The 1,153,433-nt window shown below is 42.2% G+C and overlaps 4 protein-coding genes, 4 long non-coding RNA genes and 1 other non-coding gene across 11 annotated transcripts; 3 read left to right on the top strand and 6 right to left on the bottom strand.

The window, feature by feature from the left end:
• Positions 1-45,465: 45,465 nt before the first annotated feature.
• On the bottom strand, positions 45,466-59,071 carry LOC143836813 (uncharacterized). Its single transcript, XR_013230760.1, has 3 exons — positions 58,976-59,071; positions 49,120-49,221; positions 45,466-45,494 (listed from the first exon to the last, which is right to left on the bottom strand). It is a non-coding gene; the product is annotated as an uncharacterized LOC143836813 (long non-coding RNA).
• A 106,691-nt stretch (positions 59,072-165,762) lies between these two features.
• Positions 165,763-187,486, bottom strand: PTGER3 (prostaglandin E receptor 3). The gene is made up of 2 exons (XM_077333341.1): positions 186,311-187,486; positions 165,763-166,861 (listed from the first exon to the last, which is right to left on the bottom strand). Exons 1-2 carry the CDS (start codon positions 187,211-187,213, stop codon positions 166,577-166,579), a joined length of 1,188 nt encoding a protein of 395 aa, XP_077189456.1. The 5' UTR covers positions 187,214-187,486; the 3' UTR covers positions 165,763-166,576.
• LOC143835540 (uncharacterized) lies at positions 166,721-172,196 on the top strand. Its single transcript, XR_013230194.1, has 3 exons — positions 166,721-166,841; positions 169,951-170,086; positions 172,076-172,196. It is a non-coding gene; the product is annotated as an uncharacterized LOC143835540 (long non-coding RNA).
• Positions 187,487-198,032: 10,546 nt separating the features above from the next.
• Positions 198,033-213,124, bottom strand: ZRANB2 (zinc finger RANBP2-type containing 2). The gene is made up of 10 exons (XM_077333340.1): positions 212,931-213,124; positions 209,665-209,717; positions 209,449-209,557; positions 208,286-208,368; positions 205,965-206,041; positions 204,771-204,908; positions 204,397-204,572; positions 202,759-202,839; positions 200,346-200,507; positions 198,033-199,917 (listed from the first exon to the last, which is right to left on the bottom strand). The coding sequence occupies exons 1-10, from the start codon at positions 212,984-212,986 to the stop codon at positions 199,854-199,856; spliced, it is 999 nt and encodes a 332-aa protein (XP_077189455.1). The 5' UTR covers positions 212,987-213,124; the 3' UTR covers positions 198,033-199,853.
• A 43,443-nt stretch (positions 213,125-256,567) lies between these two features.
• LOC143836812 (uncharacterized) lies at positions 256,568-259,612 on the top strand. The gene is made up of 3 exons (XR_013230759.1): positions 256,568-256,663; positions 259,316-259,397; positions 259,481-259,612. It is a non-coding gene; the product is annotated as an uncharacterized LOC143836812 (long non-coding RNA).
• A 103,442-nt stretch (positions 259,613-363,054) lies between these two features.
• On the bottom strand, positions 363,055-1,082,213 carry NEGR1 (neuronal growth regulator 1). Of its 3 annotated transcripts, none has more exons than XM_077333337.1 (8): positions 1,081,685-1,082,213; positions 858,098-858,330; positions 614,900-615,025; positions 575,304-575,435; positions 525,609-525,729; positions 515,278-515,429; positions 470,603-470,644; positions 363,055-367,069 (listed from the first exon to the last, which is right to left on the bottom strand). In XM_077333337.1, the coding sequence occupies exons 1-8, from the start codon at positions 1,081,858-1,081,860 to the stop codon at positions 366,939-366,941; spliced, it is 1,113 nt and encodes a 370-aa protein (XP_077189452.1). In that variant the 5' UTR covers positions 1,081,861-1,082,213; the 3' UTR covers positions 363,055-366,938. The 3 variants fall into 3 exon arrangements, with proteins under 3 accessions (XP_077189452.1, XP_077189453.1, XP_077189454.1); XM_077333338.1 differs by lacking the exon at positions 470,603-470,644 and adding an exon at positions 463,771-463,794; XM_077333339.1 differs by lacking the exon at positions 470,603-470,644 and having other exon boundaries at positions 1,081,685-1,082,209.
• On the bottom strand, positions 551,716-551,820 carry LOC143836932 (U6 spliceosomal RNA). Its single transcript, XR_013230845.1, has one exon. It is a non-coding gene; the product is annotated as a U6 spliceosomal RNA (small nuclear RNA).
• On the bottom strand, positions 902,467-926,929 carry LOC143835537 (uncharacterized). Its single transcript, XR_013230193.1, has 3 exons — positions 926,716-926,929; positions 905,240-905,333; positions 902,467-903,128 (listed from the first exon to the last, which is right to left on the bottom strand). It is a non-coding gene; the product is annotated as an uncharacterized LOC143835537 (long non-coding RNA).
• Positions 1,082,214-1,103,698: 21,485 nt separating the features above from the next.
• LOC143835533 (uncharacterized) lies at positions 1,103,699-1,107,113 on the top strand. The gene is made up of 4 exons (XM_077333336.1): positions 1,103,699-1,105,449; positions 1,105,919-1,106,002; positions 1,106,182-1,106,265; positions 1,106,545-1,107,113. The coding sequence occupies exons 1-4, from the start codon at positions 1,104,828-1,104,830 to the stop codon at positions 1,107,042-1,107,044; spliced, it is 1,290 nt and encodes a 429-aa protein (XP_077189451.1). The 5' UTR covers positions 1,103,699-1,104,827; the 3' UTR covers positions 1,107,045-1,107,113.
• The last annotated feature ends 46,320 nt before the right edge of the window (positions 1,107,114-1,153,433 follow it).

Genomic DNA, 1,153,433 nt, shown 5'->3' with positions numbered 1-1,153,433 from the left:
GCTTTTGCCGGACCTGGGCGCACCTCCGCAGCCGCGGAGGAGCGCCCCAGGCCGGCAGAAGCCGGAAAAAGGCGGCGGTGGGTGGGGGAAGCTTTTGCCGGACCTGGGCGCTCCTCCGCAGCCGCGGAGGAGCGCCCCAGGCCGGCAGAAGCCGGAAAAAGGCGGCGGTGGGTGGGGGAAGCTTTTGCCGGACCTGGGCGCTCCTCCGCAGCCGCGGAGGAGCGCCCCAGGCCGGCAGAAGCCGGAAAAAGGCGGCGGTGGGTGGGGGAAGCTTTTGCCGGACCTGGGCGCTCCTCCGCAGCCGCGGAGGAGCGCCCCAAGCCGGCAGAAGCCGGAAAAAGGCGGCGGTGGGCGGGGGAGGCTTCTGCTGGACCTGGGCGCTCCTCCGCAGCCACGGAGGAGCGCCCAGGTCCAGCAGAAGCCGGAAAAAGGCAGCGGTGGGCGGGGGAGGCTTCTGCTGGACCTGGGCGCTCCTCCGCAGCCACGGAGGAGCGCCCAGGTCCAGCAGAAGCCGGAAAACGGCAGCGGTGGGCGGGAAAGGCTTCTGCCGGACCTGGGCGCACCTCCGCGGCTGCGGAGGAGCGCCCGAGTCCGGCAGAAGCCGAAAAAAGGCGGCGGTGGGCGGGGGAAGCTTCTGCCGGACCTGGGCGCTCCCCGGCAGCCACGGAGGAGTGCCCAGGTCCCGCAGAAGCCGGAAAACGGCGGCGGTGGGCGTGGGAGGCTTCTGCTGGACCTGGGCGCTCCTTCGCGGCTGCGAAGGAGCGCCCGGGTCCGGCAGAAGCCGCAAAACGGCGGCAGTGGGCGTGGGAGGCTTCTGCCGGACCTGGGCGCTCCTCCAAGGCTGCGAAGGAGCGCCCGGGTCCGGCAGAAGCCAGAAAATGGCGGCGGTGGGCGGAAAATGGCGGCGGTGGGAAAGGCGGCTAGTGGCAGGAGGGCGGCTGGAGGACTCACCAGGCAGGCAGCGTCTTCTGTCTGTCTGGTGACTCTCCAGCCAGGGCAAGCGAGGCTCGGGCAAGCGGCCAATGGGGAGCCGCGCTTTGCGCGGCTCCCCATTGGGCGGTTGGCCTTGGATGGACACTCGGGGGGCCCAATCAGGAGCCGCTTCGCGGCTCCTGATTGGCCCCCCCCCGAGTTTTTATCCCGGACCGGGCCCGCCCTAACTCCTCCCCACATGCCCTTACTCTTTTATTCCTCCCGCTCCTTTGGAGCGGGGGGAGGGGTTTAAAGATGATTATGAGGGTTTCTTGGGTTGGTCTTATTCTGTGATTATTTTTTGTCTCTTGAACATTACCTTAGTCCTTGGGTTGGAAGACTAAAAAGTCCAGAAGAATAAATTGAGTTAAGTCATGCCTGTGTGGCATAGTTTGTCTCATTCGCAGGGATCATTTGTAAATGTGGGGGGAAGAACCAAGGCTGCTTGATTAAAACTTGGCACACTTGGAAAAATTTATGTTCACAAGGATCCAGTATATTCCCTACAGAAGGATTCTTTCAAATTCATGTCCCAAGCAAAAAAAAAGTTTGTCTTCAGCACAAGAACAGTGGTGTGTTTAGTGTATCTTCCAAATGCTTTGTAGTAGGCTTCCAAATTTTTCATATGACAGCTACTGTCCAATCTGGTTTGTTCTGCTTATTATCTGTTCTTTATTAAAGGCAGGGCCTGTCTCATTACAAAGAGGTGGCACTAATTCAACTATTTTCAGAGGGTGCAAGTTCTCGGAACGAACCCATCAAATAATACATTAGAAGGACGATATGAACCTCTTGTGGTGCAGAGTGGTAAGGCAGCAGAGATGCAGTCTGAAATCTCTGCTCATGAGGCTGGGAGTTCAATCCCAGCAGCCGGCTCAAGGTTGACTCAGCCTTCCATCCTTCCGAGGTCGGTAAAATGAGTACCCAGCTTGCTGGGGGGGGGGTAAATAGTAATGACTGGGGAAAGCACTGGCAAACCACCCCGTATTGAGTCTGCCAAGAAAATGCTGGAGGGCGTCACTCCAAGGGTCAGACATGACCCAGTGCTTGCACAGGGGATACCTTTAGAAGGAAGATGGAAGAGGCAGAACAAAACCTAAAAACTAAATTAATGCAAACTGAACTATGGAAAATTTAAAAAGCAATATCAACATTTTATTTATTATTTGATTTATATACGGCTAGTCTGGAGATGAGCAGCAATTCCAGGAGATCTCCAGGCCCCATTTGGAGGCTGTCCCTCCCTGGTCTGAACATTTCATCAACCATAAAAAAATTAATTTAACTTGAGTTCTTTGAGAATATCTTGAGACATTCAGAAGAAGAAGCAATTGGAAATATTGTTGAATTTCATATTCTTTTCAAAACTTCGTATTTTACTGTACTACAAAATTATCTGAACAAGGAAGCCTCAAATAACTAGTTAGAAAATGAAGGAGTTTTTAATATTTGATTAATTTGGGGTTATCTAGCTTTTTTATTCAGACACCAGCACAGATATGATATTCATGAAGAGTACCTTGTGCATTTCTTAAAATTAGCTACACTAGTTATCAGAGATTTTATTGTACTGGCTCTGTACTTTTACAGCACAATCCTAAAGGTGTGTGCGTGTGTGAAAACACTCATGGAGCTGACTGACACATATGCCTGTGTATCTCCAAGAAAGGGCCAGTTACAACAGTAAATCCCCAATACCTCTCTGTCGCTCTTGAGCAGTACCCTGTGGCAGAAGCCTTTGGCAGCTGCTCATTTGTACAACGAAGGAATAGACCCCTGTGCCAGCATGCTTATGGGCAGTTTCAGGGACACAGCAGGAGCTAGTTGGCTCCCTGCGTCCTTTCAGTCCAAGAATGTCCCGTCAGAACAAGAAAGTTATACCAGCAAAACACACTGCATGGCCCATGGGCAGCAACTGAACTGAAAATCAAGTGCTCTCCCTAAACTTCTGTGGCCATGCTCATTGGGCCCAGAGGAGCTCAGGGTGCCTACTATAGACTCAGCCAATCACCTCTCTCCCCAGGGGTGACCAAGCCCCCTCCCTGGCACTCATTCATGGCTCCCTCCACTCTACAAAATCTCAGCCAAGATATCTTACAACTTAGGGCACATGGTATGGGACTCCAACTCAGAGCAAGCAGAAAGTTGCTTTGGTGGTAGAAAAAGCACAGAGAAGGCATTTAGCACTAGAGGGTGGGCACTTTGTGCTAACACCCATGAAAGAGAGCAACATCCATATACTGTAGCTGACCTCTTCCATTTCAGAATCCTGACAGGTACTCCATCTTTGGAGGTTCAACCTAAAGGGGGCAACTGAATACTGGCGAACAAGGGCAAGGATCCCAAAGTGCTCCCCCATTTCCCTCACTTGAGGTCAGGTGCCGTGATGACACCTCCTGCACTCAAGCCCTGCACTGATTTCATGCTGGGTGACACAAGCAATGGTCTTGCAGCACCATGACCTCTGACATGCCATGTTCTCCCCTGATCCTTCTGTACACTTCAGAGTAATCCAAGCTTGTGGTTCCAGTACTTTATCTTTAGGGAAAGGATCAATGAGCTTCTGGGGAGTTTTCTGCTTAACTTGTGGCCTTTCCATACTTACCAAGTACATCCCTATAAGTCTAGATTCAAGATGTTAGCCGTGCTGGTCTGAAGTAGCACAACAAAAATAGAGTCCAGTAGCACCTTTAAGACCAACAAAGATTTATTCCAGGCGTGAGCCTTCGAGTGCAAGCACTCTTCCTCAGACTAGTTCATGCATTCGAAAGCTCACGCTTCTAACAAAACTTTGTTGGTCTTAAAGGTGCTATTAAACTCTATTTTTGTTGCATCCCTACAAATCATCATCAGTCTGACAGATCAGAAAAGTATGTAGAGTGGCCAAATTTTCATGATAGTTACACAGTCATGGCTAGCTCCATTTCCCCATGGCAACTACTTCTTCCTTATAACTTTCAAATATTTCTTGCACAGGATATTTTTCTCAGACTGCATATAACATGCTGCTTGAGAATTGCACTCTAGCATTTGCTATGGCATGGTTGGAGATCATGGAGTATCCTTCTTGGTTTGCACAGGATTTCTTCACTGACACCACTGAAAGTATTGCCCTTTAACACCCCTATTCCAGTAATCATTTGGTCATTTGGAGAGCCAGTTGGGTGTAGTGGTTAGGAGTGCGGACTTCTAATCTGGCATGCCGGGTTCGATTCTGCGCTCCCCCACATGCAGCCAGCTGGGTGACCTTGGGCTCGCCACGGCACTGATAAAGCTGTTCTGACCGGGCAGTGATATCAGGGCTCTCTCAGCCTCACCCACCTCACAGGGTGTCTGTTGTGGGGAGAGGAATGGGAAGGTGACTGTAAGCCGCTTTGAGCCTCCTTCGGGTAGGGAAAAGCGGCATATAAGAACCAACTCTTCTTCTTCTTCTTTTCAATCAGGCTTGTCCTCTGCTAAGATTGATATGCAAGTTAAACATTGAAACTGCAGATTGGTATTCACAGAAATGGCAAGTCACTAATACCATATTTCTCTTTCTGAGAATGCTGACATGGGGTATCTTTGCCTACACTAAATCCATGTGTAAGGTGACCAGATTATCCCACTTTTGGAGGGACATCTGAGGGTACTCGGCAAATTGTACTTATGTTGAAATTTAAAAATATATATTACAATACTATTTTTGCGTCCTATGCATTCTATGAAACTTTTTGTTGCTCCATATAGACCAAATTTTAATCAAGAACGGTGTGGGGGGGGGGGGTCAATGGTGTCCCGTTTTACCAGTGTTAAAATCTGGTCACCTTATCCATGTGGCACGAAAAACTTGTAATTGGATTGGGGCAAGAATATTCTGGCTCACCATATAATTGGATATAGTTCAGAGTAAAATGAAAGAAGATCAGATGACGCTGATTTCATTAAAATGCTAACTGAAAATGCTAAAACAATCAAACTATTCCATATAAATTTTTTTAAAATGCAGATTACAAATCTTGGTGTGAAAGCTAAACAGAGGTTCATTATAATCATATTTCTAAACTTTTTTTTGCTTTGCTGTAAACAAGATTTAGTCTGGCGTGACATTTTCTAAAAGGTTGATTTCCATAAAAATAGCACTCTATAACTGCATGCAAATGAGAGCTACTTTCACTTGCCATTTTTTCATTGAAGACGTTTCTGTCATTCAGTAAATGGGCAGAAACCATGTAATGTTGTATCCACCAGTCATGCTGCCTGCCATGAGACTGACAATGCTCTTGTTACTATAGACATAAGCAAGAAGCAAAAGCGGGAAATTTATCAAGCCTTAAATTCTGCAATCAAGCCTCAAATCTGGCAATCTGTTTGCTGTCTGAATCATAATGTTTGACACTATTTCACACGTTACACACTAGGAAACCTGAATTCCCCATACAACAAGAGTGTTAATCTAGGGGCTTTTTGCACGCCTTCAAAATAGCACAATGGTTGCCAATTGAAAACGCTACTGATTTGCTGTTTTGCACAACGTCGTCGACAATCTGCCACACACCTGAAACCAATCTGCAAAAAGCGCTTCCTTGTAGCGCTTTCAGGGAAATCCCCAAAAGTGGATTCACCCTCCGGAAAGCGATACACTCCTGCAACCAATCTGCAACACTAGCGAAAAAGACCTGTGCGTTAACATTGTTGCGGTTTCTACAAAGTCCCTCCCCCTGGCTCTCTTCTCTGATCTTCCGGCGAAGCGATCGCCATTTTTTTTTCTCCGAGCGAGCGGGGATAAACGCACCAGCGAGCCTCTTTCTGTTTAGAGGCTTCCCTGACTTCAGTCCCTCCCCTTTAGTCACTAAGCACAAACCACAGAAAAGCCCGTTTGCTGATGTATTTTCCCTTTAATTTTTACACATTCATTCAGCCGAAAATCGGGCCCGTGAGAGGGGGGGGGATTTTTTTTTTTCACTCGGAGGAAGCGTGGCAATGATCAAACGACAGCTCAAACACATTAGGCAGCTGGATGGGTCTCTCCGTTGCAACGAATCTACACAGATTCGTTGCAATGGGTCTGTTTTTTTTTTAAAAAAAACCTTTCTTAAAGGGAAAGGGGCTGTTTGGGAGCATGCTAACGGCTGACCATTGGCTGCTTGACGGCCAGGGGCGGGACGAGCTTGGCAATAGCGCTTCCTTTCTAGCGATTTCTGCCGAGACCGGAAGCCTGTGGGAAACGCTACAAAACGCAACTGGATTCCACTACAAAGGCAGGTATGCATAACGATGAATTCCACTATTTTAAATGGCGATTTTTCATTCAGTGACCAATTTGCTACAAAGATCCCGGTGCGTAAAGCCCCCTAGAGTTAATTATGATGTTCTTTATGATATGTGCATTTTTGAATATCATTTGTTGTATTTATAATTTACATTTTCATCAGTACATTTAAAAAAAGGACTAAGGCTCTTAGTACTGAGAATCCCAATAATTCAAGGCACAGATTATCACAGATTCATTATTTTAGCCTTCCTGTTACAATGATGAATAGGAAGTACTCCTCATTCGGTGTGTGCTGGTATACAGATGACAAGCCCTTTTAATAAGTTAGGCATTTTGTTATGTTAGTTCAGAAAGCCATGTTATATGAGAAAATCCTGAGAGTATCAGCTTTTGTTGAAGTACAAAAATCAAACAAAGCAAGGCCACATATAGAAGGAAAGTATAAAAAATGCAAAACTGAAATAAAATGAAATATTAGTAACATCTGCTTCTGTAATAAATTCAATATATTCAGTCAGTGTTTGTAACATGAGTGAAATCTGATGCTGATGGAAATTTAGGCTACACATTATATAGGCAGATTAATTCATTAATGCATATAGGCTGAAAATATATGTGATTTCAAAACAAGTACTGAATTATGTTTCCATTATTTCATAGGAATCCAACATTCATAGGAATCATTTAAAGATTGATTTAGGTGGGTAGACATGTTGGTCTGAAACAACAGATCAAAGTCTGACTCCAGGGGTACCTATAAGACCAACAAAGTTTAATATTTATTATTTATTTTTAAATTTGTATACCACCACTCCCGAGAACACCAGCTCATGATGGTTTACAGAAATCTAAAAACCCATAAAACAATAAAATCCCAATAAAACCCCAAGATGGTGGTAAAAACAACAACAGGATGAAACCATGACATCGTACCCGCTCCTAGCCCCCTCATTTAACAGTCACAAGGAGCGGCACGGACTTACCCGTGCCGTTTTTGGCGGCGTGGAGGGCGGGGAGGGAGACAGCGGCACAAGTGGCCGCAGCACTGGTCTCCTCGGCGGGCCGCGCTGTTGCGGCGCGTCAGAGGAGGCGGGGCTTAGGCGTCTAAAGGACGCTGCCCTCTCTCTTCCCGCCTCTTCGCCTGAGCGCGGGCAAGCAACCCACCCTCCCTCCCTGTTGTTTTGAGGTAAGGGTTTAATGTTTGTGTATTTTCGTCACAGCGGAATGTGCACAAGAGTATGAGCTCAATGGGATGAGTGCCGGTGAGCGATCGGCATCTCTGCGAAAATTGGGGCCTCCTTAAAGGAGGTTGGTGGTAACGAGCCGCACGCAAATCCAATAGGGTGGGCTTGTGAGCTCGTTCCATGACCAGATGACTCTGGGAGGTAGCCAAGGAGGTCTGCGCCCTTTGGCCCTCCACCGGAGTTGTCTCCATAGGTATAGGATTACCCAGGGAAGAGATCCGTAGCCCAGCGGGGTATTGATGGGTTTTCTTTATCATGGGTAAGTCTTATGTTTCTGCAGTCAGCGGACTGCCATATTTTGGGCTCATACCCTTGTTGCCCCAACCCTATGCGTTTGGTTGAGTTAATAAAGCTGTGGCCAATTTTTATCCAAAGTATTTTGTGTCGCGTCTTCCTTCTCTAAAACTGACCTCCTACCTGCCAAATTCCCCAGCGTGCAGCTACAGATATGCCCTGATGGCTATATGAGCCCACAGAGGGAGGGAACAGTTCTACCTAGCCCAGCATTAACCGAACACCTGGCGGAAGAGCTCCACCTTGCAGGCCCTGCAGAATGTTGAAAGCACCAACAGGGCCCATAGGACTTCCAGGAACTCATTCCACCAGGTTGTGGCCTGGAACAAAAAGGCCCTAGTCCTGGTCAAGGCCAGGTGCACCTCTGGAGGGCTGGGGACAACAAGCAAATTCCTACCCACAGAGCAAAGAGCCCAGTGAGGAGCATAAGGAGTCCCTTGGATAAGTGGGAAATATAAATGACAAAACTTCCATTAACTTAAATGGAAAACATGCTGGCCTCTGAACTCAATTGCCCCCACAACCGTAAAAAAAATTACAGTCAGTCTTTGCAAACTTAATATATAAACAATAGGCAGGAAATCTGTGTTTTGGAGCATGCAGGGGGGCATTTTGGAGAAGAGAGTTCTGCTCAAAAAGGAGCAATTTTGTCCAAATAACAATTTTGTCAAAAAAGGACCAAATTTGTCCAGACTCTCACCTAATGGGGACCCTTGTTTTTGTAATAGTTGATCCCCACTATGCACATCTGAGCATTGGGCCTAGAAATGATAGGTGGAATCTATATTGAACTCTGGCAGTGAGTCATACTAAGGGTGTAAAGGAATGCACTAAAGTTCCTCTATCAATCATGCAAAGCCTATTCAAAGAGGATTCAGTTCAAGGCCATTTTTTACAAGGACCTCAGAATCTCCTTCCAAATAATTTGATCTAAACTTATGACCCAGATATCCAAAAGAATGAGCAATGGGCTGATTCCAGCTAGTTCCTTGATAAACTAACAACTGTGCATGATAATTTGCAAACTAAAAAAACAAAACATAAACCTTAACTCAAAACAGTGGAATCACTGGTCCTCGACATTGGTTTCTTACCTTACTACATATGCTAATCTCATTCAACCCTTATTCCTAAAAATCCCCCATGAGGGCCAGATGTCCTCTTCATTTTATTTTATTTCTTATTATATGGGATGGTGCAATTGAATAGTGAATTGTAATGTAATTAATAGCAGAGTGTAATTTAGAATGGGAGATTAGAATTTAATTCTCTGATCTGAGGACGGGGAACATAACTCTGCATGGCAGGTCACTTATGGGGATGCTTCTTTGCTTGGAGGAAAATGGATGGAAGCTAGTGACAAGGTCTCAGTTAATTACTCTTAGGTGTTCCACATTTGGGAATGTATCTGTCCATTAGTCTCCAATCTTGACATATTTCCTTCTTTCATTATGTTTTCCCCCAAATTTGAACCCAAATAAAGGATAACCTTATTAACATAGCTTCTTATTTCTGTAAGTCCCCTAAATCTGTTAACATCTCCATGATTCTGTGTACTAATGTATGGCTCACCCTCTGCCTATATGTGTGGACTTGTAATTCCCATTTCATTGTGTCTGAGGAAGTTTGCTCTGCACATGAAAGCTTACACTTTGAGTAAAATTTTGGTTGGTCTTAAAGGTGCCACTGAAAGAGCCTCTTGTGGCGCAGAGTGGTAAGGCAGCAGACATGCAGTCTGAAAGCTCTGCCCATGAGGCTGGGAGTTCAATCCCAGCAGCCGGCTCAAGGTTGACTCAGCCTTCCATCCTTCTGAGGTCGGTAAAATGAGTACCCAGCTTGCTGGTGGGTAAACGGTAATGACTGGGGAAGGCACTGGCAAACCACCCTGTATTGAGTCTGCCATGAAAACGCTAGAGGGCGTCACCCCAAGGATCAGACATGACCTGGTGCTTGCACAGGGGATACCTTTACCTTTTTAAAGGTGCCACTGAACTCAGGCTAGCTTAATAGTTATTGAAGGCTAACTCATTTTCTTAGAATACTTGCCAACAATTTGCCTCAGGAATCCAGGTATAAACAACAGGAATCTTTACTCCCATTCTTCCAACTGGACTATAAGAACAATACACGACCGTGCAGTTGAACCAATTTATATTTCCTGCCTCAAAAATTACGTTTGATAACCTGTTCTGTGTCATTCTCCTACCCTGAAAACCCCACTAATGGTTCTTTTTGCTACCTATCCATCTTTCCTGTTTTTATCCCAGGGCAGTATTCATGGTCCCCCACTCTCCCTTCCTGGGATGGAAGAGATTCTGCTGCCAGTTTGACCAGTACTGAGCACCTTTTGGGGTGGCTTTTTTGAGACTTCCTTTTTCCAGATCAGTGCTGGCCAAGACAATAACATCAGTGACTGCAGGTTGCTGCTGAATGCTGAGATTTCTAGATTTTAGCTCAAGTGTGCAGGGTGCATGAAATAGATACTCAAAAATACGTTTTTCTAATTTATAAACACAAACCGATTATATTTTCATCCAAGCTGTTAACTCAGTACTATAGCTAATACAAAGAAGCAACACAATAGAGCAGCTCTGGTATTTTCTCTATTACAAGCAGTATTTATTTATCATATATCCAGGAGAACCTAAGATTGTCTGGGTGCCTGACAAAAGACACTTGGAGATGGTTTGCCATTGCATGCTACAGCCCTGTATTCCTTAGAGCAGGGGTAGTCAACCTGTGGTCCTCCAGATGTTCATGGACTACAATTCCCATGAACCCCTACCAGCAAATGCTGGCAGGGGCTCATGGGAATTGTAGTCCATGGACATCTGGAGGACCACAGGTTGACTACCCCTGCCTTAGAGGTTGTCCTTCCAAGAGCTAGCCAAGGTCAACCCTGCTTAGCTCCTGAGATCTGATGGGACCAGGCTTGCCTGGACTAAGCAGGACTGTTTCTGTACTAAGGTTTTGGCTTGGAATTCCATTTGCACAGTGTTGAGATATTCCTCCATTTCTGCATTGAAATTGCCCTTTTCAGGTGCAGACCTGACTTGCCCCCTCAGTTGTTCTGCAACAAGGAAATCCTCAGAAATCTGGTTCTAACTTTTTGAACTGGGAGCTAAACATTGTTCCTATTCCCCTGTAGTGTCACTTCCTTCAGCAGCCACCCCAACCTCCCTCACCCCCTTTTGTTTCCCATTTGTTTATCCTGATTAAAATAGCCAATAATCTGCCACCACCATTTTGCCCCTGCCATGTCTGACATCTTGTTGCCTTTTTTTGAAACACAACTACAATGCATTGTAATGTGATTCCACTATCACACTTCTCCCCCCCCCCCGCCGCCCACACACACACCTGCTGCCACGGACCCCCATTTCACCAACTGTGCAGATGAGGCTCCGCTGTGATATTACAGGAAACAGCAGTTTCCCTTTCACTCTTCACAGCAAAAAATGCTCAGCATTTCCCAGCTGGAATTGGGTCCAGACAGAGTCTCTGCCTATTCTACATGGTGACCCCATTTGTAGTCCCTGGGGATGGCCTGAGTAGGGGATGTGGAGGGCAGCATACTTGTGGGGGGGAATCAGTTCCCTGTCGGCCAAGAGGAAATGTAGTCCCAGCTGGCCTGGCTGCTCCGATTTTGGTCTCAGCAGCTAAGTAGGGTCAGCACTGGTTAATACTGCAAGATCACAGCAGAGCATTGCCTGCACAGCTTGCTTCTACTTTGTTGACCTGCAGCTCTTGCAGCTTGTATCTTGAACTGATTCTCCCATCATGGATTTTGACCTGTGTTTTGGAAATCTTTTTTTGGATCTCCCCTCAGATTTGATGCTGTGAGATTGGTCTAACCGATATTTGGACTTTGGACTGGCATTCTGACAAGTTCTGACAGCTAGTTACTCCCTTTGTTTGTGTGCTGTGTCTTTAGCAGAACACTGGACTTGGTCCAGTGACTGACTCTATGCAACTAGGTCCAACTCTGTGGCTGTTGTGGGAGATACAGTTTGATGGCTTCAGTTGACTCCCTTTAACTGAAGTGGACAAATTGCTAGGCTCAGTGAAGGCAACCATCTGCCCCTTAGACGCCTGCCTATCATGGCTGCTGAAGGGCGGCGATGAGTGGGTAGGAGGCACTTTGAGGGAGATTGTGAACCTCTCCCTTTAATTGGGAGAATTTCCTCAGGGGCTTAAGGTGGCGGTGGTCCGCCTTTTACTCAAGAAACCATTGCTGGACCTGTGGGACCCTGCCAACTACCACCTGGTATCACATTTTGCTTTCCGGGGCAAGGTGGTTTAGAGGACCACGGCTGACCAGCTCCTGGCATTTCTGGATGAAACTTCAGCCCTAGACCCATACTAGTCTGGCTTCCATCCTGGCTGTGGCATGGAGACTGTGCTGGTCACTCTGATAGATCACCTTTGACGCCGACTGGACAGGGGCGGATCAGCCACTCTTATTCTGATAGATTTATCAGCTATGTTTTATGTGGTCAATCATGAGATTTTGGTACACTGCCTAGGGGACATAGGGATCAGAGGAACAGCCTTGAAGGGGCTGACCTCTTTTCTTATACCAATGACCAGGAACTTGGGTGTGATTTTTGATGTCTCCTTATCTATGGAGGCTCAGATCACAAAGGTAGTCCAGATGGTCTTTTCCCACCTGCGCTAAGCATGGCTATTAGTGTCCTTGGAACACTTGGCCACACTGATCCATACAACGATCACTTCCAGACTAGACTTCTGTAACTCTCCTACCCGTGACCCTGACTCAGAAATTGCAGCAGGTACAAAATGCAGCTGCACAGGTCCTTACTAGGTCATCTTGGAGGACCCATGTCCAGCTTTTGCTGTGACAGCTGCATTGACTGACTGTCTGCTTCCAAATCAGATTCAAGGTACTGTTTTTGACCTTCAAGGCTATAAACAGTCTGGGTCCTACCTATCTGAGGGACTGCTTATGCCCCCTGCAGGGCACTTTGCTCTGTGGGTGGGAATCTATTGAGTGTCCCGGGTCCCCAGGAAGCATGCCTGGCCTCGACCAGGGCCAGGGCCTTTTCAGTCCTGGCTCCTGCCTGGTGGAATGAGCTTCCAGAAGAGCTGAGGGCCCTGTGGAACTGTCAGCTTTCTGCAGGGCCTACAAGATGGAGCTCTTCAGGCTTTTGGTTGAGGCTGGGCTGCATAGAGGGTAATAAGATTGGGTCCTCCTCCATGCTTGTACGGTCTGGACCCCCAGGAGAGGGCCCACCATCACCCCCCAAACTTACATCAGATGGACACAGATGGGAATAGAAGGAATTGGAGGAATAGGGGTTTAGGATTATCTGACCGCCATCTTTTGGATTACTGTTTGTTCTTCTGTTTTATCTCGTTTTTAGCTTATATTTATGAGGTTATTTTTATAACATTGTAAGTTGCCGCAAGCCAGCTTGTCTGGGAATGGCGGGATAAAAATTTAATAAATAATAATAAAAACAATAATGACAGCAGGCACTGTGAAATGGGGCTGTCCTGTTGATTAACACCATAAGCCATAGTTTTTGCAAGGAGAGGGATAGAGGTCATATTTATATTTATATTTATATTTATATTTATATTTATATTTATATTTATATTTATATTTATATTTATATTTATATTTATAGTTATATTTATAGTTATATTTATATTTATAGTTATATTTATAGTTATATTTATATTTATATTTATATTTATATTTATATTTATATTTATATTTATATTTATATTTATATTTATATTTATATTTATATTTATATTTATATACCGCCGCTCTCACATGTCTCGCGGTGGTTTACAAAGATTCATCAGTACAATTAAATCCTGTAAAAACCCATTAAAACATAATTAAAACACAATATCACGATGGCGGATAATACATATATAACCCACTCCTCTCCCCCCCATTTAGCAAAGGTCTATTACTCTCTGAGAGTGAGGGAATTAGTTGGTTTCAGCTAGAGATCCACAGCTGACAGTGCCAGGAGCCACTCCGGCCTCAACCATATGCCTGGCTCTGTCTTGCAGGCCTTGAGGAAAGATGACAAATCCCGCAGGGGCCATAGCTCTTCCAGGAGCTCATTCCACCAGGTTAGGGCCAGGGCCGAAAAAGCCTTAGCCCAGGTCAAGGCCAGGCGTATGTTCCGGGGGCCCGGGACGACCAGTAAATTCATACTAGCAGAGCGAAGAGCCCTGTGGGGGACATAAGCAGATAAGCGGTCCCGCAGATAAGTAGGAATCAGGCCACATATAGTTAAAACCAAAACCTTAAACTTGATCCGGAAGCAGGTGGGTAACCCGTGCAGATGGTGTAGCACTGGCTGAATATGGGCCCTCCAAGATGTGAGGACCCTTGCAGCCACATTTGGTATCAGCTGCAATTTCTGGGTCAGAGCCAAGGGTAGGCACACATAGAGCGAGTTACAGTAGTCTAGTCTGGAAGTGACCGTTGCATGGATGTGGGGGTCTTCCTTGCCCCTTCACGGGGTTTGACCCTTCTCAGCCGTGGCATCCCCTTTTTCTTCCGGCCAAGAACCACAAACATAGGCTGGATTTTCCAATCACCGTTCTTTATTCTCTCCTCCCCGTACACTCGCAACGTCCTTCTCTCTCATCCACACCAACCCCAACCCATGTGCACACCTCACCTTATATTCCCCACCTTGGGCCCCACCCTACTACATAACCCGTCTTCCCGCCGCCGCCCTTCCGTCCTATTCACTCTTCAGCGTCCAGAAGTTCCCGTCTACTCCCAGGTAAGTGTTTCTTTCTAGGTTCCAGCGCCGGCGACTCCTCGGGCGGGCCCTTCCTCGGGGCGTGCGAGTGGGGAGGTACAGCTGACCACAACTCCCTTTCTCCACGCCCCCTTCCCGGGCTGCCTGGGCACTCACCGCGAGGGCCGGTTCTATGCTGACTGCTCTCAGTCCAGTGCTTTTGGCGTCTTCCTCCCAGGTTTGAAGTCAGGGCGTATCTCTACCGTCTCCCTCTCTGTGTTTGTATCCTTTGGTTCCTAACCCTCCATTCTCGCCCGGACAATGGATTACTGTCGCCAAGTGTTTGGAGGGCAGGTAGCTTGTCTGATGTGGGAAGAAGAAAGAGAAGCAGGAAAGGGGGAGAGGCTCTGAGGGCTTTCAGGCGGACAGAAAGAGGAAATAGTACTGGAAGGGAATATGAGATGACTCCCAGAAGCCTTTGCAGGTCCCCTTCTTGTACATATATATTTACATGCATAAACACTAAATAGGAAAAAAGAAACTTTCACTTTTCCCTGCTTGCAAAATATTTTATCCTACTGTTCCATTCTAAGAAGAAGATGGTAAAATATAAATTTCACTGTTTTTATCCTTCCTGAAGTAATGCATTACATTTTAACTGGATAGGCTGTTCTGATGATTTGCTATATTTATATATTTTTTCCTGCTCTGTTTCATTCTTTATGCTTCTGTTTTTTATTTGTTTTACTGCATTTTATTGTTGCATTGTTGTAAAGCTACCTCATGAATTTTATATGGAGAGTTTGGAAATTAAGCTGTATGCCAACTCTTCACTACATTTTTAAAGGAATGAGAAATGAGAACATTCTGGCTGTTTCTGACGATGACTGGGCATGTCATGTATATTTCCATTCATTTTTATGTAGTGGGGTTGGCAAAAGCTAAGCTGTACATTACTTGTGAGTAACAAAAGGGAAAATATCTCTTCTTCTCTCTCCCGATGACTGCATTGATGGAAATTGGAAGGATCACTGCTAACAAGGCTAATGGGGAAACAGTTTATAGGAAAACAAGGAAAATTAAAGACACTTGCGATTTGCCTCAGCTGTGATATTTTGAGGAGTGCAATTAGTATCCCACTGACTGCCTTGTGGCTGTTTCATTGAGCATGGCAGCTCCCACTGGGCTGGGTTGTTTCTCTTGTCACTGTGTACCCCATAGCACGAAGCTTGTTGCAACCTGGTTTTGTCTATCCAGCCAAACTATGGTGTGAGGGGGAATTTTCATTTGCCTCTCCCTGCTTCACAGCCAGATGTTTTGAATGCCTACCCAGAAGAAAGATTCAGGCAGGTAGCCCTGTTGGTCTAAAACAGCAGATCAATGTTTGAGTCCAGTGGCACCTTTCAGAAGAAGAGTGCATGCACGTGAAAGTTTAAACCCAGTATAAAATTTTGTTGGCCTTAAAGGTGCCCCTGGACTCTCTGGAAGAAAGTCTCAGTGAATTCAATTGAATGTACTCCAAAGTAAGAATGCATTTGGATCAGTGCCTCATTCTATTCCTTCATTCTATTCCAAGTTCCACAGATGACAGGCACTCATTAATAAATGCAAGCAGATTATGAAGTCCAGCAGATTATGAAGTCCAGTCTTCTTTTCTACAGTCTAAATCTTTGTCAACAAAATAACAGGTATCACTTTGATAAGATGTTGATAGAAATATGTTAAAGTGCTATTTTTTCAGTTTTCCTTAAGGACTAAGGGAGAATAATATTAAAATGGCACATTGGAGCCTGATTTTTCCATGTGAAAGAGCAAAGCAGGAGCAACAATATTTCTAAATTTCTAAATTTGACACACATATGATAAATATATAATTTTTTGTTCAGATTATGACTATTTGGACTTTGGTTCACCATAGTAAATTTATCTATTCATTAAAATATGGAGAGCCATTTTGGTGTAATGGTCTCTAATCTGGAGACTGGGGTTTGATTCCCCATGCCTTCCCATGTGGCCAGTTGGTTGACCTTGCATCAGTCACAGTTCTCAGAGCTCTCTCATCTACCTCACAGGGTGTCTGTTGTGAAGAGAGGAAGGGTAAGTTATTGTCAACTGCACTGAGACTCCTTTGGGTGGTTAAAACTGGGGTACAAAAACCAGCTTCTCTCATCTTGGCTCAAGTTTGAGTCAATTGAACATCCAAAAATAGTGAGCTTTTGAGTTCTACAGAGTTCTTACTCAAGGTGGACATGGAACAAAATAGAGGGGCAGGGAAAGAAAGGAGAGAAAAGGTATTGACAGATCATGGTGAAGGGCCTGCAGTACAATCTATTATTCATCAAATAGATAATGTGTCACTACACAGTTCTCTGTCCAGCAATATCTTCTCTCAATATTTTTAATTTTAACATCTAGCCCGAACAAAAATTCCGTGAAATACAAGTGCTAGCTTACTGTTATCTGACTTTCGCCTGGTCCTGATAGATTGGGACTTAAGTTCCACAATTTCATTCTTTGATTAATGTAATGAATTGACATGGATCTCCCTCCTTCGTGGACCCTGGATTTCCTACCCCTCTAGACTCCCTGTCCTAGCAGTCTTGAACCTAATAAAGCAACGTTGTTTATCACTGCAACCATTTGTAGATCTGATGGTCTAAAGAGTGTCAAATACAGGTGGAAGATGTAGAAACAGTAGTAGGGTCACTTTCCTTCCCTCCAATTCTGGACAAAAACCATTGGTGAAGACAGCTAAAATGATTTCAGTCCAGAATTTGTGTTAAACCAAGCCTGGTAAGGAGCCAGAAAATAAACTTATTAAAATAAATTATTACAACTAGATAAAACAAATATGGCACTTTCTCTAAAGCCAGATCCTCTTTGGATCAGAAGCAAGGAAATAAACAAAAGAGCTTTTAAACTGATTACAGATCATAAGAAAATATAAGGTCCCTAATACGTTTTGAAAAGAGCCTCTTGTGGCTCAGGATGGTAAGGCAGCGGACATGTTGTCTGAAGCTGTCTGCCCATGAGGCTGGGAGTTCGATCCTAGCAGCCGGCTCAAGGTTGACTCAGCCTTCTATCCTTCTGAGATCGGTAAAATGAGTACCCAGCTAGCTGGGGGGTAAACGGTAATGACTGGGGAAGGCACTGGCAAACCACTCCGTATTGAGTTTGCCATGAAAACGTTGGAGGGTCAGACATGACCCAGTGCTTGCACAGGGGATACCTTTACCTTTAATACGTTTTGAAGGCTTTTGTTTACTACTTTGCTTCAGCTTCAAGGAGCTTGAGGCTTTAGAACAAGACTTAGGCCTGTACAGTTTGTGGCCTACCAAACTGAATACTGTTTGTCAGACATACACTGCAGCCTGCAGGATGTTTGGGAACATTAGTTTTGTAACCTGTGACACACAGCAAAACCTGTGACACACAGCAAAATTGAATCTTTCATGCTGCATTCAGTTTGGTTAGTCACAAATTGTGCAATCCTGTCCTAAGCGTCAGCATTTCAGAATCATGATAGAAGCCTCAAGAGGGAATTCATCTGTGGCTACTACCATTAAACTTTTGAAGTTACATGTCTGGGCTATTAGTTACAAGTTCAAATAAGATGGCAAGGAGATTTAAATTGCCAGACTTTCCAACACTGGGAAAGGAATGGACTTTCTGGGTGCATCTTCCACTCAGTCTCTTATTTTGCATTCAGACATGTACTTACTCGTAAGAAGCAGTGGGCCCAAAATGCCGTTGTTCACAGGAGATTCTTCCCTGTTGACAGTACCAATAAGGCACAGTCTTTGACAAGTCTGATATTAGGTATCTAGATTGTGACTGTTTCTGCACTAGCGATATAATTTGGATTTTTGAATGGTCAACCTTTTTCATCCATTTCCACACTAAAATTTGCTTCTTCAGGTGTAGTTCCAAATTGCCCCCTCACTTGCTCCACTGCAAAGGAATCCCCCAAAACTGTATTTCATATTTTCAAGGGGTGTCCAATTCAGGGCTGCCCAATGTAGAAATGTGTGCAATTGGGGTTTTCCCCATGCCCACGTTTTGAGTTGTTTTGGCATGCCACTTTCCTTGTCACTGTCTTCCCATGTCACTGTCCTCCCTCCCCCTCCCTTCTTCATCCTCCCTGCATTCCTAAACACCTGCCTGAATAATAAGGAGTGATAGTGTTACAACGCTGTTTAGAGCACAGAATGGTGGGATTAAGGGGCACAACAAAAACAAGATTCAAGCAGGAACCATTTTGCAAAAAAACACATTTTTTGAAAAGGGGAAGGGAGCAAAGCATGTTGGGAGACTGCTTCCATCAGACTCAGTGCAGAAAGCATGTCACACATTTCAGCCTGAGAAATAAGGGGTGGAAAGCCCAAATGAAGAAATGCTAGAGTCAAATTACAGCATCCAATGGAAATCCAAAGCAAGGCTAAAACAAGATTTGTCTCCTAATGCAGAAACAGGCTATGACTCATTATGCATGGGCCAGAATGCCCACGCTGGCGGCAGCAGGGCATCGGGTAGAATCCCCGATTATGCAAGCCCCCACTGCCAGCGTGGGCATGGCCCGGCGCAGAGCCACAGAAGGCCTGCATTATAGAAATGCAGAAATTTCTGCAGTTTCCTGGATGCTGCAGGCTCCTGCAGGGGCTGGGGTGGGCTGGCACTGTACATAATTGCCAGTGCTGGGCCTTTCGGCCCACCTGGCCTCAACCTACAGTGTCCCTGTAGGGACACCGCATGCCCCTGCAGGCTCCGCAGATCCACAGAGCTGACAGGGGCACCCCCCTGCCTTCGCCAAAATGTGTAAGGAGGGCCCAGCCCCCCCACTCCACCCGGGCCCTCCCCAACTCCCCCCCCGGCCGCTGCCGCTTACCCTGCTGGCCCTGGCACAAAGTGCTTGTGTCTAAGACCTGGCCCCGGCTTGTCAAGAGGAGGAAGTATAGCAATTTTGAAATATAAATAAAAATGAATAACTTGCTGATCTACCTTGCATGGTTATGAGGGGAAAAATGACCGAGTGGTGCAAGCTGAGCTGGGACTCCATTGTGAAGCAAGGTGGGATATCTCGGGAGTAAATAAGTAGCAAACAAAGTTGAAGATTGAGGGACAGATAAAAGAAAGTTTGGTTGGTAAATAGGAAGGAGAGCTTGGAGCAGGAAAATGAAAAAGGGATATGGGGACTGTCCAAAGGAGACAAAGAGAAAATAATGTGAGGAAGGGAATACAGCGGAAAATGAAGTAACTCCTTGCAAACCTTTGGGGGTTCCCCATTTTTGTGTATAAAATATATATATTATGTAGAGGGGAGAAATTCTGTTTTTCTCTTCATAACACCGAGGAAAGCAAAAATGCCAGTAGCTGTGAATGACCCTGGTTATAATTATTTATAAAACAGTACATTAAATATTGTGTTGCCATTGGTTCTTCTAAGGACGCTTGCCAAACTTCCTAGGGATGACAGATCACTTCCAGGCCCCTAGAATGTGTTTTATGTCCACTAAGTACATGTAATAGTAACAAAGTGACTGATTCTCAATTTGCCAGATGTTGTTCTTTGTTGATATGCAGAGGGGATTCCTAAAATAGAAAAGAATGCTTTTTTTCTTTCTCAAGATTGGTGATGAGAAGATCAGTCTTGGCACAACTTTCAGATAAACTAAAATCTAGACACTAATTGCATTGTGTTGACTAACCCAGCTTGGTGTAGTGGTTAGGAGTGCTGACTTTTAATCTGGCAATCTGGGTTTGATTCCCTGCTCCCCCACATGCAGCCAGCTGGGTGACCTTGGGCTCACCACAGTGCTGATAAAGCAGTTCTGACAAATCAGTAATATCAGGGCTCTCTCAGCTTCACCCACCTCACAGGGCGTCTGTTGTGGGGAGAAGAAGGGAAGGTGATTGTAAGCCGCTTTGAGACCAACTCTTCTTCTTTTATATCCCATAATTTGCCTTAATTATCAGTGAGTAAGGCAAACTATAAATAAAGAGTAATACAATTCAGTAAAATATCTTTGGATCCCACTTCAAACCCCACGTGTGGTGAGCTGCCACAGAGCACTCAGTCCCAGGCCCAGCTGAAATTTTGCATTGTGTCAGACCCAGTCACTTAGGTTGGGCTATCCATGCTGACCGACTACCTCGGAGTCCTGTCATTTTGAACAGGAGCTTCCTAAGTAGCTGTCCTTATGCATCAAGATTCATTATTACTTCAACAAATGCTATGTAATGAATCCCCTCACTTGTCAGACATATAAGGCAGGAAAAAAACAGTAAATAAACAGCAGGCAATGCAGACTTCTGTTTATTATTATGCTGCATATTGCTATTGGTGCCAGCAACCCTTGTTCTCTATTTCCTCACCCTCTCTTGGGCCTGTGTGGTTTATCACAACAACTGTCATCAGGGAGATGGTAAATCTAGAAGGCATACAAATATATTGCCAAATATATTATTCCTTTGTCTGCTTGTGCTATTATATTCCAGCACTGGGAACTGGAATCATTTGAGGAATTAGCCATTAATATGTGTTTTAAATAGGAGTGGAAGACAGCTATTTTACATAAATTGATTAAATTAACTGATTAAATTCAACAGTCAAAGAAAAGGATAATTGATCTTATAAACGTTCAGACAGTGGCCCTCAACTACCATTGGAATCTAAAATCTCTGAAGTGATAACATGTTGATTTATAGTTATGACAGGAACCCAAAACTTGAGCTGCAAAACAATATTAAAAATCATTAAAATATTTATTAAATAAAGTGCACCAATAATATATTTAAAACGTAAAAACAACACATATGTAACTGCACATGACAGAATAGACCAAACACATTTTGACCCACAGGGGTCTTCCTCAATGGTCAGTATATTGTGTGAAATGCTCTCTTGTATAAGAACAAATTCTAAAGGCTTGCTGGGTGGCAAAAAGAAAAAGATCTGTTAGGTGTAGCTCCAGCTAGTGTTAAGTATCTGGTTTGAAGCCCACCTTCTAAAATATGTATTATCTGAGGCCACCACTCTCAGCTTTTGCCTAACTCTACATCAAGAGTGCATTTCCATGTGTGTCAGAAAAAGCTTTGACCACTGAAGACCTCCTGTGGGTCAAAACTTGGGTTGGCCACTTCAGCAGCTGGTGTCTCCTCACAACTTCACCCCCCCCCCCCCGTGGCGTGGCGCTCGCTGCACCAGGAGATACCAGCCAGATCAAGTGCGGCAGGTGGGGGCTGGGCAGCTCGTTAACAGGGGTGACAGAGCTCCTTAGAAGTCAGCTAGACAGCTCCTTAATGGTCCTTAAGGAGCAGTCATCAGGCCTAGCCTAGCAGGCCAAGAGGCCCTCGTTAGGAGGCCCTCCACCATGATACTTTGCCCAGGGCCTCTCCCCTTACCTGCTGCTGGCTCCAGGCACTGAGGTGTTTGAGAGCAAAGAGGCTAGAGTTCAGGGACGGAGGGCGGGAGCCGCAAGGGCAGGGCCAATCAGGGCAAAGTTGGCTGCACCCTGATTGGCCCTATTCCAACTTGGACAGCCGGACACGTCCCACCCCCTAGGCTGTTTCAGAAATAGATAGAGGAACAACGATGGATAAGGATGATTTTTTGCAGCTCAACTTTTGGGTTCCTGATTTCTGTTCAGGTTGGGTTTCGGTTCCATTTTTGGTTTTGCATTGTGATGTATAGTTATGTACAATGCACTTTTGTACCAAGCCATGTTGTAAAATATTTTATGGATATCTTACTTGACTTATGTGCATCTCTTATCCCTGTTGGCATCTCACTAGGTATTCTGTTTTCTTCATGTAATCTTCCATTCAAATAAGCATACTTTTAAAAAGAGAAATACATTAGCATTGTCCTGCAGCTTGTCTTGCCTAAGAAGTTGCAATGATCTGTCTTTTTTAAATTCACCTCTAGAGCTTACCAACTGTGTTGTCTTTGCTCATTCTGGTTCTGTTTGTTCTGGTTCTGTTTGTACAGTGAACTGTAGAGAGAAAAGTCTCTTGTGCTTTTAAGTGGATATTTTCAAAGCACCAAGTGTACATGTGAACGTAGCTGCTCTATTGATGATTATAATGACCTGCATTACTCATTAGCACCTTGCTATCAGCTCATTGACATCTGGCAGTTACAAGTGGGAAACTGCTCCAGAGTAATAACTTAACAGAAGCTGCAGTTGGAAGCCAACCTTTCAAACAGACAACTTATCTTCAGTGCCATATTACTGAGCAGTCCTGTTCCCATTGCCCTGCCATGTGTGTGACAAAAGCAGTTGTGCTTTTCATCTTTATCCACTGTTGTTCCTCTATATATTTGTGAAAGCCTAGGGGGTGGGATGAGGGCCCTGGGCAAAAGGTCGTGGTAGAAGGCTTCCTATTGAGGGCCCCTTGGCCTGCTAAGCGGGGCCTTCTAACGAGGGCCTCTTGGCCTGTTACGCTGGGCCTACTGACGAGGGCCTCCTGGCCTGCTGTCTGCCTGCTAAGGAGCTCTGTCCCGGCCCTGCTAACAAGCTGGCCAGCCCCCGCCCGCCCCACTTGATCTGGTTGTGTGCTGTGGCCCAAAGCCACCTTACGCTGCCTGGCCAGGGGAGGGAACCCTTTCAAGGCTTGTTCTTAGGAACAGGCTTTGAAGCTAGTAAGGACATAAATAGTTCAGGCGCATAATAAGCTACTAAGAGTCAGTGGCATTCTGTGGGTTTCTATTATTTTTCTTTTAAATTAATTAATTTATTTTACTGGCTTAATAGACTTATACACTGACTTTTGAGGAATCTGAAGACATCCCACTTAAAATAGTGAAAATTTGATTCATTCTAGGATATGCTACAACCCAATAAATAATCAGACTAGTAACACTGTAGCTGCTCCTAATTAACTGTAATAGCCTGCTAGCTACCAGTGTCTGGTTACAGCATCTTTCACTGTTCTCCAGAGAGAACACAGCCAAGGGAGGTTTCCAAAATGCAGAATTGTTCCAGTCTAAAGGCAGATTTTCAGAAGTAAATCTAAGTAAGGTCATCTCGTCCAAAGGTCAGAATACTAATTATCAGGCTAGGCAGTGCTGGTGATTCAGCATCTGCTGTACACTTTGTGTCCATGCCCTACAGCATCTCTTGGGAAACTGCATAACTCTATGCCAGGCACAGTCCTCATTGCTTTTGGCAGGTAACTGGCATCAAGCCAGGAGGTGTGCTCTTTGCCTCTGAGCTTGTAGTTCTGTTCGGAGCTTTCCTCTGAATCTCTCTACAGGTACAGGTGATTTCGGGGGGCTGGGCACAGGCTACTGGTTTTCATCTGTTGGGGTTAATTTTATATCCACTGTCAGCTGCAAGTCTTGACATGCCTGCACCTCATCCTTCTGTTGGCTAGTTTCTGGTAGCTCTGTTGCAGCTACACTGAGCCCCTCTTCCTCTGAGGAGTCCTTCCCATCTTTGAGTCATAGCTGACCCATGACATTAACATCATGACAGCCAGTTTGGTGTAGTGGTTAAGAGCAGCGGCCTCTATTCTGGAGAACAGTGGATTTGATTCCGCACTCCTCCACATGCAGCCAACTGGGTGACCTTGGGCCAGCCACAGTTCTCAGAGCTCTCTCAGTCTCACCTATTTTGCAGCATGTCTATGGTGAGGAGAGGAAGGGAAAGTGATTGTAAGCTGCTCTGAGGCTTCTTTGGGTGGAGTACAAAAATCCAATTCTTCTGCATTTGCCAAAGAACATCAGTCCCTCGGATGACAGCAGAATTTGAATGCCTTTCTGCATAACAATTCTTCCACCATCATCTGAAGGCCAGTAAAATCATCTTTCTAAAGATAATTCCATAATCCTATAGTAACTATCCAGAAGACCCTGATCCTTATCACAGATGCTCTGGTTACCCTCATTGTAGATATCTGTCCCATGAACCTGTTCCAACAGGACTTGTAATCATCAATGTAGATACCAGCTTGGTGTAGTGGTTAAGAGTAGTAAACTCTAACCTGGAGAACTGGGGGCCATTTCGCACGGCTTCAAAATAGCACAATGGTTGCTAATTGAAAACGCTACTAATTTGCCTTAACGCACGACGTCGCAGACAATCTGCAACACTCCTGAAACCAATCAGCAAAAAGCGCTTCGTTGTAGCGCTTTCAGGGGAATCCAGAAAAGTGGATTCACCCTCCGGATAGCGATACACTCCTGCAACCAATCTGCAACACTAGCGCTAAAGACCTGTGCGTTACCATTGTTGCTGGTTCTTCAAAGTCCCTCCCCCTGGCTCTCTCCTCCGATCTTCCGGCGAAGCGATCGCCATTTTTTTTTCTCCGAGCGAGCGGGGATAAATGCACCAGCGAGCCTCTTTCTGTTTAGAGGCTTCCCTGGCTTCAGTCCTTCACCTTTAGTCACTAAGCACAAACCACATAAAAGCCCGTTTGCTGAAATAAAGTCCCTTTATTTTTTACACATTAATTCAGCCGAAAATCGGGCCCGTGAGAGGGGGGGGGGATTCTTTTTTTATCACTCGAGGCAGCGTGCCAACGATCATACAAGCAAACGACAGCTCACATTAGGCAGCTGGATGGGTCTCTCCGTTGCATCTACCTAGATTCGTTGCTATGGGTCTGTTTTTTTTTTTAAACCTTTCTTAAAGGGAAAGGGGCTGTTTGGGAGCATGCTAACGGCTGCCCATTGGCTGCTTGACGGCCAGGGGCGGGACGAGCTTGGCAATAGCGCTTCCTTTCTAGCGATTTCTGCCGAGACCGGAAGCCTGTGGGAAACGCTAAAAAACGCAACTGATTCCACTACAAAGGCAGGTATGCATAACGACGAATTCCACTATTTTAAATGGCGATTTTTCATTCCGCAAACAATTTGCAACAAAGATCCCCGTGCGAAAAGGCCCTGGGTTTGATTTCTCACACTTCTACATGCAGCCGGCTGGGTAACCTTGGGCTACCCACAGTGCTCTCAGCTCCACAGACCACACAGAGTGTCTGTTTTGGGGAGAGGAAGGACTGGAAACTGCTTTGAGACTCCTTCAGGTAGTAAAATACAGGGTACAAAAAACAGCTTTTTTTCATCTGCTGCTAATGATGTTCTCCTGGTTTGAATTGTCTGCTTGACCCTGGGAAAGGGACATGTCTTCCCTCATTTATCCATCATATGAAGGACCCCAAGTGGAGTAGGAAGGGGGCAGCAATGTCAGGGCTGGCACTTTCCACCTTAAGGCTTTTGGGCCTTTAACAGTGGAATGACAGATGAAAATGACACTTCATGAAGTTGTGTTGTCATGCTGCTGTTACTAGAACAGGAGCCATGTCAGAATAAAAACAGCCGCGCTAAGAATTAAGTGAAAGAGAAAAGTTAACTGAATTACGCTTTTAGATTGTGCTTGAGTGTAGAAGCTGAGCAGAGGTACAGGAGGATGGCACTCCAGTGTAAAAGAGGGAAGTGTTGCAGGTGCAGCCATTCTCATCACTATTTGACAAGCCAAACCCTCTGAAATCCCATGACCTGTGCAACTATTTCAAGTTCTGGAGCAACACAGTTCCCTTTGCATGTAGTTTACATCTGGTTACCCATAGAAGGCACATGTAATCCAGTACAAGAATGACATGTCATGAGCAAAGGCCCCTGATGGCTTTGATCATATAAGCACTGACACTGAACAGATCTCCTCCTCTCTCTCTCTCTGTGCTGCAAACACAAAAGAAAAAATCAAATATAATTGGATAATGAAATTAGCAAAGGAAAATAACATTAATGAAATAACAAGCATGAAGCAGAAGGCAGGTCATATTAACAGCTCAGAGGCAAAGGAGCTGCTTCACTTTTCATCCAGTTGACACCCACACATGGCAGGGCAATGGGAACAGGCTTGCTCAGTGCTCAAGCACTGGAGTTAAGTTCATATGATTTCCCTCATGGATAGATTTGTTGTGAAGTGGGAGAGATCAACCAAAGAGTCATTTTATTGAATGACAGACTGTTCTGTCCCCTTCAACCATTTCTACTTCCTGTTTGCTAAGCCTGCTTTGGTGAAGGGAACTGGGTAATGCACTGCCACTTTTGAAAGTTTTGAACTTTTGTCTTTACCTAATAGGCTCTTCTCCATGGCCTGCCACCATCCCATGGATACACAGTGACTGACTATGCACTGCAGTGGCCACACCAGGCCGCTGCTGGTTTCTTGCAGTGGAGCAGCAGCATGCCCTGCCACTTCCTGTGTACTCACCAAGGACACCCCCCCCCCCGGTGCACACAGTCCACCCGGGAGTTGTACACACAACTCCAGGGCTGGAAGTTTCCACTACATCTTGCAGCAGTGGCAGCAGCATGGGAGGGGGGGGTGAGGGGCAAATGGGTCCCACTGCAGGATGGCATGCCACTATCCCACCATCATGGGGAGTGTAGAAATGCCCCATTCAGCTCCACAGTGCCACAAAGCCGAACGGGGAATTTTGTGGAGACACCGTGGGGGGGGGAGAATTTTCTCAATTACCTTACTAATCCTAGCACAGAAGACCCACACATGCGTGTTAAGAAGTTTTAAGACAGCCCCATGGTTGTCAGGGAAGAAAAGAGAGCTTTGCTATAAACATTGGTCCTTGAGAACTAAGACCTTGAATATTGGTCTTATGAATATTGCTACTTGAGAACTAAATATTTCATGGCCTAAACACAACTTCTGCAACCACTTCCCATACACACAAGCCAGGCCTGGCTGAGCCTCTGATGGCCACTGCAGCAAGAAAGGGAACACAGAATAACCAGCATTCCCTTGCCACAGGCCATCAGAGGCCCTAAAGCAGGTCAGGGCCAGTAGGGGGATTGGATGGCTCAAGCATCGTGCATAAGCAGGGATTACTCCCGCTGTCATGCAGGCAACATCTGCCTTTCCCTGCCCGTGCATAATTGATCCACAAGATCCTGTGGTCTTATATGAGAAGAATATATCCAAATCTCTTTTGGTCTTAGATACCTTAAGTACAGGGGGAAACTTCAAGTACGATAAAACTGGTTTCTTAATCAAAGAATGATATAGGCTGATTCTGCACTTTGCCTTGCTACGAGGCACAGTTAATTCGCAAAAAGCAGAAATCTGCACGCTTACTGATGATGATTTTTCAAATATTGAGGTTTATATCCACTTCTGGATATCGTGGGGGAAAGGTAGGGTCACTCTGGATCAATCATGCGTTGCAGAGGGAAAATTTAAAGTTCCTCAAATCAAAATGAAAATTGAATTCAGTGTAGACGGGATGGATTTATTCAAGCTGGGAGTGGGTAAAAAGCCCCGTGCAGACTACATCCTATGAAAAGCATTTCCAGCAGGACGCAGGATAATAAAGCTGTTTGAACCTCCAGAGTTGCTTACCTCTTTTTCTTTGGACTATAAATAAAAGTTCTAGTCTGCAGGGTAATAAACAAAGCTCTTGAATTCGATTCTATTAACATAATTACTGGATGATCACCTTTGGCAGATATGTCAAGAATGCTGCCTTGTCTAAACACAGTCACCTTCATATCAGTTTTAGGTATTCAGGTTCCCCTTCTACCATAGGTTAGTTACTCCATCCTTTTGTAGCCCAGATCTTAAACTGGCAACAATGCAGTCCTGGATCCTAAAAAATAATGATCATAACAGAGCCCAAAGTCTACCATTGGGCAGCCAGTTTCTGAAGTTTTGGGCCAATGCCAGGTCAGATCTGAATTCTGCACCACACCACATCCTAATTCTGCACCAAAGCTGACTTTATCCATTGGTAACTAGATAAATTCAGGTGTATAATAATGGTATCCCAGCCCTTCATTTTTGTAGCCAATTCCTTTCCAGAACCATCTGCCATTATGATGAAATTAACACATCCTGTCAACACATCCCATCAACACAACCCAGCCAATATGTTGACTGATTCCAGAGAAATGCATAACTGACTTCTTAAGAAGGTGAGATTTGTAAAGCTTGTTAAAGACCAAGGATGGCCTTCCTGTTAGGTGAACATAGGTGATTGCCTTAGTGCCATAGGGCAAGGGTACTATCAAGCATCAACCTCAGTAGTCCTGAAGTCCCACTTACTCTCTCCACCTTCTCCTGTGAAGGAGAGATGGAGAGTAGGTGGCTGCCAGATCTACTGTCCCATGTTCTGCTCCTTCTACCTGGCTTTGTGGTAGTTGGCTTAGAATGCAGTGGCTCACCTAGCCTGTCTGTCCCTTCTCCATGAAGGATGGATGGAGGAATGTAGGTGGCCACCACCTCCACTGTTCCCACCATCTCCACTGCCCTCTTTCCATCTAGCTTTATGTCAGATTTGGGGCTCAGAGTGTGCCCAGGGTACAGCATGTCTATGTACTTGGGCTGCAGTGTGTCTCCATGCTTTCAGGCAGGCATTGCTGGTGGCTGGCCTAGCATGCCAAGAGCCCCATTCTCCTTTGCCAACTGCTCTGGCCAGAAGCCAATCCAGAGCTGGATTTTACCTGGGGACTGGGAACAGGATTAACCTTCTAAAATCTTAATTGAGCACATGATTCTTTGAAGATAGTTCACATATCAGACAGGGATGTTTTGAGCATCTAAGAAGGTCATTTTACTTAGAAAAAGTCATAAAAGTCCAGGAAATTCAGTGAAAGATTGAAAGAAATTATGATAGATCATTGGCATTTATCCCCATGATCCATGACAGGTTTGCTAGATTTTTCCCCCTGAAGAAAACTTCTCTGAGTTCAGCATCCACCAAAGATAGAAATTGAACCACAATGGTCCTCTTCTTATCATTTCATATCCTTCCTGGGAAAATCACTGGTATCTGCCATTTCTCCCTCCCCCCATTACTAGTATTCTGTTTGCTGGCTTTAAGGTATATTGTATCATAACACTATACAATTATCTACTATAATCCCCTCCCCACACACACACACTCAAATAAGTCTTGTCAACAAGCTCTGTGATGTCAAGGGGACAAATGGTAGGTATGAAGGTATACCACAGAGAATACCTCCCATGTGAATACTCTGTTGCCATTGTGAAAATGGAGCAATGAGGCTACAACAGGGAACCACTCTCATGTGAAAGCAGCACTAGCGGGGTTGAACTGTGCTTTTCTAGAAGCTTTAAAATGTAAGAAGCACTACATGAAGTGGGGAAGAAAGCAAGGCTGTATAATTTGGATGAGTTATACTTTGCTTCTAACTGAAATAATGTATTTAGTTACCAAAGCAACAAGATTCTATTATCAAGATATTGAAGGCTAAAGGAATTTTCACTGTTCCTAAGTTCACCTTTAACTAAATTTGGAGAGAACGGTAATGTAAAATGATTAGCTGAAGAAGCATATCGCGAAACCCATTTTTTAGAGACTGGCCATGCTGCAGTTTTCAACTTTCCAAGGTAAGTCAGTGAAATATTCCATTGTTCACTATCCCTGTGTTATTTTGGAAGGCAAGTGATTTACTTTTTAAGATTACCGTTTTCGCACTATGGAGTCACAACCCCCAGTAGTGTGCTTCATCACTCACCAGCACTCAATAGGGTGGTAGTGGGGGAATGGTGGGGGAAACAGCATAATGCAATGCTGCAACATCATTTCCATCAGAAAAACAGGAAGGGATATCATCCCAGAATCTGTCCAATGGGTTTTTAGTTAGAAATGAAAAGCATCATGCTCCCCCAGTCCTCCTACCAATTGCCAGTCAAAGGCAACTCAATATCTCTTCATTGGATATCGATGTGTATACATGATTGCATTATGTTTCCTGACTGCATTGTGTTTGTTTCCCTTGAGAAATGAGGGGCCTGATAAAAAGCATGCTGTCATAGGACCCTTTCAGAACACAAAAGTTAGAATATGCGAGATCTGTAGCATGCATCATACAGGAGGAATATCCTATAGGTAACATTGGAGGAGATGTTCAGTTAGCATATTTAGATCAGGTATTTGCTGAAGTTTTTCAAATAACCTCCTTGGAAACTTCCAGCTTCTTTTAGCACACTTCCTTCCTGATTGCCTCCAAACGAACAGTTAGACAGTTTGGAATCTTTCTCTACTCTTTTACATGTAAAGTTGATTCAGTTCTTATTCTTTTAGCAGCTGGTGCTTAAAATTTCGAAATACATTCATTTTCTGGGCATTGATATGAGAACTTAAAATTATTTTTTATTTTAAAATGATGCTTACTATAACAAAGAGTTGGGGTCAGGTTTTGGAAAAATGTCTATGATAATTAGAATTTGTAGTCATATTTTAGGCTTGTTTCCTTCCTGGTGAAATCCCAAGCCAGACTCATTATTACAATAAGTAAAAGTATTACAAAGGCATCAGTGCTGTCCTAGCCCAGAGAAACAGAGATGCAACATCCAACTGGCAATTTCCTGCAGGCAACATAGCCCAGAAAGGCAGGAAACGCACCTTTTCATGTGTCATAGTTATGATTCAGTGAGAAAAAAGAAATGTCCACTCCATTAAATCTGATTTTCCTGGTCAATGGGTCATGAAAGAAGTGGGGGGGGGGGAGCCCAAGCCTACTTTTGTTTTGTTTTGGAGATAATATTATCCATGCTTTTGAATATGTGGTCAATGTACTCAAAATATCTCATCTGTACCTCATAGTCCAATTTATCAACTCATCTCAAATTCAGAACACTGCTGGTTTGGACAGTGTGTACCAATTCTGTGATACTTTCAACCAGTCCCACTTCCCATTACCCTCATAGTGATGTCCTTAAGTTCAATTGGAACTTCCATGTTCAGACACTGAATATCAGTGTCTGGGAAATAACAGGGGGAATTTCTCCTCTGTGCCTTGTTTAAGTTGTAGGCCTTCTAAGGGCATCTGGTTGGCCACTGTGTGAAACAGGGGCTCTCATTTGTTCCAACATAGCTGTTCTTATGTTGGGTGGGGCTGTTATTTACAAATGTTCCAGACAGGAGGTTGATGTGCCCTTTGAAGTCTATGATATCCCTATATTTGCCATTTCAAATTGCTCTTAATAGCAGACAGCTCTTACAGTTTATATTTATGAATTACAAATGATGAACATTCAAGGCAGCTGGAAGTCCAGATGGTGAGGTTCTTTGTGTTTTGATACCTTTCTTTTAAGTCTCAGGAAGAAGCATATCACTCTGCAGAGATGAAGTCTTTTAAACCATTCTGTGTTAACATTTCTTTCCAGCTATTAACAAACAGGCTAATGTTTCACGCATGACATTATCAATTCTCAGGGTAATGTATTCCATTTTAAGTCTGCAGTTTTATTTAAAAGATTTGTCTTGCTCTCAGCCATGGAACTAAATATGTGCATCTCACTATCATTGCTTTCTCTGGTATCTTCTAAGAACAATTCATTTGATCTAGAGCAAGGATCTTCAGCCCTTATACATTCTAGCTGGTATTTGGAAGATCCCTAAAATTCGATCGCTTTCAATGATATTTGTTTAATCGTATTCATTTATCATTGAAGGGGGAAAAATTATCAGCAAGTTTAAACTGGTATAAAGAATTAATGAATTAATGCTTTAGAAAGCATGAGAAGAGGCAAGGTTGCCAGATTGGCGTAGGTTCATGCCTGGAATTCCACACTACCTAGGTGTGCATACATCTGACTAGGGTCAAGACTGCTATGCACAGAGAGACCTCCTCTTAGAGTTGCCAACTTCAAAGTGAGGCACTAAACCTACACCAAACCATGCTCTCATGGGGAGTCTGTTATGGGGAGAGGAAAGGAAGGTGATTGTAAACTGCTTAGAGACAACTGAGGCCTGATGGGTTACTGTGGACCATTCCCAGTTCTCACAAAGCTCTCTCAGCTCCACCTCACTCACAGGGTATCTGTTATGGGGAGAGAAAGGGAAGGTAATTGGAAACTGCTTTGAGACACCTGAGGCTTGCTGGGTGACTGGGGCCCATTCCTAGTTCTCTCAGACCTCTTACAGCCCCACATCCCTCACAGGTTGTCTATTGTAGGGTGACAAAGAGAAAAGGTCTTTGTAAACCGCTTTGAGACTCCTTTGGGTAGTAAACAATAGGGTATAAAAACCCAGTTCTTCTTCTAAGGAGCAACCATGAAAGAAGCACATAACATTTTATCAACCTGTGTTCTGTGACTATTCCATGTGTATTAGGGCAGGGGGACATTTCGGTGTCTGTGGCCTAATTCACACAAGAAGGGAAATTAGGTTGAATGTAGATCTGGGAGGAATTGTTTGCCATGTAATCTCCCCCTAAGAAGAGTCTCCAGTCTGATTTTCCCTTCACATATCTGAAGACATGGCTCTGGAAAGCTCATCTGTAACCACTATGCCACAATTCCCAAAGGTCAGTCCTCTCCCACACTCAACGAACATTCCAAACCACAGATTCTTGACATCCATCTTTCCACACCCATGCCCTCATTTGTCACCATGCCACCACAACCTCCCACACAACACACACATTCAACCCCATGCCCTTACAGACTGGACTACCCCTCCCCTTGCTCTTCCCAATGCCAAGCTCTCTCTATCTTCATCATTCTCTTCCTTTCTACCTCCGTGTCTTTTTGCTATTTTTCTTCCTCTCCCCAGCTAGCACCTGTTGTATCAGCTACAACGGACTTTAATTCTATTTTTTTTAAATATAAAAACTGTATAAAAACTATATCCTAACCCTACAGTGGGTTAGGAAAGGTACAGATAGGTATTTAAAAAGGCCTATATGGTTAATGAACAAAGTAATGGAGGTAGCAAAAGGTAAGAAGGATTCTTTTAGGTGGTCAAAGGCTAGTCTGAGTGAAGTAAATACAAGGGAGCACAGGCTTTGGTGCATAAAATGCACAGGTGCATAAAATGCACATTGGTGATCAGACAGGCATATAGGGACTATGAGGAACATATTGCAAAAACGATAAAGACCAAGAATACAAAATTCTTCAAATATATTAGAAGCAGAAAACTAGGCCCTTGGATGACCAAGGGAGCATAAAGATTCCTAAGGATAATGGAAATGGCAGTGAAGCTGAATGCAGTTTTGCCTCTGTCTTTACAATTTATGTATGTATTTATTTATATTTATTTCCATTTATAATTCACCACTCCCACATAGTGGATCATGGCAGGTAACAATGATGGGAAGTGATTGTCCACTTCAGTACCACTAATTTCAGGAGAGTTGTTGAAAGACCTTAGTTGGATTGAGGTAATGGACAACTGATGGACAAATTAAAAACTGACCAATCATGAGGCTCAGATGGCATGCATTCAAGACTTCTGAAAGAGTCAGAAACTTGTGAAACTTGTGGAACTCATGACAAAAACATGCAATCTATCACTAACATCTGCCACCGTTCCCAAGAACTGGAAGGTAGCTAATATAACCCACATCTTTTTTTTTTTAAAGGCTCCAAAAGAAATCTGGGAAGTTACAGGCTGGTCAGTCCAAAGTTGATAACAGGTAAGTTGGTGGAATTGGCTATTAAAGTTAGAATTAGCAGGCACACTGATGAACAAATGATTTTAATATATATATTAAATTTGTTAAATATTTATCTGGTGATATGACCATAAATGCTCATGTTGACCCACTCCCCCTTCCAAAATGGCCAATGATGGGCCAAGAGAGGTTGGGAAGGGGAAGTACCCCAGGTGTGCATATACGCAATTATGCTTCCCAACCATGTTCTGCATGATCATGCCACTTCTGGGGTTTCTCAAAGCCTGAAGAATGTTTTGGGGGCTTCTCAATGGTTAAAAAAAATTGAGGAAGGCTCTATTAGGGTCTATTTGTTTCTGCACATCAGTCTTCTCAAAATGTGTAGACCAGAAGTTTAGGATTAATATTGATTTCCTGTTACCTCACTTATTTCCTCATAATAAGCCTAAACAGTTTCAAAAGTGCAGCCACCTTACTTCCAGATTCTCAGGATTCAAGGATTAAACATTTCAATTTCATATGTTGTAAAAAGGCTGAGTGTCCATTTTGTAAGGATCTGGCAATTGTCTGTGTTGACAAAAATGACACTGAAAATAATCAACTAACCCACCTGGATTTCAAACTACAGCCAACATACTCTGAATAAAATCTTTTAGAATTTCTTTTTTGGGTCTGGTAATGTTTAAATTCCATTAAAAATGGTGACTGGAGGGAAGGGAGGAAGCTCTAAGGAATGGCAGTAGAAAGGAAATATGATTCCTTCACTTGCGGGTCCAGCTCATATTGCCTTTCCTCCATTTCTGTCAGCTGCACATGTGTCTCCCTCACCCAGCATGTGTCCAATTTTTTCTCCTCTTGCTGTCTCACCCAACAATGGACACAAATATGACATCAACAATTACAAAACTGAGAAACTTGGAGGAGAACATTTAAACTTCCCAGGGTACTCACAGTGGGGACCTCAAGGTAGCTGTTTTATTACAAAGGAATTCATAAGCAGACTGGAATGGGAGACTGCTGAATTATAACAATACTCAGGACAATGGAACCCCTTGAGCTTAACATTGATAGAAACTTCTTATCCCACTACATATGCTAAGTCACTCAGTTTTCACTTATATCCTAAAATTTAACTTGTTGGTCTTTGTGGGGGAGGGTACTAGACTCTCACATATGTTGTTAATTCTTTTATCATCTGTTTGCCAATTTGCTGTTATTTACCAAGTGTACTATTCCAATCTTAGTTGTATTTATTGCTCAGTTATTTTATTGTTGTGTTGTAAAATACAAAAAGGTTTTTCTTTCAGTGAGATTAACTGGGGCTGGGCAAAAGAATCCTTATTTGGCCATTTAACTGTTACTCTCCCCACAACAGACAGCCTTGAATAAAATGTTGTTGGTCTTCAAGTCATCTCTCCCTGCACTGCCACCAAGGGAGGTTTTCTAAGGTTTTTTAAATAGTATATTGGTATGGTAATCATGGAATTTAAAAATGCTTCTCAGTGGTATAGAGGAGGGGCTTTGCAAGGACTGAGAAAGGGAAATGGCTGCAATGTGGGCAGGACCAAACAAAACCACCTTCTCCTGTCCATACAGCAGCCACCCCAGCCTTGCTGCTATATTTCCCAAAATATCATAGTAAAGCAGGTTTCGGAAAGATGCTAAAAAAGATGAGGAAAACCAGGGTGGTGCATGAAAGCACTATGATTCTGTCATCAAGAGACTGCTTCCCAGTAGCATACAAAGCTGGACCACATAAGACATCTGTAAGTGACCTTAGAGACATGCCATGTTGGGCAATTGCAAATAATTTTTTGGAAATTGATTTACCAAACAGAGCTAATCTAATCCAAATGGAGAGGGTTGTCCTGTCCCTGAAGCAAAAATATTTGCTAAACAGGCATCTCCATTTTCACGTCTGTTGTAAATGGTGTGAATAAGGAGAAAGAGGGGGGTAGAGGGGATGAAGACAATAAGAAGATCCACACACAATGCTCTAAAAGTCCTTGACTTTAGAACATAACAAAATTGTTATGAATATATTTCCTCATCAAGGCTGTATGATTAACCGTTCAATGAAATAAGCCGTTAAAAGACCTCTTTCTTCTTTTTATTTAAAAGACACACTCCCTTAATAGACCTAAATTATTTTGAAAGGATCCCAAGGCTTATAAAGGGCAAAGAATTTAAATTGATTCCTCTCCCACGAGAATCCCTTTACTGATCCTTTCTAACAAGCAATACCTAAAATCTAACAGAGTTTTCTACGCTTCCGCATCTATCTGAAAGGAAAAATTTCTCCTAGTTGAGCGTGGACCATAGATGAATAGAGGTTGGCAATGACGAGAGTATTTTATTGAAAAAAACTGATAATCTGGCACATCAACATGTTGCAGATAATGAGCCATTTCTAGGGGCTTTTCGCACACCTTCAAAATTGCACAATGGTTGTCAATTGAAAACGCTACTGATTTGCCATTATGCACAACGTCGTTGACAATCTGCCACACACCTGAAACCGATCCGCAAAAAGCGCTTCCTTGTAGCGCTTTCAGGGAAATCCCCAAAAGTGGATTCACCCTCCGGAAAGCGCTACACTCCTGCAACCAATCTGCAACACTAGCGGGAAAGTTCTGTGCGTTACCATTGTTGTGGTTTCTACAAAGTCCCTCCCCCTGGCTCTCTCCTCTGATCTTCCAGCGAAGCGATCGCCATTTTTTTTTCTCCGAGCGAGCGAAGTTCAACCCACCAGCAAGCCTGTTTAGAGGCTTCCCCGGCTTCAGTCCCTCCCCAGAGCTGTTTAGTCACTAAGCACAAACAACACAGAAGCCCGTTTGCTGATGTATTTTCCCTTTATTTTTTACACTGTTTTCGGCCGAAAGTCGGGCCCGTGAGGGGGGGGATTTTTTTTTTCACTTGGGGGGAGCGTGGCAACGATGAAACGACAGCTCAAACACACCTGCCAGCTGATGGGTCTCTCCGTTGCAACGAATCAACACATATTCGTTGCAATGGGTGTGTTTTTTTTAAAAAAACAAAAACCTTTCTTAAAGGGAAAGGGGCTGTTTGGAAGCATGCTAACGGCTGCCCATTGGCTGCTTGACGGCCAGGGGCGGGACGAGCTTGGCAATAGCGCTTCCTGTCTAGCGATTTTTGCTGAGACCGGAAGCTTGTGGGAAACGATAGAAACGCAACTGGATTCCACTACAAAGTCAGGTATGCATAATGACGAATTGCACTATTTTAAATGGCGATTTTTCGTTCAGCAAACAATTTGCTACAAGGATCCCGGGGCAGAAAGCCCCCCAGATCTTACTATCCCCTCCAAAGGGAGTAAGAAGCCAGACAAGTTCACAGTAAGAAATCAAATGAATATCCTTTCCTTCTTGAGGGGTAGTATAAATATAATGCCTTTGAAGAGGATTTACTTGCTTCTTTTGGAGTATTTCCCATTCATAGGCAAGGTAAAAATTCTTATGAGGTCACTGCTCAACTGGTTGGTTTAACTAGCTCAGAGTCATTTAACCCCACTGCTTTCTGCTCCCTGTGAAAAGTGGTGATGAGAAGAAAGCAGGAGTTGAAATGACTCTGAACCATTGAACCTCCAGCTTTCTGCTTGCTGCAAAAAGCAGGGGGTCAAATTCCTCCCAACAATTTCACCCCTGCGTTTTGCTCACTGCCAAAAGTTGTGGCAAGCAAAATGGAAGGGGTGAAATGGCTAGCAGACATCTGCTTTCTGCTTGCTGCAAAAAGCCCTGTTTCTGCTTGTCACAAAAGGTACCACTTAAACCACTACTTTCTGCTCCTTGTCACTTTTTGAAGAGAGCAGAAAGCAGGGGTTTAAATGTCTCAAGAACCAAAATGAGCCAGTTCAGTTTGCAAACCAACATATCTCTTCATGGTTTGGTTCATAGTTCAGCCCATCCCTAGAAATGTTTAATTCCAAAGGGGGCAGACGCGTACCTTGAACTCTTTAGGGTTGTTTTTTGCCAAGGTTGTTTTCCTTGTTCTCTTTGGCATTACAATTTGGATATAGTTACAGAGAAAATTGACATTCCACTCTTCCAGTGTCTGAGAAGACTAATTAATATGCCCTATTGTGTTTCCAATGTTGCCTTGTGGGCAAAATTTGGACAGAAGTCATTAGAGGCTAGAGCATGGCTATTTGCTTTTAAGCTGAGGATACAATTTTGTGAGGACTTGCTCTTCTGAAAATGGTGGACAATAAATTAGGAAAAACATGATTCTGTTATCTTGATTAGGAAACATGGGGCCGTTCCGCATTCGTCCAAAATAGCACAATGGTTACTAATTGAAATCACTACAGTTTTGCCGTTATGCACAACGTCGTTGACAATCTGCAACAATCCTGTAACCGATCCGCAAAAAGCGCTTCGTTGTAGCGCTTTCAGGGAAATCCCAAAAAGTGGATTCACCCTCCGGAAAGCGCTACACTCCTGCAACCAATCTGCAACACTAGTGGGAAAGTTCTGTGCGTTACCATTGTTGCGGTTTCTGCAAAGTCCCTCCCCCTGGCTCTCTCCTCTGATCTTCCGGCGAAGCGATCGCCATTTTTTTTTCTCCGAGCGAGCGGAGATCAACGCACCGGCAAGCCTTCGTTTACCCAGTGAGGCTTCCCCGGCTGCAGTCCCTCTGTTTAAAGTCACTAAGCACAAACAACATAGAAGCCCGTTTGCTGGTTTATTTTCCCTTTATTTTTCACACTGTTTTCAGCCGAAAATCGCGCCCGTGAGGGGGGGGTTTCACTCGGGGGGAGCGTTGCAACGATGAAACGGCAACTCAAACACCACCTGCTAGCTGGATGGGTCTCTCCGTTGCAACGAATCAACGCAGATTCGTTGCAACGGGTGTTTTTTTTTTTTTTTAAACCTTCCTTAAAGGGAAAGGGGCTGTTTGGGAGCATGATAACGGCTGCCCATTGGCTGCTTGACGGCCAGGGGCGAGACGAGCTCGGCAATAGCGCTTCCTGGCTAGCGATTTTTGCCGAGACCAGAACCCTGTGGGAAACGATAGAAACGCAACTGGATTCCACTACAAAGGCAGGTATGCATAACGACGAATTCCACTATTCCACTATTTTTCGTTCAGCAAACAATTTGCTACATGGATCCCGGTGCGGAATGGCCCATGTAATTGAAATTGATAATTGCAGAACCTTGTTTATTGTTTGTTTTATGGCATCCCCCTTTCAATAATTACTCTTCAGGTGAAGAAGTACTTTAATATGTGGAATTTATTGCTGCAGGATGTGGTGATGGCTACAAGCTTAGAGAGCTTCAAGAATGGACTGGATCAACATGGCGCATAGTTCCATCAGTGGCTATTAGCCACAATGAATAAATGGAACACTGTATCTGGGGCAGTGATGATTTGTATTCCTGGTGCTTGGTGGGCAGCAATGAGAGTGCTTCTGCAATTCTGGTTCACCCTGCTGGTGAGTCTCCTGATATGCCTGGATTTTGGGCAACTGTGTGATACCAAGTGTTGGACTGAATGGGTCATTGGCTAGCTCTAATATGGCGTCTGTGATATTCTTAATGACTTACCATCTTATTTTTAGTACCTCTCAGTTTCATTGCTTGTAAAGCATATTTGTCTGGGCCCAACATATCTGAGGGAACACCTGTTGCCCTAAGTCCCCCCCCCCCGGACATTACATTCTGTGGGCATTAGCCTATTGGTCGTTCCCGGTCCAGGGAGGCATGCCTGGCCTCAATCAGGGCCAGAGCCTTTTCAATCCTTGCACCAACCTGGTGGAATGAGCTCCTGGAGGAACTATGGGCTCTGCAGAAGTTTTTGGCTTTTCACAGGGCCCATAAAATGGAGCTCTTCTACCAGGTTATTGGTTGAGGCCAGGCAGCAAGGAAAATCAGGGCCCCCCTATAGGAGTGAATGGAGTAGCAGTAGGAATGCCAACATCACCTTCTATCTCCCTCCCCTCTAGAATGGTTTCTTCGGCGTGGGCTGTAGTTAGTTATTGTTCTTACCGCCACATCTTACCCCCAAATCGGGTTCATGTATATTTGAATTGTGTTTTATTGTGCATAGAGTTTTTATTGGGGTTTTAAGCATTGTAACTCACCTCGAGCCTCCGGGATGATGCGAGTAGTAGTAGTAGTAGTAGTAGTAGTAGTAGTAGTAGTAGTAATAATAATAATAATAATAATTCTTGCCACGGTTTTATACGGCAAGTTTGCTGACAAGGTATATTCTCACTGAATCTGTCCTAGTGGTCTGGAAATGATTGATACACCTTTCTACATTTTGTTCAAGTGTTCTATATCCAAGAATCATTATATTATGCCCCTATTAAACAAATGCCTCTCTGCTCTTCAGTAACTGTTCTCTTCCTACTCAAAGAAAGTTACCCTGAAAGTTACATTGTAAGTAGCTAACTATGTATAAGCTTCTTGGTTCCAAATAAAATATCTAGACATTTTCTGTTGCTCAAAATTATATGTTTATGAACTTCAAGGGTTGAAAGGAATGCAGAGGAGAGTCGGATAGGGGAACTGGTTTGATGCTTAATGTAGGGTGTTTAAAAGGCAATTAATTTTATTTATTGGCAGTTTAAATTACACAATGATAACCATAAAGTGAATTTGATATTACTACTGAAAGATTAATCTAGGACTGGGATAGGATTGTGAACAAGTTAAATTCTAGATCCCTGCTTTCTTGTCATATTTTTGCTGAATGTTGTGAGGAACATTTTGTGGCTTTATTTGCTACATCATTTGCTGGTAGTGCCACAGTTCACTCATTGCTTTCCACAGAAATAATAATAATGACAGCAACTTTATATCCTGCCCTTCCCAGTTGGCTCAGGGTGGGTATATACAGTTCTAAAGTTACAGAAACAGTTATTATATTTTAAACTAAAATATATTAATTAAATTATATTATTAATCTGCCCCATCAAACCTTATAAAGGGGAACTTTGCGGTTGGTGCTTTGTGGATGCATATTGTTGGTTTGTGAGGAGGCAGGTCAGCATTTTCTTGGTGTTAATTGTTTTGGCCTCAACTGTAGGCCTGATGGAACAGCTCTGTCTTGCAGGTCCTCCAGAATGTTTGACAGTCTCAGAGAGCCCTGATCTCATCAGGAAGAATATTCTATCAGGTTGGAGCCAGGATTGTAAAATTCTTGGCTCTGGCTGAGCCCAGTTTAGTGGATGAGGTGCTCCTGCAAATACAGCGGTCCCAGATCATTAAGGGCTTTGAAGGTTAGCACGAAAACTTTGAACCTGATTTGGCCTCAGATCTGGAGCCAGTGCAGGTTAAGAGAGCAAGGGTATGATATGGTAAAGACTCATGCTACCATGTTCTGGACCAGCTGGAGCATCAAGCTTCAAGGGCAGCCCTACATACAGCAAATTACAGAAATTTAGTTTGGAGGTTACCATTACTTGGATGACGCTGGCTAGGTTGGATGCCGATAGATATGGTGCAAGCTGTCATGCCTGGTGAAGATGGTAGAAAGCCTGGTGGGAGACCTTTGTGATCTGGAAATCCATAGATGGGGAGCCATCCAGAATCATGCCCAGACTCCTGATGTTGGTCATAGGAAGATCTAGTGCTGGGAGTTGCACTGTACCTCCTCCAGTGTGCTGGCCTAGTCAGAGGACCTCCATCTTCACTGGATTTAATTTCAGCCAACTCTTCTTGAGCCAATCCACCACTGCCTCCAGAAAGTCTGGGGGTGTTGATAGCTGGCCATCCTTCAACAGAAATAGCTGGGTGTCATCAGCATACTGGTGACATCCCAGCCTGAAATCATGGACCAGTTGGACAAGGGGGGCATGTAGATATTGAATAACATCATGGAGAGGATAGCTCCCTGTGGGACTCAGCATATTAGGGCTTGCCACTGGGATATTCTTTCCCCTAATGCCACCCTTTGTCCCCAACTTTGGAAGAATGGCCTCCAGTTGCAGTTATCTGGTAACTCTGGAGCTATTTAAAGTAAACATCAACTGGTGGGCCAAGATTTTGGCATCTTCTTTTACTTAGATATGATATCTGTCTCATTAGCTTATCTGTTGGTGACATGCAATGGCAGTCCCCATTTTCATATAACTATTGTCTAATAAGTCTCCTGCTAGTGGTGACCAAGTTACATGCTTCCTAGCTTTATAAGATATTATCATGGGTGGAGGAGAAAGTTTTTTTGGGATGGGAACAATCTGGATTTTGCAAAGGTGTTACTACAGTTGACCATTGACATACTTTTCAGTTTACTGCAGATAAATATACCAGTTTAAATTTGGGCTGTGGCCTTTATGGATCTTAGAGTTGCTTTTGACTCAGTGCCCAAGCAGAGATTATAGGATAAAGAAATAATCTATTATCAAATGTCTACAATATTTGATTCTACAACTATATTATCAGCCTACAGCTCTAGTAAGATGTGGTATACCTGGTGAACTGACTAAAACTGTTATTTTGAGGAAAGGAGTGAAGAAGGGATATATTTTTGCTCCTCTGTTATATAATTTATATATCAATAATTTAAGCTGTTATATCTTCAGAGAAGATATCTTCAGAAATGGTAATGACTGGGGAAGGCACTGGCAAACCACCCCGTATTGAGCCTGCCATGAAAACACTAGAGGACATCACCCCAAGGGTCAGACATGACTCAATACTTGCACCTTTATCTTCAGAGATGAATTCCAGCTGCTTGATCTTACTCCTGTAAAGCTACTATGTCTTTTGTTTGATATAGCTCTTCTCTCAAAATTTGTGTCTGGCTTACATAAATTTATAGCCTCCTTCTCATCGTATTGCTCCAAAGAGGGCTTAAACATTAGTGTTTCTGAGTCAAAGATACTTTTCAGTAAAAATCTACAGACAAGAGAATACAAGTGGGCATTAGTAGGTCAGTCAATGGAGCAAGTAGAGCAATTCAATACTTAGGAGTTATATTACAAATGAATCTTTTTTGGAAGGTGTATTTGAACTTATAAGAACAGACATGAGTGCTGGGAAGGCTATTTTGAGATTTTATTATTATGATGGGCAATATGTTCCTGCAGCAATTAAAGCTTTTAATGCCAACGTTTCTGGACAGTTATTGTATGTTGTAGGAGTTTAGATCAGTGTGGTAACAGATATCATTGATGGACCATTTCTAAGATTTTTACACAATATTCTGGGAACTCTGAGATGTGTGGCAGGAATAGCTTTGAAAGTTGAGGTTGGGGAAATGTCTTTTGAAGAAAATGTTTGGTAGAGAATGTTTAACCTTAAAATTAGGATGCTGAAATCAAATCAAGAATCAGGTCTTCTTGGTTTAGTTTTATCTGGGCATTACATATTATATGAATAGTTGTGATTTGAGTTAGTCAGTTAAAGGACATTTGTGGGGTCTTGGTTACAAGAGTATTGTAGGCAGAGAGTACAGAGTATGTTCACCCTTTTCAGTTGGTATTCACATTAACATGCCAAACTACCTATTTGCATTTGCTACTGACAGTGTTGTTAGGAAGATTTAATGGTATTCCATATTAACCAAATTGACTCTATAGATCATCTTTTTTGGATTGTCATGAATTTGCAGAGTTGAGAGCTGAACTGACTTTCTGTTTACTTAAGAAGGACTCTGTCTCTTTAGAAGCGAAGTCCTCTTGGTTACTAAGCTATGAAAATAAACAAGTAATTCATGTGTGACTAAATTTTTGGTGGCTGTAATAAAATCATGTTGTAACTCTGGTAGCAAATCTTAGGCTTCCCCTTTAGTGCATGATGGCTTACTGTTGATGGTTTAATGTTTGTCATGGAGGCAATAATTAAAAAGAGTTGGCAACAGTGAAACTTCTTGTCAGTGGAATGTACCATGTGCCACCGGAACACTTATCAGATTAAGGAAGTTAGATACAACCCTATGTAATCAACCCATCTAGTGGTTTATATATAGCCTGATTCCTATTGGAAATGTAGCACATGGAGTTCTTTCCATCCATTATTTTATTTTCCCTTGCATCTCTGTTGGTAGGGACAAACTATGTGACTAAAGAGAGGTTGTTAACTGAAAAATTACCTGGATTTTCTGCTATGATTGAAATAAAACAATTTCATAGCTTTTATGGGGAAAAACAAGTAACTGCTCAGTACACTGCTATCCTAGCAGTTACCAGAAATGTAGTCATTTTTAATATCACAAAATGATTTCGTATGACTAGTCTTTTTGTGATGCTTATGTCTCAGTTCCTAAGTATGGTTATAAAACAAACTCTGAACAGGAAAAACAGCATATTTTAAAAGCAAAGGATTTAATATATTGTCATAGACTGGCTCATTTAACAGGGTACTTTGCCTGAGATGTCATATTTTCCGTAGCAATTAAGTTTTGTGTACTAGATTTCTTTTAGACATATAGCTTTCAAAACAGACTTCTATCTTTATTTTCAAATCTTTTGATTATGCTTGACTTCTTGTTTCTTATAATTAATCTAGTCGCATGGAACAATTCTTGCCAATGGAATACATCATGTATTGTTCCTTTCACCCTCAATGTATAGCTTGCATTGCATCTCCAGTGTAACCCCTGTCTCAATTCCTTCATTTTGTCATTCCAATGGCTCCAGCTTGCAGCTGCTGCTAGAATCTGCTGGTTAACCATTTCTATTTGGTGTGGAAATGTGATGGCTCTTGTTTCAAAAGGTCTCTTCCTCCACCAAAGTTTATTATATGCCACAGGCAAACTAAAGGGATGTATCCTGGCTAGATCATTGCAGCATAACCAGAGTCTTGCTTTCTGACAAGCTGAAGGATATTAGTAAACATCTTCCACTTAATGTTGTACAAGATAAAGTTGTAACAAGAACAAGTATTGGCAATTATAACTAATGAGCCTCCTCAGAAACAATACTGAACACTGTACACATTCAAAGAACAAATAAAATACATAATCATATATATGCAAAACATTTAAACATTCTCTGAGTGCCTAGATCCAAACACTTTTCCATTGGTGAAAAGGGGACAGTAGGCCCCTTTGCCCTGACCTAGATGGCCCAGGCTAGCCCAGATCTTAGAAGCTAAGCTACAAAAGGTCACAGGAGAGGCCTGCTTAGCACTTTTAATCACCAAGCCAAATGAAGTCCAGCAACCACATATGATACCAAACACAAGGTTTGGAAAACACAGTTTTATTGCGGACAGTGACATTGAGACTAGACAGTTGTAATGCACTTCATATAAGTCTCCCCTCAAAGTCAATTTAGAGACACCACTTGATGCAGAATGGCACAGCTTGGTTACTATCAAGAACTAGGTGGACCATAGATATTAGCACCATTCTGCAATCATTCCATTGGCTGTCCATCAGTTACCAGGTTCAATTGAAAGCATTGGCTTACATACAAAGCCCTTCATGGCCTTGGACTCTCATATCCATGGGACTTCTTTCCCCCATGTTCTGCTATGGCAGCTTTGCTTATCTGAGCAGGATCTTCTGCAAGTGCCACATTGCCAATAGGAAATATCTACAACTGCCCATACATACGCATTCACTATTGTGACTCCCAGCCTGTGGAATTACCTGCTTGATGAGGTCAGGAAGGCTTCCAGTCTTCTGACATGCTGCAAAGTATGAAAAACAGAATTATTCAGGAAAATATTTTTACAAAGGTAATAGGGCTTCATTCAACCCTTCATGTTTGGAATGTGTAAATTGAGGTAGATTGACCATTAATGCCACTGGGAGGTATCCTATGGGCCAGTTCCTTCCACTGGTGCTACCTCAACCCAAGAGCCATCCCAATTCAAATAGTGGGGTGGGTGTGAGTAGAGGGCATGATAAGGGACATGTCAGAGTGGACCATGGCATGATGAGGGTTGGGATGAGACCAGTCTCATCCACTGAGCTGTCCAGTTCTGCTGGGCATCTCCTGCTTGATGCTGGCATGGCAGGCTCTTTTCCCTCCTGGGGGGGGGCAAAGGGGAATGGAGGCAGTGCTCCTTTTCAGGGCCTTTTTTCCCCCTCCCTCTGTCCCTGGTTTGAATGCATGGTGTGGGGGTATATTGTACCTACTGTCATCTACGAATGGACTCTGTATGTGCAGTGGGGATCTTTCAGAAGTCAGGACCCTGGACTGTATGAAAAAGAATCTGCAGCACATGCAACTTGTATATGGTTAGACTCTGTTTATCAAGAACTGATAACTCTGTAGCAGGTAAGAGGCAGGGACAGCAGGTGTGCTCCTAATCCCCTCTCCTGCAAGTTCATTTTACTCACATTCCAAATGTATACACTGAGGATTATAGATACAAATGAATTCATAAGCATTTTAGCCTTGAAATAAAGAGCAGAACCTCTAGCTTCTACCTTGGAGATTGCATTGAAATTTTATGATCTCTGCGGAAGAATTCGGTTACCAGAAGCTGAGGGGCACTAACAGCTGGCTGTGGAAACAAAGATGCTAAAGGATTAAAATGAGAGAATAGCGGAGAGAGCTACTGAATTTTAGATATTTTTTCATATAATCTCCTGAGGCAAGAGAATCAGGGTAGAGATTTTCAAAAGAGCTCTGCCCTTCCCTATGACATGCCACTGAGAAATGACTCAGAGTTGAACAATCCTGAATAAGCCAGTCTAGTAGGCAAGGCTCATGGGGTTAAAAGGCTTACCAGCCTCATCATTTTCTTCTGAAATGTCTTGCATATATGCATCTCAAACAGCAAGCCATCCTTTTAACCTGTTTTCTGTCACCAGAAGCCTGTCTGTATGACCTTGAAGGGCCAAAAGAGACAACCTATGGCAGAGATCCCCAACCTTTTTGAGCCTGCAGGCACATTTGGAATTTTTTTTAACTGAGCTGAATGGACTTCAAAAATCCAGGGTTATAGAAGCATGCTTCAGGTTGAAGGATGGGTGTCTCTCTGCACTCCCAGCCTTGAGGAAGTATGCTTCTTTGTAGGCTTTTCCCCCCAGTTTTCTATCAACTTTGACTGAGTGGAAGGAGGTACTATTGATCTTGGCTTTGTAGGACTTATCTTATGCCTGTGAGGTATGACTTATTTTTATGCCTGTAACTAAGAAGTAGTATCGAGTAGTTAGATGTTTTTATTTTCCATGTGCCTTGGAAACTTGAACCTGTACCGATACTTGTATTTTTACTGTTTCTTTTCTTTTAATTGTCTGGTTTTAAAAAGACAGTGGCCATTTGCTGTGTTGCCTGGAAAAGAACTCACAGTACTGGTATAGCCAGGGTCTCACAGTATATTACAAGAAGCAACATTTTTGCTTACAGCACCCTCCTGCAAGCCTCTTGTCCCTGGTTTGGGTAGAGGGTCTGGAGTGTGCATCAAAGTTACATATAAATTTATGAGGGAAATAAATCCTCTATGTTGCAAAGCTTGTTGTTCTTGTGGTCAGCCATTCAGTAATGTTCGACTCTTGGCGATCCTATGGCACAGCTATCACCACGATCCACGATCCCGCACTGGGATCAGCTGCACCACCTCAGCTGTACCCCCCACTATACTGTGCTTTTTAAAGGAAAGATTCAATTATTTGTAATTCTAATAATTTATTATTGTTTGTTGTGATGGATAATAATAGACATGTATATAGTGCTTTTGATATCCAAAGTGCTTTACAGGCACTATTTCAGCCTTGCAAGGTAGGCTAGTGGGATTATCCTTATGACTTGGATGAATAATTGAGGCTGATACATAGTGATTTGTCTATGGCAGCCTAGTTTGTGGGAGAGATGAGATCTTTGTAAATCAGGTTCTAAATTGTCCTAATGAACAACACTAACCGGATCTACAATTTGAACATGGAAAAGCCTGGCTTCTCCTCATAGCGAGTACACCAACCCCCCAGGGAACAGAAATGACAGTTTCAACAACTTTCCCATGGCATATTTTATGCTGAAAATTAAGGCCACAGTTCCATCTACTTGAATATGCCTCCTTGGTTTCAACAAAACTGACATCTGTGTGATTATGAGAAGAATCTCAGCCTTTGATACAGCACAATATGCATTTGTTGTCCTGACAGATACCATCAAACATTATTTTAGAAAAGAAAAACACTGAGTCTGCAGAGTTTCCTTTTGGGTGTATGCACACTTTTAATCCTGTTCACACAAATCTGGTAAAGCATGAGAAGACATGCCAAGGTCTGACTCAGCTTGGATCCAGTCACTTTATGTCATGGGGCTGAAGCCCTAGAGCTTATGAAGGTTCTGGCAGGCTGATATGCTTTGTTTCATTTGAACATTTAGCAGCTGAACTGTGGCCGTTTGTTGGGTGATTCTTTTTGTTGGAAACTGAATGCTGAACAAGAGCATCCTCCAGCTGTCTGGATGGTCAGTAACCTGTTTTTCTGTCTGTACTAGAGTTCTGCTAGGGTTTATAGGCAACTTCTCTTTGCCTTTAAAAATGGTGAATTGGTAACTTCAAAAAGTGTTTGGTCATTAGGAGTGTTGTTGAGAAACTGGTAGCCAAAGGACTGGGAAGGTACTGAAGACTTAAAGATGGCCCTACAAAAGTGTGGACTAGCTACGGAAATGAGTTAGAGAGCAGCAGTTTTGGAGTGGAGTAGATATGAGGCAACTTTGCTCCTATAAGTAGTGTTGCTCCCAGACTCACCACTCCACTAACACAATCCCTTGCAGCTTCTCCAATCTCCTCATATAAAACCCTAGTCAAAGCCATAATACCTAAGTAGAATCTTTACTTTAATGATACTGCTTCTTCAGCCTACAGATTTTGAGCAATGCCATACTAGATACAAAAAATAAATAACCAACCAGTTGCCACTTGAAGTCCTTTGAATTTTATTATGTGAAAAGAAAAAAGAAGAGTCTACAGCCAATGTAACTCCTATGCCTGCCAAGAGTTTGTTAACCTTACATAGTGATGACAGACCCTCATTCTCATGTATCTGAGTCTGCCCGAAAAGTGGCTACAGCAGATTTAAGATTCTTCATCACATACCAAATGCACTGAAAGTCTTTCATGGTAAGCTGGTGCCACAGCTCATGTATGATTCACATATGTGTCTGTACAATGATTACTGTAAACTAGATGAAATCCAATTCAGTTCCTCAGATTCTTTTTTGGAGTTCCTCACTGCATACTTCAGCTGAAAGCAGGTTGGTTCTACTTGGTTGGCTCCCTGGATTAACTTTATTAATCCTCTCAGTTTTAACTGAGGGTGGGTGAGAGCCATAGGGAACAAATCGTAACTACTTACTGCTTCTTAGGACCTCAGGAGCCAGAGCACTAATCAGAGTCTATGGGTCACTGCTCTTCTTGTTGACAGATTATGGACTCACTCTGCCCTAGCAGTGGGGAACTGTAACAAAAAGTTTATTCCATCAAATTAACTTTATACATTAGAATTCCCCAAACACCGCAAAGCTTTCACTCTAGCCCATTTTGATGTCCTCCTATCTGCTCTTCTTGAAGGAAGATATGCATGTATATGGACACTTTCTCAGCCGATTACAGTCAGGAATGGTAGAAACAATCACACATTTCCTCTTACATTGCTGATTTTACCAGGACATTCTAAAACTGTACATTACCACACTCTGTCCAAACATCCAAGGAGACCAAATGACCATTTTCTTGCTGACCATTCTAAAGAAACTACCCTTAAGGGAGCAAGAATCTATGTTATATGTTCTGACATAGTCAAAAAGGTAGAAGAACCTGGTCTAGTAATTTAATAATTTTATTATTACTACTGTTCACTTTCTATACAGAATATCTACTTTATGCATTCAACATGTATCATGTATTGTTGATATTCTTGACTGCTGATCTTGAATCATAATAATAAGCTGAAATTGACAGCCCCTCATTATTGAAGAAAACAGGAAGAATCCACAAATTCCTAATGCTTTTAAAAGTAATGCATTCAAGTAGGCAATGCCCCAAAGTTTCTATTTGTCCAAAATCACAGTGGTTAAGTCTATCAGAGTATGCTATCTTTTGCATTCAACTTTGCATTACTTGAGAAGGGACAGAGTTTCATCTTGTAAGAATATATGCTCTCTCATATCGAGAAACAGTTACAAAATCTAAATACAGTGAGGACATCTTTAGGTACAATCCTAAGTATAAAGGGTACTTTGTAATGATCATAAAGTCTAATAAGTATAAACACTTATTCCACCTTTAAAGAGACATTAGCCACACAACTTGGCATCCCTGTGATCTGCAAAAATAATGACAAAGGGGAGTCTCATGGTTACCCCAGTTGCTAGATAAATTCCCCATCCCAATACCTAATTTGGATAACAAAGGGGGTAATCATGAAGGATTGTTTCCAAATTATTAGGGACTACTGATAAAAAATAAACTTTGGAAAAGTGGAGGTTCCCTTGACTATTAGGGGTTATTACAGCTTCTCTATGAAGGTCCTGCAACTATAAGAGGACATCTCAACCTCTCCTTGGGATTACAATGAGATCCACCAGTGCATACCAAGGTTATTCCCTTAGAAACTCTTGAAGAATCCAGTACAAAATACTGGAATGTTGTCTTATTGAGAAGTTAAAGTACAAGCACACAAAAACCACATAAAACACACACTCAAGAAGTCTAAGGAAAACAAGGGTGAAAAGGGATAGTGTTTTGGGGAAAGGCAATATTTACCTATCATGACATGGAGAGGTCCAAGGAAAGAGGACAAACCATCAACTTTTGTCTTCACTGACAAGCACCACCAAATTGGTCTCACCGTCAAACTAGCTTACATAAATAAAATATCCTGCTCAAGAGCTAAAGATGAGACTAAGCCCTCCTTAACAGTGAGGACTGCAGGCAAATGATCACTACCGAAGAAAGGCTCTACTTGCCAACTCTCACCCAAGGTAATGGAACCTTTAAATGAGGCTAATATATATAATATATATAATATAATATATATAATATATATAATATATAATATATAATATATATATATATTATAATCCCCTGTGGTAATGGTATTTGTTTAAAGGGTTTTTGAAAGGATCAGACTTATTCACAATGGAGACGTCTATCAACAACTATTAGTCATGACAGCTATAGCTGCCTAATCTTAGGATACCTCTCTGAAAACCAGGTGCTGGCAGAAATAAAAAAAGAATTGTTGTTTGTTCGCATTCTGCTTGTAAGTTTCCCAGAGGCATTTGATAGACTACATTTAAAAAGAGAATGAGAGGAACTAGATGGAGAAGTGAATGGCTTCAGAACACAACCTGAATACAGTCAGAATCCCCAACCCCCAATCATTTTCTCTGCCCCAACAACCAGTCCAGATCTGATATTTGCTGAAATGCCTGACTTCCAGTTTTTCAGAGAAAAGGAAACATAAATCCAGGGAGCCTCACAAAACAGGGCTGCACACCTTAATACTTCAGACTATGCATAGTCAAGTTATAATCCCCTGTGGTAATGGTATTTGTTTAAAGGGTTTTTGAAAGGATCAGACTTATTCACAATGGAGACATCTATCAACAACTATTAGTCATGACAGCTATAGCTGCCTAATCTTAGGATACCCCTATGCTAGAGGGAAGGCTTTCGAGTTTATGGCCTGTTTGTGAGCTTCCATAGATGACTGGCTATCAGTTATTGAACAGAATGGTGGACTAGATGAACCTTGGTCTCATCCTTCTTGCATTTAAATGAAGCAGCCAACCTCTGCATTACTACTCTTGATCTCTACATGGGCTGAAAAATAGTTTCTCTTTCTTCAGATTCAGTTCCAACACAGATTTCCCATGAACCTCCCAAGCATTTTCTTCAGTTAATTTTTCTTCAATACAGTAATTTCCTTCCCAAACTGTACCCACCCCCCACACAGGGAATTCACATGCCCAATTTTCTGACGGCCTCCATCATGCCACATCTCTGTGGGTGTTATCTGTGTGTGTATGGGACTGCAAAGGAGCTTTCCATTGGAGGGCATTGCAACAGGCATGACCCTAAATGCCAGTACTCCCCCTGTTTGACAAATCCTTCTCAACTTTACACCAAAGAGTCAGACAATGCAAAGTGCCCAGTTTAAAAGAAATAGTTGCTGTCTTATCAGCAACAGCCATGTGAAGAGTCAGTCTGCCTTCACTCTTTTCCTTCTGTTATCAGTCCAGAAACTAGGGTATAATCTGCACATGGATTTTTACCCAGTCCCCATTCGAATGAATCCCATCTACACTGAATTTGATTTGCATTTTGATTTTGGACACTTTAAATTTTCCCTCTTCAACAAGCATGATTGATTCATAAGGCCCTACCATTCCTCCACGATATTCTGGAGTGGATATATGCTTTGATACTTGAAAAACCAGCATCAGGAAGAGTGCAGCTCTTGGCGAATTAACTTGCTGCTATGAGGCTGTAGCAAAGAAGTCTTCCCTGATTGGCAAGGGTGTCAGTTCAAAGTCTTCCTGGTCCCCGGTTTCAAGGCTTGTCTTACAGTGACTGTGCTTCAGAAGCCCTAACATCTCTCAGCAGAGATTTGCCTCGTGGTCCCCCCCACCACTCTGCTATCGCAAATCCTCTCCACACACACACCTCGTTCAAGAAAAGAGACTCCTGCAGTGCTTGGCTCCCCCACCAAGGTTCTAAGTTTCCCCAATCGAGTGCAGAACCTTTCTGTTTCAATGGGGGGGGGTAGAGGAAAGTTCAAATCAATCTGAATTCAGCAGGATTCACAATGGAATAAACAAAGTAAGTGCAGAATCAGCCCAGGTCTCTGTTAATTTATTTCATAGAATCATAGAATCATAGAGTTGGAAGGGGCCATACAGGCCATCTAGTCCAACCCTCTGCTCAACGCAGGATCAGCCCTAACCATCCTAAAGCATCCAAGAAAAGTGTGTATCCAGCCTTTGCTTGAAGACTACCAGTGAGGGGGAGTTCACCACCTCCTTAGGCAGCCTATTCCACTGCGGAAATATTCTGACTGTGAAAATCTTTTTCCTGATATCTAGCCTATATCGTTGTACTTGAAGTTTAGACCCATTACTGCATGTCCTCTCCTCTGCAGCCAACAGAAACAGCATCCTGCCCTCCTCCAAGTGACAACCTGTCAAATACTTAAAGAGGGCTATCATGTCCCCTCTCAACCTCCTTTTCTCCAGGCTGAACATTCCCAAGTCCCTCAACCTGTCTTCATAGGGCTTGGTCCCTTGGCCCCAGATCATCTTCGTCGCTCTCCTCTGTACCCTTTCAATTTTATCTACGTCCTTCTTGAAGTGAGGCCTCTATAACTGCACACAGTACTTTGGCCTTTCTGATGATTTATCTACAGTGCCTAGTAACCTGTAGGTACTCTTCTTTAGAGCTCTGTCCTTCCCTCCATTTCCTGAACATCTCCCTTTTCTTTCTTAGTTCCTCTTGAAGTTCTCTGTTCATCCAAATAGGCTTCTTAGAGCTCCTGCAGTGTTTTCGTCTTTCTGGGATAGTCATTGATTGAGCATGCAATAGCTCTTGTTTGAGTAGCGCCTACCCTTCACATTCTCCCTTCCCTTCCAGCATTCTCGTCCATGGTATGACACTCATCATGTCTCTGAGTTTATTAAAGTTTGCCCTACGAAAATCCAACATCCGCGTCTGGCTACAAGCTTCCTTGGCTCCCCATCTCAAAAGGAATTCTATGAGGACATGGTCACTTTCCCCTAGGGTCCCCACCTCCTTCACCTCATCCACCAACTCTTGCCTGTTGGTCAGTAATAAGTCCAGTATGGCTGAACCTCTTGTGGGTTCATCTACCATTTGATAAATGAAATTGTCAGCCAGGCAGGTCAGAAAGTTGTATGACTGAGGATGTTTCGCAGAGTTTGTTTGCCAGCACACATCTGGGAAATTGAAGTCACCCATGATGACAAGGTCCTGCCACTTGGATATTTTCTCAAGCTGCTCACAAAGTGCAGCATCCACATCCTCTCGTTGGTCAGGCGGTCGGTAGCAGACACCAACCACCACACAGCTTGTTTTCCCCTTGCTTATTTTCACCCAGATGCCTTCCACTGTAGATATACTTTCCTTCACTAGAGTTTCCTGACAGGTAAGCCCTTTCCTCACATACAGTGCCACTCCTCCACCTCTTCGATCTATTCTGTTTTTTCTGAACAGTTCATATCCATCCACATTACATTCCAGTCATGAGAATCATTCCACCAAGTTTCTGTGATGCCTACTAGATCATACCTTTCCATCAGCATGAGAAGTTCCAGTTCTTCCTTCTTTTTGCCTATGCTTCAGGCGTTAGTATAAAGACATCTGAATCCTTTTACTTTTGGTTCCCTATGAGCTGGCCTTGCCGGTTGGGCTGCCCCCAATCGTTCTCCTTCCTTACACTCTCTATGTTGATCGTCTCCTTCTCCTTGTGGCTTCAGTTTAAAGCTCTCCTGATGAATCTCCCCAGGTTCCTGCCAAACACATTCTTCCCCAGTTTCGATAAGTGCAGTCCATCAGGTGCTAGTAGGCCTTCCTCAAGAAAGCCTATTCCATGGTCCCAGAAACCAAATCTCTCCTGCCGGCACCAACTACGCAGCCAGTGATTCACCTCCATTATCTTCCTCTCCCGACGCATTCCTCTTCCCTTGACAGGCAAGATTGAAGAGAATACCACTTGTGCCCCCATTTTCTTGAGCTTCCTCCCCAGATCTTGATAGTCTTTTTTAATAGGAGCGATGGTATTCAGGGACATGTCTTTCGTTCCCACATGGACCATCACAAATGGATAGCGATCCGTAGATTTGCGGAGTTTGGGCAGCCGTTCTGAAACGTCTTTAATTTTCGCCCCTGGCAAGCAACACACCTCTCGGGTTAGGGGGTCGTGCCCAACCCCATGGCGATCCATTCCTCTTAGCAGGGAGTCTCCAATTACCAGTACTCTCCTTTTTTTTTCTTCTCAACTCCATTTCCTTCTATCCCCGTGGCCTCTTCAATTTGTCTTAGACTTTGTTTTGGGACCTCTTCCCTTGTTGTCCCTTGCACCTCCTCTGCAAGGGCCTGAAATCTATTCGGGAGCTGTAAAGGCCCCGAGAACCGTCGCGCTCTATGCCGTTGAGTCTTTTTCCGAAATGTCTGCAGAGGCTCCGTAGTGAGGTCAATCTCCTTATCCTCTTCAGGACTGGTTGTATCCTCTTTATTCCGAGTTGCACGGCTGTGATCTATAAACCCCTCCCCTTTCTTACTTTGGGTCAGAGTAATAATTTTGTTGTTGTTGTTACGTGCGAAGTCGTGTCCGACCCATCGCGACCCCATGGACAATGATCCTCCAGGCCTTCCTGTCCTCTACCATTCCCCGGAGTCCATTTAAGTTTGCACCTACTGCTTCAGTGACTCCATCCAGCCACCTCATTCTCTGTCGTCCCCTTCTTCTTTTGCCCTCGATCGCTCCCAGCATTAGGCTCTTCTCCAGGGAGTCCTTCCTTCTCATGAGGTGGCCAAAGTATTTGAGTATTTGAGAGTAATAATACTGTCTTCTAATCCCCTAATCCTTTCCTCCAAAAGTCATACCAGCTTACACTTGGGGCAGATGTAGTCCATCTTGTCTTCTGGGAGGAAGGCAATCATGTCACACTCACTGCAGATGGTGGGATGAGTGTCCTGGAGGTCCATTGTAAGTTCTAGGCAGTGCAAGTACTAGGGAAATATAATCTACTGATTCTAATTACTCGGCCTAGAACCCCTTCGGCTCGCGCCAAAGACTCGCGCCTCCGGCGAGGAGCAGCCCTTTTTAAACCTCCCAGCAATCACCCAGCAATCACCTCACCCAGTCAGCACAATAGCCTCACCCAGTCAGCAGCAACACTCCCCAGTAGCTCTCTCCATGTGCTCTCAGTTGCCTCAGCTCCTACTACCTAATTTCAATAGGTAGTAGACCTGGTATCCTGAAATCAGGCCTGTCCCTACTGACACCTAATGCTCATGAAATCAAACTGATATTTTTGAAAAAAATTCACAAACTAATAGCCACACTACCAAAATGCCATAAAGATGTTATGCCTTTTCTGAAATTATAAAACAAAATGATAAAATCACATATCTAAAGTGGAGGGGTCTGTTTTCATGAAAATGTTGCCTGGTGTTAATTGTTCTGCCAATGTTCCTGCACTTGGGGATTTTTCAGTCTGCAGCCACCTGGATTACGGCAATAAAAATATCAAAGGAGATTTCGTTAACAAAGCAAATGAGATATTAGATGCCTTTTTGGAATTCTGTAATAAATTGTATGAGGCAAAAAATAACCCACACTGATTAATGGACACTGCAGTATGGCAAATATTCCTCAATTAGAGACATGCTAGGTAGATTGATAACATTGGAAGATATTAAACCAGCAGTTGACCAAAAGTAGGAGCACCTCCTGGATTAAATGGATATACAGGGGTATTCTATAAACAACATAAAGATATTTTAAGTCTTCTGCTTTCTCTTTATGATATTATGAAGGGAATGTCTCTTCTTTGTTCTTGGCTGGAAGCCAAATTAGTTCTGATTCCAAAACCAAATAAGGATCCTACATCCAGAGAGACATATCATCTTATATTGCAAATGAATAAAGATCATAATTTTTAAACTAAAATTTTGGCCTCTAGATTAAAAATATAATTTATACTTTAATAAACATAGATTAACTAGAGGCAAAGCCCATTATATCCAGGAATACAACTGGCGCTAGAGCTTGGCAGTGGGAAGACAAAGGGGAGGAGTTGTCCAGTCTGTAAGGGCATGGGGTTGAATGTGTGTTGTGGTGGCATGGAGACAAATGAGGGCATGGGTGTGGAGAGATGGGTGTCAAGAACCTGTGGTCTGAAATGTTCGTTGAGTGACCTTTGGAAATTGTGGCATAGAGGTTACAGATGAGCTGTCCAGAGCCATGTCTTCAGATATGTGAAGGGGAAATCAGACTGGAGACTCTTCTTAGGAGGAAATTACCTGGCAACCAATTCCTCCCAATTCTGTATTCAACATAATTTTCCTTCTTGTCCCCCTGCCCTGATACACATGGGGTAATCACAGTACACAGGTGTCTACCCTGCTTCTTCTGTCTCCATTTTTTTTACTGTTCATAAAATGTTATGTGGCCAAATGCTTCTTTCACGGCTGCTCCTTAGAAAAAGAAAAGCTGGATTTTTGTATCCTGCTGTTTAGGAGTCTCAAAGTGATTTACAAACACCTTTTCCCTTTGTCTCCCCACAATAGACATCCTGTGAGGGATGTGGGGTTGTGAGAGTTCTGAGAGAACTGGGAATGGGCCACAGTGACCCAGCAGGCTTCAGGTGTCTCAAAGCAGTTTCCACTCGCCTTCCCTTCCTCTCCCCATAGCAGACTCTCTGTGAGGGTGGTGGGGTAGAGAGCATCACTTGGAAGATGGCAACCCTAAGAGGAGGTCCCTCTGTGCACAGCAGTCTTGACCTTAGTCAGGTTTATGCACACCTGGGTAGTGTGGAATTCCAGAAGGTGAATCTACACCAATATGGCAACCTTACCTCATCTCTGCAATGTTTTCTTGACCTAAAATAGGTCAGGGGGTGCTAGGTAGCAGACTTCAAGGAATATATTCAGACCAGGTACAGCCAACCTCCAGTTGGGGCCTAGAATTTCTGTTCATTTCCAGACTATACAGACCAGCTCTGCAGGCAAAAATGGCTACTTTGGAGGGGTTGACTGTGTAGCCTTGTATCCTCCTGAGTTTTAGGGAAGCCAGCCTCCAGGTGGAGTCCGAGAATCCCCTGGAAGTACAGCTTATCTCTAGGCAGTTAGGATGAAGGGAAAGCGCTCTCCCCTCTCATGCACCCCTTCAAAAGAATGCACATGGCCCCAGAATCCATTTGGTTGCTTGGCTGGTGTTGTCTGCCCTTCTGAAGCCTGAGACCTACTGCTGGCAACTGCAGTCCCTGTTGTTGTCTGCAAGGCCAAGTCATTGCCTAATAAAAGTGGATCACCTAGTTTCCCCCAAAGTCTCACTGTCCACTTTCCTGTAAAGCTAACTCCTCTTGAAATTTTGGCCCACTTATGTCTTTGAGTTCATAGGAGTTTTTATTTACCAGGCCAAGCTTGAAAAAAGTCACTAGTTCCCATGTCTCTCTAGCCATTTACTTGTTCACTATTTACAGGCTGAAAATATTCTTTATTTAGATCTTCCTGAACATTCCAGACTCGCAGGATTGATATTGTTCTATTTGTCTGTACCCCAAAAGACAAACAGTTGCTGGTAAGGGCTGGCCACAGCCCATAGCCCAGGAGGGACACACCCACAACCACTCCACCCTAACCACAGTCTGTGAGCCTCCACCATCCTCTCTAGATCGCTGCTCATCTCTAGATTATAATGATCAGCTCTGCAGGCAAAAATGGCTACTTTGGAGGTCGGACTCTGAGGCATTGTACGATTTTCTGGCCCTTCTCCAAACCTCCAGGAATATCTCCAACCCAGGGATAGCCAATCTCCAGGTGGGGCCTGGAGAGCTCCTGGAATTACAGCTCATCTGCCGAGTATAAAGATCAGCTGCCCAGGAAGAAAGGGCTCCTATGGAGTTTGGACTTGGTTGAGGAGAAGAAACATTTAAGATCTCCCATGCAGGTTGTTGTCGAGTTGAAACACTTGAGGCCTACTGCACAGGGTTGTTGTGCAGATGAAACAGGATGCAAAAGAACTTCTGCAACAGCTTCCAGTTTCACCTGCACAACAACCCTGTGCGGTAGGTTTCAAATCTGCAGACAGTTGCTTGGCTGTTTCTTCCCTCCTGCAGCATGGCCAGCCACAGCAGTATTTTAAGTGAGAACGGGCTTTTCTGTAGCCTCCCTCTCAGCCAACTGTTTGGCAGAAGGGGAAATTCCCCCCCCCCTCAAAAGGAAGGCCCTCAGGCTCCCCTGCATCGCTCTTGGAAAGGCCTCCTTTCCTCAGTCAGGGCCTGTCAGAGGCTCCTTCACAAAGGGCCTCAGGGGGGGGGGGGAGCACTCTGCAGCCTCTGCCAGCTCTGTCAGGGTTCTGAGGCAATTTACAGTTGGGCATGACAGTTAGGACAGCCTTGGGGCAAAAAGGGCTGGCACAGCCTGTCCAAGCCTCTGTTCTCATCCCCCTTGGCAGCCCTACTGACCTCCTCTCCTTGTGGTAGTAAGGAGCAGACTGGCAGTGATGTCTCCAGATTGCCCCTGGCTGGGCTAGATGGGTGGGTCAAGAGGCGCTTTGCGCCTGCCGACTGAATGGAACTCTGGTCTGTCCTGGTGAGGGCCCAATCGGATTGGCCCTTTGGCCCTTGGTTGCGCGCACCTCCAGATTGTCCCCCCCCATCCTGGACTGAGCCCACCCCCACACCCCTTTTTGTTGTTATGTGCGAAGTCGTGTCCGACCCATCGCGACCCCATGGACAATGATCCTCCAGGCCTTCCTGTCCTCTACCATTCCCCGGAGTCCATTTAAGTTTGCACCTACTGCTTCAGTGACTCCATCCAGCCACCTCATTCTCTGTCGTCCCCTTCTTCTTTTGCCCTCGATCGCTCCCAGCATTAGGCTCTTCTCCAGGGAGTCCTTCCTTCTCATGAGGTGGCCAAAGTATTTGAGTTTCATCTTCCGGATCTGGCCTTCTAAAGAGCAGTCAGGGTTGATCTCCTCTAGGATTGACCGGTTTGTTCGCCTTGCAGCCCAAGGGACTCGCAAGAGTCTTCTCCAGCACCAGAGTTCAAAAGCCTCAATTCTTTCACGCTCGGCCTTCCTTATGGTCCAACTTTCGCAGCCATACATTGCAACTGGGAAGACCATAGCCTTGACTAAACGCACTTTTGTTGGCAGGGTGATGTCTCTGCTTTTTAGGATGCTGTCTAGATTTGCCATAGCTTTCCTCCCCAGGAGCAAGCGTCTTTTAATTTCTTTGCTGCAGTCCCCATCTGCAGTGATCTTGGAGCCCAGGAAAATAAAATCTGTCACTATCTCCATTTCTTCCCCATCTATTTGCCAGGAATTGAGAGGGCCGGATGCCATGATCTTTGTTTTCTTGATGTTGAGTTTCAAGCCAACTTTTGCACTCTCCTCCTTCACCCGCATCAACAGGCTCTTTAGTTCCTCAACACCCCTTAGCCTTTTATTTATACTGCAGAACATGGTTTATAGATATGGCTTTGTCCCTAAATGATATATTGCAGATGCTATTATGAAAGTGATGTTATATTATTCAAAAAGATTATGACTATTATATTTTTATTAGATTTGTATACTGCCCTCCCACAATGGCTTAGTGCAGTGAACATCATCATATATCATCATCATCATCAAATATAAAATAATCATATTCAAACATAACATACAAAATGCAAAATCACAGATACTAAAAATTATTCTAATTAAAATTTTAACCTGCATTAAACACCATTATTAAAAATATTTAAAATAATAATTCTGGCTCACTCCAGGTGTTTTTGTTGGGCATTTCTGATGAGGATTCTGGAAGGGGCCCAGTAGATATTGCCCATTCCCTGACCCCAACCAAATACTTGGTGGAAGAGCTCCATTTTTCAGACCTTGCAGAACTCTGCTAGTATCTAAAACTTAAACCTGATCCAGAATTCAATTGGGAACCAGTTCAGTTGCTGAAGTACAGGCCAGATATGGGCCCTCTAAGGCTGCTGCATTCTGGACCAGCTGCAGTTTCTGGGGCAGGGATAAGACTCAAAAGAATAACTCAGGAAGCACACACTAAGCCAAATTTTGAAAAATTTCAGCTCATGAACTGGTTTGTGCGTTTCCCTACTCATGTCCAAATCTTTTAGAAGGTCATTTCTCTCATAGTAGTTTATAATGCTTTGGCTTTGAAGGGCAGCTGCTTGGATTTTTAAAAAATTATTATCACTATTTTAAGGTCTAATTTTATATGTTTGCAATGTATTGGTTTTATTGCTGTTAGCCACTTTGGTCCACTAGTATATTTGTAAATGTTTTAATAAATAAGTTTAAATAAAATAATCATGCACAGATCCTATTGTAGGCTTAGATTTAGTAGTGCTAAATGGCCAGGTTATGGCATGCCTCCTGTGACCTGGTGATGGAGCTTTCTACTGATAATTTTGGGAAATATATAAACAAAACTGAAAAAAATAACCCATCACCAACAATAACAGCAAAAGGATTGTGAGAACAGCTCCCCACTTGTTTGTCCACCTAATAAGTATATTATTTTAGTAAGCTCTTTAAAATGAATGGTAGATTTAACAGCCCCCTTCAAGGATCGCTGCCTTGTTGTGGCAAGGGGGCTTGCGTAGTTCAATGAAGCTATGAGCTATACCATGCAGGGCCACCCAAGACGGGCAAGTCATAGCTGAGAGCTCTGACAAAAGGTGATCCACTGGAGAAGGAAATGGCAAACCACTCCACTCCAGTATCTTTGCCATGAAAACTCTATGGACAGTTCCAATAGGCATAACGATATGACGCTGGAAGATGAGCCCCTCAGGTCGGAAGGTGTCCAATATGCTACTGGGGATGAGCAGACGGCTAGTACGAGTAGCGCCAGAATGAATGAAGCGACTGGGCCAAAGCCGAAAGGACGCTCAGTTGTGGAAGTAACTGGTGGCGAAAAGACAGTCCGATGCTGTAAAGATTTTTATTCCATAGGAACCTGGAACGTCAGATCCATGAATCAAGGCAAGCTGGACGTGGTCAAACAAGAAATGACAAGACTGACTCCCTGGAGAAGAGCCTAATGCTGGGAGCGATCAAGGGCAAAAGAAGAAGGGGACGACAGAGAATGAGGTGGCTGGATGGAGTCACTGAAGCAGTAGGTGCAAACTTAAATGGACTCCGGGGAATGGTAGAGGACAGGAAGGCCTGGAGGATCATTGTCCATGGGGTCGCGATGGGTCGGACGCGACTTCACACATAACAACAACAACAAAGATTTAACAGCCAGTCTAACATGCTCTCAGGATTCCTGCCAATTTTGTCACATAGCACATAGCAGAGTCACAATGTCCTCTTTCCATATATATATATATATTTTAAATTAGCAAATGCTGGGTCTAACTCTACAACTCTATAAGATGTTGCTGTGACTTTCTTTATTCATTCACTCCTCTTTAACCTCTCATTTATCCCCATCAGAACAAATGACTCATCACAAGCTTTAAAGCATTTCTCTTTATGTTATCTTTTATATGTTGTAAAGTCATCAGCCAACATCTGGGTTTTATGCTCTTCCTTTGCTGTCTTTTGGACTGATTTCAGAAGCATCCGTGGAGATGCACAGTCATAGCAATATCACAAAATCACACAACTGATAGTTCTGGTATAAGACATCAGGAATTGCTAAGCAATCCTGGCATTAAAACCAGCCACTTACATCAGGCCAAGGCAAGAAAAAGAGCAAGACAAAATTCAGTGGAAGTGCAGAGGTACACCATATTCAGGACTCCTGGACCATGTCCAAGATGGGCCTAGGTACCAGACAGTTATGGGAGGAATCCCAAGTATAGGTGTGTGAATGTTTTGCACTTTGAAACAAGATCACTAAAATGACTCTGGTCAACTGGCCACCTCCACATTCTAGTAATGTTTGTCACCCATGAACACATGATGCTGCCTTATACTGAAGCAGACCACTGGTCTATCAAGATGTCAGAACCAGTGTGGGGTACTGGCTAGAATGTTGGAAGGCCCAGGTGCAAAGCCTCGCTCTGCCATAGAACCTTGCTGGGTGATCTTGGGTCAGTCAAACATAACCTATTTCTCTGGAGTGTTGTTATGATTAAATGGAGGAGATGAGAAAGATGTAAATCACTTTCAGTCCCCATGGGGGAAAAGATGAGGTATGAATGAGGTAAATAGTAAGAATAGTATTGAATACTCAGGGGCTTTTTGCACGCCTTCAAAATAGCACAATGGTTGCCAATTGAAAACGCTACTGATTTGCTGTTTTGCACAACATCGTCGACAATCTGCCACACACCTGAAACCAATCTGCAAAAAGCGCTTCCTTGTAGCGCTTTCAGGGAAATCCCCAAAAGTGGATTCACCCTCCGGAAAGCGATACAGTCCTGCAACCAATCTGCAACACTAGCGAAAAAGACCTGTGCGTTAACATTGTTGCGGTTTCTACAAAGTCCCTCCCCCTGGCTCTCTTCTCTGATCTTCCAGCGAAGCGATTGCCATTTTTTTTTTCTCCGAGCGAGCGGGGATAAACGCACCAGCGAGCCTCTTTCAGTTTAGAGGCTTCCCCGGCTTCAGTCCCTCCCCTTCAGTCACTAAGCACAAAGAACAGAGAAGCCCGTTTGCTGATGTATTTTCCCTTTATTTTTGACACATTCAATTAGCCGAAAATCGGGCCCGTGAGAGGGGGGGGGATTTTTTTTTTCACTCGGAGGGAGCGTGGCAACAATCAAACGACAGCTCAAACACACCAGGCAGCTGGATGGGTCTCTCCGTTGCAACGAATTAACACAGATTCGTTGCAATGGGTCTGTTTTTTTTTTAAAAAAACCTTTCTTAAAGGGAAAGGGGCTGTTTGGGAGCATGCTAACGGCTGCCCATTGGCTGCTTGACGGCCAGGGGCGGGATGAGCTCGGCAATAGCGCTTCCTTTCTAGCGATTTCTGCCGAGACCGGAAGCCTGTGGGAAACGCTACAAAACGCAACTGGATTCCACTACAAAGGCAGGTATGCATAACGACGAATTCCACTATTTTAAGTGGCGATTTTTCATTCAGTGACCAATTTGCTACAAAGATCCCGGTGCGTAAAGCCCCTCAGACTGGCAGTGGCTTCCCAGACTCGCAGGTGGAGGTCTTTCACATCACCAGCTACCTAACTCTTTTAGCAGGAAATGCTGGGGCTTCAACTTGAGACCTTGTGCAGGCCAAGTGGATGCTTTCCTGTGGAGCCACAGCCCCTCCAAGGCCTCCAAGAACTACCCTCCAGGCAGGAAATTCTTTGCTCTTTTCCTTGGTTGTGCATGCAAAATATTTATTTTGGGGGGAACAAAATGCCCTATCTAAGATTCCTATAACTAGAGTACCCATAGGTGTGCTGGATATAAGGCCATAGTTCCAAGATGCTCATGTTATCATCTAAGCTATCAATGTTCTGGCTGAGATTTACATAGTGCTTGGGAGAATTCTAATTAGTTGCTGGCTAAACTAGTATCTTAAGCTGTGCTGTGACTTGGAAATGTGGCAGAAGGCCAGGGAGGCAATTGTGTATTCACTAACTATAGGTTTTCTAGGTAATTGTCCAAGTACACCACCATAATGTTATGCTCGGGTAGAACCAAGGCTAAAAATCTTGAGATCCATTTAGTGCTTTTGGTCATAAACCCACATGTTGTTGTTTTTTTCAACGTGATAGATAATTAAAAAGAGAATCAAAATCATTAGTGATTTAACAAATATTGTGAAGGCTTTTTTGAAATCAGCTATTAAAATTTCTCCATAATATACCATGCATTTATTACTAGAATAAATAGGCTATACCAGGATTTAATGTTTTTGCAGCTTAAATCATTGGGATAATGGGATTTAATAAAAACTGCAGCAGACTTCAAATTTAATGATCTTGCTTTAAAATTCAATCATTTAAATTCCTCCTAAAATAGAGTCAGTTCCCTTGGCTGATCCCAGTGATATTCTAGAGACTAATAAAGCATGTTGAATTGGAATTGGCAGAAGAATTTTTCAACTAATGAAATTAATAGAACTCCATGGGAAAGTTACACGTAAAGCAAAGTAGGGAATAATTATTCACCACTGAATAATGGATGTTCTAACCCCTATTGATGATCCGTTCATAATAAATATTTACATCAATCTCTTGCCTTCTTTGTGTGCTTTTTCTGGTACAGCTGTGTGCAGATTTTTGTGGGTGTTTTGATCTGAGGCAACTTCATCATTTTAATTTGTTCTGCTCATCCTACAATGCAGGTGAAATTATAGCAGGTATACTGCCAATTCCACATTATCTTTAGGCTCTGTGTGTGATCTCAGCGTGTGCCCTATGTTGACCTCGACTGTACACAGAAGAAGAGTGCCTTTTTGTAGGCCCTTTGGAACTTTGACAGCTCTGAAAGGTCCCATATCTCTGCTGGCAGCTCTGGTTGGAACCAGGACTCAGAAATGCCTGATACACAGCCTCACTTACCCAAGATGGTTAAGGAAATCCACAGCAGGGGCCAAGAATTCAAGCAGATAGGAAAAGGAATAGATAGTACATTATATTGTCCAGTCTCATGCTGTATAGAGATTCAGAGATCAGTTCCTAACACTTTAAATTAGGAAACAGCCAACCATTATCTTCAGCAATGCTAACCTGAATCATAACCAGAACTCAGTATCCCTAAACTTCATAAACCTAACTTGAAACACCCAGCCATAACTCTTTATCTTCATTTTGACTGATCTACTTTGTTCTACTTTCACAATACAGTGGAGAGTTCTAACAAGATTAATGGCGCAGTATGCTAATCTGCAGCTTTTATTGTTACCTTTTGGTAATTGATCCATCTTCTTTCAAATTAATGAACAGCAGAGAAACCCCATGATGGTAATGACAATGAGTGTGAAAACAACCAATGAATAATAGTGCAGTCTTAGACAGAATTGCTCCTGTCTCAGTCCATTGAAGCCAATGGGCTGAGCAGGCTGTAACTGCTTCGGAGTGCACTGTTTTTGTCCTTTATTTGTGATAACTGCATATAAAATGTAATCCTTTCTTTTAATTATTTGAAATTTGGCAGGAAGGATCTTTTTGGTGACGAAAATCTCTGAAAATTCTATGCAAAATCTGACAAAGACAAAGAAGGATATATTGCCAAGAAAACCATTAGAAACAAACCAAATCATATTATAAGAGCAAACATGTATAATAATTTAATTATGATCATGAACTGAAATTTGACAGTACGACAAACTTTTTGAAAATATTCATGACAACCCTAGCTAATTCCTATTTCCTCCATTCCTAAGCAACACTTCTAATGTGTGTAAATTACCTGGCTTTTCTCTTGTTAATGTGGGGAAGTTCATTTCTACTGTAATTTATGAATTTCTATGGCAATAATGGTGGAAGGGAATTAGCAATCTGGCTTGATTAAATCACAACCATTCAGTAGTGACACAAAAAAGTTCCCAGGATAAAAATTAAATGCAAAAACTATCTGCCCTGAAGTGATTTAACAACTGAATCCCACACTGCATTCATAATTAAAGGTAAAGGTAAAGGTATCTCCTGTGCAAGCACCGGGTTATGTCTGACCCTTGGGGTGACGCCCTCTAGAGTTTTCATGGGTGGTTTGCCAGTGCCTTCCCCAGTCATTACGCATTCATAATTATTACAGTCCTATTTACAAGCTTGCAGATAATGCCAAGGGTGCTTTTAGTGCCACAGGTGAAAATAAGAGTTCAACTGAGTAATTTTTTGCTCATTTTGAAATTTAGTCCATAGCTAAAAAGGCTAGAAATAACCCTTTGAAATAACATCCAGATTATGAGCCTACATGGGAGGGTGGTATGCAAATTAAATTAATAATAATAATTCCTTGAATTCTGGAGACAAGAAGATCTTTGCCTTATGACTTTGGTCTGTGATTTTAAGAACATAAGATCAGATCAATGAGGAAGCTATGCCGCACTTCCACCTTGTTTTTGTTATGGGGCTAGTTGCCTCAAATTGTCCCACTGGCACACTTCCCTCCTGTCTATCCCAGATTTTCACTGCCACTCAAGATTGCCAGTGGACAGGAAGTATAAACTTTCTGCTGTTCATCTAAATCGTCAATCATTATGGTGTGGCAAGAATTCCCCAATCACCTTCCAGTACCAACTGAGCACTCCCCCCTCTAAGTTCAAAATATATATATTTAAAAATACCAGGATTGCACTGTAATGCCAAACCATTACTATACACACAAGGCAATTTTTAAAATGGTTCTGTTTCATCATGCATCAATACTGGAAGTATCTGCATGTGCACACAGTAATTACTTTATAGTTGTGGCAAATATATATATTCCTTGTATGCCCAGAGGCACTCTTATCTGATGTGATTCATTCCCATATCCTAAAAATGACGCTCTGGATTTCAGCTTGTAGATGTTAAAATTAAATTCTCTTCCCTATTTACTGAATTGACCAATGGTTATTTCCCTATTAATGAAGGATCTCTTATATAAGTAGCACTTAGCCTCATATTTAAATTACTTTGAATTGGAATCAAATATCTTGCTATGCAAGCAAAAAGTCCTTTCCCCATTTCCCCTCAAACGATTCTAATCTATAGGAGTGCAAATTCTAGCCTGAAAAATGCATAGAGATGTGGAGCTGGTGCCTTGGAGTGGGGCCTTTGGGAAGGGATTTCACCTAAAATCTATGATATAACCTAGAGTCCACCCTCCAAAGCTACTATTTTCTCTAAGGAAACTTATCTCCAGAGTCTGGAGATACTTGGGGCCATTCCGCACAATTACCAATGTTGCTAAATGTTTGCAGTATGCAGAAACGCTATATTTAATAGTGGAATTTCATCATTCCACATACCTTCAATTCTAGTGAAATATTGAAATCCCAGTAGCGGTCTATTCATTCCCCACAGGTTTCTGGTCTCGCTGGAATTGCACCAAAGGAAGCCATATTTTTCCGCGCTTCTTCCTGCCCCTGGCCGTCAATCCAACAGAACAGCCAATTAACTGTTGTGTTTGTGCTCCCGAAAAGCCCCTTTCCCTTTAAAAACTGTTTTTTAAAAACCCAAACACACCAGTCATAATGAATATTTATTCAATCATTGTCTCAGAAAGACCTTTTTGCTGGCATAGGAGCTGGCGCTTAATCATTTCCACACTCTTCAGGTAAAAAAAAAATCCCCCCCCCATGGGCGCGATTTGTGGCCAAAATTATGGGCAGTGTCAAACAGGGGGCTCTATTGTGCTTGGAAACTTTAAAGACAATTGCAAAAGGGAGCTTTGTTTTACTGTTAAGCACTTCTGTGGAGGGACTTCAGCCAGAGAAGCCTCGCTTGTTGCTTTCGCCAGTTTAAGGGGGGGAAATGGCGATCGCGTCTCTGGAAGCTCGGGGCGAGAGCGAGGGAGGGACATTCTTTCTACCACTATTTTGATAACGCACATGTCTTTCACTGATGTGTTGCGGCTTGTGCTCAGAAGTGTAGCAGTTTTTTCAGGGGGAATCCACTTTTCTGGGGGCCATTCCACACAAGGACCAATGTTGCCAATTGCTTTCACAAAGCAGAAATGCTATTTTGGATAGTGGAATCTCAGTGTTCCGCATACCTTCATTTGTAGTGGAATCCAGTAGCGTTTCATTCGTTCCCCACAGGTTTCCTGTCTCGCAGGAATCGCTAGAAAGGAAGCAATTTTTTTCTGTGCTTGTTCCCACCCCTGGCCGTCAATCAAACTCTCGAAAAGCTCCCGAAAAGCCCCTTTCCCTTTAAGCCCAGTTTTTTTTAAAAAAACACACACATTGCAACAAATATGTGTTGATTTGTTGCAACGGAGAGACCTATCTAGCTGGCGTGTGAGCTGGCGATTCATCGTTACCACGCTCCCCCGAGTGGAAAAAAAATCTCCCCCTGCACGGGCGTGATTTTTGGACAAAATTAAAGGGAACTGGTGAACAGGGGGCTGTGTTGTGCTTGGGGACTTAGGGAAGATTTAAAGCACTTCTGTGGAGGGACTGTAGCCGGAGAAGCCTCGCTGGGTAAATGAAGCCTCGCTGGTTCGTTGCTTTCTCCGCTCTGATCGCTTTGCCGGAAGTTCGGAGGAGAAAGCCAGGGGGAGGGACTTTGTTGCAACCGCTACATTGAGAACACACATGTCTTTTTCACAAGTATGGCAGGTTGCTGGCAAAAGTGTAGTGATTGTCTGAGGGTGAATCCACTTTTCCCGATTCCCCAAAAATTGCTACAACGAAGCGATTTTGGCACTAGTGTTGCAGGAGTGTTGCAGATTGCTCACGACGTCAAACGTAATGCGGCTTTAGTGGCGAAAACAAAATGTAAGACTAGTGCTATATTAAAGTTGTGCGGAATGGCCCTGGATTTCCCCTAAGCGCAATAAAATTTTGATTGTTCCTGGAGTTCGGCAGGAGTTTTGTGATTTGTTTACAACATCATGCGAAACGTTGAATTAATAGCATTTACAAAAGGTAAGACTTTGGCTACATTTAAGTTGTGTGGAATGGCCCTTGTAGTTCTAATAGAACTCCAAGCTCTGCATGGGGATGGAGAAATCTAAGGGCCTTTTCGCACAGGGATCTTTGTTGCAAATTGTTTGCGGAATGAAAAATCGCCATTTAAAATAGTGGAATTCGTCGTTATGCATACCTGCCTTTGTAGTGGAATCAGTTGCGTTTTTTAGCGTTTCCCACAGGCTTCCGGTCTCGGCAGAAATCGCTAGAAAGGAAGCGCTATTGCCAAGCTCGTCCCGCCCCTGGCCGTCAAGCAGCCAATGGGCAGCCGTTAGCATGCTCCCAAACAGCCCCTTTCCCTTTAAGAAAGGTTTTTTTAAAAAAAAAACGACCCATAGCAACGAATCTAGGTAGATTCGTTGCTACGGAGAGACCCATCCAGCTGCCTAATGTGAGCTGTCGTTTGATTGTATGATCGTTTGCACGCTGCCTCGAGTGATAAAAAAAAAAATCCCCCCCCCCTCTCACGGGCCCGATTTTCGGCTGAATTTATTTGTAAAAAATAAAGGGACTTTATTTCAGCAAACGGGCTTTTCAGTGGTTTGTGCTTAGTGACTAAAGGTGAAGGACTGAAGCCAGGGAAGCCTCTAAACAGAAAGAGGCTCGCCGGTGCGTTTATCCCCGCTCGCTCGGAGAAAAAAAAATGGCGATCGCTTCGCCGGAAGTTTGGAGGAGAGAGCCAGGGGGAGGGACTTTGAAGAACCAGCAACAATGGTAACGCACAGGTCTTTAGCGCTACTGTTGCAGATTGGTTGCAGGAGTGTATCGCTATCCGGAGGGTGAATCCACTTTTCTGGATTCCCCTGAAAGCGCCACAACGAAGCGCTTTTTGCTGATTGGTTTCAGGATTGTTGCAGATTGTCTACGACGTCGTGGGTTATGGCAAATTAGTAGCGTTTCCAAATAGCAACCATTGTGCTACTTTGAAGCCGTGCGAAATGGCCCTAAGTGTTGGCACCCCTCCATAACAGCAGTTCAGGAGATATGAGGCTGCAGATGAAGGAGATCAGTATTTCCCACTTGTGCAACAGGATCTTTAGTTGCAAACCTTCTTTTATAAAATTAGCTTATAGTCCAATACTCCAATTATGACATTACTAATACTGTATGTCTGCTGCTTGCTCATTGCAGTTCTGGCATCATTAAAGAATGGAGATTGACATACATTGCGAAAGGACAATCAACCAATAAAATAATCCTGATTACAGAGTTAGGAGGGTAATTTAAATATTGTTCTGTCTTATCTTGCATTTCAAACTATTCAGTCCAAATAACCTAAAAGTCTCATAAACTATTTGTTAGCTTCATAAATATGTCCGATAACTTAGCTTCTTTCTGTTATTTACTATTCTGTTAATTTAGCTTCATAAATATGTCATTAACTATGACATTAAGGTTCCCTCATCTGCAGCCTGAAATATGTAAATATGTCATTAAATCAATCACCTGTCTTCTGGGTCTTTTCATTTCAAAGGGCAGGAAATATACTTTCCATGTCAAATCTCCAGAAAGGGAGATTTCAGTTTGGTCTGGTGCTGTTTTCCCTTTTCTTCAGGTGTCTGTGCATGACACTTCAGTCTTTCAGACTTAGACTTCGCACCTACCAGGAAGCTATTTCCTAATCAGCCAGCATTACAAAAACATCAGCTGATTATTTGGAATTATTATGCTAGAAAAGAAAGGGTCAGCTAGCAGCCAAAGCAATATCTGTTAATTTTTAATTGATTTTCAAACAAAAACATCATCCAGAAGTCATTAACTGTGAAGCACATCAGTATGCATAGTGTGAGATGCTAGAATGTATATGCCTGTTATAATTCAGAACACCAGTTAGTGCAGCCGTTTCAGGTAATTGTCTGCTTTTGGAGCAGTACAAAATACAGTGGTGAAACAAATATGTTATGGGTATATGTTATGGGATATATTCATCTATTGACATTGTCATCTCGGTAACAAAAACAAAGTTAATATTGGTGCATCTTTAGAGTACTGAATCTGAAGAGAGTAATCAATCAAAGATGTCCACCCAGTTTGCAGCTTGAGAAAGGAATTTTTGTTTGGTTCCTTGTTTATGCAGTAAGCTCTGATCTTGCGGTTGTTGCTAAAGCTTCCTACGTTAAGCCTTCCTGGTTGGGCTGCCCCCGATCGATCTCCTTCCTTAAACTCCCTATGCTGAACATCTCCTTCCCCTTGTGGCTTCAGTTTAAAGCTTAATAAACCACCTCTGCTTAATCACTAGTCTTAAAAACCCTATCAGGTCACCATAAATGACCTGTGACTTGATGGCATTTTACACATATACACCACTATGGAATGGGTTGCCTGATACTATTCCATCTGCAGAAGTCCACCCCTTCCCTAGGGATGACATAAAGACCTGCAATGTGGGACTAGAGGCTGCTGTTACCTTCACCTGCAGACTTCAAGCCATTCTAATTTTTGTCCTGGTTGGGGATTTTTTGAATGTATTGAAATAAGATTTTGGCATCTGAAATATATCAGCAAATGGGAAGAAATTTGAGCTTTGTAGCAACAGATGTAGGAGTAACCAGGGATGGATTCTAGGGGCTTTGGCTGGATGTCCCACCTCATTTGTATTCATTTTTAATATAACAAAAACAGGAGAAGAAAATGTAGACAAAATTGGTGGGAAAAACAATAGAGTACCATTCATAAGGTTTCCATTATGTCATAACTAGATTCAAAGCCTCAGCAAGGAGGCGGGCATGCTCAGCAGGCCCAGGCGAAGCCATCCCTGGCTACCCCCCCGCTGATGGAGGAGCTTCCCCTGCCCCCCCTCACCCTGCTGATGGCGCGGCTTCCCCTGGGCCCTCCGAGCAGGCCAGCCGCCTCTGTGTGAGGAAAGCCATCCCTGGCTGCCCCCCCACAGATGGCGCGGCTTCCCCTGGGTGCTCCGAGCAGGCCCAGGGGAAGCCATCCCCGGCCCCCTTCCCTGGTGGCAAGGCCAGCGGCCGGACTGACCACCTACTCATGAGATGTTGCCATTACAAAAGAGTAATATCAGGCTGGAGGCCTTGTGAGGGGAAATTTATATAGGTAATAAAAGACTTCCAGATAGTGGGATAGGAGTTTGATTTTTTTAGGCTCCTGAATATTCATGCTCACTTAATTTTTAATTTTCTCAGCAAAAACAGATGTATGGCTATTGTGCCCCAAATCTGTCCCCATGCCTAGCCTGTCACATACAGAACCTTACATATATTTGGTGGTAATTATTTGTAACCATTTCATTCTAATGTCTACATCAGGCTTTCTCAACTAGGGTTTCATGAAACCTTGGGGTTTCTTGACAGCCTCAGAAGGGTTTTTCAAATGGGTGGGAGTTAATTAATTTTTTATATATATTTAAGATTTGTAAAACATTTATTGGGTGATATGACCATATATGGTCATGTTGACTCCCCCCCTCCCAAAATGGCCAATGATGGGCCAGGAGGGTGGCCATATTCTGCACAATCATGCCATTTCTTGGTTCCTTGAAGCCTGAAGAATCTTTCTCAATGGTGTTTCTCAATGGTAAAAATGCTGAGAAAAATACTTTTAGAAAGGTGATATGGAGAGTCTGATTAGACAAAATATTAAATGTGATTCATGATGGGGTTTACTCCAACCCAATTTATGTTTAATGTGTGACTGGCATTCATCTTCAAAATAGCATGTGTGGGGAAATGGGCTCTGGAGAGCACCTTGCATGGCAGGAGCAGCTTCTTCATCCCCTCCTTTCCACCCAGTGCACTTTCTCTGGTAGTAAAAACAGTCCGTTCAGGAGCCAACTCCCACCATTTTGAATGTGAGTGCCAGTCACACATTAAATGTAATGGTGGTCTTTAAGCAGCAATTGGACAGATACTTATAATGGATGGTTTAGGCTGAAGCTGCATTGAGCAGGGGGTTGGACTAGATGGGCTGTATGGCTCCTTCCAACTCTATGATTCTATGTAACAGAACCAAATTAGAGTCCAGTGGCACCTTTAAGGCCAACAAAGTTTTATTCAAGGTTTAAGCTTTCATGTGCATGCACACTTCTGCAGAGCAGGGAGAACTCTTTCTGAAAGTGCAATCCCATGCAGAATTATTTTAATCTAAACCCATTAATTAAGTGGACTTACACTGGAGCTAATACGCATAGGAATGCGGATATTGCCCCAAGCTATTTATTTAGAGTCCCTACAAATAGGCTCAGCTCTGTAACATTTCAGAAACTTGGTGGGATTAGTATCATCAATGGGATACAATGATTCCTGGATGTAAATTATATTGGAACGATAGGGAGGGAAGGGTTGGAGGTGGAGTGGCTCTGTGTGTCAGAGAGAGTAAAATTGTAAAATTGAGAATCTAAGAGAACTAGGTTCATTTACATAAACACTATAGGTGGAAATAGTGAACACAAAAGGAAACTTAAATCTGGAAGTTACTTATCAGCCACCAGATCCAAAGTTAGAGGATGGTTTAAAAACAACAAAAGAATTGAGGAAAGCAGGTGAAATAATTATGGCATAATAGGTGACTGTGCTATGCAGCAGATGGTCGCAGACCCAGTCATGGGGGAGGCAATCCTGGATTTGATCCTAAGTAATGCTCAAGACCTTGTGAGAGAGGTGAATGTGATAGCACACTTGGGAATGTTGACCGTGATGCAATTAAATATAGTATTTATGTAAATAGGAAGTCGCCCTAAAAGGCTAACACAACTGCATTTCACTTCAGAACAGGTACCTGCTGTCAAATGAGGGGGATTGTTTAGGCCAGGCAGCAGGAGAAGGCAGCCCAGCCAGATAGCTGTGTCTGTGGGGAACCAATAGTTCCCTACAGATGCAGTTCTGTGCTGCCTTCTCCTGTTGCCCAGTTTTTAATGATTTTTATGCTTCATCAGTTGTTTTGATGCAGGCCTAATTATCCTCCATTTAGTAATGGCAAAATTTAATTAAAGTGCATGTAAATGATTTGTATCATGCACGGTTAATTTCTAGAAATGCGTGGTTTATGAATATTCATCTTCACATTAGACATCTGATATCTAAGAGTCAATTATAGAAAAAGTAGTCAGCTGTTCAATTAGAATGCACAAATGTCTCTGTGGTGCATTCTCAGCATGAGTGCTCTCCCTGATAGCACAGGGACAAGTGTACTTACAAGACAAGGACTCTGAGAAATATTTTGGAAGTTGTGAGTTACTGCATGACCCTGATGTCTTCCACACAAGGAATTTGCAGAGGCTCACTGCTTGTCTGGTTACAGGACTAATTCCTGCTTCCTGATAGAAGCAAGTACGTACCAGGACTGGCGTGATTCTGGCCATCAGTTGCCCCACAGGAAGGGAATATGGAAAAATCAGGGGCTTTACGCACCGGGATCTTTGTTGCAAATTGGTCACTGAATGAAAAATCGCCATTTAAAATAGTGGAATTCGTCGTTATGCATACCTGCCTTTGTAGTGGAATCCAGTTGCGTTTTGTAGCGTTTCCCACAGCTTCCGGTCTCGGCAGAAAAGGAAGCGCTATTGCCAAGCTCGTCCCGCCCCTGGCCGTCAAGCAGCCAATGGGCAGCCATTAGCATGCTCCCAAACAGCCCCTTTCCCTTTAAGAAAGGTTTTTTTTTTTTAAAAAAACAGACCCATTGTAACGAATCTGTGTAGATTCGTTGCAACGGAGAGACCCATCCAGCTGCCTAATGTGAGCTGTCGTTTGATCGTATGATCGTTGCCACGCTGCCTCGAGTGAAAAAAAAAAATCCCCCCCCCTCTCACGGGCCCGATTTTCGGCTGAATTAATGTGTAAAAAATAAAGGGACTTTATTTCAGCAAACGGGCTTTTCTGTGGTTTGTGCTTAGTGACTAAAGGTGAAGGACTGAAGCCAGGGAAGCCTCTAAACAGAAAGAGGCTCGCTGGTGCGTTTATCCCCGCTCGCTCGGAGAAAAAAAATGGCGATCGCTTCGCCAGAAGTTTGGAGGACAGGCTCAGGAGGAGGGACTTTGAAGAAACCGCAACAATGTTAACGCACAGGTCTTTTTCGCTAGTGTTGCAGATTGGTTGCAAGAGTGTAGCGCTTTCCGGAGGGTGAATCCACTTTTTGGGATTCCCCTGAAAGCGCTACAAGGAAGCGCTTTTTGCAGATTGTTTTCAGGTGTGTGGCAGATTGTCTACGACGTCGTGCGTTATGGCAAATCAATAGTGTTTCCAATTGGCAACCATTGTGCGATTTTGAAGGCGTGCAAAAAGCCCCTCAATGTTCCCTTTTTTGGCCTGGGATCCAATGGTATGTATGTATGCTGGGGCTGGACCATCAGGAAGCAGAAAATCTGGGCTGTCCCTAGTCTGGGCACCACTTCTACACTTCCCCCTGAGCGATACTTCAATCATCTACCCTTGCAACTTAAAATTTAAAAAGTCTGATCATGTTACAACATGATTCCAAAGTAACGACATAGCAAATCCTCCCCCACATTTGGTTTTCTTAGATTTAGTGAGATCAGGGACAGTGTGTGTTTGTGGGGGGGGGAGGTTTTGCATGATAAAACAGCCCATTTTAAAAATTGCCTTGTGTGTGTTGTAATAGTTTTGTAATAGATTACAGTGCAATCCTGGTATTTAAAAATAAATCGGACAGAGGGGGGAGTACTCAGTTGCCGCTAGAAGGTGATTGGGGAGTTCTTGCCACACCACAATGATTGACAATTTAAATGAACAGCAGAAAGTTTTTACCTCCTGTCCACTGGCAACCTTGAGCAGCAGTGAAAATCTGGGATGGACTGGAGGGAAGTGGACCAGAGGCTCCCATGCAGTAGTGGGACACCTTGGGGCAACTAGCCCCAGACCAAAAACCAGGTGGAAGTGCGGCATAGCATCCCCCTCTCTTTACATCTGTTAGCCAACCCATCACCCTTTTGCACTATGGGATACCATGTGAATACCAGAGTTTTCCAGTTTAATCATGAGTACATTTTCCAGAAACAAATATCACTGAGTACATATGAAGGTGTCTTCTGCCAAGTCAGACTATTGATCCATTATTGTTTACTCTGCTCCTGTGCTTACAATTTTCCTTTCCCCGCCCCTGGAAAAGAAAATGCAGAGAAAACCTCCTCCCCTACCTTCTCCTATAAATTCAAAATGTCTGCATTCTGGAATGTTTATATCTGTAACCTGAGCTTTTTTTTAACCCAACAATTTCTTGCAGTAAAATAAACTGGCTTTACTCTATGATCTCTCCTGGAGCTTTAAACCTAGCACCACTTTTATGGTATTCTTAGGAAAATATCTCTCTTCAGTGTTGTGATAGCAGTATATAACTGGAGGGTAGCTATTAGGAGCCACATAAAACCCCCACACGCAATCCGTCTCTGTCTTCAGGCTCTTACTCTTAAACACATTTGAGTTGCAATAACTATTTTTCTATCTTTAAATGGAAATACTGATCCAGTTTCTGAAGAGTGAAAGTGTAAATGCATCAAATTGCCGTTTCACAGGGTTTTAATTTCCAAAAAGTTGCTTTAACATAAAAGCACCTATTGGAATGTAGTGAAAATGAGATGAAATGGAGCTAGTTGATCTTCTGGCCTCTTTAGCAACTACATTTCAGGCATCTATGATACTGATTTGTATTAGGGCTACGGAGGCAGAGGGATTTTAATCCTTCCACCTATGCATGGGTTTGCTACCAATCTCCCTTGAATCTCCTCAAAAGGGAAAAACAGATACACTTTCTTTGTATGTCTCCCCCCCACCCCCAAGGTTAACTGTAGGGGCCTGCAGAACAACAGCAATGGTATTTGACAGGTTCTGGTATATTGAACATGAAAAATATTGGTATTTCCTGATATCCCTGAACTTGATTCTGAGTTTTAAATGCATTCAACATTTTACTTTGTATTTCTTGTTCTGGTCTAAGTGGCCTGAATCAGTATGGTATTTGCATTTGGTAATTATTTAGGTATTCAATAAGTATTCAAATACTTTGGCCACCTCATGAGAAGGAAGGACTCCCTGGAGAAGAGCCTAACTCTGGGAGCGATCGAGGGCAAAAGAAGAAGGGGACGACAGAGAATGAGGTGGCTGGATGGAGTCACTGAAGGAGTCGGTGCAAATGGACTTGGAGGAATGATAGAGGAGATGAAGGCCTGGAGGATCGTGATGGGGTCCATGGGGTCGTGATGGGTGGGACACTATTTCGCACCTAACAACAACAAATTATTTAGGAATCCCATTTTATTTGGCAGCTCCATTATACCTCGTGGCAAGCTTTCTCAACCAGGGCTTTGTGAAAACCTGAGGTTTCTAGATGGCCCTGAATGGGTGAGAGTTAATTAATTTTATTTTTTATCAGGTGATATGGCCATTTATGGTCATAATGGCCCATCCTCTCCTCCCAAAATGGGCTTGGAGGGGGTGGGATGGGGAAGGCTCCTGGGTGAGTATGTAAACAGTTATGCTTCTCAACCATATTCTGCATGATCGTGCTACAGGTGTTTCTTGAAGCCAGAAGAATGTTTCAGGGATTTCTCAATGGTAAAAAAGTTGAGAAAGGCTACCTTATGGTGACCTTTATAGTCAATGGCCCCCATAAGGTATAATGGAGAATTGGTATGGGGTATCTGGGGCTCTGAGGGTGTTTTTAAAAAAATCCTTATCCATTGTTGTTCCTCTATATATTTCTGAAATAGCTTAGGGAGTGGGACATGTCCAGCTGTCCAAGTTGGAATAGGGCCAATCAGGGTGCAGCCAGCTTTGCCCTGATTGGCCCTGCCCCTGCGGCTCCTGCACTCCTTTCTTGGACTCTAGCCTCTTTGCTCTCAGACGCCTCAGTGCCTGGAGTCAGCAGCAGGTAAGGGGAGAGGTCCTGGGCAAAGGGTCATGGTGGAGGGCTTGCTAACGAGGGCCTCTTGGCCTGCTAGGCTGGGCCTGCTGATGAGGGTCTCCTGGCCTGCTGACTGCCTTCTAAGGAGCTCTGTCCTGGCCCTGCTAACGAGCTGCCCAGCCCCTGCCTGTCCCACTTGATCTGGCTGCGAACTGCGGCCCAAAGCCACCTTAAGTTGCCTGGCCAGGGGCCAGGGGAGGGTACCCTTTCAAGGCCCATTCTTGGGAACGGGCTTTGAGGCTAGTAATAATAATCAGAGTTGGTTCTTATATGCTGCTTTTCTCTCCCTGAAGGAGTCTCAAAGTGGCTTACATTCGCCTTCCCTTTCCTCTCCCCACAACAGACATCCTGTGAAGTGGGTGAGGCTGAGAGAGCCCTGATATCACTGCTCGGGTCAGAACAGTTTTACCAGTGCCGTGGGGAGCCCAAGGTCACCTAGCTGGCTGCATGTGGGGGAGTGCAGAATCAAACCCAGCTCACCGGATTAGAAGTCCGCACTCCTAACCACTACACCAAGCTGGCTCACTACAACAAATTTATTGCTTAGCTGCTGGTGCCTCTTTTCAACAACCCCAAGTTTGAAAAAGATTGGATCAGGGGGTCCAATTCTATGGGTCCCCAAAGAAGGTGCCCCTACCCCCCATTATTTTCAATGAAAGGGGGGGAAAGGCATTTAAATGAAATGTGGTCCCTGTAAATACCTTTTGCAAGCTGAAAGTGAACTCTGAAGGTGTTTTAAGAGCTCGCCGTGCTTTTAAATGCCTTCTGCAAATAGTGAGTTCATCCGGAATGCATTTAAAGTTTCTGCAATCCATTTAAATGCCCTTTAAATTTGACTATCCAGTCATTCCAAACCCCTGGTATGTGATTGCAACTGACTTGAACTCTTGGTAGGGAAGATTTGCTTGGCCTCTGAAGTTTTTGTGGCTGTGTCAGTGTATGTCACTCTGTTGCTCATTGCTGTGGATGAATCTTGTATTAGGAACGAAGTCTCACATGTCCATCCAGAGATAATGTCTGATCATTATTTCGTGGTAGACCAATATAAATGGGGGGTGGGGAGCCATCCAGGTCATTAATTACGTGAGAGAAAATGACATTATTACTTACGTGATTTATATCTCTTTTAATTAGTTTTAACTGTGGTTTAAATTGTATATTTGCTTTGGAAGCTGCCGTGAAAAAGTATGAAAAGACTTTGCAGAATATAAATGTTTTCTATAAATAGGGAAGCAATGCATAGCACCCATTTAAAATGTTATGATCAATGAATATGTAAAACTGATGTGACTGGTTTCTTTCGGGCCTTAGTATGCATACACAATTTTAAAAGGCATGAAATATTGTTTGGAAGGCAAACTTGGTGTATGGGGGGATGAGAAAGATGACTTTCGCCCTCTTTTTTCCTGGCAACAGTAGTTCTTCAAGGAAAACGAAATCCAGCCCTGCTGGTTTTCCTTCTGATTTTGTTGGTAGCCCTTCCTTATATACATGAGCCTAACAGTGTGCAGTTGGACCTTTGCACATAGAGGGCCATCTAACTTCCCTTCCTTGAATGAGGGTATGCCTGAGGAACACGCACAATTTATTCTGCCAAATAAAACAGACAGCTCCCCTATGTGTAGAGCGCTCTGTGTATACTGAAACTCCAGAGGAGCTTTGGATAGTACAAAATGTGTGTTCCAGAGATAAGCATCGGAAAACATGATGCATTGATGACTGGACAATGTTCTGGCCCTTGGCTTATGTAGAAGCAAATGTTAGGAAGTTATAAAGATTGTTTCAAAATTCAATTGCTAATTCAGTTGTGTATTATTTAAATTGATTTGCCAGTTTGTAGGGTTTCTCACTTGAAGGACTGATTTTGGTATATTTTTGTGACCAATTGCAGCATACCTATTAAACTTGAACTATTGGATGAAACAAAATGCCTGAATTCATTAATATACAGTAATTAAAAGGAGACATAATTAACTAGAGGCTGTGCTTTGGATGGAGTGATTTGGCACATTAGTTGCTGAGTCACAAGTTATTAGTCAATGGCCATAATTTAGAAGTGTGGTCTGTGGTAGATAGCACAGAAGTGAAGGTGGGATTCCTTCCATCTTGCCCACAAGTAAAGCATATTAGTAGAGAAAAATAATATCTAAGAATAGGTGATAAGGAGGATGCAAGTGGCCTTCAGTTTAATTTTGCTGCAACAGCTAATGCAACTACCCCTTTTGAATTGAGATTGTGTTTCTGATTCTCATTTAAAATATTTATTAACTTGCATTTCTCCTGAGTACCTCGGGACCCAGTTTAATTAGTGCCAGCATTTTATATTGTTAATAAGTCTGATTTTGATTTGTGGACAGTGCTGAGAACCTTTTGGTTCAAGTATGGTATAAAATACTGCTTGGTTTCCTGCTTTGAGAGAAGGGTGGAATATGTTTAAATGTATGCATATTGATGGAAACCCCAATTCAGGTGGGTGACTGGGCCCATGAAACTCCTCCCATTTGCAATTCCACCAGTATTCTAGATATTGCAAGGTTCACAAGGTTCATTGCAAGGATGATTAACTGCCCACATAACAAATGCCAAATTGTTGGGCTTTGTAAGTATCCCTCCTGTCATGAAAGGGTTAAGTTGAAGTATCTATAAACTAGATAGCAAATCAATATATTGGAGATGGCACATGCTACTCAGCACATACACAAGGGGTGGAATTTGTGGAGGTCAGAGAGAGAGAGCTGTGAGAACAAAGAAAAAGGATGGAGTAGGTCAAGACTAGAGACATGAATTAGACCAGGCTTTCTCAAACAGGGTTTCATGAAACCCTGGGGTTAATTGATGGGTTTCCTGAATGGTGGGAGTTAATTGATTTTTAATATACCGTATATACTTGCATATAAGCCAACCCGCATATAAGTCGAGGCACCTAATTATACCACAAAATGCTGGAAAACCTCATTGACTCACATATAAGCCGAGGGTGGTCTTTGGATAGTGGCTCTTTCTCCTTTTCTTCCCTCCCCCTGTTTTGGGCAGGACCACCCCCCCTTTTCTTCCCATCTCCTCTTTCCCTCTGACTGCTCTTGCCTTTATTCCTTCCTCTAGGGGCGTTTCCTCCTTCTGCTCTCCTTCTGAGACAGAGGCTTCAGAGCTTCCTGCAGAGCTTCCTGCAACACGTGCCAGCCCTGTGCTAGCCTAGTTAAGGCAGTGGGGGGGGGGGGGAGGCGGAGACTGTTCTTTCCTTCCCAGGCTTGCTGTGTCTCTGTTGTTCCTGCCTCTGTTTGTTCAGGCAAGTATACTTGTCTCCCACTCCTACCCTCCAGTCTTGTCTGGAAGCTGTGTTTTTAAATACCCGCATATATGCCAAGGGGGACTTTTCCAGCTTAAAAAAAGGACTGAAAAACTCTGCTTATATGCGAGTATATACAGTATATATTTTAAATTTGTTAAACATTTATTGGGTGATATTTGTCAGGTTTGATAGAAAACCCTGTCATAAATTAGCCTGAGTTCCTCCATGACAGTTAGATTGCTTGGTGCCTAGGAGCCCCAGGTCCTATATCATGCATGTTAGTTAAAAGTGAAACTATGTTATTATAGCCATTATCTCTGAATGTACTTTTCTGTGAGGCCTCTCGGCTGGGTCTGGTTCTGCTAACCATAACATCTTATCTCAGCTTGAAGACAGCCAAGGACATGTGAAAGTAACACTGTTTTTAATTGCATTTGTCTCCTCTTTCTTCCTCCCCTCCCTTGGGAACTTTCAAGTTTTGGGCGGGAGAATTGTATTGATAAGGAGAAGCAAATCTGTCCTCAGGCAGATTTGACTTCTCTAGTCTAGGTGTATGAAGTACTTCTCATTAAACTTTCTATTTCTAAGAAGTTGTTTGTGAGTCCTTGCAACGTCTGACATTATTACCATATATAGTTATGTTAGAATCATAGAATCATAGAGTTGGAAGGGGCCATACAGGCCATCCATACAGGCCCCTGCTCAACGCAGGATCAGCCCAAAGCATCCTAAAGCATCCAAGAAAAGTGTGTATCCAACCTTTGCTTGAAGACTGTCAGTAAGGGGGAGCTCACAACCTCCTTAGGCAGCCTATTCCACTGCTGAACTACTCTGACTGTGAAAAAACTACTCTGTGATGTTGACCTGTCCCCCCTCCCAAAATGGCCAATGATGGGGTGGGAAAGGTACATAGGTGGATATGGGTGGGTATCTACATAGCTATACTTCGCAACCATATTCTGCCCAGTCCCGCCACTTCTGGGGCTTCTTGAAACCTGAAGTATGTTTCAGGTGTTTCACAATGGTAAAAAGGCTGAGAAAGGTTGAGTTAGACTGTTTTCTTTTCATGTACCCCTTTCCCTAATTGTGTAGTAAACTTTCCTTTGAAATTAAGCACACATGTCTCTGTGCTACTTTATTTCCACTGAGCTATATTTGCTCTGCTGAACTTTTCCAGCACAAATACATGTGCTTCAGTGGGTAGTTTGTTGATGGAGGTCTAAATTCAAGTTATAACCAACTCATGGCCATACTAGGTGGTCTTTTGCCATTTCCTACATCTCAGCTTCATTATAAATATACAGAGAGTGAATAAGAGAAGACTGAAAAAACGATGGTGTATATATACAACACTATATATGGAACAGACAGGAATATTAATGTATATTTTGACCACTTTTCAGCCAGAGCTATTTAAAAAAGAAATCCCACAACATTTTCCTATTTTGGTCCTTTGTTGATCATTTCACTTAGTCATTTCCAGAGTAACTGTGAAGTGCTTTATTTGTATGCCAAAATGAAGTCCCTTTGTTTGGATGGAGATATGACTTTACAGGGATGCTATGAGATTAATCTTCAAGAAACCGAGTGGCTGAATTACAATTTTCCCTCCTTGTCAGTGCTTCTGCTTTTACATTTCTATGTGTAGAGAATGACCCTGGCAAGTTTATTGTATTGTATTGTATTGTATTGTATTGTATTGTATTGTATTGCAAAGGTTGGATGCACATTTTTCTTGGATGCTTTAGGATGCTTAGGGCTAATCCTGCGTTGAGCAGGGGGTTGGACTAGATGGCCTGTATGGCCCCTTCCAACTCTATGATTCTATGATTCTATTTATATACCGCCCTCCCCGAAGGCTCAGGGCAGTTTACATGAAACAACAAAATAGTACAGGTAACATCATTCAAGTAACAGTAATGTGGTAACAACAACAATAACATTTACATAATAACAATAACAACAATAACATTAAAGGAAGGTGAAACTGCAAGAGCCATAGCTCAACTCGTACTGAGACCCAGGGGTTGGGTAGATTTGGTAACAGTCATGGTAGGAGGGGAGGGCTTGGGGGCCAATTGGAAGCGATGGACAGGTCGACCTCAACCAAATGAAGGAATCCAGTTGGAGCTGGAATAGTTTAGTGAAAAGGAAGATAATGAGAGCCAGGTTTGTAATGGTGCTGATTAATATACTAGGTAGCAGGGGACAGCTGCAGAGTTGGGAGTAGCTGGGGCACAATTCAGTGACTTGAACAAGGACTATGTTGTTGATGGAGTTTTGGATATTGGATGAGGAGGTATCTCAGATATTTCTGTTTACAGAGCCAGACAGGATAGGAGCTACTATCAAGTAGGATCGCCAGCCACAACTTGGGAAATTTCTGGAAATATGGGGATGGTACTAGGGAAGATCAAATTTAGGGAAGAGAAGGAGCTCATCAGGATCATATATTGCACTCTCTGAAGCTTCTATTTCCTCCTGGCAAATGATTTGGAGATCAGTTGTAATTCCAGTAGGTAATACCTACTTATAAGACTGATGGTGGTACAGAAGAATACTTATTATTATTATTATTATTATTATTATTATTATTATTATTATTATTATTATTATTATTATTAATACTGCCTTTCTCCAATAGTGGGCTTGGGGAGGTTTACAACATTGTTAAAATACATAAAACAGTTTAATTTATTTAATAACTAGCAAGAAAGCCCATTGCAACCAGGAATGCAATGGGCACTAAGACCCAGGGTACACTGGGAGGTGCAGCTCTCTCTCTCTGTGTCTTTCTCTCTCCCTCTCACTGCTGCATGTCTCGATGTGCCTTGGAGCAGACGGCATAGCAGGTAATTAGGGCTGGTCTGTAGGAGGGAAGCGGGGCTGGTGTGCAGTTTGGGGCAGCTTTCTGTCTCTGTCTCTCTCTCCTTTGGTCGCAGCAGGGGCGGCTCTCTCTGTGTCTCTGCCTCCCTCGCAGCAGGAGCGATAGGAGGGAATGAGGGCTTGTATTTTGTCTGTCAGGGCTCTGTGTCTCTCTCTCTGTCTCTGGTGGGTCTGAGAGGAACGTGGCTAGCATCCAGGGAGGGAGGGCGGGAGCTGTAGGGGCAGCGTTGCTGGCTGCACCCTGATTGGCCCTATTCCAACTTGGACAGCCGGATATGTTCCACACCCTATGCTGTTGCACAAATATATAGAGGAACCATGGATAAGGATTAAAATGATGAATAAAAAATTAAACATCAACTCATTAACAACTACCCACCTCCCATTATTCAGATAATCTCACTAACCACAGTTAGTGATTTAAGGCACAATGTAAGAACTGAGCCTAAGTCTTGTTCTTAGAATACCAGTCATTTAAGAAAACATTTTGAACAAAACTAACTTTTTTGACAGTATTTTGATAGTTATGGTTTGAGGATCAATAGTGTTGATTGTTGTGACTCAAGCAGTCCTGTGTTGAAAAATATTGAATGTTTATTTCCTTCTCTTAGAATGGTGCAACCTGGAAAATTATAATTCCATAATAGGACTTGTATATGATGTGGGGGAGGGCAGTTTATATATAAAATAAAATGACCTTGTTTAAATGAAATTGAGATGCTTCTGAATGAGAGAGCCCTTGATGAATCTTTTATGTGTTTTATGTCCTTGCAATGCATACAGGGACAACTATATTCTGTTCACATTACAACCACCAACAGCCAACATTGGAAGGGAGCAAATTAAATATTTGCAAATTAAATATTAAATATTCACTTCAATGCACTAGTCTGATATCATGAGTAGTCTGTTAAAGTTTATGATGTTTGCTTTGACTCAGTAGGAATAACACTTTGTTCAGATTGACCACATGTTTAAAAAACAGACTCTGGACCATTTGTTGGCATTTTTGTATATCCTCCTGGATTCCTAGTGTCTCGTCTCAAATCAGCAAAACGAGTTGTAGCTCTGACTCAAAGTTTCACACACAAATTATACAGGAAGATACATTAGTTTACTTTTGGGCAGCTTTTCGGAAGTAGAGCAAAGAGCTTTCATAAGATCTCTGGCTTGCTAGTTCACTGATAAACAGATAAGATGATTGCAGGGGAGGTTTAATAGTTCTGTGCACCAGAGGAATGCAAGGTAAGCATGTATCCAGTCTGTATATACACACAAACACACAAAATGTCTCACTGGTATTTTCTAGGTATATTCAGGTCCCCAAATGGCATCTAGGATTTTCTGGGATGGCAGGAATTGGATCCAGCACAAACCTAGAAACATTTGGGGTTAGCTACAAACATCAGGAACCAGCATTTCAGGCTCTATGGACTGCTTTTGCCTTTGCTTTTCTGTCTGTATCTTCCTAGATTTGGTTTTGGCTTGAACCTGTCCTTTTAAATTGATTTTGTTGGCTTTGAAACATCGTATTATTTGCACGTTGGTTTGTGTCAGGCTTGGAATTTGCTGTGAATTCTTGGGTTTGGCTTTGCCTTCAGTTCTTGAGTTCTAGGTGTAAACTGCACGGAGCTTTTATTCCAACCCCAGATCGATTCAGTCCCTGCCCTCTACACAGAATGCGAGTTCCGTTTGGATTATGGGCGATTTAAATTTTCCTTCTGCAGCAAGAAGGATTGATCCGGAGTGACCCTACCTTTATTGTGCGATATCTCAGAGTGCTGTTAATCCTCAATATCCATTTGGGAAAGAATGCTCAGTGGTAGAGAACCTCTGATAGGCTACACCTGGTCATGTGACACGCTTGCCTTAAAGGAGAAGCCCCTAATTTCTCTCAACTTCTGTTGGTCTTGGATTTTTTTTCTGCCTTCTTCGATCCTCTTATCCCCCACTTCAAGAAAAGAAAGGATTTTTCCCTCCCTCCTCTGACTTCTTGGATTCTCTCCCCCCTTCAAGAAAACAAAGAGTCTCCATTTGCCTCCCCCCCCTCTTCTGAGCCTCCCTAACCATGTGCAGAACACTTTCCTGTTTCAATGGGGGGGGGGGAGAAGAAGACCCGAGTTCAAAGCGATCTGAATTCAACAGGATTTACAATGGAATAAAGAAAGTAAGCGCAGACTCTGCCCTAGATTAGTACAGATCGCCTGAGTTTACATTTATTAGGCTTGCAACAGTGTTCTTATTTGGTTTGTCCTGGATGATTTCCTGGTTTGCCATTTGGTTGTACATTTGTTGAGTTAGGCTTGCATCAGTGTCCTAGGGTTCTGCACATTGAAAGTGCATTATTAAATGTGTGTGGGTGTATGGATTGATCTTGTGTCTGCTTTGAGAGGTATTTGACCAGGGGTTGCTTTGCTTGTTCTTTTGGTTGTGGTTATTCTTTGCTCTGGAGAAAGTGTGGAACCTCTTCTCTGATAGTAAGCAATGGAGGATGGCTGGAATTGGAACTCTTGGTCCAGCTCATCTGAGATGTGTGGGTAATTAGCTCTGTCACAATTTTGGTGATAATTGCTCTAAAAACGGCTGCTCCAGCCCTTCTAAAATATTTCTCACAGGGAATAATGGGGGGCGAATAATAGAATAATATCAGAATCTGCCTACCCCAAACCAGTATTTAGAACCTGGCATACCAATATTTTTCAGCTCTCTGATATCCAGCTCTAAAATATGATTTTTTGTTTTTAAATTGGACATCCCTACGTTCTAAGTCTAGTTGGAGGTAACTGGATGCTGCTTCAACTGCTTTGATTCTTCCACATAATATAATTTATGCAAAATTTGTTGTTGGAATACTCTTAAATCCTGTAGGAATGTTGTGATGTAATATCAAAATGAAATTCCTCATAGCCCCTCAGCCGAAACAAATCTAGCTGTCTAGTGCTTTCCATGCTTTCTCCAAGAAGGTCAGAGCAGCATACATCTGGGTATTCTTTTCCCACTGTTATCCCCCAAACCAGTGGTCCCCAACCGTCGAAGCCGGCAAGCTTCTTGTTTCAGGCGGGGGAGGGAAGAGAAGCTTGCCGAGCCGCAAGCTAATCGGCCGCTTTGGTGGCCGATTTGCTGGCGGACCGGACGGGCCAGGAGGCGAAGCCGCGGCCGCCGGCATGGCGGCGGCGCAAACGCGCGTGCGCAGACTGCCGCGCATGCGTGTTTGCGTCCCTGCCATACTGGGGTACATACTGCTTACCTTCAGTCACATAGTGAAGATGCTTGTGCTGTCATGGCAGCAGCTGCTGAAGTAACTTAAAAAATTTTTTCCCTGCCAATCAGATCACCAATGGCCACTCAGAAGTTCTGCTGGACAAAGCCCTTTCTGGCTCCACTAATTTTTTAAAGACAGTTGGTGGGCACCATGTTGGGGACTCCTGCCTTAAACAGGAGCATGTAATTACTTTTACTGTCACACGGTCCTTTTCCGAGTAATTATTCAATGTTTTAAATATGTGCTCTTTGACTTTTATCCCTGAAGAACCCATTATATTCTGATCCTCAAAAATAAACAACCCAGTAGAAGAGGAGCTGAAGTTTTTGATTGGCTACCCAAAGACCAATTCTTTCTTTTGTCACATATTAGGCATGTGAAGTGTTTAGGATGCTGCATATTTGGAGACAGCATTGAACTGTAAATTTCAGGGAGCTGAGATATATGATGTGTATCTTGGCAAATGACTTATGAGAACATAACCTGGCTTGTTACCAGTGTGGAAAAAAAAACTTTGCTTATGTTTAAACAACTCTTTGCTTGACTATATTCCAGTAAATTGTATTGCTCGCTGCTCATACACAAAAGGGATTGTGTCCTTGAGGGGTTTTTGTGTGTGTTCAAAATGGAAAGAAACTCAACTGAATGCTAATTTGAAATGCCTTTTCTTTTAATCCAGTTTCTGTTGTACTTTGCTGCCTAAATCCTGGGAAATGACTTTCCTTTGTTCCCCACATTCAAAAACCAGGCATCCTCTGGTACCCTTTAAACATCAGTGTGATAGATATAAGGCTGTCCTGCCCCTGAAGGGAGAAACAGCCACTCACTGGAGTCTACAGGAGTCCTGCTTGAGCATCCCGTCACCCTTGAGAAGGGGAATGGAATGTTAGAGGAAACACAGCAGGAGCTAGTTCAGTTCTGCCTCAGGGAGAAAGCAGTGAGAGCTCAAGTCTGGCTCAGGGAAAGAACAGATGGAGTGAAGGGTAGCTATGCCTGGTAGTGTGGCAGGGTGGTTAGGCTGCACTTCTGACAGTGTATAGGATACCCAATTGTTAAGCCTGTCTCTGGCAGTGAGCAGACCTTGTGCCACCCTTGGGAAAAGGCAGGCTGGTGTAGGTAGAATCCTGTGGGTGCTATGATCCAACCTAGTGAAGACTATTTGGGCCTCCCTCCTTCTCCTTGGCTGCCCCCCTTTATTTTAGACCACCCCTATTTGGTTAGCCTTGTGAACTTAGATGGACTCCGGGGACTGGTAGAGGACAGAAAGGCCTGGAGGATCATTGTCCATTGGGTCGCAATGGATCAGATACAACTTAGCACCTAACAACAACAATCTGGTTTAGCCTAGTATTTAAAAGAATGGGGGGAGGGATGCTTGTTTTAACTGTGTTTATAGTCTCAAAAACTGCCCCAGCCTGCCTATGTATACAAATTCAATATGAATAAATGAACAAACAAATTAATGAATTAATAAATAAAAGCCTACTTATTCTTGAAAATATCAAAGGGAATTGAAACTACTCCCTAAACTGATGTGCCTCAGCCAGGTTTCTCTTTTGTTTATTTGGAGTCCTGTGCTGCTGATTTGTTTCTGGAAACCAATCTTTAAATAAATAAATCTTCTTTGGGGTTAATATACAGTTTCTGCCTCAATGACCTCCATATTCTACTCATGCACCACAAAACTGACTTCACAGCAGCAAACCCAAAGTTTATATGGTCACTGCCTTTAGAACACCTGGTAACTGAAGGGAAGTTCTTTGGTTTAAAATAAACCAGCTTTTCTCAAAACCACAGAAGGCTGTGTGGGCCCCCTCAGTTGATAGAAACGGCATGTCACAGTTGGTAGGTAGCAACTGCTCTGCTGTTTTTTTTGTTTTTTTGTTTTTGTTCTGCTGTAATTTCTCAGGGGTCACAAGTGGGGGAAAAGAGTCTCCTCCTTGACATGGAAGTAAAATTATATGCACCTGGATCTCATCAACTTTTCACTCAGGCATTTTCCACCTTTTTGGTTTTTATGGGTGTTGTAGTGGTTCTGATGATTGTACTATCTGTGTGATTAGTTCACACCTACATGTTTCCACCCCCCCCCCATTTCCCCCCTCAGCACAATTCCATCTGTTCATCTCAATATGGAGGGTTGGTTTTTCACGGGGGAGGGGGGAGGTTCTAGGATTTTTTTGTGCATGCCTTGAAGATTTGCAGTATTTCTGCAGACTCAAGGGGGCTGTGTTAAAGTACATTTCCTGCCCATTACACACTTCCAGGAGCCTGCCCAAATATACCTACTCTTACCTATCTGAGGTTCCAAGTAATACCTACTGTAGTCTGCAGGGGCAGATCTCTTCAGTCCCCTGTTTCAGACTGGCTTTGTTTCTGTGGCAATATGGCAATTGAGAACCCCATATGCCATGTCCTGGACTGTCTTCTCGATGATGACCTGAGAAACAAATTTATTCGGAAACTAGTGCCCTGGAGCACTACAGAAACTGAGAACTTGACCTTTCTGTCAAACAAAGATCCTTATATCTCCACTAGAGTGGCACTTTTTGCACTGGCTGCCAGGAAAACTAGGGCCAGTTTATGCAAACAGCACTTCTAATGTCTGATGGTCTTCTATTAAAATGCCAATCTAATTTCTGTATTTTATTGATCACACTAATTTAGATTTGATCATTTAATGCATACTGTTACATACCATTTGTTTGGTCATATCCTTTTTGTATGATTCTGTTTTCATATGATTGTGACAGCCAGTGGCCAATGAAATAAAATTTTAAGTAACACCGATGAGCCTGCACCGAACATGCACAAGACTCAATCCCCTTACATGAGAGTAATCCCATTTATTTCAGTGCATCTACTGTGGTGTAAAATGATGGATGGGGATGAGATCTGGGCCATTAAAAGTAGCCAGAATATTGCTCTTCTTTCCCCCACTGAGGCTTATGACTAAAATGAGTATCAGCACTGGCAAATTCATTCCACAATGAAGACACATTATGGGGGAAACTAGTTTAGGGGGAAAAGGGGGGGGGTGAGGAAAGACTGGGACAGCACGGGGGTGTTTAACAAAGTTGTCTGGACACAAGAAAAAAAAAGATGGCATGTAGCTTTTGTCCATGCAGTTCTCATGATTCCCAAGATATCCTTTTGTATGCCGTCCTCGGATTTTTACACGCAGAAAAGCTCAGTGGATTCAGTCCAACATTAATTTTACATGCTGGGCAGTCTGTAGTCAATACAAAGCTACCAACTGTGTAGTCCTAAGTAGAATCACATCCTTCCAGATCCATAGATTTAGAAGGATGCAACACTGTTTGTACTGTAAATTTACTTGGGATAAGGAGTAACTGGTTGAAAACAGCTTTGCTTAATATGGCAATCAGGATAATAGTCTTTTTTTATAAAAAGGTAAGCCATGTTTATTGCCTGGCTTGTTTATTCCATTGGGCTTTTATTGAAAATGGAACATCAGGTAGGTGGATAAGTATGATAATTATTCTACTCTTGTTTTAAGCATAATAGGACATCTTGCTTGGTCACTGTCAATCAATCAATATTTATTTTCTGTCATTCAGACCAAAATTAAAATATATGTAATTAAAAACTAAGACAATTTAAAAAGAGAGAAAACAATAATAATACTATAATTTTTTTTAAAGTCTGACAACATAGAAACTTTAAGATGTTAGATTCAATATCTAAAACTTTAAGTTACCAGTGACAATTGTCTCTTTGTTCTTTTGAAATTGGATCAGATAGAAATTTTCTGATCCACATACAGCTTGGTCATACAGCAAGTCTTGAGATAGAGAAAGAGGGAGCATCTGAATCCAGGTCCTCCTGCTCTTATTCCAACACTAGCAGAAAAGCCCATTGTATAACAAATACAATGGGCTCTAACTCCCCCCAATCCGAGCCGGTTCTGTCGAGGCCTTGCAAGGCCATGGTGGGGCTGCTTGGGGCTAGGAGAGCATGGACAGTGCATTCTCACCTCCCCCCTCAACCTGGGCTGGCTCCACCAAGGCCTTGCAAGGCCACTGCAGGGCTGCTTGGAGCCAGGGGAAATGCTGGTGGGGCAATCTAGCCTCCCCCCATGGTGCTGAGGCCAGGACCCATTCTCCCAAGTCCTGCCCACCCACTGGCCACCCAACCACATGGCAGGAGGCAAGCCCCCCGCCAACTGCACAGCCACCCTAACATGCGACTTGCAGGTGAGCACAGCCCACGTGCAGGTGAACAGGGAGACAGTGGCGATGTCTTGCATCATGGCATCCCCCTCCCTCCCTCCCTGAAGTAGCTGTCCTCCCAGAGCACTGAGGCTGGGACTCACTCCCCCTTACTCCCCCTCCCTTCCAGTTCCTGTCTGTTAGCCACCCAATCCCTCCTCATGGCAGGAAGGACAGAACTGCCCCCTCCCTTCCAGGCCCCAGTTGCTGGCTGTGTGACCATCCTTCCCCAACTACAGACCAAGGCCCCCCCTTCCCTCCCTCCCAGCTTCTGCCTGTTAGCCACCCAACCCCTCCCACATGGTGGCAAAGACAGAATTGGCCCCCCTCCCTTCCAGGCCCCAGTTGCTGGCTGTGTGACCACCTTTCCCCAACTACAGACCCAGGCCCCCCTTCCCTCCCTCCCAGCTCACGCCCACTGGCTGGCTTACCTTTCACCATCAGTCCAGTAGAGTGGCCTGGCATGTCTTCCAGTTGGAAGACGTTGGAGAGGGATGTGACTAGGGATGGGACAGCTCACCTGTTTGGCTGTTCACTGGACAGATGGCCAATCAGGTAGGTGATGAGTACCAACTCCTCCTAGCACCCCAGTCCCATTTTATTTATGTTACAGCTGTTATCACACTGCTGCTGAGCTTGCTGATTCATGAGGGTCATTTATTATTCTGCAATTGATCAGATTTTTTTGGAGGGGATGTAAATCCAACATCAGTATAACACTTTCTTTTAGAATAAAACTCTTTCTGAAAAGCTTTTAGGAAATATCTACTGTATTTCTTACATAGTTTGAATTTAGATGTTGTTTTGATCTTGAGAAACTTTGCTAAAACTGTCCTGATTTACAGCCACATATATGCACTGTTCCATCATCCATAACGTAAAGCATGTCCTGTACAACTGAGCTTTATGGCATTGTTAAAGGACTTTAATAGCACTGTATGAATGTTGTCAGATCAAGTCCTGAGCAGACCATGCTTTGGCAAAAGGGAAAAAACAGAGCAATTAATTTTAATTGCATTCTTCATTTTGCAACGATGACTTTATAAAATTAGCTTGCCTTGGGGAAGAGATGGCATTTCTTCAGTGTTTTTGGAAGTCTCTCAGAAGGCTTTAGTCTGATATCCTAATTCAGTCTCACTATTTGGGCTGGATTTTGATAAAGATACTAATAGTAACTCCATGTTTTGTTTTGTCTCGCTGCATTCACAATCATTCCTGTGCACAGTTTTGGGCATTTTGCATCTAAATTTTTAAACCAGAGTCAAGAAGGAAATGTGGTAGGGTGGTACATGCAGTTTCAAAGGTGGCTATTTGTGAGTACCTCCTGTAGTCAGCTTGCCTCTCTTGTCCTACACTGTGGTGTGCCACCCATCTGGGTCTCCCCAGGCCTCAGAACCAGGGATGTGTGGTGAGATTTATGACATCTCAGCCCCCTTTGGTTTCCTGGAAACATTATCCTTCACTTCAGGCTCCACATCTCATCTCTTCCTTCTCAGCCTGTTTGTTGAATCCTTCCTTTTATACTCTTTCCTCATGCTCAAGCTGTGCTTTGTTGTGGTCCCACCAAGAACTCTGCCTTCTGGGGGCTCTTCTGTATACCCATTCTTCCCTGAACCAGGGTTTGGCCCAGCTGGCCTCCATCTTACCTGTGATAAGCTTACCTCATATGCTCTTGAATCATGTACACAACAGATCTTGCATATTCTAACAGTCGTGTCATAAATAGGGTTGCTTTGATTATCAGTAGTACTAAATGACCTCATGAGAATGTTAAGAGTTTAATCATTTCCATGGCAGATAATTCAATCAAACATCACTTCTTAAAAAGAATGTCAATGAACATTGTATTTTTCCTGGTAAATGGGAGACCAAATTGTGACCAAAATGGCTTACAACATTCTCCCCTTCCATACATTAAAGTGAGGGCATGGGAATCAGCAATGGGGGAGATACCCCTATATGTCTGCAATTTGTGGCATCTTTTATACTGACTGAAAATTTTAGGTTAGTTACTTTATAATGTATTTTAATTGTTACTTTGTAATCAAAATTAATGACAAAAATGTGTGGGGTTTTCAGCCCTTTTAATGTGGTTTCCTGAAAACTCATTAGTGATTGTGAGACAATCTGACAATGGTAATAATGTGATTGTGAGACAATCAGACAATGGTAATAATGTGATTGTGAGACAATCAGACAATGGTAATAATGTGATTGTGAGACAATCAGACAATGATAATAATACATTCTGTTAACTAAATTAGTGTAAAAGGATGTATTTTTTTAAAAGCTCATTCATACAGTGCTATTAAAGTCCTTTAACAATGCCATAAACCTGCAGGATTTACCAGCTTTCCGCAGGGCCTGCAAGACGGAGCTCTTCCGCCAGGTTTTTGGTTGAGGCCGGGGTCAGCGAATGAGTGCCAACATTCCCCCCCCCCCGGACCTAGTAAGTTAGATCTCCTCCCCACCCTCCCTGCCGCTCTGATAGCAGGGAGTAGGAATAATGAGAGCTTCCGCCATGTTGGGATTGTTTTTAAAGTCTTTTAATGGGTATTTTAAAGGGGATAGGACTGTTGTGACCCGCCACGAGCCTACGGGGAGTGGCGGGAAATAAATCTAAATAATAATAATAATAATAATAATAATAATAATAATAATAATAATAATAATAATAATAAAATATAGTTATTTAAATCCTTTGTGGCCCTCTAACAGTAGGCTTCAGATGGTTTTTTCTTTTAGGAAATGTTTGATTTATCTGTCATAGTTATGATTAAATTCCTGCTTAAAATTCTCTCAACCAGAAGAGGCCATTTTCTACTATTGATGAACAATACATCATTCACAACTGATGACATGGTGTCACCCACAGTAATAAACCTACAAGGCTAAAGACAATGACCAGAGAAGACTCAAGTCCCATGAAAGAGAATTTCAAATCCATTTTAAATTGAAAGAAGAAATAAAGCACTTTTAGTTTTCAAGATGATTGTATACAGTATGTTATGAGCATAAGTAATTTAATTTATTGAGTAAATTTGGCCATTTATTCTGCTAGATGTAGAACTGCTATTTATCAAAATGTATTATGTTTATGTCATTGGATTGAAGAAAGGCAAGAAATTAAATTTTAAAAATGATGTATAATTGCTGATCTCTCTGATCATAAACCAACAGCATTGAGGCAGTGTTACATCTTTTTTTAGACCATCTTGGTACAGAAGACAAGTGAGCTTATTGAACTCTATTATGTAAGTTGTTTCTTACTTTTGAGTCTGAGGGCTGCTTAACAGTACTATTTTTCTCCTTGACCTGTCTACATGTCCATAAGATGTACATACTGTATCATTTAAAGAACAGCATGAATACAAAGCTGGAGAACTTATAGGAAACAAACATGAGTTGTTGCATGGAGGGAGGTAATTAGAAGGCCTCTATCTGTTTGTACAACCAGTGTGAACTAAAAAGTAACTACTGTTAATGGCAGTTTTTATGGTCGTCCAACTTGAATGTTTATAAAGATTAGAGTGAGAACTATATAATGACAGCAGATATATAAATGACAGATATTTTCCAATCATCAGAATTACACAGCGATCTTGCCATTGGCTAGTTCTTCATGTCTATTTTATTATCCTTGCCCCCTCTTTGCCCTCTGGGATTGCCAACCACTTCTTTATTCTCCCTTTGGAATGTAGATTTTCAATTGCTTTTAAAATGGGAGTGTTTCCCCGTATATATAAGAAATTTTGCAGAGCAGATCTCTTGGGTATAGGATACAACCCAAAACAAACTATACATGAAACACGGGCTTCCCCTTGAAACAAAATTCAAAGCAAATACCTAAAATGAAGAGCTTCAGTAACTAATCTAATAAAGTGAGATTTAAAAAAAAAGAAAATGCCCCTCCAATTGTTACCATCCCTAGAATAGAGAAATAATAGTTTTGCCATGGAAGTACTGATTAATCCATCCTATTGTGCCACATTGGAGCCTCACAACACAACACATCTTTTTAAGTTTTCTTTGAAACATGTGCTCTGAACCCAAAAGGGACAAAAAGTTGAAACATATTAGAAGGGTTTTGTTTGGTCCTGTTGGCAAACACATGACATTGCATTATTACTGACCAATAGCATTAATTTGCAATTGGAAAATCCTGCATGAACTGGACAGTCCAGTGCAACAATAGCACAATATCCAACAATTTGTGAATGTAAGCCTTATGAATGAGGTTTGAACATATGAAGCTGGTTTGAACATTTGAATGAGGTTTGAACATTTGAACAGATATGAGGTTTCAACATATAAAGCTGCCCTCATACTGAATCAGACCACTGATCCATCACAGTCAGCATTGTCTACTCAGACTGGCAGTGGATCATGGGAAGAGCTTTTTTACAACATCTATTATCAGTCCCTTTAAATGGAGATGTCGGGGACTGAACCTGGAACCTGGAACCTTATGCATGCTCTATTGCTGAGAAACAGCCTCTACCCCTAAAGCAGTGGCAGGGTGTACAGATTTTGTCTGAGTTTTGTTTACCTTGAAGACCAGTTGATATGAGTTGTTGTTTCCCATTCCTTGGAAATAAAGAAAGTTCATCTCTTTTGTCCACAGTGCTATCAAAATAGGACTGATGGGAAGAACTGTGTGTTTTGTCTATGTGTGTTTGTAGTTACCACCATACTGCTGATGATGTATCTTGGCACAAGCCACAGATGGTACCATTTTGTGAGAAGTACTCTGTACTTCCAGGTATTACTAGTAGTTTTTAAACAATTGATGACTCCTGTGACAGAGTGTATTGCATCACATGTGTATTGTGACAGAGTGTATTGTAGGCTTTCTCTAATGGTGACAGAATTAAAGATCTGGCTTTCCCTAGTGAATAATAAGTGACAATATAGCCCAAGTGATTATCAAATTAACAGCTTAGCAACTATTTATTTTATTTGTTGCTATGTCTCCCCTCTTTCCCAAAAAAACATACATTGATTAAAACATATATAAATATAACCAGTGACCATCTGGCACAGTCATTGAGAGTATCTAGAAACCCAATTTTTTTCTAATTATTTTCTAATTATTTGAACACCCAATCAATATTTGGGTAGTTTACAGCACCTATTATGACAGTTATTTAGTGTAACTGTTTTTCTTGGTTCTTTTGCTGAGTTTAAATCATCCTCTAACTTTTGATTTCATAGGTAATAACAAACTCCCAGAGTTAAGCTTCCTTTGGGGTAAAATATTTCCACCCATGGTTTTCCTGTAAGTAAATCTATTTCTCATAGGTTCTTAGTTTTATTGGTCTACTTGGGGCCAAGCCCATTGCATTCAGGAATACAACGGGCACTAGATTAGGGGGGTGGAGTGGAAGAATTTTGTGGACAGTCTCCCCCTCCCCTCGAGGACCTGGAAAGGCTGCAGGCAGCTGTTATGGAACTCACTGGCAGGGGCAGCTCTCACAGGACAGGGATCTGCGGCCTCCAAGCCTCAGAGAAAGTGGAAGGAGGATGGAATGTGATTGCCTGGCTACTGGACAGACAGGCAAGCTGGTTGGAGGAGGAGGCACTCAGGGGTGGGACAGCTGCCCTGAGTAGGTGATAAGTGCTGAGACATGCTTCTCCTCCAAGGCCTTACAAGAAATATTGTGAAACAGATATACCTTCTCTGACATATACACCACACTACCTCCAACATTTCCCTTCCCATCCTTATGATCCTCATCCCATCACATTTCTGAAATGCCCACCATGTTTATGTTCTCCATTGACACTAAGCATTCCAGGTCTCCCATTTTACCTTGGATACTTCTAGCATTTGCATATAAACATGTATAATTGTCAGACATATTAGGCCCACAACCTTCTTCCTGTGGCCTCTAAACTTTGTCAGGCAGTCAATATTGTTTGCCCAGCTCTCAGTGGCCAGTCCTAATTTATCTACTCAGTTTACTCAGAAATAAGAGATGAGGAAACTGCTAATTATTTTCTTTTTAAAGAAAGTTATGGACTCAAAGCAGAACAAAGCAGGAAGTCTTTTAAATAAATTAAAAGAAACTGGGAAAATGTAGGCACAGCTAAGTTGTGCACAGTTAAGCAATTAATTGGTCTGGACCAGTTTTATTTAAACAGTTCTCTCACAGTTAAGATGGTACACTAGAAATAAACAATCAAAACTGCAGATGAGGCTGCCATTTTATTAGAGGATCTCTTTTCCAACCTATCATAAAGAAAACAAGTTTGGGACTGCTTAGCTAAGAACAATATAAAGGGATATCCTATGAGGGGGTGCGAAATCATTATAGAAACAAAAAGAATTCAGAGTAAGAATTTATATTAAGCATCTAATCCAGTTTAAAATGTACCTAGATCACTAAAGGCCACTATCCATGATGACTTTGGGAAAAGAAAAGTGGCCTGCTCATAAGAGCAGTATATTATGCGAGGCTGGGACTCTTGGAATGAGCTTTTGCTGACATCTGTTCTCTGCTAGATACACTTTCTCTTTATCCATCTATACCCTTTTATCCCACTCTTCCTTCAAGGAGGTCAAAATTGCAATATCTTTTGCAGCTCATCATGAATCACAATCCAATATTTCCTAGAAGCTATAAACCATCTAAGATACATTTTATACCAATCTTATTTTAGCATTTGACATTCAGTAAATTTCAGCTTATTAACCCACAATACCTCCCATTGTACTAGATCCAGAATATGTATTATTAAATATGGTACCAAATAATATTAGAACATACAGTGAGCTTGTTAAATATATGATAACAGCTGCCAGGAGTTTAAATGCATCAAGCTGGAAAAAAGAAACATTACCAGATCAAACAAAATGACTGAATATATGAAAATTGCAAAACGTACATATTTGGTGCACAACTGACTAATGTCAGACTTCAGAAGAAAATGGAGTCCTCTCTTAGACTATATTGATCAGTAAAAATGAGATGGAAATAAATAATAAATAATAGATTTATAGGTAAAGGTAAAGGTATCCCCTGTGCAAGCACCGAGTCATGTCTGACCCTTGGGGTGACGCCCTCCAGCGTTTTCATGGCAGACTCAATACGGGGTGGTTTGCCCGTGCCTTCCCCAGTCATTACCGTTTACCCCCCAGCAAGCTGGGTACTCATTTTACCGACCTCGGAAGGATGGAAGGCTGAGTCAACCTTGAGCCGGCTGCTGGGATCGAACTCCCAACCTCATGGGCAAAGCTTTCAGGCGGCTGCCTTACCACTCTGCGCCACAAGAGGCTCAATTAATAGATTTATAAATTGTATATTAATATTTTAGAAAACATATACGTGCTTACAGGGTAATCTCACAAGCCAGTGAGGAGGTGGCACCAAGATGCCAGGTCAACAATGCTGGCAAACAGCCAAGTCTTCACAATATCTAAAGAATGCCTTGAATTCCGACCAAGAAGAAGGTTGGTTTATATATCCTGCTTTTCACTACCTGAAGGAGTCTCAAAGTGGCTTATAATCACCTTCCCTTCCTCTATCCACAACAGACACCCTGTGAGGTAGGTGGGGCTGAAGAACTGTGACTGGCCCAAGGTCACCCAGCTGGCTGCAAATGGAGGAGTGAGGAATCAAACCTCACTATCTAAATTAGAGGCCATCGCTTTTAACCAGTACACCACACTGATTGTCATGTGATATGATGATGATGATGATGATGATGCAATATTATAAGTCTTTTTCTGTTCTATTTCACTGGAGCATGTCTCCCTGAACAAGATTTGTTTTTCCTTTTTATAAATGTAAGAATGCAATTTAACAACTTGAAAAAATTATATTTCTGTAATATATAGTGTATGGTTTTTAAATAAAATTTTAAAATTAAAAGAAATTGCACACATGATTCTCACTCTCTTCTAACAAATATCCTGTAGGATAAATTAGACAGACAGAGAAAGAGAGAGAGAGGGAGAGAGAGAGAATGGCAGGCCCAAAGGCACTCAGTGGGATTCATGTCTGATTGCAGATTTGAACAGGGGTCTTCCGTAATTGGGATGCTAACCAGTACGCTAAATTGACCTTCAATGTACTTCGGTATTTTTATGGCTCTGTAAGCTGTGATGGCTAAAATACTTGATTTATGGATTCAGATTTCATTTACAAAGAGGTAAAAGTAACATGGAACTTGAAAATACTTTATACTCTTTGATAACTACCATTAATTATATAACAATGTCAGAACAAACTTCCATTTTTGTACAAAATGCCTTGGAAAATGCCAACATGTTGAAACATTCGTGATTCTGTAATCCTGTCATTACGCATGGGTTTGTTGAAGTGCCCTATCAGTCTGAGCTTTTCTTGCTGTTATAGTGGAGTACATAATTCAAGAGTGATTGTTTAAATCGCACAGATACTAAATCCCTCATATAATTGGGCAAATGTTGGGTTGGTTTATTTGTACTGTTGTAATAATTATTTCTCTCCTGAATGTCCTGTATACAGCCCGGCTAGTATTGACTCTCCCCCTGCCCCCATTTTGGAGGGTATTAGAAAATCCTCCTTCAAAACTCTCTTCAGTGCTAAAACAGAAACAGTAATCATTAGGTTATTTTGAGTCTTCATCCCCTCATTACAATTTTAATCCTGCTAGTGCTGCCTTTTGATGTGTTCACGGGGACTGCCTTTTATAGGCACTTAGGCTATGCATTCATCCTGTTTAATATGCAATGGTTTCAAACTTATTTGTCTACTGTCAGTATCATTTGACCAGAGCAGGAAATGCCAATCTCTGACATGAAAGTGTCCAAAAGACAGCTGCAGCCTGTGTATATCTTCCTTGGAGTAAGCCCAATAGAACACAGTGGGATTTACTCCTGTGTAGATAAGTACATTATAGATGCAATAGGGAACTTGATCTTAAGTCCTCATTGGCTGGTGGGGTGTCCTTTGTCAATGCTGACTCAGCAGCACCTTGATTTTGAACAGCTGAACTAGGGCATGTGCCTCCTTAGGTGAAAGTTTCTTCTTGCTAAGTCCCTAGCTTCTATTTCCTTCACTTGACAGGTGTCATGCAATCGACAAGACCGCAGCTTAGTACAATAAATATCTGGGTAGAATTGTTTGCAACTTTGGCTTCAGGGACTACTTAAATGGAACAACAGTGTTTGGGTAATTTCACCTGTTGCTCACTTTCACAATAATGTAATGATTGTTGTGTTGCAGTGTTGGTTACAGCTAGCAATTAGGCTCAATGTAATTACAGCTGAAGAAGATCATAATCTCAGTTTTCTTTGTTTCACAAAAGGCAAATCGTACTAAAAGGAAAACAAATGATCCAGCTGCTTTTTCTAAATGTGCTTTGTCTCTGTGCAGGAGGTAAACTTATGTCTGTGTGCAGGGCAAGAGAGGGTCTCTACAGAAGGTAGAGTGCCCCAGCCTTATGGGAAAATATAGTACATGATTTTAACTCTTTTCTGCTACCTGTCCCCTCCCCAAGATTCTATGAAGAATATGGCTGTGCTGTATCAGTGTCTGGGGTGAGGGACTGGCTTTTCCTAGGGAAGAGCATCTTGAATGGTAGCATAGTTGTTCAGGAATACAGGGAACAGTTACCTCTCTTTCCCAGTAAATGCTATTAGAATAAATTGCTTTTTTTTGTTATGATCTCAGATCCATGCAAGAGTAAGCCTTTTGCCCTTGCTGTAAATATCAGCCTTCTCACACTGAAACGACTTGAACCTGATCCAATAACCTTAAATTGCACCTTGCTACTTGAAAACAGGTATGAAGTTCAGTAACTGGTAGGAGGAGGTATGAGAAAACAGATGATATATAAAAGGTGACAAGTTTTACTTGCTATCCAAACTGCCTTGCTGATTTCTTGCTCAATAAAAAAGGTAAATGAAATGTCTTCCTGAATTTTAAAGGCTTCATAGGACTGCTCAGGAATACTTTAACTATAATGGATGTTTAAGAAATTAACAACCTGCAGCTACAGACTTCAGGACTTTTACAAGAGCAATCTGGCAGATTTTCAATTACTCAGTTTTTATGTTGTGAAAAACCTGGCTGGGAAATAAAAGACATTTTAATCTTAAATGATAAACCAAAGAAGTTTAATTGCTAGTTACAAATGAACACATTCCCTTTCTTTTTTGTTATTTGTGTTGATTTCCTCCTTAGCCTACTTGGCTAAAGTGATTATATTCTGTGGATTTTAATGTAAGTGCAAAGCAATCAGAAGCTGTATATAAATTTACAGTTCATTTCTTGTCTAGAATTTCACGTGAATGTAAAGGTTAGCTGAAGGTAGAAGTAACTTTAAGGTCAGTCACATTCCGGTAGTGTATGTAGTGATAAGAACTGAATACCTAGTGTGTACATAGTGTGTTGGGAGTTCAATCCCAGCAGCTGGCTCAAGGTTGACTCAGCCTTCCATCCTTCCAAGGTCAGTAAAATGAGTACCCAGCTTGCTGGGGGGTAAACGGTCATGACTGGGGAAGGCACTGGCAAACCACCCCGTATTGAGTCTGCCATGAAAACGCTGGAGGGCGTCACCCCAAGGGTCAGGCATGACTCGGTGCTTGCACAGGGGATACCTTTACCTTTTACATAGTGTGTACAGATAACTTGGTAAAGATCCTTTGACTCAGGGACAGTCATATGAATATACAAAAGCCTTTTCAGGGAATCATGTGGAATGTTAGTTCTGTAACACATTTAAATTTTGGAGGTTTGGAGTGGGTTGTCATCAATACGTGGATGATTTCCAGACCTGTCTTTCTGGTGGATCCCAGGGAGTCTATAGAAATCTTGACATCATCTCTTGAGACAGTTTGAAGGTAGAGGTGGACTAATTCATGGAAACTGAGTCTGGACAAGATGATGAGTGGGAGGTCTGACCTGAGATTTAATCTGTTCTGGATGGGACTGTACTTCCCTTGAAGAAATAAATCCACAGTTTGAGGGTGTTCCTTGACCCAGGCCTACTGCTGAATTGCCTTTTATCACTTTTGACTGGTTAGTCAACCAGCTGCAGCCTTCTCTGAGCACAAAGGATCTGCCCATTGTTGTGCCCTGGTTACATCTATTTTAGATTACTGCAGTGTACTTTATAAGGGCAGCCCTTGTATCATGTTCAGAAACTTCAGCTGGTGCAGAATACAGCAGCCAGGATGCTGAGTAGAATGGGTCATATCATCCCATTTCTGGCCCATTTATACTGGGTCCCCATTTCCAGGCCAATTTAAGGCGCTGGTGAAAAACTGGATTGGGACTAGCATACATGAAGAACTGTGTACTCTTATATTAACCTAACCAACTGCTACAGCCATCTTCCAACGCCCTGCTTCAGGTGGCTCTACCTCTTGAGATTAGGTAGGTCGAGAGAGGGCCTTCTCAGTCATAACACCAAAACTATGGGCCTCTACCCCCAGTAATATTTATCTGTTTCCTTCTGTCATGGTCTTCTGCCAACAGAAGGAAAAGGTTTTGTTTTGTCTAGTGTTTCCTCAATGATTCTTCCTTCTTGTGTATGTAAAGAGCCTTCAAGTCACAGATTACTTATAATGACCTCAATAATGGGTTTTCAAGGCAAGTGGGATGCAGTGGTTAGCTATTGTCTTCCTCTGCAGACTCTTTTTTGGTGGTCTCCCTTACAAATACCAACCCAGTTTAGCTTCTGAGATCCAATGAAATTGGGCTATAACATGCTGCATTCCCTACCACCTTCCTTCCTGCCCTTTAATTGTCTTTTCCCCCTGTGTTTTGGATTGCATTTTAATTTTTATGATGTATTTTTATAATGCTTGTTTTAAATGGGAACTACCTTGGAGACCCTCATGGGGCAAAAATGTAGAATGCAAATTTTGTGAACAAATAAATAAATAGCGCCTAATGCCTTTGGTTACATTTCTGTCTTCAGACTTACCAATGTAAGTTTCTCATGGATGATTAAAATACCATTTAAATAGGAAGGAACATGAGAATCGTCATCTATCTGCAACTATCATCCACATCGTAGGATGAAATGTAATCTTCCTTTTTCCAGAGTCCAGATTATTGATTCATTTCTCTGTTACATGAACAGTGCTCACTGTCTGGAAGGGCTAGGGTTTTAAGGTATAAATTGTTTTATTGTGAGGTTTTACTCTCTGTAACCCACCGTAAGCCAGCTTGCTGGGATCGGTGGGTAAGAAATCAAATCAATCAATCAATCAATCAATAATGTGAATATTATTCTTTTAGGGAAAGCTACATCTTTAATACAATTAAATTTTATTTCAGTCACTTAAAATATCTCTGACATATGTAAATACTTATATAATGTAATTTGAATCAGCTGATTGGAAAGAATTTTTGTAAAGAGCATAGGGTAAATTCATTTTACTGCAGGTGCATTGCATTAAGGGAGATCACTTCCTTTGTTTTTTTAGACCAATCTAAAACAAGTTAAATTTAAAAACTCATTTTAATGTTAGTTTATATCCAGACATCATGACTTTAAGGAACTAAGGTTAAAGAACAAGACTGTTTTGGTTGCTTCATAACTTGTTTCCTATGACAAATTATTTTCTTTAATGGACTGTAACACCTGATGTTCAGAAAAATCCAGTTTTTAACTAGATAAAACTTTTCCATAGCTTGATCTATACTGCTTAACCATTTCCACACTTGGAATATGTTCCTGGACAGCCTTCAAATGTTTCTGGCTTTTAGAGCCCCCTCCATGTGACATCACCTGCATCCTGAGGCTGTCTAGTAGATGGGTCGAGATTTGGCCATTTTTAAATCACGATTAGGGGAATCGCCAAAGCTGGATTCACCACCCAAAATAGCACATACTATCAGTGAGCAACCAGGTATAAGACTGAATAGAGGGGGAAACCTGCAACAGTCTTTGCAGCTTTGTCTTGCTCTTGCACTCACTCTCCCCTCTCCATTTCCTGCTCCGAGTAACTTTTTAAAAACGGCATGGTCCGTGTTGCAATGCAACTGCAAGCCTACATTATCAACGGTGAAATAAAGCATCTTTAAAGAGTCCACAATCTTTTTTGGAATCAGGCAGGCAAAACACAAGCGCTTTTCTGTTTTCTGGAGCGGGGGGGGGGGGGGTGACCCAGCAATCTTCTCCCAATCATACAGGGGTCTGAGCACCATGTTTCTCATATTCCCACACATATGATGCTGGAAAAGCTCTCCTTTTGACAGCAACCTGAATGTGAACTAAATGTACCTGAATAAATGTAAGCTTACCTTTTTTGCAATATACTTCTTGGGAGATTTATTTACTGCACTCAGTATCATGCTTGTATGACTGGGCAAAATTCTGCTATATTAACCAAATATCCCAGTAGCAATCTCATTTGCTTTTATGAAAATGAAGGTCTCACTCCTTGGGTTTCCTGAAAAACTTTCCCTGAAAAACTGAGTTGCTGCTGTTATGATCAATGATGGGCCATATGACTGATGTTTACTGCTTGAGTATAATTATGATATAACAGTGTGTGGTTCAGACTCCCAAGTTGGTAAGAATTCACTGCGAGACCTTACCATTTTTATGTTCACTGTCACTATCTGTAGACTAAAGATGATATATATGTCTGGCTCTTTCCAGTTTGCTTTCACTCTTTCTTTGCCTGGAATCTACAGATACTTTTAAGCTATTAATTGTTGTGAAAGAGATGTAACTGAGCTCATTTTTTCTATTGTTTCTTAAGGTTTGATACACAGGTTTACATGGCTACACTATTTACATTCAATCACACCCTTTCTATATCAATGTGCAATAAAAAGAGCTGCCTAATAAAAAACTTAGTCATGTATGTGATGAATCCTAATCCCAGCAGCTTTTAATATTTAGTTTTATGATAACTGGCAAAGTCTTCCAACAGTAACGTTGCATGTTTTGTACTATATAAAGAAACAGGTATCTCACATAGGAAAACATGTTGTTTGGTTCAGTATGGACTGGGAGGGGAAAATGCCCCTGGAAAGGGGCCCTCCTGATGGAAAGGGTTTCTGCAAACCTTATATTTGGTGGGTGCCATGAGCTTGCAATGTTAAACTCAACAATGGCCACAGGATTGGAAAAGGTCAGTTTACATTCCAATCCCAAAGAAGGGCAATGCCAAAGAATGTTCAAACTACCGCACCATTGCACTAATTTCTCATGCTAGCAAAGTTATGCTCAAAATCCTACAAGCTAGGCTCCAGCAATATGTGGAACGAGAACTTCCAGAAGTACAGGCAGGATTTCGAAGAGGCAGAGGAACTAGAGATCAAATTGCCAACATACGCTGGATCATGGAGAAAGCTAGGGAGTACCAGAAGAACGTCTACTTCTGCTTCATTGACTATGCTAAAGCCTTTGATTGTGTGGAGCACAACAAATTGTGGCAAGTTCTTAAAGAGATGGGAATACCAGAGCATCTTATTTGTCTCTTGAGAAATTTATATGCAGGTCAAGAAGAAACAGTGAGAACTGAACATGGAATCACTGACTGGTTCAAAATTGAGAAAGGAGTTCGGCAAGGCTGTATACTGTCGCCTTGCCTATTTAACTTGTATGCAGAGCACATCATGAGAAATGTGGGATTAGAGGAGTCACAAATTGGGATCAAGATTGCAGGGAGAAATATCAACAACCTCAGATATGCAGATGATACCACTCTAATGGCAGAAAGTGAAGAGGAACTAAAGAGCCTGTTGATGCGGGTGAAGGAGGAGAGTGCAAAAGTTGGCTTGAAACTCAACATCAAGAAAACAAAGATCATGGCATCCGGCCCTCTCAATTCCTGGCAAATAGAAGGGGAAGAAATGGAGATAGTGACAGATTTTATTTTCCTGGGCTCCAAGATCACTGCAGATGGGGACTGCAGCAAAGAAATTAAAAGACGCTTGCTCCTGGGGAGGAAAGCTATGGCAAATCTAGACAGCATCCTAAAAAGCAGAGACATCACCCTGCCAACAAAAGTGCGTTTAGTCAAGGCTATGGTATTCCCAGTTGCAATGTATGGCTGCGAGAGTTGGACCATAAGGAAGGCCGAGCGTCAAAGAATTGAGGCTTTTGAACTCTGGTGCTGGAGAAGACTCTTGCGAGTCCCTTGGACTGCAAGGCGAACAAACCGGTCAGTCCTAGAGGAGATCAACCCTGACTGCTCTTTAGAAGGCCAGATCCTGAAGATGAAACTCAAATACTTTGGCCACCTCATGAGAAGGAAGGACTCCCTGGAGAAGAGCCTAATGCTGGGAGCGATCGAGGGCAAAAGAAGAAGGGGACGACAGAGAATGAGGTGGCTGGATGGAGTCACTGAAGCAGTAGGTGCAAACTTAAATGGACTCCGGGGAATGGTAGAGGACAGGAAGGCCTGGAGGATCATTGTCCATGGGGTCGCGATGGGTCGGACACGACTTCGCACATAACAACAACAATGAGCTTGCAGCAGTAGTTAAGAACATAAAAAGAGACCTGCTGGATCAGAACAGTGGTCCATCTAGTTCAGCATTCTGTCTCACATAGTGGCCACATACTGGCCTCTCACTTAGAGGCTAAGATCTTCCCCTGATGTTGCTACCTGACACTGGGATTCAGAGGTTTAGAGTTATCATGGCTAGTAGTCACTAATAGGCTCCATGAATCAATCTAATCTCCTTTTAAAGTTGCCTGTTCCAGTGGTATTGCTACATCCTCTGGCAGTGAATTTCATATTTTAATCACTCTCTGTGTAAAGAAGCATTTTCTTTCCCCATCCTGAGTCTACTTTCATCAGCTTCATTGAATGCTCTTGAGTTCCCATACCTTTGGAGAAGGAGAAAAAAATCTCTTTGTAAACTCCACCCTTTGCATCTGTACCATATAAATAAAATGACAAGGGGGTGGTGAGAGAAGTTGGGCCTCACCATTATGTATGTATGTATGTATGTATGTATGTATGTATGTATGTATGTATGTATGTATGTATGTATGTATGTATGTATGTATGTATGTATTTATACCACCCTTCCCTACGGCTCTGGGCAGTTTACATAAAGCATTGAAGAACATTTACATAGAACAATATCAATATAACAAATAACAATAGCATCTCAACTAGAACAGCATTCCAACAAACAACACTGACTACCACTCGGTAGGTTCAACCTCTCAGTCTGGGGGGGGGGGGGGGGCTGTAGGTATTTTAAGTCAGTCGGCCTCAAGCAAATGCCTGGTGGAAGAGCTCCCTTTTGCAGGCCCTGTGGAATTGTAGAAGTTCAGGCACGGCCCTGATCATGTCGGAGAGCTCTTTACACTAGGCAGGGGCCAGGACTGAAAAGGGCCTGGCACTTGTTGAAGCCTGACATGCCTCTTTAGGGCCAGGGATCCGCAACCAGTTGGAGGAGGCAAAGTGTAGAGCTCTTCTGGGAGTATAGGCAGGGAGGCGATCTCTCAGATACATTAGTGCCAGACCGCATATTGCCTTAAGGGTGATTACCAAAACCTTAAGCTTAATCCAGGATTCAACTGGGTGCCAGCGAAGTTCTTGGAGTACTGTCCGGATGTGTGATCTCCATGATGTCTTAGTGAGAATCCTGGCTACAGCGTTCTGCACCAGTTGTAGTTTCCGGATCAAGGATAGGGGTAGGCCTGCATCGAATGAGTTGCAGAAGTCCAGTCTAGAGGTTACTGTCTCATGGATCACTGTGGCTAGGTGCTCTGGGTCCAGGTAGGACGCTAGTAGTTTGTGACCTGGGCTTCCATTTTAAGGGAACCATACAGGATCACGGCCAGGTTCCTGGCAGAGTGAGTCACCAGGGTGCAGGGTGGGCAGGCGTTCTTCCTTCCCTGGTCCCTTCCTACCCAACCATACGACCTCCATCATTACAGGGTTGAGCTTAAGACGGCTCTGCTTGATCCATTTTGTCACTGCTTCCTGTCATCTGGCTAATGCTTCTGGGGGAGTGTCAGGGTGGTCATCCATCAGCTGGGTATCATCTGCATATTGGTAGCAACCCAGCCCAAACCTCCGCACCAGCTGAGCAAGAGGGCACATGAAGATAGGAGGAGAGAGGACTGCTCCTTGTGGGACTCCGCATGTGATGGCTAGATTCCCTCTTATTGCTACTCTCCGTCCACAACCCTGGAGGAAGGAGATCTGCCATTTGGTACAATGCCTCAGAGTCCACCCTCCAAAGCAGCCGGTTTTGCCTGGGCCCACAATCTTTAGCAACCCCCACCTCTCTACACAGTCTCTGCCTCTTATTCCAGAACCTAGGCAGCAGCTGGGAGGAGAGCAAGCTGGCTTCAGATAATAGAGAATAACATCACTACAACCATTACCACAGCAGACTCCCAAGAGCAAGCTGATGCCAGTGAGGTGGCTACGTTTTTTCTCCATGGTCAACTGTTTCTTCTTCGAGTGGTTGGCACGCTCAATCTTTTGCTTTAACTCTGTGTTTCATGCTGAAGAAGGAGCTGGAAGGCAAAAGGAAAATCCTTCACTCAAGAAACACAAGGGGTATAGCAATATATTCAACAGTGGTCAGGAGAGTCAACTCTGTATGTGTAGATAGGGTTGCCAGATCTGGGGGCAGGGCCTGTAGAGGAGAATTTGGAAAAGGGTTTCCTTTGAAATCTGTGATATACTGTAGAGCAGGCTTTCTCAACCAAGGTTTCATAAAACCCTGTTGTTGTTGTTTTTTTTTTTTTGACAGTTCTGTTTTTCTTGAATGAGTGGGAATTAATTAAGGTTTTATATATTTAAAAAAACTGTAAAACATTTATCTAATAATATGACCATATATGGTCTTGTCAACCTGGCCAATGATAGTTCTGGAGGGGGTGGAGATCAATTGTAATTTCAGAAGAAATCCAGGTGCCATCTGGATTTACCAGAAATATATTATGTGGAACAGATTGTTGCATATGTGGTGGTATGGGGTTCACTGCATATATTAGTCATGCAGCTCTTTTGGTTGATGGTAATTGAGGCTCTTTACAAGGGGCTACAGTAAGAAAGAGAAGGGGGACCTGTTCGTGTTATTGTTTGTAGAATAATGGTCAATATACTACAAACAGAGCATCTTGTGGCGCAGATTGGTAAGGCAGCAGACATGCAGTCTGAAGCTCTGTCCATGAGGCTGGGAGTTCAATCTCAGCAGCTGGTTCAAGGTTGACTCAGCTTTCCATCCTTCCGAGGTTGGTAAAATGAGTACCCAGCTTGCTGGGGGGTGAACAGTAATGATTGGGGAAACCACCCCGTATTGAGTCTGCTATGAAAACACTAGAGGGCGTCACCCCAAGGGTCAGACATGACCCGGTGCTTGCACAGGGGATATCTTTACCTTTACCTTTATACTACAAACACACACTGTACATACTGACATTTCCAGCATTGTTATGCATGTACAAACCACCAATACTTGGCAATATTGCCTAACAAGAACTGTTGCCCAGAAAGGCTGGCAAATTAAACAATCCTTTGTTTTCCATACTTAGTCACTTTAGTTTTACTAGTTAAGTACTTCCTCCAGCTGCTGGTTTTCAAAACATCTCTGAGTGGCTGATGCATTGTGACTGAGGATGAAAGGAGGTTTCTATCGTTCAATTTTTCTGAAGAAATGAGATTTGTCTGTATTCATTGATATTTTGAGCATCAATATCAGGATGACAATATGAACACTATAAAATATTGAATTAAAAGAAAAGGAGGTGGATTTTGTTTATAGAAATGATGGATTACTGAATCAGCATCTTGAAATATCTATACTTGTAATTCCATTTTCCTTCCTATGCATGAAAAAAAATGGATTCTGCATCACACCTGGGTAAAGATATGGAATGAGAGAAATAGTTTATCCATCCTGGCTAGAAAGTATGGATGTAATGTGTACATAAAAATATAATAAAGCTGCATCATATCATCATATTCATCTCATGACTCTTCTTGGTATAAAAAGGTAAGGTACTCAAAAATGCCACGACAAAATCTGAGTCCACAGCAAGCCATCACAAATCAGATTCTTCATCTAATAAGGGTGAGGTGGAGGTGATTCTAATTACTTTAAATGATTGCTTAAATATATTTGTAGGCAAAAAACATTTACTTTCCTGTTGCAATTTATGGAATTAAATTGTTCCACAATCACAGACTGGGGGCGGTATCTGTTAAGAAGTTCTGAACTCATTTTCAGCCACATTGTCTGTCTTTCTGTTTTCTGTCTTTCTATTTTATTTCATTTCATTTAATTTTATGATTTTATTTTATTTTATTTTATACTGTCCTCCCCTGAGGCTCAGGGTGGTTCACATGGAACATAACACATGGAACATTGTTTCTTCATAACATAACATACGTGGATATAACATAATATCATTATTATATCACATAATATAATGTGATGTTCACAAACTAATCAGATACATCTAACACACATACAGGTAGAAAAAAATGAATTATTTGCATAATTAACTAATGCCATTTGCTGCTATAGAACTTGTCTCTATGGTTTGCCCACCATTGGTTGTGTCCCTGTAATGCTTTGGCTTATCCTCTTTTTTATGCACACATTTTTGTAACTTTAGGTTTTGCTTTATTCCCCCCCCCCCCATTTTTTCCTCAGGCTTTTTTAGAACACTTTTATCCCAATCATTCTAGAATCCAAATTTGAGTTGCCTTTTTCCTCATGTGTAATATGTCTGCTGGTTTTCAATGACTTGACTGTTGTCATTGTCAAACTTCTCCCTACCCCCACCAGGCTGGTTTATCAGTGTACAATATGTAGCACATACCATGGGTCCTGTGCTTCCAGGGGCCCTGCATGCGGCCTCCCCCCCCACTTCCCCTCTGCCCTTCCCCCTCTTCAAGGACACTTGGAGTGACACCCCTTTCCACTGTGGGAGGCCTTTTTGCCCCAGTCTGGCTGCTCCCACCACAACTGTTCTTTGCTAGGGCCTAGCAAATCCTTAATCTGGCTCTGGTGCTATTGTCCCTGAAAATCCTGTTCCCCCCCCTCCAAAAAAAGACAAGAGGTGTTGTTTTGGGTTTAAAAAAAAAACACCATTCATAGATTCATCTTTAAACGTCCCACGGCGTGGGGCGCCGCGGACTAAATAAAGTGGTAAGGGCTGGTGGGGAGGAGTTAGGGCGGGACCCGTCCGGGATAAAAACTCGGAGAGGGCCAATTAGGAGCCGTGAAGCGGCTCCTGATTGGGCCCCTCCGAGTGCCACTCAGGGGCCAAGTGGCCAATTGGGAGGCGTGCATAGCACGCCTTCCAATTGGCCACTTGGCCCGCCCCGAACTCGCTGCCCACACTCTGTCCCCACATGGTTCGCTGCCGGGAAAGGAGAATCACAGAATCCTTTTCCGACAACGGACCATCGCCCTTACCTCCTAAGAAGGCGCCCACACTCACAGCAGGCCTGCTGCGTCGCCAACGCCCAGGCCCTGCTCCTTCGCACCAGGCCAGCTGCGAGCCTCGCAGGTGGTGCCTGCCCAGCTTTCTCCACCCTCCCAACAAGCCCCCTCCCCGGGACATGCTTGACCATTGCCCGCCGAGCACCGCGAGCTGCATCCTCCAACCGTGGACTACCAGCCCTCACGGACACCCGCCAGTGACGGTCAGCCTCCCCGCCACATGCCAGCACTCTTCTACTCCCTACCTCAATCCCCCAAACCCATGTCCCCGACGCGCCAACTCCCTGACCGACACTTTCTCCTGGGACAGAAACCCTCCACCCACTCCCACGACTCCCCACTGCTCACCCCCTCGCCGTCTCCTCACCACCCCCTTGGACGTCACCACACCCCAATCCCCACCACCATGCCCTCACCCAACTTACCCTTTCCCGTTCGCCACCCATTCGTCCCCTGCAACGGCCCCTGCTATACATGCCCGTGGACAGCCGCTGCGCGACCCGCATGGCCAACGCCAAACACAGACACTGAACCACGCATGCGTGGACGTCCGTGCATGCCTGGTTCTCCTTGCCATGCCTGCCCCTCTACCCCGCCCCGCCCCGCGCCTCCAAGATGCCTGCGCATCCTGCCACGTCGTTGCACCTTTCCTCCTCGTCCTCCCTACCCGTACCCGCACCCCCACCCCGCGCTCCCCGCGACCATGCACGACAGCCGCCAACCTTTGCGCCCGTGGACACTACAGCCCCAACCTCCCTTGCCTCAAGACCTCCAGAAACCATGGGAGCGCTGGCCCGCCGCCGCCAAACACTATCCTGCTCCACTGCCCTGCAGGGCCATGCCGACCCGGTAAGCGTTCCCTCCACACTCTGTCCCACACCTAGCGCCCGCTGTATTCATCACACAGCGGGCTTAATTTCTAGTAGAATCATAAAGTTGGAAGAGACCTCCTGGGTCATCTAGTCCAACCTGTTGCTGGACAATCACAACCTTATAGCTCATCCATTGTAACTTGCCAACTCCTTGAACCTTCACAGAATCAGCCTCTCCGACTCCATCAGATGGATGATATCAGTATGTCAATATAAGCATATACAAAAATGGGAGTTGGGTGCTTTGACACTACCAATGACGCCACGGATGGCAACGTCCTCCCTTCAAAATCCTTATTATTTCAGGTAAATGCAGAAGAAAATAAACTGACTGAAAATAAACTGTGAAAATACAGATGGAGAGCAGATGCTCAGAAGTACTATGCCCAACTTGATCCAAGCATTTATGGATGGATTGCTAAGAAAATCAGGAGTCAGTCAAGTGTGAGGGAAAGCCCATAGTGATGGTGATGACCACAGGCGTCCAAAATAGACATTCCACATATCTGCATGTAACTCCCTCTCTTCTTTATTAGCAGCAGCCGCTTCAGGCAGCTACAAGTTTATATTGAGGTGGGAGACACACAGAGACTATTTACATTCTTACCATGTTCCCCCTCAAAATCACCCCTATAGCTTATGTTCTGCACAATTCTAATGGAAAAATGGCTGGAGGAGAAAAGAAGGCTAACTGCCAACAGATATTTATCATAATAGCTGAGGAAATCTCCATGTTCACACACATTCTTCTCATTTTCTATTTATTGACTTTCTGCTCATACACTGTATATGGATTTCCCAGAAGCATCTCACAGACTGTTGCTGCAAAATCCAGTGCCAAATTTAGATCCAGGGTTTGATCCAAGTATTACGTTCATCCATGGAAGCAATATTTTGGTTATTTGATTATAACCATTTGATTCAGAATTTATATAGCATTATTTAGTAAGCAATGTTGTAAAGGTTTATTGTGGTGGTTCTTTGTTGGTATGCTATGAACTTTGACATTAATATGATCACCAGGGAAAGTTTCTCAGCTCAAAATTATGTGGCTCAAACATAAGATGAGCTACTGATCAGAATGTCTCAATGTTTACTGGCAGCATTAATCCAGCATATAGCACTATACTGAACAAGCAGTGTTCAGCCTGCACAGTAGCTGTAAACTCTGTAGGCCCAGGCCTTGTAGCTGGTGGTTGTTTTTGCTCAGTAATTGAAATAATTTAGAAAAGATATATATTCCTGTGGGCTTTTGGATGAGTCATTAAATTGTCTGATTTGCAGTGGTAAAGCATGGCATCTCTTGCTGTTCATGCCCTCTTTGCACCTGCACAGTTAGATGCATCCTTTAAGTAACCAGCATCAGATAGATTTTATTCCCTGCTATTTTCAGCTGTGCAGTTCCTATCATCTGTTCAAGACATTGTCACAAGAACTGTTCACTGTCAGGATTGTTAGAAACCCTGCCATAAATTAGCCTGAGTTCTTCCATGACAGTTATATTGCTTGGCGCCTGGTTGCTCCAGGTCCTGTAATCACGCTAACAAGTAGAAAGTGAAATGTATGTTGTTGTAACCCTTATCACTTGCTGGGGCCTCTCGGCTGGGCCTGGTTTCACTATCAACTGTGGAAGTCAAGCCAGATTTGACTTCGCCAGTCTAGATGTATGTAGTGCTTCTCAATAAAGCTTTCTTATTATTAAGAAGCTAGTTGTGAGTTCTTTCAACGTCTGACATTCACAAGATGTGCTAACTTCATGAGCAGACACTAAAAGTGCACTGAGTTACCCAGGCAGTAATTCTTATAGTGGAAAATGTAAACAGTTTTTTTCTTTTCTTTAGGTATGTGTCTTTGAAAAATTGAGGGGAATAGTGACAGCAGATTTGTGAAAGTATTGATAGCTTCAAAAAAGCACTGAACTTATACATATCAAACATATCCAAAATTGTTCCAAGCAGCTGACCAAATGATCTGCTCTTTGCCAAAGACCAGTAAGCAAGGTGTTAACTGTACCAGCAGGTGATGGAGTAGGAGTTTCTGTTAGAGTCCACTGCAAGGAGGACTCCAACAGAAACTCCTACTCCATCAACTGCTGGTTCAGTTAACACCCTACTAACTGTAAGGAGGGGGTTGAAGAAAAGGCCTTTTTTTCTAGCAGAACTGATTTAGGCTATGTGTAACTCTGAAGGGCTTCAATAGTTACATTACTGGGACAGTTCAGAAGGTATCCCATCTGGGATGTGTAAGAGATTGCTTATATTATTTGAAAACTGCCACATGCATACAAATTGCCTTTGCTGTGTGGCCATGTTAGTGAAGGCACAGAGTAGTCTTCAAATAGGAGGCTGCTTGACATGAATGTTCTACTTTGTATAACAATTCTGCAGTACGATATATTTTTAAAGAAAACAGTGTCCCTAATGAACTCTAGTACAGCCCAGCAGTGTAACCTTTGGTCCTTTTCTGTTGAAAAACCAAACATTACACTGTAATAAATGTATACTCCTTTGTTTCTTCCTGTTTCCACATCTTTCATCAACCATTGAAAGAGGTGGTTGTGAAGGTTCCTGAGGAAGGCATCCCCATCCCCAAATGAACTAAACTACTTCTTCCCAGTAGCTACTATTTCATTCTTGGTCATGTCTGGATTTTCAGATAGTTAGGTGGATAGGGAATTGGTTAGAGAACCGCACTCAAAGAGTTGTTGTCAATGGTGTTTCATCAGACTGGAGAGAGGTGAGTAGCGGGGTACCTCAGGGCTCGGTGCTCGGCCCGGTACTTTTTAACATATTTATTAATGATCTAGATGAGGGGGTGGAGGGACTACTCATCAAGTTTGCAGATGACACCAAATTGGGAGGACTGGCAAATACTCCGGAAGATAGAGACAGAGTTCAACGAGATCTGAACACAATGGGAAAATGGGCAAATGAGAACAAGATGCAATTTAATAAAGATAAGTGTAAAGTTCTGCATCTGGGTCAGAAAAATGAAAAGCATGCCTACTGGATGGGGGATACGCTTCTAGGTAACACTGTATGTGAACGAGACCTTGGGGTACTTGTGGATTGTAAACTAAACATGAGCAGGCAGTGTGATGCAGCGGTTAAAAAGGCAAATGCCATTTTGGGCTGTATCAACAGAGGCATCACATCAAAATCACAAGATGTCATAGCCCCATTGTATACGGCACTGGTCAGACCACACCTGGAGTACTGTGTGCAGTTCTGGAGGCCTCACTTCAAGAAGGACGTAGATAAAATTGAAAGGGTACAGAGGAGAGTGACGAGGATGTTATGGGGCCAAGGGACTAAGCCCTATGAAAATAGGTTGAGGGACTTGGGAATGTTCAGCCTGGAGAAAAGGAGGTTGAGAGGGGACATGATAGCCCTCTTTAAGTATTTGAAAGGTTGTCACTTGGAGGAAGGCAGGATGCTGTTTCTGTTGGCTGCAGAGGAGAGGACACGCAGTAATGGGTTTAAACTTCAAGTACAACGATATAGGCTAGATATCAGGAAAATATTTTTCACAGTCAGAGTAGTTCAGCAGTGGAATAGGCTGCCTAAGGAGGTGGTGAGCTCCCCCTCACTGGCAGTCTTCAAGCAAAGGTTGGATACACACTTTTCTTGGATGTTTTAGGATGCTTAGGGCTGATCCTGCGTTGAGCAGGGGGTTGGACTAGATGGCCTGTATGGCCCCTTCCAACTCTATGATTCTATGTTCCTTGAGCAGGTGTTGGCTACACAGCTTCAGGGAGTTCTGAAGGAGATGGATTGCTGAGGCTCATTTCAATCAGGATTCAGGCCTGCCTTTGGAACAAAAATAGCATTGCTTGCCCTGACTGATGCCCTTCACTGGATTGTGTCAGATTTTAGAACATGGACCTGTCCTCTGATAAACAAATTAATCCCACAAACCAGTCCATCACCAATGAAATAACCTCTGTCAACACAGGTGCTCCAGTGGTTCCCTCCTGTCCCGGGTTGCATCTAATACCCTGCCAAGCAGTGTCATTAAGGATTCATACTTTAAGATGAGCCATCAATTCAGTCTCTGTGCAATACCGCAGGGGCCTTCTGGCTCTGTCATAGTGGCATGGTTGCCAGTAATCATAAGGGTCTTAGGACCAAGCTATACATGATGAGGGACATCAGTGATTAGGATCTCTCATGGTTTACTAAAAAAGCAAAAAAGGAGATGAACCCAATTCAGATGGGCAGGGAAATTTTAATCTTATCTTTAAATACCTGCCACCCGCTGATATTTGCCTTTATATTTATTTTTCTCTTGTACCTATCCGATTCCCTTACCCAGGGTAGTTTCTGTGACACTGGAAGGCTGCCTCTTTTAGAGAAAGGATACTGGAAATTCAGCAGTTGCTAAGTCTCTGTTTCAGCTGTGACAGCTGCTGCTGCTGCTGCTGCTGGATAGAATCAAGGTGTTAATGACTGTGACCTGGGTTACTTACAGTAGGGCTCAGGCTATATCCAAATTAATAATTAACAGTATTCCAAGAAGAAAAGGTGCAGGGAAATATGCTTACTTTACAAACAGGAGCTTGTTAGCAGAGAATTTCTTCTGGGTTTTGCCTGTTGGCAAGGATGTCTCATACACAAAGACACACTCTCCTCTTAATACTTTTCTCTGCTTTCTTTTCCAAGACTTCTCCCCAGCTCATATTACTGACTAATATGCTGCCAAAAGGCCCTGCTAGTCTTGCTGGTAATTGTTTATATAGTTTTGAAGAGTAGACCTCCATAATGTGCATAGCATTCTGTGAGATATGTGTAAGCCAGATGGAACGATAAAGCAATGCTCCAAGTGGGATCCCTGGAGCATGTTGACATTCTCCATATTTTAGCATTTTGGTGTGGATGAACAGATCCTGGAGCATTTGAAGATAACATCAAGATGACATAAGGGAACACATGTTGTTTTAGGCTCTAACTAGTGCTTGAATACATTGCTTAATCTTATTGGGTATTCATTGTGTTTTATGGATAGTCGGCCAGGGCAAGGATTAATTGTTTTGCTTGTCTGTTTAGATTCAGCAGTGCAAAACAGATAGAAAAGAAGACATTTCTATGTCAAATTAATCTTTCTATAACTCCACTGGTTTAAATTTAATAATGAATAGAGTTTATAAGGATCTCTATTAGGTTACAAGGAATTAACTGTCTCACCACTGATCTGTCTGTCTAGACCAGTTACTCTGTCTACTGTTGACTTTGACTAGGAGTGGATGATTGATTTTTCCCAAACTGAAACAGGGGAGGCTAAGGATGGAGCTTGAGAATTTCTAAGGGAGTTTCAGTACAGACATCATTCAGAAAAACTAATACAATTAGGTCCATTTAAACTACAAGCACACAGTTGTTAAATGTGTGAGAGTTTGAGCTATGGCCCATTTTACAGAACAGAATGTGGCAAGTTTTATGACATTCATGCTGAATAGATTATACCCATGAATAAATCATGGGTACAGCCAGCTTGGTATAGTGGTTAAGAGTGGTAGCCTCTAATCTGGAAAGCCAGGTTTTATTCACTGCTCCTCCCCATGCAGCCAGCTGGGTGACCTTGGGCTAGTCACAGTCCTGATAGTGCTGTTTTCATAGAGCAGTTCTGTCAGACTTCTCTCAGCCTCACCTATCTCACAGTGTCTGTCATGGGGAGAGGAAGGGAAGGTGATTGTAAGCTGCTTTGGGTATTGAAAAGCAGGGTAAAACCAAGTCTTCTGTATGTTATCAATTACTATATATTTCTCAATCATACATTATACATCCTGTAATACTATTACAATGTAGTCTAAGTAATTTAATTTGAAGACAGGGTATTTTCTTTAATCTTCTCTTTGAACTTAGCTCATTAATCTTCCTATTTTCCCTTGCCTCTCACTATCTGCTGCATGCCCTCTACTCCAGTTCCCAGCATATAGTTTCCATTGATGTTACTTCCCTCTTAGTTGCCTGTTATTGGGAGAGGGGCTGCCATTGCTGTTCCAGTGATCCATCCAATCAGCTAATCATCATCGTCAAGCTGGCCTTATTTCCTGCACTCTGTTCCACTCGGGACTTTGGCCTATACATATCAGTTGATGCAACACAACAAGGGATGATCTCCTAGAAACTGGCAATCACCTCCTGTTGATTTGATTTTTATTCTCCCTTTCCTCAAAGGAGCTCAGAGTAGAGTAACTTATTCTTCTTTTCTCCGTGTTATCCTTATGTGATGGCAGGGAGCAAGTGACTGGCCCAAGGTCATTCAACATCAAGCTTTATGGTTGAATGGAAATTTGAACCCAAGTCTTATTCCAAATGAATTCTGTGTTGGAGAAAGAAAGTCTCTCACCTTTCTAGATTGAGATGGAAGCATCTTGTCATCCTGTTAAGTCATATGGTTTGCTGATTTCTCAAGTTCTCATTCAACAGTAATAGAACATTTATCATTTCTGAAAACATGACACTGTGCTTTTGTTCATATTTACAATACAAAGCAGTGCCTGTAAATGAAAACAGCTGTCTTCTGCTTTGTGTCAGGTTTCATTTATAAGTTTAGAGTCATTACAATCATGCACAGTGCAAAATTTTGCTCCATGTGAAACTCAGTAGGGGTATGGAAGAATCATTGTTGCCCATGCTATCTCCACTGCTGTCTCTAGTCAATAGGTTTCATTGATATATTTATGGTACTCCAAAAATCTGAAAAACCTTTATGATCAGAGACAAGTAGGATAAACAACAATAACTGTCACATTTCCTTCAATTCTCTTAAAAGCTAACACATACACTTGGGTCTACCAATGAAATAGATGGTCTGTAGATTGAGGAAAGGCCTAGAAAAGTATTTATGTACCTAACAAACCATTACCTCATGAAATTTACTGCCACAATATAAGTTGAAGGCCCTAGCATAGATGACCCCTTGTTTTAGAAAGGATTAGTGAAATTCAGGGTGAGATAATCCAGATCCAGAGGCAGAGTAGTTGCTAGGGGATAAATAACATAGAAAAGTTGTGGTTTTAATGCCCTCCTTGAGGACTTCTGAGAAACCTCTGGCTGGCTACTGTTAGGAACAGCCATGCTACTGCACCTGGCAATATGCCAGAAAGGATTTGGAGGACAGGAAAGGCACAGCCGAGTGCAATATTTTGTCAGATTTTGACATATCATTTACTAGGGCAGGCAGTATGATTCTGAGGTCCTATACATGTATCGGGTAACAGAAGATCTCTTGGAGTACCAATGATCTTGGAAAGGACATTTCCACTGAACACCAAATCTTGACAGCAGATACTGCTTTCACGTCTGTCTGATGAAGCAAAGACTTTTGGTATAAAGCAGAAGGCTTCTGAATAATTCAGAAACTATGAAAAAATAAACTTTGTTATCTGAACTTGGTAAATAAAGTCATTTCCAAGCATCCTTTACCTCCTGGGAGCCATGGCTACTTTTGCTGGAACTCAAGGTCATTTTTTGGTTAAGCACATAATTTTTATATTACAAATGAAAAAAAAAACAGATTTGTGTTGGATTGTGAAGTCACTTAGTAAAGTCTGGCAAATGGAACTGGCTTATTTTCCATTCAGGGCTAGTAACTTTGTATTGTAAAATGTATATAGTATCTTTCCCCATGTCAAGGTGATAACAAAGTTAATTTAAAATGCAAACTATATCCACAAAACATTCAAAGTGAAATTAATCAGGGACATCACCCACCCTGGGAGCTGGGAGCTAGAAGTTACATCGTTCCCCTCCATCTTCCTGTATTGTTAGTGGGGGAGGGAGAGGGATGGGATTCTTTTCTTTCTGCCATCATGTTGGTATTTTTATTGTTTTTTAATGTAGATTTTAATGGGATTGAGACTATTGTGACCCGCCTCGAGCCTACAGGGAGAGGCGGGAAATAAATATAATAATAATAATAATAATAATAATGATGATGATGATGATGATGATGTATAACTTTTATTCCACCACTCCCAGACAAGCCAGCTTGTGGCAGCGCACAACATAATAAAACATAAAAACCCATAAAATACAGCATAAAACAGATAAGAACAATACAGATGGTGATCACACAATCCCTAATTAGGCCCATAATCTTCAATCATCTGTTCCTGGCTGTGGCAACTAGATGTAAATCTGAGGGCGATGGTAGGTGCCCTCCCGGGGGGTCTAGATTGTACAAGGATGGGGAAGGACCTGCTTTTATCACCCAGTATTCGTCTTGCAGGCCCTGTGGAACCCATAGAGCTCTGATAGGGCCCTCAACTCTTCGGGGAGCTCATTTCACCAGGTAGGGGCCAGGACCGAAAAAACCCTGGCCCTGGTTGAGGATAGATGTGCTTCACCCCCACAGAGTGAAGTGCCCTGAGGCACTCAACATCTGTGTGGAGATCTTGTTATTAGCCCTGATATTGGCCCTTCAAAGGAATTGGGGGTCACTGTGTGAGACAGGATGCTGGACTGGATAGACCATTGGTCTGATCTAGCAGGGCTCTTCTTATGTTCTTAAGGATTTGCTAGGCTAATCTTAATGATTGAGTGGGCTTGTATGGGGAGAGGTTTTTCTCTAGGAGTGTGGGTCCCATGTCATAAACGGCTTTAAAGATAATAACCCAAACTGTGAATTAAATGTGGAAGCAGAGCAGCAGCCAGTGGACAATAGGCTGTATACGTGATCATTTGAATAAATGTGATTTTCTATCAAGCATGTTGGCATAGCACTTCCTGATTTTATGGAAGTGATAAAGGAATCCATTCCATTAATATGAACTGTGGAAATGAAAAGGCTCTTGTTGAATGTTGTTCTGCTGCTCATGTCTTATGGTGATGCCAAGTCTATGAGAAGGGAAATTGGCCTATTATAATGTGGCTAAACAGATCTTATTAAATTACAGTCTGTCTCTGACAGTTTCCAGCTTCGCTATTATGGCACATATGCTGCAGTGCTATGGATGTTACTCAGGTCATATGGCTAGAACTCTTTATGCTGTTCTGAGCCACTGGCAGTCTCTTCTGCCAGCAATCTCCTTCAAATGTTAGTCATGCTCACATATTTCTCTTCCTCGGTGGCTTTTGCCAGATATTCTTCCTGTAAGTGAATGTGATACATTATCTAAAGTACATAATGAAGTGGCCATTAAAAATACTCTTCTAGAGTGTCTGACATCTCATCTTCCTTTGTGGTTTCACAATAACACATATGCAAAAAGAAGAGTGTAGATTTCTTACAGTTATGCATGAGCATTTCCCAAGAGTTCTACCATGTTCTATAAAAGAAAGATCCTAATATTACTCAAGCCAGAACTAGGAGCTTTGGCAATCCCACTGTATGTTGGCATATAGGTATGAGCACAAACCAGAAAATTCTGTTTGGGATTTGAGGCGTTCTCAAACCAAGCAACCAAATACCTAGCTCAAAGCCCCAAAACAAATTGGCTGGTTTGGGCTGGTTGGCTTCACTCCCCTCCCCCTTCCTAGGGAGGGGAAGTGAAAGGAACCACTAAAATGACTGCCAACTATTTCAGCTTGATAGCGGGCAGGAATGCCTGCCTATCCTGCTGTCAGACTAAAATGACTGCAAGCCATTTCAGCAATTGATTCCACTTCCTCCTACTTAGAATCAGGACCTGATTTTCAGTGTGGGGCTGAGTGTGCATCCGGTCATGGCTATTGCCATACCATGGTTGGACCACTATACCCTGAAGACCCGGCTTAGGCTGCCACCTCCCCCTCAATTGGGCGCTGAGCACATTTCAGCTCATCTGCAGAGACTTATGGATCCAACTGGATCCCTGAATGCTCTTTGGGATGCAATGTCTCCCAGCACTTCTCTAGATGGATTGGTCAGTGAACGGAATGACAGAATGTTGGCTGCCATTGATGAGATTGCAGGATGTTAGAATAGATGGACCTTTAATTTGGTCCAGCAGAGTTGTCTCTTGGGAAGCTGACCATAAATGAAGGACAATTACTGATGTGGCCTGTCTTTATGTCTTTGTTATCTGTGCCAGGTATAAAGACAGTATCATTAAGAGGCTGCCTTCGGGTAATATATGAAATTGTAATGGATGGGCACATGGGAGGAAAGTGGCCACTAAGGTAACCCCTACACTAAATAGGGTTATAATTGGTTAAAACCACCACTTTCAATTTAGATGTGGTTGTTGGACTCAGTATGCCCATGTTCTTCCATAATTTTCCAGAGCTTCTCTTCTATGTTTTCATGATAATTTTTACATACAATGCAAATGAACATTTATATTAGATTATGAGATGCTGTCATACTCAGAAAATGATGAACAACTTGTGAAACAGCTTTCTGACTCTTTTGTTTCCAGGGACATATGGCTGGTATCCTAATAATAAATGTTCTCAATAACACTGCAGGCCAATACTCTGGAGATGTCAAACTATATGACTGATGGCTTCTCTGAAAGACCTGTCCTAATCTATGGGCTCTAAAACTTTTTATCCTTTTCTGCCCTAATAGCTCCCAGAAATAGATCTGTGTCAAAATACCTTTCAACGTCTCCAGTAATTACTATGAAATGAAACATTAGTTGTTTCTTGAAACTGCATTTTATTTTCTTATAGTTGAAGTAGATGGGCATATTTATATTACTTGTGAAAGCTTATTCAGAACTGCTGTGAGCATCAGTAGTAACATTATAATAATGAAAACAAACTTCCTTTGCAAGATGGTGCTGTTCATTGCTTGGAGGGATATGAACTACGTTCAAGGGAAGCATGGGTATTGCTTTTCAGGGGGTAGCCTCGTCTGTCTGCAGTAGAACAGCTAGATTCAAGTTCACTAAGTTTTTTTAAGTATGAGCTTTGGAATGTCAAAGGTCCTTTCCTCCTTTTGAAAGATCCTACCACAAAAAAATCTTGTTGGCCTCTAAGGGACTACTAGACTTGGATCTAGCTCTCAGATAGTGAGATTCCCAAAAGCCTGAACAGTAATGATGTCTGGATACCTGGCTTGTGCTGTTGTAACTGAAGCCATTTCTGTTCCTGATAATAGAATCAGAATCCAGTAGCACCTTTAAGACCAGCAAAGATTTATTCAGGGCGTGAGCTTTCGAATGCAAGCACGCTTCGTCAGACTAAGAACTCCTTACAGACCACGGGACCATGGTCATGTAAGGAGTTTTTAGTCTGACAAAGAGTGCTTGCACTCGAAAGCTCATGTCCTGAATAAATCTTTGTTGGTCTTAAAGGTGCTACTGGACTCTAATTCTATTGTGCTACTTCAGACCGACACGGCTACCCATTTGAATCTATTGTTCCTGATAAGTAAGTTAAGCAGTCTGGTATCTTAATAGAGCATTTAATATTAAGGAAACAATATCCAACATTTTCTTTGAGCTCTTTGTGGGCTGGAATTGCTCATACAGGGTGTCATTTGATTTCTAGCAGTGAAAAGTCCCATATAAAGTTTTAAGTTCTAGCAAAAAGGGAAGGGATCTAATGCAGCAGTGAGGAAAAGAGTGGTGGTATATTGTGCTTTATTCCATATGGATAGGCAGTCAAGTACTGAAAACATAAGCAGTATCCACCTGTAAACATAGAATCATAGAATTATAAAGTTGGAAAGGACGTCCTGGGTCATCTAGTCCAAACCCATGCACTATGCAGGACACTCACATCCCTATTGCTCATCCATTGTAACCTGCCATCCCCTTCGTGCCTTCACAGAATCAGCCTCTACGTCAGATGGCTATCCAGCCTCTGTTTAAAACTTTCCAAATATGGAGAACCCACCACCTCATGAGGAAGCCTGTTCCACTGAGAAACTGCTCTGTCAGGAACTTTTTTCTGGATGTTTAGACAGAATTTCTTTTGAATTAATTTCATAGCATTGGTTCTGGCCTATCCCTCTGGGGCAAGATGCTGGTGTTCATGCTAATCAAATTGTGTACGTGTGTGTCTGTGTGTGTGTGTGGGGGGGGGAGGGGAATGAGAGCTGTACATGACCAAACGTACTTGAAGCAAGACAAGTCCTATTGAGGGATTCACCTTGAACTCAGCTGTTGGCTGTGAAGATTTAGAGGCAATGATGGGTTTTAGGTCATGCCTGTTACCTTCTCACACACTGTTGGCTTCAGGAGTGCTTCCTGAGCCTTGGTGTCAAGCAAAATGATCTGATGTACCAGAGGCTGTCTGCCCCTGACTATGGCATGAAGTGCTCAGTACAACACACAGGTCAGAACCTCTTGCCTAACTCCATGTTTCCATGTCATGAAGCAATGTCATGAATCACAACTATGATCAATGCTTGAACTTTTAAAAGTAAATGAACATCCCACAGCAATTTTAACCTACTCCCCAGTCCATGGTATGTCATGATTTTTATGATGCATTATACTTTCCTTCTTCTGGGGCAAAAGTCCAGTTTTAAGATGAATGCTTGTTAAGCCATTGAATCAAGAAGGGTACACAGGAGTCAAAATTCCTGAAGTTCAGAATACTCTTCTTTTAGCTGAACTCAAATTCTAAGAATTGTTGAAGGATACTAATAGACAAGGCTCTTTTTTCCAAAAAGGATTTGGTTACTTAAAAAAAAAAGATAATAGTTTCAAAATCAGGGAGCAAGGAGGGGCCCGTGGCTGACCAGCCATTTCCCCAGAGTAATTTTTAACTTCAACCTATCAGGCAGAATGAAATTCTTTACCATCTTTCTCTTTTGCGTCAATCTGGTTGCTAGTATCAGCCAAACCATGAACACCTTAGAGGCCAATAAGATGCCTGTTACCTTTTATTTCCAACATTACACCTGAAGATGTACATCTTGCCAGGATATAATCTGAGAAAAGCAAACCCAGGAAGACTAGAGGCAGGCAGACAAGAGCTAAGAATAAATTCAAGATCAGAAATTGTGCAGGGGTAAGCAGAAGAGAGTCTCAAGAGTGTCCTAGGGGACAGCTGGGAAATACATGATACAGCAATATTGCTGAAAATAAAGGCCCGGATGAGAGAAATGCAGCTCCCTCTGAGACACGCTGACTTGAGCAGCTTCTTTATTGACCAACAACATTGCAATCTTCGCTACCTTGAGCTTCATTTAATTGGACCTCATCTGTCCTATTACCGTCTTCAGGCACTTGTTCTCAACTTACACAGGCCCACCTGACTCAGCTGTTAAGAAGTACAGCTAGGCTTCATCAGCACATTGGTGATATTTCTCTCCAAATCCCTATATGACCTCTCCCAGCAGTTTCATGTGTATATTAAACAGGATGGGGAACATTAGAACTGTGAGGGATCTCATGATATAAATATCACAGGACTGAGCAATACTCCCACTTCTGGATTTGACAGTCTAGTATGACTGTTATCAGCGAAACACAGAGGCTCCTATTTCCAACCCAGCCAGTTTATCCAGAAAGATACCCTCACTGATGATAAAGTCATTAAAATGTTCCATCCCAATCCCAAATCTGAATCTGGATTGAAATGGGTCTAAATTTCATCCAAGACTGCTTGGAATGGTGTATTTATCAATCAACTGCTTGAGCACCTTGCTCACATATTCACCACTGAGCAATAATTATTTAGGTCATTGTGCTCAATGGATGCCTTTTACAGAAGGGATCTCCCAACTAGGGATGTTTCATTTGGTTTAATTTGACCCCACAGTCAATGCTTATTCTTCCCCCCTCACTTTTTGGGCATCCCATAAACCATACCACAATTCTCTCATTGATTCAGGAGCCAAATTGTTAAGCTCCAAATTGATCCTTCTTTCCATTCAGGTGATTCAGGTTTCTCAAATCAGTGTTCCCCTTTCTAGCAATCCTTTTTGGTTCTCTCCCTTTGGAAGGTGAGGGAAATGAAAGTGAGCCCTGAAATGACAGCCATTTAGCTTTATGGGTCCACTGGTCTGCTGTTAGGTTTAAATGGTTGGCAGCCATTTAAATCCTCCCTTTCATTTACCTCCTTCCAAATCCCAGCTGTTGGGATTTGTGGGGGGGGGGGGGAGGCAGTTCAAACAAGGCAATGAACCCATTTGCTAGGTATAATTGGTACGTTCTTCCACTGTTAAGGAAATGTCCTGATAAGTGACAGCTAATTTTCAAACGGATGCTTGATTAAATATTCATTATAATTTCATATAAAAGAGTTAACTTTAAAAACTTTAAAAAAACCTAATTTAAAAGGATAAAATTTAAATGGCCCATTGAATTCTGAGACTGTATTTTCACTGTCTGATAGATAGGATTAAATTATTAGTAAAGCTTGAATAATGACCAAATTGAATGATTTATTTTTTAAAGGAGATAATAACTTGAACTAAATATTGAAATTAGGTGTCATTGGTCTTGTGAGCATGGCTCAATGTACTCCACAAGCTTTCTCAACTGCAAAATATTTTATATTCACTAGAATGGCAGAAGCAATCTATCTCCTAGGAATTGCAGGGATCTAGATTGGAGCAACTTGTTACCTTATGAATAACAATATTTAATATTTTAATCATTAATCATTTAATATTTTGTTTTTGTGGGAAATTTTACAAATGTCATCATTTTGCATTGGTGGTATCTTCTGGTATGGTGAAACAATTTGGCTTCAGATTTAAAACAATGATTGATTGTATGGGCTATATTTATAGCAACCTTTCTCAACCTTTTTACCATTGAGAAATCCCAGAAGTAATGTCAGCAGGCCACATCTCCCTGCCACTTCCCAGATGTCACATGTCTCTAGAAGTTTCATCACCCAGACACTCCCATTGGATGTGACATCAACTTCCCCCCCCCCCCAACACCAGAAACAACCCAGGGGCACCAGCTGCTCTGAAGCTCCCTGCCACCCCCCCCGCCAACACAATTAAGTTAAAATGAAAGAACTAACCTCTCTGAACTCCACTTGCTACCATGTGCTACCCCTCCCCTTTCTGCCCTCTCCAGGCCCACAAATACACAACACGGCGGAAAATACCAGTCTCCCCTACCCGAACAAGGGCATTGGGGGATGGAAGGTGATGATGACTACTTCCAACCCCCCAGGGGGGCAATGTTCTTCCTTGCCAATCCCAGCCTCAACCATAGACCTGGTGGAAGAGCTCCGTTTTACAGGCCCTGTGGAATGCTGACAGCTCCCGCAGGGCCCGCAGCTCACCCGGGAGCTCATTCCACCAGGTGGGGGCTAGGACAGAGAAAGCCCTGGCCCTGGTTGAGGCTATGCGCACTTCTCTGGTGCCGGGAACGATCAGTAGGTTTTCTCCTGCAGAGCGTAGAGCCCTGCGGGGCACATAGGGCAACAGGCGGTCCCTCAGGTATGTGGGTCCCAACCCGCGTAAAACCAACCCGCGTAAAACCAAAACCTTGAATCGGATCCGGACAGCAATTGGCAACCACTGCAGCTGCCTCAGCACCGGCTGGATGTGGGCCCTCCAAGGTGTGGCAGTGAGGACCCTAGCAGCTGCATTTTGCACTAGCTGACGATTCCGGATCAGGGACAAGGGCAGGCCCGCGTAGAGCAAGTTACAGATATCTAATCTGGATCACTGTAGCCAGGTGGTCAGGGGACAGGTAGGGCACTAGTAGTCGGGCCTGGCGAAGATGGAAGAATGCCTGGCCCGCTACTCTCTTGACCTGCGCCTCCATAGTTTAGCTGCAGCAAAACAGTCACAGGGGGACTAAACATCCAAAACTCCTGTACAAAGAATAAAGGGTTACATAGGGTAACCCTAGAGACAAATGTGCACCCACAAAGGCCAGATTTGGAGCAGGCCCATGACTCAGATGAAAAAGCAAATGCTTAACAATCCAAACAGATGGTCTGATCCAATAACTGTTCAACAACAAAGATACAATAGCTGGCAACCTGTGTGTGTATGTGCCATGTCAGTGGTATGGTATTACTTTCTGCCAATGCTGTAAGTAATGCCTTGTCACTGGTGTGACTTGAGTTGACACTCTAGGATTTGGTAAAATCATAACATTTTGTCCAAATTCTAGTGTATTGCCTTGCCATTATGCCTGTGATATGATGACACTTATGGTATTTGATAGAAATGGGGTTGGATCACTAGAACAACATCATTGTTTTAAAATTCTGCCTGCCACATTCATTGCCACAATAGACAATGAAAAGTAGGAGCAGGAGGTCTGAAGTGGAAGACCTGATATCCTTGCCTGGAAGTGATGTTACTGCCCTCTGCAAAATGTTTTAGTAATCCGCCCAGCACTATGTTAAATGTGGGCCAATTCCTAGTGTGTCACAGTGTCTGTATATAAGTGGGTGTTATGTTCCTTCTGGGTGATTACCTGGAAGTGATAGCGCAGCACCATTTTTTTTCTCCCACTGCTCCCACTGTATTAAGCTCAGGCAATGGGAGGTGGGGGTTGACCCATTATCTATGGTACAGTGTTTGTAACTGATTACTCCAGTGCATGGAGTGTGGGGTTTTTTTTGCTGCATTCCCTCCTGTGACCTCCATTAAGGTGAGTCATGATGCTGTGGGAACTACATGAACTATGTGGGTCTGGACGGCTACACCGAGGAGTGGAAAGGAGGTGAAATTGCCCCTTCTCATTACCACAAGCATACCTCTTCTCACTGTAGTCCTAGAGTTCCACAAAGAGGCCTCAAACCCTAGAATCTGATTTTTCTTTGGTCAGGGGTGGTGGCAGAGAAACAGCCACAATGAGATAGAATATGCAATTTGTAATCAGTGAGTTAAAATATTAAGGAAATTGTAATAAAATCACCAGATTTTTCAGTGTCAACAATAGGCAATGTTCTGTGAATATGAAGTGAAAGTACAATAGGTTAGGTATTGATTTGCCTTTGAGATGGTTTTTCTGAGGTGTGAATGTATAAGTAATAATTTCTTTGAAAGGCAAGATCCATTTAGTGAAAGGCTTCCAGTACTGTCATTTAAGTCTTATATCTCAAGTTCAATGCATAAAATATTTTAGCAAAGACTAGAGTATGCATTATTAATATAGTATTGGACATTTCTCAAGCTAATACTGAGGAAATGGACCATAATGTCATTAAAACTGTTTCTCATGTTACTACAGGTTTCTTCTCAGAAAATGTCTATTTGGAGATAGGGACAGAATGTACTTTACTGACATCCTTTTTCATAGTCTGGGATTGAGTCTGTTGATGTACTTGGTCTCTGATATGATATAGTCATCCTTTTGTTTTAATGGAAAAATAAATAATTTATTATGCCATTTCAATGACCATTTCTGCATGAGGAATCTGCCCCTGGACAGCCTTTGAATGTTGGTTGCTTTTAGAGCTCCCCCCACATGATATCACCTGCATCCCAAGGCTATCCAGTAGCTGAGTTGAGGGGGAAAGTTTCAGTCCAGGACAGAACTGCTGTGCTGTGATTGGTGGCTTGTTGTGATCCACAAGCCAAGGAGCAAAGGGAGAAGTTAGTTTTGCTTTCCCTTGCATTCTTGTCAAGAGGCAAAAAGCCGTGATGGGGCAAAGGGAAAATGCAGGAGCAGTCATCCATGAGAAGGGCTGCAAACGTGAGATTTAACAATCCCATGTTTGCAAGCAGGAAGCCACACACATTTTAGCTCTCTGTGCAGAAACAGTAAATATTTTCCAAAGGTGCTAAAATACTTCAGGCACCCTGAATGCATTTTGCATTAAATATCCATAACTGTTTATGCATCACATGGTAAATATCACTTTATTTCCAAGTGATTTTCTGTCTCCTTCAACATTCACAAACTCCTGCTTGATGTACATTATCATGAGATAAGCATTTAGACTATCCAACAAAGGCACAGTAGCACATTTTTGTTTTTATTTTACAAAATATAATGCACTTTCACAAAGACCTCCAAGGCAGCTAATTAATTAAGACATACAGAGTGAATATTTTAAAACCTATAAAATCATGCCCCTTAACACGCATGATTAAAACAATTTAAACATACTAATATATAAAAATAGCAATTAAAATATTGCTCAGGAAGGAAGGATCATAAAGGGCACACTAATGCAACCTGCTGGCAGAAGGGCACACTAATGCAACCTGCTGACAACAGGGGACAGGAATCTCCCTGGGGAGTTGCTTATCACAACTCATTTTTTAGTAACAGATTAGTATGAGATGAGAAATTATTACGTGTTGCAATATTCATTCATTCATTCATTCATTCATTCATTCATTCATTCATTCATTCATTCATTCATTCATATTTATATACCGCCCTTCCCGAAGACTCATATCAGAAGAATGGGCAATTTAAAACATAATATCAACTGGTTCTCATTCTTTGAATGTGAAATAAAACCTGTGTTGTGTCTCCCCAAATAGAGCATTGAGAAGGAGCAAATAGGACCTGATACTTAAAAATATTAAGATGAACATTAAGTACTTCTTCAAAGATATCAGAAGCAGGAAATCTGCCAGGGAGGATGCTGGGCCATTGGATGACAAAGGAGTAGGAGGGTTTAAAAAAACAATTAAATATGGCATAATAAACATATCTGATACAAAATTACATTGTTAATTAAATACATTATTAAAATGTTATATCTTGCACATAAAATCAAAAACATTTTCAAACAATATTAAAACCATTTTAAGGTAAAACTAGATCCCTGTATGATAGGGGCAAAGTAGATGGGTCAACACAGATAGCAGTTTACTTTATTTTACTTTCACATGTAACTGACCTAAGGAGTGGGTGGGTTGTTTAGGGAACACAGAGAATTGTCAGAAAAATAGAATGAATCCTTTATATCTCTTTGTACCACAGAAGATGTAGAGCGGGTGCCCATACTGGACCCACTGTTGTTGGGAAGAGTATCTGAATCAAAGAGAAGTAATGAGTAGAGTTGCCAACTTCCAGATGGGACCTAGAGATCTCCCAGAAGTACACCTGATCTCCAGATAACAGAGATCAGTTCCCCTGGAGCAAACGGCTGCTTTGGACGGTGGACTCCATGGTATTATAACCCATTGGGGTCCCTCCACAAGTCACACCCTTCAAATCTCCAGGTATTACCCAACCAGATCTGACAACCCTAGTAATAAGAAATGCTTAATTACCAAATTTAGAAATGAATAGTTTCCAAGTTCAAATGAAATATCTTTAAGGATTCTTAAATAAAATGTAAAAGTGTGTTGATCTTCTAATCATCAACATATATAACTTCTTGGTAAAGATGGCAGAACACTTCTCCCTAGCAGAACACTGGAAATGTAACACAATTTTTTAAAATCCAGAAACAATACAAGAAATTACAGGACTGTTAGAAACTACTATTAAAAATAGAATTATTAAGCATGTAGAAGAACGAGTCTTGTTGATTAAAAAACAGCATGGCTTTTGCAAAGCGAAGTCCTCACCTTGATGATATTTGAGAGTGCTAGAAAGCTTGTAGACAAAGATTGAAATTGTATACTGGACTTTTAAAAAACTTTTGATCGTTGTTGTTAGGTGCAAAGTCGTGTCCAACCCATCGCGATCCCATGGACAATGATCCTCCAGGCCTTCCTGTCCTCTACCATTCCTCGAAGTCCATTTAAGTTTGCACCGACTGCTTCAGTAACTCCATCCAGCCACCTCATTCTCTGTTGTCTCCTTCTTCTTTTGCCCTCAATCGCTCCCAGCATTAGGCTCTTCTCCAGAGAGTCCTTCCTTCTCATGAGATCTTCTCTGATAGATTAAAAATTGCATCAGAACTATCATCTAGTAAGGTATAAAGCTTGGAGTTGATACTGCTTGATAATACTACAAACATTTTGTTTGGTATGATTCATAACATCAACCAGTAACACATGTAGAGCAGTAGCACATGTAATTTGTAAATAGGAAGAGATTTCTCAAAAGCCTCTTCCTTTTGTATAGCTTTTTCTTAACCAAGATGATCTCATCTATTTTAGCTGCCAAAATAATAGAGTTTGGATGAAAAGTTTTCAGAGAATGTTTAAAGTTCACCCATACCTGCTTGGTTTCATTGAATTGACTCACCATTTTATTTACTAATATAATAGTGCTTTCATTGTACAGCAACAAACCATTCTGTGTTCTTACAATGTTTTAGAAACCACTAGAGCTACATTATAGTCTTCAATCTCATAGACCATTTACGCACTGGGAACTTCAGTGCCCCAGCTCCCATGTAGGAGCATAAATTGGAGGCGGATGAGGTGCACCATGCCAAATGCTCCCTCGTGTGGGTGCAGGAAGAGGTGGGGCAACCTGACACGACTAAAACTCCAGCCTGCAGCCCGGCATGAAACCTCCAGTGCATAAACGGTCATAAACTCCCATGCTCAACTGCTACCTTAACCAAGCATTGATTTATAGTTTCTATAAAGTGTGATCCAATAAGCAAAAAATATATACCCAATAAATGTAAGTCTCTTGTTTCATTTGGGAAAGCTTCTTGTGTACTTAAATACACTGAAATACTGAAAATACTGAAAAAAATAAAGCATTGCTCACTTTACTCTGAATTTTAAAAAAATGTATTCTTGTTAAATTTCCTATTTATAATTCATTTCACTTACTTTCTTTTGCTTAACCACCCAAGTGAGAAAGTTATTTCTGCTATTCTGTCTTGACACTTAGAATTACTAACTGGCATAAAATACATAAAGTTCCAGGGCTAAGAAATTATAATGTACAGATCTGAAATATTTAAATGTTTCCCCTTCATTTCCTGGTAATGGTTATTCAAACTAGCTGGAATGTCAGCCTATCAAGATCAGGAATTGAATTTCTTCTAGAAGCAAGTCAAAATCAATATATATTTTTGCGGAAAAAAACCATTTGGATGAAATGATCACAATTGTTTTAGTATGTTTCCTCTATAGCTGAAGTTGTTTGGAGGACTTTTTTTCTTACTATAAATCTGTGCACTACTTTGTGCTTCTTACAAGCACTTACCAACTGTGCTACTCCGCACAACTGTATAATTGGTCCTGCCACAGGTGTTTTTCAGTCGTGACACCAGAACTGGTCCCCCAGTGGAAGTGAGCGGGGCTATTCATGGACATGGACTGGGGAAATGAGGTTCGGTTCATGGTGTATCCAGTTTGTGATGAAATAACCCAACCTGTGTGTTCAAGCTAGGAACCCAAAAGGTTGAGCAGCAGCAGAATATCAATTAAATATTAAAATGCAAATATTTATTTCAATACATGTGCACGTATAAAACTTAAAAATATTAACATATATCATGCACTATTGCACAAGTCCAAAACTTTTTCGGTGGTCTACTATTTAAATACACTCATGTGATGAAATAATGGGGACTATAAGGTGGTAAACAATATGAATGGAGAGGCTCCCACACTAATGAAAAGTATCCAAATATATCTCTTGGAGCCCCCCAATTATGTATCTCACTATATATTAAGCCCGCTGTGGCCAAAATACAGCGGGCCCTAGCACAATGGGTGGGTGAAGGGATGGGGCAAAGGAAGGAGGAAAAGGAGAAAGAGAGACAGAAAGACAGAAAGAAAGGGAGGAAGATAGAGACAGAAGAAGAGGGAGAGAAACAGGTAGCCAGAAAGAGGCAGATGGAAGAGAGGGAGGAAGGGAGGAAGGGAAGGACAAAGGGAATGCTGGGAGGAAGGGAAGGAAAAGGGAATGCTGGGAGGAAGGGAGGAACAGAGGAAGGTAGGTGGCCTTGGGACCTTCTGCTGGGGCCAGGGGCAGGCTCGGCTGCTCCAGGGCCCGGCAGAAGGCTCGGGAAGGCGGCGGCAGGCTTTGAAGCCTACTGCCGGGCCCAGGAGCAGTCTCGGCTGCTCCAGGGCCCAGCAGAAGGCTCGGGAAGGCGGCGGCAGGCTTTGAGGCCTACTGCCAGGCCGAGGAGCAGTCTCGGCTGCTCCAGGGCCCGGCAGAAGGCTCCAGACGGGGGCGGTGGGCTCTGTGGCCTACTGCCAGGCCGAGGAGCAGTCTCGGCTTCCCTAGGGCCCAGCAGAAGGCTCGGGACAGCGGGAGTGGGCTTTGTGGCCTTCTGGCGGGGCCAAGGGCAGGTGAGCCTGCCCCAGGGTCCGGCAGAAGGCTCCGTGGGCGAGGGGAAGCTGGCCGGAGGACTTACCGCTGGGGAAGGCTTCTTCTTCTGAGCGGTGACTCTCCGGCCGGGCCAGGCGAGGCTGGGCCAACCAGCCAATGGGAAGCCGCGCTTTGCGCGGCTCCCCATTGGCTGCTTGGCCCCTGAGTGACACTCGGAGGGCCCAATCAGGAGCCGCTTCGCGGCTCCTGATTGGGCCCTCCGAGTTTTTATCACGGACAGGGCCCGCCCTAACTCCTCCCCACTTGCCCTTACTCCTTTATTCTTCCTGCTCCATTGGAGCGGGGGGGGGGGGGAGGTTTAAAGATGGAGTCCCCCAATTAGAATATATATTCTTCTGCCACTCTTAAAGAAGTCCTCTCTGAGCCTGAGTGCATTCTCATGTAACTCATGGAATGTAGTCTCCAAGATATTTGGATATCCTTCATTAGTGTGGGAGCCTCTCCATTCAACAAAGAGAAGATTATTTATTCAGAGACAACTTTTTTTCCCGTTAGGCATTTGCTTCAAAGCTGCCATGCTGCCCATTCTTCAGAAAAACAGTCTGGGATTAGCCAGTTTCTTTTAGGTGAGGGAAATTGTGCTGGTTCAAAGAAGGTCTTTGTTTTAACCATTTTGTTTAGGACTAATTTGGTAATTATATTGTTCCAGTCTGGTGCAATTAAGTCCCTTACTGAGGAATTTGGAAGTATTTCTGCAGGCCATTTAGTTTATTGTCATTTGGTTAGCGCACTAGCTGATCAGAACAAGGAAGATAGGAAGGGAAATCCCTTGGTGATTGACATTGCCATTTTAACTCTTATACTGGTATGGGCAGATGGTGGTGATTTTGGGCACAGATCTCTGTATAGGGAAAGATAAGCAAGGCATAGCCGTTTTGAACTGGCACCAGAGTGGGATTGCTCAGTTATTGGCAACTCCATTGAGAAGCCTTTTAGGAAACCTGAACTAAAGAACTGGGAGAGTTTAATGAATTGACAAACCCTAATTTAACTCCTTTGATAAGTCCTGCATTTTTATTATGGGGTGAGGTAGCAATAATGTCTATGCAGAATCTCCATTGTCACTAACTGAAATTTAAAAAATTAAGATTATATATATGAAAAAAGTAAACCTGGTCCCTGTTTGCAGGCTAATGGCCTGTAATCTTAAAAAAATCAGACAATAATGGGACAGTAATGAGAGCACATTTCTTCCAAATTTTATATAGATAAGATTTGTACCTTCAGATCTTACCCATTATGAGAATGGTGCAGAGATTCATTCTGGCCATTTGTGTGTGTATGAAGGTCTTAAAGACAATCAGCATTGTCAGAACACTTAGTAATGATAGTGAGCCTGTGTGACTGAATGAGACATTATGATCCCTTTGAGGTTTTGACAATACTGATCATCTTCAGAAGGGCATGAATTCCAAATGCATGGAAGCAAATCCAGCAGGCTGGTCTTGCGTTGCTGTATTTTTTGTACAAACTATCTCTCTAATCTCTTCATTTTAGCAATCACCCTCAGCAGAGTAGTAGAAAAACGATTAAATATGCAGCCACTGTACTTACCTCTGTAAGTTTATGCAAATCTTGGATATCCATCTTTTTAAAATGGTCTACTTTATTTCTTCAAAGATAATTCCCGCTATAATAATGTCACAAGGGAATGCACATTGCTTATAGCACATATTTCATGCTCTAGTATGTCAAAAAGTGAGAGATTCACTTGCTGTTATTCTTAAAGCCTTTATAAGCTGTAGCAATTAGAAAAGTGGTAACACCTAGTCATGATCCAGGGGTTACATAGCTATAAATTGGTAAGTACAGCTTCTATATGTCATTTCTGTTCTTGAACAAAACAATTGCAAATAAAGCAAATAGTGGATGGGGCAAGTGTTACTCCAGATCAGCTTTTCTTATACTTCTTTGGGACTGCAATGGCCTTTGGATATAACATTAACCTTAATTGAATTCATTCTTTGGGATACCTGTTCCAGAGGAATTGGCTAAGACAGGCTTTCTTAAAAGTACAGTAATACATAATCCTAGACTAGGGATTATGTTTAGGACAGAATAGGGAGAAACAGAATGGTTTCAAATTATCAAAGGTTTCAGACAAAGATGCATTTTATCTCCCTGTCTCTTCAATCTATATGCAGAACATATCATAAGGAAAGCTGAATAAGATTTAGATGATAGTGGAGTGAACACTGATGGAAGGAACATTAACCATTTGAGGTATGCAGATGATACTATATTGCTGGCTGAAAACAGTATAGACTTGAAATGACTACTGATGAAAAAGCAGAAAGTACCAATGCTAGATTATTGATGAGCATCAAGAAAACAAAAAGTAATTACTACTAGGAAATTACATAACTTTAAGGTTGCTTATAAAGAGATTGAAAATGTTCAAGATTTTTGTTCCTTGACTCCATCACTAACCAAAAGGGATATTGAAACCAAGAAATCAGAAGAAGATTGAGACTGCGAAGGGTATCCAGGAAGGAACTAGAAAAGATTCTTAAGGGTAAGGATGTGCCACTGGAGAGCAAGTTCAAGATAATTCATATCATAGAATTCCCCTTTACTATGTTTGAGTATGAAAGTTAGACAGTGAGGAAAACCAACAGGAAGAAAGTTGATTCCTTTGAAATATGGAAATAGAGGAGAGTTTTATGGATACCACAGAGCACCCAAAAGACACACAAATGGGTTCTAGATCATAGAATCATAGAATCATAGAATCATAGAATCATAGAGTTGGAAGGGGCCATACAGGCCATCTAGTCCAACCCCCTGCTCAACGCAGGATTAGCCCTAAGCATCCTAAAGCATCCAAGAAAAGTGTGTATCCAACCTTTGCTTGAAGACTTCCAGTGAGGGGGCACTCACCACCTCCTTAGGCAGCCTATTCCACTGCTGAACGACTCTGACTGAGAAAAACTTTTTCCTGATATCTAGCCTATATCGTTGTACTTGAAGTTTAAACCCATTACTACGTGTCCTTTCCTCTGCAGCCAGCAGAAACAGCATCCTGCCCTCCTCCAAGTGACAACCTTTCAAATACTTAAAGAGGGCTATCATGTCCCCTCTCAACCTCCTTTTCTCCAGGCTGAACATTCCCAAGTCCCTCAACCTATCTTCATAGGGCTTGGTCCCTTGGCCCCAGATCATCTTCGTCGCTCTCCTCTGTACCCTTTCAATTTTATCGATGTCCTTCTTGAAGTGAGGCCTCCAGAACTGCACACAGTACTCCAGGTGTGGTCTGACCAGTGCCGTATACAATGGGACTATGACATCTTGTGATTTTGATGTGATGCCTCTGTTGATACAGCCCAAAATGGCATTTGCCTTTTTTACCGCTGCATCACACTGCCTGCTCATGTTTAGTTTACAATCCACAAGTACCCCAAGGTCTCGTTCACACACAGTGCTACCTAGAAGCGTATCCCCCATCCAGTAGGCATGCTTTTCATTTTTCTGACCCAGATGCAGAACTTTACACTTATCTTTATTAAATTGCATCATGTTCTCATTTGCCCATTTTTCCATTGTGTTCAGATCTCGTTGAACTCTGTCTCTATCTTCCGGAGTATTTGCCAGTCCTCCCAATTTGGTGTCATCTGCAAACTTGATGAGTAGTCCCTCCACCCCCTCATCTAGATCATTAATAAATATGTTAAAAAGTACCGGCCCGAGCACCGAACCCTGAGGTACCCCGCTACTCACCTCTCTCCAGTCTGTTGAAACACCATTGACAACAACTCTTTGAGTGCGGTTCTCTAACCAATTCCCTATCCACCTAACGATCTGAAAATCCAGATTGCAGTCCTTCAACTTATCCATCAGAACATCATGGGGAACCTTGTCAAAAGCTTTACTAAAATCCAAGTAAATGACATCAACCAAATTTCCCCGATCCAGCAAACCTGTTACTTGGTCAAAAAAGGAAACTAGGTTGGTCTGGCAGGACCTGTTGGAGACAAATCCATGCTGACTTCCTTGGATCACCAAATTGTCCTCCAGATGTTTGCAGATCGCTCCCTTTAATATCTGCTCCATTATCTTCCCCACAACAGAGGTCAGACTCACTGGTCTGTAGTTTCCCGGGTCATCCTTCCTCCCTTTTTTGAAGATCGGAATAACGTTTGCTCTTTTCCAGTCCTCCGGGACATCTCCAGTCCTTAAAGAGGTTCCGAAGATGATGGACAAGGGCTGTGCAAGTTCTCTGGAAAGTTCTTTGAGTACTCTCGGGTGCATTTCATCTGGACCAGGGGATTTGAACTCATCCAGTGCAGCTAAATGCCTCTCGACCACCTCTCTATCCATGTTAACCTGCCACCCAGACACTATCCTTTGGCTACAGCCATCTCTAGATGTGCCTAAACACTTAGACCTGTGGGAAAAAACAGATGTAAAATAGGCACTAAGCCTTTCTGCTTTCTCTGCATCTTTCGTTAGAGTTTGTCCATCCGCACCCAACAGCGGGCCTATTGCCTCCTTTACTTTACGTTTGCTCCTCACGTAACTGAAAAATCTTTTCTTGTTACAATGGGCTTCCCTGGCCAATTTTAGCTCACTCTCAGCTTTGGCCTTTCTGATGATTGATCTACAGTGCCTAGTAACCTGTAGGTACTCTTCTTTAGAGCTCTGTCCTTCCCTCCATTTCCTGAACATTTTCCTTTTCTTTCTTAGTTCCTCTTGAAGTTCTCTGTTCATCCAAATAGGCTTCTTAGAGCTCCTGCAGTGTTTTCGTATTTCTGGAATAGTCATTGATTGAGCATGCAATAGCTCTTGTTTGAGTAGCGCCCACCCTTTACATGCTCCCTTCCCTTCCAGCATTCTCGTCCATGGTATGACACTCATCATGTCTCTGAGTTTATTAAAGTTTGCCCTACGAAAATCCAACATCCGCGTCTGGCTACAAGCTTCCTTGGCTCCCCATCTCAAAAGGAATTCTATGAGGACATGGTCACTTCCCCCTAGGGTCCCCACCTCCTTCACCTCATCCACCAACTCTTGCCTGTTGGTCAGTATTAAGTCCAGTATGGCTGAACCTCTTGTGGGTTCATCTACCATTTGATAAATCAAAACAAACCTGAATTCTCCCTGTAAACTAAAATGACACAACTGAAGCTATCATACTTTGCTCAAACTATGAGAAGGCAAGAGTTACTGAAAAAGGCAATAATGCTAGGAAAATTCAAAAGCAGCAAGAAAAGATGAGGTTCCAACATCAGATGGATAGACTCAATAAAAGAAGCCACAGGTTTCAACAAGAAACTTGTTATGAAACTGACTGCATTCATTTTCTGTAGGAAACATCTGAAATCTGCAGATGAGACAAGAAGGAAAAACATAATGATTTTGAGCAACATTATAGCATACATTCCCCTCTGGCTGATCGTATCAGCAGCAGCATGTATTTGAGTTCTAGAAAAAGGATATTTGTTTCTTACTGTTCTTTCACATAAGAATGGTTCTGCATTGATCTGTTGTAAGTATACCTTCCATTTTTTAAAAGGTGATGGTCTATTTTTTCATTCCTTTATGTGAAGTACTAGACTGAAATTATTTGTGCTTAAAGTTAAATGGAGATTAAACAATTGCTGTTTCTCTTTACCTTAAATGTGTGCATCGAAGACTCTAACCATTCAGGCCCTCTTGCTCTGAGAGAAGAAGTCTGAACAACATTGCCTTGTTGAACAGTATCATCACTGTTGTTATTATCATCACCACCACCATCCTGAGTATATCTAAAGCTCAGCATGACCAAATTAGTGGATACTTCCTACGGTTGTTTTTTATTTGAGAGAGAACTCATGGGCCTGATCTTGTAGCAAGTACCAGACAACTTTCTGTCACACATATGACTCAATAAGGCCCGGCTGCTTGCTATTATTTGACAATAGCCATCCCATGAAAACCAGTGTGGTACAAGGGTTAGCATTGTGGACTAGGATCTGGGAGGACCAGGTTCAGATTTCCATTCTGCTTTGGAAGCACACTAGGTGACCTTGGGCCAATCAAATAATCCTGCTGAATCCAGATTGATTTGAACTCAGGTCTTTCTCTTTTCCCTCCTCTCCATTGAAACAGAAAAGTGTCCTGCACGTGGTTAGGGAAGCTCAGAAGGGGGGGGGGGTCCAAGCACAGCAGGAGCCTCTTTCTTTCTTTTCTTGAACAAGGAGGGGAGATTGGAGACAGTAGAGGAGGGAGAAAAACAAACAAGAGGCAAATCTCTACAAAGAGAAGTTAGGGCTTCTGGAGCTTGTGCCGAGAGAAGTTAGAGCTTCCCCTTTAAGGCAAGCTTGCAGCCTGGGAACGAGGAAGCCTTTGAACTGAAGCCTTGACCAATCAGGGCTTCTTTACCATGGAGGTTCAGCAGCAAGTTCATAACAGGCATGTTTTCTCATGCCAATTTTTCAAATATTGAGGGTTATATCCACTCTGGGATATCGCAGGGAAAAGGTAGGGTCACCCGGATCAATCATGCTTGTTGCAGAGGGAAAATTTAAATTAGGCAAAATCAAAATGGAAATTGCATTAAGTGGAGACAGCAGGGACTGAATCAACCTGGGATTGGAATAAAAGCTTTGTGCAGATTCAGCCTGGGCCTGACCCCCTAATTTGAGAAATGTGTTGCTTGCCACGAGCAACGATTAGAAGAAGAAGAAGAGTTGGTTCTTATATGCTGTTTTTCTCTACCTGAAGGAGGCTCAAAGTGGCTTACAGTTGCCTTCCCTTTCCTCTCCCCACAACAGACACCCTGTGAGCTGGGTGAGGCTGAGATATTGCTGCTCAGTCAGAACAGCTTTATCAGTGCTGTGGTGAGCCCAAGATCATCCAGCCGGCTGCATGTGGGAGAGTGCAGAATCAAATCCGGCAAGCCAGATTAGAAGTCCACACTCCTAATCACTACACCAAATTGTCTCTCTCTCTCTCTCTCTCTCTCTCTCTCTCTCTCTCTTTTAAATAAAGAATAAAAAACATTTATTAAGTCCAGGGAACACTGCTCAGGCCCATCAGAAGTAAACTTTTTTGTACTTTGTGGAAAAAAGTGCATGAGTTAGCATGAACTGCAATATGGAGGCATCCATTTTTCATCAATAAATATAAAAAATAAATTACACTTTCATTTTTAAAAGAATGAAATTGCGGCCGCGACTGAACACGGCCGTGGTTGATGCGGCGGGGGCGGCAGGAGCGGCGCGGACTCAGTCGCGTCATCCGGCCGTGCCGGGGCTCGCGGAGGAGAGGCGGGGCTGCTGGCCTTAAATAGGCCAGGAGCAGGCAGCCCGCCCTCTTTGCCGTGGACTCGCCGCCTGGACAGTCACCCTCCCTTACCCTCCCTGTTTTAAGTTTCCGTCGCAGCCGCGGGTAATGCCAGGAAAGGAGCCTTTTGGCGGGGAGCCCGTCTGCGCGCGGGACTCCCCGGAAAAGAGGGGGTCTCATTAAGGAGATCGGCCGTAACCGGGCGCGGCCTACCCAGCTGGGAGGCCAGGGGCCCGGGGCCAAGCGGGCAGGGGTCCCAATGGAGGCGGACGCCAGTTGGGGTCACTAAGGTCGCTTCCCAAGGTTACCGTGGCGGAAGGCGTCCCATCCTCCCGGCTGGGAGAGAGGCGTGGAGCCGGAGCGCCGCGGTTCAAGGTGGTCAGCCGGACGGCTGGCGTGGGGGAGGCTCCCTTTCCTGCATTAGGCCAACCCTCCGGTTGGAGGGGTCGAGGGTAATAAACGGCTGCGGCCAATTTTGTTGCCAAAAGCTGGGTCCGCGTCGTTACTGGTATAGTCGCCACCTGCCAGTCAATTCAAAACTGTCAACAGAACAGGAGTGCATCATGGGGCAGGCACAAGGGGAAAAGCAGCATCTGAAAAAAGGAACAGGCAGGAGGACAGGTGGTGGCAAGGCCTGGCCAAACTACTTCAAAACATCAACTCCTGCGGGCGGGGAAGCTGGACTCAGTCCCATAACTTGGAGCTGGAAGACAGAGGAAATGGCCCAGCTGCCCAGGCAGAGGATGCACGGCTCCCAGCCTTCCTTGCTGGGTTGGAACAAGCCAAGCCAGCGGTGGCCCAGCCTGACGGCCCATAGCGATGGCTGGCCAAGATTAACAGGTCGGTCACGCCCTCCCAAGCCCAGCCAGCCCCAGCCAGATCCAAGCTGGGAAAGAGGTGAAGGGTGAGCCCTGGTCCTGGACAGAGCAATGCCCAGTGGGCCAGGAGCATGGGGACTCAAGGGTGCCAGCAGCCCTCCGAGAATGGGAAGATTCAGGGGCCCAGCTACACTAAAGGAGGCCCCTTCTCCACTCTGTTCCAGAGCATGTGGCCGCATGCCTACTACAAGAAGGGCACTAAGCCTGTTATGTACTTCTGATGGCTGTCAGGAATAGTTTTGATGTGGAGAGGGCCTGACCAAGGACTGAGCCGTTGCACACTGCTTTGGGGCTCCTCGAGCTGGCAGCACCAGAGAGAGAAGTGGCCACTTTGGCCCACTCTATGGCTAGTTAATCACCAGGGAATGCAGTAGCACCCAGCCCTAACACCCACCTGGCAAGAGCAGATAGAAGGAGGGGCAATAAATATGAAACTTTGCTGCAGGAGGGATGGTGAGAAAGGCACTTGTTCGACTCCTTTTGGCACCTGCTGGGCAGCAGGACTGGCCAGAGGACACTCCACTTCAAGTATGTCCCAGGAAACAGGAGGTGCCATGGGGACACTCTCTCCCTCACAGGTGTGGAGCCACCCGCGGGAGGGGTCAGGCTCTTAACGACCAAAAATGGGAATGCCCAGAATGCTGACCTGCTCCCTCAGGCCCAGGAGGCTGTAGGCAATGCACTTCTGGTGCTCAGGGAGGTGCACCCCAATGTTCTTAATGTCCTCGTTGGTCATCTTGACTACCTTCTCAAGGACGTCATATCTGGCAGCCACAAAGTGCTCTGTATACTGGTGCATTTTGATTTGCATGCCAGCTGGGGACCATCTGGAATGGGATCCCCTTCTGAGCCACTGGTGCTGGGCAGGCGGATGGAGACCCGAAAAGGGAGCTGCACCAAGAAGAAGAATTGTTTTTTATACTCTGCTTTTCACTGCCCAAAGGAGTCTCAAAGCAGTTTACAATCACCTTCCCTTCTTCTCCCCACAACAGACACCATATGAGGTAAGTGTGGCTGAGAGTGATTCTGACAGGACTTCTTGCTCGAAACAGGACTATCAGGGTTGTGATGAGCCCAAGGTCACCCAACTGGCTGCATGTGGAAGAGTGGGGTATCAAAGCCGGATTGCCAAATTAGAAGCCTCTGCTCTTACCCATTCTACCATGCTGGAAAACAAAGAAGAAAAAACAAAATGGGGCAGAGGGAAATAGAATATTTAATGTATAAACCCTACATGTTTTGCATGCAGCTTCGTCAGAGGGGATCTCTTAGGTCCATTCCACACGACTTTAATGTCGCAGAAGGCTTGCAATTTGTAAATGCTTCTAATTTGCAGTTATGCACGACGTCGCACACAATCTGCAACACTCCTTAAACAGTCCCACAAAAAGCGATTCGTTGTAGCGCTTAAAGGGAAACCGGGAAAAGTGGATTCACCCTCCGAAAAGCGCTACACTCTTGCAAACAATCTGTAACACTAGCAAAAAGAACCTGTGCATTCCCATTGTTGCGGTTCCAACAAAGTCCCTCCCCTGGCTCTCTCCTCCAAACTTCCGGCGAAGCGATCACCATTTTTTTTTTCTCGGAGCGAGCAGAAAGCAACGAACCAGCGAGCCTTCATTCACCCAATGAGGCTTCTCCGGCTACAGTCCCTCCACAGAAGTGCTTTAAAGCTCCCCTAAGTCCCCAAGCACAACACAGCCCCGTTTGCAAGTTCCCTTTATTTTCGGCCAAAAATCACGCCCGTGCGGGGGGGGGGTTTCACTCAAGGGAGCGTGGTGACGATAACTCACCAGCTCACATGCCAACTAGATGGGTCTCTACGTTAGGAGCAATCAAGGTATATTCGTTGCAACGTGTTTTTCTTTTTTTAAAAAAAAAACCTGTTCTTAAAGGGAAAGGGGCTTTTCGGGAGCATGATAACAGCCGCCCATTAGCTGTTCGTTCGATTGACAGCCAGGGGTGGGACAAAGCACAGAAAAAATTGCTTCCTTTCTAGCGATTTTTGCGAGACCAGAATCCTGTGGGAAACGATTGAAACGCTACTGGGTTTCACTACAAAGGCAGGTATGCGTAACGCCAAGATTGCACTTTTAAAAATAGTGTTTCTGCTTTGTGGAACCAATTGGCAACATTGGTCCTTGTGCGGAAACACCCTTAGTTTCTTTTTCGATTCATTCACTTTACTCCAGTATTTGTATGAGAACAGATCAAAAAAGAATCTGAATGATTTCACTAATGATGCAGCATGCTAATGCCTAAGGGTTATATAATTATTAAATATCCAATTTTCTTCTGCACCATTTTGGTATCCCTCCTTCACTGAATATATGCCTGAGATCTGCTGATCTGAGGCATATATATACAAAACGTTGCCTAGTCTCGAGTCCTGTTTTTATTTGGGATGCACAAACATCTGCCAGTTGAGCTCCTCTTTGCTTGTAGGGAACAGATAACCAACTTTTTGACAATCCGTTCAGTACTAATTCGCTGATTTGTATGTGTGTGTTTGGCAGGTCATTTCACTGTATGCCTCACTAACCATATCATACATCAAAACTGGCTTTTTGTACACAGACATTCTCACAAAACCAGACTGGTTTCTATTACCTCCCCATCATTGCTGCATAACTGCTCTGTTCAGCATATAATTATTTGAACAGTTAGATTATGAATCCTGTAAATTAACCATCAGTGAATGCTGTTTCAACGAAATCCTACCCTTTAGTTTTTGTCTAGGTCGTGTGTTGTAACACCAATGTCTATTGGTCAATTTGAATTGGCACAAACGCAGTTTGGGGGAACCCTGATGCCAACTGGTTCAGCAAGCATCCATAGCTGCTCCAGCACAAACCAAATAGGCTGGGCAATTTGCACATATCTGATTGCCAGCTTCAAACACAGTATGTGCAACCATCAAATGTCTTGCACAACCCTTGTCCATCATCTTTGGGACCTCTTTAAGGACTGGAGATGTCCTGGAGGACTGGAGGAGAGCAAACGTTATTCCGATCCTCAAAAAAGGGAGGAAGGATGACCCGGGAAACTACAGACCAGTGAGTCTGACCTCTGTTGTGGGTAAGATAATGGAGCAGATATTAAAGGGAGTGATCTGCAAACATCTGGAGGACAATTTGGTGATCCAAGGAAGTCAGCATGGATTTGTCTCAGACCAACCTGGTTTCCTTTTTTGACCAAGTGACAGGTTTGCTGGATTGTGGAAATTCGGTTGATGTTGTTTAATTGGATTTTAGTAAAGCTTTAAATAAGGTTCCCTATGATGTTCTGATGGATAAATTGAAGGATTGCAATCTGGATATTCAGATAGTTAGGTGGATAGGGAATTGGTTAGAGAACCGCACTCAAAGAGTTGTTGTCCATCGTGTTTCATCAGACTGGAGGGAGGTGAGTAGCGGGGTACCTCAGGGCTCGGTGCTCGGTCCGGTACTTTTTAACATATTTATTAATGATCTAGATGAGGGAGTGGAAGGACTACTCATCAAGTTTGCAGATGACACCAAATTGGGAGGACTGGCAAATACTCCAGAAGACAGAGACAGAGTTCAACGATATCTGAACACAATGGAAAAATGGGCAAATGAGAACAAGATGCAATTTAATAAAGATAAGTGTAAAGTTCTGCATCTGGGTCAGAAAAATGAAAAGCATGCCTACTAGATGGGGGATATGCTTCTAGGTAACACTGTGTGTGAATGAGACCTTGAGGTACTTGTGGATTGTAAACTAAACATGAGCAGACAGTGTGATGCAGCGGTAAAAAAGGTGAATGCCATTTCGGGCTGTATCAACAGGGGCATCACATCAAAATCACAAGATGTCATAGTCCCATTGTATGCGGCACTTGTCAGACCACACCTGGAATACTGTGTGCAGTTCTGGAGGCCTCACTTCAAGAAGGACGTAGATAAAATTGAAAGGGTACAGAGGAGAGCGACGAGGATGATCTGGGGCCAAGGGACCAAGGCCTATGAAGATAGGTTGAGGGACTTGGGAATGTTCAGCCTGGAGAATAGGAGGTTGAGAGGGGACATGATAGCCCTCTTTAAGTATTTGAAAGGTTGTCACTTGGAGGAGGGCAGGATGCTGTTTCTGTTGGCTGCAGAGGAGAGGACACGCAGTAATGGGTTTAAACTTCAAGTACAACGATATAGGCTAGATATCAGGAAAAAAATTTCACAGTCAGAGTAGTTCAGCAGTGGAATAGGCTGCCTAAGGAGGTGGTGAACTCCCCCTCACTGGCAGTCTTCAAGCAAAGGCTGGATACACACTTTTCTTGGATGCTTTAGGATGCTTTGGGCTTATCCTGCGTTGAGCAGGGGGTTGGACTAGATGGCCTGCATGGCCCCTTCCAACTCTATGATTCTATGATTTAACTTTCTCCCCAAGGTCACGTGGAGGGCTGCTGTGCTGTGGTAGTTGATTTCATGAAATTACTTCAAGGGAAAGTCATATATCTGTGTTCTTCTGGCATGGCTGGCATTATTGTTTCATTGCCTGTTACTGGGGGAGGGAGTGTTAGATCCTTTCTGCAAATCATCTTGAGCTGCCGTGGTCAGTGAGAAAGGTGGCCTATAAATATTTAAACAAACAAACAAACAAATAAATAGAGGAAGCTATTCAGAAGGTTCTCGTAGAGAGTTTTAATTCAACTCTGTGGAACTTTACAGTGTAAATGCCAGAAAGGAACAGTGTTATAGCCCCTTTCCCTCAAGAGCACCATCTGGAACCTACCAGGCAGGTAAAATTGGAAGCAGTCAAGTGCGATGCCCTCTGTCATCCAGCATTGTTCCACGAAGGTATCAAGAGCTGCTGACAGACTGAGAAGAATAAACAAGATTGCACTCTTCCTGTCTCTCTTCTCTTATAAATGAGCAAAAACAATTAAAGCATTTTCTATACGAAATCCATGGAAACCCACAATTTCAGGTGAACAGGGCGAACAAACACTGGAAGTAAGGCCTACTCATATAGGCAGAAGTTCACAATGATGTTTTTAGAACTGGTAAGACAGGATGGAAAAGTTTAAGGCACATAAAAACCATGCACTATCTGTGAACCAGGCCTACATTATATCTGACCTTGGTGCATCTGCTACTACACTCTGTGTGAGATCTGTGTGTTTTAGAGCTGTTATTTATCATTTATGTCACACATGAATATCCTGCAACCTCAACAGTATGAAGAAGTATTCTCCAGTTAAATCCACTTATTAGTTGCCTTTCACTATTCAGCTGAAATACTAAGCACAAACACTATTAGCTGAAGTGCTGGTGGGCATAGCAACATGGCATAAAATAAATTAAGGCTTACACCACAGTGTTTGCATTCTACCGGTCAGAAGCTCTTATCTTTGAGTGTGTCATTAATGTTATTATTTATGAAGAGGCTTTTTGGTATATGATAGGATGAAGTGCCTAGAAGTGTCCCTCTGTTTATAGATGCTAAAGTAATGATAATAAGGGAGGACGAAATGAAACACTGCATGATGTAGAAAGGATAAGTATCATGTCCAGAGTGATAACAGGAGAAAAGGTGAGCCCTAATACCTACTGCTTAGATTAAATCTGTGTGTACTTCTGCAGAACTGAACAGCCTGATCAGCAAGCCAGATACCAACAATGAAATAGTCTTATAATCTCATCTGTAAGTCCAACTTCCATTTGAATCTGTCTCAAGACTGACCCAGGGTACCATGCTGACCATAAGCTTTTATTCTAAAGCATGCAACAGTGGTACAAAAGAAATGATATGACAAGTTGCCCACATCTTGTAAGAGGATTGTTATGCTTTAGTATATTTGGATTTTAGTAGTTGGGACAGTATTGGGATTTTCATCTTCTTGGCATCTGTGTGGTGGTTGAAACTGAGTGGAAATTAGAAGATCATCTTATATTAAATATCTTTTTACAGGTTTCTTGTGTTTGATGACATGGGCCACACAGGACCCCGTTTTACCAGTCTGGACGTTACTCAGCTGACCCGGGTCTTCTGCCCAGCAAGGCTTCTTTTCCTTCTCTCCATCAGTCTTCCTCTCAGGGAGCACTGCCAGCAACCAACCAAATCTAAGGAGCTGGTATTTATGCCTAGGCTCCTCTTTGTTTTAGGTCACTTAAGTATGAGAGTATGTCAAAAAGTATTGCCACTAGGATTCTAGTTTATACAGACACATGTTTATTCTAAATAAATTGTTTATTAAAAAATGTTCCAAACATAATTTTCTTAAAGGACACAGGATGATTATGGGGGCTTATTATGAAAAACTGAAAACTGCATTAGTGAGAAAAAGGCCAGGAAAGTTGCTTCAAGGAATTTCCCTCCCATCATGATAATGCACTTGCTCATTATTTAAGGGTAGCAAGGACAGTATGAAAATTCCATTGGGAAACCTTGTTCCATCCACCTTACAGCTCTGATCATGCCCCTTCAGACTTCTTTTGTTCCCTCAACTCAAAGAATATTTAAAGGAACACAATTTGAGTACTTTGAGGATGCCCAAGCTGCTGTTTTTGCATGATGTAAATCAAAGAATGCAAAATTCTTTGGGAAGAGTCAGAGAGATGAGATATTGAGAAAAAAGAGCTTCACATTTTGATATTTTTGTTTAATGAAAGTTTCTACACATAGTAGCAAGATTCTAACCCTTCTAGTACTGATTTTGAATCTCTCTCTCTCCCCCCCCCTCTCTCTCACACACACACATTCCCATTTCTAGTAAACATGGTTCAAACACTCAAGGTGTTTCACAGACAGTAAGAGAGTTAATATAAAAACAAAGTGTAAAATGAGCCTGTACAGGAACATTATGCACTATGTCTATCATTTTGTTCTGGAGTAGCCCTATACAACCAGTGCATATATGTAACAAACAAACAAAAAGCAGGGTAAAGTTTGCAAGGTTGAAACAAAAGCATAAGAACCATTGTTAGATAAAAACTAAACCTTAAAGTCCAAGTAAAAGCCTTAACTTGGTACCAAACATAAAGTTTCTTGGGAAAGATATTCCATAATATCAGGGAAGGCTCAGTCCCATATAGCTGAAGTCAACTGTCCTTAATATGAGTCTCCCTGGTAAGAAAGTATGTTTAAGCTCGCAGAGAGTAAGAAAACATGTTTTGTTCAGGCCTTTAACTATCAGAAAAGTGAAGTTAGATCAAATGACCTCCTAAAGTATCTCCCTCTAAGAAGCCAATGGAATTATCCATGAAGAGGGTTGGGCTTTTTCTACATAGTACTGTTCCATGTATTGGGATAAGGTTATAAAACCACTATATCTCTCCCTTTAAAAGCTCTTGTTCAGTTGAGGGAAAATGACTCAGCGTGAATACCTGTACTATCTTTTTTAGATGGTGAAAGAAAAATATACTTTGGTGCTGTGTTGTTTTGTAACCGATTGACCATAGTGCATCCCTCTCCTGAAAATAGCATTCAAAGGAAATGGAAGCTTGATTAGATGGTTTCCCTCTGTTATTGGCTATCCAACTTTGAAATGGAGGAAGATCAACAAGAATTCAGTATCTAATCACTGAAGTAACAATGGAAGGATGACCTCAAAACAGACAACTGTTCTGAGGTTTCTACCAAGGGCTGTTTGCTGATTGTTACGCCTAGTACTTGACACAGCAAAGTCAAAGAACAATTTGTTCAAAGGGGGGAAAGATTTTGTTCTGCTGCTCACTGTCTCAAATGGACAAAGAATCAAAGTTGAGCTGCAAGCCAACATAAAGTACAGTTGTGTATTATTTTTGTGCTTGTTGTTCTGTTGGGCATTCTGGTATGGAAGTAAAGCTGAAGAGAATGGTTGAGGTTAAAACTGTTCATGCTATTAGTGTACTGGCTTGTGAAATCCTTGCAGATAAATGATATGCGATTCCCCTGTCCGAATATGCTACTATAATCTTTAACCCGCTCCGCGGATTAAATAATTTGTTACGGGCCATGGCGGCGGACCCTGTCCATGATGAGGAAGGGTGCCCATAGGCCCTTTCCCCCGGACTGACACTTGGAGGGGCCAATCGCGCCTGCCGATTGGCCCCTCCGACTGTCAGTCCGCCGCCAAGGGACCAATCGCAAGCCGCATGCAGCGATTGGTCCCTTGCCGCCAGACTCACCAATGGGAGGCGCGAAGTACCTCCCGATCCGACCCCCCCTCGGCTGCTTGCGGCTGACCGCCATTCCCTCCTTAGCCCCGGCCACACTAGGTTGCACGCTGCCCCCGCCCACTGCCGCCAAGAACAAGTGGCCCATGACCCCGATGCCAACACCCCACCTCCCCACCGCCAGCACACACAACCCGCTGCCATGCCCGAGCCTCCACCCGCCCCGCCAGCACCCACCCACCCAGTGCTCCATTTCCCCGCACCTCTGCTCACCCCATGAACCGCCGCACACGCCTGCAGCCGCGCCACCGCCACCGCCTCCGCAGCTCCGGGACCGCTGCTGCCAGCCGCCGCCTCCTCACGCTCCAGCACCGCCACTGCCGCCCGCTCGCACTGCGCCTCGCCCACCGCCCCACCTTGCCACGAGCAGTCGGTGCCAACGTCTTAGCCACTGCCCGCGGTGCAGCTGGCGCCCGCTGCCCAAGCAACACAGGAGACGCCGGGAGGAGACTGGCGCAACTTGACTGAGGTAGCTGGTGAGCCGTGGGGGAGGGGGGGGGAAACATCTGTCAGTTTTGTAATTCTCATTTTCTGTTTGAACTTCCATAAGTTTTGATGGAGTGTTTTGAGGCCACTCCATGTCCATACATCTGGTTCACATAATTGTAATCCCTATCTGCTGTCTTTTGTCTATTGATATCCGCAAATGCATTTAAGCACCATTAGGATATTTATGTTATGTTACATTATATTACATCACAGACAATCCAGACTGAAATTGCACATGTTTATATCTATAATCATAATGATTTTGCAGTTACTGAAATTGAGTGTTTGGGCTCCATAGGATTGAATGCACTTAGATCTGTACTAAGATATGTCACAGAAATTTTCTGATTCCATAATAATTAGTGTTTGAGTTAAAATATAACTTTAAAAACATTTTAACCATTATTCAATCATGTACTTACTTCTAAAACCGAAGGCTGCCAGCCTACAACACATCAGCGCACTACCCTATGAGCAAAAATCAAAGGAAGCTTGTAAAATGTAAAAAACAATGAATGGAATCAAACAGCTATAAAACATTTTTAAAGCCACCATTCAAACAGCTAAGACATGATAAACTGTAAAATCCATGGCTAAGAGATCAATCAAGTTTGAAGCAAGGTCACCGAGGTCTAGTTTCCTTTAAAAAATTAATAGAAGTGAAACTGTATCATCTGCAGGTTAATTTTTTACAGTAAGACTTTGTTCTGTCAGGTAGTTGAGTTTGAAAGCTCCAAATCCTGCCAGGTTGTATCAGTGATCAAGCAGAGTCTCTCTGGAACTCATCAAGTTCTTCCCTGAATTCACATGTCGTCCATTGAATTCTGTTCCAGGTAACTGCCTGGACAACAATGTTCTGTTTGGGCTCTGTTCCAGCCCATCCCCATGCCTCTGACCCTGTCCAGGGAACAGTTGGGCTGGGGTTCGTGGACATTGGCCAGATTAACAAAGGTAGCCATCTGCTCACAGAGAAGTGAGAGAAGGTTCCTACCTTCACCATACCATTAAATAACATATTGTAACAACACTTCAGATGTAACCCATTTGCACAATGCCTGGATTCATGCCATCTCCCCCATCCTCTATTAATGGGAAAAATTAGGTGGTTGCACTTAGGTGTCTGTTTTATGCACAGGGTGGAGACAAGGGCTATGTATGTATGCATTCTCAGTGAAAATGGATTGTTGCTCAGATCATGACAAACTGGATCATATTTGTCATACATAACACTGAAAATATATTCATATCTCTTGAGCAGTTCAGGAAATGTGTGAATGTTGTTGATACACAAGGGAAAGTAGGAAAAAGCCATTTTTAAAATTAAGAGAACATGACATTACAAAAGTTTGTGTTGTAAAACAGTAGCTTAATGTTTTTAAGAAATAATAGTTCTGTGATATGCAATGTACTATTAAATAAAGAGCCTCTTGTGGCCCAGAGTGTTAAGGCAGCAGACATGCAGTCTGAAAGCTCTGCCCATGAGGCTGGGAGTTGAATCCCAGCAGCCGGCTCAGGGTCCATCCTCCGAGGTCGGTAAAATGAGTACCCAGCTTTCTGGGTGGTAAACGGTAATGATTGGGGAAGGTACTGGCAAACCTCCCTGTATTGAGTCTGCCATGAAAACGCTAGAGGGCATCACCCCAAGGGTCAGACATGACCCAGTGCTTGCACAGGGGATACCTTTACCTTTATTAAATAAAATGTATTTATTAAAAGAAGCTCTCCCCCCTCACATACTTAATAAGTCATGAAAGATTCTCATGTAGTTTTCATCATAGCACAAACAATGAGGGAGCTCTGCCTTTATCTTTGGTTGCAGATTTTTGATCTCCCTGAAGTAAACAACCAGGAGCCAAGAGAACATTGTGCTTCGTTAGATAGCATTTCTATATAAGTATTGTTGAGAGACAAGGCCAGTAGGCCTAAATTCTCTTCAGAGGTCACTCTGACATGTTAAACAGCTCATTGATTTTTTTAAAAAATTGCTAATGGACACTGATTAGATGAATGACTAAACCATTGCACTAAAAAATAGCTTTTAAAAAAATCACATGAAAGTTTGTGGTAACTTTTAAAAGAGACTAAAGGCACAATTTGGGCATTTCTTCTCAACATCTCATTCATCATAGAGGAAATAATTCCTGGTGATGAGTTACAGATAAGGTAGTTAGCACATGTATACACACAGAGAGACTCTCTTCACTTCCCCCTCCCCCTTCACCTGTTTGGTTCCCAGCCAGCTCCTTGGTTCCTCCCCTCCCTCTCTCGTAAATACACAAACACACAGAGAGACTCCCTTCCCTTCCATTGTCCCCTACAGGCACACACAGTCTCCGCTTCCTCCTTTCCATTTCCACCCTTACCTGTGGGTTTTCCAACCTCCTCAATTCTTCTCCCCTCCCTCTCTTGCAAACAAAAAGACACACACAGAGAGACTCCCTTCCCTTCCTCCCTCCCCCTTCCCATTTCCCTCCTTATCCTCAGGCCGCTGCCACTGCATTGGCCCCCACTGGTGACGTAGGAGCTGGTTAGGCCCCCAGAAGTGGCAAGGCTGGAGCTCTGGGAGCAGCACAACCACTGCCTTGGCCTCCAGGGGCAGCATGGCTCCTGGCTGGGCTCCCAGGGGCAGAAAAACCATTGCCTCCTCCTTCATGGGTGGTGCAGCCACTGCCTTGGCCTCCGGCTGTGGTGCAGCCACAGGCTGGGCCCACGTGGGCACTGCTTTAGCCTTTGGCTATAATGCGGCCATTGCCTCAGCCACCAGGGATGGCTCAGCCACTGACTGAGTCCCCGGGGACTGTGTGGCCACTGCCTCAGCTACCAGAAGTGGCATAGTCACTGCCTCAGACTCCAGCATGGCTGCTGGCCGGACCCCGTGGGCAAGGTAGCCACTGCCTCAGTCTCTGAGGGCAGTGCAGCGACTGCTTCAGACTCTGGTTCCGGTGCAGCCACTGGTTGGGCCTACAGTGTGGGGATGCCTCAGCCACCTCTGTCTCTGTCTCTTCTGATGTACTTCCTGGAGTGGGATTACAGACGTCCATAGTCACATCCATTTGTGGGGGCACACCAGAATATGTGTTCCAAGTAAAAAAACACTGGCCACGTCAAGCCAAATTCTAACTTTCATAGCCTGACAAACTTTAGAGACTCTGCATTTCTTACATTCAAGCTTCCTTTATATATATATTAGTTTGGTTGTGTAATAACAGAAAGGGAGAAGAAAAAGCAATTCAGTCTAGAGACAACACAATCTTAAAAACACTTTCCTGAGAATCAACCTCATCGACTATGTCAAGAATATTCTGAGTAGGCCTCCTTAGGATTCCACTGAAACATTTGACTTCTGTTAAATAACGCAATACTTATGTTCAAATCCGTATACAGCCAGCTATAGATATTTATATGCACCACCTGAACATTTAATTTCCCCCTTGTAATAGCAGTTTTAGAGCACCATAAATGGAGCATGGATTTCAAGAGGGACATCATAATACATAAAAAGTATATTAAGTACAATATACAGTTCTGGGGAGGGAGAGAATCCTAAATTTATTAGTTGCATAATTACCATTGTAAAGGATTTATATATGTGCCACACGGGGTTGCTATAATCCAGCTGGCACCTGGAGTTTTCCTCTTATTACAGTTGCTCATTGGTCAGCTAAGTTGTATAATTAAAAAGCAGCCTGATTTGGAGGGTACACTGTATGGCATTTGCTAAGTCCCTGATTGAGTCAGTCCATCATTTTCAGGGCCCTTTTCTTTCCTTACTGCCTTCAGTTTTTCCTTATAGAGGATTATCCTAAAGGCCGTTAAACAAACAACATTTTCTGTTTTTCAGTGACCTGCTATTAAAAATCCACATCTGTCTCAAAAAGCATTGGGATAAGAAAGATATTTGAACTCCCCAGTTATTGCCTCCCCAAGCCTAAGAGAAACTAGGGCAGAGTCTGCACTTACTTTGTTTATTCCATTGTCAGTCCTGTTGAATTCAGATCACTTTAAACTCTGACTTTCCTCTCCCCCCCTCCCCATTGAAACAGGAAAGTCTTCTGCACGTGGTTAGGGTAGTTCAGAAGGGGAGGGGGAGCCAAGCCTCTTTCTTTCTTTTCTTGAAGGGTGGGGGGAGAGGAGCCAAGCAGGGAGCCTCCTTCTTTTCTTGGAGGGGAGGGGGAGAAGATCAAAAAAGGCAGAGAAGGGAGCAAAAATCCAGGAACGACAGAAGTTGAGAAAAATTAGGGGCTTCTCCTTTAAGGCAAATTTGTCACATGACCACCTGTGGTCTAAGATATCGCACAATAAAGGTAGGGTCACTCGGATCAATCCTTCTTGCTGCAGAAGGAAATTTTAAATCGCCCCAAATCCAAAAGGAAATAGCATTCTGTGTAGAGGGCAGGGACTGAATCGATCTGGGGTTGGGGAAAAAGCTCCGTGCAGTTTACACCCAGAATCCTTCCTAAACAGCTACAATGCAGTAATGAAAGTGTGAGTCTAAAGAAGCAACTGCACCAATCGGAGGTCCCACATTCAGCCCATCCTCCAGCAGCTGTGCTGGCTTCCGGTTGAATTCCGGATCAGACTTAAAGTTCTGGTTATCATCTTTAAGTCTGGGCCCAGTGTACCTGAGGGATCGCCTCTCTGCTTACACCCCCCAAAGAGCGTTACTCAGGGTATACCTGCTTGAAAGAGGAAAATGATTTGCTCTGGACCCTGTACTGTAATTATGGTTAGCATTTTGCTAATTTCCCGAGAGAGGCAGTGCATGATATGCTTCTATAATAGATTAGTCCTAATAGCTTTCATGATAGTTAAGCAGCATGGGTTTTCTGGCTGTTGTCAGTTTTACAGGCTGTGTGGCCATGGGCTGGTGGATTTCTGTGGCTGTGTGGCCATGAACACCTTTGTCAATTCAGCTAGGGTTTTGTCAATCCCTTGACCTATAACTCATTGTGAAAAAAATTTCATGTGATGCTTGAATCCAGGAGCAAAGCTGCACTCAGGAGCAAAGCTGCACTCAGGAAAAAGAAACCAGGTCCAAGGGCAGATTTGCAAAAGGATATGGTAACAGCAGTCCCTTATAGACAAATATGAAAATCTCCAGCAAGAAATATGTGGCTTTATACCAGCCAATGAGGAACAGCAGAATCTCCAGAGGCGTAGAAGAGAGTTGGCGGTTCCAAGGCGCCATCTTCCATGGAAACCGCTATGCAGGACAGTCTCAACTGGCAACGCTCATGACTGTGAAAGGAGGTATGCACTGTAGTGTTGTGAACAACAGCCCACCAGCTGTGCTTCAGATAAAGGAAGGTTTGCATTTATCTCTCTGGCTGGGCCTCTGGGTCGGCTCGCTCGGCCACCAACAGTCAGTCGTACAGGAGCCCCTCACAAAAACTCTCTTGAACACACATAATAATTTAAATTGAAAGGTTAAACACATTCTATGTGGCTTGTGCTTTATCTTAGACACCAACTGTACAATGTTAAGCCTGTATACTGAGAAGTAAATTCCACTGAATTCAATGAGTAACTTAAATTACTTCTAGTACATGTGCATAGAGACTGCAGCCTTAGCTACTGATTCCATTCCCATATCTTAAATGATAATTTCTGCTGCTATGACTTTGTTAATTCCGCATGAGAGACTATATAGAAAGCAAGTACATTCCAGGATAAAGTTCACTGGAGTTTTGTAATTTTCTGCAGTTACTAATACAGCAGGAGTTATGCTAGCTTTCTTTTGAGTGCCATAACAAATCTTAAGATTTATAAAAGGAGTTAAAGAAGCACTTCATCTATTTGGAACATTTTATATGTCAGTTGATCCTTTAATATAGTTGCTAATCTCCAGCTGGTACTTGGAGATTATTGCTCTCCAGACAACTGAGACCAGTTCCCTTGAGGAAAATGGTTGCTTTGGAGGAAGGACTGTATGGTACTATACCCAACTGAAGTCCCTCTCTAGCTGCCACCTCCAAAATCTCCAAAAAACAGCACTATCATTGATAGATCAGAGAACTTTAAAATCACGTGTTAATGAAATCTGCTTCTAATTATTTCTGGCATGTAGGATTTAATGCTTGAAAAATACATATGTGGTATAGATGGTGGCTTAATTACATGACTATACAACTGAAGATTTCTAATGAAACAAAACTGTAGTCCAGTGACACCTTTGAGAACAACAAAGTTTTATTCAGTGTACTAGGTAAAAAGCCCACTGCATGATTCAATGCAGCAGATGCTAGCGGGGGTCTGTTTGAGGGGAGGTGGAGGGAGGCAGGTCTGGGAAAATGATGTGTGGAGTGGGCTCTCACTTACCTTCCCTCCAGAATGCGGCATGGGGAGGAGGTAGCAGCCCCGGGGCTGGCAGTCCTTGGGCGGGTGCTCCTTTGGTGGGCTGCTGGTGGCCTTGCAACTGCTATGCATGCGGTAGCAGGGCACATCTGGCAGCGGCAGTGTGGGACAGTGGCAGGTGGGTTGGGCTGCCGGTGGGTCGGGGCCACAGAAGCTGGCTGCTCCCCGGGGCTGGTGCCACTCACGAGGGGCTGCTGGCTCCTATTGGCCTCCACCCCTGACTCGGACCGCCTCCTTCAACATGGCTGCCACCAGCTTATTCTTGCAGCTGCGACTGCCTCCTCACTAGCACTGCCAATGCCTCAGGGCACCCCTCCTCATCACAGCTGCAGCCAGGTCATCCTGGCGGCTGCTCCTGCTGGCTCCTTGCGGCTGCAGTGACCGCCTCCTCGCAGCTGCCATCTCCTCCCCAGGGCTGTCTCCTCTTTGCAGCCACTGCCACCTCCTTGGGGCCGCCTCCTCCTCTGGGCCACTGCCTCCTCGGGGCTAGTGGTGGCACCTTGCCAGCTGGTTGAAGCAGCAGCCTGGGCAGTGCTCAGCAGCTGGCAGAAAGTATGTGGCTGCGAGGCAGTGCACGTCTCGAGGCTGGGCTTTGGGGCAGGCGCTGTGGGGGACAGCCTAATCTGGGTGCGGCCAGCTGTGCTGGCTGTGCCCGGATTGGCCTGCCGTGGTGGAAACAGAGTTTGGACACCGGATGTGTCCCGGACAGCGGACTGCCCCTAGTGCCGTTTCCAAAAAATATAAAGGGACTATGGTTACAGATAAGCTTTTGTGTTTAAGCACACTTTGTCAGATACAGATGTTAATGTTGTGGTGAGGTGCAATTCAGATATGGTGGATTTACAAGATTGGTTTGCCATGCCAAAAATACTCAATGAGTCTCAAACTGTTTGAGAGAAACAATTGGCTGTTTACCACATCTGTGTAGACAAAGCATCTTTTCATGTTTCTACATTGCTTGGTTTATTCATGTCAGAACATGACATGACTTTCTTTTAAAATGTCTTTTAAAAATATTGTAACCACCTATTTGCTTTATTAACTTATTATTATTTGTCTAAGGTTGCCAACTCCAGGGTAGGAAATTCCTGGAGATTTGGGAGCAGGGCCTGGAGAGAGCAGAGTTTGGAGAGGGGAGAAAGCTCAGCAGGGATATAATTGCATAGGGTCTATTCTTCAAAGCTGCCATTTTTTCCAAGGAAACTGATCTCTGTAGCCAGAGTTGAAATTCTGTGAGAACTCCATTCCCTACCTGGAGGCTTGTGATTCTAGATCTGAACTTGCCATGAAGTAAAAGATAGAACTGTTCTGTGAGCAATAGATTCCAAAAGGAGACTCATGTTCCTGCCTCCAATCTCCATTTCCACATGTCACTAAAGAACTCAGCTCCACAATAGGGATTATGGTGGTGCCATTTTTATTTTTTGCATCCAGTGCAAAATAGCAACCCTAATAGCCCATCTTAGCATGAGCTTGGGAACTGAGCAGAGTTGTCCATCAATACTTGGATGGGTGACTATGAAAGAATATCAGGGTTGCTATCCAGAGGAAGGCAAAAGCAAATAATCTCTGCTTGTGTCTTGCCAGGAACACCCTATAAATGTAGGTTTGGCACTCCACCCCAGTCACTCGTGGGGGATGGGGGAGTAAGGTTGCCAGATCCAGGTTGGGAAACTCCTGGAGATTTGGGGTTGTGACTTCACTAAGCTACAATGCCATAGAGTCCACCCTCCTAAACACCCATTTCCTCCAGTGGAATTGATCTCTGAACTGTAGTTCTGTGGGATTCCCAGGTTTTACCTGTAAATTGGCATTCCTACCATAGATCATTTGTGACTCAACAGCATGTTCTTATTCCAATGCAAAATGTTGAATGATTGTACTTCTAAAGTTCCGTTGTAATTTTTACTTTCACTTGTCCTCTCATCCAAATCTCCTGTGATTATAATGGAAGGAACATAAACTTTGTATGGACTGACTGAAAAATTCTTTTTGTATTTGTGCTCATCGGTAGAAGAATTATAGTTCCTTAATGTATCTCAACCTAATGGGAAAAACTTGGAAGCAAAGGTGGCTATTTATAAAATGGCAGAGAGATGATGATTTTACTTTATCATTTGAACTAATGAAAAGATGCCAGAGCAATGAGATTATATCTGCACCTCTGAAGTTTTGATGTACAATGGCACTGATGACTTAATATCTGTTATTTTCTTCCAGTAATGATGATGAGGGGTCTTCAACACAAGTTGCTTGATTTTTATGAAAAGTTCTAGGTAGAATTGTTCTTAGTAAATATATTCCACCTTTTTTCCATGGAACTCAAGAAAGTATACATAGGATTCTCAAGTGACATTGATCAGACCCAGACCTGCTTAGTTTCAGCTCCTGTACTGTGTACCTTTGGACCTTAGCATGGGGCTATTTCATGAATAGTGTCTAGCCACAGTGGCAAGTAAAAACTGGCTGTCTATTTGCTTCCAGACGCAATTCAAAGTGCTCCTTATTGTCTCTAAAGCCATTCAGGTCCCCAACCTTTTTATCACCGGGGACCACTCAACGCTGGGGACCACTCACCGGGGACCACTCAACGCCTTTTACTGAGGCCCGGTGGGGGGCGGGTAGTTTACTCCTCTACTCACAACCACTGCCCTAGCGCTCTCTGATCGCTATGGTAATGTTTAAACATCCCTTCAAAATAAGATGCAGACACGCCACAACAATGAAGTGTGTTGTAAAGCGCTGGGGGGGATGAAATAAAGGGCCGGGGGGGGGGAGAAGGCATCCTCCGGGGCCCACCTCCAATTAGTCAAAGGACCACATGTGGTCCGCGGCCCACAGGTTGGGGATCGCTAGTCTAAGGCAGTGGTCCCCAACCCCCGGTCCTGAGACCGGGACCGGTCCGTGGATCAGTCGGTACCGGGCCTCGGCTCCTCCTCATCTTCCTCCCCAGCTGCTGCCTCGGGGGCTGCCCTGCCGCTGTGCTGCCATCTCACCTTTCGTGCTTTCCAGCAGCCGCCATGGCTGGAGCTCCCCCTCGGCATGGCACTGCACAGCTGCTGCTGGCAGTGACCCCCACTGGGCAAAAGGAAGTCAGGGGCACCAGCAGGAAAGCCAGTAGAGCAGGGGCTCAGGCGGCAGTGATGGCGATGTCCATTGGCAAAAGACTACCCCCCCCCCCCGGGCCTCAATAAAATTGTCAAGCATTGACCAGTCCCCAGTGATAAAAAGGTTGGGGACCACTGGTCTAGAGGCCTCATATTTACCAAACTACATTTGCAAGGATACTCCTCTGGGCTATTTACACTATTCAGAGGGCCTCCTTTTTAAGGTGCCCTCCTTAAGGACTTCTGCAGAGCCAGCATGGTGTAGTGGTGAAGAGCAGTGGATTCTAATCTGGCAAGCATGGTTTGATTTCCTAGTCCTCCACATGCAGCCAGCTGAGTGACCTTGGGCTTGTCACAGTCCTAAGAGTGCCATTATGACCGAGCAGTGCTGTCAGAAGCTCTCTCAGCCCCACTCCTTCAGGTAGTGAAGATACTCCTTCAGGTAGTAAAAAGCAGGGTATGAAAACCAACACTTCTCCAAGCAGGAGTGCCAACATGCATAAGCAGAAACAAGCATTCTTGGGGTGGTGTGTGTGAGGGGGAATTTCAGTCCACAAGTGAAGTGCTGTGCTGTGACTGGTGGCTTGCTGTGATGGACAAGCCAAAGAGCAGAGGGAGAAGTTTGTTTTGCTTGAAGCCTCATCAGGAGGCAAAAAGCCATGACGGGGCAGAGGGAAAACATGAGAGGGGTCTCCCCATGAGGAGGGCTGCAAACACAAGATTTATCATCCTGCGTTTGCCAGCAGGAAGCCACTCGCGTTTTACCTCTCCATGTGGAAATGACCATGATGTTAAACCTCAGAACCACAACTCAGAACCACAGAACCACAACTTCTCCCTGCAGCAAAAGAAGCATTTCAGAAAGGGCTCAGGTAGTCTTATGCTACACCACTGTGACTATAGAAAAATAAGAACTTTTGTGGAGACTAAATAAATCCACACCAAGAATAACCTATTATATGAATGGATAGCAAACCCAATAGAAGAAGAAGAAGAAGAAGAAGAAGAGTTGGTTCTTATATGCCGCTTTTCCCTACCCGAAGGAGGCTCAAAGCGGCTTACAGTCGCCTTCCCATTCCTCTCCCCACAACAGACACCCTGTGGGGTGGGTGAGGCTGAGAGAGCCCTGATATCACTGCCCGGTCAGAACAGTTTTATCAGTGCCGTGGCGAGCCTAAGGTCACCCAGCTGGTTGCATGTGGGGGAGCACAGAATCGAACCCGGCATGCCAGATTAGAAGTCCGTACTCCTAACCACTACACCAAACTGGCTCTCTTACATATGTGAAGAATATTAACTCAATCCCTGTTTCTATAAATCCTTCCTCACTGCACTGTAAACATGCATATCTATCTACCAGATATCAAGGAACCTGCTTTGGGGTTAAATGCAGGTGAGAGCCAGTTTGGTGTAGTGGTTAGGAGTGCAGACTTCTAATCTGGCATGCCAGGTTCGATTCTGCACTCCCCCACATGCAGCCAGCTGGGTGACCTTGGGCTCGCCATAGCACTGATAAAGCTGTTCTGACCGAGCAGTGATATCAGGGCTATCTCAGCCTCACCCACCTCACAGGGTGTCTGTTGTGGGGAGAGGAATGGGAAGGCGATTGTAAGCCGCTTTGAGCCTCCTTCGGGTAGGGAAAAGCGGCATATAAGAACCAACTCTTCTTCTTCTTCTTCTAATTTAGAAACCTCCCATTGTGCTATTGACATACTGATCCACTACCACCTACCCCACCACTAAGTTATTTCCATCACAGTTTTTACTCTTACCCCCAAGCTTATTCAGTTGTGCTTGAGACAAGAACATAGCTGCATTGATTAAATCAACAAGGGACTCATATTATGATTATGAACAAACACTTGTCCCTGGATAAATGGTGTGTCATAATACTGAGAATAAAGAAAAAAAGTGGGCTGCACCCAGAAATCTGTCACAAAACAGTAAGGGAAAATGCCAGGTGATAAGAAATAGATTTATTTTACTAAGTCCCCGTGTGTTCTGCCGTGTACACTTTATTGGGGGAATCAGAACATGCACCTGGTGCTGGAACGATCCATAGCAAATAGCCTTTTGTTTGTGGAAATTACTGTATATATAAACTGGACAGAAGTCAATAAAATCTGGCTTCAGTTGCTTCCATGTTTTATTTTTGTTAAATTCTGCTAAGGTGCTCATCTTTTCAAACCTATATGATTATAACTACACAGAGACACCATACAGTATATAGTGGTTTGTGGAAATACTATTATTCATACTGCTATTCAGTGTCACATCACCAAATCCTACACATGGACCCCCATTTATGACATTATAACCTGTCCAATCAGAGTTTGAGACTGAGAAACCCTGTTTCCATATACCTGAAAAAGTAAGCAGTGTCTCACAAAAGCTCATACCCTGTCACAAGTTTTAGTCTTTAAGGTGCTACTGGACGCTTGCTCTTTTCCATTGCTACAGGTAGACCCACATGGCTACCCATCTTGATCTATTTCCATCCAACTGTGCAGCTATCAGATTCATTTCAAAGCACTTCTGATCACAGGAATGAGCAGTCTGAACATTGCAGCATAAGGTGGACTACATAGATACAAACTTGTCTTGTGTCCGATAGTAGGAGGTTTTAGAGAGGCTCTCTTTGGGCCAAACTAGACATGATGGCATCCTCATAACTACTGTGACAATAATGCTGCCATGTTAAAATTGTTTTAAAATGTTGTGAAGGAAGGCCTGATACTGATTGAACCTGCAGCATAACCAGGAGGTTAGTAACCTTTAGAAAGATGGTAGACAACACAAATATAATTTTCATCATTACTGAAGAAATAATACTGTAGAACATAATGACATTATCTGATAGAATTACAAAAACTATATAATGGTATGACATTTCAACATGCTTAAATAAATAGAGATCCCTCTCTTTCAATTCTTTCAGTATCAAAAACTGGATAAACAACAACAATACATGGTGGCACAATGTAGACTGAAACAGGGTTTGTAACAGAAATCAGTCAAGGTGGTAAAAGAATGCTATCCAGACAGTAGACTTTTCCAGATGTTCAAAGAATGAATGTGCTGGGCACGATTGAGCATGATTATAGCTGCAAGCTCTCCTCTGATCTACACACCTCCTTTGGAAACATACGCGGGGTTGTATTCTGTGCCTTGATTCTACATGTACTTCCTTTCCAGCCATCATGGAGGTGGCCCTCCAATGTGGAGCATACTCCTCTCACTCTAGGCCAGTGGTTCTCAACCTTCTTAATGCCACGACCCTTTAATACAGTTACTCATGTTGTGGTGACCAGCCATAAAATTATGCAAGTGTTCTTTCACAGAAATTAAACTCAAACTGACCAATTGTGTGAAGATCCATTGTTCATTATTGTATAAAAACTGTTTTTTTTCCCTGGGATTTCTCAGTTCAGTTTTGCCTCTTGTCCCACCATGCCGATCTCGCTCTTTTCTGCTGCTCCAGACAGACGAATGTTTTATCCCGATCTACCACACAAGGCTGTTGTGTGGATGATGCCCCCAGGCCAAGCTTCTTGCCCTGCCGCAACCTCTGTGAAAGGGTTGTTTGACCCCCAAAGGGGTCCCGACCCCCAGGTTGAGAACCACTTTGAAGCATTTTGAAAAACATTGCTCTTGTTCAAGCAGAAGTGCCTCCTAGATGACATGCTCTGAAGCAGAGGGCAGCCTTCACAATGACCAAAGAGATGCATCCCACAATGTTCCCATGTAAACCACCCTGGGCCATATGGGAGGGTGGTGTAAAAATCTAAGAAAATAAACAAATCTTTGGAATGAAGGCATTAAGTCCAAGCCACTGAGTCTATGCTTGTACGCTACAGTTTTTCCCATGACATTGGCTACTTTATTACTTCAGTGTTCCATCTCACGGAGGGAGCCCTAAACACATGCACTTGCATCAGTATAGAAATCTCAATACATACATATAGGTCAGGGGTGAAGCATCAACCTTATCACCTCATATATGGACATTTATCTCCCTTGGACCTTTTGAAAAGGCATATGAATGATTATTGAAAATTCAGTCTTAGAAGCATCAAATAAGATGTATTTTGGAAAATTAAGTTAAGATCTCAACATGATGAAAATTATTTTACAATTTTTGCTGGATGGCTTTTCACCATGGAACTTTAAAAAATCTATAAATTGGAAACCATCACTTCCAGTGATGTGGAGAAGAGAAAGGTACTATACTGTATATGTGGTAGTCTTATCTACATTAAAAAGTTGGGGGCATTTATTTTTCAGAAGCCACAAATTAGAGTTTTTGTGGGTTTGTGCAAGGAAATGGTTACTAAGAATAAAAATGAATTGATTTTTTCATCTAGTAATAGCAGCAAGGATTTTAATTGCAGAAGAAACACCATGAATTTCTTGTGCAGAAGTAGAATTCTAAAGAATTGTTCTCAATTCATCATTGCATTCATAAACATTGTGGTTGACCTACAAAGAACATGTTACATTAGCTACAAAAAAGCAATTTACCAACTGGTAAAATATTGAAAGTAATTTTGAAGTTGACTGAATACTGTGCGATTAATTGCTAATAATTTTCTTAGCTGGTGAGAATGATCTAATTGGCAATGATAGAATTTGTAGTAATTTTATTGATGAAAGGTTATTTTACAGATTGCTTCTTATTTACAAAGTTGCCTTGGTCCAAGTATTCAAACATGTTTTTGGGATACATGTGCTTGGGATAAATACTGTTCTTAGTTAATGCAATAAACCTGCAAATGAACCAATAATTGAGAGACGAATTAAGCATTTCACAGTAACAATAACAGTAATCTTTCACTTGTACAACAAGTGAGTCAATACCATGAGTTATCATCTGAAAATACCCTTAGTGATGAATAAATGGCGTGGCAACTCCATGCATTTCCCTGGTCTCTCACTAGAAAAAAAAAACAGCTAAGTTATTATTATTATGTACAACAGCATTTTCAGTTCTTCTTCCAAACCCTGGATCAACAAGTTCTTCTTTCCCTTTAAAAACAAAGGCTGGAAATAGAAGAAACCATCTGACCATTTTAAAACCAGTCATTTCAATAACTTATTTGGTCTTATTTGGCACTCAATCTACATTCAAAGTTCCATTTTAAGCATTGTACGTTTTTATCCCATGTTGCAGGAAAATCTCTGGATGTCTTTGGTACATGCACAAAAAAGTCGCATTCTGGGCTATGAATTACAAAAGACACATGACTTACATGTTGGTATTTATCATATTATCACTTCTTAATAATTTAATGATTTCCTTCAGACAAGGAAAAATATATGCAATTAAGAGACCACCAAATATATCACTTCCCTGTAATGTACACAGAGAGTATATCTCTGATGCCCTGATTCACAGTAAAATATGACGATGCGCCAAAAGTCGTTTACATGCAAGTTGCTTCAAGCTGTTGTGTGGCTGATTTTGTCTGACAATATGATGTGCTGCCCTTTCCATCCATCCTTAGAATGGCAAGAGATGGCATTTGCTACCTGGCAAGCCTTTTGCAGGAGGATCTTCCTAAACAGCAGATAAACCCAGGGATCCAAGATCTGATTCAGTGAGGCCAAGCGGATTGCTGTCAAGAAGAAATTGCACTCTTTGTGAAGTTCTGTGCTTGTCTGGTTGCAGGCTGTTTCGCATTGTTTCATAGACATGGGGCTGAAGGTGACTTTCAACATGATAATCTATGAAAATAAGAGAAAATATGTGATATAGACATATATTTCCTAATTTTGAGACTATTAAGGGAATCATTATTTGAAGGGGAAAAAAATCCTCCTGAATCCGAGAGAAGTACAAACAAGCCCAACTTTAGGTTATGTGTTTTCAATATTTGTTGTGAATCTCTTCATCCTTGTTCCTGAGTGATTGTTACTTTTACAGTATTTTTATAGCATTTTTGATACCAAGTATACATTATATAGGATTTCTACACAAAGATATTATAAAAGTAGCTAATTTAAGGACAAAATACAATGTGAGGAAACAACAAATGGTATCAAAAAAAGTTGAAACTGTACACTTCAAAGTTAGAGTTATATTAGGGTAGCCAGGCAAAGGTTGGGAGCCTGAAGTTTGGGGAGGGGAGGGTCCTCAGCTAAGTATAATGTCCACCTTCCAAAGCAGCCATTTTCTCCAGGGCAACTGATCTCTGCAGTCTAAAAATCCCTATCCCACTCCCTCCATCACTGGCCATTTTCAGAGGAGTGGGTGGGCTACATGACCATTTGTGGTCCTATCACCCAATAAACATTCAACACATTTTTTAAATGTAAAAAATTAATTAATTCATTCAGGAAATCCTTCTAGGGTCATCATGAAACCCCAGGGTTTCACGAAGCCCTGGATGAGAAAGCCTGCTCTAGGGCCTTGGAAGTGATATAAAGGTAGACTAGTTCAAACAACTCTTTAAAGTTGCTTCATTCATATCCTATTTCTGCAGTTTTCATGTGGGCATTTAAGATTTTTTCCAATCTTTAAAAAGATAAGCACATTTATGCCACATTTTGGACGGAGGAGGCTGAAGATTCAAAATCATTTGAAGAGGTTAAGAGTGTCAGAGGTTTTCTGAGTTTTTGGCACTAACATATATGTGTTATAAGGTTTTGCAGTAGTATAAAACCTTTTAAAATAGAAACAAACCTTGTGAATGGGGAGCAGTGTTTACATCATGGATTTCTATATCATACCACATCTGAAAAACATCTACTCTCTGTCTCCAGTCTGAACCACTAAACTAAGACATAATTCCTAGCCCTAGGCCCAAGCTCATGAGGTCATGATCTTAATCAAGAAATGGCAAAAAAACATGGTTTCTGTAAAATATTACTCATCTGAAGTCATCAGGGACTGCAGAACAGATAGAAGCATACTTATTCCTGTTTTTCCAAATCTATTTTCTCCATCTCATAAAAAGCTACCAATGCATATAGCCAAGCAACTCTGCATCACTATTTTATACTCCTCTGACAACCATGGGGCATATTTTACTGAAAAGCACAGGGGATCATAGGGTAATATTTTCCCATGGTTTGGTTGGCATTCATTTTCTGTTCCCTAAACTCCCTATAAAAGCACCATCTAAGATTTAGTACTACTCAGAACGGTTTGGTAAGCCTTGCCTTCATCAGCATTTACTTTTAATAGCTCTATTATGATAAAAATATATCTAATATCCATAATTGCATGGGAAAAATTGATTAGATATGGCACAGAATATTCTGAAATTGTGTTTGCCCAACATTTATTATGTCCAGGTCTTGTTCTGCTAGGAATGCCGGCTCCCATTTGGGAAATACCTGAAGATTTGGGGAGTGAAGCCTGAGAAGGCTGAGGTTCAGGCAGAGGAGGGACTTCAATGGGATGTAATGCCATAAAGTCTAGCTTCCAAAGAGGCCATTTTCTCCAGGTGAACTGATCTCTGTTACTTGGAAAATAGTTGTAATCCTAGGAGATTTCCAGCTATTTTACATGTAAAACTGTATGTGTTTGGAATGATAATAATGAACTGTGAATTAATGTTTTATGAAGAGCAAAACTAAGCAAGTGCCATTCCTTCAAGGATCATTGAGTTTGGCCAAAAACACAGAAAGACTCTTAAGAGCCTCTTTTGATGTCAAAAGTCGTTTTACTCTGTATTCCAGTCCTAGGGACCATTTCATAGATTTTGACTTTTTGTCTGCATTCCCTTAGCCAAAATGGGATTAGGGCAGGTTATTACAGAAGACAAATATGAAACATAACCTGTGCTGAGAAAGACCATAAGCGTATAACCTCAGAGGTACAAATCATCATTGTAATGTTACCCTGACATTTGGAGAGCTGCTCTGGAACAGTGTACTCTCTGCCACTAAAAAAATTCTCTGGAATCAGACTGAATGGGATGGTGGTGAGTCATACTCTTGCCTTGTGGTAAAGTGATGATGATGACTTTGTTGATGACTGAATTTTCACCATGTAGCAAATGACTCACCTTTCCCACACAGGGTTAGGTGATTGAAACTGACATGCCTTCTTTCTAAGCCCTATCAATGACTCCAGCTCTGGTGTAGTGGTTAGGAGTGCGGACTTCTAATCTGGCGGGCCGGGTTTGATTCTGCACTCCCCCACATACAGCCAGCTGGGTGACCTTGGGCTCGCCATGGCGCTGATAAAGCTGTTCTGACTGAGCAGTGATATCAGGGCTCTCTCAGCCTCACCCACTTCACAAGGTGTCTGTTGTGGGGAGAGGAAAGGGAAGGCGACTGTAAACCGCTTTGAGCCTCCTTCGGGGAGAGAAAAGCGGCATATAAGAACCAACTCTTCTTCTTCCCATTCTTCTTTTTCTTCCTATCTAAGAGTGGATTTTCATTATTTGTTGTGGTTTGGGAGTGGCTGCTTTGAGCACCACTAAGTTAATGTCACATGTCCTAGGGGACTTGGGGAGAAACTATGCTGCAGCCTTTTCTACTGCATGGGTCCTCTGGAAAGTTGGAAACAGACATGCACATTGGCCAGGGACATATTTTTATTGTATTTATCTAAACGTTTCTGTGCCACCTTTCCTCCCAAGTCAGCATCCCCAGGGTGAAAAATAGAAATTTAAAACATTAAAACAGTGCTGAAACTACATGCATATATAAAATATTTAAACAGTTCAATAAAACCTTTAAACAGGGAGAAGGTCTAGTAAGAATTAGTGAGGGAATGCCAAATAAACCCTTCTGCTAGAATTGTGGAGATGTTATATTATTAATCAAAGAAGTTTCTGTTTTCCATTCCAGTTCTCAAGCAGTTCTGGCCTCATCACTAGAGAAATGTCGAAACTGGGGCTGCAGAGAAAATGGTTGCTTTGGATGGACTCTATGGCATTATACCCTGCTGTCATCCCCTCCAGGCTCCACCCCCAACACAGAGTTGGCAACCCTAAGGTAACTACTAGGACACCAGATTTTTATGGATACTAAATTAAAGAGGAATCTCCTCTAACCTGGAAGTTGAAGGAGGCTGCCACCACTCTCTTTCCCTTCCTTCTAACCCTACCCAAGCACTGCTGTCTCCATTCTTCGCTGCTGTTTCACCATGACCATAATTGGGACTAGCCCAGGGTCAACCCGGTAGTCTTGTTTTAAATCTTATCTTTTTATTTTTAAGTATATAAAAAAAAGAAACACAACTGTGTTCATGTGAGGAGGAATGGGGAAATCAAACCCAGTTCTTCTGATTAGAGTCTGCCACTCTTGTTATGAATGTATCTCAATGTCGATTTCTATTTCATAGAATCATAGAATAATAGAGTTGAAAGGGACCTCATGGGCCATCTAGTCCAATAATTTAAAATTTGCAACATTTTAAAATTTTGTGTTAGGCTCTATCCATTTTCTTATGAGCTCTTAATCGTTACACCACAGTGGCTCAAGAGGAGAGATGGAAAGCTAGAGCATCAGTACTCATGAACAGTCAGGCTTAATGGCCAACTGTGTGTACCTACTCTTGGTAGACAGTAGTAGCATGAGCAGCCATTGTTTGCTTTAGCTGGACCCACCAGCAACAATGGAACATCCTGCACTGGACAAACTTAACTCCAGTCCCAGCCACCTTCTGTGGTGGCATGTTTGCCTGTGGCAGCCAAGCAAGGTGGTGTAGCTTGGGTCTTTGCCCTTTCCACCATCTCCTGTGCTCCCACAGGAAACCCTGCAAGATACTGGGACACTGTGGTCAAAGAAGAAATAGTAACATAAGTAATATATAAATTCTATGTTCTAAGAGGCCTTTTGTAGCTGTCCTAATACAGCATGGAGTGCCTTTGACGAACTTATTCATTTTTGTATTATTTTGAATGAACAATACATAAACAGTCATTCTACTCCATCACCACTTCTACGTTTTATGTTTTACACAGTGGTTGAACAAGTATATAAATTACCCAACAATGACATCTGAAAGCAGTGATAAAGTATGATAAATGATCACAAACGAAAACAGAGATCCCTGGGTGGCAATGTGGAGAAATATTATCTGTGCCAGTCAGCCAGATCATGTGGATAAGAGTGCTCTGAATCGGACAAGCAATAATTACCATAGCACAATGACTCTAAATATAAGATTCACTCTCTATGAACAGAGTTGAGTTAGCTCTTACTATAGTTGTGAAGTAAACAAGTCTGTTTGAGTGCTATGTCTTTAAATAGTATGCCTTGATAAAATTTCAAATATCCAACTGAAATCCATGAACACTGGATTCTGTCACATGGACACCTTCCTCCTGTTGGAGGCAAGCCCAGTGAGGAGGTGGGTGGGGATAAGCAGCATATCTATCCCCTTCCTCATAACATGCAGGAACAACAGCACATTGTTTGAAGTTTGACTCTCATTCTAGCAAAGGGCTGTGCATTCTAGAGAGATTAAGCCCAATTGAAACAAATGGATTTTAATAATATTTTCATTTATTTCATCACATCTTTTAAAGCTGTGCACATAATTCAGAAGTAATTTCTATTTATTTTCTTGGAGCATTCTTTGTGCATTGTAATCAGGGTCATGGTTTTCAACATGTCAAAGTCCTGGAATAAGAAAATAAAGGTTGTAGTTATGGAGAAAATAATATAACCAACCTACATCTATGGCTCCAAGTCAGAAGGCGGCAAAGAGACACACACTGGAGGATATCATCTATTACTATGATGTGTTCAGGTTATGGGAATTTTGGCTCATAAGACACCTGCATTTTCACCCTTGCAGTATGATATCAGCTTCTCTTCTTTTGTTTCTTGTTGCTATGTGCCTCAAACAGATTTCATCCTGGTGTTGATTAATATGGTTATGACTAGCACACTATTATCAGAAAAATATAGGAAACAGCAATCATATTGAATAAATAACAATTAATTTAGAAGGCTAAATTTAGGCTTTTTCCACAGATGATTTCTATGCCTATATGCCAAACTGCCACTGAGTTCTTGCGACAGAGAGCAAACAGATGCAAGACCCTGTCTTTATTTAATTTCATTTTAAAATTTGCATTGTGTATTTTCTTCCTAAAGCGGCTCACAACAATCTAAGATATAAACAATAAAAATGTCAAAAAATAACCCAAACCCCCTAGATTGCATGCTAGGGCTTCTAGCCCCCTCTACCAAGCATCTGACTGACATGGAGATTTAGGCCTTCCTACTACCCCTGACAAATCCCCCTCACTCACTGGTTATCGGGTTGCCAGGTCTGGGTTGGAAAATACCAGGAGACTTCGGGGGTAGACCCAGGAGTTGGTGGGATTTGGGCGTGGAGAGACTTCAATGGATTATAATGCTATGGAGTCAACCCTCCAAAGCAGTCATTTTCTTCAGGGGAACTGATCTCTGTCATCTGGAGATGAACTGGGGGATCTCCATGTTCCATTTTGAGATTGGCACCGCTAGACTGATTACCAGAAAGAATTTGGAAATTCTATTGCATATAATTTTAAAAACAAAGATGACTTTTTGACCTCCCCTGGGAGGCCATTTTACAGAGCATGAGACACAATGGGAAAATCTTATGATAAGGCCAAGGTCAATCTTCCTAGCCTGCACAAAATAATTTTGAGCAGAAACTTCTAGAAACACAAGTGTCACAGAAGTTGATATAGGAAAAGGTGATCCTTCCCAGGCCATAAAGGGCTTTAAGATAGGAACCGGAATCTTAAATTGAATTCAGAAACAATAGGGAGCCCATTAAGATGTTCTATGCTAGTGTTAAGTGTTCAGATCAATCAGTCTTGTCAGGAGTACAGCTACTATACTCTCCACTAATTACAGTATCTGAGTTGTCTTTACGTAAGAAGAATCTTGTTGGATCAAACAAAACACACATCAAGTCCAGCATTGTTCACAAAGTGGGCACCCAACTACCTCTAGATAGCTCACAAACAGGAATATCATAACTGCATTTATCCTGCCTGTCCCTCCAAACAACTCATTTAAAGAAGCATACTATGTCTGGTACTGAAGGAAGTAGATATCCATCATGATCATTAGTCATTCTTAGCCCACTAATAGGAGAATTTGTCCACATACTTTAAAGCCTTCCAAGTTGGCAGCCATGACTACATCTGGTGCCAGCAAGTTTCACAAATTAACCCCATGTTATGTAAAGAAATGCTTCCTTTTGTCTATCCTGAATCTGCTACCTGACAATTACAGCTGATGACCCTAGGTTCTGGTATTATGGAAGAGGGTGACAAGTTTCTCCCTGTCCATTCTATGCCATGCATAGTTTTATAAACCTCTATCATGTCTCTTGCCTCTTTTCTAGGCTAAACAGCCCTAAGTGTTTTAACTGATTCTCACAGAACAACAGCTCTTGTCTTGGTCCAAATAATTGTTACTTTATACTTGCTTACACTGAATTTCATTTTGACATTTTAACCCCCTCCCCCCATTTGAAGACATCCTTTTGGAAACTCATAGCTGACTCAAAATATTGGAGAAGTATAATTTCCTGAAATACAATGAAGCTTAGGTGAAGTATACGTTTTTGGTTTACCTTTACCTTTACTCCACAAGTGCTATCAAATAATGACTACTGAAATTGTTGTTTAGATCAACCTTTTTCAACCTTTTGACCATAGAGGAGCCCTTGAAATATTTTTCAGGCTTTGAGGTGCCCCAGAAGTGATATCAGCTGGCCCCTCGCCCTGCCATACCCCCAGAAGTGACATGCCACCGGAAATGACATCACTACTCATGTTAACAGGCACGCTCAAGACGGAATGAAGGGAGAGAGAGAGGGGGTGGTTTAAGATGGGAATAGATGTGCAGGCTTCATTCCCTCCCTGGTGTAGAAACCATGTGAAAATTCACTCATGTTTGGGAGGGACAGCAATGGAAGTTTCAAATATACAGTAATATTAGACAGAGAATCCGTGATATTGAGAGACAGACCATCGAAGCGGGAATCAATCGGACTTGTTCCCCCCGCTTCTTCGGCCTTGCTTCCAATACAGGTCAGGGAGCTACTTATATGCAAAGTCGTATTAACCCACTCCATCGTCGTGCTTTTATGCTTGCTAGATTAAACATCTTCCCATCAGCAGTCCTAGCAGGCAAATACAGCAATGTACCAATTGGGAACAGACTTTGTAAATTTTGCCAATTAGAGCCTGACTCAGTGCCACATATTCTATTCTATTGCCCATCACATTCTATGCTTACACAACGACTTGTTGTCCCTATCACGATGGACCTTTCTGGCCCTATGGACAGAATAACCAGACATTTGTTAGCTGATAGGTCCCCAGAAATAACGGAACTGGTGGCCGAATTCTTGGCTACTGTGATACAAAAGGACCGTCAGCTAGGCAAGAATCAGGTCTAGACCAGGGGCACCTACAATTGGTGGAAATTACTGATTGCTGGGCATTCTGGAGGAATCTACTGTTGGATACTGCTTATTTTCTTTTCTTTTATTGTTTATCTAGACTATGTAATTTTTATCAATTAATTATAATTATGAATTACCCTTGTTCTTATTGTGTTTTATATGCCATAAAAGATTTTTGAATTTGAATTTTGAATTTGCAATGGAAGTGGCTGGTTCCCTAGCTTGTGCCCAAGTCCATTAAGGCAGGAGGGGAAAGGCTGCAGACACCTTCCAGAGCTCCTATGGACCCCTGGTAGGGAATCCCTGGTTTAGATGATAGGTGCTGTAGAGCAGGTATGTACTTAAACAGTACCAACAACTGGAAAACAGACAACAAGGCAATTATAAAACACATGACGTTAGTCAAGGCACTACGGTCGCCAGCTCTGGGTTGTGAAATACTTGGAGAGTTGGGGGGTGGAGTCTGGGGAGGGCAGGTTTAGTGAGGGATCCCATCAGGGTATATTGCCATAGAGTCTATCCCCTAAAGCAGGGGTAGTCAACCTGTGGTCCTCCAGATGTCGATGGACTACAATTCCCTTGAGCCTGCCAGAGTTTGCTGGGAATTGTAGTCCATGAACATCTGGAGGACCACAGGTTGACTACCCCTGCTCTAGAAGCCACTCTCTACTAGTCAACAGACGTGCAGACAGGGGGAATACTTGAAAGAATGTTGTCAATTAAATAGTTTTAGGGAATATGAAAGGACATTATTGTTATGGGAGAAAAGCACTTTTAATACTAGGGGAGGAAGAAAAAACTTGGGAAAGTGAACAGCAATGATCTGTCTCTATCCTGGCCAATTTATATATCAACCTTCCCCCTCCTCATACTTGGCACATTGAGAGGCAACTTTCTGCACATTTATAATGTCATATAATTTCCCCTCCACTTTCAATCTCCATGAATGCAACAGAAAATAAATTTACTGAATGAACAGTCCCCCCCTTCTTCAGTATGGACAAAAGCAATTTCTTCTTCTCTTTTTTATGGCTTAGGGGAATTGTGTAAATTTGTCACAGCTACTGCTGCATACCGACAAGAAAACGCAGCATTAATTTATTTTTGAAATGGATCAAGTATCAGCTGAAGATATCTAAATGATGTACAAGAGATTGGAAGCAAAATGGAAAAGTCTGTCTGGTTATAATCATGTAAAAAGCATAAAGTAGCAAAATCTTTTGATTAATTTCTTTACATTTTACGGATGGGTAGATCCCATTTCATTGCAGGCTTCAGGCATAATCCAGCCGCATCAAAGGCCTTCTTCGGTGAAACACAATGCATACCCCAAAGTGCTCACCCTCATAGTCTGGGGTGGACCTATACATATAGTCAGAGCTTCCCAGTGGTAAGAATAGTTTCATAGTAATATCATCAACTGCTGCGAATAATACAGGAAGGGGAAATAATGTGGCAATAAGAAAAATTAACAATCAATAATGAAATGTAGTATATATAACAAAATAGTAGTTAAGGTGAACTAGAGCTGGGTGCCTTCTGCATATTGGTGGCACCTCATTCCAAATCCCCAGATGATCTCTTCTAGCAGTTTAATTTAGATGTTAAACATTATGGGGAACAAGACAGAATCCTATGGGACCATTTAGTACACATTTTATAGTGAAGCTGCAGTCCCTCCCTCAGCACCATCTTCTGAAATTGGTCAATCAAGTTAAAACTAGAAACACCAAAGCATAGTACCTCCAGTCTCAACTCATCCCTCCTCTCCAGAAGGATGCTCAAGAACACTGAATATTACTGCTTGGTCAGACCAGCTCTATTAGTGCTGTGGTGAGCCCAAGGTCACCCAGCTGGATGCATGTGGAGGAGCAGGGAATCAACCCTGGTTTGCCAGATTAGAAGCCGTTGCTCTTAACCACTACACCATGTCCAGGAAAATCAACAGGGACACTCAGTGTGTCATACCACACCAGGAGTACTGTGTGCAGTTCTGGAGGCCTCACTTCAAGAAGGATATGGATAAAACTGAAAGGGTACAGAGGAGAGTGACGGGGATGATCTGGGGCCAAGGGACCAAGCCCTGTGAAGATAGGTTGAGGGACTTGGGAATGTTCAGCCTGGAGAAAAGGAGGTTGAGAGGGGACATGGTAGCCCTCTTTAAGTATTTGAAAGGTTGTCACTTAGAGGAGGGCAGGATGCTGTTTCCGTTGGCTGCAGAGGAAAGGACACGCAGTAATGGGTTTAAACTGCACGTACAACGATATTGGCTAGATATCAGGAAAAAAATTTTCACAGTCAGAGTAGTTCAGCAGTGGAATATGCTGCCTAAGGAGGTGATGAGCTCCCCCTCACTGTCAGTCTTCAAACAAAGGTTGGATACACACTTTTCTTGGATGCTTTAGGATGCTATGGGCTGATCCTGTGTTGAGCAGGGGGTTGGACTAGATGGCCTGTGTGGCCCCTTCCAACTCTATGATTCTATGATTCATTCCCCCAGTCACTCTCCTGGTGAAAATATCTGTCAAGGCAACCAAGACTATTTTCATCTCAAACCCAGCCCTGAATCCAGACTGAAATGGGTTTAGAGAATCCATAACCAAGACCATTTGATGCTTGTTTGGCTACCACCTGCTTCAGCACCTTGCCCCTAAATAGAATGCTGGCCACCAGTGGCTACTTATTTAGATCCAGGGGTTGCATGACCATCTATCTTGGTGTAGTGGTTAGGAGTGTGGACTTCTAATTTGGCGAGCTGGGTTTGATTCCGCGCTCCACCACATGCAACTAGATGGGTGACCTTGGGCTCGCCACAGCACTGAGAAAGCTATTCTGACTGAGCAGTAATATCAGGGCTCTCTCAGCCTCACCTACCTCACAGGGTGTTTGTTGTGGGGGAAGGGAAGGCGACTGTAAGTCACTTTGAGACTCCGGGTAGAGAAAAGCGACATATAAGAACCAACTCTTCTTTTTCTTCTTCTTTAATCTTTTATACTACTACTAGCTTCAAAGCCCATTCCTAAGAACAGGCCTTGAAAGGGCCCCCTCGCCTGGCTCCTGGCCAGGCAGCTTAAGGTGGCTTTGGGCAGCAGCTCGCAGCCGGATTAAGTGGGGTGAGTGGGGGCTGGGCAGCTCGCTAGCAGGGCCAGGAAAGAGCTCCTTAGCAGGCAGTCAGCAGGCCCTCGTTAGCAAGCCCAGCATATCAGGCCAAGAGGCCCTCATTAGCAAGCCCTCCACCACAACCCTTTGCCCAGGGCCCTCTCCCCTTAACTGCTGCTGGCTCTAGGCACTGATGTGTCTGAGAGCAAAGAGGCTAGAGTCCAGGGATGGAGGGTGGGAGCTGCAGGGACAGGGCCAATCATGGCAAAGCTGGCTGCAACCTGATTGGCCCTATTCCAACTTGGACAGCCAGACACGTCCCACCCCCTAGGCTGTTTCATAAATATATAGAGGAACAACAATAGATAAGGATTATTATTGTTTACTCTCTTTTTGAACTGCTTGGTGTTCTGACTGAGCAGTAATATCAGGGCTCTCTCAGCCCCACCTACCTCATAGGGTGTCTGTTGTGGGAAGAGGAAAGGGAAGGCGAATGTAAGCCACTTTGAGACTCCTTCAGATAGAGAAAAGCGGCATATATGAACCAATTCTTCTTCTTCTCAGAACTGCACCCTCCAATGAAGAGTCATTTGTTCCTTCTGGAACCCAAATTACCAACCCACATCAGCTCAATCCCAATAGCTATGAAGGGCAAGGTTCAAGTCTAGACATGGCAGGCACCCACCTCTGATCAGCTTATCCACTTCATCAGGCTTCACCAACTGAAAATCATCCATACAACTGGACTGCACACCAAGGACATGCTAAGACTGAACAGTACCAAATGTGGAATCTAAGACATGGGAATGATTTTATTTTCTAAACTACCTTCAAAGCCCGTTCCTAAGAACGGGCCTCGAAAGCATCCCCTGTCATGGCCTCTGGCCAGGCAGCTTAAGGTGGCTTTGGGGCGGGTGGGGGCTGGCCAACTCGTTATAAGGGCCAGGACAGATCTCCTTAGCAGGCAGTCAGCAGGCCAGGAGGCCCTTGTTAGCAGGGCCAGCCTCGCAGGCCAAGAGGCTCTTGTAAGCAGGCCCTGCTTAGAAGGCTGGGAGGCCCTCATTAGTATTAGCAGGCCCTCCACCACCACTCTTTGCCCAGGTCCCTCTCCCCTTACCTGCTGCTGGCTCCAGGCACTGAGGTGCATCTGAGAACAAAGAGGCTAGAATCTAGGGACAGAGGGCGGGAGGTGCAGAGGCAGGGCCAATCAGGGTGCAGCTAGCTTTGCTTTGCTGGCTGCACCCTGATTGGCCCTATTTCAACTTGGGCAGCCGGACATGTTCCACTCCACAGGCTGTTTCACAAATATATAGAGGAATCACGGATAAGGAAAGGGTGTATGTTTTCTGGTTCTACATTTCACAAATTTGAAAAGTTTTGCTGGATGGCATTGCATGACACAAGAAGTAAGCTCACTGTTGATGTCTCTACCTCAGAGAAAGCATGATAATGTGCTCTCAACTGTACTTGGTCACATTCACTTTGAGCTTTCCCCCAATGGAGCTTTAACTATCTACCTAACTGCTTCATTGCTCCAAGCTCTTCAGTGAAGCAATTTGTGGCCCCAGCACTGCAGGAGGGGAGAGAGCAGTCCAGCTCAACCATGTCCACAACCCTAGTTGTCACCATAGTCTATAGCAGTGGTCCTCAACCCCCGGTCCGGGGACCAGTACTGGTCCATGGATCAGTCAGGACCGGGCCGTGGCTCCTCCTCATCCTCCTCTGCTGCAATGCCACTCTGCCGCAGGCTCACCTTTGGTGCTCTTCAGCAGCCGCCATGGCTGGGGCTCGCCCTCAGCGTGGCACTGCACAGCTGCTGCTAGCAGCAGCCCCCAGCAGGCGGCGGGAAGTAGGGGAGCCGGTGGGAAAGCAAGTGGAGCAGGGGCTCAGGTGGTGGCGGCGACATCCCTCGGCAAAAGCCTACCCCCCCCCCGGGGACTCAGTAAAATTGTCAAGCGTTGACCGGTCCCCGGTGATAAAAAGGTTGGGGACCACTGGTCTACAGATCTACCAGACCTGTGACAGAAGCACCAAAAGAAGCCATCTGCAGAAAGGGGGCAGAGGCCCATAGATCAGAGTGGTAAAAAAGAATATTACTGAACAATACCTTATACAGTCAGTAATATATTGTATACTGGGTGTGTGTTTTATATTTTGCTAATGATGCCCTAATTTTTCAACTTGAGGAAAGGAAAACATTTGGGGTTTATTTTTAAAAGGTTATGGAACAAAGCAAATGAAAATGAATGCCGACAGTTGATTTTACATGTTTTCCAGTTGGCAAGTTTTGCTTAATTTGATTGGGCAGCAGAGATTCCATATGGCAGAGGGTAATCTATTTTCCCCTTCTTGGGCTTCCTGTTCATACCAGATGCAGACTGCACACCTACCCTTGCTTGATATTGTCATACCACTATCAGAATTTTCCACCCACTTAAAAAAATTGGTACATTTGTAGTATTGTTCCAGAACATTACAATAATTGAATCCTTTGGTAAAGCTATTTCCTGGAAGGCATTAAGTATCTCTATGCAATCATTTATATTGAAAAGACTGGCATTTACTACTTGGAGAAAAGGAGAACTTAAAAAGTTCTTCAAATGCTGAGACAGAGAAAAACCGTTGCCACTTATCTTTATACAGCTTTTGCTGTATTCATATTTGGCTAAGGGCTAAGTGGGCGTAGAGTGGGCGGGGCCAGTCCAGGTGAGGGGCAAATTGGAAGACGTGAAGTGCCTTCTGATCAGCCCCTCACTAGAACAGACAGCAGTTCTAGCCAATCGGGTAAGGGCACAATCTAGGCCCTCACCAGCACAGGCTAGAAAGGCTTCGAGGCCCTCACCAGGACAGGCTTCGAGGCCCTCACCAAGACAGGTCAGAAAGCCATGGGGAAGCAGCAGGACACCGTGAGTAAAGATGGAGGCCTTCCCCTCGGGCCTAGAAGCACACCCGGGGCCTCAAAGAGGCCCTAGGTGTGCTTCTAGGCCTGAGTGGAAGGCCACGCCTATGCCGGGGGGGAGGGGGAAAGCAGGCCTTCCCCATAGGCCTAAAAGCACACGGTCGGGGCGTTCAAAGCCTGTTCTCACTAACAGGCTTTGAATCTAGTATTGTATAATGCAGTAATAGCTCTACAAGGTTACTTTGATCCTCTCCCTAAGTCTAAAAAGAAATTTCTGCAATGCAGGTCACTGAAAAGACAGAGGAAGTGAGAGATTCCTTGCATTCAGACACAAGGCATCCCTTCCTTTCTGGACATATGAAGAACAAGAAGAAGAGTTGGTTCTTATATGCCTCTTTTCTCTACCCGAAGGAGTCTCAAAGCGGCTTACGTTCACCTTCTCTTTCTTCTCCTCACAACAGACACCCTGTGAGGTGGGTGAGGCTGAGAGAGCCCTGATTTTACTGCTCTGTCAGAACAGCTTTATCAGTGCTGTGGCGAGCCCAAGGTCACCAAGCTGGCTGCATGTGGGGGAGTGCAGAATCGAACCCGGCATACCAGATTAGAAGTCCGCACTCCTAACCAGTACACCAAACTGGAACAAGTTCATGTCAGCAGTACCATGCTAGGAATACTCCCCCCCCCCCAAAAAAAAAACTGTTTGCTACTTGTGCAGGAGTGGAGGATGTATAACTAGAGTTGCTGAAACTGAGAAAATCCTCCATGTGGAATCACCCAGTAAGGGGTTACAGTAGCAATCCTAAGTACCTCTACTTGGCAGTAAGCCTCATTTTACTCAAAGGGTCTTACACATAGGAAAGTGTCACCAGAGCTGAATCTGTAATGGGTTTTTTATCCCCAGTGACCCTGAATTTTAAAAAGTGATCTACATTTTATTTGACTTCCATTTTGATATCTAGCACTTTAAATTTTCCCTCTGCGATATCTATGATTGGTCCGCGGTGACACTCCAAAAAGCCCTAGTATTAAGTGTAGATCTCTGCATTGGGGCGGATTAACTTCTTTCTCCTCACCCGAACCTCCAACACTGGTGTTGACGTATCACAGTAGCCTGTCGCTGACTGGTCAGGGCGTCAGTTCAGAAACCAGCCATTCCTTCCCAAGATTTATTTTGCCCTAATTTCTAAATGACTGTGTTCTTGTCCAAAAGCCCACACTTCTATGTGTCGAGATTTGCATTTTGGATTGTCTTTCCCCCCTCATTCTCCCCCCTCCCTTCAGTCAGGAAAAGAAAAATAAACAAGCTGTCTCATGCTCCATCCCCCCCCCCTGCTTTGGCTGTAGAGGAGACAAACGGCAGCAATTAAACACTTCTTCACCCCTGTGCTCCTTCAATGCCAGCTGGAGCTTTGCGACCACAGTTCCCCTCCCCTATCCTACCTCCCCTAATCAAGCGGGAAGGAGAGAGCAGCCAGACAATTAAGTGCAGAATGCAGCTTCTGTTTTGATTTGTGAAATACAAAGGCAAAAGACCTGGGTTCAGAGCGATCTGATTTCAGCAGGATCAACAACAAAACAAAAAATGAAAGTGCAGAACTAGCCCTGGATAATGCAGCAATCGACTCAACTCCAGATCTACCATGTAACTTCTCTTTCTTGGGCAATCTGCCAAAAAATTGCTTGGACATTTTCCCTTACACACTTGTAAGGGAAAGAGCTAGAGGCTGCAAATACAGAAGAGCAACATGAACTTCTCCCAAGGAGGCATGGGTCCCATATGCACCCTGTAGCTACAGGCCAAGATGGAAAGAATTGTCTTCACTTTTTGCAATTGCTGTAAGATGATCTGAGAATCTCACAAATCACAGCTTCCTTTGCTAAGAAATATGTAACCACAATATCCATTAACAATGCCCAGGAACAGGTGTTTTGTAGAACATTCTGGTAGCTTCCATGTGTTGTATAAAGGTTTTCAGGTTTGTCCTCCCTAATGATGCTACTTTTGGAAGATGCTGTCAGCAAGAAAGTAAGCACCAAGATACATGAAAGAATGCTAGATGCAGATGTATTTTTATATGGGTCAATTGACCGAATAAACTTACTGATGATGATGATGATGACGACGATGATGATAATGATAGATGCAGGTTTGTAGCCTTGTTGGTATGGAACAACAAAACAAAGTTAGAATCCAGTGGCACCTTTAAGACCGACAACATTCTGTTCAAGGTATAAGCTTCCACATGCATGCATGCTATAGGTCTTTAAAAGTTCCACTGGACTCAAATTTTGTTCCGCTGAAAATGTCAAGTAATAAGATGCCATTTTGATAAACTATTATCTGTGAGACAGACCATCATCCCTATTAAAACATATTTATTCATTGAACTTGACCAGTAAGAAAGTGGTGACTTGCTGAAAGTAAGGAGAGAGACCAATGTGCATGCAGTTCATTTCTCCTCACCATTATTATATGATAATAACTTGGATGCTAAACAGGACATCTTTAGAAGAAATGAAGTGATCTTTATAAGGGATTAATTTGAACCTCTTCTCAACTATCACATTTTTGGTTAAGGACTAGCTTGCAATTGTTCTCTTGCCTTCTCCCAGCCTCATGCTGCTGGCAGGTCTAAGATGGTTTGTAGAGGCAGCATGGGAGCAGGGCTTTTCAGACACACCCATGTAGCTGTGAGCAAGAGCTGAGGACTCTCTGGATCTCACCTTGGGTGCCTCCAGGAAGGAAAGTACATGAGTTGGCAAACTGATTTGAGCCAGCTCTGACCTGGTACCAAATATTTCCCTGGCCAAATGTTTGCTTGAGTACTTCAGAGCAGAGAGAGAGTAGCAGTATATTTTACACAGTTCTTTATCAGGTGGAACAGCTTTGGTTTGTGTTTTAAAAGCCCCATTTGTTGTTGTTTTTTTTTGCCAGAGCTGAAGAATTCCTCTTTGCTAAGGAGTGAAGCAAGGGCCATTAAAAAGGCAATTTTTAATAGGCTTAATTTTGTAGAATGAGCTTCAAGGAGCTGAGCAACCAAAATGGAGCTCGGATTTCACATTGTTGCTGTTTCCTTGCTTCTGTCATATAGAATAACAAATACAGTTAAACAGGTGCCTTTCTCCCCTCATTTCAAACTCAAGATTGGGTTGGGGGTGGGGAGGGAACTTTGCAGTAGTTAGCAAGAAGAACAAAAGGGCCACTTCCCACTAGGGTTGCCAAATCCAGCTCAGTAAATTCTGAAGATTTTGGAGTGGAGCCTGGGGAAGGCAGAGTTTGGTAAGGAGTACGGTTGCCAGCTCTGGGCTGGGAAATACCTGGAGATTTGGGCCTGAGGAGGACAAGGGTTTGGGGGAAGAGGTACTTCAAAGGAGTATAAGCTATAGAGTTTACTTCCAAAGTGGCCATTTTCTCCAGGTGAACTGATTTCTGTCGCCTGGAGGTCAGTTTCAATAGCGGGAGATCCCCAGCCAACCCCTGGAGGTTGACAACCCTAGTGAGGGGAGGGAGCTTGGTGAAAATGTGATTATTTATAGGGTGCCCTCCAAAACTGCTGGTTCCTCCAGAGAAACTGATCTTTGTGGCCTAGAGATTAGCTGTAATTCTGGGATAACTCGGTACCCCAATTTAAGGTTTAACTTAACTATATATATTATTCCTGTACAGCACTCATTGGCCACCACACAGAGGCTAGAGGTTTCCCTCTTAGTCAGCAAGTGTGAAATATATTATTTTCAGCCATCTTTGAAGCATGGCATGATAACCCTAGACCAAAGGGCAGGAATAGCTTTGCCAAATCTCTTGAGCCTGACACATTACCTTAAAGGGACACTGCTACACTAGTTGCTTCAAAAATTTCTAGTAGTTCATGATAGCAGACCCATCACAAACTTCAGTTTGCAAGTTACGAACACAGCCAAATCTGTGATTAATGTTGTTTTGTGGTTTTGTCTGTGCTTACCCCTACAGGGGTCCTCAACATGATGCCAATGGGTACCACGGAGCCTGCCAAAATCTTTCCTGGGACCCTACAAGCATTTTTAGAAAATGAGCAGGGACAGCAAGCTTTGCTCAGCATGGCTTCTGACTAGCTACTGGACTATGCCAAAAAAAATTTCAGACGGGGTAATACTGGCACTGGTAGGAGCAACTATCTCTGCAAAATTAGTCGGTCTAGAAGAAGCAAGATGTAGACTTAGAGATGGTAGCCAAGAAGTATAAACAGCTAATAAAAACACCGAAACGTCTTTAAATACAAAAAAGACAGGACTTTGGCAAAAGTGAGCTGACACTGGTCTTTTCTGAAGAAGGACATTACAGTACAACATGAGTGAGTGTTGACATTTAAGCCTGTCCCTGCCTATAATGCCTATCTTCTCCAGAGCCATTTGGTTTTTAGTAAGGCTCTGAAATCAGAAGCTACTACTGTTGAGGGGGAAGCAGGGGAGAAACCACGTATGTGTGCATTTGTTGGGAATGGGGAAATGCAGACGAGAGCCCAACACTTTGTTTTTTCATGCTGTCCTTTAAAATACTGCTGTTACTTTATGGGAAGCTACTACGTGACCTGCACTTTGGCCAGTGACAACATTAAGGTTCGCCCTGAAGATGCTGTTGCCTGAACTGGGTTGCTACCAGATACACTGAGTTTGATTCACAAGTGTCATTTTGCTTATGGAAGCAGTTCTTTCATGAATTGAAGGTTACTTTAGGATCCAACCCCTTGGTATGGATCCAAGCCCACGCCCCCACCCCTTTCTTCTAATAAACATGTCCAAAGAGCTGCTTGGCCTCATATCAGCTCACTAGGGGCCATATTATGGTGCCTGATGATCTCTTTTTTACTTGCATACAAAACCAGAAAGCATAAGAGATTCCTGCACCTGGCAGGGTCTTTTGAGGGCTTTCCTACAGCAAAGTAAAATGGATCTCAAACACCATGTCTTCTCTTTGCTCTCAGTACTTGCTGGATTAGAGAGAAAACTAGTTATGAGCCAAGGGCAATCACAGTTCTTAAGTAAAAAATAATTAAAAATAAATATATAACTCTCTCATTAGTTCTCCAGAGAAGACTTTTTGGAATGCAGATTCTAGGGTAGTTTTTATGGAGGCAGGCTAGAGAGATGAAGGCATGATTAGCTGCTTTTAGTGTACATTGTGTATTCCACAGTCCCTTGTGCTGAAAGAGTTTCCTTGTACTACTTTGAAAGCCTGTTACACCAGAAACAAGGAATGTGTGCAAACACCATGGGAAATCTCTATCAAGCCAATTTCAGCACTCTCAGAAGCCATATGTTATTCCCACCCATGTGCTGACGTATCCTGAAGCTGCAGAACACAACATCCCGTAATGGGCTCCTATTAAAACTTCCCAAGACTGCCATCTCTCTCGGACTATTCATTGTCATGAATACTTGTGAATGGCTGTGTGCAGCCAGCAGAAGATCAGCGCTCAATGCTTTGTTTCATTCTGCTCATGCCCTTCATTCCCTTCCTTGCCTATGTACCCTGGAATGAGCGGCTGTTCAAAGGAAGCCAGCCAGTCTAACAATGCAACCCCATGCAAAGTCACTCCAGTCTACACTCATTAATGTCATTGACGTTAGACTGAAATTGCACAGGAGAGTATTGGGAGTTACGCATTTAAAGTGGCAGGCAGATTTATGGTTTGCATACTTTGTTCCAAGTTCAGAACACAGGGCTAGTCTTAAAGAGAGAGAGAGAGAGAGAGAGACCCAGATGGGCACGAAGTCACAAATATCTACAGTGAAATCAGAGCAGAGTCAAGCAACCTACCAAAAGGGGGGACCAGCAGGCAAAGAGGACGCACATGATGCCCAGCAGCTGGATCAGAGTTTCCATGGTGATCCTGCCCCACTGCCTCCTGGACTGAGACCTGGAGCTTTTGGTTCGGCACCGACACACCAAGGCCACGATCGTTGCCATGTTGCACCCCACGGTGACAAGGAGGGAGAAGAGCCCCAAGAAAGCAAAAATAGAAGCAAAGACTGAGCTGCCCATCCCAGCACCGTTGTCGTCCCTGGTGCCAATGAAGCACCAGGTGCCCGGCCACTGGAGAGTGTACTTCCCCACACCGATGACGGGCAAGAGCGCAAAGGCCAGGGTGGCCAGCCACACGCAGAGAACGACAGATTTGGTCACCCTAGGCTTCATGTGGCCAGAGTACCAGTGCGGGGCTCGGATGGCCAAAGTCCTTTCGACGGCCATGGCGCTGGCGATGAAGAGCGGGCACAGCCCAAAGACCGTCATGCACACGCCGAAGAAGGTGCACAGCTTCAGCGACGGGTCCACCTCGCCCCAGTTGCGGTTTGCCAAGTACACCGAGATGACGATGGGGCTCGTCACCAGCTGCCCGGTGAGATCGGTCAGCGCCAGGGAGCCGATGCACAGCAAGAAAGACTTCTTCCGCTGGTTCTCCTTCTTGTGGTAGGCTCGGTACACCAACAGCATGGCCAGCCCGTTGCCCACTATGCCCGTGATCATCATGGTCAAGGGGAACACGATGGAGACGGAGCCGCACGGAGCCGTGGCGTTGCCCTGAAGAAGGGCCATGGCGCTGCCGTTCGGCCGCCCCGGGCACAGCCCCTGGCACAGAGTCATGTCGCCTGGCGGAGGAAAGGCGGCGGCGGCGGCGGTAGTAGCGGCCGCGGGAGCGGGCAGGCGGCGCCCGGTTCCCATCCCATGGCGGCGCGCCTCGTCTGGCTCCAGCCGTCGGGGCTCTCGGGCGAGCCGCCACTCTATAAGGCGCAGGGGGCGGAGCCTCGGGGTCGGGGCGCGTTCATTGATCTATTCGAGGCCAGGCGCAGATGCCGCTTTCCCGCCCGTTGCTTGCGCCAGACACGCGCAGCGAACAAGCCTGAGGGGGATGAGGCCAAGTTTGGAAGTTTCTTCACGTGGACGGAGGCAGCTGGAGTCCGCGCGACTCCAGCCTCGAGGCGGCAGCTGCGACTCTGGCAGGCACGCCCCCACCCCTCCCACTGGCCCCAACCAGGGGTTGACTGGCGCCTCTCCCCAGGTCAGCCTCCCCGGGGCTCCCAAGACCATCGCAGCGTTGTGCTGACATAGTCGACCCTGCTCGACTGGGCGCGCTGGCGGACGCGTCCCCCCGGTCTTCCCCACATTCCGCTGCCGCCCTGTCGCTCTTCCCCTTTGCAGAACGATGCCTACTTTCTAAGGGCAGTTTCAAAATCGGGAGCACAGCCCCCGCCCGCCCCGCGATTGAAGCGGAAAAACAACCAAGGTGGAATTCATTCACAGGCAATGAGGACCTCTAGCGGGGGAGGGGAGGCCGCGCCAAAAGGCAGCCAGGAGACTCTTGAGTTTAAATAAATAAACTCCCGAGCTTTCTTCCTCTTCTAAAAACCGGTTCTCAGAGCTTGCCTATGAGGGGAGCGCGAAGACCCGCCCTCTACGTACTGGGAATTCCTTACAAGGGACAGAACTGCATTTTTAAAGTAAAAAATACCTAGAATAATAGACTTTTAAAAAACGATGGTGCAGATTTATGAATAAGATGGAAACAGAAGTAGATAGCTCAATGAAAGTGTCAACCCAGTGTGCTGCAGTATTGATAAAGGGAAACTTTGTTAGGGATTATTAGGAAATAGAATAGGGGGTGGAAACAGAACAGTTGATACTGCAATGCCCTTGTATAAATCTATGACGGGGCCTCATTTGCACCATATGTGCAGTTCTGGTCACTGTATCTCATAAAGGATATTGCAGAGCTAGTAAAATACAGAAGAGGGCAACCCAGATGATTAGGGAGTTGGACCACTTTCCCTATGAGGAAAGCCTGGAGAGTCTGAGTTTTCCAGTTTAGAAAATAATCAACTGGGGGGAGGGAGGAGGAGACATGATAGAGGTTTATAAAATTATGCATGGGGTGGAAAGAGTTGCAAAGAGAAATTCTTCTAATATACTAGAACTCAAAGTCATCCAGAACAAGTTTAGAGTCTAGTGATACCTTTAAGACTAACATTTTTTTTATTCCAAAGGTGCAACTCGAGTCTAAATTTGTTCTTCCGCTTCAGACCAAAATGGCTACTCACTTGAATCAAAGTCATCCAAAGAAGCTGATGGGCAGTAGAATTCAGGATGGACAAAAGGCAATACTTCCTCACACAGAAAGTGCTTAGAAGGTGGAATTAACTGCTAGAGGATGTAGAGACGGTCACAAGCATGGACAGTTTTTAAAAGAGATTAGATAAATTCAGGTAAAGGTAAAGGTATCCCCTGTGCAAGCACCGGGTCATGTCTGACCCTTGGGGTGACGCCCTCCAGCGTTTTCATGGCAGACTCAATACGGGGTGGTTTGCCAGTGCCTTCCCCAGTCATTACCGTTTACCCCCCAGCAAGCTGGGTACTCATTTTACCGACCTCGGAAGGATGGAAGGCTGAGTCGACCTTGAGCCGGCTGCTGGGATCGAACTCCCAAACTCATGGGCAGACAGCTTCAGATAGCATGTCGCTGCCTTACCACTCTGCGCCACAAGGCTCTAGATAAATTCAGAGGGGTAGTTAAAAAAAACTGAAAAAGATAAAAGGAGTACCTGTAGCTTTAAGCAGCTGATTCCCTCATTGGTGGCTGCTATGCAACAACTTTATTCTAGGCTAGGTTTACCTGAGTAAAAAGGAAGGGGGAGAAGACAGAGCCTGTCAGGATATCTGAAAGGAAACTACCCCAGGGAGATAAAACATTTCATTGTAGCTTCATAAAATAATCAAACAACTGTAGTGGCTGGCAAGAAGAAACTGAAACCTAGGTATAAAATATAACCCATTTAAAAGGCTGAGCTGTACCAGCACCACCAAGTATGGCAAGCTAAAGAGGCCAATACAGTACACAGTCCTTTCCAGGTTTACATTGACCCTTGGGGAGGACTTACTGAAACCAAACCTAAACTAGATTGCCAACTCCAGGTTTGGAAATTCCCTGATATTTTATAGTGGAGTCTGAGGAAGGCAGTACTTGGGGGGGGGGGGGGCGCTCAGCTAAACATAATGCCACAGGCCGACCTTCCAAACCAGCCATTTTTTCCCAGAGGAACACGTCTGGGAGATCTTCAGGTCCCACCCACCTGGAGGTTCATAACCCTAAGCCTGGCAGCAACCTCTGGGTGACTTGATGCCACTCAAACTTGCATGACTCAGCTGTGCCCAGCTGCTTGCTACTATTCAACAACTGCCACCCTTTTAAAGCTAGTGTAGTAAAGCACTTCCAGCTTCAGAGTAAAGTTTGAGATCCAGGTTTGAATTTCCATCTTGAGCTCTTTGGGTGATTATGGACCAGTCACTTTCAGCCTATCTTCCCTCACAGGTTGTTGTGTGGATGAGGAGAAGGAAAAGGGAATAATGTAAGCTGCCTTGGTCCTCGCTGTGGAGAAAAATAATAAATGTTGCTGAAGATGGAAAGCAGATAAAATGATGGTGAATGGCTGTGAAGGAGACAATGAAGCAAGGAAAGAGGACAGGATATGGGGGTTGCCAGGAGAGAAAGAAGTGTGGGGAGGGAGACATAGGGGAAAGTGAGGTGCCACCAAACAAGTCCTTGAGGATTCCAGTGGCCAGCACCACACAACTGAGCACGTTTTCCTAGATAATGGCTGCTGGGTGTATGGGGGTGGGATTGAGACAAAGGATAAGGGTAGGCTGGCTGCTGGGTGGGAAGGAAATGTTTACCAACTCCAGGAGATTTGGTGGTGGAGTGTGGGGAAAGTGGGGTTTGACGAGGGGAGGATTCTCAGAAAGGAATGGTGCCATAGATTCTACCCTCCAAAGTAGCCATTTCCTCAATGAGAACTAGAATTGACAGCCTCTAGGTGGGAACTGGAGATTACCTGGAATTACAACGAATCTCCAGATGACTCCCCCGGTCAATGGTGTCCCGCTTTACCAATGTTAAAATCTGGTCCACCTTATCCCAGAAGACCTTTTGTGTTCTCATTTGTCAAATTCTACAATCCATCATCTATCAACTAATTATAATCTCAGAAAAGTAAATAGAAGCAGTAGTATGCAATAAAAATCCCAACACATGTAGCACAAGAACAAACAGTGCCACCATAAGGCAGTGCAAAAACAAAGGCCACCGACCTGTTTTTTGAACTCTAACATATCCGAGTTGCTACAAAACACTCCTGCTTCTTGAGGCTAGGCGAAGCTAGACTTGCCTCAGGAATGAAAATAAAGTACAGAGCCAGTTTAGTATAGTGGTTAGGAGTGTGGACTTTTAATCTGGCGAGCCAGGTTTGATTCTGTGCTCCCCCACATGCAGTCAGCTGGGTGACCTTGGGCTCACTACGGCACTGATAAAGCTGTTCTGACCGAGCAGTGAAGGGAAGGTAAATGTAAGCTGCTTTGAGACTCCTTCAGGGAGAGAAAAGCAGCATATAAGAACTTCTTCTGCCTCTCCACTACTCCCCTTCCCCCACTATTAAAAAGTGTAACCTACATTCATCCCTAGCTAGCCTTGGCATAAAACAGAATTTTTAGAACTGTCTGATTTATGGCTCTAATTGTCAGGAAGGTGGTTATCTGTAGTACATTATCTATATCCATTCTTGAGCAAACACACAATCTCTATGGTAAGGTACTGCATATTTGCACTCCCATCCCCGCCTGGCAATAGTCAGACAGAATTTTTTTTTAATTTATTCCCCACCACTCCCAAGGATGGCTTGTAGTGGGTTACAAGCCCCGATAAAACCCCATTAAAATGGACAACAATCACGAAGAAAAGCCCAAGCCACATGGCAAAAATAACTCTATAAAAACTTTCCCTACCCAGCCTCTCTCTGAGTCACAGAAAGTGGTTGCTGTTTCATAGAATTTGTACCTTGGAATTCCTTGCTCCCCGCCCCAATACTGGGAGATACCAGACATATTTGGAATGTATGTCAATGATACCAAACACAATTTTGCCTTTTAATAAAATCCATGCAAAGTGAAGACAGTACTTGACAGGAGTTTGTGGTTCAGCTTCAATTACAATGTGTTAGATCAGTGGTCCCCAACCCTCAGTTCGGAGACCGGTGCCGGTCCGTGGCTCAGTCGGTACCGGGCCGCAGCTCCTCCTCGTTCTCCTCCCCGGCTGCTGCCTCAGGGGCTGCCCTGCCACTCTGCCGCCGGCTCACCTTTGGTGCTCTCCAGCAGCTGCCATGGCTGGGGCTCCCCCTCAGCATGGCACTGCGCAACTGCTGCTGGCAGCACCCCTCAGAAGTCAGGAGTGCCGGCAGGAAAGCAAGTGGAGCAGGGGCTCAGGCAGCGGAGACATCCCTCGGCAAAAGACCCCCCCCCCCCCCGGGCCTCAGTAAAATTGTCATGCGTTGACCGGTCCACGGTGATAAAAAGGTTGGGGACCACTGTGTTAGATGATGGTGAACTGAAATTGAATCCAGACTTGACAGAGATACTTTGATGGATGGTTTGTCTGACAAGGAGGAATAAGCTGAGTCAGTTTTTTATTAGGAAAGTGTTTCCCCTTAAGAATCAGGCTCTTACGACTGAGGCTGATGTTAAATCCAGCCCTCATTTCAGATGCACAAGAGGCATGAAATACCACCTAGAAACTTAGATTAGTGCAGCTGCTGTAACTTTTTTGTGGGAAGGGATAATTTTGTCAGTTATCTATGCCTTAGTACCATCAAATACACTCTACAAAACTTTAATGACTACTCAAGCATGAGCTCATTTTGTATGTGCCAGTGATACAGTTGGGGGACCTATCCTACTAAAAATTTATAGAAGTTCTCATTTTGTTTCCAAGCATGACTCATTATCTATAAAGCTGTAAACATAAATACATTGGACATAGAAGATAATCAGAGGCTACATTAATTTCTCATATTGTGTTTTGAAGCTGTCTTCTAAGTACCCTCACATTCAGAAGTTAGGCAGGTGAGTACTAGGCAAAAGACCTTTTCTGTTTTATAAAATACCTCCTCAGAAATGCCTGCCTAGCCCTTTATAATTAAGTGGCTGTTTCTCTTTAAGGTATGTCAATGCTATCCTAAACAGAATACATCATTCTAAGGTCATTTATTATTATATTATTTATACTGCCCTCTCAGTGAACCGGCTCAGGGCAGTGTACAGCATTTAACCATATAAAACACAATCAAGTAACATTAAAACAATTTTAAAATAAAACACATTTAGACAGTCAGCATATAGCTTGATTGAATAAACAAACCCAGTGTGGGATCATCATGTGATTGCCTGGAGCTAGTCATCAGTGTGTGTGTGTGTGGGGGGGGATTCAGTAGGGGAGGCCTCATAGATTTATATCAATGCATCAAGAAGAGCAACTCTGAGGGTTGTACTATGTGTCCCTTCATTTATTTTTATTGCTATCTATTATAGTTGTTTCTTTTCTAAAGCAGCCAACTATTTTTGAAAGGCAGATAGTGCTTTAATAATAAAAAGGAAATGAAGACATAGTTGTTGAGCCACACAGTAATTTTATATCTTACAAGCTTTCAGATCATTTGCTTCTGTAGTTTCAACTAAAAGGCTTGTAAAGGCAGACCACCAGTCTAAAATAATGGCAGTTTTATTTGGTATGGCCTCCTCTAGTGCTAGAGTTATTACAAAAAGAACAGAAAGAGTTCTGTTCCATTAAACAGAGACATGAACCACTTTGTTTGGATCAAAGCAAATGCAACTTCCTGGTGGTAGACAACAAGAACATACTAGTCTCCACATACAATATGGAATAAGGGATTGGGGGTGGGTGGAAGTGGAGAGATACTGACATTAAGCATTTTAAAATAACAATCCCATTTCCCAGAATTGTACAGAACTGGGTCAGACCAGAGAGGGAAAAAGATTCAGGTCAAATATGACCTAACCTTCCAGTTTCAGTTTGACAGCTACCTTATTCAGCATAGATGCAGAGTTTCTGACATCTCTGACTTATATGTTTTCGCACTGGAAAGGACATTCAGTTATACTGGAGCTGCCAGCAACGGTTGTTGGCTGGTACTGTTTTAGTTGACCATCTAAGGCAGGGGTAGTCAACCTGTGGCTCCCTGGTGATGACCATGGACTACAATTCCCATGAGCCCCTGCCAGCAGTTGCTGGCAGGGGCTCATGGGAATTGTAGTCCATGGACATCTGGAGGGCCACAGGTTGACTACCCCTGATTTAAGGTTCTCAGCTGACAAGCTAATCATTCCATAGAACATTAAAACAAACTAATGTTATTCTGTAAGACTCTCAAAAGCATCCACATCATACCACTCTTAGAATAGTTCTGGGCATGACAGTTTGAGGAGGGGTAGTCAACATTTTCATCAGTTCTCAGCATTCTTCAAGAGTGCCACAGCAAGAGTTCTTTGGGTTCACAAAAACATTGGAGAAATAAAAATGTCAAGGTTAGTACTTAATAGCAAACACTTGTGAAAAGAACTGATTAGCATTTTGAGTAAAGAATTCACACAGCATAATTTGGATATTATGAGAAGAGTTTACTAATTTGCCACTTATTTATTTTTGCCTTATATCTGTACCGTCATGATCCCATTGTCTGAGGAAGAGTGCATGCACTTGAAAGCTCATGGACTGAATAAATATTTGCTGGACTTAAAGGTGCTATTGGACTCAAATTTTGTTGTAACAGCAAATCTGGTGAAAGATTAATATATTTCACCTGGGCAATTGTTCCATGGAGAAGAGTAGGAAGGGTATATTGTTTTTTGTTAGCCTTATACCAGGTGGAATGGATGGTTATGTGCTTTTTGTCCTGTCCATAAAGATGGTATCGGGACTTCTGTATATTGTTCAATGTACATCCATGATTTTGTGTCTCACTGCTTTTTGGTGTAGGTGGTTGGGGGGGGGGGATTGGGTAGAGAAGGGTGCAATTTTCAATAGGGTGGAGACAAGAGATATGGTGGTGGAGGGAAACACCATGTAAGGGGGAGAGATATCAGAAAGTTGTGAAGAATTGCCTCTTCTGGTTCTTTTTCCATCCAAAGTAACACCAGTAGCCATATCAACAATATATTGAGCTATAATGTGTTGCTGTTAAATTCTAGGTTTCTCATCAGTAAGACAGCAGCCATCAAGGATTTAATCCAGGGTGAGAAGGCTAACCTAGCATAGATCACCAAGCCCTAGTTGGAGGAGACAAGTGCAGTCAACCTCAGCAGTGTCTTCAGCATAGGCTTGGCAGGTGAGGGTGTGTATCAGGATTCTATCCCCCAGTGCAATGACATGGCCAGGACTTTTTGTTTAAACATGTGACTATTGTTGAAATTATGATTCTGTTGCTCTGCCACCCACCCCAGTCTAACCATTTCCCTATCTGATCTGGCAAACCATTCCCCTATCTTATCTGGTGTTCTTGGTGGTGGTGTTTAGAACCCCAGTGACAACTGTCCTGGGGACTTTCTATTTTTACATTAGTATTGCAGGATTTCATGGCACTTGTCTCAAGTAATAAACTGGCCTCACACACTGTGCTAAGGCACACCCATGATGTGGTATTTTACTTTGGGCACCAAGAAGGTGAGAGAACTGATGATAATCCCTTTGTCACAGATGGCTCATTACTTGCTACAATTCGTTCTTATAGGTATAACAAAACCCTGCAAAACAGATTATCTGTTCCCACAGTCAGGATTCAGGAGAAAGTAAATGTCTGAAGAGAGACAGAAGACACTTCAGTCTTTGAACAGGCAGTGGTCTGTCCTCTCCTAAAGAATTCTGCGCTGGACCCAAGAGACTGGAATAACAATAATCCAGTTTCCAATATATTATTGAATAAGATGAATGACTGGGTGTTGGTTGGGCAACTTCAAGCATTTTTGGATGCAACCAAAGGTCTGGATCCTTCCCAATCTGGCTTCAGGCCTGGTTATGGGAAATGGTGTTGGTTAGCTTGATGGATGACATCAGAAGATGGAGAAAGGGAATGCAACTAAATTCTCCTGGACTCCTCAGAAGCTTACCATACTATTGAACATAATATCCTTCTGGACTGCCTTTGGAAATCTGAGGCAAGTCCAAAGGGACTCAGTAAAGGCTATTTATATAACAAACTTTAGGAGATGTTTAATAGGAAGCACATTTTAACCCACTCAATGTATTTTTATCTTAAGCATCTATTCAAAAGAGATGAGGCCTCAAAAATATTGGAATTATATATGAAGATTATATATATATATATATATATATATATATATGTGTGTGTGTGTGTGTGTGTGTGTGTGTGTGTATGTGTGTATATATGTGTATGTATGTATGTATGTATGTGTGTGTGTGTGAATATAAAGATGTCATAAAGATGTCATAAATCAATATAAGAAAATCATACAAAGATCATATACAAACTGAAGAACATGAAAAAGTGAACCTTTATAATCACCAACTAGCAGTAAGGAATAATTTCCAAAAAAAGGAGGGCAGCAACCAAGATTACATACGAATTGTGAAAGAACAGTAAATAAAGAAAAATTAAACAGGGAATTCTCTTGGAGTAAGAAGGTATGATGACCAAGTCAACCAACAGGTAGCTGGCTCGTAATTCACCAGTTTCGCTAGGTGCTTTTTCAAGGTGCCAGAATCTTCAAACTTAATCTAATGTGATAGTAAAATGCCTCTGTCAGACTCAATGGATATTATTAGAAAGCCTTCAAAGCCCACAACATTAAGGGAATATTTATCGATCCATGCCTGAGAAATTCAAGCAGGAAAACCCCCAGTTAAAGCATTCACGCTATATTTCTTCAATTTCAATATTTTTGAGACATCAGCTCTTTTGAGTGGGTGCTTCTTTTCCTTGTTTTGCTTGAGGATCCCTTTCTCCCTGGTTTTGGTTCTATTTTTTATGTTAGCCACTCTGCCACCCAATGACTCTTTGAGTCCAGATTATAGGTAACAAAAACACAAATATTTCCTAGATTGTCAAATTGTGTTCCTTATTAATGGTATCAGCATTTTAATGGTATATTGATGTGATATGGAAGAAAAGGGAAAATATATTACTTTTAGTAGACTAGGAGGGCAATAAAGCAGTGTCAGCTGTTTCTTTAAAACTACGCTATCTAGAAACCTAACAAACCATGAATTTGGAACAGTCAGCTTTTAAGAAGACTCACACATCTGTGTATCCATTTCTATTAAAAAGTGCATTACAGAAAATGCTGTTCAAATTGTACAGGATGATCAATCCCAGCCTCACCCTAGAAACTTGGATATCCTTCAGCAATTTCTCAGAACTCTGTAAACTGTTAAGCAAGCAATTCTAATGCTGTGGAATCTTACAGAATTTAGGAAAATTAATCAATAGAAGACTTTTGCATAAGCATCTAAATGATACATTCTGAGAACATAATCTTATGAAATGATGAAATCAGGTTTTCTGGGGATTTCTTGGCTGTGGAGGACAAATGAAGAGGCAATTCTGGACTGCGCCTGAAGATATTTTAGTGTGGAAATAGACAAAAAAGTTGACCCTTTAAAATGTAAATCTGAACAATATTGCTAGTGCAGAAACAGTCTAAGAGAAACCATTCCTTTATCCAAAGTGCTCTCTATTCCACAGATAAAATTGTGTACAAGCTCCACAATTAAAGTCAAATATACCTTTCTGACCTATTGCTTACTTTAAATGAAATCCCGATGGCTGTGAAAAGCAAGCTAATTTCTACAGAAACTGTATTTTCACATTTACCAGAACATGCCCCTTTGCACATCAAGTCTCTGTGATCTACATGGTAGCTTAAAGGTGTAGAAAGATAAAAAAATGTGGCAAAAGGCACTTTCCCATTTCACAAGCTTATTAAGTTGTTAAACAAGAACTGAATGATTGGCTAAAAGTATTGGCTTTATTCTGGTAATACCAGCATAGCCCTGGAGGGATATTTGTCCCCAGGAGATCCATCTTAATTTTATGAATGAAATTTAAAAACAGCATTGTTTAAACTGATAATGTGCCAGTAAATCCACAGAGACTACTTAGCCCAAGGCGGCTTACTGTGCAGTCATGGAAACACTGGATGGCCACAGCCATCCATCATCTCTGTTAATCCATCACATATACTCAGAAGCCACACTTATTTCAAATATGGGACAATCCTGATAAAGCGCATCTAGGACTGCACCCTAATCCCAGTCTATATACGTGCATCTCAGCAGTCTAATCCTCAATGAGGCTGCACCAGCCATTATTAAAGTATTACTTTTGAAAGACCTAAAGAATTTCTGGCATACGATTTATATTTAAACTTTTTTTTCAGACATTTATTTTATGTGCCTGGAAACCGACTACTGTATTGCTGTTTAACCAATGCAAGAAATTGATTAAGAATATCACTGCATATATAACAGATTGCATTTCTATAATGCCCTTCTGAGAATAAAGTATAATTTGAACAAACCGTAGCTCTCAGCTATTATGTCTAAAATTCAAAGTATCTCTAGTTGCCATTATTTGTATTCATAGCTCTACAAGGTGTTCCAGTGGTGTGATTTAACAAATAAATCCATACATTTGATCTTTGATTTACATGCTTTATTTACATTTGTCTACAGAACTATTTTGTTATAGAACCAACCAGTACATTTTAATCCAAGCCAAATGAAACCATAATTTCCCCTTAAGTCCTCTCTAAGCTACCGCTTGCTAAAGTTAAAAACCATCTGTTACAATATTTAGGAATACAAAGCACAGGAATAACGAACTTTAACATGTAGCATCTAGCAAGTTAGATTTTCACAATTTAATAGAGAGACTTTCAAGAAGTCAGAGGCACAGTTACAGGAGACTATTTGTTCTTGTGCAATCTATGCTACATTAAGCAATGGGGAAAACAGATCGTTAAAGAGATAGCTAAAGAGAAAGCAATAAAGCAATTGCAGGGCACTTTTTTCTGCAAAATTTATCCAAAACACTTCTATAGGAAAAGAAATGTTTTACTTTTTCTTTGATCAGTCTGAAAGAGGTGTAGGATGTTCTCAGAAGGAAAATGTAAGAATAGAATGCTCCATTTGTCTTTTTACATCTTGCTTTAACAAAGCAATGCTCAAAATGAAAGTTGAAGACGCATTGCTTCTTTTCTAGAAACACTATTCTCCTTTCACATACTTACCTTGGGATGCCGCTGAAGAGGATACATTTCTCCAGAGCAAATGGAGCTTAAAAATGGCCAGTACTTAACAAATATTGCTAGTAAAACAAATTCTATGAAGCATTTTAAGCCACAAATTTGCATTAATATAATAAAATTACCTGCAGTGATTTGTGATTACAATTATGCTGAAGTACTCGTTTCTCTAAGAGTTACAAACCTGAAACAGAGTTCCCGGCAGTCTAAATTCAATTCCACTAATTGACACACAGAAAGTGATTTCAGTGTTACATTCCAATTCCTTTACAAAAAGGCTCCAGAAGATCTGAATAAAAACAAGTCTTGATCCAACTTTTAAGACTCCTTGTACTAGCTATTTAATTGTGGGTGGATCCAAAGTTTCTGCACACAAACTGAGAGTATTCCAATTTCCATTCTGACTGCAGCTGCTCACACCAAATTACTGAAAATACCACGTGACTCAAGGGGCCAACTAGAAAATGGTCATCTCAACACCACTGATGTGCACAGAATACCACATGCATTTCTTTGGATCCCAGCAATTACTAAATTCCAAAGAGACTATACAACTATGAATGTGGCAAGACCTAATTCACAGAGCTGAAGCTTATGCAAGTTTCTTCAAAACAATGCCATTAGAACTCAAAGATGTACTATTCAGCTCAAAATGGTACAGAAAGTTGTTTGTTTGCCAAATTTGCAAACAGCTGTGTAAGGCAGCATATCTAACTGCTGGTATCTTACTTATGGAGAAGAGGTATTTTTAAAATCAGTATATGAATGAAATCTTTTCTTACTGTTTCATATGTTTCTTGGAGGGATTAGGAATAAAGAATCAGTCCAACTTTGGTACAATTGATGTTTATACACATCCTAGCAAAACTTAAGGCTAAGCAACAAATCAGAAGGGACCATACAGAGGCTCTCAGAGATCAGGAATTAACAAAATATAACATTTTGATATCCATTCAAATAAAAAATGGAGCAGGCATACATTTTTTGAAAGAAAAGCAGAGTGATACTACTCACCTTTATTGGGACAATTTATGGCTTAAAATGTTTCATTATTTTTGTTTCATGAATTAAAATAGCTGAAGTTTTCCATTAACATGCACCTGTACTAGAAGATTTAGCACTTCTGACCAAGTAAGACACCAACTTCTTAAAAAAGGTCTCATGCACTGGACTAGATGGTTTATGTATGAGTATGAATCTGAATAGATTATTTCTTTTTAGAACTTGTACGGGATCCAGAATGAGAAGATCCAGATGAAGACCCGCGGTTCCTGTAAGATACAAAATGAGAAAAACCATGCAAACAAGTTTGAGTTATTATGACCTTTGCCCAAAACGGAAAAGAGGGGGAAATGGGGCAATATATAAACCATGGATATAATTATTTGGTCTATCTCTGTACTGCAAGTACTGAACAAACTTTTGTTATTACGAATATTTTAGTAAAAATGGCTACAGAATGAACATTCTACATAAAAAAAATAAACTTTTAAAGTAAATTCAGAATGGTTACAAATTACATATTTTAAAGCTATGATTTAGAAAACGATGGAGCCAAACAAATTGAAATTCATACAAATGGGAACAGTTTTCTTCAAACACTCAGTACCCAAATATTCAACTTTTCCTAGCTCTCACATATATTCATATCCAATCAACATATAAAAACCAACCATTCTTATTCTACAGAAACCCAAACCTTTCAGGTGACCGTGATCTCGTTCGCCTTTTTTTGCGATCACCAGATGAAGATCTAGATCGACTTCTCTTTCGGCTTCTCTCAGGGGAAGAGGATGAATGAGAGCTTGAGTAAGATCTTTTCCTTGGGGTTGATGAACCCCTGATGGACCTGGAGCTGGATCTTTATCAAGAGATAAGGAAGATTTAATCCTAGTACAAATAATAAGCAATAAATTTCTATATTATATATCACTTATATATAAAACAGATAACAAAGAATTAGACTGAGGCACAAATACTTACTGCTGTGCTAACAAGGAACTCAGTAGCCTCAGAAAATGTTTCTCAAGCATGGGCCTATGACTTAATTTTGGAATGCATAGGTTATTCAGCTTCAAAGGAACTTTGTTAATGATAATAATAAGGAATTCTTTAATGATACTTAATTTACAGCTTCAATCTCAACAGAAGACTGAAGCAAGAGCACAGTATATGCAAAATAAACTTTCTCTATATTAAAAGAAGAGTAGGAGAATCAGTTTAAATTTGGAAATTGTATGCAACCTACCACCACCTTTGAAAGAGTTTCTGGGGAAGTTGCTAGAAACGCACAGTGACCATGGCCCTTGGCATACATGCATATAAGCATACTGAACACAAGTACAAATATTTCTGGAGAAGCCATAAGTTTATCATAATAAAGACATGAAGTTAATTTGACCTGGGTATTCACAATATGAAGCAGGTAAAGTAATAACATTTTAAGAGCATCTTGCTTAGGAAAAAAAAAAAACTAGAGAGAGACTATATCACCTCCATGCCTGCAAACAGACAGAGGCATTGGGTGTGCTGCTATCAGGGGGGAAATATTGCTTGGGGTGGCCAAAAAGCCCCTGCAGTTATTCAGTGGTAAAGGACAGGAACACTGGATTTTCTCAGAGATACTTTTCGTATTCCAGGATTTAGTCCTGACATTGGAACACCGCCCCCTCCGTCAGATCCTGGCACTTTACTATTTGTTCTATAATGAAAACTGTGATATGGATACACAATGTTATTGGACTAGTCACTGTGCTTCAGAATTCTTCAACTGTATGCTTTTGGGCTTGGTAAATTTGTGTCTAGTGTGTATTAGTATTTGTCTGACTAAGCTGTTAAGCTGCAAGATTTGGCCCACAAACCTATCCGCTAACAGATGACTGGTTTTCATTTGTTATTAAGAATAATGTATTACAGCAATTTACAACTCTAGTTTAAAATATAGCAAAAGAAAAGTTGAATCAAAGTCACCATTTCCATGAATATTTAAGGCAGTGAATATTAGTCTACTAGCAGTGGTCCACCCTAGAGACACCAGGGTAGTATCTCTGGAAGGTTTAGAGGTGAGGTAAGAGGAAGAAATGATGTCACATGATACATGACATCACACATAGCCAAAAACAAAGATATGATACAAGTACCTCAGGCAACAGTTCAATTGTCACCCCAAACTCCATGGTAATTACCATGGAATTGTTGGGGATGTCCACAGTATCATTCAAGGTGCTTATGTCACACCTGGGTTCCTACTACAAATTAGTACGGAGCAACTCGAGAAAGGCTACCATGGCTGTGAGACTTGAGCTACTAGAAGATCACTTTGCCACCACACTAGGAAATATATGCTGTGTGCTAGCTTGTAGCTTCTGTTTGCCCAGTGTTTTGATCTGGACTAAAAATATTTATTCATACCCCACTTTTCTCCTCAACATGGAACCAAAGTGGCTTCTTCATTATTCCTCCTTCCATTTTATCCTCAGAACTGCCTTGGGAGTTAAGTTAGACTGAGTGTGTGCCTATCCGTTTCACTTTCCTTACACTTCGGTCCACTACTCTGTACCAACAAGCAAGCAGGAATAATGATTATACAAAAGCAACCTGTGAGTTCTTCTGCCAAGTTGTTAACTGAATACCAAGACACCAGGTTTCTGCTTCTCCACCATCCCTGTTGCCATACATACAAACAAGCAACGCACCAGGACAATCCAAAGAATGGCAGATATTTGTGTACCTTTTATATTCCCATTCAAACCACACACGGTTGAGAAGAGTTACATAAATTTCAGAGCAAATACAGACCTAGCCCACCCCCAATACAGTATTGGTGCACTGCCAGCTAGCAGGTGAAACTGGAGAAATAGGACTTTGCTGAATGCTGTGCGGGGGGGGGGGGGGGAGGAGACAGTATCTTTAAATGAACTAATATTGTCACTATTTTAGCCAGTAGTACTTTCAGCACAATTCCCTAGTCTGAGACAAAAGAATGCAACCCTAATAAAATTCACATGGGGGGAGGGGAGAAGAATTATTAAGATACCTAGGGTTGAATATAGCATATTACTCATTATCCTTTTACTTTCTCTGACAAGCAGCAAGGCTGCTACCTCATTCACCTTGATTTCGACCCACGAGATCTAGAATGTTCTCTGGAGGAAGAATGAGATCTTGACCTTGAACTGGAAGAGCTTCTTGACCTGAAACAACATGAAGGATTTTTGTTTTGGACTGAGCACTCACGACTGAGAACAAATATATATAAAAAATATTTTATCTTTTTGAGAGCAGCAAACAGGTTGAAGTTACGTTTAACCAAATAACAGGCCATTTTAAAATAGAGCATACATTTTAACAATGTTCCAGTGTACTGAAATTATATAGTTTCAGCTCTCTAATAAAATGGAGAAAATGCTTTTCAGTCAAGACTAAAATGCCAATGTGCAAATCACTATCCATGGGCTCAGAATAACAGTTTAAATCCAAATGTCTCAGGATTTATTTGAAATAATTTAAAGTAATTAAAAATAGTTAAATACTGGTAGTTTAAGATACAACTTATTACAATGAAGTGAAGCATGGGACAGGCTGATTGCTGAAATTCTCTTTAAGATACTTGAAACATTTTATTTTTCCTTCTGCATGTCTATTAATATTATGCAAACGACTCATCTTTCATAATTTCCACTTTCAACTGAGGTAGAGGATGCTCAAAAAAGGGTGAGCTTCCTCAACAACAGTATGTTTTTTCTGTTGCAGATGGCTGTAGTGCAAAATGGAAGGCAGCTGAGCAGTGTAAAGAAGCAATACACGTGGCTCCTGAATTCTACACATCAATTCTTATTTAAAAGACTAACCCTGGGGTAACAATTCTGTGACATAATGTCCAACTGGGAAACCTATGCCTATTGTCAGGGATTATTAATTACCTACTAAGGATATATTCTCAAAGATCTTGGGTATCCTGAACAGAGTGGAAATGAAAACTATTCAAAATTACATTTGTCGAATAAGTACCACTAGAAACATAAAAAAATCAAATACTAGGCAGCTATATAAAAGATGCCCTATGATAATAGTGCAGGAACACTAATGTATCTGTATAATATTCTCTGTATAAAGTGAACTGGCAATTGCTATCCAATGTAGCTTTGCTTGAAAAACCAATATAAGTCAGGACAACAGAAAGAAAGACCTTCCCTCAAATCAAGAATATTGTGAAAACCTGCCCAAAAATTACTAGGACTTTTGATGAGGAAAGGAGTTTTTAAAAACTGTCTTTATTTATACTTCATTCAAGTTTCATCAATAAAAGGGGATTTTCTATGCATAGAAAATTCAGTGGTGACTTAGAATCAGAAATGACGCGAAAGTTTTCTCCTCTCCAACTCAGTCTTTACAAGTTCTACTAAGAAGTCTTTGCTTAATAAGCAGGCTTCTAAACAGTAAGGCTAGTGCTTTACATTCAGCACACTACTGTCAAAGTCATTTGCTAAAGCACTTGATGTCATAAAGCCTATCAGGTACAATCAAGTATCAGGCCAAAACAACTGTAGCCTAAGAAAGTATTAAAAATCTACTGTCGAGCTGTTTGGTTACACTGCTATTAAGCAAGTATGTATTCTCAGTTGTATGACTACCTAAAATTTAATAGTTCAACTCAAACTGTGGAAAAAACCAGTCACAAAAAAGATGTAAATAAAGAAGTTAGATACTGACATTTTGTCTGGCGTTACCCTTGACCTGTACCCGTTTACCTGGACCTGGACCTTGAGCTTGAGTGGGAGGATGAGCGAGATGAAGATTGTGAATGGGTAGACCGTGATTTAGAACGGCTGCGTCTAGTCCGAGATTTCTTCTTCTTAGCAGAATCTTCCTCCTCACTGGCATCAAGATTATATTTTGAGAGATCAGCATCATCTTCATCCTCATCCTGGTTAGAAAGAATTTACACAAATAGCTTCAAAAGTAAATAGCTCTTTGTTCCATCTCTCATATACTGTGCCAAAAATATAACAGGTGGAAAGCAACACAGAACACAAATATTTACTACAGGCATTAATTGTCAGTTAAAACACTGGGACTTTGATCAGAAAGTACTGATTACACAAAATAAAATAAATAGTTTTACCTCATCCAATTTATATTTTGACAGATCTCCATCCTCATCCTCCTCTTCTTCCCCTTCTGATTCCTTATCTTCAACTTCCTTTAGGATAGATACAGGACCAACTGGCTTTCCTCTATATTTTTTCTTTTTGCGACCAAACTAAATAGAGATGCATTGTAAATGGCTAAAGCAATGACAGTCTCAAGCACTGATTTTAAATAAATACAATCTAATTTCATTATCTTTCATTTCATTGTTTCACTTTCATTTGCCCCCTCTTATTTTCTCATTAGTATTAGTACTTGAAAATAATATGGCTACAAACATATTTTTTACTCATCATTATCGACACATATAAACCATGGTTATTTAGAATGATAAAGTTTAAAAATTTATCTGGAAATCCAGAGAACTAACTGAAGAGAGTAACAAAAGCTGCATTGTAGTTTCAGCTATGGCTGTTACTGTTGAAGGAGAAATAATGTTATAGCTAGTTTAGAGTCCAGTAGAATGAGTATCTGAGGAAGGGTGCTTTGCCTATGGAAAGCTTGTAGCCTGAAAATCCTGCAGGCCTCCAAGGTGCTACTAGATTCGGACATAGCTGTTTTAGACCAACATGGCTATCCTCTGAGACAATACACCATATAAAACACTTATACTTTGGCATGTCCAGAAGGCCTTCAGAGACAATTCATATATTAGGGCTAGCTGTGGTCTACTTGAAGGCCAATTTACATTGTATATTTGGTCTACCTGGTGGCTACTTTTACAATCACTGTATCTATTTGTTTCCTTGCAAACAAGTAATACTTACTGGATCAGTGATTAATCCATGTGACCAATTTAAGGAAAGACTACAGTGGATATTTTCACACTGGAACCCTTAAGATTCCACCTATGAAAGGAAAATTCCTTCACAGGTCTTGCATAGTTACCAATTAGCCAATGGAAAGCTAATTTTTAAAGCAAAAGCAAACTGAACCTCAAAATTTAAATACTTAAAAAGTTATTCTTGTTTGTATTAAGGCTAACTAGCAGCTTGGTTTCCTTCAACCAATAAATCCCTTATCTTGATGCAAATATAGAGAGCGAAATACAAATTTACAGATTACTTTTATGGATTAGGACATAACCACCTGCCGAACTTAGATTTCACATTTGAATGGTAAGCCTATGTAAAAAGGTAAGCCTATGTATAATATATGCCCCACCTACCTCATCATATTCACCATCGGATTCTTCACGTTCTATATACTCAACATTCTCTCTTTCATTGAATCCCCCACCATATCCTGCAAAGACAAGTTTCCAAGAATGTCAGATATTATTTCAACAAAAGTGCTACATTTTTTCAAAAACTACCTAAAATCAACAATACAAAATATGTAGACCCTTGCCATTTGCAGGGGTTTTGATCTTGGGATCCTGGTCAATATTGGAAGAAGGGGGTCTGCAAGGATGAACTGGGTAGTTGAAATGGCCCTTAAAAATTCCCGATGGAGGAAAGCCAAATGTCACGTATGGCACCTAGCTTAGCTGCAGCATTGGCAAGTCAGGAATCCACAAATGATGGGGACCGAATCTACAGCACAGAATTCAGAGCATAACTACATGCACAATTAAATTTCAAGGTAGGAAGAACCGTTCTGTGGATAACATCTTTCTAAGATAAGCAGACTGAAACTTGTAAGCAGAATTTAAACTTATCTGATCGATGCTGTGGTTTGGATAGATTTTTAAAAAGTGTGTGTGTGTATGTGTGATTATCACATTAATAAAATTGCTCTGGAAGTATACAAACGCACCACATCTCAGGGCCGAATCAAAACACTTTTCAGCAGCACCAGAAATTAAATATATACACTTGGAAACATACATACACATTCAAAAGTGCTAGAAAGCAAATGCCTTTAAATAAAAAAGTTTTAATACATAAAAATGCTTGGAAGAGCTTCAAGTTTCTGGTTCACCATAACTGAATGTTGTTGAACACTGTTAATACTAATTATATCTTTGGTAGCATACACACAATGCTCATGCAACCTTGAATGCAATACTCATCACCCCAGTAGAATTTCACGATGAAATACAGGTTTCTCAAAAGTTTGACTATATTTCAGAATAGTTACTGATACAGTATAAAAAACTTAAATTAAACATAAGGCAAAGACTAGAATACAAAGAGACACAAAAGGCCATGCACAAATACACTTTTGATTTCAAAGTTATTAACAAAACCAGAAAGTACACCCAATACATCCAGTTGCTTGAGCATTTTCTACATATTCACTCCAGATGGAGTTGTGGGGCAAAACATCTATTTTTTGTCTCAACTATAAATTACGGGCTCTAAGCATCAAAACTGCATCAGCCCCGGGTTATCTGTATCACAACTGCCATATCAACACTGCACGTTTTTATAACAAGCAATTATGATCACAATCTTTACCTCTGAAAGATTGATGTCAAGAAACAAGACAATTGTTTCTATGTATAAAATACTGTAGTATTTTAGATGACAACCTTTTCAATGGGTATCCATTCGGCTTAAGTAGAATGATTCAATGTGAACAGTCACCATTTCTGGGTTTAGGGGCAATCTACTGGGCTTAGGGGCACTACTCTGTATTTCAACAAAATTTTATTTTGCTTCCTTAGTAAACCTTTATCCTTGTTTGCAAATCTATGTGTATGGTAATCTACACAGTTGCATTAGGTTTTCTGTACTAGAATACACAGAGTGCTTAACACAGGCTTTCTTAACCATGATATGGCAAAACCCTAGTGCTTCTTGACGGTCCTAGAAGGATTTCCTGAATGGGTGAAAGTTAATTAATCTTAATATATTTTAATTTGTTAAATATTTATTAGGTGAGATGATAATATATGGTCATATCAACCCCCACCCCTCCCAAAATGGCCGATGGGCCTGGAAGAGGGTGGGAAGGGTAGGGACCCCAGGTAGCCCTGTACACAGCTATGTTTCCCAACAATATTCTGCACAATCGTACCCATTCTGGAGTTTCTCAAAGCCCTAAGAATGGTTTAGTGGTTTCTCAATGGAAGAAAAAAATTGAGAAGGACTGGCTTAACACAAAAAATTATTATCACAAGTCACATGAATACCAGTTGGTGGCTGAAAACAAGAACAAGCAATCCCTCTCCAGAAGTTGTTTCCTATCTGAAGTTTCCTGGAAAATTCACCAAGTGCTAAAGTCATCTTTGAGATCTATACCATGGCCCACTGAGTTGTTACAGGATATTTCAATGGCTTCTATAATGTTTAAAGGATTCTCTTTGTGAATTTACTTACCAAACCTGGCCCATACCCCTCAGAAACCTGACTTTCAGTTACCCACAGACACAATGTTGAAACAAAAGCAAACTTGAATCAACTGTAACGGTTGCAACCGCTGAACCCCAGGTGAAGTTTCCAATACCAACAATGGCTTTAAAGCAATATAAAGCTTTGAAAAGAAAATATGGTTTGTGCATTACTTAAAAAACAGTTTTTAAAAATCAAATAATCATTCTACCTGTCCTTTCCTCAAGCTTGGCATATTTTGGAGTGTTGCACATATTGCATTCTGATCTCCTTGCCCAGTTTACATTACCACATCTTTTGGAGAGAGTGGAGGAAAAAAAATGCAGTTAGCAGTTGAAGCACAGGAAGCTGTACTGGCTCACACACAAACAGAACAGTAAAAAATTAAATACCAAAAATTCACAGAATTTACAATATACTAATCTCTTTTAACAAATAATTGATTCAGACTTTTTAGTATAATGTAAAATCGAGACAAGATCAGCAATAACTTTGTTGTGATGAGTAGTACTACTGAAAACGATTCAGGCAAAATATATACAATTAATAATGACCAAACAAAACCTAATATTTGGAGTTAGTAAAAGGCAAAGTAGATCTGTGAGGGTGGGGGGGGGGAGAAAGAAGGGTAAAGCTAAGTGACAAAAGCATACTCTTCAAACTGGTACAGATTTCAATATGATGACTTAGTTCCTACAGGATATCAATGAAAATAACTGAAACAAAGTTGATATTGACTGGCATTTTAAATCTCAACTGAAACAAGATTCCTGATACTAGAAACAGTTTGATGCTAAAAGTTGTCTGAATTGCTACACAGCAGCACTGTTATTCAATGCATTTTTATATCTTCCCAAAGGAAATTGTACCCCAAATGGTTTACATCATAAAACTAAAAAATAAAGCATACCTTACACTCTAAAGGAAATAAGACTGTGTGTAAATCTCCTGGTTTTCCATGCATTTAGGAATGCAAAAACAGAAGAATTAAGAGGAACAAATGGCACACTGGTGCAGTCAAGTAAGGATTTATAGCTGATTTAAGCATTATATTTTCTATGCAGTAGTGAAGAAAAAAACAGTAAATAATTTGCTACTCCACTAATCCAAATCTACTCAATTGACCTATTGAGCAGACTAATTTAGTCCTCCTAGAAAGTATGAGAATAGTACAAAATTAAGGCTGCACCCCTATTTGTCCTTATCTGGGAATAAACCCTACTGAATACAACAGAATTTACTTATGAATAAATATGCACAGGCTCAAATCATTGAAGGGAGCAAATAACACTGCAAATGAGTAATAATAAACAAAATATTTCATGAAAATTAGAAGTGAAGTGTTATATAACAAGAGTTTTAAAACTGACATACGTTTTGCACTGCCAATCATTAGCACTGAAGAGACCACGACTCTTTTCAGCAAGGGTCTTTCCTATTTCAGTCCCTCCTGCTTTCATCATCTTTGCCTCTGTAGTTTTTTCTGGGAAGAGGCAACAAAAAGAACATGTTTTAAATACCATCTTATAATTTTTTACTTGTACTTCCAATCAACTTCTCAAAAATGAAAATATCATTTTAGATAATTACCTCGGCCACATCTGTTACAACTGGTTCTTCTAGCAAAGTTAACATTTCCACATCTGCAAAATAAGAGACATCATTTAAATAACTTGTTTTTTACAACCTAAAGGCTTGGAAAACCTTCTAGATTCAATATAACTTATTTCCAGTAAGAATGCTTAAGTCTATATTCTCCCAATATATTTTATTCAAGGTATAAGCTTCTGTGTGGATGCACACATTGTCTTCTAAAGCAGGGGTCCCCAACCCCCGGTCCGTGGCCCGGTACCGGGCTGCCAGCGGCCGCGCCTGCCTCCCCCCCCTGCAGCGAGAGGGGGGGAAAGAGGCCGGCACGGCAGCCGGCACGGCAGCGACGCTAATGTGCACTCGCGGAACTGCCGCGCATGCGCGTTTGCGCCCCCTGGTGGCCAAAACGTGCATGCGCGGCACTGCGCATGCGTGTTAGCGCCACCTAGTTCCGCGCGTGCGCGTTTTTGAACAACTGCGGCAGCCAGGCCAATGGCTCTCCCCCACCCCCGGAGGCGGTCCCTGACCAGATGAAGGTTGGGGACCGCTGTTCTAAAGCATACAACTCCGAACCTTTCTGTGGTCAGGGACCGCCTCCGGGGGTGAGGGGAGAGCCGATGGTCCGGGTGCCGCGCATGTGCGGCAGCTGCATGCAAACGCGCATGCGCAGTTGCTGCGCATCCGCGTTTTCGCCACCAGAGGGCACAAACGTGCATGCGCGGCACGTCCGCGCATGCACGTTTGTGTCACCAGCATGTCGGCAGCCGCGCCTGCTAGCCAGGCCTGGCTTGTTTCTCGCTGTAGGGGGGGAGGCAGGTGCGGCTGCCGGCAGCCAGGTACTGTGGCCTTCGGGCTGCGGACCGGGGGTTGACGACCCCTGTCTTATACGACTACAATTGATTAAAAACACAATTTTTACCTGATGCATTTTAGCTGGTGAGTGGCTTGATTTTATGTTTTCATTTCAAACACTCTGTCAATAATTGATATTGCATGCATAAGCATGACTGCCCTACCTGGATGCAACAGTCAGTTGCACACTCAGCCAGGAACCTGGGTGTGATCTTCCGCACCTCTCTCTCCATGGAGGAACAAGTCACCAGAGTAGCTCGGCTAGTGTTCTTCCATCTGTGTCAAGCTAAGCTACTAATGTCATATCTGGCCCCAGAATGCCTAGCCCCTAGTGATCCAAGTAACAGTCTAGGCTACTTTTTTCCTGCAACTTCCTTTATGCGGGCATACACTTATCCCTGATCCAAAAACTTCAACTAGTGCAGAATGCAGCAGCCAAAGTTCTTATGGGAACCCCTTGGCGGGCCAACATCTGGCCCACACTCCAACAGCTGTGCTGGCTACCAGTTGACTACTGGATCAAGCTTAAGGTTCTGGTAATCACCTTCAAAGTGGTATGCAGTCTGGGCCCTGAGAAACTACCTCTCTACCAATTAAGGTTCTGTGTGGCGGCATCTGAATCGGCCGTTCTAGGCCGACACAGCCAATGCCATGCCGGGGGGGGGGGGGGAGGTAGGGGAGGCACAGGCTCTGGTGCGCAACTTGGCACACACACGCAGGCGCAGAGCTCAACCCTACTACCATTGTCCTCCAGAGATGTCCTTCCTGGCCCAGGGAAGCTCGTCTATCCTTGACTAGAACCAGGGCTTTCTCTGTCCTAGCCCTCACCTGGTGGATTGAGCTCCCAGGAGACATCAGGGCGCTGCCAGAGCTCAAACAATTTTGCAGATCTTGCAAAATGGAGCTCTTCCACCAGGCTTTTTGTTGAGACAAGTGATCCAATTACCAACCCAAGCCCAGAGGTCCTCTAACCATCAGCTGCACCCACAGAAGAAAGAACTGAAGCACAGAAAAACCAAGTTCAAACGTTCCATTGTTCAATGTGAAATTGCAAAGTTTTTATTTTAATACAAGTTCATATTGTTAAAAATCTTATCTGTTCAAATAAAGATTATTTTATTGTACTGTTTTAAGAACGTTTCCAATGTAAACTGCTCTGAGCTACAAGGGAGGGTGAAATATAAATATAATAACACAACCAGCTACTGGAGAAAGGTTTACAAATCCCCAAATGATAAAAGCAACACCCAAATTTTTAAGAAACATATGCCTTCAGTGGCTACTGAAAGCCAACCACAATCCTGCCAGCTTTCAAACATTACTGAAAGATGCTAGAAGACAGAGAAAGGGGCCAGGAAATTTTCCAGTGTTGTTTTGTTCGTTGAGAAAGGATTCACTGGGGGCAAACCTGGCAGCAACTACCAGAAGCCTTGCTGGACAGACCCAGCTTCAAAATCTCAATTTATCATGGAAGCTCACTGTGTGACTTTGGGCTAGCTATATATTCTCAGTCTAACCTCATGGAGTTGTTGCAAATATAAACTGAAGGGAAAGAAAAACTGGTGTGGGCTGCTCTGGACCCAAATTCTAGAGGAAAATGGAGGGTTAACCTGAGATAATTTAAATGTCACAACTGTAAAAACAAGAGAAAGAGGAAAGAGTGAGGGAAAAGAGATAGGGGGGAAATGAGGTCCCCCAGAGTACAACTGGTTCCAGTCCAATGGCCAGTACTGCACCTGAACCATAACTTTTCCAGGTAGAGGCTGCTAGATGGAGGGAAGGATGAACAGCTACAGAGGGGGGCGCAGATAATGGTAGACTGGCCGGTGGGTGGGAAAATGACAAGGAAGCAGGAGACGGGGTGAAGCTCTGGGGGGGGGGAGAAATAGTGGGAAAGGGGAGAAGAAAATGAGACGTTCCCCTCAAGTCCTTGTGGGTCCCTGCCTGTAACCATCAATATCGCAACACTTTAGAACTCAGTCTATTATAACCCCCAGAATTTTTGCACCACTATACGTGACCACAAGAAGTTGTACGGTTTGTGCGCAGTTGACTTCACTGGGATGACTCTTGAGAGAAGTATCAGACCCACTTGGGGAACAGAAGCCATAAGACGTCCAAGAAAAACAGAACAGAGCAAAGCTGAGATCTTTCACTGGGAGCTACAACACAGACCCCGCTCCTGCAGCGCAAACATGGAGGCTGACCAGTTGTTGAGCGACAGGCAAGCTCCCGGGGAAAAGCGGCCACAAGCAACTCGTCTCTCAGCCCCCAACCCTGGTCGGCGAAGGAGAAAGAGCCCCTCTCCCGCCCCCGCGGCACTCCGAGACAAGCCCTCCCGCCCGCCCAGGCCCCGCCGGAGCCCCTCGCAGGCCAAGGCCCGGGCGGCCTTCCCGGCCACACTCAGGACCCACTTTTTGTCCGGGCAAATCCAGTCCCCGTCGCTGACACGGAAATTCTTAGTCGACATTTCGGAAGCTCGGAACGGGCGCCGCCGCCGCCTCCCCCCTCGACGCGGCGCACCGCAAGGCAGCGAAGCGGCGAGAACGACGCCAGCAACAGCTCCTCGGCCGAGAGCGAGAAGGACCCCGGAGGACCTGTGCTCGGCATGTCTATCGCGGCGCCTGTTTCCACGTGCCCAATCCCGGCAGCATTCCTTCCGTGCCAAGAGTTAAACGCGTACAGCTTTGCACGTCCAACCCCAAAGATACCCGGACCTCCAAAACGGTTTTCTTTTGAGGGGGGGGGGGACGCAAATCTAATCAGGCATTCAGATAGACGACTCTCCAAGTACACTAGCAGCGAACGAGGGCGGCGCGAAAAGTGATCCGAGCGAGTTGAGGACCTTCCTGATCTCGCGGGTTCTGCGGCGAGATGGGTAGAGCGGGCGTGCATCGTGGGCGGGTGACGCTTCCTCCCTTCCCAAGGTCTCTTTTTGAGCCCGAGTTTGATTAAGCGTAGCGGGCGATTTTGAAAATGGGGTTACTCTAACAGGCAGATTTTGGTATTGCCTATGTTTTGAAGAGATTTCAGGTCCTAGTCTCTGGAGCAGGATCCCCCTTCCCCCAGCTCAAGTCGCCTATATTAGCTGCGGACTCCTATGTAGATAACCAAACAAAAATTGAGTCCCCTGGCGCCTTTAAGACCAACAAAGATTTATTCCAGGCGTGAGCTTTCGGACATGCACTCTTCCTCAGACATAATAGAACAAGGATTAGAAGAGTACAGATATAAGGCAAAGGTAAATTAGTGGCAAAAATATGCAATCTATTCTTTGCCAAAACACCTTTTGAGTTCAGTTTTAGTTCACAAAAACATTGGAGAAATAAAACTGCCCATGTTAGTAATTAATGGCAGACAGTTTCCCAGTTATGAAAAGAAATAATTAAAAGACTAGATGCTTGCCCCATCCGTCTCCACCCAAGCATGGCAAGCCGGGCTGAGATGTTATCTTGTCCTGAGACTGGAGAGTTAGATTCTGAATTACATTACATACTAACATCACATTACAGTCACATTGTCCCAAATAAAATAAAAATAAGATGGGATTGTAAGGAATGTAGATATAAGAATTGAATGAGGTTAACATATGCAGACAAGAGCCTCTTGTGGCGCAGAGTGGTGAGGCAGCAGTCATGCAGTCTGAAAGCTCTGCCTATGAGGCTGGGAGTTCGATCCCAGCAGCCGGCTCAGGGTCGACTCAGCCTTCCATCCTTCCGAGGTTGGTAAAATAAGTACCCAGCTTGCTGGGGGGGTAAACGGTAATGACTGGGGAAGGAACTGGCAAACCACCCCGTATTGAGTCTGCCATGAAAACGCTGGAGGGCATCACCCCAAGGATCAGACATGACTCGGTGCTTGCACAGGGGATACCTTTACCTTTAACATATGCAGTGAGATAAAAAAAATGTCCTTGTTGAGTTCTGGGTATTCCATTGTTCTGAGTGTTGTAATAACTTTCATTTCTGCAATCTCCCTTTCTAGTCTGTTCTTGAAGTTCCTTTACAACAAAACAGCTACTTTGAGGTCCCCTTTTGAATGTTCTGGAAGGTTGAAGTGTTCCCTACAGGTTTTTCAGTCTTGTGATTTTTTTTAATGTCAGACTCATGTCCACTAATTCTTTGGTGGAGGGTTTGACCTATTTGTCCCATGTAGAGAACAGAGGGGCATTGTTGACATTTAATGGCATATACACTGTTAGAAGATGAGCATGTGAATAAGCCTTTGATGGTGTAGTTCAGGGGTAGTCAACCTGTGGTCCTCCGATGTTCATGGACTACAATTCCCATGAGCCCCTGCCAGCATTCACTGGCAGGGGCTCATGGGAATTCTAGTCCATGAACATCTGGAGGACCACAGGTTGACTACTCCTGGTGTTGTTGATGTTGTTAGGTCCAATTATTGTGCTTTTGGAGTGTATGTGGCAGCAAAGTTGGCATCTGGGTTTGTTGGAAGCTCTGGTTACAGTATCCTTGTTCACATTAGATGTTACATTGTTGTGGGTGAGGAGTTGTTTGAGATTGGGGGGTTGTCTGTGCACAAGAAAAGGTTTCCCCCCAGTTCTTGGGAAACTGTCATTATCCATGAGAGGTTGTAAGTCACTGATGGTGCACTGAACTGTTTTGAGTGGAGAGCTATATGTACAAAAAGAGTTCGTTATTATAAGCTGCTTTTCTCTACCCGAAGGAGGCTTAAAGCAGCTTACAGTCGCCTTCTCTTTCTTCTCCCCACAACGGACACCCTGTGAGGTGGGTGAGGCTCAGAGAGCCCTGATATTACTGCTCGGTCAGAACAGCTTTATCAGTGCCTTGGCGAGCCCAAGGTCACCCAGCTGGCTGCCTGTGGGGAAGTGCAGAATCAACCCTGGCTTGCCAGATTATAAGTCTGCACTCCTAACCACTATACCAAGCTGGGTGTAGTGGTTATGAGCTAGGACATTTATTTATTTGATTTTTATACCGCCCTTCCATATGGCTCAGGGTGGTTTACATACAACATCACAGGGGGATACATGGAATGAATCAACATATAACATAGTCAAATAGAACAATAACAATCCAACAGTGGCTCTAAACAACACAACAGAAACTTAGCTAAAACCCCTAGAGAGTTCAGACTGGTTCAGGCCTTGGAGGGGATGTCTGAGGGGGACCTGTGGTCGGTCTCAAGCAAATACCTGGTGGAGGAGCTCCCTTTTGCAGACCCTGCAGAACTGTGGGAGTTCGGGCAGGGCCCTGATCTCTTCAGGGAGCTTGTTCCATCAGGTGGGGGCCAGGATGGAAAAAGCTCTGGCCCTTGTTGAGGACCGACATGCTTGTTTCGGGCCAGGGATCACCAGCCAGTTGGCAGTGGCGGAGCATGATGCTCTTTTGGGGGTATAGGCAGAGAGACGGTCTCTCGGGTACACTGAGCAGATGTGGTTGTAACATAAAGCCTGTCTGTATACAATGGATTGTTTGGTATGTTTAGGATGATAGCTAGAGTCACACAGGTCTGTTTGTTGGTCAGTAGGTTTTCGGTATAAGGTGGTTTCTATGTGTCCATTGTTTACTTTTACAGGAGTGTCCAAAAAATATTTTTCTTGCGTAGATTGGTTTACTGTAAGGTTGATGGTGTAGTGAAAGTCATTGTATGCCTGGTGGAAAGTATCATGGACTTCCTTATCACATGTCCAGATGATAAAAATGTCATCAATGAATCATGGGTATAAGAGATGTGTGAGCGGTTGGGCGTATCAAAGCGGTTGGGGAGAAGATGATTTATACCAGGAAACAGAATGTGTACATGGAAAAATTAATTTTTTTCATCCATTGCTGCAGTTCCAGTCAAAATCAGCCCCCCCCCTCCCCGCTTTTTAATATTAAGGTAAACATTCTGGAAATGTCCATCATGAATATTCCATATAAGGTGCTCTTAGTGTCTCATCTTGTTTCTGTTCTCTTCCCTATATTATTAGTAACTTCTTATTTTTGGCTTTTTACAGTCCAATGATATACAAAACCTTAAGCATTCCCCTGTGATTGCTCAAACTAAATTTTCTTTCAAGCATTCAAGTAATAATTTTACTGATTCTTAGTTTTTTCCCCACTTTTGCTTATTTGTTATAAAGAAACATTGCAGTAAAAGTCATGGAAGGGTTTTGTAATGCACCTGGTATCTAGCAGCAAGGCTGTTATGTCATCCTTTCCAAATACAAGGTAATCTGGTAGTATTGTGGTTATTATCCACTATATAAACTGAACAGAAATTTCTTAATGGGAGAGTGGATTATAAATGTTATATTTAGCTTTCTTTGACAAATATCTGTACAAAGTTGCCAATTTAGGCATTTTCACCCTCAAAGCTTTGTGTGTGTGTGTGTATGGAGTGGTTATGGGATGTTTGTTCTTGCTTTTGTTTTTTACTGTTGTCCCAAAAGAGAGTTTGAAGTATTTATGTGCACTATTTGGGGGCTCAATTATATGTACAGTTTTGAAGGCAAGAGATAGTGAAAAAACAGTGAAAATTAGCCCATGTAGCGTTCAGCTTGTTGGCTACACAGAGGTCACAGAATTACTTCACATTCATTTCTCTTATACTGGACTCCCCCCATCCGCAGACCTACACATTTCAAACTGTTTTGCTGAGCTGAGACTGGAATGTTGCATGGAACAAAACTGAACAAAATTACCTTGTTTCTGACCACACTTTCAGTGTACTTACCTATGAGCAAATGTTTGTTTCCAAAGCTAAACAATTTATTGTTTGCAGTTTTCTGCTGGTACAGTAGGTGGCACTTTAGCAACATGAAATTTTCAATATCCATTGTGATGGAATATTAATTTGGAGTGTTATCTTTTATTAAAGGTGTAAAAATAAATGTTTAAAATATAATTGTCAGGACTATCTTGGCAAAATATAAAATGTATTGTCTCCAGGCATGAATCATGCTGAGGTTTGAATGGCAAAATTAGCCATAATGATGGCATTTTAGAACAGACGGATAAAAAAATTTATCAGAGTACTGTGCTGGGTCCTGGTGTATTTGCCTGTTAGTGACATGCAGCATTGATATAACTCATGCAATGAAAGTGCCTTGAAATATATCACCAAAATGTAGTGATCAAAGCGATGGGAAATAACAAATGTCCCACAGAGCAGTCGTTACATTTACAATGTCAATTCATATTTATTTTTACAATAAATGGAAAGTTTAGGGTGACTAAAATGTATTCCAGGCTGCTATTAGGAAAGAATTTCAAACAGCTTGCAATCATGCATTATATATGGTAAGCAGTCACCATTTCATATCTCTTTCTTTCAGCATTTGGGCTTTTTTAATGCCCATAGAGAGAATAGGATGCTATAATATAGTTCATGAGAATCATATAGCTCTGAATCCTGTAGCTGTACCAGTATCTTAAAACAAAGCTTTTTAATTAAATGAGCTCATGCTTGTTTCACCAAAAGTTTGTTTTTGTGATCAGTTGTCTTGGAACAATAACCCTTGAGTACCTGAACATTCATCCAGATTGCAGCAGCAGATGATCTTGTATGTATGAACGAGGCATCGAAGATCAAACTACACACACAGAAGTTTTCACTCTCCTCTGACCTGATGCTGTAGTTACTGCTCTCATTTTCTTGCTCAATGAAATCTCAAATGTTAACATGTGTGGCTGGTTTTATCTTTCATCAGAAATATTTTGCTAGCCCCAAAGCAATGCCAGGAGCTCTACAAGAAATTAATGTTTTAAATCAGACATATTTGTTTTGAAAAAGTAATCACTTTTACTTTGAATATGTTTGATCCTCATGAGACTAACTTGTGCTTATTTCTCATATGGGAAAATCTGTGTTCCAATTGCAATAATCCGATTCTGACTAAAGGGACTAAAATTCTATTTGTGTGTGTGTGTATATGCGACACACATTCTTATCCTGGATTTAGATCTTTATTGAATTAACTGACAAATGTATAAACTTTAACTCATGCACCCATGATTAAATAGCACCATATCCATTAAGGATGCTACTGGTTAGTTTTGTACCCTGCTTGCACAAAATAATGGTTGGACTCAAGCAATTGGCACACTATTTAATTGCAGGAAAATAGAGCTGGTAATCGCACTAAAGTTCTCAACACCCTTGCTTTCTCCAAGCGTTGATCTATTTCAGGCCTTCTCAACCAGGGTTTCTTGACAGCCCTGGAAGGGTTTCCCTAATGGGTGGGAGTTAATTCTTTATATATTTTAAAAATGTGTTAAACATTTTATCAGGTGATATGACTATATAGGGCCATCACACCCATCCAAAATGGCCAATGATGGGCCTGGAGAGGGTAGGAAGGGGAGGGGCTCTGGGTAGGTGTGTATACAGCTATGCTTCCTAACCATATTATTCCTGATTGTGGCACTTGGGGGGTTTCTTGAAGCCCGAAAAAAGCCATTTAAACTTGATGACTTGCATGAATGGCATTCTTGCATTACTGCTCAATCATGGAAAGTGATAACAGAAACATAATAGGATGTTGGCATCCCCACTACAATATTTAAGTTGGCTTTAGACTCTTTAATAATGTTGCTTGGGATTTCATGGCCACCATGATAGTTATGAACTTCTCTCAGTTGAAATCCAGGGCTGCACAAAAAACAACTGGGGGACACATTAGCTGTGTATTGTAGATCTGACAAAAAGACTGATGTTGGCATATACTGCAGACAGAAATGTGACAAATTACATACACTACGTATTTGCCTGCTCTGTCTTGTGACCCTTTGCTTCCTCAGTGCCAGACTGTAGCATAGCAGGATCTTCTCCACTAAAAGACATTATATAAGACATATAAGCAAAACTAAACACTATTCTTAAAGCTGCCTTGCATTGTTTAGGTAAGAGAGAGAAAGAGAGAGCTCTTTAATATTTTTTTATTGAAAGAGAAAACAAACAGGGAACCCTGAAACAGCCCAGCAAACATTTCTTCAGTGCAACGCTAACTGATTCCACTTCAGTTTTTACAGGAGCTGTTTTCAAACTGTTACTTGGTGCATTGTTCCCAAACACTATTGTAAATGAGTAAACTGTATAAGCCATCTAGCAAAGCCCTCGTTTGATTATAGTTTGCTAAATATAATGGGACTAACTGTGTTGGTAGTGGGAAACATTTTTTCCTAAATACAAAGTCATCATAACATTTTAACTCTGTTGGTCTCCTGCAATGTTTGTTCCAATTTTTGTGTGACAGTCTTTCCATAATAGAATGTCTATAACAGTTGCTTAGAGAGGGGTGCTGAAATGTCACTCAAGCTGACACAGTTTGGAATACATTTTCTTCAACATGTAATTGTTATAAAAGATAAAAGATTAGCACTTCTCTGTAAATCTCTAGTTATATAGTTATATTAAATAAAAAGTTCATACCTTCCAAGAATGTGCCCGCCCAAGCTACAATCCAAAAGATATCAGAGTAGCTCTAATAAAAATGCTAATACATTTTAGCAGTAATGCAGTAGAATATCTGCATTAATTTTTATTTCCATATGTCAGTTTTGCCTCTGCTTTGTCATAAATCTCAAGACTTGGCTTTTTATTTTGTCTCATTTATTATGAATGTGTGTTTGTTTGTTTATTGACAGGGATCTTTGTCATTCAGATTCAGTATGAAATTATCCTATTGTCAAGCTTGCTGGTAAGGAGAAATATAATGTCTCAGAGGACACAGCTTTAGTCAAAACCTCAGGTCCTTTGACATCCAGTTACTTGGAGGCATCTTGTCACAGGCTGATGGCTTCTCTGTAATAGCTAAAGGCTATTCCCTGTTGACTTTCTGGGGGTGAAATTACATCAGCCCTGAGGTCTTGGTTCCAGTTCTGTGAGTAAGAAATGTCAGATAAAGGGTTCTCTGATGATCTTGTTTAGCAGGGACAGGTCCTGTTATCTATCTATGACCTATCTAGATCAGACATCGTTCAAATTTTGCCTTAGGGGAAATTATGGAGGGAGGGGGATTTTCAAGATTGTTCCTTAGCATGTACTAATTTGCATTAAGGTGATATAGATTTCAGGGCCATCTCTTGATCTTGCCAAGATCAAAGGGTGGGCCTGGATGAGAAGTAGATGTATCTTGATTCCAATACACATGTATGTAATATATTTACTTCATTAATGCCCCACCTTACCCCCCGGTGGAGACACAAAGTGGCTTATATTTTCTCCTCTGTTCCATTTCAACCTTCAGAACGCCCCTATGAGGTAGGTTAGGATGAAAAAGAGTTACTGACCCAGTATCCCCTAGTAAACTTCCATGGCAGCATGGGATCCAAACCTGGTGCTCCAAGATTCTAGTCTAACACTCTAATCCAGTGCTACTGCAATTCATTCACAATGTTCATATACCAAAAGCCACAAGATTATTGGATGTCCTATGCCTGCCAGATATCACTCATACAATAATATAACTATCAATAGTAAATCTGTATTGTAAATATAAATGTCAACTAACTAGAGTACTTGTGGACATATAGGGTTGTATACCCCCTTTTCTTACAAATGTACACCCAAAAGGACTTAAAACATTCTCCTTTCCCTCATTTTATCCTTTGGAAAATGTAGTGTGGATGATGCTCAGATCACCCAGCAAGCTTCCATGACGGGGAGATTCAAATCTAAATCCTAGTCTGACACTCTAGCCCTGTTCACAAGTTACAGTGAATGCGTGTACAATCTATGTACAATATATTCAAATCAAAGCAAATACCTTTATTGGCATAATCATAATAAAACATCTATATAAAAGAAAAGGTGGTTCAGATCCCAGATCACTTGGAGAAAATTCCGTGAAGGAATTTTGCAATGCCTTTGGTTATTTGAGGGTTATGATCCGATAAAAGAAAGTGCACTATTGTCACAGGACTGTGAATCTTGCTCGCCCCCATGAGAGGGAATATGTACCGTTCTCTGAGATGGTTATGTTGCTCACAAAAGAGGAGAACGTGTTCCACTGACTCAGGTTTCTTTGCAGGATATGGGCAGAGTCTGTTGTCATATTGGATTTTAGCGTTTGAACTTTTAGTCACTGCTGTTGGTAGGAGGTTCAGTCTTGCTAGCATAAAAAATCGCTTCAAGGAAGGCAATTTTAAAGATGTAAAGTACCTCGGGATCCTTCTTACTGGGGAATAGATTCCAAAAAAGATGGGAGAGCATGTTCTGCGTGCTCCAGCAATAGTGTTCTGATATCCAGAATACGTTGCCTGATGATATTGTACGCTTGGTCCTCTTCAAGGTTTCCCAAAAGCTCAATAGACAGGCATATAGACTTTAGTTTGTTATTAATCTTCATGAACCAGCGTGTACAATATATTCTTGAATTGGTTTTTGAGTAATTCTCATATTACATTTAATTTACGTATGCCTGAATGTGGGATTTAAAACCCACATTTATCCAAATACTGGTCTAGTTGTATTTATGAAATGTGCATTGCCTCTTTCTTATAAATAGGTGTACACATGTGCATACAGTTTGTACATGCATTCACACTAGAACATGTAAACAGATCTCCAGATTCAATGGGATGGAACCATACTAATTTTTCAATATGACCTCCATGTTACGGGGCTTTTAACATATTTCCCAGATTCTGTTACCAATTTCAAGGCTGTTTTGATTGACAACAACCTCTCATCCAATTAGTTTGGGCATGAATTTCACTTGTTAAACTGATCATTCAGTTGTAAGACTCCTGTTCAAAAATAAATAACTGACGATGCACTTGAGTTTCCTGTTCTGCCAGCAAAATCCAGGCCTTTATTTGCCAGCAATTTAGTTGACATTTATAATACAGATTTGGATTTTCTTTTATAACTGCCAGAGAGCCTGTTTAGTTTTCACATCATACGTATCCCACAGCAGGCACAGAGATATGGGGCTGACTTCTCTAGATCAAGCTGTCAAGATACTGCCATCCAGGCCCGCAAGCCGATTGTCATTCCACACTGGGTGTTCAGGTGTAGCTTCCTAAATACGGTGTATGTGTGTGCCTCTCTTCCTAAAGAGTGTTTTTTTGTAGTATGTGTCCTTAAAATCATCTAAAGTTGGCAACTAAAGGGGAAAAACCTGCTGTTGAGAACTGTAAAGGGATCCACTCACCACCTTTTGAGTGCATCATTGCTTTAGCTTTTCTGTAAATGGAGAGATTCAAGGACATGAATTCAGGCTCATAATCTGGTATACTAATCTCATGGGGGGGTTGCAGACACTTTTTAGAAAAGGGCTGAAACAAATAACCTTTTTGCTGATTATTGCTACTTAATTTAGCAGCTGGAATGGTCATACCTTGCCTGACTCCTTGGATTCAGCAGCAAGGGCCATTGGGGGTATGATCCAGTCTCAACATGCATGGAGGACCTGCATGTACATAAAGCCTAGCATGCCCGAAGACAGGGGATACATAAGCATGCAAGCAGAAATAGACAAGGCAGTTTACCCTTTCCAAGCTCTAGCTTTCACAGGTCTAGACATATGCATCAGGCCTCACTTAACCGGTGCAGGCTGGAAAGTGGCAACAGTAGAGTGAGAAGAACAGCCGTCTGTCCCCCAGGCTGCAGATTTCCTGGCCCAAACAAACAGCCACGAGGTCCCCCTCACCTCTAACCCTGCTCTCGCTCATAGGAAATTCTTTAGTCTTGGATAACTACATTTTCAAGCAAGCATTAGCACAGCCCTAGCAGGAGCATAATAGGACCTTTGTGGATTAGCAGATTCTTGGGGTCTGGGGTCCCAGATGAACTAATGGCCACGTGAGCTAGGGAAAGGCATGCAGCGGGAGCAGAGGCAAAACTGATTCTCCCCTTTTCAGAAATGTTTCTAATCCTTCTCCTGCTAGGATTGCATGAGAGAAGCTGCTGTGGGCTGAATGTCAGTGGGGGGAGAGGCTGTATTACTTGATGCCCTTCTTTCACTGCAGACCACTACTTTGCTCCCCATATGCTTTTTTTTTAAAGTTTCATGTCTCCTAGAAGCAGTATTTCCAGGCCATCAGTGGGCCGTAGTGTGAGGGAAGGTGGGAAAGTTCTCTTCTGGTGGTATAAGCACTTTTTGTTGGAAGAAAATGCTCTTTGGAATCAATGCATTGTAATTTGTGGTTGCTGTAATATGTGCTTTGAGTCTGTGCTGCTGTCTCCTAGTTTCCAGGTATAGCTAGTCACTGGATGTCGTGCTGACCTCTCCTCTGCTGTCTCTGTACTGCCTTGCACTCTATGGGCTGTGCACCTGCAGGGCTGAACATTTCCACTAAGACCATTTATGCACTGGGAATTTCACTGCCTCAGCTCTTGTGCAGGAGCACAAATCAGGGGCGGATGAGGAGCACTGGGCCAAATGCTCCCCCGTGTGGGTGCAGGAAGAGGTGGGGCAACTTGCCACCGCTAAAACTCCACCCTGCAGCCTGGCATGAAACCTCCAGTGTGTAAACGGTCTATGAGATCCCCTCTGCTTGGATCTGGGAATGTCATATGCTGCCTATGTGCTTTGCCCCTTTCTGTATTCTTGCAAACATCTCTCCACAGTTTGGGCTCTGTGTGCTAAAGTGGGTGGATGGTAGGGAGAAAGTGGATCATACGCAATATGCTTATTTCTCTACTACATATTTAAATAGAATTTCCCTTTTTAAAAAAGATTTGCATGCCATCCCAAAATATAAATATGGACAACCAACGCAGCAGGGGAGTAAGGAAACACATTAATAATAGATCTAAAAGCGATCAACATAATTCCAAAAGGATTCAAGTCTAAGTTTTAACCAAATCTAAAAGACTGTTGATTCAAGCCATCCTCACATGCAAGTGTGTGAGCGTGCTTTTGAAAGGAATTTTCACTGCAGGAGGAGAAATGAACTCCAAAGATCAAATTTATTTATTATTTTAATGATTATACATGCAAAACAAACACAACAAAGAGATTAAAGCAGCAGAATACAAAAGAAAAAGAACAAAATGGATCAAGTCAGATTTCATTATTTTAAGAAAAATAAGTATAACAAACACTTTTAAATTCAAGTTTAATTTTCATTGCCAAAACACTAAAACAATTTTCATGCTGAAATAAAGAGTAAAAAATGCACATTTGCATAGTTTTGAATATGCAGTACACTTGTTATTCCTTATTTCAAAATGTAAATGTACATCATAACGTGATGCTGGGATGTTTGTCATTTAAAGAAATGTAGCATTTTGGTTGTGCTCAAAGACAATAACAATCTTTTAAATCAATTCCCATAAATTTCTGTTTCCAGTGGACAATTTCTGGGGGAGGAGGCACTTGTAGATCATGAACTTTAATAGGCTGTGCCACTCTGAGGGACTTAAATTATATGATAACCCTCTGTGGTATTGTTTGGGTATCTTACTGAACCAAGCAAATGTAAGACTTTCAGTTTGCATTGAGAGCTGCAGCTGCTCCATAAGTTTTTGGCTCCGATCCGAAATCATGGACAACATCTGGCAAAGATGCACAGGCCTAAAACAGCTTGTGTCACTCCCTTGTGGGAAATGAGAGCCTTCAGACATTGCTTTCCACTGTTCATATGCTTCAGCTTCAAATATGCTATCGTTTCCCGGGAAGAGCTTGGCAGACAACCATTCCTGTCTTGCTGTGTGAGTGACTGTGTTGATAGCAGATTTTGGATAACAGGCAGCACCGTGTTCTGTTAAGAATGGAGGCATTCTGCTAAAAACTCTTCTGCTCTTGCATGGCTTTTCGCTCAAATCGCCCATGCATTCTAACTGTTGGATTGACTAGATGTTTTGGTGTTGCTCGTTCTGCTTTGAACAGGACTGGCAATATTAAATTTGGTTTGATTCATGGTTGCTGTGGAAAGATGACTCCATTTACTGTAGATTCCTGAAGATCTGAGTGTAAAGATGTCAAAAGACAATGTCCTCATGCTGCAGCTGTGCCTACTGTACTGGAAGAAAGCTAGGTGATCTCCCATAAGTTCAGTTGGCCATGTTGCAGTTATTATTCCATCCCCTCCCACGGAAACTTCAGGTGTCTTTTTATCTGTAGTCTTCTCAAGCTTTCATCATATTTTCTGGCAACCAGGTATGCTGTACCCACTGATGGGCATGCTAGGCTTTATGTACATGCAGGTCCTCCATGCATGTTGAAACTGGATCATACTGATGGGTACATCTCACATCCTGATGCTGTAGAGAGAAGAAATGTAGCAGCTTAATAATATTCTGTCCCACTTTATCACTCCCTTCAAAGCAGGCTAGAATATTGGAATATGTACTAAAACCTCTTCAAACAATTCAGTCACACCCAAGCTGTCAGTTAATCCCAAATTTTAAAAAATGGCCCAATAATACAAAGATCTGATGGCCACAAAGCCACCTCATCAGAACCCTCTTCTTAAAATAATAGTCTCTTTTAGCTTGTGAGAGTTTGTAAACAAGGCAATCAATGGAACCTCTCCACAAGACCATTCCCCATGGAAGGGAGCACTGAAAAAGGTTTTGATTCAAGTCCAGAGTTACTGAACTCAAGGCAGCACTAGTTCTGTTCGCATGTTACATATTTATTTTTCAACTGAAATCATGGATCAGTACCTGGATAAATGTGGAGTCTGTATTTCACATTCAGTTGAATGTAACATGAGCATTGTTTAACATATATATTTTGCTTAAAAAGCAACTGCACCTGGAAACCTTATGGCTCTGCATAGACATACCAGCAGCTGGCAGGATCCAGGAGGGCAAGGTCCATGCTGATGGTGGTGGCTGCAACATGGCAGAAACATGCAGCTCTTTCCTAGTATTAGGTCTACTGTAACTTCAAACTATTGCCTACACTTCTTTTGGTTGTTGTGCAATAGCCATGTTTTAGTCTGGGAAAAAATATATAAGTTTTTTTTTTGTAAAAGTCATTTGTAAAAGCCATTTGGGGTCCTCATTGGGGAGAATGGCAGATTGGGGTGGGGAGGGAGAGAGCAATGGAAAATCCCATGGCCAAGAGCAAACAGACAGGCAATGGCAAACTACCTTGGAACACTGGGAAAACTTAGCCACAGCAGGAAGAGTCAGACTGTTGCCCCCAAGTTCTTCACTGCCCTCCTACTGCCCCCAAATTCCTCACCACTCCCCTAGATCCTTCCAACCCTCCCCCAGGGGTGTATGCTGCCCAATTTGGAAACTCCTACTCTAGAGTAACTTTGTTAATGATGTGCAGCAGTAAGATCTTAAAAATGGTTAGTGTTCCGGTTTTTCAGTTGTAATACTGAAGCCACGAAGCAATGAACACATCACCAATGAATCCAAATCTCTCTCTTGTACTGGTCATTCAAAAGTTTCTTGAGACTTGAGACTTTCTTTGTTTTTACTGATTCTCCATCTGCAGCAACTTCTATGTTACCCAAATTGCGTGGACACGTGTCCTAAAAACACGTATCTTTGAGCTTGTGGGGAATATTAGCTCAAATGCTGCGAGAGGGGGTAACTTAGCGTTTATCGGATCGTTACCTATGTCTACGAGGGTTTATTACACCCGTGGCAACTCAAGGCAAACACAGATATTAATATAAGCTTTTATTGAAAGGAAAATAACAAAAGTACACACAAATAGCTAACACACATACAAGCAGTCATATAGAGAAGGGGGAGGAAGAGTGGAAGGCTTGATAGTTACCTGTCCGAGGAGTGGTGGGTCAGAGGAAGAAGCACGAACCAGCGTGGGAGGTCCCAGGTTGGAAGACACTCAGAGTGTCTGTGTGAAGCCACAGTTTTTATAGGATTTTGGGAAGGGGGCTACGTGACAAGGCTCAGGTAAGCATGTACTGGAAGTTTCCAGGGTCCCCGGAGATTAGGACAATACCTGGCCAAGTGGGGGTGATGGCCGTAAATGGATTTGGATAAAGGTATTAATGGCTCTGAGGAAGAGAGCCATCAGGTCTAGCTGGCAGGATGTGGGGAGGAGATACCCCCTGGCAGAGGGGCCAAGTGTGAAAAATGTTGCAAGACAAAGGATTTTCCTAGGAGCCCTTAGGCAAACAGGAGGAAGCCAGTCCACTCACTTAGAAATACAATTGGGGGGGGGGGTGAGCTGATGCAAGCTTGAGTCCAGAGGTACCTCTGGGCCAGGCAAAGGCTGTCATTCCCAACCTAAGGCAGAGAACAAGATTTCTAAGATGGAGTCTGGCCTGGCTTGGCTGACCCTAGCAGTGTTATGGCTTTAGCTTAAGCCTAGACTATTGTGGGGTGCCATTGGTTATAGAAGACAGTGTGCCAAGGCATAAGGCAGGGATCCTGCCATGCGTAACATCTATCCATTTCTTCACATTTGAACCACATATGTTCAAGTCCTTGTTCACTCCTTAAAAGAAACTTTTCATTATTTTTCACTGTGGTGGGGGAAAAAAGAGTACTCATAATGCAATTTGGCACTGCAATTCTCCAACTAATACATTTGTTATCTTCCATCTGGTTGCTGACACGGCCATCAATCTGAATAGTGAATATCAAACTCCCCCCGCCTCCATTTTTTATGTCTATAGCACTGATTAACTCCAGCAATTCTTACTAATAAACAGCATCTCTCTTGTGTCCATGAGAAACAGCAGGGGGAACTGCAGGTAGGTTAGCAAGCGGTTCTTCATCATGCCAGGGTCCGGATGGCTGGGTGTGAAATATGCAGGCATGCAGTAACAAAGGAAGCTGTTGCACCACTTGTAGGTGAATGGTTCCAGGCTCTTGACATTTTCTGCATTCTCTACCTTCAGTATTCTTTGCTGTGGATGCCTATCACAGTCTCTCTTGCACTGCAACTTTATTCTCTGCTGAACCTTAAAAGCTTTGTGAAGTTCAGGTTTAAAGTAATTTGCAATTCATTTTAAGTAATCTGCATCAGTTTACCTCTCTTGCAGCTGAACTTTCTCTAAGTACTTTTTGACATCAGTTTAAAATTAGGGATGAGAATGAAGCAGGAAAATTTGGTTTGTGGTTCGTAGCGGACCCATAAACCGAACTACGGATCACCATGAATTGAAAAGACTTCATACAAACTGAACTGTCTTGTGAAGTTCATGATGCAGTAAAATGCTCCCCCTGGTATGTTAGATCCATTACATTTCCAGGGGATCTCCAGCTGATTTTCATCTACCTTCTCTCCAAGTTTGGTGAGCATTTAATTTACGGAGTCTGACTTATGCCCCTCCCATGGAAGGTGCCTCCCAGAAAGTGCTTTATGGGGGAATGACAAGCACAAATTCAGCAGTATATAAAATGCCCTGTCCCTAGCATGCTAGAGACTTTAAATGCACAAGAGTTATCTGGCAGACTCTCCTCTTTCTGCTGTCCAAGTTTCATGATTAGATTTACAGGGTCCAAGTTATGGTCTCCCAAAGATGGTGCCCCCCATCTTCCAGCAAAAGTAGCAGGAACAAAACAAAGAGAGCAAAAAACCAGGGGCAATTGAAGCCCAGCAGGACAGAATCAAAGTCCCTGGCAATCTCTGCAGTAGAAACTGAAGATTGGGAGCATTTTTGCCAGCAGAAACAATGCAATCTGCACTGAGACCACCTGGAAATCCTTGGAAAATTTTAAACAGAGGCTAGATAGCCATCTGACGGAGAGGCTGATTCTGTGAAGGCTCAAGGGGGTGGCAGGTTACCATGGATGAGCGATAGGGATGTGAGTGTCCTGCATAGAGCAGAGGTTGGACTAGATGACCCATGAGGTTCCTTCCAACTATGATTCCAGGATTATATGATTCTATGATACCCAAAGCAGCATACAATGATGTATATAGAAATGGTAGCTCAAAGCCCTAAGACGTATGTAGATGTGGTGGCTCAAAGTCCTGCTGAGGCAACCTGAGACACAAACCTAAAAGCATGCAACAATGCATGTAGATGGGATGGCTTTAAGCTTTGAGTCTACCCTGACACAAACCACAGCCACTGTGCAGTGATGCATGTAAAGTTTAAACATAGTAGTTCAAAGCCCTGAGACATATGTAGACATGGTGGGCTGAAGTCCTGAATATAATCCAGACACCCAAGCCCCAAACGGTGTGATGGCATATGTAGATGTGGTGGCTTGAAGCCCTGAGCCATATGTAAACATGGTGGTTTGAAGCCCTGAGTCTAGCCCTGAATCCAGCTTTGCCACCTAAACCCCAAAGCATGCAATGGAATATGGAGATGTAGTAACTTGAAGTCCTGAATACAAACCTGACAGCCAACCCCCAAAGTATGTAATGAGATACGTAGACATGGTAGCTTGAAGTCCTGAGACATATCTAGACATGATGGCTTCAAGCCCGGAGTCCAATCCTTACTTCCTTGCATACTGAGAATTGGAGTATATAAGCCAACTCTTCTTCTGGTAGCCCAAATTCAAAGCATGGTCAGAGTGCTCTCAGCTCTCTCCCCCAGGCTGAAAAACACAACCACTATTTTGAGGTTCAAAGAAAAATAAAGGGAACAACAGCAATCCATAACAAAAATAAATTGCTGTAATCGTGTTACACAGAATGGCGAAAAGCAATTTTTAAACAATGCACACAAGAAGTGTCAAATGCAATATATTAACAAGTATGTAGTGTCAATAAAATCCAAGAGTACAGTAATCTTACAAAGGACTTGCATCTTTACCTAATAGCAAACTGCTAGCTTGAGCAGCAAAACAAAGACAAAAAGTCCTTGATAAAAGTCTTTCCAACCTCTGAACCATGCAGCCTTGAAGTTCTTAGATGTACTGCAGCCTTGAAACTCTACCTTGAAACTCTTGAAGGCAAGAAGCCAAAGGTGTGATGACAGACTTCCCAGGTATTATACTGTCTGTTTCAAATAGCTCTTCTCCATGAGATATCAGAAAGTCACAGCCTTCACTATCTTAAAGAACAGAATAAGATGCATGTATATCTCAACAGTCAAATTACATACACCCCTGCAAAGTTATAATATCTTTATGCTAAAAATAACCATAGACGGAATCCAGCCTTGCTTAAGTTGTTTCAAAGCATGCTAGTGGAGTCTTAATGATGGCCAAGCATAGTATAATTTGATTCCCTCAGCAGCTGTGTGAATGTAGCATTTAAAGGGGCCAGACTAATACATTCAAATAAATATATAGCATAGTAACAATACAACCAAATACAACTTAGTACCATGGCTTACTCAAATAACCTGGTCTTCTTCCTACGACCTCTTCCACCCAATTTCACCCTCATGATGTTTGCAAGCAGGTTGGGGGGTATAAATGGGGAGGCATATAATAACTAAGCCCCAGTGCTTAGGGTGAGTACAGACTGTGCCTCAGCTCCCTAAGTCCACCTACTTATGCCCAAACCTCAGTAGCAGAGAACAGATTATAAGGAAGAAAGGTAGGGGTATATAAATGTGGTTCCTCTAGGCTAAACCACAGTGCTCAGCATGAGTACAATGACTGGGTGGCTCAGATCCCTGAGTCTATTCCACACACCAGAGAGCAGATCAGAAGCAGGAAGCAAAGCAATGGCTCTACTACTAGCTCCATGACGGGCCTTTTCGCACAGGGATCTTTGTTGCAAATTGTTTGCGGAATGAAAAATCGCCATTTAAAATAGTGGAATTCGTCGTTATGCATACCTGCCTTTGTAGTGGAATCAGTTGCGTTTTTTAGCGTTTCCCACAGGCTTCCGGTCTCGGCAGAAATCGCTAGAAAGGAAGCGCTATTGCCAAGCTCGTCCCGCCCCTGGCCATCAAGCAGCCAATGGGCAGCCGTTAGCATGCTCCCAAACAGCCCCTTTCCCTTTAAGAAAGGTTTTAAAAAAAAAAACAACCCATAGCAACGAATCTAGGTAGATTCGTTGCTACGGAGAGACCCATCCAGCTGCCTAATGTGAGCTGTCGTTTGATTGTATGATCGTTTGCACGCTGCCTCGAGTGATAAAAAAAAAATCCCCCCCCCCTCTCACGGGCCTGATTTTCGGCTGAATTTATTTGTAAAAAATAAAGGGACTTTATTTCAGCAAACGGGCTTTTCAGTGGTTTGTGCTTAGTGACTAAAGGTGAAGGACTGAAGCCAGGGAAGCCTCTAAACAGAAAGAGGCTCGCCGGTGCGTTTATCCCCGCTCGCTCGGAGAAAAAAAAATGGCGATCGCTTCGCCGGAAGTTTGGAGGAGAGAGCCAGGGGGAGGGACTTTGAAGAACCAGCAACAATGGTAACGCACAGGTCTTTAGCGCTACTGTTGCAGATTGGTTGCAGGAGTGTATCGCTATCCGGAGGGTGAATCCACTTTTCTGGATTCCCCTGAAAGCGCCACAACGAAGCGCTTTTTGCTGATTGGTTTCAGGATTGTTGCAGATTGTCTACGACGTCGTGGGTTATGGCAAATTAGTAGCGTTTCCAAATAGCAACCATTGTGCTACTTTGAAGCCGTGCGAAATGGCCCTCTCTCTCACTGCACCAGCCAACAAACAAGAGGGAGGGAGCAGTGCTGATGAATATGCAGCCTTCTGAGCCCCTGGAATAGAATGGGAACTCTGTGGTTGGTGGCTGGCAGCTGGAAGTGCCTGTTAAGGTCTGGAGGGCTCATGTTAGTGTTGAATTGATCAATTCCTGTCTATTTTATGACAAACCAGCCAAGGTTTATCATAAAATTTAGTTCACGAGTCGATTCATGTCCATCCCTAATTGACTTCATCACCCCCAAGACTATGATTGTTCTGAGAAGGGGTGTAGAGCCAAGGGAATGCTGTTTGAAACTCTTTCTCAATGAACCACTTTAACAAGTTGAAATCCACTGTCCAAAGGTGCTCTTGGCTGGGTTGAACAATCTAGAAAGAAGGAATCCGGAGGTCTTATGTAATAGTTCTGTAGGACAGTGGAACAGCCAAAGGGGTTTCCAAGAATTAGGAAGGCTTAGGGACCAACAGCCTGAGGCAAACTGGCTGAAAGAAGAGTTCAGAACAGACAATGGCTTGGGAAATGGAAAAGACATGAAGGAAATTTGAGGTCAAGAGAAGAAACAAATGAAAAAGGGAAATCCAAAGTCTGTAGAATCATTGGAGTTGGCTATCTAGTCCAACCTCCTGCTCAATGCACGATCAGCCCAAAGCATCCATGTAAGGCAAAGAGTAACTACATATTGTGACAAGAAGGAAGTCTTACCAAAGTGGCTAAAGGAAACAGGAAATAGGGACAATAGGTTAAAAAATGGAACAGCTGGACTAAGCAGGACGGAAGGAGGTTTGATGTGGGTCCCAGAAAAAGGGATGGGAAGCTCAGGGAGAATGAAGCTGTTAAAAGTCTAGAGTATGCGTAAAGTGTGGAGCACATACCAAGTAGAAACTGAATGTTATGCCTTTTGTCATTGCAGAACTATGACCTAGAAATCCTAATTGGGTGAGAATACCAAGAAGTAGGAAATCTGAGTGATGTACAGTAGACCTCCAGCATTCATGAATTCATGACTCATAATTCCACTTATTTGTAGTCAAGCCACATGATATGTTCTCTGGCCTCTTTTTATTCCCATGACACACCATCATTATAATCATCACATTGTTCTATTCTGAGGGAAATTCAGCTGTTTTGCTACCAGGGAGCAGCAGACGCCCTGCTCCCCAATATTATCAGATCCCTATAACGGATTCCCCATGAATGGCAGTATCTTTTGTGTTTCACATATTGATTTGAATTTACCAGTCAGTATTTGGATTGAAAACTTCTAGTAGGTTTGCAGAAGTACAAAAAACCTGGAGGAAAATGCATAAAGGAGGCAAATATGACAATGTTTAGGGTGATGCTGGAAATACTGTTTTCACAGGTTGCCTTTATTAAAGCAGGACAAAGCAACAGGAATATCATCAATTTCCTGGCAAGAGATGGTCAGACTATGCCCCTTTGTTCAAAAAGGATCTTTTTGCCTTTGGCTAATGAGTATCTGAGCATGTGAATGGCCTAGAGTTTTGTTGCAGCTTTGGTGTTTATGGGGAACAATGGATCAGATTCTTTCTTGCCACCTGCCATGTCTCCATCAGCTTTTGTATGCGCCAGTCATGAAGTCACAAAACCAGGCAGGAAAGAGATGGGATAGCCAGTCCTGCCATGTCTGATGATATTCCACAGAAACAAAGGGGCTCTTGTACATCTAGAGAGGATCCTGCTTTTCTAGCTGCTCAATCCCCCTATCTCTGGGATCTCCATAGAAACAGACACCTTCAGTCTGTGGGTGACTATATACATATCACTAACTCAATTTTAATCTGATGTACTTTAATTGTTCTTATTCACATGTATTTTTAAATTTTCTTTTTAAAATGTATATGCCATTTCTCTAGAGACCTGCTTCAGGTGGCTCACAAAGTAAAACAATGCAATAAAATCAGTTTGTCCTTACCGTTCAGCTGATTCTCAGCTTTTAAATGTTATTTCTGGTAAAGATAGAAAGGTTACAGAAGCTGCTGTTAAATACATTTCAGCAGTTTGAACACTCATACCAAAGTACTGTCAGCTCTAGGATAGATTCACAGTTTTGATATACCAAAAGTTTAAAACATTATACGAGTTAATGCATAATGCATAGTTCTATATGCATTAAGTCTTTTTTATATCTGAACCTATATATCTAATATGCATATGTAACCCCTACCTGCAATTAGGTTACATTTAAATATGCAGATTAGGGGCCATATTGACAGAATTATTCCCAATCCTGGTTGCAGTTGTTATAGGGAGGTGAATTTTTCTGTAATGAACACACAACTTTCTGTTGTGATAATCAGGCCATTGTTAACATTATTAATCAGCAGTCTTCTCGCTCTGAGTGGGTTATTCAGCTAGGGTACAGGATTGTCCTGACCTGCCTGGTGGGGAATATCTCTTTTTCAGCATGATATGTTGCAGGTGCCAGCAACGACATTGCAGACCTATTATCTTGATTGTAGGAAGAGAGGTTGTGGACCATGGCCACCAGTGTACAGCTATACTTGGACCCATTCATGGAGAAACTCTGGAACCTTGGGAATGTGTGATTTTACAAGGAGCGTTTGCATCCATAGCCCCTTCAAGTTGAGTCCTATGACCATGATGTATCTTCCTTCATATCATTTCTAGGGTTTCATTCAGCATACCCAATCATGGAGTCACTCATACTCAGCTATGTGTCAAGGAACGTAACCTTTCACCTAGAATGATGGGCATACACCTCACAGCAATATCCATGGTCTGTACCCCATGGTTACCCTCCCCCCCAGCAGGCGGGAGAGGGGGTGCGTTCATCAGATTGCAGGTGGGCTGTTTGATGTTGGCTCCATACCCACGTTGTGTCAATGGTCCTTTGTTTGTACACAATAAAGTTGTGGCTATTTCCTTCTTCAAATTGTGGTTGTGTTTTACTTCTGCATGCTCACCCCTCAATAGGCATGACACTGCACTCTGGGACACCAAAGGTGTGAGTAACAACAGCACTGGGGTATTTTATAAATATCTGCAGGATGAAATATTGATTTTCTATCCATCTGTCCAAACTACTGTGCAACAACAAAGGAAAGTGCTATTTCCAGAATTATCATTATCAATATGTTCTTTAATTACCTGACAGGTGAAAACAGCTCCATTTCTCTCCAGAACTCAAATCATACCCACAGAATTCTGTGTTTCCTTCCATGTCCACAGGGACACAGGAGCCTGCATTTTTAAGCTTTCCAGCTAAAGAAAGAATCGCTGAGGCTTTGTAATGGTGATTGACAATTTCATTTTTAACCTGTTTATCAGTTTACACTCTGCCCATCAGGTACCAAAAGAACATGACAACTGTTGTCAGTTAAACAAAAGATCTGAATGACAGCATTTCAGTTGAAATTTTTTTGTCTCCCAGCACTTACTGCATCAATACTGATAAAACAATTCTATTCATTATTCCAAAAATAAAATAATATAAATCTGGATAGAATTCTGACAGGTTGGATGAATATTGAAAAAATAACAAAACAAACCTTAAAAATGCTCCTGATTTAACTTTTTTTGGGACTTTGGAAAATAACCTGTCGAGGTTCATTAGGAATCTATTTATTTGCTAAAGGTAATAGCCAAAGATGGTCATTCTGTCAAGGGAAATGAGTCACCCTCCTTCTGCCAGTCCTTCACATAAGACCATTCCTTTTCAGAATAGAAAATCAAGAAACTTATATGCAAAAGGCAAGAATTGACACCAATTTTGCTCTCATTTATAATCATAGAATAGAAAGGGGAAGGGTGTCCAGTTCAACCTTTTGCTCCAAAAACAGAGTCATCAACTCATTCATATCTGCAAAACAAGCAAGGGGCAGCCCAACCATACAAGCAGTCTCAGTTCCTGCCTACAGAGGCAGAATGAAGAGGCATACACCAAGCCTGATAACACCACAGAATGTTCAGTGACATCGCAATGAACAGGATAGTGCAGATTATATAGGAATGCCCCACCCTGCTGGAGGCAGCAAAATATACTGAGTCCCCCTGATCCAAACATCTTGTTTTTATTTCTTTAGATCGTCTGCTTTTCATTCCAATGGGGACCAAAAGTAGCTTAGAATATTGCTCTTCCCTCTTCCATGTTATGGAAGTGCTATCTTCTTATGGACAGCCACTAGGACTCCCCCCCCCCCTCGAACCATTCTCCAGATGTTTGGAAGCTGTAGTTGGATGGATCGAACAGGCCTGACCATTTCTCTGATCCGGAAATTACAGCTGATTCAAAATGCAGCCACTAGGGTCCTTACAAGAACATCTTGGAGGGCCCATATCTAGCCAGTGCTGAGGCAGCTGCATTGGTTACTGGTTGTGGCCCTGATTAGGTTCACGGTTCTGGTTTTGACCTTTAAAGGTCTTTGCAGTCTGGGACCCGCATATCTGAAGGACAACCTGTTGCTCTATACCCCCACAGGGTCTTATGCTATGCGGGTACCAATGTATTGGTCATTCCTGGCCCCAGGGAAGGTCACCTGGCATCAATTAGAAGAAGAAGAAGAAGAAGAGCTGGTTCTTATATGCCACTTTTCTCTATTCGAAGGAGGCTTAAAGCAGCTTACAATCGCCTTCCCATTCCTCTCCCCACAACAGACACCCTGTGATGTGGGTGAGACTGAGAGAGCCCTGATATCACTGCTCCGTCAGAACAGTTTTATCAGTGCCATGGCAAGCCCAAGGTCACCCAGCTGGTTGCATGTGGGGGAGTGCAGAATCAAACCTGGCATGCCAGATTAGAAGTCCATACTCCTACACCAAACTGGCTTTCACACCAAACTTTTCAGTGGAATGAGTTCCAAGAAGAACTGAGGGCCTTGCAGGAGCTTTCAGCATCCCACAGGGCCTGTAAAATAGAGCTCTTTGGCCAGGTATATGGTTGAGGTAAGGGCATGAAAGATTACTAGCAAGACACTGCCAACACATTCTTAGATCATCAGCATGGGTAGTTTGCATAGGTATCCCTCTGGCACCCTGAGTAGCTGCACCGGTTGGGAGAGAGGGTGTCCACTACCACCATGAATTGTAAACTGTATGGATGATGGTTTTATTGGGTTTTTAATAGGGATTGTATTTATGTGGGTTTATTATGTAATCTGCTCCAAAATGGCTTGCTGTGGGTGGCAGAATATAAATTGACTAATAATCCTTATCCGTTGTTACTCTTAATACTCTCTCAGATTCTTGCCTAACAGGCAAATGACCACTGGTTCCCTGAGTCACATAGAAGGTGCTAGGTTTGTAGAGTGGATATTTGTAGACTCTTTTTAGAAGATTATTGAACAAAAGGTGTTTTTTGGAGAATATATGCTTGTTTGAAATAAATCAGGCTTATGCAGATTCACTGATAAAAGATTCCAAAAGTGAGCATGATCGGTGCATGGTTGGCAAATAAAGCCATTTTGGAGGATGCCAACATCAGCTTGATATTTCTTGTCTCCCTGGTTCTACAGCTGATGGGTCTTCTTCGTTTCCTTTGACATTGCAACTGTGACATCACAGGCCCTTGGCTACAAACAGAATGCATCCTATAGGTTGGTATATTTAGAGGAAATATATTTAGAGGAAAGCCTAAATGATTCAAACTTCCGAACTTCACACTGTAAGGGGAAACACCCTTGGGTGATTTATTCAGTGAATAAAGTCCCTCCCTAACTCCATATATGTAGTTGGTGGTAACAGATTGAGGTTTATGTTTCCACAGTTAAAATAACAAAGGAATCTTGTGGCACTTTAAAGTTCAATGCATTTACTATAAATGAAGTAGTTTGGCTCATGACAGCTCATGCCCTAATACATTTGTGATTCTTTAAGGTGCCATGAGACTCTGGTTATTTTAGCTTGAGCCAACTGACATAGCTCCCCCTCTAGAAATATTGCTCATTAGCATTCTTACTCTCCCCTTACTTAGAGTCTAGTGGAGAACTCTGTAAGAGTACATTTTCTTTAATGCTGGAGAATAATATACAGGAAGCTCCTTTCATTTCAGTAAGGCTAGAGGGGAAGCTATTTTTAATGTAGGTGTCTTCAACACGGTAGCTCCTGAGCTACCAGTAGCTTGCTGGCTGCTATAGAACAGCTTCTCATCCCCTAGTAGCTCTAGGCTGCTTTGTTATTGTTGTTGCTTTTAAAGAAGGTTTTGTTTCTTAGTGATCGTTTGATATCAGGTCCTCTTCCTAGTCCACATTTGATTTCTTGGACACAACAAAATTTGGTAATGTGCCACAGGGTAGAGGGGGTTAGCTCTCACTTCATGACTCCTGTTCTAATGTTTGTGTTAGAAGGCTATATTTTAGCAGGATTTGTCCAGATACCATCTGTGATCCCAAGCTCCCCTGTACAAATGCAAATTACTTCAGTGAACCCCAGTGGGAGAGTTGTGGCTGCACCCATTCAGCTCTCCGGAGCTCTGTACCATGCACTTTTCATGAACCATGGGGATTTGTGGTGGGAAGGGATCCTAAAATCCCTACTCTGTGTGTGCAAAAGATTCTGTGCTTTCTCTTTAAACAGATTTGTTTTTCTTGAAACAAATGAAGGGCTATTCAGAGCCAAGCAAAATAAAAAGTTGTTTATATCCTATTACTACAGTGAAGTGAGCACATGATTATTTTACAAAGGCCTTTAAAATGTTTTTAATATATGTATACTGGCAGACAGCTAGGTTATGCAGTAAGAGGACTGAACAACCTGTTTTATTTTCTGCAGCTTTCTCTATATGTTTGGTGTAGCATTGATCTGTACAGAACACTTAACATATGCTTTCATTTAGAAGTAATTGGTATTCTGCACAGGCGGTCTACAAATAAATGTCTCCCAATGAATTGTTTACTAAACAAGGTTGAGCCCATTCATTCAATGCCATGACTAACAATGCTGATAACTACATGTCTCTTTCACTTCCTGGATGTTCCTGGATGTCACTCTCTATTACTATGATGACTACTAAAACTGTTTATGGTTCTTTAAATTCTTCCAAGATTCTTCACAGACAAAGTAAGCTAAAAAAATTAATTAATGAACAAAGCTGTACCACTGTTTTGATACTTATCAAAGTATAACTCCATGGGATCTTTATTCAGTCACAACAATAGTAACTAAGATTGTTAAAACGCTGCCCGATGTTTTGTACCCAGGAATTATTTACAACTATGTCCCTTATCTGTCTATGTAAGGGAAGACTGAGATTTGGAGGGAATGGAGAGTAAGGGCTCCTTTGCCACTATTATCTGTACCAGGCAGTCCCAGGGTAGTGGGCATCTATTCCCTTACTTGCCTCAGAGATATAGCAAAGATTCATCCCTTTTTGTCAGACATGAGTATCAGACTACCACAATATCCTTGGGCATGGTATACCTTGACGATACATAGTTTATTTTTATATTTTCAGGCAGGAGACTTTCTGCTCTGTACTGCTGTAAATTAGGACCATCTAGAAGCAATGGCATGAGCCTCTTGTGGCGCAGAGTGGTAAGGCAGCGATATGCTGTCTGGAACTGTCTGCCCATGAGGTTGGGAGTTCGATCCCAGCAGCCGGCTCAAGGTCAACTCAGCCTTCCATCCTTCCGAGGTCGGTAAAATGAGTACCCAGCTTGCTGGGGGGTAAGCGGTAATGACTGGGGAAGGCACTGGCAAACCACTCCATATTGAGTCTGCCATGAAAACGCTAGAGGGCGTCACCCCAAGGGTCAGACATGACTCGGTGCTTGCACAGGGGATACCTTTACCTTTACCTTTTAGAAGCAATGGCAGCCACATGGGAGCACATCTTCGCCCATTCCACACACATTGGATAATGTACTTTCAATGTGCTTTTGCAGATGGTTTTTACTGTCTGGAACAGGAAAATCTACTTCTAAAGTGCATTGAAACATCATTCTTTAAAGTGTGGAATGGGCCCCGGTTGCTCAAAGTGAATTCTGTGATTATTTTACTCATCCAGGCTCTGAGTAGTGAATGGAAGAATAACTGTCCATTTATGTTTATTGATTCAATACTTCTGTGGGAGGACTAAAGCTAAATGTTTCTAAGGACAGGAAACAGGAAGATAAGAAGGTTAGGAAGTAGAAAATACATATGGGATCTGGGGTGGTAGACAAGGCTTAGTGAGTTAGTAAACCTTATGGAATAAGCCTTTATACAAAAGCAACTCCTCCATACAGAAAGGCATTTTAATCTTCCTGGATCTAGTTTTCTACATGAAAGAACATTTTTGTATACAGGGATAATCAGTTTGCAGTTTGAAATAATATGAACAGAAGAAACCTCAGTCATCTTGAAAATGTTCCTTTCTCTTCCCTAAGGACTCCATATCTATTTCAGTAATTTTTAACAACTGCTGGTCAGTAATGAGGAAGGCTGAGGTTGGGAGATGGGACTTCACTAAGGCACTGTGATTAAAAAGAGAGACTTTCCATGTTAGTTTTTTCAGTTAATCCTTGTTACACCTGTTATCTATGGTGCAGATCTCTGTTTTCCATTTCAGGCTAGCAAGATCACCTGCTTTATTATCAACTGAATGATTTTATGTTATTTTGTGTCATTTTCCTAGAAGATACCTGGGACCAACTTTTTGGGGCTCCCCATAGACTGTTTTTTTAACTTCCTTTCACCTTTATGTTTTGTAGCATTTCTCTTTGGATCTTGTAATCATGGGTGACTTCAATTTCCCAGATGTGTGCTGGGAAACAAACTCTGTGAAGCGTCCTCAATCATGCAACTTTCTGACCTGCCTGGCTGACAATTTCATCTATCAAATGGTAGATGAACCCACAAGAGGTTCAGCCATACTGGACTTAATACTGACCAACAGGCAAAAGTTGGTGGATGGGGTGAAGGAGGTGGGGACCCTAGGGGGAAGTGACCATGTCCTCATAGAATTCCTTTTGAGATGGGGGGGGGGCAAGGAAGCTTGTAGCCAGACGCAGATGTTGGATTTTCATAGGGCAAACTTTAATAAACTCAGAGTGTCATACCATGGACGAGAATGCTGGAAGGGAAGGGAGCATGTGAAGGGTGGGTGCTACTCAAACAAGAGCTATTGCATGCTCAATCCATGACTATCCCAGAAAGACGAAAACACTGCAGGAGCTCTAAGAAGCCTATTAGGATGAACAGAGTACTTCAAGAGGAACTAAGAAAGAAAACGGAAATGTTCAGGAAATGGAGGGAAGGACAGAGCTCTAAAGAAGAGCATCTACAGGTTACTAGGCACTGTAGATCAATGGTCAGAAAGGCCAAAGCTGAGAGTGATCTAAGATTGGCCAGGGATGCCCATTGTAATAAGAAAAGATTTTTCAGTTATGTGAGGAGCAAATGTAAAGTAAAGGAGGCAATAGGCCCACTGTTGGGTGCAGATGGACAAACTCTAATGGAGGATGCAGAGAAAGCAGAAAGGTTCAGCGCCTATTTTACATCTGTTTTTTCCCACAGGTCAAAGGATTTAGGCACATCTAGAGTTGGCAGTAGCCAAGTGATAGCGTCTGGATGGCAGGTTGACACGGACAGAGAGGTTGTCAAGAGGCGTTTAGCTGCACTGGATAAGTTCAAATCCCCTGGGCCGGATGAAATGCACGTGAGAGTGCTCAAAGAACTTTCCAGAGAACTTACAGAACCCTTGTCCATTATCTTTGGGACCTCTTTAAGGAGATGTCCCTGACTGGAGGAGAGCAAGCGTTATTCCGATCTTCAAAAAAGGGAGGAAGAATGACCCGGGAAACTACAGACCAGTGAGTCTGACCTCTGTTGTGGGGAAGATAATGGAGCAGATATTAAAGGGAGCGACCTGCAAACATCTGGAGGACAATTTGGTGATCCAGGGAAGTCAGCGTGGATTTGTCTCCAACAGGTACTGTCAGACCAACTTGGTTTCCTTTTTTGACCAAGTAACAGGTTTGCTGGATCGTGGAAATTCGGTTGATGTCATTTACTTGGATTTTAGTAAAGCTTTTGATAAGGTTCCTCATGATGTTCTGATGGATAAATTGAAGGACTGCAATCTGGATTTTCAGATAGTTAGGTAGATAGGGAATTGGTTAGAGAACTGCACTCAAAAAGTTGTTGTCAATGGTGTTTCATCAGACTGGAGGGAGGTGAGTAGTGGGGTACCTCAGAGCTCGGTGCTCGGTCTGGTACTTTTTAACATACTTATTAATGATTTAGATGAGGGGGTGGAGGGAGTACTCATTAAGTTTGCAGATGACATCAAATTGGGAGGACTGGCAAATACTCCAGAAGATAGAGACAGAGTTCAACGAAATCTGAACACAATGGAAAAATGGGCAAATGTGAACAAGATGCAATTTAATAAAGATAAGTGTAAAGTTCTACATCTGGGTCAGAAAAATGAAAAGCATGCCTACCGGATGGGGGATACGCTTCTAGGTAACGCTGTGTGTGAACAAGACCTTGGGGTACTTGTGGATTGTAAGCAAAACATGAGCTGGCAGTGTGATGCAGCGGTAAAAAAGGCGGATGGCATTCTGGGCTGTATCAACAGGGGCATCACATCAAAATCACAAGATGTCATAGTCCCATTGTACACGGCACTGGTCAGACCACACCTGGAGTACTGTGTGCAGTTATAGAGGCCTCACTTCAAGAAGGACGTAGATAAAATTGAAAGGGTACAGAGGAGAGCGACGAAGATGAACTGGGGCCAAGGGACCAAGCCCTATGAAGATAGGTTGAGGGACTTGGGAATGTTCAGCCTGGAGAAAAGGAGGTTGAGAGGGGACATGATAGCCCTCTTTAAGTATTTGAAAGGTTGTCACTTGGAGGAGGGCAGGATGCTGTTTCTGTTGGCTGAAGAGGAGAGGACACACAGTAATGGGTTTAAACTTCAAGTACAACGATATAGGCTAGATATCAGGAAAAAGTTTTTTCACAGTCAGAGTAGTTCAGCAGTGGAATAGGCTGCCTAAGGAGGTGGTGAGCTCCCCCTCACTGGCAGTCTTCAAGCAAAGGTTGGATACACACTTTTCTTGGATGCTTTAGGATGCTTTGGGCTGATCCTGCGTTGAGCAGGGGGTTGGACTAGATGGCCTGTGTGTCCCCTTCCAACTCTATGATTCTATGATTCTATGATTCTTCCTATCACATAGCATATATTCCTCTTGTAAGCTTTTCATTGTTTCTTTATGTTAACATCTCTTATTAAATGCCTCTTACCTTAGTTGCCTCTTTCCCTGAAATGAGAATATTACAACATAAGAATATCTGTGCTAGTTCAGACCAGTGGTCCATCTTGTCCAGAAGAAGAAGAATAGTTGTTTTTTATACCCCGCTTTTCACTAACTGAAGGAGTCCTTAAGTAGCTTACAATTGCCTTCCCTTCCTTTTCCCACAACAGATACCCTGTGGGATAGTTGAGGCTGAAGGAGCTCTGAGAAAGACTGCTCTGTAAGAACAGCTCTAACTGGACTGGACTGTGCATCTAGAGCAGTGGGAAATCTAACCCAGCACTGCTCTTAACCAATACACCAATCAATTTGTCTCCCTCAGTGTCCAACCAGTTGCTCTTGAGATCCAACAGTCTACAGTAGAGACCAAGACCTTCCCCTGATGTTGCTTTCCTTTTGTCTGTCCTGAATATACTGTCCATCAATTTCACTGGATGTCCTCAAGTTCTAGTATTTTGAGAGGGGGAAAAGAGTTATCTTTGTCATCTCTCTCAACCCCATGCATAATTTTGTAAATGTATGTCATGTCTCCTCTAAGTTATCACTCTGTTGCAGACTCTTCAGCCTTCCTTCATAGGAAAGATGCTTCAGACTATCATCTCGATCTCCTTCTTCTGTACTTTTCCCAGTTCTGTAGTGTTCTTTTTGAGAAATGATGACTAGAATTGCACACTGCATTCCTGAAAAAGGTACACCATAGATCTATACTGGGACATTATAATATTATCCATTTTATTTTCAATCCCTTTCCTAATCATTCCTAACACAGAGTCTGCCTTTTTCCTTACCGCAGAATACTGGGTTGCTACTTTCATTGAGCTATCTTCTAGAACCCAAAGTTCTCTTTTTCAGTCTCAGCAAGTTTTGGCCATATTAGCAGATAACTGAAGGTGGTTTTTTTTTGGGGGGGGGGTTGTTATTCTAACATGAATCACCTTATACACATTGACCATTTACACACTGGAGTTTCCATGCTAAGCTGCAGGCTGGAGTTTTAGTCGTGGCAGGTTGCCCTACCTCTTCCTGCAACCACACAAGGGAGCATTTGGCCGGGTGCACCTCATCCACCCCTGATTTGTGCTCCTCCATGGGAGCTGGGACAGTGAAGTTCCCAGTGCATAAACGGTCATTAATATCAAACTTAATTTACCTCACTCACCCAATTTGCGGATATGCTCATGGAGCATTACATAATTGGCCTTGGTTTTGAGCATCCTAAATAATTTTGTAACATCTGCAAACTTGGCCACTATGCTGCTCATCCCTAGTTCCAGATCTTTTATGAAAAAATGAAGTAGCACTGGTCCTAATTCCTTTCTTTGTGGATTCCAACAGCTTCCTTCCCTCCATTTATTGCTACTCTTTGCTTCCTGTTGATCTATGAGAGAACCTATCCTCTTATACCAAGATAGCTAAGCTTACTCAGGAGTCTTTTGCAAAATATCTTTTCAAAAGCTTTTTAAAAGTTCAAGAATATAATCTCTACCAGATCACTATTATATACATAATTGTTCACTTTCATAAAGAACTCCAAAAGGTTGGTGAGGCAGGACTTCCCTTTGTTGAATCCATGCTGATTTTCCCTCAGCAAGCTTTGTTCCTCTATGTGCCTAATAATTCTATCTTTAATTACAGTTTTAGCTAATTTGCCTTAGACAGATGTTAAGGCTAAATGGTTTATAATTTCCAGGCTCCCCTCTGACCCCCCCTTTAAAAGTTATATATAACGTCTGCTACTTTTCTGATATTTCTGGTATAATGGCTGTATTTATTGATCAGCCACATATAATGGTTAGTAGATGAACAATTTCATATTTAAGTTCCATAAGAACTCCCTGATATATGCTCTCAGGACCTGGAGACTTGCTGGTTTTTAATTTTCTTAGCAGGCCTAGAATTCCATCTCTTGTCACCTCAGTTTGATTCAATAACTTTAATTCTCTGCTTGCTTTTCCTTAGATTTCTTTCCCTTAGTCCACCTTTTTTCTTTGCTCTATTTGTTTCCTAGAATTCCTGTCTCTCGGACCTCTTCCCACTCCCCAGTCCTTGCTCCCGTATGCTATTTTAATTCTAGCTGAACTGACATCATTCTGTTCTCTCACTGGAAACTGCTTTTTCTTCTGAATATTTTAAACTATTGCATGAGATTGTTCAGCTGATAGCAGGAGCATCATTCAAGAACTGCAGCACAATGTGCCCCAACACAGTAATGTGCAGCAGTCAATTGATTTATGATTCAGGGTAATTAATTAATTTAAGATGTTTTATTGATTTACAAGGTGCTTCTGATTAGTTGGACAGTTTTTAAAAGCTTTCAAACTTACAATAGTTGTGGTCATCAGATATTTATTTCAAACAAGGCATTGCTCTATTCTGTACCACCTCTGCTAAGGAAAGTGTACTCGTTTCATCAGGGAGTATTGTTTTATTCATCATCAGACCTAATGGATTGATCAAATACAACTTGTACCAGTTAATCGGTGAAGATCTCTGACATTGAATGAGAACTACAACATAAACAATGCCAATTCAGTTGTGGCAAAGTAGTGTTTGCCAGTAAAGTGTGCCCAGTAGGTGTCATCATTGGGCTATTACAACCCAAGAGAGACCCTCTACATTTCATTCGGAATGGACCATAAATATTCAGTAGGAAATATACTGAGATGTAAAATAGCAGGTGCAGCAAATTTGTAGTGAGGAAACAGTTAATGGGGGAAGGATTCAATATTCTATCTACTGAGCAAACAAATATATATAAAAACTCCATCTGTAGCTCTTTATATATTGCTGATTTTTTCAAGATACATGATTTATTTTAAAATACTGGTATCTTTGTTTTGAACAATGGTGTTACATGATTAAGTGGCAAAATGTTTGAAAGCCAGTGATAAAAATGTAAATATTAGATTTGAATAATGTTAGGTTCCATCTGCATATGATGAAACAAGAAAACTTATTTTCTGCAATTTCCTATCTTCTGTTCCCGAAACATCCCCATTCCAGCCAACAGTTTCATTGCTTTTTGTTCCTCTTCACTCTTCATATCATTGACTTCTATCCTATCCTTTCTTCCTTTTATATTATGGCATTGTAAAGAACAAACAACTTCAGTACTTAGCAAGGAATTCTTTACTGACAGCCAACTGGATGATTCAGGCAAAACTTAGATGGCAAAGAAATGACAACGCTTACCTGTTTCTGGTTTTGTGTGTGGGCCCGACTCACTCTTGGAGATGAAACAGCAACTTGCTACTGGCAAAAAATGATGTGTCACATGGTTACTCACACACTGTGAAACTGTAGTAAAGCTGCCATAAGGCTTACTAATGGAAAATGCAATGAGATCCAATAGAGATGGCTTTGCAAGCCTTTCAGTAATACTGTTTTTGGACAAATGCTCTTTCAGAAAGGCACAGCAATATATGACAATGTTGCTAGCAGGACCTATTTGTCTAAGGCATGGCTGTTTCTGCTTCGATCTATATTTAGATTGATACCTTGAACTTTTGACATTGGCATTAATGGCTGTCTACAGTGATGTCTAGACTCACAAGAGTTACAGCAACTTACAATCTTCTGCTCCTCATAGTATCATATGTGTCATTGCAGATCTCTATAGGATGGCATTATTTTATCGAACACACAAAGGAAGCTCCTATATGCACCCCTCTAGAAATCGAATTCTATTTTGTCCCTTAACCCCTCTCCCCTTCTAAAATTCTAGAAACCAATTCAATGCTGGCTCAAATACCCAGTTAGCATAAATAAAGTACGTTTGTTGAAATCAATGGCAAAACTATCCCGGGCATTTTAAATTAAAGATGTGTGTGTGTGTCTGCAACAAATTATACACATAAAACCATGTAGACAGGATGCCAGCAGAGAGCTGTCTCAACGTAATGTCTGGTAAGTCCTTAAACATGCCTCAGGCAGTGAGTGCCTGCATTGGTTCATTCACCAGTGACTCCAAGCTTTTCTCTTCTCCATGTGACATTATTAGAAAATCAATCCACTAATGCCTTACTTCTGCTGTATGTTGACTAACAACAAAATTCTGACTCTTGAAGGTTGTTGGGGTTTGTAACAAGTTATATTTTCATTACTTAAAAATGGCTCCCCCCCCAAAAAAAAAAAAGAAAAAAAGAAAAAAGGTTTGCTGCTAAGACACAGTTGGAAACGTGTTATTGGTAAAGGCCCTGGGAGTAGATGGAGGAAAATGGATTCCCAGAGGTGATCCATTGTATGCTGTTCTGTAACATCTAATACCATTAGGAGTGAAGGGGAACAGGCATGCAATGCTCACCTCCTTGGAGGTGGAGAACACCTGATAGTTGTTGAATCTCAAAAAGGGATGGCTTAATTCAGTTTTAGAAACATGGAGCAATGGAGTTTCAAGCACTGAAACATCCTATCCGTTTGGAATACAAATAAGGAACGGATTCTAGAAGTAGCATTGGTTTGTTAGAACGTATCAAAGCTGAGTGTAAAGCTGTTGAACATACAGCTTTCAATACAGGGGCTTTCATTAAAGCTCACCACTAAACTATGTTATTGTTTTTACTGCCCTTTCATGGCTAGTGCCATTTCCCCCTTTAATTTTGACTAAAAGAAAACAGAGTGGAGGCAGCAAACATTGCCCTCAGCCTGTTTGGGTTACAGACAGCGCAACATAGTCAAACTTTTGGGTTACTTACTGAGCAAAGTACAAATACAAGAAGATTTGGCTATGTTGCAATGTCTAGGGCCCGAAAGGCTGACAGCAGTGTTTCCTAACTTATGTATTTATTTTACACAATATATAGCCAAACTTTCACAAGGCAGCTAACAAATCAAAACATATATGAGCAAATAATATTTTAAAATCATCAATATCACCACCAACAGACATCATTAAAACAATTAAAAGCAGAGCTAAAATATGTACAAAGTCATACAAATAGCAATTAAAACATTGGTCAAGAAAGAGGAGTCACTTGAGGGGGATGTCAAACAAAACATTTAAAGAAGGGGATAGAAGAATTTCCCTGGGGAAAGATTTCCACTGTTTTGGTGCCATAACCAAGATAGCCCTTTCCTTGGTTGCCACCTGTCTGAGTTCAGAGAATTTGAGTACTCAAAACAGGGAGTACCTAAAGCAAGCAACCATGAAGGGGTAGTTACTGACCTGGAGCCAGACATTCTGGAATGTGAAGTCAAATGGGCCTTAGGAAGTCTGAGCAACAATAAAGCTAGTGGTGGTGACAGCATTCCAATTGAACTATTCTAAATCTTAAAAGACGATGCAGTAAAAGTGCTACACTCAATATGCCAGCAAATTTGGAAAACTCAACAATGGCCACAGGATTGGAAAAGGTCAGTTTACATTCCTATCCCAAAGAAGGGCAATGCCAAAGAATATTCAAACTACCGCACCTTTGCACTCATTTTTCATGCTAGCAAAGTTATGCTCAAAATCCTTCAAGCTAGGCTCCAGCAATATGTGGACCGAGAACTTCCAGAAGTACAGGCAGGATTTTGAAGAGGCAGAGGAACTAGAGATCAAATTGCTAACATATGCTGGATCATGGAGAAAGCTAGGGAGTACCAGAAAAACATCTACTTCTGCTTCATTGACTATGCTAAAGCCTTTGATTGTGTGGAGCACAACAAATTGTGGCAAGTTCTTAAAGAGATGGGAATACCAGAGCATCTTATTTGTCTCTTCAGAAACCTATATGCAGGTCAAGAAGCAACAGTGAGAACTGGGCATGGAATCACTGATTGGTTCAAAATTGAGAAAGGAGTTCGACAAGGCTGTATACTGTCGCCTTGCCTATTTAACTTGTATGCGGAGCGCATCATGAAAAAGGCAGGGTTAGATGAGTCACAAATTGGGATCAAGATTGCAAGGAGAAATATCAACAACCTCAAATATGCAGATGATACCACTCTAATGGCAGAAAGTGAAGAGGAACTCAAGAGCCTGTTGATGCGGGTGAAGGAGGAGAATGCAAAAGTTGGCTTGAAACTCAACATCAAGAAAACTAAGATCATGGCATCCGGCCCTTTGAATTCCTGGCAAATAGATGGGGAAGAAATGGAGGTAGTGACAGATTTTATTTTCCTGGGCTCCAAGATCACTGCAGATGGGGACTGCAGCAAAGAAATTAAAAGACGCTTGCTCCTGGGGAGGAAAGCTATGGAAAATCTAGACAGCATCCTCAAAAGCAGAGACATCACCCTGCCAACAAAAGTGCGTTTAGTCAAGGCTATGATATTCCCAGTTGCAATGTGTGGCTGTGAAAGTTGGACCATAAGGAAGGCCGAGTGTCAAAGAATTGAGGCTTTTGAACTCTGGTGCTGGAGAAGACTCTTGCGAGTCCCTTGGACTGCAAGGCGAACAAACCGGTCAGTCCTAGAGGAGATCAGCTTGCCTGCTCCTTAGAAAGCCACATCCTGAAGATGAAACTCAAATACTTTGGCCACCTCATGAGAAGGAAGGACTCCCTGGAGAAGAGCCTAATGCTGGGAGCGTTTGAGGGCAAAAGAAGAAGGGGACGACAGAGAATGAGGTGGCTGGATGGAGTCACTGAAGCAGTAGCTGCAAACTTAAATGGACTCCGGGGAATGGTAGAGGACAGGAAGGCCTAGAGGATCATTGTCCATGGGGTTGCGATGGGTCGGACACGACTTCACACCTAACAACAAAGCAAGAAAATGGGAGTACCCAAAGCATCTGAAGATGACTGCAGTGTTTATGTGGGTTCATAAGGGAGTAAGTGGTCCTTCAGGTATCTGGTTCCAAACCAGATAGAGCTTTGAAAGTCAAAAACAATACCTTGAAATTTGCCTGGAAACAAATTGGGAGCCAGTGTAGATGGACCAAAACTTGAGTGATATGGCCCCTACAACCTATTTAATATCCTGGATTCAGCATTCTGTACCAAATGAAGTTTATGAATAATACAAGGGCAAACCCATGTAGAGCACATTGCAGAAACCCAGTCTAGATGTAACCAAGTTATGTGCCACAATGGCCAGATTGTTTCTGCCCATTAAAGTCTGCAGTTGGCTAAATATTTGAAGTTCAAAGATGGTTCTTTTGACCACAACTGCCATCTGCTTGCCCAGCACAGGCCTGGGTCCAAGAGCACCCCAGACTATGGATCTGTCCCTCTTAAGTGGAGTGAAACCCCATCTAGAATGAGTGACACCTTAACTGTGGCATCTTTTAGTTAACTCATTGCTTTGAGGTAAATGGTAAAATGTTGCACCTTTTTGCCTTATGCCATGAAAAAATCTTTAAAAATTGGGTTCCATGTTCATATGCTAAGAAAAGAACACTGAATTGAGGAGAACATCTGGGATTTTCCTTAAAAGAGGGAATGATCCTAAAATGTGCCACAGAAAAGCCCTCCTGGGATGCTACAGAAAAAAATTAACCTACTCTCAGGTATCCTTTCGGCTTTATCATGGCAATGTTTATGACTGTGCATTTTGCAGCAGTTATCCTGCTAGCCCTTCTTATAATCATCTGTGTGCAGAGTTATGAAGCTGCATTCCCAAAGTCAAAAACAGTAAATGAGGTTCTGCATCTGCCCCGGCAGGTATTCCTTCGAATTTATTTTTAATGCCTTGATGTCCCCAGGCAGATGGTTTTGCCACTCCCATCCTGGCAAGGGGAGAGACAGTGGCTGAGAAGAGACATGTATGGTGCAAGGACCACACCAAATAGCCAAAATATGGGTTAATTAATAGAAATCCTTCTCAGTATGAAATGCGGTTTTGGATCTAAGCCTTTTGCATGGCCTCTGCTGGTCTATATTTAAGAATCCTGAGTCCAAGGTCATCTTTAGACATGGATAGTCTGCTTGATTACTAAGCCATTAAACTGCCTCCAAACACATTTTGCATTCTCTGCGATTTAGCACTGGGGTGTTTTTTTGTTTCCATTTAGCTTTATTCATCATTAAAATGAGAGTAATCTGCATACTTTTTAATCCAGGATTAGCCCTTTTTAGTTTATTTTCCCTGAAGACTGACTGTCAGTGCTTCAAAAACATCAACCATTGACGGATTTCTATACAGCTGCCTGCACATCTGTGGCAATAAAACATGAATGTGCTTTAACAATATCTGAAGTCTTCTGTTTGGGGGTTTTGCAGGGGGGGTTCTTTTTGAAAGCACCTGCATATTCTTCAGTTGTCGCTTGGAACACAAACAAAAACCCAGTCTAATCAGTGGGAGAATTTTCTTTTAAAGACGTGCCTATGGTAAATAATGCTTTAAGCTTTCTGAAAACAAATTTTAAAAAATCTCTCCAATATCATTTTCCAAAAAGAAAGTTCGCAAGCCAGTTCTATAGCAGTAAATCCAAATATGCCATTTAATCTAATGCTGGTCTTCCTATGTGGATGCTGCCATTATTTTATAAAGATAATCACAAAGAGACAAAGTAGGACAACACACTACTGATGCAGCACCATTATGGCATTTACTCTGTTCTTTTGAAGTCCCTTCTACTTTGTGTGAAAGTTGATTTAGTTATAGAGGTCAAGGTCATCTGAGTATCCTTGGGGCTCCAACAGAGTCAGTTCCTGATCTGCTGCTTACCCGTTTTCATCCAAGTGAATAAAACTGTAAGGAACTGCAAATGGTTTACAGCAGGGGTAGTCAACCTGTAGTCCTCCAGATGTTCATGGACTACAATTCCCATGAGCCCCTGCCAGCTCATGGGAATTGTAGTCCATGAACATCTGGAGGACCACAGGTTGACTACCCCTGGTTTACAGAACAGTCTTATAATCAACATGTAACTTGATAAACTTGAGCATTGGCCCAATCCGTCCCAGACCTGGGAGTATGGTGGCCTGGCATCATCATATAGACATAGGATTAGCTCTAGTTCCGTATAGACACCTCCCGGCCTTTACCGCCCATGCAGAATTGGCCCATGTTATGTTTTTCACTTTGGCTAATGTATAAACTATCTCCTAAACTGTGTTGAATGTCTTACTGTTGGCAAGTTAGAGATTATTTGGAAAGGGACTGAAGGGACTGAAAAGAAAATAGCCGGTTGTATGCTGTCTTTGCATAGATCTAAGGTGCAGCCACATTTGGAGGAAGGATTTTTAATTAATCTTCACTTTGAATTTAATCTGGAAACACACCAGCAATCAGTATAGCTGTTTCACTGTTTGTCTGATATTGCGGCCACCAACATCCCAAGGGGGCACATGCTTCCCAGTCTATCTGTAGGGCAGCCCAGGCCTGGGGAAGGTAGCTTACATCAGAAAATACAGGCCAGGTGTACAAGACTTGCAGGGGAACCATCAGAAGCCCAGAATAATGATCACAAGACTGGGAGAGGCAGGGCCACAGTAGACAGTGATTCAGAGTGGCAAGCCATATTCTGGTAACTTGAGAGATGGAGCAACATAAGGAGTCAGGGGCAAACAGGCTAGAAATTGCCTGGAAGTTTGGGTCTCAATTTTGGGAGTAGAGTGGGTTGTGCATGGTCCAGGGAATGAAACGAGAGCAGAAGAGGGGTGAACAGTGAAGTCTAGTCAGAGACAGGCTGGGATGCAAGCCAATGGAAAGACAGACTGGGGACAGAAAGGGATGGGCTGATAGGAAGGACCTGGGTATAAAAGGAGGCTCCTTTGTACAAGCCAAGGAGGAGAATGATTATAACAAACACTCTACCAGGGAGACAGAAGCACTGCCAGGCTTTCAGGAGAACTGAAATATCCTAACAGAAAATAAATATCCTAACAGAAAAAGCGAGAACCTGTCCCAGGCTATCAAAATCAGTTAACGATATATTTATACAATCTCTGTTTTAATGATAATGAAACAACCAGAACGGATTCTAGATTTTGTTCCGTTTTCAAAGTAGACCTTTCATTGGTGGTTGTTTCCTCCTATGATTTTGAGACTTATCCTAGAAGTTTTCAATATTTCAACCAACTCAAAGTTGTAATCAAATTCTATGCATATAGTACTGGCCCTTATATGCATAGAATTTGATTACAACTTTTAGTTGGCTGAAATACTGAAAACTTCTAGGATAAGTTTCAAAATCATAGGAGGAAACAACCACCCATGGAAGGTCATGAATGGTAAGTATGCAAGATAATCAACCTGTATCACATGTTAAAAATGGCAGCAAACAGAAAACATAGGAGGAAGCTGAAGGTCAGCAAGGACAGAGGGATTCTACAACAATTACACCCTCCTTTTATCTGTATAAATCATCCAGTGGATCCAAGCACATGGGTGGTTAATTTACCAGGAAAAATAATACACCTCCAAATATAATTGCTTAAGAATTCATGCTTTTACAATTATATTTCTAGTTCATTTAGTTTCACCTTGGAAACTGCTTTATTTGTAGGTGAGGTTACTAGCATAATGTATGTAATGAATGGTCAAAATGCTCACGTGTAGAAAATCACAAAAATACGGTCATTCACACACCTAGAGAATGGTTGAAGTTAACACAGTTATACCTATACATGTCTAGGTCAGGGGTCCCCAGTGTGGTGCCCATGGGGAACATGGCACCTGCCAACACCTTTCCTGGTACCTGCCAAGTATTTTTGAAACTAGACAGGGCTGAGTTGGGCTTATGCCCAGCAGGGGTTCTCATTGGTCACTGGAGATCTGATTGCTTGAGCACAGTTATTAAAATAACCAGATATTAAGCCCGCTGTGGCCAAAATACAGTGGGCCCTAGCATGATGGGTGGGTGGAGGGATGGGGCAAAGGAAGGAGGAAAAGGAGAGAGACAGAAAGACAGAAAGAAAGGGAAGAAGATAGAGACAAAAGAAGAGGGAGAGAAACAGGTAGCCAGAAAGAGGCAGATGGAAGAGAGGGAGGAAGGGAGAAAGAGAAAAACAAAGGGAATGCTAGGAGGAAGGGAAGGATAAAGGGAATGCTGGGAGGAAGGGAGGAACAGAGTAAGGTAGGTGGCCTTGGGACCTTCTGCCGGGCCCAGGGGCAGGCTTGGCTTCCCCAGGGCTCAGCAGAAGGCTCGGGACGGGGGCAGTGGGCTCTGCGGCCTACTGCCAGGCCCAGGAGCAGTCTCGGCTGCCCCAGGGCCTGGCAGAAGGCTCGGGACGGGGGCGGTGGGCTCTGCGGCCTACTGCCGGGCCCAGGAGCAGTCTCGGCTGCCCCAGGGCCTGGCAGAAGGCTCCGGACGGCGGGAGTGGGCTTTGTTGCCTTCTGCCGGGCCCAAGGGCAGGCGAGCCTGCCCAGGGCCCAGCAGAAGGCTCCATGGGCGAGGTGAAGCCGGCCAGAGGACTTACCGCTGGGGAAGGCTTCTTCCTCTGAGCGGTGACTCTCCGGCCGGGCCAGGCGATACTGGGCCAACCAGCCAATGGGGAGCCGTGCTTTGCGCGGCTCCCCATTGGCTGCTTGGCCACCGAGTGAGACTCGGAGGGCCCAATCAGGAGCCGCTTCGCAGCTCCTGATTGGGCCCTCTGAGTTTTTATCATGGACAGGGCCCGCCCTAACTCCTCCCCACTTGCCCTTACTCCTTTATTCCTCCCGCTGCTCCGGAGCGGGGGGGGGGGAGGTTTAAAGATTGCTTCAGCAGTAGCTGTCAGCACAGTACAATGATCATTATGATTCAAAGTAAGCTGTGTATATACTGGAGAAATTTAAACCACATTTTCATTTTAAAAGACTTCCAGTTAAAAAGAGTTTCTGCCTGAAATGTAAGAGAATTACTTTTAGAGTTATGCATCACTCCACTCCTGATATTTTGTAGTTGGTTCTGCCTCCTACAGCCGCCATTTTGTAGCTGTGCCAACCACTCTGTTTCAGAATTCCAAAGGCCCTCAAACTTTTTGAGCCATTGTGCCCAAAATAAACAAATAAATATCATGATTACCTGATTGTCCAAAATCTTTCTCTGTATTTTTAGATAATCACCAAGTGCATGAGGAGCAGTCAACATTAAGATATTTATTTATTTACTTATGTAATTTATAGTCTGCCTTTCTTCCTTGGATTCCACATGGACTACACAGAGTGAGTCATTACGATCAATGGGATGGGACATTCAAGAAACAATGCAGTAGGATTAGAAACCTGAAACTTGAACTGAAGTAAGCATAAACCATGACATTAAATTATACAAAAATTACACAATAGGTTCCTAGTAATATGATTGTCAATAGTCTCAGTATTTTAGGAAGTTATTGTAATTATTTATGCATTTCTACTAGTTTTGACTACTCCTATTGGGAAACAACAGGAGATCCCGAAACATCCAATTCTGGAACATTCTCTAGAAAGCAAACAAGTAAGCTCACTGTTGACACCCAGTTGGTTGAAAATCATTTCCAAATTTATCCTCCAATGCACTTTGGAACACCATGATTGAACAGCTGTTTTTAATAATGAAAGATATTTATAAATTGCCATAATAACATTGTTTACTGTTTGCATTGCCTCTCTCAGCCTGGTTCATTAGCTATCATTAAAAGCTTTTCACAACATGCTCTCTGCATATAGAAATACCAAGTATAGTTTGGATGCCACACTAAACATTCTTTTTTTAAAAAACCATGCACAGCATGACCAACAATATGAAGGGAAGGAAGTGTGAGGGAAGAGTAATTGCTCCCCTTTTTAAGATTACTCTACAAAATGACATGGCTGAATGCTTTCCAGGCATCACACATAGAAGAGGTTGAGAGTTTTCATTAAGAGTTAAGAAAAGCTCCATGGAAACTGAATAGCATTCTAGAATCATCCAACAGGCCTGAAAGACCAGCACATTGCAAACTGCAGCGTGTACTCTTGTTATACAAATAAGAGCATGTTTTTCCTCTTTAAGTATATAAGGCTTGCTTCACGTAATAAAGTTGCCTGTCTCCAGAAATGAACAGCCATATGTTATGGGAAGCTCACAGGAAGGTATTTTAGAATAGCCTTATTCTGTTTTCCCCCCATAATTAGAGGTAAATGCTAATAGAGATTCGGGGCCAGTTCAAGGCCTCAAGGTAATGGCATTTTTTATCCCCCAACCAGCCTTCATGGTTGCAATGAGCTTCCTGAGAATGGGAGATCTCCTGCCCTGAGCTTTCATATGATACTTTTTTGCACAAATCCTGCTACCATTTCTGGTTATCTGTTGCAACCCAAATGCTGTCTGAATTCTAATAGCAGGAAACAATCTTGTGAGAGTACAGGATGCTATATAGGGCTTGTTTTTTAATATACAAGAGCAGGGGCAGGAAAGAAATAAGTTGAATGTTTTCCTGTGGCATCTGGCCAAGAATGGTGGCAGCAGTGGTGAGGCACAAGTGCCGGAATGAGTGTCTGCAAGGTCACTGTTTGTTACCATAGCTACTTGGCTTATTGTGGTAGCCATCAATAGACCTATAGCTGCACACATCCCCTTGACAAGAAAGACCTCTAACTGCAACCACACAGTCACCTGCCACTTAGCGACCACATTGCAACATGGTTCAACCAACTGGAGAAGGGGACATCTAATACTGTCCAGTTACAGAGTAAGCAGTGTTTTGCTATATTCTAGGAAATATCCCACTTTCTCATGAAAATATACATTTTCATTTCCTCCTTCTAGACCAGTTAAGAAAGAAGCTTCTCTCTGCTACACTCCAAGAACATTAAACATTCAGAGCAGCATTTTTATCTTTATTCCTTCAAGTCTGTCACCAGTGCTGCCAGGAAAATCTTGATCTACTGGATATTAAGGAAAGAACTTGAAGTGGATATGTATGTATAAGACAAAGCCAGCCCTCCTCTTTCTCACCTTTTCATGAATTCAGCCTGTAGTGGCTTTTCAATGCAAACAGCTACAGCACTTTAATATAGATGTGGGCGATATTCAAGGCAAAGGCACTAAGAAAACTGGTTCAGCTGAGGAAGTTATATTTTTGAGGGTTTTTATTTTTAAAGCAACAAATAATAGCAATATATGTAAGGCAACCTAAGGGACATCCTAAATATTCAAAATAATTAGTTTCAGGAAGAAAAAGAATGTTTGGAGGTTTAGTACTCCTCTAACCATATGTCTTGATTCCTTCTGGGATCTGAGCTTGTTGTAGTGTAAGTGTTGCTGTACACACCAGGCACTTTTCTTTTTTTAATAAGCAGGTGTTCAGGAAATCTTGGTTACATTCAATCGTTTGCTAGCTCCATCGGTGCCTCTGGGCTACTGTCTGTTTTCTTTAGAATCTCTCCTAGCTTGCTAACCTTACAACACTCAACATAGCAGACAGCCTCAAGCAATGAGTCTCAAAACTATGTCACAGCATACAAAACCCAACTTTCCACACTCCATGTTCTATATCATAAACAAAATTACTGAGGCAGGATGGTTCCAAACAATTGTGGAAATAATTCAAAGCATTTCATATAATAAGCCACATAAGGTTTTAGCCTTATCAGAATTCAAGTATTTTTTGGGATAAACAACAAATGGCTTCTTGGCCAGCATTGATTCCCAGAGGGAAAGTGCCTGTTTCCCATCTAAGCACCAAGTGAGAGAAGGCAGCACAACAGCTGTGGCAACAGAACTTGGTTGCAAGATGGCTTGGTAATTCCAAAGGCATTTGAGGCATTTTTCAACAGTGAGTTGGAAAAGAAGCTGGTTTGCATCTTGATTTAACTCACATTATTGCTGGAATATGCAAGATCTGCAGTGTGCATATCGAGCAGAATTTAAAGGGTGTCCTGCAGGAGGCATCATGATTTTCAAATGATCTCCTCCAGTGTCCTGATTGGCTCAACCAACTTCCTGTTTTTTGAGCACACTTCTGTCCTGCCTACCTTCAGAACAGCAGTTGAACAAAATAATGACTTTCACCTAGATAAATAGCTAGGTCTCTCTCTTTTTCTATACATAATTGTTTCTCTTCATAAATAAAAGTATTCTATTATTTAAGCAGCCTGGTGCTTCATGCTCTCTGCATGTTGAAACTCTGTCAACAATTATTGGTATAGGTTTGCCGAAGGTCAGACATATCACAAGAACATAAGAACAGATATTCTGTCTGAGAGCCATGGTCCATGCAAGCCAGCATCCAGTTTCTATCTGCAGCCACAGAGAAGCCCACAAGCGGGGACAGCAGAGAACAGCTCTGTTCTGCAGATTTCTTCTCAGCATCTAACAATCACAGGCATTCTGGCGTTGGCACTCTGAGGTGCCATTCAGTTATCATCATAGTTAATAACCAATGATAGACCCATCCTCCACAAATCTGCCCAGTCTTCTTTTCAATCTATATAAGTCTTCTGGAGTACCTGCGAAAGGAATGGGAGTCTGTTAACTGCCCATTCAGTCCACACTTTATCTATGACAAACCACTGTGGCAGGCAGTTATGCTTGACACCCAAACTCTTCAGAGCACAGAATGGCTGCCAGGACAGAGTGTATCGTCAGAGCCCCAACGACTTCTGACATATTTCATAAGGGCCCTGTGCTAGTAGAAAACTTGTGCATGGAAGACGCTCCATTAATCCAAATTCTATTAGTCACTTTCAGCTGTACATATTCACTGTACAGTACTTCTCAAAGCTCTTTTATCTTATGTGTCTGTGCGGAGAACAGAGCACAAGACTTATAAAAATGAGTTGCTTACAATCTGCCAGGAATTATTATTCTGCTGCTGCACTAATACATTGTCTGACACATGCCAAGGCAAGGCAATAAGCTTTTTTGCTTGTTGAAGGTGAAGAGCTCTGCTCTGTCTTTTGATTTTGGAGCTGTATTGCAACTCTTAAATCATTGCTGTTTTAAATGAGGAGCAATGATGGGCATAGGAGACACTCTAGTGCTCCGCTCTGCTCCCCCCTCCTAGTCCCCTTGTAGTCAGCCCTATGTTCTTAAATCCATTTCCTAATTATTTCAAGAATTTGTTTCTTTGAACAAATTCTTTATAATGCCCAAACCCTATGATTCAGTGGGCCATCAGTAAATCATTCCCTGAAGAAGTGTCTTTCTTATATACTCTTCTGTGCACAGCATCAATCATCTTAGTATTTCATAGGAATAAAAACACACACACTTTCTTAACTCTGTCTTGCTTTATTGTCCACCATTACATAAACAGGATGATTTATGAAGCAGGAAAAGGAAAGAAATTGTAGTTTGCACATACTTCCTTCTCAGATCTGTGGTTGTGTTCTTGTTTCAGGGAATCATCCTTGCGCTAAGTTCATAGAGAGGCACATGGAGGAGAATCAATTTTGTTTCTGCATTTTCAAAGCATCCTTAAGGTTTGTAAAATGCCTGAACAATCATTTTTGATGAGACAATGCCAAAAATCCAACTGCCACTCATAAGTTTTACTCTTCCCCAGGATTTGTCTCATTTGAGCCGCAAGATTCCTATCAATGCAACTCAGCTGAATAGAAAACAATGGTCAGAGTATGGCTTTCCGTGCATCAGAAGTACGTTGTGTCTTTGCCATGGAAACCAAGTTATCAGCCATCAACCATACCTTGTATCTTTCTCTCCCTCTCTCTTGCATGTGTGTGTGCATAAGCACACACACAGTTGCTATGGTGGCACAAGATGAATGGTCTTCCCTGCAGTTTCATTGATGGCATAAAGTCAGGTAATGAACTGTCAATTTCTTTGTAAGGTTGGCTTTTGGAGATTCGTAGCTTCTACTGATTCAAGGCCAGCAAGATTTTTAAAAACACATTGTAGCTTCTGAAAAAAAAAAAACCCAGTTCATGGGCAGATGTAGCCTAAAATACATTCTTTCCAAATAAGCTAGAGATAGTTAGATAGAACAGACAGTGACAACATAGATGGAAGACTGCAGAATTCAGTTGTGGAGGGGTGTACTGGGCTTTGTATTGGTTGATACACTGATACTTGCAAACTGAAAGGCCTCTTACTGCCATTTTCACCTTGCCCCTCCCTCTCTGCCTTCTCTTTTCAGACCCACTATCTATGTCTGCTGCTGGGTGCCTCTTCTAAGCCTTTGTGATGTCTATGATGAGGGGCAGGGGGGCAAGCAATGCTTTGACATGGTGATGGAAAGCTAGGAAGAAGGGTAAAAGGTGCTCTTTGCTGCATATAGAGCATCTTTTCCCAACTAGGCGGGATAACACACTAGTTCTTTGATGTGCTAACACCTCTAAATTTGAGGGTCTCGATTTGATGGACTTCAGCCCCAAGATTTGCACCCAAATAGGCTGAAGGCCTCAGAGCACATGTGAAGTGGGGTCTGAAAAGAGGAGCTGTTCCTTTGTTTGGGCTTTTTGTTTGGAAAATCTTGGGAGCCTGTTTTTTCATGCAGAATGACAGAGGAGAATGACGCTAAAAGGTGTTACAGAGGCACCAGGGGCAGGGCATTCTGCAAGGAACAAAGATCAGTCGTAAATACTTTAGCTTGAAATTTTCTTTTTGTTAATTTTTCTCAGTGCACCTAGATTCTGCCCTTTGCAATACTGAGTTCATGCCTTGTAGAAATAAAGTATGTTTAACTTGAGAGAGTCTGCAAGAGTTTTTGTTCACCTGTCTTGTTCCTTGGCATGCTACTGAGAGACACCCCTCTGAGGCTGTCTTCAGGAAATCTATGGGAGACCGGGGGGAGGGCAGATTTTCCTGAAGAGGTGGCAACAGCAGCAGAGAGGGCAAAATAGTGGCTAGTCTTGTCCCACAATGTGACAGAAACCATGACAAGTTCCAATCTTACAACCCCTTAAATAAGGTATCCCCAGCTATGACCTCTGTGTAATGCAAAAGACAACACCAAAATGGCTACCAGTTTTCTGGAGCAGATATATTTTACCAAATTTACTAACTGCAGGTACTAGTAGTCTTTACAGAGTGCCTGCCTACTGAGGCAGCCTTCCATCTTGCTGGTTTCATTGCAGAGAAATAGGAATGATTTTTGATAGAGGCAAGCTCATGACCCATTTCAACCTGTTGGATGGGAGTGTGGGGGGGAAACCTTGCATCCATTGCTTGTAGAGCAATGGAAGGACAGCGGTGTTACCTTAGTGGCAAGAGTGAGATTTTTCAGCCAGGCTCATGTTGCGAAAGTTCACCATAACATAAAGGGTGTAATTGACTAGTGATAGGGGCAACTCTGGTGCACAAAGTGGTAAGGCAGCAGAAATGCAGTCTGAAAGCTCTGCCCATGAGGCTGGGAGTTCAATCCCAGCAGCCGGCTCAAGGTTGACTCAGCCTTCCATCCTTCCGAGGTCAGTAAAATGAGTACCCAGCTTGCTTGCTGGGGGGTAAACGGTAATGACTGGGGAAGGCACTGGCAAACCACCCCATATTGAGTCTGCCATGAAAACGCTAGAGGGCGTCACCCCAAGGGTCAGACATGACTCGGTGCTTGCACAGGGGATACCTTTAGGGGCAACAAAACCTCTTTTCATGATTCACCAGGACAGAAGCCTTGAAGATCTATTGTGGCGTAGAAAGGCAGACAAGCATTACAAAAACTACAAAAATGGGGACTGGAAGGAGGGATCATTCCAGTATTACAGCCATGTTCACCATTCTAGTTGGGGTTGCCTAGGAATCAGAAAGTCCTCCAGCAAAGGAAGGGTCTATGCAAATGAAGGGATGGGGAGAAATTAAGTCTTGGGCCTCGTGGAAGGAAATCCATTTTGTAGCAAGTCAGCCTTCAACCCCTGCAGATATAGAGGACTAAAGAACCTTCAAGAAAGCCTTGCAGAGATCTCACTGGTCTCATCACCACTTGTTATGATGGGAACATAGGAAGCCTACAGGTTCCCAACAGCCTCTATCCTGAAAACCTTGTTGGTCTCTTAAGTGTTAGTAGACTTGAATCTAGCTGCTGTATTGCAGACTAGCTGGGCAGCCCTCTGAAACAGTTCCCTAAGGAACTGGTTCTAACTGCAACAACTCCAGCAGCTATCTCAATAAGAACAATACAGCTTTTGCTTCCAAGATTCCACCAGAAGGCAGATACTCTCATCTCCAAACATTAACTCTTGCTTAACTGTAACATCCTCTGTAAATCTTTATCACATGACAACATTTCATCCATATATTCCCAAACTAAAATACTGACATTTGATAGTAAAATTGATGCTAAAAACTTATACCAGTTTTGTGTAAAATGGTAAAAAGCATAAAATATGACATAAATATGCCATGTGGTTAAAATGGTATAAATTAAACTAATCTGATAAAGTAACCAAGAAAATAGACACAAATGCTTACAACAGACATGTAATGACTCGTTGTTGTTATGTGCGAAGTCGTGTCCGACCCATCGCGACCCCATAGACAATGATCCTCCAGGCCTTCCTGTCCTCTACCATTCCCCGGAGTCCATTTAAGTTTGCACCTACTGCTTCAGTCACTCCATCCAGCCACCTCATTCTCTGTCGTCCCCTTCTTCTTTTGCCCTCAATCGCTCCCAGCATTAGGCTCTTCTCCAGGGAGTCCTTCCTTCTCATGAGGTGGCCAAAGTATTTGAGTTTCATCTTCAGGATCTGGCCTTCTAAAGAGCAGTCAGGGCTGATCTCCTCTAGGACTGACCGGTTTGTTCGCCTTGCAGTCCAAGGGTCTCGCAAGAGTCTTCTCCAGCACCAGAGTTCAAAAGCCTCAATTCTTTGACGCTCGGCCTTCCTTATGGTCCAACTTTCGCAGCCATACATTGCAACTGGGAATACCATAGCCTTGACTAAACGCACTTTTGTTGGCAGGGTGATGACTCGGTGCTTGCACAGGGGATACCTTTACCTTTTATGTAATGACTACCAAGGCAATATATACAAGGGCATATACAACCTTCACTTAAGTTAGTGATGTTTTCAAAGTTCAGAGAGTCCGTTTTGATCATGGCTTGATCAGTTATTCTGTGAACACACATCCCTAGGCCTGGAAATCATATCTCTATAGAGTCTGGAAGCCTTTTGATGCTTTCTTTATGTATATGCTGTATAGGGTTACCAAGTATGTTGGACCAGCCAGGAGAGTATGGGGGTGAACTTACTTGGAGCAGGCAGGAAAGAATCCAGAAATAAACACAACATACTTGTGTCACCCAGAAATGACATAAGAACATTGGAGACGTTGGTGGAGATGCTCTGTTTGTGGGTAGACTCTATGGTAGAATTGGCTTCTACCATATTTTTACCCCCAAACCAGAGTGTTGTCCTCTTATGTTACTGATATACCTGTGTCACTTCCTGATGATGTAGGCACATTGTGTTTATTTCCAGTTTCTTGCCTGTTTGGGGGTAATTCTCCTACTGGCCAGCTAACTAGCAGCAGAGAGGAGCACTCAAAACCAGGCAATCTCTGACCCCTCAGGGGGGCTGGTATTCTTAATGATGTATCGTTAATATTGAAATATGCATGTTTTTTTTTTCAGAACTGGACTTTCCAAGCTTCATATAGCCCCTTTGCAGGACTGGAACAAAAATCATAATGTACTGGCAAAGAATTGAAATATTGTATAAAATGGGAATCTAGCAAACTATATGCCTACACTACAAGTTATAAAGAAATAGTAGAGAATGGAACCTACTTATAACTCAGGTAGAGCTTTTTTTCCCCTTTTCATTAAAATTATTTGTTGATAACTAATGCATTAACATGCATTTTGGAGAAAAAAAACACCACCATCCTATCAAGGTTTCTGCATCTTTGCAAAGAAAACAATATAGTGGGAAACATTTCAAAAATGCCAGCAGCATCTTTTGCAGAAACTTGTTTAGAAAATAGGTTTGGCTAAACAAAAGCCTTGGAAGTAACATAATCAGGCTTGCCCTGTCTGGGCAAATGGGCTGAGGGAGGAACAATTTGTCAAAGATACACACTTGCAATGTTCAAAGAAACAATTTTCTAGCACACTGTTATCTCTTGCAACTCCCCTTCTACACCTATTGTTTGCTATATGTTTTTGTTCCACAGAAAAATTAGGCAGGCTCTGGAGTGTTTGCTTGGTTTGGAATTTTTTGTTTGTGCCAAGCCTTTTAATTTATGATGTCCTTCCATAAGTGAAAGGATCTTGTAGCAGTTGTACTCTGTAGCAGAATATCTACTTTATTTACACTCAAAGACTATCAAGACATGCATCATTTAAGACTCAAAGTATTAAACAGTTAATTGCTGCTGTCAGTCACCTTACTGATTAAAGAGAAATTGGAAAAGGTGGATTTTTAATTGGAAAAGATGGATTGGGCTCCTTTCTGCCCAATGGTTTCCAAGCCTAGAAACCATTTCCAAACCTAGAAACCAAAAAGAGTTTGCATTTCTTACTCTAGGCAATGGCTGGGGTACAAATAACTGAAAAAGTTGATTCAAATGCTTGGGCACACCCAGAAGCAATTGGGAGCAGGAGACTCCCAACCCAGATCATTGTCTGCTTTTGCAAATGAGGTTTGCCATGTGGCAAATAGGCAGGTGACAAAAACGTCCCCTAAATTGTGTAGAATGTGTGACACTATTCTTTGGATCCAGGTCAGAGAACTGGATACATTTTCTATCTGCTTATTGAAATATGCTACAAAGGATTTTTCAATTCTATATGTGATTGGTTCACTAGGGAAGAGAATATGCATAATTTACAAGAAGAGAACACTTAATCAGCATTGTAGGAGGGACTTCAGGCATGCAAACTCAAATCTGTCAATAAGAATGAATTCGCTACTACTTGCTGTAATAATGCATGACAATGTATAAAGAAGGAGAGCGATGCTGAGCCTTTAATAGCTGGGTTATGATCTCATTTACATTTGTTCACCCCACAACAATACCACAGGACAGGAAATTCATATTTTCAAACAGCAGATTAGTACTAAAGGAAGATCCTACAGTAGGTCTGCATCCCCAAGGAACTAGTATGAAAGGCGCAGCACAAAGGTTTCAGGATCCCGAGAGCATCAATTTCTCAAAAGAAAAAGACAGGAATGGTATTGGAAGGGCTGTAACACTTTCTTCTAAAAGACAGACCCTCCAAATACATTAGTTAATTACAATGTGCAAACAAAGAAGAAGTAGAATGGAACTGGATGTAATTGCTCTGGAGGAGAGGCAAGCATGAGAATACATTTACTAGTAACAATAGCGATTACAAATGAGGAAGTGGCAATTTGCCATCGTGAGCCATTTAACCATTTGGGATGCAAGCTATGTGCAGTGTCTGCCCATATGCTGAAGAGAATTCAGCTGCACACCTACAATTATTCAGGAAAATTATTGTCCAAAGCAGAAGTGATACATGATACACTTTTATAGATCTTCATCAATAGGCTACCCTGTAACCCTGAGTGAGTGAAAATAAGTCCATAGGGAAGCTGATAAAAACTGGAAACCCCATAAATGGGGAATTCCATCTTCTGTCTCTTCCTTAAGTGGAAAGGGAAGACCCAAGACAGGGGAGAAGGTCAACTCTCTCCCGGACTCAGCTTCACACACTCAGCAGGGGTTCAGCTTGGGTGTGGCTCATGATGTAACTTGGCAACTATTATGCACAAGGCACCGGTAATCCTACCCTGGCTTCTTGGCACCATTACCGGTAGTCATTTCCAAGTAAATCAGAGGCTCTATGCAGCCTCCTTATTCACGATTCCTCCAACTTCCAGGGCCGTTCCGCATTCGTCCAAAATAGCACAATGGTTACTAATTGAAATCGCTACAGTTTTGCCGTTATGCACAACGTCTTTGACAATCTGCAACACTCCTGAAACCGATCTGCAAAAAGCGCTTCATTGTAGCGCTTTCAGGGAAATCCCAAAAAGTGAATTCACCCTCCGGAAAGTGCTACACTCCTGCAACCAATCTGCAACACTAGTGGGAAAGTTCTGTGCGTTACCATTGTTGCGGTTTCTGCAAAGTCCCTCCCCCTGGCTCTCTCCTCTGATCTTCCGGCGAAGCGATCGTCATTTTTTTTCTCCGAGCGAGTGGAGATCAACACACCGGCAAGCCTTCGTTTACCCAGTGAGGCTTCCCCGGCTGCAGTCCCTCTGTTTAAAGTCACCAAGCACAAGCATCGCAGAAGCCCATTTGCTGGTTTATTTTCACTTTATTTTTCACACTGCTTCTGGCTGAAAATCGCGCCCGTGAGGGGGGGGGGGATTTTTTTTCACTCGGGGGGAGCATGGCAACGATGAAACGGCAGCTCAAACATCACCTGCTAGCTGGATGGGTCTCTCTGTTGCAATGAATCAACGCATATTCATTGCAACGGGTGTTTTTTTTTTTTAAACCTTCCTTAAAGGGAAAGGGGCTGTTTGGGAACATGATAACGGCCGCCCATTGGCTGCTTGACGGCCAGGGGCGAGACACAGCTCAGCAATAGCGCTTCCTTTCTAGCGATTTTTGCTGAGACCGGAACCCTGTGGGAAACGATAGAAACGCAACTGGATTCCACTACAAAGGCAGGTATGCGTTATGCCGAATTCCACTATTTAAAATGGCGATTTTTTGTTCAGCAAACAATTTGCTACATGGATCCCGGTGCGGAATGGCCACCAGTTTTGACCCACAATCCGCCATCTGGAGCTTCCCCATTTGTCTCTTTGCCAATTTGTTTTGAATTGGAATGAGACCCCTCCAGAGCCTGGGTTGATTTCGGAATTTTCCTTGTCACCCTCTTCCCTTTCTGAAACCTGGGCAGAGTCTGCACTTACTTTCTTTATTCCATTGTCAATTCTGTTGAATTCAGATTGCTTTGAACTCGGGTCTTCCTCTCCCCTCCCCTCCCTATTGAAACAGGACAGTCTTTTGCACTTGGTTAGGGAGGCTCAGAAGGGGGGGGGCTCTTTCTTTCTTTTCTTGAAGCCCCTTTCTTTCTTTTCTTGAAGGGGGGGGGAGAAGCCAAGCCGGGAGCCTCTTTCTTTTCTTGGAGGGGAGGGGGAGAGGATCAAAAAAGGCAGAGGAAGGAGGAAAAATCCAGGACCGACAGAAGCTGAGAGAAGTTAGGGACTTCTCCTTTAAGACAAGCATGTCACATGACCAGGTGTAGCCTATCAGAGGTTCTCTACCATGGAGCTTTCTTTATTCAGGATTAAAAGCAGTCTGAGATATCGCACAATAAAGGTAGGGTCACTCCAGATCAATCCTTCTTGCTGCAGAAGGAAAATTTAAATCGCCCAAAATCCAAACGGAAATCGCATTCTGTGTAGAGGGCAGGGACTGAATCAATCTGGGGCTGGAATAAAAGCTCCGTGCAGTTTACACCCTGGTAAGAGGAGAAAAGGCCATGTGGAAGATTCCAGCCAGTTTGGACCCTGTTAATGTATAGTTAGGAGTTTTGACTCCAATATGAATTATTTTGCACTTGCCAGTGTTGAACCTCACTGGCCATTTTGATGGCCATTTGACAGATTCCTCTGGAACTCCTCTTAGTCCTCTCTGATTCTCACTGCTCTGAACAACTTAGTGTCCTCCAAAAACTTAGTCACATCACTGCTTACTCCCAACCGCAAATCATTAATGAACAAGTTAAAAAGCACCGTACCTAGCTCTGTAGAACCCCAATGATTACCACCTTCTATTGCAAAAACTGCCCATTTATACTCACTCTCTAGTTCCTGTTAATTCTGTGGTCCCCAACCTTTGTATCAACAATTTTATTGAAGCATGAGGGAAGTCACCACTGCCACCTGAGCCCCTGCTCTGCTTGCTTTTCCGCCAGCGCCTCTAACTTCCTGCTGCCCGCTTGGGGAAGCTGCCAGCAGCAGCTGTGCAGTTTTACACCAAGAGGGATTTCCAGCCATGGCAGCCACCGGAGAGCACCAAAGGTGAGCCAGAGGCAAAGTGCCAGGGCAGTCCCTGAGGCAGCAGCCGGGGAGGAGGATGAGGAGGAGCTGCAGCCCGGTACTGACTGATCTTCGGACTGGTACCAGTCTGCAGACTGGGGGTTGGGGACAGCTGTGTTAATTAACAAGCTTTTAATCCATAACATGACTTGTCCTCTCATTCAATGACTGCTGAGTTTACTTAGGAACCTTTCATGAAGAACTTTATCAAAAGCTTTCTGGAAGCCTAAATAAACAACTACTGAGACACACTTGTCCACATGTTTGTTCACCCCCTCAAAGAACTCAAAGTTTAGCAAGGCAAGTTCAGGGTTGGTAAGATTGTTTCAGAGATGGAAACAGGAGCATTATGTTTTTTCTTTATTTGGGATCAGCCACCATTTTTGGTAGTAGTTGGCCAAACTTTTGAGGTCTGAAGTTATTTCTTCAGTCCTTTCAATTGATTTGTGTCTTACTGCAATCACCATATCACTGAATGGATAGCTGGATGGATGAAGAGCTCCCACCCACCCCCCCACTCCCAGGATCTCAGGCAGGCCTAGAGGCCAAGCTTGGTGTCCTGGGGCTGGATGGCAGCCTGAGCCTCTTCATTCCTACTAGCCCCCACTTTATAGCCCAGCTTACTTATGGGAAGTGGGCCAGCAGAGGGGGCTGACTTTTCTACCAGCAGGAAGTAGGAGGAGGAGAAGGTGGAAGCCAGCAGTGGGGCATATTATATTAGGTTATATTAGGTTATTAAGGTAATGGTTAATGGCTAAAATGGTTAATGGTTAATATTAAGTTTAATAATAATAATAATAGTTAATAATGAACATAAAGATATTTAAAGATAAAATTTATTATGGTTAAAGATGGCAGATGAACTGATCATTGGTTTTTCATTAAAGTAGAGGGAGCTTAACCAGTTATTGCAATGCATCTTTGCAAATGCAATACAATAAGTCCAACTTTGAGGGGAGGGGGAGGCTTTGGGGGTAGGTTTTAGCCAATAGGCAATTCTTTGGGGGGGGAGGAGGAACTGCCCTTGGCCAATCAGAGAGTGTATAAAAGAAAGATACTTACCTGGCTCCATTACTTGCTTGCTGAGCTGCTCTGGTGAAGAGGAGGCTTGCTGAGTCTGACTTCCAGACATTTGGCTTGTTGACTGGCTGAGGCTGACTGCTGCTGGAGGTTCCTTCTTGTCTGAATGGAATCCCATTGCTTTAGAGGCCTACACTGGCTTGGCTGAAGGGAATCTCTGAAAAACTACCTTTTCTTTAAAAAAAATACATATTTTCCTTTCTTTGTGCGGGTGGCTGTGGGGGATAGTGATTTTTAATTCTCTGCTAGGCTTTCTGGCTTTTTAATTATTTAATTTAAAAAAACCCTTAAAATTCTATTTTTATTTCCTCTTTAGGTTCAGCTGTCTTTTTGAGGAGACTGTGTTGGAGGTTTTTATATTTTTTATTCTTTATTCTTGTTTCTTTTTTTTCCAAAGGAATCGTTTGCTTTTTAAAGTTTTGCAATTTAGTTTGCTTGGGTTTGTGATTGTTTTGAGTGGTATAATTTATTGGGTGTTTTGGAAGTCCTGTGTGTGTGTAATTAGGAGATCTTACTTAACTTTTAAATTTGGGTTTGTTGGCTTTGGTGATCTCCTCCTACTTGTTGTTTTTGGTTTAGTGGATTGGTGCCTCTTTCATGTGTGTTTTGTTGAGTTTAACATTGTTTTCAGGTTTTAGGCTTGGTGAAGCAAGGACAGAAGGCTTCAGACCCAGGTGTAAACTGCACAGAGCTTTTATTCCAATCCCAGGTCGATTCAGTCCCTGCTGTCTGCACAGAATGTGATTTCCATTTTGATTTTGGGCGATTTAAATTTTCCTTCTGCAGCAAGAAGAATTAATCCAGAGTGACCCTACCTTTATTGTGCGATATCTTAGAGTGCTTTTAATGCTCAATATTTCAAGATTTGGATTAAAGAAAGCAGGCTGTTCTGAACCTCCGTGGTAGAGACACACTAATTGGTCAAAGGTGGCCATGTGACAAGCTTGCCTTAAAGGAGAAGCCCCTAATTTCTCTCAGCTTCTGTCTGTCTTGGATTTTTTCTCACTTCTCTGCCTTCTCCCCCCCCCCCCTCCAAGAAAAGAAAGAGGCTCCCTGCTTGGCTCCTCTCCCCCCACTTCAGGATAAGAAAGAAAGAGGCTTGGCTCCCCCCCCCCTGCTTCTGAACTACCCTAACCACGTGCAGAACACTTTCTGTTTCAATGTGGGGGGGGGGGAGAGGAAGACCCGAGTTCAAATCGATCTGAATTCAACAGGATTGACAATGGAATAAACAAAGTAAGTGCAGACTCTGCCCTGGTGTGTCTTGTCCAATTTGAAGCTGTTTGCAGTTGCAGCATCCTTGGCTTTTCCCCACTTTCTGTTGGCTATTTGTTGGTGCTTTTTTCCTTGCTTGTCTTAGCCCAGGTTTTTACAGTGGTTAGTGTCTTCAGTTTAGTGGTTAAATCTAAAATTTTAGTTTTCACCAAGACCAGGAAATGGGACGTACTTCAATGGTCAATTAATAGGTTCAATATTGAGCAGATTAAGACTTCTCCTATTTGGGGATTCTTTTCATGGCAAATTAAACTTGGACCTCTTTCCCCTTAACTTAGAGCAACATTCAAGAAAGCAAAGCCATGTTCAAATTTTATAATTTGGATCTTTCATAAAAGGGGGGGGGCATATTCCCAAAGTCATATTTGTTGGAAGGCTGGCTCAGTATATCTTTGTTATGGGCAAATCAAAAGTGTTTTCTTTGATCCAAAGGCATGTCCTAGACACTGATTGCAGTAGTTTGTTCTTAAGAGACTGTGTGTTTTCTCACCCTTGTCTTTTGGTCTTTCTTTTCCAAAATCTTTATCCCCCCGTATGTACTATCTTAAAGAGCCTCTTGTGGCACAGAGTGGTAAGAAAGCAGAAATGCTGTCTGAAGCTATCTGTCCATGAGGTTGGGAGTTTAATCCCAGCAGCCGGCTCAAGGTTGACTCAGCCTTCCATCCTTCCGAGGTCGGTAAAATGAGTACCCAGCTAGTTGGGGGGTAAACGGTAATGACTGGGGAAGGCACCGGCAGACCACCTCGTATTGAATCAGCCATGAAAACGCTGAAGGGCGTCACCCCAAGGGTCAGACATGACCCAGTGCTTGCACAGGGGATACCTTTTTATGTACTATCTTACTATCTCATGATATTGCAGAGCTTTCTTATTCACAAGATTGAATATTATACTCCCAGTTGGATCTAGAGGGAAGAATTCTGAATATACCTTATTCCAATAGAATTTACCCTTGTGGTCTAAATAGAATTCATACATCTTTCATGCTTTGCTTGAATGTGTGTGTGTGTGTTTTAGGATATAAGGGATTTATATTAAGCCTTTGTAATCCTATTAATTGATGAGTCATCCTCCTATGTCCTGGAAACTCTTTCTTCTTTGCTTAGTGATAATAGATGAAATACTGCAGAGCAATTTTTTAAAATAAAACTAGAAAGCAAATGAAGAGACCATGAAATGTATTATTGGTGATAGAATCATCTATGCAGCTGCTTGCTGAGTCTGACTTCCAGACATCTGTCCAAGTTGAGAAGAAGGGGGGTGACTTTCTGACTATGCAGAAATGGCAAAATTAACAATTTATTTGAGATCAATTTTTAAGTTCAAGGAGAGATGGAATGTTTATTATTTAAAAAGCAGGAGATACACCTAGAATGAAAAATGATAATAAGTTTTGAGTACAAAGATATCAGAAAAATAGATTTTGCACAAAAATATCCTTATTTTCAATATGTATTATTTCTCACCCCTACCACCCCACCATTGTGTATATTAGAAATTTGTAGGAAAAAGAAATATAGAATATGGAATGTATGTTAATGATGAAATTAATAATATAGCTGTAAAACATATTAATTATGAAATTAGAAGTTTGAAATTTAAAATGCCTGAAGTAAGAAATATTGTATTCATAAAGAATGTTTTAAGAATTATAATGAGGGAATGTTGGAAAGAAAACTCTCTTCCTGTTTTATATTTGACATGCGGAAATGCAACGGGCACTAGCTAGTGGTTTGGTAGAAGCTTGTGTGATTTGTGTATGACAGTGTTTGACTGTTATGGTCAGGATTCACGTTCTCTTGATTCCTGCCGAGAAGTATCTGTAGTGGTGAAGCAATGTCTCATCAGAAGTACTGTGTTCCTGTGAGGATAGATTTTCATGTTTTAGTTAGTTTTGGGATTAACTAGTGGGGTTAACTAGTTTAGTGGCAAGGAAACAGAAGTGAAGGGTAGGAGAAGGTAAGTATATTGAAGTTGCGGTTGTTTTCTGAGGACTCAGTGCTGTACTGTGTGAAGTCCTGCTGAGATTGTTCTTTCAATCATTTTTCTTTGCTTATTACTCTCCCATGTAGACATATTTATTGAGGCCAAGATGTTTGCTGTATCACTGAAATGCAATGGGCACTACCTAGTAGTTTGGGGTGGGTCAGCAAACCCTCCATTTAGAAAGATGGACTGGTGGATTGGCTGGGCTGGCATATAGTGTCAGAAGTCATAGGACTTCTGTGTTCTTGTGTGTAATGTGTCATACAATAAATCAAGAAGATAATGCTCCTAATTTTATCTCAACAACATCCTTGTTAGGTAGGTTAGGCTGAGCAATTGACTGACCTAAGGTCATGAGATCTCCAGGCTGTACCTGGAGGTTGATAGAATGGCTACAAATGTTTATTAAAAAGATTTTAATCTTTGTTCAAAAACTTGGGTTATGCAAAAATGAAGACTAGTTATTAAGCATTTTCAGTGATAAAACATAACATGTATAAAAATAACATGTATAAATTTCAAATAATATAAATTACAAAAAGCATTATTATGACATACTTACCGAAATCATTCCTCTACAAAATGATTTGCATAGCCGAGTATATTTCTGGACCAGTGTTTGAAATAATCTGTAACAGATAATCGAACCAGCTTGCCGTAGTAGTTAGGAGCGCCAACTTCTAATCTGGCGAGCTGGCCTTGATTCCCCACTCCCCCACATGCAACCAGCTGGATGGCCTTGGGCTCGCCACAGCACTGAGAAAGCTGTTCTCATTGAGCATGTAATATCAGGGCTATCTCAGCCTCACTCATCTCACATGGTGTCTGTTGTGGGGAGAGGAAAGAGAAAGCGAATGTAAGCTGCTTTGAGAATCCTTCGGGTAGAGAAAAGAGACATATAAGAACCAACTCTTTTAATTCTTTAAAATCTTTAACCGCTCCTATTAAATAAAAGGGTAAGTCCACCTGGGGAGGAGTTAGGGTGGGCCCTGTCCAGGATAAAAACTCAGAGGGCCCAATCAGGAGCCGCGAAGCAGCTCCTGATTGGGCCCTCCGAGTGTCCATCCAGGGCCAAGCAGCCAATGGGGCGGTGCGCAAAGCACCTTCCTATTGGCCCCTCACCAGGACAGACCAAAATTCCATTCACCCAGCCCAGTCTGGCTGCCAGTCTGCTCGTGACCACCGCAGGGAGAGGAGGTCAGTAGGGTTGCCAAGGGGGATGAGAACAGAGGCTTGGACAGGTTGCACCAGCCCTTTTTGCCCCAAGGCTGTCCTAACTGTAATGTCCAACTGTAAATTGCCTCAGAACTCTGACAGAGCTGGGATTTCTCCTTCTGCCAAGCGGCTGACAGGGAGGCCACAGAAAAGCCTCTTCTCACTTAAAATGCTGCTCTGCCTGGAGGTTAGACATAATCAAGCCATGTGTCTTTCTTCTTTGCAACTTTCTGCAGATTTGAGGCCACTGCACAGCGTTATTCTGCAGAGGAAACTGGCTCTTTTGTCTCCTGTTTCATCTGCACAACAACCCTGAGCAGTAGGCCTCAAGTCTTTCAATTCAACAACAACCTGTGTGGGAAGCCTTAAATGTTTCTTCTCTACCACAACCCTGTCCAAAGTAGCCCTTTCTGCCTGGGGAGCTGATCTTTATACTCTGCAGGTGAGCTGTAATTCCAGGAGCTCTCCAGGCCACACCTGTAGGTTGGTTACCCCTGGGTTGGAAAAATTCCTGGAGGTTTGGAGGTGGGACTTCAAAATCATACAATGCCCAGAGCCATTCAAGGGAGCCATTTTTGCCTGCAGTTGGTAGGGAGTGGTGCAGGAGTGTCCTTCCTGGCCTATGGATTATGGCCAGCCCTTACCAGCAACTGTTTGTATTCTGGGGCGCAGACAGGCAGACCAGCATCAGTCCTGTGAGTCTGGAAAGTGCAGGAAGATCTAAATAAATATTTACAGCCTGAAACTGTAAATAGAGAACAAGTAAATGTCTGGAGACACATAGTAACTGAAATTACTTATTGGCCTGGCAAATAACCTTGGCTTGGCAAATAAAAAATCAGTATAAAAAACCTTACTAAGGTCAAGACTGCTGTGCACAGGGAGTCTTCCTCTTAGGGTTGCCAGCTTTCCTGTGAGGCTCGCTACCCCACCTCCCTCATGGGAAGTCTGCTATGGGGAGAGAAGGGGAAGACGATTGGAAAATGCTTTGAGACGCCTGAGGCCTGCTGGGTCACTGCGGCCCATTCCCAGTTCTCGCAGATCTCTCACAACCCCACATACCTCACAGGTTGACTATTGTGGAGAGACGAATGGAAAAGGTGTTTGTAAACCGCTTTGAGACTCCTTTGGGTAGTAAGCAATAGGGTACAAAAATCCGTTCTTCTAAGGAGCAACCATGAAAGAAGCATGTGGGCACATAACATTTTACCAAACATGGGAGACAGAAGGAACAGGGTGGACACCTGTGTACTGTGACTACCCCATGTGTATTAGGGCTGAGGGGCATTTCGGTGAATGTGGCCTAATTCACACAAGAAGGGAAATGACGCAGAACTGGGAGGAATTGGTTGCCATGTAATCTTCCCCTAAGAAGAGTCTCCAGTCTGATTTTCCCTTCACATATCTGACATGGCTCTGGAAAGCTCATCTGTAACCACTATGCCACAATTCCCAAAGTCCTCTCCCACACTCGACGAACATTCCACACCACTGGTTCTTGACACCCATATTTCCACACCCATGCCCTCATTTGCCACCATGCCACCACAACCTCCCACACAACACACACATTCAACCCCATGCCCTTACAGACTGGACAACTCGTCCCCTTCCTCTTCCCACTGCCAAGCTCTAGCGCCCGTTGTATTCTTGGATACAATGGGCTTTGCCCCTAGTATAACCAATATTACAGATAAAATGGTTGTTATATTGTTGTTATATAATTAATAAAAATACAATAAAAACTGCAAAGCGCGCCTCCCCATTGCCTCCTTGGCCGCCATTGCCTCCACTTCGATGCGGGGAAAGGAGCAGGGATGCCGCGTCAAAGACGCGGCGGCCCTGCTCCTTTCCAGCTGCACACCCGCTCAACTTTGCCTTCTCCCGGCCGCTGGAGCGGCCTAGCCGCAGCGCAGAGAAGGCTGCTGCGAACTCCCGACCTTCTGCCGACGCTTCCACGCTTCCCGACCGCTGCGACAACTGACTTCGCCCGCCTGAAATGGCGGCGCCGACTCCGACATCGCCAGCCAGCCGAGGCACGCTCGCAGCCCCGCCAATGCCTTGCTACCGCTACAGGCTGCCGCACCATCGCCTCCTGCTCCAGAGCCTGTGCTGCCCGGCCATCGCGCCATGGCCAAAGGCCGAGGACACACCCGCCCCACCGCCGCGCCGTTGCCGCCGCCGCGCCTGACCCAACGCCGTCCCCAGCCACATTGCTGCCCTCCTTGGAGCAGCCTGCCATCCACCGGCACCTCACCAGCCACGGGCCGACACAGACGGTAGGCCCCCTTCCGGTCCTGAAACCCCGGCCCTGCCCAACGCTTCCCCAGTCCGGGGGTGGGAGCCACGCAACAACGCTTCTGCCGCCTCGCACACCCGCCCCAAGCCATCTAGCGCCCATTTTATTTTGAGATAAAATGGGCTTTAATTCTAGTGTAATCATAAAGTTGCAGGTCAGTCTCTTTAACTATAAATTTGGGAATTTCTAGCCCATAATCAGAGGTCAACAAGGCTTCTCCAGAATATTTTAGCTGTTGAAAAAACACAAGTAGAACTAAATTGAAGCATAGAGCAAAATGGGTGGTAAGGCAAGGAAGCTGCACTGACCTCTTTGAAAGTGCCAACAAATATAGGAGTCATTTCATGTAAAAGTTTGGATTTGTTTGCATTTCATATAAATCCGTTGACCTCGTCTCACCAATGCTGCCTTTCAAATTGTTATATTCATTTCATTCAGAGCTTATTTCTCCCACAATTGGTCTCAGAGGTTTTATTTGCTGGTTCATTTCTTTCAGCCCGCAGCGCACTCTGCTCTCTTCACCCACCCTGCTGTATGCAGTTCTTCTGGGTCTTCTGGTCTACAAAAGGTCAGGCTGTAGTGTTTATATATATATTTATATATATATTTGGGCATCATGATGCCTCCTCCTTGTCATATGCCAACTCGAGTCAAGCATTTCAGAAAACAAAACAAAACAAAACCCAACATTCTTTGCAGAAAGAAAAACATAGATAAGGAAGACTGAAAAACTCTTCATCAATCTTATCTAACAGAACTAACCTTACCTCTTAGAACAGATTTGCTAGCACTTAAAAATGTTCTTTGGTGGCTGTGGCTATGGTGGGTGTTGCTGAACACTGAACACTTTCTTGTTCTCCGAATTACTGAAGTTCTTCTTTTCCAGTGCAATATGTATTCATTAAACATAAGAGAAAGGGAATTCCATTTTGTTAAGGCAGCAGACAGTGCTCAACTACACCAATTAAATGATGCAATTAACTGAATAATTAGTTAATCAGGGATTAATTGCATTCAAAGGCTGTTCCTGGGCTTGCGGAAGCTAGGGGTAGAATCTTCACAATATTCTTAAATTAAGAGGTACATTGAGTACCCAGAGAAGGCATCCTCATTTAGTTTTGGATACAAGGTCTTATTTATGATTGCCAGATCTCAATCCAGGGCTTAATCTAATTGTTTACATAGATGGGATAACTGTGATACAGCTGCAAGAAGCTGCATCCCTGCATGTCTCTAATACTGAAAGGGAAGTATTAAATAACTCTCTTGCCCAGCACCAGAGCTGTGTCTAGATTGTGAATCTTTCATTTCTGGGCTCATCTAGTCCAACCCCCTGCATAATGCAGGAATATCACAATTACCTGCCCACCTACAGTGATCCCAATTCCATGCTCAGGTGCCCCCCCCCCCCAAATACAGAATTCCTAGCCAGTCTGGCCTGGAAGAAATTTGCCTCCCAACCTAATAGATATTTGTCCTTCCTTGTGACATACCTTGCCAAACTTGAAGTACTTAGTCATAGGAGGGACTTCACTTTAGCATGTTGTAATGTCCTCCCTTCAGCCGTAATAGGGTATTTTGCTATATCTTCCTTCTATCTCGAAAAGAATGGCCCTGTGGTTCTGGAAATATAGAAACCATGGAACATACTCTCCTTCCATGTCAATACTATAGTGACATCTGAACTAGTCTAATTCTACCACTGTTAGGCAGATTTCCAGGGTGTTCAGGACAATTTTGCATTGATAAGGTTAGTCTGACATGACTTGTTCTTCAGAAAACCATGCTGACTTAGTAATTACAGCCATTCACTCTAACTGCTCAAGGATCAACTGTTTGATTATTTATTTTAAAAATTTGCCAGCTATAGACATCAAGCTGATGGGTCATATTTACTCAGATACTCCATTTTTCTCTTCTTGAAGATGGGGACAACATTTGCCTGCTAACATGTCACCTGTTCTCCAAGAATTGTCAAATATAACGGACTTTGAATATAACTAAAGAATCATTTTTGTTGTTTTTAGCTTTTCTTGATAGCTTAAGCTGATACGGAACTTTAGCTTTTCTAACACTCTCCCTACATGCACTGGTTATTTGTTTATATTCCTCCCTGAATATAAGATCCTCCTTCCATTTTCTAAATGAGTCTTTTTAGTAATTCTTTTGAAAGCTCTTTTTGGAGCCACCTTAGTTTGTTTAGGTTCCTTCCACTTTTCCTCCTCAAGTGAATTGTCTGCGATTGTGCTTTCAGTATTTCACTTTTGAGAAACTCCCAACCTCCTTGGACTTCCATCTTCTTAAGTTTTTCTGACCACAGGATTCTACCCAATATAACTTTAAGTTTGATAAAATTTGCTCTCCTGAAGTCCAGCCTGCATGTACAGCTTTTCTCTCCCCCAAGATTATAAAGAATTGGTAGATGAGGTGGAAGTACACTTGGTAGCTTTTGGAATTTTCAATCGTGGGAAAGAGAAAACCTTTACGTAGTCATATGTATAGACTGGACTTCAGGAAAGCTGATTATCACAGACTTAAAGGTATGTTGCGTAGAGTCCCGTGGTCAGAAAGACAAAGAGATGGGAGTCCAAGAGGGGTGGGAGTTTCTTAAAATGAAATACTGAAGGCTCAATCACAAACAATTCCCTTGAGAAGAAAAGATGGAAGGAGCCTAAGGAAGCCAAGTTGGCTCCATAAGCAGTTGTCTAAAGATTTGAGGAGTAAAAAAGAGTCATTTAGGAAATGGAAGGAAGGCCTTATTATCAAGGATGAGTATAAACAAATAACCAATAATTGTAGGGGGAGTGTTAGAAAAGCTAAAGCTCAATATGAGCTTAGGCTAACAAGAAATGCTAAACATAACAAAAAAGGCTTCTTTAGTTATATTTCAAGCAAGAAAAAGAGGACAAGAAAGTGAAATTATAACAGATGATTAAGAGAAGGCTGAACTGCTTAACTCCCATTTCTCCTCCGTCTTCTCTTGTAAGGGAAATAGTGATCAATATGGCAAAAACGTAACACAACACGGGGTACGGGAATGGTGGCCTGGGATCACTGTTGGAGCAGTCCACAAGCACCTAGTTTCTTTAAATTAAACAAAGTCTTCTGGGTCAGATGAACTGCATCCAAGGGTACTAAAAGAACTTGCAGATGTCATCTCTGAACCTCTGTCCATTATGTTTGACACTTCTTGGAGACCAGGTGAGGTGCAAGATGATTGGAGGCGGGCAAATGTTGTCCCCATCTTCAAGACATGGAAAAAGGAAGATCCGGGTAATTATCGACCCGTCAGCTTGACATCTGTAGCTGGCAAAATTTTTGAACAAATAATCAAACACTTGATCCTTGAGCAGCTGGAACTGAGAGCTGTGATTTCTAAGACTCAGCATGGATTTTGCAAGATCAAGTCATGTCAGACCAACCTTATCTCTTTTTTCGAGAAAATGACTACCTTGCTGGATCAGGGGAATGCCGTGGACATAGTTTATCTAGATTTCAGTAAAGCTTTTGATAAGGTTCTACATGATATTCTTGTTCACAAGTTGGTAAAATGGATCCTAATTCTGTCAGGTGAATCAATAACTCGTTGACCGTATCCAGAGGGTACTTGTTAATGGTTCAGCATCTTCTTGGAAAGGGGTGACAAGTGGAGTACCCCAAGGATCTGTCCTGGGGCCTGTGTTGTTCAACATATTTATAAATGATTTCGATGAGGGATTAGAGGGGATACTTATTAAATTTGCAGATGATATTAAACTGGGAGGGGTAGCAAACACAACTGAAGAGAGCAACAGAATACAGGATGATCCTGATAGGCTCGAGAAGTAGGCTAAACTGAATAAAATGAAGTTCAATAGGGACAAATGTAAAGTTCTGCATTTAGGTAGGAAAAACCAAATACACCAATATAAGATGGGTGAGTCTTGTCTTGGCAGTAGCATGTGCAAAAAGGATCTAGGAGTCTTAGTAGACCATACATTGAACATGAGTCAGCAGTGTGATTCAGTGGCTAAAAAGGCAAATGGGATTTTGGGCTGTATCAAACGGATTTTCGTGTCCAGATCATGGGAGGTGATGGTACCGCTTTACTCTGCTCTGGTTCGGCCTCACTTGGAGTACTGTGTTCAGTTTTGGGCACCCCAATTGAAGAGGGATGTTGGCAAACTGGAGTGTGTCCAGAGGAGGGCAACAAAGATGGTGAGGGGTTTGGAGACCAAGACATATGAAGAAAGGTTGGGGGAGCTTGGCCTGTTTAGCCTAGAGAGGAGACGACTGAAAGGGGATCTGATAACCATCTTCAAGTATTTAAAAGGGTGCCATATGGAAGATGGAGCAGAATTATTCTCTCTTGCCCCAGAGGGACAAACCAGAATGAATGGAATGAAATTAATTCAAAAGAAATTCCATCTAAACATCCGGAAGAAGTTCCTGACAGTTAGAGTGGTTTCTCAGTGGAACAGGCTTCCTTGGGAGGTTGTAGGTTCCCCATTTTTGGAAATTTTAAAACAGAGGCTAGATAACCATCTGACGGAGAGGCTGATTCTGTGAAGGCTCAAGGGGGTGGCAGGTAACAGTAGATGAGCGATTGGGATGTGAGTGTCCTGCATAGTGCAGGGAGTTGGACTAGATGACCCATGAGGTCCCTTCCAACTCTATTATTCTATGATTCTATGAAGTAAAAAATCACATGCTCATTACTACCAAGCATGCCCATGACTTTTACCTCATCAACCAGTTCTTCCCTATTGGTGAGAATCAAGTCTAAAACAGCATACCCCCTGGTTGCTCCTTCCACTTTCTGGGAAATGAAGTTGTCAACAAGATAAGTCAAGAGTTTATTGGCCCTTATCTGATTTACCTAAAAGGGGATTGAAACGGGGTATCAAGTGTATCAAACGAAGAGCATAATCCTTTTCTTTCTGTATCAATAATGTAGATTACTTGTATTGTATTATCTTTAAATATTTTAAAAGGGGATTGAAACGGGGAACTAAATGTATCAAATGAAGAGCATAACCTTTTTTCTTCTGTACTAACAATGTAGATTGCCTGTATTTCATTATCTTTAATCCTGGAAAATAAAAATAAAAATCTTATTAAAAAAAAAGAGTTTATTGGACTTTTTATCTTTTTAGCAAAACTAGTCTTTCAACAGATATCAGGGTAATTGATATCTCCTATGGCCACTAGGTCCTGTCTCTCTGAGAACTTTTTAATCTGGTCTAGGAGCAACTCATCCAAGTCCTTTGCCTGGTGGTCTATAGTTGACCCCCCAGCATAATACCACTATGAGAACAGTTCTAAGAGAACTTTGAATAGCCAAAGATAACCCAGCTGCCTGCATGTGGAAGGGTGGGGGATCAAATTTGGTTCCCCAGATTACAGACTACCCTTTTCAGTGTAACCTTTCAGGTAATATGGTCCCCTCCTGAAACATCAACCCAGAAGGTCAGGGGTTGCCAAAAGATGAGAAACTCAGCAATTTTGTCGTCCATGCATACAGAGAAGCATTTTGTGTTCAAACATGGGCCCTCTATGGCAGTGGTAGTCAACCTGTGGTCCTCCAGATGTCCATAGACTACAATTCCCATGAGCCCCTGCCAGCAAACACTGGTAGGGGCTCATGGGAATTGTAGTCCATGAACATCTGGAGGATCACAGGTTGACTACACCTGCTCTATGGATCACAACCATTGTGTGGATCCCACTTATTTATTTGTTTAAAAGATTTCTCCTCCTAACCCCCTTCAACTTGCTAAATCCATAGAAATATAACAAATTAGCAACATAGACATAACTACTGGGGAGTGGGTGTTGGGGAAAAAGACTCTTTCACTGTGCTGTCATTACTCTGCATACCAGCTATTCCTTTCTGCATTTTGGTGGCCAAAATGCTTCTGAGGGAGGAAGATGTGCTTTCATTATCTTCTTCCTGGGGTTTAAGGCCCTCCTTCCACTGCTGCTACAAGTGTTGTTGATCTCTCCAGACGTAAGGGTTCTTCCTCCATGATGATGTCACTCCAACATAGCACCCAGCTGTTCCTTTCTTGATAGCAGCAGAGCAGGAGTGGTTTAAGGATTTGCGGGGTCCGTAGCACCAGAGCAAGTTAAAGGATTGGCGGTTCCCTGATAGAGTACAATTGCTACAGAAGCGGCCAGACTGGGGGCACAAGGGCTATCCACAGTGGAAATGGTGTCACTCTGAGTATCTTCAAAGAGGGGAAAGGGGGGGGGGAGAGAAGCTGCAACCTTCATCTGTTAGGGGAAGGCTCCTTGTGGGGCCCCTGGAATCAAGGGGCCCATAATACAAGTACTACATGGATATACAGGCCCTGAAGCAGAGGACGAGAGAAAAGAGGAGAAGATATTTCTAGACAGGCTTGAGCAGTCACTATCTACTCATGTTGTGATCACGTGTCACAATTGCCAGAGATTAATATGTAGTAGACTTTTTGGTCTATCTTGGAACTTGAACATGCTTCCTATAGCATTGTTTCCTCTGCACATGTGCAGAAATAATTAGCTGCATTAACCCGTTCACTGCTGCCGCACCCAGCCATTTTACTTTTAAAGGAAGAAGTTTTGGGATAAGATAGAAGGAAATAACTATAACTATTGGAGGTCTTGTTTTTTTTTTTGGGGGGGTGTCCATTTGAGTGCTTCTAATAGCTTGCTGAACAGTTCTTCAATAACCCTGAGATTGCTGGTAAGACATAAAGACTTTCAACTTATCTCCCATGGCCTTTGCATGACTGCAGAGCTGCCTGTCTCCATGTCTAAGTTGCGCAGAGAACAGTAAGGGCAAGAGGAATTGATCTGAAAATCAACTTGTAAGTTGTAGTGATCAATAAAGATGTTCCCCTAGCAAGCAGATTTTTCAAGAAGTTAACAGCATGCCTAATTGTTCCACTGTCCTTTCCCTGGTCCTCACAATTTTCCTGCCCCAGTTGCACTCTAGCTCATTGAGGAGTTCTTGAATTACAGAAAGTTGCCAGGAAATGTTTGTGATGACTCCTCTTATTTACTGTTCTCAAAGGCTCATAGACTCCTATCTCTATTTAAGAAACTGTTTGCCTGGATTATCTCTATTTCTGAGACTATAAATCTGCTTTAGGAGGGCAACCCGCTCTTCAGCTCTGCATTGCAGTTTCTGTCCTAATCTTACTATGATATGACCCCATATGGGATGTCTCACGAGCCTACTTGTTGCCTGCCTGCCTGCACCTTTCCTCCTGTACACAAGGTTTGGTCAGACATTCTATAAAGTCCAACATATCCTCTTGCCTCCTGGCAAATAGATGGGGAAGAAATGGAGGTAGTGAAGGATTTTATTTCCCTGGGCTCCAAGATCACTGCAGCAAAGAAATTAAAAGACGCTTGCTCCTGAGGAGGAAAGCTATGGCAAAATCTAGACAGCATCCTAAAAAGCAGAGACATCACCCTGCCAGCAAAAGTACGTCTAGTCAGGGCTATGGTCTTCCCAGTTGCAATGTATGGCTGTAAAAGTTGGACCATAAGGAAGTCCGAGCATCAAAGAATTGAGGCTTTTGAACTCTGGTGCTGGAGAAGACTCTTGCGAGTCCCTTAGACTGCAAGGCGAACAAACCGGTCAGTCCTAGAGGAGATCATCCCTGACTGCTCCTTAGAAGGCCAGATCCTGAAGATGAAACTCAAATACTTTGGCCACCTCACGAGAAGGAAGGACTCCCTGGAGAAGAGCCTAATGCTGGGAGCGATCGAGGGCAAAAGAAGAAGGGGACGACAGAGAATGAGGTGGCTAGATGGAGTCACTGAAGCAGTAGGTGTAAACTTAAATGGACTTCAGGGAATGGTAGAGGACAGGAAGGCCTGGAGGATCATTGTCCATGGGGTCGCGATGGGTCAGACACGACTTCGCACCTAACAACAACATCCTCTTGCCATACCCCAAGGGTCCCAGTTGCCTCTGCATTTATTGGCTGAGGGAACCATCCAGCCAAGTGGGAAGTGCCTTCTTTATTAAATTCTGAAATGTCCCTTCTGTCTTGTACAACATCAGGAGGATCTAAATGAAACTGATCCCAATGAATGAATTCCAAAAAAATCCCTTTTTGAAATGAAAAGAGTGGCAAATTGATAAGTTCTTCTATCCTGGAATGTCATGAGGCATCTGTTAATGCTATCTTGCCACAATGTGGAGAACAGAGGTTCCAGTGGGATCCACCCTATCTCTCAGTTAACTACACTTCCCCCAGGGGAAGTCTCTGTAGGGTACATATATCATTGGAACCTCTATCTTACAAGTATAATGAGAACATAAAGGGGGAAATGGTTAATGATGCAAGGGTTTTTTTTATTGTTTCAGAGTTCATTTGGGGGGGATAACAAGAATTAATAGTGCACATGAGGATACAGAGCTAAATCTCTCACTTCGAGGTTGTTAAGCAGAGATTGTTTGTCTTAGTATAATTTATAATTTTAACTGAAGAGTGTTTAAGACTTGTAAGCACTTTTCTGATTGATGCAAACTTGGCTCCCAGTAACCCCCAATTCTATAAATTGTATAAAACAGACCAGGGGAGGGGGAATGAGGATGGTGAGGGCCAGTAGGAGGGCATAAAATTGAGTACCATCTGGGTGTGATTTTGTACCCTTGCCTCACGAGTTCTGGGCTGGTACTGTAACCCCTATTCCACACTAGTTTTCTGTATGCCTAAGTTATTCATGTTGGGAAGGGAGCGTGTGAGTCCATTTTTCCCTGCATGTGACATGGCTGGTTGTGACTTCGAACACTGCAACTGCAAGGTCTTATTGGTTTTACAAAATACTCAAGAGCTTTATCACATAAATTCCTTAATAAACAGAATACATATGAAGGCAGCTTTGGTAAAATAAGACAAAGAGATGAAGCCTGACTCATGCTCCTGACTATAGACACATGCTGTTTTAAGCTTTATAAATCAGCTGAATTGTAAGGCAAAACATGCACACGTTTGTGTAGGGTAAAGAGAAATGGGGAAATAAACTTACGGAGGAAAAAAATCATAGGAAAATCCAAGTTATCAGATTTAATCGTCTCATTATGAAGACCTATATGAATCAAACTACTATTTCACCCGCATAAACCTGATCCAGCAATATGTCCCAATCCAATATCATCAATATTCTGGAAGTGAATAGCATGTGGTATATACATACTTGGATGCAGAAAGGACAGGATAACCTTTAGGCAAGCTTAAGCAAACTGCTGGGCTAGTGACCTTATCAAGCATATAAAGAAAACTTAAAACAAACACAAGACCTGAAGAGAATGCCTGCAAAAGAATTGTGTACAGCTTTATCTGTTTGAAAACTTGGTCCGCTTGAATTCTTTCGGAAACATGCCAAAATCTGGGCATCAAGAGGTTGCTTTCTCAAGGCGCATTTGTAGACAATGGGCTTCCAAATATGGATTTTTTTTATACTCTTGAAGCCTCCTAAATATTTACTATTGTCTTAGGGCAGCCAGAGCAGTGTCCTGTCCAATAGGATAAGCATTAAAGATAGTCCAGAGCAAATGTAGACTCTATGGGAGCAATTTTGGCTAAAACCAATATGACATTCACAGGGCTTTCAAATGTTGTGGACAAAGTATACTCTCTAGATTTATAAAACAGAATATGCACTGTGCAGATACATGATGTTTGTTCTTAAAAGTTGGCTAGATTATTACTTATTTAGCTTTGATATCCTCTGTTGGCTAGTCTGCAAGAGTCCGTAAGTCAATTGTATTCGAGCTCTCCAGATATTGTATCTTCCTACATTTTTCTATAGCATAGCTTTACATAGGTTTTGCAGAATTGTAAGAAAGCAAGATATATGCCACTTTCAGAAGAATTCAGTGATTTTTTTTCATCTAAAGGCCAAAGCACAAGTGAGAGACAAGATGTAATGATTTGAGTGTCTTGATGTTTAATGCACCAAAACAAGATCCAGGTTTTAACTTGGATTATAAGACAGGACCTGCTGAAGAAATGTCTAATATATCACGTGGTCTATTTGCATTGTAGTGATTAAGAATGGCAGACTCTAATCTGGAGCATTGGATTTGATTCCCCACTCCTTCATATGAAGCCTGCTGAGTGACCTTGGGCCAGTCACTATTCTCTCAGAACTCTCTCAGCCCCTCCTACCTCACAAGATGCCTGCTGTAGGGCGATGTCACATTCTGACATCTTCAAAGTGATTCAGCCATTAAAGTCAATGGTACCATTGAAGTCAAGGGCAATTTTCATGTTTTTGTCTTCTCTGTGGCCTGGGGTGGTGGTGGTAAGGATTTGAGTTAGAGGCTCCAACATTCAGTGTAGTGTCAATATCCTCTTCTTTGACTACCCCCGAAGTTTCAAGAAGATTGGAGTCGGTGGTCCAATTCTCGAGGCTACCAAAGAGGGTATCCCTATCCTACCACTGTTTCCTATGATGAGAAAAACTAGACTCTCTGTTCTGATCATACTTCTAACCATTCGAAGTAATGGACCATTATTTCCTATGGTGAGAATTTATGATCAGAACAGAGAATTTATTTTCCCCCATCATAGGAAATACTGGAGGTAGGATGGGGACATCCTCTTTGGGAGCCCCTAGAATTGGATCTCCTGGTGCAATCTTCTTGAAACTTGGAGTGGGGGTCAGAAAATAGGGTCCTGAAGCTACAGTGAAAGTTTGGAGCCTTTAACCCACCCACCCCCAGGCCAAGGAGAATATGGAAACCTGAAAATTGCTAAAGTAGGGAGGGGACTCTCTCTCACGCTTATATAGATCTAGCATGCAGATGCTACCCTCCAGACAGGAGATGATGAGAATAAACAGAAATTACAGCTCATCTTGACAGAGAGCAGTTCCCATCGCCTCCCCTGGAGAAAAAGCATACTGCATGTCAGAAATGCAGGGGAGAACTGTGACTGGCTACCCCAGCAATGCTTGGGTGCTATCTCTCCAGGTGAAAACTTGTGACTCACTGAAATCACTCCACAGTCCAGAGCTGACCTGAGTTCCCCTGGAGAAAAGCGGATGCCTGTCAAGATCCTGGTGGGGAAATCTTGCAGCACCACTAGGAGTCACAGGATGCCAGCTTACAGGAGGGACCTGGAGGCCCACCCAAAAACACAGCAGAGAGAGAGAGAGAGAGAGAGAGAGAGAGAGAGAGAGAGAGAGAGAGAGAGAGAGAGAGAGAAGGGGATTCCTGTTACTGGCAAGGTGTGTATTTATGGGAAATCTCGCAGTACCACTAGGAGTCAAGGGATGAAAGCCTTCAGAGGGGACCTGGAGACCTACTGAACTGACACCTCAGCAACAACAACAGAGGACAAATTTAAACTTTAACAATAGCAACCCAAGAAGAACCCAGCAGTGTCCAGGCCACAAGAGCAGCAACCAACAGTCAACAGACCACAGCAGTGGGCCGCCCAGGAAACAACTGTCCCCAAAGCAAGCAACCTCCACAGCAGCAAAACAGATTAAACAGGCAGAACAACCCCCCCCCCCAATATACAAAAGGAAAAAGAAGAAATAAACAACAGGAAAGAACACTGAGAATTTCAAACACCCACAGAAATCCTAAGAGTAGTTGAGTTTAAAAATAAGAAATAGAGTGTAATTAAAAGTCAGAAGAAGAAAAGTGAGAAAATAAGAGGAAAAAGAGGTTCAAAAGTAGTTCCTCAGGCAGATAGTTCAAAATCTTCTCCACTCCAGCAATGAAGATGGATCCTCCACAGTTCAGTGCAGCAGCAGCATCAAGCCAGCCAGCCAGCCAGAGCATATTCTCAGAGAAGAATTACCCAGAGCAGTAGCCAGCAGGTCAGCGAGGCAAAGAAGCAGCAATGGAGAGTTAGGTAAGACCTCCCACCCCCGCTTTATAACTCTTGGGCATGCACAGAAGTTTTTCAAAAAGGAAAATCTTTATTTGATTGGCCAAGAGCTGCCTCCCTGTAGGATTACCTCCCCCCCCCACACACACTTACCTTGTCTTACATTGCAGCAAGCAAGCTTAGTATGGTGCAAGACCTCATTGCAATGCATTTGCAAAGTGCATTTAAATGATTGGCTAGGCTCCCTAGGGGAGCCCAGTCATTGGTTAGCCTCCCCCACTCCCCTTTGCCCTGGGATCCCAGCAGAGGCGGGAAACAGAGTGGGGAAGATAAAGCAGTTCCTGCTTTGTGTATCTCCCTTTAGACCAGTGGTTCTCAACCTTGGGGTCACAACCCCATTTGAGGGCACATTGTCTCTTCCGTGGGGTCCCCAGTTTGCTTGCTGATGCCATGATGGTAGGCGGCGGGCGGAAGCGGCAGCGAGAAACAACTTTACCAGGTGGTGGCAGGTGGCAGGCAGGCAGCAGCGGCGGCGAGATGGCAATGGCCACCTCCACGCCACCCCAACTGTTGTGTTTCCGGCCGCCGTCACATTCCACTGAAGGTACTTCTCTGGGGGGGGGGGTAAGGGGCTTTCCCAGGGGCTTCCCCAGGCTGGAAGCAGCAGCAGATGGCAGGCAGCAGTGGTGGGTGGCCAGTGGCGGAGGAGCCATTGTAATGGCTGCCTCCATGCCACCCACACTGTTGTGCGCCCATGCGTGCGTGTGTGCACACACCTATCTCGCCGCTGCTGCTAGAGTCGCCATGGCCAAGTGGTTGAGAACTGCTGCTTTAGACTTTAAACAGATGTCTGAATTACCGAAGCTAGCCTAAGCACACTTTGGTGATTTAGACCATCTTCAGCCTATCTGTGTCCGAAGCGCACCTGCTTTGGACATTTTTTGGCCAAGGCAGTCCAAAGTGCCCGTGCCTAGTCCTGGCTTTCTGCAAACTGCACAAAGCTGAATTATGCAAGAGGGCTTTTAGCACCAAAAATAGGTCTGTATAAGTAACAAAAGTGTTCAGAAAAATGGGGTAAAGGGGATGTGGACTACAGCAATGTGTATAGTTTGTACTATCTGTTGAAGTAAGCAGGTTCCTGCAATGTAATTTTTGCATCATTTAACGCATCATGTTAATACTTGTGCTTTGCTTCACCTCCATTTCAAATTTCTCTTTGGTTCCAGAATTCTACAATTCAAATCCTATTGTTTATTGGATGTTCCATCCTGTTGATTGTATTGACTTATGAGTCACTCACCTTGTATTACAGCAAGAAAGGTGGACTATAAATAATGCAAATAAATAAATACATGTTCAAGTTTTGTGAATAAATATTTCTTCATTAAGCACAGAGACCTCCCAAACTGTGCCTGCTTCTCTCACAGTATTTCATCTGCAACCTCTGCAGGCTTGTATATTGATTGCCGGACTCTCTTTGCCTGGAGTGCATGGAACTTCCGTGGCTATTGATATTCTCAAGAAAATGCCACTGTATAGTCCACATTGGGAAATTTACTCCCAAACCATTTGGGGGCAGAGTTTAACCTTAATGTCTGTCAGTCTGTCAAATTAGCTTGTGAGCCAAGTTCATCTGCATACCCAAACTTCAGGGTGCCAAAATGTCAGAGAAACCCTATGAACAGCTATGTACCTACTTTGGTCTCAGTGCATAAAAAATCAATGAAATTAGACTGGAGTGATGGGAAAGGATTACCCTGAGTGTCACTTTGTGCATGGCTGGACATAAGTATCCTGATGCTGTTCTTTTGGCTCATGCACTGCACACGTACCTTTGACTGTTCTAATTTCACAATACTGTCTGATTTAGCTGCTATTCGCCATTTCCATATTTGTGCTTTCAAAATATGAATCTGCAGATGTGCCACTGAAAGTGAGCTTCACTTTCCATTAGAATGCCACATTCATTTATGCACATTCATTGGGGCCTACTTTGGAGGAACAAGCATAGGGTTGAGCTGGATGTGCCTTTAGGAGGACAGCTGAAGTGTGCAAGAGCTAAAGAGTGCTTTATTTATTTGGTGCTCAACTTTGAGGTCTCCTGAAATGTTAGGATAATTAGAGAGAGAATTTTCCAGTGTATAGTGTTGGGAAAATGCCAGAATAAAGAGCAGAACAGCTGGAATTATTAATGCTGTATATTAAAGTAATACATGGGAGAACATGCTGGTTATTGCTTGGGCCCTTTAGATAAATGTCACATGCTGAATGTTTGCATAAATTTGCTGCAAAGATTGTTTTGATACGTCACACTATGTGCAAACGGTAAGTGTAGTATCTCTTGTGGCATTTCAGAATCTCAGAAGGATGTGCTTCATGAAGTGCAGTTTGCCTCTTGCAGGATTCTTTCCCTGGAAATTGCAGAAGTTTATCTATTCTATGCAAGTTGTGATTTACATTTCCAAACAGTGGAAGAGGTAAAATGAGCTATACAAATCTGAGGTTAATTTCATTTTTGGATTGGATGCTTAGCAGGATGGCAACATGGGCCGAGAAGGAAGACGCACACACATAGCAAATAGATTTTAGTGATGAATTGGCCACAGCTTTATTTTACCAGCCAGAGTGCCGGCGTTGCCTGGGGAGACCCTGGGCTACCTCATAGTCAGCCAACCATGAAGAAGCCGAACCCCAGTGACAAGACCATGGTTGCTGAGCCCTCAACACCCCAGAGCCACTGGAATCAGCACAGGGAAAGCAGCCAACATATTGGGAGTTCTAATGGGCGTGAGCCTCTGATTGGATCCCCCCAGCTGCCCAGTGATGCGAACTTGCCCCCCCCCCCAGGCTCGGCAGCTCAGCATCAACCCTGCCTCTTACGGAGGCTCCCTCCCTCTGGTTGCTGAGTCTGGTTTGCAAACATGGACTGCTCCAAAAGACTTTTCCCAGGCCTAAACCGCTAGCTGTGACAACATATTGCAATAGAACAAAGAACTGAACATGGTACACATTTGAAAAATGAAGTGATAAGAACATCACTCACAAATAGCACTACATTTTCCTAACACCTATGTCTATACCTTAACTGTAAAACTAATTTTAAAAACCTTAAAACCAGGGCAGGTGAGTGGGCATTTGCAACCTTTCTGCTGGGCCTGTAATGGAGGCAAGAAACCAGTTAACGGCTGAGCCACCTCTATTAAGGGACGGCTCCACCCACGCACAGGATGATCGGAGCTGCTCAGAGTAAGCCACATGCAAGCCTGCGGCCCCTCATACTGCCTTCCAGCTTCCCGTATGTCTGAATCGGCAACTTGTGGCCGAGTGATAAAGGCACAGTTGCAATTAGAAAGATTAGAAATTATAGTTGTATTAGATTGAAAATGCAAGTTATTAAATATGGTACTAAATAATATTAGACTGTATAGTGAGCTTGTTAAGTATATGGTAATAGCTGCATGGATTCTATGTCCATCAAGAGTTTAAAAAGAAACCCCACCAATCATGTTGATTAGTCAAACAAAATGCTTGAATATATGGCAAATTTTACATATCTGATGCACAGCAGACTAACGTCAGACCTCATAAGAAAAAGGAGTCCTATCTTAGGCTATATTGATCAGTAAAATGAGATGAAAAGAAATAACTGATTTATAAAATGTAAATTATAAAATTATGGGTCTTTTCTTACCCTTTTCTTTCTTCTTAAAAGCTGCCTTCTAGAAAAAGATTTGTTTCTTTCCTTTGTTTCGAATTATAAAACAGTAGCTTAATGCTTTTAAGAAATAGCAGTTCTGTAATATCTGTAACTGCTTGGTGAGCAGTATTATATTTGGTTAAGGGCTTGGTGGGTGGGGCCGGGCCGGGTGAGGGCCCAATCGGAAGGTGTGAAGCGCCTTCCAATTGGGCCTTCACCAGGACAGGACAGAGTTTTAGGTAGTCAGGCAGTGCAAATTGCCTCCCTCCCCCCAAAGCAGGCCCCAGGGAAGCCAAAGCCTAGCCGGCAGGGAGAGAACCAGGGATGGCTTCTGTGGGGCCCACCCAGCACACCCACTGCCTCGCTGGGCTGCCGGGTGTGCTGGACAGCTGCAGTGGGAGAGGGGGCCTTTCAAAGCCTGTTCTGATGAATGGGCTTTGAACCTAGTATAGTATAAAAATCTTATCAAAAAAAAAGAGAGAGAGAGACAGAGAAAGACTCTTATATGTTTCAGACAGAATTTGCCTTTGGGGATTGCCAAAAATGAAAACATGGTACTTTCTTTTTTGCTGATCTATACAGCCTAGACTGGAATCCTGCATGTTTGGCTCATGGACAAATTGTAATAATTCAGAAACAATTAAATTGGTGGGAAAGAGAATATTCTTAGAACTGGGCTGATTCTGCACTTACTTTTTTTATTCTGTTGTGAATCCTGCTGAATTCAGATTGATTTGAATTCAAATCTTCCTCTATCTCCCCCCCCCCTTGTTCTGGACGTGATTAGGGAAGCTCAGAAGAGGAGGGAGGCAAGCACAGCTTTTCTTGAAGGGGGAAGGAGAGTATTGGAGACAGCAGAGGAGGGGGAATAAATCCAAGAGGCAAATCTCTGCCGAGAGAAGTTAGGGCTTCTGGAGCTTCTGCTGAGAGAAGTTAGGACTTCCCCTTTAAGGGAAGCCATGCAACCTGGGAACAAGGAAACCTTTGAACTGCCATCCTGGCCAATCAGGGCTTTTCTACAGCATCGAAGGCTCGGCAGCAAGTTAGTTTGGGAAAAGCAGAGAGCTGCACCTTTACTCTTGCTGATTTTTCAAATATCGAGGGTTATAAACACTCCAGAATATCACTGGGGGGGGGGAAGGTAGGGTCACACCGGATCAATCATGCTTGTTGCAGATGGAAAATTTAAATTGCCCCAAATCAAAATGGAAATTGCATTCAGTGTAGACGGCAGGAACCGAATTGACCTGAGATTGGAATAAAAGCTCTGTGCAGATTCAACCCTATTGTATTTATGGCAGGTTTATGCAACCAACTTGTAAGAGGAACAATTCTTTCCATTTTTCTCCTTTTTTGTCCTTTCTAAATTCAACACAATGCTTTGTTTGAGGAGGGAAGGGGAATCCCTTCCCTCCTCAAACCCTGCTTTCCTCAGGCTCCACTCCTCAAATCTCCAGTTGTTTTTTCCCCAATCCAGAGGTGGCAACCCTACCTTACATACAAATGCATAAACTGCACGTGGGAGTTCAGGGTATTTGAGACTGGGGGTGCAATTTTCAGCCATCTCTGCTTTCTGTGTTCATGACAAAACCTAATAACCCAAGAGGTCTCAGCTTTTTAAAATTTCCAGTGACTAATACTTTTACCTTGGTTTTTTTTCTTTCTTGAACTTATCCACGCAGTTTCCTTTAGGAGCAAGGCCTTTTTCATGGCAGAAAGTACTAAGCCCTACCTGCCAAGATGATATTCTTTATTTCAGCTGAACTGTGTTCAGGATTGGTACCTAAACCATAGTAATTGGATATCTTTAATGAGTAAAACAGTTTCTTGGTAAATAATTGGTGTTACAGGGGAGGGGGTGGTGGAATTAGACTGCTTGTGGGAGATGACAATGTGACAGACTAATTGGACAAGTTAGAAGTTCGAGGGATTTGTAAGAAGAACAGGTGGAAATGTTTCTGGTGATAATTGAATGCTAAATACCTCCAGCCTAGCAACTGTCTGCCAGGTGTTGTAAAAAACATAAAAGAAGAACAGAGACAGACACCAGCACCTTGTCAGCTTTTACTGGCAGGACAGCTGGAGTCAACAAGCACTTTAACTACACTTAGATACTCCGGTATGGTTGAATTTAATTTATTTCCCCCCCTTTACTTGCCCATTATTTTATTTTTTAAATCTTCATTTATTGATTATTTCCAAATAGTCCTTGCTTTTTAATCCAGATGGGTCTTCAAGGAAGTTTTCTGTCACATTTAATAAAATAGTTTAAAATCTTTTTGAAAAATAATGGAGAATAAAAATTCTAAAAATCACAATGCTACAAAACAATGGGAATAGCAGTATAAAAATAAATTCTCTCAGACACATCCTTTCCGTATCACAAAGGCTTTTCAAAATGGAAAAAAAGTATTTGTCAGCTTCCTAAAGATTAAGAGAAAAAAGCAAACCTTGCAGATCTCCTTATGGAAAGAGGGCAGCTCCTTAATGAGAGTGCCTACATGCAGAAAACAATGTTTCATATAGCCAGTACTTGCACAGTCCCAAGGCATCTTGAAGGTTACAGCAGAATAGTCCCTGGCTTCAAAACTAGCTGGGCTCGAAACTACTATAAGTAGGGATGGGCACAAACCAGCTCATAAACTCCTTGTTCCTGTGCCTTGTTCAATCTATACCTGAAGTATGCAAGATAAGGCATATCATAGAATCATAGAATCATAGAGTTGGAAGGAGCCATACAGGCCATCTAGTCCAACCCCCTGCTCAACGCAGGATCAGCCCAAAGCATCCTAAAGCATCCAAGAAAAGTGTGTATTGAACCTTTGCGAATCCCTCATCCAGTAGGCATGCTTTTCATTTTTCTGACATATACTGCTCTATCTCTCTGGGTGTGCTACAGAAGTGGAACCTTAAGCAGTGTATAGGTGCATTGCACCTCTTTCTATTCTTTGGTGACTTTTTCCAGTGCTTCCAGATGGGTTTGCAACATCTGGGCAAGTGCAAAAAGTTTATTGGAACCACAGTCAGATTTTCAACATTTTGGTAGCAGATAGTATGGTTTAATTCCCCCAACACTGGATGTCCGATTCTTCTACCCTGCGGAAGACATAGCTTCAACACCTGACTCTGTTATTCTGTCCCCTTGTGGAGGACCTTGAGCAAGGCAAAACCATGCATAGCAGACCTTTGGAGCAGCCAGCAGCGTGGCTACCTCTCCTACGCAGCCTACTAGTGGCAACTAGAGAGCCTGTCTATCTAGAGTACAAAACATTGCTACCATCATACAAAGTGGCCTGAAGGAGTGCGTAGGTGGTGACAACACTGTCTGTGTCTAAATGGTCATGAACACTTGCACCAACATGCTGGCAGTTGTGAAGACTGTACCACAATGCATTGTCTGCTTGGTGCACATGCTTTACCTGGTGGTGACATTTCCTTTCAAACGCCCAGGCATCAACTGTATACAAACCTGCGAATTGTGTATTTAATGACTATATTTAAAGGTGCACTAAGCTTATTCTATTTTTATTTAAATATATGAAGATATATCCCCAATGTGCAGGTATATCAGTACCAGTGAATACCAAAACCTGACTATGAAGCTACAATGAGGACCAGAGCTCCTCGGAGAAAACATAGGATTCAAACAAATGCCTATATGATAATTGATTAGTTTCATGTGAATTGCATGCCTTCTGTGGTCTAGGAATCTTTCTAATGTCATGTGTCACATTTGCATGTAAATAGATTCAAGTGGGTAGCCATGTTGGTCTGAAGCATTAGAGTCCAGTGGCACCTTTAAGACCAACACATTTTATTCAAGTTCCTCAAATACAATGACAATCATGTTGTTTGCATATTATGGACAGGTTCACCAACCTCCAGAGGAGTGACTGGAGATCTCCTATAATTAAAAAATAATCTCCAGGCAACAGAGATCTCTTCCCCTAGAAAAAATGGCTACTTTTTGCTTAAGCCTGATTTATAAACTGAATCATAAAAAGCATGGTAAACTTCAGAATGCCTAAAAGATTTCTGATATCAGGATTCTGAAGCAGCATGCCTGCAACTGTTGTCCAAGTATTTGTTATCCTTGTGACAAATCTTGGGCATCTTAAATTATTGTTTACTATAGCAACAACACAACATGGAAAGAGTTTTAATTCCAGAGGACTGAACTAATAAAATTTATTCCAGCATAAGCTTTTGCAAGCCTAACTTCACTTAATGACTAGCAAGGCTCTAATATCTTCTCAATAACCCTAATCATCCAAACCATTTCTAGTCTAACACACACAAAAAATGACATTCAGTGTGTGCCCAATCTTGTGTGCCAGATCACTTAAACAACAACTTCCTTGGTTATGTGACTAGGGCTGATTCTGCATTTACTTTGTTTTTTTCGGTATGGATCCTGCTGAATTCAGATCGATTTGAACTCGGGTCTTCCTCTTCCCCGGGGGGGGGGGGGGCTTGAAGACAACAGAGAAGGGAGGAAAAAAAAAAAACCCACGAGGCAAATATCTATCCACAGAAGTGAGGGCTTCTGCAGCTTCTACAGAAAGAAAATTAGGGCTTCCTGTTTAAGAAAAGCTAACAGTCTTGGCTGGCTTCGCAGGTTTGGCCAATCAGAGCTTCTGTATCACGGAGTCAGCTGGCCAATCAGAACTGCTCTACCACGGAGTCAGCTGGCCAATCAGAACAGCTCTACCATGGAGGGAGTGCTTTCTCATGCTTTCTGAACCACAATATTCCAATATCTAGGATTAAAAGGACTCCTGGATATGGCGAAGAAATTGTAGGGTGACTCCGGATCAATCCTCCTTGGTGCAGAGGGAAAATTAAAATCGCCCAAAATCAAAACAGAAATCGCATTCTGTGTAGAGGGCAGGGACTGAATCGATCTAGGGTTGGAATAAAAGCTCTGTGCAGTTTACACCTAGATCTTTCAGGGCTTAAGATGTGATTGGGTTATATCCTTTGGGGATAAAAGGACAGCCAAGAGTCTGAGTTGAGAAGTCTGTCCAAAAAAGGCTGGGCGAAGATGCAGTAAATCAGGCTGTAGAATGACAAGGAGGAGAAAAGAACATAGGCGTGGAGACCAGCCAAGCTAAGTAAAATGAATTGTTTTTTTTCACTCTGTAACCCCAAGTAAATCACCCAAAGGGAAATAACAATTGTGGTTTCACTAGAGCTGTGCTTTATGAGTCCCCTTGAGTGCCAGTTAAGCTCAGCCCTGCTGACCATGTTCCCACAGACTCCATTTGGAGACCACGAGACCCTATGCCTTCTCAATGATGGTTCTGTTTATTGAATGGGCTGCCTCAGGAGGTATTTAAGGCACTCTATAGACTAGGGCTAATTCTGCACTTACTTTGTTTTTTCCGTTGTGGATCATGCTGAATTCCGATCGATTTGAACTCAGATATTCCTCTATTCCCCCATTGAAAAAGAAAAGTGTTCTGCACATTATTAGGGAAGCTCAAAAGGGGGCGGGGAGCCAAGCGCAGCAGGAGCCTCTTTCTTTCTTTTCTTGAAGTGGGGAGAGAGGACTGGAGAGAGCAGAGGAGGGGGAATAAATCCAAGAAGCCAATTTAGTCTGAGAGAAGTTAGGGCTTCCCCTTTAAGGGAAGCCTTGCAACCTGGGAACCAGGAACTGATGCCCTGGCCAATCAGGGCTTTTCTACAGTGTTGGAGGCGTGGCAGCAATTTATTTCAGGGAAAGCAGACAGCTGCATGCTTTCTCATGCTGATTGTTCAAATATCGACGGTTATATCCACTCCTGGATATTGCAGGGAAAAGGTAGGGTCACTCCAGATCAATCATGCTTGTTGCAGATGAAAAATTTAAATTGCCCCAAATCAAAATGGGAATCGAATTCAGTGTAGACAGCAGGAATTGAATAGATTTGGGATTGAAATAAAAGCTTGCAGATTCAGCCTAGCTTTTATGGAGGGTAGAGTCTTTTTTCTTTGTCTTGTCTTCCTTTCAGCAGCATAGGGACTATGAATATTTCTTTGTTTTCAGAACGTCTTCTTGTTAAGTTATTGACCGGGAATGTTTTGATAGTGTCTTTTAGCTTGTTTGGCTTTCCTGGATCATGACCGTTATTTTATTTTGTATTAGGTTTGATGCTTTGACTGGTTTTATAGTTTTATGATAATTTTAAGAACTGTAAACTGCCTTGAAGAATAAAATGACATGATAAATGTTTCAAGAAATACATAAATAATCCCAGGTATTGTCTTCTGGAATATTATTCTTGGAATACTTTTTTCGCGTAAAGATAAATGTCCTCTGTTAAACCTTCATGCTTCTGCTGTTAAATCAAAGACCAGGGAAGAAATATTCTCTAAATAAAATTTAGGAATAAATGAGATGTTTGGAAAACTCATTTATTTATTTTATTATTTTATTTATCATACTTCTATACCCCCCTCCCCGGAGGCTCAGGGCGGTTTACATTATAACAGAGAACCATACATAAAACAGTCTGTAGAACATGTACATCGATAACCAACAATTGCAACCAAACACAACACAGTATAACAGTAAACAATCGTAATACAAACAGGTCCAGGGCTTGTTGATGGGATTCTGAGGGGGGTGGCTTATTGATTGAATTCTGAGGGGGGGGAGCAGGGGCCCTTGGTCGCTGTAGATTACGTCTGGTCTCGGACAAATGCCTGGTGCTGCCTCTTTAAAAAAATATTTGGAAGAAGGATGGAGGAGCCCATGTGGCCATAATTTGTTCGCCAACAGGATCAGTGATCCAAGCCACCCACCCTCAACAAAGTTGCTTTTGTTCCTTTCAAGGGAAGAAAAACAGGAATGAGGAGTAAAACTACCAATTGTGTTCTCGAATCAGAATGCAAATGGCTTGACAGGCTTCAGGCGGAGAAGGTGTGGCAGCTTGCTAACATTAAGTGTAAGCAAACTGCAGAAGAAATGGAAATGGCTTAACATGCTGAACTTGTGTCCCCTGGATTAAGCTGAAATCTTGCAGGCATCATGTTGGGAGTATTGAAAAGGGCTGTATGTAATTCTGCCAGTTTAAACTAGCAAATGACAGATCCATGCACACACACAGAAGCTGAACGGGGATATCTCCTCCCTTCCCAAAAATATTAGCAAAAGAGCTGAAACTGCCTTGCGCTGCAAGAGTGAAGGAGCAGAGAACACAAAATTGCCTGTTTCCTGGAAGAGGGCAATTGTGAAGGCTGCTGTTAGAAAATTGTTGCACCAGAAGAATAGTCGAATTGTTCCTATTCCCTTTACTTCTCCTGTGGATTAACTGACTCTACATTATTTCCCAGTGATACACGCTATATTATTTATTGCCATAATCAGTAAGAATCCAATGCCATAAATAACCCTGCTCACACTAGGTGACTTTGCTTTATGGACCCACATTAATGGTTTAAATTAAATTTCATAGGAAGTAGCTATTGCTTTGTGTCTTCCTTGAACTTGCTAGGAAAATGACAATGACTAGGATTTTCCTGTGTCTCAACTTTAGTCTTCCATCTGTAAAATTGTTTTTGTAGGTAAAGTGGCAAAGATCTTAAAGGTATTGACTCATGAATACATCCTGTTTGATTCATTAATACATTATGGGTTGTGCATGCATGTGTGAGGAAGTGCCAAAGGCATTTGTTGGGACAGTTATAGGAATGTACTTTCTGTCAGTATACCAATGGGCTATCTTTACTCAGTGGAGTATTAAAGGGTCATTTATGCAAGGCACAGGGAATTGGAACTGGAACTGCCCAATCCTATAAAAGGCTGCTTCAGCAGCAGCAGCAGCAGTGTGAAAACGGACTCTTGTTTTTTGTAGTTAGAAGTGGCATTTCATGTTATGCAAATGGTTCATAGTCATGCAAATATCTCCTACATGTACAATTAACTAGCACTAAAGCTCACAGCCCACTCATGACTGGATGTTGCTGGCACAACAATGTTCTGGAGCTAAGGAGGCAGTGCCTCTCCATCAGCTTTCAGAATACCGCACAAGGGACCTCTAACAGCCAAGGCTTAATTTCTACAAGAAGGAGATGCTGGCATTCAAGATCCATCAAGACTTCTACAAATGTGTACTAAATGGAGTCATCTTGACTGCTCGCTGCACATGTTTGGCAGCAAAACAATACAAAAAAGACTTCTTGTGAAACTTTTCTGGTGCCCACACAACAGATTCAGCAGCCCAAGACTTGTCCTTGCTTCATTTTTTAAAAAAGATGAGTTTCTGGGGTTCAGTTCATTCCTGGAAATGGAGGGTACTTTGGGTCAAATTAGAACCTGGCAATGACTTCACCTCAGTTCATCCAATGTCCTCCTTCCTGGGAAGGCATGTGAGACGGTGTAGAGCTCCTGTGCTGCAATGAAATATTCCCTTGTGCCCAAATCTTAGGAAATGTAGACTTGGGAGTTTTGTGCTACTTCCATACATATCGAAGCAAAAGCTCAGAGCCGACAAAACATTTTGACAGCACAGTGGGTGACAGAGGGAGACCACCACAGAATTTAAATTTGGACTGAGTGCACAGACCCACGTAAATCATGAGGACCCCTAGGCAGTGCAGAAATCACCATTTCCTCCCTTATCTCCCAAAGTGTTAACATTTCTGACGACACCTATTCTTCTACAGATTGAAGGAAGACAATTTTGTATTCTTTTGTGAAGTATGTACCCCCTCTGGTACTCTCACAGTGTGTGTCAGCCAATGAAAATATATAAAGCAGAAATGAAAAAGGAGCATGCCTGGAAAAGGTGATGCCGGCATCACAAGTGACTTCACCCTGCGGCATCTAGAAAGGTATAATGATCCGTAGATACGGCAAAGTATCATTTTATGCCTATTGTGATGATAGTAGGGTTTCTAGCCTACACTGGTATTACAAAGAACTTCTGCCATTATACTGTCTTAGGAAACCCAGTTGTCTAATAATGACCAAAAAAATCCCCCCCCTCTCTTTTAAGCTGAGAAAAGAATGTCTGTAAAGTCCTGGATCTACGGAGGCACAGAACTCTTCCTGCTAGCAGTGACTAAGCAGGGAAGCAGAAGGAAATAAACCAATATATCTTTAGGGCAAAAAGAAACCATGGGAAAGTATCTGCAGGAACTTTGACTATTAGACATAGGTTAGCAGGGCATTGTGGTGCAGGTAATAGTGATCTGGGCCCCAAGATCTTACAAAACAAGACATACAAGAGAAGTCTGATGCCATCGGGGAGCATTCTAAACAAATACCTTTCAAAATAATGACTACCTCTTAGAAGGACCTTATTCCAGATATTTAAGGAAACTAAATGTAAGTTATGAGCTACATCACAAATCAGCATCTGTTAGGACAAGTCAAACAGTACTTGCAGGTCCAAAGAGGAAATATGAATACAGGTGATTTGATGGCTAGTGTGGTAAGCTTGGATTTGAGAGACCCAGCTTCAGATTCCCAGTTAGTTACAGAAAGTAGCTGGGTGACCTTGGGCCTGTCACATACTCTCAGCCTAGCCTATTTCACACATTCATTCTGAGGATAAAACAGAGGAGAGGAGAACAATGGAAGCTGCCTCAGGTCCCCAGTGGGAAGAATGGCAGGGCATAAATAAAGAGAAAGACAGATTCCTAATTGCCAGAGAAGCTCCCTTGGTGACCTTTGGCCAGACACTCTGTCAGCCTAAGTATCACAGGATTGTTATGAGGATAGAATGGAGGAGGGGAGAACCATGTAAATAGTTCTGAGCTCCTCAGTGGGATAAAAATACTGCAGAGAGACAGAAAACATAGCACTACACTTTTTGCAGCTGTGAACAAACCAATGTCAGCCTAATTCAACAGATTATGGATCTCTCAGCATCTTGAAATGCTGAATTTCAAGCATGTAAGCCAGTTCAGTAGCAGACCATTATGGAAGGGTAAAGGGAATCAAATCCTTCCAACCCTGCTTGATTTCACCTGTCAAAATCACCTCCTTCCCATGCATCTATTATTTTTGGAAAGGAAAGAATTGGTCACTTGAGTATTTTATTATTTCCAGTACTATTTTAAGACACAAAATCATGCAGCAATGGAAAGCTTAACCCTTCTCTCCCATCAATATATCTAGTCTTCAACATTGTTAGATCTGTGGATACTTAAATCCAAAATATGGGGGGGGGGGAAACCTTTGTTTTCAGAAAAACATCTGAAATATTTTTTAAAAATCCTCAACAATATTGGTGATTAACCTTTTCCTCCAAATAATGGAAGCAATGCATGTAGCTTTAAGAAATGAATGCCTTTTGCAGTGCCCCTTATGAGGATCCCTTGACAACCTCAATAGTATTGCCAGCCTTCGAGCCTTGATTTAAGTCAAGAAAAAGCAAGGAGAAAAGGGACACTGCTGGGCTGGCAACTCTAATATAGTAATGGATCTTCCAGACTGCTGTCTGTTTTGAAGATGTTTATTTTTAAAAACATGCATATCAGACTGTTCCTCATTGTTCAAGACAGCTTATAATAATAGTTAAAAAACATTTTCAGTTTAAAAGCAAAAATAAAATAACAAACTCTACCCCCCCCCAAAATTGCTTGCCAATTCAGGCTCCCTTAAATGAAGATACAAAGTTATCATAGTACACAGGTATAACCTTGAATTTATTCAGGAACTGAACCTGAGATCTTCCTGAATCTTTCCCACTCCAGAAATTCCTTCCTGCCACTAAATTCTGAAATAGCACCCCTGGAGAAAAGTCATTCAGTTTTAGTTCTAGAATTTTTAGGGATAATGGTAGGTGGTCCTTTGAGCATACCTAGGAGCCTGTACTTTTCTGAGCCAGCAGCCGTGACTTGATGGTGGTTTTGGACCTGAATACAGAAACTTTTTTATTACCACTATCAATTAACTGGAAAAAAATGGCCTGCATAGAGATGGAATGTCTTCATACTGTGAGTTTTGAACCATGAAACTAAGTTAAACTCTGATATAATCTACTCATTTACATTTTGCTGGTGACTACAAAGGAACTGTGATTGACAGTGATTAGAATAGAAACTCTTTGATTTAAGCTCATCTTGTTGTTTTCTGTGACTTCTAAAAAGCCTCTGTTTAATAGGTAAAGGTGAACATACTTGGCAGAATAATGACAACAGTTGGGAGGAATGGCAACTTAGTGAAGGAGTCACCCAAGGGCTAGCAATATATGTGCATATGTATCTACTTAAACAGCTTGGGGAATAATATTGTCAAATATTTAAAAACATTTGATTTGTCAGAAAAAGCAAAGCCTAACGGTTTGCTGAATTCAATCTGATTAAAAAAAGAAGGTCCTTAAAAGTACAAGCCAAGCTGTGAACTGCTTAAGATAGCAACTACATTGCTGGAAGAAATATGCTGATATAACTTGCAACTGTACCAAAGTAATGGCCTTGCCAATGTCACATTGACAGCGCCAGAATGAGGCTTAGTAGCCCAACATCCTGCCACCAGTACAGTGTTACAACAGCGAAAATGCAGATATCAATGAATAAATTATCTCACTGAATTCCAAGGGAATGAATTACAGGGGGAGGTGAAGAAGGGAAAACACATGGAGTTGTGGCTCTAGCTCTTTTTCCTCTTAGGACATTGTCATCTGTACATTAGCAAACAATATCCCCTAGCAATTTGCCATCTTTAACCCCAAATCAATTTAACATATTGTGGTAAAAAATACTGTATCTATTAATGAGAAATCACTGATCCAGGCCCTGTTGATGCCTGAGGCAAAAAAGGGAATGCGGAATTATCCATGTTCCCTTCCCTCAGGGCAAATGAGGGCCTGAGTTGGCTCAGGCCTGGGATAGCCCCAGACCAGTGCCAACATTATAAGGAAGCAGGAATTTGGCCTGATCCAGAACGAGTGGTGAGATGGGCCAAATTCCGGGTGCAGAAATGGTCCTAGTGCTGCAAACTTTCCCCCCTCTCCAGTGTTGAATCTCTGTAAGCCTAAGAAGGAGAGAAATGGGAGCGACGAATCTTCTGAGTACAGGGTTACAGAGGCCCTGAATCTCTCAAGGCCAAATCCTGGAATTTGAGCCAATATCAGAGCAGATCCAGAATATCAGCCAATAACATTGCACTCCAATAGAAAATACCTTGATACAAATGGTTTAAGAATGGTGCTCTGAGATAGCAAATTCAATTCAGTGATTGTCAGATTGCCCCCTCGTGATGCAGGATGAGACATGCTTTGAGGTTCAGCCCCATCATCAAGATTGCTAGTTCAGCATTTCATCAGGGTAAAGATATTCCTACCAGGACAATTCCCTTGCCGCTTTGGTACTCCCAAGTACCTGAGCAGTTCAGATGATGCCTGCGACCTTCTGCCTTACTTCTTTTATCTGCTCTCTCTTCTCCCCAGTTTCTTTGCTCCAGCTGCACTCTTTTTCCAAGTCTTTCTCAGAGGAAATTTAACTCCCTACATTGTTCCCTTTTCAAACCTCTGTCTCCCCCCTCTTCTTTCTCTCTCCAACTCTGGATTTTGATGTCAGTCAAACATCTAATTCAAAAAGAATCTACTGCTGTTAGGAGTCATTTCCATTTCTTGTTGATTGTATATTCCCCAAATGTTTTGTGATGTAGGTCACATCTGGTTATTTTTAGTAAAATCAAATGTTCTGTATCACCTACTCTTCCTTGTTTTTCTTTATTTTAATAGTAAAAGGCGAAAGATTTATGCCACCTGAAAAGAAATATGATCTTTAATATGATCTATAGAGATTAAAATTCAGTTATTGGCATTGATCCAACCTTCCTTCAGTGATTTTACATTGGATGAAGAGTCACTTGAACTAGAAGAAGACTCCCAAGGCTGGAAGAAGGCTTCAAATTTTGTGCAGTGATAGAGGTAGGGGTAAAATCTGTCCCCCAATTCTACCTGGAATATCACTGTAAATTTAAACGTGTATGAAAGCAGACTCCAAGATCCCCAACCTTAGGGTTTGGAGGGGTATAGTTGTAAAGTCTATGTATGTAACATCTCCCCTCGTTTCCCTGCTAACAGACCTGAATTCTCTATTCCCTCAGCTGGAAATGCAAGGAAAATGCAGGTAATCAAGGTACCTCCCTCAAACTCTGGCAGCTGAAAGTGTCTTCCGACCCAATAAACAACATCTGCTGTGTAAAGCATGAACAACTCCTTCAACAGAGTTTCCTAAATGGGGAGGGTGTGTGGGAGCGTGCACATGGTATGTATATACAATGCAGAAAGGTCTCTGCTTTTAAAGATGCTGTAATAGAAAATCACAATTTATTTATTTTATATTTATATACTTCCCTCCCCGAAGGCTCAGGGACGTTTACATGAAATAGAAACGATACAGGTAACTTCGTTTGTAATGTGGTGATAACAATAACAACAATGAAGTGATAACAGTAAACAGCATTGTGGAACGGGAGAATACTAGAGCAGTGGTCCCCAACCTTTTTTTGGCTGGGGACCGGCAGGGCGACGGTCACACCCGCGCAGCGCGCATGCATGGCTGCGCCCACGCATCGCACATGCGCGGGCAAAATCGCGCATGCGCGGCCGAAATCGCGCATGCGCAAAAGTGCCACACATGTGCGATTTCGGCCGCGCAGCTAGCATGTGCGCATGCGCGGCCGGGCCGCGCATGCACAATGCGCGGTGCGGCCCTTATTCCCTCTCCCCCCCTCCCGCAGTAAGAAGCTTCCCGGGCCGCAAGCTTGCGGCCTGGGAAGTTTTTTACTGCGGGGGGGGGACAGGAAGAGGGAATCGCGGCCCGGCACCCTGGCCTTCGCGGCCTGGCACCGGGTCGCAGACCGCAGGTTGGGGACCACTGTACTAGAGAACATTAATCAACTCATACAGAGGCCCAGTGGGTTGGGCGGATTTGTAATTATTTGTAATGATTGTTGACAGAGGGAGGCTTGGGGGCCAATGGGAAACAGTGGTTCAGATCGACCTCAACCAAATACCTGGGGGAGGACCTCCCTTTTGCAGGCCATGTGGAACTGTTTGTGTTCCATCAGGGCTCTGAATTCCTCTGGGAACTCATTCCACCAGGTGGGAGCCAGGATGGAGAAAGCTCTGGCTCTAGTTCCATGGGGCAAGGGACCACCAGGAGGTTGGAGTGATAGAGTGCAAGGCTCTTTGAGAGGTGTAGGAAGAGAGGTGATCCCTCAGGTATATTGGGCCTAGACCACATGTGGCCTTAAAGGTGATAACCAAAAAGTTAAGACTGATCCAGAATTTGACTGGAAGCCAGCACAGCTGCTGGAGGATGAGCTGGAAGTGGGACCTCTGAGGTTTAGCTGTGAGGACACTGGCAGCTGTTGTCTGGACTAGTTGTAGTTTCCAGATCTAGGAAAAGGGCAGGCTAGTATAGAGCAAGTTGCAGAATTCCAGTCTAGATCCAGTCCAGATCCACCATCATGTGGATCACTGTGGCTAGGTGTTCCAGGGACAAGTAGGGCACTAGTAGGCTTGGTGAAGGTGGGAAAATGCCAGCCGTGCTACCAACATGATCTGAGCCTCCATTGAGAGGGAGGCATCAAAAATTACTCCCAGGTTCCTGGTGGAGTGGGCCGCTGATAGCTGCACTCCATCTAGGTTGGGTATACTTGCTTCCTTGCTTGGACCCTTCCTGCCCAGCCACAGGACCTCTGTCTTTGAAGGGTTCAGACAACTTTACTTGAGCCATCCTGTCACTGCTTCCAGGTAGCTGGCTAATGTTTCTGGGGGAGAGTCTGGGCGGCCATTCATCAGTAGGAAGAGCTGGATGTCTTCAACATATTGGTGGAAACCCAGCCTAAACCTCTGCACCAGTTGAGCAAGAGGGTGCATGAAGATGTTGAATAGAATTGGAGACAGCTGCCCCCTGGGGGACTCTGCAAGCCAGTTGCTGATGGCTTGATGAGCTCTCTCCTAATGCTACCCCCTGTCTGCGATTCTGGAGACAGGAGATCAGTCACTGAAGGGCAGTCCCTCTGATCCCGGCATCAGTGACGCAGTGAGCTAAAAGCTCATGGTTGACCATGTCGAACGCTGCTAAAAGGTCTAGTAATATAAGCAGTGCCGACCCACCCTGGTCCAACTGGTAATGGAGGTCATCCATCAGGGCAACTAGCACTGTCTCTACCCAATGGCCAGGCTGGAAACCTGACTGGGTTAGTGAATATCGTGTTAGTGGAGGAAACAGAAAACTACCACATTTCTTGGTGAGTGTAAACTCTCTGTAGTCTTTCCTGCTCAGATATCTGTCGCTGAGTTCAGCATCAGGACTAATGGGAGATTCTAAATGATGGGTCTTATTCCAGTGTGCTAGCAGGGTATGAGACAACAGAAATACTCTACAATGTGTCAGATCTGAGTTTGACTCCTGCTTCTTCCTCCTGTTTTTCTGCTGCATATTATTGCTGGCTAAAAGTTAAGGTTTGGCTTATTATCAGCTACCTTCCTGGTGTGATTCAAAATGTATTGAATGCTTTTCTGCAGTGAACTCCTGCAGGGATGCCATCTTTGAATGTTCTATTGTTATGTTTCTGTTTTATTTTCCCTTTTTACCGTAAGCTCCCTCCAGACCTGAACCTTTATCTGTATGAGATTGGGTCGGCTTCTTCTGCAAAGTGAGGAAGTATTTGGGTGATATAGTTGAAAGGCTATGCTTTCTTCTTTGCATGTCCCCCTTTCAAAAGGATATGTATTAGCAGGAGAGGATTAAAATGTCCATGTGACTGTGAAATGCCCAGGTGTCTCAAAGGACTGTGGTAGTTACCAGACTTCTAGTGACCACAGTTCTCCATTCAGTGGTGCATGCTGCGTTTCCAAAGATCCTTTCCATTATGTTTTGTGTAAGGATGGAAACAGGGTGACATCAAGGAAGTGAACTGGCATCATCATACATTTGTTGGCTGGAAGCTGCCATATATGGCTAACTTGGAGACATTGCTGGGGTGCTGCTCTGTGACTGGCTGGTGTTGACAGTGTTACTGTGGATTCCCATCCAGTTACTATGATCTTGCTTCTAGGAGTTAGGTCTTTTAACCATTTTTCCCCTTTCTGTTAAGAGATAATATGATACTTATGTCAGTACTATACTATCATCCATGATTTGGTATTAAATAGTTCATAATCTGCCTAATGTAAGAAGGGAAGGGGGGGGGGAGAAACAGAGCATGTACCAACACACAAACATTCCTCTCCTGACTCAGCTAATGTGAATCATGATCATAACATACTGAAAGACATTGGATTTGTTTGTTATTCCTTTGGCTTCAATGGAAATTAAGTTACTAACTTCAGATAGATCAGGACTAGTGCAGCTATTCATAGAAAATCTGTCTTACTAGTAGGACATTCCCTCTTCAGTCATTTTCTACATGTCTACAAGTTGACATGAAAACGAGAGCAACATTTGCACATCATTGTTCTCAAATGCTGTGATGACTTTGTCCAAACCACTTTATCATGCAGGGACACTTTTTGATGACATGATAATGGAGTGGCCCGGGAGTTGAGTTTTATATATATATATCTCATTTAATTTGGCACACAGGTAGGGGGCCAAGGCCAGATATGAAGGCTGCAGATAATTCTAGACTTCATTCAATTCTAGACTTCATTCACAGTAAAAGCCTAAGTAACTACTTGATGAGTTCACCCGTATAAAATCTGAAACTAGCAGAGTGGCTGTTTTTAAAAATATATCACACATAAGACTTTTCTGGGAATTTAGTTTCTGTTTCTCTAGATTCCCTCTGCTGTGTCAATTTATCAACTCAGACTCATTAAGAATACATCTGCTCTCAGTCTCCTGGGGACTGATACGTCTCAGCATGCTACCTCATTCCGAGGTCCCTAACATAAGCTCTTGCAAAAGCAGCATGCAATTATTAGGACTTTATTCATTTTATACCTCACACTGTTTTGCTTTAGTGTTGCTGTGAGCTTTTCAGTTGGCTACCATGTTTTGAAGTTCAGTGAGCGGATGAAATAATTCCTGTAAATACAAGTACCCCAATACCCTAGATCATACCCTCTGAGTCATGATCCACCATCTTTAAGACATTGCTTGATCATCCAGCTGCTAGAAGGCTATTCACAGAGAAAGCCTAGTGTTCTTGACAGAAAAAAGAGAGGAAATGTTGGCTTGTGTCTTCATTCTTCCAGTCCTATGGTTAGACAATTGCAATGCATTATTTGTGAGGTTACCAGAGGCTCGGCTTCTTCAGCTCACTTTCATTTAGAATATAGCTGCTTCTAATCTCATGGGACCGACTCCTTCACAGCAGGCTTCCCTTCATTTCTAAATCTCCCCACAGGCTCAGAACAGTTTTGATATTATGGTTTTGTTAATAAAACAAGAAACTTAGATTTACTGCTTTTTTGTTTTGAGAAACTTTTATTAACTTCCACTCGTTTTCTCACTTAGCACCACTGGAAGATATAGCTGGTCCAATCCCTTTAGTCCCCAGTAGTGCTCTTAAACTATTCAGTTTTCATGAAATGGAGGTCCAATTCTCTTATAGCGCTTTTTCTTTATAGGGGATTTATATGTGTTATAATCAAAACCCACATGAGTGTAGCATAAAACGGCAACAAACATAAACCCATTTCACATTGCCACTGTTAATTTTGGTACAGTAAAAATTTATCCAGAAAAGAAAAAGTATATGAATACCAACCTTTTCTTCGCACTGTTAAGTTATGCACTGTTGTCCTCTGGACTATTGGCTACTGCTTTATCCTCTTCCTGAATTAGTCACATGGGTGACGCACCCATTTAGCAAGCCAGTAGTGCATGGGATGGTGTTATGCTACTTCTACTGTAACAACATCACCAGCTGTCAGTAAGCAAAATCACGAGCCAGATATAATTATGTGATGGGGGCAGATATGAGAAACTGAAAATGAGGGCAAGTGGTAGCAATTGAAAGCAACCATTCTACAAGTTCCAGAGGAGTAGACATGTTTGCCACAAAGAGTGCGATTGAGAGCAGTGGTGTTTTAATTATTATATTACTGCTAGAGTAGGAAGTAAGTTTGAGTCTCGGTCGGCTGGGCTCAGAAAAGTAAATTTCCAACTCCCCCCCCATCATGTAATCTAAGATTACTAAGAATCATATAACCATAGATAACTATCTTGTCATCTTAACTCATTCTGCTGAGGTCAACAAAGCTATTTGCTGTGGCAGGCACAATGCATTGAAAACATGTATCAATATGTGTCCTGATGCTCAAAAATGCACTCTTTTACTCCCAACAAGAGCCAGGTGCTTGTCTTCCTGATGCATGTGAAATGCCTTGGTTTTTAGAGCATTTTGAATGAAATTGAACTTTCTGGCACTGTGGCATAAACTTTTGAACTGGTTGTTACTATTGTGTCAGAAAAACAAAAGTTAAGAACAATACAGCCAAAATGTTTTATTTGGGCAATACAAATACAATCAAATCAAAAATATCACAGATTTTCATACATTAGTAAGAAGTTACTGTACACTTGAACAGTTGCCATTTTATACAGCTAACAAAGCTTTACCTTTAATAAATGTATTTTCCTCTCACATAAAATATACACTTTTCACTGACGTATTTTACATCATACACCTCTCTTGGATAAGAAACATGTCACAAACAATGCACAACAGAGGCCATCTTTTCTAAACCCATACAAAATATTACACTGAAGCAAGAAACACTGTAATATCCTACTACAGGCTGCTGCCCTCATATTCTGCTGCTACTTAAAATACTACATGCATCATAAAATGCTGTACATGGATTGAATATTGGACACGTATTTGCTCAGCACTCTGCACAGCACTTTTAGGATGTGACATTTCTCATTAGGTTGATGGCACACTTGCATTTTGTTTTGTGTCCAAATCTGTGCAGTTCATATGATGGCCCAAGTATTGAATACCATCTTTCGGCAGCATAACACCCAAAATCATTTTTGTTTTGTACTTCCGTGTGCCTTGAAGTTGTGGAATTCATGTTACTCTCAAGGTCAAAGGCTGAGTTTTATTCACAGGCATCTGCACCAACCCAGGCATTACTCTATTAATGTATATTAGAGGGAGGGGGTCTTGTGCATCATAATGATTTGTGTGCATTGTAAATCCACAACACAGCCCATTGTTAAAGGTCGGAAAGGCAAATACTGTTCTACCCTCTGAGCATTCAAGTTGTTTCCAGATAGCACCCAGCTTGTTTGGACAACAGATGCTCCTTCTATGTATAGGGCAGTCAATTCCCTGGGGCTTAGTGCATCTATAGCATCCCACACAATGTTATAAGAATGCACATTTTCCTATCTCTTGATGTGAATGCAATCCAATATCTGCACTCCACCCCTCATGCTTTGTACTAAAAACAATGCTTAATTGAGCATGGGCATCTCTGGACCATGGCCATTCATCCATTTTCATGAAATGTACCTAATGCCAGTAACATTTTAATCTGAAAACAAACACTCTTTTGGGACTAAGATTCCCCTCCCCTTGCTGCAAACTATTCCATGCTGTGGAAAAAATACAGCCTTTACAGTGGTGTGTCACAGATCCATGGCATTGTCTTGATTTTCATTACTATCCATATAATAGGAAGAAGGGAAAGGTGCACTGAATTATTAGTAAACCTCTTTGTATGTCAGGGTTTTCACACAAGAGATGCCTATAAACCATCATCTTATTCGGAAAGCAGTCTATGGAAAGAAGTACCTTGAGCCCTACAGGAAGCCAGGAGCTAGAAAGTCACACAACATCCTGATCCTATGCATGCTGAAATGAATGGGACTTGCTTCCCACTAAGTATGCATAGGCTTAAATCATTTGGCCCAGATTGCATCCCGTTTGCTTAAACTGAAATCTTGCCAGCATATATAAAACAAAGTTTAGGGGGGCATGAATTTATAGCCAGAACATCAAGCAGATGTAGGGAAGTGGTCCTTGCCCAGTTCCTATGGCTTACCATTCTCAGCAGCTTCGCAACTAACCTCCTTTGCCCTACAATTTGCTTTTGATATCCCAAGTCATAACTGAAAAACTCTTGGGGAGGGGCCTGGAGGAAGGTAAGCTATAGAAGAGAAAGTTTCACCTCCCATCACCACTGCACCACTCTGGGTCTTAAAAGCATGCATCGTATTCTCCCCATTGTGTAGTATTTGAGTAGCCCCCATTTTGGGTTTACTTCAGTCTGCCTTGAAATTAATGAGCTCATACCAGAGTATCTCTTCATAGGTTTGCTCTATCAGACACTCACGGAACATGAATAAATGGAACATGTTGTATTGTCTAATTCAGCAAGTGACAGTAATTTTTTGCTCTACAAGCTATGAAATGAAATTTCTTTCCTATGCATTGTATGATAAATAAAGAACATTATATAGAAATTAACCGGAGTTTTCATAATTGCACTAAACATTGGTTAGGTAGTTTTTTTTTTTAAAAGATCAGAGATCTTACAGAAAAGTATCAGTTTAAACATATAGGTGCAATATGTACTGTTGTTTCATTTTCATAAGTTTTATCTGCAGTGACATTTTAGCTTTAACAACCTAAGTCACCCAGTACAGTAGTGTTGCTCCAATGATTTTTTGCAAGGCCTTTGTATTCAATGGAAATAAACCAGTGTATGTTGCATTTGAGACCCCCTGTTAGGAGTATTCCCTGGTCCATTTCTGTATATCAAAAGTTCCCAGCAATGTCGAAAGAGAGTAGGAAAACCACAGAACCTTCTCGGCTTGGGCCAAAATCAGGGTCTTAAATATTTCACATCAGATTTTTTTTTCTGAACAAGCGCTAATCTTAAATTCAAATATTAAGACTCTTTTCTGACCTCTGTTTCTTATTTTGCAGAGTTTCTTCCTATCTTACTATGAATTACCTAATAAAACCCTCTGCAATCTAACACTATTGCTAGGATGAAATTTTCCCAGCTAAGACTTCAGGTTCTTTTTTCCTGAAGTTACATCTGGAATCCCAAATAGTCTACATTCAGAAAATCTTGCAACCTCATTCAAATAAAGCATCCATTTATACTTACTTTACCATATTCAAAAGAAAAAAAATCTGTCACCTCGAGAGGATATATCTAGAGAAGAATAAAAAAGAGATCTATACATATGAAATGTCTTACTTAGGGCCTGACATTGTGTTCTAATTGAAACATAATCAAGAATCAAGGCAGAAAAGGCTGTCCTTAATAAGAAAGAATTGGAATGGAACAGAATAATATTATCACTGCTATTATAAAAATGAGGCATCTCTTGTCTGGTGGGGGTTTTATGATGTGTGTGACTAATGGATGCTCCAACACAGAAGACGCAAGCTGCTGTGATTACCTCCAATGTACAGCATCATCTAGCAATGACATAGGACTTCTTTTCGAGTGAAATTGTTAATTGACTCTAGATTCACCACAGTGGCTTTGTCAGACTATGAGGAATACAACATTCATAAACAGTAATGAGTCAATAAATGTAACAACGATTTCAGAACACTGACCCAAGTGGTTGTTTTTGTCAATGTAACCAATCTGGCTCCATTCGATCCTGTCTCAGCACAAGGTTGGACACAGCACATTCAGGTTGGTAACTGATGTTCAAGAGGGATTTGATGCTGTTAGATCCATTTTTATGGCACACATAGCCACTGAAGGGTGTTGTTTTAACTCGCTATACATGTACTTCACATTCTCTTTTGTCTGGCTCCTAATCAGCTGAAATGTGTTTGTGTATTTTCCATGGGATCTGGCTTTGGATTGATTTCAGGTGCACCATTCCCATCAGTATGTCTAACGGTTATTATGGTTGTTATTTAGTAGTATATTTCAGGAATATAACAAGCTGAAAACACACTGTATAAGATCCAAAGGATGAGAATGATCATCTCTTTCATGGGTCAGATCATTTCCACTACCACCTACCTTCTGCAGACCCCTGAAAAAATGGCTTTGGGGCATCAAGGACCTCTCAGGAACATTGTGGGGTGTGACCATCCAAATGGGAAATTGTCCAACTCTCACATGAGTGGAATTGGCCTTCTTGTTAAAGAGGGATTTTGTATCTAATCCACTGTTTTGCTTTGAAAAAAAGTCCTTTTTCACCATCATACCCTCTTATGGTATATATTTGGTGCCATGCAATGTCTACGTTTCTCATCCTTATTGTGAAAACAAATAAGGAACAAGATTGAATATTTACCATGTACCACTTGGACAGTTAAGTGACAAGATATAGATGGATTTGGTTCTTATTTTCACCAGTTTAACCCATGTGAATCAATGGATGAGAACAGAATGAGCTACGAAATAGTAGCCCACAGTTAATATAACCTCTGCTCGCATAGCCCAGACTACATCAAAGAACCTGTCAGGGATGCTCTGCCAACAGAATATTTGCTGCACAAATATATACACTGTCTCTTGGGACAAAGATGAAGATGTGGCATTTTATGACCATGTTTATGTTGATAGAAAAATAACTGAGCTTGCTTTCCCACTGAAAGTGCAGATTTCTATATACACTATATACAGATCTACAGAATACAACATTGACTGAGTGTCCATGCCTCAGTTTAAGCTTCATAAGTTTATAAAGCAGATTTGCTTCTTCTATTGCCTCCAGTCTCCCAAGAAAAGATATTCAACTTTCATTAAATCCAATTCTATTTTGTTTTGCCATTTGATGTAATAAACTAAAAATCTGTTTCCATTATGGGTCATTATTTCATAGCTGAGACACATCAACTCTGACAAGTTTCAAAAAAGAAATCTCTCTTTATATACCTAAGTGCAGACCTCTGGGTGCCTGTGAATGTAAGAGAAATGCAGATTGCTGCCTGATTGCTGCAGAGGCAAAGGATAAGAAATAACAGTAGGCTAGCACAGGCTAGAGACAATTCTGCTTCATTAAAAATGGGGAAACTAAGCCATTGAGAAAAGCTTTTGCTAAATTCTTACTTACTTACGTTGAAAGCTTTGCCATCCAAACATATATGATTTTTAAGGGTTATTTCCAAAATATGCTGATCTTTTTTATTTTGGATTGTGAAATATGGGTCTCTTTGGCACAAGTGCTAAAGAAACAGTACCTTTGAGAGCCTTCCTTTCAGTATGCCTGTGAACATCACCCAGGAAATACAAGAATTGTTTCCCAGCATTTTTGCTGCCAGTATTGGATTTTTGGCAGGGTCTGGGAGTGGCTAATAAATGTGAATATAAATAAATAAAAATAGAGGAACCTTGGATCCATCCCCTAGAAGCAACAGCAAAGTGTTCCCAAGAAGAGTCAAGGTGTTACCATAATTCCCATGTATCCCAAGTTTGGTTACCTGTTGTTCCACAAGGATCCAGCAAAAAAGATCCCCTAATGCTGTCTGAAGGGTGAACACTGGGTTTTATTCTTGAAAAGAAGGATGAATAATGTTGCACCTACTCTTCATTCTCCTTAATACTTTCAAACCTGATTTTGCTCTTAAGCAGCTTTGCCATCAAATGCTACTTCTGTGGAATGATTTTCCCAAAATGTGAGAAGAAGCCATACTGTGTAACACTTGCCAAATCTCACAGTGTGTGGCATTACATTGCAGGCAGGCTTCATTACTGACTGATTCCATTTTGCAGTCCAGCTAGTCCTGTCTCATAATTAAATAGCAAGGCTCATGCAGTGTAAAGGTCAAATTCTCGGAACGTGTCAAGAGGCATGCCGTATACGTTTATGACTCAACTTACTTTACAGTGGAGTCAGCATAAATATTGAGCCTGTCTGTTTAGCTAACAATGATGGCAACAGCTAATGATAAAGTATTAAAATGCACTGAAGTGTGGAAATCACTGCACAAGGCTTGCAAACACAACAGCTATAGCTTTTGACTGACATTTGCATTAGCTTTACAATCAGGGAACAGCAAGCACTTTTTATCTTCTTAAAACTTTACTTTCAGTGCCATTGATTTCATTCATACTTACCTTCCAAGATAGAAATTTAGTACTGAAGGCATCTTTATGGGTGAAGTGTGAATTCTAGCTTAGTGCCCAAGGAACTAGATGATTGTTTCCCCTACACACTATAGAGTTGGGTATATGTGTGTGTAGAGAGACAGAAAGAGAGAGGAATGGATCATGTCTGGTACTCACGAATACTAATTCATACTAGTATCTCACTTCCCTGCTCCTGCAGCAGCCTGAGATGCCATGAAGGGTCAGTAGGCTCCCAGGAAATGTGTGTGTTTGAACTGAGGGTCCTGCAGTGGGCCAGGAAGAATAATCAAAAAGTGAAAGTGCCTTGCATAACTGGAAAAGGAAGCTAGGATTAAAGCCACAATGCTTGAGTCCAGAGAAGATCCTAGCTATCATCACTGATTTTGAATTTACAAACAGATTTTTTTTAAAGTTATACCTACATCAACTTTTCCTATAAGTAATACATCCACCAAGCATTACAAAAATAAGCATATTACACAGTTTGGGTATCCAGTTTCTCAAGACTAGAATATAGCAGGTGATTCAGAGGGAACTGTTCTTGGTTAGGAAAGTAATTACTGTGTTCTCTTTCAAGAGCAGAGAGCTGTAACAGATTTTGAAAATTGCATTTTTAAAAAACTGTATTCCAAATCATTTCAATCCAAGACATCAGCTGGATGAAGGATTTGTAACATTCAGTTCCTGCTTCTAAATTAATTCAAATAACTACCTAGTCACAACCAAACAATTGCTTTTCTAAGTGGGCTGCACAAGAGGACAAAGGAGAGAAGTATCAAAAGTATACCCCAGAAGAGTATACAAAAGCAAGTTCAAATGAAGAGCCATTGGTATCTGGTAAGCAAAGTAACGGACTTGAATGTAAGGGGACTGTGACCAAGTTCTACTTGGGCAAGTCACAATTGCTCTGATGTAGGCCTCTATCTAAAAAGTAGATTCAGACTTGTGAAAATGAATGTGATGCTAAACTTTTACAAGTGATACATTTGGTAAATCAGAAGATTTTTTAAAAAGTAAATCTACTCATCTGGCATTTGGGAAAGTATACCTGGCTAGGGCCCAATTTGATTTTCTTTATTTTTATTTTCTTTATTTTTGGACTTGTATACCCCTGCTCTCAAAGAGACTCGCGGCAGTTACAGTAAAACAGTAAAAACAATACAGCCCCTAAAAAAACTCATAACACATTAAAAGATGGCAATACGATAGAGTTCTAACTCCCCACCCCCTGTCCAGCTTGCAGTCAACGAGCTCTTTCATTAAGAGTGAAGGTCCTGTTCTCACAAACACTATATAAGTAAGGTGTGGCTGCTTGCAGTTTTCTCTAAAGATAAATTTTCAAAACAAATCCAAAACTATAACATCTATCTCTTATTGACTGTCATCTTGAATGCAGCACAGTAGCAATTTCATATGTTTTACCAAATCAGCCACTTATTTCAAAGATGCCCCTTTGTTGAATTCAGGGAAAAATTAGTAACTAAATCCATGGAATCATTGTAACCTGTATATTGGGCTGTTCCTCTATATGTCTGTAATTTAATCTTAACGAGGGCAGGGGGTGCTAAAGCAGGACTGATCAAGATCTGAGATTTCATAGAGAGACAGAATAAAGCATGGTTTATTTAGCACTGCCTGGACATAAAAATAAAAATGTCAAAAATCACTGGCCTCAGCAATGAAGGCAATCAAGAATGAACATCAGTTGCATTTGAAAATGAAGAAATGGAAATAAAGTACCTAGCATGGTTTATTTAGCACTGTCTGGGCATAAAAATAAAAAAGTCAAAAATCATTGGCCTCAGCAATGAAGGCAATCGAGAATGAACAACAGTTGCATTTGAAAATGAAGGAATGCAAATTTTATGGCTGTTAGATCTGGTAAGAAAGAATCAGTGGATGATACAGTTGATTGGCCATTTACAATAAATGAAATCCACAAGGAAAGTGTTCTCCTTGAAGTCAGGATGGCCAATGTGGCTAAAGAAGATTTCATGTTGCCAACAGTAGAACACTCAAAATTGTTACTTTACAACCCCCAGTGTAGTAAATGAAAGCACACACCCAAAAGGTTTAATCTCTTCTAGCAAGGCTTCAAAAACGACTGTTACCTTTGGGTGTAATAAATGTAGGATAAGAACCCCTGGCCAGACTTGGAATAACCACAATTTGTTTTTGTCCAGCTTTCTGAGCTAAAACAGGAAGGATCATCTTCACGGTGATGGTATAAGGATAAAAATGATAATATCTGCAAAATAGTGTGAACAAAAATGTTACATAAAATATTACCTTGTTTACTTGGAAGGAAGATCACGGTTGTTGGGGTTTTTTTTTACATGAGTGTCATCAAGAAAAATAGGAGATTGTTTTAAATGGGCATATACTTTATAGGCATGAAACGTAAAAAAAAAAAAACGGTGACTGGCCCAAGGTCACCTAGTTGGCTTCATGTGGAGGACTGGCAAATCAAACCTAGTTCTTCAGATTAGAGGCCACCGTTCTTAACCAGTACACCACACTGGCTCTGAGACCCTTCTATGATTATCAAGGAACTATTTATCAACAAAGCAATCTCTCCCCCCACCCACTTACAGAGGACCCCATCTCCCTATGGAAAAGATTATTTATCAGAACTAATGTCTTTGGTGGTGACCGTTTGCCTATATTTTAGGAGGGTTTTATTAGCTGGTTGCCAGCTGGAGCTTGGAAAATACCTGTAGATTTTTGGGGGTAGGGCCTGAGGAGGGAGGGGTTTGGGGAGGGAGGAGATTTCAATGGAACAGTTCTATACTGTGACATACAGTTTGACCGAGGCATGCATAAGGGACAGTTGTTCAAGTTGGATAGCAGCCATCATAAGCTTACAAATGTATATGAATGTCACTATACTGTCCCTATTAGCTATGTGGAAAGGGTGTCAGGAGGAAATATCAACAGGAAGGTTTGGAATAAACAGGGAAATCACTGTAGTACACAGTTATGCTAGCCACATTCGGCCTTGTATTGGGAAAACCACTCCGCTGTTGTTTTGAAGGGTGAATAGAACGGAGGCAGCCATAAAGCTATAATGCAATGGAACATTTTTGCTTCTTATCACCATTGTCAACTGTAAATGTCAATATTTTTTTTCTCTTTAATTCAATAAAATAATATTTTTCTGTCAGTCTGATATGCATTTGGTACATTTTGCTGACTTAGAAATACTAGAAGGACATGTAATTAAATTTGATTTACTCAGGAAGAAAAACAAAAGTTCTTAATTAAGGGTAAGCAGGCTTGAACCAGTCAGAAAGTGTCATTATTTGGGCATTAGGCTTGAATCTCAGTAATATGGAATTGCTAGTGGCGACATTATAATGACTATAACTGGCTACAGTGTAACTTTCTTTCTGGAAGGTATTGAGCCGATTCATTAGAAGTTGTAAATTAGCTGGGCTCCATTACCTTACATTAAACTGGCCAAGTTACTTTGTCTGAGGATCAGTGGAAGAGGCCGTGAATATCAGACTTTCTGTGCTTTAATGGAGCATCCACAAGCCCAATGTCTGTTTTACAGAATTACAAACAATTATTCAGTTAAGAACCAGAAATTATGGAATCATTGCATCATCATGGGTTTTCTTTGCTAATTCTTGCCTGCTCAGATTACACTAGACTTTCTTCAATTGCTTTTCATATGGAAGACAGTGATTAATTTCACTGCTATATTTATTTATGGGTTTGGAGAGAGGCAGAATGAGTCTTGCAAGCAATTCAGTGTACTATGGCAGTGGTCCCCAACCCCTAATCTGGAGACCGGTACTGGTCTGTGGATCAGTTGGTACCGGGCTGCGCCTCCTCCTTCTCCACGGCTGTTGCCTTGGGGGCTGCCCTGCCACTCTGTCACTGGCTCACCTTTGGTGCTTTCCAGTGGCCTCCATGGCTGGGGCTCCCCCTCAGCGTGGCATTGCACAGCTGCTGCTGGCAGTGCCCCCAAGTGGGCAGCAGGAAGTCAGGGGTGCCAGCGGGAAAGCAAGTGGAACAGGGGATCAGGTGGCGGCAGCTATGGGATACAAGACATTTGACCACCTGGCTCAGATGGTAAATTACTAGCTCCTAATGAGGGTTTCACCTCTCCAGTTTATTTCCACAACCCACCAACAGACTTTAGATGCCTTTTATGGGTTGCTGCAAAACACTTACTGAAACATGTCAGCTTAACTCTCTGAAAAGTAGACCGCTTATCACTTTTTGTGCTTGAAAGACTGTACTTCAACGCAAGACCTTTAGGCTTTTGCTGGGCAGCAACATCAAAGGACATGGAAGACACTCTGGAAATTTCCCCTGTGAGAATCAAAATCATCACAGGAATCTCCTTAGAAGAAGAAGAGTTGGTTCTTATATGCCGCTTTCCCCTACCCGAAGGAGGCTCAACGGCTTACAGTCGCCTTCAAATTCCTCTCCCCACAACAGACACCCTGTGGGGTGGGTGAGGATGAGAGAGCCCTGATATTCCTGCTCGGTCAGAACAGTTTTATCAGCACCGTGGCGAGCCCAAGGTCACCCAGCTGGTTGCATGTGGGGGAGCGCAGAATCGAACCCGGCATGCCAGATTAGAAGTCCGCACTCCTAACCACTACACCAAACTGGCTCTCTTACTGTCCCTTTATACTCTGGTATGTGCAAGCTAGGTTAGGTTTTTATGTGGGAAAAGAAGAACCTCCACAGTTCCAAATACATCATCATTCCAAGTTTATAAAAAGAAAAAAAAAACTCATTACTTGTAATTAAAGTTATTTAGCAAAAAGGGCCACATTTATCTAACTATAGAGCAAATGAACACAACTCTTTCTAAATTAAGACCTCAGAAAAAATTACAATGATATCATACTTCTCTTTCATCCTTTTATGTTGGGCTTGTCACATGAAGCCATTTCTTCAGCTAGACATATCCAGAGCTCTCCTATTTCTGGCATTTCCCAGTCAAGGCCTCCCTCTCGCCACCCCACCTCCAGAGTGCTTTCATTTAAGCACCCCCTGTCCCTATGGAACACCCCCTCATCTAAACATATCTTTGGTGATGACCTTTTACCTACGTTTTAGGGGAGTTTGACTGGCTTTTCTGCTACCCTCCACTAATATATGGACTGGTACCCTCATTAACATAGGAACTGGAACACTAGCTGAAAAATCTGACGATCTCTTACCTACCTGGAAAGAAAAGCCTCTGAGCATTAACAGAGTATACATTAAAATTTATCATCCAAAATTGTAATTGTGCATGGATACCTTGGAAATGAGGAAGAAGTGCTCACCCTGGGATATCTAACTGCACATATACATTGAAAACTTTTAATATGTCATTCTTCCATTTACTTTGAACAACAAACACCACAGCTTAATTTAAATAGATGATGGCTCTTGATAAAAGACAGAGTACATTGATGTAGGGCTCCTTCAGCCAATATGTTTTAAGGTGCCATAATCCAATACTAGTTCCTTGGATGGGTCCAGTCTCAGAGAGAATTTATAAGTGGTGAGAATATTTGCAAAGATAGATTGATGCCAGGATACTAACAGTATGTATAGATTTAAAATTTGCATACTTGTTGAGGAGCACTTAAGGCTCTGCCATTTTTTCTCATCTGAATTACAGTGATTAGAAGAAGAAGAGTTGGGGTTTTTTCACTGTCTGAAGAAATCTCAAAGCAGCTTAGAATCGCCTTCCCTTCCTCTCCCCTCCCCACAACAGACACCTTGGTGAGGCAGAGAGAGCTCTGAGAGAAACTGCTCTGTAAGAACAGCTCTAACAGGACTGTGTCTAGCCCAAGGTCATGCAGTTGGTTGCATGTGGAGGAGCAGGGAATCAAACTTGATTAGAAGCAGCTGCTCTTAACCACTACATCATGACTGTTCTGTTATCACCATAATCCTGCAACTGTTTCTGAGATGCACTATTTGTGGCAAAAAACAAGAACAAAATTTTGCCACTAGCACACAACTGACTGATAAATCATCTAAGAGAACTCCATCCATTATTTATCTAGGAAATGCTTTCATTTTTTTCCCTTTAGCTATACTTAGCTCATGAATATATTGTTATTAATCAGTTTGTAATGTTGCAATGGCCTTTTAATTCCACACTGCATGGTGCAGGCGTTATTTATTGTTTTAATATGTCTCATCATATGATAATGCACTAAACCTTCTGCACAGGACCACTAATGAAAATATATCTGCAGAATGAGGAACAGATGGCTCACTAGCAAGACATTTTTTTCCAGGGCAATGCTTTTTGCTGCTCATCAAAATCCCAGTATATTAATGCAGTAATTAAAATATAAGCTTGAGGTATTAACACAAAGGGCATTTTGCAAGCAATATTTTATGCCTCTGCCTCCCTCTACATTTTCAGCCAAACTGCAATTTGGGGGGGGGGGGGGTGAGGAAAAACGGGATATATATTTTTGGCAGCAAGTACCATCCATTGCAAACATTTGTTCTTTCATATTACCACTCAGTACCTAGAGCTGAGCACAAATATCAAATACATCCAGATTCTGCATCGTGACAGCCACTGTGAAATCTTTAGCATTAAAATCCTTGCAAGAGAAATCTGCAATACAAAACAACCCTATATAAACTTTCCAGTGATTCAAATGGGAGGCTAAGTCCAAACTTGAACTGAAGGTGGCTCTATGAGAGAGAGGCAGATCCCTGGTTTGCAGTGTTAATACAGTTTAATTGAACATCCTGAATTTGTAATGAGAAGCAATCCATCTTATAACTGTTGATCTAACAGTGCTGTACAAACACTGAAAGTCAATCAGTCCACTGGGTGTGTAATATGAATGTCAATCCTGAGAAGCTATATTCATTTGGGCGCCTGGCAGGATGATGGGGTTGGTGGAATTAACATCAGCTCTGAAGAGCTTTTTCTCGGTGAAACAATGAAGCTGAAATCCTGCCTGTGAGTTAGGGAAGCAGGAATGGAGGAGGGGACAGATTTAGAGTCTTACTGCTACAGGAAGGTGCAGTGACCTCGCATATGCTGGGGACTTTGGAAAGCCTATGGCTGCTCTCAGAGCCAGAAAATCTGACAGTTGGCAGAGCTTCTCATATGCAGCCTGAGCCTGTGCATATTTACTCCGAAGTAAGTCCAACTGAGATGTGTACAGCCCCGCAAAGAGCAAAATATACAAAGGGCATGGAGAAATGAGAATGCTGTCTATAGGGAAGTGGTACATAAGCCTCTAGGGGGGATGATAATACTAAAGAAGCTCCTGTAACAATCAGAGACTTAAGTTACTACCACAGCTGTCAAGACCAGGATCAGGTACCAGCTAGCCAGTCTTGAGAGGCAGCCAACTCTTCTCTCTCTCCCATCTGCTATTAACAAAACAGTGATGAATCACTCAAATTATCATCTAAGAAACTATTATATGTGTTGCTGGTCCAGAGACTGTGTGATGCAGTGGTTAATGGCTCAATGCTATGAAGCCCACTGGGTAACACTGAGCTTATCCTACAGGCCTGTTCAGCAATGAGAAGAACTATGTGGCGTTCCTTGGAGGAAGTGTGGAATATACATGTAGCAGAGAGACAGGAAGAGCTGGTCCATGAGAAGATCCAAGGCTGCATCAGAATAGGGCCAACACTTAAAAAGAACCCATCATATGGGGATTTCCCAGAGGAACTTCAGTGACTGGAGTTTCTGGCCGGCTATAATGATGGGTGATTTTATGAAAAAGATCCAGGCAGTTGGCCCAGTTGACACTGGTTAAGGTGCAACATCCAGAAGCACAAAACATGCAGTTACATATAGGGGTATTTATATTTGGTGCATTCATATGGTTATATTTGACCATTGGCAGTTTAAGAAAAGATCTAGAAATAATTTCTAAACATCCCAGGATAAATACAGTGTTTCCTGTATACTTCCTGGACAGAAACAGATGGGCAGTATTTTCCAAATTCGGCCCAGAAAAATGGGGTAGCTCTTAATTTTCTTGTGAGGGGAGACAATTGTGTACACCCTAAAGCCTCTGTGTGCACAATGTTGATCCAAAGTATTTAATTGCTGAAGACAGGACTGAAAGAAATGATGAGCAATTGTTGAGGTTAATGTAGGAATGGAAAAATTATGATCAGATACACTCTTGTGACAAGAACTCATCACACCTGAAGCCAAAGTCTCCTTGGAACTTTGCTTGCTGTATTTGGAGATGTGAGACAAGTTCAGCAGAAAAACAATATTGTAACAACTAAGTGTGCCACCAGGGTTATCAAGGATCATTGCATACTCATAGACAAAGATTCTCTTTTAAACCCCCTGACCAATCCAATACCAAATAATAAGATTTGTGGTTAGTAGGGCTAATAATCATGCACGATACCGCCCCCCCCCTGTACTGCTAGTTTTTATACTATGTGCTTACTTCTGGTACAACATGGTACAACTCTATTTTAGCCTGATAATAATGCTTAGGGAGACTCACATCAATTCGCCTTTTCTCTTCTCTTCAAGAAAAGGGCACTGAATTTATAGCTGCCCTTCAATGGTGCCTTGACAAACCCCTTCTTGTGTTGCCTGTGTTTTCCTTTCTCTAGTCCTGCCCACTCAGCATTCCTGCAGTGAGCTGTAACACAATCAGTCTTGGAAATTATTCTAATCTGTGAAGAGCAACCCCGATAGATATTATTCAGATCTGGAGTGGTTTAAAATGGGAAGAAGACTTGGTCTTCAACTGGCCAACTGCGGAAATTTTAAGTGGATTTCAAGTTGACATAAAGACTCTGCTGAGGGAATACTAATGAGATGTACTCTTTTGTATCTTGTAACTTCTGGGAGAAATACAGCAGGAAATGTGTTGTCATAGGCTTGAATGCTAATTCTGAGCTGCCCTGGCCTTTCTTCCAGCTGATGCTGCCTACATGCCACACTGTGGCAACTTGCCAGTCATAAAAGGTACATAGAATTGGAGTCCTGAATTTCTGGGAGACCACCATTGTTACTTAAATTAAAGCAGTGTTTTTCAAACTGATAACAACTTTATCCCCCCCCCCCCGCTGAAACAGCAAAAACTATTATTAATTTATTGCAGAGGCAAATTTTATCTCTTTTGTAACTTGGTGTGGAGACGCAAAAAACATTTCAACAACAGAGGAACATGCACTTTAAATTAGCATTTGGCAAGAAAATGCATTCAGTAGCAGCCTGATGACCAGATAGAAAGTATAGCTGTGTCCATTAAGAAATAGTTCCGCTAATAGCAACAAAATCACAAATATTGCTTCAATTACAATACTGAGGAAATGGCCATGTTTTTCAACAAAACTGTGATTGTTAAACACATTCATATTTCAGATGCTAGAATTTCTCTTTTGGCAAATATTCCAGTGTTCAGTTTTAAACAAATTAACAGCTTTAGGTTTCTTTAGGGAAAAAATAGAGGTGACTTTCACTGCTCTGGGTGTTCTGTTTCTAGGATGTTAGTGCTGATAGAGGTCTATTTGCGTTGGGGTAAAAGACTTGCTTGAGTAAACGTCTTCTAAACCGGTATGTTAATACAAACGAACTCAGGACCAGTTCACACAGAAACCTGTGAATCAGACCCTGCATGTGCAGAAGCTGGCTATAGCAGCTGTCCCTCCTTAGATTTCTCATTGGGGTTCTACCCTTCACAGCAGTGATGCATCATGACCACCAGCACTGTTTGCCTACTTGCATTCCTTTGAAGCTGAGAGGACGAAGTAGCAGGAAAGCATCAGCTTTTTTGTCCCTTTTTTGGCCCTCTCCAAGGGTGAGAAAGCCAGAGATGGCAATACCTGGGATGGATGGAATTGGGCTGTCTTGATGCTCATAGCAGCTAACAGGAAAAAAAAATCTGCTATAGCCATCTGGAGGATTCCTTTCCATTGTAATTGTCCTGGATCACATAACCTGTGTTTATCATACATCATGAAGTCATACCATAAAGGGAAGGAGGCGCTGTGGTTCAGACAAAAAGCACGTAGAAGGTCCCAGGCTCAGTCCCTGGCATCTCCAGTGAAAAGGATCAAATTGGAGGTGATGTGAAAACTTCTTCCTGAGACTGTGGAGAGCCTCTGACAGTCTTTGTTAGGTTGACCTTGAGGTACTAGTGGTCTGATTCAGTATTAGGCTGCTTCGTCTGACTATTGCAATGCTCCTAATATGATTGTAGCTTTTTCTGTTAGCAATGCCCTCAAAAACACAGAGTGAGGATTTACAAACATTATAAACAAATTAGACCATGTGTTTTAACTATTCCTACTACTCTTCAAATGTAACCCTGTACACATGGCCACTTTGCACACTGAATGTGTAGAAAGAGAGAGAGCTGGCATGAGGGTGCTGCCTCCATGGCTGCAAGCTCAGGAGGCATAAAGGCAGTATCCATTATGTGTACACCCTTCCTGTCATCAGCAACGATAAGTGGCTGTGGGTGTGGTCTGGTAGTTTGAGTCCCTGATGTTTCACCACTAACCGTGGCTGGCATCTTCAGAGGTAGGACATGTGTTGTACTTCTGAAGATGCCAGCCACAATTACTGACAACAGCCATACAGTCCAGAAAAGCCACAACAGCCAGTTGACTCCAGCTGTGAAACCCTTCAACAGCACTTTATCCCTGATCATGGGAGGGAGTGCATTTGTAGACATGGCCTCTACATGTAGGCACTATACTCATGACTTGGCAAGCATGGAACGGTGGAGGGTGGGGCGAGGTCAGCAAAGTTGTGTCTGGAGGGGCTACATGTGAGGGCATTTAGAGAGATTGTACATCTCTTCTGATCCTCATTTTACCACCAAGTCCTTTTTCTACATTGATTCACTGCACTCTTCCTAACAGTAAATGTTTATAATGGAATTGGTCTGAAGTACATCTGAATAGCTCTTCCAGACTTGTCAAGTCTAAGATTTAGATGTTAGACAGAAGTATCAAGTGCTTCCATCACTTCTCTAGAAGCTTTACTCTTACTAGGTTATTGCAAAAACTCTGTCTTTTAATTAGCTAAATAGTTACCCTTTTAGGTATTGTGTCAGGCTGCATCCACCTATTACTGGATATTGCATTGTCACTGCATTATATCAATAACTAGGGGCAAAGCCCATTGTATCCAGGAATACAACGGGTGCTAAAACACGACGGTGGGAAGAGGAAGGGGAGGAGTTGCCAAGTCTGTAAGGACATGGGGTTGAATGTGTGTGTTGTGTGGAGGGTTATGGTGGCATGGTGACAAATGAAGGCATGGGTGTGGAGAGATGGGTGTCAAGAACCTGTGGTTTGGAATGTTCGTTGAGTGTGGGAGAGGACTGACCTTTGGGAATTGTGGCATAGTGGTTACAGATGAGCTTTCCATAGCCATGTCTTCAGATATGTGAAGAAAAAATCAGACTGAAGACTCTTCTTAGGGGGAGATTAAATGGCAGCCAATTCCTTCCAGTTCTGTGTTCAACCTCATTTCCCTTCTTGTGTGAATTAGGCCACGGACACCAAAATGTCCCCCTGCCCTAATCCACATGGGGTAGTCACAGCACACAGGTGTCTACCCTGCTCCTTCTGTCTCCATTTTTTTATTGTTGATAAAATGTTATGTGCCTACATGCTTCTTTCATGGTTGCTCCTGAGAATATTAGCTGGATTTTTGTACCTTTGCTGTTTACTACCCAAAGGAGTCTCAAAGCGGTTTACAAACACCTTTCCCCTTCCTCTCCTCACAGTAGACACCCAGCAGGCCTCAGGTGTCTCAAAGCAGTTTCCTCTCCCCATAGTAGACTCCCCGTGAGGGAGGTGGGGGAGAGAGCCTCACTTGGAAGTTGGCAACCCCAAGTGGAGGTCTCTCTGTGCACAGCAGTCTTGATCTCATTCAGGTTTATGCACACCTAGGTAGTATGGAATTTGGCAATTTGGCAACCTTACCTCTTCTCTGCAACATTTTTTTGACCGAAATAGGTCAGGGGGTGCTAGGTGGCTGCAGGGGCATTACATACTTTTGAGGCCCCACTTCCAGACTTCAAGGAATAAGTTTAGACCAGGGACAGGCTGGGACCTGGAGATCTCCAGAAATTGCTGCTCATGTCTAGACTTTAAAGATCAACTGCCCAGGCAAAAAATGCTGCTTTGGAGGCGTGACTGTGTAGCATTGTATTCCTCTGAAATTAAGGGATGCCAACCTCCAGGTGGGATCTGAGAATCCCCTGGAAGTACAGTTCATCTCCAGACAGTTAGGTTGAAGGGAAAGCTCTCTCCCCTCATATGCATCCCTTCTAAAGGAATGCATGTGGCCCCAGACACCCCTTGGTTAGCACAGTCTGTTGCTTGGCTGGTAATGTCTGCCCTTCTGAAGCTTGAGGCCTACTGCTGGCCTACTTCTGGCAACTGCAATCCCTGCTGTTGGCCACAAGGCCAAGTTGTTGCCTAATAAAAGTCGATCACCTAGATTCCCCTCACAAAAGTCTTACTGTCTACTTTCCTGTAAAGCTAACTCCACTTGAAATTCTGGGCCACTTATGCCTTTTATTTCTTAGGACCTTTCGGGCAAATTCTTTTTTTTTTTTGTTTTTACCAGGCCAAGCTTGAAAAAAGTCACCTCAGTTCCCATGTTTCTCCAGCCACTTATTTGTTCACTATTTACAGTTTCAGGCTGTAAATATTCTTTAGATCTTTCTGCACTTTCCAGACTCACAGGACCGATGCTGGTCTGTCTGTCTGCACCCCTAAATACAAACATTTGCTGGTAAGGGCTGACCAAAGCCCATAGCCCACGAGGGACACACCCGCACCTCTCAACCCCAACTGCAGTCTGCAAGCCTCTACCATCTAGATCGCTGGTCATCTCCAGATTATAATGATCAGCTCTGCAGGAAAAAAATGGCTACTTTGGAGGCTGGACTCTGAGGTCCAGTACCATTTTGTACCATTTTGAAGTCCCACCTCTAACCTCCAGGAATATTTTCAACCCAGGGGTAGTCAACCTCCAGGTGGGACCTGGAGAACTCATCTGCACAATAACCTGTGCAGTAGGCCTCCAATCTACAGAGAGTCATGCAGAAGAAATACACATGGCTTGGCTGTTTCTGGTGTTTTTTTCTATAAGTGATTAGAGGTGTTTTTCCACTTCCAGCTTAACTCAACGTCAAAAGGGAAATTAACACTTAGTTGCAATCATTAGGACTTTATTTACTTCATTCTTGTGATAAATTATATATTCTACTGTCTTTTTAAGAGATAAGTATGCCAACAACTAAATATTTATACAGAAATTTGAGCTATTTCTTGTCTATTTTTTAAAAAAGCAGAATTGAATAATATAGCTAAAACAGCTGTGGCCAAATCTGTTGGGGAAAAATAAGGAAACAGTTCACAGTTGTGATTTTCAATTCATTTCGTCCTGACCAGGGTATTATCATCACAAAGGTATTTTCATGCAAATAATAATTTAAAAACTTTTAACAATAATCAAGCAAAGCCTTTTCATAAGATTAATGGGTCCACAACATGCATATATTATTGTATTCAATGTATTATCACTTATTGCACTGAATTTTCTAAATGTGCTTAAGAAAAAGTCCTCATCAAAGGTGTTAAGATTTTACCAGAGTAAACTTTTTAATTCAACATGCATGCATTGACAAAGCAGCATACATTATTCTTCCTACATAGCAGTTGCTCCCATTCGAATCACCTACATATATTAAGTTATATGGTTGACAACTACAAATAAACATGACTTTTTTTGTGCAGAAATAATGCCACAATTCCAACAGTCATTTTTTTCAAAACAGAAATACAAGACATAAAGCAAGGGCTTGACAGAATCTAAAGAGTAGATTTGGCATGGGAGAGTTAATTTTATACCATTATTCTCCCCCTCCCTTGACTTTAATTTCTGTGATCTGGTTCCTTTTTATATAAATGGTGCACTCATAAGTCAAGAAGGCTACATAATCCTGCATGGTTTTGTAACTGTTTCTGTCAGGCTCTTCTCTTCCTTTGAACAACAGCAATGTTTAACCAGTGGGCTAGGGAACACTGTAATTTTCTCTCCCCATCAGCAGAATGATTTATTACTGCGGGTGTACAGTTTATGAACACCATGCTGCTGTTATAATGGTGTTTATGCCTTTGATGCTTTACACCTCCAAAGTTCCAGCTGAAGTTCAATAATGTGGGTATTGCAAGTATGACAACACCACACCATAATGAATAATGTTAATATAGGCTTGTCGGGTATTGATAAGGGCACACTCTCTGTGCATAACTAATAATCCATGAATTTTCACATTATTGTTAATGTATTTGTTTTAGCAGCTGCCCTAATCTTGGAACTGTAATATTGCTCAATGTGTCATAGGTAAAGGCAGGTGTGCAATATTTTTTCCCTTTCCCTTTGTTCTTGGAAGTTGTTTGATATCTCTTATGTGTTTTACAGCTATTTAGAATTTGTTGGTGACACAAAACCAGAGCTAACCCTGTGCCTGGCATAATTATTATCTACATGCTAACCTTTGGAGATCTTGCATGAGCTAGACAGTTTTGTTTTGGCAACTATCACTGTGACTGCTTTGTGCTAAAGGTCTCAGCTATAAATGAGAAGCAAGTGCTTTAATTCACAAAAAAAGTCCCTATCTTTTTGGAGCTATAAGGCATTTCATGGTATAGGCTATTGCAACAGCTGAAAACATCTTTTATGTTACAGCTATAATGTCAGATGTGGATGGCTATAGGAAGAGAAAGTGGCATAGGGAGGGATGGTGGAGCTAATGTGCAAGGCATTCTTTTATTTTCCCAGCACCATTTAGCACTGAATCATCTAGGAAGGCTCTCTGCAAGGTAAAATTATCCCTTCACTACAGTGGCTATATCTATATGGCTCACATGCCCTGCTAGCACACTTTTATGACATGACCAGGAGCTGCAGTGGCTTGTGGATACATCCTTTATTAAGAGCTCTGTACTTACTCTGCATCTATAAACTGAATTTATGGAGTTGAATGAGGAGAGCAGCTATGGGATAAGTAGTTTTGTTATTGAAACTGGAGACATTGTTGCTGGCAGCTAAGGGCTCTTTCATACCACATGTGTCTGTGCCTTCAAAGAGAAGATTCCCGTAAAAGTGCATTATGTTTGTGTTCTGCACTTAAGAAATGCAACTGCTACATGCAAAGCTTGCTGAATAAAGCTTTCTGATCTTATCGATAGAAATTGTGGATATGCTTCTTTTTTGTGGAAAGAAAAAGGAAAACTGGGGGAAAAATAGCAGCACTAAAAGTTATATAGTTCCTGGTGGGATGAAGTATGAAAAAAAATACTAATCCAAGCCAATCAAGGAACGCTGCATTTTATGGCATTGAATATCTAGAAGTGGGTGCCTTTCTGCTTTGACCAAGGGAACAATTCCACCAATGGTACAGGGATTCACCAGTTTTTTTTTTAAACTTAGTTTGAAGAAGCTCCATTGAAATTAGGTGAAGCTGCCTTCATATGCTTACAAGAGATCTCCTTTTTAAATGTCTTGCTGGGTGTGATGAGATTGCTCAGCAACTGACATGAAATGCTGTGTAGGCAGGCAGAGGAAAGCTGATTGACAAGAGCCAGGCTGCATTTTCAAAGCACATCTGCTCTGCTTATACACCAAAAGCCAAAGGCAGTTAGAATGCTGGAGATTTCATAGAAACAGATTTCACCGGAAAGGGATCATTGCTACATCTCTGAGTATGAGGATCTTTGTGGAAATATGCCATTGCCTCATTCCTTTGATTTGTCATCATCCCATCGCAGGGAAATTAAACCTGTCACAGCAATCTCTCCACTTTCTCCAGTGACATATAGGAAAGTTTAGCACCTACTCTAACTCACCTGATCTTGTTTGCAAATTGCAACAAGAAGCATGGGGAGGGGGCTTGAATGACTAGAGCCATAGAATCCATCAATTCCTTCTTTCTGCAGAGGGGAAAATATTAACTTGGTGGCGCAGGAATGTCATGAAATGGATCTCTGGGGCATGAATCTTGTACCTTTCCCTGTGATCCAACAGCCGCTAATGACCGCATGGCCTTGAGCAGGCTAGAAGCAGTCAAGAAGGGCTTGTTTCCTTTCTATTTGTATCAGAGCAGCTAAAGGAGGAGGAGTACTGGGCTGCCTGCCTGAGATGCAAGAAGGAGCCAAATGCAGATTTTTAAAAACAGAAATCATTAACTGGCTATTCCCAGAGCTGGAATTTTATAAAAACAAAACATTAAACACACATCCTCTGCCTTTTAAAATCCATCCCACCGTTCACTTAAAACACTAAAGCACATGTCATATAATGAAATACAATTAAATTTTATAGATCTAAAATTGTTTCAATAGGCCCATCAATTGCATCAGCTCAAACTAATAGCAGAGATTTAAGGGGCAGACACAGGCTTGTCTTGTAATTATCACCAGGGAACATTTTTCCTAAGCTCTAATTTGAATGGATATTGGTTTAATTCATCAGAATCCCCAATTATTGCAATGCAGGTAAAGCATTAAGGTATTATTCACTCACAATGCTGTCTGAAACAGTGAGCTGAAACAATATTGTTCCAGTTCTAATGAAAGCAACAGTGGCCCTTGTTTTTGTTGTTCTAATGGAATCTATGAGAAGCAGAAAGTGATGCACAAGCCACAACTCCTATTTGCATATTAATCACGCAAAAGGATACATTTATTAACTTTAATTTGTAAAAATACTGATACTGTGGACTCAGTACAGTTAATACAATGGGTGCAGTGAAACATTGAAAATCATCTACTTGATGCAGGAACCAATTAGACAGCTCTAAAATATATAACTGTGTATATGAACACTCATATACCCTCATTAGAAATTGGCAGAATTATATATTAAACATTTATCAAATATGTTTGACTACTCTGCCCTGTGCTCTGCTAAGTAATTCATTTCCAATGGAGCAACTCCTTCCATTCCAGATCTCTGGGTAGCTTCAAAGATCTGACGTTTTCAAAGAAGCCAGCTTTATGCTGAGTCACCTTTAACATTTCCTAATGGTAGACACACATATACACAAGTCCAGCTTTTCTCACGTGCTGGCCGAAGTACACTAATGAAATCAGTTGTGAATGATTCTCATACAAGCGAAACATTAAAGAGCCTAAGTGGGTCTGCTCAGTTATAGATTAAACAGGTGTTCCAACTGATACATTTAGTGTTTGATGTGAACAAAAGCAGCACTGAATAATGTTTTAGAAGCCCTGGCACTTAGGAAGTATATAGTCAATAGCAATGATATGGCGAGACATGATGCCTAGGTGCAGACTGTAAGGGCTCTTGGGCAGATGTCCATAAGCCCTTTTCTTGCAATTCCCCTCTCATTCCCACATGAAGCAACACTCACATATTCCTTATAAATCTGCCAGTACTGGTGGGTCTAGATATGTTAAAGAGCCAGGACTTGGCTTTTGTGAGCATTCCTTCTACTGGCAAGTGGGGTACCATATTGTCCCCTCAGTCCTTCAGTCTTATAGTCCTTAGAAGGCAACTTCCCATTCCCTGTGTTAGCTGCTGTTTCACCTCCATCTTACGACTGCAATGTTGTTTGCCTGGAGATCAGTATGTACAATCAACCATTTGCCCAAATGTCTGGCCCAGGCAGAATGCTATCTATCAGTAAAGGAAAGGGCATTTCCCCCTCATTTGTCATTTTCTCCCCAGTCTATTATGTTTTCTGGCTGGATGAAGCATGCACAGGAAAAGTGTTTGCTCCTGTGTCTAGCAGCTACAGCCCCAGAGAGAACAGACTAGCAAGCAAACACAGCACAGTACGCTTACATGGGATCCAATCAAATGCCTTTCCAGGCCAGTGAGCGAGCAGTGTGACTTGTGTAAACAACCCTTTGGAAGGCAGACTTTGCAATCCCTTTCATTGCGAGTTATGAGCATTACTCTACTGACTGAAATACCCCATCAATTACATATCTGCTGAGCTGCTCTTGATCTCCTTCTCCTCCCTTTCTCTGTCTTGAACCCTAAATCAGATTAACCAGGCACCATAATAAACGGCTGGATCAAAAGATTACAGACAGTTGATAGTTTTTTTCAATTCAAATTAGTTATAATAATTATATTACTGCATGGAGCATTAATACACCTCTCTTGTTCAATGGCACCAGTATAGGTTGTGCTCTTGGTATTCTAGATAGTTCTTGGTTAAGTACAGAGAAATTTCAAAATGTGCCTATTGTTCTCATAACACAATATCCTCTTTCAATTATCCTTATGATAAACAATGTTTTATATTGGATACAGCATGAGAATAACTGAAGAAGAAAATGGTAGATTTAAAGTGTCTTAAAGAAAGGCATAAAATATCTAGCATCCCAAAGAGAATTACAAAGCCTTCAATAGGAGATGAAATAAATATTTAGATTCCCCCTTAGGGCAGAAAATCTATCAAAGATAAAATAGCCTTAATCTTGATACATCTCTTTGGTTCTCATGTTGTTGCTTCAAACTACACAGGCTAAAATGTTATTCTGGACAAAATTTTGTAATAAAAACACGTTCATTACAATAATAATATGAGTTCATTGAACATATTCATACTAAATAAGTATGTATGCCCACAAGTTAACCAACATCAGGAAAATTTGAGATCTTAAGGTTTCAATGAGAATTCACTGGTCAGAATGGCCACAAAGCTTAACCATGAGACAAAAATCAAAGGAAGCACCATAATTGTCATCCCAAAATGTGAATTACAGCTATTCAGGAGAAGTAATTGAACCATGAAGTATGATGATTCATGGAACCTACACTAAAAAGGCTAACAAAACATTCTCCAAAGGCAAAACTTGTGATAGAATCACAAATTTACCAAGGATATGTGACAGGCACTGCCCCTGATAAATGCAGATAGAGTAGGTGAGGTTTCCCACAGCTTGAGTCTACAGTATCAAATAAACTCACATAAAAGAGCACAGTGAATTTGTTGTAGTCCAAAGGAATCTCAGTAATGTAAGTCCTTCATTTATTATTATTATTATTATTATTATTATTATTATTATTATTGGATTTATTACCCGCCACTCCCTTGCGGCTCGTGGCGGGTTACAACAGTATAAAACCCCATAAAATACATTAAAATCCCATTGACACATCTACAATTAAAAGCTGCCTGGCAAGAGCGGCTAATCGACTACCCATTCCCCCACTAGCGGGTGGAGAGGGGATACTGATGGTACCCGTCTCATTAATCCCAATCCTCAGGTCCCGGGGGGGCATAGATGTTAAGCCTGGTCTCAACCGTAAACCTGGCGGAAGAGCTCCGTCTTGCAAGCCCTGCGGAACGATGGAAGGTCCCGCAGGGCCCGCAGCTCTCCCGAGAGCTCATTCCACCAGACGGGGGCCAGGACCGAAAAGGCCCTGGCCCTGGTCGAGGCCAGGCGTGCTTCCCTAGGGCCGGGAACGACCAACAGGTTTTCTCCCGCAGAACATAAAGCTCTGCGGGGGGCATTGGGCGATAAGCGGTCCCTCAGGTATGTGGGTCCCAACTCGCGTAAAGCCTTGAAGGTTAAAACCAAAACCTTGAACCGGATCCGGGCAGCAATCGGCAACCAGTGCAGCTGCCTCAGCACTGGCTGGATATGGGCCCTCCAAGGTGTACCAGTTAGGACCCTAGCAGCTGCATTCTGCACTAGCTGAAGTTTCCGGATCAAGGACAAGGGAAGGCCTGCGTAGAGCGAGTTACAGAAATCTATTCTGGAGGTGACCGTTGCATGGATCACCGTGGCCAGGTGTTCGGGGGACAGGTAGGGCGCTAGTAGTCGGGCCTGGCGAAGTTAGAAAAATGCCTGGCCTGCTACTCTTTTGATCTGTGCCTCCAAAGTCAGGGAGGCATCAATGATCACACCCAAGTTCCTGGCCTGGGACGCGATGGTAAGATGCGCCCCTCCCAGGGTGGGCAAGCGCGCTTCCTGTTCCCGCCCCCTGCGTCCCAGCCACAGGACCTCCGTCTTGGAGGGGTTGAGTTTCAGGCGACTCTGCTCGAACCATTCTGTCACCCCTTCCAAACATCTGGCAAATGGTTCCGGAGGAGAGTCCGGGCGACCGTCCATGAGGAGATAGAGCTGGGTGTCATCAGCGTACTGGTGGCAACCCAGTCCAAAACTCCGCACCAGCTGGGCCAGAGGGCGCATAAAAATGTTAAATAATGTTAAATAATAAAAATAATTAATAAAAAATATATCAATTAAATTTTCCTAAAAGTTGAAACCAAATCTTGAGAAGTTAGAATACCTATCCTTTCTTTTGGACCTAGCTGTTTAAGTCATCAGTTTCCTTAAGTCATACAAACAGAACAAAAATAAAAAGCTTATTTACTTGCCCAGTCTAATAGCAAAGAATTTCCAGGGAAATCCAACAACCCTTTATAGTTGTGCAGAATCATTGTCTTTTTTTTTGGGGGGGGGTGTTCTTTGCTACCCTCTACTTGATGGAGCAGTATCATGTCCCTTTATTGCTCCTTGGATTGGCTATAATTCAGTTCTGCTTTTGACTGCAGAAACAACAACAACAAATACTCTCACTGCAGACCGCAAAACTACAGTATGTCCATGACCAAGATTCTGATGTCTTCTATATGCATAGTGACTGTGGTTATGTACCACCCTCATACAGTTATGATTTCTGGGCAATCGGGATAAAGTATATTTATGTTGTGTCTTATAACAACTGACATCCAGCCATTCCCAACCAGGGTTATGTGTAACCCCAGGGTTACTCCAGAGTTCCAATAGGGTTACTCTGTTTGGGGGAGATTTAATTGTTTTAAAATATATTTACTTTTTTTAATTACTGGGTTGGTTTTGACCTCTTTGGGCAGGTCAACTCGCCCCCTCCCAAAGTGGTCAATGACAGGTGGGGGTCTTTGGGGATTTCTGTTAAATTTACATACAATGGAAAAGGAGTGGGGGGAAAGAGCTGAATCTGCTGTACTTCCCCCCATTGGTTCCTCCCATTTCCCACCTCTCCGAATTTCTTCTTAGAGCTCTGCCAGCAGAAAATGACTGCAGGAAGGGTGTTGCAAGCAAAGGGATTCAGATATTCAAGCAGGAGAGGACTGTTTCCAATGCTACAGTCTACTCTCCAAAGCAGCCATTTTCTTCAGGGGAACTGATCTCTGTAGTCTGGAGATGAACTATAATTCCTGGGGATCCACAGGACCCACCTGAAAGCTGGCATCCCTAGCTAAGAGCTTGGATCTAGTGCACAACTTGCACAAGGATTTCTTTCTTCCCAGGTTTCCCCTATCCTGGAAGCCATTTCTGATCCTAGGAAAATCTATCCTCAGGGCTGGCTAGGATTGCCAACCTCCTGGGTGTGCCTGGATATCTCCCAAAGTTACAGGTAATCTCCAAACCACACAGACAGTTTCTGCTGAGGAAAATTGCTGCTTTGCATGGTGAGCTTTATGACAACTGAGATGAATGTATCTATGTTTTGATCAGGCAAGGTTTGCTATTTTTTATTAGTGATGCCATGCGCACGATAAACATGTGACTTCCGGGGGCATGGCAGGGAGGCATGGCCAGCTGACATCACTTCCAGGATTACTCAGTCTGAAGAATCTTTCAGAGGTTACTCCATAGTCAAAAGGTTGGAAAAGGCTGATATGACCAAGATACTGTTGTTATCCTAGATTTTTATCTTCCATAGAGATCATCCAGGTTAATGGGTGTTTGTTGGTATCCTAGGTAAATGGGGTGGTTGGCAGCTCTTGGAGAAAGCCTAGAGGAGGAGCTGCCAGGTTTAATATCTCTGCCTTGGCGAAAGGTACAGGACTGCCTCCATTAATATAAGAAGCTATAATTAATATCCTTTGCTGTAAACGTCCTTTAATAACATCTGGTCTGTTTAATGCATTTTTTTGCTTTCCTTTCGGATAATAAAACTGAATTTCATACTGAAATTGGTAAGAAAACTTATTTCAGCTATTGTTATGTCCAAAACCCTGATGTATAAGAAAGTATCCATATCTACACTCCTTGTAAATAGTAGAGGACTTGCTTCTTTATTAGTTTCCCATCAAAGAAACCAAATAGTGATTAAGATAGTATCTAACTTAAAGGGAAATTTAGCTGAGGTTCTGTTGTTACAATGGTGAAATATTCAGTATTCAGTAAAGTATTTAACCCTTTTGGATGCAGAGCAACTACAGAACAGAATAAACTTGTACTTTGATAAAGAAAAACTATGGAGGCTGTATTGCTAAACAATCTCTTCTAGCTAGAGACGAAATGAAACAGAATCCATATCCTATCATCCACACAGCCAATTGAAAATCAAAAGGACAGATTTTTATCAATTAAACTGAGCAGAAGGGATAGGCTAGCTTCCCTACACCCAACCCCAATTGAAACTAGTACCTCATGCTACAGTTTTTAGCTATTCAAAAACCTACAGGAGATCTTACCTACAGGAGGGACTACTCATCAAGTTTGCAGATGACACCAAATTGGGAGGACTGGCAAATACTCTGGAAGATAGAGACAGAGTTCAACGAGATCTGAACACAATGGAAAAATGGGCAAATGAGAACAAGATGCAATTTAATAAAGATAAGTGTAAAGTTCTGCATCTGGGTCAGAAAAATGAAAAGCATGCCTACTGGATGGGGGATATGCTTCTAGGTAACACTGTGTGTGAACGAGACCTTGGGGTACTTGTGGATTGTAAACTAAACATGAGCAGGCAGTGTGATGCAGCGGTAAAAAAGACGAATGCCATTTTGGGCTGTATCAACAGGGGCATCACATCAAAATCACAAGATGTCATAGTCCCATTGTATATGGCACTGGTCAGACCACACCTGGAGTACTGTGTGCAGTTCTGGAGGCCGCACTTCAAGAAGGATGTAGATAAAATTGAAAGGGTACAGAGGAGAGCGACGAAAATGATCTGGGGCCAAGGGACCAAGCCCTATGAAGATAGGTTGAGGGACTTGGGAATGTTCAGCCTGGAGAAAAGGAGGTTGAGAGGAGACACGATAGCCCTCTTTAAGTATTTGAAAGGTTGTCACTTGGAGGAGGGCCAGATGCTGTTTTCGTTGGCTGCAGAGGAGAGGACATGCAGTAATGGGTTTAAACTAAAAGTACAACGATACAGGCTAGATATCAGGAAAAAATGTTTCAGTCAGAGTAGTTCAGCAGTGGAATAGGCTAAGGAGGTGGTAAGCTCCCCCTCACTGGCAGTCTTCAAGCAAAGGTTGGATACACACTTTTTTTGGATGCTTTAGGATGCTTTGGGCTGATCCAGTGTTGAGCAGGGGGTTGGACTAGATGGCCTGTATGGCCCCTTCCAACTCTATGATTCTATGATTCTATCTTAATCATAGGCCTCCCAACTTTATCTAGTTTGGCTATCAGAGTTGCCTGTGGCATGAGGGAGCCACCACCATTGACTTGGAGGCTGGAATGCTGTGATCATCACTCTAAATAATTCACAAGCGCTCAGGCTGGGCATGTCATTGAAAGTGTGTTGACAAACACTACACCTTTTTGGCTGAAGCAGAGTTCAATTAAAAAGAAAACCTTCACAGTTGCTTGAGCTGGAAGTGGTTCTTCGTCCTGTTCTGTGGGGCTATAGACAAGTATGAAGGTTTTTAAATCTGGAAGATGATAGCCATGGGGAGGGAAATCAGAGATGCAGAGGCTGAACAGCTTTATCCAGGCAAATCTTTAGCTGCAGGTGATTTATTAAGAGACAGATTTGGAGAAGGGCTTCTGAAATGATGTGTAATTTGGCAGGGTGCTATGGGGAAAATATATGAGTTTCTGGGAAGTGAGATTCCACCAGCCTGTCTTTTATTCCTGCCTATGAATTCTGTCATTAATCTCACTTTTTAGCTGAAAGTGTTGGATCATTTTGAAAGGTACATCCAGTTGGAATGAAATGAGAACCTTCTGTCACTTCTTCCAGTCTACTGGCTCCTGTTAGGCATGAAGAAACACACTCTACAGTGCGAGAAAGATTTTAAAGAGCAGACTCTTTAACTCTGTATGTGTGAGAGCAGAGACACGCATGGGTATCAACTGGCACCATTCCATGGATGTCACAGGAGGTAGTCAATGAAGTACAGCATAAAAGCTATTAAAAGAGACAGGCCCTGGTCATTTTGGGAAAGGGCTTAGTCTCAGGCTTTATTTCAAACATAAATACCAAACACCCTGGAAGCAAAGAATACAATGTATTGTCTGTTTTACTGGAGCGGTGTTTTATCTTGGACATTTTCTCCAAGTGTACAAAATGATGCCATTGAAAAAACAGGAGCTCGAAGAAAAGAAGACAGCAGCTGACAGAGACTCAGTGCTTAGATGGGTGCACTTTTGCCACATACTTCAAGCGCAGAAAGATTTGCTGAGAAATAAGAAAAGCAATCTTGGCAGAGTGATTGCTTGTGTGCATCTCCAAAAAGATGGCCCAGATAAAATTTCTGGCAACCCATACATTTACTTATGTTTTCTTGATTAGACTGTACATTAATTCTGAACTAAAGATTAATGCTTTCCCCTCCCATTGTTTTGTCAGTTGTGGATCTTCACATCCACTCCTCTCCCAGCTTCTCCCAGCCACTATTTGCCCTCCTTGCTGATGGTAAACCCCATTTAATTCTAATGCAGAATGGTATTGAGGGAAGCTCTGAAAGCATCTCCAATGCATTAGCAAAAATAACTCAAATGATATTTATCCACAACTCATGCTGAATGGAGCACGCACCAAAGAGAAGAGCTATTCAGCCTTTAGCTTTGTGACTGTTAGCCCTGCAATTCAGTTTGTCCATCATGCACAGTTAACCACCAGTGGCCTTTAAACAAGAAAAGTGTCAAGAAGAAAGAGGAAAGCTCTTGGATAGAAACAATGGTGAAGGATATTATTTTGCTCTTCTTGAGCCCTCAACATGGAACCATGCCAGGGACAGTAGAAACATTAGTTTATTATTCTCAGCTCAAGAGCTGTCAGATGGCTCCCAACGGGCTGCAATAGCCTACCTCATTACTTATTTTGGAAATGACTTGAAATTCTGGTAATGGGTTTAATGCTGTGTAGTTTTCTGAAGGATGGCAATTACATATTTATGGCACTATTAACTGTGGGCTGATGATTTCTTTTTTTCTTCTGATGCACACCGCTGTGCACTTTCCTAAGCACGCAAAATGTTTATTTAGGGTTATATTAGGCAAGTAGAAAGACTGCTTGAATAGATTCTATACAGCTGAGTTATAGCTGACTTGCCTGTAGCCTGTATCAAAACAACTCCAAAATTTACAATAATCTAAATTCTACCAAAGGTAGGCAAAGTTTCAAAATGCTGAATAGCACAACCATTTAAAAGCAATCTCAAGGAAGCAAGAATGTTACAATGATTTGCAATACAATTATGATTTGCAATAATACAGCATGTACCCTAACAATACATGGGTCTCTTTAATGTATTACCAGAAATGGGTAATTCTAATCCTTTAGATTGAGGTGGCCAAACTGTGACCCCGGTTTGGCTACTCCTGCCTTAGGTCATAGATCCCCCCCACTCTAGTGTAATGATTGGAGAATACAGTTTGGATATTGTTCCTTCTGTGGCTGAGTCAGTTATCTAACATTTATCTGAGATTTATGTGATGCAAGTAAGCTCAGGGATTCCCTGACTGGATTTTTGCATCACATGTATGATTAGGACAATGACTATTCAAAGTGCTCTATTGTTTGTGGCAACTCACATACATTGCCACAAAGGGAATAGGGTCTTCAGCCTTACTTCCCACACACTATTTTCCAGAGAAGGAATGTCTGCTGGGTTGCTGAGTTTGCTCTGCTGCTGGGCTCCACCTCTCCTGAGCTCATGTGAGTTTGAGGGTAAGTGGAGCCTGACAATCGGATATCTCCTCCTGTAGCAGTGGCTGTTCTGCTTGAGAAAATAGCATGGCTGGAAAGGCCAAAAGCTCTCTTCCTCTTGTTTAATGTTCCCAAAGCACAGTATGCAGTAAAGCTCTTGAATTAGGGATGCCAGCCTCTTGTTGGGTCCTGAGGATCTCATGGAATTACAGCACATCTACAGAGATCAATTCCCCTAGAGAAAACGGAGGTTTTGGATGGTGGCTTCTATAGCATTGTATCCCACTGAGGTACCTGTCCTCCCCAGGCTCTATCTCCACATCTCTAGAAATTTTGCAACCTGAATGTGGAACCTTATTCTCCACCCTCTTCCTGTGACATGGTGGGGATGGGGGACAACACTAGTGGCAACACTATTTTGGATGCTTGTTTATTTGTTATTTAATTGCTAGACCACCTCTCCCTGCGAGTGGGCTTGGAAGAGTTTACAACCATCTGTACCTTAAAAAAGCTGGACAGAGATAGTGGGACTCATTGCATACCTGATTGGCTGCCCATCCAACAAATGGCCAATCAGGTAGGCTGTCCTGCCTCTGATTGGCTCTCCATCCAATGAGAGACCAATCAGGTAGGCTGTCCCACCCTGGCCATATCCCCTTCCACTGCCAGCCTGCTCCATTCAACTGCCTGCAAGAGGTAAGGCAGCCAGTGAGTGTGAGCTGGGATGAGAGGGAAGGGCCTGGGACTACAGCTGAGCCTGGGGCTTGGGGCCTGGGAGGGAAGGTAGGTGAGCCCTGGCCTTGCCAGTGCATTGGAGGGGACCAGGAAGGCCACAACCCCAGCCAGCACTCCCCCACCCTAAAAAGGCCCACGGCAGCCTCTCCAGACCTTGGCAGGCCTGCCTGAGCCGTGAGGGAGGGAGGAGATGTCCGCACCAGCGCTCCCCCCCCACCCTGAGAAGGCCCACCACAGAACTCCAGGCCTTGCTGTCCCATCTGACTATGAGAAAGCATAGAGTAACAGCAAAGTGAGATGGAAGAAGAAAGGGGTGAAATCACACCATCCTGCATCTTGCTGGGGCAAGAGAAGGACAATTCTACCCCTTCCACACCTGTACTGTAGCTTCCTGTCCTATATGCTGTTCCTCCATGCAAACCCAAAGAACACAGGAATAAATTTCCAGTCAGCAGAAATGGTTGCTAGGGAGGGAGGGGGACCAAGAAAATCTACAGTACTTTTTTTTTATGATCCTTCATCTGGATCCAGCCCCATGATTTGTTTGAACTGTGATTTGTCCACCAAAATCTAGTTAGTCTGTAAAATATAAGAAATATTGATTTATATATAAACCCAAAGAAGGTATACCAGCATGGTATAACCTGATCTTGTCAAGTCTTGTAAGCCAAGTATTGTCAGTGGAGGAAGATCCTCTACAGAAGAAGGCAATTGAACCCCTCCTTTGCTTCTCACTCGCCAGAAAAAGACCCTGCTGGGGTCATAATAAATTGGCTGCTACTTGATGGCACCTCTCTCTCTGTCTCTCTGCCTCACTCACTCACTCACTCACTCACTCACTCACTCACTCACTCACTCACTCACTCACTTCCCAACATGGAGACCATCTTGTTAGGGAGCTGTATGTGATGGTACTCCTCAAAAAAACAATTTTTTTCAAAAAATTATCAGTTGCTACAATAAATTACAACTAGTGCAAACCATGATTAACAAACCATCTGCAAATTCTCAATGGAAATCCTGGTTTGGTGCCAGTCAAAACCTGGTTTGCTGGACAGTCTGTATGGTTTTTTTTTTAAGTATTATTTATCGTTTATTGTGACATCTGAAAATATCCAGACACTAAATTTTTATAATAAGGCACAATAAAAGAGCTCAGACAGAGTTCTACCTTTCTTGCTGTTCTCTGACTTGGAAATATCACATTCTAAAATATTGTACCACCCTAAGAAAAGGTAGTCAATACATACAACTAAATAAAATATAAACAACAGATTTAAAAATGCAAACCAGAATAAGTAAAAATTCCAAATCTATAATCTTTTCTTTAAAAAACCCCAAACCTTAGTTAAGTAAAATAGTGACAATTTATATATTAGCTCAAACCCTCACTTGAAATATAGGTCCTTAACTGAAAATATTAAGCATACATCAGTAGGCAAGGCCTTCCATTGTAACTGTGTGAGGGGCGTTTGTTCCAGTCTACCTGATCTTGGACAGTGCAGGAATTGGAAGGCCCAGGCAGGCAATCCTGAAGCACCTAGAAGGCTCATATAGAAAAAGTCGTTCTTTTTAGGGTTGCCAGCTCTGGGTTGGGAAATACCTGGAGACTTTGGGAGCCAGGAGTGGGCGGGATTTGGGACAGGGAGTATAATGCTATGGAGTCCATCCTCCAAATAGACCATTTTCTTCAGCGGAACTGATCTCTGTTGCCTGGGGGGATTCCCAGGTCCTACCTGGAGACTAGCATCCCTAATTCTCTGTGATTTCTTAAGCCTCTTCTTTACTGATAAAATACAAAACTTAAAATTGTGCCTAGAAATGACTGTGTCCAGGCCTTTCAAAGTAGATTAAAGGACTTTAACTGGTTTCATAATTTGTTTTACTATTGTCTTGTGGCATTTGGTTTTTGTAGTTTCATGACGGTATTTTATGTCTTTTTAACTAATTAGGCTTGAGTGGTTCAGACTGAGAAATTAAGCAGTCATAAACTAAAATATAGGGCCACTGAAGACTTCTCAGTATTGCCACAGTATAGGCCTTCCCATTACACATCAATGAGGCCTGATTTACACATGCATGAGAATAAGGTGATATCTTTAAACCGCCCGTGGCGCCACGGGTGCCACGGACTAAATAATTCGTTAAGGGCTCTTGAGGTGGGATTTGTCCGTGATGAGGAAGGGTCCGGGTTGGACACTTCCTCAGGACAGACAATTGGAGGGACCAATCGGCAGGTGCTTCGCACCTGCTGATTGGTCCCTCCGATTCCCAGCCCCAGCAACTGCGAGCCGCGCGCAGCGCGGCTCGCAGTTGCTCCTGGCCTGACGCGGCCGGGGGCTCCCTGCCGGCGGCCTGACGCAGCGAGAGGCGCTTCACGCCTCTCGCTGCGTCAGCCCGCCGGGTGCTCCCTCGGCTAGCCGGCTGACTCTCAACGCATCGGGCCACGTCTTGCAGCATTGGGCCGCTGCAAAACACCCCGGCAGTCGTGTGGAGCGCGGCTGCCGGACCCTCCCTGCCTCCCCCGCCGCTGCTAGCAACACGGAGCCGACTACGAAAGCCGTCGCCGCGGGACAACACAGACTGTATGTATCTAGAGCCCGCTGTATCCCTTTTACAGTGGGCTATATTTCTAGTTATATTATAATGTGGTTTCGTAATGTCCAAGGGACCAAGCCCTATGAAGATAGGTTGAGGGACTTGGGAATGTTCAGCCTGGAGAAAAGGAGGTTTAGACGGGACATGATAGCCCTCTTTAAGTATTTGAAAGGTTGTCATTTGGAGGAGGGCAAGATGCTGTTTCTGTTGGCTGCAGAGGAGAGGACACGTAGTAATGGGTTTAAACTACAAGTACAATGATATAGGCTAGATATTAGGAAAAAGTTTTTCACAGTCAGAGTAATTCAGCAGTGGAATAGGCTGCCTAAGGAGGTGGTGAGCTCCCCCTCACTGGCAGTCTTCAAGCAAAGGTTGGATACACACTTTTCTTGGATGCTTTGGGCTGATCCTGCGTTGAGCAGGGGGTTGGACTAGATGGCCTATATGGCCCCTTCCAACTCTATGATTCTATGATTCTAATGTTCTGATGCCTTATTTGAAAGTTGATGTTACATACTGTTGTTACTATATATCGTTCCATGTAATTTGTATTATATAATGTTCAATGTAAACCGCCCAGAGCTGCAAAGAAATGGGAGGTATAGAAATCTAAATAAATAAAATAAATAAATAATAAAATGCTAAGTTGGTTTAACCACAGAGTTTTTGGTTTTGCTAGAGCATAAGTAATGTGATGACATCATCTACAGATCACCTCAGAAACTGCAGCATGAAACCACTCAGCTCCATAGTGCGTTGCTGCACCACAGGACCAAATGGGTCATTTATTATTTCTGCAGGAATCTCCCCTGCCGCCCCCTCATGTGACAGAAGCCAGCGAAATGTGTCCCCTATGGGGGAAGCAGAAAGCGGCAGACCAGCTCCACCACCAAAACGTGTCTCCATGGGTGGAGTATGCTGCTCTGCCGCAATGCATCGACACCCCACAGTAGCGCCACTGGTGTGGAATCACCCTAATGTAATTTGTATTAATTCATCTCATAACATGTTATATATGGGGCAGTGGAGTAAAAAATGCTTCCTTGTTTCTACCTGATGTCTGGGACAGGGGCACAGTCTCTGAGAGATGGGGATTTTTTGTATTGGACCTGTAGTACTGCTGTAGGCAGGGCTGAGCATCTGGCAAGAGTGAAAGCTGTTCTCTTTGTATTGTGCCCTAGGTTATACTGATAGGTGGCTGGACCTATTACAGATCTGTTCTTATCTGATGCCAGAAAACCATGTCCTCTTACTGGCCCATGTCTTTGATCTTTTGCCTTAAGATGTTTTTGGCTTGTTGTAAAGTTAGTTTAAGTACAAGATCCATTGGCATCTCCAACTTCCCTATGAAGACTCAAATTTATCTTTAGGAGTGAGTGATGTCAAAGTTGCAGGCTGTTGGCTTAACTTCAGCTACACTTGAATAGAGAGCATGGAAATTCTATCTTCAACTTTCAGCATCCCAGTTTCCAAGCACACCACGTTTGGTACACCACGGAGAAGCTGAAGGAAGACCTTGCTTCAGACTATGCCAGTTCTGGTCCTTTTGGTTTGGTTTCGTGGAAATCAGCTCAGGGATTGACACAGCTGCTGACTGATGAACAGGTTTCAGGAGTTCTCGTGCAGTGCACCTGACACTTGCAAAAGTGCCCTAAAGCGTCAGTTCTTATTTTCTGGTAACAAGACACAGTTTTCCCAGTGTGTGAGCTGTGATCTTGTTCTTTTCAAGTAAATGAAAAAATAAAATATTTTTAGAGATTTTAGGACTTTAACCGCAGGCATTTCTATTCAGTCTTCTTTTCTTTCACTGGGACTACTGTGCTGGGCTTTCTAAAGTTTATTTTCTTCTTGTGAATATATCTGGCCTTATCTATTTTATCTTTGCTCTTGCTATACTTCGTTGAAATCGTCAGCGGCATTTGCTTCCTTAGAACATAGATTTGCTTATTTCAAAATCTTTTAAAATATTGCTGCAATATTAAATCTTTGAAATATATATTTACCCTGGTTATCAAATACAATAGATCAATAAAAACTGGGCTCCTTTTAAATGGATTTGGGTGTTGCTGCCATTAAAAGGCAGCCAAGTGCAGATCACCCCATCCTTCAAAGTCCAGCTTCTCTACATAAAAGCAGCTTTGGTAAGAAGGCCAGGAAAAATCTGTGCTGAAGCTCTTGGAGAAATGCTTCCATTCTATATAGGTAGTTATTACTTAGATGGGCTACTTTTTACATTAATAATACATATATTCACAGGAGGGTTTGGGTTTGTGTGTGTACGTTTGTTTGTATGTATTCCTCATCAATTGGATACTGACCTTGGTGGTGGATGCCTTTTAAGTAATAAAAGTAGACAAACTGGAGTGTGTCCAGAGGAGGGCAACAAAGATGGTGAGGGTTCTCCATCTTTGGAAATTTTAAAAACAAGGCTGACGGAGAGTCTGATTCTGTGAAGGCTTAATAAGGGGGTGGCAGGTTACAGTAGATGAGCAATAGGATTGTGAGTGTCCTGCATAGTGCAGGGGGTTGGACTAGATGACCCAGGACGTCCCTTCCAACTCTATAATTCTATGAAATGTCCAGAGTAGCTTTCCATTTTAATTAAAGGCAATATTTTTAAAATGGCAAATCTCTAGCAAAGTTTCTACTAAGAACTTTGATGCAGCTCCTTGAAGACATTTAATTTTTTGTTAGATTTTCAGGAATCTACCATTCATATCCCACCCTTCCATGTAGGCTTTTATGGCCTACTGAAATATCTACAGAGTACCACCACCTCAAGTTTTCAGAACAGGTATTCCACAAGAAGGGAACAATTATGAATATCTCAGACTTTGGGCATCACCGGCCTAATGAAGAGGCTCACACTTGTTATTGATTTGGCATAACCAGGCCACACCTTTTTTATTAACACACACCAGGAGTGTTGGATAAGCATAGAGGGGATGCCTGTGGCAGTTTTCAGCTGACCACGCTCCACCCATATTAACTGATCCCAGTGGCCCATAAATGATACTCCCTCCCCATCTCCCAGCCAGGAGCATAGGCTTCTTTGCCAGCACTTCCCTTTCCCTGTAAGGGAAGTGTCCCACCCAAGGTACCTTTAGAGGCACACACAGCCATCAGTCCAGCCTGAGCCACCCGGCTGTATGGGCCTCCTAAGAGTCAGGCCCGCTCATACCCAGCCCCCTCATAGGAGGCCCCAAACGTGAGAGTCTGGGACACAGGCCAGATCACCCTACAAAAACACAGGCTCCCCCTATGCCATCCCCCTATGCCCCCTATGCAAAATTTCCATTCCAAGCATAACCATTCAACAATAAACATTTACAACCACAGAGTTGGCTCCTTCTAAGCCTAACTCCAGTATGGGTGGGCAGGAGAAACCATTCATCACAGCAGCCAGGGCAAAAAAAGCTGGACCAGCACATGTAGCACCATATGAAGAAGCCCAGTCTCTGCCCCACCCCTTAGCCTGACGCCCATGCATCATGCCACTCCTGACGTGCCTTGCACATCATCTCCCCGTGCCTTTTCTTCAGCCTGCGCTGCTGCCCATCGATCGGTGGCCCTGGTAAGTCAGGCCTTTCATTTCTCAGCTTCCCTAGTTGCTACCATATTGCCAAACATACAGCTATTTTTAATTTTAATGACCTGGTGTAATTTTTACTTAAACCAATCAATTCCTAATCATCTGTAGTAGGGAACTGTCATATTTTCATTCCTTGTAGACTTTAATCAATATTTCTCCAGTTGGTTGAATTCATTACAAGACTTCCATAGGGCTGTGGACATTGGGGAAACAAGTTAAGAACTTTTTTTGTCCAGACTGGAAATTGGAACCAAAACTTGCTTTTGTTCGCATCCTGGAGAAATATATGTTTCATTTTAAAAAGACTGTAACTGATAAACTTTCAGGAAGGAAGAGTATTTGGGGAGTTATATACGTACAAATCACAAGGCCAGAACTGTGGGCTGTGCCTTTAAATTCAAACTTTATTTTGAGAATTTCCTGGAGCTCATTAAGAACTACTTAAAATTTTAACTATGAAATATTCAAGAACACTTTCTTTTTTTAATTCAGGTTGTCTGAAATTTTAATATCTACTTAATTTTTAATGGCAGCCTTGACATGCTTAAGGAAATGCAAAATCTGTTCTTTTCACAAATATGCAAAGATGTAGATTTCATATAACAGGGTTCCTGATTCCCAAACACATCGCCTACAATTACAAGCAGATGCATGTCAGCCTTTGATTTCCTCTCTAAAGATTTTTTTTTAAGTATAGGTTGCATGCAATATTTTAAAGTGGTCCCATTCTGTCTCTTTTGTGATATATTGAGGTTGCAGTTATGGGGAAATACTGCTCTTGTATGCCTATGTATGTCAAATAATTTCCTTATTCTTATTTATTTTCATCATCTAATTAACAAGAAGCCTCATTTGATTAAAAAGCAACAACAACAACAAAACCTAGCAGACTCTATTTTGCAACTTCTGCATCATTACTCTCCAGTCTCAATCACAGTGGACCTGAATTACATTGTATTCAGCATTCATGAAATTTTCAGTTAGACTAAGCATTGCTTTATGGAATGTTCATAAGACCTACCCAGGATACAAAACATATCTAAATCCAGGGAATGAATTAGGCAGAAGTTCAATTATAGTGTCTATGCTAAAAACATACACAATTCTTGTGTCTTTTGCCTATTTAAGCAATACAAAATATAGTGTACTTTCAATCAACAGTATTCAAAATGAGGTTACTGAACAATCAGAACCCCTGCCACCATTTTTGGTAGTTTAAGAAGTTTCCAAAAAGATGAGTGATTGATTTTTCATTCCAGAAGGATATTTGTGTTTGTCTATTGCTGAAAAATTAAACAGATATCAAGCAGCACCTTAAAGACAAAATGTATTCTGCCATAAACTCTTGAGAGTCAGAATTTATGCTGCTTTTATGGAGTATTTATGGAGTAAATTTTGCTAGTCTTTAAAATACTGGTTAATTCCTGTTCACCCCAACAACCAACACGATGATGTTTAACTTTAGAAGGGGTAACTTCTCCTAAAATAAGGGGCTTGTGTTAAAGTGAATGAAAGATAAGGACCATTCCACATGAGGGATTTGGCTGGCCTCACCTCCTGTTTGTACATGGGGCTAATTCCTGATTCCTGACAGAATCAAGCCTAATCCAGGTCTGTCTGGAAAGACCATCCCCTAGACCATCCCCAGTCGGGGTATTGCTCCCTTCCTAAGCATCACTTCTGTCTTCACCCCCACCCCCCAAGGCTTTATTTTAAAGGCTGGACTTGCATTACAATGCAATTTCAGTGTAACAAAATTAACCCCCTCCTCCACAGGCTTGGATTGGTGAATGGGAGGGTGGGCTCACCTGCGTTTGCTGGAAGAGGTGAGTATTTATTTTTAACTGAATATTTTTAGCTGAAGATAATGAATTAGTACCAAGCATTTATTAATTTAGGGTCAGGGCTGAGCTGGGTGGGCAGGGGAACAATTTGGTTACACTGGAACATGATTCCAACTTTCAAAAAACAAAACAAAACAGAATGATTTCAGCCTTGGGGGTGCTCAAGTGTGACAAAATGCCGCTGGAAGATTATTTGTAATTTTAGCCACGTATCAATGATTGATGCATAAAACATATCAATAATTGATGCATAAAACATTTGACTTCCTGTCCCTCATCTCTCCTATGTATACAACTGCTGGGGGCAAATGGGGTGGACAATGGAGTAAGGGCTTCCCAGATGGTAGTGGAAAGAATTGGGGCAACTATCCCCAGGCCAAAAAACAAGGGGCAGTGCGGCATAACATAAGTGGTAGACACCAAGGAGGGTCAAATCCCTTCAGGAAGCTGGGAAACTATTTAAAACGACAATCCTAGATGCTGAGATAAAGTGTATACTACAGGTAAGGAAAGGTATATCTTATAGGGGAGTTTTGTCGGTTATCTATGCAGGTCTGGGACAATAACACTTTTACTCTAGAAATAACCTGGAACTTCTTTAAGGGGTTATGTATGGAAATATTTCAGAATGGAATGTCTGCAAGAGAAAGAATAAGAATTTAAAAAAGGATGGTCCACAGAATACCGAGCAGGCTTCATGGAATACACATACTCTATACAAAAATGTCAGTGCATGGTATGTATAAAGTACTATAAAACTGTACCCAACTTATTGTGACCCCAGGGGTGAGAAGCAGCAGTGATTTGTCACTGATTTCCTCTACAAAGTTCAACCATCCTTAGCTTCCTTGATTGAGATTGAACTATATCATGCTACCTTTCCTCCCTCTTTCAGTGTACTACTAGTACTGGTACTTTTGAGGAAGTACTTATATGTATGATGGCTGAAAATCATTTCTGCCCTCATAAGGTCTACAAGGTGGCTAGCAAACAGGGTTGCTTGCTCTGGGTTGACATATACCTGGTGACTTTGAGGGTGGAGCCAGAAGTGGGCAGAATTTGGGATGGGGAGGGACCTCATATATTGCTATGGACTCCACTCTCCAAAGTAGACATTTTCTCCAGAGGAACTGATGCCTGTAGTCTGGAGATGAGCTATAATTTCAGGGGATTCACAGGTAACACCTTGGGACTAACAAATCAAAAATGAAATAGTCCTCTAAGCTTAGCATGTACACAGTACACACAGAGAAGGATCAATTATCTTCATACCTAGGATATAAGTTTAGTACAGACAGTCCTGTTCCACATTACTTTTGATTTAGTGCAAAAGCTCCAAATAAAGGAACAAGTAGGGCTTCTCTACGACCCTCCCTAAGGGTGGACTGGTACAATAATATCTCGTGTCCTCAACCCAAAGAGCCATTACCCACATGTGCACATACTAAAGCACTTCCAATTTCCTCTTCTGAGCATTCTGCCGTATCCCCTGATTTTTTGAAGGCCCTTCAGATGCGATATAAGAGGAGCCCCTGATTCTAAGGAGCTCTGAAGTAAGTGGAGGCATCTTAACAACTTGAATTTACATAGTGCTTGTGAAAGTTGTCTTTTGGGAAAGAAAACTTCAGAAATGTTGATACTTCTATAGTTCACAAAATAATAGCTCCTTTATATTTAGTTTGTATCATCACTGATTAACAGCATACCAGGAGTTCCCTTGCACTTCTTTGAGAAGGGTGAAACCTGATTTAAATAGGTCACATAAACCCAAATCCTGGTGGCTCTGTGATCTGTATGTGTGAGAATGAGCAAGAGTCACAAACAGCAATGTATCCTCTCCCTTAAAAAATAATCACTTTCTCTTTTTAAATACTCTGACTTTGTTTCCATTTCATTTCTCACTGTTTGTCAGAGGGGTTATGACACTTCAGCAGGTATTCTTTGAAAAATGGTCTGGGCATTTATACTTTCACAGTAACTCCCTTTCCTCAAGGTAGATAAGGAAACAAAAGAGCTATTGTTGTTTCCAATCTCAAGGCAATGGAAAAATACATACAGGTTTAGACATTTGTTTTCTTTCTTGAAAAAGAAAATCTCATATCCCCTGTATATCATTGTTAGATTAGGAGAACAGAAATAATGGAGAAAGGCAGCATGAAAACCCAGGGAGCTTTGCAATAACCAGGGCTTGAAATGTTAGTGATTGTGTGTGAGTCATAATTTTTACATGCAGATTGAAAGGCCCAGATGCTTCGTGAGAATATCAGCTTTCACATACTTTGAAGGTGAATGCCACTTCAGATGATAAGCATATGGATTATAGTTTCAAATAAAACTGAAACTAGAATTTCTGCTTCTCACAGAATCACTGAAGAACATATGCAATAAAGATTCATTAACAAAAAGCAAAGAAAAACATGGGTTGCAACTTGCCACTGTGTTCAGCTCACTATAGAACCTTATTCTGGTGGAAATAGCCTTTTTCTGGTAGCAAAGACTCTGCCTCCAGAAGGTTGTCTCCACTGGAGGAAGACCATGAGCACAGTGGAAGAATACAACTCCATATCTTAGGGGCTATTCTTGGGGGCATTCTGCACCCAGAAAATGAAGTGAAAGGGTTACTTCTTGCAAACACTTTTTTTTTTGCGTTTTAAATGACGTCAACATCCAGCGTTCCAGCAGCAAATCAGCAGCTACATCCTCCATTTTAAAGTGGTAGTTGGGGAATCCACAAAACTGGATTCACCCAACTATGTTGTGTGAGTGGAAGGAGAGCAACCAGCAACCACTAGTGAAATAGCTGTGCATAACCAAAGTGACAAGAAGTAGCGTGATCTCTGTCTCCAGCACCCGCCCTCGTGCCTGCCTCCTTTTCCCTTCTCCCTGGAACAGGGCTTTCTTTTTTTCACAAGCTGCCTGGCACAACGAATACTTGATCCAGGCAGAGAAAAAACATTCCCCCCACTAGTTAGTGCACAAAGCATGCCTCTCAACCCCCCCCCAAATTGGGAAAATAATTACTTTTGTTGATCTTCAAGTCTTATAATTCCATAATGGGGTGTCATTAAAATATGTACTATGCATCTATGATTAGAAGCATAGGCATAGCAACGGAGAATTTTTACTTTAAAAAAATAGGTTGCTTGGATCGCTTTCCCTTTAAAACTGGGAAAAGGTGATTGCCCACTGCCATGACTGACAGGCGGGGGGGGGGGACTTGTGAGTATAGCAAGTCCCTAACCTCTGCCATTTTAATCAGCTGTGTGGAGTGCCAGAAAGCAGAAGGAAATCGAGAGTGCAAGGAGGTGGGAAATGGAGGGCTGCGCGATTTTTAGTAGCATTTGCATTGGCTTAACGCTATTTTCTTAGATGTGCGGAATGGCCCTTGATGTAAGAGTTGGGACTTTAAAAATCATTCTCTTCACAAAGCAGAAATTTAAATTTTCAGCATTTCAAGTCAACAACACTAAATAATACTAGCTACCTCTCCTAGTAGCTAACATATATGCCTGTATTGCTGGAGTAACATCCTTTCAATGCCAAAATAGCATGGGCAATACCATATTGGAATGCAGAGATTTCTGTGACTGTACCTGGAATAAACCTATTTTGTTTTCCAGGAATCTCATGCCATCTTATAACCTATTAGTTTCACCATTGCATCCAGTTTTGGATTCCTCAGCTCCGCCTTCAGCCACTAATACTCATAGAATGGGACGAAAGTGATTACAAAGAGACCAGTGAAGCTTGCATGCCTCATGTGGAATGAAAATGTGGGGGGTGAAATATCACACGGGAATGCCAGTGGTGGCTACTATGATGGGGCCTCATTTGGAAGAAATTCTTTTAGAAATGATTTCTTCACACTCAGAATAGAAATTGTATTCCATATCCTATGATCTGTTACTTTGGTCAAACGGGTTTCATATTTGTGCTCCTCTTCAGCTGAAACAGGATTTGGAATTTTTATCTCTCAACAAATGGTATTTGTGTTATCAAAAACTCAGGAATTCCCATCCATTACAGGGGTGAATGAATTTAGCATAACTAGTGAATGGACTCTGTATGTTTTTGATTAAATGTGCATTTTACATAAATTACATTTCCCCTGTACTTCCTGAATTTTGTGGCATAACTCTGTTTAGGATTGCAATGTAAATCTCAATTTAGGTAATATTTTTAAAATGTTCAATAATGGGTTTCGAAAAATACTGATCAGTAATTGGGGAAATATAAGTGCATACTACTGGAATCAATGGATGCTAAAGAGATAAAGCTATATCTATCCCCACATTCAGAGAAAATTCAAATAATATAAACCTTTTTTAAACAACCAAACCACAATTGAATCGTCAATGGGCTATGCTGTATATAAGTGATTGATATTCTTCAAAACTAAAAACAGAAAATATATTATATATGCAAATTGCCAAGTATATATGTTAGTATTTTTTACTAAAAAATGTATCTGGGAAACATTCTGTTCACTATCCCTAACCTTTCTCAAGTATTTAATTTGGTATCCAGTAACAGGTTCAACATCCCTTGCTTAAGCCAAGTTTCTTGCACTTCAAGCAAGCAATTATATTTACAAACTTTAGATACTGCAGATTTTGAAGGCAGAATGAATCTGTAGATTCCATCACCTGACAGGAGTTGCTCCAAATAAATGTTATGAGAGCTTGTCTCAAGGATGATATGAGACAGAACTGAACTGTGAACCTAGTGTACATCAATTCTCAAATGAATTTTAGCATTCATCCCTATGCAAGTGTTATAAACTTGCAGTCATTTCCCCCAACCCCGCACATTTAATAGCCATTAATTTCTTCTGAAAATTTCAATTAGCTAGTTTCATTTTTTAAGAGATATCTTAGCCTTCATTATTACATGGATAGTATCTAATGCACAGCATGCGCGGGCGGGCAGTTGCCCTGCCGGTCCCCAGCCTCAAAAAGGTTGGGGACCACTGTTCTATAGCATGAGGTTGGTTGCTTGGTTGCATGCCAATATATGTAACCAAATGACTTGAGTAATGGGTGCTAATATGATCAAGGCACTAATGCCTCCTCCAGCAGGGAAAATTATGCTATTACCCTGTGCAAAGAGAAGGGGTTTTTGGCTGTTGTTTCACTATTGAACATTTGCACACACATGCTTTTACCATTCATAGGTTCCCACTGGCAGCCCTTCTGGTGCTTCAGAAGACATTATTAATTGGGGGCATATCTATAAAATGTCACTGGGAAGAAACTGGGTCTTGTATAGGCAAGAATATTATTTGCATGGTGTTAGTGACAGGAAGATGCAGACTTAAGCTAAACATTACTTTTATATGACCTTGCCATGGGTATTTCCACATGTATTTCCAGCCATAGTGCAGCTTCAAGTCCCAAAGGCAACTTCTGTATAAATAGCACAGACCAGTTCTGGCCAGGACACCATTTTCACCTGCCAAAATGATCCAGAGGCTGCAGGGTTGAATATTATCCACCCCATTGTGAGGCTTGAAATCCAAACTTGCCTGAGGGAAATAACACATGTACAAACACAGGGCAGTTTAAAATTGTGGAGAAAAGGGGGGTTGTTCTGATTCCTCATTATTTTTTGCTAAGGGTCTCAACGTCCACTCTCCTTATCTTCTCCCTCCCCATTTGGGTCCCTATGATGCCAGCATTTATGGATTTTCTGCTTTACAAAGGGATGTTTTCAAAGTTAAACGTCTACTGTGGGTTATATAAGAATCAAGGCACTGATTTTAAAAACTCACAGCACAAGGTCAATAAATGAGTATGTATTCTCAGTATTACAAGCATTTGATCAGGGATGGGGGCATACTTGTTATTCAGATAAAAGGATGAAATAAATGAAGTTAGCATAAAGAAATATTGTTGAATGCAAAAGCTGTAGGATTGCCTCCTAAAAACTACCTGTAATAAAGCAAACTATTCAAATATTCCCTCTGTATTACTGAAATATAAACATATGCTGAGATAAAGGATAATATTTTAAAGCTATAACTTTTCCTCAGAGCAATTCAGTATTCACACACTGAGCTCCAGGAGAAAGGGCTTTGTAGAGTCACATAAACAATACAGGCTTTTCAAGCACTTCCAAGTCAAATCCTATGATCTTTCCATAGAACATCTGTATAGTATATATTTTAAAGAAACTTAAAATTTATGTTTTAACAAAGATAACTTGGAAGGGTAGGAGGATGAACATAAACATTCCAGTGCACTGCTACCTTTTTGCAAGGTGGGGGAAAGACCACTGTGGAGGCAAAACAGCAGCAAATAAACTAAGGAAATTCAGACTGTATGAGGGTTTCAATGTTCAACTTTAAATGAAAGCTTGGGCTAAAAACAGCCAGCTGGAGTTGGATGGTCTTTGATAGCACCATAAATCCTTGCTGGGGGAATGGAGTTGCTTGGAAAGACTTCAGGTCTGCTCCCAAATAAATGATCAGCACCGTTGCCAATTATCTCACTGACAATAGGAGTATGAGTCAAGGCTGTATCTGCTGACCAGGCCAGAAACCACCTGCACAGTACTCACTTGCATGTTCTCTTCCTGATCCAGCTAGGGGGTACACATGGAAGCCTGCTTACCTACATGAATTTCCCTAGCTAGATCCATGCTGGTATGGTTGACTTTTTAAAAACTTGCTTGTGGTTTAAACATGTGCCTGCTTGATTAACTGTGTGAAAAGATACTGCTTATGCAAATATCTCTGAACAAATGCTCAGATGAATGTTTCTGCTGTGTTTTTGTTTAAAAATTCTAAATTATCCAGAATTCCACATGGCTGGTTTTCAAGCTTATTTTCCAGATCACTGAGAGCAATGAGAGAATTTTTTGACAGGCACTGGCTAAAGCAGCTTAAAATCAGAGGTGTTGGTTTCTAAAGGAGTATCTCTCAAAGAGCCATTGACTACATTCTCTGTGGGTCATTGCTCAGCTATTTGTTAGGTAGCATGTTGGGATACAAAATTCACATAATGCAGTTGGGCTTTTTCCGTGGCACAAACAGGACAGGAAAGCCAATTGTATGTATCTTATTTAGCTTGACATTTAAAAGCTATGGATTTTAAAAAATGGTTCGTATTTGAAGTACACATTTCTATGGTTAATATTCTTTAAGGCAGCTACTTTGGGCTATTGTGTGCCCTATAACTTGGATCTTAAGCACTGCCAGTGGAAGGTGTTGAGGGAAACAAAGTTTTCTGTGGGTCTTCCTTCTGCTAAGAGGTGCCTGTCAGCCTCAAAAAGGCAAGAGAATGTATGTGGATGAAAAATCCTACAACATGGGCAGCTGTACTCAGGAAGAGAAAATGAGAAAAAACAATTGTCCTGCCTGCTCTGCCAACAGGACTTCCTGTGGTACTAGATGACCAGTTGGGGGTTGTTTGGTTTAATGTCTTCTCTTCAGTGTAGCTTCCTTTGTTGTGTGACTTTTCACCAATGATTGTCACTCATATCGTAACACAGGAAAGTCCATCTTTGCAGCCACTTCTACTGCAGATGTGTAGAATCAACCTTGTATATCTAGCTTTTCACCTGTATTGTGGGACTGCTTCTCCTATGCCCCTCCCCAAGAACATTAAGATTGAGTAATCAAAACCTGTTTAGGGTCCCTGGTCCTGGTGAGATCAGGGCCCTCCAGAACTTTAAATAGTTCTGGAGGGCATGTAAGACATCTCTTCTGCCAGGCTGAGGCCAGGAAATAATGCAATACAAATGCTGGTCTCCCCCCTTGAGAACCCAGTCACCCAATAAAATAAGCAGTGAAGTAAACATTATACCTCACTAGCAAGAAAGCCCATTGCAACCAGGAATACAGTGGGCGCTAGGACCAGGGGACACCGGCAGGTTCAGATCTCTCTCTCTTGCAGCAGGAGCCATAGCAGGTAATCAGGGGTTGTTTGCTGTTTGGCAGGGCTCTCTGTGTCTCTGTGTCTCTCTTGCTCAGGCGTCTGAGAGCAAAGTGTCTCGCGTCCAGGGAAGGAGAGTGGGAGCTGGAGAGGGAGGGCCAATCAGGGTGCAGCCAGCTCTGGCCACAACCTGATTGGCCCTATTCCATCTTGGACAGCCAGGACACTCTCCACCCCCAGGGCTGTTTCCCAGATATTAAGAGGAACTATGGATAAGGATGGGGGATAGTTTCATGGAATACTTGAAGATTTACATTTTGACTTCAGCAGTGCATTCCAGAGCAGATCATATGTTTTTGAGAGGCAAAGCTCCCTTCACCAGGTATCTGATGGAGATTTGAGTCTTGAAAGATTATACTTTGGAAATCTTGTTGGACTTTAAGGTCCTACTGGACTCACATCTTGCTATAGTACATTTGTACCTTGTTTGGAAGACAAGTATAATTTGCCTGAAATACAATGGTTTGGGTCAATGAGGAAGTAACTGGTTAGATCACAAAATGAAAAGGGAGGAGGGAAGAAAAGGGCTGTGGAAGTTTGAGAAGAATGTGAGAACACATGGCTCATTGACTTACAGCCATTTTATCCACATATGCATCCTCTAACATGCCTAGGAGAGACTTATTGGATCGTGGTTTATGGGTACGAAACTGCTGAACCTCACCTAATAATGTGCACAGTGGATTCTATTAATGCGATTAGCGTAAGTGTACCTTTTTGAGTTTCATCCTATGAACTGAGCTTTAACCTTCATTATACAGCAGGCTTTTAAATCACTATGAAGAAGGAAAGCTATTGAAGGTTTCCCCCTTAAAAGCTAACTTTTTCGGTAAATGTCAAAAGGTCAGAATTAATGAAGAAAAACAAAAATTCATAGTTCCACTTGAGAAATAAGCCAACGCTTTTAGCAATTTCTGTTAAAATGATGGAGGAAAAATCCAGTCCCTCTAACATTTTAAAGCTTTCATAGACTAATGAAGCATGTTACCTCCTGTAGTTCTTACCAACTTGAAATTTCTGCAAGGAACTGTCTCATTAGCATTAAGTGTAAGCAGGCCAGACAGCCATCTTTTCATGGTATCTTCCTGGAATGTTTTGCCTCTTACATTTGTGTTTCACTGATGAAGTTTCACTACCTTAAATTATATCCAAAATGATGGAAAATGTTAAGCACATCTAGAAGATTCTGTAACTTCCAAGTTAAATTAATATTTTCTCAAAGACTGTAAAAAAAAAAAAGGAAGGAAAGGAAAAAAGCATGAAGGGGAAAAAAAGATTTTGTCCATCTCTTCCCGCAGAATGAGAAACAAATACAAAAAGGCAAAATCCATGGTGTTACGTTAAATCCCTAGGAGTTGTTCTCACTTCAAATGAATGCTTCTAAGGCTGCTGTAAGGTCAATGGGAGCTCTGATATAAATGCAGTGGGTTTGAAGAACAAAAATCTTAGAGTATTGCACATAGAATAAAGGTTATCCTGTTTCTGGTTGAAAATTATTATTTGTGAGTGTGCATGAAGGGAAAATAGACTTATCTCCATGCACAGCCAAAGATAAGCCCTTTTAAGTAGCACTGATTTCAATAAGAGAGAATTAAACACGTATTAACTTTCTTGCTGAAATCAATGGATTTTGAAAATTACTTTGCTTTGGCTGAATTGAGCCTCCTAATAATATAGGAAAGAACACTGCTCATTCAGAGCGAATCCTTGGTACTATAGTGCTCTGTGCTGACAGCATTGTGGCTCTTTTCCTTGATATATTTTTTTAAAAAAATCAGATTTCAGGCATTTCCCAAGCAAGGAGAGTATGCTTTTCCATGGTTCAAAGGAATATGAGGGGGTTTGCAGGGAAATAAAATAATTAACAGCTGATGAAGAGTATGACTGCTGTGTTGCTATAATTTTCTACCTCAGAGTTGTTAGTAGTATAAGGACAGTTTTGGGAGATTGATCTGTTAACTTGATCAGCCATCTTGTGCTACAGGGAACTGTGATACAAGAAGTCCAAAGCTCATCCCAACATCACAGACTATAATAAGATGATTTCCTACATCACCCTTGATATGGTTGAAAGCTCCGACATTTGTAATGTGTTTACAAATCTTAATTTATTGCCAGACATGCTCAGATGGTGTCATCTTCAGTTTATGAAAGCCAATACCAATGTGCTAGTTTCATGACAGACAATTTTTAAGCTGGAAAGAGGCCTGAATACAAGTTATAATGCAAGCACAAAGGAATGTGTTAAGTAAAATGAAACGACACATGCTTAATAATCAGTGCCAAGCATAACAGAAAGGAATGGCCAGAAGAAAAATTCTACACACCCAAATCAAAATTACTTTTCAACCAACAGCAGTCCTCATTCAAAATCTCCTCAATATCTTTTTCTGCTCTACTTGTTAACACTGTCTCAATATGGCTATTTTTAGGCCTATCCAGAAGGCAGCATAAATTTCCTGCTTTTCCTCTAATGTTTAATATAGAGAACAAGAGAGAAAGAGATTAAATTGTTAACAGGAACAAACCCAATTAAAGTGCATTTAATGCTGTTATTCATGGATAATAATGAATATACCTAACCTAATCAAACTGAAAATGAAGTATTCTTCCTGAGTGTAAACATAATTGTATACAAAGTCTTCCTTCTCCCAGATGGATATAGCAAAGAAAGTAATGCAAAGTGAAGTTTGTATGCATTTTTAAGCATGCCTTGCTCACTGTTTACTTGTCATGCAAGCCAGTTCAAGTTTTTATGAATGTAAAAAGGCATACTACCCTACAGACCCTCAAATATAGTTGCTCGCTCACTAGGGTCTATGGAATTACAGTAACTATATATTTTCACAGGTAGTTACTTCCCAGCACATTGGTACTGAAATATCTGCACACAAAGACTTTTGTAGGAGTATGTGAGGGCCCTGCTATGCCCTTGTACAACTATATTTGTTAATACAGTCTCAGGATCCAAGGAGTACTTTTGAATAAAGTTAGTCATTGATAATTTTAATACATATATTTATTTGAACTTTAGGCCCCTATGCTACATGCAACTCAAAGGATTCTTGGGTTCACAGAATGAACTGGGGTGTCCTTTGGACTTTGGCCACGATAAACAACATAATAGTCTTGGACAATTAGCACTCTGTTCTATGGGAACACATGGGAAGAAAGAGCATGGAAGAAAAAGCTTCCTTCACTGATCTCCAGAGAGGTTTCCACATAAATGAATAAAGGAAAAATATTCAGTAGTGGAAAGAGTGGAATTTCCTCATTTCCTCATTGCCCTAGCACCCTCTTTAGAATGTAAAAACCACTTAACTGATGAGACAGACGTTGTGATCAATCCAGCCACCTCAATTTCCTGCCACCATGGGGTAGAGTTCAAGGCAATTGGTTTGGGAACATGTCTTCCAGAATCAGGTTGAGCACCATTTAGGCTAAAAACAGGCTTAAAACATTGCATGTATGACACATGAGAGTAAACACTTGTCTACTTTTCCCACCTAATTATTATGAGAAAGCATATGCTGCTTCTCAAAACCATCAGGTTGTATACACTTTTTGGAAATGTGGCATATATACTTTCACCAGCTTCTGCCTCAGATAAGTATATTCCCATCACATCTCCTTTATACAATCAGCATTCTGATTTACTGACTTTTGTGCTTCTGATGAAGCTAATGCCATAAATGGTTCAGTTCTCTTGGAATAGTTTCCTCACTCACATTTCAAGTCAGATGTTCATTGAAGTGAATCACTGGCTTGAAACTGATGCAGACACTGCATATTGGACATGTGAGTACAATGCAGAGAAGAGAGTGGTGGTCATGTGTTCCAAAGAGAAAATGGACACATGTGCTTTGAAAGGTCAGCAGAAAGACCAAGCAAAGAAAGGTTAGTTGTGGAGGAAAGGAGAGATTGTATTTGAAATGTGAACAGAGTGATCACCAATAAATTCTTTACAAATATTATTGAAATCTGTTTGCCTTACTTCCATATTCACAGTAGTTTCATTAGTAAGTACAGTAAATACAGGATATATTCCACTATGATGTCCACCAATTTTTTACTTACCAAGCCAAACGCAATGCCTCAGCCACGTATTGTGGCCCACCAGGTGCTTAACAATTCCTCCTCCCTGCCTGTGTAAGCATCAAATTCCAAGAAGATTTATTAAGCTCTTGGTGAGCTGCCATACGTGGTTGGTTGGCTGCGATGATCTTGGCGCTTCAACAGTTGCACAGGTATGGTTTACATCAAATGATTATCTAGCAGCAAGGATTAATGGTTTCATCTTGTAGTTCATGTCCTTTAGATACCATCCATAATCATACCTATTCCAGTGGACTCCAAAGGATCTGGATTGCAACATTAATAATTTCCTTAGATAATATTATTTTGCCTTCCTGGAAACTCAGGTTAGAGTTCTACCATGGCTTTAAATTTTAACACAGTTTACTTGGTGAAAGAATATTCAAAATGGTTGAATGCCCTTTTGAGGGTGAAAATTATTTTCAAAAACAAACTCTTCAACTGTAAGTTATGGAATATGGACTATTTTCCTCAGACTGGAAGAGGGTGGTCCAGTCCCTGAAAGTAAGTGCATACTGAAGCATTAAGGCATATTATTTATCCATGTAAATACATATTTTGGTATACACATTCTTAAGTGCACACAGTTGTGTGGGGTAAATGGGTATTTTGGTCAATATAATGTTGAGCATTGACTTGAAAATGTGCAAAATAACTTTACTGTTGGTGATTTTAACTTCTGTCTAAAATGGATCATAATTTTAAAGTGACAAGAGCAAACAAAGCTCTATATTTCAGTTGAATTTTGAATAATTAATTTTGGAGTTAGCTCCCTAAAACCCAGTGTTTGTAGATATATAGAAATATGCCAAACTCCAGTCTAGCATTACAACCTGCAATAGTGGAATCACAACCTTATTTCACAACCTTATGTCTGGCAACAATGTAAGGGTAGAGTCCTGATTTACTATACATATTGTCACAACCTGTTACTATTCAATGTTTGGAACAACTTGTGTGCATAATAAGTCCTCAGTTGTATCTCTTGGAGCTAATCCATTTATTTTTCATATTTGTTCATGACTGGGAGAAATATAACTGTGGCTGATTAAAAATATGAACAGCAATGATTTCAACTAGATGAGCACAGATTATCATGTCAGAAATAGAAGAAAGCAAACATACCCCACAATTTAAGGACTAATAAACTCTGTAAATGTTATTGTAATTTGCAACAATCAACACAATCCACATCAAGTCCCAATAAATCCCAAATTGTACAATGATTATATAGGGAAACAAAGTTTACCAACAAAGCATGGAACTTTTATCAGGGAGTAATCCTATGAATACATAGACACTTGCTAATTTCTTTCTTTTGTAAAAAAAAAATACTGGGACTAAACAGTACAGAAGAACTGTATGCATGTGCCAGTCTTGACAGAATTAGTCCCATAACTGACCACATTTTCAAAAGGAGCCTCTGTGGGGCTAATCCTGTAAGCACCTACTGCAAAGATCCCATTATCACTGTAGATACTTATAGGACTGAACCCATTTTTGTGCAGATGCTTCTTCTCTTCTGAACATACAGGCAGAAATTTGCATACCATTTCCATCTGCAACCATGGGATTAGACTGTTGAAAAGGAATTGTACCCAATAACTGCAAACAAACATTCAAAGGCTAAACTGAACATTGGGTTTATGTGTTTCCAACATTAATGTGGTAGGAGTTCCCCACACAAACAAACAAAAAGTACTAATCTTTTCACAGGTACTTCCATGTTCAATAATTTAAAAAATCACCCTGTTTTGCTGCTGGAATCATCAGACTCCATGTGCTGGGGGAGATCATGAAGGCAATTAACTTGACTATAGAGTTTGGATGAGCAATGAATTAAAACAGCTCTTGATGCATCTGAGAAGATGACATCAGAGTACACAGCGGTACTTTGTTTTGAACCATCTTTGACTTGTTCCTTTCTCCTTGAGAGAGTACTGCCACACAGATATACTTTCTGCAGCACTACTCTTTCAATTGATTGAACACATTCTAGAACTTTAAAGCTGCAATACAAGACAAAAGGGTGGTTCCACACATTCAGACATTTACCATAAGTACATGTATGTAGAATAGGAAGCAGAAGAGACTCACATGTGCTATTCGCTGTGCATCTTTGTACCATTCCATAGGGGATATGTCTATATCCTATTTTAAAGTTTCCAGTACAAAAGAAGCACAAAATCCACCAGTTGCAAATCACTTGTGCTTTCTTCTATCCTATAATGTCTGAATTGCCAGTCACCCAGAGTGTCAAGGTATTCTACCAGATCAATCAAGCTTTTAAAAAAATGCCTTAGTTATGTCATTGAAATCTATGCAATAGGATGGAGAAATAATAGCATTTTATCTTTGAATACAAACTGTATGATTAAATAATATTGTCCTGCCATATTCAAGTTTCAAAACAGAACATTCTAATGGTTTCTAAGAGCCATCTGCTACTTAAATTTGATTTATTTTCTAAACTGTGTACAATTTACTTATGGAGAAGAATATAAATGACCTAAAGGAATGTATAATTTAAGCCCTCGAAATCAGATGAGGGTATACTGAGTGTATTGAGTTTCAAGCCAGCAATAGCAATGCAGAACTCTGATAACAGACCCTGCTGAAAACTGTTGGACAATTCTGCAGCAGGATGCTCAAACTGCTGACAAGCCCTTTTTCAACAGAGTCTCCTTCTTTCCCTCCAGCTGTTGTAAGATGACACATGGGTAATGCACAGTGCAAGCCTAAGCATGTTTTACTTAGAAATAAGACTCAGTGAGATCAAGGAGGCTTACACTTTGGTAAACATGAGTAGCATTACAGCCTTAATTATTTAATAAGCCACATTTCTTTATCTGAATGCCAGTTTAAACTGAATTACATTTTAACTACTGCAGCTACTATATTTCCCTTATGCTCATGAGTATTTGTTTACATGAGCTCATTCTGGGCTGCAGCAGCTAACCTCTCTTTCTCTCTTTGAGACATGAACTAACTGCATTTTCGCATAGCTCCAACACCTCCAGTTAAAGGGGCAAGCCGTTTTATCTGACTCTGAACCAGTGAGAATAAATATCTCCTCAGTCAAGCAGCAAAGGGTAATTTCCCACCATTTTTTCTCAAATAGGAACCAGACTAAATCCAAATGAAAGTCTTTTATATGTACTTCAGTGTTTACTTATTTAACACTGGATTCAGTTGTAACCCCCACTCCCAGTTTTCAGGTGTTATTTTAAGACCTTTGTTGACTGCTACTGCAATATACAGTGAAGGCAAAGGCATCACCTATAAATATGGAGATGTTATTTTCACTTGCTTTGCTTTAAAGAATGCCTATTACAGCCATATAAATACAATGTTGGGTTTGCAAAATGAAGTTGTTTTGCTATTTACTTAATTATAATTTGCAATGTAAGAAGCAAGAAGTACAGAAGCAAGACCTGGAGAATTCAGAATAATAGTAGTCTTTTCTGAGGAGAAAATTAAACCATTTTCCTAACACAGGCATCCTATATTAACAAAATTTTGGCAAACTATCTAGTATGCAACAAATGAGGGGAAACCCCCTTTCCTTTACAAGTTGCACTATTAGGTTTGCCAGGCCCTCCAGCCACTGATATATAGTTGTATTCATTGGCATTTTCCTACAAACCCTAGCCTTACATGTGTAGTACAATGATGCCACCTCATTTACAGGACTTCCATTTACCCATCCCTTTCCTAGATGGGATATGAATGACATATGGCAGAGCAGATTTTTGAGAAAATTCCTGAGCCACTTGACTGGTTGGGAGACAAAGCATTTTTTTTATATTTTATTTTATTTGGGGGGGGGGGTAGAATTTTTAAATGGCTGTAATATGTTAGCACCTGTCCTATATTATAAAGTCAATTTATTGGAGTCATGATTATTTGTGTGTATGGGTTTTAGATGTATGTGTACGATGCAAATTCTGATGCTCCTAAAGATTTTGCAAGCCTAAGCACTATGAGCTGTAAGCGAAGCAACCTAATACTGTCTCAATTCAATAGAAAGAACAACCCTAATGTGTAGAATTAGCTTCTAATTAAAATAAAATAAGAGGGCGGTCGCTTCCTTTGCAGCCTTTTAAGAGTTCTTACTTGGAATGATTAAAGGAAAACCGTTACATTCACAAAAAAGTCTCAGAGGGAGATCTGCTAATTCTGTACAGGCTTGAGATATCTGTTGTATATGATAGTCTGCTAAAAAGTACTATCTACTTATTTTGCTGTGCTCAGTGTTTGGAGTAGTTCCTTTACCCCATTGGTAGTAGACATTTTACAGCCAATAGCACCTTTGTCCTTAAGAAGAAATTCTGTACCCTTGATCTTAGCATCTACCAAAAATATCCCGAGTTTCTCGGAGAGGAAGAGAAAAAGCAGTATCTTATGAAGGCACACCCATGCTGAACTGACAGGAAAATAAAAATTAAAGCAGAAATGCACACTGCAGTCATATTACAAGGCTCATTCTTGAAATCTGAATATCATGCTAGAAGAAAATCTAGATATGTATTCTATTTTTGAAGAAGTGAATCAAAGGCAATATTATTTAGCTTCTTTGTAAAAAAAAAGATTCCATGTAAATGCAGATAGAATCTTATTTAAAGAGGGGAATGAATGCTTGTATTGCAGCCTTAAAGATCATGTTTTAACTGCAATATTTGGGTTCTTTTTATGTAAACTACAATCTGCAAATCAGCAGACTATGACTGAATGCTTTTGAAAAGTTATAGATTACAAACATGAATTCACAATTAATATCCTCTAAAAGTAATTTCAGAGCTTTCACGTCTTAAAAAAAAAGGACAATGTGTACTGCTTCACAAGGTAATGCAGCTAATAAAAAGAGAGTAGAATTAAAGTATTTACATAATGAGCAATTCTACAGAAGGCGATCATCCCCATATAAGCACTGCTGATTATATCCCACGCCGCTTTTTAACACACTCTACCAGATTGGATCCAGTCATCAGCACTTTCAAAGAATCCTTAAAAGCCTTTCATGGTTCTTTACACTTGTTGTAGAACGATGTTCTTCAGGTACAGTATGCTGGTGTAAGAGGACAGTGTCAACACAAGGTACCAGCAGGACAATAGAACTTCAGCGCCCCCAGTGATTCCAAGCTGGGCCGTACTTGGTGCTGGAAAGAGAAGAATACAGTATTTTAAACCAATGGTCCTGCTGTTTTCCCCTCCCCTTTAAACTGTAATTTAGAATTATTATATCAACATATGTCAAAACTAGCAAATAGCAGAAAAGAACAATGGAAACAAAAAATGCATGGGGAAAACTATGCAGATAAAATACCTTATGAAGTAATGCAAAAATAGTGCGCTCCGGGCAGAGGCCCCTAACATACGTAGTCACTGAAGGGCTGGTTCACACATTTCATTTCTAGTGAGGGGACACATGCACTTTTAATACCTTTGTATGCCCCTTTTCAGACATTTGATGGGGGGATGGGGAGGGATACTGAAATTTTTAAGAAGGCAGTGGGACTGAAGTGGCAAACTCCACTTTGACACATATATGCACAAGGTTAACAATGAGTGATCAGGAAAAGTTTTCAGGTTTTCTAATAGCACAGGAAAGAGACACATCCTCATAGGTTCCATATAACATTCCAATGAGAAGTCATTTTTGTCAGAACTTTCTCATGTGATTCCAGTATTTCCCTCCTAAACAGACATGCACAAACAGTGTAGCAGTCTTCATAGTCTTCATCTGGGATATATCTCCCAAGGAATGAGGTGTTTTCTATTTGTCACTTCTTGTAGGCTACTGTTTCTGCTTTCCTATCGTATAATCTGATCTGACCCTTTGTGTTGAAATATGATCTATGTATTGATTTCATGCACCATGAACTATATCTTCTCTAGACTGATTGCTAACATTTTCTGCTAAGGTATGCTCAATCACATTTCTTTGCTTCTGATCAAGTTCCTCCTATGCAGTTACTTCTGCAGTCAGATTTACTATCATGCAGACTCCTGGGATGTTTCCAAATGTCTTCCAAACTCTTCAGCAACTGACATAATTCCACAAAGCCGGAAAATCAATTCATATTTGACCCATAGTGTATTAAAATTGAATAGGTTAGTAGGCTACTTAACTAGCCCAATAGGCAGTAGTTGTCTTTCACAATCAGAATAGTAACCAGCCCACCAACACTGAATATCTACTACTGTTGGGCTTGATTTCACATGGAGGCAGCTGTGCTGGGCCACTGGCACTGCGGTGCTGCAGAGCATAAAGCTCTGCAGTTTACTGTGTCACCACGGGGGATACATTTCAGCACTGGATCTGCTCCAGCACTGAAATGTTTTCCCCTAGGAAACAACACAGCAGTGGAATGCAGGGGAGGGAGCATATTTTTAATTTTGCAGGAAAGTGGGATTGCATCCACTCTATGGCATAGCAAAGCTCCGCAAAGCTGACTGGGCATTCCTTGCTCTCTCTGGGTCACAGTAGGGAAGGGTGGCACCCTGCCTGGATAGTCTGGCTCTTTCCCATCCACAAAGGCCTGCTTTGGGACAGCTCCTGTTGGCCCCTGTAGTGGGTTAAGGGTACTCAAAAGAATACGCTTTCCTTAGTCAAGGGATTCTTGGGCTTGATCCGCACCGGGCCCAGGAGGGCAGCAGCCTGGTAGTAGTGTCATATGGAAGCAGGGATTTGCCTCACTTCCATATGACCGCCCTCTTGGCCTTTTCCACCCATGCCGAATTGGCCTTGGAATGGAACACCATTGACTTGAATAAGTGCTTGGGGACTCAAGCAACTGTTGTTTTTTCTTTCAGAGATGTCCCAGCTATTAATCACCTTGGTTGTAACCATTGCTTTCAAAGCTTGAGTAAATTCAGTCTAGCCATCACTGAAAAGGATGTCTGTTTGCATCCTTGGATTACAGGGATGACTGCTGGGTCTATCAATAAGTGGTGCATCTCATGAAACTCCCCAAGACCTTTGCAAACTTCAGAACATTGTGCAATCAATTATTCTTTAACATGGGGTAGTTATGCTGCACATTAGGTATAGGAGTATGCCAACATCCTGGGCAAACAATTGCTTTTTTTCCTGCCTGTACTAGTTACTGATAAAATTACTCCCCCTTCATATTCTGTTCTGCAGGTATTGTAAGTGAAGTGGCAGACTTTTTTCTTTATGAGATCTGGTATTTTCTTTACAAAGTATACACACAAAATAGCAACTGCAGCTCCAAAGTTTTAATTTCATAGGAATATAATGGCTCAGAAGAATTAGTATTCTGACCCCATGATGATATTGCATGATGCATCTATGGAGAGAGACTGATTACTTTCTGCTTTAACCAGGATTTTTAGCTATATTTTCTGGCTTTGTGGGTTGTCCTGCATGCACAGGAAAAATGATTTAATTTTCTGTCTGTGTACCATATTAACCCCAAAACAGGACAAGCTGTTGATAGATGTGCAGTGCGAATAAAAAAACAAAAACAAACTTCTTTGTGGGAATGACCTACGTGGTAGTGCTGCTGCTACACTGTGGTGGTCTGGCTTTGAACCTGGTGTGGGGAGTTCTCTGCTGTGTTAGGGCCTGAAGAAATTTGTCACTCTGTGACCCAGCTGTGAACTCAATTTGTGCTTGCATGACTTCAGAGGCTCTGCAGATGGCTGTTGCTTTTGTAAACTCAGCTTGGATTCCTTCAGCAATTGCTATTTTAGTTTTTTAACAACCACACTAAAGAAAAATTTGGCCCTGAGCATATATGATTCTCAGTGTCTCCAAACTATAGTTCCTTGCCTTTGCCTCAGTTTTATAGCATTCACTAAATGAGATCAGAGTTGATCTCTCTCAAAAGAAAAATAATTTGTAAGATTACAATGATTCTGAAATATTTTTTTAAGCCAACATCATCTATATTAGGCCCCTTGGGCTATTATACTAGGTTTTTGTAAACCTCTTCCACAATACTGTTCAGCAAAATGACCATTCTGTACCTTTCTGCTTTTTTTCTATCTTTAAGGCTTTCTCTTAGATGAAGGAACACCATTCGTATCATCCCCAATTTCCAGAAAGATTGCCAATTAAGGGTAGAGGTCAAAGTGCTTTGTAGTCCTTTTTGTCTTCAAGGTTTTCTTTGGTTTTCTAGCTTTTCTATATATGGGGAGAATGGCATGGAAAACAAAGACCCCTAAACTTTTAAAATTTTCTCTTGAGTTGTGTGACTGTATTCTGAATCTGAAAAGTTTGACATTCTGACACCATGACCTATTTTGTACCTCTGTTTCTCAGCGAGTTGCATTACAACTGATTATCCAACTTTGTGGCACCCCTTCTGCAAAAGGCATTTATTTGGAGGATTTTTTTTCTTAAATTCAGATTCTACTCTCCCTGTCTCCCATTATTCTTTTGAAAAGGGATTGTGTGGCTGTGTCATCATGTACCTCCTCTTTTTTCTGTGCATATGCAGTAAAGTTATAACATCATAACATTTTTTTTAAAAAGCTTGATATATTGCAGGGAACGGCATGGTTGTCACCATTTCAAAGGTGCCTCCCTCTTCCTTAATCTCTAAGAAAATGGCTTGTGATCATCAAACTGGATACACCAATTCAAACTTTAAAGATTTAAGAATGCCAATGTGGAGGTTTGCACTTGTGTGGAAATGGTCCGTGTTGTGTTGTGAGGGTGGCATACTTCCTAGGATGGATTTGAATTCACTCTTTATTTGAGAATCAGGCCTGGAATCTAGGTTCTTCTCAGAGTTCTCATCACTTCTTTCCCAGCATTAGAAACTATTCGTATTACTGGTACTATACTTTGTTCATTACATCACAAACAGCAGCAAGTCTCTTTCTATTGAGCTTCTTTCCGGAAAGCATGAATTTCACTGGCAAGGTCATAGAATCATAGAATCATAGAGTTGGAAGGGGCCATACAGGCCATCTAGTCCAACCCCCTGCTCAACGCAGGATCAGCCCAAAGCATCCTAAAGCATCCAAGAAAAGTGTGTATCCAACCTTTGCTTGAAGACTGCCAGTGAGGGGGAGCTCACCACTTCCTTAGGCAGCCTATTCCACTGCTGAACTACTCTGACTGTGAAATTTCCCCCCCTGATATCTAGCCTATATCGTTGTACTTTTAGTTTAAACCCATTAATGCATGTCCTCTCCTCTGCAGCCAACGGAAACAGCATCCTGCCCTCCTCCAAGTGAGAACCTTTCAAATACTTAAAGAGGGCTATCATGTCCCCTCTCGACCTCCTTTTCTCCAGGCTGAACATTCCCAAGTCCCTCAACCTATCTTCATAGGGCTTGGTCCCTTGGCACCAGATCATCTTTGTCATTCTCCTCTGTACCCTTTCAATTTTATCTACATCCTTCTTGAAGTGAGGCCTCCAGAACTGCACACAGTACTCCATGTGTGGTCTGACCAGTGCCGTATACAATGGGACTATGACATCTTGTGATTTTGATGTGATGCCCCTGTTGATACAGCCCAAAATGGCATTCGCATTTTTACCGCTGCATCACACTGCCTGCTCATGTTTAGTTTACAATCTACAAGTGCCCCAAGGTCTCGTTCACACACAGTGTTACCTAGAAGCGTATTCGCCATCCAGTAGGTATGCTTTTCATTTTTCTGACCCAGATGCAGAACTTTACACTTATCTTTATTAAATTGCACCTTGTTCTCATTTGCCCATTTTTCCATTGTGTTCAGATCTCGTTGAACTCTGTCTTTATCTTCCAGAGTATTTGCCAGTCCTCCCAATTTGGTGTCATCTGCAAATTTGATGAGTAGTCCGTAAATCCCCCATTTAAATATGTTAAAAAGTACCGGACCAAGCAAAGAGCCCTGAGGTATCCCGCTACTCACCTCCCTCCAGTCTGATGAAACAGATCCAGAAAACAGATCTGTTTTCATTCCTACTCTGCGCGTTGCTGGATGAAATCTACAATAGTGGTCCTCAACCTTCTTGAGGCTGTGGACTGGCGGCAGCAGCAAGGGCGATCGCCCGGCGTGCCCATGTTGTGCATGCACGGGTCGCGCATGCGTGTTTGCTCCATGCGCAGACGCAAATGCTCATGCACGACAAGGCCGAGCATGCATGCATGCGCGGGAGTGCCACACATGGGCGACCCTGCTTCCCTCTTCCCCCCCACAAAAAGAAACTTGCCGGGCTGCAAGCTAATCGGCCGCTTTTGCGGCCGATTTGCTTGCGTCCTGGGAAGTTTCTTACCTGGGGGGGCGGGGAGAGGGAGCCGCGGCCTGGGACCACCGATCTACAGGACTCCTTCATTGGCCAAACTCTGTAAATTTGCACATTGTTGTTGTTGTTATGTGCGAAGTCGTGTCCGACCCATCGCGACCCCATGGACAATGATCCTCCAGGCCTTCCTGTCCTCTACCACTCCCCGGAGTCCATTTAAGTTTGCACCTACTGCTTCAGTGACTCCATCCAGCCACCTCATTCTCTGTCGTCCCCTTCTTCTTTTGCCCTCGATCGCTCCCAGCATTAGGCTCTTCTCCAGGGAGTCCTTCCTTCTCATGAGGTGGCCAAAGTATTTGAGTTTCATCTTCAGGATCTGGCCTTCTAAAGAGCAGTTGATCTCCTCTAGGACTGACCGGTTTGTTCGCCTTGCAGTCCAAGGGACTCGCAAGAGTCTTCTCCAGCACCAAAGCCTCAATTCTTTGACGCTCGGCCTTCCTTATGGTCCAACTTTTGCAGCCATACATTGCAACTGGGAATACCATAACCTTGACTAAACGCACTTTTGTTGGCAGGGTGATGTCTCTGCTTTTTAGGATGCTGTTTAGATTTGCCATAGCTTTCCTCCCCAGGAGCAAGCGTCTTTTAATTTCTTTGCTGCAGTCCCCATCTGCAGTGATCTTGGAGCCCAGGAAAATAAAATCTGTCACTATCTGCATTTCTCCCCCATCTATTTGCCAGGAATTGAGAGGGCCGGATGCCATGATCTTTGTTTTCTTGATGTTGAGTTTCAAGCCAACTTTTGCACTCTCCTCCTTCACCCGCATCAACAGGCTCTTTAGTTCCTCTTCACTTTCTGCCATTAGAGTGGTATCATCTGCATATCTGAGGTTGTTGATATTAAAATTTGCACATTGGTTCTATTCAAAATCAAATTTGCAGTAATTGTCTGCCAACAAATCAGTTAACGGTGGTTTTATATCAATTGTGGGTTTCTGTTATTATATTTTATTTTAATTACTAGGGGCAAAACCCGTTTTATCCAAAAATACAACGAGCGCCAGAGCTTGGCAGTGGGAAGAGGAAGGGGAGGAGTTGTCCAGTCTGTAAGTGCATGGGGTTGAATGTGTGTGTTGTGTGGGAGGTTGTGGTGGCGTGGTGGCAAATGAGGGCATGGGGGTCAATAAACTGTGGTTTGGAATGTTCATTGAGTGTGGGAGATGACTGACCTTTGGGAATTGTGGCATAGTGGTTACAGATGAGCTTTCCAGAGCCTGAGCCCCCCCCCCCCTGCATTGCTCTCTGAAGGAAAATACCTCCCTCCCCTCCGTCAGGGCCTTTCAGAAGCTCCTTCACAGCCAGCCTGAAGGGAGGGGGGAGGGAGGGAGCACACTCACCAGCCTCCTGCCAGCTCTGTCAATATTCTGAGTTAATTTACAGTTGGACCTGACAGTTAAGACAGCCTTGGGGCGAAAAGGGCTGGCGCAGCCTGTCCAAGCCTCTGTTCTCACCCCCCTTGGCAGCTCTACTGGCCTCCTCTCCCTGCAGTGGTCAGAAGGAGACTGGCAGCCATGTTTCCAGATTGCCTCTGGCTGGGCTGTCTGAATTGAATTTTGGTGTGTCGTGGTAAGGGGCCAATCGGAAGGCGCTTTGCGCCTTCCAGTTGGCCCCTATGCTTGTCAGTCCAGGGCCAAGGGGCCAATTGTTGGCCCCCACATCCCAGACTGAGTCCACCCCAACACCCCTCACTGTTTTATTAAGAGGGAAAAGATTAGTCTCTTTGAACAGCATTCATATCGAGTGGGATACTTTTAAATAAAAACATAACAGAGTTGGATGAAATATCAACAGCATTTCACAAGTCTCAAATGAAGTCTGGATTACAAATACAGTCCTGTGGTATCAATTTACATTAGATATCCTTGCCCACTAAAATACAATAGAGCCCTATAAATGGAGAAACAAAGGGTGGGCCTGATAGTTATTGCTTACATTCCAGAGTCCCTGACAAATCACAGCAAAAGTCCCCCTTGAGGGTCAGGAGACTGTCAGTAATGGAGTGAAAAAGCTGTGTGTTGAGGGGAGGGGATTTGTGGAAATTGCCGCCTTCCATTAAATGAACTAACATGCTATCTAGTCCAACAGTGGCTACACTGGAGCCTATTAGTTTGGATCCTATATTTTAATTTTGTTGCATAGTGTGGTATTCCATTATGGAGTGCATTCCTCTGGTACTAGATGCTTTCTAGAAGAAGAAAAAGAGTTTGTTCTTATATGCTGCTTATTTTGTACCCGAAGGAGTCTCAAAGCTGCTTACAGTCACCTTCCCTTTCCTCTCCCCACAACAGACATCCTGTGAGGTAGGGGAGGCTGAGAGAGCCCTGATACTCATTCAAGGCAATGTGGAATAAATATATAGGATCCAAGCAATGACTTCTGATGGAACATATTTTCAGGAGATTTCAAATTGGTACCTGAACTATTTACAATATCCACTTTCAGGGCACTGAGCAGTTATTACAGGTGTTTCTGTTTTGGGAAGTTACATCCAGTCTGGATCAGTAATCTCTTAATAAAATTATGAAGATATTGACTATCTGACAAAGGTATCTATAGAGCAAGTTGTTTTGGTAATCATATTACAAGCTAAATGACAGCAGCATTTAATTTAAGACACCCACAATTCCCATCAAGGGTAAAGGTAAAGAGAAGTAGAAATGCAAATAAAGGTCTGACCTCAATTTTACATGAAGCCCTGGATACAGTGCACGTGCAAAACAAGTGAATTAAATGAGGATGAAGTTGTTGAAGCAAATTAAATGAAGTCAAAGTTGTCAAAATGAATTAAACAATGTTGAAGTTGCTGATGCAAATTATTCCAAAGTAAAGTTTTCAAGTGGCCTAAGTCTGTGACTGTTCAACCAACAAAATTTGTGGATTTAAAAAGAAGTCTGTGTCACAACCGTATCAGATAGGTTCCTGCAACAAGAAGCCCAGTTGGCACTGCAGACTGCAATAGACTTAAACGTTCCCATCATATCCAAAGCAGGGAAGGGTGCTAGTCAAATTCATAGCTCCCGGGAGAACACTGCTGGCTTACTGAGGTGAATGTGGAATTCTAGAGAATAGGGCTACCAAGCATCTGGTTGAGGCAGGTGACCCTCCACTATGAGCTCCCTTTGTTTGCCACTAATCCAAGTGGAGGAGGAGAACACGATTAAGAACGATTATGCACGGGCAGAAAAGACCATGCAAGTGCCTGCATGACAGTGGGGCTAATCCCTGCTTATGCACGACATTGGCACTGGCCTGGCCCCCTCCCGGCCTTAACCTGCTGGGGCAAGGGAATGCTGATTTTCCAGCATTCCCTTTTTTGTCACGGCTGCACTTAGCGGCCAGGCCAGGCCAGGCACAAAGGCTGGGAGCTATGGTGACTGGGAAGGGACTGAAAATGCCCCACTTGGCTCTGCAGCGCTTCACAGTGGGGTTGAATAGGGGTTTTATGTCATTTTGCAGGAAGGTGGGATTGCGTTCTCACATAATCCCAACTTCCTGCAACCCCCCATCATTGCCTCCTGTATGCAGCAGAACCTTTCCACTGTGGCTGTGTTTCCCAGGGGGATGCATTTCAGCAGTGAAGTTTCTCCATTGCCAAAACACGTCCCCTGTGAGGACACAAGAAATGACAGGTCGTGCTGCTCCTCTGCAATGCATTGGCAGTGCCCTGGCGTGGCTGCTGCTGTGCATAATAAGTCTAAAAAATCATCAGAACCTCACCTGCATCACAAGTGAGATTATGTCATTAAGACCTTGATAGCTGAATGAAAGGAAGAGACGGGTGTTTAACCTCTAGCCACTTGGAGTGCAAAATGAGGGAGAAAGAAGAGACAGTGACCACAATCCTCTCCAGTATAAATAATAAGGTAAAGACCCTATGAGGCTAAGTGATAATCATGAGAAGAAGGCCCGACTCCTCACCCCTCCTGCAGCATGTCTGAAGGGACAAAAAATGCCCAAGCCAGCTCTGTGGCACTTCACAGTACCATGGGTCCAAATGGGGATATTTTTTTAGTTGCATGAAGGTGGGATTGTGTTGTAATGCAGTCCTGCCTTTGTACACATAACCCCCCCCCCCCCCGCAGCAGAACCTTTCTGCCTGTTGCATTGTGGGGATGGAGTAATACGGAGCAGCGTGTGCTGCAGAAATAGGTCCCCCGTGGGAACACAGGAAGTGGCAGAGCATGCTGCTCTACTGCAATGCAACAGCAGTGGCCCAGTGTGACATCACCGGTATATAATCGGTATATGTTAGGATCTTGCCTGTTATGTTGCAACCTTAGCCAAAATTCCACACAACATACAACCAGATCATCAGTATTAGGCAAGAATGCATATAAGCTGTACTCTGAGCGGCCAGCTAGCTTGCTACTTGCTTTCCTACTCCACCAAACAAATAGAGATTCTCTTGGCCCCTGTAGTGGCTTTCCTCTTAGAAGAGCCAATGCTTTTGTATTGCTTGGTTCCTCATGGCTATGTACTCCAATTAAGGAAGAAGTTCTGCAACTGTTGTAACCCACCCAGATCCCAAACAGGTTATTAGAGCCCTAACAGAACCTCAAGTAGAATAAATTTGTTTGTTTTAGACCCTGAAGAAATGAAGGGGAGAGGTGTTCAGTTCCTCCCTCCCCCAAGGAAGCCTGTCTCAAATTCTGTGAACATATGCATATATCTTTAAACCGCCCGCGGCGCCTCATGGGCGCTGCGGACTAAATAAAGTGGTAAGGGCTTGTGGGGAGGAGTTAGGGCGGGCTCTGTCTGAGATAAAAACTCGGAGGAGCGAATCAGGAGCCGCGAAACGGCTCCTGATTTGCTCCTCTGAGTGTCAATCCTGGACCGAGGAGGCAATGGGGAGGCACGCGAAGCATGCCTCCCCATTGCCTCCTTGGCTGCCATTGCCTTTCCACCTGCACAGCCACCCAACTCTGCCTTCTGCCGGGCGCCGGTGCAGCCTCGCCGCATCACAGACGCGGCGAGGCCGCTCCGGCGGCTGGGAGAAGACTGCCACTCACTCGCTGTTGATGCCACCCCATGCCGCCTTCTCCCGCCGGCTGCAACCGGCTCGCCGCCGCCGCTCCGGAGACCAGGAGAAGCCTTCAGAGCACTTGCCATCACCGCCGGGGCCCGCAGCCACGCCCACCCAACTCTGCCTTCTGCCGGCGACGCTGCCAGGCGAAGGCTCATTGCCACCGGCTCACGACGCACCGGAGCGCTTGAAGGACTGCCCTTCGCCCACCACATCGACAGCCGGAGCCTGTGAGCCTGCTGCCGAGCCGCCAACGGCCCGCGCCACCATCCAAAATGGCCACCAACCAGACCTCGCTGCCAACGAGCCCCCGGCCGCCCTCGACCCTCACCTGCCACGTTAGGACGCCCCCGCTGGACGCTGTCGCTGGTAGGCTGCCTTTACTCTCCTTACCCTCGCCTCTCCCTCTCCCTCTGAGATCCCTCCCATATAACCCGCCGCTGCCGCTGCCCCCAATCTACCTCCCCTCTCTCTTTCTCATCACTGCTAGCGCCCATTGTATTTTTACTACAATGGGCTTTATTCCTCGTCTATACATAACCCATCTGACAGCATTGTCTGCCTCAGTTTTCTAGGGACACCAGAAGAGAAAGTTCTTTCTTAAATGATGCTGAGATCCTTTAGCTGGATATGTTAGGAACTAGACTGGGGAATTTCTGCATGCTTTACCATGAAGTCATGGCCCATTGAGTTTGCATTCCTGTGGGGTTGCCTTTCTGCTATCACTGATAATTGGTCTGATTTTGACTGATCTGGCTGGCAGCAGTAGCATCTTTCTGGGAATTTCTTCATAGCTGTTACAACAACATATGTTTGAAAAAACCTTATTTATTTCTCTAACAATGTCAAATGCTATAGTCATAGTTGACACAAGCAAGATGCTGCATGTATTCCTGACCATTTCCATTAAGGTTTTTCCCCCTGCTGCCCACACACCAAAGGGGAGCACAACCAGGCAGTTCAAAATGATAACCACCACTGATGCACATTTTGAGTAGAAAACAGTAATTGAATTTCTCACAGCTGAGGGGATCTTGCCAACTGAGATTCACCACTGCATGATGAATGTATACAGCCCTCTCAACATGTTGTGAATGCTGGATACACTCTTTGAAAGGGGGGTGGGGAATGAGCTTAGAGCTAGACCTTACGGCAGCCAGCAGGAAAAACTATTAACAAAAAGAATGTACAGATGGCAACTGAAATGGTTTGCAAAGACTGACACCTCACATGGTCTTAGCTGAAAGGAAATCTCTGGGCCATTTAGTGTGCTATGCCAGCCACTAAGGCCATTTGCACAGAGTGCTGTGTGGCTAACAAAGAAGCATCACTCTTCCTTGAATTACACTGCGGTGAGGTTGTGGGTTGGTTGGGAAAGCGTCTGTCTGTTGAGGGGAACCAAGCAATACATGCCCATCCCCCAAAGTGACAGTTTTCTTCTTAGTACCATGAGGGAGGAATGGATGTTCCCCATTTCCTTTATCATTCTGGGCTTTGTCTCTGCTTTGCATCCCATTTTTTATTAATTTCTGTTTAACTAAGAAAATGAATAAAATAAAATAAAAACTAAGAAAATGATTAAAATAAAAATTCTGGAATTGGATCATGCTCAATTCATATATAATCTTTTCTGCATTTCTGATACACATGAATGTTGAAGAATGAATTGAAGAAACACTAAAAAAAACCCAACTTGAGATAGCATTCAGATTCTTTTTATAATGCACTTTATTTAGATGCACAAACACTTGATAAACCCCACACAAAAAGAATCTCAGTACAAATATACAATCCCATCAACTGATTCTTTGCTGTGCCTTAGCATCATATACCTTTTGAACTTGTCCATTGGGTTTTCACGGCAAAGATACTGGAGTGGTTGGCCATTTCCTTCTCCAGTGGATCACCTTTTGTCAGAGCTCTCTGCTATGATCTGTCCATCTTGGATGGCCCTGCATGGCATAGCTCATAGCTTCACTGAGCTACGCAAGCCCCCTTGCCACGGCAAGGCAGCGATCCTTGAAGGAGTTTAGTTACTACAGTGGGGTAGTTACTGACCCGGAGCCAGACACCCTTGAATGTGAAGTTAAATGGGCCTTAGGAAGTCTGAGCAACAATAAAGCTAGTGGTGGTGACAGCATTCCAGTTGAACTATTCAAAATCTTAAAAGTCGATGCAGTAAAAGTGCTTCACTCAATATGCCAGCAAATTTGGAAAACTCAACAATGGCCACAGGATTGGAAAAGGTCAGTTTACATTCCAATCCCAAAGAAGGGTAATGCCAAAAATGTTCAAACTACCGCACCATTGCACTCATTTCTCATGCTAGCAAAGTTATGCTCAAAATCCTACAAGCTAGGCTCCAGCAATACATGGACTGAGAACTTCCAGAAGTACAGGCAGGATCTCGAAGAGGCAGAGGAGCTAGAGATCAAATTGCCAACATACGCTGGAGAAAGCTAGGGAGTTCCAGAAAACATCTACTTCTGCTTCATTGACTATGCTAGAGCTTTTGATTGTGTGGAGCACAACAAATTGTGGCAAGTTCCTAAAGAGATGGGAATACCAGAGCATCTTATTTGTCTGTTGAGAAACTTATATGCAGGTCAAGAAGCAACAGTGAGAACTGAGCATGGAATCACTGATTGGTTCAAAATTGAGAAAGGAGTTCGGCAAGGCTGTATACTGTCGCCTTGCCTATTTAACTTGTATGTGGAGCACATCAGGAGAAAGGCGGGATTAGAGGAGTCACAAATTGGGATCAAGATTGCAGGGAGAAATATCAACAACCTCAGATATGCAGATGATACCACTCTAATGGTAGAAAGCGAAGAGGAACGAAAGAGCCTCTTGATACGGGTGAAAGAGGAGAGTGCAAAAGTTGGCTTGAAACTCAACATCAATTCCTCTCTCCGGCCCTCTCAATTCCTGGAAAATAGATGGGGAAGAAATGGAGGTAGTGACAGATTTTATTTTCCTGGGCTCCAAGATCACTGCAGATGGGGACTGCAGCAAAGAAATTAAAAGATGCTTGCTCCTGGGGAGGAAAGCTATGACAAATCTAGACAGCATCCTCAAAAGCAGAGTCATTACCCTGCCAACAAAAGTACGTCTAGTCAAGGCTATGGTATTCCCAGTTGCAATGTATGGTGGTGAAAGTTGGACCATAATGAAGGCTGAGCGTCAAAGTATTGAGGCTTTTGAACTATGGTGCTGGAGAAGACTCTTGTGAGTCCCTTGGACTGCAAGGTGAACAAACCGGTCAGTCCTAGAGATCAGCCCTGACTGCTCCTTAGAAGGCCAGATCCTGAAGATGAAACTTAAATACTTTGGCCACCTCATGAGAAGGAAGGACTCCCTGGAGAAGAGCCTAATCCTGGGAGCGATTGAGGGCAAAAGAAGAAGGGGACGACAGAGAATGAGGCGGCTGGAGGGAGTCACTGAAGCAGTGGGTGCAAACTTAAATGGACTCTGGGGAATGGTAGAGGACAGGAAGGCCTGGAGGATCATTGTCCATGTGGTTGCGATGGGTCGGACACGACTTCGCACCTAACAACAACAACAACAAATTTTGTTTAGGATTGCACTGTTAGTGATCTTAAAAAACATCAGTCTTTCTGAATACTGTTGGAGTGAGCGACCTTGCAGGCCTGGACACTGGGAATCACTACAACACTTTTAGATTCAAATGGGTAGCCGTGTTGGTCTGAAGTAGCACAATAGAATCAGAAAATAAATCTTTGTTGGTCTTAAATGTGTGACTTCGCACCTAACAATAACAACAAAGCATCATATATCTGCACACTTTGAACAAAGGTGTAGGTCTTCCTCATGACTGGTTTCCCCTCAGTTTCCTTGCTCCAATCCCGTGGAATTGATCACCCCTCTTTCCTCTGGGCCACAAGGGCTTTTGCAATCAAAATCAGCACTAGAATATTATTATATTGATATACCATTGTCACTATAGGTGCATCAGGCTCTCTGAATTTCCAGCTTTCATTTATTTTTAAGTGGGTCTCTCCTTGGAAATATATGGCTTTCCCCATATCTCTACGATTTCAGAATACGAGAAGAAATTTGAAGGAGAAAAGCAGAATTCCCTAATTTATTACACAATTCTGGGATCACCTGGAAGTATTGTTGTGAATGCTGAATGAAACATACCAATGCTGAAAATCCTGCCCATACCTGTAACAGGGAAACTCCTTAACTTTATATATACTATAATTTGAATAATTTTATACGCATAGTTATTATAAAAAGACTCATGTGCATTGCAGTTGCTGTTTCCTACCCAAAATGTTAGATTTAGTGGTTCTTCGCTATCCTGAATCTCTAAGATTTGAGTACATATTTTCCTTAACGTGCCATATAGATGAATCTGATGTACATACCCTGTCATCTCTACCGCCAAGCGTTATCATCTCTTGATAGAGGCCTGAACATGCCAATTTTCACAGGTGATGTTTCCTTGAGAATGCTTGTAATAAATTATATTTATCAAGGTATTAATGTAATTTGGAATTCATTCTAATTTACCAGGAAGGAGATAAAACTGTTAATTTAAAGTCTAATTAGGATTTGAAAGATAGCTAAATTAAAAAAAAGTTAAGATGAATCAAGCCAGACCATTTTGAATAGCTTTTCTGAATTTGTAATAATCAACTAAGACTGGAGGCAAGTGCTGAAAGCACATTAGGGCTGGCAACCTTTTCACAAACTTGATGGGTCCCATCAACTATAGTACCCTTAATTGTACAGAGCAGTGTAGGGTTGCCAGATCTGGATCGGGAAATACTTGGAGACTTTGGGGTGGAGCCAGGAGTGCCCAGGGTTTAGGGTGAGGAGGGACCTCAGCCATTTTCTGCAAGGAAACTGATCTCTTTAGTCTGGAGATGAACTATAATTCTGGGGGATCCCCAGGTCCCGTAGAACAGGAATGTTAGTGTAGAAGCAAATCCCTCAATAAAAATAAAATGTTCTCCTCTTTGTGCTTGGGAATTTCAGGATTGGGCACCCAAAACACATTACTGTGTGTTTTTCTGGTGGTGGGGTATTAATTGGGAAAGGGGTGTGTGTGTGTGTGTGTGTGTGTGTGTGATGAAGCAGTCCTCTCCCTATTAGCTTGGCATTTGTGCTGTTTGTTTTAAATCTTTACTGTGCACTGTGTACACAATCAGCAGGGTCCAGTTACCATGGCTAGCCTATCACAACTGTACCCGAAAATAGAGACCACAAAGAGATCAAAGGGAATGATGTTTCATTATTGTGGCATGATCCCACAGCAATGTGGAAGTGTAAATTTTATTTAAAAAATGTTTTGGTGTTGTGGTGTTTCCCCATAGCAATGTGGAAGTGCATTCTTTTAAAAAAAATTATTTTCAGGTGTTGGGTGGGAAGGAAGTTTGAGTCCCCAAAACAACAGCTGTGAAGGGATTTGAGGCTTGCCTTAATTAACAAGCTGAAGAGCGAGAAAAGACATTTGGGTTGTTCTCTCTTTTGGCTTCTTCACTGCCTCGTCAGGAGGAAAAAAGCCATGATGAGGGAAAATATGGGAGGTGTCTCCTATCAGGAAGCTTACAAATATGTGACTTCCAGTCCTGCGTTTGCAAACAGGAGGCAGAGCATGTTTTACACCTTCATGCGGAATCGGTCTAGGAATCCCCAAAGTTCTTTACTCCAATCCCTTGGTTCCCTTTTTCCAGCTTTGCACTAATCTGCTTTTCCTTGTCTGCTAGTTTCTCACTCCAGCCTGTGCACACCAACCTTCTCCTTCCTTACTGCTCCCCTCTTGAAATAGGAAGCCATTGTTTTTAGAGCTAGGACGACTAGATGATGTAGTCCCTCTGAAATTTCTATAATAAGCTTCATCCAGCAGCTATTATAAGCTTGATCTGGTCTACCATAGGCACAATACCCATTTCTTTTTCTGCAGCAAATAAGCATGGGTGTTTGAAAGCAGGCCATGACAGGAAATAGTAGGGCTGTAGATATCTCCCATATCCTGGTTCTCCAGCTCTCCTCTCTACTTCCAGTCGAGGAACACAAGCTCTATGCTTATGATCCTAACCTAAGTGGAGGAAAACTCATGGGAAAGGTTATAAGAAGTCTACACAGGTAGCACTGGAATTATAACTCATCTGGCAACTGAGATCAGTTATTCTGGTGAAAATGGCCACTTTGGAGGGTGGACTCCATAGCATTATACTTAGGGTTGCCAACTCTGGGTTAGGAAATATCTGGAGACTTTGGGGGTGGAGTTGGGAGTGTGTAGGATTTGGGGAAGGGAGAGACCTCATTGGAGTATGATGTTCCCACCTGGGGACTGGCATCCCTAATTACACTCCCCTGAAGTCCTTCCCCACCCTAAATCGTGCCTATTCCTGGCTCCACCCCCAAAGTCCCCAGGTATTTTCCAACCCAGAGCTGACAAGCCTAGCTGGTGTCAGCATGCTCTAAGATGGACCAGCAGCAGGACTAATGATATCTTCTCTGATTCCTGTACTCACACCCTTCCATTGCCTGTTTGTGAGTGCATTGTCACTTGTGCTACCAGCTGCATGTGCTGCTAGAACTGCTGGAGAAGGGCATAGAAGAGGGGCACAAAGCATCAGCGTTCCTGGCATCTCTGGCAGTGGCACTCCTAGCTGCACTCATCAGCCAGCACCATTAGGGGAAAGGGCATACAGTTAGTGTGGGCAGCTGTGGCTGCAGAAGGAAGGAGAGGCTGTGAAGGGGCAAAAGAAGGATCACAGGGAGATGGGGGCAAGCAGATGGGTAGGCAAAGTAGTGAGCATGGGGAGGGGCTGGACACTCTGCCCAGGGCCCCCAAAACCTGGAACTTGCCCCATGCTAGAGCAGAACAAGAGGTCTCCAAACAAAGCACTATGCCCACGTCCTGTTGCATTAATCATAATTTAAAAGAAGACCTTAATATTTTTTAATTAAAGGGCTCTACAAAGTTTATTGGAGTACAACACACAAGAGATGTAATATTATAAATGGAACAAATAGTAAAGGGTTTGCCACATTTTGTTTGCTTTGTGCCTCCCTCGAGTTGGCAATTTAATTGTGTTCTGAACAGCCGACCTAACATTTCCACTCATTTGCTTGTAAGAGAAGTCAGACACACAGCTGTCACGCTCTTGACAATTTTCAATTTATTATGAGTTATTTGCTTCTTATTATGCACAGAATATGACATGAACAAAACATCCCTAACTCCTCAAGGAAAAGCTTCACCTAATGCAATAAATGTGCAAAATCTAAAATGAGGCCCCAATTCCAAAATTTTAATTTGCATGAGCAATGCTTTCAGCTGAGAACCATTTGTAGACCTCACTAATCACCTGAATTCTCAATGATGCCGAAGCAAAAAGAGTTCTCTTTTACATTTTACTTCCTTTGATTACAGAGCAAAGTTAAATTAGAAATCAGTATGACAAACCAACCTTTCATTTATATCAAAAATCAAGCTAGGAAGATCAAGCGTACTGTAGGTGGCATTTCATCTTATCATATTAAAAACAGTTCCCTCAATGTAAGAGATAATCTGGACTGTTGTGACTTCTTAAATAAGCAGAAAATTATGCAAATCTGATTTCCTTTCTACAAACTGCAAGCTTAATAAATCATATCCAGATTGTACAAACACAAATGTGCCAGATCTACAATTCATTTCTTTTTGAAAAATGCGGAGTTGTTTCAGAAAGGTGGTGCGAGGTAAGTGAATGAAATATTCATGGGTCTTCTCATGCTGATAGCTCAGGCACATCTGAAACAATACCAGCAGTAGCATGTGGGTGGGGGTGGGAACTTCCATGGCCTGAAATTCACACACTGTTAACACAAGTGCATGCTTTCTAAATCACCAGAGTACTGTTTGGGAGTACTGTTGACAACCAGTCACACTTTTACTTTTATGGCTGATTGCCTAAATGGGTGATTTCAAATATAAGCCAAAGCCCTGCTGTCAGGCTTGTGCTCAACAACACCTCAGGGGACAGGGGCACCTGTCACACAGCTAACCGTTTTTGTCCACCCCCATCATCAGCTGCCCCAAGCCTGTTATTTATTCTCCTTTATACATAGCCAAGGAACACTGTTCCTTTGACTCTGCAGTGCCTTCCCTCAGTTTGGAGCCTGTCTATTGGCCCTTCTTCACCCAGGGAGCTGCTCTGTCTGGAGCTACTCTTTGCTGCCTGATCCTTGAATCCAGACAATTTCTTCCTTGGAAGCTGTCCCTGCTCCTGCTTCAAACTGCTCACAAGTGCATCTTCTCTTGGCCTGCCTTCTGCAGTCTCCTTTCCTTGGTGTCTTTCCTCCCCCCATTTTTATTTTTAATTGCCCGCCACTCTCAAGAAAGCCAGCTTGTGGTGGGTTACAAGATAAAAAGACAAGTACAATCCCCTAAACCCCCCCCCCTAAAAAAAAACCCCATTGTGGCACACGGCCCAAGCACCGCTCTGACAACCCTCCTCTCTCACAACAGTATTGCAGATTTTGGTATTAGCGCACCATGTGGTGATGGCTGGTTGCATTTGTAGAGTAGCTAGCATCAGGCCAGAATTTTTTTATTGTGGGGCAAATGACTACAGTAGTGGTAAGTGCATCATTATTTTATTTTATTACCAGGAGCAAAGCCCATTGCACCTAGGAATACAAAGAGCGCTAGCACATACACCTGCACTATGACCTTCCTGGGTTCTGGCCCTCCTCCCCCTGCTCCCCGCTCAATCTTGAGATCCAGTTTGTTGAAGTGGTTAAAAAGTAGCAGACTCTAATCTCAAGAGCTAGGTTTGATTCCTGACTCCACCTCCATATGCAGCCAGCTGGGTTGCCAAATTCCAGGTGGGGGCCTGGAAACCTTCAGGAAAATGAAAGAGAGAAAGAGTCAGACAAAGAAAGAGAGAAAGAGAGGGGTGGGAAGGGAGGGAGGGAGGAAGACATTCTTCTGAAGAAAGCAGCTGTGTTGGAGGGGAACTGGCCTACCTACCCCCACCACCATACAACAGTGTCTATATAGTTCACTACTGTCTCCACCTTCCCATCCAACCCCACATCTTCCAAAGGCCAACTGGGCAGGCTGTGGAGAGGTGGGCTACCACCTTTCCCAAATCTTCCAAAGGCTGGGCCAGAAAGGCTGCGGGGGGGGGGGGGGCTGCCACCTTCCTTCCCTCACATTCCCCAAAGGTTGGGCCAGGCAGAGAAGGCCACAGGGGGGCTGACTTCTTCCTGCCCCTTTCTCCAAATCTCCCAAAGGCCAGGCTGGGTGTGCAAGGCCATGGGGGAGGGTGCCTCATTCCCACAACAACTACCTCTCCTAAAAGCCAGAATGCTCTGGGAAGACCACAGGGGATAGGCTGACTTCTTCCCACCCATCCCCAGCTCTTAAAGGGCAGGCCAGGCTGAGTAGGGAATGCTCAGCCTCCTTCTCACCCTCATATCTCCCAAGGGCCAGGCTGTGTGGGGAAGGCTGCTGGATCCCAGCAGCCCCTCTGAGGAGACTGCGGGTAGGGGAAAGCAAAGAGCAGTCCATGGCCAGCTGCAGGCCACGTGGAGGTGTGGTGAGCCTAGGTCCTGTTAGGGAACACTTCTTTGAGAAAAAGCCTTGCCAGGAACTCCCAGCTTCACCTAAGTCTCAGCTGGATGAGAGCTTAGCCCAGCCAGATGTTCAAGAGGCAGAGAGCTCTGATTAGCAGGAGAGAATGGAGCTGCAGACAAACCACGCTTAGATTCCAAACACCAGGGCTGGAAAGCCCAGTATATTGCCTGGAGGCAGCAGCATCAGCAGGGGGAAAGCAGAGGGCACCACATGATGATAGGGAGCGGCATGCCACTCTCCCACCAAGGTGGGGGTGGGGGGACTCCCCAGCCAGCTCTGCAGAGCTGACAGAGGCGTGCCGTGTCCCTCTGCCTAGTATGCATGGTGCTGGCCTGACCTAGCCCCTGCTGGCACCCGTGGCATCCTAGGGAACGTGGAAGATTCTGTGTTTCCTTGCTGTGGAGCTTCTGGGGCACTGTGCCTGGCTAGGACTGGGATGGTGGCAGCATCTTGCACAATTGGGGCTGTCCTGCTGCCGCCACCCCAGATTTCCTGCCCGGTGCATAACTGGTCTCAAAGAGGCTAACACCTCTTCCACCCAACAAGCAGGAGGAATAAGACAGGTAAGCCTCATGATTGGCTTTCTCCCTATTGGCAGCACACCCCCAGGAAGGGCCAATGAGGCGGGGAGTGCATTGTCTGCATGCAATTTAAGCTAATTAGCCCTCATTGGCAGTTTTGAACTGATTGGCCGTCATTGGCAGAATGTTCTCGCCCAATTGGCTGCACACTCCCAGGTAGGGATTGAGTTGTCTGCATGCAATTTGAACTGATTGGCCCTCATTGACAGAGTGGTATCTCCCTATTGGCAGCACACCCCCAGGACCAATCATGTAGGGAGTGAGTTGCCTGCACACAAATTCAACTTCATGATGTTTAGTGATTGGAGGGGCATAATGAAACATATATGTTTCACTGTACATCTTCCTGTCTCTCACTTTATTTGCCATTAAAGGTAAAGATAAAGGTATCCCCTGTGCAAGCACCGAGTCATGTCTGACCCTTGGGGTGACGCCCTCTAGCGTTTTCATGGCAGACTCAATACGGGGTGGTTTGCCAGTGCCTTCCCCAGTCATGACCGTTTACCCCCCAGCAAGCTGGGTACTCATTTTACCGACCTCGGAAGGATGGAAGGCTGAGTCAACCTTGAGCCGGCTGCTGGGATTGAACTCCCAGCCTTATGGGCAAAGCTTTCAGACGGCTGCCTTACCACTCTGCGCCACAAGAGGCTCTTTAATCTGCCTTAAAAATATTGTTCTTTGCATGGTAGAAACTAATTTCTTCTGGCTGTAGCCCTCTTTAGGCAGGCATCAGAGCCCCTCAAGCTAAGGACTAAAGGAGAGCTGTGACCCTACTACAACAGCAACCCTCCTTGCCCCTCTCAAAAACCTATCCAAAGCAAGGGGTGTGGTGGTAAAAAAAGGAAGCTGCTGTCCCTAAAGAAAAAAACTTCCTTTTGGTTGTGAGTGCCTGGTCCATCACTGGGGAATGAATCTGGTTCAAAAATATGTTTTTCTGATGGTTTCATCCCATGTACAATGTTATGGTTGCCATATACATGTGTATGTGTGTGAAGGCATGTGTCCCTACTTCTTCCATTTGGATTACTTTGAATTATTTGCTGTCTAGATTCTTGCATCCTGCCTTGGTGTTTGGATATGCAATTATATGTATCTAAAATATTAATCCCTTAACTCTCTTGCTCTGGTCTCATGCCCCTCCTGAGAGCGATCATGGTATAGTGGTCAAGAGTATCATACTCTGATCTGAGGAATATGGTTTGATTCCCCACTTATCCACATGAAGCCTGCTAAGTGACTTTGGGCCAGTCACCGTGCTCTTATAACTCTTCCTCATAAGGTGCTTGTTGTGGGAAGAGGTAAGGAAGGCAATTGTAAGCTCCTCTGAAATTCCTTAGGGTCAAGTAAATTGGAGTATAAACATCAACTCTTCTTTTTCCCCTCCTCTTGAGTGGAGAAACTTCACAATCTTTGAATTCTTGCAGTGACTGATTTGTGATATGGGCCTCCATTCTGGAGCGCTGTCATGGAATGCTTGATATTGACTGCTGGAGTTTCTTAAACCAGATATTTGTATTACCTCCTTCAAGAAGACTTAGTGTTGATTTCACTTTCTTATTATTCCTTCAAATTTCATAGGGAAGTCTCACACTGAGTCAAAGATCCCATATTGCCAGTGGGCAGAGATTAGAGGTAAGCCTTAACCTGGATGTAGATCCTAAGTCAGTACAGATTTTCTAGACTCAGTGACAAGCATAAATGTAATTCCCACTTTCTCTTTGTCTCAATCATGGGAATTATGCATTGAAATCACATGGTCTGAAAACCATGTCATATGAACTATACACACCAGAAGACAATGCAATTCTGGTGTTACTCATTATTTGATTACACAGCAAAGGCCACAATCAAATACAAATTTAAATGCACACCACTGAGTTCAGTCAACAAGTCAGCGTTGATATTCAAAGGTGCAGCCTTACACTATCTTGGCCTGGGAACAGTGGAACAGTGGAAGAGTGATAACCATTCAGCATGAAACTCTACCCAATGTTATTCTTTATGCATAGTTGGTACAACAGGAAATAAGCTGTTGCGTTAAATTTACTACAGGGCCAAATGCTAATGTCAGGTTGATCACAGAAGTGACCAAATCTCTTGACAGTCCCAAAATAAACTATAAAATATTCACCTTTCAAGGTAGACATGAGGTTTTAGCGTGTCTGGCTGTAACCCAATGTTTTTAGTAGCTTAGTTCTTTGCACTTCTTTGCCCTTCCCTCTGAACCACTAAGGCTGAAATCCTAGGAACACTCTCCTAGGAAAAAGCTTCACTAAATGAAATGGGATTCACTTCTTAGTAGACCTACATAGGATTTCTCCCTGGTTAATTTCAATATTTAAATTTTGCCTTTTTGCTATCCAATATTCTGCTGACAAAAAAAATTTGTTTCCATTTATACAGCAGATTAAAACTGGTAAAAGGCAAAAGCAAAATGCAATGTACATGTAAAACAACCCCCCCCCCCGATTTTGCATAACATGACATTCAAAGTAAATTTGAAGAAGAAGAAGAAGAATATTTGGTTCTTATATGCCACTTTTCTCTACCCGAAGGAGTCTCAAAGCAGCTTACACTTTCCTCTCCCCCAACAGACACCCTATGAGGTGGGTGAGGCTGAGAGAGCCCTGATATCACTGCTCAGTCAGAATAGCTTTATCAGTGCCGTGGTGAACCCAGGTTCACCCAGCCCGCTGCATGTGGGGGGGATGCATAATCGACCCCGGCTTGCCAGATTAGAAGTCCGCACTCCTAACTATTATACCAAACTGCTCAATGTTGTTTGTAGGAAACCTGAGTCAACTTAACGTTAGAGAATGGAAAGTACATGTAGAGGACCCACTATTTCTTCTTTTCCTTTTCTGAAAGCCCCTATAGTGTCTCCTCTTTTCCAGCTTCCTTCTCTCTTTTTAACACAGCTGACCCCCTTTATGTGCCCCCTTGTTTTCTAATTTCCCTCCTTCCCTCCCCTGGCAGCCTCTACTTTAGAAAATTATGGTCCAGACCCAGTTATGTGGTAGTTACTGCCATCTGGCCCAGCTGTGTGGCAGCTGTGACTGCTGGGCTGGATCTAGGTGTACTGTGCAGGTTGTATAGTATCAGCCAGAACTAAATATGCAGAACCAGCTGGCCCAAAGTGTAGGGTGGGGAACCTTCAAGGACTTGAAGGAGACACCTCACTTTACCTTGGATCTCTCTCTTTCCACACACTTTCCCTTGGCAGCCCCCACCTTTCTCTGCTCACTTCTCTCCTTCCCAACCAAAATTTACCAAACTTAGCAGCCTCCTATCAGCAGATATATTTAATTACTTCATTTATAACCTGCCTTTCTCCAGAATGGGGATCTAAAGCAGCTGGCAGGTTCTTCATTTTATCCTAAAAACAATACTGTGAGGCAGGTCAGGCTGGTCCAATGTCATTAAGGAAGCTCTCACAGCAGACAGGGAATTGGAACCTGAATCTCATAGTCTGACACTCTAACCACTACACCCCCATGGTTCTTGTGCAGTGGCTACTGCTGATTAGTAGTGAGTAACTGTGACTAATAGTGGTTGCTGTGGAGCTTGGCCTCAACAGTTCCTCCATCAAAGACCAAAACAGGCTTGGAAAGTGCCATGCCCTTTCCCATTGAAACTTACTGATAGCAACCCCCACAATGGCCATAACTCAGGATATTAATTTCTTCTAGGTCCAGGCAATGATTCTATCTATTTTTAATGCATTTTATTTTTTTAGATTTCCTATTTTTCTGTAAATTGGGGTCTTTTCTCAGCTTTGCCGAAAGCTGTGTTTTGTCTTTTCAGGCTCCAGTCCCCAAATTTAAGTACCCACAGTTAGACTATGTTGAGTATTGCATATATTGAAGAACCTTCTTATGGCGTCATGACCTGCACAGTCAAGGCAATTCTGATCCTGTTGGATCCTGGAAGCTAAACAGGGCTGACCCTGGCTAGTATTTGGATAGGAGACTTTCAGGAATTTGGATGGAGTTACTCCAAGGAACACTAGGGGCCATGATGCAGAGGCTGGCAGTGGCAAATCACCTCTAAACAGCCCTTGCCTGCTTGCCAGATCTCCTGTCTACACTACACATTACATATGAAATAATGCCTTTAATGGAAAAATCTCAATTATGGAAAACTTATCTCAGTGTAACAAAATCTGAGCCCTAATTATGGGATGTTTATTCAAGATTGTTCATTTTGTAACTTTTGCATATGTGACCCACATTTGCAATTAGAGGAGTGAACCATTGCTTAAAACTATTAAATTAGAAACAGCTATGTTCTTTTTTCTTTACAGACCACTTCCAAATTGGATTATAAACATATTATTTTGAAAACCTGAAAATAGATTATAAATTAATGCCAACTTCCTGTTTATAAATATCTGCAAAACAGCTTCAAAAAATAATACTGCTTAACTAGAAGTTCTAATTGGAATGAGTGTTTACTATGAGTGTTAACAGCCTGGGCACGATCACCTTCAGGCTAAAGGATTCTTAAGAAAGTCTAGTTAGTAAGGAAAGAAAGGAAAACAAAGTAAATGGCCAGCTGCTGGTTCATTTTGGAGGCTGCCAAATCTCTGAGGCATAATGCATGGTGAGCTATTGGAATATGCTACCATCTGGTAGGTCCACCATGCACACACTTCTTGCCTCGATCTGCATGACCCTCCAGCTGTTCCTTGTTTTGCTGTCTGTACATATAAAATTAGACCCCTCCATCAACTTTTACTGCCAAACAAGAGGCACCAATGGTAGCCCTGGCAGATATGACACTTTGCTATGACTTTAAAATGGTGTAGCATTTATGCAAATTCTAGGAACTACCTGTCATAGACTTTGCATGATCTTTCTGCAAACATTCTCCTTTAGCATTATTAGTTCAGAAATGCCAAACATTTCCTATTTCGTAATCCTTCCCATACTCCCTCTTACTTTTGTTAGATGCTAAATGCTGTCACTTAGTATACAGCGTGCAGTAGTGACTTCTCAACAGCTGATCAAAGAAATTTTAAAAAACATATTATTTAAACAAAGAGAGATGGTTATTTGCTGTTCAACATGTAGGGTTACCACATAGGGTTGGGAAATATCTGAGTAGATCTTGGGAGTAGATCCTGGGGAGAGTGGAATTTGGGGAAGGGAAAGACCACAGAGGCGTCTCCAAAATAGTCCTTTTCTCAATGGGGATGGATCTTTGTTATCTGGAGATCAGCTGTAATTGCAGGAGATCTCCAGGGCCCACCTCAAGACTGGCAACCCTATTTACCCAAGAGAATAGTACTTCAGCATGAAGGTGTATTATCTCCTGTTATGGATATGGCCTTAGATGCCTGTTCAGAACAAGACTGGCCAAAAATGCATGTCATTCTAATACATCTTCTTGATGATCTATAGCAACCAGGTCTAGAATAAGCTTTTACTTAATAGCACAAAGAATACAGTAAATATTTTATTCATGAAATAAAATTGTTATATGCATATGACTGAACAATTATTTCCACTAAAATGAATATTTTGTGTCAGTTGCATCATAGGGGGGTATCTAACAATTACATAATCATATGTTTTTTAGGTAAAGAGACTTGCTGTTACAATATGGCCCAAGCACAGTGGGACTTTGTGCTAGCTGGTATTTTCCAGATAATAGTGAAAGACAAATAATACATAATAACCACTTAGATCTGTTTTGCTGCTAAAAGCAATACCTATATCTGCTGGATAGATCATGCAGTTTTAGAATTACAATGCAATTGGAGGTGATGAAGTACAGTGATTATATGCTGTGTTCACCAATGTCACATTACATTATTTAGTGGAGATATATAAATATAAAGATGAAATAAAATTCAGCCTGGACATATACTGCTGAGTCTACTAACACCATCTTTGCAAGAAAAAAACAAAAAAAGATGTTAAAATATTATTAATGTTAATACACCTTACAATAACATTGAAGCAAGTTCTTCCTAACAGATCTCAAATCTGAGCAAGTTACCTTTTCAGACACCAATTCTGAACAAGGAATCTACCCCTGGACAGCCTCTGATTGCTGGTGGGTTTTAGTGCAGTTTCCACAAGACATTGTCAGCAACCCAAGACTGTCCAGGGGCTGGCTCAAGTTTTGGTCAGATTTATCTCAAGATGAGGGAAATCGCCAAAACTAGATTTGCCACTTCTTTTCATGCTTCACATCAGGGAGCAACCAAGGGCAAGCCTGTGTGGAGGGAGAAATGTGCAACAGTCCCTGCAGTGTTTTGCCCACCCTTGCACTATCCTCCCCTCTCTATTTTCTGCTCAAGTTTTTTTTTAAACAAATGACATGGTCTGCATTGGGGGGAGGAAGTTTGACTTGTTTTCCCTTGCCGCCTCGTTGGGAAGCAAAATCCGCAACAAGGTGGCAGGAAAATGCAGGAGGGGGTCTCCCTTCAGGAATCATGCAAATGTGTGGCTTATAACCTCACATTTGCAAGCAGGTGGCAGTGTGCATTTTGTGCCTCTGTGCAGAATTGGTCAATGTTATCAAACAAGATAACTGCTTATGAAATTGATGAGCATCTTAAGAACTTTGACCATGTGTTCACTTGTGCTCTTTAAGAGCACATCTTGGTGTTTGTTTTCAGTAGTTGGACTCTCCCATTGGTAAAAATAGACCAAGTATATGCAATCATGCCACTTTTAATCTTTGAAAGGCATTTCCTTGTTTTGTTCATGGAAGCAGTTAACAATATTGGCTTCTTTAACTTCTTGGCCATCATGTTATTATTGACTAGCGACTGAATTTCTTCAGAAGAGTTCTGGCCAGCCATCTTTAGCACAGACTGTTCTGTGCTATTTTACAAGGAAATCAACACATTTTTTAAATCTGGTTTCAGCACTATGCTCTGTATTTTATGTCCATATGGAGAGGGACAATCGTAGTAATAGAATTTATATTAAATTATATTTTAAAGGACTGAGGAAAATGCAAATATTATTCATTGGGAGAGGAAAATGTCTAATCATGCAAGATTTAGCAGTTGTATTGAGAAAAACTGGACACATTTTTCTGCTTTTGTTACCATTACTTTAGTGATGGCCACAAAAATGACTTATTTATGCATATTGTAATTGTAAAAAGATTAACTCTACACCTTTTTGATGTTGTGGTTAAGAGTAGCAGACTCTAATCTGGAGGACCAGTTTTGATTCTCCACTCCTCCACAAGAAGCCAGCTGTGTGACCTTTACCCAATCACAGTTCTCTCAGAGCTCTCAGCCTCACCTATCTCACAGGGTGCTTGTTGTAGGAAAAGGAGGGATAGGTGACTGTATGGTGCTTTGAGACTCCTTTGGGTTGTAAAAAAGTGGGGCACAACAAAACAGCACTTCTCCTTCTTTTTAATGGATGCATCAGATTCGATAAAGTAGCACAAGTTGCAGTCCTGTCCTGACAAGGAACCTGTAGAAGATACAGCCCCCACGACTGTGCTTGATTACGTTATATAGATTTAAATCGTTTATGCAGAATTCTGATGAGAAAAAGGACATCTCCCCCAACATCTCCCCCTCCCCCAAAACTTGAATCAAGCATGTGATTTGAAATTAAAACTACAACGCTGGTCTTTGTACTACAGGTCTGGTAGTACTGCTAGGTGTATCATAAACATCACCACACTTTTGCAAACTGCCATAGCTGTTTTACCACAACATGATGAGCTTGGGACCCAGATAGCTTCATCATGCATTTTGGATTAAGTGACTGTTTGTCTGGACACTTCATTTCAGTCTGAGGATGTAGATTGGATTCTTGGAGGTCTGAGACCTACTACCTGATTGCCCCTAATGATTGCTTAATTTTGCCAGGAATGGGATGACTGGGTAACCGGGTCTGGGGGATAGCAAAAAGTAAAAATTAACGATGTGTAAATGTACTTATATGCTGTATGGACTGGAACTGAGGTTAAACTGTAATCCATTTCAGTAATAAACCACAGGCAATCATGAGGTTTGGCTTGGCAACTAGCAGGCGACCTGGGGTTAGGAGTGACATGGGACTGGGCCTTGGTGATAGCATAATGTCACTTACAGGAAAATCTATAATTGATATCAGCACGCCCAAGGAATTACTGAAAATTCTATACTTTTAACAACGTTTGGGCCAAATCCTAGAGAGACATGACATAACTGATGGGTTTTCCAAGTGACATTATGTTGTTGCACATTATATATTTTACTAGAGGTGAAGCTCGTTGCACCCACAGAAACAACAGGTGTTAGGATGCACACCTGCACTGTGGCCTTCCTGGGGGCTGGCTATATGGAAAAAGCTCCTGTGCACCCCTGGAGTCTTCAGGCCCCGCCTCCAAATCTCGAAAAACATTCCTGACACACCAACCTCCAGGTGTGGCCTGGAAATCTCCTGGAATTGGAGGTCATCTGCAGACTATAGAGATCAGATCCCCCGGGAAGAATGGCTGTTTTGGGGCTAAACTACCAGAGGGGGGGGGCTTTCCTCACTGATGGCCATCTCCTATTTGGGGAATATTTCTGGGGAGGGGGCAATCAAATACGGAGTTAGTTGTCTCCTTGCAATTTGAGCTGATTGGCCCTCATTGGCAGAGTTCAATTTGACCTGATTGGCACTCATTGGCAAAGTGTAATCTGAACTGATTAGCACTTATTGGCAGAGTGCGCTCTCTCTCTCTCTCTCTCTCTCTCTCTCTCTCTCTCTCTCTCTCTCTCTCCCTCTCTCTTGTTGGCACACCCCAGGAAGGGTCAAATCAGATAGGGAATGAGTTGTCAACTTGAGCTTTATTATATTTAGTGATAGTCATTTTTCTCCTGTCATTGCTTAGAGCTGGGGCTGACAATCCTAACATGTGCATGCACACACCCACACCCAAACGTAAGAGATGCAAGTAATGACTGACCAGGAAAGATCAGCCAGGGTTGCTCACTTCAGCCTAGGAAATTCCTGGAGACAAGAGTGGCAGTTGTTTCAGAGGTGAGGATTTTGGGAGGATTTTACCAAGACTCTATGGTATACCATAGACTTTGTCCTCTGAAGTGGTAACTTTTTTCCAGGGAAACTGATTTCTGTAGCATGGAGAACATTTGTAATTCCAAGACAATTTCAGGCCTCACGAATGACAATGCAACATCTGAGATTCCTCAACAGCTCAGATTTCACATAAATCCACCAAGCGGCAGATCCTTTTCACAATAGTTTCCCCCTTCCTGGCAGCTAATAGCTCCAGGAGGTGAAAAATATTAGGAAAAATGGTAATAAGCAGAGCAGAACAAGTTAACATGTTGTGGATGCAGCAGCTGGGGAAGAGACGGTTTAGATCTCCTTGTCCACACATCATTTTTGTAAAAACCCCAAGTCCTCCCCACATGAGGCTCCTGGGAAAGAAGAAATGTCACTGAAACACCACTTCACGCTTGCCTACACCCACTCCTGAAATGAGTATTAATTATCTTTAAAAAGGAAGATTTTCTCCTTTCTACCAGAAATTTGAGAGGGAGCTGCTCTTCAGGGAGGGATTCAGTCTCCTGAGAGTTTTATCCTACTTGGAGTTTGGGGGAGGGGGAGCTAAATGTGAAAATATATTCCATATGAAAACAACAGGTATGATTTTCAGATTTTATTAATACAACTAGCTTTCATTACAATATTAAAGAGTTCATCTGAAGTTGTACATTCAATGGCAGCATTCTGTTTTGCATGTTCTTGCCATCTAGTATGACGGGAAAGCTGGATTCATGTGGGTAGCCATGTTGATCTGAAGTAGCAGAAGAAAAATTGAGTTCAATAGCACATTTAACACCAACACAGATTCAAGATACGAGCTTTTGAGTGCATACACACAAAATATCACATCTTGAATAAATCTTTGTTGGTCTTAAAGGTGCTATTGCACTCAATTTTTGGCAGGAAAGCTGATCAGGCTGTTAATGATCTTCCTCTGTGGCAAAATTGCTAGTTGGGAATATGGTTTAAGTCCAGGATGCATCCAGAAAAATACTGGTAGGCTTTCAGATGGCAGATTTCTTAAGGAACATGAGCTGCCAGACTCAAAGGTTACTGCATCCTATTTATTAGCTATTTTCTATGATCATTTGTCACAGTCTGTTTGGACTAGGGCTAACCATTTCTTGTTAGGTGGCTCACAAAGAATCCTTATTATTATCAGACGATTTTCTGAAACATTAGATAAGCCCTTTTCAACCTTTTGACCAAAGAGGAGCCTCAGACTTTGAGGAGCCCTAGAAGTGATGTCAGCTGGCCACACCCTCAAAAGTGACATTATTACCTGTACCCTAAGCCCTCCTTTTGCACCCTTTCCCTGCCTTTACTGCTACAATGGCAACTCTGCCTCATGTAGGCTAGAAAGAAGAATAGGAACTGAGAAGGAATGGACTCAGTCTCCCCATACCACACCGCTTCAAAGCTCCTGCAGACTCCCTTCAGAGCTCCTGTGGACCCCAGGATGGCTATCCGTGCATTAGATTATCTGTATTTGTTGCAAGACACATCAAATTATTATTTTAAAAAATGCAAGAAGAATATTGAAACAGTGGTTCCTAACTGGAAATACTTTTAACATTTTATAACAGAAAGGGTAGAATCAAATGTATTTGAAAGCTCTTTTGTCAGAGAATAGTATGCATATTGAATCAAAATAAAAACCCAAACATGGCCATTGTTTTGAAGACAAAAAATGTCTTCTACATGAGTCTAGTGCAAACCTTTGGTGTTACAAATCTACCTAGTTTAGAACTGTACCATTTCTGCACAGGGAATCTGCCCCTGGACAGCCTCTGGTTGCTGGTGGGTTTCAGAGCCCCTTCCACATGATGTCACCTGCGTCCTGAGCCTGACCAGGGACTGGCTTGAGTTTTGCCCAGATTTGCCTTGGGACGAGGGGAAATTGCAAAAAGTGGATTTGCCACTTTTTATCTCGCACCCCACTGGGGAGCAAACAGAGGCAACCCCGTATGGAGGGTAAATGCAGTAGCATTGTCCTGCTCTCGCACCTGCCCTCCCCTCTCCATTTCCTGCTCCAAGTTTTTTTTAAATGGTAGAGTCTGCATTGCTGAGGGACTGCAAAGCTACATTGTCAAAGGTAAAATAAAACTTTCTTTAAAATGTCAATGGTCTTTTTGGGATCAGGCAGGCAAAATACAGTCCTGTTTGCATTTTCTGGAGGTGGGGAATGAATAGGGAAAGGGGTGGGGTGGCATGGATGAAGCAGCCCCCTCTCGACATCCAGGCATGCATACTCCTTGTTTTATACACACAATCGCTCATTGGGGTTCAGTTACCACGTCCAGCTTCTCACACATCTACCCATATGTAAACAGACTCTGAAACAGCACAAATCCCAAATCTGGTGTTTCTCCATAGCAATTTGGAAGTGTTAATTCTTTATTAAAATGCTTCTGTGTTGTGGTATTACCACATGGCAATGCGGAATTGCTTTAAAAATTAATTTGAGAGCTTGGGGGGGGGGAGAAAATTTCAGTCTACAAGAGAACTGCTGTGCTGTGATTGGTGGCTTGCTGTGATCGACAAGCCAAGGATTGATGGGAGGGGGGAGAGAAGTTCAGCTTGTTTTCCCTCGCAGCCTTGTTGGGAGGCAAAAAGCCATGATGGGGCAGAGGAAAAATGTGGGAGGGGTCTCCCATATGGAGGGCTGCAAATGCAATATTTACCATCCTGTATTTGCAAGCAGGAGGCCACATGTATTTTACCCCTCCATGTGGAAATGGTCATAGTATGTACTTATTCTGATTCACTTTTAAGTTATTTAAATAGGACTAAGGCCATTGAAAGACTGAGTTAAATGACATGAAATGTGCACAGGAGCAGGTTGTACCACCTACAATATATATAAATGCTGATGACATAGTTTTTAAAAAGTAATTCTTCACTAAACCCAAATGCATGAGAGGTTTCTCTTAAGTGTACTTGAACATATAGGAACACTTTAGCACAAATAACAGATCTAGTTTTGCTGTGCTAGGACCCCACTGGCTCTGGTGCTATGAGCCCCACAAATCCTTAAACCGGGCCTGCCACCAACTACTCTATTAGGAATAACCAAGGAAAAAAATTATGAAGCTGTTTGCATTCAGGAACCTCAAATGAGGTTTCTGAGAGAAGCAACTCAAGGTCAGATCATATTTTTAATAGCAAAAAAAGAAAAGAAGAAGGAAAGTCAATCTTGTAAAAAATGCTCTTTAAAAGTAAAAATTGAATGATAACAGCATTCTGTAGACTCAACAGAGTCCTACAGATAAAATCTCTTAATATTGTTATACTTTATTTTAGCTGAAGATTAATAACTTCAGAAAGTAGGATAGGATTCTTTAGAAAAGAATAGAATTAGAAAGTACTGACAAGACAGGACACCCAATCTGTTTGGAACCTGTCAAAATCAAATTACAAGTGTTTAGAACAGAGAAAAGTTTGTCAAAAAAGAAAAAAAAACTCAGAAATTTATGGCTTGAAGTCCAGAATGGAATAATTGAAACAATGACCTTGAGAGAACAACATCAGAAAGAACTTATAAAAATCTAAATTGTTGAAATTCCATTTAAAAGAATTATTTATATTCTTTCAAGAGTCTTAGCAGCAACTTCACTGTTCATGTTAAAGAGCAAATAATTCATAAAAAAGAAGTATCATCAAACAAACCCACACACACCACCAGAGACCAGATAAAATGTGATGATGAAATCCAATGATTTTTATAATAGGGATATGTGATATCTGCAGAATTTTAAACAATGCCCATATCTCCAGAATTTTGTGTGAAGGAAACTGTTGAACTATTATTATGAACATCTACATTCCATAAGTTCCTCCAAAAAGCATGTTTAGCTTTCAGAAACATATATGTCTATGTGATGGTTATTCAGTTGGTTAATTTTACTTTTGTTTGAATTACAAGTCTTGAACATATGTTGTGCCATGAAAAACAAAAGCCATTAGGTCATTGTCTTCATGTACTAGCAGTCAATTCTGTGAGCATTGTATCAGAGAGTTTGACCTTCATATTAGATTGGTTAAAGCATTGGGATTTAAGCCATTGTATGCACTGAAGTCAGTGAAATAAATTAGCTTAAATCCAAGCATATTAGATGGGTTGTGCATTGGACTATAAGGTGGCATCTCTACAATGTACAGCTCTAGAAACATGCTCTACAGTTTTGTAGAGATTTGTGTAATAGGAAAAGCAATGTAGTCAATTATAACTTTCCTTTCTGGTTTCAGGGATGCTGGCTAAAACCTCTGAGATTGATTATTAAAACCAATATCAAATAGTGAGTGACTGGTGGTAGTACACTGGAAAACATTGACAATGTGACAATGGTACAGACTAGTTTATGGATAGCATATATTAAATCCATGGGTTCAGTAGGACACGGACATTTCCCTTCAGCACTTTAATTTTCTTCACTGATTGGCTATGCCCTGAGATCTGACATATCCTAAACAACAGTTTTGAATCTCAGGCTCAGCTTCTAAGCTCTTAGTCTCTGAATGGCCACAGACACAACACCCCTCCCTGCTTATGTAAATACTTAAGCAACTGATATGTAATCAGTTGGCAAATGAAATCTTGCAAATACCACAGTTTTCAGTGTACTTGCTGCAGTTGGTGATACACTGACAGTGTTTTCAGCTGGGCTCTGGGCAACCTCAGGAGAGTCTGGTTCTACCTCAGGTTTGGCTGTCTCTGTGCTGCTCAGGCCCAACCCCTCATCTCAAGCATCAGCAGTCTTTATTGCAGATGGCTACCAATCTGGGTTGGCTGCTGAGACTGTCATAGGTTCAGACATCTTGGACAGATGCTGTCCCATTTGGTCCATGTGATGGCAGAAGGCATGTCTGTATGGTGATTGAACCAAGTATGGGAAGGGTTCTATTGCCTACATGACTACCTCCAGAATCCAGACCGGGCTGCTGCCATTGCTCCTTATGAAGACCTGGTCATTTGGTGCAAAGAACCTGGAGGTAGAGGGTGCCTCCCAACCTGGAGGCCAATCAGTCTTAAATTGAATCAGTCTAGGAGGGTTGTCAAAGAGCCTCTTGTGGCGCAGAGTGGTAAGGCAGCTGTCTGTAAGCTTTGCCCATGAGGCTGGGAGTTCAATCCCAGCAGCCGGCTCAAGCCGGCTCCATCCTTCCGAGGTCGGTAAAATGAGTACCCAGCTTGCTGGGGGGTAAACGGTAATGACTGGGGAAGGCACTGGCAAACCACCCCGTATTGAGTCTGCCATGAAAACGCTGGAGGGCGTCACCCCAAGGGTCAGACATGACTCGGTGCTTGCAGGAGAGTGACTCCTTGGTGGTCTGGAACAGTGGTCCGCAACCTTTGTCAGGCTGCGGACCACTGCGCCGGGGTGCAGGGAGAGGGCGACCCGGGGCCCCGCGTGTGCGCGGCAGCCCCGGCGCAAACGCGCATGCGTGGACTTGCCGTGCGTGCGTGTTTGTGCCCCAGCCGGACGCAAACGCGCGCGCAGCAAGTCTGCGCGTTTGTGCCGCCTGCATGCCGGCAGCCGCGGCTCCCTCTCCCCGCCCCTCCAGGCCACAAGGAAATCGGCCGCCGAAGTGGCCGATTAGCTTGCGTCCCAGCAAGCTTCTCTTCCCGCCCCCTCCCAAAGCAAGAAGCTTGCCGGGCCGCAAGCTGATCAGCCGCTTCGGCAGCCGATTTGCTCTCAGCCTGGCGAGCTTCTCACTGGGGGGGGCGGGAAGAGGGAGCCGCGGCCCAGCGCCGAGGCCTTCGCAGCCCAGCACCGGCCCACGGCCCGGGGGTTGGGGACGACTGGTCTGGACAATTTACTCCACCTGGCCATTGTTGCCGCCAATATTGGTAGCCTGAGGTAACACTTATCACACTTGACCTTATGCTCAGTGGATTGGAAATGCTGAAGAACCTCTCATAGCCATGCTTCAAGTTCACCGTCAGAGCTGCTAGACACCATAATTTCATCAAAATAGGAATGATACTCAGAAGACCTTTAAGAATATCTTTCATTTGTTTTTGAAAGATGCCTGAAGTGATATTTACACTGCATTGGAGACTTTGGATCCAGAAGGCTCCTCTTTGAGTGATGATGGCCTGTGCTTTAGTGGTGCATCTGTTGACTGGTATCTGTTGATAGTCCTGGGTCAGGGTGTTGAAGACTAATAGTCTACCAGCTAATGGTAGGAGGAGATGACTCACCACTGGCACTAGATATGTGTGTTGTTGCAGATCTTGGTTGAGCATTCACTTGTAGTTGGTGCAAATTCTGATATCCCCATCGGGGATAAGGAGAGTGAAAATTGGGGTCTCCCAGCATGCTTGAGGGACCAGTTTGAGCACCCCTTGATTGATGAGATGGTCCAGTTCTGCATTGATATTTGGTTTATGAAGGGAATAAATGTGGCCTTCAGGTCAAGAAAGTAGCTCACCAGGTGTTCTTCCACTTTCGTCTGGCAAGGCTACTATCCTCTGAGCACCTGGCTATGGTGATCCATGTGAGGGTAACTTCCAGATTAGACTTCTGTAACTCTATGTGGGCTGCCCTTGTCCCTGACCCAGAAATTGCAGCTGATATGGAATGCGGCCGCAAGGGTCCTCACAGGAACATCTTGGAGGGCCCATATCCAGCCTGTGCTGAGGCAGCTGCATTGGTTGCCAGTTGTGCCCCGGATCTGGTTCAAGGTTTTGGTTTTAACCTTCAAGGTCCTTTGTGGTCTGGGACCCACATATCTGAGGGACCATTTGTCACCCTTTGTCCTCTGTAGAGTTCTGCAGGTACCAACCTGCTGGTCATTCCTGGCCATGGGAAGTTTGCTTGGCCTTGACCTGGGCCAAGGCCTTTTTGGTCCTGGGCCCTACTAGGTGAAGTGAGCTCCCAAAAGAGCAACGGGCCCAGTAAGATTTGTCAGCTTTCTGGAGGGCATGTAAGACAGAGCTCTTCCATCAGGTTTATGGTTGAGGCTAATGTAGGAGGAAGATCAGGTTGGGCCTCCCCATCAGGAAGTATACTATTGAGATATCTGCCACCCTTGACCATTTTGGGTGATGTTTTTTTACCACAGCCCCCTGTTGCCAGGGTGGCAAGCATCCCGTGGGGAGTAGGATTATTTTTTCTGCCATTTGGGTGTTTTTTTGTACTATTTTGTGTGGTTTTAATGGGGGTTTTATTTGGGTTATTGTTATTGGAGTTTTTGTATTTAACCCATTACGAGCCAGTATGCAGAGAGTGATGAGTAAGAAATATAAATGTAAATGTAAATGTAAAGTAAATGTAAATGTAAATGTGAATGATAATTATGATTATGATTATGATTACGATAATAGTTATGATAATGATGATGATGCTAACAATAACAACAACAACAACAACAATAACAATCAGATGGGCAGACAGGCTGGATTGTGGGCCAGGGGCACCAACAGACTATTGTAGTGCCCTAGAGATTTGTTGAACACAGCGGCAAATTCTGTGCAGACCTTATCAAAAATGTTGCTACTGATGTGCTGAATTCTGGTGACACTGATGCCTAGTGGCTCAAACCAATCAAAGCCGAGGTGACTGGTATGATGGCCATTGACTAGGATCAACTTCAGTGTGCCTGAGAATTGTTTGAATTTTACTTGGAAGTTCCTGACCCAGTCAATGTACTGATAACCATCTTCAAGTATTTAAAAGGCTCTCGTGAAGAAGATGGAGCAGAGTTGTTCTTTCTTGCTCCAGAGGGACGGACCAGAACCAATGGGATGAAATTAATTCAAAAGAAATTCCATCTAAACATCCGGAAGAAGTTCCTGACAGTTAGAGTGGTTTCTCAGTGGAACTGACTTCCTCAGGAGGTGGTGGGTTCTCCATGTTTGTAAATTTTAAAACCGAGGCTGGATAGCCATCTGACGCTGATTCTGTGAAGGTTCAAGGGGGTCACAGGTTATAGTGGATAAGCGATAGGGTTGTGAGTGTTCTGCATAGTGCAGGGGGTTGGGCTAGATGATCCAAGAGGTCCCTTCCAACTCTATTATTCTATGAAAGTATGATCTATGATACTTTGAAGGGTGTTAAGTCTGCCAAGGATGGCAATGATAGATGATTTTCTTAACTCCAAACAAGAGTCAAAGGGATTAAAGTGTGATGATCCCTTGCTTATATGTAGCTGAATTATGCTGATTCCTCCCTCACCTATGATTTACTTGTCTGCAGTTGTTCACTCAGCACTCCTATTACATTGTATGGGCTTTGATACATATGAACAGTGACAGGAGACTACTTGCAAAGAGGTACTTTAGGAGGGTAAACTGTAGCCTTAGGAAAGGTTAGGACTCATTGGCTTCATCTTTCTTTTCTATTGAGATGAACAGGAGAGAATTTTATACCAACTGTCCAGCAATTCATTCTGCTTGGTTACAAGTAGCAATAATTCCTTCATCTTGATTATGTCTAAACTACAGACCATGATTGTATTAGGAATTATAGCCTTTCCCACAGAAAAATAGGTCTGTTATAGTAAGTACTGGTCTGATCAACTGAACTGAGAATGATCATGAGCCATAGGACAATTTCTGCTTTCAGATTTAAAGTGACTTGCTTCAGTACAATGCACATCAGTAGCATAAAAATGAAAATAATGAATAGTCAAATCCTTTCACTGTATAAAGGAGAATGTATTACACTAATAAATTCTGCAGCTAAAGTGTTACGTACATCACCTTTTTACTTGAAATTTTCTAAAGCTACACATTGTTCAGATACTGTACACTACATACTATACAGTAGATTTGACAGGATAACCACATTCTAAATTTCTTTGTCCACAAAGAAAATTTTCCTTATATCAACAAACCATTCATGGAATTATCTTGGAATCAGTGCCCCAACATGTAAATCAGAAAAAGTTTGTTACCAAGTTCTGATTAAAAATACCACATAAATGACTTCATGGAACTAGGAAAAGAGTTCAAGGAATAAAAAGGCATCTAAAAAAGCAGTATAGACTAATTTAGTATAGATTTTTGGATCTTCTACCCTTTAGATGGGTCCTCTGAAATACAATTTTCTGCCTTGGGAAACAGGATGGTCCTGGCAATATATGCCATAAACCCAATAAAGAGCGTCCGCGAATTACCGTGGCCGCCATTAATGAAGCGGCGAGGTAGGGCAGAGGGGGATGGTGCGCTTCCGTACGCGCTCCCCGGCAAGGCTGGGCATGTGTGGCACAGAGGTGCCACGTGGAAGAAAGGGAGGTGGTGGGGGGGAGCGAGGCGTGGCACTTATATAGCGCCACGTGCTCGAGAACGGCCTCTTTCCTCCCCAGTGGGCCAGCGAGCAGCATCCCGCCCTCCCACCCGATATATTGAGTCTTTGTTTGCTTTACTGTAAAAAAAAAGAAAGAAAGAAAGAAAGAAAAATGTTAATAGAGGGTTTGTCTCATGTCTGGGTATCGGTTTTGCATCATAGCTAGAATTGTCACAGCTGGGGCGGGGGACAAGGGAAAGGAGCCTAAACAGGAGGAAAGAAGGGAGAGTGATGGTACTCCCTCGATTGGGAGCCTCAGGAAGAGGCATCAGCCTTGAGGGCGGCCAACCCGGATGGGTAGGTCCAAAGCGCTCAAGCTCAGGCAGACTGGAATGGGCCGAGGGAGGTCCATGCCTCCTGAAGCATTCCAGCTACCTTAAGATAGGTATACTCTATGGCAAGGGATCCTGTGGCCCAGCGTGGGTATGGGACAGGATACCCAGGGCGCCATCAGAGTAGCTGAAGGGTCGGATGACCCAGGATAAGTTTAGGCTCCTGACCCTTGTTAGCCAACACACTGTTGATGTTAATTAATAAAGCTGTGGCCTGTTTGCCAATTACTTGTTGTGTAAGCGTCATCCCTAGCCCAACTGCCCGCCTGCAAGTTAATACCATTTGAGTATAATGTACATTGGCAGTCCCACCATAGCTAGGGCTCTTGTTATACAACAGGACCCACTGAGGTATAATTCACTCAATGATTTATTGCATCATTTCAGATATTCTGACTTACATGAAAACTGATAGTGCTAGAGTTGCCTGCTTCAGTTGGGAAATTCCTGAACATTTGGGAGTAGAATCTAGGGAGTCTGGGGTTTGGAACATCAGTGGAATGCAGCCCACAAAGCTTCTATTTTCTCCAGGGGAACCAGTATGTGTAGTGTGGTGATCAGCTGCAATTTTGGGAATTTCTCTTGGCCCCATGCAGAGGTTGACAACTTTATATCATACAACCCAAAATGGTTTGAAAGAACGTACGTATGTGTGGTTCTTAACTACATTATTCTTTTAAGCCTTGTTCATTAAAACAAAACAAATGATTTGTATGTTTGGTTAACAGTTATTTCAATATCTAGGAGCCAATTTGAATGGCTGTGGTGTTATGCATATTCTACTCTTTTGTGTCATTTAGTGGAATCCATGTAGTGAATGGTATCTAGCAATCTCTAGATCATCACTGGCAAATGTGAAGTTGGCAACATTTATATTCCTGTTCATCTATATCAGGGATAGTCAAACTGCAGCCCTCCAGATATCCGCTGGCAGGGGCTCATGGGAATTGTAGTCCATGGACATCTGCAGGGCCTCAGTTTGACTACCCCTGATCTATATTCCTCTGCTTCTTCTACTTAAATCCTCAGAGAAGATCCATCTGCACATTAGGCAAACCACATTAAATTCAAACTTAGAAGTAGTGAGCAGGAGAATTAAGTTGACCAACAAGGCAAAATGACAAATCACCCCTTTGTTACAATCCTCTAAACTCATAAATTTACATGCAGTTATAATTGGTGTACCTAATGAAATAGATCAGTATGAAGAACTGGTATTACTTCTTCAACATGCTATTTCTGAAATGTATAGAACACAAAACCGGAATGGGCAGAGTTCATGCAATGAAAACTATACTGAAACCTTACACCTGCATTCTCATCTATTGTTTATGTACAAAAAATGATTATGGCCCATATTAGTGGCGACACACAAATGGTCACTGCTATTGCTGAACTGGAAGGCAAATCTGGGTCCTTTATCAGATGGCATCTGCGGGAGCTATTAAGTAGCAAGCAGCATCCAGAGTAAATAATGATATCCTTGGTCTGTGCTGGGTGCCATTAGCCACTCAGCATCTGTATGATGTTCCAATAGCAGTGCTGATTACCTCTCCCCACACTTCCAGATGTCCTCTAGTAATGGTATAAGATCCCTTTCCCCACTCAATGGCTTGCAGTGGTTGTTAGTCCCTTGGTGAATGCCCTCAAGAATCAACCCTGGTCACAAGTTCTGATTTATATAGTGATTTGACGATATTCATAATATGTAGGCATCACAGGCATCACAGAAACTTGGTGGAATGATTCTCATGACTGGAATGTAATGGTGGATGGATATGAACTGTTCAGAAAAAACAGAATAGATCGAAGAGGTGGAGGAGTGGCACTGTAAGGAAAGGGCTTACCTGTCAGAAAATTCTAGTGAAGGAGAGCATATCTACAGTGGAAAGCATCTGGGTGAAAATAAGCGAGGGGAAAACAAACAGTGTGGTGGTTGGTGTCTGCTACCGACCGCCTGACCAACGAGAGGATGTGGATGCTGCACTTTGTGAGCAGCTTGAGAAAATATCCAAGCGGCAAGACCTTGTCATCATGGGTGACTTCAATTTCCCAGATGTGTGCTGGGAAACAAGCTCTGCGAAGCGTCCTCAGTCATGCAACTTTCTGACCTGCCTGGCTGACAATTTCATTTATCAAATGGTAGATGAACCCACAAGAGGTTCAGCCATACTGGACTTAATACTGACCAACAGGCAAGAGTTGGTGGATGAGGTGAAGGAGGTGGGGACCCTAGTGGGAAGTGACCATGTCCTCATAGAATTCCTTTTGAGATGGGGAGCCAAGGAAGCTTGTAGCCAGACGCGGATGTTGGATTTTCGTAGGGCAAACTTTAATAAACTCAGAGACATGATGAGTGTCATACCATGGATGAGAATGCTGGAAGGGAAGGGAGCATGTGAAGGGTGGGCGCTACTCAAACAAGAGCTATTGCATGCTCAATCCATGACTATCCCAGAAAGGCGAAAACACTGCAAGAGCTCTAAGAAGCCTATTTGGATGAACAGAGGAACTAAGAAAGAAAAGGAAAATATTCAGGAAATGGAGGGAAGGACAGAGCTCTAAAGAAGAGTACTTACAGGTTACTAGGCACTGTAGATCAATCATCAGAAAGGCCAAAGCTGAGAGTGAGCTAAGATTGGCCAGGGAAGCCCATTGTAACAAGAAAAGATTTTTCAGTTATGTGAGGAGCAAACGTAAAGTAAAGGAGGCAATAGGCCCACTGTTGGGTGCAGATGGACAAACTCTAACAGAAGATGCAGAGAAAGCAGAAAGGCTTAGTGCCTATTTTACATCTGTTTTTTCCCACAGATCAAAGTGTTTAGGCACATCTAGAGATGGCTGTAGCCAAAAGATAGTGTCTGGGTGGCAGATAACATGGATAGAGAGGTTGTTGAGAGGCATTTAGCTGCACTGGATGAGTTCAAATCCCCTGGTCCGGATGAAATGCACCCGAGAGTACTCAAAGAACTTTCCAGAGAACTTGCACAGCCCTTGTCCATCATCTTCGGAACCTCTTTAAGGACTGGAGATGTCCCAGAGGACTGGAAGAGAGCAAACGTTATTCCGATCTTCAAAAAAGGAAGGAAGGATGACCTGGGAAACTACAGACCAGTGAGTCTGACCTCTGTTGTGGGGAAGATAATGGAGCAGATATTAAAGGGAGCAATCTGCAAACATCTGGAGGACAATTTGGTGATCCAAGGAAGTCAGCATGGATTTGTCTCCAACAGGTCCTGCCAGACCAACCTGGTTTCTTTTTTTGACCAAGTTACAGGTTTGCTGGATCGGGGAAATTCGGTTGATGTCATTTACTTGGATTTTAGTAAAGCTTTTGACAAGGTTCCCCATGATGTTCTGATGGATAAGTTGAAGGACTGCAATCTGGATTTTCAGATAGTCAGGTGGATAGGGAATTGGTTAGAGAACCGCACTCAAAGAGTTGTTGTCAATGGTGTTTCATCAGACTGGAGAGAGGTGAGTAGCGGGGTACCTCAGGGCTCGGTGCTCGGCCCGGTACTTTTTAACATATTTATTAATGATCTAGATGAGGGGGTGGAGGGACTACTCATCAAGTTTGCAGATGACACCAAATTGGGAGGACTGGCAAATACCCCGGAAGATAGAGACAGAGTTCAACGAGATATGAACACAATGGAAAAATGGGCAAATGAGAACAAGATGCAATTTAATAAAGATAAATGTAAAGTTCTGTATCTGGGTCAGAAAAATGAAAAGCATGCCTACTGGATGGGGGATACGCTTCTAGGTAACACTGTGTGTGAACGAGACCTTGGGGTACTTGTGGATTGTAAACTAAACATGAGCAGGCAGTGTGATGCGATAAAAAAGGCAAATGCCCTTTTGGGCTGTATCAACAGGGGCATCACATCAAAATCACAAGATGTCATAGTCCCATTGTATACGGCACTGGTCAGACCATACCTAGAGTACTGTGTGCAGTTCTGGAGGCCTCACTTCAAGAAGGATGTAGATAAAATTGAAAAGGTACAGAGGAGAGCGACGAAGATGATCTGGGGTCAAGGGACCAAGCCCTATTAATATAGGTTGAGGGACTTGGGAATGTTCAGCCTGGAGAAAAGGAGGTTGAGAGGGGACGTGATAGCCCTCTTTAAGTATTTGAAAGGTTGTCACTTGGAGGAGGGCAGGATGCTGTTTCTGTTGGCTGCAGAGGAGAGGACACGCAGTAATGGGTTTAAACTTCAAGTACAACGATATAGGCTAGATATCAGGAAAAACTTTTTCACAGTCAGAGTAGTTCAGCAGTGGAATAGGCTGCTTAAGGAGGTGGTGAGCTCCCCTTCACTGGCAGTGTTCAAGCAAAGGTTGGATACACACTTTTCTTGGATGCTTTAGGATGCTTTGGGCTGATCCTGCATTGAGCAGTGGATTGGACTAGATGGCCTGTATGGCCCCTTCCAACTCTATGATTCTATGATTCTATGTAGTATAAAATATACTACATCATTATACTACATCATAGTATAAAATATACTACATCATACTACATATACTACATCATTCATAGTGCCTGAAATTCTTATAAATATGGGCTATGATTCATGTATGTTGTTCTTTTATTTCAGAAAACAGCTAAATCCTCTATATTATATCTGAACATGCTGAAGTCTAGAGCCAGCGGTATTACTTGTCAGACCAACACATTCTTGTAAAAAGAAGGCATATTTGTCACATTTCATGTCCTGCAATTAGGCAGAAAGCATAGTTTCTGATAGATTTTTGGCTTCTGACAAGTTAAGAACCTTCAGATCATCAAATTGGATTGACCTGGTTTGTCAGTATAAAAACGAGTGTTTCACTGTATTCCTATATGCTGCATCACAACAAAAATTTCCTTTGGCATAATTTGCTCTCTTGGTGAAATTTTAGTGGTGCCTTCAGGACAACATTGAAAGAATATTTGGAACTGAATCAAAATAGACCTGAATTTATATGTTTTTAATTCAATACTGTTGTTCAAGAAATAAAAACAATGTTTTCCAAGATTTCCAGTGATCTAGTAGTTCATACACATGATAAAGAAACTGATGGTTTCTCAGTCAAAATATTCTAGCAAATGTTTGTAACTAAGCAGATTACTTGTTCAATGATTCCTTATACTCCTCTGAAAGCCAGACCACTTTACTCCGTCAAAACATGTTTCAATGAAAAGGTTTTTATATGATGATATGTTTTCGGAGACAAAATGGAAGAATTATAGCACCCCAGCTCTTCTATTTATTTGGATTCATGATGCTTTCAACTTTAAATCAAGCCTCTAGCACTTGAAAGCAACAAGAGAGTTATCCCATTTTATTTCAAGTGGTATATTGGTAAGAACAAAGGTGGCTAATGGGAGTTATTGTCCAATAGGGAGAAAGGCCAGGAGGGAAGAAACAACATAACACTATATACTCCCATAAGAGCTTGTGCAACTATTAACTTGACAGCCAATATGTCAGCAATATGATCTGTGTTAGGAAAGAAAGATGGGAAAATGGGGAAGTAACTCCATTTTCTGTTACCCTATGGATTGGATTGTTGAAAACTACCTATATTCCACATTCTTCTAAATACAGAAACACTCAAGTATTGCCTTTCAAACCTCAAAGGCAGAACAAAATTGACCTCCATCATTGGAAATTCTGTGGTCACAGTGACTACCATTTTTGTTAGTATTTTTCACATAAATGTCAACTAATTCATTCAATCATTGTTTAATCTCAGACATAAATGTTGTAATATATTGCATTCTAAATTAAAAAAAAACATGGTTGCATTCATCGCCCTTTTTCAAAAACAAAAACTGATATATGTTTAGAAAGCTGATGGAGAAGAAACCAGTGCAATTTCAAGCATTTCTGCTGTTGGAGAGAAAACTCCCTGCTGGAGCACTTGCGCAATGAGTCCTGTTAATGCCTTTAATAGACGAAGCACTATCAGCAGACGCGTGTCAATGTTTTGTGGTGTATAATAAGGCATATCCAGTGATCTTGCAGTTGATGTCTGCTATCAAATAATGTTTTGTATTTTGTAGAAGTATTCATGAGGCAAATTATTCAGAACAGCTCAATGCAATTTGATTTTATGTAACATTTCCGGCCTATAGCAGTAAGTGTTCTGGCAGTTCACAGCCTTGTTCACTAACTCTTGTTTTTGTCAAAACAGGGAAAGTTGGCTAAAGTGAATTTCAAATAAAGATGACAGAAAAAGGTTTAACATGTACCGTTGGAAGCTACGGGGTAAGTATACATACTATTTCACTTCCTAACACATAAAAACAATTATTTTATGGTCTTTGAAGTGTTTATACACTTAAGAGCATTTGCACTGAGAGGAAAAGATGTTTATCTTCTTAACAGTACCTAGCAGAGTGACACTTCTAAATCCACTGATGTCAATAGGTTTAGAAACATGTAACTTTGTTTGGGATTGTAATTATATATTTTTTTTCAGTTTAAAGATGCAACTACAAGAATGATCGAAAATACCAAAATGAAATATGTTACAATGCTTTCAAAGAACATGTATCAGAAGATATTGTTCAGTTAACTTCATTTGGCTGACCAACTGGAGTGAACATTTAACCATTTACAAAATAACAAAACATTAAACAGAGTATAACAAAACACTCAACCTCTCTCAGCTTCTGGGGAGCAGTGGGGTATAAATCCAAAAATAAAATAGATAAAAATAAAACCACAGTAAACTTAAACACAATCAGGTCATCAGTTTGACAGTCAATCAAATGAACCTCCACAAATTCCTTCCTGAATTTTAGGGTCTAAACAGTAAATCTGGCTAAATGTATTATAAGATAGCTGGCATGCAGTAGTTGAGTGTCACACTAAGACTGGAGAGATCCAGTCCAAATCCCAACATTGCCTTGAAACCACAGGGTGACCTCGAGGCAATTTCTCTTCCTGAGCTGAACCACTTCATATGGTCTGGGGAGGATAAAAGAGTAATGTTATCATATTAGCATATCATACCATATATATAATTTGCTTGGCATGCTGGGGGAAAACTCACTTCTTAAAGCAGGAGATGACTGGTGAAAGCAAGGCCGACTGTTTGCAGAGGCCAGAAGATTTTGGAGGAGCCATGGCAGAAAGCATGGCCTTCTCTGCAGCTTCATGGTGGAAGGGGGTTGGTGCAGGGACATTTAAAGACCCCACCAAGCAGGAGATTTGAGAGTGGATCCTCAAAAGGGTACAAAGACCCATAGTCCACCATCCAAAGCAGTCATTTTCTCCAGAGGAACTGATCTATGTTGCCTGGAGATGAGCTGTGATTCTGGGGGATCCTCAGATCCCACCTGGAGGCTGGCATCCCTAAACTTCAGTGGGGCAGTCCCCCCTCCAGAGCAGTTGGTCCTGGCCTCATCTTCCCAGCCACAGGACCTCCATCTTGGAGGGGTTGAGTTTCAGGCAACTCTGCCTGAGCCATCCAACCACTGCTTCCAAACAGCTGGCAAATGTATCCAGGGTGTGTGTGTGTGTGTGGGGGGGGAGTCCGGCCATCCATCCATTAGAAAGTAGAGCTAGGTGTTGAAGGTTGAAAGCTAAAAGCAACCAAAAACAAGTACAATGTATTGATAATTTCTAGAATACTAACAGTTTACTCCTAAGCAGAGATACAGCCCATTGACCCAAGTGGAATTAGAATGGTGTAACTGTTTAGGCTTGCACTGTGACACTGCTGTTCTATGCATGCCTAATTATTGGATTTGCCTCTAAGAAAACATGCATTTGATCAGGTTGTACAGGTACAATCATATGCTTGCTTAACTAAGAGTAAGGTTGTCCCCAGAGTCACTGTTTTCCCACTATGAGTTCAGCTGAATTGGCTAAATTAAATTCAATAGAACCAAGTAAAAAATGCCCATGCTCTGTAAAAAATGAGCCATTTCATGGTTACTACTTTAAGCAGCCTGCTCTGTGTAGCTAGAAAAAAAAATTGAACAGTAATTTCAAGCATTTTTAAAAAATAATGTTTGTTTTAGTAAGAAACTTGTATCTTTTCTTGTTTATTGCTTTTTCCTTGCATTCTCATGATTTTTTGTATTAATTATATCATACACTAGTGAAAGATTTTCTCAACACAAGGGAGAAAACCCCTTGAGCTCTCCTACAAAGTAGAATGCAAATTGCCAGTTTTATATATGTACATATTTATTTATCTTCTGCCTACTAGCTTCAAATGATTTGCACATGCTACAAAGTATATAGAGATACACATACTTCTGTATTGTTTGCTAAAACATTTCTGAACTCTGAATTGTTAACATCGGATTAAAAACAAAATTAAATATTAAAGAAAACCCTTTAGATTTAAGTAAAGGCCTTTTTTTTTTTTTTTTTGCTAATCAACCTCCTGCTACCTCATTCATTCCAGAAAACAACAAAGTGATGATTTGGGCTTCTAAAAACAGCATTGAAGAGATTCAATCCAATGCTTTAAGCACCCCAATCAAGACAGATCAGATCAGGAGATGGGGGACAAAGTTCCGAGAAAATCAAATTGATTTATTACAGTCCAAGACCAGCAAACAAAAATGAATTCCAGAATACATGTTCCACAGTAATACAGCACTGAAATATCAAAAGTGACATACATATAATATAATATAAAATATATAAAACAACGTGAAATACATGGAATGCTATTAAAGGAGAACCTTCACACTGAGGCACAATGCCATTCTTGAAGGCAGATATAAAAAGATTTCATTTGAAGAATGCTTATTCCTCTGTTGTGATGGGAATGTCAGGACTCTAGAACATGTTATCTTTGATTGTAAAATCTATAAGCAGATTCATGATGATCTCATCATTCCTATAACTCAAAGCTCCCCTGGGAGCCAAAGAATGCACCACCACTCTAATATGTTATCTGATAGGAATAAAGAATTAACTTTTAAAGTAGCCAGGTTTGGATGGATGGCATCTAGGCTCAGAAGCCCTGAATTAATTGAGTTAAGGAATGATTTTATTCTGTAGTTTATGTATTTATCAAGATGTATAAGATAGTATATCCTCAAATCCTTAGTCAGGGTGGCTGCATCAAACATAACATTTTTGATTTTGTTTAAATCATGTTGTCTTTCAGTGAAGGCCCTGGGACTGGCCTCCGCAGGGCCGGGCCTGACCGCGCATGCACGTTTGAGCCATGCGCAGCCGCAAAAGCGCATGTGCAGCACTCCCGCGCATGCGTTCATGCACGGCCAGGTCGCACATGTGTGTTTGCGCCAGGTGATCACCCTCCCCGCCACTGCCGGTCTGCAGCCTGGAAAAGGTTGTGGACCACTGCTTTAGACCATTTTTTTTTGTATTTCCCTAGCATTTTCCTGAGCATAGAATCATAGAGTTGGAAGGGGCAATACAGGCCATCTAGTCCAACCCCCTGCTCAACACAAGATCAGCCCAAAGCATCCTAAAGCATCCAAGAAAAGTGTGTATCCAACCTTTGCTTGAAGACTGCCAGTGAGGGGGAGCTCACCACCTCCTTAGGCAGCCTATTCCACTACTGAACTACTCTGACTGTGAAAATTTTTTTTCCTGATATCTAGCCTATATCGTTGTACTTGTAGTTTAAACCATTTGAAGTTACATGAGTTATATGGGCATTCCTTAATCCTAATGGCTGAAAAAAACACCAAACTACTTAAAGTGAGAGACTTGCTTTGTCTTGACCAAATTCAAATACCATGCATATACTTAGGGTTTTTTTAAAGCAAAAAACATTGATATAAAAGTTAAATAGTAGTTAAATATGTCAGCAAATTTGGAAAACTCAACAATGGCCACAGGATTGGAAAAGATCAGTTTACATTCTAATCCCAAAGAACGGCAATGCCAAAGAATGTTCAAATTACCACACCATTGCACTCATTTCTCATGCTAGCAAAGTTATGCTCAAAATCCTACAAACTAGGCTCCAGCAATATGAGAACCAAGAACTTCCAGAAGTACAGGCGGGATTTCGAAGAGGCAGAGGAACTAGAGATCAAATTGCCAACATACGCTGGATTATGGAGAAAGCTAGGGAGTTCCAGAAGAACATCTACTTCTGCTTCATTGACTATGATAAAGCCTTTGATTGTGTGGAGCACAACAAATTGTGGCAAGTTCTTAAAGGGATGGGAATACCAGAGCATCTTATTTGTCTCTTATATGCAGGTCAAGAAGCAACAGTGAGAACTGAACATGGAATCACTGATTGGTTCAAAATTGAGAAAGAGTTCGGCAAGGCTGTATACTGTTGCCTTGCCTATTTAACTTGTATGCGGAGAACATCATGAGAAAGGTGGGATTAGAAGAGTCACAAATTGGGATCAAGATTGCAAGGAGAAATATCAACAACCTCAGATATGCAGATCATACCACTCTAATGGCAGAAAGTGAAGAGGAACTAAAGAGCCTGTTGATGCGGGTGAAGGAGGAGAGTGCAAAAGTTGGCTTGAAACTCAACATCAAGAAAACAAAGATCATGGCATCCGGCCCTCTCAATTCGTGGCAAATAGATGGGGAAGAAATGGAGATAGTGACAGATTTTATTTTCCTGGGCTCCAAGATCACTGCAGATGGGGACTGCAACAAAGAAATTAAAAGACGCTTGCTCCTGGGGAGGAAAGCTATGGAAAATCTAGACAGCATCCTAAAAAGCAGAGACATCACCCTGCCAACAAAAGTGCGTTTAGTCACGGCTATGGTATTCCCAGCTGCAATGTATGGCTGCAAAAGTTGGACCATAAAGAAGTCCGAGCGTCAAAGAATTGACGCTTTTGAACTCTGGTGCTGGAGAAGACTCTTGCAAGTCCCTTGGTCTGCAAGGCGGACAAACCGGTCAGTCCTAGAGGAAATCAGCCCTGACTGCTCCTTAGAAGGCCAGATCCTGAAGATGAAACTCAAATACTTTGGCCACCTCATGAGAAGGAAGGACTCCCTGGAGAAGAGCCTAATCCTGGGAGCGATTGAGGGCAAAAGAAGAAGGGGACGACAGAGAATGAGGCGGCTGGAGGGAGTCACTGAAGCAGTCGGTGCAAACTTAAATGGACTCCGGGGAATGGTAGAGGACAGGAAGGCCTGGAGGATCATTGTCCATGGGGTCGCGATTGGTCGGACACAACTTCACACCTAACAACAACAACAACAAATTTTGTTTAGGATTGCACTGTTAGTGATCTTAAAAAACATCAGTCTTTCTGAATACTGTTGGAGTGAGCGACCTTGCAGGCCTGGACACTGGGAATCACTACAACACTTTTAGATTCAAATGGGTAGCCGTGTTGGTCTGAAGTAGCACAATAGAATCAGAAAATAAATCTTTGTTGGTCTTAAATGTGCTACTGGACTCTGATTCTATTGTGTTACAACACTTTTAGTATGCTTTGATGTTATCTCCTTGCATGGGATGCCTCTCTTCATCTCAACTTGTGAACTGCCCTCTGACACCTTTCTTCTCTGTCTTTCCATATGGCCTCCCATGGAGACCCGTGTCTCTGCAGGTCTCTCCTGTAAATACAATGCCCTCATACTCCCATATACTCCTGAGAAGCTGGTCACTTGTGATTTGGAAAGTATGCTTCAGACTAGGCTTATCTCTCTTCTTTCAACTACAGCCAGAATGTAAACAGAATCTACTTGGATAAATGTAAACTTACCTTCATGGGAGGTGTATTTATTGCATTCAATATCACACTTCTATGACTGGGCAAACCCTGCTATAATAAACAAATATCCCAATAAAAGCAACTTCTGAATGAAATTTATCTACACTGTAAGACCTCTCATCTTGGCTCAGTTGCAAATTTTTTCCTAGTCCTGCTTCCCTAGGGTAGATTCTGAAGTGCTTTTGCTTGCAAACCATTTCTACTGATTTAAAGTGAACCTAGTTCATGGAAGTGTTTGGAGCTGACTTGTGTGCAAGCATGCTGATAATTGAGTTATAAGAGTCTGCTTGAATACCTTTTTCATTTCTGTTTACTGCTGCATTTAAATCCTAAGGCATTCCGTGCCACCAATAATTAATTTTCCCTCTCTGCAAAAGTAAGAAATTTTTAGACTCCCTCACCTTTTCCAATTTAAAAAACCTAGTATTTGACATGTTTTCATATGGTAGAGATATTAAAGAATATTATAAAAATTAAATTCTTTGAAGTCACATTGATTTAAAGAGGTAAACTAAAGGCATGCTTAATTTTCCCATTAAAAAAAGTAAGTTTTGTCTATGTGCCTGAAAATATGTGTAAATATGTGGATTTTATTATTCTTATCTTCCCTGATTAAGGGTCCAAAAAAGCTACCACACTGTGCCTTATCTTGTGTACTCTTTTGAGTCTGTTCTAGACTAGGATATGGATTCTAAAGTAAGGTGACCACATTGTCCCCCTTTTGGAAGGACATCTGGGGGCACCTGGCAAACTGTACTTATGTTGAAACTAATATATATATATATTACAATATTATTTTTGCATTCTATGTGTTCTATGAAAATTTGTGTTGCTCCATATAGACCAAATTTTTAATCAATAACCCCCCTGGTCAATGGTGTCCCACTTTACCAATGTTAAAATCTGGTCACCTTATTCTAAAGGCAGTCTCTGGACTGTTTTTTTTCTTTCTACTAGTGAGCTGAGTATCTACTAGTGAGCTGACATCAACACTATGTGGTGCACTTTTTCTGTTAATCATGGATAGTCTGGAGATAGAGTTACCAACTAGCAGTTGGCACCCAGAGGGAGAATGGGAAAAGGAGATGGGGGGGGGGGGAGGTACCATAATGTCAACTGAATGATGTCATTTCCTGGTTAAACCCAGAGGATTCAGAAGATTCTGAGGGCTATCCCCTGTCAGCATGACTTCTGCACTTCCCAGCCAATTAAATCTCTCATGGGAGGGACGACGACACGAAGATGGTTGATTGGATCTGAGAGACAGTTAATGCTTTGAGGGAGAGGGCAGTTGCCTCAGCTTAGAAATAGGTTGTTGTGTACCCACTGCTGGACCCAGGAGAACTCAATAAATATTGACCAGTCTCCAATCTTTCATTCTCAAGCAAGGTGATTGAACAGGTGGTAGCTGGTAAATTTCTCTCTTTCCTTGATGAGACAAATTGTTTAGATCCTTTTCAATCTGGTTTTAAGGATGATTACGGTTCTGAAACATCATTGGTTGCTCCTGGTGGATGTTTTGCATCAGAAGACAGAAAGAGTACATCTCTATGAAATTATCTTGGACCTCTCAGTGATTTTTGATAACATTAATCATGGTATGTTCTGGAACACCTTTACAGGCTAGGATTTAGAGGTACTATTCTGCAGTAGTTCCAGTCCTTCAAAGAAGGTAGTTTTCCAGAGGGTGATGCTGGATGGCTGTCCTCAAGTTCCCATCTTGTCTGCTATGCTTTTTAACATTTATATGAAAACACTGGATGAGGTCATCTGGAGATTTGGGCTTGGCTATCACTAAAACACAGATGTAATTCAGCTCTGTCTTGTGCTTCTGGATGATCCTGGGGAGGCTGTTGAAGCATTGAACTAGTGCCTGGAGGCAGTGTTGGAAGGGATGCAGCCAATAAAGTGGAGTTTAATCTGTACAAGATAGAAGTGCTACTGGTGAATGGAAGCACTCATTAAAGTCAGTATTGTCTACTCAGACTGATAGCAGCTTTCCAGGGTCTCAGACTCAACTCTTTCACATCACCTCCTACCTGATCCTTTTAACTGGAGATGCTGTGGATTGAACATGTGACCTTCTGCATGGCTAGCAGATGCTCTGCCACTGAGCCACAGCCCCTCTTCAAAGGAACAGGTCAAAAGTTGGAGGGTGCTCTTGGTCCCCTGTCTGTTTCTGGGTAAACTGTTGGCAGCTGTGGCTAGTAGTAGCTTTTATTAGACTGATTACTCAGTGAGGTCTTTCTGGGGCAGAAAAGAACAGAAGAAGAAGATTTGGTTCTTGCATGCCACTTTTCTCTACCAGAAGGAGTCTCAAAGCAGCTTACAATCACCTTTCCTTTCCTCTCCTCACAACGGGCACCCCTTGATATTACTGTTCAGTCAGAACTGCTCTATCAGGGCAGTGACAATCCCAAGGTCACCCAGCTGGCTGCTTGTGGAGGAGCAGGGAATCAAACCCAGCTCACCAGATTAGAAGCCATCACTCTTAACCACTATACCAAGCTGGCACCACAACTGGCGATTGTGGTACATGCCTTGGTTAAATCTAGATAAGATTACTGCAGTGCATTCTACATGGGACTTTCTTTGAAAAGTGTTCTGAATAGGAGCACCGAAATGATGGAACTCTTTCCCAGGGGAAGTTTATCTGTCCCTTTAAGCTGTTGCCTTCTGCTGTTGGGTGATTATATTTTTGTTTCACTTCCCTCAGTTATCCTTCATTCCTTCCCAATGTTTTAACTGTTTTTTAAAATCTTTTTTACTTATTTTAAACCCTAGCTTTTTTGTGTTCATTTGAATGGAATTTTAGATATGTTCATTTGTGTGGTTTAATTCATTAGGCTCCTTGGTAGAAGAAAGGTACAGTAAAATTTTGATAATAAATAAAATAAACATAATTAAAAAACAATATGATTTTAATTATTTCTTTATTTTTTATTCCCCCTAGCCTACTGAATGGCAGTGGAGGATGGAGGACTGATGGTGGAAGATTCACCAGCTTCACATTTACTAGTCGTCACAGCTGGAATCCTGAAAGAATAGTAGTCATAAAAGCATTGATAAGTACAGTGACTATTAATTGCATTTTAAATATTTTTCTAGTGGGAGGTGACCCTCATAGCCCTAACAGGGAGCCTCTCTGTAGGTATAAACTTTTACTAATTGTCACCAAGACAATAAGGCTTTGCATGCCTATCTTGCCTAGTCAATGGTTAGCCAATCACCTCTTTGTTAATATTTTTGTCATTGAATAATCATTTGAATTAATTAGTAAATTAAATTTGCATAACCTCAGATATTTGAATTTACATACATTATTTAATTAGCAGTGAGACAAAGAAATTATAAATGTAATACCAGTATGAAGTTCATCTCACCGTTACAGATCTGATCAGACTTTTATGTGTGATTCTGACTTGCAGTGACATAATGCCTCTGAACATGAATGTTCCATTCAAAAGTACTAAAAGTTAATTTTAAAAGTATTCTCTGAACAAATACTACCCTTAAAATGGAGGAGACTGGAACTGTTTCTGCATGGAGGACTCACCCTGCTGTGATGCTGTGCTGTCTCCTGTTTTTTTGCCTTGGAATAGCTCTCCCGATCTTTCCCCATGTCTACATGTGGGAGCCTTTGGCTCACCCGCACATCTGTGATAGCCAAGGGACAAGAAGTGAAAACTTCCTGCCCCCTTTTTTACTTGTCAATCATGGTGATGTGGTGACAACTGCCAATCATCTTCTATTGCCATTTTGTCGCATTTGAGCATCCCCACCTTCCAAGTCTGAAATTATTATCTGTGTTTTTAAAAATCTATCCCAATTGCATTATAATATAATTCCACTGTAACAACATTGTCCCCACCCACCCACCCGCTGCCATGAACCTCCTCTGCTGAAATGGGAGACTCAACTGGAAACCAAGAAACAGCAGCTCCGAGAGCAAGAGAAGACAGTGTTCATTATATACCATGATATTATACATAAGCAACATCAGCTTGAATCACTGGACCGACAATTCCGCTGCAAACAGGAGGTGTGTGTGCAGGTGAGCCCAAAGCCACAAAACTCCTTTGCTGGTGAATGGGAGTGGGTGCTGTGCAGCCTCATAGCTGTACTGGAGGCAGGCTGTGCAGCCTTGGGTCAGCAAATGGGAGGAATGCTGTGTGGGCAAGTACCAGCATCACTGGGACTCACCTGCATGCCTCCTATTCACTAGCAGAAGAGGGACATGGTGCTGGGACTCGCCCTCACAGCACGCCTCCTGTTCCCAGCAGAATTGTAAGTCCAGTGATTCAAGCTGATGTTGCTTACGTATAATATCATGGTGTAAAATGGACACTGTCTTCTCTTGCTCTTGGAGTTGCTGTTTCTTGGTTTCCGGTTGAGTCTCCTATTCCAGCAGAGGAGTCAACTATGACACACACATAAGCGCCCCCTGCACAGCATAGTGGCAGGTGTGTGTGAGGGGATTTCATTATACTAGAATTGCTGTGTAATGCAATCAGCCTTTTGGTTTTAAAAAGGGTGGGGGAAGTTGAAGAAGTTGACGATGGAAGTGATGCCCAGGGGTGGGGTGGGAGCAATCCATGGGAATGCCCAATTTGGGATGGCATGAGTTTTCCTGCATCTGCCTGGCCCAGTGCCGACATACACTCCATTGGATCCCACATCAAAGAATGGAACACAGATTTCTCCATGTTGGCTTGATGCTGGGCAACTGAGGTGCCAAGTCAGGCCAGCCCTCGGACACCACCAGAAGGGGCCCAATTCCATGGGGGGAAATCCCTGGCCATGCACAAATGGTAATTAGAGCCTAATCCGTCATGCAGAAACAGTCTGGATGGTACAAATACTACCCCTGGATGAGAAAGTCCATTAGTACAGCATCTTGTCTTAAACACTGGACAGCTATATGCTTCTGGGAATTCCAATTTAATGTGTGTCTGCCTGCCCTACAACCCTACAAATACTGTGTGGTCTGAGGGAACATTTATGCTTCCTCCCATCCAGCAAATCACATATTCCTCATATAAGCATATGAAGACTTAATTTTTAATTTTTAATAGCAGAACTCATATATAGGTTATATTATCAATTTCTGTATGTCGTTTGATACAGGAACTACCTGTATGCACAGATGCCTGATTGAAATGCTAAGCTCCTACACCGACGTCCAGATTGGATGGCAGATTAGGCACAACTTTCTTTCTCCCTATACACACATGAGTTTAGTATTGTATATTCAAACCCAAGGAAGTTGCAAAAAGCATTTTGGGGTTCAAGGGAAGATAAAGGGGGTAGAAATGAAAGGAATAAATATACAAAACAATTCTTTGCATGTTAGTTTATTAACTATGGCATAATACCAATCACACTAAAAATTCTTTGGTAAAAACATTACCACAGTTTATTTTGTTGAGTACAGATGAAGGCGCATTGGTGCAGCATGGTGCAGATCTAGAGCATTGGACAATACACCTGCATCCCAATGAACACCTAACCACGAAGTGGCAAGAACCCTGGACACATGTAGGCACCAGCTCTGCATGTTTCCCCAGCTGCGTGGTGGTAGAAGCCTGCCAGTATTCCCTGCTTAGGCATGCAACTGAGTGGCTCCATCCCCAAAGACCCTTAGGGGAGCCCTCAAAATGGGGGAAGGCAGGCATGCCGATGCAGCCTCAACCAGCAAGGATCCATCCCAATGCCCAAACTGCCTCAAATTTGACAGAAGAAAGCAAAATAAATGTATACAATGCAAATCATAATCATGACAAAGCATAAATACAAGGGAAGGTGAGTGGACAAGCTAGTGAGTGAGAAGCAGAGGCTGAATCGGCCTGTGTGGGTTGTTGCACTCATTTGCACTCATTTGTTTCTCTTGCAAAGTCCTAAACCATGGTGGCCTTTTCTTCCTTTATGTTACTGTGGCCAGCCTGTGCCACAACTTCCATTCATTACCAAAGAGTCTGAAAGGAAGTGAATGGAAATTGTGCGCTATCTTCCAGTGATATCTACATTCTAAAAGGTGTTGTGTATGCGAGGCAGCAGAGGGCTGAGCTTGGAGTCTGGAGCAGGATCCAAGTGTCAGGAATCAGGCTGAGCCCAGCCTGTGGAGTCCCAAGTGAAAGCACATCCGAAATCCAACAGTCGGTTGCAAATTTCAAAGAAGAGCTTTATTAGGCAAAGTCCACAGAAAGCTAAAGCAGGCCAAGATCTTCCTAAGCAAAGATCTTGATAATAACAAAGTACAAAAGAACAAACCAGGCAGTTATAGTGCTCACCAAATAAGGGAGGGGGGACAGGATGCATTTGGCGGGAAAGCGGGGAAGAAGCAGAGGGGGGTTGGTTTCCCAGGCGACAAAGATGGGATCCTAAAGGAAGCGAAGCTGCTCCTGCATGCATCTGGACAGAGCCCCGCCATCCAAGGGGGACCCTCTGCCAGCTAAAAGCATGAATCCAGCAGCACCCGACCTGTGTTGCGAGCCACTGGAGCAGAGCCCAGCCACCTGAAGTGGGTACCATCCGCCAGCTGAAATTGCTCGAGGTGGGCTGGCAAGCAGAGAGGATGCACACCACAGCCTGGCTACCTTGGGGCAGATTGAGCCATTCGACTCCAGCCGCCCCAACCGATGGTGAAGCTATGAGAAGCGCTTCCGCAACTTCTTCATGGCCAACGGTTTCACCGATGTAGCAAGAAGACGGGCAGTGTTCCTGAGCATGTGCGGGGACACCACGTTTGACTTAGTACAGGACCTCTTCGCACCCGACGACATGGACACTGTGAACCTGGATGAGATCCTCCGCTGTCTCCAAGAGCCTTACAACCCACAGCCAGGGGAGATTGTGTGCTGGCGTATCTTCTACCAGCGAGCACAGCGAGAAGGAGAGTCAATCGCTTACTTCACTGCCATGCTCCGCAACCTTGCCCGAGACTGCCAGTTCTCCAATCTCGAGGAGGTGTTCCGGGATTGTTTTGCGTGCGGCCTCCAGGACGAGGCCACCCAGAAAGAAGGGGCTGACCTTCAAAGAAGCGCTGGAAGACGCCGCCAATGCTGAGGCCACCAACCACAGTGCCAAGGCTGTCCGAGGCAACGAGGCATCCAGGTGCCCACCAGGATGGAATCCATGAGCAATGCTCAGCCTCACACAATTTCATAAACACTGGAATACATTTGAGCAATCTACCTCACTTCTGTTTTGATAAATATGCCTAATACAAAAATGTCAGGTTATAACAATAGCTACAAGGTGATAAATTAAAACTGGGACAAACACATTTCAGCCCTAATATGCGCAGCACATACTATCAAATGTTTATGCATATACTGCTGGCACTTTGCCTCTTCAAAAATAATCCCATCATTTGTTAATGTCGTGTTGGAGAAAAAGAAAGAGCATTTTAATGTGTGAGGATATTTTAACTGGGGTACTAATTACTCTAATTTGATAGAATTTTTGTCACATTTGCATCCCTGACAATTATTTATGACTTACTATAGGTAATTAGTGCTTGGGAGTTGCATTAGAATATTGAAAATAGCTTTACAGGCATTAGCTGAACTTCTAATTTTTAACGAAGATGAATTTATTAGTAGCATTCATACAAAGATTTAGACATTTGACCTTTCAGAAAACATTTCTTTCCATATCCTAAAAAAGAGGCTGCTTGAATAATTTCTCCTCAGAATAAAGTGTTACTTTGTAAATAATCCTTAAAATGTATATTAAAATCTATGAATTCAGTGAGAACTGCTGGTAGTTCTCATGTATCAAATTCATTCAGTGGGGTGGTTGCAATTAGGCAAGTACAATTTGTTTTAGGTAGCCCAAAAAGTACCAAATCGTGTTGGTTTGGACACTTTTTGGACAAATTGGATCCAAATTGCGCTTCCCCTTAACTTAAACTTGGTTGAATTGGTGAACAACAATCTGATGTGATTCGGCCATGCAGAGATCTGGCAATTTAAAGTTTAAATAGACCAAAAGTTTCCTTTTCCATCTATTTGATGGTCTGTGTGAGCAAGGGTTTGATGCACCGAATTTTTAGTGTAGCTGCGGGAGCCTGTCCTGAAAAGAACCCCCAAATTTCAAAAGCATTAGACTAGGGAGTTCTATTCTATGGACACCCAAACAATGTGCCTCCATCCAACCTCCATTGTTTCTGATGGTGGGAGAAAAAAGACAAAAGCAGTGAATCTTTCCTCCTTGCCTTTGGAAACAACAAAAGTGGGATGGGACACTCTCTTTGTGTACCTGTAGAATTGGACACCTAGATATAATCCTTTTGAAACTTGGGGGTTCTTTTGAGGATAGGGTCACACAGCTATACTGCAAATTTGGTGCCTCTATCTCAAATCCCCCCCCCCCGACCACATTATAGATTTAAAGGGAAAATTTCCCATTGAATGTAATGGTTATTATGGCTGAATCTGAGCCATGGAAGGGTGCTTTTGGATGCTTTAGATTTGGACCAAATTAATGTGGGCCAAATCCAAAATGGTCTGATTTTTTTTGCTCATGCCTAGTTGCAATCAAGTAGAATGCTGTATATTTATAAATGCTAATAATGATAACCTTTTTACCAGACTTTGCAGTGCCAGGACTGTTTAACCACTACTCTTGTTGAAGCAAAGGATTTGAAGTTGATTTTTTAATTTACTACCAATTACTAATTCTCCCCTGTGAAATTGTTGGCAGTGGTCAAGGTCTTACAGTAAACCTAGAATGCAGATGCACACTGGGCTGTTAATCATTCTTTTGTCCCAAGGAAGTCTCATAGCTCCTGTCTATATGAGTGCCAGGGAGCAATGATTTCTCACCAAATACAGTTCCCAGTATTCTTTGAAGAAGCCACACCCAGTCCAGATATCTTTAACCCGCTCCTAGTGGAGCGGATTAAATAATCGGTTAAGGGCTCCAAGGGTGGGCCCTGTCCATGATGTGGAAGGGTGCCCATAGGCCCCTTCCTCTGGACTGACACTCGGAGGGCCCAATCACTGTGTTCTTTTTCAATATGAAGAACAGTTGGTTCTTATATGCCGCTTTTCTTTACTAGAAGGAGTCTCAGAGCAGCTTACAAGCACCTTCTCTTTCCTTATGAGGATAACAGACATCCTGTGAGGTAGGTGGGCTGAGAGAGCCCTGATATTACTGCTTGGTCAGAACAGCTTCAGCAGTGCTGTGGCAAGCCCAAGGTCATCTAGCTGGCTGTATGTGGAGGAGGAATGGGGAATCAAACCCGGCTCAGCAGATTAGAAGATTATGGGTAAACTAGGAAATAAGCCCGCTGCAGGCTTAATGCAGCGGGCGCTAGCGGGGCTGGGGAGGCGTGTTGGGGCTGAGGCGGCTCAGGCTGGGCGGCATGGTCTGGCGGCGTGGGCGACCTTGTGTTGCTGGAGCCTGGGTGTGGGCGGCTGGGTCGGCAGCGAGGCGGTTGGTGTCGGCGGTGGAGGGTGGGCGGGGTACACGGCCGCGGGGCAGGGTCTGGCACTGGAGCAGCTTGCGCAGCAGCGGGGAGCGGCCAGTGCGGCAGGTGGGGTGGCGGTGCGCTGCCGTTGGTGCGGTGGATGGGCAGGGGTTGCGGAGGCTGCGGGCGGGCCGCGGCAGCTTGCGGCGGCAGGGCACGTCGGGAGGCAGCGGCCGGGCTTCGCGCCTCCCGATTGGTCAGTGCTCTGGCAAGGGGGACAGAGAGAAAGAAAAAATTGTACGATCCTTTTTTTCTTTTCTTTATTTAATTGCAATGATTCTGTCTTCTGTACCCATAGATTTCATCATGAGGATGTAGGAAGGATTGCAACATCTGCTTTGCCACCATGGTAACAAGCTCTTTGGACCAGTGAGTACAATATTTGGCTCCTGACATTTGCATTAGTATAAAATTAGTACATTTTGTGCTAGTACTTAGAATACCTGAATCATAACTGGAAGAGCCCATCTCCACCAATCATTATCCATACATGGTTTGGTTTACACAATTGAACACCACAATATTCCATAAACAAAAATCTAGTATACTACTGAAATGTGTTTAATAAAGAAGTCTAAAATTTACACTTCTTGTGGGCAGGTGAGCTTGTGTGGCCCAGCTTAAGGATTTGCAGGACCCATAGTACCAGAGCCATTTTAAGCCATTTGCAGAGCATAACTGGCACTGTGACTTGTGCTGCACAAGTAACAGCAGGTTCTGGAAGCAACTGACAGACTGACTAGTCTTATCATGAACTCAATGAGCAATGTGCATGTTCAGTTACTTAAAGAGCATGCATATTGTCCTTTTTTCATTTTTGCAGTCTGCAAACCATGTAAGTATGTAGGTCCCTAACCATACAGCACTATAGGTCCCCTGGAACCGAAGGACCCTTAGCACACGCTACACATATTCCTAGAATAAACCAGTTCTGGTGGGCACCATGTACCACAGCTATATCTAGAGTTTGCTGCACATGCTTCTCTGCAGAATACCGGGGGGGGGGGGGAGCAAAATCCACATACCAACCCTATACTTTTAGAGCCTAAATCTATCTTATAATTGTATAAATTATTCTAGATATTATGCCATGTTTCCTTTTGTGCTCCTTTGGTGAAACGTGCCTTACAGTGATTAAATAATAAATGTTTGAAATTTTGGTTTTCTGGGGGGAAATAGAGAATTCACTTGCCTGAATTCAGGACACTTAATCACCAGTCCCACTGGTGCACAGTTTACTTCTCTCACAGGACTGTTGTGTGGATAAAACAGAAGAGGATGTTGTTATTCAGTAATTATATATTGATATGCTGCACTTCCTTTTGACTCAGGGTGGCTCACAAGGTTTAAAATACATATACAGATAATATAAAATGTAAGATTTCAGTAAAATTAAAATAACTTTAAATGCCTGTTCTATCTGAATATCTTCTATATTGTGGGTGGGAGATGGAGATGTAGGTCAAAATGGTTGGGTTCAGGCACTGAGGCCCAACAGCTTCAAGATCCTACCAGAATGGGCTGTTGCTCTGAATTCATATGAGGAAGGGTCAGAAGGGTGAATTGATGGAGGCACAGAATTTAAAATTCTTGTAGGGAAACTACAAAATGTTATGCCAAACATTTTGCTCATAACCAGGAGGGTAAAAATAAATCTGTCACCTCTGAGACAGAGAGAACACTATGCTATCACCCTCTCAGTTTCAGCTGACATGATTTCTGTTAGGTGATGGGAATGGTAGGTCCTGGATAAAAAGAAAACATCACTGATTGTTCAAAAAGGTTTGAGAATCAATGCTTCTAATCACACTTACATTATTTTCAATGAAATTCAATGCCAAGCTAAAAACTACAGATTCATTTTGTGCTGTAAATCAGGTTAATGATATTCTTTGTTATGGGTTAGAATCAAAATAGGGCATTGGATAAGTCATAGACATAAAACAGATCTATAGCTTAAAGGCAGATGAAAATTCTTCTAATATATATATTTTATGAAACTACCAGCACATTATGGGTTTGATGGCATAAATAGTAAAACATGTTATTTGGGCAATTTTGCATTTACTGTAAGAGTTAGTAAAAGCAATGGCCACCCTTTTTCTTCTGCAATAAAACCTATCCAGCCTATTCATGAAAGACGATTGTAATTTCCACTGGCCTGTATATGTGATAAAAAACATAACTCATCAAATTTCAACTATTTGCTCTTAGGATACAAGAGTATTTTTCTTGAAGACTCTCTGTGACATTAACTGTTCCTGAGAATAGAGTGAATTCAAACACCACCAAAATAAGAGTATTACTATTATTCAACTTGACTGCAATGTTTTCTGAGTGGGACGTACACCACAGCTCACTGAGAGGCCTATTAAAGAAACAGGCTGTAGTGATATGCAGAATACATCCAGGTACTATAGCTGCTAGTGATCGATTTCTCTGAACAACCTTGTCCCTTCTCTGAAATTGATTCATGATAACGGCCTCCCTTTGGGTCAAACAGTATTTAACCGCTTGTAAATTTTAATTAAATGATTTGTCACTTTGAACATATAGTTTGTCATCTTGCAGCTAAGCAATGTGTCTTTATCAGAAAATGACTCAAGGGAAAGACATTCATCTACTTTGTCATTTCAATACCCATTAAGATAATTTGGTTGTCGCATAGAAACAAAGTTGGGGATTTGTAAAATGGGCTGTTCCACTGTATAGGAGTTGTATCACAGTGTCAAGTTTAAGTCTATAATTTGTTCTTTAATTGCATCCTAATAATTAGTTTAGCATGGTCATTTCTCATTAGCTCTTGCTTTGTTTCAATGTAGAACAAACTGTCCTCTAGCTTGTCTTTACAGGTCCTATTCTGAACCTTCTGGGGGCCTGCAAGTTGTTAGACTTCAAGTAATTATACTCATCAAGTGCATATCTGCACCTAGAATTAGTTTCTAATACAATTTTGATCAAAAGAATCTGAAGAAAGATGTTGTTGCTTCAAAGTCTAGGCTCAGGCACATCCACATAGATGGAACAGTTGGTAATGAACAAAGCTTTCTAGATCAAAAACTTCCTCATTTAAAGAAAAATCAGAGATGCTACAACACCCAGGGGCTTCTACAGCTCTTTTCAGGATTTACACATGATCACGGGAAAGAGGCATCTCTAGTTAAAAAAGACCAGGGAGTAACTGATAAGAAGAATTATTTTATAACCCCCTTTTCAATACTCAAAGTGGTCTCAAAGCGACTTACAAACACCTTTCTTTCTTCTCCCCACAACAGACACCTTGTGAGGTAGGTGGGGCTGAAAGAGCTCCAACAGGACTGTGACTAGCCCAAGGTCACCCAGCTGCCTGCAGGTGGAGGAGAGGGGAATCAAACTCGGCTCTTCAGATTAGAGGCTATCCTAACCACTACACCAAGCTGGCACTCTGATGTGAAAGACCTCTGAGGCCCATTATGCACGGCCGCCGAACCGGCGATTTCGGGTCACATGGAAAACGCGGAGGGAGAAGACGCGACGCACACCGGTTATGCACGGGACGGGGCGCAACGGCGGCAAAACCCAGAGTAACCAATTATGCACGCAGCGATCCTGGCGCCGCTTCTGGATGCGCCCCGGTCACCCGGAAGCTGCGCTTTCTTCCGCGTTTCGCTAACGCGGCTTTTTCGGCGGCTTGCACCGAAGCTGCGGCCGGTTGCAGCCGGAACCGTGCATTATCCGTGATTTTAGTCGCCACCATTCCACCCCGAATGTGCGTTATTCCCCCCGTGCATAATGGGTCTGACTGAGACCACAAAGAGCTCCTGCTAGTCTGAGTAGACATCACTGGCCTTGATGGACCAATAATCTGATTCAGAATAAGGCAGATTCACAAGTCAGGAAGACTTTTATAGCTAAAGTTTTGGTAAACCCAATTTATATTCCATCATAGCCAATATATTACTCTTCAAAAATGTTCTAAAAGGAGATCCAAGTAATCCATATCTATGTACTTTGTCCAACATATTTTTGGTAATTGGGCAAAATTTATGAAGAAAAATTAAGTCTTTTTTGCCTATTTATTTTCATATTTGGCAATTTTCCAGGGTCCCTGCATTTCTTTTACAGCAATCTCCCACATTCTTTAAAGCATTACACACAATTGTACTACCATTTTTTACCTTTAATAAGTTACTAGCTTCAAAGCCCATTCCTAAGAACAGGCTTTGAAAGGGTCCCCTCCCCTGGCCCCCGGCCAGTCTGCTTAAGGTTGCGGCCGGATCAAGTGGGGCGGGTGGGGGCTGGCCAGCTCATTAGCAGGTCTGGGACAGAGCTCCTTAGCAGGCAGTCAGCAGGCTGGGAGGCCCTCATTAGCAGCCCAGCCTAGCAGGCCTCCTTAGCAGGCCTTCCACCACGACAATTTGCCCAGTCCCTCTCCCCTTACCTGCTGCTGGCTCCAGGCACTGAGGCACATCTGAGAGCAAAGAGGCTAGAGTTCAGGGATGGAGGACGGGAGCTGCAGGGGCAAGACCAATCAGGGTACAGCCAGCTTTGCTTGGCCCTATTCCAACTATTCCAACAGCCAGACACGTTCCACCCCCCAGGCTGTTTCACAAATATATAGAGAAGCAATGGATAAGGATATGTGATACACAATGAGCAAACTAAAAAAATCAGATTATTAAGCTTGGAATTTAGGGACCAATTGCGCCTCAGAATTCTAATTACTAATGGGTATAATATATATTTTTCTTATAGTTAAAAATAAAAGCAAAAGCTCAATTATCATATTTTTGCAATATCTCAGGAAATGGATAATTTCAAAGATGAAAACAATGTTATAAAGTGAATCTTAAACACCTTCACAATTATGCCTAAATCATGTCTGGTCTTTTATCTGTCCCTTCTTAATAAAACAGTAAGGGGTGTTGGGGTGGGCTCAGTCCATGATGGGGGGGGCAACAATTGGCCCCTTGGCCCCGGACTGACAAGCAGAGGGGCCAATCGTAGGGCACAAAGTGCCTTCTGATTGGCCCCTCACCAGGACACACCAAAATTCCAGCCAGCCAGGGGCAATCTAGAGAAATGGCTGCCAGTCTGCTCCTGACCACCACAGGGAGAGGAAGGGCTGCCAAGGGGGATGAGAACAGAGGCTGTGCCAGCCCTTTTCGCCCCAAGGCTGTCCTAACTGTCAAGTCCAACTGTAAATTGACTCAGAACCCTGACAGAGCTGGCAGGAGGCTGCAGAGTGCGCTCCCTCCATCCCCCCTCCCTTCAGGCCTGCTGCGAAGGAGCCTCTGACAGACCCTGACTGAGGGGAGAGAGGCATTTCCAAGAGCAACGCAGGGGAGTCTGAGGGCCTTCCTTTTTTTGGGGGGGGAACTTTCCCCTTCTGCCAAACAGTTGCCTGGCAGGGAGGCCACAGAAAAGCCCCTTCTCACTTAAAATACTGCTCTGGCCGGGAGTTAGACACAGCCAAGCTATGTGTCTTTCTTCTTTGCAACTCTCTGCAGGTTTGCGGCCACTGCACAGTGTTATTCTGCAGATGAAACTGATTATTTGTCTCCTGTTACATCTGCACAACAACCCCGTGCAGTAGACCTCAAGTCTTTCAATTCAACAACAACCTGTGTGGGAGGCCTTAAATGTTTCTTCTCTACCACAATCCTGTCCAAAGTAGCCCTTTCTGCCTGGGGAGCTGATCTTTATACTCTGCAGGTGAGCTGTAATTCCAGGAGCTCTCCAGGCCCCACCTGGAGGTTGGCTACCCCTGGGTTGGAAATATTCCTGGAGGTTTGGAGGTGGGACTTCAAAATCGTACAATGCTTCAGAGTCCACCCTTCAAAGGAGCCATTTTTGCCTGCAGTTGGGAGGGAGTGGTGCAGGAGTATCCCTTCTGGCCTATGGGCTATGGCCAGCCCTTACCTGCAACTGTTTGTATTCTGGGGCGCAGACAGGCAGACCAGCACCAGTCCTGTGAGTCTGGAAAGTGCAGGAAGATCTAAATAAATATTTACAGCCTGAAACTGTAAATAGTGAACAAGTAAATGACTTTTTTCAACCTTGGCCTGGCAAATTAAAAATCAGTATAAAAAACCTTACTAAGGTCAAGACTGCTGTGCACAGAGAGTCTTCCTCTTAGGGTTGCCAGCTTCCCTGTGTGGCTCTCTACCCCACCTCCCTCATGGGGAGTCTGCTATGGGGAGAGAAGGGGAAGACGATTGGAAAATGCTTTGAGATACCTGAGGCCTGCTGGGTCACTGTGGCCCATTCCCAGTTCTCTCAGACCTCTCACAGCCCCACATACCTCACAGGTTGACTATTGTGGGGAGATGAATGGAAAAGCTATTTGCAAACCGTTTTGAGACTCCTTTGGGTAGTAAACAACAGAGTACAAAAATCCGTTCTTCTAAGGAGCAACCATGAAAGAAGCATGTGGGCACATAACATTTTATCAGCAGTGAAAATATGAAAAAGAAGGAACAGGGTGGACACCTATGTACTGTGACTACCCCATGTGTATTAGGGCAGAGGGGCATTTCAGTGTCTGTGGCCTAATTCACACAAGAAGGGAAATGACGCAGAACTGGGGGAAACTGGTTGCCATGTAATTTTCCCCTAAGAAGTCTCCAGTCTGATTTTCCCTTCACATATCTGAAGACATCTGGAAAGCTCATTTGTAACCACTATGCCACAATTCCCAAAGGTCAGTCCTCCCCACACTCAACACACATTCCAAACCACAGGTTCTTGACACCCATGCCCTCATTTGCCAGCACGCCACCACAACCTTCCACACAACACACACATTCAACCCCGTGCCCTTACAGACTGGACAACTCCTCCCCTTCCTCTTCCCACAGCCAAGCTCTAGCGCCCGTTGTATTTTTGGATACAACGGGCTTTGCCCCTAGTTCTAATATTTAAAAAAATAGCCATCTAGACTATGTGACAAGTAACTTTACTTTTCCAGGTATTTCTGAAGACAACACACAAGTGAAGAAACTAAATATATACCTAAAAGCATGACAATAAACATGAGTTGAGAAAATTGCATTGTTTTGAATCTGGCCTCTCCTCCGTGGTAGAGGACCCGTGATTGGCTACAGGTGGTCATGTGACAAGCATGCCTTAAAGGAGAAGCCCCAAGTTCTCTCAACTTCCGTCGGCCTTGGATTTTTTTATGTGCCTTCTTCGTTCCCCCCCCTCAAGAAAAGAAAAGATTTTTTCCTCCCTCCTCTGACTTCTTGGATCCTCTCCCCCCACCCTTCAAGAAAACAAAGAAAGAGTCTCCATTTGCCCCCCCTCTTCTGAGCCTCCCTAGCCACGTGCAAAAGACTTTCCTGTTTCAATGGGGAGGGGGGGGAAGACTCGAGTTCAAAGCGATCTGAATTCAACAGGATTGACAATGGAATAAAAAAAGGAAGTGCAGACTCTGCCAAGGATAAATAGGCAAACCTGTATACAAAAAAATTTCCATTTGCTCAAAGAGAGCTAAGATCCGGTATATTCTTCCAGGAGTCTTCCACAGAGAACTGTTGGTGCAGAGGAAGGTATGTTCTGAGCTAGATCAATATTAACAAAGAAGATTCCAAGAGTCTCCCCTGCTCAAAATAATTATAAAACTGTGTTAGTCCCATGCCATCCTGGCGATTTACCTCTCAAATGGAAGTCATCTGGAGCTATCACCCCCAGCCCTGGATGATATAGCTTCATATAGCTCCATTCCCTAATAAGATTCACTGCAGACATTTTTCAGTGGTATCATATAAGCATAACATGTTCACATGCTTTCTGCCATCTTGTTCACCCTCCTGGAATGCAACTTGACTCTCACATGTAGAAAACCAGATGGTGAAGTTACTTTAATCTTATCATTTAGTACTAAGAAAAAAAATCCCAAAATGGGCTGTTTTTTTTTTAACTGTTATAGCCTTCCGTATTTGTAAAGACTAAGAATACATATATATATTTGTACAGTGGCACAAAGAATAGATTCAAATGGTACAAAAAACAAAAGACCTGCATTTTATACCTGGCAGAAAACGGCTTGAATCTCAGAGGAGGAAACAATGTTCACTTACTGGTGACATAAATGCAGTGGTTCCAGATTTGTAGTTGTTCTTCTGTTTTGTCATTTTTCATCATTCTATTTCTGATGAAATTGCACAACTGTACTGTTATGTTTCCCTTCAAATAAATGTTCATTTTATTTCAGCTGAGGAGGCTTTTCTTCCTTATAAACAACTGTGCACTTCTTTAGGGCAATGAGTTGAAACGTGTTATAGTTTCTTTATTGAGTTTCTTGACATATATGTATGGAAGACCTCTTTTCCCCTTGCTCTCCCTCACCACTTTCAACAATAAACACTCAAATGATGAGGTCTCCTTTCTGTGCCATGTTACTAATTGTCTCCCTGGTGGCATTCAAGGCTTGGTGTGCAAATTCCCTCTCTACCTGACACTTGTACATCTCCAGTTCTGTGTTTTGCCTCCAGCTGTGCTGTATGCTTCAGCTTCTACTATGCAGCAACTTAAGGCTGTGTCATCCTCTACATAAACAATTGCTGATATTGATGGGAAAAGGTACAAATACCTTTTGGTAGTTGTGGATTGAACTACATGAATGGACAATTGGAAAAATATACTATCTCATTAAAAGGCCGATATTTAGGGCCATTTCGCACGGGGATCTTTGTTGCAAATTGGTCACTGAATGAAAAATCGCCATTTAAAATAGTGGAATTCGTCGTTTTGCATACCTGGCTTTGTAGTGGAATCAGTTGCGTTTTTTAGCGTTTCCCACAGGCTTCCGGTCTCGGCAGAAATCGCTAGAAAGGAAGCGCTATTGCCAAGCTCGTCCCGCCCCTGGCCGTCAAGCAGCCAATGGGCAGCCGTTAGCATGCTCCCAAACAGCCCCTTTCCCTTTAAGAAAGGTTTTTTAAAAAAAAAAACACACCCATTGTAACGAATCTGAGTAGATTCGTTGCAATGGAGAGACCCATCCAGCTGCCTGGGGTGTTTGAGCTGTAGTTTGATTGTTTGATCGTTAACACGCTGGCTCCGTTTGATTGTTTGATCGTTAACACGCTGGCTCCGAGTGAGAAAAAAAAAATCCCCCCCCCCTCTCACGGCCCGATTTTCGGCTGAATGGAATGTGTGAAACTGAAGGTCACTTAGTGACTGAAGGGGAGGGACTGAAGCCGGGGAAGCCTCTGTTTGAGCTGTCATTTGATCGTGGCCATGCTGCCTCCGAGTGGGAAAAAAAAATCCCCCCTCCCCCCCCCCCACGGGCGCGATTTTCAGCCGAAACAGTGTGAAAAATAAAGGGAAAATACATCAGCAAACGGGCTTCTGCGGGCTTCTTGTGCTTAGTGACTAAACTGCTCTGAGGAGGGACTGCAGCCTGGGAAGCCTCACTGGCTAAACCGAGGCTCGCCGGTGCGTTGATCTCCACTCGCTCGGGGAAAAAAAAATGGCGATCGCTTCGCCGGAAGTTTGGAGGACAGGCTCAGGAGGAGGGACTTTGAAGAACCCACAACAATGGTAACGCACAGGTCTTTATCGCTATTGTTGCAGATTGGTTGCAGGAGTGTATCGCTATCCGGAGGGTGAATCCACTTTTCTGGATTCCCCTGAAAGCGCCACAACGAAGCGCTTTTTGCTGATTGGTTTCAGGATTGTTGCAGATTGTCTACGACGTCGTGGGTTATGGCAAATTAGTAGCGTTTCCAATTAGCAACCATTGTGCTATTTTGAAGCCGTGCGAAATGGCCCTTAGATTCTACATGTTGTCTCCAAATGATATTCTGTTTTAGATGCAATGTGTTGGCTTTTATTCTTTAACCATTTTCTGAAATTCCATACTGAATCTCAATGTTTTTTTTTCAAGCCTTGAGATAGGCTAAATCTTAACGTTTCCATCTGTTGCAAAGCAGCATCTTTGTGTAATTTTAAAACTATCAATGGGATGTGAATACCCTGTTTGGTATGGTAGTGATAAATTACACTAGCTTTAGTTCAAGATTACTATTTCCATGTTAGCCATCTGATAGATATTTTAGATAGATATTTTATTAAGGTTTCTATACTTGAAACATTGTCTCTTTTTGACTGGAACCATATACTAAATGTGCAGCTGATACTGAAATAGTGTGTTTAATTTACCTAAAACAGTTCATTTAATTTACTTTTAAAAGACAAGTTACTGGTGGCCTGATGCCATGGACTACATTCATTGGAAGAAGGTTCTGTAGACTGAAAGAAGGCTTCAAACTTGGTGCATGGAAGCTACAGTATTGTGTATCCCTCTAGGTCAGTGGTTCTCAACTTTGGGGTCAGGACCCCATTTGGGGTTGTCTGGCCCCTTCCCCGGGGTCACCAGGTTGCCCACTGCTGCGGTGACAGGCAGCAGCATGTGGAGGTGTGTGGTGGTGGTGGTGAGCAGTGGGCAGCGGCAGTGGGTGGAAGTGGGTGGTGGCAGTGGAGGCGGCGGATGGTGGGCGGAGGCGGTGGAGCCATAGCAATGGCTGCCTTCACGCCACCTCGATTGTTGTGCACATGCATGCACACACACATTTCCAGTGCTCCACTGGCTCCTTCTGCAGATACCCAGCCTGCCCAGAGGTTCACGCTGGTGCTGAGGAATGTGCCAAAATGCTTTGCTCAGCTCTTTCAGAGCTGGAAAGCGACCCCCTCCCCCTGTGGGTCCAAAGTTGCCCCATCCCACCCAACTCTGTCAGACAAGCACCGCATGCTCTGCAGCAGGGCCACCATGGACCCTTCCCCCACGGTTAAAAGAAGGGAGAAAAGAGATAAGCGGGGAGCCAAGGGAGCAAGACACATGCCCAATCCCAGCAGGGCCCTCCCCCTCTCCAGTCACCTCCGGCAGGAGGTCGCCCATGGCCATGGCTGGGGGGGGGGCAGCAGAAGTGCCTCCACAGCGTTAGCTGGCAACTCCTACGGCTGGGTCCCTGCTGGGCTTCGGCGCCAAATTTGGGGTCATGGCAAAGAAAAGGTTGAGAACAACTGCTCTAGGTCATCTAACAATGTGTAGCAGGGAAGAAGAAATGCATTCCATCAGAACATCAGACACAGAAAGTTCTGTTTCATATAGTATGATAAAGAGTTGGCAGGTGTTTGAAAGGACTATACTACTTTAGATTGTAGGTACTGCATTCAGATTTGAATGCTGCTTTATTAAAAGACCTCCATGCAAACAGAAAACTAGTACAGCAAGGAGAAAGGCTCGTCACTTGCTTTGCTGATTACAGGACAATCTCAAGGAAGATGAAAATTCCAATATTATTATAACTATTATGATTTTCCACTGAAGTTTAGTCCATTCATTGTAACATTATTATTATTATCATTATTATTATTTATTGTATTTGTGGTCCGCCACTCCTGCAAAGGCTCGTGGCAGGTAACAATGACCATAAAAATCCCAATAAAATTCCTATAAAACAGTTTTAAAACCCAAGCACTAAAATACAACCATCTATACATAACTACCAATATGTTCCGCAGCGAAAAAGCAACCTAATCCTAAGCAATAATAGACCCAGGGGTGGACAGAGGGGTTGATCTTTACTCTTTAATCTGACGAAAATAGCCTAATGGAGGGGGGGGTCTATATCTTCCTCAGCGCTCCATCCTCAACCATAAGCTTGGCGGAAGAGCTCCGTCTTGCAGGCCCTGCGGAACGTGGGAAGCTCCCACAGGGCCTATAGCTCTTCCAGGAGCTCATTCCACCAGGCAGGAGCCAGGACTGAGAAGGCCCTGGCCCCGGTCGAGGCCAAGTGCGCTTCCTTGGGGCCGGAAATGACCAGCAAATTTGTATCCACAGAGCGTAGAGCACTGCGGGGGGCAAAGGGCAAAAGGCAGTCCCCTACTGTGTGTGTAGTCTAGATATTATTGAGGTGGTTTCTGGATTTATATGGTTTGTTTCTGATAGCAGACCTACATTTAATGTACTTTGTCTTCTATCAATGCCGTTACTGACAAATGTGACATTATTCATTTATGTTGTGTGTTTGCTGAATTCAAGCATAAATTGATTAATTTTCTATTCCCTTTGGTGAAGGAAAAGACAGGAATGATAATGGGAAACAGAGAAAGATAAGAAGGGTAATTTCTGTCAGGAAAACATCCTGGGATCAAAAGGATTAACCTCCATCCACTTCCCCAGTACTCAATTCTTGATCTATGTCAGGTGTTCTTGCGCATCTGCTTATGGCCCTGCAGGGCCCTCCGCTCCGTGGGTATGAATTTGCTGCTTGTCCCAGGTCCCGAGGTTTTCTGCCTAGCCTCGACCAGGGCCAGGGCCAAGGCCTTTTTGGCCTTGGCCCCAACGTGGTGGAATGAGCTCCCAGAAGAACTGAGGGCTCTGACGGAGCTCTGCCACCAGGCATTTGGTTGAGGCCAGGGTGGTGACCAGAGTTTTGATCTGTGGATCCCCCCCCCCGTTTTCTAACTTTTAATGATAAAGTTCCTTGGGTCATCTTGCCTAGGGTCCTCAGCTGAGTCCATCGGATGGAACAGCGAGGCTGGGTGTAGTTGGGTTTAGTTTTTAATTAAGCCACCATCTGTTGCCGTTATTGTATATGTAGTTGTATGGTGTTTTATGGACATTTTATATTATAATTTTAATGCTTGTTCCATGAACCACCATGAGACGACCGGTTATGAGTGGTGGTATACAAATAGAAACATAAATAAAAAAATAAATAAATAAATGGCAGGTTTTAAATTCATAGTTCACACCAAGAGATCATGGCTCTCAACCATAACACCAAGCATAGTTTGGCTATGGTGGTTGTACCAATTCAGCTGACTTCTTGGTGTCTGGAAGTCAAGCAAAGGGCAGGTAGGGCGAGTTGCCTACCATGTAATGTGCCCCTTTCTGTTCAACACGGCTGGTGTAACACTACAAGCAATGCCATGTTGATGCAACAATCCTATTACTGTTATATCTCAGAACATGCTATTACTGTATATCCCCTTCCTCAAGATTTTATAGCTGAATGTACTGGCGAGCTATATGATCCAAATGAATATGGAAAAATCAATTTTAAACAAACCCATTTCCAAATCTGCTAACTCCTGACAATCTGACCACTGTTTTTAGTAGAAACTTGCTTTTAAACTGGGATGGGAGACCTTTTTTATCTGGAAAGTGACATTTGACAACACTTTATAAAATTCATACCAGTCTAGGTGAATTATAGGTTCACTCTCTTTTTGTGTCATGTTATATTTATGTGTTCTAGTCAGACAAACTTTAAATCATTCATATTCCCCAGCTCATGAAAAAATAGCAGACTTCAGCTTCAAGAGAGTTCTCTTCGTCTGCTAGTACGCAATTAGTTTTTGCCATTGATTTTACCATCTATTTGGCAGTAACATAATTTTCTCTGTGCCCTTGACTATTCAGTACACTGCATGTCATGCAAATGAAGAATAATTGCCCTGCTGGTATACATGTAGATAGTGAGAAAGCATGCAAGTGCCTTCAAGTAATGGATATGCATTTTGTGCAACATATATATTTTCTTTACAGCTAGTGTAATGTCCTGAAGCAAGTGCAATAAGCAATAATTCAGTACAAACCAACATAGGTAAAATGACACTCACCGTTTTAAACAGACATTACTCAGATAATGTCTCAAGGCCATTCCTATATTATGATTTCATGGCCAATGGTTTGGTTCTTCATGTACTCAGAGTTGTATGTGTCTTGAACCAGTAGAGCTTCAATTCATATATCATTTATTCTGACGTAGACACAATCACACAAATGGGAGTACTGTGCAATAACTGATTTGTTGTGGATTGTAGCCAAATTATCCAAATATTAAACTTTTCTGTCCTCTCCTGAAAGCCAATTTACAGCAGTAAACCCAGATAAAGCAGGTTGGCTTGGTTCTTGGCCTTCGTCATTCCATACACTGAGCTATCCAAAGAAATTTATTTATTTATTTATTGCTATTAAATTTGTATCCTGCCTCTCTCGGCAACTGCCAACCTGAGGTGGCTCACAATAAAACAGTAGAAACAACAGTCTGAATGTATTAACAATTACTATACATCCTTACTATAGCCACAGGGCATGGTGGTCATATTCTATTTATGAGAATAGACTTTTGAGGGGAATAGGGGAAGGAAAGAGATTCTGACTATCTAAGTAGAGAGAGAGAGAGAGAGAGAGAGAGAAATGGACCCTGCACAAGAGGTAAGGAAAGGGGGAGGGGTCTAGTGAGGGGGGAAATTATTTTTCTTCCCTTTCAGGTCCTTCTGTAAAGACATAATACATACACAAATATGTTCTACAGTTTTGATTATATATTCACTGCCCTTATAAGACACAACTGTTCCATTAAATCCAAACCTTTCCATATGAGATCAGGAAAATGCTCTAGGCAGTGGTCTCTGATACAGAAACCTTGAGTTGCCAGGGACCATGGTTACAATACATTCCTGTGAAGCATTGTCCTTATTTGCTGCCAATGATTAAGATTAGTGAAAGACAAAATACCTAATAGAATAACGCTCTTAGGAAGCTCAGGCTGCAATATCTGATTAGTTAGATTATACAGTGATGTAGAACTTTAGTGAACAATGAATAATAAATTCACAGGGCTCTTTGCCCCAGCACTGTGCTGAGCACTTTCTGTCCTTTTTACATGTCAATATGCTATATTTGAAAAATTAGTTATCTGATCATCAAAGTCTATTCAGACAATTTCCCCTCTTATTATATTCTGTCCCCTTCTATTTGCCAGAATGGTTGATATTATCAAAATTTGCTATTCTTAGAAAAGCATATGCTAAAAGTTGTATGGTATAATACAGTACAAAAAGACAGGGGAGATAATGGGGAGTAACTCTTTTGAGCTCAGGAGCATTCTGACAAGTGAATAATAATTTTGACCTGAGGCTTTATAAAGCTGTTCTTAATTAAAATGCCCAGTTGCACAATACAGTAGGTACAAAATGGGAAGAAGAAAAGAAAGAAGTGCACATAAATAGCTCAGGTTAAATAGGCTACAATTTATTTCAGAAAAATAGTATAATATATGAAGACAAAGACTATAAAGCCATTCAATTGCTGTTTCAGCTGTTACAAGAACCCACAATGTGGATCTACTCATACTAGAGGCCTCATAACGCAGACTCCATGCTGGCCACATCTTTTTGCCTAGTCCCAGCAACCTCTTCTCTTTCCTCAGGAGCCAGCATGCCAAACAGTAGATGTCTTCTGGCATGTTAGGAAGACTTGCGTTGCAGGGGTCATTATATGTGTTTTCTTTGGAGACTTGTTTGGGAACTGTGGTTAGCTCAACTCTTCTTGAGCTATATATATAAATTAACATGGAAAACCAACTGAATGGTTTCTCTGGCTCAGCTCATCATATACTGTACTGTACTTCCCTAATTGCTAGTGGTTTTCTGCACATATGTTATTCCTTCTGCTATAGAAAATGGTTGTAGTGCCTTGCTCCTCTTCCTCCCTACCCCAACTGATTTTACTAATTCTAAAATACCAATTGTCCTATTCTTTTAAAAAGCACACCCATCATTGTTTTAAAGATGCAGTAAGTGGTGGTCTTGACAATTCTATTAATTTAATTCAGACCAGTGTTTTAGGCTGTCCTGGGCCCATTCCGCACACATTGGGTAATGCACTTTCAATGAACTTTAGATGCAGATTTTCCTGTTCTGCACAGGAAAATCCAGCTGCAAAAGCTGGATTCCAAAATTCCAACTATTCCTGGTAAGGGTAAAAGCAGTGGTTGTACTCTGCTAGGGCCCCTCAAATTCTTAAACTGAAGCTGTTTATGATATGGTGCAGATGGATGCTGCATAAAGGAGAGGTCACACAGATTCTGAAACTAAGAAAGGGGGGATGAGTTATCTCTTTTTAGCCACCTCTAGACTGAAAGCCAACATAAACCTGCTATGCTAGTAACAACTGGCTATTTTGCACACGCTGTACTTCAGTAAGAAGGAATTTCAAAAGGTTTAATTAATCTTCTCAGTGAGCTTCTGGGCCACACATTGTGGAAACCAAGACAATATAAATTAGCTTCATTGGTTAAAAGTGCAAATTTTTTACATTGGATAATTTACTGGTATCTTCAGTTCCCCAACTGGTGTACACCAAGACTCAAGCCTGGCAAAAACATAACCTCTCTTTATCCATAGACTTAGCTCTACTGAATGGGTAAGGAGGCTTTCTGTACACTAACTCTGCAAGTGTAAGAATATGGAACCAAGATTCTTTTGTATTCCTGTCCATTTCAGAACCCAAGGTTTCTGTCATGAGTTTGCAATGTATGGCTGTCCACAGTGTAACTATTTTGAAATGCTTTATTCTGTCTTTGAACCTCCCTGCTGCAGCTTGTATCGTTTGTAGAATTAGGTGCTGTACTCCAAGGTTGTTTCATTGAATTCTATCACTTCTGGCTGAACTCCCAGCTAGGCACCTGAGGTTGTGTCTGGCTGGTATGTGAATCTCAACAGGTATGGGGAAGGCGGGAAAATCTCAGGGGATAAGAACTGGTGTGCAACCTGTATTGCTCAGATTCAGCTTTGTAAATCCTGGGAGAACTGCTTCGAATAAACTTACAACATTTTCACATGTGAATTTTTATTTCAAGTCTGTCATCCTGACAGTATACTTCTGTAATTTTCTTCAGAGTTACTCCTAATCATAATGAGAACACCCAGCATTGTCTACCCAGTTACCATGAACACATGATTTCTTGCAGATCTTACTGTTTTTTTGTTCTTTCTGATTAAAAGAATTGAATTACTCATCTCTCTTTTTTAAAATAAGCATCCCAAAAATGGTGCCATTGCTTGGATGGTGAAAGAGAAAGAAAAGGAACATTAAAATATAGCACAGCTTTAAAAAATTAGTTATATGAAAAGGTTACCCTATACATAGAAGATGACTCTTCAAGATGTCTTGGTTTCTGCTATACTGTCCAAACAGAGAAATCTTTATCCCCAGATTGACACTTGAACATAGTCTCAAAAATCCCAAATAGTCTGGCCCGGAAGTAATTTTTTTCTACTCAAATCTGATCTAAGGTGACCAGATTTTAACATTGGTAAAGTGGGACACCATTGACTGGGGGGGGGGGGCTTGATTAAAAATTTGGCCTATACAGAGCAATAAAAATTTTCATAGAATGCATAAAACACAAATATAGTATTCTAATATATATTTTTTAATTTCAACATAAGTACAATTTGCCAGGTACCCCCAGATGTCCCTCCAAAAGTGGGACAATCTGGTCACCTTAATCTGATGGCAGGAAATGGTATTCTTGCAGCCACAACAACTACTATTCATTTAAAATATGTATAGTCTTTTTCACTTGAGGGGATCAACTCAACTTACAACAAATTTACTAATAAGCCATGCCTCAACAAAATACTCATAAGAGGTGAATTACATAAGGTTAGTTCCCAATGATGATGATTATAGGACAACCAAAACATCCAGGTTGCCCTGAGGGTACTTCTGCAGCTCTCGCTTGCTGCTGGCCTCTGTAAGACAATCTGAGTTAGCATCTGGGGCTGAAAGTTCTTACAGACTGAAATCATTACAAAACTAAGAGTCTCTGCCCAGACTCAAATTTAATGTCAAAAGAAGAGGAGGGGAAGAGAAATAAGCAATTATAATCATGGAGCGGCCTGCACAAACTCATATCTGCTTCTGTAATGTTTTAGAAATAAATATAAAGCCAAACCTGAGTAATTTGGAAGGTGGTTTATTTCTAAGAGATGTAAAGACAACCAAAATATTGCATTTTTATCTGAAAACCATATGCCCTGCTATAATTACAGGAATACCTGAGATTACTATAATTGAAAAAAAAATGATAACGTTTACCTATCTTCTCCTAGATTGCTTATTTACAGCATGTGACAACTGTTTCTGTTGAGCAATTTTCTCATTTCCTTTTCACAGACACTTATGAATATCAACAAGCATGCATGGGGGGAGGGAGAAGCTGCTTTTAATTTTTTTTTTAAAGTTCTGAGTTAAATGGGTTGATCATAACCACTTCATGGAACTGTTAATGGTGATGAATAGCAGAGGGTTCAGCCTGGCAGTGAGAAAAGTAGGGAAATTATACAGTCTTAGGTCACATTTCCCACAATGTGGATAAGTCAGTTATACAAACTGAAGTATACATTAGCTACAAATGGGTAGCTCATGCCCTGAATAAATCTTTGTTGGTCTTAAAGGTGCTACTAGACTATGATTTTATTGAAGTATACATTGTCAGCACGGCTATGGAACAGGGTCAAAGTAACTTTATAAGAGCAGCATTCAATAGTCTCTCCTTTCTGATTTTGGGAGAAGAGTTTTACATTCAAAACAAGCAAGTAAAATTGTAACTTCGGAAGGATTTAATGGATTAATTACCTAGCTATTCAAATTTTGATACTTGCCTAAACAATAGGATGACCATATGTCATTTTCAGTTGATACAGACTTTTGTCTAAAACCATATTTCATTAAAAACATGAATCTTAAGGAAAGCATTATGTGAAAACACTTGAAACCAACATTAGGTGTAGCATGCCTTTTGCTGTCACATTTTAAGGGAATATCAAACTGAAATATACAAAGAGCATTCTTTTCTTTCTAATACATAGAAATTCATCATTACATTAATCTGTTTTCAGGTCCTCTTAATGTCATAGACTCACATATATACTGAAAACACTATGGCATTTCCATATGTTGGCTACATTATTTCTGGTGACCATTGATGCTGGCAAATTGATACCAACATTTACCCGGAGAAATAATAGTGCCTCCTTTTGTAGATACCTGGGACTGCTTATGAGAACAATCCTCCCCCTGACTTTCTGCCCAGCACAGACATTGCCTTACGTCCATCAATACAGTGGTCCTCAACTCCCGGTCCGGGGACTGGGACCGGTCTGTAGATCAGTCGGTACTGGGCCACGGCTTCTACTCCCCAGTTGTTGCCTCGGGGTCTGCCCTGCCACTCTGCCGCTGGCTCACCTTTGGTGCTCTCCGGTGGCCACCATGCCTGGGGCTCCCCCTCGGCGTGGCACTGCATAGCTGCTGCTGGCAGCACCCCCCTGTGGGCAGCAGGAATTCAGGGGCGCTGGTGGGAAAGCAAGTGGAGCAGGGGCTCAGGCGGCAGTGACGTCCCTTGGCAAAAGAGTACCCCCCTGGGCCTCAGTAAAATCATCAAGTGTTGACTGGTCCCCGGTGATAAAAGGTTGGAGACCACTGCATCAGAAGACACAGTGGCATATCCTGTCCTTCCTACAAGAACTTCAGGGAAACATACATGATTCCCTATGAGGAACTTTAGGCTGGATAATTGGCCATGTCCATCATGTGAACAAAGCAGGTATTAGAACCCAGATCTCCCTTACTGAAGTCCAACTCTAGCCATGACAACAGTGGTCCACACTGGTCAGTGCTTTGCTTCAAATACTTCAAGACTCCTCAGCTCTCAGTCCGAGGGATAGAGGAGAAAGTCCTTGAAAAACAACAACTGTATGACCCTTTATGCACTGCGGCAGCTTCCCCACGCTGGCGCCGTGCCGTTGAGCACGAGCCCTTTACGCCAGGGCCAGGAGGGCCGGATCACTGCCAGCCGAGGTAAGTGAAGCAGCGGGGGTGGGGGAGATGGGAAGGGGCCAGGCCTCCTCCACACACAGTGGTGGGGCCAGGGGGTTGCCCATGCCAGCTCCGTGGCTCCACGGAGCCCGCATGGGCATGCAGTGTCCCTTAAAGGACACCGTAGGGTTGGGGCTAGGCAGCCCGACAGGCCTGGTGCTGGCGATTATGCACAGCACTGGCCCGCCGTAGCCCCTGCTTACTCAGGAAGCTACAGAAGATCCCGCGTTTGCTTAACGCAGGCCTTCCATATACCTGGGCCGGGAGGCACGCACGCTGGCGGCAGCAGCTAGCGTTATTGGGGATTTTCCCCGAAGTGCTGCTGCCGCCAATGTGGGCAGTACGGCCTGTGCATAATGGGCCTGAGTTAGGCATATTGTGGAGGTGTAGCTAAGAAACAGAGTTTTCTAATAGCATATAAGGAAAGATACATTCCTAGTATACATCACAATTATGGAAATGTGATAATAAAAGCCTCAATATAATAAGAGACTTCAAAATACAGCAGAGTCCTTTATATCCTTATCAAACCCTTACAGAGTCCAGAAGCATATTTACAAAAAACAGAAGGAATTGAAAAAACAGTTCAATCAAACATAATGCATAAGGTGCTTGAGATGGCTGGGTTATTCTAATTTCTCTTTGAAACACTGACTTTCATGTGTTGGATTATGAACAGCATAAGATTTCTGACTGAAACTGCTCAGATTTGCAGCAAAATTGATTCATGTTATAATTGTCCATTTTGCCTACAGAACTTTCTTTTGCCTTCTAGAAAATAGGGAATCAGTGAACTCAGGATGACCTGTTTTCAATCCTGTCATTTACCTGATAGGAAGTAGCTAATTTTATGGATGCCTTTATATGAGGAGCTGTGATTTTTGGTGTTCAAACAAATCTTCTGGAATAGTACAGTCTACTACACTGTGAATCTCCTTCTGTTGTATGGAAATATTTATATTTATTGCATAGGTTTTGTTTTCAATATTGTCCTTGATACTTTACAACCTTTTCTGAAACTTGCATTTGCTGCTACCACTGCCATCTATGATGTAGGAACAATGAATAAATTGCTTCAAAGAAAATATTTCCCCAACTATACAACTGCTTTTGTTATCCCTCTAAATACTACAGATTAATTATTTTTGTACATGACTTCTCAGCTCTTAAAGCAGGAAGTGCTACAAAGCAGACAAGTACATAATGAAACACATTTTTCTTTCATTCAGACCATGCTATCCTTAAGACTGTTCCAATGTCAATTCATTCCTACTAAAATAATTCACCCTTTTCTAGTGGCACAAGGGGCATTCTGCATTACTGAAATGAAGCAGAAGAAGGAGTTCCATATGTAAATCCAGGTTCCAAACTCCCTACAAGCAATATTACCATGACACAGAACCCATAAAAAGCAGCATTCTGGATTATGAGCCACATGTTTTGCATATTGTATATGTTTACACTGCTTTCTCTAGTCACCTCATGTAGAGGAGGAGAGCAATAGCACATAGGCAGGGGCCACCAGGATTTCTCCTGTCCCCCACCTGAGTGGCCCTGTTTGAGCCGTGCATGCGGAAGTCATGGCCGGGGTGGGCAGCAAACTGGCTCTTTTTCTCTGGCTCCTTTTGGTGGATAGGGGCCTTAACCAGGGTCAAGTTTCCCTCCTAATCTGTCCCAGTATGCAAACATGCTTATATCCTCTTTACTTCTATATACAATGATTTCTACACATGTAGTCTTAGAGCTGTATGGAATGGCTGAAACAAACAAACAAACAAATGTGTGCAAGGCTCTAGGCAATTCTGGTTTGGAACCAATGAAAGTATTTCAACACAGGTTACAAACTGCATGTTTTTAATATTGCACATTCTCATACTTCTTATCCATTTCCAATCTATAATTAATTGTATTAAAAATAAAAATGGGTGCTTCAACTCTTTGAGAAGCTGTCTCTATTCTAGTTTAGTCTGTTTTTCCCTGGATGACTTAATTGTTCCCAGGACTGGACTGTAAGTGCTTTGCTATGACTATCTTCCTTCTCATTTTTCCAATGTAGCTGACAACGAAACTACAGGTGATTTGTTTCAGTCCTGTTTTATACAGAAAGGTGTGTGCTTTGTCTTTTCTAGTGTTAAAGCCATGGCTATTATACCTCTCTAAGCCAAATGTATGCAAATACCTTAGTATTAATTGGATTTATACATTATTGCACTATTTGTAGGTTCTGAATAAGCACCAGTACATACAAGCACAAAAGCTACTTAGACATTCCATGTTGATTTTTTGGGGGGTGAGCAACCTGTTTATGGTGATCCTGCAGCATAACCAATGGAAACTCATAAATGCTGACCATGTGACTGCTACCCAGCCAGCTGCTATGTTGAATGTCATCACTATGAAGATGCAAAATGACTATTTTACGTTGAAAGGAAGCTACTGATATTAATTTAAATTGTATGAGACATTTGACCCAACACAGAATGGACATTACAAATACTGAAAGTTCAAATTGAAATCACATTTTGGTTGACATTCACAGAGTCATTGATAAGAACTGCTTTATCATGTGGACAGAAAACCACCACAGCATTGCTGGTGGATATAAGAAATTCTACCAGAATATATGAATAAAATGACAAGATTATATATACAAAACATTTTGTATGAAAGGGATTCTACTCCTAATTCTCTGGTAAAAACTTTCACCTCAGTTGTAGTGGTTTTCATAAGACAAGCAGATAACATCAGTGTGATGAAATGCTCTAGAGCTTGGTGAGCTTTACCTTCAGCAGAAGTGTGGAATCATGTGGGTGTGATCCAAACATTCTCAAGCCAGACTCACTAATTTGGATCTGATGAGAGACTTCTTGCTGTCCGTGCAGAACACTGTATCCCATGACAAGCTGTTCTTGCACTTTGGAGAAGCTCAAGAATAAATTAGGGAAGCAGTAGGAGGAAAGTGCAGCTTAAGAAAAAAATCATCTGAAATCATACTACTTTGCAAGAGTTCACCCTTGAGGAAGGGTGGAGAAGGTGTTCCCCTCCAATGCATTCTACTCTACTGTTGAGTGTCCTACAATATGTTCCATGAATTCCCCCCATTTGCAGCTGATAGGACCCAAATTAGAGTAACACTTTTGCTGTTTTATGGACATTTGTGCTTGTGATGGCATACTGAATTACTGTATTGCTTACTTGAAGATAGATTCAGATGGGTAGCCATGTTAGTCTGAAGCAGCAGAATGAAGCTTGAATTCAGTAGCACCTTTAAGGTCAACAAACTTTTGTTCAAGGTATATGCTTTTGTGTGTAAACATACTTCTGAAGAACAGTATTTGCACATGAAAGCTTATACCTTGAATGAACTTTTGTTGGTCTTAAAGATGCCACTGAACTCAAACTTTGTATTATTGACCTGGTGATGTTCTAATGTGGCTTTTTAGTATTTTTATAAGCGAATCTATGCAATGTGGTATATATCTTTTTAAAAAAATAATACAATAAAGAAAGACTGAGTGAAAATATAAGAAATGACTTATTTTCCAAGTTATTTACTGAAGACAGATTTCAGCTTAGCAAGTCTTAGTTTACAGAGGGGGGAAAAAGAGACAATCTGTGGTTGGAAACCCAAAGAAAATACCATGTGGTGATTTGTACAAATGATTTTCTGAAAAGGATAAGACAGAATGCAATTTTCCTTCACAAAAGAAATGGCCAAAAGGTGAGTTATTATACAAGAGACATTGACCAAAAGGATCAGTATGAAATAACCTTTTTATGCCTAAAAGTTCTTAGCTTGAGAGTGTAGGCCATAATTAAGCAAACAAAATGGACAATGATCAGACTAAGTTAATAGTTTCCTCTGTGGTTGTTTATCCTCTAAATATTTATTATTTTAGTATCCATGAATATTTTAAATATTATAAATAAATAACAATAACAAGTATATGAACTGGCTTTGTAGAAACTGGAATACTTACTAACTTAGTAACGGAAGGAAAGATAAACACTTCTCATAGAGAAACCTAATTTAAATTAAAATATTTGATGTAGTAAATCAATGAAGAAGATCACAAATTATTTCCCTTACACTGTTAACAGGATTTTCTTTTCCAATGCATTATTTCAACCCCTCCCTCCAACAATACTTATTTAAAAAAGAAGTTCCTGGTAATCAATGTCAAGGTTTTAACACAGGTAAATTATTAACTAGATAACACCAGCAGCCAGTTTTCAAATCTGTAAGCTTTGGAATCAATACCATATCTAATTATTAGTCAGGCTATAGAGTGTGGATCAATAGATCCACAAAATGGAGTTAGGAACAGATGGATGAATTTCTCTAGAAACCTGGAGAAGAGACCAAATTTGCGGAACAATCTTGAATCTAAAATATCCTTATCCATTATTCCTCTTAATATTTGTGAAACAGCCCTAGGGGTGGAGAGTATCCTGGCTGTCTGAGATGGAATAGGGCCTTCCCTCTCTAGCTCCTGCCCTCCTTCCCTTGACGCTAGCCACAGACGCCTGAGAGAGACACAGAGAGACACAGAAAGCCCTGCCAAACCGCAAACGACCCCTGATTACCTGCCTTGGCTCCTGCTGGGAGGGAGAGAGAGAGACAGACAGAGACAAACTGTAAACGAGCCCCAAACTGCAAACGACCCTTGCTTCCCTGCTAACCAGCCCTGATTACTTCCTATGGCTTCTGCTGTGTGAGAAAGAGATCTGCGCCTGCTGGTGTCCCCTGGCCCCTAGCACCTATTGCATTCCTGGTTGCAATGGACTTTCTTGCTAGTATCAAATAAATTGGAATTTAAAAAGAATGTCAAATAACTTGTAGCTCTAAGAATAAAATACCCACTGAGCTCTCAATCAACATTTTGGAAGGTTTTAGGCAACCACTACACAATTGCTGGGTATTCCAAACCTTGGTTTCTGTTCAGTAAAGCTGATAGAGGAGAAGTTTGGTGTTTCTAGCACACTGGGAGGCTGTGCTACTGCATCAGAACATTCACAAACTAGAATTAAAGCCCGTCGTAGCAGATACAACAGGCACTAGCAGGGGGAGAGGGGGGAAATAGCTAAGAGAGAAGGAAGTAAAAAGGAATAGAGTGATTAAGATAGTGAGAGCTTGGCATTGGGAAGAGTAAGGGGAGGGATTGTCCAGTCTGTAAGTGAATGAGGTTGAATGTGTTGGAGGGGGGGGGGGTTGTGGTGGCATGGTGACAAATGAGGGTGTGGGTGTAGAGATATGGGTGTCAAGAACCTGTTGTTTGGAATGCTAGTTGAGAGTGGGAGAGGACTGACCTTTGGGAATTGTGGCATAGTGGTTACAGGTGAGCTTTCAAGAACTTTCAAGCACCCAGTAGGCCTTAGTTGTCTCTAAGCAGTTTAAAATTATCTTTCCTTCCTCTCTCCATAAGAGTCATCCTGTCAGGTAAGTGGGGCTGAGAGCTTTGTTAAACCTGGGAATGGCCCACAGGTACCCAGCAGGCCTCAGGTGCCTTTCAGCAGGTTAAAATTGCTTTCCCTTCCTTTCCCCATAATAGGCACACTGTGAGGGAGGTGGGCAGCCCAATCAGGGTGCGGCCAGCTGTTCTGGCCGCACCAAGATTAGCCAGTATTCCCTCACAGGTGCCCGGGATACGCCCCTCCCATAGGGCTGTTTCACAAATATATAGAGAAACCATGGATATGATAGAAGCAGTTTGTCTAGCATCAAAAGGTTGTGTCATTCCATGGTTTGCAAGCCATTCCTGCCACAAACCATGAACTGAAATTTTGTTTTTCCAGTTGGTATCTATCTCTATTCGTATGGACATATAACAAGTAGTAAAAGAAGGTGACTGGTTGGATCTCTAAGACGAGCCATTTGGCAACTTGTTTCAAGATGGAAGATAGAAAGCTCTGGCAATCCTTATTTTCTCGAATACTGCCTATCCCTTCTGTTGCCTCAGTGTCCCAGTACTAGGAATAAAAGAGCTGGCAAATGGATTCTCAGCGATGATGTGGAAACATCTCACACAATGGCCAGAGCAGCAGCTGGCAAGTCCAGGTGCCAGGCCCTGCCCCAATATGCTGCCTCCACTGCTGCCTCCTTGACCCAGCCACACTCTAATGAGGACAGGATTGGGTTTGGAGGGCAGGTGGCAGTGGCCCAGAGAATGGGGCTGTGCTCTGGGGCTTTCCAGCTGCTGCCACTTGCTCTTCAAGGCTGCCTGAATTCTTCTGAGGGTGAGGACAGACTTGGAGAACAAGCGGTGGAAGCGGCTTGTGAGGCCCAGAGCCAAGCCCCATTCACTGCTACCGCTCATCTTCCAAGGCCTCCTGCACTCACCTGAGGGCATGGGCAGTCTTGGAGGACAGGCAGCAGCAGTGCGGTGAATGGGGCTCAGCTCTGAGCCTTGCCAGCCACTGCTGCTTGTTCTCCAAGGCTGCCTGCACTCTCCTGAGTGCAGAGGTGGCCTTGGATGATGAGCAGGGCTGGTGGCTGGTGAGGCTCAGAGCTGAGCCTTATTTGCTGCCATTGTCTGCTCTTCGAGGCAGCCCATGTTCTCCTGAGATTGTGGGCAGCCTTGGAGGACTGATGGCAACAGCACGGCGAATGTGGCTAGGCCCTAAGCCTTGCCAGCCACTGTCGCCATCACTTATTCTTTCAGGCTGCCTGCACTCTCCATCTACTGGGGGTGGGATTATGGACATAATCCATAATCCGCCCCCGTCCCTGGGGGCGGGATTATGGACATTGTGTCCATAGTTACATCCATTTGAGGGAACTGCACCAGTAGATGTTTCCACATCAAAAATTTTATTTCAGTGGCCCATTATGCACGGGGGGGATAGCGCACATTCAGGGTGGAATGGCGGCGACTAAAATCACCGATAATGCACGGTGCCTGCTGCAACCGGTTGCAGATTCGGTGCATGCCGCCGAAAAAGCCGTGTTAGCAAAATGCGGAAGAAAGCGCAGCTTCCAGATGACCGGGAAGCAACCAGAAGCAGCGCTGGGGTCGCCGCGTGCATAATCGGTTACTCTGGATTTTGCCACCGTTGCGTCCCGTCCCGTGCATAAGCGGTTTGCTTCGCTTCTTCCCCCTCTGCGTTTTCCATGTGACCCGAAATCGCCGTTTCAGCGGCCGTGCATAATGGGCCAGTTGGAAGATATAAACTTTACTCTGTTTATCACTTTAGATTTAGGGTTGACTAAGCTGTTACAAAGACAAATGTAGGTATGTTAAAAGCTGAAGATTTGACAAAGGGCAAATTATTTTGTCACTAATCTGTACACCGCTCGTGGCGCCGCGGGCACCACGGACTAAATAAAGCTGTAAGCCCTCCTGGGGCGGGATGTGTCCGGGATGAGGAAGGGTCCGGATTGGACCCTTCCTCATGACAGACAATCGGAGGGACCTCTGATTCCCAATTGGTCCCTCTGATTCCCAGCCCCAGCTTCGCACCTCTCACCGCGTCAGGCCGCCGCCGCTGCAGGACTGTTGGCGCCGGAAGAGCCGCCATCACTGGAGGAAGCGGCGCTGCGATCACAGGCGGTGCCCGCCCAGCGAATGGCGGTGCCTGGGCCGCGATTGGCCACGGGCCGCCGAGGAGCCGCAGCACGCCGAGAAGCCACCGAGGAGCCACTTCAGGACCCGACGAGGAGCAGCTGGCAGGAGCCGCGGAGGTGCCGCTGAGGAGACGCCGCAGCCCAGTGCGCCGAGGAGCTCAACCTGCCCAACCTGCAGCCCAACCCGCCGAGGAGCCACCGAGGAGCCGCCGCCCTCTTTCTGGTAGCCTTCCGTCCCTCGCTCTCGCCCCTGCCTGCTAGAGCCCATTGTATTCTTTATACAATGGGCTTTTTTACTAATAGAAAATAAAATCCCACTAATGAAATGAAGTGTTCTCCTTGTTTTCTTAATTTGCTAGTTTGCATTATAGCAAGCTGCTAAGTAGCCAAACTGCAAAATCACATAATGAGTAAGTAAATATGTGACATACATGCATTAATTTTAGCTACTGCCTCAACAGTCTATCCATTTATCTTTTTAATATAGCAAATGGGATAGGCTTCCTTGAATTTAAATAGATATACACATCTATGGTTTTCTTAGGGTTTTTGTTGTTGTTGATGTTGTTATTTTACTATGCTCCAGTGACAATTCAAGAAAGCCTTTGGCAGGCCAAATTTCTCATATTTGTCTGATAAATGGAAGTCATACAGTAATTATACAGTAATTATACAGTAATGTATAATTATACAGTAATGTTCCTAGGAAGCTTTTTACCTAGGGACTGGCCAGACTTGGTGTGCTTCAGTGAGTATGCTGCATACATGGGGGATATCCCACCAACTGGAAAAAGGCAGTTTGGTTTTTGTCAGTAGTTGCTGGGCAGATCCTTTGGACTGCCTTTTCCTGTTTCCTCAACAAGGGCCAGAGCCTTCTCGGTCCTGGCCCCCACCTGGTGGAACGAGCTCCCTGAGGAGATCAGAGCCCTGTCCGAACTTCCACAGTTCTGCAGGGCCTGCAAGAGGGAGCTCTTCCACCAGGCATTTGCTTGAGGTCGACCGACTCAGAACACCTGCTGGTCCCCCCCAGACGCCTGCCCATGACTCTCCCAAAGTTACTGTTAATTGTTATTATAATTGTGGTTTTGTAATCTTTTGATGTTTTTTAAAGTTGTTTTGATGTTATGTAATGTTCCATGTAAGTTATAATGTTCTGTGTAAACTGCCCAGAGCTGCAAAGAAATGGGCAGTATAGAAATCTAAATAAATAAATAAATATTGGTGGAATATCCATGACTGAGAGCCAGTTGCTTCCTGTTTTAAGAAGGGAGTCTTCGAGTAGTACACCTGAGATTTTATTGATGTAGAACATATCTTCTGGTGTGCTGGATGTGTTGTCCCTGAGTCCTGCCTTTCCAAGCATGCTAGAGGACCTACGGAGGTGATCAGCATGGCTGCAGTACCGCAGGAGCCCCAAAGGAGGGGCAGCCAGCTGAGGCGGCAGAGGACCACAGAACATGGTGGCCCTCCTGCCACAAGACTGTCAATACATATTTTTATAAAGAATGATGATGATATAGGATGATGATATGATGTACAATATTATTCACATTTGCACTACATGCATAGTTCTATTTTCCTTTCTTTTTCTTTGTTCCAAACTTTTTGGTTGTGCAAGATTGTCTGATTGTACTGATTCAGTATAAGGCAACTTCATAGATTCACAGATTCTAGTCCAGATATGTTAGGATAATGAAAACCCTTTGAGAGCAAAAGATGGGCTGACCCTGAGATGCATGAGTAACAATCCATATCAAATAGCTTCATTAAAAAAAAACTTTTCTAACAGAATAATGCAGTATATAGAATGTGCCCACCTATAGGTTTAAAAATCTTGATGAGATGCCTATGGAGATGGGGATGGAAATGTAAGTCTTTACCAGCATACAATAACCAGAACTATCATACTTTATTTGAGTCACTGAAAAAAATATTGCCAGCATATAGTCACTTGTTTTATTAATAGTATTTAGTTACCACAGGTGTATGATATAACACAAAATGTTGACCAGGTTTGCACCAAGAACAGTTTTGTAGCTTCAATGGAGATCTCACGTAAAACTCAAATCAGTTTCATGAAAGTACTTCACAAATGGTTTTAAAAGAATACAAGAAGACAAACATTCTCCAGTGTCTTACTAACAATCCAGAAGGTAGAACTATATTTGGAACTTCAGTGGTTTATATGTCTATGAACGCTTTCTTTAATTAATAGATGGTTTAAAAACAAAACAAAGGGAAGATGTATGTTTAGGTTAAAAGCAAAATGTATCTGTGTATATTACAAATATTTTTCCATCTTTTAACAGTAGAGTTGCCAGATTCAACACACAACCCCCCCCCCCTCCGAGGCACTCATAGGAAGGGAGGAAGGGCTGACAGATCCAGGTTGGAAAAATTGTGGAGATTTGGGGATGGACCTGAGGAACAGGGATCTCAAAAGGGACCATTATCTAACCTCATAAGTATCCATTTTCTCCAAGGGAACTAATCTCTGTAGTCTGGTGATTGAGTTGCAGGTCCCACTTGGAGGCTGGCATTCTTATGTAGCACTGGATTATGAGCTGAATTTCCAGTACCGGTGACATGGAAACAACATGGGCAAAAGAATAGTAGAGCTACTTTTGTTGCATTGGATAAAGCACCAGGAACTGCCAGTGGGACATGGGCTACTATCTGAATCTGAACCCCTAAATAAAATGTTAAGAAGGTGCTAGGAGGACTCATCACTTAACCACCAATCAGGTAGTCTCTTCCAGTTGTCCCATCCCTGATTGGCTGTCTGTCCAATGAATTACCAATCAGGAGAGCTATCCCGCCTCTGGCCACGTCCCTTCCAAATTCTTCCATATGGAAGAAGTGCCAGCCACCAGTAAGGTAGGCTGGCAGATGGAGCTGGGGGGGACACTGCTCCATCCTCTATATTAGCGATCCCCAACCTGTGGGCCACGGACCACGTGTGATCCGTCGACTAATTGGAGGTGGGCCGCAAAGGATGCCTTCTCTCTCCCCCCCCCCCGGCCCTTTACAACACACTTTGGGTGTCATTGTCTCCCATCACTCCCAGATGGGACTATCTCGTTGCAGAGAAACAAGCTCAGGGTTCCCTGATTGATTTGATTTGTCATTGTCATGAGTTAAAATTTCCATTAAAAAAAAATGTTCCTTATGTTCATTGTTGTCGCGTGTCTGTATCTTATTTTGAAGGGATGTTTAAACATTACCATAGCGATCAGAGAGTGTTAGGGCAGTGGTTGAGAGTAGAGGAGTAAACTACCCCTCACACCAGGCCTCAGTAAAATTGTAAAGCGTTGAGTGGTCCCCGGTGATAAAAAGGTTGGGGACCACTGCTCTATATGACATCCTTTCTAGTACTTGAAGATGACTATTAAATCACCTCTTAGTTGTCTTTCCTCCAGGATAAACAGACCTCAACCTTTCCTCATACAACTTGGTCTCCAAATCCCTCACAATTTTTGTTGCCTTCCTCTGGATATGCTTCTGTTTGTCTACGTCCTTCTTCAATAGTGGTGCCCAAAACTGAATAGAGTACCCTGAGGTCTGACCAGAGCAGAGAAAAGCAGCACCATCATCTTGCGCGATCTAGACACTATATTTTGGTACAGGCCAAAATCCCATTTGCCTTTTTAGCCACTGAGTTACACTGCTGACTCATGCTCAGTGTATAGTCTATTAGGACCACTAGATCCTTTTTGAACATTCTACTGCCAAGACAAATATTCTCCACCGATAAAGATGCATTTGTTTTTCCCTACCTAAATACAGAACTTTACATTTATCACCATTAAAATTCATTTTAGCCCAGTTTTCCAGCTTGTCAAAATGATCCTGTAGCCTGATTCTGTATTCTGCCATGTTTGGTATCTCTCCAGTATCATCTGCAAATTTAATATGTACCCCCTATATTTTTTATGCAAATCATTTATAAATATGTTGAACATAGGGCTGAGGACAAATCCCTGAGGCACTCTACTTGTCACTCATCTCCTGTCACTCCTCTCCAAGAAGATGACAAGCCATTGACAAGAAATCTTTGGGTGCAATCTGTCAACCAGTTATCAATCCATCTGACAGTAACAGGATCCATAAGACATTTTACCAACTTGTCAACAAGAATAACTATGTCCACAGCATTCCCCTGATCCAGCAAGGTAGTCACTTTCTCAAGATGGCTCAAGCAGAGTCATCCGAAGCTCAATCCTTCATAGTCAGAAGTCCTGTGGCTGGGTAGGAAGGTTCCATGAGAGGAAGCACGCCTGCCCACCCTGGATGGTGTACAGCTCTCAATGGCTCATTAAGTCAGGAACCTGGGCATGATCATGGATGCTTCCCTCACAATGGAAGCCCAGGTCACAAAAGTAGGGTGGCTGGTCTAGTGTACCTGAGGAACTGCCTCTCTGCCTATGCCCCTCAAAGAGCTTTACACTCTGCCACCACCAAGTGGCTAATGATCCCTGGCCCTAAAGAAGCCCACCTGGCCTCAACCAGGGCCAGAGCCTTCTCTGTCCTGGCCCCCACCTGGTGGCCCTGATGGAGCTAAACAATTCCACAGGGCCTGAAAAAGGGAGCTCTTCCGCCAGGCATTCGGTTGAGGCTGAGCAAAACCAGGAACATCTACAAGTCCCCTGTTCCTTCCCTCCCAGAAATCCACTCATGCGTTCTTCCCCTGGACCTGTTTGCATTGTTATAGTTACCTTTGTTACAGCTATTATTGTTCTGGTTATCTACATTATGGTTAAACTAAGTTCCTTGTATTGTTCTACATTCTATGTAAACCGCCCTGAGCCTCAGGGGAGGGCGGTATATAAATATAAATATGAACATGAACATGAACATGAACATGAACATGAACATGAACATGAACATATAAAGAGATAAAGTTAGTTATGAGGAAGTCATATTGAATATTAATAATCCCAGCTGTCTGCTCAAGGACTGTTTGATTATTTGTTGTAATTTTTTGCCACCTACAGACATCAAACTGATGGGTAATCTTCATGTTCTAATGATGCTGAAGACTGAACCAAAAGACTCATGTATTCAAAGCACACTCCACCACTTACATATGGTTCCTTCCCTGGCTTTCCAGTTGTACTGGCGTTCCTCCTGGAAATCAGCTACACAAGAATTAGATTGTGTTTGCTGTTCCTTGCTATGCTCTCTTTGCTTTCTTTACTTGCAAACTATCTGTTTCTGTTCCCTTTTCCTTTTTTTCATCTATAAATTTTTGCAATACTCGTCATTCTTCTATTGTCTATTCAATCATTGCATCGATAATGCTTGTGCAGAGTCTCTAGGAAATGTCAGCTTTGAGATGCACTGAAGTACTCGGCGCTGAAAGACATAGCCTTTGTCTCTCAAGCACTGCCAATACATTTGAATCATCCACAGTGCCTCCTTTCCAAAATGTCAACCATTTATGTATTTTTTTTCAAATGATATTTTCAGGGTTTGTTAAAGAAGTCTCCCCTCCAATTATTTTTGATGTTGACTGAAAGCAAACAATAGCTAATTAACAGTTTGCTTGGCAAGAAGCAATTTTCACTGTGAACAGCCAGTTGTGCAAGGTATGAACTAATGGCAAGATGGAAGTTTTGCCACTGATGTCAGCACAAGAAAAGGGAAACCAAGTGTTTACACGAAATAAAAAAACAATATATTCATGTCTAAAGCTGTAATTCTCCCCCATTATCAGTGATTCTGCTTCCCGTGAAAACTGCCTAATACAATATAACACAGATTTGTCCATAAACATTTTTGTTTGTGAAAGCACTTCATAAATCTTCATTATTTGCACTCTAATTTTATTTTCTAGCAAGAAATAAACAGCTATTAAAGTGGAAGATGTACAATCCCCGATTGCTACCCAAAATCTAGCAATTTAGTTGTGCATCTGAAAAATAAAATGGCATCAGCATTAAACACAAACAACTGACATTACCAGTCAGGCAATATGGAATGGGGGGGGGGGGAGTTCATATAACATTATTTGTTGAATCTAATGTTAAAATGCTTGCAACTCAGTTAAGCCCAGTGAAGTTTATTCTCTGTAGTGCACTGATTTTGTAAGGCTTCTGCTAACATTGTAAGCTTGTGATCTAATGTTGTAAAAAAGATTAATAGGATTGTGGTCCTAAACTCCATCCCCGCCCACCCTTTAATTGGCCCCACATCTTTGTGCATAACAACTGTGCACTTGTCACATTTATCTCCACAATTGCAAACTCCATAGTTCCAATGTTCCTGAATATGTTGTTATATCATATGTACAGAAACAGGAAGAATTCAAGGTGAACGTATCCCACGTATCTAGAAGAGCTGGTACTGGCCAAAGAAGTAATGGCTTACGTATCCCATGTATCTACATGTGTATGCACTACAAGCATGTATAAATGACTTTTCTAAGTTTATAAGTTTGCTCCAACAGAAAATGTCATGCAATAAGCTGCATTTGGTATATTTCGCATATTTGGGGTGACATTTTTGCCTTGTAAAGGGCCTCTTGTGGCGCAGAGTGGTAAGGCAGCAGACATGCAGTCTGAAAGCTCTGCCCATGAAGCTGGGAGTTCAATCCCAGCAGCCGGCTCAAGGTTGACTCAGACTTCCATCCTTCCGAGGTCGGTAAAATGAGTACCCAGCTTGCTGGTGGGTAAACGGTAATGACTGGGGAAGGCACTGGCAAACCACCCCGTATTGAGTCTGCCATGAAAATGCTAGAGGGCGTCACCCCAAGGGTCAGACATGACCTGATGCTTGCACAGGGGATACCTTTACCTTTACCTTTTTTTGCCTTGTAATGGATGATGCATCAGTAATAGAGCTCCAAATACAACCCCTGGATGTAGTTTCACCAGAACTCGTTTTAGGCAGTTTTAGTACAGAAAGAGACGTGAACATGCCTGTGGAAAGGCCCTATATTCCTATTTATTAATGCTCATTCAAGTCATGTGGATTGAACTGAACCCGGATTTCCCAAATATAAACTTAACTGGATCCCATTGTCTGAAATTCTCTGTTTCCAATTAAGATTGCAGTCTGTTCTCCTGCCAGCGCCCCTATTCCTAAGAGCCAAGAATTCAATAAGATATTTCCCCCTCTAAGTGTAAACTGTATCTTATTCCCCTCAAAGTAACACTGGATGAACTTTTAAAAGTATTATTATTAAATTTACTAGCTTCAAAGCCCGTTCTTAAGAATGGGCCTTGAAAGGGTCCCCTCCCCTGGCCCCTGGCCAGGCAGCTTAAGGTGGCTTTGGGCCGCAGCTTGCAACCGGACCAAGTGGGGTGGGCAGGCGGTGGCCAGACTGTTAGCAGGCCTGGGAAGGAGCTCCTTAGCAGGCAGTCAGCAGGCTGGGAGGCCATCATTAGCAGACCCTGCTTAGCAGAACAAGAGGCCCTTGTTAGCAGGCCCAGCGTAGCAGGTGAAGAAGCCCTCGTTAGCAGGCTCAGCCTAGCAGGCCAAGAGGCCCTCGTTAGCAGGCCTTCCACCATGACCCGTTGCCCAGGGCCCTCTCCCCTTACCTGCTGCTGGCCCCTGGCACTGAGACGCATCTGTGAGCAAAGAGTCTAGAGTCCAGAGAGGGAGAGCGGGAGCTGTAGGGGCAGGGCCAATCAGGGTGCAGGCAGCAATTCCACCTTGGACAGCAAGAAACATTCCACCCCCCCCCCCAGGCTGTTTCACAAATTTATAGAGGAACCATGGATAAGGATATGCTGCCTCTGGCAGTCTTGAGGCAGCTAACAACAGCTGAAATAGTAAGAGTTATCAATTAAAAATATAATGCACGGGTTGCCGGTTGCTGTCCGTATCTGGTTCAAGGTTTTGGTTCTAACCTTTAAGGCCTTACATGGGTTGGGCCCCGCATACCTGAGGGACCACCTATTGCCCTATGACCCCCGCAGGGCCTTGCGCTCTGTGGGTGAGAATTTATTGGTCATTCCCAGCCCCAGAGAGGCATGCCTGGCCTCAACCAGGAGCAGGGCCTTCTCGGTCCTGGCCCCGACCTAGTGGAATGAGGTCCCGGGTAAGCTGCGGGCCCTGCCCTTTCCATCTTCCACAGGGCCTGCAAAACGGAGCTCTTCCATCAGGTCTATGGTTGAGGCTGGGTTAGTGCAGGAACAGCAACTGGGGTCCCCTGATGCCAACAACGAATATCATTTCTGACTTGTCTCTCCTTTCTCCTCCCTCCCATAGAATGGTAGGGGAGGTTGAGGGTTACACCATTTTGCTTCTGTGATTGTTGTGTTGTGGATGTTGTGATAGTCCATTTTAATGGGGAGGGGTTAATGGGTTTTTAATGGGTTTTTAGCTGGACTTTTGTAAACCGCCACGAGCCACCCAGAAGTGGTGGTTAATAAATTGAATTAATGCTAATGCTAATAATATTAAAAGGCAGACATCATAAACAGAGCTGACTTTGCAGACACCATGGAATTTACATAAATCCCCACTTGTCAGCTGTTTCCACCACAAAGAAGGCCCACTTTCTGATAGATGGCAGGCAAACACCCCAGGGGCCAGGAACCATAAGTAGGTTGTGGGTCAAACAATCAAAATTTGGGGGCAGAATATGCTGGAAGAGTCAGCCCACCAATTATTAAACTTGTTAAAAGCCCAGAAGGCCCAGTCAGGAAAAAAAGAAGGAAACCACATTTGAAACCCACCCCCTCAACACATAATGCAGAGAACTGTGTGCAACAATCAGATGCCAGGTACGGCTTAAGCTATTAGTGTATACAGCAGTTCCTTTCTGATCAATAGGCAAAGCAAGCCAGACATGCTACCAGGAAGCCTGTCCCTATCCACCAACCAACCAAAATTAGAATAGAAAACTTTACTTCATTGTGCCCTGAACACAGAGGCCAGAAAGGGTGAGAAGAACATGTGAAAGAAGAAAAGCCCATTGGGGAGATAAGGCCAAAAAGAGGCACATAGACATAGAAGCACCCAATGCCTGCCAGCCAAGCTTACAAACAACACATCATGGGTACACCTACTTCCACCATCACACACACAAAGCAAAAGAAGGGGGGAAATTGATACCTTCTCAAAAGCAGCCAACTCTTAAAAGGAGGGAAGGTCATAGCTCACTGAAAGAGCTCATGCTTGGCATGCAGACAATCCCAAAGCTCAATTCCCAGCATCCCCAGTTAAAGAATCTCAGGCAAATGACGGGAAAGACCTTTCTTGCCCAAGACTCCAGATAGGTACACCAGTCAGAGCAGAGAATTCTGGTGTAAATGGGCTAATGGTCTGATAGCATTTGTTCAAATATATTTACCTCCCATCTACCCCACAGGAAATAAAAGGAAAAAAAGGGGGTACCTTGTTGTTGATGATTAAGGAATGCTAAATATTTGAGGAAGGGGAAGGAGATGCACAAGAATGGATTAATTGGATACAAGTAAATATTTTGCATTTGTAAAAATGAACAAATAATATATTGACTCATCATAAATTTGAAGTAAGGAAGAGAAGGCTGGTGAACTTATACTAGTTTGTGCCGGAAGGGAGAGAATAACTTAAGAATTCAGCCTTCTGTTTTTTGTTTGAGATCATTAGGAAAGAATCTATATATTAACAGTGACATTGACATGAAAACTATTTGGAAGATCAGTCCTGACAATGGAATCACTGGATATATTTCAGACTCAGCAAAATAATCGGAAGGTGGACAACAACCTACCTACTATATCCATCACCAAAGTCCCCAGGTTACCTGATGTCCCTAAGCCTGAGCCTTTTATAGCAGTAGCTAGCACACTTGCAAAGAAATGAGCTTAGCTGAGAAGGAAGAGGTAGACTGATACCTGATTTCTCTGGGAGAAGTATGGACTGCAGCAGATTATCAGTTCTTTTAGAAGGGGGTGGAAGTGAATGGGTACTTTTCCAGTGTGGAGGACTCTGTGTCCTTAGAGGCCCATTTCAAGTTCATAAAGCATTCCTTGCTTATATTTAACTAGGGACAAAGCACATTGTATCCAGGAATACAACAGGCGATAGAGCTTGGCGGTGGGAAGAGGAAGGGAAACAGTAGTCCATTCTGTAAGGGCATGGGGTTGAATGTGTGTGTTGTGTGGGAGGTTGTGGTGGCAAGGTGACAAATGAGGGCATGGGTGTGGAGAGATGGGTGTCAAGAACCTGTGGTTGGGAATGCTCGCTGAGTGTGGCAGAGGACTGACCTTTGGGAATTGTGGCATAGTGGTTACAGATGAGCTTTCCAGAGCCATGTCTTCAGATACGTGAAGGGGAAATCAGACTGGAGACTCTTCTTAGGGGGAGTTCTGCATTCAACCTTATTTTCTTTTTTGCATGAATTGAGATCACCAAAATGTCACCCTGCCCACATCCACATGTTGATATAATGTTGTGCCCACATTTTCTTTCCCTGTTGCCCCTTAGAAGGGCTATATTTTTGCTGTTTACTACCCAAAGAAGTCTCAAAGCGCTTTACAAACACCTTTTCCCTTCGTCTCCCCACAACAAACAACCTGTGAGGGATGTGGGGCTATGAGAGGTCTGAGAGAACTGGGAATGGGCTGCAGTGACCCAGCAGGCCTCAGGTGTCTCAAAGTTTAAAATTTCCTTCCCTTCCTCCGACACCGTGTTAGGAAGGTGGGGCTGAGAGCTCTGAGAGAACTGGGAATGGTCCACAGTCATCCAGCAGGCCTCAGGTGTCTCTAAGCAGTTTAAAATCACCTCCTCTTCCTTTCCACATTATAGGCAACCTGTGAGGGAAGCTGCTAGGGAGGGAAGCAAGCGCAGGGGCCGGCCCAATCAGGGTGCAGCCAGTGGTTAGGAGTGCAGACTTCTAATCTGGCATGCCGAGTTCAATTCTGCACTATCCCACATGCAACAAGCTGGGTGACCTTGGGCTTGCCACAGCACTGATAAAAACTGTTCTGACCGAGCAGTGATATCAGGGCTCTCTCAGCCTCACCCACCTCACAGGGTGTCTGTGGTGGGGGGAGGAAAGGGAAGGCAACTGTAAGCCGCTTTGAGCCTCCTTCGGGTAGAGAAAAGCAGCATATAAGAACCAACTCTTCTTCTACTACTACTATTCTATAGGTACCTCTGGAAGAGCCAAACCACAGTCTCTATACTGGCTTCTTGCAGAGAGAAGCTAGGCAAGAGACGCATGTAAAGTAGAATGCATGCCAGATAGCCTGGTTACATGTTATAATTGCCATGCTAAACAATATAGATGGAGTGGAGATTTATATGTGATGCCATGGTTAAAGCCTTTCCTCTCATTAATATTCCCCACTGCATTGATCCAGTCGCCTGTATTGTCAGCACACCAATGCTAGCCTGGGCAAGTATGTGTCTGATGTTGTATTGCTACATGATAATCTGCTGAAGCACATACTAAGTGCTTCAAATGTATCAGGAGACCAGTAAAAATTTAACCTGCAGCCCATATCACTGCCTGACTGCGGAGACTCTCTCTCTCTCTCTCTCTCTCTCTCTCTCTCTCTCTCTCAGCTGTCATTCACTGCTGATTTTCACTTCTCCCCCTTGTTTTTAAAATATACTTTTAAATGTACTAACTATGACCATTATCCCATTCACATGTAGCATCAACGTACTAGCACCCGGTAGCCTGGAAAGGCGTGCTGTTAATATGTTAACACTACAGGTAACAGACATGGCAAATACAATGGAACATAAAAGCACAAATATCATATCTGAAGTTCAGATATCAGATTTTGAAGTCCAGAAGAAAAAGCTGGAAGCTGCTGTTCAGTATCATCCACTCTCCCACCCTTTATGCATAAAAGTGGAGGTGAAGGCTCTCAACTTCCTTCCTATCCTCAAGGGAACTATCTGGGCCTTTTTGCACGGGGATCTTTGTTGCAAATTGGTCACTGAATGAAAAATCGCCATTTAAAATAGTGGAATTCGTCGTTATGCATACCTGCCTTTGTAGTGGAATCAGTTGCGTTTTTTAGCGTTTCCCACAGGCTTCCGGTCTCGGCAGAAATCGCTAGAAAGGAAGCGCTATTGCCAAGCTCGTCCTGCCCCTGGCCGTCAAGCAGCCAATGGGCAGCCGTTAGCATGCTCCCAAACAGCCCCTTTCCCTTTAAGGAAGGTTTTTTTTTAAAAAAAAAAACAGACCCATTGTAACGAATCTGGGTAGATTCGTTGCAATGGAGAGACCCATCCAGCTGCCTGGGGTGTTTGAGCTGTCGTTTGATCGTTTGATCGTTAACACGCTGCCTCAGAGTGAAAAAAAAAAATCCCCCCCCCTCTCACGGGCCCGATTTTCGGCTGAATGGAATGTGTGAAATGTGTGTGCTTAGTGACTGAAGGGGAGGGACTGAAGCCGGGAAGCCTCTGTTTGAGCTGTCATTTGATCGTGGCCACGCTGCCTCCGAGTGGGGAAAAAAAATCCCCCCCTCCCCCCCCCCTCACGGGCGCGATTTTCAGCCGAAACAGGGTGAAAAATAAAGGGAAAATACATCAGCAAACGGGCTTCTGCGGGCTTCTTGTGCTTAGTGACTGTAAACAGCTCTGAGGAGGGACTGCAGCCTGGGAAGCCTCACTGGCTAAACTGAGGCTCGCCGGTGCGTTGATCTCCACTCGCTCGGGGGAAAAAAAATGGCGGAAGTTTGGAGGACAGGCTCAGGAGGAGGGACTTTGAAGAAACCGCAACAATGTTAACGCACAGGTCTTTATCGCTATTGTTGCAGATTGGTTGCAGGAGTGTATCGCTTTCCGGAGGGTGAATCCACTTTTTGGGATTCCCCTGAAAGCGCTACAACGAAGCGCTTTTTGCGGGTCGGTTTCAGGAGTGTTGCAGATTGTCTACGAAGTCGTGGGTTATTCCAAATTAGTAGCGTTTTCAATTAGCAACCATTGTGCTATTTTGAAGCCGTGCGAAATGGCCCTCAGAATTCTCTCTAATTTGTCTGCCTTAAATTTGGCTGATAGAAAAAATTGAGGACACATGGCTATTGGTGATCTACTCCTAAACCACCAATGCTCTTCATTGCTCAGAAGGTAGGTCTTTCCCCAAGTTCTGTGAAATGTCCTGTTAGTACTATACAGTTTTGACCTTGTTGTGTCTCTGCATAAACAAACCGACCTACTGATGATGCTTAGGAAGCTACTGAAATACAAATCTGTAAAACTGTGAGAAGAACACAGACGCACAGTACATCGTTATCTGTGAACTGTTTTATGGGAACATGCAGTTCAGGTACACTTTCTTAACAAGAAAGAACAGCAACAGCAGTACAGAGAAAAAATTCTACGCACTCAATCTTTGTAATTGTTTTTTTTCAAGATGATTTTCACAGCTAGATGTTATTTTTGGCCCAATTTCAAGCAAAATGATAAAGTGATTGAGTGAATTTCCTTCCACTAATGAGCTGTCTCTGAAGTGCTATGGTCATTTCAAAAAGTGCCATTCCCTCCTGCCACCTGCCCTTTTCTGTCATGCAATCTTTCTTGGAGGTTTGTTTTTTTTTTTGTAATGTTTGAAGTTGAACGATATAGCGCTAACCAATATTTCAGTGTTATAGTGGCACCATTATGATTCACCATTGATTCAAGGTCCATGGAAGATCTGACAGCAAAAAAAAGGGGGGGGGAAACAACCTCATAGGAAGTGCTATAGACATTTTAAACAACACACCACAGCAATTCAGAAGTGCAACAGAGTAGGAAACTGAAGAAAGCCATTTCCCTCAAAAGTGGCTCAACCACGCTTAGCTAGCCCAACACAAGTGGGTTTGTTGTTGTTAGGTGCGAAGTTGTGTCCAACCCATCGTGACCCCATGGACAATGATCCTCCAGGCCTTCCTGTCCTCTACCATTCCCCAGAGTCCATTTAAGTTTGCACCTACTGCTTCAGTGACTCCATCCAGCCACCTCATTCTCTGTCATCCCCTTCTTCTTTTGCCCTCAATCGCTCCCAGCATTAGGCTCTTCTCCAGGGAGTCCTTCCTTCTCATGAGGTGGCCAAAGTATTTGAGTTTCATCTTCAGGATCTGGCCTTCTAAAGAGCAGTCAGAGCTGATCTCCTCTAGGACTGACCGGTTTGTTCACCTTGCAGTCCAAGGGACTCACAAGAGTCTTCTCCAGCACCAGAGTTCAAAAGCCTCAATACTTTGACGCTCAGCCTTCATTATGGTCCAACTTTCACCACCATACATTGCAACTGGGAATACCATAGCCTTGACTAGACGTACTTTTGTTGGCAGGGTAATGACTCTGCTTTTGAGGATGCTGTCTAGATTTGTCATAGCTTTCCTCCCCAGGAGCAAGCATCTTTTAATTTCTTTGCTGCAGTCCCCATCTGCAGTGATCTTGAAGCCCAGGAAAATAAAATCTGTCACTACCTCAATTTCTTCCCCATCTATTTTCCAGGAATTGAGAGGGCCGGAGAGAGGAATTGATGTTGAGTTTCAAGCCAACTTTTGCACTCTCCTCTTTCACCCGTATCAAGAGGCTCTTTCGTTCCTCTTCGCTTTCTACCATTAGAGTGGTATCATCTGCATATCTGAGGTTGTTGATATTTCTCCCTGCAATCTTGATTCCAATTTGTGACTCATCTAACCCCGCCTTTCTCCTGATGTGCTCCACATACAGGTTAAATAGGCAAGGTGACAGTATACAGGCAGGCAGTGAGGATGGCACTCTTCTGCAGAGTGCCAGAGGTGGGGAAGGCAAGCACAATGTGGATATGCCGCATCAGGGGGGAGGCATGGGCTCACAGCACCTTAAAGGGTGCCACATGCTTGAAGCCTGAACTCTTCTCCTGCAGCAGCCAAGCAAACGGCTTCCCACCCACACTATTATGCTGTTCTGATTAAAGCATTTGTGTGGCTTTTGTTAAAGGCTATCTTGTTACTTCATTGGAATGATTTGTCACAGCTGGTGAAAGTAGCAAGGCGGTGGAGGCTGCCTGTGGGAGTGGGAGTCCAAGTGAGGGCAATGGACTTCCCAAGTTAAGGAGCTGGCTAGGGCAGCACAGGAGCCTCCTCAAGGAGGCATCAGCTTTGAGTGGAGCCAAGCTGGCTGGGGATGGCTCAGGGGGCTCACTGAGCTGAGTGTCCTGAGGTGGGCCAAGGGAGATCTATGCCTCCTGTGGCACCCCAGGCATTCACTTGCATGGGTTAGAAATCCCAGCAACAAGGGGACTCATGGGCTCGGTAGGATACTGGGACGGGATCCCCAGGGTAAGGGTTTTAAGGGTTTAAGGACCGAGATACAGGCTCGCTCTCCTATTGCTGGCCAGCACATTGAGGTTGACTATTAATAAAGCTATGGCCCATTATTTCCAAAAGATTTATGTGTGAGCATCCTCCTTCGGCCCAAATGCCCACCTGCAAGTCAGAAATATGTGTTTGTTCAGGGTGGATCCATTTTCCTCAATTCTGATTTTGGGAGAGGACTTTTCAAAGTAGTTAGCAAGCATAAAATCATTTGCCTATATTGCTTAATCTAACACAGTTTCCTACCTCTGAAAATGTCTAAATATGCAAGTCTACATAAATTATAGGAATGAAATAAATAATGGATTATTCCCAGAAGGACCAATGGATGAAATATTTTCAAATGAACAGATAAAATGAAGGTACAGAAATAGTGCATTTCTCTCAGAAGGTTTAATACTGTAAGTAGAAATTCATAACAGTTCCTTACCTATCTTGTATTGTCTGTCTTGTAGGTTTCTCACATAAAAAGACAAACTCACAGAAAATATACTCCCTCATTAATACACCCCTGTATTTTGTCATAGAGAAATAACATTCACAAAAGAAGAGCTAAAACAAAATGCCTTGCTTCGAGAAAAACAACCAATAATCAATTTTCCACACATAATACCACAAAGGGAATAGAAAAGCAAAGGCATTTCATGACTAAACCAATGCTATGTACATCTGATGTGTGATCTTTGAAACAGAGAGAAATGGAGGCCTTGTCTTGAAAGAAATCTACCAAGACAAAACATCATTTGGCTGAAAAGCAGCACAGACGGTGAATGCACAAAGACAGGAAAGAGACAGTACAGCAGTATCACAAGTCATACTGCTCAACAATAATTGGAAGCTTCTGATATGACAACAGGTGTGTTGTCATTCCTGGGACAGAGATAGAGGGAGAAAGAGTACCCAAGCATACTTCGGGGATGTATGTGGATACTGACCTGGGCTTGAGACAGGACTAGTAGTAGTAGGCTCAATAATTTCTACAAAAAGGGAAAAGGGAAAAAAAGAACATTTGGATATTAATCACATATGGAAGACAAATACAAAATGAGACAGCAGTCATGGTCATGCAGCAACAGACATCCATGAGGCTATGAAAACAACCCCATGAGAACCATTCACGTCTGGTGAAAAATCATGCATTAATCCAGAGCTCTGTTCAAAGGACACACACAAATGTCTTTAGGCATGCATCACTAAGATGCAGAAATCAGAAAAAAAAAATCAGTCAAGTTGCCATTGCTGACCTACCCTCGAAGTTCTCTAAGATGGTGGAATATTGAACTGGCATACGAAATACACCTGATGCTCATCCTTTATCATGGCTGTGTGTGTTAAGTGCGATCACGTTACAGCCAATTTATGACAACCCCATAGGGTTTCCAAGGTAAATGACAAACAGTGGTGGACTGCCATTGCCTGCCTCTGCATAACAACCCAGGACTTCCTTAGTGGTTTCCCACCATGCTTAGCTTCAAAAATCTGATGAGATCAAGCTAGTTTATGCTATTCAGGCTAGACTGGGCCATCCATGACTACAGATGTTATCAGTTCATGTAAAAGTATGTCTATTTAAAAGTGCATCTGCCCATGAGATAGACAAGGTATCTTTTAGTGTTTTATAATCAAGGAGGAAAATGCTCCAAACAAACAAAAAGAAAAGGTATACCTTTTCCATTGGTAGCCTGCATCCTTAAACCAAGTTGTAAACTGTATCAAAAAGGTTCCACAAGTCATATAACAATCTATACATCTTAGGTCTTCTAACCAAGGACTATTTCATCTCACAGATTTTTAATAATGCTAAACAAAACCAAATGCTGACAGATTTTATTAATAAGTTCCAAGTGGAAACCCAAGCAATATTTTCAAATAGAAATATAATTGTCCTCCAACACAGTCATTTGGAACAATTCAAACTGATTTAATAGAATATTTTCAGGTGATCATACTTGGAATAGTACCACAGTATTTTCATTGTTGCATTTTTTCTCTCTCCTTGCAGTCCATATTCAACCCAATACCAAATTTATACACACCTCAAAGACAGAAATTCAAATGACCATTTCATTGAATGCTACTGTATTGAAAATGGTGAAAAAGCATACTAAAGTCATGCACTTTGAGCACTTAGTTTTTTTGTAAAACATTCTTTGAGACCTAAAAAAAAATTACCATCAACTTCTCCTATAAATTAGCACATTTTAAAAATGGAAAACCATTTTGGATTGGCACTTCTTTGATAATTATGCTACTTGAGGACCTTGACCTGAAATGTAGTAACTTCACAATTCCTTTGAGAAGCTAAAATCGTGTGCCCTTTGAAAGGCTATTATTTCCTATCATATACTGTCAATCATAACCAAGGATTGAAGCTACAGTATTAATTCTCCCTCAATTTTGCCCGGACAGCTCACAGGTGATTTTATGCTGTCTTTAAACACCATGGTATTACCTGAGATTAGAATTCAAGCATCGCTATTATAATGACCCCCCCCCCCAGAGGTGTTTAATGTTTATGCACGCTTAGGACACATTAAGTTAGGGGTGGGTGGGTTACACCTACATCTTACCACATTAGATTATGTATGAGTGCTGATACAAAGCAACATTTTGTCTACGTCTCAAGAGAAGAGATACCTTGTATATTAAGACATGCTTAAAGTATTCGGAAATTGTTAATTTCCTTAAAATACCAAAACACACATTCATAAAAAATGCTAGCTATTAGTGCTGTAATGTTTATACCCTAGAGATCATAACTTCCAAGGGGTGATTACTGCAGCAGACCCAATTACTACCACTTACAGACAAAAGTATGATGTGAGGAGGAACTTTGCAATTTCTTCCTGCCACAATCTAGGGTAGACTGAACTAAGAGCCAGCTTGGTGTAGTGATTAGGAGCACATACTTCTAATCTGGCAAGCTGGGTTTGATTCCGCGCTCCTGCACATGCAACCATCTGGGTGACCTTGGGCTCGCCACAGCACTGATAAAGCTGTTCTGACCAAACAGTAATATCAGGGCTCTCTCAGCCTCACCCTCCTCACAGCGTGTCTATTATGGGGGGAGAGAAAAGGGAAGGCAACTGTAAGCCACTCTGAGACTCTTTGGGGTAGAGAAAAGTGGCATATAAGAACCAACTTTTCTTCTTCTAAGTGGGGCATACTTCTGAGAAAAGAGGCACAGGATTGGGCTTTATGAAATTCTGGCATTTCAGAAACATTTATTATTATTATTCAATTTATTATTCAATTTATTCACTTTTTAAATTATATTGTCATACTTTTGGTATCTTATCTGAGTTTTCTGGGTAACCCAATTTAGATGAATTTACTAAGATACTGATCCTGTTCTTTTCCTTAATTGGCTTGGAAGGAATTTTGTTATAGTTAACTCCAGTTCCTAACTATCAAAAGAAAGAATCCTATCCCAAACAATATCTATTCAATGTCTATGTGATCTCATATCAACTGATGAGTTCTTGTGTACATATGACTGGATGAGATCTCAAGAAATAATCCCATCACCACTCATGTTTTAATAATCAGCTAAACTAATCAAACTGTGATCATTAATAAACTGTTCTTTAAAAAATCTAATTAATGGAAATTCTATTGCCATATAGAGGATTATATACCATCTATTAAGGTTAAGATATGAAGCAGCCTTATCCTGACTCAATTCTTTTGCTCTCAGTTATTTGCTTCAAGTTGCAATGGCTTTACAGGCCCTTCAGCACAGAAAGGTCTTTCCCAGTACTTGCTAAGCTACATTTCTTTAACTAGTGAGTTCAGGGACTGAACTTGGGATGCAAAGAAAGTGCCATGGCTTTGTGATTGCATAGAACAGTTAAATAAGGGGGAATATTTTAAATATATAAAAACTGAACACTAGGGATGCCAATCCTCAGGTGGGACCTGGAGATCCCCTGGATTTATAGCTCATCTCCCAGTGACAGAAATCAGTTCTCCTGGAGTCAAATTAACTGAATAAATTTACTACTACTACTACTACTACTACTACTACTACTACTACTACTACTACTACTACTACTACTATTACTACTACTACTACCATAGAGATAAAGGCTGCTTTGAAAGGTGGACTCCGTAGCATTATACTCCAATGATGCCCCCCCACCCCAAGTTCCACCCACTCCCAGCTCCACTCCCAGAGTCTCCAGGTATTTCCCAACCCAGACCTGGCAACCCTCACAAAAATAGACAATTGAAAAAATGTTATTTTATACTTTTAAATGACCATGGTGCTCAATCAACAGAAGCAAGATTAACCTGAGGAACAAAAGCAGTTTTATTACCAGAAGGAATCCAGACAATCAGCATTTTGTAGGCAAGAACTAGGGCTGAGTATTCTTGAAACACTATCTATTACTTATTGCTCTATTTTCTTGTAATTTGATTTGAGATCTATCAAATCTGCCCATCTTTTCCTGGTCATCTCTAGTTCCCCAGGAGGTATAGTTATTTTTATTTTAAAAGCATTATTCAGTGGTGATGACATGAATTATCTTTCTTGGGCTTCTGAGATAATATCATTTTGTTTTTGTGACATTGAAGAAGTTAATCTTTCTCCTTTGTTTGCTGTGGTTTTTATAGAAGTTATATGATCTGTTAAATAAAAATGTACCTTCCTTCAAATATTCAGGAAGGCAATTCAATTTGCCATCATAATCTATACAAAGCAAAGCAAAAATAATTAAAAACATATTCTTATAACAATATTCAGGGAAAGAAAACTCCTAACCTTTACTTGCAGCTGAAACCTGTGGCACATTCACATGTATTTGACCAAGTTACCAGGTCATAGCCATCCAGGGAACATTGTGACTGATTCTGAATTTTTATTCCTTTCAAACCCTGATATTCCTATACTGTCTCTATTTTTTTACCCTGTTTCTTCCCTGCTCCACAGAAATAGTATACCAACAACTACAACCAAAGTATTTTATGTATAGTAATAAAATAATAATAACTCCTTTTATAATGGCTAATAAAACAGTAAGTTCCATAATACTTTTGGTGGAATGTATATAGCACTTGTGTTGTAGTTGTTGGTTTTCTTACAGATTAACAAAGGCTGCATACTAGATATAATAAAGTTGTTCTGAAGAATAAAGTTGTATAATAAAGTTGTTCTGCAGACAGTTTGGAAAAAGACTCAACGGCGAAGAGTGAGACAGTTCTCGGGGCCTTTGGAGCTCTAGAATAGATTTCAGGCCCTTGCAGAGGAGGTGCAAGGGTCAACAAGGGAAGAGGTCCCAAAACGAAGTCCAAGACAAAGGGAAGAGGCCGCGAGGACAGAACGTAATGGAGTTGAGAAGAAAAAAAAAAAAGGAGAGTACTGGTAATTGGAGACTCCATGCTAAGAGGAACGGATCGCCATGTGGCTGGGCCCGAACCCCTAACCCGAGAGGTGTGTTGCTTGCCAGGGGCGAAAATTAAAGATGTTTCAGAACAGCTGCCCAAACTCCTCAAATCTACGGATCGCTACCCATTTGTGATGGTCCATGTGGGAACGAATGACATGTCCCTGAATACCATCGCTCCTATTTAAAAAGACTATCAAAATCTGGGGAGGAAGCTCAAGCAAATGGGGGCACAAGTGGTATTCTCTTCAGTCTTGCCTGTCAAGGGAAGAGGAATGCGTCGGGAGAGGAAGATAATGGAGGTGAATCACTGGCTGCGTAGTTGGTGCCGGCAGGAGAGATTTGGTTTCTGGGACCATGGGATAGGCTTTCTTGAGGAAGGCCTACTAGCACCTGATGGTCTGCACTTATCGAAACTGGGGAAGAATGTGTTTGGCAGGAACCTGGGGAGATTCATCAGGAGAGCTTTAAACTAAAGCCACTAGGGGAAGGAAATGATCAACATAGGGAGTGTATGGAAGGAAAATGATCGGAGGCAGCCCAACCGGCAAGGCCAGCTCATAGGGAACCAAAAGTAAAAGGATTCAGATGTCTTTATACTAACGCCCGAAGCATGGGCAATAAAAAGGAAGAGCTGGAACTTCTCATGCTGATGGAAAGGTATGATCTAGTAGGCATCACTTGGTGGAATGATTCTCATGACTGGAATGTAATGGTGGATGGATATGAACTGTTCAGAAAAAACAGAATAGATCGAAGACGTGGAGGAGTGGCACTGTATGTGAGGAAAGGGCTTACCTGTCAGGAAATTCTAGTGAAGGAGAGCATATCTACAGTGGAAAGCATCTGGGTGAAAATAAGCGAGGGGAAAACAAACAGTGTGGTGGTTGGTGTCTGCTACCGACCACCTGACCAACGAGAGGATGTGGATGCTGCACTTTGTGAGCAGCTTGAGAAAATATCCAAGCGGCAGGACCTTGTCATCATGGGTGACTTCAATTTCCCAGATGTGTGCTGGGAAACAAACTCTGCAAAGCGTCCTCAGTCATGCAACTTTCTGACCTGGCTGGCTGACAATTTCATTTATCAAATGGTAGATGAACCCACAAGAGGTTCAGCCATACTGGACTTAATACTGACCAACAGGCAAGAGTTGGTGGATGAGGTGAAGGAGGTGGGGACCCTAGGGGGAAGTGACCATGTCCTCATAGAATTCCTTTTGAGATGGGGAGCCAAGGAAGCTTGTAGCCAGACGCGGATGTTGGATTTTCGTAGGGCAAACTTTAATAAACTCAGAGACATGATGAGTGTCATACCATGGACGAGAATGCTGGAAGGGAAGGGAGCATGTGAAGGGTGGGCGCTACTCAAACAAGAGCTATTGCATACTCAATCAATGACTATCCCAGAAAGACGAAAACACTGCAGGAGCTCTAAGAAGCCTATTTGGATGAAAGAAAGAAAAGGAAAATGTTCAGGAAATGGAGGGAAGGACAGAGCTCTAAAGAAGAGTACCTACAGGTTACTAGGCACTGTAGATCAATCATAAGACAGGCCAAAGCTGAGAGTGAGCTAAGATTGGCCAGGGAAGCCCATTGTAACAAGAAAAGATTTTTCAGTTATGTGAGGAGCAAACGTAAAGTAAAGGAGGCAATAGGCCCACTGTTGGGTGCGGATGCACGAACTCTAACGGAAGATGCAGAGAAAGCAGAAAGACTTAGTGCCTATTTTACATCTGTTTTTTCCCACAGATCAAAGTGTTTAGGCACATCTAGAGATGGCCATAGCCAAAGGACAGTGTCTGGGTGGCAGGTTAACATGGATAGAGAGGTTGTCGAGAGGCATTTAGCTGCACTGGATGAGTTCAAATCCCCTGGTCCAGATGAAATGCACCCGAGAGTACTCAAAGAACTTTCCAGAGAACTTGCACAGCCCTTGTCCATCATCTTCGGAACCTCTTTAAGGACTGGAGATGTCCCGGAGGACTGGAAGAGAGCAAATGTTATTCCGATCTTCAACAAAGGGAGGAAGGATGACCCAGGAAACTACAGACCAGTGAGTCTGACCTCTGTTGTGGGGAAGATAATGGAGCAGATATTAAAGGGAGCGATCTGCAAACATCTGGAGGACAATTTGGTGATCCAAGGAAGTCAGCATGGATTTGTCTCCAACAGGTCCTGCCAGACCAACCTGGTTTCCTTTTTTGACCAAGTAACAGGTTTGCTGGATCAGGGAAATTCGGTTGATGTCATTTACTTGGATTTTAGTAAAGCTTTTGACAAGGTTCCCCATGATGTTCTGATGGATAAGTTGAAGGACTGCAATCTGGATTTTCCGATAGTCAGGTGGATAGGGAATTGGTTAGAGAACCGCACTCAAAGAGTTGTTGTCAATGGTGTTTCATCAGACTGGAGAGAGGTGAGTAGCGGGGTACCTCAGGGCTCGGTGCTTGGCCCGGTACTTTTTAACATATTTATTAATGATCTAGATGAGGGGGTGGAGGGACTACTCATCAAGTTTGCAGATGACACCAAATTGGGAGGACTGGCAAATACTCCGGAAGATAGAGACAGAGTTCAACGAGATTTGAACACAATGGAAAAATGGGCAAATGAGAACAAGATGCAATTTAATAAAGATAAGTGTAAAGTTCTGCATCTGGGTCAAAAAAATGAAAAGCATGCCTACTGGATGGGGGATACGCTTCTAGGTAACACTGTGTGTGAACGAGACCTTGGGGTACTTGTGGATTGTAAACTAAACATGAGCAGGCAGTGTGATGCAGCGGTAAAAAAGGCAAATGCCATTTTGGGCTGTATCAACAGAGGCATCACATCAAAATCACAAGATGTCATAGTCCCATTGTATACGGCACTGGTCAGACCACACTTGGAGTACTGTGTGCAGTTCTGGAGGCCTCACTTCAAGAAGGATGTGGATAAAATTGAAAGGGTACAGAGGAGAGCGACGAAGATGATCTGGGGCCAAGGGACCAAGCCCTATGAAGATAGGTTGAGGGACTTGGGAATGTTCAGCCTGGAGAAAAGGAGGTTGAGAGGGGACATGATAGCCCTCTTTAAGTATTTGAAAGGTTGTCACTTGGAGGAGGGCAGGATGCTGTTTCTGTCGGCTGCAGAGGAGAGGACACGCAGTAATGGGTTTAAACTTCAAGTACAACGATATAGGCTAGATATCAGGAAAAAAAATTTCACAGTCAGAGTAGTTCAGCAGTGGAATAGGCTGCCTAAGGAGGTGGTGAGCTCCCACTCACTGGCAGTCTTCAAGCAAAGGTTGGATACACACTTTTCTTGGATGCTTTAGAATGCTTAGGGCTAATCCTGCGTTGAGCAGGGGGTTGGACTAGATGGCCTGTATGGCCCCTTCCAACTCAATGATTCTATGATTCTATGATTCTATGATTCTAAGAAGAAGCTATCAAAATGGGACTGGACTCTAAATTTGTTCTGCTGCCTCAGACCAACATGGCTACCCACCTGAATCTATCAAAATAGAATAATCTGCCAGTGAACCATCACTGCTTATACTGGTTATACTGCTTATAGTGCTTATTCATTTAATGTTTTGGATTGCTTCATAGTTTATACAGACTTTGGGGATTTTTCACATAAGTTGTCTTTTGTTTACAAACTGATTGTTTGGATTTTTTGCAGTAATCTGTCATGGCCCCTTCTCCAGAGGGTGCCTCTGCACCGCTGCCTAAGCTCATTCTGCCAGCTCCCTCGGAGGAAGAAGTGGAGGAGCTGGAGCAAAGCAGCAGGGTGCTGCTTAGATAGGCAAGTCCCGATAGGGAGCCACAACCAGGTCCCACACAGACAAGCACCATGCCCTCTGCACCAGCATTATCTCAGCCTGCAGCAACACCCCTGAACAGCCCAGACTCATCTCCAGAGCGCAGGAGGGAATGCAGGAGGACAACGTTGGCAACACGCAGGAAAAGTGCTCGGCTTAGACTACAGCAACAGGCTAGGTTGGGCTCAGGTGGAAGGCTGAGTGCCAGGTGCAGCCACTTGGTGTGACAGCTCAGCTTGTTCTAAAGCACAGCCGAAGTGCTTCCCAGTGTGGCTGCAACTTTGTGCACATGTCCACCCGTTGCCTTGACTGGTTTCCGGCTCCCCGACGCTTCGGCAAAGCTCTGCTTGACTGATTCCCGGCTTGACCCTGCTTCACCCGACTAGACTACACTTTGATTGAATGCTCCACAGATTCCCGGCTTGACCTTGTTAAGATAAACAACAACTCTTTCGGTTCTCCTTTGGACTTCATCCACTAGCAATTCCTGATAAGACCCGGACTGGACTTTTGACTACTCTCTGGTACACGCTTTGAACTTGCTTGACTTTGTAACTGTGCTTGCCCTTGCACTAACCCTGCGTGTGCCAGGCTAGGGAAGCACATAATCATTATCAATACAAAAGGCTTTGTGCCTGTAATGTATTGGGGAGTTCTGCAGGCAAGTAAGAGTTAATTGTGCATGGGAGTTTTCGACAGGAAAACAGGCTACATAAGCTGTTGGTTGTTACTGAGTGGTGTATGTGCCTTTTTTAACCTTTCCCTTCTTCTTCCCTTTATCTTTATACAGCTGGGTGACCTTTATCTTTATACAGCTGTCGCTGTATAAACATAAAAGGCTAAGGGGTAAGTGGGCGGAGAGTAGGCGGGGCCGGTCTGGGTGAGGGACCAATCGGAAGGCATGATGCACCTTCCGATTGGTCCCTCACCAGGACAGACAACAGTTCTAGCCAGTCGGGTGAGGGCCCAATCATTGGGCCCTCACGAGCACAAGCCAGAGCTCTGCCCAGAAGCCATGCCGACCCGAGTGCCGTGAGTACACGGTCAGTCCAGCCGGGGGGTTTGCCAGTGGGGAGGGGGCTGGGGATAGCTTCCACAGAGGCGGCGGGTGTGCTCAGCAGCCCCAGCTGAAGCCACGACCTCACCGGCGGGGAAGGGGCTATGGATGAGGCAGAGAGTGTGCTCGGCGGGCCCCATGCAAGCCTCAGCCTCGCCGGGGGGAGGGGGCCGGGGATGGCTTCCCTGTGACCGCCCAGCACACCCGCCACCTCGCTGGGCTGCCGGGTGTGCTGGGAGGCCGTGGAGGGGGGCCCTTTCAAAGCCTGTTCTAAGAAACAGGCTTTGAATCTAGTGTTCCATAAATTATAAATAGTTTGTTCCCACACTGGCTCCCCTTTTCTGGTGACTTTTATCTGGAAAATCCTGCTGAGTCATTCAGGAACAACTCATCAACCTGCTGAGTCATCCGTCGGTAGTTGCCACTCATCAGTACCTGAGCAGCCTACAAGGCTGTTGGCCCTGATCCTGTGGTGACTCCAACCCACAAGCAGAAGGTGATCAGTGCTGGGCTGCATTCCTCCACTTCCCTTGAATACCACCTTTGGTGTTCCAAGTGCTCTGGAAACCCCATGGGTAAGGCTGGTAGCTGCAGTGCTTCTACTTCAGCTTTAGATCCTGGGCTGGGGGACCGAGTGCATGGTATGCTACCTGCAGCCTGAGATTCCCTGCCTGCACCCACTCTACCTCATATGGTATATCTTGTTGCACCATCTGAGGGCTAGGGTCAGCTTCCTCCATCTCTTCCTCAGCCAAGGAGGCATTGAGAAGCAGACTCATGATACAGGGATGGAAGTAAAATTGGCTATTTTGCTCAATAACAATTGCAAATGTGATTTCCCCCAAGCTGTGGGATGAGTATCACTAGTTTAAGGAATTATTTCCCCACCCCAATTGTCCAAGCGGCTCTCTCAAGCTGAAGTAGGATTGCCAGCCTCCAGGTGGGGACTGGATATCTCAAAGATTTACACATAGACAGAGTTATATGATGTAGACAAGAGACTGCAAAATATTGTACTGAAAGTTTTGAAAAAGGTAACAGGAGTGCTTTCAGTGGGATTATGCAGCAGATGGTGTATTGTATTGAGCAAACACCCACTATAGATATGCAAGCTAGGATCTCTTGTCCTTCATACAATCTGTATGCATGCATAGAGCCACATGTATCCACAGAGCCACATGTATCCTCAGGTGTACATTTCACAATTTTTTGTTCTGGGCAGTTCCAAAAACTACTGTGAGAAGTGGAAGTACATTTGTATAGGGTAAAAAGAAGCTAACACATCGATGATAGCTTCTAAATAAATTAAGTGAATAACAAAAAATGAAAACATAATGATCCCAATGAATAAAAACACCCATTAATATATAATTTCTCATCTTTCTTACTGAAGTAATACCAACAAAGTACAAATTTTAGAGCAGAGAACTAAACGGAGGCTCCTTTAAAGCCACATAAGAGTTCTCAAGAAGGAGGAAAACATTAGATGGATTAAGAATGGCAGATTTCTATGTTATGTTTGTACAAGTGTTCTCATGGGATCATCCTTTCTGATCCCAGATGGCTTTTGTGGTAGTAAACCCAGAAAGGAAGATCACGTCTATGAAAACAGAAAAATGCCATTGAAAAATAGACACTGAGAAATCATCACTTTCAAAATGCAGTGTTTCTTTCCAATATCATCAATCAGATATCAGCTTGAGAACACCAGCGTGAAAAGCTGCATTTTATATTCACCCTTAAGCTTTGTTGTCATGTGTAAACTTCCCTGGGATACTTGCCTAGTTGTTATCAGGAAGCGCTGAATGAGATGGACCTCTCATCAACTCCAGTGTAACAGCTATTGCATTTTATACACAAATTGGGCAACATGATGAAAATTAGCAGAGAATCAATATGCATTTTCTAAGTTCAAAGCAATGGCCCAGATGCTATTTAATACTTTTTTTAAAGTACCAGAAATAGAGTACTAAATGTAATATTTACTACCATATGCAGTAATATTCTGTTTTCATGTTTACCATGTGCCAAAATATTCTTAAAATCAACAACCGTCAAGTGGTCCAAACCTAAACTTTTTGGGTTCTCAGATCTATGGCTATTATGCATGGCAGGAAACCTTGTAAAAAGACTGCAAAAAAATATGTCTTCTTTTTTGATTCTGCAAATGATGCTAGTTTTGCCATGGAAAACCCACCATGGTATTTTTAATTCTGTATGGCATTCCCCCATCATAGCAGTGACTGCATCTTTTCTATGTAGTATTTAAAACTAGCTTCACAATGACTTTTCTTTTATGATGTTGTTGAATATGCCTGTTTTCACGTGTATAAATGTTAGCATATTTTTGGACTCCTCCCTTGTGCCACAATACACAAATGGGTGAAAGGACAGCCTCTAGTCCCTCATCCACAAATGGGAGATAGAGGCACCCCTTGTTCAGTACAGACCCTCTGACCTCTGCTATGACAGCATTACACCAGCAAAAATTAATTTATTCACTCCCCCAGAGATAACCATTTATTTATTTATTTATTTATTTATTTATTTATTTATTTATTTATTTATTTATTTATTTATTTATTTTTATACTACCCTTCCATACAGCTCTGGGCGGTTTACATATAACATCATGGGGTAATTGCATAGAACATTGCAACAAATATAACAATCATAACATGCCAACCAGAATAATATTTAAACAGGAACATTGACACATCTTTGGGCTGGTCAGATTCTTCAGTCATGGGAGGGGGTGTCTGGGCGGGCAGTGGATGTTTTTGGGCTGGTCGGCCTCAAGCAAATGCCTGGTGGAGTAGCTCCCTTCTGCAGGACCTGCAAAATTGTGAGAGTTTGGACAGGGCCCTCATCTCTTCAGGGAGCTCATTCCACCAGGTTGGCGCCAGGACCAAGAAGGCTCTAGCCTTTGTTGAAGTCTGATGTTCTTCTCTGGGGACAAGGATCTGCAGCCAGATGGAAGTGATAGAGCATAAGTCTCTTTGGGGGGTATAGTCAGGGATGCAGCCTCTCAGATACACTAAGCCCAGACCATGTATGGCCTTAAAGGTGATTACCAAAACCTTAAGCTTAATCCAGAATTCAACTGGGAGCCAGCCAAGTTGTTGGAGTATAGGCCGGATGTGGAATTTCCATGGTGTATTAGTGAGAAGCCTGGCTGCGGTGTCCTGCACCAGCTGTAGTTTCTGGATTGAAGATAAGGGTAGACGTGCATAGAGTGAGTTACAGAAGTCCAGTCTAGAGGTGACTATCGCATGAATCACTGTGGCTAGGTGTTCCAGGGCCAAGTAGAGTGCCAGTAACGGCTTGGCGAAGATGGTAAAATACCAGCCGTGCTACCTTTGTGAGGGAAGCATCCAGGATCATGCTCAGATTCCTGGCTGTTATGAGCTGTACTCCATCCAGGGTGGGCAGGCGCACCTCCTCCCATGGTCCCTTCCTGGACAGCCATAGGACCTCCATCTTTGCAAGGTTGAGCTTCAGACGACTCTGATTAAGCCATTTTGTCAATGCTTTCAGGCAGTTGGCTAATGCTTCTGGGGGAGAGTCAGGGCGGTCATCCATCAGGAGGAAGAGCTGAGTGTCATCTGCATAAGGCCTGCCAATGAGCATGTAGCACAGTGGAGTAAGTGCTCCCCCACTTAAGGATTTGCCGTCCTAAGTCTTGCAAATGTATAATCATTTGCAGAAAAAACCAATGCAATACCAGAGCACATGCATAAACATGACCATTAAAAAAATGATGATTTAAAAGGATCAATGTATTGCTTCGGTGAAAACCTGAATGTGCATAATAGCCCCTAGTTGCACAGCACAAGAAAACAATCCTTGTAAAATATACAGAGAATTTATTTGAATAATATCTCAGAAAAAAGATTTGTCCTTTGATTTATGTGCAACTCTAAAACCATACAGCAAGAAAACGTGGCACAATTTTACAGCTCAAGTGTTCTCTATATTGCTGTCCGTTACAATTTCAGGATATCAACATCTAGGCCTTTAGTCTATTAGAATAGAAGCTAACTTTTTCCCAGGCTCTTAGCTCAATTATATTTCTTGGCAGACCAGAGTCAGGTGATGAGAACAATCCAATCATGACATGTTCTTGCTGGAATCCTCAAGCACATTACCTCATTACTCCTGTCATCCCCCCTCCCATCCCATGGGCCGCATGTTCTCATATTGAGCCAATTACCCCAATCCTAACTTTTGCCTTAAAGACAATAAGGGCCAAATAGGCAGAAGGCCCAGATTAATACCACTTGCAAGATGGAATGAGCCTACTATTATACACATTAACCCTTGGCAAGAAACAGGAGTGTCTTGCCTCACAACAACCTACCTTATTTGTAAAGATAAGCAATATCAGTACTAAAAATCTTTATTCCTAAACTAGATTAGTTAGAAGGTACCATTGGTTGAAGTGTTATTTTTTAGTGCTGTTCAGTACAGAACAAAAAGAAAAAGTACTCATGGTTACTTATAGTTTATTCTTCCAGTAATATGTATAAATAGAAAGTTCATGAATAATGTAAGACAGAAGAAAAAAATGTTTGCGATTTTGCTCTTAAAAATCCATCTGATTAGCACTACTCCAAGTCCTAGTAATTATACAGCCTTGTTCTCAGAGGTCATTCTGTGAATCTGCATAAATAGTTATGTATAGGAATAATTCACGTTTTTAGAAATGCAAACATAGGAATTAGAATTGTGACAGAGTCAGTGCTTGCTACAAGGATGCCTTACTTTTGCACAAAATATTCTCATTTGTAACACAAATTAATCACTGCTCCATTCAAATGAGACTTTTTCTCATATGTTAAAGTAAGGTGGGAAAACAACAACAACAACAACAACACAACAACAACCAACCTGGAGTTCACACGTTTTGTAAACTCCAGGTTGTTGTTTACCACCTTATTTTAACATGCAGATCTACTACCAATTTGAAGTATTGAATTAGGAACAGTCACACATCTATTGTTGTGCTCTTTTAAAAGAGCATCTCTTCTAGCAAATAACCTAGAAAAAAAACCTTTGAGATTCATAATCAGGTCTGGAAGACATAGCTGTTATCAGTAAGGCCATCAGAGGAAAGAGCAAGCTAAGTACACAGTTTCATCTGATGGCCACTCCCTTCAGACTTTCAACTATGGCAGGAGAGGCCATAAAAAACAGTGAAGACCTAGATCCAGGAACCAGCTGCCTTTATGAAAATTACATATTTTGTTGGATGGTCTTGGATGGAAGGGAGCCCTTCCTTCTCATGAGGTGGCAAAGTATTTGAGTTTAATCTTCAGGATTTGGCCTTCTAAGGAGCAGTCAAGGCTGATCTCCTCTATGACTGACCTGTTTGTTTGCCTTGCAGTCAAAGGCACTTGCAAGAGTCTTCTACAGCAGTGGTCCCCAACCCCCGGTCCGGGGACCAGTACCGGTCCGTGGATCAGTCGGTTCTGGGCCGCAGCTCCTCCTCGTCCTCCTCCCCTGCTGCTGCCTCGGGGACAATTCTGCCACTCTGCCGCCGGCTCACCTTTGATGTTCTCCAGTGGCCGCCATGGCTGGGACTCCCCCTCGGTGTGGCACTGTGCAGCTGCTGCTAGAAGCACCCCCCAGCGGGCGGTGGGAAGTCAGGGGCACCGGCGGGAAAGCAAGTGGAGCAGGGGCTCAGGCAGCAAAAGACTACTCCCCCCCCCCCGGGCCTCAGTAAAATTGTCAAGCATTGACTGGTCCCCGGAGATAAATGGATTGGGGACCACTGTTCTACAGCACCAGAGTTCAAAAGCCTCAATTCTTTGACACTTGGCCTTCCCCATGGTCCAACTTTCACAGCCATATATTGCAACTGGGAAGACCATAGCCTTGACTAGATGCATTTTTGTTGGCAGGGTGATGTCTCTGATTTTAGGATGCTGCCTAGATTTTGCCATAGCTTTCCTCCCCAGGAGCAATTCTTTTGTGGTGCCCTTCTTTGGGATTGGAATGTAAACTGACCTTTTCCAATCCTGTAGCCATTGGAGTTTTCCAAATTTGCTGGCATATTGAGTGTAGCACTTTTACTGCATTGTCTTTTAAGATCGCTGTTTTGTCATGGCATAGCTCAGTGAAGCTATGAGCTATGCTGTGCAGGGCCACCCAAAACGGACAGGTCATAGCAAAGAGCTCTGACAAAAGGTGATCCACTGGAGAAGGAAATGGCAAACCACTCCGGTATCTGCCATGAAAACTCTATGGATAGTTCCAAATGGATAATACTAGGGTTTTAAAATTATTTACTCTTGTTTGTATAAACCACTTCTGGAACGCTTGTATTTAAAAGTCGTATATGAGTATCTTATACATAATTTTTGAGTCATACTTCTGAAGACATACTGAACATTCAAAAGGCTCCAGAGTGAGCGCTGCCCATCAGGAACCTTTAGAACACTCAAGATTCTCTACCCCCCCCCCCCCGCCAGCCTTCCCTGACATGCTCCTGCTCAGCCAGCAATCATTTGCTGCACACAAGCCACTTTGGCTGCATTTGCTCCTTACTCTTCACTTCTGCTTGCCTGGTGGTGACTTCTCAGGTAAAGACGGAGGATTTCAGGAGCTGCAGGGCCTGTTTGTCCCAGTGCACAGTGTGGAAACTGTGTCCTCCTGCACTGTCCCCCTACTCTGGGGAAGGTGCTCTGCTTCTGTCTGCCTGCACCAGCCATGAGAACTGCAGAAGCCTCCCAATCAATCACCAAGACTTGCCCCTTTAAAATATATATATTTTAGGCACATAGGCAAAAAGATTCATACAGTAACTTTCTAAGTTGTTCATTTTATTTATTTTATTACTTTAGATGCTTTGCCTTTCTCCCACATAGGGATACGAAAGTGCTTCCATTGCTTTCCTCTCTACCTTTTTACCCTCAACAATCCTGTCAGGGGTAAAACCAACTGAAGTTGTGGGAATGGGGAGAGAGAAGCCTCAATAACTCTGAAAAATCCAACATAGTCCAATCTAGGAGGCAGATGTCCCTTTTCCAATGCCGAAGACTCACTGCCCCCCCCTCAACTTTCCCAGCCATGCTCCTGCCCAGCTAGCAATGGTTTCCTGCTCAGGAGCTGCTTTAGCTCCCCCCACCCCCATCCAATTTCCATTCTGTCGTCTTCTGCCTCCAAAGTGGTGACTCCTCAGGTAAAGAAGGCTTTCAGAATTCTCTTGTCCCTCATATGTTCTCTTCTCCTGCCTCTCACCTTGTTCTCTCCCTCTGTCATTAGGTTCTTCTGTCTCCCAATCAAGTTTCTCTGGGGCTGCAGTGTAGACTGGACTGCTTTCCAAAAAAGGCAACAAGCTTCAAGAGCACATACATGGCCTGACAACATACTCTGCGTGCATCTGGCAACGTCAGCCCTGGGCAAGCTGCAGTAAGATGCAGAAACATTGCCATTGATCTACACAGCTCAAGGAGCAGGGATGGATTCTGCTCCCTTGGCATCCTCCTGCATCAATGGGGGGGGGGATCCCTCCACCAAAAAAAGCCTCTCCCCACCACGTAGTCAACCTCGCCAGGCACCCCACCCCCAACTGCCAATGGCAGCTCGAGAGCTTTAAGTACTGAAAAACAGGATGTAAAATCCAGCTCTTCTACAGAAACAGACTTGTCAACTTACACATTACCTTCAGTAATATCAGCAGCCAAGCATCCTACAGTAACCTTCTTAATTGTTTTTTAAAATTTATTTTACTTCTCTTGATTTCTATGAATTTCCATTCTTCCACATGGGACCAACTGAAGTGTGTGTGGGGGAAGCATAATAAAGTCAGATCTAGGAGGCAGAGGCTTCTCTCTGTACCCTGCCTGATCAGAGGGAGAGAGAGAAAGAGAGAAAGAGAGAAAGAGAGAGGAGTTAAAGAGCCAGTAAGCATCTCTCCCCATTGGGAAAGGCACTTGCAGCTCCCTGCTACCCATGCCAACCTTCCAGGCTGTAGAGAAATTCCTTGGTTCGCTTCTTTTTACACACTGCAGGGGGGGGGTTTAAAGACCAAGCAAGCATCTCCCCCCCCCCCAAGCACCTTGCCCAGGAGAGTGTGGACTGTAAAGACCCAGCAAGTGTCTCTCCCCATCAAGCGAGGTGTTCACTGGCTCCATCCCCCCCCCTCACCCCTTCAGGTTGCAGGGTAGCTGTCGAGTTAAAGAGCCAGTAGGCTGCTCTCCGCATTGGGAAAGGTGCTCAACAGTGTCTTTGCCCCCATGCTGCCCCTCCAGAATATAGACAACTTTCTGCTTGCCCCCTGCCCCAGCGAGGTATATGCGTGGACTTAAGGAGTTGGCAAGCATCTCTTCCCATTGTGAGAGGTACTCTCCAGTGCCTTTGTCCCTGCTCTCTGCACCCTGCCCGGGAAGGGTGTGTATCTGTAGCTAAGGAACTGGCAAGTGGAATAAGAATTGGTTCTAATTTGCTGCTTTTCTCTACCAGGAGGAGTCTCAAAGCAGCTTGCCTTCCCTTTCCTCTCCCCACATCAGACATCCAGTAAGATTGGTGAGGCTATGAGAACCCTGATATTACTGCTCGGTCAGAACAGCTTTATTAGTGCTGTGACGAAACCAAGGTCACCCAGCTGGCTGCATGTGGGGGAGCGGGGAACCAAACGCAGCTCGCCAGATTAGAAGTCAGCGCTCCTAACCACTACAACAAGCTGGCTCTCATCAAAAAGCCAAAAAGAGTGGAAGCAACATACCAGCCAATGCCATGATAGAAGCCATAACCCATAATACCAAAACCCCACAGACAACCACAAATTCATGGGGCAACATGTGGAAGGGTTTCCACATCTCTTGTCCTGAGAGGATTGCCATCCTGCTAACGCTTCTGCAAACATACACGTAACAACTGCATTATAGCATGATATAACATACAATCTATGTTAGTTAGTTGTCATAAATAAATTAATTAAATAAATAAATAAATCGAGACTTGGGATTGGGATTAGAGATGGGTACCACCAATACCCCCTCTCCACCTGCTAGTAGGGGAAAAGGGTAGTGGATTAGCCAATCTTGCCGGGTTAACTTGCTAACTAATAATTGCTGTACTGTAGTTGTTTTAACTGGATTTTAATGGATTTTATGGGGTTTTAGAATGTTGTAACCCGCCACGAGCCACAAGGGAGTGGCGGGCAATAAATAAATAAATAAATAAATAAACAAATAAATAAATAAATAAATAAATAAATAAATAAATCCAAACTCACAGCTAGTACTCTTTGTATTCCTGGACACAACTGGTTTTGCTGCTTGTGGAAAATAAAGTAAAACATAGCATTTTCATCTTTACTGAGTGATTTGGTTCCATGTGTTTGTTTTGAGGAGTGGTTTAGGATAAGAGGAGTCACCTAATTAAAAACAACTTAGGCAGAGAATTCTCAATGATTAAGCAATTTAATCTTTAAACATTTGCATGTGCATAAAATGTTGCTTGTTTTCAAGGTGATCCAGTTAGGCAGGTAGCATCTTTGAACAGATCAATTCTTCTTTGAATGTGGAGCCTACATTTTTTAAGTGGTTCTACTGAATAATTAAAAAATCTAAAGGCTTTAAAAAATCTTAAAGCATGCTGTTTGAATAACAGGATGCATATTCTTAATTAACCAAAAGATTTTTAACTTGATTCATCGAACCAAATAAATCAACGAAATAGTGCCTCTATAGCAAAAATGGAGACTAAAAAGAAAGTCACCAATTTCAGATCCATCTAATGATAGATCAAGTTTATTTAGCCCAACATATAACACTGCTCTTATTTGCAAGCATATTTGTCTGCTTTATGAGACCATCATTGCTATCTATGGCAAATGGTTATCAGCCTGGGTCCGAAATAAGTATATATGTTTCCCCTCACAATATTATTATTATTCTTTTAAGCAGTCTGGTGCTTCACACCTCTTCACATATCTAAACTCTACCAACAGTACTTCTGCATTATACAGGGGGGAAAAGGGATTTACATGCATTTTCTAATGAAGAAATCTGAATCAAAAGAAACTAATTTTAACATGCATACCTGGTTTAAAGTCTAATCCATTAGAAATTTACCATTAGAAATCTCCAAGCGAAGTAAGCATGCAACAGGAGAGGTTGGAAAAAAATTGGGGAAAATCCCACTGGAGATATACAGAGAAACTTTTGCTTTCTCTGTTTATAGCTACAGGCAGACTCCTACTGGACAAGCATAAAACAGAATACTATTATTTCTTTTATTTTTAAAACCTTAAGGGTTGTCTGCACTAGCTGTTCCTTGTACATGGGACCTACACAGCAACAACTGGGGAATCCCAAATTTGGGGTTCTTCTGGGAACTATTAAGGGCACACTTAGTAAATGTAGAAAGCAACTTGTCTGAGATCATATGTTAGTAAAGGAAACAGTAGACCAGCTCATATTAACCCATGGTACCTCTTTGGCACACAGTTGTTGGTTCAGTCTTGTGCCTGTTTATGAGAAGATTAAGCTCATTTACCAAGTGTGGCATTGCCCTGCAGTCAAGCAAGTGAATGGGAGTAATTGCCAATGACAATGTAGACACAGCTTTATCACGAAGACACCAAGTTGTGTCACAATGGCCTTAAGTTTGTGCCCAACTATATACGCTTGTCTTGCCTTCTAAGCAATAGAGTAAGTTAATCATCTTATTTACAGTGCCATCCTAAGCATAGTTATATCCAAACCCAATGATGTCAATGACTTTAGAAGGGTGTAACTCTGCTAAAGATATCCATAAACCCTTTAAAGGGCTAGACTGCATTACATGGCATCGCCTCCTACTATTACTCACACATATAACATTCTTTTTAATATCCTTTTTTTCTAATTGTGAGGGTTGAATTAAATGCATTTTAAATTTTATTAGCACCATTTAAGATACAATAAAATATGCATACATATGTTTAACAGTGCGCTTGCATTTCTGAAAACATTTTCCTACAACAGCCTAATGTTTCTTTATTGTATACTGATTATATCTGAAAATAAAAGTCTGTTGTGAATGAGATGTTATACAAAAGCAATTTACCTTTTCTCATGCTGTGCCTCTGTTTCTGCCACTATGAAAATTTGCACATAAGTTCTTTGCTAATTACTGTGTAATTACTGTGCCACTGATCCATGATGAATTGAAATCCACAGCCAATGTCCCGCAAATGAGTCGTTACAAATTTGTATAAATTGCATAGTGAAATGGGCTTCATGGTAAAATTCATAAACCAGATAAAATTCTGAGAAAAACAAATTCATTAAGCTAATATTATAGCTGTAAAATTATATCAACAGTGAAAGAGGAAACATGTGTATTCACTCAGTTTCAACTTCCTGTAAAACATTTTATGTTGTCATGAACTTTGCTCACAATTAGAGCAAGTAAGGATTTTGTGAAGTGCAAATTGATTCATAAAACAAAGACTGAGCCCAGAGCTACAGGAGGAAGTGAGCTGAGTTCCTCCTAATAAAATACAGAATCCTCTTATGATAAAAGTAATGACAAAATATATAAGTATTGATCACAGGTTAGTTTTAACTTGCAACCACTTTGTATCTGAGTTATTTATTGCTGCGCTTCTTTGCAATGGCATGCAGCAAATTACTGAGATCTTTTGTCTAACATCATGCCAAAGAAGTAGACAATGGCATTTAATTCCATTCCTTCTGATCCCTGAAGAATCTCCAAAGGAAGACATAAATTTTAGCCAAGAAATGTCCATTTTTATGTCCATTTTACAAAGGCAATAAACATTGCTCTAACTGTTAGGGCTTGTATTTATAGGATTTGTTTTTCTATAGGTAAGTTAACATTTAAATTATTCACTTGACATGCATGGGGTCCGTGTATAAGAAAGAATTCCTTACATCCCAAACCAGTTTTATAACATGATCTCTGTAGAATGTGATGACACATTATTCTTATTTGTTACTGTATATTATTATACATCCAGATCAGACTGTTATAATCCTAGTCATGGCTATTATATAATTACAAGTGGGATACCTTCAAAGATTTGGGTTCACTTCTTTCCCCCCTGTATCCCCTTTATCTCACCACCTGGCAGTGCCCATATCCTCTCCCCTTTCCCTGCTTCCTTCTCTCCCCACCACTTACCAAGCAACAATTCATTTGTCTGCTCTCTACCTAGTTAATTTGTTAATTATTAATTTATTTCATTAGCTTTATTAATTATTTATTTACTTCCTTTATACCTTTCTTCCCAGTGGGAATCCAAAACACATTACGTCATTGTCCTCTTCCACATTTTATTCCTGCAATAACCTTTTGAAATATATTAGGCTGACAAAGAGTGACTGGCCCAAGATCACCCAACAACCTTCTATGGTCAAGCTGGGATCTGAACCCAATTCTAGTTTAATATCCCAATAATCCTTCCTTCCTTCCTTCCTTCCTTCCTTCCTTCCTTCCTTCCTTCCTTCCTTCCTTCCTTCCTTCCTTCCTTCCTTCCTTCCTTCCTTCCTTCCTTCCTTCCCATTGGAATGTAGAAAGCATTCAAGAATCAGTTAAAGTAAAAATTGGGTGGGAGAGGAAATTAGCCTATCCTAAGGCACACAAAGAAACACGGGGAGGGAGACATTTATGGGTGGGATTTCAAATTTAACATATTTAACATATTTATTAATGATCTAGATGAGAGGGTGGACAGACTACTCATCAAGTTTGCAGATGACACCAAATTGGGAGGACTGGCAAATACTCCAGAAGATAGAGACAGAATTCAATGAGATCTGAACACAATGGGAAAATGGGAAAATGAGAACAAGATGCAATTTAATAAAGATAAGTGTAAAGTTCTGCATCTGGGTCAGAAAAATGAAAAGCATGCCTACTGGATGGGGGATACGCTTCTAGGTAACACTGTGTGTGTGAATGAGACCTTGGGGTACTTGTGGATTGTAAACTAAACATGAGCAGGCAGTGTGATGCAACAGTAAAAAAGGCAAATGCCATTTGGGGCTGTATCAACAGGGGCATCACATCAAAATCACAAGATGTCATAGTCCCATTGTATACGGCACCGGTCAGACCACACTTGGAATACTGTGTGCAGTTCTGGAGGTCTCACTTCAAGAAGGACATAGATAAAATTGAAAGGGTACAGAGGAGAGCAACGAGGATGATCTAGGGCCAAGGGACCAAGCCCTATGAAGATAGGTTGAGGGACTTGGGAATGTTCAGCCTGGAGAAAAGGAGGTTGAGAAGGGACATGATAATCCTCTTTAAGTATTTGAAAGGTTGTCACTTGGAGGAGGGCAGGATGCTGTTTCCGTTGGCTGCAGAGGAAAGGACATGCAGTAATGGGTTTAAACTACAAGTACAACGATATAGGCTAGATATCCGGAAAAAAATTTTCACAGTCAGAGTAGTTCAGCAGTGGAATAGGCTGCTTAAGGAGGTGGTGAGCTCCCCCTCACTGGCAGTCTTCAAACAAAGGTTGGATACACACTTTTTTTGGATGCTTTAGGATGCTTTCGGCTGATCCTGCGTTGAACAGGGGGTTGGACTAGATGGCCTGTATGGCCCCTTCCAACTCTATGATTCTATGATTTTAATTTTCTTCTCCCAGCCTGTAATAAATATTTTTCTTCTTTGGTTTGGATCTAGTGATATGTAAGCAGAAAGATGAAAGGACTTGCACAGTTCCACTCAAACAAGAAATACCTTGGTCTTTCCACTCTGTATATTTCAGTGCCATGAAATTGGTTGCACAATATTCCCACAACCAAGTGGGAATTCGGTTTGCTTGACTGAGCTCAAGTAGCTACTAGATTTCCTCTTGCACTGGAGCTCTAGTGCAAGTAGAAACTTTGTGTTGCATCCAATCCCTTATTCCACCTACTCTTCGTTAAAAACATCCAGTTTGGTGTAGTGGTTAAAGTGCTGGACTTCAATCCAGGTTCAAATGTTACCCTGCCACAGAAACTTACTCAGTGACCTTGGGGCAGATACATTCTCTTTCAACTTAACTGACCTCATATGGTTGTTACAAGGATTAAATTGAGAAAAAGAGAATTTTGTAAGACACTCTGGGTTTCCACTGGGAAATAAAGTGGGCCATAAAAAAGTAAATAAGTACAGTATTTGCCTGCGTATAAGACGACTGGGCGTATAAGACAACCCCCCAACATTTCCACTCAAAATATAGAGTTCGTTACATTACAGTACAGTACTATGGACCACTATGGGCAGCTATGTCTATCCCAACTGAAGTGCACCCGGCGTATAAGACGACCCCCCCACTTGGAGGCATGTTTTTCAGGGGGGAAAAGTAGTCTTACGCCAGCAAATACTGTAAATTTGATATGGCTTTCATAGAGAATCAAGATTCACTGGGCTTTCAGTGGAAGAAGAGACACCCACCTAAAACATTTCTCGATATCTTAATTGTCTGTACTAGATGAAAGGTGGGTCTTTGTTAATAGGCTGCTCCCAGTTGACAGTACGGATTGCAACATTGCAGTGTGAAGTATAAGACTACAAAGCTAATATTTCAAACCACCATTAAAATCATTTTTTAAATGTCTTAAGAAGGGTGCAGAGCTCTTAACTTTATAAAAGTAAATCTCAGACTTGTTCACTTAATTAGGGAGTGGAGAGAGAAATCCCCAGAAAATTAATTATGAGAAGATATTCTTAGGAAAAATTAAGACCAATTATTTTAATATCTATCCATAGTTTTCATGGCACAAGTCTCATATAGCAGACTTAAGACTTACAGGGAGGATGCAGTATCATTTTAAAATAACAAGGGGAGGGAGGCTTTAAAAAAACCCACCACCAGCAGCAAAATCATATAGCTCTCCTGCAAGCTGTTCATTAGATTTCCCAACCAACACAGTCTGTCTTGCCTTTCATCCCTTATCCTTAATCAGAACTCCTAACACTGCCTGTTTGGTCTTCCACTGTATCAGAATACTAAGCAAAAGAAGAAAACCACACTGCTGAGATTGTGGGAAATCCTAATTGCTCCCAGTGAAGACAACAAAGGCTATCAAAAAGCAATGTTACATTCAAAGCAGAAGAATAATATCTCAGGGTGAAATTCTATGTATGAAATAAGCATTTTCTTTTCCAAGTGTGTGTGCACGCTCAGACAATGTTACAGTGCAATCACACAGAATTAAATAGCCTCCTGGACCATCTATGATTGAAGAAAGATTGGACCCCCTAGTATATCTTGTCCAGTGCTTTAAAAAGCCAATGGAAACAACATGGAACATCAATAATACTATTGATATGATTGCTTTGAATTGTGATGAGAATGCCGGGTTTGCAGGTAGCATGAGTTCTACTATGCTGAGACTGTCAAATCAAATCAGAGCTTTTTTAACCATTAAAATGACACAGATAAAGACTGAAGATTGCTCTGCGAGTTATGGAAGAACAGGGAGAATGAAAGCATAGAGAAACTAGGGTTTGCATTCCCTTTAGACAGCAGCAATACAATTTTGGTGATATGTTTTTGAGTTGAAGGCATATTGCTCCTGTGTTGCATGTAGTGCATTCTACTAACTTAACTTTGAATCCAGTAGCACCTTGTAGAGCAAAAAGATGTTCAGGATTTCACCTTTCAGAAGTCAAAGCTCCCTTCTTTAGACACCATGGAAACTAGCTCCAGCTGGTTCACCAGTTATATCTTTAGATGCAGGGATTTATCTCAGTTATATCTGGTTACATCCAGGACAGACAACTGCAGTGCTGTTCTACGAAATATCTACAAAACAGTTTGAAGTTTTGTTTGGTTTCTAAAGTGGCAGCCAGGTTCCTAGCATTCCTTAACAGGAAACAAAGCTGCTTGCCTTGATGCCTATATTTGAGGGGTCCCTTCTGAATGGTCAGGAAGGGAACATTTTTCAACAATTTGACATTATTTTTGAGGGAGAGAGTTAATTAATTAATTAGATTCATATACTGCCCTTCTGGCAACCGGATAAGGAATAACAATATAAATTAAAAATTAATAACATTATAAAATTGTTTAAAGCCACATGCCATAATCAGCAACAGTATTAATACAGATATTGTTTCTAGCATAATTTCTACTTGGTGATGTTTTCATGAGGTATTATTTATGGGTAGGCCCATTTGATGTTATGAGGTAACTGCCCTCAACCAAAGCTTTGGTGGAAGAGCTCCATCTTACAGGCCATACAAAACTGTGCCATCTATGTCAGGGCCTTGATCTCCTGCGGGAGTTCATTCCACCAAGTAGGGGCCAGGACTGAAAATGTCCTGGCCCTAGTTGAGGCCAGACTTACTTCCTTGGGGCCAGGGATGACCAATCAGTTCGTATTTGCACAGCAAAGAACTCTTTAGATCAGTGGTCTCCAACCTCTGGTCTGGGGACCGGGACCAGTCCATGGATCAGTCGGTACCGGGCCGTGGCTCCTCCTCGTCCTCTTCCCCGGCTGCTGCCTCAGGGGCTGCCCTGCCAGTCTGCCACCGGCTCACCTTTGGTGCTCCCCAGCAACCACCATGGCTTGGGCTCCCCCTTGGCGTGGCACTGCACAGCTGCTGCTGGCAGCGCCCCCCCCAGCGTGTGGCGGAAAGTCAGGGGCGCCAGTGGGAAAGCAAATGGAGCAGGGGCTCAGGCGGCGGCGTCCCTTGGCAAAAGATTACCTCCCCCTGGGCCTCAGTAAAATTGTCAAGTGTGGACCGGTCCCCAGTGATAAAAAGGTTGGGACCACTGCTTTAGTGGATATTAATTAATTAAATACAAATGGAAGACACACAAGGACTTGCAGAGTCATTTCATTTCCCATCGCTCCCACTATTTCTTTCCTTTCCCTGACAGCCCTTACATTTTCTTACCTTCTTCTTTTCTTGCTGCCCAGCCTTTATCTACCCTCTGTCTTCAGTTTAGCCTTTTCTCCTCCCCCAGAAGCTTCTGGCCAACATGTGCAGTGCTGGCTGAGCCAGGCCATGTTGTACAGTGTGAAACCTGAAAGAAATTGCAGGGGTGCCTCACTTTCCCCTGTATCCTCCTCTCCACATTATTTCCTCTTTCCCACTTCTTGGCAGCCCCCACATCCTTGCCTTTCCCTGCATCCTTCTCTCCTTCACACCAAACACCCTATTTCTGTCAGCCCTCCTTCAATTGAACCCAGGTCTCCCAGATCCTAGTCTGAAGCTTTGACTACTTCACATACTGCCTTTGTAGAGTGGCTGCTGTTGAACAGTAGCAAACCGCCAGGCCTGAGTGAATCATGTAAGTCAGGTGGTTGCAAGTCATCTGGTGGTTATTGTGAGGCCTGGCTGAATTAATTCTCTCAAAGGCCAAAGCATCCCTATAAAGGGCCCTTCACCCTCCACCAGCCTTTCTCTGATGGAAGGGAAGGCTTGACAATATTCTTGGTGTTGCTTAGCAATGCCCTCTGAGGGCACTATTTTATCATATTTTTTTCCAGCTTCTTCGACAAATCTGGCTTGTCTATTCCTGGCCAGCTTGATGCAGTGGTTAAGAATGGTGCACTCTAATCTGGAAAGCAAAATTTGATTCCCCGCTCTTCCACATGCAGCCAGCTGAGTGACCTTGGGCTAGTCACAGTCCTGTTAGAGCATAGCTCAAAGAGCAGTCCTGTCAGAGGTCTCTCAGTCCCACTCACCTCACAGGTTGTATGTTGTGGGGAAAGGATGAGAAGGCGATTTATGCTGCTTTGAGACTCTTTTGAGTAGTGAAAAGTAAGGTATAAAACCCAACTCGTCCTCCTTTTTCTTGAATTTAAGTATTCACAGATTTTGCCACATTGAATATTAAATGTATTGATATATGCTCACTAGGGATTTGTTAGGTAATGGGGGGTTGAGACTACTTTGTAATATTTATATGGGTTTTTTAGTGAGGCTTTATGTTTTTATCTGTGTAACCCACTGCAAGATGGTTTGCCAATAGTAGCAGGAAATAAATAGAAAAACAAATAGGTCCAACTAAGGCTGGCAGGATAAGAGAGGGAACAAGATATTGTTAGACTTGCAAGCACTCTGTGGCATCCAAGGATGGGAGGAGGCTTTTGGAATATCAGGTCTCTGCTGAATAGTTGCATGACACAGCAATGTACTTTGGATAGAAGTAGTGGTGTCTTGGAGAGGGATACTTAACTTTGCCCCATATAATTTCTCCCTTTCATTCTACTCTTGCGATCACTTTTATTCTCAGCTCAGACAACTGAGAGCACGTGGAGAGAGCTACTGGGGAGAGTTGCTGCTGACCAGGTGAGGCTATTGTGCTGACTGGGTGAGGTGATTACTGGGTAATTGTTGGGAGGATTAAAAAGGGCTGCTCCTCACCAGAGGAGCGAGAGACAAAGGGCTCTTGGCCTGTGGCTCTTAGCCTGGGGTTCTTGGCCGAGCAATTAGAATCAGTAGATTATATTTCCCTAGTACTTGCACTGCCTAGACATTACAATGGACCTCCAGGACACTCATCCCATCATCTGCAGTGAGTGTGACATGATTGCCTTCCTCCCAGAAGACGAGATGGACTACAGCTGCCCCAAGTGTAAGCTGGTAATACTTTTGGAGGAAAGGAAATTTCAAAACAGCTGCCCAAACTCCTCAAATCTACGGATCGCTACCCATTTGTGATGGTCCATGTGGGAACGAATGACATGTCCCTGAATACCATCGCTACTATTAAAAAAGACTATCAAAATCTGGGGAGGAAGCTCAAGCAAATGGGGGCACAAGTGGTATTCTCTTCAGTCTTGCCTGTCAAGGGAAGAGGAATGCGTCAGGAGAGGAAGATAATGGAGGTGAATCACTGGCTGCGTAGTTGGTGCCGGCAGGAGAGATTTGGTTTCTGGGACCATGGGATAAGCTTTCTTGAGGAAGGCCTACTAGCACCTGGTGGTCTGCACTTATCGAAACTGGGGAAGAATGTGTTTAGCAGGAACCTGGGGAGATTCATCAGGAGAGCTTTAAACTAAAGCCACAAGGGGAAGGAGACTATCAACATAGGGAGTGTAAGGAAGGAGAACGATCGGGGGCAGCCCAACCTGCAAGACCATCTCATAGGGAACCAAAAGTAAAAGGATTCAGATGTCTTTATACTAACGCCCAAAGCATGGGCAATAAAAAGGAAGAGCTGGAACTTCTCATGCTGATGGAAAGGTATGATCTAGTAGGCATCGCAGAAACTTGGTGGAATGATTCTCATGACTGGAATGTAATGGTGGATGGATATGAACTGTTCAGAAAAAACAGAATAGATCGAAGACATGGAGTAGTGGCACTGTATGTGAGGAAAGGGCTTACCTGTCAGGAAATTCTAGTGAAGGAGAGCATATCTACAGTGGAAAGCATCTGGGTGAAAATAAGCGAGGGGAAAACAAACAGTGTGGTGGTTGGTGTCTGCTACCGACCACCAGACCAACGAGAGGATGTGGATGCTGCACTTTGTGAGCAGCTTGAGAAAATATCCAAGCGGCAGGACCTTGTCATCATGGGTGACTTCAATTTCCCAGATGTGTGCTGGGAAACAAACTCTGCAAAGCGTCCTCAGTCATGCAACTTTCTGACCTGGCTGGCTGACAATTTCATTTATCAAATGGTAGATGAACCCACAAGAGGTTCAGCCATACTGGACTTAATACTGACCAACAGGCAAGAGTTGGTGGATGAGGTGAAGGAGGTGGGGACCCTAGGGGGAAGTGACCATGTCCTCATAGAATTCCTTTTGAGATGGGGAGCCAAGGAAGCTTGTAGCCAGACGCGGATGTTGGATTTTCGTAGGGCAAACTTTAATAAACTCAGAGACATGATGAGTGTCATGCCATGGACGAGAATGCTGGAAGGGAAGGGAGCATGTGAAGGGTGGGTGCTACTCAAACAAGAGCTATTGCATGCTCAAACTTCAAGAGGAACTAAGAAAGAAAAGGAAAATGTTCAGGAAATGGAGGGAAGGACAGAGCTCTAAAGAAGAGTACCTACAGGTTACTAGGCACTATAGATCAATCATCAGAAAGGCCAAAGCTGAGAGTGAGCTAAGATTGGCCAGGGAAGCCCATTGTAAGACGAAAAGATTTTTCAGTTATGTGAGGAGCAAACGTAAAATAAAGAAGGCAATAGGCCCACTGTTGGGTGCGGATGAACAAACTCTAACGTAGGATGCAGAGAAAGCAGAAAGGCTTAGTGCCTATTTTACATCTGTTTTTTCCCCACAGGTCAAAGTTTTTAGGCACATCTAGAGATGGCCGTAGCCAAAGGATAGTGTCTTGGTGGCAGGTTAACATAGATAGAGAGGTTGTCGAGAGGCATTTAGCTGCAGACCACACCTGGAGTACTGTGTGCAGTTCTGGAGGCCTCACTTCAAGAAGGACGTAGATAAAATTGAAAGGGTACATAGGAGATCGACGAAGATGATCTGGGGCCAAGGGACCAAGCCCTATGAAGATAGGTTGAGGGACTTGGGAATGTTCAGCCTGGAGAAAAGGAGGTTGAGAGGGGACATGATAGCCCACTTTAAGTATTTGAAAGGTTGTCAGTTGGAGGAGGGCAGGATGCTGTTTCTGTTGGCTGCAGAGGAGAGGACACACAGTAATGGGTTTAAACTTCAAGTACAACGATATAGGCTATATATCAGGAAAAAATTTTTCACAGTCAGAGTAGTTCAGCAGTGGAATAGGCTGCTTAAGGAAGTGGTGAGCTCCCCCTCACTGGCAGTCTTCAAGCAAAGGTTGGATACACACTTTTCTTGGATGCTTTAGGATGCTTAGGGCTGATCCTGCGTTGAGCAGGGGGTTGGATTAGATGGCCTGTATGGCCCTTTCCAACTCTATGATTCTATGATTCTATGATTCAAGACATGGGGGAAATAGTGGGAAAAAGCAGGAGGGGATGTAAAGCAAAGGGTGGAAGAATTGTATGGGACAAACAATACAATCTACCTGTTACATGTCATCTAGAGTCACATGTTCCCTCTGCCACATTTCAGATACTCAATGGAAACTAGACTTGCTGCCCCCCTCACCCTCCACTGTTGTTTTCCATTGCTGGTCAGAGTGGCATCAAGAGAAAAAAAATGGGAAAATGGCTGTTGGGCTGATGGTGTGACATTACTTCTTAGAAAATCCAGAAGCAATGACATTCTTCTCTAGGAATCTCTGGAAATGTTATGGTAAAACTATGGCCATCCTTCTTATATTCCCCCTCATTCTCACATTGGTGGCCAGGACAAGACACACTGGCAACCCTAAGTCAGAACCATAGGTTACCAGATTGGTATCATTTGCTGAATAACTAGTTAAGCCCTTATTAACAACCAAAATTATCAGGCTCACAAGGCCAGGGGATGGTTCTCCATACAGGTATCCAATCATCTTCGGGCCTCATCAACAGCAGGCAGATTGGGGGGGGGGTGTCACAGTTACATTTCCAGTTTCTTCCACGATGGACAGCAGAAATAGCTACAGTTCTAGTTTCTACCATAAGTTTCTGGTTACATCTGGTTTGATGACAGGATTACAGCCTAGGCTTCTGCCTGTCCTTTACTGCATCAAGCTACTTCTGTCAAGGCCCTTATTCAGGGCTGATACTGCACTTACTGTGTTTATTCCGTTGTGGATCCTGCTGAACTCAGATCAATTTGAACTCGGGGCTTGTTCTATCTCCCCCTCATTGAAATAGAAAGTGTTCTGAACTTGATTGGGGAAGCTCAGAACGGGGGCGGAGAAGCCAAGCACAGCCGGAGTCTCGGGGGGGGGGGAGAGGATTGGAGAAGGCAGAGGAAGGGGAAAAAACAAAGAGGCAAATCTCTGCTGAGAGAAGTTAGAGCTTCTGGAGCGCATTCACTTTAAGGAAAGCCTTGCAACCAGGAACCAGGAAGACTTTGAACTGATGCCCTGGCCAATCAGGGGAGATTTCTTTGCTACAGGGTTGGAGGCACAAGGTAGCAGCAAGTTAATTCGCAAAGAGCAGAGAGCTGCACTCATGCCGGTTTTTGAAATACTGAGGCTTATATCCAGGATATTGCAGGAGAAAGGTAGGGTCATCATGAATCAATCATGGATGTTGCAGAGGGAAAATTTAAAGCAACCAAACTCAAAATGCAAATTAAATTAGGTGTAGATGGGAGGAATTCATTCAAACTGGGACTGGGTAAAAAGCCCCATGCAGACTATACCCAGCTCTCCAGCATGAGTTCCTGCCAAGGATTCCTACATCTAGCAGCTGCACCATTGTTACAGGGTTAGGCTATGAAATGGCCAGGTCCCTAGGGTGAAACCTAGGAGAAATTTACCACCCTAGTTCCCTCAAGCCTTGCCCACCATCTATGTCTCCACCACCTCTTCCTGATCTGGGATTTTATTCTCCTCCATTTTGACACAACCACTGCCATGTCTCTTTTAGCTTCCACTCAAGCAGACCATTATTCCTAAGAAGGTCCTGTCCTGTGACAACTTTCTGTGAGAGGGCTTATACTGCTACTCCTTACTTCAGCTTTCCCTTTAATTGAGCTGTGGGTCCAATCCTGCCTTTCCCTCCTTTTGGTAGCTAAAGGATAGCTGTTCTTACCTTGTACCCTTCTTGGGATACCATGGAGTAAGACATTCATAAACTGAATTAAAAATAATTTCTAACAGAAAATCCTTAACTTTTTCAGTTTAGACAATTAGCCCTGTGAAACATAATGTAAGAGTCTTAGTAAGCTGTCTCAGTTCGATACAAAAACATAAATATATAATTTAGTCTTTGAAACTTCCTGGTCTTTGCTAGCTGCAGATACATTTCTTGTTCCAACCAATATTAACTTTTGTAAACGTAACAGAACTTAAGTATAAACTTTAAAACAATTCACCACAATTTATCTTTACTAGCTTGGCAAGATTCTCAATGTTATCACAGCAGTCAATCCTCCACCCCAAATCAATGTTTTTCCTCTCTGTTGATTTTGTGGTCCTTGCGGGGTTGAAATCCATGCTCCCCACAGCTGCTTCAAGTACCCCCATCTTTTAGGTCTTAGTAAAGGTACATAGTACCAACTTGTCTCAGACAGCATCATGTTATCAAATCTGATTAATTACATAGTGTCTTCCCTTAACTCTAATTCCGCATGATCCCAAAGGAAAAGTGGTGCTAAGCAACAACAGCAGGAGAATTGTTGCCACCAATGTTGTGAGATGAACCTTTTATGCATTTGCAGTATCTACAATTGCCAAAGAGGGTCTCTTTGTGATCTGCAAAAAGGGCTATAAACTTAAAGAGGCATATTTTGATCCAGCCTAAGATTTTTCTCCTGCTACATCATTTTAACTGTACAGTGGTGGGTTACTTAATCAGTTCAGCTAAGTATCTCAAAGCCTGGTAGAGAAAGATATTTCCATTCTGCTTTTCATTCCTTGAGCATTTTAAATATGGATAGAAATATCTTGTGAATTACAAATATCTCCAGTTTGAATTTGTTCATTGAATGCAGTTCAGAAAGTCAACATATTACGAGGGATAGAATCTGGGGCACTAATTTTGTAAGACTATTGCATTTACATTTCTTTACTAGGTCAGCAGTGTCAGCTCTTCTTCAGAGGTTTCTATGGAAAAGCATTTTACAGCAAACTCTGAAACCTAAGCCCAGCTGCTTGTAATAGTAAATGTAACATGGAACTACATTATCAGAAAAATAAATTATATGCCTCTGCCTCTACATGTCTCAAGTGTAAATGCAAGTTGTTGGCATCTATTTCTAGCATACTCTTATTTTTTTCTGTTTCAGTTTGAAACGACTGGCTGCTATAAATCTTTTTTTTTTAACATTTTTTATTGAAAGTTTTACTTATTACAGAAATACTGTTGAATACACTCTTATGCTTTAGTACTCATTGGTTTGATAAGTTAACACTCTAGTCAAAGAGAAATGTTTACCCAGATTTCCACGTCAAAAAACCTAAATTTTGGAACCCGATCTTAAAGGCATGATCTTTTCCGTCCCCTATATGACTCCATATGGAGATGAATGTTTTGAACTGACTGTGGAGACAAGCCAGTGTGCTATATAGCAGTTAGTGTTGGACTGGGATTCAAGACACCCAGATTCAAATCCCCAAGTCTGCCAAGGAAGCTTGCTGGATGGCCCTTGCCTAGTCTTACACTCTCAGCCTAACATACATTTCAGATTGTTGTGAGAACAAAATGGAAGAGAGATTTACATAAGCCATCATGGGTCTCCACTGGGAAGGAAGGCAGGGAATAAATGAAGTCAACAAATAAATAACTTTTGAGAAAGTGAATAAGTTTTAGTATCAGGTAAAAGCATTTTCAGGTCATGGGAAAAGTTAATTTTATGTAAACATTAATGGTTCTCTCTCTCACACACACACACACAAATCTCCAGGAAGGTTGGCTGTCCCTGGTCTGTACATATTCCTTGAGGTTTGGCACTGGGGCCTTAAAAGTGTGTAAAGTGTGTAATACCTCCACAGCCATATAGCACTCCCTGACCTATTTCAGGTCAAGAAAACATTGTAGAGAGGAGGTAAGTTTGTGAGGTGTAGGTTCATGTTCTGGAATTCCACACTACCTAGATGGCATAAACCTGACTAGGGTCAAGACTGCTGTGCACAGAAAGAACCTCCTCTTAGGGTTGCCAGCTTCCAAATGAGGCACTAAACCCACACCAAACCATGGGCTAGCACCTGTTGTATTACAGAATGCAAAGGGCTTTACTATTACTACTTTACTATACTACTACTATAAACAAACAGGGTCAGTACTTGGATGAACACCAAGGAAGACAGAGGGGGACAATAGCAAACCACCTTTGGTTAATCACTTGCCTTGAAAATCCTATGGGTCACCATCAGTCAGTGGCAACCGGACAGCTCTTTACACACACAAACCACAAGGAAAAGATGAGGTATAAATATTTTCAATAGTACTTCCAAACATAAAGAAAAGAAGCAATGCTGTGTATATGTGACACAATTTCAGGTGACAATGCCTGTTTGAATGCTTCTTCCCTCAGAGTACTCTAAAACTGATTGAAAATGTCACTGACATTATTATGATCACACAATGAGGTCAGGAATTTACTTTCCAGAGAAATAAAACAAACAAGCCTGCAATAGCCTACAGCCAGAAACTGAAGCAGAATAAAGTAGCAGTCAGGTATCATTATTTGTTTTTAGGGTTAGTGTTTTATGAAATGAACAGTACTAGAAAAGAAGGCCTGGTTGGCTTTTTGTAAACTATTGGCTGACACAGAAGTGAAAACATGAACATAAACCAAATTTCCATGGAGAGCACCTGTCCTTTGCAGAGATGACAAAAGGGCTAGTTCTGTGGTGTTTCTGAGCTAAAACAGAGCAAAATCTGCCACATTAAAATGCAGTTTATCAGTCAATAAAGAAAACTTTGCAGTATTATTACAAGTCATAAAATATTAACAATATTTCCATTCAACCTGAGAAGGAAAATAAACATTTTAAAATAATTCTAAACATTATTGAATCTTGTAAAAAACAGTCACCTTTGGAACTTTTATCTCAATGTAGATGTAACACAAACATACATTCAAAACGAGCAATGATAGGGAACGTAATAACAGAGAGCACAATGGAGCAAGTGACACCATGTATGAGATACCAGCAAGGTATCAAAGCATGTAGTCTTTATTTTGTATAGGGATGCCAGCCTCCAAGTGGGACCAGGGGATCCCCCAGAATTATAGCTCATCTTCAAATTACAGACATCAGTTCTGCTAACAAAAATGGATGCCTTGGAGAGTGGCATTTATGACACAGTATGCAGTTGAGGTCCTCTCCAGGTTCCATCCCCAACCTGGATCTAGCAACCCTAACTCCCCATCCCCTGCTGATGGTATCATACTGAAGTGCCTAAAGTAGGACGTATTCATAGAACCAGTAGCCAGATCACTGCATGCACGTTCCGAGCCTAGTTCCTATATGGCTACATTCTTATGTCCACAGGGAGGCTCTGACCCCCCCCCCAAAAAAAAAGTGCCATCAGTTCATTAACCCTTTACATAGGCAGCCAGCTCAACAGTTGAAGAGTTAGCAATGACAGATTTCAGGCCGTCCTCAGCAGTAGCATCCGGAGAACCAGCAGGTCCACATATTATTGAGAGGAAATAACCTGTTCCTGCCTTTTACACATGAATGAGCACCAACAGCCATTTGTGCTGATGAATAATGCAGGAAGTGCTAAGTGTTCCGTCTGTGACTGTTCCTATACTGTTTAAAGAGACATTCAGACCAACAGAACCTTTTCCAGCCTGATATACAAATCTGGTTTGCAGTAACTCATTGAACAAGAAATCATAGAAGCCATGTTAAATGGATTATTGCTGACATGAACAAGACAAATACAAACAAGATTAAAAAATCCAATATACATTCTAATTCCGGTGTTTCATAGTGATAGCATTGGATCTTTAGAACAAGTTAAATCAACATAAATCAATGCATCAGAAAACCAAAACTCTAGTCTTTTGGGCATCATTAGATAGGCATTTTACCTGTATATCTGGTATTGTCTGGGGAATAAAAGATGTACTTTATTTTTAAATTTAAATTAAGTGGATGGTAAAAAATAAACATTGTTATATATGTGTATATGGTATCCAGACAGTAATCTTTTCTAACAAACTATACCCTCCTCAATACATTTAATGTTATGTATCTGTACTCTGTAATCTGTAACCATTAATAAAGCTGATAAGGAGTGCTGGGAGGAGCTGGGACTCATTGCCTAACCACCAATCAGGTCGGCTGCCCCATTCCTGATTGGCTGCCCATCTAATGAGTGGCCAATCAGGAAGGATGTCCCGCCCCTGGTTGCACCCTCCTTCAACCTCTTGGATTTGGAAGAAGTTCGAGCTTGGTAAGCAGGAGCTGGGAGGAAGGGTGGAGGGCCTGGGACTGTGGGCCAGCGGGGGGAGCCTCTGCCTGGGCGAGGGAGCCCCTGCCATTGCTTCCACCTCCCTGAGTAGCTCCATCCATGATCTTTCCAGGCCGTGGTAGAGCTGCTGGGGCAGCAGAAGGAGAAGTGGGCTACCCCTCCCAGCACTTCCCCCCACCCCGAAAAGATCCACCAAGGCCTCTCCAGGCCTTCTGGCCTGCCTGTGTGTGTGGCCTAGCGCCTGTTGTATTCAGAGATACAACTGGCTTTTCTGCTGGTTTCATAATATGTACCATTATATCACTGAAAGGTATTTATATTCTTCCACATTAATCTCATGTTTGTTTATCAATTAAGTAAATGTCAAAGGCACACTGATCATGTATAGGAAGCACTCATTATGTTGAACAGAACAATATTTATTCTATATGATGATGCTAAGTGCCCATTTGGAAATTTGAACCTCACATTAAAACTGTATGTGTAATTATACCAATAGATGTTGTGTTCTAATCACAGAGGCTTAATTAAGATGTTTATTTTAAGCAGTAAGTTTTTTTGTTTACAATACAGTTTAAGATCATTTCCAAAATCAGCTGTGCGTATTGGTGCCTCCATTACCAGATGTACCATTCAAATGAATGTTCTTCTGCAGAAAGAAATGAGAAAGGCCATATGGAATTGGGGGAAAACTGGGGATGTCTTTCCTGGAGATAACCCATCTACTCTAATGACTACTGAGTCAGCTAGGCTGATGTCATACTGAGCAATAAGTAGCGAATTAACATGCAGCATAATAGCATATAACTATAGCAATTGCTTCACAAAGGATATCACCGTGTTTGTGTCACTGAGACCTTTTCTGCACAGGAAATTAGGCCTGGGCCAGCACTAATCTGGTTGCGGGGCTAATCCCCACTTACAGATGACATCAGTGCCAGCAGGGCTTGGTCTGGCCCTGGCCCAATTCAGGCCCCCCTTTGCCCTACAGCATGGGAACACAGATATCTTTGCATTCCCTTTTTTGCACAGATCACCAATGGGGTCTAGGTTGGGGCAGGCCTGTGTAGAAAGTGAAGAGTCAGGCCATGCAAGTCCAGCTTCTCCCCTTACATTGCACTAGTGCTGTAGCACTCGATTTAGAACGTTTTTTTAAAGTGTGAGGAAGATTGTGCAGAAAAACGTGGGTAAAAATGCAGGACACAGTTGAAATGGCCACATCACTTCAGAGACGGTTCGTTAGCAATGACATTCACTGTAAGAAACCCCCATCCCTGTACCATTTTACTTGGCACTGGGCCAACAATGCAGTCATATGGATTAGAACAATAATGTGAAAGGGGCCTGCATACTTGAGGGACCGCCTATCTCCTTATGCCCCCCGCAGGGCACTTCGCTCTGCGGGTAAGAATCTGCTGATGATCCCAGGACCCCGGGAGGCACGCCTGGCCTCGACAAGGGCCAGGGCCTTTTCGGTCCTGGCCCCTACCTGGTGGAATGAGCTCCCTGAAGAGCTGCGGGCCCTGTCGGAGCTCTCTGAGTTCCGCAGAGCCTGCAAAACGGAGCTCTTCCGCCAGGCGTTTGTCTAAGGCCGGGTGATGGCCCGGGGCTAAGATCGGACCCCTCTCCCCGGAGGGGGGAGGCCAGTACTAAACTGACCTGGTTCCCTAGAGTGTTCCATCCTATGCCCAATTATCCTCCGTTCCCTTCTGCTCATCCAGTGGGCCTGTACGGGAATAGTTTTAATCGCCATCATTGTGACTTAGTCATTGTTTTAATGGGGTTTTAATGGGGTTTTAATGGGGAATTTTAATGGTTAATATATTGTATTTGTATTAAAATGTTGTGAACCGCTGCGAGCCGGTTTCCGAGAGCGGCGGTCATACAAATCAAATAAATAATAATAAATAATAAAATAATAATAATAATAATAATCACTAAATCTAGCACTGAAATATCCGAGCTCTTAACATTACATACTGATAGGAACTTTTGAACATGTAATAGATCTATTAAAGATAATTGGTGGCATCGGTATCTATTTTACATTACCATATTAAATCTAAACTATTACATGAAGAAGAAGAAGAAGAAGAAGAAGAAGAAGAAGAAGAAGAAGAAGAAGAAGAAGAAGAAGAAGAAGAAGAAGAAGAAGAAGAAGAGTTGGTTCTTTTATGCTGCTTTTCCCTGCCCGAAGGAGGCTCAAAGCGGCTTACAGTCGCCTTCCCATTCCTCTCCCCACAACAGACACCCTGTGGGGTGGGTGAGGCTGAGAGAGCCCTGATATCACCGCTCGGTCAGAACAGTTTTATCAGTGCCGTGGCAAGCCCAAGGTCACCCAGCTGGTTGCATGTGGGGGAGCGCAGAATCGAACCCGGCATGCCAGATTAGAAGTCCGTACTCCTAACCACTACACCAAACTGGCTCTCAATTATTAGTAAGTAAATTTAAGATGTCTGTGGTAAGTGCCAAAAAAACGTATGTGACAGCAATATCTATGACATTTGCTTGGATAACAAGGATTCTGAGACCTTTTGCGCATGAGGATTAAAGGCCGGGCTGGCACTTATCTGGAAGTGGGGCTAATCCCCACTTCCACATAATGTTGGCACCGATCTGGCCCTGGCCTGACCTAATTCAAGCCCTCTGTTTCCCCATGGCAAGGGAATGTGGATATTTCCATATTTCCTTTTTTGCCCCGGGTGCCAACGGGATCTATATCAGGCTAGCCTTGTGTGGAAGGGGAAAAGTTTGGTCTTCCAGGCCTGGCTCCTTAGCCACCTATGACATCCCAGAAGGGACGAAAAATGCCCCCGTCAGCTCTGTGGCACTTCTCTGTGGCGTGGACCCAACTGGGGCACTGAGAAAATATCCCCCCTTGCCACTGCAAAGCATGGTCCAGCAGGGAAAATCTTCCCCCAATTTGGACCCAGAAAGTGGTGGTGCTCTATCACAAAGAACCAGTGGCAGCCTGGAGTGGCAGCCTGTTTGTAATAGGCCCAAATGGAGCAAAAAAAACAAAACAAAACAAAAAACGGTAATTTGCTCATCCCTTTTTTCATCTGCATTTCTCCCAAAGAATTAGTCTTTAGGGAGAATCTTTATAATGATCTTGGGAATGATCTTCTTAAACACCTCCTTCACTACTGGCCTGCCTTGTTAATGCTGGTTCTACAGAAGGCCTGGCAACTCTGATTCCTATTGGACTACAACCAAGAATGTTCTGGTCATAGAATATGGCAATTAGGTTTTTTATACCCTTAGCTCCTGTGGTCTGAGGATAGATAAAATTCCACTTCATCACCCAGGACATTTCCTCAAAGGTTATCTCTTCCAAATGCAGTGCTTTTGAAAAGTGTTTTCCCCCCTGCTTAACACAGTATTGTGGGACATGTGTCCACATTCTGATATTTTTTGGCTTTTTTCTGACCTTTCTCAAACCTGCTTTACTCTGAGGTTTTGGGAAAGATCACAGTAAATCCTGGATGGCTACTGTGTGGGTGGGGAAATTTGGATTTTCTGACCCACCTGGCAGCCATTCTATTTCACACACACCAGGAGACTTGTCATGTTTTTTTTTTAATCAACCATAGAATATCATTATACCAATATTATGTTGTAACAACAGATGTTGCAGGTTCTCTGAATTTTCAGCTTTCATTATCCCTTTCCTTTGAAGACATAAAAGGAAAAAGATGTATCTTCACAAGGGAAGGAGCTAGAGACTACAGGAAACCTACCATGTGTAACTCCTGTTGCTGCTGTACTTTATTTGTACCCACATTTGCAATGGGAAAACCATAAAATACCATCCTCACATGGAAACTACTTACGATTTCTAGGAAAGAGCAAGGGCAGTGTTATTTGCTTCCTTAAGACCCCCTTCATTGCTGGCCTGCCTAGTTAATGCTGGTCATACAGAAGATGCAAGAAAAATTATCAGGTACAATTTGTCAACTACCCCAAAAATGGATTTTAGAAAATAATCCTTCTCAGCATTTCTTGGTGTTAGAGATTTCAGAATACTATACTTCTCTTGAAGCAGCTATTTCATTTGCCATCCTGCCAATATGAACACTGATTGTACAGCTCTTTTCATTGCTTGTTTTAGCAATAATATTTTTCTCCCTGGTTTTGTGGTTGGAAACAACTACAAAAACACACATTTGTCCAGATTTCAGGCAATCCCACAGACTCATGTTCAGAGAAGTGCTTTTGTTTTAAGTTGACATCAGACTAGTTTAGAAGCAGAGTCTGCATATTTAAAGGAACCTTAAGTCCTTCTTCCATTGTCTGTCTTTAGTTCCTCTGCAAACAGAGCCTTTTATCTCCAGTAGATACTTTGCTACTGCCTGCTCCATTGGGAGAATGGGTTTAATGAATCATAAAATGCTTGCTTTTACTTATAGCAATGACTGCAATTCCTCCTTTTCTGTGAAAAGCCAGCCAAATATGAAATTGCAACATGCTTGATGTGGACCCCTAGATGGCAGGATGGGACTATCCATTATATGTACCCCTATGGTGAAAGTGATATGTTGCTCACATGGTTTCCAGCCCATTCTGAGGACACAGAAAACAGACTAAAACAATATATTTGGAAGAGGTTAGAGGAAAGATTTAGACACAAATAATTAGAATATTGCAATTTCCTATTTTACTCTTGGCATCGTGAAACAATCTGTAGTATTTTGTTTTTCATTTCCACTGATCATGGTTTATGTCGCGGTCTGCCACAAATCGTTCATCAGTGTTCCAGGCAGTGTGATCGATCAACCAGAATGATTGAAAAAAGGCATCTGCAACATGTCTTCTAACATGCAGACTCTCCATTCTTTTGCCTTAAAGCAGATATTATTTGAATTGACTTCATCAATTCTTTTTTATCCTTTAGTCTGTATTCTTCCAGCTATATGTGGTTCTCAGTGAGCACTCATCTAGTCATTGATCACCTGTTAGTGCCAAAAATACTAGATCACTGAGTGATTTGTATCCTCCCACACTCAATGGCACTGCTATTGTGTGGTACTATAACTCCTCTGAGAAAAGAATTCCTTGCAATACTTTTTAAAATATTTCGCATTCCTTTTATACAAAGGAAAACATAGGACATGATTGTTTGTATTCTTTCTACTTGTTCCTGTAGTCTCTTTATAGTGTAATTTTGCACATTCTTGACATCCTATTTAGCAACCTTATGCTAAACATGTAATTAGATTTTTTAGATTGGCAATTATTTTGTGTTTGTTGCATGATCTGTTATCTTCTGCTAACAACACTTGAGCTCACTGAAAACTCTCTTTTGTTTATATGTTGATCCAGATTAAAGTGAACTGGTCAAGAGCTTTCAACTCCCTTTCCTTTATTCTAAGGGACTATGTGAACAGCTTCTCTCATACTTGAAGAGCACAGTTCCATATAGAAACACAATGAACTGTGAATGATTCAAGATAAGTCAAAAGAGTAGGAATACTCTGGGGTCCCTCATTCATGTAGATAAGAGAACTTAAAGGTAGACACATTTGCCTAAAGCTTTTGTGAGTAGAAACCACTAGGGATTAGCATGATCTGCTTCACAAGTCAAAATTTGGCATGAACTTTGTCCAGTTTGTATTCCTTAAGCGAATGTCTCAGGAAAACACCTTCCCTGCACATTTATCAGACTTTTGTTTAGTTTGGTTTAGCTGTTTGGGCCATTTAAACCAAACAGCTTAGCAGGACAATTCCATCCATCAGCTGTTAGGTTTAAATGCTATGAAAGAAAAAAAAGGGGAACAAAAACCCAAACTGAAAACTAAACTAGGAACAAAGCAGATGTGTTTAATGGCATTCAGCCATTTAAGGCAGGAACCCGAAAATTGAGCAAAAAAGAAAATAAAATACAACTACTTATTACCTAGTTTACATATTTAGGATTAAAAACTACATACAAAAATGTCATTAAAAACTTACAATCAAGTTTACAGTAACCAAGATGTTACACGTCCAATTCGAAAGAATCACATTAATGGTTACATCAAAACACCCCAAGTGTTATGACCCCGAAGGCCTTCATCAGTGGTCACAATGTATTTTTATCAGTTTCAGGACTCATATGCTAACTGTCTGGCCTTCATAGATATTTTTGCTAGCATAGTTATAGTTTATGCACGTGTAAGATAATTGTAACCACTGAAGAAGTCCCTCAGGTTGAAATATGTTGAATCTTTTGATGTAACGTGTAAACCTAAATGTGATTCTTTAAAATCAGTTGCTGGGTTAAAGTTTTTATTGATATTCATTTATTTAGTTTTAAATCCTAATTATGCACACTAGGTAATAAATAGTTGTATTTTATTCTATTTTTTGTTTGCTCATCCTTCAGGTTTCTGTTTTAAATGGCCGTGAGCCATTAAAAACATGTCTGTTTCACTCCCACCTGCTTCAAAGTGGGGGGAAAGCAAAGATTTAACCTTTTCTGGGTGATTCATCTCCCTTTCTCCCAGCTGCGGAGGAAGGGGGGATCTGAACTAGCCTGTTTTGTTTGGGGAAATTCCAACTCAGTACAGGGGCTGCCCCAAACCTCAAACTGACCTGGAATTTTTAGGTTTTTGCCCATCCCTAGAAACCACATTATCAGATGCATGAGATGAATCACATGTCAGCATATTGGTATATATGCATACAGAAACACACACACACACACATACAGAGAGAGAGGTAAAAAAATGTAAACAAGAACACCTGACTACTCTTTGTGGCAGTTATTCTCATCCACGAACATGAGGACATAGACCAACAGTCTCTGTCTCATCAAACATAAATAAAGTGCACCTGGGTGTCATATAACTATGAGATAAAGCGTGATGCAGGAATGACTTGCATCGGTGTTCAGCTGCCAAGCCAGCCATGCATACACTGGGAATGGCACATAAGGCTGTGTTTCTGGATATACAACTTGAACTTTTTGTCCTAGGAATGAGTTCACACTGAAAGCAGCCCTGGGGTGTCATTATCTGCACTGCCTAAAACCTTAGAATGATGAAAAAGACACAGTCTTCCTAATTTTTCCATATGTGGCTAAATCCTTCTCTGGAAATGCAGAGTGAGGCAGCTAATTAGCAAGGATGCTGAGACAGTGGGGATTTTGCCAACGCTGAGGTGTGTCATCTTTTCCACTCCTGGACTCAGTTGCTCTAGGGCTACAGCAGGGCTTTGTGACAGAATCATGATAAAATCACTTTGTCTTTATATAGCAACTGCAGCTCTGCAGGGGAATAAAGATAGCTGGCCAACAGAGGTTGTGTATCCTTAGTCAGTATTGGCAGCTTTTCTAATTACCCACCCCAACCGCTCAATTTTTTGTTGTATCTTCCAAATGCATTACCAACATTTTATTTATTCATGCACATTTTAATTAAAAAATCAAAGTCTAATTTTAAAAATATGGTGAGCAATATTTTTCATCAGATTCCATTTATTGTAACATTTGATAAAATATGTCAGTAGATTACTTATCCTCAGCTAATTGAATTATAAAAACAATTATGCGCGGAGGAGGATGTTGCAAACGGATACAGCTCCCAGAACACAGACACACATACCGCCGTGCAATCAATAACGGATTCCTGTTGGCAAACTCTTGCACACCTCACTTATCTACGGTGCACTTATTACTTAACTGTGCATACTGCGGTTGCTCATCCAAACAATATTGGCTTAGCAATCTCCAAAAGTTCATATCCAAAGTCCAACAAATGGTTAGGGAGGATACAGCCTAAGGCAACCTCACATCCCTTCCTGTATGCACCACACAGATTATATATATATCAGCAACGAATCACATGTTAAAGAACATTTCAGACAGGGACAACATACTTCTAACGTTCAGCTTTTGTAAGCTGGTACCATGAATTAATACCATTTATAAAAACAATGCATATTTATGCAGGATCTGTTTATAGAAATGGATGCCTGCTGAAAGCTTCAAAAAGGTGCTTTGCTTATCCATGTGCCCTGTACGTTCACTATACAGGGCACATTGATGAAAACTGTGTCATGGGTAAAGATCTGCCTCTCTGAAGTTCTTTGCTTTATTCATTGGTGGCATGGATGGTGGACAAGGGTAAGGCTTTGCACTGGAGAAACCATTCCCCAGAGGATGCTGTGGCTTATATCCTGGCTACCCTCAGCATGTTCAACCCACATTGCATGGTTATGTGTGAACCAGCCCTGAGACAGCCTTATTTTAATCATATTCACATTGCACTCTGGTTAATCCAACATGAAAAAGGTTTCAGCCAAATGGAGCCCAAAACAATGAACCAAATTTCTCAAGTGTCTACAACGCCATTTCCAGCAAGAGTCACAATTATTTTGAACAGCCCGCACCAGGAACACTGCTACGGTTTTGTGTTCTTCAGGACAAAGGCAAGAACGACAACCCAAACATAAGCATTTTTCACCATTTCTGTTGACTTACGGTTAAGAAGAAGGCTGGCATTGGTTGTGCCTAGTTTGTTGGCAGCGACACATGTATAGTTGCCAAAATGCTCCTCTGTCACATTGTTGACATTTAAAAGTGATCTTGAACTATAGCTTTTAATAGTAATCCCTTGTTGTCCATTGATCAGTCTGGAAGGGGAAACAAAAAGGAAGCCAGTTCCAGTTAGATGCCACACACCAAACTGTTTGCATTTGGGTCTGATCACCTTGCAAACTTGAATGAGATTTTACCAGAGTGGGAAGGAAAAATGCAGTGGTCGTAAAACCATTAAGTAGTGCTGGCAGTGTCTTACTTTGGAGAATATGTTACTGCCATACTGTCCCAATGGTTATAAGTAATGCTGCACATGTCTCTGATCACATACTGTCATTTCCTCTATACCAAATAACATTTGCAAACTGCTTTAAAATTCAGGGAAACATGAATAGTGGCTTGATGGAGAAAAAGTGCTTTAGAACAAGGGGCGTGAGAGATCCCACTGCCTTTGGGAGTATGATGCAGATGAAATGCTAGTTTGTGCCAATGTGCTGTGCAAAACTAGGCCTAAAATTAGATTAAATCCTTTCTTTCTTTCATTACCTAATGTCAGGGAGCAAACCAAGATGGGGGTGATATAGCTATATTTGGGGAACGTCTAGAGGTGGGGAAAAAGGCAGACCACAGACACGCAGACCAGGAAAGATTCCGGGAGAGGGATGCTTGAGCAAAACAACAAGCAGAGTCTTGGCAAAGAAAAGGAGCTCTAAGCAGGAGATGCTGAATTAGCCTGCAGCAGCAGAGTCTTTTGCTTCCTTTCATAGGAGGCTACACCCAAAGGAACTCATGGCTTCACATAGGGTAGAAAAGACATCCACATCCTTAAAACTGAACATGTTATTAATTACAATTTTTTTCATTCATCATCATAATCATCAGGAAACCAATTGACAGAGACTATGATCATTACTAAAAACCATATGGCACAGATGGGATTTAAACTTGATGTTCAGTCCAAGGTACTATAGACTTATGTTTTAGGTCAGTGATAAATGTCCTGTCTTCCATCACATAACTTTCTGTTTGGTTCTATTACAGAATCTTTTGTTTTGTTTTTCTTCTTTTGTGCAAAAATCAGCAATACTTACATCAACCCACATACCTATTTTGAATATACATGTTCGGCTTAAGATCAACATGCTTTTGCGTATCATTTCATGCTGATCCTATCACTGAACCTCTACTAATGCCAGTATTGATGCTAATTTTTCTTGCTTCCATGGCAAATCTTCACTTTTATCTAATGGCTCTTGTTCTTTCCATTAGTATCCCTTTGAGTTCACAAAAGGGGTGTATATTCAACATTTGTCCTATCTACATCCAAAATAATGTTTCAGTTTATAACAGGCACTCCTAATAGATGCAACTAATCCACAGTCTTTGGTTTCATCTTCAGTTTCCCTATCAAATTAGCAGCTAATGATACATCAAAGTTAAAGGAAAGAAAGCAGTTGGACACATTTCAATCTTTATAGAAATCCAAGGTATGTCCAAAACAGTATGACAAATGATGAACATCCCTCTCTTGTTCATTCAGAAGAAAGTCCCATTATATTAACCAGGTTCCTAGATGAGTGTGTATAGTATAGCTGAAAAGGTGAAGGATTATAGTATATTTGAGCAGGATGCCATCAACATATGATTTCCATAGAATGCTCACTTTTTCTCACCTTCTGGACTTAAGGAATATAAGTAAACTCATTTATACTATCCTTAAAAATGGCAAAGAAGAATGAAAAAGTCATTTTCTCTTATCACAGGGCAAAATATCTAGCAGGAATAAAGCAGTACTTTCTGCTTTAGCGGCTGCACCCATTCCCCACCCCCATTTCTTACAGGCGGCTTGTACCTCATCAAAATATAAATGTTAATAAAGTCAGCAGTTGCCTAGAATTGTGTCAGTAGGGATGTATCTTTCTAGAAGTAAAACTCTGGCCGATTCCACATGAGGTTATTTTCTCCCAATGGTAGTCATGCTGCTGGTATTCACACCTGAAACACAGATTTCAGATGGCACAGGTTAATTGAATTTCCCCACCCTTGCTAACCGTGGTTTTGGTTTCATACCAAATGTAGATTGCTTTGCTCTCCTCCTGCCACTATCACGCTGTCCTCATGATTCTTTCCTCACTTAAAAAAAATGTTTGCATGTGTAGGGCTGCTCAAAAATAGTATAATAGTGCTGCCAAGTTATCGCCACCTCATGGCAACCCCAGCAAGGGCTTTCAAAGCAAATGAGAAGCAGTGGTGCTTTGCCATTGCCTTTTTCTGAAGACTCTTCCTTGGTGGTCTGCCTTCCACATGCTGACCTTGATTAGCTAGAGAGACTCAAGGAGATGAAGCTATGCCATACTATCTTCCCTTCCACTTCAATATTACTCTTTAAAAAAACCCTGTAGATTTGCAAAGTGCTCCAGAATAGCACAATATTTGGATCTTTTGGTAATACTGACTCCTGCAAGGTGCCTACATTGAAAAGACTAAATAGTTTATTCTTTGGGGGAAGGTGTGTGTATGTGGGAGAGTGGGGGAGAGAGAGAGAAACAGAGAGACAGACAGAGACAGAGGGACTTTTCAAATGTTAATCTGGACAGTAGAGAAAAACACGTGCTACTCACATTGCCCTGTGTATGCCCTATCGTCGGATCTTGTAAGACCTTGGAAGCCATGACTGGCCCTGGTTAGTACTGGGACATGATCAACTAAGGAAGTTCCGGGTCTTGGTACAGAGGCAGGCAATAGCACACTATTTCTGAGCATCTCTTGCCTTAAAACCCCCAACAAATTGCCATAAGATAGCTATGATTTGATGGCAAATCAAACAAATACGACATTGCCCTGCCCCTCCCCCCATTTCAGAAGGAAGCAAAGGGGCTGTTTCTTTCCATTCCAACATACAATGTACCTTCCCTTAGACTGTTTATGCACTGGAGGTTTCATGCCGGTCTGCAGGCTGGAGTTTTAGTCGTGGCAGGTTGCCCCACCACTTCCTGCACCCACATGGGGGAGCATTTGGCCCGTTGAACCTCATCCATCCCCAATTTGTGTTCTTGCATGGAAGCTGGGGCAGTGAAGTTCCCAGTGCATAAATGGTCTTATAGGCACACAAAAAGGATCACTTCAACAATGTCACCCTGAAAAATATTTTTACAGGTTTTAGGAGAGCACAAATAGAGTTGCTGAAATGGGGGTGGGTCTTCTGTGTTGAAGCAGCCCATATTAGAAAACCGAGTGCACTGAAACCTGGGCCCTGGACCCCAGGGTAAATCACGGATGATAGAAGGGATTTCTGTTAGTGAAGTAGGACTTTCTTGCCTTGCCATCTCCTGCTACTGTCAAAAATGCCCCCAAATCCTGCTCCTGGAGGTCAGAGGACCTTGTTCCCAGAACAGCATAAGGGGGGAATTTGGAGATCTGCTGCAGAAGGAGTAACCGACAAAAGAAACAACATGAAAGAGTGACGTTAACTCACTTTGACTTGACATATACAAAGAAAGTAGTAAGTACAAAGAAAATAGTAAATATGAAGTAGAGTACAACATGGCACATGTAGCATGTGCTACAGGCTCCATGCTTTGAGGGGCCCTGCATATCGCCTCCCCCTCCACCTGCCATTTACCTCCCAGTACCAAGAGGAGGAATATAAAAGAAGCTGTGGAGTCCTCTCCAAACTAATTTCTATGGTGGCTGATACAGGTAGCTGATACTGCTTTAGGACCTTCAGCTTCTGATGGGATGTAGTGACTGGAGGGGGCCAGGGAGTCTCCACCTCCTTGTTGCTGAGTGCACAGGAGATTCATTCCTCAAATGCATGCTCTTTGCTCCTGCCTGCTTGGCACCAGAGTAGCATGCACACAGATATATTTATGTTTTGTGCGGTCCAGGGGAATAATAATAACAACAGCCCAAGCTGACCACCTGCATGCCAGATACCATCCTTGTGCTAGAAGCCAGGATGGCTTCTCATGAGCAAGTTTCTTCCTTCAGGTGCTGCTGTCTCTTCTTTCCTTGCTCTGCTCTCTCTTCCAGCAGTAAGTAATGGCTATATTGCAAGCAGTATGCTCAAGTGTGTGTGTGGGAGGGGGGAGAAAAATCCCTTCCCCAATTTTCTTTACAAGATCACTGTTTGTGTTGAAGGATTTGAGCCTATTTGTGTTGAAGGTTGAGCCTTCAGGGAGGGCGGTATATAAATGTGACTAAACAAACAAACAAACAAACAAATAAATAAATAAAATTTCCTTAAAGAGTTTTTTGCATCTCTCTGAAGCAGCAAAATAATTTAGCTTTAATCATGGCAAATTTGATGTCAAATTTCAAAATTAATCCTTTCCCCCCTGTATTAAACAAAGTGTGCAGGTACACGAAAGCTTCTACCTTGAATAAAATTTGGTTAATCTTAAAGGTGCTACTGGACTCAGGGTTTCTTTGAACTAGCTTGTTCTGACACATGGCTGTGTTGAAGGCAGTGTCATCCTAAGCACGTTTACCCATAAGTTCAGTGGTGCCGACTGCCAAGCTAATGTAGATAGGGTTCTTGGTCTTGAAGACATGTAGATTGACCATAACTAAGCTTTTGATGAACCGTTTGAAATCATCTAGATCCAAGGATCTCATGGGTATTTAGGCTCCAGCCCTCCTGGAAGGGGGCAGTCTCTCCTGGAAACTGCAAGGGGGAAGGCTTCAAGATCCCTTCTCCAGAGAGTGCCCTGGTTGCCCTAAGAAGAGGGACAGAGCCTGGCCTGGCCACAAGTGAAATTATGGGAGGCCAGAGAAGCAGCCAGCAAGGAGCCTCACCTCCTGAAGTGCAGGAGGCAGATGGTGAGATTCGGTTGTGACAAAGGGAATGTGTCCTCCTCTTCGGTAAGAGAGTGTAAGGAAAGAGGAATGATTTTTCACTTTTTTATTTTATGCCGTATGTGTTTAAAAGTGCTGTCGTTTTATTTCATGTCGTATGCTGGTAGGATTGTTAATTTAGAAATCTAAAAGTGTAAATAGTTCAATAAACTTGACTTTTTGGTATAAAAAAGTGACTTGTTTTCTGGAACACTTAGTCTCCCCCATTTGGGTAGTGCTGGCACATTGGCAGTGCCAAGGGAGGAAATCAAGGCAAAACTATTGCCAACTAACCAGGCAGGCTCCACAGATTTTAACCACAAAACTCTAGGAAACTTGCTGAGGGGGTCTCACTGTCCCTCAGGAAAAATGATTCAAGTCAGTGAGTGGTGGCAATGATGCAGAAGAAAAGATAGGCACCACCCAAGGAAGAGGGTGGAGGGCTGGAAAAGGGCCCACAGGCTTGGCATCAGTTGAGCAGGAGGCCCATTCCATCTCAGAACCTAACAAAACCAACTAACAAGGGCCCTGCTCTGGCTTTGGTGCTACAGGCCCCATGAATCCTTGAACTGGGCCTGGTGAAATGACGTCTATGGTAGATGGAGAAACTGCTAGGAAAAGTTAATATACTCTTTCATATCACTTCTCTGTTACAACTTGGATTGATCTAGGAGGTTTCCTTCCCCCCTTTTTTACGTAGACTTCCAGTCTTGTGAATATTTAAAATATACTGCCACTTAGCATCAGCTATGCCATCCTTTTGCGCCAGGCACCCATTCAAAGAAAACATGAGACAAGAGCTTGGCTTGCATGTGAATGATTCTTCTGCAAACCCATCCTTACTCCAAACACAACCAGCATCTCCTACCAGCTTTGTTTATCATTGCCAATATACAATGTGCCAAGAGATGCTCAAACCCATCTCCCTCACCTGGTGTGCTGCACAACCACCACCAGGTTTGGAAAGGTGTTGTTCAGCATCAAGGCCTACCCCTTCCCAGCCATACCCCAGTGATGCACACTCCTGGACATGCCCTCCAACACTTGGATGTGCTTGCTTGACCAGCCTGCCTGATCCCTGCCAAAATACTTGTGGCCTACACAATTCATGACCAGGCCTATTTAACTGGTCTTCACCCTGACAACATGAAGCAGGTGACAAAAGACACCTTCCATGGCTAATTAGAGGGAATCCCCCCCCACACACACACACACATACAAGTCCAGTGTGGCTTCCAGTGACGACTGGCTAATCCCATGTTTTCTGAAGGGAGGGCAGGTGAGAAGAAGCCAGCAGCAGAATCCAGCTCTGAAGAGGCACAGCTGAAACCAAAAGCGCCTCCCCATTGGCTGACAATCCATTTTAATTACCCAATGAAGCTTTGTGCCTTCTTTGACTCTTAGCGATCAGGGCAAATTGCTCCCCAGCAATAATGTCAGCAACTACTCAATTACTCAAACGTAAGGAGATTCCAGATGTATATTTCTTGATTGTTGGAAGATAGACACGACACCATTCAAGATTCCCTAGCACAAAGAGCTCTAGGCATAGATGAAGAAGAAGAAGAAGAAGAGTTGGTTCTTATATGCCGCTTTTCCCTACCCGAAGGAGGCTCAAAGCGGCTTACAGTCGCCTTCCCATTCCTCCCCCCACAACAGGAGCAGCATCTGATGCCTGTCTTGCCCAATCTGAACATTCCTCTTTTAGAACCATTATTACCAGGGCACGTTGTAACCATATGCAGATATAGGAGAAGTCTAGTTAAATGTGAAAATACTTAGCTATGCTTGATTACTCAGAGAATTGCTTATATTTCATCCTGAAAGCAGAACTCTTGCTTATATAAACAAGTTACCATTTAATTTTGATATATGGAGGCAGCACATCATAAATCCATGGGAGAGATGCATTTCCCCCCCAGCATTCAGCCTGAAAATTCACATCTATCAGTATTAATGGTATAGCTGCATATTGATGATTTAATATTTTACATTACATTAATACTTCCATTTTTTATTTAATCACTACACAGTTCTGCATGTAAAACAGATTTTCATATAAACATAGGTTCCTGAAGCAGTCAGCTGCACCCTAAAACACACACACACAGACACAAAATGAATCGTCCTTTTCAAAATCCAAAAAGAAATATGCTATTTCTGCATCTGGCAAGTGAACATTTGTACCCCTATGCATTTTAATTTTGAACAAGTTTTCTAACCTCTTCAACCCTGTTTAATCCACCATGTGATTCTCTTCAACTACTTCAGTTTCAGTGGTATCATTTTCATAATACCCATATTATGTAATTCACTAAGGTAGAAGCTATACTTCCCTGGGAGTAAGCAACATTGAATAAAATGGGGCTCATGGCCAACTAGATTTGCTTGCAGCTCTTCCCTACATGCATTTTATTTTCAGATCCAGTGTGGCATAGTGGTTAGAGTGATGGACTAGGATCTGGGAGATGAAAGTTTGGGAGACTCTGCCATGGAAGCTCACTGGGTTACCTTGGGACAGCCACATACTCTTTGCCTAACATACCTCCCAGGGTAGCTGTAAGGATACAATGAAAGAGAGGAAAACACTGTAAACTACTTAGGGTTCCCTTTAGGGAGAAAAGAACGGCATAAATGTAGGAAATAAATCATTTTTCATTACTGTTAAAATTTTAAATAAATTCACAAATTGTGAGTTGTAAACAATGAATTCAGGAGTTCTCCATTGCAAGCAGTGGATTTATGAATTATAATGAGGCAACAACAATAGAGAATGATGATTTGATTATATTTGGATTTATTATATACTTTTCCACTGTTGTTGGTTAAAGCTACTTCACAACACTAATGAACATGATCAGAAACATTTATGCATTTTAACCAGAATTATGACAGTAAGATAGCTCATACTTTTGTGCCAATCTATACACAGCTTGAAGTTAAGGTTTACAGATAGTATGCTGTATAGCTATGTATAGTTTATATGATATGTTGCTGTAAGTTCCAATCATATAATTTAGGGCCATTCTGCACAACTTAAATGTACCTTTTGTAAACACTATAAATTTAACTTTCCACATGACATAAACAAACCACAAAACTCACGGCAAACTCCAGCAACAATCAGAATTGTATGGTGCTTAAGGGGAAATCCAGAAAAGTAGATTTCCCCTGAAAAAAACGCTACACTTCTGAGCACAAACTGCAACATATCAGCGAAAGACATGTGCGTTCTCAAAATAGCGGTAGAAAGAATGTCCCTCCCTAGCTCTTGTCCCACAGCTTCCGTAGACGCGATTGCCATTCCCCCCCCCCTTAAACCGGCGAAAGCAACGAATAAGTGAGGCTTCTTCAGCTAAAGTCCCTCCACAGAAGTGCTTAACAGTAAAACAAAGCTCCCTTCTGCAATTGTCTTTAAAGTTTCCGAGCACAATACAGCCCCCTGTTTGACACTGTGCGTAATTTCGGCCAGAAATTGCTCCCATTGGGGAGGGGGGAATTTTTTTTTTTACTTGAAGACCATGTAAACGATTAAGTGCCAGCTCCTACACCAGCGAAAAAGGTCTTTCTGAGACACTGAATGAACAAAGATTCGTTGCTACTGGTGTTTTCGGGTTTAAAAAAAACAGTTTTTAAAAGGAAAGGGGCTTTTCGGGAGCATGAACACAACAGTTCATTGGCTATTCTGTTTGATTGATGGCCAGGGGCGGGAAGAAGCACGTAAAAACATTGCCTCCTTTGTTGTGATTCCAGCGAGACCGGAAACCTGTGGGGTATGAATAGACTGCTACTCGGACTTCAATATTCCGCTAGAATTGAAGGTGTGCGAAATGACCAAAATTCCTCTATTAAATATAGTGTTTCTACATACTGCAGACATTTCGCAACATTGGTCCTTGTGCGGAATGGCCCTTAATGTGCCATGTTTATACCCATGCTTTGCTTCACCATTGTTTTTGATCTTGGGTTGATCTTGAGTTGGTTCCCATTTTTGACAAGTCAACACCTGCATTGTCTAACGGTTGTCTCATCATGTTGATTATATTGACCTATTTTGTATAATTCACTTTGAGACCAAGACTATATATAGTGTAAATAAATAAATAAATAATGCAGAAGGACATTGTAAATGTTTATCCCTCAAAGTGCTAGTTTTCATGAAGTTGTTTTTAGTACAAGAAAGAGAATTCAAAAATTCAGTTTCTCTTCTTATAATCAGAAGACATACTCTCACACTGCACATTGTGTATAATGACTCTTTGCTGCTTTCAGATCACTGTGTATCTGCATTGAATTTGAACCTGTCCTCTATCGCAGGGATAGTCAACCTGTGGTCCTCCACATATTCATGTACTACAATTCCCTGCAAGCAATCATGTATCTGAAATAATAATCACCTAATTCAATAAAGTTTCTCATCCCAAAATAAAACTGTGGAAAGTCCCCAAAACCCTTAATTATACTCACTTTGTTTCACCTAGGCCTCTAATTTTTTTTAAAGTGCTTTCTGTATAGAATGCATGTGAGCTACAATATATGAACAAATTGTGTGTAAAACAGAAGTGCCACTCATTTTCCTGAATATATGCTTTTCCAAGTCACATTTAAGGAATTATTGACATTTCAGAGAAAACATTTTAAGTGTATGTGTTTGTGTGTATGGGTTTTTGGTCTCTCTACAGCAGCATTTACAGGAACAGAGGATTAAACTCTTATTCCAGAGATAATAGGCACGAGTGGTTAACATCATGCATCAGCTTGAGCCTGAAGGAACATCTATCTTTAGTCTGATATTGGAATTCATTAATGATATTATAATGTATTAGAACATTATCATGGTTTGAGTTTTTCACTCTCTTTGAAATGTACATCACGTTTGTTTTATAAGTTTTAATGGGATGAAGGGGGTTGGATCCTGCCACTCTGTTCAGCTAAGTGTGGAGAGTTCCTTTGATGAAAGAAGTTCTGGTGGGAAAGCTCTTGAGGTCTCTTAGCTTAGTGGAATGGGAAGGATCCGCCTCAACATTTTTAGTCAAGGCTTTTACAGAGCAGCTCACATGATGCCGAAAAAAAGCACATTGTCACTTAAATCTACGCTGTGCAGATTGTAAATATCATTTCTGCAGAATTATACCATATTATTTGATTAACCCAAATTAGTTTGAAATACCCAGATGACATGAGTTTCTGGACCAGATACATGCATTACAAGGGAGAACTGTTTTTTGTTTTTTTGTTTTTTTTACAGTTTCACAATATATATCAAGGTAGGTTTTGTAGAAATGGTATTTCTAGGCTAATATATTTGGAAAACAAGAGCAATGCAGGTCTGATTGGTTTGTTCCTGAGATAACAAAAAATATAAAATAACACTATGCAGACTCCAGAGAAAAGCTTCCAAATTTCAGAAAGAATGTGGATATGCTCTACAAACTTACTTTCTTTCTCCCTTGTACCATTCAAAGGCTGGAGAAGGAACACCTGCACTTTCACATCTGATGAACCCAGCCCCTCCAAGCGTCACACCGCTGGCTTTGATTTCCTGGATGGTTGGGGCAACTATAAAGACACATAAACATTGGTTAGTGAATATGATTTTATATGCATATATAATGCTTCTTAGTATCCAGAGCCAACTTTTAAATTAGAAAAAACCCTGAAAAGAAAGTCAATGTTATTTTCTATGGAAAAGCAAATGTTTTCTATTTTGCTGATTAAAACAAAAATAATATACATTTTTGATTCTTCAGTTTTTATTGTTGGTTTGTAGGAATATTTGACAAATGTACATGGTGTATGGCTATTGTATTCATTTGTTCAATATATGCCATGTATAGTATGTATGTGTGAGACAGAGCTTTTGTTTATGTAAGGTTGAGTTCTTGAAATACATATATTTTATGGACAAAACATGGAATGAGGAAGCAAAATGTTAAATAAATTTGCACAAAGGAAAAAAATTAATTTTCCAAGAGTCAGCTTGGTGTAGTGGTTAGATGCGCTGACTACTATTCTGACGAGCCAGGTTTGATTCCCCACTCCCCTACATGCAGCCAGCTGGGTGGCCTTGGGCTCGCCACAGCACTGATAAAGCTATTCTGACTAAGCAATAATATCAGGGCTCTCTCAGCCACCCCTACTTCACAGGATGCCTGTGGTGGGGAGAGGAAAGGGACGGTGATTGTAAGATGCTCCGAAACTCCTTTGGGTAGAGAAAAGTGGCATATAAGGACCAACTCTTCTTGTTCTAATTGTTCTAATAGTTTTAGTTCTTCTTTGTAACAAAGTAACAATCAAGTTTCAAAAGACTCTTCTGGACATAAAGAATTGTTCACCATAATGCAGTATCCATAAATTAACTTGCATAAAATAAGAGTAAATAAGCATTGCAACAGACTCAATGGTACAGACTTCAAGGAAGGGAGCTGCTGTGGGGGGGGGGGGGGGGAGCTAACCAAAGGAAAGGACTGTGATTTTTCCTGTAGTCTAATGATATCTCTTTTCATGAGAGGTGGAAACCAGTCCTCAGTGAGGGTTGATCCACCTAGCTCTAAACCAGTCAAAGTCAGGTTGGCGTTTTTTTGGAGGAACAAACTGAGTTTTAACTGGATGCCAAAGAAGAATCTATGCATCGACCCTGACTGACTCTTGGCCTGTATACCCACCCTTTGGCTGTTCCTTCTTTCAGATAAGGATTTTAAGTTCTGTTATTTGGAGGAAGATGGGCATGAACCTAAAAAAGGCAATTGAGGATTTGGGATGGCCCCTGGATTGAAACCAAATGGACTCGACCCAAACTAAATCAGTCCAGCAAATTTGGTTCCCCTTTCTCACAACTGGGAGAAAGGGGGCAAGGATCACCCTGGAAGGGAATTCTCCTGACCTTGGCTTGCCACTGCCAGGAGAAAGAGGATGGGGATCACTCAGGAAGGGGCTTCGTTTCATTTAACCCTTCGGTTTTGCTCCTCCCCTTCAAAGTAGCAGTTTTGCTCCTTGCTTCTTTGAAGGGAGGGGGAGCAAAATCAAAGAGCAGGAGAACAAAAGCAAAAAATTATCTGGCTATCAGTTATTTAAACCAACGAGTGAGTATTGGGCCCACACTATTCAGCTGTTAGGTTTAAATAGCTGGCCCCAAACAGCTTAAGTCAACTGTTCACGGAAGGTGCTTTCCTGAGCATTGGTTCTCAAGCTCCAAACCAAATTTTGGATGTTTGTGCCCATTCATACTATTAATTATTTTATTATTTCATTTGTTTCTCCTTTGGTTGAAATTCCAGTGTGGAACTGGGGAACAAAACACCAACCGGGATATAATTTGTAAGTGCCTGGAAAGGCCATTGTGGCTGAGATGAGAGAGCACCTTACTCGAGTGGAACTTTTGACTAAAGTTGCCAAATTATGATACATCCAGCAAAACACTAGGTGACTCAGATGAGAGGGGAGAATGCCCCCCGCCCCTGCTCTGTGGTGGGTTTCAGCATAGGATGAGTCGGTTTGGGGGAGACCAAGCCTGTGCACCGGTCTCCCAATTTTACAGGGACTCCATAAGATGCTGTGACAATACGGAACCCAGGTCATGGTGGTGGGTAGGGTTTGATGGCTGACTCACATTTCTGAGTAGCAGCAGAACTCAGCAAAGGCTAATGCCCAATGGGTTCCCAATCATCTGCCACCTCCTGTGGCTCAACAGGCTATGGGGGGGCAGGGATCCAGGCGGGCTTACCAGTGGAACCCTGTGGCAGTGGCAGTGGCCTGCTGACATAATGGGATGCCTTGTGTCTGGCAATCACAAGTAGGCAGGGTCCTTTTCCCATATTGTGTCCCACTCAATATGGGAATAATTTACTGGAATAAAGCTGTGGCCAAGTTTATGCCAAAAGAATACTGTTGCTGTGTCCTCCTTGGGGCTTGGCAAATGTCCCTTTGCAAAACAAACCCTTCTTATGTGCCTCTGAGAGCAAGGTAAATTTCTATGTGTAGCTCAGGGATGAGCTGTCTACTACCGCAACTGACCAATTTAGAATAGCTACAGATTAGAGTTTGATCCTCCTCGCTAATATAGGCTGATGAATCAAGCCATGCATATTCATTGTTGTGACCATTAAGTAGTACATCTCTGATTTCTTTCTCTTTTATAACTTATTGCATTTGTTGATGCTACTTAAGTGAGAAGAAAGTTAGTCCTTAGTGTTTTAACCTTATCATGGACAGAAAAAAAAGAGAGATTTGATGCTTTGGGCTGGTAACTGGTTAACCCAGATTGAATGGCGTTCATAAATGAATGTTCTGAAGTTTAATAGTATTTCTAACGACAAGTCACATTGTCCTAAAAATATAAATGCACACAACTTTCACAGCGGATTCAGTATCCCAAATATGCATTTACTAATTACTACCAAATCTCTTTCATAAAAGTATAAAGTAAAATTCTATATAACTAACAGAACAAATTACTGAAACATAGATGAAGTAATATTTTACCCCAATAAAATTGGTCAAGACAAAGTTACCTCAGTTTTTCAATCAATTTTTTCTAGGGTAAAATAAATCATAAATAAAACATAATTTAAGGATCTAAAAGTCTGCCAGTGAAAATGTCACAGAACAACAAAGTGTTATAGTCACTAAACCTTTTGGCTAAAAAAAAGCAAAAGGTGGGTAGTTATCCCTGATTCCAGGACAAGGCATCTAGAAAATGTTATCCTTAATAGTATTAAGTAGCATTAACCAACACAGAAAACAGAATGGCCAAGCAATTATAATATTCCATCCCAGATTTCTTGTATGTTTAATTTAAAAAATAATTTATGCCCAATGAAAAATAATTATGAGTAAGACTCAACTTATAAATATAAATTCATTTTCCAAGCCATTTTCAATTGTATCTAATGTTGTCACAGATGTGTTAACTTTTGGCTTCTTATCACTCCCATAATTTCATAATCACACACAGGGACCGTTTACGCACTGGAGGTTTCATGCCAGGCTGCAGGTTGAAGTTTTAGTCGTGGCAGGTTGCCCCACCTCTTCCTGCACCCACACGGGGAAGCATTTGGCCTGGTGCACCACATTTGCCCCCAATCTGTGCTCCTGCATGGGAGCTGGGGCAATGAAGTTCCCAGTGCATAAACGGTCAAGGTTCTGTTTGCCATGAAGAGAAGGTATCATATTTTGTTATCAACTTCCTGAAGAAGAAATAGTTTTATTACAAGGAGATGCTTAAAGAATCTTGGCCAGTGCCATGTACATTTTATATGCCTATTTGGAGCAAAGCAACATAGTTGCAAGATATTTAATTGGGTATGAGTAGAAACTGACACCAGTCCCCTCTGCCCCCAAAGCAGTATAACAATGGATTACCTATGGACGGATAACAGATATGTTCAGCTGTGACATAATCAATTGATTCAGAAAGATATGCAGAGCACCCATTTCAGAACATCCACATCCACCCAAATTTCAAAGATCCCAAGGAACAGGGGACAATTCAAATGTACAGGAATCCCTTCCTTTCTATTACAAATTTAGTGGACTTAAGCAACATGCTCAGTGGAAAGACTTAAGAGCCTCTTGTGGCGCAGAGTGTTAAGGCAGCCGTCTGAAAGCTTTGCCCATGAGGCTGGGAGTTCGATCCCAGCAGCCGGCTCAAGGTTGACTCAGCCTTCCATCCTTCCGAGGTCGGTAAAATGAGTACCCAGCTTGCTGGGGGGTAAACGGGAATGACTGGGGAAGGCACTGGCAAACCACCCCGTATTGAGTCTGCCATGAAAACGCTAGAGGGCGTCACCCCAAGGGTCAGACATGACTCAGTGCTTGCACAGGGGACCTTTACCTTTACCTTTACCTAAGCAACATAGGTATAGAAAGTACAGATAGCATCAATTCCTGTTTCGAGTAAGATTTTTAAAGGAGAAAATCACTTACTTCACATTCTGATTGATTTAGGTGTTTATTTTGAAGTTGTAAAGTCATAATATGTTCATTTCAAACTTCTAGCACAACAAAATGCCATCTGTTGAAAAAACCTTCCCATGAAAACATGAAATGTCTACATTCTACCATCATGTTCTTTTTACTTTCAAAGAGTTTTGAGTAGCATTAGTTGTTCTGTGAGAGAGAATGATTTATATCCATGGTGATGCTGCTGACCATAACAACATTCCACTGAGCATTAATATCTTGCTTTTAAATGCCAGGTCAGTATAGATGAATAGTCAGCTATCCATGGTTTCATTCTGGCATGTATCACTGAGACTTGGTGGAGAGAGGGGATGTTAATCTTTCCCAACAATGACTTTCAGGGTACTCAGTGATGTATCAGCATACTGCTGGTGGTAGGAAGAAGAAGAAGAAGAGTTGGTTCTTATATGCCGCTTTTCCCTACCCGAAGGAGGCTCAAAGCAGCTTACAGTTGCCTTCCCATTCCTCTCCCCACAACAGAAACCCTGTGGGGTGTGTGAGGCTGAGAGAGCCCTGATATCACTGCCCGGTCAGAACAGCTTTATCAGTGCCGTGGCGAGCCCAAGGTCACCCAGCTGGTTGCATGTGGGGGAGTGTGGAATCGAACCTGGCATGCCAGATTAGAAGTCTGCACTCCTAACCACTACACCAAACTGGCTCTCCTGGTGGTAGGGGAGGTGATGTCATTGTAACCCACTGAGACTCTATCCCCCTGGCTCAATACTCTCTCTGGGACTGTGCTCGGTTTGAGAATATGTATTTCAAAGTGTAAGAAAGCACTGAGATTCTGTTGGTATGATAGTAGTCTCTACACACCTCCCCACTATGTGGTAATTTTTCCATTCAAAAAGAAATGTTGCTCTCTCAGAGACTGAGTGCCTTAGTACCATCATTAACTTTGTTCATTGTTCCACCCTATATCAGTTAGATCTTTTTGACTTTGGGGGAATGTGTAGAGCTGTTGTTCAGAATGGTACTGAGCCATTTTTACCAAGCAACAACTTAAGGATTTTATTTACAAAGAGGGAAAGGGTAGTTGGAATTGAGGAATGAGTTTTCTTTATACAGATTAGTTATTTTACTCTCTCTCTCTCTCTCTCTCTCTCTCTCTCTCTCTCTCTCTCTCTCTCTCTCTCTCTCTCTCTCTCTCTCTCTCTCTAAGGATCAGAACTCTCTCAGACCAGTCTCAGGCTGAACTGTCTTCCCTCCAGCCCACAGCCTGTATAACAAATCCCACCCACCTGTGGCTGGCTACACAGGGCTCAGAGAGGCTTGCAGCCCTGGTTCTGTTTCCATAGTGAGGATATTAGACTCATCACTCACTGCTGCTGTTATTTCAGCACATATTTCCTAAGTGCTGCCCATCACAGTTGTGTTGCCTAAAGCAGGGGTAGTCAACCTGTGGTCCTCCAGATGTCCATGGACTACAATTCCCATGATCCCCTGCCAGCATTTGTCTTGGAGGCGGTGTTGAGTCTCCTAACTGGTGGTCTTGCTGAGGCTACCTTGTTGGGATTTCATAACCTCCATGACATCCATTGGTCTATTTCAGTAATAATAGGCTCAATACACTGTGCAAGCCACACTCTAGATCTAATGTTTTGTTCTGTGCAGGATTAAGATAATTAAAATGGAGGAATTGAAGATGGTCCTCCTGTCATGGTCAAATCACCAGTTGCTGGGTTTAGACATTACAGTGGTTCCAAGACTCCATTGGGCTGGGAGACTGATTAAAATCATCCACACATATATCCTGATTGAATAAGTTTTCAGATGGCATTGGGGGATTTTCCTTGGCATAGTGGTTAAGAATGAAGACTTCTAATCTGGTTAAAGGTAAAGGTATCCCCTGTGCAAGCACCAAGTCATGTCTGACCCTTAGGATGACGCCCTCCAGCGTTTTCATGGCAGACTCAATATGGGGTGGTTTGCCAGTGCCTTCCCCAGTCATTACCGTTTACCCCCCAGCAAGCTGGGTTCTCATTTTACCAACCTCGGAAGGATGGAAGGCTGAGTCAACCCTGAGCTGGCTGCTGGGATAGAACTCCCAGCCTCATGGGCAGAGCTTTCAGACTGCATGACTGCTGCCTTACCACTCTGTGCCAGAAGAGGCTCTATCTCTAATCTGGTTAGCCAGGTTTAATTCCCTACTACTCTACTTGCAGTCAGTTGGGTGACCTTGGGCTAGTCATAGTCCTGATAGTGCTGTTCTCACAAAGCGGTCTTGTCAGGCTGTCTCAGCACTACCTACACAGGGCATCTCTTGTGAGGCGAGGAAGGGAAGGTGATTGTATGCTGTTTTGAGACTCCTTCCGGTAACGAAAAGTCGGGTATAAAAACCAACTCTTCTCCATTTACTGAAAGATAGTAGATGACCAAAAGATAGGGAAATGGCTAGAGTGATAGTAAAGCAAGATTCAGAATGAATCTGGCAAGCCATGGAACAGAGCTCATTTGAAAAACTAAACCATGTCAGTAATGATGATAATTAAACAATACTTCCCCATCACCATTATATTTATATAGTGTAGACTTGCAAAACTCTTCTGGGTGGTCAGAAGTCAACTGGGTTCTAGCCAATGGAAGAAGGTGGACTGCTCTTTAGCCCACCATGATCATTTTGTTGGTAAAATCCACAAAAAACACTTTGTGGATAAAATCTCTCATATCTGTTCCAATTTGGACTCAATATTGCAGCAGTAGGGTCAGATAGATACAGGATGGCAATTGTTCCAGTTGTGTGGGATACCTTTTAGCTTGTGCAGTCTGAGGATATGGACAGACTTTGGAAATCTGGGGCCTGCACCTGCCTATAAGACCTCTGTCCCCCATGGCTGCTTACTTCTGCCAGTGAGGGGGCTTGTGGACTGGGTCTGAGAGACAGTAAATGAGATACATCGTGGTCATTCCTGCCTTGAATGGAATCACAGAAGGAACCATACAGGCCATGTAGTCCAACCCCCTGCTCAACGCAGGATCAGCCCAAAGCATCCTAAAGCATCCAAGAAAAATGTGTATCCAGCCTTTGCTTGAAGACTGCCAGTGAGGGGGAGCTCATAGAACCATAGAATCATAGAGTTGGAAGGGGCCATACAGGCCATCTAGTCCAACCCCCTGCTCAACGCAGGATCAGCCCAAAGCATCCCAAAGCATCCAAGAAAAGTGTGTATCCAACCTTTGCTTGAAGACTGCCAGTGAGGGGGAGCTCACCACCTCCTTAGGCAGCCTATTTCACTGCTGAACTACTCTGACTGTGAATTTTTTCCCCCTGATATCTAGCCTATATCGTTGTACTTGAAGTTTAAACCCATTACTGCGTGTCCTCTCCTCTGCAGCCAATGGGAATAGCATCCTGCTCTCCTCCAAATGACAACCTTTCAAATACTTAAAGAGGGCCATCATGTCCCCTCTGTGCAGTGATGTCCACTCCTAAAGAAACTTTCTCTGAACCCAGGAGAGTTAATATCTACCATCAGTCCCAAATGGTACTATTCTTGAGCAAGGTGACTGAATGGGTGGTAGCTGGTCAACTTTGGAGCTTCCTGTATGAAGTGGATTGTTCTATGCTGATTTCAGGTCTGGTTATAGACTTGAAATGGCTTTGGGCACCCTAATGGAACTAATTGCCTGGGGAGGTGGACAGCTTTAGCTCTCTGGAGACCATTAAGAGGATCTTAGAGACGATCACAAGGAGCTATGTTACGGATAGCTGCAGATAAGCTCTGTTCTGACTCATATCAATGTACAAAAGTTAGCAGTAGAATACCAATTATCAGTCCAGCTTACAAGGATTTTGAAGATATGAAACAGCTTAAGGAAAACATGAATATTGATTTTTGGAATGCAACTAGAGTTATCTTACAGATTTTTCTTGGAGTCCATAGTGAGGATAACGTGTAGCTCAGTTGCTTGTGAATTTTAGTCACAGGAAGATGCTTACTCTGTATATTTTAGCTTATTCCACATCTTTAAAGAGATGTAGTTGGACTTCAAATATGTTTTCAAGTTGTACTTTGGAGGTCCCTAGTTGTTTGAAGACAAAAGTTCACACAATTTATAAATAGCAGATCCATTTTGAAAATGTTATAGAAATGACTAGGGCTTTATGATGCAGAACTGTTAGAAGACACAGAAGAGCTAATATTGACTATTTACTTTAATGGCAAGTCATGAAAAGCTCACACAAAACTATATAAATATCTTTAGGAGTGCAGTTAAAATTGAGGCAAGATTATTGGTAATGTACCAGGCCAGCAATCTGGAGCTCCAGCTGCGTCTGCTGACATGGAAGGTTTGAGAAATTATATCTGAGAATTTTTGTGCCTTGTGGTTACCATTGTTTGTCTCATTTGAAGACTTTTTATATTAAAAAGGCAGGTATTCACTAGTCCTCCGATTACATCACAATTCCCTGTTTATTTTAAAGGAATGGTCGCTTTCTGTATGGTAATAACACAGGTGCTCTCTCTCTCTCTCTCTCTCTCTCTTGCTGAATTTGCAATTGTCAGCTTTTCTTTCAAGAGGGGTTTCAGTTCTTATAACAGTGGGTAATCAAAAGTAAACATTTTCCCAATAATGCTATTGCTCAGAAAAGCTTCACCTCGCAAATTTAACTAATCGTTTAGCTATTAAATGCCAAACTTCCTTTCCATTAAATCTGGTAATCCTCACATGGTCATGTTAAAAGGCAGCAGTATTTAAATGGCAGAGATTCACTGGGTAGTCTCACATTACAGTGTGTAGTGGTTAGGAGCAGTGTGGTGTAGGTTTTCATCTTCAGTTTTTAAAGATTATTTTCTTTAATAGGTTCAAAGGGATATCTTGTAAGGGCTGAGTGTACAGTATGCACTTTTCCACATGGGAAACCTATGCAGTTGAGGTGGATCCTCCCCCACATGCAGCCAGCTGGGTCAACTTGGGCTCATCACAGAACTGATACAGCTATTCTGTCAGAGCAGTAATATCAGGTCTCTATCAGCCTCACCTTCCTCACAGGGGAAGTGTTGTGGGGAGAAGGAAGGGAAGGTAATTGTAAACCTCTTTGAGACTCCTTCTCATAGAGAAAAGCAGCATATGAAAACCAATTCTTCTTCCTCATTGTCTACACATGTATTGAATACAGCCACGTACCATTCCTTTTATCTCTTAGCCAAAATTACCAGATAGGGCAACAAATATAGCCCTTTAAATGTAGATCTGTCTGCAATTCACTTGTAAACCTGGTGGTAAGATGGTACTCCCCCTTCAAAGATCGCTGCCTTGTTGTGGCAAGGGGGCTTGCGTAGTTCAGTGAAGCTATGAGCTATGCCATGCAGGGCCACCCAAGACGGACAGGTCATAGCTGAGAGCTCTGACAAAAGGTGATCCACTGGAGAAGGAAATGGCAAACCACTCCAGTATCTTTGCCATGAAAACTCTATGGACAGTTCCAAAAGGCAAAACAATATGACGCCAGAAGATGAGCCCCTCAGGTCGGAAGGTGTCCAATATGCTACTGGGGATGAGCAGACGGCTAGTACGAGTAGCGCCAGAATGAATGAAGCGGCTGGGCCAAAGCCGAAAGGACGCTCAGCTGTGGAAGTAACTGGTGGTGAAAAGACAGTCCGATGCTGTAAAGATTTTTATTCCATAGGAACCTGGAACATCAGATCCATGAATCAAGGCAAGCTGGATGTGGTTAAACAAGAAATGACAAGACTGAACATCGACATTTTAGGAATCAGTGAACTAAAATGGACAGGAATGGGTGAATTTAATTCAGATGACCATCAGGTATACTACTGTGGACAAGAATCTCGCAGAAGAAATGGAGTAGCCTTCATAATCAATAAGAGAGTAGGAAAAGCAGTCTTGGGATACAATCCCCAAAATGACAGAATGATCTCAGTTCGAATCCAAGGCAAACCATTCAACATCACAGTGATCCAGGTCTATGCCCCAACCACTGCTGCTGAAGAGGATGAAGTTGATCAGTTCTATGAAGCCCTACAACACCTTATAGAAGCAACGCCAAAAATGATGTGCTTATGATCATGGGGGATTGGAATGCTAAAGTAGGAAGCCAAAAGATAACCGGGATAACAGGCAAGTTTGGCCTTGGAGTACAAAATGAAGCAGGACACAGGCAGGTAGAATTTTGTCAAGAGAATACAATGGTCATAGCAAACACTCTTTTCCAACAACCCAAGAGACAACTCTACACATGGACATCACCAGACGGTCAACACAGAAATCAGATTGACTATGTGCTCTGCAGCCAAAGATGGAAAAGTTCTATACAGTCAATAAAAACCAGACCAGGAGCTGATTGTGGTTCAGATCATATCCCCGACGAATATACAGTAGAGATGACAAATAGATTTAAGGAATTAGATCTGATAGACAGAGTGCCTGAAGAACTATGGACGGAGGTTCGCGACATTGTACAAGAGGTAGCAACTAAAACCATCCCAAAGAAAAAGAAATGCAAGAAATCAAAATGGCTGTCTGAGGAAGCTTTACAAATAGCTAAGGAGAGAAGAGAAGTGAAAGGCAAAGGAGAACGAGAAAGATACACCCAATTGAATGCAGAATTCCAGAGAAAAGCTAGAAGAGATAAGAATGCATTCTTAAGTGAACAGTGCAAACAAATAGAAGAAAACAATAGAATGGGGAGGACCAGAGATCTTTTCAAGAAAATTGGAGATATGAAGAGAACGTTTCATGCAAAGATGGGTATGATAAGGGACCAAAATGGTAGGGACCTCACAGAAGCAGAAGAGATTAAACAAAGGTGGCAAAATTATACAGAAGAACTATACAAGAGCGAGCTTAACATCCCTGATGATCACAATGGGGTAGTTACTGACCTGGAGCCAGGCATCCTGGAATGTGAAGTCAAATCGGCCTTAGGAAGTCTGAGCAACAATAAAGCTAGTGGTGGTGACAGCATTCCAGTTGAATTCAAAATCTTAAAGGATGATGCAGTAAAAGTGCTACACTCAATATGCCAGCAAATTTGGAAAACTCAACAATGGCCACAGGATTGGAAAAGGTCAGTTTACATTCCAATCCCAAAGAAGGGCAATGCCAAAGAATGTTCAAACTACCGCACCATTGCACTCATTTCTCATGCTAGCAAAGTTATGCTCAAAATCCTACAAGCTAGGCTCCAGCAATATGTGGACCGAGAACTTCCAGAAGTACAGGCAGGATTTCGAAGAGGCAGAGGAACTAGAGATCAAATTGCCAACATACGCTGGATCATGGAGAAAGCTAGGGAGTTCCAGAAGAACATCTATTTCTGCTTCATTGACTATGCCAAAGACTTTGATTGTGTGGAGCACAACAAATTGTGGCAAGTTCTTAAAGAGATGGGAATACCAGAGCATCTTATTTGTCTCTTGAGAAATTTATATGCAGGTCAAGAAGCAACAGTGACAACTGAACATGGAATCACTGATTGGTTCAAAATTGAGAAAGGAGTTCGGCAAGGCTGTATACTGTCGCCTTGCCTATTTAACTTGTATGCGGAGCACATCATGAGAAAGGCGGGATTAGAGGAGTCACAAATTGGTATCAAGATTGCAGGGAGAAATATCAACAACCTCAGAAATGCAGATGATACCACTCTAATGGCAGAAAGTGAAGAGGAACTAAAGAACCTGTTGATGCGGGTGAAGGAGGAGAGCGCAAAAGTTGGCTTGAAACTCAACATCAAGAAAACAAAGATCATGGCATCTGGCCTTCTCAATTCCTGGCAAATAGATGGGGAAGAAATGGAGGTAGTGACAGATTTTATTTTCCTGGGCTCCAAGATCACTGCAGATGGGAACTGCAGGAAAGAAATTAAAAGACGCTTGCTCCTGGGGAGGAAAGCTATGGCGAATCTAGACAGCATCCTAAAAAGCAGAGATATCACCCTGCCAACAAAAGTGCGTTTAGTCAAGGCTATGGTATTCCCAGTTGCAATGTATGGCTGCAAAAGTTGGACCATAAGGAAGGCTGAGCGTCAAAGAATTGAGGCTTTTGAACTCTGGTGCTGGAGAAGACTCTTGCGAGTCCCTTGGACTGCAAGGCGAACAAACCGGTCAATCCTAGAGGAGATCAGCCCTGACTGCTCTTTAGAAGGCCAGATCCTGAAGATGAAACTCAAATACTTTGGCCACCTCATGAGAAGGAAGGACTCCCTGGAGAAGAGCCTAATGCTGGGAGCGATTGAGGGCAAAAGAAGAAGGGGACGACAGAGAATGAGGTGGATGGATGGAGTCACTGAAGCAGTAGGTGCAAACTTAAATGGACTCCGGGGAATGGTAGAGGACAGGAAGGCCTGGAGGATCATTGTCCATGGGGTCGCGATGGGTCGGACACGACTTCGCACATAACAACAACAAAGATGGTATTTGAAGATCTAATGAACAGGAAGCACTGAACCCTTCTCCTGCTGTGTTTCATTCATTTTGTAAGATAAAGTGCAGGATATAAAAATAAATAAGAAATTAGGTTTTCATCTTCAGTTTTTAAAGATTATATTCTTTAATAGGTTCAAAGGGATATCTTGTCAGGGCTGAGTGTACAGTATGCACTTTCCACATGGGAAACCTATGCAGTTGAGGTGGATCTTTTAAAAGAGCACCCCTGAGAAAGCAACTTATGTGAAGTTGCTTGGATAGACTCCCCCCCCCCCTCTGGAATGAGGTAACACCATCATGAAAGCTGCAACCAGAAGCCTTGAGTCTGCTAACATGTCAGTTATGTAAAAAAAGAATGGATTTAATCTTTGGTTTCAGTGGCTTGAAACCTGACAAATGCTTTCCAAGTGTTGTTGATTCTGTTAGTACATTTTTTTCTACAAGCCAGTAATATATTTGACATATCTAAGGTGACCAGATTTTAACATTGGTAAAGCGGGACACCACTGACCGGGGGGGGGGGGTGTTCTTGATTTAAAATTTGGTTTATACGGAGCAACAAAAAGTTTCATAGAATGCATAGAACGCAAAAACATTATTGTGATATATATATTTTAATTTCAATATAAGTACAATTTGCCAGGTACCCCCAGATGTCCCTCCAAAAGTGGGACAATCTGGTCACCTTAGACATATCTGCAGAATAGTCTAGGCACAAAACATTATCCCACTCAAATCTCAACATGGTTAAATGCAACCACTATGGGTGTGAATGCCATACAGGCCCTTGATGAAGCATGTTCATGATGGTTAGACCCAGGCCTAAGGCATGCAGACATAGTTCCAACCATGCATGCACTTGCACAAAGGCTCCAAAGAGCTTTCGAGGAATGCTTTGGGCTCCTCTGCAAGTCATGCTCATACAGGGTTACATCAAGGGTAGCAACCCAGAGAAGAAGAGCTTCTCAGAATGGTGTATGCTGGTCATTTGAAGAAAACTGCTGGATGTCCTAGGAGGTGTGGTTGGCACGTGTGTGTGTGTGTGAAACCAGCATGTCCACTGCTTCCCCCCCATTTGCCCTTGTGGCCAGCCCCTGCTCCAAGGATAGTCCCTTCAGTAGGCTTAAACAGGAGGACTTCTTGCTGGGGTTTCTGCAGCCCTCCTCTTCCTCTGGGGCTGGCAGGGATTTGAGAGATGACAGCACATCTGCGATGGTTGAGGGTTTACCTCAGATAGCCCCAGGAACCCCACAGCAGCTGTCTTATGAGGCCAGGCCACAGGCAGTCTGGCTGGCCTTCCCCGACATGGCCCAGGTCTTCCTTTCATGCCCTCCAATGAGTGTCCAGAGCGTGCAGGTATTTTCTCATGCAGGAGGCATTGTCTGTGCGTATTGCTCCCTCCTGGCACCTGAAAGAGTCCAGCAGTTGGCCTTTCTCAAGATCAACTTGCTGGCCTTTGGCTTCCCAGACATGGGCTTTGAGGAGGACTGGGGTGAGCACAGAATTGCTGTGACTGCATTCTCTCTGAGTCTGTTCTGGGTTGCGGTGTTGAAAAATGCACTCCCGGATTAAAATCCTATAGACAGAAGTGGCAGAGCCATCACTGCTCATTCTGATTGGCTAACTCCCCCCAATGCCACTGCCAATCTGGAAATGTCTTACTGCAGACAATGTACCAGAGGGCCCTAGAGATCAAATCTAGGCCTCTCAGTCACCAAAGGCTCAGTCACCACCCCAAAATGGGAAAAGCTCTCCTAAATCTGTGAACCTTAGAGCTCATGTAAAAAGCAAGAAAAAACCATCAGTTCTCAGGGGGTGCCCAGGAGTTCATACGTATGTTATTGGAGCTAGGGAGTGAAGACAATGGTTGAATGACAAGTACTTGTTTTAGTGGAAGGGTAATAAATCCAGGAGGAAAGAAGTTAGGGCTTCTGGAGCTTCTGCTGAGAGAAGTTAGGGCTTCCCCTTTAAGGGAAGCCTTGCTAACTGGGAACTGGTGCCCTGGCCAATCAGTGCTTTTCTACAGCGTTGGAGGCTTGAGGCAGCAAGTTAGTTTGGGAAAAACAGAGAGCTGCACCTTTACTCATGCCAATTTTTCAAATATCGAGGGCTATATCCATTCCAGGATATCACTGGGGAAAGGTAGGGTCACTCCAGATCAATCATGCATGCTGCAGATGAAAAATTTAGATCACCCAAAATCAAAAATAGAAATCACATTCAGTGTGGATGTGAGGGACTGAATCAACCTGGGATTGGAATAAAAGCTCCATGCAGATTCAGCTCCAGTCTTAAATATGGGGAAAGCACATATACAATGGTGTCATGTGAGCGCTTGTGGAACAGATGCAGTGGTAAGAGAAATAATTAAAAGTTCTCTCCCTCTTTGCATTGTTCTCACAGTTGTCTTGCCAAAGGTGGATTATTTTCATATGCACAAATATATTAGCATGTGTTCCTTTCATTTTCATGCAACATACAGCTTTGGCCTCAGATCCACAGACAGATAATCTAGAAAAAAGTTAAGAACTGCTTGAATTTATACTTGAAGAAAGGTTGTAGTATATTGGACCTCCTGGTTTGCCATACTAGGAAATACTGGAATTGAATCTCATAGCAAGAGGCTTCACTTTCTACTTGGTTCACTTTAGCTTTTGTTAGTACACAGCTCAGTTTAAAGTTTCCTCCTGACATGTTTTTGTGATTCCTGTGAAGATACCTCTTCATTTTTTATTATCTTTGTGGCTCCCTCTTCATAATATCTAATGCTAGTTTTGTTATTATGTGTCTGCAGTGGGCCAAGAAGAATAAGACCTTTAAATATGCTGGCAGAAGATGATTTAAATTCTACTCAATCAAACTAGCAATTATAATCCTTCTAATGTTCTTGGCAAATTTCCGGTGAGGCCATTAGACATGTTCTAATTGATATTAATATTCTTCTCAGGAAAGAAACACAGTTAAGTAATACTATATCATTCCAAACAATTTTTTCCATAGCCAATCAGACTCAAGTTGGCTCTTTATTATTGTTAATTACTGAAACGGTAGCAAAGCCCAATACATTTGATGTCAAATAAAATGTTCTTATTGGTACTATTATTAATGTAACTTTAATTCTATCTAAAAACATATTGTGTTAACATGATATTCATACTAAAGATAAGCAAATCATGATACAATCAAGCCTTTTTTAAAAAATGCACTGAGAAGGGAAAGTTTAAATAATCTACAGAGAATAATTGCTGGTGACAAAGAGAAGACCAAATGTACTAGTAAATGAAAAACATCAAATGCAAATTTGTTCTGACAAAAAAGTTAAAATGGGGGAAATGCAATGGAAAAAAATATGGATAGTGTTGGAAACGTCCTGTAGAATTCTTCTACAATTCTTTAACCCACAGTTAAATGCTGCATAAATATAGGTGTAAATATGCTCTTAGATACATTTGGCTATGGGTGCTATGCCTTTCATTCTATAGCATGCATTGTTCTATTCAAATGTGGGGAGAAAGAATAACGATCATCTATTGGCACATTTGATTTAAAATTATTAAGCTAATTGCTGGGCCACTCAAATGAATTTCTTCATCCTGATGGTCAGCTGTGAAGCAGATGATAAGGAGAGTTACATTAAAGAAGCCGTTTTTGACTGTTGAAATTTCAAAGGTTTGGTCAGAGACAGGCACATGAATCTTAAAGATACTATAACAGCCACACCTTTGGTTATCTCTTCTTATCTACCCTTAACATCTAATATACAATGATACGACTTGAAAGGGGCAAGTTAAGAATTGAGACAAGAATCAGTCTCATGTCCCTCTGTGCCTCAAAGTAAATCTCAGAGCCCAAGAGTTTCTTCCTCTTATCCTTTAAGAAGCTGGAGTAAAACACCAAGACCAAACTTACAAGGCTGGGCTTCTTTCCAAATGATCTACTCAGATTGGGTGAAGATCAGGCAAGACAAGTTCTTAGGCAAAAAATACAAGATATGGAAAGAAAAATGGACTTAGCAAATGCTCCAGCCTTTCTCTCATTGCCATCCATGAGATACATATTAAAACTATCTGTCTACCTCTCAGCAATTGAGTGCTAACATTAGCGAGATGTTCGCCCATGGCCATAGCACTTCTGGAGGGTAGATATAAAAGAATATCAGTCTCAGAGATATTGTGCACCTGTCCACTAATGGAGGTGGAATCTATGGAACATTTATTTATTTATTTATTTATTTATTTATTTATTTATTTATTTATTCATTCATTCATTCATTCATTCATTTATTTATTTATTTATTTATTTATTTATTTATTTGGATTTTTATACTGCCCATTTTTTACAGCTCTGGGCGGTTTACATGGAACATTATGAAATTTTACATGGAACATTATAATAATTTAATCTATAACATACAGTTTCAATACAACATCATAACAACCAAGTAACAATTTATAACACAACATAAATAACAATAATACTGGGGAGATCAAATTTGTTCAATCATGGAAGGGCGTCTGAGGGGGGCCCAGCAGGTGTTCTCAGTCAGTCGGCCTCAAGTGAATGCCTGGTGGAAAAGCTCCCTTTTGCAGGTCCTGTGGAACTGTGGAAGTTCAGGCAGGACTCTGATCTCTTCAGGGAGATAGTTCCACCAGTTGGAGGCCAGGACTGAACAGGCTTTGGCACTTGTTGAGGTCTGCCGTTCTTCTTTAGGGCCAGGGATCTGCAGCCACTTGGAGGTGGTGGAGCACAAGGCTCTTTTGGGGGTATAGGCAGAGAGGCAGTCTCTCAAGTAGACTGGGTCCAAACCACGTACGGCCTTAAAGGTGATTACCAAAACCTTAAGCTTAATCAAGAATTCAACTGGGAGCCAGCTGAGTTGTTGGAGTATCGGCCAGATGTGGGATCTCCATGATGTTTTGGTGAGGATCCTGACTGCAGCATTCTGTACCAGTTGTAGTTTCTAGATCAAGGATAAGGGTAGGCCTGCATAGATCGAGTTGCAGAAGTCTAGTCTAGAGGTGACCATCGCATGGATCACTGTGGCTAGGTGTTTTGGGTCCAGGTAGGGTGTTAGTAGCTTGGCTTGGCGGAGATGGTAAAATGCCAGCTGCGCTACCATTGTGACCTGGGCTTCCATTGTAAGAGAAGCATCCAGGATCATGCCCAGGTTCATGGCGGAGTGCGTTGCTGAAAGCTGCACACCGTCCAGAGTGGGCAGATGTGCTTCCTCCCATGGTTCTTTCCTACCCAACCACTGGACCTCTGTGTTTGCAGGCTTGAGCTTCAGATGACTCTGCTTGAGCTATTTCATCACTGCTTCCAGATATCTGGCTAAGGGTTCTGGAGGAGAGTCAGGGCGGTCATCCATCAGGAGGAAGAGCTGGGTGTCGTCCACATATTGGTGGCAACCCAGCCCAAACCTCCACACCAGCTGTCTTCCTTCATTGCCCACTGCCCCTTCTGGAAGGGAGGTTACATCAAACAGAAGTGGATTGGACCAAAGAGCTATGCATGGGTGACAAGCCTCAAGTCTCTTTGTGGACAGCAAAATTTTGTGCCTAAGTGATTCAAGTCTGACGGAAGGAAACAAATCACCTTAAACTTTTTTACAATGACTAATTTTATTCTCTGCACCCCCAAACATGTTTTAAAATCTTAATGTTTTACTATGTCTAATGTTTATATCCTTTCGTTGACCGTATAAATAAATAGCCACCACAAGTCCTTGGAGAAGTGGCAAGGTATAAATCCAACCATAAATAAATAAATAAAATACTGTAATATAGATTGAGATAGGACAAGCTAAATTAGCTGATGAATTAGCCACTAAAACTGACAGAGATAAATTCTGGATTAAAAAAAAAAGTAACCGGAAGGTCCTGCTTCCCTCCTTCTATGAGCATTCTGTGTTCTTCAAAGGAGAGTTAGTGTTCTGAAGCATGACTTGCATGTTGCTGCAATTCAGCTGTGCAGCCCATATTTTACAGGAAGAAGTGTCGAGTGCTTATTATTTTTAGTTAATAAATACTGAGTATATATTAGAAAATATATTTCTGTGTTTGTCCAGGGAGAACCATGTCTTGTCAGTGTAGACAGTTCTGATCTTGATCAACCTATATTGTTTGTTTGTTTGTTTATTTATACTGCAATTTGTATCCTGCCACTCCCTGGAGGTTCATGGTAGGTTACAGAGTCAGATAAAAACATCCAAAACCCCCATTAAATCCCCTGACATAAAACCATAAAATACAACAATATCAAACTATCCAATAAAATAAAATGCGACGAGAGCATTGTCCCATCCCTAGCCATCCCCAGCAATGGTCTAACTTAGTATAAGGCAGCTGCATGTGTTCATGGACACATTCACATGAGTCCCTGTGGATTCTGGATCTTGAACTAAGTTCAATATGAACTTTGAAGCTGTGTTTGATGTAAGTGGGAATGTATATGACTATAATTAGTACAAATAGGGCCAATCCAGCACAGCTCTCAATTGGATGCTAAGATGAAGAAGATGTATGTTATTTTTAAAAGCTTGGAGGCTCTTAATATTCACAGCTTTCGAGGACTAATATGGCTGCATACAAGCATAACAACTGAGTGTATATATTTCAGCAAATAAGTATAATTTAATTGTCTAAAAAGTGGGACAAAAAGCGAGATATCTGATTCCTATCCCAAATGTTTTAGGAATTTCCCCCTTTTTTCTTTTCTTTTTTTCAAATGTGCAATTCAGGAAAGCACACCTAATGCAGTGCAGGAGGTATACTGGCATTTAGATGAATTCAAATATATGCAAAAAAAACCCACCCCCTATCTATACCAGGTTTCATCTTTTTACATTTTAATGAGCATTGGGACTTTTATGCATATTAGTTATGTTGCCCTAATTACTCATTATAATTCTAATGTGCATTTTTATATTTAATTACAATGCTTATAAAGATTTGATATGGACAGTAAATTATTATAACTAGCATGTGCATAATGATTATGAGCTGAATTTATTAACTTTTACGCTAGCATTCAACAGTGATAACTTCCAATTTCACCTTTGTGATTAACCACATTGTCTGATTAAACAAACGTTTTATGTGATTAATTGTAAATGTCATTAAGAAATATCCCTTTTCATTTGACTGAGTTTCACTACATTGAATTTGTTTTACTTTGCTTTTGTTTAGCAAATTGTTTGCCAGTATACTGAAATATAGTTAATATTCTTAGACTAAAGGACATTTCTCTAGACACAAAGGAACAAATAATCTAAGATTACTGAGACTTATTGTGGTTTGAAATAATTTCCTTAAAACCAGACCAATAAGCATTCACAAATACAGTTTTGCCTATGAAATATGTTTTCTGTAGCTGTGTTACTATAGAAGGTAGCCCCATAATGGAAGGGAGCCTTACACAAAGACACTTACACGCACAGAAGTCCATGACTGGACTTTGAGAAAGTTGATGCACAGTAGCCTGGTGGAGGCTGACCCAGGAAGACCAGAACTGAATCTGCATGGAGCTTTTATTCCAATCCCAGGTTGATTCAGTCCCTGCCATCTCCACTGAATGCGATTTCCATTTTATTTTGACAGATTTAAATTTTCCTTCTGCAACAAACATGATTTCCCAGCAATATCCTAGAGTGGATATAACCCTCAATATTTGAAAAATGAATGTGAGAAAGCATGCAGAGCTCTGAGTGTTCTGAACTAGCTGCCGAGCTCTGTGGTAACTTCTCTCAGCAGAGGCCCCAGAAGCCCTAATTTCTCTCAGCAGAGGCCCCAGAAGCCCTAATTTCTCTCAGCAGAGGCCCCAGAAGCCCTAACTTCTCTCAGCAGAGGCCCCACCCCCTTCAAGAAAAGGAAGAGGCTCCTGCTGTGCTTGGCTCCCTCCTTCCCTTCTGAGCTTCCCTAACCATGTGCAGAACACTTTTCTGTTTCAATGGGGAAGGGGGGGAAGAGGAAGACCTGAGTTCAAATTGATCTGGATTCAGCAGGATCCACAATGGAATAAACAAAGTAAGTGCAGATTCATCCCAGGGCACTTTTCCATCTTGTTTGGCTTGACTAGCTTCTTTCCTCATCTCTTGCCTAGGAAAGCCAGGCCAGATCTTCATCTTGTTTAGCCTTGACTAGAAGCAAACATGTTACCCTAATGGTAGCTCTTAATGGAAGGGTGCCTCACACAGAGACACCTTCAGGCACAGAAGCCCATGAGTGGACTCTGAGCAGGTTGGTACAAACAGAAACCAGCCTGGCAGAGACTGACTATGGAGGCAGCAGTGTAATTTCTGCCTAGCAGCATCTCTTATCCCCAAACGTCTTCCCCCAGTCCTTCCTGATAAAACAAGGTATTGTTCTACTTTATGAGATTACTCCATACCTCCCACTCTAGTGACCTCACAGTTCAAAATCACCTATCAGGTACTCATAATATCAGAGACCAATCATCAATCACGAACCTCCTAGTGGGCAGTCACTGGGGCTGGCCCGGGAATTTCAAACATTATATCAAACCTTGTGCACACTCCAGGGGTGTGTGTGTGTGTGTGTATGCATGTTTCTGTTTCCTCCACACCCGGCATCCTGTCTACCCCTGATGTCGTCAACCCTATGTCTTGGCTGCTTGGATCCAAGAAAAGTGCAGTATCTTGAAGTTGTCCCCCTGTAGAACTTAGTGTATGTATGGGTGTGCTTCTGTGTGTGTTTTTGAGTGTACCCCAATATTTTCCCCAAATAAATCCCCTGAGTGTAAGCTTAATTGTCTTCTTCATTTAATAAGGATTTCTTCCAGGGAAAGGACCCCATAAAAATTGGTAGTAAAGATCTTGTGTTACCCCTGCCTCTTGCTATATTCAAGATTCCCCAGCAATTTGGGTAACAAACATATCTTCTTTTTTCTGTCTCTTACTTCCTGAAACTTGCCCAGCTGACTTAGCTAAATGTGCACATTATGGGAAAACACCCCTTCCAGCCACAATTATCAGACTGTCAATAGGGAAAGGAACATTCCCTCAGGAACTAAGTGGAGCTTCTTTTGTCTATCCAGTCTTCTTACCCCAAACTATCTATTTGTTCAGTGTAACTGCTGGCTAGAAGCATCTCTCTTGGTCAAAATAATTGTTTTTGATGTGGAACACATCTTCTGGTGTGCTCCCTGGGATGGAAATGGGTATGGACATGATGTCCATAGTCCTGACCCAGGGAGTGTGGCAGAAGAGGCAGGGTGGTGGCTGATGAAGGAGGCCAAGGCTGTGGCCAAAGCACTGGCTGAAAATGGACCAGAGGCTGAGGTGGCACCCATGAAGCCAGCAGAAGCTAAACTGCCAAAGGGGAGAAAGCAGAGGAGAGATGGTGGGTAACAGGGTCCTGGGTTGATGGGAAGTGCAACAGGCAGGGAGCGGTGGGTCTGAAACCACTTAGTGGGGCTCAAAAAAACAATTACAACTACAAATTTCACAATGGGAAGATTTTCATTTAATATTGCCAAGAGAAAACTACTTTTAGAATATATGTTTGTTTGTTTTTATTTATTTATTTATTATATTTATATACTGCCCTCCCCGGGGGCTCAGGGCGGTTTACTAAGTCCTTCACACTTAGCATAGGTTTTATCCAGTGTTTCTCGTCAACACAGATAAATCTCAATTTCTTCAATTAGGACAACAGTGCAGAACAAACTTAGGACATTTCAAGACTAATTAGTATAGTGTATCATGGACATTATACCCATGGAAACAATATCTCTCCTGAGAATGATTCTGGAAAAATCTACCCCAAGTTAGGTTGGAAGGAGAGATGTTAAGGCAAGCAAAAAGAAATGCTCTTGTAGACCGGTGTGCCTCCAGAGTTTGGAGATACATTGAGGAGAACATATGCTATGAATAGAAAAACCTAATGACTGAACATTCAAATCTTCTAATCTCTGAGAGATTGATTTAAGTATAACCTTTTCTTCTTGCACACTGAGAGCTGAGATGTCCAGACCCATAATTTGAAGTTTCTATGACACCGTACTTAACCAGTTAAGAGAGTAATTAACAAATTATTTGTTTGAGCATGAAAATGAAGTTTTAACCAGTATTTGAAGGACTGGATCCAAGCTCTGGCTTCTACACTCTGTTGGCCAAGTTTTACATGAGAAGCAAGCCAATATTAACATTTCATTAATCAAAGTCTCCTGCTCTAATATGGTTAGAGCCTCCGGGGAGGGCGGTAAATAAATAAATTAAATAAATAAATAAATAAATAAATAAATAAATAATATTCTAATTTTATCATGAGAACAATGAGTGTTTGGTCAGGACCATCAAAAAGCTCATATTCTCTGGTGCTACCTGTTGTTATTTTATGGCAGTAAAGGAAACTGAGCATAGGGAATCCCAGATATTTCTGAGATTTGAAAACCTAAGCGCAAATGTTGTGTGACAAACCACTAGTGCAGTCGCAACTACTAACAGAAAGGGCAAGATATTGAAAGTAGTGTTTGAATATGCAAGATCTGTAGTGTGTATGATTGAGCAGAATATAAACAGCATTCTGCAGGGGGCATTGGAGGAGATGTTTATTTAGCATTGTTAGGATAGGAAATTCCTCATGACTTTCAAATCCTCTCCTCCAGTGTTATGATTGGCTCAGTAGGGGATTTCCTGCTCCTTTGAGCACACTTCCTCCCTGCTTGCCTCCAGAACTGCACTTGAACAGACAGAATAATTGTAGACAACAGCTAGCTAGACAGGTCTGACTCACTCTCTCCTTTGTACACAAAGTTGTTTCTCTTCTGAATAAAACAAATTTATTCTTTAAGAAGCCTAGTGCTCTGCTCCTTTGCATATTCAAATACTGCCAACCAGTAGGTTGGCATATTATGACACGAGCTTTTGTCTATTTGCTGCAGGATGTTGAAGCCACACTCGTATATCACAACAATGCAGTTTGTGTAAGATAGCTGGGTCAGAAAACCCTACTGTTTGCCACAGCTGAACAGACAGGAAATATCAGCATAGGGTCCCTCAGATCATTTTTGCAGGAGGAATCTGCCTCTGGACAGCCTTTGAATGTTGGTAGCTTTTAGAGCCCCCTCCACATGATATCGCCTGTATCCCAAGGCTGTCAAGGAGCTGGGTCAAGATGAGGGTTGTGTGCTTTGGCCACTGAAGCACACAACCCTAGTCTAAGGTGACCAGATTGTCCCACTTTTGGAGGGACATCTGGGGGCACCTGGCAAATTGTACTTATGTCGAAATTTAAAAAATATATATTACAATACTAGTTTTGCATTCTATGAAAATTTTTGTTGCTCCATGTAGACCAAATTTTTAATCAAGAACCTCCCCGGTCAATGGTGTCCCGCTTTACCAATGTTAAAATCTGGTCACCTTAGTCGAGTTTTGGCCATTTTTAACTTGCGATGAGGGAAATCACCAAAACTGGATTTACCACCCTCAATCATTCATCCCATCAGTGAGCAACCAGAGGGAAGCCCATATGGAGGAAGGAAGGCGTGATAGTCTCTATAGCATTGCCCCATCCTCACACCCATCCTCCCCTCTCCATTTCTTGCTCCGACTATTTATTTATTTATTAAATGGCATGGTCCGCATTACATTGCAACTGCAACGCTAAAATATATTGTCAAAGGTAAAATAATATCTTCTTTAAAGATCAGGCAGGCAAAACATAGCTTCTTTTGTGTTTTCTGGAAGTGGGGAATGAGCTGGGAAATGGGGCAACTTTATCCCAATCATATAGGGGTCTGAACACTTTGTTTTTAAGCCAACCATTTACACAAAATGACTTTTTTGGGCTCCAGGAACCATGTCCAGCCTTCTCACAACTGAGGCAGGCAAAAACAGCCCTGTTTCTGTTTTATTTAGATGGGATATGAGCTGGGAAAGTAGGGGGGGGGGGCTGATCAAACATCCTTCTCCTGACGAGTGCTTTGTTCTTAAGCCAACAATTTACACAAAATGACCTTTTGGGCTCCAGGGACCATATTCAGTGTCTCAGAAATCCACCGGGGAGGGGGGGTGCTGTATTGTTCTGGCGTTTATCCATAGCAATGTAGCAGTGTTGATTTTTATTAAAAATGCATCTGTGTTGTGGCATTACTACATAGCAATGCAGAAGGGCCTTTAAAAATTAATTTTGGGGCTGGGAGGGGAAGAAAGTTTCAGTCCATGATATTACTGCTGTGCTGTGATTGATGGCTTGCTGTGATTGACAAGCTGAAGGAAGGAGAAGATCATTTTGCTTTCCCTTGAAGCCTTGTCAAGAGGCAAAAACCCATGATGGGGCAGAGAGAAAATGCGGGGAGGGTCTCCCATGAGGAGGGCTGCAAATGTGAGGTTTATTATCTTGTGTTTGCAAGCAGCAAGCCACTTGCATTTTACCGCTCCATGTGGAAATGGTCTCAGTGTTGCATTACTTCACTTCAGGCTTTTAGTGAATGAGAAAGCAATCATAAGGATGAGTCAAACCTTTGCTGTAGATTTCTGTATAATTCTTTTTCTCTGGAAACAACTGTTTCAAGCAGCTCATACATACTTAATCGCTATAATGTGATGAAGCAGAGGCACAATTATTCCTTCTAACAGATTATCAGTGTTTTTAATTATGCATCATTTAGATAATTTCTGATTCTGATAAAATGTGGATCTCCCACAGGTATGCCTAATGGATTGTTCTATAACTGGTTATAAAATCACTAATACACATTAAGTGATTCCCAGATTCAAAATATGCCAACACTAGATGGGATTATAACTTAAAATATAAAGTATAAACCAGCCAGCTGAAGTTAAACATTTTAAATTCCATTGACTGCAATTGAAGAATTAAACACAAAGTTGTCTCTCACTGAAATAAAGAGGACTTACTGCTTACATTTAGCGGAAACATAGTCTCAATACATTATAATTATTCAAAAAATTTAAAACTGCATTTCTAAGACAAATAAAACAAATGAAAAACTAGAGCCTTTAGATTTAAAAAGGGCATGGATTAAAAGTTTTAAAAAATTATATGCCTACGTAGAATTGTGTAAGGAACTAAAAGTCCTTTATCAGATGACTACATTTCATCAGTGCATAGAGAACTTACCAGCCCCTGCATGATAGGACTCTTGCAGAGTAGAACTTGCTAGGATTTAATTCTTAATAGATTACTTGGCCACTATGTTTTCCTAGTCCTTAGAAATGGAACGCTTCATGAATTTGCGTGTCATCCTTGCGCAGGGGTCATGCTAATCTTCTCTGTATCGTTCTAATTTTAGTACATGTGCTTGCCATGAGAAATCGTGAATGTATTATGTCTTACCCTAAAGCATGATCTTTGCCTTTGTTTTCACTAGCAGTGGATACTTTTGCACTTTCCCATCTTATATTGTATTTCATATGCTATTAAAGGCTTGTTATTGTTGACCCTTAGAAATCTGGGTACAATGAGCACCTTAAAATGTCTCAGTGCATATGGGATTCTGCTGTGAGATGATTCCACAATGAATAGTAGAAACTGTGGGTATCTGAATTTAGCCATTGAACACAACACTGGTTTTGCTTTATTGCACATTACAGGACTATATTATAATGGAAAGCATCTTTGTAGAGGGAATAGGACAGCAAACTATTCCACTGTGTATAGTATGTAATATCCCCTTGAGATATCTTTATCCTGCCATCACTGCAGTTTCCTGCACTGTTTAATGTATCACATCTACTATTTTATGCTTGCTTTATATTTCTGTCCTATTACACTGCTTATCTGTTTAAACTCATATTTCTGTCCTGTTACACTGCTTATCTGTTTAAACTTCACTGTGGAATCCGCTTTGAGTCTCAGTGAGAAAGATCGTCTATCTGTACATATATATATAAAGCCGAACATTGATAGTGGGAGGAGTTGGGACTCATTGTGTACCTGATTGGCCATCCATCCAACAAATGGACAATCAGGTAGGCTGTTCCATCCCTGATTGGCCAACCATCCAATGAACGGCCAATCAGGTAAGCTGTCCCGCCCCTACCCATATCCTCCTCCAAGAAGTGCCAGTTCAGTGAGTGGGAGCTGGAGGGAAGGCAGAGGGCCTGGGACTGCAGCTCCATGAGAGTGGCGCTAAGGAAGGATGGAGGGTACCTTCACCAGCAATCACCCCCACCCTATGTTTGTTGGGGTGGGTATAGTTCTTTGTAGAGTAAATTGTTGCTGCTATAATTTAATGTTTTTTTATTGTATTTTATGGGTTTTATTATTATTGTAAACCACCATAAGCTGGCTAGTCTGGGAGTGGCGGTAAATACATTAACAAAACAAACAAACATACCTTTAAACAAATGCATGTACAATAGATCTAATGATAGCTACTGGCCACAACAGTGAACAATCAGACCATCCTCCTCAGAAACAGTATGATTACTTGAATTCGAGCACAGACAATCTTCTCAACTCTCCAGAAATAAAAAAAATAGAACAAACAAAAGGCCAAGGGGTAACTCTACTGTATCATCTGTAGTAGCAGTACAGTAACAGTAACCTCCCTGGTTCTGGAGGGTAGCTATGTTGGTCCAAAGCAGCAGAACAAAGTCTGAATCTGGTAGCATCTTTAAGACTAATAAAGCTTATACCTTGAATAAAACTTTGTTGGTCTTAAAGGTGGCACTGGACTCAAATGTTCCCCCTGGTTCTGGTCTTGTTTGTTAATGTGTTTTTATTTAATTTTCTAATTTTACATGTTATTGCTAATTGTTTCATTGTTTTTAGGTATGCTGCCTTGGGCTCCTGGTCAGGAAGAAAGGCGGCATAAAGGAACCAGCGTGGTACATTTGTTAAAGATTGCTGGACTAGTGTCTGGAAGTGTCTGGAAGACTTGGGTTCAAATTCTCTCCTGTGCCATGCAAACTCACTGGGTGACTTTGGACCAGTTGTAATGTCTTATCCTACCTATCTCATAGAGTAGATTTGCAGGAGGGCATTTTGGGCTGGAATAAGACATAACGCAGTTATTGGGTATAAACATGGCCACAGCTTTATTACCTCCCCACAGGAGGGTTGGCACAGCATGGGAGAGGGAGCCTGACCTAGCAGTCAGCGGACTGCACCAAAACCTGCAGCTTCCAGAGGTGCCCTGGGGACCCACACCATTCCCAGCCAGGAGAGCAGATCCCCTTGCCTACTGAAGTCTGCCCTACAGGAGGTGACCTATGTGGGGGGGAGCCACCAGGTGCCCACCTGCTTTGGATGCCCCCTAAGCCACCGGGCAATGAGCCCCTTGCCTCCCAGAAGGGTAAGCTGCGCTCATTTACATGCCACTTCATATGGAGGCTCTGAAGCCCAGGGAGTCCTATCACCCATCAGACTCCCTACCAATGGACTCCATCCTGTGCAAAACCTGCAGCTGTGATGAAATATTAACCATGAAAAATCTACCACAGACATAGCCATCACATAGGGTGGGAAGGAGGGAAGCTGCTCTGCAGCATGCTGGGCGAAGAGGCCGGGACTCATGTGTGTGGTGCCTTTAAAGGCATTGTGGGTCCCGCCTGCCTCTTTACACTGTGTGTGCTGCATAAACGAAGCCCACACTGTGCACAGGCTGGAGGGTGGTCACATCTGTCTCCAGCCCGCTCTCAGCTGCATCAACCGGTGGCACAGATGATTCCTTGCTACACATTGTTTTGAAGAGATCATGGAAGAGAGGAGAATGATGAGGTAGGATACAAATGAATTAAATAAATAAATGTTTTAAATAAATAAATAATTTTAATAGTGTCTCTACACTTCAACTCCTGGATGCTAGTCCATTTCAGGTATAGTTAAAAAAATTTAAACTCAGAAAAACATATTTGGTTGTTGCTGCTGTTTGCCTATATACAGAATAAATAAATACAAATTTTCAGATCCATTCCTGGCTGCAAATGTATCATCATATATAACAGAGAGGAAATCATGCATCAAAGTTATGAAGAGAGATACAAATGTAACCAAATAAGACACCCTAAACTTGGTCATGCTGACAGTGGTCCTCTCTCAGGCCATCATTTGGTCTACAACTTGACCAGCTTCCAACTACCACCATATACTGGTGGTTAAATACAAAAAATGGCCTTTGCTTTTGTTACCCACTTTTTGCAATCAGAGTATTCTTTCTGGTTTACCAATATTAGTAGCCAATTATAAAGCTGCTGAGGAAGATTAAGGCTTGACCTGAATGATCTAGTATATCAATTATTCAGGTCCTAAAGGGGGTCCTTGGGCTTTTTCTATAACCAAGGACTGTAAAAAGTTTAGAAGACATGATTTTCATTACTGCTGCAGACTCTGACAGAATAATTCTTGCCTAAAAGCCTTCTAACTGCAGCTATTAAAGAAATTCTCTTTGCATCAGAAGTTGGAAGTGCTATAAAAACAGCTTCGACCCAGCTCATTGCAGGGTAGTTGAGTCCAAATTCCTGATATCTTTAAGGATACAGCAAGATGGTGACAGAGAGCTGGAGATGTGGTTAGTTGTAGGCATTTTCTTATTGAATAATTATGAGAAGAATCAAACATATGTTCTCTATTCTATTCAATGCAAATAAACACATGCAAAATTAGACAGAGAACATAGTTAATGCAAATATATGTCCTTAGTAACACAAACATCAATATAGTAAAAAAGCATCAACTTTTTATTTTAAAAAATTATTTGTAGAAAAGACAGTTTTGCTACTTGAAAGAAACAGATGTAGATTAAACTATAGAGAGACATACAAAGCCCCAGTTTTAGATTTCTGACATTTGAAGGGAATATTCAACAAGAGGGAGTACAGAAGTAAGAAGTTGTCTATGTCTTTCAAGAACTGGATATAATCTGTAGAAGGTATCATGACTGAAGCAACCAAGCTTCTTTGAATATGCCACAGGACAGACAACCAGCTTAAGGCAGTACATCTGTTCTTTCCTCTTTACAATGGCTACTGAGTTGAATGAAGACACAAGGATATTCATTCATCAGTTGTTCTTTGTTCTGGCAGAATAGTCTGCAAAATGACAGCAGATCTTAATCACCAAGAACTGTATTGATATGACACAAAGTGCTGAAATTCTCATGTGAACCCTGCAACAACATTGAGCATTATTATTTCAGCTTTGGGTCTAAAATATAAGAATGGGATCTGCCAAGAGAAACATACTGCACTTAATTAAAGAACCCAAGCACCATATGCAACAGAAATAGAAAGTTTAATTAAATTTGGAAGGACTTCATGATGCTATTTCGATAGGAGAAATGGTGCTTATCAAGCGGCTACTAAAGCAAGTGGGAAGAATTATGGTTTAAGAAAAACAGAGCTGTGTAAATCTAGAAAAAAGATCCCCCAAGAAACATTTAGTATACATGTCACCAAACCATCAGTAATTCAGAGTTGTGTCATATTTTATCAGTCCGATTTTTTAATTATGTTACTGTAAAAATAAATATACTAGACTATAATATACACAGAAAGCTTTGTAGTCATATAATAATTTTAATCTAATATTTTCCAAAGCATTTTCTTTAAAAAAATTAAAATATAGATACATGTTTTAATGCTGATTTAATATTGGAATGTACCAATGATTTAGGATAAACAGCCACATTAATCTTAAGGCAAATAGCTATTCTGTGTTTTTAACCTGGTTGAACTAGGGATCATTACAAAATTTTTATTAGATCCAGTTTCCCCGGATCAAATTCCATTCCAAGGGTTTTCTGATTAACAGTCTGACCAATTCTGAGACTTGATCCTGACATTAATGGATTTTTGAGAACACTTTTGACAGTCCTGAAATGCTCAAACCCTAAAATAAGGTTGGAGTCATAGAAATTGACTATTTGTAGTCTGAATGTTCCTGTCCTTGAACATCTGAAATACCAAGTTTTAGGCTATGAAAGAAATTGTAAACCTAAGATCGTACCACATGGTGGCCATTTCAGAAGTAATGATAATGTCGATCACTCAAAAGAAGAAGAAGAAGAAGAAGAAGAAGAAGAAGAAGAAGAAGAAGAAGAGTTGGTTCTTATAAGCCGCTTTTTGTTACCCGAAGGATTCACAAGCAGGCATAACCCCATTGCACTGTGGAAGCAGTAGACAATTTGAGGCACTGCTGTGCTTAATGAGAAGCTACTTGGAAGGCTGCTAAAATCAACAACAAAATTCATTCTACTTCTAGCATGACTTTTCAGCATAGCAACTTCTGTGTCCTTCAGATGAAAGCAGCAGTGACTAGCTGCAGCCTGAAGCAGCATGTATCTAGCACAGTGCATCAGAAATGCTATAACATTCTTTAAAATACAGTAAGACACAGAAACTCCACCCGGAGTTCAGATTCTTTGCCAGGTTCTCAATTGCAGAAGTCTATTTATATCCCTTGATTTGGTTGCAAGCAACTGTATAGCATGAGGCAACTTGTTGGTGTCTTTCCTCTTTGGGGATGTTTCATATTTGCAAGTGTATGTCTTAATCTATGCGCTTGCTGCACAGTAATTAATGTAGTTAAAGGCCATTCTAGTTAGGAGTTGTTTCTGGATTAGGGCAGTTTATACAAACTGATTCCCAAGTGACACAATTAACAAACTGATTTTGCAGAAAAGCAATATCCGGTTGTTTGCTTTTGAGTCTGTAGACTGTAAGTACATAGCAAAGCAGCCAACTTTGTCCAGTCAAATGATATTGCTGAGGGCACTGCTCATTACTGCCACATAATAAATGGGAGGGTTAAGTCAGTGTTAGCACAGAACAGATTGTCTGGGGTTGTGAAGACAGCAGCTGTCACAGCATGACAGCTTTCTTGTTAGTGAATCAGCTTAACTGACAGTCTTTTTGATTGAAAAACCGCTGTTCACTGACAGTGTGTTGCAGCTGATATACATATGGGTTTCATGAACAGGAGAATAGCCACGAAGGAGTGCAGAAGCTCCTGTTCCACATTAAAAATAAATTTTTCATTTGCAAAATACTTTTACGGTAATCTGCAAACAGACAGAAACAGATCGAAGCATATTAAATTGATGATTGGTAGATGGATACTTAAAAAAAATATGCCAGGACTAAAACCCTTTTCCAGAGAACACAGGAACTAGTACAAAATCCAGATACATCGGCTGGAAACTGCCATGAAGAAACAGGGCTATGAGCAGGAATGAGGGGCAATATTTAATTATTTGATGGTATCCACTGGGAGGGATCTTAAAAAGTTCACTCTATTTTTAGCAGGTCTGTGCAACAGAAAAATCAACCATAACATCACATGAATAGGCCGGATAATAATCACAGGTATTCTACTTGCCATGGTGCAATACTTAAAATTAAACTAGATAAATACAAAAAGTGCATAGTAAATTATACTGAAAGTAAGAGGGGGCCATAGTTCTGAATGAATCTCCAAAAATTTTACCTGTAGACAGATACTCTATTAGACCGTTTATTCACTGGGAACTTCAGTTCCCCAGCTCCCATGCAGGAGCACAAATTGGGAGTGAATGAGGCACAGCTTTGATTCAGGATTATATAGTTAAAATGGAATTGTAGCAAGGAACTACAAATTCCTGAGCCCCTGGGGAGGGTGGTATATAAATATAATAAATAAATAAAATAAATAAATTATCAATGCCATGCTTAGTGAGAAGGATTATGTTCTACTGTCCAAAGTTGCCAATGTACTCTGCTTGATATTAAGATTTAATACTCTCTACCTGTTAAAATTGTAAATTGTGCATTGGTACTTTTGTGTATATTTGTTTGAGCATTCATTTGAGCTGTGTTTATCTGTATGCATTTGCATTTTCTTTTATGCCATTAAAGGCCATCTGTATCTGTATGGCCTCGACCCATCTGGCCTCGACCAGTGCCATGACTTTTTCAGTCCTGGCCCCCACCTGGTAGAATGAGCTCCCAGAAGAGCTACAGGCCCTGCAGGAGCTTTCGGCATTCCATAGAGCTTGCAAGATGGAACTCTTCTATTAGGTTTATGAATGAGGCCAGTTTCAGGGCATAGTTCTGGTGCCCCCCTAGGACTGTTTATGCACTGGGAACTTCACTGCCCCAGCTTCCATGCAGGTGCATAAATCAGGGACAGATGAGGTGTACCAGGCCAAATGCTCCCCCATGTGGGTGCAGGAAGAGGTGGGGTAACCTGCCACGACTAAAACTCCAGCCTGCAGCCTGGCATGAAACCTCCAGTGCATAAACAGTCTAAGTAAGATATCCACTACCAATTTGTGACATCTTTGGTGGCAACCAGTTACTGCATTAACATCCTCCCCAGGTGGGTGCACTACCACAGGATAGGGTTATTTATACCACCATGTTGCTTATGTTGCTATATTGTGTTTTAAAAAGGTAAAGGTATCCCCTGTGCAAGCACCGAGTCATTTCTGACTCTTGGGGTGATGCCCTCTAGCGTTTTCATGGCAGACTCAATACGGGGTGGTTTGCCAGTGCCTTCCCCAGTCATTACCGTTTACCCCCCAGCAAGCTGGGTACTCATTTACCGCCCTCGGAAGGATGGAAGGTTGAGTCAACCTTGAGCCAGCTGCTGGGATTGAACTCCCAGCCTCATGGGCAGACAGCTTCAGACAGCATTTCTGCTGCCTTACCACCCCATGCCACAAGAGGCTCTATTATTGTGTTTTAATGGGGTTTTATTGGATGCTTTTATATTGGTACCTGTTTTGTAACCCTCCATGAGCCAGTTCACCGGAGTGGCGGGCAATAAGTCCAATAATAAGGTAGGATTCATGCATCATTGTTTATTACATTACTGTTATTGTTTATTTCTTGGATATTCCTCCCCACAACAAAATTATGATAGTATAAAATCCAGTGAACTGTGTCTTCTGGTTATATGTGTGTGTGTGTGTGTGTGTGTGTGACAAGCTTTTTAACTCTCTTGATGTGTTTTTTTCCCTAATATGCTTTTCTGCCTGTGTCCTTGCTCTGCAGAAATCCCCTGGTAGATTGTGGCCTCTGTGGCTCCATTTTGTTCAAAATAAGAAAACTAGCAGGCAGCATGAAGGGAGGTAGTCTGTTGTTGCTAGGTTTGTTTAGTGAGGAACTAGCACTGAAATCAAATGCAAGATCTTGTTTTACATTCATTAACTGATATGAGAAGAATAAATTTCTGGATTACTGAAGCATATAATGATAATGGTAAGGGTGCAGAAGGAATCACAGCTACAGGATGTATGAAAGAGCTGTTTAGAAGGAAATGAAATAAAAATAGCTTTCATGCGTTGTGAGTCCTAATTCTGGTCTTTGGAGACATCATTATGTCACCATAAACAAGAGAAAAATTTTACACAATTCAACAAACTTTGTGAACTGCAGTATATTATATATATGTGTACATTAATGTTGTGGTTTTAACACTTAGGGGATGGCTGACTGAATAGAAGAAGATGAAGAACCTACTGACAGACAGACCTACCAGTGGATTTCCACCATACAATTAATTGAATTGATAAAATAGCTGCATACAGATTATTTTAAAAAGGTGAGATAGAACATAAAATGCAGGTACAATGTATTGGCCAAATGCTCCCATGTCTTATTTTGTGTCTTTATCAATATATTTGAGCTTTACTAATTTTAGAAGTTAACTAGAAAACCATGTGCACCTGAGTTCAAAAGCCTGCAGCTAGGTTCAATGCCTTGTAGTTTACAGAGCCAAACTATCAAGCAGTAAGTACTTCAGTTCTTGTGTATGTTTTCCAATATTGCTAAATGTTTTGCTATGCATGTGCCTGCATTCCAATAGGAAGATCTATTTCATTCACAACTAACATGTACCTACTGGCATATTTTATTAACTGTTCAAGCACCCAGAACAAAAATGGGGACACAAACACACTATTTTATGAAATTACTGCTGTTGTAAAAATGAAACCCCAGTATTGCATTGATTGCTGCAGAAAGAAAACAACTTACTCTGTCGAGTTTTGGACAATGCAAATGTCTAGTGCAAACTAAAGGCAAAGTCTTTGACAGATTATCTGGTAAGGGGGGGAACTTATCATGGTCAGTCATCAAAGAAATAACTGGGAGTAAAAAAGTCTACAGGCAATGATTACTCCAATCCGTATTTCATAACCATTTGGGAAGTATTCTTTTATTGCATGGGTCAGAAATTCATTGATGTTTTCTGTTTGAAACGTAACATTGGACGAAGGCAATTAAAATAAGCCCTTTGAACATATTTTCAAAAATCCCAATAATTATTCAGTGTGACTGCTTGGTGCTCTGGCTGAAAAAATCCTTCTATTCGTCCTTTGGAGCTGGGAAAAGATCTTGTACTTGCTGGCAGCCTGATCGACTTGTACAGCTTGCCACTTGAACGGAATGCTATACGCCCTCCCTGACAACACCAGTGTTCTGCCATCAACAGCTCCTCTGCTCCAAGCAGGCGCCAAGCTGCATCTTTGTCCTACCAGCTTATGCAACTGATCAACTCAAGATATCCATGGAAGCGGAAGACAGCTCATTTTGACAGACTGTTGTCATCAAGTGACATACTCTACATGATAACGCATGATAACACATATTTCTGGGCATAAATATGTTGGTTGAATGGTGCAGGCTTCTCCCCACCACACACACAAAAAGAACACACTTTAAAAACTTTTTGTCATACTGTTTCCTTGAAATACTGGACAAGTATAGATGGCTATTTCAGAAAAATTAGAACCCCTGTGCACCCAGATAGCAGACAATAGTATTATTCACTGTGCTGTGCATGTTGTGCTTTTGCAAGCACAAAATTTAGAATCAAGTACAGAATTTTGCGAATACTCTCTTCTGTGATAAGTAGAAATAGCACACTTCTAGATCTTATGACAACCTAGAAGGGCTTGAAAACAAGTAAAGCCTGCTTAATTTAAATTATTTACAACTAGGGGGAAAGCCCATCTGTAAAAATGGGTGATATCAGGGGCCCATTTCCGGCATGCATGCGAGGGAGGGCATAGCAAATGGCGTTGTTGGGGGCAGAGGCACAGGCGGCCCTGGCCGGGTGTCTGGAACCCCCCTTGGGCGCGGTCTATCGCAGTAGCGGCAGGAAGCCTGGCCATGCCCCCCCGACGGAGCGTCAGATGCGCAAGGCGGTGGGAGAAGTGAGCAGCGGGTAGCATTCGGCCAGGCGGGCGTCCAGGCCCAGCTGGTGAAGGTAGGCGGCTTCCCGGTGCAGCGGGCTGCGCGCAGCAGAGTCCTGAGGGTTTGGAGAGCAGATGACGACGGGGGCTGTGACGGTGGACCTGCGGAGGGGTGGGAGGGGGGCAGGAATGTTTGCGGGTGGGTGGGTGGGTGGGCGGGTAGAAGGGTGCACTGGGCAGCAGGCATCATGGTCGGTCGTGGCCGTAGGGTATGGGAAATTAGCGGCGGAGTGGCGGTGTCTCAGCAGCATGGCGCGGGGGTCTTTGGGGGGTCTGAAGAGCGCGGCGGGTGGGGGGTGGGTTTGGGGGGGCAGGTGGGGCAGGCAGCCGGTTACCTGTGGCATCCAGTGGTGGAGTTCAGGTTGGGAGGGGCGCAAGGTGCCCCTCCACGGGCATGGGCAGCATTGGCTGCAGCTGGAGCAGGGTGGCGATGGCAGCCGGGTAGGGCGGCCCTGCTCCTTTCCCCCCGGTGAAGCCTTGTTGGGAGCGGCAGCACAGAGGTGAGGATGTGTGGCTCGCCGGAGTGCTGTGGCGAGGCTGAGCCAAGTAGCCAATGGTGGCCCCTTGGCCCCTGAGTGACACTCAGAGGGGCGAATCAGGAGCCGCAAAGCGGTTCCTGATTCCCCCTTCCGAGTTTTTATAATGGACAGAGCCTGCCCTATCTCCTCCCCACTTGCCCTTAGGTCTTTATTAATACCGCGGAGCAGTTACAGATATTTATTTGCTGCCTTTCTCCAATTGCAAAATGTAAGGTAGCATTTAATATTAATACAACCAAAGCATAAAACACAATAAAATGTATTATAAAACCCTAAGAATAAAAGCTAAATCAGTCAAAACATAGTCCTAAACAAAGAGTTTTCAACTGTTTTCTGAAGATTGACAAGGAAGGGGCCAGAAGTGCTTATCCGGGTCTAGCTCACTATTGTCCCTTCTCCAGGATCTCAGGCAATGAACTTGACCAGCACTGATCTCTGAGATTTGTTTTGTTAATTGGGAGGCTATTTGGAATTTGCAACCTCCCACATAAAAGCACATGCTCTGGCACTAAATCCAGGGCCAGTTTATGCATGTAGCACATGTAGCACATGCTATGGGCCCCACACTTCTAGGGATCCCACACAATGCCTTCCCCTCTATCAATCAGGGCCGTAGCTGCTCTCCTCTCCCCTTTTTCCTCTTTAAGGACACTTGGAGTGACACCCATTTCCACAGTGGGGGTGGGGCTTTGACTACAGCCTGGCTGCTCCTGTCAGAATTGAATCTATCAGGGCCACACAAATCCTTAAACTGGCTCTGGTGCTACAGGCCCTGTGAATCCTTAAACCTCACCTGGCTAAACCACATCTTCTTCTTAGATTTTGTCCAGAGTATTTACACACAGGGAGCATATTAATAATATTAAATATGTAGCAAAGTCAATACAACGGCTACGCAAGCAGAGTGGGCAATCCCCCTAACTAGAGTATCTATTGACTGAGTAGAGAATATCTTCCCAGGACATAACACATGCAACTTCATTCAGTTGTCAAAACAAAAACAAAAAACCCTCAGCATTATAATAAAGCTGTTCAAATATTCTAATAAAGCTGTTATAGCAATAGGTTGCAAGAAATGAATCAGTTGTTCTCAAACTTTAATCAAATGACACCCAGGAAGTAAGCATTGTCACTGAATGGGCATACAAAAGACTTGTCAAAAAAGGAATTTTTTAATATTATGCTATTATGATATATGCATGCAGTATCCAAAACAGCCAAACAGTCAGTGAGACACTGGTGCCTTATTGGCATCAGTCAACTCCTTAACATTAGTTTTAATACACTGTGTTTCACTTTTAAGAGAGAGAAGACCTGGGATCCCCTAGGTTCAGTTAACAATATCAAATAGTCCTCTTTCATTTGTTGTCAGAAGCTATTGCAAGTGGAGAACAGGACTGCCTAAAATCTTAATATGCTAACTACCTGCCATAGTCTTCCATGCCACCCAATACTTATTGATTGCCTCTAATAAGAATCTCTAAATTACCTTCCATTGTGATCATCAGGAGCCTTTTTGCACCAGGAATTTGTCCAAACTCTCTGCTCATTGTGGATCAGGCCAAACTTCCACTTTCACATGACATCAGTGCTCGGCCGGAGCCGTTCCAGGCCTAGCTGACACAGAACCTCATTTGCCCCATGGCATCAAAGGGGGTCTATATTGGGCCTGGGGAGTGTGACTGTGAGAGAACTGGGCCATCTTGGCATTGCTCCTCCCTACCTGTTCCCAAGTTCAGTGTCCCCAGCTGCCTGGGGCATAAAAAATATTTTAAAGAATGTAGTATTGCATTGGTAGGCAATACCATGGTCTTTTTCTTTTTTTAAAGGCTCACACTGCCCTGCAGTGCAGCAGAACCTTGCCACCCTGGCTGCTGTGAAGGAGCATAAATTTGGGATAGATGGGGTACAGAGGGCCCAATACTCCCCCATGTGGAGCCTGGAAGATGTGGGGCAACCTGCTGCAACACAAGAACCAGAAGGTGGTGCTGAGCCATGCCTCCTGTGTGGTAAAGGTTCAGATTTAATTCAAAGAATGCAGTCTGTGGACATTTATATGATGAACAGTGTGCATTTTGTGAGTATCCAGAACTTCCATGTAAGCACAGAATGTAGGAATTCTGCAGCTGATGAATCTCAGTTGTTGCTAGTGTGGTGGTTAAGAATGGCAGATTCTAACATTGAGAACTAGGTTTTATTCCCCACTTGTCCACATTTAGCCAGCTGGGTGACCTTGAGCTAGTCACATCTCTCTGAAAGCTGTTCTCATAAAGCAGTTCTCATAGTTCTCATAGAGCTCTCTCAGTCCCACCCACCTCACAGGGTGTCTGTTGTGGGGAGAGGAAAAGAAAGGTGTTTGTAAGGCACTTTGGATCTCCTTTGAGTAGTGAAGAGCAGGGTATAAAAACCAGCTCTTCTTCTATAATTGGAAACATATAAAAGCATGCAATAATACAAAAGTTTGCAGCCTTAGGTGGAACTTCAGTGTCCATACTGACACTGCCTTGTCAGATCTGGGGAGATTGGGCCCAGAAAAAAATCAGTATGCAATTTTGCAGCAAGATTCGGGAAAGCATAATTTGCAGTTTCAAGATAGTTAAAAAGGCCTAGATCAATTTTAATAGCTCAGACCCACAGAGTCAACCAAATGGCTGATCTTGTGAAGAGCCAGCTTGATGTAGTGATTAGGAGTGCCAACTTCTAATCTGGTGAGCTGGGTTTAATTCTACGCTCTCCCACATGCAACCAGTTGGGTGACCTTGGTCTTGACACAGCACTGATAAAGCTGTTCTGACTGAGCAGTAACATCAGGGCTCTTTCGGCCCCATCTACCCCACAGGGTTTCTGTTGTGGGAAGAGGAAAGGGAAGGCAAATGGAAGCTGCTTTGAGACTCCTTCGGATAAAGTGGCATATAAGAACCTCCTCCTCCTCTTCCTTCTACTTCTTGAACTTTTTCTATGGGATAGCTTGGGGATCTGCTTGAACCACTGTCATCCCACAACCTGACAACTGACTGATCCATGGAGAGAAACCTCTCTATGGATTGCTTGAGCTATGTGAGTAGGGCCTGTTTGAACTAACCCTCCTCCCACAGCCTGACAAACAGCTGATTCAGAGAGTGGCTTCTCTCCCTAGGGTCATCTTGGGCTGTGTGGGGAGGACCAGTTTGAACTGGCCTTCTCCCAGACAGCCCAACAAACAGCTGACCACTTGGGCTGTGCAAGGAGCCCAACAAACAGCTGATCTCATAGAGGTCTCTCCCTGGGATCAACGTGGGTTGTGCAACATGGTGATCATTTGAACCATACCCCCACCAAGCCTGTTGGCTGGTAGCTGGCCATTTAAACTTAACAGTCCCTTTGCTATCCTCCCTTTGGAAGGCAAGGAAAGAAAGTTTAAATGGCTGCTGGCCAAGAATCCGTTGCCACACTCCAAAGTTGGGAAGCTCTCTGATCCCTCTTGTACGCGGACGATGCGGTCCTCCTCTCTTGTACCAAGGTTGGCCTAAAAACCCTTCTCCAAGTCTTCTTAAACCATTGCAATCAAAATCAACTCCAGATCAACTTCACCAAATCTAAAATAGTTGTATTATCTAAATCCAGAAAGCTCATCAAGTGGAAAATAAATGAACATTTCATCAAGCAAGTGCACCACTTTAAATACTTAGGAGTCCATTTCTACCACTCTCTGAAATGGACCCTACATTGGAATCAAATATCAACCTGCACAAATTCCAAGACAAATGCAATAGCGAGAATCTATTTTTCTAAGGAAGGTCAAAACCTCCCTGTTGCTATTAAGATTTTTCAAACTATGCTGATTCCAAAACATTTCAATGGTATACCAGTATGGGGCATAGACCTCCCTGCAGGAGTAAAGAGGCTACAATCCGCCTTCCCCAAATGCATCTCTGCCCTCACAATATACTTGGAGACTGGCGTCACCCAATTGGCCTCTCTAGCCTGGCTCCGTATATTTAAATACTGGCTCTGCCTGAACTTTAGACCCCAATCTGGGAGCCTTGTCTACCTTATGCTGTCTTAAGTTTTTATCACCCTGGTTCATGAAGATTAACAACAAACTAAAGTCTATAGTCCTGTCTATTAAGCTTTTGGAAGACCTTGAAGAGGACCAAGCGTACAGTATCATCAGGCAACGAATTTTGGATATCAGCTATCAGAACACTATTGCTGGAGTACGCAGAACATGCTCACCCATCTTTTTTGGAATCTATCCCCCAGTAAGAAGGATCTCAGAGTACTTTACATCTTTAAAATCACCATCCCTGGAGTGATTTTTTATGCTAGCAAGGCTAAACCTCCTACCAACAGCAGTGACTAAAGGTCGATATGCTAAAATCCAATATGCCGACAGACTCTGCCCATGTTCTGCAAAGAAACCTGAGTCAGTGGAACACGTTCTCCTCTTTTGTGAGCAACATAACCATCTCAGAGAATGGTACATATTCCCTCTCTTGGGGGCGATCAAGATTCACAGTCCTATGACAATAGTGCACTTTCTTTTATTGGATCATAATCCTCAAGTAACTGAAGGCATTGCTAAATTCATCCACGGGATTTTCTCCAAGTGACCTGAGATCTGAATCGCCTTGTCTTTTATATAGATGTTCTGTTATGATTATGCCAATAAAGGTATTTGAATTTGGATTTGATAATACGCAGTTCTTAATCACCTTTGTGGGTGAGACACAGATCTGGACTCACAATGCTTTGGGGTTTAAAAAAGAAAGAATCTTTACTAGAAAGATTATACAGAATACATATCATATTTATCTGCTTCCTTCTTCTTACTGAAGCAGAATACAAAAAGATAGTTACAAAGAAAACACATTGCAAGCCCCTATGGCTGGTTTAAGCAGTCTACATGCCTACACATCAATAGATGAGAGAGCAGAGAGCCTAATGGAGTCTGCGCCTTGCTTCAGAGCGAACACTGATCTGCTCTTCCTGAAGAAAGAGGAAGTGCATGGAAGCCTATCTTTAAAAAAGGAATCCCCAGAGCACATTCTCAGAATTCACAACCTCTCCAATCATCACTTAATGCCACTAGAGAGCCCACAGGTACAGCTCAGCTGCTTAAATAGCTTATCAACAGCCCTTGAAGGCTTATTTCACCAAATTACTTGCTGATTGCAATTCTAACAACTTGCCATGCTAATTGACACAACAGTCACTTCAAGACTAGACTACTACAAGATGCTCTATGCAGGGTTACCTTTAGAGATGCTTCAGAAGGTAAAGTAGTCCAGAACTCATTTTCCAGTTTGCTAATAGGAGTGTCCTGGTCACTGCATACAACAATTCAAAGTGTTGCTACTTACCTTTAAAGACCCAAATGACTTGTGATCCTCATACCTTTTGAACCACCTCTCCTGGCATAATCTGGCCCATGAATTGTCATGAATTGGCATCAACAAGGGCCTTCTCAGTAGTGACCCCTGTCCTGTGGAATCAGCTCCTTGAAGAAGTGTGCGCCTTGTGAAACCTTCCTAGGTTCGACAGGGCTTTTTCAGGTAGTCTTTGGGCAATTGTAATCCACCAGGAAGCTTGTATACTTCAGCTGTTTTTTCAACATCTATGCATCCTAACCTGCTTGATAGTGGATATATTTTAACAGGGATTTTTTTTTAACCTTTCTATATTTTAAAGATTTATTATTGTTGTACTTTAAATGTTGTTAGCTGCTCCAAGTCTTGTTTAGGGGAGAGGAATTGGGATATTAATTTCACAACTAACGAAATAAATCATACTGGTGGTGATTCCCAGTGGCCCCAAACCTTTTTCAGGCCGGGGACTGGGAGGGGAGAGGGAGGCGCAGGCTCTGCTGCGCCAGCTCATTTGTTCCTGTCACCTCCCCCCTGCAGCATGGCTAGGCTTGAGCGCTGCGCGGCAGGGGGAGGGAGCGCTGCACAGTGTGGGGGGAGGGAGGCATGCCCTCTGGCGTGCCGGCGCCCACACCTCCCTCCCCCCCCACCGCGGCCCAGTACCGAGGGCTCCATGGCCCGGTACCAGGCCGCAGCCCAGGGGTTGGGGAACACGGCCCTAGTTAATTGGTGTGATACTAAGTTAGTTGGTGTAATATGGGGAATAATTATAGGACTAGCAATTCTTTAGTTGCCCAACATTTCAGTAGGGTTCCCTACTGAAAATACAATTCTTTTTTATGCTTTGTAACAGTAGTAAAGGGGCGTTCACACAGCTAAAATGAGCTATATGTCAACAGAAATTGGGGATTACATTTCATAACAATACTGCAAATATACAGCATGCTGAAAACTCAAATCTCACACTAAAGCATATAAATATTGTGTGATTCTGCCATTAGCAATAACCACATTCTTTGGCAATTTGATTATGAGATAAAACTACAAAAAGGAATGCAACATTTGCAGGAGACTTCATTTGTATATCTAGTTTGTTCCTTAAGTTTTCAAACTCAAACCACAATTTATTCTAGAACTTCAAATTGATCTGTGACAATTATTTACTGTAAAAGAAAACAAAAATGAACATTCTGCCAAGCAGCATCCCTTCTTAAAGATTAAAGCAAGAGTGATATGTCTTGACAGCAAAAGCCACAACAAACACCGCAGTCCCATAATTTCCTCCACATTAGGTTTAAGGGTACAAATATAATTAAGTTCTACCAGCTTGTATAGTATGTCTGAATTCAAAGTAAAATGAGCATTATGCATAATGTTATGCATAGTGCCATAGCAACCGTAACACAGACTTTTAACAAATGCTAATGAGTTCACTGTCTCTGCAAAAATCCAAAAGGGGGGAAATAAAACTCAAACATGTTGTTATTTTGAAAAGACTTCTCACTCTTTTCTGTGAAACAAAGACTACTGAAATCACCATAATGACTGTTACCCAACACTTTAATGAATTTTGTGAATCCGCCCCCAAGTGGTGAGATCTGAGATTTACTAGGTTTTGGATCATGCAACTTTTCTATCAACAGTGCTGTCATATGAATGAGCAAGCCTTTTCGTAATGAAGTGGAAGGCTCCTTGACTTAAAGAAAGTTTTGCCATTATTGAAACAAATCTATGGGATCAGACTCAGTGTGTTCTGTAAAGTATTGTTCATCTAGGAAATTAAACATCTTCTGGGGCATACGTAGAAAAATGTTCACTGGAGTACGGAAATGAACTCAGAAAAGAATGTAAGTATTCATCCTGTTCTCAGGATTACTTTTAATGATAATCTCATTTTAACATCAGAGTTTTAAAAACCATAACATGTTCTATTACTTTTTCTATATTTATTAAGTGATTATGATTGTTTAACAGTGCCAGCAAAATATTCAGTGGAGATATTAATATGTTTACAACATGTAGAACCCTGACAGAGATGTTCAGGAAAGATTTATTGCTTCAGGCTGCCTCAAGGGAGAAATGATACTTGTTTATTTCAATTTCTTCTGTAATGTAATGTGCAAGTAACACATCACAGCACTACCAGGATATCAGTGAAAAGAGAAGCATCAAGGTTCAACAGGGAACTCATTTTTGACTTTAAAAAATTCAAGTATAAACATCTTTAACCACTCCTGCAGAGCGGATAAAATAAAAGAGTAAGGGCGCTGAGGGTGGGTCCTGTCCAGGATGAGAAAGGATGCCCATTGGCCCTTTCCCCTGGACTGACAAGCAGAGGGTCCAATTGGGAGGCACAAAGTGCCTCCCGATTGGGCCCTCCGCTTGTCAGTCCTGCCCCAAACCACCAATCACACGCAGCACGGCTGCTGATTGGCTGTTTGGCCCAGCAAGCACCAATTGGCCCGGCAAGCACCAGCAAGCACCAACCCGCCCCCACCCCCCACGAGGGCAAACCTTCACTCCACAGCGGCCATTCCTCTGCTGGCTGCCAAAAGAGAAGTTAGACCCACAGCCCCCCATCACGGGGGGGGGGGGCTTCAAGCCTTCCCAGGGCCCGGGGAGTGTGATTGCACTCCCCGGGTCCTGGGAACACTTTCTCCCTGGGGGGGGGATAGCCCGGCACCTGGAAAGTATTTTTCCTCCCCCCTAGGGAAAAGCCCTGGGGACAGGTTCACCCTGAGGAGGGAGTTCAGGGGGCCCCAGCCCTTCCCAACCACCCGGGCAGCGCTTCCAGGCTGGTTGGGAATGGCTAGCGCCCACTGTATTTTTTTATAGCGGGCTTAATTTCTAGTATCTTATAAAGCACATCTTATGTATTTGTAATTTTGTTAAATTTGCAATGAAATGTCTTTCCTCTTGGTAGGAGACATTTTTCTAGTTAGGTTCAGATACTAGAGACACATAGATTTGTTGATGTAACTTTTAAGGACCCTAATCAATTCTTCCCTCATATTATATAAGTTTTACACTTATTTTAACTGTCCCTTTTTAGCCATCTAGTTAAAGACATCTGGGTTTAGCTGATTCAATTACAAAGCATTCTTTTATGCAGTGTTCTTCCTCACACCAAGCGTTATTTGTAATAGTAGACTGTATCCTATCATTTAGTTCAGCTAAATTTGGAGTGTTCTCCTGGCAAAAGAAACCTTCCTCCAGAGGAATAGTCTCCAACCTTTTGATGGAGAAGGTTCCAAACTTCAGTTAGCAATATTGTAGGATACAGTCTACGCCTGCCAATTGGCCCCTTCGATTGTCAGTCCAGGGAAAGGGGCCTATAGGCACCCTTCCTCATCCCGGACAGGGGCCGCCCTCGGGACCCTTACTGTTTTATTTAATCTGCTCCACTAGGAGCGGTTAAAGATGATTCTATGGAGAGGAGGTTGCCCTGCTCCTTAGCCATCAACCAGTCTTTCACACCTGAGCCTAAAGAACTGCTGTACAGCATCCAATCTCCTTCCAGAAGAGGAATGGAAGGGGAGTTGAGGGCTGCCAGAGGGAAAATACAGACAGGGGAGGCAAACTGTCTCAGTGACAAATAGCTCAAGCCGATCCAGAGCTGAATCAAAGAATCTGCGACAAGAGCCAATGGACAAATGCCTCACTGGCCCAATCACTACAACCTCATCTTGTGTTCTATTTTCTCTCCTACGTGCTTCTCTTCCTAAAGCCTGACTAGTATGGGTGTGGTGTCAGTGATAACCCTAGTTCTCCTCACAGGCACAGTCCAATTACTCTTGAACTTTGCACGTGTTTTTCTGGGGCGTAGGGTGATGGTCAAGAATTTCCATCCCATGTACGTCCTACCAGGGGTGATACCAAATCTGGATGCTGCCAACTGTCATGATTAGGCCATCCGGACACCTCTTTGGCATAGGGCCAGGTATGAAGGCCAAGGAGTCCTGATCAGAGATACTCATCATTCTATCTATCTTCCCTGTGGTTATATTACAAATCAGATACATTTAACTGTTTAATTTGTAACAAGCCAGCATGAGGATGCACATATGTGTCAAGGATCAATCTTTGCATAGAAAAGAATAATACAGACCAAGACCGTGATGACTCTGTAAATTGAATGGAAGAAGGGGGGACATTTGAAACAGCAGAAACAGCAACATAGATTAGGAGCATTGCAGGAGTTTGTTTTCAAACACACACATTCAATGATAATTAACATGTAGACGCACCCACAAATCATTTCTCTGACTCTGAGCTCCTTTCCTGTCTACAGCTGTTCTGCTAAATGCACATCTGGTGGGGTAATGGTAGCCCCACCCTGATGAGTTAACTCAGCTTGGCAGGCATACGCTCATTTGCATGATACAGAGATATAATGTCTCTCTTGCAGAAGTTGTTGTTGGAGGATGCTTCCTCTACTGAATCATGGCTAGCACGTACACCCTCAACCATCTATCAATATTTACAGCTATTTTAATTACAGTTGTAGAACCAAGGCCATTAGGACAAATCCGGCACAACACCATTGATTGCTGGCCAGGTACTTCGGATTTAAAACAGTGATGGAGAAATCTGAATCCTGTTCAGTAAATCCAAAGACAGCTGAGTAGTAAATTACACAATTTCTGCATCAAAAGGACAAGTAAGTAACTGTGATTTTCCTTCTTTCTTTCTTTCTTTCTTTCTTTCTTTCTTTCTTTCTTTCTTTCTTTCTTTCTTTCTTTCTTTCTTTCTTTCTTTCTTTCTTTCTTTCTTTCTTTCTTTCAGCTGCTAGATCTTTCTTCGAACTTTCCCTCCCCCAACATTAATACTGCAGTTTACACAAAATCTTTTCATCTAGCAGGCAAGGCAATAAAGTTTACTCTCCAGTGTCAGAGAACCAGAGGTATACGAATTGCAATATACTGTGCCAAAACCTGGATAAACAATATACTGTGCTGTTATGAGACTATTCTGCCATACTGGATGAAATTTTGCTTTCCAATACAAAACCAAAGTAGAAAATGGATGGAAGTCACTGGTCTATATTAGTAGCAATATTTAACAACTAAAACGGGGGGGGGGGCACTCAAATTTCTTTCATTGAGATGATTTTTCTCTACTAGTCATGGGTGAAGCTTTTAAAATGTGGTATTAGTTTGATACAATAACATACACAGAATCATAGATTAATAGAGTTGGAAGGGACCTCATGGGTCATCTAGTCCAACTCCCTGCACTATTCAGGACACTCACAACCCTATCGCTCAGTAGGGAAAAAAGATATAGAGGGTTTTTTAAAAAGGATTTAATATAATATGAAAATTTATTGAAATGAGGACTGCCTCAGTCCACTGTATCTCCCATGAGGTACTATGAATCTCCCCAGGTGTTCAAAGTTCCCTGACATCTCTGGAGTAGAATGTGGATCACTGTAAGCACAGTGACACACAAAATCAACAACACTACTATTACACAATGAATGACAATTCTCAGCATATTTGGAAACAAACAGGTAGCAGAAGGGGAACTATATGAGGTTTAATTCATGAAGAAAACAGGCATTTAGAACTCCACAGATTCTCACACTATGAGTGCCTTCTAGTGCAATCCTAAATGGACTCAATAGTCTTAGAAGAATCTAGCTCTGCTTTAGATTGCACTGTTACCCGTTTCCCCCCCTTTTAGCAATTTCTGTGCAGCTCACACCAAAGTCTGCCATAAATCAGCACTCCCAGCTATGTGTAATTTTACATTGAAAGTCCACTGAAAATCCAGTAGACCTAGCAGTTTGACAGCTGTAGGGGCATGTGTTCTCCTGCTGTAAGTAAATTTTAGCTTGAAATGTTGCAGAATATTATTCATCTGCCGAGACAGAATGAATAGATGCTTGTAGTAGGAAACAGATGTTGACAGTATTTCTGCATTTATCTCAAGGCTAGGTGATGCACTAATAGGTAGAAAAAGTTTTTTAAAAAACCTCATATATTAAACTGACTTTTGAAGAAAAAAAAACCTTTTGCCAAAAAACTCTCCTTAGCATAATGCGGTGTCAAATCATTTTCATCTTGGGATATTGGTCTCTTTCTGTGTAAGTCCTGAAATTGTACCATAGAATCATAAGCAGAAACCAAAATTAGGTTTCTCGTGACATCTACTATATAAGATCTTTTAACTGGAAAAGCTAGAGAATGAACTTGGGGCTTTCTGCATGTGAGGTGGGTGTTCTGCCACTGAGCTATGGACCCTCCTTTCAAAATAAACAGAGTCCAGTTTCCCCCAGTTAACCTGAAAGTCTAGATCTTCAGTAAATCTCATCCATCAGTCTGACTCTTGATTTATGAAACTACCTTATATTAAAATAGACCATTCGTCCGTATAGCTTAACATTATGTCCTTTACATGCAAAACATATGTCCTATACTGTTTGTTCCTGGCCAGCCATCTGGCAAATTCAAAGGCAGATACACTGAACAGTTATAAACATTCCCTCCTACAAGTGCATTACCCTTTTTGACTCTACTGTAAAGAGAATTAACTGTTCAGAAGAAGATGGGTATCAGGAGGAAGAGGCAGGAAACTGGACTGATGCTCCCTCAAAGGTCCTATCACACTTTATTCACTAGTTGAGGCAGAATGGGAGGCACACTGAATGTGCATCTCATTTAAGTGATACTTTGCAAACAAAAGTCATTAATTGTACATTCACGGTTCATTTTACTAGCATTCATTCTGTGCCCTTCCACTGCAACTAGCCATTTGATAGAGAGGACCTGGGATGGCAATCTAACTGTGCAACGATGGAAGGCAGTGAAACTGCCAAAACAGGCTGGTCAACTAGACAAGGATTACTGGTCTACTTTCATGGGTAAGAAGGATATATGCCAATTGGTTTCCCAAAACAGAAGCAGCATATTGAGGAAATAGTGGCTACAAAAAGGCATGGATATGCTTTTTTCATGTATTCTCCCCCAAAGCAGGAACTAAACTTTACAAAAATTCAGCATAGCAGAACTACTAGGGTGAACTTACTAATGATGACTTGAGTAAGAACCAAACCTACATTGTCATAGATGTCAGAGACTTTTGTGCTAGGCAACTTGTGCAGTAAGGCTGGGATGATTGTGAAATAAGGTCTCAGAAACCTACCCCGGCACAGAAAGGAATCAGGTAATACTTCACTGTCCACCACAACTGGCAGGTTGCATCAAGCTGAGGCTTCAACACAAACACATACTACCACAATCAAGCTGAGGCTTCAACACAAACACATACTACGACATACTACTATTATAGACTAGATCCTATGAACTGTGACTGGAAGGAACTAATTTCTCCCCTCCCCCATGAAACCTCCCTCAAAATTGTACCCAAGAGATCCAGCTTGAGGAGAAATCAACAGAAATCAGTCTGGTCTTCTTTTGGGTGAGCTTCTGCCAGTTGAGAAATAGCTCACACAAGGGTTGGGAGAGTTTCTGCTCATTTCTATTTTTCCTTGTAGCTCTCTCTTCTATAACGCATTCTGTTTCCAACCTTCTGGACTAGCTCATTGGGATGGGGGGGGGAGAGATTAACAGACTGCAAGGGAAAGGTAGAAGGAAAGGCTCCATGAACTCCTTCCATTTCCATGTAGGAAAGATACCTATTTTCTTCTGTATAAAACATATTTTAAAAAAATACAGCTAGTCTCAACATTCTTTCCATTATTATTATTTTCATTGAAATTCTCAACTTACAATTTACTGTGACTTTTACTTTTTTGACATCTGGAACAGAGACATCATTTTCAGCACTGCATTCATATTCTCCAGCTTGGTCTCTCGTAATTCCATAGATGTCCAGATACTGTCCACTTTCAAATGGTTTGGCTGAAATTAAGACAAACAAATGAGAGAAAGTTTACAGAAATTAAATTGGCATTGACTGGAATGCCATTTAGAGATAAACAGGCAGCTCATGACTTGCTGTTAGAAGGGAAACTGCTAACAGGACTATTCCAAAATAAAGGTAGAGAATGAATACATCTTTTTTCCCTCTCTGGGTTGAGGGAAACCAACTTCACATTGTACAGCCTCACTTAAATAGCAATACTATAACAATGACAATCGCAGGTAAGAATATACCCAATCTCTTTATAATTGATTAGAGTTACCTAACCTAGACATACATCAAATAAATCTATGCCCATTTTGGAATTGAACTGAACAGCCTTCTAGCCGAGTAGATGAAAATCTACCATTATGCCTCAGTTTATATTGACTTTTACAAAATAAAAGGTTCCATTTTAACCAGAAAAGCTGACACACATTTCAAATATTTGCAGTGGAAAGGCATTTCATTTTGACTAAAGCTTTTGAATCTCAATGTTCTGTTAACAGCTTCAGTATACATTGTGTTCTACTTCAGGCTTAAAGGCATATAAAATCTGGTACCAGATGTGCTCACTTTCCGAATCGAGAAACAAGCCAGGAAGCAAATGGAAGACTTGAATACCAAGGCTTTCTTGTTCACATCACTCACAAGTGAATTCCTGAACAGAGCTGAACTCATATGAAAGTGCCATATACTGAGACAAACCATCAGCTTATCAGTCAGAACTGTCAACTCTGACCAGCACCAGCTCTCCAGCATGTCCATCTTTCACATCACCTAATGCCTGATACTTTGAACTGGTGCTTCTATCAGCTGAACTCAAGACCTTCTACATGCAAAGCAGATGCTCTTCTACTCCAGTCCCCTTGTATATTTGCATGGCATAAGAAACAAATGAATTATGCCTTTGACACATAAAAAAAGGAATGACACCCAGGCTCTCACGGGTATGTGGGACACATACCTGCTCCAGAGCTCTTTAATCCATCCCTCCTCCTCTGCCGCTCTCTCTCTCTCTCTCTCTCTCTCTCTCTCTCTCTCTCTCACACACACACACACACACACACAACCAACAAGGCGATAAATAACTATCACCGTTCCCAAAAGACCGACACACCCACTATCGGAGAGGGGGCCTAGCTGGCAACAACATAGGTACAGGAGCTTTCGGAGTTCTGCAGTGCCTGCAAAACGGAGCTCTTCCGCCAGGTCTGTGGTTGAGGCTGGGGTCAGCGAGGTAGATCGACACCCCCCCACATACACCCAGGGTATGAGCAGTGCATTAACTTCTGACCTCCTTCCTTACCCCTCTGGATAGTGAGGGATGGGTGGGAGCTTCTGCCATGTTTGTGATTTTTATGTCTTTTAATGGGTTTTTATGAGATGACTTTGTAAACCACGATGAGCTGGTCTCAGAAGTGGCGGGAAATAAATATAATAATAATAATGATAATAATAATAACGATGATGATGATGATGATAAACACTAGCCCTGGCAGTGAGGGGAGTCATCTTCCTCAATGCCCTGGCCTCAACCAAAGACCTGGTGGAAGAACTCCGTTTTGCAGGGCCTGCAGAATGCATAAAGATCCTGCAGGGCTCGCAACTCACCTGGGAGCTCATTCCACCAGGTTGAAGCAGCTTTGTTCAATTAAGGCATTTAGTACAGGAAGGCAAATTATTTTTTTAAAATATTTATTAACTACCTTTCTAGCTTCCAGAAATCAAGACAGCTTTCAATATAAATAACATAATTGTAAAAAGATTGCATAAAAATGCATAAAAGATCACAACTTAAAATCTCACTTAGACTGCCATAATAAAAACAAAATTAGTCAAATGCAGCCCAGTCCCAGTAGTTGTTGTTCTTGATGCAATCGGTTGCCTTACTTCCAAGCGCCAAAGATTAGCACCCACAAAACAGAGATTATGTGACAGAATTTATTCCCAATTAGGGCAGTTCAGGTGCTTTTACCACATTTGGGAGACTTTCTAAGGATATCATTAGTTTTTCCAATGGCACATATTTGGTTTTTTTTTTAACACTTCTTTAGCTCTTCTGCCAGGCATTCTGTTGAGGCCAAGTGTAACCAGCAAAATCTACAGGGTTCCTGCACTCTCCCTCCCAGAAATCCCCTGGACCTGTTTGCACTATTATAGTTGAGGCTGGTAACTGTAACTGTAACTCTGTTACAGTTATTAATGTTAATATTATTATTGTGGTTATCTATACATTATGGAAAAACTAAGTTCCTTGTATTGTTCTACGTTCTATGTAAACCGCCCTTAGCCTCAAGGGAGGGTGGTATATAAATATGATATAATAAACAAATAAACAAACAAACAAATAAATATAAACAACACTCATAATTTGAGCACAATTCCAATTCTGTGACCATTTGAATAATTGTTCGTGTTGTTAGGTGCGAAGTGGTGTCTGACCCATCACGATCCCATGGACAATGATCCTCCAGGCCATCCTGTCCTCTACCATTCTTCGAAGTCCATTTAAGTTTGCACAGACTGCTTCAGTGACTCCATCCAGCCAGCTCATTCTCTGTCATCCCCTTCTTCTTTTGCCCTCAATCGCTCCCAGCATTAGGCTCTTCTCCAGGGAGTCCTTCCTTCTCATGAGGTGGCCAAAGTATTTGAGTTTCATCTTCAGGATCTGGCCTTCTAAGGAGCAGTCAGGGCTGGTCTCCTCTAGGACTGACCGGTTTGTTCGCCTTGCAGTCCAAGGGACTCGCAAGAGTCTTCTCCAGCACCAGAGTTCAAAAGCCTCAATTCTTTGACGCTCGGCCTTCCTTATGGTCCAACTTTCACAGCCATATATTGCAACTGGGAAGACCTTAGCCTTAAGAAGAAGAAGAAGAGTTGGTTCTTAACTAGATGCACTTTCGTTGGACTTGGAATGTGTAAGATGTTCAGAACTTCTGCTATGTTCAAGTTAGATCAGTCCTTCATATCCCTGCATGCTGGGTATACTCTGGATGACAATAAATATTGTTAAGTAATGGACTAGGTATGTATTCTTCAAAAGGACACGCTAATTGTCCCTTCAATTAGTATCTTAAGAAAAATATGGCAGCTGAAAAACTAATTTAAGGATATATCTGACCAAAATGTTGACTGTAATAGCCCATTATTTGATATTTTGGTGAGGAAACCTGAGGAAACAATCTTCTCCCATGGTTACCTGGCCACAGCTCTTTCTTTCTCAAATCAACACCAGTGCACCAAGCCATCCATAATGGTGGGACTGTGGACCCTACAAGTGTTCTGTGTAATTACTCTATGATGTGATATGTAAACCACCTAGAGCCATATGGAAGAGTGGTATAAAAATCTAAGTAAATAAATAAATCTTAATCATTCTCTCTGCTCTTCCCTAGACCACCTACCCAATCTGATCACCTTCATAGAACAGTACTATGGTCCACAGCAGGAATGATAGTGCTAATATACAAAGGAAAACATGCTTATGTAAATGACGAGAACAATTTAGAAAAGCAATTAATGAATGCAACAAATTGTAGCAGAATGATGCTCTCTCTCCACACCACCTTTCTGTTTTGCTTGAAAAGAATATATTCAAAAAGGTAAGCTTCCACTAAAGAGCCAGCTGTTCCTGTTTATGCGGTTGGCTGCTGTTACATTCCACTGTGACTAGACTGAATGAATTTTGAGGAAAATATTATTTGTTATCAATCTGCAATGAGGCATATGCTAGCAGCCAGAATGGAATGAAAACTATACTTTTCTTGAAAGTAGCATGGCCTAGTCAAGGTACTCAATTTTCTTACACTGTTGTGCACAACATTTGAATATGCTTTGATTTTATTTCTATTTTAGGGGCTAAATCAAAGAAGAGTCATAGCAATATATTTCATTGCAATGAATGTATGAGGAGAAATAAAAAACAAAAGTTGTAGCTAAATGAAGTGATCACTGAAAATGAGAAATCTTGAAATTCTGGAGCATCAGAATCAGCCACAAAGTATGGGAACTTCCTTTCTAAATATTGACTTAATATACTTGTAGGATAATTTAGTTGTAGCCTGGAAAGGCTCCCTTGTCCATCATGTGTCTCTTTGTTCAATTCTGCTGAAGATGACCTTGATCCAACAATCATATTTTAAATCCCAGTGTCTGAAGTTATACACATATAGAGCTGCTCCATCTTGCTCAGTATCATCTACCTTCACTGAAGAAAAGGAAAAAAAAACTCTTTGCAGGATCTCAGGCAGATGAATACATTCCCCAACAGTTGTTACTTCAGATCCTTTAGAAAGGCCAAAAGAGAGCAAGTGAGAGGGAAAGAAAGAGGGAGAGAGAGGGGCAGAAAGGAGAGAGAGAAAGGGAGGAAGGCAGTAAGGAAGGCAGTAAGGAAGGCAGCAAGGAAGGCAGTAAGGCAGGCAGGCAGGCAGGCAGGCAGGCAGGCAGGAAGGAAGGAAGGAAGGAAGGAAGGAAGGAAGGAAGGAAGGAAGGAAGGCTGGTAGGTGGAATGGGATGGGACAGGGGGGAAGGAGGGTGGTGCATGAAGGGTCCGCGGGGGGGTTGGGGGGAGTCGTGAGGGGGGCAAGTTGGGGTAGAAAGGGGTGGGTGTATGGGTGTTTGGGGTGGGGGAAACGGCCACGGTTTGCGGGGGCGACTCGTGGGGGGCTGGGCAGCGGAAGAGCACAGTAGGTGGGTGGCTGGGTGTGTGGGGTGGGGGAATGTGTGGCAGAGGCGAGGAGCATGGGGGCAACTTGTGGGGTGGCTGGCTGGCTGGCTCGGCATGTGGGGGGTGGGGAAGCGGCGGTGGAGTAGCAGCGGATTGCGGGGGCGCCTTGGGGGGGCAGTGGCAGAAGAGTGCAGTGGGTGGGTGGGTGGGTGTGGGGCAGGGGACACACAGAGCCCCCTCCCAAGGGGCGAATGGTTGGGTAGGCCACGCGTCGTCTTACGGAGGGTGTAGGGTGCTTGCTGGGTAGGGCTCCCCTGGGTCTTCACAGTGCTGGCTTGGGCTGGTGGTTTCCAGCCGGCTGGCAGGCTTTGTGGGCGGCAAAGGGACAGGGCCACCACATCAGTGATGCAGCGGGGCTGTCCCTTTGCTGGGGGTGAAGGCTCCCGGCCCTGGCCTGCCTCCAGGTGGGCAGGGAGGCTCATCAGGGATGCGAGTTCCCCCCCTGTCCACTGGCTTCACCCCCATAGTGGGCAGCTGGCTGTGGGAGCTGCAGCCAGCCTTGTAATGGCGGCGTAGGGGTAAGGTGGCACAGCACCTCCCGATTCCTCAGCTCGGTGGGTAGGGGTGGCTTTCAGCCACCCCCGGCCCAGGTCCTGGCTTCAGTGGTGGGAAATGAGCAGGGCCGCCACATCTTCGACATGGCGGCCCTGCTCCTTTCCTGGCAGCGAAGCGTCTTCTCTCGGCCCCCTCACTCTTCACGACGGGGTAAGTGGCCAATCAGGAGCTGTGTGCTGCTTGGCCCCAGAGTGACACTCGGAGGGGCCAATTGGGAGCCGCTTCTGAGTTTTTATCACGTACTTGCCTTGCCCCTTTCTTCGCCCACAATGCCCTTACTGATTTATTTATACCACTCTGCAGGAGCGGTTTACAGATAGGAACAGAATTGTGACAAATTCTCAAATTGATACAAAGTCCATTTTTGTAAGGACACTCTAAGTTCATTTCATGGACACAAGCACTCCACAAAATCACTCACAATAGTTTGCATTCCTATACATGTTTTCACTTGTAATCACAGCATCAGGTGATGGCTTTCATGTGCAAGCAAGCATATATATTTAATAATTCCCTCAACGTGATGCTGTTTCAGTGACGCTATTTTGCAGACGCCAATAACTCAGTGTTGAATAAGGAACCCAGTAATTTTACATGAGTGTTCCTGTTTTCACCCCAGGAAGGCCTATTCTCAATGATCTCTTGGTGTATTCTACAATGGCCTGTCCTGGGTCTTTTTTTCCGTGGCTGCCCTATGACATTGGAACAGCCTCCAGAAAAGATCCCTGGCTTTCCAGCAAGACTGTATGTCAGACCTGATCTGGATCAGCCTGAAAGTAGGCAATAGTATATACCTGGATGATGGGCAATGAGGTATTTTTAGTTTTACTGAATTGATTTAGTGTTGTTATTAACTGACCATGGATCCTGAGAAACTCAAGGGAAAGGTGGATGTATAAATATTTTAAATAATGTTAAATAAAAAAATCTTAGCTTTCTATATAACAATTTTCTAGTTCTCATTATTTTGTAAATAAGCTCAGAAATGCTTACTAGCTCCTAAAAGTTCAGTCACCTGCTAAGAGATACAGGAGCTAAGCAGAAGAATGCCTAAACACATATACATTCAACATCCAGAAAGAGATCACACAATATTCACCCCATGAAGTGCATTGATGAAGACAGATATTAATAATTAGCTCATTAAATTCCAGGGGCCACCTTCAAATGAGGCAAGTGCATAATGCACAAAGGGTTTTTCCCTCTGCAGTTCAGCTCTGAACACCATGCGTTCTTGTTTGGTTACAGCATGAGCCATTCCCAGGATTCACACAGGGCATTTGCTTTGCAATCTTGAAAGGAGTAACATTAAGCTTCAGCCAAGGTCAATATTGCTGCCACTCCATATTGACAGAAGTGACAGGCTTTAGCAGGCAGAGCCGCACTACCACACAAGTAGTGTAACTCGCCAGATCTAGGAAGCCATCACCAGCTCAGTTGAAAAATATCATTGGAAACAACAGCAGCAGAGGAAATGGACACGCACTGTGCAAAAGCCTGCTAACTGGAGCCTGTGCTAGAGGAATGAGATAGACAGAGAAACTTGACTAGGAAAAAACCTCCAGAAATAAAGTACAATTTTATATGTCGCAATTACAACATCCATCAAACAGAAACTTAGCTGGATGGTGGCTGAATGTGAGAACGTGATATGTTATATTTTTATCCCACCTAACCACCAAGGATTTCAAGAGTGGCATATAAAGTTTGTGCTTCTTCCATTTAAGTTAGGCTGAGGAAGAGTTATTATGCCAAAGCTACCCAGTGGACCCTATGGCTGAGTATGGAGTTGTCTTAGTCCAGCATCCCAACCATGACACTTCATTGGCCTTCACTAGTATTGCCCTGTAGGAAAGAAGTTATGTATGTTTGCTTTAGAATTATTGCCATATTATTTTTTTCCCTTCTTTCAGAGACATAGGCAAGCATCAAGTTGAGGAGCAAAGGGGCAGGCAAAGGGAATTTATTAAAAGACTGGATAGAAGAGAGCAAGTAAAGGTATATGAAAAAGAATAGCTCTAGGGAGAAATGTTTTCAGGTAGCAGGTTCCTTTTCTAATGTTACTTTAGAGAAAAAATAAGTTCCTCCCAAAGAGACGTTGAACTAGCAAAAGAATTGGCATAGTCCTTGAAGCAGGACGTTTTTTGAGGTCCCATGCCAACTAGGGGTCATCTAATATAGCCTTAGTATTCAAAAATAGAAATAAAGCAGCACAAATAAGTTACCACTAGCTGAAATACAATTTTGATGCTGTCATAATTTTTTTAAATATTAAGAACTGGCAAAACCTATACCTTCTGGAGCATTTTAAACATTAAAAACCCACATCAGGGCTGCCAAAAACAGTCTTACTGGAGCATGGTCTCGCATAGTGGGTCTAACATTTACATCTGTCTTATCCATGTATCAGCCAACATAGTGGCTCAATAACACATCCCTAGCAGGTGCCAGTATAAAAGCACCGCAGATTTTTGGCCCAGGCTTTGAAGAGTTACAACCCTAGTGTGAGATGCCATATGGTGAGGTGCTTTCAGCAATCTCTAGACTGTAGAGTCTCTAGCAATGCAATTCTAAACCCTTTGGCATCAATGGAGTTTATGTTAGGGATGGATCCTATGTTAGGTGACTACCAGCAAAGTGACTACCATGAATTGATCCTTAGGGTCAAGCTACGTGAAATGACATCGGGGTCCAGACCCCATTGCTTAAGATAAAAACTACGATAATAAGCATATGCTGGTCTGCATTTAAATTTCAACATGTCTGGCCAAAGACCTTGAAAACTGCCACTCTATAGAAAGACCAAGGACCTCTAAATTAAGAATTTTCATTACTTGTGAAAACTACAGTTATCAGTATTTTGGGGAGAAACTATTGCAATTAAATCAGTTAGAAAATCATGCCTTTTGAGCACAGATATGATATGGCTCATCATGGAATTCTAATACCAGATTATTTGCCTATTGCCTTTATGTCCAGTTCTTCCTTTAAGCAGCTCAGAGAAGCTTACATGGGGTTCACCCATGCAGAAACAAGTTGAAACTCCATAGTTAAAATGACTGCTTAACTCTACTGTATGTAGGGATCAAATCTTAAGGAGCTATAGAGCTTTTTTTTTTTTAATACCAAACCAAGTCCACAACTGGTGCAGATTATTCTGGGCTGTGGCTAAGATGCCATCTGCCCTTGAGTGGGCCCACACACAGTGAAATGGAGCCAGTGACACCTGCAGTAGCAATTTCTGTTGATCTTTGTTGCTATTGCCAATTGATCTAGTCATTCACTCACTTGGGCTGGCAAACGATGAATGAATGATTGTGGTGTGGCACCAAAGAGACAGCTAGCGTATAGGGTCTGTCTAATCCTCATTCAGAAAGAGACTAGGAGAAGGGAGAAAGTGTTGGCTGCTTCTCCTCTTCCGCAATGGTGGTAGGTCAAAAAGCCTTCCAAGGTACCAGAACACTATGAACAACTTGGGACTTGCACTGATTCCTGATGCTGGCCTTGCAGACAACGCTTTTTATGAAATCTGAGATTCTGAACTATGGTTGCCAGGAATTGTAGCATAAAACCAAAGTATGAACTCTGGTCCTGATTAAGGTTTAATCTAGGAAACCTTAAGGGCTGGTAGTGATTCTTAGGTCTATAAGGCTTAGAAATGACTTCTCTTTTTTAAAAAATTGGTCAGCTTTAAGTGCAATTTTACACATTCTTTAAAACAACCATGCATAAATGCAGGTGCACTATCAAACTTTTACAATCCAGAAAAGTACTTTGTCATAAAACAGTAGTCTGTCATTACATAGATGCATCATTAGAGCAACAAATCTTCTGAAAGTATTAAATTTATGCATTACTGTCAGTCATCAACATGGTGCTGATGTGGCGGCGTGAGAATGGGAAGCAGCAGTAATCCTGGCGTAAATCTGTCAGTTTCCAGAGAAATTCACTATCATGTCATCAATCACACTTTTATAGTAAACTGCATTGCAGTGTCCCTTTAAAATTAAGTACTAATCCTGAAACAATCCCATGCTGGAAAAAAAACCCTCCTATTTTTAATGTTCTATTCAGAGGCAAAATGACTCATGGGGGCTGCATATATTTCTACCAGTAAAATGTCCAGTTTGCTGTTGCTTTAAAATTGCTAGCTCTGAAGCTAGTATACAGAATTGGTTTTAAAATGGAAAAAAACCAAGTTTAAATCCCCCCCACTTTCAAAAGTTATATTAACTTTTTATTATTGAGTCAAACTGCTGTCAAGCTACATTATATATAACTGAGATCCATAAAGTCACCGTACGCTGAAGTAACTCTGAATTTTCCTTTCCCAGTCATTTCACCAAAGCATGCTTAACCAGCCCGTGTGCTGGGATACATTAGGGTATTGATTTTGCTCTCTTAGAGGTAAAATCTTGATAAAAGGATGGATACCTATCTACATTTTAATACACATGGTGAAGATAAAACCAACTGCTCCCTGTTGGAAAGTACATAACACACTTAAACAAATAGATTTGATGGATATCTGCATGCTGTATGGAAAGCCATATGATCAGACATCCTTTATAGTGAATGAAAATGGATGGTGTATCTGCACTGCAGATACAAAGGGTCAGTGTTCCATCAGTGATAGAAATAATAGCTGGGGATCAAGTTAAGAGTGTTCTTCTTCAAGGTTTTTTGTTCAGAATATTCCCATGTCTCAGCTGTGGAGAAGGCAGCAGGCTTTGGAGATTAGCACTCACATTTTGGTGTTTTGAAAGACAAAGCACAGAACTGAAGCCTATGTTATGTTCATCTTCTAGATCATATAACAGCTTGAACGACTATGGCACCACTGTACTAGTACAAGATTCAGTAGCTGTTAAGGGGATCCATGTTCATGCCTATTGCACAAAAAGTTATTTCAGACTGAGAGGCATTGTGGCTCAATCACAATGATTCCAGGGCCTCTATCAGAGTTCACCTAGACTTGTAAAGGTAGACTAACTAGAATTATCTCATGAAGGCCCATGACAAGTTTCAAACTCCAATTTTTGCAGCTCTCCAAACACATTTTAAAATTGCTTCATTACAGTCATGAATAATCTGCTTTGTGGATTTTTAGCTGGGAGCAAGAAAAGAAAAATGTTTTAAATATATGCAGATAGAATAATAAATCCTGGTAAGAAATGTTTTTTTGAGAAAGAGATGCAGCTGAGTGACAACAGTTGTAAATAAACAGTTGTAGTCATGTTATTGTGTTACAGTAAGAATAAAAGCGGTCCTATGGCACCCTTGAGCCTTTCTGTGCAGAAAAAGCTGTTAGACTAGAGGCCGTGTGATATATTTGATAAAATGGACTTTAGGCCACAAAAGATGCCTCTTGGAAAATAATGAAAATAATGAATATTTCTAGAGACACTTCAAAGTGTGAAGGTATTGGGAAGCCATACATGGGTCATACATGGAACAACAATGGGTCATAGGAATCCAAGAACAATGGGCCACTAAGAGTTCCTCAAATGTCACAACTCGCTCTGCTGCAGATTCCTTACATCAGCTCCTCTGTGCAAATAAAAACTAGGGACAGAAGGGGGCCTGCTTGTCCTGCTAAGGCCGATGCCTCAAAAAGGGGGAGGAAGAGGTATTCCTGCCTTATCTCCATCCTCCTGAGGGAGGGAGGGAGGGAGGGAAGGGCAGCCTACCCAGTTTCCCAGCACTTTCATTCTGGACTGTGTAAGGCTCAGTTGGGCCAAGCACCATCTCCTCTGCACAGGGCAAGGAACACACAGGCCAGGCACCACCTTTTTTGCTCTGTGCAGAGGCTGGGTGGGCTGGCCACCACCGTTCTAGTTTTGTACAGGGCTCAGGCAAACTCGGTGCTATCTTCCTCACTCTGCATGAGGCTCAGAGAGGCTTGGGTGGGTTGGGTGAGGCCCTTTTGTTAGTGAAATGGAGCAACAATGCTATAATGTGGCAGGGTACATTATGGCCAATCTGCCCTAATGTGAGGCAGGATGTAGCGCATAACACACTGAGACATATACGGACAAAGTGCCAGACATATTTATGGCAACTAAAAAAAAAAAGGTGGCTTGCACTAGTGAGCCAAGCAACATGATAGGTACAGGATTTCATAGTCACAAACCATTCTGGCCCGTAGATCAGATCCACATGCCAAAGGAAAAAGCAAAATCTTGAATTTAAAATAAAGCATGTAATATAACCAGGAATTATAACTATGCTCTTGAACAGCATAGGGGTTACTGTCAACCAAGTCCTCACCCTCCATCACTCACTACATAGAATTCTGTCATGTTTAGTCAGTAAAGAGTGCACCAACAATCCAGTCATTACTACTGGTATGTGGGAATATGTAAGATCTGCAGTGTGTATGATTGTACAAAATATGAAGAATAATATCCTACAAGGGGCATCAGAGGAGATGTTTTCAAATAATTTCCTCCAGTGTCCTGTTTGGCTCTTAGGAGACTTCCTGCTCCTTTGAGCACACTTCCTTCCTGCTTGCCTCCACAACAGAGTGAACAAAGAACAACAGACAGGCAATTTTATTCTGTCAAGCTTCCCAGTACTTGCCCCCTCTTTGCATATCTAAACCCTGCCAACATGGGATAAGACTGAAGACATATTGATGCATATTCTCATTTACTTACTTAGAAATGAACAGCGATATGCAGTGCAAGCTACAGATTGAGATTGAGATAAATTGCCTTCAACAGACTAAGGTAATTATTCATAATGGCCTAATGTTCAAATTTCGCTTTGCCTGCATGAGGAATGAGAGCCTTGGAGCTCTTGGCTATTCCCGGCCAAGTCACAGTTCATTCTTCCTGGTGTGGTTTGCCACTAAAGATTTTCTGGCTGGTCTCCAGACCAATTCTGATATAGCTACAGGGAACAGATGTTTCACCTCATTCCTCCATCTCTCACCTGGAACATAAGTACAGTGCTGGTGCCCATAATCAAGCTGTTGCCTGCCAGCAGAATAATGATGGCATAAGGGAGGTATGTCAGTGCTCATCAAATAAAATCACTGAATTGTTTTACATTGTTTCCCCTGAACATCTAAAAAAGATACAGTAAAACCCTGTAAAAAATCCTTTGTCCTCTAGAAAAATTCAAACATTTTCCTATCACCTGAACAGCGGCAGCTCTCAGAAAGCCAGCTATGGTTCCATTCTCCAGCACATTTCACCTGCAGCAATGTTATTCTTATGGTGGGGTGATGTCCTGTACATTAGAAACAGCTAGCATGTTTTCTCTCCTGTTCCTAACTCTTTCCGTTTGTTTTCTCAGTACAGCATCTTGGGTCACAGTATATCAAACCTCGCTCCTGTGCAGAAGAAACAAAGATTATATGAAGTGAAGACAGAAAGTGTTGCTCAGACTAACAAACAGTCTGGAATATCAGGGGCCATTCCGCATTCGTCCAAAATAGCACAATGGTTACTAATTGAAATCGCTACAGTTTTGCCGTTATGCACAACGTCGTTGACAATCTGCAACACTCCTGAAACCGATCCGCAAAAAGCGCTTCGTTGTAGCGCTTTCAGGGAAATCCCAAAAAGTGGATTCACCCTCCAGAAAGCGCTACACTCCTGCAACCAATCTGCAACACTAGCCAGAAAGTTCTGTGCGTTACCATTGTTGCGGTTTCTGCAAAGTCCCTCCCCCTGGCTCTCTCCTCTGATCTTCCGGCAAAGCGATCGCCATTTTTTTTTCTCCGAGTGAGCGGAGATCAACGCACCGGCAAGCCTTCGTTTACCCAGTGAGGCTTCCCCGGCTGCAGTCCCTCTGTTTAAAGTCACCAAGCACAAGCATCATAGAGGCCCGTTTGCTGGTTTATTTTCACTTTATTTTTCACACTGTTTTCGGCCGAAAATCGCGCCCGTGAGGGGGGAGGTTTCACTCGGGGGGAGCGTGGCAACAATGAAACGGCAGCTCAAACATCACCTGCTAGCTGGATGGGTCTCTCCGTTGCAACGAATCAACGCATATTCGTTGCAACGTGTGTGTTTTTTTTAAAAAACCTTCCTTAAAGGGAAAGGGACTGTTTGGGAGCATGATAACGGCCGCCCATTGGCTGCTTGACGGCCAAGGGCGGGACACAGCTCAGCAATAGCACTTCCTTTCTAGCGATTTTTGCCGAGACCGGAACCCTGTGGGAAACGATAGAAACGCAACTGGATTCCACTACAAAGGCAGGTATGCATAACAACGAATTCCACTATTTAAAATGGCGATTTTTTGTTCAGCAAACAATTTGCTATATGGATCCCAGTGCGGAATGGCCCCAGGTATATCCTGGCTTGCTCTAATCAAGGGGTGTGAGCCTGTGTTACAGGATGCATTCACACCTGGCATCTGTTAGGCCCCCAAGTCAGGACTTGTTGCAGCCTGGAATGCTGATATCATAGTCTGGACTTAAAGCTTTCTTCCCATTGGTGGAAGGCCAATTTCTCCTGATACTGCTTTCCCACTGCAGACCTCCACATTGTACCCAGACTTTCTCCTGAGAGTCTCCTGGCTGCAGACCCCTGGGCTACAACAGAAGAGCCAGGTGAGCAAGTTTTATTTTGCAAGCTCTTCTCTGCTTGCATTTCTTTTGATCAAACCCAGTGTTTGCCATACATTTCTACTTGACTAAGATAGTAACCATGCTGGGTTTTTTTCTTTTTTAAACACACACCACATTCTGTGTTTGCCAGTGTTTGTCGCTTGTGGCCCTTCCTTGCATATTCAGGGAACTGCTGATCACCACTGTGGGATAGTAGGTGAATTTCCTGCAAGCCAGGCTGAATTCTGGAGATTTTTGGTGTATGTGTGGGGAATCATTTTGGCATGACACTGGGGTCAATGCTGAGTTCCTGCATAGTGTAGTGGGCTTGACTAGATGACCCTGGAGGTACCTTCCAACTATATGATGCAGTAGAAGTGGAGCAAGAGTTTGCTGGTTAGTATCAGAACGTTTGCTAGATTCAGATCCTGTCTTCTCCAGTTTAAAGAATCAGGAGTTGGAAGACATCTGCTGGAGACCCTGAAGAACCACTTTAAATCAGAGTACAAATAATGGACAACCCAGTGGTCTGGCTACATATAGGAGAGCATCGTATATATGCATGTAGGTATTTATATGTTCTGGTTAACAAGACAATTTTTTTGTTTCATTTCTTTTTATTTTCAGATTATTTATTTACAGTATCTCTATATATTTTTTAAAAACGTATATGTTACTTTTCTGCCCTTGCAAGGGCCAAAGAAAATACAACATGTACATATCAGAAGTTGAGGTTTTCTTAGACAACCTAATTTCAACTTTACATCCATAAAATACAAGATGACAACATTCTTACTGCCTGTAGAAATGTTTTGTTACAGTATCTATAGAGGTACAGATGTGTGTGGAGACAGTATGGGGTGGTTACAGTACCAGACAAGGATCTGGGAGACCCAGGTTCAAATCTCTGCCATGGAAGCTTGCTAGGTAACCTTGGATCAGCCTTTCTCTTTATCGCAGACTAACCTACTTCACAGAATTGGGTAAGGATAAAATAGAAGAGAGGTGGACAATGTAAGCCACTTTGAGTCGCCATTGGGGAGAAAGGCAAAAAGTATTTTAATTTTAAAAAATTATTAAAAATCAATGAGATTTACCAATTTATGATGATATTCTGCCTAGCAGATACATTTGGTCAAACAATATGCACAGTCTGAAGCAGCCTTTCTCAATCTTTTTACCATTTACCGTGAAACATTCTTCAGCTTTGAGAAACCTCAAAAGTAATGTCAGCAGACCACACCTGTCTGCCACACCCACAGAAGTCACATGTCACCAGAAATGACATCAAAGGAAGGAAATAGACAAATTGATGATAGCCACCTTTCAGAGCCAAAACAAACCCCAGGTATTTAATGCTCATTTGCAACAAAATCCTCTTCTTTAGTGACTCCTTAATCAATTGTATGTCAACTCCAAAATATTCTGCACTGTTCTTATTATATACTCTGGTTTCTCTTCAGATCACATAAATCTTTCGCCTTTTTTATTATATGTATCGCTCTATTCAATATCACCTTGACCATATAGGTTCATCCAATTTTGCATTGGGGATCAAATGGCCAGAGCCTACAATGTTTTTTTCAAAAAACTCCTGTTGAGAAACTCTGGCCTAAGGGCCTCTTCCTGTTCCCCTGTAGCTATGTACAATTGGTCTAAATTCTTAATCTGTAGCATGCACAATATCTGAGAAAGGTTTTTGTTTGTTTATTTTACTTTCCAAAAATGTGAAGAATTATGCACATGAAGTAATGTGTGACTTTTATAAATAAAAGGACTAAATCCATGCCTGTGATTATACGCACTTTCACATTCACTTTAGCACGTTTTGGAGTCATCGTGATAGTTGGAACCAGAGCAATTTGGATTACTGGCATATGTGCATAAGCATTCACATCTGCTTCCCACAGATCTTCCATGTCATGATGTGCCCCTAATGCATGGAGGATGGGAGCAGTACACACAACTCCAGCCTACAAATGACAGCATTTTTTCCTCGCTAGACATGGTCTAGCAAGGCTTCTGCAGGAAGTATTCTCTTTCTTTCTCTATTCAGTGACTAGCAATGCCTTTTGTCCAGTAATTGAATTGAATCAACTTCTAGACAGCCCCATCATTTGAGTGCTCTGAAGATGTATTACACTAATATATCGTCAGAATGACAGTGCTATGATGATACATTAATGTAATACATCTTCAGAGCTTTAGCACTGTCCAGAAATAATAGGGATTGTATTGGATAGAGTTCAGTTATGGTGTACACACACATGCATGCTCGCACGCACGCACACATACACACACACACACTCATTATATAATTTCTAATAGGGAGGTGAAATTCTTTCAGGATGAAACTCAGCAAAGCTAACTCCTTATCACAAGCTGACAATATCATCAAACTACAAATGCTTCATTATAAAAAAATATATAATACTTTCCAATTATTCTCCCAACAATACCTGTCATTTTGACCCAGTTATTTTCAGCTCTGTGTTCTCACCATATCCATGTATGTTTTAATAACTTTAATTTACAAAGAGATGCTTTTTTCCTGACATTTCATTAATCAATTTTTATATTGCTGTTTCTCCAATAACCACACAGTAGTGTCCATTGCCTTCTCCCCATTTAGTTTTCACAACAGTACTGTGAAGTAGGCTAGGCAGAAATAGTGTGACTGTGTGAAGGTCACCTAATTGGCTTTTTGGTTGAATGGGACTGTTACAGATTGAACTTTTGTAATATTTGGAAGTATTACATAAACAGAAGAAGGATTGTGAAGGGTTAACTTTTCACAGAAATAGGGAACCTTGAGTGACAGGCAGCTCCAAGCGTTCTGAATGGTTAGTATCGGCTGAGTAGAGAAAGACTTAAGAGCTACATATTTAGGAAAGTCAGTCAAATTTCTGCCTTGACTGAGATCAGCATTGACAGTCTGATTTCAGCCTTAGCTGACAGCTGTTTAGCATAGACAGAGAATTGGGGAAAGATGGCAAGGAAGTTTGGGAAGTAGGCAAATGCTCCCATTCAGACAAAGGAAAGGAGATAGATCTTGTAGAGAGAGAAGGAATTTCCCTACTCAGTCTAAATGGGGTGAAGAGTGGAGAGATTCCTGGTCTGGTGTGGTTAGAAATATTCTTTAGAGACCCTAAGAGTCAGTTAAAAACTCAAGATGCATAGTACTGTTTGGAAATAAAGGGTTTTGGTCCTAGAAAGAGACTTCTGGAAACCAAAAGCATTCACCAAAAGAAAATATACTGGATAGTTTGGGGAAACACTGCAACAAAAGACTCTCAACATAAAGATTTAAGTAACTGTGAACAGCTTAAAAAAACTCTCATTAGCCTGAAATATAAGAACTAAATTCTGTGCATGTCTTGATTTTACCTCAGAGTTATATCAGAATTTTCAACCCTTGATTTCACCATCTATGTTGAATAAAATATTTTGTTTTTGTTTTTACTTTCAAAGCACCTTAAATACTATTTAAGTTAAGTTAAATGACAATCCTGACCCTTCCTTCAGGTTCTTGGGCTGAGCTAAGGTGGCTTAGTCAGTAAAAAGAAAGAAAAATTGAGGGAAAATCTTGCCCAGGTGGGAGGGGCGTTAAACAGGGACTTCATAAGGCCTATAAACTAATTTCCTAGCCTTTCTAACTACTACACACTGACACTGAAATAACTGAACTACCTTGGATAAGTAAAGAAAAATCATCTCTCAATAAGAGAAATAGTACAAAATATTTCTTGAAAACTCTTTTATGTTCACTTTGCAATCAGTGGGCTTATAGATGTCTGGACACCCAGAATATGTGTTCTTTCATTTAAATACACAATACTGTTTAAGGAGAAACGCATGGTCTTTTGCATTTCCTTTTGCGATTTGTATTTTGTGAGTCTATATTTTGTTCACTTTCATTGCTGGTGTTTAGGACTTTTGTTTGTTAGGATTTTTAAATCATTTTTACATTTGAATGATTAATTCATAAACAATGTTAAAATTGTTTTTTAATTGTTTAATGTTTAATATGTTTTCTCCATTATTTCTATACTCTTTCAGAAACCTGTTTTCCCGTATCTTTTTTTCTGAAATGGATTGATTTCAGGGGTTTTCCAGTTATCTGCCCACCTTGTCATTTTGGGTAAGACAGGCAGTGATTTTTTTTTAATTTGCATGCCAGCATTTCCACCATCCATACAGCATTAGACCACATATGCATTGAAATTCATAGCCAATCAGAAGGCCTGAAAGAAGCAGGAAATCATTGCCTTGCTACCTTATGGTACATCCCTAAAGCACATTTGAGCACAGCGACTGGATTGTTTTCAAATTCTATGTGTGTTGTGGGCAGTTAAGTGAAGGTAGCACCAAGACCTTTTCTGCATGGGGAATAAAGCCTGGGCTGGTGCTCCTCTGGCAGTGGGGCTAATCCCTGCTTCCACATGATGTCAGTGCCAGCCTGGGCCTGTCCCATGCATGTCCTGATTCAGGCCCTCCATTGCCTCATGGCAAGGGAACACGGTTATTTCCACAGTCCCTTTTCTGTCCTGGGCACCAATGGGGCCTATGCAGTCAGCTCCACTCCGGGCTGACTACGGTGTCCTGGAAGGGACATAAAAATGCTGCCAAGCCTCTTGGAGCATTTCTTTTTGTTTATGAGTGTGGTATTACTACAGTGTTTCTAAACAGAAAAAACATGTCATCCTCACAGTGGAACCTTTTCTTCCCAGCTGCCTCATGTGGAGGCAGAAATCCAGGGTGGATGGTGTGTGCCACCAAAAATAATTCCCCATGAGGACACTGGGAATGGCAGGGCAACCTCCCTCATTGGAAAGAACTGGCGGCACCCTGGTGCAACTGCTGCCATGTGGAATGGGAGCAAGAGAGCAGGTCCCTTGTGAGTGGTCAAGCCAAGTTAGAGGCAAGGCAACTGGCAGCCTGATGAGACCCTTGTGGGTGATCAAGTTGAGGTAGCTCCAAGAAACAAATAATCAACCTTCTCTTGCCTTTTCAAGTGGGACTTAAAATCCAACCCATCCCCTTTGAAACAACAACAACAACAACAAAAATGTGGGATGCTCTTTTAAACCAAGGGAGAATATTGAACTGTGCTCTTCTCCTAAAGCTTGTGATACTTGAGTTTTTCAAAATCATTTGAGTCAATCTGAGACATAAGCACAGAATAAAGGTAAAGGTAAAGGTATCCCCTGTGCAAGCACCGAGTCATGTCTGACCCTTGGGGTGACGCCCTCCAGCGTTTTCATGGCAGACTCAATACGGGGTGGTTTGCCAGTGCCTTCCCCAGTCATTACCGTTTACCCCCCAGCAGCAAGCTGGGTACTCATTTTACCGACCTCGGAAGGATGGAAGGCTGAGTCAACCTTGAGCCGGCTGCTGGGATCGAACTCCCAGCCTCATGGGCAAAGCTTTCAGACGGCTGCCTTACCACTCTGCGCCACAAGAGGCTCTTGTGCACAGAATAAACTTCAGTAAATAGCAAGTTCTGATACCTTCCCATACCAAAATGTTTGTAACACATTTAATAAACGGTCCATTCGGAGTTACATGGCACCTCCGGGTTTCTAAATCACTTTCAGAAGAAACTCAAGCTGAACAGAATCTGCAGACCTGTAAGGAGTAGGTGATCTTGTGAATGGATGGCTGGTCTTCCTCTCCCCTTTTTCATGTATTTAATAGTCTAGAAGAGAAACCTGTTCCCCCCCCCTTTTTTTTCCCCCTCTGCTTTTATATCTGTAAGAAACCAGCTATGGTCTGTGCAGCCAAACCACCCACCATTTCCCTCTTCATCTCACCATAATATGCAACACACACATCTACATCTCTCTCTCTTAAATTCCAAAGTGCAATTAACAACATTTTTACATGACTCTATTAGAGGGGAAAAATACACATCTTGAATTGTGGGATGGAGAGGTGGGCTAAGTAAGTGAGGTGGAAAGGTGAGCTTACCAACCTTGCTTTCTAGGAGTAATGCTTTTTAAGGTTGATATTCTTTTCTTTTTCCAGTGGGAAACTGAGACTCTCCAACAAACATAAGAACATAAAAACAACCATGTAGGATCAGGCCAACAGCCCATTCAGTCCAACACTTCAGGTGCCATTAGGAGGTCCAACACCAGGGCCAGAACTCCAGAAGACATCTCACTATTGGGCACCCCCCTCCCAGCGCCAAGGACAGAGAACATCACTGCAAATGACATTTACCCAGTTCAAACAACAAAGAACAATCAAAGAACATTTCTCCATATGCTCACCAAGAAACTCCTGCCATCTAACTTTGCAGCTGGCGAGTTGGCTTTTAAGACTTTATGGAAAAGGCAGAGCATTGAGGAGAGATGAAAAGTCCTGGTGCTCCAAGAATAGAAGATACTTCTGACTTGAAATGGGAAAAGAGGAAGGGTGATTTTTAAAACTACTTCCCATAGGTCAAATAGGGAAGCTAGGGCACTGCAGTCAATCAAAATACCGTATTTGTCGGTGTATAAGACGACTGGGTGTATAAGACAACCCCACAACATTTCCACTCAAAATATAGAGTTTGTTACATTACATTACAGTACTATGGGCCACTATGGGCAGCTATGTCTATCCTAACTGAAGTGCACCTGGCGTATAGGACGACCCCCCCACTTGGAGGCAAGTTTTTCAGGGGGAAAAAGTAGTCTTATACACCAGCAAATACTGTATGTAGTCTTATGAGAGAGAGCAGCTAACCAATCACACAGACAGGCAAGGTATAATTCACTGATCACATTTGGGGGTAATCCTTATCCATGGTTCCTCTATATATTTGTGAAACAGCCTGGGGGGTGGAACGTGTCCAGCTGTCCAAGTTGGAATAGGGCCAGTTAGCTTTGCTGGCTGCAACCTGATTGGCTCTGCCCCTGCAGCTCCCACCCTCCATTCCTGGACTCTAGCTTCTTTGCTCTCAGATGTGCCTCAGTGCCTGGAGCCAGCAGCAGGTGAGGGGATAGGGCCCTGGGCAAAGGGTCGTAGTGGAAGGCCTGGTAATGAGGGCCTCTTGGCCTGCTAGGCTGGGCCTAGCTGGGCCTACTAATGAGGGCCTCTTGGCCTGCTAGGCTGGGTCTACTAACAAGGGCTTCCCGGCTGGCTGCGATCTGCAACCCAAAGCCACCTTAAGCTGCCTGGCCGGGGGCTAGGGGAGAGGGCTCTTTCAAGGCCCGTTCTTAAGAACGGGCTTTGAAGCTAGTAACAACATAAGAAAATGGGGACCAATAGGAGTATTAAATTGTAACCGTGCAAATGCAAACCTACTCCCAGACTCTGCCAAATACTGAACAGTCTAGAAGAAGAAGAAGAAGAAGAAGAAGAAGAAGAAGAAGAAGAAGAAGAAGAAGAAGAAGAAGAAGAAGAAGGAGGAGTTGGTTCTTATATGCCACTTTTCTCTACCCAAAGGAGTTTCAAACGGCTTACAATCGCCTTCCCTTTCCTCTTCCCACAGCAGACACCCTGTGAGGTGGGTGAGGCTGAGAGAGCCCTGATATCACTGCTCGGTCAGAACAGCTTTCTCAGTGCTGTGATGAGCCCAAGGTCACCCAGCTGGTTACATGTGGGGGAGCGCGGAATCAAACCCAACTCGCCAGATTAGAAGTCCACGCTCCTAACAGAGCCCCAACCACCCCATGAGTAAATCCATCACCCCATGGCGTAGTATGAATCACTGTGTCAACACAGAACCATGATGATTTGGATCAGGGTTCTACAAGTGGACTGGACTATTAATCAGCTATAAAGACCAATTTCATGATCTGTCTGTCTGTCTGTCTACATCCTTCTCCATCTTTCTTCCTCATACAGCTCAAGGAGGCTTGCAACATAGATAAAATACATAAAAAACAAAATTTAAAATAGCAATTGAGGACTGATAGTAACCTTAACCAAATGCAGTCCTAAATAACACTACCTCCTAAAGGCTGTTCCATAATTGTGGCCCTTCCACTTTTTACCCACTGAACAAGCTTTCTTGAGTAATGCGACAGTCTGCAGGGTCTCTCACTGTGATTGCTGTTTCGTGGTAGTAATGCTAGTACACTACTGGCTTACATTAATTATGTTAATAAAAAGAAAACATGTTTTAAACTCAAAGATTTACATTTGCTATCCTGAGTGTTTCCTATCTTCCATTTTATCTAAGTTAATAATGCACATATGAAATCACTTAATTTCAAGTCACGAGACTCCTGCTTAATTTTGCTGCAACAGGCTATCAGATACTCTTACTTTACATCTGTTATTAATTTTGTATGTTTTTTAACTACTCGTGTCTTTCAAAATTGATTTTTTAAAGCAAATGTATAATGGTTACAAGAAACTCATATAGTGTACAATTTCAGGGAAGGGTAGCATAAAAATGTGAAAATAAATAAATATTTACACTTCTGGTGAAAAAATCCTTTTGACGAAGCCCAAACAAATTTGGGGTACTCCATAACTAGGGATACTCAAGCACCTGCCAGTTTGGCTCATGTTATGTTCACCACCAGGGAACAGACAACTGCTTTTTTAAAATGATTGATTTGACTCACATCCCATTTATGGCTGTTTGGCAGGTTGTTTCACTGTGTTTGTAGACATGCAAGAAAGCTGCACTCATGTTCTAATACAGCCTGACGGGGTCCTACTCCCCACCAACTCTTGCTGCCAGACTGTTCAATACAGCAGGCAACAGTTTAAAGAGACAATTTAATCAGTCACAAATCATATAAATAAATGCTGTGTTTTAATAAAAGCCTACCCTTTGGTGTTTGTCTAAGTAGTCTCTAGTGACTTGAATTGGCAGCATCTTTGTGCATGTGCAGTTTTGGAAAAAACCTAATGCAAAACATGTTTGACAAGAGTTTACAACTGTTCAGTTCAAACATACAGGCTGGGCTACTGGCTCATGTCTGATTGACATCTTGAAGTGTGATAAACTTGACTGTCAAACATGCTTGTGGCAAAATTCACACATCACTATCCATAATTGTACGTTTGAAGTGTTGGGTCCCCCCCCCAAAATCTGCATAATATTATACTGATTTTGAGATTGTTTTAAACACAGTGCATTTAATGTTTAAACTGCTGATACATTTCTTAGTTTAAATCCCTAGGCAAAATAATTTATTGCTGATGAGGACCACGGGTTTTCCAAGGACAAAAAGTTCTATGACACATAGTAGCGGATGGGCGTGGGGCACAATGTGATGGAGGTGAGTTCATAGAATCAACTTCTGGAGGCAAGCAGGAAGGGAGTGTGCTGAAGTGGGAAGTCTTCAGTTGAGCCAATAAGGGTACAGGAGGAAATAATTTGAAAAATATCAGGAAGTTCCTGTTCTAACTATGCTAAATACATATCCCCTTGCAGGATACTGTTCTTCTTATGTTGAATCATGCACACTACAGATCTAACATATTCAAACATCCCTTTCTCAAATGTGCATAGTCCTTTAAAGTTCATCTTCTTCCAAAGAGTCTTATGGAATTCTTTGAAAACCCATCTGCATCCTGCTGTTCTCTTGCCTGGAGGCAGGTCTGCCAATGTCAATAGTTGGCTGTTAATCAGAGGTTTAATTTTATCTTCTGCATCCTTCTTTCACTTTTCTGTTTGTTGGGTCTCTTTTCTATGTCTTCCCATATGGAAGATTCTGCCATAGCCTCTGATTTAGTTAAAACAGAGAGTAAACCTCTTAAAACAGCACTGCAGCAAATTCTTTCATCTTAAAAGTTACTGGACAGTAATCTCAGTTTTAATTCAGTCATCTGGATAAATTGTCAAAGTGCATAGAGGAATTATTACTGGGATATCCTTTGGCGAACGAAACCCCTTTAATTTGGACTTCTACAGTGATTGGTCAAAAATTAATTTCATTAAACACTTTGGCCCTGCACCCCAAATAGTGGTTGGCTTCAAGAAGGAACTCTGATGCTGGTGGAGAGTTAATCAGGGCAGCAGTTCTATGTCAAGGGCAGGTCCTGTCAAGCTGTGCCTAGATGCTCTATCTTGGACTTATTCCAGGTTTTCTTATACACCAGGGTGTTTTCCCATGGTAATTTGGTTGCCAATGTAATTCTGAGTCAAATCATCCTTGTAACAGAGATACCACTTTACTCAGAGACATCTGTTTTCACTCACATTATAGCCAAAGTTGCTTTTTCACACTGGATATGAACTGAACCCTCCCCTGCATGGGATGGGGGGAAGGATAAGAAGTCCCCATACTCACAATTCTTTTTCACACACACAAAACCACAACAATTTCTGGCTTGCAACAGGAACCAAGATCAAAATATCTCCTTCTGCAAGCAGTATCTCTTGAGAAGGTGGAGGCCTTGAAGGACATTATGATTCCCACTTTTGATAAGAATCAGCTGATCTTTGCTGCCTCAGTTGGAAACCTAGGGGTTATACTGGATCCAACATTACTGCTAGAGAAGCAAATTAATTTAATTGCAAAAAAACACCTTCTTCCAACTCAGCCTGGTCCAAAAGATGACCCCTACCACGGTATGGATGATTTGGCCACCAGGATCAATATCCCAGAAAGACGAAAACACTGCAGGAGCTATCCCAGAAAGACGAAAACACTGCAGGAGCTCTAAGAAGCCTATTTAGATGAACAGAGAACTTCAAGAGGAACTAAGAAAGAAAAGGAAAATGTTCAGGAAATGGAGGGAAGGACAGAGCTCTAAAGAAGAGTACCTACAGGTTACTAGGCACTGTAGATCAATCATCAGAAAGGCCAAAGCTGAGAGTGAGCTAAGATTGGCCAGGGAAGCCCATTGTAACAAGAAAAGATTTTTCAGTTATGTGAGGAGCAAACGTAAAGTAAAGGAGGCAATAGGCCCACTGTTGGGTGCGGATGGACAAACTCTAACAGAAGATGCAGAGAAAGCAGAAAGGCTTAGTGCCTATTTTACATCTGTTTTTCCCACAGGTCAAAGTGTTTAGGCACATCTAGAGATGGCCGTAGCCAAAGGATAGTGTCTGGGTGGCAGGTTAACATGGATAGAGAGGTTGTCGAGAGGCATTTAGCTGCACTGGATGAGTTCAAATCCCCTGGGCCGGATGAAATGCACCCGAGAGTGCTCAAAGAACTTTCCAGAGAACTTGCACAGCCCTTGTCCATCATCTTCGGAACCTCTTTAAGGACTGGAGATGTCCCGGAGGACTGGAAGAGAGCAAACGTTATTCCAATCTTCAAAAAAGGGAGGAAGGATGACCCGGGAAACTACAGACCAGTGAGTCTGATCTCTGTTGTGGGGAAGATAATGGAGCAGATATTAAAGGGAGTGATCTGCAAACATCTGGAGGACAATTTGGTGATCCAAGGAAGTCAGCATGGATTTGTCTCCAACAGGTCCTGCCAGACCAACCTGGTTTCCTTTTTTGACCAAATGACAGGTTTGCTGGATCGGGGAAATTCGGTTGATGTCATTTACTTGGATTTTAGTAAAGCTTTTGACAAGGTTCCCCATGCCGTTCTGATGGATAAGTTGAAGGTCTGCAATCTGGATTTTCAGATAGTTAGGTGAATAGGAAATTGGTTAGAGAACCGCACTCAAAGAGTTGTTGTCAATGGTGTTTCATCAGACTGGAGAGAGGTGAGTAGCGGGGTACCTTAGGGCTCGGTGCTCGGCCCAGTACTTTTTAACATATTTATTAATGATCTAGATGAGGGGGTGGAGGGACTACTCATCAGGTTTGCACCAAATTGGGAGGACTGGCAAATACTCCGGAAGATAGAGACAGAGTTCAACGAGATCTGAACACAATGGAAAAATGGGCAAATGAGAACAAGATGCAATTTAATAAAGATAAGTGTAAAGTTCTGCATCTGGGTCAGAAAAATGAAAAGCATGCCTACTGGATGGGGGATACGCTTCTATGTAGCACTGTGTGTGAACAAGACCTTGGGGTACTTGTGGATTGTAAACTAAACATGAGCAGGCAGTGTGATGTAGCGGTAAAAAAGGCAAATGCCATTTTGGGCTGTATCAACAGAGGCATCACATCAAAATCACAAGATGTCATAGTCCCATTGTATATGGCACTGGTCAGACCACACCTGGAGTACTGTGTGCAGTTCTGGAGGCCTCACTTCAAGAAGGACATAGAGAAAATTGAAAGGGTACATAGGAGAGCGACAAAGATGATCTGGGGCCAAGGGACCAAGCCCTATGAAGATAGGTTGAGGGACTTGGGAATGTTCAGCCTGGAGAAAAGGAGGTTGAGAGGGGACATGATAGCCCTCTTTAAGTATTTGAAAGGTTGTCGGAGGAGGGCAGGATGCTGTTTCTGTTGGCGCAGAGGAGAGGACACGCAGTAATAGGTTTAAACTTCAAGTACAACGATATAGGCTAGATATCAGGAAAAATTTTTTCACAGTCAGAGTAGTTCAGCAGTGGAATAGGCTGCCTAAGGAGGTGGTGAGCTCCCACTCACTGGCAGTCTTCAAGCAAAGGTTGGATACACACTTTACTTGGATGCTTTAGGATGCTTAGGGCTAATCCTGCGTTGAGCAGGGGGTTGGACTAGATGGCCTGTATGGCCCCTTTCAACTCTATGATTCTATGATTCTCTATAGAATATTGTTAGTCTACATAGGTGTCCCCTGAACTGAATCCAAAGACTCCAATTGATATCAGAAGCCAGACAGAGCATGGATATTCCTCCCATTCCCTGTCACTCTACTGGCTGCCCAACAATTACTGGCTCAGTGGAGGGTACTGACTATCACATATAAAACCCTCCATAGTCTTGATCCCTCATATCTACAGGACTGCTTTTCCCTCTACACTCCACCATGACAGCTTTGCTCATCTGAACACAGCCTTCTACAAGTGCCATCCCGCAACTGGGCAAAACCAATAACTAGCCATGCACATGCATTCTATGTTGTAGTCCTCAACTTGTAGAATTGTCTACCTGATGTGGTCGGGAAGGTTCCCACCTTCCTGGCTTCTGCAAGTCATGCAAACCTGAATTATACAAAAGGGCTGTTTGCACAAATATCACTGTAATAATGTGGCTCAGAGAGAGGCCTGGGGTGGAGGGATGGGGACTGTGGATATAGCTCTGTCTTCAGGTTGTACTGTCTGTTGTTGTAAGTAGGCTCCTACTATGTAATTTTTACTTTTGTTCAATGTGTTATATTAATACATATGCTATGTTTATTGCATTGTCTTCTGGATATCTCACTCTGTTGTTTGAACTGATTTAGCCTGTGTAATCCATCTGGAGTCCCATGTGAAAGGCGGAATATAAATAATGTAAAATAGAAATAAATTTAATTCCAGATAAAATATCTCAAAGAAAGGAGTGGGGAGAAGTTACTTGTTCTCTGGGAAGGTGTTAGAGTGGAGACAACAAGGGATGCTGAGAACCAAGGCAGGTTTGTGACCAAGGCCATTTCAAGAGGCATTTTTGCAATAAAAGTAAGACATAATTGCAAGAAGTGGCAGAATCTTCTTGCTTAGAGAAATTCAAAAACAGAGAAGCCTCCATCCTGGATGGGCCAATTAAAATCTCATCAGATCCTGAAAGCTAAGTAGGGCCTGCCTTCCAGTATTTGGATGGGAGATCAACAAAAGAAGTCCAGGGGCACTAGGCAAATTCAGGCAACAGCATCCACCACTACAGAATCAGTAGCCTTGAAAACCCTGTGGGAACAACATGATTTGACTGTGACTTGACACTTTTCATCACCTTCACCTTCCCTGCATTAGCGACTCCTCCTCTAGAATGGTTTTTACTTTCAAAATGGAAGCTGCAGTAAGCATGCTATGTATACAATCATTAGCAAGTAGTATTATGTTGCAGACAGCCACAAGATTTTATTTCATTCTTCAGCTATTGATGTTGCACTTTGCTCTTAAATGTCAGAACAAAATAACTAATACCTGCAATTTATTCAGATGACATTTCAACAATATAAGATTTTCAGATTACAAGCTTCTGTTCCATGTTCTTTCTAGTGTTACACTAAATGTGTAGATTTGGTGGATTTACATAATAGCTTTAGATAATGAATATTTATAATAATGAATGAATTTACATAATGACTGCAAGTTAAACATGCCCCATTAAAATGACATGTTCTAATTTATGTACTAAGTTAAAATAACTTCTAAATACATTTTATTTTCACTCATATTAGAATATCACTTTTCTATTTGAAAAGAAATGTACCAGTCTCTGCCAAGAAGAAGCTGTTGATGCAACCTTCATTTCCCCTCCTCAATTTAGGCTACATTGAATAATTTGTGTTCAGAGGTTTTATATTTGATTTCTCACTAAAAGCTTTGGAACACAATCCCAGTTCTGCTTTTATGCATAGAACCATGGTCAAGGAAGAACTGAGTTCTTGCATCATGAGCAGAGTTTTTATTTTTAGGATTATTATTCAGCCAATGATCTTGTCAATATGGTCTTGCTTTCAAGTCCTGCACTGTCAAACAGCTGTGTGTGACTCACTGTGTTGGTTGTCAGTCGCCTTGTTCAATAGCTCTCTCTCTTTTCTCCATGCCTACCATGCATGACAATCATTACTCTCTACCAGGAGAAACTCCAGGTATGGGTGTTTCTTTCTTTCTACATAATCCTTCATCACAGTGATTTAGCTGTCATTTTGTTAATAATATTTGATGCTATTGTTGTGCCCCCCTGTAAGGATCAATTGTGGTTCAACACACATGGATAGTTCTGTGTAAATGGAATAATCTGTTGGTTGCTGGACAACTTCTTGAACTAGGAATATAGATTATGCAGCATCCATTTGCCAGGATCTCCAGATCATACAAGCAAAAACAAAAAGAAAGGTGAGACTGATTTATTGCCTATCACAAAGGCACTAAAGCTTGTACACTTTTCTTGTACACAGTTTCCTACATTCCACCCCTTTTCATCTTCCTATTCACAATGCTCCGATAGGAGCAGGCAAGTCATTTTTGAAGGAGGAGATTAACAGATATGGAAGGACACAGAGGTACCCAATGTATGCTCACCAAGTAGTATGGCAACCTTATTTGTGAGTAGTTCTTATAATCAAACTAGAAGCAATGCCCGTTGCACCCAGGGAAACAACAGATGTAAGGATCCACACCTGCACTGTGGCCTTCTGGGGGGCTGGCTACATGGAAAAAGCTCCTGCATACCCCAGAACTCTTGAGGTCCTGCCTCATGGAACATTCCTGACCCATAGGTCACCAACCTCCTGGTATGGAATCTCCTGGAATTGGAGTTCATCTGCAGACTACAGAGATCAGCTCCCCAGGGAAAAATGGCTGTTTGAAGGGGGAGATTGCAATGACAACTTACAGGTGTCAGAACATGCTCTAAGGCCACCTCCTCTTCCAGCCAGCCAACTTCTGAAATCAGCAGGAAGTTGGAAGCGGAGAGATGATTCCTTATTAGCCCTTCCTGGGATGAGGGCTCCCTCCTGATTGGGGCTAAATTACTAGGGTGAGCCATTCCTGGCTGAGGGCCATCTCCCATTGGGGGAATATCTGGGGGGAAATCTGGTAGGGAGTGAGTTTTCTGCATGCAATTTGAGCTGATGCAACCCCATTGGCAGAGTGCAATTTGAATGGATTGGTACTCACTGACAGCGTGTTCTCTCTCTATTGGCAGCACACTGCCAGAGAGAGCCAATCAGGTAGGGAGTGTGTTGTCCACTTTAGATTTATTACATTTAGTGATTAAAATGGAACAACTAAGCAGGCCATTGCCCCTGAAACTGAAGTCTAACAGGAAGGTGAAACTGATTCAATGCCTAAGAGCAGTTAATCGATTGCATCACATGTACTGCTTCAGTTCAATCTTAAACCATTTGAAGAGGGTACTCTCAAGAAAAAAGAGGTTCTATGTATGTAAGGTAAAACTAGAAAATGCTGAGAGAGAGAGAGAGAGAGAGAGAGAGAGAGAGAGAGAGATGTATTGTAAGGGCTTACAATCCTCCATGGACAAAGTAAGTGTTTGCTTGCAAACCAGCCTTTATTGCCTGCCCTTTGTTAGCAAAGCATTGCTTAACCAGAAATGTAGTATGTCATGTCAATTTCACCTAGGAAGTTGGTATAACCATGTTTGCTCTCAAACATCAAACATTTTCTAGTTGAATGCCACATACCTCTGGGAGAACTCTGGTGTATGTAGAGCAATATTATTATTTTCATGAGGAGCCTTTTCCACTAACCTTGCCCTCACCCTATGTTAAAAAGGCTCATTGATAGATAATGGCATCTGGGACCTCAACCATCTTCTTTTCTGAATTACCAGAGTCAAATACCTGGTCAATCTTTCTAGCCACTCTCTTTGGTCTTCACTTGAGAAATGCATTAGCATCCATTCCGAAGCAATCATGGGTGTCATCCCTGACCTTGGAACAGCCAGTAACTTAATCAAAGGGTTCCTTCTCAACAATGACAGAGCCATTACATGGTCTCTGTTTCTTTACCTCACTTCAGTAAACACACTAGCTCCTTTGTTTTAGGAGCTAGGTGCCTCATTTTAGCTTCCAAGCATGTAATTGGGCATTTAAACAGAGTCACTTAGTCCATGAGTGTGTCATTTTTGGGTCCAAACCATACACCCACTTGTGGATTTTGTCACATCACAGAAGGTAGCTATTAACCTTTTTCTGACCCAAATTATTTATATTTTTTATTTTATATTATTTTATATATATATTATATATTTTATATTTTAGATTATTTATATTTTATATTTTAGATTATTTATATTTTATATTTATATATTTTATATTTAAATTTTATTATTTATATTTATATTTTATATCACGCCATCTCAAAAATTTTCAGTAAGGCTTTTAATGGGTTCTGATGGGTAAATTGGTGGACTGCAAACTGGATTTTCAGATGGTTAGGTGGATAGAGAATTGGTTAGAAAAATGTAACCAAGGAGTGATTATCATTGATATTTCATCAGATTTGAGGGAGGTGAGCAGTGGGGTCCCACAGGGCTCAGTATGATCTGGATGCGGGGTTAGAGGGATTACTCATTAAATCTGCAGATGGCACCAAATTGGGAGGAGTAGTGAATACCCCACAAGATAGAGTCCAATGACATCTGAATATCCAATAAAAGTGGGCAAATGAGAACAAGATACAATTCAAAAAGAAGTGTAGAGTTCTACATCTGGGTCACAAAATGAGAAGCATGCATACTGGATGGGAGATATACTTCTGAGTAGCACTGTGTGTGAACAAGTACATGCGGACTATAAGCTAAATATGAACAGACAATATGGTGCAGCAGTAAAGAAGGCTTGGGCTGTATCAACAAAGGTATCACATCAACATCGCAAGATACCATAGTCCTGCTGTATACTGCATGGGTCAGACTGCACCTTGAGTACTGTGTGCAATTCTGGAGGTCTCACTTCAAAAAGGACATGAAAAAAATTAAGGGGGTGCAGAGGAGAGCAATGCAGATGATTTGGGGCCAGGGAATCAAGCCCTATGAAGATAGGTTGAGGGACTTGGGAATATTCAGTCTGGAGAAGAGGAAGTTGAGGGAACATGATTTTTGTTTTTAGGTTGGACAGGTTCTTATAAAGAATTGTTTAGGTTGATTCTGCAGTGAACAGTGGGTTGGACTAGATTGCCTTTATGGTCCTTTTCAACTCTATGATTCTATTATTTACTTTCTTCTTAAGTGTGCTTACGTTAGTTTAAATGCTCTGAAAGTATATTAGGGATTTATTTTTATTTTTCAATACAATCATATTTTTCAATACAATCATATTTGTTTCATTTCAAATTTGGCCTCTGTCCAATGTTTCGAACATGGACACCCTAGTATACATAAGTATAAATCTCACTTATTAGTCTCCTAGCATTTGCTAATTTCTCCATCCAATATTTAGGAGATGAGTCTATTTTTGGCAAGAGTGTTAGTAGCCTGACTCTTCACATTGAGGGATAATTTGTAGGCAGCATACACAGAAATACATCTCCTTAACCCAGCATCAGATATTAATTTATAGCACACTGCCTAGCTGGAATGAACATTCGGAACAGATGTCAGATGCAACTCAAAGGGACAAAATACACTTTCTACTTCCAAGCAGGAATAGAAAACTTGAATGCCAGCCAAAAGTCAATCTCCAGGATATACCTGGACATTTAGATTAGGTTCTGTGGGAATGTAAGGGCTGACTTATTAATGGCTTTCTCTTCCCACTCAGAATAGATGCATACCTTTGGAAATAGATTCAGTAGAACAATGTTGAGTCCAGTGACATGTTTAAAACCAAAACTCTGTTTTTCAAGGTATAAATTTTCATGTCCGTGTATGAAGGGTACATGCACATAAAACTTATCTCTTAAACAAAACTCTGTTGGAGTTAAAGGTGCCACTGGACTCAAACTTTGGTTTGGGACAATACTTATCTCCAAGAACTGGTACTAATCTCATCAGCTTTCCAATTTCCCTTTCTCTCAAACCCACGGAAGTCAGTTAGCAACTCCTAATAGCTGCCCCACCTAGATAGTTTCCTGTCAGCAGTAAAGGGGTCATCGAGGAACATTAACATCTTTAGTTCTACCCAATCACTGTAATCACAGTTATTGTTTAACTTCCTAGGAACATATCAAGGATTTTCCCAGAACCTTGTCCACACCAAGACGAACCCTTCACATACTTCCTAGGCTCCTTGGCAAGTACAAACTATCTCATCAGAACATTGTTTTAGGGGCTATCCCATCATCCATAGCTCAAGATTACATTTTCTCAAAAAAAAAAAAAATAGAGGAACCAGCACCAATCAGTGTTTGTTAGTGTCCTACTCTCTGTAAATCCCCAATTGCATGGTGGCCTTCCTTCCTTTTCTGTGTGCTTTCTTAGATCTGAGTGTAGGTCTCTTTCTTCTTCCATGAAGTACTGGTTATTTTGCTGAATCCATGGACCTCCCTCTTCACATCATGATGGAAAGTATTATGCAGCCTTTTCCTAAATAGTATTCCCTTTCACCCCTGCCTTTCTGTTTGTGCTTTTTAGTGTGTGTTTGTACCACTTTAATTCTTTCTAATAAAAGCAAACTTCCAGTTTATTGATTTCTTTAGAATTTTTTAGGGGGGTAACCCAGTATACATAGGTGGAGATCACATGGTTACCCACCTCTTGCTAAATCTCCAAATTAGATTGGTAATTTCCCAAATGAAACTCAAGAGACCACTAATTTGTATAATGTAGAAAAGGCCAATCAAGAACCCAAAGGTTGAGCAAACAAATAAAATAATTTATTGTCTAGTGTGCATAATTAGAATAAAAAACTGCATACAAACATAAATCAATGTTTCCTGGAACCCTATAAAATGCTGCACATACAGTTCCCAAGAATAACATAAATGGTTACATATGCTAAGACCACATGCATTTTGACCCAGGAGCCTTCTTCAGTGGTCAGTGTAATGTTATATATACATAAACTATTACAATATTTTATTAAGGCCCAGCAAGTAGTGTAGGGATACTGAAATGGATCAAAATATTTATGTAAGAATTTCCAAAATATATTGATTTTTCTGAATAAATATTTTTGTAAAGACTATGCAGAATGCTATTTACTTGAATTAAAAGTGACATTCTAAACAATCTATGTAACTCAATTCTCATAAAGTATGGAGCTCACTGTCATAAATCACAGTGGCAAAGAACCACCAATCTGTAAATGAACTCAATGGTATAAAATTCATTAACTAAATGAGTGGTCCCTAATCTTTTTATCACCGGGGACCGGTCAACGCTTGACAATTTTACTGAGGCTCGGGGGGGGGGTAGTCTTTTGCCGAGGGACATCGCTGCCACTGCCACCTGACCCCTGCTCCACTTGCTTTCCTGCTGGTACCCCTGACTTCCCACCACCTGCTGGGGGGTGCTGCCACAGTGGCCACTGGACAGCACCAAAGGTGAGCTGGCAGCAGAGTGGCAGGGCAGCCCCCGAGGTGGCAGCTGGGGGGGAGGAGGAGGAGCTTCGGCCCGGTACTGACTGATCTACGGACCGGGACCAGTCTCTGGACCGGGGGTTGGGGACCACTGAACTAAATAACATCAAGTATGCCACAATAGAAGTCAGAAAGATTTCAGGAAATTTATGCATACAGACTAGTCCTAGGCTGAAGTTAAATTCGCAGTGTGTGTTCTTATGCACAAGTCAAAAGCCAAATTTTTCATAATAGTGGATTGTGATGTATTACATGGGAAAGAAGAAGAGTTGGTTCTTATATGACACTTTTATCTAGCTGGAGCCTCAAAGGGGCTTATCATCAGCTTCCCTTTCCTCCCCCCACCACAGACACCCTGTGAGGTGGGTGAGGTTGAGAGAGCCCTGATATTATTGCCCGGTAAGAACAGCATTATCAGTGCTGTGATGAGCCCAAGGTCACCCAGCTGGCTACATGTAGAGGAGGAGCAGGGAATCAAAACTGGCTCCTCAGATTAGTAGCTGGCACTCATAACCACTACACCAAGCTGGCTCCCAGCTAGATGAGGAGTGAGTCAGCAGGACTCTAAGTAACTTCCATTCCTTACAAAAACATTTTGTACAATTTGGGATATAACTATTTTTATCTATTTTGGGACTCCAACACTACTGCTGGGACAAGAAATCCATTTTACATGTAGACTCTTCACAGCCTTCAATTTGAAGAGTCTCTCTCCTGCACATTATACACTAACTAGTAAAAAAAGCCCATTTTATTTCTTAATAAAATGGGCGCTAGACTGACCTTGTGGCGGCTCCGCGGGAGTGGGAGCGGACGTCTTCTGGGCTTGTCGGGGTGAGGCGTCCACAGCATGCAGGAGAAAAAAAAGGCGACCAGGGAGGTTTCTCTTTAAAAAGAGAAGGTAGGTCGCTGGGGCGTCGGGCTGCCGGGCAGGGAATCGTCGGAGGACCGTTGGTGCCCGGGAGAAGGCTTCCAAGCCTCCCCGATCTCCCGATGCTCTCTCGAGCCGTCTCCCGAGCAGCGGAACGGCCTCGCTGCGTCTACGACGCTGCGAGGCCGCTCCGCCGGCCGACAGAAGGCTTCCCGACCCCCCCGAGGCTCTCTGGAGCCTTCTGCTGGCCGGCGGAGCGGCCTCGCAGCGTCCACGACGCTACGAGGCCGCTCCGCCGGCCGAGAGAAGGCTTCCCGGCCCACCCCCCAGCCGAGGCTCTCACCAGCCGCTCCGCCATTTTCCCTGAGCGAGTGAAGCAGGCAATGGGGAGCCGCGCGGGCGGGATTGACACTCGGAGGGGCCAATCAGGAGCCGCTTCGCGGCTCCTGATTGGCCCCTCCGAGTTTTTATCCCGGACCGGTCCCGCCCTAACTCCTCCCCACTACCCCTTACTCTTTTATTCAGTCCGTGGCGCCCGTAGCGCCACGGGCTGTGTACAGATATGTGTAATAGCAATATTCTAGGGTGAAGGGACATAAGATTGCAAAGCAGCCTGAGAAAAAGGGGTCTTTATGTGACAAACCATTTTCATCCCAAACCCCACTTTAAAGACCATATTGTGTGCATAGCATATAACATATAGTTAGCCACTAAATAATTTAGGGAGCAAAAGTTTTGTAACTGGTTTGGAAATCAGAGCTAATGCACTTCCCTTCTTAATCCCTTCCCTGTTATGCTATATAACTACTGTTCTACTCCTCACAAAACAAAAGAAAGAACGAAAACAACACCCACTTTTTTAATTAAGAAAACTCCAAGTAGAATAGAGATGTGCTGTGTTCTTCTAAACATCTGGAGGCAAAAGAAGCCAAACAATGGTACACAGAACAGAGAAATGCAGGATGGCAACAACTCAGTTGGAGAGTGGATTTCAGTGTGCCCACTAGTGCAATACAAATGACATTATATCAGCTTTACCAGTGAAGGGTAGAGTTCACAGAAGGGTGATTTAGCAACAACAAAGTCATGCAGGCATTGCAAACCTTCAATACACGGGGTCAAAACAAATGTGTTCCATGATGAGGCTTTCCCAACATCCTTTAAAACTAAACTACAGCCGCATGGGGCAACTACAGCCGCATGGGGCCTGGTTTTAATTACAGCCATACTGACAAGGTGTTTAACCATTCATACTGTGCATAGTGTCATGAAAGAAAAACTGCCCTTCCATGTCATTAGAGCCATTTAAAGGGTGTGGAGAGAGAAATAAGACAGCTGTCTTTTTCTCTTTAGATGGCTAACAGCAGCACAGTAGGTTTAATTTCTTCTAGACAGTTCATTTTCATTTATTTATAAATAGTTACAATTTATTAAATACATGGCATATAATTTGCTCAAAGTCTCCCATAATGTCCAGGAATGCACAATCAGTATGTACATGTTCACATAACTCTACTACCATACACTTGCCTATTTCTGCTTGGACAAACTCAGTTCCCATTCACAGTGGAAGGAACAAATCACTTCTCCTTTTATCAGATGGCCTGTATCCAAATCAGATCCTGACATGGCAGTAATTCAGCTATAAAAGATGCTGGGAGATTTCTTTGTTTTCTCCATTTTTGAACAATCATCTGTCTGGAATGCTTCAGAGAACAGGTATCAAACCCCAGGACAAGAGATTAAGCTTGGTGGCCTTGTGGCCCTTTCCATTTCTATAGTATTGTGACCAACACACAGTGAGCTTCTCTTGGAATTTTGCCTTTTGTTTGTCTAAATAATATTTTTTTTCTGCTTCCTTGCAAGCCACTGATTCCCTGGTGAAGAACTCCCTGCATGTTGAATGCTGGTATGCCAAAAAGAACTTAGAAACTTTTGTTCCAATGTCCTGCTATCTATGGTAAAGGAATAAAAAAAAAATTAATCATGCATATTCCACCCCACCCCCAAATCCTGAAACAATAGTTTCAGGACAAAGTTTCCCTTGAAAATTTTCACCTTTGTCTGGCACCATTCAGCACTAAAAATACCTTAACTTGCATTTTATGCCAATGACTCCATCCACTGGCTAATTCCAAAACAAAATGTTTTTGCTGTATTAACATCTGTTTCAGAATGTGAATCAAGTGCACTACTTGTGGAGGTTTCCTGAAAAACCCTCATGGATTGTGGATTCTGAACCTAACATTTGTACCTGTATTTTCCTCTACTGAATGGATCCTCTGTGGAACTAACCCTAATGCAGTGTGGATAAATTCAAACTGTGAATCGATTATCAAAGAATAATGCTTAATGGGAGTGAGACATATAAACTCTTGATTCAATGAGTTTGCAGTCACTTAATTGACTTTTATTGGGGAGAAAATCTTGAATACTGTACTGAAGTCATCATAGGATCAGCTATAGGAAGAAATTTCATCTTTCCCCTTTTGTACTGAAATTGCAAGGTGGCAGTAGGGTACTGTTGATGCCATTTTATCAATGAAACTCAAGTTTCTATGTTGCCATTAGGCAAGCACCTATCCTAGGCTCCACTTTGAAGACTCCCCAAGGTTCCTAACACAATTTTGTTTGACATTTAGTTAAAGAACACCTTTATGATATAACTGATTTTTCGACTCTCTGGGTGGTCACTTAAAAAGGTTTAATTGTTGCTCTTTTAAAGGTCACTATTAGTAATTCTTTCAAGTCTTTCTCTATAAAGCAAAGTGCTGATTAGCATCACTTTCAGGCATACTAGGTTGTGGTTCTCCCACCTACAAACTACATTTGGTTCATCTAAAAAATGTCCACACACCTGAATAGCAATAGGCAGTCCTGTACCTTAACACAGTAGAGATGAATGCAAAGGTAACTTGGTATTAACTGCCGCAATAGTAACAGATACAATATCAAAGCGCACAGATAGTCATATAGCAACATAAACCAAAAGGACAAGTCTCTGTCCTTAGAAGTTTTAACTCTAAATATCAAAGGAAACGAAGAAGACACAGATATTTTCAAGAAAAGGCAATAAGTAAAGAAGAGGAATGGCCAACAAGGATTTAGTGTGAAAATTCACCATTACATGAGCTTCTATTTCATTGGTATTTAGAGTCAAAACTTAGGAAATAATTACCCATTCCAAGTGTATCTTTTCTAAACAAAAGTAAACAGGCCAGAGGTCAGCATCCACATAGTCTGATATCTGCAGAATCTAGTGATGATGACAAGGAACAGCAATAGCACCATTATCCTCTCATCCTCCCAGTTCTGCCATGAGGTACCATAGAGCAACCATTCTCTGTCCTCCTGTTTCCTCCTTTCCAACATCTTTTCTTTCTCAACTTCAGCTATGAGATGGTAGCAGTGAAAGAGTGTTAAGGAATGGCCACAGCTGGCTGGGAAGAACCCAGTTTACAGAAAGGATGGAGGGAAACAATAATTTCTCATACAGTCCTAACTATGGTGGTAATTAAAAAATGCTTAATATTAACATTAGTATGCCTTTGTCACTTATGCCCTCAACTCCCATCCTAATGTCCTGTGCAACAGAGAAATGTGCCAAAGCGACAAGTCTGAGACTGACTGTCATGTTATTTCTGTCAACATGGTACGGCTGCATGTCCATTGTCACAGTGGCTGGGGATCCTGCCACCTCTTGTCCTGCTATTTGGACTTTTGTACTCCCTCTTAGCCAACAGAAGATCACAGGTAAACAAGGGATGACGGAGCAAGCAGTGAAGAACTGCTCTACGTATTTGCATATATGTGTGGGGAGATAATGTGCAAAAAAAGGGAACACTTCAGCTCTCTTGTCCAGGATTCACAAATTTGGAGCTTTTATTTAAAGCAGACTCAGTTCTTGTAGTCTTGTTTTCTGGGTTCATTTTTCTACTTGTGTCTATGTATTAAGTCATTTCCAACTTATGATAACCCTATGAAAGAATTACTTCTAAAATATCTTATCATTAACAGCCTCCCTCAGAACATACAAACTGAGGGCTGTGGCTTCCTTTAAGTCAATTCATCTCATGTTAAATCTAACATGCTGCCTTTTTCTGCTGCCTTCAACTTTTCTTAATGTTATTGTCTTTTCCAGAGAATCTTGTCTTTTCATAATGTGACTGAAGTACAATAGCCACTTTTTAGTAATTTTAGCTTTTTGGGAGAGTTCATGCTTGATTAGATTTATAACCCATTTATTTGTCTTTTGGGGAGCCTGTGGTATCTGTAAAACTGTTCTTCGTTATCACATTTCCAATGAATTAACTTTCTATCAGCTTCTTTCATTGTCTACCTTTTATACTCATACCTAGTAAATGGGAATGGTATATTATTAATAATCTTTAGACTTAAAGGTTCTTTCTGGCTCCTTGATGGCGCCCTTCCCAGTGTCAGTCTCCTTCTGATTTCCTGGTTGTAGATCTCTATTTTTGGCAGAAAATGTTTGGAACTCAAGACCAAATGTTATGATGAAAATCCTTTGAAGTATATTAAGAAGCCAAAGCCAATGGCTAATTTTTAGTCTAGTGACCTGACCCACCATCAATATACATTAAATATGATTCAATTACTAACTTTAATTAACTTCCAGAGAACATTTTAAACCTAGATGCCAGCATTATATTTCTTTTTAGTAAACTGGTCTTGGAATTTTACTAGACTTGTTTCTAAACACAATAACAAAAGTTCTGTTAAAGGTGAACAACATGATTAAACCTACCTGATGGAGAGATGTGTCTCCAAGAAATGGAAGGGTCTGGTTTCCCTGATGCCAAGCAAGCAAGTGTGACATTGCTTCCTTCATTCACCACAATGTCACTTGAGATATGAAATATTTTTGGAGAAACTGAAATAAAACAACAAGAAAGAGTTAAAACAGAGTCAGATGGGTAGCCATGTTGGTCAGATGCAGCAGAACAGAGTTTGAGTCCAATGGCACATTTAAGACCAACAAAGTTTATTCAAGGTATAAGCTGCCATGTGAATGCACACTTCTTATCTGAAGAAGTATGCATGCATATGAAAGCTTAGACCTTGAACAAAATGTTGTTGGTCTTTAAGGTGCCAGTGGACTCAAAGGGTTACAGATTTCCTCAATTCCACCAAGTTTGATTATCTCAGACGTAAATAGCACTGAATAATAGTTATGTTACTATGGCTTGGATCCAGCCTTACATGTCTATGGCAGCAAGGACCTCTGCTCACAGTCTGTAGTTTTGCCTCCCCTTTTAGAGAACATTTTGAGCTGCAGCAAAACATTTTGAGCTGGAAAAATCATGTGCCATGAACAGAAATCCTTGTGCCAGTGTAAACATTAGTCTGGATCCTATCCTTTGAATCAGCCATCAGAAAAGCCATTTCCAGATTAATCTCAAAGAACCATCCCAGTTCCCTAATCCTATTTGTTGTGAGTTTACATGAGCAATGCCACCCTGAGTTCTGAAATATGAGTTCTCTGTAATTCTTATAGTATCTCTACTTAGGCAAACAAAGTGCATTTCCTTAATAGTTATTTGCAGTATTATTTTTACTTGAACCCCATTCATAATGCACATTGTGTGGCCACCGAGACGGAAATTATAAAATTAGGCTTTTCCTCACTTTCACTACTCGGGTTGGTGTACAATCAGGCGAAAATTGTAGGGAAACAAAGGACTGAGGACACAGAGCATCAAACTGACCTTTCTCGCTCCCCTAGGTATGGTGCACCATTGTGTTCCAGATATATTCAAGCCTCTGCAGACTATCTCTCCTATTTGGAAACAAAATACTATAGGAGAGCATTCACACTAGCTAGATGCTCTACGTTACCTTCTGCCATGCTGGTGGGTCGCTTCAAGACTCTGGCCCTGTGATTCCGGGGAGATAGAGTCAATCAAACACGTCCTCTTAAGGTGCCCTACTTTTAGCTCTGGGAGAAATAAATTCATCCTCCCATTACTCAGGAATTCCTCCACCAGCTCAAACAAAGAAAAAGTAAAATTCCTCCTGTGGAATTGTAGGGGCCATATTATTAAGCAGGTTGCCAGATTTTGTGCGCATGTGCTTAGCACACGGGAAAGACAACTTAAGCTTAAGTGAAGATTTTTAGAGGAATTTTACTATGCATTTTTTATAATGTACCCATCAATTATACAATTTTATATATTTTAAATTTTGTACTGGCTCCCTGATTTTGCAATTTTCTACTCTGAAATGTTTTTTCTCGCTGTTTTATCTGGCTGCAGTGCTGTATTAAAATAAATTTAATTTAAATGCACATTGTGTTACTGACTAGCTTACTTCTGTAGAGTAACCATAAAACAACTCAGAAGAAGGTAATCAAACAGGATAAATAATTTAGTACATTAATACTCCAAGGAGTTTAGAGCTCTGTACATAGTCCCCTCCCTCCATACTGTCCTGACAAATAACTCATGCCACAGATTACATCATCAACCAGAAATATGGTAAGCTCAATGCTTAGACCAGGCCTCAGTCAGCTGTTCTATACCACATTGGTTACTTCTTCAGCCAAAAGACTACTTCTGTATGTCTGCAAATTTATTGGATTTAAACCTATTTATATCCTGCCTTCATATTATTTTGGACAGTTTTCAATACCTAGGGTAATAATAATCATAATAAAAACACCACTGCCACATTATACAAAATGGGCTACAAATCACAGATAAAATCTGTTGAGATGCAAATAGCAAAGCACAGAATAGCATCATACCACAACATAAACAGCAATGCACAATTAATGAAAATGCAAAGACATCCAAGAGTAAACTCATCTTTAAATTATGCTGGAAGACAAAAAAAGATATGATCAGCTGTGTGGCCAGGAAATGGGATTTCACTATTGGGGGGGAGGGGCAACATTTGAAATAATCTTCTCATGGGTGTTTGAAAACTTCACCTCTGACAATGAGGTTTCCAGGAGCATATACCACCTCCTAGAGAAGATCTGTGAATAGAAGAGGCAGTCTTTCAGGTACTTTGGTCCCAAATCATCAAGAGTTTTAAAGGGCAAAACCATCTTGGACAAAACAAACAAACAAAAAACTGGGAGCCAGGTAGTTGATACAGCACACTCAGATTTCAGAGGTCTCTATATTGTGTGCCAGTTCCTGGACAGTCATCAAAAACCCCATAAAGCATATTGTATTTTACCAAGGAATGTGGGGAGGAAATAGTCAGGTCCATCTTCCTCAGGAACAGCTATAACTGATGAATCATCCTGGACCACTAAGAGATTTGGGATAACCAACAGGATAGGTCTAGGATGGGCCTGGAAGATCTAGGAAAACCCTGACTCTTGTTGAGGGCCAAACTAGATGCTAGTTTTCTTGGCAAGTTCTGTTTGGGTTCCCCCAACTCAACTCATGTTTACTGTGATCACCTAGGCATGAATTTTCTTTCATCATTCTAATCATCATTCTGACTGCTTTACATCAACTGAAATCACTGAACTGATTATGGTCCCATATTTGGCAATCATACCACTGGAATTACTTTAAAGGTTATTCTAAGACGCATAGAATTGAGATATACCCTGTAATAGATTGTTGCTCCATTAATGTCTGTATTTACAGAACAAGCTATACATTATCTGAACCAATTTAAATCCAGTAAGATCAAGAGCCAACAAAAATATAGAGATAAGATTGCCTAAAATTTATTTACCAATTTGTACCCTTGCATGGTGCACTGGTTAAAAGCACCGACTTCTAATATGGCAAGCCGGGTTTGATTCCCCACTCTCCCACATGCAGCCAGTTGGGTGATCTTGGGCTTGCCACAGCACTAATAAAGCTGTTCTGACCGAGCAGTAATATCAGGGCTCTTTTAGCCTCACCTACCTCACAGGGGATCTGTTGTGGGGAGAAGAAAGGGAAGGCAATTGTAAGCCATTTTGAGACTCCTTCTGGTAGAGAAAAGCCACATATAAAAACCAACTCTTCTTAAAGTTTAGAGCAGCATACAAAAAATCCAGAATTACAATATGTAAAAAAACCCCTCACATCACAATTAAATTTGAAAACAACAAAAGAACAAGATAATTCTGCCATCACCACCAAATCAACGGATCCCCCAGCAATCACCAAAGAGTTCTATCCTGGATGACCCTGACAAAGCTTGATTCAGATCTAGAGGTGCACTTAAGCCTTAGGGATATAGTTAGCCTTCCTATGTGAGAGCATTCATCTCCTGGCAAGAGGCACACCTTGACAACATTTGTGTCAGTCCCTCATTGACTTTCTCAGGGAATACACCTGGCATTAACAGCAAAAGCAATATGAAACTCATGATTATTCATGCTGACACTAATTTGATAGGCAATACACTTGTCAATATAACCTCGAAACCCCACTTCCCAACAAGAGGCAGCTTCCCCCTGTTCCCAGGAAAAGAGTCCTGCACCCGGTTGCACATCATTTTTGCAAGGCTTACTCCAGGCCTCTCCCATAGTTTCATCTTCCCAAGAGAGAACTGGCAATTAATCTAAACAAACAAGCAAGCAATGCAAAGCAATAAAAACAGTTACAATCAGTTAACTTTCCCAAGCCTGCTCCCCAGTGACAGATGACAATATACAAAATGTCAAGGGCATTGATAGCATGGCAGGAGGCTAGCAACCAGATACAGCCTGACAAGTTGTGGTTCATTTGTAACAAGTGAAAAATATTAATAGAGGAGCTTGACTTCATTCTTAAATTAAAACAATTCTATACATTTTGATATGATACCATCCATTGATTTTACATAGGCAATTAAAATCCATTATTTGAGCCTATTAATTATCAAAAATGAGGATTATAGGTGAGAAATATCTTTGAAGAAGATGCTCCAGATCAATTCAGTTTCACATATTTATAGGTTTTAAAAATCATCTTCGTGTAATAGCTAGCTGTCTCACCTGAGCGGGCTTATATTCATGGCTAACTTCCAACACTTTACTTAGAATCATAGAGTTGGAAGGGCCATATAGTCCACCTAGTCCAACCTCCTGTTCAATGCAGGATCAGCCTAAAGCATCCAGGATAAGTATCTGTCCAGCCACTGTTTGAAGACTATCAGTGTGGGGGAGCTCACCACCTAGTCAGGCAGTCGATTCCACTGCTGAATTACTCTGAACTCCCCCCCCCCCAGATATCTAGCTGATATCATTCTCTATGTAGTTTAAACATATCCTCTGCTGCCAACAGGAAATTCTCCCTGCCCTCCTCTAAGTGACATCCTTTCGAATAAAATGGCAATCTTGTCCCCTCTCAAAATCCTCCTCTCCAGGCTGAACATTCCCAAGTCCCTCAGCTTTTCCACATAGCTTGATCCCCAGGCCCTGGATCATTCTCATTGTTCTCTTCTGAACCTTCTCAATTTTGTCCATGCCCTTTTTGAAGTGAGGCCTGCAGAACTGCACACAGCATTCCCAGTGGGGTTTGACCAATCTTGTATACAGTGGGACTATGACATCTTGTGATTTTGACGTGATGCCTCTGTTGATACAGCCCAAGACTGCATTTTCCTTCTTTACTGCTGCACCATATTCTTTGTTCATATTTAGCTTACAGTCCACATGTACCCCAAGATATTGTTCACACACCATGCTACCCAGAAGTGTATCTCCCATCCAGTATGCATGCTTCTCATTTTGTGACCCAGATGTAGAACTCTACATCTCCTTACTGAATTGCATCTTGTTCTTATTTGCCCACTTTTGCAGTGGGTTCAGATCTTATTGAACTCTATATCTTCTGGGGTATTTACTCCTCCTCCCTATTTAGTATCATCTGCAAATTTAATGAGGAGTCTCCCTCCCCCCTTGTCCAGGTCATTGATAAAAATGTTGAAAAGTACTGGACATAGTACCAAGCCCTGTGGCACTCCGCTGCTCACCTCCCTCCACTCTGATAAAATACCACTGACAACCACTCTCTGGGTGCAGTTATCCATATTGCAATGTCTTTTTGGAATATGTACAAGCTGTGTTAATTCAGTCTTGCTAGTTTTTACCATAACAAAGAATATAAAAAATAGGAATTACAAGTTTCTTATGCATAGGGCCATCTGCTTGTACTCAAACAATATATCCTATCCGCAAACTATATCTTTACTTCTATATACTTAGCTGGACATGGTGACATGGGATCCACATTTGCAGTACCTTTTATTCTTAAATGATCCTATTATTTCTATAAACCCCCTGGATAGGAGGAAACCATGTTCTATGCCTCGTACAGAGCCTTTACACTATTGGCACTGAACAATTTTTTTACTAATGATAGATAAGATGCTAGCCTTGAACCCTAATATTCCCAACAACTCAATTTCACAGTCTAGCAATCTGCCCAGAAATAATAAAAAAAATAGAGGAAGCACTTTGTCTTCTTAATCTACCAGCTGATAACTGTAGAGTTATAGATATCTTACTAAAACCACAAGAGTAGAACCAATCAAAACTCAAGTGGCTAATAATGTTGTTTTGGTTTGATTCTGATCTTTTACATCCACTTTCAGAGTTGTGGGAAAATATCTGTAATTATATGTATCGGGTCAGACTGGTCAAACAGTTCTATAAAAATTACATAGTGGCAGAATCGATAAAAATAATTCTGACCACCTTTCCTTTCTTTCACAAGACCTGCTGCAAGACTGCAGCGATACACACAAATCAATTCAAGGCAGCCTTTTAGGTGGGAAGGAGTGCATGGAATGTTTACTGAACCTGGCCTAGGGACCTCAGTCATAGTTCTGCATCCTTGAAAAGCTACACTTCAGCATATTTTTTTGTAAATCTGTAGTGTGTGTGTGTTTTTTTTTTAAACTGTTTCTCAGTAGATAGGAGGGGAATTGTTCCAGATTGTTTCTAGGATATGGGAGGAGAATTTGACAAACATTTCCTGTTTATTTCTACAAAACAAATTACTTACATGTGGGCACAATTTCAGTGATTGATTTTACCTGAGGAGACTAACATTTCATGAGAAGCATAACAGCAGATGACACAGTAAATACTCAGAAGAGCCAGCTGTGCAGCTCAACTTTTACTCCTCCTGCAGCCCTTAGGAGATCTGAGTTTTGATTGTTGCTAGGTTCAGGCATTTACATCAGCACTTTTAACATAAAGCAATGCAAGATGTGTTATTTACTCAGCTACTCTCTGTTAAACATATCTTCTGGTTGCTGGGGTGAAAGAAAGAAAGGAGGGCTTGCTACCTTCATGCCCAATGTGTGGCCTTCCCAGAACATCTGCTTGATAAATAGGGATGTGACATTGGCAATTTCTTAATCAAGGTGTCACTCAGACAACACTATTAAAAAAATACAGCAAATACTTTGGACCCGTAGAGCAAGCTTTCACAAATCTTTTTACTATCAAGAAACCCCTGAAACATTCTTCAGAATTTGAGAAACCCTGGAAGTGATGTCAGCAGGCCACCTCTTCCTGCCATGCCCCCGGAAGTCACCTGTTACCAGTTTCCCTCCCACCCACCCTATTATATTGGCTAATATGGTTTATGGTATGGAATAGGGCCACTGTCATTTGTCTTTGAATGCATTTTGTCACAGCTGGTGGTTTTGGCATGGGATGGAGCCTGTTTGGAGGGAGTTTGGTCTGTGCATCAGACTCCCCAGTTTAGAGGCCTCCATAAGAAGTGGCAGGTCTGTGAGCAGTGCTGATCTGGCAGGGAAGGCATGGGGCTCGCAGTGTGAGGTACCCTGGGGTGAGACCAAGGAAGAGGGGCATCTCTACTTGGCACCCCAGGGTCTACAATGCTGGGTGGCCTGCAAGGGAAGTGTGTGCTTCCTCTTCGCACCCCAGATGTGACACTTCCCTACAGTGGGAATCCAGTGACAAGGGACCCACGTTTCTAGTGGGGGAGCTGGGTGGGCCCCAGGGCACTTCTGGGTTCTGGGTTCTTGTGTTCAGCTGACTGCAAGTCAGGCTCCCTCACCCAGGCTACACCAAAACTCCTGCAGAGTTAATAACAAAGCTGTGGCCTTGTTTTAGCTGATGGAAATGTGTGCGCATCATCCTTAAGTCCAAGGTGCCCTTCTGCGTCCAAAGCATGCCACCTGTGGCAGTAAGTGATTTGCAAACTTTCATCCATTGGTGTGTAGAGTAGTGGGGTGACGTTTCATTTTTAAGCAAAACAGGAGTGTGGCGTCAATGTGGCCTATTATGCACGGCCGCTGAAACGGTGGCATGGAGAATGAGGAGGAGGAAGAAGTGAAGCAAACCGATTATGCACGGGACGGAACACAACGGCGGCAAAACCCAGAGTATCCGATTATGCACGCAGATACCCCGGAGCCGCTTCTGGTTGCGCCCTGGTCCCAGGAAGCTCCACTTTCTTCCGCATCTCGCTAATGAGGCTTTTTTGGTGGCATAAGTTGACTCTGCACCCAGTTGCCTCCTGCAGCGTGCATAATTGGTGATTTTAGCCGCTGCCATTCCACCCCGAATGCAGACTTTCCACTCCGTGCATAATGGGCGTGTGAGACAACCACACTCTCCTTCCTCTCTGCCTTACTTCACTGCATATTTTTTTCTTGGCCACAGCAAGGACAGGGAGAAAATATACAGAAGGAAACAGAATGAAGTAAGATAAAGCATAGAGGAGGGAAAGTTTTACATCCACTCATCTGCATATTTTAGTTTTTGTAGGCAAACAGACCTTTCACATTACCTCTTCCTTGAAGACCCTGAGGAAGGAGAGCAAAGGTTATTCACACACCCATTCCCAACTTCATGTGCTCACTCTTCAAGTGAAACTGTAACTGCTCCTAGAATGGGAAAACTTCCTCCTCACAACTTTGTATTTGAAAGATTAGATGACCACAAAATTTTGCAAGGGGTAGAAAAAATTGATACAAAGTACTTTTTCTCCCATTCCCATTATACTAGAAATCAGCAGCACACAATGAAGTTGATGAGCAACAGGAGGGGTGAGAATTGTCAAAAAACTAGATTTAAAGCCCACTGTATTCGTGAATACAATGGGTGCTAGAAGGGCTTCCCCCCACTCGGCTTGGTGTTTCCCCTGCCCCCCCTCCCCATGCAGAGATCTGTCAAGTGGCCATTGGAGTGGCTGTATTAGGGGGCATTCACGTACAGGGCAGAGGAACTGAGGCACACAGTGGAGCAAGTGTGGGTCCCCCCCCACCCTGGGACCGGAGAGGGGGCGGAAAAGTCCAAAGGCCACGAAACCCTCTCCCCAGCCCCCTCCCGCCCCAGGCTCCCTGTGTCAGGGATCAGGCTGAGCCCAGCCGGTGGAGTCCCAAGTGAAAGCGCATCAAGAATCCAACAGTCGGTTGCAAATTCTAAAGCAGAGCTTTATTAGGCAAAGTCCACAGTTAGCTAAGCATGCCAAGATCTTCCTAAGCAAAGATCTTGATAATAACAAAGTACAAGCGAAACGGGTGGGGCAGATATAGGGCCCACCAAATAAAGGAGGGGTGCTCAGAGGGTTTTGGCGGGAGAGTGGGTAGGAATGACAAAAGGGGTCCTGTTCCCAGGCTACCAGATGGCCAGGTGCCTTATCGGGGAGATGGCACATTGTTGAGACTTAGCTGTCTCCGCAAGGACACTTACAGTGAGATTGATACAGTTGTTGGGGCTCCTCGCCCGCTGGGAAAGGAAGGGAGGAAACTTCTCAGAGGACAGGTTTATTGCTTTATGGCCTTGGGCTGCCTCGGCCGGAGGAAGCCTGAGAAAGTGGGAATATGCAGGAACAGTGGGGAACAGGATGGCATGAACCAGGGGGGTCATGACACCCTGCTTCATGGCTGGGGAAGGAGCTGGGCCGGCACATCAGCTCCTTCTCCGGCTGCGAAGCCCTCTCTCCTACAGTCTAGGGCAGTCTGAGGCTCAGGGGGCCAATTGGGAGCTGCACTGTGGGCGGCTCCCGATTGGCCCCTTGGGCCAGGGCTGACAATCAGGTGGGGGGCAATCGGGAGGCACAAAGTGCACAAAGTGCCTCCCGATTGCCCCCCCCCCGATTGTCAGTCCTGGGCTGGGCGGGCAGTCCGGGGCTCAGGGGGCCAATGGGCTCCTTTCCTCATCCTGGATTGGGCCCACCCCAACCCCCCTTACTGCTTTATTTATACCGCCCCCAGAGTGGTGTAAAGATAATTAAATTGTGGAATTCAGAACCAGTGGATGTAGTTATGACTTCAAAAGGAGATTAGGAAGATTAAGGGAGAGGTCCATCAAAAGATATTAGGCAAGATGACTAAAATGAACAACCATATCTAAAGTCAGTAAATCTTCAAATACCAGTGCTGGCAAATGGCACCAGGGAAAGATCTTAGCCTTTGTGTCCTTCAGGACAACTAGTAGGCCACTGTATAAATATGGTTGCTGAAGTCGATGGACCACTAGTGGGCACTTCTTGCTGTAAGCATGACACTTCCAGTGATTTCTTATTTCCTTATCTGATAACTATTAAAATAACATGCATTATTTAAAAGCATTCAAGCTCTTCACTGCCCTTGTTGAATACAAAGAAGCTTGGAAAGTAATTATTTTAGTGATGGAAGAAAAAGAACTCCAATTCTCAGGAGATGCTAGTGCATGAATGATCGGTATAAAGGATGCCGTATATCCTTCAACACTGGTCCAGTCAGATTCTATACCAAGATGTCCAATTGATTTACTAGATTACTAAAATTAGTCGTGACATTTTTCTTATGTCACTTTATTAACAAGGAGTGCTTACCAAGCACTATTATTGAGCAGTTTAATATATACAGGATGTATATTAAATGCTCTGATGCTTGAAACCCAATCATTTCCTTTTTATTCTGCCCATGCTCTTCTTGCTCATCCTCTCATACTCAGAAGTACGATTTTGTGCCAGACTGACCTATTGATCTTGCAACCACCTTATTAAATTCAAAATTTCCTACAGAAGATGCTTATAACTGATTCACCTTGCTCTTTGCCATTGCATGCACAGCTCACTTTTCACCTGTTTGTGGCTGAGTTTCTCTGTGGTCTTTTGACACAGCCGTTGTCAACACCACTTGATTAAAATCACAGTTTTGCAATTAACAGTTATTATCTAAGCCATAGCTCAGAGCCTCCTTCATGCTGACTGATCCAGTGCTTCCTAGGTGGCATGTGTATTCTTTCTTGCTCTTTGTGGCCAACGGAATTACTTCTTTCTTGATGCTCCCTTGCAATTTCTCACTGAGTATCAAGCTAAACTTTACTAAGAATCTGAATAGAAGAATCTGAATAGAATCAAATACTTTTTGGATTAATAGGAGCCTAATAGATCTTTCATCTCTTGAACGTAAGAAGAACCCTGCCTCTCCTTTGCAGCCAGAAATTCACCAGGGGATGGAGGCACTTTGTCATCGAGCCACCACCGGTAAAGAGAAAGAGGGTGAGTACAGCCAATCCCAGATGGCAGCTTGGCACCCCAATCCATCATGTGCCATGCCTTCCCTTCAAGCCTGGTCATGGTGGTAAGGTTTGCCCTCCTCCATCTCGTCCTTCTAGCTGCAGCTCCTGCCTCAGGCCTCCACCCCACCTCTGTGACCAAAAAGCCATCAGTAGCTGGAGACGCTTCACCACTAAACCACTTCTAGTAAGAGGGAGATAGGGAAGAGGGTTGGACCCGGTTGGCAGCTTGGCACCCCAATCTAACCCACACCATGCCTTCCCTTTAGCCCTGGTTGTGGTGGTGGGGATTGTTTCAGGAGGAAGGGTTGCCAGCTCTCTGTTGGGAAATACCTACGGACTTTGGTGGTAGATCTGGGAATGGGTGGGATTTGGAGCAGGAAGGGACCTTGGTGGAGTCTAATGCTATGGAGTCTTGCCCGCAAGTAGCCATTTTATCCATGGGAACTGATCCCTTTATGCTGATGACCTATACTTCCAGGGGATCACCAGGCCCCACATGGTATCTGGCATTCCCATTCCAAACTCCAAACTTTGCTCTACAAAACTCACACAGACCTGATGGCTAGAGCCTGTTGCTTTTCAGAGTTTAATGGGCTTTGCCACCAGTCATTTTATAAACCTCTAGCATGTGTGTCCCCCTCCCCCCGGTCATCTCTTATGAACTCAAAAGTCCGAGGCTCTTCAGCCTTTCCTGATAGGAAAGGTGCTCCAAGACCTTAACCATCTTGGTTGCCCTCCTCTGTACTTTTACCATAGATTATATTTATATACAGTGGTTTTGCCTTCACTTTTCTTGTCCCATATACTGTGTAGCCCCTCTTTCTACTTACTTTTTCCAGTGATACTCAGAGTTGCCAGAGGCATGTCAATGCTTTTAAAACATCAATGTATCCACTGGCTCCTTTCCCCACAATCTCCCCAGTAAGCAGCTATTTCTGACACCCCTGCTAGAAGGAGAAATGGTAATGGGCAGAGGGACTGGTAAGGAGAGTGCTTTGGACATGTAAAGTAGTGTAAAATCTTCTAACCAACAAATAGCAAGCTTAATGATACCAGCCTGCCTTTTCCTTGAAAAAAATACCAAGGTGAGGATTCTGCAGCCTTTGCATATTCTCTGAGACAAAGGAAGGGGGAACCCTCTCCTGCATGTAGCTAATGAGCATATTGGAGAGAAAAATTTACCATGAATGAGTACTACATGTAGGGAGTGCAGTAGTTCAGAATGCACTATTAAGATGAAAACCTTCCCATCAATCCAAGATACAGGTATATATTATAGCACTATCAGCATCTTCCATGTACCTTTAACCTTTGTTCCTGGAATAACGTACTGTATGTTTTGTTTCTGATTGTACACTTTTGATGGTTTGCTGCTGTTCTAGCTCTTCTTTATGTACTTTATAGCTTCACATATTCTAGTGCCTGGAATGGTATTCTGGGTATTCTGAGATCTGCTATGTGTTGCCATTTTCCTGAGACATTGCATTTTTCCCCTTAGGATTTTGCATCACATTATTATTTACAATTGACCCACTGATATCTCAGCCTTCTTTATTGTATCACCATATTATACTTAAGTAAAGGAGAACTGAATGCACATCTTGAAGGACAACTTGAACAGGTGTTGCTTGTAACTTGCATAGCCCCCATGTTTCTTGGAACAGTACATTTGTAAAGACTGTTCAAATTATTATTTTTTTAAACTTGCCTGTGCTAGATCAAACAAAAAACAATAATCTAGCATCAAACAAAAAACAATAATCTCACACACACACAAAAAAAGGCTCAGCAGTTGACTAACATACAAATTTGGAGGCCAGCATTTCAATTATTATTGTGGAGAAGAAAATCCTATAGACTCATCTAGTACTACTTCAATGCTGTCTAAGCTAGAGGACATCACCATCTCTGGAGGCAATTAATTCTATGATCAGGATCCCATGGAAATCTATCTTAAATCAATTGCCCTTCCGTTACTGGAACATGCCTCTTTTGCTGAAGGAAGCTTCCCTGTGTCAGATTAAGTCCGTACCACCATTTGTGGAACAGACTTTTATCAAGGTTTATCAATGAGAGTCAACAGAAAGGGATGGCAATTGTAAGCCACTTTGAGACTCTTTTGGTTAGTGAAAAATGGGGTATAAAAACCAACTCTTCTTCGAATACACCCACAAAGGTTAAGTGTGTGTTGTATATAGTCTTTTTTTATTCCTAAACCTACTGCCAATCATTATTCTTAATGTGACAAAACATTTATCCACAATATCACTCTTAAGAAAGAGATTATGGTTTTTTTTTTTATAAAGATGCATTAAATTGGCATATTGTATTCCTTAAGTTTTTATGTGACATGGTAGCTATGGCTGGAAGTATGCTTTATTCCATAATCAAGATTCCATAATCCCATTGCTAACTAGTGCCAACTTCATTGCAGAACCTGACCACTGTGAGGAGACGAATTTGCATGGGGAAAAGGTCAGAGTTCCCAAGAATACAGAAACTGATCACTAAAAAACAGACAGGGATAATAAGAAAAGGACATCAGGCACGCAAATATAGGATATAGCACACAATGCATGGCAATGGAAGGCAAATCCAAAGTTTTGATTTAATACTGTTCAAAACATCTTTAAAACCTGGCAATATATTATTACTATTTTAGTACTATAATATATATATTTATTTACGAAATTTATATCTCACTCCCTCTCCCCTGAATGGGACACAGGGCAGTTACCAGCATATAAAATACACTCAATAATGCACTCAACTGAGACTCAACCCCTCAAAGATGGAGGCCCTGTGGCTAGGCAGGAAAAAGCCAAGAGAGGAAGCATGCTTGCCCATTCTAGACAGGGTGCAGCTTATGGCTGCACAGTCCACTACAAATTTGGGTGTGACAACTATGTTGTTAACCAACCCGAGCCAGCTTGCTGGGAGGGCCAGTCATATAAATCCAAATAAAAAATAAAAATACTTTAGAGCTCTTCGTATTCAAATCTGGGAACAGCAAAGGGGAAGAATTTCTATGCTCAGTTTTAAATGAGGATTGTTAGTTTAATGCCTAAGAATATTAAGTCTGCCTGAATTCCCCCCTTTTTCAGTTTTTTAAATTAACAACCTTTGTAACTAGTTTGGGGTGGCAGAAAAAAACTGAAAGAAAAATATCTGGCATTTCAATTTCCCAAAACAGCAAAGTATAATATTACTCTGTCTTGCAATTTGAAATGGATGCATACATATCTCCACCCCCCCCCCAGAAACATATTTCAAAATATGTCACAATCTTGGCCTCAAATGCAATAATCCAGCCTTAACACAACTCATTTAATGACCTCTAAAAGCTTGCATACATTATACAGCATTCTCAAAATTAGAAACTTACGGAAGAATTATTTTCACATAAAAGGATAATTTATTAATTAGATTCCTTGTGTAGATCCCTGAAATGAATCCATTACTCTAATTCACTCTGCAAAAATCTATTCTATAGCAAAGAAGAAAGTGAACAGCTGTGACCTATATAGCTCCAAATAAACCAAAATATATCAATTTTAAAGCTTTCATGTTCAAATAGAAAACCTTGAAATTCAATATAATTTACATAAGAAAACAAATTGCCAAACTACGGATTTTAGAAGGAGAGTTTTTAATAATTAACATTTGCATTTTAAAAGTCCTTTCAGGTCCTTAGACATGATCTTCAATGTATCAATGATGAATGAACTTTTCCTTGTAAGGCAGTTAAAAAAATCAGTTCCTACTCATATTAAAGAGAACTGATTCTGGATTTAAATCACTTTTTCCTGTGCTATTCCAACAATTTTGTGAATTTTTTCCCCCTAGGAATAATAAATGCATACTCTGTGGTTGTAAACTTATGTATTCAAGGATTCACAGAACAAGCAGTGTGATCCTAAGAAGAGTTACACCCTTCTACATTCCATTGAAGTCAGTAGACCAGGGGTAGTCAAACTGCGGCCCTCCATTGTCAGTGGACTACAATTCCCAGGAGCCCCTGCCAGCGAATCCTGGGAATTGTAGTCCACGGACATCTGGAGGGCTGCAGTTTGACTACCTCTGCAGTAAACAGTAGCAGGTTGTAGACATGGCAGCCCATTGGAATTCAGGATGCAGAATGATATATGAATGAACATACCTGTTAATGCCATCTCAGTGTCTCTCGATGTAGGTGTCAAAAGGGTATGCTAATTCTAACTTACAAAGCATCTGGAATTTCATGTTAGACTTTCACACTGGGAGACACTAAGATGGTCTCCATCTTTCTGTCACAAATCGCTGCAATGCTATTGTACATGCACATAAATCCCCCCTCCATTTTCTCTCATGTAGGATTTCCACTCCCCTCTTTACATTAATTGAAAGGTGTAAGCACAACTCTGGGGCAGCATTTGGCAGATTGTGCAGAGGGTATTTAATCTTTGCACGAGCACCATTTTAAAATTCAGGTGAAAAACAAAATAATGAGTTACTCTTGGGAAACTGGTCTCTCAGCAGCTGCACTCCCTCATCATCTTGCATTCCTGCCAGGTTAATGTTTGTGTGTCGTTCTCACTGTTAACAGTTAAGTATCAATGAAGGCAAGAGTGCAGAATCCAGAATTCAAAGTCTGGCTGCACAGCTTGCTGCAAGTTGACTTAATTGTTGTGTTCCAATGTCTAAGATACTGTTTGAAATTAGAGCAGTAACAATGGAGATATCCTAAGGCGGCTGCAGCAACAGGGAAAGGACTGCAGAGAAATAACAAACACAGCATCAAGGGGATGGAAGCGGTGGCGGGTGGGGAGGGGGAGGTCAGGGTCTGATATGACTCAGATTTCACTTTGGTTGAAACAAGTGAAAAATGTATGTGTTGCACAAAACACCAAACAAGTCTGAAAAGGCATATGGCTAGCCTCAGGCAAGAGTATATTGTGTTCCATAGAGCATCCAATAGCCTTAGCAGACTAGAGTGCCTTTGAATGCGGTTGGGAAACAAGGATAACCTCCTTTTCAGTATCTATTCCCTCCCCAGATTGTACAATAAGGTTCACTGGGCTGCACAGGAAAGGTCCTAGCTTTACCGCTGTGGGCCTAACCAAGTCAAGACATATCTGAGAGTGACTCTGAATCAGTCCAGAGCATTCTGTTAACTGCACAGCTGTGATCCGCACAGCATACTCATTATTCCCCATGCATGGTATGAAGGGGTTTCCCTGCTCCTTCATACAATATTTACTTCTTGTTGTTCTTGTTTCAAAAGGTCACTTTGCCTTCTCACATACTGGGAGCAAATAACTTGTTCCAATCCCCATGACACCTTTCCCTTTTTCTCAAGATGGGAGGTATGTGTCGATTTGCTCTTCCCTCAGGCCAGCTCAAGAAGACAGCTTCAATGGGAGGCAAATACAAAATAAGCAAGATACTTGAATGCACAAGACTCCGGATGTGCTCCAGCTGAGTTTATATTCTCTTGTAGGACCAGAAACATTATGCACATGTATAACATACAGTTGCACACTCCAAAGTTCACACCTGCAATGTAGCATTTACTTGGGGGTGGGGTATTTGATGTTGCCTTAGTTCAAATACTTGGTATAGATTGGGTCTAGATCCATCTCTATATTTGTTCTGTCAGATCCGTGTAAGAAAAGATTATCAATCTGTGAGGAAATCCTCTCACAACCCGAATTTCATTTGTTCTGATATCACTGTCCCAAGCAGGTATGAATCAGTGTTTACAGACCACTCTTCAAACATACGATTAACAATGCCTGACTGCTTTCCAGCTGTGGATCTCATATGATCGATTACCTTGCAGCCTGCTTGTAAATCAAAATAAGCAGTGTTTGGAGTAGCTTTGCATCTGCCTAGTACCAGTATTCCGGATGGTGCTTGGCTGTACAGCCGCTGTTGAGACATGTTCACAACTTACTCCCTTACTTGGTTTACCTATGCTCAGCCCCCCAGGGACAGCTAATGAACCATTTAAAATCAGCCGCTGGTAGATTAGAGACACTGTACCTTTGCAATTGGTGGCATTCCTCAATCGACTGCATATGCTAATGCATGATATCAGACAATACTGGATTGAAGTACTGTTCCCAGGCAAACAAGAATGTTTAAAGGTGTTCCAGTTAGCATAAATGAACACACTTGCCTTTGGGAGTTAGCTATGGAGGGGGACATGCAAAGGTGAGTAAATAAGAAAAGTGAACCATGCAGATGTACCCTCCCTTCAAGGAGTACTGGACAAGCAAGGAAAGTACATCTTTTCTAAGATTCCCCCCCCCCTCCCTCTCAGATACATTGAACAGATGGAGGAGAGAAGCTATGGGAAAAGCAGTGCAAGACAGTACATGCACAAAGCATTTGCAATCAGATCTGAAATTCCCCAGGAACAAACACAGAAGCAGCAGCAGCTTCTCCCCCCACACTGGCACCTGAAGGATCAGAATATCTCTTATTATTATTATTTTAAAAAATATGACATATATGTTATGGCATATATTAGAAACTGACATGTTGCCCCCACCCTGAGTTTTCCAGTGAATAATGAAATTCACCAGTGGAAGAATGGTTAACTCTTCCAGGCAAATTGCAACAGTCTCTAGTGTCTGATATAAATTACAAAATGTGTAGCACAAACTAGAGCAGAGCAAAAGAATTTATGGGGGTGGTCTATAGGTTTAGCACCCTGCAAAACACAATGCCTGACTTTTTGGTGATCACTTGGCAGAGCTCAAAAAAGGGTAAATATGTTAATAAACATTTTATCTTGAAAAACCACATTTACTATTTATTTAAGGAATTTATATGCTGCTTCCCCAGAATCCTTCCTAGCATTAATAGCATCCCTTCTAAAGAAAAAGTTCATTTTCCAACTCCATTAATTCTGGAATGGTGGTGGCAGGAAACCTCATGCCCTTGGATGATGCTGGTGTTTTAACAAAAAGTCAGTGAAAGCCACCATAAACATTTTTCTTTATTTTTTAAAAAGTCATTCTCCATTTAAATTGTCATGTAGCCAAATGAGTTTGTCTATTCACTGATGTTGCTGGGGGCAGAAGGAATCTAATGAAAGGGAGATACAACTTCATATTTTTCAGAAACAAAATATATAAAGATGGGAATATCATACCTTCAGGATCACCTCCCCTAGCATGACCCTCCCCGTCTGCTTTGATATTAATCATAGAGTTTGTTGAAGCTCTTTGGTCTGTGAACTGTCCACTTTTTGTCATCAAGGGTAAGAGCGTTCTCAGTAGAGGCCCCCAGCCTGTGGAACCAGCTACCCAAAGAAGTGTGGGACCACCCTAAGTTCTGCAGAGCATGCAAGGTCACTCTTTCTCAGGCAGCCATAAGGTGACTGTGAACTGTCAGACAACTGGTAAATTATACTTCAGCTGTATCTCCACCATTTTTGCAAGCTTCAGTCAACTTGTGAGCTTCCATGGCAGAATAATTCAGATATGGGCGTTCCAGATCCTAGTCCAAAGCTTTAACACTATGCCGTAGTTGCTTTTGTGGGGTGACTGTTTTTGAGCAATAACAAGCAGCTGGGCATGAATGAGTCACTCAAGTCAAGTGGTAGCAATTTGTCTGGTGATTGGGCACCAATGATCCTCCCTCAAATACCAGAATAACTCTAGAAATCCCTCCCCCCCTCCCCCAATTTACTGTTGGAAGCTAAAGCTGGAAGGCTGGCAATATTGTGTGCGTGCCTATCAATGGCCACTGAACACATTTGTTTCTTAAAGCTATGGATCTGTTTGCATGATTTGAAGAAGGTTAACATTCAAATGCTGTGGCTTTTTTTTAGATTTTACATTTTTACAAACACCTGGGACTTTTTTTTGGTATGTAGAAAGATCTAAGTTGTCTGCCCATGGCTCCAGTCTTTGGATTTACATATCCATAAATGGGGCCATGTGAAGAATTAGATATATTGATAATTCGTGTATATTGTAGGTATGTACAACATATTTTTCAAGGATATCTTTATTGTTTAAATGTGAATAAAGTTTGCAACAAAGTATGTTAGTGTATTTAATAATACTTTAAAGAGTTCAGAGTTCTCAATGTTATAAAGTTTAGGCTGATATTCAGATTTACTGGTAATTCTATTATGACTATATGAGACTGTTTCTGTTCAAATACAATTTATTTTGTTTACTACATTGTTGTTTTTTCAGATTTTCCAGCCTTCAGGTAGCAAAAATTAAGATAAGATATATTTAGCATAGGGGAAAGTCATTTGCATCTCTCCCTCTCTCTCCCTCCCCTCTCGAGTATTGGGTACATTTGCAATTTTGCTTGTAGAAAAACTAAGGCATTTATATTTTCAAATTCCATAAATATGCCAAATAGTTTAATTTTCTAAGATAACTTAGTTATTACTTATTTTATGTGGTTAACACATTCTTCCAGAATTTTTTTGTTTCTAATATTTATTTATTTATGTTTCTATTTATATACCACCACACACCAAAGCTGATGGTGAAGAACCTGCCTCCCATTTCTGGAGGTTTTATACTATTTGATATGGTTTCACAGAAAATCATGTCAGTGAGAAGGCTTGGCTTGAATTCTTCTCTCTGATATCTTGTTTTCTGTGATAATCAGAGTATATTAAAAAGCCTTTGAACATATGAGGCCTGTAGGGCCCTATGTTTATGGCTTGTCACCTGTGGTAGATGAGGGGTTGTGAGCAAAAAAGGGGCAAAAAAGCAAATAACACACTGACATTTGTGCATCAAAAAAAGACTGTCCTCAGTGATGTAACACAAGAAAAGTTACCTTAAAGCTAATTTCGGAAGCTTCACTGATAAAATGCTACCAGAACTGTGGGCAGTGTTTGCAATGCAAAAACTAAAATAACACGATGGTGCCACGTTAAGATTAAAAAATAACATGTATTTTGGGCAGTCTTTTTGTAAGTTTTCCATGATGCATAATACCCCCTAGAGTAAGAATGTGTTCAATGGCATTTTCCCCCTCTCCCTGGTTTAATTTCTGTCTACTGATTGTAACTATACTGTTCTAAATATCTACAGAGATCTAAATTTGATGATGAATTACTTTCACCATAAAATTTGGACATTTTTCAGTGTTAAAGATTTGAGGCTATTCATCCAGTTATGGAACTAAATGCACAAATTAATTAAATTCTAGTTTCCTGGCTTCCAATGTCATGAAGTACAAACCACAAAATATAAACATGTCAGAGGCTGCAGCACCAGTCCTTAGTTGAGACTTGGTTCTAGGTAAATCAACAAAGCTTTGAGCTGTATAGCTGCTTGTCTTATACATACATACTTGGGTCATAGCCATGTTAAATTCAGAGGGCCTGCAGCTATATATAATACTGTTGTAATTATTCACAACTTTTGTGAATGATAGACAAGCCAAGAAGTGAACAATTTCTACCGTAAAATATTCAACATTTTGTGGTTGTAACCTGGAACAATTATGAATTAATGGTATCTGGCTTTGTCTGGTTTCATTGGGTTTAGACAGGTTCATTTTGTTTAGAATGGAGTATCCTTTTGTCAAGCTTTCATCCAACATATATTTTTGTTAGTGAATTGGGACAACAGCCTCCAAGTGAAGCCTGTGGAGCCTCCAGAATCACAGTTCATCTCCAGACTACAGAAATCAGTTCCCCTGGGGGGGGAAATGGATGTTTTGGAGGGGGTACATAGTACCCCATTGAGTTCCCTGCCCTCCCCTGTCTTCACCCAAAAATCTCCAGGAGTTTCCCAACCTAGATCAGGCAACCCTACTGTCTTATTCTCTACCAGTGGCCAGGGAGTACCTATCAACTCTAATTTTCCTGAAGGTAAATGCTACTGAACATAGTAGGATCTACATTTGAGTAAACATTCAGATCTGTGTCTCTTGTACCTATTTTGCATAGCAGCAACCATGCCAGGCTCTTGCTGGGAGTTTGCAATGGGGCCATTTGCCTTGCTGGTTTTTGTATCCCCATGGGGGACTGTTTTTGGTAGTGGACCATGTCTGCACCAGATTTCTGCCTCCACATGAGGCAGCCAAGGTGGAAGGGTTCCACGATGTGGGGGGGGGGTGTCTGGGGTCATTGTTTTCTTGTTTAGGAAGGCAGTAGCAATATTGCATTCCCAGAAAAAAGAAAAGTGTCCCAGGCAGTTGGGTGGTGCTGTGTAGCACCATAGTTGGCCCAGGGCTGGTGGAAAAGCTGGGACTGGAAGGCCAGAGTCTTACTTGCCAGATGAGCCTGGACCAACATAGGCCCCAATGGCACCTGCAGCAGAACAGGGAAGGAGGGAAGAATCCTCATTTCCTTACCCTGGGCAAGCAAGGGCCTGATTCACACCCAGGCCAGCACTGACAGCACGTGAAGGTGAGGATTAGCCTCACTACCACGTAAGCGCCAACCTGGCCTTTTCCCCATTGTGCAGAAATGGTCATAGAGACCCACAGCTTTCCCAGTTGAGCCAACAGACTACTTAATCTGTAAACTGTTCAGAATATTGATATGTTGCATCTAGTATCTTGCTGACATAACTTTCTTCCATTCTTATATATAATCTATAAATTGGGTATAGATGCAACCTGTAATGGTAATCTTTGAACTGAGGCTAAACAGTATTCTTGAGAAGAGTGCAAGCATCAGGAGTACCTGGGGTCATTTCAGTCTGAGGCACCATCCCCACCCATCTTGAGCATATACACATTTTATATTACACACATTTTATATGTTTGTGTGTAATGTTTAGGTGTCATTTTAATGAAGATGTAATGAAGATGTCATTTTACCGCCTCACCACTGCATCAGATCACAATTCAATAACTTTTCTGAAGCATTTTTGTAGTTCTGTACTCTATAATTGAGCAACTGCTAATTTTTTCCTTTAAGTAGCATGGCCAGGAAATACAAACACATTTTTGTCTGAGCTTCAGAGCACAAGGATAAAACAAACATTGGGTTTTGTCTTTTTTCTCTCCCTGCTATTCTGATACGTTCTGTGTAAAATTTGCATTACTTATGCTTGTATTGTACTCTATCTTTGCTGCCTTCTCTAGATCCGCAGAATGTAAAAATCCTGGCTATTAAGAATTTGAATATAAATAAATCTACTGTTCTGTATATGTTGAAGGAAACTGTCATCAAAATCCCATATGCCAATGCTTTAAGCTTTAATAATAGCAGTCATGTGTATTATTAAATAGTTCAGCCTCCTCTAAAAAATGACTTCGGGACAGGTTCAGATAAGTTGAATGATTATCAAGGTCAGAAAAGCAAGGAGTTACAGGAAACTGTAGTTTAGACCAGGGGTCTTCAACCTTTCCAGCTCCAAGATCCACTAAGCAGATATAGTTAACAAGAAGTCATGTGACCTCAGAGTCATATAACAGGAAGAAGGGGAGCCAAAATTAGTGACACCAGAAAGCCAAATGCAGGTATAAAGCTATGTAGATCTGCTGCCTTCCCTCAAGTCATATAACATATTGCTGAGAGTAGCCACTGTAGGATTAGCATTTGCACAGCCCAGTAAGATTGACCAATGTATTAATCTGCCCACGGGGTCTGATGGAAGCAATCAATTCCAGGTTCCTTTTCTCATATTACAAAAATGGTTGGCCAGGCTGTTTGATGAACACTGTCATATAAAAATTAATTTTTAGTGTTAATAGATAATTTTGGAGAGTTTTGTTAAGTGGCTTTGCTTTTTCAAGCAGAACAAAGGGCATGCTTGAAGAATCAAGTTCACCTTGCTTTTTTTTTGTAGCCCATTTGCTGTGAGCTCCATTTTAATATTTGCTGGGGATTGCAGGGACCACAGACATCATTACACAAATTAATGCATTTTTTACAGAGCTTCAAAATCAACATACAGTGGCAAAGGGGGAACTTAAAATATTGTTATTTCTCCCCTAGGCAATTTAGTAAGTGGGAGTGTAATTTCCCTTTTGCTTCTAAAACTGATAAAAAAGGATTTGATAATGAAGGCCTACAGAGCACAAGTGAAACCCTCCCTTTCCAAATGCTCTCCAATGCGAGCAGGTGCAACAGAAATACAATAGCAGCAATTTGATTTTGATCTCAAGCCAAGGATTTAATGTTTGCCAGGCATAGTTAGGTCATATAAGGTCTTATAAAGAATAATATGACCGCCTCATCGGAACAGAAGTACTTTGTTTACCATTCAATAATAGTAAGGTGATTTGAAACATTTAACAAACACTATCCAAGATATTTTCACAACAGCCCTAAAAGGTAGCCTCATAATACTCTTTGCCTATTACAGACAGAATAGAACAGGTTGCAAGTGAGTGATATGCAGGAGATTGAGACTTTTTCTAGGGACACTGAAGCCCAGCACCAGGATGCAGATCTTCCTCCACATCTGAGCCCTCCCATGCATAGTTTACTTGATTTCTCCCCAATTAAACCCAATAGCCCATACCTTCAATTGTGATGGGTTATTAGGGTTGCCGGGACCGGCAGGAGATTGTGGGGAGGGGGGGACTTACCAGGAGCAGGAAGGGAAGAAGCCTGAACAAAATGCCATATCAGGATGTCAAGGATGTCAGGGGTGACACTGACTTTGAGGCATACCTCTATGGTAGAATTAGCTTCTTACCACAGAGTTTTGCCCCAAAACCAGTCACCAACTGTCACCAATGTCACCAACATCCCTATGTCATTTCCAAGCCAAAGAGAAAGGTTACTTTTTCAGGCTTCTTGTCTGTTTTGGTGGTGGTGGTTGGGGGGGGGGGTCACCCATTTTCTTAAACCACTGAAGGCCCCAAACCAGGAAGTCCCTGGGCCCTAATTGGGGGTCACCGCCCCTAGATGGCATAGTGTTTTATTGGAAGTATTTACAACGCACACCCCTCCACACAAGGGAGGTCTGAAGCTGCATGTTAATCTACGCCATAAAGCAATGGGTTAACTGAAGATACCGCACATCATATCCCAACTCTAAGCCTTTAGAGTTTAATAATGTCATTGTTTAAGAGCAGTGTTAATGAATTTATACCAGATTCATTTTAGCAAGAAGAAGAAGAAGAGTTGGTTCTTATATGCTGCTTTTCTCTACCCAAAGAAGTCTCAAAGCAGCTTACAGTCGCCTTCCCTTTCTTCTCCCCACAACAGACACCCTGTGAGTTAGGAGAGGCTAAGAGCCCAGATGTCATTGCTTGATCCGAACAGCTTTATCAGTGCTGTGGTGATCCCAAGAACTCCTAGATGGTTGCATGTGGGGGAGCACGGAATCAAACCCGGCTCGCCGGATTAGAAGTCCGCACTCCTAACCACTACACCAAGCTCGCCCTCAATTCCAACAATTTTTATAATAGGGTTACTCCATAATATCAATTGTAGATGTGAAAATAGTCACATTTCTCTTATCCCAATAAAAATATTATGACTGACTGACTGTCACATTTCTATGCTGTTTTTTCAAGGTTCTTCTGTTTACCTGAATTGTGGTATGGCATGCATTTGGATTCCATAGATGGTGTGAACCCAATGCTCCCTAGCCAGGGACAGAACAAAGTAACGCCTTTTCTATTTGCGCTCATGCAGTCAGTCAGATCTTTATTATGGTCATAGAGTGGCTCATGCCAGTATCTTTCTTCTTATATTTAAATGACATATACTAGGCCTTTCAATTAAGAAGTTCAAATGGTTCCTTTCAATTTCTGTAGCTGTAGCTATTTTGTAAATAATTCTAGGTGTTTCATTATCCATGACTGAAGGTTCAAAAATTGAGTCAGTTTTGAGAACAAGTATTGAGAATATCCAACTTACTTTAGAAAATACATTCCACTGGCTCTTTCCTTCTTCATTAACAATCTAGGTCCTTGTTTCCACAAGTAGTGTAAAATTCATCTCTTCTTATGGTTAAATGTTAAGTTTGATAGTTCCAAGCCTGACATCTTAGTCACTAGATAAGGTATTGCTTCATTGGGTTGCCCTGCCCTGAAGTTCACATCCTAGTAGAATTGAGCTGACAATCTGTTGCCACATTGCATGAGTGGGTGATTATTTATAGCTTACAAATCAGTTTATAAAGCACTTGGGGCCCCTTTGTGATAAAAGATGCCAGCTAAATGCAATTTGTTATCATTAGGAGGCAGGAAACTGTGCTTCATGAATTATATTACCAACTAAAGTCTAAGAGCAATATTGAAGCCATGACTTATATTTTCTATCTATCTTATTTTATTCTGACTCTGCTACAACTCTGAAGTTTTTTTTAAGGCATCATAAGAACCCATTAATCACATAGGAAACAATGGGCAACATACAGCCTCCACCTGCCATCTCCTTCCCCCATATTTCTTTACTGGAAAAATAGTTTAAATCCTCATTATTATGAGGGCTGAAGTTTGAAAATGTATATGTATTCAATTTTTACGTGTGGACTCACAAGAAATACATGGGGTGGGTACTGTTTTCCTCACAACTTTGCTTCTTCCCCTCTAGGCCTACTTCTTTCATTTTTTCCCCTTTTTGCCATCCCTTTTCTTACTCTGTCTTTTTTTCCATGTTACTTCCTCTCTTTCTGCCCCCTTATCACATTCTTTGCTTTTTCCCCTCCCCACTTTATTATTCCTCTCTTTCTGCAGATTGCAACAGTTGTCAACTGTTCTATCCATTTAAACCCACAAAGAGTTCACAGAAATTCACACTGAATCACTGAAAGGTGTAGAATGGGACATTTGATGTAGATTAGAAGACCATTGTTACTCAACCTCTTAAATTTGTTCAATTTAAACTGGCAAAGTTTGTCCCTTACAACATTTACAGAATTTTGATCTAGCCACTGATGAAAAACAAAAAATTGTCCAATCATCACAGATAGTAAAATATATTTATGAATTTTGGAAAATCTTCACAGCATTTGAATTTCCACTGAGAAATTTTCATTTCAAGAGCTTCTATACCAGTGGTCCCCAACCTTTCCGAGGCTGGGGACCGGCAGGCCATCGGGCCGCGCCCACACGGACCGGCCGTGCCCGCGCATCGGGCCACGCCCGCGGGCCGCGCCCGCACGGGCCGCGCATGCGCGATGCGCGGCCCGGCCCTGATTCCCTCTCCCCGCCCTCCCGCAGTAAGAAGCTTCCCGGGCCGCAAGCTTGCGGCCTGGGAAGTTTTTTACTGTGGGGAGGGCGGGGAGAGGGAGCTGCGGCCCGGCGCCATGGCCTTCGTGGCCCGGCACCGGGCTGCGGCCCGCAGGTTGGGGACCACTGTTCTATACCACTATGAGTTGCTAGTTTTGAAACATGTAGCCGGACTCTTGAAGTTATCATTTGAATGGCACAACTAACACAGGGTTTCCACAAATCTACTTGCCAGCAAGTGTCTCTAGCCCTCCAAGAGCCACTGCTGCCATAAGCGCGCGGGGGCCATTGCAGAGATGGAGGACCCAGAAGAACAAAAGAAGACACCGCGCCGTGCCGGCTCCGGGCAGGGGAATTCCCCACTTCCGGGCTCGGGCACGCAGCTCACCTGGAGAGGGGGCGTGGTCTGGCAGCGGACGGCAAATAAAAGGAGCCACGCTGCCCGCCCGGCTTCCCGCTTCTCCGCTCAACAGCGTCACCTTCCCTCCCTCCTGCCCTATATATATATTTTTGGGTAAGTGTTGCTTAGGCATATTGCATAATTTACTTGTCACAGCAGGCGGTATTCCTATAGGGCGGATCTGAGTGCCACAACCTGTGCATAGGAGCCAGGTTGAGGCCCATTTCACAGCGGGAAGCCGGCCTCTACCCATGGCGAGGCAACTGGGAAAGCTCCAATTGAGGTTGATGCCCGTGGGAACCGGTCAGTATTGCCTTCCCATGGGATAGCAGACCTGATGGTTAGGAGGCTGGACGAACAGTTGTTCAGCCCCCGCGGGCGGGCCTGCTATGGGGTTTTACCTCCCCTTCCCCTTGGGGCTGCTTTCAGCTGACGGCAGCAGGGAAGGAGAGGTCACGGATCCGCCTCCACCATGGGTGTGTCGACGCTCATGGATGTTTGTTACCTGTTTTAATAAAGCTGTGGCCCTGTTTTTGCCAAAGTACTTGTATGCGTGTTCATTGGGCGCTGCGCATTCACGCCTACCCCGCAATGAGCAGAATGCCCAGTAACTGAGAAATTACTCGGCAAAATGAAGGGAAGATAAGAGCAGCACGATTCTGTATGGGAGAGCATTTTTAAAAACATCATTTTAATTTGATTTTAGGACTTGCTATCCTATTATCAGTATTATTACTGATCCCATTTTGGAAATCAATTTCAAAGACATTTTTACAGGTTCAGAAATATAAACACCTGAAATCCATGCCCAAAAAAGTTATGAGAAACATGCTGTCCCATCTGGTGAGTGGCTTGGTGAGCTCTTTCCTGTCCATGCAGCCACTCTGAGACTGCATAGAACTTTCTCTTTGAAGCCACAGAAGACTTCATGGAGAAAGGGTTAAAGAGCTCTGCAAGCTGTTCTCCCATCAGCTGTAAACAGCTCAGTGAGCTCTTTCTTCTCAGCACAGGTCCACTCCTCCTCCCCACTTCCCCCAGCCTTCCTTCTCTTCAGAATGCCACATCACTTCCTCACTGGCCTTCACTTCCTCTAGGGTGCCATATAAGACGTTTTCACATCCAAAAGGGTTTTTTTTTTTTAGTGCACACAAGCCCCCAGACAACAGGAAAAGCATGAAAGAAGAGCAACAGTGTACCCAGTTGATTGCGGTGCTGATGTTGCTACAGCCCTTTGACTACTCTTGGAGGTTCTTGAGACATCTGAACATGTATTACTCCAATGTAGGCTATATGAGAGCCTCTTGTGGTGCAGAGTGGTAAGGCAGCCGTCTGAAAGCTTTGCCCATGGGGTTGGGAGTTCAATCCCAGCAGCCGGCTCAAGGTTGACTCAGCCTTCCATCCTTCCGAGGTCGGTAAAATGAGTACCCAGCTTGCTGGGGGGTAAACGGTCATGACTGGGGAAGGCACTGGCAAACCACCCCGTATTGAGTCTGCCATGAAAAAGCTAGAGGGCATCACCCCAAGGGTCAGACATGACTTGGTGCTTGCACAGGGGATACCTTTACCTTTACCTTTAGGCTATACGATCAGTTCAGGGGAGAACTTATACCTTCCCTACAGAATAAGCCCAACTCAGAGGCAATCAAAGACATGTAGTCAGACAGAAGCACAGAAATAACTTCTGTTATGGCCAGCTTTGCTTGGAGAGCTATCAAAACAAGGAAGAGCTGGGTGGATTCGGAGCAACTTAGGTAGAGATAGTCTCAGTTGCTTGAGATAATGCTTGTGAGTTTTAAAATTAGAATGATTCTTATAGCTGGAATGTGTTTAAATTTTATAATATTTTAGTTATCAATGATTCTTTTATGTACCTTGTTAATGCCAGATGTTTTTATGTATTTTGTAATTTGACTACTGGTCTAGTACCATAATAATAAAGACTTGACTTGAGTGGTAGACCTGGCCTTTGAATGTGGACACCAAGTCTACCACCCATTGAACTCAGTGGTTGTAAACTGGATTGCCCAGGCTAGCTCAAACTTGTTCGATGTTGGAAGCTAAGTAGGGTCAACCCTGACTACTATTTTAAAGTTTAAAGGGGTGCTTAAATAACTGTGACATCATCATGCCATGACTCAACTGGGCACCTTTGCTCAGTGACAGCACAGCTCTTTCTGCCTCTGCTTGTAAGGAAACAGGACTTCATAGCCAGGCTGGCTGCTATTGCAGTGCTTCAGGGTGCTCTCCACATTTTCCTACAGGCTCCCTGAAGCAGGGAGGGTTGAGAGAAAAAAGACACTGTGAAAGCTTGTCTAAATGCTGGTTTTCTACTCAGATAAACTGTATTTTGCTAAGCTTTTAAAAATTATATACTCCATGGATTCTCATTCTTTCAAACTTATTATGAGAACACATAAGTGAAAATCCGTTGCCTTTTCTTCGTTGCTTTTGCCTCTCATGCTCTGAGAATACAGGAAGCAGTACCCAGCAAAAGGTATGGCTGTTTAGTATCAAGTTCAGCAGCAGCTTTGATGGAGAGGGTGTAGGATGTAAATACAATGCAAGGTAGATTGTTGATGTAGGATGTTCTGTACCTGTTCACAGTTTTATTCAGTTTTAAGTGCAAATCTGGCAGGAGTTCATGAAATATTACAAGGGACATGCCAAAAATTGATAGTTACAACCAAGGAATATAACCACAATGTTTGTGTCAGCAGTTTCAGCCCATGGAGTGTGACATATTTACATCCTGTGTTGGGCTGTAATCAAGTATGATCTGAGGTTTATGGTGGTATTTTTTTAATTGGACTCTTGCCTAGTTCCTTCCTTCTCTAAATGACTTATAGGCTTATGGCAAAAATATACCAGACCTATTATTAGGCTGAACAGGAAAATAATTTTTTAATCCCTGTCCTCACATCATTTTGGAGCAAAGCTACATTTGATGGAATAGTTTGTGGCTGAAGCTCCTGACATGTTTCCCTGACTGAAATTTACTTTGTTCCAAGTCTGATTTGTCTCAGGAGAGGAAAATACAAGCATCCATAGACCACTACAATCCAAAGAAAACATAGAATATATATTATTTTATTTACTTATAACATTTTATGCCCCCTTCCACCAAATCAGGGATGACATATACATTTTATATATATACTCCACTTATGTACAAAATTAACACAAAATAACATTTAAAACTGCATAAATTTAATGAGAGAATTGTCATAAGAAATAGGATTTTGCACTAAAATAAAGACTGGCAGCCTTGATTTGCACAATGGTTATTTAAAATTAAATAGGGAGATTTTAAGTAGAAATGGCAGGTTTGTAAAATTTGGTAGCATTCTTATCTTTTATTCAAGAAATACTTTTTTGTTTTCAACTATTAGCGTAGCATTTAGTTAATATATTCTACTAGCACACTGCATACAAATGTATTATTTTACTTTAATGATAGAGCATTCTTTTAAGCTTGTATGAAGTAATAATAGATTCAACTGCATTCAAGTTTTTAATTTTGCCAAGCTTCTGTAATTTTGTATTTTGATAGACATAAAAGAATTTTACTGCTTAAACACACATACACGTGAGCGTGTGTGCGCACGCACACACACAAAATCGACCCCCCCCAGCTGCTTCATTAAATCCTCAAGTATGTATGGGAACCCTGCAAAAATGTCCTTTATCTTAATATCCTTTATCTCAATCCCCAAATGCCATTTTTCAAAAAAATGAATACCCTGACAAAAAATGGTGATTAGGAGGACAGATACATTCTGCAACTCAAGTAGGCCACTTAAATCATCCCGTGTAAAACAAAGGAAAAGACTTCCTTGGAATTGTTCAATAATTTCCAACCCATTCAAAGACAAATGTTCAGGCAAAACAATTCTACCCTTAATATACAAACTTGTTGACATGGAAGAGACACTGTTTGCCTACACAGGCCTTTGAGGTATTTAATAGATGAGCCTCTCTAGTTGAAGAAGCTCTCAGTGATTAGGTGAAAAACATAGACTACAAGGAAACACTGAAAGAATGGGCACTAGCTAAGGACAATTGACTCATCAAGAGATTGTGATTCATCTAATCACTCAGCTCTTCATCTTCTCAGGAAGCACATTAGTGCCACTGAAAGGCTCATATGAAACATGAAGATTTCTTTCCAGGAGATCTTGCAATACTGTACAACAAAACTCATTTCTTAACTTGCTTTCCAAGATCATGTGTATGCTTCACAGTAGTCACACTTAGGACTTCCAACTTCAGATTTTGAAATAATCGGAGATATAAGAGTGTAGCCTGGAAGGGTGGACTTTAGGGAGGGGAAGGACCTCAGTAGGGTATAGAGCCATATAATCCACCTTTTCAAACAGTCATTTTCCTCAGTAGTCATGGAATTAATTCTTCAAATAAATAAATAATAAACTATGTAGTCTAGAAATTAGTTGTAATTCCAGGGGATCTTCAGTCCCCACCTGCAGACTGGCAACTTTAGGTCCATAAAAATACAGTGTCAGAACAATAATACACAAGCAGCTTCAAGAGAATGTATTCCTACAAGTCATTTGTTTTCTCTCTGGGATTCAGATATTCCTCTCTGGATTTGGTCTTCATGAATCTCCAGATTTCTCTCCTTTATCTATTTAGAGGAGTACATGAGAACTGATTTTCTCACTATGAATTGAAATTAGAAGAAGAAGAGTTGGTTCTAATATGCTGCTTTTCTCTACCAGGAGGAGTCTCAAAGCAGCTTACAGTTGCCTTCCCTTTCCTCTCCCCACAACAGACACTCTATGAGGGAGGTGAGACTGAGAGAACCCTGATATTACTGCTTGGTCTGAGCAGCTTTATCAATGCAGTGGCGAGCCCAAGGTCACCTAGGTGGCTGCATGTGGAGGAGGGGGGAATCAAACTCGGCGCCTCAGATCAGAAGTCGGCACTCCTAACCACTACACCAAGCTGGATCTCTATATAGTTGTATATACATGTTATGCCTCCATGCCATAAATAATTTTCAGTTGACAGCCATCCATCAACACCTTCAGATAATTTGGCCAGCTGCTTCGAGTCTGTTATGGCTCAAGCAGAGTCAGTTGAAGCTGAATCCAGCAAAGACAGAGCTTCTTTGGCTGGGCCAGCATGCCAAAAGGCATATCATGAGGGTTTCAGCTCTTGATGGGGTTTAACTGACATCTGTGACTTCTGCCAGTAGCCTGGCCATGATTATTGACTCCTACTTATTAATGGAGACCAAGATAATGAATGTCACTCTCCTAGCATTCTTCTATCTATGCCAGGCCTGACAATCAGCATCCTACCTCTTGGCACCTGACCTAAGCATAGTGATCTGAAGAAAAAGAGTTGGTTTTTATACCTCACTTTTCACTGGCTGAAGGAGTCTCTAAGTGGCTTACAATTGCCTTGCCTTCCTCTCTGTACAACAGACATTCTTGAGGTACGTGGTGCTGTGAGTGCTCTGAGAGAAAGTGCTCTGTGAGAACTCTATCAGGACAAGCCCAAGGTCACCCAGTTGGCTGCATGTGAAGGAGCAGGGAATCAAATTCAGCTTTTGAGATTACAAGCCACCACATTTAACCTCTATACCGGAGCTTCTCCCAAATACTCATTGTTTTACTAAAACTTTAAATGTATTTTTATTTAATTTCATTATACTCCACTATTCTCTCCTAAAGCTGCTTACATTATTCTCCTATCCTCCATTTTATCCTCACAACAAACCTGTGAGGTAGGTTAGGCTTTGAGTGTTCTACAAGTGCAAAGTAACCCAACAAACCTCTATGTAGAGATCTCCATGTGGGGCCTAGAGATCTCCTAGAATTAGAACTGTCCTCCAGACTACTGATGCCCTGAAGAAAACGGATGCCTTGGAGGCTGGACTCTCTGACATTATACTCTGTTGAGAGCCTTCCTTTCCCTAAACCATACTTCTGAGGTACCATCCCCCAATCCCCAGGAATTTCCAAACCTGGAGTTGATAGCCCTACTTCCATGGTAGAGAGGCAATTCTAACCTTAGTCTCCCAGATGTTAATCTGATGTTATAATCACTGTACCATGCAGGCAGGTTTACTTACAAGATATTCTCCATATATTTTAGTGCTCAGATGACAAAGAGCCTTCATTAAATTTTATGCTCTCAGAATGCCTGTTTCCGAAAATAACTGGAGAGGCTATTAAGATACACAGCCTTTCTGGGAAATTAAAGATTTGGGGTAGTGATGACAGCTGATTTTAAACAGATATGAGATTTTAGCTGGATGGCTAATTTCCTTTTGTGGTCTGATATGTCAAACATAGAGGAGTCAGTCCTAGAGGAGATCAGCCCTGTCTGCTCTAGAAGGCCAGATCCTGAAGATGACACTCAAATACTTTGGCCACCTCATGAGAAGGAAGCACCCCTGGAGCCTAATGCTGGGAGCGATTGAGGGCAAAAGAATAAGGGAATGACAGAGAATGAGGTGGCTGGATGGAGTCACTGAAGCAGCCGGTGCAAGCTTAAATGGACTCCGGGAAATGGTAGAGGACAGGAAGGCCTGGAAGATTATTGTCCATGGGGTTGCGATGGGCCGGACATGACTTTGCAACTAACAACAACAATGTCAAACCCAGGTTCCTTGGTGGAAAGTGGAATAATTACTTTACCAGGACACTTAGGCCCATTCCGCACCAGGTTCAATGTGGCAAATTGATTTTGGAAAGAAAAAACTGAATTTAAAATAGTAGAATTCAGCGTAACGCATACCTGCCTTTGTAGTGGAATCCAGTTGCGTTTCAATTGTTTCCCACAGGTTTCCGGTCTCGGCAAAAATCGCTAGAAAGGAAGCGATTTTTGCCGTGCTTTGTCCTGCTCCTGGCCGTCAATCAAGCAAGCAGCCAATGGGCGGAAAAGCCCATTGCCTTTAAGAACATGTTTTTAAAAAAAGAAAAACACACGTTGCAATGACTATGCCTTGATTCCTTGATTCCTTGCTTCCTCCTAACGTAGAGACCCATCTAGCTGGCAGCTGGCCTGTGAGCTGCAGATTCATCATTGCCACACTCCCCCAAGTGAACCCCCCCCCCCGTGCACGGGTGCGATTTTCGGCCGAAAATAAAGGGAACTTGCAAACGGGGCTGTGTGGTGCTTGGTGACTTGAGGCGAGCTTTAAAGCAGCTCTGTGGAGAGACTGCAGCTGGAGAAGCCTCACTGGGTGAATGAAGGCTAGCCGGTTCGTTGCTCTCCGCTTGCTCCGAGAAAAAAAATGGCGATCGCTTCGCAGGAAGTTCAGAGGAGAGAGCCAGGGGGAGGGACTTTGCTGAAACCGCAACAATGGTAACGCACAGAACTTTTTCAAAACTGTTTCAGATTATTTGCAAGAGTGTAGCACTTTCCAGAGGGTGAATCCACTTTTTGGGATTTCCCTGGAAGCACTACAACGAAGCGCTTTTTGCTGATCGGTTTCAGGAGTGTGGCAGATTGTGTACGACATTGTGCATAACTACATATTAGTAGCGATTACAATTTGCCACACTCCTGCTACATTAAACCTGTGCGGAATGGACCATAGTTTTCTAACATATGGTACATATTTTCAAATTTTGTTCAAGATGATTAAAGATTTACCACATAATTTTATACCCAACTATCCCTTCCACTCCCAAATATCTCAGTTCCTCTAACTGAACAAAAATTTGTGGGCTACAGTTTTGCTTCCAGGACCCCACTTGAAGGGTAAGTGCCAATTAGCATAGTAATTACACCAATGCAATCTTGACCAATTTCTCCAGCCAGTCAAAATCATGTGAATTACATTAGAACCCTACTCCCTAAAAAAAATGAGGTAATTATTTGACACATGATCTCTTACTATGCAAAGGTATTCAAATACATGGTGAAAGCCTCTAGAATTATCTATACAGCAAAATGGAAAATAGATGTCCGTTCCCACTTAGAAGAATGGAAAAATAAACTTGCCAAACATACAGTTATGGCAATTACTAAATCTGAGGTGAGATGAAATGTTTCCTACGTGTATTATGCAAACAGGAGAATGAGAATGAGAAGCTTAAAATATTGTATATAGATGTATGGTTATATCAGCAGCAGAATGAGAATCAATTTTAAATGTAACATCCTGAATATGTAATCATAAGTAAAACCTTTTAATGTAACTTAGAAGACATTGGGGAGAAATATAATTCTGTCTTTTATAGTTAGTTATCTATTATATATTATATGTTATATTTTTTCTTTTTGTACTCTATATTATTTCTCTGTTTTTCCAAATGAGATAGATAGTCACATAGATATAGAATTCCTACACAACAGACACCCTGTGAGGTGGGTGAGGCTGAGAGAGCGCTGATATCACTGCTTGGTCAGAACAGTTTTATCAGTGCCGTGGCGAGCCCAAGGTCACCCAGCTAGTTGCATGTGGGGGAGTGCAGAATTGAACCTAGCATGCCAGATTAGAAGTCCGCACTCCTAACCACTACACCCAACTGGCTCTTGCCAAGAAAACATATTGGCCAAGAAATCATATTGGCTTTATTCCTCAGCATAAATAGCTGTGCAGTATTGTCCAGTGAATGTGTTTTGGATATGCTAAACATCATCAAATCATTTGCAGTCCCAATTATTGTTTCCTTCATTCTCCCTTTTTGACTGAGTCAAGCTACCTGGAGCCTTCGCAGAAGGGAAAGGTATAAAATAAATAAATAAATGTAATAGTTTAAGCCTGAGGTGAGGGCCTATGTCTTATTTTCATTTCTACATGGTGCTTGTCTCCATCACTGTTTATTTGCATGAGCCACTTTGGGAAACAATTGTGCCTGGGAAGTGAAGCAAAATACAATAAACAAACCAATAAAATATGTGCTTGTTCATCAAGGGCCAGTCTGTGTCCCTTAGCCCAAGTTACTCTGCAGACCTTGTGAAAGATAAATGAGAAAACAAATCAGAAAGGAAATCTTTTGGATATTGAACATTGCTTATGATGCTATGGGAATGGCAAGTACCAACATCATCCACTAAATCAGCTGAACAAACAAGAACATTTGAAAAAGCCATGGTGATGATTCAATTCTTTGCTGTTCTGCATTAAGAATTCTTTTAGTGCTGTCCGTTATATTCAGTAGGGTATAGAAAGCTCAGAAAGTAGACATACAATGCAACTGGTTTTATTGGCAGCGCAAGAGATACTGGCTTGAGCCTATAAACTGAGAAGAGAACCATCCAGACAAACTAGTTGAGATCAATGTAAAGACCCCAACTGTCCCTCATCAACCTTCTCCGAGCTGTACGCACTTAAGGGCCACTTGTATACACTGAAGAATGCCATATGCAACAGAATCAATCCCTACAGCATTTACACTTTTCAATGTACACAACTCTTTCAGAACTACTAAAATCATACACCCCCTTTTGTCATTGCCCTATTAGTCAGCATTTTGACAGAGGACCAGTAGCTCTGAAGTTCTCCATATAATTGCTTATTAAACACTTTGCGTTGTGTGTGAAAACAGCTGTAGCTCCAGGGCTGACACATAACTGATGGGTGTGTTGAAAAGAAACGTGGCCGGGCTTTGATTTATCATTTGTTTCCAATTTTTTGCTGAAGCAAAAAAAGCAGTCTCTCATAAGAAGCAGCGCTGTCCAGAGCTTTTGATTAACCTGTATCATCACACTCCTCCCTTGCCAGTGGTATTACATAAAGCACTGAGATAATCTAGTTTAACAAGCCCATGTATTTTAGCTGTAAACTTACTGTCATGTAAATTTAGTTATCTACAGCTGATGGATTCCTTGCAGACTGATTTCAGCATCAGCATTATGGAACAGGAAAATGAACTGTGTAGCGGTGAAGAAAATGTGCCAACACACAAAATATGCCACCAAAAGAAAGTTTTAGAATGTGCACTTTGGGTGCCGGTACTGTACTGCATAGATAGGGATGGCAACTCTGGGCTGGTAATCTCTGGAGATGTGAGGGATGAAGCTTGAGAAGGGCAGGGTTTGGGGAGAGGAGGGTCTTCAGTTGGGTATGCCATCGAGTCCACCTTCCAAAGTAGCCATTTTCTCCAGGTGAAGTGATCTCTGTTGCTCAGAGATCAACTGTAATAGCAGGAGATCTCTAGCCATCACCTGGAGGTTGGCAAACCTATTCATAGATCATAACACCTGTTCCACTTTAAAAAATAAAACACGTTACCTCCAGCAAGAGCTCTGTCTTTTAATAGTTTATTAACTATTATATAAATTATTATATTGTATAAATACAAAATGTCTTGTTAACTGTGACAAGGAGGACTTGTTTCTAACCTTTATCTCCTTAATACCTTTATCTCCTCCAAATAACAATGAATAATTGTTAATATCTGACAGTAGCTTTCACATGCTACTTATGTTGTAAACCTGGGCCATAACTCATACCAGCCTATATATTTATCTAGCTACCAACAGATAATAATTACTTCAAAGGGGTTTTTGCTCTCCTTTTTCACCTAACACATACTTCCCATTGTTTTTCCTGCATGAAGTAGATCAATGCTATGGAGCTCTTGACCACAGTGCAATATTCTAATGGAAACTAACAGGCAGCTTGAAACAGCCAAACAGCTCTATTAGTATCTATGGAGTTGTTGAAAAGCTTGCTTATGACAGACTAGGGAGATGCCAAAGCCCTCCAGCAAATTAAGCTAGTCCCATCAAATATCTTTTATCTTCCATTAAAATTCTCAGATAGTTCGGCCTCAGGGAGACTGTCCAAGCATGCCTTGAATTTCATTGCAAGTAAATGCTATGCTGACTTAGGGAAGTGCATCCCACCCATCTGATGAGATGTGCTGCTGGTTTTATCAGCTCTGATCAACAAACTGATTCTCTAGGAAGATTCCTGACTTTGAAGACAATTCTGGGCCTTAAGGATTCTCCCACTCATTTTGGGCTTGAACCAAGCATCACAACATGTAGAACATATCATGCAACCAGTTCTGGGTACTCAAGATTATTTCCTTCTCTTCTATAGACCTGGCCAGAATCACTATTAACCTGTATAAGAAATCTGACTGCCAGTTATTTCTCCTATAACTGATAATAATGAAATGTTCAGATCTGATGCTAATTCTTGTACCTGGACAGCTTCCTTCACAGTGATTGAAGACCAGCTATTCAGCTATAAGGGAAGTCACTTAGCTATTCTTACCAAGCAAAACTGTGACATTGTCAGTGCACAGAAGCTCTACTTTATACCTTTCATCAATTGTAATACTAAATCAGTATCTCTGGGAGAAATTTCTGATTCTATAAATTTGATATCCTTTTACTATGACTGATTTCATTCTTTGAGATGGCTGACACTAGGCAAGGGCAAAACTTGAGTGAACCTATAGGCCAGACTTTCTTAATGGCCCTATGACCATATATTTTTGTTGTCCTGCCTACCCCTCCAAAAATGGCCAATGAAGGGCTTGGAGGAAGGGGAGGGGCTTTGGGTAAGCATGTACACAGCTATGTTTCCCAACCATATTCTGCATGATTGTGCCACCTCTGTGGTTCCTTGAAGTCTGAATAATGTTTCAGGGGTTTCTCAATGGTAAAAAAAAATGAGAAAGGCTGCTATAGGCTTTCAGGCAAGAATGCATAGACTAGATGCAGAGAGATAGAGGGCATGCCTTTGTCCAGCTTGCTTGCTTTTCACACCAGGGTGCAACAACTACATTTTCATGCCCTAACTTTAAAAACATACATACACGATATACACACACATCCCTGAGATGTGAAAGATAAGAAGAAAAATAGATTATCCCTCAGTAAGAGGCACCAACTGATTTGATATCCCTCATTGTGTGTAATTTCAGGTAAAGGTATCCACAAATGCCTCTTAATACAAATTGCTCTCCAAGCTATTTAGCCCAAGTAGGGGAGAAATTCATTAAAAATGAAAACAAATAAAGCAAGCAGGTTAGGAAAACTGTCCACTGCCATTGGACAAAGTTGGAGTCCAGTGGCACTTTTAAAGACCAACAAAGTTTTAATTCTGGATGTAAGTTTTTGTGTGCATGCACACTTCTTCCAATATGTTTTACTCCAGTGTTGATGCTTTCATTCATTCATTTCCTAGTCAGCCTATTATAATAGAGGCTGACAGACAAAAATGTGTTAATCAGGGGGTGTATCAAGCATAGGGAATAGATTAACTTCCCTGTGCTGCACACTCCCCTGTCTATTCATAAATATGACACTGACAAGATAGGGCAAAGAAATATATTTTACAATGTGCACAAGTACCATTTAACATCCATCCTCAATATCTGTGATTCCTAAAGTTTCTGCTAAAGAAAACCTTAAATAGGTGCACTAATGATGTCTTATCTGTTTTCCTAAATCACTCTTGTTTTCAGACTGCAGGGTGGGAATCATTAGAAGTGGCAAAGATTGTATTGTTCCACTCAAATGAAAGTGTATATAAAAAAACCCTGACAGTCCAGCCTGTTTTTAATATGATCAAACAGCTGTTAACTAACACCTCTCCTCCAGACCTCTAAAAATACCACCTATTGAGGGTCAGTGTGATTCACTGAATGGTTTGAGGCATATTCTGTCTCTGCTTCAGTTACCCTGTCTATCAAATGGAGATGATAATGGCATACCTTTTGACAGGTGAAAATGAAGGAGATAAACATGGCAAAGAACATTGCTCAGTAAGTGGCAGTGCACCAACCCACCTCTTCAATGCAATAATTTATTTTTTGAAGATTTGTCTGAAAGCCCATTTTATAAATGGCTAAAAATCAAAGCTAGCTACCTGAACACAGAATGTTGTATGAAAGCCAGGCTTCTGCCAGAGTCATTCACAAAAGCTGGATTCAGGTATTCATGCCTAAAACTTGACTTGTGGTGTGAAAATGGCAATTTGATTTTACCTGAGGCTGTAATCTAGAAACCAGCTATGTGTGTATAAATCTCACTGACATCAGTACTGCTTTCATGATCATAATTGTGTACATGGAAACATGGAGATGTATGTAGACAACCTACTGACAGCTGCTGTGACTGGAGGGTGGGAAGACAAGAACAAGTAAAGGCAGGTGGAGGGTTACTTCAAAGTGCTGATGCTGTCTTACAGAAATACTTCTTAATATTACCCTGAGAAAGGCAGGGTTAGATGAGTCACAAATTGGGATCAAGATTGCAGGGAGAAATATCAACAACCTCAGATATGCAGATGATACCACTCTAATGGCAGAAAGTGAAGAGGAACTAAAGAACCTTTTGATCGGGTGACGGAGGAAAGTGCAAATGTTGGCTTTAAACTCAACATCAAGAAAACAAAGATCGGGGTGTGTGGCCAAGATGTCATCCTGAGAGGATTGCATTGTAATCAGGGGCCAATTGTGGAAGCAATTGGCAGAAAAGAGGAAGGGGACACAAACCCCACCTCACCTTCCTACCCAGGAAGTCCTAGGGAACTCTTGGGGCCGTTTCCAATCCTTTAGGGAGTTTATCTCCCCGGATTACAGGCTGTCAGCGTTTCAGGTCAAGAGGACGACCGCCATATTTTATCATGGACTAATTTTCTAAGCTTGGAACGACCAGCTAATAAAAGCCTGCATTTTTACTAGAGCATCTTTTTTTTCTCCAGCTTGAAGAGAGCAGAAGTCTGAGGAATGCAAAAAATGTGAGTGTTTTGCTTGGTCCCAGCTCCTTTAAAGATAGGCATTCCAATTTCACCCCCCCCCCCGCTTTTCACCTAAACTTACAAGAGAATTCTTTCTTCGGCCGGGAGGCAAGCCAGCTAAATACACTCGCTAAAATGGACAATGAAAGAGCTTGAGAATTTGTTAATGAGAGCTCAGGGGAAGTTTCGGAAAGAACACGGAGATTCTGCAAATTGATAACGTCTAAGTATCCGAACTCTCGCGAGATAAGACTTTATTACATACTACGTACAGAAATGGAAAATCTAACAAATGCACAGATGTTTTATTTGTTAAACAAAAGCAACTTAGAGATACTGAAAGCAGTTAAAAAGATTGAAAATGAAATTCAAGATACCAGGAAAGAGTTCTCAGATAGAATCAACGGTTTGAAGAAAACAGCTGATGAAAACACAAATCAGCTGGCAACATACCAAAATCCAGATGCCAGACAACAGAAGTGGGAGACAACATTGGAAGCAGAACCACAAGCTAGGAGCACCAAAATTAAAGACGTCCCAGAAGAACTTGGGAAAACAGATCTAAGGAAGGAAATTACAAAAAGCCTGGAACACTACATACAGGAGGAAGAGACCCGGATTGATAAAGTATGCAGAGCCTATTCAAAGGCGACTGCAAGCAAGAATCAAGCAAGAGACTTTTTTGGCCCTGACAGAAAGGCGACCAGAAATACTCTATACAGGAACTATCAGGTGACACTGCTGAGTGGGGTGGATCAAGAAACACAAATACTTCGAGACCCGCAAGCAGATATATCATGGAAAAGAACACAATTTCATTTTCTGCGATCACCTGAAGAATGTGATGAACAGTGGAGCATCCAATTGGCTTCCTGTGGGAAAGACAGCAGCAGTAACTCTTAGGTCAGGGCCAATATATGAAGGGAACTGACTTTATACTACCTAAGACAATAATAGAATATATTCTTATAACAGATTATACTCTCATATGTAGCAACAATTACTTTGTTACGAAAGATGGTAATAACTTCTAGATTAGGATTAATATGTGATGGGAACTGAATATGTATGTTAAAAGAGAATGGCAAACTATACTTTCATATGTATCAATTATTGGGTTAGTTGATTGTCTTTTTTTCTTTATAATTTAAGCGATGGGAAGTGAGCACGTACGTTTCAAGATAAGAATGGATTGTGTTTTTATATAGATTAATGATTACTCTGCTAGCCGGCTGTTTCCTTTTTCTCTCTCCATTTTTTGTAAACTTAAGAAAGACAGCAGTAACTTAGGTTAGGACTAACAAGCAATGGGAACTGACTATATATTTTTTGAGATAATATTAGAATATACTATGTATGGTATACACGCATAGACAATGTATAGACTGTGTACTAATAATTATTTATTAGCTGGTCGTTTTTCTTTTTCTCTCTTTTACCTTTCTGTAAATGCTTTACATAATAACAAACAATAACATTTCAGAAAAAAAAACTAAGATCATGGCATCCAGCCCTCTCAATTCCTGGCAAATAGATGGAGAAGAAATGGAGGTAGTGACAGATTTTATTTTCCTGGGCTCCAAGATCATTGCAGATGGGGACTGCAGCAAAGAAATTAAAAGACGCTTGCTCCCGGGGAGGAAAGCTATGGCAAATCTAGACAGCATCCTAAAAAGCAGAGACATCACCCTGCCAACGAAAGTGCATCTAGTCAAGGCTATGATCTTCCCAGTTGCAATGTATGGCTGTGAAAGTTGGGCCATAAGGAAGGCCAAGCGTCAAAGAATTGAGGCTTTTGAACTCTGGTGCTGGAGAAGACTCTTGCGAGTCCCTTGGACTGCAAGGCGAACAAACCGGTCAGTCCTAGAGGAGATCAGCCCAGACTGCTCCTTAGAAGGCCAGATCCTGAAGCTGAAACACAAATACTTTGGCCACCTCATGAGAAGGAAGGACTCCCTGGAGAAGAGCCTAATGCTGGGAGTGATCGAGGGCAAAAGAAGAAGGGGATGACAGAGAATGAGGTGGCTGGATGGAGTCACTGAAGCAGTCGGTGGAAACTTAAATGGACTTCAAGGAATGGTAGAGGACAGGAAGGCCTGGAGGATCATTGTCCATGGGGTCGCGATGGGTCGGACACGACTTCGCACCTAACAACAAGAACACAGTGATTCTCTTCTACTATTTTTCTGCCATTCACATACTTTGGCAATATACTTTTGGGAATTCTTCATTGTGAAATGTCACCTTGTTGAATAATTTCATCTAATTATCAGGGTTCTTGTCCTAACATGGTTATTTGGATGATTCTTGTTAGTTACTTTTATGAATTATTAACATTAGTCCCCAAAATGTTCAGGATATGGATACTTTTGAAATTTCAGTACTGAACATTAAAAGGATTAGACTAAGCATAATGGATTATCTTGGGTGCCTCCCAACCATCCTGGTCTTCTCCTGGACCTGCTGAGAGAAAGCAATCTACACTCCAGCCACTGAGGGAGATGGACAAGTCTGGCTTATGTGGGAGCCAGTGAGGTCCCCACTAGCCAAGCTGAGGGGTAGGTAATTCAGGGTACAGTTGGAAGACATCGCCACCGCCCAATGCAGAAACCAGCACCATGGACGGAGCCAAGCTATGGCAAGTCAGCTCTGCCCAATCAGTACAGTACATGCTGAGGCTGGCTTCACCAGGGAACGGGAAGGCCAGAGAGTCAGCAAAATGGCCCTGCCATCCCGTGCAGAGTCCCAGGGGCACAGGGCTGCCCAGAGACCCAAGGATGCCATCACAACCCTGGCAACCTGCAGACTAAGCTGTCAGTAGCTGGCCCAACAAACACAATGTCCCCACCACCCAGGCTGCATGAGCCTGGCCCCATATAGGTGCAAGGGAAGGGCAGCTCAGCACTGGAAACAAGGGTCAGCCAAGCAGAAGTCTTTTTGAGACCTTGGAATTGATAGGGGCATAAAAGGAGGAATGTAGAAAGAGCAACAGGAAGGGAGAAGGAGAAGAAATGGAGGAGAAGGGAGGAGGAGCAGGTTGGAACCAGGCACCTGGGGGAAGGAGAGCCAGAGTTCACTGTCCACCCACCACCACCTGCACCCAAGAGGGGTGCTAGCAAGTACCTGGAGGCCCGGCAACCAGAATCTACTGTGGAGGCAGAGTCTAAGACTGCAGTCCCACCCCCTAGTCCCTACAGGGATATATTGCATAAATGAGCCTTCAGTTATAACAGGCTGCTCTTCTTCCAATGCCCTTTGTTTCAACAGCATCACTATGGGAACCAAAAAAGACAGCAGAAAATGGTCTCTATCAACTGAGCAACTGTTGAATTAAGGGTGATCTACCCATCATGGCTACCCATGTTACAAACAGCATACATTAAATGACTTTATATGTGTGTTTTTTACTACGTGGATCATGTAGAAGTCACCACCTCAGTGAACTATATTTCTTGCGACAGAGTAATTCTCTTGGAAATGTGCAGGGTCTATGTTGCATTTTTCAATTGCAGTCATTGCATGGAAATTCTACCATGAAAAAGGAGCTTGGGCAGCGTCTGAGTAGGAGCCATAACACATTGATCAGAACTTCTTTACCTGGAAAACATCACATTTCCTCTCTGCCATTGCAGTTAAATCATATCACAGGATCAGGATGTTAGTTTTTATTGATGTGAAGGTTTCTTATGTCTTCTATGACACGTTTCGAACTATGGCATTAAATGAGAACATTGTTCCTAAAAGTTTACTCATAAATATAGTTGTATTCCTGTGTTAGATACTACACATAAGTTTTAATGATGAATTTGTAATCGGTAAAAATGTTGTGTGGCAAAGTAAGGTTCTGTGATAGACTATCCCTGCAGCTTATTTTTTTGTCAGTAAATCAAAGGGTCTTCATTTCTTACCAAGAGTTATTTTGTCATGCAACAATTTTCCCGTCAATGAAGAAACAGAAAGACTCTCTGGAGATAATCATTCTTCAATTTTTGATGCCATAGATTTTCCCTATTTTCTGTGACTCACACTGTTCACTTGGTGAATTCAGAGAGAAGGAGAAAGGGCTAGCACTTGTTCCTTCTGCAGACCTTTCATCACTCTCCAGCATTTTTTCATTACTGTACCCAATTTATCACTCAGAAAACAGAGATGGGGAGGTATGGGGGTGAACTATAGAATCGGAGCCTTGGAGATATATTTGTTGCCTCTGGCTTGATGCTAGTAAAAGAGAAGAAAGCGAGGAAAATAAGGCTGCCATTCTGGTTGATTTGTTTCCCAAAGTTGAGCTTCAAAGAAAAAAGATTGCACTAAAGCAGATCAAACGATATAATGCTTCTAACTAAGCAACATCTGTCAGTCAAACCTTTTCAGCTTTCTGACTCAATTAGAAAGGTTAAAAGCCATTTATTGTGATAGGAACATGGGATCTGGCATATTGGATTAAATTATTAGTCCACCACGTGTGACCTCTGGCAGATCGCGACGAAGACAAGGACCCCAAATTTAGCACTAGCATGCCATTGAATAAATGTGACACTTTGTATCTGGGAAATGCTCCTGTCTAGCCCCCTTAAAAAGTCAGCTGCAGTAACCATGATTTGATCGGCCTTGGCTAAACAGAAAAAGCTTGGGTTCTTGTATTATAATCTTTTTCCAACAGAATTTTTGCATTTCATTATTTGTAAAACAGCCTTCATATAGCAAAACTAACTGAAAACAACAATACTGTCATCACAATAACAGCAATAATGCCCTTGTTGTTGTTGTTATGTGCGAAGTCGTGTCCGACCCATCGCGACCCCATGGACAATGATCCTCCAGGCCTTCCTGTCCTCTACCATTCCCCGGAGTCCATTTAAGTTAGCACCTACTGCTTCAGTGACTCCATCCAGCCACCTCATTCTCTGTCGCCCCCTTCTTCTTTTGCCCTCGATTGCTCCCAGCATTAGGCTCTTCTCCAGGGAGTTCTTCCTTCTCATGAGGTGGCCAAAGTATTTGAGTTTCATCTTCAGGATCTGGCCTTCTAAAGAGCAGTCAGGGCTGATCTCCTCTAGGACTGACCGGTTTGTTCGCCTTGCAGTCCAAGGGACTCGCAAGAGTCTTCTCCAGCACCAGAGTTCAAAAGCCTCAATTCTTTGACGCTCGGCCTTCCTTATGGTCCAACTTTCGCAGCCATACATTGCAACTGGGAAGACCATAGCCTTGACTAAACGCACTTTTGTTGGCAGGGTGATGTCTCTGCTTTTTAGGATGCTGTCTAGATTTGCCATAGCTTTCCTCCCCAGGAGCAAGCGTCTTTTAATTTCTTTGCTGCAGTCCCCATCTGCAGTGATTTTGGAGCCCAGGAAAATAAAATCTGTCACTATCTCCATTTCTTCCCCATCTATTTGCCATGAATTGAGAGGGCCGGATGCCATGATCTTTGTTTTCTTGATGTTGAGTTTCAAGCCAACTTTTGCACTCTCCTCCTTCACCCGCATCAACAGGCTCTTTAGTTCCTCTTCACTTTCTGCCATTAGAGTGGTATCATCTGCATATCTGAGGTTGTTGATATTTCTCCCTGCAATCTTGATCCCAATTTGTGACTCCTCTAATCCCGCATTTCTCATGATGTGCTCTGCATACAAGTTAAATAGGCAAGGCGACAGTATACAGCCTTGCCGAACTCCTTTCTCAATTTTGAACCAGTTAGTGATTCCATGTTCGGTTCTCACTGTTGCTTCCTGACCTGCATATAAATTTCTCAAGAGACAAATAAGATGCTCTGGTATTCCCATCTCTTTAAGAACTTGCCACAATTTGTTGTGCTCCACACAATCAAAGGCTTTAGCATAGTCAATGAAGCAGAAGTAGACGTTCTTCTGGTACTCCCTAGCTTTCTCCATGATCCAGCGTATGTTGGCAATTTGATCTCTAGTTCCTCTGCCTCTTCGAAATCCTGCCTGTACTTCTGGAAGTTCTCGGTCCACATATTGCTGGAGCCTAGCTTGTAGGATTTTGAGCATAACTTTGCTAGCATGAGAAATTAGTGCAATGGTGCGGTAGTTTGAACATTCTTTGGCATTGCCCTTCTTTGGGATTGGAATGTAAACTGACCTTTTCCAATCCTGTGGCCATTATTGAGTTTTCCAAATTTGCTGGCATATTGAGTGTAGCACTTTTACTGCATCGTTCTTTAAGATTTTGAATAGTTCAACTGGAATGCTGTCACCACCACTAGCTTTATTGTTGCTCAGACTTCCTAAGGCCCATTTGACTTCACATTCCAGGATGTCTGGCTCCAGGTCAGTAACTACCACATTGTGGTCATCAGGGATGTTAAGCTCGCTCTTGTATAGCTCTTCTGTATAATTTTGCCACCTTTGTTTAATCTCTTCTGCTTCTGTGAGGTCCCTACCATTTTGGTCCCTTATCATACCCATCTTTGCATGAAACGTTCTCTTCATATCTCCAATTTTCTTGAAAAGATCTCTGGTCCTCCCCATTCTATTGTTTTCTTCTATTTGTTTGCACTGTTCATTTAAGAAGGCATTCTTATCTCTTCTAGCTTTTCTCTGGAATTCTGCATTCAATTGGGTGTATCTTTCTCTTTCTCCCTTGCCTTTCACTTCCCTTCTCTCCTTAGCTATTTGTAAAGCTTCCTCAGACAGCCATTTTGATTTCTTGCATTTCTTTTCCTTTGGGATGGTTTTAGTTGCTACCTCTTGTACAATGTCACGAACCTCCGTCCATAGTTCTTCAGGCACTCTGTCTATCAGATCTAATTCCTTAAATCTATTTGTCACCTCTACTGTGTATTCGTCGGGGATATGATTTCGTTCATACCTGAGTGGCCTAGTGCTTTTCCCTACTTTCTTCAATTTAAGCCTAAATTTTGCAACAAGAAGCTCATGATCTGAACCACAATCAGCTCCTGGTCTTGTTTTTATTGACTGGATAGAACTTTTCCATCTTTGGCTGCAGAGCACATAGTCAATCTGATTTCTGTGTTGACCGTCTGGTGATGTCCATGTGTAGAGTCGTCTCTTGGGTTGTTGGAAAAGAGTGTTTCCTATGACCATTGTATTTTCTTGACAAAATTCTACCAGCCTGTGCCCTGCTCCATTTTGTACTCCAAGGCCAAACTTGCCTGTTATCCCGGTTATCTTTTGGCTTCCTACTTTAGCATTCCAATCCCCCATGATGATAAGCACATCATTTTTTGGCGTTGCTTCTAGAAGTTGTTGTAAGGCTTCGTAGAACTGATCAACTTCATCCTCTTCAGCAGCAGTGGTTGGGGCATAGACCTGGATCACTGTGATGTTGAATGGTTTGCCTTGGATTCGAACTGAGATCATTCTGTCATTTTGGGGATTGTATCCCAAGACTGCTTTTCCTACTCTTTTATTGATTATGAAGGCTACTCCATTTCTTCTGCGAGATTCTTGTCCACAGTAGTATACCTGATGGTCATCTGAATTAAATTCACCCATTCCTGTCCATTTTAGTTCACTGATTCCTAAAATGTCTATGTTCAGTCTTGTCATTTCTTGTTTAACCACGTCCAGCTTGCCTTGATTCATGGATCTGACGTTCCAGGTTCCTATGGAATAAAAATCTTTACAGCATCGGACTGTCTTTTCGCCACCAGTTACTTCCACAACTGAGCGTCCTTTCGGCTTTGGCCCAGTCGCTTCATTCATTCTGGCGCTACTCGTACTAGCCGTCTGCTCATCCCCAGTAGCATATTGGACACCTTCCGACCTGAGGGGCTCATCTTCCGGCGTCATATCGTTATGCCTATTGGAACTGTCCATAGAGTTTTCATGGCAAAGATACTGGAGTGGTTTGCCATTTCCTTCTCCAGTGGATCACCTTTTGTCAGAGCTCTCAGCTATGACCTGTCCGTCTTGGGTGGCCCTGCACGGTATAGCTCATAGCTTCACTGAACTACGCAAGCCCCCTTGCCACAACAAGGCAGCGATCCTTGAAGGGGGAATAATGCCCTTAAGTTTATATGTTAAAACCATTTTAACTGCACAGCAGGCTATTTGCTGTCAAATAACGTTTTTCTTAATAAGATATACTTTGTGATGACCTGTCTGATTATCTCTTAAGAATATGGTCATTCATTTCTGAGGTTTGCTCCCAAAGACCATTTAATCCTTTTTGAAAGAGGCATCAAGACTAGGGATGGGCACAAACTGGGAAAATGCAGTTCAGTTTAGTTCATGATTTGTGACATGCCTGGTTTGCAAACCATGAATTATCATGAACTTTTTATTGCCAAAAGAAAGGGTTCAGTTTGTAAGGTTCATGACACGTCAGAACACTCCCACCTAGGGTTGCGTGCTCTGGCATTCTTCAGCCACTTCAGCAAGCACTGAAGCCTGAGGCAGCCAGTGCTGTGGTGCAGAGGCGCCATGCCAGCCAGCACCCACATGGTGGAAATTGGAATTACATGGTCCGAATTAAGCCGAAGCAATGAAGGTGTCCCCAGAAGGTGCTTTCTGGGGAAATTACAAGCACAGGTTCAGGTTCAAGAGTGTATAGAATAGACCCTTGCAAGCTGGATTATCAAATACGTAGGCGATCTCTCCCTGATGTTCCTCTACATGCTCACCTGTTATGAGCAGATTGGATTTAGGGTGTCTGAGTTATGCCCATCAAAAGAAGAAAGTTACCCCCCCTCTCCTGGAAAGTACATTTGGGGGAAATATCAGATGCAGGTTCAAAAGTGCAAGCTACAAACATCAAAAGCATAGGTGTTTCCAAGGCTTAAGAATTCAAGAATTCACACACACCTCATCACTTTGAAGTTGTTTAGTTGCTTTGAAGTTCTGAAAACATTTTGACTGAGCACAGTCTGTCAGGAAATGTATCAATTCACAAACTGGCACAAGCCATGGCTAACAGCTTGAAAGTGCATGGAAAGCATGTGCCAGTTTGATGGAGCAGGGGTTGAACTTTTCACTTTTGTTATGCTATGAAATGCTGCAATTCCTAAGGTGCCCATTCAATGGATGTATGTGATAATGCAAAGTTCTGTAATATCCTGTAATTTTTTTTCTTTTCTCCTCTGTAACTTGGCTTTTGGAATTAGTTTCTAATCAAAATGGCCTTGCTTGTGAGACAGATTGGTGGCCTTTGACATCGTGGACTGCGAACTGTTGGTCCATCGCCTGGCCGGTACGGGGATACGAGGCACAGCCTTGTGCTGGATACGCTCCTTCCTCCAGAACTGGTCCCAGAGGGTTGCTGTGGAGAAGAGCTCTCGCGGCCCTATAGACTCCCTTACGGGGTCCCTCAGGGTGCAATCCTCTCCCCCACATTGTTTAATATCTTTATGCGCCCTCTGGCCCAGCTGGTACGGAGCTTTGGGCTGGGTTGCCATCAGTACGTTGATGACACCCAGCTCTATCTCCTAATGGACGGTCACCCGAACTCCCCCCCCGGAACCATTTGCCAGATGTCGGGAAGCGGTGACAGAATGGTTCGAGCAGAGTCTCCTGAAACTCAACCCCTCCAAGACGGAGGTCCTTTGGCTGGGGGGAAGGGGGCGGGAACAGGCAGTGCGTTTACCCACGCTAGCTGGGGTGCAACTTACGATCGTGCCCCAAGCTAGGAATTTGGGTGTGACCATTGATGCCTCCCTGACCATGGAGGCTCAGGTCAAGAGAGTAGCGGGCCAGGCATTTTTCTACCTTCGCCAGGCCCGGCTACTAACGCCCTACCTGTCCCCTGACCACTTGGCCACAGTGATCCATGCGACAGTCACCTCCAGAATAGATTTCTGTAACTCGCTCTACGCAGGCCTACCCTTGTCCCTGAACTGGAAACTACAGCTGGTACAAAATGCAGCTGCCAGGGTCCTCACTGAAACATCTTGGAGGGCCCACATCCAGCCGGTGCTGAGGCAGCTGCATTGGCTGCCAATTGCTGCCCGGATCTGGTTCAAGGTTTTGGTTTTAACCTTCAAGGCCATACGCGGGTTAGGACCCACATACCTGAGGGACCGCCTACCGCTCTATGCCCCCCACAGGGCCTTGCGCTCTGCGGCTGAGAACCTGTTGGTCGTTGCCCGCCCAAAGGAAGCGCACCTAGCCTCGACCAGGGCCAGGGCTTTTTCAGTCTTGGCCCCTACCTGGGGGAATGAGCTCCCGGGTGATCTGCGGGCCCTGCGGGATTTGTCAGCTTTCCGCAGGGCCTGTAAAACAGAGCTCTTCCACCAAGTCTATGGTTGAGGCTGGGGTCAGCGAATCAGGGACATCGCTCCCCCCCCTAGGAGTTGGAGTGTACGCTACTCCCCTATCCTTTCCTCTTCACCTCTTTGATAATTGGGGGAGGGATGGGATTTTTAGCCGTCATGTTAGTAGATTGATGTTTTAATGGGAATTTTAATGGGATTAGTTGTTGTGACCCACCTCGAGCCTGTCGGGAGAGGTGGGAGATAATAATAATAATAATAATAATAATAATAATAATAATAATAATAATAATAATAATAATAATAATAATATGCACTTGACTATCTCTTGAAATAGTGCCACTATGGTCTATGTTGATGTGTTAAGCTGCACTATTTCCAAGGTCAGTGGAAGTAACTGGAATTGTTGTTAATAAACCACTGGAGTTGGGTAGAGGGCTGGGAGGAACAGAAAATTGCCTTTTCCGGCCTGTACGGTAACTTTGCAAAATGGCAAAGGGTGGTCCGGGGGTGTGTGCAAAGAGTGGAGACTTTAGGTTATTGGTTTGACCTGTAGGGGCATCACCTTTACCAACCTCCAATTAAAAGTTATATAATTTCATGTATCTCTATTGTTCGACGCACAGGCTCTTTTGGGACCAACTCACCTGTGACATTGTGTTCTTCTGCAGTTGAATAAAATTATAAAAGGTTTTCCAGTCTAGTGGTCACTCTATTTGGGTACTGCACACTAGGCAAACGATCACAAAACGGCCAGACCAGGCCCTGAGCCATCAAGGTGGCCTGCCGTGAACTTGTATACCACTCTGAGATGACTGGTTCAAGAAGGATGGTATAGAAATGGAAGAAATAAAAAAAATAAAATAACTTCTGTTGATGAACCACAAACCAATCAAAATTTGTTATGAAGTTTAATTAATCAGCCAGCTAATGCCCATCCATACTAAAGGCAAGTTACCCCCCCTCCCCCCGCGAGTGCAAATAGACTCCAGCATTAGGAACAAAGAACAATAGGAAAGTGAATGCCTGCTATGAGATGATCTAGTCCTTGAGAAGTCTAGAATATTTTTAACTAATAACTTCTAGCACGCATAGGATTGGGAATTTTCATGTTACTCCACATACATTATTGGGAATGTGAAGAAAATGTTATATTCAGACCCATTGTCAATTTACAAATTATTGAATTCTTTGCAACCTGATATAAAGCTGTTTGAACACAGAAACCAACAAACTTGTTTCAGAGGGGGAAACTTTGTTTCCATTCCCAAACTGCAATGAAATTCTCCTTCCCATATATCAGACAATTAGATCTTTCATTTTCAGATCAAGCCATTAGTTACATAGGAAGTGGATTTTTCCCCTCTGGTTCCTAGAATCTTCAAATATGTGTGGGTTTGGGTGTATTTTTGCACCCTTCCACATTTTAGCTCTCTGTCTCTAATTTATTTCATTAGCTTTTCTTCTAAAATATTTTCTTTCAGCATCTTTTAAATGTGGCACAACAGAGTGAGGAGGGGGCAGATTAACTTTCATTGTCTAAGTACTCTAGTTTTGTTTTAAATAGACCACCCTAACACCACATATACACGGATGTTCACTAACAGATAGATGTGTACACATCAGTTCCCTACATAGCAAAGGTGGTTTTTAATGAAGATGTCTAAAAGAATCTCAGATCCTGAACCAGAAGGTCTTTTTTGTATAGAAAGAGCATCTTTGTGATCTCCTAAGAATCTGTGCATTTGCTCCTGACTACTGCAATAATATGAGCCTTTTGTGGCGCAGAGTGGTAAGTGGCAGAAATGCTGCCTGAAGCTCTGTCCATGAGGTTGGGAGTTTGATCCCAGCAACCAGCTCAAGGTTGACTCAGCCTTCCATCCTTCCGAGGTTGGTAAAATGAGTACCCAGCTTGCTGGGGGGTAAAACAGTAATGACTGGGGAAGGCACTGGCAAGGCCACCCTGTATTGAGTCTGCCATGAAAAATCTAGAGGGCGTCACCCCAAGGGTCAGACATGATTCGGTGCTTGCACAGGGGATACCTTTACCTTACTACAATAATACTTATGTGCCTGCTTTTGTATGTAAGCGTACTTTTAATTTTCCTCCCCTGCTGCAGGTAGATTTCTGTTTTAACATAAGGTGGCACATGTAGCCTCAAACTGAGCTTCAGCCTCTATTCTCACCTCTGCCTTATCTTCTCTTACTAGGGGCAAAGCCCGTTGTCTCCAAGAATACAATGGGTGCTAGAGCTTGTCAGTGGGAAGAGGAAGGGGAGGAGTTGTCCAGTCTGTAAGGGCATGGGGTTGAATGTGTGTGTTGTGTGGGAGGTTGTGGTGGCATGGTGGCAAATGAGGGTATGGGTGTGGCGATATGGGTGTCAAAGAACCTGTGGTGTGGAATGTTCACTGAGTGTGGGAGAGGATTGATCTTTGGGAATTTTGGCATAGTTGTTACAGATTAGCTTTCCAGAGCCTCAGATATGTGAAGGGAAAATCAGACTGGAGACTCTTCTTGGGGGAAGATTACATGGCAACCAATTCCACCCAGTTCTGCGTCATTTCCCTTCTTGTGTGAATTAGGCCACATTCACCGAAATGCCCCTCTGCCCTAACATACATGGGGTAGTCACAGTACACAGGTGTCCACCCTGTTCCTTCTGTCTCCCATGTTTTCACTGTTGGTAAAATGTTATGTGCCCACATGCTTCTTTCATGGTTGCTCCTTAGAAGAACGGATTTTTGTATCCTATTGCTTACTACCCAAAGGAGTCTCAAAGCGGTTTACAAACACCTTTTCCATTCGTCTCTCCACAATAGTCAACCTGTGAGGTATGTGGAGTTGTGAGAGATCTGAAAGAACTGGGAATGGGCCGCAGTGACCCAGCAGGCCTCAGGTGTCTCAAAGCATTTTCCAATCGTCTTCCCCTTCTCTCCCCATAGCAGACTCCCCATGAGGGAGGTGGGGTAGCGAGCCTCACAGGGAAGCTGGCAACCCTAAGAGGAAGACTGTCTGTGCACAGCAGTCTTGACCTTAGTAAGGTTTTTTATACTGTTTTTTTATTTGCCAGGCCAAGGTTATTTGCCAGTTACTATTTCAGTTCAGTGTCTCCAGACATTTACTTGTTCTCTATTTACAGTTTCAGGCTGTAAATATTTATTTAGATCTTCCTGCACTTTTCAGACTCACAGGACTGATGCTGGTCTGCCTGTCTGCGCCCCAGAATACAAACAGTTGCAGGTAAGGGCTGGCCATAACCCATAGCCCAGGAGGGACACTCCTGCACCACTCCCTCCCAACTGCAGGCAAAAGTGGCTCCTTTGAAGGGTGGACTCTGAGGCATTGTATGATTTTGAAGTCCCACCTCCAAACCTCCAGGAATATTTCCAACCCATGGGTAGCCAATCTACAGGTGTGGACTGGAGAGCTCCTGGAATTACAGCTCACCTGCAGAGTATAAAGATCAGATCCCCAGGCAGAAAGGGCTACTTTGGACAGGGTTGTGGTAGAGAAAAAACATTTAAGCCTTCCCCCACAGGTTGTTGTTGAATTGAAAGACATGAGGCCTACTGCACAGGGTTGTTGTGCAGATGAAACAGGAGACAAAAGAGCCAATTTCTTCTGCAGAATAACGCTGTGCAGTGGCCTCAAATCTGCAGAGAGTTGCAAAGAAGAAAGACACATAGCTTTGCTGTGTCTAACCCCCGGCCAGAGCAGTATTTTAAGTGAGAAGGGGCTTTTCTGTGGCCTCCCTGTCAGCCGTTTGGCAGGAGAAATCCCCTCCCGAAGGAATGCCTACCCCTATGCCCTGAGGCTCCCCTGCGTTGCTCTTGGAAAGGCCTCCTTCCCTCAGTCAGGGCCTGTCAGAGGCTCCTTCGCAGCAGGCCTGAAGGGGGGGAGGGAGCACTCTGCAGCCTCCTGCCAGCTCTGTCAGGGTTCTGAGGCAAGTTACAGTTGGACATGACAGTTAGGACAGCCTTGGGGCAAAAAGGGCTGGCACAGCCTCTGTTCTCATCCCCCTTGGCAACCCTACTGACCTCCACTCCCTGCGGTGGTCAGGAGCAGACTGGCAGCCAGACTGGGCTGGGTGAATGGAATTTTGGTCTGTCCTGGTGAGGGGCCAATAGGAAGGTGCTTCGCACACCTCCCCATTGGCTGCTTGGCCCTGGATTGATACTCGGAGGGCCCAATCAGGAGCCGCTTCGAGGCTCCTGATTGGGCCCTCTGAGTTTTTATCTTGGACAGGGCCCACCCTAACTCCTCCCCAGGTGGCCTTACCCTTTTATTGAACCGCAGGAGCGGTTAAAGATGTGAAGAGGGTGCATTGTCAATGAACAAAATAGCTTACTCTAAATGTACCTTCAGTTACACAGAATAAGGAAGCCTTCATTTTTCAAGTTATTGTGTTAAAATCATATATAAAAATAGCAGAGCATTATTTTATGATTTTACAATTAGGGTCTATGTTTTGCTAAAGGTTCAGGAGAGTGTTTGGAAAGAGAAACAATGAATTGCAGCAGCAGCATGTTCCTCAACACAAGTAAAAGATTGGGGGACAATTCAAAAATCTACTTTAGGAATATGCACTTAGTTATATCTGGTCCAGACACAAATATATCTACCTGAAATATATATATCTACCTGAAAAATACTTTATCAGTATTTTGGGGCATACTCTGGTATACAGAATGGTATTTGGGATTTTGGAGGTACTGGTATCCATATTGGGGATAGGCACGAAATAGTTCATGAATCAAAATTAAACTTTTGTCTGGTTCAATTCAGCTGAGCAAGACACACCCACGATCAGCTGTTAAGTTTAAATGGCTGAGAGCCATTTGACCCATCTCTTTTGTTCCCCCCACTTTCAAGTGGGAGAAAGCAAAACGGGCTGGTGAATGGCAGGCAGCTATTTCAGCCTAACAGTGGATGGATACACCCACCCCACTATTAGGTTGAAATGGCTACAAGGAAAAGGACAATTAAAAATGGCTACAAGCCATTTCACTGGTCAGTCTCGTGTCTCCATGCTTAGAAGCAAGGAAAAGCAAAATCTATCCATAAAATGACTGCAACCATTTAAACTTAAAAGTCTAAGAGGACTGCCCACCATCTGCAAGCCATTTTTGCTTTTGTCTGTTTTTTTCCTCTCTCTACTTCCAACTCCTTTAACTTTTCCCAGGTGATCTTTCCTTTCTCTCTACGAGCTTAAGAAGTCTTACAACAGGAGTCCAAGAAGTCCTTTATTCCAACTTCTACAATTCTCCTCTCAGCTATCACAGGCCTGCTCCTGGCTGCAGTTCTCTCTCAGGCATTTCTCTTTTTAAGCTTCTTTTATATCCCTTCCCCCCAAAGGAAACTGTTTCTTAACTCAGATTTGAGGGTCACTGGGAGATATATCCCCTCATAGGATAGCCCAAACTATTAGTTGATTGGGATTCTATGGTTACGGAAAATGTGACATTTTTTCTGGTGTCAGTGTCTAAACCAGGGGTAGTCAAACTGCGGCCCTCCAGATGTCCATGGACTACAATTCCCAGGAGCCCTTGCCAGCATTCGCCAGCGAATGCTGGCAAGGGCTCCTGGGAATTGTAGTCCATGGACATCTGGAGGGCCGCAGTTTGACTACCCCTGGTCTAAACAATGTAAACTTGGTTTGAATAAGTATGTCCATACTGACATGCCTTGTTAATCTTTAGTGATTTTAATAACAGAATTATGCCCATAAATGTATTTGTTGCTGTTGTTGCATAGCCCAAGCACTTTTTTCATTTTTCTTTACAACTCCTCTTCTGTAAGGATGGTAAGATCTGTCTCAGTTTCGTGGAATGGAAGGAAGGTAGAGCTGAGAGCGAATTACATGCAAAAACATTTCAAGTGGATTAATAACAAAAGTGAGATTTAAATGAGGCACTTCTAGATGGAAGCTCAGTCTAACCCCTATTCTATACATTGTAATGTTTGGTCCTTAGCTTAATCTTGAGATCATCCTTTCTCTAGTCACTTTCACTCTTTTAGTTCTGCCCATATAACATTTTATATGGTCTTTGTTAAAGAGGACAAAACATGCCAAGCATTAGTCTCTGAACCAGTGAATATTTGAGTAGTGAACAAATGTCACTAAACTATAAAGTAGATGATGAAATTGGTTGTGGAAGAACTATTTTTATACCCAATTTCTCACTACCTAAAGGAGTCCTTACACAGTTTACAAACACCTTTGCTTTCCTCCTCCCACAACTGACACCCTGTAGGGGTACTAAGAAGAGCCTCTTGTGGCGCAGAGTGGTAAGACAGCCGTCTGAAAGCTTTGCCCATGAGGCTGGGAGTTCAATCCCAGCAGCCAGCTCAAGGTTGACTCAGCCTTCCATCCTTCCGAGGTCGGTAAAATGAGTACCCAGCTTGCTGGGGGGTAAACGGTAATGACTGGGGAAGGCACTGGCAAACCACCCCGTATTGAGTCTGCCATGAAAACGCTGGAGGGCGTCGCCCCAAGGGTCAGACATGACCCGGTGCTTGCACAGGGGATACCTTTACCTTTACCTTTTTAGGGGTACTAAGAAAGCTCTAACAGAACTGCTCTATGAGAACATCTCTAAGAGAACTGTGACCAGCCAAAGGTCACCCAGCTAGGTGTATGTGGAAGAGCAGCGAATCAAACCTGGTTCTCCAGCTAGAGTCCACCATTCTTAACTACTACTCCACACTGACTCTCATCACCCAGTGGAGATGAGATTTAAATGCCAGTGAGGTATTCTCACCAGGATTATAAAAATGTTGGATCTTTTATTTGTGGTAAGGAAAAAAAGAATTTTGATTTTTCAATGAGGCACAAGCAGACATTGAAATCAATCTGGTAGTGAAAGCAGTGAAGAGGGAAAAAATTAATCCCACTTTATAAACACTTTTCATATGATACATTGGGCAGGGAAGTTGCAATTGTGAAGGTTGGCTAGGTCTACATTCATGCTGCCAACTAGAACTAGAAGAAACACATCCCAAATTAGGCAAGACTCAGTACTGCTGCTAGTGCATTTTCCTGCTAGAGTGGAGTTAATCTGCTTTCCTTCCATTTTAATGCTCTTAACAATTCATGCACTTAAGAGCATATTTTCTTATGCTGGAAGTAGCCCATTTGATACATAGCTACAGCTCAAAGAAACCAAAGTAGGAAAGTACTGGGGAATAAATGGAGAATTATATTGAATCATTTTTTAAGCTAAATAATTGCTGTTATAACTGATCTGGCCCAGTCTTCGGTACTCAAGTAAGTGTACTGTGACCAAAAGATCACCAAGCCAATGAATGTAGTCCATACCAATAAATCAAACAAAAGCATCATGATTCCTATGACACCTTTTGGTTACTGATGCTACTCAAATTTGGTTCAGTAAGCATATTTGTCCAACTTAAACCTGGTTCAGTAAGCATATTTGTCCAACTCACAATATTCAACTATATTATGAATCAAGTGCTGATTCCCTCAAAAGATCTTTGCTGGCTTGGAATGCTAAACAAGACTCTTTGAATGCACCATCAACATCCATTGAGGCAAGCATCTAAAATAAGTTACCTTTTAAGAGCATGCACAAAAGCTGTTCCTGTTCAATGACACTGATTTAGGGACAGATGGAGGTCTCTCAGTCCTCCCAGGGGTTTGCTTTGAAGCTGACCATAGTATATCCAAAATACTGGGAAAAAAGAATTAAATGTATTTCATTCACAATTTGATCCCACTGCATTCCTAATGATATCATGAGATCCCAACCCCTTCCAAAAACGTCTTGCTTATCTGGTCCAGTAATACTGCACCAGTAGCACATACAGGGAGTTCTCAAAGAAGGTCTAAAATTTTCCCTGCTAGAGTTGTCACAAGTTCCATTGTAATGGGAGACCTCCTACAGGCAGCCCTAATAGCCTGCTGCTGTTTTCAGAAGGACAATTAAAAAAAGAACCCAACCCTCCAGTGTCACATGTGATAGGACATCCATTCTGAGCTTCGTGTCTAGGAATCAGTAGAAACTCAATACGTTTACCACAGAGCTTCTGGCAATTACCAGAACAACATGATGTCTTCTCTAGGTTTTCCCTGAAGTGATATCATGGTGCATTTGACCCTGTGGGACCCACTGTCCTCACACCGTAAGCTCCCAACAATTTCCAGGCCCCTACTGGAATGCTGCTATGAGAACTGTTCAAGCACCAAGAAATTCAAGTGATATACTTTTTCCATGGCACTTTACACTTTTTTTCATTAAAGCTTCTATGCAGTCATCTTCTACTCAACCAATGTTGAAGCAGCAGCTATACTATCTGCCAAAGTGGGCGGAAAGTTTGAGGTGAGTTTTTTCCTTTGCTTGATTTACTACCCAAGACAGAGAAGAATGGATGAAAGAACCAAATAGCTTCAGAAAGATCTTGGCCATGTTTTTTTAAGCTGTGAACATAAAAATTAAGCCAACAACAACTGTTAATTTTTAAATCAGGAGAAGTCTTTTCTGGTGTAACAAACAGTGCAATCCTAAGAACAATTTCCTGGAAGAAATTCCCACAGAATAGACCTGAGAAAGATTCCTACTGGGCTTGGTTGGGATTGTTCTCTAAGACTGTTTCCGCACTGGGAACTTCACTGCTCCCATGTGCAGGATCAGGAAGAGGCGGGGCAACTTGCCCTAGTTTGAATCAGGCCGGTGCAAAGTTTCCCAGTGCAGCCCAGTGCACAAATGATCTAAGGTGCCTTCTTGAAGAAAAACATTTGGATTTTAGACAATAAATGAAGAACAAGTGCAAAACGATATTGCAAAAAACAATCCTCCAGAAAGACTTTTAGAATAAACAGAAACTGACCACAAGCAGTTCACATGCCTGGTTGTGTGAGGGAGAATTCTAACATATAATAAAAGGTTGGGCAGGAATTGTGGATACTAGAGCCCTATCTTTGTTTCATTTCATTTCTTGTATATTCAGTTACATACTCTATTTTATTTTATTTAAGGAACAACTTGTGGCTTTCTTCTTATATTGATTGTTTTTAATCAAATTTCAAAAGATCCAGGAGTCTGCAGTTGTTATTGTCCCATAAATCGAAAAGAAGGCATTCACCTTCTCTTGTGAGGGTCCATCAAAGCCATATCCAATACTAGCAGCAATACCAGTCAGGTAAACCTGCTCCAGATTATTAAAACATTGACTTTCTTTGAGTTAGATCCCCTGGAGGCATATCACAGAGAAATCAATTCGCATCCCTATGGATATAGCATGGAACTGTGTGCTTCTGTTTCCTTTCCCACCATTAAAAAAAAGAAAAAAACTTCATTTATGAAAAGGCCATGGTTGGGAATGAGAGAGTGGCATGAGAAGGCGCTTCTAAGTCCCTTTCCCACTAAAAAAATTCTTAGCTGCTTTTCTTCCCAAATGAGAAGAAAGATATACCCTGTTTCCTTGCATGGGGAAGAAACTGTATGTCTGGAGAGATTTTATTAGATAAGAATTGAGCAGCTGCACTTTCTGTCACTCTTCTATCTCAAAGCTTTCTAAAGATATATTCAGGTGGGCAACCATGTTGGTCTGCAGTAGCAGAACAAAAACTGAGTCCAGTGGCATCTTTAAGACTGACAAAGAGGAAGGGGATTGTAAGCCACTTTGACACTCCTTCTGTTAATGAAAAGCAGGGTATAAACACCAACTCTTGTTCTTCAAGGTGTATCTTTCATATGCATGCACACTTCCTCATATACAATCAAACTGGATTTTTCCAGTCCACACACATATAGGCAGAGAGTAATAAATCAGCACATGGCATAATGAAGATGATTAAGAGATTTAAGGATGATAAAGGAATAACAAGCTAAGTTAGTAAGTTCATCATTTGTTCAACTCTGGAGGGAAAACATAATACAAGAAATAAATATGTCAATATTGGAGACTAAAATACAGAGGTATCCCCAATTGTAGAATATTGTTGTTGCCAGCCATTCAGTCATGTTCGACTCTTGGAGATCCCATGGCACAGCTGTCGTCATGATCCCCAATCCTGCACCACCTCCCTTAGCTGGTATTCTGTTCTGTATAATGTTCTGGCTGGTATTCATTTTTATTGTGTCTAACCACTGTGTTCTTTCTCGGCCTGGTTTCCTTTTTCCACTGAATATTGTTGAATACTGAGAGTAATTAACTGTGACCCTCTCAGTATACTCGATCCATCTCCCCATAAGGATACATTGGACAATATTGGGGGCAGGGAGGAAGTCAGGCCCTGGTTACAAAGACAAAATCTGTATGTGCAGAGCTCACTGCATATTCTAGGTCTAGAGCATATGTGAAGTGCTTGAATAAAGCTCTTAATATAATTTATTCCAAATCACAGATACCTGTGGAGTGATCATCAATGCCTCCATATCATTCTAAGGTGCTATAGTAAAAAACATGTCAAATATATATAAATTTGTCTACCTTGAAATTCAATAAAAAGTTAATTCAAGTTAAATATTAATGAAAAGTCAGTTAAATTACTTCATAAAATACAATGATTATTATTAAATTCTCTGCTAATAAGAAATAAATCAAATCTGAAGTGCTCTGCAAAGGTATTACAAGGATTATAAACATTCAAAATAGCCAGCTTACTCCAATTAATATTGACTTCCAGAGCTGAATATTCAAAATCCTTTCTAATTAGGATTTCAGCTGCTAGTTAATGATTTTGCTGAGATATTATGAAGCTAGAAAAATGCATTTCTTAGTTCCAGAAAGAGGCTTTGGCATTTTAGCTTTAAGAAAATATTAGTATTTCCAGGTAAGGATGCTGATCAAAAAATAACCAATGGCAAAAACATTGTAGCAAGAAGCAGAATAAGAGATCACATAATCTGAAATTTTCAGTAAATACCATCCTTCAAAGAGGAAGATAGGGAAATTTCAGAGGCCCATTGTGGTGTAGTGATTAAGAGCCATGGACCAATTATGCATGGGGCAGGTAATCCAGTGTGGCAGCAGTAAATCAGCCCCAATTGCGCACAACGCTGCCGCCATCCCAGCCCTGGCCTGGCACAGCGCTCCAGAAGGCCTGCTGTAAGAAAAAACACAGAATATTCCATGTTCCCAGGGATGCAGTGGGGGCCAGCGGGGGCTAGGTTGGGCCGGCATCATGCATAATTGGCAGACTCTACGGTGTCCCTGCTATCAGCTCTGCAGAGCTGGCCTGGGAGTCCCTCCACCCCCACCTTGCTTGGAGAGCAGCATGCCGCTCCCCACCATTGTGCAGTAGGGGCCCCATGCCCTCTGTTTCCAGGAAGCATACTGGGCTTTCCAGCCCTGGAGTTTTGCGCATGCAGTACAATCTGGCAGTCTGCGTACGCCAGTGGATTTCCTTCCCTGTGCATATGCGGGAAGTGCCGGTGTGACTGCTGTTATGCATAATGGGTCATGGACATGAATCTGGGGGAACACATTTGATTCCCCACTCCTCCACATGAAGCCTGCTGGATGATCTTGGGCCAGGCATAGATCTCCAAGAACTCTCTCAGCATGACCTACCTCACAGGGTGTCAGTTGTGAGGAGGGAAAGGGAAGGAAATTGCAAGCTACTTTGATACTCCTTATGGCAGAGAAAAGTGAGGAATAAAACAGATTTTTAAGATTTGAAAGGGTTCTTGGGAAGGACAGTTTGGGGAGACTAGTGGGAGTATGATGTCATTCTAGGATTTCCATTTTTCCTATATGCTATAGAGTCCATGCTGCAAAGTTGCCATTTAGGAAAGTTGTCATATCTTAAGGACCTTCTTGTCCTGTTTGAATCTACCTCTTTACCTATACACTCCGGTCATCTTTAGGGGCTCTGCTTCAATTGCCTACCTAATCTGAAATTAGATGGGTAGCAAACTAAGAAAGGGCCTTCTTGTTTATGGCTATAGAAACAAATAAACTATAATCATCATGATTAAACTAAAAGACTGTTTCCTGTTACCACAAAGTGTTTAAGATTAAGCAAAAGGTGGGGACCTACTAAATATAGTGATATTTATTTCACTTCCCAAAAAAAGTGGTAGAAAAGACAAAGGAGACAAGTAAGTAGTTCCCAGAAATTCATAAATGTTAATGTTATGTTAATCTGTTCATGGCAACCTTGGCAATAAACACTTAATCCAAAAAATATCTGTCTAAATTGTTGGATATTTTAATTCTGCATGCAAGAGGATATTTTTGTGATTTGTTTAAACAACATTTTTCACTTAAGCAGGAAACATGGAAGATTGGGGATACTGCATAAAGCTTCTGTGCTTCCAAGTCAAAACGATTTTTTTTCTCATTTAACCAAGCCTTTCTCAACTTTTTTTTTATCGTTGAGAAACCCCTGGGAACGTTCTTCAGGCTTCAAGAAACCCCAGAAGTGGCATAATAGTATAGAATATGGGTGGGAAGCACAGCTGTGTACATGCCCACCACCCCCTTCTCACTCCCTCTAGGCACATCACTGGTCACTGGGGAACAGGATGACATAACCAAATGTGATCATAACACCAGATAAATGTTTAAAAATTTTTTAAAAAATATATTAAAATAATTAACTTCCACCCATTTGGGAAACCCTTCCAGGGCTGTCAAGAAAATCCAGGGTTTCATAAAACCCTGGCTGAGAAATTCTCATTGAACTCAATAAAATGTTGGGCAGTTATTCCTAAATCAGTTCAGATTATTGATCAGCCAAAAGGGTTTAACAAAGACACCAAGAAACAACACTAAATGCAGAAAGTAAAATGTAATAACAGATCTTCAGTTAACACTTGATCACATGAAAATTTATGCATTCCTTTTCAAGTTGGAATGTCTGTAGTTGTGTTTGTTTTTAAAGATACTAGTACTCATATACAAGGCTGCACCAGTTTCCTCCTTCTTTTGCAGATTCTCATTTATGGTGTTTGTGAGTACCTATTCCCTCTTTTTCTGACTGACTGGAATAGGCTGGAACACGAGGATCAGGTCTTAGGAGAGGCCTTCCCACTCTGTATTTTTTATTGCTTTGTTTATTCAATTTGTATACCGCTGCTCCCAGCAAAGTGGTTCGTGATGGTTTACAACATACAAAACATCCTATAAAAAACTTCTAAAAACATTTCAACATTCCCATCATACAATAAATTGCCCACAATAACCAAAGTCTTACAATAATTGTCATAACAGTTAAAAATTAGACACTTAAACAAGTACATTTTGGCATCAGTGGGTTGTAGCACCATATAATTAGATGGAGAAAAAAAAGATAGGGAATAGATATCCATCATCCATCATGAATGCCTGGTTGAAAACCTTTGATATCTTTGAGTATCATCACACACTTAAAGTCTATACTGCAAATAAGGCCACCATAAATGGAGATGGAGAAAAGGCCTGGAGAAAAAGAGGTTGAGAGGGGACATGATAGCCCTCTTTAAGTATTTGAAAGGTTGTCATTTGGAGGAGGGCAGGATGCTGTTCCCACTGGCTGCAGAGGAAAGGACATGCAGTAATGGGTTTAAACTACCAGTACAACGATATAGGCTAGATATCAGGAAAAAAAAATTTCACAGTCAGAGTAGTTCAGCAGTGGAATAGGCTGCCTAAGGAGGTGGTGAGCTCCCCCTCACTGGCAATCTTCAAGCAAAGGTTGGATACACACTTTTCTTGGATGCTTTAGGATGCTTAGGGCTGATCCTGCATTGAGCAGGGGGTTGGACTAGATGGCCGGTATGGCCCCATCCAACACTATGATTCTATGATTCTAAATGTATTCTATACAACAAACAGGAGAATAAACCATTAATCTTATCAACATCAAGAACTTCTCGAGTAAGCAAGTGTTTCAAGACTTTCTTTCTCATCAAATCATAATAAAAGTATACAATACATAATGAGAGATCTTTAGTTTCAGAGTATGACATATGCACCAATATCTTTCTAGTAGAATATCACCTTTAAAAAAACTGATAATTTAAAAGCACACAAATTTAAAAGCACACAAAATATTTCATGTAAAATTTAATAATAAGGTAAAGTTTAATAATAAGGTAAAACAGAAAAAGAGATCTGATATATGCTATGTTTTTGAGCAATATATTATTTGTACAGCCTCTCCCTCATGTTATAATCTCCCTAAACATTATCACAGGATCTTCATGAGACTTCACAAAAAATGAAGTCAGTTAAGATCAACTTTGCTGCTAGGCATGAAACTTTTCCTCCCAGGCAGTCATTAGGTAAATTACATTTTGATCTTTAATTAATTTGTAATAATTAAGACAGAGATCTAGCTTTGCCCTCTGTGAACTAGCCATACACCTTTTAACAGGTCTGAAAATGACTAATGATAATCCATGGCCGCTGACTTACCAGAGACTGTTTTGTGGCTGAGAGGGCTGGGGGCTCTGGGCAAGAAGAACCTTCAGGCTTCTGCCATGGCACGTGTGGGGCAGCTCCTCCATGGCAACCCTGGAGTTTCTCAATAAGTAGGCTGCCTCCAGCATCAGCCAGACAATTACTGGTTACATGTAGCCATCTTGCAAGGCCTGATGGTGGGCAGGGACTTGGGGGAAACATTTTTGAGGAGGCTGTGCCTGGGTTCCTGCCTCCCTCTGAAGTGGACCCCCAGCTTAGGGGCAGTTGCCTGGCTCCTTTCCCAATGACAAAGGTCCCGCATAGGGGGTTATGCCTTTGTGGGAGCACTACTTGCTACTCCTGGGCTAGGGATGAGATTCATCAGCTGACAAGAGAGCTATCCATTGTGTTGGATCCTGCCCTATGCTGTGCCAGTGCTTCATCTGCTGCAATCAGTGAAGTTGTGGCCTGTTGTACTCTGAAACCTTGTACTTCATATGTGTTTAGTTTGGTCAATAGCCAGTGATAAACCAATTTTTCTGACATCAAGATATCCTCATTAAGTGGCCATTACGTGGTCACCACCAAATTTAGGAACAGTGAAAGAAGTGCTATAATAGTTTAATTATGCATCACATGAATGAACTCTGTCAATTTTTTTGTTCTGAAGTTATTTTTTAATGCTTTCTTGGGGTGACCTGTAAGTTGGAATAGTGAGAATATTTTTTCCTTATTTATATTAATTCATATTCTTTCAGCTTGCACCATTTATAATTTACTAACCTCTTTTATGTTTCCTTGTGATCTTATTAGACTTTGATTGATCAATTGCAACCAATTGCAGAGACGACATTTGAAAGCAGAAGCTAACCCTTCCCTGAAGTCCTGGGCAGTGTCGCCATTGGGGCCAAGATACAGCATTTCATCCTGATGTGTGAAGTCTTGTGGTAGTTGGTAGTTAAGCAGTTTCAGCCCAGGCCGACACATATAGCAGAAAGAGGCAAAAATAAAGTGTAAGCACTTTGGATGATTGTCAGCAAATTCTGGACACTGCTCAAGCAAATTAAATTTCTGAAAGCCATGCTCAGGTAATAGAAGAAGGCAAAGACTCAGCACAGCTAGGAACTGTACCTGCACTGCAGAAACAGTCCAATAGAAATCAGCCAATACATCTCCCAAGTAGCAATAAATTTCCCAGTGAACAACTACTGGCCTTGAAGACCTATTACAATTGTAGATTGTTTATCACAACTACAGAAAATCAAAACACTATACAAGGGTTTGTAAATCCCTACAGTATGATTCAAACATGCATCACCATAGCCCAAACCAAGAGAACACTGTCCAGGCAACTAATGAAAAAGACAACTAATATGTATACAGTGTTTTCCACACAGGTCACTGCTTCCACACAAATTGGTCTGTCCCATCTTCACATCTTAATGCAAGGCTACATAATTCAAGTTACTATTGATACTGGTGCATCAGTCAATGTCTCAGAATGCCTACAATGAAATCCCTCAGCAGCCACCTCTGCAACTGTGCAGATATATATGTTCATTATCAACATTTGGCATTTCCAAGCTCACTATGATCAGTGTATGTAGTTCCCCAGTAGCATTCAAATAATGATTAGTTCTGAAATGGCTAACGTCTTAGGACCAACCAAAATGATCAGAGAGGTACACCCTCATGGACTGTCTTAAAGCTTACAAGCTCATGCAGCCCTGTTTCAGAAATTGGCAAGCTTGATGGCAAATAAGTAAAACTTCACATTGATGATACTATTTGTCAGCTTGCTCATCCACAGAGACATAAGGTAAAGGTAAAGGTATCCCCTGTGCAAGCACCAGGTCATGCCTGACCCTTGGGGTGACACCCACCTTGGAAATTTATGATGGAGAGACAAGATTTTGTCCATGAAGAAGCTTGCTAAAGCCTCACAGTTTAATGCCAATTCTCACAGGTAGTAAGGGACCAAATTCCCTTACTAAATAATAACACTGGGCATGAGCTCATGGATGCAATGGAAGCTGTGTAGAAATCCCTTTCTCTTGCCTTCACTACCATCTCATAGGCTTTCATGAGCATTCTATAAGATGTTCTTGCCACTTTATCACAAGTCTTCCTCCAAACTCATCCTAACCTTATAAGTTCCAATTTCTTTTCTCACAACTCCCCTGTATACCAAGGAGCTCCCTTGAAATGGGATTGAACTTGGTATTGGGGCAGGGAAACAGTACTTGACGTCTATTCCAGTCACTGACTAGGTCATCAACTGAGTTTGGATAGATTTGGATACATAAGTCTCCATGGGCAGGCGTAAATCAGCCATCCACCTACACAGGAAGGGGATGGATCCAGAGCTGGGCCTTCAGGGCACAGTGGTAAATGGTTAACTGCTATCAGATCCATGTCCACCCCAATGGCAAAGATCAAAACCAAGGTATGGCCTGCTTTATGGGTGAGGCTGGTAACAAACTGCAAAAGCCCTAGTGTTGCCATGGATGGCATCAGATCTGGGTTCTGACTAGAGATGGGTTCAGCAGTATAGACATTGAAGTCTCCCTGGACATGAATCTGAGGTACTGCAATGTCCAGGCTGCAACTGCTTCTAGGAGACCTGACAGGGTATCTGGCAGGATGTTAGGTGAATGGTACATCAGCCAGATAGCCAAGCCCTCAGCTGTGCTACACCCCAGACCAACACATTCAATTCCTGGGATCATTGGTGCTGGGAGTGCCCTGTAGGAAAAAGCCTCCCAGACCAGTGTTGCCACCCCCCAACGAGGTCCAGGACTGATGAAGGACTAAATAACCGGGGGGGGGGGGTACACTTTCAAGGGGAATGTTTTGCCTTTTCATACCCAGGTCCTGGTCATGCACACCAGGTCTGATTTATATTCTTCAAAATATGACTGCAGAACAGTATTCTTATTATTAATAGATCTAGCATTATGCAACATCAGTGTCAGAGTTGTGCAAACTCCTTTTGCCCCACCCCTACATCTTTGGGGATCAGACAAATGGTTTGAGCATGACCGTATCCTGGACTATTTCTCTTTATTATCCTTCTATTGCCATACCTCCCATGACCCCCAATGCTCGGGATACTCAGCCCCTTCCTGTGCTCCCTTCATGTCTGATCTCTCCACTCCATCATAAATTACCTGCTCAGAGTTCTAAAGTTATACTGACATAGATTGACTGGCGCAAGGTCATCACTGGTTTACAGAGGAGGTTAAGGCATTAACCTTGGGTCTTCCTAGTTGCAGTTAAGCACTCTAACTATTGCATCATGCTGGCTAATTGGTACCTACCAATATTGCCATAATCTTTTTCTACCGTTAGGACAGGCTAAAGAAATAACAGACCTTTTAGACTTGGGATTACAGTTAAGACATACAGAAACCCTATCAACTTTTAAAAAATGAAAAATACCCATGAGAAGCTGTTAGTCTGAGCAAACTAATGTTGGGAGGGGGTAACCTTTTCTCAAACCCCAAGCTGTGTTTCTTTATGTGGAATAAAATATATGGATAGGAATGCAGCAGGGGAACAGATGTTTGAAGAGAAAAACAACCAGTGGCCTATTATGCATGGAGGGGAAGGTCCGCATTCGAGGTGGAATGGCGGTGGCTGAAATCACCAATAATGCACGCCGCCGGTGGCAGCCAGGTGCAGAGTCGATGTAGGCCGCCGAAAAAGCTACGTTAGCAAAACGCGGAAGAAAGTGGAACTTCCTGGGCAACCAGGGCGCAACCAGAAGCGGCGCCAGAGTGGTCGCGTGCATAATCTGGGAGGCCCATGGTGTACAGGGCTTCTGGGTGTGCTTGCTCTCTCCCCTTCCGTGCCCTTTAGTTCTGCTGGCAGGGCCTGCGCCTGCATGTGCCATGGCCACCCTGATTGGCGGCACAGCCTCGGTCAGCACCGTGCTCGCCTCCCTTCCTGTTTGCTCCGCATTGCTGCTTCGTCGTCCACAGCCGGCGGTTGCTCTAGCAAAAAGATGTGTATGGTTGCTCTAGCGTTTGCCACTGTTGCATTCCGTCCCGTACGTTTGAAGTTTGCCTCGCTTCTTCCTCCTCCGCGTTTTCCATGCGACTGCCAACTGCCATTACAGCGGCCATGCATAATAGACCAGTGAGGGAAAGCAGCACTTCCCCTCCTACAATTTCTCTCAGACTGGCACTTTGTTATAGTTGTCACACATATTTATCTTGTATTATCTAGACTGGCCTTTAGGGTCTGCCAGGAAATGTCTTCTGTATATATTATTTTTATGTATCTGCTCAAGATATTTATATTTCACCTTGTGTCTATAGACACTGTGCAAAAATACAGCATAACTGCCTATTAACATGGTAAAACTATAGTAAGAGCTATTCATCAGGAATCATTTCTTTCTGTCAATGGCCCCTTATTTCATACATGTTAATTAATAACCCATAAAGTTTCTGCAGCCCAAACACTTGTCATTGTGACTCTCTTAAAAGAAAGTGGCACAAACCATGAGGTCTCAGGATAACTGGTATATATGCACAGTAGGCATTTGGTTTAGAATCATCGAATCATAGAATGGAAGGGGCCATACAGGCCATCTAGTCCAACCCCCTGCTCAATGCAGGATCAGCCCTAACCATCCTAACCATCAGTTTACCTGAACTGAAAACATTAACCGACTCTTACCAGTATTTTTACAGTATTTTCTAAGCCAAATTCAGATTCTCTAATCTATTCTGGCTACCAACATAGCTGACCCAAGTAAAAGCCAATTTTTTCTGTCCATTTTGTTCTCACACACAGACACACAATTCAAAATGGGAGGGAGTGAAAGGGATTGCTGAAATGGCAGGCTTGGTGGGCTCTGACAGGGAGCTTTTAAAACTGGGCCACCCAGCAGACCTCAAGCCAATCCTACAGATAAAGTTCTTTTGACAGGTTCAGCTGTCTGGTAGGTTATGCAGGGAGCAGAAGCCTTTTGAGCCACCAAGTCTGAGAGGGGAGGGGACATATCTCCCAGCCCCACTCAAATCCCAGGGATGTTGAAGCATTTAAATGGATATTAGCCCCCTTTAAATGCTCGAAGCCCAAAAAATTCAGCTTACCCAAATATTTTTTGAATTCAGGAATATTTGGAAATACCAAGCTACCTGTTTCAATATGCCCAAATCTGAGAAATACTAGACTGTTTATTGCACATGCCTAACATCAACTTGCGATATTGTTTGGGTACACAGGTATAAAATTGTTCATGGTTCATACTTGTTCACCTCTATCTTTTCCCTTTCTGTAAAGTGTCTCCAAGGTAGGTTTTTGGTCCCACAAAAACCCTTTGCTGCTATTCCTATCACATACAGGCTCTTCTGACTTTTCATCTATCTCTCCAGTACACCTTAACAATTTTTTTAAAAACAAACAGCCATATTTATTTTTGTACTGAATCACATCTGGCATATGAGCTATTGGCTGCAGACCTTAGGGTTCTCACTCTGGTGTGTACACAATTGTCAGTAGGAAAACACAAATTATTATTGATACAAATTAATATACGTTTAGTGCCTAACCACACACAGTTGTTAGGGAGACACATGGTGGGCAAATGGGAACTAGCTTTTTCCTGTTGCATGGCAAGCAGTACTTTGGCATTCTAACATTTCCATAGTTAGGGACTTTAGCAGTTCCTGATATTAACAGAGGGCAGATGGGAAATATTTCAAGCTCCTTGTTTCAAAAACAAATGGAGATTTCAGAAGGAAGAATAGCTTTAATACAGAACTATTGGTGTATTGGTTTTTAAATAGATTTATATAGAAAGGATAATTCTGTTTAGGTCAGGCCATAACAAGTAATGGATATATTTTTTTTAAGATTTGGCAAATTAAGCAATAAAACTCAACAGGCAGTGTATTTCTGGGAAGTTGCTGCAAGCACTTTGAAGCACTGGTGAAATGCCTTAATATTTCAAACACTGACTTCTTGAAGTGTGCACTTGCTCTTAAGCACATGGAAATCATAATAGAAAACCAGTGGGGGATAGCAAGAAGGTACATTTTAGAAAGACTATAGGCAACAGTGCACCATCTGTGAGGAGCTATATCTCTGCCCACCATTTTAGAGCTAACAAGAGTGTAATTACAACATATTTTAAAGCTGCAGACACCTGGCTGTATATTTAAAAAAACTTACATGATGGATGCAGCAATATTTCATCACTGCAGTTAAAAGAGCTACTGTAAGTAACAGAATTCATGACTCCATGATTTAACAATCTGCAAAGGCTCCTTAAAATCAGTTCTATCTGTCTCAGGTCTATAGGGTGCCACAGCCCACAGACAGATTTCCATAGTTAAATTTCACAAAGCTCCTACCATCCTCCCCCACCCCAAGAGGACAAATGCTAATTCAAAATCCCTTCTCTTCATTCTACTTATCCTTTTATGTGCTAACAAAATGAATGCCTACACAGAGCTAAGGATTCCCGCTGAACAATAATCCCCAATACTGCATCCCGGTTATTTAATTTCCTCTTCTTTTATTTATTTTGAAATGAAAACCTCATGTGATGGCTCTCTGGTGCTATTACTAATTATCTTTTTGAGGTAGCAGTAGCAGCATTTTAGGAAGGGGAAATTTCAAGACAGTGGCTTGTTAGTATGGAATGCATGTGTATGTCTGCTTATGCAGCATCTTTAACCATAACATAAAGATGCCGATATGAAGCTGTGGTCAGAGTGCCGGGTGAGCAGCTTGGCTGCTCATGTTCACATGTCCCCTAGGTTATGAAACTCACTGGGTGACTTGAACCAGTCACTGTCTTGCAGACTAACCTACTCACAGGGTTATTAAAATAATTAAAAGAATGGAAGAGATGTTGAAACTATACAAGCAACTGAATTTCTTGGAGGAAAAAGTGGGATAAGAATCGCACAAGACAAAAAGATATGTATGTGATTCACATTCAAAAGCCAAAAGGGGTGGGCAATAAAGAATCATGTGGAATCTACAGAAGATTGATGAATACTGACAATAAGATAAAGACATCGGTCTATTTTAAATATTTCATGTTAGGGTGCCTGCACCTGAATATTCACCTGAATGGCAAGGATATGCCAGTTACAAATATGGTGTCCTGGATGACTCAGGTGAGGCCTGATTCAGTTAGACATGCACATAAGAAATCCTAGAGGTCTAGTTAACATGCCTATGCTAGATCATTTAGCTCCTGGCATTATACCTTAATAATGTTTTAGGCTTGTTAAGGGTTTATTATGCAAGCAACACCATTAGAGAATCTCTGCTTCCATTTTAAGCTTTTATCAAAACATAATTATTCCATTCTTAACACTGACTAAATCAATGGAAAATTATAGCATCCATTGCTGTTACATAGATAATTAAAGGAGAGCAATTACATGAGTCCATGCCAGTTTTTAACCCCGAATGATAAGCAGGTCACAGGCAAGGAACCTCTTCTGAGAAGAAGCTCTTGATCAATTCACTTCCCCATATTTATAGATTTTAAAATCATCTCGCAGTAGCTAACTGTCACCCTCGATAAAAACACACATTCTTGAGCATGAAAATGGGAATGTTAACTTAACCCCATACCCCGCACAATATTCCCAATTTATGTTGCTCCCCCCACCCTAGCTGATACATATGAAAGTAAAACTGAACAGGAGAGAGACAGTCACTGAGTGCCAAACTTGTTTGGTTTTACCTGCAGGCTGTTCTTTTAATCTAGCAGTCTCATTGTCAGATTTTGATTGTTCCCAAACTCTGCCATTAGGCCAATTGAGCAATCTCCTCAAGCACTGGATTGGGAGGCTACATCAACCTTTCAACCAGCCCACCATCTGCACATTTTCCCACCTCTGCCCATCTGATTAAGTGGCTAATCCTCCTTGCCCTTTTTCAAAATAGAGTAGCAAGTCACCAGTACCCCTAGGGCTTCCAAAACATATGTGAAACTCCTTCCAGTCAATACAGTTCTGTCATCAGTTTGATTGGCTAAACATCCATGGTAATAGGTCTGAATAGCCAGGACAACCAACATGAGGACAAAAGATTGGCATCTCATGAGACTGTGTGGTTTGCCATTTTGATAATGACCCAGGAATTCTAACCATGCCAGTGTTCATGTGTAGGTTCTGGTTCATGTGTAGGTGTGGTTCATGTGTAGGTTCTGCTACAACTGTGCTAAACCTTTGATTTGGTTCTATAGTTTCTCTTTTCACTCACTGTAATAAACAAAAGGACTCAGTTCCCAAAATTGTAAAATGAAGTTTTCATTTGTTTGACAGTAACACAGAAGACATTGTTCTTGCTCAGAAGCCTAGCATATCCACAACTCTATCCCCTTTCCTCTGTTTTATCACGCCAACTATTGAAGAGCTATTCTGAATGGCATTAGGTTCTTTCTTCAGAAGCTAGTAGGAATTCATCCCAGAAACACAGCTATAAAGAGCCATTATGGAAGAACAAGAAGAATCAGCTTGTCCACCCACAGGCAACACATGGTTTCAAAATCCACTATTTTTTATATAGCTTTTCACTTGACTTTGCCATAAGGCTCAGCAAATTTATTTATAACAGGTAATAAAAGCATCATATTTTGTTTGTTTTTTTTTTTTAATAAGATTTTTATTTTTGTTTTCCAAAATTAAAGATAATCAAGTACAGGCAATCTACATTGTTAATACAGAAAAAGAAAGGTTATGCTCTTCATTTGATACATTTAGTCCCCCGTTTCGATCCCCTTTTGTAATATTTAAAGATAATACAATGCAAATAATCTACATTATTGATACAGAAAGAAAAAGATTATGTTCTTCGATTGATACACTTGATACCCCGTTTCAATCCCCTTTTAACTTATTTTCTTGGGTAGATCAGATAAGAGCCCCATTGTTCTTGAAAAGCCTCTTCTCTTCATTTGAATTATAAGACTCCACATGGCTACAATATTATAGACTTTTACGCAAAGCTTATAAAGTTTTTCACCTTTCCACCACATTTAAAAAGAGAAGTTTCAACATTTGTTTGCATAGTTTTTAACACTTTTAACAATCATAAACAATTTGTACTTAACGTGGTCTCAGAGCCATCCTCATTTCCACTAGGGAAAAGAAAACAAAAGAATAAAAGCCTACTTAATTGTATGGAAAAAGAAATATATATATATGTATAGGTTGTTAAGGTTGTAAGCTATATAAGTGTACAGTATTAAATACAAAAAATGATTAGATAGAGTCTTCATTAGTTTGTAAAATAAGGTCTTCGTTAGTTACATTTACACCTCCTCAGTTAGCTGCCTCCTGTTAGTTATGCTTTAAGTTTAAGCTGAGAGTCACTACAGAGATATGTTAATTCAAATTCAGCTTGCCTATATGGCTACTGAAGAAAGCAGGAGGAGGCTTAAGGGGGTCTCATATCGAGGCCTGCCGCATCTTGTTGTTCCCACTGACCCATGTTCGAGTGGAGTTGTAGTCTTTCCCTCGGTGTATACATCGGTGAATCTTGAAACAGTTGTACCTCCTGGGCTCCAATATCAGTACAGTTTTTTTTCCAAGAAGCTCCTTTCAGTCGATTACTTTCACAGCAGATCCATATATCTTTTGATTGGTTCTTGTATACTGTTGTTTTGGAGTGGCTGTATGTCTTCTTGGGTAGGGAGTCCTTATCTAGGCTGCAAAGCTCCGGCATCCCCTTTTCCATCTCCATAATTTCCAATTTCTCTTCTACTGGTAATTTTCCACCTTGTTTAGAGCTATCATCAGCCACTGTTATTGATTCATCATTCCTGTTGGAGACTTCTTCCTTGCCGCCCTTGAGCTCCTTGAGCATATCTTCACCTTGTTTAGAGCTGTCATCAGCCACTGTTATTGATTTATCATTCCTGTTAGAGACTTCTTCCTTACCACCCTTGAACTCCTTGAGCATATCTTTAAGCAAGCCATCTATATGAGCTTTCAGGTCTTCTGTCTGTAGTTCCAGTAGATAAGCAAATCTCTTTAGCATGGACATTTTGTAAGCAATTTTGCATATAACCAGTAGAGGTCCTACGGTGTCCAAACGAAGAGCAACAGTCTGTTTTGGTATTACAGTAATGTCTCACCAGCTGTCGTCCGTCGCTTTAATGACCTGTTGAAGCTTTTCCGAGCCAGTTCTCGTTCTGGCAAGCAGCTCTCGCGAGATTCTTGTATCTATTTTTTCAATCTCCGATTTATAAGCAGTGGCGAGGGGATATTCTGGCTACCTTAACTCCTTTCTTTACCTTCTCTCACATATCTTTCTGTATCTCTAGCTTGCTTAAGTTAAAGAAAGCAGCTTTGCACGCCAAGAGTTTGTTCCAGAAGAGAAGGTGCCGAGGGAAACCCCCACTCACTGTTTGTAGGCTTGATCTGATGTCTGCCAGTTGTTTTCACTCCGGAGTTGTAATGAGTCAAAAGTCTTGCAAGGAGGAATCCAATTAGCTTTGAAGATTAGAGTAAGAGCTGTGTAGATTGCAGAGTTGTAAGGAAAGATGAAAGTTTTAAAATGGCGAACGGCACTTACTGGACCCTGTGCACACTGAGCTTGCGTTCCGGGGAATATTAATTTCCCTGCGGAACAGAGAGGCCCCAGAGATTCACAAGGAATTCCTGAGTTGATGGTAGGTGGATTTGCGTATCCAAAACCCGATTCTGTCAATCACAGCAGCGATTGACCCTCAGTGGAACAGGAGCTCGAAGTATTCAAGCTATCTAAGTGCCATAGCTCCGCTTCCTGCATTCTCAATTAACTGTTATCTTTATATAACATTGTCTTTATTTTAGTGTTATTAAGATGCCAGATACAAGAATTTTGAAATGAAGTACTATTTCCATTGTATATAAACACTACATGAATCCCATATTTGTAAGGACCTTTTGTTAATTACTTCATTAAGAAATTCATGGGATTTGCATCAATTTAATGTTGAGACTCTGAGCTTAAATCCTGATTTAACTGTTTGAAAATGAGTAAAATGAGATGAAATTATACATTCTAAAATTGGTGTAAAATACAAGTGGGTGACCCTTTTAAGGGGATTCCTTCCTTTCTTTACCACACCCCATAATTACCCAGATTTAGTGTGCTTATGTGTGCATATGTGTAGATTTTATATCCCTTTCCCCCCAAACTATATAACATCTGTGCAAAATGTGCTTGTACCTTATGCCAGCTTTAAACTGAAAGTCAGTAAGGATCTTGCTGATTATTTCACTAAAATATTGTATGGGGACAGAGACTGAGGGTGGAGGATAGGTATCATCACATACAGATCTCCCACACACTGATTTTGATACATTACACCATGTCTGATGAGAATGTATTTGTTAGGATTGGATAGCATGCGGTCCAAATTAATACTTTAAAGCAAAGGATTGTACTTGGCAACAAGGGGATGATCTGGGGACAGAAAAGGTCAGAGGTTTGAAGGACAACAGTAGCTTGACTAGGAAAAGTAGCACAATAAAATCAGAGTCCAGTAGCACCCTTGTTGGCTACTTCAGACCAACACGGCTACTCATTTGAATCTAGGAAAAGTAGGTAATTGTTCTGGGAGGGACATTTCCTTATTCACTGAAAAATACAGGTCCTGTTCTCTAGGAGTGGGGGGAGGGGGGAGACTTTCATTGATGTACTTCATTGGGTATAAATGCCTGGTTCCCATGCTGTGTTCCAAGTTCTCAAGTGGTCAAAACAACAGCAGGGATTTAAAACAACAACAACAACAAAAAACTGAATGTTGTTAATACATGTCTCAAACATTTCTGCATCACTTTGGTTACTAAGACTCAACAGGTTTCATTTCATTTTGCCACAAGTTATTTGAAACTCTACAACATTTTAAAAAAATGTACAGGCAATGAATATGATACTTCATGCACATATCTACAGTAGCTCCAGGCAAATTAGGGCTCTTTAAATAGCTTATACTGAATGGAACTCCCATTAGCTTTACTGGAAGATATGCTTCCACACTGAAAGATGACTACATCTCATACGCATTGGAAGCACAGCCTCCAGCAAGGTTTTATGGACAGGTTATAAAAACTGAGAAACAGATACAATTGCAAGACATTAACTAGCAAGGCAATTGCTGGAGTTGCTCAACTGAAAATGAAGACACAGGAGAGAACAGATTACAAAAACAGGAGTGAGCCGAAAGCCTCCTCCATTACGTAAAGCAGGTCTTATTGGAAAATACAGATTCATCCAGGAACTGGTTTATCAGAATTCTGGAAGACAGAAGCAAAACCCTTCAGGGAAACACATTTAGAGTAATGTTATTTAATGTGATGATTAATTATTTACAGAAATGTAGAAGTCTCTCTATTTGTGCATAATGGGTTATTTTGAAAGCAATGCTGTCATTTAAGCAATGATTAGGTGGGGGAGGGTCAGGTTCACCAAACAAGAGGTGAATAAATAGCCAATTAGTATCTCACAGGGCCCAGAATAATTATTCTAAAACAAAGAGGAGTGCCCTATTGTGGCAACAATGGATTGTAATGTGTATGGCAAGCCAGTTGTTTTTAAAATATGAGAATTGGTAGCATTTTTCAATATGCTTGTCAGTAAATAATTCTTCAGAACCTGTAATAATTCCTTTTCAACCTTTGATGAACTTAGTGTGCCAAAACCATTTACATATCCAAAAGTATCTGTTTCCAGACATTTCAAGGACAAATGTACACTACAAACCAAAAAAGATTTGTTATTTTAACACCATAATTATACTCTAATTATTGATTGCTGACTGACCTATGATTCACATACCAAACCACAGAGCTGCAGAAGAAAATATCACACAGTCAGCAATGTCAGAAAGGAAAAGCCCAAGCTATGAACTTTTGCTAATAGACGACAGTAAGATAATGCAATAATTAAGATGTGAACAAAAGATAAACAACATCCACAGCAAAATAAAATGAGATTATTCCTAATATTCTGATTAAAATTTTATAGGGATAAAATAACCCTTGTACAGTTTTCTCATACATTATAAAAGTCAGGCCTTCAAGACTGGGCATTCATTTAACTCTTTGTACAGTTGCATTAACTCTGTTGCAGAAACTTTGGTCTAGAGATTGCTGGACAAAGTAAAGATTTATAAGGGAACAATATCATGCACTCAGTAAACAGGAAAGGAAAGAACTAGGTAATACAACAATAGAGAAGTGTATCCTGAATCTGATTCCGTTAGTAACATTTTTTACATGCAGACTTGTTAAAATGCTGTAATAATGTATGTGGTTTTGTTTATACCTTGATGATGGTCAGTGACCATGAATAAATAAATAATAATGCATGCATACCTAGGAATCCAAATTTGAATTCACATTTATATCATGAAGATTATCTTTAGTGACTGTTGTAAACTTCTAAACATTAGTATACATAGAATTATAAAATGCATGTACTTTGAATGGATAAATCCTAAGACATGATTAACAATATATATCAGGCAGGGAAGGATAATAATATTTTGTGCTGTTTGGGAGGGGTGGTTGTTATTTTTGTTTACATTTCCCAATCTTTTACATTATAAGCGATAGCAACTAAAATCTCTGTGAGCTAGGAGTTTGCTTTTAGTTTTACCTAAGCCAAAATTAAACCCAAAATCAGCTGTTCCAGGTTAGTCCAAAAATCTTTGGTTGGATGATAATTTACCTTCCAGAATTTTGGAAGAAGGGTTTGGGTTTAGGAGATGGAGGAGGGGGGGATGTAAAGAGATGAAAAAATCTATTTGGTGGTATATAAATCCTTAAAATGTTTTCTATGAATTTTTTTCTATAAGAAAACTTGGCTTCCAAACATCAGAGGCTGTGTCTACTCCCATTAACAAATGGCCAATAGACTACCAGTAGTAGTGAAATTCTTTACACCCAAGGATTAGCATAAAAGTTCACTACCCAAAAGTGTGATAATTTGGTCAGTATTGTATATGGGCTCAGAGTTTATTATGTCATTAGAAGGGAAAATATTGCAGCTAAAGCTCGCTTACTTTGGACACATCATATGAAAGAAAAATCATTAATGCTCGGCATGGTCAGCGGAAAAAGTAAACGTGGTTGCCAAAGGATCTGCTAGCTCGACATAATCAAAGCCGATACAGGGATGACCATGAACCAATTAATGCATGGCGAAGACTTTCCTATAGAATCGCCGAGGGTCAGACATGACTGAACGAATAACATCATCATCATCATCATCATCATCAGAGTTTATAAGATACATTGTGCTGAGTGGCAGAAGAAAAAGAGAAGGAGAAATGAGAATTCAACCCCTCCCAAACACTGTGAGAAATATGGATAATCAGTAATAAAATCTGTTGTGGGGGAAAATATAATGGGCTCTAGAAAAGATGGGAGAAAGGGGACGCTAGACCAACTTATATCCCTTCCCCCTTCCTTCCCCTCAATCACCGTGAGGCCTCCATGACTGACTGAGTGTGCTGCCCTGCTGGGCTGTTCCTTGGAACTGGGTACTTACTCCCTTGGCCTGGGAGCCAAGATCAAATTGTCAGGCAGAAGCAGGGTTTGAGAGTCAGGACAAAAAGACCAGTCCATGGAGTTCAGACCACTGGGGGGGGGGGTGAGGCAATGTGACACAGCATCTAACTGTACTGGGGTCAGAAACTGGAGAGATTTCAAAAGCCTTACTATGTCCAGGAGCTGGAAGAGGTCTGAAGCCAAACTGGGGTCAGGAACAAAGGGGAAAGTCTGAAACTGAGCCAAAGTCATAAACTGAAGAGACGTCTGAAGCCAAACCAAGGTCAGGAACCAAAGAATAGTCTGAAGCCAAGCCAAGGTCAGGAACTGGAGAGAAGAGTTTCACCAGGAGTAGCAGGAGCCAGACATCCAGGCAGATGGACAGAGAATATATATGTTGCATACCACAGAAAGGCTTGGTGTGTGCTCCTCCTTAAATTCACCTCTCTCAGTTCTCTAGGCTGAGGTCAGAGTGCTTGCAGCTGGGCTTAGCCCTCATCTAAGGAAATGTCTTTAGCTGTGCACCATCTATTTTGACAGCATGCTGGCAGTCTTGTACTTTGCAGGCGAGCTGTCAAACTGGCTTGCCTGTGTTACCTCCGCCACTTTGATGAACTTGTGGGAGTGGACAGAACCCTCAACATGATGCAGGAGGGCTGGTACAAAAAGTTGGGTAGGCTCTTCGCTAGAACCAGGCTGTTCTTCATCCACCAGGTCTGGGTGGCTCTGATCCTCAGTGGCTAGCTCCACCCCTGCCTCTGGCAACACATCTGAAAATGTACCCAGCCCTGGGTCATCTTCTAGTCTCGTGTGGGTGTGCCCTTCCCTGGTGTGTCAGTACCAATACGTTTTTAGGGTTTTGGTGATTAATTTTTAGAGTGTAAATTTTATTACTAAAGTATATATGTATGGATTTTAATATGCTGTAAAGCACTTTGAGCCCTAATGGAGAGACATTGTTTAGAAATATAATAATTTATAATGATAATGATAAAGATAAAGGCAAAAGATCTGACAGTGACTGGGCGGGGCATGGGCTTAATTTTATAATAAAGAAACCACACTACAAGGGCTACTCAGTCTGTGAGGGAACTATACTTCATAGTAGCACAGAATAGGAAAGTGTGTGGAGGTTGATCATAGTGCTTTAGTAACATTTGCAACCACATAGGAATCTTGCTCAGAATTTAGAGTATTGCTCAAAACTACAGTTTTCTGGCCTTCAACGCAATGTGGGAGTCTTTAAAAATTGTAACTCCTATCACCCTGACAAAAAGTTTGAGAAAGTTTAGGAAGAGTCCTTTACTGGAAAAAAAAATATGCCTATTGTCTATTTAAACAAACTTCCACCCTATCCGAGACAAGTTACTGTCTCATTTAGATTTTTCAAGCATCATTTTTATTTATTTGGATTTCTATATCACCCATTCTTTACAGCTCTGGTACAGCATTGAAAAAGTAATGTCTGACTACTGTACAGTGGCTTGCCTCACCAAATAATTGGACATCTTTTAGATTTATAACACACTATGTGTTATTTTTCCAAGACAGAAGTTTTAAATATATTAACCATACTCTGATGACATCTAGGTTGGATTACTGCAATGCAATATATTTGAGGCGACCATTCAAGAGGCTCTCAAGGTGCTTCTAATTGTGCAAATAAAGTGTCAAAGGGTGACATGCGTCTCAACTTAGCACTGTGGCCTTGATCAATTAGTTAATAAATGACTGAGCAATGAATAAATATGATTTTAGTCAGATTTTCTCATTTCTGACTGTAGCACAATGCATGTCCATGCTACCTACCCCTCCAGGTTGCCAAGTCACCCACTGTGAAGGACCTGCTAGCAGCCCACTCTTCTTGTCACCACAGGAAGAGCTATGGTATCACCCTTGATGAGACCAGATTTTTATAGTGGAGACAGTTTGCTGCAGGGTGTTTGGTTCTTTGTAAATGTCAAACTGTGCAGCAATTTCCCACAGATTCCAATCAAGTGGGTGCCAGAATATCAGGCTTCTGAGAAGCAGAGGAATGCTTTGATCTGAAACCATGCTTCAAAAAAATAGAGATGCACTTTAATATTTGAGAGCTGGTTCACAACTCTGACGTCACATGATCACAGAAAACATTTATCTGGATCAGCCATATATATAGAAAGCCAACAGACATTTCTCTGATTGTCTCTGTTCTTTTTTCTTGCTGCTGTGATCACAAGAATAAATGCAGGAAAGGCCAGCCTGTTCAATCCAGTTGCCACTGATGGATCTCCACAAACAATTATGCATGGCGTCAGCCACACCAGGATGCTGCAGAATCCTTGTGGTGGGGCAGCATGTCCTGCTTCTTCCCATGACAAAATCCCCTGGTGTACCCAGTCCACCCCGGAGTTGTGCACGCACACACACAACTCCCAGGCTGGAAGGGCCCGCTGCACCTTGTGGTGGCAGCAGAAGGAATACGGGGGTCCCACTGCAGGATGGTGGGATAGCAGCATGGGATAGTAGCCATTGTGGGGGGTGTAGAAATGCCCCATTTAACTCCACAGCATTACAAAGCCGAATTGTGTGTTTGGCATCCTTTCAGGGATACCGTAGGCCCAGCTGGGCTTTGATGGTTGGGCCTTTTATGGCCACTGTGGCAAGAAGGGGAATGCAGAAGAATCTGTGTTCCTTGCCGTAGGCCATCAGAGGCCCTAAAGTGAACCAGGAATGGGTGGTGCCAGCATCGTGCATAAGTGGAGTTCACTGTCATGCAGGTGCCCTGCCCATGAATAATTGGCTCATGTAACCAGTGATGATATAGAAGATCTTGATCTGCTATTCTCTAGACTGGTCTGAGGACCTTTCCCCTGTAATTTGGCATTGGCAAGTCCCTTCCTCCTACAAGCTTTCTGTCATTTCAAATTTGTTTCTTCTTTCATACAATGTCCCTTCATTTATGTCTCAATCAAATTGCCTAGTTTTTGGGACTGTGGTCCTCTACATATCCCCAGCTGGACTTTTCTAAATAGTTCTGCAAATGAAATTCCTGGTGGTTACTACCAAGATTGTGATCATTTTAATGTCCAGCATATATTTATTGTGAATAAGATTTTCCCCTCCTTATGTTATTGTCATAACCATCCTGTAGATTAGACTGAGAGGCCATGTAACCAGTCAAATGCATTAGAGGATAGTGTTTGCAAATCGGAGGGGCTGACCTACAAGGTTGAGACTGAAGACTGTAAGAAAGATCCTTTCTTTCTCTTGTAGCCATTGAATGATCTCCTGAACCAATTCCCATCTGTATGGTTGGAAAGCTGACTCATATCTGTAATGGGCATGTCACAGAGCGGGGTGGTTTTTACACTTTCTGCTTTTTTATCTCAAAGAAGAAAAAGAAGATATTAATTCTCAGAATAACAGAAAGGAAGAAAGAAAAATTTCACTGCACCTTGCTTTCTACAAAAGGCTACTGAGACTACCACTATGGAATTTTACAGTCAGATATTTAAATTAAAAAACTCTGTGTAAAGCAAGAAGGAGCATTGTGTCATTGCACCATCTGAAGCTACAGAGACTGAAAGACCTTCATTCAAACTTTCTAAACTATTTTTTTAAACCTGCAGGGAAGTTTTATACACAGAGATGGGATTAAATTAATCTGGCACACAGCGATCAGTAGCAGCACAGTGCATTTAAACCGTGATACAAAGCTCATTGACATCAATGGGCTTTGCTTCTGACCCTTATAGAGGATCTCACTTGTTATAATGAATTGTGAGGACCTCAACAGCAGATCATCATGATTTGAATCTAGAGCCAGAATTACTTTACCTGATTGTATCTTGTTTTCCTTTATCCCAAAATGTGGCATTCACATTTAAATCCATTACTTTTCACCTGATGTTAAGTTGGATGTATAAAGAAGCTTCAGGCCCAAAGAAGCAACATTACAGAGAATTTAAAATGCAGTGTTCTTTCTTAGCCTGTATTCTATCACTCTTCCCCATAGAACTATGTATGAAAAGATGCATCACATATATCTGTGAATGGTTCACAGGCTTCAGACTTGACCTGTAAAAAACTACAGGTAACTGATAAACTCCCCAAACCATAAAAGAACAACAAGTAAAAGGTAAAGGTAAAGGTATCCCCTGTGCAAGCACCAGGTCATGTCTGACCCTTGGGGTGACGCCCTCTAGCGTTTTCACGGGGTGGTTTGCCAGTGCCTTTTCCAGTCATTGCCATTTACCCCCCAGCAAGCTGGGCACTCATTTTACTGACCTCGGAAGGATGGAAGGCTGAGTCAACCTTGAGCCGGCTGCTGGGATTGAACTCCCAGCCTCATGGGCAAAGCTTTCAGACTGCATGTCTGCTGTTTTACCACTCTGCCACAGTAATAAACCTATTTAGCAGCACAGAATGTGGCTTTAAATATCATCTTATCTTTAGACAACCATGAAATCTATAAATCCCAGAAATCTTAGTGCTTGGGTGCTTCCTTAAGCAAGGTCAACAATGTCTCAATACTAGTTTATATGTGAACAGTTGCACTGGGATTATGAAAAAGAACCTAAACGTTCCTTTGAAGAGCTCTTGCTGCACTAGACACTTAATCAAGGCTACAGTTGTGGCCTGAACTATCCTCACAACTGCATGTTATGTTTTAGAAAGAGAAGAATGTAGTGTTTTATTTGTTTACTAGGGGCCAAGCCTGTTGCATTTAGGAATAGGTTGAGTTTTCTGGCAATCTGAAACTTGGACACTCTATTTCTGTATTTTAAGAGACTCTCCTCTAAGTTAAGAATCACTTTCTCCAAATCTCCAAGGATGTAGAGAAAAACTCAGTTCTTAGAGCACTGGTACTCAAATCCACTTCTCCCAAACAGCCATATCCACAATTACCATCACCCTAAAGAAGGAATCATTGAGTGTCCTATGAATCATCCCCAAGACACACATGTAATAATATAACTATGACCGTTAAATGCATATATGTAGAGGTATTCAAACCCTGATAGGAGTTTCCCTACTTTCTTTTTGTAGCTTTGACCTTTTCCGGACGAGGATTAAGGCCCGGGGCAGTGTTTGTCTGCCAGTGGGCTGAATCCCTGCTCCCATATGATGTCAGTGCTGGCCTGGCCCAATCCTGGGCCTGGCCCAATCTAGGCCCTCCATTGTCTTGTGGCAAGTGAATGTGGATATTTCTGCATTTCCTTGTCTGCCCTGGGCACCAATGGGGCCTATGCAGGTCTAGGCCCACATGGCAGGGAAGAGCGAGGCCTTCTGCCCTGGGCAAACTACAGTATCTCAGAAGGGACACAAAAAATCCCCTTTATGGTATGACCCCAATGCTTACAGGCAGGAATCTATGAGCAAAACTCTATGTGATATCCAATAAATTTGGGTATTAAGATTAACAATCAAAATTCAAATTCAAAAAACCTTTAATGGCAAATAAAACATCATAAGAACAAGGGTAATTCAAAATTATAATTAATTGATAAAAATACATAGTCTAGATAAATAAAATAAAATAAAATAAGCAGTAACCAACAGTAGATTCCTGCAGAATGCCCAGCAATCAGTAATTTCCACCAGTTGTAGGTGCCCCTGGTCTAGACCTGATTCTTGCCTAGCCGACTGTCCTTTTGTACCACAGTAGCCAAGAATTCAGCCACCAGTTCCGTTATTTCTGGGGACCTATCAGCTAACAAATGTCTGGTTATTCTGTCCATAGGGCCAGAAAGGTCCATCGTGATAGGGACAACGTTGTCTAAGCATAGAATGTGATGGGCAATAGAATAGAATATGTGTCACTGAGTCAGGCTCTAATTGGCAAAATTTACAAAGTCTGTTCCCAATTGGTACATTGCTGTATTTGCCTGCTAGGACAGCTGATGGGAAGATGTTTAATCTAGCAAGCATAAAAGCACAACGATGGAGTGGGTTAATAAGACTTTGTATATAAGTAGCTCCCTGACCTGTGTTGGAAGTAAGGCCGAAGAAGCGGGGGGGAACAAGTCCAATTGATTCCCGCTTCGATGGTCTGTCTCTCAATATCACGGATTCTCTAATAATACTGTATATTTGAAACTCCTCATAATTAGCCAGAGGCTCCAAGTTGGTACCCAGAGTGTGAATGTTATGTTGGATCTGCCAGTACCATTTAGAAACAAAAGGATCACTTAGCAGATCATACAAGAGACTATTAGGAGTGGAGCGATAATGTAATTTTATCCAGAATTTGATAGTGGATAACCATACTCTAGATGACAACAGACCAAGACCCAGCTCATTACAAAGGGTGGCAAGACTAATCATATTTGGAAGACCCAAAATACGACGAAAGAAAATTGCGGCTATACGATCCACTTCATCATTCAAAGACTCAATCCAGATTGGTATCCCATATAAGAGTTGATTAACAACCTTTGCCTGAAAAATCTGGATCGCTGCTGGCACAAACTGGTTCCCACTACGAAAGTGAAAATGTGAGACTGCACTTAACTGGTTCTTTGCCGTGGCAAGTGCTGCTTTCCAATGCAAGAACCAATTCATTTGGTGGTGAAAACTAACGCCCAGGAATCTGAAACATTTGACTTGCTCCACAGGATTTCCACCTGCTTTCCATTGGCTGCATTTCCAGGTCTTAGCGAAGATCATTATCTTAGTTTTATCAAAATTGATAAACAGGCTGTTTTGGGAACAAAAGGATGAGAATGCTGAGAGTAGACGCATGAGCCCAATTTTAGAGATTGAAAGAAGAACTGCATTGTCCGCATACAACAAGAGAGGAATAGGGTGGGAATTTAACCTAGGTGCATGACCTTCAGATTCAGCCAGTTGATTAGGAAGATCTGCTAAAAAATAAATTGACAATCACTGACAGAGGTGCAGGAAAATGAGCAGAATACCTGGGATACTGTTTTGATTCTTGATCATATTTAAGAAATGGAAAATATGAAAATAGAACTCTTGGGACTTTTGGTGATTAAAATTGTGAAATCATAGCAAAGAAACAAATGAATAAATATTTTAGAAAATTTATTTAGTCTATAGATCTCCCTTTGGTTTGGGTTAATTACTTGGAGGAATTGACAGTTCAGCTACTAGGTGGCTCCATGGCACTGTGCAGCACCACTGAGCCACCTGGGGCATTTTTTTGTTTAGGAATGCAGAAAAACAAACACATACACATTCCACCCTGGCTGCCTCGTGTGGAAGAAGAAATTTGGGGTGGATGGTGTGTGCCACTAAAAACAGTCCTCTTTGGGATATCCAGGAGTGGATATAACTCGGTATAACTGATCAACCCGCTGAGGTAAAGAAGCCTGATTGGCTGGGTGCCAGTTCAAAGACTTCCGGTTTCCCAGTTGCAAACCTTTCCTCCCAAGATTTATTGTTGCCCTCCTTTTGGAATCTGTTTTAAAGGGACTGTGCTTCAGAATCCCACACTTCTCTCAGGGAGATTTGCCTCATTTTCTGGGAGGCTGCTGCTGGCTCCGCTCCGCTCCCCTGCCCCCCCCCCCCCCCGCTTGTTAAGGAAAGGAAAGAAAGAGATGAGCAGCCTCGTGCTGCACTTGGCTTCTCCACTGGCAGCCAAAAAAGAAGAAATAAAGAACACTCCTTCAATACAAGCTGGACTTCACACACACCCTCTGCCCTCCCCCCTCTGAGCTTTTCCAATCAAGTGAAGAACACTTTCTATATTAAGTCGGGGGAAAGCAATGAGGAAGACCTGGGTTCAAATCAATCTGAATTCAGCAGGATTGACAATGGAAAAAACTAAGTGCAGAATCAGCCCTGGTTTCTCATTCTGGCTTGGCTTTTGACTCTGCTCCTCAGCTACTGGATTATGATATGGCGTTGGAACTCCCTTTGGCGTTGACCCAGGTCTGTTTCCCTTGGTGGGTTGACTCCTTCAGCTTCTGACCCTTTGGACTGGACTTTGTACTCTGAACTTGCCCAACAATTTGGTTTCGGATTCCCATAAGAGGGAATAATGAATTAGTTCCTGCTGTGCAGCCCAGCAGAGCAGCACACATTATGACAATTCTGCACAGCTTGTAAAATGGAGCTATTTCACCAGGCCTAAAACAATGATCTTGTCAGTTGACCTCCCTGTTAGAATCCACTGATGGAACTCCGATAGTCATTTTATAATCCCTGTCTTCCCCTGGCAGAAGGATGGACAAGTAGTTTAATTCCTTTTTAATTATATATATATATATATATATATATATATATATATATATATATATATATATATATATATATATATATATATATATATATATATATATATATATATATATATATATATATATATATATATATATATATATATATATATATATATATATATATATATATATTTGTAGTATATGTCTTTACTCTTCCTGTAATCTGCCCTGGATGCCCTGAGATAGGGCAAAAATTAAAATACAATAATGCTCTGCAAACTGAATAATAATTACTATTATCTTTATTATTATTACTTTGAGGTTTCTTGTTAAGACTCTTTCTATATTATCTTGTTAGCCTTCTATCTTGAGGTATGACTTAGCTCAATCCCCCTAAGATCTCCCACATTTTCTTCCTCATCCATCCATGTGCTCTGATCTACAAGGAAACTCTATATTATGTACAATACTCAGACCGTCTACCTAATGGAAAATTACCAGCCACATTTCAAAATGTTCATACTACTTTTACTAAATACATGCTACTCTCCAAGGTTGCCAAAACAGGCTATTATTTTTCTGGCCAATGCTGTGAACAGACGAAGACAGCTGTTAACTTTTTATAGACTGGAGGTTAGAGGGAGGGGAAAAGAGAAGGCAGAGGGAGGGGAGAGAAAGTGCCAAGCAGCTGATGGGTCATGATCAGCTGCTCTGTGAGATATTTAACTGCCTCCCACCCCAGTCTTCTCTGGCAGTGAAGAACATTCTCCACTGCAAGAGAAAGTTGAAGGGAGTGGAGGCATTTAAAGGGCCTGCCAAGCAGCTGATCATGACACATCAGCTGCTTGGCATGCCCTTTAAATGTTTCCCCCCTGTTTTCTTAGGAAGCAGAGGAAGGAGGGTGACAGAGGCATGTGCAGAGGGAAAAATTCAGACTGCTTTTGATTTGGCTAAATAATAACCAGTGAAGGGCTATTTGGGTGTTTTGGATTCTGGCTCGAATCAATTCCGGCTAAATTTGAAATGGTCCAGCTTTTTTTCCTGTACACATGCCTAGTCTCAAACATGGTTACAAATGGATTCAGGTGGATACGTGACTTGGATAGCCCAGGCAACCCAATTTCGTCATATCTTTAAAGCTAACCAGGGCTGACCCTCGCTAGTATTTGTATAGTAGTTCCCCCAAGGAACATTAGGGGTTTTGACATGAGGGGAGGAAATGGCAAAACCACCTCCAAACATCATTTTCCTGGCTGGCAGACAATACTTTCATTACTTTTGATTCACCACACATGCCATATGAGGAATAATCAGATGGGTAGCCTTTTTAATAGCCTTCTTGGTCTGAAGCAGCAGAATAAAGTTTGGGTCCAATGGCACCTTTAAAACCAACAAAATTTTCTTCAAGTGATAAGCATTTATGCAAAAGCACACTGCTTTAGACACTGAATCTGAAAGAAGCTTATACCTTGAGTAAAATGCTCATCTTAAACTGTCTCCCCAGGTAGATTAATCTATCCCCTTTTGTTACCCCGTTCAGCCAGAGGGGGAAGACGTTTTTTTGTTGGTCATTCCCTTCTTTCTAAACAAAGTTTTAATTGCTATTTTTGTTTCTTGTATATATTTTAATTCTATTTTAAAGTTTGTTAATGGTGTGTGTTTGGCTATACGTGAGGGATTTTAAGCATTTTAAAATTTGGTTTGATTATGTATGTTTTAAATTGTTAGGCACCTCGGTGGCTCTAGTGAAAGCAGAAAATGTGGATGTAAATTTGTAAATAAATTTACTATGACATGATTCAACCTTTCATGTTTATATTTCAATTCTCTTTTGAAAAACCAAGCATGGCTGGAATGCAGCTCCTAATATGCACTTATTTATCCTCAACAGTACTGCAGCTTCAGGTGTTCTCAGGAATAATGTATAAAATACAAATTGTAACTTAAACCCTTCAATATATAAGAAGTTTATATATATATATATATATAAAGTGTCAGCAGCACAACCCATTTTTAGACTAGCTGGTGATGTTCTCCCCAAGGGCTTCTTACAATGAGGTAGGCGGGGCCTCAATAAATGTTAACTTTGGCCCCAACCAACCAAAGGCCTATCAAAAGAGTTCCATCTTGCAGGCCCAGCAGAACTGTGCCAACTGGCAGGGCTCAGATATGTTCTTGGAGCTCATTCTACCAGGCAGGGGCCAGAACAGAGAATGTCCTGGTCCTGGTTGAGGCTCGATGTACTTCTTTGGGGCCAGGGACCACCAACTAGTTGATGTTAGCACAGCAAAGTGCTCTTCAGGGGGTATAGATAGGTGGTCTCTCGGATATGCAGAAGAAAATGTTGCAGTGCTCTGTGTTTAGGTTTACAATGATAATCCACCATTGGTTGTCTTGCAACCAATGCACAATTGACCTATGGGCAGCTGCTGATCTCACTGTGTAGTTGAACATCACAACAATGCTTTCTTTCTTTCTTTCTTTCTTTCTTTCTTTCTTTCTTTCTTTCTTTCTTTCTTTCTTTCTTTCTTTCTTTCTTTCTTTCTTTCTTTCTTTCTTTCTTTCTTTCTTTCTTTCATATGACCCAGGAGAAAAAAAGTTTTGAGAATAAAACAAGTGACCACAATAGGCATTCCATACATTCCTGCTGTTATAAGAACTTCTTATATATGTTAACTCCTACTAAAATTAAAAAATGCAGAATTTTGTTCCACCAGAAGGTTGTGTCACCACAAAACTGCATAATCATCTAAATTATTTAAAAGGTAAAGTTGGCTCTTTGAGCATCCGAAGTTGAATTTAAATGAACTGATTTACACACCGTCATGTTCTCATTTAATCTCACCTGTGCAACTGCTGATAATTTTTGCTTTACTATTACTTTAGACATATATATGGTGCATCAAAGGACTGACAGTAAAATTTAAAGATAGTGCAATCTTTACCAGCAGTCCTCTATCTATCTGTTTGGCAAATTTTATATCATCTTCAGGGAATGCCTCTTATCATAAGGAGCTTCATTATTAATGGGAATTATCTATATGCATCAAATGCTGAAACAGTCCCTCATTTAAAAGATCTTACTATCCAGTATACAGTAAATGTATTATTTTTTCTTTTTTTTTGGTCTAAGTAAAAAGAATTTCCCATAAGAATAATAAAGCGCTCAAAATTTATTCTTCTTTTTTTAAAAAAAATACAATGGATAGAAAAGCTTCTACTTAAAAATTAAAGAGACTAAGTTATTCAATTGAAAAGAGAACAGATTTTTGCCTTCTTTACTTGAAAGAACTCAGAAAGCTACATAATTTACTGAATACTTAAAGCCAATCAATTCATGCTCTTAAGGATAACCCAGATAGGAAGTAGAGGAAGCTAAGACTGTATGACCAATCAGTCCTTGGATCAGTCCCTTAGGAAGGCCGGGGCTCTTTCACGGAATTCATATAAACCAGAGCATTTCTCATTTTAGATCTGGAATGCTTTGCTTTATGCCTTGCTGGGAAGCTGGTTTATGTATGGACTTTTTATAGAAGGAAAAGAACATGTATATTACAAGTTGTTTGTTCTGTCTGTTTCTATTCCATCACATTCTGAGGCATTTGACAGATGCAAGAGTTGTTTGACAAGACTTCCCTGGTAAGAGGAACTAAACATGTAAATATATCCTATGGAGATACCAACCAGGTTTGTTGTAGCCCTAAAGAAATGGCAGCCAGGGCAGCGGCAGAAGCATCTGTAGGCTGGTATAAGGAATTGGGACAGTTTTGCTCTACACTAAAAGGTAAAGGTATCCCCTGTGCAAGCACCGGTCATGTCTGACCCTTGGGGTGATGCCCTCTAGCGTTTTCATGGCAGACTCAATACGGGGTGGTTTACCAGTGCCTTCCCCAGTCATTACCGTTTACCCCCCAGCAAGCTGGGTACTCATTTTACCGACCTCAGAAGGATGGAAGGCTGAGTCAACCTTGAGCCGGCTGCTGGATCGAACTCCCAACCTCATGGGTAGACAGCTTCAGACAGCATGTCACTGCTTTACCACTCTGCGCCACAAGAGGCTCTACATTAAGCCTCCACAAAAGCCACAAAGTTGAACAAATTAGCATTTAGGGGTATATAGCAAAACAAAACAAAATATCAAGGTTTTTTTGGCTCAGGATATATTGGAACTGAAAAATATTGGTATTCCCAGTTTCCAAATACCAATATGGTACTGAGATCCAAGTCCCCCCCATGGATTTTCAATGATTTTGTCTCTATTATTCCTTATGGGGAAGATTTCTTATGGGGCACTCTTGAACATGGTGCCCCCCTATTGTGTCTTGTGAAACGTGAAAACCCCAAGAATTTGTCCCATAAGAACACTATTTTAAATATTATTATTGCTAAGCATACTAATGTAAAACTCAGGACCGTTTCTGCACAAAGAGGGACAATGTGTACTGCCTCCTGCTTGCAAACGCATAATAGTAAACTGCACGTTTGTATGCTTCCTGACGAGAGACCCCTCCCACGTTATCCTGCCATCTGGTTGTGGCTTTCCCTTCCCAATGAGGTGACAGAGAAGATCAGTCAACACAATTCACCAATCCCCTCACAGCGGCTGTTTGGGGGATTCAAACTTCCATTCCCCTGAGTTCCAAAATTAATTTTAAAAAATACACTTCCACGTTGCTAGGGGGATATGACATAACAGTAAAACAGGCGTTGTTTTTTTTAATTACACTTCTGCATTGCTGCAGGATCACACCACAACAACAAAAAAAACATTTCCTTAGATTTATTTTCGGGATTCTTTGTATAATAGTCTTTCTTTATGTCGGGATAGGTTTATGATAAGCTGGCCATGGTAATTGGCCCCCAATGATTGTGTGTTCACAATAAAGATTTACAATTAAGAGCACATACTCTAAACTAATAGGGAGAGGGCTGCTTCATCACATACATGCCCCCTCTTTCCCCATTTATACTCCACCACCAGAAAACAGAAACAGGAGTGTGTTTTAGGTTCGATTGCTGCCCATCCCCAATGTTACTGTGCACACTGAAGAGAATATTTTATTTGAACTGACGGCACATTGCTTTGCAATTCTGCAAAAATGTGTACCATGCCAATTTTTTTTAATCAACTCGGAAATGGGGAGGGAAGTGTGGGTGCAATGGCATGTTTCTTTGTTGGTGTTAAAGGTGCTACTGGACTCTGATTTTAATGTCCCATTTTAGTAATCTAAACTGAAGAGTCCCAGACTCTTCATAGGGAAAGTGCTCCAACCCCCTAATTCTCTTGGGTGCTCTCTTCTGTACTTTTTACAATTTTATTTTTGAGTTCTGGTGACCAGCACTGCCTACAGTATTCCAAAGGAGGCCACCTCATATATATATTCAAGGGAATTATAATGTCAGCTGTTTCATTTTCAATCTCTTTCATAATAATACCCAGCACAGAATTTGTCTTTTTCACCACTGCAGCACACTGGGTTGACACTTTCATTGGCTGGTTTGACACTTTCATCCACTATGACCTCAAGATCTTTGTCCCACTCAATCTCATCAAGTCCAGATCCAATTATGCTATATTTGAAGTTGAGTTTTTTTTTTTTGTTCCAATGTACTTACACTTACCAACATAGAACTTTATCTGCCACATCATTGCTAATCACTCCTGGAGCTCCTCACAATCATTTTTGTTTTTCGCAGTCCTGAATAATTTTGTGTCATCTGCAAGCTTGGTTGCTACACCACTCACCCCAGATTCCAGATAATTTGTGAACAAATTAAATAATACCGGCCCCAATCCTTGCAATACCTCACATTACTTTTATCCATTGTGAGAACTGTCTAGTTATTCCAACTCTATGATTCCTGTTATTAAACCAATTTTAACCCATAAAAGAACCCCTCCTGTTATCCCATGATTCCTGAGGTACCATGCCAAAATCCTTTTGCAAATCCAAATATATAATTTCCAAATCTACCAATCCTACTATTGCAAAGCCCACTTCTCAAAAGCAAAGGGCACAGAAAGATCTAACAGGATCAATAAAATATAATTTATACTAGAGATATCTAAGCAAAAGAATGTGGACCAGTGTCACAACAGCAAGATTAGAAGTATTACAGGGATGATGCTGTTTTACCTTGCCCTTTGCATAGCAACCACTTGCTGGGGGGTTGGTTGCCCCTCCTGAAGAGAAATGTCACATGGCATGGAAAGTTGCAGTAAAATAGCAGCAAACTAATCCCTTTCACTTATGTATGAACAGAACAGTTTGATTAATGGAAAGGAGTGGAAGATGGTTTGAACCCTCCCTTCTCGCTCAGTTTGTCTGTGCTGGATAACTTGTTTTTAGGATGATGAGCTCCTGATCTCCAGCAGTGACATTGGGAGGTGAGCTGCCAGGTAAAATGGGAAAGATCTGATTTCACAACCACTAGAGCTTGGATTAAATTCTTATGCTGGGTGGCAAGTCTGAGTTAGAGAGTTCTGCCTACTTTGTGGAACAAAAACATGACCATATTGTACAACAGTGCACCTGGGTTGCAACTCTTACCAGAAGGACATAATGTGATTAGTTTCTTGGAAGCTGAAATGGTATCCAAAAATAGCATTTCTGTTTTTTTGCAAAAGTGGCATTTTTGCCTTCCTTAAACTGCAATGACATTTGTTGCATATAAAATACTGATTTGTTTACTGCTGTGGTAAGCACTTATTGTTTTATTTTACAGTAGACTGAATCAAATACAATTCTGTGCATTTGGGCATAACACTAGTTTAAGCTGGGATCCTACTTATATAGCATGATTTGTAACATTTACCAATCCCCCTCCATTTCCTACCATATGAAAAGGTTCCTCCCCACTCCTCCTTCTCCCTTGCTTGATAAAACAACATATTAGCAACATAAGCAACAAGCATGTAGAGGATTTGGATGAGTTTTGCTATTTTTCAGGCTTTGGTTTTACTGAGTACAACTGTCTGTATATGACATAGATTAATAAACCAAGTACTATTTTGGGGGGGGGGAGGGGGAGATGAAATTGTGCATAGCCACAGCAATCAGAAAACCAAAGAAAAAATGATAAGGACCTATTTTTTTGTCTTTGAAACTGGATAAATACTATCCATAAATCCAGACTTGCAAGGAAGGTTTGTACATACAGTTGATGCTGATGTGCACCAGTATTCTCACTGGAAACTACTGAATAGAAATGCAGTCCCATAAACAGTCACTAGATTCAACAATGAGGTATGATCAGAATCAAGGTTTCCACAACTATAAAAAGACACACCTTGAAAATATATAAAACATTTAAAAATTAAATGTCTCTATGGCAGTTTGGATCACTGGTGCATCCAGGCCAGTACTACAGCTGTGCAGTGTAGTGGTCAAAAGGCTGGTTAAGATCTAGGAGAACTATGGTCAAGTTCCCATAAACCACACTGTATGGCCTTGGCCAATCTACCTCACATGGATAATGTTAGGATAATATGGAAAGTCATGTACACCATCTTGAGTTTCTTGGAAGAAAGCTATAGTAAAAATGGATTAGTCTTATTCCAACGTTGTGGCTTCCAAAAGTCTGAGGCAGAACTTTTCCTGTTTTGCTAGCAGCTATCTTTCAACAGTAAATATTAAGGATTGAACCAAATACCTTCTGCCTGTAAGTCATGTTCATTATCTCAATTTTTTTCTGTCCACAAGCACTGAAAACCAGCAGTTAAAAGTGGCTTTCATCACTACTGATCTATACAGAAGTCAGGGCATCCTGAACTTAGAAAAAGCTAACCCACGATGCCTCCACTGTATATAGCTGCAATGGTAGTAATTGTGAAGCTAAGCAATCTTTGCACAAGTTGAATTTGTGCTATCCATCAGCCATTATTCATCCTTCCCAAAACTGGTGTAATGTGCCCCAATAAAGTGCTGCCCATGAAAACCATTTATAAGAAACAGCTGATCAGAGGGTGGCAGTCTGCCATCTGAAGTGATGTGTAACTGAAAGGACATTGTACCTGGAATTCACTGAATGTTGAACTTTTGTAATCAGTGTCTTCGACCTATTATGCATGGCAGCAGCCACACCGGGCTGCTGCCGTTCTGTTACAGCAGGGCAAAACCCCCCACTTTTCCCTGCATATGCATGGGGGAGGGGCTCCCTTGGCACACACTGGTTGCCATGATGCAAAGTCCCTGCATACACAATGTGGGGCCAGAAGCAGCAGGAGCGCTCCACCATGGCAGTGGCAGCAAGGGGGATCGGGGACATGGCCCCCACTGCATTATAGTGGGGAACAGCATGCTGCTCTCCCACCATGGTGAGGGTAGGGGGATGCCCTTGTCAGCTCCGCGGATCCACAGAGCCGGCAGGGGCAAGAGGCATCCCTGCAGGGATGCCATAGGTCAGGGGAGGAGCCAGTCCATAAGCCCAGCTCCTCCGATTATGTACTGGGCTACCTGACCAAGCCCTTGCCTGTGCTCACAGTATACCCAGGAACACGGAAGAATCCGTGTTTCCTTCACACGGGTCTTTTGAGGGCCTGGGTTGGGCCAGGGCTGGGATGGCGGCGATATCGAGCATAATTGGGGATTTTTCCCGAAGTCCTAGCGCCGCCTTCTCGGGCGTTCCAGCCAGTGCATAATCGGTCTTCCTGGGTTTTCCTGTTCATCACAACAGACCAATAACCAAAAGCATGGGATCCAAATCAATGCATTAGCATTCTAGAATATTCTGGGGACAATTCAAACTTCAGTCTTTAACTTGTACGTCTTGAAAGACTTGTTTTATATATAAGAACAATTCCCTTCACAACACTATGGTATTTATGGTAAGTGGAAATGGTCTATTGGTGCTTGTCTCCTGGTGAGGAGTCCAAACAACAATGACACATACCGAGCTATTCTTTGTGAAAGCTTTTCATTGGGGGCATTCTCTTCTTCCAGATGTGTGAGAAAGCTTGAACTATTTTTCCGGAAGCCATGTAAAATGTTGTACACTTTGATAAATCTTTAGAAAAGGAGAACCCTATGATACCAGATTTCATTTTTTCCCTAAGTACATTTATCAGGGATATTCTTTGAAGTATCCTACCTGTTCCAAACATTTGTGTGAAAAATTAGAGAAGATCAAAAGAAAGATATGCGATATAATTGTAACAAAATTATTGAAATGGTAATCAGAAATGCTAACTATCCTCACAGTCACAGCTATGCGAAAATAGCATTCAAACACTAATCCAGGATAGGCATCTTAAAGATAAAGGGCATCAAAACAGCAGGCACCATCACCCTTCAGTGACAAAGGCAACAGTTTCCTCACATAAACAGTGGCAACAATTTTGTGAGGGCAATACTGACATGTTTCATCAACCAACAGTCATTTTAATAGTCTTCTGATACAAAGCACAGAGGAAAAAAATGGGTGGGGGATTATTTTTAAAAGTGACATCTATGATGATGGATGACAACTGAATGGAAATATTTTAACCTTTAAAACACCACTGTGAGCAGTCCTGAGAGCTCTTTAATGAAAGAACATAGCACAGCCAAGCCTACTCTCTGAACTATGGTTCCTATGCTGTCTGAAAGTAAGAATCCAGCTTGGTTCATACATAAAGAGATATTCTTAAGGCACTGAGGTTCCTGGCTATTTCCAGTTATATGGGCTCACAGCAAATGGGTCTCTAAGGTCAACACTATTATTTTCAGAAAGGGTTTGGCACAGATGGCTGTAAGGAGTTTCCGTAGGAAAATCCTAGGCCCTTAAATTCTAAAGCATGTTTTACAAGGACAAATTCCCCATAAGAGGGTGATCTAGGCCCAAGAGAGGCAATGCCGGTCAAAGTAGATACAACTGAAGTGTGTGTGTGTGTGCATGTCTTAAAGTACTGTCGAGTCTCAGGTGACTTATGGAGACCCCCAGCAAGGGGTTTTCAAGGCAAGTAGTTTGCCATTGCCTTCCTTAGCAGAGTCTTACTGGGTGGTCTCCCATACAACTACTGACCCTCCTCAACTTCTGAGACTTGAAAAGATCAGGCAATACCATGCAGCCTTCTCTCTCAGAACTGAACTTTATCTAGGCAATATGCCTCAATATAAAGCAGCCTTCACTATAAGCACAGGAAATGTTAAAAGGTTACAATGGCAATATACTGGCTAAAAAAGTGTACAGGTGTTGTAAAACTGTGGCAAACATAAAATGTAATATACCATGTTCTCAAGGCCAGCACCAAGTCTAAGTATTAATGGGCAGCTGCCAAAGCTCAAGTCTCCCAGCAGAACCCATTGCCAATCCCTTACATACTTGCTAGCAATTAGACCCCTAATTGAAGGGCTATTTATAGACAGAAAACCATAAACACCCTTCCTTCAGTATTATTTCAAATCTTAAATGCAACACACTGCCCAGCTGAAATGACAGAGGAGTAGATGTCAGCCAGATCTTAATTGCAAATATACTGTCTGGCCCAACAGGACACAAAAATGGATGCCAACCAAAGACAAGCCTCCAGAGACTTAAGGGGGAAAGTGGCTGACCGACTAATGACCTCCTCCCCACCCCAGGGAGATGTACTGTATAATTAGGACAATAGGTCTCCCAAGACCTTGTAACTAATCTAATCGAATTGAATCTTCACTTCGCTTCACACATTTACCCTATTTTTTTACACCTTTCTCAAACCTTTTCCATCCAGTACTCAGAAGTTAATCAAGAACTATTAGCACCTAAGAACTATTAGCACTTCAAATCTCATCACATGTCACCCATAGTTACTGTCTACCTCTGGAAAGTCCATCAAGTTATTGTTTTGGGACAAATATATCAGCTTAGCCTTGGAGGGCATTTTTCCTTATATCAAGTGCTCCCATGGGTGGCTCGGAGCTGGGGGGCATCCTGCAAGGTGCAGCCAAGCAGCCTGACAGCCAGGAGTAGTGGCAGGCGGCAGGTGGCCAGTGGCAAAGGAGCCAAGCCAATGGCCACCTCCATGCCGCCCCGACCTGTGCACGCCACACGCACTTACCTTTATGGCCATCCACAATTTGGGCCTCACATACCTGAGGGACCATCTATCTTCTTTTGCCCCCACAGGGCTTTGTGATCTGTGGATATGAATTTGCTGGTGATTCCTGGCCCATGGGAGGTGTGCCTGGCCTCAACCAGGCCAGGGTCTTTTTGGTCCCAGTCCCTGCCTGGTTGAATAAGTTCCTGGAAGAGCTGAGGGCCCTGCTGAAGCCATCACAGTTCTTCAGGGCCTGCAAAACAGCGCTCTTCCACCAGGCTTTTGGTTGAACCTGCCCCCCTCTCCTTCCTTCTACTGTGGAGGTTGCAGTAGATCTACTGCTGTGAACTGCCAGCACTTCAGGAGGGTGGCATTTTGTGTCTGTTTTTACCTGCTGCCGGGTTGAGGACTAATTGTAATGGGAAACTGGATTTATATTACTACTTTATGGGGACTTATGTGGGTACTACCACAAGCCAGCTTGCTGAGAGGGCCAGGATATAAATTAATAAATGAATGAATCAATCAATCTTTTGTCAGTTAGCTATAATACCAAAATAAAAGTGGGGAGAAAAGTACTGAGGAAAAATATAGCCAATCAAGCTACAGTTGTCATTCAGTGACCACTCATTTTGACACAGTACCACAACCATCATAGTTGCTCACACTTATGTACCTCATATTAGGCATTCTGGATCTGCAATCCTGGCACATTAAGAAAAGGGGGGGGGCTCTCTTTGAAATCCGTCTCGACCTCATTCAATCCAGGCCCAGAGTTACCAATCTGTTCTTTTACCCTATATTCTATCTTCCAAAAAAAAAAAAGAAAGACAAAAATTCAACGTACCGCATTTTTGGATTGTTCCAATTATTTTTGCCATCGTTTCAAAATGTAAATGCCCGAAAGCATATTTATTTTGCTTCTCAAAATTATATTTTTTTCTTAATTACCTTCCCAACATTTTAATTGCCTTTATTGATACATGTAATGTTCTGCATGCTTATAATTAGGTTTGTTAAACTGAAAGGTCGCAGACTGAAAGATTCAGAGAGTTGTATAATTAGAGCCAAAAAGTAATTCCCAAATAAGAATCAATCCATTACTTGCATTTAAGGAAGGATTTGTAGGCTTAAGTAGACATGTTTTTCTCATTCTTTGCCCAGTCTTGTTTTGTATTTAAAGATTAAAAAAACAAACATTTCCTTTACCCTTCCTTTTCCTCATCCTGTTGTGAGCACTTCACTACCCACTCTTTATTGAAGTGTATCCTTTATTGTGGCCAGGTATCATCATTAAATCTATCCAGACACTGAGTGCATCTTATCACTCCCGAGACTACAGGCCTTTTCCAGAAGATGTTAAATAATGGATCCTGGGCTGCAGTCAGACAGGAGTTCCCCCACTTAAGATTTCCAGGGAGCTGAAAATCCTATGAAAAGGCTTCTGTTGCTTAGGGTGGTAGACTCATTTGTATCCTTTTATTGTCAATGATCAAATATGTTTCAAGACATTGTATAGGGATTCCTAAACCTATAAAACATGTTTGAGCATGTTTTAGGAGACAGTAGTACAGTAATTTCAAAATTAGTGTACCCTTAAACTAATTGAAAACTTTTGGAAATACTGTTTCCTATGTGGTTACAGGAGAAGGAAAGGAAAATGTTTGACTCCTTCATTACAGATTGAAGCCTGTTAAGCAAGGTCTGGAATTTTGGAGAACTTGTAGATTCATTTATTATGATCAAATGCAAAGTATGGGCCACAGTTGATGGGCAAAGTACTTGGCTTGCTTAAAAATGCTGACAAATTTCTGGCAGGAGACCTCAATAAGAAAATTTCTCCTGAAACAAAGTTCACACAATTTTTACTCAAACACCTATTTCTTCGAACTTCAGCATGAAATAAAATGGCTTCCCAAAGACCCATCAGGCTAAGTAGCTCCCCACAAGCCATTTTTTCTCTTTTGAAAGGTGAGGCCCAGGAATTTTAATCTGACCTATCTTTTCGGCCAATTATACTTTCCATACTTTCCCAACATGACTTCTTGCCGGGGTTGATGTACATGCATAGTTTTCTCAGTCTTCTGATCCAGTTCATGAAACCAAGAAAGCCAGAATTTCCAAAAGTGGGAAGGTGTGCTAAGAAACTTTGAGAAGAACCATTTGCTAGAAATACATGGTCCAGTTGGGACCTATCATTAGTTTAAAGAACCACCTTCACAGCTGATTATTCCCTCCTTTCAGAAAATGGTAAGGCATGGGGCATCCTACTGCCATAAGCTGTATTCAGCAGCTTTACACTTTTCCACTTCATTTTCTTTCATTACTATTGACATTAACTTATATGCTGTCTTTTACAGCTTGGCACCTCCTCAGTTGCAAACAGCAGACCTTGAGCAATCAAACTTCCCTTTCCAATAAATTCAGGTCAATGAGGTATGTTTTCACAGTTGAATCGTATCTAATTAAAGTTCTGTGGAAGCCAATTTTGAATCAGGTTTTCCCTAGCGTATGATGTTTCTATGGTTTTTCTTTATCCTTACCACTACCACCTATCTCTATCCCTCTTTTCAATGACTGAATTGTTGTCATTATTAAACCACTCCCTCTCCTCCCCAGAAAGTGATTTCAATTTTTTAAAGGCCAATATAATTCTGTAGTGCTGTAATGACAGTTTAAGCAGGTTGTCTGAATTCCTAGCTTCAGCTGCCTGTGCGTACCTCTGTGATTTGATTCATACCTTGCCTTACATCTCAGTGGGTCTCCAAAGCAGGTTACATCCTCTGCCTCTCCTCCATTATATCCCCACAGTAACCCTGTGAGGTAGGCTAGACTAAGAAGGTATGACTGACCTAAAGTCAATCAACAGATTTCCAGGGAAGAGTAAAGAATTGAACCTGAGTCTCCCAGACCCTAATCCAGCACTCTAACCACTATGCCATACTGACTAATATGGTTTCTGCTTTAAAGCATTCATTATACACAGACAAAATCTCTTCCTCCTCCTCCTCCTGCCCTATGCCCTGTTTAGTTAAGCAGTTATAGCTATGTCTTATTTTACTTATTTACTCTTATAATAACTACTGGATTTGAAAGGGTCCCCTCCTCTGGACCCCAGACAGGCAGCTTAAGGTGGCCTTGGGCCACAGCTTGCAGCCAGGTCAAGTGGGGCGGGTGGGGGCTGGGCAGATCATTAGCAGGGCTGGGATAGAACTCCTTAACATAAGGTGACCAGATTGTCCCACTCTTGGAGGGACATCTGGGGGTACCTGGCAAATTGTACTTATGTTTAAATTTTTAAATATTTATATTACAATACTATTTTTGTGTTCTATGCATTCTATTAAACTTTTTGTTGCTCCATATAGACCAAATTTTTAATCAAGACCCCCCCCCCCCCGGTCAATGGTGTCCCTCTTTACCAATATTAAAATCTGGTCACCTTACCTTAGCAGTCAGCTAGTCAGATCCTTAGCAGTCCTTAAAGAGCAGTCAGCAGGCCGGGAGGCCTAACAGGCCTAACAGGCCAAGAGACCCTCGTTAGGAGGCCCTCCACCACGATCCTTTGGCCAGGGCCTCTCCCCTTACCTGCTGCTGGCTCCAGGCACTGAGGTGTCTGAGAACAAAGAGGCTAGAGTCCAGAGATGGAGGGCGGGAGCTGTAGGGGCAGGGCCAATCAGGGCAAAGCTGGCTGCACCCTGATTGGCCCTATTCCAACTTGGACAGCCGGACGCATCCCACCCCCTAGGCTGTTTCATAAATATATAGAGGAACAACAATGGATAAGGATATCTTACTTCACTTATTCAAATACCTTGGTAGGCTTTAAGAAAACCATACAAATCCTTTCCAAAGGAACCTCTACTTTGTCAAAGATATCTTTGTAATAACAACCAATAAATGTAATAACAACCAATAAGTTGCTGAAATTCAATGGTATTCCAAAATATGTCTTGTGCAGCCCCCTCCCCCCTTCCATTGAAAATCTGAGGCACAAAGAAATTCCTTAAATAGGATATGAAATGAGGTTTGGATTTTGTCAATAATCCAGCCATTTTAATTTCTAGATTTTTTAATATGAGAAAATAGATTTCCTCTGACATTCTTTCCCATTCACCCTTTTAACACTGTTGCTTGAGACATAAAATTTCTCAGCAATCTTCACATCTTTGAGGTGAAACTATGGAATTTTATTTCCAGTGCCATTTCACCTTGTACCACATTAACCAAAGTTGACAAAAGGTTTTATCCGATGATAGCATTTCAACGAAGATATTTAATGTGCCAGACACTGTTAGCTTTATATCAAAGACCAGAATCCTGACCTCTGCTTTTCAGCCAGAAAAGCCTCACAAAAGGCACTTTCCTCAAAAAATGATTTCCATCATGTGAAGAAGGTGTTACACCTGTAGCACTTCACTGGATCATTTCAACACTGCTTGGAATAAATGAAATCTGCTAAAACACTATCTACATTTCTGCTTATCCCAGTCTTTCTTCTTTTCTGAATTTAATCCCAGTTTAATTAGCAGGTTCTTGTTTTCACCATGAACATTTGTATTTTAACTAACTTTAGAAAAATAAAACATATGCTACATAACAATGTACTGACTGACATCTTACAGTAATTTCAAAGATCGGGATTTGAATATTACCCTGCATTATATTTGGGTACTTATTGGAAGTTATGAAATTGTAATTTGCCCTGAATAGTGGTGAAGGCCGAATATAATATAGTTAGTCCAAAGAGTAAGAAGTAAAAATGAGTTTTCAAGGGCCAACCTTCCATCCTCTTAAAACCATTCCTTCAGTGATACCCAAATCTATCAATTTATTTTATAGCAGTATTTCATGTTATTTTTTTTAAATAGTGCTATAGCCACACATTATTATTATTATTTATTTATTATTATTATTTATTTATTCAATTTCTATGACCACCACTTTTGGAAACCGGCTTGTGGTGGTTTACAGTATTTCAATACAAATCAGTACATTAAAACGGTTAAAATTTTCCATTAAAAATCCCATAAACAGTGACTCACTCACAATGATGGCAATTAAATAAAACTATTCCCACATAGGCCCACTGGATGGGCAGAAGGGAGCGGATGGATAATTGGGCATAGGATGGAATAACCCGGGGAACCAGGCCAGTCTAATACTGGCCTCTCCCCCAGGGGAGAGGGGCCCAATCTTAACCCCCCAGGCCACCACCTGGCCTCAGACAAATGCCTGGCAGAAGAGGTCTGTTTTGCAGGCCCTGCAGAACCCAGAGAGCTCCAACAGGGCCCAAAGCTCTTCAGGGAGCTCATTCCACCAGGTAGGGGCCAGGACCGAAAAGGCCCTACCCCTTGTCGAGACAAGGCATGCCTCCTGGGGTACTGGGACCATCAGCAGATTCTTACCTGCTGAGCGAAATGCCCTGCGGGGGACAAAAGGAGGTGGGTGGTAGAGTTGGCCGCTTCAGCACCCAAAGTGGCTGGTTTCTCCCGGAGCAGCCAGTGCTGCGCTATAGGTGGGAGGGGAGGTGTGGGCATCAGCGTGCCAGCAGACACACACACGTAGGCGCGGAACTCCGCACCTGTGTGTGTGCGTCCGCCAGGATACTGACACTCACACCTCCTCCCCCCCGGCCGCTACAGCATGGCACTGGCTGCACCGGGAGAGACCGGCTGCTTCAGGAGCCAAAGCGTCCAACCCTAGTATGCAGGACTCAAGCCCTGCATAGCCTTAAAGGTTAATACCGGAATCTTGAACCTGATCCAGAAACGAACTGGCAAGCAATGCAACTGCTTCAACAGAGGCTGAACATGGTCTGTTCAAGATGATTTAGTGAGGATCTGTGCAGCTGCATTCTGTACCAGCTGTAACTTCTGGGTCAGGGACAAGGGTAGGCCCACATAGAGTGAGTTACAGAAGTCTAACCTAGAAGTGACCATTGTATGGATCACAGTGGCCAGGTGTTCCAGGGGCAAGTAGGGTGCTAGTAGCTGAGTTTGGCATAGATGGAGAAACGTTGTTCGGGCTACCTTTGTGACCTGGGCCTCCATGGAAAGTGAGGCATCCAGAATCATGTCCAAATACTCACATTTTAAATACTCTGTTCCAGATTAAACAAATGAAACTTTTAGTATTTCATCATAATTTGTTTTATGAACATTTATGATCATAGGGGCCAGGACCAACAAGGCCCTGGTCGAGACAAGGCATGCCTTCCAGGGTACTGGGATCATCAGCAGATTCTTACCCATAGAGCAAAGTGTCCTGCGGGGGACAAAAGGAGGTAGGTGGTAGGGTTGGGCACTTCGGCACCCAAAGCGGCCGGTTTCTCCCGGCGCAGCCAGTGCTGTGCCGCGGGTGGGAGGGGAGGCACGGAAAAAGAAGGACTCCCTGGAGAAGAGCCTAATGCTGGGAGTGATTGAGAGCAAAAGAAGAAGGGGACGACAGAGAATGAGCTGGCTGGCTGGAGTCACTGAAGCAGTCAGTGCAAACTTAAATGGACTCCTGGGAATGGTAGAGGACAGGAAGGCCTGGAGGATCATTGTCCATGGGGTTGCGATGGGTCGGACACAACTTTGCACCTAACAACAACAAATTATCATAGTAATTTTAGTTTATAAGTTTCATCCCTTTGTACAGTGGAAGATGAATATTTCTTAATCTAGAGGGAACTGGTTTTGAAGTCAAATTTAGAGAGAAGAAGAAAAGAAGAGTTTGGTTCTTATATGCCGCTTTTCCCTACCCGAAGGAGGCTCAAAGCGGCTTACAGTCACCTTCCGATTCCTCTCCCCACAACAGACACCCTGTGAGGTGGGTGAGGCTGAGAGAGCCCTGATATCACTGCTCGGTCAGAACAGCTTTCTCAGAGCTGTGGCGAGCATGTGGGGGAGCGCAGAATCGAACCTGGCAAGCCAGATTAGAAGTTCACACTCCTAACCACTACACCAAACTGGGTCTCAGAAGGCATCTTCATTTTAAAAATAATCAGTTACCAGTGAAACTATATATAATTACCAATTATACAGCTGAAACAGTCATAGCCCTTATAAACATTTTAAAGATGAAGTTAATATTCAGGTTTGTTGGTTCTCCATAACACTCAAAAAAGAAAAGAAGAACCCATAAAACTTCCAAGATAGAAGTACAGAAAGATATAACGTGAGTGGGAAAACATCCAAAGAAATTACCTTGGACCCTCGAATAAAAATAATAAATATTTCTTTATTTCTGTGTTTCTATTCTGCCCTTCCTCAAAGTCCTCAGGGCTGTTTACAGAATTTTAAAAACATAAAAATTTAAAGCTAGTTAGCCCAGTGCTACATAATTAACAGAAAGGACCTCTCTTGGATCCTCCCAGGTGTCCCCTCTGTTGTTGACATCATCTAGTGGTGCTGATCCTTGGTAATATGATGGGCTATTCTGAGCTCTCCTGCTGCCAAGGCTGGGGCCCCACTATCCTTTGGGGGCACTGGTAATTCTGGACTATCACAGGGCTCAAGAAGTGGTCACAGTGTAGGCCTAGGACTTGGGGCATTGGAACAGCCACTCTTTCTGAGCCTAAACTACCATCCAGGGTTATTGTGATAATAAACTGGGGATGGGGAGAAACATGTAAGCAGCTCGGAACTCCTCTAAAGAGGGGAAGGATTAAAATGTACAAGATGTATAAAAATGATTGATGTCTGTAAAGCACTTTGTATGCTAGAGAGTACTAAAGGAATGATTCATAATAACAGCAATGACAGCAATCTTTGCTGTGAGCTGCATATTAAAAGAATGTAAATATGTATTTTACTCAACGGCTGCCTTCCTATTGTTTTGTAAATTTTACTAAGCTACTTCAGAATCCAGAACGAATTTGGTAAATCTTGCTCTTTTTGTTCTGGGAGGAAAGACAAGATGATAACAGTGGCTGGCATCAAGAAGTTAATTTTATAACAAACTGACATCTCAAGTAGCAGCAATTTAAAAGAGCAATGCTTTGTCACTTTTAAGTGGGAAGTGGTTGCTGGTATGATTATAGATGTCTTCTGCATATTTATTTTGCGCCACTTTAAATAAATTTGTATAAGATTTATCTTGTTACTTCCAAATACAAGTCCCCCTTGGCCAGATTTAGGAAATAAATTAGTCCTCACAAACATTGCGGAGACTAAATCAATACATTAATATTTAGGAGGCATTAGGGAGGTTTATTAGAGGGAAGGGCAGCAAACATTACACTGGAAGTATTGAACATATTTAATTCAAAAGCATCAGTTGCAGTGATGTGAAGAATCCATAAACTGTATTTACATATACAAATAAAATTCAGATGTACTAGCATAGGGACTAAATGCATAGACCAGATATTGGTGAGGGTCAGAAATACAACACCAGAAATGGGGGAAACCCATCTTAGTTATAATCTCGGGGTATTCTGTTTCTATATAACCATGTGAAGAGCTGTCCAATTCACTTTAAGGCCACTTAATATGTGGGATCACAGGAATATTCAAAACTTGATTTTCTATATTCTTGAGGCAAAATAAGGCACAGGAACAGAAGCCATTAAATTCATCCCCAAAGATACCCAAAATAGAATGTTCAGATATACATGCTAAATATGTCTTGAATGCCTTTAAATGCTGCAATGAAAATTCAAATTTGCATGAACCTAATTTAAATGTCTGATAGACATTATCTAGTTAAATGCCAAAATTGCATCATTTTCTCCAGCAAAAGCAATCCAGTGAAGATGGTAATTTGAAAGAAAATTGTCACAGAATTCAATTTTTTGATTCTCATAATCACTGTTTTAATCAGCTATGGCTTTCAAGGTAATGGCAGCTGTAGGGGTATCTGATAGGGACATGTATCTAGGGCTCCACTAAACTGGGCATCTAGTATACTAGCATTGCCATAGTGTGGTGATATTGCAAGTCTACATTCAAATTAACTGCAAAAGAATATTAATAGAAACAAAACCAATAATTCTACAGTCTTGTGGCACCCTTGGCAAATGTTCTTTATCCTCCAGTTAAGATGACATGGACAGTGCTCTTAAACTAGTCATGTATAGAAGCCTCTAATCAGCATGCATTAATGGCTAGGAACACAGGATAGCATCATGACCTTCATGCAGCATGCCCACCAAACGTATAGGGGGAGATCAGTGAGATACATGATGATGTGTCAAATTGGGAAGAGTGGATGTTCTAAAAGGAAAGAAACCATAATGTTTAGTGTGGCAGAAAGTGAAGACAGATTTGAAGTAGAAAAGGTAAGTTATATTGATATAGGAGCTGTTCCTTATATTCCTCTGACTATTGTACTATCCTTACCATTTGTTCTCCCTAATACTTGTGAAAACCCTCTCTGGGAGGAGCTCTGCCCAGGACCACATCCCATGTCTGGACTGCGCTTCCGCCTGCACAGGCCAATCCGCATGCACCCAGCAAAGCTGAGCGTGACCGGATTTGGCCATCCCCTGGAGCACCCACCTCCATAGCCCACCTGTGAGTCGCTCTCGCAGCTTCGTGCGCAGACTCTGCCTGGAAGCCAATGGCAGCACTCGTGACCTCTCAGCTGCAGAGATGGGCGATCATTTGCTGCTCTCTGGCCCTCCCGCCAGCTTGTGCCCACCTCCATAGCCCGCATGCGAGTTGCTCTCGCAGCCTTGTGCGCAGCCTCTGCCTGGAAGCCAATGGCAGCACTCCTGACCTGCCTTCTCTCAGCGGCAGAGAGAGGGGATCACTTGCTGCTGCCTGGCCCCACCGCCAGCTTGTGGATCCATAGCCCGCCCACGAGTTGCTCTCGCTGCCTCGTGAGCAGACTCTGCCTGGCAGCCGATGGTGGTGCTCCTGACCTGCCCTGCCTCGGCCACAAGCAGAGGAGCTCACTTGTCATTGACTGGCTCCACCGCCAGCTCACCCAGCCTACCACTAGTCATTTATGGAAACTCCCACCCAGCCCTGATCTCCCCACCACCACCGCAACTAGCTTTCGCCAGCCAAGACACCCGCAGCCCGCTTGGCCACCTTGACCAAGCCAGCTCCAGCCCCGTTATCCCGCCTCCCTGCTCCAAGTCTCCGTGAGTCACTGGCTGCGCCTTCGAGGCGCGGGGGGACCTGTTACATTTCTCCATGCAACGGACTTGAAAGCTAGTGTACTATATAAAATCATTTTACAAGACTGGATAAAAGGAATAAGAGCTTATCCATTGCCTCCAAGAACAGGGTTTTTTTTGTTCATGTCACTGCTTTTACAGGTGTAAATTATGTGATCCTAGGATATAATCCCTGAGCAAACACAAGATTCTAAGTTCTGCTCTGTCATAGGGCAGGGTAAAAATACACTAGGAAAGTAATGTGCTGCAGTATCAGTTGATGGTGGATGCCTGCCAGTTAAGATAGTTTTCGGTCCTGGCCCCTACTTAGTGGAATGAGCTCCCAGAAGAGCTGCAGGCCCTGGGAGAGTTCTCAGCTTTCCGCAGGGCCTGGTAAACAGGTTTATGGTTGAGGTCAGAGCTAGTGCTAGTAGAAGATCACATGGAGCTCCCCCTGGAAGACATGCTCCATGCCGGTCCATTGGCGTAGTTGGTTTTCACACCCCTCTCGTAGCCACCCTGGATGTTAGTGGGGGCCGTTTAGACAGAGTATCATTACTTTTGCCATTTGGTTTTGTATTTTCTGTTATTTTATGGGGTTTCAATGGGGGTTTAATTGGGGATTGTTTTATTGTTTTGAATGTCTGTATGTAACCCACCCAGCATGTCTGGGAGTGGCGGGTAATATATCTAATAATAAAAATAATTAGTCCAAGGGTATCACTCTCCATTTAGTGCAAAATTCTCCCTTTTGTGATTGAGTCTAGAAAGACCATAATGATAGAAGCAGCAAAACATTCTTTCAGTCAAAAGACAACCCATCAAGCAAGGTGCAGTGGTTCAGAAAGGCAGCCAGATCTTCAGAAAATGCTCCAACCTAAACATAGATGAAAGGGGAACAATAGCCAAATAGGAAATGATCTCTGTGTCACTAATTCCTGAGACTGCTTCTTCCATTGAAGTCCAGTTGCAGATGAGATCACTTTGCCCCTTGTGTGTTTGCTGATGTTCAGAACCCCACCAAAATTATCAAAAACTAACATGGATACTATGATATTTCACACCGTTTTTGTCTTAACTGACACCAAAGAGGGACAGTCATAATTTGTGCATACTCCTAAAATTTAATTGTTTGAAAGTGGAATATATTTTAGACATTTTTCCATTCAGAAAGGGAGGAATGTAATGTAAGAGTAACATGTCCTTAAGTCAATAGAGTTCACCCTTCAGGTCAAGAAGAATTTCAAATGTTAAAAGAATATGTCCATTTCCCCTCTTTTTTCTGTTATTCCATGAACCGCCACAGCCTTTATGCCGATCATCCACACACTATCTGAAAAGGAAATGACTGCATTGATGCAATGATTTTTGCTTTGCCTTTGTATCTACTTTCCCCATCTTTATTTCCTTTTCTTTTCCTCCAATAGCACAACTCATTGCAAACGTTTCAGTCTAAAGGCCCCAAGCACTCTAAAAGGGAACATAAAAGCTGCTTGTGTCAGATTTTATATCGTCACTAGAAGCCATAGTGACTCATAGCAGACATTTGTTAAAGATACCTCTCGTTGCTGTAATAGCCCCAGTTCTTTCAAGCTCCTGTATTCTCATTTCAAAATACTTCCTTAGAAATGTGTCTTCCAGAGACATGAAAGGTGAAAAAAACAGTCCTAGAATAATCATGATACAGTCTAACATACCTTTTACAGAGTTGAAATGTGAAAGCTTCCATGTTGGCTTCAGCCTTTGATATAAAGTATAGATAGATAGAGGGTAGTGGTATGGTGACTGTGATTCTACTGCATAATTAAGCAACCACTCACATTGGACAACACCTGTACATTGGGGAGGGGGGGGGATTGGACCTGGTAAGCATGCCAAACTTAATTCAAAATCATAAAGGTTCCACTGAAGTCCCCCCCCCCCCACAAACACCCTTTTCCTTCCCCTGAGAGGCCAGTCTTCCACTGCCCATATTGAGATTATTCCTACCAATCTGTGTCTTCCACACTCCCTACCATCTGGGTACCATTGCCAGTTTTCCATCTTTTAATAGTTCCCCCCACATTGGGCTAGTAGGTCTAGTGAAAAGGCATGTGGATCGCTAAACTAGGATTGCTAACATAGAATCCATTGACAGGAAAGAAACCTTAAAAAAAATAAAGTACATGCTTCAACATTCTGAGAAGCTTCCTTGCAAGCTCTGGTGTGTGTGTAGGGAGAGGAACAGGGCTCAAGATTGGCATCAGAACAATTGCAAATTATCATGCTCAGCAGTGAGCCCAGGGATGGCCCGCAATACTCAGATGGGGTGTGTGTATGGGTTGTGGCTGAGTGTGTGTTTGCCAAGGCGGCTCAGGATTGCAAGTTTCACCATTAATTTCCCACCAGTTTCACTACAATGCATTTTTGTGTGTTGCCTTCCATGCATGGAAAAAAATAAAAAAGATAGGTTTAAACTTTAGTGGAAGCCTCAAATTTGCTATGTTGAGCTGCCAACATTGGTAATAGTTTTCAACACAACCACCTTGTGGAAGCCTCTGACACTGGTGGCAGCCATTTGGTGCCTATGAAAAGTTGTGCTCAGTTTGCTTTTGCTCGGGGGGGGGGGTGAAAATTCCCAATGCCTTTAAACAGTTATGCAGGGCATTGAAGACAGAGCTGCTCCACTGGGCTAGTATAAGCCAAGAAATGACAAAAAGCTGGCCTCCCTGTCTAAAATCCGGGGAAATACTGAAAGGAACTATCAAACATTTTCTTGTTTATATTGAGTAAAGAATGCCTTTTAAGACAAGTTTTTTTCTGACTCATAATGTGTACCATGAAAAACAGGGATACTTCTTTCAGCTTTTTCAGGGAAAAATTGGAAAATTTTAGAAAACACTGTGAAACAAAGGATTTTTTTGCTTTTTGGAATGAAAGACAGTGTTTTACTCAAAATACAGTATGAAAAATTTATTGTAAGACAATTTACTGTTTCCTATACTTAATGTAGACACATACAAAGCTTTCAAAAATATTTTAATTAAATTTAATAATTATATAACATTCATATCCAGCCAAGCTGGCAAGTCCTACCTATTTTGACTTTATTATCTTGTGGCCAACACCATCACTGACAGCAACCGAAACAGGTCCCTATTCCTGAGTCTCTGCAGCCAAGCCACCTACAACTTCCCTCAAGATCTCTTCATACCAGACAACATGGATGCCACAGACCTGGAGGAGATCCTCCGGCACCTTTGGAAACATTGCAATCCTCAGACTGCCTGCTCCCACACATTCTACAATGTGTTCAACTGGAGGGTAAGTCCATTGCTGACTTCATCATTGCTCTCTGCAACATGGCTCCTGACTGCTTCTTCACCAACCTTGAAGAGATGCTATGAGACTATATAGTCTGCATGCTCAGGGACAAGCAAATCCAGTGCTGACTCTTTGCCAAGAGAGGTCTCTCCTTCAAAGACAAGCTGGAAGATTCCATCTCAGCCAACTCTGCTACTCACAGCAGTTGCATTGGCTGAAGCACTTCAAATCCAAGCACCTCATTCCACAACCACCATCAGGACATCGTGATGTCTGAGGAGGAAGAGACTAACTTTGACCATGCCATTACATGGTGGCTTGGGAGACTGTCATCATCTGCATCAGTTGTGGGGTCCAGCATGCACAGAGCTCTTGATTGTTCCATGATGTGCTATGCCAGGACTGCAACAAACAGGGGCATACTGAATGAGTATGCTACTCTCAGCAAGCCACCACAAGTTCCTGGCACCAACCTGGCGAGGCCAAATTAAACCACAAAGAAAAAAATAAAACTTCAACTTGACTGTATGTTCCTGTTGCATCCAACCACTGACATTGTTTGAAGATTAGCACCCACACAATCTTCATCAACTCAACACAGAATGGCCCCAAGAAGAAGATCCATCTGTTGGTGAGCATAGAGGCAGCTCCTTGCATGGTGGAACTAGACACTGGATTGTCACTTTCCATTATTTCGATTGAGGGCAAAAGAAGAAGGGGAAGACAGAGAATGAGGTGGCAGGATGGAGTCACTGAAGCAGTTGGTGCAAACTTAAATGGACTCCGGGGAATGGTAGAGGACAGGAAGCCTGGAAAATCATTGCCCATGGGGTCGCAATGGGTCAGACATGACTTCGCACCTAACAACATTATTTCAAGTGTGACCCTGTGTCCTGACAGAGGCCATCCTCTTAAACCTCTGGACTATATAATTAAAGACTTCAAGGATGGTCTTGTCCAAGTACAGGGTGTAGGTGACTTCCAAGTTTGTTCTAAACGTTTTCCTGGCTTTTTGCCACTAGTCATTGTTAAGAGGGAGTGGACCTTGACAGGGTACAGCCACTTGGAATCACCATAAGCAGGATCCATCGGCTCCAGGCCACAGTGTTCACAGTGAGTTCCTTGCTATTTTTGACAGTTTGTTCAGCCATTACACTGGTCCTCCAGTCTCCCTGGCTCTTGACCCCCAGGTGGCACTCATTCACCTCAAGGCCAGGTGGGTTCCCTTTGCACTGAAGCTCTGCATCAATGCAGAGCTGGACAAGTTTTTGGCACAGGGTCCTTGAGCCAGGGCCCAATGTACATTTGGAGACCCCAATTGATTCCCCCATTAAGCCTAATGTGGACGTCCACATCTGCGCAGACTACAAGTGCATGCTCAACAAGGCACTGCAACAGCACTCCAATCCAATGCTGGTTATCTTCCACCTTTTGGTATCTCTGGCAGGGGGCAAGATCTTCACTAAACTCGACCTTGCCCAAGCATACCAGCAACTGCCAATCACTGATGCATCGGCTGAGTCCCAAACTATCATCACCTACCAGGAGGCATTCAGAGTTAAGAGCCTCCAATTCAGTGTCAGCATTGCACCAGGAATCTTCCATAACCTTGTGGAAGATCTCCTCATAGGAATTCCATAGGTGATTCCCTGTTTTGATGATTTAATCTTTTCAACACATAATTATGGATCAACAGAATTCTAATCCATCTCAGTGATGATGAGCACAAAACTAACAGCAGATAGTCATGTCAGATTAATGCAGAAGTCCACAAAGCACTGTTCCTCACTGCTAAAGATGCACCATCAAACTCACTTAATGTTGTTACTTCTGAATATTCTTGAACAATCCTGTCATAGTAACAGAAAAGCAGAACACCATTTTTCAGACTTCTTCTTTACATGTTTATATATGTAGTGGAATCTAATCTGAATTAGTAATAGTAAGTAGTAATGTTTGAACATTAAGGCTGGCCTAGCCCATTGCTTTGATGTTTGTGGTCTTGTATATGATAAGAGCTTGGGAAAATGTGTTTGTTGTCATAAGATATGTGGAAACAATCATCTACTGCTTTGGGTGACATTGGACCAGATAGTTTCCTCAAACTAACAAGGTATGGGTAGATCGTAGAACAGCAGACAGCAGATGGCTTTTACTGTTTGTGACCTGCCATGAGCCTTATGGGAGTGGCGGGATATTAATCAAACAAACAAACACATAAATAAATAGTTCATCATACCATGCTACAAACAAGATAAAATACTCCATGCCACCCCAATCTCATGAATAACTGGAACATGGAGAATTTAGCAAGCATCCTTAATTAGGCACCAAAGTTTGGCTTCAGATAATAGCATAGAGTATGCATCAACCAATGGGGTCAAGTGTAACACAATACACTTTTCCAGTGCAAATTGTGAAATCCAGATGGTTTACCTGTAATGAATAAATGTTCACCATCTCTTATCAGTAGACAGCCAGTGTGCTATTTTTCTGTTTTGCAGAACTGGTAAATCTGTTGCTAACCTTTATATTCCAGCGTAACAATCCTTTATTGGTTTTATAGTATTAAAAATCTCCTTATCAGACTAGATTTTCATTAGCTGAATTGACAACAGAGGGAAGACATCAGTTATTTTAACTCTCTTCCCCCCTTTATACCTTTTGTGCAATCCAGAAAACAAGCTTCATTTTGTTGTAGCTTGTCCATTGGCTGGATCTCCAATTGGGTACTTCAAATGTTATTGAGCAGAAACACATGTAATATTGTTTTATTTAATCCTGTCAGATATTGAAAGAACATTTCAATCAATGATGCACACTAATTCCATTTTATTAACAGCTACAAAGAAAATAAGTTCATATTCGTAAATTACAGCCTAATAAATTATACACAGATAAGAGTTGAACTGTCAACCTGTTTTAGCTTTTAAAGAGAAGTTCTGGAAATTTCAGCTCATATCATTAGGAATTCAAGGAATTGCATATGGGCTAGTAGCAATTATCAGAGTGTCAGTTTCAGAGAAGCAGTCGTGTTGGTTTGTTGCAGCGCAGGAGACTTGTTGCACATAGAACTAACACATTTTAATTATGTCTATTTCCCAAAACGTTATGCTGGATTATATTTTTGTCATTCTTTAAGATTCCATAAGATTCCTGTTCAGCGATATTTCAGCTAATGTTGCATTTCTCAATATAAAGGACAGCATGCATGTTTTACTAACATATCTGCAATTATGTTGTCATTGGGATAAAGCTTAGGAAATTTATAAAATGAGGAGAAAATAGCTGCTGCTGGTGGTCTATGTCAGACTTGAAAAGCATTTGTTTAAAGACAAAAAAAATCTATATTGTTTTAATGAACCGGATGGCTGATCAGCATGTTAATGTAGTTAGACCTGACATTGGGGGGGGGAGGGGTGTCACATTATTCAAGAAATGCATAAACAATAATTATTTTATCCTGGGCTGGCATAATTCTTTGGGGGGGGGATCAGAGAAGCTGAACTTAAATATTAAATCCATCAGCAAAAATTAATAATAAAATCTAGTGAGAAACAGGGGTGTACTTTCAGCTTAAACCTGAGCAGATATGAACACAGAAATTAATATTTTCTAACTATGCAATATATTAAGTCTTATTTATTATTTAATTTCTAACCCACCACTCCTGCAAAGCAGGCTCATGGTGGGGAACAAAAACATTAACCCATAGTAGGAAACTTCCTACTGACAACCCCCATTTCTGTTGGTCAGAAGGAGAAATAATAATTTAAATATTAGCAATTGGCATGACAGTGTGATGTCACTCCCAAGGAAACCATAGAAGTGATGTCATATCATTGGGAAATCTGTGGTTTTACCATAGTTTTTGGCTATGACATCACTCTAAGGATTTCTCCACAAGTGATGTCATTCTTAGCCCAACAGCACCCATGTCCCAGCCCTCTGTCTCTGACTGTATGCCAGCCAGTCACTCAAACCCTTATTTGAATGTTAACAACTAACAAGGCAAAGGTCTTTGTAAGCTCTACCATCAAGATTCTGTGTCTGAAAACACATTTTAAACCTTTAGTGTCACAAGCATGTGTTCTGCCATTATACTGAAGGCTGTTCCCATAATCAAATCCCCTTTCATCTTTTTGTGATAGCATCAGAAGCCATGATGGCTGTACATCTAATGGAAAGCAATTAGCCTGACAAAGTTATCTCTTTGGTAGCATTCATGAGCAATATAATAGATTGCTATTTCAATTTGATTGTGTGATATTAGAGATTTTACTTTATCACTCAGTATAGTGTAACTGAAAAGTGTTAATGATAATTACAACAAATACTAACAATTTGGAGCCTTCAGTGGTACACAAAATTGCAGAAGGCATAAATGCCACTACTAAGTAATGAGGTACATTGTTAGCTACTGTTACTTTTATACCATATTTCTGAATGCAAGGTTAATAATTGCTGGGCTTCCATGAACACTTTGTGCATTCTTTGTTGAAGACACTAAGTACTATAAAAAAGAACTCTTAAAATAATACATTTTCCATGACTATACACTGTTCTGCTCATATCTTGCTGCACTTAAGAAATAACACAATTGAACATGTTTCACTGAGCATGATTGGAGGAGTTTATTAAATGGAATCAGGTCACAATTGTTATGCACAGCTGGAATGTTGATATTCTAGGAGGCCACACACTCATCATCACAGAGCCTACATACAGTACCTGTTTTGCATGGATGTACAAGCCAAAATACAAGCCAAAATACTATTTCCTAAGAACTTCTCCAGCAATCTATCCTAAGGCAAGGTGTGTGTATGCGCATGTGTGTGTGTATATGTGACACATAAAGAAGATTGCTTGATTGCCTAGGTAGCCCACTACCTTCTCCCATATATGAGCCACAATTTTCAAGCAGTAGTGCATGCCCTAAAATGTTTAATCTAGTTCAGAACTTTATATTAAAAGTGTAGCCTTTTTCAAGGGTTTGAGAATACTCCATGAGGTTGATCACACATTACTGAAGTGGTGGATGTGCTCCTGTGTGAGGGATACTGGCATACCTATAATCAGGGATCCTGATTATGACAGGGGGAGAGGGTCTGGTGTCAATGCCCACCACCTGCAGACAGGAACTGTGTCAGTCAGATTCAGGCAAGCAAGAAGTTTAATCATACAAAGAATTTAGGGGTGTGCAAGGGGGGAAAAGTAGGTTTTTTAAAAATCAGGTATATTGGACCCCAAAATATCAGTACAGTATTTGGATTCAGTAAATATTCAGGAATCATGGATTTTTCAGGTCCATTATACCCTAGGGATATCATTAAAGTCAGTGGTTGTGAGAAGGTAGCCCACTACCTTCTCTCATATATGAGCCACAGTTTTCAAGCAGTAGTGTATGCTCAAAAAATTTCTGATCTAGTTCAGAACTTTATGTTAAAAGTGTAGCCTTTTTACTATTATTTCTTTTGAATCATTAATCCTATCCACAATCCAGAACAAACCTGCTGCTTGCTAATATAACACTAGACATGGAAACATGATTTATAAAAATTATATTGAAACTTTACAAATCTTAAAATTATGTTGAACTATATTTATAATGAAAATTTTCTCTGAAACTACCTTCAAAATTGATTTTGATTATGCAATTTAAATATTGATTAATCAGTAATGTTTATATTTACTGCAATGAAAAATAATCTATAAAAACAGGAAGTTCACTTGTGACATGCTTTAAAATATGCAACTTAGTTTTTCAGTAGCATAATACAAAAGTAACAACAACCAAAAAAGTCATTTGTCATATTTTGAATCTAAACACTATGCTCACTTACCGCCTATTATGGCTCAGTAATCCTTTTGTACATATTGGCCGAGTCCTTTTTCCTAGATCTGTGTATATCAGCATATATACAATAGATATTCTGAAGAATTTTCTGAATTATTAGAAGAGCTCCTTCTTGGCTGAGTGTAGGACAGTGAGTGAGATGGTTGGTTATTTTAGCATTATATAATATTTATTCAAGTTGCTGTGCATATGTGTATGTGTGGGGGAACTACTACCACTGAGGTCTAATTTTGCACAGGAACCCTCAAACAATTGTCAATCTTCAAAATTGCTGTCATAGTCATCATGAAACAACAGGGCATCACAGGCTCCCTGAATTTATATTGGAGAGAACCGAAGGTTTCAGATATGAATGGATCATTGTTAGCAAAAAGAAGTTGCACCAGAAGGTTTCCTAACTGCTTCAAATGTTAGTACCTAGCCTTATGATTTCATGTGCCTGTGCTGTTAATAGGATGAACATTTTTTTGAGCCCCTCAGGAGCCTATTCTCATTTTTCATGCTGTATTTCCATTTGATTCATTCATTGTAAAAAGAAATTTTACCAAAGGAATTTAGCTTTTTACGGAATGCAGTCAAGGAAGTAGATTACTTAGCATAACCGTCATCTCCACTCAACTGGTGCTCTTTATCTTCTCTCAGCAGATACTCACTTGGTTGCCTCAGTAATCCAGTATAAAGAACATGGCCTATGAACATTAAACATAGTTACTGGAGGATAATCATAGCTATTGATTCTGACATGCTGATTTTTCACAGGATTCCCCCCCCCCTTCTACTATCTTCTATTACATTAAAGTGCTTTTGAATGCATGCTGAATGTGTTTTTAACAATGATGTTTGCCAGGCCTTTAAACTACAAATAAGACTTATTTTTGAATGAGAAAGAAACAAACTTTTCACTTCTTTGGTCAATATTTTCAGAAAGTGAAAGAAAGAAGAAGACTATTTTGAGGTATGAAGGGACAGAACCATTAGAATTTGCAGACTAGTCCTGAAAACATCCAACAAAACCACCAGAAAAAAAAACTTTCCTGTATTATTGTATTCAAACATTACCATTAAAAGTGCAGAGAAAAGATTTGAAAAGTGACATATCACATGCAAATTTAGATATGTTGCAATTCAAAAAAATGCATTAAGGAAATTCTGACCAAACTTAATACCCCAATCCAGTTCCTTCAAACAGGCTAAATTTGTGTATGAAGCAAAACATGAGCTGTAGCATAGAAGAAAGCAAAACAGAGCCCATCCACGACATCCTGTAAGCATTGTGAAAAATGGAACTAACTTCATTTAAGAACCATCAAACACACATCCATCTTAAAGGGTGCATCCTTAACCATGTTCTGAGTTCTGTACACTATCTCAACAGCTGGCAAAGTGGGGACAAATGTTCATTAATTATACATCCTTATCCATTGTTGTTCCTCTATATATTTATGAAACCCAGGGGGGGATGTGTCCGGCTGTTCAAGTTAGAATAGGGCCAATCAGGGTGCAGCCAGCTTTGCCCTGATTGGCCCTGCTCCTGCAGCTCCCACTCTCCATCCCTGGACTCTAGCCTCTTTACTTTCAGACACCTCAGTGCCTGGAGTCAGCAGCAAGTAAAGGGAGAGGGCCCCTGGCAAAGGGTCGTGGTGGAGGGCTTGCTAACAAGGGCCTCTTGTCCTCCTAGGCTGGGTCTGCTGACAATGGCCTCCTGGCCTGCTGCCTGCTAAGGAGCTCTGTCCCAGCCCTGATAATGAGCTGCCCAGCTGGCCAGGGGAGGAGGCCCTTTCAAAGCCCATTCTTAGGAATGGGGTTTGAAGCTAGTAACAGAATTGGCCTGAAGCAAATGAGGGAAATCTTTGTTTTGTTTGTCAATCCATGGAATTTGGATTTTGCATTTGGATTCTGTCAAGCTTTTGGGGATTGGAACAGCTTCCTCTCTACTCATTCTAAAACAGATAAGTATGGGGATGTATAATTCCCTGCTACCACATCTCATAAGCTTGTCTGAACAGTGCCCCGCAGGATAGCTCCTTGCTATTATTATCATTATTATTATTATCATTATTGTTATTATTATTGTATTTATACCCCGCCTCCCACCAAAGGCTCGAGGCAGCTTACATAACCCCATCCCCTAAAAACCATAAAATAACAATAAGTTCCAATAAATTTACAATAGTGGCAACAATGATGGATTAATCTTACTCATTTAGTCTCCGCATCCTCAACTACAGGAGGGGAAGTGACACTCTCTACCGCCAGTTTGTGAGGGGGGGGCTGATCTTCTTACCGCCCGGCCTCAACTATAAGCCTGGTGGAAGAGCTCCATCTTACAGGCCCTGCGGAATGCTGGTAATTCCCGTAGGGCCCTTAGCTCTTCCGGGAGCTCATTCCACCAGGTTGGGGCCAGGACCGAGAAGGCCCTGGCCCTGGTCGAGGCCAGACGGGCTTCCTTGGGGCCGGGAACGACCAATAGGTTAGCCTCCACAGAGCGTAAAGCCCTGCGGGAGATATAGGGCGAAAGGTGGTCCCTCATATATGCTGGGCCTAAACCACAGATGGCCTTGAAGGTCAAAATCAAAACCTTGAACCTGATCCGGAAGGCAACTGGTAACCAGTCCAGCTGCCTCAGAACTGGTTGGATGTGAGCCCTCCATGGTGTAGCTGTGAGGGCTCTAGCAGCCGCATTTTGGACGAGTTGCAGTTTCCGGATCAAGCCCAGAGGCAGGCCAGTGTAGAGCGAGTTATAGAAATCTAGTCTGGAGGTGACCATCACATGGATCACTGTGGCCAGGTGTTCAGAGGACAGACAGAGCGCTAGTAGCCGAGCCTGGCGAAGATAGAAAAATGCCCGGCTAGCTACCTGTTTAACCTGTGCCTCGAGTGTTAGTGAGGCATCAATGGTCACCCCTAAATTCCTGGCCTGAGACGCGATATTAAGTTGCATCCCGGCCAGAAAGGGTAAGCGCGCTTCCTTTTTTTTTTTTATATATAATAATTTTATTGTTTATTGTTATATAAAGCATTTACCGAAAAGTTATAAAGAAAAAGCGACCAGTTGATATGGTTTGCCATCTCTTTTAACATAGATATTTAGTTCCCATCACATATTATTCCTAATCTAGAAGTTTTTACCATTTTTCTTAGCCAAGTGATTGTTAATACATATGAGAGTATGATCTGTTATAGGAATACATTCTGTTATTATCTTAAATAATATTAGGTCAGTCTCCTTCATAAATTGGCCCTGACCCAAGAATTACTACTGTCGTCTTGTTAATGCCTATAAAATATGGTTTGTCATCCTCTTTTAGCATACATATTAACATACATATTCAATTCCCATCGCATATTAATCCTGATCTAGGAGTTATTACCATCTTTCTTAACAAAGTAGTTGTTGATACATAGGAGGGTATAATCTATTATAAGGATATATTCTATTATTGTCTTAAATGATATAAAGTCAGTTCCCTTCATATATTGGACCTGTCCTAAAGGTTACTGCTGCTATTTTTCCCACAGGAAGCCAGGAGAATAATCCATTGTTCAGCTCATCTTTCAGGTGGTCGCAGAAAATGAAATTGTGTTTTTTCCATAGTAGAGTATTTCTGATTGTCCTTCTGTCAGGGCCAAAGAAATCTCTTACTTGATTCTTGCTTGTAATCGCCTTTGAGGGGGCTCTGAATCCTTTGTCAATCTGGATCTCTTCCTCTGGTCGCACAGAAATATCTCCTGATAGCTTCCTAGTTGCTTTCGCTTTTGAATAGAGTCTTTTTATTTTGCTGATCCAAGTCATTTCCTGCTCTGAGTAGACTTCCAGGTTTTCGGTACTTTCCTTCCTTGAATCTGTTTTCCCAGGTTCTTTAAAGGTACTTTGGGTTTTTACATCTCTGGCACTCTCTCCCTCCAGTTGATTAACTTCCAGACATTGAAGTTTCACTTGATTTACTGTTAGCTGAGCTATGTCATCAGCTGGTCTCTCCGGACCTTGGGCTCCATCCAAAAGCTCCCCCTTAGTCCCATGAATTTCCTTTTCCAGCTTATTGACTGCTTTCAGTATCTCTGAGTTTCCTTTGCATAACAAATGGAGAAGCTGTTTTCTTCCATAGTTCTAGGCAGTCACAAACTATAAACAGAAAGTCTCGTGAGGTCTCGCGGGAGCACGAGCGATCCCAAATTATCAGTTTGTCGATCTCCGTATCAAGTCAAATTCCCCCACTGAACTTTCACCAATAAATCTTCAAAGCACTCTCTTTGTTTGGTTAATGGGTATAATTAGCTGGGAGTCTCTCACTCGGCGAAAGAAGGAATTCGCTTATGAATTGGTTGAGGGGGGGGAGGGAAGAGCTTGTGGCAGAAGAGAGAGAAAAGCCAGAAAGCTTTCAATTCTTACTGTTGCAGATTCCAGCTTCTGTCAGCTTCTGCTCCTGTCGATCTGGTAAATGATGGTCTGGGAAGAATGTAAGGTCAGCTGGTCGTTTCAAGCTTGTAAAGTTGTTTGCGACAAAGACGCCATCGTGACCTTGAGCACACGCCGCTATTAATCCAGGGAGGTCGGTCTTCCTATCTCCCCACGGATCTGTAGGACCCTCGGGATGCCGTTCCCGGTTCCTGGGGCGACCGGTGAGCAGATCTGCGTATCTGCTCAGGTCAGCCAGGTGCAGAAGCTCCTGACCCTCGGCATGGCTTAAGAGCTGAACAGAAGTCCAGCTTTTTTTTATGGCGCCATCTTCAGTTCTCCGGTAAGCGCGCTTCCTGATCTGCCCCCCTACGGCCCAACCACAGGACCTCCGTCTTGGAGGGGTTGAGTTTCAGGCGACTCTGCTCGAGCCATCCAGCTACGGCTTCTAAACATCTGGAAAATGGATCTGGGGAAGAGTCCGGGTGGCCATCCATGAGGAGAAAGAACTGGGTGTCATCAGCGTACTTGTGGCAACCCAGCCCATAACTCCGTACCAGTTGAGCTAGAGGGTGCATAAAGATGTTAAATAATGTAGGAGAGAGCACCGAGCCCTGTGGGACCCCGCAAGGGAGCCGATAAGGGCCCGATATTTCTTCTCCTATGGCTATTCTCTGTGTCCGGTTTTGGAGGAAGGAGCGTATCCAGCATAACACTGTACCCTTTATCCCCATACCGGCGAGGCGGCTCGCTAGCAGCTCGTGATCGACCATGTCAAACGCGGCTGACAGATCTAAAAGAACTAGCACAGCAGAGCCACCTTGGTCAAGCTGGCGACGGAGGTAATCCAACAAGGAGACCAACACAGTCTCCACCCCATGACCAGGGCAGAAGCCAGACTGGTATGGATTGAGCGCTGAAGTATCTTCCAGGAACGCTAGGAGCTGGTCTGCCGCAGCCCTTTCCAACACCTTACCCAGGAAGGCTAAATGCGCTACTGGGCGGTAGCTTGCAGGGTCTTGCAGGCCCAGAGATGGCTTCTTGAGGAGAGGCACACCATTGCCGCCTTCAGCGCCTCAGGGAACCCCCCCCCCCCCGACTGGAGAGAGCAGTTAACAATATCCCTGAGCTGCTCACCTATCCATCCATCCCTCCCCATAAGGAGCCAAGACAGACAGGGATCGAGGGGGCAGGTGGTTGCCCTCATCCTCCCCAGCAACCCGTCCACTTCAGATAAAGAGAGCTGCCTGAAGCCATCAAACGTTACCTCCAAAGGCAGCCAATGGGCCTCCAGTTCATTAACTGTATTAACTATAGCAGGAAGGGATTGGCGGAGCGACAAGACTTTATCCGCAAAATGGCTCGCAAAAGCCTCACAGCTGATGGTCAAATTCCTACTATTTTGGTGCCCATCTTCCAGGGCGGTAAGAGATCTAACAACCCTAAATAGTTGAGCTGGGCGAGAGCTAGTGGATACAATTTCCACGGCAAAGAAGTCATGTTTAGCCGCTTTCACTGCCATCTCATACACCCTCATAAACGTGCGATGAGATGTTCTTGTAGCCTCGTCCTGAGCCTTCCGCCACACTCGCTCTAGTCATCTCAATTCCCTCTTCTTCTCCCGGAGCTCCCCAGTGTACCAGAGTGCCCGTTTGAGTCGAGGGCAGAGAAGACGTCTAGGAGCAATCTTGTCTATGGCAGCCAACAGGCGGGACTGCCAGTCCTCCACCATGACTGCTAGCGAGTTGCTGGGAGGTTTCGGGTCCCAGCAGAGCATTCTGGAAACCAATTCCATGAGTCTCCTTGGGCAGGCAAAAATGCGCCCGCCGCCCAACTGGGGAGGGAGTGGAGTCTTGATACGAGCCCGCAGGGCGTAATGGTTTGACCATGGTACGGCCAAAGCCATATCCAGAACCACCTCTATCCCTGCCCCAAAGATCAGGTCGAGGGTGTGGCCGGCCTGATGGGTGGGCTCGGCAACAAATTGCGAGAACCCCAGCATCCCCATGGCCGACACTAGGTCCGAGCCAAGTCCTGGGGGCAACACGTCCGCATGGACATTGAAGTCCCCAAGATTATAAGCCTGGGGTACTGCAAGGCCCAGGCGGCTGCCGCCTCCAGCAGGCTCAGCAGGACATCTGGCTGCGCGTTGGGCAGACGGTATACCAACCAGATGGCCAAGCTCTCGACCGATTCCAACCCAATACCGACACACTCCACTCCCCCGATGTCTGGGGCCGGGAGAGCCCTGTAGGAGAAATCCTTCCGGACCAAGATTGCCACCCCCCTCCCCTCCTATGGACCCGGGGTTGGTGCAGGACTGCAAACCCTGGGGGGGGGGGCGAGTTCCTTTAAGGCAACCGTTTCGCCACCCCTCGCCCAGGTCTCGGTCACGCACGCAAGGTCAGCCTCAGACTCCGCAAAAAATTGTTGCAGAGTCGAGGCCTTGTTGTTGATTGACCTTGCGTTGCACAGGACCAAGACCGGGTCCACCCTTGCCTCTTCCCCCGTATATCTGGGGATGGACGGAGGTTAGAAGGGCAGCAAGCACGCCTCAGGAGTCTGCCGTGTAACCACGGCTTGGCCCAAGGGCTAGCACAAGTGATCTCTGACCTTCTCTTGTCTAACCTCCTCCCCCAGCCATATCCTCCTCCCCCAGCCCCAGTACTTAAAGAGCAAATAAATACTTGTGATGTTGTGCAAGATACTTAGAAGTACAAGAAATAACTCCAACTTAGCAAACCAACTCTCAGTTGGAAAATTTATTAAACTCATAGAAAAGTGGCTGGTTCCTCACTAATAATAACTGGAAACACCACAGAATACTCATGCACCCTGAGAAACAAACATTATCAATAAGCATAGATTCAAGTGGATAGCCATGCTGGTCTGAAATAGTACAACAAAATTTGAGTCCAATGGCACCTTTAAGACCATTAAAGATTTATTCAAGAGGTGTTTCCGCACAAGGACCAATGTTGCCAATTGGTCCCACAAAGTGGAAATGCTATTTTTAAAAGTGCAATCTCGGCGTTACGCATACCTGCTTTTTTAGTGGAATCCAGTAGCCTTTCATTCGATTCCCACAGGTTTCTGGTCTTGCAAAAATCACTAGACAGGAAGCGATTTTTCCTGTGCTTTGTCCCGCCCCTGGTCGTTAGTCAAACGAACAGCCAATGGGCGGTTGGTATCATGCTCCGGGAAAGCCCCTTTCCCTTTAAGAAAAGTTTAAAAAAAAATTAAGGGAACTGGCAAACGGGTCTGTGTTGTGCTTGGGAACTTAGGGGAGCTTTAAAGCACTTCTGTGGAAGGACTGTAGCCGGAGAAGCCTCGCTGGGTGAATGAAGGCTCGCTGGTTCGTTGTTTTCTGCTCGCTCTGAGAAAAAAAAAGGCAATCGCTTCGCTGGAAGTTTGGAGGAGAGAGCCAGGGGGAGGGAGAGAGCCAGGGGGAGGGAGGGACTTTGCTGGAACCGCAACAATGGGAACACACAGGTCTTTTTCGCTAGTGTTGCAGATTGTTTGCAAGAGTGTAGCGCTTTTTGGAGGGTGAATCCACTTTTCCCGATTTCCCTTTAAGCGCTACAACGAATCACTTTTTGCGGGACTGTTTCAGGAGTGTGGCAGATTGTATGCAACGTCTTGTGGAACTGCAAATTAGTAGCATTTACAATTTGCAACCCTTCTGCTACTTTGAAGTCGTGCGGAATGGACCAAGGTGTTAGTTTTTGTGTGCATGTACATGAAATTAACACCTTGAATAAATCTTTCTTGATCTTAAAGGTGCCATTGGATTCAAATTTCGTTATCAATAGGCAGTAGGCCACAAAGAGTAATTGAACCCTGGATACAAGAGGATTAATGGGCAAACATCCCTCATCTTGATTCAGAATTGTTTTACTATTTACAAGTTTTCTCAGTAAGCATTTGGAACAAAGACAATTTAGGTGTCACACCCCGCTCCTGCATCGGTTTTTAAAATTAAAGACAGTGAGAGATTCAATCACAGCTCTCTCATGTCTCATCCAATTGCACCTTTAGTTTCACACTAATCAGCAGCTTACTGGAGAGTAAAAGATTAACTGTAAATAGGTTTTGTGCATCCATCTACAGAGCAGCTGTCTTTGGGTGTCTGGGGTTGCTCAGTTCATAATACAGCTGAGCATTGAAAGCTGCCAGAGAGTATATACTGACCTGGCTATTTATACATTTTAAATGCCATCACTAAGAAATAGCAGCATTACCAAACTGTGGTCTAGGCTTCCCTTCTATCCTTTCTGAGACTGGATGGTCTATTTCTCAACCAGGTCTACATGTTGCCACATCCGTTCAGCCTATGCTTCTATGTGATAACCAATAAAATGCATAGGAAATACGAATGTCATGTATACAATAGTGACAATGAAGTCCAAATTCTGTCAAAGCTCTGTTCCAAATTCCATCTAAATTTCTTATCACACCATGAGGCATTACATGGCACTCTGTTCTCAGTTTGATAGACAGAACAATATTCATTTGTGAGCCACAGAGAAAAAGCCAGAAAGTAAAGCAAAGTTTTGTAAGGGACCTGGGTCTACTTTGCATGTATCAACTTAAACAAATAATAATTTTTAGCTATCTTGGACTTCCTCTGCATATACAGTTTACTCCACAAGCACCACAGCCACACCTGCACAGAGAATACAAAAGTCTTGAAATGCTTAATCTGAGACCACCACAATATCCCTGCCTTTTCCATTTGTTGCCGTTCAATTTCCAGTTTATTTTTCAATTTCTGAGATATGAAGGCAAAAAGGAAATACCTGCATGACCCCCCCCCCCCCACCACCACTTAGTATTGAAGTAGTTCAGTTTATGTACTTCTGGCTTAGTTTTTAAGAGCTTCACAAAAAGACCACGGATCTGGGTTGTGACATGACTCTTGTACTTAAGGCATTGGCAGAGTCAGTAAACAATCTATCAGGAACTTTGAAGTTAATATTGCTTGTCTTTGCTGTAAAGCAAGAAATTTATCGTTGCCAATAGTTCCAGGAGAAACTGCACTGAACAATGGATGAAAACTTCCAGGACGGATCTGTAAAACAGATAGACCTTCAGCCAACCGACTGGATGAATCCTTGCAGATGAAATGATACCCAAGGAAGCTGCTTACAAAAAAAAAAAAATCAGTATTATGTAGATTAGAATTTTAGAACTTAATTAATCTAAAATAACTTTATTATTTCAAATTATATTCAGCCAATCTATTGCAGTCTATCTATTGCAGTGGTTCTCAACCTTCCTAATGCCGTGACCCTTTAATCAAAGTCGAAGTTAAATGTCTTTATTGGCATAAAATCCTTTAATACAGTTCCTCATGTTGTGGTGACCCATAATCATAAAATTCAGTTCTGTCTCTTGTCCCACCATGCTGAACTCACTCTTTTCTGCTGCCATTCCATGCTCAAGTTATAATGTGAAATCCTAACCTTATGCAGATGTTTTTTTTTCTAAGTTTTACATGACATCGTCTGCATCCAGCGTCCCAGCAGCAAACCGGCAGCTAATTCCTCCATTTTAAAGCGATAGTTGGGGAATCCCAAAAAGTGGATTACCCCAACCATCTAGCATGAGCAAGCAACAAGCCACACGTCAAGGACATATGCATAACCAATGTGGAGAGAGCAGTGCAATCTCTGTCTCCAGTGCCCGCCCTCAAGCCCGCCTCCCTCTCCCTTTTCCCAGGGACAGGGATTTTCTTTTCTTTCCTTGAAGCTCTTCCCCTTGCCTTGCAGTCTGCTAAATCCCAGTTTGTGGGCTTGTTTTTTAAACAGCCTGGAGGAGGATGAATGGTGCAAACACAGCAGCTGGGGTGGTACAATGACTGAGTAGCAAGCTTAGAGCTAGAGGAGGATGAGAACGAGTGAGAGAACAAGCTTAGAGCTAGAGGAGGAGGAGAACGAGTGAGGCTGGAGCAAGAGCGGCTATGGGAAGTGAGCATGCTGCTGCTGCTATGTTAAGCAGCTGCTATTGCTTTAAGAATGAATGAGAGAGGGCAGCGCTGAAGCTCGGAAGGGGGCTCCTATTGCAGCTATGCTGAATCAGAGGCGCTGATTAATTCTCCCTGCTTGGGTAGGGTACGAACTGCTGGAGGCTGGCAGCATGCAGGAGTAGCGGCAACAGTGGTGGTACCCCCCCAGCCAAGCTGTTCATCCTGCCACAACCCCTGTGAAAGAGTCGTTTGACCCCCAAAGGGGTCCCGACCCCCAGGTTGAGAACCACTGATCTATTCCCTTGAAAGCACAGTATCCCCAATCTTCCACGTTTTCCCTTCTAGAGAAAAATGCTGTTCAACCAAATTACAAAGATGATCCGGCTTTATTTGTACCAAGAGAAAAAAATATTTGCAAAAATATAAGCATATTTTACACGATCTTACATTTAACTTATTGCAAACAGATTAACTTCAAAAAAGGTTAACTTGCTACAGCTCCAAGCCCAGTTAGAGGGAGAAGATAAGAGGCTCTGTATAAGAGGAAACAGAAGGCAATCAGTGGGTGAAGAGGCTCAATAGCCAACTGATGAGTGGGTGGGGCCAAGTGTACCTGAGTGAGAGAATTCTCTTAACTCTTTCTCTCCCAGATCCTCTTGCATGCAGATTTACAATATTAAACCAACCACTGCTTACAAACTGCCTCCCTCCAACTGATTGCCTCTCATAAATGAGACAGAAGATCAAGTTGGAATATTGTATAATCCAGTAAAATAATTCTTATTAATGCATGCATTATGTGAAGCTTTGTTACTGCAATTGTTCTTTGTGAGCATCAAATCTATTCATATTCAGCCTCATTTATACAAAGTTCTTATTAAATGGATAACAAATAGTCTCTCAAAGACCTTGACAACATTTCATAGGCAATCTTTATGTGAATATTATTTTTAAAAACCAGTATAGTGCATTAGTGAAAGAGATTTGTTTCTGTTCATCTGACAGATCCCCCTCCCTCATTTATTCCTTGAAAAAAGATCACCATATTTCTATTCATATTCAAGGTATGCTGAATATCCAACTATTTTTATCCCTCCAGATTTATAAGAACTACCAGATTGTGCCTTACAGTATGGCCTGTCTTCACACCTCCACTACCACAAAACACACAAAGAAGCTGTTTGTATTGATCCTATCTGTTTATAAATGGAATTTTTAAAGGGCCATCCGCAACCTCTGCATGCATTTTCCAGAGTTTTCTTGAAGGCCTCATCCATACCAGCAAAACCTTATTTAAGCTATATATGTTATATACATGAAAAGAGAGCCGGAGAAACAGAGCAGCTCCTTTGACAATTCATGGAAAGTTTATAGTTGTATTATTTATGAGACTTATTGAGAGAGTTATTCTCTTGAATGCTTTCTTCACTACTGGTTCTGTCTTGAAGCTCTTCTTCATTTGTTTCTGTTCCCTGTGGGGCTCAAATAAATGTTGCTTATTGAGGCTAAGCATAGATGGGTAAGTAACACAACTGAACCAAAAAAATTACAGAGCAATTTTCATCAACTTAGTAAAAAAAGAAATCTCCTAAAACAATTTGTGGAAATGTGTTACTGTGCATATGGGCTAAGATCTAAAGAGCTCTATAAGTAGTATTGTATACCTAAGATCACTCAGACTTAGAATCAATCTAGACCTAATAGCACCCCCAAGTCTACTAGGGGGTTGCCTGGCAAACCACCCTGTATTGAGTCTGCCATGAAAATGCTGGAGGGCGTCACCCCAAGAGTCAGACATGACTTGGTGCTTGCTCAGGGGATACCTTTACCTTTACCTTTACAAACACTGCAGGGGCATGATGCGGGTTGGAATTGTGCGATGGGGAGCACCTGTATCTCCCTGCCTATGCACTATTTTCAAGAGCCCAGGCAGCAACTGGTGTGAAAGATGAAAAAATGTAGAGTCCAGTGGCACCTTTAAGACAAACGATGTTTTATTCAAGGTATACACTTCCTTGTACATGCATACTTCTTTAGATACAATGTTAGTGTCAGATTCAATGAGGTGAAAGATCTTTACTTTAGACTCTGGAGAGCTGCTGTCTTTGATAGACTAGTTGTCTGTCTTAGCACAAAATAATTCCATATATTTATATATTCAATGTGTACTGTTTCCCCATATGAAAGGTAAAATAACATTATTAACAGGATCATCTGTAAACCGCTCCGCAGTTATTAAATAAAAGAGTAAGGGCAAGTTGGGAGGAGTTAGGGTGGGCTCTGTCCGGGATAAAAACTCGGAGGGGTGAATCAGGGTGATTCGCCCCTCTGAGTGTCAATCCTGGACCAAGGAGGCAATGGGGAGGCGGCAATGGGGAGGCGCGCTCCTGGACCAAGGAGGCAAAGCGCGCCTCCCCATTGCCTCCTTGGCCGCCATACACAACGCCTCGATGCGGGGAAAGGAGCAGGGATGCCGCGTCGAAGACACGGCGGCCCTGCTCCTTTCCAGCTGCACTACCTCCCAGCTGCACTACCTCCTTTCCAGCTGCACTACCTCCCAGCTGCACTACCTCCCAACTTCCCGGGAAAGGACCTGGGACACCACGCCGTCCCTGTTCCTTTCCGCCCCCCACAACAACCCTCCCAGAAACAGCCATCACCACCCTTCACTGCCGCCGCCGACCGGAGCTTTCCCTCACCACCGCCGCTTCCTGCCCGTTGCTGCTGCCGACCGCTGCTCCTCCAGCGTCGCCACCCTTCCCCGCACATGGCCGCTGCCTCCCGCCGCTGCCATTAGCCGCACGTTGCCACTGCCGCACGCTGCTACCTCAGCGCCAACGCCCTTCTACGCTGCCGCCCACAGATCGCCCGTCGCCGCCGATACCCGGACCTCCTGCTTCGCCGTAAGCCGTAAGCCGCAAGCCGCATGCCGACGCCGACACCCACCACGGACGCTGCCCTCCGAGCTTCCAGAACGCCGCCGCACCCAGCCAGCAACCTCGCACATGGCCCCCGCTGCCCAGGCCCAGGTTAGTACCGCCGCGGTAGACTCCCCGAGGCCCGCTGCGCCACCAGCACACCCCATGCCCCTCTTCTGTCTGCCTCCCCGCCAGAAGCCTTTTGGGATCGCCGCGCCGTTACTCAAGCCCTTCCAGCGCCCATTTTATTGCTCTTTAAAATGGGCTTTCAATCTAGTAAGAATATAAGGCATTTGGTTCAGAGTTCTTAGCCGTACAGCAGCCTGTAGCAATTGTCTGTGTATGGGCTGCCAAGTTCCTTGCTATTAATGGGGTTAACACTGGGAAACTGGGATTAATTCAGCTATGGATGCTGGAATAAAATTAATACAAACTCACAACACATGATGGTCACTGTGGAAAATTCTAATACCCACACTGAAACCACTGTTTTTAGGAAGGGTTTCTGAAGATCTGAGAGATGAGACACAAAGTGGTGAGCTGAAAGCTAGCAAGTCTGCATGTCCAGATGGTATACACCCGAGGGTTTTTAAGAACTTAAATGCAAATTGTTGATCTGCTAGTAAGGTAAAGGTAAAGGTATCCCCTGTGCAAGCATTGGGTCATGTCTGACCCTTGGGGTGATGCCCTCTAGCATTTTCAGACTCAGTACGGGGTGGTTTGCCAGTGCCTTCCCCAGTCATTACCATTTACCCCACAGCAAACTGGGTACTCATTTTACTGACCTCGGAAGGATGGAAAGCTGAGTCAACCTTCTGCTAGTAAGTATAGCTAAACTAGTCCTTTAGATGACTGGCAAATGTCACTCCAGTTTTAATAGAGTATTCGGAGGGAAACCAAGAAATTAGAGGCCAGTTAACCTAACATCTGTTTTGGGTAAATCAGATGAATATTATTAAAGAAAGAATTGTTCATTGCAGGTAACTACAAGGTGATGCACACAGGAACAACAACAACAAAATCCTGATCCTAATTGTAAATATTTGGGGTTTGAAATTTTGTTTTTTGTTTCAACTTAAAAATATTTTAAACTATGATTGTAAACTGATATGAACTATGAGGAAAAGCCAGATAGGAATGTTTTAATGAGTCAATAAATGCTGATGGGGTCTAAACTGGCTAGATTGAAAGAGATCTTGGGGGCAGTAGTAGAAAACTCAATAAAAATGTTGACCCAGTAGGCTGTAGTAGTGAAAAACACAAACTCCACACTAGAAATTATTAGGAAAGTGAGTGAAAATAAAATGGGCAGTATTGTGCTACCCTTGAATGAGCCTCCTTCGAAGCACTATGATATTTCTGAGTGATGTATCATATTTAGAAAAAGTTACAAAGGCAGGCAACCAAGATGATTAAGGGATTAGAAAATCTTTCTTATGAGGAAAGGCACCTCTAGGTCTTTTTAACGTATTAGAACCAATATGGATAACTTTATAAAATTACGCATGGTGTGGAAAATGTGTATATAGGGAACCTCTCCAATAGTACAAGAGCTCAGGGGCACTCAAAAAATTGTGGGGAAATAAGTTCACGACGGACAAAAGGATAATTTTTACTTAATAATTAAGTGGTACAATTGACTACCAGTGGATGTAGTGATGATCATGAGCATAGCTTTAAAAGGGAGCAGACAGGTTTATGGAGAACTATCAATTGCTGCTTGCCATGGCAAATGAAGTGAGCCTCCATATGCTGAGGCGGCAAACCCCTAAGTAAGAGTGCTGGAAGGCTGGGAGTACAGAAGGTCCTTAGCCTTTATGCCCTGTTGCTCCCTAAGGAAACTGGTTGACTACTGCATGAAATAAGATGCTGGCCTAGATGGACCACCTGTCTCTTCTAGCAGACTCTTTTTGCATTCTTATGTGCAATAAAAACCTAAAATCAACCCAAAGATTAGTAGTAGTAACAACAATAAAAATAAATGTAGAACCAAACTGAAGAGCTGTTGGGATGCTCAGATAGCACACCTTATGGAACATTTTCATTAAATTTTTACTTAACGTCTCTTATTCACAAGGACATGTTCTGAAATCCATGATGATTAGCCTGCAAACGTTCAGACTATAAACAACTTTAGCGTAGAACGATAAATCTTAATTAACATATACTAATTTGACTCTCAGTGTGAGCACTTAAAAAAACACTGGATGAATTGAATGAGGAGAGTGCTTTACTTAACAACCAAGTTTGTGGCTGAGGAAGAACGACGCAAAGTATATTTCAAATTAATTTTTCTATGGCCCTCCAGTGAGCTGTTGCACTTTAAAATTTTAATAGAGATATGAGTCATCCTTAATGTTCAAGGCAAAAGACTTGCATGAGCAGCCCAGAAGCATCCAGCTACTTCCTTCCCATTAAGCAAATCCACTGAAAGGCGTGGGAGAGGCCTTCTGATGTTCAAGGATCCAATTTATATAGTCACCTGAGATACTGTAGGAATATTGCAGGTTTTACTATGGTAAAATTTTTAACCTCTCTATATCCACATTTACCTTATCCAGTGATTAAGAGAGGAGGGCAATGCAGAATAAAATTATTAATATGCTAAATATTAACAAAGAAAATAGAACAAGTGCTTTCTTTTTCTTCTTTCTGTAATAAGTATTAGGTAGCAATTTACGCATGCACACTACACATATTGGATCTATACTTAAAAAATGCCATTTCATTTTTGGAAAAAGAATAAGAGCTGATTTTTAATGACCCATTTTAAACTAAACAAAGGAGTCCCAAAGCAGCTTACCAACATCCTTCCCTCCCTCTCCCCCCATAGTAGATACCCAATGAGATAGGTAGGACTGAGAGAGCTCTAACAAAACTGCTCTGCTAGAACATCTATAAGACGATTGTGACTAGTTCAAGGTCACCCAGCTGGCTGCATGTGGGGGAGTGGAAAATCAAGCCCAGTTCTCCAGAGTACAGTACATCATTCTTAGCGGATATATAAATGTGTTTAGTCTACAGTGTATTTAGAGGAAAACGAAAAAGCATTAGTCAACTCCTGTCAAATTCATGCCGTTTTTGCTTCTTTGCTATGGTTTCCTGAAGAAGCTTTGATTCCTATCATGTTATTTATTATATTTATATACCGCCCTCCCCAGAGGCTCAAGGCAGTTTACATAAAATGTAGAAACGCTAAAAGAAACAATTCTAGAGTGACCCAATAAAGCTTATTCTGTCAACATAATATATATTTTTAAAGCCAGCACCCACACAGAGATACTGATAGATTCAGGTGGGATCAACTGTGGCCTCTCCAGGCCTCAGCTGGCCTGCCTGGGGCGGGGGGGGGGGGGCTAGCATCTGTTGTATTTTCCAGTACAATGGGCTTTTCTGTGAGTATCTTGAATAAAACTTTGTCGGGCTTAAAGATGCCACTAGACTCACCCTTTATTCTGTTGTTTCAGACCAATTGGCTACCCCCCTGAATCTATCTGCATCTCTGTGTGGCTGCTGGCTTAAAAAAAATCTGTTGGCAGAATAAGCTTTATTGGGTCACTCTAGAATTAGCTGTAAATTGTATTTCATCAAATTGCTAGCTGTCAGCCAGTGTGGTGTAGTGGTTAAGAGCAGTGCCTTCCACATGTGGAGTTTGTTCTGTTTGTTCAAGGATATGCTTGTGCAAGGATCTGCTAACTATTTTGTCTGCTGTCCCCCACTTGCTAAGATCCTCTCAGACATCAGCAGCAGTTTTGATGGTGGACTGATAAGGAAGGTGAAAATCACAGTAATTAAATTGACAAGAGATACAGCAAACCTTTGGAAACATGAAGCAAAGGGCTAAAAGTTTCAAAATGGGACCAAACATTTGATTGCTACACAAGTAGATACATTCTTAACAACTGTTTTGGAAATGTGGCACCACACTGAAATATTAAAATGTTTATGAATGTTGATATCTTAATGTGAAAACCCCACTGGAAGGAAAATTGATTATTTTCCAGATTTCACAATTTATGATGTAACAATACTGGCACAGTAGGATCAGCATTTGCATAATATCTTAATACATTTAATATTTCTGATGAGGAAGGCCTGAAGGGAAAACTATGAAAGGATTAATATAGATTTCCAACAGGATAATCATTATCACTGAATACCATGCAGCAACACTATATGGTAGATGGGTTAATGAATTCAAAACCATGAGAGCCTAGGATTTAGTCTGTTGTTTATCTATTATGGAACCTTAAGCAACTCAGGTATCAGTTCTGCATTTGATTGTCTTATCTATAGAAAGAGAGGTGGGACAGGGTATCATATTGTATCTTAAAAGGTAATTTAAATAGTAAATATAGCTAAGCAAAACCAATCATTGATTCACTTCAAGTCTAGATTTGCTCATATGATAAATGGTTTAATCTAATAATAAGATGAGTGCACAAACCTAAGTATTTTTCATGTCCCAGAGTATGGGAGGTAGGAACATGGATTTCAGACCTTGTCGGTACTATGCTGCTAAGACTCAACAACAAATATATCAGTGAAATGAACTGTGTTCAGATCTATTTGTGTTATAGTGAAAACCAATGTACTGCCATCATTAACAATTGACTGTTACCTGCTCTGATTATTACCTGTCTGTGTTTGGTACACTTGTAGCATCTGTCATACTAAAACCAAAGCCTAACACCCAAATGAAAAAATCCATTCTGCTCAGACATAGGGCAGATCTTTTAGATAGTACAATTAATTGTCCTCTGGGATAGCAGTCTGGTAGGAAAAAAAAGTGAGACTAGTTCAAAAAAATGTCCTATTTGCAAATCTTCTACCAACATGCAACTGAAATAGCTGCAGGAGATATATGACTCAAGGGAAAAAGAGTCTTATCATCTTCATCTAAAGTAATGAAATGCAAGTGAAGACTGACATAACATTATTTATTTTATATTTCTACCAGTTCAGGGTCTACAAGGCAGCAAATAAATATATAAAACATTTAAAGTAATAAATAAAACATAATAAACACATAAAATAGAAACAAAAAACACACACACAAGGAGGAGAGCTAATGAGTTAGTGATGAAATGTCAATCAAACCAAAAAGTCTTTCTTGGTTGGAGAGGGACACAGACAAAGGTCCCTGAGGAGGGAGTTCAAAAGTTTTGGCACCACAACCAAGAAAGACCTGTCTCGCATTGCTATCCTTCTAGCCTCAGAAGCTGGGCCTATGAAGACAACCAATATGGTCAGATAGATTCATACGTGAGTAGGTTGTCTTAAAGTATGTTGGCTCCAATATAGGACCAATACCCTGATTCAAGCCTGGAGGCAAACTGGGAACCAATGTAAATGGGAAAATACTGGAATTATATAATCCCTACAACCCACTGAAGTCAATATTCTGTATTGACTGCAGCATCCAGACAGTCCTCAAGAACATCCCCAAGCAAAACACGCTGCAGTAATCTAATCTACAAGTTAACAGGACATGTATAGGATCTTTCCTGTTCAGGAAGGGCTACTGCTGGCTCACCAGCTGAAGTTAGTGAAAGATGTCTATTTATTTATTCATTCATTTATGTATTAATTTTTATTCTGTGCTTTCTCAAAAAACTCAGCGCCGATTACAATGCCAATAAAATACATATTTTTTTTTAAAAATACAAAAATAAAATGTAAAAACATTTAAAAATTTTATAGCCAATATTGCCTTTAATATGGGAAAGGGGCCCACTTAATGTAGCTCTCACCGAGGACTATAGACTGGTGAATGCAGGAAGAGTAGTTGGGCACTGGATGTTAATGTTGGCCTCAACCATGGGCCTGGTAGAAAAGCTCTGTTTCACAGAGAACTGTCTGAGGTATCTGAGAACTGTCTCAGGTATCTTAGGGTCCTAATCGCTTGTGGCAAAGTGTTATTATAAATTAGTATTCCTGTGGCTCTATTTCCTGTTCTTTACTTTTGTCTCAGGGCCAAACTCAATACAACAGCATCTGTCTCTCTGCCATGGGAACCACACTGCCATTTGAAATTCTACATTTTGAAGTTTTAAAATGTTGTAAGGACCTGAAGTGGTGTGGAACAAGGGACTATTGTTCTCCCTTTATGTGTTCAAATACCAAAACTTGAGGATGTCATCATGTCTAGTCTGGCTCAGTTTCTTGGGATACTGTATTTAAGACACCTCATGGTTTGTGACATTGTTTTTGTCTCTTGCTTAAGTTGAGTTTACAAGTTTTGTTCAAAATTATGACCAATTGAAAATCACATGGGTTTTCCTCTGTGGACACCTGATCCCAACAATACTCCTCACCCTTCTACTCATTAACATTTGGCATTAAGAAATACTTCAATCATTAATAAATATTGACACAGAAGTCTATTGAACATAGTCTCATACTTGGTAAAATAACTGATGATTCATGGATTGGCAGGCAAGAAGTTATGAAGATCATGTAAGTAGAAACTGACTTTTGAAATTGTGGTAAAAGAGCTCACAGAAGAAAGGACATGTTCTATTACAATACCACCCCCCCCCAAAAAAAAAGTTGAAGCATCATCATTCCAGAGTGCTGATAGCTCACAGTACCACAACATATATTGCCACAATGTGGGTAAGGAGAATGTGGACTGAACTAAGGTGGTAATCATGGTCTCACCTCTATATATAGAAACTCATCTCACATGCTGTGGAAAATTAAGTAAATAGGATTAGCTCACATTAATAAGTTTTATTTCCAAACACTACAAATGACACACATGAAATTTTTCTTTTAAAAGGCTTGGCTGAATGCAGAAGCTAGAATTGGGTTAAATATTATTCACCTTGAAAAGAAATACTCTGGACAACAACAAGAGGAAGGAAAGAACAGAACTCCACATTGACATTTTCACATGAACTCTTAATGCATGTGATATTTGCTAGACCATGATATTTTTAATGCCCTTGCCATAGTCAATACCAACCAAAGGTGAAGAGCTAATTTCAAACACATCTTTACTTTTTTATATATATGGTAAAATACTTGAGATAGAAGTTAATAGAGTCTGCCAGGGTTCACTCATCTGATCTTTTTCCTTCATTTGGCCACTGTTTATCAAAATGGGATCAGATCTTTTGAGGTCCACAAAAGTACTATAGCAGGCTTGTGTTTTCATCATAAGGACTAAGCATAAGATTCGAGATGCCATCCAAGAGATGCAGAAATAGAGCAATCTCAGTTTTCTATAAATAGAAGCAAAGAATCTCTATCAACTTCCTCCTCTATCAAAAGACTACAGTATTTAGGGCTATTCATGTGAAAGAAGGATTACATACTGCTCAATTGGACTAGACTATCTTACAGTAATGTATCAGAACTTTCTAAGTAATATTTTAAATATTTTAGTTGCACAGTAAACAACATGAATCACAAGGATCTTTGAGGGCTTGTACAATTGAGATTAATTAGCTTGCCATTCATAGACAATATTATTAGCTGCAGAACTTAAAAGAATAGCTAATTTATAAATGGCATACCTAGTCATCAGCCTCCCCCTGGATCTTGAAACAAAATGTGTTTCAGGAAGAAGCTAAGATATAGATAACTCCATTAGAATATGTTGACATATCAATAATTCAGCTTGATTTATAAGACACAAGGGAAAATACATTCAAGTTTTTATGCCTATTAAGAAAGGATGAATATATATATATATATATATAATTCACAGTTAAAGGTTTCAGTCCTCCAGTGCAAGAAGAAATTTTAAGCTATACAATTAAGTGAAATGTTTAGGGATTTTAGTGAATTGCTGTGGATAATTTTGAAATGTAATAGTAGTACTGGGAGCACAATGTTCAAAAATAATTTTAAAATGGCAGAAAAAAATCTGTGGAGAGAGAACATGCCAAAGTAATCATTGCAGTAAAATTAGTATGAACAATATTAGTCATGAACAAGCTGGCTAAGACATAAACAACTTTAGTCCAGGGTATGCTATATTATAGCATTCTCTTGACTGCAAAATATAACATGGACTGCTCCCCATGAATGGGATAATACCATCAATACTAAGAATCTATGAAACCAAGACAATAGTATTTCAATTTATTACTTTTTATTGCTAAGGAGTACAGTTCCAAAGTAGTTTTCTACAAATAGAAGATGCAATGTAATGTTAAGGATATTCAGTTAATTAATGTAATACTTTATTTTCTATTATTTAAATAATATAGCACATATTCTATGCTTTAAACTGGGGGTCATCAACCCCTGGTCTGCGGCCCGGTACCGGTCCACGAAGGCCATGGTACCAGGCAGCCGGCAGCTGTGCCTGCCTCCCACCCCACAGCGAGAAGCTTGGGGAAGAGGCAGGCCCGGCATGCCGGCGATGCAAACGCGCATGCACAGTTGCCGTGCATGCGCGTTTGCACCCCCTGGTGGCGAAAACACGCACATGCAGTTGCCGCACATGTGTGTTAGCGCCCCTGGGGGCAAAAACACACATTCGCAGCAACTGCACGTGCACGTTTGCACGCAGCTGCCGTGCGGTGCTCGGGCCATTGGCTCTTCCCTCGCCCCGGAGGTGGTCCCTGACCAAAGAAAGGTTGGGGACCGCTACTTTAAACCAGCGGTCTGCAACCTTTTGCAGGCCACAGACTGCTGCACCAGGGTGTGGTGAGAGGGCAACCCGGGGCCCCGCGCATACACAGCAGTCCCGGCACAAACGTGCATGCACGGACTTGCCACATTTGAGCGTTTGCGTCCAGCTGGACACAAATGCGCATGCATGGCAAGTCTGCGTATGCACGTTTGCACCGCTGGCATGCCGGTGGCCGTGGGTCCCTCTCTCCGCACCTCCAGGCCGCAAGGAAATTGGCCACCGAAGCACCTGATTAGCTTGCGGCCCAGCAAGCTTCTCTTCCCCCCCCTCCCAAAGCAAGAAGCTTGCCAGGCCACAAGCTAAATGGCCGCTTCGGCGGCCAATTTGCTTGCGGCCTGGCGAGCTTCTCACTGCAGGGCGGCAAGAAGAGGGAGCCCTGGCCGGGTGCCGAGGCCTTCATGGCCCGACACCGGGCCGCAGCCCAGGGGTTGGGGACCACTGCTTTAAACAATATGAATAATCGCTGGTCAAGAGAAAGAGCAGGAATTGTCCTGCCCCCTGTCTACCTCAAGGAAGAACCTACCCTCTTAAGATACCCAACAAATCAAAGAAATATATATGCATACATGTATTTTTATATATTTCCCCCCTTTTCCCCATTTTTATTCTTTCCCTTTAATACAATTTTCAATAATAAATATAAACACTTTTTATATTTTTTAATTTCTCTTTTTTCCCTCTCTCTTTCCCACTCCATTTTTCCAATTTCCTTTCATTTTATTATTTTTCTTCTCCTCTCTTCCTTGTTAAATCCAAATAAAAAGCTTTGCTGGTGATATAAATAATAAAGCTTTTGTTGGTGATATAATTATTACAATGAAATGTGATTAGGAAATAAGCTACATTTTAAATTTCTGTTATTTGTATTTAGAAAGTTTATTGTATATGATGAACAGTTTTGTATAAAGATTTAAGATGACATCTCTCCCAATTATAACAGATATTCACTATGATTTGTTTATTTTAACAATATAAAATGTAATCAATTATTTGGAAAGGCTGAAATAAGATGTCCGAAGGATCAAACATCAGGAAGACAGAGATTTCACATTTTTTTTCTCACAGACATGTGGTATATATTTTAAAAACCCTGACAATAAATCTGGATCAGGCTTTCTCAACCACAGTTTTGTAAAACACTGGAAGGGTTTCTCGAATGGGTGAGAATTAATTAACTTTCATATACTTAAAAAAATTAAACATTTATCGGGTGATACAACCATATATGGCCATGTTGACCTACTCCCCTCCCAAAATGGCCAATGATGGACCTAGTGGGGGGGGAGGTTTAGAAGGGCCCTGGGGAGGCATGTACATAGCTATGCTTCCCAACCATATTCTGCATGATTGTGCCACTTCTGGGGTTTCTTGATGCCTGAAGAATATTTCAGGGGTTTCTCAATGGTAAAAAAAATGAGAAAGTCTGATCTAGATAAAGCAGAGATTCAACCAAAAGCATTTGGAGATTATAATTTTATAGAGGTAATCCGGCAATGGCACAGAAATCAATTAGATATGTTAGAAATGGAAGAGGCACAAATTATTATTATATTTTTTAAACCAAAGGCATTTTGAACATGCAAACAAACTGGCCAGTATTTGGTGTACAGTTTTAGGAAGGAGAAAGAGTAATAATATGTGTAAACAAAGGAGCTCAAATCACCTGTACTGAAAAAGAAATACATGAACAATTTGTCAGTATTCTTAGGACTCTATAAAAGTTCGTTTCAGAAAATGAAATGAGATAATGTTTAAAAGATATCCCAATTGCAGTTTGCGCCACAGCATAGAAAATTTTTTAATCAAACAATAACATTTTAAGTAATTTCCCAGGCAATCAAAATATGAAAAAGGACAAAGGATCAGGGACAGATGGGCTAAAAGCGATGAATTATAAACATTTTGAAAAAGTAACAATGATATATGTTTGCAATCTTTGCAAGGCTTTACGCGGGCTGGGACCCACATACCTGAAGGACCGCCTACCGCCCTATGCCCCCCGCAGGGCTCTGCGCTCTGCGAGTGAGAATCTTCTGGTCGTTCCCGGCCCCAGGGAAGCACGCTTAGCCTCGACCAGGGCCAGGGCCTTTTCAGTCCTGGCCCCCACCTGGTGGAATGGATTCCCAGGAGAGCTGCAGGCCCTGAGGGACCTTTCAACGTTCCGCAGGGCCTGCAAGATGGAGCTCTTCCGCCAGGTCTATGGTTGAAGCTGGGGCTGCTGTGGTACATCGACTGCTCTCCCCCGGGCTTCTTCTTGAACACCGTTGACCTCCTTCTCCTCCACCCCCCCTTTTTTTAGGAAGGGGGGTAGGAAGGGGATTTTATTATTGTGCCACCATGCTGTGATATTTTTAAGTCTTTTAATGGGAGTTTTAATGGGGTTTTAAGACACTGTAACCCGCCACGAACCATTTGGGAGTGGTGGGAAATAAATCAAAATATTACTACTACTACTACTACTACTACTACTACTACTACTACTACTACTAATAATAATAATAATAATAATAATAAGTAGATGCATTGGAATATTATAACTGCTGATTGGTTTAGAGGGTAATTGTAGGTTTTTGCCACCCTCTGTGAATTTTTGGTCTTGATAATTTTATTGTAGGGGACAATATGTTAAATGTTTTTATGGGTTATTATGGGGTATGTTTTTATTGTTCTGAGCTGCCTTGAGAGGTAGGATATAATTTAAATTTTAAACAAAATAAATAAATAAAACTGGGGAAAGGCACTGCCAAGCCTTTCCTTCCCATTCTGAGGCTTCTAGAGTGATCCCATGAGGTGGTGCAAGACAGCAAAAGGTGGCGTCCCCCTGGGCAGAAGCGACAAGTGTAGCACTATTTTTTTTTTTAAGTGATGTTTCCGATAGTGGTTGGAGTCCCAGCTAAGTGAATCTTAGTCTGCCTATTCAGACATAAGGGTTTATCAAGCATTCCACCACTGGAAGATTGTCATGCTTATAGTTCTTTTCTTCAGCAATTCCACCCACCCCTGGGAAAACTGATTCCTGGGCTTGTGGATTTTGTGTGGAATAACCGGTATGATGATCAATGGGTAGAAGTGAGAAATAGGAATCATTCTTCCTGTTTGATCTATCAGAAGATCTGTACTGATAGAGGAGAGGGCAATTTCCATTGATTTCTCAGTTCAGAAATAATCAGAGCTTAGGTGATTCTGTCTTTTCTCCAAGATCCTATAGCTGAATGTTGTACTTAGAATTTCTTGTGGCTTGGCATTCATTTCATTGCTACCTTGAAATCAATTTGTATAGTTTTGTTCATATCCTTTGATATTCAGAATTATTATTCCTGAATCAGCCTGCCCTTTTCTTCTTTAAATGTTCCTTGAATTTCACCCTGCATGCTTGCTTGATAGGATGATTTTTATGAAGTAGTTTGCAGCATGCTCCAAATCCAGAAGATATTGATATTTACAGACTGTTTTGAAAAATCAATACTTTACTGGAAAAGCAGAAAACAGCAGTGTAAGTAAACCAATCCTACTGCTTGAAACTACTGATAAGGCTCCAAGATGAAACTCAGAACTTGTATACTAGAACTTGTATATTTTCAGTAGGTGTTATAAATATATGTATAAACTGTGTTTTCTGTACCAGCCCTATGCTAAATAGTGACTCTTTAAATATCCAGTAAATAAACATACATAAAATAACAAACCTTTCCCAGAGAAAAGAATATAAATATTTGCATGAATGGTGTTTAGCTCTTGCACAATTATTTTTCTTTCTCTTGTTGTGGCAGACATTAAATATTAGAATATAGTCTTTAGGCAGACAGAAAGTTACAGTCTTGGTAATGGTGTCAGATAGCTGCAGATTAACAGATTCAGATACACGATTTTCCATTTTAATTATTCACAGCAACCAAAGCTGTTTGGGAGCTATCACCATCATATCATCATATCATAACACTATATAATTCCGAAGCTACATGAGAACAACTCATAGCCTACCTGATTGGCCACCATCTGTCCCATGAACAACCATTCAGGTAGGCCGTCCTGCCCCTGACCGTATACCCAGATAAAAGCCTCCTGTTGGTGAAATATCCCACACTCAGGGCCAACTACTGCTCTTGCTCAGGATTCTGCAACCCCCCCTCCCTTCAGGCAACACAGGGCAGTCTGTGGGCATGGGTCTGCTTTCCATTTGAGGGGGGAAAGCTTTCCCCTTCTGCCTAACAATTAGCTGACAGGGAGGCCACAGAAAAGCCCTTCTCACAAAATATTGCTGTGGCCAGCCATCCTGCTTGAGGTAAGAAGCAGCCAAGCATTTTAGGTCTACTGCGCAAGACTGCTGTGGAGATGAAACATGTGAGACCTACTGCACAGGGTTGTTGTGTAGATGAAACCGCTGCAGGGGTTCTTTTGCCTACTGTTTCATCTCCACAACAACCCTGTGCAGTAGGTCTCAAGTGTTTCATCTCCACAACAACCCTGTGCAGTAGGTCTCAAGTGTTTCATCTCCACAACAACTCTGTCCACTTTTCAAAGGATCCATTTTTACCTGGAGAGCTGATTATTATAGTCTAGAGATGAGCTGTAATTCCAAGAGCTCTCTAGGCCCCAACTGGAGGCTGGCTACCCCTGGACTAGAAATATTTCTTATGGTTTGGAGGTGGGGCCTCAAAAAGTTACAATACTTCAGAGTCCATTCTTCAAAGCAGCAATTTCTGCCTGCAGAGCTGATCTTTATAGACTAGACAAGCAACGATAGTAGAGACAATAGTAGAGGCTTGCAGGCTGAGATTGGGGTGGAGGGAAGTGGCATGGGTGTGATCCACTTGGGCTGTGGGCTCTGGCAAGCCCTTACCAGAAACAATTTGTATTTTTTGGTGCAAGCAGACAAACAGACCAACTAGATAGTAGAGACGATGGTAGAGGCTTCCAGGCTGACGTTGGGGTGGAGTGGTGCAGGTGTGTCTCAGCTGGGCTGTGGGCTTTGGCCAGCCCTTACCAGCAAGTTTTTTAGATTTTTGTACAGACAGACCAGCAAGGGTCCTGCAAGTCTGGAAAATGCAGGAATATCTAAATAACAAATATTTAGACTCTGTCACTGTAAATGGTGAACATGCTGGTCTGATAAATAAAAATCATTATTTGTCCTGAATATCCTGTGAAATAAAAGGCATAAGTGGCACATAATTTCAAGTGGAGTTAGCTTGGGAGATCACATACAAAGGGTTAACAGGAAAGTGAGACTTTGGGGGGGGGGGCGGGGACGAGGATTCCCAGTTATATTAGGCAATGGTTTGGCTTTGCAGATAACAGCAGGAACAACAGTTGCCAGCAGTAGGCTTCAGGAGGGGAGACATCACCAGCCAAGCAACAGATTGTGCTAGTTGTGCCCAGTGAAAGTGAGGTTTGGAATTGGGGCTTCACAAGTGTACAGTGCTTCATAGCCCACCTTCCAAAGCAGCCCTGGAGATGAGCAGTAATTCCAGGAGATCTCCAGGCCCCACCTGGAGGTTGGCTACCCCTGGATTGGATATATTCCTTGAGGTTTGAAAGTGGGGCCTCAAAAGAGTATAATGCCTCCACAGTCACCCAACTAACCACATAGTGCCCCTGGCCTGTTTCAGGTCAATATAAAATTGCAGAGAGGAGGTAAGGCAGCTAGATAGGTGCTACCACTTTGGCTGTCGGCAATCCTGGTGCTGGGGGGCTCCTTCGAGGGACACCCATGGGGCACGGCCTCCTCCCCATACACTCTGCTTGCCTGCTATCTCCTGCTTCTCACCAGCTTCCTGGCCATCCCATCAGCTGGCCACTTGGCCTTCCTATCAGCTTCCCATGTGCGTGTGTCTGGTGCCCTTTCCCCACCTTCATACTACATTTACTTGGATGTATGTGTACACCCCTCTGTGTGTCTCTCTGAAGCCCTCTGCCAAGCTCCATACAGCATGTGTGGGTTGCCAGGACTTCGGTGATTGCTACCTGGAGACTTTTGTCAAGACCTCAGAGTAGCTGTGGTAGCACCCACAGGAAGACCTTGTGCCCCCCCCTCCATGCTCCCAGCCACACACTGTTTCCGGATGCATCCTCTTCTGACTCTGCAGACCTTAAATCTAATTCAAAGGTATCTCCTTCTATATTACGCATTAGTCTCCGCCTCCATATACCCGCCTCTGCTGCCCATGCCAGGAATCCCATTTAGGGGGGTCTCTCACATACCTCTGGCTTCGACCCAGCCACACTGATGTCACTCCCTTTGCTGCTGGCAGTTCCCTGTCAAGTTGGCTTTCAACATGACAATAAATAAATCTCAGGGACCAACCCTGGAAAAAGTAGGCCTCCATCTAGAGCAGCCTGTATTCAGCCATGCACAACTCTGAGTTGCCATCTTGAGAATTAGATGCTTTAAGGATCTCAAGGTCTGTGTGGTTGCTGGCCCAGAACAGAGGATGCTGATCCAAGTTTCAGAACAGATTGTCGTGTATGGTGTATGGTGTATTGTGAAATAACAGGTATGCTTTTATTTTATTTTTATATATCCAGTACAAAAGAACTGGATTAGATATGCTTAAAAAGAAACTGTTACATGGAATGGTATGGAGTTGCCCGATGGTAACTATATTCAAAATGCAAGTTATACATTTGGTTGGTAAAATATGCCAGAAGTTTACCCATACAGTAGACAGATCCTCTCCATGCTTATTGCCTCTTTTAATGATAAAAAGCTGAAAGGCTTATGTCTTACCCTGTCTGACAATCCAGAAAACTTTATTATGTATTGACTTTGCCTACATATTTTGCTCATCTCAGCTTCTTTCTTTCCCAGGGGTCTTCCTTTTGCTTTGATTATGTTGGGCTCTTAATACATTGCCAGAGTTAGTCTTACCCTTATTCGTTTACGAAATTAACAAAGAAATAGTTTGAGAAAATTCACACACATTCTGCATTTTGACAGTAAGCAAACAGTAATTATCCAAAGCACATAATTGTACCATAACGCACTGAAGGAGAAAATAGCAAAAAAATAAATCTGAGAGTTGCAGAAATGAGGCCCTGACAACTAGTAAACCATCAAAACAATTAATGCAGTGGATTAGCAGCCAACAACTTTAAGAGGTATCTAACCCCACAAGTCTTTATATAGGAAAAGTGGTATTTGGAGAACATTAATTGGAAATTGTTGCACAAAAGTCATGCAACACTGACAGCAACTGTATGTTGGGGGGGGTGTTTGTGAAGGAACTCAGTGGGGAAGAGAAACAGGTTTTCTTAAGCTTATAAGAGATAACCAGTTATCTTGGGGGATGGGATAGGGCCAGGGGAGGCACACAATCAACCTGAACTCTCTCACCAGTCCAGAAACCTGTACATTTTTAAGAGTGTCATTATAGAGCAGGGTCCCCAGTCTCTTTGAGTCTGCAGATAGGGATAAACACAAACTGTGAAAATGTGGTTCAGTTCAGGGTTTGTGACATACTATTTTAACTGCCTTACAAATTGGGTCAGTTGTGAGGTTCATGGCATGGCACAACAGCCTTCCTATGTGCTAGAGACACAAAACATGCCAGTGGTCTCCATATGACTCACCTATATCTATTCTCCAATTTTGGTAGGGATTGGATTTACAGGATCTGAGTTATCCCCCCCCCCCGAAGGTGCCACCATGAAAATGCATTCTGGGGAAACAACTGCCTTTCATTCCCCGAGAAAGCACTTTCCTGGGGACATCTTTGGGGGGGGGGCAATAACACAAATCCCTGAAATGGAGACCAGGTAGATGAGAGTCAGACAAAGAACCCCTGCAAGTTTGATGTCTCTGGCTTGCATAGGAGACATTCTATAACCCCCTGAACCTGCCCTTGTCAAAATGACTGCTGGCTAGCAGTCAGTTGCAGGCTCGGGAGTCCATAGAACAGATCTTGTGCAAGCTACAGAAATCAGAGTCATGGGGGACCTCCCACAGATGCTCCTCTACATGCAAACCAAGGTGTTGCTTTGATGTTTTGTAAATGTTTTAATTGAGCGGAAAGTCTGAGAATGTATCTTCTCATGAACTGGCATTAACCTCCACAAATGAAATCAGATTTCATGGAAAGTTCATGACAGTTGCCCTGCCACAAACTTGACTTTTCAAACCACAAACAGGGCACAAATTGTGAATTTTACTTTGTGGTTCAGTTCATGCCCATCTGTACCTTTTGGCACCTTTGGAATTCTGATGAAGCATGGTGGTCACAACCCAAAATGGGTGCCTCAGTAACTGGAACCAGCCATAAAATGGCTGCTGCAGCTTAGTCAGTAACATAGCAGCGGTCCTTGTGCAGCAGTGGCAGTTTCTGCCAGCACAATGTTTTTAAAAATATTCTCTAATAAAATCTCCAGGGGCCAGTCAGAAACCTTGCTGGGCAAAAGCCTCACACACTTTCTAAAAATGCTTGGTAGGGGCTAGAAAAGGTGTCATGGGCACTATGAACATGATATTAAGGATTCCTGTTGTAAACCAAAAAAGATCAGATGAGAAGTGTTACCTGTGATTCTAACTATATTTCCTTATCCGTTCCCCCAAGACTCATTATGCTGAGGAGTCTCATCCCGACCAGCTGAAAGAAGGCATTATTCAGTTCCAATTTCCTCACTCCCCCCATCTCCCATACATGAGAAGAAAGGGGCGGGGTAAGAAGAATAGGCCTCTGCATGTTGAAGAACTTAGGTTCCTATCTGCTTCCTATCTACAAGCCTCAGCAATCACGGCAATGATGTTATAGAGTAGAGCAGTATCTATTCTTAGTCTACTCAATCCAAACTCTTTTGGTGACACAAATTAAACAGAAATGCTAACACATCACTTGGACTGCATCTTATTTTTTCCATGACTCCACATAACAATAGCCCGGTGTGAACAAGGGCCTCAAGTCATTGACATGCTGCTGGGGCTCAACTTGCTTTCAGAGATGACACATGGGGAGAGTTGACAAACATAAGGCACAGCCATTACTGCCTCCTAGTATTGCACTGGCATGACTGGGTATACTAAGAGCTCCTGCGGGGTTTGCATCACTTCTCAATTTCTCCCTGCTCCCCACTCACTGGTGTTTTGTAAGAAGAGGTGATAACTGATTACTGTCAGATCCACAGCACTATTTTCAGTGTCAGAGACAATCCTCTGAAGCACTTGCAGGACTTCTGGTCCATGCCCCAAATGATGGTTGAGATCTCGTTATCAAGGCTTAAAGCCAAATATAGTTAGTTTACACCACTCTACTGAGCTTCACAGTTTCCATGAGTGTGAGTGCCTGTTCTTCAGTTGCCATCAACCCACTCATTTACATTTGCTGGTAATCTTTGGTCACCAGTAAAGATGCACCTGTAAAAACTGCACTGTGAATGTGCAGTTTCCCAGCTACCACTTCCCCTTTTCTTTGGGTGAGTGTATTGAGCAGCTAAGATGCATGGGGAGAATAGGAAGGAACTCAGAAGTTGAGCTGTACAATAAAATAATGTACAGACCACCCCCTATGATAGCAATATGATCATCTGAATAGCTGAACTCCTGAATGAGGAGATGGACTGAATGTCAGCATTTTAATATGTGTCAATACTGTGGGGCTTTTCGCACGCCTTCAAAATCGCACAATGGTTGCCAATTGAAAACGCTACTGATTTGCCATTATGCACAACGTCGTTGACAATCTGCCACACACCTGAAACCGATCCGCAAAAAGCGCTTCCTTGTAGCGCTTTCAGGGAAATCCCCAAAAGTGGATTCACCCTCCGGAAAGCGCTACACTCCTGCAACCAATCTGCAACACTAGCGGGAAAGTTCTGTGCGTTACCATTGTTGTGGTTTCTACAAAGTCCCTCCCCCTGGCTCTCTCCTCTGATCTTCTGGCGAAGCGATCGCCATTTTTTTTTCTCCGAGCGAGCAGAGTTCAACCCACCAGTGAGCCTCTGTTTAGAGGCTTCCCCGGCTTCAGTCCCTCCCCAGAGCTGTTTAGTCACTAAGCACAAACAACAGAGAAGCCCGTTTGCTGATGTATTTTCCCTTTATTTTTTACACTGTTTTCGGCAGAAAATCGGGCCCGTGAGGGGGGGGGATTTTTTTTTTCACTCGGGGGGAGCGTGGCAACGATGAAACGACAGCTCAAACACACCTGCCAGCTGGATGGGTCTCTCCGTTGCAACGAATCAACACATATTCGTTGCAATGGGTGTGTTTTGTTTTGTTTTGTTTTTTTAAACCTTTCTTAAAGGGAAAGGGGCTGTTTGGGAGCATGCTAATGGCTACCCATTGGCTGCTTGACGGCCAGGGGCAGGACGAGCTCGGCAATAGCGCTTCCTTTCTAGCGATTTTTGCTGAGACCGGAAGCTTGTGGGAAACGATGGAAACGCAACTGGATTCCACTACAAAGTCAGGTATGCATAATGACGAATTCCACTATTTTAAATGGCGATTTTTCGTTCAGCAAACAATTTGCTACAAGGATCCCGGTGTGGAAAGCCCCTGTATAATTTTAGTTTGCAGCTGGTAGACTTGAGATGCTGTCTTCCCCCTCCTTCCCCCCCCCTTCCCTCCTCTACACATACATATTTTTTTTGCTGGACTTCAAGGCCAGTCCACAGACACTTGCTGATGCAACAACAGCAGAATTACATCAGCCTTATAGATGGGCATAAATAGTTTCCTCCCCAATACAATAATATAGCTTTTTTTCTGACGCACATGAGATACACTCTCAGCACAGAATTATATAATAACAAAGGTATGTATGGGGATATCCTTTTGGTAATATGGGCAATTTCACTCTTTGATTTTTCAAAAGTAGCCTCTTATTTTTATTATTATTTTTACAGAGTGGTCACCTTAGATACATATCATAGGAGGTTGCCTCCAAAAACTATAAAATTTATATATATTGGTTGGAGCCATAATTTACAGTAAGTCACCACCTATGTTTAAACTAATTACATATTAGACTCTCCTTTTTAATCATGCTCATTCTGATATTTTTCAATATTTATCTTCCAGGATCCCATTTAATCACTCAACTACACTTCATTAAGAGTTGGATATAGGTATTTTATATAGAGTGTATCATCACAGCTCTGACCACTGAGGAAGACCCAGTTGGGTCGAAACGCGTTTGGTCTTATGTACTGTTAGTTCTGTATAGTTTTTATGAAGTTTTTATTCTGTTTTTAATTGTGAACTATAATAAGTAATCAACAAGTTTTATATTATTTTATTGTACATCTCAACTTTTGAATTCCTACTTGTTAAGGTTGGGTTGTGTTCCTTTTTTGGTTTTGAGATCTTTGAATAGTCTGGTATCCTAAACAGGAAATACTTTATCTATTACATTAACAATTACAAGGGAAAATGACTACCATATGCAACAGATTATAGGAGATATAGGAAAATAGAAGGGGAAAAACATATCTCTAGTCTAACTGTGGATTACTTCAGCATCACTGTCTTTGATTTTTTGCCTGGAGCAAACACTGATCCTTGCTCCTGACTCAGTCTTGGTGTTGGAATAACAGCAACAGGTTGTTCCAACATTTTAAACTTGTTTTCCCTTAGCTGTCTGTACATGTTTTTAATCAGTCCAGAGTTAAGATGTCTTCTCCCCTCGTGGGAATATAGACCCCTACTCTAGAGCTCAGGTCATGCACATTTCATTGCCCTGCTCATGTGGCAGCAGCCATCTACTTTGTCCTTCTTGGCAGTTTGAGCAAATAGTTATCTCTTCACAGAAACAATTTGCAGATACTTTGCATATTTTATGGCCTTTTCCATGGGAAAACATGCTGTTCCCAGAGCACTGGAACCCCCTTGGTGAGCACAAGTCCCCTTGCAGCTCTTATCCATGACAAGACCTATTTCAGACTTTTGATCGGTATCATACATTTTGCTTATTGTCTCTTCAGTTTTTGTATGCTGAAATAGTAACTACAATGTGTTTCCTACCCCTCTTCAGTTTTCTCACTCATATATCTTCTGTAACATAAATAAAGCCTGACTGGAATGGTGGGAAGTGTTGGGACTCATCACCTACCTCTGATTGGCTGTCCATCCAACAAATGGCCAATCAGGTAGGCTGCCCCACCCCTGGCCACCTCCCCCTCCAAATTCTTCCACGTGTAAGAAGTGTCAGCCCGCTGTACTGGACTGACTACAAAAGGTAAGTGAGCAAGCAAGTGGGAGCTGGGAGGGAGAAGGGAGGACCTGGGACTGTGGGCCTGGGTTGGGGGGAGTGCTTGCCCCCACCCCGAGCAGCCCTGGCATGACCTCACCAGGCAATGGCAGGGCTGCCCGGGTCTGGGGGAAGAGAGGGAGCCCCTGTCATTGCCCACCCAAGCAGCCCTGCTTCAGCGGGCTTGCCTGTGTCAGGGGCAGGGAAGGAGCTCACCCCTGCCCCAAGCAACCCTATCACAGCCTCACCAAGACTTGGCAGTCCTATCCAAGTTGGGGGAAGAAGGCAAACACTGGTTATATTTTTTTTCTGCTAGTCTCTAATACTGCTACTTTTAATACTAATATATAGAAGAGGAAAACCTGACTAGATATTGCAATGTGAATAGCAGTGACACAGAATAGCTCCTCATACACAGCAGCACGCATAAGGAATGCTGAGTCTTTCAGCCTCCATTCTTTTGGGGCAGTTACATAAAGATGAACTATTCACTCAGAGCATGCAACAGTGTATTTATGTTAATTCCTCTCTCCTTTCATTTACTGGCCAAGGCAATTCATGGCAGCTTTCTTTGACCCTTCATCATTACATAGCTTGCCTTATAGCTGCTGCAAAGTGTGTCTATTTGCACATATAGCATAGAAACTGAAAACCAAGGTTAACAGGAAAATACATGACATAAAGAGGCTGTATTTCCCTCCAGTAATTTTTATTATTATTTCATAGACTCCCCTCCAGGTGATCTTGGGCATCTCAGTGAATATCAATCTTCACACAGCGGGTTCTGATGAATACTCCAGCTCATCACGGAAGGAAGGGGCAGAAAATAATATAAGAGCTCAGGAAATATTAGTGGGCTCAGCATGGCTGGGATGTTTATGACTAGTGAGCCATGAACATGATGCAGAGGGTTCTTTCTTTCTTTCTTTCTTTCTTTCTTTCTTTCTTTCTTTCTTTCTTTCTTTCTTTCTTTCTTTCTTTCTTTCTTTCTTTCTTTCTTTCTTTCTTTCTTTCTTTCTTTTAGTAAAAAAGCTAGGCAAAAATCAGTAGGTCTGCCAATAATCAGTTTGAATGAAATAACTGAAAGTGCAGGGATTGCAAACAAATTTTGTAAATAGCTAACCTTATAAAATTAACTTCATTCTAATTTCTTCTCACTTAATAGGGCCTGGAGATCCCCCCAAATCTCTACATTTTACTGATCAACTCTCCTGGAGAAAATCACTGCTTTGCTGAGTGGACTCTATCACACCTTACCAAGGTGCCTCCCTTCTCTAAACCCTGCTCTCCCCAGATTCCACTCCATAATGTCCACAAATGTCCAACCCAGAGTGGGCAACTCAATCTCACTGTTTCTGTGATTCTGCAAATACACGGCTTTAAAGTACTGTTCCTAAGTTCAAAGTTTAACTGCAGAAGCCTTGTCCTGGTTTTGATTCTGCTTTCCAATGTTACACTCTACTCGGTTATGCCATGTAACACAATTATCAATTTGATTTTTGTGTTGATTCCCATAACCTTTTTAAAAAGTGTTTTTAAAACCATTTTTTCTAAGGTTTTAGCTTCAAGACTTACATCATTTTTATACTCAACTGATCACCAATTTAAGCTGCAGAAAAATACCCCGTTAAATGCACAGCATGATTCTTTAGGAACATTGCAGTCTTTGAAAGATATGTATAAACACATGCAAGATGATGAACTATAGAAAACAATGAGCTGTGATTGGCTGTGACACACTACTGAAGTTGAGTATCTTCCCATCCCACGTTACACCTGCTTACCATCAGACACATGGCAGGTCAAGGGTCAGAACTGGTGTACAAGCTGGAATGTGGTCCTTTAAATTAATGTGCAGTCATGATCAGAATCATGATAAAAGGTTCAAAACATGCTGGAGTCATGTTTCTGAGGCACGTTTTTCGGGGGTTGATGGGTGGGTATTTAGAAGGTCTTGAGTTCGTTTATGTCAGGTTTTAGTAAAGTCAATGTTTCTGGTCCACACAGGAGGATTGGCAGGATTAGTGTCTGGAAGAGATGAACTTTGGTCTTGAGAGAGATTTGTTCTCTTCCAGAGGCACCATTTGAGTGTGGCAAATGCTGGTGTTGCTTGGGTAATCTTATTGTGGACTTCAGTGGTAGATGACATTACCACTTTTCTTGCACCAATGAGCCTTAAGTATTTAAATTCTTTGACTTGCTCAATTTGGGCTCCATTCAGATACACATCTGTTGGTGATCAATCTGTGGCTATGACTTTGGTTTTGTCCATATTTATTTTTATGCCGTAAAATTGGGCGATGCAGGCAATGTCATAAAGGATGTTAGTAGCCTCTGCATCTGTATCAGCAAATATGACACTATCATCTGCAAACATTAGATCTGTCAGGAAGTTGTTTTGGCCATACTGAACTCCACATCTGTTCCTGAATACTTTTCTCATAATGGCATCCACTACGATGTTAAAAATTAAAGGAGAGGCCTCCTCTCCTTGCTGCATACCAGTTTGAATGGTGAACGTCTCTGATAGCTCATTTCAAATATGCATTTGGCTTGTTGAACTATCATATGCGGTTTGGAGAAGTGTGATTACCTTCCATAGAGGAGGCCAATGGACACAGTCAAAAGCAGATTTGAAGTCAATAAAAACGATGACAGTTCTCTTTCCATACCTAGTTGACAGATGGTGAACACTTGATCAATACAGCCCTGATGTGGCCTAAATCCTGCTTGCTCTGCTCTACTAGTTTGTTTGCAATGTTCCCATAAACTTGATTGTATAATCTTCACGAATACTTTGCTAATAACTGACAAGAGACCATGGTAATTCTTACATTTTTGGTTGTCACCTTTTTTCAGGATTGGTACTGTGATTGCTTTCTGCTATGTTGATGGAATGCATTCTTAGCACCATATGAGCGTTAAGATGGTATAGAGCTGCTCTAGCAAAATGTCTCCCCCAGCTTTAATAATTTAAGCAGTAACTTGGTGTGCTCCAGGTGCCTTTCTATTCTTCAATGATTTTATTGTGCTTTTTAGTCTGGCTTGTTTACGTTTTTCTATGAGGTCTATATATTCATCTGAAATCCATGGTTGTGTTTGGTGTTAGATGGGTGAACATAAAGAAGTGGCACATTCTGTGACAGATTCTGAGAGCTCGCTTTACTCTATTTCCACATCTGATGGTTCAAGAAGTGCAAATTTATTTGATAAAGCAATTTGAAATTTTTGTCTGAGTGCCAGCTCTCTCAGGCATGCCCAATTCATTTTGGCTGGTGTATATGCCTTTCTGCACTCCGCTCATTGCAGTGATCAGATATGCACTCAGATCCTCTCATGGCCTGGCCATCATGATGAACGGAACCTGGAGTTGACCAGGACATAGTCCAGTATTGCTGAGACCATTTCTACACAAAAAAATTGCTCCTGCCTGGCCTCTCATTCCTTGCAGGTTTTAATGCTGCTTCTTCATGATGTTGGTGGCAACCTGCGGATGAGCAGGGGTTGCCTCAAGTTTTCATTGTTTTGCCCCATAGTGATTGAAAGTGGTAGAATCCGCTTCCCCTTTCTTGTCACAGAGTACAACAAGGCAAAAAACTGGGGCAAGCCTGTCAGAAAGAAGAAACATGTGACAGTCTTGGTAGTGGTTTTCTTGCCCTTGCACCCACCCTCCCCTCTCCATTTCAGGATCAGAATTTTTTTGTTTAAATGCAAAATGACGTGCCCGTATATCAGTTCTCTTCAAATGGCACAGTAATATATTGGCAGTGGCCAGCAACACATTCAAGTTTTTTGTTTTCTGGTGGTCACCTTCTGGTCACCTTCCCCTTCCTCTCCCCACAACAGACACCCTGTGAGGTGGGTGAGGCTGAGAGAGCGCTGATATCACTGCTCAGTCAGAACAGTTTTATCAGTGCCGTGGCGAGCCCAAGGTCACCCAGCTGGTTGCATGTGGGGGAGTGCAGAATCGAACCTGGCATGCCAGATTAGAAGTCCACACTCCTAACCACTACACCAAACTGGCTCTACACCAAAAGTCAGGAACTCAAAAGTTGAGCTATAAAACAATAAAAAATTTAAATATTTATTAAAGTGCATCAATATTAAGTTTAAAAGAAAGTACAACCCCCCTCCCCCGGAGTAAAATAGCATAATTGTTTCATCAATCACCAGTGATTTGATGGTCAGCATTCCAGATCCAGTGAGGTCAGCATTCCAGAGCCTGCCCAAATCTTGCATAATTATGACATTGGATACCTTGCACTGCATTTTTTTCCTATTATTTGAACATTTGAAAGAACAGTTTAAAAAAACCCTCAGCAAATTATAATAATTTGAAGTCAAAAGACTTCTGGGTCACTATTCTGAAATGGTTGAAGTTGCTGGCCTTTATTCTTCCCCCCTTCACAACAGAGCTTTTTCTTAATGAAATTATGAATCTCTGATGAGCATCCCTGAAGTGAAGCACTGCTTAAGCATTTTAATGTTTAGTGGTGTTATGCAAAAATGAGACGCTCAGTAGGCAAAACAGAGTGTGTGATACTCTGTTCAGGAGTAAAGCAGAGATATTTGTTCCTCAGGGTGCAAAACACAGAGATAACGATTCGTCTAGAGTCTGGTCACAACCCAGTGAGCTGACTTTAAAGAGATTTCTTTATTCCAATTTACAATGTCAATGTGAATCTCCTACAGACTACATGTTCAGGCAGGATCCTCAGTGCTTAATTTTTAAAATGAGGTATGCCAAGTTTCATTCTTGCCTAGAAGTCATGACTTGCAATCACTTTACATCAGGGCCAGGGTAGCTTCTCTGGATTGGGAGTGGGGAGCTCCAGAGGTCAAGCCTGGGTTTGACAAGTTGCTAGGACCTTAATAGGTATGTCTTCTAATAATGATAGCATTCATATTAATTAAATGTTGTTGCCTAGTTTAAAACTTCAATGCCTTATTTCTGTTTCAATCTATAGTAGCTGGAGAACAGAAGGTATAATGGTAAAGATTAGTGACTAAACAGCCAAGGATACTTCAAAGGATTAGAATTATAGCATCTTAGAATTGAAAGGGCCCATACAGGCCATGTAGTCCAACTGCCTGCTCAATGCAGGATCAGCTTAAAACATCAGTGAGAATCAGTTTAAAACATGTATTGATATGGTAAAGATCAGTTACGAGGCAGCTAAAGATAGTTCAACACATTGATAGTACAAAACGTTTGTGCTTAAATTGATGAGTTTATTTCCACCTTATTTTTATTCATAATTTCTATTTTGTAGTTTGAATGCATGTATTCATTTCAACCATGTCCATAAACTAATCCAGGGTATCTGTTTTATAGGATTAGTGTGCTTCTATAAAGTACATAAAGTCAATAGGTCCTTGACTTCTAAATCTACTGAAGGTGTACTTGTCAGGAACCAGGCAGAAGACACCCGAGTCAAGTCCTTGCAAAGCCAGTCATTGAGACCACAGGGTTAATGAAATACAAAAGGAAACTTTATTCAAAGACAACAGAATCTACAGGCAGAGTTTGGTGAACAAATTTCTTGGCAGGGACAAAGGATCTGTAGTCTCCCCAAGGAGACCAAATAAGGGAGGGGTATGAGGGGTCCAAAGGTGGGATAGTACACTGGTTCTCAGCAGGGCCATCTGGTCCCTGCTTTGATCTGAAAATGCTACATGTGTTGAGATTTTGCAGTCTCTAGCAAGGCCATTGAGAGCAGGATGAGATAACATGTTCTAACGGTCAGATACTTTGGTATGAAAAGGGAGGACAGGACCCGACAGGTGATTTATGGTTTTATGGCCACAGCCCGGGAGTCTCAGGGAGAACACAGGTCAAACTTGGGTCAGGGACCAGGGTTCATGACCGTACTACAGTAGAAGAGGAAAGTATGCATGTCTTGTTTATTGCTTAATTTTTATTTTGAGCAAGAGACATACAATGGTTTAAAACATGTCTCCACAACATTTTTTGTGGTTTGCTCAAATGGGATCTGAGGCCCAGATATAATTTGATGCTTCTGGGAAAAAAATGAAAGAAACATACCCAAAGTAGAGATTATTATTGTGATTCTCCTTTGGAAGAATATAGGAATCTATTCAAGAATAAGAGGTATGATATAGAGATTATCTCAGTTCAGGGAATATAATTTTCGCCTAAATGTTATTAGACTCTGAAGTGTTCAAATATTTGTTCAGTTGATCTTCACCTCAAGTCATAGGCTACTTAATGATTCCCCTCCATTTCAAAAGCCATCCAGAGACACTCCTCTTCACAGAACCAATGACACAATAGTTTGGATCCTGGCTTGAATTTTATACGGTATCCCAGTATGTAATTTTCAGCATATGTTTGTAGCCAACTTTAAGAAAAAATGTCTTATTCTTCAAACAATTCCAGCCAATCAGATATCACACAGGGAACACTTAATCTAACATAACTGCAACTGCCAACCCAATTTGGCTCCACTGTACACAATAAAATTGGCTTACAGTGAATGACACCCATTCACAGAATGGCAGCTGCTCTCCAGAGTCTGCAGCAGGGATATTTCATGTCACATACCACTCAGCTATCCAGGTAAGGGCTGAAAACCGTAAGCCAGAAGGATTTGGTAAAGAGATCCATAATGTTCTTCCAGTAATGTTTTCCCAACTGCTTTGTATGTATTTGTTCACTTAATTTACACTCCACTTTCCTTTGTAATGGAAATTCAAAGTGGCTTATAGCATTCCCACTTTCACTATTTTCTAAAATATAAAAAGGGAGTTAACACTTTAACATCTCAGCATAAGGAAAACTGTCTTTGAAAACATTTATGTTTCTGTATCATAAAACAAACTTTATAAACCAATTTCTTAAGAATGTAAAAGAAGAAATGCTTTGCTCAGGTGTCCTTTTTTACACAGTAGTCAACCCTGGAGGGCCAACAACCAAGCATAGATGCCAAGGCCTTCCCCTGACACTGTCTCATTGATATTCAGGATGTGGATGTTCCCCCTGTCCAGGACTATGGGCCATTCCGCACCGGGATCCATGTAGCAAATTGTTTGCTGAACAAAAAATCGCCATTTTAAATAGTGGAATTCAGCGTAACGCATACCTGCCTTTGTAGTGCAATCCAGTTGCGTTTCTATCGTTTCCCACAGGGTTCCGGTCTCTGCAGAAATCGCTAGCCAGGAAGTGCTATTGCTAAGCTGTGTCCCGCCCCTGGCCATCAAGCAGCCAATGGGCAGCCGTTATCATGCTCCCAAACAGCCCCTTTCCCTTTAAGGAAGGTTTAAAAAAAAAAAAAACACCCGTTGCAACGAATATGCATTGATTCGTTGCAACGGAGAGACCCATCCAGCTAGCAGGTGGTGTTTGAGCTGCCGTTTCATCGTTGCCACGCTCCCCCTGAGTGAACCCCCCCCCTCACGGGCGCGATTTTTGGCCGAAAACTGTGAAAAATAAAGTGAAAATAAACCAGCAAACGGGCCTCTGCGATGCTTGTGCTTGGTGACCTTAAACAGAGGGGCTGCAGCCAGGGAAGCCTTGCTGGGTAAACAAAGGCTCGTGGGTACGTTGATCTTTGCTCGCTTGGAGAAAAAAAAATGGTGATTGCTTCGCGAGAAGATCAGAGGAGAGAGCCAGGGGGAAGGACTTTGCAGAAACCGCAACAATGGTAACGCATAGAACTTTCCCGCTAGTGTTGCAGATTGGTTGCAGGAGTGTAGCACTTTCCGGAGGGTGAATCCACTTTTTGGGATTTCCGTGAAAGCGCTAAAACGAAGCGCTTTTTGCAGATCGGTTTCAGGAGAGTTGCAGATTGTCAACGACGTTGTGCATAATGGCAAAACTGTAGCGATTTCAATTAGTAACCATTGTGCTATTTTGGACGAATGCGGAACAGCCCTATGTCTTGTATGTATGATGTAGTTTAAACAGCACTGTATCCATAACTAATCTTTTTTAGAACTATTCATAGAAACACACACTAATCTATTTTTGACTGCATGTATCAATCATGTAAGAAAGCGACAACATTTTATATGTCTTTTTTACATGTAGGATGAAGAAATGGATATGTACCAGAATCACTTAGTAGCATAAATGCATGCCCAAGTAAACCATGCCCTGAGTTACAGATACTCTGAGTGGCATAAACAGGGGGGGAAATGGGAACAGTAAACAATCCTAAGCTACGTGATGCAGGCAAAGCTAAGTGAATTTTGCATAAATATGTAGAACGATGGGAAAGAGCTCTTCGGTTACAGCCATCTCATGGTAGGGGTGGGAGTAGGGCAAGTCACCAAAACAGCCACCTGCTATAGTGGACATTTTTGCTCTTCTATTTTACTTAGATTAATTTTGTTTGTCCGGGCTTTATGTAATTGATAGTGGAAGGTTAATAAAACGAGATGGCATGAAGCATCTCTTTTAAATTGTCAAAACCTCAACCTTTTGCCCCACAGAAGTAGTCTCCTAGATGGTAAATTACCTAAGATTCTTAGTAAATCAGAGCTAAGAATAGAAAATTGTAAACCTGTCAGGATATGTCACTTATTTGCTGAAAACTAAAGAGATTTTCTAGGTATGGAAGTAGCCAGTATGGATCAACACAATGAAAGCTCTTATGAATTCATTCATGAGAACCTGCCTACTAGGACAGTTAATTTTTACCCTGGTTTACTTCTCGTTTCTATCAGAAAATTAAGTATTAATTGACAATGTAAAGAGTCATTCCCTTGACACAGAGTCAAAAGCCGATTTCAAATCATATATTTCCTCAAATGCCCAGAGAAGCTCAGGTGCCATTCAGAAATTCTTCTGGCACAAAGGTGGGCATAATGTTCCCGCAACCCTTAAGCTGTTCAAAACCTCTAGCACAGATGATGTATGGGGCCCCATTGTGTATAAATGCCAATATTTCCAGCCTAGAAAAGAACCAGGCTAAATTTTTAAGACCACTGCTCCATGTACCAACCAGCATTTCCAACGCTTCAATCCGGGTGAAAACAGGAATGTATTCTGTCCAGACCAGAATATGGATATGTACGTCCAAGTACTGGTTAAAATTGCTTTTTTCCACAAAGGGTTTGCCCAGAGACAGTATTAACTGTTCGTCTGAATCATTGGTTGTGCCGTGGATATCCACTCTTGAGAAAAAAACTTTGCTCATATGGTCTATCCAAACGGTTAATACTGTCTCTGGGTTTCAACCGTGCAAAGGAAACGATAAAACAAAGAATCCTAAATATCCATCGCCAACAGGATTTCAATCAAGTAAAAAATCCACTTTTTCCAATGCCTCCACTTAATAATTTGAGGCCATTACCTTATTTATCTAATCTTGTTTTCCCAGAAAATAGGATATCATTTACTCTCTTACGATATAACATGCTCCCATCCGCTTTTAGGGAAGGCTTATTCAAAAAAATACCCATCTGTGATCGTTTATGTATCTGCCAGGATGGGAGCATTGAGACATCTGAACATGTATTACTCCAATGTAGGCTATACAATCAATTCAGGGGAGAACTTATACCTTCCCTACAGAATAAGCCCAACTCAGAGGCAATCACAGACATGTTGTCAGACAAAAGCACAGAAATAACTTCTGTTGTGGCCAGATTTGCTTGGAGAGCAATCAAAACAAGGAAGAGCTGGTTGGATTCGGAGCAACTTAGGTAGAGATAGTCTCAATTGCTTGAGATAATGCTTGTGAGTTTTAAAACCAGAATGATTCTTATAGCTGGAATGTTTTTATCTTTTATAATATTTAAGTTACCAATGATTCTTTTATCTTGTTAATGCCAGATGTTTTTATGTACCTTGTAATTTGACTACTGGTCTAGTACTGTAATAATAAAGACTTGACTTGGCTTACATTCAATGGTCAATCACTCTGAATGATTTCATAGAAGATTGTATATTTAAAATTTTAAAACTTTAAATATACATTTAAAAAAGAATCCAACATCTCAATACTGGAAAAAATGCATGGAATATACTTGAAAGTTGATATACTTTAAAAGTATATTTGAATGGCATAAATATTGTGCAGTGCACCAAGCAGTTTAGCCTACCATTTTAACAGAACTATGTACTAGGAAATGAAAGCTAAAAATCATCTCTTTCAGAGATGATCAGCTTTTGGTAACCATTGGATTCAATCTGAAAGATGCCAGTGTCCTAATAAAGCTGGCATTGTCTAGCAATAAGGGCTTCCCTGTTAATAGAGAGCATATGCAATTATTTATGTGCCATTATAATCTACTGGAGAAGGATCCACTGGAGAAAGAAATGGCAAACCACTCCAATATCTTTGCCATGAAAACCCTATGGACAGGTTCAAAAGGCAAAAAGATATGATGCCGGAAGATGAGCCCCTCAGGTCGGAAGGGGTCCAATATGCTACTGGGGATGAGCAGATGGCTAGTACGAGTAGCGTCAGAATGAATGAAACGACTGGGCCAAAGCCGAAAGGACGCTCAGTTGTGGAGGGAACTGGTAGTGAAAAGACAGTTCGATGCTGTAAAGACTTTTATTACATAGGAACCTGGAATGTCAGATCCATGAGTCAAGGCAAGCTGGACGTGGTCAAACAAGAGATGACAAGACTGAACATCGACATTTTAGGAATCAGTGGACAGGAATGGGTGAATTTAATTCAGATGACCATCAGGTATACTACTGTGGACAAGAATCTTGCAGAAGAAATGGAGTAGCCTTCATAATCAATAAGAGAGTAGGAAAAGCAGTACTGGGATACAATCCCCAAAATGACAGAATGATCTCAGCTCGAATCCAAGGCAAACCATTCAACATCAGAGTAATCCAGATCTATGCCCCAACCACTGCTGCTGAAGAGGATGAAGTTGACCAGTTCTATGAAGCCCTACAACAACTTCTAGAAGCAACACCAAAAAATGATGTGCTTATCATTATGGGGGGTTGGAATGCTGAAATAGGAAGCCAAAAGATTACCGGGATAACAGGCAAGTTTGGCCTTGGAGTACAAAATGAAGCAGGGCACAGGCTGGTAGAATTTTGTCAAGAGAATACAATGGTCATAGCAAACACTCTTTTCCAACAACCCAAGAGACGACTCTACACGTGGACATCACCAGACGGTAAAAACAGAAATCAGATTGACTATGTGCTCTACAGCCAAAGACAGAGAAGTTCTATACAGTCAGTAAAAACAAGACCAGGAGCTGATTGTTGTTCAGATCATCAGCTTCTTGTTGCAAAATTTAGGCTTAAATTGAAGAAAGTAGGGAAAAGCAGTAGGCTACTCAGGTATGAACTACATCATATCCCTAACGAATATACAGTAGAGGTAACAAATAGACAGAGTGCCTGAAGAACGATGGAAAGAGGTTCGCAACATTGTACAAGAGTTAGCAACTAAAACTATCCCAAAGAAAAAGAAATGCAAGAAAGCAAAATGGCTGTCTGAGGAACCTTTACAAATAGCTGAGGAGAGAAGGGAAGTGAAAGGCAAGGGAGAAAGAGAAAGATACACCCAACTGAATGCTGAATTCCAGATAATAGCTAGAAGAGATAAGAATGCATTCTTAAGTGAACAGTGCAAGCAAATAGAAGAAAACAATAGAATAGGGAAGACCAGAGATCTCTTCAAGAAAATTGGAGATATGAAGAGTACATTTTATGCAAAGATAGGTATGATAAAGGACCAAAATAGTAGGGACCTAACAGAAGCAGAAGAGATTAAAAAGAGGTGGCAAAAGTATACAGAGGAACTATACAAGAGCAAGCTTAACATCCCTGATAACCACAAGGGGGTAGTCACTGACTTGGCGCCAGACATCCTAGAATGTGAAGTCAAATGGGCCTTAGAAAGTCTGAGCAACAATAAAGCTAGTGGAGGTGACAGCATTCCAGTTGAACTATTCAAAATCTTAAAAGATGATGCAGTAAGGGTGCTACACTCAATATGCCAGCAAATTTGAAAACCTTAGCAGTGGCCACAGGATTGGAAAAGGTCAGTTTACATTCCAATCCCAAAGAGGGTCAATGCCAAACAATGTTCAAACTGCCGCACCATTACACTCATTTCTCATGCTAGCAAAGTTATGATCAAAATCCTACAAGCTACGCTCCAGCAATATATACTTCCAGAAGTACAGGCAGGATTTCGAAGAGGCAGAGGAACTAGAGATCAAATTACCAACATACGCTGGATTATGGAGAAAGCTAGGGAGTTCCAGAAAAACATCAACTTCTGCTTATTGACTATGCTAAAGCCTTTGATTGTGTGGAGCACAATAAATTGTGGCAAGTTCTTAAGGAGATGGGAATACCAGAGCATCTTCTCTGTCTCTTGAGAAACCTATATGCAAGTCAAGAAGCAACATTGAGAACTAGGCATGGAATAACTGATTGGTTCAAAATTGAGAAAGTAGTTCGGCAAGGCTGTATACTGTTGCCTTGCCTATTTAACTTGTATGCGGAGAACATCATGGGAAAGGCGGGGTTAGATGAGTCACAAATTGGGATCAAGATTATAGGGAGAAATATCAACAACCTTAGATATGCAGATGATACCACTCTAATGGCAAAAAGCGAAGAGGAACTAAAGAGCCTTTTGATGCAGGTGAAGGAGGAGAGTGCAAAAGTTGGCTTGAAACTTAACATCAAGAAAACGAAGATCATGGCATCTGGCCCTCTCAATTCCTGGCAAATAGATGGGGAAGAAATGGAGGCAATGACAGATTTTATTTTCTTGGGCTCCAAGATCACTGCAGATGGGGACTGCAGTAAAGAAATTAAAAGACGCTTGCTCCCAGGGAGGAAAGCTATGGCAAATCTAGACAACATCCTAAAAAGCAGAGACATCACCCTACCAACTAAAGTGTGTCTAATCAAGGCTATGGCCTTCCCAGTTGCGATGTATAGCTGTGAAATTTGGACCATAATGAAGGCTGAGCGCCAAAGAATTGAGGCTTTTGAACTCTGGTGCTGGAGAAGACTCTTGCGAGTCCCTTGGACTGCAAGGTGAACAAACCGGTCAGTCCTAGAGGAGATCAGCCCTGACTGCTCCTTAGAAGGCCAGATCCTGAAGATGAAACTCAAATACTTTGGCCACCTCATGAGAAGGAAAGACTCCCTGGAGAAGAGCCTAATGCTGGGAGCGATCGAGGGCAAAAGAAGAAGGGGACGACAGAGAATGAAGTGGCTGGATAGAGTCACTGAAGCCGTTGGTGCAAAATTAAATGGACTTCGAGAAATGGTAGAGGACAGGAAGGCCTGGAGGATTGGGACGTGATGGGTCAGACATGACTTTGTAACAACAACAAATCATCTACAGTGTTTCAGCAACTGAAAAGTTACACAAGGGGTGGACAAAATCACCTGGCCCCACCATACTGTGGCCCCAATTAGGAACAGTCTTATGCTGCATTTTAAAAGCATCTTCTTCTGTAAAATGGTACTGGCACCACGGGTTCAACCTGTGGCTGCTGGCATGTGTAGTTTGTTCCTGTGAAGTCCCACATGGGAGAATAACAAACTGATTTACTATGGAAAAAAGGAAGGTGGGTGGAAATACCTGCTGAATAAAGCCTGTAGTGTGGCTTTCCAACTTGTGCTTCTTTTGCAACATCTATAGCCATGGAATAGTGCTTGCCAAAAGTAAATGAAGAAGACAAGGGAGCTGCTCTGGGAACTGCATCCATGGACTGTGCATAATTTAAAGATGCAAAGTCACCTGTGTTCTAGTGGAATGTGCACAGATCATAGAATCATAGAGTTGGAAGGGCCCATACAGGCCATCTAGTCCAACCCCCTGCTCAACGCAGGATCAGCCCTAAGCATCCTAAAGCATCCAAGAAAAGTGTGTATCCAACCTTTGCTTGAAGACTGCCAGATCTGTAAGGGATAGTCAACAAACACTGAACACATAGCAAAGACGAATAGGAAACAAACCATAAAGACAAGAAGCTGCACTGAAATCCTTCCACCTTTATTTCAGATGTTAAAATACAAATCTTTTCTAAAGTGATTTGATTTGTTAATTTAGAAAAGCAATGCATGTCCCACATCTAATGAATAAAGTGACTGTTCATGAGTACTGTCAGGTTGTGGAAAAGACACTCGGGGGGGGGATATTCTGTTCAATACGGAAGGAAGAGACCACCTTTGGTAGGAAGTGGACATAAGGATACCAGACCATTGAAGAATGGTGAGTCATGCCTCAATGCCTGTAATTCACAAACTCTAAAAGCAGATATAACAGCCATCAATCTCAAATGGTTTGGGCATAATTTTACACAAAATCAGTGAGATTTGGAACTGTGAAACAGGAAATGTATTAAGCAGGCGTTTTAAGACTGATTCTCCTAAGATAAATACATGAAAAAATGCTATACCACTAGTTGAACTGTACAGAGAAGAGAGGCCTAACAGTCTAACTGTTCAGTTATCTTCATTCTGTACGTTCTGGAGGCAAGCAGGGGGGACACCTAATGTCATATAAAGAAAACATATTATCTCTTTTATCCAGGAATTAGGGACACCTTCAGGAAAAAGCTGTCTTATCAATAAAGTAAACTGACCATCCGTCCCGCCTTTGACAGGGCAGTCCCGCATTTGGGGCATTTGCCCCGTGTCCCACAGCATTTTTAAAATGTCCTGCAGCGTTCGAATATGTATATTTTTTAATTTAAATTTTTTAAAATATTTTTTTTTGCCCGCGCGTCTGGCAGCCCACTAGACAACCCGTGCTCAGGAGACCCCTGTGCAGGCTCCTGGCTTCAGGAGCCCCCTGTGCAGGTGCCCGGGCTCCGGGGCGGGGCTTCCCGGCCAGCTCTGCTGCCGCCTTTTCCTTTGGGCAGCCTTTTCCTCCGGACCTCCCTGCCTTCTCCAGGACCGGGCCTTGAGTCTTCCCTTGACCCGGGCCACCGCTGCCCTACGGCCAATCAGGGAGGAAGGAGGGAGGCGGGAGGGAGGAGGGAGTGCCCGCTGCTGCTGCCACCGTCCCACCACTGCCCTTCTAAGGGTCGGGGGAAGAAGGGCGAGGGGGGCCCGCCTGCCGCCGCCTGCCACCGCCTGCTGCCATCTGCTGCCGCCGTGGTGTATCCCACCTTGCAGGGCCAGATATCTGGTCACCTTACAATAAAGTGAGAACTGATGATGAATAAAATCAGGAAGCAGGTGTGCAGGAAAGAAGTGCCTTGGGTGCTTAGGAGCTCTTGATTTTTCTGTGGCAGACCTGTACATACAAAAGGTCCATGTAGCACTGAACAGTGACTACAACAATGAACACAAGAATTCAAGAAATCATAGAGTTGGAAGGGATCTCCTGGGTCATCTAGTCCAACCCCTGCACTATGTAGGACACTCACAACCCTATCACTCATTCACAGGAACCTGCCACCCTCCTGAATCTTAACAGAATCAGCTTCTCTGTCAGATGGCAATCCAGCCTCTGTTTAAAAATTTCCAAAGATGGAGAACCCACCACCTCCTGAGGAAGCTTGTTCCGGATATTTAGATGGAATTTCTTTTGAATTTGTTTCATCCCATTGGATCTGGTCTGTCTCTCCAGGGCAAGATTTAATACAAGGAAGAGTTTCTTGTCTTGCCCAAAGTGAAAATTTTACTTTTAAATTTTCATGCTATTCCTTTCTAGCATGCCTACTTCATTTTCCTGTATGTTGCATTCTTTTTAAAGCCTTTGTCAATACTTACAACTTATGATTCAAAACTGTATCAACATCAGCACCCATGCATGGCTGGGCCTGTGCATATGGGGCAGAGCTGGGCCTAAATGGCCTGGCTCCTCCCCCACTTATGGCATTCCTGAAGGGACACAAAATGTCCCATTTGGCTTTGTGTTGTCATGTAGTCAAACAAGGCATTCATCGACCCCCATGATGGTGGGATAGTTTGCTGATTGTCAGTAGCTATAAATGGTGGGATAGCATCGTCATGCTAACCCACCCTTGTGCAGGGATGCGCTACATGGGGGAACCTGTTTGCCTTGGAGTTGTGTATGCATATGCACAACTGCTGGGCAGACCATGTGTGCTAGGGGATTTTGGCCCATATGTATATACGGGAAGTGGTGAGACATGCTGCCCCACCACTAGGAATGGCAATGGCCTGGTGCGGCTGCCACCATGCATGAATGGCCCTATATTCCACAATCAAACCCAGTGTTTCCTAAATAGACAAAAAACATTCTTTCAACGCAATTCCTCACCAAAAGAAATGCTGAAATACCTTTACGCTAATGAAAATGCCAATGAAAGCCCCTCTCTGTTCAATTCTATACTAGTTATTATCACTAGCAGAAAATATTCTGGCCTCCGTACTTAAAGTGACCAAACTACAAGTTAGCATCTCGCAAGGCCCTGTGGTCAAGGCTATGGTATTCCCAGTTGCAATGTATGGCTGTGAAAGTTGGGCCATAAGGAAGGCCGAGCGTCAAAGAATTGAGGCTTTTGAACTCTGGTGCTGGAGAAGACTCTTGCGAGTCCCTTGGACTGCAAGGCGAACAAACTGGTCAGTCCTAGAGGAGATCAACCCTGACTGCTCTTTAGAAGTCCAGATCCTGAAGATGAAACTCAAATACTTTGGCCACCTCATGAGAAGGAAGGACTCCCTGGAGAAGAGTCTAATGCTGGGTGCGATCGAGGGCAAAAAAAGAAGGGGACGACAGAGAATGAGGTGGCTGGATGGAGTAACTGAAGCAGTAGGTGCAAACTTAGATGGACTCCGGGGAATGGTAGAGGACAGGAAGGCCTGGAGGATTATTGTCCATGGGGTCGCGATGGGTCGGACACGACTTCGCACCTAACAACAACAACAACAAAGGCTTTATGTGCCCTTCTAACTCTCAGAAGAGAAAGAAGTGGCCTGTCTGAAATCTTGAGATTTGCTTTTAATGTTAATAATCTTAACATTGATTATTTTATTGATTTTTTGGTGATTTCATGTAATTTATAACTGTCATGAGCTTCCCTGAGTCTTTTGGGAAAGAGTAGCATGCAAGTGGAGAAACTAATAACAGCAACAGATACTATGCTCAGCTAAATTTTTTAAAGGTATTTCATTAAAAATATATGCAGCAAAGTTAATTATTCTAGAGTTTGCCTTACAAACCAAGCTGCTTACCTACAGATGATATATATTAATTCTGGTGGTTTGAAAGATAGATTTAGTAGGGAGAAATAATCTGTGAACTGTTCTGTTTGCCCCTGAGTTGCTGAGACTGTGATGCAAGGGCAGAATCAGCGGTTTCATCAGAAAAGATAGGGCCCTACTGGCTTATGGTGTTACAAAATCATTATTGGGCTGGGAGTGACAATATCACTCTGAATGTTTACAATGGAAACCCTGTTGTGCAGCTAAGAGTGGAAGTATCCTCCACTTGCAAGGTACCACACAGTGACAGGCAGTACAGTCCCTCTGACCCTGCAACAGAGTTCCCACTATAAAAAGCTTCTGATAATGGCCAGAACAATACAAGATCCTTCTATTGAAATCTTCAAATACTCATAAGCATCTCAAAACACTGTCCTTTGTGAATCACTACTAATAATACCAAGTAGTGATTATTCGGACAGATTCAGCAGTCCCCTTAAATACTAATATCTAAGTTGTTAATCCATTCAATCACAGCTAGGGAGAGTACAAGGAACTCTGTCACATCTCGCTGGAAAGCATGACACTCACATTCCTATGACAGATGCAAAATAGTTTGGTGATATGCACAACAATTACCTTTAGGACATAGTGTTTTATCCCATTTAAACAATAGGGCTGCACAACTGCCAAATCCTGTTTGTATTCTATTATTTGTCTTTCATACTTTAAATGGCTAGTCAAATTCTGTGTGCCTCTCATTGGTATTTATCAGGTGGAACTGATTTCATCCACATTTACAACCATTCATTCCCTAGATCAAAACTTTGTGATTGCAGTATTTATGCAAATCTTATTGCCTGGTATCAGGACTGCAATCTGTATGTGCCCATATCAGTCTTGTATTTGTGGATGGGCAGCTCTCTTAGCTCTCTTTCTATATTCACAAAGAAGAGCATCTTGCCTTTGGAGTTGCAGGAGAACAATGTGGCATAATGCAGGTAACCAACAGATCAGAGTGTTGAATATATCCACTGATGGTTCTCATTGTTTTATTGCATGGGACATCAAGTTTGTGGACATGGGGATGTTTAGCCACACTGAAGCACCCCAACCACCTGTGCCAAGCCAAACTACTAGCGCCCTACTTGGCCCCAACACCTAGCCACAGTGATCCACATGATGGTCACCTCTAGATTGGATTTCTGCAACTCGCTCTACACAGGCCTATTTTAACCTTGATCCATAAACTACAACTGCTCCAGAATGCAACAGCCAGGGTCCTCACAGGAACATCGTGGAGGTCCCATATCCAACCCGCCCTCTAACAACTGCACTGGTTACTAGTTTAATTCCAGATCTGACTTAAGGTCTTGGTAATTACCTTTAAGGCCATACATGGTCCAGGCCCAGTGTACCTGAAGGCCCACCTCTCTGTCTATATACACCAAAGAGCTCTGTGCTCCACCACTTCCAACTGGCTGATGATCCCTGGCCTTAAGAAACCACATCTCACCTTAACCAGGGCCAGGGTTTTCTCTGTTCTGGCCCCTACCTGGTGGAATGAGCTCCTAGAAGAGACCGGGGCCCTGCCAGAGCTAGCACAGTTCCACAGGGCCTGCAAAATGGAAATCTTCAGCCATGCATTTGGTAGAGGTTGATTGAACCAACAATATTTACTAGACTCCCCAGAACCATTAACTGAATCCTGAACTGACCAACCTATAGGACCATAGTTAACATGTTAACGTTGTTACCACTAGTTATTGGAATGTCACTGAAACCATTGTTTATCTGACACTATTACTGAATTATACTGTACTATATTCCTATGTTCTCCCATGTTCTATGTAAACCTCCCTGAACTGAATGAATGAATGAATGTCTTGTCTGTTCATGACTCCTTTATCAGAGATGCTTACTTCCTGAGTAATAGTGAATATGCCCACACACCACAAAGTTTTAAATGTCTTTCACCTATGGACTCTTTTGTAAACCTTGAACATTTTGATTGCATACTTAGATTCTACCATTGGCAGATAACAGTATTTACCATATGTTAGAATTTAATGTAGCCGTAATTTGAATGGTAATTGTTCTAAACATTGGCACTTTCTCTTTAATTATGCCATTGTTTTATACAATACGGAAAGCATTAATAATGATGTATGATAAATCTAGGAGAAGAGCCAAGTGAACAGTGCTTTGGAACTGATGAAGTATCTCACCCCTTAACAGAATGGTGTACAGCCAAAATTATTTCCTACTGTTCCTGCAAAGTCAGACATTTAAAATAATGCATTACAAAAAAAAATGTGCCTCTTGAAAGCCAGAGTCTTCTCATAGGGAATTAGTCTGCAGGGCTTTAACTGGTGTATTTCAGATGGTGATATTATGGAAATTTATGAGGGTCAATGTGCAGAAAGATACCTTTATGGAGTTGATGGAGAACTACAGGAGTGGTGAATTATGATAAGGCAAGGAACAAAATGTTGAGGCAAATGGAAAGGAAGAACATGGAGTTTTTTAAAAGAACCTTTTGTTCTGTATGGCGATTGTGACAGTTATTCCAGGAAGACAAATTAGACTAACTTTTCTTTTGGTAACTGTACAAAGGGTAAAGTCAATAAATTACAAATGCTTTTTAAATGAATAAGTTAATGAATGTGCTATATGAAGTGAAATGTAATTAAAATTTTTAAGTTATAAGTCTTTAAAGGATAAAGTGAATTAACTGCACAGGCTTCATAAATGAATTAATGAACACAATACATGAACTGGAATTGAATTGCATTTTGAAGGTATTTTAGATTTCCCCCCCTCCCCATGTCCAAAGAAAGTAGTAATGCATGCAACTGTAACTTTTAATTGGTTTTGACAAATCTAGGAAAGCTGTAAATTCACACCCTAAATATGCCATTTTTAATATTCATGCTCAAACAAGTTTGTTCTTCCAGCACCACAATACTTAGTATTAATATAGCACTTCCTGTGTGCATATGTCTTCACACTTGTGAACACAATAAAGTAAAAGCATTATCAGGTAGACCATTATTATTGAGCCTATTGAGGTTGAGAAAATTTGCAGATATCACAAACAGAAATGATGATTGATGTGAACATGGCTTACTGTTCACTTTGCATGTTTCCTGCCTTGTTCTCACTTCAAACAATTCCCAGTTTTCCATAGCATCTGAATATGCATGCTTGGTATTTTCTTTCCCACAAATCCTTCTTACTTCAGTCTCTTTAGCAGCTGAATAGGTGGCATTGATATTTTGATCCGAAAAGGTCTTCAGCTATCCTTCCACAATGTTTTACTGAACCAATGCTTCAATAGGGTAAGAGAAAGGATTGTAACCCTATAGCAAATGAACAAATGGAGAAGGAAAGTGGGCATGAATATTGTAGCCCCACCCCACCTCCATGTGATTGCCAGCTCTTTGACATCTACATACTGAGGTATACAGTCCCTCCCCATGAGCAACACTGTCCAAAAGGAAGCATCTTAAGAAGAGCCCTGTTGGATTAGCCCAGTGGTCCCTCTAGTACAGCATTCTGTCTCACACAGTGGTTAATCAGTTCCTCTAGAGCAGTGGTCCTCAACCTTTTTATCACCGGGGACTAGTCAATGCTTGACAATTTTACTGAGGCCCGGGGGAAGTAGTCTTTTGATGAGGGATGTCGCCACCACCACCTGAGCCCCTGCTCCACTTGCTTTCCCACCAGTGCTCTTGACCTCCCGCCGCCTGCTAGGGGTGCTGCCAGCAGCAGCTGCTCAGTGCCATGCCGAAGGGAAGCCCCAGCCATGGCAGCCACTGGAGAGCACCAAAGGTGAGCTGGTGGCAGAATAGAAGGGCAGCCCCCAAGGCAGCAGCCAGGGAGGAGGACGAGGATGAGCCGTAGCCTGGTACCAACTGATCTATGGACCGGTCCTGGTCCCTGAACAAGGGATTGGGGACCACTGCTCTAGAGGGCCAACAACAGGACATAGAGGCTGAGGGCTTCTCCTGATGGTGGATCCTGGCTCTTGAATTCAGATTTTAGTGCTCCTGAATGTGGAGGTTTCCCTCAGTCACAGGAAGGCTAATAGTCATTGATAGACCTATCCTCTTTCAGGCACAGGGAGGGAGTATACTCACGAACACTACCTATGCACACATGCTTTGGTCAGGATCCAAAGAACACCTAGAAAGGGGGAATGGGGAGTCTAGCATACTCATGTCCACAATTTGGCTTACACAGGATTTTGAATGGGGGATTTCTTGTGGACTAAACTGAAGTAAAATTGATAGATTTAAGTACTTAATTCCTTTTGTCCAACTAAATAGATAAGAAAGAAAAACTGCTAATGAAATGTTTCCTATATATACATAAAAATATGGCTGCAGATACTGATGCTGATGCCACCAGAGATACCACTGGGACTGGATACAAATACTTCTTTGGTCAAGTGACCATTTTCTCCATGAGTGAAGCTTTAGAGCCAACTCTAAATATACTATTCCCCTAGATGTAGCAGTCCTCAACAAATTCTGAAGAGAAGATGAGCAGACACTCAAAATTTCAGGCAAGTAATATACAATTAATTAAGACAGGTTACTATACTTCATTTTCTGCAAGACATCTAACTCTGACCTATACCAGTCTGGTTTCAAGGATGATTTTGGAACACAGAGCGTTTTATTTGTTCTAGTGGATGATCTCTGAAGGGAATGCCTCTTTGTCTGCATACCTGGCTACTTGATTTTATCAGAACACTTGGAAAGCCTATTTGAGAGGGGTATCATTCAGACAAAATTCCATGATTAAAAGGGGGAAAAATGACAGGATTTAAAAAGGATCCAAGAACAATTGCGGCAATTGTTGTTGTTAGGTGCGAAGTCGTGTCCGACCCATCGCAACCCCATACAAAATGATCCTCAAGGTCTTCCTGTTTTCTACCATTCCCCGAAGTCCATTTAAGTTTGCACCTACTGCTTCAGTGACTCCATCCAGCCACCTCATTCTGTTGTCCCCTTCTTCTTTTGCCCTTAATCGCTCCCAGCATTAGGCTCTTCTCCAGGGAGTCCTTCCTTCTCATGAGGTGGCCAAAGTATTTGAGTGTCATCTTCAGGATCTGGCCTTCTAAGGAGCAGTCAGGGCTGATCTCCTCTAGGACTGACCGGTTTGTTCACCTTGCAGTCCAAGGGACTCGCAAGAGTCTTCTCCAGCTATTATATATATGTCAATCTCTAGACGAAAGAGCTTGGCTTTAATATTAAAAACTGACCCTCTCAACAGCCTGCCTTGAAGGGAGAAGACAATAGTGGGGGAAGGGTACAATGGAGGCATCCACATAGACTAGATATAAGTTAAAATTGATAACATGCTTATTCCCTTATTCAGAGGTGGATTTCTGAGTTTCTAACTGCAACAGGGAAAAAGGTTGCTATGGTTTCACGTGGAGACAACTAAAAGATGTGATGAATAAGGAGTGGTACATGCTGGGCAAATCTTAGATGTAATCTTCCAAAATACTCTACCCTGACTAGAAAGGAGGAAGAACTAAAAGAAGTCACTTTAACCCCAGGGGATAACCCTAAAGGAAGGAGAACAGGTATGCTGAACTCTCTAGATGTGCCAAACAAAATTTCAACTGACTGAAGAAACCAGGGAGTTCAAGCAAATTAGATCAGCACGGCTCCCTTAATCCCCTATGAGGTGTCCTGTCTGTTTGAGCTTGGGGAGGATTGGCCGCCGCTATCTGGAATTAGTTATGTTTCAGATGTAAGGGGTTTTATTGTTTTATGGTGGGTATTAATGTGGGGTTTATAATGTTAGCCACCATGAGCCTGTTTTGTGGGAGTGGCAGGATACAAACTGAATTACAAATAATAAATAAAATAAATAAGATTAAGCTGATCTGTTCAAGTGATCTGACCAAATATTTCTTAAATTCTTATGGCCTGTTATGATGGCTGTTGGTCAGACAATAGGTGGCTACTTTGAGAAGACAGTAAGGGTAATCAGTATTCACTATTAAATACTACCTTAGCAGAAAATGCTGTTGCAACAGGCATAGTTTTATACATACCATTTCTGTCTCTATATCAATTCAGGTACATTTGGCTCCAGGACCTGCAATTGTTCATTTCAGTTTACTCTGGACTTCACCAGACAGTGAATCTCAGTGAATGTATATAAGCAGTGTACATGGTTAAGTTTTATATTATTAAAGATCTGTCTTCAGAACCATAAAAACAGCTTCGTAGAAATACTTCCAGTATAGGAGGAACATGAGGATTTGGGCTTTTTACAATCAAAAACACAGCATTATCTCTCTAAGAAAGAAGGAAAAATTGCACATCAATTTGTCGCTATGGTATTTATTTGAAAACAGAATGCTAAGGCAAAGAGCAAAAGAGAAAACTCTCATAAGAGCTGTGATTTACAAAAAAAAATACTTGGTATGATGGGACAAGTATCTCTGAGTTCATAAAAGCAAGCCAAGAAACAAAGGGGGGGGGGACACCGACATAGGACAAACAGGCATACACTGGGACAAAACTTTCCATTTCACAGAAAATAATGTATAAACTATACTGAGGGAGATTATAATCATTACAAAAATCCAACACAATTTACATATCAAATGCAGTTCACACCATTAGCAAACACTGTATTAGGACAAAAACTCTGAATTAAAAATACATGACCTCAACAACTCTTTTGCACCTCCTTAGAGACCTAATTTCAAAGCCTCAAGGACACTGATGGAAAAGGCCTGGTTCTTTCAATACCATGGAAACCAACCAAGGACAAAATCAAACCATAAACTAGGGATGCAAGATAAACAGGCATTTGCTGGGAGAAGATACAGGAGAACAATTGCAAAAGAAAAGAAAACAATTTGGAAATGTCAATAAAAGAAATTTCACCCATGGGATGAAACCCTTCCATGACTTCTAAGTGCCTGGAAACACTCTGCAAACATATGTAGGTCTCAATTCATTTGCAGATTTAAAGGAAGCACTAGTACCATAAGCGAGTCCTGACAACTAGTATCATAAATTAATCCTAGCAAAAAGCAGCTAGTACAAATGCCATTAACCTGGTGGCATAATATATTCTCACCCTGTCCCCAGTGCCCATCCAGGGCTATAAAAATTGCTAACAAAATGAGACAAAATGAAATGCAGATCAAAAACCAGTTAAACCCCAAACGAGATTACATATATTAAAAATGCATAAAAATAATCAAAACATAGAGGAAGGAAACATTGAGGGATGCCAGACAAAACAAAAATGGCAGTGTCATGGAGGGGAAGCTAATACTCCTGCAGAGAGAGCTTTGCCATATTGGTGTCTTGACCATGGAGGCCCTATCTAGGATTGCCAACCACCTACCATCAGAAGCAACAGCATCCAAAGCAAGGAATCAAAATATGACCTTAAACGTTGGGTGTTAAGACAAGCATCATTTTTCATCAGCTGCTTCCATGCAATCTTCAAGACCAGCCTCACAAATAACATTAATTTAGCCAGCCCAGAAAGTTCCAAGTGAATGGATTGAACTGATAAAAGGCACTCCCTGGTGTATTATGCATGGCAAGAAACTTCACAAAAAGTCTGCCCCAAAAGATGTTGTTTTGGTTTCTGCACAAGGGACCATTTTTTACTATGCAAAATGCATCATAGGTTTTTTGATTATTCATGATAGTCCCTTCTCATAGCGTCAACTGCGTTTTTCCAGTGCAGTATCTGAAACTAGCTTTGCACTGACTTTTCTTGTGTGACAACACTGAGATCCGGGTTTTTTTCGATGCATAAATGTTAGCATGCTTTTGATCTACTCCCCTTTTCTGCTCGCAGCCCTCATTCACCAATGGGAGCTCGAGCACCTACCGCTGATACTGTGCCTCTGTCAGCAATCATGTGAATATGCCATTTGCACTGGCAACCAAGCCAACTGTAAGGTAAAGGTATCCCCTGTGCAAGCACCGAATCATGTCTGACCTTTGGGGTGACGCCCACTAGCGTTTTCTTAGCAGACTCAATATGGGGTGGTTTGCCATTCCCTTCCCCAGTCATTATTGTTTTACCCCCCAGCAAACTTAGTACTCCTTTTACTGATCTTGGAAGGATGGAAGGCTGAGTCAACCTTGAGCCGGCTGCTGGGATCGAACTCCCAGCCTCATGGTCAGAGCTTCAGACAGCATGTCGGCTGCCTTACCACCCTGCGCTTAGTAGAAATTACCTTGTGGTGTGCATGGCATTTCCTCCACAGCCTTCTGCGAATGCTCCTGAGACTACAAAGCTCTACCTCTGACTATGGTGGTGGTGGGGACTTGTTTGAAGGTTTATCAGGGTGGTGGAGTGAGGGGGGGGGTCTGAAATGCCAATTTCAGGTTGCAGGAGAATGAGGAAGCAGAGCTGCTTCAGGCTATGAGCAGAGGCTCTTATTTTGGGCTCACCAGTGATTTAAAAAATCCTTCATGGGGGAAGGGATGGTATCATGGGGGCTTTAAGTTTGCATCAGAGTCTGCTGTAGTCCATCCTGCCCACTCTGTACAAGGAACAGTATACTTCAGAGGGGGGAAGGTGGTAGTTTTAGCATTCAGAAGTCTGTGTATCCCCCCACAGAAAAATCTCCAGAAATTAAAGCTGGTACAGAATGCAGCTGCTAGGGTCCTTGCTAGATCATCCTGTAGGACCCATGTCCAGCCTCTGCTGAGGCAACTGCATTGGCTATCAGTCTGTATTTGACATGGCCTACCATGAGATGTTAGCTCACTGCCTCACCAGGGCGGAGATACAGAGGACAGCCCTTCAATGACTGACCTCTTTTTCTCCAGAACCAGACACAGAGGGTCATGGTGGGGGAAGTGCTGCTATGCCCCAGTCAATTCCCTTGTTGAGTACCTCAGTGGGAGGTCCGCTCCCCTATGTTATTCAACATCTATATGCTCCCCTGGCCCAGCTGGTCTACGGCTATGGGCTGGGATGTTACCTGTATGTGCATGACACCCAGCTCTTTCTCCTCATGGATGGTTGCTCAGACTTCCTCCCAGAGACATTTGACAGATGTTTGGAAGCTGTAGCAGTGTTGCCTGAAACTCAGCATCTATAAAACAGATGTCCTGTGTCTGCATCAAAAAGGGGTACATCAGGAAACACATCTGCCCACCCTGGCCAGGGTGCAGCTTAACATTTCACCCTCAGCCAGGAATTTGGGGGAGATTCTGGATTCCTCCCTATCAATGGAGGCCCAGGTCACCAAGATAGCTTCACAACATTTTTCCATCTTCATCGGTCAAAGGCTATTTACATCCTACCTGTCCCTGAACCACCTGGCTACAGTGATCCATGCAATGGTCACTTCCAGGCTGGATTTCTGCAACTCGCTCTATGTGGGCCTACCCTTGTCCTTGACATGGAAAATTCAGCTGGTGCAGAATGTAGAACTAGGGTCCTCACAGGAACATCTTGGAGGGCCCATGTTCAGCCAGTGCTGACGCAGCTGCTCTGATTGCCAGTTGCAGCTCAGATGAGCTTCAAGGTTCTGGTATTAACCTATAAGACCATTTGCAGTCTGGGCCCCACATATCTGCAGGACCGCCTTTCTCCTTATGCTCCCACACGGCTCTTTGCTCTGCAGATGTGAATCTGTTGAATCTGCCTGAGAGACATTTGCCTGTCCTCAATCAGAGCCAGGGCCTTTTTAGTCCCCGACCTGATGGAATAAGCTCCTGGGAGAGCTGAGGGCCCTAATGGAGCTGTCACAATTCTGCAGGGCCTTCAAAAAGGAGCTCTTCTGCCAGGTCCATGGTTGAGGCCTGTGCAATTAAGACCTAGGGAGGGGCCCCCAGGTTGCCACTACATCACCCCGCCTTGTCATCAGACCCATGTGGCATAAGAATAGAGTGAGTGGGATTGTGAGTTAGTTTTTATGCCGCCAAAGAGGGTTGTTATTTATAACTTTATAGTTTTATGGGATTTTATGGGTGGTTTGTTACACTGTTACCCACCATGAAACACTTGTGTGGGTGTGACAGGATATAAATTTAGTAGCGGTATGTATGAATGAATGTAAACTTCCCTGAGCCTTCATGGGAGGGTAATATAGAAATGTAATTGATAATAATATTAATAAATATGAGAAGAATCTGTTCCCTCTTAATAAAATAGTAAGGAGTGTTAGGGTGGGCTCAGTCTGGGATGGGGGGCAACAATTGGCCCCTTGGCCCCGGACTGACAAGCAGAACGGCCAATCGGAAGGTGCAAAGCACCTTCCAATTGGCCCCTCACCAGGACACACCAAAATTCCATCCAGTCAGCCCAGCCAGAGGCAATCTGGAGACATGGCTGCCAGTCTGCTCCTGACTACTGCAGGGAGAGGAGGTCAGTAGGGCTGCCAAGAGGGATGAGAACAGAGGCTTGGACAAGATGTGCCAGCCCTTTTTGCCGCAAGGCTGTCCTAACTGTCATGTCCAACTGTGCCTCAGAACACTGACAGAGCTGGCAGGAGGCTGCTGAGTGTGCTCCCTCCCCCTCCCTTGAGGCCTGCTGCGAAGGAGCCTCTGACAGCCCAGAATGAGGGGAGGGAGGCATTTCCAAGAGCAACGCAGGGGAGCCTGTGGGCCTTCCTTTTGAGGGTGGGGAACTTTCCCCTTCTGCCAAACAGTTGGCTGACAGGGAGGCCACAGAAAAGCCCCTTCTCACTTAAATACTGCTCTGGCCGGGTGTTAGACACAGCCAAGCCATGTGTCTTTCTTCTTTGCAACTATCTGCAGATTTGAGGCCACTGCACAGCATTATTCTGCAGACGAAACTGGTTCTTTTGTCTCCTGTTCCATCTGCACAAAAACCCTGTGCAGTAGGCCTCAAGTTTTTCAATGCAACAACCTGTGTGGGAAGCCTTAAATGTTTCTTCTCTACCACAACCCTGTCCAAAGTAGCCCTTTCTAACTGGGGAGCTGATCTTTATACTCTGCAGGTGAGCTGTAATTCCAGAAGCTCTCCAGGCCTCACCTGGAGGTTGACTACCCCTGGGTTGGAAATATTCCTGGAGGTTTGGAGGTGGGACTTCAAAATCGTACAATGCCTCAGAGTCCAGCCTTCAAATGAGCCATTTCTGCCTGCAGTTGCGAGGGAATGGTGCAGGTGTGTCCCTCCTTGCCTATGGGCTATCCTTGGCCTGGCAAATAAAAAAACAGTATAAAAAACCTTACTAAGGTCAAGACTGCTGTGCATAGAGAGTCTTCCTCTTAGGGTTGCCAGCTTCCCTGTGAGGCTCTCTACCCTACCTCCCTCATCGGGAGTCTGCTATGGGGAGAGAAAAGGAAGATGATTGGAAAATGCTTTGAGACACCTGAGGCCTACTGGGTCACTGTGGCCCATTCCCAGTTCTCTCACAGCCCCACATACCTCAGAGGTTAACTATTGTGGGGAGAAAAATGGAAAAGGTGTTTGTAAACCACTTTGAGACTCCTTTGGGTAGTAAACAGCAGGGTACAAAAATCCGCTTTTCTTCTAAAGGAGCAACCATGAAAGAAGTATGTGGGCACATAACATTTTATCAACAGTGAAAAAATGGATGTAGAAGGAACACAGTGGACACCTGTGTACTGTGACTACCCCATGTGTATTAGGGCAGAGGGGCATTTCGGTGTCTGTGGCCTAATTCACACAAGAAGGGAAATGACGCAGAACTGAGGGGAACTGGTTGCCATGTAATTTCCCCCTAAAAAGAGTCTCCAGTCTGATTTTCCTTCACATATCTGAAGACATGGCTCTGGAAAGCTCATCTGTAACCACTACGCCACAATTCCCAAAGATCAGTCCTCTCCCACACTCAACGAACATTCCAAACCACAGGTTCTTGACACCTATATCTCCACCCCCATGCCCTCATTTGCCACCACGCCACCACAACTTCCCACACAACACACACATTCCATCCAGTATATTTCAAATACCCTGGGCCGGATGAAATGCACCCGAGAGTGAAGAACTTTCCGGAGAACTTGCAGAACCCTTGTCCATCATCTTCGGGACCGCTTTAAGGACTGGAGATGTCCCGGAGGACTGGAAGAGAGCAAACGTTGTTCCGATCTTCAAGAAAGGGAGGAAGGATGACCCGGGAAACTATAGACCAGTGAGTCTGACCTCTGTTATGGGTAAGATAATGGAGCAGATATTAAAGGGAGCAAGCTGCAAACATCTGGAGGACAATTTGGTGATCCAAGGAAGTCAGCATGGATTTGTCTCCAACAGGTCCTGCCAGACCAACCTGGTTTCCTTTTTTGACCAAGTGACAGGTTTGCTGGATCGTGGAAATTCGGTTGATGTCGTTTACTTGGATTTTAGTAAAGCTTTTGACAAGGTTCCCCATGATGTTCTGATGGATAAGTTGAAGGACTACAATCTGGATTTTCAGATAGTTAAGTGGATAGGGAATTAGTTAGAGAACCGCACTCAAAGAGTTGTTGTCAATGGTGTTTCATCAGATTGGAGGGAGGTGAGTAGCGGGGTACCTCAGGGCTCGGTGCTCGGCCCGGTACTTTTTAACATATTTATTAATGATCTAGATGAGGGGGTGGAAGGACTACTCAACAAGTTTGCAGATGACACCAAATTGGGAGGACTGGCAAATACTCTGGAAGATAGAGACAGAGTTCAACGAGATCTGAACACAATGGAAAAATGGGCCAATGAGAACAAGATGCAATTTAATAAAGATAAGTGTAAAGTTCTGCATCTGGGTCAGAAAAATGAAAAGCATGCCTACTGGATGGGGGATATGCTTCTAGGTAACACTGTGTGTGAACGAGACCTTGGGGTACTTGTGGATTGTAAACTAAACATGAGCAGGCAGTGTGATGCAGCGGTAAAAAAGGCAAATGGCATTTTGGGCTGTATCAACAACGGCATCACATCAAAATCACAAGATGTCATAGTCCCATTGTATACGGCACTGGTCAGACCACACCTGGAGTACTGTGTGCAGTTCTGGAGGCCTCACTTCAAGAAGGACGTAGATAAAATTGAAAGGGTACAGAGGAGAACGACGAGGATGATCTGGGGCCAAGGGACCAAACCCTATGAAGATAGGTTGAGGGACTTGGGAATGTTCAGCCTGGAGAAAAGGAGGTTGAGAGGGGACGTGATAGCCATCTTTAAGTATTTGAAAGGTTGTCATTTGGAGGAGGGCAGGATGCTGTACCCATTGGCTGCAAAGGACACACAGTAATGGGTTTAAACTACAAGTACAACCATATAGGCTAGATATCAGGGGGAAAAATTTCACAGTCAGAGTAGTTCAGCAGTGGAACAGGCTGCCTAAGGAGGTGGTGAGCTCCCCCTCACTGGCAGTCTTCAAGCAAAGGTTGGATACACACTTTTCTTGGATGCTTTAGGATGCTTAGGGCTGATCCTGCATTGAGCAGGGGGTTGGACTAGATGGCCTGTATGGCCCCTTCCAACTCTATGATTCTATGATTCAACTCCTTGCCCTTACAGACTGGACAACTCCTCCCCTTCTTCTTCCCACTGCCAAGCTCTAGCGCCCGTTGTATTCTTGGATACAACAGGCTTTGCCCGTAGTAATTTAATAATGCCAACCTCTGCGGAAATGTAAAAACTAACATCCGTTTTAAAAATCTGCTGAAAACATAAATTGATGCAATTGTCTCTTTCAAGTCCATTTAGATTTCAGTGTACCATTAGATTTTCTCAGTGAAAGATGTGGGAATCAAGTTATCTGGACTCAATATTACAAAGGTATGAGATTCCCCCATAATGTATATATTTTTAATAATTTGAAACTAAGGGAATCATCATTACATGTTAAAGGAAGGTATTTTTAAAATTAAAAAACCCTTTAAAGTGTATAGTAGTCTCTTGCTGATGTCTATGTCCAGCTGAGCTGAAATAGAAAATTGAACTTTGCAAGAACAGATGACAGAGAACAAATGGAAGAGATAAATGGATTTGATATTTTTAGGGGAGAATTGACGTGGGACCAATATGACAATCAATAGTTGGATAAATAGACACATGCTCATTTTATTGTGACAGAATTATCAATGTTTTCTATTCTCTAGCAAAAAAATTGTCCACTAGAACAAATAGGCCTCTAATCAGTCTCTTTGGTAAACTGGGACATTTCTGAGAGCTGGGAAAAACAAGTGTCCTAAGAGTATCAAAGAGTATCATTCATAAACATCTTGCAGTGTGTCAGACTGATTTTGGATTTCATACAAATTAGCCCACAGAATGTTTAGGAATCCAGTGCAGAATACTGAGATATTCTGAGGGAAAAGAGAGGTAGTGAAAAGGGGCTAGGTTTCAGGCCCAGTTCATGTTCTGCCAATGGTTAATGGGAATCTCGCTACAAATTGACGGGTGAATGTAAGCTGTGTCCTACAGAAGCATTTTATGTTGCCATGCAGATCTAGAATGATGTCTTGTAAAATATGACTCTTTTCCTGTGGCTGTAGCAGAACACTGTTAAGCATGTTTGATATTCAGGAGTCCATAAATGCTAGTTGCATTTAGCAGCCAATGATAATTGATATTCAAATAAAGACAATGTATAACAGAGCAGAGACTTCGGTAAAAAAATATAGGAACTGGATTTGGGCAATAGGCTGACACTGCATTCCTTTCTCCATGTGTCTCCAAGGCTTTAGCAAGGTACAGGTGAGCCTCCAAAGAAGGATGGAAGTCTTCTAAGATTAAGGCTGTGATTCTAGAGACACTTTTCTGGAGCAAAGACCCATTGAAAAAATGGAATGTACTTGTGAGTAAATCTGATTAGCATTGTTTCCTAAATAAAGTACTTAATAGCAGCAAGTTACATTCCTCTGATAAAATAAACATTGGTCTAAAAGCTTTTGCCAGTACATCAAAATAATTTTGGTTTTCTGAGTTTTATATGTGAAAGTGGATTTTAATTTTACAAAACATTCTTTAGTTATATTTCAAGTAAGAAAAGGAGTACGGACACCGTAGGACCACTGCAAGGACAAGAAAGTGAAATTATAACAGATGATGAAGAGAGGGCTGAACTTCTTAACTCCTATTTCTCCTCAGTCTTCTCTTGTGAAGGAAATAGTGCCAAATGTGGCAAAAACATAACATAACAGGGGGGTGGGGATGGGAATGGTGGCCTAGGATCACTGTTGGGGCAGTCCATAAACACCTAGTTTCTTTAAATCGTACCCAAAGGGATGATATTTATAGGCTTGAGAACTGGTCTAAACTGAATAAAATGAAATTCAATAGGGACAAATGTAAGGTTCTGCATTTAGGAAGAAAAAAACATAGACACCAATATAGGATGGGGGAGAAAGGCAAATAGGATATTGGGCTGTATCAAATGGAGTAAAAGGTAAAGGTAAAGATATCCCCTGTGCAAGCACCGAGTCATGTCTGACCCTTGGGGTGACGCCCTCCAGCGTTTTCATGGCAGACTCAATACGGGGTGGTTTGCCAGTGCCTTCCCCAGTCATTACCGTTTACCCCCCAGCAAGCTGGGTACTCATTTTACCGACCTCGGAAGGATGGAAGGCTGAGTCAACCTTGAGCCGGCTGCTGGGATTGAACTCCCAGCCTCATGGGCAAAGCTTTCAGATGGCTGCCTTACCACTCTGCGCCACAAGAGGCTCTTATCAAATGGAGTATCGTGTCCAAATCACGGGAGGTGATGGTGCTGCTTTACTCTGCTCGGCCTCACTTGGAGGCTCGGCCTCACTTGGAGTACTGTGTTCAGTTTTGGGCACCATAGGTGAAGAGGGATGTAGACAAACTGGCACGTGTCCAGAGGAGGGCAACAAAGATGGTGAGGGGTTTGGAAACACAGATGTATGAGGAAAGGTTGGGGGAGCTTGGTCTGTTGAGCCTGGAGAGGAGATGACTAAGAGGGGATCTGATAACCATCTTCAAGTATTTAAAAGGGTCCCATATAGAGGATGGAGCAGAGTTATTCTTTCTTGCCCTGGAGGAGGGGACCAGATCCAATGGGATGAAATTAATGCAAAAAAATTATGTCTAAACATCTGGAAGAAGTTCCTAACAGGTAGAGCGGTTTCTCAGTGGAATAGGCTTCCTCGGGAAGTGGTGGACTCTCCATCTTTGGAAATTTTTATGCAGAGGCCGCATAGCCATCTGACGGAGAGGCTGATTCTGTGAAGATTTAAGGGGGTGGCATGTTACAGTGGATGAGCGATAGGGTTGTGAGTGTCCTGCATAGTGCAGGGGTTGGACAAGATGACCCATGTGGTCCCATCCCACTCTATTATTATATGATTCTATTATTCTATTCCCAAAGGATCCACCTTTTTTTTTTTAAAAAAAAAAGACCAAACATATGGAACCAGAAAGTGACATATTACTACATGATTTTCTTCAAGATAAGTGACCGTGGTCATATTGATTTTAAGTGATCATATTGATTACACATGTTAATTAATTTGGTTTACTCAGTTCCCTTCTGTACGCATCTTATTAGCTAGTTCTATATACCATGTTTCTTTAAATAAATTTGTGTTCAGCTCTTCATTGCTTGTCTATGCAAACACATTGTTTCCCATAATGTAAAGGGTGTGTGTGTTAAAATTCACAACCATTTCCAAATTGGTTTCCAGTTATTTACTAAAGGATAGTTTTGTTTTGATGCTAAATAGGGCAGACAAAATGGCTAAGGTTTAGTAAACAAAACTTACATGCTGTTAACTTTGTAGTGAATGGGTGCAATCCAGCTCTTTTAAAAATCAATGCCAGTTTTATCATAGACTTCAATAGGAGATGGATTACACTCTGGGTTTCCTGCCAAACTCTACTCAACAAGTAAACCAAAATCAGTGAAATAAATTACTGTGCCTCTAGTTTCTCCAAGAAAATAAAATGTGAGAAATTAAAGAGAAACCATCTGTTAAAATTATTTTTACTCATTCTCATATACACTAAAATCCCAAGAAAGTTTTTTTGGGTTTACTCTGTATTCTCCCCAGGAAATCTACTCTTGTACATATGGCTTACTTACTATTCTAAGCATCTATTTCATTTTGTTTACTAAAGGGACTCAAAACATATGTAACTAACTACTGTAGACATCTGAGAGGCAAACAATGGCCATTGGACTGGCACAGCCTCTCTCAACCTTTGGACTGTTAAGAAACCCCTGAAACATTCTTCAGGATTTTAGAAAATGTAGAAGTGATGTCAATAGGCCACACCTTCCTGCCACAGCCCCAGAAGTCAAGTCACCAGAAATTACATCACCCAGATACACCCACCAGATGTGAAATCAACCAGGCCACTCCCACAGCGTGGGAAGTGCCAGGACAAAAATACTTTCACATGATTTGCATACCTACACTCTGGTCTGGCCACCAGTTTGTTCTTCTTCACCAAAGGGAGCTATAGTGGGAGCCTGCAAAAACAGGGCTGGGACAGGCTTAAGCCAATGGGAGGGGGAAAATCTTAAGGCACAAAAATGTGTATTGAAAACAGGATAAATCGAAACAGTATGGGGCCAGAACCAGTGTGAAACCCCCATGTAGAAAATCCCTATGTTGAAGTTTTATAGAAAAGAATCAGAATCAGTGTTCTCCTTATTACAATGTTTTGTTTTCCTATCCTAGCTGCAAATAATCTATTTTTATCTACTGTAAGAGCAAGCAAGATTGTCAATGTATTACTGTATATAACAGTATTTTGGGAAATACATTTTAAATAGGCCTATTAGAGAAAAGGACTTTGTGTTACTTTTGCTTGAGTAGAGGTTGAAATAGCAAACCATAGGCAGCTGTTATCCATCATTGTCTTCAGCGTCTTCCACAGCTGTTCAGTTTTCTGCCATATTCACTTAAGATCTTTAGCTAAAGGCACTATCTTTCTCCTTAACAAGCCTAGTAAGCTTTTATAAGCACACTGCAATTTCTGCTTGTTTCACATAATCTAATGGGATGAAATTCTTTTTACCTGCACTAGAAAATAATTGCATCTATCATCTGCTGTGTTCTTGGATCTTCACGCATGTGGTAAAAACGGGAAGACTTTCTCTGTAGTTTGCATGCATGCAATTTTAAATGATTCCTCTCATTTCCCAGTCACTACAGAAAGGGGGGGTATTGAAATGTACTTTTCATTACCCAAATGAGTCCCAAAGAGGTTTATAAATGCCTTTCTCTTCTTCTCCCCACAACAGACAACCTGTAAGGTAAGTGGGGCTCAGAGAGCTCTAAGAGGACTGCTCTGAGAGAATAGCTTTCAGAGAAATGTGACTGCGGCAAGATCACCCAGCTGGCTGCGTGTGGAGGAGTAGGGAATCAAACCTGGTTCTCCAAATTAGATCCTATCATTCTTTAACCACAGTAAGAAGGTGTTTCATTCACAGTGCAGCACACAATTAAATTAACAACATACTATATATATTTTTAATATACTTATTTATACAAAAGCCAGCGCAAAAAAGTTTCAGATTAGTTAACTTATCAATAGGAAGAAATACCGTCTATACTCATATATAAGCCGACCCGCATATAAGCTGAGGCACTTAATTTTACCACAAAATCTGGGCAAACATTGATTCACATATAAGCCGAGGGTGGGAAATGCAGCAGGCTACTGGTAAATTTCCAGGGTGGCCTATGCACTTAATCCATGCTCAATCATCACAGGCTTTCCCATCCAGCCTCCCTCCCAACAAATACAGAAAAGTCAAGAGGATGAATAGCTGCTGGTTTTTGTACCCCACTTTTCACTAACCAAAGGTGTCTCAAAGTGGCTTACAATGGCCTTCCCTTCCTCTCTTGATGCCAGACTCACTGAGAGAGCACTGACAGAACTGCTCTGTGAGAACAGCTCTGGCAGGAGAACCAAACAGTGCCCCCCCCCCAGGCCAGCAAACCAGAGCAGAACAATAGTGCCCAAAGTTGGCAACCTACTACAACAAGTACAACAGCTACCAAACTGGGGTCTACAGTAACCCCCGGAACAAAACACTGAAAGAAAGAACTGTAAAACTGAAAACTGAAAGAAAGAACTACAAAAATCAACTTTTAAAAGAAACACAACCCCAAGAAACAATGCTGCCCCTCAGATAAAAGAAGAAACACTGAAAAAATAGTAAATCCCAAAGCACCCCCAAAACCCACCCCACTCCACCCACAGAAACCAAAAGAATAGTTTGGAAGAAGTGATTAGGAAAAGAGGGGGGAAAATATCAGAATCCCTCAGTCAAGCCATTGATGTCCTACAAGCTGTAACTTTTAATTGGGGTTTTTATGGGGATTTTATTGTGTTTTAACTATTTATGTTGTAAACCGCCCTGAGACCTATTGGGAGAAGGGCGGTCTAAAAATTAAATAATAATAATAATAATAATAATAATAATAATAATAATAATAATAATAATAATAATAATAATAATAGTAAGCTTTCAAGATATTTGCAGAAGGCAATGGTTAGCTGGGAGCAATTAGCTCACTTGCAAAGAGCTTAGTTTTTACAGATCTTTGCAGAAGGAAAAGGTTAACTATTGGCCACTAGCTCACTTGCAAAGAGCTCAGGCTGCAAATACAATGCTGTGTTTGGCTGGCTGGGGGTAGGCTGTTAATCAATTACCTGCATATAAGCCGAGGAGGTCTTTTAAGTGCTAAAAACTGTGCTGGAAAACTCAGCTTAAAAGCGAGTATATACGATAATATGAAATACTGCAATTTCATTCGTGTTCTACATGAGATAAATAAGATAAGTATTTTGTAGGTATTTGAGTCAACACAGTGCATTTACCCATCTATACTTATTGTGTATGCTGTCATCCAGTCTAAGACTTGAGTGAGGCAATTACTCGTGCATAAATAGGAAATTTCCCCAAATTGTTTTATTTCTTGCTGAAGCTGGCAAAATGGGGAGGAAATTCATTCCTCTTTTGAGTTCTGCTCCATCATAGTTTGCACATCTTAATGGAAAAACTTTGGATTAAATTTCCAGGAGTGGAGAGGGATCAAAATCTAAATGGAATAGATCTTTGAGAATCTGCTGATCCTCTAATATGCATTTTTTAGACACACAATAATCAGGTAAGTTCTGGAAAATAAAAATGTTATAACTTCTAGCTTTATGAAACAAATTGTATTCTCTATTATATTAGAATAAATATATACACTATATTTAATATACTGTATTTATTTTAAATATACTGTATTTAATAACTTTTGTTTAAATGAGATAAGAATCTGGCCCTTGATAACTGCCTCATATTTTAGACCAAAAGTTATTTATTTTCTACAGCAATGATGCTGTTATCCCAGTCTACTAACTGAAATGCCTGTATTTTAAAAATATAGATTGCTAATGCAGATAAATGAAACCCTGGTTATAGAAGATGCTATCTATACTAAAGAACGTAATACTAAGTAAGTGGCAGCCTTCAATTTTTATCAGGATTTCAGCAGGAATTGGCAAGGTATACAATCTAGTGGGGCTTTTGAAGCACATGACACTTGCAGTAACAATATTTTTCCCCTCTCCAATAGCAACATGTGTTTCAGTCACCACCATCTTCTGCTAAAATTGTCTCACATCTAAAATACTGTCCTTGCTATAGGGTAGATGGAGGAAGGAAGAAGCCTTAACAATTCTAATTTCAACCATGGTGTTAGTCTCTGGATTTAAATGAGTTTATCTGATGAGTAAGATTACAGAAAACATTTCAAAAATAGTGTATTACAGCTCAGTAGTACCCAGTATACAAAGATATGGGTAGCATGTAAGAGAAAGAAAGGACACATGTCTACAGAAATAAGAAGTTTCCTGTAGCTATATCCCATGTCTCCACTCCTGAAAATGGAACAGAACTCCCCAGAAACAGAATCATTTCCCTTTTATAACATTTTCCTTGCCCTCAGAAAAATATTTTTTTTTTTATCTCCACAGACAGTAAGTGTCACGGTCATGCATGCCCACTATCTAATGAAAGGATTCCCAATGCTCACCTGCTGATCTCTTTCCTACCAAGTCTTTTAAGAAAATGGGCAGGGCCAAGGTGCCTAGCGAGCTTCTGATTAGCTACAGAAGAACTGAATGATTGCAAATGACTATCCCAGAAAGACGAAAACACTGCAGGAGCTCTAAGAAGCCTATTTGGATGAACAGAGAACTTCAAGAGGAACTAAGAAAGAAAAGGAAAATGTTTAGGAAATGGAGGGAAGGACAGAGCTCTAAAGAAGAGTACCTACAGGTTACTAGGCACTGTAGATCAATCATCAGAAAGGCCAAAGCTGAGAGTGAGCTAAGATTGGCCAGGGAAGCCCATTGTAACAAGAAAAGATTTCTCAGTTATGTGAGGAGCAAACGTAAAGTAAAGGAGGCAATAGGCCCACTGTCGGGTGCAGATGGACAAACTCTAACGGAAGATGCAGAGAAAGCAGAAAGGCTTAGTGCCTATTTTACATCTGTTTTTTCCCACAGGTCAAAGTGTTTAGGCACATCTAGAGATGGCCATAGCCAAAGGTTAGTGTCTGGGTGGCAGGTTAACATGGATAGAGAGGTTGTCGAGAGGCATTTAGCTGCATTGGATGAGTTCAAATCCCCTGGTCCGGATGAAATGCACCCGAGAGAACTCAAAGAACTTTCCAGAGAACTTTCATAGCCCTTGTCCATCATCTTCAGAACCTCTTTAAGGACTGGAGATGTCCCGGAGGACTGGAAGAGAGCAAACGTTATTCCGATCTTCAAAAAAGGGAGGAAGGATGACCCGGGAAACTACAGACCAGTGAGTCTGACCTCTGTTGTGGGGAAGATAATGGAGCAGATATTAAAGTGAGCGATCAGCAAACATCTGGAGGACAATTTGGTGATCCAAGGTAGTCAGCATGGATTTATCTCCAACAGGTCCTGCCAGACCAACCTGGTTTCCTTTTTTGACCAAGTAACAGGTTTGCTGGATCGGGGAAATTTGGTTGATGTCGTTTACTTGGATTTTAGTAAAGCTTTTGACAAGGTTCCCCATGATGTTCTGATGGATAAGTTGAAGGACTGCAATCTGGATTTTCAGATAGTTAAGTGGATAGGGAATTAGTTAGAGAACCGCACTCAAAGAGTTGTTGTCTATGGTGTTTCATCAGACTGGAGGGAGGTAAGTAGTGGGGTACCTCAGGGCTCGGTGCTCGGCCCGGTACTTTTTAACATATTTATTAATGATCTAGATAAGGAGGTAGAGGGACTACTCATCAAGTTTGCAGATGACACCAAATTGGGAGGACTGGCAAATACTCCGGAAGATAGAGACAGAGTTCAACGAGATCTGAACACAATGGAAAAATGGGCAAATGAGAACAAGATGCAATTTAATAAAGATAAATGTAAAGTTCTGCATCTGGGTCAGAAAAATGAAAAACATGCCTACTGGATGGGGGATACGCTTCTAGGTAACACTGTGTGTGAACGAGACTTTGGGGTACTTGTGGATTGTAAACTAAACATGAGCAGGCAGTGTGATGCAGCGGTAAAAAAGGCGAAAGCCATTTTGGGCTGTATCAACAGGGGCATCACATCAAAATCACAAGACGTCATAGTCCCATTGTATAAGGCACTGGTCAGACCACACCTGGAGTACTGTGTGCAGTTCTGGAGGCCTCACTTCAAGAAGGATGTCGATAAAATTGAAAGGGTACAGAGGAGAGTGACGAAGGTGATCTGGGGCCAAGGGACCAAGCCCTATGAAGATAGGTTGAGGGACTTGGGAATGTTCAGCCTGGAGAAAAGGAGGTTGAGAGGGGACATGATAGCCCTCTTTAAGTATTTGAAAGGTTGTCACTTGGAGGAGGGCAGGATGCTGTTTCTGTTGGCTGCAGAGGAGAGGACACGCAGTAATGGGTTTAAACTTCAAGTACAACGATATAGGCTAGATATCAGGAAAAAAATTTTCACAGTCAGAGTAGTTCAGCAGTGGAATAGGCTGCCTAAGGAGGTGGTGAGCTCCCCCTCACTGGCAGTCTTCAAGCAAAGGTTGGATGCACACTTTTCTTGGATGCTTTAGGATGCTTAGGGCTGATCCTGTGCTGAGCAGGGGGTTGGACTAGATGGCCTGTATGGCCCCTTCCAACTCTATGATTCTATGATTCAAAGATTTTTAAAGTTGTTTCAACAGCAACACAAGGATAATCACTGTTTGACTAAAGGTACACCAGAATTAAGAAGAGCCTTGCTAGATCAGACCATCTAGTTCACCATCATGTCTTAGAAAATGATCAATCAATTCCTATGGAGATCCAACAACAAGGCTTAGATCCTGAGGCATTCCCCAGTGTTGCCTCTGGGCACTGGGATTCAGATATCTACTGCCTAAGAATGTGGGGCTTCCCTTTAGTTACCATAGTTTGTAGTCACTGATTGACCAATCCTCCATGATTCTAATCCCCTTTTAAAGCTGTATATGTCTGTGGTTGTCACTACATCCTCTGGCAGCAAATTCCACATTTTAATCACTTGCTGTGGAAAGAGTTCCTTTTGCAGTGTGATTGAAAGGTGATAGATCCAGATCCCTGAAGCAAAGGGATGCATCATGGAGCTTTGATAGGAAAAGTCACAACAATTCAACATCCTGGTATGCAAGCCCATCCCTGGTTCCATGGGCTGCCGACCATAAATTGTCCTCCAAAACACTGGAGCTTCAATGACATCTGTGATTGAAACTGACTGCTACTCATGTTCCATACATGGGAGGGGTCTCCTGTCAGGAAGCTTGTGAACGTACAGCTTCCAATCACATATTTGCAAGCAGGAGGCAGAGGAAATTTTACGCCTCCGTGCGGAATCGGTCTCTATGTTGAAACCTTTGAATTAGAAAACAGAGTACCAAAAGATACGTAAAACAAACTGAGTGCCATTCTGGCATAGTGATAATAAACATATAAAAATAACTATGAACACATTGCATTCTGTGAAGGTTCAAGGAGTGGCAGGTTGCAGTGGATGAGCACTAGGATTGTGAGTGTCCTGCTTTGTCCAGGGGTTTGGACTACATGACCCAGGAGGCCCCTTCCAACTCTATTATTCTATGATTCTTTGATCTTTTATTCTAGGACTGTTCTTTCTACAGTAGGCCTATATTACCATTCAATCAACTGTTTAGTTGGTTCCCAGAAACCAAACAGAATTTTCTCCCTTGTATTTATAGTGATCTGGAACCTAGTTGAAAGTGGATTCCTTTTCAAAAAGAGAGAAGCCAACTGCATCTCCTCTTTGAGGTGGAGATTATTGTATATACTTGCATATAAGCCAAAGTACCCAATTTTACCACAAAATCTGGGCAAACTTATTGACTTGCATATAAGCCGAGGGTGGGAATGCTCCATCATCACAGGCTCTCCCATCAAGCCTCCTCCTCAACAAATACAGAAAAGTCAAGAGGATTAATAGCTGCTAGTTTTTGTACCCTGCTTTTCATCCACAGAAACCAAATAATAGTTTGGAATAAGTGATTAAGAAGAGGAAGACGTGAAGGCAAAAGGAAAAAAAAAGATCAGAGTTCCTCAGTGAAACTTTTGATGTCCTACAACCTGCCAGAGCAACGATTGGCTGGCTGGAGCAGGCTTTTATTTCAATTACTGTATATTCCCGTGTATAAGCCGAAAAGGGCTTTTTCAGTGTGAAAAAAGGTGCTGAAAAACTAGGTTTATACGCGAGTATATAGTGTACCTATTGCTATTTCTAAAAAATGTAAAGGGCTCAATTTTCACATTAACCAGAAGGGTTTGTTCTCAGCCCTTGCAAAGTTTCTTGTATCTCAAGACATACCTTTGAAAACTTCAAGGAATCCTCCCACCCCAATTTGAAGTATTGTAAAAGGATTGGTGGTATTATAATAACACTGCAGTATAAATAGTGGGGACTCTACTTGAGACATAGTTATCCAGGCCCTTATAATGCACTCACTGGAACTGACTGGCATGATTATATCCAAATCCATGCAATAGTCTTTCAGTTATATAATTCATTTTTGGATTGGTACAAACCACTTAGTTTATATAAAATCTGGCAACATAAAATGCATGGCAATACTTATAATATTCCTCAATTTTATTTAATAAAATTCACATTCCCACTTTCCTCTCATTGTGGGAAAATGAAGTAATAAAATGATTGTTTCTAACCTTGTGTTTTATCATAACATATCTTCTCAAGATTGTTTCAAATGTTACCATATTGGATTTAGCTAAAACAATATTTCCAGCTTACACTGAAATAATTATTTAAGAATTGGAGCCAGAATCATAACCATCTGGTCTTTAATTTTAAAAAGCCAAAGCAAAAATGTGCTTTAAAAATGGTGATAGATTTCAATATTTTGATATATATGCACATTAGTACTCCAAGTAAAATACCATTCAGCTAATTGCCACTTTCTATGGTATCTGTTTGTTAAGAAATGCAGCATTTCAAGCTGTTTATGGTGCTATGAGTAACTTAATGTGATCTATAAATTAGAACAGAAGTGTCTCACTCAGGGCAGAGGGAAGATAAGGATGCATTTCAAATGAATGCTAAATACATCATAGGTTGATCTTTTTTGATGATCATATTAAGAAACGTTTAATTATGAATGCTATGCGAGAGTGCCTTTTAAAAACAACAGTTCAAAGTCAGCTTGCAGAAAGGCATGATTGGAATCTTCAGCCCACTGGAGACCAGACTGAAGAGTAGTGATGAGTAATACATGCATTATGCTTCTAATGCACTGGAATATGGAGTACAAAATCACACTGACTTTATTCAAGCAATATGCCTTCATCCTACAAAGTGAGAATATTGGAAGGCAGAAGGGTAGTCATTTAACCTATTCCCTGCAGCCTGCTCCAGTGAGTTTGGATATTTTAAAAAGTGAATGGCACCAGAAACATTGTCCTCATAAACACAAGTCAATCTAACCACATAGATTCCAAGATGTCCTTTTTCACACATATGATCAAACTCCAGCAAGTTCAGCATTTAATGCACTGACTCCAGAAACTGTTGAAGTTATGTTCAGAACACAAAACAGAAGACATAATGTCTACTAACCCATTCAAATTTATGTGACATTGATTTAGTTAGGTCTGATTGATCAAGGTAGAAAAAGACTAAGTTGGTTTTCACAACAGGATGAAAACACAATACAATTTTAACATACGTTTACATGCATTATATGTATTTACATGAAGTTCAGTTCCTTGGGAACTAAGAACAAAGAAAAATACAGTTTGGGATCTATCATAAATACAGTATTTGCTGGCGTATAAGACTACTTTTCCCCCCTGAAAAACATGCCTCCAAGTGGGGGGGGGGTCATCCTATACGCCGGGTGCACTTCAGTTGGGATAGACATAGCTGCCCATAGTGGCCCATAGTACTGTAATGTAATGTAACAAACTCTATATTTTGAGTGGAAATGTTGGGGGGTCGTCTTATATGCCGGCAAATATGGTAAGTATAATACTGGAAGCTCGTAAATAAAAGGAGAATAGTATACAAGTTATAGAATCACAATAATTAAGCATCACCCTTTTAAAAGAGACCAACACATCCCAGGTTCAAATGAGCTAGCAGCAGAAAGCAGGAGTTGAGACTGTGCAGGCATGGCAATGACAAGAAATAATAACGAATCAGAGCAAATTCATATTAAATGAATTGAATTTATACTTTTTAGGGCACTTTGGTCCCATTTATTTATTTAAGAATTTGTATACTGCCCCTCTAGGACTTAACATCTAAGGGTGGTTTACAGAATTTTCTAAAAACTCAATAAAATGTATGGCAAAGACTCACTGCAGCCACTGGTTGATGCTGTGGAGGGCTGGCTGGTTGGAGGCAGATGTGACTGCCCCAGCGGCACTGGTGTGCTGTGTGTTTGCAGCTCGCACAGCGTAAAAAAGGAGAGGACTGTGTGCAGGTCCCAGCCTCTTCTCCAGGACGCCGCAAAGCAGATTCCTTCCCTTCTACCCTATGTCAATGTTTGAGGTAGATGTTCTCTGTTAATATTTTGTCACAGTTGCGGAGTCTGTTGGCAGGGAGTCCAGTGTGCGATCAGACTCCCTGGGGTTCAAGACCTCGGTGAGAGGTGGCATGTAAACGAGCACAGCTTACCAGGCTGGGAGGCCAGGGGCTCATTTTGCCAGGCGGCCTGCGGACAGCCAAATAAAGTAGACGCCTGTTGGCTCCCCTGCATAGGTCGCTTCCCGTAGGGTGGACTTCAGTAGGCAAGGGGATCTGCTCTCCTGGCTGGGAATGGTACGGGTCCCCAGAGCGCCTCTGGACTCTGCGGGTTGTGGTGCATTCTGCTGACTGTTAGGTCAGGCTCCCTCTCCCATGCTGCACCAACACTCCCGTGGGGAGGTAATAAAAGCTGTGGCCTTGTTTATCCCAACATTGGTGTGTCACGTCTTATTCCAGCCCAAAATGCCCTTCTGCAAGTCAACCAGTATATACCACGATATAAAACAATATGAAACAGATTAAAAATTTTAAACCACAATTAAACACAATTGCATAACCCAATATTACTGGATTGATGGCAATTTGTAGCCTGCCAGATAGGCTGAGTAAAATGAAGGCAATGTGACTAACCCAACACCAGCAAGTACATCCATAGCACAAATTGTTAAGCAGAAATAAACAGTAATACTAAGGGTAAGTGCTTCTGAGCTATGCACATTGTTTCCCCTCAACACTGAGTAGCTATACCTTTCCCTTCTTAATCATAGAATTAAGTAGTAGGCTTAAAGAATGATATGTCTCCTGCACGCATATTACAAACTACAGCTATTCAAGCTACCTCCATATCCAGCAATCTACAAAAATAAAACACATGGAGTCTGTCCCCTTCCCATTACAATCCAATGTACTCCTCTAGTCCTTTTCCTCAACACTTAATAACCAGAGCATCTTGCTTCTTAACCAACTTAGAACTCAGAGCAAATTGTCTCTGAGTACAAGCTTAGGCAGGATTCACAGGTAAGATTTAGCCATGGTTGTCACTGGACAGAAAATATGGACATAAACAATTCTCTCCATACAGAAAGCTAAATGTCAAGGGAAGAATCTAGCCTTGCCCGTTCCTTGTCAAGTTATTTTTTTCTATGTAGGAACCTTCTCTCCACACAAGAACATATAGAAATATAAGGGAGAAGAACAAAAAAAAGAAAAGGAGAAACCTTTTTAAAAGAATGAAACAAAAATCATGGGTCTTTCAATATGGCTGTGGAATGTTTCACTTTTCCCCTAGAAATAAAATTCAAACCACCTATCTTGATAGTTTTTCCAGCTGTTTTCACATTGCAAAAAAAAAAAAATCCTGAATAAAGTTTTAAAACTTTTATTTTATATATTGGCTCATGACTGAAGTTTTTGCTTGAAACAGATAACACCGGTTATTTAATTAGATACTTATCTTCTTAACTAGCCATGCTAATGCCATAAATTGCCTTTCCAGTGTTCATAAAAATTAAGATTTTTTATAACTGATGAACCTTGCCTGAGTCTATCGCCAAAGGGTGCAAACTTATTACATTTTTGATGCAAAACAATTACCCTTTAAACCTTGCCATGTCAATCTTGTCTCAAGAGCATCCTGATCCTAAACACATGTACCAGAAATTAAATTCTACAGAGTGAAACAAACTTACATTCAGGTAAGTATGTGGACATTTTTTAAATGAGAAGAATCCAAAGAGAAAAACATACATGAACTTTATGCTTGACTTAAAAAAAAAAAAAAAACTTATGAAGAGTTAACAATGATAAACTTTTGGGTCTGTGGATGTCATTTGGTACTGGGAATGGACACATTTCTCTCATTATGACAAGGTTATGCTCCAGGCATTGCAGAAACAATGAATGCAACAGAAATTAAAATAAAATATAAATCCCCTACCCCTATACAATCCTCCATCTATCTATTAAATATATTATATTAAGTTACTAAGGAAACCTTCTCAATAAATATTTCAGCATTCTAGACAAAGTTCAAGAAACTTGTGACTATCCAGGTGCATCCGTGAAGCCCAAACAGCACTAGGGAACCCTAACCAAGTAATCCAGAGAAGGGGACAGATGAGGTAGAGTGTGTGTTGGGAATCTGTTGAGAGGGCAGGGCCCTGGAGGGCTAGACATAGTATGAAAAAATGGTGAAGGAAAGGCTGCCAAAGGTGGGAGGAAGGAGGCGGGTCTCTGAAGGCCAAAAGGTGAAGGGGTGAAAGCCGACTGGGGAAGTAGAGAAGCTACAAGCTGCCTTAATGGATGTTGCAGGAGGCAAGGAGGAAGGCACCCAAAGTGAGAGAGCACAGAGAAACATCTGTCAAGGACATGCCAGCTGCAGCACAGGAAAGTTTAACCAAGAAAGAAGAGGTCAAGCACAGCGTAAGGCTGGGGCACTGGGTGATTCTCCCCGCAGGTACACAGGTGTGAAGGGAGCATTAGATGACTGAAACAGGGCGAGTGAAGCTCACAAGGGAAGGCCAAGAAAGAACCTCAGGAGTCAACCTAGGTTAAAGGAACCAGCACCTGGTCTGAGGTCAAGGGCAAAGGTGACAACTGTATTTCACTGTAATCTATTATTCAGGGCTGCAATTGACACTTGCCCTCCAAGATATTAGGCAAAGACACTTCACAGCCTGCAGAATATTGAGCTCAGTAAAATGATAGAAGCAGGGGTGGTCTTAAGTATGGGACAGCCAGGACAGCTGCCTTGGACTCCATGTGGGGAAGATGCTATGGTGACTGAAAGAAGGTTGGGGGGGGGCTACTACCTGCTGCCCAGCCCTTCCCTGGCTACTGGCACCATCTTGTTTAGGTTACCACCTCTCATTCTTGAGGTAGTAAGCACTGGTTAGTGCGCACTTCAAAGCAATCAGCAATGAGGTGGCTGGAAATCCCTATCCTCATGCCCTACAACCACCTGTTGCTGGAATTGCCGGATGACATGAATCCAGAAGCAACAATGACAGGATGGTGGAGGTTGTTGTTGTTATTTCAGTTTATAGCCTGCCACTCCCCTCAGGCTCATGACGGGTAACAACACATAAAGTTTCAATCTCATTTCCTTTTGCTTGATGATTGAAACAAGAAAATCTTGAACAATTTAAATTTCTTCATCATCAACCATAAGTTGTGCAATACCTCAGCAGTCATTTCTTGCCACTTTCTTCTTCAATATTTCACAGTGGGAGGGCACCCCTGTTGTCCCCTCCACTATGGGACCAAACTCACTTGGCTCTGGTTTAGTACCCCTCCTCAAGTGTTCTATATCCATTTGCATTTTTTCCAGCATCCGGTCTAACAATGGGACCTTTGTCTAAAAACTGAATATGGAATTTTCTCCATGCACTGCATGTATTCTACTAATGAACAATGGGCCTTGCAGAGTTGTTTGCGTACTCCTCCAAATGCATGTAGTATGCTTGTGTGCCTTATTCATTTTAACATAAAGTAAATATATTTGCACAAAATGCACTATTTCAATGTATTAGTACAGTGTTCCATCTCTTTGCATGCATCACAAAATCTGCTGGGTTCTTTGGAAGACAAGGCAGCTGTACTCAGATACATTCTATTACCAGATTCCACGCCTATGGTCAGAATATTTGGGCATATAATCTTACTTTGAGAGTGTTGGATCTCACAGTTGGGCCAATTGTCTGATATCATCTCAGGCACTCTTAGTTTTGCTTATTTTTAAAGGCAGAAAAGGGACACCACACATAGTTCAATTTTTCATGGGATTTTTTCAGGTGTCCTTTCCTTCCAACTTCAGATATACCAGCTAACTATGCACACTATTAGCGAATGATCAGCGTTTTCATCTGGTGTTGCATTTCTCTTGGGGAGAAAAGGCATGGCTGCTGCACAGTACGACCTTAGAAGGACAGCTCTGCTGACCTCAATATCATCATGTAATCCAATCAGTGCTGTGGAAAAAAACAGCACAGATACAGGAGTTGCAGAAGCCTAGCTAAACTACAACTGCAAGTAATCGAAGTCAGACCTGAGCCACATATGAGAGAACCTGCTGTGCAGATATGCCTTTTTTGTTCCAGCAATATGTTTTAATTAACGATTCCATATTACTTAGAATTGGGGGGGTAGGGGTTGTACATTTTAAATTATGTCTCAGTTTGTTGCTGCCAAGCACTCCTTTGCATGAATATTTATCCTTAAAATACCAGAGTGCTTTCCTACTGCTTCCTTCTCCTAACTTGTTGGAACCATCTGGAATTGTTTTCACTAACGTATTCCTAGCCCAGCAGGCACTTCAAGCACTGCCTCTTGCTTGCTTCTGGTAGATGTGTGGCCTACTAACATCTGATTAACTCATTAGAAATCCTGAGAATCTGTTCTCATTCAGAACAGGGGTGGGCAAATAAATGTATTTCAGGCATTTCCACTCCCAAAACAGATAGATTAAACTGAGGAAGGGGGAAAGGATCTGTAGGGAAATGCTCTGGAACTGAAGACACTGCATGCTGAGCCACTGTTGTGAAAATGATAACTGTGACAAAAATGGACTGCCAGGGAAACGATCACTAAATGGTAGGCAAGCACTGAATCGCCCACCCTGCACCAATTAAATTAAATTTCATAACTGCTAATAAGTAAACAGTTGCTTGCCCCATGTACCTCTAATATGTAGATGTCATTTCCTCCTCCCACATAAATGTGTATAAATTATTCAACATGTCATCCAAGTTTCAGCAAGTGAGCTGAAACTTGCTTATTATAATAACAAATAATAATATTAACATTAGTTATCACATCATAAAACTAAGTTTCAACTTTACTTGTTTAGCTAATTTGATATTACACAGATCACAAAACACTGAACAGGACAAATATGATTGGCAGCACCAAGCATCTTTAAACCTCCCCCCCCCCCCGCTCCGGAGGAGTGGGAGGAATAAAGGAGTAAGGGCAAGTGGGGAGGAGTTAGGGCAGGCCCTGTCCGTGATAAAAACTCGGAGGGCCCAATCAGGAGCGGCGAAGTGGCTCCTGATTGGGCCCTCCGAGTGTCACTTGGGGGCCAAGCAGCCAATGGAGAGCCACGCAAAGCGCGGCTCCCCATTGGCTGGTTGGCCCAGCCTCACCTGGCCCAGCCGGAGAGTTGCCGCTCAGAGGAAGAAGCCTTCCCGAGCGGTAAGTCCTCCGGCCGGCTCCCTCTCGCCCAGGGAGCCTTTTGCCAGGCCCAAGGCCACCTACCTTATTCTGTTCCTCCCTTCCTCCCAGCATTCCCTTTGTTTTTCTCTTTCTCCCTTCCTCCCTCTCTTCCATCTGTCTCTTTCTGGCTACCTGTTTCTCTCCCTCTTCTTCTGTCTCTATCTTCCTCCCTTTCTTTCTGTCTTTCTGTCTCTCTTTCTCCTTCCTTTGCCCCATCCCTCCACCCACCCATCATGCTAGGGCCCGCTGTATTTTGGCCACAGCAGGCTTAATGTCTAGTACTAAAATAATTCATTATTTTTTTCTACAAACGAAGTTCCCATGTAAACCCCACAGAAACCACAATTTCATATTTATATTTATTGTATGAATAGAGAAACAGTCAAAACAAGTTACTTACCATTTTATATATCTCAATATAAAACCTGTAAAAGCTTTATTTCTGACCTAGATGGTCCAGGCTAGCCCAATCTTACAGGATCTCTGAAGCAAAGCAGGATTTAGTACTCGAATAGAAGACCACCAAGGAAGTCCAGGGATGCCAGCCGCCAGGTAGGACTGGAGGAATCCCCTGGAATTACTGTTAATCTGCAGACCACAGCAGGCTCAATTTAAGGATTTGGACAGCCCATAGCCCTACCAGGATGAGAGTGGTGCCCTTGTTAATTGTTCTTGTTAGGTTATGTGATGGAATGGGCTGCCTGCCCAACTTATGTCACGCCTTTGGGCCCTACCCTCTTCCTTTGGTGGGGCCTATCTCTCCTTCTGCATCGTTGCCACCACTCACTGACTTGAATCACCCTTCCAGAGGGACAGTGAGACTGCTCAGCTAGGTTCCTATTGTTTTGGTGTTAAAATACTGAATCTTTGGGTTCCTCCTGGAGAGTTAGCAAGCCTTGATTTCCTCCCCTGGGCCCTACTAACATGCCAGCACTACCCAAGCAGGGGAAACTAATTGGTCCAGAGAACCATTCACTTTTTATACCAAAAACTCAAGTTTATTGAACTATTTATACTTTTAAGATTTGTAAATTAACAATCCCACCAGCAAACCACATGAAATAAAGCAACAGCAGTTTTAAACACACAGGGCATAAAATAAATAGTGATAAAGGCATTCCTCTTTCCCTACACTCCCTTACTGAAAAAGGAGAAAGGTTCCTTTTGCCACTCAAAACCCAATCTTACCATCTGCCTCCTGCACTTGAGAAGATGAGGCTCCTAGTTGTCTGCTCATCTGGCCTCCCACAACTTCACTTGTGGCCAGACCCTGTCTCTCTTCCTAGGGCAACCAGGGCCCTCTCTGAAGGTATCTTACAACTTTCCCCCTTGCAGGTTCCAGGAGAGACTGCCCCTCCCTGGAGGGCTGGAGCCTAAATAACCACAAGTTTCTTGATCTCGATGATTTCAAAGGGATCCTCATGAATTCATATGACTTCTACATTGAAATGAAATAAAACCAACTTCATTCTGTAGATCATGTCTTAGACCAGGGGTAGTCAACCTGTGGCCCTCCAGATGTTCATAGACTACAATTCCCATGAGCTTCTGCCAGCATTTGCTGGCAGCGGCTCATGGGAATTGTAGTCCATGAACTGGTGATGCAGTAGGTAACAGTATCTGGTGATGCAGTAGGTAACAGTACACTAACCAGATGGCCTTGTTCTTGACCAAATCCCATCCTATCTCCAGAATCGATGGCGCCAGAACAGCCCTGTAGGAGTAAGCCTCCCAAACCAAGATCACTCCCCTCCCTTCCTATGGAGCCGAGCCTGATTAATGACTGAAAACCCAGGCATGTCCAGGTCTCAGTCATAGATGCAAGGTCTACCTTATGCCTTGTAAAATAATCCTGCAAGGTTGAGAATTGTTGTTAATAGACCTGGCATTACAAAGCATCAGGGGTTGTTCTCCCCTAGCCCTCTTTCCCCTATATCTGGGAATTGAATGGAGATTTGAAGGGCAGTGCTTGTATCGAATGGGCCCAAAGCTATGGAAACCCCATTGCCAGAGTGCAATTGGGCCTATGTATTTCACTGCCCAATCATTATTGAATCTCCTCTCACTGCTATATCTTTCTTGGATCAGAATTACTGGAATCCCCTTCACCAGGTCACTCCCTCTCTTCATCTCCCCAGCTGCTCCTCCTGGTGACTCCCCCATTGGGACATCAACTCTCTAATGAGACTGATGGCAAAATGAAGCCAATAGGTGACAGGTTACACTACAGGGGGCCAATCCTACCCCACTATCCTAACCTTAACTAATTACTTTCCAGTTGCCCCCACTATTCTAACCTTAAGTAATTACTTTCCAGTTGTCCTAACTAAGACCCTCTTATCCCACCCAATCTATGCCCCCCCACAAAAACCACCCCATCCACCCCCCAACTAACAGCTGGCTAATACCCCCTTCGTTTAGGACCAGGATCTCACCTGATCCCTAGGGGTTCTCCTGGCCCATTAACCCAGACCTAATCTAAGGCTCCTTTGCCATGAATGAAGCTAAACCCTTCCATTCTTCTGCTGTTTCAAAGGGAAGCAAAACACCTTTTAAACACCTTTTAACACCTTAAACACAAACAGTGATCCTGTAAAGAAATGCCGGGGAGGAAGCAGTTGTCACCTCCCCCCCCCCCCCGCCATGCACTTGAGCATACTACTTGCAATGTAGCCATTACTCACTGCTGGAACAGAGAACAGAGCAGGGAAGGAAGAGGAGACAGCAGCACCTGAAGGAAGAAACTTGCTCGTGAGGAGATTTCCTGGCTTCTAGCACCAAGGAATGCATCTGGCATGTGAGTATTATTTCCCAGGACCACACAAAACATAAATATATGTGTGCACATGCTACTCTGTCACCAAGCAGGCATGAGCAAAGTGTGCACATTTGAGGAAGTGAAATTTCCTGTGTATTCAGCAACGAGAATCCCTAACCCCTTCCCAACTACTACATCCAATCAGAAAATGAAGATCGTAAGGCAGGGCAGGCTGTTTTATCTTGTTATCATCCACCATAGAAATTAGTTTGGAAAGGCTCGGCAGATTCTTCCTCTAGGCTCTGGGGGGGGGGGGGGAGGAAAGAGGCAATGTATGCAAGATCCATCCCCAAATTTCTAAACCTGGATCTGGCAACTCTACCTTTCATCCCTTGCCAGTGGCCAGGAAGGATCTAGGGTTGCCATGCAAAGACAGTAATAGGAAACCATCTCTGGTTTCTCTTGCTTTGAAAATCCTACTGGGTGGTTATAGATCTGATATAACTAGATGGCAATTCCCATCAACAAAGGACATTACCAACAACAAAAGCAAAATATTGCTCAGCTCAAGTTAACTAACAGTCTGTGTAAATAGGTGAGAAAAGTGACCTGTGCTTAAAGACTAGGCACATATTAACAGCTAAGGAAATAGTGCCACAACTGAGGTACCAATACATTGAAAGCCTCTCTCATAGGTCCTTATTCACCTCATGTCTGAAAATGGAGGCAAGCAAAGCAACAATCAAACCTAATCTACCTTCAGTCCAAATTGCAATATGTTTACCTCAAAATCGGTTGCCTGTGCATTAAAACAGATCATAGAAGCATAGAATTGGAAGGGACCTACTGAATCATCTAGTCCAACCCCTTGCAATATGCAGGACACCCACAACCCTATTGCTCATCCACTGTAACCTGCCACCCCCTTGAACCTTCACAGAATCAGCCTCTCCATCAGATGGCTATCCAGCTTCTGTTTAAAAATGCCCAATGATGGAGAACCTACCAATTCTTGAGGAAGCCTGTTCCACTGAGAAACCGCTCTGTCAGAAACTTCTTCTGGATGTTTAGATGGAATTTCCTTTGGATTAATTTCATCTCATTGGTTCTGTCTGTCCCTTTGGAGCAAGACTGAACAAATCTGCTCCATCCTCTAGGTAGCAGCCTTTTAAATACTTGATGGTTATCAGATCCCCCCTCAGTCGTCTCCTCTCCAGGCTAAATAGACCAAGCTCCCCCAACCTTTTCTCATATGTCTTGGTCTCCAAACCCCTCACCATCTTTGTTGCCCTCCCCTGGACCAAGTACAGTTTGTCTGTATCCCTCTTAAACTGCAGTGCCCAAAACTGAACACAGTACTCTAAGTGAGGCCAAACCAGAGCAGAGTAAAGCGGTACCATCACCTCCCATGATCTGGACACAATACTCCATTTGATTTAATCAGAAATAAATTTATGCATCTGTGATGTGATGCTGATTACCAGCAAGACATCAGCTTCTAACATTGGTGCTTTGGGAGGGTGCTTCAGGAGAAAATATGAAATGGACAACCTATATAAGCACAAGATATATTCTTTTTCTCAGACTCTCAGTTCCTGGGGCCTGAATTCAGTAAACCAATAAACATTTTAATAGCTAATCACAGTTTGATAGGATATTTGAGTTGCCATTGCTTGCTTGTTGAATTCCTGAAGATTTGAGGCAGTGTGCCTGAGGAGAATTCCATAGGGATGTGATGTCACAGTCCGCTCACTGAAGCTGTCACTTGCTCTAAGGGAACTGATCTCTGTATACTAGAGATCAGTTGTAATTTCAGTACCAATTCTGCACAGGGCAGAATGGCCTGGCCAGCACTTCTATGGCAGCAGGGCTAATCCCCGCTGCCATACAACATTGGCACCGGCCTGGCCGCAACCCAGGCCTGGCATGTTTTAGGGACTCAGTTGCCCCAGGTCATACTGCCCTGTTCACCAATGGGGCCTATCCCGGCACAGGCCCATGCGGCTAGGGAAAAATCAAGACTTCTAGCCCTGGATCCTCTCCTGCCTACAGAGTCCTGGCAGGGAGAAAAAATGCCCCATTTGGCTCCGTGAGGATTTTCAGTGGTGCAAAGCTCATTGGAGCATTTTTTAAAATTTTTCAGGAAGGTCGGATTGTGCGAAAATTTTAAAAACCCACTGTCCCCACACAGGCAGTGGAACTGTTCTGTCCTGAATGCCTCTGTGTGGAGGCAGTAATCTGGGGTGGACCTGGTGTGCCACCCAAAAAGGTTCCCCGTAGGGATGCAGGGAGTGGCGGGGTGAACGACTCCACCACAAACTCCCAGTGGCAGCCCAGCATGGCTTCCACCCTGCAGGATAGATAGAGGCAAAATTTCAGTCTCTACCTTGATGTTGGTAAAATCACCCAAATGAATTTAGTGCATTTTTATCCCACCCTTCCTCCAAGAAATTCAAGACAAGAGTACATCATTGTCCTATGAAGCTGGTTAGACTGAAAGAGGATCTCTGACACTAGGTCAGATATCCGTGCATTTGCATGATATTGCAGGGATTTAAACCTCAGTCTTCCAGGTCCTCAGAGGTCTGACCACTACACCACCCTGACTGCCATCACAGGGACAGTGGAAGTAAGGTTTGTAGTAGGAATCTTGTTTTCAAGTCTGTTACATTTAACTTTGTCTGTTTCTCATTACTAAATAGTATAACATTGACATTTTGAGGAAACTAGAACTTTCAAACATTCAGCACGTATTGGTGAATTACCCACCTCTTTCCTTAGCTTTGCTGAATAAATAAACAATGTTAAATGATAAACATATCCCTTGGTTTAAATATAGCACTTAAGCCAGTTGATCTTGTTATTCTCTTTCCACAAAACAAAGTTGTCGCTTTTCTTTAAAAAGGGATCTTGTAAGACCCCAGAAGAAAGATATGTAAATCAATATTAAATTAGTGAGCTACAAGAGTATAATTTGGAGACAGGCCACCATGGTTTTTTAATCATATCAGACACACCGCTATTTGATTCTTTCTTTAGCATCACCAAAATGCACACAGTATTGCTCTCCAACTAATGGCTGGCCTCCATCTAATTGCTGTATTGTTTCAGCATATGAACAACAGAGATCACTACAAATGACTATAACTTTGTTCTCTGTGTAAATATATATAGAGAGAAAGAGCCTTGTGTAAATAGAGCTATGCATGCCAGGTCACCTGAACAAATAATCAACATGAGGCTTTCTTCCATGCCAAGAGTAATTTGCAATTTATGTAAAGATAATGATTTTACAATAGATGAGTGTACAACAATGTCAGTATGGCATGTTCAAAGCAAAGCTGAAAATTTCAATTAAAATATGGCATCTTAAAACATTAAAGGCGCAAGATTTAGCAAAATTCAGATTAGTATAGTAATGTTTGAATGTTCCCCAAAGTAATTCCTTCTTGGTGTACTAATTCTGTTTATCAGAATACACTATTTCTTGTGGGCCACTATTTCTAGGGCATCAAGCTAATGGTCAACATATGTAAGGGCTTTGAAATAAAAATCTTAAGACAAAATTGAGCCCAAAAATTCTGGTGGAGGATTTGTGGATCTTACTACAATGACTGTGGGGGAGGATCTGTGGATGGGAGATCAGGGCCCTGACGGAACTAAAACAGTTCCGCAGGGCCTGCAAAAGGGAGCTCTTCCACCAGGCATTTGGCTGAGGCCAGGTCAACCAACCAACATCTGCAGGGCCCCTGCCCCCCCCTTCCTTCCAGAAACCCACTAAGACTCCTGTTTATGTTATACTGTCACCCGGTTTATCAATTAATAATATGAATGTTATTATATGTATGGTTTCATATATAGTTTCAGTTATATGTAAACTGCCCTGAGCCTTCGGGAAGGGCGGTATATAAACATGAATCAATAAAAATAATAAATATATAAAAATTACCACTTGAGAATCTGCATGGTCAAGATTATGATAATAGGAGCAACATGAAAGGCAAAAAAATGGTGTACAAAAGAGAGTCCTGGACATAAATCTATGTACCTTTCTCATGCCCTGCCATGCACACTCTTTAAATTTGGAAGACAGTGATGATGCTAAGTGTTGTCTGGAAGCTACAAGTTTCTTCAGTTTGGTTCAACAGATCCATAATTATTTCTCTGCATCGACTCAGTGTTGGCAAATTATAACTAGCCATGTGTTAAACCATTGAGTCAAGTCAGATTGATGCTTTGAAACCACTGAGATATCTTGATGGTATATATGATGCTTTAATAGAGATCTGTGATGATGCCAGCCAAAAAGGCCCTTGCTGATGCAATTTGTAAATTCAAGATTGTGGTATCCCTTGTAACATGGTACAATATCCTTTTTGAAATTAATTTTGCAAGCAAGATAATACAAAATAAGGAAGCAGATTTATATTCTGCTACAAACCAATTACAAGTGACCCAGAAGTACCTAACAGACTGTAGGTATGATGAGGGTTTTCAACAAGTTTTACTCTTTGTAACCTGCTGTGAGCCAGCTCGCTGGGACTGGTGAATAAGAAATCAAATAAACAGTTTTGGAAGATGCTACTGAGTTTGCAAAGGAGCTAGAAATGCTATCATACTTTGAGACAGAACAAGTTAGATAAGGAGAAAGAAACAGCAATTTGAGTATGAGGCACAAGAAGAGGTACCATAAGATCCAAGCAGAAATTCAAAAGTAGATTTCTATTACGCTATCTTAGATATGGCCATATAATCTGCTGAAAAAAGACTGTTAATTGATGAATTAACAAATTTACAAATGTAAAATAAATAAATAAATAAATTTGTATATTGCCTTCCCAATAAGGCTCATGCTGGTTTACAAAATGCATTAAATGAATTAAAAACAAATCAGTATTAAATAAGACAACAAATTGGCAGCATTAACAATACAAGCATCCAGACATTTCACCACCAAAGATCTCCAGACAGGATGTCACTCAGTGGTAGAGTTTTGTAGGGGAAGGCCACAGTCATTGGCCCCAACCATAAGCTGGGTGGAAGAACTCCATCTAACAGGCCCTGTGGAACTGTGCCAGCTCTGACAGGACCTGTGTCTCCTCTCTAGAAGCTAATTCCACCAAGTAGGGCCCAGTACTTAAAACGTCTTGGTCCTGGTTGAAGCCAATCATATTTCTTTGGCGTCAGGGTCTACCAACTGGCTGGCATTTACAGAGCAGGGTGCTCTTCAGGGGATGTATAGGTGATCCCTCAGATATGCTGGGCCCAGACCATGGATGGATTAAAGGTGAGTACCAACACCTTAAACTTGTTCTGGAATTCAATCAGAAGCCACTGAAGCTTCCAAAGCACGGGCCGAATTTGGGCCCTCCAAGCTGTTCCTGAGATTCCAACAGCTACAACAACAAAGTTCCCTATATGGCTTCCTGTATGATATATACAGTATCAACAAAAAATCTACTGAGGTTGTATTTAAGGCCTGCAATAATTTGGAAAAATAATTGACACACGTTAGAAACAAAGATATTGATGCTGAAGGTATGTGCTGTGAACTTGCAGCAATAGTTCAAAGACATCAAAGTTTATGCCACCATACAGAATACTTCACTTCATACCGTAACAAAAACTCTTGGATAGTGTGCCTAATGTTTCCGTCGCACTAAGGATCCTTCTCACATTTCCAGTGTAAGTGGAAACTGAATGCAGTTTCTCAAAGCTTAAACTTATAAAAACACTAGGGGCCAAGCCCAATGCATCCAGGAAAACAATGGGTGCTAGATTAGGAGTGGGAGAACTCTGTGGATGGCCTCCCCATTCCCCCCCCCCCCCAGGACCTGGAAAGGCTGCAGGCAGCTGTTATGGAACTCAGCAGCAGAAACAACTCTCATGTGGGAGGGATCTGCAGCCTCCAAGCCCCAGAGGGAAGTGGAAGGAGGAGGGGGTGTTCAGGGGTGGGGGACAGAAGGTAATTGACTGACCGCTGGACAGATAGGCAAGCCACTTGGAGGAGGAGACACTCAGGGGTGGAACAGTCACCTTGAGTAGGTGTTAAGCACTGAGTGGCACTTAAGCCATGAGACATGCTCTTCCTCCAGAAATATTAAGTGTCTTTTGTAATATCAACATTACTGCAAAAGACACTTAACTGGCCTGGCAACTATATCAACCGAACATGCCCAACCATCAGCACTGGTCTTGAAGGAACTGGTGGCAAAATTTGCAAAGGAGATGGCACACAAAATAAGATTTTGATGTGCCTGAGATTGAAACATTCAAGACATTTACATTTTAACATCACAATTAGGCTTATTCAACACTAGCAAGAAAGCCCCTTTGAATGGGTGCTAGGACCCAGGGGACACTGGGAGGTGCAGAGCTCTCTCTGTCTCTGTCTCTCTCTCTCTCCCCCTCTTGTAGCAGGAGGCCTAGCAGGTAATCAGGGCTCATTCTTAGGAGGAAAGGAGGGCTGGTGGGAAGGAGCCGAAATTTGCTGCTGCCACCTCCTCCACTCCGTCTCCTTCTTTCTGGGGTCCCCCCACCTCCCGGACTCTCAGCGGGTGGCCTCGCTCTCCTGCCCATTCGCCTAGCCTGGTGTTTTCTCACACACACCCTTTCTTACTACCGGCCTGCCTGCGCATGGCTGCACGGCTCCCTTCCTTTCCTTCTCATGTTCCTGGCCCCCAAGGTCCTCTAGTCCAGGTGGGTAGCAGCGAGCTGCCCCTCCGCTCATTTCTTCCTGCCCCTCTCGGCTTGAGACGTCTTCTCAGTCAGTCGGGCTATCTCTGGCTCGGCGCAACTCGGAGCCGCTCTTTTCCAAGGCTGCGACCTCTTCGTGAGCCTGCTGGTTGGTGGCTACTAGCTGGGCCAGCAGCCCCTCTGTCAGCCCCCGTCCCTTCTCCGCCAGCCCTGCGCGGACATCAGCATGGCCTGGCGCAACGCGGGCTCTGTTTTCCCTGGGCTCTGCTTCGGGGTGTTGCTGTGGCACAGGAGTTTCTTGCTCTTCCCTGCCCCGCAGCAGCAGCAGCAACTGCCCCCACTTTCGCTGCCTCGCATCTTCCCCCGCTGTGTTCAAGGCTCTCTGCCTCGCCTCCTTGGAGCCTCTGCCTCACAGCCTGCGCCACCTCTCTGCCTACTACTTCTACAATTATGAGCCCATTCAGCAGCTAACAGCAAGTAATGTGATTTGTTTAACGTGAGGTTCAGGTTGGCTCTGGGGAGGGGCACACAACTAGAGCCCTGTGACCATTTGGCAACTGTGGATATTTCCTGGAAGCAACTGTGGGGGCTTCCTAAGGGCCACACCACATGTTAGTTTTTAAAAAGCAGTTTTCCTAAATGGGGAAATAACTCCCTCCAACAGGGAGGGGGGGGGGTCTTCCCCTGCAGCACCATTCTGAGCCCATTTGTGTTCTTTTATTATTATTTTTAAGCCATTCCCTGCAACTGCTGTGCAGCTGAGGATAACTTGAGTTGGGCCCAGGTTCCCAACTTAAAAAAAAAAGGGTAATGTGTAGTTTGGCCTTAATAGCCATGTGTGTGTGTGTGTGTAGGCAACAGGAATCTACAATTGTTCACCCTTCAATGTTTGAGAGAGAAGAACACCAGATTTCTTAAAAATGCGGTGGGAATAATGTAGTATCTTTAGAAAGCACTGAAACTACTGGATCAGAGCAATTGTTTCTAATAAAGGGTCCCTGAGGATTTTCATGGCCCTGAATTTGCTGGGGACACACAAGTACAGCTGGGTATTGCTGCTGGCATTCTTCCCAGTAGACAAGAGTCATTCCAAAGCATGCAAGTTAAATTTGAGACTCCTTCAGGGAGAGAAAATCAGCATAACCAACCCTTCTTCTTATGCCCCTTTGCTTCACACACTAATAAGAATAAGAATAATATAATCAGAGTCCAGTAGCACCTTTAAGGCCAACAAAGATTTATTCAAGGTATGAGCTTTCAAGTGCAAGCACTCTTCGTCAGACTATGAACTGACCATGGGATTATATAAGCAAAAATTAATCCTGTTACATTAGTAAACTGTATCACAGCATCCAAACACAGCCACATGATAACTCCCTGTCAAACCAGCCAATCAGACCCCTCAAACCCATTTGTAGTTCACAAAGACATAACAGAAATAAAACTGGAGGACGCTTGTCGCTCCTTGAAATATCTAGTCCCTTCCTAGAGGTTGGCAACCCGCCAGTCAATGGTGTCCCTCTATACCAATCTTAAAATCTGGTCACCTTAATCAGAGGGACAGACCAGAACGAATGGGATGAAATTATTTTTTTTTTTTAATTCCATCTAAAATTCTGGAAGTAGTTCCTGTCAGAGCGGTTTCTCAGTGGAACAGGCTTCCTTGGGAGGTGGTGGGTTCTCTCTTTGGAAATTTTTAAACAGAGGCTGGATAGCCATCTGACAGAGAGGCTGATTCTGTGAAGGCAAAGGGGTGGCAGGTTACAGTGGATGAGCGATTTGGGATGTGAGTATCCTGCATAATGCAGGGGGTTGGACTAGATGACCCATGAAGTCCCTTCCAACTCTATGATTCTATGATTCTATCTATGATAAACTTATTTTATATTTTGTCATCAATTATTGATGACTTTAATGCCTCACCTTTGAAACTGATTGTGCTAACATACTTGCCTCTGTGTCTGGCTTCAGATATCAATCAAAAAGTACTACCATCTGAGTGTCCAATCTTGACTGCATTCAGCTGCTGATACTTTAAGCAAGAATGAAAAAAGAAATTGTGTGGGACTCAGGATGTCTGCTTGAGTGCAATCTATGACTTTCCCTGGTGAAAATTTCCCTTTGGAGCTTACCAGGAAATCCTGCCAGCTGAATGCATACATCACTTGTACATTCAGTTGCCGGAGCTTTAGCTAATGTCCAAAGCTGATTTGATAATCCACTCTAATAATGATTTTAATAGCAGCATTACAAAACCCTCCATTGTGGAAAAGGGAGGAGATGGCAAGGCCAGCAGGTTATATAACAGATTGGTTATTGATTAAAATAGCAGCTACTCTTCTCATAATCGAGATGAATGACACTCAAGTACATTTCTCTTAAATTCAAGAATTTGGGTTATACTGTGTTGCAGATGAGGCTGAGTCATAAAAGGCATAATCCCCTTCCAATAACATTGAATTGGAGTGGTGATCCTAATCACCATCCAGTATTATTAAGCACTATTAAAAAGGCTTGGAGTACCATAAAACAGAATTACCTGACTAGATTAGGCCAAAGGTCTGCCTAATCCAGCATTCATTTTTATTGGCCAGATATATAGCTGAAATTTCTCTTAAAATGGCTGCATTGCTGGCACTGGCTTGGGGAGGTTGAAGGGAGGCTTCACTTACCTTGGCTTTACAAGGTGGAAAGGTGGGAGATTTAGGGAACCATGCTGGCCAATCCCACATCATGCAGGGGCTGGCCTGTTCTAGCTTTGGAGGGCTCTGTTTATGGTGGGCTCTGTGGGGTGACGTAGATCTGCTTGTGGCTATTTAAATGTGCTGGCTGAGGACTCCAACAGCACAGTTTACTGTAGATACCAACCCACCCCATCCCCCTTTTTAGGGATTTGGTTATGTATGTTTAGTTATCACAGCCAATGGGCTTTGTGCATCTGGGCAGATCCTACTGGGGGTAGACAGCCTTTTGCGGACTCTCTTTAGGGGTCTGAAGCACCATGGAGTATTCTCAGCCAGGAGCTTCACCCCATCTGTCAATTGGTACCACTTAGAGACAGTTACCCATGTAATACCACTAATATCTGTCACTCACAGGGTTTTTCCCCAGCAGGAGAGCTGTGGGATATTTATCAAGCAACAGGCAGGTTTCTTATCGTACCAGGATCTGTCCACATGTTTGCCAATGCTCCTTAGGCTGTAATCAATAAATACTGTGGCCTGGTTTTATTCCAAACATTTGTTGTCTGTATGTCATCTTTTTCTCTGAGAGACCTCCCCTTAATGAATCCTGGGCCTCCAAACATCTAGATAACTAGTCAGATGAGTGGACTGTGGAAATCCAGGTTTAATATCTTTGCTCCACTGTCAAGCACACTGGGTGACCTGCAGCCAATTCCTACCTCCCCCCCCACACACAAACTTTACATTAAAGTTTCAAGGATGCAATGGAAGAGAGGAACATAAATTATGCCACTATGAGGGAAGCATGAAATTAAAATCTATTAGATTAATAGATAAATTTACAAATAGAGCATGGTGGAAATAGCCATGCCCTGAGTTTTTCTTCAAATATTTGTTAAAAGTAATACCATCAGGTTAGAACCAACATTATTTGACCAAGGATTCGGAGGGGGAATGTATACGCTTGGGTGTGTGAAATAAGAAGGGGGAGGTTAGTACCTGAAGGGTATTCATGATCCCCTTCCATTCCCTTCATACAAGTTAATACTGCAAAGAATACAATTTCACAGATTTCGTGCCATTCCGCACTCGTTCAAAATTGCACAATGGTTGCAAATTGAAATCGCTACTGATTTGCTGTTATGCACAACGTCGTTGACAATCTGCAACACTCCTGAAACCGATCCGCAAAAAGCGCTTAGTTGTAGCGCTTTCAGGGAAATCCCAAAAAGTGGATTCACCCTCCGGAAAGCACTACACTCTTGCAACCAATCTGCAACACTAGCAGGAAAGTTCTGTGTGTTACCATTATTGCGGTTTCTGCAAAGTCCCTCCCCCTGGCTCTCTCCTCTGATCTTCCGGCGAAGCAATCACCATTTTTTTTTTCTCGGAGCGAGTGGAGATCAATGCACCGGAGAGCCTTCCTTTACCCAGCAAGGCTTCCCTGGCTGCAGTCCCTCCCCAGAGCTGTTTAAAGTCACCAAGCACCAAGCAACACACAGGCCCGTTTGCTGGTTTATTTTCCCTTTATTTTCGGCCGAAAATCGCGCCCGTGCGGCGGGGGGGGGGGTTATTTTTTTTTCACTCGGGGGGAGCGTGACAATGATGAAATGGCAGCTCAAACACCACCTGCTAGCTAGTTGGGTCTCTCCGTTGCAACAATCAATGCAGATTTGTTGCAACGTGTGTGTGTGTGTGTTTTTTTAAACCTTCCTTAAAGGGAAAGGGGCTTTTTGTTAGCATGATAATGGCCGCCCATTGGCTGCTCGTTTGATTGACAGCCAAGGGTGGGACAAAGCTCGGCAATATCGCTTCCTGGCTAGAGATTTTTGCCGAGACCGGAAACCTGTGGGAAACGATAGAAACGCAACTGGATTCCACTACAAAGGCAGGTATACATAACGACGAATTCCACTATTTAAAATGGTGTTTTTTCATTCCGCAACCAATTTGCTACATAGATCCTGGTGCGGAATGGCCCTTTGTTTTGCTCCACCTAGGGTCCATAGCAGGCATTGTTTGAGTTTTTATATTTTACAACACTCCTTTTGTGAAATAATGAAAAACTGTACATACCATGGTCAAAATTATGTTCTACAGATTTATTCCCTTTGATTAAGGTAAAGGGGACAGAATTGTCATTATATGGAATACTCAGTATAAATGTTTTGGCAAAATCAGCTCAGTATTACCCCTTGAAGCATAAGACTATTCTGCTTACTGCTCTTCCCTGAAAAAAAATAATACAATATAGCTGTATTAATTAAAATATTGTGGGGCATTCTGGAAGTTTCCAATAACTTTTTATAATTTCAATTATTCCCAACATCTTACAAGATGGATTTTCCCCTATTGTTTATCTCTATCTCCTGTTTCATTTCCCCAGGTGCTCCCAGAGACTTCATCTACATTGTGAGGCTGCTATACAACTCAGCATAGGAAAAGAAAATAGCAGCTCAACAGTTAGCATCAGTTTTCATTTTGCACTCTTTCTGTAATATGTTGGCTATAAACAGTATTGCATAAAATGCTAAACTGGCACAAAGGGTGGGAAGCTAAAGCCTTTATCAGAAAAAAATATTCAAATGCTTACATCAGTTATTAGGAATCAGTCACTGAACATACAGTCAAGTCATTTCATTTTGTTTAGTAGAGTTACTGTACAGCATGATATTAAGTATTTCTGAAAGAACAGCCTGGCTGTACAACTAATGCCTATACTAGATTCAGAGAGAGAGAGAGAGAGTGTGTGTGTGAGAGAGAGAGTCAAATTGTGTATCTCTGGGCATTGCACCATTTATATCTGGCAACACTCCAACTGTATTTTGAGAGTATACATTCCAGTGAATATACATCCCAAATCCAATAGAACTTGGTATGACTTGAATTATAACAGCAAATAACATTTGGCTTCTTATCCACAGCCCAAAGAGCATATGTATAATAAACAGTCTAGCCTTTACAACCATTTCAGCATTCAACTGTATATGTCATTATTTTGATTCTTTCTCAATATCAAAACAGGTTTTTGAGCTGCTATGTTACAATTTATACTTTCTGTTAATTCACAGTTGCCAACTTTAAAAATGTCTATAGAAGAAGTAAGATTGAACTGATAAGATTGAACTGGTGCTCCAAGAGGGCGGCCAGAGCAGTCATGAAATCAGGGGGGGGAAGGAAGGGGAGAGGACAGAGAGAGCGAAAAAGAAGACACCGGCCAAACTACCAGCAACGGCAAAGAATTAGACGGGAACATTGTGTTATGCACAGGAAAGAGGGGAGGGGGGGAAGAAAGGAAAAAAGGGGGGAGAGGGGAGGGGAAGAAGGGAAAAGGAAGGGAAGAGGGGAAATAAGGACCAAAAAAGAGGGGAGGGGGGAAAGAAGGAGAAAACGATGAGAGAGGGGGAGAAAGAAAAGAAAAACAAGGGGGAAGGGAAAAAAGGAAAAAAAGGGAAGAGAGACAGGAGAGAAATAAGAAGAGTTCCCTTCACCAACTACCAACCCACACTGAACAGACTCCAAATTAAATTAACTTCTCCTCCCACCCCACCCATCTACCCAACCAAACCAAATTAACCAACACCCCCACCCAGCCAAAACAACAAATTGCCACCAACAGATCTACCCAAACCAATACAATCAACTAATCCTGATTGATTTCACACTAAATTAACACCTGCCCACCCACCCACCATATACAATCAACTACTATCAATTAATCTATTCTAACCCAATACCGAAACCCCCCAAAAAAACCAACTCCCACCCCAACAATCTAAACTCTACCCCAACCTACCCAAAACAATTAAATTCCAAAAAATCAAGTTACTTGAACCCAGTCAAAGCAATTAATCCAACCAACCTATAAACTACCCTCCACTCACCAAACAACCCTAACTGACAACTATCCACCACCCAACCCACAACTTCCAACCACAATCCAACATGAAATAACACTCAGGCCACTCATACATCACACACCCCTGGACTGGGCAACCCTGAGGTGCCACAACAGACGATCGGGACCACCCCTCCAGGCACCCACAAGGACACACACCCTACACCCAGCACATAACTACACACAAGTGGAACCGGAAAGCCCTGAGAGGCTGTAATTAGCGATCAGGGCCAACCTCCCACAGATACACAACTCACACACACAAAGACAGAACCGGGGTTCAACAATCTACCCCAGCCAAACCATAGAACTAAGAATTGAACCAACAGTGTCCATAGAGCTCATAATGCCTAGCAAAACTGAGGAAGGAGAAAAAGCAGGGGCCTTGATAGGGTCAGGGATCCCAATAATAAGGGGCAAAGGCAGGGACAGCGAATGGCGAAGATACATCAAACCAAGGGGGCCGAAAATCAACCATACTCGAGCCCCCTCCAGACTCCGCCCCATCCCTCGTGACACTAGGGTGGAGGCAAAGGTAAACAACCCGCCTCTGACACTGGTGCTATGCAATGCCAGGTCAATAAACAACAATACCTCTATGCTGCAAAACCACTTTGTAGAGCAAAGAGCGGACCTGGGGTGCATGATAGAAACCTGGACCAGGGACGGGGAAACGGTTGCCCTCAAAGATCTAGCCCCTGCTGGGTTTTCTGTCCTCCACCAGTCCCGGACAGCGGGGTGGGGAGGAGGGGTGGCAATCCTAACCCGAGAGGCTTTCTCCTTTAGAACCCTTCCTGTGCAATCAATACCAGGCATTGAATGTGTTGGCCTCGGATGGGGATCAACCAAGAGCGTGGCCATCTGGTTAGTGTACCGCGCGCCCAATGCACCGCCAGATGCCCTGCCTGCCCTGCTAGAGGCGGTGGCGGCCTGGACGCTACAGTTCTCCAGTCTACTAGTCCTGGGGGACTTTAACGTCCATGCTGAGCTACTGTCCTCTAGAACTGGACAGGACCTAGTGTCATCCATGGCAACACTAGGGCTCTCGCAATTTGTTGTTGGCCCCACCCATCAAGCAGGTCACACCCTGGATCTTATTTTCGGCACAGGTTTGGATGTGGATCTGGTCACAACAACAGCCATGCCATGGTCAGACCACTATGCTCTAAAGGCTCGGCTAAGGCTCCCACCACCTCCTCAGTTGGGCGCCGAGCAAATTTTACCTCGCCCATGGAGACTTATGGATCCAATAGGATTCCGGAATGCTCTACGGGAACCAATGCCTCCCGGCACTTCTCTCAATGGCCTGGTCAGTGACTGGCATAACAGACTGCTGACTGCCATTGATGAGATAGCTCCCCGATGCCCTCTCCAGCCCCGTCTCAAGCGAGCTCCCTGGTACACCAAGGAGCTTCGCGACAAGAAACGGGAACTGAGACGGCTAGAGCGAGTTTGGAGGAAGACTCGTGACGAAGCCTCGAGAACATCTTATAGAATGCAGATGAAAGCCTATGAGATGGCGGTGAAGTCAGTAAAACGCAATTTTTACTCGGCTACCATCGCATCTGCAGACTCACGCCCAGCTCAATTGTTTAAGGTAGTTTGATCCCTCACTGCCCTGATTGAAGGGCAACAAAACAGTAGCCAATTGGACATCAGCTGTGAGGCATTTGCGAGTCATTTTGCGGACAAAATCTCGACACTCCGCCACGACCTCCCTCCAACCTTAGATACAAAAAGTGAACTAGAGGCCCCTTGGCCGTCTTTGGAGAAAACTATGAGTAACTTCAGACGACTCACGCTGACCGAAGTGGACAGGATTCTAGTGACAACAAGACCAACTACATGCCCACTAGATCCTTGCCCATCCTGGCTCTTGAAAACAGCTGGCATAAAGATAATGGGCCCCCTCCGGGAGATAATCAACCTATCTCTAACAACAGGAGAATTCCCGGAGGGTTTGAAAGAGGCTGTGGTACGCCCACTGTGGAAAAAAACATCTCTAAACCCACAAGAGCCTAACAACTACAGGCCCGTCTCGCACTTAGCGTTTCTGGGCAAGATGATAGAAAGGGCAGTCGCAAACCAACTTACAGAATACCTGGAAGAAGCTTCAGTCCTAGACCCATCCCAGTCAGGCTTCCGGCCTGGCCATGGGGTAGAGACAGCGCTAGTCGCCCTGACGGACGACCTCAGTCACCAGTTGGATCGAGGCGGGTCGGCACTGCTGATATTATTAGACCTCTCAGCAGCGTTCGACACAGTCGATCATGAGCTTCTAGCTCGCCGCCTCATCGATGCTGGAATACAAGGGACAGCCCTTCAATGGCTGATCTCCTTCCTCCAGGATCGTGGACAGAGGGTTGCAATAGGAGAGAAAACATCAGGCCGCCGGCAACTTACTTGTGGAGTCCCACAAGGAGCGGTCCTCTCTCCTATCCTATTCAGCATCTTCATGCACCCTCTCGCACAGCTGGTACGGAAGTTTGGGCTGGGTTGCCATCAATATGCAGATGACACCCAGCTCTTCCTCCTGTTGGATGGCCGCCCTGACTCTCCCCCAGAAGCATTAGCCAGCTGCCTGGAAGCAGTGACGAGATGGCTCAAGCAGAGTCGTCTGAAGCTCAATCCTTCAAAGACGGAGGTCCTGTGGCTAGGTAGGAAGCACCCATGCGAGGAAGCGCGCCTGCCTACCCTGGATGGCATGCAGCTCTCTACGGCTCACTCCGCCAGGAACCTAGGCGTGATTCTGGACGCCTCCCTCACAATGGAGGCCCAGATCACAAAGGTAGCGCGGCTGGCATTCTACCATCTCCGCCAAGCCAAACTACTAGCGCCCTACCTGGCCCCGGAACACCTAGCCACAGTGATCCATGCGATGGTCACCTCTAGACTGGACTTTTGTAACTCGCTCTACGCAGGCCTGCCCTTAGCCCTGACCAGGAATCTACAACTAGTTCAAAATGCAGCAGCCAGGATCCTCACGGCAACACCGTGGAGGTCCCATATCCAGCCTATTCTCCATCAGCTGCAATGGTTACCAGTTGAATTCCGGATCAGACTAAAGGTTCTGGTAATTACCTTCAAGGCCATACGCGGTCAGGGCCCAGTGTACCTGAGGGACTGCCTCCCCGCCTATGCCCCCAAAAGAGCTCTACGCTCTACTGACTCCAATCAGCTAAGGATCCCTGGCCCTAAAGAAGTCCATCTGGTCTCGACCAGGGCCAGAGCATTCTCTGTTCTGGCCCCTACCTGATGGAACGAGTTCCCAGAGGAGATCAGGGCCAAGACGGAGCTTAAACAGTTCCGCAGGGCCTGCAAAAAGGAGCTCCTCCACCAGGCATTTGGCCGAGACCAGACGTAATCTACAGCGACCAAGGGCCCCTGCTCCCCCCCACCCCCCTCAGAATTCAATCAATAAGCCACCCCCCTCAGAATCCCATGAACAAGCCCTGGACCTGTTTGTATTACGATTGTTTACTGTTACACTGTGTTGTGTTTGGTTGCAATTGTTGGGTATTGATGTACATGTTCTACAGACTGTTTTATGTATGGTTCTCTGTTATAATGGAAACCGCCCTGAGCCTCCGGGGAGGGCGGTATAGAAGTATGATAAATAAATAAATAAATAAATAAATAAATAAAATTTCCTGCTTGAAGATGTAAAATTATTCTTGGTGCAACATTAGTAACAACTCTGATACTGAAATGGCAATGTACTCTTGAACAAGTAGTCATCACGATTCATAGTTTGACTCCCCTCCCCCCCCCCAATCCTGCAGAAATTGGCTGGGATACATATGGAAGGCTTATTTTTTTTCATAGAGACCTTGATTTTCATTGTTCTACTTTTTGAGAACATCTCTACTACTTTGTAGTCTACAGCTAAATAGATTAATTCCAATTATACTTTCTAATGCCAAATCAATATCAGTCAGAAGATAGTTAAGATAAAGGAATTAAGTCTTATTTCTCTATCGTATCTATAGAATCATAGAGTTGGAAGGGGCCATACAGGCCATCTAGTCCAACCCCCTGCTCAACGCAGGATCAGCCCAAAGCATCCTAAAGCATAAAATCAATAATGACCATTTCCAAGGGTAGGTGTGTGTGTGTGTGTGTGTGTGTGTGTATTTATTTATTTATTTATTTATTTATTTATTTATTTAAGACATTCATTAGCTACCTTCCTGCCTTCTGGAATCCACAGCAGTTTACAATATAACAATATAACAATGATAAGAAACACATTAACCAAACAATAATTTTAAAAACACAGAAAAGGTCTCAATTTATATTTCATCCTTGTTGTTGTTGTTGTTAGGTGCGAAGTCGTGTCCGACCCATCGCGATCCCATGGACAATGATCCTCCAGGCCTTCCTGTCCTCTACCATTCCCCGGAGTCCATTTAAGTTTGCACCTACTGCTTCAGTGACTCCATCCAGCCACCTCATTCTCTGTCACCCCCTTCTTCTTTTGCCCTCAATCGCTCCCAGCATTAGGCTCTTCTCCAAGGAGTCCTTCCTTCTCATGAGGTGGCCAAAGTATTTGAGTTTCATCTTCAGGATCTGGCCTTCTAAGGAGCAGTCAGGGCTGATCTCCTCTAGGACTGACCGGTTTGTTCACCTTGCAGTCCAAGGGACTCGCAAGAGTCTTCTCCAGCACCAGAGTTCAAAAGCCTCAATTCTTTGACGCTCGGCCTTCCTTATGGTCCAACTTTCGCAGCCATACATTGCAACTGGGAAGACCATAGCCTTACTAAACGCACTTTTGTTGGCAGGGTGATATCTCTGCTTTTTAGGATGCTGTCTAGATTTACCATAGCTTTCCTCCCCAGGAGCAAGCGTCTTTTAATTTCTTTGCTGCAGTCCCCATCTGCAGTGATCTTGGAGCTCAGGAAAATAAAATCTGTCACTATCTCCATTTCTTCCCCATCTATTTGCCAGGAATTGAGAGGGCCGGATGCCATGATCTTTGTTTTCTTGATGTTGAGTTTCAAGCCAACTTTTGCACTCTCCTCCTTCACCCACATCAACAGGCTCTTTAGTTCATCCTTACTAAGATGCAAAATTAGAAACAGTGATTTCAATTGTAATTGTATGTATAGAGATTTTGTAAACAAATTTGAATTCAAAATGTAAACATTCCATTACAGTCATGACTGATAGGAAGTCAGAATGAGACTTCTATCAACAATTCCTCTTTTTATTTCCAAAAAGGTCATCCACATATAGGTTTTTGCCACAGAAACAATTAGTATATAAATGTAGTCCTCAAATGTTTCAATTCCACAACAACCTGCATGGGAGGTTGTTAAATGTTTCTTCTGCACAACAACTCTGTCCAACTTCCAAACCAGCCCTTTCTGCTTGGAGATCTGATCTTTATAGTCTGGTGATGAGCATTCCATGCCCCAACTGGAGGTTCGCTACTCCTGGGTTGGAAATATTCTTGGAGGCTAAATGACCAGCTGTGATGTACATAAGCAATATACAAAAACCATAACAGGGAGGGGGGGAAAGAGGGAGGCAGGCAAATAGCACGAGAAGGTGCAGTCAGGAACAAAGAGGGCTGGCTGCTACCCAGCCCACCTTTTATGCTCACCGCCTTGCCAGCCTACCCAGTCACACAGCACCCAGGCCAGCACTGCCTCCCACGCATGCAAGGTGTGCTTGGGCATGTGTGTAGGGCAGCCGCTGTGTTCGAACTCACCGGCGCTCCTCCACCATTTACAATGGCAGCCACGTGCTTAAAACAACGACAGCACTTAGGTACGTCAGCTTTTATTTTTAAAATAATTTACTTCATTTGCAGCCCACCTGTTTCAAGGTTACTCAAGGCATATAACCAAAACAACAACGAACTATTCAGGTAGCACAAAACAACTCATGGCCAAAACTATAGGATTAGGATTACAGAAATTAGGAAACAAATCAAAGAGAAATCTGACTAAAGCACAACAAACTATGAACAAGAGTGAATTATGAAAGTAAAAGTCATCACAATAAGAGAAAGATAATACATAACAATAAACAGCTCAATAAACTGCAGTCATGATGTAGCCTTTTAAAAAGCTGCAATTCTGATTCCTTGCTAAGAATTTCCTTGTGAAGATTTCTGTTTTGCACATTCTGTGGAGTGGCAGTAGGGATGCCAGTTTCCAGGTGGGACATAAAGTTTCCCTGGAACTCAAGACTAAAGAGATAAGTTCCCTTTGAGAAAATGAATACTTGGGAGGGTGGACTCCATAGTACTAAGGTCTCTCCCTGCCCCAAATCCCACCCAGTCCTGACTCCATTCCCAAAGTCTCCAGGCATTTTCCAACCCAGATATGGCAACCCTAAGTGACAGCATGACAGCCTTTCTGACCACCTCAGGCAGAGGTTTTGCACAAAGCAGTTGCTCCAACAGAAAATGTCCATGTGTGGGCAAGTTGCCAATCTTACTCATTTTCAGAAGGCTTCCCTTAGCTAAACTGCTATGACACAACATAGCAGATTGCGGGACTGCAGTTTTAGTCAGTCCCCGATCTGCCATGCAAGTTTGCTGGGTGCCCATGGGCGACTCACACAATCTCATCCTAATCCACATGGCAGGGCTATGGCAAGAATAAAAGGGAGAAGGGCATGATGTTGTTGGTCACTCAGTGTCCCATTGGGGAAAAAGTGGGGTATGAATGAAATGGCATGTACTCTACTGTGACATGTTCATGTTTGTGGCAGCCTCTTTGGGTTTTAGTTAGACACAGTGCCATCCTAATGAGAGTTAGACCCTTGTAAACTGATTGGCTTCAATTGATTTAGAAGGGTATTACTCTGTTTAGGATAGCACACAGATAAACCTTTCCTTTTACAGAGTCTCATTTTACAAGGAGACTTAAATGCATTACAATATGTCATCTGCCAGGTTTTTCGTTGATGCCAGAGCATGGATGATCTGGCCCTTCATAGAAGATCAGGCTCCCCCTGAAATGGTCCCACTGAGACACTGGTATCAGAAGGTTTGTTGAGCGGGGGAAGGGGGGAGAGTTTGTCACTGTCATGGGGTGGTTCTAACTGGGGGTTTATTCACTGTAATTGGAGGTTTTAATGATTGTTTTATGGGGTTTTATTCTGAAATGCCCCATCTGGGAGTGGCAGTATAGAAATTGAAATACAAATAAATTCTGGTGCCATCAATTTGAGATAGATCTTATTCCTTGTAGTCTGATAACCCATAAATTCTAAGTGTGCAAAGCAGCCCAAATTTATTCACTGCAATTATCTGAAGTAGGCAGAAAGTTGTGCACACTTCTGCTACATTTTCTGTGACTGACGATTTCTTGATCAGTCTTAAGCAGAGCAGACTTTGCCTTGACCACAGATTGCAGTATCAAACACTGACTCCAGCCCTGCTTCTTGAGTTTGTAACAGCCCTATCAGTAGCAATATTAAGAATCCTGTATTAATTGTTGGCCATCTTAATTTGGTTGAGACCAGGCATAACCAACAACATCTGAAGGGCCCCTGCTCCCTCCCTCCCAGAAATTCCATCAGTGCACTCTGCACCTGTTTGCACTATTGCACTGTTTGCATTGTTTGCACTCTTTGCACTGTTACAATTATCAGTTATTAGTATCAATCTTACAGTTATTTCTATGTTATGGATTGTTTCATGTATTGTTTATACGTTTTATGTAAACTGCCCCGATAGTCAGTTTGTGAACACAACAGGAATAGTAATCTTGATATAATTCTATAATCCCGCTTTCATTAAACTAATGAATAATGTGAATGTACGTTTAAAAAAAAAATAAACCAATGGCTCAGATGTTTTCCCTTACTTTAATATCTATCATCCAATTTAACATGCAACAATTTATTTAAAAAATGTAATAAATCCCAAACTGAGGAAATACTACATATTACATGAATACTACTGTACATCATGACTATTAGTTCTAAGCCAAATATGAATTTAAGATATCAAATAAGAAGGCTAAAGTATCATTCTTGAAATAAATTCAAAACCCTTATCCAAACATTGGCACACTCACAACATTTCTAGAAGGGGGAGTAAGAGTTAAATTGTGAACAAATTCACAGAATTTATTTTGCTAACTGAATCATGTCAATGCTGTCCTATGCAGACATAATTTCAGTTTTTACTTGTAGAAGATGATGGTCCAAATAGTTCAGATACCTCCCTGTATATATAGATGAGGTGGTAACTGTATTCCGAGTTGCTGTGCATGCTTTTCTATTTCCACCATGTTCTCTATGGAATATCACATTCCACAAGAGAAGCTGAGAAACACCTGATACCCTAAGGGTATAAAGGATAACAGATTTCTGTTCCATTATTTATATGCTTCAATTAAAAATATCCAAACCATCTGGTTTCACATATACAGAAAACTGAAAAAGCATAACAAGATGCACAGGAGTATGTGTGTCTCTGTGTTTTCAGTTTAAAAGCCGTAAAATGCAGCAGTGAAGAACAGAAAGACAAAGGATTCTACTAAATGCTTTATCAGCCACCTGCTGTTTGCTGAATAGCATTTTGATATTGAATTCTTTTGAACACAGTGGAAAAAAAACTTTAAAATACTACTGTCTGGCAAGACTGCCTCTGGCAGATGCAGCTATCTATTTATGGAGCAAGAAGAAAGTCAGATAACACCTTGAGTTTACAAAGGTAAGCATCAATTATTGGTTAATATTATTCAGCATTCTTTCTCTTTCGTTTGAACTACATCAGGCAACACAAATATTTTGCTTCTTCCAACTTCACTGACATACCATTTGCTATGGCAAAAGTGGATTGCTATGTACCCTTGAAATTCATGTGCACACACACACTGATTTATTTCCAAGAACTCCATTCTACTGACTGTGGAGCTTTCTGCTGGTGGAAGGAGCTTTTGAAGAAGCAAGAAAGATTTTTGGATATAACTTTTATTAATTATTACTGTGATATATTTTAATTGTATGGATATCCTTGAATACAGTCCATGTTTCTGCTTCTATAAAATCTGGCAGACTATTTTTGTGCATCAAGGATACATTATACAAATTCCAGCCTGCCAGATCACCTGGATATCCCAGTTGGTTACCCATAACATTTTCATGCCTTAGGTCAAATATATATCAAGGAGCACATTTGTCCATCTTATACTTTTCAACTCATTCTACCATGTACCTGCCTTTCATGAAATCACATTCCTGGAGATTCAATGTGGTCCCTTTCTATAGTTTCTGAAGAATTTGTCTCAACTGCACTAATATCACCTTATATTTCAACTGGAGGTCAACATAAAGCTAAGCAAGAAGAAAATAATCTTGTCTTTAATATCTTGAACAGCTACCATCCAAAATAACCAAGACTATTATCCTATAAACTACTTTCATTGGATTTCTTCAGTTGTATAATAATTGCTGTAAATTATGAAGAATAATAATATCATTATTCTGTGATCACAATAAAATGTAAAAATAGTTAAACAGCAAGTATACTTACTACATAACCAAACTAAATTCAATTAAGAGCTCAAAGTATCTTGAGTAACAGAAAAGAGGTTGTTGGCAAGTCAAAAAAGAACAAGCAATTTATATATAGTGGCATTATGCCTGTAGAATTCTTTGTCTCAGAAACTCACCTTCTGATGTGTTTGTCAATTTTGTTGCAAAGATTTCTATCTTGCAATATTTTTATTACACAGTTTTAAATTGATGCATTGACTTTCTTTCTTGATTGATATTTGGGAGTCTTAAATTGCTTTCAATGTATGTATACGTGCTCCAACGGTCTTTATTTAACATGGACAGTCTGGCACTTGGCTGTAGGAAACCTTTTTCGCTTCTGAGACAACACAAATTTAGTGAATTCAACAAGATAATCATGTTAATTATTACATATTGTAGGATACCTAGAATCTAGTAGAGACCAAGATTATGGGTCACAAGCTTTAAAGAGTCAAAGCTACCTTTGTCAGATACCAAACAGAGCTTTTGAAAGTCAAAAGGAACTTTGGCTGTCAAAAACGTATATACCCAAAGACTCTAAAGTGCTACTGGATTTGATTTAGCTATTCTACTGAAGACCAACATGGCTTCCCTCTTATTGATTCCACATGGGCAGAGAAAACCAGGTCAGCGCTTGTATAGCAGTAGGGCTAATTCCCATGGCCATATGACATTAGAGCCAGCCCAGGCCTGCTTTGGGCTGGTCATGTTAGGCATTTCATCATTGGCGACAGTGGCAGTCTAGAAATAGAAATATGAATAAAATAAATAAATTGCACCGTGGCACATTTGCTGGTCTGCTGCTGGGGCCAATGGGACTTATCCAGCTGTGGACCTGTATGGATGAGGGAAGAGGCCGAGGTCCACCCTTTCCTATGGCAGCACAGAGGGTAGAGAAAATGCCCTATTCAGCCCCAAGATGCCACAAAGCATTTTTTTATTTGCACGAAAGTAGGATTAATTCCACCTTCAAGCAAATAAGTAATTGAAAGGTTGTCACTTGGAGGAGGGCAGGATGCTGTTTCCGTTGGCTGCAGAGGAAAGGACACCCAGAGAGCCAGTTTGGTGTAGTGGTTAGGAGTGCGGATTTCTAATCTGGCATGCCAGGTTTGATTCTGCGCTCCCCCACATGCAGCCAGCTGAGTGACCTTGGGCTTGCCACAGCACTGATAAAACTGTTCTGACTGGGCAGTGATATCAGGGCTCTCTCAGCCTCACCCACCCCCACAGGGTGCCTGTTGTGGGGAGAGGAACGGGAAGGCGACTGTAAGCCGCTTTGAGCCTCCTTCGGGTAGGGAAAAGTGGCATACAAGAACTCTTCTTCCTAATGGGTTTAAACTACAAGTACAACAATATAGGTTAGATATCAGGGAAGAAAATTCACAGTCAGAGTAGTTTGGCAGTGAAATAGCCTGCCTAAGGAGGTGGTGAACTCCCCCTCACAGGAAGTCTTCAAGCAAAGGTTGGATACACACTTTTCTTGGATGCTTTGGGCTGATCCTGCGTTGAGCAGGGGGTTGGACTAGATGGCCTGTATGACCCCTTCCAACTCTATGATTCTGTGATTCTGTGAAATAACCCTCACTACTGCCGGCCCTGTGCAGTGGAACTGTTCTGCCCTGGCTACTTCTGTGAGGAGGCAGTAATCTGGGGCAGACCTGGTCCACCACCCAAAAATGTCCCCTATGGGGACACAGGAAGTGGTGGAGCTCCACCACAGCATATTGTCAGCAGCTTGGCGGGGCCTTCACCATATAGACTCAGTATCTGAAACTATTCTGGGATGAACTAAACACATGTTTCACCAAAGGCTGCAATCCTATTAATAGGAAAAATGCATGGGACATGCAGCAAGATTTGCTGCATTTTTTTAATGCTGGTAAGGCAGTTTAATGCTTCTGTTGCATCAAAGAGGGTACTGAAGAGTAAATATGTATATAAGTATAATTGTGCGTTCCCTTAGAAACTACAAATTTTGCACTTGCTTCCGTCAAAAGTTGGACTTTGAGGCAGCTACAGTCCCTACTTCAAGGATTTATTATGCTGCCCTGCTTTACCACTTCTAAATATCACTTTGGAGATGCAACCCTTATATGAACTGAACTAACGTGGTAACTGATTTTCTTGCTTAGGCTGATTCCATATGGAAGCATAAAACTCGCACTGCCTCATGCCTGCAAATGCACAGTTGGAAACCACGTGTTTGCCTACTTCCTAATGGGAGACCCCTCCTGCATTTTCCCACCACCTCATTGTGGCTCTTTGCCTTCTGACAAAACATCAAGGAAGAATAACCCGCACTTTTCTCCCCTGCTTGTCAATCACCATCAGCCATCAATCTCATCACAGAGGTTGTTTTGGGGTCTCAAAATTCCTTTCCCATGAGCCCTGGGATTAATTTTTTTATTTAAAAAAATCACTTCCATGTTGCTATGGGTAAATGCCACAACACCATAACATTTTTTTTAAGTAACACTTCCACATTGCCAGAGAATCACATCACAACAATGAAACATTCCCCATTAGATCGCTTTTCGGGATTCTTAAAATGGTCTCTATGTTCAGGTAGGGTTGTGATAGGCTGACTATGGAAACTGGACCCTGATTGTGTGTTCACAGTAATGATTTAAAACACAGAGCATGGATGCCAAGCTAACATGGGGAGGGCAGCTTCATCACATGCCCCCCCTTATATCCCTGTTAATATCCCACTGCCAGAAAACACACACATGAATGTGTTTTGGCTGCCTCATCACAAGATTACACAATGAGGATTATGTTTTATTTTTATGGAGGGCACATAGCTATGTGGTCCTGCAGCAATGCAGACCATGCCATTTTTTTAAAAAATACTCGATCCAGAAATGAAGAGGAGAGGGCGGGTGCAAGGGCAGGCTACACGCTATAGAGACTGCTGCGCATTTCTCCCTCCACATGGGCTTGTTCCTGGTTCACAGCATGGCAAGAAGTAGCAAATCATGATTTTGCAATTTCCCTCATCTCGAAGCAAATATAGGCAATACTCATGCCAGCCACCTGAGAGCTCCAGGTTGCTGTCCATGTCATGCAGAAGCAGCACTACAACGCGTGAGCAACAAGAGGCTGTCTAGGGGCAAATTCCATCTGCGTAATTTGGCCCGTACCTTATTGGCTGTCAGCTGCTCTGCATACACACCAAAGAAGCATAAAGGGGGACTGATGACTGACAGAAACAGTTGCCTCATAGGAAATAAACTGTATGACAGATCCATAAGGGGCTTCAAGAATGTGGTAGTTTGGATCAAAAAATGAATTGCACTAGTAAATGGGAAAAGTAAAAGCATATGACTTTCATGGAAGAGGAAATGGATGCAACCTGGAAATTTAACGAGAGCTTAAGAGTTCTCTGGACGAGGGAGGGAAAGCAAGGCCATAGAGAAAGTTGCTTGGCAACACTAAAAACCATCATATTGGAACTCTAAAATAAAAACAGGACTATATTTATTTAAGTCAACAACATTTTTAGCAACCCATTTCTTTTTAATATCATCTATCTGCTTAGGATTCTATCTATATTGCATAGTAATTGTTTGTGGCTTGAGACGAGACAGAGCAATATTTTGAGACAAGCACAATACAAATGAAGATCAATGACATTTATACAGAAGTATTAAATAAGCCCGCTGCAGTCTGAATGCAGCGGGCGCTAGCGGGGCTCGGGAGTGTCAGAGGCCGGCTCTGCAGGCGTGCTGGGCCAAGGGCCGGACCCGAGGGCGGTCGTGGGGCAGTGTGCGAGGTGGATCCAGCTTGTTCTGGCCCCCTCCCCGCCTGCGACGTGGCCTACCTTGTGCTGAATGTGGGCGGTAGAGCTGGAGGTGAGGCCGGTGACGGCGCAGCAGTAGCCAAACGGTGTGGGTGCGTCGTGGTCGGGGGCGATGGGGGCAGCGGGGGTGCAGATGGCTGGTGATGGTCATCCTGTGAGGGGGCTGCTGTTCGATGTGGCGCAGCAGCTGAGGGGTCCAGTGAGGGAGTGAGCGCGGCGGGCAGCTTGGAGTGCCATGGCAGGCTGTTCCCGGCTGTGCGGGCTGGGGGGCAATTTGTTGAGGAGGCGGCTTAGGTTGGAGGTGGTGGCGGGGCCAGGGCCGTCAGCGGTGGGCCGTCCTGCTGGCGTGGTGAGGCGGCAACCTGCCATATTGCAGGGGAGGCAGGTAATGGCAGTAGGCAGGCAGCTGCGGGTGAGTTAGAAGGGGGGTGGGTCGGGAGGCGCTTCGCGCCTACCAATTAGTCAGTCCAGCTGCAAGGGATCAATTGCAAGCTGCGCTCTGCGTGGCTCGCAATTGGTTCCTTGGCGGCGGACTGACAATCGGAGGGCCCAATTGGCAGGCGCGAGGACAGGGCCCGCCTGGGGGGGCCCTTACCAAATTATTTAATCCGCTCTGCTAGGAGCGGTTAAAGTGGCTCATCCTGTAAACTGGACTTGAGCTGGACCATCTTCAGGCCTGCTTTTGGAATCACTAGAGTAGCACTGATTCGCATCTTAATATGGGTTTTTACTTTGGGAGAAAAAGTACTTATTTTCCCCATTCAACAGTCTGCTGTGAACAGAAGCACAATGCAATCTGAATTCTTCAAAGGCCATTCCTGTGAGATCTGGAATAAGAGGCAAATTGCGAACATACGTTGGATCATAGAGTAAGCTAGGGAGTTACAGAAGAACATCTACTTCTGCTTCATTGACTATGCTAAAGCCTTTGATTGTGTGGAGCACAACAAATTGTGGCAAGTTATTAAAGAGATGGGAATACCAGAGCATCTTATTTGTCTCTTGAGAAACTTATATGCAGGGCAAGAAGCAACAGTGAGAACTGAACATGGAATCACTGATTGGTTCAAAATTGAGAAAGGAGTTCGGCAAGGCTGTATACTGTCACCTTGCCTATTTAACTTGTATGCGGAGCACATCATGAGAAAGGCAGGATTAGAGGAGTCACAAATTGGGATCAAGATTGCAGGGAGAAATATCAACAACCTCAGATATGCAGATGATACCACTCTAATGGCAGAAAGTGAAGAGGAACTAAAGAGCCTGTTGATGCAGGTGAAGGAGGAGAGTGCAAGTCGGCTTGAAACTCAACATCAAGAAAACAAAGATCATGGCATCCTGCCAACAACAACAACTTAGTGTGTTATCATATAACATCATCCAAACAAGTATTTAGGATGGGTGTGTCAATATCCCTCTACTTTGGTTACTTTCCCCCACATCACACTCTTACAATCTACAGTTTCCTACTAGTGTCATGGTGTGTTTAGTGTCAACTTGTAATGGATGATGAAAAAGTTTCTATCATGTTGTACTGCTCCATGGCCCAAGGGTATTATAGACAAATTTTTAAAAATCCTTTATAAAACACATGAAAAGAAATATTAAATAATAAAATACCTGGTATTTGTAGGCAAATTAAAGAATAATGTTCACTTAATCAGTTCTAGTTTTGTGAAAAAGAGGGGGGGACTCTACATTTTAAACCCCATGTATCATTTTTAGAACGTTTTTATCATGTCCTTCCTTAGTCATCTCTTTCGTAATCTAACAAAACTGCAATCATTTTACTCTCTCCTCACTGGAAAAGTACTCTAGTCCCTTGATCATTTCAGTTACCCTGTTCTGAACCTTTTCTATCTCTGCACTAACCTTTTGAGATAGGGCAACCTGATTGGTATACACTATTACAGATATGACTTCATCAAGATCTATTCAGGCACTATAGTATTGGCAAGTTTATTCGGAATTCCTTTCCCAAGTAATTTTTGCAAGACTTTTTGTTTTTATTTCTGGCGATCATCAAAATTATGCTTTATTTGAGCTATTCACTGTGACCCACAAAACTTTTCCGAATTAATCACTACCAGTTCTAAACTAATCAAAATGTGTGAAAATTTGTTGTTCTGTTCATTACTTTAATCTTATATATAATTAGACTAATCCTTATATTCCATTATGTTGCTCACAATAGATTCAACAGACAAAAGAAAATACTTCACACAGCCCAAGAGTAGACTCACCATGAAATCCAACAGTTAACTCAAAATATTCTGAGGGATGCTGTCCTGGAAGGTCACTAGCAAGCCAAACTCAATACTGCAGGAGCCTCCCAGTTCCTCTGACCCATTTTTCACTAATTTGGAGGGAGGTATCCAGTATCATCACCAGTAAAGTGATTTTTTCTTGAAGCGGAATGAAATAAGCACAACTCATCAACTCCACTGTAGGAATTGATCAGCTAAGACTAGGATGGTGGAAACAAAGGAGGTCTATCTTAACTGCTATCACTGGCAGGGGATGGTTCAGTATGAATTGTTCTTCAGATATTTTAAAGGTCAGAACAATCCCTAACAGAATGAAAAATTGACTCATGGAACTTGCTGCCATGGGATGTGCTAACATACACTAGCTTAGCTAGTTTTAAAAGAAACTAGACAAACATATTGAATATTGGTCCACCAAATGCTGTTAACCATGATAGCTTAATGAGATCTCCATATTCAAATGCAGTACTGGGGAATAGCAAAATAGAATGGCATGCCTCTGCTTGTGGGGCTTTTGGAACATAATATAAGTATATAAGTATGATAAGTATGATAAATAAATAATGTTGGCCTTTGTTGAAAACAGGATGGTGGACTAGATGGACCACTGATCTCATCCAGCACAGCTCTTGATGATGATATAAGATATTACTAGTTCTATGATGAGGACTGAGGGCTGAAGGGAAGGCTTTTATGCCCATTTTTAGTAGGGGCCAAGTTTCTCTGGAACAACTTGAACTCCCTCATGAGTTATATCTTTTAAAAAATACCTACATAGAAAACAAAAGCTCAGAAGCCACGACTTTCACCAATAGCTATATGCCATGCAAGGGGCACCAAGTCCTGAAGTCATGTTGTTCAACTGCTGTCTTTCACATCCGAGCTCTCACTAATCACTTAGCTGTTACAACCCCCACCATGTTCTAGCAGTCCGTCTGCAGACGCTCAGTTGTAGAGCACATGCATACTCAGTTGTAGAGCACAGTTGTAGAGTATACAGACTCAGGTTAAGGATCCGGTATACCTCAAAGAGCTACTACCAGTCAGAAAAGATAGACCACTAGTCTAACATCATATAAAGCAGATTTATACATTCATGCTGACACTGCCAAAATTTGCCATTACTGTCATCACCAGCTGCATGTTCACATGCTACATGTCTTTACATTACTGAGAGTTAGTTTAGTTAACTGACTGCATATCCACTATCTTTCTGTATATAACTCCAGACTGCCATGTCAGACCATATTAAAGAAGTCCTTCTGAGTATTCACACCACTGGCTGTACTTCAGAAGGCCACCATCTGTGATCTACTCCAGCTGGCTGCTCTGCTACAGAAAGCCTGTGCTAAACAAATGGTCTCTTTCCACTTCTATATGCTTTGTTTATAGAGTTGCAGAAATGTGTTACAGAAAAAGAATTACATCTTTCTTTCTTTCTTTCTATGAAGCCAACATTACTTTGAAACTCAGGAGGATACATGGTAAATTCTTTCCCCAGGCTTTTTCCTGTTTGAAAGACTTCTTTCCAAACTGAAATAAATATATATTTCATTAGCCATACCTGCTGGAGGGAATATCACATCACTGAAGAACTCATGGCCAAGCATACATGATGTGAATCACTTACAAAATTTGAATATTTCAGTTATCTTAAAGTTCTCTAAAGGAAAGGCCTCAGATACAACTAGGGCATATTTGATTGCATTTAACTAGAGCCTTAGATTTTACTGACCCATATTTACTAATGTGCAGTGATGGCCAAATATCCCAGTTTAATTCAGGATTGGTTGGGCATTTATGCCCTGGTGGACATTCAGACAAAGTTCATCTCTATTCAAAGAGTTCTCTCCTTGCTTGTAATGCTGATGCATATGCATTTATGATACTCCATGCATGAACCCTTATCGCTGAAGTGCCCACGTGAACTATCGATTGGCTTATTCTGTCCTGTCCTTGTCCCAAGCATAAAATGCTTGGATACCAACCATACACCAAGGATTAAAAGTGAATGTTAGATGAATCAGGGACTTAATCATCCGATATGCACAGGCCCCAATAGAAAAGACAGTCAAAGAAAATGCTGCTTTGATGAGTAGTCAATGAGAGTTCCTGAGCATGTGTCTATAAAACAGTTGGTTTTGGCATGCCTGGCGTGCTGAATGCTGACTGAGCATGAACAGAATCACATTTTGAGCCAAAAAATTAATATCTAGGACAAATACTGTTTGATTCATAACACAGATAAGTAATACAGGGCAAATTCCTGTACAGATCCAGGTGTACTTTATTTTAAGTGCTGTACTAATGGCCACTCCTTCTGATGCAGCATTTTCCTAAATACATTTTAAAACTACATGTGCAAAACAGCCAGTAAATTACTCCGTTATGAGACCCAAAGTTAAGTTGATTCATTGTGCATACAAGTACTCAATTGCTTTATATGAGAACAGATGTGAAAGTATATGGCCAGATTAACTTTGCATGATGGAGTAATAACATCTCATGGTACTAATTACTTTGATATTTGCAATGTATCAGTACATGAGTGCATGCATATGGCAAGTTGGTTGTTATTTGAATGACCTGAAAATATAAACCATAATAATTTACTCTAAGGACAATGTAGATGGTACTACTTTGAAATAATGACATTGGAAGAATTTTTATGAGACAGTACTGTTAAATCAGTGGGTTCATAGCTCAGGACACTGGAAGTTCGTTGCAGCTCTTTATTGACCTAAACAAAACACACTGAATTGAGTTCACCAACCTCACCTAGTATATACTGATCATGAACAAAAGGATTTCTCTACCCATTAATTGCATTTGTCCCAAGTAGAGACCTCTCATTGGATATTAACTCTGGCATCTCATTGGCTATAGAACAGCTATAATCCTTAACTTCTGTTGGCTGTTTTTATGAGTTTAGCTGGGATCTCAAGCTCTTCATTGGGTACCTTACAATCCCAGCTCATATATCAAGCTCTGGTCCTCTGAGGAACTGCATACACAAGTACATTCAATAGTTTGTTTCTTTTTGCCATTTAAAACAAACATTTACTTTTGTTTCTATAATTTGTCAACCTCTTTTCCACACTTTTCTCATTCACTTCTATCTTCCTCTACTTGTTTTTCCATGTCTCCAACATCTATTTTCACTGTTTGAAGACCTTCTAGTGCCCTATTCTGCTTGGCAATGAGATGTACTTAAGAGAAGTATAGTAGCAAACTTTTGTTAATATTATTACCAGAACGGGGAGTTAATATTTTCCTGTCAATATCCTAGGTAAGCTCAATTTGAATCTATCCATAAGAACAGGACAAGCAGGTACTTTTGAAAACTCAGATCCTGAATCTGATATCAAATTGGCATCCAAGTCAGAATGGATGAGGGAAGTTTTGTTATCAATGAAACTCACAAAACCATCACAGCTAGGGGCCAAATTAACATCACTGACTGGGTAAGACATAGGTATTAACAAGTCATTAATCACTTTAAACAGTAACATCCATCTCATGAGTCCACAAATGGGCTCTATGGCCTGCTCTGGCTGGTTCATCCCAAGTGTTATACAAGCTGCGTGTCTTTAAATCCACTAAACTCAGATTGCAGCCAGGAATAATCCTCATCATGGGTCACATGCTTTCCATGCAAGTATCCAGACATTTAATGAAATAAATGTTGTTAAGTAATATGTACCTTTTCCACAGTTTATCTTGGTAAAATACACACACACTCATGCACTCACACAATGAGCTATCTTTTCATATGGAGGAGTTCTTGTTAAATGCTGGATACTTAGCAGATGAATTTGTGTGTGCACATGCAGGTGTGGATGTGGATGTGTGCAAACACATGCTTCATTGGGCCTTAAATACAGAGAAGTGAACTGACAACATGAAAAGGCATTTCGTGAAAGCTATGGATAGCTATCAGATGGTTTTTGCTTTTTGCTACTGCCAAGTAGGGCTGAATTTGGACTGCAGATCATGAGATGAAAGGCTTCCCTCATCTCATTGCTAATTCTTAAACCACCTGTCCCTCAGACTAGTTAATTAGGACATACAAGCATTGGGAAATGGACGATCATTGAGATGCTTATTAACACAGAGCAACTGCTTCTGTAAAATAAAATGCATATCTGCATCACCCGTGCTCAAAGAGAGAAATGCTTCAGGACCTTCTGATAATTGATTTTCATTGTAGCTACAAACCTATCATGCAAATCACAATCTTCAAATATGTGTCTGAGCTTGCATTGATGAGGCAAGGATGAAAGAGATCTTCTGAAGAAGAACAGTATGGCTGACAGCTTGTTTTTGCATAATGATCCCTCTGCAAAGAACATTGTTTTCTATGACATTTACTCCCTTTTCAGTCTGACCCTGTTTGGCATAATGATGTCTGTCTCACTTGAACTTTATTAATACATCCAGGAAGCAGTTTAAATGCCAATCACTTCCAAATGAATAATTACATTTTCACACAGATGTTAACAAATCATACTTGGCCCATCATATGCTTAAGTTACACAAGGATACAAATACATTCTCTATTTTCCCCTAAATGTCTTCAGCCTCCTCCCATGTTATGACTCTGAATGAGTTTGGTGCTTGTGTTTTGCAGTGGCTGAAGGCAAGACATACAAAAATGTCCTGCAAGTCATGATGGATGTTCATTATTCACAATGCAAATTCAGTATCCACCTGCACTTCAGAAGCTGGTAGCCAGAGCTGATGCCCTCATGAGCTGGCCTTCTAGCCCAAGCATGCAGATCTCCTGACAGCACATACATAGCTGTCAACAAATGACCCATTGTCTAAGTAAAATTCCACTTCTGCAATTTTTCTCTCTGTTTTGTTCAGCTAGCAATAGGTGTGGGTACTTCAACCCCCATACACCTCTAGTGCACCAAGATTCCATCAGGTCTACTGCCCCAAGACATAATAGTGCGGGGCGGAATAGAAATTGAATGAATACATGCATGTAAGAATTAGCTCAGTAATTTCAGCTGGACACAGATTGGGTGGGGGGACTCACTCATCTTCCAGAAGATGGTGATTGGACCAAGGAGGTCAGAAAGTCTATGGCCTGCATTTTATGGTCTATGGTCTACATTTGCCATATGCTATGTGTACTATGAATCTTGTTACTTGTTTTGGAGTAAACAAGTAGTTACTTGTTTTGATAAAAATTAAGAATTTAAGACCTGTGCTGCAGAAGTTAGTAAGGTTTTTTTTGTTTTTAAGAAAGTTAGGTTTGTTATTTTTACATGCCTGGAACCTTTGTGGAAACTATGTAGTCTTAAGAGTTATTTTCGTTTTAATAAAACTTATTTTCTCTTCTGGTGTGTTGCTGTGACTTCATCAGTCCAAATCCAGGTTAAGCTTGGTTACGTTATCAACTGAAGGGCAGGCTCCAGGGTCTTAGTTCTGAGACAGGGGAACCATTATCTCAGATATAGGGCCAAGTTTTGACAATTACCTAAATATATATATTTTTTCATGGAATCACTCTCTAAAACCCTCCAAGCAAAACAAAGAGGAGAATGTTTGCAAGCAAGTTTCTGTCTCAACCACAACATTTAATTGTAGGATGCTGTTATTTATCTGTATATAAACAGGATTTCTTACATATCATGAGTATCATATATGAAAATTCAAGTTTCTCTTTTGAATCTTCATTCTTTAGTTAGCTATTTCCATATATCAACAAAATGGGCAAGTATTAGACCCTGATTCAGTCTGAAATCTCTGCTAAACTGTACTAAATATTTTAATATTATGCCCTACATAAAGTATTATAAACCTAATTAAGAGTCCTGGTTATGCTGAGGGAGAAAGCAGGAAACTTAACTGACAATACAATTCTGCACTCTTCTAAATCAACTGAAATTAATAGGTTTAGAAAGGTGTAGGATTGCATAATCAGTGTGATATTTGGTACCAATACATTAAAAATTCTTTCTTCTTTCTCCTATATCTTAATGAACACAGGTAGAAAGGTAGCATTTGCCATAGGGAAGGGAAACCCACTGAATTTTTTTTTTTGATTATTTGAAAAGTCATGTTGGTATTTTAAACAAAAAGAGATGCAGTACCTAAATATATGAAGAAAAAGAGTTGGTTCTTATATGCCGCTTTTCTCTACCCAAAGAAGGCTCAAAGCAGCTTACAGTTGCCTTCCCTTTCCTCTCCCCACAACAGACACTCTCTGAGGTGGGTGAGGCTGAGAGAGCCCTGATATTACTGCTCAGTCAAAACAGTTTTATCAGTGCTGTGGCAAGCCCAAGGTCACCCACAGCTGGTTGCATGTGGGGAAGTGCAGAATCGAACCTGGTTTGCCAGATTAGAAGTCTGCACTCCTAACCACTACACCAAGCTGCAAAGGATCTGGGACATTGAAATTCAGCTCATTGTGGCACAGAAATACGGGCCCTGTTCACTCTGTTGGGCAGGGTTTTTTTTGGGGGGGGGCCTATCTTTTGGTTCATGTTATCAGGCCTATTATTTCTCAAAACTTATCAACCCATAACACTGCTGGGCATTTATGCTTGCCAGTTATTTTCCATATGTGGTGTAATCAGGGAGATATAAGGGTGTTCCTTTAGAGGACAAATTGTGCATGTTTTGCTCATCTGAGCCTGATCTGTACCTCACATTCTATTGCACTGCCCGTCATTTTCTGAACTCCGTCTCTGACTTGATTGACCCAATTTTGACTGATTTTGTGCATTATTCCAGTAGGAATATTAAATTTTTATTAGAAGACAAGCTCTCCACTGTAACAGAGAAGGTGGCTGAATTCTTGGCCACAGTTCTGCAAGATAAAACTCACACCTGTAAGAAATTACCTGTATCTTATATTCCTTTAGGTATCTGTATAATGATTTTTCCCTATAGTTAATTTTATTAGCAACTGATTTTTAATTCTTACTTTAAATGTCCTACAAATGTTTCAACTTAATTTAGTCTAACTTTATCTGTTCTATCTATTGTTATCATAAATATCTGTTTACTCCAAGTAGTCTGAATATATCTGATTATTATGTAAGTATTGCTATTATGCCATTAAAGGCCTTTGAAATTTGAAAATGCAGTACTGAACTGTGAAAAATATTTTGAAAAGCTGTTCTGATTAAATGAGCAGGAAATGGTAAGCAGTAGAGGAGAGAACATGGAAAGAAAAATTAAGTATGCTACTTGCAGAGAAAAGTCTGTAATTTAGAGTTTTGTGGAAGGGCTGAAACAATGTATTGGGCTTTGTAGGAATGATACTATATTGAAATTAACAACAAAAAAACCCTCTGCAAAAACCTGTTATATTGCTCTATATTTTGGTCAGTATGGCTAAGTACCCTATTTGAACAACATTTGGAATTTGTTAATGACAAGACAGACATTGAAATTTCCAAATGTACACATCCCTAGAATATATAATGTTATATTTCTCAATTCTGCAAACATGATTATAGAAGATTGGTTCCATAAAGGCAGAACTATGGATTGCTTGTAGATCTACAAATATTTCCTCCAATTGTAAAATAGTTGTAGGTTCATCACTGCACTCACCAGGAGGAGAAAGGAGGGGAGAAGAAGGACACTGGTGTTCTTCAAGTTGGTGTGTTCAAAATCTCCTGCCAACAAGCACTTTGAAAGACACAGACAAGCACTTGGCATGTTGAGTTTGAGTGGACAAATTAATGGGAAGGGAAGAATTTAACAGCTACCTCCCCTCTATTCCTATGCCAGATAATTGGTCAACATGAGGACATACACAATTTTAAAGGAGGAAGGACTCTTGGAACAAGGAAACTTGAACTACACTGAACATGTAGTTCTACCCTAAGGGACTGGATGAGAATATGACTGTTATAGCATTGACTGTATATAGGAAAACTGAAAATAAAATAAAGTTAAACAAGATTTCAAAGGGAGGATGAAATATGAAGTGGCTGAGTTACAGTTCTTCCTGTGGAGTATAGGCTGTCATTTCAATTCACGCCATCTGACATTTATCAGATTTGCTTGTGTTTTTTTGTTAGTTGGCTAGCTTGGACCCAAATAACTCTGAAAGGATAATTCATTATCTCTACCACTTATGTTGTGCATTTCCATTAATGTGATGCAGTGTGCATCCATACACATGTGTTTCAAATGGTGTAACAGTTTCAAATGCTGTAATAGATAAAATTGAGTCTGACCTTTAAAAGTTTACTTTATTTCTAGCACACATTGGCCTGGTGTTCAAATGAGGGAGAATTCACTGGGAATGAAGAACAATAATCCCAAGAAGGTACAATGGACCTTCAGATTACAGGTTGAGGAAAATAACACCTTTAAATGCTCATCTCATGTCTACTTTACAACCCCAGCCTTTCAAAAAAAAATTAGAACATCAGGAAGAAAGGTTCTGAATTATTCATTTGTTTGCTGTGCTAATTTTCTATTTTCAGAATTTTTTAAATGTAAAGGAATATTCGAAATTGGCAGTTCCACCTGACATTGTATTTTATCCGGTCAGTATTCTACCATATCATTCTACTTCAAATTTGAGAGAAGCCCAACACTACTGCTCTGCTTGATATATAATCTAACTCCTGACATGAAATCTGTATGACAATAAGTTTTGACCCTTACTATCTCCCCTTCCTGCTTCATATTCCTTACCACTAGTTTCCTTAGGTGGGTTTCACATAGATACTGATCATTTGCTTAATGAGAATGTGAAGTATCCCAGGTCAACATGTAAACTGACTTTATGTTGGATGAGAAGTGCTCAGATATTAATGTTGAACTTGTGGAATGTCACAAGTTCATTTACACTGCTGAAGTTATCAGGTGACATTATGCATTCAAAATTAATCTCTAGTTTTAGCTAGCTTTGTGATCCTTACGCACATATTACACACCATTCTTAAGAACCCGTGCAAAATGAAACAGAAGACTAGGCTCCTCCTCCAGTTCCACTTACTAGCCATCAGCTGTCTTGCAGGGTGTCTTGGCCAGGTCTCCTCAGGCTTCATAATGGGGAAGGAAAGTAGGTTGTGCCATTGTATTCTTTTTTATTTCTCTAGGAACATAACTCTTGCTGTACCAGAGCTTTTGCATTCTCTCCTCCTTTGGCTTCCCCAGGAATCTGCCTTTTGAAAAACTTGTCTTCTCTGGGCATTCTGAGTGAGGACGGTACTTTGCTCATGGTTCCTTTCTGGACCTTCAATCCCACACTCACCAAAAAGAGTCCTATTGGCCCAAAGATGGGTCTGCTAAGGCCCATGGAACCTGGGGGATAACATCTTTCAGGAGTGAGCAGTCAAGCAGGCTTAGAGATAGCTGAAAAATCATTTACTCTAGAGGAGCAACTGGAGAGAAGCTGCTGTCAGGGAAGCTCAATCCAAACCCAGAGGAAAGAAGTCAAGGAACAGCTGGCAGGGTGAGGTGGAGCTGGAGAAGGAGGAAGAGGAGTGGCTTAAGGGGAAGTCTAGAGCTTAAAAGGAAGCTGTTGCAAAGGCTAGGCAGGATTTGACTGGAAATTGGTGCATTTGTAGCCTAGCTTTATAGTCAGGGAAAAGGGAGTCAGGGCAAGTTAACCTCTCCCGTTTCATCTCTGATGCCTTGGGACATCCCAAAATATTCCAAGAAAGTATATTAGAGGGGACACTGGAACATGAAACATCAAGATTTAAGTAACTGTAAACAGCTTAAGAAATTCTCATTTACCTGAAATTAAAGTCTGTGCTTAAATTGATTTTACCACAGAGTTATCTATATTGAGTTACCTCAGAAATTTTCAACCCCTAATTTCACCTGACCTTTCCCCTCTGTATTAAATAAAATATTTTTGAATTTCAAAATGCCTTGAGTGCCATTTAAGTTGTTTCAGTTAAAGGGGGCTCCCAATCCTTTCCCCAGGTTCCTGGGCTGCACCAACAACCAAAATATTGTATTGAGATGGGGTGGTACAGCCAGAGTTCTTCAACGAAGAAGGAAACACATTACTAGGGTTACTCAGTCAGTAAAAGGAAAGAAAAATGGAGAGAAGGAAGTGGACAGGGCACCAAACCTGCTACTCCTCAATCCTCATCATGGCTTCTCCCTGGCCATCTAAGCCCAGTCTTACAGGCTTGGGCTGCTGTTTAGCATTGTTGCCCTGATGAAGTCTTCAGTACCCACCCACCTCAGCTCCTGTCCTTGCTTGCCTTCATGCAGGCCTCTCCAGAGCTCCTAATTTCTAATATTCAAAGTTTCAGAATGTCTTGCTAACCACACTTTGTCCAGCATCATGACAAATTAGAAAGGAGAAAGCTCAACACACTTGCTGTGCATGTGGAACGTAACAGATAAAGCAAAACACATCTACTCCTGGAGCAACGCAAAAAGCTATTTCTATATGAAATATATCTTACACCCATGTTATTTGTAAGCATCATGCTCAGTATATTGAACTGCGTCTCACATGTTCATATCTGCTGAATTTCATGCCAGGAAAATCTTAATGAATTGATTAGAAATATCAGAAAGTATGAGTATGCGAGAGAGTGATGAATTCATTGACATATATCTGAGGATACATTTAGTTTTAGGTATTCACATTTGACACTCACTGTTCAAATTGTGACATTTCCTGTGAGATGTATACACATTGTTGCATGCAAAGGAAAGAAGACCCAACTGTATTCAGTGCTGTATTCAGCCTGTTCATTACATCAATAAAAAAAGCCAACTATCAAACTGAAGGGCATTAAACATTTTAAAATTACTGCATATAAAAATGCTAAATGGATTCCATTTCCTCTTTCAGGCATATTACTCCTGACCATTTGTAAAAAAAATAATTAATGACTGATACCTTTGACTGTTAAGTACACCTGCATCGTTCTAGGCGTGTGTTGGGTTTGTACTGAACAAGTATACGGGCCATCATCTGACACATCCACATCCTGTATCTGAAGGCTGTACTCCCTTTTATTTGCTGTTGCAATTGACACTCGAGGGTCTACTGACCACTTGTCTCCTCCTGCAAAAATAATACTTGACCGGTTCAGCCAGGCCCCTTTTGAAGCTCCATCTTCCAAGTAACACCTGTAAGTTTCAAAGAAAGAATTTATTGAAATATAGAAATAACAACGTGTTTATATATATATTTTATAACTTACACCTTTATAAATCTGGTCCTGGTTTTTAGGGTTAGAAGCAAGGCATTGGAATTTGGGCCTTAATAAGTCAACCTTATTTGGCCACCTCATGAGAAGGACTCCTTGGAGAAGAGCCTAATGCTGGGAGCGATTGAGGGCAAAAGAAGAAGGGGATGACTGAGAATGAGGTGGCTGGATGGAGTCACTGAAGCAGTTGGTGCGAACTTAAATGGACTCTGGGGAATGGTAGAGGACAGGAAGGCCTGGAGAATCATTGTCCATGGGGTCGCAATAGGTCAGACACGACTTCGCACCTAGCAACAACAACAAAGTCAACCTACTTTAATTCAACAACAGTCACAATCACAGAGTTTGAGCCAACAATGGTCTTCTGCTAGTGTGGTAACAATGCTTATGGAGCAAGTCTTCTGCTGGCAGAGACAGCTGTAAGATGAGTGATTGTGCCAATTAATGTGTTCCACTGAAGACCCCTATTTTGCCAACTATAGTTCACATGGCCCTCTGATCCAGAAGAACAGACTTCTAGGGACAAGAGGGAGCAGGGAAATGTCCTGTTTTAAAGGCATCACATTATTCCTGACTAGTAATATAGCCCGCTGTACCTTGGATACAGCGGGCACTAGTGGTGGTGCAGGCGGCTCTGACGCATCAGGGTGGCAGCAAGGCGGCGGCGAGGGAGCACCCGCCAGCCGCGCTGCGCGTGGTTGGCGGCTGCTCCCTGGCCGCTGGCCTGACGCGTCGGAGGTGCTTTGCGGCAATCGCAGAGGCCAGTCGCTTTGTGCCTGCCGACTGGCCCTACGATTGTCAGTCCGGAGGAAGGGGCCAATCGGGCCCCTTCCTCATCACGGACAAAGCCCGCCCTAACTCCTCCCCCGCAGGCCTTAGCGAATTATTTAGTTCGCAGCGCCACGCGCCGCGGGCGTGTTAAGGATATTTGCAGTCCAACACTCTATATGTTTATTGAATACAGGTTTTCCCTCTGCCACTAAGGTGGGTTTAGAATTCTTAAATAATGAGCATGCTGTAAGGGGGGATTTTTTTAAAGCTCAGTAAAACATGAATAGCTACGGTTAAGGTAATTCATGTAAAGCATATTGCTATACTAGTGTATATTTATTTAGCAGAGAAGCTGAAAAAAATAGGGTATTGCAATACAAAAATAGTAAATTGGAACTCTATTCATACTGTTAGGGCCCACAAAATGTGAAGCAATACTGATTTTTCAGTCAACATGAAAGACTCCTGCCTCTTTAAACTTCATTTTGAAAATGTTCTGCTACAAATTGAAGAGTGGTTCTTTTAAATGAACACAAAGTACAGCCACAGAATGAAATACACATCCATCGAAAAGAGTTTGACAGAATCTCTACACAATCCCTCAGGGGTTTGAACACCGTGCCTAAGATTGCTACAAAATCCCAAGCTGAATTCAACAGGGTAAGTTACTGCCAACAGTATGAAACTAATCAGTTGAAAAATAAGGAACAAGGTATATTGCAGAATCTAATTTGCAGCCAGTTTCATCCTCCTGCCAAATCAAAACCAGTGAGAATCGTAAAAGGTTTGTATTAGAAAAAAGGCTGTTTCTGCATTTATTTCTGGACTACATGCACACAAAAAACCGTTAAAGTGTGAATATATTATTATACTAATATGATTGATTAACCATTAGAAAATTGGAATAAATTGATATTCAGAAATCATCATAAGCAATGTTGCATTGTCTTTGGGGAAATCTATTAATGCTAATTTAAAGTTGAGTATACTGTAATCTTGATACACTAACAGCAAATTGAGATGGTTTTCTAGAGATTTAGAGAAATTTGCTCCACAACTAATTCCATATGTATTTAATCAGTCAGTGCATGATAGCTGATAATATGGTTATAAAATTTCACCAATGATACATTTTAAATAAAAAACCATTACCTTTTGGATTGTCCTGCTAACTAAATTGAGCTTTGGACAGAAGTTTTCCCAGGAGGGAAAAGCCATTTAGTCTTGCAGGGCTGAAAGATGGGGCAAAAAAGTAACACTCTCTAACATCCAAGTAACATATTAATCCATGCAACTTCTTTCTCTAAATGCATAAAGTACCATTGCTTTAATCATACTACGAAAGAACAAATACCACCCTAGAGAACCCCATCACCTGGATCTTAATTTGTAAGAGTTTCTTGAATGCCAGAATCACTGTTTGTTGCCTGTGAAGTACAATGCCTATTGAACCCTTATGAAATAGCATCTGTGCTTTTACTAGTATTTGATTATCTACATCAAGGGCAGGCAATACACCAAATCATTTAAACAACATGGTAGCTCTCTTACACCACCCCAAAAGCAGCGGTCGCTTTGAGCTAGGATTGGCTAAAGTCACAGCTGGGAATCTGAAGGGCAGACTAGAAACCAGCAGGGTCCCAAGGAGGTGGGTTCCCTCCTATAGTTACATTTAGTTATATTTAGTTACAATTATAATGTGAAGTGTGGTAGTTCAGCGAGTGAAAGCTTTATCATATATTGGTGCTCTCATGTTCCACTAGGGTTGCTTTCATACACAATGACAAATGCAATTTAAACACATTTACAATGCACTTCAGTGATTGTTTGCAAGTGGATTTTCCTGATTCGTATAGGAAAATCCACTTGCAAATGATTGCTAAAGGGCATTGAGAGTTCATCCAACACGTGTGAAGGCACCATAGGTCTCTGCTCAGAAATTAAATTTTATGCAAACTATATTATGCATGGATAAGTGGGAACCTGCAAGGCATTGTGGGAAGTATCTTATTTCTCTCCTTGCAAATCCTGAAAAACTGTGCATGGAAGGATAGAAAATCAGTGCAAAACAATAACAACAAAAAATCTCTGAGAGACCTTCATATTCTTCTTCTCCCCTCGTTTTTATCCCTATACCAGCCAGGTGCATTGTAAGGTATTAAAGGAGCTCTTAAAGCTAAAACCAGTGACAACACAATCAAAAAAGTAGAGAGAATAAACATGGTTTTGCCTGATACCCAAAAGAATACAGACTTAACACTTGTTGAGCCTCACTGAAAGCAGTTCAACAGAACAGGTGCTACCATTAAAAAGTCCCTGGAACTGGTGCTTGTTCTTCTGTGTTTAGTAATGTTGCCAAGTTCCACATGGGGCCTGGCAAACTCCTAGAATTAGATCTCCAGCTGGCCGAGATCAGTTACCCTGCTTTGGACGATAGACTCTATGGCATTATACTGTGCTGCATGGTCTCCCTTTCCTAAATATGTCTACCCAAACTCCAACGCACGTTGTCATGATGTGCAAATGCACTCAGAGGGACAGTGCCTTGCACCATCTAATGATCTCTTCTGGGATGCTCCCTCAAGTGTCAGACTGGGAACAAAACTGTCCTGCCAACAAGGAAATGTCCCTGCTTCCCTGATAGAAGGCACATGTTACTACTGGAGCCTTGTTATCCACTTCCTTCCTGGATTGTGATTGAGAGCCTCCTTTCTATCTAGGACCACCCTGCTGGCTTCACCTCTACATTCCCTAGCCTCTACATTCCCATTAGTCTTCTCTGTTGTCCATCTGTACCTCTTTCCTATTCCCAGCAGCACCATGACTCCTGAGCCTCGCCTGACCCCTTTGACCTCCTTGGGACTGAAGTTATTTAAGGCTGCTGGCTCCCTTCCCATTAAGGCTGGATTTCCACATGGGCCCAACCTTCCATCCTGATGCTGTTCTATTGTGCAGCTTCATCTTTTGCTTCTTTACTGGCTTGCTTCTGGGATGCTTGCAACTCAGTCACAGCCCTCCCATCACTACTCCAATTCCTTTGGATGATTTATGGCCCCTGCAATGCCTTTGGCAAATGTGTGTGTACCCAGGGGTTGATGGTGAAGTGCAGGATGTGCACCACCATCTCCAGGGGCATGCATCTGTAGTCTTGAATACACAACTCCAGAAATTTCTGAATCTAAAGCAGGCAGTCCAAGGTCACAACATAAACGTTCACACAATAGGGCTTCTGATAATGAACACAGACTATTCTGGCATAAAAAGAAGCTTCATTTATCCAAGCACTAAGTTGGATTGCAAAGAATAATAAGAGAATGCCTGTTGTATATTATGTCCTTTTATGGTGATTTTTGGACCTTATTTAAAATAAGATTCAAATTACACCTAATAGTCTGCATTAATCTAGGTACCAAGCTATTAATTACTTCTTAATATAGTATATAAACAGAGCATGAAAGTTAACATCATACAACTGGCAACTACTTATATATTCACATCTTAGAAAACAGATAACTGATACAGTTATTTAAAGTAGAATAATACCAAGAACAAATTCTTGTCTTCAAGTTAACCCTTTACTGATTCACACTTGTTGTGTAGCTCATCATTCAAGTGAATACATGAGCTACAGAGGTGTTTCAGAAGGCCTTCATTCTCAGATAGACTGGTAAAATGCTAAGGAGAGACATAAAAGTAGCCTTATGAGTCAAACAAGCTTCAGTAATTTCTGCCCAGGAGTTACACTCAAGCAAATAGACTATTTTGAGTGTAGTTCTTAGGAGAGAGAAACATTCTAAGTATACAAACTGAGAAACAAGGGGGCATAGTAACTAGAATAATATAATAGGATCTTAAAGACACAGGTTCAAATCCCCACTCTGACACAGAACATACAATGCGATCTTATGCAATTATTCTAGTATAAAACTGAAGTAATTTTGCATAGGACAGCAATCTGAGTCAACCTAATGTAAACTTAAATATCACCACCCTATGGTCAGTTGCTCTTGTCAAGTCCCATAATTCTGTCAAAATGAATTTCCCTTTGTCAACCCTAGGTAAGTAGACCTTCCATCTGTAATCATCTATGGATGTCAAAAGATAATCATGGTTGTGGAACTATGATCTGTGATCTGTAATCCTATTAAAATGTGCATAATGATTTATATTCCACATGGACAGTGAACTGGTTTCTCATTAAAGCAAATCAGATTATTCATTTCAATTATTTCTGTTATTTCAAGACTGGCCATTGCTACACAAATCTGAGAACAAAATTTATTGCAACAACTGCCATGGCTTATGAAAATGTGCCTATTAATCACATTAAATGCCTATAACCACATGGTTTGTTCAGTTCAACTTTAAGACACAGCTGGGGTGTGATAGGTTCTATGTAGGGTATTGCAGTATGGCGAAGTCTTATAATAATCTAATTAATTGAACAATGAATTATTGACTGATTGAATGTAGAATTTGCTCCCTCACAACAGTTGGATGCCTACACAAATGTCATTAAAGAACTATTTAAGCAATTCATTCCATTACTTTAAAAAAATTGTCCAAACCCACTCATCCACCCGCATACATTTATTAACGAAATCAAATCTCAATGCATAAGAGTCATTAATTAAAGATTAAAGCTGCCTCCCCTTGCATATTCAAAGTTAAGTCCTATGATGAAAACTAAGTTCAAACAGATAGGGTTAGCCAGGTACTTACACAGCTGTCTCTATAGCATAACGGGCAGTTCTGAAGCTGTCAGTACAGCAATCTTCAAAAAGACTGCAAAGCAGCCAGATGCTGTGACATGTGTTTTGAAAGTGTAAGAGTTTTTTTCAATGTTCCACACAGAAAAATACACCTTTATGGACATCAAGGCTCTAATGCTGAAAGGGGGGAGGTAAAACAGAGTCGGTGGGGAGGAAGAATCAGACTTGTACCACACTGTGTTATTTGTTTCCTCCATTAAAATACCTTACCAAATGACAATACTTTCTTGGCTGTTCCTGAGAATTCTCTAAAATGAGTCTCTCAATACATTTGTAAGCAGGGAGACGTATGATTTAAAAATACAATATATGAAAAATGTGCTATTTATTAAAATATAATTACTTATTAAACACAGCAGATTGACCTGCCAGAGTCATCTACCATGACTGTAATTCTATATTGTAAATCACAACAAACATTCATGATGACTATTCTGTGGCAAGCCAGGTTAAGTATGGGGGCAGTGGTGGCCCTGGTCTGTTCCAGAATATGTTATGAGTACCTCAAAAGTACACAAAAGTCCTGAGTTAGAATCCTCTCAACCATTAGTTTAGGAGTGTTTGAAAAAGTATAGGAGATGGGCCTTTGATGAATAACCAGGTAAATTCATCATGTTAACAGTTAACTCAATATGACAAAGAATTAATCATGCATTGGGAAACAAAACCTCATGGCACTCAGTATTTCACCGTAGTGCTACACAGACAGGCCTTGATTTCAAGGGGTGTAACTCTACTCAGGATTCAATTGAGACAAGAAATACAAAGAAAAGACAATCCTTGTACCTGAGTCGTTATATATGTAAAGCACAGATCTGAGAAATTAACTTGTTCACACTAAAGTCAACTATACAACCATAGATTATGTCATTACAGATTACAGTTTCAGAACTTCACAAAAGATCTTCCATCTCTAATCATCTATGAATGATTAGAAAATATAATCCTTGTTGTAAAACTGGGATCTGTAATCCTATTAAAATGATCATAATAATTTACATCCCACGTGGACAGTGAACAGGTTTCCCCTCTTTAAAAGAAATCAGATGATTTATCATCTCTAGCATTAGAATCTTACTCTTCTTACTACTGCAGTCTAAAAGATTCACTTGGTTTCCAAAATGATGGTACTTTTATTTTGTTTCATTTAGATACAAATTATGCTGCACATTTATTATCACTGCACATTTATTATCACTTCCATCTTTGCTCCTTCAGTTATTTTTACTTTTCAACTTCATACTGGTCACCATAACATTATACGTAAATGTAATTTATTAATAAAAAGTCCTTATGAAGCACCAATTATTTCTTATGAATAAAGAATGACTATAAAGCAAAATTAATTAAATGCAGCACTGCAGTCATTAGACAGAGGCAACATTAATCCTTATATTTCTCATGTCTCTTGAGAAACTTTTATATGAGCAAGAGTTTGGCTAGAGCTGATTTTCTATTTATGAAAAGATTACTGTGTTTGAGCAGCAGCAGAAGTCTAGATATTTATTTTACACTTCTAAATGTAATGGCTTAAACTACAAGCAATTAAAATATATTTACTGAGATCAGCTATAAACATAGCTAACTAGGAATTTAATTAATTAATTAATGTTCCAGTGACAAAATGCAACTTTTCTTTTTTTTAAATCCACAATCTCATGGCCTAACTGAAATAGAAAATATAGTGCCTTCCACTATACTTACTTTGCCTTACTACCTGGGAATTAATCAAAGAAATTTTATATACCCATTAATAATATTCAGAGGTTTTGACATACATCTCACACATTAACCAGCCAAAAAACACCCTCCCTGACATTGTCCTTTGGGCATGTTACTGTCTATCACTTGGACAGTATGCATATTGACCTGCCAAAGACAGGATGAAAGAGACTGAAAAAGAAATGGAGGGAAAGAGACAAAGAAAGAGGGGAGGGAAGGAAAGCAGCAGTTCTCCGGAAGCAAACTGCTGTTTTGCAGGAGCACTGGCCCTCCTAACCCCATTCTCATACAACAGTGTCTATATAGGTCCTCACTGTCCCCACCTTCTAACCCCACATTTTCCAAAGGCCAGATGGGCAGGTGGTGGAGGAGTGGGTTGCCACCTCCCCCCCCCCCCACACACACACGTTTCCCAAAGGCTGAGCCAGGCAGGAAAGACCACAGGGGGGCTGTCTTCTTCCTGTCCCTTCATCCACATATCCCAAAGGCCAGCTGGGTGGGCAAGGATATGGGGGAGCTGCCTCTTTCCCACCCATCCCTTCTCTCAAAGTCCAGGCTGCTCTGTGAAGACCATAGAGGATGGGCTGCCTGCTTTCTACCCATTCATCTCACATCTTCCAAAGGTTGGGCAAGGCCAGGTAGAGAAAGCCATGGACTGCCACCCCCCTCCCCCACATTTCCCAAAGGCTGGGCCAGAATGGGTAAAACGGGGGATGCCTCCTTCCCATACTACACATCTTCCAAAGGATAGGGTGGACAAGTAAGGCTGTGGGGGGGGGGGGGCTTCTTCCCATCTTGCCACATCTTCCAAGGACCAGACAGTGTGGGGATGGCTGCTGAATCCCACTAGCCCCTCTGAGGAGATGGAAGGTGGGGGAAAGCAAAGAGCACTCCGATGACCAGCTGCAGGGCCATGGGGAGGTATAGTGAGCCCAAGTCCTGTTAGGGAGGACTTCTCAGAGGAAAAGCCTTGCCGGGAGCTCCCAGCTTCACCTGAGCCTCAGCTGGATGAGCGCTTAGCCCAGTACAACAGGCAGAGAGCTCTGAGAGCTCTGATCAGCAGGAGGGAATAGAGCTGCAGAAAAACCATGGCTTAGATTCCAAAGTTGTTGCAGGAGCTTCTCATTCCTCTGACCATCCTCCAGCTGCAGCTCCCTGCTTTGTCAGCCTACCCGAGCCAATTAAGCAATGCCAGCTATGTGCTGGATGAGAGCTCCAGTCTAAAAGTCACCCCACCGTGTTAACAAGACAGTTGCTGTCTGTGGAAGACTGGGAGTCATCACAGAAATAGGACTGAGAGACCGCTGACTTACTCCTTTTGCTGATGCCTTTGGACTTCCTGAAGGAATCAACTCACTGGGCTGAGAAGAGACCAACAAAGGAGGCAATGGAAGCAGCTGGCTTCCCTTTCTTGCCTGGGGGAGGTGGAAGGAGGCTGAGAATGGACCAACTTATCAGCAAGCAGCAGGAAGAAGAAGAGGACACATAAGCCCCATTATTGGTCCTCACTGGAAGAATGCTCTCTCCCTATTGGTGGAACAGCCCCAGGAAGGGCCAATAAAGTAGGGAATGCATTGTCTGCATGCAATTTAAGCTAATTAGCCCTCATTGGCAGATTTGAACTGATTGGCCCTCACAGACAGAGCGCAAATTAAATTGATTGGCCCTCACTGGCAGAGTGTTCTTTCCCTATTGGCTGCACACTCTGAGGGAGGGCCAATCAGGCAGGGATTTAGTAATTTGCAGTGCTTGGCCTTCATTGACTGAGATTTGAACTGATTTGTCCTCACTAGCAGAGTGGTATCTCCCTATTGGCAGCACACTCCCAGGACTAATCAGGTAGGGAGTGAGTTGGCTGCACACATGTTCAACTTTATAATGTTTAGTGAAAGTGATAGCCACATAGTCAAGGGAGATGTACCAAAGAACTCAACCAAATAGAGCAAGATGAGAATATATAGGTCATTATAGCTACCTATTAATAAGGGTCCAGGCAGAATGCATAATGGCAGGAAAGAATCCATAAGCTAAATCAAATGTTGGTGAAGACAGCAGAGATGCTCATCTACCTGGGTGGTTTGTAGGTAGGAAAAAATCAGGATCTTCTTCAAGCAAAGGCGCAGGTCATATGGCAGCACTTAGCTCACCAAGACAGTACATTTGAGGAATATAAAACAAGGCACAAGCTTACATGCAAAGTATGCAGATCATGGCTTCAGGGAGATTGTGGTATAGTGGTTTACAAACTGTTCTGATTGAAAGCACAAATTCTATTTTTCCAGGGAGAAAGGAATAGGAACACATTTCTAGAAAAAAAGGTATAATCCCTGATTGGCAGAAGGTAAGTAGGAAGGATTTCCAGAGTCCTGGAATATTTCCAAATAGACCGTTTACGCACTGGAAGTTTCATGCTGGGCTGCAGGCTGGAGTTTTAGTCATGGCAGGTTGCCACCTCTTCCTGCCCCCACAAGGGGGAGCAATTGGCCTGGTGTGCCTCATCCACCCTTGATTTGTGCTCCTGCACGAGAGCTGGGGCAGTGAATTTCCCAGTGCGTAGAGGGTCATAGAGAATGCAGAGGAGATACCTGAATGGAGGTGTGTTGGAGACAATCATTTCATTGAGCTTCTATTTTTGGCTACCAGTCTTCTTAATTAGATAACTCTGGACTGTGGAACTTTTTTGTGGGCAATAGTAACATGTGTTTTAGTTCTTCCACAAAATTTCTAACCTTATCTTGATTTATTGTAGAAGTATCCTGTTATTAGTATGACTAAGTTCCCCCCCACACACACACCAAGCTACTTATTTTCCAGCTCTCTCTACCCCTCTCCATCTTGGACCTAAACCAGTTTTGCAAGTAATATGAGGTCTTGAAAATGAATTTGGGGCTACCTAAATTACAAAGGTAACTCCAGACTCATTTTTTCATTGTCATATGACTAGCAGAGCCAGTCTTAGGGTCAAGACAGAAGGGGACAGAGAGAAGTCAACAGAATGAATGCTCAGTAACTCAGGTAAGCCCTTCATAAGGGACTGTAAGTATTCAATAGAATTGAAGCTATTATAGATTAATTAACCTAAACATAAAAATGTGTTTACGAGTTCATAAATCTACAAAGTTTAGGATGTCTCAAATGTAAATTATGATTAAACCAAGATCTGATATTTTATCAAGGAAATATATGACAGACCTGTGAAAATGCTGTTCTAACCATACAGAATGCCTCACCCCATGAACAGGGGTGTTACTGAAAACTGTGCCCTGCACAAACAAAATGTCAAAATCCTGTCTTTCATTATCGATGGTTCATTGACATATATTCTAAATAGGAGTCAAGCCAATATGAAAGTTGTGCTTGTTTCCACTTAATATCTGGCATTCAGGCAACTGAAAATATATGTCACTGGTATGGTATTGCTGAATATGAAGAAGATGGGAGAATCAATTGGAGCCAGTATTTTTTAACCCAGAAATGAATTTTAAAATAGCAGTTCTGAGGAAGTCAACAGGTCACTTAGATGCACAGCGATGAGCTGCAAAATCAACTAGAATTGAAATTAGGTTTCCAGAGTACAGCATATGTTGTGATGAAGGTGCCAGGGAAGATAAAGTATGCTGCACTCCCTCAACCTGTTCAGAGTGTGTTCCAATCATTTGGAACTAGAATGAACTGCTCCCACGCTACATAGCCCAAATGCAGAGCAAATTAAAACAGGGATGCTTTATAGGTGCATCCATTAATCCCTGCACACACTCTGAACAAGATGCGAGGTAAAAACATGCCAGGTAAAATGGATCTTTATAAACAAAGTGATGATGCCAAAAATTAGTTTTGTTAAACATCTTATCAAATCAATTTCTGAATCTTTACCAGTGAACTGATTGCATATTTAACTTTTTGATTTTATTTGAGAAGAACAGGTTGTATAAATACCTTTTCCATTCATAGAATGGAAATTTTTAATTTTCCTTCTGCACCAAGCAGGATTGATCTAGAGTTACCCTACCATTTCTTCGCGATATCCAGGAGTGCTTTTAATCCCCGATATTGGAAGATTTGGGTTGAGAAAGCATGAGAAAGCACTCCCTCCATGGTAGAGCAGTTCTGATTGGCCAGCTGACTCCATGACAGAGCAGTTCTGATTGGCCAAACCTGCCAAGCCAGCCAAGGCTGTTAATTTTTCTTAAAGAGGAAGCCCTAATTTTCTTTTAGTAGAAGCTGCAGAAGCCCTCACTTCTGTGGATAGAGATTTGTCTCATGATTTTTTCCCTCCCTTCTCTGTTGTCTTCAATTCCCCCCCCCCCCATTCAAGAAAAGAAAGAAAGAAATAGGCTCTGTCTGGGCTTGGCTCCCCCCCCCCCTTTCTGAGCTTTCCCAATCAAGTGCAGAACACTCTTCTGTTTCAATGGGTAGGGTGGGAGAGGAAGACCGAGTTCAAATCAATCTGAATTCAGCAGGATTCACACCAGAAAAAAAACAAAGTAAGTGCAGAATCAGCCAGGACTGCCAGTAATAAAAGCTGACAATCAAGTCCTGTCCTAAATAAAACTGTCTTCACCTGCCTTGCAAAGATCAATAATGAGGGGGCTGGATATCCCTCCACATGGAAGTTGTTCCATTATTGTGGAGCTGCCATGGCATGGAAAAAGCCCCTTTTCATGTACCCACAGAGACTGTTATTGCACGGGAGGCAATGTGCCATTGGTGGGAGAGTCAGGAGGGCATCTCCCTGTGATCTTAATTCCAAAGCATGGAACACTGACTAGATCTGACTGAGCCAGGAATGGATGCAGTTGATGCAGCAGCCAAAACAGGGCAAATGCATTCTGAACCCTAGAAGCCATCTGCTTTTCTAAAGTGACCTTTGTCTCACTCCTAAACTGCAAATCTGGCTTTTCAAGGGGAGTATAACCCCATCCAAGACAAAGGAGATCTAGTTTGCCTTTCTACTAAAACAGAACCTCTTTCATGTTAGGATTAAGTTTCAACTCTGCCCCCATCCAGGCCATTGCTGATTGGAAACACCAGGTCCGAGCATCAATTGGATGGGAAAGAAATATAGAGCAGGGCATCATCTGCAACTTGGTGACACTGCAGCTCATACCTCCTGGTGACATCTTCCAGTGGCTTTATATAGATAGGATGGGTGATAAGACAGAATCCTGTAGCACATCATGGGGTATGTCAGGAGGCAGAGAAGGAATCTTCCAACACCATCTTCTGAGATCAATCCACCAGATTGGATTTGAACCACCATAATACAGTGCCCCTTTGTTGAGAGGTGGCTCAGTAGATACCATGGGCAATGGTGTCAAATGCTTTTATGAGATCCAGCAGAAGTGCCAGGGTCACATTCCTCCTGCATAGTTCTCAATTGAGGTCATCAATCAAGGTGACCAAAGCAGTTTCTGTTCTAAATCCTGGCCTGAAGCCAGATTGAAAAAGGTCCAGGAAATCAATCTTTTCCAAGAAGAAACACTCTGCTCTAGCATTTTTTCCAAGAACTGAAGGTGGGGAGACTTGCCAGAAATTTTTGAATACAGTAGGGCTCAGGAACAGTTTTTATTTTTCTCTTCAAAACAGGCCTAATAGTTGCCTCTACTCTCAGGGAAGCATTTCCTATTCCCCACTTAGCCAATTTATCTCTGACAGGTTTTGTCAGTGTGAAACATAGGTCTTACATGTCTAAGGATCTTGTCCACATTCTTGGGATTATCAAGCTGAAAAGTATCCATATAAATCAGACAAACCTATGCCAGAGGTACATTATCTGGAACTGCTCCCATTGCAGCATCTAACCTATCAGACCTGAGCAATTTTGGAGCACCATTCCTATGAGGAAAGACTGAAGAGTTCAGAATTTTTCAGTTTAGAAGAGAGATGGGTGGTGAGAGTTGACAAAGAGAAAATATTCTCCCTCTTCCAAAATACCAGAATTTGATGGCATCCAATAAAGCTGATGGGAAGTAGATCCAAGATAGACAAAAGGAAATACTTCTTTACACAGAGAGTGATTAAAATGTAGAATATGCTGCCAAAGAATGTAGAGATAGCCACAGGAACAAACAGCTTCAAAAGAGGATTAGACAGATTCATGAAGAATAGGGCTGAATCTGCACTTACTTCATTGATTCCATTGTGGATCCTGCTGAATCCAGATTGATTTGAACTCGGGTCTTTCTCTATTCCCCCCTCCCCACTGAAACAGAAAAGTGTTCTACGTGTGATTAGGGAAGGTCAGAAGGGGGGGGAGCCAAGCGCAGCAGGAGCCACTTTCTTTTCATGAAGGTGGGGGGAAGAAGACTGGAGATAGCAGAGGGGGGAGAAAAAAAACCAAGAGGCAAATATCTACTGAGAGAAGTTAGGGCGTCTGGAGCTTCTGCTGTGAGAAGTTAGGGCTTCCCCTTTAAGGCAAGCTTGCAGCCTGGGAATGAGGAAGCCTTTGAACTGAAGCCTTGGCCAATCAGGGCTTTTCTATAATGGAGGCTAAGCAGCAAGTTCAGAACAAGCAGAGAGCTGCATGCTTTCTCATGCCAATTTTTCAAATATTGAGGGTTATATCCACTCTAGAATATTGTGGGGAAAAGGTAGGGTCACTTTGGGTCAATCATGCTTGTTGCAGAGGGAAAATTTAAATCAGACAAAATCAAAATGGAAATTGCATTCAGTGGAGATAGCAGTGACAGAATTCACCTGGGATTGGAATAAAAACTTCATGCAGATTCAGCCACAGTCTATCTGAGGAGAATTTCCACATTCAGAAAGAACTAAACCTCTGAATCCTAGAGCCAGAAGGCAACATTAGGGAAAGATCTAGTCTCTATGTTCTGTTGGCCCTCCAGAGGAACTGGTTGGCCACTGTGTGAGATAGGATGCTGGACTAGATGCACTACTGGTCTGATCCAGCAGGTCTCTTATGTTCTTAATTTTGTCTGCAAAATGTGACAAATTGATCACAACAGATCATTGTGTGGTCAGTGTCCAAATCTTTAGGACTATTATGTAAAAGTTCCTGAAAAACATGAAACAATTCAGTTGGACGATTATTTGCAGACAAAATGGGGGACAGATTAATATTGCCTTTTTGCCATCTAAGTTAACTCTACTTTGGACTCTATGCAGTGCTTGAACAGTATCAGTCTGGGTTTTCTATCAGCAGTGTGTGAATATGTATAAGAGAGAGAAAGAAAGAGAGATTAGCACTGAGAGAGAGAAAGGGATTATCCCTAATTTCAGGGATGTGTAAATTGTGGCTGAGTGAATTTGAAGCCCATGAAGATCCATGTGTCAGATGGACTTACGAAATATCCTCAGTCTGTATGGAAAATATAATTCTGATATGAATGGCACCAAATTCTCTGTAGTTGTGACCCAAATATCTTCATTTTTTATGTTGCTACTGATTTGGAAAATGTAATTATTTTGATGTCCTTTTCTATTTATTCACATTTCCCCCTTATAAAATGGCAGGCACGGGGCTTGCTTTGGGGGCAGGAAAAGCAAAAGCCTGCCACCCCATTCTCTAAGCCCACCATCTCTGGCTCCATGTAGAGAGAGCTGCCATGTCTGCCTTCTCGGGCTGGTGCAGTTCCTGCCCTGGCTCAACCTCGCCTGGACAAAAGGTCGACGCACCTCGATACCCGGTGGGATGGATGTTCCCCACAGTGGCAAACTTACTCCACAGTGCCCTTGAGGCTGCTGCTCATTGCCCCTCTGGCAGGGAGACAGAAACCCAGGATCACTTCCCTCTAGATGGGAGATTGGCCACAGGTAAGAGAGTGGCAGCGGAGGTAGCCCAGGCAGGGACCAAGCCAGGGTTGGGGCTCTTGCTCTCCTGAGGCCTGAAGTGCAGACATGCACTGAAGCACACTTTGGCTCTGTCTCACATTAGAATTTTGTGCTACAGGCCATATTAGGTCGATTCAGCTGCTTCAAAGTTTATTTTACTGGAGTGGTCTGAAGCATACATGCCTAATATCATCACTATTGCTACTGCTTAACATTATAAAGTTGAATTTGTGTGCAACCAACTCATGCTCTCCCTGATTGGTTCTGAGGGGGGTGCTGCCAATACAGAGATATCACTCTTCTCGTGACGGCCAATCAGTTTAAATTTCCAGCAGACAACTCTATCCCTACCTGGGAATGTCCAGCCAATAGGGAGAGAACACTCTGCCAATGAGGGTCAATTAGTTCAAATTGCACTCTTTCAATGAGGGCTAATCAGTGCAAATTGCACTCTGTCACTGAGGGTCAATCAGTTCAAATTGTATGCAGACAATTCAATCTCTACTTGATTTAAATGCCCCACTTGGCTCCATGCTGCCGCAAAGTGCCATGGATCTGACTAGGACATATTTTTGTCCCTTCCGGGATGTTGTAAGCAGTTGAAAAGCTAGGCCTAGAAGGCCCAACTTGTCCCCTTCCACATGGGCCTGACCTGAGATAGGCCTTGTTGGCGCCAACAGCAAGGAAGGGACATGGGAAGAATCTGTGATCCCTCGCCATGAGGGCAACAGAGAGTCCTGGGCCAGGGCTGGGCTAGCGTCAAAATCATCTGGAAGCAGGGATTAGTCCTGCTACTGGATGAGTCTCAGCCTGGCCTTTGGTCATTGTGAAGAAAAGGTATTAGTGTTTTATCTTCCCTAGTTCTGAGATCTAAGTAACTCCAAAATGAAAGGAACAACAGCAGAAAGGGAAGAAGGTGACCTTGTGGCCCAGAGATGTTTATATTGTTGAAAGCCTTTTTTTGTTGAGCAAGATTCACCATCCAAAGGATATATGTGAGGGGGATAGCTCGCCCTCTAAACAGTTCAATCTCTCTTTATCAAATGTCAGCATGGAAGTTGTGAGAATCAAATTGGCTCTCTGCAGCAGAAAGCATGACTGTGTGATATTTTAAACGGAGTTTCTAGTTAATTTAACAAATAGGCTTACAACTTAATAAAGGTACAATAGACACTATTAGGAACCCCACATAACTTGCCTGGATTATGACTAATTCAGGAAAATGACGAATACATTGGTATAAGTAGCAAACATATCCCACTGCTGCAATCTCATTATAATATGAAGGAATCTGCTCCTAATAGTGCAACACATAATAGTTTCTCCATGTCCTCTCTGTCTCAGATACTATGACACTTACTGAGTATAAAGGTATAGGTAAAGGTATCCCCTGTGCAAGCACCAGGTCATGTCTGACCCTTGGGGTGACGCCCTCCAGCGTTTTCTTGGCAGACTCAATACGGGGTGGTTTGCCAGTGCCTTCCCTAGTCATTACCGTTTACCCCCCAGCAAGCTGGGTACTCATTTTACCGACCTCGGAAGGATGGAAGGCTGAGTCAACCTTGAGCTGGCTGCTGGGATTGAGCCTTGTGGGCAGAGCTTTCAGACTGCATGTCTGCTGCCTTACCACTCTGTGCCACAAGAGGCTCATTTACTGAGTATACCATGCTAATATAATAATTTTGATTTGACTACAGCAAGTCTTAACCTAAATGTAATTTTGTTTTTGTTTGCTATTGAAGGACAGTTTCCTGGTTTAGGGATGCTTCCTCTGAGTCTTTATGCAGCAAACTGTGATAAAACATCCTTTGCCATTCCTTCTATAGTCTCTCCTCTCCTTGCTCTGAAACAATTGAGTATTGAAAATTTACTATGCACATTAGTGCCATCATAGCATTTCATACTTTGTATTTGTATTTTGAAAGTTGGCATGTTTCTACTATTTACCAGATGTTCACATACAAATAAAATTATTTTATAATTCATAAATATTATTCCAAATTGTCCCCTAAAGTAACTACTGTTTTTTTTAAGACTCTAAAGAAATAAATGTATTCCTTTGTGAATGGACAGCTATGAATTAGAGATGTGCAAATGTTTAAGGAGAACGTAAGAACTCTCCCTGGGGTACCTGCTGAATCATAGATTTTTCAAGAGACACAGCTTTTAGCATGTGCTTCTTAATTGCCAAACTGCTGGAAATAAATGGATCAAATGCTTACTTGGTACCTGAATTTTCATGCGTAATTAGCATAATTACCATTCATGAATTTTTCATAGGTCACCTCTAGTATTTTTGAGATTTTGTATATGGATTATTAAATATAAGGGCTGTACAAACCACATTATTATGCTTGATGGCAGGCTTGAGAAATTAGCTTGCCCCTACAAAGCAGGTGCTATTGCAAAAGAAGGGAGGCAGGAAAGCGAGAAAAGGTCAGAGAAGTTCCAGTATATTCCTTCCCCACCTACATCCTCCCACATGATGGGAGGCTTACCAAGCAGGTGATGAGGGAAACTGACATGATGAACTACCATGTCCAAGACTGTGAATGGAAACTGACAAGTGTCATGTAACTTTTGCTCTTCAGTTGCAACAGGCACAAGGGGTTTCTTTTGCAGCAAAAGTAGGAAGACAGCTTTGTAGCAGTTAAGAGAACTGCACAAAATCCACAACCCTCACACCAACCCAGAATAATCAATAAATTTAATAACAATACCTGGATATTTGTCCTATACCTCACAATCACACACAATTCTTATCAAAAAGGAATTTCACATTTCTCAACTCTGTCATTTGGCTCCCCATTTTGACATTATATTTCTTAGGTGAAACAATTGTTTTCATGCTTCTTGCACTGAATATTACTCATACAAAGTACAACTATCATCTGGGCAGCAATAAATAATTCAGTAGTATATGTTGCATGCTATACACATAAATAATGTACATGGTATACATAAATACCCTGAAATTGTATACTAAAACTATAACTTTTTATAGACAATATAAAACAAAAACCTACAACCCCCTACCTACCAATCTACAAACCTATATATTTACTCCCAATTGAGATATGTTAACAAACTTACTCTTGGTAGTTCCAAGTGTAACTGGCTTCAGTGAAGGTCTGTTTTTTAATATTGGCTCTCACACTCTGGAATAGGCTTTCAGTGAAGGTTCAGATTTTTTTCTAAGCTTGCAAGATGGTTTAAGCCCAGCAAGAGCCATCCACGATTTGGTTGACTGTGGGTTAGGTGAGCTGTTATTCTTCACTGCCTACTCTGTGCTGTAATTGCTTTGTGATTATTATGGTATATTATAGAGTCATTTATTGCAAACTGCTTTGGACCCTGCAAGAGTTCTTATACCAAGAAGTAAAAGAAAAATATAAACAAATTAATTTGCACTTGCTTATTGGTATTATCAAAATTTTGGACAGGTTTGAGAGAGGCCTGTGAAGTTTAAAAGGAAATAAAGAATTGCTAATATTCTACAGTGGTCTATACAACTAGAATATGGGAAACAGTGTACCTATAAAGACATATTAAGATTATATTAATTATAATTATATTAAGGTACAAAATTACCTTACAGACTGAGAAGGAGTCTTCACAGATAGTGAACAATAAATATAAACAGTATTTTCATAATTGGTGACACCCACTGTAGGTATCATATCACTGCAGTCTTAGAGACCCAGCTAGGTGTAGTGGCTAGGAATGCAGACTTCTAATCTGGCGAGCCGGGTTTGATTCTGCACTCCCCCACATGTAGCCAGCTGGGTGACCCTGAGCTCGCCACAGCACTAATAAAGCTGTTTTGACGGAGCAGTGATATCAGGGCTCTCTCGGCCTCATCCATCTCATAGGGTGTCTGTTGTGGGGAGTGGAAATGAAAGGTGACTGTAAGACACTTTGAGACTCCTTTGGGTAGAGAAAAGCAGTATGTTCATTGTCAGGGAACCCTATTTGGGTGGAAAGATGGATAGAAATGTTTTAAATAAATAAATAATAAATAGAGACACAGTATGGTGCAGTTATTAGAATTCAGATTACTATCCGGGAACCTAAGGTTGGAATCTCTACTATGCTATGGAACCTTGCTAGGTGACCTTGTGTGCCAGTCACACAGAAATAGCCTAATCTACCCCACCAAGTTGTTGTGAGAGTCAAATGAAAGGGGGAGCAAATGATGAGAGAAAGAGAGGGGGGTAGGGCATAAATAAATAAAATAATTAGTAAAATAATAAACAAGTATTGAAAATCAAATGAAATTCTGTTCACAAAAATGCCTGGAAATGATCAAAGCCTCAATTTCTTTTTAAAAATTACCTTTGCAAGTTTTGCTACCACTTTGACATTTACACCACATTGTCTGCCTCCATTACTGAATCCAGACCTTTTCCAGAAACCTTTGGTTGAATAGGTTTCACAGAACTATTGCAAATGACACTTTTCATGAAAAACCAGTTAGCTTTTCATATTCTCTCAGGAATCTGTGAGATATGCTATTTCATCTAACCAATGAAATATATTGCCATTAAGTATTTTTCTAGTATCCTGGAAACTGTATTACCTTTCTCCCATGAACACAATAGTTCTGTCTTTAGTTATATATTGATACAAGTCCAATATGTTTGGTACATTAAATTTGTATTTCAATTAAGAGACTGATTCTACAGAACAAGCATACTTTATCAAAAGCTCTCAGATTACTAAATAAAGAAAAAACAGGATGCTTATAGCCATCTAATTCTCAACATGTCCCCTGTAGTGGATACTTAAGTCCTGAGACTGGGGCTATGTACAGACAAAGTAACCAAAAAGATGTAGACCAGAAAAAGAAAATAAAATATAGCTAAGCACACAATGCTAATATACAACATCATATTATATTATATGCCTCTCACAATCTTTATTCCTTCCTCTGGACACACTTCAGTTTGTCTACATTCTTTTTCAATTGTGGTATCCAAAACTTGAACACGTACTCTAAGTCATGTATAATCAATGCAGAATAAAGCAGAACCATCTCACAACCTGGACACTGTGCTTTTAATACAGCCCAAAATCTGATATGCCTTTTTACCCACCAAGTCACACTGCTGACTCATGTTCAATGTTCCTTGATCCTATTTACACATACTACTCCCAAGACAAGTCTTCCCTAACCTATAATGATTTGATTTTTCCTACCTAAATGCAGAACTATACATTTATCACTACTGAAATTCATTTTAGCTCAGTTTTCCAGCCTATCAGGATTCTGTCTTCTGCAAGGAAGGACATGATAAAAATGTTCTAAAAATGATACGTGGGGTTTAAAATGTAGATTTCCCCCCTCTTTTTCACAAAACTAGAACTGATTGAACATTATTTTTTAATATGACTACAAATACCAGGTATTTTATTTCTTAATATTTCTTTCCATGTGTTTTATAAAGGATTTTTAAAAAATATGTCTACAAAACCTTTGGGGCATGGAGCAGTACAACATGATAGAAACTTTTTCATCATGCATTACAAGTTGACACTAAACACACGATGACAATAGTAGGAAACTGTAGATTGTAAGAGTGTGATATGGGGGAAAGTAACCAAAGTAGAGGGATATTGACACACCCATCCTAAATACTTGTTTGGATGATGTTATATAATAACACACTAAGTTGTTGTTGTTGATGTTGTTGATGTTGTTGTTGTTGTTGTTGTTGTTGTTGTTGTTAGGTGTGAAGTCGTGTCCAACCCATCGTGACCCCGTGGACAATGATCCTCCAGGCCTTCCTGTCCTCTACCATTCCCTAGAGTGCATTTAAGTTTGCACCTACTGCTTCAGTGACTCCATCCAGCCACCTCATTCTCTGTCGTCCCCTTCTTCTTTTGCCCTCGATCGCTCCCAGCATTAGGCTCTTCTTCAGGGAGTCCTTCCTTCTCATGAGGTGGCCAAAGTATTTGAGTTTCATCTTCAGGATCTGGCCTTCTAAGGAGCAGGCAGGACTGATCTCCTCTAGGACTGACCGGTTTGTTCACCTTGCAGTCCAAGGGACTCGCAAGAGTCTTCTCCAGCACCAGAGTTCAAAAGCCTCAATTCTTTGACGCTCGGCCTTCCTTATCATCCAACTTTCACAGCCATACATTGCAACTGGGAAGACCATAGCCTAAACACACTTTTGTTGGCACGGTGATGCTTCTGCTTTTTAGGATGCTGTCTAGATTTGCCATAGCTTTCCTCCCCAGGAGCAAGGATCTTTTAATTTCTTTGCTGCAGTCCCCATCTGCAGTGATCTTGGAGCCCAGGAAAATAAAATCTGTCACTTCTTCCCCATTTCTTCCCCATCTATTTGCCAGGAATTGAGAGGGGCAGATGTCATGATCTTTGTTTTCTTGATGTTGAGTTTCAAGCCAACTTTTGCACTCTCCTCCTTCACCCGCATCAACAGGCTCTTCACTTTCTGCCATTAGAGTGGTATCATCTGCATATCTGAGGTTGTTGATATTTCTCCCTGCAATCTTGATCCCAATTTGTGACTCCTCTAATCCTGCCTTTCTCATGATGTGCTCCGCATACAAGTTAAATAGGCAAGGCAACAGTATACAGCCTTGCCGAACTCCTTTCTCAATTTTGAACCAATCAGTGATTCCATGTTCAGTTCTCACTGTTGCTTCTTGACCTGCATATAAGTTTCTCAAGATCAATTAAAATCAATTAATATTTAGTAACTAATATGTCTAAGGGAATTCAAATAAACATGCAAATATAACATGTTTCAAAGAATGCAAGGGTCTGGCTGTTGGTTAACAACAGTTAAGAGAATGGATTTGGTATATTGCTAAAAGGATCATATCTACATAGTACCATAGCAGATCTGGAAATAAGACACATTTTACTTCTTTAAAAGTTTTCTTATGATTGAACAGACAATTTATCTTTGGCATTTTTTATTTTTCATTTCCTACTACAGAAAAACGGCCAAACTATAATAGTATCAAAAAGAAATTTGTCTTAATTTCAGTTCTAATGTTTTTTTCAAAATGTCCTCCAAAATGAACGTGGTTCTAGCGATGTAAACCGAAAAGATACCCCATTAAACTACTGCTGAAAATAACTGCATACTTGTGTGTAGGGTTACTCAGACGTTTCACTGTACTCTGTGGGGTTTACTCTCAAGGGCATGCATAGGATTATACCATCAAACATGAAGCCTCAATTTGCGGTTGGCTCCCATCAGTCTGTTCCACTGGTGATAACACATTTTTATGGCACATTCTGTTGAAGCAACGGCCTTTTGCATTTGGCAGAATGTTCCTACCACCTGAGGTTCACACCAGTGAAAGGGACGCAGGATATAACCATTAGTGTATACTTATACATATTTGATTTAAAATAAACCACAAATTACTAGTAATGGAAAACTGCAGTGATTACCTATGTCAGCCATTTGGCCAGGACTATACATTAGTTTTGAAATGTTTAAATTTAAAACATTTCATATACCCTAAATCTGGTAGTTTCTAGCTAAAAGAAAATAACCTGAATTCTACAGCAAACACACATTATAATGGAAGGGGCCACACTGGGTTTTTGTAGTACCCATTGCGGGATCAAACCTAGGAAAATCACTATATTATATAGTCAGATGAGTCAAGCATTTTTGCTGATGATCACAGGCAATCCAGATGGTACTATTTTTCCCTCTTGATTTTCTGCCATGTGACACTGAAACACAAATTAAAGGCATAAAAAGCAACAGAAGCTTTGAGACCACCACAAAGCAATAGATTATGCCTAGAGGATGCAAAATAACAGACTTTTGAAAATGTTGATTACATCCAAAATGTTCAATATCATGGGCTTTGGCAACAAGACTGCAGTCAATTTGCTTTTGTAAAAGAAAATGCAGAACTCCCGAAAACATCAGCTAGGTTGCCGATATAATTAACTAATATCTCCTTCAATTTTTGCCCACCGTTTTTCCAAGGTTACGAATTAAACAGAAATTTCTTTAGTGATGAAGTAAGTTCTGAAACCAACATACACAACAACCACACAAAAACCCTGAACATTTTCAAGTTCAGAAGGCTATTATTATGAAATATTTGTAGAAAAGAAATCAATTGCACAGAATTATCATTACACTGACAAAATGCAGCTGAGTGCCTCTCTGTGGTTATATATGCTGGCAATGAAGGACTCATGCAAACTCATTGCCAGTGCGGGTGGGGGGGGGGACACCAGATTATATTTCAGACATATTCCATAGATCAAGGAATGACTTGTACTATAGGATTTAATTTCAAAATAATCATATGGCTGTGTGATGTTATCTTGGATCTCGTAGTGCAGGCAGCAGGCAGTGCTAAGAAGTTTAATCTAAAAGAAAAACGAGGAAAGTGAAAAGCCAGTGTGCTGTATACAGATGGGAAGAATATGTGGGACTCAGTGTAAAGTACCTGGTTGAGAAAAAATAATCTTTTCTATAGCATACAATTAATTAAACACTCTCCCATTAACATTTTTAAATGTGATGTACATTAAACATAAGGGAATAATAACCTGGACTAAAACAAGAGTTCCTCCTAATCTGGTCATAGTTTCTCCCTGACAGTCAGACAACACATGCTGCTGTATCTGATGAAGGGGGCTACAGTGAGAGAGGACAATCAGCAGAATTTATATTTATGTACATCTTATACTTAGAGCCTCTTGTGGCGCAGAGTGGTAAGGCAGCCGTCTGAAAACTTTGCCCATGAGGTTGGGAGTTCAATCCCAGCAGCCGGCTCAAGGTTAACTCAGCCTTCCATCCTTCCGAGGTCGGTAAAATGAGTACCCAGCTTGCTGGGGGGTAAACGGTAATGACTGGGGAAGGCACTGGCAAACCACCCCCTATTGAGTCTGCCATGAAAACGCTAGAGGGTGTCACCCCAAGGGTCAGACATGACTCGGTGCTTTGCACAGGGGATACCTTTACCTTTACCTTATACTTAGAGCCTCTTGTGGCGCAGAGTGGTAAGGCAGCCGTCTGAAAGCTTTGCCCATGAGGCTGGGAGTTCAATCCCAGCAGCCGGCTCAAGGCTGACTCAGCCTTCCATCCTTCCGAGGTTGGTAAAATGAATACCCAGCTTGCTGCTGGGGGGTAAACACTAATGACTGGGGAAGGCACTGGCAAACCACCCTGTGAAAACGCTAGAGGGCATCACCCCAAGGATCAGACATGACTTCGTGCTTGCACAGGGGATACCTTTACCTTTTTACATCTTATACTTGCCCTCACATGAGCAAAACTGCCTTCTAGTCACACATGAAATCCTTTGCCTTTGGGTTGTAGCCTACCACTCTACTCAGCAGGAGGGGTCTTCTTCCAGTACAAAAAGCCTTTTTCTTGCACCAGATAAGATTTTTTTTGCAAGAGGAAAGTGCAACAATTAGCTGAGCAGTTGTAAGATATAACCATCTTTGGGGATTAAGGTATGTATCTTCCCTTGTTTATTACTATTATTTACTTACTAATTGTTAAGCCCACTGCAGTAAAAAATGTAACAGGTGCTACCAGGATGAAGGGGGAGGGGAGGCAGGCCTGGGAAGGTGTGGAGAGGCCTCCAAGATGGTTGTCCAACACACCCTCCAAAATCAGTGGGTAGAGGGTGCATTGCCTGGGCAGACAGTGGGCTGGTTGTTGGCTATGGTGTGGGAGGTTGCAGCAGGGCTGGCAGCCCTGGCTGTGCAGCAGCTTCCATGAGGGGCATCAGGCAGTGGGCCCAGTTCTCCGCTTTTGGCATGGCCTCCTGTCGAGGACCAGTGCCACCGGGACCTACTGTAGTCCATGGTGCGGCCACACAGTATCAGCTGGCCTCCTCAGCAGTGCTGGCTTCAGCGGCTCCTTTTCGACGCCACTGCCAGCTCTTGCTCTGCACCACCGCTGGCTGGGTAGTGTGGTGGGGTGGTGGAGGAACATCGGCTCCAACAGCCAGGAGCATCTGCAGCCAGGTTGCCAGAAGGGAGAGCGGTCAGCGAGGTAGGGTTGGGGCTCTTAGTTTCAGTCTGGACACTGTCCAGGTTTCAGACATGCTCCACCCCCCAGGCAGTTTCCCAAATATTAAGGAGAACCATGGATAAGGATTTATATAGTGTCTGTAACACAAAAAAGCACCTTATAAAGCATTGTGCACAAAAACTGGACAGATACTCTCTGGAAAGATTCCTATAATTTAAAACAGTGTCAGGCCCTTAACTCTCTGGGAACAGACTCAGTGTTCTCTCTCAGTTGTGTGCATGAGCTATTATTCATTAACATAGGAAACCCTTCTCAGCAGCAGCCTGGAACTAGGGTTTGGCACTTCAGCGCCCGAAGCAGCTGGTCTCTCCCAGTGCAGCAAGTGCCATGCCGTGGGGGGGGGCGAGAGGGGAGGTGCAGGCGTCAGTGCACTGGCAGCCCCCCCATGGTGCAGCACTTGCTGCACCAGGAGAGACCGGCCACTTTGGGCACCGAAGTGCCCAACACTACCTGGGCAGCATCTGCACTTACTTTCTTTATTCCATTGTCAATCCTGTTGAATTCAGATCGATTTGAACTCGATTCTTCCTCCCCCCCCCCCATTGAAACAGGAAAGTCTTCTGCACGTAGTTAGGGAGGCTCAGAAGGTGGGGGGGGGAGCCAAGCCTCTTTCTTTCTTTTCTTGAAGGGGGGGGGGAGAGGAGCCAGGCAGGGAGCCTCTTTCTTTTCTTGGAGGGGGGGGGGAGAGGATCAAAAAGGGCAGAGGAGGGAGGAAAAATCCAGGACCGACAGAAGTTGAAATTAGGGGCTTCTCCTTTAAGGCAAGCGTGTCACATGACCAGGTGTAGCCTATCAGAGGTTTTCTACCACGGAGCTTTCTTTCACAATGGATATTCAGGCTTAAAAGCAGTCTGAGATATGGCACAATAAAGGTAGGATCACTCTTGATCAATCCTTCTTGCTGCAGAAGGAAAATTAAAATCGCCCCAAAATCCAAACAGAAATCGCATTCTGTGTAGAGGGCAGGGACTGAATTGATCTGGGGTTGGAATAAAAGCTCCGTGCAGTTTACACCCTGGAACCACACAGGGACTTGCACTACCCATTGCCCATTTTAAGATCACAGCAGTTGTATTCTGCTAAGGATGGGAATTGCTCTGCTCAGCTGAGAAAAAAAATAGAGGGAACATTGATCAGAGTCCATGTCTACTTTTGGAGTTGGCCTGAATGGGCTCGGTTGCTATCTCCCATCCAAAGTTCACTCTCTTCTGACTCACACCTCTTCAGCAGTACAGGGAAAGGGGCCTGGCACATCTTCCCTGGATCTTCCCTGACTTATATTTAAACAACTGATGGAGGTGTGTGCCAGTTCAATAAAGAAATTTGCTGGGGCCTTGGTGAATGTCAGGATTCAGCAGGATTAGTCCACAGGTGGTGTTTCTTGCCTTCAATTCCCACCCCACCTCAGGGCCTTCCCAGGGTTAGAGGGTGGGGATTATTATGCCGTTCTGCATTTGTCCAAAATAGCACAATGGTTACTAATTGAAATCGCTACAGTTTTGCCGTTATGCACAACGTCGTTGACAATCTGGAAGACTCCTGAAACCAATCCGCAAAAAGCGCTTTGTTGTAGCGCTTTCAGGGAAATCCCAAAAAGTGGATTCACCCTCCGGAAAGCGCTACACTCCTGCAACCAATCTGCAACACTAGCGGTAAAGTTCTGTGCGTTACCATTGTTGCGGTTTCTGCAAAGTCCCTCCCCCTGGCTCTCTCCTCTGATCTTCCGGCGAAGCGATCACCATTTTTTTTTCTCCAAGTGAGCGGAGATCAACGCACCGGCAAGCCTTCATTTACCCAGTGAGGCTTCCCCGGCTGCAGTCCCTCTGTTTAAAGTCACCAAGCACAAGCAACACAGAGGCCCGTTTACTGGTTTATTTTCCCTTTATTTTTCACACTGTTTTTGGCCGAAAATCGCGCCCGTGAGGGGGGGGGGATTTTTTTTTCACTCGGGGGGAGCGTGGCAATGATGAAACGGCAGCACAAACACCACCTGCTAGCTGGATGGGTCTCTCCGTTGCAACGAATCAACGCATATTCGTTGCAACATGTGTGCGTGTGTGTTTTTTTAAACCTTCCTTAAAGGGAAAGGGGCTGTTTGGGAGCATGATAACAGCCGCCCATTGGCTGCTTGACGGCCAGGGGCGGGACACAGCTCAGCAATAGCGCTTCCTGGCTAGCGATTTTTGCCGAGACCGGAACCCTGTGGGAAACAATAGAAACGCAACTGGATTCCACTACAAAGGCAGGTATGCATAACGACGAATTCCACTATTTAAAATGGTGATTTTTCGTTCCGCAAACAATTTGCAACATGGATCCCGGTGCGGAATGGCCCTTAGTGTTACCCTCATCCCTTCATTAGGCTAAGGGATGGTTATAACCTATTGAGACTCCCCCCCCGGAAACTTTTGTTGGATTTTTGGAAGTAGTGATGGTTAGGCTCAAGCAGAGTGGCCTGAAATTCAACCCTTCCAAGACAAAGATCCTTTGGCTGGATTGAAAGGGTCAGATCAGGCTACTAGTGCCTTATCTGGCACACCTGGCCACAGAGATTAATGTAACAGTTGCCTCCAGGCTTGATTTCTGTAACTCAGAAACTGGCCTGCCCTTGACTTAACCCGGAAGTTACAACTGGTGCAGAATGCAGCTGCTCGGGTCCTCACAGGAACATCTTGGATGGCCCACATTCAGCCAGTGCTGAGACAGCTGTATTGGTTATGGGTGGTGTTCCGGATCAAGTTCAAGGATTTGGTATTGACCTTTAAGGCCCTTTGCAGTCTGCGCCCTACATACCTGAGGGACCACTTATCTCTTCGTGCCCCTTGAAAAGACCTTCGCTCTGGGGGTACTAATAAACTGGTGATTACTAGCCTGTGTGAAGTACACCTGGCCTTGACCATGGTCTTTTCGGTCTTGGCCCCACGTAGAATGAGTTGCTGGACAAGTAAGGGATCTTCCACAGTTCTGCAGTTCCTGCAAAATAGAGCTCTTTTACCAGACAATGGTAAAATGAGTACCCAGCTTGCTGGGGGGTAAACGGTAATGACTGGGGAAGGCACTGGCAAATCACCCCGTATTGAGTCTGCCAAGAAAACGCTAGAGGGCGTCACCCCAAGGGTCTGACATGACTCGGTGCTTGCACAGGGGATACCTTTACCTTTACCTTTAGGGCTGGAATATCCTTGGCTCCTCTCCCTCTTCCCTCTACTGACATTTAACATCTTAGTCATTTACATCTTTCTAGAAGAAGAGTTGGTTTTATATGCTGCTTTTCTCTACCTGAAGGAGTCTTAAAGCGGCTTCCAATCGCCTTCCCTTTCTTCTCCCCACCACAGACACCCTGTGAAGAAGGTGAAGCTGAGGGAGCCCTGATATTACTGTTCTGTCAGAACAGCTTTATCGGTGCCCAAGGTCACCCAGCTGGCTGCATGTGGAAGAGCAGGGAATCAAACCCGGCTTGCCAGATTAGAAGTCCACACTCCTAACCACTCTACCAAGTTGGCTCTTCTACCCTCCTGACACATAGAATTTGGTGTGGAGATGACTCCATGAACCGGAGCCTATTACCCATAGGGGGAGGGGTACAGGTTACGGCTAAAGATTTCAACTGCTGCTTTGTGTTTCATGATTCTATTGGGGTCTGGTTTTAGTATTTTAATAGTATATTTATATATTCCTTGTTAAATTGTAAGCCACCCTGAGCTAGCCCTAGCTGAGAGCAGTGGCTAACAAGTTGAAACATAAATAAATAAAATGTCCAATATCTTCCTCTTTACTGAAGCCTGTGTTCAAATGGTTATGGTCACCCTACACAAGTCAGACGGGTACATGGGTCAATTGGGGAAGGTGCTCCAAGCACAGACAGACTACAAAGATAAGAAAGAATTTACTAGGGATTAATGTGCTTGACTTGCAACATTTGCTGATGAATATTACAGGTTTAAGTCAAAGATTTCATGAGAGGGGAGGAGATTTTGAAATGGGAATGAAGAAAGAGAAGGTGATGGAGGGCACTACATTAAAAAGTTATAGTCCATCAAAGAAGCAGCCTTCTGCTGGCAAAGATGGTGGAAAGTGAGGAACAGAGCTCATAGGGAAGGATATAAGGATATAATGGAAACAAGGTTGTTCAGCCCTTTGAAAGCAGGGAAAATAAAGTTTATGTTGGATATTTAATAGGTGGAAAGCACTGCGTGGCTTAATCCAGGGCAGAGTCTGCATTTACTTTGTTTATTCCATTGTCAATCCTGTTCAATTCAAATTGATTTGAATTCGGGTCTTCCTCTCCCCCTCTCCCCATTGAAGCAGAAAAGTGTTCTGCACATGGTTAGGGAGGCTCAGAAGGGGGGGGGGAGCCAAGCACAGCCTCTTTCTTTCTTTTCTTGAAAGGGGGGGAGAGGATCGAAGAAGGCAGAGGAGGGAGAAAAAAATCCAAGACCGACAGATGTTGAGAGAAATTAGGGGCTTCTCCTTTAAGGAAAGCTTGCCCAGATTCAAAACAGCCTGCTTTCTCAATCCAAATCTTAAAATATTGAGGGTTAAAAGCACTCTGAGATATGGCATAATAAAGGTAGGGTCACTCCGGATCAATCCTGCTTGTTGCAGAAGGATAATTTAAATCGCCCAAAATCAAAATGGAAATCGCATTCTGTATAGATGGCAGGAACTGAATCGACCTGGGATTGGAATAAAAGCTCCGTACAGTTTACACCCAGGAGTCTCAAACATATGTCCTGGAGGCTGGAACCGGCTCATCCAAGGCTCTTAATTTGGCCTGTGAGCAACTGGTGAGAGGGAGGGAAGGCAGGAGGCTACTCAAGGGGGAATGGGCATACATGGTGAGGTATCTGTGGTTGAGGTTGTCCAGAAATAGAAAGGAAATGACTAGCAGCCAGGGCTGAGAAGCTGAGCTAAAATAGAAAGGGGAATGGCAATGTCCACATGGTGTTGTTTTCCCCCTTCTGTTTCCTCCAACTACTGTTCAGCAAGGATTGGCAAAGCTTCTACGTGGGGGCAGGGGAAGGAGCTGAGTGTCCAGCACTGACATTGCTGCACTTATGAGCTCCACTCTTTTCCAGTGGCCACCATCAGGGAGATTGGTAAGAGGAGGCACATGGAACAGCAATTTGCCAATGAAGAGTCGGGGCCAGCACAGAAGAGAGGAAGAGGAGGAGAGCTGGTGTGCAAATTGTGGCAACTGGGCATTATTGTGTGTGCCACCCAAAGGGGAAAGATATCCCGCCATTGGAAGGGAATGGGGAAAATAAAGGGGAAATGAGTGCCACTGCCACATGTCTGAAAAACTGCAAAAGATCACCACCCAAACTTACCCTGTTCGAACTCCCTCAATTTAATGTGAGATGAGCTATAGGTAAGATCACTCCATGTTTCCTGATGTATTCCTCTTGAGCACTCCATGTGACACAGGGATGGGTTCTTGAAGCTTGGGCTACTTTGGCCCAGTCCGAGCACATGTCTGAGTTACCAGAAAAAAGACATAATCCATCTAGGTCACGGCCAGGTAACTTACTGACATGTGAACATGGAATCACTTGGTATTTATCTCCTTTACCTGCATAGTCAGATATATCCTTTAGATTGGTAACAACTAGATTGCCTTGAGTGCTTTTCCCATAGTGCACAATTAGTGGTATATGTTAGACAGTGTGTGCTGCATTTGATGGAAACATTAGCTGAAGAACAGACAGACACTAAAGGCACACAGAAACACGTAGCAGACTAAAAACCGTCTAAGTTCTGTGTTTTGCCTTTTATTCTGTGAACACACATGAAGCTGCCTTATAAGGTGTTAACAGAACAAAGTTTGAGTCCAGTGGCACTTTTAAGACCAAAAAAGTTTAATTCTAGGTATAAGCTTTTGTGTGCATGCACACTTTTGAAGAAGTGTATTTCTCTAGGTCATGGTCAGAAAACTATAGGTGCCACTGGACTCAAACTCCATTCTGTTGTCTTAGACCAGTATGGCTACCTACCTGAATTTACACTAAAACCAACAGGGTCAGCACTGTCTACTCAGACTGGCAGCTGCTCTCTAGAGTTCCATGCCAAAGTCCTTTATATCACTATCTGATCATTAAGATAGTAATGTGAGGGATTAAACATGGAAACTTATGCATGCCAAGCAGTTGCTCTGTCACTGAGCCACGAGCCCTCCCCTGTTGCTTTTAATAAGGGGACTTTTAAAACGAGTTAGCAACAGGTAAGTGGTGTAGCACAGCTACAAGGAAGTCATTGACTCATGGCATAAACGATACAATTGTGTATATCAGACATATCCAGATTCTCTCATGCACATCTGAAGAGCTCACCAAAGGCTTCCTTGTTGCAATTGGTGTGAAGGCCATAAAAAGAACATGCTTGAGTGTAGCAATTAAAAACTACTGATTTAATGTTATTCAGAAATTCTAAAAAGTCAAATACTCCTTTCTCCATATCAGGTTCTATTTCTTAAACCTTGAAAGTGCCAGATTTAGAGGGACTCTTTGTACTTTTGAAAATTCCACCCAAGAGAGAATTTAACAGTGCAGCTAGAACTACTAGGGAGGCTGAAAGTGGAAGAATTATCAATCTAGAAAATACTTAAAGGTACAGGAGATTAGTCCAGGCCAAATCTGACATTGTATGACATAAGATTCCAAACACACACAGATGCTACAAGCCAACACTAAGGGGCTTTCCGCACCGGGATCCTTGTAGCAAATTGTTTGCTGAACGAAAAATCGCCATTTAAAATAGTGCAATTCGTCATTATGCATACCTGACTTTGTAGTGGAATCCAGTTGCGTTTCTATCGTTTCCCACAAGCTTCCGGTCTCAGCAAAAATCGCTAGACAGGAAGCGCTATTGCCAAGCTCGTCCCGCCCCTGGCTGTCAAGCAGCCAATGGGCAGCTGTTAGCATGCTCCCAAACAGCCCCTTTCCCTTTAAGAAAGGTTTTTTTTTTTTTTAAACACACCCATTGCAACTAATATGTGTTGATTCGTTGCAACTGAGAGACCCATCAGCTGGCAGGTGTGTTTGAGCTGTCGTTTCATCGTTGCCACGCTCCCCCCAAGTGGAAAAAAAAATCCCCCCCCCCTCACGGGCCCGATTTTCGGCCGAAAACAGTGTAAAAAATAAAGGGAAAATACATCAGCAAACGGGCTTGTCTGTTGTTTGTGCTTAGTGAATAAACAGCTCTGGGGAGGGACTGAAGCCGGGGAAGCCTCTAAACAGGCTTGCTGGTGGGTTGAACTTCGCTCGCTCGGAGAAAAAAAAATGGCGATCGCTTTGCCGGAAGATCAGAGGAGAGAGCCAGGGGGAGGGACTTTGTAGAAACCACAACAATGGTAACACACAGAACTTTCCCGCTAGTGTTGCAGATTGGTTGCAGGAGTGTAGCGCTTTCCGGAGGGTGAATCCACTTTTGGGGATTTCCCTGAAAGCGCTACAAGGAAGCGCTTTTTGCGGATCGGTTTCAGGTGTGTGGCAGATTGTCAACGACGTTGTGCATAATGGCAAATCAGTAGCATTTTCAATTGGCAACCATTGTGCGATTTTGAAGGTGTGCGAAAAGCCCCTAACACTTTCTTCTCTTTTGCCAGGCTGGATATTCTCTCTTTTACCATTTCTTCCATGAATATTCAAGGCAGCTGCTTTCAATGTTTAATTTCATTATTAACTATGATGAAGTACATATGCGTTAGGTCACATTTCTGAGCATTCTGCATACATATTCACTCAAACACAAAAACAAAAATCACATTCTTTATCCTCCATGACTGCACAATGAGATAGCACTACTATAATATATAATGTCATGTCTCCCAACCTAACCTGTTTCTAGCAGAGAGAGATACTGATGCCCCTTGAATTGAATTAGCCATGAAATTGAATCTTGAACTCAACAGAATACTTTGCATTAAGAACAGCAGCCATTAGAGCCAAACATGCATGACAAATAAAGTGAGAATCTAAACTGAGCTGTAGCTAGAACAATAGCAATGAATATCAATTACGGTAGTCCCAGCCATTACTGATTTGGGGAGGCGCCTGTCTTCCTTATCAATTCATCTAAATATTGATGGTGTTCACAAAGCAGCTTACTTAATATTGCTACTGAAACAGCCTGATCCTAACCTACTTACACAGATGTAAACCCTATTAGTTTAAATGGATTTTACTTCCAGGTAACTATGTTTAGCACTGCAGTCTAAGCTGACTTTACCACAGTGACTGGCTTAGAGTTTCAAGGTTGCAAGGGGCAAAGTGATCTATTTGGCCTGAGGCCTAATAGCTTTTATTAGTAGTGTGTCACATGAAGAGCAGATATTTATAAAATATTAGCAATATATATTGATATTAATATAGGCATGCTGTGTGCCCCTCCCTTCAGCCATCAATGATTGGTGGCATGTAGGGTTGCCAACTCCAGGTTGGGAAATTCCTGGAGATTTAGGGGTGGAATCTGGGGAGGCTGAATACCTCATTTGAGGGCAATGCCATAGAGTCCATCCTCCAAAGTAGATCTTAGCAGGCTCAGTTAACAATGCAGACCCTACAAATCACAGCCTGTCCACCTATACCATGCTAATAGGGCTGCCAACAGCATGTTGGGAAGTTCCTAGAAATTTGGTGGTGGAGCATGGAGAGGTAAAGCTTTGAGAAGGGGAGGAACCTCAGCAGCGTATAAAGTCCACCCTCCAAAGCAGCCATTTTCGCCAAGTGAACTAATATCTCTAAACTGGAGGTCAGTTTTACTTTTTTGTATATTTAATGTTGTCAAAGTCATGTAGTGTGCAAAAAAAGAAACCAGAAGAAAAAAAGTCAACCACACATGTGGAAGAGGTCTTCTTTAATTAGAACCAACAAACCGCATGATGAAGTTTTCCAGAACTCTTAGATTAGGCAGGATGTTAAGCAAAACAGGGGAGGGTGGGGGGAGATAATGTTGTGAGGCAAGATGGGAAAGTTCCTCTGTCTACTGATTTCTCCAGATGGAACACAGAAAATGTGATGCAGATTTAATTAAGTTGAGCCATTATGGGTGCAAAAAACAAAAAAATCTCAGGTTGTAACAAAGGCGTTTATATGTTAAAAGGGAAAGCAACCACTGTGTCTTTATCCCAACAGACTTGAGATCTTTTTTTGTATCTAGAATGGCCTGACTTAATTAAGTCTGCAGAACTCTTCCTGTGTTCCATCTGGAGACTGTCACCATGTGCAGAGGGCCTCTTCTGCCATGCACAGTATCTTTTCTTCCTCCTCCTTCTTTTGCATAACATCCAGACTGATGAAGAGTTCTACAACTTCAAAAGCTCTCTCACTAATCTGCAATGTTCTGCCTGATCCTAATAAAACGACTGATTGTTCTCAAATTTTGTTCTAAAGGGCTAAGACAACTACTAGGAAATTTACAATTAGTTACCCCTAGTCTATAATTTCCTTTTTACCTAAACCAGACACATAAGTTTGTAACTTTAATGCAAGATTTTCAGCTTATTTTAATATGGCATTGCCCTTAGTCTAATAGCTAAACCGCTATTTGTCTAATTGCTCCCTGCTTGAGTATTTTAGCCCACCCACTTATGGATCTGACCAGATTCCTGAATGCTCTGCGGGACACAATAGCTCCTGGCAACTCACTAGCAGTCCTGCCTAGCAGCTGCTATTCACAACAACACTCCTAGACACCCTCTCTGCCCTTGACTCAAAGTGGTTCTAAGGAATACGATGGAGCTGCAGCAGAGGAAGAAGGAATTAAGATAGCTAGAGTGGGTGCGGAGGAAGACGTGTGACGAGGTGGCAAGAACATCTTATTGCATGCATATAAGATGGGAGTGAAGGTGGCTAAATGTCAGTTTTATGCTGCCTCTGTTGTGTCCATGAGCTTTTGCTCTGCACAATTATTTAGGGTAGTTCAGTCACTTGCCACCCTCCAGGAAGGGCACCAAAACTCTAGTAAATTGAAATTAGGCTGTGAGGTATTTGTGAACTTTTTTGCAGATACAGTCTTGTCACTCCGCCATAACCTCCCTGCCATGTTTGAGACAGAAATGGAACTTGAGACCACTTGGCCATCTCAGGGATATGTTTGATGGCTTCAGGTGGCTCTCAGGAACCAAAGTGGAAATGTTGCTGGGGTCATTGAGGGCAACCACTTGCCCACCTTGATCCCTTTCCATCCTGATTGCTGAAGATGATTGACTAGCAGATAGGAGGCCCTCTGGGTGATATTATCAACATCTCCCTATATACCAGGGAGGGCCTAGAGATACTGAAGGGGGCAGTGGTTTACCCTTTGCTGAAGAAACCATTGCTGGATCTGTGGGACCCAGACAACTACCACCAAGTCTCACATCTTGTGTTTCTGGTTAAGGTGGTTGAAAGGGCTGCCACGGACCAGCTTCTGGCATTCTTGAAGGAAACTTCAGCATTCAATCCATACTAGTCGAGCTTCCACCCTGGGCACAGGGTGGAAACAGTGCTGGTCACCTTGACTGATGACCTGGGCCGCTCCCTGAGCTAGTCAGGTCATTAGGCTACCCTGGGCTTGTCCCCCTGAGGCAGTTTTAAGAAGTCTATTTAGCTGGGGGGAGTTTCTGTCATCGCCAAGGGTGAATTTTAATGGGTTTTTCTTATTGTTTTATGGGGTTTTACTGTGGGGGATTGCTGTTACCCACCAGGAGCTAGTGTGTGGGAGTGACAAGCTATTAATTGAATTATATAGCCAGCTTGGTGTAGAAGTTAGGAGTGCGGACTTCTAATCTAGTGAGCCAGGTTCAATTCCGTGCTCCCCCGCATGCAGCCAGCTGGGTGACCTTGAACTCGCCACGGTGCTGATAAAGCTGTTCTGATCGAGCAGTGATATCAGGGCTCTCTCAGCCTCACCCACCTCACAGGGTGTCTGTTGTGGGGAGAGGAAAGGAAAGGCAACTGTAAGCCACTTTGAGACTCTTTCGGGTAGAGAAGAGTGGTATATAAGAATCAACTCTCCTTCTTATAAAAAACTAAATCTAAATATTTGCCTTTTATCTGCATTTCAGGGGGGAAGTTTTATCTTAAATTTCAGCCTATGAAAGTTTACCCTTCAATAAACGTTGAGTCCAATGGCACTTTTAAGACCAACAAAGATTTATTCAAGACATGAGCTTTTGATTGCAGGCACATTGTCTGAGGTGTATTGTACTACTCCAGACCAACATGGCTATCCACTTGAATCTCTCTTCAATAAACTTGTTTGTCTTTAAGATACAGCAATATCCCTTTCCTTTTCATTTGCACCAACCTACTTTACTGGAGTTTGTTACTCTAAATTTCCATGGATTAGATTTCTGTAAACAGCACCAAAATCTGCCCAAGAGAACAGCAGAAAATCTGCCCAAGAGAACAGCAGAAGGGCCTTAAGCCTTGTTCAAAAGGAAACCTTATGTGGGCCCTGTTGGAGCTCTTGCATTCAGTTGAAGAAAGACGGAACTGACCTGTAATCTCCTTAGATACAAAGGTTCCTACAGTGATAGAAAGACGATACTTCACAATAGAAATCTTTACAGTGCTAATGTCATTATCTCAAGTACATGCACTGTAGCTTGTGGATTAGAAATCTAGTTATTTTTCAAAAGAATCCTGAAGAGTGCTGTTTAATGTAATTACCTTTTTATTTTCACTTTGCCTTGTATAATTTAATGCCAAATGTCTGATTTAGGTCAAGAGGACAGGAATCTTCTGCTCATTAGAACAGAAGGAATTTAAAAAATTCTGACACTTCATTTACAATCCCTAACTGGAACAGACATTTGATTGGGAAGACTATGAAATTACTAAAGGGGCCATCAAAACAGGGCACACACATAAAGAACAAATAAAGATTTAAGTGTCCACATAGCTCAGTTCTAGTGACCCTGCAACAATTTGGATTTGATCTACCTAGCAGCTTAGGTTTAGCAATACCATCTTAATTAGCATGAAAATTAGTTGAGTCTTTGACAGCAAATTGAATTGTCTTGCTTTGCTTTGACCTACCAAGTGCCTACACAAACAGAATCTGTACTTAGAAACAATAAGAAAGCCCTCCCAATAAAAAATGCAGGCACTGATGGCATGTGAAATGTGGTCACGTGAATGGCCTTTCAGATGATCCTATTGGGGGAATTCCTCAAATCTTGTAATAAGGCTGAGTAACCCGTCACCTCTTGCAGAGCAGGAAAATATAGCAGACAAGAACTGTCACATCAATTCTGTTCTCAAAAGCTTTGATAAGAGGTGTGTACTAATTTTTTTATGATTCACATCACTGTTAGTCAAGTTTGGACAGCACAGTCCTTATAGGAAGGATACAAATGTAACCACACAAACAACTTCAATGCTGGAGGTCTGTGAATGGATCTCATAAGTCTTCCTTTTTGAAGATAAATACAAGTTGAACAACTACCAACCTTTTGCTTCAATTGTTCTCTTTGACATAAAGGCATAGAAGTCCTCTAATCTAGTATTGCATTTAGCAACTACGCAGATTGCTTCTGAGTAACATCCTTCACTATGCAGGGAAATTCTTGTCAATATCAGGGGGCAGACATTAGATTACTTCTGCCAGAATAACAAACCACCTCCTGGAATTTTAAACCACTAATAGATTTATTTTGGTAAAGCTTTTGTGAGCTACAAGAATCTTTGTAATCTTATAAATCAGAAACCAGCTGGGTCTTCTTTTTTGTACAACAACCTGTCAGCTATTATTGTGCTCCAAGTGATCAACTGTTCAGAGTAGAATCCTATGCACTTAATTCATTAAGGCTTATTTCCAGGCCAATGTGCACAGGATCAAAATATCATTGTTGCTAAGTTTTTTTTTTAAGTGGTCTAGTCATTTTTGAATGAATATTTGAAAAACTAATGTGATTTCATACCATGATGCAGTTATAACTTGAGGCATCTCAGGTTCAGCAATCTATTAGCAGTTGAAAGAATTTGGTTGTAAGAACTTCCTATAGTGGAATGAAACACAGTAGTCATTATTCTGAGGCAACTCACAAATTTTCTTACAAGATGGAAGTAGGTACACTCTGTTTTTTGTGCCACTGTCTGCTAATCACAGGTATGTTACCTCACCATGAACATTGCACTTTAATGGTTATGTTAATGGATATTAATAAAGTTATCTTCAATGAATGTGTTTATCCTTTAAAAATATCTAAGCATGCCATTTCTTCAGGTTTAAAGCACAACATGTAGTAGTAGTAGCATGTTTATTTGGTCAATTGACCCATATACACATGTTTTCTTCACAGAAACTGTTGCCCGTTAATTACACCAAACAATACCAATTTCTAGTACAGCCTTTTTTAACTTTTTTACCACTGAGAAACTCCAGAAGTGGTGTAATCATATAGAAATTGGTTGGGAAGCATAGCAGTGTATACGCCCACCTAGAGCACCTCCCCTTCTCACCCCTTTCAGGCCTATCATTGGCCATTTTGAGATGGGAGTGCAGGTCAACATAACTATATACGGTTATATCACCCAATTAATGTTTAGCAAATTTTAAATATATATATAACGCGATTGGTTCCTTGCCGGAGGACTGACCAATCAGGAGGCGCAATGCGCCTCCCGAACCGCCCCCCTTCAAGCTGCCCTACCTGCTGCCACTCGCCGCCATTTTCTCGCTCCGATGCGCCCCGGACTCCCACTGCCTTGCGATGCGCCCTGCCACCGCAAGCTGCAGCGGCCCGCCCGCGGCCTCCGCAACGCCTGGCCCTCCACCACAACAACGGCAGCGCACCGCCACCCCACCCGCCATGCCGGCTGCCGCCCACTGCCACACCAGCGGATCCGGCACTGGACCCTGCCCCGCGGCCGTGCGGCCCGCCCGTCCTCCCACCCTCCACTGCCGACACCAACTGCCTCGCCGCTGACCCAGCCGCCCACACCCAGGCTCCAGCAACACGAGGTAGCCTGCGCCGCTGGACCGCGCCGCCCAGCCTGAGCCACCCCAGCCTTAGCACGCCTCCCCAGCCCCACTGGTGCCCGCTGCATTAAGCCTGCAGCGGGCTTATTTCCTAGTATATATATAAACAACTCCCACCCATTTGGGAAACCATTCCGGGGTTGTCAAGAAACTCCAGGGTTTCATAAAACTCTGGTTGAGAAAGCCTGTTCTAGAACTATAGGAGAAGGGGAAACCCCTATTCACCAATCTCTTTAAGTTCTACTATTACAACCATTGGATCATTTTACTCATCCGTCATTTCTCTAGCAACAGTCATCATGGTCTGATCTGATCTGCAGAGATTTGAAAGGGAATGAGGGACAAGGGAACACCCCCCTGGAAGACCCTCCAGATAATTGCACTCCAGTAAGGGCTCTACACTGTTGCCTTTGTTCCATAATAACTAACCTAGCCACGATCTGTTAAACAAACCTGCTATATATAACCTTTTACTGGTTTTGTGTTAAGCACAGAAGTTTTATATAGAATAAAAATAGAATTACACGAGAAGCATCTGGATATAGTAAATGATGTAGGATTCTACATTATAAAGTGCCATATCCTGTTTTTTATTGGATCAACACTGACCAAGTCTCTTACTTCAAAGAGGTACTAACCTTGCAACACAATTCTCACCAGGATAGTTTTAGAAAAATAATAGAGCTAATGACAGAAGCAAAGCAACCCATAGAGGTATAATTCATCATGGAGTGTTGCATGCCATTATCTCAAAAACATACAGTGTAATAATCACTTGAAGTAGTGATAACACATAATTGTATGCTTCTCATAAATTATAGGTGAATGGCAGTTTCAGCTAATGAGCATGGAATAGCAGCCCAGGAACTGCAGTGATTACAGTAGATGCAGTTATAAATGCATTTTATTATTGAAGCATTACAAAGCTTTTCATATTAGAGATGGCAGACATATACATAAATAACCAACCCATTGCACTACCTGTAGATACAGCTTAGTACCAAAAATACTAATCAGACACATCACCTGCCTGTTACATAGCAACCTTCTCGAAGAATGGGTTTCAAACTGCTGCCTTAATGTGCCTGCACATATGGGCTTGTTCAACCATTACCAGAAGTCAATGCACAAAATGTTTGTCTTTCATATAATATGAGAACACTCTGACACAGAATCTGCTAAAACAAAGCAAGGTTTCTAACCAATAGAATAATGCCATTTTATCAAACCATAAATCTGAAGCTCAGAAACAGTAAAAAAAAAATCTAAATTGGAGACATTTTTTAAAAGCATTTCTTCATTATGTTCCTTTGTCCCAGGATATAACTTGAGGAATCTTGCTAGTAACCTTTGAGACTAGGGCTGTACAAGGAAAAAAATAAGATTTTTGGGGTGGGTGGGAGGGGGATTTGTGTATATTGAATCCATAAAATATTAGTATTTCTTGATATTCCTGAAACCCAATATTGGTATGGTATTTGAATGTGGTAAATATTTGGGAAGCTTGGATTATTTTGGGTTCATTATACAGTATGGAGACCATTAAAGTCAATGGCAAATCCATCCTGGGATATATTCAGTGCTGGGGATAGGGGGTTGAGGTAGAGGCACCAAATTTGCAGCACAACTGTGGGGCCTCTTCTCAAAAGAAGTTTCAAAAAGATTGAGCAAGAGGGTCCATTCTATGAGTGCATAATATCCTCCTAACTCTGTAATATCCCCCTAACACTGGCCAATTTAGGGAAGAACTAAAGCCCTATGCTGAAATTTAATGAAACAATTTCTAAAATAATCCCTTATTACTAAAAGCCTACTTATCAGCACCTAGGTATTGTACTCAATACTCCTTGAAACCAAAAGCACACACTTTGAACACAAAGACAGAACAGTGAATTTCAGCAGCCCTTGCCACCTGCCCAAAAATACTCTAGAAATTAAAGAGAAGAAATATTGATGGGAGGGAGATACTCTGGGAGAGGATGGGAAGAAATACTTAAGATAGAAAACAGCAGAGATAGAACTGAGAGAATCTCTTCAACCTTTAAACTTCTCCCATCACCAGCTATTCAGTATAGCTGAATTTGGAGACAGTTATACCAGTAAGCCAGTCAGATTCTCTGACATGTACCCAGCTTAAGAAATATTAAAAAAATAATAATGGTGAGGTATTTTTCAGGGGGTTGGGTTTCTTTTTTTTTGGGGGGGGGGGTTGGTTTGGATAGAGATGAACACACACTCAGGATAAAGATGAGTTTGCTTCTTTTACACAACTGGCAGCAAAACAGTTGACAATACATTCTACTAAGAACAAGAGAAAAAGGAAACATTTCTGTAGAGTTCCATATAGGAATCATCCTGATATGGATGGCCCAGACTAGCCTGGTGTCATTAGATCTTGGAATCTAAGCAGAATCGACCCTAGTTAGTATTTGAATAGGAGACCACCAACGGAGTCTAGGGTCACTACACAGACAGAGGCTATGGCAAATCATATGCTCATCTCTTGCCTTGAAAAAAGTGTGTCCATAACCTGTCTTGAATTTAATGGAATCTTGCACCACCATCTAGGAAACACTGTACAGATTCTTGTGCAACAAAACAAAGCCTGCTTGACATTTTTTTTTTAGAAAAGCTGGACAAAGCCAAACATTCTCTTAACTTGCGTCTCTTCATGAGGTGAAATATTAAAATGCTTTTCTCTTGTTTTCTTAAGATTTGTGTACAAGAGTAGATTAATATTCTACAAGACTGAAACATCTTATCTCCCATATAAAAAAGAAAACAAATTCCCAATAACAAAAGGAATGAAACATCATCTCTGATAAACCAATAAAAAGGCAGTGAGACGCTTTGTGGTTTTGTATATGTAAACTGTGATATTTATACAATCAAAACAATACTAAGTACAATATTAAGGTCAAGAAAGATTACAGCAAACAGTAGAACAACTCTCAGGGAAAGACCTTTTCAAACAGTGCTGAAAATGGAAATTGGATTTAAAAGGCTCTACAGGAATCATTTAAGTTACGCTCTCAAACCAGAAGAGAGGTGTGTAGGCAGATGGTATCCTCTCAAGTCAATATTTAAAAAAAAACCAGTGCAGGGGAGTTAGTGAATCTCAAATCTTAGAATCAAGCACATCAGTAGCAATGAAAAATAATGCATATCTTCCAAACTTTTTGTTTACAACCTAAGCGTATATAACCTAAATGCTCATATCCACTAGGAAATAAAATATAACAGGGGAAATATGCTTATTATAATCTAATCTAAATTATCTACTCAGTACATCTGGTATCTTTGTTATGACATTCAAGGGTTTAGTTCATGGCTTTTCAAATGTGGTTGTGATGCAGTTACATACCCAAAAGCAGATGGGAAATGAAGAAGAAGTAGTGTTGGTTTTTCTTTGCCACTTTACGCTACCCAAAGAAGTCTCCAAGGGGTTTACAGTTGCCTTCCCTTCCTCTCCCCACAAGTTACCCTATGAGGTAAGTAGGTAACTATGAGAGAGCTCTGACTGAACTGCTCTGGGGAGCAGCTATAACAGACCTGTGACTAGCTCAAGGTCAGCCAGCTGACTGCATGTGTAGGAATGGGGAATCAAATGTGGCTCACCAGGTTAAAAGCCACCGCTCTTAACCACTACCTGAAGAATAGAATCATAGAGTTGGAAAGGGCCATACAGGTCATTGAGTCCAACTGCCTGCTCAATTCAGGATCAGCCTAAAGCATCCATGATAATTGTGATGTGCATCCCTGCCCTTACAATGACAATCAAATGCTGTGAAGATTGATGAAAATATTTTAAAGGTAGATTGAGCACTATTATGGAAGGGACCCTTTATTGGCAGGACTTCTGATACAAGTAGGGTTTCCAATTGGTCAGTTTTCTACCTGCAAGGCTGCCATTTTCTTTTTCTGAAGGGCTGTGTGTATTTTCATGCAATAGTGGGAATAGGGGGCAGGTCAATTTTTGACTGTTTAATATGTTTGTAAGACATGGGAATTTAAGCCACTGTGCTTTTTAGGGGTTGATTGCCATTGTAAAAGCAGAGATTCACTTCACAATTTTGTCAAGGTATGGAACCACCTGAATCAGACTTGTGAGGGTGGGAATGGTAGAAAGAGGGCTACAATTTTCAGCAATGGCCAAAATTGCCAGGTCCAGATGTTCAATCAGTGGGAAAGTGGTAGTGGGGGATATGGGAGGGGCATTGGTCAATATTTTTATTTCATTTCTGGGAAAACTTGGAAGTGAAGTCAGGCCTTCCTAGGAATTATCTGAAACTCTCTGGTAAAACCACAAAGGTTTTATCTAGAGAGGACTTGCGTTACTTCCAAATAAGATCCTGTCATCCAACTTCAGGGTGAGATACGGATTAAACCAGTTGCATCTGTTATTGATGTGACAGAAATAAATAGAAAGAGTTGTAGCTTACAAACCATATATGATTATAGTTTTTCTTAAGGTATTCAAAGGAGGAAAGAATGGCTTAGTCAAGTACAATTACTTGTTCAGGCAAGTCTCCCCCCCCCCCAAAAAAAAATAGCACTAGCAGTTTCTTTTCACTATTAACATGAATAATAAACCAAATTATGTTCTACGAGCTCTGGTAATCCTGTTAAGCACTATCCTATTAGTGTTAACACTGGGAAATGTCATTTCTGGCAGGTGGTGATATTCTCTTTTCAATCCATTTGGTTTCTTTTATATTTGTAGTTGTTAAAGTAGATTTCATATTAAATTGATTTTTGCTGAGGCTTGAGGTCCTATTTATATTTTTTCTAAAAACCTTTATTCAAAATGTCTGCTGTAACAGTATGTTTAGTTCATTATAGAAACTGGCAAATATTTAAATTGTTATGCTACTTCCAATCATGATTCATTTCCCACGACCTGTAGTAATCAGCAGTATCACCACTGTGTCCAATTTTTATTTATTTGGAATAGTAACTTTATTCAAAAAACAATCCCTGCTGTATTAGATCCATTTATAAACTGTGTGCAGAATTAGATTTGCTTTTCTCAATAGAAACACAGGAAAAAAGTCAAGATCAACATATAGCAATAACCTTGGCTGAACACTGATTGTATGTCATTAAATAATTCAAAAAATATGCTTTTATTATAAAAATAAGCAGACAGGAAAAATCAACTATGTAATATTTTTTCTTGCATTTACTACTTCATTATAATTAATACTGCTTGCACCCGGCTAAGGCTGCAGAGGACCCAGATACAGTTTCTTATCATTAAGTCAATGCAAATTATTTAATCAGGTGATATCTGAATATTGGATGAAGATGCATATATGCATATATGCACACATGCACAAAAAAAAAGACACACAAAAAAAACTGACCACATCAACTGAACATTCAAAGACATCCCTCAAGTGGTATGATGAAATACAAAATTTCTGTTGGCATGCAGGTTAGAAGACTTAATTTTGATCTTGCTGTAATCTACCTCAGGAAGCTTAAGAGGGCCATGACTCTGTGGTCCAGCATCTGCTTGGCTTGCAGAAAGACCCATGTTTAGTCGCCAGCATCTCCAGTTAAAAGTCCTGGATAGGAGGTGATGTGAAAGACCTCCACCCAATACCCTGTAGAGTCACTGCCACTCTGATGATGGACTGCTGCAGTAAAAGGCAGATTCATGTGTTCATGTGACAAAAAAAGGCATATATCTGCTTTCCATATATACACTGATCATCTGAAAACAGTACCTGATACAATGCAGTCAAGTGAGGAACAAGCATTATGAACCAGCCATAAAGGTCAGCCTTCTATGTGTCATAAAGGACAGCCTTCTATCAATAAATATTCTTGGGATATGATTTTTCACAACTCTCCAACATACAACAAAAAACACAGTAAATTAAGAATAAGCACAAGTACATTTGAATAGTCAAACAAAGACAAAATATAATTAAAATATGAATATAGTAATATCTCTCTGCAGTCCCAAAACATTTCTGCTGCCCAGACACTGCAACCTGCAACCTGCATTTTTCCTTGCATTGCAATGCAGAAGAGAAGCAATGTTCCACATCTAGATATTTGCCTTCTTTGTATAAGTGTGTTAACCAGTTACAGTAGTACATACACTGCAAGATGAGTTCGATGTAATTCTAAGCATGATCCTCTGATGTACACTGAAAAATATTTTTTACTGTATGGAGATATATTACTTAATTTCTACTAACATTTTGGAGATCTTTTCAGCCTTTTTAAATTGTCACAAATGTCTATCTTTTTACTTAAGGCATCCTAAGTCATCTCAAGGGGAGGGGCACCTCAAAGAGAGGGGCACCTGTTACACATCACCAGCTGCTGTGAGCCCTTTACTTAACCTTCCTTACACACAGCTAAAGAGTACTGTCTGTTTAATTTACATCTGCACTCCTTTCCCTAGGTTTAGGGGAGCTTTGCTGCTGGTCCCCACTCATTCTGGGAGCAGTTCTACTGACTTTTGTGTCAGCTGCGTGCCCTCATGTTCTCCTCCTTGAGAGCTGTCTCTGTGTCTCCTTTATATGAGCTGTCTGCACTTAAGCCCTTTCCTGGCCAGCTTCCTTTCCAGTCATTTCTGGGCCTGCCTTTTTATCAGGTTCCAACCAGAGGAAGAGGAAGCTGAACTGCACACAGCAGTCCTGCCTCAATCCAACCCTGGATGGATTTAAACTCAGTCAGGCTGGCAGGCAATACATGACTCATGCATGACTCTTCTGGCCCTCCTCTCTCACATGAAAGTATTCTTTCCAATTGGGAACTGAATTCTTCTCAGGGCTCTGAACTTACAGTAATTTATTTAGCCTGGAGATCAGTTGTAACTCTGAGAGATCTCCAGCCACAGCCTGAAGGATGGCAACCCTAATAGCTGCATACCTGGCTATTCATATCTCCCTACACAAGTGCTATGAAAAATCAGGAGGCAACCAGGCTGCAAGGCTAGCAGGAGAGGTATTGGTTTTGCTCAACTACAGAAGCCACATGGGAAGGACAGCAACATGGTATATCCCAATTTCATCAGATCTCAGAATCTAAGCAGCATCAATACTAGGACCGGATACAGATTTTGTAGTTTTACCTATTTATTACAATTAAAACCAGAAAAAAATTAAAATGTATGAAATTAATGTGAACATGAAAATACAGTGCCAAAATCCTACAATAGTGAAACTGGAACTTCCTCTACTTTCTGCTTTCAAAAAGATGTTAATACTATTCAGCCATTGGATACAGAACTTTTATTAATAGTAAACCATGATCCTTTTCAGCATCACCTATAGCTAATTGATAAAAGTTTGCCTTAACAAAAAGAAAATTAGCAGGTTTCAATAACACTCAAAATAAAAAAAACTCAAGAAAACGGTCCAAGAGTGAAATATAAATTTAAGTACTGTAATCCAGTTTTTAGGCGAAATAAAGAAATCAGTGAAGAAGCATATCAATCATTTGCTAGCATGAGCTGGACTATGAAAAGCCATCCATAGTAATTGAGAGAAGTGACTCAAGAGTGAAAGATAAAATACAATGACAATGGTCATGAGGCCAGTACCAAATTATTGTTGACAATCATAGTGTCAGAGACCACCAAAATGGAAAATGAATCAAAAGCTGACAACCCCAGAAAAACATGAGTAACCCTGACATGGCCAGTCTCTTTGACAACTGTATTATAGTCATTGCAATTAAAAATTCTGTCAGTTCTCTTCTTGAGATGGAATGACACCAACTTTGTCCTCACCTTCAGTAGAGTCAGTTTTGTTTCCACGCCTCCTTATTGCTCTCCCAAGCCCATTCCCTGGGCCTGTTCCTCATTCTGAGATCTCACTTTCAGCCTAAATCCCAGAAGAAAATATTTTCAAAAATCAATTGCAACAAATTTCACTCACCCACAAAAGTTGACTGTTAATGAGGCATCTCCCTAATGCATTAGAAGTCATTTAACTAACTAGAATGAAAATGTGAATGATAAATACAGAGAATTATAACAACAAAAACACAACATTATGTTGCAAGTCACTTTATGAACCTGGAAAACATGTCATTTTATCAAGTGTCCATCATATTAATCAATAGAATCAGTAGCCTCTTTTCTTGGGTGGCAAGGCAAAGGGGGCGAGGGGAGAAAGGGCCAGCCAAATCTCAAGAGAGTTCTTCAAGCCTGCTTGGTGTTGTGGTTAGGAATGTGAACTTCTAATTTGGTGAGCCAGGTTTGATTTCCTGCTCCTCCTTCACATACAGCCAGCTGGGTGAACTTGGGCTCACCACAGCACTGATGAAGCTGTTCTGACTGAGCAGTAATATCAGGGCTACCTACAGGGTGTCTGTTGTGGGGAGTGGAAAAGGAGGGCGATTATAAGCTGATTTGAGACTACTTCTGGTAGAGAAAAGGTGGCATATAAAAACCAACTTTTCTTCTTCTTCCAATATGGCAATCTTGGCTTTTCACCTCCTTCACATGCAGGATTTCCCCCTGACTTCTTTCTTGCCGAGCAGCCCTTTCTTCTGATTTGTTTGTCTAACACTGTCAAACCCAGTCACTTTCTCTTATATCCATCTATCCATCCCCATCCCAGGGAACTCAGGGGAGAGACAAAATCACCTTATTTTCTGCTTTAGAAATGACACATGAGAGACACATAAGTTCAAAATAAAGTTAATTAAAAAATTGAGCAGAAAATGTCAGTTGGAATCAGGGGTAGGATATATGAGGTAAACACATAATAAAACTGAGGCATTCACACAATTACCAGATAATTTCTTGCCAGCAAGTAAGGGTTTCTGCTATTCTACAAAGTCTTTAAAATTTTTAGGAATGAGGATATTATTTTGATTTCCTGCTTCATCAAGCAGAGATATCTGGGTTTCACTGACACAAAGATTAGAATGCAGCAACATTCAACCAAGATCCCCAAATCCTTCTTCATACACAGACCAGGGATGATTCCTCTTCACTAAAAACTATTTCCCTTCTTAACTGGGCAGGGATCACTATTCTTTACTAGAAGGTATTATCATTTTTGCCTTGAATGGAAATTCTCCATGATCCACTCACTCACTTTCCCTCCTTCCCAGTTCACAGTCAGGGCTTAACTGTCTCTTCTTCAACTGCCAATTCCAGCTGCCATTGCTTAGTGGACTCTTTGAACAGAATTCCATTTGAACAGCCTGTTTTTCAAAGGTTATCAGGTTCAGTGGTTAGGCATTAACCCTTGACAGACTCATTGACAAATACATGTCCAACCTTTTTTTATTGCTTCAGAGGAGGTTCTCTCAAGTCTTTCCTGTGCCTTTGGTGAAACATCTGTTTACATTTTACATATTGGAAAATCCTAGTATGTCAAACTTCTTATATAACATACACACACAATTCAAAAGATTTTGATAACCTGCACCTTTAAGTAGTTCTGGGGTGTGTATCAGCAATAACATTTTCCTTCCTTTTTATATGTACAATGTTGAAGCTAAAATCTTGTAATTGCAGATATCATCTGATTAATTTGGTGTTGGTAATTTTTACTTTGTTTAATCAAAACAATGGGGAATGGTCAGTACAGAATGTGACTTTCTACCTCCATAAGGGTACTTTTAGCTTCCCTACAACCCATGCAATTGCCAAACATTCTCTTTCAAAAACAGAGACTTCCTACTAAGATAGCCAGAGAGCCAGCATGGTGTAGTGGTTAAGAGCAGTGGCTTCTAATCTGGCAAGTCAGGTTTGATACCCTGCTCCTCTACATGCAACCAGATGAGTGGCTTTGGGCTTGTTACTGTCCCAATAATGCTGTTTTCACAAAGCAGTAATGTCAGGGCTCTCAGTCCCACCTACCTCGCAGGGTGTTTGTTAGGGGGGGGGGGGGGTAGGAAGAAGATTGTAAACAGCGTTGAGACTCCTTCAAGTAGTGAAAAGCCAAGTATAAAAACCAATTCTTTTTCTTCATACAGGATGTTGGATTCTATCCTCCCCAATTTGGCTTACCAAGGTCCCAATCTCAATATTGGAAGCATCTGCGTAGAGCAGCCTTTCTTAACCTTTTTACCATTGAGAAACCGCTGAAACATTCTCCAGGCTTCAAGAACAGAAATGGTGCATTTCTGCAGAAAGTGGATAGGAAGCATAGCTGTGTACATGCTCCCCGTCCCCCATTACCAACCCCTCCAGGCACATCATTGCCCATTTTGGGAGGGGGGGAGGTCAACATGACCATATGGCCATATCACTTGATAAATGTTTAACAAATTTAAAAATGTATTAAAAATTAATTAATTCCCATCCATTCCGAAGAAGAAGAGTTGGTTCTTATATGCTGCTTTTCTCTAGTCAAAGGAGTCTCAAAGCAGCTTACATTTGCCTTCCTTTTCCTTTCCCCACAACAGACAACCTGTGAGGTAGATGAGGCTGAGAGAGCCCTGATATTACTGTTCGGTCAGAACAGCTTCATCAGTGCTGTGGGGAGTCCAAGGTCACCCAGCTGGTTGCACGTAGGGGAGAGCGGGATCCAACCTGGCTCCACACTCCTAACCACTACACCAAGCTGGCTCAGGAAACCCCTCCAGGGCCATCTAGACACCACAGGGTTTCTGGTTGAGAAAGCCAGGTACAATACAATCAGGGCACTTCAATAATAGCTCTGAGGACTATAACTGTTTGAGATGATCAAAGGTGGTTTGGCATTCCAGTGTCCAGTGTACCTTGTTAGAGCTGCATTGGAACTGAACTCAATAATGAACCTTTAATTATATCCCATGACTCCTATAAAGGTTCTGCTTGGCTTTTTCAAAATAGTTGATAATGAGCTTCTGGATCGCCACCTTGTTGATGTGGGGATATAAGGGACATGCTTACAGTTCCTGATCTCCTTTTTCCAAGAGCAAGGACAGAGGGTAGCAATTGGGGAGAATCAGCAGTGCTGATGCAGACTCCAATATGGAGTTCCACTTGGGGAGATTATCTCCCCAAGGTTATTTAATATCTTCATGTGCTTCCTCTGGTTCAGAGTTTTAGGCCTGGGTGTTACCAATATGCGGATGACACCCAGCTCTATCTCCTGATGAACAGACGGTTGAGTACCCCACCCTAGTTTTTTGGCCAGATTCCGAGAGGCCATGATGGAATGGTTTCTTCAGAGTCACCTGAAGCTTAACCCCTCAAAAACAGAGGTTCTCTGGCTGAGTGAGAAAGGATCAGACCAGGAACCATGCCTTCCCAACCTGGGTGGTATGCAGCCCACAGGTGCTCAGTTGGCCAGGAGTTTGGGAGTGGCTCTGGATGCCTTATTGACAGGCTCAGATCATGACAGTAGCTCAGCTAGCATTTTATCACGTTTGCTAAGCTAAGCTATCTGGCCATAGACCACCTGGCCACCATGATCCATGCAATGGTCACCTCTAGGCCGGATTACTGTAACACACTCTACATGGCCCTTCCCTTATCTTTGCTCTGGAAATTGCAACTGGTCCAGAATATGGCTCCCCAGATCCTCACTGTGGAGGACCCATCTTCCACTGGCTCTTTGGCAGTTGCACTGGCTTCCAGTTGAATTCTAGATCAAGTTTAAGGTTTTGGTGTTAACCTTTAAGGTCATACATGGTGCTGAGTACTAATGGCACTGACTTCACACCCAGCCTAAATGCCTTGCTGGATTGTAAATCCATGTAGTACCCATCCTTATGATCTGGAACAATCAGAAAAGTGATATTTCAGATCACAAAAGGATATAGCTTACACATGTGGGGCTCATTTGTGCTACATGACTAGGCTGCTGAGGTCTCAGTTAGGCAAACGTTAAAGAACTCATCTAGTCTAGTGAATATCTTTAAACTGTTCCAGGGAGGCCAACTTGAAACAGTTTTTTTCTGACACAAAACAGCATGGTGGAAAATATTATTGGCCCTCAGGACCTGTCATGTCATTTCAGTTTGGAAAAATTGCTCTGAAAGGGAGGCAGGACACCCCTGTTCCCTTGTGCTGCAGTGGTTCCCACCAGATTCAGGTCTCCATGACACAGTTTAAATGAGTTCCTAGCTAGAAAGCACTCTTTAAAATGGTGGTGCTTCCCCCAGGTGGAACCTAGGGATGACTTCTGGTCTAGTTGACCCTAAGAAAATGAAGCATAAGAGAAAACACATTCTGAGACATCCTGAGTGCTTGAAGGGTGTCAGTTAATTGATATTAAGTGATACTGAGGAATGCAATAAATCTGTATTTCAAGACAAAAGGAAGATGAAAACAGAAATCCTCCCACCTGTCATAGGTAAAATCAGGAACATTTCTATACAATGGAAGTAGGAATCTAGCAGACATTCAGGACAAAAATATTTTTTCTATGTGTGGCAACAACTAAAATGCCACAGATGACAATATAGATGACAATAATAGGGGATGGAAGTTAGATTTGCCACACATATTTACATTATACTGGCAGCAAAGAACACTAAGCAGCAGTAAGTGACTAGACCAAGATAAATTATTGTATTTGTAGCTCTATTGAGTAGAATAAACAGCTCAGCAATAAAGTACCTGTATATAGTTAGTTAGGGATGGGCACAACTCAGCCCATGATGAATTTTTGCCAGTTCGCGCTTCACAAAGTTAATTTCCACATTAAAAGACATACCTTGTCTTAGCCTCGCTTTGGATTTTCTTTGGATGTTGCAAGTCAGCCCTACTCTTTTCCTATTTGAGCTTTCCTCCCTCATTTCCCAGGCTGAGATTTGCAATATTCTTTCTGCGTCTAAGTGTGACAGAGATAGCGCCCCCCATCATGCTTTGCTCCCTTCCCCCCTTTTTTTTTCTTTGCAAAATGGTGCCTGCTTACATGTTTGTTTTTGTTGTGCTCCTTAATTCCACCATTCTGCACCTTGGATCACCTCCCCCCCTTTGCCCCCAAAGTGAACTTAATGTAATTTTTTTAAAACCCTTGGTTATCACATTACAATGCTCCTTTGCTAGATTGCTTTATATATATATGTGTGTGTGTGTGTGTGTATGTATGTATGTATGTATGTATATATATATATATATATATATATATATATATATATATACACACATATATATATATACACATATATATATACACACATATATATATATATACACATACATATACACATACACACACACACACACACTTAATAACAGTGTTATAATACAATCACCCCTCTTTTTTAGAAGGCAGGGTTTTTGGAAGGGACAGAGGAAATGGGAGGAAGGGAGTGGGAGGGCAGATAGTTATAAAGAAAGAGGCATGAACAAATGATTCAATGGCAGGCACAAGCAAAGCCCCAAATTATAGTCCGCCTTGATAGATGAAATCATTGTAACTGAGATTTCCCCAAATGCATCGTAAGTTAGAGGCCAATTTGGGACTGCACCTGGAAAGGCAGATTTTTATGCAGAAATGGACGTAAAAAGTCAGCCCTTTAAAAATGCAAATCTGTATGACATTGCTAGTGTGGATACAGTCAAAGTCAAATTTATGGCAGAGCAACCAGTACAAACATTCCACTTACTTTGATATTGTTCATTGAAGTTCATGTTGGTTTGTGAGCAGATATATTCTCAGACAGACAGTTTCTGCTCAATCTAACTGTTTACAAAACTTCAACCCTGACTTTCTACAGGTGGTTTTGTTCTACACTCGATTTTTAGATGATTTTTTAAAAAAATCTTTAATAATGTATTGAAGATCAATGACTTTGCAGTTTGCACAAATTCAATTCATGATTCCATAAAATTTGAAGATCAGGATGGTAAACAGTCACCTCTTTTAAGAAACCTATGGACTACAATACCCTTTTATATTATTCATCATACCATACCAGACACTTGAGGGAGAACCTCCCATTTAGACAATTTCTCAGGCATAAAAGGATCAATGCCTTTGTGATTATGAGTGAGCAAGTCGGGGGTTGACTAGCACTTTAAAAGAACGTAGTTATCCTGCCAGCATTATTTCATGTGTGAAGAGAAGAACTGCTAGCATTCCCAGAATATCTCTGTTAAAATATAGGGAGAAAATGTCACCTCAGAGAATAGTTTGTTCATTAGAATTCTCACCATAGGAACATTTGATTAGAAATATAATATTATGACATTGCCACCCAGTGTCTCACATTAAAGGGTGTGAACAAAAATCTTTATTTGCCTGTACAGGGGAAAAATATAATGGAATTAATAACCCAACCCAAGGATGAGAGTTCACAGGACCTTTAGGCTATTTTAAATGTGATGGTTGTCAAGCATGCAAGTATATGTTGGAAATAAAAACTTTTGAACACCTAGGAGTGATTTAAAGTTACATATCAAGTATTCCATAAATTGTAACACAAAAACACAATTTATTCTATATCTTGTCCATGTAAATTGTTTCATGTGGAAATTTCAACGCATCTATTAAAAGTAAGTATTTTAGAACACCATTCCAAAATCAGAAATGGTATTTTTGAAGCTCCTTTGATGGCTCATTTTGTGGAATATCATCATAAGCCTGAAGATCTTAGGTTTTGGAGTTTGGAATATCTGAGGGGACCTTGCACATTCAAAGACAAATATCATGCAGAGCCTCTTAAGGTACAAATCACAGCTGATATTTTCTTTGGGGCACTGACACCTAGTGGTCACAATCAATCAATGGAATTTACTTGTTTTTTGTAAAATGTTTGTCATTTTAATTGAGTAAATGGAGCATATCATTAGAATTTGAAACCTTTGGGACCAACATTGTAGGTATTTTTGCCTCCAGATCCCCATGTAATTTACAGCTGAAGAATCCTTGTGGGTCCATTGGACCTTATTAGGTAAGGATTGATAATATATGATATATGTACATATTGTTGATGTTTTGATTATGACAATATTATGTTTTATAACTGGATATAACAATAACATGTTTGTTTTTGAATATTGTGAGTATAGCTGAGGTCAATTTTCTGTACATGGTTACACCAAGGTGAGTGGGAACTGTATAATTTTAATGTGTTTGCCATAATGAGATGTATTATGCTGAATATTACTATTTTTATTCTGCAGAATCACTGATGAAGACACTTTTTGTTGAAAACAAGTTTATATTCTCTGGGACTTGTTTTGGCTATAGTCCTACATTTTGGAACAGACTAATAAATAGAATGTTCAGCCATCACCAGCTTGTATTTTGTTCTTCTGTTCCAAATTAGAATCTGCCTTGACAGATGAAATCGCTGTAACTGAGAATTTCCCAAATGCATGGTAAGTTAGCGAGCAATTGGGGACTATGTCTGGAAAGGTGGATTTTAATGCGGAAACTGAAGTAAAAGTTGGTACAACCTCAAATCAACAATCAACTTAGATAGGATTTAGAGAAACATTCTGGAAGGTCCACTCAAACGTTAATATATCTAGGATTCAGGGAAATGTGAACCCAGGTAATGCAACATAAAAACAAATGAACAAGTCTTGATCATTGTTGTTTCTGTATTGTAGATGAGTTAGGGATGGCAAGCTCCAGGTGGGATCTGGGGATCCCTTGGAACTACAGTACATCTTCAGTCTATGAAGGTAAGTTCCCCTGGAAAAAATGGATGTTTTAAGTGTCAACTCCATGGAATTGTACTATTCTGAGGTCCCTGTCCTTAGGGTTAGGGTTAGTGAGCCACTGCAGTGGGTTGCTGCTGGCCTCCTTCTGAGCCATGGGCCTCAAGACAGCCAGCAAGCCAGGAGCAGCTGGCCAAGAGCCAGGTCCAGCCCATCCCTCAAGGGAGAACTCATAATTCCTGGTGTGGCTGGAAGCAGGAAGTGAGGCACCAGGGTCTGGGAATGATGCCAGGGTCTGGGAATGGCTCAGGAGCAGGCCAGGAATGCATGGTGATGGTGTGGGGATACAGGAGGGCAGGGCGGCTCAGGTTAACATAACTTCAGTCCAGGCTGATTGGTGGATGGGACTGGAATGGATGGGAAGGATAAGAGGAGGCAAGAGAGAGACAGAAGGGGTTGGTAGGGAATGTGAGGAAGAGAGAGACAGGTGTGTTGAGGGAGACCAAAAGGAGCAAAAATCAACGAGCAAAGAAGGCAGAAAATAGAATCATAGAGTTGGAAGGGGCCATACAGGCCATCTAGTCCAACCCCCTGCTCAACGCAGGATCAGCCCTAACCATCCTAAAGCATCCAAGAAAAGTGTGTATCTAACCTTTGCTTGAAGACTGCCAGTGAGGGGGAGCTCACCACCTCCTTAGGCAGCCTATTCCACTGCTGAACTATTCTGACTGTGAAAATTTTTTTTCCTGATATCTAGCCTATATCGTTATACTTGAAGTTTAGACCCATTACTGCGTGTCCTCTGCAGCCAACAGAAACAGCATCCTGCCCTCCTCCAAGTGACAACATTTCAAATACTTAAAGAGGGCTATCATGTCCCCTCTCAACCTTCTTTTCTCCAGGCTGAACAGATGGTGCAAGAATCTGGACTGAAGGTACAGGACAGGCCACCCTGCCCAACTAAGAGTAAAATAACTCTGTTGTGGAGGGCTGGTGGTGAGAACTGGTGAGCAGTGACAGTGAGGGGGAAGGCACCAGTAGGTCAGAGGACTCATCAGGGAATACCATGGGGAGTGTGAAGGAACGGCTTCCCGATCCCTCCTTCTAACCATCTTTAACTGGGATTCCATCTGCAATGAATTTTGGTGGTCCATAGAGGGTATAAGCAATGTCTCTGGCTCTGACTCATCCTGTGTGTGGGGTTGGGGTGGATCAAGGTGCTGACCTACAGGGGGCACAGCTATAGTGTGACATATTTTAATATGCATTTAGGTTTATAAATTCAATTTTGTCATTATGAATTTTTAATTTAGAGGTAGAATTCAGGTGGTGAAAACTTCATCTATTTTGTAGAAGTACATTTTACAGCACAATTTTTGCCACTTATAATAGTAATTCAGTAATTCACTGGGTTTAGAAGGGTGTGTTTAGCATTTTTCTGTATCTGAGGGAACTTATATACTTGTTCTATGAAGGGCAGATAGCATGGCTATGTTGTGTTACGCATTCAAAAGACTAGCTATCCGACATTTTATACACAACCGTTTTTGCCTATGCTTTCTGCAACTATTTCATAACAGATATTTCCCTAAATAACAGTCCTTTATTATGCTTCTTCTAAAGAGCTCAAAATGCACTCTCCTAAACTATTTTTAATGAGTCAAAGCAAGAAAATGTAGTCAGCGTTGGCATTTTATATCCAGTAAAATATAATTAAATAGATTGTGACTTTTGCTAATGATAGCCTACTCAAGGCATTTTAAGGATAAATACCAAATCAACCAGATGAGTTCAACCAGCAAAAGATCAGCTATAAATCAATGGAAAGAAAACAAAAATGATAGTGATTGGAAAGGCAATGAGGAATGAAAGGTGGTCAGGCACCAGAGGAAAGCCAATCTTTTTCATACTATACTAGGTTACTGCTGGCCACTGGGAGAGAGAGTAAAGCATCTTTGTCTGGAAGAATTTTATAGCACACTTTCCCCTGCAAGCACAGTTCCATATCACAGTTAAAAGCAGAGATGTGTTCAACCACTCAGATTCAATTTCAGCAGGCAGTGATCCAGACAACGAGAATGTGAAAGTGTCACTGTCCACTTATCCAAAATCCTTTCTTTGCATGTACGGTTCACTGCTATGAAGAGAATTCCAGAGACTTAGCCAGAATATATTGGCTTAATATGTCCATGGCTCTTACATATTTTTTTCTGTGAGACAAGTGTAAAAATGAGGCCCTTAAGGGGGGGGGGGATCCAAAAGACTCAATATTACAGTTGAGCCTATTTTTTTTTAATGGCATGTATATCAAGGGTAAATAAATTATTAATAATAATAACAACAACAATAATAGGTTTTTTATTTGCATCAAAGAGAACTGAATATGATACTCCCCCCAATCAAAATACAAATCCTGTTTTGGGAAACCTTCAAATTTCAATTTACAATAGTGCAAAAATGGTAGAATCTGAGCAAATTATAGCTTGTTTCCTCCACTCAGATCATTCTAAAGTAGGACAAAATTGTAGTTTAAAATCCAAAATGTGGGGCAAAGGCAAACCTAATCTTGCCTACATTCCTGCATTCCAACATCATGTATCATGAGCCAGCCTCAGGCCAGTGGGGAATCCTCAATAGGTGAACTGAGCTAGGCAGATCCCCAATAGGAAAAAGCTTGAAGAGCAGGTGGCTCAGGCAGGCAGAAACACAACAACCTAACAGCTCAAGGCCAGCTGAAGAGCAAGCTGCTTGGGACCCTGAGCTAGGAGTGCCTGCAGAAGCTCCTCAGACCGACTGTGAGTCCCTCTAAAGACCAGCTGTATCTCATCAGGCTAATCCAAGACAGCTGCAGGTCATTGCAAGCAACATCTTTGGAGGGAGTTGACAAGCAAAAGACAGAAGACATGGCTTTTAGTCTGTAATTGGTTTCTTCTCAGAATGAGGACTGAGCCAGCAGAAGACACTTACTGAAGTACAGCTGGGAGTCCAAGCCAGTATGGAAGCAATTATGCATCTAGCCACAATGCTGACACCCCTTGTGCCTGATTTCTGCCAGTCTCCTGAGTTGCAAGTCTCCCTGGACATTCCCTGAAAACTGAACTTTCAGAATACATTTCTGCATTTGCTCCACCTGCTTGCCTGGAACTTTTTGGCTTTGACTCAGTTCCTGCGACCAGTTCAGCTTGGAACTCCAGCTGGCTGCCGTAACTGATTACCACTCTGCCAGAGTCAGGAGCCCAGCACATCATAGCACTCTGTAATTTGACTCAAACTTTCACAAACCTGGAAGCTATTAATCATGAAGAAGAGGTCAGCATGTGAATAAACTGTGTTGATGCCATTCACTGATATTGGAATATGACCCAATGTATTATTTATTTTATTAACAAAATTTGTATCCCATTTTTCTGTTCAATCAGGGCTACCTTATTCGCCAAGGTATCTAAAAACTAAAAAAGAAAACATTATATTTTTAAAAAAATTAAAATTAAAACTAAAATACATATATAAAAGCAAAGGAAAACAGAAATTAAAAAAGGACAGGAAGGGAGCATCAGGGTGGGACCACCAGATAAAATAAAATGTTCTTCATCCACTAATGGGAGACAGTGCCCAAGAGGATAGGTAAATATTCTGGGGACAGAGTGAAAAGATTCCACTCAAAATATAGAGTTTGTTACATTACATTACAGTACTATGGGCAGCTATGTCTATCCCAACTGAAGTGCACCCGGCGTATAGGACGACCCCCCCCACTTGGAGGCATGTTTTTCAGGGGGGGAAAGTAGTCTTATATGCCAGCAAATACTGTAATTCTCTCCCTAAATAAACTCATCCTGAACTATTCTCAATTCTAAATGAAGAGCATTTGCATTCAAATTCAATCAGACTAAGGATCAGATCACATACACTGCGGTGATATCCATACAGTATATGTGAATAAAGCAGTCATATGCACATAAAGTAGAGCCAACTGCACAGATTGTCCCACTAAATTGGTGTCTTCCCAATAGATGCTGATTACTGACAAGAACTCACCCAAACTTCCTTACCCATGTGGCTGCTTAGGTTCACACTTCATTTTTGTGTGATCACACAAAAAAGCTGTTTCTTTACCACTTTGAGTAATGTAGAGGAGAAAGGTCGGCTTCTCTCCAGCAACTTCAGTTTATCAAAGCTGCTAGAGGCAGCATCAAGACTTACTTTACCTGGATGTTCTCAGCACTGTTTGGTAATGTCAGAAAACGACAGACCTAGCCACATATGTTTACTCTTGTTTGCCAATGGAAATAATCAAATGTATGCAACCACAGAAGTGTATTTAGTTTTTTTTCACAGCAGCACTTTTATATAGAAACATGTCAGCCAAAACACACCGTCATCATCAGAGCATTTTGAGATAAGAGTCAAAGTTTCCAACAAACCATTTTGGGGGCACAATTTGGCCACAGCTTTATTGTATACAACCACAGGAGCATTGGTGCAATGTAAGTATGGATCTTGTAACAGGCTACCCACCTGTCCTCCAAATAAATCTTGACCCTGCAGTCTGTTTAATGGAAGAAAAAACATACAGTAGCAATCTCCAGATTCCACATAGGTATTAGCCACTGTCAGGCAACAGCCCCGAAGCTGGAGATGCTAGTGAATGGTTCTACCTCCTAGACCCCTCAACAGAGTCTCTAAAGCAGGGGAGGTTGGTACTCAGGTATAGCTTCCTACCAAAGAATCCCTCCCAATGCTCAGACTGACCAACCAAATTGTGACAAAAAGTGCAGAGATATACAGAACCAAGTAAGCAAAAACATAACCCATAACAACAAAAATTGAGGGAGTAGGAGGGAACACTCAAGTCAATTAAAGGTGAGGCCTAGTAGCAGCCTGAATAAATAAGGAAGGAGAAGATCAGTATGGGAACTTTAGGTTCCAGGTATGCCCAGAGCTTCACGCACTCAGGCCAACTTGACCTCGCTGCAACTGACCAGCCTTGTGCTCCTGATGGTATCTCCATGTGGCTGGTTCAAAACCAACAAAGAAAGGCCTTCCCTATTTGCTTCCATTCCTAGGCCACAAACATGGCCCTTTGGTAAGGTAATATTATTTTATTGCCACTGAATAATATATGCAATAATATCTTAAATTCACTGTATGTTTCTTTTTGAACTCTGTCCCTTTAACAGCAATGGGTCCTTCCTTGAGTTCCAAAAGCCATATCCAGACACCACAATTTTGTCTTCCAAGAATGAATGACTGGTTATTAACATCATGTTGTAAAATTTAAACAAATGTTTGTTACAAGACAATTTTACGTTTGTCTGTATTATTAATATAGACAAAAAGGAACTTTGAAGATTCAGTTTTAAATAAATCAAACTATTAGAAATAATGCTACTGGACTCTGATTTTATTGTGCTACTTCAGAACAACACGGCTACCCATTTGTATCTATCTGTATTAGAAATAGTATAAACAGTCTTTTCTAAGGCAATAAGTTTTGATTTGTATACATAAAATATCAAACAACTGAGCAAGTCATCATAAAATGGAGATTAATTATTGATAATTCCAAAACACAATATACTTCACCAAAAGAAAGAAAGAAAGAAAGAAAGAAAGAAAGAAAGAAAGAAAGAAAGAAAGAAAGAAAGAAAGAAAGAAAGAAAGAAAGAAAGAAAATCTTTGCCAAAGGAATGATCTGAGTTGCGGCCTAGAAACCCAAAAAAATGATATGTAGAAGTTTTACTCACTGAATTCTAATATCACATATTATTCAGAATGAATAAATTTGAGATTCAAATATTCACCAGGAAGTGTATTTTTAAAACATTTTCTTGCTAAGAAAAGAAAAAGGTAGGCTAACAATATATTCATTATCTTTACTGCTCTCCCCCTTTCCTGCTGCTCTGCTCTCCCAGTTTCTCTCTATTATCTCAGCATTCTAGAAACAGGGTCAAAACTAACACACAATAGGGGCCTTTTTGCACGGGGATCTTTGTTGCAAATTGGTCACTGAATGAAAAATCGCCATTTAAAATAGTGGAATTCGTCGTTATGCATACCTGCCTTTGTAGTGGAATCAGTTGCGTTTTTTAGCGTTTCCCACAGGCTTCCGGTCTCGGCAGAAATCGCTAGAAAGGAAGCGCTATTGCCATGCTCGTCCCGCCCCTGGCCGTCAAGCAGCCAATGGGCAGCCGTTAGCATGCTCCCAAACAGCCCCTTTCCCTTTAAGGAAGGTTTTTAAAAAAAAAAAAAAAAAACAGACCCATTGTAACGAATCTGGGTAGATTCCTTGCCAACGGAGAGACCCATCCAGCTGCCTGGGGTGTTTGAGCTGTCGTTTGATCGTTAACACGCTGCCTCCGAGTGAAAAAAAAAAATCCCCCCCCTCTCACGGGCCCGATTTTCGGCTGAATGGAATGTGTGAAATGTGGGTGCTTAGTGACTGAAGGGGAGGGACTGAAGCCGGGAAGCCTCTGTTTGAGCTGTCATTTGATCGTGGCCACGCTGCCTCCGAGTGGAAAAAAAAAATCCCCCCTCCCCCCCCCCTCACGGGCGCGATTTTCAGCCGAAACAGTGTGAAAAATAAAGGGCTTCTGCGGGCTTCTTGTGCTTAGTGACTGTAAACAGCTCTGAGGAGGGACTGCAGCCTGGGAAGCCTCACTGGCTAAACGGAGGCTCGCCGGTGCGTTGATCTCCACTCGCTCGGGAAAAAAAAATGGCGATCGCTTCGCCGGAAGTTTGGAGGACAGGCTCAGGAGGAGGGACTCTGAAGAAACCGCAACAATGTTAACGCACAGGTCTTTATCGCTATTGTTGCAGATTGGTTGCAGGAGTGTATCGCTTTCCGGAGGGTGAATCCACTTTTTGGGATTCCCCTGAAAGCGCTACAACGAAGCGCTTTTTGTGGGTCGGTTTCAGGAGTGTTGCAGATTGTCTACGACGTCGTGGGTTATTCCAAATTAGTAGCGTTTTCAATTAGCAACCATTGTGCTATTTTGAAGCCGTGCGAAATGGCCCTAGGAATTCCCCAGAGACAAACTTCAAAATTCAATGAAAAAATAAAAATAAAAAGCAACCAGTCTGCAGTTGATGGGGTAAAATTGATTTGCAATTTGTGTGATCTCTTATGCTACTGAACCATTGATAATTGCCCAATCACCACAACAGGGACAGATGGACATCAAAATACTGCAGATTTTCCAGACATATGGAAATGCCTAACCATTTTAGATCACACCCAACAATGTATGGGCTTCAATCACATAGGTTGCTAGGCAACCTATTCTATTATCTCACCTTACCCTGATAGTCATCATGCCCTGTCACCTCCCAGTTGAGCCTGCTATGATAACATTCTCTTTCCCAAGGCCTCATATGGAGAGGGAAAATGTATTAAGATCAATGGTCAAAGCCTTCCTTCAGGAACCAGCCATATCTGAAGGGAGACTTGTTGGGTCCCATGTCCAGACTTTCTTTACAGTCACTCTAGAACTCCTTCACTCAGAAGAAGATACTAGCACTGCCTCTAAAGGCTTTCCTGAGCAAAATGAAGACATCATTATTCTTTTCGACTAAATAAAGTAGAAGGCTGGAATAAACTGTTTTCTGAAGTAGCTCAACTATATTTATATCTAAGTATCAATTTCCCAAGTATGGGTCAGCCTAGATACATGTATCAAGCCCACACTGAAAGAAAGTAGATATTTTTCTAAAGTTGGGGGAACCCTCTCCCAGTTAATAAAAGCACCTTAGAACTTCCAAAAATGCACTGGCTTTCTCCCAACTCAGCCTAGCCTGAATGATGGTCCCTTACCTTGAGAAAGATAGTCTGGCCACCTGTATCCAAATGACCTAGTATGCATGGCCGCCAAAATGGTGATTTTGGGTTACATGGAAAACCCGGAGGGGGAAGACGCGAAGCAAACCGCTTACGCATGGGATGGGACGCAATGGTGGCAAAACCCAGAGTAACCGATTATGCATGCGGCGACTCCGGCGCTGCTTCTGGTTGTGCCCTGGTTGCCCAGAAGCTCCGCTTTCTTCCGCATTTTGCTAACACGGCTTTTTCGGCAGCATGCACCAAATCTGTGGCCAGTTGCAGCCGGTGCCGTGCATTATCGGTGATTTTAGGTGGTGCCATTCCACCCCGAATGCGGACCTTCCCCTCCGTGCATAATGTGCCATTGAGAGCAACATCAGGACAAGACTATTGTGATGCATTGTACATTGCTCTCCCCTGAAAATCAACTCAAACTCCATGTGGTGCAAAATATCATGGCTCAGTTATTATTGGGAACTAGATAAAGCACACATATTATTCCCATTCTACAGTCAGTCCTTTGGCTACCCATCAGTTACTGGGCTCAGTTTAAGAGAAAAAGAAGAGGAGGGCTGTTTTTAGTACCCTATTTTTAATTACCCGAAGGAGCCTCAAATCAGCTTACCAATTGCCTATCCTTCATCGCTCTACAACAGACACACTGTGAGATAGGTAAAGCTGAGAGGGTGCTGAGAATTGTGACTAGCCCAGGGTCACCAAGCTGGCTGCATGTGGAGGAGAGGGGAATCAAACCTGGCTCTCTTGATTAAAGACTGCTGCTCTTAACTACTATGCCAAGCTGGCCATCAAATAAAAAACCCTTCACGGACTTGGACTGTCATAACTGAGAGACCACCTCTCCTCCTATGCACTGCCATGACACCTGATCGTATCTTAATAAAGTCTTCTACAGATGCCAACCTGCAAATTAGGAAAATCAACAACTGCCTGTACATGTGCCTTCTCCGTTGTGGCCCCATCTAGTGGAATGGCCTGTCTGAGTAAATCAGGAAGGCTCCCACTCTCCTGGCTTTCCACAAACTATAGATAACTAAATTATTCAAAAGGTCTTTTGTACACAGGCAATAGAGTCACACTGTACTAAATTATTCAGAAACTTACTTGGATAGATTATTAGGGAGTGTGGTACATACTACTGTGCTTAGCTTGCTGCAATTAAAATCCTAATGTGTAAATTTCCTTAATTGAATGCATCATGTTAATATTTATGCTTTGCTTCAGTTCTGTTTTTAGATTTCTGACTCTATTGCATTGTTCTATTGTAGGGGTATCAAATATAAGGCCCAAAGGTCATAACAAAACCATCCATGTCTCTTATCTGACCTGCAAGGACTGGTACAATGGAACAGGAGGCTGTTGGGGGAGGGCAGAGCAACTTTGATTGTGACTTCAGTGTGGTGGAACAACCTCATCTATAGCAGTTCAGCAGAACCCCTTCAGTTCCATGGCAGCCTCATTGGTAAGTTGGAAGGTCACTGCAGGTGCATTCATGCTAGCTCAGGATTCCAAGGTGAGGTTGCACACCACTCTGCCTAGCTTGCCATTCTGGGGATGTTATTCCAGTTGGCCATGGGGATTGGCATTTGAATGTGGAGAAAGGGTGCAGATGATCTTCTGTTGGCGCTTGCTGACAGCCAGCACCACCTCCATATTCATGCCCCCCTATTGGGTAGCTATGCTTTGGAAGTTTCTTCCACACATTGGGGGCTGCCAATAAACATACAACTTAGCAGCCAGGTTTCCCTCTCCCACAGAATACCAAGTGGCTTTCAGCTGTAGGTGGCTGCTGCCTCATAGGAGGTGATGCCAGTAATCTTTAGTTATATAGTTAGTGATGCCAGTAATCGTTAGTTATATATGCATGGCCTGGAGCCACCCACATGATGCCTGCTTCCCAGCAGACAAGCCAGTGGCTTTCAGCACCCAGGCCACCATCCCCCCTACTATAGTCATGGGAAGTTAGTTCAACTTATCTCCCCAGTCCCCTTCCGTGGTAGCTTGGGAACAGGGGGAACTTGTAACACTCAGCAGCTACTCTGAGGCCTGGGTTCACAACATTGGTGGTGGGAGTAGGCTAACAAAAGGGTTCCCCACCTTCCAGGTTGCACCACTAGCTCTCCAGTTCACCTATGCAGGTTTTCCTCTGCACTCCACCCACAGCACATCGAGCCTTGCTGCGAGGATATGACAACCTGGAGCTTAGATTTCCTTTATAACTTTGGCATTACATTTTATGGTACAGATGGCCCAACAAAGTGACATTTGTCAGATCAGGTCATCATAACAAATGAGTTCAATATCTCTGCCATATCCTGTTGATTATATTGACTTACACTGTGTAGTCTACCTTGTATCCAAATGGCAAAGACAGATTATAAATAATGTAAATAGATAAATACCCCTCCCCCTAAGACCAAACACATCTACACACATGCAGAGTAGATGTGCAGGTGATGACAATCAGGCCACAGCTGGTGTGGACGTTCCTAAGGATCTTGAAACTGCAGATCTGTGAAGGATGAGGGGGAGGTAAGGGGGGAGTTTGACATAGAAAAGGTGAGGGAGAAATTAGGGGGTGAGAGAGGATTGCAATAGAGGGGGTTGAGGGGAAGAAGGGAGACTGACAGAAGAGGTTAAGGGAGAAAAGGCATGAAGGAAGATTAAAAGATAAGGGATGGGGCAGAAAGATTGGGGGAACATTGACAGAAAAGGTGAGAAAGGAAAGGACGCAAAGGTGTGGTGATACCACTTCCCCATAAGTTTCTTCCACTACTATTCTAAGGAGTCCCCTAAGCCTCAGGGGTAATATTTCAGAGGGCACACTTGGCTGCAGTAGGTGGATGAGAACAGGAAAGTCCTGTTGTGAGAGCATAACTTGGATAAAACTCTAGAGGATTGTAAGCCATTTCTTGGCAAGGGACAAGAACCGGAGTTGGAGACAGCCAGGAATAGCATCATATAATGCCATGACATTTCTAGGCAAAATAAAAACAAGTTGATATCATCATGTTGCAAGACATTCAAGGAATACCCCAATCTCTATATTTTTGCCACAGAGATCTATTAGTGCTTTATAAAATGTAATAACTAAAACTAAGGATCCTTTCATATAGTGTTTACCAAGAATGTAAGATATTTATCTCAAAATCCCTTATTAATGAAGATTAAGGCACTGACTCAAATGGTTCTTTGATATGCCAGTGGTGTTTTTTCTGAGCACTGTTTTCCAATTTGGCACATGTTCCATGCTTCAAGAAAGCAGAAAAGGTCCTTACCCTGTGTGGCTTATGGTTGGCAGATGGCTCTCACCTTGAACCGTATGCCACCAGAGGAAGGTTGCAAGTTTTCCTTGGGTGAGGCCTCCTGCCAAAGATAGATATAAATGTAGGTCTTTTGGTGGATAGTAATTGCAAATGTAGCTCTCTGTAAGTCACAAAAAGTGTTTCACTATACTAAGGATTAAGTTTATGAATTAATGTGTGCAGCACCATGACACTTTCTCGCTGTTTTGTGCAAGACAGAACCCAGGCATCTCACACAATACAAAATATCTAGCTTCTTCCATTCTCCTGGATTCAGCTAATCTTTCCATGTGTTGATGACCTGTATATTTTTTCTTGGATGCTTTCTGTTGGATGAGTTGCTGGCCAGCTTGATTAGTCTGCCCTTTCTCAAATGTAAATTTCAGCAATGAAGAAAAAGAGCCTTAAGGCTCTTAAAGCAGTCAAGTTAATTCCACAGAGGCTACACCCCTCACAAGTCAGTGAATCTATACAAACAGCTATAAGAAAATTTCACTATGAACAGTAAAATAGTCACTTTCCTAGTGGGAGGAGGATTTTTGCAGAAAATGGCATATTTAAAATGAAAATTTGTCAGCATCACACATCATCATGCAACAAAAAGAAAACTGGTCTTGTGTATTTCATATGCCACTCTTCAGGCATCCATGATGCCAAAAGTGATTGTTTTAACAGTATGCCTTCAAAAAGTGGCAACACTTTTTAAACAGGTTTTAGGTTGACTGAAGAAAACCCAGTGAAAAGAAAAGGGTAGAAAAATCAAAAAGTATGCACGTGCTATGAATAAAATTGTTACTTTCATTTACCACAGTAACCATGGTAAATAACAATGGTGTACTTGAAAAAAGCACTTTTTATCATTATTTATCCTTATATCTTTTCAAGCACAATTGACCGAACAATTAAACTACAGTTACCCAAGAAAGTGTAGAACAAATTTAGAGTCCAGTGGCACCTTTAAGACCAACAACAACAAAAATACAAATACATTATATCCAAGGAAGCGTGCATGCACATGAAAGCTCATACCTTGAAAAAAAAAAGTTTGTTGGTCTTAAAGGAGCCACTGGACTCCAACTTTGTTCTGCAGCTTCAGACCAGCATGGCTGCCCACCTGACTCTATCTACAAAAAAGTATGTTTGTTTTACAAAGCTCTTGTAGATGCATTTACTGAAGAGTTTTCTCTTCATATCGTATCATGAGACATAAAGAACTACTGTTACCAAATATTAAGTTTTGTTGAAACTTATAGCCAAGAAGTGAATAACAAAGAAGAAATTGATTTACTTGACTATACAGTTAGTAGGCTCCTCTGAGATGCAGCTTCTCTCATCTCTCATAAAATATGAATATGTTCACATGTTCTTGACAGAATATCAGTCTGCATCAACTTCTGTTCTTATGTGTGATAGGATGGGACATGTTACCATATTAATGATAGGAAGTCCCACAAGTGAACAAGAAATTGTGATTGCCTCGACCAGTAGTGAAAAGGCTAGGAACGTTCAGCCTTGAATATTTGTTCAATGTTTCAGTTCCATATTTGTGTACGTTTTAAAACTTTTATACTGCTCTCTCATTTACAGCTATTACTCAAGGCAAGTTACAAAACAATAAAAGTACAAACCAGAAAAAGGAAATTACGTTTAGGCCATATAAAGCAGTTGAACAAAACAGATCAAACAGAGTTCTGGGGGACCTGGCAGAACATCTCAGCTATATGGATGATGATTCCTATTTTCATTGCCACAATAAAAGGTATGTTCCTCTAAGCACTAGCTTATAAGAAGTGGGTCTAACCATGGCTTCCACAGATATTCGTGACTTTGCTGTTGCATTTCTTTCTTTTTGAATGCCAAATACTGAAGATGCAAGATCCCACTGAAGTCTGGCACTTGTAACAGAGATGCCCAGAGAATGGACATGGCCAGATGACAACCATTATTTTGCATATACTGCCAACTGAGACGTCTGTTCCTCCTTCACTTCCTTCTGCCATTTAAATAACACTCTCCATTCCCCTCTCCATTTTGAGAGCTTCAGCACATATCGAAAATCATTTCTGGCTGTAGTGGATTTCTAACTGTTCAGATCTGTCAACCTTTGCACTTAACCTGCATTTTAGGGCCATTTTTTACATTATTTTACGAAGATATTCACTTAGCTATGTTCTTTCTGTTGCTCTATTTATATTTGTAAAAAATGGTCCTTGTTCCCATTGTTATAAGCCTGCCACAGCAGTCCAATTTTGATTTCCATCCCTCTAGCTGAAGACCAATGCTGCTGTGGAGTAGACCCCCTAGACCTCAGATTCATAAGGTCGGGTATGCAAATAATTCAGAGACTTAGTCTAGTTTATGCGGTCTGAAGAAAACCAGAGTGCAATTAAATAAGAGACTTAGTCAAAAAATATTAAAGTCTATTTTGGGAATTGGGGGGAGGTAAATTAATGACTTTTAAGCACTACAGCACATAATTCACAAGACAAGCAAACCAAAAACAAGAGAAAAGTAACTTACAACCTGACTGTATCTTGCTTGTATCAGGTGGTACTTGCCTTAGTTCTATGCAGAAAGCAAGCCTCTATCCAAAAATGTCTGTAAACAGCCGCAGTAGTTCATAGGCATAAGGCAATTAAAATCCAAGCTAGCTTCTGTCTCACAATACTTAGACCCAAATCTAACTTTTTGGTCTACCCCATTCAGGCAATCCAGAGACCAATCAGGTCTTATACTAGAAGGAAATTACCATAATATGGTCTCATTCCTTGCTCTTTCCCTGTTTCAACTCAAGCACCCAGGTTTTTCACATCAGCAGTTAATTACCCAGGACAGTAAGCTGGCCCTGAAAAGATAAGAAATCAGCTACAAGCAGGTGCCAATCAAGAAACTAGGGTTTCAAATCACACCACATTCCACATTATGACCTTATGAGGGTAGGGTGGGGTGGGGAGCTTTGCACTTAACAAACACTGTCCAAGATTTTAAAAATCACTTGTATCTCATAGCCTATCCAGCCCCTGAATTTTACTCAGACTACGTTTACAGTCTTTATTAACTAACCAAGCCACAAAGTTCCAGCATTGATTGCAAGCCAGACAGCCATTATTTGAAACTACAACACTTGTAAATGCATGGTCACCTATAACCTTCAAAGCTGCCCATTATGATGTGTGTGTATGTAATGTGTCATCAAGTCACATGGAAGCAAGGGGCTTCCAAGGCAAATTAGAAGCAGAGGTGGTTTGCCATTGCCTGCCTCTGCAGAATCTTACTTGCTGGTCTCCCTTCCAAGTACCAATCCTGTTTAGCTTCTGAAATCTTGTCAAGTTGGGCTATACCGTGCCACTTTTCCATTTACCTTTCTATATTTTAAAACAATATTGTTCTCATTGGGCTACTTTGCAACTTAAGGAGCTAGAGATAACTCTTTATCACCTCCAAATTATGTTTTATATGACCTACAGTGGGCCTACTGTACTGCTTAAATGATTCTGGGATGTATTCGAATTTATCCAAAGCAAGCTAGTTGGTAGTTTCTTCTATTCATGAAGGATAATAATCCAATTCTGTTTTCCCTGCGTGCTACAGCTTTCCATGGCAACCATGCTGATGGCAGTGTGGCTACGCATGGGCAGCATGATAAAGGGTGGCCAGCATCAAGCAGGAGCCATGTAGCAAGGGTTTGAGCCAAGTGTGCATCACAGGTGAGGGCAGAGAGGGGTGGGGCCAGAGGAATCTCCCTCATTGTTACCCCTTAAAAGGACCAAGTTCCACCATGAGTCCCAAACATCTGACAGCAGAAAAGAGTATCCCATGCTGCCTCATTCCCAAGCCCTCAAAGGGCTCCTGAGGGCCAGAAGGACAGGGTGGTCATCACAATACCACAGATTTGGGACACTGTCCAGTAGGTTGCCTACCTTGCCTAGGGCATCCCCAAACCAATCTGTGCCACTCCTGCTGGAGGCAGAGGAGAGGGGACTACCAGGCAGGGATTCCTGGGGGCCCCCAGTGCCACCAGCAGGTCCCTCATCAGCTTTTTGATGTGCCCCTCTCCCTCAGACATGTCCCCTGGGATAGCAAGCAGCCCCTCTACCTGCCTGTCCATCCATTCCAGGCACTTGGAGCAGGCTTCTTGCCACTCACATTGGCTCTGCAGATACTCCCACTCAACTGCTGCTCATATGATGGGAGGATGGGCTGTGCTGGGCATGGTCCTTGTACCTGGGGCCTCAGCACTAAGCTAGAATTCCTGTCATCCAACCCACATGTAACCATGACACTTGGCTCAGGAGAACATGTCTTGCCCCTGCCACCAAGCCCTATGAAGATAGGTTGAGGGACTTGGGAAAGTTCAGCCTGGAGAAAAGGAGATTGAGAGGGGACATGATAGCCCTCTTTAAGTATTTGAAAGGTTGTCACTTGGAGGAGGGCAGGATGCTGTTTCTGTTGGCTGCAGAGGAGAGGACACGCAGTAATGGGTTTAAACTTCAAGTACAACGATATAGGCTAGATATCAAGAATTTTTTTTTCACAGTCAGAGTAGTTCAGCAGTGGAATAGGCTGCCTAAGGAGGTGGTGAGCTCCCCCTCACTGGCAGTCTTCAAGCAAAGGTTGGATGCACACTTTTCTTGGATGCTTTAGGATGCTTAGGGCTGATCCTGTGTTGAGCAGGGGGTTGGACTAGATGGCCTGTATGGCCTCTTCCAACTCTTTGATTCTACCTCCTAACTTCCCTAGTGTCTAGCAGCACACCACCACTGCCATCCAAAGATGTCAAGTCTGCCCACCACATGTAGCCAGCAGCTGTTAGCATCAGGGCCTCTGAAATGCCCAATGGATGGAAGCCACCACCACCATTCATCTATGTAGGTCTTTGGTTGAGTTTAGGGTGCAGGAGATCAGATGGGCTCCTCTAGGTTAGATCATCACTAGTAGTGGAGCTGGCACCCATAGATTGTCCCTTGAGGCACAGAGAGGGAGCTGTCTGATCTGGGAGGGGGAGGATAGGAATATTTATGCTTTTAACAGAGGGATAAGGACTCCGGGGAATGGTAGAGGACAGGAAGGCCTGGAGGTTGCGTGTCCATGGGGACACGACTTCGCAACTGACGAATTTTTATGTATTTTATGTGGGGTATTATTTTATGTAACCTGTCGAGAGACAGCTTGTTTGATAGTGGTGGGCAATAAATCTAATACTAATACTAATACTAATACTAATACTAATACTAATACTAATACTAATACTAATACTAATACTAATACTAATACTAATACATACTAATACTAATACTAATACTAATAATTAGTAGTAGTAGTAGTAGTAGTAGTAGTAGTAGTAGTAGTAGTAGTAGGTCAGGGTGAACAGGTGTCCCACAACATAAGCTGCAGATGTTAGGGAAAAGGGTAGGTGGGGAGAAAGGGAGAGGAAAGTCTAATCTGGAAGGTCAACCTCCCCTTGCTGTTCTATCTCTTTCTGGGCCTCACAGAGTATGATGATCCAGAAATCTTGTTGTCCCCTTGCATGTCCCCCCATTCCTCCTCTTCTTTAGGTGTTCCAGCACATGGCCTATAGGTTGAGTCCTTAGCACTTGGGTGGGGGGATGGTCACCTCTGCCAGGTGGGGGTGGGTTGTCTTCACACTCAACCATTACTCACTGAAATCCCTCCATGGAGAAAAACCCTGGATACCTCCCTTTTACTTTTACCATCCAAAGAAAATCTTCCTCACCTAAAACCTACTTCATAAAACATCTGCCTCATAACACAACACCTACCTCATGGAACAAAACCCACCTCAGCAAACATCTACCTCAATAAACATCAGCCTATACAAGCAAGCCCCTATTTGACTACTCCTTTCTACTGTGTTTGTACAATTTACAACAGGTAATCCAGCCTTTCTCAGTTTTTTTACCATTGAGAAAACCCTGTAACATTCTTCAGGCTTCAAGAAACCCCAGAAGTGGAGCAATCATGCAGAATATGGTTGCAAAATATAGCTGTATACATGCCCAACCAAGGCCCCTTCTCTTCCCACACCCTCCAGGCCTATCATTTACCATTTTGGGAGGGGTAAGTGGGTCATATCGCCTCATACATGTTTAACAAATTTTAAAAACATAAAAATCAATTAACTCCCACCCATTGAGGAAACCCTTCCAGGGCAGACAAGACATGAAATCCTGGTTGAGAAAACCTGAGGTAATCAATTATATATACAATCTGTTCTGCTAATGGTGAATATCCAGGTATCTCATATAGAGCCAGGCTATAAGCAAAAGATCTATATGTGGTCTGAAGAAGTCTGGGACCATTGTGGGCATGCCTCACTGGATTTCAGTGCTTTCCAGAGATTTCTGCCAAGCTGTCATGGGGTTACTTTGGGACACCAGCCATCAGAAGCAGGTTGCACATGCAGGAAAGGCAGCTGTGAAGACAAGGGGTAACTTGGGGGGGGGTATCAGAATCTGGCTTGAAGAATTAGAGGCGGTTCTTAAACGAGTAAAGTTCAATAAGGCACCAGGGCCTGATGGGTTTTCTATGATATATTATTTAACTTTTAAAGAAGAATTAGTGGATATATTGGATATATAACAATGAATGACATTTTAGAGCTGGGCAGGATTCCATACTCATGGAAAGGGGCAAATATAGTCCTCATACCTAAACCTGATAAAGATCCAACGGAAATAGGGAATTATAGACCTATCTCTCTTTTGAATTGCGATTATAAAATATTTGCTAGTATACTCGCAAACAGACTTAAGAATGCCCTTAAGGAACTAATTCATGAAGACCAGTCAGGTTTTATACCTGATCGACAACTAAGAATGAATACTAGATATGTGTTAGACATCTTAGAATATTATGATAAAAACCCAAACAAAGAAGCAGCAATAATATTTGCTGACACTGAGAAGGCATTTGATAATATTTCTTGGATGTTTATGAAAAAAAATATTGCACAAGAGAGATTTAGGAGGAAATTTTATTTGAAGTATAGAGGCCATATAATCAGAGCAATGGGGAAGATTACAAATCAATAATGAATACACCAAAAAATGTCAAATTAAGAAAGGGACACATCAAGGGTGTCCGCTGTCTCCACTATTGTTTATTTTAGTTTTGGAAACCTTATGTGAAGCTATTAGGTTAGATGATAGAATAAAAGGCCCTACAATAAGAAAACATTCTTATAAACTTCGTGGATTTGCTGATGACCTAGTCTTCTTTCTAGAAGACCCCACTGAGAAAATTTTACCATTGATGGAACAAATTGAGAAGTTTGGGCAAGTTGCAGGCTTTAAAATAAACAAATCAAAAACTAGAATGATGATCAAAAATATGACCAAGCAAGAAATGTTTTATCAAAAAAATCAGGTTTCGAAATTGTTAAAAAGTAAAATACTTAGGCATTTACATTTCCTGTCAGAAGTCTTTATTCAAGATAATTATCTCAAGATCTGGTCCTCTATAAAAAAAAGATTTACAGAAATGGTCAAGGCTAGATTTGTCTTTCTTGGGGCAAATTGCTACTATCAAAATGAACCTACTTCCAAAATTAATATTTTTGTTTCAAATATTACCAATATTCATCCCCATAAAATACTTTATGGCAAAAGGATATTCAAGATTTTATTTGGAAACGGAAAAAACCCAGGATTAGATTTAAACTATTAACAGATGATAAAAGAGGTGGTTTTTCCCTTCCAAATCTTCAACTTTACCATGAAGCCGCATCATTGACATGGATAAAGGAATGGTGTCTTCTGAAAGATACTAGATTGTTGGAACTAGAAGGTTTTAATAAACGTTTTAGTTGGCACCAATATATCTGTCATGATAAAGATGTTATACATAAAGAGTTTAAGGACCATTGTATAATAAGAGAATAACAGTCTGGAAGAAATATAAAAACAGGATAGAACCTTATACCCCATTATGGCTCTCTCCGGAAGAAATGTCAAGACTTTGGGGATTAAAGGAAACCCCTAACTGGTATACCTATAGGGAATTGATTTATATTGATGGAAAAACTGTTAAACTGAAATCAAGAGAAGACCTTTCAGATCATAGGATAGATTAGTATTTATATTATCAAATGGCAGAATTGTTTAAAATACATAAAGAAAAGGGTTTCAATATTTCAGTAAGAAATATTTCAGTAAGATTTCAGTAAGAAATATTAGGGTAAAGAAATTTCAAAAATCTACAAGCAGCTGTTAGAATGGAATATAGAAGACGAAAAAGTCAAAGAAGTAATGATTTCTTGGGCTAGGGATTTTGGCAACACGGTGAGTTTGGACACCTGGGAAAGGTTATGGAAGTTTGATATGCGATTCACCCCTTGTTACTCTATTATAGAGAATATTTATAAAATTATTTACCGTTGGCATCTTACTCCAGTTAAGTTGGCTAAATGGAATAAAAAATAGGCAACAAATGTTAGAAATGTAAACAGGAGAGGGGTAACTTTTTTCACATGTGGTGGGAATGTAAAAAAGCAAGACAGTATTGGGAGAATATACTTGTGGAATTTTTAAAAATGTTACAATTTAATTTTGAAAAAAAAAACAGAGTTATTTCTATTGAACCTTTTGGAGGGCAGGGTCGACAAAGATCATAGAGTTTTATTTATGTATGCTACTTCTGCAGCCAGAATTGTTTTTGCTTCTAAATGGAAGAGCCCTGATATTCCCTCAACTGAAGAGTGGTTAAGAAAACTGGCGGACTATGCTGAAGTTGCCAAATTGTCTGCCATCCACAAAGATCCCAATCTTGGAAAATATGCAAAGCAATGGACATTGTTTTGGAATTATATGAAAAAAACTATCCAGACTCTGCAAAGATTTGTAAAATTTAACATAGCAACAGCAGGTTCTAAGTATAGTTATGTTACAGATTTAGGTTTACTATTTCATTTGTTAGGACTAGGAGAGAAGTCTTGAATGTATATTTGTATTTATTTGTGATTGAATGTTAGATTGATGAATTTATGGATTAGTGATGGGTATGGATATTTTGTTTGATATCACAATAAAATATTTGAATTGGGGGAAAAAAAGAATCTGGCTTGATGATACAGGAGCACCAATCTGTCACTGTATGGAACACAGACTCTTCTCTCTGAAGGCTCTAGCAAGCCTGCCCTGGCATGGTACCCTCTCCTGCCTCTGCCAGCACTGCTTTGCATTCAACAGATCCACTTCCAATGTATTGTCTATGTCCGGATGGCACCATGATAGCTGAGAAGGCAATGTGCCCACTGAACATGCATCAGTATGCTCCACTTTTGGACAGTAACTGTCTGGATTGCTTCTGCCTGGAAAGGGCAGCCAGCCAGGCCCTGTGTGAGGAATTAGGACCACTCTTCTAGGATCAAGCTCCTACTCTATCAATGCTATTGTCTGGGAGAAGAGGGGGCTACATTGTTTCTTGAGTCACCCCTATATTATTATGTTCTCTGTTGGTATGTATTCCAACCACACCTTGGCCCAAACACCCCCAGCCCCAGATGCAGACACAAGCTATACTTTATTGAAGGACTCCAAGGACAACAGAGTGCTTAAGGAGAACTTCCACCTCCATGGTGGTATGTAAGGGTTGTTTGGCTCCTGAGACAATTCCACCCCCCCCCCAATACACACACACATCCTTAGCATTGTAATGTTAACTAGTCAGCAGCTGCTGCAATACAGTTTACAACAATAAAGAATCCTTTAAACAATCCAGACTAGAATATTTTAATGTGTATACATGGAATATCATTTTCAGTTGGAATTCAGAGTTCATGAGTGTCTGATGAGCCAACAATAATTACATGGGCTTTAAAATAAAGAAAACAAAATGTTCTCCTTTGGAAAATAAGAAAATGATGAAACAAGCTGATATATACTGGAGAAATTATTCTAACTTTGGTTACCACCAATTATCCTGTCATTATATCAATCTCCTGATTATTCCAAATGTGCTGTATATTGTTCCTCAACCATGCTCATGAAAGCTGCAGTTGGCTTGTGTATAAAGCATTTCCACAAAGAATACAACTTTTTTTAGCTTTTTCAATTGCTTAGATTTAGCATCCACACACTTGAGTTACAATGCAATATTATGGGCACAATACAATATTTGTTCAAAATAGGGTATATTTAAAATTTGTTCAGTTCTTTTTAACTTTTATGTCTAACGTAATTTGGTTTATTAGCTGATTTATATAACTACCTTTGTTTCAGTAAAGTTCAAAAATGAAAAACAATATTTGTCTTTTTCAGAGCCAGATATCCAGATTTCAATTAACAGGAAAACAAAGAAATCAATAATACAACTGATAAAAACAGTTTAGAAAATTTAGTATTTTTGATAATATTTACTGTTGCCTTAAATTTCAAACATATTTTTCCAGTCATCGACTTTTTCATCTGCAGGATGTGAAAGGCAAACAATAGTAATTCCAAAACAGTTCTGCTGTAACAGCTAAGATGAATTACTAACAGGTAATATTTTAAATTCACCTGTTAGTGCCAACATCTAACAAAAAGACTACTCTATTTTTTCTTCTCTTGTAATACTGTGGCTAGAGGCCTAGTACTCTAACCCACAAAATTCCTATAATTTCCCAGTTGAAACTTCTCCACATTCTCCATTACATTTTCTCTTTTAAAGTCATTGATGTACTTATCAATGATTTACTGAAAGCTAAGCTGCAAATCCATAATGATCATGTACCTTCACTAGGAACAGTAACCAAGAATCCAAGAAGTATCAGTAAAATGAAATGGTGAAACACACTGTCAAAACCCAATGACAGGAAAACATTTTAAAATCAACTGCTCCTGGAATTTACAGAAACATGCAAATGAATACTCAGAAAGCAGAAGTGTACATGCATCATTGATTTGTTTTATATCTCTGGCCATTTTGAAGGCCTGATAAGAAAGGGTAGCAAAAACTGCATCAGAAATACATTTATATCTAACTAGAATTAAAGCCCGTTGTGGCTGATACAACAGGCACTAGCAGGGGGGGGGGAGGAAGGAAAATAGCAAAGAGAGAGGGAGGTAGAAAGGAAGAGAGTGATTAAGACAGAGAGAGCTAAGCATTGGAAAGAGTAAGGGGAGGGGTTGTCCAGTCTGTAAGGGCATGAAGCTGAATATGTGCATTGTGTGAGGGGTTGTGGTGGCGTGGTGACAAATGAGGGTGTGAGTGTGGAGAGATGGGTGTCAAGAATCTGTGGTATGGAATGTTAGTTGAGTGTGGTTAGTTTCAAGAGCCATGTCTTCAGATATGTGAAGGGAAAATCAGAATGGAGATTCTTCTTAGGGGGAGATTACATGGCAACCAATTCCTCCCAGTTCTGTGGCCCTACTCCTTCTGTCTCCATTGTTTTACTGTTGATACAATGTTATGTGCCCATATGTTTCTTTCACAGTTGCCCCTTAGATAAGGTGACCAGATTGTTCCACTTTTGGAGGGACATCTGGGGGTACCTGGCAAATTGTACTTATGTTGAAATTTAAAAATATATAGAATCATAGAATCATAGAGTTGGAAGGGGCCATACAGGCCATCTAGTCCAACTCCCTGCTCAATGCAGGATCAGCCCTAAGAATCCTAAAGCATCCAAGAAAAGTGTGTATCCAACCTTTGCTTGAAGACTGCCAGTGAGGGGGAGCTCACCACCTCCTTAGGCAGCCTATTCCACTGCTGAACTACTCTGACTGTGAATTTTTTTTCCTGATATCTAGCCTATATCGTTGTACTTGTAGTTTAAACCCATTACTGCGTGTCCTCTCCTCTGCAGCTAACAACAACATCCTGCCCTCCTCCAAGTGACAACCTTTCAAATACTTAAAGAGGGCTATCATGTCCCCTCTCAACCTCCTTTTCTCCAGGCTGAACATTCCCAAGTCCCTCAGCCTATCTTCATAGGCCTTGACCCCATATATTGCAATACTATTTTTGTGTTCTATGCATTCTATGAAAAATTTTTTTCCATATAGACCAAATTTTTAATCAAGACCCCCCCCCCCCCGGGTCAATGGTGTCCTGCTTTACCAATGTTAAAATCTGGTCACCTTACTCTTAGAAGAAGAAGAGATGGATTTTTATACCCTGCTGTTTACTACCAAAAGGAGTTACAAAGCGGTTTACAAACACCTTTTCCCTTCATCTCTTCACAATAGACACCCTATGGGAGAAGTGGGGCTGAGAGCTCTGAGAGAACTGGGAATGGTCCACAGTCACCCAGCAGGCCTCAGGTGTCTCTAAGCAGTTTAAAATTGCCTTCCCTTCCTCTCCCATAACAGACACCCTGTGAGGGAAGTGGGGCTGAGAACGTGGAGAGAACTGGGAATGGTCCACAGTCACCCAGCAGGCCTCAGGTGTCTCTAAGCAGTTTAAAATCACCTTCCCTTCCTCTCCCCATAATAGGCATCCTGTGATGGAGGCTGCTAGGGAGGGTGGCCCAATCAGCTGGCCACACCCTTATTGGCACGTATTCAAATTGGACACCCCAGACACACTCCTCTCACAGGGGTGTTTCACAAATATATAGAGGAACCATGGATAAAGATTTAAATCTTCCAACCTTTTCCCAATTTAACCTTGATCTTTTGAGAACAGTACAGCTTAAAACAAGTAGGCCTTACAATACATTCAAAATGTATTCACACTTGGATTTTAGTGAGCAACATGTACACCCTCACATATACACCCTCTTCAATATCTGTAGTGAAGATCACTGAATGAAATTATCACCTCAAGTGTATATGACAGCCAACTTTCTCTCATTGTTGAAGATTTCTTACATGCCCATCTTGAACCAGTACTTTGAGGTTGTGATTAAGAGGCTAAAGCAGAACAATCTGAATATAGATGAGACAGGAGTAGCATTTAAGGAAACCTGATGTCGTGTCATGTATCCATATATGTAGTAAATGAAGCAAAGCTAGTGCTGAAGATGTCAAATGTTTCACTATTTTCATGGCTCCATCCTTATTTTTTGAAATGGATGGCATGGTGGCTACTTGACACCTTCTATTTGTTGCATTGGTTTAACAACACTCTCATTTCTTTAATGCAGCAGACCAAGCTATGGATGCTTTTGTAACCTTGTAGCTGGATTACAGTAATTTGCCTCCACTGGGCTTCCCTCAAAAGCAACCCAGACATTATAACTAGTTCAAAAAGTGGAAACCCAATTACTGTCAAAGGCTAGCTGATGATTAACACAGCAAGTTGTTTTAAAATAAGCACCACGCCTCCTGGTTTATTTCCAAGTTCAATTCAAGGTGCAAGTTATGACTTTTAACAGCCTTCACAGTCATCTTCACACCTATCTCTCATCATATGTCCCCCATGTACCAACTAAGATCTGCACTTCAGGTTGCCACCTACTGGCTTTTCCCTCAGGTACGGTAACTCTCCTGGAATAGATCAGAGCCAGCATTTTTTCTTTAGTAGTTCCCACATACTAGAACTGCCTCCGTGAGCAGTCTGCAAGGCCATTTTATTTGTTAGGGCTTTTAAATAGGGCTGTCCCGGTTGCTGCAGGATAAGCTTCAGCCTTTATGTCAGGTTATCAGGTTATCCAGGAGAAATTGCAATCTGAGAGACATGTGGGTTCTGCTGGGACACCTAAGCTTTGCTTGCAAAGCAGGGGCCCTGGAGAGAGCTTCTTTGCTGGGTTGGCTCGGTCTCTGGCATGCCTGCACCCCATCACCACATCTGGCTTATGGTGTTTGGCATGATTTCCTGCATAGCTTCAATGAGGCAGCTATTGGACCAACCCCGTTCATGCCAGGCAACCCCATTCAGGTGCACTCTGGCACTTGAGGAAACTTGGGCTTTGCTATGTTCTACAATAATCCCAGGTACGCATGTCAGTGGCCTCCTAGTTGGGAATCTGGGGGTCTGCTCCATGACCTTAGTTTTCTCGAATAATTTCCAGTACTGGTTGCAGTTATTCTTTGGTGGGATTTATTTAGGGACCATAAAGTAATTTTTTTGTTTGATAATCAGGAAGTAATGCTCATCATGAATAGGCTTCTTGTTTGGAGTAGGTTATGCACTTGGTCCATACACTGATCTAATATCTCTTTTACCACATAGCACATTGCAGGTGCAAGCAACAACAATGTGGATGCCCTGTCATGGTTGCAAGATGAGTGGTTCAGTATATGGTAGCAGCAGGGAATTTATCTCTGGAGGCTTTCCCACAGGCGCTGATACATCCACCAAGGTATTATTGACTCATTGGTCCCATTGACTTTTCATGCCATCTCTGATTGCTTTTCTCCCAAGCCTAAGGCTGCCCTGTGCTGCTTCCATCCATGGAGGACTTTGTGTTGCATTACCTGGCCCATCTGCATGCAGAGAGAACATAGCCAAGACTCTGAGCATCCACCTGATGGACATATTGTGGTACTGTAAACTTCAAAATTGGTGGGACCGTGGCAACTCTTATCTCACTTGAAAGACCTTGCATGGTTGGAGGCAGCTGGACCCACACAGAACTAACTATAGGAGATCATTATTGGGGGTCTCCATAAGAGGTTGGGTGCATGTTGAGCTGTGGTGCTTCCCCAGCTGTGAAGGCTGTTGCCTTGCCTTGCAGATGGCTATGGGAGCCCTACTAGAGGCCAACGCCCATTGGGCTCCTACCACACGCCACCTCCTGTTTTCCTAGTACGCATGGTGGTCCGGGGGAACTTGACCTGCACATCACTCAATCCCCATGAGTGGTCTGCTGGTGTAGGAGCTTTCTTGTGGTCGGCTGGCCACAAGGGGACAGGATCCACTCATGGTTTGCTGACACTCTGCATAACAATAAAGCCGTGCTCTAAATTGATGCCAAAACTTGATTGTGTCAGTATTTTCTGCACAGCTGGAATATGTCCCCCTGCCACACAATCATAGCACACTGCATTCAACTTTACCTAAGATAAATTATTTTCTCTATATCCAGTTTCTACCTAAAATCCAGCAATAAGTTTCTTTTCATCTTTGGAGGAATTTGGAGTCAATTTCTAACCAATTCCATTTTGATCAAATAGAAGTTCAAAAAGGAGGACAGGAAGGCGGTCCAGACTTTTACTCTGTAGATATTCAGAGGTTAACAATGGCATCTCAAAACTTCCTGTCCTGCTGTCACACCCCCGCTGCTGCCTCCCGACTTCCCAGGGTTGCCGGAGCAACCAGCGTCAACAGCCCAGCCACAGATGAGGAATGAGCTGGACCCAGGGGAGGGTTGTTCCTGGCAGCTGACGGAGAACAGACCTCCGCAGGAGGAGGGAGCAGACACAGAGGACGTGGCTGTACATTTAAGGCAGAGCCACAGGGTGGGGCTGACAGAATGAAGAAGGAGCCAGAGACTTCAGGCGAACTGTCAGAGGCGATGGGGTTCAGCTGGACTCACGCCGGGAGAGGAGGGGTGAGTCATCATGCAGCTGCAGCTGATTAGATGGACTGGATTTAGGGAGACCGAAGCAGCTAACTAGCGTGGAACCCCCGGACCTGCTCTGCTATCGTGCCTTGCTGTGGAAACCTTGACCCTCTGGCTTTGGACCTGACGACGGATTTCGGTAAAGTGATTTGGCTTGGTAAACTCTCGGACTTCCTGGACTTTGACCTTCGGACTGTTTGACTCCTCTCTGCCTGGCTCTACGTTGTACTTATCAGCTCCCGGTGACTTGGACTGTACCTTATCTCTGTCTGGGCTGGCCGCCCAGGCCTCACCGAGGCAGCTGCTACCGGGTGTGGCCAGCTAGGGCAGCATACCTGCTGCTATTGCACTACCCCATGATGTATAACACAAAACAGCTATAGGAGCTGATGTTTCAAAATAGAAATAGAGCAGAAATGAATAAGAAATTCCTCCTTTAAAAGAAAGAGAATAAGAGGAATCAATACCTTTTCTAAGGAAGTGAATTTGAGGAGGGGTGGAATTACCCACCCCATAATAAAAAAAACTGCTTTTAAATACTTGGCAAAGCAGTTACATCACACACAAACAAATTCTGTGTCAACTTTGCTGTGTTCTAATGAAGAAATCCAGTGTATATAAGAATTCAGAACAGAAGATACAAAAATAAAATACAAAGATCTAGTTAGAAAATGAAGAGATGTCTTAACTAAAAACTTAAACATAATATTACTTGGATGGATAAGAAGTATTCACAAGGCAGTAAGACTGTCCTAGCTTATGTAAGGATTAAGTAAGAAGATCCTTCTGCTGGAGGTGGTCCTATCACTAGGACCAATTCTGCATGAGAAATTTGCCCATGGACAGCCTTTCACTACTTGTGGGTTTTAGTGCTGTTTCTACATGATGCTAGCAGCAACTAATGGCTGTGCAGGAGATGGCACAAGCTTGCTTTGCAATGATGGAAATCGTTAATTCCCAATTTACCACTTCTTGTTGCACTGCGATCCGGAGTGCAAAGAGTGGCAAGCCTGTCTGGAGGGAGAAACGCATGACAATCTCGGTAGTGTTTTGCCCATCCTTACACCTACCCTTCCTTCTCCATTTCAGGACCTGAAACTTTTATTTTTAAAAATGGTGTGGTCCACATTGCTGCAGGGCTACAAAGCTATATGTCCTCAGTACAAATAAAATGTTCTCTTCATTGTGCACAATAATAGTGGGACTGGGCAGCTAAAACACATTCCTGTTTGTGTTTTCTGGTGGTGGGATATGAACGGGGAGAGGTGTGTGTGTGTGTGTGTGATGAAGCAGCCCACTTCCTCTTAGCTTAGCATCCATGCTCTGTGTTTTAAATTGTTATCATGAACACACAATCATCGGGGTCCAGTTACCATGGCCAGCCTGTCACAAAGAGAGACTAATATACTAGAATCCTGAAAAGGGATCTAAGGAAATATTTTATTGGTGTGGCATGATCCTGTAGCCAAATGGAAGTGAAAGTTCTTTTTAAAAAATGTTTTAGTGTTGTAGCATTTCCCAATAGCAATGTGGACATGTATTTTTTAAGCTCAAGGGGGTGGAAGTTTGAGTCCCCAAAGGGATTGGTAGCTTGCATTGATTGACAACCCAAGGAGGGGGGGGGGGAGTTCATGTTTTCTATGCATTTGGATCCTCTTCATTCTGAGGCCTCATTGGGAGGCTAAAAGCTATTATGAGGCGGCGGGAAAATGCAGGGGGGGGGTCTCCTGTCGGGAAGTATGCAATTGCATGTTTTCCAAAAGGATGTTTTAAGCAGGAGGTGGTTTTACACCTTCATGCAGAATCAGTCTAGTTATTGGCAAGAACTGTCCTGAGTATCTAGAGCCATATATGAGTTAACAAAGAACTATAAAGCTCATTCCTGAAAGAGGGTCTTCCCCACATGCCATCTTTGGCTGGCTCAGCATCTTCTTTTAAACATGTGGCCTCCATAAGAACACCAATGTCTTTTGGGTGTGCACAAACTTATTGCAACTGTAAGAAACTTTCTGAATTTCCACTAGGATTTTCTACAATTCAATTTTCACCTGTGCTTTGTTAACACTATCAGAGATGTGAACCCTCAAGGAAGCACATCCACACCGGTCCCCACTCAGGGAGATATCTATGCTTGTTTGACTTTTCAACAGCAATTTTAATTGAGGGGGAGGGTGCAACAAAACTACATAAGAACACTTTCCTGGGAGTAATCCCCACTGAGTAGGCCTGAGTAGGATTCTGTATAGATATTTTTAGAGTTGCTCTGTGAGATCCTAAGCCACCCTACCGCAATAAATCATTGGTTCATCATTCTCAAGATGCTTCAGCCTCTTACAAAGAGTAAGAAATATTACTCCATTCTTCAGCTGAGAGATGGTTCTCAGGCACAAGCCTTATGATTCTGCTTGCCTATGGCCCATTATGCACAGGGGGGATAGCGCGCATTCAGGGTGGAACAGCAGCAACTAAAATCACCGATAATGCATGGCGCCAGCTGCAACTGGCTGCAGATTCGGTGCATGCCACCGAAAAAGCCGTGTTAGTGAAATGCGGAAGAAAGCGCAGCTTCTGGGTGACCGGGGCGCAACCAGAAGCGGCACCGGGGTCACCGCATGCATAATCGGTTACTCTGGGTTTTGCCGCCGTTGCATCCCATTCCGTGCATAAGCAGTTTGCTTTGCTTCTTCCCCCTCCGCGTTTTCCATGTGACCCGAAATCGCCGTTTCGGTGACCGTGCATAATGGACCTATGAGAGGAAAGCTCAATATAGGGAAGGGAATATTATTATTTATTGGATTTCTATACCGCCCTTCCAAGACTAGCTCTTCTAATCAGTATGCAAACAACAACTTGGGGAGCGATCGGCCACTTCCTGGTGCAGCGAGCACTGTGCTGCAACGGGGGAGGTGTGGGTGCTGGTGTGCCAGCATGCCAGTGCCCGCAAATACACAGGTGTGGCAGGTCCGTGCCTGCATGTTTGCGGGCGCCTGCGCCAGCGCCTCCTCCCTCCTGCAGCACGGCACTCGCTGCGCCAGGAGGTGGATGATTGCTCCCAGCACAGTGAGCACACACTGCAGAGGGGGAGGGAGGCATGCCTGCTGGCGCGCTGTTGCCCGCACCTCCCTCCCCCCTGCCATGGCCCAGTACCAAGGCCTCCACACGCCAGTGATTGGGGAACACCGTTTTAAAGGATGCATTCACATAAGTCTAATTGTTTCCATGATGAATCAAAAAGCCATCAAAATCCCAGGAAGATTTTTATCACATATTTTTTCAGCTAGCTAATATGGCCAGTTGATATTTTTAATGGAATTTTTAAAACAAAAGTTTCAAACAAGGGGTAACAGCTACTGAATGTAGAGAACTGAGGGGAGAAATCCTATTTACCACAGACCATGATTTGTCTGAACTCATGAAAGAGCTTTTTTGCTTTAAAAGAAAAAAACCTTGATTTATTGCCTAATATTGTTCTTAAAAGGTTGTATTTTTCAGTACTCCAATATAAATCTTTCGGATTACATTCCCTCTTGCAACTTGTCCCAAGGTAGAAGGATTAATATTTGTTTTACCTCTTAGGTATAGTAATTACTGTGCATAATGAAGGTTTCTTTTAAAAACAAAACACCAAGTTTATCTTAATGTTATGCTGTGAGAAAATTATTATAGGAATCACAGTAATATTCATTTATGCAATACCCAGCAGTTGGACACAAAAACAAACAGAATGGTTGAAAATTATGGTGTGTTTTCAAAACAGGTGCATTTTAACACTGTTGAATGGGTCTTTCCAGAACGTATGATGAAAGGGAACAAATACGGAAGGAGGGAACCCAAAATATATACTAAAATATATACTAATATATGAAAGTAATACAGACAATTTGAGTCTGTTTGATACTGTTGCTCACTTCTGCACATTGGGGGGGGGGGAGGGGAGCAAAACAGCCTTCCCAAGGTTTCAAAAAGAATCCAGTAATAAAGACTGTATGAATTCTAGCCTATACCTATGCTAATAACCATCGCTATGGTATATTTCACATCTTATCAAGCATTACAGCTGAAGTTACCCTGGAGCAAGTGGACTGCTTCAGTTATGCAGTGGCCCTTTGATGAATGAAAAATAGATGACTTATAAAAGATTCATTAGATGATGGGCAATGATGACTTAATCAAGTATGAAAATTGCTGGTAATAAAAATATGACATGGTCAGATTATTTTAAGATCCTACAGGACAAATGCAATGCTAGACATTAAAATTAGAACACAACCCAGTCAGGTAGCAAAAGACTCACAGTTGCAGAGAAATTGTTAAGATGCAAGACTTGGCAGTTTCTTTTTTTTAATCTAAGGCTGAAGGGGAAGACAGAAAATTCTAAAGATTTTACTGGGAATTGAGAGTGTTATCTTCCAAAAAATTAAAATATCTGATATTCCATGCTATTTCCCAATGATCAAATTTTATTAAGCAGAATACCTATATTCATGTTGGTGGGAAGATGAGCACCCCTCCCAAAAGCTTTCACTTTTTATTTTAAGTCTAAGGCCCAAGAATCTGAACCAAAACTGGCTTTGGAAATTCTAGCCACCTACAATTTCACTGATCAGAAATAATATCTGTGTAAAAATTATGGCAGGGATCCCTCAACATCATGTCTGTGGGTGGCATAGTGCTTGCCAGCACCTTTCTTGTCACCTGCCAAGTGCTTTTAGAAAGTAGGTGGGGTCAGGTGTGGCTTCTGCCCTGGACAACTTCTGATTGGCGACTGGAAATCAGATGGGCTGTACGGGTTAAAATAATGTTGTTTCAAGGGTAGCTATCATCACATTGTTGGTTTTAGTCTCACATTTCATTTTCAAAGTATATCTTATTTCATGTATATTATTCCCTTGTACATGAGCTTCCTCTGAGTGTACATACGTGGCTCCACATCCTGGGATGTCTATGTTGTGAAAATGTCCACCACCTTATGTCAGAAGGTGCCCAGAGGCTCAAAAAGGTTGGGGACCCCTGAACTATGTTATGTGATTCCAGGTAGTATGGATCCAGGTTGGATCAGATGACTTATTTTATAAGTGGGAGGACACATATGCTCATACAAGGAAGATGGCAGTGTATTTTGCAGCTTTCCTGCTTCCCTGTCCCCAAGAAGCAGTATTTCATGAATTGTTGTAGGCTGCAGTAGCAAGCATCAAATATCTGTTTAATGGATGAGAGCTCTGCTTATGGTCCTTTGGATGCTGCCCATTATTATTTATAGAAAGCATATGCTACTTTTCTGATCTGTGAATGCACCTGCGGACACAGTGTGAAGCAACTTCAAACATTCACAAACCGTATTTAAACCATGCAATCCTCACAAGCAAGATTCATGGAATGATGATTGTCCTGTGAATCCGGTTACCTTAAAAGTTAATTTGCCTAACAGTGCTATCCTAAGCTGAGTGATATTGTACTATAAGCCCACTGACTTCTTTGGACGTCAAAGGGTGTAACTCGGTTAGACTTACACTGTTCAAGGACACATCGGGTAATATAACCTGATCCATCCAAGTACAAAAGGATGCATTTTCTGTTGAATATATATTACACCTTTTCCCTTTATCACCGCCTTCCATAAATACCCCCAGACTAGAACTGAAATGAATTTGAAAAAGATATTCTTGTGCAGTGTTTTAACTCCCAATATAACTGTTCAAAACAGCTAAAAATTAAACACAAGTATATTACAAGAGAACCAAATTACAGTAAGAAAAAAAACCCCTAAATCATCAGGAAATACAGAATTGGCATCTGACACATCACAGTAGGTTAAACTTAAATACAGACAATAGGAAGCATATCTACCAAAAGAACACTCAGAGGCACATGTTCACTGGGTGCTGGTAAAACGTGACATGGAAAGTGATCTTTAATTGTACCTTATCATTGGATGTCATCCTTCACACTTGATGAAGGGAACTCAGAGAAGCTTCTGATGAACTCAGTGGATGGGCAGACAGGCAGATTCATAGGCAACCCATATATCTTATTTAATGTACTGTCAATAGCAGGACCATACGGATGACCAGGACAAAGTTATATAACAGCTCTTGACCTCTTGAGCTCAGCAGCTGAAGTGCTTCAGCTGAGGTGCCGAAGGAGAAAGGCAGCACGGTACAGCGGGGCAGCTGGGACAGGGGGAGACATCTGTGCCAGTGTGGCACATCATGCTGCACTGTGCCGGCACATCACAGCAGGGTTGGGGGGGGCAGGCGTAGACATCTGCACCAGCACACTGCATCGATGGCGCACCATATCAGTGCACTGCGGGAGGATAGGGTGGGGGGAGACAGCTGTAGTGGGGTGCAGCATGATGACGGTGCACCAGAGCTCATCCAGGCTGAGGCTGAAGCTGAGGCTGAGGGAGGTGAATCCTGCCATGACCACCGCTCCAAAGTGGTGCCTCAGGGCTAAGACAATCAAAGCATACCGCTCTGGCTTTTCGGACTGCCCCAAACCAATCTGTCACTGGAGTGTCCATGATCCGGCACCAAAGCAACTGCTTCAGGTCGGAGCACACAACCCTACGCTATACCTTCAAAGCATAGAAATCCTATGCATTGATCTAACATGATTACAGTATACAATCCTGGGAAAGTGAAAAAAAGAAGAGTTGGTTCATATATGCCACTTTTTCTCTACCTGAAGGAGTCTTAAAGCAGCTTACATTTGCCTTCCCTTTCCTCTCTTCACAACAGACACCCTGTGAGGTAGGTGGGGCTGAGACTGCTTGGTCAGAATAGCTTTATCAGTGCTGTGGTCAGCCCAAGGTCAGCCAGCTGGCTGCATGTGGGGGGAGCGTGGAATCAAACCCGGCTTGCCAGATTAGAAGTCCGCACTCCTAACCACTACACCAAGCTGGTAAGGATGCAGGGAGAAGACTGGGTACAGTCCAATCTAAACTGAGAAGTGTGGCAGAAACCTTAAGTATCACCATTGTCTAATAAACAAATGAGTATTCAGAAGCAACTATGCAAAAGTAAGGCCAGAGAATATGTTATATGTCTGGCTGCTGTTCAAGAAAGTATTCTTTGAATGTCCATCAGAACTTTTGTTTGGTTCTTTGTTAGATTGATGCTCCATCGCTATCGGTGGACCGTCTTGTGGCAGGTTACATAGATAATGTCATGGCCCCGTCTCCAGAGGGTGCCTCTGCACTACTGCCCGAGCTCATTCTGCCAGCTCCCTCGGAGGAAGAAGTGGAGGAACTGGAGCAAAGCAGCAGGGTGCTGCTTAGAGAGGCAAGTCCCAATAGGGAGCCACAACCAGGTCCCAGCCAGACAAGCACCATGCCCTCTACACCAGCATTACCTCAGCCTGCAGCAACACCCCTGAACAGCCCAGACTCATCTCCAGAGTGCAGGAGAGAATGCAGGACGCCAACGTTGGCAACACGCAGGCAAAGTGCTTGGCTTAGACTAAAGTAACAGGCTAGGTTGGGCTCAGGTGGGGTTCATTCATCGGAGGAAGGCTGAGTGCCAGGTCCAGCCACTTGGTGTGATAGCTCAGCTTGTTCTTAAGCACAGCAGAAGTGCTTCTCGGTGTGGGTACAACCTTGTGCAAATGTCCACCTGTTGCCTTGACTGGTTTCCTGCTCACCGACGCTTCGGCGAAGTTCTGTTTGACTGATTCCCGGCTTGACCCTTGCCTCACCCGACTAGACTACGCTTTGATTGAATGCTCCACAGATTCCCGGCTTGACCTTGGTAAAGATAAACGACAACTCTTTCGGTTCTCCCTTGGACTTCGTCCATTAACAATTCCTGATAAGACCCGGACTGGACTTTTGACTACTCTCTGGTACGCGCTTTAAACTTGTTTGACTCTGTAACCGTGCTTGCCTTTGCAGTAACCCTGCATGTGCCCAGCTAGGGCAGCACAGATAAAAAGATAAAACCCCACATTAAAAATCAACCTCATTACCTCATTACAATACTCAGCAGCGAAATAAATAAATACCCTAACTCCCTCCGCCTATTTCCAGCAAACCCTTCCCAGTGCATCAGGGGAAAAAGTCCAGGGGTGCCATCAACCCAATAGTAGAGCGAACTGATTTTTAACCTGGGGGGCCCCTCAGATCTTCCACACCCTGGCCTCAATCAAAGACCTAGCAGAATAGCTCCATATTGCAGGCCTGAAGAACTGTGAACACTCCTGCAGGACTCTCAGCAATTCTGGGAGCTCATTTCATCAGGTTGAGGCCAAGACCAAAAAGGCCCTGGCCCTAGTCGAGGCCAGGTGAACCTTCCATGGGCTGGGCACCACCAACAAATTAGCAACTGCAGAATGTAAGCCCCTGTAGGGAGCATAAGGTGAAAGGTGGGTCCCAGAGTCTGCCAAGGGCTTTAAAGGTCAAAACCAAAACCTCGAACTTGATCTGGGCCACAACTGGCAGCCAATGCAACTGCCTCAGCACCGGCTGGATGTGTTGTTATTATAATTTTAACTAATATTATCCACATGCAAATAAAAAATGCTGAACTCGCAGTTCCACTTCCTACTGCTTTGTATACTGAAATGGACACGAGTCGAATCTTTCCACACTCTTAAAACGTTTCCTGAAAAAAATAATTGTTGGCATGCAGTTAGAGTTGTTCCAACTTCAAGAGACATTACCTGTACCAGAATCATATATGGATAGTTACAAGCAAGATGGAATTGCATTGCAGGAGGCTAGCATTACCTATACTAATTGATACTTTATCCAAAAGGTATTGACCGTCTGTTCGGTATATCACATGGTATGTTTATACAAAGCAAAATGTATTTGTATATGCAGATCTATTTTAAAATATAACAGAAATTTAAACCTAGAATACAGAATATGATTGCATGATCTCTCAATAGTAAAAGTCAATAGAAATAGATAGAAGAATATCCCACCCTCCATACTATAGTTAAGATGAGCAAAGGACCTAATGTCTACAAAGTAATGTCTACAAAGACATTACTTAGGCATGATATTAGTTACTTAGTGCTTTTGAAACAATAACATACAGAACCTTAAATTATGCATTATAAATCTAGGAACCCAGTACAAGCTGAAGCCAATCTCATCTGAACCTATAGCAATGCTCAACACAAGCTGCAGCTTCTGAATGCTTTTCAAGGGTAGCTCCTCAAAAAGTATATTGCATTAAACAGTTCTTAGGGTTATGAAAGCATGAATGATAGTAGCTAGACTGTTCTAGCATTAAGCCTGTGAATGCACTTAGCTAGAAGCACTCTTGAATACAGCTGCTTTCCAAAATTACAGCATCATCCAGGGGGGTAGGAGAAAGCCCAAACAATACCATTCATCACAAGGTAGGATTCTATCCTCTAGATTAGCAATCCCCAACCTGTGGGCCATGACTAATTGGAGGTGGGCCCCGAAGGACGCCTTCTCCCCCCCCCCCCGGTCCTTTACAACACACTTTGGGTGTCATTGTCTCCGATCACTCCCAGATGGGACTATCTCATTGCAGAGAAACAAGCTCAGGGTTCCCATTGATTTGTCATTGTCATGAGTTAAAATTTCCAGGAAAATAAAATGTTCTTTATGTTCATTGTTGTGGCGTGTCTGTATCTTATTTTGAAGGGATGTTTAAACATTACCATAGTGATCATAGAGTGTTAGGGCAGTGGTTGAGAGTAGAGGAGTAAACTACCCTTAGGGGACGGGGTTATGTAAGCCGCCTCGAGCCTTCGGGGGGAGGCGGGGTATAAATATAAATATAATAATAACACCTCAGTAAAAGGTGTTAAGTGGTCCCCAGTGGGTGGTCCCCGGCGTTGAGTGGTCCCCGATGATAAAAAGGTTGGGGACCACTGGTTTAGATGATAAATTCTCCAAACTATACTTGTCTGTATTTATGCTAAATTAGAGCAAAAAAATGATATAATTTCAGTACTGGTTCAGGATTCAAATCTTTTTTTTTTTCTTTGTGTTACAAAATTTGAGGACCATTATTTGCAATGAGAGGACCAAATCAAGGGTTTGGTGCAACTGGTTGTTGTTTCTTTTTTTAAAAAAAATATAATGGCACTAAATTTGCAAAAGACATAGTTCTCCCTTCACTTCAACAACCCCCTAAGTTTTAAGTAGAATGAACAACAGGGTTCGGTTATAGAAAGCCTCAAAAATAGAGGGCCCTTGACACACCTCTCTGCCCTGTCTCCTATTGGAGAAGAACATTTGAAATCTGGCAGGAAAGCAATCCAGTTTCTTCACATACTCTTTCAGTGATTGACTTTCAAAAGCCTTTCTGTGGTCAATTCTGTATTTGCCATCCTTCCTTGTTATGGTCTGTTGTCTTCTTTCAAAAAGTAAGAAAGGCTTCCTTTGCAGAAAACTATTTTCCTTCTCCATCACTAAAACCTTTGAAAATAATATAAATAAAAGGTGCATGTATGTGTATGGTAGACTGTATGTGATGAATCAATCATCCAGATTCTATGAGACATACATCGTCATGCTAGGCATCCACTGCAGGGGTACCTTAATTTAAAGAGTTCCTGGTGGGTGAGTTCTGTCAATACTCTGAAACTGTAATCGAGCTCAGAGCTGCAGCTGTAGAATCCCTTCTCTAAGGCTTGACTACAGTAGTGATTGGCTGGGAGCATTTCTGATCCCTTGCAAGGATCTAAATGAAAGACATTCCCTGAGAAATCAGAAAAATTGAAGAAAAACAAAATGCCTGCTGCTGCTGACACTAAGGCCCTGAACATGAAAGACTACAAGGATTTTTTCAGGGGTTGTTGATGTGGAACACATCTACTGCCATGCTCCCTAAAATAGAAATAATCAATGTGAATGTCCATTGTCTCACCTTAGACAGTGTGCTAGTAAATGGCAGTGGCAGCAGAGCTCCAAAGATCAGAGCTGGGCCTTGGAGCTCTGTTGAAGCGTCACCTGTTTTCCCAGGCCAGTCCCACCCTTCAGAGAAAAGGACCGGTCTGGGAAGAGGGGAGCTACAGCTGGAGCCAGCTGACCTCTAAGGCCCAGCTCTAAGCCTCAGAGTTCTGTCACAGTGCTGCCCATTTTCCCAGGCCAGTCCTGCCCTTCAGAGGGTTGGACCAGGCTGGGCAGAGGGGAGATGTAGCTGGCGGCAGCAGAGCTCCTGTCATTTCTGCACCAGCTGTGCCACCAGGGGGTGCTGGTCTAGAGGCAGTGTCCAACCCACTCCCAGAACACCCAGGAGATGTGTCCTCAGACTCGCCCAATGACAAGCAGCCTGGGCCCAGCCAGGCTGAGACACAGTTCTTCAAGCCTGGCTACATCAAGCCCTGAGACAAGACCCACCTGAACCCCAGGGATTCAACAAAGGAGCATCAGTACCAGCAGCAAACCCCTGGAAGACCTGGGCATTCACCAAAGCAGCAGTGTTGGTGAAGGAGATCTACCCTGACAGCTGTCAGAAGATTGGCACACTTGGCAGCTCGCTGTCAGGGTAGATAGGATCCAGCTGCAGTTCCTTCCTATAATGAGGATTAGCTCCAACTGCTAACTCTCCAGCTGAGAGCTGCCCCACCCAAGTTCTAGCTATTTCAGCAGTGCTTTGAGGCAGGGCTCTTTCTGGGGTCAATGTGCATGTCTGTTCCAGTTTGCCACAGTGGTCTATTCTTGAACCTCTCTAGCTCCTCTACCCAGCTTGACTGACGATCCTCTCTGGTTCCTTGACCCGGCTTGACTGATGTTCCTTTCTGGCTTATCAACCTACAGAACTGTGCACCAATCATGCTCTGGCTTTTCGATCCCAGTTTTGCCTGACCATGCTCCCCATCTTGCATTACGGTAAACTCTGGCTCCTGACTTCCCAGACTGGACTCTGAACTGTGGCAAACTCTCTGCTCCCACTCTACCACCCAGCTGTGTTGGTGCCACAGCAAAGGGCAAAGGCCAGGAAGGAGAGATAGGTGGAAGAGGCAAGGGGGGAAGGAGTCTCTCTCTGTGTTTGTGTGGGTATGTCTGCAATACAGGGAGGGGAGAGGGACCAGGAAGGAGTGTTAGGTGGAAGAGGCAAGGGAGCAGTGGGGGAAAGGAGTCTTTGTGTGTGTCTGAGGAGGAGGGACTAGAAAGGATAGAAAAGGGGGAGAGGCAAGGGTGAAGTGAGGAGGGGAAGGAATTTGTGTGTGTGTGTCTGTGACAGCGAGGAAAAGGGTCAGGACCAAGGAGTCCCAGAGCAGATATGTGTTCCATATAACCTGTGATAGTTGGACTCTCAGTAGATTTCTTTTAGTAACAGACTTGTGTTTAGGATATGGTGACCAGATGTCCCGCCTTCGGCAGGACAGTCCCATCTTTGGGGGCATTTTCCCCATGTCCCACAACATTTTAAAGATGTCCTGTGGCATTCTCCATTTAGGGAAGGGGGGAGGACCCGACTGGCGTGGGGGCACATCCCGCCTTGTGGCACCGGAAATCTGGTCACGATAGTTTAGGATTCCAGAAAGCATTGTATATTGGTGTATATTATCCTTTTGGGAATTTTGGGATGCAATCTCCTATTCTAAATTTGCTAATTCTTATTTAGGATTTTATTACAGACTTATCTGAACGTGTTTTCTTCATTTACAGATAATGGTAAGCTATGGTTTTCAACAAGCTGTTCTCATTTGTAATACAATACCCTTGTAATGTTGGAAAATAAGAACTCCCAGTGTGGATAAAGAAACAGAAGGCTTCATCTACTCTTAACAATCCCATAGGACTCTGTAAAAAATGTCCTTTGCCTGTGCAAAATATTTACAATTTGAATATTTGTCAATTCTGTCAGGGAAAGCAATTTTAGACTTTTTCAGAGAAAATAACTTTTTGTAATGTCTGTTAATAAAAAGCATATGAATTAAAATTTCTTTTTTAAAAAAAGTTCCTCTATATGACTTTAGCAGAAACACTGGATTTTTTTTAAAGATCCATATACAAGGATGAATTTCTTTTTCTGCCATTCACATTTCATCCTTACACAGATGGCAATAAATGTATTCCAACTACATTTTAGAATAGCATTTCTTTGCATTTGAATTCATTACGATATTTATTTATACAGCTTCAACAGAATGGCTGTGTTCAAAGAACTATTCAAAATGTTGTGTAATATGTCAATCTAAATATAATCAGTGGGTAAATTAATTTAAAAATATCTGAGTTGGGGCAAACTCAAGAAGACTCAAAATAACACAACTCCAATACTCATAGACACAATTCAAAAGGGGCTCTAGCCCACCAGGCTAATTTGAAACAAGTCCATAAAGGAAGGCCTGGGCAGTAATGGCATTTCCAACATGCCTTTAATCCCCAGAACATTGCCATGTTGGGCATACAGACCAAGCTGCAATCAATTGTGACTGGTAAGTTGACAAGCAAAGTAGTCTGATGGAGCCAAAGTAAACTAATTTTGGTTTTGTCCCGATCATTTTCACTTGCAATGATACTAAAAATCATTTATATGTTGCCATACAATTATTTAAATAGTTAGCCAGGTGTTCCATCATGGCTGGCTCTCTTCCCTTTATATCATGGAAATAGTGACATCACTTCCAGTGGCAACATCTACAATGCACTAGGAAATTTTCCAATCACTATAGTAAACACTCTAGGTCAGTGGTCCCCAACCTTTTTCAGGCTGGTGACCAGGGGGGGAGAGGGAGGTGCACCGGTGCCTGCAAACTAGCATGTGCGCTTCCTCTCCCCCCCCCCCACGTCACAGCACTTGCTGCACCGGAGTGATCGGCAGCCTCCCGGCACAGCGAGCACCACACTGCAGGGGGGAGGTGTGGGTGCCGGCGCCAACAAATGCACAGGTGCAGCAGGTCCATACCTGCACATTTGCAAACTCCCACAGTCGCACCAGTGCCCGCACCTCCCCCCTGCAGCACAACACTCACTGCGCTGGAGGTAGTGATCGCTCCTGGCGCAGCAAGCGCACGCTGCGGGGGGGGGAGGGAGCTGCGCCGGCTGATGCACCAGTGCCTACACCTCCCTCCCATTGCTGCAGCCTGGTACCGAGGCCTCCATGGCCCGGTGGTTGGGGAACACCGTTCTAGGTATTTCCCCAATCTCTATAGTAAATACCATCAAGATTGGGGGAACTCATGTGTTGCAAGATGCAGTAATGTCACTTTTTTGACTTCATCCAGAAGTAACCTCAACAATGGTCCTTCTTCCTAAGCACCATACAAAATGTTTCTAAGATTGAGAGGCACAGGCCTGACAAACATACCTTGAACATTTCATTTATCCTCATGCAAAAGGAAACGTGATCGCCAAAGGATCTGCTGGCTCAACACGATGAAAGCCGACACAGGTATGACCATAAACCAACTAAAAGAAGCGGTCATTGACAGAGACATATGGAGAAAGCTTTCCTATAGAATTGTCGAGGGTTGACTGAACGGATGACATCATCATCAAATGTGAACCTAATCCAACGTCTCCTTTTGCTATTATGTTTGCAACACACTATTGATACATAAATCAGAAAAGTATAATTGTGAGAGTGAATTCTACCTTTCCCAGGCACCACCAGAGCTGACAATCATTAGTAATTAACTATGTACAACCAGTCCAAAAAAAGGTTAACGGTGGCTTGTTTCAGTCTAGAGACTCTCCATTCTGGAAGTAACACAGTAACAAGTTCTAGTAACATAGGACTGAGAGCATATATAGAGTGCCTAATTTGCCTCCAATGATGCAACCCTTTATATGTTTAACAAGTTAATCCTATAATAGCAATTATTCTCAAGCAAGTATGTATGGCAGTGAGGTATGGATAACGTTTCACTTTTGCTGGGGCAAGAAAGTTTATATTGGTGGGGAGAAGCACCAAACTTTTTTCTTAGTATATATTGCATTCATATATTCGGTTATTGAAGGCATTACCTTGTATACCATTTCTTCTTGGGCTTCACATAGTCTGAGAAAATACCGGACAACATTTCCCCCCTCTCAGACAAAGAGATAAGCTTCTATCTTAGTTCTGCAGCAGCAAGATTTCATTATAATACTTGTGTGATTTTCTTCAGGCTTTCTCGCTTACAAACAGCAACTAGCTACCTCCTGCTGGGTTTGAAGGAACAGATCCAAGATTAATTCTACTGTATAGGCCTGATTTTGAATAAGTGTGAAATGCAGGATTTAAAAAGGCAGTACTCTTGTTCATTAGGCTTTGGTATCCATAGTCACCTGAGAAAGTCCCCGATTGTCAAAGATTGACAAGCCTCAAAGGTGGATTATTACTGATCTTTTGACAAACTGGAGCCTCACATAGAACCATATCTAACTTTGCCCAATGAATTAACAGGATGGGCCCACTTAAAGGGGGAAGCCCTCTACCTTGTAAGGATAAAAACTGGGCAGTCTAATAAGGTAGACTGGGGGCAAACGTTTTTGGTGGGAAAACATCTGCCTTAATGGGCCAGCCTTCACTGCTTCTACTCTTCTACCTACCAGAGAGAGGTATTCTCTATTAATGACCTGGAGGCTAAACAGCAGTGCTTCAGAGTTTATACGCTGATGCCAAATACACATGGGAAACTGAATTTCCCTCTTCACTGTACATAGCTTGTATTTACCACAATGGGCAAACAATGTTATATCAGTAAGAGTGTTTGCCAAAAGAGGTATGGTGACATAATTTGGAGGAAAATGTTTATTTAAGCAAATGAAATTACTGTAATTGCAACTGGTAATGGTTAAGAGCCTCTTGTGGCGCAGAGTGGTAAGGCAGCCGTCTGAAAGCTTTGCCCATGAGGTTGGGAGTTCAATCCCAGCAGCCGGCTCAAGGTTGACTCAGCCTTCCATCCTTCCAAGGTGGGTAAAATGAGTACCCAGCTTGCTGGGGGGTAAACGGTCATGACTGGGGAAGGCACTGGCAAACCACCCCGTATTGAGTCTGCCATGAAAATGCTAGAGGGCATCACCCCAAGGGTCAGACATGACTCGGTGCTTGCACAGGGGATACCTTTACCTTTAATGGTTATCAGGACTAATATGACTTAGATACATGTATGCAGACTGCAAACCTGACTTAACATTGCAGTCATTGACTGATCCACAGACCGCTACCGGTCTCTGGACCGGGGGTTGGAGACCACTGCTCTAAACCCCAGTGCCAGGTGGTTACATCAGGGGAAAGTCTCTGCCTCTATGGCTTGTCCTTGGACCTCCAGAGGAATTGGCTGGCCACTTTGTGAGATAGAATGCTGGACTAGATGGACCATTGGTCTAATCAAAACATGGCTTGTCTTACGTTCTTTTGTCCTTAAGGGTATACGACTCATACTAGAGTATTTCCACCTCTTTTAACATCTGTAAAAGCACACTGAGAATGGCATCACTTTGCTTTTAATAGCTACATATACATGAAACGTATCTACCTATTCTCTCAGATAACAGGAAAGTGAATACTTCCGGTGATTTTCAGTTTAACTGCTTTCACAGATTTCTTCAATACTTAGTAATATTTTTTTGAGCAAAACATGTGTTAGGGAATCTATGACACTGTCATGGAACTGTCAGTATGTATTTTGCCATAAATGGTGTTCTTTTCAGATTATAAAAATATTTTAAATATAGTAAACTCATTTCCTTATTAGCTTTTTCAGAATATTTTCATTAAAAGCTTGAGGCTCACAGAGTCACCAGTTGGGACAGCAAAATTAGATATTTCCATAATACATAGCAGTCTACAGATTAAGACATTACTGCTTGTAGACTTTTCATTCTAGAGAAATCTGAGAACAGAAGGTATGCTCTTGTTTCTCTCTCAAAATACAACTGTAAACCAAAAAGGGGGGAGGGCATAACCCAAACTAAGCTAAGTATCTAAAGGTTTAAGTAAATATGAAAATTGGAGATATGTTCTTGTTTCTTCCTCAAAATATCAGACACATGAAAATATTTCATGCTACATTTTTTGTTTTGTTTTTTAAACAAACATACCACCTGATTATTTCAGCTATTTTCATAGTACTGCTAAACATATATTTTCTCCCCAGCTTTAAAGGTATTGGTAAAATCTAGATCTAGGAAAAGTTGAAAATGTTTGGTATGAAGCAGCATTTCCTATTTCTTTTAGCTGAGAGTATTAGATTGAATTCATTTTAACTTAAAATAAAATTTACATTTGTAATAACAACATTTCAAGCCTCTAAATTTGTGCATCTATTTCAGCCTATGAGAAGGTAGCATTTACAGCAAAGCCCTCGTGTTATATATAGCTGGTCACCATATCGCATAACTTGATGGAGCTCACATGTTTTCTATACAATTCCTTGCAGGAAGTGTAAAAAATTTGCATCTGACCTTATTTCCAAAAATATAAATGCAGCAAATTATGCACAGCTCAAAGACAAATGTCACTCGGAAGGGCAAGCCACCCAAGTAACAGGCTGACATAGCATGGGCTTCACTATCAAATTCTCTTCTGATACTCAAAACAGCTCACAGGGTTATACAATTGTGGCAGGGTACCGCTATCAGCAGAATGCCAATGGTGCATAATGAGAGAAAGCAGATTGCCCACATTACCACTGCTTTGATGCAGGATTTAAAATTATGTGAACCGTAACAAAACTTGCAGCATGTTATTATCTAACTTACATTATGCAAAAATGAAAATAACTTTTTTCTCTTTTACTTAAATCATTTAAAAAACTTTAGACACATATAATCAGAATACTGGGTTTTCATGTGGTATAGGATGAAGTTACTACTTCTAATGGGGATAGCACCATAATAAGAAAAAAATCGGTTTTATAGGGGACAATCTTAAGCAAGTCTATTAAAACATAAGTTTCATCTTATTCAATGGGGCTTACATCCAGGAAAATGTCCTTAGGATTGCTGCCATAGTCTGGTAGAGCAGTGGTCCCCAACCTTTTTATCACTGGGGACCACTCAATGCTGGGAACCACTCACCGGGGACCACTCAATGGAGGGGACCACTCACCGGGGACCACTCAACTCCTTTTACTGATGCCCGGTGGGGGGGGGTAGTTTACTCCTCTACTCTCAACCACTGCCCTAGAGCTCTCTGATTGCTATGGTAATGTTTAAACATCCCTTCAAAATAAGATACAGACACGCCACAACAATGAAATATGTTGTAAAGGGCTGGGGGGGGATAAAGTAAAGGGCCGGGGGGGGGGGGAGAAGGCGTCCTTCGGGGCCCACCTCCAATTAGTCGAAGGACCACATGTGGTCTGCAGCCCACAGGTTGGGGATCACTATGGTAGAGAACAAAATACAGAGAGATTCCATTCATACAACTCTCTACACCAGGGCTGGGAGGGGAGGGACTGGAAATCTATTTGGAGCACACTGGCTCAAAATTGTGATTATCACAACACACTACTGGACCATAGCACCAAATGCAGTTTGCCTGGATCAGGTACGATGATCAGAGCAATCTAAAAATGGACAGAGGGATTGGCTTACAAGAGGCAGGAGGCAGAATGAAAAGCATCACAGTCATCAGCCAGCACAGTCCTGATTCAGAAAAAAACAAAACAAAACATGAATTGGAATTCTGTCTTAATTAAGTTTTAAATAATTTCTGGGGAAAGGACAAGGACCTATACTTTTTCCATGTGGAAATCCCTCCAGTTTTTGACAACAATGCTTCCCTTGTCTTTAATTTCCCAATGTTTCAGAAGCAGTTGAACTTGGAAACACAAGTCAAAGAGAAGACCCAAGCCCTCTTCTGAACCTAGAACTCCATGAAGACAAAAAGCTGATCTCTAACTTTCCACAGTGTAATATCCTGTTCCACCCCCAAGACTTCTTGAGTATGTAAAGTCATTGGTGAAGAAAAACCAACTAAATTTGAGAACCTCCAAAACCAGCTCACCTTCATAAAATATAAAATATATTACAAAAAATCCCGAGAGAAATGGAGAGGCATGGTTTTTAAAATAATTTATAAATATCTTTGGGTGATGCATCATCCAGAACAGTGACTGTCTACCCTAGAACGAGTAAATACTGATGAGCACAAACTGGCAAACTGACCAGTACATGGTTTGCAAACTGAAGTTTGTGGCAAGTCTACTAACACAAACTTTCCATGAACTTTCAATGTTTGCGGTGGTTCGTGGCAGTTTTTGAATGAGTACATTTCCAGACAGATTATCTCTGCTCAACCAAAATGTTTGCCAAACTTCAAAGCAACAGATTCACTGTGAGTTTGTTGTGTGTAGCTTACATGTTTGAACTTGCCCCTGATATTTTCCCCCAAAAGCATTTTCCTGTGGCAACTTCTTTGGGGGCCATAATCCCTAAATCCAATCTGCACATAACTTGGAGAGCATGTAGAGGAGAATAAAGGAGGTCCTCTGTGAGTTTGATGTCTCTAGCATGCACAGGGTCTGTTCTGTACACTCCTGAATCTGCTGAACCTGAACCTGTCATTTATTCAGAAATGATGATGTTGATTATGATGATGTATTTGATTTATATCCCACCCTTCATTTAGCATCTCAGGGCAGCTAACAGCATAGTTAAATATATCTTAATTACAATAAAACATTATAAAATTATAATTAATATAAAACCAATACAATTTATAAGACTAGGATTAACTGACCTCCAGTCTCCAAAATGGCCGACTGGTACTTATAGGAATGATTCCTGGTGGAACTGTGAAGAGAAGAGAAGGGAGTATTTAGACATACGTATGTAGGGGGAGGCTCATAATTACCTAGTTGTATCTGTGAGGGCCTCAGCCAAAGGCTTGGTGGAAGAGTTCTGTTTTAGAGGCCCTAAGTAACTGTTGAAGTTCTCACTTGGGAGCTCATTACACCAAGCTCATTCCACCAAAACCAGACACACATCTTCGGGGCCAGGAACCTCCATCCTGGTTATGTTGGCCAAGCATAAAGCCCTTTAAGGGATGTATTCAGATAGGCAATCCCTAAAATGTGAAGGACCTGGACCATGTATTAAAGGTTAATACCAGCACCTTAAGCTTGATCCAGAATTCAACTGATTTATAGGTCCTCCATGGTGTTTGAATAAAGACCCAGGCAGCCACCTTTTACCAGTTTACTCTGGAACCAGTTGCTGGTTCCAGAACAGAGATAAGGGAAGTTGTTTAGAATGAGTTATAGTAGTCCAGCCTAAAGATGACCATTGCATGGATCATGGTTGGCCAGGTGATCTGTAGCCAGATAGGGCATTAGTATCTTAGTTTGGTGAAGATGGTAAAATGCCAGCTGAGCTACTTTGTGACCTGGGCCTCCATATTCAAGGAGGCATCCAGGATCACTCCAAAACCTCTGGCTAATTGAGCAGCTTAGAGCTGCATAACACCCAGGTTGGAAAGGCACGCTTCCTGGTCTGGTCCTTTCTCACCCAGCCAGAGAACCGCATCTTTGAGGGGTTCAGTGTCAGGCAACTTGCAGAAACCATTCCACCATGACTTCCAGGCAACTAGCCATGAATCGGGGTGGGGGCAGGGTAGCCCTCCATCAGGGGCCAGCCAGCCATCTATTCAGCTGGGTGTCATCTGAATACTTGGTGGCACACCAGGCAAAATTCCAAACCAGCTTGGTGAGGGGGCGCATAAATATGTTCCACTCTCTATCCTTGATCTTGGAGGAAGAAGATTACCCATTGTAGGAGTGTTTCCTGTATCCCTACATAAATGAGGCAGTGAGCAAGAAGCTCGTGGTTGACTACATTGAAAGCTGCTGTCAGATCTAGTAGTATCAGCAACACTGAACCGCCTTGGTCCAGCTGGCATAGGAGATCATGGTCTCCACCCCATGGCCAGAACAGAAGCCATAATGGGATCAATCAAGGTCAGAAGCTTCATCCAAAAATGCCAGCAACTGATCCATAGCTGCCCACTCCACCACCCTTCCCAGAAATGCCAAATGCAAGACTGGGTGGTAGCTAGCCTTCACCTGCAGATCAAGAAATGCTTTCTTCAATAAAGGATGGACCAGTGCCTCTTTTAGCTCCCACCCAGGAAGGTCCTGAAGTCAGGGAGAGATTTATCATTGGCCTCCTGTTCTAGAATCATCGAATCATAGAGTTGAAAGGGATCTCTTCTCATGGCCCATTTTAAGGAGCTATGAAGGCCGGAGATCCAGGGGACATGTGGTGGGCCTCATTGATGTTAGCAACCTGTCAATCTCATCCTGCAACAGACACCTAAAGTGATCAAATTTGCCCCTGGCAATGGCCAGGGGGCCTTACTGTATTAGGAGTTTGTGGAAGGTTACAGTGGAGTGTCAAGATTTCATCCATGAAAAAGCTTGCAAATGCCTCACAGCTGATCTCCAATTGAATAATATTTTGGCTCCCTTCATTGAATGTGGTCAAAGTCTGAATTACTCTAAAAAATTGTGCAAGGTGTGAGCTCATGAATGCAATGGAGGCTGCATATAAGGCTCCCTTTGCAGCCTTCACTGCCATCTCACAGGTAGTCATAAGTGTCTTATAAGTTGTTCTCGAAGTTTCATTGTGAGTCTTCCTCCAAACTCACTCTAGTCATCTCAGCTCCCTCTTTCTTTGATGCAGCTCCTCAGTATACCAAGGGGCTGGCCTGGGATGGGAGCAAAGAGGATGTCAGGGGAGCAATCTGGTCCATAGCAGCCAACATCTGGTCATTCCAGTCCTCAACATGACCATTAAATGTGGTGTTAGAGGGGCTTAGGTCCCATAGAGCATCCAGGAAGCCAACTGTATCCATAAGTCTTTGTGGGCGGACATAAATATATCCTCTGCTTACTAGAGAAAGGGTGAACATGAAGCTGAGCCTTTGGGGCATAGTGGTCTGACCATGGCACAGCATCATTTGCTATCAGATCCACCTCAGATCAAGAGTGTAGCCTGCTTGGTGGATAGAGCTGATGATGATGAACTGATGGGGGGGGGCATAACCTGGACCCTGTAAATCCAACCCTCACCAAACAGGGATGTCAAGTAGAAGAAAATCAGCTGGAGATCCCCCGTGAATTTGGTGTCTCTAGCATGTGGAGTGTGAGGATCTACCGCCGTATAAACCTCACAAACTAAACTAATGCATTTAACACCTAAAAGTTTGTGATGGTTCAGTTTGTGAAATGGGCACAACACAAACCTAACTGCATTTTCCCAGTTTGTACCCATCCCTACCAGTAAAGGAAGGACCATGTCTGGACAGATTCTACCACTATCTCTCATCTATCTAAAGTGATTTGGAAAGTAGACGGCTGCACCTAGATTCAATTTTGGGTTGTACAGTTATTTAAAAAATTATTTCCATCTGCACTAATTTGTTTCTTCACCTTTTGTTTTGCCTTGGTGTGGCCTCCTTTTTTCTTCATTTTTAATCACACAAATTATCAGCCTAATATTGCAGGCTTGAGATAGTCTTCCCAACAATAGACACAATTTGTTTCTGCCTTCTCAAAAAAGTCTTGTTGCTAATCATTATGTTGGCATAACCAACATCAGAGATCAAATTATGTAGATTTCATGTGTAAGTCCCAAATCATGAACTTGAGAAAATAAACAGTACAAATGAAAGCAAGCCATTTTTATGACAGGTCTAATAATATGTCTCACTATTTGCTTTATCTTTAAAATGTATTTGTCTTGACCTCAGAATTATCTGGATTGGAATCTGAACTTCTTTTGATGTTCAAACTAATTTAGCAATGAATGAGATATTTCTCATCTACCATAGAATGTAGATACTTAAAAACTCAAGTAAAGAAAGGAGATAAGGAGCATGATTACACAATATAATCACACTGGATCATGGTGATGTGTTACGTTAAAAGGTATCCAGAATCTTTAAATGCATTCAAAACTAAGATGTTGTCAAAAAGAGAAGGAAAAAAAATGCAAAGTAACTGGTGGAACACTCAGACACTCTAGACAGAAAGTAGTCAAGTGCAGCAATAAATCATGCCACCTATATGACTGACACAGTGACTTGATCAGGGGAAATGAATTGCCATGTCCTGAGTGCAAAATATAATAAACTGAAGTGCCAAGGAATAGTCATATCTGCCCGTAATAATTTGGAGGTGAAATATAATCAGAAGCAATATACATCACCAGCAACATGAAGTTAAATAACCCATCATATAGATGAGTAATACAGCTTTGCAGAAGCAAACTTTTGCAGAAATAAGTTTGGACAACTACAGCAGATGCCATGTTCTTACAATTCAATGCTTAAAATGGCGAAGTTCTACAACTGTCCACATAGTAAAGACATCAATGTAGAGAATTAAATCAATTTTAGAGAAAACAGGAAAAAATGACTTGTACTATAGTTCTCAAGATGTGCTTCTTAAAGGTTCTAGTTAGTATCAGGAAAATGCAATCAACTCGTGCTGATGCCCAGTCCCCATCATTAGCCACTGGCACAGATGCCTTTCCATTTTTATAACCCACTGCTGTTCCTGCCAATAATATTGTATGTGATGTAGTAATGATGTGATCAAGCCAGCTTGGTGAATGGTTAAGAGCATCAGTCTTTAATCTGGAGAACCGTTCCTCCACATGCAGTCAGTTGGGTGAGCTTAGGCTAGTCAAAGTTCTGTTAGAGCTGTTCTTGCAGAAGCAGTTCTGTCAGAGTTCTCTCAGCCCCACCTACCACACAGCGTATTGGCTGTGGGGAAAGGAAGGCAAGGCAATTGTAAACCACTTTTGTTTGTTTCTTAGATTTGTATACCGCCACTCCCAGCAAGCTTTGAGACTCCTTTGAGTATTGAAAAAGTAGTATATAAAAACAACTCTTCTTAACTTTGGGCCACACACATGGCAGCGAGGCCAGTTATTCTGGATGGTGGGGGGGGGATCCGAGAGCTTGTGGCCATGTTGGGGTGCAGGCTCGGCTGGGCCAGCATGCCACAGGTCTGCTCCCCTTGGCAGCCAGGCTGCGTCTGCTGGCAAGACTGCCAGAGAGCCACGTGGCTGCCTTGTGGGGGTGGGCATTCTAGAGGCCAGCCCAATCAGACACTGCCAGAGTGTCTTGATTGGCCCATGAAGCATGTCTGGACAGAAATGGATTCTGGACATGCTCCGCCCACCATGGCTCTGCACATTTTTAAAATTATTATTACATTTATATACTACCCTCCCCGAAGGCGAATATATATAAGAGCCACTAAGTATTAAGGATGTCAGAGCATGTCATGTCATACTACCTGACCTCATGTTTTGTGATCTGGGTAACTAACTATAGGCTGCCTTTTCAATTTCTACACTTTCTTTTCCTTCCCATTCTGAACTCAGTGATATGCCCCAAAATGTCCTCATTTTTTGCTGCCAGTGCAACAAACAATTAATGTCCTACACATTTGCTGGTGCAGATAAACAACCTAAAGTCAGCACTCTTTAGATCAACACTGGATCTGGGGGAAAAAGGCAGATCCATCTGCAAGAAGATATGCAATTAAGCAAATTATGCATGTGAATACAACAATGACTCAGATCTGTACTGCACTACTTAGAAAAAATTTCACTGCATTTGAGTGGGAAAGCATTATTTGCAATTCATACTCTTGAAGATAAATAATATACAAGTGGTGCATAACAATGATTTGGAACTGAATTGTTGAAAAAGCATATTCTCTTTTACTAGTAATAGCTCAAATAATTACACACAATAGAGGGTATGATCTTTCTACAATTCATATGCTATTCCAAACATGTAGTACAAACCAGTGGCTAAGTGAAGATATTAGTAGAAAACAGAAGCTTCTGAAAAATTTTCTAATGGTATTTCTGTATTTTTGGAATTCCAAATCAGCTGATTTCACTTCTAAGGTGGTTTTGATATTTCTTCACTGTTTCTTATTCCCCAATATCATACACACTGCTATGAATATAATTTGTCAGAGCTCTCCATTTCTGTAGATTGTTTCCCTCTCTGTTATTGATGTACTTACACACATCTGTAGTCGTAAAATGAAGCAAATAAGCAGTCTGATGTGAATGTGCACAGGGGTGCTTTGTTGTTGTTATGTGCGAAGTCGTGTCCGACCAATCGCGACCCCATGGACAATGATCCTCCAGGCCTTCCTGTCCTCTACCATTCCCTGGAGTCCATTTAAGTTTGCACCTACTGCTTCAGTGACTCCATCCAGCCACCTCATTCTCTGTCGTCCCCTTCTTCTTTTGCCCTCGATCGCTCCCAGCATTAGGCTCTTCTCCAGGGAGTCCTTCCTTCTCATGAGGTGGCCAAAATATTTGAGTTTCATCTTCAGGATCTGGCCTTCTAAAGAGCAGTCAGGGCTGATCTCCTCTAGGACTGACCGGTTTGTTCGCCTTGCAGTCCAAGGGACTCGCAAGAGTCTTCTCCAGCACCAGAGTTCAAAAGCCTCAATTCTTTGACGCTCGGCCTTCCTTATGGTCCATCAAGATTATTTTTACACAGAACACCAGCATGAGACACAGTCATATACAAAACTACACAATGGAGATCTGCATCATATATTCATGGGATTTCCATGTTAACCTCCTGGATGGTTACCATCTTTCTCATTGAGATATATTCCCGTCTCTAGGAAAATCTAGCATATGCAGTTGGACTTTCAAACTTTTATCCATGTTCATGAAGGCTAGAAACTTGTTGATTAAAATAAACATTTTGCAGATGTTGGTTAACATTTGTATAATGCCCAAATGTTTAAGGTCCTTCACACATGCTCTTCTGTTGTAATTTTCACAGAAACCCTGCAAAGCTATTATTATTCCCATATGGAAGATGAAGGTAGATGCTGAGAAAGCCTAGGCTGCCTATGGCCACCTACTGAGTTCATGGTGGGGATGAGATTTGCACCCTGATTTCTCAAGTTACAATGCAATATTATAGAACTATTAGACATTTTACTTATTCTATGGTAAAGGGTACAGTCAGAAGCATTCACATTTAAGACACGCAATTATATCCAAGACTAGACTGAAAGCCCATTGCATCCAGGAATGCAACAGGAACTAGCAGCGGAACCCCCATGACAGTGCTGCCTCCTGCCTCCTAGGAACCCTCCTATAAGGATATCTGGTGCTCCCGCGGGCTGTGGTGCCAATGGCCCCAGAGCTGGTTGCCGTACTATGCTGCACCTGAACAGCTAGTACCAATATATGGTGGGGCCATGGCCCCACAGCCGTCCGGGATGCCACAGATATTGGCAGCTGGGCTAATGGCCCTGACACTGTTTAACCTGCCGCATGCACTGGGGGCCAGGTCAATCGGTGGCTGAGGCAGGGCATTGCAAGAGTGCCCTCCTGAGCCGCCAGGCAGCGTCTGGGTGCTGACCTATGGATGTAGATGCTCCAGGGGCTAGTTCAATCCAGATGTGGCCAGCTTTGCTGTCTGCGCCCAGATTGGCCCGTACAGGCAGAAGCGCAGGATGGACATTAGATGTGTCCCAGACGGTGCTCCACCCACACTGGTTCTTTAGAAATATTAGGAGTCACTAATGGTTAGGATGCATTACCACCACATGCAGAAGAAAATGATACAAACTTAAGAATTTATCTCTGTATTACAAAAGACACAAGTCAAGCCTGGGTCCCCTGCTTCACCTGTGTAGCAGGACCCCCTTCACAAAGTGCTCATCCACTTGGTACAGCTCCAAATATGGTGCAGTGGGGAAAGGGGCTTTAGGATTCCCTTTCTCATCTTGTTTACAAGTGGAAAGAGCCACTGGGTGATCTTGGGATATTATGCAGTACGTAAAACCTCACAAATACTTTGCAAAAAACCACTTTGTTTTTCTGATTTCTGCATGTGAGCCCAACCATTGTATTTTTCATTTTACATGTTATTCACTCCTTATAGTCATGAGCACACCTTTTCCATGTTGCTGTATTGCTATGACTTTTCCTTTAAGACATTTCTAAGGAAGCCTTATTTTACATGCATAAATGCGACCATGTCTTTTGTCTCCTCTGTGCTCTTACACAAATGGCTGAATAGAAAGCCCATGAACTATAATTCCCAGGAGGCTCTGCCAGCAGCAAGTGTCAGTCAGGTGACATTGCTGCTGACCATAATTTACTAATGAACTCCCAGTAAAATGGAGGAAGTTTTCCTCCCGCTTGAAAAATCTCTCTCTCAAATGCATAATTGTTTATTTTGGTCTACTATGGTAGGAAGAAAAAAACACAGTATCAGCACACATGCATAAGCAGGAATGTTTTAAAAAGGAGTAATTTAACAGGGTCAGAGAACTGACTTTGGTGAAAACTTGTAAGTGCATAAATTCCCCAGGTGTTTAAGAACACAAGAAGCTAAATAAAGGGCAAACAGCTAACCTACTGCTATTTCTGCTAGCAAACCCAGTACAGAAAAGAACTCCTCCTTCCTCCTAGTAGCACTCAGAGCTGTTCTGAGCTGTGGAGTGCTTTGTAGAAGTGAGTCCTCCAATCCATGTGTCATTGAGGGTTTCATAGAAGAACACTCCTGCATACATTACCCATGACTGTCATAATGTACAGAGAAGCACCAAGTGCCTTTGACCTTTTTCCTCCTCATTCCTCTGCTGGCTGGTTATAAAAATAAAGTAGTTGTGGAGTCACTTTCTTTGACAGGCAGAAGTACTAGGAAAGCTTAACTCTGTACCATATTTACTGATGACAGTCTGAAAAATAGCTTTTTGTTTTGGGCTTTATTTTTCTAAATATTATAGTAATAATGACACAATACATCTAAAATTAGTGACCCTATCCACAGGCCTTAAGCCAAATTACATAGTATTTTTCTCCAGCACTGTAATTCAGTTTCTAGCACTGTCAGTGAGAAATGAAGAATCATAAGAAAGGTTACTTTTTAAGTTCCTGGTTCTCCAGAGTTGCTATTAATATGATTAGCTTTAAACACAGGTCTCCCACCATCCAAACAGCAGGCAAGAAAAAAACATCAATTGTGCTGTACTTGTTCTCAGAAATATGTGCAGGTTCCTGCCTACAAAATATAAAACCTCAAAATAAACTATCAACTTTGTTTACTTTTCTGTCACAAAATGCATTAACCCCAATTTTGTATGAAATAAAATGAAATCATTATTGTCCAGCATTCAAATAAAGGAGTTAAATAAATATCTTTACACATAAAGATTTTCAAGCAGCTTGGGTGCTGATAAGCAGCATTTTCCTCAAAGCTTTCACACATCCCCTTGACCTTTTCCCTAGGAATTTGCCCCAACTCACTGTTTGTTCAAGGGCAGGGCAAATTCCCAGTTCAACATGACATCAGCACTGGCCTGGGACCATTTCAGACCTGGTCTAACTTAGGCTCTCATTTGACCCACAGAACTGGGTCCATTTGATTGTCCAGAAACTTCAATTATTCAAACTGTTGTGGCCAGTTTGCTGGGGATGGATATAGGAACCATATCACCCTTGTATTAAAAGAACTTTACTATCTATTTGTTAACAGTTCACAATGCAAAGTGCTAGTATTTGTTTTTAAAGTCTCTGAGGCTCTCCCAACCCTGAGACATTCTCCCTGTGATCCACTATCCCGCTTCCAGAGGGAACTGGCCTCAGAATTGTGAAGGCAATGGGCTTCCAGCACCCATGTTCTCTTCCTTTCTCAAACTGGCACTGTCTCTTGCTCTCTCTCTCTCTCCCCTTTTATAGAATTCCCTGGCCCCATCTGCTTTCAGTCTGCATCTACTGGTTCCACCTGGGATGCCTGCATTATGATGTCTTTTATTGGCTTATTATACCAACTATATTCTTTAAATTGTATGATTTGGTCATGGCCATCCACATTATTTCCTGCCTCTTCTCCCTGCTGCCTTTCTTCCTGTCCTGCTCCTTCCCATTGATGCTCAGGACTGCCTCTTAGCTTCTCCCATTTTGGACTTGCCCAAGTATGATCTCAGTCTTGCCTTCTGACCATGCCCTCCCCTGCCACTGCCTATCTACATGCTTTGTTCTCAGTTATGCCAGTACAATCTGCTTGGGTCCTACACGCCTCCCCCTCCTGACTTTCCTATGTGAATGAGCCTGGGTCTGGACTGTCCTCAACTGGCGAGGGGTTGAGTTGAGACATGGTGCTAGCTCCCAACATGGTCCTTGAAACAGGGAACCTGAAGGATTGTTTTCTGCCATATTGGTTTTGTTTCCAAGTTAAGATCTTAATCTCAAATCCTCTCCTCCCCCCCCCCCCATGAATGGAAGTATGGCAAGATAAAAGGGAACTGGACACTCAGGTGTTCCTAGAGTAGCACTTCACTTATGCAAATGCCCTCCCCTGGAGGTCAACCAACTCTTTTAGATAGATCCAGGTGGGCAGCCATGTTGGTGTGAAGAAGCAGAACAAAATTTGAGCCCAAACCTCAGCAGCAGTTCTGTCTTTGCCCAGCTTCAATTCATATGCCAACAATAGCCTTTTCACTCTTATTTGCCTGTAGTTACTTGAAGATAAACAAACCAAGATCACAGTGAAAAGAACAAGAAACAGTAAGTACTGTGTTTTATAATAAATAAAATTACATTACATTTAGTTCTTACATATTAATTGGAAGAACAATAAGGATGTCAGAGTGATCCTGTAAAATAAATTTTGGAAAGTCCTAGTCTTGTGATACTGCAGAATTACTTCTGTAATAAACTGTAGACAAGCAGACAAAAGTCTTCACTTTGTGATGTTGCAGAAAAGCTTCTGTGATAAACTGTAGGCAAACAGACTAATAAACTGCAGACAATGAGATTTAAGCTTTTTTAATAGTTGATCTTCCTCAGAGATTAGCTTTACTATATCTTCCTCAGAAGTTATCTCCCTAGAATTAACAGTGATCATTACAACTTAAAGAAGGCCACATAGCTAAATGGAATTTAATTATTCTGCAGAAACATAAACTTTGCTATTTAAACTTACCTATTATTAGTATTTTTAATATTTTCTTAATCTAGTACAAAGCAGTCTGTTCTAACAACAGTCAGCAAGATGTTCTCTAAGCATACTGATAAAAATACCCATCTTAAAACAAATTCACCCTGGTAATTCCATGCAGCTGTGTGTAAAACGGCCACATCTTTAAAGGTACAGATCACAATTATAACCTTGATTAGTATACAACAATCCTTATCCATGGTTCCTATTAATATTTGGGAAGCTGCCTGGGGGGTGGAGTATGTCCGGCCACCTGACAGTGTCTGGACATGAATCTGGCCCTGCCCCCCCTGACTGCCCACTTGCCTCTCTGGCACCCTGCCTGGATGCTGGAGCCCATGCCTCTTCACTGCCCCAGCACTTCACCCGGCTGCCCATGGCGAAGAGCAGGAACTGGCGGCGGTGATAAGGAGGAGGAGGTGGAGAACGGGAGCCACCACTGGCAGCTCCAAGGAGGCGCCGGAGAACTACAGCCACCGGCTCTGGTGAAAAGGAGCCGGAGGCAGAGAGCTGCAGCTATTGGTGGCAGCAAAAAGGAGCCCGTGGACGAGCCACCACCAAGGCGGTGCCTGCAACACCGAGAACCACATGTCCCAGACCGCCGCGAGGCCACGGCCAGAGGCAGGTGCCAGTGGCCCCTAGAGCAGGCTGTGCTGCTGGCAGCATGCTTGAGGCAGCGGCAGCTCCACCATCTGCTTCCTTGCCCGGCAGCACATGGCCCACCTGGGGCCCACCTGGGCACCACCCAATGCCACCTCTACCTGCCACCTTCAGGGGGGTTGTCACAGGAAAGCCTCTCCATGCCACCACAGGCCTCCCCCCCCCCGCCTACCTCCTGCTAGTGGTTGCTGCATTTCTGCATGCATCATATAACTACTAGTTAGTATATAATACATTTCATGGTTTCATTAATAACAGAAATTAAATTATCTTAGTTGAATCTTGCAATCATGCAAATTTTTATACATGATATTAAAGAAGTAACTCCTATAAATAACACGACAGAACCAACATTGTATTAAGTCCATGCAACACATACATTTTCCACTTGTAAATCCAAGCCACTTGATAGAATATCATTTTTGAACATTCAAGTGATTATATTATATGATACTTATTTTTTTAGTCTAAAGTGTCCATTTTCTCAAAAACTTACTTAGATAGGTGCCTCCATATTTTTTGTTATGGATCCATGATTTGTAGTCTATAATGAATGTTTTTACAGTGTATACACTTGTTCCAACATATAGAAACTGTCAGGGGCATGAAGTGGCATATATTTCAGTAGCAGCAGAAGAGTTGGTTTTTATACCCTGCTTTTCGCTACCCAAAGAAGTCTGAAAGAAGTTTACCTCTCCCCACAACAGACATCCTGAGAGGTAGGTGAGGTTGAGAGAGATCTGAGAGAAACTGTTCTTTGAGAACAGCTCTAACTGGACTGTGACTAGCTCAAGGTCACCCAGCTGGCTGCATGTGGGGGAGTAGGGAATCAAACCTGGCTCTTCAGAGTAGAAGCTGCCACTCTTAAATTAATGAACCAAAAAAAAAGGAGGTTTGGGGGGTTCTTGGGCATCACAAACTTCAAACCCCAAAATTACATGAACCTCCCCCAAGTTTGCAGGCCATGCTGGTACCTCACTTCACTGTGGACATGGTTTCTGGGTATGGGACACCCCTCTCCCCTTAGCCTCTGGCTGTGGGCAGCAGACATCTTTGCTACCTCAAAGGCTTAACGCAAAACCTTTATTCCCAGTCCCTGATATTCCAAACTCAGCACCTGAGATTTGGCATATGGACCTTCTCAGTAGTGACTGAGGATTGATGGTCCTTTTGCTAAAGATGTAGGCATACAGGAGAAACATGCATATATAGAGAGCTTTCTTTCTCCCCAAAAAATGATGCAGTCACTCTAAACAAATCAAGAAGCTACTGTACATATACCATTTGGTGACACTGACTGGTTTAAAATAGAGAAAGGAGTGTGCCAAAGTTGTATTCTTTCCCCATTCCTGTTTAACTGGCATGCTGAGATCATTATGAGAGAGATTCAACTCAAAGAATCAAACATTGGAATTAAGATTGGAGGAAGGAATAGACATAATCTTCAGTATGCTATTAACACTACCATCCTATCAGAAACTAAGGAAGACATAACCGCTGATTACAAAAATCAGCAAAGAAAGTAAGAAGTTTGGCCTTTTCTTAAACAGTAAAAAGACAAAAATAATAACAGCTGCATAAAAACAGACATGTCAGAATAATAATTGATGTTGAAGAGATGAAATGCATTCCTGAATTGATGAGACTGGTGATTGCAGTATGGAAATAAAATGTTGAATTTTGCTGGGTCACTCAACAATGATGAGCTTGAACTGACCATGGAAAAACAAGGACATAAGCCCAACTAACAAATGTAGATTACAGTATTTGCTGGCGTATAAGACTACTTTCCCCCCCTGAAAAACATGTCTCCAAGTGGGGAGGTCGTCCTATACACCAGGTGCACTTCAGTTGGGATAGACATAGCTGCCCATAGTGGCCCATAGTACTGTAATGTAATGTAACAAGCTCTATATTTTGAGTGGAAATGTTGGGGGGTCGTCTTATACGCCCAGTCGTCTTATACGCCGGCAAATACGGTAGTTATATCTATAATATTTTCAATATTCACTTATTGTTGTGGAAAAAGATCAGACAACAGACTAATTTGTTTCAGCTCTGGTGTTGAAGAAGACTTCTGCAGGTTCCATGGACAGTAAAAGTCATGAACAAGGAAATACTACAGTGCATAAAACCTGCTCTATCACTGGTAGGCAAAATCACAAAACTCCAGCTCACTTACTTTGGCCATATCATGCACTCCAACTCATTGGAGAAATCAATTTTGCTAGAATTGTTCAGTGGAAACAGGAAACCAGGCTGACGGAGAACATAATGGTTAGATAAAATCAAAATGGACACCAGCTAGAACATTACATAACTCCTGGTTGTGGTTGTGGTTCATTTAGAACTCTTGCAATGTGTATTATGTCTGAAAAGTTCCACTTTACAGATGTTTATTCCACCTACCACTTATCAACTTCAAGTATGGAATGGGTTAATTGGCTTGACATGGGAACTGGTGAGCTGCAGGATTTGAGAGGGGGAATTAGAGAGGTGAGGTAATTTTCTAGAAAATTCAAACTGGGTCATGTTCAAATTGATTCATCAGCTAACTCAGGTAGGCTGAAAACTATAATTGGTCTAAGAATTTGGAGACTAAATGCAAGTTTTTATACATACATACACACACACACACACACACAAAGTGATAGATGAAAAGAAAAAAGCTAGCCTGGATTCTGATGGACTGAAGGCCTACACCTATGAAGTGCTGCAGGAATGTACTTGAACTAAGGCCCGTATTTGCATGAAAGTAAGGTTGTACCATCTGATTCAATATCTATTGTATTAGGTAGTAAAGCTAGCATCTATTATTTTCTATGCTATATGATTTTAGATAACTGTGTTGCCTACTAATATAGAATCATAGAATCATAGAGTTGGAAGGGGCCATACAGGCCATCTAGTCCAACCCCCTGCTCAACGCAGGATCAGCCCAAAGCATCCTAAAGCATCCAAGAAAAGTGTGTATCCAACCTTTGCTTGAAGACTTCCAGTGAGGGGGAGCTCACCACCTCCTTAGGCAGCCTATTCCACTGCTGAACTACTCTGACTGTGAAAAATGTTTTCCTGATATTGTTACGCATGGCAGGATCCCTGCCTTATGCCTTGGCACACTGTCTTCTATAACCAATGGCACCCCACAATAGTCTAGGCTTAAGCTAAAGCCATGACACTGCTAGGGTCAGCCAAGCCAGGCCAGACTCCATCTTAGAAATCTTGCTCTCTGCCTCAGGTTTGGAAATCCAGGTGCCTCCATGCCCTACTCTCGACCCCCCCCCCATTGTATTTCTAAGTGAGTGGACTGGCTTCCTCCTGTTTGCCTAAGGGCTCCTAGGAAAATCCTTTGTCTTGCAACATTTTTCACACTTGGCCCCTCTGCCAGGGGATATTTCCCCCACATCCTGCCAGGGAGACCTGATGGCTCTCTTCCTCAGAGCCATTAATACCTTTATCCAAATCCATTTACAGCCATCACCCCCACTTGGCCAGGTATTGTCCTAATCTCCGGGGACCCTGGAAACTTCCAGCACATGCTTACCTGAGCCTTGTCACGTAGCCCCCTTCCCAAAATCCTATAAAAACTGTGGCTTCACACAGCCAATCTGAGTGTCTTCCAACCCGGGACCTCCCACGCTGGTTCGTGCTCCTTCCTCTGACCCACCACTCCTCGGACAGGTAACTATCAAGCCTTCCACTCTTCCTCCCCCTTCGCTATATGACTGCTTGTATGTGTGTGTTAGCTATTTGTGTGTACTTTTGTTATTTTCCTTTCAATAAAAGCTTATATTAACATTTTACCATTTAAATCTGTGTTTGCCTTGAGTTCCTACAGGTGGAATAACCCTCGTATACAAAGGTAACGATCCGATAACGCTAAGTTACCCCCCTCTCGCAGCATTTGAGCTAATATTCCCCACAAGCTCAAAGATACGTGTTTTAGGACACGTGTCCAGCAATTTGGGTAACAGATTATGGTGGATCTCGCGGGCAATTGCCCCAGGCTTACTCGGGAGTAAAGTGGACGCACGGCACTCTCCAGTAACCCGGACGTAAGGGGAAAAGCCCGTTTCAACTCTTGGCATAAGTGTGTGAATGTGCTCTTGGAAGTGTGCTTTCTAAAAGGGTTGGCCTCTCTCTCTCTTTTCTACCCTTTTGCTATTGTTTTGCTCCTGCTGGAGATTAGTTTCCTTTAAGGCTAGGAAGACCGAAGCAAGGTTTTCTTAGGCTTAGACGGGCGGGTGGACGACACGCACCCAACACCTAGGGATTAGCCAAGCGTAGGAAGGCGTTAGGCAAAATTCCTCTTAGCTGTAGGAAGGACCAGGAAAATCCCCCTACTGCTAAAATCTGTGCAAGCAGAGTCGCTTGCACAGAGTTTAGTGTTAGTTTTTATTTTAAGACAATTTTGGCCTCTTTTAGTATTTGAAATATTTTCTCTTTGAGAAAAAGCATTCCCTCCATAGTTTTTCCCTCTGACATTTTTACTTCCTATTTCAAATTTTAATTGGCAGTTAACACTTTTTTTTCTTTTTTTCATAAGACCATTTTGTTTAAAAATCTGTTTTTGCAATTTTGTTTTTGTTTTGAATATGTTTAGAAAGCTTCATACAGACCTTTCATTTGGGTACTCAGGCTTCCACTCAGCCTGACTCCTATGAAAAGGCACTCTGTGTATGTACAGAGGAACAGTCTTTCCTCCTTAAGAACACAATTATTTTGACACACTATTGTGTAATGGGACTCTGACTTCATCTTCATGTTCCTCTCATTCATTCTTTCTCACTCATATTCTCAGCAGTACTCCAATGTATCTTTTTAAAGAAGCAATTGGCATCTAATCAGCCTGGCCTACCAGCAGGCAGATCTCAATCTGAAAAACAAGTTTCTATACCTCAACCTTTAAATTTTCTTTAAGGTTATTTGTTTTATTCATTTTTAGGAGAAACCTTTGCTTTTAGATTTGTGCTTATGTGCTCTAACTTTTTAGATTGTTTATGTCAATCCACAATATTTTGCAAATTCTTTTGCCATGTTTTTGAGTCCTCTTTTAATTAGGAGTCCTCTTTTGTGCTCTTTATAGCAAGATCTTTATAGATCACAATCCAAGTTTTGTTTTTGAAGCTTTCTTTTTGTGTTTTGATTTATCTTATGTTCCTTATAGAGAAAAATCTGTAGTATGTTTTCTGCTTATGCTTTTAACCTATTGCATATCAGAGCTTCTATTCCTTTTTGTGCTTATTAACTTGGGAAGCAATTGACCAGATTCTATCTAGCAATTCTTCTTTTTTTTCCCCTCATATATATATTTGTATTTGAGCTGCTAATCTATTCATTCATAGACCATTTGCAACATGTTTGCAGGAACCTTTAACTTTGGCTCTTTGATTCTTTTTCTGAATGCTTTTTACACAACAGTGCAGAAGGCCAGTAGACCTAGCCTCCTAGTCTTCTTACAGGACTTGAAGGACTTTGTTTCCTCTTGTGTATTTCTACAAAGCATCTTGCTTCAGTCACCCATAGTAATCTATCAGTTTTCTATCAAATTCCCAAACTCACCAGGAGTTTGGCAACCTCCTTCCCTTGTCTTATGATTGCACTCTAATCTCCCTCTCCCTCCCTGGAGATGGCATCTAGCTCCTCTTAAATTCTATTTTCAGTCTCTGTAAGGTCATGGTGGGCACCCACCACAGTAGATCTTTTTGACAGTCACTTATGGGGGCAGCCCTCTGCTCCAATCTTTCATTTGAGTTCATTGTCTTCAAAGCTCTAAATTTTGAGTATTTTTCCTAATCTGCATATCCATCAGGCTGGGTGCCTCCTTGAGCCCAGCCTCAGCAGACTTTGCAGCATCACTCTTTGCAGCTGCACACACTTCTCCATCGAACTTTTGTCAATCTTCATCCTTCTCTCAATTGGGTGTCTCCCCCTTGAGCTCTTCAGCTCCACTGTGCTGTTGATGCCCTGGGTCACTCAAATATTCTTGCAACCCGCGTCTGCCAAGCCTGCCCTAGTGAGGCTCCAGGCTTGTGAATCACAAACCTCAGATCGCCAGGCCAGTTCCTGATGGTCCTGCCTGTGTGCTCTTCACCTGTATCCTGCTCGCCAACCTCCAGACCTGACCTGGTCAAGATGACAGCGATCCTCTGCCTGCGTTTGCTATGGATGTGTCCTGTGGTCATGACCTGCTGCTCTGCGCTTTCTGCCCCAGCCTACTTGCTGGTGAACTACTGATGCTTGCTGTTTACCCCAGCTCCTGCTGTATGAAGCCTTGCTGCCCAGCCTGTCTGCTGCTTCTTCTATGTGCAATCTCTGACCCTGCATACCCTCTGACGCCCTGGATTAGTGCCTTTACTGCCTCTTCCCCTGCCATTTCAGTCACGAGGGGGGGAAGAAGATCAACTTGCAAGCTAACCCAGACTTGCACACATCTCCAGCTATTTGCTTGTTGCCACAACCTCTTGCCAGTGGCTCTCTCATAAAATGGATCCTCACCAAAGTTGCTTTTTACCCCCATGGAGGACCCCCTTCACCATTCTATGTGTTTGCAAACATCACCCAGCAATGTCTTATATATATATATGCATATATATATCAACATCTTCAACTGCTGAACCAGTCGCTCATCTTCATCAATCCTCATGTTCAACTATTCAAGGAATCTCCAGCTTCACTCCCACCTTTACCAATGGGACAAGGGGGGGAGGAAGTTTTTCAAACTGTATTGTCTGTATTCCAAATTGTATTGTGCCCTGTATTTCAACTTACTGTCTATTGCATTGTGCCTGTATCAGTTTTAAATAGTTTATGTATATAAGTTTTGCTAAATTGCTTAGCTTTACCTTGTTCTTATTGCATTGCTTATTAGAAGTCATTGCTTAGTTCATTGTCTAACTTTTTAGTTTCTACCACTTTCTGCCTGCTTCATAGTAATTGCTTGATATTCATTGCCAGCATTTTTAGGATTGCCTAGTGCTCGCATTCTAAAATATTGCTCAGGTACTGCCCACAGTTTCCTGCCTGCATAGAATTTGGTTTTCACTGCATTTGCTTTTTGTCTGTTGTTTGCTAGATTGCCTCGCTCAACGTATTAGTTTGCATTGGTTCATTGCTTTATTCATATGGTGGAGACCTCACGCTTAGCTAGTTCATAGTTCATGTATGTTACATTTAGTTTTGAGTGGTTGTGGTAAAGAGGAACGGCAACTTCACAGCTTTCCTTAAGTCACCCAAACCCCTCCTGAATGTGTTTTGTTTTTAATTTGGCTTAAGTTTTTGTAGTGGCAGAAGATGGCCCCACTTTTCTCTCTGAATTTCTAGTCTGAATTTCAATCTTTGCCGCCACTAACACAGTATATTGGTCTGTAGTGAATAAATTGGACATATAATTCACTACAGAAGGGGGGGAATGTTACGCATGGCAGGATCCCTGCCTTATGCCTTGGCACACTGTCTTCTATAACCAATGGCACCCCACAATAGTCTAGGCTTAAGCTAAAGCCATGACACTGCTAGGGTCAGCCAAGCCAGGCCAGACTCCATCTTAGAAATCTTGCTCTCTGCCTCAGGTTTGGAAATCCAGGTGCCTCCATGCCCTACTCTCGACCCCCCCCCCCATTGTATTTCTAAGTGAGTGGACTGGCTTCCTCCTGTTTGCCTAAGGGCTCCTAGGAAAATCCTTTGTCTTGCAACATTTTTCACACTTGGCCCCTCTGCCAGGGGATATTTCCCCCACATCCTGCCAGGGAGACCTGATGGCTCTCTTCCTCAGAGCCATTAATACCTTTATCCAAATCCATTTACAGCCATCACCCCCACTTGGCCAGGTATTGTCCTAATCTCCGGGGACCCTGGAAACTTCCAGCACATGCTTACCTGAGCCTTGTCACGTAGCCCCCTTCCCAAAATCCTATAAAAACTGTGGCTTCACACAGCCAATCTGAGTGTCTTCCAACCCGGGACCTCCCACGCTGGTTCGTGCTCCTTCCTCTGACCCACCACTCCTCGGACAGGTAACTATCAAGCCTTCCACTCTTCCTCCCCCTTCGCTATATGACTGCTTGTATGTGTGTGTTAGCTATTTGTGTGTACTTTTGTTATTTTCCTTTCAATAAAAGCTTATATTAACATTTTACCATTTAAATCTGTGTTTGCCTTGAGTTCCTACAGGTGGAATAACCCTCGTATACAAAGGTAACGATCCGATAACGCTAAGTTACCCCCCTCTCGCAGCATTTGAGCTAATATTCCCCACAAGCTCAAAGATACGTGTTTTAGGACACGTGTCCAGCAATTTGGGTAACAATATCTAGCCTATATCATTGTACTTGTAGTTTAAACCCATTACTGTGTGTCCTTTACTCTGCAGCCAATGGGAACAGCATCCTGCCCTCCTCCAAATGGCAACCTTTCAAATACTTAAAGAGGGCTATCATGTCCCCTCTCAACATCCTTTTCTCCAGGCTGAACATTCCCAAGTCCCTCAACCTATCTTCATAGGGCTTGGTCCCTTGGCCCCAGATCATCCTCGTCGCTCTCCTCTGTACCCTTTCAATTTTATCTATGTCCTTCTTGAAGTGAGGCCTCCAGAACTGCACACAGTACTCCAGGTGTGGTCTGACCAGTGCCATATACAATGGGACTATGACATATTGTGATTTTGATGTGATGCCCCTGTTGCTACACCCCAAAATGGCATTTGCCTTTTTTACCACTCCATTACACTGCCTGCTCATGTTTAGTTTACAATCCACAAGTAGCCCAAGGTCTTGTTCACACACAGTGTTACCTAGAAGCTTATCCCTCATCCAGTAGGTATTCTTTTCATTTTTCTGACCCAGATGCAGAACTTTACACTTATCTTTATTAAATTGCATCTTGTTCCCATTTGCCCATTTTTCCATTGTGTTCAGATCTCGTTGAACTCTGTCTCTATCTTCTGGAGTATTTGCCAGTCCTCCCAGTTTGGTGTCATCTGCAAACTTGATGAGTAGTCCCTCCACCCCTTCATCTAGATCATTAATAAATATGTTAAAAAGTACCGGACCGAGCACCGAGCCCTGAGTACCCCGCTACTTACCTCCCTCCAATCTGATAAAACACCATTGACAACAACACTTTGAGTGCGGTTCTCTAACCAATTCCCTATCCACCTAACTATCTGAAAATCCAGATTGCAGTCCTTCAATTTATCCATCAGAACATCATGGGAACCTTATCAAAAGCTTTACTAAAATCCAAGTAAACAACATCAACTGAATTTCCACGATCCAGCAAACCTGTTACTTTGTCAAAAAAGGAAACCAGATTGGTCTGACAGGACCTGTTGGAGACAAATCCATGCTGACTTCCTTGAATCACCAAATTGTCCTCCAGATGTTTGCAGATCGCTCCCTTTAATATCTGCTCCATTATCTTACCCACAAAAGAGATCAGACTCACTGGTCTGTAGTTTCCCGGGGCATCCTTCCTCCCTTTTTTGAAGATCGGAATAACGTTTGCTCCGGGACATCTCCAGTCCTTAAAGAGGTCCCGAAGATGATGGACAAGGGTTGTGCAAGTTCTCCAGAAATTTTTTTGAGCACTCTTGGGTGCATTTCATCCGGCTCAGGGGATTTTTACTCATCCAGTGCAGCTAAATGCCTCTCGACAATCTCTCTGTCCATGTCAACCTGCCACCCAGACAGTATCCTTTGGCTACGGCCATCTCTAGATGTGCCTAAACCCTTTGACCTGTGGGGAAAAACAGATGTAAAATAGGCGCTGAGCCTTTCTGCTTTCTCTGCATCCTCCATTAGGGTTTGTCCATCCATACCCAACAGTGGGCCTATTGCCTCCTTTACTTTACGTTTGCTCCTCACATAACTGAAAAATCTTTTCTTGTTACAATGGCCTTCCCTGGCCAATCTTAGCTCACTCTCAGCTTTGGCCTTTTTGATGATTGATCTACAGTGCCTAGTAACCTGTAGGTACTCTTCTTTAGAGCTCTGTACTTCCCTCAATTTCCTGAACATTTTCCTTTTCTTTCTTAGTTCCTCTTGAAGTTCTCTGTTCATCCAAATAGGCTTCTTAGAGCTACTACAGTGTTTTCGTCTTTTTGGGATAAACTCATTTTTTTTCTAATAAACTACATTTTTAAAAAAGTGTTCATTGCACACATCTTGGTAACCACAGGGTTTGGGTTGGACTCCTTGACACTAGCTTTCTTTGTTTTTCTGAGAAGATCATTCAGATGAGCAATTTGCTACCTATATTCTAAAATGGTCTAGAAATGATTTACTATTTGTTCTTGGCTCTGTGCAAAATGCAGACGAGAATTAGAAAGTGCTAGAGCGATGTTACTGTGTGTTGCATCGAATATACTATAAGAAGAGTTAAAGTCATGAAATGAGATCTTGTTCTTCTCTCTGCTTCCCATAGAACCCCTGGTAATTCTGTTCAGATAGGGGAATAAAGGAACAGCATAGAGTCAGCGTGAAGGGAAAACTGGGGAAAACAGAAGTGCTGTTCCATTAGAATTTGGATCTATATGAGTAAACAACCCCAACCTTTCAAGTGAAATTTCAATGGTTATTTCATGCTACTATTATTTTCATCTGAAGAAATATACTGCATTATATAAATGCAATATATCGTATATTTTCTATTGTGCTGTAAGGGTTGTTTTATGGAGGCTTTATTGTATTTTACTACTTTTACCTTGTGTAAACCGCCACAAGACCAATGGAAGAGTGGCGGTATAAAAATCAGTCAGTCAATAAAAATATGCTTATGCTGTGAGTCTTTGCCCACAACCTGACAAGGAATGTAACATGATAGCATCCTGGCATTCCTATGGAGGCATAAAAGACGGTGGACATCAAATTAACTGGGATTTACAATCCTCTTGATATAATGTGCATGTCTGGCAGACTAACTAGGGTTTGTGCAATCATCTACAGATTGTTGTAATGACTAAATGCAGCCATTGTAACAGAGTACCAATTCTGCTTCAACAGCAAAAAGAAAAGGCATCAATTTTGCAATGAGACAGCTGTGAGCAATGCCAAGGGAAATGGAGACTCCTAGTGAATAAAGTTGTGAAGGATTTTTTAAAAAAAACACAAACCAGCTGAACTTAAGTGTCTCAATATCCTTCTACTAGCATTAGAATCTTAGAAATCTAGTGCAAGATTGCATGCCTCCTTTATGCTACTGCTAAAAGCCCACAGCCGCTGGTAGAAGCTCTATCAGCAGAAAAATCAAGAGGGCAATTTCAACCACTTCAACATGAAATTCAATAGTTTAAAAAGTCATTTGACATATGCCTCCTCCCCTGCCATCGGTGTCCTTTTGGGTTGGAGTAATGGCATGATGAAAGGCAGGAGGCTCTTCTCCCCCCAGGTATAGTGGTCCCAACCAGAACTGTGCCTCTATGGTGACGTTTAAAATAGTTTCTAATTGGGAACTCCCTGCTCCAAAAGGCAGGCATCCTCAAGGAATCTCACATAATCGTGGCCGCGCCCTCATAGAATCAGAATCTATAATGAATACCAGCCTTCAAATTAGAGTGTTTTCTCTATCAATTGAAGAACATTCAAACTGCAGTTAAGCCACTTTTTCATACCAATACCATTCCAGAGCTATTTGTTTACTTACAAGGGAGGAAAATGACAAGTTTGCTCCTGTAACAAAATAACGTGTAGGTCTTACTTAGAGCTAGCAAACCTAGAATTAACAAACTGTGAATCCTGCCCTTTCAAAAACTGCACCATCTCCTTCATTTCTCAGTGTTTATAATGTGCAATGACACTTCACAACAATGTGCTAATATCTACAAAAATAATTGGGAATGCTTTACACATATTTCATCATTAACACATGGTTGTTTACTGGCAAGCCACAACACCATGAATGTTATCATAGTAACACTTAAAATGATTCCATTAAGTCATGTAGTAAATGTTTATGAGACATGGTAACCAATAGACTATCTTCACAGTTAGGATTAACTCATAGATGAACAATTAAAGTATCAATCTTGTGCCTTAATCTCTCCCATTCATCTCTTCATTTGTTGTTTTTCCCTTCCAGAGTATCAACAGCAGGACGCATGTTTCTTATATCTGATATTAATTGACTCTCAACCAATCATTCATTATCACAATGAATCATTATCATCAGAAGCTTTTAGGCATTTTGGACAACTAATTTCTTGGCCACCCAAGAGCAGTATATAAATATAATTAATTAATTAATTAACCCATATTTGTTCACACAAACGCGTCATGTACACATTCTGGAAATATTCAAACCAAGGATATTAGCTACCCCACACCTGCTATAATTTCAATATCTAAGCCTGAGATATGAGACTTTTCTATCAGTGCACTAGTGTTTATATTACAATTTATTAAGTCTGGAGAATGATCTCCACTGCTTTGCACTATCCAGGGTAATAAATAGCTGTCAAGTTTGATTAATGGATGAAGCCAAGCTATGGTGCTTAGTCAGTCTCAAAGCTTTTTATTACTACTCTTTTGTGGAAGAGATTATTCCTATTCCTATTCCTCCACAAAACCAAAATATTGCAAAGGGAAGCTAATGGGAAGCTATTGTTTATCTCACTATAGAGGAAATGAAAATCATCAATGAGTTGTTCCTTGTTGGCTTCCAGCTAATATTTCATCACAATGTGGCAAGAGCAGGAAGAGATACATGAAGATTAGAAGGCAAAGACTCACCTGGCCGCCCATTTGACGTGCGGAGGAGCAGGCGCCAGGAAGAAGAGGCGCGAAGTTGTGACGTGCCGGGAGGCACGCAGAGGACGGCCCGATGCCGGGCGTGATGGACGGGGAAGTGGCGGGCTATAAAAGCGCCATGTGCTGGCCTCGGCCTCTTTTCCCGCCCGGAGCTGCAAGCGGAGGAGGCTTTCCCACCCACCCTCCCTTTGTACAAGCATTCTTTGTGTGGGGTTCATGTTATCGTTGTTCAGTTGCTATTTTACGTCACAGCTTAGGGCGGGCAGGGTGGCATAGGGAGAGCCTGAGTTTTTTGGAGGGAGTACGGCTTGCGGCCCGACTCCCAGGTTGGGACCTCTTAAGAGATGGCTGTGCATGGAGGATTTGATCCTTCGTGGAGAAGGCTAGGACTGCATGCAGCCGGGTGGCCTGAGGTTGGACCAATGGAGGTGTGCGCCCCCTGCGGTACCTTGGGTGGCACTTCCCAGGTAGGAATCCCTGTGGCCAAGGAACCCGTCTCCCGGCTGGGAGAAGGGGAAAGATCTGGGTAGGGCCACTAGGGAAATGGGTGCGGGTGTGGTTCGCTGACCACAGAACAGGCTCTCTCCTTTGCCAACCCAACACTCCAGGTTATTGTAAGCAATAAAGCTGTGGCCGGTTATGCCAACTTAACATAAGGTGTAAGCGTCTTCTTTGGGGCCGGTAATGCCCTCCTGCCTGTCAAAGGGATTTAAAGACGAATCTGCATGAACTGTGTGTGTGATTTGATTTTTTTATAGGATTAAAGACACCTGTGGTCTATGTCCTGAACTGCCAATATTAAAAAAGAAGTACATATAATTACAAACCACCAAATAATTTCCAGATTTACATGTGTAGCCAAAAGCTAGGCCCAGTCAACATCGCAAATCCTATGAGTTATGTAAAGACCAGAAGATTCCATGCATGCAGATTAGCTGGCATTGCACTAATTCATCAGGATATATAATCTTCCTTTAAATTCAGTGATAAAATTTGCACTCAAACAACTCATCCTTTAATCAATAAGAAGTAGGTTTGTCAATAAACGTATTTTATCTGTTAAACAATAGGTATAGAGCACAGGTAACGAGAGCAGAGATAATAGAGTTCTGTGGATTTTGGTTAATGAAATCTGCTGCTTACATGATGAATAAGCTACTTAAAAGTCCAGTGCTGCAGAATTTTAAACAACCAAGCTGATTTGTAGGTGCCTTCATGGATATATTGCCTGATTTTTTTTGGGGGGGGGGCAAATGGACAAGAATTGCAACTGTTTTGTGATGTAGTATTTTAGTTCTGTTATTTAACATCATTAAAGTACCATAAATTGATATTCAACAATACTCAGAAACTAAATGTACAAAGAAACATCCTTTTCCCTTGTAACATAACATTAAGGTAATAATTGGCAATTTATAGCAAAATAATATTAAAATGAATAGTTGTGATAAAAATGGAAACACTTCTTGCAACCAAAGAGTCAAAGAACCATCCTCATAAATAAATATATGCTACATTCATTCTATTAAAAACCATTAGTGTATCAAAGAAGGACAAACCTCTTAAGCTTAAAAGCGAATACTGCAGGCAATTAAATACAAGCCTCTCTTCTAGACAACGAGTCCCGCAGGTAATCTGAATGTTCCATTGTAATGCACAAGGCACATCTGTATGTATAAATACATATATTGTCTACTTCTTCAAATGAAACCATGCCAGGGGATTTAATAAATATATGATAGATAAATTTGGGGAGATTGGAGAATAGGCATGTTTGCCAGACACAACATATTTCAAAATTATGTTGCATGAAAAGCCTTTCATGCTATCCAGGGCTATCCAGGGGCCATGTTAAGATTTTGATTAAGGAAAATGGTGGATCTGCTCCTGCTTTAGGGGGTTTAGAAGGAACAGGAGTTTAATGTTCCTACTCCAAGAACAAGGTCTGGATGTAAGAGATTGGATTTACGAAATATTTCACCTAGACTTCCAGAAAGCCTTTGATAAAGTTCCTTATTCTTTGATAAAGTACCTTATCAAAGGCTCCTAAGTAAACTTGGTAGTCATGGGATAAGAGGATAAGTCCTCTTGTGGATTAAAAACTGCTTAATTATCAGGAAAGAGAGAGACCATTTACTTAATTATCAGGAAAGAGAGAGACCATTTACGCACTGGGAACTTCATTGCCCCAGCTCCCATGCAGGAGCACAAATCGGGGGCAGATAAGGCACACCAGGCCAAATGCTCCCCCTGTGTGGGTGCAGGAAGAGGTGAGGCAATCTTCCATGACTAAAACTCCAGACTGCAACCCTGCATGAAACCTCCATAAAATGAAGTATTTGTTCACCTAAGAGTAATTAACATGTAGAATTCACTGCCTATAGAAATGGTGTCAGCTACAGGCATAGACAGCTTCAAGATGAGATTGGATCAAAATATAGATCAGAGATGAATCAGTAGCTATTAGCTATTAGTATAGATGGAACACTACGTATGGGACAGTGACTCTCAGTAGTCTTGGTGTTTGGAGGCAATGATGGAAGGGCTTCTTGAGTTCTGACACCACTGATGGACTTCCTGACAGAACGTAGATTTTGGCCACTGTATGACACAGATGATTTGACTAGATGGGCCATTAGCCTGATACAACCTGTCTTCTCTTATGTTCTTAATATATACTGGTAGATCACCCAGATGCAATCTTGATATAGCTTATCAGTCAACAACTGCATTGGCCAGTGGGGAACTCTGACATGGAGGAAAGAAACATGGGGAGCTATTGGGAGGGGGGAAACAAAAATTTTCACTTCTGGACTAATTGGCTTATGCCAATTTTCAAGCAAACCCTGAGGTCACACTAGGCCTTTGGTTTTCCACAAAACATAAGAAACTGGACATCTGATTTATTTTGTTGACAGAATATTTATACAGTAACATTTAACCATCTGGCCCATATGCTACTATTTTAGCAAATTAGATCTTCTGGGGCTTTTGATTCCCAAATGCCAAAAGAGGTCGGGTTTGTTCTAAGTTTCTGTTTTGTATGCTCTATTTTTTTGTACACAGCTATACAATCTATTTTTTATAAGGGTCAAACATCATATATATTTCATTTCACAACCCACTGGTATCTTTCTATGAATGCAAGTTGATCCAAAAGTATTAATTAACCCAAATATGATGAAATTTCTTGAACATTTATCAATCTTGCAATGGAAGAAGAAAGACTACATCTGTAGTGAGACTAATTTAAACAAGAGAAGGTAAAACATACCTTTCTGGACAACAGAACACTTGAGGAAGATATTGATTTTTTTATGAATCATTAATACTATTATAAATATTTGGATTTTTCCCCCTCCATGATGTCGATAGATTCTTCTGAGTAATTTTCCAGGCAGTAGAAATATCCTCTTATTTTTCATAAATGACATTTATTACACTCAGGAGGTTTATTGATATAGGTATGCAGGTTATCCAACAGCAGAGAAATCTGCTAAAGCTGCACAGCCTTCATTCATCATAGCAGAGCTGTATAGGAAACCCCTACCCTTGATAGTTATTGAAATGAATGAAAATTAAACAGGTGCAGTGCTTGATGGACTGACCCTGTAAACTAGGTATTCTCAGTCTAACAAATATTTTTTGAAAGTGGGTGGGGACCAATGGGAGTTGGCCCAGCAGTGCTTATGATTGACCACTGAAAATCTGATTGGATGTGCAGGGTTTTTTTTTTTAATCTTCAAGCTGCCACCTCAGCACATGAGTCTTGACTGCATGACTGAAGGTAAGCTGAGTTTAGGCAAGACAATATTTTAAAGCAGTGCCTTGATTCTTAAAAGACATCTTGTTAAGCAAAGCTTCCGCCTGAAACACTGGAAAGTTATTCTAGTTGTGCATAACCTCACTCCCTGGTATTTTGTGATTGGTTTTGCCTCCTGCATCAGTTGTTTCGTGATTGAACCCACTGTCCCGTCAGAATTCCAAAGGTGCTTGCAAGCTTAATAAGGTCAGGGACCTTTAAACACATATTTAGAGAAAATATTGGTAAAAATCTTACTCTTGCCAAGCAGAAAATAATAAACACATTCTGACCATAGCCCTCCCCTATGCATAATCCAAGTAATGCACTGAAATTCTTCACAAAATTCCCCAAGTGCTATTCTTGCATGGAAGTTATTTGTGTGTCCAGATGGTATCTAAAATATTTGGATCTGCATTCTAAGAGCCTGTCAGCTGTATCTTGTTGTGCTCTTCACATATCACTGCTCTGAATCCTTTAATAATTTGCCTGGAAGCAATTCATATTTTATAGGCATTAGAGGTCCAAAGCTGAGTGTCTTAGGCAGAGAAGATTTTGCAGATTTTCTCTGCCACTCATGTATTGTCTTTTAATATTAATTTGAATCACCAGCAATCCTGACACCTGTCATGAAGAACAAGCCTCTCAACCTGGAAAGATATCATGAATTTGTAACTGACATACGCTGACTTAAGAAGAAAAGGCAATTTATCATTTTTAAAAAGAGTATAATACTAATAGTATAAAAAAAGAACTCTGACTCGGAGCTTCTTCCCTATTAAGGGTGTGAGGTTTAAGCATTTGCAACAGAAAATCTTTGCACTAACTATAGTTAAAAATAGCTATGAAAAAAAGAATCGGATTAGAAGGGCAAAGTCAGCTGCGAACACACGGAAAGAAAATTCTAGTTCTCATTTCACTTGGATGCCTGATCTCTGCAGACTGGGAAGGCAAACTCCACCTGTATATTCTGTGAAAAAGAGCTGTATGAGAACATATTATGAGCCTTGTGCAGGACAGTGTCTTGGTGGATTGTGTCCAGAAACCTCAGAGTTCCTATTTTGTTCTTTTCTAAAGATGACAACGTAATGAGCTGCAAAACAGGCATTCCTTTGTTAAATTTGAGAAGAAAAGAAATGGTTGAATTTTGTTATTGCTGCAAAATTTCAATGCTTATGCTGTCAACAGAATGTTTCTAAAATGGAACTGCATGCATTTCAGGTCAGAAAGCTGCTGTGTATTGCAGGCTGGCATGCAGACAATACTATAGTGTTCTGCAATCCATTCCCAAGAGATACTAAGATTTTTGAAGTATGACTAGGTATGTTTACAGCACTCATATGAGAGAATATTAATGTTCTTACAAAATTGTTTAATTCAGAATACATTTTTAAAAACAAGGGTTTTTTGTAGCTTTTGTAATTAGTATTCAGACGGTATACCATTTTTCACATTGTAATTTTCCCTTTTAAGTCTAGATTACACTGGTCTTCCCTTTCAGCAAACATTAGCTCAGTGGTGTTCAGACTGTCAATAACAAAACCCTTCTCTTTCTTTTGAGATAGAAGGTATTGTGAGGCTAATTACAATTTTTTTAAAATCAAAGATTAATGAGCTACAAAGTTCAGTTATGTCCCAGACAGTCTCAAGAGGCTCACTGAAAGAAGAAGGACCACATAGGTCTACAATATGCTTTAAAGTCTCCAGAGAGGTACATGGGGGTGGGGGAGTTAACCTGCAAGAATGCTAGAAATACTCCAGTGGCTTCTGTTCCCGGATGCTTTAATCTGTTAGAGGCTCTATTCCATCACAGTTGAAAGAGTCCTCAGAAGGGTTGATTAATTAGGATCTGAGGGACCATGTTTCCTACAATTCTGATAAATTGCTTGTTGACTCTTGTAGCTATGTGTTCCCTTTAAAAACTTGTAGAATAGCCCTGGCAAGCCCAATCAGATCTCCAAAGCTTAACAGGGCCCTGGCTAATATTTGGGAGAGAGATCTCCATGTAATACTCAGGTTATGAAGTAGAAGCAGGCAATGGCAAACCACCTTCAAACATCTCTTGTCTGTCTGTCAGATTGTCCTAGGATCTCCTGGCTATACTACACACATGCCTTATATTATAAATAAATAGGAATCCTTGTAGTATCCCAGAGTTTGGGAGGAGGACTTCTGGTCATGGGATGCAACATGTAAAATGATTGCCTGACAGGATTAAGCTACTAAGAAAAACAAGCGGAAACACACTTTCAAAATTTCATGGAATCTGGGTAGTACGCATCATGATTAGGCCAGTTTTAGATACCACAATATACCCTCTAAGCAGCCATTTTCTCCATGGGAGCTCTCAGAGCTCTCTTGGCACTAGGGTTGCCAAGCTCTAGGTAATAGCTGGAAATTTCCTAGGATTACAACTGATCTCCAGGTGACAGAGATGAGTACATTGGAGAAAATGGTCACTTTGGAAGTTGGACTGTATGGCATTATACCCTGTTGGAGTCCCTCCCGTCCCTGAACCTCACCCTCCTCTGGGTCTACCCCCAAAATCTCCAGGTATTTCCCAATCTAGAGTTAGCAGCCGTACTAGTTAACAACCATACCAGTACTGAGATTAACTCACAGACACTAAATAGAATATCATTGTTAATTGAAAGATTCCAGTGCTAAAATCACAACTGGAAATAAAAACAACATCATATTCTGTCATATTATCTATTTTGAGTTCTAAGAAGTATTTATGTGCATATCTTCTTTTCAGAGTAGGATTATGAGAATTTTTGGTATGAACTCATATCTTGTCTATTACTCCTCTCCAGCTGAGTTTTAAGTATATTTTTCCTTGTCTCACCACACTCTCTAGTCTAGAGGGTATACACACACACACTATGTTGAAATCTATAGTCTTACAAGGTGTGATTTCATTTAAGATACTATTGTGTGACTCACAGGAACTATGTTTGGGAAAAAAATTCCTTTTCATTTTTCACTTTAAGGAGTATTCAGTGATCTAAACATACTTGTGCATGTATAAAATGACGCAGAGGACGGGGAGAAAAAACTCTTGAAATGTAGAAGGAAAATTGAAGTTTAAAAGTGTTTGAAGTGGACTTTAATTGCTCTTTGATAGCACTAAGCGAAGCTTATTGGGTAAGATGCAAGGGCCTAATGATTTTTGAACTGCACTGTTGCTTAGGGATTTGTGTGTATAATTCATCTTATGCACGGATTAACACTCAGTGCTACATGTGTCCCCACTGTACTTGATTCATGCAGGTCAGCACTCTCTTAAATTATCTCACCACATCTGGACAAAAGGCCAAATCCTTACTGGATATAAAACAACTTACTTCATATGAAATGGTTGCAGTTACATCGCTGTATGTTCACAACAATACACTGGCTTAGAAGTCCATCAGAATACAGTTCCCTCTAGCTATTCTAAGACTAACTTTACCTCCAATCATTTTTAGATGGGAGCATGGGACATATACAGCTATCCTCAAAGATCTGTAAAGCATAACACATACACAACCTCAAGGCATATACTAATGTTCTGTCGATGAGAAAAGACCGGTATAGGTACAATGATTCCCTCCCATCCTGGTGTTACACCCTACAGACAATGGGTGGAGTGCATTCCAGATGACAGTCACACAGGTCAAGCCTTCTCAAGTTAAGCAGGTAAAACCAATGGAGCAAATCTACATTTTCTTCACCTGAGTCCTATCTGCACTCACAGTTTAATTTCGATTCTTACTGAATTGAAACGGCTTCACTTTAATCCACATTCTGACCACATGTTCCTGCACTCTGCATCTCTTTTATTTCTCGCATTTTCTCTTCCAAATCCCAGAGTTTAAATCTGTACACTGTATAGCTGATGCCTTTTTCTCCCCACTCCCTTTCTTTGAGCTGTTGACTGGTTGATTGGTTGATTTTCGGCAGAAGCAGCCCTTTCACTTCTAATGGTTCCATTTTAGTGCTTGCTTCATTTTATGCTGCTTTATCAGCCCTCTTATGTGATAAACATTAATATCAGAAGTAAAGATTAGCCCTCCTCATCTTGAGCTGCTTCTTCCTCCTTTCAGCCTGTCTGCTTCACATATAGTGTGGGGGGGGGAGGGGAGAGAGAAAGGAAAAGGAGGGAATAGAAATGCTTCCCAGGGCTGCCCTCTTTCTGATCTTATTTTTTTAAGTAAAAGGGACATTTTACACGGGGATTTATTTGTTTAAAAAAATTGTACGCAGGCATTTAATTTCATTCTTTTTTAAAAAAATTAAAAATTGGCAGTGAATGTTTTGAATATGGCTCACAGGCAGTGAACTTCAACAGAGTTGTTGTGGCTCAAATTGTGAGTTGTTTACCTTGTAACCACAACAGTATGGGTTCAAGTCTGGCTATGGCTGTTGAGATGTTTTTTCCTCACATACTGGAATTTTAATTATTTTTTTTAACTTTTGGAAAGCTCATAGAATCATAGAATAATACAGTTGCAGGGACCTCCTGGGTCATCTACTCCAACCCCTTCACTATGCAGGACACTCACAACCCCATCGCTCATCCACTAATACCTGCCACCCCCTTGAACCTTCACAGGATCTGCCTCTCTGTCAGATGGCTATCCAGCTTCTGTTTTAATTTTTAAGTGTCTGTGGAAAAATTTAATTTCCAAAAATGGAGAACCCACCACCTCCCGTGGAAAGCCTGTTCCACTGAGATTCTGCACTAACTGTCAGGAACTTCTTCTGAATGTTTAAATGGAATTTCTTTTGCATTAATTTCACCCCATTGGTTCTCTCCTAGTGCAAGAGAGAACAACTCTGTGCCATCCTTTACAGGGCAGCCTTTTAAATAATTGAAGATGATTCCACAGGAGGTGGTGGGTTCTCCATTTTTGGAAATTAAAATTTTCCACAGACATTTAAAAATCAAATCCCCTCTCAGTCATCTCCTCTCCAGGCTAAATGGACCAAGCTTCCCCAAACTTTCTTCATACATCTTGGTCTCCAAACCCCTCACCATCTTTGTTTCCCTCCTCTGGACACGCTCCAGTTTGTGTACATTCCTCTTCAACTGTGGTGCCCAAAACTGAAACCAGTACTCCAAGTGAGGCCGAACCAGGGCAGAGTAAAGCGGTACCATCACCTCCCATGATCTGGACACAACACTCCATTTGATACAGCCCAAAATCCCATTTGCCTTTTTAGCCACTGAGTCACACTGCTGCCTCATGTTCAATGTATGGTCTACTAAGATGGCTAGATCCTTTTCACACATGCTACTGCCAAGACAAGTCTCCCCCATCTTATATTGGTGTATTTGGTTTTTCCTACCTAAATGCAGAACTTTACATTTGTCCCTATCGAATACCATTTTATTTAGTTTAGCCCAGTTCTCAAGCCTATCAAGTTCATCCTGTATTCTGATTCGGTCTTCTGTTGTGTTTGCTATGTTTTAAAAATGAACCCTTTTTTTTTTTTTACTTTTGACCATTGAAACTCTTGTATGGGGAAAAAAAGATCCACAGCCAGCTTTAAACTCATAAAATTATGGAATTAAGACAAACACTTTACTAACTGAGCTATCCCAGAATGTTGAAACTGACTGCCTGTGGACCTATTCAGAACATTCACGGACTTTTTGCAAGCAGTTTTCCCTCTACCCCACAAACACATGCAGCAGATTGGGAGAAGGGATGGCAGCTGAAAGCGACCACAGGTTCAACTTTAACTCCTTCTGATATGAATGCTTATTCCAAAAATTAAGGGGTCAGGAAAATACTCCCACAGCACAAAAATTTAGACACAATCAAGATGGAGCTGAAATGGAGGAACAGGAACAAAGGGGCTGCTCCTGCTGCACACAAACCAATCAGCAGAAACCTCAGCACAACATCAGTGATGGAGGCATGGCTGCAGTAGGTGGGGAGGAGAAAACCCAAACGAGAGGCAGCACATCTGTACCCAGAAGAGGGTGCCATGGGAACACATTTCTCTAATGAAGTGGAGAAAATCCACTCTTGAATATGCCATGGAATAAGTAGTTTGACTCCAAAGTCAATTTTTGGCTGGGCAGATTGGAGAAAAAATCTGAGCAGGATCAGAGTGGATATTGTCATGAGGTGCAGATGAGTTCTGTTAACCAAACCCAACCAGCTTTAAAAGCCCAGTGCAGATAAGCCCCTGTACTTGTCCATGCCACTTTAAGTTACATCATCCTTTCCCTTCAGCTCTACTCCAAGCCTGAGTGGATACATCAGGCAGGGTGCCTAGTTTGTTGGAATCTTGGAGAGAATTCTGGGAGCCATAAAGTTAGCAGGCTCCTCCGTAGAGACATGGTTACAGCCCCTGTCACTGGCTAACCAACTGATATTTCTACCTCCATGAACTGGTGTGGCCCCATATTTATGTGTTTTAAATGAAGTATTTTTACAATTTTAAATGTATTTTAATTTATTAAAAGTTTTATTTGTTTAATATTTGCTGCATTGTAGAAAGGCAAAAAAAAAAGATTTTATATAGGTTTTTAAAATTTTTATAGCATTTGTAAATCTACATTTCTCAAAAAGTTAATGCTATGATTAAGTGCAGACTGCACAAAGAATCCTCCATTTCTCAAATTGCTGATAGAATAATTTATAGTTTGTTTATACCAGTGAAAGTATAACATAGGAGCATGAAAGTATATTTTCTTCTATGTGGAGAATACTGGAAGCAATTAACTTTTATTATAGAGATAATCAAGATAGTCCAAAATTTAAAGGATTAAAGTTGCTGTGGAATATTATCGTATGAAGATTCATTCAGTCTGCTAGAATAACTTCTTGCACTTAAAAATACTGATCAACTTTCACACAGTAGTGCAAGGATTTTTGAGGCCTGAATTGAATTGTTAATGCATTTGAATACAGATCTGATTTAATACAGTTTAAATCAGATTATCTGTTTGTTCAGTTCTAACACGACAACAAACCTGCAAGTGTTTCATGCTTGATTTTCTGAACCTATACTTTGAAGCATATTGAGGGGGAACCTATACTTTGAAGCATATTAATTTGTCACAAGAACAAGTGCTAGGATTGCCAGTTCGTTGTATGGGACACTGCAGTGGATTAGTGGTGAGACTATATTAGGTGATTATATTGGTTGTGTGCAGTCTATTTGGTTTATTTCAAAATGATTCCAATGTTTGTCTGAGGAGAAATATAACATTTATTTTTAAAAAAAACCTTTTGACAGACATAACATGGAAGGATATCCATCTTATCCATCCAATCATTCCTAAAGTGTTTCACTAGACTGCTTAACAAATATATACCCAGGGATAATCTAGTAGGGATTAATTACAAAGATATAGAAACGTTATTTATGTATTTATTTATTATTTGATTTATCCGGCAAGTGGATCATGATGAGCAATATCTTCCCCCAATAAAACCTCACTAAAGCCTCCAATACAATTAAATTCAACATACCCAGGTGGTGATAAAAATCCCCCTAGTTCAGACAACACCTTTTCTTGGGGTTTTAAGCAGTAGCCCAATGTCTCATCTTAACCTGGGGAGGGGCCAAAGTTCTTACTTGCCCTGGCCTTGGGCTGGGGATTTCCAGCAGATTAGCACCAGCAGAGGAAAGAGCCCTGTGGGGGACATAATGAGGAAAGCAGTCCATGAGGTATGTGGGTCCCAGACTGTGTTAGTACAAAAACAATGCACCTGACCCAGGCCGCAACTGGCAACTAATGCAGCCGCCTCAGCATTGGCTGGAAATGGGCCCTCCAAGATGTACCAGTGAGGACCTTAGCAACTGTATTCTGTACCAGCTTTAATTTCCAGGTCAAGAACAAGATTAGGCCCATGTAGAGTGAGTTAAAGAAATCTACTTTTCATTTAACTGCGTCCCTTCATTCCACCATTCCATGTTCTTAAGTCAAGCTGCTTAAATGCAAGGCTCTCCAGTCAGCTGCCAAAGCTCACATACACAAAATGCTTACCCTTCACCGCCTGGAGCTTCAGGATGGTGAAGAGCAGGAGTGTTCTGCATGCCATCCTCAGTGGCAGGCTGGAGAGACTTGGCTTCTCACAGGCTTGACTTCTTGACCCAGACAGTCCCTGCTACTTTCAGTGTTCCTAATATTTTAAAATATTTTTTAATGGAAGGGGGAGGCAAGCAAGGACATGGAATGGTGAAATCAAGGGTTGCAATGAAAAGAAAGGTGCAAACAGGCACCACTTGTTTTGAGTGGTATCTGAATTATGTTCCCCAGACACACAGTAGATGGTGGAGAGAAGCACTAGAGCACCTTTCCCTTTGATCTGCCCTACCACCCAGACCAAAGCCATCTTGGCTTGCTCCCTCAATTCTGGGACAACAACAGTGCAATCAGTCATTTTACCATCTAGGTCTCTGACAAAAATGGAACAAGAAAAGAAAGATACACATCAGCCTTCTCTTCCATAGACTGCCCCTGGTAGTTTGTCCCCTAATTTTTAACATTGTCGTTGATGCCATTATGAGAAAAGTATTAAGGAATAGATGTGGAGTCAGTATGGCCAAAACAACTTCCTGAAAGGTCTAATGTTTGCAGATTACAGTGACATATTTACCAATACAGATGCAGAGGCTACTAACATCCTATAACACTGCCTGCATTGCCCAATCTAATGGCTTAAAAATCAATGTGGACAAAGCCAGTCATAACCACATATGGATCACCAATGCCCAAATTGAGCAAGTCAAAGAATTTAAATACTTAGGCTCATTGGTGCTAGAAAAGTACCATATTTGCCGGCGTATAAGACGACTGGGCATATAAGACGACCCCCCAACATTTCCACTCAAAATATAGAGCTTGTTACATTACATTACAGTACTATGGGCCACTATGGGCAGCTATGTCTATCCCAACTGAAGTGCACCTGGCGTATAGGATGACCCCCCCCCCACGGAGGCATGTTTTTCAGGGGGGGAAAGTAGTCTTATACGCCAGCAAATACTGTAAAAGTCATCTACCACATTAGGATTGACCAAGCAACATCAGCGTTTGCCACATTCAAATGTTGCCTCTGGAAGAAGACAAACATCTCTTTGAAGACCAAAGTTCATCTAATCCTTCCAGTCCTGCTATATGGATCAGAAACATGAACCTTACTAAAACGCGACATAAACAATCTCAATACCTATGGCAGATTCTGGGTGTCTCTCTATGTGATCATAATCAAAATGAGACAATTTGGACAAAATTTGACAACCAGCTGCAAATTAAAGAACAAATCCAAAAGCACAGACTGCAATGGTTTGGCCATTTCTGCAGAATGAACATCAGCAGACTGCCTCATAATGTCCTCTGGCGAGAACAACCCACTGAATGGAAGATCCAACAACTGGCGCCAACGAAAACATGGCTTAAACTGATTGAGGAAGACCTTAGAAACCAGTGACTGACTATCCATATGGCCAAAACTATTGCCACCAATCGCCAAGAGTGGAAACATATTATAAACAAGGCACAAAATACAGCAGCACCCACAGCAGCATATTGGCTGAGAGGACAACCTGCTCCACCTAAAGGTTAAAAAGAAGAAGGTAGTTTGTCCATACTGCAGAACTAGCTCACCTTCAAAACTGAAAAAACAAAATACAATTTCCCTACTGATTTGGATTGAGCACAGAGGATATTAGGGCTTAAAGAGAAATATATGTCAAGGAATTGTTATAGGAAACTAAAGGAATTATTGAGAGAGATTCAGGTAATTCCTGGGTAGAACTGTTGGGGAGATAGAATTTAAATAGAGTTGATAAGTTGTGGGAGGTGAGAGGTGATAGTGGGAGAGTGTAAGTCAAAGAAGGAATGTGGAGAGTGACAGTGGATGGGACTCGGTTAAGAACTTGGCTATCTGGCTGATGTATTGCACTGGCCAATGACCTGACAAGCCTGATAAGAGGCAACTGCCACACGGGCACTGTTGTCCATGCGGATCCCCTCTCTCTTAGAGAATCACAATAAGAATGGCATGGAATGTCTGAACAGCGGGGCAGGAAGAGGAAAAGAAGCGATGGGTCTGAGAACCAAAGAGGAAGGAAAGGATGCACTTAATTCAAAAGAAGAAGAAGAAGAAGAAGAAGAAGAAGAAGAGTTGGTTCTTATACTAGAGACTTAATACCATTTGAAATGATGGGGAAAATCTGCCTACTGCCCCATGCCCTCTGCTGGCCATGTTGTTGTTTTTTGAGAGGGGGGATTAACTAACCTGGCAATGCATTTACATAGGACTGAATACGCATTGCTTTGTGTAGGGTTGGGCGCTTTGGCGCCTGAAGCAGCCAGTGTCTCCCAGCACAGCAAGTGCCACGCCGTGGGGGGGGGAGGGGAGGCACGGTCATCAGCGCACCGGCAGGTGCACACACGCAGGTGCAGGAGCTCCACCCGTGCCTCCCCTCCCCTGACGGCGCAGCACTAGCTGTGCCAGGAGAGACCGGCTGCTTTGGGCGTCAAAGCGCCCAACCTTAGTTTCAAGCTATTATTTAAGGGCTATACCAACAAACCACCAATTGGTCAGCCCCATTGATTGACAGGACAAGGAGCAATGAGTGAAAGAGCATGTCACTCTCCCCTTTTGCTTTTTGTGTAGTATATGTGAAGGGGAAAACCCAAGAAGATGCAGCAGGAAGGCTTTAAAGGGGGATGGGGAGCAATAGCATGATTTAATATCACACTATTGCAGGTAAGAGGCATATTGCCAATTTTACAACTGTGCAGAAATCCCCTGCATGATTTAGAAGCCTCATCAGGAACTAGAGCAAGATCTTCCTACTTCCCATTTGTGACAATACAAGAAGCTGCATCTGTGAAAGCTACTTGATCAGCCTGCAGTGGGCAGGATGCAAGTGCAACTATCATTGGTCCATGACTCCTTAAGGAGCATCACTTCCGACCTCATCATTAAACATGGCTCAGGGTGTGTCATTTGTGAGCAGCTTAGCATTAGAAGAGGGAAAGTTATCTGTAACTGCAAGAATATGTGCCTTTATAGTAGTTTCCCCTCATCCAACAGCTATCATTGTACGAATTGTAGTAGCTGAATACATAATCCCTCCTCCACATTTGAAAATGCTGTTCCTCACAAATAGTCCCTCCATGCAAGGGAAGCCTGGATGTATATTAAACTGTCTCACTCACTCCCAAGTTGCTTGCCAGCCCATAAGACAAAATGAATGTACAGAAAGGCATCTAGAACATGTTGTTTTTCTTCTCCAGATAGGTACACTTTACAGCAGCTGTTTGAACTGAATGCTCAATAGAGAAGTCCATGAAACTATCAAAGGTTTCATTCCTTTTCCCAACCTAAACAGCTGCTACCATCATTGATGAAGCAGGTGCTGGTGCATGAACACTATTATTGCTAAAAAGAACAGACTATTCAGTGATAACTTGGCTTGCTGTAATATTATATCAAAGTAGTTTTAAATTCCCCAAAGTGTTCAGGTGAGGAAAGAGATTAAACTTTTTAAAGTGTTTTCCAGAAAAAGAAATAGTAAAGGAAATGGGGATTTTAGTTTTATTATTCACCACAAATTCTACTTTTTTTCCTAGTTTTTTTTTTAAGAGCAAGATCATAATTGATTTGGGACACCCCAAACAATAAAATGCTTATTTAATAAATAGATCATGTAGCTACTGTATTGTGTTTTCCAGATCCACAGGCTAGAAGCTTGATCCTAACTCAGTGTACCAAAAACAAAAGAAGTCGAAGCCTCCTAATGACAGCTTGAACCTTCAGAGCATCATTATGTGCAACAGCTACCTGCTACAGCTCTCTGACTGCAGCTCGAGTACCAGCAGTAATGTCAATGACAGAGCTTAGAGATCAGTACCAGCACATGGGGTGGGGGGGAACCTTTCTGTTTCTGTGTTGTGGCTGCTGCTTGCATTAAACCTCAAAGAGATGTCCTGTATTGAAAGTTACACCTAATGTACAAGGCCTTCTAATCTCACTTCACTATCATTTTTTGCACTAATAGAACATCATAGGAGTTAACCACTTTCATTTTGAAAGCCAGATGGGAACAAGGGCAAAAAATGTCTAACACACTTCATTTGTATTTGACTCAATAATAAACCAGGAGGTGTTTTGTCAGATAAGGCGGTGTGGTGGATTGGCAAAGGGCTAGGGAGAAACAAAATGAGAGTTGTTCAGCTATGAGACCAACGTAGGCATAAACAACACTGACAATAGCTCCTCCAGCGAACACATTTTCAGGTAAGGTATAAAGAGCTGAGTGAAATCATGTTGAGTCTTAGATAGGAACTTTCAAATTCTTCTTCCTATTTCTGGTAACATATTTGCAGTTTGTGAACTGCATGAAATATTCTAGTACTTGGACCAAGCAGCAATGCACAAGTCTTTACTGTTCTTAATTGAGAAGCTTCAAACATCCCAAAACAACAACAATTTTTTTTTGCTACTGCAAGCAGCCCTAACAAGGTTGGCTGAGGCCCAATTCATGCATTAATTCTACGTGTGGGTCCTGCTTTCCAAAAACTGGGTACCATTCTGTTCCCATTATGCTTTGATAAACCTTGCATGAGATAGGTGGATATCATCATGCAATCACACTGAATCCCTGGCTGCAATGAAGAGAGTTTCCTGGAATGTGGCTGTACCAAAATCATGAACATCTACTCATTAGATTCAAATGGGTAGTTCTGTTGGTCTGAAGTAGAAGAATAAATTTAGAGTCCAGTGGCACACTTAAGACCAACAAAGTTTTATTCATGTGCACAGACATTTCCTCAGATAAACATTGTCTCTAAGGAAGTGTGTGTGTGCACATGAAAGTTGATACCTTGAATAAAACTTTGTTGGTTTTAAAGGTGCCACTGAACTCTAAATTTGTTCATCTACTGGTTAGCTTCTTCAGAATTGCATGATAACCACTGGTTAGCTAAGAAAAACTGACAAAGGTCTCTATCCTGTATGTTTGTCTCTGAAAACTGAGGGCATTTCTGCACATGGGTAAAATAGCATCATGCCAGCTGAGTAGCGTAACACTAAATACATTTGCACCTCTTGGCTCCTCCTCACCTTTCCTGCTGTCTCGCTCTTCTCTGCCACCATTTCAGGCTTTTCCCCCTCCACAAGTGCTGCTGGAAATAGCCAAAGAGAGCAAGATGATTTACACGGGACTCTCTTCCGCCTATCACTCAAGCCATGCAGCTAATCCCGTTTCTCTATGCTTTGAAGGGCCCCAGTGATGCCTGTTAATTAAAAAACAAATCAGTTCTCCGTTGAAACACCTATACATATTGCTTCTTTATTGCTTCTTTATTGCCACCGCTTATGGAATGACGAAACTTGCTTCTTTTAAAAATAAATCTCATGTCTGATTGGGAAGGGGGGAGCATGCTTTGTGCTACAACTTTGGGGATAATTTTTTGTACCTTTGCCTGCACAATTTAATGACTGCTCATTACTCCAGATGGTTCACTTGAAAAAAAAACATCCCTCCATTCTGAGGCCGCTGTCACTGCCTCTCCCCTTGCGCGCGCATGCACACACAATCCATGAAGTTCCCTTGCTGCAGGTGGCAGGGGTGCCTGGGGGCTTTTCTTGTTGGTTGGCTGTTTCTTGCCATGGGTTTGCAGCTTTTCCCCCTGCTTCTCGAGGGAGGGAGGGAGGGAGGGAGGGATCACCTGGCTCCCCCATGTGATCCGATGGGGAGGCTTCTTCAAAGGAGAGACATTTGGGAAAAATTCTTACTGTCCTTACCTGCATGCTTGTCCACTGGGAGAGGGGGCGGGAGCAGGGACAGGACGAGGCAGGCGCCTTGCGCATTTGAGCCTCAATACTTTTCATAGAATCATAGAGTTGGAAGGGATCTCATGGGCCATCTAGTCCAACCCCCTACACTACGCATTGGCTGGTAGCCAGCTGGCTGCTCTCCATTAGGTAGTGCTGCAAAATGGAGCACTTTAAAATGGAGGAAGTAGCCGTCCAGGCGCTGCCCAGACACTGGATGTTGGTGACATCATGTGGAGGGGCCAAAATATAATGACTTCTTAAGGTGTTACAGTATATTTAAAGGGTGCAGAAATGCCCTGTGTATTCCCAATCTTCTGTTATGTGAATATATACCATCTAGTCATTTTTCCTTTAAAAGGAGAAACAATGTAGATTAGCAGCACAGCTGTTCCCCTTCCCCAGCAAGACTGTCTGCTCATCATACTGTGCCTTCTTCTTAAAGGACTTTCAGGATTTGGTCACAAAGGCCCAAAAGCAGCAGAGTTGAATTTGAACTGATAACCCAGAAAAAAAGCTAGATGCACAGACCTTTCGAACTTTTACCAGCCAGTGGCTTCATTTAGACCGTTTATGCACTGGAGGTTTCATGCCAGGTTGCAGGCTGGAGTTTTAGTCATGGCAGGTTGCCTCACCTCCTCCTGCACCCACATGGGGGAGCAATCATGTCAACCCACCCCATCCTCCCAAAATGGTCAGTGATGGACCTGGAGGGGTGGGAGGGAACCATGGGTGAGCGTATACACAGCTATGCTTCCTAAACATATTCTGCCACTTCTGGGATTTTTTGAAGCCTTAAGAATGTTTCAGGGGTTTCTCAATGGTAAAAAAAGGATGATATAGAGCAGTGGTCCCCAACCTTTCTGAGGTTTCCACACGGGCGCGGCCCGGCCCCGATTCCCTCTCCCCGCCCTCCCGCAGTAAGAAGCTTCCCGGGCCGCAAGCTTGCGGCCTGGGAAGTTTTTTACTGCGGGGGGAGGGGCGGGGAGAGGGAGCCGTGGCCCGGCGCCATGGCCTTCGCGGCCCGCCACCGGGCCGCGGCCCGCAGGTTGGGGACCACTGATATAGAGGAACATCTGAAAGCTTACAGAAAGCATAAATAACATTTCTCAACACTTAAAGGAATTCAGTAACTTCTGTTCCTGAGAGTTTCTTATTTGTTTTGTCCTTAAGTGGAATCAGTTTATTTCATGATAGTTTTCACATTAAAAAAAAAATCTTCAGAACTATTACAGTTTCTGTAGTATATTGCTTAAAAAACCAGTGAAGTATTACAGTAACGTAACAAAATGACAAGGTTTAAAAAGAAGAATATCAATGCATGAAATGTGGGATATATTACTAGAGAAGTCATTATCTTCCCTTTGCATGTAAGAAAACATAATGATGGGTGATACTTCATTTAAAAGTCACTTCCTCCAGACTACAGAGATCCAAAAAGCACTCAGTCATCTCAGATAAAAATGGTTAAGAGCGATCAATTGTTTGGGCTCCTTTCTACAAACATATCGCCAAATGCCCTCAGGAAGGTTTCATTGAATAAGGATGGCTGGGTCAGTGTCACAATCAGATTAATACCTCAGGATCTTTGGCATCATTATTTTTTGCTACAAAGCCAAACATCAACACACATTTCATTTGTGGCCCCATTCAAATAGAAAAGTAAAACAAAGCTATCACAGTCACAAGAGAGACACAGTCACTCGAATTCATTTCTTCTCAGCAAGATTTCTAGTGAGGGAATCACCATCAGGGATATAAATTTCAGATGCTTGTTAGCTTGTTTGGAATAGCCCCAATTTCCTTTTGCTTCTCCCTTGTGAGAACTGAACCGTAAAGCTGTAATTTTGCACCATTTTCTTCACTCAAAATGCATGAATTTTGGTGTCATTTGTGAGTTAATAAATCAGCCTTAACCATGATATGCAAATATACTGCATACACTGCATAAAAGAAACAAAGCAAACATCAGTTGCCACAAAGAAATCCTGACCAAAATATTTACTACTAATAATATATTTATTATATATATATTTAATATATTTATTTACATGGATGGCCAAATATTCTGTATACCATTTTGCATGAGACCAATCCACAAATTCAGAGTTCAACAGGATTACCAAAAGCCATTTCAAAGGACATTTCCATCCTTCTGTATTTTCTTTTCGGGTTAAAACAGAATTGCTCTACAATGAGATCCATCAATTTGCAATGGAAGTTGTTGATGTTGAAATAATGCTGGAGTAAAACTGGAATGAGTTAAACTGGAATGAGCCCAATCGGTCTCTTGAGTAAGAGAACAACAGCAACACTGATGGAGGGGGAAATGTATATTTTAATATTATAAAACATATAATTTCACAATGTGAAGTATATTATACAAGAGCTACCCATGCAACATAGATACATCAGACACTGAGGGCCATTCCGCACAAGGACCAATGTTGTCAATTGTTCACAGAATGCAGAAACACTATATTAAATAGTGAAATTTCATCACTGCACATACCTTTTTTTTTAGTGGAATATAGGAAGTCCCAGTAGCGTTTAATTCATTCCCCACAGGCTTCCGGTCATGCTGGAATCGCAACAAAGGAAGCAATTTTTTTCTGCACTTCTTCCCGCCCCTGGCCATCAATCAAAAGCAACAGCCAATGGGCTGTTGTGTTCATGCTCCCGAAAAGCCCCTTTCACTTTAAGAACTGTTTTTTTAAAAAATCAAACACACCCGTCGCAATGAATCTGTGTTAAATCATTGCAAGACTTTTTGCTGGTGTAGGAGCTGGCGATTAATCGTTGACACACTCCTAAAGTAGAAAAAAAATCCCCCCCCCCACGGACGTGATTTGTGGCCGAAATTACAGGCAGTGCCGAACAGGGGGCTGTGTTGTGCTTGGGAACTTAGGGAGCTTTGTTTTACTTTAAATCACTTATGTGGAGGGACTTTAGCCAGAGAAGCCTCACTGGTTCGTTGCTTTCGCCAGTCTAAGGGGGGGAAAATGGCGATCCCTTCTCCCGAAGTTTGGGGCAAGAGTGGGGGAGAGACTTTCTTTCTACCACTACATTGAGAGCGCACATGTCTTTCGCTGGTTTGTTGCAGCTTGTGTGCAGAAGTATAGCGGTTTTTTCAGAGGGAATCCACTTTTCCCGATTCCCCAAAAAGTGCTACAACGAAGCGCTTTTTGCGGGAGTGCTGCAGGAGTGTTGCAGATTGGGTGCGACATCATGTGGAATGTTGAATTTGTAGCGTTTCCCAAAGGTAAGTCTTCTGCTACATTTAAGTCATGCAGAATGGCCCTGAATATTTTCTGTAGCTGATTTTGGCAACAATGGCTCATAGGTATTAGTGATTTTCCCCTGTTCCATCATTGACCGTTTACTCACAGGGAACTTTACTGCCTCAGCTCCCGTACAGGAGCACAGAGCGGGGGTGGATGAGGTGCACTGGGCCAAATGCTTCCCCTTGTGGGTGCAGGAAGAGGCAGGGTAACTAAAACTCCAGCCTGCAGCCCGGCATGAAACCTCCAGTGCATAAGCGGACATTGTTTCAGAGGTCTGATCTGCACTGCAGTTTGCTTTGCCTGAGTTTCTCTTCAACTAGGAAAGTTAGTTCCAGTATTAGAGCATGCCTGTATGCTGCATCTTGGAGCTTTCACTATTCTAAAGTAATCTGCATCTTTCCATCTATCCATTGGTTTTACTAATACACACCATCACCTGAGGGTCACATGTGGTGACCCAAGATCCTTCTCAGTTGTGGTTCAGCACCAAAACTATAGAATCCCTTCCCTTGGGAGGGTTGACTTCCCCCTTTCATTATTGTCTTCTGTCACTCACAGGGATTTCCACACCCTTTAAATGTAGCATCATGCCTGTCAAATGCAAGCTGAATGTTCCAGCCCCTTCACATGACATCGCCCACATCCAGTGTCTGGCCCGCTGACTCCTTACTACATACTCCATCTTAAAGCATTTCTCTGGGAATCCCAAAAAGTGGATTCACCACCCTAAAAAGCATTAGCGACCAGAGAGCAACCAGCAAGCAACCAGCAGAAGGAAGGTATGGAGGCTCCAACACACCAAAGTTGTGTGCAGCATCCCGCCCTCATTCCTGCCTCCCACAGCCCAAGCAGCTGAATCAAGCCCTTCATGCACATGCCTACTCATGATCCCATAAGGGGTGGTATTCAAAAGCATTACACATCTATAATTCTATGCATAGGCACTGCAACGGATAAGTATGATTTTTTGAAAAAATTAGTGGTCATCACGGGACCTTTAACCTGCCTCAGAATATGGAGGAAGGGGATTGATTGCCTGAACTGATTGATTGGTGGAAGCACAACACGTATAAGGTATGTTGCTTTCTTCTGCCTCTTCCAGCAGCAAGATGAGGAGGGTAAGATGCACAAAAAGAAGGCAGACAAAGGCGAGACAGCAAAAAGGTGAGGAGGAACGACAATATAATATCGTGCTTTGCCATTCTATGGGCATGACGCTATTTTTACTAATGTGTGTAAATGCCCTCAGACTTCCCTTCCTGATTATGCATTTAATTGCTGCTTTAAATTTCTATCTATGTATATGTTTAAAGCTGCTGTTAATGTTTTTGATTGTTTGCTATCCTGGAGCCCAATGGCAAATGAAAAGGCAGCATAATTTGGTTTTAAATAAATCACTAATAAATATAATAATGTATGCTGATGAAACACTGATGTAAATCTCATTGTAATTTCATTGTAACTATCATTTATCATTGTCTTCTGCTAATAGGTAAGGACTTTTTGGTTTTGTTTGACATTCACTTATTGACTCTCCTTCCTGCTTACATATTTGTTGTTTTAATTGTTATATATGTTTGCATTTAAAAGCTTTTAATGTTTAAGATTAGGTGTAGGTCCTGCAGTCAAAGTCTCATGAAAGCTATGCTGCCTGAGTTTTTAATGCTGGATTTTAATTAATGTTTTAAATTTTATTTTATGTGACTTTGGGTAAGTTCCTGGAAAAGAAAAATGTTCTAAATCAAATGTTCTAAATAAATATTGAAATAAATGCTGTTAGTCTTTAAGGTGTCATTTGACTTTTTGTTGTTTTTGGCTTTGATTAGCTAATATGGCTACTTGTTTGCAGTTGTCATGAAAAACACAATAAAAAGAATCTTTATATAAACTGAACATAAAATATCAGCCTTTTGTGATGTTTTATCAATACATGTATGAATCACTAATGTGGAAATGGAAAATACACAAAGAGAAAGATCTTTGCACTGAATGGTACAGGCACCACAAATTAAGTTACATTTTAAAATAACAATGCATAATTGGACATCAATTCCACTATGAAAACAAGACCAGAAAACTTTAGATTTTGCATCTATACTTACTAATTATTATCAAACTTTTATACTTCCCCTCCCTGTATGAACTCAGGAAGGTTCAGAGAAGTCAAAACATATATACACAATAAAATGCTATAATAAAATACAATATTAAACAAGTAAAAGCACAATCCTGCCCCACCCCACCATCTCATCTCCCTACCTAGACTGGAGATAGCATAGCTAATAAACAGGTAGGGGGAGCCAAAGAAAGGCCAGGTGGAAGAGTGCTGTTTTACAGAACCTGCAGACCTTTGACAGTTCCATCAGATCCTGGATCTCAGCTGGCAACTCGTTGCACCAGGCTAGCACCAAGGCTGAAAAAGGCTTTGCTCTGGTCAAGAACAGGTGAATGCCTTTGGGGCTGGAGATAACCAGCAAGCTGGTATTTGTGGAGCATACTGCATCAAACTGAATGCATTGTATGAGAGATGTGCTGGATATTCTCATCTGAAATTTCAGTTCTCAGGTATGTGGGAATTGATCTGAATCAGACGCATGGCATATAAGGAAAGGGGACCTAAGCCTTTCTCTACATCAGTGTCTTGAAACTGCCCAGATGGGCTAGTATTTGCCCTGTGGGCAATGTGTAAGTTTCTCCAAGGGTGTAAACAGCAGCCTACCGGAAGAAGAGTTGGTTTTTATGCCCTACTTTTCATTGCCTGGAGGAGTCTCAAAGTGGTTTACAATCACCTTCCCTTTCCTCTACCCATAACAAACACCCAGTGAGGTAGATGAGGCTGAGTGAGCTCCGTGGAAACTCTGTGCTCTGTGGGAAAAGCTCTAGCCCAAGGTAGGTGCGTCTGCGAGAGTTCTAACAGAACTGCTTGGACAGAAGACAACTATCAAGGCTATGATGAGCCCAAGGTCACCCAGCTGAATGCATGTGGAGGAGCAGGGAATCAAACCCAGCTCGCCAGATTAGCAGCTGCTACTCTTCACCCCACTATACCATGCTGACCAGTGTGCAAGAAAAGCTTCCATCATGCATCTTCTTGAGAGAGCCCAGGAATGGACTTGAAGACATTGTATTGCATAAACTTAACTAAACTTAGTAAGTTAGACCCAATACAGTAACTTGTTGTTGTTGTTAGGTGCGAAGTCATGTCCGACCCATCGCGACCCCATGGACAATGATTCTCCAGGCCTTCCTGTCCTGTAATTCTGCTGAAGCAGGAAGTCCACTCACAGTGTATAATGCTGTCATCTTTGTCTAGAGTTGAGTGTCTCAGAAGGTAACATATTTTGAATTGGAACAAATTATATATGTACTTCTAAGTAGTTTTGTGTGTGCCCAGCAGTGGCATTGAGCATGATGGCTGAACAGGTACCTGCACCTGGAGGTCTCCTGCCTTATTTGGTTTACATGTGGTTTACATATGCATCAAGATAAAGTCATGGATAATTTAAAATCAGCTGTCTTTTGAGCATTTACACTGCCTTTGTTCCTACTGTTGGCAACATTTATCATCCTGACACATGCTCTGAACTTAGTAGACAGAACTGCAGTTCCCAGGTGGCATTGCAAGTTTTTGGTCCCATTTAGAAGCCTAGATTCACACAATACATCCTCTGCTTTGGGAGTCAGACATGCAAACTAATCTACATAGAACAGTAGACACACAAGCTATGCAAGTGCAATGGGGAAAGAAACCCTCCTTTGTGAGATTACTTTTCCAATTGAACTCATACCAGATGGGACAGGAGATGGGGGCATTGGCAGGAATGCAGGAATATGCACCAAACATTTCAAATAAAGTTTAGAATACTTCAGACCAGTTTAGGGGTGCTTCCTGCAATTCCCAGTTTAACTGCAATTCAAGTATAGTGTGTCTGCTCCTTTGCTAGATCTAAGTTTCATTTCCACTTTCTTCTCTCTCTGAATTTTAATGAAGCTTCTAAGATCTAGTTCATAAGTTTTACAGAAATTAGAAATATAAGTCAATTTCTTATCCTCAGTTGTATTGTGATAATATTACTGGCCTACCTTACAGAATTGATTGTTAAGACAGATGTAAGTACTTGGCGGGGGGGGGGGGGATAATACAGTGTTAAGTATTCTAGTCAAAGAAAAGGAAGTAATCAATCTAAAGAAAAAGTTAGAGTTCATGTATTTTATGTTTTGAGAAGCCCTGCTATACCTCCCCTAGGGATCCCAAGCAAGTGCTTGGTACCCCAAGGAGCAGGGAAAGGGAAGGACATATTGGCCGTTATAGGGCCACTTTAGCGTGAATAATGCGCGACTCGTCATCTTTGGCAAATAACTGGCCACGGCGTTTATTAAACAACTCCCGCTGGAGGGTTGGCACAGCATCCAGGATGAGCCTGACCTAAGCAGTGAACGCACTGCCTCCCCAGAGTCCACACCCAACAGAGTTTGTCAACACCCCCCCGCTGGGGATTACGTAACTCTGTATTTTGGACTCCTACTAGGGAGATGGTCCTTGTGGGGGGGGGCCCAAGGGGCGCGAACCTCCTTGGTTACCCCCCAGGACCATCTGGTCATCAAACAAGCTACGGAGGCATACCCCGCTGGGCATGCCCTAGCTTGTCACGGACCGCCCCTATTATGGGGGCCCCGACCCCTTGGGGAGGCCGATCGCACACCGGCTCCCCATACAGGCTCATTCCTGAATGCCTACCCGCCGTGACGAAACAACAACAAAACACATAAAATAGGGAGGGAGGGTGGGATGCTTGCCTGCCCCAGCTGCGAGTGGCGGGAAGGCGGAGGGCGGAGCCTGGCTGGGCTGAGCTGCCCCTCCCCGTCAGGCCGCTCACGCTGCCGAACGCAGCGCGAGCGCGCCGCCCACGCCACAGGAGCGCGAGCGCGCCGCCAGCGCCGCCGGAGCGAGCCGCTCCATTCCCGCCGGCCCCTTCCCGGCCAACGGGCGGCTGGGGTAAGTCCCGCCGCCAATTGTTTCAGAGCACGTGATGATGTACTGACACCATTGCCCTGACATCAACACATCGCATGACATCATTTCCATGTTCTACTCTTTTTCCTGCCAGCCCAGACACAAGGGTAGGTGGTAGACCCAGACCACATTTGTATTATTTATCATATGTTGTACATGTAGTATAGCCAGGAGATTCTGTAGCTTTGTCTGTCAGCTAGGCAAGAACATTTGGGGGTTGTTTGCCATTTCCTGTATCCACATCACGACCCTCATTTTCCTTGGAGGTCTCCCATCCAAATACTAAGGCCGACCATACTTAGCTTCCAAGATCTGACGAGATCAGATGCACCTGGGCTATCCAGGCAATTGTAGTGTCTGCACCTTCCCTTTGTCCCCCAAATCTGCTTCCAGATGGCTAATCCACTAAATCCTACATGGCTGTCATTTTCAGGGTTTAGTGTTTTTCTAATGAACTGCAATGTCTCCTGACATGCAAATTGTGACAACTGTTGCATAATTAATCATTGAATCATTTTTTTAAAAGGGAACTGAAAAAAATTAAAGGTTATACTAAAGTGTTTTACTTTGCATCCAGCTTTTCAAAATGTGGAATATGGTCAGGATCTTCAAGCCACCTCCTAATTCATAACCACTGAGCACTGTTATGCTGAGAATGATTAGAATAATTAACTAAAGGAATGCTCATCATGAGCCAGCAGGGATGCAGGATAGGGGGTGGGAACACCCTGAGGGAAAAGCAGTAATATTGCTGCCTGTTTTTTTGTTCACCAAAGTTTTTCTGTAACCTGAATATGTTTGGCAGCCAGTTTCACCCTCTCAGTTTTTACCAATTCACTCAAACCACAGAAGTTTGTACTGAATAAGTAAATGTAATAAATCATTTTCCATCTCTGATTTTCAGATGAGGGCTTACAGAAGCAGCAATGCAGAGCACGTTCTGGTTGGAAATCCCAGGAATCAAGCTGGAGTAGCCAGTGGAAATAGGATGCATGGCCTCAGATGTCCACAAACAGTAATTTGCATTTCCAGCTGAAATTGAAACTCATTCAAGGATCATCTCTGCAACTGATGCTCATACAGGTTCCCCAGATACATTTCCCTCTGGGTAGTATAACAAAGTACAAGTCACTTACAAATCTGTTTCCCTTGCCTCAAAGCAGTTTTGAAGAGCCAAATGAGAAGCAAGACACACAAGGATAAACTGCAGGCAGAAACAGAGAAAGCCAGAGTCTCTGGCAGAGATGGAGTGACAGATAGGATTTTTGGATGGTGTGAAACAAAGCCAAGACTGGCAAGGTCAAGGCATTAATTCTGTTTTGATGAGAGACGAAAATGAATACAAAGAACAGAAGAAATGCTTGACACAATCGGGGTTCTTTCTTATTCTCTTACATACGCTCACTATGTTTCTTACACCAAAATGTACTGACACTTCCTTGACTTCATTGTCCAATACAAATGCAGAACTCTCCAGCTCACAACAGGAGGCTTTATTACCTACTCACTCCCTAGAGCAAGTTTTCGGCACCCAATATATCACACCAGCTCTTTTTTTCTCTGAGCCTCTAATTAGCTCCTCTCTCTATGGTACCTTCTCACAGCAGTTCCCTTGTGTGCTTATTCTCTCACCCAATATTTCTTGGCAGCTTACAATGAAAAGGGAGGCTATACCAGGACATGAGTAACCCTGACTGTTAAGGTCTCTTGCTGACTTTCCCTACTGCATTGCATCCAACAACTGTACTTTCAGTCTCATTCTCTCCCTTGTGGCAAGAGGCTACTTCTCTCATACTAAAATGCTTTCCATTTGTTTCCTCTGCTGGCTCCAGTCTGCTTTTGAGCTGGCATCTTTCCTTGGCTCTTCTCTCAAGCTTTCCTGGTTGGCACAGTCTACATATCCCCCACTCTGTTACCGTATAGGCAGTGTGCAATATTTCCCAACCCACATCCTTCAGAAAGCATGTTAGCAGGCTTGACTGTGTCTCAGTGAAACAAACAAGTACAGGTTACTTCAGGGGTGGGCAAACTGTGGCCCTCCAGATGTCCATGGACTACGATTCCCATGTGGCCCCGCCTGTTTGCCCACCCCTTCGTAAACATCACACAGAGTCTAAATCTTCTGGCAAAATTATGATACCAATGTCACCTCACAGTGTTTCCTCACAACAACAATAGAGATTTTGGCAGGTTTAATATGCGGGCAAGCAGCTCCAATATAGCAACCTGAATCTTCTGGGGTCTTGTAGCAATTAGAGGAAGTACATAAAGGAGTTGTGGGTAGAAGAGTGCATCTGAAGCCACTCTGAACAATTGAATGACAATGGGAGGGGGGAATATACAAGCCAAACCTTTAGGAGGAGTGAAATAATTTGGTTAGGGCTGTAGGCAAATCTATGAAGCTACTGCTGAAAGCAGAGGTACTCACAAGGTCAACTGGCCCATTGGGGGAAAGGTGACAGTGGCCCACTAAACTCAGCTGCTTGTTGCTTGCATTCATTTCAGTAAAAGTAAACTCACACTTTTAATGAACTTGATAACAGCCCAGATTTAGAGGCTATCAACTCCCTGCTTAACCAGTGTCAATCTTCTTACCCCAGCCAAGTTCGTCCCAATACTTATCGTTAGAAGGCTTTTTTTCCTTTGTTCTTTTTAAACGTACAGGTTACCCTCTAGGACAAAGCCTATGGATGCCCCATGGAAAAAAACAGAAAAGACATGAGACATAAATGATATGTATTGGGCAAAGACTCAAAACGAAACCTGATGCCCTGCTTCCAATTGTAGCAGTGAATAGCTGATGACTGAGGAAGTGGGTATGGTTAACTCAGGCTGGACCAAGATAGGCTCTCTACTGAGCTGTGCTGCTTACTGCCTAATTGTAGCCTGGGATGGAGTGGAAATAAAAACTGCCATTTGTTGTTATTGATGATCTGTGGAGTTGATTTTTGCCCTGGCTCAGAGATATGGCCTGATGTGAGATATGGCTCCTTTTGAGATCGGGGGTGGGCAAGAAAGCTTGTAAGCCAGACACGGATGTTGGATTTTCGTAGGGCAAACTTTAATAAAATCAGAGTGTCATACCATGGGCAAGAATGCTGGAAGGGAAGAGAGCATGTGAAGGGTGGGCGCTACTCAAACAAGAGCTATTGCATGCTTAATCCATTACTATCCCAGAAAGACGAAAAAACTGCAGAAGCTCTAAGAAGCCTATTTGGATGAACAGAGAACTTCAAGAGGAACTAAGAAAGAAAAGGGAAATGTTCAGGAAATGGAGGGAAGGACAGAGCTCTAAAGAAGAGTACCTACAGGTTTCTAGGCACTGTAGATCAATCATCAGAAAGGCCAAAGTTGGGAATAGTTCAGCAGTGGAATAGGCTGCCTAAGGAGGTGGTGAGCTCCCCCTCTAGAATCATAGAGATGGACATACAGGCCATCTAGTCCAACCCCCTGCTCAACGCAGGATCAGCCCAAAGCATCCTAAAGCATCCAAGAAAAGTGTGTATCCAACCTTTGTTTAAAGACTGCCAGTGAGGGGGAGCTCACCACCTCCTTAGGCAGCATATTCCACTGCTGAACTACTCTGTGAAAAAAATTTTCCTGATAAATTTTTTTCCTGAAAGTCAAGGCTTTCAGGATTCAAGCAAGTTATCAGTATATATCTCACATAGTATCCACAGCATCCCTCAAGAGGCTTTATAGTTAAATGCCAGGTGCTCAGACTTAATCCTGCAACAACTCATCATAATTTTTGGAAGGTAGCTGACATCTAACCATAAGGTGAGTATTCCTGGCTCAGAGTCTTCTCTTTCAGGTAAATGTTCAATAAGAACGGCACAAAGGGAGCTTCCAATAAGGTTTTATTGCTTTTAAAATATTCACAAAAACCTAAGCAGAGTTCTGACTGACTCACATTCTTAATGAGCACATTCCAGATATCCTGTTGTTGAAGGTATGTGGCATTCTGTGAAAAACAGAATGGATTTCTATACCTCCATGTCAAGAAGTAAAACAGAGGTTAAGTGTTTACAAAATCCTATGAGGTAAAAGCCCCGAACAAGACTACTTAAAACAATCAACTAATACAACATGTGACCTGGAAGTTCTACAGACTGTTTTAATTGATAGAGACTGCAAAAAGGGGACCAGTATTTTGGCAGTAATGGCTTCTAAAATCTTGCCAGGAAAGTGTAGTGGATCCATTAGTGCAAAACATCATTTCTTCCCTGTTTGAGGGGGCTCTCCATAGTCCTTTGAAAAAGGCAGTTATTAGACCTCATCCCATAAAAACTTCAATGGCTGGGGATGGGCTTTTCTTGGGAAGATGATAGAGCACGTAGCAGCAAAGCAGCTCCAGGCTTTCCTACTTGATGCATATGCCCTTGAACCATTTCAGTCTGATTTCAGGCTTGGGTTTGGTACAAGATGGCTTTAATTGCACTGGTGGTTGCTCTTTGTTGCTACTGTTAGATCTTTCTCTGTTGATCTGTTGGATATAGGTGACCAGTCTATTCTTATCCATCAGTTTGAATATGGAGTTAGTATTGAGCCTGGTGGTGGTGGGACTGAATTTAATTGCCTAGGACTTTGCAGTTGGGTTTCATCAATATACAGATAACACTCAGTTCTATATTTCATCATCCAAGTTTCTAGATATATCCCTCTTGATTCTGAACCAGTACTTTGAGGTTGTGGTCATGGCTTAGAAGAACAAAACTGAAGTTGAATCCAAATTATGGTATGCTAGTTAGGAAGGCTGATATTCTAGAGAGAAGAAATCTACTTGTCGAAGTTACATTGGTTTTTTCAGAGCAGGTAAAAAACTTGGGGGTGCTCATGGACTTTGCATTGGTGTTTGAAAAGCAGATAGGCATGGTAGCCAAGAGCACCAGCTACCAGCGGCATGCAGTTCACCAGGTTTCTCATGTTATGGGGAAAGGAGGAAGGGATTTGGGGCTTGTAATTTTATCTTTGGTTTTAACTATTATTGTAAGCCACTTGAAATCAAGAGTAAAGATGAGAGATAAATGTTTAAATTAAGTAAGTAAAACATGCTTAGGGATCTACTGCAGATAACTCCCACATCATCAGACTGCCTGAAACTTTTTTCAACCTCTCCCCTCCCCCACAGACTTTTTATTATCCAGCCTGATGAAAACTTCTGAAGAACTTGGAAGCCATTATGCATTTTTGCTAGTATTAATACTGTTGATAGAGGGGCTTTAGCTTTTTAAAAAAATGCTAGGGTTAGGCAAAAAGTATTGCTTCTAAGGTTCCACTTCATACATGCATTTCTTGAAGGGCACAGGACCATCACGAGGCTTATTAGGGAGAAGTTTTAAGAAAACTGAAAACTGCATTGGCAAGGGAAAGGCCAGGAAAGTTTTTCTGCAGAATTTCCCCGCCAACAACGAGAATTTCATTAGTACACCTTACCCCATCTACCCTACAGCCCTGATCTTGCCTCTTCATACTTCACTTTGTTCCCAAAATTCAAATGACATTTAAAAGGAACACCATCTGAGTCACTCAAGGATACCAAAACTGCTGTTTTGGTGTGGTATAAATCAAATGCTGCTTTTATTCTAATCTTTTATCTTCAGTATCTTTTTAGTGTGACTGGCATTATGCCGTTTTTAATAAAGAAACAAATAAAATAGTGCAGAATTCTTTGAAGAAGGGTTAGAGAGATGGAAAACTGCCTTCAGAAAAGTATAGGCATAGATGGCAGTTATGTTGAGAAACAATAACTTTGCATTTAGTGTTTTTGTTTGATAAAAGTTTTTATGATTTTGTAGCATTACTTTTTGACTTACCATCATGTGTATGTATGTGTATATATATAAACACCGCCCGCGAGGCCGCGGGCGCCGCAGATGAAATAATTTGCTAAGGGGTTCTGGGGCGGGATCTGTCCGTGATGAGGAAGGGTCCGGATTGGACCCTTTCTCTGGACAGACAATCGGAGGGACCAATCGGCAGGCGCTTTGCGCCTGCCGATTGGTCCCTCTGATTCCCAGCCCCAGCAACTGCGAGCTGTGCGCAGCGCGGCTCGCAATTGCTCCCGGCCTGACGCCCCAGGGAGCCCCCGGCAGCCGCGCGCAGCATGGCTGCTGGGGCTCCCTGCCCGGCGGCCTGACACTCCCCACATCAGGCCGCCCCCTCAAAGAGCCGCCACCCCAGAGAGCCGCCCCAGAGGACAGCGGCCGGGGGACACGCACAAAGGTTCGTTCCTAGCGCCTGCTGTATTCCTCATACAGCGGGCTATATTACTAGTATATATATATATTTATATATATAATGCTTTAAATTATCTAATTAATGCCCTAAAATCTGAACACTGCCCTATGTAGTCCTTGTGTTTCTATTCAAGTTTCCATATTCTTAAGATGTGTCTGATATCCTTTCATGTAATATAATATTTGACAACTGATACCCATCCAAAAAGAGCCTTATGCTTAGATTTTAGGAACTGTTTGGGTCATGAATTACTGTTCACCCCAGCTTTTCCTCTATCTTTTCTTCCTCTTTCACCATCTACATTTAGATAGTAAGCTTCTGAGGCAGAAGCCTGACTTATGCATCTTGCTGCTGACTTTTATACTGCAGTGCACAGAAAAAATGGGCATTATAAATTTAAATTTTCGGACAATTTATTTGCAAAACCTGAAGCATCCCAGGTCGCATTCCCCTTATGGACCTCCCTCTCTTGTATGCCTGGCAAATATTTTATTGATTATAAATTTTTCAACAAATCATCCTGTGCCAGTTTGAATGCCCACTGGGACAGATAACTGGATTTTTTAAAAAAAGAAATATTGAAATATTTGTATGCATAATTCTTTGAAAATCTCTTGATTTTCAGGTTCCACCCTCACAATTTAAAGTATACCATCTTGATGAGCCCTTGTTCCAGAATGCACAGATAATAAAAACCTAATAGGTCAATAGGGAAATAAATGAATCTCCCTTTTATGAAAAACAAGACTAGATAATCAAATATTATTTGGATTTTTTTTTGGAACACAAGCCTTATCAAAGGTTCCCTTGACTGTCACTCTTATTAATTGATAGTTGCAGTAATCATTGATTTCTTTTCTAACTGATTCATCACTTTATGCATATTTTGGTTGTCCTTGTGTTTGCATTTTCTAAAAATCAGGAATAGGCAGTGCTCTGTTATTTAATAAAATGCCTAATAATAAAGTATTCCTTGTAGTTATCTTCTTGATATTATAACCATTCCTGCAATACAGTTGCTATCGACTATATTTCCTGTCTAACTAATTGAAGTGGGGATTACTGTAGCTCATCTAATTCACCTTACACATACACAGGACACATTGCAGTTTCACCAGGCTATGTGCCCTTGTTGAGAAGGTACAACACATTACATCTTGGAAGCTGAAAATGCATTTTTTCCTACTTGCTGATAAGAGCCCTGTGTATCAGTGCTTGGATTTCTCAAATACAATCTGCGATAAGGTTTCTTTACAAAGACAACATGGCAAAACATTTCTGAAGTGACAGAAGTGCCATAATAAACTAGATCTCTGTGCTTATGAAAAAAGCCACATATCTCTAAGAGCTCTTATGATTAAGAGTATTGAATTGAAAAGGAATTCTCTAAAGATAAAAAAAATTCTGTATCTAACAATCAGTTTGGGTCCTGAGGAAAACGATCTACAGAAAGCTTCCAACTACGCTTCCAAATCATTATATGCCAAGATCATTTTCAATGCAAACTGCAATAATCACAGTTTCTTCTAATGATTTCATATGTGCAGTCTTTGTCATTAGTTCTGAAATAGGAAAGGCTTTAAAAATAAATATTTGTTAGCTGTTGCCAATGAACTTAGAAAATTTACTGTGTACAAACATTTAGTTTACAATTAGCAGCTTTCATGCAGTGCTCACAGTAACATATAACCAATTCTTGTAAATTAATTCCCCTTTTTTGCAAAGATGGAAGAATGCAACACTATACCACAGATAAGAGATGTCTGGCATCAAGAGAGAAAGGAAAGGCAATTGTAAGCCACTTTGAGACTCCTTTGGTTAGTGAAAAGCGGGGTACAAAAACCAGCAACTATTCATCCTCTTGACTTTTCTATATTTGTTTGGAGGGAGGCTGGATGGGAAAGCCTGTGATGATTGAGCATGGATTAAGCGCTTAGGCCACCCTGAAAATTTACCAGTAGCCTGCTGCATTTCCCACCCTCGGCTTATATGTGAGTCAATAAATTTGCCCAGATTTTGTGGTAAATTGTGCCTCGGGTTATATGCGAGTATATACGGTAGTTGCTTCCTGGTATTTCAGAAGAGATTATTATATGGAGATAACACAACTCAGTTTACAAATGAGGACGTAAAATTATTTATGCTCCCTTCATGGAAGAATTTGAATGAAGTAATTTCTCTTAATTTAAAGAACTTGATAGAGGGGACAGTAAGCCACTACGATTCTTTGTTTAAGAGATATTCATTTTCGTCTATAGGTACAGTGAATTTTAGCATTTCTGCTTATTCCCCCCCCCCCTTTTTTTTCTTTGAGGTTAAGAAAAATATTGTCCTTGGATTGGTTTGCTTATTTTGGCAGTACTGTATAAATAAATGCCTTTGAATCTTGTGATAAAAACAGAGCTACAAGTGAATGGGAAACAACATCACTAATTTGCTGTATGTAGATTTATACTGGAAGTCATATTGGTCTGAAGCAATAAAACAAAATTTTAGTCCAGTGGTACCCTTAAGATCATCAAAGTTTAACCATGGATATAAGCTTTCATGTGCATGCAGACATCCTCAGATACACTGAAACAGACTTCCTCAAGACTTATAAGAAGAGAGAGGCTGAGGGCAGGGGGTTAATTGCCTGGATGGTTAATTAAAGTCAAGGTGCATAAGTATAGTGATAAGTATAGACAGTATTGGATTAAAGCAGTTGGTAAAACCTGTGAACAGAAATAAATAAATAAATCACACTGAGAGAAAAAGCTTTTTATATTTTTATTGCAGAAGAAATATAGATACAGGGGAGTCTCCAAATCTGTGCAAAGAACAATATGATTATATAGTGTTTAATACCCTTCACGTGGAGATTGGGCTAGCAGGATGAGCCAATAGCCTGGGGGCTCTACCTCCCACTCCACCTCCCTGGAACAACCTACAGCCCTTGCTGAGGCATTCTCTCCCCCTGGCCCATTCAGGGCAATCTCTCCTGTGTCCTTCTACCAATACAATGTACATTTTCCCTCTTCACAGTATTGTCCGGCCGCCATCAGGGCACATAGAGTGTACTAGATATTACAGAGGAGTAAGGAGGAAAGTGCCACTCATTTTTTTCAATCCTGTCTTTAGATAATGGATTTAGAAAAATGCAGATTGGCATCAGATAGCATTCTAGTACTTCAAGGGAGATACAAACTCAAATTCACTGTGCAGAATAAATACTTCTGAATTTCTAAAGTCATCCCAAACTAATGCTGTTACACTGAGGGTCTAATTTAAAAATGGACAGCATTAATGTAGTCTCAACAGAAATAACATTTGATATTTTCTAGTAACATGGACATGGAAATATCCACTAAACTGAGCATATACACTAGCATATACACCAGTATATGCTTAGTTGAACAGATTATTTTTCCATGTCCATGTTACCAGAAACCCCCAAATGTTATTTCTATTGAGAAATATGTACCAGTATATGCTCAGTGATATACCTGTGACTGTTGCAAGTAAATATATTTGCTAATGAAGTGTGGATTAGTTTTAGACAGGTAGAGAACTCCCTCAGTCTCTTAATTTACTGGAATAATTCATTAGTGAGCACTTTCCACCCATGACAGTTGCAGGTAAATCCCAGACTGGAGCCGCTAATTAAAGTCGCAAGATGAAGTGGAGCTACTAATGAAATGCTAGGCAAGTTTGGGAGCAATGCTAGGTTAATCATGAACACACAGACTGGCATTGTTTGCATTCATAAATTCATTGGAAAATTCTGTCTGCTTTGCAGTGCAATGTATGTGTGAGTACAAAAAAGCCTATAAATCTTTGGTGGCTAAGTGTCAAGTAATATGCATTCTGCTATTTAACATGTACCTTGATAGGTGGCACTGTAAAATACTGAAAAAAGTCTGTTGTGATAAAAACCAAGCTAGTTTACTTTAGTTCTATTTTATAAGAAGTGGTTGCGTAAAAACAACCCCCTCCCCCCCGCTTATCCTCTGAATGGCATGTACTGTTGGTAGATACCAGTTTGGCTGGTATGTATTGTTCATATAGTCAGTGGAAATTTTCTTTCATGTTTGTATCCTACCTTCTCCTATAGATCTGCATATTTCTCCCCTGCTCTGTTTCTAATGAATAAATCGTTGTTGATCTTAAATGTGCTACTGGACTCTGATTTTATTGTGCTACTTCAGACCAACAGGGCTACCCATTTGAATGACAACCAAGTGGGGTAGATTAGGCTAAGCAAGAGTAACTGTTTCCTCAGTGTGTTTGATGGGGAAATGGGGATAAGAACCCTCATTTCCCCAGTCCTAGTCCAACACGCTGTGTTATCACACTGGCACCTAGTGGGAATAGGGAACCAAGCCCCATAGTGGTATTGGCTTACGTTAAACCTGAGCCCCTACAAGCCAAGGACCATAAGATGCCGAGGGTGCAGGGAAATCTAACTTGAAAACACCAAGGAAATGTAAATCTACCATGGAGAAAATAAATTATTTAGAGATCAGTTTTAGATTGAGATAATCAGGTGCTTGTGAAACATTAACAGACATTCCAGTATATTTCCAAAATAACATTAAGCCATCAAACAGGAACAATCAAGCAGCCTTCTATAGTCAGTTAACAAAAAGGACTATCTCCTCTCACAAATTAGCATTGATACCAGAGTAAATCTTGATGAGATAATTTCTATTCCACTACCATAATCACATTCTTTAGAAGAGGAAATAAAATACAAGCTTTGAGACTGACAATCTCAGTCACCTGATTTTTCTAAGAACTGCCTTTTACCACCAAGTTGCTTTACTTGGGCAGCAAGGTCCTAGATCAGGCAAGGTATGACCCTGATCCTTGAATATGCTGTCAAAGTGGTGGGTCTCTAATCTGAAAAACCAGGTTTGATTTCCCACTCCTCCACATGCAGCCAGTTATGTGATTTTGAGCTAGTCACAGTTTTCAGTGCTCTCTCAGCTTTACCTATTGCACAAGTTGTTTGTTGTAGGGAGAAGAAGAGAAACAATTGTAAGCCCCTTTGAGACTCCTTAGGTTAGTGAAAATCAGGGTATAGAAAAACCAACTCTTCATCTTCCTTCCCCCTCCCCTTTGCCTTTCCCAAGCAAAAAAAACCAAGCCCTCTTCTTGAGATCTGACTGAGAGCCTGCCAGTCTCCTTCCCCCTTACCTACCCTCTGTAGCCAATACAAATCTCTCAGTGGAATTACAATTCTTCATTTCTTTCAGTATTTCTTTCAAATGTGAGTGCATACTACCCTACAATCTGGGTCAGGAGGTGTATGTATGAAAGCTAAACTCAGGTATTCCTCCCTGTTTCCTGAGTAATAGCTAACATAAATTATTACATCAATTACAGCAGTTGAAGGTCTTCATGTAAAGGTTAAACACTGTAATATTAAAATCTGCTGAGCTTCTCTTTTAAGCAATATTATTATTCTTAACTTAGGCACTAGTGCATATTGTGTGTTAAAAGAAGAACAATCTCTGCCCTGATAAAGAAACACTTTAATATTTGACATGCATGAGACAACTAATAGAATGAGATGAAGGCAGTAGGAAAAGACAGAGATAAACAAGGATAAGGTGACCAGATTTTAACATTGGTAATGCGGGACGCCATTGACCCAGGGGGGGGGGGGTTCTTGATTAAAAATTTGGTCTATATGGAGCAACAAAAAGCTTCATAGAATGTGTAGAACACAAAAATAGTATTGTAATATATATATTTAAATTTCAACATAAGTACAATTTGCCAGGTACCCCCAGACAATATGGTCACCTTAAACAAGGATGAACAGACATTTCCATTAAATGTACTTAGGCCTAGTTTCATGGAAAAGAAGGACTAAAGGGGAAAGGGATTTGAGAAGAAATTTGAATATATTCCTTTCCTTTTTATGTTTATATTCCGGTCCTGTGGGGACATTTATTTTTTTTAAATTAATTCTAGTCTCACCTTTAACCTGCAGAATTGAAACATATGGCAGATAACTACCCCCCCCCAATAAACAAGTTAACCAATAAAATAATATAGATAAAACCTCCATAAAAGCAACAAATGGGTCCAAGAGAAATAAATTGCCAGCAGTACTGTTTTGTGGATCATTAAAGAAGCAAGCAAGGACTGGTAGGCCATACCAAAGCAAATTGTTGGTAACCAAAAGGTCTGAGTCTGAGAAACAATTGAGTGTACCCAGAACAAAGAAGAGAAATAATTGAGTGTTCCCAGGACAAAGATGGGACTGCTAAAAGGCCTTGCTGCATACTTGCTATGTGTGTAGATCCAAGAACATGAGGACTTTAAAATAAGCTGACCATCTGTCCTGCCTTTGGCAGGGCAGTCCTGCTTTGGGGCACTAGCCCCGTGTCCCATGGAGTTCTGTAATTTGTCCCACGGCGTTCTCATATTTTAAATTTAAAAAAAAATCATTATTTTTATTTTTTTTTGTTTTTTGGCTGTGTGCCCAGTAGGCAGCTGAGCAAGCAGCCCAGGCTCAGGAGGACCCCGTGCAGGTGCCTGGGCTCTGGGGTGGGGCTTCCCGGCTGGCTCTGCTGCCACGGGCGGCTCTTCCTGGTCTGCCGCCGCTCTGAGGCCAGTCAAGGGGGGGAGAAAGGCCTGCCTGCCTCCGGCCGCTGCCACCACCACCTCCGCTGCTGCCATTGCCCTTCTGAGGCAAGTCGGGGAGGGAGGAGGGAGGAGGGAGGAGGGAGGAGGGAGGAGGGAGGAGGGAGGAGGGAGAGCTCACCTGCTGTCACCACCTCCATCATTGCCGCCGCCACCCTTCTGAGGCCAGTTGGGGAGGGCGGAGGGAGGGAGAGCCCACCTGCTACCGCTGCTACCACCCCCCACCACCCTTCTAAGGCCAGTCGGGGAGGGGATGAGGGGGAAAGGGAGGTGGAGGGGGAAGGGGGAAGGGGGAAGGCCCGCCTGCCATTGCCGCCGCGGCACGGCCCGCCTTGTGGCCCCAGAAATCTGGTCATATTACTTTAAAGGAAGTCTCACCTCTTTTAATTAGTGAAGAGAGCTCATGTAATGTGCTTCAAAGCAGTTGCCATATAAAGGTCTTTTTCATTTTGCCTCAGGAGAAGTTTCCAAATCAATGCTATTCCTACACAGAGCACATTACAATAATCAAAACTCAAAAAAAAAAAAAACTACTATGTTGATCAGAGAGCAGATTTGTTTTCCAGAAAAAGGGGGGCAAGATTCTGAGTCATATACAGATAAGAAAATGCATCACTTACTAGCAAGCTCACTTGCTTCTCCAACAGTAGGTTGGGGTCCAGTAAGATCTTTGTCGACACCTTCTAAAGAGATCTGCATTTCATTTTTAAGTGCATTTAAGTGCATTTAATGGGTAAGGCTCCAGCCACATGATCAGAAGTGTCCCAGAGGCAGCGAGATTCATAGTCTTGAAATAAGTGGTGCCAGCACATACAACCACTAGTAGAAGGAGGGGTCAGCACTCTTTTCCCCATGCTCCTACCATTCATGTTCTATTATCCTTCATTAAGTTTTGTGTTAGGTATAACTGACAGAAACAGACAAAAACTCACACAGACTTGAACTCATAGGCAAATTCAAAAGATACTTGAACCAGCTTCCTTTCTTTGCTATTGCCATTACTCAATCTCTTCCTCTGACCTGATCAAAGTAAATATGCAGGTGGGTGGGTAGCCTGGCTAACCAGCAGGATAGCTGAGGTCATAATTAGCCCAGGCGCCGAGTCAGTCTACCTCCTGAACTCTATTGCCAAAGACTCCTGGCTAGCCTCACCAGACTCAACTATATTTTTCTTGCTACCAATTGCCAAAATGGGAGCAACTGAAGACCAGATCTAAGCAAACAACCCAATGAGTCAGTGTCCACTTCTAACCACCATTTATTGTCACTATGCCCAGAGGGCAAGAAAGCAAAGTTAGGTATGATAGTTCTGCTATACCAAATGTGATTGCTACTCATTGTGGCTAGCCAACATTTTTTGTATTTAATTTTTGTTCCTTTTCCATTCTTTTTCCAACTTAATTATACCCTGCTTTTTTTTTTCTGCAGCCAGCCAGGACATTCATGGCTCACTTGTTATTGTTAATTACTAGTTCTTGGAAGGTTCTGTGTTTAAGTGCAGCACTTTACTTTGCAGGCAAAGCCACTTAATCTGTTAAAATTATTTTTTTAAATGATAGTGCTATCTTTATTATGAAATTGTGATAATAAAAATGAGTAGTGGCTTTGCCTGTAAAATGAAAAGCAGTTCTTAATTTAAAACCCCACCCACCCCCACATACACACACTGCTAATTAACAATTTATTCTTGGATGCCATAGTTAGCCAAGAAAAGAAGAGTAAGCAATTAATTAGGCTGTTAAAACAAAAGGAAATTGGAAAGAGAAGAAGGGTAAATTTTGCTGAATGCTACTAACTTTTGAATACGTATATCATATGATCTTTCTCAAAGACCTAGACTTGCTGGATTTGTAAAAGGAATGCAGAACTAAATGTAGGGCCTTGTGGACTCTCCATTATTCCTCCCCTAGAGAACGGCGAACAAGTAATCATTCAGCAGAGCAAAGCAGCTGTATGGACATTCCATATATCCAGGTAACCCAAAGTTGACCTCAGTTGACATTCTGTTCCAGAATAATGTATGCAGCCACATTATTATCACTCAGAATTATGCATGCTCGCTATTTTGTGTTTATGGTCATCAGATGAAACCATCCTGTCTCAACTACATAGAGTGCAAGGAACAGTCAGAAAAATTGGGGAGGTTTTGAAGGAAGAGAAGAAAAATACATTTTTGAGCTCAAAGCTTCAGACTTCTTACAGAGGATTGGCACTTACAAAGACTTTTGTTCAAATACAACAGGCTGTCCATGATGTGTATGGAACAACTGACCAGAGAACAATAAAAAGGGTTGATCTCTCCCTGAGAATAGAACAACCACATTAAAACCTGGGTTTAAGAAAACAATTTTCTTCATGTTCCATAGACGATACAGGTGAATGCTAATATGTTGGTCAAGTATCAGTTCCTACAATGCCATTTCTGTTTATTATTGCAAACAAAATAGCAGATCACAAATGTATGGGAGGTACCTTTGGTTTGTGGGTTTTTTTTTAAGTTTTCTACCTTTGTTTCAGTTTGATCTGTGCTTAGGTTACACTTATAGTTCACCTTGCCCTTTAGAGAATGTAGTATCTGCTCCCAACTCTAATTGAAAGAGATGGTTCTATCTTTAACAAATGTTTCAGTTTATGTACTACTTAAAGAGGAAATCTCCTTTCTATTAAAGTCCAAGCTTTGCCACTGACCAACCCAAATAACTTTTCTTGAAAATGTTATGGTGGTTTTAGGTGTCAGCTAATAGGATACTATAAATTTTAAGGAACTGTAAGATTATTAATGTGGACTGACTCACTTATGAATCTATAAGGTGAACATAATCCACTAGGGCTTGACAAAGTAGGGAAGTCCCAAGCACCCGACAAGATACAATATGTGCTTAATGTAATATGTTGGGCTTGGTAAATTGCATGTTTTGGATGTATCAGTACTTCAGTTGCAAAGTTGCTGTTAAAGGCTAAATATTGTAATCCTTGTACATTGTGAGCACGATAGTTCTAGCCTCCCATTTCTCTTCTCCTTAGTAAATTAAAAAGCAACAGCAGTATTGAAATGAGAGATTTCAAAAGTGATTCCCACTTACCAACTTGTAGTGGTTAAGAGAGACAGATTCACCCACCAGAAGTGATGTTGTGGAATGATGTTAGTCTAAGCCCAACTCCCCCCTCCCCTTACTCCCATTTAGCCTGCATCTCAAGCAGAAGACAAAGCCTCAAAAAAGGCTAGAAAAAGCGTTTATTGAATTAAGAATATTAAAACTATATTTCAGCACTAGGGATATAATTTGGAAACACATATTTAGATGGTCATGTTTTTGTCCGTTTCCACACTGAAATGTGACTCTTCAGGTACAGACCCAAACTGCCCCATCACTTGCCCGACAGCAAGAAAACCAGTTTTCATTTTTTTTAAGTGGGGATTAACAGCGTCTAATTTGGGGCTGCCAAATGCAGAAAGGCATGCAATCAAGTTTTTTCCCCCTGCCTGTCATTTTGAGCTGTTGGGGAATGCCCCCTTTCTTCATTGCTGTGCTCTGCCCGACTCCCCCATTCCTTTTTTGTACCTTTGTTTTTGTTGTGCCCCCCCTTCTGTGCCATCAATAGCCTCCCCCCCCCCAGTGTCCTGAATGTTATAACATTACAACTCAGGGTTTTAAAAATTACATTCTGGACACTTGTGGGGGGGATGGTGCAAGGTGATCAATGGTGCAGAATGGTGGGATTAAGAAGGCACAACTTTAGTAGGCAGCCAGCAGGCTGGGAGGTCCTTGTTAGCAGGCCTAGCTTAGCAGGCCAAGAGGCCCTCGTTAGCAGTCCCTCCACCAAGACCCTTTGCCCAGGGCCCTCTCCCCTTACCTGCTGCTGTGTCCAGGCACTGAGGCGTGTCTGAGAGCAAAGAGGTTAGAGTCCAGGGATGGAGGGCGGGGTCTGTAGGGGGAAGGCCAATCAGGGTGCAGCCAGTAGCATTGCTGGCTGTACCCTGATTTGCCCTATTCCAACTTGGACAGCTGGACACGTTCCAGCAAACAGGCTGTTTCGCAAATATATAGAGGATCCATGGATAAGGATAAGCAAGAACTGAATGTCTTAGCATGTGTAGTGAGATAAGAACACAGTATCTCTGTTAAGCCCTGGGGGTCCCATTATCATGAGTGCTGTAATAATTTGTAATGCATCAATCTCCTATTCCCACCTGTTTCTGAAATTCCTTTGAAATAGAACAGCTCCTTTGAAGTCCCTGAGAGGCCGAAATGTTTTTCTACAAGTTTCTTGATTTTGTGATTGATATCAGATTTGTGTTCAATTATCCATTGGTATAGGGTAATAATCCTACCAAATAATCAATGCCCCAATGCAATGGGGCTGGGCAAAAGAACCTAGATTTGGCTGTTTGGCTATCAATTTCAGCACTAACTTCATGTTTACTGCAGAGCTGAAGTTCTAGTTAATGCTGAAATTTTAGCCAAGCCCAAGGAATAATTTCAAGAGATTGGGACATTTCCATAAATTCAATAGGAATAAACACATAATAAACACAAGTAAAGAAAGAAGAGTGAGAGCTTCCATGTGAAAAGGTGTTTATAAATCTCTTCTTCACACCGTCAGACATTTTGTGCGGGGTGGGGGTCTTCTTTTCAAAGCATTCTTTGGATATTCAATAGTTCTATATCAGGTCATAATTGGATGGAATATTTTGTTTGCTTGATTTCAGTTAAATCTCTTGCCTGTGTTTGTTCATCCTTAATTGAATACACAAAGGAGAATCTTCTATATTACACGTGGAAGCCTTCAGCTTTTGTATACTTGCCATTAAGAGAGCAATTCTATGTAAAACTGTGAGGAACTCTTCACTGGCATTATGTGCTCCTTGTGCCAGAAAGATAAATTGCATCTAGCCTAATACCACTTTGAATGCCAAGCAGTGGCAACTATATCTTCCATTACATGATGCGTATGGAATCCCAGGGGCTTTTTAAATTCAGATTTCCCCATCAATCTCAAGAATCAAAATTTGCAAGTATATCCTCCCTACTTGTACATCTGGGGGGAAAGTCGCCTAAACCATCATGTAAATTAGATTCGACACTTAACTTGGAGATTTGGTGAAGCATAGCTTAAATGGATCAAATTTAAAGTCAGCAATACTTTTGGGTAGGGGATAGCTTCTGTTAGTAAAAACAGAACTCTTCATTTTTATAGTACAGCTGAAATATGAATCTTCAGCTCAAGGAAAAGTAGTTCATTATAAACCCGTTACTCCATTCTCTCAGAACCAGGCAAGCATCATGAACAAGCAATTTGCTAGAATATGTCTGCCTCAGAATCCCATGTTACAATTTTGCAATTATTTGAATCCTATTGTCCTTCTATGCCTCCTTGCTTACTTACAGTACATACAGAAGGCAACTCAAGGAACAATGCATGTGCACATTTCTAACCCATCAATACACAAAGTATGCAAGGCAATGTATTTTTGAAGAATTACAAAGTATGTACAGATACATCAAGGGACATTCTAAAAAGTTAGGCTTGTGCGATTTGGCCGCTTCGGCGGCCATTCCCTCCGGGCGCAGCCAGCGCCGCACCGCAGGGGGTGAGGGTGGTGCCGGCAGCGGCGTGACAGCGGGCGCAACCACTCAGGTGCGGAATTACACGCCTGCATGGTTGCGCCCGCTGTCACGCCACTGCCGGCACCGCCCTCCCCCCCCACGGCGCGGTGCTGGCTGCACCCGGAGGGAACGGCCGCCAAAGCGGCCGAATCATACAAGCCTAGTTAGAATATAGTTTAAGAAAATCCTTCAAAGAAGTTTACAAGTAGAACCCTAATCAGGGACAGACTAGTACAAACTTAGGCACAACTGCATGTTCTTTACTTAGCATTAAGATTTTTATTTAAAAGTATCCATTAAATACTGTCTCCATCTATTTTTTTAGTCCTCCTTTAAACAGCCTACTTTAGCTTTTACCATCTGACCACTATAATCCAAAATGGTCTCAGACCATCATCTTTAAATGAAATCTATAGGTATTGACCTAGATTCCTTAGCCAACTCTGGAGAGGACCATATATTCCAAACCAGCCAAAGAAATATCTGGGTAATTGACCTCCAGGTAATTTATGCTGATGCAGGTGTTCTCCATGATTCCTTGGTCTTTCCTGTATCTCAAACTTTCTGGCACTTCATTTTTCCAACCTGATAATACCATCACACCAAAGAGCGTTTATGTTAGCTAGACTAAATGTATCTCCATCTGTGGCTGAAGGCAATATAGGAATATTCTCTGTAAAGAAAGAACTTGCATGTATTGCCATACAGAACCGGACTCAATCTGTCATATCATTTTGTGATGTAAAGTATATAACCAACAATGTCATGAACTGATTTCCCCACTTTTATCTTCCCCTAATGTTGTAGCTGTAAGGTCTCTTAATTTGTTGCTAGCTGATAAATTCTTAGAGACCACTGAACTGGTAGCCACGTTTTTATCTACAGTTATGGCCCACAGGCTAAAGTAGTAAAGGCTTTTTGAGACTTTTGTGCCTGTTGTTTTCTGGTCATCTGCTATATTTATTGTTCTTGCTACTGAAATAATTTTGTATGTTGTTTTATACTTTGGATGCCATTAAAGGGCTTGTACTTGTATTAAAAAGTAGATATGGATAAACCTTCATAGTAATTACAATACCAAGCATCAAGTGAAGCACATAATTGCTAAACATTTACAGAAGAAGAACATTATAATACATGCTAGAATTTTGAATTCATAGCATCTTATTTGTCTAAAAGCAGGGCTTTGCATAGCACAATATAGGTTAAAATCTCTTTTGGAATATGGTATAATGCAGACACAAGTTAGAGGGGCCAGAGAATAAATTACTAACACAAATCACAGATATTTTAATCACCTTGTAATGTGACAGCTTGGTTAAGGTCTGGACTCCCAAAGGACAAGGAGTGTCCGCTGAAAGATATTGATTTGCTCCACTGCACCTTCTTTTGCTAATTATTAACCAATGCAGTTACTCCAATTAATCAGCCCAACTAACAGCAGCAGTATTCTACAGCCTTAACATTCATTATCCAAATAAGTGACAAAGTCAGGACTTCCTGCACAATTACACTAATTATAAACCTTTCTTTGGTCAAGGATTGCAAACAAGCATGCAATGAATGCTTTATATAAATGCTGTGAACCATGTTTGCGCAGTTGAAAGAGATCCAAGAGAAGAGTTTACACATCTGCAAAAACTAAGGAAAAATGCATGTCAACAAAAACAGGCACAATGATAACATAGTGCATGAAACAGTCCCAAAACCAAACATTTGAATTATTCAGACCTCCTGAATAAGGTCAGTATAAATTCTGGACTAAAACTTGTCTACACCAATTCATTTGCTCTGGCAGCTTTATTATGAGAGAAGAACATCTACAAAGGGTTGGTACAGACAAGGGAGCTTTCCCAAGTGCCTTCCTCCCATGCTACCATGCTTCTTCTCCCCTGGGCTGGACTCCTGTGGACTCCATAGGATGTGGCTCCAGCCCATCTCAGAACAGCACCAGAGGTTCTCTTAAAGGCTGCAGATTATTCAGGTCTGAACTTTCTATAATTGCCATTTTTAAATAATAATAACAACAGGAAAAACAGATTGATACACCAAACTACCACTAGCAGCCACATACAGAAAGAAACTTTCATGTGTGCTAGTCTGAAGCAACCACAGAATGCAGGGAATTGAGAAGGAGGGTCTTTCCCTTGTCTCCACCCCCACTGTCCCGCTCTCTTCCTTCAGCTGGATGCCAGATCTGTGGGGTCTACATTGAAGTTGATGCGGCAGCCCCTCAGCTGCAACCAACCCCACTTGGGGTGCGTGTGTTTTGGGAGTGTGTGTGTGGGTGCATGAGAAAGGGAGGAAGCAGGAGAGTGGGACAAAGCTCTTCCGAGGCTTGCAGCAGCAGCAGCAGCAGCCAGGCAGCGGGCGGATGGCCGGAGCATGGGTGGCTGGGTTGGTCCCAGGCTCCTGCATGGCTGGACAGGGTGGTACAGGACCACCGGCCTCTGCTGCCTAGCAGGCTGCAGCGCTGGCAGTGCGGGCAAGGTTGCTGGCAGGCATCTGGAGAGGCGGCCTGGTCAGGGCGCTGCAGGTCCACCACCCTCCTCAGTCGTGGAGCGTCTGGCCACCAAGCTGGGAGCGCACCTTGCGGCCAGCTCCTGGGGGCAGGCAGCAGATTGACCCACTATGCTGGAGGTGAAATCTGGACACCGGACATGTGTCCCAGACAGTATACCCCTGTCCCAGACAGCGCTCCTCCCTTGGTGCCTCTTTACAAATATAAGAGGCACTAATGGTTACAGATATTTATAAAAGACTCAGCAGTTGCCCTTTAATCCAGAGTGCTTATTTGCTTATTGAGGATGCAAGAGAAAAACTTAGGGTTGCTAAGAGTGACAACAATACTATTTTGGAAATATATCTACAAGATACATTTTTGTAATAGGAACAATACTTCTTTGTATTGTGATGCACAGTTGGAAAAAAATATCTATGTTCACTCAGCATAAAACACCACTCAGGAAGGAAGGTTAGCGACCTCTACATAAGAGAAATCTATCATGCTGTTACAACATAGATGGATGCTATATTTAGCTAAACATCCAACAATGGCTTTGTTCATTATTCTGCAGAGATCCCATAAACGTTTCTCACCAGGTAGATCAAAATGCATACATTACTAGAGTGAAACTGAATTGTTGTAATATTTAACAAGAGTCAGCCTGAAAATTATATAAGACTCTTGAAGACTAACAGGAACCTGAAGTTGAGAGTATCAAGGGTGGCTTTCATGGACAAATATCAGACAATATAGGAGTTTAGAACAAATATTGTAGTCTCAACAAGAAAAACAAAAACAATACCACAGTATTTGGAATTCAGCAATTATCAGACAAAGCTGTATAATAAAATCAGATATAAACTTATATCTCAGGCATTCAGTATTTCATGGTAATACCCATAACAGAGCCTCTTGTGGCGCAGAGTGGTAAGGCAGCGATATGCTGTCTGAATCTGTCTGCCCATGAGGTTGGGAGTTCAATCCCAGCAGCCGGCTCGAGGTTGACTCAGCCTTCCATCCTTCCGAGGTCGGTAAAATGAGTACCCAGCTTGCTGGGGGGTAAACGGTAATGACTGGGGAAGGCACTGGCAAACTACCCCGTATTGAGTCTGCCAAGAAAACGCTAGAGGGCGTCACCCCAAGGGTCAGACATGACTCGGTGCTTGCACAGGGGATACCTTTACCTTTACCTTACCCATATAAACTATTCAATACTGAATCAGCCAAATGAGGCCAAATTAATCAAAGCAATAAATAAATAAATAAATAAATAAATAAATAAATAAATAAATAAATAAATAAATAAATAAGAACATACATGGTTACCTTCCTATGGATGGTTACTTAGGAAAGTATACAAGAAAGCAACACATTTTCTAGATGAGAACATAGAGAAAGCTGTGTGCTTTTTGTCAAAACAGGTTGAACACATGAAGCTACCTTACTACAGACCACAGTACTGTCAAGGTCAATACTGATAGCAGCTCTTCAAGTTCTCACACAGAAGTCTTCCATGTCACCTGGTCAATTTAGTCAGATTTTCAAGGGATTCAACCTTAGACCTTCTGCATGCAAAGTAGGCGCTCTATTAGTAATTCATCTTTCTCCATAATAGCTACAGTTACCAAGACTGAACAAACATCTGTTCTACCATATATTTCTGGTAAAGCCTTGGAGAAGGAGCATGTCTCATGGCTTAAGTGCCACTCAGCACTTAACACCCACTCAGGATGGCTGTCCTGCCCCTGAGTGCCTCCTCCTCCAACCAGCTTTCCTGTCTGTCCAGTGGCCAGCCAACTGCCTTCCGTCCCCCATCCCCCAAGTAACACGTTTGCTGGATCGGGGAAATTCGGTTGATGTCATTTACTTGGATTTTAGTAAAGCTTTTGACAAGGTTCCCCATGATGTTCTGATGGATAAGTTGAAGGACTGCAATCTGGATTTTCAGATAGTTAGGTGGATAGGGAATTGGTTAGAGAACCGCACTCAAAGAGTTGTTGTCAATGGTGTTTCATCAGACTGGAGAGAGGTGAGTAGTGGGGTACCTCAGGGCTCGGTGCTCGGCCCGGTACTTTTTAACATATTTATTAATGATCTAGATGAGGGGGTGGAGGGACTACTCATCAAGTTTGCAGATGACACCAAATTGGGAGGACTGGCAAATACTCCGGAAGATAGAGACAGAGTTCAACGAGATCTGAACACAATGGAAAAATGGGCAAATGAGAACAAGATGCAATTTAATAAAGATAAGTGTAAAGTTCTGCATCTGGGTCAGAAAAATGAAAAGCATGCCTATTGGATGGGGGATACGCTTCTAGGTAGCACTGTGTGTGAACGAGACCTTGGGGTACTTGTGGACTGTAAACTAAACATGAGCAGGCAGTGTGATGCAGCGGTAAAAAAGGCAAATGCCATTTTGGGCTGTATCAACAGGGGCATCACATCAAAATCACAAGATATCATAGTCCCATTGTATACGGCACTGGTCAGACCACACCTGGAGTACTGTGTGCAGTTCTGGAGGCCTCACTTCAAGAAGGACGTCGATAAAATTGAAAGGGTACAGAGGAGAGCGACGAAGATGATCTGGGGCCAAGGGACCAAGCCCTATGAAGATAGGTTGAGGGACTTGGGAATGTTCAGCCTGGAGAAAAGGAGGTTGAGAGGGGACATGATAGCCCTCTTTAAGTATTTGAAAGGTTGTCACTTGGAGGAGGGCAGGATGCTGTTTCTGCTGGCTGCAGAGGAGAGGACACGCAGTAATGGGTTTAAACTTCAAATACAACGATATAGGCTAGATATCAGGAAAAAGTTTTTCACAGTCAGAGTAGTTCAGCAGTGGAATAGGCTGCCTAAGGAGGTGGTGAGCTCCCCCTCACTGGAAGTCTTCAAGCAAAGGTTGGATACGCACTTTTCTTGGATGCTTTAGGATGCTTAGGGCTAGTCCTGCGTTGAGCAGGGGGTTGGACTAGATGGCCTGTATGGCCCCTTCCAACTCTATGATTCTATGATTCTATGAAATATACCAATAATGTTGAAGGAAAATCGAGGAACTCTGTGGAAGGGACTTTTATGCATCTTTCCCAATGAAAAATACCTAGAGCAACTTATACCACATTTAGTGCCAATAAACTTACATCACTTTGGTAAAATGATTTGGCAGATTAACATAATTAGATAGATGCATGCAAATTCAAATGGCTCTGTCAGAGGCATGAAGTATGAATATTAATAATATAGCAAGGCAATGAGAAAATATTTGAGCTGCATTGTGCATCATCATAGGTTATAGACAATGTTAAATTCAGCTTGATGGACTGAGCTAAAATAAACCACTATTTCCAGCACAAGCAACATTATAATTATTCCTTCTTTGTGACATTCAGTAGCAAATACTTACTTCCTTAAATGTAGGAGAAATTATATTCAAATATCAATATTCCTTTATAATCAATGTAGTGGAGCACTCAAATTATAATAATGGCATTATGACCCATCTCAGAAAGGGAAAACTGCTTCATAATGATAAATGGCATGACCTTCAGATCCTAGTAGTCAAGGAAGGGTCTGCACACAGGCACTCATACATTTATTCAGCATCCCTAAATGATATTATACAATTGATTTGGCTTTTATGGATGCTGATCTCTGCTGATCTTCCACTTATGAGCATCTATCAGAAATAGTTACTGCAGTGTCCAAAATATTTTCCATGAGCTTTTAAATAATATCTGGCTGAGATGTTCTTTCTTTTTTAATCTATAACTGTATTGGAATTCAGTAGCAGAATTTATTTTCACACTGCTGAGATGGGTCCAAAGGTTCTGTCCCACTAACAGTGAAGGTTTCCACCAGCAAAATATACCTTCTCCACAGAGAAATGGGCCTTGTAACTCTCCCATTGATCTAATGGAAACTTTGGATCCAGCCCATTTTGTTTCTGACAAAGATTTAAAGCCACTATTGTTCTGGAGTTAGGAGCATTCTGGACATCATCTGTGTTTTAGTTAGGCTTGCACTGAAACAGTGGACATGTACCCACTTGACAACAAGGAACTTTTTTGCACCACCAGAATGCTTTTATGACACACTGATATTAATATAGGGAAACAAAAATACAAGGGAATGAGCAAATACCAGTGTCCATACAAATATCAGCTGCCAGGCAGTAAATATATATGTACAAAACATACTAGTTACAATGAATTTTCCACATCTTCCTCTTCCTTTTGCAGGGCTAATTTAGGGCCAAACTACATGTGACAGCAGCCACAAAGGCCAGATCTTGAAGCACAGCAACAACAGACAATTTGATTCTAGCCTCCCAACATGTGGGAGGGGGCAGGATCACCTGTTGCCATCATGCTGGAGGCCAATTAGGATCAAGCCCTTATTACAATTTTAAAATGGTTAAATTCTCCTCTAAAATGGCACCAGTGGGTGCATTGGCTCCATGGTGGTTCTCAAAACTAGTTTGATCCTACACACACACAAGGACAAACCAATATCTCAGAAGTTAAATTCTGATCTAGTGCTATTCACTATTCCTTTCTCCTTAGAGGTCTGTCCATCTTTTTAAAATGCTCTAAATGAATCAATTTCCTTTTAAAAGCAAATTCTCACATAATCTCATTTAAAGTAGTTAAAAACAGTGTCCTTAACAGGGCTGGTGATAGTTTCAGGCTAATCCTAGCTGTGTCCAGTTAGCCACTTCTACAGAACCAGTTACCCCAAATGCAAGCTGCAAGAGGAGATACATTTTTAAAAATTCTAACGTGGTCCATGTGTTTCCATAGCTTCCTCAGAGCTCAAATCACCTACTTGTGAGCACATAGAATTTACATAAACTATAAAGATGCTCACTGAAGTTGTACAGTGACCTCAGGTTTATGAAGATTTTGCATTCAGAGTTACTGAGGATAGTGCAATGTTGTACAAGCTCGTGCAATTACTTTAAAATATAAACCTATTCTATCAGTTATTTCAACATGAAAGTAAGGAATATCAAGTGCCCCCTCCCTCCCTCTCCAGTATCCACCACAGACATTGGGCAGAGAGATAGGAATAGAACAAGGCCCAGGAGATGAATACAAATGGAGCATTCAGAATATTGTTTTATGGTTTTTATCATCATTTGTTATCATGATTGTTGTACTCTACCCCAAGCCTGATGAAGAGGATGGTATATAAATCAAATAAATAAATTAATAATAATAATAATAATAAAGTATAAATGTACTCATGTTTTAATTTAAAGAAACAGCTAATATCTTCTAAGTTTTTCTTGTTCACTTTTTGTAGTTCCCAACATTTCCCCACATATTTAATCATTCGTTTCAGTACTCTGGCACTGCTACCCTTCACCAAAATCCTATTATATTTAACATTGTCTGGCATTATGGCTCTAGTCTCATGCAGTTACACCAGAATTTACAGATAGCCATCTATAGATATTTTTTCTGCTATTGCATAGTCATTTAGCAATCATCTGATATGTCAATTTGCCTTTACCATTCAGAAGAAAAAAGTTCCTTTGTTGCATCAGACAACTACAAAAGCCTTTCAGCAGTTTCATACAACTGAACATCTCAAGGAACAATTTCGAAAATAGGTGTCATATCCACACAGCCTATGAAACACTTTCAGAAAAATGTCTACCACAAATCACAAAGCAAATTGCTTACAGAAATGGATAGAAACAAGGAAGCAGCAGAATGAAAAGAAAGTGGAAGATTTACTCATAAAAAATGTGAAGACGAAAGCAACTTTTCACCACATGTGGTACCAACCTAAAACTGTACAGCAGAAAAACACATCAGAAACTGAAAAAAGTATGCTTTTGTTTAAAAGTCTGAGAATTTATAAAACCAAAATTGTGCTTCTTTTCATGACATCTCTCAATTACATTTTATTTGCTTTGTTTATAGTTCAATCAAGATTGATAAGCAGGAAGCTTCAAATGTACTTTTTATATTATTTTCAATCTTAGCCAGGACCACATAACAGAGTCTTGAACTCCTATCCATTGTCCAAAACCAGTAGTAAACAAGCAAGTACCTTCTTAGTGAGGTAGAGCAAGTATAATGCTGGTTGTGGATTTGGAGCCTTGGCATTTCCTGTGGGCAAAGTTTGCACTGACATGTTGATGTGGATCATGTATGGCAGAGACCCTCTGTATCCTTCCTTTCACAGGGCCAGAACAGATTTATGTCCAAAATTAAGCACTGTTCAGGTTTCTTGATTTCACTGCATAAGTTAAACGTGTGTTAAAATGCCTTTAAAAAAAATCAATTCTGGAGGCAATGACGGACATAATTTTTGGAAATGGGGATGTTGGTTCTAGGTTACATGCCCAAACCACTTCATTCAGGGCATTGGGCAAGTTCTTTACACCAGCAAAAACTTTCCAAGAATTCCCATCAGCAACAGAGGATCTGAGATTCTCAGAAGCTTTCAGTGCAGAAATTAACTCAGGAGGAGTCCCTGTAACTATTGGTTTGTCATGTATGTATCTGGAAGATGTGTAAGCAACACTTGAACTGGCTCACAAAGTAAAACATATAAAAATCATAAAGCAGCACAAAAATCATTACAGAAAAGAAATTATTAAAACTCTTGCCTCAGCATAAAATCTTGATCAAAAATTAGTTTCTCGCATCATCATTCTCATAAAACAGTCCCTCTGCAAGAATCAGATGTAAAGAGAATTTAACTAACCCCATTCGTTCAAAGCTTTGGGCAAACAGAGTAGGTGCTTTCAGAACTAGAGATGGGCACGAGCTAAACCACAGGTGTCTGCAAACCCACAAAATTAGGTAGTTTGTTGCTCATGAACCGGGCTTGTCTGGCCGGTGACCACACACAACCACATGCAGGCCTTACCCTTCTGTGTGCAACCACGGGCTTTTTCAGGGGCATAGTTTCCTCCCTTTGTGCAAGTGCTTTGAGCATATGAAGCGTGCAAAAATCTCTCTTTCCCTTGGGAGGGTTGTGTTTTGATTTCCATGACTACTCCAATTATTGACATCTCCGGTAGCCAAGAGTAGCCATCCTCTGGGTTTCAATGGGAATGCCTTGGTTTATATAGTCCCTGAGGCCACGTAAGAGAGCACTGTGTTCTTCTGTTCTTGGTGGGACTGGGTAGCGGAGAGAGAGGTGCATTGCTATTTGGAGCCTGATTGGCTTTTAATTGGAGACTTTCTGTCCCTGAGGCTAGACTCTACTAGGTGCTGGCAGACATCTTTTTTTTTCTGTCTTTGAAGATACACATATACAGTATTTTTTCTGGGAGCAGGGGGAAACATTTTTTTCCAACGTGGTGTTATTTAAAGGTAAAGGTAAAGGTATCCCCTGTCAAGCACTGAGTCATGTCTGACCCTTGGGGTGACGCCCTCTAGCGTTTTCATGGCAGACTCAATACGGGGTGGTTTGCCAGTGCCTTCCTGAGTCATTACCGTTTACCCCCCAGCAAGCTGGGTACTCATTTTACTGACCTCGGAAGGATGGAAGGCTGCGTCAACCTTGAGCCGGCTGCTGGGATTGAACTCCCAGCATCATGGGCAAAGCTTTCAGACAGCTGACTTACCACTGCGCCACAAGAGGCTCTTGGTGTTATTTAAGGTAGCGATCCCCAACCTGTGGGCTGCGGACCACATGTGGTCCTTCGACTAATTGGAGGTGGGCCCTGAAGGACGCCTTCTCCCTCCCCCGGCCCTTTACTTAATCCCCCCCAGCCCTTTACAACACACTTCGGGTGTCATTGTCTCCTATCACTCCCAGATGGGACTATCTCGTTGCAGAGAAACAAGCTCAGGGTTCCCATTGATTTGTCATTGTCATGAGTTAAAATTTTCATGAAAATAAAATGTTCCTTATGTTCATTGTTGTGGCGTGTCTGTATCTTATTTTGAAGGGATGTTTAAACATTACCATAGCGATCAGAGAGCGTTAGGGCAGTGGTTGAGAGTAGAGGAGTAAACTACCCCCCCCCCACCGAGCCTCAGTAAAAGGCGTTGAGTGGTCCCCGGTGATAAAAAGGTTGGGGACCACTGATTTAAGGGTTTTTTTTTTAAAAACTTCTTCTGGCTTAACTTTCCTAATTTTCTCAAAGTTGGGTGAAGGATCTCCCAGAAATCCAGATTTCTAGCTTACCTTTCTTTGGGGAAATGCTTATTTTAGATTTCCCTTCACATGGTGTGTGAGTGTGTTCATGCGGGACGGGAGGTCCCTGGCTTTGGCTCCAGCCCTCATCTGGTCTGGGTATTTTGGGTGGATGTGATATTCTCGAATCCCATAATGCATGGTAAAGAGGAGCTGAGCATAAGGTCCACTGAGTAGCTGACTCTCACCCAGATGGTCACCCAGAGGAAAAAGAGGAAACAGCACAAATTTGCAAGGGAGGGAAGGAAATTAGCAGTAATATGAAGCTGCACTAGGGTACAGGCAAAATTACTCCGCTCCAGGTTTTTTAAATTTTAGTGGCATAAGACTAAAAGAACTCTCCAGACCTTGTGCCCGAAGACACCTCCTCCATACAAATTGTAGCCCTGTGCAAAGTGTGATGCAATTGCAATCAACTGTGTACAGGTGCATACACACACAGATACACAGATGTTGCCAACATTGACAGCTTGCAATCCCAGTGTTAGTGGGTTCTACCATGCATTCTATACAATCAACATGTCCCCCCCCCAATCATGACATTGTGTGACACCCTCCTATGACCACCATCAAGGGTATGGGTGTGATTCTGGATGTCACCCCAATCCTCCTGACAATCCCCATCAGAGGATGCATATAGCATTGGGGAGAAAATCAACCCTTGCAGTACTTCACATGTTAGTGGCCATGAAAAATTCTGATCACTGCTAGTTAGTGTACATGGAAAGTACCTGAGATCATTGTAATACTTTCCAAGACCTGAGATCATTGTAATACTTTCCATGAATATGTATATTACTTATTATTTATTTATTAGATTTATTTGTTTATTTATTAGATTTATTCAGAATTGACTCATGGCGGGTTACAACAAGAATAAAACACTGATAGATAAAAAAATAAAAAACCATAAAACCAAAATCCCAACCTACTCCAGTGATGAGAAAATAAAACCCCCTCTCCCATGACCGCCCCTCACTCAGCCAAGGCTCCAAACCCCAGGGATGATGATAGTTCTGTTGTTGAGGGGCACCTACAATCTCTCGCACCATGGCCTCAACCAAAGATCTAACAGAAGAGCTCAATTTTACAGGCTCTGTGGAACCATGGAAGCTCCTGCAGGGCTCTCAGCTATTCTGGGAGCCCATTCCACCAGGTCAGGGCCAGGACCAAAAAGAGCCAGTTTGGTGTAGTGGTTAGGAGTGCGGACTTCTAATCTGGCATGCCGGGTTCGATTCTTATGACTATAAGAATGTTTCCATCTGCAAGAGTTTTCTAATGTATCTCATGGAGTAGAAGGAAGAAGGAACTGATTTGATTGAGTGAAGCCAGTTTGGTGTAGTGGTTAGGAGTGTGGACTTCTAATCTGGTAAACCAGGTTCGATTCTGCATTCCCCACATGCAGCCAGCTGGGTGACCTTGGGCTTGCCACGGCACTGATAAAACTGTTCTGACCGAGCAGGGCTCTCTCAGTCTCACCCACCCCACAGGGTGTCTGTTGTGGGGAGAGGAATGGGAAGGCGACTGTTAGCTGCTTTGAGCCTCCTTCAGGTAGGGAAAAGCGGCATATAAGAACCAATTCTTCTTCTTCTTCTTCTTCTTCTTCTTCTTCTTCTTCTTCTTCTTCTTCATAGGAAAAGAATAGGTTTTCAATATACTTTGGATATGTTCCAAACTGAGGTTATAATATTTTCATGTGTGCAGGTGCCATTTTTTTTCTTGGCACAAGAAAAATGATGGTAAAAAGCTACTAACTGGATTTTCAGTCCTCAAAGCTTTTGAAAGCCAAGAATCTGTATCTTCTTTGGCCGATAGTATGCTGTCTCATCATTTTACATATGAATTAATAAGGGAGCTATGCTGGAATTTATTTCCATATGGCCCTGATGCAGGTGAATCATCACTTGGTGAGTAAAGTCACTGCATCGTGAACACACAAAGCTGCCTTACACCAAATCATACCATCGGCTTATCACAGTCAGCACAAGTAGTGCCTCTCTAGGATCTCAAGTTGATGTCTTTTGCATCACCTTATAGCTGATTCTTGTAACTGGAGCTGTCAAAGATTGAACCTGAGACCTTTTGTACACAAAGTAAATCTCTACCATGCCCTACCTTAGCTGTTATATATGAGCTTTGTTGTGAAGGGGTTGTGGAAAGTAGTCATGATGTGAGGGAGGCATGGCTGTATACATACTCCTCACTAAATGAGAATTGCTACAGATTTTGTCCATTTTTGTAAAGCTTGTACTATTATATTACACTGAAACATTGTATGGCCTATCATTTTAAGATTTCAGCCTGTGTAGAAACAATTTACAAATCTAAACTTTAAAAAAATGATGTGCTTCTGACTACAATGAAGGAGCAACAGAGATCTTAAACGACTGCAGTGCACACTTCAGGAATTTAGTTCACCTTCTTATTCTTCATTGCCCTTTTTGCCCATCCTGTACAATGTATCTCAGCAAGTTCCTTCTTTACCAAATCCTTATTAACACAGTGGGGTCCCTTTATAGCTGATAACACAAAAGAAAGAGCAAAGGAAATACAAATAGCTTGAACTCATCCAAATACAATGTAAAGCTGAAGCGTGAATATTTAGAATTGCTGTATTCTTCACAGGCATTCAGAGGCCTTGCATTGATGCCAGCTTCAGATTTGCTCATTGTACTTATAGCACTCTGAGCAGTTACACATTGCCTTGGGGACGGAGTTTTGCTAATATTTATTTTACATTTTTAAATAATATGTCCAGTGGAATTATTACCTAGACCTTTGAAATTTATCCATGTCACCACCACATTTAAACTGTGTGGGAATATGTAGCTACTCCTGCCTGCTATATGTTACTGAACTCTGGTTTTCCAGAGTACATAGTTCTCTTAGTTTTATATATTTTTTTGCATATAAATATACAAGTATATTTTCTCTTCCTTTATTCTTGCATTCATATTGCTCTTAGAAGTTAATTGCTCCATTTGTACTGAGGAATATTTTCTCTTTTGCTTCCGATAACTGGTATATAAAACAGATGATAGCATAAAATAAGTTTCACCATCAAGCCTGCCCTCAGGGTTTGGCACGGTTTGGCATCTTTGGGGCCACCACTGTGCAGCAGCAATGCTGTCCTGTTTCTCTCTGGGCAGGAGCAATAGTGGCACAGTTTAATTAGGCTTCCTCAGTCCTCCCTTGGCATGCAATGACTTATCCACATGAGCCAGCATGGTGTAGTGGTTAAAAGCAGCAGCTTCTAATCTAGCGAGCCAGGTTTCATTCCCTGTTCTCCCACATGCAGCCAGCTGGGTGACCTTGGGCTTGCCACAACACTAATAAAGCTGTTCTGACCGAGCAGTGATATCAGGGCTTTCTCAGCCTCACCCACCTCACAGGGTGTCTGTTATGGGGAGAGGAAAGGGAAGGTGATTGTAAGCCACTTTGAGACTCCTTCTGGTAGAGAAAAGCAGCTCTTCCTCATTCCTCTCACCACTTTCAAGCAAGAAAAGGACAGAAAGTGGTTGCTTTGATTGCCACAATCTACTGTTTGGTCTCCTATAATAGCTACTCGGAGCTGACGACACTTCCCAGACAGTAAAAACAAAGGGAGTAGGCAAGAAAGTAAGAAGCAATGGTAAATAAGAGTAGTGGTTACCATTCACTTGCCTACCTCCATGCATCCAAGCTGTACTGTACCTGAGGACCCCAAAAGTTTGATTTCCCTAAATGTTTATAAATGTGCTTTTCTGTATTTATACATATGTAACCCATGTCATTTTTGTTTTAATAATTTCCATCAGTTTAGGATTTAGGCCTAGGAAGCCAAAGGTTACTGAGCATGAGCAGTAACTAAGTTGCTCATATATCAGTGCAAAAGCCCCACCCCTCAGTCAGTCTGGCCCTGCAGCAGCAGAGAGAAGGCCCAGAGCTTGACTGAGGGAACTGCTAATTCTTTTGCAGGTACTTCGTGGGCATAATGGCCAGGGGGGAAGGTTGCACCTTATAATTTCTTCTTTTTAATTGTGTACTGTTTGAAAGTAAGGCTTTTCCCCTCTGAGTCAGTCTGGCCCTGCAGCAGCAGAGAGAAGGCCCAGAGCTTGACTGAGGGAACTGCTAATTCTTTTGCAGGCCAAGCCAGGGAGTGAGTCCCTGAGCAGCAGCAGCAGCAAGCCAGCTCCTGAAGATAAGAAGCAGCAGCCATGTGCTTCTATAATTTCAAGTTTGGACTTTCTTTTTCCAATGTGTGTTAGGATTGGTTCTGTTCTGAGTGCCCTTTTTGAAGGACACTGAAGATTTTGTTCCCATTAATGTTGCTATGCTCATAGCCATTGTGATTTTGTTATATCTAGGGGCTTTTCGCACCGGGATCTTTGTAGCAAATTGGTTGCTGAATGAAAAATCGCCATTTAAAATAGTGGAATTCGTCGTTATGCATACCTGCCTTTGTAGTGGAATCCAGTTGCGTTTTGTAGCGTTTCCCACAGGCTTCCGGTCTCGGCAAAAATCGCTAGAAAGGAAGCGCTCTTGCCAAGCTCGTCCCGCCCCTGGCCGTCAAGCAACCAATGGGCAGCCGTTAGCATGCTCCCAAACAGCCCCTTTCCCTTTAAGAAAGTTTTTTTAAAAAAAAAACAGACCCATTGCAACGAATCTGTGTTGATTCGTTGCAACGGAGAGACCCATCCAGCTGCCTGGTGTGTTTGAGCTGTCATTTATTCGTTGCCACGCTCTCTCCGAGTGAAAAAAAAAAATCCCCCCCCCTCTCACGGGCCCGATTTTCGGCTGAATTAATGTGTAAAAAATAAAGGGAAAATACATCAGCAAACGGGCTTCTCTTGTTTGTGCTTAGTGACTGAAGGGGAGGGACTGAAGCCGGGGAAGCCTCTAAACAGAGGCTCGCTGGTGCGTTTATCCCCGCTCGCTCGGAGAAAAAAAAATGGCGATCGCTTCGCCGGAAGATCAGAGGAGAGAACCAGGGGGAGGGACTTTGTAGAAACCGCAACAATGTTAACGCACAGGTCTTTTTTGCTAGTGTTGCAGATTGGTTGCAGGAGTGTATCGCTTTCCGGAGGGTGAATCCACTTTTGGGGATTTCCCTGAAAGCGCTACAAGGAAGCGCTTTTTGCAGATCGTTTTCAGATGTGTGGCAGATTGTCAACGACGTTGTGCATAACGGCAAATCAGTAGCGTTTTCAATTGGCAACCATTGTGCGATTTTGAAGGCGTGCGAAAAGCCCCCTAGTTTTGAAGTTCTGTGGTTGATGATAAATATTGTTATAGTTAAAATTATTCAAGGTCTGAAATGGTTTCTTTTCTTTTGAACCAATTTCTCATTTTGTCAAGCCATAAAAGTGCTGTCATTTATTAATTTGAACCCTCCCCATTAGAAAGGGATTACACATACACAGAGGAAAATAGCAGGTGTTCTAATGCTATAGTTTTCAAAGTAGTCTCTATTTAGACAATCCTTTGTATATCATCTGTCATGGAATTTTGCTACATTGTGGGGAATTTTAAGATGCATGTGTAGGATACTGGCCAAGTCTGTTGAATTTACTGTTGCCTTGCTTGAGTTACACCATCTAGTTCCCTGCAGCTATAAACTACTGGGAGGCAGGTGATCTGTAGAGGTAGTCAAACTGTCATTCAAGGAATGTTTCATGCTAATCAATGGTCACCCACCATGTCTACCATTTTATACTTTATAGATTTAATCCCTATGGATTACTGGAAAAAAAATACCTCACAATGGTGCCAACAGTATAGAGTATCAGGAAATATGTGTACTTACTTCCATACAGTAGTTACGGTTTTAAAGTTGTTTTACACAATTGTTTAAGAAGTAAATATCAAGTGATGTACTTTTATATTGAAAGAAAGATCTGTGGTAAATGCTTTAGAGGTATCAGGTTTCCAGTATCATGAACTGAATAAAACCACTAATTGATGGGCAATTTTCAGAATAGTGTGTTGTTTCCACCGCCTGGCAAATATTTCCTGGAGCATTAATCACTGAACTAAGTGATATGCAGAGAGATGAACTCTTAACCTACTGAGATAGTCAAACTAAAGGGTTATTCCAATTATCTACAATTTAAAGTGTCATTTATCCAGCAATGTTAATTATTTACACTGTTACTAAAATCTTATCAGTATGTGTCAAGGATTTCTTGTTCCCTTGAAATATTTAAACCCCTAGTGTACTCAGTGAGATCCATTACATGCTGTTTATCATTCAAACTGCTACTAAAATCCACTCCCCCCCCCCAAAGCAAGATTTATTTTAAATATATTTCATTCATGCTTTTAGGGAAGTGAAAAGATCAGCGAAATCAATTGTTTACACTGAAATAATAGATTTCCCAAAACATTTAACTGTTTGGTGCCAACTCTTCTTCTTCTTCTTCTTCCTACTACAGTTTAAAAAAACAATGTCCTGGTTTCCCCCCATCTCTGTGCAACCTGACATTTCTTCCATGCAAAGATCTACCAAAATCATGGGCAGGGATATTTGCATGTGGATCACATTGCATGATAAAGGTTAAAGCTAAGACTGTTTTTCTCCTTCAAGAAAAGTTATCACATTTGAGTGGTCTGAGAAAGGCTACAAAATGGATTATACATTCCTCTTCAAGCACGATCTAAGAACAAAAGAAAATTATGAATATTAAAATAGCAGTTCTATAGTAATCAATTCTGTACCCTTGGTTTAAATGAAAGATGAGTCCAAATTTTTCTCCTAGCTGTAAGTCTTGAAAGTAGGGATACTAGGATTGTCAGCTTTCAGGTGAGGGCTGGAGATCTTCTGGAATTACACCTGATCTCCAGACTTCATAAATCACTTATTTATGTATTATTTATTTAATCCACTTATTCCACTTCTTATGGAGAAAAAGGCTGCTTTGCCCTTCCCGAAATCCCAGGGGATTTTCGCACCCTTTAAAAATAGTGAAATTCTTACCTCTTATTGTGGTTATATTCAAGACCCTCCATATGACATTGCCAACATGCAGTGTCTGGGCAGTAAACGGTCAGCTACATCCTCCATTTTAAAGCACTAGTTGGTGAATCCCAAAAAGTGGATTCACCAACATATGTAGCACTATCTAATGGAGAGCAGCCAGCAGCCCACTAGCCATAGAAAAATGTGGAGGCTGAAATCCATGAAAGGCACCTGCCTTGTCCCACCCTCACTCCTACCCCCTCCCCTGGGGACGGAACATCTTTTTAAAAATGTCTGATATCTTGGAGCAACAAATAGGTGAACAAACATGCAGGTGGTGGCAGAAATAATTTTTTGCAAATGTAGCACAAAGCATGCCCCTCTAAAGCCCTTTCCCTACCCCTTCGCCACCCCAGAGAAAGTTCTTCTCCCATCCTGCCCGCTACCCCATAGTTATCTCCTTTGAAGAAGCCTCCTTTGAAGATCACATGGGGAGCTAGGTGCTCTCTCTGCCCTCCCTCCCTCTCTTGGAGAAGGCCGAGAGGTCCCTGGGGTGGCAGGGCAAGGAACTGCAAGCTGATGGCAAGAGCCAGCCAGCCAGTGAGAGAGGCCCCCAGGCAGGTGCCCTGGCAGCAAGGGAACTCCATGGAGTGTGTGTGTATGTATGTATGTGTGTCTGCAGGGGAGGCAGCAGTGAGCCTTCACTGGGGAGTGTGTTTGCATGCATGCGTGGAGGGGAGGCAGCAGCAGCAGCAAGCCCTCACTGGGGAGTGCTTGCATGTGTGCATGTTTGCTTGCGCATGCGGGGAGTCAGTGACATCAGCAGGGAGCCCTCACAGGAGCATGTGTGTGAGAGCACATGCAAGGGGGGAGAAGGTAGCGGCACCCATGCAGGTGCACAGATGAACAGGATGGAGTTTGAGAGAAAAAACCCTACATGTGCAGCAACTAACGTTGCTAAAGTCAACACTTTCTCACTATAAGTGTAGTTACTTTGAGGAAATCAGCTGTTCAAATGTATTCTTTTAAGACAAATATTAGTGAGCATTGGTGGACCTTTAGAGGGCATCGGTGGGATTGGCTGCCTGGCTTGAGTGACAGGTGGAAGAGAGTCATGTATTAATTGCGTTGCTCTCTTCCACCATTTCCAGCAGCACTTGTGGAGGGGGAGAAGCATGAAATGGTGGCAGAGAAGACCGAGACAGCAAAAAATGTGAGGAGGGGCCGGGAGGCACCATTTTATTTAGTGTTTCACCACTCAGCGGGTACGACGTTATTTTTAACGATGTGCAGAAATACCCTCAGTCTCCCAAACTTGCCCTGAAATCTCCAGGTATTTCTGAACCCAGAGTTAGCAGCTCCAGATACAATATTATTCATTCCAAAATCTATTGGTAAACTATAAGAGTTTATGTATGCATGGCTCATACATACATTTTTTAGGATTACTGTTATAACAATATGCAAAATGGTTTCCAAATGTATTTATTTATTTGTTTGTTTGTTTATTTATTTAGTTAGATTTTTATACCGCCCTTCCCTACGGCTCTGGGTGGTTTACATAAAACATTTTGGAACATTTACATAGAACATAAATCCTCTGTGTTTTCATTCTGTTGGAGGAGATATGACCTGCTATTGGTGGAATGCTTCTTACATTGGAGAAGAGAAATTCTGGCTCCAGCTTAATGTCTTAGCTGTAGAAAAGTTTTAAAATTGCCATTAGTATTCCCACACCACCCACCAAAGCAACATCATTTCAAACCATTCTTTTTGTTTTTCCCCTGTGGAGTCAGCTCTGCTTGGCACAATATTGCCTTCTAGTGGTTCCAGCCTCTGCTAATTTGCAGGATTTCCGGTTAATTTGTAGACCAGTCTTCCAAACGACATTAAAAATTCCACATCTCTATTGCAGTTTCAGAGGGGATTCAAGAACAAACTTTTTAGACAGGCTTTTGGCTCACAGGATGAGTAGTTTCTAATACTCTGTCTTTTAATTCTCTACTTACACTTCTTACAATTTATTGTTGTTGGCATGTTTATGATAATGCTGTTTCATTGAGTCCCAGTTTTTGGGACAGGAAAATATAGGTTTATATTTAAGAAATAAATATTTTGCTCCCTGGTGGTGGTGGTATTAAGTTCCATCAAGACACTTGCAACTCATAGTGACTTTATGAACAAAGGCCCAACTCTGTCTGCAGTAATTTCTAGGTTTTTGCAGAGTCAATCCACTTAGGTCTTTGATTCGATCCATCTATCTTGTTCTTTGTCTACGTCTTCTTCTACTAGCTTCAATTTTACCAAGCATAATATTTTTTCTAAGCCATAATTTGCTGCTTGGTAATTGGATACTAAAATACGTGTGTGTGGGGGGGTGTGTGTGATTAAACCATTTCCCCACTCTTGGCTGCTTCTGATCTATGAGTATCTTTTCCAAAATCTACTTTCCATGTTTTTTATAAGCATGGCTAGGGTTGCTAGTTGTGGGTTGGGAGATACTTGGAGATTCTGGGGCTGGAGCCTGAGAAAGGTGAGGTTGGGGGAAGGGAAGACCTTCAGTGGAGTATAATGCCATACTGTCCTTCTTCCAAAGCAGCCATTGCCATCAGGTGAACTGATTCCTGTCCACAGTAATAGTAGGAGATTTCCAACTACCACCTGGAGGTTGGCAACACTAGCCATGACTCATTTACATATATTTATCTTTGGTGAAAAGTGCTGTTGAGTCACAGCCAATTTATGTCAACCCTGAAAGTTTTTCAGGACAAGAGAAAACAGAGATGCTTGTTTAGGTGCACTGGGGTCAATGGGGCCTAACCTGGTGGAGGCCTGTGTGGACACAGAAGATCCAGGCCTTCCCCCATCCTATGGAGGCCTGCAGGGGACTGCAATTGCCCCACTCAGCTCCATGGTGCTTCATGTCAGGGCCAAATGAGGCAAATTTTTTGCAGGAAGGTGGGATTGTGTTCTCATACAATCCCACTGTCCTACAACATCCCCCTTGTCACTGCCCTTGCCATATGGCAGAACTGTTCCACCCCATTGCACTAAAAGGTCCACTATGGGGATACATAAAGTGGCAGAGCCTTTGAAGGAAAACTCAACAGGGCCAGGCCTGGCAGCAACTACCAATAACTTGATATAATGTAACCAGCATGACTCACCCAGGAATGGCTGTGTGCTACTGATCAACAGTAGCACACAGCTACAGTAGCACACAACAGTAGCACACAACTGATCAACAACTCCCTAAAAACTAATGCGGTGTAGTAGTTAGAGTTAGAGACTAGGATCTGGAAGACACAGGTTCAAATCACTCTTCTTCCCATGGCTATAGCTTATCTCGATTTCAGTAAAGCTTTTGATAAGGTTTCACATGATATTCTTGTTGACAAGTTGATAAAATGTGGTATGGCTCCTATTACTTTTAGGTGGATTGATAACTGGTTGAGTGATCTCATCCAAAGGGTGTTAATGGTTTATCATCCTCTTGGAAAGGAATGGCAAGTGGAGTACCTCAGGGATCTGCCTCAGGGATCTGTCCTGTATTGTTCAACATATTTATAAATGATTTGGATATGGATGAAGGAAGAGAGGGGTTACTTATTAAATTTGCAGATGATACTAATTTGGGAGCAAACACAGCAGAAGACAGAATCAGGATATAGGATCAAGACAAGCTGGAAAACTGGGCTAAAATGAATTTCAATAGAAATAAATGTAAATTTCTGCATTTAGGTAGGGAAAAAATCAAATGCATCATTATATGATGGCTAAGAATTGTCTTGGCAGTATTATGTATGAAAAGGATCTGGGGGTCTTAGTAGACCTTACATTGAACATGAGTCAGCAGTGTGACTTGGTGGCCAAAATGACAAGTGAGATTTTGGGCTGTATTAAAAGAAGTATAGTGTCCAGATCCCATGAGGTGATGGTACCACTTTACTCTGCTCTGGTTAGACCTCAGAGTACTGTGTTCAGTTTTGGGCACCACAGGAGATGGTGGTTTCTCCTTCTTTGGAAGTTTTTAAGCAGAAGCTAGATAGCTTCCTATCAGAAATGATGATTCTCTGAACTCAGGAAGATTGTAAGTGGGTGGACAGAACAGATTCTGTCAGTGCTTGGCTCTTGTAGCCCTTTCTTGCATGCCCAAGAAAATGCCAATCACCACTTTGGGGTCAACAGGCAAATTTCCTCCAGGACATACTGGCCAGGGATTCTGGGGGGCATCACCTGGGCATGGAGTTGGAGACACTGTGGTGGGCAGGTACTTGTGAATTTCCTGCATTCTACAGGGTTTGGGTAGATGACCCTGGAGATCCCTTCCAATTCTATGGTTCTATGATTCAATGGGTGATTTTGGTTGCTTATGCCCCCCGCAGGGCACTCCGCTCTGCGGGTATGAATTTACTGGTTATCCCGGGCCTACGGGATGTTCGCCTGGCCTCGACCCGGGCCAGGGCCTTTTCAGTCCTGGTCCCAACATGGTGGAATGAGCTCCCAGAAGAGCTAAGGGCCCTGCGGGATCTACTAGCTTTCCGCAGGGCCTGTAAGACGGAGCTCTTCCGCCAGGCATATGGTTGAGGCCAGGGCAGCTCTCCCACAAATCCATCAGAGAATCCCCTCCAGTATTGAGATCTCTAACATCAAGATCATTGTTAGATCTATTGTATTGGTGCCACCCTCTTCTGAATATTATTCTCCCCACCAGGCTGAACTTGGGGGGAACTCAGGTAACTAAGATCAGAATTGTGACCACCGCCGCTTATATGTTATATGTAACTTTTGTTGATGTTAATTGGGGTTTTTATGGGGATTTTATTGTGTTTTAACTATTTATGTTGTAAACCGCCCTGAGACCTATTTGGAGAAGGGCGGTCTAAAAATTAAATAATAATAAGTATAAGTATAAGTATAAGTATAAGTATAAGTATATATGAAGATAGGAAGCAGATAAAGGTTTGGTGGGTGGGAAGGAAAAATAACACAGGGAAATGTGGAAGTATTGGGAGTGACCAGGAGGAGAGGAGAGGAGAGGAGAGGAGAGGAGAGGAGAGGAGAGGAGAGGAGAGGAGAGGAGAGGAGAGGAAGGTGGATACAGAGATACAGGTCCTTGTGGATTCTACATTGTGGGTTCCACATTGTGCATTGTGGGTTCCACATTGTGGGTTCCACATTGTGCATTGTGGGTTCCACATTGTGGGTTCCACATTGTGCAACCAGGCTTGGCCTAGCAGTTGTCATTGTGCAACATCATAGTGTTCCTAGATAGAGGCTGCCAGGAAGAGGGAAGGAAGGAAAGCTGAAGACAACTGAGCAAATAAAGATAGGATGCAGGAAAAGGGAAGAAGCTATGGTGGCTTTCAGGTAAGAGGAAACAAAATTTGTGTTGCAGGAGAAAATTAGATGTCCCCAAATAATACCTCTTGTTCTAAACTAATCCTGATTATAAGGACCAGCTAGTATCAATCTACGTAAACTTTATTGATCTATTTTAGAGATTTACAGCCTTTGAGAAAAAGCAACACCTTGAGTCACATTTTAAAGCATATTGAGGAAACAGTATGCAACATAAAAACCTGGTGCACAAAACACTACTGAATTAGTAAGGACTAGTATCTCCTGCAGGTTATTTTACCTAAGGAACAAAGGCTTATTATTCCGCAAGGTCTTTTCTTTAATTTTGTTTCCATCAACACAGTATATGAAGTGTCGATCAAGTGCAAGGATAAAACCACTATGATTTTGACTTACCTTATGAGCTGTAGACATATGTTCAGTGTAAGTCCTTGAAAGGACAATGAACCTATTTTTAAAGTGGACAGTAACCAAGCTGATATTGTGCATACTTTTGTAAAATAAAATGTATATGGCAATCTTTTCCCATTGTTGCAGTCAAAGCATAACTAGAAACACCCAGCTTCTGAATTCTTAGTGATAAGTCTCCCAACTGTAGAAATATATTTGTGCATTTACTCCACCAACTGCTTCAGAGACTCCATCCAGCCACCTCATTCTCTGTTGTCCCCTTCTTCTGTTGCCCTCAATCGCTCCTAGCATTACGCTCTTAAGAACAGTATGGCTCTCAAATGAGGCCAAAGCTCTCAAACATCTGTCTTCAGGAGTACTGGGGGATACAAAACATGATGGAGAGCGGTATGTAACATTAATATTAGGGTTATTACGGCTTGCTACTTACAGAAGCGAGAAAAATTTGCTCTAAATCAGTTGTCCCCAACTGCTGGTCTGGGGACCGGGACCGGTCCGTGGATCAGTTGGTACTGGGCCATGGCTCCTCCTCATCCTCCTCTCCGCTGTTGCCTCGGGGACTGCCCTGCCACTCTGCCGCCGGCTCACCTATGGTGCTCTCCGATGGCCGCCATGGCTGGAGCTCCCCCTCAGTGTGACATTGTGCAGCTGCTGCTGGCAGCGCCCCCCAGTGGGCAGCAGAAAGTCAGGGGCGCCGGCAGGAAAGCAAGCGGAGCAGGGGCTCAGACGGCGAAATCCCTCAGCAAAAGTCTACCCCTCCTGGGCCTCAGTAAAATTGTCAAGCGTTGACTAATCCCCGGTGATAAAAAGGTTGGGGACCACTGCTCTAAATCATTGGTTTTCTGCCAGCCCTTACTGGCATAAGGAAAGACATCAAAAATATGAAAATTGTGGGGTGGGGGGAGACTTTTTTCTTTTCCATCTGTAGACCCCCCCCCCCAATTTTTCAATACAAAAATAAGAAATTCTGGGAAACTCCAGGAAAAAAAGTCACTGAAATATTTTCTTTTGGAATCAGTGACATACTTAAGGCATAATTCAGAAGAAGAAGAGTTGGTTCTTATATGCCACTTTTCTCTACCTGAAGGAGGCTCAAAGCAGATTACATTCACCTTCCCTTTCCAAAGCAGCTTACATTCACCTTCACTTTCCTCTCCCCACAACAGACATCCTGTGAGGTGGATCCTGTGAGGGCTGAGAGAGCCCTGCTCGGTCAGAACAGTTTTATCAGTGCCGTGGCAAGCCCAAGGTCACCCAGCTGGCTGCATGTGGGGAATGCAGAATCAAACCTGGCTTACCAGATTAGAAGTCCACACTCCTAACCACTACACCAAACTGGCTTCACTCAATCAAATCAGTTCCTTCTTCCTTCTACTCCATGAGATACATTAGAAAACCCTTGCAGATGGAAACATTCTTATAGTCATAAGAACTGTGACTGTTTAAAGGCTGAACAATTTAACAGAAGAAACAATGAACATTGGGAGATCTTCATCATTCTAAGATTCAATAATTTGCCTGCAGTTCCAAGTGGTAATTTTTTTTTTAGTTCTTTCTGCATTCATTGGTTTGGGATGAGATTTTCTACATGCCATATTTATGAAACAGAACAACCCCTTTCACACATTTACTATCAGACTTTAATATGCCACAGAGTTTATTTAAATGCTACAACACAATCTTTTTTGTTATATAGCATATGATTTTCCCACTGACCAATAAGAAGTAAAATGGTGATAAGAAATGTTTACTAATTTATCATCCAAATACAATTATAATACAGAATTTGCTAACTAATTCTGTTTGACTGCACGTTAACTACAGAGTCAGTAATAATATGAGAACTAAGCATACAGACAGATGCTGACAAATATATAGCTTGTTAGGTACTACCAGTCCAGTCGCTGAAGTGACACATTTGCTTTGGACTTTGGCAGTCTTCCAATAACTCCTGCTCCTGTTGCTTGAAAGACCATTCCTGGCACCCAATGAAAACATTCTTTCATGAAGAGATGTAGACTCTCCAGAAATTTGGGAAGCACAAGAGTCATGTTTATGGAACTATTTCTCTAACATTTGATCAGGTTTTCATGTTTCTCTTAATAAAAAATGAGAAAATAAATCTTTTTTTTAATCTGTTTTTGACCCTCTTCCTTACCCCTGTCTTAAATCTCTTTAAATCTACACATTAGTCTCTTTGAGCACGTCTCATATTGTGTCCAAATCAGAGCCTTATCTATTGCCATTTATATTAACAAACTAAGGGCAAAGCCCGTTGTATCTAGGAATACAACAGGCGCTAGAGCTTGGCGGTGGGAAGAGGAAGGGGAGGAGTTGTCGTCTGTAAAGGCATGAGGTTGAATGTGTGTGTTGTGTGGGAGGTTGTGGTTGCGTGGAAACAAATGAGTGCATGGGTGTGGAGATATGGGTGTCAAGAACCTGTGGTTTGGAATGTTCGTTGAGTATGGGAGAAGACTGACCTTTGGGAATTGTGGTATAGTGGTTACAGATGAGCTTTCCAGAGCCATGTCTTCAGATATGTGAAGGGAAAATCAGCTGGGAAGTTGAGCCTGATTGTCCAGCATATTTAAGCTGAAGCTTGGTAAGACTGCCTTGTTGGATCAACTGGTCTACTAGGTGCAAACCTGTGTCAGTTCCTTGCCTCCATTTCCAGTTCCTTGTCTTCAGTGTCAGCACCTATCAATTCTCCCAAGTGTTGCTATCTAGACCTAAGTCATTGCTCCAGTGGAGTGACTTGGCTGGCCTGCAGCGTGCAATACATCAACGAAATTAAGGCTACAACCCTAGCAGCACTTTCCTGGGAGTTGGGCTCACTGAATGACATGAGATTTCCTTGGAAAATTTACAGAAAGTTGTTCTTCTTCAAGCAGAGGTGTAATAATCACTAGTCTACAATTCAACAAGCAGTATTCATGGCAAAAAAATTACTTTCCTTAATCCATTTAACAGACATTTGATGACTCAAAATGAAGAACTAAGTACATTACACCTAATGTTCTGTTCAGAGGAAAAGAGCTTCTGATTAGACCATTTTATAGATTATTTATTTAGCAAATCCTCATGAATGTGAATATCTTTGTACATATACAAACAGTTCAACAATGCACCCATTAGCAGTGATAATTTTGAATTGCTTTTTACTACACAAAGGAGTCTCAAAACAACTCACAATTGCCTTCCCTGATACCCCCACAACAGATGCCCTGTGAGGTAGGTGAGGCCGAGAGAGCTCTGACAGAATTGCTCTGTGAAAACAGATCTAACAGGACGGTGACTAGCCCAAGGTCACCCAGCTGCCTGCATGTAGAGGAGTGGGGGGGGGGGCAAATCCAGCTCTCCAATTAAAGACTGCTGCTCTTAAACACTATACCAATCAAGCTCTGTATGCCTTTTGGTGTAGTGGTTAGGAGTGCGGACTTCTAATCTGGCATGCCAGGTTTGATTCTGCGCTCCCCCACATGCAACCAGCTGGGTGAACTTGGGCTCGCCATGGCACTGATAAAACTGTTCTGACCGAGCAGTGATATCAGGGCTCTCTCAGCCTCACCCACCCCACAGGGTGTCTGTTGTGGGGAGAGGAATGGGAAGGCGACTGTAAGCCGCTTTGAGCCTCCTTCGGGTAGGGAAAAGTGGCATATAAGAACCAACTCTTCTTCTTCTTCTTTTTACATTATATGAATGAAATTTAAATAATTATGCATATAAATAACATATGTTCATATACATATCATAAAGTGTATATAAGAAATGTATAACATGTAACATCTTTAACTGCTCCCGCTGAGTGGATAAAATAAAAGAGTAAGGGCTCCAAAGGTGGGCCCTGTCCGGGATGAGGAAGGGTACCGATTGGGCCCTCCGATTGTCAGTCCGGCGGCCAGGGACCAATTGCCGCCAGACTGACGAATCGGGAGGCACTTCGCGCCTCCCGATCCACCCCCTCGAACGTCCGCCGAGTTCGCCATTTCCTCACTCGCCGCCGAGATGGGCGGCGGCCCCCCCAGGCAACAGGCCGCACCAGCGCAAAGACGCACCCCCGACAGCTGGCAATCACAGGCGGCAGCTGCTGCCCACGACTCTCGCCAGCGGGGTCGCCGGGGAACCGCTGGCGCCCACTTGATGCCGAGATTGCCTATGCTGCTGGCCGCCTGCCGCCATTTTGTGCCTCGCCGCAAAGACGAGCGGTGGCCTGCGGTGCTGAGAGGCGGCGGCAGGAACTGGCGGCACCAACCAACGCGGGGAACATGCCACGGAAAGATGCGGCGGCCGCAAGACGCGGCGGCAGCAAGATGCGGCGGCAGCAAGACGCGGCGGCAGCCGCCGGACGCCCGCCAGCCGCGCCGCCGACAACAGACAGCCACCCACCGAAGGTAATGTGATCCCTACAACTCTGACCTGCCTCCCTCCGTCTTTTCTGTGCCAGGCCCCCATCCCTTCCCCCAGGATCCCATGGCTGAGCACCATTACCCGGCCAAAGAGGAGCAAAGATTGGCGAGTTCTTGGGGCAGCCCCTCTCCATCAGGCTATCACGGGCAGGTGACCTGGGCAGAGGAGAATCCGGGCAAGGTTCTTTCGCTAGGCAGGCGGTGTGGCATAGGAAGCCACCCCTGTTGATCTTCTGCCTGCGGTAGGGATTCAAGCTGCACCGGGAAGGATCTGACGGCCGCTAGCACCCGCTGTATTTCAAGTGCAGCGGGCTTTATTACTAATGTATACATAAATGGGTATACAAAGCACCTTAAAAGAGGAAAACTGATGGCACTGACAAAATATTTAAAATAATAAATATAAAACAAAAATACTTATTATTGGCTATAATCTAAGGCAAAATTAATGAAAAAAGAATAGGTGCAGTGCTCCACACCATGTTTTTATTTCACTTAAATCTGATGTGGTCTTGTAAGTGTGACAGAGATACAATCAATAATATAATGAGTAATGAAGTTCACCCACTATCTATGTTTACTCACATTCAGAATTTCTCACTTTCAGTTTCTTCGGGAGCTTTTGGGACATTAATTGGCCCTGAACATATGAGTCCACCTACCACTTGGGAATCTGTGTCTATATAAACTATTTGCTTAGAAGTTTATTTGAGCAGCTTGAACTGTCATACCCACTCCCATAAACACTCAACAGAAACAAATAATAATTTCAGCACTTAACATCCCTCTAAGTATTGAATGACGACTTGATAAAAACATCAGTCTGTGGGCCAGATAGTCTGCAGGATTTAGATGTAAGAAATGCAATCAAGTATTCCAGCAGTCTTTTATAAATTAGTATCAGGTTCAGCAGTCTTGCTCTTGTGGCTCCTTGCAATCAAAGCTGGCAATGTAATGCAATTTAACAGAAATGTTGCTTTTACATTATTACTTTTACATACTACATTATTTTCTGCTGCATTACTACTACTGAAGAGGAATCCTCACCACATTTCCTCAATAATAAGTCGCACTGAGATCAATGGTACCTATCACTTAGGAAATGGAGTAGGTACATTTATACATCCAACATTTTACTTGCCTGTTAACAGCCAATAGGTTCAGATTAGCCATCCACCCACTGAACAATTTCAGATTATTTTTAAAGGAATGTGTACACCGGCACCAAGCAAGCCATATTATCAATCTGCCGACCATGAAGATAGGTGCCAAGTCATTTCTCAAGGGGTTACACAGTAATAAGTCATGCCTGTGACCTAAAATCCTTTTCAAATCAGAATCATGCGTTCAAAAGATAATGGGAAACCACTGGAAACAGAAAACAGTCACCACTTAATCAAGGATGGTAGTTTCTACCCAAGTTTAGTCTTTGTGTGGGTGGTCTTATTCAGTTCTATGAAGGAATTATCTCACTAAATCAGTGGTCCGCAAGCTTTCGCCCGCCGCGGACCGCTGCGGCGTAGTGGGGGGAGAGGGTGGCCCGGGGGCCCGCGCACGCACGGCAGGGGCACAAACACGCGTGCACGGCAGTCCACACATGCGCGTTTGCGCCGCCGCCATGCCGGCGGCCACGGCTCCCCCTCCCGGCCCCTCCGGGCCACCAGCAAATCAGCCGCTAAAGCGGCTAAAGCGGCTGATTACCTTGCAGCTCAGCAAGCTTCTCTTCCCTCCCCTCCCGAAATAAGAAGCTTCCCGGGCCGTGAGCTAATCGGCCGCTTTGGCGGCCGATTTGCTCGTGGCCTGGCGAACTTCTAGCTTCGGGGGGGAAGGAAGAAGGAGCCGTGGCCCGGTGCCAAGGCCTTCCCGGCCCGGCACCGGGCCGCAGCCCGCGGGTTGGTGACCACTGCACTAAATGATGCCAGAGAGTACAATCCACTATGTATTTTTAATCTGATTTAGGGGATGACAGGGATTCACTATGGCTTTACAGCTATCCAAAAGTCCCTACTAAGTTCCTACACCACCATTGAACCCCTGTGAGGCAAACAATTAAAGTTCAGTCACTACAAGGGTAAAGCAGAATGTATGTAGTTGTAAGATGATCAAAATACCATTTTGCACATTAGAAGAGACAAATAATTATTGTTTATATAATTTTTATTATTTATTTAGCATATTTTAACCCACTGTTCCTCCAAGGAGCTCAGTGTGCCATACATGATTTCCATTTATTTTTTACAACAACCATGTGAAATAGGTTATAATGAGAAAGAATAACCAACAGGGTAACATAGTGAGTTTCATAGCAAAAAGGCATACAAACCTGGCTTCCGATATGCACCACACCACACCACATTGCATCACCATGAATAAAGCAGTATAGGACAGTCTGTTGGGATTAATCATTGGTTTATGACATTTCCATATGACTAGTCCCAAAAATGGCACTCAAAAAAACAAATGCATTTCCATTTACAAAACAATTTTTTCAAAAGAATGAGCCATCAAACAACAAAGCTGCTTATAACATTACTTTTCAAAGACTACACAAAATTGTCATAAAACTCAATGACTAAAAAGCACATATATATACAATTTTAAAAGCCATCATACTGTATTCTAATTCATGTATAGGAAAGTGCAGATTATATGACAAAAACAACTGCCCATATTTTTACACTATGACAACACCCCATAAACATTCAAAAATAAAGTTTCATTATAATTTACTGCAGCAAGCAAAATGCCACAGTGACAACAACAACTGAGAGCACGTGGAGAGACAACAGAGGACGTGGAGAGACAACTGAGAGTTGAGAGACAACTGAGAGCACGTGGAGAGAGCTACTGGGGAGAGTTGCTGCTGACCAGGTGAGGCTATTGTGCTGACTGGGTGAGGTGATTGCTGGGTGATTGCTGGGAGGATTAAAAAGGGCTTCTCCTCGCCAGAGGCGCGAGCCGAAGGGTGAGAGACAAAGGGCTCTTGGCTGAGCAATTAGAATCAATAGATTATATTTCCCTAGTACTTGCACTGCCTAGAAATTACAATGGACCTCCAGGACATTCATCCCATCATCTGCAGTGAGTGTGACATGATTGCCTTCCTCCCAGAAGACAAGATGGACTACATCTGCCCCAAGTATAAACTGGTAAGACTTTTGGAGGAAAGGATTATGGGATTAGAAAACAGAATTATTACTCTGACCCAAAGTAAGAAAGGGGAGGAGTTCTTAGACCAGAGCCCTGCAACTCGGAATAAAGAGGATACAACCAATCCTGAAGAGGATAAGGAGATTGACCACACTAGGGAGCCTCTGCAGACAGTTCGGAAAAAGACTCAACAGCGAAGAGCAAGAAAGTTCTCAGGGCCTTTGGAGCTCCAGAATAGATTTCAGGCCCTTGCAGAGGAGGTGCAAGGGTCAATGAGGGAAGAGGTCCCAAAACAAAGTCTAAGACAAAGGGAAGAGGCCATGGGGACAGAAGGAAATGGAGTTGAGAAGAAAAAAAAAGGAGAGTACTGGTAATTGGAGACTACCTGCTAAGAGGAATGGATCGCCATGTGGCTGGGCCCGACCCCCTAACCCAAGAGGTGTGCCAGGGGCGAAAATTAAAGATGTTTCAGTATGGCTGCCCAAATCTACGAATTGCTACCCATTTGTGATGGTCCATGTGGGAACGAATGACATGTCCCTGAATACCATCGCTCCTATTAAAAAAGACTATCAAGATCTGGGGAGGAAGCTCAAGCAAATGGGGGCACAAGTGGTATTCTCTTCAATCTTGCCTGTCAAGGGAAGAGGAATGCGTCAGGAGAGGAAGATAATGGAGGTGAATCACTGGCTGCGTACTTGGTGCCGGCAGGAGAGATTTGGTTTCTGGGACCATGGGATAGGCTTTCTTGAGGAAGGCCTACTAGCAACTGATGGACTGCACTTATCGAAACTGGGGAAGAATGTGTTTGGCAGGAACTTGGGAAGATTCATCAGGAGAGCTTTAAACTAAAGCCACAAGGAGAAGGAGACGATCAACATAGGGAGTGTATGGAAGGAGAACCATCGGGGGCAGCCCAACCGGCAAGGCCAGCTCATAGGGAACCAAAAGTAAAAGGATTCAGATGTCTTTATACTAACGCCCGAAGCATGGGCAATAAGAAGGAAGAGCTGGAACTTCTCATGCTGATGGAAAGGTATGATCTAGTAGGCATCACAGAAACTTGGTGGAATTATTCTCATGACTGGAATGTAATGGTGGATGGATATGAACTGTTTAGAAAAAACAGAATAGATAGAAGAGGTGGAGGAGTGGCACTGTATGTGAGGAAAGGGCTTACCTGTCAGGAAATTCTAGTGAAGGAGAGCATATCTACAGTGGAAAGCATCTGGGTGAAAATAAGCGAGGGGAAAACAAACAGTGTGGTGGTTGGTGTCTGCTACCGACTGCCTGACCAATGAAAGGATGTATATGCTGCACTTTGTGAGCAGCTTGAGAAAATATCCAAGCGGCAGGACCTTGTCATCATGGGTGACTTCAATTTCCCAGGTGTGTGCTGGGAAACAAACTCTGCGAAGCGTCCTCAGTCATGCAACTTTCTGACCTGCCTGGCTGACAATTTCATTTATCAAATGGTAGATGAACCCACAAGAGGTTCAGCCATACTGGACTTAATACTGACCAACAGGCAAGAGTTGGTGGACGAGGTGAAGGAGGTGGGGACCCTAGGGGGAAGTGACCATGTCCTCATAGAATTCCTTTTGAGATGGGGAGCCAAGGAAGCTTGTAGCCAGACGTGGATGTTGGATTTTCGTAGGGCAAACTTTAATAAACTCAGAGACATGATGAGTGTCATACCATGGACGAGAATGCTGGAAGGGAAGGGAGCATGTGAAGGGTGGGCGCTACTCAAACAAGAGCTATTGCATGCTCAATCAATGACTATCCCAGAAACACTGCAGGAGCTCTAAGAAACCTATTTGGATGAACAGAGAACTTCAAGAGGAACTAAGAAAGAAAAGGAAAATGTTCAGGAAATGGAGGGAAGACAGAGTTCTAAAGAAGAGTACCTACAGGTTACTAGGCACTGTAGATCAATCATCAGAAAGGCCAAAGCTGAGAGTGAGCTAAGATTGGCCAGGGAAGCCCATTGTAACAAGAAAAGATTTTTCAGTTATGTGAGCAGCAAACGTAAAGTAAAGGAGGCAATAGGCCCACTGTTGGGTGCGGATGGACAAACTCTAACGGAAGATGCAGAGAAAGCAGAAAAGCTTAGTGCATATTTTACATTTGTTTTTTCCCACAGGTCAAAGTGTTTAAGCACATCTATAGATGGCCGTAGCCAAAGGATAGTGTCTGGGTGGCAGGTTAACATGGATAGAGAGGTTGTCGAGAGGCATTTAGCTGTACTGGATGAGTTCAAATCCCCTGGTCCGGATGAAATGCACCCGAGAGTGCTCAAAGAACTTTCCAGAGAACTTGCACAGCCCTTGTCCATCATCTTCGGGACCTCTTTAAAGACTGGAGATGTCCCGGAAGATTGGAAGAGAGCAAACGTTATTCCGATCTTCAAAAAAGGGAGGAAGGATGACCCGGGAAACTACAGACCAGTGAGTCTGACCTCTGTTGTGGGGAAGATAATGGAGCAGATATTAAAGGGAGCGATCTGCAAACATCTGGAGGACAATTTGGTGATCCAAGGAAGTCAGCATGGATTTGTCTCCAACAGGTCCTGCCAGACCAACCTGGTTTCCTTTTTTGACCAAGTAACAGGTTTGCTGGATCGGGGAAATTCAGTTGATGTCATTTACTTGGATTTTAGTAAAGCTTTTGACAAGGTTCCCCATGATGTTCTGATGGATAAGTTGAAGGACTGCAATCTGGATTTTCAGATAGTTAAGTGGATAGGGAATTGGTTGGAGAACCGCACTCAAAGAGTTGTTGTCAATGGTGTTTCATCAGACTGGAGAGAGGTGAGTAGCGGGGTACCTCAGGGCTCAGTGCTTGGCCCGGTACTTTTAAACATATTTATTAATGATCTAGATGAGGGGGTGGAGGGACTACTCATCAAGTTTGCAGATGACACCAAATTGGGAGGACTGGCAAATACTCCGGAAGATAGAGATAGAGTTCAACGAGATATGAACACAATGGAAAAATAAAAATAAAAGTCAAATGTGTTGGTCTTTTGAGGCAACTCCCTATTTACATAAATGCTAATCTTAATAGCATTGTGGTCACTATTCCAAATTGGTGCTATCATGTTCATCAGATCTTGATCATTACTGTGGACCAAGTCCAGGATTGTCCTCCCCCCTCCGGCCCCCACAGGTAGGTTCTTTGACTATCTATTCCATGGCACAGTAATTGAGTGTATCTAGAAACCCAATCTCTTTCTTCTGACTTGAACACATATTGATCCAGTCATTGTGTGGGTAGTAAAATCACCATTAGCTCCTTGGAGGAAGTTTGTGATACTTTCAATTTCTATCAGTCTTAGTTCACCCACACAACAGCACATGTGCTAGTAAAACTGATCCTTGTTTCTAGCACTTTTTACAAGAACTGCATGACTGAAAATAAAAACCCTGAACATTACAAAATTACTGCATTGTACTCTTCTGGATATTTAATATTAGATGTACAGGAATGCATATATATGAACTGCTCAATGATGTGTTGCAAAACTTATAGTCAAGGAATAATTGCCAAACATGAGGTCTTGAGATGAACTAAGTCTCAACTCTCAGGAACTCTATCCCCTTTAATCTCAAAAAAAAAGTGTGGAAGTGTCTAGTTGTACCAGATACTTAGCTTCTGGTTAGATGAGCTGTTCTTTAGTAACAAAAGAAGACTGCATATCTCAAATATATATGTTCAGCAAAGGTAGGGGTACTATACAGGTGTAACTAAGATAGTAGCTTCACTTTAGATCAATATTAGTTCATGGGTAAGGATAGACAGATTGAATCCTATAAAACTCTCTTCGGATAAAAAAGAGCAATTTGGAATTACTGTGAAGAGTCTTATATTGTCATTAGATGTTCATCTCTTGACACAAAGCAACTAAGATGATATACAAGGATGATTCCAACTTTCAAGGTGGGTTTTTTCCCCATAAACCAAAGTGCTATGTGAAGATGAAGAGCTTTCATCTTCTTTCACCAATAATATTGGACCCATTACATGTTACAGTACAGTTAACCCATGTTCGAATAACTCTATGGGTAAAGCACTGAGGAGACAGTAAATTCTGCCAAAAGCAAGCAGTTCTTGGAAGCACTCTTTGGTCTGTCCTTGGCACACAAGGATTAAAGCTGAACAGGAATTAACACACCCAGGAACCAACATACATGTGATTGTGGCTCATTAGGACAACAATCTCTTTTACATGCAGACAATCTTGTGGCCGTTCAGAGTACACAATACTGACTTTGATAGATCAAAGACTTGTGAGTAAAATTAGCAGTTGTGGGATAATAGGACAAGAGTCTTTTATGGATTAGAAGATCAGATGGGGCTCCCCCCTGGAAGATATTCTCCCACACTGGTCCATCTTTTGGCATGGCTGTTTGTCACACCACTCTCCTAGCCACCCCGGCTGTTAGTGAGTATTGTCAAGATGGATCGTTATTGTTTCCGCCATATGGTTTTGTATTTTTGTAATTTTTATGGGGTTTTTTTTGGGGGGGGGGGTTAATTGGGGATTATATTATTGTATTAGATTTTGTATGTAACCTGCCATGAGCAGATGTGTCCGAGAGTGGTAGGTAATAAATTGAACAATAATAATAATGGTAATAACAATAAATGACATGGTGCACAGAGTAGAAATAAAATGACAGTTCTCACATTAGAGGGACGTAAGCAGTGGGGTCCCATAAGGATCATTATTGTTGCTAGGTGTGAAGTCATGTCCGACCCATCACGACCCCATGGACAATGATCCTCTAGGCCTTCCTATAATCTACCATTACCCAGAGTCCATTTAAATTAGCACTTACTGCTTCAGTGACTCCATCCAGCCACTTCATTCTCTGTTGTCCCCTTCTTCTTTTGCCCTCAATCGCTCCCAGCATTAGGCTCTTCTCCAGGGAGTCCTTCCTTCTCATGAGGTGGCCAAAGTATTTGAGTTTCATCTTCAGGATCTGGCCTTCTAAGGAGCAGGCAGGACTGACCAGTTTGTTCGCCTTGTAGTCCAAGAGTCTTCTCCAGCACCAGAGTTCAAAAGCCTCAATTCTTTGACGCTCGGCCTTCCTTATGGTCCAACTTTCGCAGCCATACATTGCAACTGGGAATACCATAGCCTTGACATACTTTCGTTGGCAGGGTGATGTCTCTGCTTTTTAGGATGCTGTCTAGATTTGCCATAGCTTTCCTCCCCATCTGCAGTGATCTTGGAGCCCGGGAAAATAAAATCTGTCACTATCTCCATTTCTTCCCCATCTATTTGCCAGGAACTGAGAGGGCTGGATGCCATGATCTTCATTTTCTTGATGTTGAGTTTCAAGCCAACTTTTGCACTTTCCTCCTTCACCCGCATGAAGAGGCTCTTTAGTTCCTTTGCGCTCTCTGCCATTAGAGTGGTATCATCTGCATATCTGAGGTTGTTGATATTTCTCCCTGCAATCTGGATCCCAATGTGTGACTCATCTAACCTCACCTTTCTCATGATGTGCTCCGCATACAAGTTAATTAGGTCATAAGGTGACACAAAATTATTGAGGATGGTAGAATGTAAGACATACTGAAGAGCTTCAGGAGGATCTCCATAAAATGGATGAGTGGGAAATAATGTGGCAGATTAAGTAAACGTATGGTGATGTATGGTGACTACACTGGAACAAAAAATTCAACTTCAGATATAGGGTAATGAACTTGCTGAGACTGAGTGGGGGAAAAAGACCTTGGGTTAATATTAAGTAACTTAATGAAAGGGTCAACCCAGTGTGCTGCAGTGGTCAAACAAACAAACAAACAAACAAGCTCTATGTTAGGGCTTATAAGGAAAGGGCTTGAAAATAAAACAGTTGATATTATAATGCCCCTGTCCAAATGTATGGAGCAGCTTCATTTGCACAATATGTCCAGTTCTGTTCACCATATCTCTAAAAGTGCATTGCGGGGCTGGAAAAAGTACAGACGAGGGCAAACAGGATGTCTGGGTGGCTGGGGCACCTTTCCTAAAAGGAATGGCTGAAGAGGCTGTGATTTTTCAGTTTAGAAAAGAAATGACTAAGAGGGAACATGATAGAGGTTTATAAAATTATGCAAAGAATAGAGAGGACTGACAAAATTCTAGAACTCTAGAACTCAACAGCATCTGAACTCAACGGATGGGCAGTAGATTCAGGACAGACAACAGGAATACTTTTTTTCCATAATGAGTGATTAAAATGTCAGAGGATATAGTGTTGGCTACAAGCATAGAAGATTAGACAGATTCGTGGATGGTAGGTCTACCAGTGGCTACTCGCCATGGTTACTAAATGGAACCACATTCAGAGACAGTAAACCTCAGAATACAGTGACAGGAAGCAGCATCAGGAGAAATCCTTGGTCTCTATGCCCTGTTGTTTGATCTCCAGAGGAACAATTTAGTCACTATGTGAAACATGATGATGGACTAGATCAGGGGTAGTCAAACTGCGGCCCTCCAGATGTCCATGGACTACAATTCCCAGGAGCCCCTGCCAGCAAATGCTGGCAGGGGCTCCTGGGAATTGTAGTCCATGGACATCTGGAGGGCCGCAGTTTGACTACCCCTGGACTAGATGGATAACGAGTCTGATCCAGGAGGACGCTTAAGGAATTTTGTGCTAATGGCTGCACTCATTATAATTTATATATATATATATATAAATATAATATATATTGCAGCTCTATATTTTCATGGGTTTGTGATGTCTGTTCCTTAAAGAAGAATCTGTTAAGTTGAGAAATGGACTGACACATTAAATATATAGGCTTTATAAACAATACTATGGAATGTATAGTCTGACTTCATGATAAAATCAGTATAAAAGAAGCTTCAACAAAACTGTTAGGAGAAAAAAGGGAGTAGACCAACAATGTACCCTGATTCCTGTTTTTAAAGGGGGTCAAGATAAGCTATTTCAAACTATGGGACAATCTATCTTTCAGATTTCACACTGATGCCACAGCATTAATACTGTAACCACATGTGTGCCCAGTTCTGTATATAGGGCAATTCTTGTGTGGTATGACCATACTTGCTTGTTATACATATTATATGTTTAATGTATATACTAGCAAGAAAGCCTGTTGTGTAAGAGAAGGCAATGGACACTAGACCATGCCCTGGCCTGCCTCTGGAGCTGCCATACTGTGTCCATGAGCAAGCAGCAGCCATCTCAGTTCAGCAGGAAAGAGGGAACCCCAAGGCCGGCCCTTCCCGTGGCTATGGTGGCCCCAAGAAGCAGTCATGCCAAAGCACAGCAGATCCATTCCAGTCGGCAGTGAGGCAGCATGTGCCGGCAATTGTTCCAGCATGCCAGGCACTAGATGGAGCCCCAGCCTGCCGCCATAGCAGCTATACCATGTCCACGGGCCCGCAGAGGTTGGCCCCTTTCAGCAGGCACTCTGAGGCTGGCTATCCCATCCTGGGGCTGTGGTGGCCCCAAGCAGTGGCCACGCCAGGGCGCTGCAGGTCCATCCCAGTCAGTGGCAAAGATGCGTCTGCCAGCAAGTGTGCTGTGCACATCCTGATTGGCCCACAAAATCCTGATTGGCCCACAGAGTCCGGACACACCCAGGAGGGCTCTGCACAAATATTAAGAGCCACAAATATTAAGAGATACTGAGACTGCAGATATATGTATTTAAATTTTAAAATATGTATTACCAATCATATAAATAAAAGTACGAATGCCAGCCTATATTAAATTATTATGTATTCCCATAGATAATAACAATCCTTTGTTTGGATCCAAACTATTTCAAGTGCAAGATCTTTCCTAAATCTTTCTTCACATAGATCCTTCCAGTGCTGTTGGCCAATATCAGGGATTCCTGGAGATATTCTCTGAGGTCTCAAGTGAGAAAGCAGAATCAGTAACAGTCTGTTCTTTCCCTCATGCAAACTGAATTTACCTTTAGCTCATGAAAAAGGTGCTTAGATTTTGTCTTTACTGCCAACATGTAGCACAAAAGTTATAATTGTTGATAAAATGATAATTACACTTTGTTTCTTAAAACCTATATACTAGTGATATAAACCATGAGCCACACTCATTCCAAAGTATTAAAATTAGAATGCAGGACTAGTATTAGACATTCAGTAAGACTTTTTTTTTCATTTGGACTGATTTTTGCTATGAAGATTAGGAATGCAGGTCCAACGAAATGTTTAGAGTGTTCAGCCCAAAGCAAACAGCTTACATTTCATTATTAGATTTCCATTCCCTTAACATAGCTTCATTCTTCATTATTCAAAGTGGTAAAATCATAATTACATATTAAGCAGTAGGAAACCAAATATTTTGCAATATTTAAGTAACTCAATCACTTGTGTTGGCAGAAACTGCAGAATAGCACAATATGCAGCTCAATTGATATTCCTTTAAGAGGTTAAATTCATTGTGGGTAAAGGACTTTCCTTCTCTGTAATTATTGCTATTGAGACTGCAAATATTGTATTAAAGCAATAATCCCCAACAGGGAGGGATTACCTTGGAAATTAATGACATGAGGAACCAAAAACCCTTAGTAGATCATTGACAGGAAGGGGAGAAACCATTACAAAGAACTTTAAAATGCCTATTAAGCTTTCACCAGCATTAGATGCTATGTTTACGATTATATAAAAGGCATCATGAATGGCTGATAATACAAAATTACAATATCCATTATTTTTAAATTTATTATTTGTATTAATGCACTGGGCAAAAAGTCCCAATCCTGCAGCATCTAGATATCCTTCCATAGGTTATCCTCTTCTTCTGAGATAACTAAAAGAAAGGCTGACATTCATTTTTAGAAGCAAAAGCCTTCTCAAATGAAGATTTTTGTTAATTAATGTGGGAAACTGGGTAGTCATTCTTACCAGAATACATTAAAATGGACAAAAATGAATAAATGTCATTCACCATCAGTATTAGAGAAGGCTGAAATTTAAAAGTTGTAGTGACATTTATTTCAAATGGAAGCTGTCATCTTATATTAATTGTGGTACATATTAGAAAAATGACCAGAGAGGTTTCTCTCTGAACAGCAGCAAATTCACTACCTAGAAGAGAACCATCTTTTCCTTTTCGTCATTTTTGGCATATTACAGTCAGAACATTTAGCAGACATGATATGCAATTTATACAACACTGAGCCCTTCAATTTTATGATAACTATATTATATTTTAAAACTGATTTTAAAACCAAATAAGAATAAGCCTAAACATACTGTAAATATAGACATCACTGCCAAATCCTAATGTTTCCCTAGTGAAAAATACTGATGTCAAAAATATTAGTGAATCAACAGCCACAATAGTGTCCCATATTATGTGATGCTGACTTGACAGTATGTTAGAAAGCACACTAGAGATTCAAAGCTATCTTGCACCATAGATATAGTGCAGAAAAGATGTGCAACTTTGTACAGGAAGCTTAGTTCACATTCAAAGCTAAATGTAGTTATTCCATTTGCATAGTAATTAAAAGGCAAGATGCAATTATTTTCCAAGAATGGATTTAGAAATTGCTACCTGAAATGTAAACACCAAAGAGAACTATTTTTTAAAAATCTGGATATCTATGTTATTCATGCTGATCATGCATGTTTCTTTCCAACTGGAAATAGGATTTACTTATTACATTTGAATAGTCAAATGGTATTTCAAGTCACCTCAGTCCAGCCTTGGTGTTGTATTTTTCTATGATACTATGAATAACACACTGGGGGAGAAGAATCTATGGCTAAATAACAACACACTTGCATTATTGCTATTTTATCTGGCAACAGATACATAAGTATATTTTAACCATTTCCTATAAAACAACTAAAATGGCAAATTCACATTTTTTACCAAACTGGGTTCAACCACATGACAATGCACTGGGGTTCAACAGTACAATCTGGCCAGACTTTTGCCTCACATGTCCACTTCATCAAAGAGGCTATAAAGCACTACCAGTGAAAATCATCCTGTAAAAAATCTAGTCAACAACAGCTTTAAAATATGTGCAGATTATATACACATAATATTGGGTTACATGAATCTCACATGACTGAGAAAATGACAACCAATTTGGGGCAACCAACTAACTAGACAACAGTTTATGCAATGAGTGAGGCAGAAAGTAACATAACTGCAACAAAAAAAAATCCTCCATAATTATCAAGGGAAAATTCCTTTATGCTGTTTGTTTCCAGGGTACATTATATTTAGAACCTTGGACTTGCTATTACCAGTGACAAAAAGTCATAGTGCAGAGGTCCAGATGGCTAAACGGATTACATGGGATAAAAGCTCATGCTGCTATCATGCTCTGAGAGAAACCAGCATATAAAAGTGAACACCTCATTGGTGGAAGTTTTGGGTCACACTGCCACTCAGAGGTTATTTATTTATTTATTTATTTAATTATTTATTTATTACCCTTACCTATGCATCCTCTATAATTTGTAGGGCCATGAAAAGTCATCAAATCAGAGCCTATTCACTTTTCAGACATAAATACCATTACTCATGCCAACACATGCAGTGATGGCTTCAGACTGTTTTGCATGTGAAATGAGAGAGTCAAGAAGCATCTTCCATGCTGTTTTCTTTCACAGAAAGAGACAACAGGGCTGAAAGTAGGAACAAGACATACCCTCTGGAATATTTTCCAGCTCAGGGACTATTTTACTTCACCGTAACATAAGGCACACTCTTCAGGAAAAGCATATAGACACTATAATATATGATTGGTACTTCAAGTGCTGGATTTTTATAAACAGTCACCCTAAGAGAAGCATCTTGATGCAGTATTTGAAATTAGTAACCCTCTCTGTTTATATAATCCTGGGGGAACACTATTGTTTATCCATGTCAGCTAAACAGAGACTGAATCTTCTTTTTTACCAGGATTTAGGACACTGACTCTTAGACCAAGTGATGAGACGAAAACAAAAATTAAAAATCTAAATTTGTTATTTGTCTCCTAAGAGATTTTATTCATTACCAAAACTTACACCCTAGTATTTTTTACTATTATATAATTTGTTTATTGTGTTATGAAGTGCTATTTAGCAATTCTATGGCTGCTTAGACCCTCTCAAGTCTGACGTTTTCTTTTTTTACTGTAATACCAAGAACAACAACAGCACATGACCAATGATAGGTCTGATGTAAAAAAGGGTAAGGAAACACCAGGCAACATATCCTAAATTGGATGGTTAGGAGTGTGGACTAAATCTGGCATGCCGGGTTCGATTCTGCACTCCCCCACATGCAGCCAGCTGGGTGACCTTTGGCTCGTCATGGCACTGATAAAACCGTTCTGATCGAGCAGTGATATCAGGGTCTCTCAGCCTCTTCCACCTCACAGGGTGTCTGTTGTGGGGAGATGAAAGGGAAGGCAACTGTAAGCCACTTTGAGCTTCCTTTGGGTAGAGAAAAGCACATATAAGAACCAACTCTTCTTCCTCTAAATGTTTTCAGAGCTTCAAAAAAAAAAAAACGTAACAAAAGCATTCACAGTTTTAATGTTTATTGGCTTTCCAATACTGATAACTTATCATGAGACCTTTAAAACAGCCCAACTGGCCACCCAAGCAGCAACTGAAAAATGCTCACTAAACTTTAATCCACCCAACATCCAGCATGAGACATTTATACCTAAGTACTTTTAGCCTATTGCAATCTTATTGAGGAGCAAAAAAACAGAAACGTTAAGCCAAGGGCCACAGAAAGGCACCACTAATTGGTGTGGGACTCTACACAGACATTCTCAAAACCAAGAGAAAGTGGTAAAGAAGTGGCATGCCTGTTATACATAGTTCACTTTCAACCTACCACCAGAATACCCAAACAACTTCTAATTAGCAATATTAACACAGAAGTAGTAGAAAGCAGCTCAAAGATGACTTTGGCAATTTTACTAAACAAGTACTAGTTATATCGGAACTGGAACTACTATAGACTGCTCCCACTGTTGACTCTAACTTTCTAGGCAACTTGCTCCATTGATGAAGAATATATATATTTTTAAAAATGGCTAGGAAGCCTTTCCTACTGTCAAATTAAAACCTGCCTTCTTGTAATTCAATAAATTGAAGTGCATATTAGAGACGATTTAACCACAGGCTCAAGTGCCAGGTGTTTATCTGTTAATTGGCAGAGATTTGGAAAGGAGGAAAAAAATCTTCCATAAACAGCTTCTTAACTTTAGACACCTACATATGGCAAAAATGTATTTATGTTTCAGAAATATCTGCATGAAGGCTCACAATGTGAATTATTCTACAGGAATAAAATAGGAGGGGTGATGTGCAGCCATTAATAAGGGAAAGATTTACAAAAGAAAAAAAAGACAAGATTTAAAAAGTACAGCTGTTAATATATCCAGCAGCCTTGGAACATACACTAGAAGTCAGGGGATCTCAGCTAAAACAGAATAACACTCATTCAGAGCAACAACACCCAATCTGGGTACAATAACATCTGAAGAAAGGACCTGAGCAAATGACTCAATAATCTTCCACTGGTCCATTCCAGTTTGATAAAACTTGCTCAGTTGAGAACAGAATTGCTGTGCTGCATACTCCAGAAAACTTGTGGTAGCTATAGCATTGTGGTAAAGAAAGCAAGCTACACTGCAATCCTAAACAAAGTTATACTCTTCTAAATCCATTAAGGTTTAGCAAACTATAACTTTTTAGGATTCCACTGTAAAGCTAGTGTTCTCAGTGTGAGTATTTATTTGAATTCTGCTTAGAGTTGCCAGTTCTTGTTTGGGACATACCTGGAGATGGACAGAGGTGCCTGGGAAGGGTAGGGTTTTTGGAGGGGAAGGACCTCAATAGAGTACAATGCCATTGAGTCCACCCTCCAAAGCAACAGCCCCCCCCAGAGGAACTGATCACTGTTTCCTGGAGATTGGTTGTAGTAACAAGGGGTGGAGTCTGAGAACTTGGACTTCAGTGAGGTACAATGGTCCATCCTCCAGAGCAACCATTTTCTCCAGGGGAACTGATCTCTGTAGTGAAATTCCAATAGATCCCCAGGCCTCACTTCAGGCAAAATGAGAACAACCTCTCACTGACAAAACTTTAATTTCTTCAAAGCCTCTGCATTGACTATTAAATTAGGTTCTTTAAAAAGTGTAGTACTGTAGCAGCTGAAATAAGTGAAACAAGAAATAAAGGATTAGACTAGAACTTTGTAGATATTTGCTGTCCATAAACACACACAGAATAAAAGCAACCAGACAATATCAACGAACTAACAGTGTTTGCAGGCTATGTTTAAGAAAAACTATTTTCCCCAAAAAAAGAGAGACCTACCATAATGTCTGTTTTCCTGTAAAGGCTTTCCCCCCTTTAGTCCCAGGAGTATGTGAGGTATGATTTCTACCTATTGCACTTTTGGAAGTTACACACCTTGCTAGTGTGTATAGACTACTAAAATTTCTGAAGTGTAGCCTCCAAGCCACAAATGAGGAATATTAATTTGTTTACCAGTGTCCATGACTTGTGGATTTCATAGTCAAGAGAGACCAGATCCCCTACGTTTCAAATACTGAGACTGACAGAAAGAACTACATGACATTGCAGTTTAGGTAGGATAAATCAAATGCATCATGATATGATGGGGGAAGACTGTCTTGGCAGTAGTATATGTGAAAAGGATTTAGGGGTCTTAGGAGACCATACCCTGAACATGAGTCAGCAATGTGACTCAGTGGCTAAAAAAGCAAATGGGATTTGGGGCTGTATCAAAAGATGTATTGTGTCCAGGTACCACAATTGAAGAAAGATGTAGACAAACTCAAGCATATCTAGAGGAGGGCAATGAAAATGGTGAGGTGTTTGGAGGCCAAGACATATGAGAAAAGGTTGAGAGAGCTTGGTCTGTTTAGCTTGGAGAGAAGATGACTAAGAACTGATGTGAAAGCTATCTTTAAGTACTTTAAGCGCTGTAACAAAGAGAATGGACCAGAGTTGCTTTCTGTTACAACAGAGGGTAGGACCAGAGCCAATGGAATGAAATTAAGTCAAAAGAAATTTCACCTAAACATCTGGAAGAAGTTCCTGACAGAGTGGTTCCTCAGTGGAACAGGCTTCCTCGGTGGGTGGTGGGTTCTCCTTCCTTGGGGTTTTTTAAGCAGAGGTTAGATAGCCACCTCACAGAAATGCTGATTATGTGAATTTTGGCAGATTGTAAATAGGTGGGGAGAAGAGATTGTGTCCATGCTTGGCTCTTGTGGCTCTTTATTGCATGCCAATCACCACTTTGGGGCTGGGAGGCAAATTTCCTCCAGGCCAGACTGGCCAGAGATTCTGTTTTTTTGTTTTTTTGTTTTTTTGAGAGGGGGTATCATCTGGGCATAGAATCAGGGTCATTGTGGATAGGCAGGTAGTTGTGAGTTCCTGTATTTTGTTGGGGGTTGCACTAGATCAGTGGTCCCCAATCCCCTCTCCAGCAGCCACCATTGCTGGTGCTCCCCCTCGGCATGGCACTGCGCAGCTGCTGCTGGCAGCGTCCCCAGTGGGCAGTGGGTAGTCAGGGGTGCTGGCGGGAAAGCAAGTGGAGCAGGGGCTCAGGCAGCGGCAGCGATGTCCCTTGGCAAAAGTCTACCTCCCCCCCGGGCCTCAGTAAAATTGTCAAACGTTGACCGGTCCCTGGTGATAAAAAGGTTGGGGACCACTGCACTAGATAACCCTGGATATTTCTTCCAACTCTATGATTCTGTGATCCTATGTTTCTATGAATAGTAGTGCCATATGATACTTGTGGTCACAATCAGCTGGCTTTGAAAGTATTCACCCTACAGAAGAATATTTTTAAACTAACATAGAAATTAATTATTTAGTGGGGCTTTTAGTGACAGATTGTCTCACATCTCCATATAGTAATCAGAAAGAGGAATGCATAAAAAGAAACTTTAGAGCCCCTTTATTTAAAACCTGGTTTTATTTAACATAAATAATTTTTCACAGACCAGTCATAATTAATCCTGGTGGTAGAAAGTTTGCTATGTCAAGCCTGGCAACCAGCAGGAGAGATGGGGATGGGGGCATGGGAGTGATGTCACCAGCATGATGTCACTTCCAAGCAAAACCTAATGTGATAGCAGGCAGCCCTAATAATTGACATAAACTGTATAGTAAAGTCACAGTGTTTGCAGTGATTCCTAGAACTATGCATTATCACTTCCAGGTTTCCCTTGGAAATGACATCATCACTCTGGTGACACTGTCATATTTTTAAATTTCCCTACCACCATCACTGCTGTTTGAAACACTGGTTGGCAATGGAAGCTGGGGAAAAAGATTGGACCACCCTACAAACAATGTCCATAAGTGGGCATCAGTTTTCAGTGTGTGAGCATTTTTTCCATTTACTTGGGCCTAGAATGGATATTACTACTACTACTACTACTACTACTACTACTACTACTACTACTACTACTACGAAGAGTTGGTTATTATATGCCACTTTTCTCTACCCGAAGGAGTTTCATAATGGCTTACATTCACCTTCCCTTTCCTCTCCCCACAACAGACACCCTGTGAGGTAGGTGAGGCTGAGAGAGCCCTGATATTACTGCTCGGTGAGAACAGCTTTATCAGTGCTGGGCAAGCCCAAGGTCACCCAGCTGGCTGCATGTGGGGGAGCGGGTATCAAACCCGGCTTGCCAGATTAGAAGTCCGCATTTCTAACTATTACACCAAGCTGGCACCAGGGTTTTCCAGATGAGTACCCTCTTCATTGTGCCATTCCACAGAAGAAGCTTTTGGTCATTGCTTATGATGGATACCCTCTGAAAAAGCACAGTTGCCCCAAACAGCATATTTCTTCCAAAATTGTGCTAGAGGGCACTTTCACCTTGGATAGTGATTTCCCAATCACAAACTGTAGTATCCTCTAAGGCGTGGAGAGTAGGGATGAGATTAACTGTGGGATTAACTATGCTGCTCCAGATCATCCTTCAACTGTACTTCATAGCCAGCAGTGGATTCAACAACAGGCCTCTTTCTTTCTTCTAACATGAGGAACCTCTAATATGCACTGGGAGACTGCTAGAAGAAGACCTAAGCGAAACTCTAGCCTTGCAGGCCTTCAGCAAAACAGAAAGTAGATCCTGAAGGCTCAACTTAAAAGTATAGACATATGCATGTATCACAAAAACTAATATGGCCTTTTTATTAACGATCTTAGTATTTATCATTAGCAAAACAAATATAGAATTTAAATCCCTCTGAAACCAGCATCATTTGACCATACAGTTCAACATTCAAGCAACTACAATTTTAACAATCCACAAGCTAATACTTTTAAATTGTTTTCTCATAAGAGGCAACAATTTCTACTGGTTCCTTTTCGAATTGCAATCCCTCATTTTGCATTCCATGCTTTCCTTAAGGGCCCCCTGAAGCCAGGGGAAATGTTTCAGGGGGCTGGAATGGAGGAAAAACCATGAACATTTATCAGTTAATACTTTTTTTATGCCAAAGCAATTAGAAGATGTCATCAGACCTGGAACAAGGCACTTTGGTCCATATATTGTAGAAATGTAGAGATAATTTTAGCTTCAAACAAAAAATAAGGTATCTTCCTCTTAAGTTATTATTCATGATCTAGTCAGTTGAGGTTGCCAGCACCAGGTTGGGAAATACCTGGATATGGGGGTAGGGGGGGAATAGAGTCTAAGTGTGGCAGAGTTTGGGGAGGGGAGCAACTTCAGTGGCTATAATGCTATACAGTCCACCTTCCAAAGCAGCCATTTTCTCCAGTGAACTAACTTCTATCACCTGGATATCAGTAGTATGAACTGGAGCTCTACAGCCACCACATGAAGGTTATTAAATCCTCCTTGCAGGTGACTCTCTGCCATTATCTTGTCTGCAGACCAACTATCAACATTCCTGGAAGAAGTCTCAGTCCTGGACCCATCCCAGTCAGGCTTCTGACTTGGCCATGGGGTAGAAACAGTGCTAGTCGCCTTGGTGGATAACCTCCACTGCCAGCTGTATCGAAGCAGGTCAGCACTGCTTGTGTTATTAGACCTTTCAGCAGTGTTTGACACAGTCAATCACAAGCTTCTAGCTCACCCCCTTGCTGACACCAGGATATAGGGGACTGCCCTTAAATGGCTGAACTGAGTACAGGGAGCAATCCTCTCTCAATCCTATTCAACATCTTCATGCACTAAGGTGACCAGATTTTAACATTGGTAAAGTGGGACACCATTGACCGGGAGGAGGGGGGTCTTGATTAAAAATTTGTTCTACATGGAGCAACAAAAATGTTCATAGAACGCATAGAATGCAAAAATAGTATTATATATATATATTTTAATTTCAACATAAGTACAATTTGCCAAGTGCCCCCAGATGTCCCTCCAAAAGTGGGACAATCTGGTCACCTTATCATGCATCCTCTTGCTCAGCTGGTGCAGAAGTTTGGGCTGGGATGCCATCAGTTTGCAGATGACACCTAGTTCTTCCTCCTGATGGATTGCTGCCCTGATTCTCCCCCTGAAACCTTAGCCAGATATCTGGAAGAAGTGAGGAGGTGGGTCAAGCAGAGTCATCTGAAGCTCAACCCTTCAAAGACAGAAGTCCTATGGCTGGACAGGAAAGGTCCAAGCAAGGAAACGTGTTTGCTTAACCTGGACAGGGTGCAGCTATTGACAGCTCACTCTGCTAGAAACCAGGGAGTGATCCTTTCTATGGAGGCACAGGTCATGAGAGTAGTGCGGCAGGCCTTCTACCATCTACATCAAGCCTCTGCCTTAATGAATTCCCTATGAGTGATCTTTTTTCCATAGGAATGAATTTTATATGTAATCAGAAAAATGTTTGAGATAGTAATTGAAACTTTTTCTTGGCCTTTGCAGACTAATTTTCTTGGAGTTGGCTCCTCTGCCTCCCAAACATTACTGTTTACATCCTTTACTTTACATCCATAGACAGCCATTGAGAACTAAGCCCACCTGATTACTTTGGCCTTGTCCATTCACTTTACTAGCTCTACCTGGGAATTGGTCATGCTAGAGTGTAACAAAGAGACTGTGCCTGGGAAATCACATACGCACATATAATTTTATATTACGTTGGTTAGTTTTGTATAGATTTTTTTCATCCCACTTCTACTTCCTTTTTTTTAAGGAAATGTCAGATCAAAAAAAGCTAAAAGTAAACACAAAATCGGATCAATTTTGTTCCACTGGAGTGGCTTTTCAGAACAAGTATTCTTGCACTCATGCAAGACATTCTTGAACTGATGCAAGCATACATTGCCTCAGTAGAAATGTTCATGCACCAGAGGAATACACAGCTGCTGACAGAACAAAACAGTAGATCTGATCTATACATTCAGCATAGGAAAAGCTATGCACAAGAGGCATGTCCATTCTGTTATATTAACTGAAGATAAGAACTCACACCACCTGCACAATAGGAAGCAAAATGAAAATGTTTATCAAACAACTTTTAGCAGCTAACCTCTTATTTTCATCTCAGCAAGGCGGTATACAAATATAATAATTGATTGATTGATTGATTGATTGATTGATTGATTGATTGATTGATTAAAATAATACTGGACTATGGCTTCAAGAGTTCAACAACAAGATCTGTGGTAGATTCAGCTGGGTAGTCATATTGGTCTGAGCAATAATAATAATTAAAAAGCTTGAGTCCAGTGGTGCCTTTAAGACCAACAAAGTTTAATTCTGGGTATAAGCTTTCATGTGCACATTGTTCTTAAAGGATCTGCAATATTCACTGTATATAGCAACAACTTGCAGTTGCATGCCTTAATGAACTGAAAACTTCATTTTGATCTGTGGTACTATTATGTTTTAGAGTAATAAGTGACTTCATAAAACAAGACATGTTTCTTAAAATAAAGACTACTGATAGACTACAGTAAAATATTCCATGCAAAAAGCTAGAAGACTGCCAATTTCTAGCATAATTTATTATTTTTCTTGTTAATTTCCTCTTGCATATTTTTAAGCTTTTTGAAGAAACCGAATCCTAATCTACGACATTTATTTGTATACTAGTTTCAAAGCCCATTTATAAAAATGGGCTTTGAAAGGGGAGAAGGGGGAAGGGTAAGGGACACGCTCTCACCCACCCACCTTTTCCCACCCACCCCAAATGCGGGCTGGTGTCCCTCCCTCCCAAGGTGAGACAGAACACCAGGGCCACTCACCAGCTCCGCGCAGCTCCTGTCTCTTAACGGCGCGGGCGTGGTCCTGGGGTGGGCAGAAGGCCAGGGCGGGCTGCAGAGGCGGCGGGCAAGCGGCCTCCTGGTGGGGCCAGCAATTTCCTTGGCGGCATTTTTTTCACGGCATCCAGCCGAATGCAGCATCCAGCATGTTGCCGGCACCAGAGTCCAGTGAAGCGGCTTGGCAAGCAGCTGCCAACGCGAAGCGCCTCCGAGAGGTTAGGCCGGCCGCAAGGAAGCCCCCGGCGGCGGCCTGACGTGGTGAGAGGTGCGAAGCGCCTCTCGCCACGTAATGTCGCCGGGCAGGGAGCCCCCGGCAGCCGCGCGGAGGCCAGTGGCTCCCTTGCGGCCGGCCTGATGCGTCGGAGGCCTCCGACGCGTCAGGCAAGTGGCAAAGGGAGCAACTGCGAGCTGGGGCTGGGAATCGGAGGGACCAATCGGCAGGCGCTGCGCGCCTGCCGATTGGTCCCTCCAATTGTCTGTACGGAGGAAGGGTCCAATCCGGACCCTTCCTCATCATGGACACATCCCGCCCTAGAACCCCTTAGCCTTTTATTTAGTCCGTGGCGCCCGCGGAGCCACGGGCGGTTTAAAGATTAGCACTGAAAAGTCATGAGGGAAATGGTATACAATGCACACCTTAGCTTTGGAATCAGACACTTCTCAGAGTCCCAATAATGGCTGCTGTACCTTAAGATTGCTTAAGAGGTAGAAGTCTGCTTCCAGAAATCCATCTGCAGGTCTTATTGATTTCATCAGGCTTGCATATATATCACTGTGAGTTTTCAACATGACTCCATGGTCAAGTCCACATAAGAACTCAAATGAAATGCCTTAGCAGTTGAAGTTTTCAAGAGTGCACCTATCACACACACCTGTAATATCTATTAGCATTTCGTTTCTTTCATTAAACAATCACACTGCTGACTCAAAACACCAAAAGAATGACTCAGATGTTCCAGCAATTTCGAAAAGATCTAGCAGTCATATTGGTTGATTTAGGGCTTTTAATTAGAGGTTTTCTGATTGTAATATGCTAATTATGTAGTTCCCTTAGAAAGACTCCCTCTTCTGCAAAATAAATCATCACTATTTTTAAATCACAGTTCAACACTGAATGCAACTATATATGCAGTGGGGGGGTAGTACTGGGGGTTTACAGAAGTTCAGTATGGAAAAAAAATATTCATATATATGTTACTTTATGAAGTGCAATATACAGTCATCCAAAAGCTTCATACTAAGGCAACTATAAGAAAATAAACTGTTACCTAAGGGCGGCGGCAGTGGGGGGGGGATAAAAAGCTTCATTGAAACATGCGCAATACGAATTCTGCATTCCCCATCAGTGTTTGCTGTGTCCTAATGTGACACTTAAAAGGCCTTTCTTGTAGACTGTCATTCATTTAAAAACTTTAGGTTTTACGTGTTTTTATTTAAGCTGTCCATAGTCCATGGGTACAAGATTCCAAAGAAGCACTTGAAAGCTACATCTGATGGTTAAGTAGGTTCTTTATATCCCATATACTTTCCTTGCAAATGTAATCCTTTTGAATTGAATGGAGGTAAACTTTGCTCCCGAGCAAAACACAAAGTTGAATGCATGTAATTGTTCAAATGGGTTATTCCTTAATAAATGTTCTAGGTTTCCTTGTAATAGCATTGTTAATTATTTCCATGCCCCCCTCCCCCAGCAGTAATGCATATGCCATTCTCTGTGAAATTATATAGTGGATTCTATTCTCACTGACATTTGCTTTCAAAAACAGATATTCATCCTCTCCAATTTATGAGATGAAAATGATTGTTTGATCCTATGATTCTTCCAATTGCAATTAAAAATGTTTTCATACATTTACATACATTTTTGGAAAATTACATACATTTTTGATAATACTGGACTGTAACACACCCATGGGCATCACCACTTGTTTTAAGTTTCTGTTTAACAGTGCTTTTCAGCAGCCACTAACACAAGCCTGAGTTCAAACCTGCACAGATAAACTCCGCTCATTCACTCTGATCCTGTCTTTACATTAGAGACAATGCAAATAGAGAGGCTGGGGCTGCATTTACTTTCTGTCTGCAGCATGAGAGGCCAAACCAGAGTAAATTCCAATGTATTCTAAAACCAGGGAGTGTAACTACAGCATATTACTACAAATGAAAAATGTGTCAAGCAGCAGTGCACAGCCACTGACTGAATGTGCTCTCGGCATCTACCACAGCAGGTCAGGAAAATAAACAGGGCTGTGCTGACAATGCCACCATTTCAAAGCAATGAAGGAGTGTGTTTCTGCAGCATTTCTGCAAGAGTTGTGCAACACTGAGAAAAAGCAATGCTCCTGATGAAGTTGTTCTATAAACCTGGCTCCCAAATGGCAAGCAGCACAGTCGATAACATCTGAACAACTGCAGCAGACTCACCTCCCAATGTATGAAAAGTATCAGTCTCTGTCCTTATTCTTAGGAGAAAGAAAACCAATCCAAATGTGACCAGAGAATTGTTTTAGCAATGCCAAATGTGTCAACAGAAAGTTAAGCCCAAGGAGGGGGGGAAATACCAATTAAAGTAGAGGATTAATGAACTCCAGACCAAGAGAGAGAAATCACATCACTAATGGATCTCTAGTGGTAAACAGTTTTTTCTACTAGCCCAGTGGATTATGACCATATGGAATGCAACCGTCTTTACAACTGCGACATACACACAAATTCGAGAGGCAAAACAGCTCTTAAAATCAAACATCTTGGGGAAATCATCAAGGCCACCACTGGCTTGCCCCTCTTATACACATTGCTATTAAAATGTTGGCAACCTTAAGTGACATGTATCTTCAGTGAACTGTTAATGCGAAGCAATGTGCACTGCAGATCTTGTTACAAACACCAGGCACTATCTCAGAGAAATCCAATCCAGCATCAATGATCTCCATTCCAACTTCCATGAACAAACTTCACATTCCAAAGGCAAGTCACAACCTTTGGCATCCACCAACTGTTTATCTGAGATGCTTTTTTGATAAGCCTTCCCCACCCCCAACAAACTATGGGCTATTCTGTTCAGTCTCCAAACATCAACTAATTGGGGCTTTGCAGTTTACAAGATAAGTGTCAGCCTGTGTCCTTAAATCATCTTTCCATGCCGAGGTCTAAAACCGGAACTCCTTTCTGCGCAGAAGAAATCAGTGCTTTCCACAAACAGCCCACTTAAACATCATAATATATACAGCGGTCCTAGGCAAACGGCGTCCCTTAATGCACTGCAGAGCGCTCTGCTTATTTATGACAGATGGACCGCGGAGTTAAATCTCTCCAGCGATGCCTAGGTACATGTCTATAATCTCCCGTGCCATGGCATTTTCGGATGCTTGGAACTGCACCGTCAGTTAATGCAGCAAGCATTGGGATGGGAGTTTCGAACAAGGGAGGGGGAGTGCAGCAGCTTAGGGAAAGGGGGTCTCGAGCATCATACAGGCCACTACGCTGAGCACCAACTTGCGTTCCTCTTAAAGAAGATCCTTTTTGTTTGTTTGTTTGTTTGGGGAGTGCGTGTGTGTATGTGTGTGCGCGCGCAAAAGCTCGCGCTGCACTGCAGCCGCTTTGCTTGCAAAGCTGGGAGGGGAGGGAGGCAAGCGGGTGCGCTGTTCTCTGATGAGCCATTACGGCTTCCAGAGGCTTAACAAGGAGCGGGAGAAACATGCCTGAGGAAGAAGCTGCAAAGTAATTCCGAAGGGAGATCTTCTTGCAAACCTTCTCTTCCCACCCACCCCCACTTGATAGATTAGAAAAGTCTGCGGGTGGGGGGGGGGGAGGGAATGCGTCTAAAGTTCCGCTTAAAGAGAGGCGGGGGAGGGGGGTGAGGACCCCACTTTTAATGCCACTGGACAGGTGAGCGAGCCAAAACCGGAAGAGGGGATCAATAATGGGGAGGGGGAATTGGAGGGGCATGTGAGAGAGAAGGCAGCGGGGGCTCCTCCGCGGGCACGAGCGAGCAGGAGTTTCCGAGTGAGACCCACTCTCGTCTGTCCTCGCTGCCAGGCGCCCGGACCCTTTTGGTGCACTGCACACGAGGAAGCCGGCGAAAGAGAAGCGAGAGCCTCTCCTCCTTGGGAAGCCGTAACAGTCCGTTTCAGCTCGGGGGGGGGGGGGGAGGAGGAGAGAGACACCACACCACACAGCACCACACACAGAGGGGGAGCGCATCGCAATGCCTGGGTTTCCCGGGCGAGCCCTACCTAAGCACCGCCGTGTCCCCTTTCCTGACCACCAGGTTCTCCACAGCTGTCCCTGGGAAGTCCACATTTTGGCCGGCGGGGAGGCAGGAGGGCAACAAGCAGCAGAGGCTCAGCAGCACCGCGGCCAGCCACTGGTTGGAGCAACAAGCGCCCTGGACCAGAAGCATCATGTCCATGCCTGCGCGAAGGCTGCGCTCCGGCTCTCGGCTCCGGCTCCTCCACGAGCCCCCCTAGGCTTGCGGGCGGGCGGGCGGGCGGGGAGCAGCCTCCTCCTTCCTGGGTCCGGCCAAGCCGTGCGTTCGCCTCGCTTCGTCTCTTTTCCCGCCGCCCGCCTTGCTTTGCCTTGCCTTGCCTCCGCTCTCGCTGTCCGCGTCCGGAGCGTGTCTAGTCTCCGGTGTCTCGCACACCATCTAGCGAGGAGGGAAACGCGCTGGAGAATGAGCCAGCCTGAGAAGCGGCGGCAGCAGCGGCAGCAGCAGACGGACCCCAGGCTCTGAGCCGGTTGCCATGCAGCCGTTTCCGTAGCAACTTGTCCTGGTGGCTGGTGCTGGTGGTGCTGGAGCAGAGGAAAGGCGGGCGGGCGGGCGGGCGGGGAGAGCGTGAGAGAAAGTGTGTGCGGGTAGAAGAAGGAAAAAAATAAATAAAAGCAATGCAGGGAGACTGAAGAGCCACCGTGATGACAAGAAAGAAAAAGGCAATTAAGTGCATTGATTGGCGCCAGATACCAGCCGGCTGCTCTGTGTGCGTACAAGAGAGATCTTTGCCATACACACGAGCCAGAGTCGGCTTCTTCAGAGCAGTGGCTTCTCTTGCTTGCTTTGGAAGTCACCACCATCCTAGCTCCAAAGCTGCCAACCTCTAAAAACCTTTCTCTGTCCCCACTCCCAAACTTGCCCTCAGGAACAGGTTGAACTCTCTTATTTGGGTCTGTGCCAGGGGCTGTTCAAAAGGGTAGAAGGGTATGAGGGAAGTCGTTTTGGCACCCATGACAAAAACCTTCTCCCTTCGGTTCCTTTTAGAAAGGGAGCTCCTCTTATCTCCCCCCACCACACACACACTCCTATCCCCCAAGAACTCCTTGGTGGCTCAAGTCTGGAGTAGAGCAAACTGCAGTCTGGTTGAAATGGCTGCTCCCTTGATGCTGCTGACCTACAAAGTGAGTTTGTATGAGAATGCTTTTGGCGCTTCACCCATTGGGGCTGATTTCTTCTTTAATGGCCAGGGAGTTGTGAGGCCCAGGAGAAGACTGTCCCTGAGATATCAGGATGCATAGTGTCTCTCACCGTCAAGTCTAGGATGAATTACTCCTTACTTTTACCCCTGACTACATTCTCTGACCCACATTTTGAAGGATCTTATGGGAGATAATTGCCCTGACTCTAAAAGTGGAAAGAACATTGCTGGCGAAGCCACCAAAGCCAAGGTCACAAGTGTGGAGAGGCACAGGTACATTTTACCATTTCCCAGGGGGGCTGAGCTGCAAGCCCATTACCCTGATATGGTCTATTTATGTCATTTCAGGAGCAGACTACAAATGTTTCTTTCCTGATTTAGGAGACTGTAGGAGTGTGCATGTGCAAATATGTACCTGCCCCAGAGAAATGACGCTTGGCAGACTAGTGCTTGGGGGCTGACTGAAAGCCACTTGGATGTTTTCCCATGTCATTTCCACACTATATTTTGTTATTCTGTTAGCCCAGTTTTCCTCTTAGGAATGGGCTGGTGAATGGGTGAAGAAATAATTCTGACTGAAGCAAAACTCAACTGTGAGATATATAAAGCCACACTATACAGAACAGCACCTTCCATAAATAAGAGCAGAGCATTTCCACACAAGTGGAATTGGGGGATGCAGCACCCAAGTAGCCTAGAGCACTCCTACATTATTTTTAAAACAGGGCACTTTTAGAGTCTGACGGGAAAGGACTAGTTGTTCTTTACTCCTTTACCTTTCCCCCCTCCATTTTGGATTTATGTGGCAGTTATAACAACACAGAACAGTCTTGCTGGATCAGACCAAAGATAAGTTTGGCCTAGCATCCTGGTTCTGCCAAATGGATGGTTCCAAGAAGACCTACAGGTTAAGAATGGCAGCCTCTAATCTGGAGAAGCAGGTTTGATTCTCTACTTCTTCACATAGGCCAATCACAGTTCTGTCAGAGCTCTTTCAGCCCCACCTACCTCACACATTGTCTGTTGTGGAGAGAGGAAAGGTAAGTCACTTTGTGACTCCTTTGGGTAGTGAAAAGTGGAGTCCCAAAAAGCAGCTTTTCTTCTTGTATTCCTGTTTGAGAACGATGTTCAGTTTCCTGCTGACACACAACAGTTCTTCTGCGGCTGCTTTACAGATCCTAAGTCATTCACATGCCATCAAAACCAACCCTTGGAATCAGGGTTAAAATATAAGAAGAAATCAGCCCAGCTACTGGAACTGCCACAGCTGCACTGCCTGTTGCAGCTAGTTTTCAGGAACAGCTTATCAAAAGAATCTCACTGCCAGTCTCTTCTTTCCTAATCAGTTATTGGTCGTCATTGTTCTTTTTAACAGTTGTGCATCCTCTTGTATATGGGCCAACAGTAGCTAAAATGTTAATTTCCAAAGGCAGCAACATGTATCTAAGAATATCTTCCCAAACTGTGAACAGAGTGACCAAAGAAGGCAGAAACCCATCAGGTATGGCTGTCTGATCCCATTCACCTTATGAAATCAGTTAACTATTGTTTCTTTAGCCTTCTGAGGTGTCCCCACATGTCTCTTCTCTGTCTGCTTCGGGAGAATAAAAAACCCAGTTTTTCAGAAATGGGAAAGGAAAAAAAGGACTCACAGCATGGCAAGTTACTATCCATTTGTTAGCCAACAGGGGAATGAGTGAGTACTCTTTACACAAACTGGTGTTCAGTTGGGGTGCCACCTCAGAATGTTGCTATGCCAAAGGAGCTGGGAGCTACTCCAAGTTAATTGTATTTTATCATCTGGTATAAGTTGCCTAAGTATCAAAAAAAAAAAAAAAGGGAATATCTGAATGGAGGTAAGGAAGTTCTGTTCATTGAAACACAGGCATCAGCAACTGTGATGCCATCTAGGGCTAAGATTCAATGAGGTTCAAAGAGAGAACTGAAAGATCAACACACACACCCATGAGGCAAATTGGGTATTGTAAGGAGTTCTATGATTTCTGTGGGGTTTTATTTTTTTTTCATTTTACTTGAAGCAGTTGAGGGCAGGGTCTGACTGGCAGGGAGGAAAAGGTCAGTGAAAGACTCCTTTAATCTTTTTATTCCAAAATTGTCACCCCAAGCTACTATTTTCAGATATCAAAATTCTATACTGTTTCTGTATGGGTTTTTATGGTGTATGGTGATGAGAATGATTTATCACTAAAAATTACCAGGGGAAAGAATCAAGTAGCTTCTGTCCTTGTACAGTTTTTCCATGCTGTCCTAGAAGACCCACATAGACCGTTTACGCACTGGAGGATTCATGCTGGGTTGCAGGCTGGAGATTTCATCGTGGCAGGTTGCCCCACCTCTTCCTGCACCCACATGGGAGAGTATTTGGCTTGGTACAACTCATCTGCCCCCTATTTGTGCTCCTGTACAGGAGCTGGGGCAGTGAAGTTCCCAGTGCATAAACAGTCATAATGAACAACAACAATAAGAAGAATAAACCTTTCCAAACTCTGAGATCATTTGAAATTACTGCACACAATGTGGACACTTGAAATTACTGCACACAATCTCCACATACATACCTGCGAGTGTATGCAAGGCAGGATGCTTGAAGTATGGGAGCTGGATACAATTTGTCAATGTATTAATACAGGCATTTGTCTATAGGTTACAAGTTAAGTACTGAAAACTATTTTCCATTCTTTTCCCTCAAAGGCTCATCAATAAACATTGAAGACAAATGAAGTTTGGTGCATATTCTTTGCAGATACATATTGTTACCATTAAAAGGAGGAAGACTAAGGAACAGATGGGAATCAATTAATTATAGCAAACCAAGAAGTTGTATAATGCCAAAGGAGGCTTAGAAGCTTTAAGTCCTCAAGTGAAAACAATTAAGCACTGCAGGTACTGAGAAAATGGTTAAGTTAAGAGGAGCCTGGGAGCTAAATCTAGTGTCATTGGTGAGAATATAATAGATAGAGAATCAGTTTTTTCTGTAATTATATATTACAGTGTTTTCATGGGTTTAAGATGAGGGAGTAGTGCTGTGCCAGATAGAATATTCAGTTTTCAATGTGAAAAATCCTGCTTCAGTGAATGTCCAGTACTCCCTTTTCAAAAACCAATATTGTTGATGAAAAATAAATCTTCTAGATTTAAATGACTGTTGATTTATTTTCCCACCAACATTTCCATAGAAATATCTCATGTGCTGAGAGTGATCTCCAAAATGTACCTTGTGCCTTAAGCCTACCCCTATCTGTGGCCATTGTTTACATGCAGTAAATTCCAATGAGACTACAAGCATTGGTAGATACTTAGCATCAAAGTGCTGTCACTGTTGCTGCTGAATATTTTTATGATTCGCCTGTATAAATAATTTGATACTATGCAGCCATTAAGGTTCCATACCAAGAAAAATCATGTTATTATGGAATAATAATGTCCTTAATGTGTGGGAAACAAAAGCATACAGAACATGGCTGCAAATTCAAGGAACCCAGAGGCACCGTGTCATTATAAAATTATGATTGTCTATAATATCATTTCATTACCAGATTGTGTGCAGTAATTTCAAATGAACAGTGTTTTTAGGCCTTTATTAGGCTGGGATTTAGGGTACAAATATATAAGTAATAAATAATAAATAAAATTATGCCTACATCTCTTTCCCCATCAATAAACACACAAAAAATCTATCTGATTTGATTAATTACCTAGAATTTATTTGTACACTTGATAAACACTTGACAAAACTAAGTGTGTGGTATGATTTCAATCCCCTGGCATTTGGGCCATTTATAGATCCATGAAAAGAGAAGGTCAGGAGTCAATCAATACCAGTCAATACCAGTAACAGCAATCAATGTGGTTCTGGAGACAGATTTTGCCCCCCATCTGGATATGTCTTTGTAGAATCTGCAAATGTTAAAGAAATGTGCATGCATTTGTAAGAAGAGATTCACTCTGTTTCTACAGGGGAAAGAAGAGTGGCCTAGTGGGTTTCCATACCACTACTAAAGCATTAAATAATCAGCATGTCAAGAATCCATGAAAAAACAATGACTGCAGATAATAATATGAGATTTCCTCTCATGGATTGTAGTTACAATGAATGCACATACATCCTGCATGTATGTGCATATCTTTGTTTCTGTGAAAAGTCAATGTATTTTACAAATGAAACTAGGACTAGTCCCTGGATAATTCTGGAATTTAAATCTCAAGTCCAGATGTACATATATTGAAAGTAACAAGAGAACTGCCCAACACACTTATGCATGTGTATTAACTGTTGCTTGGGAGCAGGGCTTGGATAGTGATTAAATAAGATGCAATAAATTGGTTGGAAACATGCTTTATCAGGGGCATGAGACTTGTGGGGGGAATCCTATCCTCCTCCCATCACACCTCTTCAGCCATGTTTGGGCACTGCTGCAGTGTTGGTGGTGTCTGGAAGCCACTCCAAATCTGAAGCAGCTTGTAGACTCCGCTGCTGCTGAATCTTGGGTCTAGAGCAGCTCCTGGACTCTGATGCCACCATGGTCAAGCCCAGCATGGCTTCCAGACTCTGCCACCATCACATCCAACCGTGGCACATCTCTTGGACTTTCCTATCATGGCCATGCTTGGTGTGACTCCAGGACTCCACAGCCACTGGCTTTGAAGAATGAAAGTAAATCCAATGTTTAAGCTTGCACAGATGATGCTCTTTTATTTGGGTGGGATATAACTCCTCTATGTATTTGTTTAAGTTTTCAGATTTTTCTGAAACCCTGTGAGGGGTGGGGTCTTCAAGTTTACAGTCATTATCACCCTGATGCACAGATTAAGCCACATTTTACTTTTTCTATTAGAACAGAAGATGTTAAATCTATTTGCTACAGAAAGACTGACCCTCTACCTAATCAGTCATTGGGCATGTCTGCATTCAGTCCTTTATATTTATGCATTCTTATAACATATGCTTGCTCACAGCAAGTATAAAATGGCATATGCATGTAAATTTGTTAGGCTGTTTCTTATACTGAAGTCTTCAATATATGAAGGCATGCATGTATTATACCATGAAGCATGGAAAATGATACAAATTTAATTAAATGGCAGAGACTAAAGCTAGTTATTTTTCAAGAAGAAATACTGTCAGTTTTATAGGGGGTGCCTTAAGTCATTCATGTGGTCTATATGGTTCACCTGCCTACTTTAATAATAATTTCTTCATAATACCCCCTACTGCACTGGTTCAGCCCAAAATCTTCTTTCAAAATGTGCCTTCCATTTGGAGATACCTCAGGACACTGTATGATGAATTACATTTTCTGTGATAATACCCATCCTATGAAAATATATTCTGGACGGAGAGATGCAAATGATAACTTCTCTAATGTGCTTTTGAAAACTTTATATGGCTATGACTTTTCCATGTTGTCTTTGGTTGAGTTCTTGGTTGTTACTGCAAAAGATTATTGCTTCTATTAGATAATGTAAACAGTTTTCTGCTGAGTTGAATGTTTTGTTTATGGTCAATGTTCATGGTTTTATTGGCTGTTGATTTGGTTTTAATTGTAGTATTGCATTTTTAAGACTGTATTTTATGGATTTTGATCGTTAGCCACATCTCATGTAATAGAGGAGGATATAAATGTTTTAAATAAACAAAATAAATTTGTTTAGCAATTTGACAATGACTGCCCAGTGTCTCAAGCAAACCAGTCTTTCTGAGTCCTACTTTATAAGATCCTTTGAATATGGGACCATATTCATGAACACATAATAAACCTTTCCCCAACAGATGAAGGCCTTGCAGAAGTACATCTACAAATCTCAGATTTAGATTCTACAAACAAAACAGGGAAATAAACACACACACACACACACACACACACATGTCTGCAAGCCCCAACTATGATCCATTATGCATGGGGCAGAATGCCCAGGCTGGCGACTACAAGGCTGCAAGGCTAATTCCCGATTATGCCTGACGTCGCTGCCATCCTGGGCACCACCCAGCCGTAGCCTGACTCAGGCCCTCAGATGTCCTGTGGTAAATTAACACGGAATCTTCCGTGTTCCCCGACATGCCTTGGGTGGCTTCAGGGGCTAGGTCTGGCCAGCACTGTACATAATCCACCCCTGACCAATGGTGTCCCTGCAAGGACACCACATGTCCCTGTCAGCTGGAGCCACAGAGCTGGTCGGGGCATTCCCCCACACCATCTTGGTGGGAGAGCAGCATGCCACTCCCTGCCATCATGTGGTGGGGACCCTATGCCCCCTGCTACCCCCCTCCCACACTGCCACTGCCACCAGGTAGCGCACCAGGATTTCCAGCCCCAGCATAGCGTGCATGCACACATTACACCTGGTCAGTCCATGTATGCTGGGGGATTCCTTCCCCTGTGCATATGCAGGAAGCAGCAGGACATTCCACCCCCGCATCAGGACCCAGCAGCAGCCCAATGTGGCTGCTGCCATGCATAATGGGTCTATAATGCACATTCAAATTAGTTTTCAGGCTTTGGGTATTTAGGACTTTTAAAAATATTTCTTCAAAGAAACATTTTTTAAAAAAGATTGTGAATGGGATTTTCTCTTGAGGTACTTTACCAAGCTCTATATTTTTTTTTATAAATGGCAGGATGGCCTAAACCTTGACTGGGAAAATTCCAGTTTATAAATCTAAATAAGCCTTTTGTATATAACCCATATGCTCAACCATTCTGGAACTGAAAATATGGACATTGTTTTGTGTGCTCTCACAAGCTTGGGAAGTTTCTGGATGTTTGAGATGGCAGAGACTGGGGAGAGTGCATTTTGGGGCAGGAAGGTGTCTCAGAAGGATGTGAATTGCTAGAATTCACTTTCCAAAGCTGCCAGTTTTTTTCTGGGGGAGCTGATTTTGATGGTCATCAGCTGTAATTCCAAAAGAACTCCAGCCACCACATGGAGGATGGCAACCATAATGTCTTTCTAACGGCTACAGCCTGCAGTTAATCAAAAAAGCTGTTAATCTTCACACACACATCTGGTAGGGGACAGCATGCTTTCTCGATGAACTTATCAGAAAAATTCTGGTTGCCTTGTGAAAGTGAAACTGATAGAGGCAAAGATTGTTATAAGGAAAGGAACAAGAAATAAATGAAACAAAATCATTCTAATCACAATTTTATTTAAATAAATAATTTAAAACATGCACAACTCTAGTTCTCAGCCATATTTGTCGTATCTCACTAGTGCATTAAAAGTTGACAAATATAGTTTGAGTTTTAAGGCCTTGCAGATCAGGGGAGTATAGTTTGCTAGGTACGCTTTTGAATTTCTTACTAATGTAGATATTAATTTCATATACTGTAAATCATGGTTAGTGTGACTATCCAATAAATAATTTATTTGACTAATTTAGCTTGACTAATAAACAGAAGCAGATCGCAGTTTCCTCAGATATATTAGTTATTCTTATATATTTGACAAATTTAGCATCTTGTATGGAGAAATAGATTGCATGTGGATTATGAATATTTAAAACAGTGTTAGGCTACGACTAGGCCAGCTACAAAGTATAAGTTAGTTCTGAGTATTAACTAAATTTTCTAGATTATCCTGATGCAAGATTAAAGACAGCAGTTGACATATTATTAGAGAAACATTAAATGATTTTTGCATTATTGAATTTAGTTTTAAGAGAAATCATAATATTGCAGTTGCATGTCAAGCAAAGCAAAAATCACCATTTATTGAAATTCTGTTTCTCTCTTCTTGCTTCCTCCTCAGTTGATCTTTCATCTTTTGTCTGTCTAATAGTCATTAATCTCTTAGTTTACCTGATGCAAAAATGAAAAGCAGGAAAGCTATTCCTAGCACCAAAATGAGGGGCAAAACAATCTCAAAATGAGAGTAGCCATGCAGGAAGAGTTCCTATGCAAATGATACCAAACAAATCATGTACACAATTGCAAAATTGCTTTTTTTTGCAGTATTTTACTGGTGTTACAAATACATTTGTGTACGGGGGTATTGTTGAGAAGAAGGGGAAATGCAAGTAAATTGAAGAAACTATAGCAAATCATGCAATCATAATAATAATTAGGAAGTAAAAATGACAGAAGACTCCTTATGCTCAAGTTAAGCAGATATTTGAATACTCCAAACTCCAGGGATAAATTCAGATGAGTTCAGAAGCATAAGTTAATGAAAACCAGCCTTTTCTTTTCCGGACCGTTTTTTGAACAACACAGTTCTAGATCCAAGCAGTATGAGTGGAGCCATTACCTACAGCTGCATCATCTGTCCTTGACAATATTCATATATTCAGTTCCCTTTTGGGTTGTAGGTACATTTTCATGGACATTCTAGATGCCTATACTAAAAGGTTTACTTTATAACCATAAAATATGACAGTGGAATTGTTTTCTATTTGCAGATACAAAATAATAAGCTTTCCATGGTGTCTTGTTTCTGTAGGTCCTTGACAGTTCATAATACATGCATTTATACTGAACAGAAGCAAAAGCTCATTTCCATAAAAAAAAAACATGTTTTCCAGACCTTTTGTTTACATGGCCAGCAACTGAATTCTGTGTAGCACTTTGTTTTGTTTAATAATCTCTGAACTCAGCTGCCCTGTACTGATGCTGTTACAACATTTCTTATAGAAAATATACTTACAATATTTCCTTCCTATGATAAAAATGAAGAAGTGAGATTGTTGTGAACCTAAGTAATCGATAAATGATTTGGATTGTTTCACTGAATCCTGTTCACTTTTATTCTAACATTTCCTAGCTGCTGAGCTTTAATGGTTCTGATCTCTGATCATAGTGGTTGATAGAATTTTGTTGTCATATATTTCCATTGGTGTGAATAGGACTTACGTGGCCAGGTCATGGATTAAATTTGATCTTTTGTAAATACTGCTGCTCACAATGTTCAGATGTAATTTTTTTTTCTGGTGGATATGAAAAATGTTTAAATGCTTTCATCCATCATAAATAGCGGTCATTTCCTTATCTATAAGCTAAGGCTGTAAATATTTCTGGATTTCTATTTTCTCACAATGTAGTTATCTCAGTCTTTTGTGCAGGTACTATTCTAATTCTTACTCTGTCCTTCACATTTTGGCTATTGCATATGTATTTTTAAACATTTCATCTGGCAACTCAGGTTTTTACATTTCCAGTGCATTTAACTGCAAAAAAGAAGGATTAACAGCATACAGTTTTGTTTAAAATGCATTCATTTAACTTCTGCAGGGCATGCAATATTTACAATGGGCACACGGGAAGCTTTTGTCACTGCAACCAACTTGAATACAATTCTGGGTCTTTTCCCCCCATTTTATTTTCACTTCACTTTTGCCTGCCAAAATAACTGCAGTGTGCTTAAAGGTAAGCAATAAAACAGCAATAAAAACAGAAAAGATAACATTTACATTAAAATACATCCCATATCAACTCTATAAAGACAGTTAGTTTAAATTAAATACACATCTTTCTGCTTCACTCAAATCAAAGTGAAAATCTTATTTTGTAGGCTTTGCAGTACAATGCTAAAGACAGTTACCCATTTCTAAACCAACTGGAGTCAATGAGCTTACAACCGTGTAACTCTGCTTAGGCTTGAACTGCAAGAGTACTAAAAAATATCAGTAGGAATCCTTCTAAATGAATGAAATTTACCCTGTTATCTATCATCAGTATATGTGCAGCCGGCTGATACACATGTCAACCAAGAAATAAGTTCCAATACCTATAAGAGAGTTGAGATCATCTTATCATCCACAGGACAAGAATTATTATTCTAATACCACCTATCCATATATGGAACAGAGGAACACAGTTTTTCTCTGAGGCTATCAATGTATTCCTCAATTTAAATTAAATCACCTAAAATATGATCCAGTGTTGTAATCATTGAACTATGACAGTTTTTTTTAGGAAATAAGAAGCAAAACCTGTTGTCCTCTGGAATTAATCTATTATGCAGGATTCTAGATACATTATGTGTTTTGAGAAAGGAGAAAACTAAGTTTTGTAATGATATTTTTTTCATCAACCACTCCCCTGTCATGGAGAAGACATAAATGTGGATATCAGTTAAATTGGAGAAATAATATTTTGAGTTCTAGTCTTTTCATGAACTGTGGGGAATTTCCTTCATAAATTAAGTTTTCTCTGGAAGAGACATCAGAGATGCATAATATTAGATTTATTTAAAAAGTTGTATGTATGTATGCATTCTGTGGTGCTGCATTCTGTGGTGCATTCTGTGGTGATGGTGCTGGGGCCAGGGAGCAAGCCAGCACCTCTCCGGCTGGGGAGGGATGCTGCAGGGCTCCCAGAGCCCCCTGCTCATGCAGAGTGCAGGGAGAAAGCTCTCTGGGCTCTGTGGCAGTGGTGCAGGGGCCAGGAGGCCAGGTAGCACCTGTCCCTCTGGGGGGGGGAATGCTGTATGGCTCCCAGAGCTTCTTGCCCATGTCGAGTGCAAGGAGAAAGCTCCCTGGGTTCTGCAGTGGTGGCATGGGGCCAAGAAGCTGGCCAGCATCTCTCCCTACCGGGAAAGCAGCTGGCTGGTACTTCCTCTCCCCCCACCCCCAGGTGCAGAGATAAGTGTCTCTGCACCCTGCCAGACCAGTGCCAGGGGAAGGAAATGGCTAGCTCTTTCAGCCCCATTCCACCCCAGGAAGCAGAGACATTTTCCTTTTGAGGTGGGAAAGCTTCTACCTAACCATTGACTGACAGGGAGGCCACAGAAAAGCCCCTTCTCAAAATACTGCTGTGGCCAGCCTTGCTGATGGAGGGAAGATGCAGCCAAACCATTCATGTCTCCTCTCCCACACTCTGAACATTAGAGAGCTACTGTGCAGGGTTTCTCTGCAAATGAAACTGGATGCTGTTGCAAGTTTTCTCTTGCCTCTGCTTTCATCTGCACAACTGCCCTGTTCAGTAGTCCTCAAGTATTTCATCTCCACAACAACCTGTGTGGGAAGTAAATTTTATTAATTTCTTGTGAACATTTTGAAGTACAAAATAGTCCATGGTACAGGGCATGGCACAGAATCTGGGACACCACTTTTGTTAACTTATTTTTAAGTAGATGTGGTGATGGTTATTGTTTTTTATCTCCACAGGAAGAGTTTTATTTTTAAAAAGAAAAGATGCCTAGATCCATAGAAATATTTTCCTGAAACTGCATTAAGAATACTTACAGGCAGAGTAAGTTCTATTAAGTAGAAAGAATACCAAAAATAGTTTAATGCAGCTTTTCTCAACTTTTCTTTTTAATTGAGAAACCCCTGAAATATTCTTCAGGCTTTGATAAACCCTAGAACTGGCATGATCATGCAGAATATGGTTGGGAAGCATAACTTCGTATACACCCACCCAGGGACTTTCCCCTTCCCATCCCCTTCAGGCCCATCATTGGCCATTTTGGGAGGGTGATATTACCTGGTAAATGTTAAACAAATTTAAAACACATATAAAATCCTTCCAGGGCCATCAAGAAACCCTGATATAATGCATGACTCAAAAAGGAATAATTCAGGCCAAGAGGTCATAATATCTGAAGTGTAAATTGCTGTAATCCTATCCACCTTTTGTTGTTGTTGTTGTTAGGTGCGAAGTCATGTCCAACCCATCGCGGCCCCATGGACAATGATCCTCCAGGCCTTCCTGTCCTCTACCATTCCCCGGAGTCCATTTAAGTTTGCAGCTACTGCTTCAGTGACTCCATCCCGCCACCTCATTCTCTGTCATCCCCTTCTTCTTTTGCCCTCGATTGCTCCCAGCGTTAGGCTCTTCTCCAGGGAGTCCTTCCTTCTCATGAGGTGGCCAAAGTATTTGAGTTTCATCTTCAGGATCTGGCCTTCTAAGGAGCAGTCCGGGCTGATCTCCTCTAGGACTGACCGGTTTGTTCGCCTTGCAGTCCAAGGGACTCGCAAGAGTCTTCTCCAGCACCAGAGTTCAAAAGCCTCAATTCTTTGACGCTCGGCCTTCCTTATGGTCCAACTTTCACAGCCATACATTGCAACTGGGAATATCATAGCCTTGACTAAATGCACTTTTTTTGGCAGGGTGATGTCTCTGCTTTTTAGGATGCTGTCTAGATTTGCCATAGCTTTCCTCCCCAGGAGCAAGCGACTTTTAATTTCTTTGCTGCAGTCCCCGTCTGCAGTGATCTTGGAGCCAAGGAAAATAAAATCTGTCACTATCTCAATTTCTTCCCCATCTATTTGCCAGGAATTGAGAGGGCCGGATGCCATGATCTTCGTTTTCACCTTTACTTTAAATTAAGTCCTAACAATAAGTACGACTTAATAAGTCCAATGGAGACTATTGCCAATTAAGTCTATATATGACTGTAGTCTTAATCAGGACTTAACTTTACAATCTGAAGAGCATTTCCCTGGAAGTAAAATCCCCTGAGTAGATTTCAGTAGGATTCTAAGTAGATCTACTTAGGATGGCACTGTGTTTTTCAGTGAGATTCAATATCTCCTAATTTTGTTTTCAACTTATTGAAAATAAAAATAGCCGCTACATATGGGACTGAAAATAATGTACGCTAGATATTTATCAGGAAGTACGCAGGAATTCAGAATCTCGTTTATTCAGTAACACTAAGTGCTCAGTTCCTATCAGGTGACAGATGGAAGCTGTTTATAAAGTACTGGAACACACATCTTAACACTGTAAGATACACATGTAAAATAATCTGGTTAATGGAATGCTAAAGTACCATAATCATTTTAGTAGATAACTTCAACTAGCTTGGTAGGGGTAAATTGCTCAATAGCTTTCTTCCTGAAATACAGAAGCTTATAAAGGCCCAGATGTTTGCAGTCAGCACTGCTGTAAGGCTTTGAATGCATTTTGTACCTATTAAGGGAAAGCAAGTTGCACTTCTAGATAGCAAGCTTGAAGAATCATAGTATACATAAAAATTGCTCACCACAAAGCCAAAAAAATCCATTTCTGCCCTGGACACTGATGATGTCAGCTCCCTGGGAAATAACTACCAGGAGAAGTGTTTCAAATTGGAAACAAAAAAAGACTCTTTGGATGTCACACCCGCCTGCTTAAAAAAAAAAAAAGTGGAGAATTTATTCACAGATGGATTCATGTTCTCTACAGGTGTACATTAGGACTTGCCCATTTTTTGATATGAAGCCAGAATATTTTTCTTTTGATTCTCCATTATTGGGCCTATTCTGGATGTTTTCAAGCTCTCTTCATTTGTGTCTCATAAAAATAGGAAGAAGTAGGCTGTTAACAAGTTGACAGTATTATTGACATAATTGGCATCGATATTAGTACACTTCTGTCATTTGAAAATTATTTCCCTTCGCATACCATATGGTAAAGAAAATGTTTTCATTTACTCACTCAAGATGAACATTTTTAATGAAAGACACACACTGTGTCTTCCATCCCACCCCAGGTTATCGAAGAGTTACCTAGACACTCAATAAGTGACAAGCAGCAAAGAGCAAGTTTTAAACTCTCATGTATATGAGAAATATTTTACTAGTTCCTATTGGTTTAAGTGGCTGAAAAGTCAGGCACCCTCTATTGGCAGGGCTCCTAGACACCTGCTTCTGTTGTTTCAGCTCCTCAACATTTTTTTAAGTTTCTTGCTTATAGAACTATCTGAACATATAAATCAAATAGGAAAAGGGTGCTGGGAGGAGTTGGGGCTCATTGCCTACCTATTAGGTAGGCTGTCCCGGCTGCCCCATCCCTGATTGGTCCTCTGTCCAATGAATCGCCAATCAGAGAAGATATCCTGGCCCAGACCACTTCCCCCTCCAACATCTTCCATATGGAAGAAGTGCCAGCTCGGTGAGAGTTGGGAGGAAGGGGGAGAGTCTGAGATTGTGGGCCCATGTGAGGGAGGGATCCCATTCACCCCCACCTTGAGCAGCCCCAGCCATGGCCTCACTGAGCCTTGGTGGTGCTGCCAGGGGGGAGGGGTGAACCAGTCCCTGCCAGTGCTCCCACTGCCCTGAGAAGCTCCGGCCATGACTTTGCCGGTGGGAGGAGCGGAGACCCGCCAGTGTTTCCCCCTGACCCAAAAAGGCTCACCATGGACTCTCCAGACCTTGGCTGACCTGCCCGGGATAGAGTGGGGGGGAGCCTAGCACCTATTGTATTTCAAGTTACAACAGGTTTTTTTTTTCCTAATCAGTAATACTTTTCAGTCTCTCATCAACAGTCCATATGTTTCCATCCTTTCAGCAGTCATCTAGCTACCTGATTGTGCTTACCAATTATTGAACAATGGGATTAGTCATGGATGAGTCCCAGGACAAAGCAAAAACACAAAACACACACACACACATTACAGGTCCATTCCAACAGTTGTCCAAGGTTATGCCTAGTATTCAGATTAGCAGTGGCTCACCAACATCCAAAGTAGAGATGCTGGGGACTAAACCTGGCATCTTCTGCATGCAATGCAGAGGCTCTTCCACTGAGCCACAGGCCTGCCCAAGCCATACCTAGTACTATAGGTGCATGGATATGTATGTATTAATACCCCACTTTTCTCCCTATTAGAGGCAGTCTAAGTGTCAGTTCACGGCCTGGAGAGATACCCAGACTGGTCTCAGGGAGAGCAGTAGAATTCATTCCAGATTCCCCATGTGCTCCAACTGTTTAAAACTGTCTGTAACCAGTTTTTATTATCTTTGTATATCAGTCTTCAATGCTGGATTATAATTAATATCATGTAACTTTTGTTTTACAATTATTTTTATGGTGAAAGCTGCATGGAGTGGTTTCCTGGAGATACAGTGTTAGAATGTTCTAAATCATAGAATCATAGAATCATAGAGTTGGAAGGGGCCATACAGACCATCTAGTCCAGCCCCCTGCTCAACGCAGGATCAGCCCTAAACATCCTAAAGCAAATAAAGCAAATAAATCAATGATAAACTGTTCCTACATTTCAGATACCATAACACCTTCCTATCCCTGGCAAACCACTATTCCTATTTTACCTCTTTATTTGGAATATGCAATGCCTGTAGTAGGGTTGGGCGCTTTGGCTCCCCCCTTAGCTCGGCACTGGCCGCTTGGGGCACGAATGGCCACTTCGGATGCCAAAGCGCCCAACCTAGGTGTAAACTGCACAGAGCTTTTATTCCAACCCCAGATCGATTCAGTCCCTTCCCTCTACACATAATGTGATTTTTATTTGCATTTTGGGCAATTTTAATTTTCCCTCTGCACCAAGGAGGATTGATCTGGAGTCACCCTACCATTTCTTCACCATATCCAGGAGTCCTTTTAATCCTCGATATTGGAATATTGCGGTTCAGAAAGCATGAGAAAGCACTCCCTCCGTAGTAGAGCAGTTCTGATTGGCCAGCTGACTCCATGGTAGAGCAGTTCTGATTGGCCAGCTGACTCCGTGGTAGAGCAGTTCTGATTGGCCAGCTGACTCCGTGATACAGAAGCTCTGATTGGCCAAACCTGCGAAGCCAGCCAAGACTGTTAGTTTTTCTTAAAGAGGAAGCCCTAATTTTCTTTCTGTAGAAGCTGCAGAAGCCCTCACTTCTGTGGATAGAGATTTGCCTCGTGTTTTTTTTTTCTCCCTTCTCTGTTGTCTTCAAGCCCCCCCTCCCCCCATTCAAGAAAAGAAAGAAAGAAATAGGCTCTGTCTGGGCTTGGCTCCCCCCCCTTTCTGAGTTTTCCCAATCAAGTGCAGAACACTTTTCTGTTTCAATGGGGGGGGGGGGAGTGGAAGACCCGTGTTCAAATCGATCTGAATTCCGCAGGATCCACACGAAAAAAAACAAAGTAAGTGCATGATTCAAGAGAATATGAGAAATATCCTAAAGGGGGCGTCAGAGGAGATGTGTATTTAACATAGAATAGGAAGTTCCTGATATTTTTTCAAATATTTTTCTCCAGCATCCTGATTGGCTATTTAGAGACTTCCTGCTCCTTTGAGTACACTTCTTCCCTGCCTGCCTCCAGAATATATTATTTATTATTATTTATTTATTGTATTTCTATACCGCCCTCCCCGAAGGCTCAGGGCGGTTTACATAAAACAATGAAATAGTACAGGTAACATGAATGAAGACAACAGATAGGAATCTCTTTCTCCTCTTCATAGTTAAACTATTTTATCCTTTTTTTTATTTTATCCTGGTTCTTTACACCTCCTTTTGCATATTTAAACTTTGCCAACATTTCTCTAAGAAAATTTCAGAAGACTTATTCTGGAGATATGTGTTTGCCTTCTATCACTATTCTCTAGTCTATCAGTCTTGGCAATAGAAAAGAGCAATAGAAAATAGCAATAGTCCACAAGCACCTTAAAGACTAACCAAATTTGTGGCAAGTATAACTGCTGTGAGTCACTGCTCACTTCATGAACTTTAGCTTGTCCTTAAGGTGCTGTTGGATTCTTGTTATTTTCTACTGCTACAGAAAGACTAATACAGCTACTCATATCAAGTTTTGTCAATGTGTCTGAGTTTCATGACTCTAAGTATATCCATATCCTTTGTGTTGGAATATGCAAGATCTGTAGTGTACATGATTCAACCGCATATATGAAGAATATCTTACAGGGGCATCAAAAGAGATTTATGGTTATTATATTTAGATCTGGAACTTCCTGGCATTTTCCAAATAATCTCCTTCTGTGTCCTGATTAATTCAATTGGAGTTTTCCTGCTTCTTTGAGCACACTTTCTCTCCGTTTGCCTTCAGATGGCGAAGAACAGTTAATCAGTTAGACTTCCAGGGGTGTTTTTTTTCCTCTCCTCTCTCTCTCTGTAGAAAGTTGTTTCAATTCTCAATGAAGCAATCCTTTAAGCAGCCAGTGCTCAGATCATTTGTGTATTTAAACTCTGCTAACATTTTGTAAGATACTATTAAGCTTGAAAGAATGGGAAAGTTCTGGCCATGAGTCACTTCACTAGCACGGACCTTGCTTTAGAAGCTAGTTCAAGTCAAACTTCCAACAATTTTAGAATCATTTAAGAGAGTTCAGATTCACATATTTTTAGTAGTCAAACCAAATAAAGGACACTTTTCAAGACCTACATTCAAAGTGATATGAAGTGACTGGCCTGCAGGCTAAAAGGTTATTCCATTTAGTATAAGAACTATAGTTGAACAATAGAAGAATACTAATGAAAGCAAAACAGAACATTGAATGCCATAAATGAAGAAATAAAATAGATGAATTAAAATGAAAGGAGACATTTTAGATAGATAGATAGATAGATAGATAGATAGATAGATAGATAGATAGATAGATAGATAGATAGATAGATAGATAGATAGATAGATAGATAGATAGATAGATAGATAGATAGATAGATAGATAGATAGATAGATAGATAGATAGATAGATAGATAGATAGATAGATGAAAGGAGACATTTTAGATAGATAGATAGATAGATAGATAGATAGATAGATAGATAGATAGATAGATAGATAGATAGATAGATAGATAGATAGATAGATAGATAGATAGATAGATAGATAGATAATTCAAATGGTGATAACTAATGTTAGATGTATGAAATGCATTTTGCCCATGGCAAGATCTAAGGTGAAACATGCTCATTTTACTTACAGTGCATTGAAATAACAACTCTGATACCAAAGGAAATGTTGTACTCAGTGATACACAGACATACCTTACATTCCCCACAGCAAATTGACTCTTAAACAAGTAAGATGATTCTTCAGTTCAAAGCATAATGCAGCCAAGTAGAAGTCTTATTAACAGAGAGATCCTTTAAGTGAAGAGTTCAAATTAAGTGAAAAGTTGCTAGAGTTACTGCAAGTTGATGAGGATAATTATGTCTGTTGTTTCTGAAAATTGTGGGCATTTAATTCTTATTTGGAGACATTAAATAAAGCTTGTATTGAAAGTATTCTAGGGTTACAGAGGTGATGAAATTCTAGGATCGCAAAGGCCAATATTTATTTATTTATTATATTTCCCATAATATCCCATACAGGCAGGAAAACTTAAAGCTTTTTGGGTGCAATTCAGAGAAAGGTAAAGGTAAAGGTATCCCCTGTGCAAGCACCGGGTCATGTCTGACCCTTGGGGTGATGCCCTCTAGCGTTTTATGGCAGACTCAATATGTGGTTTGTTTGCCAGTGCCTTCCCCAATCATTACCGTTTACCCCCCCCCCCAGCCTCATGGGCAGACAGCTTCAGACAGCATTTCTGCTGCCTTACCACCCTGTGCCACAAGAGGCTCTTCAGACAAAGGTAGGCACACATAAATCTCATTATAATCAAGCAGCCCATCAAGAGTTTAATCATGGGTTTTCTTCTTCACATAGCTCAGTACTAAATAGGATTCTGACTTGGGATAGCAACTTGTATGGTAGGCAACTCAAGTACCTATCGGTTGCATTCAGAATGCTGATGAAAGCATAATTCATGTACTGGAAATAATCCTAAAAGTATATGTGGAAATGGTCCTTTATAATATAAGATGGCTTGATCACATACTGGCTCCAGAAAATATTTGACAGTTTGATAGAGAGATTCCTTATATCCACTCTGAAAATTACAGTTTGGACATGGTACTTCTCCTATATCCATTCACAATTTGTTTTCATTCTCTTATGTATGCATCTGCAAAACTAAAATTTGATGATGGTGTATATATACCAAGGGGTCACAGAAAAAGTACTTGTTGAGCATACTGAACATAACTCATAATAACTCATAATACATAATGAAAACATCCAAAAGTAATAGACTCATCAGACTTTATATTTAACTAATAGAAACTGGGAGAAGTGATTTAAACAAAATAGAGACTACATGGGTTAAATTAAATAAGCAGTGCCAGCGATGTGTCTTCATCTATTCTGACAACAGTTAATAGACCTGTTGACATAAGCTATGCTATAAAGATATTCATTCATCCTCCAGTGCTATCTTTCTACCATTTAAGGAGGACTGATAGGTCAGACTTTGTGAGAGAATGAATGGAGTAGCACACACAGGCTTAGATAATGAGACTTGGGAGCTGAAGAAGAAGAAGAGTTGGTTCTTATATGCCGCTTTTCCCTACCCAAAGGAGGCTCAAAGTGGCTTACAGTCGCCTTCTCATTCCTCTCCCCACAACAGACACCCTGTGGGGTGGGTGAGGCTGAGATAGCACTGATATCACTGCCTGGTCAGAACAGTTTTATCAGTGCCGTGGCAAGCCCAAGGTCACCCAGCTGGTTGCATGTGGGGGAGTGAAGAATCGAACTTGGCATGCCAGATTAGAAGTTCACACTCCTAACCACTACACCAAACTGACTCTCTCTAGAAACTAGAGCACAGGGCTTGCACCTAGAAGGATTGATTAATCCAGAGAGACAGCCTCACCAATCCTCATCCTAAATAGTCTGGGAGGCAATCAGACTAAAATTCACTAAAAGAATTGAAGTTCCTGAGGCTGTTTGGGTCAGGATGTTGTGAAGAAGTATTGCTCTCGGTGTGGCTTTGGAATGGGGTTGTGTTCCCTTTGAGCAACCTTGACCCAGACTTTTTGTTGTTGCTGTTCCTGGTGGGACTACAGGTTCAGTTATGAGACCTCTGTGGAAGGCTGGAGGCAATCTCAGGAGCTGGTACTGAGGACCACTTGCTTACAGGCTCTGGCATGCAGGCATCTTACATTCCTGGAACATCATCTCTGCCATGTTAGGCCCTCCCTGGTCCCACTGGTCCTTTTTAGCTGATGGTCCTTTTTAGCTGATGGCTCCTTGACATCTTTCTTGGAGGAGTCTACATCCAAGTCACTGAACTGGCTGGAGGGAGCCATGACACTGAAAGGATAAAAAGGAGAGAGATGGCCATGTGTACAACCCCGAACTCCTTGGGAAAGGGTACTAGAATAATCTAATAAATGCATAATACTTAAGCAATAAAATTAAGAATAAATGGGACATGAAGTAATTGAATTAATTCTTTAGCCTTAAAGCCTGTTTAGTATAATATTGGATTGATGCTCAGTTTCCCCCCAGAGCTGTATTCCCTGTTGATATAGTAATAATTGAAGGACAGATTGTGGGATTGCTAGGATCATAAACTAATATGAGATGCTTAGATGGGAGAAAATATCTGTGTAAGTAGCACAGTATACAGTATACATACAGTACAGTATACATTTCCTTCAAATATTGTTAGAGCAGTATGGTATCCTGAGTGAAATAAGATCTAGTATCTGCTATGTCTCTTTGGTAGTGAATAAATTGGGGATAACAAACTAGGCTCTGTATATTACTTTAATCACTCAAAGTAACTGTTACAAACAGTATTTCCCTTTAGGTAGTATTACACAGACTGAATGTCTCCGACAGTTGGATATGACTTAGCTTCATTGACTTCAGTGATTGGTCGTATATTTTATCTCTGATATCAGATGTGTTTAATCTCGCCTTGTAAAGTAAGCTTTTCTCCCAATGGACTTATATATTGGTTTTTTAAATATATACAAGTTTTTTTTAATTTTCATAAAGATAGAAATATAGAATGCAATACGAGTTATTAATACAAAGAACTGTAAAATATAAAATATAATCATCATTTGAAAATGTACAACCCCACATTAACTACACAATGATATAAACTTTTGCCCAAAACTGAGTCTAAGAGCCATCCACATTTCCACTACATTTTAAAAAAAGGCCTATTTAGATATACAAAAGAGAAGTTGTTAATAATCAACCTACTTGAGAGATCGTAGACCTCACGTTAACTGCTTGATACAATCTAAGAGCTATCCTGACAGATATTTCTAGGTTTAAGTTAGATGCTTAACATTAAACATTTCTTGTAAAACAGTATGAGGGGCATTTCCCACGGCTTAAAAATAGCACAATGGTAGCTGATTGAAAACGCTACTAATTTGCCATAACGCACGACGTCGTAAACAATCTGCAACAATCCTGAAACCGAACCGCCAAAAGCGCTTCGTTGTAGCGCTTCTAGGGGAATCCAGAAAACTGGATTCACCCTCCGGATAGCGATACACTCCTGCAACCAATCTGCAACACTAGCGCAAAAGACCTGTGCGTTACCATTGTTGCGGGTTCTTCAAAGTCCCTCCTCCCGAGCCTGTCCTCCAAACTTCCGGCGAACTGTTCGCCATTTTTTTTTTCTCCGAGCGAGCGGGGATCTACGAGGCAACGGGACAGCGACTGGCTTTCAAGCACGATCACTTTCGGAAATTCTGCCCGGACACCACAAGAGTTTTTCACAAGCACAGTGGCACACACCGTCACGTTCCCAAAATTTGCCCAAAGCTTAAAACCCCGTCTACCATCGGCCAGTCCTAGCGGAGTCAACGTACAGGGAGCATTTTAAAAAATTTTCCTCTGAGCGTGCCAACGAACGTTCGCCGCTCGCAGTCTCCTGCTTAGCTTACAGGGGTTCAATAGACATGATTCGTGGTGATATCATGAGGGGCGGCTTATGTGTAGTGGGTCTTTGTGTGGTTCCCGGTGCGTGCTTGTGCTTGGGTGCGGACAACCCCTTCCATTGGCGGCTAGACCTCCGGCAAGCGGAGTCGCCGTCCCCCGTTCATTTTAAAAAACATTCCTCTGAGCGTGCCAACGAACGTACGCCAGTAACATGTCATGTTTGGTTGATTTATGCTGTGGCTGGTGAATATTATTGGGGAACTGCCGAGTACTGCCGCACTTGCTCTCGGTTGAACACCGGCATGCGTTTGTGTAATGGCGGACATTTTCCTAAAATGGCTCCCGCTGCATGTTCAAACTGCTCTTCTCGCGTGTAAACGAATACGCGCATGCGTTAAGTCAAACAACAAGGGCGCCAATCTGGCCATTAGGAGCAGATCCTGTTCCCGCGCGAGGAGTTTTGAACGTGACATGTGACCTGATGTGGCCAATGTGCGTGTCCCCTGCTGCCCTCCACCAATCAGGAGCCGGCTAGTCCCTTTGTCTTTGTGTGCGGGAAGGTATATGATCCGTTGCACCCTGCACCTCCCACCACCATTTTGCTCAGCTACTAGCGAAAGCAACATGGAATCGTCTTCTCAAGCCTCGTCCGTCCCTGCAACCGGCCGTGGCCCTACTTGGAGGGACGCGGAGATCAGGGACCTGATCGGGATTTTCTCGGAGGAGAAAATCCAGGACGCGTTCCAGTCCTCCCACAGGAATAGGGAGGTTTTTGAACAAGTGGCTATTAAGATGCGCGCCCTGGGCCACAACAGGACCGGCCTTGAATGCCGGTCGAAGACCAAGACAATGAGGGCAGAGTACATGCGTGCCGTGAACCATAATAAGGGTTCCGGCAACGAAAAGGTTACCTGCCCCTACTTCGAGGAGCAGCGCCAGCTGTACGGGGACGGGGAAGGATCCGGCAGGCCGAAGCGCGTCGGCCGGAGCCTTAAGGTGGTTCGGAAGCCGGCTGCCCCGGTCGAGGAACCACCCGCTGAGGAGGATCCCGGCGAGGGAACCTCGTCCAGCTTTCGCCCTCCACCCCCCGTCCAGCAACGAGCCGCGGAATCGGTAACGCTGGACCTGATCGCCATCGCTCCTGGGGAGCAAGAGGAGGCTCCTGAGCAAACGCCCCTTGCCTCCGGTAAGTGATTTTCTTTTTATTTTATATTTCCTTTTGAGCAAATGTGTGTTCTGACGTTTGGGCATCGTTTTCTCGTGTGTTCGTTGCAACGCATAAGATGGTAGGCTGTGGAGTGCTTGCTGTGGTTACTATTTGAAACGGTTTTAATTTTATAATTTTATAATTTAATTTTTAAAAGATTTTAAAAGAAGGTAGGCTGTGGAGTGCTTGCTGTGGTTACTATTTGAAACGGTTTTAATGTTATAATTTAATTTTAATTTTTAAAAGATTTAATAAGATGGTTGGCTGTGGAGTGCTTGATGTGGTTAGTATTTTAAACGGTCATGTTTAACCCACAGCCCCAAAATATTTGCTGCATGCCTCGCCCATAGGCCTTCTGCAGTACTTTGGCTCACTACTTTGGGAGCTTGCTTTGTGGTTCATGGTGTATGCTTGCTCATTTTTCACTATTTTCTGCTCTTGTCCACAGAGACACAGTTGCCAGGGACGGGGCCCCTAGAGTCTCCAGCAGCACCTGACGTGGATAGTGATTCGGGGGCATCAACTAACATTGGTAAGTATTAGTAAAAATAGGGGGGGGGGCTGTTTTAACTGCTTTGTGCTTTTCTGTTTGTGCAGGGCAGCAGCACTGCTAAGAGAAAGAAGAGAGTCCCTCTGCGTTGCTGGTGTAGGCTTTGAAGCTGGCTTTGCCACCCTTTGGTCCTAGATCTTTTTTTTTTCCTTTTTTTGCAGATTTCATACCCGGAACACAGGAGGAGGAACAGCCTGGGGTGCTTGGACCTCCTGCCCGGCGCAGGCGGATACAGATTCAAGATGGTGAGCGTGCATGACCTGTTCCTTTCGAGCCATAGCTGCAGGACAATGTCGCTAGGCACTAACCATGTGCTCCCTTTTAATTGTTGAGAGTCCTGCTGTGAAAGTAGGCAAAAGTAAAAGCACAACATGGGCAAACAAACAATAGCCATGTGCTCACCGGGGATTGTTTAAATTCTTGGCAGGAAAACACGGGGACAAAAAAGGACACCATGTCCACCATGGTGTGTTTTGACTTTTTTGATGTTACTAACAGTTTTGTTTCTCATTTTTTGCCAACAGAGGTTCTTTCAGATGAGGAGGAGGAACCACCCCTGCCTCCAGGCAGCCCACCACCTAGAGGTGCGCTCCCAGCAGAGGAGAGGCTTACGAGGGAACGCGGCAGGCTGAGGCGCGTCTCAGTCTTGACAAGCGTGGGAGAGAGGCTCCTTGAGCACTGCTATGAGGAGTCACGGCGTGCCGCGGCCGCTGACCAAGCCATGCTCACACTCATTGCCCAGGAGGGGAGAAAATTGAGGGCAGTCCTTAGAGAGACAAACCAAATCCTACGCGAAGGCGTGGAGGAGGTGCGACTGATAAGGAGACTCATGGAGAGGGCAGTAGCGGTCATGGAAAGGGCCTACCCTCCACAAATCGCCCCCCCACCACCACCCACACCAACACCACCACTTCCAGCACCCACCCCACCAACTCCCTCTCAGAATGCCTCCACCCAAACAAGAAGGAGGACTATTCTCGGAAAGAGAAAAATTAAACCAGCAGACAAGTACTCCCCCTCCTAGTTTTGCCCACTTTTTCTATTTCATGTTATCTGTGTTTTGTTGTTTGTTGAATAAAGTTTATATTTTTGACTCTGTCTCTGTGTACCCTACTGTAGAATCTGCAAGGCTGAAAGCGGCCTCTCTAGTGATTGTGTATATTGTGGTACTGCTGTGTGGGTTGGAGGTTGGAGGGGTGTTAGTTCAAGGAGTTTTAGGAGTGTGGTGTGGGGTTAAATATGTGCGAGTTTAAGAAGTCACACTGGAGTCTTGTTATAAAATTTGCAATAACATTTTATTTTAAACAACATTTTAACAGGGGAAAAACATTAGGGAATGAAACTTGGAGCCCCACCAGCACCACCACCCCCCACCCCCCTGGAAAACCTATTTTTTTTAACAAAGGTATACATTTAACAGGGGAAAAACATTAGGGAATGAAACTTGGAGCCCCCCCCCCAACCCCTACCCCAAAACACAAACAGGAAACAAAACTCAGTTCCCACCGCTCCCCTCCCCAGCCCCTTCCATCGCCCTAACTCTCCTGCACAGCCGTCCCACGGTCCCCCTAACTTTGCGCCGGAAGAGCTCTTCGTCCTCCTTCTTCTTAACTGTGGGGAGGGAGAAAAAGTACACATTAGTACCACACATATTTTCAAATTTCTTTAGTTTACATGCATACACTTTTAAGTGGCCTTAGCCACAGTGTGAGATGAGTTGGGCAGTGGGGAACATAACCTACGTTCTTCCGCCTCCCTCTGTTGCCTGTGCTGCTCAATCTCCCCTTTCAGCTCTGCCACTTGAGCCTCCAGGGAAGTAACTCTGGCCTCCATGGCACGCAGCCTTGCCTCCACAGTTTCAGCTATAGAAATCAAACAAAGAATTTAATAACACTTCAAATGGGAGCATCACAGCAGGCTCCCATATGGCTCCATGGGGGTACACACACATGGGTCTCCCGCACAGGCATAAAACTCTCACCTGCAGCCTGTCCCGAGGTGGAAGGTCCCTCTTCCTCCCCCTCCTCACGCTCAGGTGCTGTTGCCAGCTTGGATGGTGATTGTGTGGCTGGGCAAAGAAAAAGACAAATCATAATTAAAAGCACACAAAACAGAGATGAAACACAGCAGGTAGACACACCACAGTTAGAGTCTAAGCGCATAACCAAAGTGGTTCTACAGTACTGGCTGGCTAAGTCTGAGGGGGTTGACAGCATCTAAATACTTTCTCGAATTTCATTGGGGACAGTAGGGGAAAGAGGCAGCTAGTCATTCCATGCATGTTTAAGGGCAAAACACAACGAGGGCAGCACTCACCCATATGCCTCCTCATGTCCAGGGGGGGCTTCCCAGCCTTCTCCCATATTTTAACCATCTGGTCGTGGAAGACCGTCCTCCCACTTGGCTGCGGGATCCCCCCCCACTGTTCCAGACTGTTTAGGAAGTCCAGCTTAAGGCGCTTGAATTTTGTCCGGACCTGCTCCCAGGTCCGGACGTAGCCCCTCTCCCTCAGCTTTGAAGCCAACACCAGGTAGGCACCCTTGGTGTGGCAATGGGTGCTGGCCATTAGGCGGCCAACACTTTTTGATTGTAGCACAAGCTCCAGAAGTGCCTCAGCCTCGGCGCGCTGCCAGAAGGAGCCCTTCCGTGGCTTCGGCATCTTCGGAATGACGGTTAGGGAACGAACGTGCGTTGCTCCGATCGACCACCCCGTTTTTTAAATGTATCAAAGCTGCCCACCAATAAAATTATTCCTTGGAACATGAGTGGATTGATCCTCCGGTTTGACAGGGGTCGCCAATACTTCCTGGCTACCCGCCTCCCCGAACTTTCCCCATTCAGCGCTTCCGTATTGTGTTTGTCAATTTCAGTGGGGAGTTAGCATTTAGGGCTGTCAAAGTGCTTTTGGACCAGAGAATCCCCGTTTTTTTGCTGGCAAAGTACACAAACCGCACAAGACAAGGTTAAACAAAGAACACAAAACTTTATTCAACAACAGAGTAGGAAAAACAATTAAACACGCCTCCTGTTTCTGTAGATGTGGGTGGCTATGGCGTCCCGAACCTTGCACCCCTCAGCATATATCCTTTTTCTCCTTGCTTCAGGGATGTCCTGTGTATCCTGAAGGACTACAGGTTCAGGTTCGTCCTCAGGGAAGGGGATGTTATGTCCCTTGTCCTCGCATATGTTGTGCAAAATCACACATGCGATTATCAGCGGAGTCACATTGTCAATATGTACATGGAGTCGTGACATTAAACAACGGAACCGTGACTTCAAACGTCCAAAGGCACGCTCCACTACATTCCTTGCCCGGGAGTGACTGAGGTTGTAGTGGCTCTGCACGTCCGTCCTTGGCCGCTTGTAGGGAGTCATGAGCCAGCGTCGTAATGGGTAGGCTCCGTCCCCGAGGACCAACGCCGGCACACGCACGCCCTCAATGGTGGCGGTGGGGTTTCCTGGAACAAAGACCCCTTCGTCCATGGCTTTCCTGAGGTTGGATTCCCTGAAAACAAGGGCATCATGCCTCCTGCCACTCCACCCCACCTCGGCATCGATAAACCGGCCGGAGAAGTCCACTGTTCCTTGCAGGAGAACAGAGCAAAAGTCCTTCCTGTTCCCGTACTCTTTTATGCTTCCCCCGGGGGCACGGATAGGGATGTGGCTTCCATCGACGGCCGCAAAACAATGCGGGAATCCAAGCCTGGCAAACCCGTCCATACTCTGGAATAAGGGAAAGAAAAGAATATAAGCCATGGCATGTCAGCGTGGGGTGTATCGCGTCTTCGTTGCTGACCTGTCAAACAAGAAAAAAAATTTAAAGGGCAAAGGGGATAGAATGACACTCACCGCTCCAAGCCGGTCTCCGAGGCACACGACTTTGCTGAACAATTCCGCCTCCATGGCGAGGCAGAACTCCTTAAGGATATCGCCAACCGTAGTGACTCCGAGTCCGAATTGCTGGGCTACTGTCCGGAAGTACTGAGGGGTGGCCAAGTACCACAATGCGGCAGCCACCCTTTTTTCAACTGGAACGGGGCGCCGCATGCCAGTGACTTGCCTCTCCATGCGTCCACGTAGAGCCTCCACGAGTTCAAAAAATGTCCCCCTCGACATCCTGAAGTTGGCAATCCAGTGGTCATCATCCCAGCGAGTCCACACAAAATTCTCCCACCAGTCAGAGGATCGTTCGTCCACCCAGAACTGTCTGGGGAACCGGACCTCTGCCAGAGCTTGCCAGCGTTTCTTGGCCGCCATGGTTACCCTTACAGAACGTCTTCTGCTGCTGGTCAGCGTTCCGGCCACCCGTTCTCGGTACTCCGCGATAGCAGACGTCCGACGCGACAAGGCGATATTCATGCGCTGGACCACCGCGAGCATGTAAGCCAGCAATTGAAAAATAAGCCTCTCCATTGCAACGTTGACCTGTGCTGCGGGCAGTAGGCTACGCAAACAAAAGAGTGAGGCCGACCGCGTGTCTGCCCAGGTGCATATAAGCAGGTAACCTGTGGGCGTGTACTGTGGGCGGGGATTAACCAATCAAACATGTCAATGCATCTGGTTCCTAGAAAACAATAGAAAACACGTTCCAAGGGCGCCAATGATTGGACGATAACGCGTTGCTACGGGGTTTCCTGGGTTTTTTAAAAAAAAAGGGAACCCCGACAAGTTCGGCTTCAGGGTCGAGGTCAAAGGTGTGCCTGCAGTTTGATTGACGGGCACGGGAGGCCAGAAGCGCTAAAAAGGGACCTCCTTTGTAGCGATAAGACGGAGAACCGGAAGCCTGTGGGTTACGAAAGTGGCGAGAAGTGAAAGTGCCAAATTCCGCAAAAACCGCAGCTGTGCGTTACGGGCACGGCTAGTTACATTTCGCTACTTGAAGTAGCGCTTTCACAAACGGCAACCAAATAGCAACTTTGAGCTCTGTGCGAAATGGCCCTGAGTTTTGGCCCTGTATCAATACTCTAATGAAGGGAAAAGAAAGTAGGGCTTTGCCTTAAAGATGTACAAAAAAAAAAAAATTACAAGAGGATTTCATAGCTTCTCCTTATCCTTAATACAGATACATCTACAAAACAATTTATACTTGACCCATTCTAAGAGCCATCCTGACAGGTATATTTTCAGATTTAAGTTGAGAGCTTAACATTAAACGTTTTCTACAGATCAGTGTGAGCTTTGGCCCTGTAACAATACACTAATAAAGAAAAAATAAAAAATAAGGGGGGAAAACCCCATTTTATATTTCCAACACTAACGATTATATTACCTATATGCCTACAAAAGAAAAGAAACAAGAGAGAAAGAAACACTGCTTCCCCTTTTTCATAAAAATAGAAATATAGAATACAGTATATGTTATTAATACAGAGAATAATAAGTTTCCAGGTTTAGATTAAATGCTTAACATTAAACATAGAACAATATGAGCTTTCGGTCTTCTTAAGGGGGTCTGATCTCGAGGCTTGCTACATCTTGTCGTTCCCGTAGACTTATATTCTGTCCCATTGGCCTTTGGCGTAGAAAGTGCAGTTGTACTCTTTCCTGCAGAATATGCATCGATAAATCTTGAGGCCATTGCACCTCCTGAACTCCAGTATCAATACAATTTTTACCCAAAGAGCTCCTTTAAATCGGTTACTTTCCCTACAGATCCATATACCTTTTGATTGATTTTTGTACACTGTTGCTTTGAGATGGCTGTATGTCTTTTTTAAAAGGGTGTCCTTATCTGGGCTGCAGAACTCCGACACCCCCTTTTCCGTCTCCAGAATTTCAGATTTCTCTTCTACTGTTGGTTTTCCACCTTGTTTAGAGCTGTCATCAGCCACTGTTATTGATCCATCATTCCTGTTGGAGACTTCTTCCTTGCCACCTTGGATCTCCTTGAAGATATTTTTAACCACTCCTTCTGTAAATACTTTGAAATCTTGGGTTTGTTTCTCTATTAGATGAGCCAATCTTTTTAACATAGACAAAAAACAACAGCCGGCCTCAAACAGTTTTACAAGTGGCCAGTAGAGGTCCTCTGTTTTATCCTCTAACGTTCCGGCACAGGCATGTGACGTATTGAAGTCTGTAAGGCAGATATTCTCGTGCTGGAACAGAGTTCTCTTGCGATCTTCCCATTCACAGCTCTTATCTCTTACCTCTGGAAAAAAAACAATTGCAGTAAGAGCTTTTGCCAATTAATTTGAGTTTATTTGAGTCCTTCTTCTGCTTAGTTAGGAGAATTAGCCTGCCTCATAACGAGGTGGCTTCGGGCAGAGCAGAGTAAAAGGAGGGGGGAAACAAAAGCTTTGATGCAGGAAGAGAGACGGAGAAAAAAAAACGAGAGATACTTGCAGTAAATGATGTTTTGGAACTCAGCCGATGTCCTCCCCTCAGTTCACAACGTTCATTAGCAGTAAATCGACAAGTAGGGTTGAAGCAGATACTTTAAGATTAAAGAGAGAAAAGAAAGTCCGAGATAGAATATGGTAGTCGTCCTCTGGACCTGAAACGCTGACAGCCTATAATCCAGGGAGATATACTCCCTAAAGGATTGGAGACGGCCCCAAGAACTTCCTGGGTAGAAAGGTGAGGTGGGGTTTGCATACCCCTCCACTTTTCTGCCAATTGCTTGCGCGATTGACTCCTGTCAGGCTTCAGAGATAGCAGAGCAGATGCCCTGCAACCCTCTCAGAACGACATCTTAGCCGGAAGTCTACTTATATATTGTTAATTCAATCAGAACTAGCTTTTTGGAAAACTGTGATGATGACTGAGAGATACAGAACCAGTTAATTGAACATCAAGTGAACATCTAGCTGAGGTAGATGGATTTATATTTTCTTCCTCATCCAAGCATCTCTAATGTGATATTCTCTACTTACTTGCTTCATAACTGTAAAGACTAATGTTTCTACATTAGTTACTTCCGCCAAATTCAAAAGGGTTCTACCAAAATGAGTGGTGTCAGTCACCTATGCTCTGAAAAGCTTTGCTATGGTGAGGAATGTTCTGTTTTGGCTGTTTCAGAGAAGATTTGTGGGAGAGTTGGGGCAGTGAGGGATGGCTATATCACTATCACTAAACATTATAAAGTTGAACTTGCATGCAGCCAACTGACTCCCTACTTGATTGGTCCTGGGGGTTTGCTGCCAATAAGGAGATACCACTCTGCCAGTAAGGGCCAATAAATTCAAATTGTACCCTGCAAATTAGGGCCAAGCAGTGCAAATTGTATTCTGTCAACGAGGGCCAATCAATTCAAATTCCATGCAGACAACTCAATCCCTACCTGATTGGACCTCCCTGGAAGTGTGCAGCCAATAGGGAGAGAACACTCTGTCAATGAGGGCCAGCAGTTCTCTTTTTGTTGATGATTGAATAAAAAAATAGAAAATCTTTTACCTGTTTCTTCATTGTCAGCCTTACAGTGGTGTGATTCCACAGTAGTCATTCCTTTTGTCTTCTTGATGATCAGCTATAATCCTGTGTTGGTGTTTAGTTCTTCAACCTTCATCAGTAGTTATATCAAATCTCTAGTATTTTCTGCCAGCAATTTGGTATCGTCTGCATATCTCAAACTGTTAATGTTCCATCCGGTAATTTAACTGTTAATGTTTCTTCCACCTTCACTTAAATCTAATCCAACTTCCCTTATGATATATAAATTAAATATATAGTGAGGTAATATACTTCCTTGTCTGACATCATTGTCAAGTGTAAACCATTCTGTTTCTCCATGTTCTGTCCTAATAGTAACCTCAAAACAATCAGGGGATATGGAACAGAATTTTTCATGATCCACATAGTCAAAAGCTTTGCTGAAGTCTATAAAACACAAACTTATTTTCTTCTGAAATTTTTAAGCATGCTCCAGTAACCATTGTAAATTTGCATTATGACCTTTGACATCTCTTGTTTCAAATATGGTAATATTCTTTGTGGTAATATTTTGGGCATCACTTTGCCTGTATGAGAACTTATTGCTACAACAGTATCATCTCTCTTTTTTTCAGTATTGGGATGCAAATTGAATGTCTCCAGTCTCTGGGTCATGTTATTTTGGTGGATTCCCTTTCTGTACTTTAAACTGATATCCCATATACTCCTGGTGATTTGCATCTGAAATGCATTGTGCAGCTTTCACTTCATTTTGTCAAATTGAAGGTTCTTCTTAAAATACTTGTTTGAAGGAATCTGTCATAATTTCTACTTTTTTATATAGTTCTGCACTTTTTCACATTTTAATTTTTTTATCCTTATCAGATAATGTATTTCTGTGCTGTTTTTTTTAAGCATCCCTAGCCATGGTTTGAATTTCCTCTTAATTTTCTGAAGCTTCTGGAACAGCTATCTTATTCTTCCCGTCTTCTTGTTCTTTCCTACTTTTTTGCTTTTGTTATTATAATAGTTATTTTGCTCTACAGGTGCAAGTAATTGAAAAGCTGTGTTTAGAATTATAATTCTATTTATGAAACCTTTTATTCTTGTTTTTTATTTATCTTTAGCCATTTAAAGAATTTCATTAGTTATTCATTAAGCATGGTCCTTTCTTTGGCTACAGGAATAGTTTTTTTCTGCATTCTTCCTTGATAATATCTCTGGTTTCATTAAGAACAGCCCTATTTGTGCACGAATGGCTTCTGAGCCATGATCCTGTCTTCCAGAACTATGTCTTCTTTAGTTACCATCTATGTGCCATCATAGAACTTTCAATATATAATATGATCAGAAGTGGTTTAGCATTGCCTTCTTTTGTGCAGTACTAACCAGGACTAGTTGAAGTGTCACTATTGTGTATGAAAGATCCTCTGCCTGCTACTTCTGCTGTTTGGCAGCTAGCCTTCAAGGATTCTTCTACCCCCATCACTGTTGGACCTCTCAGTTATCATCTGCTGAAGAGACCATTGATTTCTGAATGGGATGAATGCATTTTATTCTGGAGTCTCAACTTTTAGCACTCCACCTTCAGTGACTCTGCAGTACTGCTGTATGTGTTATGGGCAGATGCAACTCCCTTCAGCATATTAAAGTATCCATCCAAGAAAGGATCTATATGTATCCTTAAGGAAATACAAATTATCCAAAGTACAGTAAGAAGAGTCATCTTTTCCAGAGAGGTAAACACATATTTTGACATGACTTGGAGTATGAGTCACCCTTCCTTTTTGAGAACAGTACAACACAACATTCTCACAATTCTTAGCACTCCTCAGCCACCAAGTCACATATGTAGTGTATCAATGAGAACCAAAGGCTCAGTTCATTTATGAAAGCTGCAATGCTCAAAACATTTCCATGAAACAAAACCGAAGATTTTAGTGTTAATTTAATGCTTTACAATACTGAGATTCTTTTTGGGAACCAATTACTAAATTGGAATAAAGAGAGAGGTATTTACCTCATTGATTTTCTAGACTTTATCACTTGTATTCTCCAGTGACCTGTATGCTCTCTTCATTAGTGTCCTTGCCTCAGCTGACCCAAATGTATAGACCTTTTCTTACTACATAGAAATAGGCATGACATTCATTTGAGATACAAAGCACATCACCCCCCTCCCCTTCTGAACTGAAGATAAGGTCCTTAATTTAGTTTTCTGGGTGTAACAGAAGCTAATTTCCAGGCATCATTTCAATTAGCATGAATGCATTGTATTCAGCTACTACAGAAACAGAATTTCAAAGACAATGGTCAATTTCCAGTTTACAGCTCAAACAAGCAATTTACTATCCTTCCTGCTCCAGTTTGCTCCAGAGACAATGTAGTATGCATATATAATAATAGTTAATTTATTGTTAGAATAGGTCCAAGATTTAGGATTGGCGTACACAAAACAGTTGCCAAAGGAAAACTGCTTTCAGCTGCTGCCCACAGTGGTTGTCTCCATGTGGCACGTTATTTGAATGCAATGACATTTTTTTTACTCATGCCATTGCAGATTTTTAAATAGTTACAGTGGCATGAAAAGAATCCCTTTGTTCCCACTGACTGGGGGGTTCTGCACTCAAGTGAAGAACACATTTTGGTGGTTAAGTGTGGTGTCATGGTTAAGATCAGTAGACTAATCTTGAGAACTGGGTTTGATTCCTCACTTCTCAACATGAAGGGTGCTGCTGGAAGACTTTGAGGCCAAATGTAGTTCTGTCAGAACTCTCTCAGCCTCACCTACCTTACAAGGTGACTGTTGTGGAGAGAGGAAGGGAAAATGATTGTAAACCACTTTGAGAATCCTTAGGTTAAAGAAAACTCAAATGACCTTTTCAGCCACCTTTCAGTTAATGACAAATACGGCCAGCTGTTAGGCTGCGAAACAAATCCTGCATTCTCCCAAGCAGTGTTACCTCACCAGCACCAACATTTTCCACCTGAGCACCAGAAGGTGATGCAAACAGCTCTTTCCACTAATTAGCATTCAGCCCTCTTTTTCTCATTCTCCACACTTGGGGTCTCATCACTGGTGGGAAACATTTTTATGACCCACAGCTCATGGGACCAGACATCTAATCGTTATAGTTTGAATCATAACATGTATGACCTAAAGCAGCAGAAAGCTGGGTTGCTCTATGTTAAATCTACGGGTTCAGAGACCAGGACATGGGGAGTTTGCATTGTTTGCACTGTTTGGATTGTTACAACTATCAGTTATTAGTATTATTGTTATGGTTATTTATATGTTATGGATTGTTTCACGTATTGTTTATATGTTTTATGTAAACTGCCCTGAGCCTCTGGGGAGGACGGTATATAAACAAACAAACAAACAAACAAACAAACAAACAAACAATGAAGTGGAGTATAAAATCCACTTCTACATATTTTGCCTACTGGCTCCATTACTGTAAACCTCCATTAAATGATCAAAACGTGTTAAAAGTTCAAATAGAGAGACCAAAGCTAGAGGAAGCAAAGGTTTGACAGTAAAAGGAAACTTCATATATTCACAAATGACTTTCCATGTGGTGAGAGTTATTCTAATGGAAAAAATACAGCAGCCAGTTAACAGATCCAAGGTATGGCAACCAGGGTTCATGTCCTTGCCACTGTTTGGGTATCACAGGAGGACTCTAGCAGGCAGACTGATTGGCAGTCCTCTCTCAATGGGAGGCTGGATGGCTGGTAGAGAAGATGCATGGGGCAGGTGGGCTGGCCAACAAAGGAGACATGTGAGATGGATGCATGGGCCAGCTCCTTCTGTCACACCAGGAACTGGTTCCCAACAGGACACTGGGAAGCTGTGACAAAGTGGATCCCAGAGAGTCAATGGGACCAGACTTTAATTTTGACATGGCAACAGTGCCTGCCTGGAGCTGCTGTGAGTCTGGAGTGGAGCAGGGCAACTACAGTCCTTTTTGCCAAATGACCAGTGGGCAGCAGACAGCAGATAGAGTGGCAGGCGCTGTGGCAGGCACTGCCTGTGGGAACTGGCTTCACTGCAGAGTAAGGCCAGGCCAGGCCAGGCCAGGCCTGATGACAGCACAAATAGTGTTTGTCCAGCCTCCAGCTGGAACTGCAGCTGCCATAAGCTTGTGCCGAGGTTGTCAAGCACACGCTTTGCTAGCTGCAGAGCCTGCCTGGACATGCCAGCCATTCATTCCCTGCCCCAGGTGGCAAATAGACTCCCTTTGAATGTGGGGGGGAGGTGAGCTTTCTGCTATTTTAGGCTAAAAGAAGGATATTCATGCAATTCATGCATGTCTGCTGTCAGCCTAAAACAGCTGTAGCCAAACCCCTGAATTACTGGACCACAGACCATGAAAGGTTTGGGGAACATGAACATGTAGGAAAATTTAAGTCATGCCCATCTCAACTATGGATAACCTCTCAAACTACATGAGGCACACACTGTACCAAATCCCTGTGAGCTAAAGTTTCAGGTTCTGTCTCTTCTCACACGTATACTCCATTTTTGTAAAATAAACAGATTTATCCATTTAAATATGCAAAAGGAAAAAAAGCTGAAATCAGTTTATACTTTCCTGTGTCTATTTTGAAACAGAGAATGTTCACTTTATAAAGAATAGGAAAATGGCGGGCAGGGGCGGGGTAATGTGGGGTACAGTCCTTGAGAACGCATGCCTAAGTGTACATGTTATGTAAATGTAAGTGATATAAACACGTATAGAAAGGAAATCCTTTCTTTCACTTGAAATGTGGAAGAGAGTTTACAGTCAGTTAGGGGTATAGTTCTTTTTGGGTGCAATTCAGGTTTTCAGCTCGATTGAACATGGAGGAAAATGTTTTCTATTGAATCTAATTACTTATCCATTTGATTTCCAAATGTTTCCTATTTTTCTTTTAGTTTCCACTTCTCCACATGTTAATTTTTGGAGGGCAGAGAGAGATTGTAGATAAGATGACAGGGAGAGAATGACTTAGTGTACCTGACCATGCACATCATTGGACCAGAATTCGTAGGCCATAATTATGCCATGCTATGTTATCTGTGAGAGATGTTTCTGTACATAGTGTTTTGCACTCTGTTTACTGGCTCCGTGAATTGGGGAAAAGAGTTCTCCTAACAATCTATTCTCCTTGCTTGGGGTTGGGGGGAAAGAATGAAGGACCAGCACTGGGATCTGTAATTGTCCTTTTCAACCTTCTACTCGCATGTTGAGGATACAAAAAAGTCTTTTTTTTTTCTTTCCCCAAACACAGCAAGTTAAAAGGTCATATTGGACAAGGCCAGTTCCTGCAATCTGCATAATATCCAGTAGTTGGAATAAATTCCTACCAGTACCAGGAAGCACCAAACAGTTGCAGTTGACCTGAACAAACAGCAAACATTGTCTATATATCAAATATTTAGCTTGGACAAAAATGGAAGAAACTACAGGTAGGTTAAACCATGGAAAGATTAACCCAAAAATAACTTTAATAATTTAAAACATTAGAATGTAGACAACAGAATTAAATTTTAAAAATATGAATAGCTTCTTTTAGTGCAATCTTGCTTTTAACTCAGAAGTAACTCTCATTTTTAGTGGTACTCGCTTCCTATAAAATATGTTTAGGATTGAAGCCTAAGTTACCTCAGCTTCAATATTAGTCCACAAAATATCTCTCATTATGGCTTTGAACAATATGATGGAGCAGGTATAATTATATATTAAATCTCCTCATTGCCTAAAGACCAGTGGCAATCTAGAGTCCATCTAGTTGATCAGCTGCCTAGTGTTCAGACCATTTGAGTATTTTGTGCTGTACATAGAAGAGGTCACCCTTTCATCTGCATTGCCTTCTTATGTTCTACCACCCTCCTCAATCTCTCTCCCATTGGTTCAGAGATACAGGTAGGTCAGGCAGTCACACTATCCTGCCTGCCTCTTTTAAAACAGATTGAGTCCAGTAGCACCATTAAGGCCAACAAAGTTTTATTCAAGGTATGAGCTTTCATGTGCACAAACACACACACACCTATCTACATATCTACCTATCTGTCATGATCATGGCTTGGGAGTTTGTGTTTCTTTCCCTGAGGCAACCAGCCTACAGAGTTGAATAAACAAGGAATGAACTTTTATTTATTATTTTAATGTACCACTGAAGAAAGTAAGGTAGAGGTTACAATATTTCTTTTCAATTGGAATTTGGAACTGTTTCCCTATTCCTGCATTTGAGTTATTACTGTTTTTTGGTTTAACTTTAAACTGCTCTTCTCCACAGCTTCACTCAGCCAGACTCACTCTTAACTACGTGGCACTAATTGCAGTTCTCAACAATCTCGACTGTTTTAATTGTCTTCCACACCAACATTCTGCCAACTTTTATTAGCTGCTCTCGTGGTGAAACATAACTTTTGGAGCAGGATGCTGGATATTAAAGCCAAACTAAAATATACATTCTCTCAAATTGGCTGTAGAAAGGCTGTTGCTCAACTGTGGGGCATGCTCAACCCCTAAGTGGGACAAACAGGGACCCTATGGCCAATTTGGTTTGGGAGAATGGTGCAAGAAGGAAGGTCAAAGCACCCCCATACAATGAACTCAAGCAGAATCAGGCCATGTAGTGCTCAGAAACAAGAACATATCTAACTGAAGGTTGGAACCCTAACTCAACTCATGTATTGTCTCATTTAGTCCTTAGAAACATGATTATACATATCTTCCTGTCTCCATCATATACATGTTATTTAAAAAACCAATGTGTGCTGCTAACTTTTATATTTGCTACATCTTCAGCAGGAACACAACTCCTTCCTCACACAGTCCTTTTGGACAGTAATCAGCATGATCAGAAGCTGTCATTCTGGATGCAGCTGAGTGACCTTGCCCCAGGTTTTGCTGATTTTAGTGAGAGTTAAGCACTGTTCATTTAGAGCTATCCAGCCATGCACACTGTGAACTCACACTACTAGTGTCCCTGTTGATATACGTAGTTTCCATTCCATCAGAATTTTCTACTTCTGTACTCAAGATGAAAAGACACATGACCATGGGTGTACGAAGGATCATGGGTGGCTTGTACTTTTGAGACACATGTTCCTCAGGTTCCCAATTCATTCAGTTCTAATTTTTACTTAGAAGTTCTTTTAGTATGTTAGGTCAGGATACTCTTCCATCTCTGCCTTAAATGTCTGAACATTACTTTAATAGATGATCAATTAAATCAATGCTGTCTAGTCTACAAGCAAGTGCGGGGATTTCATATACAATATACCTGTTTCATTCTGTTGCCCAACAAAATATCTTTCCACCCAAGGGCTTTTTGTTTGTTTGTTTTCAATGTGTCCCAGTGCTAAATTTAAGTCAGGAAATATTTATAGATTATGGCATTAAGTTGTTTCTTCTTACCCAGACCAGATGTAAACCCTACCTGAATTTTGTTTGGGAGTCTCATGCATGGCATCCTCAAGGCAGTAGTTTCCATTCCAAGAAAACATGTTAAACAACAATGACAGAAACTTTTGGGTTTGTATATCAACTAATTCTCCATCACAGTTATTTTGCCTCTTGACAGCCAAAGTGCAACGGTTCTCCCTTAAAGGGATAACATTAAATAACTGCAATATTTTAAAAGAACCTAAGGAGAAAAACTAAAGAAGTCAAGTCAAAGAATATGAAGATCGAAAAGAGCTCCATGGGAGGGTGTGGCTTAAGATGGCATTCTGAATGGATTGCAGAGCAATCTCTGAAGCCTGACAGGGGTTAATTACGGAAGCAATTAGCAGAAAAGAGGAGGGGTATGCAAACCCCACCTCACCTTTCTACCCAGGAAGCTCTAGGGAATTCTTGGGGCCATCTCCAATCCTTTAGGGAATATATCTCCCTGGATTATAGGCTGTCAGCGTTTCGGGTCAAGAGGACATCGCCATATTCTGGACTTTTCTTTCGTTTCTTTCTTTTCTTCTTTCAAGAATCTACTTTGACCCTCTACTACGATTTACTGCAAACGAATGTTGTGAACTGAGGGGAGGACATCTGCTAAATTCCAAGATATCAAGACATCAATCAACGCACAGAGATGAAAGTATTTCTCCATTTCTCCGTTTCTCTTTTCCCCCCCGTTTGTGGCTCTGCTTGAAGCCACCTCGATATGAGGCAGGCTAATTCTCTTTCCTAAGCAGAAGAAGGACTTAAATCAACTCAAACTAATTAGTAATAGCTCTTACTGCATTTGTTTTGGTTTTCGGAGATAAGAGATAAGAGCCGTGGGTGGGAAGATCTCGCGAGAATTCTGTTCCAATACGAGACACTGCTTTACTGACTTCAATACGTCACTTCTCAGAGTCAATACCAGGAACGTCGGAGATCAAAACAGACTGTTGCTTTCGTTAGGACTCTGTAGGACCTCTACTGGCTATTTACAAAATTGCCTAACTGATTTCCAAGCCTAAAACATGTCTATGCTAAAAAGAATGGCTTATCTAATAGAGAAACAAACTCAAGATTTGAAAGCATTTACAGATGGCTTGCTTAAAAATATGCTCAAGGAGATCAAAGACGGCAAGGAAGAAGTCTCTAACAGGAATGATGAATCAATAACAGTGGCTGATGATAGCTCTAAACAAGGTGGAAAACTACCAGCAGAAGAGAAATTTGAAACTATGGAGATGGAAAAGGGGATGTCGGAGCTTTGCAGCCTAGATAAGGACACCCTTCCTAAAAAGACATACAGCCACTCCAAACAACAGTACACAAGGACCAATCAAAAGATATATGGATCTGCTGTGAAAGTAATCGATTTAAAGGTGCTTCTTGTAAAAAAAACTGTACTGATATTGGAGCCCAGGAGGTACAACTGCTTCAGGATTCACCGATGTATATTCCGAGGGAAAGATTATAACTGCACTCTCTAAGCCAAAGGCCAACTGGACAGAACATAAGTCAACGGGAACAACAAGATGCAACAAGCCTCGATATGAGACCCCCTTAAGAAGTCTGGGGAACGGAAAGGAGAAACAGTGGTTGAAATTCTTTTCCTCCTTTTTCTTTTTTTCTGTAGCCACATAGGCAATATAACTAGTTAATCTGGGGTCTAAGATCTTCTAAGTAAGCTGAATCTGTATTATTAAATCTAACCGCAGTGTTTCCCAGCCCAAAATTAAAGCTTAATTAAAAGGAGACACCTAATGGAATGGGTTTAAGAAGACTATACTTTACTGCTCATTGTAAGTCTATACTATCATATAAGTGTGGGGTCTTAGATTTCCTATGTTAGCTGAATTTGAATTATATAACATATCTCTGTAGTGACTCCCAGTTTAGACTTAAAGCATAACTAAAAGGAGGCATCTAATTGAGGAGGTGTAAATGTAACTAACGAAGACTTTATTTTACTATTTTTGTATTAACAACTTATACTTATATAACTTATATAACTTATACTTATACTTATCTAACAACTTATATATTTTTCCTCTGTACAACTAAGTAGGCCTCTTTTCTTAAATGTGGCGGCAATGTGGATGGCTCTAAGATCGTGTTAAGTACAAATTGTTTCATAGGTGCTAGGGGACATTAAAAATGACTGTTAAAATTGTTAAAAAATATGAGCCTAGGAGGTACGACCGCCTCAAGATTCACCGATGCATACTCTGAGGGAAAGAGCACAACTGCACTTTCTATGTCAAAGGCCATCTGGATAGAACGCAAGTCTACGGGAATCTCCGCAGTGACTTCCAGCCTAAACTTAAACCACAACTAAAAGGAGATATCTAATCGAGGAGGTGTAACTAATGAAGACTCTATTTTACCATTTTTTGTATTAATAACTTACACTTATATAACTTAACAACCTTAACAACCCATATATTTTTCTTCCGTATAACTAAGTAGGCTTTTTTTTTCCCTAGTGGAAAGGTGGATGGCTCTAAGATTGTGTTTCATAAGTGTTTTGGGACACCAAAAATGACTGTTAAAATTGTTAAAAACTATGCACACAAATGCTGAAACGATGGTAACAAAGTAGGCTTCTCCTTCTAAATGTGGTGGAAACGTGAAAAAGTTTATAAGCTTTGGGTAAAAGTACATAATATTGTAGCTATGTGGGGTCTTATATTCTTAAATGAAGAGAAGAGGCCTTTCAAGAAAAGGCCCTTATCTGATTTACCTAAGAAAATAAGTTAAAAGGGGATTGAAACGGGGTATTAAGTGTATTAAATGAAGAGCATAATCTTTTTCTTTCTGTATCAATAATGTAGATTACTTGCATTGTACTATCTTTAATCTTGGAAAATAAAATAAAAAACTTTAAATTAAAAAAAAAGAAAAGAAAAGAGCTCCATGGCATTTGCCAGCCTGAACTCACAGTTCAGTGGCAAAGCACATACACTGCATACAGCAGGTCCCATCTTCAATACCAGAAGTCTTCTGCTAATCCAGCTCTCATAACATGTCCTGAACCTGGTGCTGGGAAACACCTCACTCCACCAGAGGTGCTCCTAGTCAAAGGAGACAGTGCTGAACTATCAGGTGGTCAGATGTTGAGGTCGTTTCATATATCCTTCTTGAAGAAACCCACTGGGGAATGTCATTGCAAAAGGCTGTGTTTTAGTAGTAATGTACCAGCTTTGTATGTAGCCTCTTGCGGCGCAGAGTGGTATGGCAGCCGACATGCTGTCTGAAGCTCTGCCCATGAGGCTGGGAGTTCAATCCCAGCAGCCAGCTCAAGGTTGACTCAGCCTTCCATCCTTCCGAGGTTAGTAAAATGAGTACCCAGCTTGCTGGGGGTAAACGGTAATGACTGGAGAAGGCACTGGCAAACCACCCCATACTGAGTCTGCCAAGAAAATGCTAGTGGGCGTCACCCCAAGGGTCGGACATGACTCGGTGCTTGCACAGGGGATACCTTTACTTTTCCCTTACCAGCTTTGTATGCAGAAAGTCCCAAATTTGGCTTTTGGCATCTCCTGTTACAGGATCTCAAATAGCAGGTGCTGAAAAGCATGAGAGCCTGGAGAGCTGCTGCTGTCATCAATAGACTGGACTCTCTGTAAGGCAGCTTCATATAATCAGTCCTGCCGCCATATCATTCCGTGTCAACAGCTAAAGCTTTGTCTAAATCCATTAAATATACCGAAGACCCAATCAATGGCTCCAGAACTCTCACAGGGGTCACTCCCCAAATCTATAACTTTGAGTCCAGCTTTCCCCATCAAACTGAATAGAAGGAAAACATGTTTATAGTGTTCATTCTAGTAGTGGCTTACCCAAAATAACCATATCAATCATGTATAATTAAGTTGTCAGTTCCTCATTTGGAAAGAATGGTTGCAACCATGTATAAAAGCAGATATACATAACAAAAGAATGTGACCTGTTGAAGACAAAGTATATTTATGGTTCATTTAGGGGTTCACAGAAAAAGCAGCTCATAAACTAGGTTAAAAATAGCCATAAAAGATTTGTTTCTCCATTGACAGCTAGTGAAAATGTAACTGCTTAACAGTTTATGTAATTGCAGGCAAATCTGATAGTGGATATTTAAATTTAAGAGGCTGGAATGAGGCATGGCATAGCCCAATACTGTTAGATCTTGGAAGCTAAGCAGAGTGGGTCCTTGGATGGGAGATCACCAAGGAAGACTTCACAGAGGAAGGCAATGACAAACCTCCTTCACTTCTTACTTATCTCAAAAGCCCCTCTCCAAGCTTGCTGTAAGTAGGCTTCAACTTGATAGCACTTTACACACAAACATTTAAACATATCTGAGGCATTATTCTAACTATTGCTCTCTGTATCAGCAAGAGGACCTATGAAGCTGGCTATTAGAACAGTTTATGCCTTAGGTACTATTGTCAATGTCAAATGTTTTGTTTACAAGCAGAAAATTAACATTAAAAAAAGATCCAGGCTGCTTCCAGATGAAGTATATTTACATTTGGTGAGCATAATTGTTGTTAAATTATTCTGTTCTTACTTCGTAGGCAAATGCTTACAGTATTAAAAAAATCTAATTTGTAAACCTCTGGCTAAGGCTTTTGTTTCAGAATATGTGCAGCACAGATTACAGTTTTGCGAGTGTCAAACAAAACAAGCAGCGCCAGTGAGGCAAACTATACACCCTCCCTCAGTGGTGCCTTGATTTTTATCCTCTTTTTCTATTTGTATAAATAAAGGAAGAAAAGTACAATATGTAGTATGTGCTGCCTTGTCCCAGTACCTTGTCCCAGAGCAGCGACCTCTAATCTGAGGAACTGGGTTTGCTTCCCCACCCCACATGCAGGCAGCTGGATAACATTGGGCCAGTCACAGTTTCCCTTAGAGCTCTCTCAGTTTCATCTACCTCACAGGGTGTCTGTTGTGGGGAGAGGAAGGGTAGGCGAATGTACGCTGCTTTGAGACTCCCTCGGGCAGTGAAAAGTGGGACATAAAAAAAAACAGATCTCCTTCTCTACTTGTATGCCCCTTTGAGAACATACTCTCACCAGCTGTTGCCACAGATCCAGCTTCCTACTCTGTAGAATTTTTGCTGACATACTACAGTAGTAGCTCAAGAAATGGTAACAGCAAAAGCTGTGTTAGCACAGTAACAAAAAGAGGGAGCTGCAGTCTGGGGAGATGCTACCTGTTTCAAATCTTGCCTCTGCCACAGATTCACCAGGTAGGCCTTAAGCAAATTGTAATACAATCTGAACCATTCCTGTTCAGCTGTTCAGCTGATTTTAAAGGGTTAACTCCACTCAGGATTGTACTGTCATTTTCTCTTAGCTTCAGCTTCTCATCTGCAATATAGGGATAATAATATGAGCCCATCTAACAGACCTGTATTATTATTCAGATAGGGTGAGCAGGTGTCTTGAAATTTCACTGGTAATGCAGTCATGCAATAATCTATTCTCCCTCCTTGTGCGTTATATTTCTTTGTTAAACCATATTTCATATGCAATATGAACACAGCAACATATATTCCTGAGTACCCATTGAAACAGATATGAAATATAGACTCAATTTAAGCATAAAATTGCACTTTATTCTGCCAATTAGGAGTAAAGTCACAATGAAGAGCAATAATCACTGTATTCAAGTTGATAATCCTGAATTTTGAAACCAGCATGCTCAACCTATATTAAAAACTAAAATCTCTTTTTAATCTTGGGGGGGGGGGGATCCTGAATTTTCTGTCAGTTACCATTGTTGTGGTATATTTTATGTAAGAGTATGCATGTTGCTCTTTTCTTATCCTTGGTGTTAATGATAATAATGTCAAAACCACCGCTAATATGGTTCTCAAGTAAAATGTATTAAAGCTTGCACAATGACTAATACTTCATTTTAACTATTTTTAAAATTCTAGTACCAAATGATTCCTATCCAAATGATCTGAGAGATATAATTAACATACAAATAACCAGCATTATGGATTAATTGAGATGTCTGGACAAACGATTTCATTTACTTGTTGTTGACCAAAGATAACAAATTCAGATTTTTGAGAAAAGTTTGACAATGAGAGAATATGCACAGTGCAATCCTCTGCAGAGTTATTCCAATCTACTCCACTAGTATCAATACTGTTATGGTGGGATAACAATTCAATAAGACAGAACTCCAGTATTGTATTTCAGAAAATTCATCTATAGATTCTGATATAATTCCCCCATCTGCATTGTTAGTCTGCTTTATAAACATGGATTTCACTGTCCAATAAACCTGTTTTAACACCTCTTGAATACTTTCCTTTGTACCTGTCTAAACCAACTAAGCATGTGTAAATGGTAATTATCTATCATAGTAATTATCCACCCATTCCCATTAATTGAGGATTGCTGCTGGGAAAACTGTTTATAATGCCACACTGAGCAATGTGTGCTTATGGATAATGATTGTTCAATATGATGATTCTCTTAGGAGTCCTTTGCCAATTGCTTTAAAGGTGTGCTCAGTGTGCTTAAAATTATAGTGGCCACAATGTTCTCCAAGGGAATTAAACACCTGGCATTCATTTTGGTGGGGCACATCATTTGTAACAACTGTCTGGAACTTTACCTGCAAACTTTTTAAACTATTGCCTGTAACCTACCTTACTTACATAATTCTACGAGGAGTGGGGTGGAGGGCCATAACATTACTGTTTTGCTTTTTTGGCTTCCAAAGCATGGCATGATAACACTAGAGTCATATCTATTAGAAATCACCACCTTAAGAAACTATGCTTCCCTTTATCATGTCCAGCTGAAATGTGTAATTATTTTCTAAAATAGATGACAACACTTTGTTCTCTAAATGCCTCTAATTGGCTGGATTCTGCCATTCTTACTACTGTTGAACCCATTTTTCAGAAGAACTGAAATGTCTGGTGGCACTCAAACCACTACAGAGTAGTAGGGGAAATGGCAGTTTACAGCAAGAAACAGTGGGCTATGTTAGCAGGTATTAACTCGGTCATCTACTCATTGTTTTGCCTGGAAGACCCAATTGCCATCAAAACTCTCACCCTCCATTTTGAAAAGTGAGACCAGCTTTATTCTTCCATCTGGCCAAGTAAATTGTTTCTTGCTATTATCAATTTAACAGACCAAAATGTAGTAAGGACTATGCCTGCAAGGGCAGACAGGATGGTATAACAACCCTGGAAGAGGGTTCCACCCACCAAGGAAGAAGGGGAAAGGCAACCTGATTCCTGAGACAGCAACCTTTTTCCAATCCTTGAATGGGCTCAAATATACTTGGTGCTGTCTTCTCTGGGTTGCATGGGCTTTGAAGCTGGGCATTACCTCTTCTGGGCCATGTAGGCTTCAAGCAGGCCAAAAACTGCTCCCCCTGGGCAGACTGGGCATCGCTTTCTCTGAGCAGTATGATCCATAGGCATGCTAGGCCCCACTTCTTCCAGGCTGGGTGGACCTCAGGCATTCCGTTCACTGATCTTGGGGGGGGGGGGGTATAGTCCTCAGGCATTCCAGGCATTGCCTCCCTTGTCTTATTTTTTATTTGGATTTTATTTATTTGATTTAGATATCACCCTCCCAGCAAACCAACTCAGATAGTGGACCTCAGGTAGAATAGGAGCTGCCTCTCCCACGCTGCTCAGGCTTTAGATGGGCCAGTTACTGACTCCCCTCAATAAATCCTTCTTGCCACTTGCTATTTGGCTGACTCACATGGCCATCACCCCACCAGGGAAATTAATGCAATTTGACATAGGCATGTCAGGGACATAGGGGGATGTTCTGGCTTTGGAGTAAAAATTCTATGGAAAACTCACTACTAACTAGGGTTAGGCGCTTCAGTGCCCGAAGCGGCCATTCGCTCCTGACGTAGCCTGCGCCACGCTGTGGGGGGAGGGTAGGTGTGAGTGTCGGATCACTGGCGGGCACACACATGCAGGCATGGAGCTCCTCCATGTGTGCACCTGCCAGTACTCCAACACCCATACCTCCCTTCCCGCAGTGCAGCGCAGTGCGGTGTGGGCTGCATCAGGACCGAATGGCCACTTCAGGCGCCAAAGCACCCAACCCTACTACTAACCATAGAGTTTTGCCCAAACTCCTGATGACCTCAATATGCCTACATCACTCCTGAGTCACATAGGCATGTTGTGTTAATTTCTGGCATTCTTCCCTCTTGGGGGGGGGGGGAGATAAGGGCTGCCCTGGAAGTGAGGGACTGCCCTGAGATTGGGAGGTAGGGTGTCTGGCAACCTTAGCCTACCCTGTTAGCCCATCATTTGGTTCCCAGCTTTGATCTCTTTGATCATGAATATCTTTTGCCATTTCAACTTCTTGTTTTTGGTATTTACCAGCTAGAAGTAAAGAGTGATGTTGCATGGTGCAGATTTCTAATCTGGCATGCTGGGTTTGATTCTGCACTCCCCCACATGCAGCCAGCTGGGTGACCTTGAGCTGGCCACAGCGCTGATAAAGCTGTTCTGAATGAGCAGTGATAACAGGGCTTTCTCAGCCTCACCTACCTCACAGGGTGTCTGTTGTGGGGAGAGGAAAGGGAAGGCGACTGTAAGCTGCTTTGAACCTCCGTCGAGTAGGGAAAAGCAACATATAAGAATCAATCCTTCTCCTCCTTCTCCTTTTCCTTCTCCTTCTCCTTCTCCTTGTGTTTGGTTGAGGCTGGGTGACAGAACTTTATCGGGTCCCTCCTTCAAGTACTCCTCCTGTGGACCATGGGGCCCCACAGCCTACTGAAGACAGAAGGGGAGATGGTTAGGGTGGGATGGGGTAGAGTGGGACAGGGAGCATTTACCTTACACTGTAAATCACTTTGAGACAACTGGCTGGGAGTGGTGATTAATAATCGTAATAAATAAAATAAACTTCCTGGCCTTTTCCAAATAATCTCCAGTGTCTTTATTGGCGTAACAGGAGACTTCTTTTTCCTTTGAGCATACTTTTTCCTTGCTTGCCACCTGGAAAGACAGAATGAATGGAGACAGCAGAACCGGTAGACAGGTCTCTCTCTCTCTCTCTCTCTCTCCTCTTTCTATACAAAGTTGTTTCTCTTCATGATAAAACTAGTGCTTTCCTCCTCTTTGCATGTTTAAACTCTGCCAACAAAGCTGAAGTGTGACTCACCCTTACTTTGTTGTGGGTGATATAACACAGGAAGGAAATGCATTCTACATTCCCTGAATTTGGAAATGAGCATTGCAACACTCTGAAAAAGGCCCATAAGTAAGGGAGAATGAACTGCGAGTTACTCATTTTTCTTCTCTCACAACTTCAAAAGAATGGTTAAAGCAGTCCATATTAGCAACTAATACCTTGCACGGACGTAGATGGGTCAATATTTTACCAGCTTCAGCTATTGTTAGTTTATTCTCTCATGGAAGGTGTGTGCCAGTGATATCGTTCAATATATGGATTAATTTGAAATTGAACACTTTTCCACTTTCCTACTTTATGCTCCTTATATATCTTAGTAAAGATTCATGAGTCTGTCATCCCAATGAGTATGGCCGATATCTTCTTTGGCTGCCAGATGTAAAAACCCAAGGAAGACCTTCTGCAAGATGTCTTTGTTGTTGTTCACTCATACAAAACCTATTAATAAGCCTATACATTTTGTCAATAAGATAAACAATATTATCTCTTGCGAACTGAGTTCATTACTAGCTTTCACAATGTCAGCATTTAACCAAGCTCTAACCGATGAGGTAGGCAGAGCATTAAAAAAACGATTGCCTATGTATAAAATGGCAGCAGGGCAAAAGAAGCATGGCCTTTACATTTTCCAGAAGTATGAATAATTAAACATGACCTGAAATTCCAGCCCCCCTTAGATTGAAGCCATGCCAGTTGAAAAGAGGGTGAAAAAAACCCCACAGCAGTATAGGCATAGCTTCAATTTGAAGCGACAGTGTACAGCTGAATCTTAGGTGCTATATCTCCCTTCAGCATTTTAACATATTTATTAAAATGGATTGGCACATAGACATTTTTCATTTGCATTAATACAGAGCTGAATTGCTGACACTGTCAACAACGACCTCATTTTTCACCATAACTATATCAAAGTATGTAGCCTGGACAATATGCCTTGTGTGTAAAGGCATATATTCATTTCTGGTAATATTCCAGTATCAGCTTATGCTATTCATGTATAAACTTTCATTTTTAAATGTTGGATGCAAAATATAAGATAATAAGGCTATAATATAGTAAGAGATTACAAAAAGATAATCTAATGGAGGATTTTGGTAGATGGAAGTAGTGTGATATCTGCAAATTTGTCTCTCCTGCTGCACTCCTCTGACTCCACTAATTCTTGGGAATCCTCTACCCCAGGAGCAACATTTGTGGAGAAGTTTTGATCTGGAGCAAGAGGAGGGAGGCAAGGAAGTTGTGCTCTGTTGACAGAAATCCCTATCATCTGGGGAAACTGTCAGTGGATTCAAGCTAATATCAAATCAGAAATATGAAATAAAATTGGTAGTGTGTTAACGGCTAAGGTAAACCCTTCAAACTGAATTTTGGTGGTATTAAAATAAAACACCCTCCACTACTGAAAACACATCTAAATGCATTTCTGTCCACATTCAGTTTTTGAAAAGGGAATTCTCTAGATGTTACCCTTTTCTTTTTAAATTTGGTTGTCCTTGTGGAAGGAAGCAAATGGGCCCTTTTGACTGAGTTGGAAATGAGATTGGGAAGGACTCACAAGAAATCTTTTCCAGAAAATATTGAAATTCCTAAAATTTGGAATTTTGGTCCATGTTTTAGAATTGGCTCCCCTTGAAAGTAGGCATGGAAAAATTCTAGGACAGACTTTCTAGGATAAATCAAAAAAATTATTCCATAAAACATTTGTGCTAAATTGAGATCGCACCACTGGACAAATTGCATTTATGCCTAATGTGCCTTAATTATTGTTCATTATTTTCAGCTAGCATGATTTTAATTGTTTATTGTTGTCAGATTGGGGTTTGGGAGTTTTAGTAGTGGCCATGGAACTGAAAAGGAAGTAAGAAATTTTCTAAAGTACATCAAATAGAATAGATGCTGAAGTTCTCCATTCATCCATCAATCTTTCTCATTATCAATTTTTACCAGAATTATTTATGCCAATTCTTTTAAAAATATGCCTTTCCCATGCTTAGCAACTGATGTGATATTTTTAAAGCAAAGATCTTCGCTAGAATTAAGATACAGCAGTACAAGTTAGTGGTTATTAATTGATCTGAAATTATTTTGGTTTCATTGCAAAACAATAATGGTTGGATTTTTAATGTCCATTGAATGTAATACAGCCAATCCAACATTTGTTTGCAAATGTCTTTTAAGTGGCCGCTTAGTGAAGACCTCTGCAGCACTGTTTTGGACCAGTTGTAATTTCTGGATTAGAGCCAAGGGCAGGCCTGCATAGAGCAAATTACAATAATCCTGTGTAGAGGTGACTGTTGTGTGGATCTCTGCAGCTAGGTGCTCTGGGGCCAGACATGGTACTGATCGCTTGGCTTTGCAAAGGTGGGAAAATGCCAGCTTTGCTACTTTTGTAATTTGAACCTCCATAGGTAAGGAGGCATCAAAAATCACACCAAAATTCTTGGTGGTATATGCAGTTGTTAATTGCACTTTGTCCAGTTGAGGGAGTCACGCCTCCTGCTCTGGGCCTTTCCTTCCCAGCCATGGGACCCATCTTTGAAGGGTTTGGCCTCAGATGACTACCTTGAGCCATCCCACCACACACTCAAAACAAGTGGCCAATGAATCTGGAGGGGTATCTGGTCAGTTTTCCATCAGGGGATAGAGCTGGGTGTCATCTGCATATTGGGGGCACCCAAGTGTTTGGAAAGCTGTTTCTTTGTCTCATAACCTGAACAGTTGCTGCCAGTCTAAAGTAGACACTAATAGGCTAGTTGGACCAATAGGCTAGTCTGACCAGTATTACTTTATATGTACTGTTAGCATAATATTGTTCATATTATTTTAAAATAAATATTTCAAATATTTCAAAATGTATGTATTTTATTAAGAGGTATTTTAACATTCTACCTGTTCACTAAATGCTAGTTTCATGATTGTTCCATACAATTTTTATGCAGAGCATTTTGAACAGGTATAAAGAAAGATGTACAACCAACCCAATTCTCTGTTGTTTATGAAACACCATCATAGCTTGAAACTTGACGTGTGCCCACACACATTTGTTGTGTATGCAGTGATATGGAATGTTCAGCATCTGGCTTCTTCAAAGCAGCAGAGGTTTACAAAGGTATCCTATTTTCATAAAGACTGAATATTCTAGTAGACATCCCCCTGTGGATTCGAAGAGAACCGATAAACAGATCAAGAAAGAAGACAGGTGAAAGAAGAATATTTGAGTGACAAAACAATGACAAATCATTCTGACCAGTGTTTTCTTTTGTACTAAATAGTACAGAGACAAATATCAGTCTATGATCCATTTATTTTGGAATAATTTAGAATGCTGGATTCTTAAGGAAGGGTACTGAATAATAGAGGCATGGAATTCATTTCTCCCCTAAGACAAATCAGGTTCTTCCACATCTGTGCAAGCAGTTTTCCTTTGATGGCGATGATCTGACTCCAGACAAAGACTCCTTGCACTAAAGGAAAATTCTGCAATTTACTCTTTGGAGTGTTTAATAAAAACTTGTTCAGATTAATGAAGTTGGGTCAAGGGAGTTTCAGTGTGAAGCTAAACAGGGTTTAGCTATTGGTTACTATTGGGATGGGGGACCTCCAAGGAAAACTAGGGTCATGACACAGAAGCAGGCAATGTCTCTTACCTGGCCGCCAAACAATTTTATAGTCTATTGGCCGTATTACAATCTCCTGCTACACTGCACACACAAATCAATCAATCAATCAATCTTAATGGCTTTGTTAATTTACTAGCAGCCATAACACAGCATTAAATGCAGCTGTGTGGAGTTTCTGTGGAGAAAGAGTGCTTCTTATGCCAGTGAGACAATTTCAGAAGAGCTAAGTGCATGCCTGTGATATGGACACAAATAACTTTGTCACAGTGCTAGTGGCTATATGTGTAATGTTATCACACATAAACTCATTGGAAAGGAGTTTGCATTAAGCTACCTTAAACATAAACTCTGTGTATGTTGAATATAAAACAAAGCTAGTAGTCTTACAGTTACAAAATATTATTCAAAACAATGATTACACCAAAAGCTGAGCTCAGTGCATAGCAGCAAGTGCATGTGCCTTGCTTACCATTGGCTGGAAACTGGCAACCAGGTCTTTTAAACACTGGTCCTGTGGTATGCCCTGTGAATATAAGATGCTTATGCTCTTACCAGCCATAACAACAGTGTTAAATATATATATATATATATATATATATATATATATATATATATATATATATATATATATATATATATATATATATATATATATATATATATATATATATATATATATATATATATATATATATATATATATATATATATATATATTTAAAATCTACAGCTCATTTTAAAATATGCATATAGTATAATGGTATATTTGTATGTTGATGAACAGCTGGAAAAACACACTGGCCAAATTCTTGATCGGGTGACTGGGTGCTGTAATGGAGTGGCTCCAACAAAGCTGTCTGAAGTTTAACCTCCTGAAGATGGGAAGAAAGGGACCAGAAGAGGAAGCATGCCTCCCCTTTCTGGATGGCGTACAACTGGAAGCAGCACATACAGTCCAGAACCTAGGTTTGAGCTTCAACTCCCCCCCCCTTACCATGGAGGCACAAATAACAAAGGTAGAAAGGCAGGCATTTTTCTACCTACACCAGGTAAAGCTACTAGTGCCCTATCTGGCCCCAGAACACCTAGCCACAGTGATCCACATGACAGTCACCTCCAGGCTAGATTTCTGTAACTTGTTTTACTACTCTGGACCTTGCTCTGGAAACTACAGCTTGTCCATAATGCAGCTACTCTGGTCCTTATGAGGACTCAATGGAGAGCTCATATTTGACCTGCTCTCCAGCAGCTGCACTGGCTACCAATAAGGCCTTATGTTGCACTCCATAAATTCCAACTTGCTGGTAGTTCCTGGCCCCAAAGAAGTGCGAAATGAGTTGCCAGCCAAGATCTGGGCCCTGTCAGAGATGACAAAAGTTCAAAGGGCCCTGCAAGGCAGCTCTCTTCCACTGGGCTTATGGTTGAGGCCAATATAAGGACAATGTGATGTCAGAAAGCCCCTCACCTCTTTTCCCACTTTTCCCTCCATCTGAAAACTGAACATCAAATCAACATCAGAACTTACTCTGACCCATGTGGCCAGGGTTAGAGTACTCAATAGGATTTTTAACTTAACATTTTTTAGATTGTTGTTTTTAAATGTTTTTATATTTACTCTGTACATACTTTTTATGAGCCTCTTGTGGCACAGAGTGGTAAGGCAGCAGACATGCAGTCTGAGGCTCTGCCCATGAGGCTGGGAGTTCAATCCCAGCAGCTGGCTCAAGGTTGACTCAGCCTTCCATCCTTCCGAGGTCAGTAAAATGAGTACCCAGCTTGCTGGGGGGTAAAACGGTAATGACTGGGGAAGGCACTGGCAAACCACCCTGTATTGAGTCTGCCATGAAAACGCTAGAGGGCGTCACCCCAAGGGTCAGACACGACCCAGTGCTTGCACAGGGGATACCTTTACCTTTACCTTACATACTTTTACTGATGTTAGCTGTCCCAAGCCAATAAATCTAATTGACGATGATGTAAATGACAGGTTTGTCTCTTTCAACTCCTTGTATCAGGACAGTGCTATGAATACTTTATTAGCTGTAGACAGGCTGGCTCATAGATATATTCTATGTTAACCCATTTAAAATATATATCTTAGAAATATATTTTATAACCAGAGGCAATTTGACGTGTGCCGATCTCATGCTGCCTGCGGTAATAAGAAACACCAAATGTAGACAGCTTTAATAAGTGACATCTTTTAGGAATAGAGAGTAATAAAGTATTAGACTCTAAGCTCTAAGATTTGTAACTCCTATATTCTGCTAATAAATCATACCCAGAGCAAGCTTGATGATCTTGTTCAAATTGCCAAAATATAGTGGTGCGCAATATATTTGTTTGGATCAGGATTGGCAGGGGAAATAATGTTGTGAATTAATTGTTACAACACCATGTCAAAATTTGACAGTACATTTGTCCAATAAGCTGATTTGATCATTTTTAAAACCAACAATTCCATGGGAAGGGGTGTCATGAAACTTTTTGCTGCATATTTCTGTTCATAGTAGCTCTGTGATATAAACTATACTTCCATAACAAATCCAACTTTGCCTTCTGTCACACTTAGCATAATGGCAATGGGGTAGTCCTGTGGGATGTGGAAGGAGGTAGAGACCCCAGATTATTGGTTTGACCCAAAAAGCGTTATCTATCCCTGCCTTCAATGAAATATTATAAAGTCTCATTGTTCTGCACACAGGCTCTTTAAAATTCCAAAACACAGCAGTTTCAAAACAAATGTTATCAACCGCCCCCCCCCACACACACAAACACACAATGAAAATCAGAACGAACTTATAGGGAAAATGTTTTAAAATAGGCACGTTTAGAGAGACAAATGGAAGCATCTTTAGTGGTCCATATTCATTCACTGGGGTGAATCCAACCATTCTCCAAGAAGTATTCCTCCAGCCTGAGCTTTCCTCTAATTTAATTAGCTCTTACTCCAATGGGGGGGGCATTTAAATTCGAGGTAATCACCTTATATTGGAAGACTTCAAACTCCAGTCCAAAGGACAGGTGTAGAATAAATATTTTTAATGAATTTCTCAGTGGAGCGGTAGGACCAGGGAGGATCCACACCGTTCATTCTAGCCTCTTCTGTAATTTGCAAATTCAAGTTAGTAGAAAAATAGGCCAGCTGACATATACAGAGGTGGGGACATAGATAAGTGTAAGAGGTTTGGTTTGCATACTAAGGGCTGAATTCATTTCAGTTCATAGCACTGACAGGTAAATGGATCTCAAGTGTCAGAACAGAGGAGGGCCATTGCTAAAGCTTGCACAGCTGCTGCCAATCAACGTAGACAGTACCGAGCTAAACAGAAAGATGGTGTGACTCAATATTAAAGTCTACTATATCTTCACAGTAGTAACTAGGCAACATGTTTTAGAATATTAGCCAGTGTATGGAAGATATCATATGCCACCATCAACTGGAAATCCTCAATTCTAGGCAATGATCCATATACTAGAAATAAGTGGTCTATGATTACATGTGCAGGCACAACTATAAATTTGGATGGAATACTGAAACCTAGATAGGAAGGACTCAAAATGAGATTATTAAGGGGAATAGTACAGTCTTAGGTTAGCAAACCTTAGCAAACCTTAAACAATAAAAATAATAGCAATATCCATTACCTTCTAAAGATCTATACCATTCATGTGGAGCAACAAGGAGGATGTAGATGGAGGATGGAGGATAGTGAGAGAGAGAGAGAGAGAGACAGAGACAGAGACAGAGAGAGTATTTTTTTATGTGATATTTTCTTTATTTTTATATTGTATATAAAGCGCTTACAGAAAGATGAAAGGAAAAAGAAACAACCAGCTGGCAAAATAATTGTGGATACATGTAAGAGCATAGTCTGTTATTATCTTAAAAAGAACATATTCATTTTCCATTGCATATTAGTCCTAACCTAAAAGTTACTATTGTCTTTCTTAGCAAAATAATTGTTAATACATATCTTTAAACACCCCCCCCCCCCGCTCCAGAGGAGCGGGAGGAATAAGAGTAAGGGCAAGTGGGGAGGAGTTAGGGCGGGCCCTGTCCGGGATAAAAACTCAGGGGGCCCAATCAGGAGCCGCAAAGCGGCTCCTGATTGAGCCCCCCGAGTCTCCATCCAAGGCCAAGCCTCGCTTGCCCTGGCTGGGGAGTCACCAGACAGAAGACGCTGCCTGCCCGGTGAGTCCTCCAGCCACCCTCCTCCCACTAGGGAAAGGACCAGCGACGCCGTGTCGAAGACGTGGTGCCCTGCTCCTTTCCTGCCCCGGGACCCTTCCTCAGGAGGCTTCTGCAGGGCCCAGCTGTTCCCTTGCTGCCGCGCCTGCCCACCCTCGCCATTCTCCCGGCTTCTTCCGGGCCAGGGTGCCCCTTCATGGCAGTGAAGGAGCGCCCGAGCCCAGCAGAAGCTGCACCGGCCCACCCCCGCCTGCCCACCCCCGCCGTTTTCCCAGCTTCTGCCGGGCTCGGGCGCCCCTTTGCGGCAGCAAAGGAGCGCCCGGGCCCGGCAGAAGCCTCGCCCGCCCACCCCCGCCATTTTCCCGGCTTCTGCTGGGCTTGGGCACTTCCTCGCGGCAGCGAAGGAGCGCATGGGCCCGGCAGAAGCCTTGCCTGCCCTCCGCTGCCTTTTTCCCGGGCCCAGCCGCTCCTTCGCAGATCCGAAGGTGCGCCTGGGCCCGGCAGAAGCCTCGCCCTCCCTCCGCCACCGTGTCCATCTTCAGCCAGGCCGAGCCGCTCCTTTGCGGCTGCAAGGGTGCGCCTGGCCCCGGAACAAGCCACCAACCTTCTTAGGCTTCTGCCGGGCCCTGGATTCCACACACACACACACACACTGCTCTTCCCCCTGCCCAACCCACCTCACCTCTTCCTTAACCCTCCCTTCCTGATCCACACATGCATGCACACACACACACACCTTTTACCCACACAAACGTGCACACACACACACAGCCATCTCCCTCCCACTCCCCCCTGCCAACCCGCCCCTTCACATATACCCCTCTCCCATCCCATTCTATCTACCTCCCTGCCTGCCTTCTTCCCTTCCTTCCTTCTTTCCTTCCTCCCTTTCTCCATCTCCTTCTTCTCTCTCTGTCTCTCCCTCTCACTTACTTCCTCTCTTTATTCCTTGATCCCTTCCTGTTCTTCTCCCTTCTATCAATTCCTGCAAAATCCTCTTCCCCTCCTTTCTCCCTCCCACTCCTCCTCCCCTCTTCTACCTTCCTTCGCGACATTCTTCCTCCCCACACACTAGCGCCCGCTGTATTTCCCTTCACAGCAGGCTTTATTTCTAGTTAAGAATATAATCCATTACTATCTTAAATAATACATAGTCAGTTCCTATCGTATGTTGACCCTAACCTAAAAGTTGCTGCTGTCTTTCCTAAGAGAGACCAGGTAATTTCTCTTTCTTCAGGTGGTCGCAAAAGATGGAATTGTGCTCTTTTCCATGATGTATCTGCTGGCAGGTCTTGAAGTATTTGTGCTTCTTGATCCACCGAGCTCAGCAGCGTCACCTGAAGCTTTTTGGGTAGAGTGTTTCTTGCAGCCCTGCTGCCAGGGCCCACAAAGATGTCTCTTGATTGCTTCTTGCATGCTGTCGCCTTTGAATGGACTCTGTATATTTTGTCAATCTGAATCTCTTCCTCCTCTAAGTAGTTTTCCAGGTTTTCGGTGATTTTCTTACTTAGGTCTGTTTTCCCAAATTCTTCCAAGACGCCTTTGATTTTTACGTTCCTAGCTTTAGATTCTACTTCCAGGGCTTCGGATTTATCTTCTACCACTCTCTCCCACTCCTGTTGATCAACTTCCAGACATTGGACTCTCGTTTGGTGTGCTGCCAGCTGAGTTGTGTTTTCATCAGCTATTTTTTTTCAAACCGTCGATTCTGTCTGAGAGCTCTTTCTTGGTTTCTTGAATTTCCTTTTCAACCTTTTTGACTACTTTCAGTATCTCTGAGTTGCCTTCGCATAACAAACGAAAGAACTATGCCTTAGTTAGTTTTTCCATAGCTGTAAACAGTCACAGAGGTACAGACAAGAGGTCTTGCGAGAGTTCGGGCAATCAGAAATTATCAGTTTGTCAATCTCCGTATTAAGTCAGCATCTCCGTATTAAGTCAGCAAATTTTAAAACTCTTTTGTTTGTTTTAACGAGTGTATTTAGCTGGCTTGCCTCCTGTCCGAAGAAAGGATTCCCTTGTAAATTGGTTAAGGGGGAAGGAGGGGGGCTGATGCCTAGCTTTAAAGAATAGGAAAACAAAGAGAGAACTCACAGACTTTGTGTTGATTTCATCAGACTTCGGCTCTTGTCAATCTGGTAAGAGATAATCTGGGAAGAATTCAGGATTTTATGCAGCTGGTCATTTCAAGCTTAGAAAATTGTTTACAACAAGGACGGCATCATGGCCCCGAGCACAGGCAGCGGAGACCTGGGGAACTTAGTCTCTGCGGATCTGTAGGACCCTCAGGATGCCGTTCCCGGTTCCTGGGGCAACCAGCGAGTGAGATTTGCACATCCCGCTCTGGTCTGCCATGTGCATCTGCTCCTGGCCCTCTGCTTGGCTTGAGAGCTCATCACAGAACGGGCTAGCATGGCACCATCTTCAATCGTCTCCGAGAGTGTGTGGATTGATGAACATGTGGTTCATCAGGGTTTAACACCAATGTCAGCATAAGGAAAGCAAATATTCCAAAGATCATGACTGTGAGCTCTGCTGCTCAGAAAACACAGGTGGTCTTAGAAAAAAGTGCCTTGAGTAAGGGTTCTGATTGCAATTACAGGGCAAGAGATGTAATGGTTTGAAAGTGGGTCCAGGAGCGAGGTGTTTGTCCAGGAGAGTGCAGTTCACAAACACACAATGGTTCTAACAAGGGGATTGATATTATGAGGTTGGGTGGGTACCATACATGAGTGATAAATGGAATTAAGGAAGCTGAACTAGCTACAATAACTGATCCTATGTGATATAATAGAAGATGGCAACAATGAAAAAGAAGATATTTGTGGGTCCTTGATTAACAATCTAAGTGCTATTTCTGAGTTGGGCAGTGGTTTTATAGGTGATCCCCAGTATTCAGCTTCATTTAGTATGATTGAATTGGGCATTGTTCTTTGTCCTCTATTGCCTGTCTGCCTTTTGTTGCTAGATGAAGGCTTGCTTATTTGGAATGATACAAAACATGAAAGCAAACATATCAGTTTCAAAATAAGGGTGATGGGGATGAAGGAAGGCAGTTTAGCAAAATAGGACTTTCCCATGATTTCAGATTATTATTCGAAGACTGCTTTTGTGAATTTCCATTTCCCCTCAATATAGTATCTCCCTAATAAAATGCACAAGCCTGAGAAATGCTAATACTTTCAACCACTAAATATATGCAAAGTGCAGAGGAAAATTACAGCTGAGATCTAGTGCCTGCAACCCAAGATTCAGCTACCAGATTTGGTACTTATTTGGAGAAAATAGGAATAGAGGTACTAAGGTCAATGGCAGCCATACAAAAAGCCACAGTAATCTTGACAGCTACAGAGAATTGTAGTGTAATGTCTTTAGCTAAAATATTTAACTTATTTATTCTGACATAATACAAATAAAGTCAATGGGACTGTTCCAGAATATCTGGATTGCAGTTTGTTAGTCTTGCGTCAATTACATTCAAGACTAAACTTAAGCTAAACTGGGTGAACTCATTCCATTCTTAGGATTTGTTCCAGGGATTCACATTTACTAAAAGGTGAGAGCTAGAACATCAAGGGCTGATTCTGCACTTACTTTGTTTTTTCTGTTGTGGATTCTGCTGAATTCAGATCGATTTGAACTCGGGTCTTCCTCTATCTCCCCCCCCCATTGAAACCAAAAGTGTTCTGCACTTGATTGGGGAAGCTCAGAACAGGGAGGGGTGCCAATTGCAGCAGGAGTCTCTCTTTTTCTTTTCTGGAACTGGGGGGGGGAAGAGAGAGAGAACGAAGATGGAAGACAGCAGAGGAGAGGGAAATAACAAGAAGCAAATCTCTGCTGAGAGAAGTTAGGGTTTCTGGAGCACAGTCACTTTAAGACAAGCCTTGCAACCAGGAACCAGGAAGTCTTTGGACTGACACCTTGGCCAATCAGGGAAGATTGCTTTGCTACCAAGCATGGAGAAACAAGTTAATTCGCAAAAAGCAGGAAACTTCAAATATCGAGGATTATATCCACTTCTGGATATTGCAAGTGAAAGACAGAGTCACTCTGGATCAATCATGCATGTTGCAGAAATAAAATTTAAAATGCCCCAAATAAAAATGGAAATTGACAGGACGGATTCATTCGAACTGGGACTGGCTAAAAAGCCCCATGCAGACTACACAAAGCATAAAGAATATATGTAAATGAAAATTGCAATGCACAGAAGAGAGCTTCAGAATTAAGTATAGTGGGTTGGATCCATCAAAAGATATCAGAGAAGATTCTGGTGAAGCCAATCTTGCATCATCTTCCCTTTTTTCATTCCGCCTATTGTTCACAACAAAACTTTTATCTGAGGATCAAAAGAGCCTTGCAAACAAAATGTGCCAAAGGACAGGGGGCTGTAGTGACAATGAAGAATGATGTAAAGTTGTAAATGACATGAAGAGTGGCCAAGAGGCCTGGAGAAAAGTGCAATATCCTTTTAGCAGAAGCTTCACGTGTTTCATGGTATGAAGTTAAATAAAATGACTTGGTCAATATGGTTTCATTAAGCCTCTAGTAAAAGGATAGGACCTTTTTTTTCTCCCTTCAGCTGGCAATCATAAAGTAAAGTTTCCTCTTTTTCCTCTTCATTGATATAAGCGACAAGCGAAAAGAGGAAAAAAGAGATGGTTTTACTTGATTCTTCTTCATTGCATTTGTTTAGAGCATCAACATTAGGCATTCGTTGCCTATAGATAAACAAATCAGTTTTACAAAATTTTGTGGATGCAGTCCTGCTTTCAGATAGACACTGCTTTACATGTTGCTGATGTCACTCACTACAGGATTGTTTTGAGAGGGAAAGCCATTCTAGTCTGTTGCAGTCCAAGAAAGTCTTGGAGCCCTAATGCCGAACATATTTCTTGTAGAATTGGTTTTCATGAGCTAGAGGCTGCTTCATCAGATGAACATTGGGTGCTGTATTTTTGAAGAACTAGAACACTTTCTTTCAGTGCATAAGGAATAGGTTAAACGGCAAACAAACTTGGAAAATATGTAAATAAATATAAACTAATGCCTACAGTATAAGATGTTTTAATGCAATTGGGCCAAAAAAAAAGGGGGGGTAAAAACCTGAGTCAAACTTTTCATGTGCTAAGTTTGGTTTTTACCACAGAGATGCTGTGTTTGATCCATGAGCTGGGTACTGGGTTATACACAATTTGTGTCAATTTTGAACCTAAAAGTACTGCATTAATAAAATTGACTATGATAAAGAATCAAACTGATATGCATAAATGTAAAAATTTAGGAGGACTCAATTTCAAATTTTGCTTGAAACAGGCCTCTTGAGCTTCTGTTAAAACAGCTCCCTCCCTAATGTAGTCACTGACAAGGAAAAGTAACAGCAAAGACACATTATGTGACAAGCGTAACAGAAAACATAGCATAGCTGAAGTCACTGGATAGCTGATGTTTTTCAGAGCTGCTTGACATGGGGCAAAGCCCTGGTACAAAACTGATTGAAATAGAAGTTTATTTCTTCCATGCATGATATCATAGAAACAATACATGATCATCCAAATAAGCCAGTTAATACGATACAGCAAACACCCACTTAGGAGAAATGTTTTAATTAAATGACATTTAATTATTATAATTAGATACTAAATAATATCATTGGAAGGAAATGGCTGCAGAATTCGGTTATTTTTGCTAATGTCTCTGAAATGATGTACTATAAGAGTACCCTCTACATGTGAAAAATGAAGCACACAACACTGTTATCAATCTGGGACAACTTTGGAACCCACCTATCTGCCAACTTTATAAAATATTATTAATTAATACTGTGCTATTAAAATGTAGCTTTTAACCAATAAAAAAAATCTGGCTATAAAATAATACCTTTTCTAGATAAGGAAGCTGACCAGTGGACATAAGTAGTTAAAAGCATTATTTCATGCGCTGGATCCAGAGTAAAACTTCCACTAATGGAAGGTATGGAGTGATGTCACTAATCTTACATCCTACTGAACCCCCTAATTTGTCTCTTGAGCAGTTCTTGAGGGTCTTCCGCCCTTCAGCAGCAGCTTTTCAGGGAGATCAGTGGGTAGCAGTGGGACCGGGAACTTTCTTTTCCACAGAAGTGCCTAATGTAGAGATGAGGAAGATGGCTGCTTGAGCAGTTCTCCTAAGGGAGAGCTCTTGGTCCATATAGGGGGTTGAATGTATCTACGTCCGGCAGAAGCAAGCAAGGTACGCAAACCTTGCTAAATCCTCCTTATAAGAGCTTTGGAAAGCTTTGGAGCTCTAAAAAGGCCCCCCTCACTGATCTGTGGAGAGAGATTCTCAAGATGGTTAAAGCTACACATGACCAAGGTCAAGAAGCAGTCTGCCATCATAGCTTTCTCTAACAAAGGTCGCCTTTTCTTTCTCATTCTTCTCTCATTTTCTGAATTGCTTTGAAGAGACTTCAGAGTTCTCTAACTTCAAACATCTGCTATCAACAGTGAGTAATGTTTTAACGACACTACATTGCTTTTGTACACCTCCCCCTGTCTCGTCTACCAAGCCGCGACAGTGAGTTCATCCTTCTCACAATGAGTTTCCTGCTTATTTTTCTTGTCTTTTTTCAAACCCTGGGGGAAAGGTGAAACATATGAATAATTTAAAAAAATAAATGAGCTAATTTTGACTGTTTACATTATACGGTGATTTCCTTTGATAACAGCTCTCGCGATATCTCTCCCACTGTGTGACTTTCTAAATAACCAGAACTTCTGCGGGAGGATCTCTCCTGACTGTTAGAAATATTGCACAAGTCTGGCTGGCTTTTAATATGGCTATTTTGAATCAGATGGTCTGTCTATTATCAAAACAAAGAGAAGATCTGAATGCTTTCACAGAAAACTTGTTGAAAGGTATTTTTAAGGAGATCTGAAATGGCAAGAACAGGAATGATGAACCAAATTATAATATTAACCAACTGGAACAAAAAAAAATAGCAACAGTGAAGAATTACAAGATTGGAAATCTTCAGCAGAACAGAATTTTGAAGCATTGGAGATGGAGTCCTTCAGAAAGCAAGACCTGCAACAAGAACTTATTATCATCACTGATCAAGTTTCCGCAGATGAGGTTACCTTTACTGAAAAGACATATCTCAAAGCAGAATCACAAAAGAACCAGCCCAAAGACACATTGGTTTGTCCTGAAAATAATTATTCTAAAAGAGCTTCCCATGAAAAAAAAATGGTCCTAACAAACCCCAGATTGGAGATCAGGAGTTGCAACTGTTTCAAGAATCATTGGCGGATATTCTGTGGAAAAGAGCACAACTTAATTTCTTAAGCCTCGAATTGAGACCTCCTTAAGAAGATTAGAAGGGGGAAAGGGGGGGGGGGCTGACATTTTTTCTATATTCTGTTTCTGTATACTTTTATATGGATGGCATTAATACTTAAGGTAACGGCAAAGATTTTAAAACAATTTGAATTGAAGAATTTAAGAGCTGCAAATGTTATGATAAAGTGGGCTTCTCTTTTCTTTCCCTTTTATATAAAGTACTGGGCTAAGTACTGGTTCCTTTTTATTTTCTTTTTATAAATACTGGATTAAAGTTCATATTGTTTTATAAGAAATGCTTAATGCTAAGTACTTAAAATATGTTGTTGTGAACAAGTGCAGGAACCAGCTGATTTTCTAGCTTAAGGATATTCCTTGGTTCAAGTCTAAGGGTAATTTTTATAACACCCATTGACTGTAAGTGATGGAAATGTTATGTTAAAGTGGGATTTGTTGTGGCTTTGTTTTTATATTTACAGGCAACAGACATCTAGGGTATTCAGCAATATGAAGTTTCAAGCAAATGGGGACTTTGGAGGGTTGAGGGAGGGATGATATTGTAATAAAAGATATTATTCCTTGTTCTTTTCTATATACAAATTTTAAAAAGAAGTGCCTTGCGTAACAGGAAAATTTTGCCTGGATCAAACCGTACGATCCCAAATGTCCCTAATATTCTTTCTATACTCTGATCCACTCAAAGAAATTGTGTGTGCAACTGTTTGTAAAGGGTAAAAACAAAAAGAATTCACAACATTTAAATATCTGAGGAAGCAGTAATCCTCTTCAAGGGCTCTAGCTATCTCAGTTTTACTAAGGAAAAACTTGGACATTGTTCTGCTGTCTTCGTGATATCAAACATTTAGGATCATATAACGTTTTCTTTCTATAAAATGAGAATTGAACAAGAGAAGTCTTTGCAGATCAACCAAGGTGTGCATCTAAACATTAGTTCAACATGGCACAAGCAACACATATGAATAGGGTCAGGTGAGTAAGTCAAAATATGTATTCTACATAGAGCTGCTGTGCATCTGTGCAACTATCTATCAACACCTCATTCTGTTGATGACACTTCTAACTTGCACAATTAAAAAAAAATACACAAAAGCAGCATAGGATACCAAATTGGGGAAGTCAGGAATACCATTACAATATTGTCATAAAATATCAGGGCAGTCAGCCTGGTGTAGTATTTAGGGCAGGGATTCCCTACCTTTTTGAGCTTGTGGATTCTTTTGGAATTCTGACACTGTGGTGGTGACATACTCACACACACACACACAATGACAGCCACAGAGATGGAGCTAGCCACAAGAGACTGCTGAAGCTTACCCTCTATTACGCAATAATATTCTTGTTTTGTGGTGGTAGCTGACTCCAAACCAATGCTTTAAAAAATCAGCACTGATAAATCTCTAATCAGAAGCCCCATCTAGACCTGCATATATTCTAAAAACACTTGATGGGCACCCTAAGCATGAATGTTGAAGCCCCTCATACAAGGATCAATCTGTTTCAAAAACCGCTTCTGAGAGTAGCCCTACCATCTCAGAGAAGATGCCCCCAATGGGGAACTCGGCTGCTGGTAAACAAGCAGAATGCCTGATCTAGCCTTAGTCTCTATTGTACGAAGCATATAGACAATACCAGTGATAGTTGCATTGAATGGCTGTGGAAGTTGAAGGATTCATGGAGGATAATAGCCATGACAGCTATCTGTGTAGGTTTTGTAGAGCAGTGGTCCCCAACCTTTTTATTACCAGGGACCACTCAACGGCGGGGACCACTCAACACCTTTTACTGAGGCCCGGTGGGGGGGGGGGTAGTTTACTCTCAACCACTGTCCTAACGCTCTCTGATTGCTATGGTAATGTTTATGAAAATAAAATGTTCATTGAAATTTTAACTCATGACAATGACAAATCAATGGGAACCCTGAGCTTGTTTCTCTGCAATGAGATAGCCCCATCTGGGAGTGATGGGAGACAATGACACCTTAAGTGTGTTGTAAAGGGCCGGGGGGGATGAAGTAAAGGGCCGGGCGGGGGGAGGCATCCTTCAGGGCCCACCTCCAATTAGTCGAAGGACCACATGTGGTCCATGGCCCACAGGTTGGGGATCACTATTGTAGAGGACTGCTTAACCATGTGGCATTAGTTGGGACAGATATACCACATTATTTTCTTCCAACTGGGTCTCTGTAACGCAAGTCAGATCAATTTCCTCTTATTATAACAATCCATAAAGGTAAATGTAAAGGTATCCCCTGTGCAAGCACCGGCTCATTTCTGACCCTTGGGGTGACACCCTCTAGCATTTTCATGGCAGACTCAATACGGGGTGGTTTGCCAGTGCCTTCCCCAGTCATTACCGTTTACCCCCCAGCAAACTGGGTACTCATTTTACCGACCTCAGAAGGATGGAAGGCTGAGTTAACCTTGAACCGGCTGCTGGGATCAAACTCCCAGCCTCATGGTCAGAGCTTCAGATAGCATGTCGCTGCCTTACCACTCTGCGCCACAAGAGGCTCTTATAACAATCCATAGAACTGTGTAATTTTTCTGGTATTGCACATATTCATTTAGAGATAGGGATAATAGAGCCCCTTGCATCGTCAATTCTCAGGATGCTACAGAAGTTAGCTAGGCCACAAGCATTATTGCTAAATACTAGCCATTTTGATCAGTCCCATCCCTTATACCAACCAGCTGCCAGCCGCACTGAAGTGGTGCATTGATCAGACTTTCTGCTCCAGTTGAAGACTGCCCCCAGCATTTCTATTAAACCATGCACACACATCACAATCATAGAATCATAGAATCATAGAATTATAGAGTTGGAAGGGACTTCATGGGTCATCTAGTCCAACCCCCTGCACTATGCAGGACACTCCCAACCCTATCACTCATCCACTGTAACCTGCCACCCCCTTGAACATTCACAGAATCAGCCTCTCCGTCATATGGCCATCCAGCCTATGTTTTAAAATTTCCAAAGACGGGGAACTCACCACCTCCCGAGGAAGCCTGTTCCACTGAGAAACCATTTTGTCAGGAACTTCTTCCAGATGTTTAGACGGAATTTCTTGTGAATTAATTTCATTCCATTGGTTCAACTTGATGGTATCCACAGAGAAGCCATACAACAATCCAGGGGTATAGTCATGATGTGCTAAAGTTAGTGTTGTCCAATTCTATGTCAATACAGTTCCTGGTTTCTGTGTATGTAACTGACATGGCTCTTTGTCTCCAGTGATGTGGAACCTCCTTCCACTAGGGGGTGGGAGGACAATGGCCAGGTCCTAGCTGTGCACCGTAGGCTAAGAGCTACAGGCCAGGAACATTTGTGCTCTTACCTTATTCTCAGGCTTTAACATAGCTACCATTTTGTCTTTTAAAAATGATAGGAAGGTCCAGTCACAGCAGCTTAATTGGCTTGACTCTGATATGATAAATATATTAAAGGTAATTTCCATTTCCCACTGAAGTCCCTTTCGTAACTCTTATAGAAAAGAACTGTATTCTGCATAAATTGTAAAGCAATTCATAATGCTCATAATTGTGAGGTTTTTTGGGAGAAAATGGGGGAAATCATCTCTCCAGAGCCAGAAGTAGGCAGAAGTAGAAAGGGATATAGTCAGCATGGGAAGAAGGATTAGGCCAGTTACTGCTCAAGAGTCCTATTACAAATATTACAAAGGAATATAATATGCAATCAGAGCTGCAAAAATCCTGATGGCATCATAAAATAAAAACCTGAATCTTGTTTCATTTACAAGTATTGACAGGAAGAAACACCAGTAAATGACCATCATTACAGATAAGGCAGATACACTAAATGGGTAATTCTTTTGGGATGGAGTTTAATGGTTTCCTCCCCTCCTCCTGTTTAATGAACAACACCACTATTAACTTAAGCAATGCAATGAAGATTCCCAGGTCTGAATTCTAAAAGAAACAGAATCTAGTCCTTGCAAAGGGTAACAAGTTCCAATTCTGTAAGAGTAAAATAATACAGATAGGTAGTCCCTAGTTATTCTTTTGATATTCCTGACCATAATTATATTTCACATCAAATAGGATTTATGCTTATAGACATACATGTCCTGATAATCTTGAATAGCAGTGAGGGAATCAGATTAGGATTGTGGTGATCAAAGTACAAATTGCCACTCTGATATAGAAATCATTGATAACCTTGGCTGGCTGCCTCCGACTTCACAGTGGGGAATATATTGGCAGGCAGAAGAAGTATTGTCTCCTAAGAGGAAGGACAAGATAAAAATATATAAAAACAACGTATAAAACAAATAAAACATTTCAAAATATAAGTTAATTAAGAATGCAGTTGCCAAATTCTTTTTCCTAATAGAAAACTTTTGCAGACCCTTCTGAAATCCATCAGTTGCTGCTATTCATTGCTGGATGAGGTCATTAGCCCACACAGCCTCCACCTGAGCATCCCCTGTTTTCTCAGAGCTCCTTATTCACCCTTTCATTTTCTCCAGCAACTCTGGGCTTCCCTTCCTGCTCACTTCCTCTTTTTGTGCGCCTGTAAATTGTTGTTAAGTCATGACTGACTTAGGGCAACTCTATACGATTTTCAAAGCAAGAGACTAACAGAGGTGGGTTGTCATTACCTTCCTCTGCACTCTGGAATTTCATCGTGGCTTCTCATCTAAATAGTAACCAGGACCAACCCTGCTTAGATTCTGAAATCTGATCAGAAACAAGTAGCCTGGACTATCCAGGGCAGGGCATGCTCCTCCTGGCTTCAGGAAAGAGGGTTCCTCATCCATCTCCCCCTGTCAAATAAGCATGTCTTCAGACCTTTATAATCTACATTGTTGAGATAATCTCCTTGATAATAATACTGTGCAAGACCCATGGAAGACATTACATCAATCAACACAAGGTAAGATTTACAAGAAGGAGAGGAGATGGCTTAATAGGGATATGGCAGGATTCTGTCCTGACCTTAAGGCTGTAATAATAGCTCTAGCAAGAATAGAAATATTTCTGGGAAGATACCAGAACCCTTTGATTCATGTAGGTTTGGTAAACAGCATGAGAAATTGGCATAGCTCAGTCTGAAATATCCAATGATTAACGCATGTTTAAAGATGTGAAAGCACTTCAGGCTGCAAATAACGTTTTTTTCTTCTTCTTAAGAAATGAATCCACTTTAATAAGGCATTCTCCACAGTCCTTTTTACAGTATCCTTCATCCTTGAATTCATTCACTAAGCCCATAACATCATCAGAAAAATCAGGAAGGGTTTTATTGCGATGGCTGCATTCCTGTTAAGTATTAGAAATGATTAGCTGTATTCACAAATCTATAATTGCACCTGCATACGACAAAGCAATCTATAGAAATAGGATGTATCTTCAAAAACATGAATATGTATGTCGTATGTGATGCCAAAAATATCATAATGAAGATTATGTGAAAGTCTCCTGGACCTTGCAGTGCTGTATTTTATTATCCAGATGTCAAAGTCAGCCAGTTTCATAAAGGCTAGCCACCATATCCGGAAAGTTTAATGTGACGATAGCTGAAAAGGATTTTTGAAATAATATTATGTCATAGAATGCTACTGTATTTAATAAAATAAAGTTGGTTACCTCTTACTGCTATGAATGCTTATGAATGCTTTCATAAAAGTGACAATATTGACAAATGAAAAGCCTCCCTCTCTCTTCCCCACTTTTTCTGAGTACCCCTGAGAGCTAAGGACAGGCATTCCCATAAGTTCTACCTAAAGTATGAGCCACTGTTAACCAATTGTCTCCCAAGCAAGGAGTGGTGGTTAGCGCAACATTTATGAAATGCTGCAACGTCTGCCTCTCTATAATATAAATCGTGCTGCAATGCTGGGCAGCCAGCAAGAATTCTGGATCAGTAGATGCCTGAGGACAGGTACCTTGTTCAAATGCAGTGGTCTCATGTCTATGCCAGACATGACCGATCAGTTGGACCCAGCTGACTAGAACTCAGGGGAATCCTGTGCACTTTATCTGAAACAATCAAACTGCACTGCCAAATTCACTGCTCCAGATCCTACCACCTACTGTTGAGTCTGGCATCCTCTGCTAATTGAGCATGATGTCCTCAGTGGGCCAAAGCAGCTACTGCCATCCTCCTCCACTGCAGCTGGGCAAATAGGGCTGCTGGAGTGCCCCCCCCCCCATTACAGCCAGGTCAGAGCAGCTGCTGGTATTGTATTCTCCAGTTGCCAGGCAAAATGGCTGCCAACACCCTTTGATGCTGAGGCAAGGTCCAGAGCAGCAGCCACACCAGTGGCTGTGTCAGGCTGGAGCAACTCTGTTCTGATCTGGTAAGACCATTGTCTGTGCATGCGTAGACAATGCAAATGTATTTGGGGATTTGAACTCCACTGTATATTTTAATTTTGATTTAAGATTTCTCTGCAAACCTGGGCAGGTCTCCAAAGTTTGAAGGAAAATGTGTTTAGCAACAGTGTGGCCATGATTCACAGATTTAAGTATTCCTAGATGGAATCCACATGTTGATACAGTATATATACAAGAAATTTGAGAAGAGGGTGCATCCCTTCACCCCTTGCTCCCTTTCCTCTTCCTTCTTCTCTAATAATTTCCCCCTCTTTCTCCTCCTCCCCTTATCAGTCAGCCTATCTGCATCTCTTTTGCCCTAACCCTTCTCTACCAATATGCTCCCTCTTTTCAAACTAACCCTTATTTCCCCCTGTCTCCCATTCCTTTTATCTGTCAAATTACTACTTATTTCCTCCATTCCCCTTATTTGTATATTTACAACCCTCTCTTTTGCCCTCCCCTTTTCTGCATCAGCTTACTCAACTCCTACTGCTCTAACCAACCTACTTTCCACCCCTGGCACTTCACTCACCCCCACCTTTGCAGGTCTCCCCACCCTGGTAATTATCTCCCACCCTTGCTGCTTTCCCCACCATTTAAAGCCACACTGTTTTGTTTTTTTAGCAGCCTCCATGTTGCCCTGATCCACAAATTTAGCTATCCACAGATCTGAGTCATAGTTGGCTATTAGAATATGAGATTCATCTACATGTTTAACATAATTATGTGTCATATACAGACTATCCATTGCAATGCCACATCTGTACCAAGTTGCTCTCGAGCTGTATCTTAAGCAGTTCAGACTTCCTATTTTTGTGAGAGAACAAAATAAGAATGACAATCTGGTGAATTTTAGTGGAATGGTATAGTTTCAGTTATCTTTTCTTCAAGAAAATCAGAAGTGTCTATAAAATATTCACTGCTTAATAGATGGGCTATTCCTTGCTGAGTTTGTAATGAAACGGTGTTGAGATTCTATTTTTCATTTTCATTGTTTCTCATGAGCCTGCATAAAAACTTTGGATCCTGGCCAAAAGGGCCTGACTCACAGTTTGAGAAATGCTGCTTGACCATGTTTGAGACAGAGAAGCAAGATGGTATCAGGCAGATGGCACAAGAAGTACCATTCCAGTTCTTCTGCTCACCTGTTTTGGGGGGCTGGATATGTTCCAAATATTTGCATGCTAACATAATCAACTTCCCCCTCTAAAAGCTTATTCTAATAAATCAGGTTCTTGTGATGATTTCCTTATATATCAAGCTGTCCAAAGACTCAACCAGATTTTGCAACACTCCTGCAACAGTTCCACAAAAAGCGATTAGTTGTAGCGCTTCTAGGGAAATCGGGAAAAGTGGATTCACCCTCTGAAAAGCACTACACTCTTGTGAACAATCTGCAACACTAGCAAAGAAGACACGTGCGTTCTCATTGTTGCGGTTCCAACAAAGTCCCTCCCCCTGGCTCTCTCCTCTGAACTTCCGACGAAGAGATCGCCATTTTTTTCCCCTCGGAGCGAGCGGGGAAAGCAACGAACCAGCGAGGCTTTTCCGGCTACAGTTCCTCCACAGAAGTGATTTAAAGCTCCCCTAAGTCTCCAAGCACAACACAGACCCCTGTTTGCAAGTTCCTTTTATTTTCGGCCGAAAATCACACCCGTGCGGGGGGGGATTTTTTTTTTCACTCAGGAGAATGTGGTAACGATGATTAGCCAGCTCACACGCCTGCTAGATGGGTCTCTACGTTAGGAAGAATCAAGGCATATTCGTTGCAACGTGTGTGTGTGTTTTTTAAACCTGTGCCTAAAGGGAAAGGGGCTTTTCCGGAGCATGATAACAACTGCCCATTGGCTGTTTGTTTGATTGACGGCCAGGGGCGGGACCAAGCTCAGAAAAAATTGCTTCCTTTCTAGCGATTCCTGCGAGACTGGAAACC

This window comes from Paroedura picta, chromosome 4 (assembly GCF_049243985.1).
Source record: "Paroedura picta isolate Pp20150507F chromosome 4, Ppicta_v3.0, whole genome shotgun sequence".
Classification (NCBI taxonomy): Eukaryota; Metazoa; Chordata; class Lepidosauria; order Squamata; family Gekkonidae; genus Paroedura; species Paroedura picta.
This window is presented reverse-complemented; position numbering and strand designations above follow the sequence as displayed.

Coding starts and splice junctions, on each gene's coding strand:
- ZRANB2 (XM_077333340.1), bottom strand. CDS start 212,986: ATGTCGACTAAGAATTTCCGTGTCAGCGACGGGGACTGGATTTGCCCG. Junction 209,558..209,664: donor TTGTAACAGATGTGGCCGAG/GTAATTATCTAA, acceptor GCCTCTTCCCAG/AAAAAACTACAGAGGCAAAG. Junction 204,909..205,964: donor CCGATGGTGAATATGATGAG/GTAGGTGGGGCA, acceptor ATCTCTATTTAG/TTTGGTCGCAAAAAGAAAAA.
- LOC143835533 (XM_077333336.1), top strand. CDS start 1,104,828: ATGATCCGTTGCACCCTGCACCTCCCACCACCATTTTGCTCAGCTACT. Junction 1,105,450..1,105,918: donor GCAAACGCCCCTTGCCTCCG/GTAAGTGATTTT, acceptor TCTTGTCCACAG/AGACACAGTTGCCAGGGACG. Junction 1,106,003..1,106,181: donor GGGGGCATCAACTAACATTG/GTAAGTATTAGT, acceptor CTTTTTTTGCAG/ATTTCATACCCGGAACACAG.
- PTGER3 (XM_077333341.1), bottom strand. CDS start 187,213: ATGGGAACCGGGCGCCGCCTGCCCGCTCCCGCGGCCGCTACTACCGCC. Junction 166,862..186,310: donor CCTGCTGGTCCCCCCTTTTG/GTAGGTTGCTTG, acceptor TTATTTTCATAG/ATTATCATGTTGAAAGTCAC.
- NEGR1 (XM_077333337.1), bottom strand. CDS start 1,081,860: ATGGACATGATGCTTCTGGTCCAGGGCGCTTGTTGCTCCAACCAGTGG. Junction 615,026..858,097: donor GGTGTACTTAACAGTCAAAG/GTATCAGTCATT, acceptor GTTTTATTTCAG/TTTCTCCAAAAATATTTCAT. Junction 470,645..515,277: donor TGCCAGCCTTCTTCTTAACC/GTAAGTCAACAG, acceptor CCCTTTTTGTAG/AAATTATTGAGCCTACTACT.